Source organism: Caretta caretta, chromosome 2, assembly GCF_965140235.1.
Source record: "Caretta caretta isolate rCarCar2 chromosome 2, rCarCar1.hap1, whole genome shotgun sequence".
Classification (NCBI taxonomy): Eukaryota; Metazoa; Chordata; order Testudines; family Cheloniidae; genus Caretta; species Caretta caretta.
The window spans coordinates 63,847,584-64,907,017 of NC_134207.1; the positions used below are offsets into that span (position 1 = coordinate 63,847,584).

General features: G+C 41.6%; 5 protein-coding genes, 3 long non-coding RNA genes, 1 other non-coding gene and 1 pseudogene across 19 annotated transcripts; 5 read left to right on the forward strand and 5 right to left on the reverse strand.

Annotated features, from left to right (window-relative positions):
- The first annotated feature begins 50,310 nt into the window (after positions 1 to 50,310).
- On the forward strand, positions 50,311 to 51,277 carry LOC142070756 (uncharacterized). Its single transcript, XR_012666704.1, has 2 exons — positions 50,311 to 50,573; positions 50,689 to 51,277. It is a non-coding gene; the product is annotated as an uncharacterized LOC142070756 (long non-coding RNA).
- Positions 51,278 to 131,744: 80,467 nt separating this feature from the next.
- LOC125632504 (uncharacterized) lies at positions 131,745 to 152,697 on the reverse strand. Of its 2 annotated transcripts, none has more exons than XR_007355329.2 (5): positions 152,234 to 152,697; positions 152,070 to 152,137; positions 142,362 to 142,798; positions 139,827 to 139,979; positions 131,745 to 132,534 (listed from the first exon to the last, which is right to left on the reverse strand). It is a non-coding gene; the product is annotated as an uncharacterized LOC125632504 (long non-coding RNA). The 2 variants fall into 2 exon arrangements; XR_007355328.2 differs by having other exon boundaries at positions 152,052 to 152,137.
- A 48,140-nt stretch (positions 152,698 to 200,837) lies between these two features.
- On the reverse strand, positions 200,838 to 244,012 carry YTHDF3 (YTH N6-methyladenosine RNA binding protein F3). The gene is made up of 5 exons (XM_048840794.2): positions 243,733 to 244,012; positions 242,199 to 242,223; positions 233,695 to 233,780; positions 229,187 to 230,782; positions 200,838 to 201,808 (listed from the first exon to the last, which is right to left on the reverse strand). The coding sequence occupies exons 1-5, from the start codon at positions 243,754 to 243,756 to the stop codon at positions 201,785 to 201,787; spliced, it is 1,755 nt and encodes a 584-aa protein (XP_048696751.1). The 5' UTR covers positions 243,757 to 244,012; the 3' UTR covers positions 200,838 to 201,784.
- An 18,930-nt stretch (positions 244,013 to 262,942) lies between these two features.
- LOC142071014 (uncharacterized) lies at positions 262,943 to 290,354 on the reverse strand. The gene is made up of 2 exons (XR_012666969.1): positions 290,161 to 290,354; positions 262,943 to 263,190 (listed from the first exon to the last, which is right to left on the reverse strand). It is a non-coding gene; the product is annotated as an uncharacterized LOC142071014 (long non-coding RNA).
- A 1,312-nt stretch (positions 290,355 to 291,666) lies between these two features.
- On the forward strand, positions 291,667 to 317,728 carry TTPA (alpha tocopherol transfer protein). Of its 2 annotated transcripts, none has more exons than XM_075125170.1 (5): positions 291,667 to 292,278; positions 306,058 to 306,211; positions 307,259 to 307,452; positions 309,315 to 309,425; positions 311,166 to 312,162. In XM_075125170.1, exons 1-5 carry the CDS (start codon positions 292,033 to 292,035, stop codon positions 311,184 to 311,186), a joined length of 726 nt encoding a protein of 241 aa, XP_074981271.1. In that variant the 5' UTR covers positions 291,667 to 292,032; the 3' UTR covers positions 311,187 to 312,162. The 2 variants fall into 2 exon arrangements, with proteins under 2 accessions (XP_074981271.1, XP_048696749.1); XM_048840792.2 differs by lacking the exon at positions 311,166 to 312,162 and adding an exon at positions 312,184 to 317,728 and having other exon boundaries at positions 291,670 to 292,278.
- Positions 317,729 to 320,124: 2,396 nt separating this feature from the next.
- On the forward strand, positions 320,125 to 342,980 carry LOC125631060 (gamma-glutamyl hydrolase-like; annotated as a pseudogene).
- A 17,337-nt stretch (positions 342,981 to 360,317) lies between these two features.
- LOC125632498 (gamma-glutamyl hydrolase) lies at positions 360,318 to 383,610 on the forward strand. The gene is made up of 9 exons (XM_048840780.2): positions 360,318 to 360,526; positions 362,688 to 362,802; positions 365,824 to 365,874; positions 370,648 to 370,732; positions 376,035 to 376,173; positions 377,427 to 377,533; positions 377,623 to 377,713; positions 379,182 to 379,319; positions 380,815 to 383,610. Exons 1-9 carry the CDS (start codon positions 360,394 to 360,396, stop codon positions 380,934 to 380,936), a joined length of 981 nt encoding a protein of 326 aa, XP_048696737.1. The 5' UTR covers positions 360,318 to 360,393; the 3' UTR covers positions 380,937 to 383,610.
- Positions 383,611 to 390,821: 7,211 nt separating this feature from the next.
- Positions 390,822 to 969,687, reverse strand: NKAIN3 (sodium/potassium transporting ATPase interacting 3). Of its 9 annotated transcripts, none has more exons than XM_075125173.1 (8): positions 968,201 to 969,687; positions 966,753 to 966,872; positions 965,682 to 965,748; positions 699,735 to 699,872; positions 689,099 to 689,179; positions 547,604 to 547,801; positions 453,942 to 454,002; positions 422,165 to 422,833 (listed from the first exon to the last, which is right to left on the reverse strand). In XM_075125173.1, the coding sequence occupies exons 3-8, from the start codon at positions 965,721 to 965,723 to the stop codon at positions 422,688 to 422,690; spliced, it is 666 nt and encodes a 221-aa protein (XP_074981274.1). In that variant the 5' UTR covers positions 965,724 to 965,748; positions 966,753 to 966,872; positions 968,201 to 969,687; the 3' UTR covers positions 422,165 to 422,687. The 9 variants fall into 9 exon arrangements, with proteins under 9 accessions (XP_048696746.1, XP_048696743.1, XP_048696745.1 ...); XM_075125172.1 differs by having other exon boundaries at positions 966,723 to 966,872; XM_048840786.2 differs by lacking the exons at positions 965,682 to 965,748; positions 966,753 to 966,872; positions 968,201 to 969,687 and adding exons at positions 397,967 to 410,045; positions 928,608 to 929,011 and having other exon boundaries at positions 422,763 to 422,833.
- LOC142068311 (uncharacterized) lies at positions 416,601 to 419,072 on the forward strand. The gene is made up of 2 exons (XM_048840782.2): positions 416,601 to 417,765; positions 418,430 to 419,072. The coding sequence occupies exons 1-2, from the start codon at positions 417,243 to 417,245 to the stop codon at positions 418,849 to 418,851; spliced, it is 945 nt and encodes a 314-aa protein (XP_048696739.1). The 5' UTR covers positions 416,601 to 417,242; the 3' UTR covers positions 418,852 to 419,072.
- TRNAF-AAA (transfer RNA phenylalanine (anticodon AAA)) lies at positions 556,104 to 556,186 on the reverse strand. Its single transcript has one exon. It is a non-coding gene; the product is annotated as a tRNA-Phe (tRNA).
- Positions 969,688 to 1,059,434: the final 89,747 nt, after the last annotated feature.

The following is a 1,059,434-nucleotide window of genomic DNA, read 5'->3' on the forward strand; positions in this document are numbered from 1 at the left end:
CACATCAAAGAAAGCAACCTATATTCAGCTGAGCGCTACTGGTGCCATTATCTTAACCACCTCGTTACAAGACACATAGAGCTAGAATCAAATGCATAATAATCATCAGCTATTCTTTTGTTTTCTTGAATTTTAATGAATAAATGACATTTCTATTTACCTACATTCAAATATTAATGAATAGATCTGCAGATAATTACTGATTTTTCTCTAATTACACAAAATTGGCACTTCATAAATATCATATTGTGCTATTTTCTATAATTGAACCAGTTTTCTGTTCATTTGAAAATTCACTAATTGCCACTAGACCCATAGGTTAAAGTGTGGTTGTATAAAAAATATAACATGCAAATGTTTTAGGAATATAGGAATTATACAACTGGATCAGACTGAGCTCCATCTAGTCCAGTATCCTGTCCCCAGTAACGGTCATAAAAGCCACAAGCTTTAGAAAGGTATGAGAATCCTGTAGTAGGCAGATGTGGGGTAATTATGTTAGGACTCATTCTTATCTATAAGAGACAGAGAGTGGCTTAAGCCCTGGCAGATGAAGTTTAATATCCCTTAAACTAAATGTTTATAATTAATTATGACAACTTTGCATATTCTTGCTATCCATATAAATATCCAATCTCTTTTTCAATCTTGCTAAATTATTGGCCTCCAGGACTTCCTGTGGCAGTGAGTTCCACAGGTTAATTGCATGTTGTGTGGAAAAGTATTTACTTTTATCAGTTCTGAATTTCCCATCTTTTAATTGTATTGACAGTCCTCTGGTTCTTCTGTTGTGACGGCAGAACAGAAATTCAAAATCTACCTTGTCTATATCATTCTTTACTTTATACACTACTCTCATGTCCTGCAGGTCCACAAATCATACATGATGATCAGATTTGGAAAAATCAACTGTGGGACTGTTCTTGCAATCCCTTGGCATATGGCACTTCCCTTGATTGTAGGGGATAGGAGAGATTGTAGGATCAGAAACTTGGGACTGTATAATACTTCATTTATTTTTATAGTGTACAAATCCTTTGCATTTCACCTCCATAGGAAGGTTGCATAGTTTTCTTATTATAGGCAGATATGTCCATCCTGACTGCTGATATCTTCAGCCCTGGAAACAGAGAGAGGTTTTCTGACATAACCGGAGATCTTAAAGAGACCCATATGAAATAACAGGGGCATTTAACTATGGATTTAAATTCCATATACAGTGAAAATTTATTTGGAGGTCTAGATGGCAAAAGGGAATAGTAACATTACAATCTCATGGCTGTTATGTGGTCTATGTGAAATAAGTTGGTGGTTTCACTCCAGTTCTTAGGGGGACATGTCAACATCCCACTTTAGCCCAATCAACATCTTCACTGGCAGTGTCAGCCTGCAGGACCAAGAATTGAAGTAGTATGGAAACTGAACTAGCCACTTACCCCACGGATGCTCCCTCCACATTAGGGCTGAGGCACTCTAGCAAGATGGTGTGTGGAAGCTTACACTTTCAGTGTCCATGCCATGGCCCTTCTGTGGATAGAGGACTTCAGTTTCCAGGGTTACCAAACCAATACCTTAAATGGGTGCAACATTCGCTAAGAAATTTAAAAAAACAGAATCTGAAATTCAAGATAAAAATGGAATGTGCTATATTTTCTCCCATCATTTCAATATGCCATTTTTGTGGGGTCCATGAATATTCAAGGAGTGTGTATCTGTGTGTGTATATGAGTGAGTGTGTGGAACATCAGGCACTCTGAACCCTTTCAATGGGAATACATATGGGTCACTAGGTGTATTTTTAGAAGTGTGTGATCCCACATGAACCCAAAAGAATCAGCAGGTAAAAAATGAATTAAGTAGATTCCCATTTCATGATGGAAAAACACTGTTTTTTTCTCAGAATTTTAATACAGTCCTATCCACTCAAGAATGTAATGCAGTTTTTGTATTTCATCCAAAAAAACTCACAAAAAACAAAAATACTTTGCCGAAAGCTTTTTGGTCTATTTACTGGCATTGCAGTTGCAGCACCAGGACTAAACTTCACAGAGGTTGCATGCCACTGAAGTTTTGATGTGCTGATTTTTGATTGGCACAATTTTGAGAAGACTATCTATTTTAGAGATAAACATATGCAGATAAGCCCTTTTGGAAGATGCATTCTGTGATGGAGTGTTCAGTTAACATTCATTTTGTGGTTGGTTATGGTACTAATTTTTGTATTAAGGCCAAATTCTTGTTTCAATTCAATGTGTTCCAGACAGCAAAGACTGACTCATTGAATATTAAATGGAAGAGTTCATTGAAAGAAACGATATATCTCTAAATCTGCTCAGTAATTCTTTTTCTAGTCTCATCTTGTTTTTTTGAATATAGTCTCAGTAACCCTCCTGGTTTTTAAATCATTTCCAGATACAACTTTGTAATTCAATACATCTTATTTAAATGCAAAAACCTTTAGGGTGTCTCTCTTACTGATATTAGCATCCATTATTTTCTTGTGGCATCAGTTATAACATTAATCCTGATCAATTAGGGCCAAACTGTGGCCCCATCCCTCCAGGAGCTGATATGCAGATGGAGGAGGGGGAACAATGTGCCTCTTCCTCCTGCCCCTTGCATCCCTATGCATGTGCCTAGCACAATGTGATTGTCCCTTCCTAGCACCCCAGGGGATGCTAGCTGCCAGAACATGGGTGGAGCCATGCCTCTGCCATTCACTACACTGGCTAAAATAACTCGCTGGGTGGAGAAAGGGAAAGACTCATATCATGATGAAGAGTGTGGTACACTTACATACAGATACACTCCAAATTGCCTGGGAGACCCCAATGAGGAACTCTGACTTAGTAAGACAGAATGCCTCCTGGAGGCTTCAGCTGCTGTATAGTACCAGAGGTACACCAGCAGCAAAGTATAACCACAATTACTTTATGCAATATTTCCACCCAAATCTATTTCAGATAATAGTTTCATTCACTTCAGTCTAGTCCTGTTTCCTTTACTTCTAAGTCACTTTCACTCCACTGCCCTATTCTTTTCAGGATATCTGTGGCACCCTTCCTTGTCTCTCGGGTCTTGTCTACACTAGGGTTTTAGCCACAAAGGCAGCTGCACTCCCTCCCTCCCCCCCAGCATACACATTGTTTAAATCAGTGCAACAAGATTTTCACCAAAATAAGCAGCAGGAAAAAAAATCCTGTGTGATCATGGGGGACTTCTATTTGAGTGACGTATGTTGGAAGTCTTATGCTGCGTCCTGAAACATCCTTGGAATTTCTAAATATTATAGATGACAATTTCCTAACTCAGAAAGTGCTGTGTACAACATGGGAGAATTCTATTACACCTCATCTTGACAGTAAATAGGGACCAATCACGTAACTAAAAATTAACGGTAACTTACGGACAAGTGATCATGATTTGATCACATTTATAATGCACAAAGAGAATAAAGAGCTGGCCAGTAATATATACACTTAGTGCTTTAAAAGGGCCAATTTCACAAAGCTGAAAAAATTATAAGCCAAATCAGCTGGGAGGAAGAATTTAATCAGAAAAATGTGAATTATAATTGGGTATTTAAGAACACTTTACTAGATGCCCCCAAAGCCACAATCAAGAAAGAAGGCCACATTGATTTAAAAAATGATCTGGTTTAGAGGGAAGGTGAAGGCAGCTATATAAAAAAAAGTAAACAATAATATATAACAAATGGAAGAAAGGGGACATTAACAATAATTAATATATATCAGAAGCTAGGAATTCTAGAAAACTGATAAAGGAAGCTAAAGGAGACAAGGAGCCATCATGGGCAGCAGAGTTAAGGACAATAAGAATGGGGTGGGGGTTAATATATTAGGAACAAAAAGAATCCTAATAATAGTTTTAGTCCATTTCTAGATGGAAATGGTAGAATTATCAATAATAATGCAAAAAAGGAAGAAGTGTACAATAAATATTTCTATTCTGTATGGGGGGGGGAATGATGATGTAGACATATCATATAACACTCTTTCCTTTCCACTACTATTCCAAAGTGATGTTAAGCAGCAGTTACTAAATTTAGACATTTTTAAATCAGGAGGTCCAAATAACTTCCATCCAAGAGTTTTAAAAGAGCTGGCAGAGGAGCTCACTAGACTAATGTTGCTTTTCAATAAGTCTTGGAACACCAAGGAAGTGGAAGAAAGCTAATGTTTTGCCAATATTTAAAAAGGATATATGGGATGACCCAACTAATTATAGGCCTGTCAGCCTGATATTGATCCCTGGCAAGATAATGAAGCAGCTGATATAGGACTCAATTAATAAAGAATTAAAGGAAGGCACTATAATTAATGCTAATCAATATATGGAAAATAGATTCTGTCAAACTAACTTGATATCTTTTTTGGATGTGATTACAAGTTTGTTGATAAAGGTAATCGTGTAGATGTAATAGACTTTTGTAAGGCATTTCACTTGATATCACATGACATTTTGATGAAAAAACTAGAAAGATAAAAAATTAACATGGCACACATTAAATGGATAAAAAGTTGGCCGAGTGATAGGTCTCAGAATGTAACTGTAAACAGGGAATAATAACAGGTGTGTTTCTAGTGGGGTCCAACAGGGATACGTTTTTGGCCCTGAGCTACTTAAATTTTTATTAGTGACCTGGAAAAAAACATAAAATCATCACTGATAAAGTTCATGACATAAAAATTGGGAGGTCGGTCTAGATAATCACAGTGGTACCTTCTGGCTTTGGAATCTATGACACTAGGCACGGGTACAAACCGCACTGCACCAGTTTAAGTTGTGTCTACACCAGGGATTGCATCTGTGTAAGGTGAACTACCTCAGTGTAAACTGTGTCTACACTAAGTTGCATGGATGTGGACTAAGTAGCACTAGCACAACTTGCACTGTATCATTGTAAAACATTTAGATCAGTAGGGGGTTATACCCTTATGGGTAAACAATACCAGTGCAAACTACAATGCACCAATGTAAATCATGTCTACACTAGGGGTTTGCACTGGCACAGCTACACCAGTGCTTAAAATCCCACTGTAGTCAGGGCCTCAGATTGGTGTCAGTCTGGAGTAACTCCACTGACATCAGCTAATCTAGATTTGCACTGGTGTAACAGAACAGAATCTGGCAAAAGTACTTTCCAAAACTGAACCAAATATTTATGTAGTTCACAAAAGTTTGGTTAACTTTATTTTTCATCATTTTCCCATGTCTCCTTTCTTGCAGCTTTTGGCTCGGACTAGTTTTTGTAAGTTTGCTCAGTGAACCATTTTCATCCTATGAATCGCTCATTAGCACTACATAGGGTGACCAGATGTCCCGATTTTATCGGGACATCCCAATTTTTGGGTCTTTTTCTTATATAGGCTCCTATTACCCCCCAATCCCCTGTCCCGATTTTTCACATTTGCTGTCTGATCAGCCTAGCTCTATGTATTCACTGGAACTATCCTTGAATTACTCACATCTGAATTAACCTATTAGAACAGTGTGGTTGGTTACCTGAATAGCATGGTATTGTTTCTACTCTATGACTGAATGAATTTGATAAACAAGAGGAAGAACTGAAGAAGTCACTTATGGGGTAAACATTCATGTGAAAACATATTTGTATGAGTATTCATGACATTTTTAGTGTAAATACAGAGACAGAACTCTCTCTCTTTCCATTAATTAAAAAAAAAGTCACATGTTTGCATGTTGAAGGACAATGAATAAAAAGGGTTGTGATTACAGTTGAAGTGAATCATTGTTTTTAACATGAATAAATGTTTGCTAATGCCTTTTATTATTCACCCACCTCTATCAAGTACTTTTCTGCAGTTTCTCAGAGGCTGCTCAATTTCTCCGAAGAGCTGCAGTTCTCTTTATTCTTTCTGTGACATAAGGAGGTGTCAATAATCTAACAAATAAACAGTTCTCTTCAGGCTGCCTGACATAGTTACTTCAGCACACATCCAGCTCTTTGCAAAGCTATTTGATGCACGTCCATTGTCTTGATGGAACGATACAGAATGAGTTAATTTATATAGCAATTTTGGACTTTTGTCTAAATGTCAAAAACATGTTAGAGTTTTGCTATCTTGAAACTCAAAAACCAGCTTGTTTAATCTGTTTAAGACTTGCCAATACATTATCTCCTTTGACCTGAGACTAAACTTGAGAATTTTTAGGTCGAAAGAAGCTTTGTTTGTTTTATGTGGCAAAGTTAGAAGAGATTCAATGCTACTTAAAATGGGATAGTTGTTACAACCTTAACTACCGATAGAAGCTATAAACATGGTTTGCATAATCCAGCTCATTCAGGATCATCACATTGATTTGTTTTGTATGGACTGTGAATCCATAAAACAAGGAATAGATTACACTCATCTATATGCATGATGTTTTCCATCTGTAAAAAATATAATATTGATAATATAAAATTCTTCATTTAAGGCCCGATCCAAAGCCCAGTGAAGCCAATGGAAAGATTTGGATGTCTACTTTAAGGAACCACATTTGAAAATTGGGAAGTTTGTGATCTTGATTTGAAATAACTCTGGAATCTTCCCCTCCTCAATCAATTCAGAATAATAGTTTAAATAAAATAAAACAACCATACAAAGAAACACATAATACACACATCTTATACACACATCTCTTTTAATGCTTTAATGCTGAACTGATTTCAGATAAATCAATGAGGAAGCAGAAAATTGCATACAATATCTGATTGGCTGCACAACGAGTTTGAGAATAACCTACTGAGTTCAGAGATTGTGTGATATCTTTGATCAATGTTGTGCCAGGCTTCAGAAGTGTGGTCCTTCTCAGGAAGTTTAAACCATGGAAAATTATTGACTTGCCACACACCTGATTTCCAGTTTTGAGATAAGATTTTCTTCTAAGTACAACCATGCAATTTGTGAAGCTGGAAGCTCCAGCTTTTGAAATGTATAGGAGAACTTGCGCTGATCATCACATTATATTGTGAAGAAGTGGCACCAGCTCACTAACCTTGAAAGCACCAAAGAATGCAGCTTTAGTAGAACTGCCTTCATCCCAAGGTTGCATTCTCTATGGAAAAATTTCAAGAATCCTGACAAAATCTGTATGATTATAGGATGCTTGTTGTCTACTCTGAATCCATCATCTCTGGACCATCCTGCCAAGTGCTTCCTTAGTAAGAATGCTCCAACAGAGACAGCAAATCCTGCCAGCCTCCAACAAAATGACCCAATATTGTGGATGAAACCAGTCCATGATGCACCACTGACACTGCATATCTCACTATCTGATGCTCGGGGTTGGGGTTAGGGTTAGCTCTAAATTAAATGAAGTCAACAAAACTAGCCTTGTAAACCCTGATGCTCCTTGGGGCAATGGAACTTTCCTCCAATCCTAAAGTAGTCAGGAGCCATAATTCCACAAATGGTGAGACAGCACCTGCGGGTCTCAGCTGGCAAATGGCATGAGCTCCCAGAATCTGTTGTCCTGAAACCAAAGCAAAGCATCAGCAATGCCATCATCAACACCAGGAATAGGTATTGCCTGGAAAAGTGTGCTAAAACAAAAGGCAGTGAAATACAAATGCCCTTACCTGCTATATTACCTGTAGCAACTATGTTAACTGCCAATTAAAATGTGAACCACTGCTTGGTTGTTGCCCCAGAAATGAGCCCACTTATTTTTAAATTCCTCATCCCAGACAGTGACTGGAACCAACATCAGAAAACACTTGAAAAAAGTAATATCTCTTGGAACGCCCTCTCCTCAGGCCACTTCTGTGCACACCAATTCCCTTGGAAATACACTCCCAAACTGCTTCTTCCATAGACATCAGATTGCATCTGAAGCTCTGTTCCCAACATCCAGACAGCCAGACTGATAACTCATTACACTATTCTAGAAAATTTTGCCCATACCTCCAAATCTTTCTTCTTTTTCTTGGTCACCCTGGGAAAATGACTTCTTGACTGCACAGGTGGTAGCTGCCAGGAGAACATAAAAGGCTCTACCCAGTGTTGACACCAGACATTCAAAGTTTAAGTGACCTGTGATAATCTGTACCTGCCTTAACATAACTTTCCTACAATCTTTGATTGTGCTTATCAACATCCTGACATTATTTAACTTTTCATTGGGTAGCCATGATACACTCTGCATTGTATCCAATTCAGTTCCCAAATACATTAACTTCTTCCTTACACTTTTTGTGAGGCTAATCAGAATCACAAGCACTCTGCCTTCTCCTGAAATGCTGTCAGTAGGTGAGTATATTCACCTGTGCCAAACCTTTCAAAGGCTAAACATGATAAAGAACAAGCCATGGGCATGGGCTTGTCAAAATAGCAATATCCTTCAAACTGAAAACCTAGGAAGTTAAAATCTTGAACAGGAAGTAACCAGTGATGAACAGGAAGTAATCAAAATGCAGATTAAAAGTAGCATTTTGCTAATTGTGCCCTTAGGTTGCATTTTTAAACCATAGCTACTCCTGCATCAAATAAAGAATACCAAATTGAACACAATTGAGGGTAAATATTGTCATTCACAAAGGGTAAGATAAATGGTAGACAATCCTGTATTCTCCTTTAGTTTTTTTAGGTAGCACACCCAGAGGGACTAGCTATAGGTCCAACACTGGTAAAACAGTCCAGCTATTCTTTCAGCTGCTACCTCCACCTCAATCTTTTTACAAATTTTTCCTTCTAATCCTTAATGAATTTCAAGTTTTCTGCCTATACCTGAAAGTGTTGTCCTTCTTGGGTTCTGAAAACCTACCAAATCCCTTCCACAAATAAACTGCATCTGTCTTGTTCAGATAATCCCATAAAAAGGTCCTGAACAGCTCTAATTTAACTAAAGATGGAGTTTTTCCCCCTCACTGCTGCTTCTATCCACTGCTCCTGGTGGAGTGCTGGGAATGGAATAACCACCTTGCTTTTCATCAGACGGGACCTTTCATCTACCCGCACAGAAAGTATGGGGATCGTGTTGGCCTTCACATTTCCTATATAATGCTTGTATTTTCAAGGGGAACAAAAACACTCCCTTTTATTAAATGCATAACAGACATTAGACCTGATATCCCCTTTTGAATCCTGCATTGTTGGTAGAGATAGCCCACTGTCTGTGTAACATGCTGGATTGGAGTCATGAATTCTAACCATAGATGTTGATCCTTCTGAACTTGGGGCAAGTTTGGCTCATTTGCTGTCTTGAGTCTAAACACCTCATCATATCTCAGCCATGCCCTGCCCCTTAATGTGCCATGTGCTGATGATAGCACATATTCTTAATATTTGAGAAGGGAGACACTACGATCTGAGTTCCTTTCGTGTATTACACATGTACATATACATAAGGCTGCAGACCAGTTCTCTGTTGTCCTAGTCACCTTGGGCTTGCTGGGTTTGTCCCCTTCCTTCTTCCATCCATACCCTTCACCTAATTTGCTTCAGGAGAAGGCTTAAATTAAGGAGGGAGAGCAGGGAGTCCAATTGGTTCACCTATCCCACCGCCTCCGCATGTGACCAATGGAAGGAGAGAAGCCCCTTCTCCCTCCCTCAGGTACATTCAGGCATGAGGAAGGGGCACAGCTCCATCATCTCCATTTCCTTGCTATCCCCTCTTGCACTTCTCCCCGTTTTCTGGGGGTTGGGGTTCATGACTGCTGGTCAGATCAGCAGTCATGATCTGCTGTGTTGGAGAGGGGCACTGTCTGGGTTTGAGTTTCAGTATTAACTTGAAATTCTCCAAGTTTTTCTTTCAACTTGGGAGAAGATTATCATTTCCCCCAGTACAATGCCTGCACCTTCATCCAGGCTACTCAAGACCCTGCCTCCTTCTGCACAACCTCTCCCTCAACAGGTCCCCGTGCATCTTTGGTCATTGGGAAGTTTAGACTTGAAATTAGACAAAGTTTCTAGCCATCAGAGGAGTGAAGTTTTGGAATAACCTTCCAAGGGAAGCAGTGGGGGCAAAAGACCTATCTGGCTTTAAGATTAAATTCGATAAGTTTATGGAGGAGATGGTATGATGGGATAACATGATTTTGGCAATAAATTGATCTTTAAATATTCATGGTAAATAGGCCCAATGGCCTGTGATGGGATGTTAGATGGGGTGGGATATGAGTTACTACAGAGAATTCTTTCCTGGGTATCTGGCTGGTGAATCTTGCCCATATGCTCAGGGTTTAGCTGATGGCCATATTTGGGCTCGGGAAGGAATTTTTCTCCAGGGCAGATTGGAAGAGGACCTGGAGGTTTTTCACCTTCCTCTGTAGCATGGGGCATGGGTCACTTGCTGGAGGATTCTCTGCTCCTTGAAGTCTTTAAACCACGATTTGAGGACTTCTATAGCTCAGACAAAGGTGAGAGGTTTTTCGCAGGAGTGGGTGGGTGAGATTCTGTGGCCTGTGTTGTGCAGGAGGTCAGACTAGATGATCATAATGGTCCCTTCTGACCTTAATATCTATGAATCTATGAATCTTCTGAGAGATGCGAGACTGTTGGTCTGAAAAATCCATCCCTCTCCTCCTGGCTTTTTTGGGGGTAGCCAGTCTCTTCCACCCTCCTGAGCTCTTTAGGGGCTAGTAGGTTCCTCTTTAATCATGTGGTATATTCACGGACACATCACATCCCAAATGGCATGACCTTCACAGCAGTAGCAGCGGAACAACCAGAGGAGCATTTCCTCATATTGCTGTTGAAAAGAGTGAAGGAAAAACAGCCTGCTCTTCCAATGACTCTAAAAGGAGATGGGGATTGGATAGTCACCTAGCAAGTCACTGAGCACCCAAAAGGGAAGGACACAGCCAATAGTCAGGAGTGGGCTGTGAGAAGAGAGTGAGCTCCTTGCACGGCCTATAGGAACAAGAAAATAGCCTGTGGTAAAGGTAGTGCAGTTTTGGGAGCGTGGGAGGAAAGGTGAGTGATGAAACTCAGTGGTTTCATTCACAATACAGTGCTCAAGAGTGAGCAGATTTCAGGTTCAACGTCCTCTGAAAAGAACTACTTTCTAGGGGCCAGATTGTCTCTGGCCCTTGCATGGGGTGAGATGTAGGCTTCAAGAAACCTTCCTCATACACAAGGGCCAGGGACAAGTATAATCCCTGATCATTCTTTACATCCCCAGGATGGGACATGGTCATAAAGAGGATGTGCAGAGAGGAGATGATTCCCCCACCACTAATAACCCGCAGACTGACCAGGCATGCAAAGGGAAGCAAACTGCACATTTCCCCTGCACACTCAGGAGCTCAGGGTCTATGCTCTCTGGGGCAAAATTCCTCCCCAAGGGTTTACGACTTTCACCGATTCCCGGCAACTGCACTGTGAAAAAGGCATGGAAGAAGCACCTTAATAAAATTAGTGAAACATGCTGCGTAAGATAATGGTCTCCTTATTTTTCCACTAACAGTTAATGAAAAGCATGGTTCAATTCACAATAAAAATCACAAATCTCACTTATGTTACCAACTCTAAGATGAACTTGTTTTAACTGCCCATTGCTCTAGATTGGCATACATTTCATTCAGCTTCACATACATTATCTCACCCTTTTGGTTTTGTCCCAAAACACGCACAGTCAGTTTGAGGTTGTATTTTAAAAGACGTCACCCTGAGGACTCAGCTTCATTGGTATTCCCTTCCAGAAGCAGGAACTCAATTATATTCTTAGCCATCTTAGTCTCACAGAAAAGAAATTGATCCTAAAATCTCCAATAATACTTCCTCGCTTGAAGAGAGGAATAGGGAGAAGCTAAACTGCTTTCCAGATTGGTAGCCACCAAAAGCATTTAGTATTTAACCAAGGCTGCTACTCCACAAAGGGGCAAGGACTCTGACTGCTTGAGAGGAAAAATGGGGGGAAATCCTAGAGGCGAGAGGTGCCATCATAGCCGAGAGCCCAGGAACTGGGGTACTCTCCTTATCTGGGTCTTTCCTCTCAGATTTATTTTCTTCTCTTTATTGACTTCTATACTGCTTTTATCCTCTTTTACTTGGCTTCACCCTTGAAGGAAAGCAGCAACTTCAGGAATGACAGACAACAAAGAACACTGACTTGCATTCTCAACCTTGGAGACAGACCTGTTGTTTTCTGCCTGAAACCAGCATCTCCCATTAAAGTCATCACTGACAGTATTGACTGGAATTGTCCATACAATGACTGAATATCCTACTGGAAATTTGGAAGACTCATGCAATTTAACAGGAAAACGCTGATATTTCTACATCTCCTCATAGACATTTTCATACATCGAGGGCAGAACAACATGATTATTATGTCATGACATCAGGCCTGATAGAAAATACAGCCCGATGTGATATTTGATTCTATATGAAAAATTTATATTCAATCTAAACATCTTCATCACATAGGGCCTGATCCAACTCTCATTAACTTTAATGGAAAATGGCTCATAGCTGCTTATGAGCCTTTCAAAAAGCTCAGAGAAACAGGTTTTTTTATTTTTAAAATGGCAATGGACTTACACTGGCATAAAACTGGAAGACTGCAGTGATGACTCAGGCTTCCAAACTTTTCCTTTCTTTTGTCAACCTTTAGTACATTCATTATTTAAGAGTCCATTGAAACAAAGGGACCTTTTCCAGTCTAAACAATTCTTTAAAACTTTTCAGCTTTTTTCCGTAGTCTAGGTTTACCAACTGTCTATCCAAGCTGTCCATATCTAGTCTGAGAGCTGCACTTCTTTGATGGACTGTACGGGTTAACAGTGTGATGATATTACATTTGTAATGAATTCTGAGCTGACACAGCAGTAAGAAAAGGTCTCATAGATAAAAGGTAATGATTGCAAGACCTTAAAGAACCGCACAGCAATAATGGCAACCTTTTTTTTAAACTTGCTGAACTAAAAATACAGAGACTTTTTTGTGCTGTGTTTACACTCAAATGCCACTGAAAGGTTCAAATGAATAAAAATAATTGATTACATTGGCAGACATAATATCTCATTACTATAATGTAAGAATTAGCCAGTTCTCAAACAAAAATATTCACCACAGTTTCATTGTATATGTGAACACTGATAACTGGCTAATCTACACAGAGCTTTACCTGAACAGGATAGTGAAAAGAATAGATATCTAACCATTATTTTTTTAAAAAATAAGTATTTTACCATTGATAGCACTTTTAAAGTGATACAAGGTTTTTCAATTGTATCACACTAAATGCCTTTTTATTTATTCTGTATTAAACCTTATTTTATTTACTGTCATCTGGCCAGCATGATATCATCTGGGTTTAAGAGGGATGCTAATGCTATTTATATTATGCTGCACTGTCCTCTAATTGACCTTGTTTGTGCAATGGAATGCCTGCTTTTCTCAAGCTGCCAGCCGTTTATTGCTGCATTTTGACCATGCACTAGTGGCTCGTTGTGCTGCTGTTGAGTTCAAGAATCAATACTGCATTCCCCACAGCCAATAAAGGAAGCTGACAGCATGAATTAACTGAGTGTAGCCAGTTGCATGGAGGGCCATTGTCTTTAAGGAAAATCTGGACGATTACAAGCCTCCATCACTTAGTGGAAATTTTAATGCAAAGCGCAAGGTTGCTGTAATTTAATTTTGGCCTGCTGCTCTGACACACTCCCCTTTGCTACTGCTTCATGGAGTCCAAGCTATTAATGGCTGCAAACCAAAACACATAGGGAGACAAAGGCAAATACTCAGTCACACAGTAGAAGCAGTTACTTTCTGGTTTTACCGTAGCTTTTAGTGTTTGCTGAAATTGACAGGCACCCTTTTTTTCCCATTGAACTAATCCATATAAAATGAGTCAAACCTAAGCTAAAAATCAGCTTGCCATGTCCCTCACACCTAAAGGAAGGCAGAACTTGGGGCAAAGCTGAAAACATATCTATAGAACATGGTGATTTATATCCTTCAGGATTATCGAATTTGTTGATAGGTGATGTTTCAGAACAGTCTTTACTGTAATGGACTAGTGCAAAAAAAGGTATACATAAAAGGGGGCGAGCTAACTAAATGTAAAGTTAATAACAGAATAATAATCTGCTGCAAACAGGACAATTTAAAATGTCTTTTTATAAAAAGTAAAGGGTTTTACTTAAGGTGTGCATTGATATTGAAAACTGTAGTTCCATGTGACAGGTAATATTGTTGATTCAAATGGATTCCAATTCAATTATTCAAAGGGGCAGTGTATTATATACAAACCTTTTAACTTAAGCTTTTAACTTGTTTTCTCAGTTGGCTGTGGTAGACAAGATTGTCTGGGAGGTAACATTTTTAAAAGCAATGCCACTAACATTTTAGCAGTTCACCACTCTCTGTAAACTGGTAAAAAACCTGAAACTGTGGACTCCCAATAGTTGCTGTCTACATTGTAATTGTCAGAGATGAATAAATAGCTGAAAGGAACCTGGTTTAGTTTAAAAGCTGCTCTGTCTTCTAGGTTGTACTCAATACGAAACTACATAATAGGAATCTGGATTCTTTATATACTCATAATTACACCCAAACCAACCAGTCAACAGACGATGATAAAAACTCAACCCTTCAGTAGTTCCTTCCATTGCCTTAATTAAAACTCACACTGTGCATTTATATAGAACCTTTCATCCAGGGATCTCACAGCACTTCACAAATAATAATTCAACCTTTTAACACCTCTCAGAAAGGTGTAATCACATTTTACAGATGGGAAAACTGAGGCATGGACTTGCTGAGGGGTGCATGGTTATTATGCTAGAAATAAAACCCGTAACTCTTGAATCCCAGTCATGATCTCTGACCATAAGACCATACCTCTTCCCTGTGCAATAGAAATCTAAGGTTCACTGCAAATGTAAAATCTATATGCTGCATTCCCTTATAGTATGTGTAAAAAAATGTGCAAGAGAACCTGAGAAGGCTGTCTGAAGGGAAAATACTGCAATGTGGGTGTGTCCCATCCTGCTGCACAGTCACCGCCATTCTGCACACACCAAATATGTCTGAGCAGTATTACCCACTGATGGGATGTGCATAGATAGAAAGGAGAGGATGCAGGGAGCAGTACCTGTGCATGGCATGTTTCTTGGCAAACGGCAGAAATCATACCCAGACATAGATGCTGGAACTAGGGGCGCTGGGGGTACTGCTGCACCCCCCGGATTGAAGTGGTTTCCATTACATACGGGGTTTACAGTTTGGTTCAATGGTTCTCAGCACCCCCACTATAAAAATGTTCCAGCATCCCTGTACCCAGAGAAGATGTACATGAGTGCAACAACAGGATGAGAACCACTGGCAGAATAGAGTCTGGGGCTTATGTGGAGACCTAATGGAAATATGTGTATACCCTGGATCATTACCCATGACTCCTCAGTCTACACATCTTTTGCTAACCACTCCACATCTCTTCCACCTGCTGGCTGCTTTGCATCAAGGAGGAGGCAGACATGGTACAACTGCGCTTCCCCAGAAGCCACTGATAATTCTCTCCTCAAAAGATCTTCTCAGGTTGATCTCTGCTTCCATGTGCTTTTAGGTGGGATGAGCAGATATGACCCTGAATTCTTTGGTGACATAAAAAGTTAAAGAATCTATGACTTTGTTTTAATTAGATTATATTGCAGTATGTTTGGTTATTTATTTAACAACATCTTGGACATAAGCCGAAAAGCTAGAGCTACCAGCAGAAATAATGAAAAAAGACTTGCATGTTATACTAACCTGTGATATTGTAAAATGGGGAGCAGGGGAAAATGGGAAGCAGGTGGCCTGTACAAGAGCATTGATATGACTAAGTAGTGGATAAAAGCATATGGAAAAACCAGAGTAAGAGAGTGACAATAAGCAGAATATGGTAAGACGGTAGGGTGTATGGAAGGAATTTGATTCTCATTTATGACAACTGACTACGGGTCTGATTCATTTCCAATTGACATTAATGGAAAAATTTTGATTGATGTTAATGGGAGCAGATTAGGGCCCTGTGTGAGTTTTTTATATAGTGCCTCTCACCACGGTACCTAATGCTGCTTAAGCTGTTCAGTGCAAAGATTTAAACATTTTGAACTATTAGCCAAATTCTGCTCTCAGATACGAGGGCATTTCTCCCATTGACTTCAATGAGAGCTGTGCACGTGTCTTATTGAAGGCAGAGTGTGGCACTACGGCTGCTAAAAAGCACCATCAGTCACAAATGATCAAAAGTTTAGACTATTCACAGTATCTTGTTTTTTCACCCTAACTCATTAATGAGCTTGAAAATGCATTTCATACTTTGTAAAAATGTTGACAACTAGAAAGTTTGGCATTATAAGCAAGACCCAGTTTTCAGGAAGAAAACAAGGCCGGACCACATTTAGTTTTCCTTTGAAAATAAGAAGTTACTTGGACTAAAAACAGAAAGTGATATGGAAGTAAGGTACACCTAATTTGCATTATTCAGTTCAAAAGAAATGTTGCTTTGATACTACTGTGGTATATTTACAGTACACCCAAGTCCTCCTGAGAATGAATGTTTATTAAAATTCCATTCCCCTTTTTCATCATTTCATCTCATACATTTTTTCCAATCACAGTATTAGGTGATCAAGCTATTACAACTGAACTTCAATTATGAGAACATTTGCCACTAAGTAACTCATTGCTACCAATAAATAAGAGTAAATCTAAACAGTAAATGGGTGGGAGGGATAGCTCAGTGGTTTGAGCATTAGCTTGCTAAACCCACGGTTGTGAATTCAATCCTTGAGAGGGCCATTTAGGGATCTGGGGCAAAAATTGGAGATTGGCCCTGCTTTAAGCTGGGGGTTGGACTAGATGACCTCCTGAGGTCCCTTCCAACCCTGATATTCTATGATAACTCTTTTACAAATATTAGTACTGAACAATAAATTACATACACACCATATAACCCAAAATAGGCATTCTTGTGGTTTGTCTCCATTGGGGGTTATGTCAATGAGTGTATTTAAATGTATTACAGTAATTCAAATTTGTCTTCATTTCTGAATCAGGAGCAAATTAAAAATCTCTAATCTAGACAGTATAATCTTTAAGATTTGTTAATGGTCACTTATTCCTTTTGAGTTGCTTGCAGTTAATGAAATACAAAGTGATTGTTTCCTTGAGGATAGATTACATTATAATTTTATATTTATATTACACTAGTGCATAGAGGTCCCAATCAGGACTTTGCCTAAATGTGGTAGGTGCTGTACAAATACATCTGAGGGCAGTTCCTGCCTTGACAATTTTAGAATTTAAGAAGACAAATAACATACAATGACTGGGTGGAGACGGATATAATTAAATATATACAGTACATATTATACACATGCACAATTACAAATAAAGTGTCAGTAAACCCATCTACCCCTCAAGACATCAGCAGCTGGCTAATTGTGCCAGAAGTGGGTTTTATGAGATTTCAAGGAAGAGAGGGTGGTGGGCTTATGGACCAGCTCAGAGAGAGCTTTCAGTGAGTCAAGGGCAGCCTGGAAGAAGGCATGGAAACATTTGAGAGAAACAGACATGTTAGTTTGTATCTCCAAAGCCAACCAACTCAATTTAATTGTGGTTTATTGATTGCTGTATTTGAGCAGGCCTACAGTGAACTGGACTCAAACTATACAGTATTCACATTTATGATTACCGTTATTTGTATTATCGTAATGCCTAGAGGCCCCAACCAAGGTCAAGGCCCTATTGTGCTAGGCACCTTGTACACATATAGTAAGAATCAGTCCCTGCCCTACAGAACTTACAGCCTAAATACTCAGGAAGAAAACCCTATCTGGGTTGAACAGATCTTTTTAAAACTATTGAAACTTACCTTTTTTAAACATTTTATTACCCGCTTTGAACCCTATCTTTTAAAAATGTTTTAGATTATGTAAGGGATCATGTCACTCACCACTGAAATGGATGTCATACGGTAGCTATATTGTGTCAGCAACTCTACGTAAGAGTTTTTAAGGAAGGAAATGGAAGAATACCTTATCAAATGAAACAGCAGGGGGAATTTAGATGGGACAAAAGTAATAACCTGAATTAGAATTTGGACAGTACATCAGAGCTTACTGCAACTTGATCTTTAATAATCACAAGCAGCCATTGCCTCAGTTTCATGTCTCATCAGAAAGGCAAGTCAAATAGACAGCACTACAAAACTGATGGTGTTTTAAAGCCCTGTGTACGATCATCAGTGGTAGCTGAAGTCTGCTGCAGACCCCTGACATCCATGTCATCAATGAAAAGAAACAAGATACTATACAGATGTTACAGGAGCTCATAGATTTGCAGAGATACTGTAGGTCTTTCCACAAATTTGTGATCTCTTCTTTTGTATTTTGCTTGCATCCACTTTAAATAATGAAGGGGAGCATATGGCCTTTATTTTTAGATACAGGAGTAAAACTAAAACAATAAGTGGTTTCTAGGTGGGTTACAAATCACAGTGTATAATTGGCTGTAAGAATATAGACAGAACCACTGAACCAAATAGTTCCCAGTCCAGATCTGCCCTGGGAAGCACTGCTATCATATATTTTAGTTAAATACCACTAGGAGAATAATTTGCATTGGATTTGCCAGTGACGCCAGACAAAAATGTACTATGATGAGACAGTATGAAAGATAGCTGTGTCCAGGAGATTTCTAACTTCAGTTTTAGCCAGAAATGAAATAGGATGTTCTTTTTCTTTTAAAGACAGGAACGCAATTCTGCCTTAACTTCCACTCCATATAGCTTCACTGAAATCAGTCGATGATGTTGCGTGGGGTGAAAGGGCAGAATTTGGCCCAATTTCCTTATCAAAGGAGAGATCCATAGCACATATAGGGTGTTATACTAACACCACAACATAAATAAATGAGCAATAATAAATCAAAAGGAATATTACCAAGCACTTAGTCTAATAAATCCAGGAATTGAGAACAATTCACAATAAACTATAATAAACTTTTCTTTTTTTTAACAAGTTTGGCATCAGGAAAGTGAAACCAATGCTTCCATTAAGAGATTAGCTTTCCAGGCAACAGATGAACACAGTAAGCCAAAAAGTCGATTTTCTTAATGTATTGTAGGTTTCTATCTTCTCTGATGTTCCAAAAATTAAATGGTTTTTTAGATAGCTTGTTTCCCCTAATGATAGCAACTAAAGTCCTAATTAATTCATATGCTATTGATCTATTTTTTCCACAGGAGTGTAAACTATATATAGTAACCTTGCCTTTTTGTTAGCACTTCTGAGTATCCCTCTTGAGTTAAAAGACCCTGTGGCCATATGGCTTCCAGGATTGTACATAATGCATTGTAAGCACAGAATGTGTAAGACAGGAGAGCTCTTGTGCCACCATTTTGTTATTGCTGTGTGAAGGAGCAAAATACAAGCTATCACTATTTCACTGAGTATAAGGACCTGTGCCATTTTGTCTGTGAATATGCAGGCAATGAACCAAAATCTGCTCTCAGACACGCCAGCGTGTCTGCTGTCAAAATCAATGGAGTTACTCCACATTTGGCTGATGAAACTAAAAGCAGAAATTTTGCCCTATACATCTACCTAAAAGGGATGCTTCTAATACTCGAGTCCTGTGCACATTTCAAGCTTGCCTTAACCCCCTGCTACCTTCTGTGAGTCCATGTAATAAAAATAAAAGCCAGTTTTCAATGGCCTAAAGATGATTTTCACTTACTAAGAATCAGTACTGTGAATTTCCTCCAAATGACTGCCAAGTTTACAGAATGATAATAGAGTTCAACTTTAAAAGGTATTAAAAGGGTGAAATTTTGCCCTGCAAACAGTATTAACTAAGCTTTTTTGTATTGTCATGTGAAGACAATGGATAAAAATTGAGCCACGCTAAATATGGATTAAGAAACCAAACAGTCATTCGAGTTTGAACATTTTGACCTTCATTTTTATTTAAAAAACGTGTTAAAGTTAATATTTTAGTGTATAATTTGGAATCATCATTAATTATTCAGAAAAAAAATCACATAGGCACTTTACAGTACAAACAAAATATGTTTCCCTGCCCTGAAAGCATAAGGAATCGATCCTGCAAAATCTTACGCATGTGCTCCATGTGAGCACAATGCTTAAACTTAAGCACGTGCTAGGTCTTTAACAGGATCAGGATCCAATTTTACACGTGAAGCAGCAAGTAATAGTTATAAGCATGAGGTAAGGACAGGCAAGGCTCTCAGTAATAAGATTGCACTGCTATAATATGTGCACCTCATGTACCTTATAACATTATGTTTCTCATCAAATACATCTCACCAAGCCTCTTATAAAATAAGCAGTTGTGTATGTCTGCACAGTCCCTGATTTTACAAACGGTACCTCAATAGCTGCTTGCAAATATCAGTTCAGAAAAAACACACGTGAAATATAGTTTCCAAAGGAAATCATATAGCAGGCAGGATTAAAATTACTTTTGATAAAAGAAAAAAAATCAAGAAGGTAACAATGCTACAGAAATGTAATTCACGCAACACGCCCCAATTATTTTAAAGGAAGCCCTAGCAGCATTCGAAAAGCCTATGGATACACAATCATTAAATTTTAATGCTGATGTTTGTGTGTATTTGAATTTATGGAAATTTGTGTGCAACTTTTCAATCTCGTTGTATCCCAGGGCTCCTTTGAAAACAAGACTGTGGCCTCAGTAGGATTATTCAACTTAATGCACATTTTAAATAAAATAAATAAATAATGCCCAGTCATACCTAGTTTGTAGGCCATCAATCATACATTTTTAACTTTTGGAATCTGTTAAAATAAAAGGGCACATCGCAGACTGCAATTTTTAATTCTGTTTCCTTAACTCAGTACAAAGGAACAATTTACACCTTTTCTCAGTTTAGAAATGACGGTGCACCTATATGCACAAATAAAATACTCCTCCCCCTAAATAAGCCTTTGAATACACCTCTTAACTTAACAATAATAAAATAGAAAATGTGGCCCACATGTAAAGCTACAGGCAGGATAGGGAAAATGCCATGAGGTTTACTATATGGACTGAGTGTCCTGTCCATGCTCTCCTCAACAGAGAGGTATCTGGGAAATCATGGGAGAGGCGAGTAAGACTTGGAAACCCTGCACGCGCTCCAGGTTACACTGGGAAACCAGGCCCCATCTGCATAGATATGGGGAACTACAGTTTTTGAGGGAGCCAGGATAACTCTTCGTGCCTGCATCTTACTCTTCCAGTAGCAGGCACAGAGGGATGGTAATGATGGTTTGAGGAGTGTTAAGAGCTGTGAAGATGGCAGCTGGGTATCAGCCAGTACCTGAGAGAAGCATGTTGTACAGAGTGGCTGCTCCCTTGGTGTTCTCCCTTTCCTGCACCTGCACCCTCTGAGCAGACCTGCAGAACCCCATCTGCAACATATAGGCATGGAGAGGTTTCCACTGGCTCCTGTAGATGGGGGAGTATACTACAGTGGCAATGCTCCTCACCCCCAGGGATTTTGCTGCATCGGGAAATACTCAGAGGGCTCCATAATCCAGCGCTTTTGTTGCAAGAGTGGACAAGCTGCAAGAGGCTTTGACAGGGGTATTTTTGGCCAGGATGGGCTCCATGTTCCCTACCAGAAACTCAGATTTGGAGTCAATTGCCAGCTTTCATGCTGTGAAGTAGTTGAGCAGCTTGCCCCCTTCATTGACTACCCCTGTCACTCAGCTAAGAAGAGCACATCCCCCCCTAGGCGGTGATGTCAAGGGAGGCATTCTTCCCCCAACATCGCTCCCCAGTAGCCCCCACTGCCATGTGTCAGACTCTCCTTTGGGAAAAGAGTCAAGGCTAGATACCCCCAGAGCGGCCCCACCTCCTCAGCATTAGAACCCTGCCCTATGGATGCAGAGCTCAGGCAGGCCACAGAGCTCTGCTCAGACTCTGCACCTGCATGGAAGGCGCGTTAGGATTTTGCCAGCTAGTGATGACTAATATGAAATAGTATGATGACAATTTTGCATTAGGACTGCAGCCAACAATGACGTTCATTGCTGAAACTGTTCTAATACTTGGTATTATTTCTGCTGTTTCCAGAAATATACTGACCCTTCTGTTTTCACTTTAGCATCTGTGACAGTAGCTTTTCTGCTATTTACCCTTAGGTCTGTATTTAACAAATGGGAGAGTTTTAGTGCTCCCGACAATAAGAGACAGATACCCATAGCTATTGTTGGTCTCGGTGAGCGTAGCTGTCCGTGGTTCTGTGTACAGCATACTGTTCATTTAGCATCAAGGTTACAGATCCCTGAATTTTATTTATTTAGGCCAAATGACTTAAATGGGAGCTGCAGCTATTTGGCACTTCTAAAAATCAGGCCATATTGAGGAGCCCAAGTATGGAATTAATAGCTGAACTTTAGGCATCCAACTTTGAAAATGTTAGCCTGAGGTTTTAAATTTTGTTGGTGGATTTGGTGCTTATGGAAGGAAGAGACTGGCATCATTAGGTTATGCAGGCTTGCCCACTGGGCTCTGTGAATGACCTCAGACTTGACAGGTACGACACCAGATTTGTGGCAATTGCCTCCTGGTTGTGCAATGAAGACACATTTTCACAGGGAACTGAATCAACACCAAACTCATAGTAACATTTCTATAGTGCCTTCCATCCAAGGATCTCAATGCACTTTACAAATACTGATTAACCTAGTCTAATAGGTTGCGTGGGAGTAGGGTAAGTATTGTCTTCATTTTACCGATAATCTCTCTTTGCCTCAGTTCATTCAAGGACCGCATTTTCAGGATGACCTCCTTTATGTGTATCCAGTTCCAGCTAAATCATTGAAACAAGAGTGAGTATCTCCATTTGAACTACTTAAGTACAGGCACAAATCAGGTGGCTAAAACCCCAAGTGCAATTTGGTTTGTAGGTAAATGTGCAACTTGCCCAAGATCTCCCATAGACCTTCTGGGTGAGACAGAATCCAGACCCCTTGATTCCAAGTCTAACTGCAAGCCCAGGCTTCCTGTCCCTTCACTCATGTTTCTTACAATATTTTGTGAACCTATCCTTCAGAAGTGAAATTAAACCTCTAGACTTCCTAGTGCTACTATTATTGAATGTGTAAAAACAATCTAAAACAAATTAGTGTCACAGATTTTAACTGGTTTTAAAATTCACACCCCCCTTTTTGGGGTTAATATTGATATTCACCCACACACACCAACAGACAACCTATTTTAAATAAATCTTTTTGAATGAAATCTGGAAAGAAGACTGGAGCTTCCACTTTTAACTTTTAGAAACAACCTCATTTTCCTCCCCAATTATGGCAACTATACAAAGAACCAATAAGACTCTCAGAAGATTTGTCTGAAATCCTCCAAGTCTATGACACTGGTTTCCTTTCAAAAGCACTAATCTGCAGCTGCCTGATAAAAGGCCACAACCCAGTACAAGATAATCATTAGGCAGACATTATTATTATTTTGCTAATTAGTCAAAAATCATTGGATTTCCTGTGGCTTCTTCCCGCTGAGCAATCATTTGATCTTGCTTATGTTGACAAACATGCAAGTCACCAATTCTGCCTCATTTATCATTTGACAAGGACAATGTTTGCTTCTTCATGTGTGAAGAAGAGAAGCCTAAGAGTAGGCGAACAGGCAACAGGAATCAGACTATAACTAAAGCTCCTTTTCAGTTCAGCTACCACAGTGACAAACCCATAAAAAGAACAGTGTCTCTGCAGTGCGTTCTAATGCCATGGTTATGTGCTATGGATGGTGTTAGTGTTGGATTCCTACAGTCCACCTTAAGAAAGGATCCCATAAAATATGATGGAAATATTTGTTCCTTCTACTAAACCTGGAGCACTCAGTATTTCAAGGAAAAGAATTAATGCTACTATCCCCCAACTGCAACATGGAATGACAATATAAATGTGTGTAGTATGACTGTGATAGCTAAGAAAAAGCATCATGTATTCTGTAAAAGGAGGTAACGCAGGAACAAACTTGAATAATTCAGACCCCCAAAAATCTAGTTTGTAAGGCAGTTAAAAATTCAAGGCAGCAGCAGCAGCTTGCTATACAGAAATAGACATTTGAAGAAGGTGTGCGTTTGTCTTCATGTTTATTTCTAGTTGTTAGACATAATGAAAATGAAATGGCTGGTTTTAGATCGATACTTCTGTTGCGGTATAGCTGCTCTTTATGATGCTGCTCTTTATGATTTTATTATAAAAAAAAATCCACTCTATACTCTGTACAGTAGAGTGTTTTACCAGGTAATGAAAATAATAGTAAGTATTGTATTTTTCTCAGAAAGTTACACTATGGTTTTCCAAACTCCTGCTTGAATGTATGTATTAAAGACATACTGCAGTTCTTTTATTTGGACGTTCTCCACAAGCACCTATTTTTCTTAAATCATTTTATGAATTATCATTAGCAGCCCTTCAGGACAAATATAAATAACAAAACTTTGCTCTGAACAAACAGAATAAAAGAAAACAATTTAAAAGAAATCAGGCAATTAATCTTCCATACCAGATTCATTCAGAAGCAGACAACACTGACCACACTATTGACCTTTCATATATGATTTTAAATAGGTATGGGAAGCTGCTGAATTTATATGACATTGACATCTGTGTCATCAAGGCTGCCTGGATGTCAAGCTTAGATGTCTTTAAGTTAAAGGGCTTTCATTAGCAAAGATAAATAAGTAAAAACATGAGCAGACAGGGATGTGTGCTGAAAGTAATGCATGTCACTGTTTTTATGGGACAAGTACAAATCTCTCATAATTAAGGATTATGTAAAAATGGATTTAAGTGCACATTCACTCTTTTGCTAAACCATGTATTTTTCCAGGGAGATAACTGTGATTCTTCAGCTCTTTTATTTACATACAGTTAAAATTGGCTTTCAAAACTATAGTTCATGTGCTTAACGATACTGATTCGTTTGTGAAATTATTTGGTTTGTTGTTTTTATTGGTGCTTAAAAATACTGCAAGTAGGATGTAGCACCACCTTCTCTCACTAAATGATTGTCACAGAGAATATCTAAGACTCAGTCTAGACATAACACTTAAGAAAGGGTCTGTGGAGAAATCATGGCCCATGGAAGTTAATGGCTAAACTCCCATTGACTTCATTGTGGCCAGGATTTCATCCCTTAAAGTGCTCAGTGCCTATTGGCTTTAAGGAAATCTACACCACAGAAGGTCATTCTTTACAGTCAAAAACTAATAAATTTGGGATCTTAAGGAATTTTCCTACAAAATAAAATATACTAAAGAATATCAGAGATTCTCCCCCTCACCCCCCCGGATTTTTTTTTCCTTTTCATGCAGGACTCCCATCTGCGGCTACTGCCATTTCATGGCTTTCCCACTGAGTGCATATGCCAAACTAGAGGGAAAAGTGCAAACGTTTTATATAAACATTAATATGAGTTTGTTTTGGTCATGTTTGTGAACCTTTTACATTCGTTCTTGACACAAATGTTTGCAGAAAGTTAATTTCAAAGTTGAATGTGGAACTATTTGTAGAAAGTGAATTTTACATGAGTATATTCAAGTACTTGTGCAGGAATGAATTGAACACAATCAATCAGTAAGAGAAACAGTATCATATGCTATACCTGACCAACCACAGTTAATAATCAATTACACTTAACAACTGAGTTGTTTCAGGAATTTTGTAACTAAACATTTTTTGACTGGAAAATGCAAATTTGTCAAAAACAAGACTTCTCTGGGGAAAGGAACAGTTTAGATAAATTTCTCATTTCAAAATTTTTTTGAAAAATAGTTTTAGAATTTTCCAAACAAAAAATTCTGTTTGGTTCAAAATGACTTCTTATTTTCAAATTTATTATAGTGAGAAAAAGTTTAAAAGGTCAAAATCAAAACAAAATGTTTTACAAATTATCCAAATGAAATTTCATTTGATCTGAATTAAATCTTTTTTCACTTGTCAGTTCATGAAAGTTTGAGATTTTGACTGTTCATCCTTATTTGAGACAGGAAAATCTTTTAAAATCTCAAAATTTTCCTGGGATGGGAAAACCATTTGTCACTCAGTTCTCATATTAAATATTCATGGTGACTCCACAGAACTGAAAAGTTCAAAATGACATTACACAAATAATTTTGTAAAATGAATTAGTTCAAGCAAATAGCCATTTTTTCATAGATATTCTGCTATCAAATATGTGAAACTATTCATTTCAAATTACTAGTTCAGTTCAGACTATAACAGAGGAGGAAGATAGTAAAAAGAGGAACATTTGATTCAAAACCAAAAACTCCTCAAAAGGAGAACTAAATATGGGTAATATCCCTGCACCACAAAATAAACTAAAGGTAGGTATGTTGTGCCCAGCCATGCAATGTTTCACTTTCATTTTCCTTCTTGTAGGCCATCATTTGGTTAACTGCTTCAAAAGGAGGCATCATGCTATATGATTTGATGAAAATATATGTGAGCTTCCTCATGTTCCTCTTGGATTTTTGTACATATCTGTAACCTGTTCCAAAATCGTCCATGTATTACGCCACTCCTGCCTTTTTTGTTTTACAATATGAAGAACATCTACAAGCAGACTCCTCTATCATGTCACATGGTCATGTCAATCGACCAATACAAACTTTGGGGGCAGAAGTAACACATACTGAAGGACATGCTGGAAACTGCTGTTCTGAAAACACTACAAAATGATGTGTCTAGGTATTTAGTGAAATTGTAAAACTCCATCAAATGGATATAAACTTTCAGTTTCTATTGTTAGCATTGGCCAAACAAACCATACTTGATAGCACAGACAAATCCAGCAGGACCACAAAAGCACCACAGCATGGCCAAACCTGATCAGAGTAAATCTTCTAATGGAGCGAATCTCAGCAAGAACTCAAACTAGTTTAAAGGAAATGGGAACCATCTGCAATTATTTCAAAATAAATAACACAGATTTACTCCTACCATATGGTTTTGCATCTATTTGATACTATTAGAGATATTGTGCAACATTTGCTTAGATTTAGATATGTTATTGAAACAAAAGAATTATGCAGATGTATATTCTTGTAGTGTTTACCATCAAAAAGTTAAATATGTGAATGTAACTGTTGCATGATCAGTGAGATCTGACCACCACCTTGGTAGCCTTATTTGTTTGTGTAATTGGATTTTTGCTCTTTACATCATTTTCACTTCATGCCAGGCTTCAAAGATAGCAGGACTGAGATTTCAAGAACTCTGGGTTCTCATCCTAGCACAGTACATGACTTCCTGGTTGACTCTTGGGAAGTCAGTTAACCTTTCTGCGACCTATTTCAATGTAAATATATACCTATAAATATTCTGGGAGAAATCCTGGCCCACTGAAATCATGACTTCAACGGGCCAGGATTTCGCTCTGTTTTTATATACATATCACGAGTGACATATAGTAGCTTGTGTCACGCAGCATATAAAAAAAGAATTGTACATATAATTGTTAGGGCACCTAGAGCTCTTAGCATGGGTGGTGTTTTTTAATGGTTGTTTAAATGTAAAGAAATAAATATATCAAATTGCTCTATTACTTTTTTCTCGGTAATCCCCCAGAAATATTTTATTAGGATTTCAAGAAAAATAAAGTCACAATACAGACAGCCCAACTTACAACCAGCAATATGTCAGGCACTCCTTTTTTTATGGAACATAAACTCCTACACCCCAGCTAATAATTTTGAGGTGGTCTAAGTGTCAGCCGCATCTAGTATAAAAATGTTTTGTCACTAAATCTGTGTATCAGACTGCGCCTCTGTTCACACAGAGGTTAAATAGGATTCCTTTTCTTCTCTGTATCCTGTAAGCAGCACTCTCTGAGAGACACCTTTCATTGGTTGTTTCCGTTGCCTGTTCTCTGGCATTGTTTAACCCTGCCTCCTTGTGTCTAACGTCAAAATCACATGCAGGGGAGATGAAGCAAGCTATCTGAGACAGCAGTCAGAAGGGGCAGTACACCAAGAGCAGCAAGGAAGTCTGTGGATTTTTGCTTCCAATCATGCCTCCTACATCTTGATTCCATAGACCCTTAAAGATAAAGAAGGAAGTTGCTATGCATGGGTAGTGTCCTACTAATAAGGCTCCCATCCTTTTTGATATACAGTGTACAGCTATATGTTTCCAAGCTTCCTCTCCAATGGATGTATCATGCTTGTGCTATAGCACGAGTCAGAAGTACCCCCTTATCAAAATACTGTGCTGATATTCAGTTAATATTTTGTCTCGTTTAATTAAACACCCACATCCTAAAGGCATCTAAAGTATTCATACTACAAAATTTATTTATCTCTATGTTATAGGAGGTTTAGGTTGGATATTAGGAAAAACTTTTTCACTAGGAGGGTGGTGAAGCACTGGAATGTGTTACCTAGGGAGGTGGAGGAATCTTCTTCCTTAGAAGTTTTTAAGGTCAGGCTTGGCAAAGCCCTGGCTGGGATGATTTAGTTGGGGATCGGTCCTGCTTTGAGAAGGGGGTTGGACTAGATGACCTCCTGAGGTCCCTTTCAACCCTGATATTCTATTATTCTATCTGAGAGAAGAGATTGTCATCATATTAAATTCGATAGATTAGACAAAAATACAACCTCTCTTCCCCACACCTTTCTTTCTACACCCTTTTACTGATAGCCCAGCAGTTATGATAAGCTTTTAAGAACACAGGAAGATGCTAAATTGCATTTCTGATCAGACAGAACAGAAGGGTTCAGCAACTGGCACAAAATACATACATATGTGCATGCATACACACACCTCCTTATGTGTGTGTGTGTATGTGTACATATAGATGTGTGCAAGAAGATTTTTTTAGACAGCTGATAACCCGCTAAGTATTTTTCCCAGAGCTTTTTTTTTTTAAACGATCTCCCAGGGAAGCCAGTACTTGACGTGCCCTCTAAGCTGTACAGCAGGACTTTGTATATATCCAGAAAAACTAAAATGATTCTACTGCAGTGGAGCAACAGAGTGCTTGAAACATATCCAGATCTAGTGAGCAGCCATGATTGGTCCAAATGATCACTGCAGTTGCTCGGAATTACATAAAAGATGGGCTTTGAGGCACATGTCCTGGAAGATAATCAGAGTTTTTCTGACACGGCCTCTTTAATAATTCAGAAAGGAAAATTTGAAAATGATTTTGTTTCTGTGCTAAACTGCAGCCCCAATTGATGCTCTGTGTGTGTTAAATCATTTTATGTATTTCACAAATACTTCAGACTGCCTTTACTTTGAGACTGATTCTAAGTCATCATACCAAAACCTGACCAGGAGCAAACAGCAAGATCACCACCTGTCACAGTGACAGGGACACTGGTTTCCTTCTAGTCTTGGATTTCCCAAATAATGCCCCCAAGAAAAGCTAACTGTCATAAGGAAAGATAGGGAACATGCTCATCTCAGTCCTGATTGTACACAAACTGAGATGAGGAAGTAATAATTGGCATGGCACCAGACAGATATACAAGGTTGTGAAGATCTTACACTTTCTGTTGACAACAAACAAAAGATGGCAGTGTGGGTAGGGCAGCAATGGAAAGCAATAGTAAGCAAGCATCTTTTTAGTTCTACATTTTTGTATACATATTTTATTTTTAGCTGCATCTTTTCAGTAGATGAAGGGAAATAAAGACTTGCAGGTTACTTTGGTCAGCTCTTTGTCGAAAAACAACAAGCAAAATCTCGTAACAAGATGAGGATGAAAGACAGAATTTCTTGTGACCAATGTTACCTGGTCATTCACGAGGGTTCGTGATGAGTGCAACAGGACATTGAGGTGTCACGCAACTTTGACAAATAGAGGGCAAATAACCTCACTGGGAGGAGCTATTGTGATTTTGCCTAGGTTCAGTTTGATCCAAATGTTCTTCATCTGAAAGCAGAGCACTTGCTAGCACTGTGATGTGTGATGGCACTGGTTGTGTTTGCTGAAAAAGAACTATACCATTGGGTGTTACCGATATATTGTTAGAAGCCAAGAGGCAGATTTTCCAAGGCACAAAGGGCAATCAGATGCCCAATTCCTATTGAAAGTCAATGGGAATTGGGAATCTACCTCCCATTAGTTCCTTCCAAAACTCTCCCAGAGTCTATGGTATCTCACCAACACTCTCAGTAGACTCTACAAGGCAAGGCTCTTATGGAAAAGGAGCAGTTTCCCATTACCATTTTCTGGTCCTGTTTGTGAGTTATGAACTAGGCCACTGTAGTCCTGCACCCTCTACTTCAGCTATGTCATGTAAACTGATCAGTGGCACCCTGTGAGCGACTGCATCAAAAACTGCAGGGACAGGTCAAGTAATAAAAGTTTTGAGATATAGCCTTTATTCATTAACATAGGGGAGGTCATCATAGCGCTACTAGGGCTGTCTCTGTGCCATGAACCTGTCCAAAGACTGAATGCAAAAGGTCTAAGATGTCACATATTGCTGTACCTTGGGTGATGCTATTTTATCACTGATTTTGCTCAGGAAGGAAAAATTGGGTCAATCCTGCAACCTGTACTCATGTGGGTATTTCTTATTCACCCAAGTAGTAGCATTAAGGTCAATGGGACTACCTGCCTGGATCCAGTATGTGGTCCTCTCTTCCCTGTTCTGTTCTCAAGGCCTCTGTCTGGTATAATACACACACAGAGAAGGAACTGTGAAGGTGACCCTTTGTGTGGTCTAGTCAGGTTTTCAATTGACTCAAAAGAAAGGTCTTGCTAAAGACACTGCAAGAGATTTCAACTCTGCCTGAAATGCCTCTCTTGAGTTCAGTTCATATCAAGTTGCTCATTAGATTCATTAAAACAACAAGTTGAAATTTACAACTGTCTGTGAATCTACCTGAGAAGTTAAGACTTGAGCATAATAAAGAAAGGGCAGTTATTCTCTTGACAGGCCTGGGCATAGTCCCATTAGTGTAATGGAGCTACTGTATGTGAAGAAACAGGGAACAATTTTCAAATCGGGGTGCCTAAAATTCAGATCTCTCAATCTCTACCAAAATTAGGCACTACATTAAATACGGCCCTGCCGTGTCTAAAACACGGTTTTAAGTACCTAACTTTAGTCAAACTGTTTGAAAATTGAGTCCAAGAGGACAATACATCCCAAAGAGAAGAGAAATGCCCTACAGAGGATTTTTAATTTCTTTAAAAGACTTTTGCTAAAGCCTCGATTGACTTGAATAACACTTCCCCTACACTTGTGTGATAAGCATGCTGACAAATGCATAATTGGAAAATAAGAGAGAAAGCTAGGTTTCCTTCATTCCTTGAGCAAAATCAACAAAGTTGTTTCTCTTTTTCATAATTTCATGAATGGTGTTTCTGTGTATGTTCAAATTAGACAGAAGATAACAGTAGTTAAGTGAACAGCAGTAATTATAACTACCATACACAAAAGAACAAGTAGTCATTTAGCTTCTTACCAAATACACCTCTCTAACTGTACACTTGGGATCAGATTCACCACAGACTTGCACTTCATGTACTCATTTACATGTGTGCAGAGTGGGTATAAACTGCTACCCAGTCAGCATGGTGGTGTTTTAAACCCAAGCCTTACAAATGTCTGCACAAGGCTCAAATTGGTGGGTAATCAGGCCCTTTGTTTTAACTCATGATAGCTAGCGTGGTTATGTTACTGCAGCAAAACTGATCAACTGATTTTTGGGTCAGTGCACAGTCACTGCATAAAAATGCAAGTGAGAAGGTAATCCCAGCATATGGAGTCAATTCAGTACATTTTATAACTACAGTAGGCACAGAGTAGATATGAATGTAAAAAGTGCGTGGTTTGTCAGAGAACCCCAGTTAGGTGTTCAAAAGATTAGAACCCCAGGTGAGGATTGTAATCTCTTTCCTAATATTTCAGTCATGTAAAGGGAAAGGACAGCATGAGTCAAAAGCTGATTTCATTCAACCATACTCACCTCTGTACCAACTTGAATGAATTCTGCTACAAAGTTTGCCAACAAGAAGCTGAAATGTAAGACAAAACTTTAAGATAATCAATGCAAAATACTTGCCTCTAAGACCTAAGAAAAGAAAGACTTTCCCAGTGTATTATGTACCTTTAACACAGTGTAGTATTGTAAACATAGGAGCCAGGGGAATAAACAACTCTTATTGTACATAATATTCTTTTATATACAAATCATTTCCTTCACTGCTGCTTAATTGCCAGTGATTCTATCTCTCTCTCTTCTATATTCATTTCTGCACCAGACTTATGCCCTTAAATGCTATGCTGCTGTCAGTTACTTCAATATCCCTTCCTGGGCTGCCAAAGGTGATGCTTACAAACAAATCAATTGTCCCAGTAGGCAAGTATCTCCTGGTGGGATCAACACTGAGGACATGGCTGCAGCATAAAGCATCCTATATTTTACATAAAATTCTGTCACACATAGATTTTTTTTTCATTTTTAAACTGAATGTTTTGGTGGAAAGATAAGAGATGGATGCTGATGTCAGAATCAGAGTAGGCCCACAATGTCTCCTGCAGTGTTCTGCAACACAATGGGAAATACTGCCACTCCCTACAATATAAGATGGTACTTTCCCATATTACGTTCCTCGCCCTACCAAAGGAAGTCAGCCCCAAACTCATAAGGCCAGGCCCCTCATAAACTACTCTCATAAACCTCTGTCACAGGGATGGTCAGTGTTTTATTCAGTCTTGTACCTAACAACTCCTCCATGTCCTCCTCAGATAAGAACCCTTCTGTAAGTCAAACTCCATTTACCAAATCTCCCTGTTATTTGACATTTTAACATAAGTCATTCATAGTTAGACTCATAGTCACACAAATGCCTGTGTCTTTTAAAACCAGAAATTGAAACTTGATCTACTTCAGAGAAAAGGTATCAGTGGTTACAAACAGATAGGGTATCCAGCTTCTCAGTTTTAGCTAAAAATTAAGGTATATTCTATCTTTGACTTTCATACAAGAATTCACATTGACATCAGTGACAGTTGTGGATGCCAATCAAGAGTTTCAGATGTTTGTATGAAAATGTTTTCTGCATCTGACCTACCTGTATGTAAAGTATGTCCAGATATTACAGTGATGGGTGACTTATAAATACTAACAGTAAAGATAATACAGTACTAATCAAAAATATATTTATCTATACTTATAAAAACATCTTTAGGTGCCAGTTCTATGGTCTGGGTGCCAATTATACACATTAAAATACATAGTCCAAAGAATAATATTATATACATGGACCACTCATCCTATCTTGATACCACCAGCAAATATTGATCCATTCCTTCAGACCATTTTGATGTGCATTCACTTCAGTGGGTTTACCCATGTGAAAAAAGGTTACATAAATATGGGTAGGATCAGTGCCACCATGGCAATAATAAAATATAGCCAAATCCCTCCAGCCTTCATCTCATCCCTTCCCCAGAAGTCTGAGAGGGGTTGGAGTAAGTAGAGGGAGATAAAAGGGAAAACCTTTGAACACCTTGAATTGAATCTGGAAGCTTGTTAGCAGCCAGTGTAGATCCTGGAGTATTAGTGTAATGTGCTCTTGATGTGTAACTCCACTTAAGTATCTCATTGTGCCCTAGCTTCAGTTTCTGAGCGATCTCAAGGTGTAGTCCTACATACAGTGCAAACACAGAAATGTAATCCAATCGGGATGAAGTCCAGACCAGGAAGAATAGATTTCATTCTTGTCACCAGGTGCATATCGAGAAAAACATTTATGGTCAGGAACAGCCCAGGATCTAACAACACAGCTAAGTTTCACACCTCTGTTACAAATGTCAGACACGCTCCTTCAGCCAGGAGCACCAATGTAAGTTTTGCCAACTGCCATCTGCTTTCCCCAACCCAGCATTATCTCAGTCTTGTCCTGATCAAGGCACAGCCAGCTAGTGCTCAAACTCCCTAAATTCACATAGACACTAGGTTATTCATGCTGGTAGGCCGGGTCAGATATGATAGAGACATCCCTTTGGTTGAGCACGAAAAAAGAGAGAGAGAGAAATAAATTCTTGAACAGACAGACTGTCTTTAATAATGAGCTTTTAGCATCAGGCAACACAGGAGCATTCTCACTTACATCTTAGTTTAACATCTCAAATACTACAGATTAAGGATTTAATTCATTAACACTTGGCAATCTGGCACTGATCGGGACACAACAGTTACTGATTTTTCTTTAATTCTGATTCTCTGCAAAAGTTTTGTCATTTGCTAGGAGTACAAATACTTCATTTCTTTCCTTACGTCTGATTGCATACTGACCAAGCCTTGTAGAGAACTCAGAGGCATTCCTAGAAATTGCACTGGAACAAGAATCCAAGAGGAGGAAATTTAAGGAATTAAAATCTTGGGTAAATCACTTAATTCCCACGTGCCTCAGTGTTCCATCTGTAAACTACATTTCTCACACCTTTTCTATTTTATCCAATACTTTTTGGAACCTAGTTATACTTTTGGCCTTCACAACATCCTCTGGCAACAACTTCCACAGCTTAACTGTGCGTTATGTGGAGGTGTACTTACTTATGTTTGTTTTAAACCTGATGCATATTAATTTCCGTGTATGACCCCTGGTTCATGTGTTATATGAAGGGGCAAATAACGCTTCCTTGTTCTCTTTCTCCATACCATTCATGATTTTATAGACCTCTATCACATCCCCCAGTCAGTTGTCTCTTTTCCAAGCAGAACAATCCCAGTTTTTTTAAACTCTCCTCCTATGGCAGCTTTCCAAACCCCTAATCATTTTTGTTGCCCTTCTCTGTACTTTTTCCAATTCTAACGTATCTTTTTTGAAATGGGGGCAAAGAGAATTGAATGCAGTGTTCAAGGTGTGGGCCTACAATGGATTTATATAGTGGAATTATAATATGTTCTATTATTTATCCCTTTCCGAACAGTTTTTCAGAGAACTATCCTCAATGACTCCAAGATCTCTTTCTTAAGTGGTAACAGCTAATTTAGACCCCTTCATTTTGTCTGTAAAGTTTGGATTGTGTTTTCCAATGTGCATTACTTTGCATTTATCAACATTGAATTTTATCTGCCATTTTGTTGCCCAGTCACCCAGTTTTGTGGGATATCTTTGTAATTCTTTGCACTCAGCTTTGGACTTAACTATCTTGAGTAATTTTGTCTCATCTGCAAACTTTGCCACCTCACTGTTTACCCCTTTTTCCAGATCATTTCTGAAAATGTAGAACAGAACAGGTCCCAGTACAGATCCTTGGGGGATCCCGCTATTTACCTCTCTTCACTGTGAAAACGGACTGTTTATTCCTACCCTGCGTTTCCTATCTTTTAACCAGTTACTGATACATGAGAGGTCAAGGTGATGATCCCACCAGGAACATGGGATGCTTCAGTCATTTATATCAATGTGGTTCCTAAATTGTTCATGTGATTAGGGCCTGGATTAATTTAATCCAGACACTATCAGATTTTATTTTTGTTAATCTCTGTGCTTTGTATGCACAAGAAAGGCTGTTTTTGAAAGGGTTACAGGCCAATTTTGCCAACCTAAGTAGTTTATGTAGTTTGGATAAGGATACAAGCCTTTGGTTATTTTTTCAAACAGAGAGCTAAAACTTCATCTTGATGATATATGAGCAGCATTATTGAAGTAAATGGGTTTGGCTTGGCATACAAGAAAAGACAGTTTGACCCACGTTCCTCAAGCTTTTGAGATTCACACATTGCTAATTGAAATATTGAGGCAAAATGGGGTGAATTCATGACCTAAGTGGAAGCACTGATTAAAATGCTTTGCCTCTGACAGTTTGTGTCAGACCATTAGCATTGCTTTATTTTTTTTTAATATGTAGATTCTTGTTTTCAAAGGAGAGCTTAAGAAAAAAAACTAATAGAAAACCTGTGGCATAATGACACAGAACACTGACACAATAAACTGCAATGGCCCACTCACTTGTACGTCACTGCGAATATGAAAAATCAAGACTATTTATGAAATACGTCATATATCTTTCTTGCTATAACTTATGTGCAAGCTATGTGCCACAATGTAGTCCTATGGCAGTTTTGCTGCAGAGAGGCTAGGGAATTCTACAAGCTTTCACACACTGAGTTTCATCCCATTGGGGGGGGCAAAGGGGGAGTTTTCCCCCTGCCGTGTAAAACGTACAGGGGTCTGGTACTCTTGACATGCAGATTATCCAAGATTAATGCAAATACAAGGACACCCCCAAGGGGAATGAACTTCTGCCACCCAGCTCCTGTCTCCATGGAATAGAGCTTCAGCCAGTGCTGTTGTTCCCTACTTGTGGCTGTATTATGTGGAGGGAGAAAGAGAAGGAATAATTTTCAGCATGGAAAGGGAACTATTGCTGATCTGACTAGCACCAGAAATCCACCCAGACCCCAAAGAGGCACTCTGCATACATACTCTGTCTGTTCCAGCTGCAGACCATCAGCATCAGACAGGGGCTTCTGTAGGGTCTGAGGTCTGGGAGGAGAATACATCAAAAATATTGCTGTCCTCTTTCCCACTAACTGCTTAGCTCTTTTTCTCGCCACAATTTCTACCCTGCACACTCCCCAAGTCTATTGATTTTAAAATTTCTTATTATTTCCTTCAAAAATCAGTAAAGACCAACCCCACACATAATATTAGACATAACAATGACCTCTTCCACCGCCACCCACATCAGCTTGTTTCCTTTATTAGCTAATATTACAGGCATTCCAGTTTTTGCATAATGTACCATTTTATAGAGCAATTAGGAGAAACCTGGGCTATAGTGTATCTCTGGCTATACTGTATTTCTAAAGTCCATTAATCTTCTTAGTCATCCACCCTTTCTTTCAGTGAAAAGCTCCTAGGTCATCAAACATTCCTCCTACTGACTCAATGCATTATACAATATATTGCTTTCTCCAAGGGAATTGTTATTTCTGCAACTCATCCCTAACAGTGGGAGCTGCATCAGTGCAATGCACTTGTTTTTTCCCCACTAAAAGCATCATTTGTACGAATATCCTTACAGTTACTTACCAAATGTCACATCATCAAAAATATACAGATTTTAGAAGGTCGCTATAGAAGGACTTTCCAGTTTTGTGATGCAGAATGTTTCAGTGACCTAACTAAAAAGAGGGTTCGATTTTAGTACACAACAAAATGCCATAATAAATTCTGTGAAATATATTCAGTGAAGGCACACATTGCCTAGAAAGGCTCAGAAAGGATACAGATTATATTCGCATGTTCAAGTCTCATCACTCAGCTGTCCATTCACTTTTCTGTATGCACCCATAAAGCACTTACATGATTTGCACACCAGGGGAGAAGAGCATTCTCAAAGTATAATTTAAATTGTGAGATTGTAGACAAAATGCTCTTTTCCAAGCTAAACAGCAGAATTCTATCACATGTGGAACAAGCACTGGCTATGAAATAATCTGCACTGCAGATAAAGGATCTGCAGTGTGAATCGAAGAATAAATTTTGTCCTCATTTTACTGTATTTGCCATTCTTTTTTATAAAAAACAACTACATAAGCTTTCTTTTCTTGATGCAAACTTTGGACCTGAGCTTTCAATCTCTATATTACACAATTCTCTTGAAATCTGTGGGAGTTTTGAATAGTTCAGACTGCAGTACTGGCCCATGCTGTATGTTTGTATTACATTTTAACAGCATATCATTTAAAAATTGGTTGCTTTTAAATTACCTCAATGTGCCATACTGATTTTACAAAAAAGGCTCAAAAATATTTGAAGTATTTTCAAATACTGAGCTCTGGAATTCATTGTGTATATTTTCCCGAGCTTGGAAAATTCCCTGTATATGCAAACCACTTAACAGTGGCCCCCTGTGTTCCCAGATCTTTTGCACAACCAGTGTGCATTTCCCAGGCATTTCACAATGCAAATATACTGCCATACAATACAGCCTATGCAGACTGCATCAAGGATATTAGAGGTGGACAAGATCCATTCAACCATTAGTCAATCTGCCTGACGTTACAGGATTGTTCCCTACATTATATTTTCACTATTTAAATATCCCACACAATGGATTTCCACTACTTCCTTAAGCAGTTTCCTCCACCACCAAGCAGTTGTCACTCTGAAGTTTTCCTTATGGTAAGTCTCCATTTTCACTTTCTTAATTTCATCCCATAATTCCCAGTTTTATCCCCTTGTACTATCCTAAGTAAGTTCTTTTCATCTTTAATTTTTATACAATCCTGCCCTGCTCGTATTGACTTAAAATGCTGTTGCAAAGATCATTTCCCTAGTTCTTAGCTTTGACAATCCCACTCTGCTTTTTGCATCCTTCCACTGGCTCTTCTTTCTTCATCGCATCAAACATAAGCAAATTGTCTTCACTTTCAAGGCCTTTGACAGCCTATTCCTATGCTATCTGTCATTTTTCATATGCTATCAAGATGTTGACTTCCACCTCCTATAGACCAATGATACCAGCCTGCAATGTCCACTTGTTAAATTTTCAAACAAGCACCTTTAGTGTTTTGCTCCCCATAAACATCCCCAAATAGACACCCCTGAGTGACATACATTACATAGACGTTAGTAGTAGTGATGACAAGCCTTTGGAGAAAGCCTTGAAAACAGAGATTATAATTAAGGTGTCTGTAGATTTGTGGCACCGGCAGGACCCAAAACAGGACACCATCCCACCTCCCATCAGGAAGGAAGTCTAACAGTAGTGCAAGCCTCCCACAGCATGTTACTCCAGCAGAGAGACAGGAGCGGACCAGCACAGCCCCAAATGTGAGTGGGTAACTTTGGCACATTAGCTTATGTCTACACTGCAATGTAAGCCTCAATTCAGGCTCAAGCCTAGCCTTTCTTCCATCCATGCACAAATGTTGCTAATCCAAGGCTCGGACTCAAGTGAGGAGCATGATGCCACTCTGTTGCTGAAACTGGTCCTAGAGCAGACTTTGGAACAGGAGCAACAGCACATTCTTGGCCCGTACTTGGAGGAGCTGTTTGATGCGCTCCCTGAGGAACAGCCCAGAGCCAAGCCTGCACAGACACAGATGGGACAGAAGCCACCCCTGAGCCCAGTAAGTTTCTGGCTCCATTGTAATGTTTATTTATACAGTCATGGGAGGGATTTCTGCTCTAAGGACCAACGCAAAAGTTATGAGGCACCCCAGCTAGCAGCGTGTATCTGCTAATGGCGGATTGTATGCCAGCCCCTTGGCATCCCCCTCACTCCCACCATGTGGAGTTCCAAATGGTGACTGGGAAATTCAAACAGTAAAGAATAGCTTTAAAGTGATTTTTTACTGGAAAGTCACAGATTTTTGCTAGGGCATTCCTGATTCTTCAACTAATAACCTTACATTGCCGTGCCTGTAAGTGTGCTGCTCTGTAACCCTTCAAGGGTCTATCAAGTGGCCTGGAAACAGTGAACTGTGCGGGGATGGGGGAGGTGGAAATGCGTTCCATTCACAAATCTAGTCCATTTCAGTTAGCGGTACTCCAGAGGTGACAAAATCATTTGTCCCAAATATGACTGGGGTTTGAAATTTTGTCCAGAAATATGCTAGGGGGCGGGGAGGGTGAAGGCTGTGGAGTTCTGCGTGTCTGCACGCAGCCATAACAGGGTAAGCCATGTGGAAGATAATGCAGCATCCTGTTGATTCCCTCATAGATTCTGACCCAATCCCAGATGCTGATAGCTGCAAACTTTTCCTGATGCAGAAAATCCAGGTAGGTAGTCACATTGTAGGGAAGGGCATATTTTCTAGGGTAATCTCGGTAGCTGACGAGCCCACTCCACTCATAGATGTACTATTCAGTCAGTATATGTTTGAACACTTTGATTCATACACTGCAGCTTTCCTCCTGGCAGCTTGGAATAATACCTCTCTTTGCCAATCGGGCACTACAAGAACTGTTACGGCCTCCAAAACGTGGCAGGCCTGAAATGATCGAAAAAGCTTTTGTAGCATTGATGGTAAGCCCCCCAAGTAGTTCTACAATTTTCTACAGGCAAAAAAGCAGCTTTGCATTTTTAATTTACCATTGTGCCTGCAATTCTTTCACTGCAATTAACCAGGCTGTGTCCAGGGAGCTGTAGTGGTCTGAACCATCCCTCTCACAGTATATTGAAGTTCAGTTGTAAAAGCATCATTTTATGTCCTTGAAATTCCACAAGAATTTTTTCCTCTGTTCCTGTGCTGAACTATTTGATAACTGTGTGTGTCTTGCCCTCTTCCAGGCCCATCGATCTCTACTGTCTGCTGTACCTCCACAGCATGCGCACACTGCAGCAAAAGGCTGGGCCAATGAACTTTCATGGGCCAGGCCGAGAAGATGCGTTTCCATTATGAATTTATGGTCAAAGTTCTGAAGAGGGCCCACTGTAGTAGGAAAATCCTATTTTAATAAAAGTTTTGATTTAGAATGTAGTATGTATTGATGTATTTTATAATTATGATTTAATCTGCCCTGCCAGCCACCCTAATACCACCAGCAGATCCAGAAGGACTTGTGACTAGAGGAAAGGCATGGTGAACTGCAAGAAGAAAGGACTTGTGACTAGAGGAAAGGCATGGTGAACTGCGAGAAGAAAGGCTCCGGCTGGCTGCACAGCTTGAGGACAGGGTTTCAGGGCAGGAGCCTGCATTTGAGTCGCAGTTCCTGGAACAGGAGTGGTGACTAAGGCAGGAGGACAGCTCAGCAGAAAGAATTGTTTGAGTGGCTCATGTCACGAATGACCGCCAGAGCAGCAGCTCCTGCTGCATCACCCACACCACAGCTTGAGTCCCCTGTGTGGTACCCTGTGCTGCAGTCCAGAAGCAGCTTGGAAGATTTCATAGCTGGGTGGCCCATGCAATCAGGCCCCATGAGTGGCTGGGCTGGGCAACCTAGCCCCATGCTCCATATTGATCCCCTCCCCTACAGATACCTCCACCTCCTTCCCCCAGTGTGTGCCATACAGGGAAAGAAGAACGGGTGGCCAGGGACATGCCATGATAGGGGGTTTCTGCCTTGTTCATGGTTTCACTGTTTGCGCTTGTTCATGCACTTTGTTCTTGGTTGGGGGTTGGTTTTTTTTCTGTTGTTACTGGTGTGTTGGTGTGACAGTAGCAGTGGGCCTGCCTGGCAATGGGTGAATGTTGTTCTTTTCTAACCCATATTTATAAATAACATGTTTTATTTCATCAAGAAAGTTTGTTTCTATCTATATTTATATCTTATTTATTTCTATCACAGCTTCACATCCTACAATTTCTATTCAAAACAATGAAGGTGATCAGGGACAATTGGAAGTTAGTATGCAAATACTATCCTTCCATCCAGCTATCCATACCAATTCATACTTCAATCACTTCCTTGCATCAATCCATACTGTCAATAACCCCTGTACCCCCATTTCATAGGTACTTTGCATGGCACTAAAATTCCACACCCCTCCACAAGTACTCCACCCTGCCCACAGTCAATGAGCTCCCCCCATACAACCTCCCCAACAAGCCCATTCATAACGGTACTACTCCTACTCTTCCACTGGGCCATGCAAGTCCATAACGTGGAAGCACAAAGCATCCCTGGCTTCTGTTGCCAGGGGGCATCCAGCTCCAGCTGTGGTAGGTGCACTTTCTCACCGAGAGTACCGGTTCACTGGCCCCTTACTGGCCGAGGTCTATTCAGAGGGAAATGGCTCAACTCTGGCTTCACAGAGATTGTGAAGAGCACAGCAAACCACAGTGAGGCAGACAGCATTGATGACACTGGAATCCAAATGAGTCTGTAAACGCCTCCAACGGGATTTCAGCCCACCAAAAGCACATTCAACAACCATTCTGCACATGCTGAGAATACAATTAAACCTTTTTTTGGCACGGTCTCTGAAATCAGGGTATGGTTTCATAAACTAAGGCACAAGAGGGCATGCAGGGTCCCCCAGAATAACTATGGGAACAACAACTCCACTTACGATAATGTCATTTGTAGAAACAGTGTCCCAGCCTGTCCATAAACATAGACTCCTTATTGGCGAAAAACCCTGGCATCATGAACTTTCCAAGTGCAATCCACATTGACGTTCATGAGGGCCTGCATAACAATGGAGTAGTACCCTTTGCGGCTTATGTACTCCTTGAGGAGGGCAAACTATGGGCACGAGTCCATCAATGGCCCCAGCACAGTTTGGAGACCCCTTTCTCTCAAACCTAGCAATTACTCCAGGAATATCTTTTATTCCTGCAACATGCCTGATTGTCTCAGAAACTTCCACCACCACTTTACCCACAGTCGACTTTCCAACACCAAACTGGTTTACAATGGGCCTGTAGCAGTCTTGGATAGCCAGCTTCCAGATGGCAATAGCAACCTGCTTCTGGACCAGCAAGGGTGGCCTCATGAGTCTGTCTTTATGCTGGAGGGTGAGAGCAAGCTGCTCACAAAGCTCCAGAAATGTAGCTTTCTTCAGTTCTGGATCCACTGCTAGTCATCCCCAGGACTGCATGACAATGTGATCCCACCCAACTGTGCTTGAGGCCCTACTCCAGAGGCACCAGTCTATGCAAAAGGCATCAGCAGCTATACCAAGCATCATGATCAGCATCGGCCAGTTCGAATCTGCCATGGCTGGGTTCCCCTCCTCCTGCTCCATCATAGGCTCTGTCAGGTGCCTTTTGTGTGTCAGAAAGTGCAGCAGAAACATCGTACAGTATCTCACAGAAGCTCTGCCCACTTCTTGACACAGGAGTGAAAGCACAATCAAGAGAGGTTCTTCAAAAGGCACCTCCTCCACATTGCTGGCTCCAGGAGCTGGGAGCACACAAACTAAAATGTCTGCTTGGCCAGCTGTTCCAATTCCTGTAATGTGCAGGGTGGACAATCAAGTTTTCCCACAGTGCACCATGGTCAAAGGACTAGAGTGGCCACATTACATGAGGCTGCTGGGGAGTCTGGGATACGGTTGGTTTTCCTCAAGTCAGTGTGGATGACAGAGCCCTAGGTTTGAGCCCAGGTAAGAAAATTCTCAACATAGGGCTAGCAATCAGTGCAGACCCTCAAGCCCTGGGTTCTCTAACCCAGGGTCAGGGTCAAGTTCTATTAGCCCTGGGCTTACATTGCAATGTAAACATACCCTGGAGTCTCCAGGGGCAAGGTTCCTACAGAGCTCCAGGTGGAGTTCAAAAGCCACCCTCACTGGCAGAAACTCCAGGAAGGACAGCACTGTAAACACCCTTGTGTGCAGTTTGTTCCCTTCACCTTCCTTGTTCTGAGTGCAACCTGCCCACCATCATACCAACATTTGCTCAACTATAGTGGGGTCTGTGGGTGCTGTTTACATAGACACATATTATAATGTTATGTTGGGGGCTGGACTATATTGTCATGTTGGGAGTTGACGCTGGTGGAATAACAGCCACCCTACAAAAAGTTCTGTGTTGTTGGGTTTTTTTTTACAATGACTATATCCTCATGTTCACTTGTAAGAAAACAATACATAGACCCAATCTATTTTAAATGTCATTTTGCAAACCTTCCTGTCCCACGTAAAAAGAACATGCAGAGCTTCCAGTCCCAGAAACCAAACGACATTCTGGGTTCCCTGCGTTTGGCCTCATCTTCACATCCCCTCTTTGCACTCAGGCTGACAAGAGGAGCTCATGAAGCTTTTTCTCACTGCTGCGCTGCATCTTGACCTTGACCTCGGAGCTTCAGAAAAGGCTACTTGCATGCGCAAGGCAGCCATTGTCCACAGTCAATTCCTCCTTTCTTCTGCTCTTAAGGAAAGCGAAAGGGCATGTGATATGTCCCCTTCTCAGGCCCAGCGTTTTTGTTCTGCTTTCTCCTTTGCAAACATATTTGTGCTGACTTTTTCTTGGGTCAGGTTTGCAGCATCATTCCTCTCTCTCCCTCTGTGCTTCCTTTCCATTCACACACACACACACACACACACACACACACACACACACGAAAATCTATATGTGTCAGACATTCAGCAAGGGAAAGACAAAGGCACTGAGTTAATTACCCATCATTTACTGCTGCTGAGAAGAACAGATGGTAGCAGACGATATGTAAATGGCAAGGGGCAGTGAATTATTCGATTTTTTTAGATGAATCGTCGATGACAAAGGAAGTGATTACAAGCTGTGACATTTATACAAATGTATAAAGTACATAATGCTAAAAAAAAGAGAGTTTGATATTACTATGAGGATGTCATGCATACGAACACCATTGTCACAATACAAAGCAACACAATTTGTGATATCCAAGGATCTGCAATCCTGTCATCTGCAAACTTTAAGAAGTCCTAGCCTTTGGAAATAGACCTTTCCAAAACGAATCCAAGCTCAACAATCACGGAAACTGCTTGGGTGATTTTGCACATTTCTCACAAAATCAAACACCACTTCCTCAAAATGGTATTGTTTGCTGGGAAGAAAGCTGGTGCTGAATCAGTGGGTAGGACTGTAAAATAATAAATGTGCTAATAAAATACCGCTGGAAATAAAAAAATAAAACTAAAGGTGATGTTTAGGTGCCAGGCCCAGTTTGGGGGCATGTGGGTAGAGAACACAATAGAATAAAGTATTGTTTCCTTGATATTATTTTCACTGATGAAAAAAAAATTTCTTCCTGTACCTTTCAAGATCAGAATGATATAATTTCCAGGCCAGGCCTAGCTTGGTATTACACAAACACCCAACCCTTCCCTTCCTTAAGACAGAGAACACAGTATTCTGTATTTTCTGTTGCATAAATAATTAATTGGTACACGAGGAACACAGATGCTTTCTTTTGCAGATCATAGAAACCGCTCCATCATCAAAATGTCTTCAATCACCGAATTATTAAATCTATACGGTGCTAATATTACAGGAGGGAGAGAAAGCCAGTGAGCTGCAAATTCATTCCCTGAAAGCATTCCAATCTACTGCATTTCTGACATTTCTCATCTTGCTGTGAGCCACTCTCTGCAACATCAGCATAGGAAATAGAGGGGACAGTTTGGGGGCAACCTTATTTATCCTCCTCAGAAATACTTTCCAATCAAGCACGGCAAAACACCACAAAAATTACAGCTAAACACTCCACTGTTATATATGCTTTATTGATTGCAGAGTGAGGGAGGGAGAGACTAGCATTATATTAGTCAGCAGCACTGGGTAGTGCATTTAAATCTAGCAATCCATTTTGTATGAATATAGGTTCAGGAATAAAAATGCAGGCTGAACCAATCTGCCCTGAAGAAAGGAGAAGCATAAAACATTGTAGGAGACTAGAATTTCCAATGTGGTTTTATTAGAAACCAGACCTGGCACTCCATATAAGCACCATCAGCTAAGGTAATGGTTTCTAGGTGGGTTTTTTCTTTTTAATAATGATACATGCTTGAGATACAATTAAGGTAATAATATATCTTCGAGTAAATTTAATGGTGCACACAATGGTATGGCTCAAGTGTTTATCTTTACCTACATAAATATAGCATTGACCCTGTAAGAAGAATGTTAGCACAGCTGTAGAAAAACAGATCTGCATGCATATCTTCTGACTGTAGCGTTTAATCAAAAGAGTCTCCAAAATCTTTTCACATTATACTTATCATCATGGCTATTTTTATCTCTCTCTCTCTCTCTCTCTCTCTCTCTCTCTCTCTCACACACACACACACACACACACACAGACACACACACTGCTTTGTGCTGGTTAAGGTTACAATCTGATGGGTGTGGGTAAAGCCAGTGATTTCTCTGTACTATAAAACTAGATTAACAGAACAGGGCTTTCTCTTTCTGAAAATACCAGGAAGAAAAATAATTTTTGTATAGGGCAACAATGGACTGGCCCTCACTGTGTACACATATCCAGCTAGACATCCATATGCATATTTCTTAATCCTGCCTAGGAAAGATGAAAAGGTTCCGCTAAAGGATCCTGTCGTGTTTATCTGAAAACAAAGGATGGATGATTTATAGCACAGGGTATAAATGTATACAGGTTTTTGTACCGGAATATGCATATTTATGGTGTTTTAGAAAATGTTATATATTTGCGAAACATTGCTGAAGTCTCCCTATTACTAACATGCTTATACATTCCAAAAAACAACAACAAAGTGTGTGTTTTAATTTGGAAAAATGGCTGAATCTGAATCCATGCCATATCTGGACAGCTATTTATATAAATTCCTGCTGTACATCAAATTCATGAGGGAAGTGAAAATAAACCATCCATGCATTTCTACAGCCTTTCGCTGCTCCTGAGATATTTATTATGGAAACCACAGGTAGCCATTATTTATAGTCCTGATCTTTTTGTTCTTTTTACTAAACAAAGATGAAATTGAAATTGATTTTTGTCGGGACATTTATATTAAAAGGGGGTTCATTTTATATTTCCCCAAGTTGAAGTCAGTATTCATTACTGGAAAACAATGTAAGAGCAGGGAGAGAAAATATTTTCATTTGTGGCCCATATTTATTTTATAGAAAACCTGTCACTGCACTATTGCGTAGAAATGGAATTTGCATTATATTTACCATATAAAAGGAACTGCAAAGTTGTGCTTAGATACAAATATTGAATATATATATTTCATATATATGCACGTGCTATACATTGTTTATATATTTTGTTATACACATATACATACGTCTGTGTTGAGAGTTTTTTGCCTATGATGCTGTGTGGTTCCTGTTTCAAAAAGGTAAGAAACACAGATAGAAATTACAGTCCCCTAAAGACATACATACAATTTTATATGCAAATATTTGTCAGCAATAATACACACACACACATTATATTAATTCTATTATATATGTATCTAAACACATTTGTTAATATTGATTCGGTATTTTTAAACACAATACAATCCACATAATTGTTTATTTCCATTGCTGTGTACTGTACATGACACACATTATATAGCTAACTTTCAAAACCATTATTGCAGGTTGAATACATCAGTGTAGTAGCACCCATTCAGTAGCTGAGAAAGGTATAAGACATTAAAAAGAAGAACAGGGAGGCCAGAGTGGCAGCAGAGAGAAGCGTCAGGACAGCAAACACCCATCACCACCACCACCACCACACACACACACACACACAGATTAGCGGTCATACCCAACAAAACAATATAATATATTATTTCTTCAATTCAGATTATGGCCTATTCTAACTGAAGCAATGTTACATTTCCTTTTAATTGTGCCCCCCCCACCTTGAAATCTACTAGCAATTTCAATTCATGATCTAATGAAGGCCACAGATAGCTTGAGAAAATAAGTATTTCTGTTGAGTCATAATTTTAATATTTATACGTATACATATATATTCATTTTGCCTGTAGATGTACATCTAGCTAAATATCCTGACTCTGGTATAAAAATATATGTGTGTATAATTATAACAGATGTAAGTGTACATCCAAAAATGAATTTAGTAAAGAATAGAAATGTTCACACTATTTCTAAAAGGCATAATTTGCTCTTTCGTCAAGTTCTAAATGTTATAGGGCATTTAAGCCCAGCATACCACTAACACCTTCATGCCACTGAAAGAAATCACAGTGTACTCTAAATCGCATCTATTTCAATGATAAACATGTCAGGTCACTTAACAGCAATAATTTTTTTTAAGTAACCCTAAATTCTACATTTAAACATGTCTTTCAATTCAGTTCAGGTGACTCCATTTTTATGGATGCTCTCAGATTTATTATAGCAACCTCACCCCAAAAAGTCTAATACCCCTTTTTTGTGACTTAAATCAAACCAACAGAGCCCTCTGTTGGTCAAAATTGAGATTGTTACACTGCCTCCTTTTTATTTGTAGCAAGGACATAATGCTACTGTTGCAAATATTTACAGTTTTAGGGCATGATCTTGCTCCCTCTGAAGTAAATGGCAAAATTCCTTTGGAATTATCAGGAATAGCAAAAGCCATTTAGACACCTGACCCTTATTACACCTCAAGGGGTGAAATTTCCCTTTGTGAGGTGACATGCCAGCACAGCTAGCTTAACAAGAAATGTAACAAAAATAAAATAAACCCCCTCAATACATTCAACAGTATATTGTTCTCTCCAGAAACACCTATATATGTAATGGCACTTCTGGGAATGATGCAAATATATGGCACCATTTCAGCTTCTCGGTTAGAAACTAAAGTGTTTAGATTGTACTTTCAGAAGCTATCTGGGACAGGCATCCCCTGTTCGGTGCAACAAATTAATTCACACCTTGGGTACATTGTAATTAAAAGGCTTAAAGCCAAGGCACTTCAGCTACCTAAAACATGCATTACTTATTCAGTGGCAGTGATATAAGCCATAGAATGCTTTATTATAAACACAATAGTCCTTACTGAGGCAGAACTCTCAATGACTTCAGTGGGAGGTTTTCTTGATTAAGAACAGAGAGGAAAAAACACTTAGTAAGGACTTCAGGATTTGGCCCAATATTTTAAGGTTCCAGTCCTGCAAAAATAACCTGTGTGTGGACACAAGGATCCACCCTAAAGGTCTGCTCTGGCCTAATTTTTATGCTCAAACCGGACCCATGCTCATCTGACCCGACCTGAGCATGAGAACCGGAGCCCAATCCAACCCCAACCCTCCCCCCAAACTTGAGTCAGCACTGTCACCACTTCCTCCCCTGGGAGCAGCTCTCCTCCTCCTATCCGTGGGGTTAGTGTGGTGGTGGATGCCTGCCCTGCTCCTGCTGTCTGCTGCCCTCTGCCGTGTGTGTGGGCACTGTAGGAGTGAGAGGTACTAAGACTCCTCAGCATCCTCATTCCACAGCATGTAGAATGCAGTGAGGTGGTGGCAGCCATCAGGAGCAGGGCACGCAGCCCACTGCCGTCTGTCCCCACTGCCCCTGGGGACAAGTTTTCCCACCCAACTTGAACCCAACGCTTGTAGTTGGGTTGCAGGGCTCTCATCCACCCACTTTTAGTGGGGCTCCAGAGAGGTACAGAGGCCAGTGGGGGATGGGGTTTCTTTGCAGTATCAGGGCCTTAGCTTGTAAAAAATAAATGTTTAAATAAAGTGAAACAACTGACCACATTTCCTTTTTTCCCCCTTTTATATTGTAATAGGATCACATTTCTTTTAATTGAATTATATTGTTTCTCTAAAAACAAAATCAAAGAAAATGCATTTACCTGTTGTCGTTTCCATTCTTTTGAAGTGGTGAGACCCAAAGACTCTCTTAGCCACCTAGGTACTTACACAGCCTCATCGATCCGGTGTCTGAGTATATCACAATTGTTAAGGAATTTTGACCTCACAACATCCCTCTGAGAAAGAAAAGTATTATCCCTGTTTAACGGGTAGATTAAGTGACCTGCTCAAGGTCACAGAGGATGTCTGTAGCTGCTCCACAAACTGAAACCAGGTGTCTTCAGTCCCAGTCTAGTGGCACTGCTGCTAGGCCACCCTTCCTACATTTAGCTGTCCATGTCCACCTAGCTGGTCACTAACTCTACCAGTAGGCCCACCAGATCCTCTATGAGCCTTCTTCTCGCTGATTCCTGAGACTTTCTAAATCTTTCTATCAGTTCCATCAGCTTCCTTGGATCTTATCACACCGTTCATGGGCATATGTAGGCTACCCTAGGCCTGAGTCATGCCTTTGCAGAGAAGCACCCACACTGACCTAGTACAAGTCAGCTGAAGCACAAACAAAACCAAGAGCTTTCTCAGTTCATCTTTAAAAGTACGTGTTGCCTGTATTTTTCCTTCACCTTTCATTATGTTTATGGCATTCATGTAGATATTTGCTCTGCTTTTAAGGTGCTTTCATAATATCTCCCTTATGTTTCTTCTGTTCTATTGATTTTACTCTGCTATTTCTGGGGGAGAAAAGAAAAGTTTAAAAAGAATGTATGTTGCTAAATGTACAAGTATTGCCCAAGTGTTCCATTGTTACAAAAGATGTGGGCCATCTTTTGTTGCCATTGTTGTTGTTGTAGAGATTTATGAGGCCTATTGAAGAGCATATTTTTTTTTAACTGTAGGGGCTTAATATATTAATGTGTGCACCATATGACATCTCCTTTCATGTTAAATTAGGGTTGTCACATTCTGAGTAACTTTCATTCCCTTCACTTGACACACAGATAACTGGCTGTGGAAGGTGAAGAGAACCCCATGGGGTTCACTAGAAAATGTGCTAATATACGAGCACACACAAAAAATCCTTCCCGGGAGGCTTGCTGTCCTCATTCTCTAATAACTTCTTCCACCCTGGTACTGGGCATTTCTATAAAAACCCTGGGCCTCGATAGGTATTACTCAAATCCTGTTATGGAAGGACGGGACACACGGATTTTAAAAACATGTTTTTCTATCACTTTGTACCCGGAAATATCTGAAAGTGTTCTATATGGAAGAAATAAGAGGCAAAAGCAGACATGAAAGGGGACATGGTGAACTATAAGCTCATCTAAAACCGTTACAGCAATCAGTCAGCTAATTTTCTTATCAGGTCTTAGAAGCAGCATTTCAGTCTAAACAGACTTCTGTGCACTTCCCACTATATATGATCCTCATATTCAGCAGTACAATGGCTGCAGGTATGAAAGGTAAGGAGATAAAAGGTGTTTGTGCCTCACTGCATTTTTTTTCCTCTGCAGTGTAAACCTCTCTCTCTCTCTCTCTTACAAGCTGTTTACTGATTTTGCTCCCTATATTTCCCAGCAACATCAAAGTTGGCTTGAAGAGGATTTCTACCATTTAAAGGCTTGGCAAGTGAATTTCTTCATTCCACAAATGCCACATTTCTTAGAAGATTGACTACGCAAGCAGGAAATCTTACTCTCTTAAACTGAAATAATGACTTTTTTAAAAGCTATTCTACTCCATGACTAAATGTAAGAAAATGCCACCATGGTACCAACAACTTGCCTTGTACCCTAAAGCCCTTGATGCTATAAATAGCAGAGGCTGGCAGCCACCATCTTCAACTGCAGCATGGCTCTACAGTGCTAGAGAGGGATGCAATTGCTATGTTCACCGGAGGAGCTCGTATTCTGGCATCCTCATCAAGTTCTGCTGAGAGACAGTTTCTTGATTTCTAGCCCATTAGGAAAATACAACTGCACTTGTTAAGTCTATTCCCCTCTTTGTTTGCACAGGGTGACAAAGGTAAGAAATTTGGTTGTGCACAATGTGGGTGTGACTGCTAAAGAAATGCCATAAAAACAGTATAAAATGGAAATAGGAATGCAATGTCACACCCACAGTCTTATGAAAAAAACCAGATAAAAATAAATTAACTTGAACACTGCATGTAAATCTGAGACTTGTCTCTCACATGAAAATTATTTTTAAAAGACTTGAGGGAAACAATCGGAAAACTTGACAGACTGAGATACGTATGATTCAGAAAATATTCACATACTTCTTTGACTAATAACATTACCTTGTAATTGGTGGGGAGAAGGAAAGAGGAGACTGAGAGAACACACAGAGGTGAATACTGAAAGGCTATCTCCACTCCAGGGCCTAGAAATTGCATTGACAGACAAAGTGCCAGATTTAAATAGTGTATTTGTAACAGAGGGGAAGCAGCGGGCCTGATCATTCAGCTAAAATGTGTATCCAGGTCTCACCCTTCCATAGGGAAGGGAGACTCAGCCACCTCCCCAGTAGCAGCCCCCTTGCCTCAGACCTGGCAGACCCCGGCTGTGGAGCCAGGGATTGGTGTGGGGGAAGGACAGGGACAGCAGACGAATAGGCAGGCCGGAGTAGAGGGATTGGAGAACATGCCTCCTTACTCCCCACCATCTGTACTACAAGCAAAGTGCAGAAAGGTAATACAACAAGAGGCTGTACTACTTTTTAGCAGCCCACCTCTCCATGATTGGCAACCCCCTTCTAGGGGGGCTCATGGCAAGCCACTGACTTTGGAAGCCCTGAACAGCATAGCTCTATTCAGGGGCAGTCAGAAAGCCACTAGAGACTGAGAGCTGGTGTAGACGTATGAGCTTCCATATGGATGGTGCTGGCTTCCCACTGGCTTCACGTGAGTCTTGGGATCCACAGATTTGGAAGTGGGCCTCACAGCCTTCTTCATGTACAGACAAACCTCACTCTCAGTGAAACAATTTCAGACAGACATCAAGAGGAACCACGTGGAGACTTCTTCCACCACAGTCCCACCTGTGGTTCCCTCCATGGGTGGGTGGGTGAGGAGGGGTATCAATAGAACTATTAAATGTTTGTAAATGGTCATATTTACAAGCCATAATGAAAGGAGTCACTAAAAAAAAAAATCTAAGAGGTCCTTTTATATTTTATTTCTCTATCTGAGCAAGCAAGTCTTGATGAATAACATAGTCACCTAATTTCATCACTTTTTGAAACGTTTAAAAAAAATCTTTCGTTAAATTCTGATCCCACTGAAGTCAGTGGGACTTTGACCAGGAGTTTATACCTTGTTCAATATTTGGAATTTTTTTGTAAATTTTTCATGATAATTTTTCCCCTGCATAGTGCACTGTAGATTATTTAGACTGTAGTGCACTGAATTGTATTATATGGAATTAGTTTACTTAGACTCCATGCTGTTTGGGGCAGGGACTATTTTTATGTTCTGCGTTTGTACAGCATCTGGCACGATGATCCATGGCTAGGACTCCTACCACAATACAAAGAAAGCCAGACAGAAAGAAGGCTGGATTACAACGTGCATATCTGATGTTTGCACTTTAAGATTTCTGCTGTGTTGGTTGGTTACATAAGTCACAGGGCACTGTTTCTATTTCCTGACTAGATGACTTATGTAGCTAACCAGCACAGTGCAATTTTAACTTTGATAGAAAACCATACTCTTTGAAATTCACTTTTGGCAAACATTCAAGCATAAGAGTTTATTACACCACAAATCTGAATACTGTCTATGCTAAAACATATTATGGTGTAGCTATGACTTTCCCAGAATGGCATATCCCCGTTTTTTCTGGGGCAGCCTTGAGCCTGGTGAACTCATATATATGGATGGATTGGCACTTTGCAAACCATCCTGAGCATGAGGACAGTAAACAGCTATGCAGCACCAAGAACAGGAGAGGGTCAAAATAGAGAGTTACTAGTCAGTCCTTGATTAACCCCTCTGGCCTGGATCATCTTGTTTTCCCAGACCATTGTCTGCTCATCTCCTACCCCTTCCCACCCACCTGCATGGGAAAGGGAGTAGCACCCTTTGGTAGCTGCTATCCTCCACGTGCAGCCTCTGGAGATGTAGGTAGCCTGCTCCTTGCACTTCGTTACTCCCCTGCTCACCTGCACAGCCAGGCTCACAGAGACCAGTCAGGAGAGTGGCAAAAAGAGCCAGCACGAGTCAAAGCATGAGTGAACACAAGTAGTTGCCAAGAGCACTTGGACAGCATTAGAAAGAACTGGGTAGCACTGGAGAAAATTTGCTTCACTGAGAGAAGTCAGAAAGTACCAGTCTCAGGCAGCAATAGTGCAGCAGACTCCACATTTGTGATAATTGCACAGCTGCAATCACAGCAGTATGGAGTCAGTCCCGGCTCTGAGAACCTCTCCTCCACAGGCTCTCTCTGTCAGGGGCATGCTGCAGAATATGGCTGCTTTCAGGAGAGAAGGGGTAGCAGGCAGGAAACCACAGCTGAACTCCCAGCAGACCTCCGGCATTTTATAACTGCCTGTAGATAGGTAAGTTCTTAAACAGTGTGCATGTTCCTTCAAGGTCAGTGCACATTCTCCTTAAGATTTCAATGCACATTCGTGCTCAATGGCATGCTTTTTATTTTGCCCAGACTCTGGCTCAGAAAGGCAGGTGGGTGTGATTCTAGCTTCTTGGAGCAACACTTACTGTAAGAATGCTTTATTTTTAGTCTCAGACTACACAATATTCATTTACAATTTCCCCATTGATCAGAGGCCCTTCCAGTCAGCCGAGGTAAGATTATAATGAGGTAGCCAGTTTCCCCCCACCCCCTTGCTTTTCCTGGTTTACTCTGTAAACAACATACTTTAACACATTTTGCATGGTTAATATATACTGCATAGGGGAGAGGAAGAGAAAGGAGAAGGGCAGGGAACCATTCACCTGCCAACTTAATAACCTCAGTGGGTAAGGCTAAAAGCAAACTGTGGTTTGAAGTGTAAGCAGCAATGCCCTCAGTGCCAGAGAAGTTATTACATACTCAGAATCAATATACAGCCCAAAACAATGTTGTCTTCATTTTCTGCTTTAACTGAGACTCTAAAACGTTAAAATACATCACAATATTGACGATTACAGGTTCTGAACAGTTCAGTATCAGGCAGGTCTATGGTAGGAATGTTAGTAAGTCTAAAATTCATACTATCAACAAAACAAGATATTTAGATTACAGACAAATGAAACAGATTGATCAAATACAGACCAAAATCTTCACCAAAGCTTGAACCAAATACAAATCAAACTTGTCTTTAAGTTTTGAAAGAGTTCAGTAACTGTATCCTCTTTTAAAAGAAAACTGTTTACTATGTGTGTGAATTTATGGCTTATGAAAGTTGCCAGGTGGATGGTGCTAGAGACTGAAATCTTCTATTTACCCAGAGAAGGTTCAAAACTTCCCCAGATGGTCCCACTAATGTGCCTATGGGGGAGAGTAGTTCAGCCTCTGCTCTCTCTGCTGAGACTGTCAGCAAGGGTCTCAATTAATGCCAGTGTTTATGTGTGGACACTTGTTCACTGGTGATTGGGCAGAGATCACCAAATCCACGTTACACAGGCAGAGCCAGATTGGCAGATGCAAACAGCCAGGGGCAATATCTCTCAAAGAGCCCAAAGGCATTATGCCCAGCAAATTTTGATGCACATCTCTACCAGCTGCGTTACTTGCGTTCCAAGAAAAAAGAATGAGCCAGTGGTTATTATTTTATATGTACATTGTAGCAGTGCCGAGAGGCCTCAGCTAGGTTGGGGATCCGTTGTGCTTGGTGCTGTCCAAGCATATTGAAAATGGTTGTCTCTGCCCTGTAGAGCGTCCATACAAGACAAAACATAAAAGGTGGATGAAACAAATGGGGTTACAGGAGATGGGGTAACAAAACAGAGGGGATGTTTGCAATTGTTAGGAGCAGGAAGGGATAAAATATTATTTGGAGAAATACTGTAGCTCAGCAGTATCTGGGGAAGGAAAATAAGTTTTATTGAGGGTAGAGAAATTGCTCCCTCATTCATCTTTCTCTTTAAAAAATACTTTCCTATGTCATCTTTATTTTTAAATTCCCTTTTACCTTTCCTCAGTTTTTCATATAAAATATTTTGGTGCATTTTTTCCTCTGACTGCTTCCTCTTTCCTTATTTCTGCACCCCTCTGTCTCTCGCTGTGACAGGCTTCCTCTTTCTTCTTCTGGGTTTTGTTTTCAGCATCTCACTCCTTCCCTGCCCTGTCTTCTTTTCCTGTCATCTTTACTTCCCCAGCAAACTCACCCTTTTCCTCCTATCCCTATCTTTCCCTCTTCTGAGCCACCACTCTACAGCAATGCTCACTGTGAATGAAGCACCTACCCCAGTCACTCCCACATTAGCTACACACAGCTTAGATTCCAAAAGGCCCTATAATATTCCAATACCAACTCCCTGAATCATCCACTGCTAATTTCTTCCTCTTCTCTAACCCCGACTCTGCCTCTGTTTCTTCCCCAAGAGTGTTTTAAACTTTATGGTTTCAGACAGGTCCAGAAATGGAAGCACCAAAATACCATGAGAGAGTGGGTCCAAAGGAAATACCAGAATTCTTATAAAATAGTCTCATCTTGTGAGAGTTGTAGATTAGTTTCTGGACAGAAGAGACTGAGACAGAATAATGACAAATCTTACTTTAAATATGTACATCCCCATTGCTTACATACTTTAAACCAGTGGTTCTCAACCAGGTGTACGTGTACCCCTGGGGGTACGCAGAGGTCTTCCAGGGGTACATCTACTCATCTAGATATTTGCCTAGTTTTACAACAGGCTACATAAAAAGCTCTAGCGAAGTCAGTACAAACTAAAATTTCATACAGACATTGACTTGTTTATAGTGCTCTATATACTATACACTGAAATGTAAGTACAATATTTATATTCCAACTGATTTATTTTACAATTATATGGTAAAAATGAGAAAGTAAGCAATTTTTCGATAATACTGTTCTGTGACACTTTTGTATTTTTATGTCTGATTTCGTAAGCAAGTAGTTTTTAAGTGAGGTGAAACTTGGAGGTATTCAAGACAAATCAGACTCCAGAAAGGGGAACAGTAGTCTGGAAAGGTTGAGAACCACTTCTTTAAACTGATACTGTCAAAAGTGATAAACCACATTTCCCCCCACCCCACCCTCAGCTACATTTTGTAAAAATTACCACTAATAAGAAAAAAAGTGAGGGCTGCAACACTTAAAATCCCAGATTCTAGGCTGAGGAGACTCTCAGAAAAATACCCCAGAGTAGCGCATTCAGTGGGACTGCAGATGCAAGAGACACAAGCGCACAGGTAAATTGTGCCATTCCATCTGCACTCCACTCTCCCTGCCAGTTCCATTGGCAGGGGAATGGCATGGAGAGAATCCTGCTGTACAAGCATTTCAGAAAACATGAATCTTGTCAATTTCAATTGCACCGCCGCCAGATATCAAAAAAGAAGCCAGCAAACTGCAGCATGCCAGCTTTGAATGTATTGGCTGGAGTGTATGGATACCATTGCCCTCTACTGGATGGAATATATCAGACCCTAGTCACACATGGGTGACTATTTTTGGCAGCCACTACAAACCCATGCGTCACAGACAGCAGCTCTAACAGGTGAACCAAAATGGAGGCTCTCTTTGGACAAGCTCATAGGAGCTATTAGAGACTGGTTTCACCTAGCATTCCGTTTTTGCATACGTTCCATTATTTCTTCCCTTCCCTAGAAAGAGCTGACTCCATCCTTGTCAGTTATAGCGTCTGCCAAGTGGTGGCCAAAAACTAGGGCAGATTTAACCAATGTAAGGCATAGGACTCACTGTCTGAGCACTGCAGTCACACTCAATCCTGGGATCAGTGTTCTTGAAGCTCTACAAGGCGAGGCTTCTTTATTGGATGAGCTACTAGTTTTTACTAGCTCAAAGGGAAACCAATGCTATATATAAGTGCTAGAAAAAATGATTGTGACAGGCAAATTGGGTGTTCTATAGCTAGTAAACATATGGTATTTATCTTTTCCTTAGAATTTTTCCCCTCTGCTTTCTGGTCCCGTTATACAGTCTTTCTTTCTCCCTGTGAGTTTTTCATCCTATCCTCCATCCGCTCCATTTTTCATCCCCACCTTTGTTCCCCCAGTTTCTTCTAATTGAGACCAATAGTGAGGGCTGGTCAAAACAATGGAAATATATATTTCCTGGGAAAAATGCCAAAATGTTCCACAGATATTATTCATAGCTTATTATTTGCCCAGCTCCATCAATACCATTTGAGTTCAAACTGCCACTACACATCTGTGACCAATCAGACACAATCACAGTCTAGGCTCAAGACTTAAGTTGATAACAGGTGGAGACAAACACCAAGACCACAAGTTCTTGCTGTGGGCCTCTGTGCTAAGATTGCTAGGGCCGTCTGCAGCTGCACAATAGTTACTGGGAATCCTCTCGTCTTTTGGTGAACCATGGCTATGAAAAACTCCCTGTCCTTTGTCCAAGAAGACTCTGTCAGATTCAGACTTAGCCATGGTAATCCACTCATTGTGATCTCTGGGCTCAACTATTGACATTTTCTGTTCCTACGTATAAAAACACAGACCTTGAGAGCCCTACAATTGGTTTGGAAGCCTGACTGCTCAGCAACATCAACTATTGAGAGCACATCACCCCAGGGCTCTGTTCCCATCACTGGTTTCCCGAAGAATATCAAGTCAAATTCAAGGATTGAGTGCTCATCTTCAGAGTTCTCAATGGGACTGGCCTGAGTGGTTCTATCTCACTCTGCACCCTCATGACCTTCCTTACCAGCTACATTCCACTCTAACGATAATGTGCCACCCTCAGAAATGTAACTTCTTTGTAGAGAAAAGAAGCTTTCTCTACAACCAGCCCAAGCAACAGCCAAACAGACCCAGAAGAGATCAGGATGGCTACAGACCTTGGCACCTTTGGAGCAAAACACAAAAAGCTATTCCCTGACCTACTCTTCCCTTCAGAACATCACATTAAAGTAGACAATGTTTGAGTCTGTTAAGGAAATTGAGTGCAGCCAATTCGTGTTCACAATGCAGTTCACAATTTGGACTGCGGTTGTGGACATTTCTTTTTTAATGTAAACCCGTGACAATTCAAAATACAAACACATTTCTGGGATAGATTTACATGCTGAATTAGAGAAGGAGAAGGAGGCTGAACTATTATGATGTTGTAAAAATGTGAGCAATCGCTTAGATCCTGTTTTTTCCTGACATTTTAGAGGATCATAATCTAAACTGTACGATTTTAAATGATGCCCAAGTCAGCTTCACAAGCCAAGCGGATATGGAGAAAGTGCGATTTAATCAACTGGAAGATTTTTAAAATATTTGTTCTGCACTTTTCTTTTTTTCCTAACCAAATTTATTACTAGCTGGGGAATTAGAGAAAAAAGCCTCTGAGCAGATTTATATCCTACTTACCCCTCTTTTCCATGAAAAATCTTACAGTAGGTCCCACTTCTGTTCTTAGACTCCGGATTTTGAAAAATCTGAAGGGTATATCTTAAAAGAAAAATCCAATACTCTCTTTACAAACTTATAGTGCAACACAGTCACTATGCTAGCTGAGTGGATGAGTACTTACGGGCATACACCCAGGTTGCAGCTCCTCCCATAGGAGAAGAAGGAGCCCTGACTCAGGAAGTAATTCTAAGAGGAAGACAGGATTGTTTCTGTTTCTCCTGTCTTTCTGTACACATCATTAACACCAGCAGCAGGAGGTGAGCTGTGTGAATGCCTTCTGCCAACAATAAACAGATGTGGTTCTTTTATTTAGTGAACTTGGGCATGCTGTTATTTTTTCTGGGGATTGTGCCGGTTTGCACTAGCCCAACATGAAGCAGACTGAGGTTACATAACAAAACAAACATTCATTTGGATTTGTGCTTGTCTCATCACAAGTTTTATAGTTTTTCCTCGAACTTTGGGTGTCAAGTTCTTCCCAGTGGGACTTGCATGCACAGAATTTGGGCATAAGCTTCTGTAGAAGAAACTAGGGAAACCATCCACCATTCTAAAATATTAGAAAGAGCCTGTTTTGAAACACAGATACACTGGTGCTTCTCAAACCCCTCTCTGTCCACTCAGATATTTCAGCTTTACCCAAAAGACTGAGAAAACAGGTTTTGCAGCATGCTCTTAAGATCAACAAATTCAAACTATTTCAGTCCAAGGCAGGGAAGGGAGTTACATAAGCATTTTTTTTTAAAGAAACAAACTCCCACTTCAAAGAGCTTACAATCTAAAGAACTTAATGAATTTTCTTATTAATTAAGTAATTAAGTAGAGTCAATTAAATGAGAACCTTATAAATAATTATCAATTACTTTACCTGTTTCAAATATAGAAGAAAAGGTCAGCTTTGCTTTTTCCCCTCTGTTACCCCGGAGAGGCCTAGATTTATCTCTTCCTCCTATATATAAGTATAGTACCTTTTTCAATCATTTTGCTTTGCAAGGTTAAAATTAAAAGAAAATTAGGAAATGAAGGGAACTTCTAATTTTAAAACTATTTACTAGGAAAGATCTTTATTAAGGATTTAGAGAACAAAGGACCAAATCAAAATAATTAAAACTAGATGTATATGCCTGTCCATGTGAACATTCCAAACCTAGGAGTGTTTACCTAGATTCTGGAAAACAGCTTCAGTAATAAGTATCTCTGGCTCTGGCTCTTGATGTTGCTCAACATTTTCATAAGGGGTCAGGGACCATCCTGGGCATGTAAAAGAGGGGTAGGGAACCAAAGCTGTCTTCCCTTCCCATAGCCACAGATTCTTAAATCAGGCTATTCAAATTTGTGGCCCATTGTTCCTTGATCAAGGGGAAGAAAATGGATATTTAAGGGAATGATCCACCTACTGTTATGGATCCAAAGCTGAAATAGCAAAGAAAGCACAAGCCAAGCAGTTCTTCCACTGATGCTGGATCCAGGTTACAGTCTCCAGTTGCAGGGAACATGCAGACCCAAAAATGATTCCATTGCATACGTTGGTGACCTAACAACACTTCTGCTCAAGTGTTGCAAGATGGCCAGACTAGTTCTCCCACAATACACCACGAACCAAGCCCCAGAGCAACTACGTCTAGCAAACGAAATTCAACCCCTGAAGCCACAGCATCTGACTTGAGTCTGAGTAGCGCAGTATGGACTCATTGACACAGGTATGAGGCTTGTGCTGCTAGCCTGAGCTTGGTAAGAACAGGTCTGCAGATGCAGGTTCCACAGACCAGGTTTACCATGCAGTGGTCATACCTCTTGAAGACAATGAGATTTGGATCAGGTCCATGATGCATATATTGAAAGACTATTCAAAACCTGCACTTAAAAACCAATAAGCTCAGCTGAACCACTCATAACTCACCCCAAACCTGATTGTAAGAATTCCACACTAATGGCTCATACTCGAAATGCTACTTTTGCACAAAAACACTTGGTTAGATTGTGAGATCTTCAAGGCAGTAACTGCATCTTCATTTTTAGCACTGTCAGTTCAAAATCATGAGACTGCCCAAAAAGAGAGGAGCAGACAGCAGACTCACCCATTGTTCACAGGAGGGAGCAGATGGACCCTGAGCTGCTGGGCTGTTTCTGCTCCCTCCTCCTCCCCCTTTGCTGCTATAAGACGGGTGTCAGCTGCTCACTCTCCTCTATTCAGAAACTCCTCTAGCTCCTGAGGGGAGAGTTCTCTCAACCTCCTGCAGCAACCCTGACTGGCTATTCTTCCCCAGGAGGCCGGAAACCGGGAAAGGCAGCCTGAGCTGGTTAGAGGTGGGTTTTCCCTGAGTTAGGCTGAAAAGGCACATGAAGGCTGGAGCTTCTCCCATCATTGTGAGACTGCTTCCAGCAGACACCAAAATCCCATTACTCGTAAGAGTTGGCAACATTGCATTTATATGCTTAAACAGCCTATTCTAGCACATCCAGTGGACTAAACTAACATAGATAAAGCCCCTTGCTATCTTGCAAAGCTCCAGGGAGAAGAAAAACTCCAAAGGTTTGCCTGGTCAGGTTTCTGAGACATGACCAGTATGTGGGGGACAGACCAGGAACCTAACCAACATGCCAGGACAGTCAGCTTCAGGCCCTAGATATCTGGAACCAGCCAGATATCTGAACCTAGCCCAGACAGCTCAAGGAAAGGGACTGGCTGGAGGGAGGTAGCTTCCAGAAATAGGAGATACAGTCCCTCAGTTGCTCTTCGAGAAAAGGAAAGAAGCTTCACAAAGAACCCAGATGTTCCCAAGCTCAGGCATAGAACCACTGAGAAGGGAGGAATAAGTGGACTGCATTGCTCTTGGGAACCAGTAATGCCTCAGTATTACATAAATAATATATACAGATACGCAAAGGCTCATTTTGAGTTCATCTGTGACTGGGATGCCATTTAAAAAACGAAAGATGAATAGCAGAAATCACAAAAATAATGTACTGGAATAAAATCTGTGTGATGGTCTCGCAAGTTTCCAGTTGGATAGTTGTATCAGAAATAGTTATTTTTCTCTGCATATTTGCCTGTCTTTTCTCAAAAGTTTTGTTAGAAGAAAACAGTGATGCAAAAAACCCTTACAGAGTATGACAGTAGCACAAATGAGATGGCACATAATGTTGATTGTTTCAAGTGTATTTAGCATAGCTGAAATTTTACAGAGCCACAGACCGTGTATACCAGATGTATAAATATTACACCCAAAAGTCAGGAAATTCAGTTTAAGTTTCCACAGTTAAATTATTTCTGGAACGAGAACTACCCTGAGAAATTTCAGCTCAAAACGTAGGATTTTTTCCCAGAAAGCTATTAGTGATTGCAAATAAGAATAGAAAATTAAAGTTCCATCCACATTTAACTATAGTTATTATATGTGGATGGGATTTTTCAACAGTGCTCAACAATGGTCGAACTCTGCATCTGTTGAGGTCAATGGTATAATCCACATTATCTTCAGTGGGAGTAGAATTAGACCAATGTTCAGCACTGTTGAAAATCTCTATCTATATTATTGCTCAACACACACGCAACACATAGAGAGAGTAGCTGTCATTCAGTGAACTGAAAATGGGGGTGGGAGTCAAAAGACCAGGGTATATTTCCCCAACTCTGCCATGACTCAGTATGTTACCTAGGCCTAACCTTTCTGTGCCCCAATTTTCCCAACTGTGAAATAAGGACTATAATATTTCTAGAGCTGGTCAAACTTTTTCAAACACAAAGGTTTGTTGTTTTTAAAATGGCCATTTTTCAAAAGTGAAAAATTTCCCCCAAAAATTTGACTTTTTCAAAATGTTTTGACTTTTTGCAAAAATTTGTGACATTTTAATCAACATTATTGATATTTTTTGTTTTCTAAAAACCTGGTGGTTTTTTTTTGTAAGTAAAATATTTTAACAACCATATATCTGTAACCATTTTATTACAGATGTGCCTATTTCAAGCCCTGAACTTTGAAATTTTGGTGATGATTTTATTTATTTATTGACCCATTTTAACACTCGCCAAAATCGTATTGCTTTGAAATATATGGATGAAAAGTGCTACAAACCCAGATTGTTATTACTATTATACTAACATGTTCTCACTCCTGTGCTGACAATTTCTGAGGTGCAGGATCTGAAAGTATTACGTTAGGTTAGATGCTATGAAGATAGACCAGAATGATAGCAAAGGGTAACTTTCCCATACAACCAATGTACCTCAATCCTGAACTCATATTCTACTCCTAGGCCTGTTCTAAGTAAGAAGAGCTCACTGTGATAAATGATGCCCTATTTTTTTATATATAGATACATGTCCATTGTGTGTTAGGTTGGGATCACCCTCAAACTTATTTGAATATGTAGCTTGGAGCCTAGGTTTCCAGAGGCAAAGAATTGGTGCATTAACACATTGTACCCACAACCCATCATGTGACACCTGTACACAAAAACAGAAAGGGGTTTATTATAGGTTTACATCACAATCTATGGTAAGTATGGTAAATGCTGTCAGACTAGGGCATTGTAGGGGTTAAAGAGTTAACATCCCCCGATCTCATTTTGGTTTAGTCTTGTTCATTGGAACATAAACAGTTTGGTGCCTGTCTCTCTCCGTGACCAGTACACGTGCAGTTGGGGAAATAAAACAAAGTAGCTCTGGATTTCACATCTCTGCTCCAGGCCATCAATACTCTTGAAATAGTAAGGTATGCCAATGTATTCCATTGGTCAAATGGTGCCCCCTCCCGCACCTTCCACATTCAGAGCCAAAACAATCCTTAACTCTGAAATTAATACCCAAATTCCCACATGCAACCTTAAAACAAACAAGCAATCAGTCTATTCATTTTAATTGTCTTGATGCCATTAGGTCTGAACAGGCTTCCTTGCACCTCCATTTCTGGGGACAGTAAGAGATTTTGGGGTTTGGACCTTTTGTTTCTCTTTGAGGGAATGAATACCCTCTACATTGTCTCTGTCCTGATCTTCAAATTGCCTTTCAGCTTGGGAGCTAATGCCCAGATCCTCAAAGATATTTAGGCATCTACTCCTATTGATTTCTAATACCTGTGAGAATCCAAGCCTACAGGCTCAGCTGTTCTTTCCCCTACTCTTTCTGAGGCCTAGTAACAGCCGTGTATATCAGCCGGGTACCTCTGCCCTCTCACCACTATCCTCACAACATGTACAGCCTTCTAGAACTGAATTTCTTGGCACTTCAATCTGCATGAATAGCTCCTAATTGAAGGCAGAACTTCAGACTATTTTTGCTGCCTTCCTGCTAACTTACTATTATGCCAGTCAAAAATATCCCGAGTTTCCAGGTCTGGAGAGCTTCTTGTAAGTCAGGGGGCTTCAGTTTTCAAAGATGAGCCACTTGAGAGCTCCGTGTATCTCAAAACAATTACAAAATCATGAGCTACATTGTGGTAGTGAAGTGATTATACAGGCAAATGGAGCACCCGTTGCGAGTTTGAGAATAAATCAGCCACAGACCAGTACATTATGACCTGTTTATCAGAGCAGACATTAGCCAGGGCACTGAGATTGCTTTGGGAAATTTCAGAAAGTGCTACCTGAGGTACCCACCAGAGGTGGCTGTTGACTTCAGCATAGTGACACCAAGATTTGGCCCAACATATTTGCTAAAGTGGGGGCCTAGTTTTAATTCTTTCCTTTACTTACGCTGCTCTGTTTCTTTAGCAGCCTAACATTTATTAATAGCAGTAGCAATGTCTACCCTAGTGTATTTCACTTGTCTTCTTCTGAATAAAGTGGATGCACTAAGTGGGAACAATTAATTTTCCAATGCATCATTCTCCTAGGATGTGTTACGTCCAAATATAGGTGGGCACGGTAGGACAGATGACTCTACTTATGCATTCTATTTTATTTCTCAATTGTTTTCCCTCAGAAAGCTCCAGTAACTGCCCATGGTTTCCTGCCTTCTATTTTTACGATTCCTTTGGGCAGGCAGGGGACACACCAGTATTGGGGGTGGAGTGGGAGGGAACAGATAGACTGAATTAGCTTTTTCCACAACTGTTCTAGTTTCCTTGAGGTTTCAATAAGACTGAAGAAAAAAAATTATTAAAACTGAACAAAAATGCACAGCAAACTTTAAAAATAAATTTAGCCAGGGATCTTCCTTGCAGACAAAGGGTTTAGGACTAAATTTTCAAAAGACCAGTGTTAGGTTCCCCACAAATAAAATATTTTCTCACACATCTGAAGTGTGTTTGCACAATTTAGGCTGCCACTTTTGGCCCTTGAATGGAATTTTCTGTGCCTCACCAGAATCAGATCAAGACTGACAAAATAAACAACCAACTGAACAAAAAAAAATCTAAAAGATTATTGGGGGCTGTGGGATTATTAAACCTGCTAAATGATTTCTTGAGAAAAACTATTCTTGCAATCATCTCTTATACACTGGTGGTTTATTTTTATCCTGTTGGAATGACGAATCCCCATTTCTTTTCATCTCTTTTTTTCTCAGAGCCAGTCAATGCTGCCCCTTAGTTTGTCATAGGCATGGTCCCAGGAAGTCTGTTACAAGCTGGACCAAACTTCTGCAGCAAGTTCCCTAGATTCTGTATCATTCTGATGTGGGAGACTGGAAATTTTGCTGAAGCTTCATTCAAATCAAAAATGGAGGTTCTTAATGAAATTGTAATATTTATTTTCATTTTAATCAGTACTATAGCCCCTGTGTTATTTATTTTTATATTAAATTTCCCCAGCCCAGTCCCTACAGAACTACAGGAGTCTACTTGTGACTGGGATATGCACATTTGATGTATATTTCTACGAAAGTGATCAGCAGTGAAATAATTAACAGTTTTGACTTTTAAATTGTCTGTAGGTTCCAGAGTTAACACTCCACTGAAATGAATGGAGCCGTTTATACCTTTCAGAGCTACCGTTTCATGCTATCTGCAGACTCGCACTTTCTCTACATTAAGAATATTTGCACCAGTATAACTACAGCAATTGTATATTGATACAAGCCCCTAATGTAGACAGGCTGTAGCCATTCGAAGCACCATTTTGTGCTAGTGTAGTCTGTTCATATGAGGGGGTTGCACCAAAAACTGATGTAATGACATGGATGCAACATTTTTTAATGTAGAAAGACAACACGGCATCAATTTACACTCATATTTTCAAGATTTTCATTGGAACCAGAAGGAGCTAAACACAAGTTTAAAAGAAAAAACAAAGAAAGGAAGCTCAGATTCTGGAACATAATTCTGTAATAAAAGGTGGATTCTGCGGCATATTCCATGGCCACTGGATACACAGGACCCTAGGTAAAGGATTCTCTGTTTAAAGGCCACAAGTGTGCTCTGACAGAGACTGAAGGTCTGTCCCCTCATTTCAGTCCCTGGAAAAATCATGGAGCAGGTCCTCAAGGAATCCATTTTGAAGCACTTGAGGGAGAGGAAGGTGATCAGGAACAGTCAACATGGATTCACCAAGGGCAAGTTATGCCTGACCAACCTGATTGCCTTCTATGATGAGATAACTGGCTCTGTGGATATGGGGAAAGCAGTGGACATTACATACATTGACTTTAGCAAAACTTTTGATATGGTCTCCCACAGTAGTCTTGCCAACAAGTTAAAGAAATATGGATTGGCTGAAAGAACTATAAGGTGGATAGAAAACGGGCTAGATCGTCGGGCTCAACGGGTAGTGATCAACAGCTGGATGTTTAGTTGGCAGCCAGTATCAAGCGGTGCCCCAGGGATTTGTCCTGGGGCCAGTTTTGTTCAACATCTTTATTAATGATCTGGATGACGGGATGGATTTCACCCTCAGCAAATTCGTGGATAACACTAAGCCTGGGGGAGAGGTAGATACACTGGAGGGTAGGGATAGGGACCAGAGTGACCTAGACAAATTGGAGGATTGGGTCAAAAGAAACCTGATGAGGTTCAACAAGGACAAGTGCAGAGTCTTGCACTTAGGACAGAAGAATCCCATCCACCGCTACAGGCTGGGGACCGACTGGCTAAGTGGCAGTTCTGCAGAAAAGGACCTGGGGATTACAGTGGACGAGATGCTGGATATGAGTCAACAGTGTGCCCTTGTTGCCGAGATGGCTAATGGCATATTGGGCTGCATTAGTAGGAGCATTGCCAGCAGATCGAGGGAAGTGATTATTCCCCTCTATTTGGCACTGGTGAGGCCACATCTGGAGTACTGGGTCCAGTTTTGGGGCCTCCACTACAGAAAGGATGTGGACAAATTGGAGAAAGTCCAGTGGAGGGCAATGAAAATTATTAGGGGGCTGGAGCACACGACTTACAAGAGAGGCTGAGGGAACTGGGGTTATTTATACAGGCAAATGGCACATCTCTGCAGAAGAGAAGAGTGAAGGGAGATTTGATAGCAGCTTTCAACTACCTGAAGGGGGGTTCCAAAGAGGATGGAGCTCGGCTGTTCTCAGTGGTGGCAGATGACAGAACAAGGAGTAATGGTCTCAAGTTGCAGTGGGGGAGGTCTAGGTTGGATGTTAGGGAAAACTATTTCACTAGGAGGATGGTGAAGCACTGGAATCCGTTACCTAGGGAGGTGGTGGAATCTCCATCCTAGAGGATTTTAAGGCCTGGCTTGACATGATTTAGTTGGGGTTGGTCCTGCTTTGAGCAAGGGGTTGGACTAGATGACCTTCTGAGGTCCCTTCCAACTCTAATAGTCTACGGTTCTATGATTCACAGTGGAGCTGGAGGTGTAATTTCCAACATAGGGAGACATGCCTAAAAATAGCAGTGCAGCCATGGCTGCCAGGACAGTAGGAGAGGCTAGCCTCCCTAAGTATGTAACTAAGGTTTCAGATGGGATTATATTCAGGGCAGCTAGTCCATCCTGCTGCCTGTACAGTTGTGGCTACTGCTATTTTCAGTGGGCTAACATGATCAGAGCTAGCATGGGCATATCTATCAGAGTTTAAAATTATTCCTCCAGCTCCAGTGTAGACAGACCCCAAGAATGCTGCCTACTCAGGAGATCAAGAGATTTTAAGGCAGGTCACTATATATATCCAACAATACAGAGCCTTGCCTTCTAGATCACCATCCTAATGTTGAAAGCATTTCTGCTCTTTAGGGAAAGGATTTGGACTTTTTCTGTATGTTTTACAATACCTAGCAGAATGGGGCTTCAATGAGCTACCACACTGTGAATGTTTAATAATATTAATTAATCATGGCTTACTGCCATGGGGCATGTCAAGATGCTGTTTTCCGAAGCCTGTCTGATATGAGCAATATCTTTAGTTTCCTTTTTTAAGACACTGCAGAAGAGAATCCGGATTTTAAAAACTTATAGTCACACGTTGTCCAAAGAATGAATTCCAGTGCCCTTGAACATTGTTGCTGAAGAATCCTGATTTACAATGCCAGAAAGAATGTGAGGACATTTTGCCAGTTTAAGGAGCCAGCCAAGAAAAGGGGAACCTTGCCTCTCTACCTCCCTTCCCTGGAGCACAGCATAATACTAACAGGGATTTAAAAAAAAAAAATCTTTGGTTGTCTTGCTGTACCCAATTAGTAGTCCATCCATGAGTTGTCCCATCAGGGAAAAATGCTTCCCTCACACATGTTTTCAGGATATCACTGATGTATCTGAGGGCCTCTCCAAACACAGTGACCATCTGCTGGGCAAAACATTGGGGTCTGACAAGCAGGAGCCATTCAACCCTGTTGTTGGGCCACATTATTACATATTTGACAAGGGTAATGAGAGGCTGTCATTAACCTTACATGACAGTTGCTACAATGACACACACTAAAGCAAGAACAAAGAGCAGAACTCAGTGAAAAGGCACCTACTTCTCATTTAACCCTGAAATTGTCAGACACCATTATTGCTAATGGAGGCTGGCGGTCCTGGGGTTAATTTTCATTTCAGTGCTCTGCTTGTTCTCTTTTTGAAATGTATCACTCATATGGGTAAGGAAGCCATTTTATCATTGCTTTTGGGAAGGCAATGCATTATTTATCATAACACACTGAGAGATGTAAGAACAGAAAGAGGAACGAATAGACATACTTCACAAACCCCTCTGATGGTCTGAAACAACATATCAGAACTCAGTCTCTCATACTTATGGTTATCATTGCCTAAGTGTGACATTTCTCTCATCTGCATTTCCTGCCAGATCCCTATCAGGCTAAAAGTCACACCACTGTTTTTGCTAATGACCTTGCCATAGTTCCCTGTCTCGATAATCACAGGGAAATCCCATTGAGAAAGTTAATCGCTTGCCTGACTTTTAGTTAAACAAGTTTAGTTAAGCTGTAGGATAAAACTGTATGTGCAATTTCAGGAAAAGAACCATTTGAGTATAAAGTTCCTGTATCTCTGTTTAACGGTAATGGATTGCAGTTTTGCTAGGAATATTGCTTTGTACCAGAACTGCTTACTAAATCTGAACACAAAAACAATATGCTTATTTCCAAAGTCACCTCCAGGCTGAACTGAGGACAGGGGATTGTGTATATGATTGCAAGTACTTGCTTGGTGGTTTCAGTGTATTAGGGACCTGTGATAGAAGTGAAAGTGAAGATTATGTCTCACCACAGGAGATTCATAGACAGTACATCTGGGTGTGAGCTCACAAGTGTCACAAGGTTCAGGAACAGCTAGGGCCAATCAGAAAATAGGACATCAGGTGGTGGTTAGCTGCAGCATGAGGACGCTTGGAGCCATTTGGGGGAGGGGACGACATCGCTGTGGAAAAGCTCTGTATAAATAGCATACAAAAAAACTAAGCAATTTCTTTCTACACAAAGAACTGAGTGCAGCAGCACAAATTACCATCACAGAAGCATTGCCTGGTGGGTTGGAAGTGAGAGTCAAGCTTACTGAAAGATTAAAAAAAAATACAGGCAGCGGAAGGCAGAAATCAGAATTAAGATACATAGAGTATGAGAAGAAAAGAGCAAGAATGAATCAAAGCAGATTATATTAATTGCCCTTTGTCCCCAATGGCAAATTGGCAGTAAACAGGCTGTGATTTTTACAAATTGACCTCTATTAGAAATTAATTAATATTTTGTGCAAACAAGTGTCAGACTATGCGATGCATGCAGATGTTCACTATGCTTGTTCCTTGGAGTAGTTGACAGAGCTGTGAGACTGGCCACCAATGTTCATGGTACAGCTTCTGTTCTTCATCAGGGAACTTCCACCCAAATGGAATTCTGGTGCTCATTAAATAGATTTTGTTAGATAAATCAAACAATTTTCAACTAAGGGTCTCAAGTTCACTTTCCACAAACAGTCACATGAAATAAAATAAATATTTGAGAATATTCAGAACAAGCTAATAAAACAGGATGCAAACACATTTGAAACAAAATTCTGTTTAGAAATCTCCAGAACATCTGTGAATAATTTCCTACCATTTGCCCAGCTCTTGTCCCTCATGTTCTTTCTGCTACAATTACCAGTGTTCCATGGGTAGTACAAGCATATAATCCAGCTGCCTTATCTCTGAATCAAAAGATTGTGCTGGCCAACTGCTAATCCTCCCCAAAGGATCTTTCATGTGGGACTTTCTTATCAAAGGACTCCCTTATCACAGGACTCCATTCATTAAGCCCTCCTGGCAAATGTGCATGTGAAGCTATTAAGGAAGAATTTTGTACACAGTACCATCAATATAAGGATTATACTGAGCTCGCTCACTCTCCTCCACACCCTTTTTGGGTTTCCCAATCAAAAGTCTGAAAGATACCTGACTTTAGATCAAGCCAGATATAACGGAGGAGATGGAAAAGTCTAAATTTCTCATATGAGAAACTGTCTGCGTTAATGGACTAGGATGATCTCCTGCAATAGTTGCAAAATATCAGGTTTTGAGATACAGTGGAGACTGCTCTTAGCAATGATGGCTACAGTTTTCCATTATCCTCAATGGAAGTGAAGCCAAGCTTCCCTCAGGGAAGATGGTGGCTCCCTATATTCTCAGAAGGCAGGGAGGCGCGTGTGAATGGAGGAGGCGGTCATCTTTGTTAAGGGCAGACTCTTGCTTCACACCCATTGACAACAACAGGAGATGAACAACAGTTTGAAAGAGAGCAATTCTTTGTGTCTTCACTACCGGGAGATCGACGCCACTGCAATCGATACAGCAGGTGTCAATTTAGCAGGTCTAATGAAGACCCACGAAATCGATGGCAGAGTCCTCTCGGGTCAACTCTGGTACTCCAGCTCCCCGAGAAGAGTAAGGTAAGTCCACCGGAGAGCGTCTCCCGCTGACGCAGCACAGTGTAGGCTACGTCGACTCCAGCTACATTATTCATGTAGCTGGAGTAGCATAATTTACCCCAATAGTGAAGACAAGCCCTTTGTGAGTTTCTCTGCAGAATATTTTACATGCCAGGCATGCAGAAGGAGAAACTTTCAGTTGTGAAGAAAAATGACTGAAGGGAAAAGAAAAAGAAAGTGTGAAGTGTCTGTGTTATTCTATTATTAAATAATTCTGAATAAAAAAAGGGGTTGAAACAAGGCACTGTTTTTCTTAAAGGACCCATTTTAAAATTGACCTTAGCTCTAGTTAATGGATCTACTTGTGAATTTTCAGATATGTTATTCTGTACTCAAAGAGGAAGTAATGTAATTTTGGGAAGAATCTTTGTTAGTATTCAGATAAAATAAAGAGGTTGAATTCCTGCTTTAAGTACAAAACATGGCATTAACCATGGAGCCATGTCCAATGCCTCCTTACTAACATCTGTTCTGTTTCCTCCACTCCTAATTTTTAATTTTTTAATCAATACAACTTCATGTATACCTGGCAAGACTTCTTTATAAGCTCATGCTTTTAATTATTTATGGCTACATTACCCTCTGGAGGTTATATGGGTTTATTTCATTTTCACTTTGTATTATGGTGATGGTAATGGCCAGGATGACTCCTCTTTTTTGAGTATGCATGTTATATTTGCTTTTCTCCAATTTCCCATCAGCAACCCAGTTTTCAATGACTTTGCAAAGATGTACACTAAGTATGAATGTCCATGTGCTTATTATTTATGCATATCAATTTAATATCATCATCATCATCATATAAATTCTGCCCAAAATATAACACCGTATAGTAGTCAAGCAAGTTAATGAATTTTAAAAAGCTACAATCAGGTTGGTATAAAACAAGCAGAATAGGGTATATCAATAAGTTCTCATGCTTAAAAGCCAAAAGAGAAATATTAATAAAATTTAGTCCTTTTCTATTTTGCAAATCATACAAGAGCACAGAATTATTATTTATCAGATGTTCAAATGAACCTAATTTAATTTGTCTTGAAATTATTAAAGTTTTAGTGTTACGACTACAAGTTCAATGGACACAAATTTACAATAGACACCTGTCTTGCCAGTCTCAGAATAAAATACATGAAAAAGAGAAACAAAATATAGGAAACAATTTATCAATGTAAACAGAAAATGTTATCTATACACTGATATAGTAAAAAGGAATAGTAAGTAATGCATTTGATCAATAGGAAAGGATTCATTTTATGTGATTATCATATCTTGGCAACTTGGAAAAGTAAAGTATTCTTCCTTTAATTTAGCTTCAAACACTATCACACAAGTCAGCTAAACCTATATTTTATCAGGTGCTGGATGAATTATGAATGGGCCTACCAAGCTGCTGGACCATTATGTGTTAGATGAGACATAACTGCCCCAGATGCTTCACCTAGGGCAAACTACAGTGTTAGTATCTTCAGCCAACTTTTTAAAAGTTAGACGAATTAACAACTTCAATTTCAATACTTTTATAAGTATGAGACATTTCAAACTAGGAATGTTTTGCATGAAGTTAAACTATAAATAAAAAACAACCAAGATGCAAAAATGTCTACATCTGAAAAACAACACATCTTTTCATTATCTTGTACAGCATTTGTCTTTCAATGGTCAAAATTAAAACTAAACTCCCATGATATTAGTTGAAAAGTATAGATGTCTGATGCAAAAATCAAACAAACAAAAAAATAGAACCACCATAGCAATTTGTACACAGCAAGTGCACAGTTTCAGTTTCCCACTTATCAATACTGATCATCTGATTAGTTATCAATTTAAATAGAGAGGAAATCTTATTCCCTTCCTTCCCCATTCCCACGCACCCTCCTCAATCTCTATTTTTCCCCTCCACATTTCCCTGTATTGCCCTTCTACCCAGCCTGTTTTCCTCTTATGTCCTTACTGTTTTACTGACCAGTTTACAAACTAGGAAATAATGGGAGTAGGTGGCTATCTGTACTACTGGCAGGCTCACTGCTACCTATGAGTCTGTAGTTAATTGATGGCCATGTTAACTGAGGGCAGCTTGTGGATTCAATTTCACTGAAAATACTGTAAAGTGGAAGCCATTTTGAGTAAAAGTAAAATGAGACAAGAAGGGTGAAAGCTCTGCAAGAATGCAGCTGGACATCAGAAAATCCTAAAGTGTGTTTTTGAAAAAAGAGCACCTAAGAAACCAAGACTTGCACTATATTTCTGGTGTTATTTCAAACACACCTTTGGACTGGTAGAAACAATTATTAACGGGCAGCGAGAACGGAAGTCTTTTTTTTTTTTTTTTAGCCTTCTTGTTAAGCAAAATTTGAACACACATAGAAAAGTCCCGTACATGTGTTCCTTGCCTATTCTTGTACAGTTGTAGGTTTCCCTCTGCCAGTAAAGCACTGGAAAGAGACAACATTTGTAATCAGATCATTCGCTAAAACAACGGATTCAGTCTGATCAATAGCAACTGCACATGGAGCAAAGAGCCCTTAATGGCTCTTAATCCCCATTAGGCTGAGTTAGAGGAAGTTGAAGGGGAAACTGCATCACATTTCAGCCATTTATAGCAGCATCCTGGTACTTGAGCAGCTTTCAGGGAACAGGAGCATTTGTTCTGAGGTGCTCTGGGACACCTATCAATAGGGTAGGAAACTACTGCATCATTATAATCCAGGAAATGCTCCAGGGAGCCTCTGGGGAATTGACTCCAAGGCTTATAAATTTTTTAGCAGGAATCTATGGTGCATCAACCAGAAAAGCATTAGCACATGAAGCTTTTCTGTCACCAGTAATTAAATGTGTTTTAGGATGCCTTTGACATGATTTATAATACCAAAAAAAATAAATAAAAAAGACAATTTTAAGCCATGTGAGTTGCTACAGTGTCCTTAAAAGTATTCCCACATAAACATGCACAGTTATTCCTATTGACATTTTGAACTGGAGCCACATAAGAAAAAACTGTTTCAATGTGTTGCTTTTGTTGTTCAGAAACTGCACATGTTTAAAAAAAAAAATCCACCCAACACCTTTAATTAGCCCCACCAATGAGCTTTGGGACAGGAGTGCACACCAGAACTGTCCCACACCACAGCTGTCACCCCTCTAGCTAGAAAGGGACTCTCTTCACAACCGATTACTATTGTTTATCAGTTGCGCAGAGCTGATGCTGCTATTGACTGACCCAATAGAGTAAGAGAACAAAAGTAGGAATACAACCCAGGTTCTCTTTATGGTACTTAGACCAGCCCCACTTTAGCCAACACTATAGTACTTACATTCTAAATTCCAGTAATTAGAATAAGCCAGCAACAATTTCCACACAACTCATAGGGGTATACCTATTTGATCATCCAGCCTATCACTCTGACATCAGTGCTTAAAGGGATCTGAAAAAGTGTGGGTGCATCAATCATAATCCAGGAGCGGTGGTTTTGGTGAGACAATGCCTAAAGTGCTCCCTTTGGTGACCTAGCTCAATTGTTTTTTGGAGTGGGTCTGTGACCCCTTATTGCTCGCCCCACACACACACTTTAAGCATTGCTGTCAATGCAGGATTGTACCGTACATTTCCCAGTGTTCTGTCTATTCTAGTTTTAAGACTCCAAGTGATGAGCTCCCACCACTCCCTTGGGAGACTATTCTCCAATTTATAATTATATCACTGGCAGGATGTTTTTCCTGCTATAAGCCTACATTTTCCCTCTCTTAATTTCATTCTATTACCCTTAATTATAGCTACATCTATAGCGCCAACTGGAAAAGGGGCACGCAAAAGATTTTAGAACATTGTATTCATTTGTTTTATTCCCTTTCTTGCTGCTTTAGTGGTGTATGAAGATGGATAAAAGAAATATTAAGAACGTCAAGTCTGAGCTTTCATGGTATTGGTGAAGGGCTTTGGGAAGAATTTGCCCCCCATGTCAGCTAACCCTATTCAGAGCAGAGATGTTTAAAACGATGTGACTCAGGTTGGATGTAGGTGTAGGCTGACTCAAGGATGCAGAAAGGGAGGAAAAAGAGTGAAGTTCACTTCCTAGTTTCCTATTACAGGGTCTGATCTAAAGTCTTTCCACTGGAGTCAGCAGAAAGACTCACATTAATTTCAGTGGGCTCTGGATCAAACCTTGTGGGAGGGGATCCCATCACCTAGCTTGGATTTCCTTGCACTGGCCATGTTGAGATTCAGAAGTCCAAATTCTCAACAGTCTGACTGGCAATACTAACTTTCAGAAATTTCTTTGCCATGTTGAACCTTAATCCTAAAGGGATATTAGGCATATAAACAAAACCATTTAACCCTTTGAGGGTTAAACAGCAGCAGAAGCAGCAGCAATAAAAAAATATGACAAAATCGGACCATTACCTGGCTCCAAGGTGGTTATTCCACGATACCATTTTGGTTTTCCGCTGTATCTCTATCATTAAGTCCTTTTGTTTTCCTAAAAAAGTACCATATTAGAGGAATAATTGGTATTCAAGACACACATTTCCTATCAGCAAATGGGTCTAAAGTACAGCAGTATTCTTGAAGAACGCCGATTTTTACTGTTTTGCCATTTTGCATTTTCAAAGTGACATCTGCTTTGTGTGAGACTTAAGAATGTGGAAGGAGATTTGTAAAGAAGAAGACAATTATGTCCCTGAGCCTTCTGTATTATATCCCCTTCAAAATAAATACTTAGGTTTGTGCCCCCTGAAAAATCAGTACAATGGCTAAAAATATTTAACTCTAACTCATCTTCTGACAGTTTTTATATGACTTCATGATAGGGGCAAATATTTTGAAAGCTGCATTTTTAAATACTGTATTTTAAATTAGGTTAATCAAAACAGCCTTCCATTTAGCATTCGAATAAAGGGCCCTGCATTTACGTGAATAAAAATCACATATTTTTGATACACAATGACTGATCCGTTCCATTACTCACATCACTACTTAAAAAGAGGTGACCCTAAAGTAGTACACGTATTGCATAATTATAAAGCAAATCTAACTACTTACCTAGGTATTAACATGTTCCCCATCACCATATTATCTGAAAGCTTCTCAAATACTTAAACAAGAACGTTCTCATTTTCCCCCAGTCAGCCTGTAGGAGAAATAGCTTGATTAGGTTTTCTTTCTGGAGTGTGAAGGGAGTAGCTGGGGGTTGTGAGAGTTTGTGGGTGTGTGAAAAAGTTACTAAGGTAAAGCTAAGTTGGAGAAGTTAATTTTGATGTGGAGAGGTGCTGGGGTCCGTGGTCATTCTTACACCCTGTGGGAGTGATCTTCACAGGAGCTTGACCTATACTATGTAAGCTCTGTCTTCCACACTCATGAGCCTTCTTTTATTGGTGAGCAATCATATTTTCCCGTGGCACATAACTCTCATAAGAAGTCCTGGTTGTGTAGAGAGAGAAGTTATTCTTCAGGTATCGAGGATCAATCCCATAGAGCGCTTTGGGTATCTGGACAGAGATCTTGAATTCGACTCTCTGTTCTTTGAGGAACCCAGTGCAGAGAGTAGAGCACCAGACTGACTCACATACAGCAATCAGTGTTGCTAAGCAGACAAGCTGTTGCCTTTTGTACCAGTTGCAGCTTTATCGGGACATGTGGCTGCATTCCTAGATATAATGAGTTGCAAATATGTGCATTGGGAATGCTGTTTCCACACAAAATATATTTGTGCAGTTTCTATGCAAAATCTGCTCTGGAATACATTCACGAATGTAAGCATCCATTCCTACAGTGCAGCTTGAGATCACAGATGAGAACCTTCACATTACCGGCTCGATGTTGGAGTTATTGCTGTTTGTATTACTGCTGCCTCTTCCTATTCTGAGAAAGTTATTTGAACAATGCAACAAGCAGGCTAATGCTCAGAGGTCAGACTTTAGGATGACTCTTCCAGATAAGAGAGAGGAAGTCTGGTTTCAGTATTTATTTAAAGGGATATATGATACATCAACAGAAAGTAATGCATTTGTGGGAATGAAAGTGTATACACCAGAATGCTGACAGAATTTTGAGTAGAACCCCTACAACATTTTCTGTACGAGAAGGAGCACAGAGGGTATGGTAAACTCAGGGAGTATTGGGGCCTCCAAAATGTAAGGGAGCTCAAAAATAGAGCATATAGCATGGTCTGTACATCAACATACGTAGCATTTTCTTTCATAGCATCTTGAGGGCAAGGAACATAGACTAAACAGCTAGCAAGATAAGGCAAATTCTCTAACTCAATAAGAACGTGCCATTTGGGAAAACAAACATCATTCACAGACAAATATTCAAGCATGTGCATAATTCTTCTGTCAACTTGATCTTACAACATTAACATATGTAAGTCTCACAAGCCTTACAGTAGCTATGCTCCAAGTAAATCAGGTTTGTGATATGCAGTACAATGAAATATGAAGGAAGGATTGTTATCAATAATGATATCTGTTAGGACAGCGTTTGGACTATCACATACATATACACTAGAATCAACAGCATACTGGAGAGAAAATGGAAGAGCATCTCTAGAGAAAGCTGCACCCATTTTTCTCAGCACAGTGTTGTGAAAGTTCCCATGATGCGTGGCAATGCCACTCAACTGTAAATATGCCTGCCTCTACCAGCTGCCCCAACACCACCAGCTTAGCCCCCACCTAGGAAGCTGGAAAAACTAACCACCCTCTCTGAGCGCTTCTAAGAGGCAATACTTCCCCATGCACAAGCACTGAGACTGAGTATAACAAACAAAACTTTTATTAAGGAGAGAGGGAAAGCAGCACTAATTAGGGGAAAAAAACATGACTCAAAAGCATTCTAACAATAAGTAAACACCTGCTTTACAGTATCTTGGTCAGTAATGCTTTGCCTCAGTTTCCCACCATGCAGTGAATGGACCAATGTCCCTTTAACACACCACGCCCCTTTTCTCTCTGCTGTACCCCACTCACAATTTGTTGCACGAGGTCAGCGAAGTCCCAGGGTCCGGGGTGTGTTCAGCTGGGTTCATCAAGCTCCCACTCCTGGGAAGGTGGGGGAGTGGTTAAGTGATGACTGTGTCTCTGTTGCTGCCACTTTTGCTGTTGCAGCCTCTGCTACTGCTCACCAGTATTGCTGCTACTTCTGCTTTTAGCTGCGGTGCTGTGTTCTGGAGCTGCACCGCCTCGCCCAGCTCTTAGCAATTCCAGCTCTTAGTGATTTCACCAGGTAGTGGGGAACTTCACTGCTCTTCCTTCCCTGCACTCTTTTTCATTGCAACCCTGTCCCCACTCCAGTCTAAGGCTCCGATCCCTAGGCCAGCCTATTGGTGATTTCAGCACTAGTGATCACTAAGAAAAAAACAAGGACTCTTAATCAAGTCTAGTCAGCTCTATCTTTAAACCTTAGAGGACAGTCAAATAGCCTCTGGAACCCTTTAAACAGGGAAGCCATTGTCATCACACTCCTGATGATTTTAAAAACAAAAACAAACAAACAAACAAACAAACCTCCAATCCCAATCCCCCTCCTCATCCCCCTCTTTGTCTTTCACTTGGGTTTGGCACTACCCCATGTTTAGTGAGTGAAGTTACATTTAGGGTGACCTCCCCTCAATTAGGCCATATTAAGTACTGCCCTTTAGTCACACAGTTAGGATAACAGCATTTAATTGCCCCTATATTCAAGAAGTGAGTTTTAACCCAGAACAGCCAAAACTGGTCATTTTGGCAAAACAGGTATGTCTGCTGATCACCTAAGCAAAGTAGCTGTGTCTATGCAAATACAGTCTGCTCCTGAGGTCTTTTGAATCATAGAATCATAGAATATCAGGGTTGGAAGGGACCTTAGAAGGTCATCTAGTCCAACCCCCTGCTCAAAGCAGGACCAATCCCCAATTTTTGCCCCAGATCCCTAAATGGCCCCCTCAAGGATTGAACTCACAACCCTGGGTTTAGCAGGCAATGCTCAAACTCCCCCAGTTCATCAATAGATGGCAGGAGAGAGCTCATTCAAATCACTGGCTTACACGTTTCCGAAACAGAGCAATGTAACAGACAAAATCTGACTAGAGAGAGAAAATAATTTCCACCCTCCCTATTTTCCTCTTTGTTCTTGTTATAGGCAATGCCGGTAGAGACATCTCTAGTTAAGGTTTATCCTGTTTTCAGTTGCTTATTACTTTGCCAAATTAAACATTTTGGGCTGAAATTTGCCATGCCGGGTGTTTGCCTCAGGCTGTCAAGTATCCGGGGTAGCCGTGTTAGTTTGTATCCACAAAAACAAGGAGTCCGGTGGCACCTTAAAGACTAACAGATTTATTTGCGCATAAGCTTTCGTGGGTAAAAAACCACTTCTTCAGATGCATGGAGTGTAATGAACCAGCCACTCCCAGTCTCTATTCAAGCCCAAGTAAGACAAAAGCAGCTTTGCCTCTCCTGGAATTGACACCTCCTCCTCAATTATTGGAAGTGGACTACATCCACACCGATCGAATTGGCCCTGTCAACACTGTTTCTCTACTTGTGATGTAACTCCCTTCTCTTCATATGTCAGTATATAGAGCCTGCATCTGTGATTTTCACTCCATGTATCTGAAGAAGTGTTTTTTTACCCACAAAAGCTTATGCCCAAATAAATCTGTTAGTCTTTAAGGTGCCACCGGACTCCTTGTTGTTTTTTTTGCCTCAGGCTGAATTTTCTCTCTGCCCCCCTCCACACTCCCAATACACTTTTCTTTAAAAAAAATGAAAGTTTCAGCTAAGCCAGTTCAGCCATTCCTCAGAAACAGGTCAGAGAAATAAATATTGCTTTGACCACATTAAAAAAATCCATCATTTAGTGAGAAATTCTAGCGCGTCTGGGCTTTGGAGCAGAGACTTGAAATTTGATAGGTGGGTTCTCCTTGCATCAGGAGTGTGCATTTTCTCCAGGGCAGGGAACAAAGGAATGAGCCAGAGGGGATAGCAACAGATGGGGGATGGGCAGGAGCCAAGTGGACAGTGGCAGAAGCTGGGGATGCGGTGACGGGGGCAGAAGGATGTAACAACTAGAGCGCACCCCCCTCCAAAATTGGAATTTAACCCACTATTCTGAGGCTCAACATCCATTCATTAGAGCAAACAGCTGTGCAATCCACTGATCTCATCCCCCACTGGTAACAGGTCCACATAGAAAATAACAGCCTTCTAATGTTTTCAATTAGTTTGTTAATTTAAGTTGTAGAGAACTGTGTGATGGATCTAAAAATCTAAATCCTGCTGGTAATCCAATGATGGACTTTTTATTTTTCAATTTTTAAACTTTTTAAACACTTAAGAAATTACATATTTAAAAAAAAAACAATAAGAACATTAAGGTTGCAAAGTCATGCACTCACAGGTTAGAGAATGCCAGAAATAAATTTATCTGTGCAGCTTTAATTCAGCATCCCTTATGCATATGCATTAAGACAATCTTAATTACAGGATCACATAATATGTTTTCAACAGGACCTCCACAGACTGGATCTGCTCTGGGGAGGAATCAGGATTGTGTTGTGAAGGAGACTGTTGTCTATAGGCCCCCTGCCGCATTTGCTGCAGTAGTTGAAGGTGTGTGGACAATGAGGCAGGGCATCACAGGAAGAGAAAGGATGGTTTTATGGTTAAGGCAATTGACTGTTGTCCTGAAGAACTGGATCAATTCCCTTCTCTACCAGCGAGTTCCTGTCTGATAACAGGACAAGTCATTTATACGAAAATGTTCACATGTGGCCATTGTATGTCTCTCATTTTTGGGGTGCCTGACTTGAGACCCTGGGGTCTGATTTGCAGAATGCTGAGCACTCACAGCTGCAATAGAGGTCAATGCGAGTTCTGCTCTGAACGTGTAAAGTGCTGTAGAATGCTATATACTCTGAAAAATCAGACCTCAGGCTTCCCAAATTGGTCATCCCAGATTAGTTTATGCATTTGACCATTTAGCTGCAGTAGTGCAGTGCTTAGCCTCTGTGGAGTAAGATAGCAGCTAGAGACCAGACCTAGGAATTAAATTTTACTTAAATGCAAAAAGCTTGCAATGAGATTGATCTCATTTGGAAGCCAGAGCAAAACACCTCAGTCACAAGCATAAGTGGGAGTAGGTGATATGTATTTGTGTTAGTTATTCATATTGTCTTTATTACTGTACAGAGAGAGTATTCAATACATGTGACTGTATAAAGCAGTGTTATTTTTTTTCCTATTTGTGTGGGTTCCACATATGACCCTTCCCAAAGTAGTTCTCTGTTAGGACCATTTTTACTTGGTGTTCTGTTTCTTTCCTGAAGTTACCGCATATTCCGTACCTGTTCCATTAGTGTCACTTGGCTTTTCATTAGACAAGGAAAATGAGCCTCTACAGCATTCAAGAAACAGACCAATAAAGATATATTACTGTCACTTTACTCAATAAGAGCAGATGGGTCATAATAGTATGTCTAATACCAGTACGTTTGTAGAGTCATTTTTTTCTTATCAGCTAGTTAATGAAATGAATTTCTATCACAGCATCTTTAAAATGTAATACTCTCACAACTGTCTTCAAAGACCTATTTTGAATCAAATAAGTTATCTATCAAAATACTCATTAAAATTAGGTGCAGGCCTACAGGAAGAGAGAGATTAAATCATTGAGACATCTGGGCCTCTTATTCCTCTAATCTGACCTCATTATATCGCAATTCGTTACTGCAGAAATTTAATTTGCTGATGCCATGGAATTACTGAGGGTCTTCACTTTCTCAGGATTTTCATCCTACCCAATTGTAAACTTTTAGATCATTTAGTGTTCGATATCAGGTTGCTTAGAGGCTTAACAGGAACCTGACATACTGTAAATGAGCAACCACTCTATAACCGAAGCCATCGTCACGTATTATCGATCATTCTCTGAGATAAAAGATAAATAAGTAAGCTCTACCTAATTTCACCTCAGACCTCTAAAACAGTTGTTTAATCTAGAGAGAGGAAATAGCTGCACAGCCCTAGAGTCAAAGAATGTGAAGAATTTGTAAGAAAAACCATGGTCACAAATGTTGATACACCACAGTCTTCAGTGGGCACTGAACCTGGTACCTTCACTACCAGAAGCACAAGTCCTACCTTTTGAACTAAAGAAGAATACCTTTATTTCAGCGTTAAGTACCTGGATTTAGCTAGACCAGCACAAGAGTGTGTAATGATCACACACACTAAGCTACACTTCGATTTGACATTTATAGCCTTTTCTCCACTTTAAAAGTTCTGTGCCAAGAAGTGCTACCTTCCCTCTAAAACATACTGGTTGATGTGTGGCATGACTCACTACCATAGTTTATGAGACTTTGTTAGACTTCCCTAAACTGAGAACAACAAACCAAAGCAACTGAAACAGAACAAAGAATTTCCCAACAGATTTGCTACCTTCCCAACTCACTTCATGGACCAAGAGATCGTCTCATATATGCAATGAGATTGTCCTTGATCTCATGTCTTACACCAAAGGCCCTGAACATTGGGCCCGCGTGTGGAGTGTTAACATGAAGAGCTAACACACCCAGACATGTGGCCATCACAAACTGTGATGTGGCCGTAGGGAGTATGTGTCAAAAAAAAAAAAAGTAGAAAATATTCTAATATTCCCCTTTTTTCCATACCCACCACAATCTTGTGCAAAATGCACTCCAAGGAAGTAACACCTTCCTTTGTGACACACTGCTGGGTGAGTGTAGGCAAGGTAGGACTCGTTTTTATTCCACTTCTTGGCCAGATTTTCCCACTGATCCAGAATTCACAACACTTGTGACAGAGGGCCGCTTTAAACAAAGAAAAGTGATTGCATGTTAAAAGTGCTCGTCCCATTTCCCACTTCAGGCAAAGGACCTGAAACATTCCTAATTAAGCAGTTTCAAAAAAAGCAGCTACAGATACCAATCTGTGATCCTCTATAAATACAACAGCCCTTCAATTTTTACACGCACACAGGATGTGTCAGAAGCAGGTGCAGTTTTGTTATACAGCAATTTATAAATAGAGAAACGTTTGTGAAGACTAAGATTAGGATATTTTTAAAGGGCCAAAATCTTCTCTCGGTGGCTTGCATGGGTATAACAGAGCAGATTTTGGCCATAAGCCTATAGTATGATCTTCTTCAATCACACTCACTTTGATCCTTTACTGGCTGACTGCTAAAACTCTTCCAATAAAATTTCATCTTATTAGAGAATCCAAATTAGAGAGGAACGGAACATCGTGAACTAAAAGGGTGGGGAGTGTTGAAAAGCTGCAAAATTATTATTTTTTTTAAAAAAACTCAGTGCATTCATTTTCCACCACAAAGATGATCTCAGCAAAACTGAGTTTAAAAGATGTTGATAAAATCAAGGGACTTGCCACATGTCTAAAACTCCCTGATGCAGCCTCTGATATGTGTGTTCATGTCAAATGAAAAAGAAAGGCATTTCGTTGCAGGTATCCTGTAGTTCAATAACCTGATAATTATTCAGTTCAGCTTAAAGCAAACTGGCAATCACTTAAATAAAGCACTGACTTGATTTTTAATCAGTGAAAACTGCCATTTGTTGAAAGGGCTTTTTGGAATAATTACTTTGCATTCTTATTACTAAAGTAGATTTATAGGAAAATCAAAACAAACTATATTAATTACACCATATCTTCATTATATATTAATAGGTTCAGAAACCAAACAGTGAGTGTCTTATAGAGCGAGGTGTAATATTTATATGAGGCTTTGCGACAGCAGCCGGCATGGCACTTAACTCTAATGCATCCACTTTAGTTTACTGACCTTCTGCTTTGGGGATTCATGATCCTGAGTCCCAGCTGGGAATGTAGATACACTGTGCTGAGCTTTCAGAACCAGGCCTTGGGGTTTCTCATCTCATGAGTGCTCTGACTGTCAAAATTTCCATTGACTTCAATGGGAGCAGATTGCGTCTAAGGAAATCAGTTCTTGGGATGTAACCACACTTCTTACATTTCCAGCTTTACCAGACCAGCCAGCAGAGCTCCTCAGACTTGAGCGAGAAGGCACATGACAAATTCACAAATGGCAAGTCAGAAATATCATTACAGCAGAGATTCAACAATCACCCCCAATAGATTTCTGGAACCCACACATGGGGTGTGCACCGCCAGCACACTGGGAGCTCAACTCTAGGGAGATCCCCGCAGGGAGTCTGAACCAGGGACAGGCTGTCAGAGCAACTGACATGGAACTTGGAGGAGGAACACAGGGGAAGGCTTACAGGAGGGAAGAATTTGGAGGAGGCACCAGGAATCCAGTCTGTGTACACCTGGCTGGAATGCTGGCTGCAGTTGCAGCAGGTCTATAAATAGTTCTCTCAATAAAGGGCCAGTTTAGTTTTAGAAGCATGGAATGTTTCTAAAACTATGTTATTATCTAACAAGTGGGGCATCAAACAATTGCTAGGCAGATCCATGGGCTATTGACACACACCATCCATCTATGGAGCATGCAAGCCAGTGCCATGGAGGCTACCTCAGCCTCAGAGTCATGGTAGCAGCAGCACTACTGTGATTGCTATGTCATGGGAGGGAAGTGTTCCTTCCTCCACCTCTTTGTGCACTTAGCATTAGCCCCATCACAGCTTGGCCACTGTGACTGCTGCTGAGGCCCAGTATTTGGTCTACTGCTCAAGATTCACCTTGAGGACAGATGACCAGGCCAGATGTTTAGCCTAATCAGTCAGTTTCTTGGCTGGTATAGGTTTAAGTCACATGTCAGGCTTCTAACATTACTTAACCTGTGATGGCCTCTCTGATTGAATTTTGTTTGTTACTTTTTCCAGCTAATGGTTACAAAATATAGGGAAGATTTACTTTGGTGGTGGATGAAGATGACAGTGTATGGGATCAAATGTTGATGCCCTTCCTCTGCAGCTTAATATTAGTGTGAGTTTTGACTAAGCTACCAGGGACCTGTGGTGGACTAGACCTGTGATGCCAAGTACCGCTCTGGCCACTATTGCCCTGGGACTTCCCTTAAAAGAGAGTTTCCCCCACTGAAAAGGGGCCTCCATGGGAAAATACCACTTGCACTTTTTCTGGGGAATTTCTGTGTGCACCCAGTGCAGAGCTGCCCACTCCCCACCTCATAGTCCCCAACCCCTTCCCCCTCCTTACAGATCCGAACTTCACAGAGAGACCTCCACAGGATGTCAGGGAGGAATGCTGCTGCAAAGGCAGTTGACCCTTCCCTTCCACACAGGAGGAGGGAGATCCAGGCATGGAGGCTTGATCCGGCCTCATGGTTCTAACCTCTTAAGGTCCCTCTTTGGTTTTGCTGTCCTCACTGGTGTTTGCAACTCATCCAAATGTAATATAATCCACAAGTCAACCACTTGCTGACTAGCGGAGAGAAGACCAGTAGTGGGGAGAGCTTAGGGCTATGTAAGACTCATTGACCTCTGCCAATTGAATCCTTATGGCACCTGTAATTTACTATTTCCACCCCAGCCATCTCTATCTTGTGAGCCTTTCTCCAGGTGCCCCAAATTTCAGTCCCCTAAAACTGATAAAAGTAGATTAAATCAATGCCTTCCATCTACAGCATAAAATGCTGATACTTTGAATCTCTCCTTTTATCTCAATAAATCAGTTTTGTGGCAGAACACCAGTGCCCCATTTAACGTAGTTAAAAATCTTGTTTAATTTAACTAAAGAGGAGCTTGTTTGGTGGACTCCAACTACAGCAGGTGATAGCTCAACCTTTAACCTCTAGCTTGGTTCCTTTATATCCAAACAATTTTGAAACCTGTGTTTTTAACCTCTGAAACTTCTATGGGGGTCAGGGTGGTGTTTATTGTGAGTTAAAGTAAATCATTTAGGGACTTATGTAATATTTATGTTTTTTAAAAAAAGATGTTAAAGGGAGGAGAGCCCAGAAGAGTAAAGGAAGAACTAGAAATCACAGGATTGCAAAATCACTGTTTGAGGGGATCAGCAGACAGCCTGCCTTACATCCCCTCTTCAAGCAATGCAAAAATAGAATGGAAGCATAATAGGGAATTAATTAAAATAAAGATGGCCAAAGCAGAAAATTAATAGAGCCTGAAGCAGAGACAGCGGCCCAAAGCAGAGATGAGTCCCTTGAGACTTGCAGAGGGACAGATCCAGGAGTCAGTGAAAGAGAAATTGCATTGCAGCCAAGAATAGGAGATGAGTAAATGGGGCTCAAAGTAGAAAGCAGCAGCAATGAAAACCTGGAAAGAAAGAGGGGTCTGGGGGAAAGAATGGAAACCACTGAGATGAGGGCAGTGGTGGGTATAAAATTTGCTTTTCATCCCTCAAACATACACTATCCTATTAAGGCTATGTCTACACTGCACGCCACTGGCATGTGTGTAGCTATACACTGCAGTGAAAAGCGAGCACTGAGGTATGTAGTGGCATATGTCAGTGAAAGGCTCTGGCAGCAAGGAGGCAGTCAGGGAAGGCTCTGGAAGATCCCCTCTGCCAGAGCCTTTCCCCACTCCTTGACAGTTTAGACATGGGAGGCACTGCTTGGGCATATAAAGAGCCATGTGGAGTATCGACCCTAAGGTTCAGGTATGTCTTTACTCATCTGAGCATTGCCCCACCACTACAATGTTATTTATACCTGTGCTGAGAGGGTATGCATAAGCATACTCTATAAGCCACCATAAGGAGTATGCAATGTAGACATAGCCTTAGTTATATAATTAATATGGGTAGGAGTCTGATCTCATTTAGACCAACATAAATCCAGTGAGTTCAAAGATACTCTAGATTTATGCAGGTATGGCTGAGCTCAGAGTCGGTCTGCCCCTACGTACAGTACGGTAGTTTCCAATTGCATTTGGAGTAATTTTCCTTGAATAGACACCTCCTGGTTTATTTTATGAACTGTTAAGTTTCTCTCTCTGTCCATCCCTAGAATTAGTGTTGTTCAGTGTACTATTGTAACCAAAAGCTCTTCATACACTCAGCCCTTCCTCCCAGAACTGTTTCTAATTCAGATTAGAGCTTCCCTTCCACAATCTCTCCTCTGCTCTTTGCAGCTCCCTTATCTGCCATTTCAGGGAGGGGAGAAAACAGCACTATAGCAGCCTTCCTTATTTCATTGGTGCAGCCCTTTTCATTTCTCCCTGGCTGTTCTCTGGCAGCTGCAGCCCAGGCTCCACTCTGCTGCAGGCGGTTCTTTTTGCCCTTCAGGCTTTCTTCACCATTGTGATGCATTAATGAAGTCGAGCTGCCCTGTCAGACCTCATCAGCAGTCCTGTGAAGGAAGAATGAAATCACTTCTATTGACCCACTGGCATATTTATAGGCTCCTTCTTTCTGCTGAGCATGATAGTTATCACCTTTCCATCCCTGTGTTATGTTTATTCAGCAGAAAGCTAAATCACCTCTGTGCACAAGTGGAACATTAATCAGTAAACGTGAGCCACTCATAAAGACTGACGAGCCTATCTAATTACTGGAGCTGGGAGAGCTTGCAACACATATCTACGAGATGACTGAGTTCCCTCCCTCATCACTCCCCAGCTCTCCAAAGAAAAGCCTGTGAGCTCCAAGCTTTCCCTGTTCTCCTTTTGCTGGACTGTAGACCAGAAAGCTGCAGAAAGTTTTGTTCTGGATGTCATTCTTTTCCTTTGCATCAACAACAAACTTTTTGGGGGGAAGCTTTCATTTTTTTACTCTCCATTCCCCATTCTCTTTGCTCCCATTTCAGACATTAAGCATAGTTCTTTATATTTAATTAGTGGCAATTCACAATCTGGTCCCAAGTGGCCTTTTATCTTTGTCCCTCTTTCTCGTACTTTCCACAAAAGATGAAGCACAATGATCCTGAGTGACTGTGCATGTAACTGGGATCAGAATCTATATGGTATAGGTTCATAACTGGAAAGGTGTAGTACACTTGTCAGCAATGGGGATACAGAAAAAGCAGGAGTCATCAATACATTGTTCTGTATATGGAAAAAAGCAGGAATATGTACTCACAGCTTACAGTGATAATGAAATACTTTCTATTCCAACAATAATGAGGCAGGATGTTAAATAGCAACTGCTACAGGTAAACATTTTTATATTGGCAGGACAGGATAACTTGCACCTAAGAATTTTAAAAGAATTGGCCGAGGAGTTCTCTGACCAATAATGTTGACATTTAACAAATCTTAGAATACTAAGGAAGTTCCAGAGAACTGTAAACAAACAAAAAGTTAATGTAGTACCATTTTTGAAAAAGGATATATGGGATGGCCCAGGTAGCTATAGGCCTGTTAGTTTAACACTAATCCTGGGAAAATATGAAAAGGCTGATATGAGATGCAATCAGTAAAGAAACAAAGGATTGTAGCACAATTAATGTAACTCATCATGGTTTCATGGAAAATAGTGATAGCGTTATTGATGAGACTGCAAATTTGGTTTACAAGGGTAAATATGCTGATAAATATAATTAGATATCAAAAGAATTTGACTTAGTTCTGCATGATATTCTGATAAAAATATTGGTACTGATTTTGATTCTCAGCCAGCTGATTCTCAGAAATTCAGATTGCAAACTCTTCATAAATCAAAATCAATACATATTGACAGGTTTCAGAATAGCAGCCATGTTAGTCTGTATCCGCAAAAAGAGCAGGAGTACTTGTGGCACCTTAGAGACTAACAAATTTATTAGAGCATAAGCTTTCATGAATACAGCTCACTTCATTGAATGCATAGAATGGAACATATAGTAAGATCTATATATACATACAGATAAGTTGGAAGTTACCATACAAACTGTGAGAGGTTAATTAGTTAAGATGAGCTATTATTAGCAGGAGCAAAAAACTCTTGCAGTGATAATCAGATATCAAGATAGAGATCTTGTAGGTGTTTGTCTCTGTCTGAGGAAGTTTGTGTGGAAGGTTGGTTTTTTATGAGAGTATCCAGTTTTGAGAGCTCATTCTTAATCTTTCCCTGTTTGCTGTATAGGATGTTGATCAGGTGGTTTCACAGTTTCTTTGAGAGTGACAATGTATACTTTTCAGAGTAACAGCCGTGTTAGTCTGTATTCGCAAAAAGAAAAGGAGTACTTGTGGCACCTTAGAGACTAACCAATTTATTGGAGCACAAGCTTTCGTGAGCTACCGCTCATTTCATCGGATGCATACTGTATACTTTCAAGTCAGCGGCACTGCTATGGGTACCCACATGGCCCCACAGTATGCTAACACTTTTATTGCTGACTTAGAACAATGCTTCCTTAGCTCTCGTCCCCTAACACCCCTACTCTACTTGCTCTACATTGATGACATCTTCATCATCTGGACCCATGGACAAGAAGCCCTTGAGGAATTCCACCATGATTTCAACAATTTCCATCCCACCATCAACCTCAGCCTAGACCAATCCACACAAGAGATCCACTTCCTGGACACTACTGTGCTAATAAGCGATGGTCACATAACCACCACCCTATACTGGAAACCTACTGACCGCTATACGTACCTACATGCCTCCAGCTTCCATCCAGGACACACCATACGATCCATTGTCTACAGCCAAGCTCTAAGATACAACCGCATTTGCTCCAATCCCTCAGACAGACAAACACCTACAAGATCTCTATCAAGCATTCTTAAAACTACAATACCCACCTGCTGAAGTGAAGAAACAGATTGACAGAGCCAGAAGAGTACCCAGAAGTCACCTATTACAGGACAGGCCCAACAAAGAAAATAACAGAACACCACTAGCTGTCACCTTCAGCCCCCAACTAAAACCTCTCCAGCGCATCATCAAAGATTTACAACCTATCCTGAAAAATGATCCCTCACTCTCACAGATCTTGGGAGACAGACCAGTCCTCGCTTAGAGACAGCCCCCCAACCTGAAGCAAATACTCACCAGCAACCACACACCACACAACAAAAACACTAAGCCAGGAACCTATCCTTGCAACAGAGCCTGATGCCAACTCTGTCCACATATTTATTCAAGTGACACCATCATAGGACCTAATCACATTAGCAACGCCATCAGGGGCTTGTTCACCTGCACATCTACCAATGTGATATATGCCATCATGTACCAGCAATGCCCCTCTGCTGTGCACATTGGCCAAACCGGACAGTCTCTACACAAAAGAATAAATGGACACAAATCTGACATCAGGAATCATAACATTCAAAAACTGGTAGGAGAACACTTCAACCTCTATGGCCACTCAGCAAAAGACCTAAGGGTGGCAATTTTGCAACAGAAAAGCTTCAAAAACAGACTCCAAGGAGAAACTGCTGAGCTTGACTTAATATGCAAACTAGATACCATTACCCTGGGTTTGAATAGAGACTGGGAGTAGCTGGGTCATTACACATATTGAATCTATTTCCTTAAGTTAAGTATCCTCACACCTTCTTGTCAACTGTCTAAATGGGCCATCTTGATTATCACTACAAAAGTTTTTTTTCTCCTGCTGATAATAGCTCATCTTAACTAATTAGCCTCTCACAGTTTGTATGGTAACTTCCAACTTATCTGTATGTATATATAGATCTTACTATATGTTCCATTCTATGCATCCGATGAAGTGAGCTGTAGCTCATGAAAGCTTATGCTCTAATAACTTTGTTAGTCTCTAAGGTGTCACAAGTACTCCTGTTTTCTTTGGAATACATATTAAATGGATTAAAAACTGGCTAACTGTTAGATCTCACAAAGTAATTTCAATGGGGACATTTCTAGGCAGGGACCTGTTCTTGGTCCAATGGTATTCAATGGTATTCTTATCAACAACCTGGAAGAAAACAAAATTATTGCTGGCAAAGTTTGCAGATGACACAAAAATTGATGGAGTAGTAATTAATAATAAAAGCAAATCTGGATCACATGGTAAGTTGGGTTCATTTAAACAACATGCATTTTAAATGTGGTTAAACTTCACAACTCAGAATGTAGATCACACTTATAGGAGGGGAACCTATTTCGGGAAGCAGAAACTCAGAAAAGGACTTAGAACTCATGGCCTATAACTAGCTGAACATAGCCACCACATTGCACTGGGAGATTAAAAGAGCAAATGTGATCCTCGACAGTATAAGATGGAGAAAATTGAATAGAAGTCAGTCGTATTACTACTGTTAGTGGAATATGGTGTCCAGTTCTTTTTTCCACACTTTAAAATGAATGTTGGCAAGATGGAAAGAGTTAAAAAAATAAAAAGAACTACAAGAATGATTCGTTTCAGAGTAGCAGCCGTGTTAGTCTGTATTCGCAAAAAGAAAAGGAGTACTTGTGGCACCTTAGAGACTAACAAATTTATTTGAGCATAAGCTTTCATGAGCTACAGCTCACTTCATCAGATGCATTCAATGGAAAATACAGTGGGGAGATTTATATACACAGAGAACATGAAAAAATGGGTGTTATCATACACACTGTAAGGAGAGTGATCACTTAAGATGAGCTAATACCAGCAGGAGAGCGGGGGGGGGGGGGGAGAAAATCTTTTGTAGTGATAATCAAGGTGGGCCATTACCAGCAGTTGACAAGAACGTCTGAAGAACAGTGGCGGGGGGGGGGGAGGGAATAAACATGGGGAAATAGTTTTAGTTTTTGTAATGACCCATCCACTCCCAGTCTCTATTCAAGCCGAAGTTAATTGTATCCAGCTTGCAAATTAATTCCAATTCAGCAGTCTCTCGTTGGAGTCTGTTTCTGAAGTCTTTTTGTTGTAATATTGCGACTTTTAGGTCTGTAATCAAGTGACCAGAGAGATTGAAGTGTTCTCCGACTGGTTTATGAATGTTATAATTCTTGACATCTGATTTGTGTCCATTTATTCTTTTACGTAGAGCCTGTCCAGTTTGACCAATGTACATGCAGAGGGGCATCGCTGGCACATGATGGCATATATTATGATTCAGGGTCCAGAAAACTTGACTTACAATGAGACTTTGTCTACACTAACAGCAGCGAGTAGAGTACAGGCATGACACATGTAGCTACACCCCATAGTGAAAGGCTCCAGCAACAGGAAAAGGCTCTGGCAACTCTCCCTGCCCAGGAAAAGCCATTAAACTGCACTTGAAAAATGGCAGACGACTATATTGCACCTAAAAAACTCAAAGTAACTGTTGCCGGTAATTTAACTTTGACAGATTCCTAGGTTTCCTCACTATTAATGTTTATTTAACACACCGTATTTTGTTTATCCACAGGACAAAGCAGTGGACTTACCTTCAAATAACACTATTTTGACTGACTCTGAAGCCTCAGCTCTGTTTGTAAAAAGCTTTAGAGATTTCCTTATAAAAATAAGCCAGAAATCCAACATAAGCCTTTATTTATGACATCCAAAATCTTTCAGATACTGTGGCCTACTAAGTCTGAATTAACAAGATTGTGTTGTCTTATTATGGGGACTGGGATTCTTCCAAGAAAAGCCAAATGAATCCCAAAAACCTCCACTGGGATTTGGGCATTTAAATGGTACTCAGCATTTATGTGGAATGTATGTATTTATTACACTTTGATTAAACAAAATGCAGGAGTCAAATAAGGTATGTTTTTCTCCTGGGCGAAGAAGAGGCTTAGGCAATTTGTTCTAGATCTGGGGGCCATATCTCCCATGCATATCATGTAATAGCAATGCATTGTTTCTGTAGAGTCAGCTAGAGCCCTCCCATGGTTACCCTGCTCCTTTCCCCAGCAGAAGTAGCAGTGGATTCAGCCACCAAACCTTGAAGACAACAGGGAACCAGAGAAGGCCAGGGCCATCCCCATGAAGACAATCCACATTGGCTCTATTCCACTCCCTAGCTACATGGGTATGCCGTACACTAGAGCCATGTTGCCTGGGCTTCTTCCTCCACCATATGCCCCAGAAGGAGGGATCTGTAGTCCAGAGGAAGATGAGGCTGTAACAAACTCAATACAACCTGAGACTATTTCTTTTCTGTCAGAGTTTCTGCTGACAGAAAATTGTTTGTGTGCAGGTGCAGGTGTGTGTCCATTCAATCTGTCCCCCACATGTGCTGGAAGCGATGAACTCAGAGGATGCTCGGTCAGTTCTGAGAGAGGAGATAAAAAGGGCAAACAGTTCCATTGAGGTGGTCAGCTGCCTTCTTCCCCGCACGGATTGAGGGGGAATGATCCCTATGAAAAGATTTTTTTCTTTTCCTTGTTTTGTCTCCCAACATTGCATCGCATGAGATTTTAAGACTGATTGAACTGCTGACCAGCTGAGACCCTATGACAGGAAGAAAGCAGAAGCTGTTGGATATCAGGAAAAAGAAAAAGAACTAGAGAGGAATGGGAAGGATTGGGAGGAAAGGCTGGGAAAGTCTACCATGGAAAAAGAAAGGAGGGTTACAGAGTTGGGAGCTGAACCGGGCAAATTTTTTTAGCCAAAACTTTTTTTGCCCCAAAACTGCAGATTTGGGTCAATGGAAACATTGTCCATTTTGGCAAGTTGTTTCAATCAAAATGAAAAAAGACAAAAAATTCTGAAATGTCAAACCACTATCAAAACGGAAGGGTTCCATTTTTCAGGCTAGCTTCTCAAGGGGATTTTGGCACCATTCACAAAACCAAAGAGCAGGAGATGCCACCACTGCCATTCTTCTTCCACCCAATAGCTCAATGGTTAGAGCGTTCAGCTGGGATGTGGGAGACCCAGGTTTGTACCCTGCCCTGCAGCAGAGACCTGTGCCAGGTCTCCCCCCTCACAGCTGAGTGCCCAAACCACCAGCCTACAGAGTCATTCTCTCTCTGTCCCAATGGCGAGTCAAGTATTTCATACAAAATGGAACAGCTTCAACAGAAGAGACTGAGACTCCAGAATACGCTGCAGTCAGGTGGTTATAGTCCAGTGGTTAGGCACTCACCTGGGAGAGGGGAAGATCTGGGCCAAGTCCCTCCTGCGGGAATTTAAGATGTCAGATGAGTGCCCTAACTACTAAGCTAACTGAGGGAAAGGGGTGGCAGCGGCACCAATAGGATGGGAATCTAGTCCTTTGTTTCCTTTGTTTTTATTTTAAAAGTTCCTGAAATGAAATACTTAGTGTTAGGTCGAATGAAACATTTCATTCAACCTGAAACAAGTTTTCCCAACTCTTTTGATCGCTGACAATCCCAAAAAATGTTGGTTTTGATTCACCCTGAACCAATTTTTGTTTTGATTTTTCAGAAGCACCAGCAAACTGAAGAATCAGTTATTTATACAGATCCAGAGGAGAATCACGTTAAAGCAGTTGACATTAGAGAAAAGAAGGTTTGATTGGGGATGTTAGAGCAGGAATAAGGCTTTAGAAAAGCTGGGGGGAAGGAAAAGGATGGTTGAAGGAGGAAGATGAATTCAATCACATGAAGAAGCCTTCTAGGTTTCTCGCACATTATCCAAACAAAAGACCCAACATTGCACTCATTGAAGTCAACGAAAAAGCTTTTATGAGTCCTCAAAGCCACAGATGCTGAGGTTTGCTGCTCACTAGTCATGATAGTCATATAAGCAAATCAGCTACCACCAGTGCAATCTGGGAGCAAGGAGGGATGGCCTTGTGGTTAATGCCAGGGCCCGGGATTTAGAGACCTGGGGTAACTCCCAGCCCTGTCATAGACCCTGGCCTAGTTGCTTAATTTTTCTCTGCCTCAGATCCCCATCTGTGCAATGGGGATAAAATTCAGAGAGAGAGTGTACAAATGAACACATTTTTGTGAGATACTCAGCTGTTACTGAGTGGATGCCACAATAATTTGATCATTCTTATGGATTCACTTTGTATCAGTAGGGACATGCTATTCTTGAGTGATCTCTAAAATGAGACTACCATTGGACATTCAAAATGACATACCAGACTCAAAGAGGGATAAGGGCGAGGAACTGGCAAGAGGGTAGAAAGCAGCTCTGCAACACATAGTCAAATCAATTCCCTGAAAGTTAGATGCCTTTTTCTTTTTGAAAGGTTTGGGTGTAATTTAGATTTGGGGGGTAGTCAGGCATGGGGAGATACTCTAGTTTGCAATGTGATATTTTCCTGTGCTGAAAATAGTCTGCGTTGTTGCAGATCACACTGTAAAATGACTGATGAAATAGAAAGCTGAGCAGAGCAAGAAGATTTCATTAGCATGATCTCTCCTGCCCTTGTGGCAGAATGTGGCCTAGACTTGTGTATAAGAACTATTACTTTCATTGTCACATTGCCCTCTCTGTTCAATACATAAGCCTGTTGCTGATCCAAGATCTGCAACCTCATTACGGCTCAGCAAGTTTTCATGGATTTATCTCAAGCCAGTAAACCATAACATTTATATTCTGGGCATATGTACTTCTCGTGTCATGGCACTTTCTGAAAGAGCTTTTGCTTGGTGTCTTTTTGACTACTGCATATCTGTCATATAAAGTTAGGGTGCTTCTGAGGCATAGAGGGTTAATATGATACAATGGGATTTGAATAAGTGGAAGAAAAAAAGCGGAGAATGGCAAAATTTGACAATTGCTTTTCTCAGCATTATGTCAAACATGTTTACAGAACTGCACAATTAATAAAAAATAAAAGCTGAACTAGAGTCCCTAATTACTATTCCAGGCAGGGTGGAACACTTCTTCATTATCCCTTTTTTGAATTGATTGTGTACATCAAACAGTCAAGATATAAATAAAATATGCCTGCATGCATAATATCCTCTCATTAAAGCAGGAGGCAATTAACCTGTGATTTTTCATTAATTAAATTAAAATAGCCCTCCAAAAATGCCTCAAATCAAAATAGGTTCCGTGTCGGATTTTTTTCCCCCATTCAATGATACAGACCAGCCTGTTCATAATATTCATTGGTCTAATCAAATTACGATAAATATCCTCAATTTTATCAAAGGCCACCAATTTTCTCCGGAGGCTCCAGTGTTCTACATGCTAAGCCCAATTACAATATTGGTTTTATTTTTCCTGCTTTATTTACAAAGTTTCCCCCACCTTTTTTAGCTCACTATTTACGTTTTCCTTTTCTAATTACAGTGGCGTTCTTCACAAAATTATAGAAAGGGGTGCTCTGGTCTGAAACTTGACAGTCAAGATCTGAGCCTGCCAGTAGGTCACTTTTGTCTCTTAATTTCTCTTCTCTCTGCTTCACCCTCCTCCCTCTTATCTTAATAAATGTCCACCATTCCATTCAGATGCACTGCACTGTTCTGTACACCCCTTCAAAAATCATATTCAATCAATTTTAGGGTGTGAGGATACACCATCTATCGAGGCATAGGAGAAAGGGAAAACATATTAGGAGCCAAGAATGTGTGGGTTCTAGCCCACGAAAGCTTATGCCCAAATAAATGTGTTAATCTCTAAGGACTCCTAAGCCACTAGGACTCCTCATTGTTTTTGCTGATGCAGACTAACACGGCTACCACTCTGAAACCTACCAACTACTAGCAAAGGTGGTGTGTGGGGAAAAATCGCCACAGTGAAGTTGCAGTTGTTTATCTTCCCCAAATGTAAAGGGACATCTACCAGAAAAGCATGCTAGGAAAGATTCTTATACAAGGGTAAATCTATACAGTTCTAAGCACTGAGAGAGAAAATAGCTCCTGGAAGTGTGTGTGCAATGGTCACAGTTCTGGATGGAAAACATCCTGGATTTTCTCAAAACTAGAGGCTGGCGTAATTGAAATAGCTACATCCATTTGTTTTCCTTTGATATTGAAATTCTCTAACAAAAAAACTACATGCTTTTCAGACATCTGCTCCATCTTAAGCTTAAAGTTTTCTACCATTGCACCATGTAAGTTACATAATGTAGGCCCTCGAATACTACAGTCATAAGGCATCAAGAGCTAGAGAGATAGATATGCAAAAGGAGAAAGTAATGTAATGATGCAAGATATGTTATCTTTTTTAAAATTCACAAGTTGCTTTTTATAAGAAATATCAGATAAGATTTGTTTCACGATCTGTTTTAATAAAGAGTCAATGTAGCCTATTTCAAAATAAAGTAACAATTAACACTAATAATAAAAGCAACAATATTGCCAAGTTATTTACATTTGAAAATAAGCCACAGAAAGAGCACAGTGCAGGAGTGAGGAAATAAGTGTTAGACCCACGCAATGTGACTCCATCAGCCTGGCTGATTCTAAGGACAGTTGGGCCAAGTGCAGAAAAGGAGGTGGAGGAGCTACACATCCATCCCATGTCAGAGGGACATTCCCCCGTCCTCCACACCCCCCGCCCCACCCCAAGCTTAGTGGCTCATTCCCCAAACACAAATTGGTTCCGCAGAAGCTGTTGCAGTTCAGGGGCTGCATTACCCCTCACAGAGCAGCAATGTGGGGGAGAGGGGCACCAGAACGGATTCCCAACACATGTATTAAAAGTTGTACCTTTATGGGCAGAGGGATAGAGAGGGTGATTTTTATCCTTCTTCCTCCTCAGACTCCATGCGATGGGTTCTTCATCCCTCTTGAGCACCTTCATCTCTCAGTCTAAGAGTTCCATTCTGAAACTGGCAATTTGATTTATCCTCTTCAATCAACCAGATCCATTCAGTTTTCCCGGTTGATTGACAAGTTAGAGGAACCAACCACCTCTCTGGACCAATCAGGAACATACTGAGCACTTGCTGTACTTCTCTCTAATTGAGATAGTCACAGACTGTCACTGGGGAGATGCTCATGCCCACATGCTTTGGCTCTTTTTTTTTTTGGCTCTCATCTGTAAAATGGGGATAACTCTACCTTACAGGGATATTGTAAAGATAAAACACATAAAGACTGGGAGATGCTCAGATATTATGGTAATGGAGGTCAACTTAGATATATAACGCTAAATCCTTGTTCCCTTCTATTTAAAATCTGTGAATTTAATTAGAATTAAAGATTGAAAGTTTTACATAAGAAAGAAATACAGTTATTACTATATACAGCACATGTTTGACATGCAAACTATTCAATCTCCCTTTATTCCCAGCACAAAAAATAAACACAAACTACAAAATGCACATTAATCCTTATCTCGTGTCACAGCAGAAGCTCAGTCAAAAGATTAATTATACCACCTGAAAAAGAGAGATGTTGATATTTGTTTTTAAGTTCCTTACACAAAAAAGCTCTTAAATTTTGGATCAAAAATGAATTGATGTCTTCAGGGACGGGTAAGGTGTTAGGGGTGAGAGAGAGAATGTAACAAGTACTGATCCCTGATTTAATCATAAAATATCTTCTCTAATTAATTTAGCAGATTCTCCATCTATAAAAGCACTGCAGCAAGATGTTCCATAATCTTCCTCAACTTGTAAACTGCCATAATCTATTTTTCCCTATCAGTAAATCAGATTATTTTCCTCATCCAAGAGAGGAGAAAAACTTGATTCATAATTTTCTCTTCTTTAGCTCTTCTACTACTAAAGGTGTCATAATACCAGAAGAGCAATCGACCTGCTGTAGGTACTCAGTAGAGCAGGGATCAGCAACCTTTGGCATGTGGCCTGTCAGGGAAATCCGCTGGTGGTCCAGGATGGTTTGTTTACCTGCAGTGTCCGCAGGTTTGGCCAATTGCAGCTCCCACTGGCCGTGGTTTGCCGTTCCAGGCCAACGGAGGTTGCTGGAAGCAGTGTGGGCTGAGGGATGTGCTGGCTGCCGCTTCTCACAGCCCCCATTGGCCTGGAGCAGCAAACCACGGCCAGTGGGAGCTGTGATCGGCCAAACCTGGGGATGCTGCAGTTAAACAAACCGTCCTGGTCTGCCAGCGGATTTCCCTGATGGGCTGTGTGCCAAAGGCTGCCGATCCCTGCAGTAGAGGCTTTCATGTACTGTGACTAGTCATACACCTTACTTGTTACATAGTATTAAACCCACCACAAACACACATCTCTTGTTTCTCTGTCCAATCAGATGACATCATGTTACCAATACCAGCATTTTGAAAGAGATTTTTCAATAGGTCTAAGGATTACCATGTATTTTCCAGCCAACTATAGTCTCTTTTCAAGCTCACCAATGTCTTTAGCATTATTGTGAAAAGCACTTAGCACCTAGTGCAGCAACTCAGCCCTAATTGTGAGCTGAAGAGCTGTGCTCCCGGGGGCTCTCTGCACCCATTGTGCAGAGGGGTGGGTCAGTCAAGGAGTGAAAATGGGTTGTGTGACATAGATTCTTTGAGGCTGTCTTTTTGTTCTATGTTTGTACAGCACCTAGAACAGTGGGGCTGTGGTCCATGACTGAGACCCCCTAGGCATGATCACAATACATTTGACTGGTCATCCTCCTTCCAGCAGAGCCGGGGTGCAGAAGTCATGGATTTACTGCATCTCGGAGGCTGGAATTGAGGCCATGAAGTGGTTCCACTTCTTCTCGAAATCCTGGGGGAGGGGATGCGATCCTATCACACCCTATCCCATGCAGAGAAACCAGTACACGGTCTAGTTCATGCAGGATGTGGACTGGGCCAGGATTTCTCCTTCCAAATTCCAATGTGGAATAATCTCTCTATTTGTATTTCACTCTGGACTACATTTTCCACTTTGATCCCCTCTCCCACCGGCTCCCATGAGGAACACAAACCCAAACAGATCGGAATCAAACTTGGGTGTGAAGTTAGGCAAAACAAGTTCATCCACCCTAGTAAGAACAAATGTGGCATCAAGGAAAATCTATTTGTCATAGCAGTGGTAGCTCAGTTATTAATTTCTTCATCCATTTATTTATTGTGAGCTGTGAAGCCCATCAGAAAACCAAAACCTTAAGTGAATAAGAATCCCCAGGAGCGGCGCTTGACAGCTATGGTAACTATGAAGCAAATCTATAGCCAGACACTCAACCCTCAGGCATGCTGCAGCAGCAACAGCCTATCCCTGGGCGGGGCCCAGGTCAGATGAACCGCAGGCACAGGTATGTCACTTACCCCACCAGAACCGCAGGTTAGCCTGTGCAACCGTGCTACTCAGCCGGGAACCCTCCTGCTGCCTCAGTGTTACAGACTCCGCTTCAGCCTGGTCCATGCCATACTCTCCAGCCCTGTTACCAACCCGCTCCAGCCTTGCACCAACTGCCTGACCCCCAGACTGACTCCAACCAGCTTTGACATTTGGCCTGTATCCAGACTCTGACTATAATCCTGATTTGGCTTGTCTATGGACTCTGACCCCAGTTATGTCCCACGGCCTGTCCACAAAGCCCGATTTCAGCACTAACCTGAGTCTACAGCTGCTTTTTCACCTTTAGTACCTGTTCTTGACTATGCCTCTAGCCATCAGGCCAGATCACCCAGAACCCAGAGCATGACAGTAACTATCTCAATAGGGCTCATCATGGAGGATAGGGGCACAAAAGTAAAATACGTGCTGAATGCCAGTTCAACAGGATGCTTCGCAAGGGCTGCCCAGATCAAAAACTGACTGCAGCTCTTGAGATAACCCTGTACAGCTTCAACTCAGTGACAAACACACATTTGACTGAACAGCTGCATGTGTAAAATTTCCCACCATAAAGGACTGAATGGGCTTTTCTATTAAAAACCACAAGGAATGGATCAGCTGCATTTCTTCACATTACCCACTTTGCCAGGAGAGAAGAGAAAAATATGACAGATACTTGAGAGCTTTGGTACGAAGATCCTGAAACACAACCTCTTGTTGTTGACTCCCCTCTGCCTGTCAGGAAAGAAGAGGATAAAAGAAGTAAACACTAATTTAGGCTAGTTTAAACTGCCTAAATAACAAAAGAAAAGAGACAGGATTCCAACAAATAATATATTTATTAGATCTGTTTGAAACCACACCATTCGATACATCGAAATCCTGGCAAAGTGGAAGAATAGAGATTTTACAAATTGCAAATTTGTCACAATTTATCTTCTCATAGAAAAAGCACAAGTGATGCAAATAAATCTCCTAATTAGGTGCAATTATCATACCTTGGGTGAGAGCTCAGAGGCGCAGTGCAGAACTCGCAGCCAAGGGGGAACATGGGACTTTGGTGGCTTTAAGCTGCCTTTGTGCCTTCCCAATCCTTAGCTGCTCTGAGGCCCTGACATATTTGAGACAGCCCTGAGGGCCTATTTAAGTTATGGCAGCCTCCTTGGGGCTTCCCTATGAACCACAGTGCACAGTGGGCCTCGAATCTCTGCAGCACACCTCCTCATACAACCTCTTACCCCCAGTCTGGCTCCCGGGACACGTCCTCCTAGGGCAGGGATTGCAAGGGGTTCTTCGAAAGGCAGCCTTACGGCTGGCTGTCTTCCAGAGTGCCCATGCTGGCAGGATTCTCCCTCCAGCTGGAACCAGGGCTTTTACAACCCCTTTTACCAAGCCAGAATAAAGGGGCCAGAGCAAGGATGAGGATCTTTCCCCTTGAGAACTTTATTTTAGTTTACAGTGACTTGCTGCCTCAGGTTCAAGTCAATGTGCAATAAGGAGGTAGGCTTTTCCTTGCTACGAGTGAAGACATTTGTAGTCACACCGATCAGCACTGTTTGCTTGTGATCGGTCTGTTTGCACGTCATCTGTTGTCTTTGTACATTCTTGAGGGGGAGGGGCCATCTTTTTGTACTGTGTTTGTACAGTGCCTAGCTCAATGGGGTCCTAGCTGCAACTAGGGCATCGTATCACAATTCAAACAATAAATAAAATAAAATATTATTTTAAAAGGAAAAAGTAATAACTATTTAACCTAACACAGTATCAAAGTCGTGGCCTAGGTCCTCAGCCTTTGAGATGTGAGAGCCAATCCTGCTTTCATTGAAGTCAATGGAACATGAGCCATTGATTAGAATGAGGCCCCCGTGGAATGGAGGTCTGGCACAAGGCCAGCTAGCTAGGGTAAAGGGTTGCCAACTTTCTAATTGCACAAAACTGAACACCCTTGCCACGCCTCCTGCACTGTCCCTTCTCCCAGGCCACACCCCCACTCATTCCATCCCCACTCTGTCGCTTGCTCTCCCCCACCCTCACTCACTTTCACCAGGCTGGGATGCGGTGCGGGGTGGGGCCAGAAATGGTGCAGCAGGGGGTTCTGGGCTGGGGCAAGAGGTTAGGGTGCCAGAGGGGGTGTGGGCTCTGAGGTGGGGTCTGGGATGAGGGGTTTGGGGTGCAGGAGGGGGCTCAGGGCTGGGGCAAGGGATTGGGGTTCAGGGTGTGGACCCCGGAAGGGAGTTAGGCTGTGGGAGAGGGTTCCAACCTGGAGCAGAGGATTGGGGTGTGGGAGGGGGTTGGGATACGGGCTTTGGCTGGGCGGCGCTTACCTCAGGTGGCTCCCGGAAGCGACATATCTGGTTCCTAGCCAGAGCCAGCCAATGGGAGCTGCGGAGCCAGCACTGGGGGTGGGGGCAGTGCACACAGCCCCCGTGACCCCTGCACCTTGGAGCCATACATACTTCTGTGCTGAGGAGTACATGGGAAACTTTAGTCCAGGGGATGTTATGTGGGATCTACAGCTGGGCCCAAAATCCACACATGATGGTCATGAACCAGAAGTGGTGATTATTTCAGCCCACATGTAGGAGCAGTAGCTGCAAGTTAATCTCCCCAAGCTTCTCTTGTTATCCAGAACAAAGCCCCTTAGCCTTTATGGACTGTTCTTTTCTTTGTCACAAATAAACAACACATCACATTGTTCAAGGTTCCGAGAAATAGCAGTTAGCATATAGAGCCTTTTCCTGTGCCATGGAGCACAGCCCGTGTAAGAGGGCTGGGCTCTGCATGAACAGGTAATGGGGTGAGGGATGGAATCCTCCAGCAGCTGTCTGCACAGCTGATACTCCACTTTGGGGGAAGGAGTGGGGCTTATGACCCACACCACTATCCATACTCAGGGCATCACCCCGGGACTGCCACACAATGCTGACCCATAAGGTAACCCCAACCCCCCACAATACCTCCTCCAGATTGCAGCCGAGAGCTGCTCTGTGCCATAAAGGGAGTCCTCCTTGTTGTGGATATAGGGAATTTCTGCTGCATTTGAAGCCTTGTGTAAACAGATCTCTCAGATGAGAATTATTGGATGCATTTCAAATTATAACACAAGGGTCACCCCATCCCAAAATGACTGACCAAGATTTAGTAATGGTCCAGGACAGTGGTGGTATAATTTACCCAGCAGGAGAGCGCTTGGGAGGGAGAGTGTTACACCACGATAAAAGCTATTTAGTGGAAGCCAAAATAATGCAACTGGTTGTCAAAAAACATAACTGATTTAATTTAAACCAGAATAAACGGAACTGGATTCCAGCTACCTATAACAACATTAAATAGATGAAAGGATATCTATAATAATAAAATGTATAACAGTTCAAATATATCTATGCATACGCACACACACACACACTAACTACTAAGTGTAGTTAACTATATATAACCCTCAAAATAAAGAAACATATCTATACCTGTATTTGAATGCACAGGCTATTATCTTATAGTGTTGTTTTTTCTCTATGTCAAGGTTCCTTCCCCAATCTGAACTCTAGGGTACAGATGTGGGGACCTGCATGAAAACCCCCTAAGTTTATTTTTACCAGCTTAGGTTAAAACTTCCCCAAGGTACAAACTATTTTATTTTTTGCCCCTGGACTTTATTGCTGCCACCACCAAGCGTCTAACAAATATATAACAGGGAAAGAACCCACCTGGAAATGTCTTTCCCGCCAAAATCCTCCCAAGTCCTACACCGCCTTTCCTGGGAAAGGCTTGATAAAAATCCTCACCAATTCATAGAATCATAGAACACAAGGGTTGGAAGGGACCCCAGAAGGCCATCCAGTCCAACCCCCTGCTCGAAGCAGGACCAACTCCCAACCTATTTGCATAGGTGAACACAGACCCAAACCCTTGGATCTTAAGAACAATGAAAAAGTAATCAGGTTCTTAAAAGAAGAATTTTAATTGAAGAAAAAGTAAAAGAATCACCTGTGTAAAATCAGGATGGTAAATACCTTACAGGCAGTGGTGAGCTGGAGCAGATTCGCACCAGTTTGCTAGAACCAGTTGTTAAATTTAGAAGCCCTTTTAGAACCAGTTGTTCCGCGAGGGACAACCGGTTCTAAAAGGGCTTCTAAATTTAACCAGCCAAAAGTGGCATCTTAGGCGCCGACTCCACGGGTGCTCCAGCCTTGGAGCACCCAAGGGGAAAATTTGGTGGGTGCAGAGCACCCACCGGCAGCTCCCTGCCCCACCGCCGGCTCCAGCTCACCTCCGCTCTGCCTCCACCTCCTCCCCTGAACGCGCTGCCCTGCTCTGCTTCTCCGCCCCCCCCCCCCAGGCTTCCCGCGAATCAGCTGTTCACACAGGAAGCTGGGGCAGGCTGAGAAGCAGGCCACGGTTTCCCGCTCAGGCCCAGGAAGGCAGAGCGGAGGTGAGCTCGGGTGGGGAGGGCGAGGAGGGCCGCCCTTGCCGCAGCAGGTAACCCGGGGGGGGGCGCAGGGGAACCGCTTCCCGCCCCAGCTCACGTCCGCCACCCTCGGCCTGAGCGGGAAGCTGCGGCCTGCTTCTCAGCCCTCCCCGGCTTTCTGCCGAACAGCTGATTCGTGGGAAGCTGGTGGGGGAGGGGGCGTGGAGAAGCAGAGCAGGGCAGTGGGTTCAGGGGAGGAGGCGGAGCAGAGGTGAGCTGGGGCCGGGTGTGGGGCGGGGAGCTGCCAGAGTACCCACAGAGTCGGCGCCTAAGGCGTCACTTTTGATGTGATCAGTGGGGGGAGCAGCAGCTCCCCCTACTCCTCCCCAGCTACACTCCCCCACCCCTAGGAGCCAGACGGACCTGCCAGATGCTTCCTGGGAGCTGCCCCAGGTAAGCACCGCCGGGACTCCCCACCTCGCCCCCCGGCAGGTGCCTCTGGCTCTTAGGGGTGGGCACCCACTACGGTGGCCCATGAGACCCTCCTGCCCGGTTCTGGGGGCAGTCAGGGGACAGGGGAGGGGGGTGGATGGGGCAGGAGCCCTGGGGGGGGGCATCAAGGAACGCGGGGGGATTGGATGGGGCAGGAGTCCCAGGGGGCGGGGGTGGTCAATGACCCCCTTGTGGGGTGAGGAGGGAACCCGTTGTTAAGATTTTGGCAGCTCATCACTGCTTACAGGGTAATCAGATTCAAAACATAGAAAATCCCTCTAGGCAAAACCTTAAGTTACAAAAAGACACAAAAACAGGAATATACATTCCATTCAGCACAACTTATTTTATCCGCCATTTAAACAAAACAGAATCTAACACATATCTAACTAGATTGCTTATTAGCCCTTTACAGGGGTTCTGACCTGCATTCCTGCTCTGGCCCCAGCAAAAGCAACGCACAGACCGAGAGAACCTTTGTCTCTCCCCCACCTCCAGCTTTGAAAGTATCTTGTCTCTCATTGGTCATTTTGGTCAGGTGCCAGCGAGGTTATCCTAGCTTCTTAACCCTTTACAGGTGAAAGGGTTTTTCCTCTGACCAGGAGGGATTTAAAGGTGTTTACCCTTCCCTTTATATTTATGATACCCTACTTCAAGGTTCCCTTTCCCCAAGTTTCTCTCAGGCAACTCTTTAATGCCCAAATCAATCTTTGAGCCTCAAGCGCCTTCCATGGCTTCCTGAAGAGATGGACTCAACTCCAGTGGTGCTTGCTTGCGGAGGTGCATATTACACTGGACCCACACAATCTGAAAGGACCTTTAGTTCTCCTGTTCCAGATCTCCAAGTCAAAGTGAATCAATGATAGGACACGACCAGAACTGATGATCAGGAACTGACCCTCAGGAACGCGCCAGACTGATTTGACTAGCCACCCTTAAACTAAAGGGATCCTCTTCTGCATGTCTGTCTGCGCTGCTCAAACTCAGTCTCTCCATTAACTCTAAGTTTCTCTCAGTCCCAGTTTCGCTTTGTTCCTCTAGCCGCCTTGTGTCCTCCCCTGTCCGTCTGGCTGCCCTTCTTCCCTTCCACCTGCCTCTCCCTCTGTTTACTCCCAGACTCTGTTTGTTTCTCTCTGTTAGGCTCCCCACTTCCTCCCTCTGGCCCTCAACCACCCTCACTTCTCCTCCAACTGTCTCTTCCCCTCCCTCCAAGGGAGGGGCCAGCTCCATTCACTTCCTCACGGAGGGGCTGTCTCCTCTCCATAGACAACTGACAATGCATTCACCCTGAACACACCCTAACACATATATCCCCATACAGGGGCAAGTCCCTTTCCCACATTTACATTTGCATGCCCAAGAAAAGGGATGCTGTTTCCAGGCTCCAGTTCTCAATCAGGCCTGGTCTATACTAGGAAATTAGGTCAGTATACATCACTCAGAGATGTGAAAAATCCACACCCCTGAGCGACGCAATTAAACCAACTTAACCCCTGGTGTAGACAGCACTACATTGATGGAATGATTCTCCCATTGAATTAGCTACCACCTCTCAAGGAGGTGGATGACCTATGCTGATATTAGAACCCCTCCTATCTGCATAGATAGTGTCTTCACTGAAGGACTGTAACAGTGCAGCTGAACCGCTGCAGCATTTTAAATGTAGACAATCCCTCAGTGGCTTCCATTTCTGTTTTGATTTGGGGGTTGAGTAGAAACGTTTCCAGGGCATGCTGTTCTTCACACTCACCACTGAAATCATCCAAGCCTCTGATGACACCTGGCATGATCAACAATGGAGAAGTACTACATTTCAGAAAGAGTAGGGTCCCCACCTTGATCCTTAGCTTCCCCCCTCCCCAACTGTATTTTCAGAAAACCTGTCTCTTCACTGCAAAGTTTCTTTTCTTAAGGGCTGCAAAGTATTTTTCATAGATCTCCTTTGGAGTCTGTGCAAGGTATCTGTATTAACTTTCTGTGTGGAGAGAGAAACTGAATTATCCTGCTCGCGGTAAATGCTAAACATCAGAGAAGGCAAAAAGCAGAAGTGAAATCTACCTGACCAAACAAAGCCCAGCACAGAGACTGAAAATCACACACACACACACACAGTAGCTTTGTGGGCTTTGTAAATGGGCTCTGTGTAGAATACCAGTGAGGACAGAGGAAAAGAAAATCTACCCTTAACATGCAGGCAGCATATGGGACAATCCCTCTGCAGTCACTATTTTATATTTATTATTTGTATTATCAAAGCTCCTAAGAGCTCTAATCATGGACTAAGACCCCATTGTGTTTGGCATTGTATGAACACAGAACAAAAAGACAGTTCCTGCCCCAAAGAGCTTAAATATTATGGTCAGCTGGAGATGATATTTAGATGGAGGCTGTGTGCTTAGAGCAAGTAATACAGAACATAGTGATACTATAGTCTCCTGTTGATAAAACTACAATATCAGTGTCACAGTGTAAAGTAACACAGTTCTCCTTAAGTTAGGCCCTTAAAGTTGCCTTCTTTACAGTCAGGCTGAACTATATACCAAGAGCATACCTAATGATGCTATTTCAAAATACTGCACAGGCTTTGGTCATATGACACCAGTCTAAGGATAGTCATGGACAGAGTGCAGATAAATCAATCTCCCCATCATAGACCTCAGACCAATGCTGAGCAGAGGAAGAGATCTCTTAACCAGAGAGTGTACACTTCCCCTGTGTCACAGAGCCCCTCTCACCTGGATGCCGGTGAGACAGCTTTTCTTATTTCCACAATATTAGGAGGACTCATGAGTTAAGTCCATGGTCTGGCCAGAAAGTTTGGAGACTGGCAAGGACCATCACAGGCAAATAGGATGCCCAACCTAGGACAGCATGGTGAGCATAGGAATGTTCTAACAGGAAATATCATTTCTATTAGGTTCCTTCTAAATCTTCACTGGTGGTGCTCACTGAAGCTGTGCCATGTTGTGTCAAAGGTGAATCAGGACACTTGCAGGCCATGTCTAATGTATGGAATTCCTTATGGTATGGTAATGAATTGGTCACAAGATAAGGGTACATAAACCTGGGTGCCTTGATTGGGCAAGATGTAAGTTATTCCAAGAAAGAAAGAGAACTCATCATTGTCTATAATATCATCCTTCATCAAGAGATTCTGTCTTCCAGTCATCAGGACAGTCCTTCTGGATTCCGCACTAATAATTCTAGACATCCACACAGCTATGGCTGCTAAAAAACACCCTCTTATGACTTGCTGGGAGACTCTGATTTGGTCACTATGATCTATGGATTCACTATCTCTAAGGCTGGGCTATTTCATGTTATTATACCTAGGTATGAAGCTGCCGGCACTGAAAAAAGGTCCACCTAGTTCAGACTGCCGCAGCCTGCCTGCTCAGCAACTCAGGTCACTGAGTACATGCCAGTGCTTCACTCTCTACATTGGCTCCCCATGGAATACAGAATCAAAAGTCAAGGGTTTTGTCCTAATAGTCACCATACTCCATAGACCAGGCCCAAAGACCTGAGAAATCCCTCTACTCCACCATGGCAGCTGCCTTCCACAGCTCAAATCACAAGGTGTTCAGGGTATATAGAGCTTTCTCATAGCAGGACCATGACTCAGGGTCTGGCTCCCAGAACACAGCAAAGAGACGACAGATCTCACCAGCCTCAGAATAACAGCAGGTGAACTCACCTATCTGAGTTGCTTCCCCACTTCAAAAGTTAAAAATAAAAAAAAAAAAAAAAAAAAAAAAGCATGTTGAGGAGGACTGAGGAAGAGAAACAAACTTGATGGTATTTGTTAACTACAAACTTATCTGAGAGTTTTAGAACTTTTTACAGGAAAAAGCTGAAGTCAGCAAGAACACTGAAACTCTGCCCTAGATCACGAGCAGTAGAGGGAACTAAAATGGTGGCAGTCCAACAGTCCCCTTTAGTCCCTCAGTGAAGAAGATGTGGGGAGGGGCAGCACATGTACACACCACACATATACTGCTAGGGAAAATTCTCCAGTCCTGGACACATAGAGCACATGCACAATCCTGATGTGCACTATACATAGGTACAATCACTCAAAGAAGGAAAAAAACTTGAAAGGGGATCTTGCCACCTTGAGGAACACAGAATAAAGAGTTCTTCATCTGATGAAAACACTTCTATCAAAACTATTTGACAGAAACTTGGGTTTTTTGACTAAGCAATTTTTTGCAAAAAGTTTCTTCTTTCTGCAGAAAAGTTCAACATTTTATTGAAAAGCTGAAGTCTAGCTAGCCAAAAAGCAGTTTTTTGATGTAACATCAGAATTTTCCACAGAAAAATCCCCAACATTTTCTGATCAGCTCTCATTGTAAGCTCTTCAAGGCAGAATCCTGCCTTTGGATGTGTTCCTACTGTGACTATAGCAATGGAGCCCCGATCTTAACAAGGACCTTTGGTCGCTGCTGTAATAAATAGTTAATTCAAACCAGGCATGTCACATTCACTTCCATTGCTTTAAGGACAGGGTTAAAAACCCACTGAAAATAAATGGCACTGGAAATTATGGAGAAGGGCCCAATCCTGTAAGATGCTGAGCTCTCTCAATTCCCTACTAGATAATGAGGGAGCTCATCATATCAGGCTTTCAATGTAGTCCAACAATATGTACATCAATGGTGCTTGCAGCCAGACTCTGCCTGCTAAGGCATGTAGTTAAAAAACACATTTTGCATTAAGCGTCATGTTTCTGAAAACTGAAGTGTGTATTAATGTGCTTTAAATATGAGCTGCTCACTAAACAAAATAGGTTTGTCCAGGGTCCAAAGTGCCTGGTTAAATAAATGGATGGAACATTCACTAAACTCCTAGACTCCTTTCAAAAATTAAGATTCGGGATTAGCTCAATCTCACCTGCACTGTTGCCTATGCTCTGCTCCGTTTTGTCCTATACTACAAGGTCGTGTATCAGATGTCTAGGTCGCGTCTGTTCTAAAAAGCAGTCAAAAATAATTACTTTATTCTTGGCCACCATCCTTTCAAATTCAATCCCATTCTGGCACATGTTCTTCTTCAGGTCCTTTGTGACTGTGTGTTAGGATGAAATTAAAAGTGCTTTCCAAAGATGGACACAACACAGAAGCAACATTGAAGACACCAAAGATCTGTAGAAAGAGAAAGGCCCAAGATAGATCAAATTATACCAAAATTAGCTGGTTTGAGTCTTTATATGACAATAGATTTGGCTCAATCTGAAAAAAAGTCTCATATATGACTCCTAGGAGAGTGCTGATGTGAAGTCTGTAAGATACAGAATCACCACTTTTACTTCTTCACTATTTCCAAATCAGGGGAGCCCACGTTTCTTTGAGAAGTGAAGAGCACTGTATTTGCCTCTTTCCATTTTAGTGGCTGCATTTGGATGGGCTCAGGAGAAGCAACACAACATTTTGCTCTGGAGCTTCTATATCTGTTTGTCAGCAGTCAGTTTTGTGACATGTTCAGGGTTTTCTGACTGTAAAAAGTTCCATTTGTGTGTGCAGTAGACTATTTTAGAAATACCCTAGTGTGTTCTTTTTGTCTATCTGCTAAGGAAGGAATGCTATGACTTGCCTTGCTATGTATATATACCCTAGGTCCCATTAACTTTCAATGAAACTTATCATCCCTAAGTGCCTAAGGCCCAGATTTTCAACAGTGACTGATTCCAGGTGCCTCCAGGTGTCCAACATAAGGCACCTTAAAGTGGCCTGATTTCCAGCATGGATGTGCTCAGCATTTTCTGAAAATCAGGGCCCTTTAAGGTGCCCCAAGTTGGACACCCAAAAACTAGGTTGCCCAAAAATCACTAGTCATTTTTAAAAGTATTGGCCCGAAGTGACTTTGGAAAATGAGACTTAGGTGCCTAGATCACATAGGCACTTTTGAAAAGTTTACCCTGAATCTATTGACTCATCGTATTTCAGTAACATACCATTGCTTGGTAACATCTTTCAGGGGGGTAACTTAAAATAATTTGCAGCCTGTGTTTTTCCCTAGGGGACAGAAAAATTACTGTTTGAAGGAAAAAAGAAAAGGAAAAAAGTGAAGGAAGGTGCCTGTTTATATTAAATGACAGAATAAAGTCTCAAATTATCATGGATTTAACATTCCCATTCTCCAAAGTCATATGTCAAAAACAAATGAAATAATGAACCTGTAGCATTCTATTGTATCCCATGCCAGGCAGTTTATGCATCAGCATCAGTACGCTGGCTTTGATGAACAGCACTTCTGTGCCCTGCTGGTCTAACCTGGAAGTTTAAAAGGCAGTAATTAAGTCCTCTAAAAGGAGGAATAAAAGCATATTAAATGGGGAGGCAAGTATATTGTATTCTTAGTTACAGAATTGTTATTTCATACAACACCAAAAGAATTGAGCAAAATGCACAGGAGAAAGAAAAATTGAATGGAATCAGAATATTAATGGGAAGGGGGAATCTACCAAGGTTATAAGAGGAGACACTCCTGACCTGATGAGATGGTTCAAGAAAACAGGAAGAAGGTGGCATGGGAAATAGAAGGCGAAGAAGAAAGTATTGTCATTTAAACTTCTTTGAAGGGTTCTATGTGCATCAAAGCTATCTTCTCAGAAAGCACAGAATTACCGTGGAAAAACCTCTCAAACTTGGGTGATTTCTTCTATTCAAAAGCCAGGCCACTGTAGTGAAGTCAGGTGGCACCTTGCAGAAAGGAAAGTTACAGCTAATTATATCCTGCATAGGAGGTTGTATATTGTATTCCAATTTACAATATGTTTCTTCATATCATTAGAGAACTATTTTAGCTTGCTGTGGCATAATATGTCTTAATGCATTTACAGCATGCAGCTCCTTCCCTTCCCTCCCCTCCCCTTTCTCCCAATAGGTAGGGCATACAACACAAAGGTGTGAAAAATATTTCCATAGTGTGTGTCTTCCTAAGCAATACACATGTTGCTGGAGACAATGTATGAGGACTCTGTAGAGTTGTATAATGCAGAGGCTTCTGATGAAGTTCCAAAACAGATTGTGTTCTTCAAACCCCCTCTTGTGGTTGTGGGGGATAATACAATTAAACTTTTGTATTTTGCTCTGATCTTTTGTCTAAAAGACTGCAGTACTTGCCCAGGAAGAGATGAGTTCCAGGAGCTTTTGCTTTGCCTTAGCATACTCCACAGTGCTTTGTAAAATATTGAATAGGTTCCCTTTTACAACAATCCATCACAGGAGTTAAAATATTTAAATTTCCTTTAAAAATAATACATTGTGTTTGAGCTGCATAGAAACACAAGACAAAGCCATTGGACAATGGAGGTTTGGAGATACCTGTGTGTGTTGGGTATTTTCTACACCACCTCATCTCTAGTTGTGTACTCTCCCCAACATGCTACTACCTGCTTCTCTCTTTCTTCATCATTACTTCAGGAAACTCTTGTAAATCACACAGTAAATGTATTAGTATGCTATGGCATCACTCTTCCCTCTTTGTATGGTCCTCCAAGTTGTAATTTAACCCCACTGATATCACCATTTCTTCTCCAGCATATCTGGGGGCTGCGTTAGCTTGCAAACCAGATTCTCTTTCACCTACAAGGCAGGAGTCAGTGGAAATACAACATCGGAGACCAGTCTTTTTTCCTACATAAAGCCATTTGACTGTACATTATGTTCAGAGACACTGAACTATTAAAGAGAAAATAAATTACCATATAAAAGGGCCTTGCTTCCCATCCCAACGCCACAAATGACACATGAATGGTTCTTTAGCATCACCCCAAACAGAGCGAGTGCACTTTATAATTTAGTAAAAAGACAAGCAGTAGCCTGAAAAACAGCCACAAGTACTAACACACATCAAAGTATCTATCATTGAAAGGACCATTTAGTAGGTTAACAAAGAATGTGAAGGAAAAGCATTTTTTTTACCCACCCACAATCTCTGCTGTAATTGGGTGTCCCAAAGTCTCAGAATTTTGAGAATTTCTATAAAGGTCCATATGAACACTCTTTGGTAGGTACTGAGAACGAAATTCTGCCCCAGCTTATCATCCTGTGCAATATTATTAAAAGGGAAACGATGACTTGCAGTTAAGACACTGGGCAGGGATTCAGGAGCTTTGAATTCAATTCCTGTCTCAGACACAGACTTTCTACATGCTTTTGGCCAAGATTAGACCCCTAATTCTGCATCAGGATCTGCTAGCATGTACCCTAGGTCCGTGAGGAGTCAGAGTGAAGTCAGTGAGGGTCTGCAGAAGTCCACTCCAGCAGACCCTGCTGCAGGTTCAGAGCCTTACATGCTTCAGTTCCCTGGGAAAAATAATACTCCCCTAGGAGGAGGAATTCATTCATGTCTGAGGTGCTCAGATACCATGGTGACAGGAGCTACATAAGATTAGATCTAGAGGCTGATTATGGACACTTTTGGTTTTCCTTTCACAGCGTATTATATTTGCTTTTGGAAAAAGCAAAAGGGAAATGGGGGTTGAATGTTAACGTGCTTGTTGCCCTGAGTGGTGGTGTATGTTTCAGGGCTTTATAATGACCCATGCGAACTTTCCACAAAACCTTACTTATTAAGCAATAAATTACTTGCCCGGCATTTAGCTTTCCAGTCCAACAGTTTTAAGTAAGTCAACTGTTCATATTACTAATTTGTCAAGACCAGTTTTTGCTGATGTAAATATTGACATGCTGAGGACTATGGTATTAGTAATTATTCTTAAAGCGTGCTATAAAAAAGCCCAACTGTGCTATTGATTTCCAATCTTTAATATTCCACAGTGACCATCACAGAGCTAGCTACACTAAGGAAAATACCGCTGCAGTATACTCAGACTCTTAGCCAACATTTGAGACATGCTTATTTATTTGTCTAACAGAAGGATACTGAAAAAGTTGTGTTCACAAAGACTATAACTGATGTAGAAATTGCTCTGATTACGATTTAAAGGAGTGAGCTCCAAAATGGATAAATTGGATAACTGCAATAGGTGCTTTTTAAGGAATGCCATCAGAAATCTCTCTTTTTAAATTTTAATTATCTTTTTTATTAAACTGGGAGAATTTTTAACATCTATTTTAATTTGTCATCATTTGTTTGCCTTTTGTACTTTGATTAGCTTGAAGATTGGTTAGTTTCATTCTGGGGGTCTGCTCCACGAGGGTAATGCTGGTTTTCCATCACCATAAAGGTGTGTGCACATTTTAAAAAAATATATTTTGTTAATTCCATGCTAATAGTCCTAAATCAATGAGTCTTTTACAAAGGAACTGAAGTTTGAAGCCTAAACCGATTGACCCCTTCAATATTTGTGCTTTTGGACCGAGTGCTGGAAAATGGAATCCTGTACTATAGTTATAGCTGAACTGTTTCCATTTCCATTCTGTACCTTCATTTTTAGGGCTTACTGTGGGACTGGACTTAATGGAAATTAGGGTGAGGGTTTCAAAAGTGGTAGGCATTGGCCTAACTTTGCTACCTCTGAACTCCCATTGGAGCAGAGTCAGGCCAATGATGAGGACTTTTGAAAATCCCACTCTTGGTCTATGAACCCCATCTTGCAACTGGATCTATACTGAAGACCCCTGGACCACTAGGGAGCCAGTTGAAGCATCAGGGCCTTAGCAATGACTGCAGACTGGGCCCGTTTGCAGACATTTCCAGTGACTGGATGCTGATAATCGGTCACAAAGAGTTGCTGTGTGGAAGAGATTGAAGGCAGAAAAAAAGAGCAATACAACTTGGTCTAATTTGGGTTGTTGGGTTCAGTGTGCAGGCTAGATGATCTGGTGGGTCTCTTCTGGCCTTAAACTCTATGACAAATAATAAACACAAATAACTGCGTAGTTCTACAAAGTGCTTAAGTACATATTTAAAAGAGAAAAAAACATTGTGAGGTACGCTGCTACCTATTAGTGAGCAGACCCGGTTCTGTTAAGCTACCTATGATGAGAGTAGACAGGTAGTCAGTCAAGAGTTTTTCCCCACAGAACAGTCTTAATACATTAGGACATTTTTCAATTCAAGAGCTTCCAAAAGTGTATGTGAATAACAGCAGTATTTATACATTACCTCCGCACTAAGCAAAACGAAATTGTGTCAACGAAAACTTACACAGACAATGTCAGGAAGGTGACACATTTTTGCATGGTAACTCACAATGTACATTCAATATAAACATTCTATTTCTTAAATTGAATGTTTGATTCCTAACTCCAGTAAATAAAAAAAACCCATTGTCTTCTCAAGGGTGGCTCAGAATTCAACACAGACTGACTGCTTTCCTTCCACCTCCATCTTCCAATACGTGCTGGGTTATAAAGGCAGTGTTTTAAAGTGGGTCACTCTAGAATACCCACTGTCCTAGAAAATAGTACTTCAGGGGACAAAGCCCCATCTTGGTCAGTCGGCTTTGTCTAATGCTGTGATATTCTTTCCAGTGGCAATGCACTCAGGTAGCGCCCGCTGGACCTATGTTATTCAAAATGGCACAGTTTGAAAGGTAGGTGGCATAGTCAGGTACCCCAATGGCTTCAGAGAGGCTGACACAAGAGCACTGGAACTCAGCTTTTATGTATTTATCTGTCATTCAAGGCTAATAGAATGCTGAAACTATTATCATGGTCAGCCACTGGGGGAAACATACGTAACATGCCTTACCTTAGCTGGTAACCCTTATAGCCAACAGTGCATTAAAGTAACTCAGGCCATGTATACTTTCAATGTTATGAAACTAACCATCAGGAACTGGACTTCTCTGTCCCTCTGAAATATATTCAGAAGATATTCTTTAGGCAAGAGTTAACCCTTCTCCGCTTCAAGCAGTTAAAAACATCTTGAGCAAATTTATTTATTACACTTTCAGATGTTTTAAAACCCCATAAAAATGAATGAGACAATAAATGACTTTGTTCTTACCTTTGACAATTCAGGAATATGATTATTTTTATATGAAATCTCTGCAGTCTCAAGCAATAAGTGACCTATGAACATTTCAAAGTGAAGTGTGGAGGTATACAAAGCCACTTCTTCAGCCTGATGACATGGCAGAGAGCAGGTGCTACTGAATGGTGAACAATACATTTCTTTCTTACCAAACCATTAGCCATTCTCACAATGCCCAAACACGAGCAAGGAGGCTGAATATGGAGCTCTCTGATACCTACATCCCTTTGCCAGCACTCACAGTTAACCCAGCAGACTAAAAATTTTCCACTATGAAAAAGCATTTTTTGTAACTTTCATACTGGTTTAGAAATACCTGAGTATTTATTCAGTATCTATGCCAGGGATTGGCAACCTTTGGCACGCAGCCTGTCAGGGAAATCTGCAGGCAGGCCAGGCCAGTTTGTTTACCTGCAGTGTCTGCAGGTTCGGCCGATCACAGCTCCCACTGGCCGCAGTTCATCGTTCCAGGCCAATGGGGGCTGCAGGAAGCAGCAGCAAGCACATCCCTTGGCCCACACCGCTTCCTGCAGCCCCCAGTGGCCTGGAACGGTGAGCCGCAGCCAGTGGGAGCTGCAATAGGCCGAATCTGCCAACGCTGCAGGTAAACAAACTGGCCTGGCCTGCCTGCAGATTTCCCTGACAGGCTGCGTGCCAAAGTTTGTCGATCCCTGGTCTATGCAATGAACATATATAGCCAAACGTGAGAAACCTTGCTTATGTCAGTTAACCACAACGTTGTGCAAATGCACCATATTGTACAACGCTGCTCTTTCTCTGAGCTACTCCTTCCATTTCAGCTACACTGCAACAACAACAGACACATGGAAACATAAGACAGGTATTTAATTAATTGAATTTCTGTACACAGGATCTACGAGGCAAGATTATAGATATTTTGGCTGAATCCCACCATTCTGCAATTATTTTAACAGTGTAGCAAAAATGATTCATTCCTAATGAAAGTTAAGAGAGAGCAAAAAAAGCGTTGTACGGCTTTCCCCCCCAAAATAAAAGCTGTAGCCTGGGGCCATGCAACTTCAGCCTTGTTAACTGAGCTGTGAGCATCCTCCTAGGAATGGCAAGAATTCACTGCAGACTCACCAGCCTCTTAACGGATTCTGCATTATGCTTCAAATGCAAAAGTTGAACTCACATGGGCCTGTGCTTCTCAATAGAAAAGAACAAAACTCACTAAGCATTCTCCTTTTATAACCTGCTTTCTGCTGCAAACATACACTTCCAAGAGATCCAATTTTTTTTAGGAATATATGTGGATTCCTATTTTGTTTAAATGTGAAACATGGCTCCCCCCACCCTACCCCTGAGGAGCCAGGTTGTATTTAGAAAGGATTTGGCAGTGTAAGTAACAATTTGCCACGTGTGCCTCTTGCTCAGAGGAAACATGAGGAATTTATTTCTGAATGAAATATAAAATGAAACACTTTGATACTTCAGGTAGAAGCTGTTGGCCAAAGTGATCACTCTGAGGGTACGGCTCCCAGCAGGGATACAATACATTCAGGGTTTCTGCATGGGTATTGGCAACATAAATTGATGAATAAGCCAGGACAAGAGAATGCATATGCAAGTAGGGTCTGAATGAGCTCTCCCCGACAGCTAACTTGAGAGGGGAAAAGACTTCAGGAGCAGAATGTATTTACATGAACACACCTACTCTGCCTAGATATCCACCAGACAAACTATGTTACCCAAAGTATTTGGCTGGTGTTGGGTACTGAAAACAGGGGTAGTGAAATGTTATCAGTGTTATCTTTATTGTATGAGTAAAGGGGAGCAGAACTGTGCTTAGCCAGTCCTCATTGAGCGGGGTCACCCTCAACTGAAAGGAATTCACTGAGCTGGGGGCTTGGATGCAGACCACTGTGAAAGTAAGAGGGGGTGGGGACAGGTGTCCCTGCCAGGAGGTGTGGACTCTACATAAGGGTCCCTGGTCTGATTTAGCTGTTCCTCTTCACTGTTCAAAGATAGAACTAAGGCACCATTAGGAGTCTCTTATTTTGTTAAGTGCTCTGAACCCTGGATCCTCACTGACCAAGAACAATCACAATGAGTCGGGTATGCTGTGGGAACAGAGAGGGCCATGGTCAAGGAACTTTCGGTTCAAGAATTCAAGAACATGAGGCAGAAGACACTGCCCGACTCACTCTGGGGTGGGGGTCCTGCTCACAGTTTTAGGTTTATGAATCCTGTTTGTGGCATTTCCCCTAATTAAGATCAGGTAACTTCTCTCCTTTCATTAAAAGTTTGTTTTCTACTCTCAGACTCTGCGCTTGCAGGGGGAAATATTGCCTCTCAGAAGTGCCCAGAGGTGATAATGTAATTTTCCCAGGGAGGTTACCAGCTACGCCATTCGCCAAATGCAGTGCTACTATTCCCTCTCTTTAATTTAAACATGCGAGATGCTGCTGGCCAGCCTAGTCTCAAGGTTATTTGAAAGGTCTCTCTCCCTTTCTCACATCAGCTAGTGACCATGAATCACAATGTCCACTCAGCCCACAGGGAAGTGCTGTCCACTGGCTAAGACAACACAGAGCATTCCTTTCTGACTCCCACAAAGTCCCAGCCAAGGAGTCTAACAGTAAATTCCAGTGATAAACAATTGTTCAAATTAAGCAACAGGGATGTCAAAATCTTTTGCATCTCGTATGAAGGCAAAAGATTATCCTTTGGGAGCTACTGGAACAATAGTGCCAGGGGAAATCAGTGTGTAAGCCGCCTGACCACCTTCCCCCGCTCCCTCCAAAAGGAAGTCCAAGATGTTTTTCTCATGTGGATGATGGGGGGATCTGCATAATGAAGCTGAAAACAGCCTGCTTGTGCTGTAGCTCCTCCTCTGTAGGTTATATGCCAACAGAGATTTGCTACAAAGCAAAAGGAGAGCTGCAAGGCAGTATTTTCCTCTGGGACTTTGCAGCTGTATTACAGCTTCAATACCGTCATGAAAAGACGTTTGTATACAGTGTCTAAATTCCATTTGAAGGGTAGCTGTTAAAGTAGGCAGATGTATCACTGCTTGTCCAACAGTACTTTTGTGCTCACCCACCCTAAGGATATTATACTTAACTAAATTACTTCATGTCCTCTTACAATTAATTTTCCTATTGTTTTTATGGGACTGCCTGCTATTAATAATTAGACACCTTTTAATACTCTGCTATTTAGAACTGCGCTGCCTGGTTGAAAAAGCAGACTCATAAAAGAGACCTGAATACTGAAAAATGATCTCCCTAAGCAGCAGTGATCAGGGAAGTCCCCTCAGAACAGGGAAAATCTTCAAGAAATGCATCGTTTTTAAAATGACCTTCTCCCATTTGTTTTAACATGACTCCTGAGAATGCTCGTGACTCTCCCTCTTCTCATCCTCTATGCATTTATTTAGAAGGTCATAGTGGTCTCACCCTATCTCCAGAGTCTGGTGAACATCTCTTTCCATGGCAAATGGCCATACTGCGTTATTAGAAACTAATGTCTTTCTTTCCTCGAGCCCATATTATTCTGCCATTATCTGGTATCGTCTAGCCAGCAATGGAGAAAGATAAGGGGTGAATCCAAACCCCCTAATCCAGCTGCAGAGAAGTTGGGATCCCGATCCAAGTTTTCCAGCTCAGGCCATCTCTAGTTTAGAGAGGCTGGTGTGGTGTATTGGAATAGTATGCTAATCTTTCACTTCTGGCTTCAGCACCTACTTAAATCACAAGTGTAAATGAGATTGGTGTCTCACACTAGTCCCCAGTGGAGATGGTCCATATCATTAAACCACCAAGCAAATCAGCATAATTATCAGACTCTGCTCATGGAAAGTCCCAGAAAAAAAGTATCAGTCAAGTTGCTATAACAGAATTAGGCGGATGTAACAGGTCAGGATTGAAAGCCATTGACAGAGCTCTGTAAGGGAAACTATCACAGTGCCTTTCTGCACTAATGCCAATTCTAATGTAATGTCTATCTCTTGTATAACCACCAAATGTACATGTTACCATAAGAAGTGTCAAACAATATTTTTACCCTCGTTTCCAAAAGTGACTCTACTTTCTGGGTAAAATCTTTGCTACAATGAAGTCAAAGGGTAAACTCTCATTGACTTCAGTGGGGCCAGAATTTTATCCTGAGCCTGAAAAAAAAAAAAAAAAACTTACTTTTAATGAAGAAAAAAAACAAAACAAAAGAGCAAACAATTAAGTCTCCATGAAAGATCATAGTATGTAACATTCTACATTGGCTCTGCCTCACAGAATGACAGCTGTCTCTGCAGACAGGCAGTCTCCTTAAAGGTATGGTACAGAGAAAACAAAAACCATAAGTTTCATAGCTACATACCTTGCAATTTCCAGTAGTGCAAATGACCTTTACCCTCTTCCTTTCATCTTTCTGTTTTGTCAGTTTAATGGGTAAGAAGAACTCATGATGATGGGTCATTACTTGAATCATCTCACTCCTATGAATCCTGTGATCTGACTGGCTGAAAAATGATTGTTAACTCATATGTAAAGACTTTGAGTATTAAAAATAAATTACTTTGGTTGTGAGCTCTTAGGGACAAAGACTGTCTTCATTGTGTGTGCTTACAATGTCCAGCCTGGGGCCTCTAGGTGCTACCATAATAAAATGTTAAACAATAATAGACTAGTTATTAACTAGTCAAATTGTCCTATGCTCAGACATGAAAAACTCCCTATATTTTTCCATAGCTGATCTGTGATGCAATGAAAGTTAATTATTCCATTTTTACAATGTCTGTGAGGATGTTCCTCACGTGGGCTTTTCTGAAACCCTTTAATTTCTAACTAAGAATGAATAGATCTGCCACTGCATAATCGTAGTTTAGAACCATAGGGCACTCTTTGTTCCAAAAGATCCCAAAGCACCTTACAAACTTACAGTATGGTCCAACTTATGGCTGGATCTGTGCTGGAGAGAGAAGGTGCAGAGAGCCCTTCTTTCCTTCCCTACTCCCTGCCCCTCCCATCATACACCCACACATGAGGCTTTCATGGTTCGGCTAGCTCTTGAGTGCAGGGTAGGGGGAGCAGCCCTAAGGGGATGTGGTAAAGGCACATCCGGTCTCTACTATGTGGCAGCAGATCTGCACTGGGTGAGTACACCTTTTCCAAGCCCTGCAGCCCAATTGTCTCCTCAGCATTCATGGAGGCATTATGCCTTTTAAATAAATGTTGCCTTTTGGCACTGCTACATGGGTAATAAGCCTCCTTCCACAACACTACTCAGGTGACCCATATATGTGCAGCTACTGGAATCACTGTACCCACCACAAAAAAAACCACAGCCATCTGTGGGTTGGGGGGGATGTCACCAACTTTTTGACATGTTGTATACAACACTAATGACGTATTTCATGGTCTTTACCAGTTAGACAAGATTAGAGCTAGATGAACTATTCATCATAAAGAATTTCCTCAACAGATTTAGCCCATTCTGAACAGGTCTTGATTTTCACAAATATGTTTTAAATAACAAACTATTCCACAGATGTTTCACACAACTGTAATTCAGTCAAATGATTGCTCATAATCTATTCCAGTGATTATTCCTTTAAGTATATTGGGAATTCTTTTTTCCTACCATCATGTGTGGTTTTGCTTCTGTGCCACTAAAACCTGTGTAAACAGGAAGATGATTTGAGTAAGTCACTTGTTGAATCAGTTTCCAAGGTGGCTGTATAAACACTTCCAGCAGGGACACTTGTGGGCTCAAGTTTTCAGAAGACTGGCACTGGACAGGAACATTCTTGATAACAAATATAAATTGCTCATCAGGCTGTTCATAGAAAAATGTAAAAAGGGCTAATGCCATCAAAACAGATCCCTAGTTTTAAATTTTAAAAAAATCCTTGAATTCACGTCTAGCCTTCAATTTCTCCAACCAATAATTACATCATAGATAGACATTTCCAAATGGCTCATTAGTGCTAAAATAAATCATGGCATACAATTGTGTAGTGCTAGCTCAGAACTTTGGTATAAGGCACATCATAATTTATTATGAACAATTCTTGAATCCTACATGCTATAAAGAGTTGTTATGTGTAGTAACTGGAAAATACACAGATCCTGAAACCACATTTAGTTAAGTCCTGTATGGTTATTAGTGGAAAATAAAGTGTAATTTGAAAAGCCCATGGCATTTGCAAGAAGTGTTATCCGCACATTTAAACAACAACTTTTATTGACTGGAACTATTTTATATCCAGGCTTTTGGCTGGTCAACAAAGGGACTTTAGCCACCAATGTAGCTGCATGAGTGCAAACCTCTAGCACGGATACAATTTACACCAGAGCAACATGATTTGCACAAGTGAACCTTACCCCAGTTGGAAACCAGGGTTACAAGTTGCACTATAGCATGTAAAACATGCCTACCAGAAGGGTTTTCACTATTTAGCCACTGGGCAAATCTTTTGTGAAAACTTAAGCATCTGCCCGTCCAACTGACCCAAGGTGCTTAACGCTTATACTGGCAGAGCAGGAATTCAAGAAAAGTAAGGGCATGAGATCACCAAAATATTACATATCCTAATTAGCACACAGTACAAAAACCAACAAAGATGCAGGTTAATGGTTTCTTACATTTTATTGCATGAACAAATTCCAATCCATCTTTCATCTTTTATGTTTTTTTAATAAAACTGTACATTACAGTTTAATATCCTTAAATGGGACAGTATTTCACAGAAAATGGACATCCTCGTGGATCCCAGAACTGCTCTCTGAGATGTAAGTCAGTGTTAATAAAAGAGCATTAAATTACCCTGCAGTGGTAATTACTCTGCTTCAACCCTAAATTGTAAATGGTAATGAAGGAAGGTCGGGGGTTTTTTTCCCCCCTGTATAGATATTAGTCACTACCTTAAATATCTGTGCTGCCAATTTAATTTGGATTTTGGCTGAGATTTTGGCTCTGATTTTTAATTAGCAGAACTATATCCTGATTTTAAAAAAAATGGGTGTGGGGGGGAGGGCAGGAGGGGGGATGGGACAGCATCCTGATCAAACAGTAGGCAAATTTAAAAGGTCGTTATTTTACTCACAGAAAGCATTGCCAATGGAGATACACAAAATAAAATGTAATCAAGTTGATATAATCTAATATATAGGTTCGGACTCCAGCTGCATAATTTAAGGAAGTAGCTTTCTCTGATTAGGTAGTCAACTGTTGTGAGAAAACTGACATTGCCAATAAAAGTCTGAGTGAGATAAAAGAGAAAGATGCCCATTTTTCTGAAATATAAATAATAACTAAACACGGGCAAATATTGCATAATGGAAAGACAATGTCAATGGAATCAGATGCTTTGACAGTATGATGATATTATTCTGATGACTCAGGTTTCCTTGTCTTGCCAGGAACATCAGAAGCTCAGTTAAGTCAAAAGAGAACAATACATTAAAAGCCTTCAGATCCCCTGATGTTCTGTATATGTTTGTTTCACTTTAATTTTTACATAGGGGCTAAACATTTAATTCTACACTTGAAATAAAGACACACCTTGAGCTGTGCTTCTCTGCCATATGCAAAGGAGCAGAAGAATACCACACTGCAGGACAAAAAATTTTAAAAATTCATACTTCTCAAGTTCTAACCATCACAAATCTTGGAAGGTAAAAATAATACACTTGAGGTTCATTAAATGCTCAGGAAAATTAATGAAAATGGTTTGGTTCTTACTCGCGAGAATACAGAAAGTACTGTGCCTTCCACTCAAATGTTTAGTCTCACAAGTGAAGTGAGAGTGTTAAGAGGTCTGATGGTACTATGTAAAATAGCTGACAAAACTTTATGGAAAATTTCACACTGTCATCCAGAAAAAGAAAAATCACGTTTCTGTCAGCTCTGTTTCATTGCAAATTTTTCACAGTTTTCCAGGTATATTGGAAGCAGTTTTCACAAACCAAGAATTGATGCTGCAGTTAATTTGCGATTTTTTTTTACATGGCCCAGTTTGCTATACGTTTCAAGATCTAACTTAACCCAGTTTTTTATGGTAGCAAAGACAAAGTGTCAGAAAGGGCAAAAACTCACCCTTAGCCAAAATAAAAAACAAAATAAAAAACAAACACACACACTCCATATGGGTAGGGTCATCAGATAGCAACTGTGAAAAAACAGGACAGGGGGTGGGGGGCTGTATAGGTGCCTATATAAGAAGAAATCCCAAAAAAAGGATGGTCCCTATAAAAACGGGACATCTGATCACCCTACATATGGGAGTCTCACATTTTGCAGGTGTAACCAGGATATGAATGAACTCTCCCCGACAGCTAGCTGGGAGGGGGAGGGACTTCAGGAACAAACTGTATTTGCATGAACACACCTACTCTGCTTAGATATTCAGCAGATAGAGCAGTGTTGCTTAAAGTGATCAACTTTGGCTGGTGTTAAGTTACAAATCACTTTAGTACTGAATGCAGGGAAATGTTGTTATCACTGTTCTTGTCTTTACTGTATAAATAAAGGGGAGCAGAACTGTGCTTAACCTGTCCCAAATGAGGGGGGTCACCATCAGCTGAAAGGACCTCGTAAAGCCAGGGGCTCAAATGCCAGAACCTGTGAAAGTAAATGGGCTGGGACCAGGAGATGTGGACTCTTATGGAGAGCCCTGGTTTGTTTTAACCTGTTCCTCCTCACTGTTCAAAGATAGAGCTAAATAGGCTTCATTAGGAACCTTTTCTTATGTTAAGTACTCAATGAGAGCTGAAATCACTTGTGGTGGGGAAGTATTTCTGCCCAGCCTGCTGAGAGCTAAAAGTCACTAAGAGACTGACCTACAGAGGTCACAGCAGAGAGGCAGGTGGCCAGTGAAAGTGGTGAGCAGTCGGCAGCAGTGAGGAACAGTGGCTGGTGAGGTGGTCAGCCAGAGCAAGTGCTCAGATGGCGGAGCAAGCCAGGTGTCTTCTTCCCCAGGTGGGAGGTTGTGACACTCTGTACCTCAGGGGAACACCCAGCACCCCCATGTTCATCTTGGTAAATTGATTGAGTGGTATCCAATGCAAAGTTTGTCATTTCTGGTGTCTTCGGAAGACTCATGATGTATTGAGCATTGTTGTTCTAGTGATGTTATAGGTTATAATTTCATGTATATGGTTATGAGGCTGAAAATGTATGCTCATGGCTTAAAGCAAGCCCAGACAAAAACTCTCCAGAAGCAGAGGGGCAGTTCACACCTCATCAGGGTGTGGATGGGACAAACCCAGCCCAGCCTCACAGGAACAAAGGGTGCTGGCCTAGGCCTAGAGAATCTCTTAGACGCAGGAGGGAGTCAGCCCCCTTCCTTTGGTCAGTTTGCAACTGCGATGAGGTAATGCTCACCTACTCTGAAGGATGGGGGGCAAAGCCAAGAGGAAAGAAAGGACATCATAAAAGGAGAGACATTTGCCATGCTCTCTCTTTTCCACCTACATTTACAGATACCACACCAAGCGACTGAAGCACTGATCAAAGGGGAGAGCTTGGCTGAAGAGTAACCAGTGAGCCTGTGATGAGAAGCATCTAGGGCATTGAAAACATTAAGATCAGCTTAGAATGTGTTTTGCTTTTATTTCATTTGACCAAATCTAACTTCTTGTGCTTTGACTTATGATCACTTAAAATCTATCTTTATAGTTAATAAATCTGTTTGTTTATTCTACCTGTAGCAGTGCATTTGGTTTGAAGCATGTCAGAGGCTCCCCTTGGGGTAACAAGCCTGGTACATATCAATTTCTTTGTTAAATTGATGAACTCATATAAGCTTGCAGCATCCAACGGGCATAACTGGACACCACAAGACAGAGGTTCCTAGGGTTGTGTCTGGGAGTGGAGATATTGGCTAGTGTCATTCGGTTGCAAGTAGCTGGGAGCAGCTTACATGCCAGAGGCTGTGAGTGAACAGCCCAGAAGTGGGGGTTCTCATAGCAGAGTAGGGTAAGGCTGGCTCCCAGAGTCAAGGATTGGAGTGACCTACCAGATCACTGGTCCAGATAACACCAGAGGGGAATGTCATAGAAGTGAACTCACACTTCTGAAACCTGGGTCCTCACTGACCAAGGACAACCACTGTGGGTATGGTGAGGGAACAGAGAGGGCACAGTAAAGGAACTTTCGGTTGTAGAACTCAAGAACGTGAGGCAGAAGACTCTGCCTGACACACTCTGGGGTGGATGTCCTGCTCACAGTTTTATGTTTATGAATCCTGTTTGTGGCATTTCCCCTAATTAGTGTCAGGTGACTTCCCTTCTTTCATTAACAGTTTCTTTTCTACACTCAGACTCTGTGCTTGCAAGTGGGGAAGTATTGCCTCTCAGAGGCATCCAGGGATGGTGTGTAATTTTCCCAAGATACTGGATGGGGGCTCGAGCCGGTGCTGTGTTATATTGTTGAAAAGGAACCCCTATACTGAACCCGGCTCTGGTTGCTGCTGACTCCACCTGGCAGAAGGGTTACACAGGCAAATGCTGATAATCTCACACTGCTCCAATTGTGAATAGTTCTTTAAGCTTCTTATCCAGAGCTCAGTAGAGAACAGTACAGGAAGAATGAATTTGTGAAGGGAAAAATTAAAGGGCTCGACAAAGGCAGTTCCAGGACTCTGAATAATTGTGTGTAATTCACTAACTAGTTCTAAGGGAGAACTGTTTTATTACTAAGAATGTCAACTATAATGAAAGCTCCTATTGAAATCTCTATAAATTACTTTTACATGTAAAGTCTTGTAAGTTGTTACCATCTTGGAACATCCAGAACCATTCAAACAGCTGATCCCTTGCAAACTACCAGTCTTTGGTTTTGAAAACTACTGCACATAAGAGTAACAAAACAACATAAAGGCAGTAGTTCCATTGATAGAGCACTAAACAGGGAGTCAGGAGACCTGGGTCTATTCCTCACTGTGTCACTGATCTTCTGTATGACCTTGTAAGTCACTTCATTTCTCTGTTCTTTCTCCCACATTTTGTCTCATCTCTGTAGGGCAGGGAGTGTCTCTTGCCATGAATATGTACATTGGAGCCTCTTGTCTGGAGCCTCTGGGTGCATCTTAATACAAATATGTAATAAATGGTCAAAGACTGATCACATTAAAGTCAATGAGAGCTTTGCCCTGAATTCAGTGAGACAAGGATTTGGTCCAAAGAGTACATGTATCTTAATGGAATACAACCAATGCCAGCATCAGAAAGAGCAGGAGTGTTTATTGCACATTCCCCCACTAGAATTCAAACAATATTAAAACAGGATCAACATATTCACATATCATTTTAGTTGGTAAATTAAAAGATGATGGGTAGAAAGTATAAATGAAAAACAATTACATAGAAAACAATAGATATAAAAAGAACAAAGTATATATTGCATAGGAGGGATTAAAAAATTCTTACCATTTCAGCAATGTAGGCATGTAAATTTTTAGCTCCAGCAAGTCTCCAATGGGTGCAAAAGTCAAGGCCAAGCTATAGCCAGATGAACCATGTGTCTCCTCTCAGGCATGAAAGTCTCACCAGAGACCTACAACCTAAGGTGGTGTCTAGGGAGAGCCCCACCACACACAGCTAGTCTTGAGTAAGTTGCCCCATGGCCAATCACATAAACTTCTATAATCAGCTTCACCAAAAGAGAGGAGTATTATGGAATTCTCAGATACACAACTTAAGTAACAATCAAGGATATAAAATTCAAAATTAAATTTCTTCTGTGCTCTGATTAGAATGCAATTTTGCAAAGAAAAGATTCAAGAATGTCATGCTACTACTTCATTCCACACAAGAATGAATAAGAGAAAATATCATATTCAGCGAATAGTTGCTGAGCTTCAGAGTCCTTGAAATTTCAGTTTCCATTCTCTAGTAATTTAGATCACTTAGCCAAGGTTAAAAAGTTAGCTTCCTCCAAAGCGCTGAAGAAAAAACTATCCAAGCTAGATTGCAACCTCATCCCACTAAGTCTGCTTATTACAGACAGGACATACTCCCACTGAATCAATACTAAGATTTTCAGAAGTGGGTGCCTAAAATTATGCTCCTAAATCCATATTTAGGCCCTTAATTTAATATTTTGATTTTCAAAAGTGCCAGTAGTTCCCATTGTTTCAACAGGACTGCTCATGTGAGTAAAATTCTGCACACATGTAAGTATTTGCAGGTTCAAAGCCTAACCAACCATATGGGGAAAAGTCATGAAACTGGCTATATACAAAACAAGGTCAAACACAAATAAACTGAAAAACTATGAGAGAATTGTTTTCTTCGGCCTCTCTGTTCCAGTAACCTTAGGGGGCACTTGTAACAATAGGTAGTAGTCTATTACATCCGCTGCAACATCTGATAATGACCACTGGCTCACTCCAGTCTCTGGCCCACTCCAGTATGGAAATTCCCATGCTCCTAAAAAATGCAGATAGAAGTGATTTTTATGTTTCATAGTGAAAGCACATTGTTGGCTTCACACACAAATTTGGTTCACATTCTTCCTATTGTGCTGCACTGGTTTTGCTTTAACATTTCTCATTTGACAGCTCTCAATAGATTTTAAAATCAACCTACTGCTGTAGGATTTAGAGAGTATGGCGGACAAGAAGGGGAACCTGTGTGCTGATCATTAGTCTGAATTCTTCCACCACGAAAGCTGACTATGTACAAGGACAGAATTCCAGCCTTTGTTTTCTACCTGTTTCATGAAGCATGTAGATATTCTTAAAAAGATCACTGTCTGAAAATCAGTGCAGCTGTCAATCACAACCGACGACAAAACCATTTTTTCTATATTATAATTCAGGGTGTGCAGTTGCTATTTTATGTGACATCCCCCCAAGACATTAGAGCTATAGAAAAGCAGGCATATCAGACTGTAGCAAAAAGAGGCATTTCATATCATCTCCTGGGTTATTAATAATAGTAATAATCTTCCAGGCACACAGAAGAAACATGTACGTGTTCCAACTTATTTCCTTGGAATAGTCTGTTATGGTTTTCTAAATAATACCAATATAACATTCAAAGTACTAACTCAATTATTCAAGTATTTCCTATTCAATTAAAAGTGGTGGACTTTTCAAAGAAATCTGTTATTAATAACTAAAAGGCAAAGGAACATCTAATCATCAATGTCTTTACAAAATCTTACATCTGTAGCGAAAGGCTGTAAACTAGAGCCCAGTTAATATGTTTGTTCTCCCACAAATTATTTAAAGGTAGCACCACAATAACAGTAGTTAACCCTATGATTTTCTATGACAATCACAAATCCAAAGCATTCCTGGTGTGTCAGAGATGGCCCCAACATACTCAGAAGCATCACCAAAATACCTGTGGCGTGGGAGGGGGGGTCATCCCTACTTCCTACCCTGGGGGGGGGGGGGGAAGTACTTACAGCAGCATATAAAAAATACATTACAGGTATTTGTACAGACACCATCAGTTTAGTACCTGGTCACATGTAACTTTGAATGGGGGTGGGAGATGGAAATTCCAATTCACATCTTATAGAGAAGTAGTAACAACCTATATCACCCATGAGCACCAAAGCCCTGATTCTGCAAAAAGTTTGCCGTCACTGGAGCTACCCACATGCTTAGTGTGATGTACATGGTTACATACCTGGCAGAATCAGCACTCAAGGTTAAGAGGTCAGAGATGAGGAGGATATTGATAACAGCGAACAGGGGAAAACGAGCCAGCCCTTATGGAAAATTCTGGTAAAATAAAAGAATGACACAGTGTAATGATGCTGGCTTCTGGCGGGACACAACTGAGAGTATCAATTCAGGACAAATTGCTTAGAGCAGAGCAGTTACAGACCAAGGCTGGGTTTCCTTTACCATTAAGGCACACCGAACCAACCAACCAGAGAGGACTTTGGTCTCACCCCACTGACTAACCATAAGTCATACAAGCAATTCCCTTAGACACTCCAGTTTTCCAGTATCATCACCGGTGCCACTCGTTACGAGGATGAATGGTTATGAAAACCAACACCCCAGTAAAAGAAAAAAGGTTCTCCCGATCCCGAAGGACCAAGCCCCAGACCCAGGTGAATATACAAGTCAGATCTTACCCACAAATCACACTGTTGCCAATCATTTAGAGTCTAAAATCTAAAGGTTTATTCATAAAAGAAAAAAATATAGATGAGAGCTAAAGTTGGTTAGATGGAATCAATTACATAGAGTAATGGCAAAGTTCTTGGTTCAGGTTTGTAGCAGTGATGGAATAAACTGCAGGTTTAAATCAAATCTCTGGAGCACATCCACAGCTTGGATGGGTCAGTCAGTCCTTTGTTCAGCGCTTCAGTTTGTAGCAAGGTTCGTCCAGAAGTAGGAAGCAGGATTGAAGACAAAATGGAGCGGTTTCCAGGGCCTTTTATATTCTCTCTTGTGGGCAGAAACCCCTTTGTTCTTCTGAGCAAAATCACAGCAACAAGATGGAGTTTGTAGTCATATGGGCAAGCCACATGTCCATGCATGACTCCATTCTTTACAGGCCAACACCATTGTTCACATGCTACTTTGAATGTCCCAGGAAGACTTCTCATATGTGGATTGGAGTCTTCCGAGATCCATTGTCAGTTAAGTGTTTCTTGACTGGGCACTTGATCTGCAAATTCCTTTCTCAAGAAGCTGACGAAATGCTTCACTAATGCTACTTAGAAACAAACACAAACGCATACAAGTACATAGCCAATATTCATAACTTCAACCACAAAATGATATACACACACAGATAGCATAATCATAACCAGCAAATTATAACCTTTTCATAGACACCTCACACGACAACCTTTGTACAATATTTGGTGCCGCACTGGACCTTGGTTGCAACAATGATCTATACAGTCACCGTTTATGTCAATAACATCACACACAGTATCATCTGAATGTGGATGGGTTTATGCAAATTTCTGGTGATAGTAAATTGCAGATTAGAAGTGAGGGCCTGCTTCTGAGAATCTCTTAGCACTAAAGCCTTCATCCTTTGGACAAGGAGCATAAGTTTTCCAGATGAGTGCAAGTTGTATAGCAATTCAAAGAGAGAGGGATGGTGGGCCCCTTTTGTTCTATTCTGCTGTTGCAAAAGAAACAAAATCACATGGAAATTGTGTCAGCGCAGAGTGTGAAAACAGGGTTGTAAACAACTTAAGATGCAGAGATGGGAAGTAGCATACATTAATGCTAATGCGACAGCATCAACTTAACTTGCCCATTCTCTGAATCTTCTCAAGGCTGGTGGTGGGGGAGTGGCATGTGGGTGCAAATGGTTGAGAGGATGGTGCTATGACAGCACAATGACAAGCCAGTTGTGCTGCCTGTGCTGGGAGTGGGAAATCGCAGAGTCAGGAGGCTGCTCCCAGATTCCCCCAGGTCCGGGGTGGCCTTTGTAACCATCATTGTAAAGGTTTAGTGCATGGTTGTGTGGGGTAGGTAGCTAGGTGACTTCGGACTTGTTTTTGTGTACTTCACTTTTAAATTTGTAGATGTGACAGGTTCGCCCCAGGTTGAGCCCCACTGAGCCCTCTGACCCACCAGCCTGAGCTCCCTCTCACACTGTGCTGCTGTGACAAGCTGCAAAGCCCTCCAGCCTGCACTTTCACCAGCATCCACACAGGTAGGAACATACCCAGCTGCAGTTACATGCAGGCTCTCTAACCACCAGCTTCCCACTCTAGGACCCCAGAGCAGTACCATCCATCCCTGGTCAAATCTGGCCAGTATATGGGTTTAATACCCGGTCTGCCTCTCCCTCAATGTGAAGAGAACAATGTACACTTGTGGTAACCAAGCAGAGATTTTTCCCCAAGCACTCCAGCTCACTGGTTTAGATTAAAACAAAAACAAGTTTATTAACTACAAAAGATAGATTTTAAATTATTATAAGTGATATCAATCAGATCAAAGCAGATTACCTAGCACATAAACAAAAAACGCAAGCTTAATACACTAAATAGATTGGATATGAATTAGCAGATTCTCACCCTGAGAAATGATACAAACAGGCTGCAGATTCTTAAGGGGCAGGCTGCACTTACTTTACAGCTTGAAGTCCCCAGGTCATTCATATACAGGCTAGAAATCCATTTAGCCTGGGTCCAGCACTTCCTCCAGTTCAGTCTTTGTTCCTCAGGTGTTTCCAGGAGTCTATGTGGGGAGTGAAGAACCCTAAATGATTTCACTCCCTGCCTTATATAGCTTTTGCATATGGTGGGAACCATTTATTTCAAAACTTGGTTCCCAGACTGGTTTGTGGAAAAATACTGACATCTCAAGATGGAGTCCAAAGTCATGTGGCCTGGTCACATGGCTGCTATGACTCTACAAGGACATCACTCACAGGCTGTCTGTAGCATTCTCAGGAAGGCTCACCAGGTGGTGGATAAGCTTCTCCTAAGGTCTATTGTTTTTTCTAATGGCCCATTACACTGAATAGGCACTTCCCCATCCACTATCTAGACTGAAAGCATCTTGTCTAGTGGGTGTTACCCAGGGGAAACTACATTTGAAGTACAAATACATAATCAGTATTTATAACTTCAGATACAAAATTGATACATGGATACAAATAGGATAATCATGTTCAGCAAATCATACCCTTTTCAAGGACACCTTTCACGACTTGTTTTGCATAAAATGCTTCATAATTATGCCATAATCATATCATAATAATATCACTGTGAAGAACATGGGTGCAGTGTCATAGTAGGCATCTGTGATTTGCTAGAAGTAGCTGGCATTTTGTGTTCAGTTCAGATACAGTCTGTTACAGATGACACACCGACACCATCCTGCCCCAGGGACCGACATTATTTTTGTTCTTTCAATCTAAAATGTTAAAAAAAAAACCCATCAAAATGAAATTCCTGTATTAGATGGAAACATCTACATAGTCTGAAACTTCTCTTTTCTTACATTTATAGAATGTTCTCATTTGTGTATGTTGGAATTCATCATAAATAATAAAGAGGTATTGATTCAATAATTCTTGAAAACTTTTATTAAAATGCCTAGCCATGGTTACCTGTGCTGCTTTGTTTTGTGTATTCATCTTTCATTCACAATTGACAAGTATTTTTTTTTTTTTTTTAAAGATGACAAATTCCGGCATCTATTCTTCCTATGCCAACAGAAGAGGAAACTGACCCTACTTTCTTACAAAATCATGAGGAGGGCAATTTTTCCATTTAATTAATCAAGCATCCATCTGCATTATTCAACTTTAGGTGACCTTTTAGTGTGCCACAGGAATGGAAAAGGGACCTCAGTCCAAAAGAGAGTTTCCTTGTGATGGATCGGATGAATTTGCTGATTTGTCTGCAGTATAAACACTCTGACTAGAAATAGTGATAGGAGAGTGAGCTGCTTTTATAGGTAAAGCTTTATGAGGTCTATAACTATACCATCAGATATGGCAGCCAGTGAGAGTTATAATTCTTGAAACCCTCCATGTCAAATGATCATAGCAGCAAATGTTCAGATAGGTACAGGGACAGAATAACCCCAAATACTCACAAATCATGAGACAGGCACTTCAAAATGAGATTCAAAAAAATCTACTGATTTTATGCCAAACTAAATAGATGTTAGATTATTTTTACTTACTTTGTTTTTTTAATCATACAGGTGGCACTCAGGTCATATTTTCAAGTTTTTCTCTATAACCACAGATGGCTAGAAATATTGTTGTTGTTGTTTTAAAAAAAAAGCTGAGATTTTCTTCTATTCACCTGCTTCCACGAGTTAGGGGTTTAAGAAACACACTGAAGATCATGAGAATTGCAATAAAATCACAAGAGCTAGCAACACTGGAACATCCAGATAGACAGGGATGTGTGGAATCCCAAACCTATTCTGAAATTGAGGAAAAAGTATGGGGAGAAGGAAGGTTCTGCTGCAATTCAGGCTAGAAAAGGAGGAAGGGGCATCAGAATGCAAAACCCAGCTCAGCAGAGACCTGTTAGAGCCACCTTTAATCCATCCCTGACCAGGAGCTTGCATAATGTACCAAATGGAACAAAAAGATAAAATAAAAAATTAATGAAAAAGGAATTTATAAATTTAAGGAGATTCCTCCATTGACCACCAACATATGAAAAGAAAAGGAAAAAAAACCCCACAGTTTCCTGGTTTGCAAACATGAAAAGTTCCTCATTTTCACTCTCAGCTTACATATTTTTGTGCAGTTTTAAACCATGCTCACTGTCTACAACCACTGTTTTCACAGTAATGACTACTCGCAGGGAAACGCTGGGTATGAGGGATGATTTCAGCAGATAATCATACCCTCTCTCTCTCTCTCGTTCACATCCTCTATTTTTTTTTTTTTTTTAAAAAGGGTCATGAGGAAGAAGTTGAGGACACTGAGAAGGGAGATAAACACAGGAATAGGAGATCATGTGATGTGTCATTACTGAAAAAGAAACCACAGAACAGCCATATAGTCTTTAGACAACTAAGAAATACAGAGTGTGCTCAAATCAATCAAGAGCAGTCCATTTAAGTAAATCAGACCATAATCTACTCTGCTGCTGTATAGCATAAACAAACATTTCCAGCATAATCATGCTTTTGCTACTTGTATTCTGAAGTAGGACCTGGGATTCTGCAGGATTCCAAGGTCAATTTCTAAAGCAAGGGCAAGAGAATCCTGCAGCAAATGTTCTTCTGTTCTGCGGCTGTAATAACGCATCGCCATCTGCAGCCTCACACCCACAGAATCCCCTGTCGGCAGCTGAATTCCAGAGTCAGGGCTTGTCATAATTCCATGGTCACAGAAGCATTGCCCAATTTATTTGATGCTTTCTGGGTACTTAGATAGTGACACATTCGTAAAAACAGCTACCAATGTACCAAAATAGGTATCGCAACAACTAAAGAGGGGCATTCTCATTAATCTCTCCAGCTCTGCGTGTTTGCAGGGAGAAGAGAGGCAGTTCCACAGGAGAATAGAAGGGTTAGAGCGTCATATGCATACAACGCAGAACTAGCAGTTTTAAATGCAGGAGTGGCTATTGGATTCCAGTGTCTGCTGAAGCCAACATCTGACATCAGTTCTGTGAGTCAATCCTGCCCTGTCAAGCACTATTCAGACTCTAGCGGCTTAAAGCAAGAGAGGGAAAGGAAAAACAGCACTAGAGTGGCATCATTAAATATCATCTCTCTTCCCCGCTTCTGTCACCTATTTAGTTGGGATTTTTGTTTTGTTTTGATCAAATCCCTTTACTAATTCCGGGTTTATGTGTTTGCAACCAGCGCATTCGGCTTTGATTCTTGTGTTTTTTAAAGGAATTTTACTGCTTGGGCAGATCAAACGTCTGGATTTGTGAAGTTTTCTGCATACCCACAGTACAAGTACAACCCAGACAGCAGCAGTGCGAGTGTCTGCCCACCCTGAGCTGGAGTACTCACTTCTAGAGGTGAGAGAGCACTTCATTCTCCATGCCTACTAAGACTTTGGCTTCCTGCAGAGACTGCCAGCAACGATACAAATTAGGGGCCAGTGGTGTTAGTAACAGAGATGAGCCTAAGTCACAAAGTTTGGATCCAAAACCACGTCCGGATGACACAAACTTCCCCAAAGGAAACGCAGGAGGGCACAAAAATAATAGGAAAAAATGTTATTCTAAGCATTCATGAACCTCAAAGCTTTGGTCTCTGGTTTGGGTTCAGTCTCAGGGTTTTGGAAGTATGTAACCGTCCTCACTCAGAGGTCAGTCATGAAGTGTGGCCTAGTGGTCAGGGCTACAACCCGTGATCAGCAGGACAGTGTTGGTTGGGGAGCCCAGGCCCTGACACTCCACCAGGCTCCAACCCAGTGATCTGGCAACCAAGGGTGCTTATGGCTGCCCTCCCTGGGCCACTTATCTCCCTGCCCCACCCCCCAGGCCAGCTCAGTCCAAGGCTTTCCCCTGCTGGGGTAGTCCACACCAAGAAAGTAAAAAGAGATTACCAGTGTCCAGGGTCCATATGCAGGGGAGGGGAAATGCTTCTCTCTCTGACTGTTTCTGGGGTGGGTTCCTCCCTGCCCTCAGGGAGGGCCCTTTGGGGCAGTTATCCTAAAGATTTTGGCCTTTCCTCTGCTCTGTGCTTCTGGAGGCGCAGGCTGCAGATCTGCTTTCTCCCAGGTCTGCCATCAAATGAACCGTTTCCTGTCTTCCATTAGATGCAACGTTTGCTGCAGGTGTGGCAGGGCGGAGTTGGCTAGACCCAAAGTAATTCCCTAATCCCTTGTTGCCTAGGATGGTGTTTGTACACCCCATCACACAGTACTTATTTTATCTGAATCCCCTCTCTGCTAGTAACTTGACTGAGAATGGCAGCTCATTCCACATCAAACAACCAACGGATGCTAACACCCTTCCTTCATACCTGACCTAGACAAGTTAGGGGCCAGATTTGAAGTAGTGGCCTACATCTAGGTTTGTCACCTTCGCACTGACCAAAAAGTAAATGAAGACCAAGTCTTGGGCCCTCCCACTAAAACATAACACATCCCCAAACCTTATCTGAAAATACAGCACCTCCTCTTTCAAAGGACACCAAGGAATCATTATAACTGGTTATTGATAAGGGGGAAACAGGAGATGGAATTATCCTAATTAGGACAAAGATTTAATAGTGCTCTTAACCCTTGTGATTCAGGACATATGCCAAGCACTAACTCCCTGAAGTTATGAAGAAACATACTTTATTGGCATACTATCCATTATAAGGGGTTTACATCTTGCTCTGAAGCATCTAATGCTGAGCACAGTTGACGAGAGGATTCTGGATTAGTTGGACAAATTTCCATGTTCCTATTCCCAGCCTTCTTCCACATAAAGCCTTAATATTTCTTCCAATAAGACCTTTTTCACTAGGTGTCAGTTCTTGAAGTCATTTATATCCATGGTGAATTCAGTCTAACAACTATGGTACAATTTTAACAACCAGATTCTTTTAGGTTCCTTTTAATATTTCAGCCCAAATTAATTATGCTCCAAATCTCAACGGAACAAATCCCCACGAAAAGTTTCAACAATTTTTTCTTCATTTGCACAAATTTTTTTTTAGATATTCAGGTTTTCATTGCAAAATTTAAAACCTAAAAATGTGGGTAATGAGGATCTCAATTTTCTTTTTAATGAAAACTATTTTTTTTCATTAAAATATTTGTTTTGTCCAAAAGGTATTTTCTATCAAAACCACATTTTGACAGAAAAATTTCAACTAGTCTACCAAAAATTTACCTTCGTTAATTGTCCTAAGACAATTATTTTTTTCTTAATATGTAATGGCATTGATGGGAAAGTGCTCAAAAGTATCAACAAGTGCAGCTTTAACAGTATTTCAAATGTTCTACTTATGCAATTTAAAGGACACATTATGTGCTAACCTACACACTTTCCTATTAAGATCTATGAAAATTTGCAGGTGTTTAATTACCTACAAGAGGGCTCTCCTATTGTTCCCTGAATGCAATAGAAGTATAATGAACACTACACGGAACATTTTTCATACATTTTATACAGTCTAACATAAGAGCTATGGAGATCAAATAAAACTTGTTCCCTAGTTTATAATTTGTATGCAAAACCTCAGACAGATTAACCATAATTTGCTTCTTCACCAAAAAGGATTGTTTAAATATTTTCATTAAATGCAAAGAGTTTTTGTATTCTAAGAATAACTGAGCATCACAAATGTAGTAATCAATTGGAAATTGGGAGAATAAAATATATGAAGAAATTCTATGAAGAAAACTAAAGCTCTCACAGGGTTGATTTGAATACACATTACTTTTGCAATAAAAGGAAGAGTCTTTCTACACTGAGGTCCCAACTCAAGAAAGTGCTTATGCATGTGCTTAACTCTCATCAAATTCAATGGAACTCAAGAACACAGTTGAGTGCTTTCATGATCTAAGCCATGTAAAGTTTGGGGCTTGATCCCATGCCACTGATGCCTATGGACTTGAATAGATTTCAGTAGGCTTTGGATCAGGACCCAAGCAACATGTTTTTCAGGGAGGTTATTTATTTATTTATTTTTCCTCATTTTAACTCTACTCATGTTTAAGGATTTTGCAGGGCTGTTCCGGCTGAGTCACTTTTTCCCCATTGTCAAGAGCACAACAATGTACTATCCGTATTTTCACAGTCAATGTGTGTTGCCAAGAAATCTAAACAAGAGAGAGTAATTTCTGGAGTTCATTGAAAAAATATTGTACAATGCAATGCAAACTTTACTGAAAAAAATTGTTCTCAGACTAGCTTTTTTAAGTGCTTGTTAATATATGTTAAAAAGTGTCTGTTTTAATGCAGCTCACTGACCAAGCCCCCTGGCAGCTTGCTTCCTCTCTCTTTTCTTCTCTCCTTTTTTTTTTTTTTTTGGATGGGGGTGAGGGGAGGCAAATCACAGGCGTAACTAATATTTTTGTTCTTTCAAGGCTTGAAATAATATTAAAAGTGAGCAATTTCAAGCCACAAATGTATTGTGTTCATAGATCACTGAGAGTCACTCATTCCATGCTCACCTGCCTGTAATCCATTATGAAACGATACTCATGGAACTTCAGCAAAAGCTTGGCCCAAGATCAGATGCCCGGAGCCAAAGATAACAGAAAAGGCCTGCGTCTTAAATTTGGCAACCTGCATGATTAAAGTGTTCCAGACTTCATACCCAACAATGGGCTACAATCAACAACAGAGACAAAAATTATAGAAAAAGAATAGGAGTACTTGTGGCACCTTAGAGACTAACCAATTTATTTGAGCATGAGCTTTCGTGAGCTACAGCTCACTTCATCAGATGTATACCGTGGAAACTGCAGCAGACTTTATATACACACAGAGAATATGAAACAATACCTCCTCCCACCCCACTGTCCTGCTGGTAATAGCTTATCTAAAGTGATCAACAGGTGGGCCATTTCCAGCACAAATCCAGGTTCTCTCACCCTCCACCCCCCCACACAAATTCACTCTCCTGCTGGTGCTAGCCCATCCAAAGTGACAACTCTTTACATAATCAAGTCGGGCTATTTCCTGCATAGATCCAGTTTTTCTCACATCCCCCCCACCCCCCCACACACACAAACTCACTCTCCTGCTGGTAATAGCTCATCTAAACTGAGTGGTCAGTTTAGATGAGCTATTACCAGCAGGAGAGTGAGTTTGTGTGTGTGGGGGGGTGGGGGGGATGTGAGAAAAACTGGATCTATGCAGGAAATAGCCCGACTTGATTATGTAAAGAGTTGTCACTTTGGATGGGCTAGCACCAGCAGGAGAGTGAATTTGTGTGGGGGGGTGGAGGGTGAGAAAACCTGGATTTGTGCTGGAAATGGCCCACCTGTTGATCACTTTAGATAAGCTATTACCAGCAGGACAGTGGGGTGGGAGGAGGTATTGTTTCATATTCTCTGTGTGTATATAAAGTCTGCTGCAGTTTCCACGGTATACATCTGATGAAGTGAGCTGTAGCTCACGAAAGCTCATGCTCAAATAAATTGGTTAGTCTCTAAGGTGCCACAAGTACTCCTTTTCTTTTTGCGAATACAGACTAACACGGCTGTTCCTCTGAAACCTGTCAGAAAAAGAATAGGGATGTTTAAAATGATCTGGGGATCAAGTATTCCTCTTCTCCTAAATTAAGATGAGAGAGCACCCGAATGAAAGTAAATTTGGGTCTGAAATGAGGCACTGTCCCTATAATAAGTGACAGTTGAGCTGTATTAATACCCCAGTAATTGCCTCATATATAGGACTGTTTAGATCACCTTAAATACAGTTGATCTGTATCTGATACAGTCTGGGAATTGTATACATCCAGCATCACTGTAACACAGTCACCTCAGGGGTGGTAAGTGGTGGCCAGCACACATCATGGCTGCACAGTTACAGTAAGAATGAGAAGGAAGGCTACCAAGAGAACACTGAAGCAAAGCCCTGTTCTAACAAAATTGTCACAGGACCTTTTAATGTCCATCCAAAGCCAAAAAGAATCTGTCGAGAAGCTCCCAACCTTGTCCCAAAGAACCTGATCTGAAGCCCATTTCAGTAAGTGGAAAGACCATTTGGATCAGGCCCCAGTTGCATGAAGCTAATTGTAATAGAGAAAGATTAAGAGATGAGTCATACCTGCCATGAGTCCAATCTCTGGTTCCAAAGCATCTTGGCATTTCAGTACTTAGATTCTTCACCAGCTCCATCAGTTCAGAGGCTGTCACACAGCAGCATCAGGCCAGGATGGCAAAGTGCACAAGATGTGACCCAGAGGCCCATTGGTCCCAACTAGAAAACAGTTCACTGTTAATTACAAGCACCTCCTGTCTCAGACCTGACAAACTCACTACACCTAGTACACCGTTTTCATGGTATTTATCGCTAAAGGTTAGCATGCAAGGTCTCTTCTGAAATCTTGTAACTTATCGATACTCAATCATTCTGAGATGTTTAAAGACTAATATAACTACATTGAAAATGTACTTCTGGTCTTGGAGTGAAACCTATGAGTCACCAGGGAATCATGTCTCAGTCACCATTCAGGGCCATTCAAGTGGGAGGGGGGGATGTCACCCCGCCTTGGTTAGCCAATTATGTACTGCATTGCTCAATTGTCCACCATTACACCAAACCAGAAAAGCCAATGGAAAACCATCAAAGTATAAACATTGAAATCACCTGGAAGTGAAGAGGAATGATAAGACAGTGAGGGGACTGCCGTGTATGTGAATAAAGACAAAAGACTGGTTCAATATAGCACAGGATGGAGAAAGACGCTCTGCATCTATTCACTGAAGAGGTACCTTAATGAATGGCAGTGCTTCATGAAAGACTAGCTAGTGGCTCCTTGGAGTGAGAATCTATTTGATTAGATAGGAAAGATAATTATTAATAAGTGTAGGCCCCAGTTTTCTGATTTTGTGTTGAATATAACCATTTGTTTCCATGACTCAGTCTTGTTTCTATTTGAATCTCTATTCTCTCTTAAATAAATTTCCTTTTGTTTTACTATAATCAAATTCAAGTGGTGTGTGTGTGACAGAGTGGTGAGCTAAGGTAAAACTGGTGAACTCAGGTACACTGTTCCATTAGGAATGTCTACACTGCAAAGAAAAATCCGTGGCACTGAGTCTCAGACCTGGGTCAATTGATTTGGGCTCGCAGGGGCAAAAATAGCAGCGTAGATGGTCACACACAGGCTGGAGCCTTGGCTCCGAGACCACCTCCTTCACTGAGTTTCAGAGCCCACACTCCAGACTAAGTGGAAACATTCAACACTGCTATTATTAGCCTCGCAGCCCAAGCCCCAGTCAACTGACCCAGGCTCTGGGACTTAGAGCCACGGGTTTTCCTTTGCAGTCTAGACATACACCTGGGGACAGAGGATCTGGGATTTCTGTGGGTACCCAGTGATCACGGACTGGATACCACAGAGGGACGCTATGAAGGGACTTGGGGGCTGAGGTGCAGCTGTTGTCAACCTGCAAGGCTGGTGTAGCCCAGAGGAGAGTGTGGGAGTGTCTGATGGGCTGGGTGCGTTAGAGCTAATGCCCAGCTGGCACAAGCAAGACCCCCTCACACTGGAGGAAGGTGGCAACAAGGTGATTCACAGCCCTGGGTGGCCTGAGAAATATCACCATGGCTAACCTCTATCCCTTACCCATCCAAATAATAAGTGGATTTTTTTTAAATGGCTCATTTCTGTAACCAATATCCAGGAGTCAAAAATATATTCTAGGGTAGAGGGTACAGCTAGGTCCCTCGTCTGTTTATACCCCTCATATAGAAGTTACAACCATGCCCACTTCACAGCTACAGTCTTTTCATGCAACCTCGCTCTCCCTCACTGATCTGTAAACATGGTTCCAATTTATAGCATTGACTGAGCTTTAACTGTGTTTTGGAACCTGTTGGTTTCATTAAGGCCTCGTCTCCACTACAATTGGAAAACCAAGGGAGGGGTCAATCAGATTGTTAGCCGGCTCTGCAGTCTGACTGGAGCATAGACATTGTTATTTGGGATCTCTCTGTGGGGGCCAATTTCCCCATTTACCTTGAGGATGGTGCAAGTTCAACGGTCTCTAATGACTAGCCATACTTTCTGACAGTGGGTGTGTCATGGGGGTCCCTGCATGTTGAGCGGGCCCACCCCCTTTGGCTCATTGAGGGGGTTGATACATGCCGTCGGGACTCCCTGATAGATCAGGCAATTTCAATTAGAGGGACTCAGGGCTTCTGGTAGGGCCCAGTAAACTCTCTGTCTATGCCTCTTGAGCTTCTTGGCTGGGGCAAGCAATTGCAGCTGGGCTTTGACACTCTGGGCCAGGTAAAGACAGCAAATAGTCTGCAGTCCATAGGTGGGGCACAGCCAATGCTCAGTCTCTAATCTCCTAAATCTCCCAGCTAGGACAAACAATAGCAGTTAGGGGGCTATGATACTCTGGGCAGGACAGGACAAGCAGTCAGTTTGTAGCCCCTGGGCAGGGCAGGGCAAACAATCAGTCTATAGCTATAGCCCCTAATAGTGGCAAATGCTGTGGGGGGTGGGGGTATGGGTACCTGAGCCCACCTTACTCCACTGGGTTCCGACCCAGGGTCCTATGAAGCCTGGAAATTCCAAGTTAAGAGTTCAAGCATCAACTTCTAAGCATTCCCTGGGTCACTTCCTACCGCAAAGCTCATCTCAGGCATCTCTTTGGCTGGCAGCAGCTCAGCATCCCAGTCAGTCTCTGTGGTCAGCTGGTCGTCCGCAGCATAGTCCAGATCCATGGTTCCCACCGCTTGGAGAGTCACAGACACCTCTGCAGGAGACTGCAGCACATGTCCTTCCTCCTCTTCAGGCAACCCAGACTGATCTGGACTGCCTCCTTTTATCTGTCCCTTCCACACTAAGCAGGCCCAGCAGGGATGAGGGGGTGTGGTTTCCTGGGCCCACAGTGATTGGTCACGCCCCATTGGCCCAGTGCAGGGTTGGTACACCCCGTCACAGTGCACTTTATCCAAAATTGTCTGATATTTCAGCCTGGGGATATTTCACAGACAGTAGCACAAATCCCACAGCAGCTTTTCCACCCTTTTCCTGCTGCTGCTGCTGCTCTCCAACAACTCTGGCCAGTTAAAAAAAAGACAGCATTATTTTAAAGAGGGTATTCATATTTTGATGGAACCGACCAGCATTCACTGATATAATTTTAATCTTTTTCACAATGCTAAACAAAACAAAGCAAAGGGAATGGGGGGGGAATCATGTTAAGAGCTTTAAATATCAAGAAAAAAAAACAAAAGAGAAACATTTGAATTTACAAAAAGAAAAGGAGTACTTGTGGCACCTTAGAGACTAACCAATTTATTTGAGCATGAGCTTTCGTGAGCTACAGCTCACTTCATCGGATCCGATGATCAAATAAATTGGTTAGTCTCTAAGGTGCCACAAGTACTCCTTTTCTTTTTATTTGAATTTAGTAGTTGGAGGAGCCTTTTGGATCATCAGTGAGAGAGAAAGAGAGGAAGACAGATAAAGATTTAAATTCAGTTCCTTTCTTCTCCTATTATGCAGGACTGCAGCATCAACAACCAGCAATTGAGGGGCGAGATACATCATTAAACTTATTTATAGCATCAACTACTTTGCATTCATCCACAAAAGTGAAACTGTAAAAAGGAAAAAAAAAAAAGTATAAAGGGAGTGTGTGATTCTTTCATTAGGTTGTCTGTAATGTTGGATTGGTCCATAAATTAATGTGTATACGAGGACAGAAAAAAAAGAATTCAAAGCTTTGCCATTGTAATTACAGCTCTTTAAATATCAAAAGACACAAAGAAAGATTCCTTCTGAAAAGAATACAGACTCTCTTGGCAAGCCACTATTAAATACTTGCATAAATCTGCAGTTTGTAACACTTACCTCCCCCCTCCACACTAGATTTTGGTGACATTGCTATAATGAATTACAGGTCTTTTCCAGTGTGACTAGGTGGGCTTTCTTTCTTTCCTTTATTTACCAGGATAGCCTGCTGAGAGAAGACACCTTTTTTTGAGTGGGAGGTTTAAGTGGGATAGTGGGGGTGGGTAAGGAAGGGCCTTGGACTGAAGGATAGCAGATTTGTTTGTGCTGTTCCACATTCACAACATGAAACATCTCAGACACAAATGACAAAAGCCCTGATAATTACCACACCATTACTACAGATCCATCCTCTAATGTATAACATGCACAGAGTTACCAGGTCCCACAGTGCCTATGCTATGTTTAATTATATGCAATTTTAATTACTTTTTAACTAAAAGCAGAAAAGACAACATTCTCCCCACTAACCTGCTACAAAGCTCACCACTCACCCCCAAGCCACTCATTTCAAACAAAACCCTCCCTTGCACTGTCCCCTAAAGATCAGCAGACTCTGGCTCTGTCAGTTCAGCAGGGGCAATGAATTCCAGAATCAAAGGCCCTTCCCCAAGAAAATACTACCTGCCACCAGTCTCCAAACTGTTAGCTCAGTGACCTTCTCTCGTCTGATATGGTAGTCAATAGAGGTAGTCTCTAAAACAGCCAGGCCTCGACCCAATATAGGGTTTTTAGACCAAAGTCAACATCTTAACTTGCACATGGAAGCAGCTAGGAAGCCAGTGTAGTTGTCTTGAGAAATGGCATAATAATTTCCATGAGGCTGACACCACCAAACAGGTGAGAAGCTGCATTATGCACCAAGTAGTTGCAAGGGAAGTCCCGGTGGAGGTGCATTAATCCAGGCTAGAAATCACAAGGCATGAACTCTTGGGACACAGTCCAGGCCCAAGAAAAAATAGAAAGTTACTCATAGCATCAAATAAATAAATAAATAAAAAATCACACTCTTTCTGAGTGGAGGGATCCAGAGTTTACTAAATTGTCTACTTCCCAGAGCAATTTTGCTGGGCGAGACTTCATGGGCCTAATGGTGGAGGGAAAAAATGAGACGTGCCATTTGCCATCACAGCTGAAGCACAGTGTTACAGGAGTGCTCTTTAAACAATAGCTGTCTATGTATGTAAATAGTTAATATCAGAGTGCCAATAGATGAAGCTCAAGAATTTATAACATAGTTCCTAGGTTTTATAGGATCAATAAAATTTGTGCTTCCTGCAAATGATTTCCTCTGCATAGCTCTTTACATGGAGCTCTTCACACAGAAAATTTTAAAATCTCTCCACACCACAATGAATTAGACTCAGAGTGTGATTTCCACCACTAACACTAACCTCTATCCTGCATCTGCTTCAGCTCATCAACCTATGAGGGTGCCTTCACATGGAGAGAGAAGAGACACAATAGGCCAAAAGGAGAATTTTGCTGGGGCAGAAGCAGCATGCTTAGGGCTGGAGAAGATAGCACTCTCTTGCCCTCCTTGCAGCGGGTGAGCCATGAGTGGGGCTCAGTGTATGAGGGGACATATAAAGAAAAGGAGTACTTGTGGCACCTTAGAGACTAACAAATTTATTTGCGCATATAAATTTGTTAGTCTCTAAGGTGCCACAAGTACTCCTTTTCTTTTTGCAAATACAGACTAACACGGCTGCTGCTCTGAAACCGGACATATAAAGGCTCTGCAGTCCATATGTAGCCTGGGTCTGGTTGCCTCCCCAGTTGTTCTAATTTATGCCAGTGGCCACACTAGTTTCCCAGTGCAGGCAGAATCTGGAGGAATGAAGGTGGCATAAGCCTCTGGAGACAGCACAGAACCTATCGCTAAGTCTTCATGTTTATAAGTGAAAAGCACAGATCACCAAATACGCAATCAAAGAAGTTATTGTTTTGGTGAAGAGGAGCATATCCACTAATACAATGTAAAGCAAACCCAACCAGTGAAGTGGTTGTAACACCGACAGATCCAGGTGCTCACCCTGGCTCTGCCCGCGCCCCACCCTGCAAAGCGCGGGGACCGGGGCAGTCACCCCAATTCGCTGTACCCAAGGGACGGCTATGCCTGGAGGTAAACCTGCACTGACCACTGTTAAGACTGACTTGACACCATTTAATACAAGTCATATGCTTTCCTCCTAATTAGCTAACAAGCCAATTAATTATGAGAGGCATCTGGTTTTGGCCTAAAGCCAAACTGCAATGGTGTCATTAGGCTTTGCTTTGTAACAAAATCATGTATTACATTCTTTGAACTCTCAACTCAATTATACTGTACTTGGATTCCAGGTAGGTACAAAATATTTAGACTCACATTAATATTAGGCACAACAACAATAATTCTTCTCACATGTATAAAGAACTTTTAGTCCCAAAGGATCCCAGAACACTTTACAAAATTTGGACTCAATGCTACAAGACTTTTTCATGCATAACTCCTTTTGAAATAAAAGGGAATACCCCTGGAGGTCAATGGGAATTCCACTCTCCATGGGCTTGCCGACTGGTCCCTAAGCTAGTTCCTATATAAAACTGCTTTTCAATGATGGACAGACTCTTATTATATATGTTTTAATTGGAAGTAGTTTCCATCACTGAAAATGCAGGTATCTGCTTTTTGTCTGGGGCAAAATGCAGATACCTTGTTTGTTTATGTATGTATCGTTCATTTATGTAACACTAACATTTAATCTGCATTCAGCTATAGTAGGGTTGCCAATTTGGTAATATTTAAAAACCAGACACTCCAACAGGAGTGCCAGAACCTGCCCCGCCTCCTCACCTGAGGCCCCACTCTTACCCCACCTCTTCACCTGAGGCCCCGCGCCTTCCATCCCTCTTCCCCCAACCCCAGTCACTTGCTGCTTCCCTCCCCCCCCCCAACCCCGCTACCTGGGTCAGGAGGGACTCACCTGTGGAGCCGGGGCTGGGAGCTGCAACCGCCCAATGCAGGTAGCAGGTGGCCCTGGCTGATTAGGGGCTAACGTGGGTGATGACACTGCACCTCCCCAACTCCCCTGCCTGCAATGACCAGACACTGTCAGGTCCCCTTTTTTGAATGGACCTTCCTATCGAAAACCAGGCACCTGGCCACACTAAGCTACAGTCATAATATATCTGTTTTACAGGACTATTCTGATCACCTAGTCTGATCTTCTGCATAGTACAGAACAACAAATTTCATATTGTTATTCTTATGCTCCTGAAGGACAAAGCTGCCTGGCAGAATCTGACATGACTCCTGTATAAATTTTATGCAGCCAAATTAGGGAAACCTGTAGAAACCAAACTTTGGATGTCTATTTAAATCAAAGCTATATTACTTATGGGTTCGCTAAGTGCTGAGGAAACTGCTGATACCATACTTAATAATTTTATGAAACTGTTGCCCGTGCATTGGTAAGAGGATAGCATAATAAAACCATATCAAATAATGCTGAATTTTAAATCCACTGTAAAGCAAATTAGGTATAAAGAAAAACAATGAGTGACAGAACATTGAATTAATTAAATGATGGGAGGGACCCACAACACAGTTGTATCTATGATGTTTGTATGTTTTACTGACATGCTACAAAAGTTTTAAACCCCAAGCACTTACCCAAGGAAATATCAAATCACTATTTTCCCCACATTCTTTCTGACCAATTTTGGAGCAGCTGGGAGCTTAATTGTTTCTAATCATCTTTAAAAATGAACTTATAATGTTGCCACCTGTTGGCATAAGATAGTTACAGCATTTCAAGATTCCAGACAGAGTTAAAAAGATGTAGAGAATTAAAAGGGACAAATGTGAAAAATCCATGCTCTCATTTGGTTTCAGTGTTCACATCTGTTCTCCTCAAAGATTTTTCCAATATCATAAATCTACTCTGGTCCCAGTATCTTGAAATGTTATGGCATTTACAGTAAAGATAAAATCCATGTACTACTAGAGTTTCCTACATTCCAAAACACCAAAAAAGACTAGCCCTCATCAATAAACTAAACAGGATACAAAGGTAAAGCATCTAACAACATTATTTATACTTCATTCAACTCACCGCATTGTGGAAGGATGGGACAGAGGCAGATGATTAAAGAAATGGAGCCATAAATCAAATAGTATCAGCCAGTTTTAACATTCCTGTCTGCAGATCTGGTGTCATGGAAAAGTGAGATCAGAAGAGAGCTCTAACTGGAAAAAGGGTTCTCTTTCTAGTGGACCCGGTCACAATTCAGAGCAATGGCAGCTGTATTTTCACAGTCAAGAATCCAAGAACCTTAATATTAATTCAGCCCACAGGCAAAGAGCTGGGGTTCATCACACCTACATCTGTTTGCCTGCCAGCCTCTGAATTGGTACACCTTCATGTCCTTCCTCCTGGGCCCCATGAGCATGCCTTGACCATTTGAGCTAGTGGTATTTGTCTCCCTCCAGCTCCTTTCATCTCTCCTGCATGAGTAGCCTTTTCCACTACAGCCTTCAAGTATCTGGACCTCTCACAATCACTGCTACTTCTGCTGTCTGTGGCACTGTCTCCTCAGTCTCCTGCCTGCCCTGTAGGAGGAAAAGGGGGGGCCCTGTCTTTAGGTGTACCCCATCCTGCCTCAGATCATCTGGTGCAGCATGGGTTACCTCCTCCCATTTCTTCAGATCAGCAGTGGACAAATCTTGCTGCTCACACAAGCTCAACAGCTGCTGTTTCTTCAATAGTTCCTAATTCCTACTCTGGTCTCTCTCTTCTCTATTCCTTTTCCAAAAAGATTATGAGACCCTTTTTTTTCCCTCTGTGCTTTTTCCTTCTATAATGCTTGCTTTCAATATTGTTGTCATTATTGTTGTCAGTAATTCACGCTGTCACATATTCCACACGTGCTGCCTCTGTAAAAAGAAAAGGAGTACTTGTGGCACCTTAGAGACTAACCAATTTATTTGAGCATAAGCTTTCGTGAGCTACAGCTCACTTCATCTTCACTTCAAGTTCATAACACTTTCCCTCAGAACAAGAACCTCCATGCAAAGGAGGACTGGGGTCTCCCTGGAACAGACAGTCCTGTCCATTTGCTGGATCAGGAAGAAGGCTCTGAGCTGGTTTAAAGTCAGGCTATTTATCCAGAAGTCCTTTCTTTGTCTGTTGGCCTCTGGAAAATGCAGCTGGAAAATAGGCAAGCATCTCCAGGAGGAGCATCTCTTCTGGCCATGTTACAATCTGAGTTAATTTGCCTCGTCAACCCTCACTGTTCTTAGTTCCTGGAGGGCTGTGGTCACCCTCCCCCCAGAATTACCTACAATTCCTGGTCCACAACGATACATACACTTAACACAGTAAGATCTCCCAAAGATATTGCACAAAATTGCCATATCTATCACCCTATGTTCTATATCACCACTGAAGAATTCAGTGACAGAAATGCTTCTGTTTCTTCACTTTGTACTCCAAACTGAAAGCAGCTGTGATGGTTGAATATTATAGTGAACACAGCTGCTTTCACTTTGGAGTGTCACTCATTTCCTTATACAAAATACTGGGCAGACTGGCTGTTAATCCTTCTACTTACCTCACAGACCTTTTCTTTCTACGACTGCACCACCTCCCTGCCTCTACTCATCTAACACTGGCTACCTCCTACCCCACAAGCCTTTTCGCTGGGTCTGTGATGCTTCCTGAGATCTGAAAGGATCCAAGAGGGGTGGATGACCAGCCTGGGGAAGACATGTTTCACCTTGGAGATGTTTTGTTATTCCCCCATTCCCATTAGGTCTGAGCCTACCAAATCTAGATATTATATATAATTTTAGCCAGCAAGACTCAAAGGCAAAAATTCAGAAGAAGGATATTTTTGTGTTGAAGGCACTGGACTGGGAGTCAAGAGATCTGAGTTCAATTCCCATCTCTGCTACAGACTTTCTGTGTGGCCTTAGGCAAGTTATTTACTCTTCCTGTGCCTCATCTGTAAAATATGGATAATTCTTCCCTACCTCACAGCGGTGCATTGAGGCTCAGTTCATTAGGTTTCCCTGTGGAAAGGAAGTTTCTGAGCACCCCACAAACCCTAAACATCACCTTTTTAAAAAATCATCATTAAAACCTATGGCAATAAGCAAAAACAGAGAATGACTAGAAATTATGTCCTTGGCTATATCACTATTGCCTTCTCTTCCCCCCTGCCCCTCTCCCCATCCCCATACAGCGCGCATCCATATTTTCACATTGCATGACTAATTTTAGATTAAGAGAAACAAAATCAGAAAACATAAAAGTTAGTGCCTCCCCCTTTGTAACATGCTGCATTAACTCTACCTCAGAAAATGGCAGCTCCTTTATAATTTAAGGGTGCAGGACAGTGGAAACAAAGTTATAATGACATCACAATACATATCACAATAACACACAAAATCATTAGTTTTCAGCCTGTACCTGTGACGGTTTGGATCACAGAAACCCCGTTGAGGTTGCCAACTGATGTGCCAAGACTACTTCTTCCCCTGCTTTCCCTGCCAGCTTGGGACTCCAGCGCCCTGTCTTGTTGAGCCAGACACGTCAGTCTGCTCCAACACAGACCCAAGGTCTGAACCATGAGCTGCTGACTTAATTGAAAGCAATTTAAGAAGTGTTCCTGTCTTTAACACTCAGATGCCCAACTCCCAATGGGGTCCAAACCCCAAATAAATCCATTTTACTCTGTATAAAGCTTATACAGGGTAAACTCATAAATTGTTCACCCTCTATAACACTGATAGAGAGAGATGCACAGCTGTTTGCCCGCCCAGGTATTAATACATACTCTGGGTTAATTAATAAGTAAAAAGTGATTTTATTAAGTACAGAAAGCAGGAGTTAAGTGGTTCCAAGTAATAGCAGACAGAACAAAGTGAATTACCAAGTAAAATAAAATAGAACACGCAAGTCTATGGCTCATACAGTAAGAAACTGAATACAGATAAAATCTCACCCTCAGAGGTATTTCAATAAGTTTCTTTCACAGACTGGATGCCTTCCTAGTCTGGGCACAATCCTTTCCCCGGTACACCCCTTGTTCCAGCTCAGGTGGTAGCTAGGGGATTTCTTGTGATGGCCACTCCCCTTTGTTCTATTCCACCCACTTCTATATCTTTTGCACAAGGTGGGAATCCTTTGTCCCTCTGGGTTCCGACCCCTCCTTCTCAATGGAAAAGCACCAGGTTAAAGATGGATTCCAGTTCAGGTGACAGGATCATATGTCGCTGTAAGACTTCATTACCCACTTGCCAGTATACAGGAAGACTTACAAGTAAAACAGAAAGAAAAGGAGTACTTGTGGCACCTTAGAGACTAACCAATTTATTTCTTTTTGTGAATACAGACTAACACGGCTGTTACTCTGAAACCTGTCAAGTAAAACAGAGCCATCTACAGTCAGTTGTCGTGGTTAATGAGAGCCATTAAGATTCCAAACCACCATTAATGGCCCACACTTTGCATAACTACAATAGGACCTTGGAGTTATATTTCATGTTTCTAGTTTCAGATGCAAGAGTGATACATTTATACAAATAGGATGACCACACTCAGTAGATTATAAGATTTGTAATTATACCTTACAAGAGACCTTTTGCATAAAGCATATTCCAGTTACATTATATTCACACTCATTAGCATATTTTTGAAAAATCATATAGAGTGCAACGTCACAGTACCCATGAAGTGTAAACTGATACAGTCACCTGCCCCATGAGCACTATGACTTTGGGCAAATTACATCACTGCTCTGTGTCTCAGTTTCCTTAACTATAAAATGGGGCCAATGATACTGACCTCCTTTGTGAAATGGTTTAAAATCTATGGATGAAACACGCTAGATAAAGAGCAAGGTATTATTACTTAGGTTAAACCACTCATTGAAGACTGAACATTTTATTATTTTTACTGCAGTAGGATCAAGAAGCCCTAGTCACCGACCAGGACCACATCATGCTAGGCGCTGTATGAGCAGAAAATAAAGATGATCTGGACTCGAGTACAGGTTTCCCCTCCATACACACTTACATCTTTGAGAACAGTCTATTTTACTAAACACTTCAGTTATTTTAAAGCACTAAACTCACATATTGCTAGACTGCGTTCGGAACTCCTCTGCACAGCCCCTTATATGTAAGATATTGCATCAATGAGGAGAGCTATTTTTTTATATTTTGGAAAGGCAGTCAGTGGAGCAAACACCTGTGTTTCATGCCACCCAGACAATGATGAGTTTGGCACTAGCAGACAGTTGGCACTTGGCAATGGAACACTCTGGTGGCTTCTAAGGAAAATGCAAACAAAAAACTCATTACCCAAGGGTCAGTCCCACGGACATGATATTGGATTTAAGGCTGAAACACATTCTTGCAGCAGCTGGTACTTAGCATTATCTTTCTGTATGTGATAGAAGTTGTAAAAACTACAACAAAAATAACCAGAGGTGATTAGGTAATGCCTCCTGATCCAATCATTTGTTACCTTATATGTTACAATCACCTGTTGCAGTAAGCCTGGTCTCATCAGCATTCAGCACTGCAACTGCACAATGGGTATGAGCAACAGACCTAAAGAAGACACAGAAAAAAGGAGTAAAAATATACCCTTCATGTTAGATATGGAATCGATTATGTACTCCCTCCCCTGCACCCAAGTTCACTTACTTTATGTCAGCCAACAAGCATGAGTTAGATTCGGCAAATGCCATGTGTGTGGCATGAAAGCCTATGAATACATAGGCACTTGTTAGCTAGCAAGCCAGAAGTCAGGACATTTCTGGTTGTGGGGAGGGGAGGATTCACCACCCACATCATCTGTTAGAGCGAAAGAGAAAAGTCTTGATTACTGCAGCTTTCTCCTCCCTGGCTTCCATAACAAACAAATCGCATCACCCCCCACGCCCTCCAGCCCAGACATAATGCAGCTCCTGCACTAATTTCAACCCCCTCACCATTTCACTCCTCTGACTCTACCACTGCCACTGCAGCAAGTTCAACCTTCTTTTCTTCCCCTCCAAGCCCCCTCACAGCTTTGCCTCTCCCACGAAATCTACTCTTTTCTGTTATTGTGCTGCCCATCGGGTTGCCAACTGTCTAATCACGCAAACACAAAGACTCTTGCCCTGCCCCCTGCCCCACCCCTTCTGAGGCCATGCCCCTGTCCCACCCCTTCCCCAGGGCTCCGGCCTCCACACACTCCATCCCCCCACCCCCTGTCACCTGCTTTCCCCTACCCTAATCCACTTTCACCAGGCTGGGGCAGGGGGTTGGCACTTACCTCGGGTGGCTCCCGAAAGCAACCGGCACATCTCTCTGGCAGCGGATCCTCGTACAGGAGGGCCAGGGGGTCTCCGTGCACTGCTGCCTACAGGCACCACCCCCACAACTCCCATTGGCCGCAGTATCCAGCCAATGGCAACTGCGGAGTTGGCGCTCGGGGCAGGGGCAGCGTGCGGAGACCGCCTCCCCCTCAGGGCTGCAGGAATGGTGCTGGCTGCTTCTGGGAGTGGCACAGAGCCAAGGAAGGTAAGGGATCCTGCCTTAGCTCCGCTGCAGCGCTGGACTGTTAGCACCCAAAATCTCCCGGTTTGGCTGAAGTAGCCTCTGGGAGATAGTGCGTGATTCCAGGAGACTCCCAGCGAAAGCAGGAGGGTTGCCAACCCACCCGCTGCTCCCACAGTGTTGCCAACTCCAATGATTTTGTCACAAGTCTCATGATAATAGTTGTTTTCCTTAAAGCCCCAGCTCCTGCAGTGAAGTGATATATGATGATTTCAGCCTTCATTCTTAAAGAAAAAGTAAGTTCCTAGCCCTCATGGCTGTGGAGAAAGCTTCCAGATGTGACCCCCAGTGCACCCTAAAGGCTCAAAAAGCAGAAGGCAAATAAAAAAAAACAGATTTATTGTTTGAACATAATCTCATTATTTTCAAGCCTCTCTCATGTTTGAATATTTGGGGTTGGGCAGTACTGACTCCCCCTTTGTCCACTTCTCTCAACTGTCTTCCCACCTTCTTCTATGATGCCCCTTACTTGCAACACCCCCCTCTCCAAAATTGTTCAGTGAGGCTACTATTCTTCCTCCTTCAAATCCCTCCTCAAGCTCAGCTCTGCCAAGATACCTCCAAGCAGTTGGCTAACGAACATTGGCTGGGGCCATTTCAGGTTATTACATGATGGTTATTACATGTTGGTTATATTTTGATTATATGTTTGATTTCTCTGCCCCACCCTTTGCATGTTGCTTATTTTCTAAGACTGTGAGCTCCTAGAGGCAGGGACTGTGTCTTCATGTGTCAGGGGAAAGCCCCTAGAGCATTGTGGGTACTGCCAGAACACAAACACCAATAATATTTGAAAGAATAATGGGCTTTTTCCTTTTGAAAGTCCATGAACCGGACAATTATCTTTAAAGCAACTTCTGAGGGGAAATGCCTCAGAGCATTTAGCTGGGGTTGCTGTTGGTTTTGCTATTCCTCCCAGGCTGTGGTGTGGTTTTGAGTTCATCTTGGAACCACAAAGATCCTCCTATCGCCCCTTTTCCTTTCTTATTTCTTCCCTCCTCCCACCATAAAACTATATAATGCAGCAGCAGGTGGACACCATTCCTAAATCAGCCAGGGAACCCACAGTGACCCTAAACCACCTGGAGAAAGCTGTCTCTACAACACATTTGCAAGCCCCCAGGCAGATCTTAGGAACAAAAGGGTTAGGCTCTCAAACTCTGATCCCCACATGGTAGCACATTGTGCTACAGCTAAGCTGGCCGACAAGGTGCCATCTAAGCTGTTTTAATATAATGCAATAAGGAAGCTGTATCCTTTGGTTCAGAAAGGACATGTAACTCTGGATAGTGGGAGAGGAGGACCCAATTTAAGGGTTCTGGGAAGAGACGGGGCATATGACCACCCCACACATGCTTCTGGAGCAGCAGCAGAGCCAGGAGCACCAGGGTAGCAGTGAGTGAGCCCCTCAGGAGCATCTCATGGCAGCTGGGCTCCACCTCCATGGTCAGGGGCCAGCTCCAGTGAGTGTTACCAGCTGGCACTGGGCTCCTTTGGGAGAGAGCCAAGAGCACCTCGGAGCACAGCTCACAGCTGTGCTGCCTGCCTTGCCTGGGGAGCGCCCAGGTGTGCAGAGACGCCCCAGCTCCCATAGCATGGAGAGCCAGGGACCCAAGTGGGCCAGGTGGCTCCCACCAGCTTCCACTCCACTGGCTCCTGGCAGGAGGCGACAGTTTGAAAACCTCCGTGCTAAATGGAAGGCAGAAACCTGGGGGGACATGTGACGTCGCATGCCATCATTAATATACGATATAAAGAACTGCCTTACATACACATGGGAGCTGGGCACCTAATTGGGCATTTTTAAAAATCCCACCCCTAGAAATATGAGTCTGGTTATTCCATAGATTAGGAAGTAGGAAGGAAGTTCTTTCTTAGGGTGCCAGGAGGGCTGAAGTGTAAATAGGAGGCCTCATGATCCAATGAACAGTACACCAGACTGAGAATCAGGACACCTGGCTTCTAACCCGGATTCTGCCACTGACTTCCTTTGTGAAATCAGACAGGTCATTAACTCTCTTTGTCTCGGTATCCCAATCCATGAAAATGGAGATGATGCTAACTCATCCTTGAAAAACACTTTGAGATGTAGAGCAGGGGAGTTCCATATAAGTGCTAAACACTGTATTCTTAGAAATGAAAAGAAAAAAAACAGAAGTCAGGAGAGGAGAGTTTTAATGAGAGCTCAGCTATGGTGGAAGCCCACTTGCTATCACCAGACATATTGTCATTGCTTTTTTTCCCTCAGAGATTATAATCTGTAACCAGAAGAATCTTGAAGAGACCTTCCTGTCTATTTAGTAAAGGACTTCAGTAAACAATAATACATGATGGACAAGTGCCTTTTGGGGCCCTGGGAAAATGCTACGTAAACAACAACATTGTGTGTAAGCAATCTTCTATTTACTGTAATATTATTAGTATCTAGTCTCACTAACATAATAGCAGAGTTAACATCATTTTCACATACTTGGGAAAAGTCAGTGCTAACGAAACACTTCAAAAATTCACTAATAGATCAAAAAGTTCCTACTGAGATGATAAACTTTCTTACAGGAAAAATATTGCATTCACAATTCTTTGTCAGATTTAAGAGCAGGATTCTGCACACCAAGAACACGAACAACTGGTGGCAAAGGTGCTCCTCTTAACGGAGATATTTTCAAACTCCTACGCTATTGCCATCTGCTGGCAGATTGTAGATACAAAGTCTTTCTGCTGCAGAGAACCACAGATATGTCTATTAAGGCCCAAAACACTGCTTCACTAAAATCAGTGAAAAACTCCAATAGACTACTATGGGAATTGGATCTGGCACTGAGACAAAAGATCAGACTACGGGGAGTGGGGAGAGCTGATAAAGAATAGTAGTTTCTCTTCTTCACTGGGACTTTTAGGGTAGGTCTACGTTTGCGGCAGAGTGTAGAGTACAGACACTGCCTGCCAATCTAGCATGGGTATAAATAGCAATGTAGATGGTGAGGCCTGGCTAAGGTGAGTAGAGTGTCCTACACACCTGAACCCCAGGGCATAGGCGCTGACTCCATGGGTGCTCCAGGGCTAGAGCACCCACAGGGAAAAATTAGTGGGTGCTCTACACCCACCAGCAGCTCCCTGCCCTGCCCCACCACCTCACCTCCTCCACCTCCTCCCCTGAGCGAGCTGCGTCCCCACTCCTCCCCCATCCATCCCAGCGCTTGCTGCCGCTAAACAGCTGTAGCAAGCTCCGGGAGGGAGGGGGTAGGAGCAGGAACATGCCATGCTCAGGGGAGGAGGCAGAGAAGAGGCAGGGCTGGGGCCGGGATTTGGGGAAGGAGTCGAATGAGGCAGGGAGGGGGCAGAGACTTTGGGAAAGGGGTTGGAATGGGGGCTGGAGGGGCGGGGCAAGGGTGGAGTCGGGGCAGGGCCAGAGAGGGGTCGAGCACCCACCAGCGCCAATAGAAGTCGGCGCCTATGCTCCAGGGTATATACCCTATAAGCCCTAGCAGTGCTCCTATGTCAGTATTGCTGTTTTTAGTAGCGTAGTGTCCTGCTGCCAGAGTCTTTCCCCACCACAGTGAAAGACACCGGCAGCAGGGAAAGGCTCTGGCAGTGAGCTGTCTTCAGACAGTGCCCTGTGTCAGAGGCTTCCTAGGTAATGAACAGAACAGGGCAGTTTTGAGAGATCCATTTCCAATTGTCCAGTCCCAGCTTCTGGCAGCTGGAGGTTAGGGATACCTGGAGCACTGGGTTACGTCCCTGACATTTTGGCTAATAGGCATTGCTGGTCCTATCCTCCATCAATTTATCTAATTCTTCTTTGAACCCCGGGGGGGGGGGGGGGGTCTCACCATTGCATGGCAATCAGTTCCACAGGTCAACTGTGTGTTGTGTGAAGAAATGCTTCCTTATGTTTGTTTTAAACCTGCTGCCCATTAATTTTATCAAGTGATGCCTAGTTCTTGTGTGATGAGAAGGGGTAAATAATACTTCCCTATTCACTATCTCTATATGATTCATGATTTTATAGACTTCTGTCATACATCCCCCTATTGGTCACCTCTTTTCTAGTGAAAAGTCCAAGTCTTTTTAATCTCTTCTCATACAGAAGCTGTTCCATACCCCTAATCATTTTTGTTACCCTTCTCTATACCTTTCTGATTCTCATACATCCTTTTTGAGATGCGGTGACCAGAACTGCATGCAGTATTCAAGGTGTGGACATACCATAGACTTATAGTGTCATTATGATATTTTCTGTTTTATTATCTATCGCTTTCCTAATGTTCCTAACATTCTGTTAGCTCATTTGACTGCCACTGCAGATTGAGTAGTTGGTTTTAGGGAACTATTCATGATGACTCCATGTTCTTCAAGTGGTAACAGCTAATTTAGACCTCATTATTTTGTGTGTATAGTTAGGATTTGTTTTCCTCTGCACTTTCCTTCATGCACTTTTCAACACTAAATTTTGTGACGGTGCCCCCCATAAGGCTTTATGGAAATATGCTTATGAATGTATATATATATGACATAACTGGAATATATTTTATGCTACATATGCCATGTAACATATCTTTGTAGAGGTTATGATCTATTGAATCTATTAATCTTATTTGTATGCATGTATCATTTTTGTATTCGAAGTTATGAATATTGGCTGTAAACTTGTCTGATTCTAAGCAGGTTTTAGTGCAGCAGTTGGTCAGCTTTCTGAGAAAAGACTATTCTCAGTAAGTGCCCAATCAAGAAGCCCTTAAGCCAACAATGAACTTGGAGACACCAACCCACATCTGTGCTTTCCCAGGAATGTGGCTTGGCTGGTAAGGAACTCAATCATGCATGGACATGTGACTTGCCCAGGTGACTCCAAAACTCCATTTTGCAGCTGAGCTTTGCATAGGAGAGAGGAGCGGATCTCCACCCACAAGAGAAAGTCTATTTAAACCCCTGGGAGACTCCTCCATTTGGTCTTCAGCCAGCTAAAGAGAGAGCCTCTCCGCCCCCAAAGATACCTGAAAGAAATTGGAACAAAGGACAGTAACTACAGGGGGTGTGAGTGATTGCTGGAGCCAGACTAGAAGGAGACTAATCTGTAAAAGAAAGCTTACTGGAACTGGTGAGATTTTACCTGTATTCAGTTTTATAATTGTACTAGACTTAGACTTGCATGTTTTATTTTATTTTGCTTGGTAATTCACTTTGTTCTGTCTGTTACTACTTGGAACCACTTAAATCCTACTTTCTGTATTTAATAAAATCACTTTTTACTTATTAATTAACCCAGAGTATATATTAATACCTGGGGAGGGGGCAAATAGCTGTGCATACCTCTCTATCAGTGTTATGGAGGGCGAACAATTTATGAGTTTACTCTGTATAAGCTTTATACAAGGTAAAACTGATTTATTTAGGGTTTGGACCCCATTGGAAGTTGGGCATCTGAGTGTCAAGGACAGGACACTTCCTAAGTTGCTTTCAATTAAGCCTACAGCTGTCAGGGGACAAGGTTCAGACCTGGGTCTGGGTATGCAGCAGGCTAGTGGGTCTGGCTCAAACCAGGCAGGGCACTGAAGTCCTAAGCTGAAAGCAGGAGCAGAAGTAGTCTTGGCACATCAGGTGGCAACTCCCAGGTGGGTTCTGTGATCCAACCCGTCACCCAGTTTAGTGAGATTCCTCTGTAACTCTTCTCAGTCAGCTTTGAACTTAACAATCTTGAGTAATTTTGTATTTATTTTGCCACCTCCCATTCACCCTTTTTTCCAGATCATTTATAAGTATGTTGAACAGCACAGGTCTACTACAGATCCTAGGAGGACCCAACTATTTATCTATCCATTATAAAAACAGACCATTTATTCTTACTTTTTGTTTCCTATCTTTTAACCACTTACTTGTCCATGACAGGACCTTCTCTCTTAAGCCAACTAAGCAGTCATGGGCTAAGAGCCTTTGGTAAGCCTCTTAAGAGTTACCGTAAGAGCCTTTGACAAGACTGGTCAAAGGCTTTCTGAAAGTCCAAGTACACTATATCCACTGGATCACCCTTACACACATATTTGTTACCCTCAAAGAATTCTAATAGATTGGTGAAGCAAGGTTTCCCTTTACAAAAGTTGTGTTGACTCTTCCCCAGCATATCATGTTCCTCTACACATCTAATAATTCTGTTCTTTACTATAGTTTCAACCAATTTTCCTGGTACTGGAGTCAGGCTTACTGGCCTGTAATTGACAGGATTGACTCTGAAGTCTTTTTTAAAAAATAGGTATTACATTAGCTATACTCCAATCATCTGGTACAGAGGCTGATTTAAGCAGTAGGTTACAAACCACAGTTAGTAGTTCTGCAATTTCATATTTGAGTTCCTTCAGAACTCTTGGGTGAATACCATCTGGTCCTGCTCACTTATTACTGTTTAACTTATAAATTTGTTCCAAATCCTCCTATATTGACACTTCAATCTGGGACAGTTCCTCAGATTTGTCACCTAAAAAGAATGGCTCAGGTTTGGCAATCTCCCTCACATCCTCTGTAGTGAAGACTGATGCAAAGAATTCATTTAGCTTCTCCACAACAGCCTTGTCTTCCTTGAGAGCCCTACAGATCACGCGGCAGGCTTCCTGCTTCTGATGTACTTAAAAAGAAAATTGCTGGTCGTTTTTGTGTCTGTAGCTAGTTGCTCTTAATTCTTTCTTGGGCTGCCTTAATATGCTTTTACACTTGACTTGCCAATTCCTTTCTATTTTCATCAGTAGGATTTGACTTCCAATTCTTAAAGAATGCATTTTTTGTCTCTAACTGCCTCTACTCTGTGGTTTAGCCATGGTAGAATTTTTTGTTTGGTTCTTTTATTTATTCATTCATTAATTTTGGGTATACTTTTAGTTTGAGCCTCCATTATGGTGTTTTTAAATGCCATTTGCAGGCATTTCACCCTGGTGATTGTTCCTTTTAATCTCCATTAAACTAACTTTCTCATTTTTGTGTAGTACCCCTTTTTGTTAAATGCTACTGCAGTGGGTTTCTTCAGAATTTCTCCACCTACAAGGATGTTAAATTTAGTTACATTCATGATTGCTATTACTGAGCAGTTCATCTATACTCACCTTTTGGACCAGATTCTGTGCTCCACTTACGACTAAATCAAGAATTGCCTCTCCTCTGGTGGGTTCCAGTATTAGCTGCTCCAAGAAGCAGTTGCTTAAGATGTCTAGAAATATTATCTCTGCATCCCTTTCTGAGATGACATATACACAGTCAATATGAGGATAACTGAAATCCCCCATTATTGTTGTGTTTTCTGCCTTTGTAGCCTCTTTATTCCCCCTGAGCATTTAACAGTCTCTGTTGCCATCCTGGACAGGTAGGCGATAGTATATTCCTACTGCTTATACTCTCATTGTTCAAGTATGTAATTTCTATCTACAGAGATTCAATGGTACAGTTCGATTCATTTAAGATTTTTTACTTCATTTGACTTTCTTTCACATATAGTGCCACTCCCCAACCAGCACCACCTACTCCATCACTCCTATATATTTTGTACCCTGGTATTACTGTGTTCCATTGATTTTCTCATTCCACCAAGTTTCTGTGATACCTATTGTATCAAAATCCTCATTTAGTGCCAGGCACTCTAGAGCACCCATCTTAGTATTTAGATTTCCAGCATTTTTAGATAAGCAGTTGTACATTTTGTCAATATTCAGGTGCTTGCCTTCATGTGTTAAACATAAATGAGTCCTATTTAAATGTGACTGTTCCTCACACCCCTGAGCGACGTAAGTTTCACTGGCATAAGTGGTAGCTTGCACAGCGCTATGCTCTTCCACCAACATAGCTACGGCCACTCGTGGAGGTGGTTTTATTATGTCGACAGGAGAGCCGTCTCCCATTGGCATAGAGCAGCTACACAAGTGATCTTACAGCAGCGTAGCTGCATGAGTACAGCTGCACCACTGTAAGCTCGCTAGTGTAGACTTGGCCTATGAAAGACTGACAATACCTTTCAATAGCCTGGAAAAGCCTTATAGAATTAAGATAAACTTTACTGAATTAAAACTAATTCAATAAGGATTAAGTTAATACCTTTCGGCCCATTTTATTAAAAATACAATTGTGTACACGGCCTTATAACCTCTTTCTAGGAAGGGGATGCAAATGTAATTCCTCATCTGAAGCCATCCCCCTGGAGAGGTCCATATATACTACTACAAACTAGACTCTCCAGTGACCAACAGACAAAGAAAGGATTTCTGGGTAAATTGCCTGGTTTTAAACAGACTCATCGCTGATCCAGCATATGGATAGCATTTCTGGTCCAAGGTGGGCCCCAATCCTTATGGAAGGGTCGGAAGGATTACCAACCCAAACTCCTATCAGAGCAAGGGGGGATCTCTGGTGAGTTTATTAGCATGTGTATAGGTTATTTTAAATATATTGTTTTTCTATAGTGCTTTTACCTTAAGAATAAAATAGGTTGCATAAAAAGAGCTGTGTGGTATCCATAACTGATAGGCAATCACACAGCTAACTGTCTCGGCTAGCAGCTGTGTTTGACTAGCCTCTCTCTGCTGGGAACAACAGTGAAGGCAGGGAACCGTGCAGCCTGGAAATACACCAGTCAGCAGGGAGTGAGTTGAGGGTCTCCCCCAGCAAGAAAGGCAACTGCTGTGGAACTGGAAGCCTGAGTGTGGGTGTCCGTGCTGGGCCACTGAAGGGAAATACAGGTATATTTGCCATGAACTGTGTCAAGTTTTTGTAGTCGTCATGGAAGAGTTTTGAGGAGGAATTTGAAGAGGAATAATGAGGTCGTTTGGCAAGTGTTTAATCAGAAGTACCTGGCAACCTTGATGGGCAGCACATGAGAAAGCACAAAGGTGCTTGTTTGAAAATTTAACAAGTGAGTGATGGAAGCCAGCATCATGGGCCAATTAGCAGCAGAAATGGACAGATTGACATAAACCAGAAATGATGGGTGCAATTTCTCACTGCATCCTGGCCTCCACCCAATGTTTGCTGAAACCTGGAGGTCTGAGAAGCTAGTAGAAAGAAAGCCTTAGCCAAGGCACCACTGGTGGCAGCCTTGTTTGGAGGACTGCCTTAGCTCCACCAATTGGTCCAACCATGCTATTTATGCCAGAAGGGAGGCACAAGAAGTTGTCTAACCAATAAGGTGATTTCCTGTTGTGGCTGCATTGGACCATGCTTGTGCTTGCCTCCTGCACCCATCCCAGTTCTTGATTCCTTCTCTGCTCCTGCCTTCACTCCTGCTCCGTGCTTTCCTCTCCTCCAGTTCCTGCCTTTAGCTCACTTCCATCACCAGGTACCAGTCCTGTCTAATGTCAGCTTTGATTCCTGACTCTGGCTTGACCCCTGGCTGTGGTAATTAGCAATTGACTCTGGTGCTGACCCTCAGCTTTGTTCCCCAGCCTGGAAGCCTGCTCTGCCCACTAGACCTGAGTCCTGCTTTACTACTAGGCCAGACCATCCACTTCCCAATCCACAACAATAGGAAGTTGTTAGAATAGGGAGAGGTCATGAAGGCTTTTGAAAGTGAATACAAACAGCTTACATTTGATGCAATAGGGAAGAGGGAGCCAGTGGAGGGCTGCAAAGAGCAGGGTGATATCGCCAAAGCAATGGGCTAGGAGAAAGATCTTTCAAGCAGCATTCGGAATGGACATGAGCAGAGTAAGACTGCATTTGTTAAGGCCAGAGAAAAGTATATGGCAATATAATTGACACTTGAGATGAGAGCTTAGATGAGTGTTTGAGCTGTGTGGATGGATAGGAAAGGCTGTATCTTACAGATATTATACAGAAAGATTGGAAAGTTTTGGACATAACCTGGATGCAAGAACCTAGAGAGGTCTGACTCGAGGATGACACTCAGGTTATGGGCCTGAGCGATGGTCAGGATGGTGGTGGTGTCCACAGGGATAAAAAAGAAGGTAGCAGGCAGGGCTTGGGGGGTAAGATAAGGAACTCTATTAGCCATGTTGAGCTTGACATCCACAAAGTGTCAGACAGGTTGAGATTTTAGTTTGGACAGAAGAAGACAGGACTAGACTAGAGAGATAGATCTGTGAGTCATCAACATAGAGATGGCAGTTGAATTTGTGTTTGCGGATGAAATTACCTAGAGAGAAGGTGTAGAGCAGAAGAGAAAGGAACCAAGGGCAGAACCCTGCAGAACACCCACAAAAAGCTGAAGGGCAGCTGGGAAGGATCCTCCAAAGGACGCACTGAAGGAGCTACTAGAAAGATAGGAGGAGAACCAGGAGAGGACAGAGTCATGGAAACCAATGGAGGGAAAAGCTGACTGTTGTAGATGGCTTAGAGGTCAAGGAGAGTGAGGATGGAGTACTGATTCTGAGGTTTGGCTAGGAAAAGGTCATTACAGACTTTTGATGAGAGAGGTTTCAGTGGAAAACGAGGGCTGCTGAACCTGGATTGGGAGGGTCCTAAGATGGAATTGGAAAAGAGAAACTCCAGACAATGGCTGCAAACCGGATGTTCAATGAACTCAGAGATGAAAAGAAAATGGAACAGTAGTGGGAGATCCGAATGGATTCCAGGATGAGGATTATAAAATGGAAGAGACCAATGAATGCTTGTATTGTGAGGAAAGAGTGCCAGAGGAGACTGAGAAGTTAAGGAAAAGAGTAAAGTAGAGGATGAGTGGGTGCTACGGTGACCAGGAGATGGGATAGGATGAAGGTTACTGGGGCAAGTCAAGAGGTTAGAAGAAGAGAGCAGACAAACTTCTGCATCTGTGACAAGGAAGGAGGTTTGTAGGAGGGGAAGGTCAGATAATAATTTGTCAATTTTCTCTTGGGAAAATTTGGCGAGATTCTGTGCAGAGAGAAGTGGAAGCAGGAGGGGAGGGTTTGAGAAGTCAGTCAAAAGTGGTGAAAAGACAACTGGGATTCAATTAAAGTGGAAAAGTACCTGTGGCAAATTTGCAGGTGACGCAAAATTACTCAAGATAGTTACATCTAAATCCGACTGTGAAGAGTTACAGGGGGATCTCACAAAACTGGGTGACTGGGCAACAAAATGGCAGATGAAATTCAACACTGATAAGTGCAAACTGCTGCACAATAGGAAAAATAATCCCAACCACACATATAAGGATGGGCTCTAAATTACCTGTTACCACTCAAGAAAGATTTTGAAGTCGTCATGAATAGTTCTCTGGAAACTTTAGCTCAATGCACAGCAACAGTCAGAAAGGCTAACAGAATTTTGGGAACTATTAGGAAAGGGATAGAAAACAAAACAGAAAATATCACAATGCCACTATATACATCTATGGTGCACCCACACCTTGAATACTGCATTCAGTTCTGGTCACTCATCTCAAAAAGGATATAGTGGAACTGGAAAAGGTTCAGAGAAGGGCAACAATCATGACCAAAGGTATGGAATGGCTTCCATATGAGAAGAAACTAAAAAGATTAGGTCTGGTCGTCTTAGAAAAGAGACTATTAAAGGGGGATCTGATAGAGGTCTATACAATCATGAATGGTGTAGAAAAAGTGAGTAGAGAAGTGTTATTTGTTTACCCTTTCCCACAATACAAAACCAGTGGTCACCCAATTAAATTAATAGGCAGCAATTTTAATACAAACAAGAGGAAGAACTTTTTCACACAAACACACAATTAACCTATGGAACTCATTGCCATTAGATATTGTGATGGCCAAAAGTATAACTGGGTTTAAAAAAAAGAACTAGATAAGTTCATGAATGACAAGTCCATGAATTACTATTAGCCAAGAAAGTCAGGGTGTAACCCCATGCTCCAGGTGACCCCAAACATCCAACTAACAGAAGCTGGGAGGAAAAGACAGGAGTGGATCTCTCCAGAATTGTTCTATCCTGTACACTAATCCTGAAGCTCTGATACCGGCCACTGTTGGAAGACAGGACACTGGGGAAGATGGACCATTGATCTGACCCAGTATGGCCATTCTTATGTTCTTAGAGTTGTTTGGCAAGAAGATGGCAGAACTGAAGGAGACGAAAATTAATTTGTAATGGAGGAAGTCAGCCTCATCACAGAGTTTCTGTCAGACACACCACAGTGCAAGAGCAGGGGTGAAGGGAGCAGATGTTGGGGGTCAGTCAGGACTGGGGTTTGGCAGGATGGACAGCCCTTAGGATGGGAGAGAGGGGCAAAAGAGTCAATCATGGAGAAAATCAACAACCATATCAATGGAAGGAAGAGAAAAGAGGGCAGGGAGAGGGCTGGGAGCAGAGAAGTCATCAACATTGTTGGACTGAAAGTCACACAAAGGCAAAGTGACAGGGCATGGGGGTGATGCTGAAAGAGATTGGTTCATAGCTGGAGAGAGGGCAACTCAGCAACAGATCAGAGGAAAAGAGAGCAGTGCTCGTTGAAGACCAAGTCAAGTGAACAGCACTTTTGGTGATTGGGAGAGTTGAATCAGGGCTGCAGGCCAAATGAAGAGGATATGACAAGGAAACGTGGCTAAAGGATCAAATGGGTCTCAGCTATAAATTGAATGGATGTGGGTACTTCAACACCCGCCACCCTTCCCCCTTAACGGTTAGGTGATAGCAAAATGATGGCAAAACTGAAGTTAGAACACAGGTCTCCTGACTCCCACACAATGCCCTATTCTTTGGACCACACCACCTGTCACGACAGCTGTGGAGCACTGGCATGAACATTTGGTACATGAAAATGCCCTTTTCTCTCTTTTTGAAGAAGCTGCGGGGGGAGGGGGTTGTTTGTTTTGTACTAAAAAATCTGAGATCCCATATTTAAAATAAAACTGTATGACTAAGCATAGATCCCCAAACCTGTTTCAATATTTTTTTTTCAAACCAATGAAAAGTTATATGGATGACTCTGTTAGTATGATCAACAAGAGACGTTTTGAGAGTTCTGATTTATAGTCTTTGCAATAAACATTGGTCTAGATCTATTTATAGTAAGCAAAAAGAGCAAATAGTTTCCAAACCTGATTACGGAATTCATCCTTCTAGTCCAGTATCCTACTTCATGCACTACAGCAAAGTAAAGAAATAGCATACTGCACTGTAAACAATTGTAAAATCTCCTTCCTGACCATGGCAATTGTGGACTTTACTCCCAGAGATTTGATTAGCATGGTCTTAACTTATATAACCACAAACTTGACTTTTTTATGCACAGAGGTTGATAAAGGTAATAGCATGGATATAATATACTTCCGTAAGGTGTTTGACTTGGCACCACATATTTTTATTAAAAAACTAGAATATAAATAACCTGGTACGCACCAACTGGATTAAAAACTGGCAAACTGATAGGTCTCAAAATGTAACTGTAAATGGGGAAATACTATTGAGAGGGGGTGTTTTAGCGGGGTTCCTCCAGGATCAGTTGTTGGCTACATGCTATTTTTATCAATGACCTGGAAGAAAATATAAAATCATCACTGATACAGTTTGCAGATGACACACAAATCAGGGGAGTGGTAAATAATGAAGAGGACAGGTCACTGATTCAGAGTGATTTGGATCACTTGGTAAGCTGGGTGATAGCAAACTATATACATTTTAATATAGCTAAACGTAGATGTTCTGTGTACATCTAGGAGCAAAGAATGTACACCATACTCACATGATGGGGACCCCTATCCTGGGAAGCTGTGAATCTGAAAAAGATTTGGTGATCCTGGTAGATAGTCAGCTGAACATGAACTCCCAGTGTGACACTGTGGTCAAAAAGACTAATACGATCCTTCCTTGGCTGAATCTGAAGTAGGAGTGGAGAGGAGAGGTTATTTTACCTCTGTATTTAGCATTGGTGCACCTGCTGCTGGAATACTGCATCCAGTTCTGGTGTCCACAATTCAAAATGTTGTTGATAAATTGGAGAGGACTCAGGAGAATTGTACCTGAACCTGAAGGATTAGAAAACCTGCCTGAGAGCAATAGACTCAAGGGGCTCAATCTATTTAGCTTAACAAAGAGAAGGTTACGGGGTGACTTCCCCAGTCATGGGGAACAATAATTCAATAATGGGTTCTTCAATTGAGCAGAAAAAGGTATAACATGATCCAATATCTAGAAGCTGAAACTGGACTGGAAACAATACATCCCTTTTTACAGTAAGGGTAATTAACCATTAGAACAATTTGACAAGTATTGTGGCAGATTCTCCATCATTGACAATTTTTAAATCAAGACTGGGTGCTTTTTCTAAAAGATTTGCTCTAGGAGTTATTTTGGGGAAGTTCTATGGACTGTGTTATACAGGAGATCAGACTAGATGATCACAGTGGTCCCTTCTGCTCTTAGGATTTATGAATCCATGTTCAAGACATGAAGTTAGCTGGAACAATCAGAGTAGACATTGACCATAAATAGGCTGCCTCAGTGCTGTGGCCAAACCTCAAGCTATAATAGAATGAAACTTCTTAAGTAATTCTCAGCTAATATGTTCATAAATAGAGCTGGGTGACATTTTTGGACAAAATTTGTTTTGGACAAAAAAAATGCAGATTTGGGTCTACTTCATGTCAAATTCATGAAATTGTTTCAGTTAAAAAAACAAAATCCAAAAATAATCAAAATGTTTTGTTTTGACATTTTTATATTTTTATTCAAAAGTAGTTCCCATTAAGAAATGTCCTTGGATTGTATTTAAAAATGATTTAGAAAACATTTTAAAACATTCAAAATTGAAAGGAAATGTTTCATTTCAGATTGAACAAAATGTTTAATTCGACTGAAAATGAAGCATTTCTCAACTTTTCAATACATCAGAAGTTTTTCAAAATTTTCATTTCAGGTTGAAATAATTTTTTTTTTTTGGTAACTGCCAGTGAACCAAAAACATCAATTTCCTACACAGCTCTATTCCTAAACATAGAAACAATAGCAACAACTTTCTCTAACTGCTTAGCCAGTGTCTAAAATAGCTCCTCAGGTGGAAGGCATTTTTAAAAATAATTGGCTGTACATCTGCCCATTGGAATAAAAATGTCAGCAAGAGAAGTTGGTTATCACTGGGCTCCAATGGCACAATGCAGCTATGAAGGTCATACATTACATCTGCAAGAAGTGACATGCAGTTTCAGGATCAACTTCATAATTTTAGTAATGGTAACTGAAAACTATCTAGACATGTGAAAGGCAATGTGGAAAGACAACACCACATCCAAAGATTAAGGTTGATGTAATATATATTATTGGATGACAGCTGGGACCTAATGAGGTCAACCTTGTCACCAGAAATCTTAGAATAATTACAACGGACAGACTTGTCATAGTGTCCAAGCTTTCATTTGAGGCCCAGCCTAGGAATTAAGAATGACATTAGTAGTTTTGTAGAAGCAAAAGAATAACAACAACAAAATGACTGAAAACAAAATTAAGGTTATTCTCTGGTCAATATAATCTAAATCTGTCACAAATCAGAATGGACTAGGAACCCAACACCCTCCAATGTCATCCAAGTCTGCTGTATAAAAATCTCAGGGTGTCAATCATCATTTCTTCCAATTTCTGATTGCAAAGAAACCAAACATTCAAAAAGGACTGACAAGCCTCAAAATTAAATGCGAGCTTTCATATCATCTGTTTATGAGATCTTTAAATTAGACACCTAGTGAGACACCATCAACCACAGAGACAACAAGCCTCTAATTTACTGTAGTTATCAGTGCCGTGACCTTTACAGATGAATATGGCAACATCACTGACCATTCATCACTGAGTATGGATGGGGTAAGTGTGAGCAAAGCTGAAATATGATCTGCTAAATCAAGGTAAACAAACAAACTCTTAGCAGTCTAAGTTACCTATCCATAGTCAGGGGAATTATTCACATGCAGCATACAACACAATCATTGGAGGGAAAAGATGAGTCCCTCTAGCTATAAATCTAATACATTTTCATTAACGTTAGTGCATTTCAAAATAAATACACCAAGGAAATCAGGAAGATCTGCAGCTTGGCTCATAAATGTGCAGATACTTTCTGAAAAGCGTAAAATTCAGTCTTCAGATGATACACTGAATTTATTCACTTTAAATTAAAAATTAAATTAAATATGATGTCAATAAAATGCACTAAAAGTATTTAGCTGGCATGACATGCTAAACTCTTCCTAGTTTATGCAGAAATATACCTTGCATCCTGACCATTCAACTAGTGTTATGCTACTACATGGTATATTGGTATCCCTTTGAGAGAGAGGGAAAAAACATTCTTTTGATATTTGGAACAAGGCACAATGTGCTGTAATCACAAACACAGAATAAACCTCATTTGTTTTAAGCAGCAATTCATTATTTGTACATGAGCCTCATGTACCTGACCACCACTTGCAGGTGTAAACAGGTAGCCTGATATTTCACAGCTGACATCTCTTATTACATGCAGTAGGAACCTAAAGGGAAGTATGTGATTTTTTTTCCCCCAGTGATTTCTCAATACATTGTCACAGCTGGTTTGCAGGATAAGAATTTTGATTCCAAATGACTAATAACCACTTTAAAATCACCTCTGATCTCTTCATTTGGAAGTTTCTGCAAGAAGTTCAGATTCATTTAATAATCTGGACTCCAATGGCACAAAATGGAAGATCACATTTGAGCCATTGAGCAGAGGCATTTTAGACTTTAGAGAATTCAGTAACTTCCTCTATATTCGTGCTTTCCCCCAGCCTTTTGCTCTTGCATAAGCAAGTGCCTTCATTCCTTTGGATCCCATCTGGCTGCAGTTTGTTTACGCGTTTTTCTCAAGCCTGGGTGGCCACCAGACCAACCAGGTTCAGGCACCAGGTTAAAAATTATCTTTTTAAGGCCATGTCTACACTTACAAGCCTACAGTGTCACCGATACAGCTGTGCTGCTGTAAGAGCGCTATGCCAAAGGGAGAGAGCAAAAAAAAAAAAACCCAGCTCAATGAGCAGCATTATTGTGTCTCCCGCCAACAGCATCATGCACATAAGCGCATATGCTGGGAAAACTTAGGTCACTCAGAGGTGTGTGTCTTTTTGCGACAAGTTTTGCCGGCATAAGTGCTAGTGTAGACGTGACAGTTGCAATGATTTTATGGATGGAAACTTTCTTGGTGGGGGAGAGGGTAAGACCATCAAATCCTCATAATGATCATTACTGGTCCATTAACTGAACTCAGAAGCAAATACCCTGCCCCATTTCTTCAAGGTATGGTATTACACAATGGAATAGGTGCATTCCAGGAGTCTTGCCTCTTCCTGTGATATAGGTCACTGTTAGAAACAGGACACCACACCAGAAGACCACTAGTGTGCTCCAAGATGTTGGGCCATGGAGGTTCTTAGGCAAAGGGATCCTGGTTCTTTGCAAACAAGTCTTACCTCAGACCTGACAAACTCTCTGTGCTACACATACATCTTGCAGGGTATTTACATGCTACTCTTTATGGATAAGGTATCCACAGAAAGCTCATAACTTGTCAAGATTTATAATCATTGTGAGATGTATGTGTGGGTAATATTTAAGGAATAATGTCATTCCTATGCTGAAGGTATGCTTTATAGACTTGGAGTAAAAATTGGTTACAGGGGATTAATTTGTGTCAGTGATGACCCATTCCGGCAGAAGGGAGTTGTCACCCCACCCTGTTTAGCCAGTGATGCAACGTAAGGCTTAATTGCTTAGCCTTACTCAATCCCAAGACTTTCAATGGGAAACCATCAGATACAACCATAAACAATTACAACCTACTGGGAGGGTTTAAAAAAAAAAGGAACATTACAACAAGACAAGGGTTGACCCCATCTATGAACAGAAATAAAAGACTTTCACTATCACACACGAGGGAGAAGTACACTGAGGGCTTGTCGTCACATACAGTGTTACTGTACCAGTGCAGCTATAACCGTTCAGTGAAGACACTACTACATCAGTAGGAGACATTCTCCAGTCCGCATAGTTAACTACTGACTCTTGGGGAGGTGAATTATACAGACAGGAGAATCTCTCCCATCAACACAACATTGTCTACACGGGGGGAGGGGTTAGGTTGGTATAACGACGTCACTCAGGGGTGTTGGATATTTCACCCAAGTGACACATTTTATACCGATACAGATCTCTAGAGTAGACCTGGCCTGAATCCATTCATTGTGAAGACATCTTCAGGAGTGAGGTGGTTCTCATAAATAATTGGATCTCAGTTCTGGTGAAACCAGCCAGTTCTGCAACAGACTGAACTTTGGAAGGAAAACCTATTTTATTAGATAGGAGAGGTAACTATCAGTAAGCATAGTTTGCGTTTTATGATTGTGTTTTATCATGTAAGCATTTGTTCCCATTGGTCTTCTCTGTTTCTAGTAGCATCTGCATCCTTTCTTGAGTAAACCTACTTTTGTTTTATTCCAAGAGCGGACAAGTGCTGTGGGACTTTACAGGATTGGCAATTTAAGGTAAAACTGGTGTACACTGCATGTTTGGGGGCACAGGGTCTGGGGTTTCTGTGAGTAACCAGGGTCAGGTGCTGGATATCACAGGGGAGGTGATTGAAAGGGACTGGGGAGCACCTATTAACCTGCAAGGCACAGACAGGGCTGGCACGGCTTGGAGGAGAGTGCTTGAGTGTCTGAAAAACTGGCAGTGTTAGAGAACTAATACCCAGCTACCTCATGCTGGAGGCTAGGGGTTGACAAGGTGACTCTCAGTCCTGAATACCCGAGAACCATCAGAGATCTCAATTCCTACTGTATTTTAATCCCTCCCCAACAATCCACCACCCCTCACATTATTCAAACGCTGCAATGTTTTCAAAGGAAAATATTTAACTCACTCTACCTTTAAGCGGTGACGACAGCACTGGCTCAAGGTGTTGCCGATGATTAATACAGCTTGCCTTATGCTGAGGTAAGCATTATCAAAAAGTTACATATGATGGGATATAGTACAAAAAATAAAAAGACCTGATTGCCTACATATGGCAAGACCCTCTCCCTTGGTTCACATTGTTTATGCTGAGGCAGCATAAATGCACCGATTCTAGCTGGGAGATTTCCCCAGCCCAGGAACGGAACTAGACAGCCATAAGACTGCCTTCCAAGGATGCCCTATTTGTGTTTCAGGGTGTGTTGGGTTGGGGGCTGCAGAACAGTTGAGATTCTGGGCAGTACTATGGTCCATAAGCAGCAAGGGGTAAACTAACAATTTAAGACAGGCCCCAAGAGCTGTCTGAATTACTCCAGGGACCACGGAGCAGCACAGGAATAGGAGGCCACAAAGAGGATTTAAAACCACCTCAGCCTCTGCCATCCCCTGGGCTGTAAATTCTGTACTGTAGCACTCAGAGGCAAGCACAGAATCTCACCCACAGTGTCCTGTGCTTTCAGAGATTTGAAGATTGCAGAGTGCAGATTTGGTTATTATATGGATGCACTCTATGTTCATATAGGTAAAAAGGCTGTCAGAAGGGTTTTATGTATCGAGCACGCAGCATCTTAAAGTCCATGTAGTTGTCATACAAGGTGTTGACTACAGCACAGAAGTAATCTGATTAGCAGATCTGTCCCTCCCTTGCAATATATTCATTCAGCTATTGTAACTTTATAGTGGCAGAAGCAAGTTGTCTAGGGTAGAAAGCATTGTAATATCACAACCTAGCTGTGCTTACAGCTTTAAATACGAGCATGAAGTCTTACATTTGTATTTGTTTTGAGTTGTGGGGACCAATTTTCAGATTTGAATAAATGAACATTGCCTTTCCAAGCTCAAACATAAATGCTGGCTCTGAATGTATTTTTCTCTGCCTTGTTACTCCTTCATAAATAATGAACTAGTTATTTTTAAAAACACCATGTACACCCTGTACTAGGCTTACAGCTGGTCTCATATTACAGACAAGTAAGTTGTCATCCTACATCAAAATTAATTTGAATGTCTTCTTTGGGGAAACTTGATTGTGCCATTCCCTGCTTCTAACAGCATCCTGAAACTCTGAAATTCCTTAGTGGCAAAATAGGCCTGCTTGCATCCAGGCCACATAAACACACATACTTTTAAATAATATTTGTTTACATTGAATCCTGCCTCAGTGCCTGATGGGAAATGTAGTAAACAGACTTATGGCAGCTCCAGAAGCCAGACAAGCAAAGCTGGAAAGAAGTGAGATGAGGACAGCCAAAGATCTAGAAACTAGCACATTTCCTTACAAAAAAAAAAAATCACATTTTTCCCCCACAAAGACTAACAGACTAGCTATACAAAATATATAACCTAGAAGTGTAGCAACATGCTATATTAATAGTTTAACTGATAGAAATGAGAATAACGATAATACCTACACCACACACTTCCTTTCTTCCAAGGTAATAAATTTGGCTAGAAACATCAAAAGTATGTGAAGTTCTGTGTACAAAAGATAGTTAGACAACCAATTCCCAATAGTTGTTTGTTAATTAAAGTATGATATGAAATGATAGAAGGGGACCAAGTAAAGAACTAGCCCATTCTTTTATTGTTTTCCTGACAAGTAATTATTTTCCTTTACAGAAGTATCCTGAGGCTACTCTGGTGAACTCTTAATTGTGAGCCAGAGGAATTTATTTATTGGTGCCTTGTTTGCCTCAGGGGTATTTCATTAGATATACCCAGGAGGGCCTGTGTTACTGACAGCTGGCTAGGGTTTTTACTATTTTCTGGATGTTCATTAGGTTTCTCTCTCCCAAGAACTTTACATTGGTGCACTTCCACCACAGGTGTTCAAGATCCTTCTTTATACGTAGCCTTCCTAGCACAGCTCCTGGAAGGATGGCCTTGCTCTTCCTGTGGGACCTTCTGCAAGTTACTTAAGTTCTCTGGTCTCCAGCAATAAAATGGGGATAATATTTCTCTACTTCACAGCATGTTGTGATCATTTTCATTTACAGTTGAGAGGTGTTCAGATTCTGCAGTGAAAGGGAACATACCCTCTTGTCCATTTTATCTTACCTATAATGGAATGAGGCATGTCCGATGAACACAAATTATTTTATAATGGACACATGCTGCAGCATCTCCCACCAGAAGAGAAGTGTGTGCATTGGGGAGGAGGTATAAGTGGTCATGGATGGGATGGAGAAAATGATTGCTTCATGAAGCACTTTCTGTCCAAATCAGTAATAAGGATCTTGCATCTTGGGAGGTATGTAGCAATACACGGTGGGGCTGAGGGGAAGCTCAGCTTCTGAAGCTTCAGGAAATTCTGCCTTAGAGAACTGTGCCTGTGTGTTCATTGACCGAACAGAACTGAGGATTCCATGAGAAATCATCATCTTACCAGGAATCTAGAAGGAGGAGAGAAACCACAAAGGTGGGGCAGGGGTAGCAGGGAGAAAATTTTAAAAATGGCAGTGAGGGACTATGAAAGGAAATACAAGCCTAGAATACAACGTACTGTATTTCTAGATGGTTCTCACAAATGTGCCATATCAAATTTGGGAGCAAAGCACACAACAGGGAACTAACCCCATAAAAAATTGCCAGTTTCATTCTACGCCTTTGAACAATATTATATCCTAGACTGAATTATTAAATACATGGATGGTCTTCTGCAGAATACTTACTACTATTTGTATTTAGAGAATAGTTATGTTATGATGTTTCTATTGTGATAAAATATATTTTGGTTGTAAAAGCCTACATGAGACAATATTTACTGTATGGCATTTTAAGGAGAGGCTGTGTGATCTAGTATATAGGACTCAGGGGATCATTCCCAAGGCCCTGTTGTATGATCTACAATAGCTCATTCCATCTCTCTGCTTGTTTCCCCTTCCACACTTTGTCTTGTCTATTTAGAGTAAATTTCCAGGGCAGGAAATTTCTGTTTGTACAATACCTAGCAAAACAGGCCTCCAATCTTGGTTGGGATTTCCAGTTACAACTGTAATACACATCAATAACTAGAACTGAAATGTCCCATTTCCCTTCAAATGTCCCTTCAAAAATCATTTGCTGTTTATTTTTCATCTCACCCAAAGTTCTGTCTTGTATGGGACAGGTTTCTGAAAATAAGGACAGAAAGATGTTATTAGCATTCTTGCTCCGAGGATGTCACAGCTTTTTTTAAGTTATTAGTTTCTGGCAGTGCTCACCCAGTACTAGGCACTGTACAAACCAAGGAATATATAGAGCCTGCTCCAGCTGGTTTCCATTGTAAAAAGATAAACCGTCAAAGGGTCAGGGAAAGTAGCATAACAATCTATGAATTTAACCAAAGGGATGATTGGTTGTCTTGATAATACAAGGTTTTTTTAAAAATTAAATGTAATCTATCCTTGATGGCCCCTCAAACTTGTTGCAATATTTCCAATTTAGAATGCTCAAAGGGAAAAGGAGTAACACGGCTGGTAGTCTGAAACCTGTTAAGGTAGAATGCTGTAGATTGCTTCTAGACTCCGATACCTACAGCATTTAGCTATCAAATGGAATTAGCTTGTTATAAGTCTGAACTATAGTATATTTCTGTCTCACACCCACATCAAGAAAAATGCGAGCCCTGCAAGATTCCAAGACTATTTCTATGTAGAAACCAACTGCTGAGAGGGAAAATGTAAATCAAGTCTCAGTGGCTCCCTCTGCTGTTACATTCTTAGCAGTTTCATTATAATTTAAACTTTTTCATCAGCATTTGACATTATCATACATCATATAAAGCACACAAACTTTGGAGAGTGGATAGTCAAATACATGTGAGCCACAGGTAACCCTGTAGTGCAACTGTGGTCAGTTAAATAGCGGTTTGCCAGGGTTAAGCCTTCTTTTATGCTTATTCAGGGCTTAGCACAAGGTGAGTGCTACCATAAAACAACAAAGGCTACATTTAATATCTGTGCAAAACTAACACTTTCTTATTCAGCATCTCAGCACTTTGTAGAGAAAGTCACATTTATGTGCTGATAAAAACATGTTTTCACCACTTGCTGTTCTGGGAGAATGAGCTGTAACCTACTTCATCTTTTAAAACCAACGGACAGAGTATCCAAACAAGTCTTAAAGAATACATTTTTAAAAACAAGTGATGGGCCATGTCTATGGCACCTTTTATACATTAAGAAAAAACAGAAAACAAAAAATTAAGTGAGCTAGAGACCCAAGCATTGCAAACCCCTTGTCCCATGCCTTGTCAAGCCAAGGCAATAGAGGTGCAAGAGCTCCAAGCTGTATTTCTCATACAGGTGAATGCTGAAGAGTAACAGCATCAAGGTGTCTAGCCGAACAGCCTGTAATGACATTTTTAGTACATTTTCACTTGCACCTGCTGTCAAGGCTGATTCCCCACTCTGGCACTCTGAGTGCAGAAGGTAGGAGCCCACAAAGATTCTAAAAATTAATACTGGCCACTCCAGGCTTGTATTAAACTCCCAAGGTCACGGTTTGCTCTGACCTTGGATGGGTAGATGCTGCCACCACCCAAGGGCAAAAAACCCCTTGGGACCCAGAAAAGCGCACTTGGGTATTCCTGCCTGTGGGGTACCTTTCTCTCTCTCACACACACACACACACACACACCCCCACTCACTCACTCACCCCTCCCCCTTCTGGGGAAGAGCTGAGAAAGAAAACAAAGGAAATTAGCTGTTGCCCCAGCAAATTAAACATGTACAAACCCCTTTCATTTATCACACCTGCACATGTGTGCATGTGTATGGTTGTGCCATAACCCCCATATTGTCCACCAGAAGTATGTCTGAAGGTGAGTACAGGGGGAGGAAGCTAGTACACCTGAGGGGTGTGTGCAAGTACATTCCTTAGTTTGTGGCACAGCCCAAACCCATGCCAGTTTCAGTGTGACTAGGGGTAAGGGGCACATACCAGGTCTGGAGTTTCACTAGTCCTCCACCCCAGGTCCCACAAGTAACTGAACGCTTTTCTTCCAGCCCCTTAACCCAATGTATAAAGGTCCATCTGCCGCATTGTCGCCAGTAGTGGTAAACTGCGCTGACCACATCAGAACAGCTTCCTGTTGCACTCTTCTGATCAGGACAGGTGAACAGTTGTCTAAGACAGGTTTCAGAGTAGCAGCCGTGTTAGTCTGTATTCGCAAAAAGAAAAGGAGGACTTGTGGCACCTTAGAGACTAACCAATTTATTTGAGCATAAGCTTTCGTGAGCTACAGCTCACTTCATCGGCCATGAAAGCTCATGCTCAAATAAATTGGTTAGTCTCTAAGGTGCCACAAGTCCTCCTTTTCTAGTTGTCTAAGAGTAGCTGTCTGGTCCGCCGACCACATGCACGTGCTGATCAATGTGTGGGCCAAATACACCACCTTCCAGGAGTTCTCCTGGAGCGGCAGGAACATTTACCTCTACCAGGAAATTACACACACTCTGGGAGCAGGAGGGCATTGAATGCCAGGGACACACCAAGCACTTGAGATTCCTGCACAGGAAGGCCAAAGACTCAAACAGTCACTCCCAGAGGGCATGTTGTACATGCCCATTTTGTGAGGAGCTCAACAAGGGCTCTCAATACCGAGCTGGAAGTGGCTCATGCCACTCTCCTGCACCCTGCCAGCCTCCTTCCCCAACAGGTCATTGATAAGAGCCTGGGTGAGGAGACCACAGGGATACGGAGGCTGTCCTGGAGGACATGGAGAATGTGATTCTGCATCTCTGCTCAGAGAAACAGGTTGAGGAAGCCTCTGTGACAAAGCTGAGGCAGACTCCAAGCCAGGGCAGGAACCAGAACCCCAGGCTAGTAAATTACAATGGAGTCCCACCCTGCCCACCGCTATCCCCTCTTGCTCTGGTGCTACATTCCTGCTGTATCTCTGAGTCTGAACTGCAGTGCTGAAGCCACATTATCATGCCCCATCCCCTTACCAAACTCTGACAGCTTCCCCCCAGTCCTCTCCATCCAGACCCCTCTCCACTCCACCCCAAAATGGTCCACAGGCAAGATACTTATAAATCAATGATTTCTGGTGAAACACTTATGCATTTAGCTAACGCTAGAGATCTTAAAAACACATTAAGGAAAATGATCATGCCCCTGTGTCTGTGCATTTCTTGGGAGGAATCAGGCTGTGATGGTCCCAGGGCTGAGGGGCCTAAGAGACGGGAGAAGGTGGATTAAAAAGGTCCTGGTTAGGGATGGGACAATTAGATAACCAATTCTAAGTTTTTTCTACAAAGTTGGTAATAGCTGTCTTTTGTCCCTGGGAAGATTACACAGTTTCAATGCTTCTCCCACCCTCACCCACAATGGAAGCTGTGCAGAACAGTGATGGTGAGGAAGACGGATTGAGGCTGGGGTTAAGTCTGTGAAGAAGCAGGGAAGAGAACAGTCATAGGAGATGTTGGCTGTCTGAGGAAAAAGTTAGTCAGCAGTCTTTTTGCCCTTGGGAGTTTACGAATTTTTTTCTGTCCCTGACCCCCTCTCCACACTGAGCTGTGCTGCACAAGCTGGAAAAAAATGGGGGTAGGAGAAGAATCCGGTTTGGTGGTCGGATAAACACAACGTGATGTCCCTTTGCAGTGGAGAAGAGAGGGGCTTGTGTTGCTGATCTGAAACTTCAGGGAACCAAACAAAGTTGTGTTTTGTCTTTCTCAGTCCATTTCTGAGTTAAGGCACAAGGGCAGATTTTCTGGTGATGCCAGGGTTGGGGAAGGTGGTTGTAGTTCACATCTCCCTTTGAAGGGAAAATATTTAATGTTAGCTGAGGATATTGTCAGTTCCCAAGCAAATTGTCTCCCAGTCTTATTAAGCGTATTTCAGCAAATTTCTGGCACAGCAGAAATTTCAGCTGGGCCTTAAGAGATTCAATGGCAGTGCAAAACTGCCTGATCCACCTTCAGAGCTGACCCAACCCCTCCATTCAGCAATATGTAGAGGAATAAGAATTAGCAGAAACATCTCTCAGGCATAGATTGCCAGACCTCCTTCACAGGACTGGAAAGCCACTTCCTTTTTCCATTCTGGTACCTTGAAAACCACTACGTTCTCCAGAAGTTGGCCTGTCTTTAAAGAAGGAATTGCAAACTGACAACATAACTGTACTTATGGGGGGTGGAGGATAGTTCCTTCCACGGGTTTTCTTACCATTACTACTTCCTCCTGGGCTATAAAAGTTATCTGAGAACCAAGGATATTCTAAGTGTCGCATCCCTGGAATGCTGAAAAGTACCAAAGTTGTGGCCTTCAACAGCAATATTATGTGGGGGAATTTCTCAGCTTCTTCCCAAGGGGAAAAAATATTATATATAATGCTACCCTGGTCTTTGAATTGGCAGAACCTTTGGATCTGAAGAGAGAAAGCATTCCACAAGGAGGGCTGGAATAGCACTTTAGAGACAGCAGAGGCAAAAGGAAAAAGACCCTGGACGAGCTGTTCATAAGAACATAAAAACGGCCATACTGGGTTAGACCAAAGGTCCATCCAGCACAGTATCCTGCCCTCCAATTCCAGGTGCCCCAGGGGGAATGAACAGAACAAGTAATCATCAAGTGATCCATTCCCTGTCACCCATTCCCAGCTTCTGGCAAACAGGGACACCATCCCTGCCCATCCTGGCTAATAGCCACTGATGGACCTATCCTCCATGAATTCATCTAGTTCTTTTTTGAACCCTGTTATAGTCCTGGCTTTCACAACATCCTCTGGCAAAGAGTTCCACAGGTTGACTGTGCGTTGTGTAAAAAAATACTTCCATTTGTCTGTTTTAAATCTGCTGCCAGAGGCAGATTAAGCTTTTGTGCGGCCCTGGGCCAGAGCAAATGCAGCCATCCCTGCCCTACCCTGCACTCCTGCTAGGGAGTGGGTCCGGGTGCTTCCTCCACCAGGAGTGCCAGACAGGTGGGCGGAGCATGGGGGCACCAATTTTTGTCCCCCTCTCCCCCAAAATTGGCCAGGGTCCCTGAGCATGGGCCTTGTTGGGCCAATGGCTAATCCGCCAATGCCTGCTAGCTATTAATTTCATTTGGTGACCCTTAGCTCGTGTTATGAGTAAATAACACTTCCTTATTTAATTTCCCCATATCAGTCATGATCTTATCGAACTTTATCATATCTCCCCTTAATCATCTCTTTTCCAAGCTGAAAAGTCCCAGTCTTATTCTCTCCTCATACAGAAGCCATTCCATATCCCTAATCATTTTTGTTGTCCTTTTCTGAACCTTTTCAAATTCCAGTATAGGGATGCACAGGAGAAACCAGGAGCAGTGTGAATTCCTCAGGGCATGGGAGGAGCAGGAAGAACTGATTAACTGGTTCACAGAGCAGAAGACAGGCTGTAGGGAATGAAGGCTCACTGAACTGGTAGCCAAATGACTTGGGGATCCACTTACTGCCACGATCACAGAACCAGTCAATCAGCAACCACCACCTCCTCCTCCTCCAGCTGCCATCCCGGGTGCTGCTGAGCTGGAGGATACTTCTTCAAGGACACTTCCCGGAGTGACTGGGAGAACATGGAGCCTGCAGGACTCTTGGGATCCCACCCTCCACCAGCACCCAAAACCTCACCCAAGGGGACTCCCTGAGTGACCAGGAAGGGAACAATGAGTATATGGGAGTCATGGAACCCCACCAAGTACCCACCCCCTAAACCAAGGGTGGGCAAAGTTTTTGGCCCGAGGGCCATATCGGAGTTGCGAAACTGTATGGAGAGCTGGATAGGGAGGGCTGTGCCCCCTATCTGCCCCCTTCCACTTCCGACCCCCCTCAGATCCCCCAACCCATCCAACCCCCCTGCTCCTTGTCCCCTGACTGCCCCCTCCGGGACTCCCTGCCTCTAACTACCCCCCCGGGACCCCACCTGCTATCCAACCCCTCCCCTGCACCCTATCCCCTATCCACACCCCCTGACAGGCCCTCCGAGACTCCCATGCCTATCCAACCCCCCCGTTCCCCGACCACCACTCCCTGAATCCCCAACCCACCCAACTGCCCCCTGACTTCCCCCAGGACCCCCTGCCCCTCCATGCCCCACCCTGCCCCCTTAGCATGCTGCTCAGAGCAGCAGGAGCTCAAAGCCCCGCTGGAGCTAGCCACGCCGCCATGCTGCCCAGCAGGAGTGGTGGGCCAGAGTGCTGGCGGCACGGCAACCTGAGGCTGCAGGGGAAGGGGGACAGCAGGGGAGGGGGGCTAGCCTCCCCAGCTGGGAGCTTAAGGGCTGGGAAGGACAGTCCCGCAGGCCGGATGTGGCCAACCTGTAGTTTGCCCACCTCTGCCCTAAACCTTGCACAGGAGATATCCCTGGTTTCCCCCAAAAGTAATTTTCACTGATTATACAAACAGCATTTGCCAATACAGGCATTCACAGTATCTGTACCCTGTAAGCTGATGACATTCAAGATCAGCTGTCTTTGATGTGTCAGAAAATTCTGCCCAAATTTTATCATCTACTCCATTGCATAACCATGTGTCCTGCAATAAGGAGTAGGAGCAGAATCTTATCGCTTCACGTTTCCCACCCACTTTTGCAGGGAACGAGGACCGACATGATGAAGAACCTCCATTGGACAAATGTGTCAAGGTGGGGGACAGTAACACCACTACACAGCAAAACAAATCCTAGAGTGCCTCTGTGAGGCACATACTGTCTCCCTGGGCTACTGCCCCTGAAATAGCAGCACTAACATCGCATAGTGGCCACAGTGTGGACTTGCAGGTATAAGCCTATGCATAGCTTTATAGCTGTGTCCAGCACAGCATAATGGGGACACTCAGCATGTATATAGGGAGCAGGTGTGAGCATGTACACGGTCCAGTATGCACACCAGCATAGATATAGCCTTTGACTCTCAATATTAGCACTTTAAGGAGCTTAGTGCCAACTATGCAATTAGGGGGTTGATCCAAAGTTTCCATTGGACTTCAGTAGTTTTAGGACCAGGCTCTAGGGGAACAGTACTGAGAAACAACATTTACCCCCTGCCTCCCAAACTGGATCTGGAGAGGGAATTTTTGACAACACAATGACTATTATGCCTAGGATTTTTAGAACACACCATCTTTTACAACAGGCTCATTTCCATCAATAACTGAGAAACGGGACACAGCTGTTCGTAAGAACAAGCAATACAGTCATTTACAGTGCTCACCCCAAACATGACAGCATCACTCTTGCAAGATGCACTGCAAGGATCATTACTGCAGAACACAGGAGTACTTGGTTAATAAGGATGCCTCAGCTTCATTAAACCATCCGAGACATATTTCATAAGTTCAGTGACATTTAAGAGGGTCCTCATTTAGTGAGTGTAGCACTTCCTACATGAGCAACACTCCCCTGACCTTGACAATGCTGAAGGAAAATCCTTTGCTTATCGACACATTCTACTAATACTTCCTCAAAGCATATTTGGTTCCTGAGGTTAATGGAATAAGTGTAGTGAATATTTCCATACCAGTCAGAGTCTGTCTCATCAGTTACCTCTGCCTGCTTTTTGCTCATCACCTGACACCACCCAACTAGAGACTATATTTACTCCATGAATACTGTAATGTTTCTCATGTTCTCATGCTTCTAAATAAAGCAACTTCTGTCACATCCAAAAGACAAGCATCTTTCTTCTGTGTTCCTGTTCATTTTCTTGGCCAGTGTAGCATCCTTTGCAAGTAATACACAGCTATATACATTTGAACAGGCCAACATCTCAATAACCTGATGAGGAAATTGTGAACTATTGGCTGCTCCACACATACCCATATTCCACAGGCATGAGTTTTATCGTTTTGCATGAACTCAAATCTGATGCAAGAGGGTTTAGCTCCATTAGAGACCATAGTGTGACATCCCTTACACTAGGTTTGAATTTTGCCTAATGACTCTCTCTTTCCTGGACATCTTCCTCAAGAAGTCAAACAAACATGTTTCCACCCTTAGCACATCCTTGGCTTAGCAAAATACTCTTTGGCTTTTTCTTTATCCCTTTAAAGATCTGAGTTCTTCCTTTTGTTCCCTCCATTCATCTTTGGTACAGTGAGAAATAATTTCTCAATATGCAAATGAATTTACATATAGCCCGTCACACCCAGTTTATTTTATCTCCTCTCCAGTTTATTTTTAGCAACTACTTTTTCTTTAAATAAAAAAAATCTCACAAAACATTGCAAACTGAGGGCATTTTCCTCTTTTAGGAAAGGTTTTTCATAGGAAAGGGCTTTTCCTTGTAGTCTTACTGGTTCATGTGTATGGATTGAATTCTACCAGAAAAAAAATCCAGATAAGTACATGGCCAGAATTCTAGTTCTTTCTTGGACTGGATGTTCCCAATCTCTGACAAAGGAGGTTTATGGGAGACTTAAAGAGAAACTGAAGTTAAGGGTGTTTCGTCAATATTAATGTGTTCCTATAATTAAAAAAATATATAAAGATATATACTAATCCCCCATATTCCTAATGGTGCAGGATTGTATGTCAGAAGGACCAGGGCAGTGAACTTCCTGAGGGCTTTCACCACCATAGTATCTACGTGCCTTTCAAACCTTGACAAATTTCTCTTAAACACCCCAGTGAGGTCAGGAAATATCTCCATTTTACAGATGTGAAACTGAGGCACGGAAATTGACTAATTTGCCCAGTCATACAGGAAGGGTGTGGCAGAGGCAGGAATAGGACTCACATTTCCTGAGACCCAGTCTATAGCCACAAGATTATTCTTCCTCTTCCAGCAGAAACTGGCTTCTTCTGCAATGACTGATGCAGGATACTTTGGACACCAAATCTATTCACTACACCACAACCATAACTTATGCACTGCCCTACATATGCATTGAATGAAGCAGGTACCCTTTGCAGAACAAAACCAAACCAAAACTGTGTAATCAAGCTATCCACTACCCAAAACAAGTCCACTGAGCCCCAGTGACTCCTGAGCAACTCTTAAGTATGCCAACACTGAGTAGCACAGGACCAGAGAGCTGCAACTAGGCCAGGGTTATAAGCTCTTAAAACAAGGATGAACTATTTGAACTGTATACAAATCAAGTGCCTGATGGTCTCTGGTGCATCACTACATCTGCATACTAAAGTATAATCCAAATATACATCTTCAAAGGGAGGGGGAGAAAAAGCTGAATCCTTTGCACTGGCAGCAAGAGCTTGTAGCTCATTCTGTGTTCCAGGGGCTCTCAATTGCAGATCCAGTCACTCTCTCCTCATAAAAAGGACAGGAGTACTTGAGACACCTTAGAGACTAACAAATTTATTAGAGCATAAGCTTTCGCGAGCTACAGCTCACTTCATCAGATGCATGTATCTCACAAAAGCTTATGCTCTAATAAATTTGTTAGTCTCTAAGGTGCCACAAGTACGCCTTTTCTTTTTACGGATACAGACTAACACGGCTGCTACTCTGAAATCTCTCCTCATATTTATATTCCAGTCTTCAGTGATGTCAGAAGCTTGATGCACACTGCATAAATACTAGGAAAACTCCAGAGCACAGAGAAGTGTGAGTGGAGCAGCAGCAGGACAGGCTAAGGTCTACTGAGCCCTACACTGCCTATGGAAGGAGTGGGTTAGCCAGTTTATCCCACAACCAAGAGGATCTGACAATGCACCTAACACCTCCACCTTTCATTAGGGCATTTATTCAGTGTTCAGCTAAGGTTACATGGCAGTTTACAAGTTATATAGGTGTGAAAACTTTTTCTGATATAAAAATGGCGTGTGAGTGTGTCAGGGAGCAGGGGAAGAGATGTGGTCTCCTAGTAAAATAAGGTGTGGATTTAAACTGATAGTTATATCAATAAAAAACCCACTTTAGGCCTTGTCTGCATGCTAATATCAAGGAGCACACAAGTCTGACTACAGAAACATAGCATCTCTCCCATCCTCTCCAATAATCTATTTTTGCTTCCCGGAAAATATGGCTGCTGTACTCCAGTATTTGTATTGTAGAATATATTTTCTTTAATACTTAAATAGTAATTGTTCAGCTAAAAGTAAAGTATTCAACTGTCATATGGGAATAGTCCTTTATGTTACTTTCCATCCAAAGTGACAGGAACACAGTCCAAGAGATCAATAATTCCTGAAGGTAAAACGGCAGATTTAATAAATCTGAAATCAATAATTAAGCCAAACTCAAGCACATTATGTCCCTGTGAAGAGAAAAACAGTTGATCCAGTGGGAGTATCTTCCTCCATATAACTACTATATTTAAAGGTACCGTAGGTAGTTTCAGTTTGCTTTCTCTGGAGAAGGATGCCAAATGTTGTATTTAAAGACTAAAAGTTTGACTCACATTCTCTCCAATGGTAACCAATACCTGCAGCTCTAGAATTGTGTCAGTGCTAGAAAGACACTGTGGAAAGTCTGAGGAACTCCACTTTGGAGCATACATTTCCCTTAATATATTCCTGTTTATACAAAAAAGACCTCCTTGAAACCTCCTACATGTGGAGTCTGTATTTTCTTAGGTAGAACATGTATCATTTACTGAAGTGCTCACCTGGTTTGGTTAGTTTCTTGGGGAAATAAAACTCAAGAAACATTTCTTTTTGGACTGTTCCCCCATATCCTCATGCCATTGCAACGTCCAACGGAGTTAATTGTTCTATCTGAAGACACCGAGATGATCAATAAGGCATAAAGTTGTGTTCTAGAATTTTCCTTCTTTTAAGTGAGTTGTGGAGCCTATTCAAATTCCTTGTAAATGTACGCATCACTTGCTCTTCATTTTATTACCTCAGTTTTACTTCATTTAGATTAAAAATGCAGTTAAATACTGTTGTAAGCAGCACAAAGATAAACAAGGTTGCCACACATGCACTGTTGATGAGCCTCACTACCAATAAATGCCTTTTATACCCAGTTAACTCATCCTTGTATAAACTATTTCATGATCTATTTTCCTTATGCAATTATTCTAAGGGTTAATAAGACCAGCAGGGGAACATGAAGAATTGAATTGGAAAGAGGAAAAAAGCTTTGTTGTAAACTAGAAAGAGGGACAGAAGCTAAGTTTACACCCATTGGTAGTGAGAAATTATTGCAAACTCCTGCCCAAGTAAGATTATGTACATGTGTAAGGGGCTGCAAGATGCAGGTTTATGGTTAGAAGAAATGTCCATCACTATTTTTGCTGTGCTTTTTAAAACAATAAAAAAAGCATTTGAATGGCAGTAGCTCATAGCAGCATCAGTCATGGATCAGGGCTCAGCTGGGCTAGGCACTGTACAAACATAACAAAGATGGTCCCTGCCCTGAAGAGTTTATAATCCAAGATATGTTTAGCACTTGACTAATGTAATCATTTAAATTAATGCACAGAGAAAGTACACATTCATAAGTGATGAGGAAAAGGGGTTAGCTTAATGTTCATTGACTAGTTTAGAGAAATTCATATTCAACTAAATAATGAGTAAAACTTCTTTATGGAAAGGCTCTCAAGCTGGTAAATAGCAATGGATTCAGTATTTTTATACATTACATGTATATTTTGTAAGAATTTTCTATAGTTTAATCATTGTGAGAGTCAATATATTTGAAAGGGTTCTGTCAAGTTAATTAAAAAAAATGTTTCTGGGTTACACCTTAGAAGTAAACATTGTGAAGTTTCTCCCCCAGCCCCACTCACAGTCTTTATTATATATTTATGAACATTTGTGGTGTTACTTATCAATTAAATGAACATAATAATTTGATTAATTTTGCCTTTTTCCTTGTTCAACTGCCCATGAAAACATCAGAAAATTCTCAAATCTATTAATTTATGATGATTTATCTCGTTCTGTAGATTCTATTGATCACAAATATACAGACACCAATCCTGGCTTCATGAGGTCTGACTGCACAGAGTTGCAGAAATAAGAGCACAGATTGCAGTATTAACTGTTTGCACTGTTGGCTATTTATGGAAATTAATTTAGAAAATTTACACTACTACTTGGACGTCATGAACATTTGTGCATTCAAGTGAATGATATGCATTTTGTGATATTCAAACGAGTAAAGTTTGGCCATTCAAATGTTTGCAGGAACAAATACATTTTAAAAACTTTTGAGTCTACATTGCCTTTAAAATTTAAAAAATGAATATTGGGGCAATTTTCCACTATTTGCACACTGCTGCATTAAGATATAGTTCACATTGAATAACTTGACAGTACAATATATAGTACAATAAGTGCAAATGTAATCCCTGTTCTGTTGCATCTGTTCTGACCATTTCAGTGACATAACACATTATTCCAGTGCTCTTTTTGGACACTGGTCAAATTTGGTCCCAAGTTTTGGATTTGTAAATACTGTATCTTTACACATGCCCCCCAGAAATGCAAGCTAAAAACCGTGTGATGTGCTGGATCAGATGAAAATATACTCATTCAGAATCAGATCTCTCAATTACCATTTTCTTTTAATCAAATAGATTAAGTCCTTACTCTCCCACTTTTGCTTCATAACAATGGGTCTCTATTACTTTGCTCTTCTCATTGAGCTGAGAATTATGGCTAGCTGAAGAGAATGTGCATAATATTGTGCTGTGGTCAGCTCCCTGGGAGTCCTTCCCTCAGTACAGAGTTTTGTTTTTTGAAGCAAAATTAATCCTCCTCTTCAGTAATTAAGAGGTCTCTCTTGCAGACAGAAAGGGTAATGTGACTAAGACCCCAAACTGGAACACAGAAGACCTGGGTTCAGTTTCTGGGTTTGTCTGTAGAACAGGAATAATACTCTACTCCCACTCTGTCTCTTGTCTAAATTAAAAGATACTCATTTCAAGTCCACAAATTGCATTGGCTTGAAGAGCTAGCTCAGTTACCACCCCAGCCCTAGAGGCAATTGCCCTCTGTATGTTCCATCATTGACTCACGTTCAGCTGTCCTCCTGCTCTTTTGAAGAGAACCAACTTAGGTCAAAAATTCACATTTCCCAAGCAGATGCTGCCTCATTTTAGGCAACCCGGGACATGACAAACTATCATCATGATAGGTTTCAAGTAGCAGCCGTGTTAGTCAGTATCCACAAAAAGAAGAGGAGGACTTGCGGCACCTTAGAGACTAACACATTTATTTGAGCATAAGCTTTCGTGAGCTACAGCATGAAGTGAGCTGTAGCTCACGAAAGCTTATGCTCAAATAAATGTGTAAGTCTCTAAGGTGCCACAAGTCCTCCTTTTCTTATCGTCATAACAACACCCATTTTTGTTATTCTCAAACATCCTGTTTTTCTTGATCTTTTTAAACTATTAATAGTGATTCTTCATGGGAAAAACTCAAGGGAAAATTAAGCTCCTCCCCCTACTGACATCACTGTTATCAGTAGATCAAGCAAATATGAATAGCATTCCTATTGCACTCTCTTTTACTTATACATTGCTACATGGTCTTAGTTAAAGGTGTTGTCTCCCACCACAGTGTTTGGTGGAGAAGAAAAACAGACAAAACTCAGATTATAGCCAGTGATTAAGCGTCCATGGAGTTTGTGATGTCACCTCACAGAAAACCAAGGTACATAAATGGCTGAGTGCAAAAGGATACATGTCCAAAAGGCAAGCTTCAAGAGGAAAAGAAAAGGAAATGTTAAAAAAAAATTTGTTAGGACTCAAAATATTATATGCTAACATCTGAGGGCTGATCAAGAAATTCTGAAAGTTTTAAGGAGCTCTCTCACCAAACTACATATTAGGACGGGGATGGATGCACGTGCGCGCACACACACCTTTTTATCCCAAAAACATATGTACCAGTTACGCTATCCATACTTGATACATGTGATTTGTGATAAAAGGGCCAAGTTGCACGTGTCCCCTAATACACAGTGCACAAGATTTAAGGGTCTATCTCAGCAAAGACTGAAGAAAAAAAAATTGATTCCAATTTTTTTGCATGCATCTTGTTGATTGGATTCTCTGATTATTTTGTCAGTTGTTTCCACATAGGCTGTACTGTAGCTGGACAATGGTAGTAGTCTCTCAAGAGCTAGTATTTCATGTTCCTAGCATTAAAAATAATCCTAGCATTAGGTCATTTCTCAAAGGTCCATTTCACAGTAACCACCGCCCATTAGGATTATTTTATAAGTCACTGGCAGTGTCGTATCAAAAGCTTATTTAAAGATTCAGAGGAACAGCCGTGTTAGTCTGTATTCGCAAAAAGAAAAGGAGTACTTGTGGCACCTTAGAGACTAACCAATTTATTTGAGCATGAGCTTTCGTGAGCTACAGCTCACTTCATCAGATGTTTACCGTGGAAACTGCAGCAGACTTTATATACATACAGAGAATATGAAACAATACCTCCTCCCACCCCACTGTCCTGCTGGTAATAGCTTATCTAAAGTGATCAACAGGTGGGCCATTTCCAGCACAAATCCAGGTTTTCTCACCCTCCACCCCCCACACAAATTCACTCTCCTGCTGGTGCTAGCCCATCCAAAGTGACAACTCTTTGCATAATCAAGTCGGGCTATTTCCTGCATAGATCAAGGTTTTCTCACATCCCCCCACCCCCATACACACACAAACTCACTCTCCTGCTGGTAATAGCTCATCTAAACTGACCACTCTCCAAGTTTAAATCCAAGTTAAACCAGAACATCTGGGGGGGGGGGGGGTAGGAAAAAACAAGAAGAAACAGGCTACCTTGCATAATGACTTAGCCACTCCCAGTCTCTATTTAAGCCTAAATTAATAGTATCCAATTTGCAAATGAACTCCAATTCAGCAGTTTCTCGCTGGAGTCTGGATTTGAAGTTTTTTTGTTTTAAGATAGCGACCTTCATGTCTGTGATTGCGTGACCAGAGAGATTGAAGTGTTCTCCAACTGGTTTATGAATGTTATAATTCTTGACATCTGATTTGTGTCCATTCATTCTTTTACGTAGAGACTGTCCAGTTTGACCAATGTACATGGCAGAGGGGCATTGCTGGCACATGATGGCATATATCACATTGGTGGATGTGCAGGTGAACGAGCCTCTGATAGTGTGGCTGATGTTATTAGGCCCTGTGATGGTGTCCCCTGAATAGATATGTGGGCACAATTGGCAACGGGCTTTGTTGCAAGGATAAGTTCCTGGGTTAGTGGTTCTGTTGTGTGGTATGTGGTTGTTGGTGAGTATTTGCTTCAGGTTGCGGGGCTGTCTGTAGGCAAGGACTGGCCTGTCTCCCAAGACTTGTGAGAGTGTTGGGTCATCCTTTAGGATAGGTTGTAGATCCTTAATAATGCGTTGGAGGGGTTTTAGTTGGGGGCTGAAGGTGACCGCTAGTGGCGTTCTGTTATTTTCTTTGTTAGGCCTGTCCTGTAGTAGGTAACTTCTGGGAACTCTTCTGGCTCTATCAATCTGTTTCTTTACTTCTGCAGGTGGGTATTGTAGTTGTAAGAAAGCTTGACAGAGATCTTGTAGGTGTTTGTCTCTGTCTGAGGGGTTGGAGCAAATGCGGTTGTATCGCAGAGCTTGGCTGTAGACGATGGATCGTGTGGTGTGGTCAGGGTGAAAGCTGGAGGCATGCAGGTAGGAATAGCGGTCAGTAGGTTTCCGGTATAGGGTGGTGTTTATGTGGCCATTGTTTATTAGCACTGTAGTGTCCAGGAAGTGGATCTCTTGTGTGGACTGGACCAGGCTGAGGTTGGTGGTGGGATGGAAATTGTTGAAATCGTGGTGGAATTCCTCAAGGGCTTCTTTTCCATGGGTCCAGATGATGAAGATGTCATCAATATAGCGCAAGTAGAGTAGGGGCTTTAGGGGACGAGAGCTGAGGAAGCGTTGTTCTAAATCAGCCATAAAAATGTTGGCATACTGTGGGGCCATGCGGGTACCCATAGCAGTGCCGCTGATCTGAAGGTATACATTGTCCCCAAATGTGAAATAGTTATGGGTAAGGACAAAGTCACAAAGTTCAGCCACCAGGTTAGCCGTGACATTATCTGAAATTGTGGAAAAGCAGCATCACTTGCCCCATAACCTCAGCCATGCGGAACGCAATGCCATCCACAGCCTCAGAAACAACTCTGACATCATAATCAAAAAGGCTGACAAAGGAGGTGCTGTTGTGACTTTGTGACAAAGGAGGAACTTTGTGACTTTGTCCTTACCCATAACTATTTCACATTTGGGGACAATGTATACCTTCAGATCAGCGGCACTGCTATGGGTACCCGCATGGCCCCACAGTATGCCAACATTTTTATGGCTGATTTAGAACAACGCTTCCTCAGCTCTCGTCCCCTAAAGCCCCTACTCTACTTGCGCTATATTGATGACATCTTCATCATCTGGACCCATGGAAAAGAAGCCCTTGAGGAATTCCACCACGATTTCAACAATTTCCATCCCACCACCAACCTCAGCCTGGTCCAGTCCACACAAGAGATCCACTTCCTGGACACTACAGTGCTAATAAACAATGGCCACATAAACACCACCCTATACCGGAAACCTACTGACCGCTATTCCTACCTGCATGCCTCCAGCTTTCACCCTGACCACACCACACGATCCATCGTCTACAGCCAAGCTCTGCGATACAACCGCATTTGCTCCAACCCCTCAGACAGAGACAAACACCTACAAGATCTCTGTCAAGCTTTCTTACAACTACAATACCCACCTGCAGAAGTAAAGAAACAGATTGATAGAGCCAGAAGAGTTCCCAGAAGTTACCTACTACAGGACAGGCCTAACAAAGAAAATAACAGAACGCCACTAGCGGTCACCTTCAGCCCCCAACTAAAACCCCTCCAACGCATTATTAAGGATCTACAACCTATCCTAAAGGATGACCCAACACTCTCACAAGTCTTGGGAGACAGGCCAGTCCTTGCCTACAGACAGCCCCGCAACCTGAAGCAAATACTCACCAACAACCACATACCACACAACAGAACCACTAACCCAGGAACTTATCCTTGCAACAAAGCCCGTTGCCAATTGTGCCCACATATCTATTCAGGGGACACCATCACAGGGCCTAATAACATCAGCCACACTATCAGAGGCTCGTTCACCTGCACATCCACCAATGTGATATATGCCATCATGTGCCAGCAATGCCCCTCTGCCATGTACATTGGTCAAACTGGACAGTCTCTACGTAAAAGAATAAATGGACACAAATCAGATGTCAAGAATTATAACATTCATAAACCAGTTGGAGAACACTTCAATCTCTCTGGTCACGCAATCACAGACATGAAGGTCGCTATCTTAAAACAAAAAAACTTCAAATCCAGACTCCAGCGAGAAACTGCTGAATTGGAGTTCATTTGCAAATTGGATACTATTAATTTAGGCTTAAATAGAGACTGGGAGTGGCTAAGTCATTATGCAAGGTAGCCTGTTTCTTCTTGTTTTTTCCTACCCCCCCCCCCCCCCAGATGTTCTGGTTTAACTTGGATTTAAACTTGGAGAGTGGTCAGTTTAGATGAGCTATTACCAGCAGGAGAGTGAGTTTGTGTGTGTATGGGGGTGGGGGGATGTGAGAAAACCTTGATCTATGCAGGAAATAGCCCGACTTGATTATGCAAAGAGTTGTCACTTTGGATGGGCTAGCACCAGCAGGAGAGTGAATTTGTGTGGGGGGTGGAGGGTGAGAAAACCTGGATTTGTGCTGGAAATGGCCCACCTGTTGATCACTTTAGATAAGCTATTACCAGCAGGACAGTGGGGTGGGAGGAGGTATTGTTTCATATTCTCTGTATGTATATAAAGTCTGCTGCAGTTTCCACGGTAAACATCTGATGAAGTGAGCTGTAGCTCACGAAAGCTCATGCTCAAATAAATTGGTTAGTCTCTAAGGTGCCACAAGTACTCCTTTTCTTTTTATTTAAAGTTATCATTTTTGCTCTTCCTCCTGCCTGCCTTAAGTTTCTGTCTCTGGGTGACTGGGGTGTGGGGTATGGAGGGGTGTGTGTGGAGGGAAGTTTATAAGATAAAAAATGGGAAAAAAAGCTTAGAACCCTGATCTCTCCTCTTCCAATTTGAGCATTCATTCTAGTTTTTTGCTTCTCTATTTTTGTAGCTTTCAGTTCAGCTATTACTTGATTGAATTATAAACAACTTGGCTCCAGACTGAAGTAAAGTGTCCACAAAATGCATAGTAAAAGATTGCATGGTACGTAGGGAGAGAATTTTCTTATTTTTTATCCTGGCCTTGGATGGTTACTTTTCTGTTCCTTGCAGGTGCACTAATCATAAAATTCCATCAGTTTTTCTTCCTTCTTGGACCCACAACCTGCTCCAACCTGATAATCAGACAGCTGATTGTTGATTTTTACTTGGCATAAGTTTGATCACTGCAACTGCAAGGAAGAGGAGAAAAATTAAAAGCCGAGAAACAAAAAAGATTAAAAAAATCATGAGTGCCCTTTCATATGAGGGAGATCAGATGCATATAGAAATAAATTTATTGGGTATATATGTTATCTGAAATCATTCAACATTAGTGCCAATTTTAAAAAGTTTACTCTACGGAAAGCTACCAATGTCCAAAAGAAGTTCCACCAGGGAGTCTCTAATATAAACAATGCAGGAGTGTGGTAACTGTTTAAAGGGAAAAGAACAATGAGCATGTTTTTTTAAACAAAGGCACAGACCCAGAAATGTACCATAATGAAAGCTAACTAAAACCTGCAATTCTTACACCACTGTCATGCAGTCAAGGTGTGGTCAAACTACAGTTTAGCAAAGAAACTTACAATTTTTTTTTAAATACCAGTAATACAGCAGAAGTTACCCAAGCGTACACCAATATCTTATTTCTAATTGATTTAGATTTAAACAAGGCACAGCTGATGACAGAATTGTGTCTGGTGAACTATATGAAACAAGAAAGCATATTGGTCTTGTTAACTATTAAGATGAATATCAACCCTTAGTACCTGAACTAATTTATCAGACAAATGCCTAGTAATATGACCAATGTAATCCTGGGTCATAGATATTAGAATAATCATTGACCTTAAGACTTAATGAAGGACTTTAGTAAACTGTGATATCTACAAATACAAATTAGAGACTCATTAAGGGCCAAATGATGAATGCAAATAATCTTCAAGGCTTTTGTACAAATAAGGTTAATTTGAAAAATATAAAAAAGAGATAGGCACTTTAAGTAACCTGAATTGCATGATGCTGATTCAAGCCCAGAAGGGACAATATCTTATTAACAGTGAAAGAAATCTCTGTAAAACTGAAGTTAAAAGTGACCAAATTAGGAATTTATAGTACAGGTACTAAGTACCTGCATACCTGCTCATCATCCATACCAGTTCTTTACTCAGAAGGAATTCCCAGCATCCATAAGTGAATTATAGAACCATTAAAGAGTGTCTCACAGTATATCACTCTCCGCTACCATTACTCTCCTTTGTACTATAACGTTTTTGGTTTTCTGTTATTCCAGTATCTCATCCTCTTCCTGTTCCTGTCCCAGCCTTTGATTTTGTAACTCAGGTTTTCCAAGAAGCTATCAATACTCACTAGTAATTTACAAAGTCAGACACTGTATTTATTAATATTAATATTCAAAATAAGCATAGATTTAAAGAACTTAAAAGTTTCTCTGCGTCATTCTGCCGGCCATTCAGCACAATCACATTAACTTCTTCCTAGTAAACATTGGAGGAAAATTAATATAACTTAAAGATCTTGCATTACCATTAAATCTGAATTTGAATGGAACACAATTCAAGTTAATAGCAATTTTTAACTTGAAGAAATTAAATGCACAATTTTACACATTTCCAGAAAAAACAGCACTATCACGAGACCCAATGAGTATGTCATGAGAAAGAAGCTGTGAACCAGTTCAGCCTGTGGAAAGCAAATTGGCAAGGAAACCTGAAATCGGAAAAATCACACTAAGAATGTAATAGCAACAGCCTTCTAAAGGAGTAGGATCAATTTAACACATATTCCAGACATGCAACACAAACATACATCTGAATTATAACCAACTTATTTAACAATTCAGTAGCGGTTAGGAGATTCCAACCTTTTTTCTTCCATATCTAAAAACACTAAACATAACTATGTTGCTGCTTCTCGGAGCAGCTGCAATACTCAGATGGTATTGAACAGCAACAGCATATACAAATGTCTGCAAAGCAGATGTTTTATACAGTTGGGAAACTAGAAACTAAAATCCTCCTTCTCCTGCCCTTTTGCTGAAATGCTAATCGCTAAGGTTTGTAAACGGACTCAGCCTCCAAACTCCATTTTTGTTTGTTCAGAACTATTTGGGTTGAAACGTCATAAAAGGTGATTTAAAAAAAAAAAAAGCAGTTAAAGAAATTCCCTGCAGCTATTTTCAAAACAAAGAAGGAAAAAGACTTACGTACTGACAATTCAATATTAAAATATAAGACTTCACAGGTAGTTTGTCCCTCAATGAGGAAGAGTTGCAGTGAATCTGAAAAACACTTAAGTTCCAAATTAAACAATTAAATTAGTTCAGGCAATGTGAAGTAATTGTTTCCCATTGCACAATTGCCTACAGAGCTATAGAATTGCACAGAAAGTTATGCAAGTGTTAACGTTTCCTAGATATGCCAGTGTGTCTACCAAGTGGGTGAATTTAAAACCAACCAAGTTGCAGAGTTCCACAGTGCTGCAGCTCAGGTCTTCCCTCCTCCTCCTTTTTGTTTATGTTGCTGAAAGGATACAAAATATGCCACTAATGCAACATTATGGCTATGTCTACACTTACAGCTGTGCCACTGTAGCACCCTAGTGTAGAAGCTTCCTAATGCAACAGAAAGGTTTTTTCTGTTGATGTAATTAAACCATCTCTTCAAGAGGCAGTAGCTAGGTCAACAGAGGTATTCTTCCATTAACCCAGCTGCATCTGCAACGGGGGTCTTGGCTGACCTAAATATAGCACTTAAGGCATGAAATTTTTCACAGTCCTGGGCAACATACCTAGGTCTAGCTAATTTTTAAGTGTACACCAGGCCAAAGACTGCAGTTGCAGACACACACAAAGGAGGGTATGTAAACATTAAAAGTTCTAATCCTAGCATTAACTTACACACATCCATATTAAAAGGGACAACCAAAATTACACAATTCAATTTGGGTTTGGGAAAAAATTGTGTCCCCAAACCTCATCGTAAAAACCACCATCTTCCTTTTTTTAAAGAAAAGCCAATGGAATTATATCCTTTCCCACCTTCCACATCAAAACACTGGAGTGCCTGTTGAAACAGATGGACACTGTATGGTAATTTACACATGAGCCAGAGTTTATACACACAAGTTATGACAGGAATGCTTCTCTACCCACCTATCAGAAAACAAGTCTTGGGGAAAAAAAGGAGGTGCTTCTGTACTGCTATGGATCTGGAAAAAAGCAGATTACACCAGGATCCCTCCACAAAAGGAATTATGCAAAGAGCAGCTGGTAATCTTACCACACATCATGAATATAGCAGATGGTAACCAGAGTTGTGCTTCTCTCATCAGATCCTAAACGAGGAGCAAACAAGGATATGAAGAGGAGCCCTCCTGCTCAGGAGTCCCCATTATCTGAAAGTGGGGCGGGGGGGGGGAGAGAATGAGAAGCCTCTTACTGTCCCCTTCTTGCACATCTTATCTGGAAGAGGACCCACTTAACCTTGGGGATCCTCTTTGAATTAAATGCTTGAAGCCCCAGCCTGGGTGCTTCTGGTATGGTTGTGGCATGAGTGGCTTCTGATTGGGACAGGGGGAAATCGGGTGAAGGAGAAATCCAATTAGTTTCTTGTTTGACTTTAGAGTAGTGATTAATGGCTGGGAGGAGGGTAATTCAAATTCTGGAAATATGAACACTTGGAGTTATTAATAAAATGTATTACTGTCCCAATGTTAGAGTGGAGTAGGGCCCCATTATGCTAGGCACTGTAGCATGTCACCAATATAAATCTGTTTCAGCATTTATATAATCTGGATAAAAAACAAACTATTCTCAAGGGCTGAAAACTGATACAGATTTGACAAATCTGTTTTGTTTCTGATATAGATTTAGCCAAAGTTCTCTCCTTATCCACGTTGTTAAAATGCATTTTTGGTGTAATTTATGTATAAAAACGTATAGCCTGTATAGCAATATAGGAATTTTAAAAGAAGCCAAAAACATTTATCTAAAATTCCTTATAACTCAGACAATTTTCCTCTTTTTTGGAATCTGATGATAAAGCAAACGTTGATATAAGGGAACACAATATAGTTCTATAAATCTGATAAAATTGAAATAGTCAGTCACGTCAACAGGTTCTCTTTATTGAAACCCTCACAAGGATTAAAAAAGGACCAAATGGTGAGTTTTCATGCCAAACAGAAGAAGCTCTCACCTAATTAACTGCAGTCTAATCCACATGAAGGAACAAACAAAATTCAAACACCCATGTTCTACTAAGAATGAAGTTAAAGAACCATTGTCCCTTAATCTTTTCCTTAATTTTTACCAGAAAAATAGATAAAGGATCTTTACATGGCAAAAGAATACACAAATGTTACTGAAAACAAGTGCCTCATTTCCTTAAAATGAAAATGGCAGTTGAAATGATGGAACTGCTTATATTATTTTTCTAAAATTTTTCTAACAACCATTCCCCCCCCATGAACAATGTTATGTATTTGAATGCCTCTTAAATATCAAGTATCCATTTTAAAAAGTCAATGCTTCAAAAAACAAAAAACAAACCCCTTCCCCTCCCCCCCACACAGGCCAGTTCTGCATTAGGTTTTCAAACTGTTAGCAAGATCTGGAGAACCATTTAAACATCTTTCTTGCTGCAGAGATATTAATTACTTTGAAAGCCTAGCCTAGACAGGACCAAAATAAGGCAGCTAGCACTGCATTGGAATTTACAAGGCAGTATTTATTTAACTAAATTTCTGCTGGGAAAGATCAACCAGCATCCATACATAGAGAAACATGGTACATTTATTTTTGAATCATTTTTAACATTTGAAATGAGAATTTCCAACGATAAAAAAAGTAACTTCACGAAGGGACTTTACAGGTAAGACTCGGTGAAAATGTCTTATCTTTATTATTTCAGTTATCTGCATTAGACCAACTCAATTTTTTGTTTGGTGCCACAGACCTGAGCTTTGAGATAAATTCTTTTTCCAATGAATTTTGGAAAAATTGCAGTCATGAATTCAGCAGGACGTCAGTGCTACAAGATCAAGCAGGAAGAAGAGATTAGCTCTAAAAGGAGCAAACTTGTTTAAATGCAAAAATGTAATAAGTTACCAAAGGATATGCGGAAACCTAATGAGCTGAAATTTGCCTAAGTAAGACTAGGTGAGAGTCTATCCCAGTACAGAAGTCCCTCAAAGAAAAATAGTACCCATATTTTGTTAGGCCAGCAGCCTGGGAATTCAAGTGACAAGATGCATTTCTCATTAAAAAAATTACAGTCAAGCTGCACTCAAAAGCTAAAGAATGGCAGAATTATGGCTACCCATGCAAACTTAATATGTCCCTCTTGTATGTATATATTATGACAGTCTTTAGTTACACGATCACTTACTAGATTTTCTACCAGGAGCCTGACTTGATTTATCCTGGGTAACTATTTCAATATTTCATTCTCATTTTGTGTGTGACCTTGTGCCTTACCTACTGCACACCATCCAAACCCTGCACTGACTACAAAATTAGTATTTTCTTCATGGGCTTTTCTATGACACTCATCACGCATCTGAAAACTTATTTTAACAATACTCCAGTGAGATAGGGGATGACAAGTCCTACCTTTGTATAGATTAACTTCTGTGCATCATTTCAAGGCCAAAAATGTCAAGTATTCACGAATTTTGTGTGTGCCCAATACCACTCAGGATCTGATTTTATAGAGTATTTAGTATTTTACAGCATTTTCTATATTTAAAGTATATTGATTTCAATTTTAGGTGTGAATGCTCAGGTCTCAATTTGGGCACCCAGAAAAGTTAAAACACAGTTAGCGGCCACCTCTGAAAAGTTTGTCTTAAGTGACTTGCCTAGCATCATACAGGAACTCTATAGCAACTACCTTAGCCAGAAGATCATTCTGTCTCATCCTGCAATCCCACGTCATTTTCTTCACATCTTTTAACTTCTGGAACAAATAAGGCATAGCCTCATTTACTACATACAACCTGCTTCGTTCTGTGCATTGAATTAGGCTGGGTTCTTGTGGGAAAAAATAGTATGTGATCATATAATTAAAGACTAACAAGGTAGATATACATGGAATCTGAATTAAGAGTACACAAACAAACTTGATTCTGGCATTTCCTAATTTTCGAATGCTTGACTTGCAAACTTAACATTCTTTCACTGTAGTCCCCTTGTAATATCGAACATTGTTTTAAAAAGCAAAAGGAAAAACAAATTCCATGGTGTGGAAACATGTTGATGCCCACATGGGTCACCAGCAGGATTAGACCCTTTACACTCACAGCATCAATATCTGCCACTTAAGCAAATAGACTAGCTGGTAGGAGTGGTAGGCTATTTTCCTCTGTAGTCTAGCCAGTAGGGACAGGTTTCAGAGTAACAGCCGTGTTAGTCTGTATTCGCAAAAAGAAAAGGAGGACTTGTGGCACCTTAGAGACTAACCAATTTGAGCATAAGCTTTCGTGAGCTACAGCTCACTTCATCGGCTGCATACTGTGGAAAGTGTAGAAGATCTTTTTAGTGTATATAAAAAGATCTTCTACACTTTCCACAGTATGCATCCGATGAAGTGAGCTGTAGCTCACGAAAGCTTATGCTCAAATAAATTGGTTAGTCTCTAAGGTGCCACAAGTCCTCCTTTTCTTTTAGCCAGTAGAGAGAAGGACAAAACATTCTGCCACTATTTTATAGCTATTTGCTATACAATAAAGGAATGCTGGGAGTCCGGGACTCAGGGTTCCAAATCTAGGTCCTGAAGGGAATTGTGCTCAGTGGTTATAGACCCTTCTACCACAGTCCCCTAGCTTGTAACTCCATGCGACAAACACAGCTTGCCCCTTTCTGTCCAACCCCTTTGTTCCTGGCCCCTCCCCGTACCCCACAGCATTTGAATCAAGCTGCTTCCTTCTCTACACTGCCAGGTGCTATTACCTTTTGAACTTTCAGAATACTGGGACAAGCTAACATTTGTACTCGTAACGCTTTATATCCCATGCTCCAGGGTACTGAATTAAATCTCCACGGAGGGACTGTAAAATGTTTTAAATCAATGGACAAAGAATACTGTATATTCATTGTGTGTGTTGAAGAGAAAAAAGTAGTGCATATATAGTAAAATAGCCTATATTTAAAAAAGCTGTGCTTGTCCCTAAATGTCAGAACTTAGCTGACTAGAAGCTGTTGTAAATGCAAGAGATTCCAAACACAATGTAAACATTTGTGTTGGATAATAAGACACACCAAAGGCATTCAAATCTGCAGTATTGCTATTTTAAGCTTTAACATATCTGTCTTCTACACTGCTGTTCTAAAAAAAGGAAACTATCTCTGGAATTTGTACAGACTGTTCAGTATTTCATGCAGTTCATACAGCCGCTTGATATTTTTGATCATACAAATTCTTCCATCAGGTAAAATTCATGTTACTAAGAAACAGGTTATTGTAAAAAATAATTTTCAATACGTAAATTAAAAATTTAGCACAGAAGTATTCAGATTAATATAGTATCTTAAACACTTTGTTAGAGAGCTCTAGCCAGTAACAGGTACACATGGATGTGAACACAGACTTGATCCACTGATCAGTCTTTTTCCAAAAGTATTTTGAAGAGAGAATGCCTGAATACTGTGATAATAGGAGGAAAAAAGCTGAGAAACAGTATATGCTTGCTAAACAAGAATTATGTTTATTTAGCTAGTGAATCACCTAGAGGAGTAAATTTTCACTTCCATGATAGCAATCTGTCAGGCTTGCAAACACCCAGAAATAGGAATTAAAGGTTTTAAATGTAGTTATAAAGGTCATAAAAAGTCTGATTTAGACTGAGGTACATTTACTCAAAACTGAGATTCATTGAGTGGTAGCAAACAAACAGTTCCTCAGACAAATGCACTTTTTTCGGTATACATATTACAGAAAAAATAAAGAAGTGTGCATTAACCGGTGCTGTCCACCAAGCTGCATATTAATATTCTCTTACACCAAACAGTTTGAAACAAGGGAAATGTCATTCTAATATAATTTCATGTTACGTTTCATTTGGCTAAACTGCATCTTAAAGTTGCTTTGCCATATTAAAAGTTTACTACAATAATTTTCACATGAACATTTAGACTTGAGTTTTACTCCAGGACTAAATATGGCATGATTTTGCTTTTAATCTGTTGAATAGCTAAAAACTGACAATTAAAAAAAAAACTACAACAAAGAAAAAATAAGTTGAAGCAATGTGAATCTCACATCATGGAATCACTTCTAATGGTTAATTGTTAGTATTTAACAAATTCAAAGAGTTAATGAATCCTTGCATTCCTTCCGGCTCCTGTGCCTTAGCTAGGATGCATAAATACAAAAGACAGCAGATACTGGTAAAAGCTTCAGGACAGAAAGTGCTTGACGAAGTTACAGTTCTCAAGTGTGTTTGGTGAGAGAGTATAAGGGCAGATGCACTGATGAGAACCATTACAAGAAGAGTCAATTTCGTGTTAAAGTGTTCGAAGATGTCACCTTAAGCAGAAAAAAAGCTTTAATAACGTCGTCTTAGACATATTAGGCATTTCCAGAGTCTACATCATTAGTGTTGTAATTCTAGCAGGACATCTCCACATAGTTATTGTTTGTTTCTATTTCTCTCCTGCAAAAAAAGGAAATAAAGTTAAAACAAGCATTTTCACATTACATTCTTATATTCCCCCCTCATTAGAACAGTAATAATGTCACTTGTTAAGCATATCAACTTCCTTAAAGAATGCAGCATGTTTTAAAGGAAATCAAATCAATGTTCTGTATGTATTCAGGCAAATGGAATGTTAAGTTCAGGATAACTTTTTTAAAGTACAGTGGAAATTAAAAGGCAAATCTGTTTAAATGACAATTAGCTGTTGAAAGGAACAGAACACCTCCCATGGTACATTAGGCACCATAGTGGAGAAATATTTGCTTCCACTAAAAAGACATTCCACTGAATGAAATGAACACAGTCGGGGGGGGAGGGGGGGGCGGAGGGAGAGAGGCAGGCGCTATTCAGCATTCATGCAAGAAAAAAAAATTACCCTAAATTTGCTATCTACGTTGTCAGCAAAATACTAATTAAATATATAATCCAGAGTGTTTTACGTTTCCTTGAAGCTTTTTATTCCTTACAGTTCTGGAGTCTGGAATGTTATTGAGGCGATAGTCACCAGAGATTTCATCCAAAACCCATCAAAGTCAATGTGAGTCTATTAACTTCACTGTGCTTTGGCTGAATTCTGTGCCACTACTGCTGCACATACTGTACACCGCCCCGCCCCTCCCGCCCCATGAAAACAGCTGTCACAATTAAGGTCCACATGCACCAATAAATGTAGATAAGAAGGAACGAACAGTAGAGAATGTTGGGACAAAACCTCTCCCCCAATTGTTTTTTCTATTAACAGGCAAAAAGGTGACTGGGAGAGAAGTGATTGTGCAAAATACTGTCTGAGATCAGTCTTGTTTGAATTAGAAGAAAACCATCTGCTTAATTTCATCCCCTTAAGGGAAGGATTAAGTTCCAACAGAGGCAACATCAGATACAGAACTGATTTAAAATTATTAAAGCGAATGTTAAAATTATGTAATACACAGGTTGAGAAAAGAGAGTCTGTACATCTGAGTATAGTGCTTAGATTATCCACAACATTTGTTTTTAAAAAAAGCCATGATACATAGAGTACATAATGAGCAATAACCCCAATTTAGGTGAATATATTTAAGAATACAGTTTAGGTATTAGTAGCCAAGTATTCGAGTACATCACTCATGAGAAGCTGTAGATAGATTTGGTTGTGGAAATCAAAATATATCAATGAGTGGAGATTGTATTTTCTAAATGGACAACCTACCCTAATTCTCAATTACTAAGGGACAAGCTATCAGGGAAGTATTTCAGTTACTTTTATTACACTAGATGTTAGCAAAAAGTTATCACTAACAGGACCAAAATGAAGGAGTTGCTATCCATTTAAAAGTTTAAAAATAGCTATTTGTGCAATATCTTGATACCAACTGAAAATGTGAGACAAATCTGGAAAAGCTGTATGGGCAATATAAAACTATCAGGAAAACATCTCTCAATATCTGATAGCTTAACTTGTTCTGCATCTCTACCAGTTTATGACCAAAACTCTCCTTCCTCTCCTGGACTGGTATAGAAGGAACATATTTCATGTTCTCTATTTCTAACATTGTCCATGTCATGCTTTAATACATATAAACAGACATATATACAACACATATACTGATTCCCTTGGAAAGAAAGCTGTTAGAACTGCCAATAGGGAAGTTCTATTGTTTCAAATATATATTTCTTAGTGTGATGGGGTTGAATGAAGATTTCTTTTTACCTGGAGAGCAGAAGCAGCAATTGTTTTCTATGACTGACATATCTGAGTGTTTGCATATACACCTATGTTTTTATAAGTGCATTACATAGTATAGTAATTCAGTGATATGTAGTGAAAGTATTTTCAACATTTTAAATACTCTTCTGGAAAAGTCCACATACAGAAAGGCTTCTGCTGTAGTCACAGGTAATTTTCATTACAATTAAAAAGGAGACTAGATTGACTTTGCTACATGTTTCTGGTATTCAACAAAAAAGTAGCATGATGCTAGGATGAGATAAAGAACCTTTTACATCTGAAGAATGATTGTCACGTAACATGCTGAAGCTACACAGTGTTCCCTCACTGTTCATATTAGGCAGGAAAGATTCTGAATGAATGCTTCCAGGAAGACAGACTACAAGAAAGAAGGTACACAGTAGCCATATATGACTGAAGCTGTTCTTATTAAAAGTTCAGAGTATGGCTGAGGCCATAAACTGTTCTTTGTCGCAACACCTTTGCAGCAGCTCACAATGGTGGACAGTTATACCCTCACCACTCAAAATACAACCACTACACACACTGGGCCAGATTCTGACCTCCAAATTGCCTGCTTCACACTGCTTTGACAGTGCAGATTATTTGTATTACAATAGTGCCTGGAGTCCTTAAACAGGATCCCACTATGCTGGATGCGACACACAAAAAACCTACCCCAAAGAGCCTACAATCTAAACAAGCCTATTTTAAATAGTAGGAAAGGTATTTCTCTGTTTTCCATTTTTTCATCATTTTATTAGGACCGACTTTTTATAGCAAAAGAGTATTTCATTGCACTAAAACCTTCAAAGGAAAGGATTTTTTAAAATGGGAAATTGATGAACCATTCATGTGCATTTCTCAGATGGCTGAAGATTCTTGACCTTTGGCCTCATTTTCTCACTGTAAAGGCATGCAAAAATAGCCTACTAACGCACATTTTGTCACAGCTTATTGCTGTATCAGTAGCAGACCTCCTCCACTGAAAGATGCAATATTGTAATGTGAAGCAATGAAAAAGAGCACAAGACCAAAGGATTTCAATTTAGGAAAGGTTTTGTTTTTAAACAAGACTGCATTTCTGAAATACTTTACATTATACTTGCAAATGTTGTGAAGAAAGAGCTAACTCATGGAAGTAACCTCAAGTATATATTTGCTATGAAGTGTCTCCCAGTCCTACCCAACCCCTAACATATTAACCATAGAGACCATCCTGATGCTTATTTGCATTTTTATACATAGCTTCTGGACTCAAAACACTTAAATCAAACATCGCCCTTCATGTCCAAGAACTTTTTTCTTAAGAATAACCTAAAAAGTAATGTCATCCTGAAGATATTTGTTGCTTTAAGAGACTGAAGTTAGGCATCTTCCAAACTTGTAAGTCTCAGGAAAATCAGTCTTCAATTCCATCAGAAAACAAAAAAGAGGATGTTGTCTTTAAAAACCCTCCTTCTCCACGCCCATACTACCTGCATATTTTCTATTCCTGAATGTACGCATGCACTCCACACAGAGAGAAACAAACTTTACATTTTTGCTGCCTCGTAGATTTTAAATTTTGATATCTCATTATGAAGTGCATAGAAGAATGTGTCTCAAATGCGTCTGAAATGGTCTTTAGTACGACAAGATGAAAGAAAGAACAGAAAGACGTTTGTACACTATACTGCTTCCCCCCCCCCCCCCGCAAAAAAACACAAAGTAAAATTCCATTTAATATCAATTGCCTTCTCCCATCTTGACGGCCAGGCAGGAGGGAGAATCAAAATTTATATCCAGGTCCCAGGACAGTGTTTTGGTTCTCAAAGAGTGAAGACAGACCAAACAGTACAACACCTTTATCCCAGGCTTTCCACAATTAAAACAGAGCATCTTCCTTGGGATTATTTTCCAGTGTACAGTCTGAACTCCCTCCCAGTTCCCATTCATCTACATTCTTTTCTTTACTTCTCAAATTCTATCAGAATCCTTGCCATATCTCGTCTTGACACTCCAGGATAGGAAGTTCCTTCAATCAATTCAAGTTCTTTACCAAGGGACAACAATGCAGTCTGTTTCACTTTAGAATTTATCACAAGCAGTGATGTTACTGGGCTTTGGGTGGAGTTTATTAACAGCATATGGAGAGTAATTAGCATTTGAATTAAAGCTACAGGAGAATGCAACAGCTGGTTAATGATAACTGCTAGCTATAGACCACATGGTGAGCAGATTTTGCTACACATACTAACGAAATAAAATCCCTTAAAGGGGATGAACCTGGAAAACACCCAGGCTTTGGAAATGCATGCATCAATCCAGAATATGCAAACATGTGGAACTGATAATATACCAACTTATGTTCAGCTCTTCCATATTGCCTTATATTTCATGCAATTTCAGTTCTTTCTAAATTCAGGTACCAACTGAAGGACCACCAGATGAAAAATGCTCTACAGGAAATTACCCTCAGAATTATGAATTCAATGATGTACCAAGAAGTCATTTTAGCTTCCCCCCTATTTTTCCAAAATCCATGAAAATGAGTAGTTGGTTTAACTTGAAACTGCTTTCCATTTTGAGATCAAAATAACCAATGAAAGAAATGGGCAATATAACTTTAAATGCACTTCTTAAATGGAAGGGGGAGGAAAAAGTCAATGGGTAATTTTGGATGAAAAAATTAAAGCAGCAGTCTGACAAAAAGCAGCTGCAATGTAAACAGAACATTTTATTAGTTCAGGCCCAAAAAGATCTGTAAAAGTTCAAGAGGATGGGGGATTTGTAAAATCTATTAATGGAAATTGTGAGAATATATTTATAGAGCCCTGCAAATCTGCTGGTATCCACGGACTACGTTTGCAGATCGTGGATTGGATGTGGATACAAATTTAGTATCTGTGCGGGGTTCTATGCATTTAGGTTTTTAATCTGAATGTTTACCACACTGTGTGTTGTGACTGCTTGCATTTCCAACAGGCCTACACATAGAAGGCTTTGCTGGTATACTACACCAACAAAATAGTGCAACAGCATCTATACCAGGGGCTTTTGCTGACAGCTATATCAATTATAAATCACCCCTTGTCACACCCATAGCCAACACAGTCATGCCATCAAAAGTCTGGAGTGTAGGCCTGGCCTCAGTGTGAGAGAACAAGGAAGTGAAACTGACCTGACTAATGAACAAAATGCAGAAATATAACAGACATTATTTACAATGTCATCTGAAAGCGAGAACAGGCATTCACAGGGTACTTCTGTAAATAAGAAGCAGGCAGCATTATCTCCAGTAAATGTAAACAAACGTGTTTGTCTTCATGACTGACTGAACAAGAAGTAGGACTGAGTGAACCTATAGGCCCTAAAGTTTTACACTGTTGTGTTTTTGACTGCAGTTATATACAAAAAAATTCTACATTTGTAAGTTGCACTTTCATGATAAAAAGATTGCAACTACTTTACTACCATAAGATGAATTGAAAAATACTATCTTTTTTCCAGTGCAAATATTGCAAATAATAAAGTGAGCACTGTACACTTTGTAGTCTGTGTTGTAACTGAAATAAATGTATTTGAAAATGTGGGAAACATCCAAAAATATCTGAATAAATGGTATTCTATTATTGTTAAACAGTGCAATTAAAAATATCAAGCACGAGATTAAAAAATAATTACAATTATTGCCGTTTTAATCGTTTGACAGCCCAAATAATCATGTCTCACTAATCTATTAAAATTATTTGGGGGGGTATCAATAAGAATATGGATACAGGTGATCCAATCTATACTGTACTTGGACTTTCAACAAGGGCCTTCACCAAAGGCTCTTGAGCAAAGTAAAAAGTCATGGGATAAGAGCTAAGGTCCTCTCCTTGACCAGTAACTAGTTAAAAGATAGGAAACAAAGGGTGTGAATAAATGGAAAGTTTTCACAATGGAGAGGCAAATAGTGGGTTCTCCAGGGACCTATCTTAAGACCTGTGCTGTTCAACACATTGATACATAAATAATCTGAAGAAAGGGGTGAACAGTGAGGTGACAAAAATTTGCAGACAATGCAAAGTTACTCAAAGTAGTTAAGTCCAAAGCTGAGTGCAAAGACTTACAAAAGGAATTTCATGAAACTGAGCGACTTGAGCAATAAAATGGCAGATAAAATTCAATGTTGCTAAGTGTAAATAATGTAAAGCAGAAAACAATCCCAGCTATATACAGCTAATTTAGACCCCAATTTTGTATAACCCACTTAAAGATCTTGAAGTTATCATGCATAATTCCCTGAAAATATCTGCTCAATGTACAGTAACAGTAAAATAAGCTAACAGAATGTTAGGAACCATTAGGAAAGGGATAGATAAAACAAATTATGATAATGACACTATATAAATCCATGGTATACAAACACCTTGAATACTGCATGCGGTTCTTGTTGCCTCATCTCAAAAGAGATATTAGAATTGGAAAAGGTGCAGAGAAGGGTAACAAAATGATTATGGTGTGGAACAGCTTCCATATGAGGAGAGATTAAAAAACACTGGGACAGTTCATCTTCAAAAAGAGACAACTAAGGAAAGATATGATAGAGGTCTATAAAATCATGAATAGTGTAGAGAAAGTGTTATTTACTCCTTCATATAACAGAGGACACACAATGAAATTGACAGCAAGTTTAAAAACATACATAAGGAAGTTCTTCTTTACTTAATGCACAGCCAACTTGTTGAACTTGTTACCAGGAGATGTTATGAAGGCCAAAAATATAACTGGGTTGAAAAAAGAATTAGATAATTTCATGGAAAATAAGTCCTTCAATGACTATTAGGCAAGATGGTCAGGGATGTAACCCCATGCTCTGGGTGTCCCTAAACTGCCAACTGTCAGAAGCTGTGACTGGACCACAGGGGTTGGATCACTCAATAAGCTGCCCTGTTCTGTTCACTCCTTTTGAAACATCTGGCACTTGCTACTGTCAGAGAAAGGATACTGGGCTAGAAGGACCATTGGTCTCACCCAGTATGGCCATTCTTATATCCGTTGTATCCTTCTGAGATCTCAGTGAAATATTCATGGAGACACTCTTCAATCCTTTCACAAAGGTTTCTAGGGATGGCAGTCTTATTTCTTCCTCCATGGTAGGATACTTCCCCACACCACTCCATTTAGGTTTGGCTAGCACCACTGCAGGCACCAAACAGGCTAGCAGCATTCAGGCCTGGGCAGTTTCAGGATGCCAGCAGCACCTGTGCTCCCTGTGCTTTTGTTACCTCAAGAGTGAGATATCAACTGCCTGGGGAAACTATCACTGCCTGGGGAAAACAGTGTCAATATTCAGTGCCATAGCCCTATACTTGTACCATGGAATAGGTACATGAAACAACAAAATTTCGGTAACTGAAATTCCTTTCCTTGCCCCCCATATCAGCCACAGCCATGGTGAGTATGGCACAAGAGTGGTGCTGCACAGAAGCGTTGCAAAGCTAACGTGTCAATAAGCACGCCAAATGTTTTTATGGCAATAAGGGAAGGGAGTTTTGATTACCTTTTTCATTCCAGCTGAATCCTAAATCTAGTGATACATCTTTTTATCAGCAGCTGCTGCAGTCTTGAGGAATGCCCCCTCCACAACTGACCCTCACGAGGAGAAAGAAGACGACTAGAGATAAAATGTTCTATAAATACATTAGAAGCAAGACGAAGACCAAGGACAGACTAGGCCCGTCACTCAATGAGGGGAAGGGGCAGACCAATAACAGAAAATGCGGAAATGGCAGAAGTGCTAAATGACTTTTTTGTTTCAGTTTTCACCAAAAAGGCAAGCAACAATTGGACATCTAACACTAAACATCAGTGAAAATGAGGTAGGATCTAAAGCTAAAATAGGGAAAGAACAAGTTAAAAATTACTTGGACTCCTCATTGTTTTAACTTGTCTTTGTGGCACCTTAGAGACTAACAAATGTATTTGGACATAAGCTTTCATGGGCTAGAACCCACTTCATCAGAAGTTAGATGTCTTCAAGTCACCAGCGTCTGATGAAATACAACCTAGAATACTCAAGAGCTGACTGAGGAGATATTTGAGCCATTACCGATTATCGTCAAAAAGTCATGGAAGATGGGAGAGATTCCAGAGGACTGAAAAAGGGCAAATATAGTACCAATCTATAAAAAGGGGAATAAGGACAACCTGGGGAATTACAGACCAGTCAGCTTAACTTTAGTACCCAGAAAGATAATGGGGCAAATAATGAAGCAATCAATTTGAAAACACGTAGAAGATAATAAGGTGATAAGTAATAGTCAGCATGGATTTGTCAAGAACAAATTGTGTCAAACTAACCTATTTACTTTCTTTGACAGGATAAGAAGTCTTGTGGACAAAGGAGAAGCAGTAGATGCTTGACTTTAGTAAGACTATTAATACAGTCTTGCATGACCTTCTCATAAACAAACTAGGGAAATACAACCTAGATGGCGCTACGATAAAGTGGGTGTATAACTGGTTAGAAAACTGTTTCCAGAGAGTAGTTATCAGTGGTTCACAGCCAAGCTGGAAGGGCATAACGAGTCGGGTCCTGCAGAGATCAGTCCTGGGTACAGTTCTGTTCAATATCTTCATCAATGATTTAGATAATGACAGAGAGTACACTTATAAAGTTTGTGGGCAATACAGAACTGGGAGGGGTTGCAAGTGCTTTGGAGGATAGGATTAAAATTCAAAATGATCTGGACAAATGCTCTGAAGTATATAGGATGAAATTCAATATGGACAAATAGAAAGTACTCCACTTAAAAAGAAACAAAATCAACTGCAAACATACAAAATGCAAAATGACTGCCTAGGAAGGAGTACTGCGAAAGCGATCGGGGGATCATAGTGGATCACAAGCTAAATATCAGTCAACAGTGTACCACTGTTCCAAAAAAAAAAAAAAAAAGCCAAAAATCATTCTGGGATGTATTAGCAGGAGTGTTATAAACAAGACATGAAACATAATTCTTCCATTATATTCTATTCTGATACGACCACAACTGGAGTATTGTGTCCAGTTCTGGGCGCCACATTTCAGGATAGATGTGGACAGATTGCAAAGTCCAGAAAAGAGCAACAAAAATGATTTAGAAAACATGACCTATGAGAAAAGATTAAAAAATGAGTTTGTCTAGACAAGAGAAGACAGGGGACATGATAACAGTTTTCAAGTACATTTAAAAGGCTATCACAAGGACGAGGGAGAAAAAAATTGTTCTCTTTTCCTCCGAGGATAGAGCAAGAAGCAATGGGCTTAAATTGCAGCAAGGGAGTTAGAAAAACTTCCTAACTGCCAGGGTAGTTAAGTGCTGGAATAAATTGCCTAGGGAGGTTGTGGAATCTCCTTCACTGAAGGTTTTTTAAGAGCAAGGTAGACAACCACCTGTCAGGAATGGTCTGAGAATACATAGTTCTGCCTTGAGTGAAGGGGATTCGACTAGAAGACCTCTCGAGGTCCCTTCCAGTCCTACAATTCTAGGTTCAGCAAAATTCTGAAAGCCAATGTTGTCACATTGGCCCTCTAGTCTAATGCAGACAGCATGGAGAAGGAAAGTGTGGACAGGAGAAAGGTTCAGAAGTACCAGCAGGAAGAGAGGGAGATGCACCAAAACAGAAAATCAGGCAAAAAATCCAAATGCTGCAGGCCCTGCTTGACCTACAAGTCCAAAGGTCACCCACTACCCACCCTTTGCATTCCTCAGAGGGCTGAATGGTAGCAGTCCCCTGCATTCCCCAACATACCACGATCATAGGCTACATCTTTACTCTTAGCACTCCATACTGGGGGACAGGAAGGAAAACCTCAGCTTCACATACATTGACTTGTGAGAACTATGGTTGGTGTATGTGAAGCCACAGCAGACTAAATTTGTACACTGAAATGGACAAAAAGGTTTGCTGATTTTCCAATTTTAAAGTCCCATTCTTGACGTCTACAACCATATTTGCTCCAATCCCTCGGACAGAGACAAACACCTACAGGATCTCTATCAAGCATTCTTAAAACTACAATACCCACCTGCTGAAGCAAAGAAACAGATTGACAGAGCCAGAAGGGTACCCAGAAGTCACCTACTATAGGACAGGCTCAACAAAGAAAGTAACAGAACACAGGAGCTGTAACCTTCAGCCCCCAACTAAAACCTCTCCAGCGCATCATCAAGGATCTACAACCTATCCTGAAGGACCATCCCTCACACTCACAGATCTTGAGAGACAGGCCAGTCCTCGCTTACAGACGGCCCCGCAACCTGAAGCGAATACTCACTAGCAACCCACACAAAAACACCCACTATCCAGGAACCTATCCTTGCAACAAAGCCCGTTGCCATCTCTGTCCACATATCTATTCAAGGGACACCATCATAGGACCTAATCACATCAGCCACACCATCAGGGGCTCGTTCACCTGCACATCTACCAATGTGATAGCAATGCCGCTCTGCCATGTACATTGGCCAAACCGGAGAGTCTCTACGCAAAAGAATAAATGAACATAAATAAGATGTCAAGAATTATAACATTCAAAAACCAGTCGAAGAACACTTCAACCTCCCTGGACACTCAATTACAGACCTAAAAGTCACAATTCTTCAACAACAAAAAAAACTTAAAAAACAGACTCCAATGAGAAACTACAGAACTGGAATTAATTTGCAAACTGGACACCATTAAATTAGGCTTGAATAAAGACTGGGAGTGGATGAGTCATTACACAAACTAAAAACTTATTTTCCCATACCAGTTTTTCCCCTATTGTTACTCACGCCTTCTTGTCAACTGTTTGAAATGGGCCGTCCTGATCATCACTACAAATGTTTTTTTTCTCCTGCAGATAATAGCCCACCTTAATTGATTAGTCTTGTTAGAGTTGGTATGTTTTCATTTTTTCATGTTCTCTGTGTATATATATATATATATATATACTGTATTTTCCACTGCATGCATCTGATGAAGTGGGTATTAATCCATGAAAGCTTATGCCCAAATACATTTGTTAGTCTCTAAGGTGTCACAAGTACTCCTCGTTATTTTTGCTGATACAGATGAACATGGCTACCACTCTGAAACTTGCATTATGATGCAACCCCATGAGTCAATGCTCATTTACTGGGTCCAGAAAAGGTGCCCTACCAGCCACAGCTGCTTTGTAAACACCAGCAACCTTGAATTGTGTTTTGCTATGTCCTTTAATATGTCCTTAAAGAAATCAATATGTCCCACATTGCTGCAGTACTTATTGTGGGTCTGCAAATTCAAGAGAATCAGGTGCTCTGTATTTGCAACATTAATGCAAATAGTGTAGAGCTTTGCAGGCTCCAGGCTTCTGTCTGAGATGGAGGTGTGCGGGTTTGTGAGAATTTTTTTTTTTTTTTTAAAACACAAAAATGATGAGATACAGATGGCATATGGGATGGAGAAAGTTGCATGCTGGGAACTTGATCCCTAGCTCCAAAGATCCTTGTGCAACTTATTTCTACCCTACAACACATTGTGAAAAGTTCCCACAAGGCATCATGCCAGATGATGGACCATGGCACACTGGGATACACACCCCTGGTGAATTGTACTTTCAATCAACAAATAGACATCTCAACTTTCTATGCACAAAATTTCATGCATTTTTCTACAATTTATTAATGTGATTACTAATTCCCTATCTAAACACTTGAAACTACTAAAGTTAAAAACAGAAAAAACTCTTACTTGTTTTCCTATACTTCTGACTCTGCAATTTCCCAGTTTCTTTCACAAGTCTAAATCATTAGAAGTTCAACTGGATTTCAGATCAGTATTCTGTGGATAGTTTAAAAACTGGATATTGGTCAAAGTTTATTCCATACCCATGCTAAAAATACTAAGTTAAAGACTGCATTTGTAGATTGTTTTCTTTAATGAAAATGTACTACATTTTGGTAAAAACATTACACGGAGCAGATATATAGGTCCTGTAGTTTCTCACCTCCAATATGCAATATGCTCAGCAACAACAAACAGAGGTATTCTATTTGCTGTATTAGTGTTAGAATTGCAACAAACAGTGCCAATGCAGAGGGGAGAACATACACTATGTGTTTATTATTGCAAATACCACATATCAACAAAGTACAGCATTGACAGATTTAAGCTTGCTGTCCTTCTTTCAAGAACTTTTAGTAATCTGGTACAACAGCCTGGCATCTTGCAGAGAATTAAGATAAACAAACATTGATGGATAGTTTTGCTTAAAGACCAACTGCTCACAAACCACCACAAAAAACTTCAAGAAATAACCAGGAAAGGAGCATGGTCTTCCTATTTTTAAACCACTCCCCCAGTCTCCCTTTTCTTTTTTGTTACTAAAGATTTTTGCATAAAAACAGACTAAACGACCTAGGCTAATGTGACAAGGAAGAAAGAAGACAGACCAAGCCCAAAAAGACATAAACTACTCCCTTCTCCCAGACAGCCTAAGAGCTGCTGAAGGAGGACTACTCTCAGCACACTCTGATTGAATGTCTCATCACGATTTGGCCACATGCAGCACATAGTTTATGGCAGAGCACCTGGATAAGGTACTCTGGAGAGTTTGTTCACAGACTTTTGATCCAGAAGGCAGCAACTGCAAAAAATTTAACAGGTAAGGGAAACCATCAAAGGAGCATGCAAACCAGATACAAGATGGGATCTAGTGGGAGAGACACTTGGTATCTAGACATTTGAGAGCATGCTCAAAAAGGAGGACAGATATAGGCTCCTTAATTGGTATCTGAATGTCTGAAAGCCACCAAATAACAGCCTGAACATACGAGATGCATAAATGACTATGGCAATTTCCACTCCACCTACAAAGGTCTTCCTATCTGTTCCTTTGATCTTCCTGTCCAAACGGCCATAGAGGAAGATATTAGCATCCAAGAGAAGATCAGACTGCTTAAAAAGGGAGGCCAACTGCCAAAAATACTCTAGGCTGAGAATTCAAGCATCTATGGGTGCCTATGAGCACCTAAAAGACTTGGATACTGACTTAGGATGAGAGATGTAAGTCTTTCAGTGGAGGCCAGCAGTAAGTAGGAGAAGAGAAAAGACACTACATAAACCCCGTTGCTCCATCAGATTGTTCAGGCATCTAGAACTTTGTACTTTCCCTGAAGGAAAGCAAGAATGCATGTAATTGCCCTCCGACCCCACTAGGAGATATGGGAAATCCATGTCATTTTTCTTCTCTAGTTTGTCTGGAGGAATAGTTGGTACTTCAAGCATGGCACAATCAACTGGCTTGACCTTGCTCCTGGAACCTGATTCAAGGAAGGCTAAATCCAATTTACTATGCTCACAGCTGAGGGAAGAGCCACAATCAGGGCACTTAACTTTCGCCTGGAAGATTTCTCCTGTTGCTCTTCTTAGGCTTGATCTAGAGAACATACCAAGCCAAATGGAGAACACTGGCATCACATCCCAAGATGCTCTGCTGCAGTTTCAGTAAGAGACAAGTAACTCGCTAAGGCTATGTCTACACTACACAGCTTTTAGCAACACAGCTGTGCTGCTACAGCCGTGCTGCTAAAAGGCACGCAGTATAGCCGCTGTTTGTCCGCAGGAGAGAGCTCTCTTGCCAACAAAGCCAAAGTGCTGTTCACACCGGCGCTTTTGTCTTTCGGGGCGTGGGGGTGTTTTTTAACACTTCTGAACAACAAACATTTTGTCTTTCACTTGCCAGTGTAGACAAAGACGAAGTTTGCTTGTGTAAGTGAGGTACAGAGGAGGAGATGACTGTATGTAAATTCCTTCAGAAATAGCTAACACATGCATGAACCCAGAGTCTGTGCTTGCAGCAGCCATGCCATAGATTGGTACTGCCACAAAATAATGACATTTCTTGTGACTAAAATTTAAACACAATGGTACAATTAAGTTCCAACCACTCCTACTGGTTTATAAGAACCACATTTAAGAGAACAGCTTGTTGTGCATTAAAGTTTGGTTTTTAAATCTGACATTAAAATCCAAAAAACTAAATTGGCACATGTTGATTTAACATGTTGGATGTAGCTCTGGCATAGCAGTATCAATTTATAATGGTGGCCTTTACACTGTGAAAGGAATGTCTTTAACGGTACGTCTTCACTACCTGCCGGATTGGCAGGTAGTAATCTATCTATGGGGGAATCAATTTATCGCGTCTCATCTAGACGCGATAAAATCGATCCCTGAATCAACGCCTGTACTCCACCTTGGCAGGAGGAGTAAGTGGAGTCGACAGGAGAGCCGCTGTGGTTGACTCACCACCGTGAGGACAGCCAGCTATTCGTGTAGCTGAAGTCGAAGCATCTTAGTTCGAAACACACACCCCCAGCGTAGCTCAGGCCTAAGCAAGCAATAAGGAGGGAAATAAAATAAAGTTCTGGGCTCTGTGGAATACGTAGGCTTTTTCTAAAAACTGTTATGAGAAATTTTCCCACTAAAGAGGGTGTTAAAAATAGAGTTCTAAATATTTCTGAAGTATGGAGTAGCTGTCTTAAAACTAGAAGAAAGGGCCCTGTAATTCTTAACTTTGCAACTGAAATATAAAAATTTACACATGCAGTTGTACTCTACAAAAAACAAACTCTTAATTAACCTCTACTACATACAGAGCCATTATTACACTGTCATACACAGTAGCTTTTCAAAATAAGTTTATCCATGTCTTTATCACTTGATTTGGCTACTGCAATTCCTTTTTGTAGTCTTTCTACACTTCAAGCAGTCCAGAACACCATAGCCAAGTTACACCCTGAATCTCCATTTCTGTTACCTGAATTGGCTCCCTATCAATTTCTGAATCCAATTAAAACTTTGTCACTTCCACCTCCCTCCAGTCTATTCCTCTATCTGGACTCTGATTACTTCATCATTTCCTCTTCTCTTCAATTCTATAGGCTTCTGTTAGAAGTGAAAAAGAGCAGGAGACAATGTCATTTATGTTGTCACAAAAATCAGATACACCATCTGTATCTGAATACCTCCTATTTTTACCTTAAAAACCTTCCTCCTCACCTTAGCACCTAGCTTCCTCCCTCTCTCTTGCATCCTTTTTATAAATGTGCAAACATGCTTATTTGCTACTTAAATTACCACTTAAATTAGCTGTATTCTGGCTTATCTCATTGTGAAGTAATGAGATACCTTGCACTACATGAAAGATGTATTAAAATAAAACAAACTGAACTATTCAGCTACAGTAATAAACAGCACCAGCTTGACCTGCAAAGCGATAAATTCTTGCTACCCAAGTGGGTGGCATTCCCAGGTCAGGAAGAAGGTCAATATTAATGCAGGAAAATTTGCACTGCAGCTGCCCACTCTATACAATGTGTTCTGTTGCCCTTAAAATAGTATACAGAAAAATCTCAGCCCAGGTTGTAAGCAAATATCCAAAGATTCAAAGCAACATTAACAAGCTGGAAGCGTTCTCTAGTAAGGGGACCTAAGCGATCAATTTCAGCACAGTTTTATCTTTCATTTACAGTACTACACACTCCACTTTAAAAAAAAAAAAAAAAACCACAGCTACAGGTAACTTTCCAGGTGTGATCCAAATGTTAATTGATGCAGTGTTGCTTTACTACATCTGCAAATAGCTAGTGTATGTGCATCTGCTGTTGCTCAAATCTTTGCCACACAGAAACTGAGCAAAATTAATAAGACCCCGGCCAGATTCACTGATACTAAATCAGAACCCTCTGAGACAGCAGTAAAATAAAAATAATCTATTTCATGCTTCTGTGCTGGGGAAAGCAATAAGCAGCAGCCACAGCCAATGGTGTTTAATAGGAAGGACCTCCCAAACAGTGTCCAGAAAGAATTTCTCAGATAGCACATACTTACTTCATTGTCATTTAGAATACAATTAGACAAATCAACATGAAAATTTACAGTACTAATATTTATTCTGATAGAGACTGATGTAACTGCAGATGTGCAATAAACATATTGTATTCACGATAACAATGTTACCAAAAGTTTTAATTTAAGCCCAAGCTTGTAACTGAGAAGTTTGGCTGATGGACACAAAATTCAGCACAGCCACCACACCACCAAAGTTTAAACACATACAGCTGGCCTCTGGGAATTCAGCTATAAAAATCCATTGTGAACTCAACAAAAGCACGGTACACTATGTGATCAAAAGCAATCCTCTGCAGTACACATCTTGTCAAGCACCACTGAATAAAATTCTAAAGTTTGTAAGAAGCCATTTTTGAGATATGGCTTGCTTGAAACCAAAGCATTTTTCAAAATTGAAATCCACCTAATTTTCCAAAATACCATATTTTAGTTATATTTCAGGTACAGCCTTAGCTATGATGCCTCCATAAGAGTTACGGTTAACTCAGATACTACAATGGAGGCTGTGTAAGTATATACATAGAAAGGGCTTACCATTTCCAGTTACTTATGAACACTTTCACCCGTATACTTTAAATCTACCTATAAGAAAAAAAGACTTTCCATCATGTCTTTTCACAGAAGCAGCTGGGAATTTTTTTTTACATAAACAATTAATAATCAGAACAGATGCTGCAAGCTTAATTTTACACTAATGTATTCCTTGAATTAGAATACTGGAAAGTTAAAACATTTGTAGGTTGTAAAATTTATGGAGCTACTTACTTATATTTTCTAATTATAAAGTATAATGCCAATTTATATTTGTTCTGTACTATGCATGCAAGTGTTTAGATTAAAAACTTTTTTTCCTGCATATTTTCCTACTGTACACTGATATGTAAACCTAGATTATATATTCTTTGCATGCATAGGCAAGTTAGTGCAGATGACTTGCTTAGAGAAACTTTCTTGGAAGAGTCAGCAGAATCAGGAAAAAAAAACCTGCTTACAACATGCTTACCTGGAAAATATCCTACTGGCCCAAGAATAACTTAGATTTACTAAAACAATCCATATTCATAGTAAATCAGCTATTTTAGGAGTTGTGTGTATGAAGTTTTTATTCCTACCACTACACAAGTCCAAACTGTGCCAGAATGTAGTCTCATATTACTGACCCTAAAGCTGAAATGTTTTGCTTAGAGAGGGTTTTTTCCGGACCCACTAAAAACTTTCTAAAGCACCTTCTTGCAGATCAAAATCTCATGCTTTGTTCTGTGCAGAGTTTTATTTTTAAAGTAAAAAACTAAAATAAATACTGGTTTTGTCCCATGTTTATCTCCCACTATGTATAGCAGTTTTCCACATATGTGGAGATGATGTAATCTGGTGGATAGAAATGTGATTTATGATCTCTTTGCACTGCATGTGAGCCTGAAGCTAGGGTGGAAGAGTGGATAATCCCTCTGTTTCACTATCTGAGTTGCTCAAATGCCCTGTAACCCGAGTTGCTCAAATGCCCTGTAACCCCATAACCTCAGCCGTGCAGAACACAATGCCATCCACAGCCTCAGAAACAACTCTGACATCATAATCGAAAAGGCTGACAAAGGAAGTGCTGTCGTCATCATGAATAGGTCGGAATACGAACAAGAAGCTGCTTGGCAGCTCTCCAACACCACTTTGTACAAGCCATTACCCTCTGATCCCACTGAGGGTTACCAAAAGAAACTACACCATTTGCTCAAGAAACTCCCTGAAAAAGCACAAGAACAAATCCGCACACACACACCCCTGGAACCCCGACCTGGGGCATTCTATCTGCTACCCAAGATCCATAAACCTGGAAATCCTGGGCACCCCATCATCTCAGGCATTAGCACCATGACAGCAGGATTGTCTGGATATGTAGACTCCCTCCTCAGGCCCTACGCTACCAGCACTCGCAGCTATCTTCGAGACACCACTGACTTCCTGAGGAAACTACAATCCATCGGTGATCTTCCTGAAAACACCATCCTGGCCACTATGGATCTAGAAGCCCTCTACACCAACATTCCACACAAAGATGGATTACAAGCCGTCAGGAACAGTATCCCTGATAATGTCATGGCAAACCTGGTAGCTGAACTTTGTGACTGTATCTTCACCCATAACTATTTCACATTTCGGGACAACGTATACCTTCAAATCTGCGACACTGCTATGGGTACCCGCATGGCCCCACAGTCTGCCAACATTTTTATGGCTGACTTAGAACAATATCTATTCAGGGGACATCATCATAGGGCCTAATCAGCCACACTATCAGAAGCTCGTTCACCTGCACATCTACCTATGTGATATATGCCATCATGTGCCAGCAATGCCCCTCTGCCATGCACATCGTCACTGTCAAACTGGACAGTCTCTACGTAAAAGAATAAATGGACACAAATCAGATGTCAAGAATTATAACATTCATAAACCAGTCGGAGAACACTTCAGTCTCTCTGGTCACTCGATTTCAGACCTAAAGGTCGCAATATTAGAACAAAAAGACTTCAAAAACAGACTCCAACGAGAGACTGCTGAATTGGAATTAATTTGCAAACTGGATACAATTAACTTAGGCTTGAATAGAGACTGGGAGTGGATGGGTCATTACACAAAGTAAAACTATTTCCCCATGTTTATTTCCCCCACTGCTCCTCAGACATTCCTGTTAACTGCTGGAAATGGCCCACCTTGATCATCACTACAAAAGGTTTTCTCCTCCCCCGGCTGGTAATAGCTCATCTTAAGTGATCACTCTCCTTACAGTGTGTATTAAAGCACCCATTTTTTCATGTTCTGTGTGTACGTAAATTTCTTCACTGTATTTTCCACTGAATGCATCCGATGAAGTGAGCTGTAGCTCACGAAAGCTTATGCTCAAATAAATTGGTTAGTCTCTAAGGTGCCAGTAGTACTCCTTTTCTTTTTTCAAATGCCATAGTGAAGACTGGGGCAATATAAGTACAGCTAGATAAGATTAGGTAATGTTCAGCTGGACCTTCCCATCTATTTGGAGCTGTGAAGCCTGAATATAGAATTTGGATTTGTGGTCTTATGGGAAATATTAGCAACTTCTTTGAGTTTACCAATATGGTGAGTTTTTAAACCCCTTTTGCAAGTAGTGTCTTGTTGGAAGGAACCAGAAGCCTTTATATTCTTAGAAGGTTTGAAGAATGTCTGCAAGCTACCTTTCCTGGAGAGTCGAATTCCGGAGAGAAAATTTCTGGTTGAAGACAATGACACCAGTGGCTACATCTCTTGGTGTAGAACTTGTTTCCACTCATTCATTGCAAGTGACAAAAGCTAGACAACTACTTATGTTCCACCCAGCGTCTGCTCTTAATACAGGTGGAACTAGGAGAAAAAGAGGATGCAGCAGGGAGCAGAAAATGCCAAAGAAAAAACAGCTGCATGCTGTATGTGCGTGTTTTTAAGAGAGTTGTTCATATGATTGAGGTTAACTTCCGTACTTGTGTTTTTCTCCCGTAAGACACACTTTATTTAAGCCTTCTTTACTTAAAGTGCAGCCATCTTCTGACCATAACCACAGGTTGTAACATCACTGAGGAAATGATAGTCTCTCTCTCTTTCAGATTTAAGTATCTGGGCTAGAAATGTCGAATTCTGATATGCTACATTTCAGGTCAAATATCCTGCATCTGGGAATTTTATGGACCTGCCTACATATAGCACTGACGCATGGCTAGAAAGGGTTAAGCATCCTGCAAAATAACCCTCAAAAGACATGTGGGGAGACAATATTTGTATTTTTGTGTATTTACATATATATGAGCAATGTAATCAACAGTTTCTGTCTATGCTTTATTCTGATATCATTTAAATTAATTGTACTGTGAATGGTGGAGGAACAAACAAATGGCCTTATGTTAATTTGTACAGCTAAGTATCCATGATGGAACTCCTTCAAAGTTATCCTAATTAACTTTTGTTCCCTGAGGAAATCCCAGCTTGTCAAAGACGACATGAAATTGTACAAAAGATTCTTGGGCCTTGATTCTGTCATCTCAGATCTGCTTAGACTTCATCGGGGAAGTTTGAGTTGCAAGACTGAGGTCCCAGTTATGCTGGTATGCCCTGAATATGAGAACTGGGGAATGTCTACACTACCCACATTACAGTGTGGCCGCAGCAGTGCTATGACGTGGGCAGTGTAGACATGCTTTATCTCCAGGGGAGAGCTTTCCTGGCAATAAAAAAAACACGCCCAGAAGGAGCGATGATAGCTTTTGGGTAGGATCTGAAACATTCATTAACCTGGGCGATAATGTGTCCAATCCTTGGGATTGGTAGAACCTGTTCTTTTATGTGATGAAATAAGATTTACAGAAATTTATCATAATATTTGATGTAGGTACCTGGATGGAGGCCTGAGGCTGGATCACTTTAAGGGAACTGTGTTGTTTGGACTTCTGAGTAACCAGTAAGGTAATAAAGAAGCTGTTTTATGCTGGCTTGGTGAATCTAAGTATTGAAATAGCCACCAACTTTATGGTGATTGTCTGCCCCATTCTTTGCAGTTCACCCTAATTGAGTAACCATAGCTGGCTCCCCACCGAGACCCCAGTCACAAGCACCTACAACAACTGTGTCCCAACACTGACTGCAGGTCTGGGCACTACATTAATATAAGTAACCAGCTGGGTTCCTGGCTTACCTATTAGGGTTCCAACTTCCTGCAAACTCTTGTAACATTCCCAGTGAAACACAAGAAAAAATTTAACTTCACCCAGAGGACTCCTCAAGCAACTGCTCAGCTGTTGCTTCTCCTCCAGAAAGGCAGTCCAAGCTGTAAAGGAAAATGCCAATGCTAGGAATTCTTGATAGAGCGGGTGACCACTTACTTTAATAGCTGGAAAAGGGAAAACAGCAACAAGACGATATCCTTTGGAGAAACTGCAGGCAAGCAATCCCCAAGAAATTCCTTTTATTGAACGGAACACTGGAAGTGGAGTCTTTTAGTTTGGGAACTAAAAAGCCCCTTTCTCCTCCACAGCCTCAACAAATTTGGTGTTTATGCAGTATTTTCTGACTTGCAGTACTGAAACAATTTCAGTTTACAGATGCTCCCTGGGTTACGCAAGACCCAACTTATGCAAATTCACACTTACGTAATTTTTTCCGTAAGCCAGAAATAGGATTTTCAAGTTGTGGAAATATTTGCGTAACGTACAGGTATACGTTTCAGACTTGCACAAAATTCGAGTTACACAAGGCTTTCCGGAATGGAACGATTGCATAAGTCGGGGGGCGTCTGTACTATCACCCTGTTTTGTTAATATTCTATAATCACTTGGATCCAATATCAGGGTTTTCTACTGCACACTGGTAATGAAATTAGTATTCCCCCCAAAAGTTACTTTAAAAAGCTCAGATTTTACACTGTGTAGCAAGGAAGAGCAATTGAAGATTACAGGGTAAAAGCCACTATCAGATGTTAGAAAACAAAGGATACATGATGGACTATCTGATTTAGGGTTAGGAAGATAAAACTTGAGAGACATGATCTTAAGAGTACTTAGAAACATTGCTCAGAAAATATATTCATTTTAACAGTTGTGCCTTTTTATGCAAAGATTATTTCTGTTTTACTATCTATGTATTTGCTGATAAGTATTTACATGGCCACTACAGAAAATACATGACGACTCTTCTCAAATGGTGCAATTAAATTTTTTGAAATTTGTCCTCGTCTCAAAAATTGCCAGTTTTAGAAACATCTTTACCACTTTCAGTCGGAAGTCTGTCCCCAGGTGTTCTATTTTCTGAATTGTTTGTATAAATGCACAGGATTTTATGCAATATTGAACAGTACAAATTAATAATTAAAGAGGCCTCAGATGATTTCACATTACTGCTGACAGATTGCATATGAGAGATAATTTTTACAAAATTTTACATATGTACAATAATTATTGTACATATGTAAAATTTAAAAGCAAAATCTGTTTCCACCTTTAATGTTTGCTACCTTGCCCGTAATGGAGTAATGTCAAATAATGCTAAAATGGAATACATCGAAAGGGGATTTATTCAAATGAATTTAGAGATGGCAAATAATCACTTAAAAACTTTACTAAACATAGGTATTTCAAAAGATTACTTTCATCCTGGTCAGATAAAACTGCGTGCACTTTAATAGAGATACTGCCATATTTTAATAGAACAAAGTCAAGTCCTATTTGAAATTAATTATTGATCATCCCAAATTGTTAGATTAAACTTTTAAAACCAATTATTCTAAAATAAGTTAGTTGGAACAGTCAGTTATAAAGGTAATTAAATCCATAAATAATTTGCTCTGTTTAGATAATTGACTAAGGAAATTTGTTATTACATATGCACAATAAAATCCTAATTGAACTTCAAGAAATTGCAACTGACTACTGCTATTTAATGTATTTAATATTTTATTAACAGCAAAAAACAGCTTTTTTATGAACAGTACACACACTGTTAAAAAGAAACAAAGCAATTATCACAGCTGCTATAGAAAACAGGCATGTACTTAACCCATATAACATCCAGAATGTGTAGTTCTTACTGAATACACCAATTTAGGTATGATGAAAATAAAAATCTAGCCTGGCACTAGAAAGAAAAGGATTATCCAATTATCTATAAACAGCACACAGTTTCAAAGATATAAATTACTGCATTTCTGAAACGGTTCTCCAATTAAAAAAGAAATGGACTGTATCATATATTTATAATTGAAAGATGAAAACAAAAAATAAAAGTTATGCCATAGAAAGAAAAAAATAATCTACCAATTTTAAGGCAAAATTCTATTTGCCCAGTTAAGTTAATGATCAAGAGTTTGGATCTTTTGGTAGCCAGTGTTATATTTTCATTAGACTTCCTACTATGTTTTAAATATACATTAAATCCATTTTAGCCATACTTCAAATGCATGTACGATGAAGAATTAGTGGGATAGTTATGCAGTTCTAAACTTGTTTCTAAATTGTCAGATGTCTCCAACACTTTTGAGAGGACTGTGAAAATGAATGCAAAATATTACACACTTTTTATAAAAGCACCATGACAAATATTTAGTTCTTTGTTAGTTTTCTCTCAGTTAGCCTGTCACAGAAATACCACTGAGAAAATGCAACTAAATTATTTACCATACTAGAATTACATATGCCAGTATTTGAGCCATATGGATACTATATATTTCCTATTAAAGCCAACAACTTGGAAAATGTTAATTACACGAAATATATGCATAATCACACAACTGAATCCAGTCTATATTAAACTGTAGAACTTTGTGGTTTGGATTTTAAGTTGAGAGAGTACATAACATCACCGTACTGACAATCCAAGGTTCTTCCACTACATTTTATGGTTTTCTTTCTGTAATTAGTGAAAAAACAACACCATAACTAAGACCCATGGACTAAGGTCAGAAGGGACTACCATGATCATCTAGTTCAGGGGTAGTAAATAGGCAGACCGCAGACCAAATCCAGACCGCCAGATGCTTTTGAAAGGACCCCTAAATCTTTGTACTTACTTATTATTGTTATTTTTATTATTTTCTCTGGGGTCTGAACCTTCACAAAAAATAATTGACTACCCCGATCTAGTCTGACCTCCCGCACATTGCAGATCACAGAACCTCACCCATCCATGCCTGTAATAGATGCCTAACCTCTGACTGAGTTACTGAAGTTCTCAAATCATGGTTTCAAGACTTCAAATTACAGAGAATCCACCATTTACACTAGTTTAAACCTGCAAGTGACCTGTGCCACGTGCTGTAGAGGAATACGAAAACCCCACAGGGTCTCTGCCAATCTGACCTGGGGGCAAATTCCTTCCCGACCCCAAATATGGTGATCAGTTAGACCCTGAGCATGTGGGCAAGACCCACCAACCACACAGCTGGGAAAGAATTCCTGAAGTAACTCCGGGCCCTCTTCACCTTTTTAATTTCCTCAGTTCTTAAAGCACTGGTTTTTGAATTACTAGCTCCTTTGATAAATGCTCCCACAAAGTAGTAACTCTCAAAATTATCAGTTTAAGCAAATACAATAAGGGCATGTCTACACTTGCCATTTAAAGTGGAAAAAGTCCCTTTTTTGTGCAAAAACCATGGGAGCGTCTACTCTTGCCAATGACTTGTTGCAGTGCAACTCAGAAGTTTCACCTCAAAAAGAAAACCACCTCCACAAGAGGCATACAGCTCTTACCGGTGATGCATTTATGGTGATGTGCAAGTGAAGACATGTTCTTCCTGTTTACACAGTTTTTAGCCTTTGGAGGATATCCCACAGTGCCTAGGTGACCACTCTGGCCAGCAGCTCTGCTGCCAGGTAAACAGACATCCACCCTTTCCCTTTAAAGCCCAGGGAACTCTGAAACTCCCCTTCCTGTTTTCTTGGCAAGTGCTCACTTATCTGGCCAGGTGACAATGCCTGCTTCAGCGAGCAAATGATCCCCTGCCTGGAACAATGCTGAGCTACTGGAGCTTATCAGTGTTTGGGGAGAGGAAGCTGTGCAGGGACCCAGGATCGCCCCCCCCGCCCCAAGACCCATCATCAAACGGGAGAGCGCTGCACTGTGGGATAGCTGCTCTAGACAGCAAAGTGCTACTAATGTAAACACTTTTTGATCCCTGAGGAATTAAGTACGTACACAAACCAGCGCTTCACTTGTGAAACTTAGGGCTTGGCTACACCGAGAAGTTGTCGACAAAACATTTTGTCTTTCACCGGTACTTAAAAAAGCCCTCCTGCAAAAGAAAAGTTTTGCAGACACAAGCGACAGTGTGAACTAGGCTTTGTCAGCAGGTGTGCTCTCCTGCCGACAAAGCTAATGCTGCTTGCGGGGCTGGAAGTATTTTGTCAGTAAAAGTGCTGGCAAAGTATCAACAAAGAGCGTTTACACACACTGACTTTCAGTGACAAGGCTGCGTGGTGTAGACAAGCCCTTACAGCGCAAAAACTCTACAAGTGTAGACATACCCTAAATTAAATGTATATTAGGGCACCAAAAGAAAAACAAACCGAATGTGTCAGAAACTTGGTAACCCCCCTCGATAAACAGAACATAAATCTTTCAGAAACTGTAAAAGAATGCCCTAAAGAGATGATAAAGTCTACAGATATATAAATCTGACAAAATTTTCATTGTATTAATCTCAATTGATAATCCATTTAAGTAAATTTCACGGAATTAGTAAAATGCGCATTTCTCCCCCTTTAAATTTAATATACACTAAAAATTAAACATTTAAAGGCTGTCTCACCTTCTCTATCTTCTATCAACCTTTAAACCACCTTCTAGTGACAGCCAACTGCAGAGGCATGCAATATATCTATGTACTGATCTCAAATAAAAATACCCACCTCTGGCCCACCAAAACTGGCAACCCAGAGAGACGCATCCAGCCCACCAGATCATTTTATTTGGCCTGCTTATAGGCAGAGTTGCAGTCCCAGAACAATTTTTTTTAAGACCGAGGCCAGGTCTAAACTAAAAAGTTAGGTTGACTCAGCTGCATCACTCAGGGGTGTGAAAAATGCACACCTCTGACCAACGTAGTTAAGCTAATCTAACACCCAATGTGGACAGTGACAAGTCAATAGAAGAATTCTTCCATCGACCTCACTATTGCCTCTCAAAAAGGTGGATTACCTATGCCTGTGAGGGAGATTCTACATAGTATAGTGTCTACACTGAAGCACTATAGCGGTGTTTTAAAGTTTAAAACTTTCATTATGAAAAAATAGTTTGTACTCTTCTTGGTGTAAAATAATAGTTCCAAACATTACATTCATATAAGTCAATACAATTTTGTGTGCGTCTTTACACTATTACAGTGCCTCTGCAATCACTCAGCTATGGTAAGGAGAACTAGAGTGAAATTAACAAGACAACAGTTGGACTACTGCTATTTCAGAAACATATGGGTAGCACTGGAACTGTCAAGAATCATGCCAATTTCAAGATGAACCTGATGGATAAAGCAGTAGCAAAAGAAACAAACAATTGTACTATTCACCAGAGAGGAAGACAGAACAGAGGTTAGGTAGAAAGCACTGTAGTAGAGGCCCCCTTCTGACAGCAGCTTGGAGGCCACTGAAGAGGGGAAGGTAGAGGTATTAATTTCATATTTAAATGAAAATCCTCCTTCACAGCTACCAGGAAGCCCTTGAAGTGGACAAAAAGATAAGAGTACTAGGCAGCCAGTATGAGGTGATGCATCAAGAACTCCTAGTAGCCAGGGACAGATACAAAAGACTGAGCCCCTTGAGCAAGGTGCAGAGAATACCTTGGTATAAATTCCAGGACCCTCATTTTACCGAGCAGCTCGTGGTGGCAAAAAGAGTTAAGGCTTCAAACCAGAGCAAAGTCCCCAGACTTCACTGATGCAGGCTCTTCACAGTCTTTCCAGATTCTTGCACCCATCCCTGCAATATCTGAGCACATGAGCTAACAGGCTTGTAGTAGTATTCTGACTAGTAGATCTGGTAAATTTTTCAAGCCATCAAATGAACCTTCCATAAATCCAACTACTACTCAGCTTTGACAGAGGAAAATAAGTCTAGCACAACTGGACTGCGAGGACCAGCAGTAAATTTAAAAAAAACAAAAACAAAATAAAATAAAAAAAATCAATGCAAGGGAAAGAATCTTTCCTAAAAATGCAAAAACAGAAATACCTAGTAGGGCAAAGGGGGTGGGAGGGAGGAAAGACAAAAGCAGGTGAACACCATAAAGCAACTTTAAGAGGAAAATTTATATTTAATATTTTTCAAGTAAATTTTCTGAAATTCTGACACCATGAATAAAAGCACAATTTTTAGAAATTTTCCCCAATGAAATTATATTGCTGCAGGCACATATTTCTTCTACAGACAACACAAGCATTGGCCTGCTATACCCAGGGTTATGAGTTCAGTCCTTGAGGGGGCCATTTGGGATCTGGGGCAAAAATTGGGGATTGGTCCTGCTTTGAGCAGGGGGTTGGACTAGATGACCTCCTGAGGTCCCTTCCAACTCTGGTATTCTATGATAAGTTGATATATTTGAGACAACATTACTATTAAATAGCCACTATTTCTAACACTGTAAAGGTGATCACTGTGCTGCTTAGTTTTTAAAGTTTTAAAATGTGTAAGACAGACAACACAAACTGACCTAAGCACAAATTTTCAGATTAGTATTCTGTTAGAACCTTGATTTAAAAAAAATAAATAAATCATATTTTACTTGAGAATTATCTGTTACAGAATTCAATACCTTTATTTTCCTTGTAATTCAATGACCTAAATTGATTGTGGCACATCTAATTTCAATAAGGCACTAAGAGTTGTCAAAAAATCGTTAACATTGCACTAAAAATGAGACTCCATTAGGAATGTTATATTACACTGAAAGTTTTTTTCACTTTGTAACAATAAGTAAAACATTTTAAACATCTTCTTACACATAAACTTAGGTTAGAATTGTTCTGTTCATGTTAATCCACAAATAATTTTGGTTTAGCCACAAGAATTAAAACAATCTAAATAGTAGGAGCCAGTTACATCAACTACCAAAGAACTATAACCAGCTTCGGACAAAGTAGCATTACTTTCTGTTTCAATGTATACTGCACACTGAGTTGTAAGAAATAACTAGCTTTAAAAAAAAAATCACAAAGAAACTACAGGAAAAATTACTATATGATATTGGATTCTTACCCTACGCATGGCTTCCTCCTCCTCCTGACGCTTTTCATAGTGTGCAAAGTCATCAAAGATTGAGGTGGTATGCTTGAAAGTAGCAATTATTTTAAGCACTTGCTTAGCTTTTTCTAGGGGTACCTCTTGAGTGTCCCTCGAATTGGTAACCGGTTTGTTGTCATTGTTTTCCAAACGAATGTGCCGCAGCTGGTTATTGGGAACGTCTTTGACAAAGATCCACTTAACATCAAACTTCCCCTTCCACTTATCCTGAGACCAGACTCCAGCATATGCATTGTAGTCCACAACAGACTTCATCTCAGCCACTCCACAAAAATGTCCACTGCCATTCACACTGAAGAGTAAATAGAGTGGACCTTTTCCATTCAGGGAACGGTAAGCAGCATCCAAGCGTTTATTACCATGTTCAGTACTACACCAGATAGAGTATTTAATGGAGCGGTGTATATCGTCCTCCGAATAGCTTTTGATTATAAACACACGTCCATTCTTCAGATTCCAATCAAAGTCTTTGGGATTATAGTTGTTTATGGCCTTTAGTTTCTCCAGTACTGGGTGCACCTCTATACCAGGTGAAGAGCTGACAGGTACAACACCTAAGCCAAAGTTTTCGCTGCCAGCTCCTCCATTGTTCTGGCTGAAGCCCACGCCCCTGTTACGAGGAGCTACCCAGCGGTTTTGCAGCTGCTGTTGCTGCTGCAACTGGTGAGGCTGGGCCTGCTGCTGAGGTCCTTGTTGCTGCTGTGGTTGTGGTGGCTGAGACTGCTGTTGAGGCAGTTGGCTTTGCACCAATGGTGGTGGTTGAATTAATGGCTGAGGCTGCTGTATTATAGTCTGAGGAGGCAGTATTGGCTGGGAAGGGGGTGCTTTTACCACCGACCCTTTGTCATCCCAAGTTCCAATGTTCATGTTGTGTTTTATAGGAGGTGGTGGTACAGCAGGGCCCCCAATTCCCACATTACCCTTAGGCTTGAGTTTCGGCTGAGGTTTAGCAGGCTTCCTAGCAATGGCAGCCCATGAGGTTGGTTTAGGTGCTGAACTGCTAACTGGGGGCACACTATTTGCTGCAATGCTGGTCATACCTGTACTGCTCAGAGCTGAACCTACAGTTTTTGTCACAGCAGCTGTCATATCCCCACCAATTTTCAGTCCCGTCATGCCTTGCTCAATGCTGCTAATCCCAGGCACCTTGCTCAGAGTATCATTGCCAAATCCAGCCTGTCCATCTGCTATGGCTCTACCAAGAGAGCTAGGTGGATAGCCATAGCTGCTGCTATAAGCAGAGCTTTGTGTTGATTGTCCCTGAGATCCACTTGTCCCCCATGTAGAGAAATCTGCATTCCCAGGAAAAAAATTAAATCCATGCTGACCAAGGAATGGAGGGGTATTTCCCAAAGCCCCAGGTTGACTAAACACACCATCAGGTATATAGTGATGTTCACCATTGCTCATCTGTCCATAGGTTGTCAAGTATGGCATTGGAGGGTCACCTGCAGTGGACCATGCTGCTTCACTTAGAGAATATGGAAATCCAATGGATGGAGCATAATAACTAGGCATGTATGGGTCTGACATTGGTGGATAGCTGTTACTCTGCAAGAAAATAAAGTAAAATCAGCAGTGGAACTTTCCATCATCAACATAATTCAAGAGAAAATGGCAGGCATCAGACAACAAATGTTGATGCTCTGTTTACAGCATTCCCTTTTACTTTTCCTTTAAGGCTACAGAAATCTCAAAACACATTTTTATCTGAGAATATCGAAGCCCTTGAGCTCCACACGTATCAAGTCTCTTTTTTCAAAGTTGATTTTAGTGTAAATCCACCTTTTCCTCTAGTAAAAAACCGCATACAGTAAAACCTCAGAGTTATGAACACCTCTCAGAAATGGAGGTTGTTCATAACTCTGAACAAAACATCATAGTTGTTCTTACAAACGTTTACAACTGAACATTGACTTAATATAGCTTTGAAGCTTTAATATACAGAAGAAAAATGCTGCTTTTAATCTTAATTTAAATGAAAAAAGTACAGTTTCTGTACCTTGTCCAATCATTTTTTAAACTTTTCATTTTTTTAGTACTTTACGTTTAACCCAGTACTGTACTGTATTTGCTTTTTTTTCCCCGTCTCTGTTGCTGCCAGATTGCGTACTTCCATTTCCAAATGAGGTGGTTGACCAGTCGGTTCATAACTCTGATGTTCAAAACTCTGAGGTTCTACTGTACATAATATCAACCAGAGTATTAAATGTCATCCTAAAGGCTACCATGGGTATGTTGATGTTAACCTTTAATTATAAATAGGTATGGAAGGATGAGATTTTTTTATTGGTAAATGTCGGTAAGCACTGATTTCACTGTGTACATACAAGTCAACAAAAAAAATCCTTTTGATAACAGAAATTTACAAATAAGCAAAGAAAAAAATGCTGCTTGAGAACTTAAGAGTTTGATTTAAGGATATTTATATATTTTGACATGTGATGTTGACAGTGTTTGTTTTAATGGTTATTATGTTTTAACCTTTTGAATCTCAACATCTAGTGTCATTAAATAGTATGATCCTACCAGGGTCTGACCCTCCCAATAATATCCCATATCTAAAAAAAAATGCTTAAAAAAAACAAAACAAACACACTGGTATCTGTCAATTTGAAAAAAACAAAACTGAATTCTGCCATACCTAGCTATAGACTGATAAAGAACTTTAGAAATGTAGTGCTTAATATATTAAGCAAGATTAAAGATACTCAAGCGTGAAGAAGAATCTATTCAACTAACATGAAGTAGAACTTCAGTAGAGATGGAAATGCTACATGCAATTGCTGAGAGACTATTATAACATAAGTACATACAACTAATGTAACAAGATGTGAGTTTTGCGAATTGTATTTGTTATAAGCAGCTCTTTCTTCAAATACAAACCCATTCTCAATATTATATATTACTTAGATACACGTGAAACCATTTAACATTTTTCCTAAAATCCAACTGGTAGCAAAAGAGATCTCAGAATATTCAGTGTTTTACCAACACTTTAAGTAACACATTTAACAGAAAGCAATAAATTATGACAAGGTGTGAATTCCAACATGAATCCAAATATTGGACATTCCAAGGCCTAGTCATGTGTTGCTGCACTTAAAAAAAATTAGAAACGCTTAAAATAATTAAGTTTACTGTGTTTTAGAAAATAAGTTTCAAACAAGGGCCTTATCCAATCCTTAGAATTAGAATTATGCTAGCTATAACTAAACAGAAACAGAAGGGTATTTTCAGTAAACATCTACATTATGTATACCATCTAAATTTAAAAAGTTCAAACCTGAGCATGCCATTATACCACCAAATCAAATTCATTCTTAACAGCAAAGGGACTAAACTAAGGTATTTTTAAAATAAAAAGTAGCTCAAGAAATTAGTAAATAAGACAACATAATTTGTAAATATGACTGCAGTTTTCTTATATTTGTTTCTTGCTGAGGTTCTCATTACTATTAAAATGAAAGTATTTTCAGTGCTTCATGGGAGGACAGCAGGATAAGAGATTATAAAAACTACTCATGTATCTCATAAAAACAGCCCCACAATATTTAAGAGTGGATAACATCAAACATATGATTCAATTCAATGGTCTAGAGAAGTAATGCAGAATTTGCATACTGTGTTCACTCCTAGAGCCCAGGGCTTATGGAATAAAGGTTCTCAGGAAGCAAAGCATTCAGCCCTTTGAAAGGTATAGCTCAAGTCACTTTAAAGATTCCCTGCAGATGACTCAAGTGACACTGATTGGTTTGCAAAGATGGCACTTCCCATCTTCCTCCCACAGAAGACAGCCCAGTGTTAGAACATCAAAGCAGATGGGCAGGCAAGGAAAATCCCCAAAGCCATTACAATCACCTTCATTCCCTCCTCTCTTCCAAAAAGAGTATCCTAGAACTTTCAGGTTTATCTTAATTATTGAATTAAATGTTTTAATAAAAACTGAATTTAGTATTATGAAAGATGGAGGATCCACAGCTTCAGAAAGTGAAGTCATCCATTTACTGGCAGAAAACTTACACAACAGGCAATATTAAACTTCAGGGGAATGGATTATGCTATCAATCATGTATTAACAACTCCCGTTGACTTCTGTGGAAATCATGTGTATACAATTACTACTACATAGGAACCCAGGAACTATTGTCTCACGATATAGCAGGGGTATACTGAACTCACTTAAAGTTAGAAGGCAAAAAAGTCCTTTGAAAGTATAATTCTGATTCTAGAATGCATACATATAGAACTGATTAAACTTAATTCCATCCTTTACTTGAAGCGTCACAAGAATGTTACTATTAAAAAGAGGACATGTAGACCCATTACATGCTAAGCATTAAGTTATATTTCAAATATGCAAGCAGATACATAGTAAACTTTCTTAGTTTGGTGTAAGATAAGGAAATCTTAGCTAGACAATTAAATTCTGAATATACGTCAAAATAGCAACGAATGCTCACCTGATTTGTCTGGCTACTTAGATATGGCTCAAAGTCATCATCATTTACTGCATCCTTTTGATGAATCGAACCGTTTTGTACTGAAACTGAAAAGCGAGCTTGTATTAGGCACTCTTTTAGAATTATTGTGTTGTAATTTTAATTCAAAACAAAAACCAGTTCAGTCTTAACTACTAAATTGTCATATGTATGGTGAACTGCCTATTCTCCTGGGTTCTTCTGAGAAACAGAACATCTTGTATTGATTCAATTACCAGGACTTTGTCACATTTGAGATCTCATAAGTGTTTAAAAGCCAGTACATTATATTTCTCCTTGTGAGAGACCACCATCTAAAGCCTAGGCTATTGAATCAAATGAGGTAACAAATTTTGATGACAGATAAATACATACAGTCTTCACAAAAGCACTGCAAATAAGCTTCGCTTGTAAAATTTCAAGATAATCATTTCATTAAACAACTATATATGTTATAAAGTACTTGTTACAAGTAATCAGGCAGACAGGTTCTCTTCTATTTAATCCTACTCTGCATTGTTGCATCAATTTTAATGAGTGCTTAGATGACAGTTGTTGTTAGAAAGTAATCCAATGAAGAAACAACAGTGTTTTACAGCTCAGCTCAAGCTTTACAAATACTTGTTAGAAAAGGAAAACTTATGTTTCATGAATGACAGAGGTCTGATGGTTTACAATTCACTTTTTTCTGTGATAAAGAACCTGCAGACACACTCACTTGGCATAATTTCACAGTGCAGAACTGTGTCAGAGCAAAACCATTTTTCCTGCAGTCATAAGGGGGAAAAAAATCAAACAAATAAATTCAGCATTGTCATCTGCAGAAAACCTGTACAATGAAGAACAAACCAAACTACCGTGTCACAGCTCAGTCTATAACACTACTAAATTGCTTAACTGTTGAAATGTCCTGTTTCTCAGAGCTTCCCATTTATACTACTATGGTCATAGTGCTATTTCCACTTTTTTTTTTGTTTTGAGAAATCTGAGTTTATTAATATAGCTATGTTACTTTCACTGCAAGAGGAAATTTGCCATACCAAGTTTGTATAACAGTTTTAAAAACTATGTTTACTGAGTACTCATTATGCTATACATTATACAAAGGCATAGGAAGGCAAGTTCCATGACCTCAAGAAGTTCACAATCTAAGGGCAAAATCCTGTAGGGAAACACACGACTATTTCGGAGGAATGAATACATTTCCCAGTTCCTCCCAGCCATCAACAGCTTGGAACCAGTGCAAAGTGAGTGGCTCAACAGGCGGATGGGAAATTCATGCAAATGAGCTTCTTACCCACCCCCTTTGGCTCCTACTCCTCTATCCCCTGCAACCTTGTAGTAACACTTGCAACGAGAGAGGAGAAAGAAGCAGGAGTTGAGTCCCTGAAGTGATGTTACCCTCCCTCCCCCCACACTTCCTGCTACCAATTGGGATACCTTTCTCCTCTTTCCTCTGGGATACCCTAGAATCAGAAGGGTGAAACACACGACTACAATATCACCAGTCTCTCCCTCACAAATTCCAGATTGTTCTAATTTTTTTAGTATTTTATTTAGAAACAACAAATATTATGAAGTTTCCACCACTTCCAATGGGAGACAAGTCTAGAGCCTAATACTTTCTTTGCTCTTTCTTTTTCAAGCTATCACTTGGGATTTCCATGTGAAAGGTGGGCAGACTTTCCATGACACTCCACAGCTGCATTATATAGCATATCTGCTTGCTTCACAACACCAAAGCACGATATTTACGCACAACACTTCTCCAATGTTATACCCAAGGCTAGAGTTACATCCCATTCCCCAGATAGGGTACGGAGGCTACCTAACATATAACACAGTCACTCTCAAGTGGATGGGAAGTGGAGCAAGTATCCCTCTTCACGATACCAATACCACTTTCCAAGCAGATTCAAATTGTCTTGACACAGCTTTGGTTGAGCTCCATGCAAACAGAATATGGACCTAAATTAGACAAGCCGGACAATATTACAACAGATAACTGACCAGTCTCAAAGCTGTGTGGGTGCTTTCCTAAAAGCAATTATTTCTATAATTATCTACCATTGATAGACTTAGTGAAAGAAAGGTGTTTTAAGGCTGTCATGTGGTACACTATGGAAGAGGAAGTTCCAAGCATAAAGAAAGGAATTTTTGTCAAGTTGTAGTCAGAAAGGAGAGCTGTTTTCCATGATTTCCCCCTTTTTGGCAAAAGCTTCTGAAGAGCATATACAGCCACGAAACTAATAAAGCTGAGGATTTACAACTAATGTTTAGTGAAAGCTACGAAGTTTAAGCCTGCAAACTAGTTGGTGCCTGTGCCCAATAATTTTGCAAAGTTTTCATAGTTTTTATGTAAGTAAAGCCCTAAAGAGACTCATCTTGGGGACAAATAACTATACTGTCAGTTGAACTACGATGACTAAGAAGCAGGAGTAATTTAACAATAGCTACGGTTCTGAAAAATATATAGCAAAAACAAACTACTCTAACAGTTCCAAAAGGAACTGACAATTCATATCCTACAACAGGGTTTCAGCAATAACACTGAGCACATCTTCACTAGTTACAAAATAAAAAGTTAACAAGTTTGTCTCTTGTATTTCTTCAACAATCAAGGGAGTCAACATCAAAACCCCTGATGCTATAATGGTTTATAAAGACATATTATGATACAGCAGCCAAATATTTATGACCGTTACAAATGGGAGGCGATAAGTGAAGAACAAGTTATCTAATGTAGAAATATTTAAGTTTAAAAATTAACCTTAAGCAAAACAAATATTTAAAAGAATTTTCCCAAAAATAGATGGCTTGAATCATGAGCTAACAAAAAATCTAAAATAGACATACTCCCGATTAAACCAAGTCTGTAGACAATGAGAACATTTCGATAACCTAAAGAGTTCATTCCTTCTTGTGTTCAGCTGACACACAGGGATAGTACTCCACAAGTCTTGCTGATGTCATTTAGAAGGAAGGGTTCATTGCCTGATCCTAGCTAAATGGTATGGAAGGCACAACAATTTTCAGGTACAATCTTTATAAAGAAACAAAGTATACTGAGAAACAAATTCCTCAAAAAACATACTATAAAAATAGTTGGAGAAATTAGATGTGTCACATCTCCAGAGCAGAATCCTTCTATTACATGTAATTCACTTATAACATCTGCATAACATCTGAATGTACAGAAAGGACATTTACTGGTTTCAGAGGTATTAAGGATAAATCAAACCACTGAAAACAGATTTGGCCAATCATTAATACCTAGCTCAGATTTATTTTAAAAAAAGTGGTTGCCTTCTTACTGTTGGTATCTATAATCTAAACCACAATGAGACCAAATAGTTCTGGATTGCCACACTGTCAATTTCCTAGTGATGAAGAATTCCAGCCCTGAAAATGTTTTATTTAGGCTTTTTGCTTTAACTTGAACTTGCTTATTATTAAAAAAAAAAAAAAAAAAAACACAACATAATACAGCACCACACATTTAGTCAGTACTTTTCAAACAGAGCCTACTTCACTTTCACCTTGCTTAAAATATTAACTGGTAATTAACCAACAATTCCCAAAAGCGCCATTACCTTAATGTTACCCTGAAAATAAAATTCTGTTGTCTACTTCTGTAAATAATTAGTCAATCTACTGACTAATCAAATTTACAGTATATTCTCTTTACTATCATTTTGCATTGAATGAAAATTTGTAGCAAAATATTCACGTGTCCTTTTTCACAAGTGATGGACAGAAAAATGTAAGAATGAAATTTGCATTTGTGATGAATGGCTAGAAAGGGTTAAACATCCTGCAAAATAAACAACCCTCAAGAGACATGTGGGGAGATAATGTTTGTGTTTTTGTGTATTTACATATGTATGAGTAGGGCTGACAATGTAATCAACCGTCCCTGTCTATGCTGTATTCTGATAATTCAAGTTGCAGAGTGGTAGCCAGAAATCAAAAAGAACATCCTAGCATTAAAATGAATTGTAAACACTCGATATCTCTATATGCATCTCCCTCTGAAAGGTATAGCAAATAATCTGTGAAAGGTGGAGGAACAAGCAAATTGCCTTATGTTAATTCTGTAGCAAAGTACCAGTGATGGACTTCATTCAAAGTCATCCTAATTACTTTTTGTTCCTGGAGGAACTCCCAACTTGTCAAAGAGGACATGCAATTGTATAAAAATTCCTTGGGTCCTGATTTTGTCATCTCAGATCTGCTTAAGCTTCATCAGGGGAAGTCTGAGCCACAAGACTGAGGTCCCAGTTATGCTGGTACGCCCTGAATAGGAGATTTGGACATTGGACTATAACCTTTGAACTGAATTCTAAAGGAACTCTTTGCAACTATAAAGCTCATCATCTCTGCTATGAATCTAAACCTCAATGAAATGAACTCACATCTGTATGTACATTGATCTTGTACCCATTCTCTCTCTTGTTTTTTAATAAATTTTAGTTTAGTTAATAAGAATCGGCTGTAGTGTGTATTTGGGTAAGATCTGAAACAGTCATTAAACTGGGAGGTAATGTGTCCAACCCTTTGTGTTTGGTAGAACCTTTTCTTTTATATGATGAAATAACACTTTCAGAAATCACCATATTTGACTTAGGCACCTGGACGGAGGCCTGAGGCTGGATCACTTTAAGGGAACTGTGTTGTTCGGACTTCTGAGTAACAGTAAGGTAATGAAGAAGCTGTTTTATGTTGGCTTGGTAAATGTAAGTATTGGAATATCCATGAGCTTTATGGGGATTGTCTGCCCCATTCTTTGCAGTTCACCCTAATTGAGTGACCTCAGCTGGCCCCCAGTCACAGCATTCAAAGAGTGAAGCTGATTTTTCTTGACTAGTGTGCAAAATACTCAATAAAACAGCCTATTAAGCTGCCATTCCTATGCTTCATTCTAGCTGGAGACCTCACAGTTAAATTTAACAGTTTGATTTCAGGTAAGAAAACATAATACAGTGGAAGATGATAGGAAAGTACTAACATCTGCATGTCTTGTAATTCTAATACTTCTCAATCTGCATGTTTTGATGTAAGTGTTTTGGGAAACTTAATAATCAAACACTTTCATAAGAAAATGCTCCTTTTTATAGGTCCAAGCCTATTCCAACCAAAAGCTCTCTTAGTAATGTCTAAGAGTTGACAGTTGTAACAGACAAAACCTTCAGAGAAACGTATATTATTCATTCAATTCTTGCAGCAACACAAGCTCTTGGCTCTTTCACATAAACCCCGAATTATATATTATATATTACTACTCTGGATCTCTACTTTTGGTTTCCATAGTGTCTGTGTTCCCTCAATTTATAATTAATTGTCAGTAACATGTCGGAAAAGAAGTCTCACAAGACCACATAATTTAGTTACTTTAACAATATTGTTTAAGGTATTTTACATTTTCAATGTTAACTGCTCTCATACAATATCTTACTACTGTTCCTACTTATCCACTTATACCTTACTGCATACTTCCTTCCCGTCTGCCAAAGATGCCACCCACAACTACCCTTTTTCCCCCCCCCATTTTCTTCCATGTATGGAAACATATATATTCCCCAAACTAGTCTGTCAGCTCACTACTCTATCCTGCCTCAAAGACCACTTCAAACAGGAACCCTATCATGACCCCTGCAGATTACCAACTGTTAATGTATAGCCAAGTAGGGACTACCAATATTTACTTTATTTATACACATAAAATAAGTAAAGTCTCTGAATGACTCAAAACCATCTAATTGTGTATATTAACTAGTCTATGTAACCAAGCACTCCTATCACTGTTCCCTTCATCCTCCTTCCCCATTCCCTTTATCATGTCATATCTTGTCTTATTAAACTGAGCTATTTAGGGCAAGGATTGTCTTTTACTATACGTTTGCACAGTGCCTAGTGCCGTAGGTCGGTAATACAAATAAACCATTTTCACTAGCATCTAGTTATACACAGTTAAAGTATTTAAACAGGATGCAATCTAAAATAGTCTAGATCCAGTAGTTTAGGCCCAACATTCATGTTTTGGAAAAAGAATCCAGATAAAGCTCTTAAGTAAAACCTAAGACTATGCAGTGTTCATAATGCACCTATCACAAAATTATGCTAGTGCACATAAATCAAAGTAAAATTCACTAGGCTATTTTCATCATTAAATAATTACATGCAATCCATGCATCAAAATGTTTAAATTCTAATTCAAGTACAGACAATACAGATCAAGCAAAATACTGGATGAAAATCAAATTGGTGCAGATCTCTGTGAGATCACCTTTAAATAGCTTAGAAACAGTGTAGTTTAAGGAAAAAGTTGAAGGTAGAGACCTCTAGGCATAAAAGAACAAGAGGCAGTGCCATGCACAGGGGTAACAGGAAGACAAGAGTAGAAAAGGAAAAAAGCAGGTGGTTAAAAGCCAGGCTTGAAAAGAGTGCAATGAGTGTCAAAAGAATAAGACATGAGAGAACAGAAATGGAGGAAGGAATGGAGTTGTGCAGGGCTTTGACAGCCAAGGAGAGAGTATTTAGGAGGTAAAGTTCATTCAGTGTTTCACCACAAAGACTGAGGTTACCATGGAACACTTTGAGAGGTCAAAGTTGGGAAGGTAGATTTGGGAGGCACCTATAAGGAGCTGTGTTGATGAAACTGCAGGTAAGGTTAATATTGGCTGGGGACAGAGCCTATACACAAATGGTGAAACCTTTCTGTTGGATGATTTTTAGTAATAAATATGGCAATAAATACAGCATTTTAAAAAATGATTATGAATTTGATGGTATCGTTTTCAAGCAAACACTTTACAAAGAATATAATGTTCATAGTTAAATGACAGAATATTTTACTGCTATAAAAAATCTGAGTATCATCCATCAGAGATGTTTCTTACACTATGCATGAAGATATCAGTGAGAATGCAGATTTGATCTACCACAGATTGCATTCTGTGTGTGTGTTATTAATGTAATACAACTGCTGATTTCCCAGGAAAACAAACAAACATGAGAAAACTGGAGAGGAGATGGGAGTGGGGGGGAGGGTGTCACAGAATAAAATCTGATTACTGTATTAAACAAAAGATTATAAATTGCAGGACCGAGAGAAGTTTCAGATAATAAAATATGATCTGAAAACTCACAATCATTTAGGCACAGGCTTTTCCAGGTACTTTTAGCAGGAGGAGTGTTAAGGAAAGTGAGTAGAGTTTTTGTGGGGGGAGGATAAGCTAAGAGAGTATGGAATTTAAAGAGCATAAGTAAGTTGCTAACAGATAGAGGGAAGAAGTGAAGACAGAATCTGGATAACTGCTAGAAGGAATACTCTGTACTGGATTCTGAAATGAACAAGATACCAGTGAAGATTTCTCAGAATAGAAGTGGTGATGTGTTCTGTTCATGAGTAGGAGTAAGAAACTAAATGAACACACATGATCATTGTTCTTTAGATCAAATGACCCTCATTAGACATTAATAAGTAACAATGAATAGGGTTGGTGTAAATGCCTACGGTATACTCAAGGACATCATTCCAACATTTTCACTGAAAGATAGCTAAATGAAAAGAACTACATCTTATCCCTTGATTACTCATGACTATTACTTTGATAAGCATATTCAAGCATTTTTACAGTGATGTATCATGTTAAAAATACTGGAAAAATACGCTCAGCACACCACTTCTAGTCATGCTGGTGTGATAAATCAGGGTGGCATGTAATTTACCAGAGGTGGTTTTTACTGTCCCAGGAAAAGCTAGTTAGTGCCAGTATAAGGTATTATCTATTTTTAAAACTGCTTCTTTAATAGGCACCACAATATACTTAGTTTTAGTTACATTTTCAAACTGTGATTACATAAAGCAGTAGATTTGGAGATTAATTTAGAGTCATACAAATAAAAAGTCAAACTGCAGTAAGCATAATACTAATATATGCCAGTATAACTGTGAACATTAGAATGTCTGATTTGGTATTTTCTCAAGCAAGTCATTACTCACATTTCAGTTTTCAATATTACATAAACAAAAGTCCAAAACATTTGATTATATGAAAAACGACAATACTGCAGTGTGAAGCATTAAGCAATCAGAAGCATGCAGAGTTTCAGACTAGCAGTCCAGATCCATTTGGCCATGCAACATTCTGTAGCAGAGGACCAACTTTGATGTAGTGGACAGACCAAACCTATCCCTCAGTTTTGAATGGATGTATCTAAAGTTTGAAAAAATTCATTCTCCACTTGCTGGCCACTGAAGCAATTATTTTTTCCCAATTTCCTGGTCTAAACCAGGGTTAAGCTGGTATTTACCAACATCCTGTCGTAAATTAGTTTTTCCAAGGAAATTGCCAACCTTGGATAAGATGTGTTTTTAGAATATCTTGTAGTTACATTAACTTTATATAATTGGTTGAGGACATCTTTTCCCATATATTACAGGACCAGGGCCTCAGACATTATAAATAAAGGAATCATCTTACCTTTATTTCCCTGTCCTTTAGGTCTCTGTATATAAAAAGGTAAAAAAAAAAAAAGGGGGAAAATATTAATAGGGAAATTAGCAAAAACTAAAATCCTTGAATTTTCCATTCATGATGGTTTATGTTTGCTGATTTTATCATTTAAAGTAAGCCAACTTAAATTACACCCAAAACTTAAAATACGGTAAAAACAGATTTTAATAAAATCTAAAACAAGTAGAAATGTCTCCACGCCCAAGAAGCTCTAGTGAAAACCAGTTATTTTTAATCAAAAACACTCCTTTGCAGTGTTTGAAACCTAACAGCTGCAACACTGAATCTGCAAGGTAAATTGTTTCTGTTTTTTCAGATTGTCCAAGGTGAGTGAAAACCATTAAATAAAAGTAAAATAAAATGTTAAGAACATCTTTCCTTTTAGTAGGCTACGGCTATTGCAAATACAGAAACTTGTTTACAGCATGTGACCTTTTAAACTGACAGATGGGCACTACTGTTATGGAAGAATGGACCAAAATGTACGTGTAGCTCATGAGACACTTTTTATATGTGACCCACAAAAAGAATGGGATGAAAGAAAGAGAAGGCACTTGCAAATACGAATGAAGAGCATAGAAAATACACCGCTAAGAAGCAGTATGGCAGCCCACACAGGTAGAGGAATTATGGAGCACGTACAGTATACAGTACAGATGCTAAGAGGCACAGACAGGATTTGAGAGGGGAGAGGAGGCGGCAGGGGCAGAACATTTTGGGGAGTGGCAGAGGCCCAAGAAGGAGGCAAAGGCCTAGAGGGAATAGGGGGTCAAGAGGTAAGGATGTAACAGAGGCCAGGTGAATAGGTAGAGAAGGAGACAACTGAGGCCCAGGGCAGGGAAGAGTGGAAGACAAGGAAGCACAAACCCAGGGAGAGGGGGCGTATGGGGAAGAGGAGGTCATGCAAGAGAGAACTTTGAGAAAGAGGAGAAGTCAGAGGCCCAGAAAGAAAGAATAAAAGAGGACTAAGGACAGGAGAAGGGAAAAGAGGCAGCACCACAGACCCGAAGGGCGTCTTCGGTGAACAAGGGAAGAAAAGGCTCAACTGTGACCCCAAGAAGGGGGTAGCAGAGCCCCAGATCCAAAGAACCGTTGGGGAAATTGGGGGAAGACAGACTCCTAAAGAGGACGTGGGTCCAGAGAGAGGGATAAAGGGGAATCAGCGGCCCAGAGGAGGAGGAATGAAGAAGGACGCATCAAAAGACAAGATGTTGGGAAGCAGAAGCCCTGGGATGGAGGAGGTGGTGGTGGTGCAAGGAGGCTCGGAGCGGGGGAGGGAAACTGGCGCGGCTCAGATGCGGCTATAAATAGGGGGCTGCGGCTGCCTGGATCGAGGTGAGGATCCCACGATGCTGAGCGCGAGGATGAGGCCCGGGAAGCCGCGCTGGCCGCCCGACGGCGGAAAGGGCCCGGCGGGATTCCGACCCGCCTGGCCGCGCAGGCCCTTCCGCCTGGGGCGCCTCCTCCTCCCGCCCTGCGCCCAGGCCGCGGCGGCCCGTACCTGGTCGACGCTAGTGGCTGACATTCTTCACGGGGAGCCGCGATCCCCTCGTTCCGCCTGGGCCTCGAGTGACTCCCGCGCACACGGACCGCGCCGCTCTCCCCGCTGCCGCTTGATTGTCGCCGCCGCTGCCGCCCGGGCTCGCCGCCGCCGATCGGGTTCCCGCTGGAAGGAGCCGGCCGGACGCAGCGCTGCTTCCCCACAATGGCGGACAGGCTCCGGCTCCCACTTCCGCTCCCGCCCTGACCTTCCGCTCCGCCGACGTCGCCACTGACCTTTCCCTTCCTTTCTCCGCCTCCATGTCACGTGAGGGTGGAAACGGTCCCGCGCGCGCACCATACCAGGGACTCAAAGAGCTGAGGGGGGGGGGAAGGAGAAAGTGGCGCCGATAGCGACTGCGCGCTCCAGCTGTCCAGGATGCGCACGCGCACAAGAAAGGAGGCTGGTGGAGAATCCAGGGAACGCTCAAGAAGGGAGTTGGAGGCGTCTCAATTTACTCCGACGCGCATGCTCGCTGTGAGCTTTAAGGGGCAGCCTCCAGGAGCTCACGGGCTGCGCGTGCGCATATGAGAAGCGTCTCCTCTCAAGGGGTTTGGGCCAGCTGATTCCTGTCACTAGTGAGGCGGTCAGCCAGCTGTCCCTGGTGGCAGACGGGCTGGGGGCTTTTTACAAGTTCGGGGGCTGTTTGCTACAGATCTGAATTATTCCCCGTGCAGCTCGAGAGGCTCCCAAAGAGGAAATGGAGAGAGATGAAGGGGACAATTTATTAAAACTTGCTGAACTTACCATTGTGTTTATATACAAATCGTGCCCAGTGGATCAGGGACATGATCGGTGCATGTGTGCTTGCGCCCCAGTAACTACTTAAGTCGTCCCCCTCTGTGTGCACGTAGCTAATGTTGATGCAATCCCTCTGTGCCCCAACATAAACCGGTGTGCCCCAACATAAACATGTGTGTAAGTCCAGTGAGCAAATTTGCACCCTGGTGAGTGTATGTTGAGTTTGTGTATCCCAGTAATGTGTGTGTGTAATTCCATGTAATTACATAGGGTCCCTCTTTCTGTGCACCTCACTAATCCTACATGTAATCACTCTGCACCTGGGTAATTGTGTGTGCAATCTCCTTGTGCATGTGTCTGTGTAATTGTGTTCAGTACCCATACATCTACACCCAGGTAATCATATGTTCATACGTACGGGTACTGAACACACAATTACATAGACACATTCACCCAAGTAATGTGTACAAACCCCATATGCTTACATTGTGTTTGCAGTTCCTGTGTACGTTCATATATTGCTGCTGCAATTTAGGTCCAAACGTTTTGAAAATAGCCTCATTATGCATTTGGTTAGCAGTGGGTTTCGATCCTGACCTTTATAATGTGGACTAAAGACAGTCACACTTCTAACTGAGCTATGCAGTGTTGCAGCTGTGTTGGGCCTAAGATATTAGAGAGCCACGGTGTTTGAGGTAATATCTTTTATTGGACCTACTTCTGAAATGATCCAATAAAAGACATTGTCTCATTCACCTTGGCTCTCTAATTGAGCTACACCACTTGAAGAGACTACAGGTTCTAAACTTCAATGCACCATCTGGATCAAAATGCCCTTGGTTAATCATGCCAACTCTTGTGATTTTTATCATGAGTATTACAATATTTGGTGTTTTTCTTAACATGATTCCAGGAGCTGAGTCTTTTTATTACATGAAAATATCAACTTTTATTTTAAACCCCCCCCCCCACATTATTAGCCCTCATGGTTGTGAACAAAGGCTCTAAAAGAAGGAAACTAAAGACTCAAGAACTAGATGGCGAACAAGAGAATCCAACACTTACTATTTTTTAAGATTTCGTTATCTTTAAGTCATTTAGTGATTTTGAGGGGGCTGACTGATCATTTTTGAATACTGGTGGTTGCAAATATTGCTACTGTTTGTAGTTAGTCACTGGCTGCGTGTATGTGTTCTTTCTGTGTGCTGTGCCAGCTCTGTGCGGATAGCCAACACAGCAGACATTGATCAAACTACCCACAAAGAGCACAAGACTTGGTTTGTAGCGAAGACACCCGGCCAGGTTTATTGGAGACTAAGCAAAGTCCTCACTCCCAGGATCACTGTCTACAGTTACACTAGTACATGTATGCCCACAACAATGGACCAGTGAATGGCGGGACTTTCCATTCCCCCCCTTGGCTAGACGGAGACCCCCTCTGTGACCCTTCTTGTATACCCTGATACAAATAAGTTAGGTATTGCCCCTCTGACGTGGTTAGTTAACACCCTTTACCTTGTACATGTTGGTTCAATCAAAATCTCTCTATTCATCACCCTGTCATCCTAACCTTATCTTGGAGAGGGGTCACTCTGTCTTTGTATCAGCTTTGGGGAGAGTGTTTGTACAGTACTTGGTATTGGGGTGTTCTGGTAAACTCTTTTGGAATGTGTTTGTGTGAGTGTCCTGGGCCTAGTACTTCTCAGGAATGTGTGTGTTTTTGCAATACCATCCCTGTTCTTGCCGGGTTCTGTGAACTTGCAAGCAGGCATATTTTATAACAGGCCTGACTTCTGCTCCCAGCCTGAATTTGCTAACTGTGCATTTTGCTTTGTAGCAACAGGGCCTGACTACTACTTTAGCTCAGGGCTGAGGCCTCATACCCAGCCTCATGTTTCAGGCTCCCTCTTTCAACTATACTGTTATCCAAATGAAGCACGGTTCAGTGGTACCTGTTCAGTACAATGCAGCAGTGGGAAGATAAGAGAAAATGGTCGGCGCATTAGATTTTTTTTTTAAACTTTCACAGAAGCCAAATTAATTGTGACTAACCACGTGCCCAAGGTTGTAAATATTTTGATGGGTTAGAGGTTGTGCTGGGAAGGAACTCTGCGCCCCTTCTTCTTATCTATATCACTAAGAATGAGGTAGAGTGAAAATTATCCTTTAGAAGAATGCAAGTTCAGCAGGATCCCAATCTATACTACATGCCTCACAGATTCTTAGGCTCAAATGAACCCTTTTGATGGGAATATTATAAGACTCTGAGGACTCACCAGAATGCTCTATGGCAATTAGTCTGTAATATAATGGGTCAAGCATTAGGTAGCTCTAGAGATTTTTGCAGATATGTATTGTTCATTCTTTGAAGTGCATTAGGCCTATGTGTAAACTTATTTTTCTATACCATTATAATTTTTACAGCAAGAAAATTACTTTACATGGGATGTGAACCATTATATTTTGATTCTAACATCTACCAGTATTATACTATAGAGCATAAGATTTGCATTATAGATGTCCATAACATACACACTCAGTGCAAATGTAGTCTTGGGGAATCCACTAGACCATCAAAAAGCTGAGGAAAAGAATAGTTCCCTTCATTTAGTCATGAAATCACTGGGTTGTATCAAAATCTTTCCTTTGGCCTCCAGAAACCTTTTGGATTCTTCTGGTCACTACTGTCAGCCAATTTAATGGCTGATTTAACTTACAGAGTAAAAAGGTGTCTAAGTTAGCCTCAGGAAACATTTTTCCCTTCACAGCTAATAGACAAAGCTACTATACGTACACATACAGTAAACAAACATTACTGTCAGTAGCCAGATGGTTTTAGATAATTTCTTCTTAAAAAGAAATACATTCATAAAAGCAATATATATACTCAATACAAGGGACGCAACAGTACTTCCTGAGTGCATAGAACAGAGTAATTATTAAGGAGATAATAAATAGTACTTTATAAACAACTAAGTTAAATTACATCAGAATATGCTCTAGTGTATCTTCCGCGTTTAGATATTTGCCATGCTACATTTGTAACTGGATATCATCTTGCGTTCCTATGTTTCTTCCCTCAGTAAACTTAGAAAAAGCAAACGGAAGCCTTTTACACTGTAAACCAGATAGGAAAATAATAAACTCATTAAAATAGGTCATATTTAATAATGTGTTACATCTTTCCATGGGTTTAGCTTTAATGATCTGGACCTAAATTACACCCTCTAAATCCTTGCATAGAGGAGAAACTAGACATAGGAGTGATAGGATTCCCCTGCAACAGCATCCTAGTTTTCGTTAGATCTCCTAGAAGGCTCTTTGTGTGGTTTTCAGGTGGGATGGAAGGGGACAGGGTCAAGGGATGTGACACAGAGTGTAGTCCTCACTGCCAAACTGGTGCCTCCTCCTGGTCGCTCTGAGGATTAGCTTAAGGTAGACACCCCTGTCAGTGGTCTGCACACTGTCACTCCATTTCTGCTTCCACTATGGCCCCTCTCAGCTTCCGGAAGCTCAATGTCCTCTTTGCATCTCAGCCCTTCACATCGTCTGCCAGACGTGTTTCCCGCTTCCAGGGGTGCATATTACAGTCCTGTTGTCTAGCCACTTCCCCAGTTACCTCCATTGCTCCTTCTGAGGGCAGGGCATGGTTAATCCTTTCTGTGCCTGTGTGGGGTAGGCACACATACTGTCAGGTATGGATGCCTCTGGCCCTGCGTCTCCTGCAGCTGGGCTTCTAGGGGCTTGTCTACACTTACCAGGAGATGGAGGAGCAGCGATCAATGCATCGGCGGTCCATTTAGCGGGTCTAGTGAAGATCCGCTAAATTAACCGCAGATCGCTCTCCCGTCAGCACCTGTACTCGATGGGATCGAGAAGAGTAGGGAGAGTCGATGGGAGAGCATCTCCCATCGACCTCTCGTACAGTGGACCCTGCGGTAAGTAGATCTAAGCTACATTGATTTGAGTTACGCTATTTGTGTAATTTAAGTTGCATAGATTAGATTGAATTTCCCCTATAGTGTGGATATCTTATTTTAGGCTAGTAGTGTACTACATTATTTGCCTACTTATTGTACCTCTTAGTCTCAAAAGCTTCTTTAGTACTGTTTGGCCTGTGACTTTTGGCACTCCTGCACAGCAGCTCAGGCTTTCAATTCCTGTTTCAGTAACATTTTGTTTTGAGGAATTATAGGTAATTGTAGGCCGGTCTGGTCCCATTTGGGCACTAACTCCTTAGGCTCCTTTGAAAATCCCAGCCTTAGGTGGTAATGTGTTTTCCTGAGAAAAAGCTTAGAGGTGACAGTTCCAGCTCACAGAGAAGCATGACCTGAATTTATTATTTCCTTTGTTACTCATGAACAGTGTCAGATGTCAAATTTCATGATCAGCTCAAAGAAAAGCTGTCTGAACTCTCTCTTTCCCTGACCTCTGAATGAAGGATATTCTCATAGTTATACCGATATTGTTACATCAAACTAGACAACAGTCCCATTTAGCTACTTAATCTATAAACTTACTGTGGTGCTTTATTTCAGAAAAAGGGTTAAAAAATTAGTGAGCAGATAAATGTTTCTACCCTTAATAGATGGGGAGTTCCTCATCATGCACAATCAGGCAGGCTAACAATAGCCATAAAACATTTCTTAAGTGTTGCCTTAAATGTAATAGCGTCTCTCTTTCTGCCTTCGTTTGGTTCATATTGACATCTGGACAAAAAACCACTCTTTTTTTTATTTTGTGACAGTTGCCATGGCACAGAACTGACTTGTGGGACATTTTCCCCCAAAAAATAATTACTGATTATTTGCGGGGTGCAAGAGACTACCATTTTTTTCCATTGGTGCCTCCTTTGTCCATTCTTGCCCTTGAGTCTGACAAGGACAGTCCTTGGTAGAATAATGTTGTTGGCTCAGTTCCCAGCATCTATTTCACCTCATGTTGCATTAAGCTGATTTCTAAACTTGGGAAAGTTTGATCAGTTTTATAACCTTGTAAAACTCGTTAAAAAGCTCTGTCCCTGATGCATGTCTTTTTCTTAGGCCTTTCTTTGCTAGGTACTTTAGTTTGTTAGTGGTCAAATTCAGGGGTCATATGTTGTACTAGATGTGCTATATAGAATAACCTATCAGGTAACTGGAAGAACATCAGTTCTAAAGCAAGCTCCAAATTAGCTTGCTGTGACTAATACTTGAAAAGTAAAAATAATTTCTCATCCCACACTTTATCCCTATTTATAGACACTTTTCTGTGCGGGTGTTCTGACTTGGGATGGGCATTCTATTAAAGTTCTGAATAAGTCAAACCTTTTTTGTAATTATAGGGCTAGTGTTTAGAACCTTGTTGTTAAAGCTGCATCCCAATTACCTCATAATTCCTTTTAGAGATTTATAACACCTTATTTATAGAAGTATGTAATATCAGTCAAACCTCTATAAAAATTCACTCCAGCCTGAACATCAGATAAATCGCAGGCCAGAAGCAATATATATATATATATATATATATATATATATATTTTTGGTCGTGGTTACTTTTTTGAGAGGGAAAAGGAGATGTTAGAAATACTGGTCATTTAAGTGACAAAATAAATAAAAATAGGTCAAGAAAAATGTTTCCTATTTGAGTGTGTCCATGAAAATATTCATATTATCCACCATTCTCTAGGCCAGGGGTGGTCAACCTCGGCCTGAGAAGGAGCCAGAATTTACCAGTGTACATTGCCAAAGAGCCACAGTAATACATCAGCAGCCCCCCATCAGCTCCCCGCTCCTCTCACCCACCGGCAGCCCTGCTGATCAGCACCTCCCCTGCCCTCCCCATACCTCCCGATCAGCTGTTTTGTGGAGTGCAGGAAGCTCTGGGGGAGGAAGGGGGGAGGAGCGAGGGCATGGAAGGCTCAGGGAAGGGGGCGGGAAGGAGTCAAGTGTGGGTAGGGCCTGTGGCAGAGCCAGGGGTTGAGCAGTAAGCAAACCCCCTCCCCCACCCCCCCCCACCCCGGCACATTGGAAAGTTGGCTCCTGTAGCTCCAGCCCCAGAGTCGGTGCCTATACCAGAAGCCACATATTAACTTCTGAAGAGCCGCATGTGGCTCTGGAGCCACAGGTTGACCACCCCTGCTGTAGGCATTTATACTCACTCCACTCATCAGGTACTTAAGCAGACACGTTGTGTGTGTGTGTGTGTGTGTGTGTGTGTGTGAAGATAAAATGTATGTGATGTAGTGTACAAACCCTTCTGGCTCAACAGGGAAACACTCGTAGACCCATTACCACCCACTTTCTCTGCAGTGCACTGTGGCAAATCTTGTATTGGAGAATATGCTGGAAAGTACACATCTTCCTGGCAGCTACTACTCCCAGGGAAGTTGAAGCTTTGCTAATAGATCCTGATCTGGATTCTAACCAGGGTTTCTGAGTCCTTGGGAGCACAATCCTTGCAGAGCAGATGGCAGGTGTTTGTCCCTCTGTAGTTTGACATGGACTGGGAGGTCTCATTGTAAACAAGGCCTTTAAGGGACTGTTTCCCCTTTTTGACCCGAGTGGCTAGTAAAAGGTCAGTGCTCTGGTGATGTTCCTGTTAAATTTGTTAGTCTCTAAGGTGCCACAAGTACTCCTTTTCTTTTTGCTGTTAGGAGGAGAAATTGGTGATAAGTCAGGTATTTCTTTGATGCAATCTTGTTTGTTTCCAAGGAATGTATGAAGTCCTGTGTCTCTAAACATGGAAGGAATCACATAGCAGGAGACATCTTCTTTTGCTTATAACACCAAGAACTCATTTCAGCCTGCACCTTGATCTAAAAACCTCTCCCCCAGTTTCTTCCAGGGTCAGAAACGATGCGTCCAGCTGCTCCTTCCGGCTATTTGTCTGTCTCTCCCAGTTTTTGTTCTGCCTCCCGCAGGCACACTTAGTCATAATAACCAGTGGAACCCTCCACTGACATCGTGCTAGTTTCTGGGCATATTCTATTACTTGTTATGTTAGGTATGGTCCCTTAAATGTTCTTACAACTCTCTTAAGTGAAGGGTGCATTCACTCATCAGTTTTAACAAGGGTTTCACCCAGCTCATAACAGTGCAATATCACATTAAACAGGCTAGTCTTCTTTCAGAAGAGGGCAGAGAGGAACGCCCTGGTGTCAGTGCACAAAATTAATGGAGTTGTGACCACTGACACAGGGGCTGAATTTGGCCTGCAAAGCATGGAAGATAGAGTAGGAGATTTATCATTTTAATATGGGCTAAATGTATCAAAACTGTCATTAAAATATGTCAGCCCATGCACAAAATCTATCCACCCACCCTTTCATCATTATGATGATGGGTAAAAATTAATCACACTGGGTACATAGAATTTTGCAAGGCTGGTTTAGTTTCTCTACGAAACTGTTTCTCTGGACCTGTCCGTGTGGGAGACTATAGCTTATGACTCAGGATTTTTGATATTTTTATTTGAGTCACTTGACTATAGCACGTAAGTAGAAACCTAGGAAAGGGGCTTAGCTTTTTAGCCGTAAATCTTATGACCTTTACCTATTCGGTGATACAGATCCAGAGCTTCCCACAAGATGATCATTAAAATAACATTTTCAGCCACTAAATAGAGAGAGACTTTTTGGGTGGGATTTTGGCATTTACATACTTACAAGCGAATATTATGAGCAAATGGACATAAAAATATGATTTTTCCATTTTGATAAGGATAATAGGAGTACAACTTGAATTCTATTTTAAAGTGATAATGTATTTTAATGCACACACCCAGACACAAATATCTCTTCTGTTAATAATCAAAATAAAGAAGGAAAGCTAGTGATTCAAATTTAGAAGTAACCATACACTTAACAGGCATATCATTTAGTCATTGCTGCTCAACCAAATAAAAATACCTACCTGTTTTGTGTTTGACAGACTATGATTTAGGATTACTACTATGTAATTAGCTACACCTTCCTGACAAAGGATGCACAGGGTTTGGCTGGATGGGGGAGCAGCTCCCCATACAGTGACCCCTCTCCCCACAGCTGAGGAGCGATGGGGGGGGGGGCAGGAAGCAAGGGGGTGGGGGTATGGAGCTTCCTTCAGTCAGGGGAGGTTTCTGGAGGTGGGTCTGATCTGACTCTGGTCACTCCTTGCAGGGGAAGAGAAGTTGAGCCTGGTGCTAGGTAGGAGCCACCAGCGAGGGCGTCCCCATCCCTGCCCCATCCCCCCACAATGATTTACCTCTCTGCCAGCTGCTCTGGGCACACAAAACAACATCCAAAACAACGTGCCCGCACTGCTTGGGAGGGGCACATGACCGCTCTTGTGGCTTGTCTTTCCTTCCCCATCAGAAAGTCATTTTTCTTCAGGGAAGCAAAGAAAACTGCAAGGGATATGACTCCTGAGCATGCACAGTGGCACAGAATTCCCCCAGGAGTATTATATGCTTTTCATTAATAAAATCCAGAAATCTCAGTATCTCTTGCTGTCTCTAGTTTTAAAAGAACTTTTTTTGCTAGCTTCCTGCATATAAATGTTTGCATTAATTGAACAATTTTAGATTAATTCAAAACAGCTCATTAAATTTCATATAATTTTTAATGTTTGGGACACTGAGTGGGAAGGGGGACATTTTATTTTGAGGTCCAGTATGAAATATTGCAAATATTTGGTGCATTGAACATCTAAAATAATCATATTATTTGTCTTTTACTAGTAATTGCAAGGACTGGCTTGATGTGTTGTACAGGACCAATCACACTAGCTGAGGATAGCAATAATTAATTATAATACTATTTAGAGATAAGAAACTGGTCACTGTTATGACTGGCTTTGTAAACTCACAAGATTTTTTTATATCAATTCTTTATTTTCTTAAACAGATCCACTAGGTGGTGCTTGAACTAAGCTACTCTACTCTGTGCTTGTTTTGAATTACCAGGCCTAACTCAGAAACTTATAATTAACAGTAAATTGATTTTTGATGCTCAATAATAAATAATAATTAATAATAAAATTAAGTCTTTAAAGATCCATATGTCCTACTACTCCATTTCTGATTTTACTTCAAGGGTGAAATCCTGGTCCCATTAAAGACAATGGAAAAAAACTCACATTGACTTCAATGGGGCCAGGATTTTACCCTAAGCCCACAAATACACACATAACTATGAAGATGACTCTTTAAATGCATTTCCCACTGCTGGGAAGACTCAAGGAAATGTGCCCCTCCGATCTACAATTTAGGTGTGGAGGAGGGAGAAAGAATATTTGTCCCCTAGCTTCATGCTCCCAGGTCAGAGGCATCAGATGCTATCCTTCTTGAATCAGCAGGGTAGTCTCACTGGCGTTCCCTCAGAAACAGAATGCTGTTCTTTTACAGCAGCAGTGGAAGCTTCAAAACCCCATTCACAAGGTGTGTGATGGTGTAGTCTTCTGCACTCTGTTTTGGTGAAGCACCATTAGAACTTTCACCAGCACCATTTCCTCCCTGAATAGCAGAAATGGGTAGCAGCAGATTTCACACTGCCTTATGCAAAGAGGTTGGCAAAAGCATCTTCACACAAGCATACCCGTCCTGCTTCTCCTCCTCCTTTAGAACTAATGTTGGGGCAGGGTATGCAGGAAAAAATGTGTCCAAGCTGGCAGTGGGGCAGACCACAGACAGAGAGTTATAAAAGTCCGGAGAGCATGCAAATCTAAACTCAGAGTCGTAAACACATGTTCTGACGCCATATAAAATGTGTCATTTAGGATTAAGAGCTTGTGTTGGAGGTCTCTGAAGCACATAAGCTCTTTTCCACACATAAATCTGGAAGCAGAGAAAGGTATGTAAATTCTGAGTTAAGATTATGCATATATGAGAGGTTACTCTGAAGCTGCTAGAATGCCTGGAACATTCAGGTTCCCATTTTTATGTTTACAACATTGCCTTTGAAAAAATTGCCTGAGAATATTGATCTTGACTAAAAAAAATGTTTATTTAGGGCTTTAGAAAGATAACCACCTATAGAGAAGAAATGAATCATTAACTCAGATGGCATTACTTGAAAAGGGGAGTTAGAGGCTAGAGAGAAAGAGTGGAAAGAGTGGACACATTTGATTATATCTGTAATACTTTTTGGAACAATATTGTATGCAGGATTAGACTATATAAAGGCTTCATCTCAGTCAATATTAAGTGATGGTTCAGTATCTTCCATCCACCTTCTCGCTTTCTCGATCATTTTGAGTCGGACCAAAATGTATACAACTGTTTTCTTTCTATGATATGTATGCAACTGTTTTCTTTCTTCATTTTATGTTGCTGTTGTGACAACATAATAAAAAATTGAACATTAAAGTGTGAGTTCCATGCATTTCACTTTGATAAAATTGAAGTCTGTGTGACCAAAAATCTCAACTGGGTTTGATGGGTTTATTAATTATTTCAAGATCTAGTTTGCTCTTTTCTAGTATCACTTCAGTTTCCTGGAGTACTGCTATAGTGACATCTGTAGCAAAAGCATCTGAGCAGCACCCAGGTAGAATCCTAACCTCTGCAATTTGTATGCCTCTACCTTGGCAGGGGGCATTTATATCCCTCTAACATTGGAAGAAGAGTTTATGGGGGACAGAGTATTTGGGGAGCTGAAAAAAGGAACCTCCAGTCTCAGATTTGTGAGCCATTACAAGGAGAAGGGAGCTGTTGGTTGTACTGGCCCACTAGACACCACTTCTCCAAATCTGCATGGGTAATTCAGAAGGGGCACCCCTGGACCAGGCTATTTCTCCTGCCTGTGCCTCCCAGAATCACACTTATTGTCATCAACTGCAATTTACTTGGACTAGTGAGAATTCTATATAATTCAAGTTTGTGTTAGCCAGGAGACAAAAAGGGGACTAGCAAAATTTATTTGCCTTACATTTAATTTCTGTGGCAGTCCTTTAAAAATTCAGAGATTGATTTATATAGTTCCCACAGAATCCCAACTGAGTCACATGGAGAAGCTGCATGTATAGTTCACTCACAGAAGTGAACACAAGCATTCATTGGTGTAAGCCAACTTACACTCTTAGTTTGTTGCTAAAAGAAATAAAATAACTAATACAGCAGCGAGTAAGTTCCTAGACTATAGAAGGAAACCTTGCTGTCTTACTATTTTCTACTCCTGGGGGGATTCTGCACCAAAAAATGCAAAATTCTACAATATTCTGTGTACTTTATTTGTCAAAATTATGCAATATAATCACACCAGTTTCAAATGTTTTGGTAATTTATTTAAACTACAAGACAAAAAAAAGTCACAGTAACTATTTAGCATTTCCTAAACACATGAGAGTTAATTTACAAACACTTGATAACTATTACCCTGCATTCCAGTTACAATCCTGGATTTTCATTTAAATTACATTACAGAACACCAAACAGGAAAAAAACATAGAATGTCATTTTAAATTAATCAGACTTTCACACATGAAAGGCATACACTTTTGCTAATTATTGTCCTGAACCTGGCTGGGTACTTTGGGAAATGCTTGGTTCTGATTGTACTGACATTTTATTGACTGTTTGGAAAATATTTTATTTGCCCTCAAAGTCTTTTTTATTAAATGGGTAAGTAAAATAAATCCTGAGCTGTAATCTAACCCCACTGTGCCACTTTGGCACATGAAAAAAGTGAGAAAGCACATAGATCTTCCTAGCTGAGGATTCCCTTACTGTCATTTATAATAAGGCTCCTTTACCTCACTCTGGCAATGTAAGGGCCTTAAAACTTTCACAGGTTTTATGCTCCTGGGAGAATTGACTGAGAACGGGAACAGTTAACTAACTCTAGAAACACTAACAATGTTAGCAGGCTGCTACATTTTTGCCTCAGAGAATAAGGTCAATTAACTCAGGCAGGCTGCTACATTTTTGCCTCTAGCCTGCCTCATGCATAATAAAAAGCCCTATCCGTCCATGCCAGCAAGCTGCAGTCACAAGAGATACGCCCAGCACGTATGCCCAGCCCTGCACCCCCAAAGGTGCTGAACCACACAAGGCACGCACGCCCAGCCTTCCTCCCCCATCTCTGTAGCTGCTCCAGGCACCCTGGAACAGACGCGCTGCCTGGGCTGTCGGGGAACAGGCATGTGTCCCCTGGCAGATCTTTTTTTTTTTTTTGAGTTTTTCTGCCCAGGGACACAGAAAAATGTGACCATATGAATCCTTCACCCCGATAGGGGTGCATAATCGCCCCCAGGAGAAACTTTCTGCGTGTTGAAAAGAAACAAGATTTGGGAGAGGAGGAGAGAGACTAAGTATGTTTCTATTTTCTTCCCGGTTAGTCACAATAAGCAACAAGTTTTCCCATCCCTATGTACAGGAGTTGCTATTTGTTATTAAATGTGCCATATTCGTTCCTGATGCAACTCCACCATGTATCACAGATATTAGGCTACACTGAAACAACTTATTTGAATGGCATTGTAAAAAAGAAGTACAGATACTGAGTAATCTGATGCAGAGTCTAGATAAAGGATAGAACTGAATAAGTATAACTTGATAGATGGCCAGACCAACACAGCTTCTGTAAGAGAAAAACTGTGCTTTTTTAGATGGCATTTGACAAAGTTAATGAAGTAGAAGATAAAGATGACCCCGTGGGCATAATTTATTCAGTTTTCTGACAAGCTTTGGAAAAGGTTATCAAAGAAAATAAATAACCGTTGGGTTTTTGCATGACGTAAACAGTGAATATGGGATGGAAAATGAAAAGCTGGATTGAATGGCTGCTTTTCCAACAGGAGAGAAGTTAATAATGGACCCACCAAGGGTCTGCATTAAGACCATATTTTTTCTTATTTTAGCAAAAATAATTATTTATGTATTCTAAAAATAAGTGTATATGGGATGGGAAGACATCTGTTAGAAGCCAAAACTATTTCAGGTCTAGTTCCCATTGGGAAACATGGTATTAGTTCACAACCAGATATATTCAATTGAGAAATGCTTAAAGACACTACAATATGAACATGTACAGTATTCTAATTATACTGGACTGTCAGCTAGTGCTAACCTTAGAGGAAGTACAAGAAATCCTTCTGGGTTGGGCCAATTTCATTAATTCAGCTTCTCCCTTCCCTTCCATGAGGCTCCTGCTAGTCTCATTTTGTTTTTTTATTTCCTTGCCATCACACCCAGTTCCAGTGCTCTGGTGGCAAAGAGGATGTGTCAGGGAACAGATTCACATGTGTGACCAGTGTGGGTCGCTCGTGAGCTTCACAATCTAAAAGGAAGTAAAATGTTTATAGAAGTCACAGAGGGAAACATTAGGCCATCTGTACATCTCCTTGAATATTACCATACTATAGGCTGCAAAGATGGGAAACAGAGCTCTGAGAATCAGAAAGTAAGTACTTAAGGCACCTTCATTAATTTTTTTAAGTTGAATTCAATTAAGGAATCTTTAAAAAAAATCAATAACCGACTGTAACAGCTGCGTAATTCACTTTTTATGAAATCAGATGAGTCAGCAGTTAAAAAACCCAACAAGTATAAATCTTGGTGACAAGTTTGTACAACATTCATGGACCCAAATACTATTTCATATTCTAGATCGTGGAACAAAGGTATAAGTAAACAAGGTGTCCCTAAAGGTTGCAAGTCGGGGTGATGCAATCAGGGTTATTTATTAGCTTTGGTTTTGCTGTGTTGAGAGATGAGCAAATATTGCATTAAGTCTCCTGCCAGTGGTATTAACCAGAAATGATTGCCAGGGTGATTGTTTGGCTTCCTCTTGCTTTTACTGAGAAAACATTAAAAAATAATCACTGCTGGAGACCGATGCAGTACAAGAGAGAGCATCAAATGATGCCAGCCAGTAAATGCTTGCTCTGCACTGAAATCACTCTCTGTTCTTTAACATAATGTTGCTATTTACTATAAATGAATTCAAAAGTAGACTAAAAGAAAATTTTAAGCCAAGATTTTCAAAAACAAACAAACAAACCTACAAATGGGTGCCTAGGCTCCTAAGCAAATGGCCTGATTTTCAAAAGTCAATGGCACGGCAGCTGGTGAATACAAGCACTTTTGAAAATCAGACCATTTATTTAGGCATCTAACTGTGGATGCATTCAAGAGCCTAGCTTAAGGCACCCATTTTAAAAAACTTTGGCCTTAATTTAAAAAATTCCAGAACTATTTCGTCTTCTTGTTCTTAAAAACAACTTAACTGGCAATTTGGAAAGACTGGGTGAAATGCTGGGACCTCTGAAGTCAATGGCGAAATTCCCAGTATCTTCATTGGGGCCAATATTGCACTCTCTATATGCATTCTTCATCCCAGTGGATCAGCACATCATAATATAATCTCTTTGGAATGAAAAGTTAGACCCTCTGCATAAATCACAGTGTAAAAGCATTGCTGACAACACCACTGCCCTTTATTATTTTAAAGTGCTTTGAAACAACAGGACCTGATTCAGGAATAGGAAAGGCCTTGTAGGTTATTCACTTACTCAGAGGTACTGAGATCCGAAATCCCTTAGGTGCTTTTGAAAAATTTTACACTCAAGTCCTTATGGCAATCTCCATCACTTATAATTTTAAATGCCCTGGGTGGGATTTTTAAAAATGCTTAAGGCTCAGATCCTTAAGGTGTTTAGGCACTAATTTGGGAGTTAGGTGCCTAAACACCTTTGGGGATCTGGGCCTAAGTGACTTAGGAACACGGGTCCCATTGAAAGTGACTTAGGGCTTTTGAAAATCCCACCATCAACCTTTGAGTCTTGGTCTCTCACATGATTTTTTTATTCTTCATATCTCCAATGGGGACTATACCACGTACAAAATTGCTTTCCAGATAGATGAGAAGAGAGAGTAAATGAGGTGCTTACCACATGTTCTGAAAAAAGAAATCATAATTCATCATATAATGCCTTCACTTTCTGAGTATGCATCAGTACTATACTCATCACTTACGAACTTCGAACAGCTCAACAGGGAACGTTTATAAGCAGGGCTTCTGATGAATACATCTATTTTAAATCATGAGGGATGAGTTTCTTCATATTGCCTCCACATAATCATTTCTTCAGTATTAGCAAGTTCTGTAGCTGTTCTTTGGATCTCTCCTGTTTGCCAATCTGAATGGTGAAAATATTGCAGCAGCTGTACGGAAAGGTTTACTTCAGCAACTACGATGTACAAAACTCTCCATGCTAAGTCTGTTCTATGACATGCCACCCAAGATGAGATGCATTGCAACCTGTTCTTAGTTTGCACTGGATAACATTTCTCTGCCTCCAAGGTTAGTATATTCATCGTCTTGATCTGGGGTTATCAGTCATCAGCCAGCAGGGCATATATGGTATCAACAGGAAGCAATGGAATTCATATCCATGACCCTAGCTCTAACATAGTATCCCAGAAAGGCAGCTCAGTGTCTTGTGTCCAAGCTGTGTCATGAAGGCAGAAGGCAGTGATGATGTATGCATGTCAACACATTCATTATAAAGCCTATTAGATGCAGATGATCTTTCAGCTAGAAGCAGAGAATCAGGGGACTCAACAGGATTAAAACCAACTGCCAAGTGCTCATCTGAAAAAATTGGTGACTATTACCATACTATAGGCTGCAAAGATGGGAAACAGAGCTCTGAGAATCAGAAAGTAAGTACTTAAGGCACCTTCATTAATTTTTTTAAGTTGAATTCAATTAAGGAATCTTTAAAAAAAATCAATAACCGACTGTAACAGCTGCGTAATTCACTTTTTATGAAATCAGATGAGTCAGCAGTTAAAAAACCCAACAAGTATAAATCTTGGTGACAAGTTTGTACAACATTCATGGACCCAAATACTATTTCATATATTTCTATTTTCATATATAGAAAGTACCAAAAGGAGGCAGCACAGACCAGGTTTTTAATTTAGCATTTTCCATTCCAGAAGCAAAGGTGTGGTAGAGGAACAGCTTGATTAGCTATTAAGAGAATGATTATAGAGCACAGTGAACAGTGCTACACTTAATGACATTGAATGAGACTGTTTTTTCTTGACACCAGGCGCTAATGCCTGGTTCCTATGTACAATGCCCAGATCATTACAAGATAAATATTATGTGATGGAAATTAATTTTTATTTTGCTTTTTCAAAGGTCATAACACTATACGATATCTTTCTATCCCCACCACAGAAGTGTTCAGGTCAGTTATAGCCGTAAATCTGAGAGTGGGAAAACATGCTACATTGTCATTCTTTAAAGTGAAAATTCTTAGGAAAGTGAGCAATTAATGCCACTGGCTTGGTCCAAGCATAATGCAATAGGTGTTGTACAAAATTCCACACATAGCTTTACTGTGGTTGGTGGATCTTGATCATGGCATTTCTGCTGTCCCAATCAGGAACCTCTCTTGAGAGCAGAATGTCCATCAAACCAAACTGTGTTGAACAGAGCTGTAACTAAGCATTTTAAGTGCCTGGGTGAGCAAGTATATTTACACCCCCTAGGGGCGATACATGGGGGGTCATGCAGGGTCATGTGCCCTTGCCCCAGTTTCTGCCTTCCATTCAACACAGAGGTTTCCAAACTGTGGGGTGCACCTCCCACCAACCATAGTAAAGCTATGTGTGGAATTTTGTACAACACCTTTTGCATTATGCTTGGACCAAGCCAGTGGCATTAACTGCTCACTTTCCTAAGAATTTTCACTTTAAAGAATGACAATGTAGCACTATCATAATGTCCTATCACAATGTGCTATCCCTCTCCTTTCTCATTGGTCCTGTGATAGCACATTGTGACAGGGCTTCAACCATCCATCACAACTTGCTAACACTAGCCCAGACAGTGACAAAGGTGAGAGGTAGCAAATTGTGACAGGTGGTTGATCCATACCCATGGTTCACCACACTCTGGCTAGGCTCCTCTGGGTAGAAAAGAGCTCCTGGCTGCATGCATCTCTGGCCTCCAAGTCATCCTCTGCCTCTGGGTTCCCCACCCCCTCTTCGTCCAAGATTTCCTCCTTCTGGCTCGGTCCACTCTCAGCTGGCACGCAAGCCAACGAAGTATCCACAGGGGCCTTTGTAGTGGAGGTGGGGTTGCCACCGAGTATCGCGTCCAGCTCTTTGTAGAACCAGCAGCTCATGGGCGCAGCACCGGAGACATGGTTTGCCTCATGCGCCTTGTGGTAGGTGTTCCACAGCTCCTTCACTTTTACCCTACACTGCAATGTTTCCTGGTCATGGCCCCTTTCTATCATGCATCGTGAAATCTGTCTGCAGGCATCATCATTCCTATGGGTGGAGCACAGCTGGGACTGCACAGCCTCCTCTCTCCAAATGCTGATAAGGTCCAGCAGCTCAGCATTGCTGCCAGTGGGGGATCGCCTGGTGCGTGGAGCAGGCATGGCCACCTGGAAAGATGCGCTGAGACCACTGCACACATCACCGAGCAAACAGGAAGGCGACTTTCAAATTTACAAAGGAATTTATGGGGTGGGGATGACAGTTGGTCACCTGAGGGCAGGGCAGTAGAGTTCAAACTGATGACAGAAAGATGAGAACAGGAATTGTGGGACACCTCCCAGAGGCTGATTGTAGCACTCTAATTGCCACGGCGTCTACACTGGCACTGTGGCACTGTACCCCCAGTGGAGAAAGCTGTACGCCTGTCGTCGGGGTGGTTTTTTTAGAGCACTACAGCTGCACAGTTTCTGTGCACTAAGTGGCTTGGCAGTGTGCACACCTCGGGAGTTGCAGCGCAGAAAGCTACTTTACTGTGCAGAAACTTGCCAGTGTAGACAAGGCCTAAGTCTACACAAGTGCTCCTGGTGAGTGCACTCATCATCAACACAAGGAGCCAAGTCGGCACATGCCCAAGTGACATTTTAACTGCGGCGACTGTATGCTGACGTAACTTGAGTTAACGTAAGTTTGAGGTGTAGATATGGCCTTAGGTATATGAATTATTTGGGAGAGGTAACAGCAGAAGTATGAAGCTAGGCCAAGATTCACTCAGGGAGTTAACTCCTACTTTTGTGGACTGGGCCCTAAAGGCTCAGGAACAAAAAGGCACATAAAAGAACTCAAAATCATTTATTTCTTTTTTTAAATGTCATGTCTGGGGGGTGTATAACTCATTATTTTTGAATTCTTGTGGTTGTCTTGGGGTTGTAGATGTGTGTTCATTATGGTGTGAAGGCCAAAACTAAAACTGGGTTCAAAAAAGAATTAGATAAGTTCCTGGTCCATCAATAGATGCAACCCCATGCTCTGGGTGTCCGTTTCCCTGGCCTCTGACTGAGAGAAGTTGGGAGTGGACGAGAGGGGATGGATCACTCGATGACTGCCTGTTCTTTTCATTCCTTCTGAAGCACCTGGCACTGGCCACTGTCAGAAGACAAGATACTGGGCTAGATGGAGCATTGGTCTGACTCCGTATGGCCGTTCTTATGTTCAGTAAAAATTAAAGCAGAGGTTTGTCTTTGAGAAGTATTTAATAGGAGATAGTATACTGCCCTTAATGAATATTTGGCACCCAAGTTCTACACACAAGCAGTGACGTGTGAAAAAGCACTAAGGGCTGGAGTGAGAGGCAAAATAACAGTTGAGAAAGGCAGTCCCCATGGGTGGATCAAATGAAAATGAAGCAGACCAGCAAATCAGCCAGTAGACCAGAAAATCAGTCAGACCGGAAAACACAGGATCCAACAGAATAAGCTTGTGCTATAAAAAAAAGAAATTAAAAATTCCAAATTAAAAATCACAGTAAAAATATAGGAAGTGCTTTACTAGAAACAGATGTCATTGCTAAAACTACTAGCAACTATTTACTTATAAATATTTTTAATGATTATTTGCTATTAAAATATCAATTAAGTAGCACATTGACATCCATCTGGACAATGTTGACAAAGGCAAATGATGAAGTGCTAAAAGTAATAGGAGTAAAATAACATTTTAAAAAGTAAACAATTTGAAGAGCAAAACTATATTTAAAATGGATTACAAGGAAGGGAGTGCAATTCAGAGAATCAGCAGCAGATAAGATACATTTGTGAACTGCTATGAGACTTTATACAGACATATAAACTGATAAGGGGCTCTAAAACACTAAAAAGGGTGAGACACAGTTTTTGGGGGGTGTATGTAAAATAGTTCACTGAATCAAGTCTCCTGTACCACCTCAGTATGTTATATAAAATAGAGAAGAGCTGCCATGTCTAGGCCTTGGGATGCCCTGTGCCTTTGACAACACAGCCCAGGGAATCATGTGCTGTGACCTACACTCCTGTGAGAGGGGAAATAAAAGAGCCCCTCTGCCCCACACCCCAGTTTTACAAACATGGCAGGTGACTCATCCCATCGGGTAACTGTTACCCCCTCTACCACCGTCAGGCAGTACCTCACCCCTGGGCAGGGGCATGCACAAGGGGGGGCAAGCAGGGGCACAGCCCCTGTGATAATCGGCAGGGGCACAGAACTCCTCCAGCCCCTTGAGTGAGATCCTCTGGGTTGCAGCTGGGGCACAGAACATGCCCCTCCAAAAGCTGTCAAATTTTTATTCCTGTACACGCCCCTGTTCCTGGGCTTAACTCCGACTCGTACCCCTGCCTGTCCCTAGTTTTGCTCCTCAGCGCCTTTCCTACCCCTACCCCCAGCTGTTTGACCCCCCTGCCAGTCAGTTGCCAACCCCTGGTCAGACACTGCCCATCCCCCGCTCTGATTTGCCCCCCTTTGTACCTCTGTGATCAGCAGGCAGCAGATTTTAACCCCAAACAAGGGTTGCAGCTTCTCCCTGCGCCCCCTCTCTGCGCAGCGCACCCCAGGCACTCAGTGCAGCTGGTTTCCTACCTCCAGCTTAGGAAACAACTATGCAACTTTTCATCCTGTTTCTGCATTACTGCTAAGATGGCCCTCAGAGCCCTGCCCGCCTGCCACCACGGTCCTAGTGCCCGTGTAGGTGGGAGAGGTGATGTCATTGTCCTTTATTTTATACTCTCCTCCAGGTGTTGGAAAGATCCTTGCTGTGTCATGGAGGTTGGCAGCCCCATGGTGTATGTGCTCCAGCAACTGTCTTTCATGTGAATTGTAAATCTCCTGCTTACAACTCGCCTGCTGGTGAATGGCCTATGGTGGTTGCTTAACACTTGCCTACTGAAGAGCTAGTCTGTGGGCATTTCCCTGACTCGCAACATTTCAGTAACAATCATATAGCAAAATCTCATAACTTCATAGACAATGGTGATACATACCTTTTGACAGAACGATGATGCTCAACAGATTATAACTTTCCTCACAAGGCATATCTTAATCATATAGCCACGGTGAATATGAGGGTTTTGGGGTGCTATTTTGAGGTGCAGTGCATCACAGTGACACCGAAATGATTTGCACTCTAGCTATCTCAAAAGCTGCCTCCCTCTCTGCCTCCCCCTGCCTCCGTGACTATGCTAGAAAGTTTGACAGAGCCTGGTGAAGGGCATTCTCAGTGGCAGGCCTTTGTATCTGCAGTTCAATCCCATTAGGGTTGCCAGACATTCTGATAAAATCCGGACTGTCACTATATTTAGCTGTTTGTCCCACTTCCCATCTGATGTACGGTCAGGATGCCATTTGTCCTGATTTTTGGTGCGGGGCTAGACCGATCACCTTAGCTGGCAGGCTCCCTACCTGGCTTTGCACTCACGGAAAGCAGCCGGCAGGACTCTGTGGCCCCTCGGTGGAGGGTCGGCCAGGGTGGTCTCTGCATTCTGCACCTGCCAGGAGCGCCAGCTCCGCAACTCCCATTGGCTGGGAACAACAGCCAATGGGAGCTGTGGGGGAGGGGCCTACGGGCACGAGCAGAGCCCCCTGGCCGCCTCAACCCTAAGAGCCAGAGGAACCTGCCGGCCCCAGGTAAGCGCTGCTTGGACCTCCAGCAGGTCCCTCTGCCTGCTAGGGTCAGGGGCGGCCAGGGGGCTATGTGCGTTCCTCATGCCCGCAGGTCCCACCCCCACAGCTCCCATTGGCTGTGGTTCCAAGCCAATGGGAGCTGTGAAGCCAGCACTCATGGTGGGCGCAGCATGCGCAGATCCCACAGGCTGCCCCTGATCCTAGGCGCCAGAGGGACCCAACGGCTGCTTCCAGGGAGCTGCCTCAAGTAAGAGCTGCCTGGACCCCACCCCCACACCTCCTCTCCTTGCCCCAGCCCTCAAGTGAGGAGTCTCACGGTGGGCAGCGGGGCTGGCCCGGGGCAATTGGGCATATGTGGCATGGCCAGATGCACATTGGTTCACCTAACCCTGTGCTGTGAGCATGCCCCTTCGTGTTGGGGGTGGGCCCAGGCTGTGCCACATAGCTCACATGCCAACACCCCCCAGACCTGCTATGCCCAATGCCCCGCACAACCCCCCTGTGCCATTATCTGATTAAATATGACCATGTAGATTATTGTTGCTACCACTGTTATATAACTGCAACAAAACTTGTACAAATTATGTCAAGTAAGGTGTCTATGGAAAGGTTATGATTTGCTGAATATGATTATGCTATTTGTATGGCATGTATCATTTTTGTATTTGAAGTTGTGAGTATTGGCTCTATACCTGTATTTCAAATATGTTTGTAGCGGTAATGCCCACAAGATATTTAGCCTGCACATCTTGAAGGGACTATTCAAATTAAGTAGGTCATCAAGGAACACTTAACTCACAATGGACCATGGGAGACGCACATCTACACTTAATGGACTTTCCTACTGTGACTAAGCAAAATCATGCATGGACATGTGACTTGCCCATGTGACTCCAAACACCATCTTGCTACCTGTAATTTTTAACTAGCTATGCTGAGAGCTTTGTTTGAAACAATGGATTTCCCTCTGTGACAGCTTGGATCACAGAAATCCCCATGGGGTTGCCAACTGATGTGCCAAGACTACTTCTACTCCTGCTTTCCCTTGCGGTTTGGGACTCCAGCACCCTGTCTTTCTGAGCCAGATATGCCAGTCTGCTCCAACACAGACCCAGGGTCTGAACCACGTGCCCCAAAGCTGCAGACTTAACTGAAAGCAACTTAGGAAGTGTTCCGGTCTTTAACACTCAGATGCCCAACTCCTAGTGGGGTCCAAACCCCAAATAAATCCGTTTTACCCTGTATAAAGTTTATACAGGGTAAACTCATAAATTATTCACCCTCTATAACACTGATAGAGATATACACAGCTGTTTGCACCACCCCCCCCAGTATTAATACATACTCTGGGTTAATTAATAAGTAAAAAGGGATCTTAATAAATACAGAAAGTAGGATTTAAGTGGTTCCAAGTAGTAACAGACAGAATAAAGTGAATTACCAAGCAAAATAAAATAAAACACAACACGCAAGTCTAAGTCTAGTATCGTAATAAAGCTGAACACAGATGAAATCTCACCAGTTCCAGTAAGCTTCCTTTTACAGACTAGTCTCCTTCTAGTCTGGGTCCAGCAATCACTCACACCCACTGTAGTTACTGTCCTTTGTTGCAGTTTCTTTCAGGTATCCTTGGGGATGGAGAGGCTCTCTCTTTGGCCAGCTCAAGACAAAATGGAAGGGTCTCCCACGGGCTTAAATAGATTTTCTCTTGTGGGTGGAGACCCCCTCCTCTCTCCTATGCAAAGTCCAGCTCCAAGATGAAGTTTTGGAGTCACATGGGCAAGTCACACATCCATGCATGACTCAGAACTTACAGGTGGCAGCCATGGTTCACGTGCTTCCTTGAACGTCCTCAGGTAGACTTCTTATGTGGATTGGAGCCTTACAAGAGTCATTGCCCTTTAAGTGTTTCTTGATTGGGTGCCTAATTTGCACATTCCTTTCTCAAGTAACTGACCAAATGCTCTACTAAAGTTACTTAGAAATCAAGCCAGTACACAACCAATATTCATAACTTTGAATACAAAAATGATACATGCATACAAATACGATTAAATAGATTCAGATCATAAACTTTACATAGAAATGTTACATGGCATATGTAGCATAAAACATATTCCAGTTATGTCATATATATATATTCATGAGCATATTTCCATAAAGCATTATGGTGGGCACCCTCCACATGGCAGAAATTATAAAAGGTGCTGGGAACATCTCCATTTTGCCTCTTTCCTGCTCAAGTCTCTTGCCTGCTCAAACTTCTGGACTATGAACTTAGAATGCTCCCATTAGTGTAATCAAGGGACTGAGGACCTTCCGATGATTTGGAAGCAACCAGATGTTCTGCTTATAAGAAGCACATGGGATCTTTTTTAGGGGAAAAGGCAATATGCCGCATTTATTGAAGATACAACAATTAGCATATGCATTCAATTAACCTCCCCCCACACACACACAGTCCACCAGTCGATGTTATAGTTACCAGTCCAGAGTTTGGATTAACCTAGTGGCCAGCTAGCTGATCACTGGTAGGGAGGAGCCGAGTTCCGTCAGTCGCAACACGATGTTCTGGGGAAGTCTTGGCAGGATGAACCCAAAGATTCATGGCAAGGCACACTGTTTATATAGTGATTTTTCTTCATTGGGACCAATAAGTTTTGCACCATCATGCTGTAATAAATTGTTGTTTGACAAGTGCTTGTTTTTTTAAATTGTCCTTATTTTTTATTACAGCTATTTTGTCCTCATTGATAGGTGCCTGTCTCATTTTTAGAGTCGTTAATTTGCTCTCCTCTGACATTTCAATAGGGGCGTGTTGCAGCCTCCTGGCGCCCTTGCGTCTGTTTCTGGTTCCTCCCTTGTACGCCTGGCTCAGTGATGACCTTTACACTTATCTCTTAACACATACATTCCTCCTTCACACACAAAACAAAATTAATTTACACAGAACGTTTTGAACAGGAACATCAAATTGCAATGCAAAAGAAAAACAATCATTGCGTTCTTTTACTTATTATAAAATGCTAAATTGGTGACCCTTTAAGGTCTGTCACTGCCGTTGAAATTAGCACAGACACAGATTCTGGTTGATGCATTTTTACCAAATGGCCTATTAGGCCATTCCTTTTTGCCATTCAAAAAGGGTGGCTGGCAGAATATGATCAAATCATACAGCAATACATGCTACATTATTATCTCATTTATTCTTCATTTTAAATTATACAAAATACAAACATAAAATCCTACTACTACACAGGTTTCAGAGTAACAGCCGTGTTAGTCTGTATTCGCAAAAAGAAAAGGAGTACTTGTGGCACCTTAGAGACTAACCAATTTATTTGAGCATGAGCTTTCGTGAGCTACAGCTCACTTCATCAGAAGTGAGCTGTAGCTCACGAAAGCTCATGCTCAAATAAATTGGTTAGTCTCTAAGGTGCCACAAGTACTCCTTTTCTTTTTACTACTACACAAAGACTTGACTTAAGCCAGCAGTTTATTCCATCACTGCTACAAGCCTGAACCAAAAACTTTGCAGTTACTGTATGTATTTGATTCCTTTAACCTATTTTAACTCTCACCTTTCTCTCTTTCTTTTTGTAAATAAACCTTTAGACTTTAGATACTAAAGGATTGGCAACAGCGTGGTTATTGGGTAAGATCTGAGTTGTATATTGACCTGGGTCTGTGGCTGATCCTTTGGGATCAGAAGAACCTTTTTTGTTTGATGAAATTGATTTTAAAGAACCACTCATCTTTAAGTCTAGTGTTTTTGGGATGACACAAGCACTGGAATACCCAAGGAAACTGCTTTTATGACTTCTTGTTATCCAGTGTGGTGAGACAGAAGTTTACTTTTGTTGCTGGTTTGGTATATCTCATGGGAGAATAACCACGAGTTTTGGGGTGTGTCTGCCCTGTTTTTCAGCAGTTTGTCCTGAATTTGGTATTCTCCATTGTAACCCACAGAGACACGGTTAAACCCCCTACCAAAAATGAACAGCGTCCTGCACACCACCACCCCTGCCCAGCACCTCCCCACCCACAGCCCCACCACAACTGCTCCCCACAGAACCCCCCCCTCCCTAGTTTCCCAACACACACAGATTTTCCCCTCCCCCACTACCCATTGCTCTTCCCCACAGCCCCACCACAACTACACAGTGCCCCATACAGACCCCAACTGCCCAACGCCCTGACACACACAGATCTTCCCCACTGCCCAGTGACCCCCCCACTGCCTAGCACCCCAAAACACACAAACATCCCCCCCTGCCAGCACCCTCCCCCACCCAGACCTCCCAGACACTCACTCCCCCACACCCTGACTCCTTCCCTAGCCGCAATCGCTGGCCCTGCTGGGAGGTAAGGTGACTGTCAGCTGGGCTGAGTGAGCAGCGCAGGCAGGAGTGGAACTGGGATCATGCCCCCCTGCCCTGTGGCTTCTGCCAGGGGCTGGAGCCAGGGTCTTGTGCCCCTGTCCCGTGGCTTCTGCCGCGGCCATGAGCCCCTGCCCCGTGGCTTGTGACAGGGGCTGCAGCAGGGGCCATATGCCCCCGTTGCAGCTTCCTAGGGCTGTGCACCCCACTCCCCATGGCTCCGGTCAGGATTGTGCACCTGTGGCTGCTCCCCCCCAATGTGTGCTGATATTTTACTCTTGTGATCTTGCTCACCTAAATCCCATCAAATATACAATTTGAGCTCCTACCTGGCCCTAGCCAAGAAAATGTATGATGTCACTTTATGCAGGCTTTTCAGTAATAGAAGGCTCTGGATTCCCCTGAAATGTAATTATATGATGCATTTCAGAAGCACAGTTCTGTCCTCTGGCTCTATATACTTTCCTCTTAATAATGCATCCCACTGCATCTTTTCTTTGAAATGAATTCCTAAGGGTCCACTCTGTCACTGAAAATCCCTGTGGAAAACTCTCACCCCAACATAGAGACTAAAATTTAGTGCTACTTGGGGACACCATAAATTCTAAAGCTGAACCTAGGGAAATAAAATGTAGAAAAAATAAACCTGTTCTGTGGGAAAGAAATATGGAGCCTCTTCTTGGTGTTGAACCTTGTAGTGTGTTTGCTTAGTACACTGGGAACTTTAATTATACAGTATAAACACTCAGGCATGTTTTACACATCTCTTTTACTACAAATAAAACATTCATTCACTGAATCATTTAACACAAGTTTTATTTTTCAGGTTATTTCACAGGGTAAAATAACCCTTAAAAATACATTTGTTCAAAAAAAATTGCCTCAGTTCCAAGTGTTGTAAAAGGAATACTTGAAAAGTCACAAATGGTATAAAATAAAAACAAAGAGCTTTAGTGTGTGAACCAGATCTGCATACGAGGACTCTAAGTACTGCATGAAACTCCTAGGAAGTCAATAGGACACCAGTGGGAATAATATGAGTTTGCAGGATCAGCCTCCAAGTATTACACCTATGTTATATTCATTAACAAACTATTGGCCCTATGCTCTTCTTGGCTACAGCTGAGGATCTGGACCACGGTGTTCTGTGTTCCTAGGATAAGGAGGCAAGGAAATGAGCAAGCAAGCTCATGTGTCTCACTGAGAACATCCCACATTGCACATCACTCTCCTTGTCATTAATTGGTATTTACTCTAAGACAGTCTTTAAAGTATCCCCTGACTGATGAAGAAGGATCAGGTTGTGTTTTTCAATAAATCGTTTACAATCTGACTCACTGAATTCTCCCCCACTAATACTGTCTCTACTTGGCTGCTGTGGACGTTCACCATGACTCATTTGAAGCATGAGAATACTACAAATAAGAAATTGAAGTAAACCAGACAAGCCCTTTTCTACAGCACATGTTGCTATACCAATTTTATGGATGTGCAGCTAGAAGAATAGAGGAACCAAATTTTCTGATATGGAAACAAAATGCATATGCAGTTACCTTTGGGTGTGCAGTTTTAACATACAGACTTCAGTATCTATGTGACTTTCCCAAGGTCACATCAATGCAGAATCAGAGGTAGACAAATGGGAATTTCATGACTAGGCCTGTGGACCTCACTATCCCCCATACAGCATTGCTCTATGTTTAGAGCTCTCAAACCCCAGTGACTTCAGCAGGAGTTGAAGGTGAACTTCACAGCATCAGGCCTCATGTGAACAAAGTTCACTTGATACTATACTCATAGACAGTTCTCTGAAAATGTCTGGTCTAATCTTCCCAACCCATCATTTGCCATGTAAATATTTTATCTGACATTTAAATTTTATTATTTTTACTGTGGATCATCTGGATCACAAGATGAATCGATCCTATTGCTTAAAATATCATTGATCCCATCACGCACTATGTTTGTTTTCCAAAGCATTGGCAATCAATAGTATTCATTGATCATTGGCTGAAAATACAAACATATGTAAAATTAATTTGAGCTGGGGATGGGGCACTTAAACATGAACCCTATAATCTTTTGCTGGAACCAGTCAGCTGACCAGCAGCAATGTTGATTTGATTGTATAAATAGTGATATCGTTAGGGCAGGTTCTCAAGTTTTTCCACTTCAGGAGCCCCCCGAATTCCCTTTCCTCGTAGCTCGGTTCTAGCTCAGGCCCCCTCCCATGTAACAATATGATAAGAACAAAGTGGCCATGACCCTCAGGTTGAGAAATAAAAACAAGCTGATGATAATGAAAGCACTGCTTTTCCAAACAATAGGCCTATTCCTATTCTCACTGATTTCAGTGGGAATAGGATTAGGTCTTATCATTGCAAAATTATGTCCGAGTGCAGTAATTCAGTGTTTATTTATTCTAATATTGTAATGGGGTAGTCTGTCCCTTAAGGGTAGTGGTGCCTAATGGTCAACCCATCCTGGCATGTGGGATGACTCTTCAAGAGGTTGAAAGGTCTGATTTTATATAGATAAGGACCTGGGAGAGAGGAAGCGGTTCCGGAATGGGTTTGGGAGGAAATTCTGTCATGGTTTCTTTCTGCCAGGAGCCTGGCAGAGAGGGCAGTGAAAGGGTCCCCTCGCATCCAACCAATTAGGGATGAGCTGGAAAAAGGGGACTAGCATAAAGGCTGCCTCCTCTCTTAGAGCAGAGTAGACACCAGCAGGGAAAGGCTAACCTGCTAGGCAGCCTGAAGTCTGATAAAGGAAAAGCGGGCCAGCTGAAGGAGAAGTTGGCAAAGCTCTTACTGCTGGCTAAAACACAACTCAGCTCCAGAGAGGAGAGGTGATGGCTCCTTAAGGACAATCATAAAATCTGACAAACAGCATCAGAGAAGAGAGCTGAAGAGACTCCTGTTTAAGGAGACAGTGAGGGGACTAACTAACTACATCCCAATTCCAGACAGGACAGCTGGTGATTGCTGCCTAAGGAAGGACTGAAAGATATAACCCAGAGAAGGAACTGAGAAGGGTTCCAGAAATAGAGCCTCTTTATAGGCACAGGAAAGAAGAGTCTCTGGAAGGAAGGAGCTAGAGACTGCATGTTGGATGAAGCCAGAGTTGAAGAATGTCCCTGGGTGTCGCTGAGTAAACTCAAATTTATGTTTATGGCTCTTGTTAATAAATGAGACCCTTGGAAAAGGGGTGCTCTTTAATTAAAAGGATCTGCCTGGACTTGTTTATAAGTAGGGTGAAGGGAGGCTGGGCTCACCTGGGGTACTAGTTACTAAAAGGGGGTGCACTGGGGTAACCTGCATGCCCTCACAGATACATATGAAACATACAATGCTTTTGAGGGACATAACTAGGTTGTCTGAAGTTTGCTCTTCCAAAAACGCATCACAACATGCATACTTATAGTTGTGTTGGATTTAGACTAGCTGTACCAGTGGCCTATCGAGGTTCAACAGTGGTTGTTCAGCACACTAAACGGAAGTTGTTTTTATCTTGCAGAACATAACATGAGGAAATATAATGCAATCTCCTCCATCAAACGTATGCAAATTGGGAGGTGGAGATGGGTACAACAGGGATCTTGCCTTTTATTCTCCTGCAGACTATTTTCCAGATAGCAAACAGGAACAAATTAATATGTTGCATTAGTTTACAACCATGTGATCTGCTTGTAAAGATGGATAAACAATTAGTGTTTGCTGAAAAGGACAGGAAACATTGCACATTGCAAACCTGGTTAATCCATACTTTGTTAGGGCCTGATTCTCCATTGCCTTCCACTTTCTGTCTTTATTTATAACTGAATGGGATGGGTGTAAAATGCTACCAAATCAGGGGCAAAGCAGTGAAAAACCATGCCTTGAGCCCCACAGAAATTACATGCTGTATCAGCTGTTGACTTTAAAATCAAACACTATTGGAATTTGCAACTGCAAGTCTTGCACCACAGCAGCAGAAGCAATAATACCAAAGGTAAGGGTTACATAATTAAACTCAAAGCAAATGAATGTCCATAAATACACAAATTCACCCACCTGATTCTGCTTGTTTATTTTGCTCTTGGTTTTTCAGTTGCTGTCAGCCCCAGAAAACCTGAGTTAGCATCTTTATTGTTTGCGGGCTTGCACAGTGAAAATCTTGACAAGCTGCAAAAGCAGCAGAGAGTTCTGAGCATGGGTCCTGGGGTGTACATTAAAGAGAGCCATATTGAGCACACAGTCATAAACATGAGTTGTATATGCACAGATGCAAAGGATAATGAGAAACTTGCTGAGAGGTTCGTGCTTAGTCTTTCTTACTTTCCATCACTACCCATGTTTTCTGGAAAACATAGCTCTTGAATGAAAACCCTATCATATTAATTAGATAAAAACTAAACAAAGGAACTGACAGCAGGATAGCCACCAAAGGAATTTGTTTTGTATGAAAGGTACAAATGAGGCGCCAGCTTCCTCCGGACCCCGGCGGCTCAAACCCCAGCCAAGCCCCGCCCCTTCTCCCAAACCCCCAGCCCCACCCCACCTGTTTTCACACAGTTTCGCTCCCTCCCCTGAGCATGCCCCATCTAAGCGCCTCCTCCTCCCTCCTAGTGCCTGCTGCAAAACAGCTGATTGTGGCAGGCAGGAGGCCCTGTGTGGGAAGGAGGAGGAGGAGTTGACCAGCAGGGCCACCAGGAGGCACGGGGGGTGGAGGGGAGGTGGCTGCACCCACTAATATTTTTCAGCCCTGGAGCACCCACGGAGTTGGCACCTATGAAATTGGAGCCTGATGTCTTTTACAGAACAGATAGCAGCTGTGCAAGTTTCCCCACATTGCCTCACCAGCTTATCTCAGCCCTCAACTGGAAGGACAGCCTCTAGAACTGAGAAATAAGACTAGATGTAGCTGGATTGCTGCACCTTCTTGCAATAAACGGTATGGTCAGGGCATTAGTTTCTCTTCTGATTCAGTCCTTCACTGAGGGTATGTCTACACTACGGAATAAGGTCGAATTTATAGAAGTCGGTTTTTTAGAAATCGGTTTTATATATTCGAGTGTGTGTGTCCCCACAGAAAATGCTCTAAGTGCATTAACTCGGCGGAGCGCTTCCACAGTACCAAGGCTAGAGTCGACTTCCGGAGCGTTGCACTGTGGGTAGCTATCCCACAGTTCCCGCAGTCTCCGCTGCCCATTGGAATTCTGGGTTGAGATCCCAATGCCTGATGGGGCTAAAACATTGTTGCGGGTGGTTCTGGGTACATATCGTCAGGCCCCCGTTCCCTCCCTCCCTCCGTGAAAGCAAGGGCAGACAATCATTTCGCGCCTTTTTTCCTGAGTTACCTGTGCAGACGCCATACCACGGCAAGCATGGAGCCCGCTCAGGTAACCGTCACCCTATGTCTCCTGGGTGCTGGCAGACGCGGTACGGCATTGCTACACAGTAGCAGCAACCCCTTGCCTTGTGGCAGCAGATGGTACAGTACGACTGGTAGCCGTCATCGTCATGTCCGAGGTGCTCCTGGTCACGTCGGCTGGGAGCGCCTGGGCAGACATGGGTGCAGGGACTAAATTTGGAGTGACTTGACCAGGTCATTCTCTTTAGTCCTGCCTGCAGTCAGTCCTATTGAACCGTCTTATGGTGAGCGGGCAGGCGATACGGACTGCTAGCAGTCGAACTGTACCATCTTCTGCCGAGCAGCCATGAGATGTGGATGGCATGCAGTCCTTCTGCACCGTCTGCTGCCAGCCAAAGATGTAAAAGATAGATGGAGTGGATCAAAACAAGAAATAGACCAGATTTGTTTTGTACTCATTTGCTTCCCCCCCTCCCCTGTCTAGGGGACTCATTCTTCTAGATCACACTGCAGTCACTAACAGAGAAGGTGCAGCGAGGTAAATCTAGCCATGTATCAATCAGAGGCCAGGCTAACCTTCTTGTTCCAATAAGGACAATAACTTAGGTGCACCATTTCTTATTGGAACCCTCCGTGAAGTCCTGCCTGAAATACTCCTAGATGTAAAGCCACCCCCTTTGTTGATTTTAGCTCCCTGAAGCCAACCCTGTAAGCGCCCCTCCCGGCGTCAGAGCAACGGCAAAAAATCGGGCATCTGAGAGTGCTGTCCAGAGCAGTCACAATGGAGCACTCTGATGGGGCTAAAACATTGTCGCGGGTGGTTCTGGGTACGTATCGTCAGGCCCCCGTTCCCTCCCTCCCTCCGTGAAAGCAAGGGCAGACAATCATTTCGCGCCTTTTTTCCTGAGTTACCTGTGCAGACGCCATACCACGGCAAGCATGGAGCCCGCTCAGGTAACCGTCACCCTATGTCTCCTGGGTGCTGGCAGACGCGGTACGGCTTTGCTGCACAGTAGCAGCAACCCATTGCCTTCTGGCAGCAGACGGTGCAATACGATTGGTAGTTGTCCTCGTCGTGTCCGAGGTGCTCCTGGCCACGTCGGCTGGGAGCGCCTGGGCAGACATGGGCGCAGGGACTAAATTTGGAGTGACTTGACCAGGTCATTCTCTTTAGTCCTGCAGTCAGTCCTATTGAACCGTCTTATGGTGAGCGGGCAGGCGATACAGACTGCTAGCAGTCGTACTGTACCATCTTCTGCCAGGCAGGCAAGAGATGAGGATTGCTAGCAGTCGTATTGTACCATCTTCTGCCAGGCAGGCAAGAGATGGGGATGGCTAGTAGTCGTACTGTACCATCTTCTGCCAGGCAGGCAAGAGATGGGGATGGCTAGCAGTCGTACTGTACCATCTTCTGCCGAGCAGCCATGAGATGTGGATGGCATGCAGTCCTTCTGCACCGTCTGCTGCCAGCCAAAGATGTAAAAGATAGATGGAGTGGGTCATAACAAGAAATAGACCAGATTTGTTTTGTACTCATTTGCCTCCTCCCCTATCTAGGGGACTCATTCCTCTAGGTCACACTGCAGTCACTCACAGAGAAGGTGCAGCGAGGTAAATCTAGACATGTATCAGTCAGAGGCCAGGCTAACCTCCTTGTTCCAATAAGAACAATAACTTAGGTGCACCATTTCTTATTGGAACCCTCCGTGAAGTCCTGCCTGAAATACTCCTTGATGTACAGGCACCCCCTTTGTTGATTTTAGCTCCCTGAAGCCAACCCTGTAAGCCGTGTCGTCAGTCGCCCCTCCCTCCGTCAGAGCAACGGCAGGCAATCGTTCCGCGCCTTTTTTCTGTGTGGACGCCATACCAAGGCAAGCATGGAGGCCGCTCAGCTCACTTTGGCAATTAGGAGCACATTAAACACCACACGCATTATCCAGCAGTATATGCAGCACCAGAACCTGGCAAAGCGATACCGGGCGAGGAGGCGACGTCAGCGCGGTCACGTGAGTGATCAGGACATGGACACAGATTTCTCTGAAAGCATGGGCCCTGCCAATGCATGCATCATGGTGCTAATGGGGCAGGTTCATGCTGTGGAACGCCGATTCTGGGCTCGGGAAACAAGCACAGACTGGTGGGACCGCATAGTGTTGCAGGTCTGGGACGATTCCCAGTGGCTGCGAAACTTTCGCATGCGTAAGGGCACTTTCATGGAACTTTGTGACTTGCTTTCCCCTGCCCTGAGGCGCATGAATACCAAGATGAGAGCAGCCCTCACAGTTGAGAAGCGAGTGGCGAAAGCCCTGTGGAAGCTTGCAACGCCAGACAGCTACCGGTCAGTTGGGAATCAATTTGGAGTGGGCAAATCTACTGTGGGGGCTGCTGTGATGCAAGTAGCCCACGCAATCAAAGATCTGCTGATATCAAGGGTAGTGACCCTGGGAAATGTGCAGGTCATAGTGGATGGCTTTGCTGCAATGGGATTCCCTAACTGTGGTGGGGCTATAGATGGAACCCATATCCCTATCTTGGCACCGGAGCACCAAGCCGCCGAGTACATAAACCGCAAGGGGTACTTTTCGATAGTGCTGCAAGCTCTGGTGGATCACAAGGGACGTTTCACCAACATTAACGTGGGATGGCCGGGAAAGGTGCATGAGGCTCGCATCTTCAGGAACTCTGGTCTGTTTCAAAAGCTGCAGGAAGGGACTTTATTCCCAGACCAGAAAATAACTGTTGGGGATGTTGAAATGCCTATATGTATCCTTGGGGACCCAGCCTACCCCTTAATGCCATGGCTCATGAAGCCGTACACAGGCAGCCTGGACAGTAGTCAGGAGCTGTTCAACTACAGGCTGAGCAAGTGCAGAATGGTGGTAGAATGTGCATTTGGACGTTTAAAGGCGCGCTGGCGCAGTTTACTGACTCGCTTAGACCTCAGCAAAACCAATATTCCCACTGTTATTACTGCTTGCTGTGTGCTCCACAATATCTGTGAGAGTAAGGGGGAGACGTTTATGGCGGGGTGGGAGGTTGAGGCAAATCGCCTGGCTGCTGGTTACGCGCAGCCAGACACCAGGGCGGTTAGAAGAGCACAGGAGGGCGCGGTACGCATCAGAGAAGCTTTGAAAACCAGTTTCATGACTGGCCAGGCTACGGTGTGAAAGTTCTGTTTGTTTCTCCTTGATGAAACCCCCCGCCCCTTGGTTCACTCTACTTCCCTGTAAGCTAACCACCCGCCCCTCCTCCCTTCAATCACCGCTTGCAGAGGCAATAAAGTCATTGTTGCTTCACGTTCATGCATTCTTTATTCATTCATCATACAAATAGGGGGATGACTACCAAGGTAGCCCAGGAGGGGTGGTGGAGGAGGGAAGGAAAATGCCACACAGCACTTTAAGCACAGCACTTTAAAAGTTTACAACTTTAAAATTTATTGAATGACAGCCTTCTTTTTTTTGGGGTAATCCTCTGTGGTGGAGTGGCTGGTTGGCCGGAGGCCCCCCCACCGCGTTCTTGGGCGTCTGGGTGTGGAGGCTATGGAACTTGGGGAGGAGGGCGGTTGGTTACAGAGGGGCTGCAGTGGCAGTCTGTGCTCCAGCTGCCTTTGCTGCAGCTCAACCATACACTGGAGCATACTGGTTTAGTCCTGCAGCAGCCTCAGCATTGAATCCTGCCTCCTCTCATCACGCTGCTGCCACATTTGAGCTTCAGCCCTGTCTTCAGCCCGCCACTTAGCCCTGGTCTACACTAGGACTTTAGGTCGAATTTAGCAGCGTTAAATCGATGTAAACCTGCACCCGTCCACACAATGAAGCCCTTTATTTCGACTTAAAGGGCTCTTAAAATCGATTTCCTTACTCCATCCCTAACAAGTGGATTAGTGCTTAAATTGACGTTGCCGGCTCGAATTTGGGGTACTGTGGACACAATTCGATGGTTTTGGCCTCCGGGAGCTATCCCAGAGTGCTCCATTGTGACCACTCTGGACAGCACTCTCAACTCAGATGCACTGGCCAGGTAGACAGGAAAAGAACCGCGAACTTTTGAATCTCATTTCCTGTTTGGCCAGCGTGGCAAGCTGCAGGTGACCATGCAGAGCTCATCAGCACAGGTGACCATGATGGAGTCCCAGAATCGCAAAAGAGCTCCAGCATGGACCGAACGGGAGGTACGGGATCTGATCGCTGTTTGGGGAGAGGAATCCGTGCTATCAGAACTCCGTTCCAGTTTTCGAAATGCCAAAACCTTTGTGAAAATCTCCCAGGGCATGAAGGACAGAGGCCATAACAGGGACCCGAAGCAGTGCCGCGTGAAACTGAAGGAGCTGGGGCAAGCCTACCAGAAAACCAGAGAGGCGAACAGCCGCTCTGGGTCAGAGCCCCAAACATGCCGCTTCTATGATGAGCTGCATGCCATTTTAGGGGGTTCAGCCACCACTACCCCAGCCGTGTTGTTTGACTCCTTCAATGGAGATGGAGGCAATACGGAAGCAGGTTTTGGGGATGAAGAAGATGATGATGAGGAGGAGGTTGTAGATAGCTCACAGCAAGCAAGCGGAGAAACCGGTTTTCCCGACAGCCAGGAACTGTTTCTCACCCTAGACCTGGAGCCAGTACCTCCCGAACCCACCCAAGGCTGCCTCCTGGACCCAGCAGGTGGAGAAGGGACCTCTGGTGAGTGTACCTTTTAAAATACTATACATGGTTTAAAAGCAAGCATGTGAAAGGATTACTTTGCCCTGGCATTTGCGGTTCTCCTAGATGTAGTCCTAAAGCCTTTGCAAAAGGTTTCTGGGGAGGGCAGCCTTATTGCGTCCTTTATGGTAGGACACTTTACCACTCCAGGCCAGTAACACGTACTCGGGAATCATTGTACAACAAAGCATTGCAGTGTATGTTTGCTGGCATTCAAACAACATCCGTTCTTTATCTCTCTGTGTTATCCTCAGGAGAGTGAGATATAATTCATGGTCACCTGGTTGAAATAGAGTGCTTTTCTTCAGGGGACAGTCAGAGGAGCCCATTCCTGCTGGGCTGTTTGCCTGTGGCTAAACAGAAATGTTCCCCGCTGTTAGCCACAGGGAGAGGGGAAGGTTGAGGGGGTAGTCACGCGGTGGGAGGAGGCAAAATGCGACCTTGTAACGAAAGCACATGTGCTATGTATGTAATGTTAACAGCAAGGTTTACCCTGAAAGAGTGTAGCCACTGTTTTATAAAATGTGTCTTTTTAAATACCGCTGTCCCTTTTTTTTTCTCCACCAGCTGCATGTGTTTCAATGATCACAGGATCTTCTCCTTCCCAGAGGCTAGTGAAGCTTAGAAAGAAAAAAAAACGCACTCGCGATGAAATGTTCTCCGAGCTCATGCTGTCCTCCCACACTGACAGAGCACAGACGACTGCGTGGAGGCAAATAATGTCAGAGTGCAGGAAAGCACAAAATGACCGGGAGGAGAGGTGGTGGGCTGAAGAGAGTAAGTGGCGGGCTGAAGAGAGTAAGTGGCGGGCTGAAGACAGGGCTGAAGCTCAAATGTGGCAGCAGCGTGATGAGAGGAGGCAGGATTCAATGCTGAGGCTGCTGCAGGACCAAACCAGTATGCTCCAGTGTATGGTTGAGCTGCAGCAAAGGCAGCTGGAGCACAGACTGCCACTGCAGCCCCTCTGTAACCAACCGCCCTCCTCCCCAAGTTCCATAGCCTCCACACCCAGACGCCCAAGAACGCGGTGGGGGGGCCTCCGGCCAACCAGCCACTCCACCACAGAGGATTACCCCCAAAAAAAGAAGGCTGTCATTCAATAAATTTTAAAGTTGTAAACTTTTAAAGTGCTGTGCTTAAAGTGCTGTGTGGCATTTTCCTTCCTTCCTCCACCACCCCTCCTGGGCTACCTTGGTAGTCATCCCCCTATTTGTGTGATGAATGAATAAAGAATGCATGAACGTGAAGCAACAATGACTTTATTGCCTCTGCAAGCGGTGATTGAAGGGAGGAGGGGCGGGTGGTTAGCTTACAGGGAAGTAGAGTGAACCAAGGGGCGGGGGGTTTCATCAAGGAGAAACAAACAGAACTTTCACACCGTAGCCTGGCCAGTCATGAAACTGGTTTTCAAAGCTTCTCTGATGCGTACCGCGCCCTCCTGTGCTCTTCTAACCGCCCTGGTGTCTGGCTGCGCGTAACCAGCAGCCAGGCGATTTGCCTCAACCTCCCACCCTGCCATAAACGTCTCCCCCTTACTCTCACAGATATTGTGGAGCACACAGCAAGCAGTAATAACAGTGGGAATATTGGTTTTGCTGAGGTCTAAGCGAGTCAGTAAACTGCGCCAGCGCGCCTTTAAACGTCCAAATGCACATTCTACCACCATTCTGCACTTGCTCAGCCTGTAGTTGAACAGCTCCTGACTACTGTCCAGGCTGCCTGTGTACGGCTTCATGAGCCATGGCATTAAGGGGTAGGCTGGGCCCCCAAGGATACATATAGGCATTTCAACATCCCCAACAGTTATTTTCTGGTCTGGGAATAAAGTCCCTTCCTGCAGCTTTTGAAACAGACCAGAGTTCCTGAAGATGCGAGCCTCATGCACCTTTCCCGGCCATCCCACGTTAATGTTGGTGAAACGTCCCTTGTGATCCACCAGAGCTTGCAGCACTATCGAAAAGTACCCCTTGCGGTTTATGTACTCGGCGGCTTGGTGCTCCGGTGCCAAGATAGGGATATGGGTTCCGTCTATAGCCCCACCACAGTTAGGGAATCCCATTGCAGCAAAGCCATCCACTATGACCTGCACATTTCCCAGGGTCACTACCCTTGATATCAGCAGATCTTTGATTGCGTGGGCTACTTGCATCACAGCAGCCCCCACAGTAGATTTGCCCACTCCAAATTGATTCCCAACTGACCGGTAGCTGTCTGGCGTTGCAAGCTTCCACAGGGCTATCGCCACTTGCTTCTGAACTGTGAGGGCTGCTCTCATCTTGGTATTCATGCGCCTCAGGGCAGGGGAAAGCAAGTCACAAAGTTCCATGAAAGTGCCCCTACGCATGCGAAAGTTTCGCAGCCACTGGGAATCGTCCCAGACCTGCAACACTATGCGGTCCCACCAGTCTGTGCTTGTTTCCCGAGCCCAGAATCGGCGTTCCACAGCATGAACCTGCCCCATTAGCACCATGATGCATGCATTGGCAGGGCCCATGCTTTCAGAGAAATCTGTGTCCATGTCCTGATCACTCACGTGACCGCGCTGACGTCGCCTCCTCGCCCGGTATCGCTTTGCCAGGTTCTGGTGCTGCATATACTGCTGGATAATGCGTGTGGTGTTTAATGTGCTCCTAATTGCCAAAGTGAGCTGAGCGGCCTCCATGCTTGCCTTGGTATGGCGTCCACACAGAAAAAAGGCGCGGAACGATTGCCTGCCGTTGCTCTGACGGAGGGAGGGGCGACTGACGACACGGCTTACAGGGTTGGCTTCAGGGAGCTAAAATCAACAAAGGGGGTGCCTGTACATCAAGGAGTATTTCAGGCAGGACTTCACGGAGGGTTCCAATAAGAAATGGTGCACCTAAGTTATTGTTCTTATTGGAACAAGGAGGTTAGCCTGGCCTCTGACTGATACATGCCTAGATTTACCTCGCTGCACCTTCTCTGTGAGTGACTGCAGTGTGACCTAGAGGAATGAGTCCCCTAGATAGGGGAGGAGGCAAATGAGTACAAAAACAAATCTGGTCTATTTCTTGTTTTGACCCACTCCATCTATCTTTTACATCTTTGGCTGGCAGCAGACGGTGCAGAAGGACTGCATGCCATCCACATCTTATGGCTGCTCGGCAGAAGATGGTACAGTACGACTCCTAGCAGTCCGTATCGCCTGCCCGCTCACCATAAGACGGTTCAATAGGACTGACTGCAGGACTAAAGAGAATGACCTGGTCAAGTCACTCCAAATTTAGTCCCTGCACCCATGTCTGCCCAGGCGCTCCCAGCCGACGTGGCCAGGAGCACCTCGGACACGACGAGGACGACTACCAATCGTATTGCACCGTCTACTGCCAGAAGGCAATGGGTTGCTGCTACTGTGCAGCAAAGCCGTACCACGTCTGCCAGCACCGAGGAGACATAGGGTGACGGTTACCTGAGCGGGCTCCATGCTTGCCGTGGTATGGCGTCTGCACAGATAACTCAGGAAAAAAGGCGCGAAATGATTGTCTGCCCTTGCTTTCACGGAGGGAGGGAGGGAACGGGGGCCTGACGATACGTACCCAGAACCACCCGCGACAATGTTTTAGCCCCATCAGGCATTGGGATCTCAACCCAGAGTTACAATGGGCAGTGGAGACTGCGGGAACTGTGGGATAGCTACCCACAGTGCAATGCTCCGGAATCGACTCTAGCCTCGGTACTGTGGAAGCGCTCCTCCGAGTTAATGCACTTAATGCACTTAGAGCATTTTCTGTGGGGACACACACACTCGAATATATAAAACCGATTTCTAAAAACCCGACTTCTATAAATTCGACCTTATTCCGTAGTGTAGACATACCCTTATTACTCTCTTCAGCCCGCCACTTACTCTCTTCAGCCCACCACCTCTCCTCCCGGTCATTTTGTGCTTTCCTGCACTCTGACATTATTTGCCTCCACGCAGTCGTCTGTGCTCTGTCAGTGTGGGAGGACAGCATGAGCTCGGAGAACATTTCATCGCGAGTGCGTTTTTTTTTCTTTCTAAGCTTCACTAGCCTCTGGGAAGGAGAAGATCCTGTGATCATTGAAACACATGCAGCTGGTGGAGAAAAAAAAAGGGACAGCGGTATTTAAAAAGACACATTTTATAAAACAGTGGCTACACTCTTTCAGGGTAAACCTTGCTGTTAACATTACATACATAGCACATGTGCTTTCGTTACAAGGTCGCATTTTGCCTCCTCCCACCGCGTGAACGGATTTTGGTTGAATGCCAGCAAACATACACTGCAATGCTTTGTTCTACAGTGATTCCCGAGTACGTGTTACTGGCCTGGAGTGGTAAAGTGTCCTACCATGAAGGACGAAATAAGGCTGCCCTCCCCAGAAACCTTTTGCAAAGGCAGAACCGCAAATGCCAGGGCAAAGTAATCCTTTCACATGCTTGCTTTTAAACCATGTATAGCATTTTAAAAGGTACACTCACCAGAGGTCCCTTCTCCGCCTGCTGAGTCCAGGAGGCAGCCTTGGGTGGGTTCGGGGGGTACTGGCTCCAGGTCTAGGGTGAGAAACAGTTCCTGGCTGTCGGGAAAACCGGTTTCTCCGCTTGCTTGCTGTGAGCTATCTACAACCTCCTCATCATCATCATCTTCTTCGTCCCCAAAACCTGCTTCCGTATTGCCTCCATCTCCATTGAAGGAGTCAAACAACACGGCTGGGGTAGTGGTGGCTGAACCCCCTAAAATGGCATGCAGCTCATCATAGAAGCGGCATGTTTGGGGCTCTGACCCAGAGCGGCTGTTCGCCTCTCTGGTTTTCTGGTAGGCTTGCCTCAGCTCCTTCAGTTTCACGTGGCACTGCTTCGGGTCCCTGTTATGGCCTCTGTCCTTCATGCCCTGGGAGATTTTCACAAAGGTTTTGGCATTTCGAAAACTGGAACGGAGTTCTGATAGCACGGATTCCTCTCCCCAAACAGCGATCAGATCCCGTACCTCCCGTTCGGTCCATGCTGGAGCTCTTTTGCGATTCTGGGACTCCATCATGGTCACCTGTGCTGATGAGCTCTGCATGGTCACCTGCAGCTTGCCACGCTGGCCAAACAGGAAATGAGATTCAAAAGTTCGCGGTTCTTTTCCTGTCTACCTGGCCAGTGCATCTGAGTTGAGAGTGCTGTCCAGAGCGGTCACAATGGAGCACTCTGGGATAGCTCCCGGAGGCCAAAACCATCGAATTTTGTCCACAGTACCCCAAATTCGAGCTGGCAACGTCGATTTAAGCGCTAATCCATTTGTCAGGGGTGGAGTAAGGAAATCGATTTTAAGAGCCCTTTAAGTCAAAATAAAGGGCTTCATTGTGTGGACGGGTGCAGGTTTACATCGATTTAACGCTCCTAAATTCGACCTAAAGTCCTAGTGTAGACCAGGGCTGAGACTGCCAAGTAATGGTTTCTGTAATAGGTTCACCCATCCACTAGGACCTGGACTGAAACCACCAATTAATTTTACATAAAGGCCACAACAACTGATCTAGACTAGATTTTAAATCAGAGACTTAGATTATTTCTTCACTGGGGGGGGGTGGGGAGGGAGGTGTGCTTTTTGCACAGCTGAGCAAATAACGTTTTTTTCCCCAGTTTTGATAGCTGAACCAAAAAAAAAAAAAGAAGTCATTCATTTCACACCAAAACCCAGCTTTTTGATTTTTCTGGCTTAAGCGGAAAAATAAATAAATAACCAACCAAGTTGATTCAAATGGATATTTTAAAAACCAGATTTTGAAACAAAATGGTTTGTTTTAACAATATCAAAATAAAACATTTCAACTTTTTTGAAAAAGTTTTCCGCATTTTTGATTGGGCTGAAACTCTCTGCTGAATTTGATCTGAATTTGCAAATAGTTATGATCCCCCCAGAACTGCATTTTTGGGTGACTTTACTCTTTGTCAAAAAAGACCTTGTCCAGCCTCTCACATAGAGATAATTAATGTGCATTAGCTATCTCACTATAAAATCCTGAGGGAAAAAGGTTCTGTCGTTTTTACCACAATGTAGCTAGATAAGGTCAACACTATGCCCTACCTGCAGTTGACCTCACTTCACTATATCACATAGTGAAAGATTTTTAAGAGTCTTTTACCAATCTGTTGAGTCATTCATTTTCTCCTCCAGAAAGTATGTTAAGCTTCAAGGCCCAGTGCAATAGTAAAATTTGTTGAAGTTTTAAAGCCAATGGCCTGTGGGTGAAGGAACACAGCAAGGTTAGATGATATGGTCGCATAGGTGCTGGAACTAGGGGTGCTGCCGCATTCCCTGGCTGGAAGTAGTAATAATAACCCAAACATATGGTTTCCACCTTCAGTGCCCCCACTATAAAAATTGTTCCAGCACCACTGTATGGTTGTTAAAAAGTGCCAGTGACCAGTCTACCACTGGTGGAGTGACACAGGAAGTAGAACACTTGGAAATGTGAAGGCAGAGTGGAGAGAGCAGTGGCTGCTGGCTGGGCGCCCAGCTCTGAAGGCAGTGCCCCTTCCAGTAGCAGTGCTGGAGTAAGCCTGGGTGGGGGGCCCCAAGAGAAGCCCTTGGCCCATGTGCCCACCCACTGGGGCATGGCGTCCAGGGCAGGTGGAGGGTCCAGGGCTCCCCACAGCGGCCTAGATTCACCTGCTCCAGCCCGGGCTCCTGGGCCCCAGCTCCCACGGTCGCAGCTTCCCTAGCGTTCTGTCAGCCCCAGAGCTGGGTCCCACACTCAGGCAGCCATTACCAGCTGGGAACAGTCGAAGGGCAGTGTGGAGCTAAGGAGCAGACACAGCCTGAGGCGATAGCAGGAGATGGAGGAGCACTACAGCTGCCTGCATCATGGCACCAGCCACTGCCAGCACAGCAGCCACCCTGCACTGCCTGGCTCCAGCTTCTGGCATCTGACCTGGTCATGGGGCAGTGCCTTGGGGGAGGAGGAGGTAAAGCCAGTACTCACCTGAGGAGCAAGGCATGGGGCCACAGAGAGGAGCTGGGCTCTGTGGCAGGATTTTACGCCTAGCCCTCCTCACATCTTGGAAGAGGCTTGCACTGACCCCTGCCCTTTAATGACCAGAGATTACTTGAACTTGAGGTTTAGGTGTCAGCTGAAAGATGGCACCTCCAGCAGCACAACACCCAAACACCATACTGAAGCATTAGTATGGTACTCATTCAGGGGAAGAATTACACCTATTTACATTTTCTTCCTGCAGCACTCAATATTTCTTGGCAATACCAGAACTAACTCTCAACTCAATCTTGCTTAGCTTATAGGATCTGATGATAGACAATGTATTTTTTTTTCATGAGTAAGGCTGTGATCCTGCAAAGAGCTCTGCATGGGAAGATACTGCACCCTATAGGAGCCCCCATGATTTGACAGTAAGTTCTTCACTTCAGTAGAGGCTCTGTGTGGGTGCAGAAGTCTTCTTATACTGAGCTCATTGCTACACTGAAGCTTAACCGTGATAACTCTCTGGAGCAAACCCAGCTGCTTATTGACAAAGGGCTCCAGTAATAATGGAAAAACCTTCAGTGAGATGTACCATTTTACCAGCACTTAGCTTTATACCTTTCGTAGGTAAATTGGTAAAATGTTTTTCCAAGCAATTTATCCATCTTTGGGAACATGCTACATTTGAAGCAGGAGGTTTGAAAGTTCAGCACCTTTTTAGTGCTGTGATCAATAACAAAAACAAGCCAACAACATAAATGTCTTCTTGAAAGATGAACGCCCCCCTCAAAAGCAAGCCATACAAAAAGACTCTCTGCATCACCCCTCCCCTCATAATATTCCCCCTTGCTCTCCTATCTCAACAACTGCATTGATTTGAGTCAAATGTAAGCTGCTGGGCAAAACTCCAGGACCTATGAGTCAAACATTCTTTGCTGGCTCTAGCAGTGAGCCACTGTGGCAAGTTAGGTAAGGCAGTTAGTATTGATTTTCAGAGACCCTGAACACCTGCCACTCCCACTGACTGCAGCTGAAGTTGTGGGTGCTCAGCACCTTTGAAAATTAAACTCTTAAGCCTGATCCTGTAGACATATGTGTGCTTAACATTCAGCATGTACATAAGTGTCTGAGGCTCAATTAACACCTGCTAATTCTATCTTGGGTTTTATACCATGCCCAGCAGCCAGTACTTCCCATGTAACATGGAGAAGTCCCCATTGGACTTCATGGAGTTTTCTGCTCTTCTCACTTTCTTGATTTAAAGGCTTTCCTTTGGATATACCTCTACTTTTCACCTCTTCTGCTTGCTAACCTGCCCTGTACCTCATTATTCTGGTTTCTATTTGTGATTTGTATTGAAGCAATGCTTAATAGTTCTGATTAGGATGCAACTGCACTAGGTACTGTGCAAACGCAAGAGAGTGAAATCCCTTCAATTGACTTCAATAAGTCCAGGATCCCATGAGGCTAGGATCCTTATTTGTTGGTTTCTTATTCAAAGGCCAAAATAATAATAAAAATAATTAATTGGTGTACATTTAATTTTTAGAAATCTCAAACCAAACCCTAGATTGAGCTTTAAAACACTATATAGTCATGCTTTTAAGGATACACTTTTCTGAGATGCAAGCAAGACCCCAGTCTCACATGATGGAATTGTCTCTTAATTTGAAAAAGTAATATATTTGATGATGTGTAAATGACAAAAATACCTTTTGGATCACATCTAAAATGAAACATCTGTGCAACTATTGAACCATTCTGAAGACTCCAGAGAGCATGTCACACCCTGACCTGTAGATTCATTTCTGTGCAAAATGTGTCACACAACCCCAATGTGCCCCACCACTCTCCCCACATTTTGCAAGTGATCTTCAATAAGGAACTGTGGTTTCAACCCACATAAATGACAAGAAACTTTTCAGTCACCCCAAGCGACACATCCCTGCCAAATTTAGACTGTGGTGAAGAGACCTGGATATGCCACTCCCCGATCCAAAGCTTAGTTTCTTCCATCTCCTCCCCACTTACGTTTTGGGAATGGTTCATGAATAAGCAACTAAGGCTGACCTGGTATAAATAACAAAATAAGTCATGTCACCCCATGTGACACATTTATGCAAGCATTAAACCGTTATGAAAAGTCTAGGATGTGCTACTGCCTGACCTAAAGATTTATTTCTGAACAATCATTCACATATGTTACAGTCTCCCACCCTTTCCTTTTTCAAATTGTTCTTAAATAAGCAACGGGGGGTTCAACATACATAAATGACAAAATACACCACTCCTACCTTTCTGGGCTTCCTGCCAAATATCAGACCTGTACTTCCACTTTGCCTGGTCTTTCTGAGTAAACACACATAAACCCATAAAAAGCAACCAAATCCAACACTTCATTCATCTGTTGCAAATCCAGCTGCAATATTTTCTCAGACATTATTAGATAAATAATTGTGAATAAAGAAGATCTACAGAAACTCTCTTCTTTAGACAATTTAAGAACAGGAAAGATGGCTAAACACATCACATTTGTTCAGTTTTTTTTAACCAATGTGCAAATATTTGTTATGACGAGTTCAATCAACTATTTTCCTTCAGCTTGCTGTAATACCTGTTGTCACAACCTCCCCCTTACGGGGCAGCACACCTTATTCAACACCAGTGTCAGTGGCTACAACTGACAAGTGCAGCCTTTTTACGTCTCTAATTTTCTTCTCAGGACACCTGCCTGTAAATGTCAGGTGCTCTTGGATGCTTTTCGTTACTGTATTTTGAAGGCCCTTCGGATCTCTTCAAAACCCACCGATTGACTATGCCTCTGACTCCTGGGTTTGACCAAACACTAAACTTTTATCTAACTGAGTAAACATAACACAAGCAAAACAGTAACATCTAGTGACCGTCCTACTTCTTACTCTAGCAGGGACAGCCTAAGATTATAAGAGCCCAGCAGAGTTTCCTCTCCTTCAAATTCAACCTCCCAAATTTCCAAGTGAGGAGTCTGAGTGGAGCTTCTGTCCAGAAGTCCAAGTCTCTGTGGGTATGTCTACATGATACCTGGTTAGCATGCTAAAAATAGCTGTGTAGACATTGCGACTCAGGCTAGAACTTGAGCTCTCAAGCTCGGGTGGGGATGGATTTGACAGCTTGAGCTCCGGCCTAAATTGCAGTGTCTACACAGCTTTTTTTTAGCATACTAACGCAAGCCCCACCAGCATAAGACTGTGGACCTAGGCAGGGAAGCTAACTCCCAGATGCAGTGTAAACATACTCTGTGTCTCCATCCACCTAGTGGTATGTGTTCTTTTTGGTCTTCGTCCCATAACGTACCTCACTATATAATTTCACTTAACATTTATCCTATGACACCATCTCACATCCAGCAATTTCAAAATAATGTAGTTCATGCAACATACCCATACATCAGCAGCGTGACTGAGGCCATTTTTCTTTAGGTGATATTTGGAGAACATCTCTTCGGTGGCTGAAATATCTCCATTTGCTTTGCTTTAGAATTCAAAAATGCCATCATAGAAATGTCAGCTCTGAGCTTTCCCAAGCTTGTGGAAACATACGAAATGGTTTCCAATATTGTAGATTATTCCAACAACTTTACATCTGTAATGACAGAATTTTTGCTTTAATAAATACTTACTTTTCTGGCCAAGCTCTTTGACGTCCTCTACTGAACTAATCAATGTTTGAAATATTATTTTTAATATTAATGCTACATTCACATTACATGGAAAAGAGCTACAGAGGGGGCAGGTGAAGGCAAATGCTCCTAAAACCTTTTCTGCATAGGCAATGAATGGTATTTAAAATAATACAATTAATTTTTTTGATAGAACAGCCAAATGCACCTTGGTTTTCCAGCTTACTTGCTGTCATGCACAGAAATCTCTGGTGCAGGTGATAGCAGATAAAATATTCTGGTGCGCAAGGGCCAATAAAAGTGGTGATAAAAGTCTGGCATCTCTGGGGGAACAGTTAAGGTTACAGAGCATGGTCTGTATTGTTAGTTTTGACAGTGGTAGGGAGTGTAAGAGAAGGAATAGATTAGAGGACTTAACTTTTCATTTCCTTGTTTTTTGTAATTTTGCACCTGGCAGGGGTTCTCAAACTGTGGGTCGGGACCCCCAAGTGGGTCATAACCCCAATTTAATGGGGTCCCCAAGGCTGTCATTAGACTGGCTGGGGCCCAGGGCCAAAGCCCAAGCCCAAGCCCCACTGCCCAGGGCCCTTGGTGGTGGGGCTCAGGTTATAGGTCCCCAGCTCAGGGATGAGACCCTTGGGCTTTGGGCCCCCTGCCCAGGGTGGTGGAGCTCGGGCTTTTGATCCCGGGGTGGCAGGGCTCAGGTAGGCTTCGGTCCCTCCTCCTGGGGTCGTGTAGTAATTTTTGTTGTCAGAAGGGAGTCACAGTGCAATGAAGTTTGAGAACCCATAGCATCAGGTGTGTTAACTGTGTAGAAAACTTAACAGCTTGACAACAAAGGGGTTTGGTTTTTTTTTGTATCTTAATATAGATAATATGTATAATTGTAAAATGGAAAAGGTGTGTATAATATTTATACATTCTGATCCCTTCATCTGTCCTTTTTGTAGGCAGTCTACAAACCCAGTTGCTTATTATTCAAGTTGCAAAATGGAAGATGGGTGTAGGGAGACAGGACAGTGCTTTGCAAAGAAAAAAAAGTTTGGGGTCAGAGAGTGGCATGCTCAAGTCTTTCCAGAACAGTCCAACTTTTGCTGGATGTGACGCTTGACTTGAGAGGTCTCTTGTTATTTATGTGCGTTGAAACCACAGTTCCTTATTGAAGGATGATTTGCAAAGCTGGGGCTGGCGGTGGGTTGCAGGGGCGCATGAAGCCCGCACCTTGCACGGAAAGGAAATTTTGGATTGGGGGCGTGTCCCGCTTCGCCCTGCCCGGCGCTCCTGCTCGGGGAGCGGGCTCGGGGCGCGGCAGCTCCCGCTCCTCTGCAGGAGCCCCGGAAAGGCGGGACGCGGGGGCGCCCGTGTGTCCGGGCTCCCCCAGTTGGCGGGGACCCCTGGGCACGGGCTCGTTGGCCCAGGGACTGATGCGCCACTGGCGTCCAGATACTAGCCCCCGGCCCCATGACAACCCTCCTCCTGGCGTCAGCAGGCCCTGCAGGGGTTAAGCTTGACCTGGCGGGGGTGGGGTGAGCGCTCCCGCGTCCCTGACTCGCTCTGCCTCTTTCGCGATGGGAAGCGGCGTGTCCGCCCCGTGCGGCGCGGGGGGCATTTGGCCGCCGCTCGCCTCCGTTGCATGGCGCAGCAGCCGTCGCTGCGGGTCCCTGGCTCTACAGCCCGCATGTCTCAGGTGAAGCCGCCCGCCCCGCCGGGGAACCTTAACGAGCTGCCCGACCAGTCCCCGCTGGTGGGAGCCGCCGTGGCGGAGCTGCGGCGCCTGGCCGCGGCTGACCGCAGCCAGCGCTGGCCGCTCGCTCTCACCGACTCCTTCCTGCTCAGGTTCCTGCGAGCCCGGGACTTCGACCTGCCCCTGGCTTGGAAGGTAAGGAGGGGCTGGGCGCGGGGCCCGAGGCCAGCTGGTCTCCCTGGGGCTGCAGCCGGCCCTTTCCCTCGGACCCCGCAGGGCTGCAGGGGCTCAGCGCTGCGGGCTCGACCGCCGCCCTCGGACGATCCTGCAGGGAGCCGGAAGGTGCATGCCCCGGTTGCTGTGTGAGATCGCTCCCCGGTGTGGGGAGAGGAGTACCAGACGCCCAGGCAATGCCTGTTAGTCTGCAGCGTGAGCCCTTCTGGTCAGAACTGTTGGTCTGTCTGTCAAGTGCCTAATAGCTTGTGTAGGCACCCTAGAAGTAATGTACAGTAATGACAATACAGACACTAATCCCTCGCGGGGAAAGGGAGAGACAGCTCATGAAACCACACGCCTGCATTTTATGGGAGAAATTGGGGCCGCTGCGTTCCAGGATAAATAAAGACAACACCCAAACTAAGGTTTAGGCCCTGCTCCTGCCAAGAGCTCTGTGTGGGCTGGATAGACTCACGTGGCCACAGGGAACCCTGGTGAAGTCAATGGGACTACTCCTAGTGCAGGATCAGGGTCGCGTCTTGGTGGTGTAATAACTGAGTAAAGTAGGAGTAAAGGAAATGGCTGTAGCATTTAGTAGGGATTGGACTGGAGCAGCTGTTTTGGTAGCTATAGCACTTTCTAAGTTCACAAAGCAGGAGCTGGAAGCACATATCCAGCTTGAGGCCAGAGAAGTGCACAGTATGACTATTAGCTTTCTGTAATCTTACTTATGCAGTATTGAGTACAGATTTAAATACCCTAATATCAGAAAGTGAAACACTTAAAGGGGTGCCATTAACATAAAAAATCACATTCTTGTCTTATAGATAACACCTGGAGTTACTGTAACACAAAGAGATTAAGAAAAACATATTTTCCTCTCTTTCTGACTTTGTTCATTTAGTGCATTTGAATTCATTCAGTATATAGTGAATTTCACCATTTTCCTGGTTGTTTATGTGGTAATTACTTAAAAGGTTTTTTTTTAAAACTGGTAACAAGTTCAAGTCATCAGTGGCCCTTTAAAGTTTCTCAGGGAAATATTAACTTACCAGCATTGAATATGTGTTGTATTTTAATTGAAATTGATGTGGATGAGTTAACGTTGCCCAGCAAACCTTATATTTATATTTCCCAGCTGTAATATTGCCTTAAGCTATGATTTTTAACTTATTAATATATCAGAGAATCAGTATGGCCAACTCTGCATGTTCAAAAATCATGAGACAAGCCTGCTAAAATCTTTAATATTTTGCATTCTATTTGTCTTCTGGGTTTTGAGCCTTTGAAGCAGTGTTGGGCAGCCCACGGGTCGCACGCGGTCCATCAGGGCAAGCCGCTGGCCAGCCAACAGACCATTTGTATACATTTGCATGGCCACCCGCAGCTCCCAGTGGCTGCGGTTTGCTGCTCCCGGCCAATGGGAGCTGTGGGAACTGGTGGCCAGGCCTGCACCTGCCCCGGCCTCGCGCTGCTCCTGGAAGTGGCCAGCATGTCCAGCAGTGGCTCCTGTGGGAGCAGGTGGTTCTGCACGCTGCCCTCACCTATAGGCACCACCTCCACAGCTCCCACTGGCTGCGCTTTCCCATTCCTGGCCAATGGGAACTGTGGGGGAGGTGCCTGCAGGTGATGGCAGCGTGTGGCGCTCCCCTGACCTTCCCCCCACAGGAGCCTCTGCCGGACATGCCAGCTGCTTCCAGGAGTGGTGCGGGGCCAGAGCTGGCAGGGAGCCTGCCTGAGCCCCACTGCACCACTGGACTGCTAGTGGCTGATTTCCCAGTTTGGCTCCAGGAGGGTTGGCAACCCTATTGTGATTGAGTGGTTGATCATAGAGCCTCTGATACTGGATCTCAGTCTCAGAGACTGAGACTGGAGATCACCTGTCTAATACAAAAATGATAGTCAACACAAAATGGGAGTCATAATTCAGTTCAGACATATCCCACCTTGTCACACTGGGCATGTCTGAAAATTTGGGCCTAACACATTATGGAAATATTACTAAAGGAAGGATGATCAGTTAGACATTGGCAAAATAGTGTATTTTTAAAATAACTGTTTATAATAACTCACTGGAAACTTGGAACAAACATTTTATACCAATTATTCTTCCATACTCAGTGCTCACTGGCTATTGTGAGGGTTGCTCAGGAGTGTTAGGCTGCTGCTGTTTTTTAATTAGAGAAAACCCAGCCTTGAAGCATTTAATTTTTGGTGGAAAAACCCATATCAAGGATTAGAGATGTTAAAAATCCAGAGGTGCATCCCATTAAGCCTGACACCAACTATTTCATATGTGGTCCTGCAGAGTTATTACAAAACTTTCTTTTCTTTTTTTCTCAACTCCTTTTTCTATTTACATTGGGTCAGAGGTGCACATGATTCTTCTCCGCTCCTTGTGGACCGTAGGATGGGCTCATCACACGTCTTGTAGTTCCAGTTCTTTTTCTCTTCAGATTTCTCTTGATGGAGTCTTTCCATCATATCCTCAGTCTTCCACATCCTGTGTTGCTATCCTCTTCCTCCTGTGCTTTCCTTGCTGGTCACTCTTTTCCCATTCTTATCACATGTCCATTCCACCTCAAGTGTGTGCTGCCCGGCCTATCTATCACTGAGAGCCCCAAGTTTATTTTCCCCCTAATTTCTTCCATACACCGTGTGATACAGGGTGCTGGGGTACCTCTCACTGGAAATGCCAAGGTCAGGGCAGGCTGCATAAGGGAGAGCAGACACTCCCAAAACTAGTGGTTAACACTAAAGTTAAACTCTTCAACCAGTCACAAACTGTGCTCCTGATTCCCCACACTGGTTATCAAGAAGCAAAAAAAGAAATCACACAGCCGCCTTTATTGCATTCCAGTACTCTGGCTCCCATTCAGCACATAGGTGCAGTAAGGTGAGGTTATTTTAAAACTCTGCTCACATATACAAAATGTTCTTCTGACCCCAAAGGGCCAGCCATGTTACCAGGTCAATATGAGTTTCGATCTTACGCAAAATACGAGGCTGTCAGCCAATCCTTTAGCATCTAAAACTAAAGGTTTATTATGAATAGAGAGAACAAGAAGAAAGTTGTTAAATGGTCAAAGCAATCAGATACATACAAAGACTTCAAAGTCCATATATCAGGTTCTTACCAGTATTGGTGAGTTTGCTGGCTTGAAAGTCCCTCTGGAACACATCCACAGCTCAGATGGTTCATTCAGTCATTTGTTCAGAGCTTCAGTATATAGAAAACTTACTCCAGAGGTGAGAAGCAGGATTGAAGACAAAAGATGCAGCTGTCTTTTATAGTCTTGCCATGCAGCTTGTATTTCCTTTGTTCCAAACACAAGCTGCCCAGCACATGGCATGGAAGCTTTAGAGTTCTCTGTCCACAGGCATACCACATGCTTTGCTGCTGACTCATAAGGTATCCCTCCTGGTTGCTTTCAAGGGGTTCGTAGGTGCCGCATGAACCGCTGGCTGGGGGAGGCTAGGCCCCAGCCCCGTCCCTTCCACAAGAGGCCCTGCCCCTTCCGCGTACCCCAGAGCCCCCCACCACAGCCCCCGCCCCAGGCTGGCTAGTGCCTGCAGCCGCCCCCAGTCCCAGAGCTCTGGGAGGGAGAGCGCGCAGCAGTGCCGCTGCAGCCTCCCCAGCGCTGGGAGGGAGAGTGGTGTGGCCCCAGCCCCCTGGAGCCCAGCGCGGCACCGCTGAAATGGGACCCTGGGTGTGGAGTGTGGGTGGGGCCATGCCTGGCTGTTAGGGGAGGCACTGCCTCCCCCAGCCTCCCTTACCCGCCACCCATGAATGGGTTCATTGTACAGTTGATGTCCCTTAATGGGCCATCAAACAGGCGAGGCAGTGCTGATACCCCCAGACAGATTGGCATCACCCAGAAACACGGCACAAGTTTGGAAATACAAATATACCCTACATATCTATAATTCATAATACAAAGGTGATACGAACATGTAAACAAGATTATCATAATTGGCAAATTGTAACATTTTCTCAGATTGCATATCTGGTCAGATTCCTGGAAATTTTATAATATCGGTTTCAACAGTATCATAAATTGTCCCACATATCCATACAGTGTGTCACACACTCTTTCTACGCTCTGCTTGCCTGCCATTCTTCACAGTATATTATTTTTTGCTACCTGTATCTTCCTTTCTTCCATCTCAGTAAGACACACCATTTCCAAACCATAGAGCAGGCAGGAACAAACACACACAGCATACACTTTTACATTTTTACTTTTACTATTACAAAACACTGAAACAAATTCAATTAAGCAACCCGTCTGACTCCCAAAACCTTAATCTTGAAATGCTGGTGGGACTGTATGCCCTGACCATTTAAACACAGACTCCAAAAGTAGAAGAGAAAGTAACTGAATAGCTTTCGGTAAAGGATTACAAGGGTAAACATTCATGAGTAGGAAAGCGTTAACTCAGTCTAAATGGAATATTGGCAGAGATTTGTCTTCCTTGGGGTGAAGCGAGAAGTCCTTTGACACAGAAAAGATTAAGCACAGACAGTCAGGGCACTGAATATGTGATATGGCTTGAATACACAAACAAGGAATTTTCTTCTCCTGTGCAACTTCAGAAAGAAATGCTGGCAGGATGGTCACCTACTGGGGAATAACACTGGCAAGCAAGGGAGTTGTACTGTCATTGATTTTGCTGACACCTGTGCAGTAACTGATCTTCCTCCACCCTGAGGGAAATGCAGGCAGGGATCAGATGTTAATACTGCAATAATAACACCAATACTTAGCTCTTACAGTGGTTTTCATCAGTATGTCTCAGACTGCTTTACGGAAGAGGTCAGTAGCACTGTCCCCAATTTACAGATGGGGAAACTGAGGCACAGGTAGGCGCATTAACACTTACCTGGATATATTTTAGTGTTCAAAAGGTACACCTTGTCTGTGGGATCCACGGAGGGACTTGGGTGTTGCAACACTGAGCGTTACAGCACCAAATTTTTAGGTGCCTAGAAAAGTCACAGGATCAACACTGCGATCCACAAAGCCTGAATTAGGTGTCTAGGCTCCCTATACAGAGCCTGAGCAAAGATTAGGTGCCTTAGACTGCAATCCACAAAGCCCTCGTGTTAAGCGTGGAGCTGCCTAAGCTAGCCAACCAACCAGAGTGTGCTAAGTCCCGCCCCTCCCTCGTGATAGGTGCCTAAGTCTGGGCTGCAGGGAGGCATCTAGCTCTCCTTGTGGTCCACAAACCAGGAGAAGGCAGGCGTTCAGCCCCTGAAGTTGCATGTGGGACCCAAAAAACCCACCCAGGGTGGGGGGAGAAATTCCTTCAATCTTTAGCCTACTGGATAGGGAACTCCCAGTTCAAGACGGGGAGAGCAGATTTGAACTGGGATCTTCCACCTCTTAGGTGAGTGCCCTAACTAGTGGTCTAAAGAGTCATTCTAAGGCTCTCGCTGGCCCAATTAATAATAATATTCACTTGTTTAATTAAAATGGAACAACTAGGGACACCTATATCAGAATATTCTATGGTCTAGTGGTTAGAGCACTCACATGAGAGGTGGCAGATTGCTGTTCAAAACCCTTCACTTCCTTAGGATGAGGGGGGACTTGCCTGGGGAGTCTCTCATATCCTGGGTGAATACCCTTTCCATAGCCAAAAGGTTATAAGGGGCAGGGTATCTTCCTTCTTCAAGTATTTGTGAGATCAGGACCTTAAAACATTGGCGGGGTTCTGGGCTCCCAGTGTTTTAGGATCCTGTTATTAAATCCTCTCCTTTTAAGTTTTTCTCACCACAGTGGTTACTGAGATCTATGAAGGGTGAGACAAAGTCTTAATAATGTTACAAACCGCAGCATCTGTTTTTATTTACCGGTGATGTGTGGATCCAAAACAATGGCATGCAGTCAGTTTTTTCCTAAATGCTTACTGGATCAATAACAAATCTATGAAAACTGTCATTCTCCACAGCTGGATTTTTGAGTGAAACAATATAATTGTTGCCATGTTGGACACTTTCCTAAGCTTGCTTGAGAAATAGTACATAGCAACCATGTTGTGTTCTGAGGTAATCCTGCACACAGTATGCAATAGGGCCCCAAATGAAACATTCCTAAACTTTTCAGCTTTCAGTTCATTATTTGTATTGCAGCACTACAATACAGAATATGATTACTACAGTTCAAAGTCAGCTGGCCATTTTAGGCATTTTTCCTTCACAGTCACCAAATTTCGTGGCATATAAAAGGAGCTAGGCATGCCGCAACTTAGTTCAAGATGTTATCTCAAGATGTTCTGCTTTCTATATGTTAACATACATTATGGAAAATAAGCTGCTTGTTTTGTTCTTTGCAAGAGTTAATTACAGCCGTATTGTTTCCCTTCACTGACTTCCTCTTGCTATTCTCATTGATTTCAAAATTTTCCTCACTTTGAAGGCTCTGCATGAGCCAGCCCTTGCTATGGTTCTGCCCTTATCTTCCTGCCCTCCACCTTGTTCTTTCTGCTCTGCCCAAGCCTCTTGTCTAACTGCTTCCATTAGATCCATTCACACTAGGTAAATGACCCACTGTTGACAGGTGTCTCCTCCATCTCTAACTGGAGTTGAAAGTGGCCAACTGCTAGTGCGTAGTAGCTGGGGCACAATTTTTCTGTTGCCTTACAGAAGCATCTGTATAACACTTTCCATAAAGATGCTGAAAACAGTTATGGTAGGACTACACGAATAGCTAAACTGATCTCCATATCCGTTCAGGAAGGCTGACAATGGGTCCTTTTCCTACTGTAGTCAGGGCTAAAGTTTCCTTAATCCACTCCTCTTTTTACACCTTCTTCCAGGTGGTCTAAAACTCTGTCGTTCTCCAGATATGTCAACTGACCACCTTTTCCTCATTCTACTCCCTCCTTAAGACATACTCTTTGTAGCCTGGCACCAATCCACCCGTGAAATAAGTGTTACCTTTACAAAAGCAATTTTGAGAGACCACCAACTTCAGATTCACCAGTAGATTACCGTGGGTCTGTATTGTCTACTTTAGAATGTATGCTCCTTGGGGCAGGGACAGAGACTTCCTCTATTTTGTCCAGGACTGAGCATACTGTTGGTTTCAAGTAATAACTATGTGACAAAGAAATTAGCCCAGTATGTGTGATCTGATCTGAAGAAATTAAAGAAATACCATTTCCTTTTTATTTTCTCTTCTGGATCTTTCATTATTATTTTTAGATTGTAAATTCTTCTGGGGAGGAACTGTTTCTTCTTATGGCCTGTGTTTGCATAGTTTCTACCACAATGGAGGCCTAGTTCTGATTAGTGCCTCTGGCAATATGCTTTCATAATTATTGATCAGGAAAAGTTGAATTCAGTCATTTTTCATTTATAAATGCATTGTTTTCTTTAAATTAGTTCTAGGTCAGACACTGAATTCACACTCTCTGAGGTTAATCAATAACTTCTTTGACATTCAGAAATCCTGGACTATATCCCTGGCATGAAGACACTCATGATGAAATGGTTGGTTCCACAGACATTGGATTATGTTTCTGATCAAATTTATTCCACTTACCAACTTAATTTATATCCATCATCAGTTGCCAAACAGACATACAGTTGCTTATTCAATTAATAAACTAATATAATTATGTATTGAATTGTTTTTCCACATACAATAACTGTTCCACAATCCTGAATGATTGGAACATTGCCATTACATCTATCATGATCATCCCATCTGTTTTTCCTGCAAACCAGATGGGAACCCGGTATTTTCAGGTTACTTAGCCCTCTTATACCCACACTGACACCTACAGCTCTTTATAGCCAATATATAAACACAGTACACCTTCCCTTGACTCCCTTAGCAGAACAGATATATTCCCTTCAAAACTATCAGCAAGTAATCCTTGTACATGAGACCCTGAGCCAATTTATACCATGTTAAATTAAATTAGAGATTTATTTTAAAGATAACAGAGAGCTGTTCTTCAGAGCTTGTTCAACAAGAATAGTCCGATTTTGCAGGCCTTATTCACATGAGTAATCTTTAAACATGCAAGCAGTCCTATGCAACTTCAGTGGAACTACTCAGTAGAATAAGGATTAATTTGCTTGAGCAAAGTTTGCAGGATTGAACCTTAAATGCCTGCTGGAGATAACCCAGAAAGTCCTTTAATGCTAAGCTCACACTTCAGTTTTAGAATAGGAAATAAATATTTCAGACATTTAGGCTCAGTTTTGCACCCCTTTCACACAGTGAGTAGTTCATACTCCACAAGTAGTCTCATTAAAATCAATGGGACTACTTACAGAATAAGATGATAGTGTGAGTAAAGGTAGTAGAACTGAGTGCTTGGTAATTTTTAGCTATTTGTTGTTACCTTTTGGTAGAAATAGATGAAAATAGCATCTGACATCATCTAATTGCAGGCTGTATCTCGAGATGGTATAATTAATCTCTTTTTTTACTATCTTAAGTGATTTATAGGCAAATGTTCAGGCCAGGTGTCATTTGGCCTCCCTTATGTGCCATTAACATTGCAGGTACAAACACTGCTGATTTTAAATCACGGCTGCTGTGGCTAAAAGTATGAACTGGCGGAAAAAGTTCTGCGCTGGTAGGGAGATTGACTAGGTGATGGAGAGAATTGTTTTTGCACACATCTTGATTTCTACCAGCAGTAGGGTTGCCAGGCATCTGGTTTTCCACTGGAGCGCCCGATCGAAAAGGGACCCTGGCGGTTCCGGTTGGCACTGCCAACCAAGCCATTAAAAATCCGGTCAGTGGGTGCAGGGGGGCCTGGGGCTAAGGCAGGCTCCGTGCCTGCCTTAGCTCCATGCGGATTCCAGAAGTGGCTGCCAGGTCCCTGCAGCCCCTAAATGTATGGGAACCGTGACCAATGGGAGCTGCGCAGGTGGCGCCTTCAGGCACGAGGGCAGCACGTGGCTCCTCCCTGGCCGCCCATGTGTCTAGGGGCTGCAGGGACCTGGCGGCAACTTCCTGGGAGCCGCGAGACACTGAACTCTCTTCCGTACCCCAACCCCCTGCTCCAGCCCAGAGTCCCCTCCCACACCCAAACTCCCTCCCGGAGCCCGCACCTCCCCCAACACCCCAACTGCCTGCCTCAACCCCCTCCTGCACCCCAAACCCCTCATTCCTGGCCCCACCCCAGAGCCCTAAGCCGGAGGCTGCACCCCTTCTCCTGCACTCCAACCCACTGTTTCAGCCCGGAGCCCCTTCCTTCATCCCCCCAGCTGGAGTCCTCACCCATGCCCCAGCCCAGAGCCCTCTCCCACACCCTGAACCCCTCATTTCTGGCCCCACCTAGAGCCCGTACCCCCTGCCCAGAGACCTCACCCCCCTCCTGCATCCCAACCTCCTGCCCCAGCCCAGTGAAAGTGAGTGAGGGTTGGGGAGAGCAAGTGATGGAGGAAGGGGGAATGGAGCGAGTGGGGACAGGGCCTCAGGGAAGGGGTGGGGCAGGTGTGTTCTGTTTTGTGTGATTAAAAATTCGGCAACCCTAATCAGCAGTACCCTGCTTTTCCAAGTTTGAGTCTCTCATGGAGCAGAACTCACTAGCTTTGTACAGTGGTTTTCTTTTAATAGAATAATTAATTATTGAAAATGTGTGCACAACTCCTAATAGAGGAAAAGGGCAGAAACCAATATTATAGATTTTTGGGAAGTGTGGGTTTTGTTTTGTTTTTTTGGCAAGGTAAATATTTTTCTGCTGATTCAGCTTGTATGTATGAAGGACAACAGAAAAAATACACAGTGTTGCCAGTTCATGCTGTCTGGTTATGCAATTCTGAACACTTCGTGCTAATCAGTGTTGTTTGTAAGGAGGTAAACATGAAGTAAAATAATATCAAGTTCTGGACTGCTGTTTACCAGCACAGTGAACTTCTAATCACATTATTCTGTCACAGGGGTAGGCAACCTATGGCGTGCATGCCAAAGGCAGCATGTGAGCTGATTTTCAGTGGCACTCACGCTGCCCGGGTCCTGGCCACCAGTCCGGGGGGCCTCTGCATTTTAATTTAATTTTAAATGAAGCTTCTTAAACATTTTAAAAACCTTATTTACTTTAAATACAACAATAGTTTAGTTATATATTATAGAAAAAAGACCTTCTAAAAATGTTAAAATGTATTACTGGCATGCAAAACCTTAAATTAGAGTGAATACATGAAGACTCGGCACACCACTTCTGAAAGGTTGCCGACCCCTGCTCTATCAATTACCAATAGCTTATATTCTTGCATACCAAGAACTTTAAAAAAACACCCCTCAGAAAACTCTCTACATATTATTAGCCTAGACTAAGAACTAATTTATATACTTAATTAAAACGCTTAACAGGCAAAACTGGGTTGTTTGTGTATTGTTTGGTTAAGGAATGATTATTTACCATCTTCTATACAGTGTTCAAGATAGATGGGGCTCTAGCCTGGTTGAGGTCTTAAGCCACTACTAAATAAATCATTATAGGGTATATGAAGAGTGGAGATGTACATGACTGGTAATCAGTATATCTCTCCATCTCTTCCTATCTGTTGTACAAGTAGAGCTGATACACATTGGGTCTTTTCAACCAGTTTCCTTCTTGACAATTTATTTAAGACACCCTTCAAATAGCCTACAACTTTATGCAAGGAGAGCGGGGAAAAATATGCTGCAAAAATACACTTTTTTAAAAAAGACAAGAGGAACTTGAAAGTAGAGAGAAAAGGAGTACTTGTGGCACCTTAGAGAGAGGAATGGGTAAGAGGTCAGTAGTCACAGTAAATATCCATCCTTAGCTTGCCACAGGATAACAGCAGAAGAGGATTAGATTTCAGTTTGACTCTTAGTCTGCAATTCAAGACCTTGGAAAAACTGGTTAGACCAGGAAGAGCCTTGCATAGAAGTGAGAAGTTGGAAAGCTGATACTTTGTTCTACTTTATTAGTTATTAGAACTAGTAACTATTTATTTCTAGCTATGTTACTTGGGCTCTTGAAAAAAGGGGTAACTAGAGAGATCTAGTCGCTTCAGGCATAATGTTACTTTGCTATGGAGAAAATGTTTGATGTTTTTGAAAATGTGTTGATGATTAGAGTTGTCTTGCTGGTCTGAGAGCACTAATAACAAAATAAAAAAAAGTAGTAATAGTTCTGTAAGGCCCTATCCTTGCTACTGTTAGGATTTAAAGCTGGCTATCCTCGTTTTTCTTCAGTTATTTGTGAAATTAGGCCCCGACTTCCATTGAAACTCTTAGGCTTCTAAACTGAGATTTTCAAAGTAGCCTAACTTCCAAGCTTTTATTTTTTTGAAAATCTTAACCAAAGGTTTAAGTTACTTGGTTAAGATCACCAATCAAATTAATGACACAGTCAGTGGAGAACTCTCAACTCCTGGAGTAACCAGAAGCACTTCCATTCCTGTTTACCTCTTCACAGTATCAGAAATAAAGTGAGGGAAGTGGTGGTACTCGGTGAAATCAATGGCTCCTTTGCACAGCAGAGCTTTTCTCTTAGTGGCAAGTAAAGTCCAGATTTTCAAGCAGGTGAATTTTATTATAGTGAATTCTTTTATTCTAAGAGGATAATGTCTGATCAGATTTGGAAATCAGAACTACTGCACCATCAACTTAATTCTCTAAAGGAAATCATGAAACTATGGATAATTCAATTTTCTCCAGCAGGATCTAACCTCAAAAGTCAGCACTTTTTAGCTAAGTAACTCTTCTTCAGAACTCCTTCATATCACTTCTGCGCATAGCTCTTTTGTATCATTCAACAGTTCCAGAGTATAATGCTGCCCAAATCTGTTTTGCCTCCATCTGAACAACAGTATTTATGTTCCTGACAACAGACATGATCTCTATTGTTTTGGCAATGACCGACCTCCATTATTTCCACTCTCAAAAAGCATGTCTCTTATGGGCAATCAGAAAGAGAGAGACATCCATTGCATCATTATTTGGTGCTCTTTGTTGCCATGTAGGCATTGAGGTTCCAGCATTTCTCAGAGTTATGTCAAGGGCAACTAAAAGTTAGACATGGCTTTGAGCATATTGAACTTGTGTAGGACATGCCCTAAAAGGAATGGTAATGTATTTAGGGTGTCACCCATTTTCAGATCCTATATTTTCTTTTGTAGCTGCATAGGGTACTTTTAACTGCATATGTGCTAGCAAGTGTGACAAATAAGAAGATATGTGCCTATTAGATAAAATGGAATTGGTTCTGTTGCTTGAACAACAAGTAATGAAATTGTACCTGACACAACACGAAAGGAATGAATAAGCAGACATGTTATAAACAAACATAATTGGAGGAACTGAGTTAGGTACCAAACCTGAACCAGACTTCTGTAAATCTTCGCATAGAGAAACAGTGGAAAATTGCTTTCAGATGAGTATTGTATTGCATATAGAATGGAAATGTACAGGAGCCAGGAATCGTCTTGCAGGTGTACAGGAAATGTTAACATCATATTTGTGGTTAATATGTGATTAGATAAGGTAAGTATGGAAACAACTGCGAAATGTAATAGGCAAATAAAATATTTGCAAAGAAGTGGGATATAAAACAGAGTTGTAATCAGTTTGGAACAGAAATTGTCCCTGGAAGGGTGAGTTCTATTAACCTTTGCCTTTCTCTATTTATGTTGATCTATCTTCACTTAATAAAAAACGATTGGGCTGAATTATCTGACATCTCATTGATCAATAATCTAATCAATATCTTACAAGGAGAAACCTTTATGTCTTTGAAAATGTGCTGTGGATGTGCCAATGGTTACATGCTATGGCACAATGATCTTATGATGGCACAATGATCAGTCCAGTGGAATTATTAATAAAAGTTTGTGGCCAATAAAATGGCTTAATACCCTTTTGTTTGGGAATTCCTCTTATGAGATGTGTAAGTCTCTACTTAGTTCAACATGCCCCTGTATGAGCCTGACACAGTATCAAGTTAAATAACACAAGGAGGATTCAGTTTAGAATCCCATTTCTATTTATTTTGTGTAGTAAAATATCCTATTGCCAGTATTTTCTATCTACCACGCGGCACTGAATGGTGATTACATGCTATTAACAAATGGATTGGGTTCTAAATTCACTGTAATAACTCAGGGCAGAGAGCAACCTAGGTATGATTGTGGATCACTCAGTGGAAGCTTATGTTCAAGTTACATTGGCAAAGGTTCCTCTCTTCCCCCTTCCAAAAAAAAAGCTTATTGCCTGATATTTCATCTAACTAATGAAATAGTTAGGCAACTATTTTAGGCTTTGTTGCTTCTTCCTCTGAAACATCTGATACTGGCCTGCGATTGTCGGAAATAATTCTGGTTTACTGGTGTGATCCAGTCTGGCAATCTCCTTGCTCCTAAAATTCATTTGTTGAAAGTAAAAATAAAATAAGGAAGCATTGGAATGATGGAAGTTCTAACACAGTGGTTCTCAAACTTTTGTACTGGTGATCCTTTTCACATAGCAAGCCTCTGAGTGTGACTTCCCCCTTAATAAATTAAAACCACTTTCATATATTTAACACCATTATAAACACTGGAGGCAAAACAGGGTTTGGGGTGGTGGCTGACAGCTTGCGACCCCCCCACATGTAATGACCTTGTGACCCCCTGTGCGGTCCCGATCCCCAGTTTGAGTACTGCTCTAACATGTTAATTCTGTGACTTGGACCCATCTGTCCAAGACACTTGAGACTGGATTTTGCTTCCCATTTCTATTGATATTCCTCTGACAAGAATGCTTCTTTTATCCCCAGTTATTGAAGAACTATCACAAGTGGAGAGCTGAATGCCCAGAATTAAGTGCAAATTTACAGCCTTGCTCTATTCTCAATCTCCTGCATGCTGGTTACCATGGAGTCCTGAGATCAAGGGACCCACGTGGCAGCAAAGTTCTTATTTATAGAATTGGTAAGTAACAATTCTATGGCCTAGACATTGCCTACACATTGTTTTGTGTACTGGTATAACTCTCTTGGTTATGGGTTTGATTTTTCTATCAAAATAATTAAACAGTACAATCCCTTAAACTGGTATAGCTTATTTCCCTCCCTGTGGATATAGGTGTGCTAGTAAAGCACCACCTTCATACTATATAACTGTATATTGTAGAGAAGTACTCAGATGGGAGAACTCCTGAAGCACTTGATTAAGTGAAAACTCTAGTGATAGCCAGAAACCTCTTTAATTTTTCACTATTTACCTATGAATATCTATCTCATTTAACATACCTGGATAAAGTAGTGTTCATTTGCTGTTGAGAGAGAGAGAGTGTGTGTGTGTGTGTGTGTGTGTGTGTGTGTAATTATCTGCCGTGTTAATTATTATATTTAGCACCCCACCATAATTAGTTATTTCTATTACAGTGGTTCCTAGAAAACCCCGACAAGAATCAGGGCCAGACTGTGCTAGAGACAAGTAACACAAACCTTGTCTTCACTAGGAAAAAAGGTGCATTTTTAATGTGTTAGCTAAAATATGTTCAAATCTTAGTGTAGACAAGGCAGTTTCTCATTTTTAACACATATTGGTTGAGGTGAATCCTAGGAGTATCCCTCCTAGATATTGTACTGTGGAGCTTTGGCCAGTGACTTTACAATTTAATTACTACTGTCACTGCCAAACCTAGAGGATTCTTGAAGCAAACATTGCAAGATTCTTTTCTGAAAACTTCCCGGCAGGTTCCTACTGATAGTAGAAATGAATTGCAGAGAGTGGAGTGATTGTGCAGGGTAGAAGAGGAGCCAGAGGGGTGTAGAGTAAATAGTTTCTGTACTGACAAAATTACTTATTGCAGAACAGGAGAGGGCTTGTAGGAGGAAAAGAAAATGACTTCACACTCCATATTGCTGTTTACTCATTTTGTATTTGAGGAGTGCATTAGAAACAATAGCCAGTGGGAGTATATGTATACAGAATATCTGTGTGGTAATACAATACAGTCTATTTGTTCTTCAGGACGATGGGATCCAAAGATGTTTACAGCATATGATGTGTTTCGTGTAAGCCTTATCACATCAGAGCTCATTGTAAAAGAGAGAGAGACACAACGGAATGGAGTCAAGGCTATCTTTGATCTTCAAGGGTGGCTATTTGCTCATGCATTTCAAATCAGCCCAACAGTGGCCAAGAGGATTGCTGCCGTGCTCACAGTAGGTTTGATGCTTAATTTTAGTTTCTTTATTGCAATAGTCAAAATGTTTCTACTGTAAATTATGGCACACTTTCCTTTTGTGTAGGACCTTGTCATGGTAACACCGCTTGAAAGAACAAAATAGTGCTATTTAGAGCTATTAGAAGTGAGACACACTTAAATGATTTAAATCTAAACTTTATTTGATTTGCCTTCAAATTGTTATAATCAAGTAGTGAATATCCTCCAGATTCTAGTTACATATTTAAAAAGTCAGTAAACTTCCATAAGAACTCAATAAAAATAATAAAGCCAATAGCTCATCTCTGTAATATTAGCCAACTAGATAGTGGCTGGCTTCAGACTAGCAAGGGTTTGGGTTTGAGGCTTAATCAGAGTTAGGTCATTGATCTTTTGGTGCAGCAATCTCAGCTTCTCTGATAATATTTCTACCTGAGAATTTCATGAAACCAAGCCTCACAGAGCATCTACCGTCTTAAATGTGGGAATTCTTACATGGTTGGTTACTCTTACGATGATTCTACCATCTTGGGAAAAATCTCACTAGAATGGCTGTTCTTGTGAAATATTTCAGCTGTACCTGAACCAGTAAACAGGTCCCTGGTATCTTTAGAATTTGTTTTGGGGGTGGGGAAAGAGGGTGCCTGGTTAAATTTAGGGATTTGGATCTAGTACTCCCATGCCAGAAATTCTTTGGATGTGAGGTGTCTACTTTCGTATTTACCCTTTGTTTTTCAAACATTTAAAAGTACTACAAATAAGGCAGCAGAGAAAATAAATCAAAACTATAAATTGTGAGTAGTGCTTCTTAAAATTTATAAACTTATTTATTGCAATTCTCTATCTATTCCTCTCATCATTTTCTAAGTTGGGTTGACATTTTTCACACACAGGTTTCTTCTGCTTTTGCTTGGCAGTTCAGGCAATTCAGGTCCCTTTCTGTCACTGTGACATTTTAAAGTAACACGTTATGGGCCAAGATTTAAAAAAGTTAATTTCCTAAATCCATATTTAGGAACATTTAGATTTAGGATCCTAACTTTCAGCTCCTATTTTTTTTTAAACTTTACTGTTATAGCTCTTGTAAAAATATGATCTTGCACTGCATGAACAAATATGAAGACATAGAGAGAGAGAGAGGTTAATTGCAATGTAGAAAGGGAAAAATAGCATCAAAATAATAGTATTGCCTCTTTTTGACCCAAGTAGTTAGTCCAATTTCAGGGTGCTGGGAATGTTCCAGTTGGAAGCAAAAATTGATAAAAGTCTGGTATTCTCTTTGTTGCCATCTTGTTTATTTACAAGGAATGTACAAAGTCCTGCTTCTCTGGACACAGAAAGAACTAAGAAGACAAGCGGTTTCTTAGCTTCCAGTCCCAAGCCTCATTAGCTAGCAAGAGCATTTAATTGTTATGGACTATAGCCTAATCTGAACTGTGCAGTGTCCATAGCTGTGGATCTTGAAAAAATCTGTTACCACAGATATGGGTAAAAGCAGATTTTGGTGAGATTACATAGCAGTGCTCATTGCATACATTTTACAAGATTAGAATCTGATGCTTAAGTTTTTATCCCACTGTTTCAAAAAGTTCCTAAAAACAGTTACCTTTAGCAAGCTATTTTTTAATTCAGATAAGAGCCCATCAATCTGGCCCTATCCAACATGATAAGAAAAGAGAGGCTAGTGTGATATTCATGGAAAAAACATTTATGATCAGTATCTCCAGTTCACCTCTGGAAGAAGTAGAAAAATTGTAGTCAGCAGAGCTGTAGCAATGAAATGGAGTATGAATGGAGGTTCTTCTCCCTCTAGTGCAGGGGTTCTTAAACTCTGTGGTGATTTTGTTGATATGTTTGCAGGATTCCTTTCCACTAAAAGTTCGTGGCATCCACTTGATTAATGAACCGTTATTCTTCCACCCGGTCTTCGCTCTAATTAAGCCCTTTCTCACTGACAAAATAAAGGAACGGGTGAGTGAACATAAATACATATTTCTTTTTTTCTACAATAACAACTTCCATTTGGATCTGGGTTCTGCAGTGCCTGAGCACTGAGTAGGATAAATCAGTTTTATACTTTCCACTTCTGTAGAACTTTCACTAGCGGAATCTTTAAGCACTGTACAAATATTAAATATTTCAGAATTACAACACACTGGTGAGGTTGGTCTTGCCGACATTTTTACAGATAAGGAACACTGGAGTGCCAAGAGGTTAAATCAGTTGCCCAGTGTCATACACCAAGTGTGCAGTAGAGCTGAGCATAAAACCCAGATCTCCTGAATTTTGCTTCAAGCGATAATTATTACTCAGTGGGCACTGACACTGCTCCTTTCCAAACATAACGGAATACACTGGTCTTGCTCCAAAGAGCCTATACTGTAACCCGAACACAGACTCATGGGTCAGGCTAAAGGTTCAAATTTCAACTGACGCAAAGTTGTTTTTTAAAATAGCTTTTGCGTGACATTAAATGAATTCATAGTTGATGTTTACTTAACCTAAAATCCCTGTTGTATTTGGGTGTAGTGGCACATCAAGCATTCCAGCAGGATTGCTCTTGCATAGCAAGCTGTGTGGCAATTATTCCAGGCAAAGTAGGTAGGAGTGACTCTGGTTAACGGCAGCACTAAGCTGAGGAAGAGGAGAAAAGAGTGAATGAGAGAATAGAGAAAACTTCAAAGCTGATGAAGTGGAACAAAAGCAGCCTGAGGTCAATAGTTAGGGCTAGACCAGGCCAGGGGGTCTGGGAAGCGACTAGCTCAGGTGTGGGAAAACTACGGCCCACAGGCCGTTAAGCTGGCTCCTGAGCCACATCATGCTGCTCAGCCCTGCTCCAGCTGGGGCGCTGGGACGGAGCTGCACAATGTGGCTTGGCCCTACTCCGACTGGGGTGCTGGGTCGAAGGCCACACCATGCAGCTCAGCCCTGCTCCGGTACACCATGCGGCACGGCCCCGCTCTGGCTGGGGTGGTGGGTCAGGGGCTGCACCATGTAGCTCCCAGAAGCCGTGGCAAGGCACTGCTCTGACTCCTATGTCCTCCAATGGGAGCTGCAGGGGCGGTGCCTATGGATGGGGCAGCAAGCAGAGCCACCTGGCCACGCCTTTGCATAGGAGCTGGAGAAGGGACATGCCACTGCTTCCGGGAGCCACTTGAGGTAAATGCTGCTTGGAGCCTGCACCCCCTGAGCCTCTCCCCAAACCCTGCCCCAGCCCTGATCCCCCTCCTGCTCTCCAAACCCCTCGATCCCAGTCCAGAGCACCCTCCTGCACCCCAAACCTCTCATCCCCAGCCCCACCCAAGAGCCTGCACCCCCAGCCGGAACCTGCACCCCTCCCCGCACCCCTGCCCCAGCCCTGATCCCCCTCCCGCCCTCCGAACCCCTTGGTCCCAGTCCAGAGCACCCTCCTACACCCCAAACTCCTCATCCTCAGCCCCACCCCAGAACCTATACCCCCTTCCACACCCCAACCCCAATTTTGTGAGCATTCATAGCCTGCCATACAATCTCTATTCCCCGATGTGGCCCTTGGACCAAAAAGTTTGCCCACCCCTGGACTGGCTTCCTGTTAGCTTCAGAAGGAGGCGTTGCTTTCTCACTCTGTCTCTCAGATCTTGCTCAAGAAGCCCTGAGCACAAACACACTTAATTTAATGTTCATTTTATTGTGCTTTGATACAATAAGTCTTTGTGTCATACACATTTGCAGAAAAGCCTGTTTAAATGTTAAGAACTAGAGACTGGAAATGAAACAAGCATTTGGCGGGAAGTAGTGCATGAGACTTCAAAACAGCACTGAAGAAACAACAACAAAGCGGTTCTACTGATATTCTTCAAAGTACAGGCTCTGCATCTGATGTTTCTAACCCCAGAAAAAGCCTTTGAGGTGGTTGAAATAATTACCCCCATTTAGAAATGTTTTATCTTAAGTGTTGTAAACTAGAAATAAATGTTAATATCATAGAATTATAGAAATGCAGGGGTGGAGGGGACCTCAAGAAGTCATCAAGTCCAGTCCCCTGTCAAGTCCTTACACAGGAGTAAGTAAACCTAGACAATCTCTGACAGGTGTTTGCCCAACCTGTTGTTAAAAACCTCAAATAATGGGGATTCCTCAATCTCCCTTAGAAGCCTATTCCAGAGTGCAGCTACCCTTATAGCTAAAGTTTTCTCTAACATCTAACCTAAATTTCCCTTGCTGTGGATTAAGCCCATTACTTTTTCTCCTACCTTCAGTGGACAAGGAGAACAATTGATCACAGTCCTTTTTATAACAGCCCTTAACATACTGAATGGGAAGTGAGAGGGGACAGTACCTTGCATGATCACACCCTTAGGGCTGGTCTAAGCACAGCATAGATGGGGTATGCATTGTATACCCCTACCTGAAATAGTTAAATCGTGTAAACTAGGCCTTGGTTTCTACATTTGCAGCAGCATGAAACACAAGTTGCATTTCATCCTGAACTAAGCAGCGAATAGCTGTGAGTTTGGGAGCTTTAGGAGAGTATAGTGAAGTTTATTTGCACAGTGTGGCAGTGAACGTACATTAAAAGAAGTGAGGATACAGTGGATTAGTGAAATCTAGCTTGTGCTTCAGTTCCCACACCTGAGGTTCTTGCCTTTCCAATGTCTTCACTAACCGCTGTGGGATTCAGATGGAAGTAAATGTATGTGTGTATTATGAAAACTGGAAAGCCATTTTTAAACAGCTTTTCTTGTTTCAGGTGTATATGCATGGGAGTAATTACATACAGAGTCTGACGCAACATTTCCCAGCTAGCATTCTCCCACAGGAGTATGGTGGGGAGGATGTCTCCATTGAAGACCTTTCCCAAGAGTGGACTGACTTCATAATGGAATCTGCAGATTACCTTCAGAGTATTTCTCTGGTTTTTCCAGTGAAGCAACCATATTAAAAAGTAACCTCTTGGTACTGAGGCAATTCATTAAAACAGAGAGCTGCAGTTAATTCCTAGTATTATGATTGCAAGCCAGAATGAACTTCAATCAGAAATTTTTTATTTAGATTTGTCATTACTTTAAAGGGACCTGTGTAAAACTTCTGGTAGATCATTGTTGAGGGAAGAAATGCCCCATTTGCTGCATTTTTATATTTGTACTTGATATCCTCTCCAAGCAATTACATCTCAATTAGAGTTGCATCTCAGAACTAAAGGAGAGATTCATGAGTTTGATATTTAGAAGGATAATATGCAATACTGTTTGTAACAGATTATATATGTGCTCAAAGGCTGGATAGTGCTACATGTAGGATACTGCAGAGAACAATATTCCTCTAGATATGTTCTCATGGAACTCCGGTCTGTGAGGATTCAGTACAAACCATATGCTCAGCTCTTGCACTGTAGCTGCTCAAGTTGATGCACTGACATAAAGAGCCAAATGATTTCAAGAGCTGCAGGGCAAGTCTGCTTTGGAGTTACAGTCGTTTGGCTTGGAAGCACATTTGTACAAAGTAGTGATTTTTCTTAGGCCTAATGTTAGCAGGGAATGGGGCTGGTCTTTGGATTGATTCTCAGGGAAGTGGATTTCCAGTCAATTCGCATAGCTGAGCTTGCACTTTGGATGAAAACTGATCAGCAGTGGTGGAACATTGCTGTGCCAGCGGCTGCTGTGAGCAGCACATATCCATGCAGGCATTTAAGTTAGTAAGCATCTAACATTGTAAAGGGATAATCAACTTGGAAACTATTAAAAGATCACGTGAATCACAAAGAGGAGGGGGGCAAATGGATTAACTTAACTTTGAAAAATAATTTTTCTTCCCCGGCAACAAATGTTCTGTTTAGATAAGTTACAAGGCAGCTCCTGTGAAGTGCCAGACACCCTTAACTCCTACTGTGAAGTCCTGTAGAAGTAAAGGGTGCTTAGCAACGCCCAGGACTGGGCTGTTTGAGGGGAAGAAAGTAGGTCTCGCTTCATGGATTTGACCATAGAAATAAATGTGTCATGTGGTTTCAGTATTCTCACTGAATACTGTTGCTGTTAGATGCCAAGCACCTTCCTTTTTATTCCAAGAGATGCTAAGGGTATTCAACATCTCCTGTGCCTGGGCATTTTGCTTAGCACTGGCAGAAATTTTTTACTTAAATGTATTTGATACTGACCCCGATGCCTCTTCAGCTATTACAGGCAATTGAAAACTTTCCCACTGTCTTTACTAAAAGCGGTTCTTAAAGGGACGCAACCAGATCCAAATTACATCTTTTAACAAAACGAGATATTTTCTTACCTGTGTTACACAGCAATAACATAGATTATTTAAACTGAAAGGATTTAAACAATGAATGTACTTTGATTTTGTTTGTTTTTTAGCAAACTAACTTCCTAGCTCTTATTTCTTATGGTTTTTTGACAAGGCAGAAATTGTTTGACAGATGTATTAAACAGCTCTTAATGATTCCTTATGGACCCTAATGTTAAAAGCATTTATAAGGACAATGTCTTTTGTAAAGTTGACTCAAATGTTTATTTTGCTTCTCTTGGAATCATCAGTAGATTTGATATTTGTACAAACTTGCTATTTAAAATGAAGAGGAAGGAGAAACTAAGAGTGCCATATTAACATATCAATACTGTAAGATTAGATGATCAATAGTACTGCTCAGGCCGTTTCATCAACATCAAGAGCGCTCTTAAAAGGTAGTTGTGTTGTCGTCCATGCCAATGAACAGACGCATTTTAAAATTACAAAGCCAACATGGAAATAAGAAACTTTGTTTCCTCACCCCCACATGTACAATTTTTCTTGTTGTCCTGGACACCTTTAGTCTGTAGTCTCAGTTTTAAAATATTTTAACCTTCAAATTGTGATCAAAAGAATTTTTTATATACTTTCTTGTCAGAGATTCAGCTTAGAGCATGGTACAATAATATCCTCAGAGAAAGGAACTTTTGGAAGATATTTCTTCTTGTTTAAAGGGAAATAGAATAATTACCATAGTTGGCACCTTGTACAATGCACAGCTACACTGAGCTACACAACTCAGATTCTAAACTACTGGGGAAAAATGTTTTTCTAGTGAGAATTGGAAGCTGATGCTCTTTCGTATACTGCTTTTAGTTCCTTGGAAAGAAACTCCATCAAGAAATTGTTTGAATTAATTGAAAGTTCAGTGCTTTTCTATGAACACAAAAGTTTGTATTGTAGATATTTTACCTGGCAGAGACCAAACCTATTCTCAATTATAAATATGCAGCCCTCTTTACTTCATCTGGGTCGCATGCTTGTAAACGAAGAGGTGTGGGGCTTTGGTTTTGTTTAACACTAGAGTGCTGAACTAAAATTGTAACCATTCAGTTAAAAAAAACCCACCCCAAACCCATGTTAAATGGTGTTGCGAACGCATTACAGATATTGGCACCTCTGCTGTGGTGTGGCTGTGATTTACTTTCTTCATGGGACTCTTATTTGGCTTTTAATGGTTACGCCTATTGTATCACAACAGAGTGAACTGTACGTAGGAGTCGTTTGATTTGGGTCTTACCTCAACAGTGAGTTTTGTCAGGTGGGTGGAAGGGCTATTATTTTACACCCACAGAAGGAAGAGGAGGCACTTTGAATTGCAAAGGACACATATCTTATTGCACAGTGATTGCAGCAGGAGAACCTCTTTAAAGTACTAACTTTCTATAAAATGCTGATGCAAATATAGTTTGCTACTGACTGTCAGCACACTGTAATGTAAATTGTTTTTATAATTTTGTACATGTTAGAATACCTTTATATTAAAAAAGAAGTAAACTTAATATAACATTCTAGGTGGATCATGCAGTCTTGTTGGTCTGTCTCTCTCAACTTTTTATTAAGAAAAATTTACAATTAAAGATTAACGTACTATGTCAAACTTTGCTTATTATTTAATCAGGATCAGGTTAATATTCAAAGTACCTGGCTAAAGCTTCTGGCTTGCTGGCTGGAGAGTCATCCTGCTCCTCTGAGTATGCCAAAGTGGGTGACCAAAATTCGGAATCTTCTTTTTGACGCTTCTCTTATGTACATACTTTGTGTGAAAGCTTTTGCATTCCGTATTTTGCAATACCACATTTCCAGAGAAGTCACACTTTTCCCAGTAATGTTCAATGCAAAGTCTTGCTGCTAACAGTAAAAAAAGGAAATTAATTTGTTGCTCTCTTTGAAATGTAGAGCCTCTCCTGGAGCATTAAGGAAGCAAGTCAGCTCTGGGAAGCTGGCGCTTTGCGATAAGATGAATCTCTTTAATAATTTCCTCCCAAAACCATCTACCTGGACACAACTACTACATGTGCAAGTATGTTCATGTTTTCCCACAACCCCTCCGCTTATTTGTCTGTTTTTAAATGCTCAGGAATTATGGAATAGTGTAAGCATTCCTTTCCCAAGTAGCCTCTCTTTCTAGCTACTGCTTGCAATGTTAACAACAAAAGTAGGTTGTCAATACAGCTTCTAGCAAAATGCATATAGAAAACTGAAAAGTCTTCTCCAACTACTGTAATATATTAACTGAGGAATAAAGCTGTCTTTTCAGTTATGGTCCATTCAACTGCCCCTTCAAATGGCATCAAGAAAACAGAGATAACTTCTGCACCCCAAGTAAAGTCATTCAGGTCCCTTAGAAATAAGGTTTGTCTTTCATTGTTTTGTATTTAAAACAAGGTGCTCTGACAGACAGCCACTCAAAGTCCCTTCTTCACTCATGACAACCTGTGGCAGGCCAGGCCCTGTTGACTCCATCTGCAAACTGTTTAATGTTGTTTCTGGACTCCCCACCTGACTGTTGCTCAGACCAGGAGTCTGCCTTCATTAGAGCTCTAGGATGGGATTTTCAAAAGTGCCCTAGATATTGCTCTACAAGGGACTTCTCTCTACCTGGCCACTCCACGGACACATGCACATCAGCTCCCTAACTCCAGTTAGTGGCAAGGTACACTAATTTCTGCAGGCATATAGACTATCCCCTTCCCTCAAGGGAAGATTGTCTAATATAATTTTAGGGCCTTCAGTCCTGTTCATCTCTCCACTTCCCATGTGGGAAATTCCAGCTGTTCAGCTGTACTCTTTCAGATCACTTCATTCCTAAAGCAACTTATCCATTGGGTTGGACAGTCTCACCTAAACCCACAGCTAGCAAGCATAGAAGAGCTACTGTAGTCTGACTCTGCAGCCCTGTGCGAAAACCTCCCAGATTCTCAGCTACCAATGCCAAGCTGTCCACAGGGTGTCCAGAATAGGTTATTCAGGTTGGTTTTGGCACAACAAGAGGAGGCACCTACAGTTCTGCCTTTAAACTCCTGCTTGTCTCTCTACTGAAGCTTCATGCGAAGAAGCTCATAGCAGCAAGTGTAGTGGGGATCCATATCTTGGATTAACTCCATACTCCAAATTTAGAGGAGCTTGTGTACAATTCCTTATGAACAGGCTAGTAATCCACCACCAAAAGATTGACTTCAAACATGGAAAAAGAGATGGAATTGTAATGTTGCACCCCATAATGCTTTATAGAAATGCTTATGAATGTAAATGACATAACTGGAATATGTTTTATGCTACATGTGCCATGTAACATATCTCTGCAAAGGTTATGATCTACTGAATATATTCATCCTATTTGTATGCATGTATCATTTTTGTATTTGAAGTTATGAATATTGGCTGTATACTTGTTTAATTTTAAGTAGCCTCAGTGAAGCATTTGGTAAGTTTCTTGAGAAAAGATTATTCTCAGTAAGCGCCCAATCAAGAAACACTTAATCTGACAATAGACTTTGATAGACGCCAGTCCACATCTGAGCTTTCCTGGGAACATACCTGTAGAGAACTAAGTCATGCATGGACACGTGACTTGCCCAGTTGACTCTAAAACTCCATCTTGTAGAGGGGACTCTGCACGGGGGAGGGAGGGGTTTCCACCCACAAGAGAAAAACTATATAAAGTCCTGGGAGACCCCTCCATTTTGTCTTCAGCTGGCTCAAGGTAACCTCTCCACCCCCAAAAGGATACCTGAAAGCAACTGGAACAAAGGATAGTAACCACAGGAGTGTGAGTGATTGCCAGACCCAGACTAGAAGGCGGCTAGTCTGTAAAAGAAGCTTATTGGAACATCTCTGAGAGTGAGATTTCATCTGTAATCACTTTCTTACTGTATTAGGCTTAGACTTGCATGTTTTATTTTATTTTGCTTGGTAATTCACTTTGTTCTGTCTGTTATTACTTGGAACCACTTAAATCCTACTTTTTGTATTTAATAAAATCACTTTTTACTTATTAATTAACCCAGAGTATGTATTAACAGCTGGGGGGGGGGGGGGGGCAAACAACTGTGCATATCACTCTATCAGTGTTATAGAGGGCAAACAATTAATGAGTTTACCCTGTATAAGCCTGTATACAGGGTAAAACAGATTTATTTGGGGTTTGGACCCCATTGGAAGCTGGGTACCTAAGTGGTGGAGACAGGAACACTTCTTAAGCTGTTTTCAGTTAAGCCTGCAGCTTGTGGGGGATGTGGTTCAGACCTGGGCCTGTGTTTGTAGTAGGCTAGTGTGTCTGGCACAACCAGGCAGGGCACTGAAGTCCCAAGCTGCCAGGGAAAATGGGCTTAGAGGTAGTCTCAGCACATCAGTTGGCAATTCCCAAGGGGGTTTCTGTGATCCAACCCATCCCAGGAATATTAATGTTCACTGTCTAGGGAAAGGTCACTGACATTGTTATAGGTGAAAATCATTAAAAGAAGTCAAGCAAGAAACACAGACTTAGTCTTTTATCTGGAAAGTGCTGAGAAATGTTCATCCTAATGCAAGGGTGGGCAAACTTTTTGGCCTGAGGGCCACATCTGGGTATGGAAATTGTATGGCAGGTCATGAATGCTCACAAAATTGGGGTTTGGGAGAGGATGAGGGCTCCAGCTGGGGGTGCAGGCTCTAGGGTGGGGCCAGAAATGAGAAGTTCAGGGTATGGGAGGGACTCTGGGCTGGGGCAGGGGCTGGGGGTGCAGGAGGGTGCTCTGGGCTGGGACTGAGGGGTTCGGAGGGCAGGAGGGGGATCTGGGTTGGGGCAGGGGATTAGGGTTCAGGAGGTGGTCAGGGGTGCAGGCTCTGGGCAGCGCTTATCTCAAGCAACTCCCAGAAGCAGTGGCAAGTCCCACCTCTGGCTCCAATGCAGAGGTGTGGCCAGGTGGCTCTGCATGCTGCCCTGTCTGCAGGTGCCGCCCCTACAGTTCCCATTGGTTGTGGTTCTCAGCCAATGGGAGCTGCAGGGGCGGCACTTGGGGCGCGAGCAGCATGCGGAGCCGCAGGGGGACATGCCACTGCTTCTGGGAGATGCACAAAGCGGGGCAAGCCCCCAACCCTGCTCCCTGGCTGAAGTGGGGCAAGCCCTGGACCCCGCTACCCGGCAGGAGCTCAAGGAAGGGATTAAAAAAAGGGCCAGATGCCACCCCCGCCCCTCTCCCGGCTGTAGTTTGCCCCGCCCTGTCCTAATGGCACAGCTGGTTCATTGTTTTATTACTGGTATTATGGTTCTATTTGGATTATTGATTAATGAAACATCAGATAACTCTACTCAACTGGTGTTTATAAGATAGATCAGCACTGCATAGAATGGGCTAATACTTTACGTAGTTCGGAGGACAGATTTTCAGCTTACATTCTGTTTCAAGTTGATTGCAATTCTGTGGGTTTTTATATCCTGCTTTTTTACTTTTTTTGCAGTCATGATTACCCAGACCTCGCGTCTTAACCAAGTAATTCATTATACCCTTTGCAGCTGGGACATGGGATATAGATGCTATGATTATGGCTATAACTTTAGCTTGGAGGTCATGGTGTTCATGGTATAATGAATTGGAATCAAGTCCATGACAAACCCACCCCACACTCACCTCACAGCAGTGGCTCCTGTCCTGGGGGGATGGGCCCAACTCTCCACTCTGGACGTTACAACCTGGTTACAGCATCACTCAAGGTTGACACGTGCTTCCCGCTGTAGATGGAAACTGAGGAGTGGGAAGCCAAATTTGATTGGCACACTTAGCACATGGAGTCACAGCGCCATTCAGGTGTTGTGTGTCTGTCCCTCTGTCTCTATCTACAGAAGACTGAGAGAAGACAAGATTTCAAGGAGGAGTGTATAATCAAGGGTACCAAAAGCAACTGAGAGGTCATGGAGGAAGAGGATGGAGCAGAGACATGGTAGTGGTGGAAGGCAAGCTGAAATGTGCATTTTCTACACTTAGGAAAGAGTGAAATTTTGCTTGCATGTAGCAGTCAAGGCAGAGGATGTAAAGCAGCAACACTCAATTAGAGCTACCTGTGGGCCGATTTGAGAATTTTATGACAAGAGGCGGGCCATTTGTGGGGGGGAGGGATAGCTCAGTGGTTTGAGCATTGGCCTGCTAAACCCAGGGTTGTGAGTTCAGTCCTTAAGGGGGCCATTTAGGGATCTGGGCCAAAAATTGGGGATTGGTCCTGCTTTGAGCATGGGGTTGGACTAGATGACCTCCTGAGGTCCCTTCCAACCCTGATATTCTATGCAGAAGGCTGACAAAATAAACAAACTTCAGTTGGCACTTAATAAAGACCTTGATTGCCACATAAATATTAGAGTTTTTATCTTTTAACAAAGTATAAAAATCAACATTATTACCTGTGTTTGTGATAATCTCGAATGGGAAAGGTGACAGTGACGATCCCTGGCAAGCTTTATGAAGAGTGTTTTGGAGGAGCTCAGGGCAAGGCACATGCACCGGTGAAAATGCTCATCTATCAGACAATTGTGGTGTTGGTTTTTTATAACGCCAATGGTAGAAAACCCAGATCCACAGAGGTATGTTGATCCAAACATCTTTAAAAGATAGAAGGGTAGATTCTGGCTATTCTGAAATTGGCCAGCATTTTAAGTCCAGTAATCACAAAGTTCCACTTCTCTGAATTTTGCTTCCAAGACATCTGAGCTCTGGAGCCTTAATTGTTTAGGAATTCTTGCATCGTTTACATCGAAGTTTCACCTCTACCAACAACGTGTAATGTGGAGAAGTGTAATATCTTTCCTGTTAAGACTGTCTGAAAGGCATCATTTTTTCTGAACAGATCCCCAACACTGCTTGCATGGCCTTGGAGCTGCAAGTTGAGGGAATTCAAGTGACCAGTAATATCACACAGAAAAGCTACCTGTGATACAGAGAGGACATCATTCATAAATTCCAGGACCTTGCAAGCTTTGTTCATCTTGTAGTTTGAAAGAAATTCTATTATTTCTTTTTGAAGCGCAAAAAACCTCTTTAACATACGCTCCCTACTTAACCAGCAAACGTCACTGTGCTGCAATAGGTCACTGTATTTGGCTGAAATGTCTTGTTAAAAGAGCTTTAAAAAGATGGTGTTGCAAGCTATAATTTGAGCATGTGTAGTTCATTAATTTCCTCACAATACCCATTGTTTTTTCAAGTCTCCAGACAACTTACCGCATAGGACAGTCTAGTGAATGGTGCAGTGAAGTATATTTGATGAAGGGTGTATCACTGCCAAACATGAAGCAAAGCCCTTTTCTTTTCCTGTCATGGAGGGACCCCCATCTGTAACAAGCAGATTTTGTTTTCGGCAGATCTAAGCCATTTTTTTCAAAAAAGCCTTTTACTTTTTCAAAAATGACCTCTCCGGTGGTGTAGATTTCTAATGGTATTAAGCACAAAAATTCTGCCTTGAAAATGTCACCATCATAAAATCTAACAAACAGTGATAGCTGGGCAGTGTCGCTTAAATCATTTGATTTGTCCATTGCAAGAAGCATATATTTGGCATTTTTTAAGTCAGAAAACAGTGCTGACAAACAATCCCCATAAATTACCTCCAATCTTCTTATTGGGTGGAATCAGACAGGGGAACTTGCTTCACATGGTTCACAATGTCATCTTTGTTTTTATCTCTGGCAAAAATTTCTTCCAGCAGTTCCAACATGCACTCCTTCACAAGCTTGGCATTCAAGAAAGGCTTTTTCTTTTTAGCTAGTACCAGCTGCATCGCTGTATCAAATATGGGTTTGTAGAGAAGTTACTGTGAGATGCAGGATTGAAGACAAAATGCAGGTGATACAGCTGCCTTTTTATATTCTCTGTAATATGGCTTGTATTTCCTTTGTCCCAAACACAAATTCACAGCAGATAGGCATGGAAAAGAATTTGGAGACCCCAGTCCATAGGCATATTCCTGTATGTCCTGCTGACTCAAAGGCGTAGCCCCTGGCTTCTCTCAACAGGTTCATTGTACAGCTGATTGCCCTTGAATGGGCCTCACGCAGTCTGGATAGTGCTGTTGTAATCGGTCTAGAGGTGTCACCCAGAAACACAGCACAAGCTTGAGATATCAATGTACCACACATTTATAACTCACAATACAAAGATGACATACATATAAAAAAGCTTATCATATTTAGTAAATCATAACTTTTCCACTGGTACCTTACATAGCATATCTTGCATAAGATTCATTCCAATTTTGGTTTTGGGAGGAAATTATTAAAGAGATTCATCTTATCGCAAAGCGCCAGCTTCCCAGAGCTGACTTGCTTCCTTAATGCTCCACGAGAGGCTCTACATTTCAAAGAAAGCAACAAATTAATTTCCTTTTTTACTGTTAGCAGCAAGACTTTGTATTGAACATTACTGGGAAAAGTGTGACTTCTCTGGAAATGTGGTATTGCAAAATACGGACTGCCTTTGTAATGCAAAAGCTTTCACACAAAGTATGTACATAAGAGAAGCGTCAAAAAGAGGATTCCAAATTTTGGTCACCCATTTTGGCATACTCAGAGGAGCAGGATGACTCTCCAGCCAGCAAGCCAGAAGCTTTAGCCAGGTACTTTGAATATTAACCTGATCCTGATTAAATAATAAGCAATGTTTGACATAGTACGTTAATCTTTAATTGTAAATTTTTCTTAATAAAAAGTTGAGAGAGACAGACCAACAAGACTGCATGATCCACCTAGAATGTTATATTAAGTTTACTTCTTTTTTAATATAAAGGTATTCTAACATGTACAAAATTACAAAAACAATTTACATTACAGTGTGCTGACAGTCAGTAGCAAACTATATTTGCATCAGCATTTTATAGAAAGTTAGTACTTTAAAGAGGTTCTCCTGCTGCAATCACTGTGCAATAAGATATGTGTCCTTTGCAATTCAAAGTGCCTCCTCTTCCTTCTGTGGGTGTAAAATAATAGCCCTTCCACCCACCTGACAAAACTCACTGTTGAGGTAAGACCCAAATCAAACGACTCCTACGTACAGTTCACTCTGTTGTGATACAATAGGCGTAACCATTAAAAGCCAAATAAGAGTCCCATGAAGAAAGTAAATCACAGCCACACCACAGCAGAGGTGCCAATATCTGTAATGCGTTCGCAACACCATTTAACATGGGTTTGGGGTGGGTTTTTTTTAACTGAATGGTTACAATTTTAGTTCAGCACTCTAGTGTTAAACAAAACCAAAGCCCCACACCTCTTCGTTTACAAGCATGCGACCCAAACTACGTAAACAGGGCTGCATATTTATAGTTGAGAATAGATTTGGTCTCTGCCAGGTAAAATATCTACAATACAAACTTCTGTGTTCATAGGAAAGCACTGAACTTTCAATTAATTCAAACAATTTCTTGATGGAGTTTCTTTCCAAGGAACTAATATTAAAGCAGTATACGAAAGAGCATCAGCTTCCAATTCTCACTAGAAAAACATTTTTCCCCAGTAGTTTAGAATCTGAGTTGTGTAGCTCAGTGTAGCTGTGCATTGTACAAGGTGCCAACTATGGTAATTATTCTATTTCCCTTTAAACAAGAAGAAATATCTTCCAAAAGTTCCTTTCTCTGAGGATATTATTGTATCATGCTCTAAGCTGAATCTCTGACAAGAAAGTATATAAAAAATTCTTTTGATCACAATTTGAAGGTTAAAATATTTTAAAACTGAGACTACAGACCAAAGGTGTCCAGGACAACAAGAAAAATTGTACATGTGGGGGTGAGGAAACAAAGTTTCTTATTTCCATGTTGGCTTTGTAATTTTAAAATGATTCTGTTCATTGGCATGGATGACAACACAACTACCTTTTAAGAGCGCTCTTGATGTTGATGAAACGGCCTGAGCAGTACTATTGATCATCTAATCTTACAGAAGACTTTACTGATATGTTAATATGGCTGCTCTGTGCTCGGGGCGGGGAGTTGTATGGGCCCGTGGTGTCTGGGCTCCAGCAAATTCAGGGGCGCGGGGATGAAATCACTACAGGGATCTCCTTGAAGAGGTCATCCCACCAGGGGAGGATTTACCATGAAACAGACTGTGCTGTGGCACGGGGCCCCCAGTGACAGGGGCCCCACAAAATGCAGGACAAATCTCATCTGACAACCTGCTCCTGAGTCCCGGCTGGTGGCGCAGCAGAGCTCAGGCGGGCAGGCTGCCTGCATTCCATGGTGGCCGGTGGCCCCATGCCACTCCCGGAAGCGGCTGGCTGCTGGCATGTCTCTGCATGCCCCTGGTGGGGGGAGGCGGCTCCGCATGATGCCCCCGCCCCAGGCAGCGCACAGAGACCCCCTGCCCTCCTCCTCCTCCCAAGGGGCGTGCAGAGATGTGCCAGCAACAGGGCAGCAGGGCTAAGGCGGCTCCCTGCCCGCACGGTCTCCCTCCCGCCACGCCGCACTGCTCCTGGAAGTGGCTGGCATGTCCCTGCGGCCCCTGGGGGTGGAGTGCCTCTGCACGTTACCCCAGCCCTGAGCACCAGCTCCACAGCTCCTATTGGCTGGGAACTGCAGCCAATGGGAGCTGTGGGAGCAGTGCCTGCATGCAGCGGCGCGCAGAGACCTCCGCTCCCCCCCCCCCGGCCTAGGAACCACTGCCAAAGGAGTGTGCCGGTCACTTTGGGAGCCGCAGCACCCAAGGTAAGCCCCGCCCCCCTGACCCTTCCTGCACCCCAACCTCCTGTTGCAGCCCAGAGCCTGCACCCCGCACCCAAACTTCCTCCCAGAGCCCTCATCCCATCCCAGACCCCCACCCTCTGCCCCAGCCCAGAGCCCAAGGGGGGGCCCCCAAAAATGAAGCTGCACACAGGGCCCACTAACTCTAAATCTGCCACTGCATCCCATACTCTTGTTGTAGGTCCCTCCCTCAAATCTGATGAATCCCTAGGGATCTGGAAGATCCTAGGGGATCCATGGGAGGGCAGAGTCATCCACATGAGAGCCCTATGCCTTTGCATCATCTCTGGCACCATGACTCCAATGGAGACACACTACCAGGGATCAGAGTAGCAGCCGTGTTAGTCTGTATCCGCAAAAAGAAAAGGAGGACTTGTGGCACCTTAGAGACCAACAAATTTATTTGAGCATTGTTCCCAAAGCCTCATGGGTTGGAGGGAGGGGCCAGGGAGACTATGTTGTCTTTTCTGACTAAGTTCTTTGAGGCTTATTGGTGTGGAGACAGGATCAAGAAGCTGATGCAGCCCCCACTTCTGTGTGAAAAGGGTGAGCTCTGTATGCAGACCATCCTGTCCATGTGTGGCTCCAGGGGGCATGAACTGGCCCAGTGAGACTCCCTAAAGAGTAAGGTACCATTCATGGAATCATAGAAATTTAAGGCTGGAAGGGACCTCAGGAGGTCATCTAGTTCAGCCCTGTGTGCTGAGGCAGGATTAGGTAAACCTAGATCATCACTGAGAAGGTGTTTATCCAACCTGTTCTTAAAAACCTCCAATTACAGGGATTCCACAAGTTCCCCATGGAAGCCTATTCCAGAATTTAACTATCTTTACAGTTAGAAAGCTTATCCTAATATCTAACTTAAATCTCACTTACTTCAGATTGAGCCTAATACTTCTTGTCCTACCTTTAGCAGCCATGCAGAGCAATTGATCACCATCCTCCTTATAACAGACTTTAGCATATTTGAAGACTGTTGGTAGATCTTTCTTTAGACTTATTTTCTCAAGACTAGACATCCCCAGATTTTTTTAATCTGTCCTGATTGTTCAGCTTTTTCTAAACCTTTTATTGTTTTGGTTGCTCTCTTTTGGACTCTCTCTAATTTTTCCATATCTCTCCTAAAGTGTGGTGCCCCGAACTACACATAGTAATTCTGCTGAGGCCTCACCCCAGTGCCAAGTAGACTGGGACAATTATCTCCTGTGTCTTACATATGACATTCCACTTAATATACCCAAGAATGTATAGGGCTTTTTTGCAACTGCATCCCATTGTTGACTCATATTCATTTTGTGGTCCATTATAACCCTCCAGTCCTTTTTAGCAGTCCCACTGTCTAGCCAGTATTTCACATTTTGTAGTTGTTCACTCATCATAGACTATCTGAAAAGTAAGGTACCATTCATAGCAGTGAGGGTGGCAGATGTTGCCTTTAATGACCTAGAATTACTCTTTTCTTTACTTTTCATACATACATCTTATACACTTTCCATGCTCATTTCAGATGGTTTGTATTAAGTATCTTTGGTATTTTAATGGTAAAATGTGGTGAAGTTTCAGATCGATCCTGTAACTATCTCTGTTGGGATTTCAGACTAACTCTTTCAGAAGAAGAGTATGATGAAATTTCCCAGTCTATTAATGGGTAAGTTTTGTGCATCAGTCTCCTATGGAAATGTCCATTAACATATATTTTAGAAAGGCTTCATGTTATCAGAGCCACTGTTGTTTTACTGTTAAGTGCTTGGTTTTGCCCTGGATGATTCCAGACTCCGATACTTCATTTTCCTAAGCAGGGAATGCGAGTCTAATCTTCCTCTTTCTTGCAGGTGTGTGCTAAGTACTACACATGCACACACCCCTGCTAAAAGAGGAAATCATTTGTGTCCGTTCCTTAGAAATGTGTATCTGTCAGATAGCAGCACGGCTGCAAGTATTTCATTTGACACCCCTTTCTGCCTGTGTGCAGGGTGATAGGAGCTGCATTTGAATGGAAGCCAGCAGCCCATCATGTTGTCCGTACCTCCTTTCAGTGGTGGCCTTCGTTTTGCCAAAGCTATTTCACGGCCCTTGCAGTTTGCTTACTCACTGTTCCCCTCCTTACTCCTTCTCTTCTCCTCTTCCAACCCTCTCCATGCTTCTTCTACTGTCTCACCCTCTTCCTCCCACACTTCCTCCTTGAAACTTCTTCTGCCTTGTTCCTTGCTCCACCCAACTCAACCCTTATGATATTGTGTCAACAGAGGGCCTGATTCTGCCACCCTTACTCATGCCACCTTACTCCATGAATAGTTTCATTGGGATTACTCATGAAGTAAGCTGTGACTCAATGTAAGTAAAGGTGGCAGTGCTAGGTTCTTAGATTGCAGACTGTTTTTGACAAGGACCATGTCTTTATGTTCTGTAGAAGGCCAAACAAACTTGAGTGAGAGGTGGCACATAGCTGTCCAGCACCAGGATGACCTGTAACTCAGAGTGACAAGTCCTTCCTTGCTCCCATGGGGAGGGAGTAACTTATTTCACTCCTTTTTGTGAAGACTCTGTTGTCAACTTGGCCAACATATCTGGCTGGCTATTGGAGAGGACAGAGCCAAGTCTATTCCCACTCTTTCCCCCTCAACACCCACCTACTTGCAAAAGGGAGCAGTGGTCAAGTAGCTGCAGCTTACTTTTCATCCCCACTCATCTGTGATCAGAGTTGCAATCTGAGGAGGGCTGCACAAGTGAGTAAGGGTGGGCCATACCCAATCTTGCTGCCCTGCTATGTTAAGTAAGGGCTGTGAGAATCTGACTCTGTAAAAGAAAGTATCTGCATCCATTGAATCGTATATGGAAGCTTCGGATCAGAATGCTATATATGGCCTTTTATCTTATAAGGCTTGTATGTTTTAGCTTCAGGTTCTTTTCACTCTGAAAATATTATCTTTAATTATTATCAGCAGGCCCCACCTCTTTTTTGAAGTGTTGGAATTTACTGTAGCACATAGGCATTGTGATCATATGGTTTGGTGTTTGCCTCCAATGAGTTTAGGTCTCAGGGTTCTTATCAGTCTTGTCCATGTTTACCCATTATATTATGCCTGGACCTGTAGTTATTTACATGTAATAATACTTTATTGTTTTTCAGGGTACTTTTCCCAGGAGGTGGTGTTAGTCTTAAGACTTCAGAATATTCTAGGGTTGCTAGGATATTTTACAAGAACGCACTAAAGGTAATCACTTAAAGGAAAAACTGTTCTGGTTATTGTCGGTGTTCAGGGACCAAAATCATGGGAGGCTTATATTTGGACAGTCTCCAACTGGAGTGCAGTATATTCCTGTTAGCCTGTTAATAAGCAGCTGACTGTTAGTATGTGTGTGTAACAAATCATCTAATAGCTTTAGATGCAGGTCTGAACTGAACACCTCCAAACTTCAGAAAATTAGCATCTGAACTTTAAGGTTTGAGGCCCATCACTAAATAATTTAAGTGAAGTCAATTGTTAATTTCTTTATTTGTACAACATTACTTGTAAAATTTAGCTTAGTCACCCTTATTGCCAACACTTACACAAACTTTCTTGGTATCCAGTGTATTTTTTATGAAGTAGAAGTGCTCAGATGTTCTGCTCAATACTAAATCAGGCCAAGATTTTCAGGCGTTTGGGTGAGTGCTCAGCACTTTCTGAAAATCAGGCCCTTTAAGTGTTTCAGGTTGAGCACCCAAAAAGTCAGAACCTCAAAATAATGGGTCACTTCTGAAAATCTTGGCTACACTCTTTGCTAACTGTAGTTAACATACTTTCCCCAACATATTTAACTGTACAAATCTATCCTAACAATACAGATATTTTGCCTCTCTTCTGTTATGCATAATGAAGGCAGATATGAGCTATGATGAAGGAAATAGCCTAATAAGTATGCTGCAATGAGAAGAAGTGGCTAAGACATACAAGTTGATGCTGCAAGAAAGGGACTGGAAAAAAACAGAATAGATCAGTTAGCAAGAAGTCAGCTGTGAATTTCAAACTATAGCCCGTAGGAAAAGGAGAGGTGCCTGGAGTAGAAGTTTAGGTGTATGATACATAGCAATGCAGATGGCAAGCTGGCCCTGCTGTTTACTCTACCTGTGTGAATTTTACTCTTTCATCCTTTTTCCTATGTTTCCTCCACCTCTTAGATTTCATCATTGTCGTAGACTCTGATCTCTGGGAGTTGGGACAGTCTTGTTTACATGTGCAAACAGAGCCTAGCACAATGAAGCCTGTATTCTTGACTGGGGCCTCTAGGCACTGGTGCAATAAAAATAGTAAATAATAATGATACCATCCAAAAACAGGGAATATTTAAATGTTAAATGCATTAATTCTGTACATATACAGTTTACTCAAGTCATATCATTATATAGCATTAAAGGGAGTCTAAAGAGACCCTAAAGTGATGTTATTTACAACTTCTTTGGCACCCACGCATTCAAATTCCCTTATTCTTACACATGGGCAAATAGATTTCAGTAGATCTAAGTGTGTCTTAGTGTGTGTGTGTGGGAGGGAAAAGTGTAAGTTAATGTGAGTCACACATTTTACAAATTTCCTTTGAATTTGACCCCCAGTAACTGCAAATCAGTACACAATACCTTAGAAGTGAGCTTGATTCATCGCACAGTAAGGCAGCTGGGTAGAAAAAAATTCTTTACAGAGAATTATCTAGATTTATATGGATAACATAATTTATAGTGAGGCCGTTTCTCTTGGAATATGCCAGTGATGCTCTGATTCATCACTGAAGATAAATAATTAATTCTCATTTTCTAAGAGTCAGTTTTTTCAAAGGTTAGTTGTGTCCCACTTGGCCTATCTTGAAGTAGAAGTCTGATCTTCCAAGGTCCTGGCAGCAGTGAATCTCTCCATTTTACTAATCTTTTACCTCAAGAGAGGTCAGTCTCTCTCTCTTTTGGTGGGAACCTTTACAGTGGAGCTGATCAAAAAAGCGATTGTTATGCATTTTTTTCATCCAAATTAAAAATTTCAATGAAAACCACTGTAGCAAAGTCTAATTTCAAAAAAAATGTGACCAGCCCTAAAGCATAATATGTACAATGCATAAACTGATGCAGCATCAGGAAACATTAGCTTGCAATCAGCATTCCTACATACCCTGCTGTGCAGAATATAGCATACAGCAGCCAAGGAAAACACAGTGATATTTTCTCACTGGTATTGGTTTATAGAGATTATTTCAAAATGGTAGGTGCTTCACCCTGGATAGTGTTGTGTATGATTGTCTGTGCTCTGGGTCTCTCACTGCACAGGTGGCCACTGTGAAATAACTGGGGGTCAGTACAATGTGTGTTTGGTCTGATGTATACACGTATCTGAGGGTACAAGTCACTTTTCTGTGCAGTTTGTGTCCTCCCCGCCATCTTTTTTCTTGGGCATTGCCATCTGGTTATCATAGACCCTGATATTGCAAAGACTTGCTTACCTTTCTGTAGTGTGAGTAGTCCCATTTACCTCAATGAAACTATGCACAATGTGTTAAGTTAAACATGTGAGTAAGCATGCAAGGGCCATAGAGTCTGATGGAGGGACCATACAGTAAACAGTAGTGATCATGAAATATGAACATTTGACAGCAACTCAATAAATTGCTTGTGTCGTTCTTTAGATACAGAGTTTGAGAGAAGATCTTTGTAGACATGGTCTATGCCAGGGATTGGCAACCTTTGGCATGTGGCCTGTCAGGGTAAGCCCCTGGCGGGCCAAGACGGTCAAGAGCATGTTTGCATGTATAAAGATGTCTGGAATTTCTACTGTTCTTTTAAATTCATGTCCATGTCTCTTCCCACTTTTCCTTGTCAAATTCAAAATAAGAGATTACTTGGTGTGACTGTGTTTTTAAATTACATGTACACGCAAGGGGTGAAATCCTAGTCCATTTGAAGCCAATGGGAGTTTTGCCTTACACTCTTCTCAGCTACATTAGAAAAAAAATTCAGTCTTTAGTGATGTTAAATATGTGGTTAGCATCTAGGCTCATTTTTAGGGACAGTGACTATAAGGGGAGTACATGTTAAGGGCTTGATTATGGTTTCACTTAAACTCTTTTGACATCATTCATTCCTCACATGCACCAGAGTAAGTGAAAGGAGCAGCAAGCTTTACACATCTAGTATTTACATGGCAGATGACTATAAATAGGCTTGCCATAATTTGTTTTAAGTTTTTAAATATTTTTACAGATAATATTCATGTTTATTTTAAAGCATTTTTTTAGATTTTTATCAATTTAAATTTCCACAGTTGCAGGAAATTATGGGGAGAGTGAGAAAACAGTGTGGGTCAGATAATTATTTAATGACAGTAGATGCTGAAATTCAACATGTTTAAAGCTTTATACCATTTAAATATAAATTGTCATGACCACATGTCCAAATATACAAAAGTAAATACCCTTAATGAAACTCTCATAAGTTCTGAAGTAGCATTTTCCTTGCTTTGCTTATTTGTACATTTCAGTTATCATTGATGGAACTATTTTTTCATGAGTTTGTGTATGTATGGTGAAATTGACTTTTACAAATATGTATCTGATATCTAATCCTTCCAAGCCTAGCTCTAAATATACCGTGATACCGTTGGAGCTTCTTTGCATAGATAGTCAATATTTCAACATTTTACTGTAGGAGCAAGGATCTATGTGAGCTTTTAGGGTCACAGTGTCAGTGATATAGTTAAGATGGAGGTAGCACCTTAATGTTCGGGAGACAACAGGGCTTTTAAAACCTGTGTGTGGCCAGAAAAACTACTGTGTAAAAACGCCACCTTCTCACTGTCCAGATCTCTCTGAGAATATTCAGAGCCATATGTGCTTCTTTAAGTTACAAAAATGAGTTTCATTCTGCTTTTTATTAGCTATTCTTTCTTTCTTCCCTTACGCTAGTTTTGCCCTTAGCTCAGATTTCATATCAGTTTCATTGTTTTTAAAGTAACAGTGCCACTTTCTATTTTATGTTGTTTAAAGTCAGAATTTTTCCTCCAGGAACCTAGAGTACAAAATTGCTGGCTATGCAAGCGTCAAGCACATAAAAGGGCTAGATGTTGCAGAACTCCCTGTCCCCCATAGAAATAAAAGGATGTACTATTTGTTAATGCATAGCGTTGTGCTTGCCTCGTAGTAGGAATGTCCTCATTTCATGGTTCTCACGTCCAGGCCCCTCACAGGATTATCTGCCAATACCCTACAAAGGTCCAGTGCATATTAACATGTACCTAAATTACTCTATGTGTTGACATATTTCTTGACTTTTTTTGCTTCTTATTTTAAAGACTAATGATAAAGGAGACTATTTTCCTGTCTGGGGAACATGTCTGGGACACCAAGAGCTTACATATCTCACCAGTGGGAAGAACTTACTGGTTAAACCGAAAACTGAGAATATTTCACTCCCATTGAACTTTACCACAGGTGAACACGACAAATATCATTTGGTTTCACAGGAATCATGTTAGAGCTTCTCTCTCCCCTTTTAATGTTTTTCTTGTAATGAACCAACATTTAAGGTTGAAGATTTAGAACAGGTGAGACTAATGTTTTTATTATGTTGATATTGTTCTAGCAATAGAATTCTATGAATATAAAATAAGAGGTCTGAGAGCAAACTATTTGCAGGCCACAGGTATATACAGAGAGGCCAAAATCAAAATTGTGGCTCTGAACAGCCATGAACTTTGGGGAAATTTCGTCCGAGATCCATAATTTAGGTCTAGTCCCCCAGCTCTGTAATGAGCTGAATAAAATGTTTGGATCCAAACACCTCCAAGCGTTGGAGACATTTGGATTAGAACTTAGCAGGTTGGCTCACTTCTAATCATAAATGGCAGCACTGTTCTTCTTGGTGGTATAACACATAGCGTTGAAAGCAGTTGGTCTGCCTCCAGAATGAGATGCAAGTCAGCATATGGGTAGCAGAATCTGACTCTGAATGATGCTTTCTGTGGCTTTTTATCTCACAGCAATGAGCAGGATTTCTCCAATTGTTTGCCAATAATTAATGGACTAAATGCTGTTGCCTTGCCTTATTTAGACAATTCTGCCTTTCTTAATTACATAGAGTAATACCTTATCTTGTGGGTAGTCCCACTGAAATTAATGGTAGAATAGGGTTCTAATCAGTGTGAACAAAGGTGGCAGAATCAGGACCTCAATAGATCAGGGCTTCAGCATATGGCCTGGTGAGAATTGCAAGGGTGAAGTCGGCTGGAGCTGTGTTACACACATGTGAGTATATTTCAGGGGTTTTCTTGATTAATAAAGTCTAACAAAAGAACAGAATCAAAAGGATTTGAAATGAATTCAGTCAGTACTTTATCACGTGTATCCCCATCCTATTAATGATGTTCCATTGATCATACAATAGTCAGAATATTCCTTTCTTTTTTTGTACAAGCTGCAAAAGACAGCAGGATGTTCCAGAATTTTCCAGATGACTTGTTGCAAAAACTTGCCACTGAGCCTTTGACGGCACACTTTCACAAGTGGAGTGTCTCCATTAAGGTATTTGACTATTTGATTTAGTGAATTCAAATGAGTTTATTCTTCTAAATCTATAAATATAACAGTTTTTTTTCTGTCATTTGTTTGCTGCAGAATTTCAGAAAGAATGAGAAACTAACCAACTTCTATAAGGTTCTGACAACTAACACAGATGGAAAGATAGAGTTTGCATCCACAATGGAGGGTAGCTATCAGTTTCCAATGTAAACTGTGATTGTAATTATTATTATTGTGGAAGATCTCAGTGAGCGTGGTAGTGGTGTTACGAGTTCATAATACAAATTTAATGTTAGGATAATCAGAGGACTGTCAGCACTGCCTGCCTTTCAATTGATTGGAATGTGTTCAGTCTGGACTCTAGAGATAACCTACATCTTCGCACTTGGCTTTTGATGTGCATGTCTCTGAGTACACGTGTTCCCTCTCTCACCCAACTGCTCCACACCAGATATGTCAGCACACTTTATCAACAGAATATTTTCAGTGCTGAGGGACAAGACATGGAAGCACCACTTCCATTTTTGTAGTTTAAACCCCTCCTTAGTGCAATGTGTCTACTCTGGACTTCTGCTGCTGGCTGTCTACTGATACTGATGCTGCCTCTCCATGCTGCTCTGTTTATCTGTGCCTCCAGCACAGGGAAAGCTGGTAATTGCTCTCTTCCAAGAGACTCCTGCATTACTAGTGCCTTCATCTGAATGTCTAACTCCAGAAGCATATGTCTGGATTCACTAGAGAATGCCAGAGAGGGGATTTAGTCATTGTTCTACTAGAAGCTATGCAGTAGGCTAAATGTATGGTGTATGTACATTCTAGATTAATACTGGAGCTCGATAGCAACTTCTGTGCTGTTAACAAAACTCCTAGCACTTGCTCATTTTTTTAAATGAAACAATTAGAATCATAGAATCTCAGGGCTGGAAGGGACCTCAGGAGGTCATCTAGTCCAACCCCCTGCTCAAAGCAGGACCAATCCCCAATTTTTGCCCTAAATCCCTAAACGGCCCCCTCAAGGATTGAGCTCATAACCCTGGGTTTAGCAGGCTAATGCTCAAACCACTGAGCTATCCCTCCCCCTGATAAGCTATCCCTCCCCCCGATAGTTTTCTTTTTTCAGTTTTTTAATACTGCAACTAAAACAATCAGATTACGAAGGGGGAACAATAACCTGCAGAAACTTGTTTATATAGAATGAAACCCTTTTTCTTTTAACAATCTGCTTAATTTTAATTGTAACTTTAAGTTCTCATACTATATAACTGACCAAATTATTTTTTTAAACTTAAATAAATATTGTTCTTGGCCTGAAACTTTTTGGATAGGAATAAATTTTCACAACAGAGATCCAACTTGCTGCTTAAGGCTTTGTGTTCCTGTTAGAGAACCCACTAATTATTAGTGAGAACTGTAGTAATGTATTCATTGTAATAAAATTGTGCATGCAATGACTTGAGTGAAGACCTAATATGTGCACTGATGGAAAATTTGTTTATGGCAGCATATAAATCCCCTATTTATGGTGTCCAGTGGCATCCAGAAAAAAGTCCTTTTGAATGGAAGAATGTCTCAGGCATACCACATTCCCCATCAGCTGTGAAAGTAACATATTATATTAATTAATGAAGGTAAGTTTTTTTTTCCATTTATATATATAAAATTCAGTTTCAAAGAGATAAAGTAGTAGAATGTTCTCTGGGGTGGGGAAAGGTCCCCTTTTCAAGTGTCAAAATACTATACCTTTGATTGATCTGTGAGCACATACTATGCAAGCTTAAAGGCTTATTAAAAGGAGGGACACTTAATAGAATGGTTAAGTAAAAATAACAACAAAAGCCAAGCATTCTGATGGAAGCAAACAAATTCCTTTCAGTAGAGAATAATTTGCCAGAAGGAGAGTGTTGATTTTTAATTTGAGATAAATTCTTGAGCAGACACCAACAACCAATGAAACTTTAGAATTGTTAAGGCTGCAGTCTAGGAGAACTGAAAGCTCTTATTCACATCCCAGTCTCACTCTACCTTGGGCAAAGTAGGTAGAATGAAATAAAATCTCCTATTCATTATTTCCAGAAATTTCCTCAGTTTTGTTTTATTTGGGGTAATTACAGCAGATCCAGAAGAGGGATGGACAAAAATAAGTAGGAAACTGTCTCCAGGCTCAGAGAAAGACCAATGCATTTTCCTCTTGAAGTGCAACAAAGCAGTCCAGCCTAGCCACATTACAAACTCTTCTGTGTTAGTCTCTTAAGGTACAGAACTTAATCCTCACAGCCTCTCTCTACAGCCCTTACTCCATTTGGCTGAAAAAGCTTCCACAGCCTGGGAAGGGGTCTTCAGACAAGGTTGACTACAATGCTATAGGCCAACACTGTCTCCTGAACACTCTTTACATAGTTTGCAAAAATCAGAATCCCTCCTGCCTATTTCTTCCCTACCATAAAAATAAAATGTAGAGTGAGAAACACAAAATATTTGTTTAATAGGGAGCAGGTTTAATACAAACAAGAGAAAGTACTTTTCTCATAACACAGAACTACCCTGTGGAACTCATTGCCATGGGATGCTGTGATAGCTAAAAGTAAGCTGGGTTCAAAAAAGCACTACATGTGTTCAGGGAGGATAGGTCCACGAATGACTATTATCCAAGATGATCAGGGATGCAACCTCATGCTCAAGGTAACCCTAAACTTCTGACTACCAGAAAACCAAGTGGAGAAGACAGGGATGGATCATTCCAACTGCTCTTTTCTGTACGCCTCCCATCCTAAATCTCTGGTACTGGTCCGTATGGAGAGAGCACACTAGGCTAGATGAACAATTGGTCTGACCCAGTATAGCTTCCTATGATTGATGGAGACACAGAATCTGTGAGCATTTAACAGCCAATCCATTCTGCTGAAACATAATTGACTTTTGATCAATGGTATTTTTACAATGTTGTTAATTTTAACCTGAGCATGCTCCCAGAAGTGAAAAACTGAACTGGTAGGATTTTTGTTTTCAGTGTTGTTTCAGCCATATTGGCCCCAGGATATTAGAGAGAGACAAGGTGGGTGAGGTAATGTCTTTTATTGGATTTAGGTCTGTTGGGGAGACAAGCTTTTGAGCTATACAAAGCTCTTTTTCTGGCCTGGGAAAGATACTCAGAGGGTCACAGGTGGATATTTAGACATCTGAAGAAGCATTCTGTGTAGTTTGAAAGTTTGCCGCTTTCACCAACAGAAGTAGGTCCAATAAAAGATATTATCTCACCCACCTTGTCTCTCTCAGAAGGATTTTGTTTTCCTTGCAAATACAATCTTTCCCAACTTTGCAATTTCTTTTTTAAAAAAACCTATATTTTTATTGTTTTTATATAAAATATAAACATATAACATAAATACAGGTTTCAGAGTAGCAGCTGTGTTAGTCATATAAAAACACGCACAAGATGGAAATACCATATATCAACAAAAATTGTAAAACCTGGAGGAAAATGAACCCAAAATAAACAAACCAACCCCCCAGATTTAAAACGTGCCCCAGTGTGGGCATGTTCAGACCCACTGATGGCTTCAGTTCTATCCTCTCTTCCCCTCCCTATATTATCTAATAATAGTCTAAACATTTCTAAATACAAATATATTTTAAGTCAAATATAATTTTGTATATACTATTGGGCATTCTAGAATATGTATAATATATTCCTACCTACAGATTTTATGTATACTTATAGAATCATAGACTCATAGAAGATTAGGGCTGGAAGAGACCTCAGGAGGTCATCTAGTCCAGCCCCTTGCTCAAAGCAGGACCAACACCAACTAAATCATCCCAGCTAGGGCTTTGTCAAGCCAGGGCTTAAAAACTTCTAAGGATGGAAATTCCACCACCTCCCTAGGTAACCCATTTCAGTGCTTCACCACTCTCCTAGTGAAACAGTGTTTCCTAATATCCAACCTAGACCTCCCCCACTGCAACTTCAGACCATTGCTCCTTGTTCCGTCATCTGCCACTACTGAGAACAGCCAAGCTCCATCCTCTCTGGAACCCCACTTCACTCAGTTGAAGGCTGCTATCAAATCCCACCCCACAACTCTTCTGGCATCACAAAATGGGGAAGAGATGGACAGCCCTCTGTGGAGATAGAGGTGGTTAGGGACTATTTAGAAAAGCTGGATGTGCACAAGTCCATGGGGCCGGACGAGTTGCATCCGAGAGTGCTGAAGGAACTGGCGGCTGTGATTGCAGAGCCATTGGCCATTATCTTTGAAAACTCGTGGCGAACCAGGGAAGTCCCGGATGACTGGAAAAAGGCTAATGTAGTGCCAATCTTTAAAAAAGGGAAGAAGGAGGATCCTGGGAACTACAGGCCAGTCAGCCTCACTTCAGTCCCTGGAAAAATCATGGAGCAGGTCCTCAAAGAATCAATCCTGAAGCACTTGCATGAGAGGAAAGTGATCAGGAACAGCCAGCATGGATTCACCAAGGGAAGGTCATGCCTGACTAATCTAATCGCCTTCTATGATGAGATTACTGGTTCTGTGGATGAAGGGAAAGCAGTGGATGTATTGTTTCTTGATTTTAGCAAAGCTTTTGACACGGTCTCCCACAGTATTCTTGTCAGCAAGTTAAGGAAGTATGGGCTGGATGAATGCACTACAAGGTGGGTAGAAAGCTGGCTAGATTGTTGGGCTCAACGGGTAGTGATCAATGGCTCCATGTCTAGTTGGCAGCCGGTATCAAGTGGAGTGCCCCAAGGGTCAGTCCTGGGGCCGGTTTTGTTCAATATCTTCATAAATGATCTGGAGGATGGTGTGGATTGCACTCTCAGCAAATTTGCGGATGATACTAAACTGGGAGGAGTGGTAAATACGCTGGAGGGGAGGAATAGGATACAGAAGGACCTAGACAAATTGGAGGATTGGGCCAAAAGAAATCTGATGAGGTTCAATAAGGATAAGTGCAGGGTCCTGCACTTAGGACGGAAGAACCCAATGCACAGCTACAGACTAGGGACCGAATGGCTAGGCAGCAGTTCTGCGGAAAAGGACCTAGGGGTGACAGTGGACGAGAAGCTGGATATGAGTCAGCAGTGTGCCCTTGTTGCCAAGAAGGCCAATGGCATTTTGGGATGTATAAGTAGGGGCATAGCGAGCAGATCGAGGGACGTGATCGTTCCCCTCTATTCGACATTGGTGAGGCCTCATCTGGAGTACTGTGTCCAGTTTTGGGCCCCACACTTCAAGAAGATGTGGATAAATTGGAGAGAGTCCAGCGAAGGGCAACAAAAATGATTAAGGGTCTGGAACACATGAGTTATGAGGAGAGGCTGAGGGAGCTGGGATTGTTTAGCCTGCAGAAGAGAAGAATGAGGGGGGATTTGATAGCTGCTTTCAACTACCTGAAAGGGGGTTCCAAAGAGGATGTCTCTAGACTGTTCTCAATGGTATCAGATGACAGAACGAGGAGTAATGGTCTCAAGCTGCAGTGGGGGAGGTTTAGATTGGATATTAGGAAAAACTTTTTCACTAAGAGGGTGGTGAAACACTGGAATGCGTTACCTAGGGAGGTGGTAGAATCTCCTTCCTTAGAGGTTTTTAAGGTCAGGCTTGACAAAGCCCTGGCTGGGATGATTTAACTGGGAATTGGTCCTGCTTCGAGCAGGGGGTTGGACTAGATGACCTTCTGGGGTCCCTTCCAACCCTTATATTCTATGATTCTATGATTCTATGATTCTCTTCTGCAGACTAAACAACCCCAGTTCCCTCAGCCTCTCTACTATGTACAGTAGAACCTCAGAGTTATGAACACCAGAGTTATGAACTGAGCAGTCAACCACACACCCCATTTGGAAATGGAAGTGCACAATCCGACAGCCGCAGAGACCTAAACAAAACAAAAAAACAAATATAGTACAGTACTGTGTTAAACGTAAACTACTAAAAATATAAAGGAAAAGCAGCATTTTTCTTCTGCAAAATAAAGTTTAAAAGCTGTATGAAATCAATGATCAGCTGTAAACTTTTGAAAGAACAACCATAGCATTTTGTTCAGAGTTACGAACATTTCAGAGTTATAAACAACCTCCATTCCCAACGTATTCATAACTCTGAGGCTCCACTGTATGCATATACATATAAACAAACTCATCACATCTACATTTACAACTGATCTGGTAAATCAAATATAAATTAGTATGAAATCTAAAAATGAAAAATGCAAGATAAAATGATATTCACAGTATGTCCAATGCTCTGCACAAATTGAATAACTAGTGCTATTTAAGGTTATAGTGTACTTTACATGTCAGGAGTGTTGCCTATTCCAAAGGACTTGTGGTCACCGTAACACAAGACATGAGAGGCAGAGCTAGTGAAAAGATTCTGTCTAGCGGTTCAAGTTGCGATGGTTAGTGCAGATAATACTTCAGTCAGCAGATGTTGCTATAAACCTCGGCTTAGTGTTAAACAGTTAGTCTATGCACTGCAGCATTATTCGGTTGTCCTTAAGTGGATGGGTATTTGATGCTGTATCTGAGGTTGGTCCCCCTCAGGATTTGCTTTATGCTATTGAATTATAGGTGCTGAGTCTGTGGGTGCTCCGGAGGTGGAGCACCCAGGGGAAAAAAAGGTGGATGCTCAGCATCCACTAGCCGCCCGCCGATCAGCTGTTCGGTGGCAGGGGGGAGGTGCTGGCGGGAGTGGGGGCAGGGCCTCAGGGTGGAACACCCACCCAGGAAAATGAAAGTCAGCCCCTGTGCACTGAATGCAACCCTTTTTTTGCTAAGCTCAGCTGAGAAGGCAGGAAAAAGAGAAAAATTGTGGCCTTTGTACATAAAGGTTTTAGGTTTTCTGGCAGCTTTCATTAACGTTACTTGATCATCTTCAAGCTATTCAGTAGCTTGAAGACGATGAGTCTGGGCTTGCCAGAATCTTGGCTAGTAGTATCAGGCATTTGATGAGCCCTTTCAATATCTAATGGGAGCAGCTGGGGATCCAATTTAAGTATGTCAGAGAGCTGCTTCTGAAGAAAGCTGATAGTATTCTTCCCCTCTAAACCTTCAGCAATGCCCAAGAGGCAAAAGTTGTTTATTTGAGATCTGTTTTCTAAGTCATCCTATTTTCTTCCACTTTGTCTAGTGTAAGTTTAAGGAGGCTGTTTCTTCTTTAATTTCCCTTTGTAGCTCATTTTCCAAGTCAGCCATTTGGGATTTTATATCACATACATCCTTAGAGAGACCACAGATGTCTTTTGACATTAAATCCAGTTGTGAGGAATTCCTTTGGTGCCATGATATCCTGAGTTAGGTTTTGCTGAGGCCCTGCGGTCTCCACTTTCAGCTGCTTAGGTGATGCAGGGTCAGATCTTTTGTTGCCTTTTCATTAGAATCCATAGTCAAGTGTTCAAAGTTTATTCAGCGGATCAATTTCAACTTTGATGACAGAAACTTACTGCCAATTTGCCAAGAAAGTAATTATTAGAGATGAATTGATATGTAGGGAGTGAAGAGGTCCGAGACTAGGTAGCCACCTTCGTCAGGGGTACCACGTGACCCCCAACTTTGCGATTTCTGTTAGGATAGAATTGCAATGTATTAGTTCTGGTTTTGCAGATGTCTCCAGTGCTGCAAGAATCAAATTTTTAGTAGCAGTCATTGCTTTTAAAAATGAACATAGCCTTCCATGATAATAAAGTATCTTTATTACCAGTATCCTTTGGAAAAGGTAGCTCCACGATTTCCACCACCAATTTAAATTATGATGTTATTATTGTTGTTATTTATTATTAAATTTTTATATCACTGTTTGCTATAATTGCATATAGAATAACTGACTTCACCAAGCAAGATACTATCATAGACGATGACAGTGAAGTAATTTGTACTTTTAAAATGTCTTACAGCCTGGAAGAGCCTGCACTGTTTTCCCAGTAAGAATGAAGAGACCGAAACATTGATTTATAATTATGCCCCTGTTTTTAGTAGTGCATTTTCTATATTTCAGTAAATCTATTTTTTTGATTGAACATCCATTCCATGGGGCAGGGTAGCTATCTGTAAATAGAGTTATTTGTTGCAAGTTTCATAATTAAACTCATGTTGTGCATTGCAAGTGGCAGAACACCAGAATGCTTAGCTTACCTTACAGTGATTTATCTTATGTTACCTCTGTAGAATTGGTCCATTAATCTGACAAATTTTCATTCAGTGACATAATAATTGCCCTAGATCACATTTTAATATCGCTTACAGGGAAATACATTTTACCTCCAGGGATGGAATCTTGATTGTGCTTATAAATTAGAAAAGAATCAGGTTTATTAATCAGTGCCAAAAAAATGAACAATGCTCTTGTCATATATTTGAAAGAAATAAGTTTAATTCTTCAGAACACTATGGGCTCTGTGATAGCATGTGTGTTGTTTAATCAGATCTTTTAGCATAATTCTGTTCTTTTGGAAAATGTCCAGAATTGATAACTGAACTGAACCAGAGCCCCACAATGCTTTATGGCTTGACCAAAGGTGAAGCAGAAAACTATTGTCTGAGAAGCTATAGTGCCATGTTACAGTGGTAGTTTCACCAAATAAAGAATGGATTTGTATTAAGGACTCTGAAATCAATTCTCACAGACATATTAACCCAAATATATATACTGCTTTATTACTGTAATTATATGGGTAATTGGATAAGGTGTGTTGTGTAACTAAAATAAGAAAGTTGTTAACAAGAAACAAGGAAGGCATATCATATATTTTTAGAATGCTTTATACTTGTGCTAAGTTTAGAACAGTGAACTGTACTCATGTTCAGCTTATTGTGGCAATGTACTAGCAGTTAAACCCTTGCAGTCCCTGTTTTTGTACATGTAGTTCTGTTCTTTGTATGGGTAGAGTCTGTCAGAAAATGAGATGTACGTTCTGTTGAGGCTTGTGAAATAAGCACCATCTTCCAGGTACAGATAGTTATATGAACTGGATCTGTTTGGTACAGATGTCTTTATGTCTTGCAAAATGGGTATAAGACTAGATGAGAAAAGAGATATAAGGCTTTGTTAATACAGTGGATTTGAGGATTTTCTATCTGTTGTAAACAAGTGGGGCATAAATATAAGTCAAAGGGAGCTCATACTTTGGGACAAACTGAATGTTACAAGACTGCTCTCCAGACCGGTGATGTATTAACTTTCTGTATTGTGCTGATTTATCTATTTTTGATTAATAAACTGATTGAGCCTAAGTAATATCTTATCAATAAAAGAATTGAACTCATTGGTATCAACAGAATGAAACACTGTTTTGATCTTGAGCTTGACAGAGGTGTGGCTTGTGGCTGAGAAAATGATTTGTCCTTTAGAAACACGACAACAAAAAATAGGGAAACATTATTGCAAACTGGCATACAAAAGTGCATGCAGTGCCATTTGTGAAATGGTATCTGCTATACATTAGGCATCTGTGTCTGGGGAGTCTAAACCTTCTAGAATTTATATAATAGTGAAGGTGCAGTATAATTTGGGGACTACAGACATCAGTTAATATAAATCCATTTGGAGCGGAGAGTTTAAACATTGATTCACCTACTGCTCTCTCCTTCAAGTTCAGACTCACATCTTTCTTAAGCACCTGATCCAAAGCTCACTGAAGTCAGTGGACAGATTTTGGCTCAGGCCCTGAATTTAAAAAGAATATGACTGCCTAGTGTTCTCAATAATGATATTATGTATAATTAGGCTTTTTCTGTAACTGTTGGGTGAAATCCTGATCCTTCCGAAATTAAGGGGAGTTTTGCCATTGACTTCACCAGGATTTCACCCCTTGTTTTTAAACATTTTGATGTGACGCCTTTCAGAAAAGTTACTAGCTGGGATCCATACTGCAGAGATGAATGACAAAGACCAATCTTTTAATGCTGATATGATGTAATGCTTGTAATTGTTAGGCAGCTGCATTTACTGTACTGTTTCCTTTTGCTTTGCCTTACAACACATTACTTGAATTGAAATGAGTCTTCTTGATTCTTGAAAAGTTTGTTCAGTAGTTTTGTGATGTGTCAAAATGGGACAAAGTTGGGGCAATCAATTTCCTTTTCCTTTTCCCTCTACAGGCCCAAACCTCCCATTGAAGTAATTTTGTTATGCTTTTGAAACTTTATTGATTTTATATATAATCTAAATACATAATGAAACAAAATATGTATAAATATGTGGACAAGATGGAAATACCATATAAATAACAAAATTCAGTGTTTAATATCTGCAAAACCTGGAGAAAACAAACCAAAAGCAAACACACACAAAACCTAGATCCATAGACTGGTCATGCAGGGCATCAATCATTAAGTGACTAAACAGCTAAATAAGTGAGAACATAACCTATGGGCATCAGAGACAAATATATAGGAGGCAGTTTCTTTTTTAATTTTCCTGGTTTCAGTGGCAGTTTTTTGTAGCTCATTTTCCAAGTGAGCCACCTGGGATTTATATCTGGGATTTTATATCACATACATCCTGAGAGAGGCCACAAATCCTTTTTGAGATTGAGTCCGCTAGGACTTCTTTCAGTGCCGCCCTGTCCTGAGCTAGGTTCTGCTGTGGCTTCAGCTGCTTAGGCGATTCTGGCTTAGGTCTTTTGTTGCCTCTCATTTTTTCATTGGGGAGGATAGTCAACAATTTGAAATTTATCCAGGGGATTAATTTAAACTCTCTAGGAAAGTAAATATTAGAGTAGGGCCGGGACTAGGCAGCCAACTTCCTCATGGGTACAATGTTCCACTGAAGTCATTTTGTGTCAGTGAGGAGTTCAGGTTTTGAACCTAAGTCCTCCAGAATTGAAAGTTAGTAACACACAGTACTTCCGGGCAACACGTCTGTAGCACATGTGCTGCATTTCTCAGGTCATTCAAGAGGGTGGAAAACTCCTTACTCACTACTCATGACCTCACAGCCACATTGGCTTGCTACAATTTAACCCTTAACAAAAAATGACTGGAGATGCATTCATTAATATTCCATAAAGCAAAAATTGCATCTCTAACTACTGTCAAGAATCCAGCCCAGTGCTCTCAGAAGCATGGGTGTGGATTGGCTGGTGAAGTCAAATTCAGTGTTTGCATTTCGCTATTTCTGGGTACTATTACACTTAAACTCAGGAAAGCTTAGTTGACGTGGGACATTGTAGGTTACTTCTGCAAGTGCTTGACTACTTCAGTTTAGCACAATGCAATTCTGTGCTGTATTATATATCAACTAGTAGCCGAAAGTCTATGCTATCACACGGGTGTGATTCACAAAATCATGTGGCTGAGAACTTAAAAATTGGATGGTAACAGACCATGAATCCCAGTGATGATTCAGCCTGGTGATAGTCTCAACAAAAAGAGCTCTCAGCCATGCTTGTAGCTGTTTCCATTGCTTCACATCGACTCACCAGACACTCTAAACTTCAGAGTGATGCACAGAGTGACAATTCTGGACTCCTATATAGAATACTGTGAGCCTGATTCTCTTCTTACCCCAGTTTTACATTACTGTAGTATAATCCTGATTTCAATAAAATTACTCCTGAGTTCTGAGAATCAGGCCCTATATTTTCATACAGGCACCATAGCTGAACTACTTACACACTAAAGACAAAATCCTACAGTTCTTACTCAGGTAAAACTCCTAGCAATGTCTCTTAGGGCTTGTCTACATGGCAGTGCAGTCCAGACTAAGGGGGTGTGAGCTGTAGAGCATGCTGATGTGTTGCATTCTAACTGTCCCTTGTAGATCCTACTGGTGCAAATTAAAAGATATCTAGTTCACATTAACATAGTCCTGTTTGAAACAGGACTACATCAAAGCAAACTAGGTACCTTTTTGGTTCATGCTAGCAGGGTCTATACAGGGCAGGTAGAGTGCAACACATTACTGTGCTCTACAATTTACTTGTACCATAGTCCAGACTCTGCCGCTACGTAGACAAGCCCTAAAAGTTTGCTCACATAAGGAATGCAGGTTTTGGTCTAAAATAGCAGGGACCCATCCTGCAAGTGGAATTCCTATTAACTTTCATCATAATAATCCAGCCCAAAGTACGTGTGTGTGTGTATTTATTCATGAGCAAGGAAATAAATCTTGCTGTTTTGTTCTGCTTTATAAAGCAATACTTCATTGAACTGATTATATTAATGATGTCCTTTAATACTTGAAATAAAATCTACACGGTCAGTTTTGTATCTTCCTTGCAATGTGTACACAGACTTGGAAAAAAAGGGTTAAAGCTGCTTGATTCTCTGATCTGTCCCGATGCAATCACAGAGCAGAGCAGTCTGGAGGCTGCTCTGAACTGCACCACCTGGCGATGATCCCCGGAGACCATCTGTGGATTGCCAGAATGCATTGCTCTCCAGCCACTCCTTTTGTTCAATGACTCTGCTGATTTCCCTCCTGCAGTGGATGGTCCCACACCTGTGATAATTCCAGTGTGGGGGTTGCCATCAGTCTCTGCTCCCTTTGCACACCTCTAGCATTGTAATGGAGCAGAGCAGGGCAGAGAATGTCTCTTCTTTCTAATAACTAATCTCAACTATGAAAAATTAATGTTGTTATGCTGGAGGCTGAGTGGCTCCCAGGAACTGTGCCTTTAATCTACAGGCAGTCCCAAACCTCATGCTGATGGGTATGATAGCTGCCTGTTGTTCCAGCTAAATGAAGGAGCAGGTAAATGCATTTTTGTTTGGTGATAGCTGAAGCCAGTACCCGAATCACAGATCAGTATGGCAAGGCTGGAATAGGAAGTGATCCTTGAGGTCTGAGGAGTTTGGACTGCTGATTGATTACAAGCACAGGGGCTGGGTATTGTTTAGTGGAGCTGAGTGTGTGTGTGTGAGTCAGAAGGAACCAGAGGCAGCAAAGAGAAGCACTGGTAAAATGGCCCTGAGAGAAAGCCAAGAGAGAGCTTTTTATTGGACAGAGTGCTAGCTGGAAAGAGGCTAGAACTGAGAGCAAAGAAACGGTCTCCTGTTACTTAATTCCTAGTGTTCAGAGAAACAAGACTTTGTGCACAATCTTTGTAAATAAATAGGATTTTATCAAAGAAATGCCAGACTCTATCATCAATTTCTTCTCCTAATGGAAACAATCTGTAGGACGTTGAAATGGTTTATAGTATCAGGGGGTAGCCGTGTTAGTCTGTATCCACAAAAACAACAAAGAGTCCAGCGGCACCTTAAAGACTAACAGATTTATTTGGGCATAAGCTTTCGTGGGTAAAATTTTAAATATATAAATCTTCCAATCTATAAGGCTAGTTCTTAATTACTTAGCACATGTATATAACAGCTCAGTTTTAAAGACCTCACTATTTGCATTATTGAAGTGCAATTAAAATGTGTTTCAGAATTGGTGCAGGGGGTGGACAGATACTGATCTCATTCAGACAGCTGTAACTGAGATCAGAAAGTAGCCTACTATTTTGAAAATTTATCTTCTTTCCATCAACTCCTTAATTCTATTACATATATTTCAACACCTTTGTAAGCAAGATTTTAAAAAGGGTTTTAACTTTGTGCTACTACAATGTTAACACTAGGTGGCCTAAGAGGACCAGTTTATTTAGCTTGCAATTTCTTAAGCAGATGTATAGTTTGTATCATCAGATCATTTTGAAGTTTGAATATAGCTTTCTGGTTAACACCAAAAATGTCAAGTGTTTGAATAGGATAGTTATAATACTGTGGTATGTTACTTAAATAGAAGGGGGGACTGAATGAAATAGGAAGTAATAATTAGATATATATTAGACTTTTGGCATTTCTAGTTGAGACGTAAATTGTATTTATTAACTATACAGAGTGACATACTCCCATCCCCGGCACAAAACAACTGAAAGGAGAAGTGGGAGGAAAGGGTTTGGACATACCATAGGAGGAGTAGTGTTCCCCCAACATTTTCCACCCCTGTCCTCAGGGACTACTGAAGCCACACTGTGTGAAAACCCCTTGGTCACAACTCTAGGGTACTGAATATAACTTGTCCTTATGTGGGAAATACTGATGCAGCAGGGTGCACAGTGTGCGAGTGGAGGCCATTTCTGAGTGCTAGTAAAGTTCAGCTTGACACAATGTCCTCTGCACTGAGGGGATGGCTCCAGCTCCAAGTATACCTTCTCCCTGGTTCTCAAGCATACAGAGTGAAAACAGGGTGGGGTGAAGGTAGACAGTGGGTGTGTCTCAGTAGACATAGTCTTAAATACAATCCTCATCCTGCTTCTAAAGTGTTTAGCTATATGTTCTCCTTGTTTTCCTCCTTGTTAGTAGTTAGGAGTAACTTGGTGTGGGATTCATAAGGGAAATTTTGAAAATTCCAGCCAAAATGATCTCTGATTTGAATGTTTCTTAAATAGAATATAAATGCTGAAACATTATGATGAGGGCGTGCTACAGCAAACCCTAACCTAGATCCTTTACATCTGTGCTTCACAAATTGCACTGGGTTCCAATTCAGTTCCAGGTACAATTCTAGCTGTTCATTTTGATTAATAAAGATCTTTATGTTTTTGGTCTCAGATCTGGTTTACTGCTCCAGCAGTTATCTGCTTGCTAAGTGGTGGATAGAGCACCTTACACACAGCTCCTTCCTCAGGGGTAGATTTTGCTTTGGTTTTCTGTATTCTATCACCCAACTCAGTTCTGTTCCACAACACAAAACACATGTCTGGAGCTAGTTTTCTTTGGAAGTCCTTATGCAGCTAAAAACTGCAAAAACACTTTCATCCAAGAAGTTTCAAACTGCATAAAACTTCCATCAAAATTTAACAATGCTCCTTAAACCAAGAGTTTAAGCTCCAACTTAAGAGTTTTTAAAAAAATTCCCTTTTCCTTTTCAGTCTTTGGAAAAGCAATACAAAAAACAGAAACCCCCTCCCCAAAACCCAACCAACCACCTTTTCGTTCCCACCGAAAGGTGAACAACTAAAGCAAATATATGTACACAGAAATTTCTAAATAGCGGTAATTATAGCATCCCATAATTTAAAATGATTGGATTGAGTAAAATTAGCATGGGAATATGTACCTCTGGGAACAAAAGAAGCTTCCCTTCTTTAATTCTACATAGTAGATGAAGTCTCACTGTATTTCATTGTGTTTTATGCAGCTTGGTATGATATCAGAGAACTGGATGTCATAGATTATATATGACAATTCATTTCTTATCATTTTTCTAAAGCTAAAAGGAATTGTACACATCCCAAAAAAGTATACCTTGTGTGTTTGAAAAAAGAAAAAACACAAGAAGTGAGCTATAATGGGGGAAGGATGGACCTGAGAGGAAGGCACAGGGATGGAACTCAGATCTCCTGAGTCGAACTCCCAGCTCTGCTACAAAATTCCTGTGCCACCTTGGGCAAGTCACTTCGGGCTTGTTTACATGAACAATTGGACAAAGTCAAGTTGGTGTGAATCTGCTCCACACTAGCTTGCTATGGTCTAACTGTCCATGTACACCATGCTGATGTATATTAACAATTTGTTCAAACGCCATGATGTAGTCCTCTCTCAAAGGGGACTAGATGAAAGCACATTAACAAAATGTTAACATGCATCAGCAGGTTGCACACGGATAGTTGGCATGGAATAGATTCATGCCCCAGCTTGCTGCAGTCTAATTGTTCATGTAGGTGTCAAAGTCAGATTCAGGACTCACATAATTTGTCAGACCACTCTGTTTATTAGAAAAGCGCTTTGCTAATGCACCCAGATGTGAGCCCCTCTCTGAGGTTCAAGATAACTTATTTATACAGTTAAGCCAAAGCCAATTTAACATAAGAGACAAAAGAAAGAGAAACTGACAAATATGCATACATATCTTATTTGCATACTAACGTTTACCAGTCTCCTAGCTCAGTAGGAGCTCTAAGTTAATTAGTTTGAGGACTCCTTGTCTCATACTCCTTAATGTTTCTCTTCCTGACAACTATATTTCAACAAACCTTTCAAGTAGCATTTCTTTAATGAATTATAATTTCAATATAATTCATTCTACTTTCACATAGGGAAGCCTTCAATCTCTCTCCATCTCAGTTCCTTATCTGTAAAAAGGAAGTGTTATCCCCTTCCTCCCCTTTTGTTTCTCTTGTGTGTTTAGATCGTAAGCTCTCTGGGGCAGGAGATTTCTCTTACTAAGTGTTCATGCAGGACACTGCACAGTGCTTCCCCACCACCTCACTTGGGGCCTGTAAGTGCATCGCCATAATTTCCCCTCTGGGTTTGGTGCCATGCCTTAGTTTCTCTTTTTTTCTCAGCCCAGCTCCAGGAAGCTGGAAACACAGTGTTGCATTTCGCAACAAAGTTTCCCCTCCACTGTTATGAAACAGAAGTATACTCAACTCCTTGTGCTTGGCTCCAGATTCCTCAAGTCCCTTTCGTCCTGCTAACGGCTCAATAGCTCTTTCTAGCCCTTCTCCAGGGGATCACGGTCACCCTTGTATCAGGTTTTCCCCTATCTTGTTACCGACCTCCTGCATTCCTGCCCCAGCTCACTACAGGCCATTTAGCTCTCTCCAAGCTCACCCCAGACCCTTAGCCAGGGCTCTTTCCCAAGACGGCTGTCCTCCTGCCAGTCTCCATGGAAACCAAAATGCCAAGGTCATTCCAGACTCTATCTTGTCTTAGGGTAGCCTAGAGCGTGGCTTTATACAGTCCCCACAGGCAGTCACATGTTCTACAGTCACATGCTCCCTCCTGGGTGTCTGCACTGATTGCACCCATCTGTGACCCTTCCTAGGCCAAAAGGATGAACTTGGATCTACCTTCCCGTCACAGGGCCCCACTACAAATAATAGTGTAAAGGCAAACTCACAGGGCTGAATATGGCCTAGTTATCCATAAAAAGAGCTGCCTTACCAAAAGTTTAATCATTTAAAATAGTCAAGCTAAGCAAAACATAATTTTGAATGGAGATTTATTTCTGTTGATCTGGGCCTATTTTTCATTTCTCCCAGTGTCCTTCACAGAGGTCCACCAGTGGAATAAATTCCAGCAGCAGAGCGGTACTGGAGTCATGTTCTCAGAGAGCCAGTTAGAGCAGCAAGGAAGCCATTTGCTGGCATGATGACCTGGCCTGCAATGAAGCGCCAGAGATCTACAATGTTGAGGTCAGGCTGCTGAGCTGCTCCCAAACAGAGAAAACCATGATTTATGATGGCATAATCTGGAGTCTAGTCTACATGAGGTGCAGTGTCAACTGCTCCTCCTCAAGTGCTTGCTGACATCTGACGTTTATGTACAGAAGAGTGACCTCCATGAGTCAAGGAGTACTTGTGGCACCTTAGAGACTAACCAGTTTATTTGAGCATAAGCTTTTGTGAGCTACAGCTCCGATGAAGTTAGCTGTAGCTCACGAAAGCTTATGCTCAAATAAATTGGTTAGTCTCTAAGGTGCCACAAGTACTCCTTTTCTTTTTGTGAATACAGATTAACACGGCTGCTACTCTGAAACTTCCTGAGTCAGTGGAGCAACAGTGGACATTCTGTATGGGACCTTATTTAGTGCTCTAGGGAGCCCTGAATGGGTATTCTGGGCTCCCTGGAGGACAGGAGAAGCTGCCTGTTCCCTCTTTATCTCCAGTACTTTTTCCTGAGGTAAGATTCTGCCCTGCAGCTGGGGACAAAACTCTAGCAGAAATTTGATTTACTGCCCTACTTTTTTTTTCATATTCCTATCAACAATCATATCTTTTTGGTGTGGGTGTGGAGATATCCCCCAAGGAAGAACTTGGAGACTTCAGCAAGAGTAGAGTCCAGTTCTGGTTCCCACACTTTAGGAGAGATATGGGTAAATTGGAGAGGGCCCAGATGAGAGCAATAAAAATGATAAAAGACCTATAAGGAGAAGTTAAAGAAAACTGGGTGTGTTTAACCTTGAGGAAAGAAGACTGAGGGGAGACCTCATAACAGTCTCCTAATATATAAAGGCTATTATAAAGAGGACTGTGAAAAATTGTTCTCTATATCCACTGAAGGTAGGATAAGAAGTAATAGGCAATTTAGGATAAACATTGGGAAAAACTTTCAACTATAAGGATAGCTAAGTCCTGGAATAGGCTTTCCAAGGGAGGTTGTGGATTCCCCACCACTGGAGATTTTTATGAGCAGCTTGGACAAACACCTGTCAGGAATGACCTAAGTTTTCTGGGGCCGCCTCAGCGCAGGTGGTTGGACTTGCTGACCTCTCAAGGTTGCTTCCAGCTCCACATTTCTATGATTCTATGAAAATCGCAGTCATCTCCTTTATCTCCATGATCAACTCAATTTGATTTTTGCACCAAGAGAGCTGAGTCAAACGAATAGTGAAGCTGGACTCATTTTTAACAGTGGCTTGGCTGAAGGAGAAGTGGGATTGTTATACTACAGCTGTAGCATGAAAACTGTTGTTTTTAGATCCTCTTTAGTGCAGTAAAGGGTGAAAAATTCTATTGTATTTGAAAAATATAATATAATTTATTTAAAATTCATTTAAACATTGATTGAATCATCTCATATAAATTCAGGTAACAAGAGTCCAATCACTATTCCTGAGCAAACAATTTTTTTTCTGGAAGCCTCCAGCTTTACACAGCTCTCACTTGAACAGTTTGAGAAGGGGCTGGAGACCAGTTTATGAGCCTCTTTGGCTTCTGCCAATCTAATCAATCCCCTCCACCTTTCCATTCTTTCCCTCAGTGCTTTATTAGTGTGTTTAAACCATCACAACAGTCTTCTCCCTTAGGCCTGGTCTACACTAATGAGGTAAGTCAATCTAAGTAAGTTACATAAGATATGTAACTTAATTCGACATAGCTTAGATCGACTTACAGCAGTGTCTACACCACGCTATGTCAACAGGAGACACTCTCCTATCAACATAGCTTCCGCCTCTTGGGGAGCTGAGTACCAAAGTCGATGGGAGAGTGTTCTCCAATTAACTTATCCTGTCTTCACCAGACCCGCTCAATCGATGCCTGCTGCATCTATCTCAGCAGTGCCAATTTAGCCCTTAGTGAAGACGAGCCCTTAGCCTGCTCTGCTCAACAGGAACCAAAGGAAGACAACACCCTTGAAAAAATAAAACAACAAAAACAGAATTACACACAACAAAATGTGTATTGATCCTGCAAAACCAAGGAACTATGCTGGGCATTCTTGACCACCATCTACTGGGACCATATTTATCAACTATTTAAATATGTACAAATATAGAGAACTGTTATAACCCGGTGTACACAAGTGCTCAATCTAATTTTAAGCACTTTAGCAATGCGGCCTCCACCACTTCCTTTGTGACACTGTTTCACAATTTACCAACCCACAGAATTAGGAAATGTTGCCAGCTCTCCAGCCTAATTTGTTTTAGCTCAATGTAATTCGTTGGGATTGGATGAACTCACTGATGTAAGACACAGAAAAAAAAAGTTTTCTCAGTTGGCCATTTTATTTTTCATTTAATGCACTAAAAATATCCAACCAGTTTATAACCAAAAAATAGCTTCCAAGAAAGATGTAATGAATGACATCTGAGACTTGGAGAAAGTACATAGATAAAATGTCAAATAGATGAAATATTAGCATTAAAACTCTTTCAGACAACTGTTTGAAGTTTTGAATTTGTTTTGAGTTTACAAAAAAATATTAACTGATTCCCGAAGCCTGGGAATCCCCCCCCCCAGCTCGCCTCCTTAAACCTCCCAATCCCCCATCCCCTAACCCCCCGATTGCCCCCACCCAACTCCCCTCCCATAATCCCCCCAACCTGCCGCCCAACTCCCCTCCTCAACCCCCCTTCCCAAACCTGCCTGCCATACACAGAGAGACTCCCAACTTCCCCCACCCCCCAACTCACTGATCCTGGATGCTTGCACCTTCTCTTTCCCATGTGGTTTATTCATCCCATCCCTGGGATGAATAGGGGAGGGTATGTCAAGCTGTGGTTTTAATTTAAAATTACACGTTGCAGCCAAGAATAATGTATTATTCTCCCACTGCTTGAGGGTTTGTCAAGGTTTGAAACTTCAGCACGCCCCTCCTTCACAGATATCAACCCCCATCTTCATTTCACTATCTTCAGCCCCCACCAACCTGTAAAGAAGTCGAACTATCAGATTTCTGTAGCGTGACCTCTTAACTGTGTTTTTCTGTTTGGACGTTGCCACCACTGCTGTCCATAAAAGCATGGCAGGAGCAAGGACAAGTCTTCCATGCACTTCATTGGAACTGAATATTCAGCCGAGAGGCTTCTTTGTTGACAAGTCTGGAGCATACATTCTGAAGTCACAAATATCAGCCTACTTAGTAGTGCTGTGCCTGGCACTAGGCTGAGCCTTACTGGGATTACTCATCATCAGGTTGAAGAGTGCCTGCTCAATTCCTTCTGGCCTGGGGCTTACACTGAGAAATAGCTATTTGGGAGAAACTACTTTAAAATGGGAGTTGATGGCTTTGTTCAGCACAGAGGAACTCAGCAATATGGACAGGTGCCCAGTGGGCAGTAACTGAAGGGGTAATTCTGCATTTTTCAATTAAGCTTACATGGACTGCATTGCAGACTTCAAATCACTAGCAAACATTACTAGCTACACCTTTACTGTTGTATGACAGCTTATACGCTTAGCTTGCCATGAATTCAAGGCATATTTTTTACGCATGGCTGTAATATAAGGTACATTGAGGATTACGATCCAGACAGATGGATGATTAATTATATGAAAAGAAATTAAAAATAAATACCATCTCATAGTTTAACTACCACCAGTGTTTTTGATAGTTTCTTCATTGTGTACTTATGGGTGAACTTTTTGATAAACTATAATCTAGATACAGAGGCTTCGAAAGTAGACAAGAAAAAAACGAAAGTGCTTCATTTAAGCAATTTTAAATTAAATGTAGGCAATTAAAATTTGGGATGTCTCTTCTGCCTGATTAACCGCCCAACAAGATGTATGTGTGACACTCCTCTCCAACCTTCATTTATTTGTTTAATATTTAAAAACTCCTCAGATGTATATAAGCCATCTGCTGTTCTCACAGACTCACTGAGCCCTGCTGTATTATGTATGTGCGAAGCATTTTACTTGATGTCATCCAGAATGGAAGTATGCTCATTAAAAATATTGGCAATAAAATCTGGGTCTGTTTTAGAAATTTCTGATTAAGGGACAAATCTTTTTATTTTTATTTTTAGCCAATGTCATTATAATGTCACCACTGTATCTAAGCCTTAGGCCATGATTCAGCTTTTGAGTCATAGACAGCATAGGCACAGTCACAATAACAGTCTCCAGGCCAGCTTCTCTCCAATTTGTCCTGCTTCTTTGCACTGAGCTTACTACTGCACTCGGGCAGTCCCTAGCTAATGATGGGGCCCTTGGTCAGCGGGCTGACTTCAGAGGAGCCTGGGAACTGAAGAAATGTGTGATGTCTGCAGCTGAGCTCACATTGCCAAGATCAAGGTGGGTATGGCAGGAGAGAGAATGTGCTGAATTTAACTGGGGAGGCTGCATCATTGATTGGACTTGGAGTCAGGAGACCCGGGGTTTATTTCTGGCTGTTCCACTGACCTGCTTCATGACTTTGGGCATCGTTACTTCCCCTTTCTGTAGCTCCCTTGCTTCTCCCACCTTTTGTCTATCTTATCTATTTAGATGGTAAGCTCTGTTGTGTCTTTTGAATTTAATAACAATAACAACAATGCAAGATGTCAGGTAATTGGCTCAACTGGAATTATTTAATCAAAGGTTATTAGTCAAAGATTAACACAGCACAGTACAGAAAGGAAATGTATACATACCAAACCAGTCTGGGGAGAGGTTTCACTGCACTGCACTGTTCTAACTAGCTCACAGAATTACATCTTACATACTGGTGTAGAACATGGAAAATCCTTTAAAATCGTTCTCTCTCATGCTTTGATCTTATTTTGAAAAATCTAAATTTACCTAATCAAATAAGCCAATGACATCTGTAGCTATTTTATTACTACTGGGACCATCTGTAATCACAATAAACTCTTAATTCTTAGACATTAATCAATACATGATTTGCTGTTATATCGATTATAGAACACATCTGCTATACCAAATGTTTCCTGTCCATTTTGTTAATTACTAATATTTTATCAGTTACAGTGAATTTATGACAGCAAGCATCTGTGACAGTCATTTCTGATAAACTAAAAGCATCTCTCGATAGATCATTATCTTATTAATCACAGAAAACACCTGCATTCTTTAATTACAAACGGTTCCTTTCTGGCCACCTGGACACATTTTCCTAAGGGTTGAGAGTCAGAGTAGAAGAACACACAATCCATTATTTTATAACAACTAAGCTAAAATTCAGCTTATTGATAACTCATTAGGGTCAGCTAAAGTTCAGAGTAAAAACATCATTAATAATTGAGCACCAGCCTATTATGATTACAAACATTCATTAGTCCAAAAGAAAACACTCTTTAACATTGGGGTTTAACAATACTTTTGGCTAACACAAAAAAAGATTCTGGGATTTTTTTTGGCCAAGAAATCATGAGAGGTTAATATAGAAAAGAATCATAATGATTAATATTTACTAATAGCTCTCAATATATTAGTACAGTAAGAAGTATGTTAGGTCAACTGCTGTAATACAAAGAGCATATAGTAATAACAAGAAATACATAACTGCGATAAGAGAAGCTAATACCTCTCGAGAGAATGCAAGTTTAAATGTGAGTGTCCAACCACAAAATGATTTCCCCCCCTTAGTTACTTAATGCAGTGAGTGACTTCAGGCATTTGGCTGGCTCTTATTTTGGTTGATTTGACCAAACACACAGTAGTTTCAGTCATTTGACCATATACTACGTGCAATGTCTAAAAGGTAGAGAAAGAATGAATTTTAAGTCCCAATTACTGATTTCTTTAAACCTTTACGAATCAGGACAGGAATAAAATTCCAATATTAAATAGGAACATAGCATTTGTCAATGATAAAGTATTGGATGGAACCAAGAGGCCCTCATGTCTGGTAACCCACTTCCACCAGTGACCTATAAACGAAGCTGCTGAAAAAAGTAAAACACAAAACAAAATACACTTTACTGTAATGCTACGCCATGGTAATCGTGCATTACCGACCCTGGGAAATTCGTTCTCATCGTCTGGGGAGATCAGCTGACACTCTGAAGCATGGGGCTTTGTTACCTCTGTTTTACTGTAGCAAATATTATAATTTCCTATTCATTTATTTATTTGGGGAAGATTGTAGCTCTCCATATGCACCTGAGTAAAGATGCATAAGACACCACTATATGCCTATGTAGGTTACTTGCATCATGAGCCACTGCTACTCCCCCTTCCATGCAGGTTGGGAGAAAGACTATACCTCGTCCCCAATCTCTCAGCCAGCACTGCTGAGCTGGCATGAAAGGGGACACAATACATGTCAGGTAAAGTGCTTCCACAGATTACATCTCTCCCTGGAGCAAAGTGGGAATGAAGGATTGAATCATGACTCCCTGAGACTCAGTTCAGTCTCTGATTTGCTCCTGGGGCACCTTAGGTAAATGCTGTTTTTTACTTAAAGCTTGGAGTGACTCCACAATCAATCCCTTACATTACAGTAGCACCCAAAATGTGCTGTACAGACACAGAGGGGAGGCAGTCCCTGTTCCCAAAATCTTACAACCTAAAGAGATTTAAAATGACAGATGAAAGGTGGGGAAAGGAGATACAACATACTGAGCAGCTGGGGTGACGATGGCCATGCCTTTTTGGCTCCATAGGTACTTGAGTGTATTTATATTTATTTCTCCCTTCTCCCTTTTTCCATCTGTCTCTGGTACAACCCTTCCTTCTGCTTCTTCCTTCCATATCATGGACCTTGGGCTGGTGTAATAGCATTAACAAGCAACAAATGCTGTTATAAGGCACACAATTATCAACTCCCTTCGGAATTTCTTTGTAAACTGATTACATATGGCTGCAGGCCAAATCCTGATCCCATTAAAGTCAATGAGAATTGTGCCATAGGCTTCAATAGGATAAAGATTTGGACGAGTGTGAAGAATTATTTCATTTTATTTTAACTACTTGCCATTAGAGACCCCTTAATCTCCTAGCAGCAGAGTAAAACAGGAAAAAGACGAGTTTAATTCACGGTGGTCCTCTGGATATTATACCCAGGGGTACTGGAAAGTGACATATAGAATTTTTGGCTGAGATGTGGAGAGAGGGACATTTGAGAATTTCATGAACTATGTTGCTGGTCTTGACACAGGCCCAATTCAGCAAAGCATTTTTAACATATTCATAAGTCCCATTTAAAGTCAATAGGCATAGACTGCTGAACTGAGGCCATTATACCTGTAGTAGGAAGAGGGCCTGAAACATAAGCCCATGTATCAGAGGCCTTGTATCAGGCCTGAGGCCTGTGCTGATATAAAGCAAAGTTATATAAAGCAAGAGGCAGGCTCTGCTCACAGAATCTGGCAAGAACAGGGCTAATACTGCAGAAACACATTCCTAAGTACAGTAGCTCCTCACTTACCATTGTAGTTATGTTCCTGAAAAATACAACTTTATGCGAAACGATGTTAATTTCAATGTTAATTAAACGAACTTCCCCATAAGAATTTATGTAAATAGGAGGAGTTAGGTGCCAGGAAAATTTTTTTTTCCAGATAAAAGTCATTATATACATATACAGTATAAGTTTTAAACAATGTTAAACAAACAGTTTAATATTGTAGACAGCAATGAATGATTGTGAATCTTGGTTGAGATGGTGGAGTAAAAGGGTGAAATATTTCCCAGGCAATGCCTTGCTGCTAAATGATGAACTAGCACTCGGCCAAGCCCTCAAGGATTAATACGCTGTTGTTAATGTAGCCTCATACTCTACAAGGCAGCATGGACTGAGGCAGGAGGGAGCAAACACAATAGAGGAAGGGCAGTAGCTGCAAACACTTCCCTGCAAAAACTGAACATGATGATGAGCCCACCCTATCCAGCTGGTGCACACCACTCTCTCCTCCTGACAGCACATGTACGGCGGCACAGGGGCTGACTTTCCAAAGTGCTGGGGTGTGCGTGCATGAGTGAGAGAGACGTGCATTGCCTATTCAAGTACATCGCCCTTTTAAGCAGATCAGCCAGTTCAGACAGGAAGCAACAGCTTCCAGCAAGCTCCTCCCTGAGCCCTGTCCCCCTCCTCCACTTTGTGGAGAGGGGATATGGAGTGGGAGGGGGCAGGAGCAGGGGGACATCCTGATATCAGCATCCCTCTCCCCCACAGCAAGCAGGAAGCTCCTGGGGGCAGCTCCAAGGCAGAGGGCAGGGCAGGAGCAGCACGGCCGCAGGGGAAGGGCCACCTGAACTGCTGCTGGGCAGCTGCTGAGCCACATACCTTACAGGGAATTTAGGGGAGCTGATGGGAGGGGGGGCTGCCAGCCAGCTCCCCTGGTTCTAATCCCCCCAAGGAGGGGCTGCTCTTCCAGAGAATCCTGCAAGCAGTGGACAAAGCAGGCAGCTGATAAACAACGTTATAAGGGAGCATTGCACAACTTTAAACGAGCTTGTTCCCTAATAAACGAAACAATGTTAACCGGGACAATGTTAAGTGAGGCATTACTGTAGTGCTAGGCATATGAATATATATGCAAACACATTCCAGAAAGGTGGTACTAGAACACCTTGATACCAGCACTTTCCCCCCAAATAACAGGAACATGCTGACCCATCCTAAAGATAAGATCAGGATGACAGCATGATGGATAGAGATGTTTTGATCGAACCAACATGTACAAGGTAATGGGTGACACTCAAATACATCAGAGGGTGGCACCTAGATATGTCAGGAGTAATACGTAACTTCTTTGTATCTGTGCATAAAGAGGTATCTCAGAGGGAGTGTCTTTGGCCAGCCCAGGGGGAAATGGAAACTCCTGCCATTCACTGAGCTGCTTCCATTGTCACAGGCATACATGTGCTAATGTAGCTGTAGACATTGATCCGGGGAGCTAGGACTGTGCTTTGTTGACAATAAACTGGACCAAGCACCTTCGCACCTTAACAGATTTTGTAGTCATTGAGCAGTTTGCTTGAGGTCTGCCGTGCCAGCTGTCTGCTCAGAGCTGGGACAGCACACAGGGAAAACACACACACACAGCGGAATATCTGACAACAGTACCTATTGAATTCACATGGGCATTGCTGACTTTGCTGGGCATTGTATCAACCCTTCACTGTGGTATCATTACTGATCCCTATTACCACAGGTGATTTTTGACATTTACTTCAAAGGGCACAGGATCAGTCCAATTGCCTTAGTACTGTGCGTTTATTTATTTGTTCTCTTTCTCTGTGTGAGCGTGTTGTTTTAGATCTGTATTGGCAAAATCTTTTTTTTAAAACACAAAAGGAAGGGGAAAAAAAAGTAAACAAATGTAGCCCAGAGTTTTAAGTCAATGCAGCAGTAGCAGCTAGTATATTATGTACTATCACTCAGTGTGGTGCACTTTTAATCAGTTTTTCAGAGAGGACCTGGCAAAGTGACAGTGGAGGCCAGTGAACATCATGTCAGCTTTCACAACTGTGTTCTTAGGCTGCATTCGGGGTCGGTTGACAACAAAGACAACAACCGCACTTTCAACTACGACCGAAGAGCAATGTGTTCGCGTTTGGGCCAGTTTTCAGCCACTTCATGGAGTTTATCTGAATGCACCCGCTTTGAGGGGAGGAAAGAGACACAGAGAAACCACAATCCTTTAAATAAGAGCCTGCTATTTTTAGTTCTTGAACTGGAGCTAAGTTTAAAGAGCTCACCAGTTGAGAAAGCACAGAGACGCCTGAGTGCTGTATTCCCGGACAGAATTCCTGACAGTGCAAACCACTTCCACACTGATCTACAACTCTACACGAAGAACGGGCCAGAGAAACAATACAGTACAAATGTGGTCCAAAGAGTTGTGTATGCAGGAAGTGAGGGAGCCTTTGACAAAATGAGCATTGCCCGCTTTTCCTCCCAGAGTAACAGAGCGAGCCAGCGATGCCCCTGCCCCAGGACAGTCCGTCGGTCACAGCACACCTGGGAGGAGCGAGCCAGCCAGCAGGAACGGGGGTGGGGTAGCTCAGGCATTGATACAGCTCAGGCTCTCGGCTCTCGGGTTTACACCTGCTCCTCCCCTGCCTCCAGCTCATCCCACCACCCGCTGGGGCTGCCCCGGGGCTCTGATTGCCTGGCCCCGTGGTTTCGGGCACGTGGGGGAGGCCATGTGGCCCCTTCCCGCAGAGCCCCTTCCTGCGGCGGAGCCCCGCAGCGGAACTACGTTTCCCAGGGTGCAGCCCGCAGCCCGGGGAAGGCGGTGCCGGCCCCGCAGGAAGGGCGGCGGGCCCGGCGCACTTGCAGCGCCGCAGAGCCAGTGCGGAGCCGGGCGGCGGCGCGGGAGCAATGCTGTGCTATCCCGGGCCACGCTGCCCGCCGGGCGTCCGTCTCCTCCTGCTGCTCCTCCTCTGCGCCAATGCTCTGGCCTCCGTGGTGTCGGGGAGCCGCCGGGGGGGCAGCAACGAGAGACCCATCGTTGGTAAGAAGCTCAGGGGCAGGGAGCCGGGGCGCGGCGGGCACCGTGACAGCCCCTGCGTGCGAGAGGTGTGCCCCGTGTTCGCAGGGGGGGAGAGCCCCACGCCCCCTTGTAGAGAGGAGGGAGCAGAGGGTGGTTAGGGCAGATGTTCACACGAGAGGGTCAATTGGGGGAAAGCATTAAAATAAGGCCAAAATACCTTCTCCTTCCTCCAAAACTCCCCTCCTCCCCCCCAGGTCTGACACCTCTGTGGGGAGGGCGGTGTTGACATCCTGAGTACAAAGCTTCATTGTGTCAACAAGGAGCCATCTTCTCACTGCCTACCCGTCTCACCTGTTAGGATAGTGTCAGCCTCAGCAATAACAACGTAGCCTGCACTGACTCATCAGGCGAAAGACTATTTGACTGTATCTATCCAGTGCGCCCATATACTCCCACTGCCATAGGATCTGAGCACGTCCTAATCTTTTAGAGCAGTGTTTCTCAACCTTTTTGATACTAGGGCCTGGTTTGCTGCCTTCCTAAACTATCAGGGAGATGTCAGGGACCAGTGCCGGACCTGTCATCGAGAAACTGTTTTAGGGTAGGTCTGCACTATCACTTAAGTCAATATAACGTACGTCACTCAGGGATGTGACAAAGCCACGCCCCTGAGCGATGTAAGTTACAGCGACCTCAGCGCTGTCCACACAAGCGGTATGTCAGCAGGAGAGGCTCGCCTGACCACCTTCTGCCTCACATGGAGGTGGAGTAATTATGCTGAGGAGAGAGAGCTCTCCCGTCGGCATAGAGCATCTTCATCAGATGTGCAGCTGCACTGATGTAGCGCTTCTAGTGTAGACTAGCCCTATTAGAGTATTCATCTTCAGAACACCTGAGAGCTAAGGAAGTACAGTTATCTCCATCTTACAGATGGGGAACCGAGGCACACAGACACTCAGGAGTCCCCTCCACCCACCCACCCTCTCAACTTTTTCAGAAAAGCCCCTCTGCTCCCTTTTGAAGTCAGAACAAGTGTTGATTTTGTTTAAAAAAAAAAAAAGTTTCCTTTTCCAGAGCTGGTTTGTTTGTTACCAGGTCTTTGCTTTCCATATGTAAAGTAAAAATAGTAAGCAATTAGTCAGCAAACTATTTTTTTTTCATTTTTGCTGTTTCTAGAAGCTGTGATACAGTGAGTCATGTGGCACAGTTGCACAACAGTCTAGAAAACATTCTAATGTAGTGTTCTGGTCTGGCTATGTGCTGCAGAATGGACATTTAGAAAATGTCCAAGTATCTTTGTGTAAATCCTCGTAAAAAGGTATTGTCTGAGGCCCCAATCCTGCAGACCTACATGTGCTTCAGTTGAAGCACATACATTGTGATTTTAATGGGACTACTCACATGCTTAAAGTTAAGTGCAAGAGTAAGTGTTTGAAGGATTAGGGCCTAAAATGGTATTAGTTTTAGAATTACAAATGGACCTTATTGTAGGTTTTTGTATGGCTAATGTTTAAGATATGGTTTTTAGTATTTCTGATGTTTTTGAAAATATAAATCCATAAAAAGGTGAAAATGGAAAATTCTAAAACACTGCCTGCCACCACAAAAAAAGCCTGCAACATTGGACGTAAAGTAAATAACCTGTGTTGCCTGTCATCTCAACTCTGATACATATAACTATGGTCCCAATATTGCAGTCCAATCTGTGTGGATGACACTGAACTCTTATGGAATCCTCTCGATTCACTGTGTGGGGCCAGTGGTCCAACTATAGAGATTAGGCTGCAGCGTCAGGGATTTGATTTTAAACTCTTTGGAGCTGGGACCTTGTCTTTAAAGTGCTTTGATAAATAAAGATATTTTAGTTATGCTCTAAACAAATTAAATATAGAAAATATGTTTATAAGAAGTTGTGGAACTAATCAAATAAGGCAGGGAATTTAAAGTCAAACTGTTAAAATGGTTTCATTTGATACCCCATTACTAAGCAAGCTTATTTGCTTATTATTCCAATTTTCTCATATTTCGTGGTAAATCATTAAGTATAATACTGCTCAATGTAGTATATGAATCAAATCAGTTAGTGAAAGGAATGAGAGTTTTGATTTAATTTGCCTTCTTCTGGACTATAACTACTGTCATTTGTATATCAGCAATCCTCTCTGTTTTCTGGACACTGTAGGGATATTGGCACAGGAGTGTGACTTTACAAGTTTCAGTAGGTTTGGAAGTTCCTACATTGCTGCTTCATATGTGAAGTTCCTAGAATCTGCTGGTGCACGAGTTGTGCCAATAAGGTAGGCTCTCATATAGTTACAGGTGGTAATTCCAGGCCTTTTGTACTGCATAAATGCCTAATCTTGAAAGGTGCTTAATGCGTAAGTGCTGACTCACTTTATAATTTTAATCCCTCACAGACTAAAGAAAGTGCACAGCACTTTGCAAGATCTCTAGGAATGGAGGCTAGACTCACAGCAAGCTGGTGCTGCCAATGCAGTGTATTAAAAGTGTTTCTTCATCTTCAGACTTAATATATGTACCAGCTGCTAGCTGTGATCTGTGAAGTTTCCAAATACATGCTATTGCCTTCAGGGCCACATATTGCCACGTGTACATAAGTAAAGCTAGGACTCAGGGTATGGAGGGAGACTGCCACTAGTGCTTGAAGTGTTCAGATCTGATTCCTCTCATTCTCCGGCTCACTAACTACTACCACAAAGAGCTCTATGTTTTGCAAATATTCCAAGTTCTGGATCAGAGTAACATTCTGGCTTATGCAGGCAATAGGCTGCCAGAAAGAGCACTTCGTGGCCAACAGTAAAATGTAAAACTATAACCGCAAATATGATATTAGTAGGAATTAAAGTAGTAGTTGGATACTGCTACAAAACAAGAACACAACCAAGTGTCAAAACTGCATGAAATCATTCTTCATAGCCAATGTTTTGATGATCCCATTGGTCTTCCCCAGCTTTCTGAATCTCCCCGGGACTTTGATCTGAGAACCTGTGGCAAAACACGCTCCTTGTTCACAGAGACTGGCTCTTAGCTAAAAAGGCGGATGGGGCAAATTGAGAAAGCTAGGACTGAGTGTGGCAGGTGATAGTCAGAGTGTGTGTTTAACAAGTGGGGCAATTCTGACCTTGCTGACACAGGTGTAAATCAGGAGTAACTACTCTGAAGTCAGTGAACCATAAAATCAGTGTGAGATTGGAATAAGATCTCATGTTTATAAATCACTGTTAATCATATACTCACATGGCTGCCTATACCTCTGTACCAGCTCTGACACCATGCTCCAAAGGAGAGACACCAGCAGGGGTTGTTCCCAAAGCCCCATGAATTGATGTGAAGGGCCATGCAGACTGTATTGCCTTTTCTAAATTCTTTGAGGCTGACAGGTGTGGAGATAGGATAAAGAAGTTGGTGGAGTCCCCACTTCTGTGTGAAAGGGGTGAGATCTGCATGCAGTCTGTCACATCCATGCATGGCTCTAGGGCAAGGGTGGGGAACCTTTTTTCTATCAGGGGCCACTGACCCACAGAAAAAAAACAGTCACAGGCCATACAGCCTTGCGGGGGAGGGAGGGTGGAGGCTCCAGGGTGGGGCCAGAAATGAGGGCTTCAGAGTGTGGGAGCAGGCTCTGGGCTGGGGCAGGGGTGCGGGCTCTGGGGTGGGGCTGGGGATGAGAGGTTTGAGGTGCAGGAGAGGGCTCTGGGCCAGGGCCAAGGGGTTTGGAGTGTGGGAGTGGGCTCAGGGCTGGGGCAAGGGGTTGGGGTGGGAGGGAAGGCTCTGGGAGGGAGTTAGGGTGCAGGAGGGTGTTCTGACCTGGGGCAGAGGGTTTGGGTTGCGGACTCCGCTGGGCAGCACTTACCTTAGGCAGCTCCTGGTTGGCGGTGCAGTGGGACTAAGGTAGGCTCTGCGCTGCTCCCAGAAGCAGCCACCATGTCCGGCCCCTAGGCGGAGGGGCCAGGGGGCTGTGCGTGCTGCCTGCGCTTGCAGGCCCCACCCTCATAGCTCCCCTTAGCCTCGGTTCCCAGCCAATGGGACCTGCAGAACTGGTGCTGGGAGCAGGGGCAGCGCACAAAGTTTCCCCAATCGCCCGTGCTCCTAGGGGCCGCAGGGACATGTCAGTTGCTTCTGGGAGCTGGATGGAGGCAACCAGAGATTTAATGGTCTGTCAGCCCTCCTCCCGCAAGGGAGCAAGCTGGCACTTACGGCTCCAGCCCTGCGGGGGGCTGCCGAGGCTCAGGGCTTCTGGCCCGTGGCATGGGGACTTGCTGTGGGCCGGATAAAGGCTGGAGGTTCCCCACCCCTGCTCTAGGAGGCCTGAACTCACCCAGTCTGACTCCCTGAAGAGTAAGTTTCCATTTATGAAATTTAAGGCTGGAAGAGTCCTCAAGAGGTCATATAGTCTCCCCTGCCCCCCAGCTCCCCCACGGAGGCAGGACTAGGTAAACCTAGACCATCCCTGACAGGTGTGTATTCAACCTGTTCTTAAAAACCTGCAATTATGGGGATTTCACAACCTCCGTTGGAAGCCTATTTCAGCACTTAACTATCCTTATAGTTAGAAAGTTTTCCCTAATATCTAACCTAAATCTTGCTTGCTGTAGATTAAGGCCAGTCCTTTCTTGTTCTACCTTCAGTGGCCATGGAGAACAACTGATCATTGTCCTCTATAACAGCCGTTAGCATATTTGAAAACTGTTATTAGGTCCCCCCACTCAGTCTTCTTTTCTCAGTAGTAGACATACACAGTTTTTCTAACCTCATAGGTCAGGTTTTCTAAACCTTCTATCATTTTTGTTGCTCTCCTTTGGACTCTTACCAATTTGTTCATATGTCTCCTAAAGTGTGGCACCCAGAACTGGAGCCAGTACTCCAACTGAGGTCTCACCAGCATTGAGTAGGCAGGACAATTACCTCCTGTGACTTACAGATGACACTCCTATTAATACACGTCAGAATATTAGTTTTTTGTAGCTGTATCACATTGTTGACTCATATTCAATTTCTGGTCCCTGTAACCCTCAGCTCCTTTTTACACTGCTGCCACCTAGCCAGTTATTCCACGTTTTGTAGTTGTACGCTCTTCATAGACTACTGGAAGAGTAAGGTACCATTTATAACGGGGGGGGGGGGCAGATTTTGGCCTTTAGTGACCTAGAATTACTCCCTTCCTTAGTTTTCATACATGTTTTTATAAACTTTCCATGCCCATTGCAGATGGCTTGTATTAAGTATCTTTGGTATTTTAATAGTAAAATGTGATGAAGTTTTAGACATACCTATAACTATCTTTGTTGGGATTTCAGACTGAATCGTTCAGAAGAAGAGTATGATAAGATTTTCCAGTCTATTAATGGGTAAGCTTTGAGCATCAGTTTCCTGTTGAAATGTCCATTAACACAAAGTCTCTCTAAAACAGATGTTATCAAAGCCACTGTTGTTTTACTGTTAAGTGCTTGGTTTTGCCTTTAGTGATTCCAGACTCCGATACTTCATTTTTCTAAGTAGGGAATGCAAGTGTAATCTTCTTTCTTACAGGTGTGTGCATTAATCGTGATTAAAAAAATTAATTGTGATTAATCACAGTTTTAATTGTACTGTTAAACAATAGAGTACCAATTGAAATTTGTTATATATTTTGGATGTTTTTCTACATTTTCAGATACATTGATTTCAATGACAACACAGAATACAAAATGTACAGTGCTCACTTTATATTTTTATTACAAATATTTGCACTGTAAAAATGATAAAAGAAATAGTATTTTTCAGTTAATCCCAGTCAAGTGCTGTAGTGCAATTTCTTTATCATGAGAGTGCAACTTACAAATGTAGATTTTCTTTGTTCCATAACTGCATTCAAAACAATGTCAAACTTTAGAGCCTACAAGTCCACTCAATCCTACTTCTTCAGCCAATCGCTAAGAGAAACATGTTTGTTTACATTTACAGGAGATAATGCTGCCCACTTCTTAATTACAATGTCACCTGAAAGAACATGCATTCGCATGGCACTGTTGTAGTTGGTGTCGCAAGATATTTATGTGCCAGATGCGCTAAACATTCATATGCCCCTTCATTCTTCGGCAACCAATCTAGAGGACATGCTTCCATGCTGATGACGCTTGTTAAAAAAATAAGGAGTTAATTAAATTTGTGACTGGACTCCTTGGGGGAGAATTGGATGTCTCCTGCTCTGTGTTTTACACACATTCTGCCATATATTTCATGTTATAGCAGTCTCGGATGAAGTTGTTTGTTTTAAGAACACTTTCACTGCAAATTTGACAAAATGCAAAGAAGGTACCAATGTGAACTTTCTAAAGATAGCTACAGCACTCAGCCCAAGGTTCAAGAATCTCAAGTGCCTTCCAAAACCTGAGAGGTGTGGAGGTGTGGAGCATGCTTTCAGAAGTCTTAACAGAGTAACACACTGATGAGGGAAACTACAGAACCCAAACCACCAAAAAGGAAAATCAACCTTCTGCTGGTGGCATCTGACTGAGATGATGAAAATGAACATGCATTAGTCCGCATTGCTTTGGATCGTTATCAAGCAGAACCTGTCATCAGCATGGACATATGTCCTCTAGAATGGTGGTTAAAGATGAAGGGACATATTACTCCTGGGAAAACCTGCAGCACTGCGCATGCACAGAATTCATGTTCCCCGCAGATTTCTTTGCTTCCCTATCAGAAAGTCATTTTTCTGGGGGGAAGCAAAGGGAATCTGCAAGAGTAGTCACGTACCAGTCCCTAGCTGCGCAGATTCATTGTTTCAGGCAGCCGTCAGAGAGGTAAATCACCGCAGGGCTGGGGACATCCAAGCCAGTGGCTCCTGTCCTGAGCCAGAATCAGCTGTTAATCCTGGCTGGGCTGGAGGCAGGAGAGGACACGACTTCCCTTTCCCCTGCAAGGAGTGGCTGGGGCTGTGTCCGACCCTCCCCCAGTTGCAGCATCCTCCCATGCTCATCCTCCTCCTCTGTTTCCTGCCCCCATCACACCACAGCTGTGGAGGGTGGGGTCACTGTATGGGGAGCTGCTCCCCCATCCACCCAACCCCCGTGCATCTGGACCTCCCATACCCAAACACTCACACCAAGTCTCACCCCATACACCCAGAAGCCCCTAGCACACCATACCTGAACCTCAGCCCCTGCATCTGGAGCCTCCCTGAACCCAGACCACGCCCCCACTGAGCTCCCTGCACTTAAACCCCCATCCTGATGAGCCCCACCCCCCTGCACTCCCTGGAGCCCCCACATCCAGATCCCCATGCCACTGACTCCCAACTAGCTGCACCCAGACCCCCACCCCACCAACCCCCACTTCCCCAGCACCCAGACACCCCTGCTGAGACCCCCACACCGAGACCTCTGCTGAGCCCCAGCCAGTGTCACTTTGAAGACCCTGTAGAGTCCCATTGCCCACGCACCTAGAATACCCACTGAGCTGCCTGCACCTAGATAGTCTCATACAGAATCCTCTCACCCCACACCTGGGTCCCCTCACACTGAGCCCCTCCACAACTGGATCCTGCCTGGTTGAGCCTGCCTGCTCAAAACCTGGTGCAGGGCCCAAGAGTGTTTCTGGGGCAGGCCCAGGCCTTATGCTGTGTCAGGGTTGGGTGCAGCCTCACCACTGAGTCCATGTCCCGAGGATGAGGGGTGGGGAAGCTGAAGGGTGGTCCCCACCTTCACACAGCCAGTAGTCTGTGCTCCCCACTGCCATGCTGGAGCCTCTGCATTTATTTATTGACAAATAAAACTTGAATTTTAAATTTTTTGGCACAGAATGCCCTTAGGAGTAACATATGAAGCTTTAAAAACAACAAGGGGTCTGGTGACACCTTAAAGACTAACAGATTTATTTGGGCATAAGCTTTCGGGGGTGAAAAACCACTTCTTCAGATGCAATTGAAGAAGTGGTTTTTTACCCACGAAAGCTTATGCCCAAATAAATCTGTTAGTCTTTAAGGTGTCACCAGACTCCTTGTTGTTTTTGTGGATACAAAGTAACACAGCTACCCCTTGATATATGAAGCTTTAGCACATCTGGCATGTAAATATCTTGCAACGCTGGCTACAACAGTGCCATGCGATTGCCTGTTCTCTCTTTCAGGTGACATTGTAAACAAGAAGCGGGCAGCATTATCATCTGCAAATTTAAACAAACTTGTTTGTCTGAGTGAGTGGCTGAACAAGAAGTAGGACTGATTGGACTTGTAGGCTCTAAAGTTTTACGTTGCTTTATTTTTGAATGCAGTTTCTTGGTACATAATTTTACATTTGTAAGTTCAACTGTCATGATAAAGAGATTACACTACAGTACTTGTATGAGGTGAATTGAAAAATATATATATTTTTTTACAGTGCAAATATTTGTAATAAAAATAAATATAAAGTGAGCACTGTACACTTTGTATTCTGTTATAATTGAAATCTATATATTTGACAATGTAGAAAACATCCAAAAATATTTAAATAAATGGTATTCTATTATTGTTTAGCAGTGTGAGCAATCACGTGATTAATCTGATTTTTTTAATCGCTTGACAGCCCTACTTATTTTGGCACCCCTTTCTGCCTGTGAGCAGGCTGATAGGAGCAGCATTTGAATGGAAGCCAGCAGCCCACTTTCACTTTTCTCATGTTGTCTATATCTCCTTTCAGTGATGGCCTTCATTTTGCCAAAGCTATTTCACAGCCCTTGCTGCTTGCCTACTTGCTGTTTCCCTCCTTACTCCTTCTCTGTCTCCTCTTCCAATCCTCTCCATGGTTCCTCTACCCTTTTTCCTGTCTTCCCCTCTTTCTCCTGCACTTCCTCCTTGAAACTTTTTCTCCCAGGTTCCTTGCTCCACTCAACTCACCCCTTATGGTATTGTGTCAGCTGAGGGCCTGATTCTGCCACCCTTACTTGGGTTGAATGATATTTTACTCCATGAATAGTTTCCATGGGATTTCTTGTGGAGTAAGATGTGACTCAATGTGAGTAAAGGTGGCAGTGCTAGGTCCTCAGATTGCAGACCCTTTGTGACAAGGACAATGTCTTTATGTTCTGTAGAAGGCCAAACACACTTGCATTTTGGGCTAGATGGCACAGTAGAACCTTAGAGTTACAACGCCTCGGATTGGAGATTGTTCGTGACTCTGAAATGTTAGTAACTCTGAACAAAATGCTATGGTTGTTCTTTCAAAAGTTTACAACTGAACATTGACTTAATACAGCTTTGAAGCTTCAATATGTAGAAGAAAAATGCTGCTTTTAACCATCTTAATTTAAATGAAACAAACACAAACAGTTTCTTTACATTGTTAAACCTCTTTTTTTAAACTTTCCCTTTATATTTTTAGTAGTTTACATTTAACACAGTTACTGTACTATATTTGCTTTTGTTGTTGTTGTTGTCTCTGTGGCTAACTGATTATGTGCTTATGGTTCCAAATGAGGTGTGTGACTGACCGATCAGTTCGTAACTGGTGTTTGTAACTCTGAGGTTCTACTGTAACTTCATCTTCTGCCCTGAGCAAATGGGCATATCTGGCTGGCTATTGAAGAGGGCAGACTCAAGTCTTTTCCCACTCTTTATCCTCTTGCCACCCAAATACTTGCAAACGGGAGCAGTGGTCAAGTAGCTGCTGTTTACCTTTCATCCCAACTCATCTGTGATGAGAGTCACAATCTGAGGAGGGCTGCACAAGTGAGTAAGGGTGGGCCACACCCTGTCTCGCTGCTCTGTTCTGTAAAGTAAGGACTGTGAGAAGCTGACTTTATATAAATAATAAATAAAATCAGTAAAATAAATTAACGGCATCCATTGAATCGTAATATGGAAGCTTTGGATCAGAATGCTAATTATGGCCTTTTATCTTGCAAGGCTTGTATGTTTTAGCTTCAGGTTCTTCTCACTCTGAAAATATTATCTTTAGTTATTCTCAGCAGCTCGCCCACCCCTCCTTTTTTAAGTGTTGGAATTTACTGTAGCACATAGACATTGTGATCATATGGTTTGGTGTTTGCCTCCAGTGAGTTTAGGTCTCAGGGTTCTTGTCAGCCCTGTCAATGTTTACATATTATATTATGCCTAGACCTATAGTTATTTACATGTAATAATATTTTGTTGTTTTCAGGGTGCTTTTCCCAGGAGGTGGTGTTGATCTTAAGACTTCAGAATATTCCAGGATTGCTAGGATATTTTACAACAAGGCACTAAAGGTAACTACTTAAAGGAAAAACTGTTCTGGTTATTGTCAGTGTTCAGGGACCAAAATCATGGGAGGCTTATATTTGGACATCTGCAACTGGAGTGCAGTATATTCCTGTTAATAAGCAACTGACTACTGGTATGTGTGTTTAACAAATCATCTAATAGCATTAGATGCAGGTCTCAAATGAACACCTCCAGAAAATTAGAATCTGAACTTTAAGGTTTGAGGCCCATCGCTAAATAATTTAAGTGAAGTCAATTGTTAATTTCTTTATTTGTACAACATTACTTGTAAAATTTAGCTTAGTCACCCTTATTGCCAACACTTACACTAGATACTAAGAAAGACTGTGTATTTTTTATGAAACAGAAATGGTGCTCATATGTTGTGCTCAGTACTAACTGAGGCCAAGATTTTCAGGGGTTTGGGTGAGTGCTCTGCACTTTCTGAAAACCAGGCCCCTTTAAAGCGTTTCAACTTGACCACCCATCTTTGTTCATGGGCATTGTCATCTGGGTATCATAGCCCCTGATATTGCAAAGACATGCTTACCTTTATGCAGTATAAGTAGTCCCATTTACCTCAATGAAACTACGCACAATGCATTAAGTTAAGCATGTAAGTAAGTGTGGAGGATTGGGGCCACAATGTCTGGTGGGGGCACCGTTACAGTAAACAGTATGATGAAATTGCACGAACGTTTCATAGCAACTCAGTAAATTGCTTGTCATCACTTCATATACAGAGCTTGAGGAAAAATCTTATTTGACTTGCTGTATGTAATCAAGATAATTGAAAACTTAGAAAGTAATTTCCAGTTCTTTATAGATGTCCTTTCCTGGCATGCTTTTCTCTGTTTTACTCCTGAAATTGTGTGCTCTGAACTGCATCCTTTGAGACTTAATTAGCACTATAAAATACTGATACATTTGTAAGTGCAATGTGAGTTATAGAAGTCAAGGTGATGTTTGCATGTATGAAGATGATTGGAATTTCTACTATTCTTTTAAATTCACATCAGTGTCTCTTCCCACTTTCCCTCATCAAATTCAAAATAAAGAGGTTACTTGATGTGACTGTTTTTAAATTACGTGTACACACAAGGGGTGAAATCCTAGACCCATTGAAATCAATGGGAGTTTTGTCATTGACTTAAATGAGGCAAGGATTTCATCAAAGATTTTTTCCTCAGCTTATAAATTACAGACTTTAATGCTGTTAAATAAGTGGTTAATCTCTAGGCTGCATTTTTAGGCACAGCAAAAGTAAGGGGAGTATATGTTAACGGCTTGATTATAATTTCACTTAAACTGATGTAACTCCTTTGACATTAGTTACTCCTCATTTGCATCAGAGTAAGAGAGAGGAGTAGCAAGCCTAACATATCTAGCACGTACATGGCAAATAGCTAGAAAGATACTGTAATGCTTTTGGAGCTTCTTTGCAAAGATATTTTATATATCAGTAGTTTACTATAGGAGTAAATATCTATGTGAGTTTTTACAGTCACAGTATCAGGGATATAGTAAAGATGGAGATGGCACTTTCTTTCTAAGCCCTGAGTTTCAGTTGCTTAGATCTTTCCAGAAAAATAGCTTTTGAGTAATAACTTCTCAAGTTGGGTCACAACTCAGAAATTTGTTTTAGAAAGAAATTAAGAAAATGCACTGAGCCATCACAAATAAATAATGTTCTGGGGCAACAGAGCTTTTAAACCATGCGTATGGTGTAGAAATGCCACCTGCTTGCTGTCCGGATCTTCTCTCTTTAGAGCTTTATGTGCTTCTTTAAGTTGAAGGTTTCATTCTGCTTTTGCTTAGCTCTTCTTTCCTTCTCCTAGTTTTGCCCTTAGCTCAAGTTTCACATTGGTTTCATTGTTTTTAAGGTAACACTGACACTTTCTGTTTTATGTTGTTTAACATTAAAAAGGTTGCAGAGCAGTTTTTAAACTAAGAAATGGGGGAAAGCTGATGGCTGCAGAGGCGCACGTGGATCGGACAGAGACTTCTCTTAGAGGAGAATCTATTGATAGAGATTCTCTAGGTTTTAGTCAGGAGGAGAGGATGGAAGAGGATAAAGTATGGGCCAGTTCAGATGAGAAATATTCACATAAAGAATCTGACACATCAGAAAAGGGCAGACAAATAAACAGTGACAGGTTTTTAAAGTGCTTGTACACAAATGCTAGAAGTCTAAATAATAAGATGGGTGAACTAGAGTGCCTCGTGTTAAAGGAGGATATTGATATAACAGGCATCACAGAAATCTGGTGGAGTGAGGACAATCAGTGGGACACAATCATTCCAGGGTACAAAATATGTCAGAAGGACAGAACAGGTCATGCCGGGGAGGGGTGGGGGGGGGGCACTATATGTGAAAGAAAATGTAGAATCAAATGAAATAAAAATCCACATGTTCCATAGAATCTCTCTGGATAGTAATTCCATGCTCTAATAAGCATATAACAGTAGGGATCTATTATTGACCACCTGACCAGGACAGTGATAGTGACGATGAAATGCTAAGGGAGATTAGAGAGGCTATCAAAATAAAAAACTCAGTAATGGTGGGGGATTTCAATATGTCACCTCAGGATGAAATGCAGAGACAAAATTTCTCGATACTTTAAATGGCTGCTTCTTGGAGCAGCTGGTACAGGAACCCACAAGGGGAGAGGCAACTCTCAATCTAGTCCTGAGTGGAGCGCAGGATCTGGTCCAAGAGGTAACTGTAACAGGACCACTTGGAAATAGTGACCATAATATAATAACATTTAACATTCCTGTGGTAGGAAGAACACCTCGACAGCCCAACACTCTGGCATTTGATTTCAGAAAGGGGAGCTATGCAAAAATGAGGAGGTTAGTTAAACAGAAATTAAAAGGTACAGTGACTAGAGTGAAATCCCTGCAAGCTGCATGGACTCGTTTCAAAGACACCATAATAGAAACTCAAATGTATACCCCAAATTAAAAAACACAGTAAAAGAACTAAAAAAGAGCCACCGTGGCTTAACAACCATGTAAAAGAAGCAGTGAGAGATAAAAAGGCATTTTTTAAAAAGTGGAAGTCAAATCCTAGTGAGGTAAATAGAAAGGAGCATAAGCACTGCCAAATTAAATGTAAAAATGTAATAAGAAAAGCCAAAAAGGAGTTTGAAGAACAGCTAACCAAAAACTCAAAAGGTAATAACAAAATGTTTTTTAAGTACATCAGAAGCAGGAAGCCGGCTAAACAACCAGTGGGGCCCCTGGACGATCGAGATACAAAAGGAGCACTTAAAAACGATAGTCATCGTAGAGAAACTAAATGAATTCTTTGCTTCAGTCTTTACGGCTGAGGATGTGAGGGAGATTCCCAAACCTGAGCCATCTTTTGTAGGTGACATATCTGAGGAATTGTCACAGATTGAAGTGCAACTAGAGGAGATTTTGGAATTAATTGAGAAACTTAACAGAAACAAGTCAGCGGGAGCAGATGGCATTCACCCAAGAGTTCTGAAAGAACTCAAATGTGAAATTGCGGAACTATTAACTATGGTTTATAACCTGTCCTTTAAATCAGCTACTGTACCCAATGACTGGAAGATAGCTAATGTAACACCAATATTTAAGAAGGGCTCTAGAGGTGATCCTGGCAATTATAGACCGGTAAGTCTAACGTCAGTACTGGGCAAATTAGTTGAAACAATAGTACAGAATAAAATTTGTCAGATGCATAGAAGAATATAAATTGTTGCGCAAAAGTCAACATTGTTTCCGTAAAGGGAAATCATGTCTTACTAATCTATTAGAGTTCTTTGAGGGGGTCAACAAACATGTGGACATAGTGTACTTAGATTTCCACAAAGCCTTTGACAAGGTCCCTCACCAAAGGCTCTTGCGTAAATTAAGTTGTCATGGGATAAGAGGGAATATCCTTTCATGGATTGAGAACTGGTTAAAAGACAGGGAACAAAGGGTAGGAATAAATGGTAAATTTTGAGAATGGAGAGGGGTAACTAGTGGTGTTCCCCAGGGGTCAGTCCAAGGACCAATCCTATTCAACTTATTCATAAAGGGATAAAGAGTGAGGGGATAAAGAGAAAGGGATAAACAGTGAGGTGGCAAAGTTTGCAGATGATACTAAACTTCTCAAGATAGTCAAGACCAAAGCAGACTATGAAGAACTTCAAAAAGATCTCACAAAACTAAGTGATTGGGCAACAAAATGGCAAATGAAATTTAAAGTGGATAAATGTAAAGTAATGCACATTGGAAAAAATAACCCCAACTATACATACAATATGATGGGGGCTAGTTTAGCTGCAACTAATCAGGAGAAAGATCTTGGAGTCATTGTGGATAGTTCTCTGAAGAAGTCCACGCAGTGTGCAGCAGCAGTCAAAAAAGCAAACGGGATGTTAGGAATCATTAAAAAAGGGATAGAGAATAAGACAGAGAATATCTTATTGCCCTTATATAAATCCGTGGTACACCCACATCTTGAATACTGCATACAGATGTGGTCTTCTCATCTCAAAAAAGATATACTGGCATTAAAAAGGTTCAGAAAAGGGCAACTAAAATGATTAGGGGTTTGGAATGGGTCCCGTATGAGGAGGTATTAAAGAGGCTAGGACTTTTCAGCTTGGAAAAGAGGAGACTAAGGGGGGGATATGGTAGAGGTATATAAAATCACGAGTGGTGTGGAGAAAGTGAATAAGGAGAAGTTATTTACTGGTTCCCATAATATAAGAACTAGGGGCCACCAAATGAAATTAATGGGCAGCAGGCTTAAAACAAATAAAAGGAAGTTCTTCACTCAGCGCACAGTCAACCTGTGGAACTCCTTGCCTGGGGAGGTTGTGAAGGCTAAGACTATAACAGGGTTTAAAAGAAAACTGGATAAATTCATGGAGGTTAAGTCCATTAATGGCTATTAGCCAGGATGGGTAAGGAATAGTGTCCCTAGCCTCTGTTTGTCAGAGGGTGGAGATGGATGGCAGGAGAGAGATCACTAGATCATTACTTGTTAGGTTCACTCCCTCTGGGGCACCTGGCATTGGCCACTGTCGGTGGACAGGATACTGGGCTGGATGGACCTTGGTCTGACCCAGTATGGCCTTTCTTATATTCTTATGTCCAAATTTCTCCTCCAGGAATCCAGGGCATAAAATTGCTGGCTATGCAAACGTCAAGCACATAAAAGAGCTAGATGTTGCAGAAAAAGTCCTATAGAAGTAAAAGGGATTTACAGTTTGTTAACTTGTACGTAAATTACTGTATGTGTTGACCCATTTCTTCATTTTTTTGTTTCTTATTTTAAAGGCTAATGATAAAGGAGACTATTTTCCTGTATGGGGAACATGTCTGGGATATGAAGAGCTTACATACCTCACCAGCGGGGAGATTTTACTGACTTGGACTAATACTGAGGATTTTGCTCTCCCACTGAACTTTACTACAGGTGAACAATCCTGTTACACTGCTAATGTCATTTGGATTCACAGGATTTTTTTTTTTCTTGTAATAAACCAATATTTATGGTTGAAGGTTTGAAATAGGTGACTAATGTTTTTATAATATTAATATTGTTACTTCTGTAAGAAAGCCAATAAAATTCTGTGACTGAAAAATTAAAGGTTTGAGGGCAAACTATTTGCAGCTCATGGGTAATTAGAGAAAGGCCTGACCAAAATTATGGATCTGAAAAGCTATGAACTTTGGGAAAGTTTGGTCCTAGATCCATAATTTTGATCCAGCCCCCTAACTCTGTAATGAGCTCTGAATCCTTATATACTATAATATATAGCAGGGATTGGCAACCTTTGGCCCACGGCCCACCAGGGTAAGCCCGGCGGGCCAGGCTTGTTTGATTACTTGCCACATCTGCAAGTTCAGCCATTCGCGGCTCTCGCTGGCCACGGTTCGCCGCTCCAGGCCAGCGGGGGCTGCGGGAAGTGGTGCGGGCCGAGGGATGTGCTGGTCACCCTTCCCGCAGCCCCCATTGGCCTGGGATGGCGAACGGCAGCCAGTGGGAGTGGGATGGCGAACGGCAGCCAGTGGGAGCCGCGATCAGCTGAACCTGCAGACGTGCAGGTAAACAAACCGGCCCGGCCTGCCAGGGGGCTTACCCTGGTGGGCCGCATGCCAAAGATTGCCGATCCCTGATATATAGTATTGAAATCAGTGGGACTACTTGCAAAATGAGATGCAACTCAGCATAAGAGTGGCAGAAGATGGCTCTGAATGATGCTTTTTTGTTTTTTGTTTTTTTCTCTAGGAGCAATAAGCAGAATTTCTTCCATTGATTGCAGTAATTAATCAATGGACTAAATCCTGTTGCCTTGCCTTATTTTGAAAAATTCTGCCATTCCTAACTACACAGAGTAGTACCTCAACCACACCATTGAAATTAATGGTATAACGTGGTTCTAATGAGTGTGAGCAAAGGAGGCAGAATGGGGCCCTTAGTGGGTCAGGGCTGCAGCATATGGCCTAGTGAGAATTGTTAGACTGCACTCTGCCATAGCTGTATTATAGATTTCTTACTGGGGTATGTTTGTATTGTATTATTGATTAATAAAATTCAGTGAAAACAGAATCAAAAGGAATTAAAATTAATTCAGCCAGTACTTCATCACATTTATCTCCATCCTAATAGTGATGTTCCTATGGCTGCCTGGTAGTGAGAATATTCCTTTGTCTTTTTTATACAAGCTGCACAAGACAGCAGGATGTTCAAGAATTTTCCAGACTTCTTGTTGAAAAAACTTGCCACTGAGTCTTTGACAGCACACTTTCATCACTGGAGCCTCTCCATGCAGGTATTTGATCATTTGATTTAGTGAACCAAAATGAGGCTACTCTGTTAAATCTAGAAATAAAACATTTTTTCTGTCACTTTTTAATGCAGAATTTCACACAGAATGAGAAGCTACGCAATTTCTATAAGGTTCTAACAACTAACACCCATGCAGACGTGGAGTTTATATCGACAATGGAAGGTAGTTATCAGTGTAACATGTAAACTGTGATAGGGTTTTGTGGGGCTGTTTTTTGGGAGGGAGAAGGGGGAGGGTTTGTTTGTTTTTTGTGTGGAAGATCTCAGTGAGTGTGGCGGTGGTGTTACTAATTTTAATGTTAGGATAAGGAGTTAAGTGTCCGCACTGCCTGCCTTCTGGTTGATTAGAATATGTTTTGTCGAAGATAACTTGTACCTCTGCACTTTACTTTAGATGTGCATGTTTCAGAGTCTGATTGTTCTCTCTTTCACTCCACTGCTCCACACCTAGATATGTTAGCACACTTTACCAAATGAAATATTTTCAGATCTATGGGATAAGACATGGAAACACCACTCCAGTTTCTGTAGCTTAAACCCCTCCTCAATGAAACATGTATAGTCTTCACTTCCACTGCTGGCTGTCTACAGATACTGCCTCTCCATGTTGCTCTCTTTAGCCGTGCCTGTAGTACAGGGAGAGCCATTTATGCTAGTGACATGCCAACAGTATCCCCCATTCCTTTGACTACAGTTCTGGTAATTGCTGTCTTCCAAAAGACTCCTGCATAACCTGTGCCTTTACCTGGCATATTTAACTCCAGAAACATCTGTTTTGATTCATTAGAGCAGTAGTGGACAACCTGCAGCCCGCGGGCTGCATGCGGCCCATCAGGGTAATCCCCTGGCGGGCCGTGAGACAGTTTGTTTACATTGACCGTCCGCAGACACGGCTGCCTGCAGCTCCCTGTGGCCACGGTTCACTGTTCCTGGCCAATGGGAACCGCAGGAAGCGGCAGCCCAGGAATGGTGAACCATGGCCACTGGGAGCTGCGGGCGGCCATGCCCACGGACGGTCAATGTTAAAAAAACTGTCTTGTGGGCCGCCAGCAGATTACCCTGACGGGCCGCCCGTGGGTTGCAGGTTGCCCACCACTGCAGTAGAGTATGCTATAGAGAGGATTTTGTCATTTTTCTGCTAGAAGCTATACAGTAAGTGTATGGTACTGAAGTTAGATCGTAACTGCAATTAATAACACTTTTAGTACTCTTATTTTTTATAATGAAACCATTTATTTTTCCTTTTTTTTTTTTTTTTAAATATTGCAACTAAAGCAATCAGATTACAATGGTGGAACAGCGACCTGCAGAAATTTGTTTGCATAGAATCAAGCCCTTTTTCATTTAGCATCTCACTATAACTTTTAATTTCTTACAATGTAAAATTGACCAAACTATTTTTTAAACGTCACTATTATTGTTCTTGGGCTGGAATCTTGTATGTGAAGGTTTAGGTGGGAATACATTTTACAAGCTGCTTAAGGCTTTTTGGTCCCATTATAGATGTTATGAATTATATGTGAGATATAGTGAGATCTCTAATAATGTGTTCATTGTAATAAAATTGTGCATGCCACAATTTAAGTGAAGACCTAAATGTTACATGCATTGATGAAAATTTGTTAACACAGCACATAAATACCCAATTTATGGTGTCCAATGGCATCCAGAGAAAAATCCTTTTGAATGGAAGAACTCATCAGGCATACCACATTCTGCATCAGCTATGAAAGTTGCATATTACGTAGCTGACTTCTTAGTGAATGAAGGTAAATAGTTCTTTTTTCATTTATATTCATAAAATTTAGTTTCAGAGAGATAAAACAGTAGAATATTCTTTGAGAGGGGAAAAAGGCCCCCTTTCAAATTGTCAAAATACTATACCTATGATCACATACTATGCAAGCTTTAAAGGCTTATTAAAAAGAGGGACTTTGTAAACAGAATGGTTAAGCAAAAGTAACAACAAAAGCCAAGCATTTTGATGGAAGCATACAAACTCCTTTTAGCAGAGAATAATTTGCCAGGAGGAGAGTGTCAATTTTTAATTTGATATAAACATTTGAGCAGACACCAAAAACTGATGAAACTTTAGAATTGTTAAGGCTGCACTCTAGGTGAACTCAAAGCTCTTATTCACATCCCAGTCTCGTTCTGCCTTGGGCAAAGTAGGTAGAATGAGATAATGAATGGAAGATTTTATTTCCAAAAGCTTTCTGAGTTTTGTTTTAATTGGGGTAATTACAGTAGAGGGATTGACAAAAGTAAGTAGGAAACTGTCTCCAGGCTCAGAGAAAGACCAATACACTTTCCTCTTGCAGTGTCTAGCTGTGTCACTCTCTCTTGTGCTATACCACAAACTCTTCTGTGTTAGTCCCTTAAGCTACAGTAGTTAATCCTCTCAGTATATCTCTACAGCCATTACTCCAGCTGGCTAAAAAAATTTCTGCAGCCCAGGAAGGGTCCTCGGACGAGATTGACAACAATGGTGTGTAGGCCAACACTGCCTCCTGAACATTTTTTACATATATCAGAATCCGTCGAGCCTATTTTCTCCTAACCATAAAAATAAAATGTGGGGAAAGAAACGCAAAATATTTGCTGACCAGTGGAGACTTACTCAGCCTCTATGAGTATTTAACAACCAGTCCAGTCTGCTGAAACAGAATTTACTTTTCATCAATGATATTTCTTATTACTTCATGTTAATTTTAACGTATGCCTAGTTCCAGATGGAAAAAACTGAATTAGTAGGATTTTGTTTTCCTTGCAAATACAATTTTCTCAACATTTTAATATCTAATAGTCTAGTATTGCAATGTATTAGTTCTGGTGTTGCATGGGTCTCCAGTGCTGCAAGAATCAAGTTTTTGGAAGCAGCAATTGCTCTTAAAAATTAACATATTCTTCCATGATAATAAAGCAGATAAAGTCTGCTGCAGTTTCCACGGTATGCATCCGATGAAGTGAGCTGTAGCTCACAAAAGCTCATGCTCAAATAAATTGGTTAGTCTCTAAGGTGCCACAAGTACTCCTTTTCTTTTTGCGAATACAGACTAACATGGCTGTTACTCTGAAACATGATAATATAGTATCCCTATTACCAATATCTTTGGAAAAGCTAGCCCCATAATATTCCCCACAAATTTAAATTATTACAGTACTGCTTACTATAATCCTATATAGAATCAGTGATTTCACCAAGAAAGATACTATCATGGATGATGACAGTGAAGTAATCTGTTCTTTTAAAATGTTTTACAGCCCGGAAGAGCCTGCACCATTTTCCTAATAAGGGTGAAGAGACCAAAACATTGATTTACAATTATACCCCTGTTTTTACTGGTACATTTTCTCCATTTGAGCAAGTCTATTTTTTTGATTGAACATCTATCCCATAGTACAGGATAGCTATCTGTAAATAAAGTTATTTGTTGCAAGTTTCATAATTAAACTCATGTTGTGCATTGCAAGTGGCAGAAAGCCAAAATGCTTAGCTTACTTTACAGTGATTTATCCTATGTTACCTCTGTAGAATTGGCCCATGAATCTGACAGATTTCAATTCAATTACATTATAGTGATCCTGGATCTCATTTTAATACCTGCTACAGAGAAATACATTTTACCTCCAGAGACCACAACTAGATTGCACTTATAAATTTGAAACAAATCTAGTTTATTTAAAAAAACTGAGCAATACTTTTGGCCATATATTTGAAAGAAATGAGTTTACTTCTACAAAACGTTGTGGGCTCTGTGATAACAGCTGAGTAGATAAAAGATTTGATTTATCATAATTTTCTTCTCTTGGTCAGAGTACAATACAATTAAAAGATGAAATAATCTTTTGATCTTGAGCTTGACAGATGTGTGCTTGTGTAACCAAACTCTTGGCAGAGAAAATTGTTTGTCCTTTAGAAAGATGACAAAATAACAGGGAAACATTATTGCAAACGGACATAAAGAAGTGTATGCAGTACCATCTGTACCTTGTAGGATTTACATAGTGAAGGTGCAGTATTATTTAGGCATTGCATCAGTTAAAGTAAGTCTGTTTGGAGGGCACAGTTAAAACATTGATTCACCTCCTGCTCCCTTATTCAGTTTCACTTATTCCTTAAGAATCTGTTCCAAAGCACACTGAAGTCAGTGGAAAGATTTTGGATAGGCCCTGAATTAGTTTGCTTTTTGAAAGAATATGACTGCCTAGAGTTTTTAATGATGATATAATGTATAATTTGACTTTTGGTGAAATCCTGACCCTGTTGAAATTAAGGGGTGTTTTGCCATTGACTTTAGTTAGGACAGGATTTCATCCCTTTTTAAAAAACATTTTGATGTAATGCTAATGTGACTTAACAGGGATACAAGCAGCGAAGACCTTTACTGTTGACACAATGTAATGATTGTAATTATTAGGCAGCTGCATTTACTGTGTTTTTTCCTTTTGCTTTGCCTTGCAACACATTTACTTGAAGTAGCTCTTCTCAGTTACTGAAAAGTTTGTTCAGTAGTTTTGTGATGTCAAAATAGGACGAAGATGAGGCAATCCATTTCATTTCCCTTTTCTTCCACAGGCCCAAACCTAATAGCGTTTTAACCTCAGGTCTCCAGAATTGAAAGTTAGTAACACACAGCAGTTCCAGCACCACATCTGCATTACAGGTGCAGAATTTATCAGGGCATTCGAGAGGGTGGAAGACTTCTTACTCGCTATTCATGACCAGATAAGGGCTAAGCTATAGCAGGCCTAACAGAAAGAACTGGAAATGCATTCATTAATGTTCTATAAAGCAAAAATTTTTATCTGTAACTACTGTCAAGAATCCAGCCCAGTGCACTCATAAGCATGGTGTATTTTGGTTATAAAATTCAGCATTTGTATTTCATTATTTCTAGGTACTATTACAGTCAAACTGTGCAAAGCTTAATTAGTCTAGGACAGTTTAGATCACTTCTCAGGTTTCACTTCTTTAAGTGCTTGACTACCCCAATTCAGCACAATACAATTTTGTGTTGTATTATGTCTCTACTAGTAGCTGAAAGCTCATGCTATCATAATTTATAAAGGTGTAATTTATAAAGATGTGGCTGAGAACTTAAAAATTGGATGGTAATGGAGTACTAATTCCAGTGATGATTCAACCTGTTGATATTCTAAACAAAAAGTGCTTTCAGCCCTGCTTGTAGCTGTTTCCATCACTTCACATTGACTCAACAGACATTCTAGGCTTCAGAGTGACATACAGACTGAGTGACAATCCTGGACTCTTATATAGAATACTATGAGCCTGATTCTTCTCTTATCCCAGTTTTGCACTAGTATAGTCTTGTTTTCAATAGCGTGACTCCTGAGTCCTGGCTTACCAGTATGAGAAATGACATTAGCATAGCTGTGTTTTTAACAGAGTTACTCCTGATTCTTGACTTACACCAGTCTGAGAAGACAGTCAGGCTCTCGATCTACATCCAGGCATAGCGGCTAAACTGCTTACACACTAATGACCAAATCCTGCAATTCTTACTTAAGCATCCCCAGGAGTTTTGCCAAGTAGGGCTTTTCTACACCTAAAACTTACATTGACATAGCTTCATTGCTCAAGGCTGTGAAAAATTTCATGTGCCATGTGATCTATTTAAGTTGACCTTACCTGCACTGTAGAATTCTTCCATGGACCTAGCTACCACCTCTTGAGGGGGTTGATTTACTACAGTGACAGAAAAGCCCCTTCTGTTGCTGTAGTAAGTGTCTAGCCTACAGCACTGTAGTTTGCCACTGAGAGTTTGTCTATGTAAGAAATGCATGATTTAGCCCTAATATAGTGGAGAACAATCCTGCAAGTGGAATTTCTGTTAACTTTACTGGTTGTGACCAGGGCCAAAGTGTGCAAATGCAAAGGGTGTGGGGGGGTGTAATATGAGTGAGATCGGCGTATTTATTCATAAGTTTGGAAGTTTATTTCCTTGCTGTTTTGTTCTGCTTTATAAAAGAGCACTTCATTGAACTGATTGTATTAAATGATTTCTTTTAATACTTGAAATAAAGTTTACACAAGCAGTTTTGTATCTTCCTTGAGAGGTGTACACAGACTATTAAAAAAAAATTATAAAAGAGTCCTGGCTGCTTCACTCCCTGCCCAATCTTGATGCAATCACTAAACAGAGCAGTCCAGAGGCTGGTCTAACCTGCACCAGTTGGCTGTGGTCTCCAGGGACCATCTGACAGCTGAGGATTGCCAGAATGCATCGCTTTCTAGCCACTCCCTTTTGCTTACCCTTGACAGGGGCAGAAGAGGGTGGTACAGACTATTCTGGCTGCCCTTCCGATGGGGACTGTCCCACACCTGTGGTAATTCGAGTTGGGGTCTTCCATCAGTCTCTGCTCTCTTTTCAGCTCTCTGGCAGAGCAGGGCAGAGAATTTGTTTCTAATAATTAATCACAGCCCTGAAAAATTAATACAGTTACGGTGGACTTTGTGTGGTTCCCAGAGAGTGTGTCTTTATGGGCAGTCACAAACCTCGTTGAAGCTGGTGAGCATGATAGCTGCCTGTCATTCAGGCTAAATGAAAGAGGAATTAAATGCCCCTTTGTTTAGTGATAGTTGAAACAATAAAAGCGACTACCCAAATCACAGATCAGTATGGCAAGGATGGAGTAGGAGCTGATTCTTGAGTCTGAGGGCTTTTGACTGGGGATTGCGGGCTTAGGGGCTGTGTATATTTTGGTGGAGCCGTGGGTGTCTGTGAGGCAGAATCAGCCAGAGGCAGCAGAAAACCAGGAGACAAGAAGAGAAGCACTGGTAAGATAGCCCTGAGAGAAAGCCAAGAGAGTGCTAACTGGAAAGAGGCTAGAACTGTGAGCAAAGAAACTGTCTCCTGTTGTTTGATTCCTTGTGTTCACAGAAATAAGACTTTATGCACATTCTTTGTAAATAAACAGGATTTCATCTAAGAAATCCCAGATTCTGTCATCAATTTCTCTTCCTAATGGAAACAATCTGCAAGACCTTGAAATGGCTAACTGCTCAGGAAAAGAGGTAATTTTTTAAAATATATATATCTTCCAATCTATAGGGTTCCTTCTTAATTACTTAGTTAATGTATATAATAGCTCAGTTTTAAATACCTTATTATTTGCATTATTGAAGTGCAGTTATAGTGTGTTTCAGAATTGATGGAGGGGCATGGGCAGATTGATACTGCTCTGGAGAGAACAAAAGAAGCACTGGTAATGTGGCTGTGAGAGAATGCCAGAGAGCGCTTTTTTGGACAGAGAGCTAGCTGGAAAGAGGCTAGGAACTGTTAGCAAAGAAATTGCCTCCTCATATTTGATGCCTATTGTTTTCAGGGAAAGACCACTTTGTGCACATTTGTAAATAAACAGGTTTCCATCAATTTCTCCTTCTAACGGAAACAACCCGCAAGACTTCAAAAGTAGCTAGCACCTCTCCCTGCCCCCACACAAATATGTTTTTTAATATAAAACTTCTAATCTGTAATGTAGGTTCTTAATTATTTAGTGCATGTTTTAATAGATCAATTTTAAAGACCTCACTATTTGCATTATTGAAATATGGTTAAAACATTTCAGAATATCTGTGGGGGGTGGAGAGAGGGCAGAGACATAGGGCCCGATACAGCTGTCTGGAGGAGATGACTAATGGAGAACAGAATCTGGCCCACTATTTTGAAAATTGATCTTACCACCACTGCAGTTCTGTCTATTACACATTATATTTCAATGCCTTTGAAAGCAAGATTTTATAAATGGTTTTAACATGTGTAGTGTGTTTGTATTGGACCATTTTGAAATTTGAGAACTTTCTGGTTCACACCAAAGATTAGTGTTTGAATAGGATAGTTATAGTACTATGGTATGTTATTTAAGTACAAGAGGGACTGAATAAGATTGTGGATTCAGTGTATATTAGGCATTTGGCATGTCTAGCTGAGAATTTAACACATTACTTAACATATAGGGTGACATGTTCCCATCTTCGCACAGAGCAACAGGAAGGTGATTGGGAAGGAAAAGGGCACACAGATATATTCCGGGAAGGAGCTGTGTTTCCAGCATATTCTCCCACCCTGGCCTCAGGGACTATAGCAGCTATACTGCGAGAGACCCACATGGTCACGATTGCATGGGACAGAAAGTAATAGGGCAGGTAGGTTGACTGTTCTCCGTAGTGAAATTTTCCCTCATGCAGGAATGTTGAGGCAGCAGGTTGCACAAAGCTGTTGTGCTTCCTCCTAAGTGTGAGTGGAGGCCATTCCTGAGAGCTAGTAAGGTTCAGCATGACACATGTTCTTCTGCTCTGAGAGAATGTCTCCAATCCTATGTCTATCTTCTCTCTCAAGTGTGCAGAGGGGAAAAAAGAGGTGCAGCAAGGGTAGACAGTGGGGATGTCTCAGTAGCCGTAGTCTTAAATACAGTCCTCATCCTGCTTCTACAGGCTTCTATGTTTTTTGGTCTCAGATCTTAAGGATTGTTTGTTTTCTATTCCAGCAGTTATTGGTTTGCTTGTTCAGTGGTGGATAGTAGCTTGCACAGGGGTCCTTAATAGAGGGTGGATTTTGCTCTGGCTTTCCACTTTCCCTCACCCAATTCAGTTCTGTTCCACAACACAAAATACATTTCTGCAACCAGTTTTCCTTGCGTATCCCTATGCAGCTAAAACTGTAAAACGCTTTCATCCAAAAAGTTTCAAACTGCATGAAAATATCCATCAACATTTGAAAGTGGCGCATAAAGCAGGAGTTTGTGCCAAACTTAATTTTAAAAAGTCAATTTCCTTTTCCTTTGTAGTTGTTGGAAGAACAATAAAACCATTTTTTATTCACACCCAAAGCCTTCTCTGTGTGAAAAAAGAAAGCAAGTACAAAAGGATGTAACACAGTAATTTCTAAGCAAGAGTAATCATAGCATTAATCATTAAATGCAATTGGATGAGTAAAATTAGCATGAGAATATGCACTTCTGGGGAACAATAGAAGCTTCCATTTTTAAGGTTCTATGGAGTATATGACATTTCACTGTGTTTTATGTAGCAGAAACTGGATTTCATATATTATACAATTTTATACCATATTTGTAAAGCAAAAATAAATTGTAAAAAGTCTGTGTGTGCAGCAAAAAGTTAGAAAAAACACACAAATTGAGCTAGAAAGAGAGAGAGGACGGGGTTAGAGGTAAGGCACTGGTCTGGAACTCAGATCTCCTGAGTGCAACTCCCAGCTCTGCCACAAAATTCTTGTGTGCCCTAGGGAAAGTCACTTAATCTCTGTCTGTTTCTCAGCTGTATTAAGAAAGTGTTATCCCCATTCTCCCCCTCTGTCTCTCTTATGAGTTTAGACTGCAAGATATTTGGGATAGCAGCTTTCTCTTACTACAGGCTTGTCTCTACTACTGGGGTAAGTCGACCGAAGTTATGCTCCTGAATAACGTAGTTGGAGTTGACATAGCTTAGGCTGACTTACCGCGGTGTCTTCACTGCACTGCGTCAACAGGAGATGCACTCCAGTCGACTTACCTTACTCTTCTCGGTGAGCTGGAGTGCCGGAGTTTTCTGGAGAGTGCTCTTCCGTCGATTTAGTGGGTCTTCACTAGACCTGCTGAATCAATACACGCTGCATCAATTTTAGCAGCATCAATCTCCCTGGTAGTGAAAGCAAGCCCTATGTGTAGGACATACTATAATACTCCTCCACCTCAGCTGGGATCTTTAAATGCCATACCTTCCCTTCTGCATTCAGTGCCATGCCTCAGTTTCCCTTTTTTCAGGGACCAACTCCATGAAGCTGAAAACAGAATGCTGAATTTCTCAATGTTTCCTTTCCACTGTTATGGAACAAAAGTATACTCAACCCCTCATTCTTGTAACCAGTTTCCTCAAGTCCTTTTTAGCCTTGCTCCTGTTCACTAGCTTTTTCCAGTCCTTTCCCAGAGGTTCACAGTCATTCTTGCATCAGGCTTTCCACCGTCTCACTTGCCAGGTCGCTCACTAGTCTTACTCCTGCATTCTTGTCCCAGCCCATTAAGCTCAACCCAGGCCCTTGGCCATGGCTCTATTCTGAGACAGCTGTCCTCCTGCCAGTCTCCATGGAAACCAAAATGCCAAGGTCTTTCTAGACCCTAATCTCTCTCAGGGTAGCCTAGAGCGTGGCTTTATACAGTCCTCACAGGCAGTCACATGCTCTACAGTCACATGCTCCCTCCTGAGTGTCTGCACTGATTGCACCCATCTGTGGCCCTTCCTAGGCCAAAAGGATGAACTCTTTCTGCTAGCCTAGGGATGGGGTCTACCTCCCCATCACAGGGCCCCACTACAAATAATAGTTTAAAGGCAAACTCACAGGACTGAATATGGCCTAGTTATCCATAAAAAGAGCTGCCTTACCAAAGGTTTAATTGTTTAAAATAGTCAAGCTAAGCAAAACATAATTTGGGATGGAGAATTATTTCTGTTGATTTGGGCCTATTTTTCACTTCTCCCAATGGGAGAATATGGTATCAGCTCTCCTCATAAAACTATCCACATTACACTAGACCCCTTGGAGCAGCCTCTATGGATTTGGGCTCTGTGCATAGGGCTGAGGAGAGTCTTTGGGAATGGGGAGGGGCACTCATCAGATCCTAGCAAAAACTACACTATAAAGGTGATACAGCCTAGAGCAGGGGGTCTTAATCTTTTTTTTTTCTGAGCACCCCCCTCCCACAACATGCCATAAACAGTCCATGGTCCACGTGTGCCACACCAGCTGTTTTTCTGCATATCCAGTAGATTAAAAGCCAGGGCCGGCGTTAGAGGGTAGCCAGAAGGGCAATTGCCCAGGGCCCCACACCACAGGGGGCCCTGCGAAGATAAGTTGCTTGGGGGCTTTCAGCTGTGGGCCCCAGTGAGTCTAACGCTAGTCCTGCTCTCTGGTTTATTTTGGCAGATCCCCTGAAACTGGAATTGCACTTTCCAGGATGCCCCAGACCTCTGGTTGAGAACTGCTGGCTGAGACTGCATTACGTCTCTGCCAGCCCACTCTACACCCCCCCTCTCCCCAGCACACTATATGTCCTTTACAGAGGTCCACTAATTCAATAAATCTCAGCAACACAGCTGTAGTGGAGCCATGCTGTCCAGGAATCAGGTAGAGTAGCAAGGAAGCCATGAGCTGGCATGATGACCTGGCCATCAGTGAATCTCCACAGATCTACAGGGTTGAGATCTGGCTGCTGGTCTTCTCCCTGGGGGAGCAAATCCTGACTGTTGCTGGACTAATCTGGAGTCTGGACTGCTTGAGCCTTCAGAAAGGTGCTGTGTCAATTTCTCCTCCTCAAGTGCCTGCTGCCAACAGAAGTTTATGCACAGAGGAGCCATATCTCTAAACCACCAGATACCACATCCCTGAGGTAGCGAAGCACAAGTGGAGAACTAGCGAGCACTGGGTGCTCATTTTGGGCAGAGAACAATGGGGGGCAGGAGAGGCTGCCTGTGTCCTCTTCATCTCCAGTGCACCTGCCTTGGGTAAGATTTTGCCCTGTACCTGGGGACAAAACTCTAGTATAAACTTGATTTAGTGCTCTTCTTTGTGTCTCATATTCTTTAACTATCAACAATTGTATCTTTTTGAGGGCCGGGGGGAATCCCCTAAGGAATAAGTGAGAGGCTGAGATTTTTGAATAGGCCATCTCCCTCCTCTGCATGATCAGCTCAATTTGATTTTTACACCAAGAGAGCTGAGTCAAGTAAGCAGTGAAGCTGGACTCATTTTGAACAGTGGCTTGGTTGAAAGAGAAGTGAGATTGTTACACTACAGCTGTAGCATGAGAACTATTGTTTTTAAACCCACTTTAAGGGGAAAACATTCTAGTGTATTTGAAAAATATAGTATATTTTAATTGCAATTTCACTTAAAATGGATTAAATCTTATATAAATTCAGATAACACCAGTCCAGACAATAACTACTCCTGACTGAGCCTCTAGCTTTACACAGTTCTCACTTGAACAGTTTGAGAAGGGTCTGGAGACCAGTTCATAGAATCATAGAATACCAGCGGTGGAAGGGACCTCAGGAGGTCATCTAGTCCAACCCCCTACTCAAAGCGGGACCAACCCCCAACTAAATTAATGTTAATGAGCCTTCATGGCTTTGGCCAGTCTAATTAGTCCCCTCCACCTTTCCATTCTTTCCTTCAGTGCTTTGTTGGTGTTTCTAAACCACCACAACCGTCTGCTCCCTTAGCCTGCTCTGGTCACCAGGAGCTGAAAGGAGACAATAACAACAATAAACAGAATTACACACATACAAAGTTTTATTGATTCTGCAAAACCAAGGAAATATGCTATGCATTCTTGAGCACCATCTACTGGCACCATATTTATCAACTATTTACATACGCAGGGCACTCTCATAACAATATACACAAATGCTCTGTCTAGTTTTAAATTACTTGAGCAATGTGGCTTCCATCACGTCCTTCGTGAGACTGTTTCACAATTTATAATTCACAGACTTAGGAAATGTTGCCAGCTGTTCAGCCTTAATTATTCTTTACTTGACTTCCTCCTTTGTGGTTGAACAAACGGGTAGATGTAAGAGAAAAACCAAGTTCTCTCAGTTGGCCATTTCAGAATTGCTTGGATTTTACTGTCTGAAGTCTCTTCTCCCCTCTATACACAGACAGAGCAGTGTGAAACTGACCAGAGTCTTGTCAGGAAAGGAAATCCTGGTGGAACAAGAAATCTTTTGCTTTTTTTTTTTCTTTTAAAGGTGGTTTCCTTTTGAAATTGCTGAATTGAAGTGGAATGGCTCAGCTTTCAAGAGGAGGGAGAAGGGATGTTACAGCAGTGGGTTATACCAGTAACTAAATTATTTCTTCAAAGAATGGAAGAGAGCCCCAGAAAAGGCAAAATCATTGCAGTAAATAGATAGGGCTTCTTTCACCTTTGATGTGGATGCTTAACTCTCACTAAGGCTAAAGAAGACATTGCACACATAGAGTGAAGAATAGCACTCATAATTATTTAAGAACTTCTTTCAGGTCCTCTGTGTGGACCTTTTCTACGTTTCATAGTTCTGTGTTTCATTAAAGTATTCATTGTCCATAGTACTACAAATGTTGGAATGGCACACATTCATGGGTTCTAGAATTCCACCACAGTTTATGAGAAACTCCTTTTGATACTGATGGCATTTACTCATATCTTGAGGCAGGAGAATGGCATTTCATTTCTGCAGTGAACTGAGAAAATTTCTTCAATCAACTGAGAATTAATAATTACTGTTGCACCATAGTAGAGACACTTGAAGGGGTTTTTCCATAGAGGAAAGTAATACATCTTTCCAAGGAGCGGCAGCTAGGTCAATGGAAGAATCCTTCCCTCATCTACACCAGCCGTTTAGTTGACTTGCCTATGGTACTCAGGATGCAAAATTTTTCACAGCCTTGAGCAACGTAGCTAGGTCTACCTAAGTGTTAGGTGTCAACCAGGCTTAAGCAACGTAACTAGCTCCCATAGCTCTGCAAACAATGGACCTGATTCCCATTTACAACAATAATAATAACTTACTTTCTGCAGCATAATTTGGCTACTTTATAATCCACATTATCTTCAGTTGTACATAAATATAAACAAAGAAAACAAATTAAATCTAAACAGTTCAGTCCTCTCACAAAAACACAGTGAGAAGTAACTCGGAGACCCCAAAAGCTTACACTGAGTTCACCTGAGTCTCAGTTACAGTCTTTGATCACTAAAATCTATATAGTCGGCTGAGTCAAAAGCACTGCAACAAATCTTCCCTCCATTTGCTTGTAGAAATCTCTGATTGGAATCCATGCAGACTCTTCCTCCTCCTCTGCTGAGATCACTTTTAACTAATTAAGTCACCAGCCACTCAGTTTAAGTATTTAAATAAAAAAATCCTGTTACAAGAAAAATATAAACTGAGAAGCGCAAAATATAAGTGACTCATTCCCCATCATCACATTTAAATAAGAGAAAAGTTAGTGAATCATACTAGGTGAGACTCTGTAACTAAGACAGCTTGGCTGATATCAAACATGCAAAGTATGCAATTAAAATAAGCTAAATTAATTTTCCCTCCCAATTTCCCTTTTCTATAATTAACACGGCCAGGACTTCCCTGTTGAAGGGTTAACAATATCATTAATCTGCTGCAAAATGCTTCAGAGTTAAAGGAAAAACAGCCAGCTTTCTGCTCCGGGGGGCTCAACTTCTCCCAACCCACACAGTGCACATGGCCTTTTGTAAAGCAACTGCCTGACTATCTGCCTTCATGAAGTCTGAGTCCAGTTACTGGGAACCTGCTGAGCATACCCAAAACTACCATACCCAATTCCAGAAACTTCTGAACTGTATGCTAATTGTGCATCTGCCTAGCAACAATGAACCAAACACAGCTCATTCTTCCCCCTGCCCTCATTGCCAGAGTGAAGTGTACATCTGGCTGTGGTTTTAATTAGAAATTAGACTTTGCAGTCAAGAATAATATTGTTTTCTTCCTCTCCCACTACTAGGTGTTTGTCAGCATTGCTGATCTTCAGCACCTCCCTCTTTAATAGCTTTTAACCCCCTTTTCGCTATCTTCAGTCTCAGCCAAACTGTAAAGAAGCTGAACTGTCAGGTTTCTATAATGTGACCCCTGAACTGTCCTTTTCTATTTGGACATCCAACCCAGTTATGGACTGCTTCTGTCCATAAAAGCATGGCAGTAAGTCTTCCATGCATTTCATTAGAATTGACTATTCACCCAAGAAGCTTCTTTGCTGACCAATCTGGAGCGTACATTCTGAAGTCACAAATATCAGCTTACTTAGTGCTGTTCATGGCACTAGGCTGAGCTTTGCTCGGATTAATCATCAGGCTGACGAATTAGAGAATGCCTGCTCAATGCCTTCAGGCTTGGGGTTTACACTGAGAAAAGCTATTTGGGGAAAAACTACCTTAAAAGTTGCAGTTGGTGGCTTTGTTCAGCACATAGGAACTGAAAGGGTGTCCCTGCATTTTTCATGTACACTTATATTATATTATATTATTATTTTCATGTACACTTATATTATATTATTATATTATAGTATTATATTGTACTGTAATCTTCAGATTACTAGCAGACATCATTAGTTTCACCTTTATCACAGCTTATTCTCTGAATGAGCTTGCCATGTAGTCAAGGAATATTTTTTACTCATGGCTGTAATATAAGGCATATTGAAGAATATGACTCAGACAGATGGACGATTAATTATTTGAAAAGTAATTAAAATAAACACCATCCCATAGCGTAACTGCTACCAGTGTTTTTGATAGTTGCCTCATTCTGTAGGCACTGTAGAATTTATTGCTAAATTATCATCTAGCTACTGAGGCTTCTAAAGTAGACAAGAAAAACTAAAGTGAATCATTTAGGCAATTTAAAATTAGATAGGAGTGCTAAAAAAACCTGAGGCAATTAAAATTTGGGATGGCTCTTCTGCCTGATTAACCATCTAACAAGATGCATGAGAGACACTCCTCTCCAATCTTCATTTATTTGTTTAATATTAAAAACCTCCTCAGATGTATACAAGCCATCTGCTGTTCTCACAGACTCACTGAGCCCCGCTGTATTATGCATCTGTAAAGCATTTTTACTTGATGCCATCAAATATGGAAATTTGCTCATGAAAATACCGGTAGGAAAATCTGGGTCCTTTCTAGAAATTTCTGATTAAGGACCAATATTCTTTTTTCTTTCAGTTTTAGCCAATGTCTTTATAGTGTCATCACTGGAGCTAAGGCTCAGTTTTTGAGTCATACACAGCATACTCCAGGCCCTCTTCTCTCCAATTTGTTCTCGCCTCCTTGCACTGAGCTTACTACTGCAGTTGGGTAGTCCCTAGCTAGTGATGTGGCCCCTGGTCAGCTGGCAGACTTTAGAGCAGCCTTGGGACTGAAGAAATGCCTGTGACAGCTATGACAGTCTGTAATATCCTGGTCAAACCGTATTGAATGAAGTTTATGTAATTTAGGCATTCAGTGTATTAAAAATGCAAATATTTATGTACTATTGAGGGATTGTATGTATTTCCATATGGGAGGGGAACCACAGCCTTCCAGGAACTAAGAACTAAGAACAGTGGCGGCTGGTTGGGCAAATTTACTCAGGCTGTAATACCTTCAGAGAGCTACCACCACCAGGAGAGAGGCTCACATATACTGGTTCAAACTGGATTCTCCAGGGACCAGCAGACAAAGTTAGATTTAAAACGTTCTTTCTGATCCAACAAATGGACAGGACTTGTGGTCCAAGAGGGGGCTCAATAATTAGGGAAGGTCTTGAAGATGTTTGGCCCACTGAGGCCCCATAACATTTGGGGGCTTTTTTGAGCTGAAGCTGTGTTGAACTTTGCCTCATAGCCTTTAAGGTCAGAAGGAACCATCATGATCATCTAGTCTGACCTCCTGCACACTGCAGGCCACAGTGCACTCCCGTCCACCCATCCACTCCCGTAGCAGGCGCATATCCTTTGGCTGAGTTACTGAAGTCCTCAAATCATACTTTAAAGATGTCAGGTTCCAGAGAATCCACCATTTACTTTGGTACAAACCAAAAGTGACCTGAGCCCCGTGCTTCAGAGGACGGTGAAAACTCCCTAGAGTCTCTGCCAATCTGACCTGGGGAAAAATTCCTTCCTGACCCCAATATGGTGATCAAGTAGATCCTGAGAATGTGGGCCAGACCCACCATACAAACATCTGGGAAAGAATTCTCTGTAGCAACTCAGAGTCCTCCCCATCTAGTGTCCCATCTCTGGCTGTTGGAGATATTTACTAATAGCAGTCGTGGATGGGTTACATGCCATTATTTGCAATCTCATCATACCATTCCCTCCATAAACTTATCAGCCTGAGTCTTGGAACAAGTTACAATTTTTGCTCCCACTACTCCACTTGGAAGGCTGCTCCAGACCAGCACTCCTCTGATGGCTAGCAACTTTAATCTAATTGAACCCTAAACTTGTAGATGGCCAGTTTATATCCATTTATTTTTTTTGCCTGCATTGGCCCTTAACAATTCTTCTTCCTACCTGGTGTTTAGCCCTCTTATGTTTTTAAAGAGAGCAATCATATTCCCACCCCCTCCATTTTCATTTTGTTAGACTAAATCAGTCAAGCTCTTTAAGTCTCCTCACATAAGGCAGGTTCTCCATTCCTCTGACCATCCTAGCAGCTCTTCACTTCACCATTTCCAGTTTGAATTCATCTTTTTTTCAACATGGGATTCAAGACTTGCACACAGTATTCCAAATTAGGACTCCCCAGTGCCTTGTATAACAGTTCCCTATCTCCACTGGAAATACCTCGCCTATACTTTCTAGGATTACATTAGTCTTTTTCATGACCACGTCACATCAGTGACTATTAGTCACCCTGTGATTGAACAATAGACTCAGGACTTTCTCCGCCTCTGTCTCATCCAGCTTGTAAAGTGCCAGCTTCTAGCAAAAACTCTTAGGCCCTAAATGCATGACTTGCACTTTGCACTATTAAATTTCATCCCATTTCTATTATTCTAGTTCTCAAGGTCATCCAAATCTTTTTGTATGATATTGTAGTCCATCTCTGTATTGGCAATTCCTCCCAACTTTGTGGCATCTAAAAATTGTATTAGTCCACTCCCACTTTGTGTGCCACAAAATCTTGTGTGGGCTTTGAAGGACAGATCACCAACCAGAGCCCTGGCTGGCATGAGGGGGTGAGTGTTCGTAAGCTTATTGACTAGCGTATAGGTTCTTTTATTGTTTTTCGCTGCAGTGCTTTAAAGTTAAGAATAAATGTGCTTGCTCAGAAAGAGCTGTGTGGTAACTTATTTGTGACAACGACATGGCGTACACTCTCAAAGGGGAGAAATGAAGCAGCCTTGCTTAGGCTGTCTGTTTTTTTTTTTTTTTTGGCAATATCACAGGGTAGGCAGGAAGCTGTGCAGCCTGGCAATACCACGGTCAGGAGGGAGAGAGATGAGGTGTCTAGAGTGAGTGCCCTTGCTGGACCATAGGTAGGAAATGGAGGTACAGATGTCCTTAACTGTGACAATGTCATCAGCTGAGCTCATATTGCCAAGATCAAGAGGGGTATGAGAGGAGACTGTATGTATTGAATTTAACTGGGGAGGCAGCATCACTGACTGCACTGGGAGTCAGAAGACCTGGGTTTATTTCTTGCTGCTTTAGTGACTCGCTTCATGATTTTGGGCAATTCCATGATTTTCGCTCTGTTTCCCCTCCTACCCTTTGTCTGTCTGATAGTAAGCTCTCAGTATGTTTGCAGAGTAAGTAGCAGGTTGGGTCGCGCCGGGTCAGCTGATGTAATACAAATAACATAGTAATAAGAAGAAATATGGAAATGCCATACAAGAAGTTAACATCTCTGTACAGAACACAAGTTTTAATGTGCACAGCCAACTACAAAACCATTTTTTCCTTTAGTTGCTTAATGCAGTGAGTGACTTTAGGCATGTGGCTAACTGGCTGGCTCTTATTTTTGTTCATTTGACCAAACCAATAGTGGTTTCAGTCATTTGACCCTACACTATGTGTGGTGCCTAAAAGGTAGAGAATGAATGAATGTTAAGACCTAATTACTGATTTCCTTTTAGCTTTATGAATGAGGACAGGAATTAAATTCCAGTATTAAATAGGAACATAGCATTGGTCAACGATAAAGTATCAGATTGGACCAAGAGTCCCGCATCTCTGGTAAGCCGTCTCCTCCAGTGACCTATAGATGGAGCTTCAGAAGAAAGTAAAACACAAAGCAAAATACCCTTTATTGCAATGCTGCCTTATAACAATCATGCAATGCTGGTCCTGGCAAATTCCTTCTCATCCTCTGCAGAGGTCAAATGACACTCTGAAGCATGGGGTTTGGTTAATTTTATATTACTGTAGCAAGTGTTATCATCATTTCTTATTTATTTATTTAGGGAAAGGTCATGGCTTTCCAGATACACCTGGGCAGGGGAGGGAGGGACATAAGATAAAGGGCTGACAGCTATTACATCTCTCCTTGGAGCAAAGTGAGAATCAGGGATGGAATCATTACTCTCTGAGACTCAGTTCCGTCTCTACTTTGCTCTTGGGGCACTTCAGGTATGTGCTACTTAGGTATTTTAGTTTACTTGTATTTATCTCGCTCTTCTCTCTTTCACCATCTGTCTTTGTTCCTCTTCCGATCATAGACCTTGGGCTGAGTGTAATAGCATTAACAAGCGACAAATGCTGTTATAGGGCACACACTTATCAACTCCCTTCGGAATTCCAGCTACAGTATTTGACTTTGTGAACTGATGCAGACCAAATCCTGATCCCATTAAAGTCAATGGCCAATTGTGCCATAAGCTTCAATAGGATAAAGATTTGGACCAGTGTGAAGAATTATTTCATTTTCTTTTAAGTACTTGCCATTAGTGATCCCTTAATCTCCAAGCAGCAGAGTAAAACAGGAAAAAGACAAGCGTTTAATTCACTGTGGTCCTCTGGATATTACACCAAGGGGCACTGGAAAGCTACTAGAATTTTCGGCTGGCATGTAGAGAGAGGAACAGTTAAGCGTTCCATGAACTATATTTCTGGCCTTGACACAGGCCCAGTTCAGCAAAGCATTTAATGCATAAATCCCATTTAAAGTCAATAGGCATGGACTGCTGAACTGAGGCCACTGCACCCATTGAACTCACATGGGCATTGCTGACTTCACTGGGCATTGTATCGACCCTTCAGTATGGTATTATTACTGATCCCTATTACCATGGGTGGTTTTGTCATTTACTTCAAAGGGCACAGGATCAGTCCAATTGCTTTAGTACTGTGTGTTTATTTATTGTTTCTCTTTCTCTGTGTGAGTGTGTTGTTTTAGATCTGTATCAGCAAAATCTTTAATCCCCTCCTTTTTTAATCACAAAAGGAAGGAAAGAAAATATAATAAACAAATGTAGCCCAGAGCTTTTGCTGGAGGCACTGGCAGTGCATGCAGCATTAGCGACTAGTATATCATCCATTGTTGCTCAGTGTGGTGCACTTGTAATCAGTTTTTCAGAGATGATCTGGCGAAGTGACAGTGGAGGCCAGAGAACATCATGTCAGATTTCATAGCTGTGTTCTTAGGCTGCATTCAGGGTTTGTTGATGACAAAGGCAACAACTGCACTTTCAGCTACAAGTGAAGAGCAATATGTTGGCATTTGTGCCAGTTCCCAGCCACTTCATGGAGTTTATCTGAGTGCAGTCACTTTGAGGGGAGGAAAGAGACAGAGAAACCACAATCCTTTAAATAAGAGCCTGCTATTTTTAGTTCTTGAACTGAAGCTACGTATAAGTAGCTCATCCAGTTGAGAAAGCACAGAGAAGACCCCCAGCAACAGAATTCCTGGTAGTGCAAGTCCTTTATTTGTCTTTCAAGTAAACCCATCCAATACAGATCTAAACCAATACACTAAGAAAAAGATAAGCGAAACAATACAGTACAAATATAGTCCAAAGAGTTGTGTGTGAACAAAGTGACAGAGTCTTTGAGAACACTGTGTTTAATAAATATTTTCTCCTTTGTGCTCTCAGAGTAAAAGACAAATCAGAGCAAATGATACACCTTCCCCAGGACAGTCCCTCACAGCACACCTGGAAGGAGCAAGACAATAGGAAGGTGGGAGGTGATACAGTTTTTTGTACAGACCAAGCTTCCTGTTCTCATTTTTCAACCTGCCTGGCTCTTCTCCTGCCTTCAGCAGCTCATTTTATCATCTGGAGGTGCTCCCCAGCTTGCCCTGGTGCTCTTCCTGCTTTGCCCTATTCCTTGTCTTGTGCCTTTGCCCCATTGGTTGCAGTACATGGAAGGACATTCCCCTTCCTGTGGGCCACATGTCCTCACTTGCAGCCTTCAAATCTCTTTTCAAACCCCACTTCTTTCACCTTCTTTTCCACATTTGGTGGCTGGTTCCAGGCCATCTCCCCTCTTGCCCTATCTCAGCCTCTGCTTAAAAGAATCAGAACTTATATGGCTCTCCTATTATATAACAATGTGAGTCATATTATCTCTCTCCCTTTCCTAAGAACGTAAGTGGCCCTACCTGGTCAGACCAATGGTTTATCTAGCTCAGTATCCTGTCTTCTGACAGTGGCTGGTGCCAGATACTTCAGAGGGAATGAACAGACCAGGACAATTATTGAGGGATCCATCCAATCATCCAGACCCAGCTTCTCATAGTTGGTGGTTTAGAGACACCCAAAGCATGGAGTTGCATTCCTGACTATTTTGGCTAATAGCCATGGATAGACCTATCCTCCATCAACTTATCTAATTATTTTTGAACGCAGTTGAATTTTTTGGCATTCACATCACCACCTGGTAATGAGTTCCACAGGTTGTCAGTGCATTGTGTGAAAAGGTACTTCCTTATGTGGGTTTTAAACTTGCTCCCTATTAATTTCATTGGGTGACCCCTGGTTCTTGTGTTATGTGAAGGGGTAAATAACATGTCCTTATTCATTTTCTCCATGCCGGCCATGATTGTATATACTTCTATCATATCCCATCTTAATAGTCTCTTTTCTAAGAAGAACCCATCTTTTTAATCTCTCCTCATGTGGAAACTGTTCCATACCCCTCATAATTTTTGTTGCCCTTCTCTGTACTTTTTCCAATTCTAATCTATATTTTTGAGGTAACCAGAACTGCACAAAGTATTCCAGGTGTGGGCATATCATGGATCTATATAGTGGCATTATGATATTTTCTGTCTTATTATCTGTCCCTTTCCTAATGGTTTCTAATGTTCTGTTAGCTTTTTTGACTGCCACTGCACATTGAGTAGATGTTTTCAGAAAACTATGCATGATGACTCTAAGATCTCTTTCTTGAATGGTAATAGCTACTTTAGACCCCCATAATTTTGCATGTTTAGCTGGGATTATGTTTTCTAATGTGCATTACTGTGCATTTATCTGTATTTCATCTGCCATTTTGTTGCCCAGTCACCCTTTGCAACTCATCGTTGTCAACTTTGAATGTAACTATCTTAAGTAATTTTGTGTCATCTGCAAACTTTTCCACCTCACAGTTTACCCCCTTCTCCAGATCACTTATGAATATGTTAACAGCAAAGGTCCCAGTATAGCTGCTTAGGGGACCCTGCTATTTACCTCTCCCCATTGTGAAAACTGACCATGTATACCTGTCCTTTGTTTTCCTATCTTTTAACCAGTCACTGATCCATGAAAGGCCCTTCCTTCTTATCCCGTGACTGCTTACTCGCTTAGTAGCCTTTGGTGAGGGACCTTGTCAAAGCCTTTCTGAAAGTTTGAGTACACTATAGTCTGTATTTTCCACTGAATGCATCCGATGAAGTGAGCTGTAACTCACAAAAGCTTATGCTCAAATAAATTTGTTAGTCTCTAAGGTGCCACAAGTCCTCTTCTTTTTGCGAATACAGACTAACACGGCTGCTACTCTGAAATATAGTCACTAAGGCACCATTGTCTACATGCTTGTTGACCCCCTCAAATAATTCTAATAGATATTACTCCCTTTCATTGTAAATGTTCCTGTTCCCTGCAACATCCCAGGCAGCACAGCTGAGCTGGGCTGGCGTAGAGGGGGAAGTGAAGTACAGTAGTAGCACAGATTACCTCCATCCTGGAGCAAGGGAGAGCAGGGACTGAATAGTAAGTCTTTGGGGCACAATTTGGTCTGGCTTTTCCAATGGCAGTGCAGCTATATGCTGCTTCAGATCTCATGGAATTTCACAATCAGGTCTTTAGACTGTAAACTCTTTGGGCTACAGACCTGTCAAAAATATAAAGGGAAGGGTAAATACCTTTAAAATCCCTCCTGGCCAGAGGAAAAACCCTTTCACCTGTAAAGGGTTAAGAAGCTAGGATAACCTCGCTGGCACCTGACCAAAATGACCAATGAGGAGACAAGATATTTTCGAAGCTGGAGGCGGGGAGAAACAAAGGCTCTCTGTGTCTGTGTGATGCTTTTGTCCAGGAACAGAAAAGGAATGGAGTCTTAGAACTTGGTAATGTGGCAGTATAACATTGTATATGTATAACGTTGTATAAGGGGACATGCTGGATACATTGTATATGAGAAGGCATGCCAAAACATGTTACAAAGTATCTGAGGGAGCACACATAGGGACAGTTAGCTTTTGAATGGAGAAGCAATTAAGATAGAGCCAGCACATCTAAGAAGCAGGCATCAGAATGGAAGGTGTGAAGAGCAATTAGTTAAGTTAACTGGAAGCTGTTAAAGGAGATTGTTAAGGGTGGCAGGTAACTGAAGATACGTGACTGGTCTCAGGGATCTCGAAGGGTGGTGACTAAAATCTTTTTCTTCTTTTGTCTGTAACTTCTCTGTAACTTGTTCTCCAAAAAACTGTATAAATTAAAACACACAAGCCCCACTTGGGGGGCTCACTTCTAAATGTATTAGCAGAGCAGCTTTGCTAATAAAACAGAGTGGTCTGATAAATTGTGAGTCTGAGTCAAACTTTGACAGTAAGTAATCTAGCTAGATATGCGTTAGATTCTGTTTTGTTTAAATGGCTGATAAAATAGCTGTGCTGAATGGAATGTATATTTCTGTTTTGTGTCTTTTTGTAACTTAAGGTTTTGCCTAGAGGGATTCTCTATGTTTTGAATCTGATTACCCTGTAAGGTATTTACCATCCTGATTTTACAGAGGTGATTCTTTTACTTTTTTCTTCAATTAAAATTCTTCTTTTAAGAATCTGATTGCTTTTTCATTGTTCTTAAGATCCAAGGGTTTGGGTCTGTGTTCACCTATACAAATTGGTGAGGCTTTTTATCAGGCCTTTCCCAGGAGAGGAGGTGTAGGGTTTGGGGAGGATTTTGGGGAGAAAAACGTTTCCAAGCAGGCTCTTTCCCTGTTATATATCTGTTAGACGCTTGGTGGTGGCAGCAAAAAAGTCCAAGGGCAAAAGGTAAAATAGTTTGTACCTTGGGGAAGTTTTAACCTAAGCTGGTAAAAATAAGCTTAGGGGGTTTTCATGCAGGACCCCACATCTGTACCCTAGAGTTCAGAGTGGGGAAGGAACCTTGACAAGACCATTTTAAAAAATCCTGGAAAGTAACATGCAAAATACGGTGCTATACAAATATATAATAGTAATGAATAGTCTACATTTAATAGGCTAATAAGTATGCTGCATTACATATGTAGAGTGTGGATAAGGTGCTTATTATGAGAACCCAGCTTTGCGAGGCAAGTGTTGTGTAGATTGTATTATCCTCATTTTCCAGAGGAGGAATGACGTACAGAAAGGTTAAACAACTTAAGATCATATAGTGAGTCAGTCTCAGAGCCATGATTAGATTCTAGGTCCCTAGATTGTGCTCTAACCATTAGACAATGCTGCTGCTTCATAAATACAACACACTGTTTTTGTCCTTAATATTTCTACAACTAATACAATGAATACAGTACCTAATGCTATCTCTAAACCCAAGAAGGCTGAATTTTCTACTCTATTCCTAATGACACTTTGTAAAGTAAAGTAATTGCTCTATTGAAGTACTGTAAGAAGTCCCCATTCACCAAGTCCAGTCTCCTTTTATTTATTCTTCTCCAGAATGACAAAGATAGATCTAGGCACCATTAACTGCTAATGTTTTGACTCACTCAGGTCTTCATCAGAGCCTTTTTAAACATCATTATAACTGACACAAGCTTCTTCAGAGAATAGAATTTGACAGCCCTATACCAGCTGACTCCAAGAAATCAGCTCCATTTAATTTGGAAGCAGAAATTGTATTTATTATGGAGACTCCATTTCCAATATCCTGAGTAATGTTATGCATAATTATGTGTCACACAGAGCAGAATGAGAGGCATATAATGGATCTGCTGTATGAATAGAATGAATCTCAAAAGGTATGAAAACTGGTCTTGCAGTACATTATTCAACGACATTTCTATCTTGACAAATGTAATGTCTGCTCTGAAACTGGAAATGGGAAAAGAATACATGGGTATATCTTTTTGTCCCTCCTTCACCCCTTCTCCCCCCGAAGATTCTGACTCAAAAAGTTTTATTATCCTTGCTCCCCACATGAGCTGGTTATTAAACAAATCTAAAGAAGCAGCATTTGTACTGATTGCACATTTCCACATTATATGTTTAAAAATGGCACATTTGCCTTCAGCCCAATGAATATATTGTGTTTCACTCAAATAAATAATCAATTCTTAACATGAAAGAAGAAGAAATTTCTGTCTCTCTTTGCACTTAATGTAGTTGGCTGGTAAATCATCCTTTGGGAATTTGATGTTTCTGACAACTCAGAGCAATGAGGAAGAGATGCCCCAAACACATCAATGGCTTTGTATTGCAGATTACTACTCAGAGATAAAGGGGAAAGAGTTCTGATCTACTTTTGAAGTACTAAAACAAATAGATACAATAAGATTGTTTTAGAAAAATAACCCCAGCCCTCTCTAAAGGTACGGTATCAACTAATTTAAACCCCACATTTGACCTAATTTAAAATTGGTGTAAAAAAGTGGGGACTGTTTCTCATTTAAAAAATGTCACTAATGAGCCCCACACTAAAACACAAAATGAAATAAATCCACACTAGCCACATAACCAGGATGGAACATAAAGGATCCTGCCCAGCTTAGGAGGACCTTAAACCTTTGGGCTATAAGCAGCTTGAATCTGAAGGTACATTACCGTAAGACAGTAAAGGAAAAACCACTGACTTCGAAGGTGTTTGTGAGTGCGTTTCTCACCTCTCAGGGTCAAAGCACTGTTCTTAATAAACATTTTTGCCACAGGGTTTTTCATTTAGCTCTGAGAAACTAAGTATTTGTAAACATACTGTACCACACACAGCTCATCAGTTCAGCTGGTAACCACTTTCTAGTTCAATGTACAATTTATTCATAATGGAAAAGAATAATCCAGCTACTGCTTGTGTACTGTGATCTGTACCTAGACTCAACGGTTACTTAGAGAAGTAAAAATATGTTCTAAGGATTTCTAGCCATAAAACTTTCAGGTCACATTAAAATGTGAGTATAACATGTGTATATATTATACATATACATGGCTGGAATCTAGTCGAAGTTACACCACTGTAAATCCAGAGTATTTCCCATTACTGAAATGGAAGAAGCAGTGCCAGGTAGTGCTTGGAATTAATAAGATTATATGCTTCCAATTAACGGAGACCTAGCAGCTCCGAATTTCCTATAAAGCAAGATAACACATAGTGAACGTACTCCACAGTGAAGATTTTTATGGGACAGTATAAATTCTGACTGGAAGAAAACATCACATTGACAATATATTTACTATAAAACTCAACAAGTTCCATTGTCAAAATGAGCAATACACACTTTGTTGTATTTCTGCTTTAAGCAGGCAGTGCAAGAACAAAAGCTTCCACCATGTGTTGTGAGCTGACAGCACCCTGTCTGCATTATATCAGCAGGTGCCACTAGAAAGATGTGTTACTTTTATTTTCCCCACTTTCAGCAGAACACATACACAGTGCCCTAGGTACTTCTGGCATTAGCCAGGAGATGGCACAGTTAGTACAATGTAACAGCAAGCAAACTGTCATTCTGTCGCTCATATACCTGTCCATATTATAATTTATAGTCATTACTTTGCCATTGAAATTCTTGGACCAAAGCCATGTTAAAAAACACACACACCATAACCAACAACAATTTTAAAGATTCAATTTTGTGTGTGTATTTCACTAACTGCAGCAAACAATCTTATGCAGCAGGCTCCTACCTGGTGAGATTAAAAATGGGATTGAAGTGGGGTTTAACCAGAACAGCGACAACTTTAGCTGGAACACCAAAGTTATATTTTGCCATCGTCAGTGTGTCAGAAACTCATTTCCTGAGAGCAGCTTATGCCTTTGGCTAGCTGGAATAGACAAGGCCAGGGTCTCAGAGAGACTCCAAACATAAAATTCAGCATTCAAGGACATCCTGTGAGTATAGGTTACTCACTGGTGATGGCACCTAGCTCTAGAAACTAGTGACTAGATTACACTAAGCCATGCATGTCATTTTTTTTTACTGGTGATCAGTAAAGATCCTCATCCCTTTTTAAGTCCCCCTTGCACTGCTGGAGCATACCATACTAGAGTGGTGCAAGGGGAAATTAAAGCTCCCTCAAAGCATCAGCTGAAGATTCCCTGAGTGCAGAAGAATCCTGAACCAGCCCCGCCTCCCCGCCCCCAGCCCCACTGACATAGGGTCTAAATTCTTAGGGCAACTGAGTCTGCTCTGATTTATGCTGGGGGCTGTGGCAGACCTGAGGATCAGGGGAGTGTACAGATGGTAGAAAATCACCTAGGTTTTTAGTATGTTACTAATATCATAGTGTGGTTGCTTAAATGAGTTGCTACAGGACTGAATTCTTCACTGCCGTGCATTGGTTTTGGCTACAGATACTGCAGCACAGGTGATTTCATGTAATCACTCTGTAGCGGTAAACAAAATATATCCTTTATTCTACTTAACACTATGAGCCAACATTTGCACTGATTTATACCCCATAAGAACCGATTGGCTTACATATAACATGCCTTTCACTTCAAGCATGTCACATGCTAGGAAATGCTGTCACCCCTCCATCAACATGATACCACATGAATTGATCGGGTATACTATTTTCCTGTAACACCTGGGAATAGGTTAATGGTAGTGTCTTTGAGCCAAATTAATCTCAGGTGTAACTCTAACAACTTCAGTGGGTTTAGCCTGGGACACACGTGTCCAAAAGCATTTTGAAAACATGCCTTTATATGATTGGAATTAAGTAACTAGGGAACTGTGGAAAAACAGCTCATACACTGTGATGTCAGTTACACTGTTCAATAATTCTTTGTGGTGCTAGCAATAGAATGAGAACATCAGTGGCTTCTCAGCAGTGTTTGGGACATAGCTGTTATTTAGTGGTACTCGCTCCCAATTATGGTGCTAGTCTTGAATGGCAACAGACATGCAATGGCAATTATTCCCTGAAGACCTACAACAAGGAAGCACTTCACATGCTCTCCTGTCATGCTAAGCGGAACTGATGAGCAGATGCAAGTGAAAGTTGGGGAGTAGGGATTAGATCCAGATGTTTCATTTGTTTAAAAATAAAGACCCCTGTAAACATAAACATTACACATAATGGACATGCAAGAAACAGAAATTACAGTGAAAAGTACAATCAGTTGTAAACAGTCAGCCAAACAGTGAGGTAAAGAGCACACCTTAGAAAAGGCTGTCAAATAACAATCAATACAAGTATCTATGCAGTTAGAAGGCAGACAAGATGCCCGTGGCCAAATTCATCCCTTTATAACCCTTGTGACTTCACTGGAGTTACACCTGAAATTTGATCATTTATTACTGTTTTTTTCCAGCCCAGATCCTTTGCTTTATGATACTCCTCTATCTGTCTCACTCTGAAATGTGGGAAGAAAACAGGAGGCAGGCTGTCCAGTTTGTCTGCTCTGTACACTGCCTTTGGTTTCATTGCAAATAGTCAGCCTTACCAATGAGCACTATGCAATGGAATCATTTTACATGGCTATATTTCTCAGCATCATAACAGTGTTATTGGCACCCTCGTCCAGATAAATGTCACAATACAAATATAGATTATATAGTAATTTAGATATATCAGAGAAGTACTGAGTATTGAAGGATGAAAGAACTGACAAAGCAAATGTGATGGAAATATATTTAAATGCTATTTCATCTAGATAGGCGTCTTTGTCACAGATAAATGCACTTAAAACATACACTGAACTTTCCCATCTGTAAAATGAGGCTACTACTACGTACATACCTGTCTCACAAGGCTGTTGAGGAGACTAATTTGTTAAACAATTTGAACATGTGAAGCACTACAGTGATTAATATACTATGGGGGGGATACATCAGAAGATCAGAATTTTGGAAAAATAAAATTCTGATTTCGGGAGATATTTCTGAATTTTAGATATTTCAAAATGTTTAAGTTATTGATAATTGGAGTTTATCTGCAAATAAGTACTAATTATTATTATTAAGGTAGATAAAAAGGTTAGCCAACAGGTGGTAAATTATAGCAAAGACATGCACAAGGAACACATGAATGGCTGACTGCCATTAACTTCCACTGACTTCAATGAGATTTGAGAGTGCTGAGAACTTTGCAGGGTTTAACCCCAAATACGTAAATGATGAATGAGGGTCTGGAGACAACGTGGGTGAGGTAGTATCTTCCACTGGACCAACTTCTGTTGGTGAAAGAGACAAGCTTTTGAGCTACACAGAGCTCTTCTTCACCAACAGAAGTTGGTCCAATAAAAGATATTACCTTGCCCTCCTTGCCTTTCTAATATTTTGGGACTATCACAATTATAACAACACTGTAAATGATCTGGAGTGAAGACTTTTAAACAAGCAGTTTCTGGCTGAAGATTTTATATGCTGGATAAGAGCTGAAGTGGTTTCTCACAGAAGGTATGTAGAAATGGGGTATGTAAATATTGAGTCTTTTGCTGTGTTGGAAGAAAACTTATTCACTGCAAAAAACAGCTCCCAGCTTGTAATTTATTATAATTAAACTAAATGAGACTAATTCTAGAAGGAGGCAAGCCAATTAGTTTGGGATGTCAATTTTGTTTGCCACTGTCAAACACTGTTATAGGACCTTGATAGATTGCTGGGTTGTTTTTTTTTAATCAGATAAACCTAAAGTGAAAGGAAATTAAACAGCCTGGCTCAGAGAGGCATACAGTGCTTGCCATTAAAAATTCAGAGTTTGTTACTGGTGGTATTTGAGATGACCAACTTTCCCCTTCACTTAGGGTAGGAAATAAATGTTGCGACTGGAGGGTATGTCTACACTGCAGTCAAAGGTGTGGCCTTGACTGCGCTGCTGGGGGCATGTAGGGTATGTGTAGCTAAACACTGCAGCAAAAGCAGCTCCCACCACTCCCTGGGATGGGCAAAGGCTCCGGCCGCAGGGAGGAACTGTAGGAATATATGCTGAACACCCCTGTGTGTGCAGAGCAGGGGAAAAGTGGAGTATTCAGGCACGTAAACAAGTTTTAACAAAACTTTTTCAAAAAAAATCCTCGACTCTGAAGTGCACTGACATAGATAAGAGAAAGCTGTAGGCATCTGTTAGCTGTATCATATGCTTATAGGTTGTTATGTAAGGCTGTATGTATAAGAAACTAAATCACGCGCACCGGTACACACTCAAACAATAAACTCTACCGAGGGCCATTTTGTCAAATATAAGTGATTTACAAATATTAACTGTTCTGCAGTTTGGTCTTCTGAGGTCCAGCTGTGGTGTCTCAAAAATGACAGAGTTCTCCTATTATTTTTGTGACAAACTACCCATTTTTGACATTCTCAGAAGACTAGGAGTTCAAGACAGGGCAGACCAAGTATCTGGCATCAGGGTGCAGCAGGGAACAACAGAAGAACACAGAGACTCAGAGAAATGTGGTATTATCTTTTGCACAAAGTATCCTCTTTTTTGGCACTATTTGACTTCTAGCGCTGCATACTGTCCTGTACTGCCTAGTCACAGAAAATACTGACACGTGATTTTATTGCATTGTCATTCTTGCTTGTTCTTGGCTTGGCAGTTGTTTCGTACATAGTTTCAGGAAAAAGTAGCCTACGTGAAATTACGGCAAGATCTATTTCTTCACAAAAGACAGTGTGATCTTTGGTTGAGCTGAATGTGAAAAAAGGGCAAGCACCACAAGACCTTCTGGGCTCAACAATCTAAAAATGATGGACAGCATTGTGTTTGCTGACTTTTTGATTAGGTTCTTGTTGGTAAATAGCACAAGTATAGTTTCCAATGTAAAGAACCAAGGCAAGCTTTAGTCTAGTTGTAATCTGTTGGTAACAGAAAATGCAAGTGAAGTAAGCTTCACATAAGACAATTAGTTGAGGGGCTGTATGCCTCAGCCCATTGATGATGGACAAGAAATCATTAGCATCTGAAGACTCTTTGTGGCTTATATGGAAGAACCTGGTGGCCTCGGTCCAGTTCCTAATGGACAGGTGCAGGTGTGCACATCACAAATACCATCCCTCCTGACAGTTTCATCAAAGAAGTAACAAACTGAGTAAGCACAAAGATGGAAGTGCTCTCACAGCCCTACAGGTTTTTCTTCCAAAACTTGAGGCTGATTGGCAGACCTTTCTGAGGAAGCTTGTGATGCTGCCTCCGAGGGAGTACTGGTTCCATGGAGGGAGTACTGGTTCCATGGAGAGACAGAGGACTTCACTCTCTCAGCCTTGTACCATATGCAATATTCTAAATAGTAATTAATAAAAAAGAAATTATGAAAAAAGTCTTGCGAAAAAGACTGCCAACTCCCCACAGAAAATAGCTTTTGCGTATGACTTTTCTTTTTATACTGGTGGTGACTGAATATAAAACAAAATGCCGCACAGTTACATACATGTCCTTTTTCGATAAGTATTTACAGAAAATTTTACAAACTTTTATACACATTTTCATATCCAGATCTTCTTGTTTACTTTTAAATGAAGAACAAAATTCACCCCAGAGACTCCTAAGGCTGTAGATGGTGCCTATATTGTACATTCATGCTTGGCTTCTTCCTGGGAAGAGGGGAAAAGAGTAAAAAAAATGTGCAAATTACAGACATCTAAAAGAGCCCTGCTTTTAAGGGTTCTTGGAGACTGACATCAATAGAGAACATCCATTTCACTTCTCTTCAACTCACAGACAACTACTGTTTGTGGGTGCAGGGGAGGAGACGAAAAGAGGGAGAAGAAACCATATATGAATTGGAATATTTAGACAAGCATATTGGTAATTAGGACATCTGGAAAAGAAGAATTATTTATCAGTTTCTACTACTTACAGTAGCTCAACCAACATTAGGTGCAGACTTTGTGAATGTCTGATACATTATTGAAGACAGTCCATATTACACTATAGGTGTCTAACCCCTGACGTATTCTGGAGTCATATTATCATTTACCAACACTATCTTTGTCAGGCACAGTATGATTGTATCAGTCCAGAAATACTGAGTTTCTTGAGAAACACACATTTTTCTCTTAGAATTTTCACAGGTTGATTTGTTTTCATGCCTTAACACTAGGTATTGTAAAAAAACAAAATTAAAAAAAGAAAACAATTTACAATTTACAAGTGTCCATATAAGTAAATAATTTAAAAAATTCAATATCATCTACAAGTATCCATCTAATGGCAATGCTGATAATGATACTGAGGCTGCGACTGAAGGATTCAGTCACACTGGGAAGAGCAATCCACACACTCTGTGAGAAATATAGGACATGTCTCTTCTGTGACAACGGTTCACAAAGTTGGTCTTTTCTTCTGAAGTCTGTTTCTTCAGCAACAGCAGCACTGCTGAGTCAATGTTCATTACTTAGTTCGACCTGTAAAGAGATATGAATTATTAATCTATCAACAAGATGATAACAGACCTCTGGGTGTTCATTTCCTATGTTGGTGGTGACCAAGTATAAGGTCACAATTGAATAGGCTCCTAGGAACAGAGAAAATACTGACTGCATGGCCGCACGCCTAGGAAGCATTTGTGGCAGTTTTGAAGGAGACTCCCTCCCCTCCCATTCTCTCCTTTGGTTAAAGGGCGTGTGTGTGTGTGCCATGATGGTGACAGAAGCTGGAGAAAGCATTGCACCTGGTAAGGTGTCAGAAGCTGTCAGAATGATGGATTTCCCTCAGCTTCATTATATTAAATGAATCATATTTTTGTATGCTGGCTCATGACACTCTCATCTGACCTGGTTATGGCAAATACATCTGAACTGGATCCACATACGACTTTGGTTCACAGCCATATGTCAGCTGAGTTTGTGAATCCGCACATACCATCCCTCTGACCATGTTTTATCAATCACTGTATTCTGGGACCATTCGTGTGGTTATTTTATATTGATTCACAGTGCCTGGAGGATGTGCACAGTGCAGTGTCAGAAGCAGGTGTGATAGTCCTGATGCACAGAGAGTTGTGAAGGAGGAAGGCCAGCTAACCTGGTTACATGAGCATAGTCAGGGGTCCTAGCCACACAGCAAAATAGAGAGTTATGATTATGGGGGCAGGTAAAACTTTGGGTTTTTTTATTTTAAATATACTACCTTCCCACGCCCCTTACCAAAACTTTCTGTCTCCTCACCCAACTAACTTAAGCAAGGGTATGTCTACACTACGGAATAAGGTCAAATTTATAGAAGTTGGTTTTTTAGAAATCGGTTTTATATATTCGAGTGTGTGTCCCCCCACAGAAAATGCTCTAAGTGCATTAAGTGCATTAACTCGGCGGAGTGCTTCCACAGTACCGAGGCTAGAGTCGACTTCCAGAGCGTTGCACTGTGGGTAGCTATCCCACAGTTCCCGCAGTCTCCGCTGCCCATTGGAATTCTGGGTTGAGATCCCAATGCCTGATGGGGCAAAACATTGTCGCGGGTGGTTCTGGGTACATACCCAGGCCCCCGTTCCCTCCCTCCCTCCGTGAAAGCAAGGGCAGACAATCGTTTCGCACCTTTTTTCCTGAGTTACCTGTGCAGACGCCATACCACGGCAAGCATGGAGCCCGCTCAGGTAACCATCACCGTATGTCTCCTGGGTGCTGGCAGACGCGGTACGGCGTTGCTACACAGTAGCAGCAACCCCTTGCCTTGTGGCAGCAGACGGTGTAATATGACTGGTAGCCATCATCGTCGTGTCCGAGGTGCTCCTGGCCATGTCGGCTGGGAGCGCCTGAGCAGACATGGGTGCAGGGACTAAATTTGGAGTGACTTGACCAGGTCATTCTCTTTAGTCCTGCAGTCAGTCCTATTGAACCGTCTTATGGTGAGCAGGCAGGCGATACGGATTGCTAGCAGTTGTACTGTACCATCTTCTGCCGGGCAGGCAAGAGATGAGGATGGCTAGCAGTCGTACTGTACCATCTTCTGCCGAGCAGCCATGAGATGTGGATGGCATGCAGTCCTTCTGCATCGTCTGCTGCCAGCCAAAGATGTAAAAGATAGATGGAGATGGATAGATGGATCAAAACAAGAAATAGACCAGATTTGTTTTGTACTCATTTGCTTCCCCCCCTCCCCTGTCTAGGGGACTCATTCCTCTAGGTCACACTGTTGTCACTCACAGAGAAGGTGCAGAGAAGTAAATCTAGCCATGTATCAATCAGAGGCCAGGCTAACCTCCTTGTTCCAATAAGAACAATAACTTAGGTGCATCATTTCTTATTGAAACCCTCCATGAAGTCCTGCCTGAAATACTCCTTGATGTAAAGCCACCCCCTTTGTTGATTTTAGCTCCCTGAATCCAACCCTGTAAGCCATGTCGTCAGTTGCCCCTCCCTCCATCAGAGCAACGGAAGACAATCGTTCCGTGCCTTTTTTCTGTGCGGACGCCATACCAAGGCAAGCATGGAGGCCGCTCAGCTCACTTTGGCAATTAGGAGCACATTCAACACCACACGCAGTATATCCAGCAGTATATGCAGCACCAGAACCTAGCAAAGCGATACCGGGCGAGGAGGCGATGTCAGCGCGGTCACGTGAGTGATCAGGACATGGACACAGATTTCTCTGAAAGCATGGGCCCTGCCAATGCATGCATCATGGTGCTAATGGGGCAGGTTCATGCTGTGGAGCGCCGATTCTGGGCTCGGGAAACAAGCACAGACTGGTGGGACCACATAGTGTTGCAGGTCTGGGACGATTCCCAGTGGCTGCGAAACTTTCGCATGCGTAAGGGCACTTTCATGGAACTTTGTGACTTGCTTTCCCCTGCCCTGAAGCGCATGAATACCAAGATGAGAGCAGCCCTCACAGTTGAGAAGCAAGTGGTGATAGCCCTGTGGAAGCTTGCAACGCCAGACAGTTACCGGTCAGTTGGGAATCAATTTGGAGTGGGCAAATCTACTGTTGGGGCTGCTGTGATGCAAGTAGCCCATGCAATCAAAGATCTGCTGATATCAAGGGTAGTGACCCTGGGAAATGTGCAGGTCATAGTGGATGGCTTTGCTGCAATGGGATTCCCTAACTGTGGTGGGGCCATAGACGGAACCCATATCCCTATCTTGGCACCGGAGCACCAAGCCGCCGAGTACATAAACCGCAAGGGGTACTTTTCAATAATGCTGCAAGCTCTGGTGGATCACAAGGGACGTTTCACCAACATCAACGTGGGATGGCCGGGAAAGGTACATGACGCTCTCATCTTCAGGAACTCTGGTCTGTTTCAAAAGCTGCAGGAAGGGACTTTATTCCCAGACCAGAAAATAACTGTTGGGGATGTTGAAATGCCTATAGTTATCCTTGGGGACCCAGCCTACCCCTTAATGCCATGGCTCATGAAGCCGTACACAGGCAGCCTGGACAGTGGTCAGGAGCTGTTCAACTACAGGCTGAGCAAGTGCAGAATGGTGGTAGAATGTGCATTTGGACATTTAAAGGCGCGCTGGCGCAGTTTACTGACTCGCTTAGACCTCAGCGAAACCAATATTCCTACTGTTATTACTGCTTGCTGTGCGCTCCACAATATCTGTGAGAGTAAGGGGGAGACGTTTAAGGTGGGGTGGGAGGTTGAGGCAAATCGCCTGGCTGCTGGTTACACGCAGCCAGACACCAGGGCGGTTAGAAGAGCACAGGAGGGCACGGTACGCATCAGAGAAGCTTTGAAAACCAGTTTCATGACTGGCCAGGCTACGGTGTGAAAGTTCTGTTTGTTTCTCCTTGATGAAACCCCCCGCCCCTTGGTTCACTCTACTTCCCTGTAAGCTAACCACCCTCCCCTCCTCCCTTCGACCAAAGTCATTGTTGCTTCACATTCATGCATTCTTTATTCATTCATCACACAAATAGGGGGATGACTACCAAGGTAGCCCAGGAGGGGTGGTGGAGGAGGGAAGGAAAATGCCACACAGCACTTTAAAAGTTTACAACTTTAAAATTTATTGAATGCCAGACTTCTTTTTTTTGGGCAATCCTCTGTGGCGGAGTTGCTGGTTGGCCGGTGGCCTCCCCACCGCGTTCTTGGGCATCTGGGTGTGGAGGCTATGGAACTTGGGGAGGAGGGCGGTTGGTTACACAAGGGCTGTAGTGGCAGTCTGTGCTCCAGCTGCCTTTGCTGCAGCTCAACCATACACTGGAGCATACTGGTTTGGTCCTCCAGCAGCCTCAGCATTGAATCCTGCCTCCTCTCATCATGCTGCTGCCACATTTGAGCTTCAGCCCTGTCTTCAGCCCACCTCTTACTCTCTTCAGCCCGCCACCTCTCCTCCTTTTTTCAAAAACCACACACACAAACTCACTCTTTGTGTGTGTGGTTTTTGGAAAAAAAAGGGGGGGGAGTGAGAAAACCTGCATTAGTGCTGGAAATGGCCCACCTTGATTATCATACACATTGTAAAGAGAGTGGTCACTTTGGATGGGCTATTACCAGCAGGAGAATGAGTTTGTGTGTGGGGGGGCGGAGGGTGAGAAAACCTGGATTTGTGCTGGAAATGGCCCAACTTGATTATCATTCACATTGTAAGGAGAGTGATCACTTTAGATAAGCTATTACCAGCAGGAGAGTGGGGTGGGGGGAGGTATTTTTTCATGCTTTGTGTGTATAAAAAGATCTTCTACACTTTCCACAGTATGCATCCGATGAAGTGAGCTGTAGTTCACGAAAGCTTATGCTCAAATAAATTGGTTAGTCTCTAAGGTGCCACAAGTACTCCTTTTCTTTTTGCGAATACAGACTAACACGGCTGTTACTCTGAAACTTGCTATTAACATTATATACATAGCACATGTGCTTTCGTTACAAGGTCACATTTTGCCTCCCTCCACCGCGTGGCTACCCCCTCAACCCTTCCCCCTCCCCGTGGCTAACAGCGGGGAACATTTCTGTTTAGCCACAGGCAAACAGCCCAGCAGGAATGGGCTCCTCTGAGTGTCCCCTGAAGAAAAGCACTCTATTTCAACCAGGTGACCATGAATTATATCTCACTCTCCTGAGGATAACACAGAGAGATAAAGAACGGATGTTGTTTGAACGCCAGCAAACATACACTGCAATGCTTTGTTGTACAATGATTCCTGAGTACGCGTTACTGGCCTGGAGTGGTAAAGTGTCCTACCATGAAGGACGCAATAAGGCTGCCCTCCCCAGAAACCTTCTGCAAAGGCTTTGGGAGTACATCCAGGAGAGCCGCGAATGCCAGGGCAAAGTAATCCTTTCACATGCTTGCTTTTAAACCATGTATAGTATTTTAAAAGGTACACTCACCAGAGGTCCCTTCTCCACCTGCTGGGTCCAGGAAGCAGCCTTGGGTGGGTTCAGGGGGTACTGGCTCCAGGTCCAGGGTGAGAAACAGTTCCTGGCTGTTGAGAAAGCCAGTTTCTCCGCTTGCTTGCTGTGAGCTATCTACAACTTCATCATCATCATCATCATCATCTTCTTCGTCCCCAAAATCTGCTTCCGTGTTGCCTCCATCTCCATTGAAGGAGTCAAATAACACGGCTGGGGTAGTGGTGGCTGAACCCCCTAAAATGGCATTCAGCTCATCATAGAAGCGGCATGTTTGGGGCTCTGACCCAGAGCGGCCGTTCGCCTCTCTGGTTTTCTGGTAGGCTTGCCTCAGCTCCTTCAGTTTCACGCAGCACTGCTTCGGGTCCCTGTTATGGCCTCTGTCCTTCATGCCCTGAGAAATTTTGACAAAGGTTTTGGCATTTCGAAAACTGGAACGGAGTTCCAATAGCACGGATTCCTCTCCCCAAACAGCGATCAGATCCCGTACCTCCCGTTCGGTCCATGCTGGAGCTCTTTTGCGATTCTGGGACTCCATCATGGTCACCTCTGCTGATGAACTCTGCATGGTCACCTGCAGCTTGCCATGCTGGCCAAACAGGAAATGAGATTCAAAAGTTCGCGGTTCTTTTCCTGTCTACCTGGCCAGTGCATCTGAGTTGAGAGTGCTGTCCAGAGCAGTCACAATGGAGCACTCTGGGATAGCTCCCAGAGGCCAATACCGTCGAATTGTGTCCACAATACCCCAAATTCGAGCCGGCAAGGCCGATTTAAGCGCTAATCCACTTGTCAGGGATGGAGTAAGGAAATCGATTTTAAGAGCCCTTTAAGTCGAAATAAAGGGCTTCATCGTGTGGACGGGAGCAGGTTTACATCGATTTAACGCTGCTAAATTCAACCTAAAGTCCTAGTGTAGACCAGGGCCTAGAGCTTAATGCTGCCCTAGAACTGTGTGAAAATGTAATGTCCCTTCAGCCTGATGATCCCCTTTATAAGCTGTTTACTTTTGCTTCCAAAGAGAACACATTCATATTTTCCTCTCCCTCCCTTGTCCATTTTTTTCCTTATTTCATCTCTGTGTTGTCTCCTCCTTTACTTCTGCACATCTTCACCTAGACTGTAACCACCTCAGGGCAAAGAATGTGTCTGTACTATAGAGTGCCAGGCAAACAAACAATAAACTGACAAGCTATGCTCATTTATTTGTGCACAAAGAAATGCTTCCTAGGAGAAGGCATTTAACTTTAGCATCTCTTCAGGGGTGAAAAGGACAACTATTCTTAGACTTGCTAATCATTAATAATTATGGGAGCCCTGGACAGATACTATAATATGGCCTATGCATATAAAAGAAAATGAATTATCCACAGCTGACTAAAGATCTCTCTTTCACAGTTTCGATAAGGCCATAGAACTTTGCATGTTTGAAGTCCTATGCTTTGTTAATCTCTCAGAATCCATGGAAGTCTTATAATGTGACTCCCAGGTACTGAGCAGGACAATTCACAAATAGAGAAGAGGTTGTGATTTGCTGTTCAGTAGGAGTTGATCAAACTGATTCAGAAAAGTTTAGGAACCTACCTATTTCCTGGTATTTTACTACCCACCACAGAAGGAAGAGCGGGTAATTCTACAATACTTTCTTAACCAAATGCCTACAAAATAAACCCCACTGATATGACAAGTGGGGAGAGAACTGAATGCCCAACCTGGCTATAATCTATAAAAAGAGTCACATTTTTACTTTTCCTCAGGAGTAAAATGATGAAGACAGTAAAAGACACATAAATGGATTAAGAGCCTTAATAAAAGTTAACAAGTATCTTTCTTGTTCATCTGCAACTTCCAAGTGAAAAGAAATGGAGTTTTTCACAGTTTGGATACTGAAAGGCCCATTCCTCAAGAGGACTGTGGTATTCCTGGACATCTACAATTGATATAGATAGCAATTTACTGAAAGACAACAAGCAGGCAGGTTGATGCACTGCAGACAGATAGCATTTGCAAACCAATGGATAGCACAGTTCAGTGACTATCCAAATTGTCTCCTGAAGCTTGGCTTTTAATTCAAATTTACCTTGATCATTGACATTCTTCTTCCCCCCTTGTTTAAGCAAAGATCCTATTTGTACTTTGCCATTACTTAAAACCACAATATCACTGAATACGTTTATTATTGCTTTATACTCCACAGCTGCAGGGCTGCCAGCTGTGATCTTGTTAGGTCTCACAAGTTAACCCAAGCAGGACCTGTTTGCTCAGCCAGGCATGGAGTTCTCTCAGCGAATCTTTCCAGGTGACCATGCCTCCACGCGCCAAGCGATCCCCAGTATGGAGCAGTGGCAAGGTGCTGGACCTCATCAGTGTTTGTGGGGAGGAAGCTGTCCAGTCCCAGCAGCGCTCCAGCCATAGGAATTATGATACCTTCAGGCAGATATCAAGGGACATGATGGAAAGGGGCCATGACCGGGACGCACTGCAGTGCAGGGTTAAAGTGAAGGAGCTGTGGAATGCCTATCGCAAAGCCTGTGAGGCAAACCACCACTCCGGTGCTGCCCCCATGACCTGCTGTTTCTACAAAGAGCTGGACGCAATACTGGGGGGCGACCCCACCTCCACTCTGATTGATACCACCATGGACACTTCAGAGCCGAGTTCATCAAGGCAGGAGGAGGAGGAGGAAAGCGGGAGCGAGGGTGCTGAGGTGGAGGAAGACACCCTGGCATCCCTAGATGCATGCAGCCAGGAGCTGTTCTCAAGCCGGGAAGGTAGCCAGTCGCAGCGGCTGGTGCTTGGGGAAGGACAAACACCAGAGGACATGCCCGGTAAGGGGCTTTTATTTTGGGAAATAAGTTATTCGGTGTGGGCTCTTGGGGCGAGGAGGGTTAGGGCTGCATGCATACCTAGATGCGGAATAGGGCGTTGATGTGTCTCTCACATCGCGGTAATCAGCCTCAGTGATCTCTTCAAAGGTCTCATTCAGAAGCTGTGCAATGCGCTTGCACAGGTTCCTTGGGAGTGCTACTGTACTCCTTGTCCCAGTCAGGCTAACATGTCCGCGCCACTGTGCCGTGAGGGGCGGGGGGACCATTGCTGCAGACAGACAAGCTGCATATGGGCCAGGGCCAGGGCCGAAGCCGCATTGTAGTAGAAGACCCTCCCTTGCTTCCCAGGTCACCGTCGGCAGTGAGACATCTTTGAGGACGAACATCTATGGAAAATGTAGGGAGAGTGTTCAGTATAGGGGCCCCCTGCAGCTATTGGCTCTCCCCAAGACACAGATCCCCAGAGGACAGTTCGGCCATGAAAAAATCAGTCCCCCTTGACCCTGTGCTTACTCATCATTTTGGGGCTCCTGTGGGTTATGTGCACTCGCTTTGGAATGGGCAAATTCTGCTATCGTTAGACTGTGCTTGTCTTTAAGAAAGGGCGAATCATTGCTTTGTCTGGTGTGAACAATCTGTTAAGTGTTGCATTTTGCCTTTACAGATGCAACCTTGAGATCTCAGCCGTCCGTGTTATCACCAGCCGAAAGACTCCAAAGAATTAGGAAGAGGCCACATGAAAGCAAAAAAGACATGCTGCATGAAGTCATGCAGCAGTCCCTTAACGAAAATCAAAAAGGGCAGGAGCGGTGGGAGAGTGAAAGGAGGATCCGCCAGCAGAATGCGGAGTGCCGGCACCAAAGTGCGGAGTGCCGGCAACAAAACACAGAGACGCTGATAAGCATCATGGAACACCATGCGGACTCGATCCAGGCGCTCATAGCCAGGCAGGCGGCGCACTACCGTGCCCGCCCCTCCCTGCAGCCCTTGTCCCAAAACTCTTTCCCTTGTGCCCCCATGTCACCTCCAACCCACTTTCCCCAAATCCAGGTTCTTATCACCACCAGCTGCCTCCAACACCTGTAGCTTCACCACCCAGCCCTGCAACCTACGACCCTTACCCACTGCACTCAACCCCATCACCATGCATTTTAGCCAGTCACTTGTTGCACAGCACCCCAGATACGAAGGCTGAGTATGAGAATAGGACATATGCAAATCTGTGATTGAACCATTCCCCATCCCACCCCATTGCCCTTTCTGTTTCCCAAGCAGTTTTAAATAAATGGCTTTTTTGGCTTTGAAAACATTCTTTATTATTGCATTAAGTAAAAGATACGTTAGCCCAGGAAAGCATCAGGCACAGCAAGTCAGTGTAGCAAGCACAGATTCCTACTAACATTGGAACCACTGCACTTCACTCCCACTCAACATTACTGGTGGCTTTCAGCCTCAATTGGTCCCTCAAGGCATCCCCGATCCTTGAAGCCCCGCACTGGGCCCCTCTAATAGCCCTGCTCTCTGGCTGTTCAAATTCAGCCTCCAGGTGTTGAACCTTTGAGTTCCATTCCTGAGTGACTCTTTCATCCTTCTCTTCACAAATGTTATGGAGGGTACAGCACGCGGATATAACAGTGGGGATATTGTCATCGGCCAGGTCCAGCTTTCCATACAGAGAGCGCCAGTGGCCCTTTAAACGGCCAAAAGCACGCTCCACAGTCATTCTGCACCGACTCAGCCTGTTGTTGAACCACTCCTTGCTGCTGTCAAGGCTCCCTGTGTAGGGTTTCATGAGCCATGGCATTAAAAGGTAAGTGGGGTCTCCAAGGATCACAATGGGCATTTTGACTACCCCTATGGTGATCTTCTGGTCTGGGAAAAAAGTCCCAGCTTGCAGCTTCCTGAACAGGCCAGTGCGTGCGTCATATACCTTTCTGGGCCAGCCTGCGTTAATGTCAATGAAATGCCCATGGTGATCCACACACACCTGGAGAACCATAGAGAAATACCCCTTCCAATTAACATACTCGGAGGCTAGGTGGGCTGGTGCTAGAATTGGAATATGTGTCCCATCTATCGCCCCTTCGCAGTTAGGGAAACCCATTTGTGCAAAGGCAGGCACAATGTCATGCATGTTACCCAGAGTCTTCTGAGCAGGATGCAATTAATGGCCCTGCAAACTTGCATCAACACGATTCCAACGGTCGACTTTCCTACTCCAAACTGGTTAGCAACCGATCGGTAGCTGTCTGGTGTTGCCAGCTTCCAGATTGCAATAGCCACCCACTTCTCCACCATCAGGGCAGCTCTCAGTCTCATGTCCTTGTGCTGCAGAATGGGGCGAGCTTCTCACACAGTCCCATGAAAGTGGCTTTTCTCATCCGAAAGTTCTGCAGCCACTTCTCATCATCCCAGACTTGCAGGACAATGTGATCCCACCATTCAGGGCTTGTTTCCTGAGCCCAAAAGCAGTGTTCCACGGTGGTGAGAATGTCTGTGAATGCCACAAGCAATCTTGTGTCATATGTGTTACTCGAGTCGATATCATCGTCGGACTCCTCACTGTCAGTTTGTAGCTTAAGAAGTAACTCGACTGCCAAACATGAAGTGCTGGCGAGACTCATCAGCATATTCCTCAGCACTTTGTGGATGGAAGCACAGAGATTGCTGGGATGAAAACCAATGCATCGCAGGGCATTGGGACAGGACCCAGAATGCCCCACACCTCCCCGCCCTTCCCACAAGCCACAGCGCCAGAATGGGAAGAGGTGCTCTGTGGGATAGCTGCCCATAATGCACTGCTCCCAATGCCGCTGCAAGTGCTGCAAATGTGGCCACGCCAGCACGATTGCAGCTATCAGTGTGGACACACTGCAGCACTTTCCATACTGCGCTCTCCGAGGGCTGGTTTAACTCACAGCGCTCTACATCTGCAAGTGTAGCCATGCCCTCAGAGTACTTAATAAACCCATGCCCCTGCCATTCCTCCCACGTCACAGTGCAACAAAAGCATTACTTTACGGCTTATCTGCACTTGAAAGTTATTTCAAGGTAGAGTGTGAATTTAAAGCACAAAAGCTATTCCTGACTAACTTCAAGCATGGACACTCTTATTCAGGAGTAAGAATACCTTGTTTGAGTTTAGATTAATCCAAAATGGATTAAGCTATACTGGAAAAAGGCACTCTTATACCAGAAAAGAGAGTCCACCCTTGGATTTTGTCAGGAATAGTTATTCCAGAGTAGCTAATCCTGAATAGTTATTCCAGAATGACTCCATGTGTAGACAACTTTTTAGTGGAATACTTTTGTAAATGCAGATCCTAGCAATATGATCATAAATGGATCAGTACTTTGCCTTATTAGTTGTCTTAATTTGATACTTCTTCCACTCCCACACTATTAAATTGCAATTGTTTCTTATTCTTTCGGGGCTTTCATAATTCCATACTATATAGTCTCTCTGTAACGGTAAAAAAGATTGAAACATTCTTCCTCATGTACATTTCTACAACCAAATGCTGGTGAACATCTATATTTGACAACATTCTAAGAGTAATGGAAACTCAATTCAGATTGCAGGGAGCAAATGTCCAACCCAAACATTGTGTTAGTAACAGTTCTCTTTAAATTAACAGTCTCCCCCTAGATCTCTTTCCAATCCCCCAACACATACACCAGGAAAACAAAAACAATCTGAAAAAGACAGAGGACAGAGAATGATATTTAGATATTTGGTTACCTTTTATTCAGTACTCAGACAAAGTACATTCACCTGCAGAAAAGACAGCACGCCTATCCATTTTTTTGAATATTAATATTTGATAGACATATCTGGTCTGTTAAATGTGTATATAGTGATTTTACACAATTTAATAAAATCACTAGAAACGACATAAGTGTTGTAATGATGCTCACCCTATAACATGGTGATACCGTGTTAACTAGAAAAGTCTGATAACTATGTACCTGTATAATGCATCTTTAAACAAAAACTAACAGTTATAATGATTGTTTTGTTTCAGTTATTTATATGGCAAGAATTTGTAAACTTGTGAAAACATTCTAAATAAATAGTTTTTAAAATATAACCTTTAATTCTCTTACCAGCTAGTTAAAACACAGTAAATTGTGTCACATTAAGTTCGGTTAGTCAGCTGCACTTTGGCTTCATCTTACTATGCATGGAAGATTCTGATGTGAATTTCATGACACACAGGATCAGGACAGCAATTTATAAACACCTGACAAGAATTTTCAAGTGATCTATTTTGCAAATGTACTTTGAAGTGTCCCTCGTCTGAAGGTATCTGAGCTTCTGCCAAACTGATGCATTGCTAACATCTGCTAGTGAATAGATTTACCCCAAATACAAAAAAAAAAAAAAAAAAGGAACATTTTGGAAGTGTGTCTTTTATGTACTAGAGAATATTTTATTTGAATAAACTATGGAAACAATGGCATTTTAATTGTGGAAGCAAATCACTTGTGGTGAAAAGATAATTGAGTTTTAGTGATGCTCCATGGATTTATCTTGGTGAACTTGCATTGGCTCAGCAAGTCATTTTCTACAGATTAGTCTATGAAACACATTTGGTAGACAGCCAAATCTGGACAAAAATAAGAGTTTCTGCCTCTCCTTTAAGGGTCATTGCATTAAGGCCTAGGCACTGCGGCAGGTGCAGTAATATACTTACACTATTCCTGTTTCCCAGCTGGCAGAGAAGAATTTCTTCCCTTCAGTGTTTCTGAACCCACTGATGCCAACCCCAACACTACATAGTGTAAAAACAAATAAGTCATAATAAAATGAGAAATATCCACTCATTGCTGCTTTGGCGGATTTGAGCCGTAAAGCGTAGCGTGTTTTAGCACGTTTAGTGGTAAATTATAATGAAATCATTAGTAATCTCATGTCAAAACTATTTGAGCAGCAGAGTAGCTTTCAGTCCAGTTAGAAGGATTAATATTGTCCATATGACTGAAACCTTACTTACAGGCTTTAACTCAACATGTTCCAGAGGGTGTTGCCGATAGCAGTATGTGTCAAGTCCGCCTATGAAATCAACTGAAAATACAACAGGTCCAGAAATGAATAAATGGAAACGAAAACACACAAACAGAATTAAAAATGGAAAAAATGATCTGAATAATAAATAATAATAGTAATAAAGAGCATACACACAGAGAAAAAACATCCATGTAAATGAAAAATATTGTGAGACTCGTTTTCCAGAGGGCCCTCAACCCAACCTCCTTATGTGCCTGTTTAATTCTGTGCAGGGAGACGTTAGTCTGTCACTGACCCAAAGGCTGTGCACTCTAGTGTGACTGCTGCCAAAAGGGGATGGTAGGGTTTGCAGTGTGCATGTGGAAGCCACACTGTGGTAATGTGGCCTTTTATTGCCACAGGATCTGATCAAGCAGTTCTTGCTCAGGTCAAAACCCTATGGAAGAGTTGAGGGGGGGGGGGGGGGGCTGGAGGAGGTGGGGAAAGAAGTGAAGGTTTTGGACCCTGTGAGCCAAATTCTGCTTGCAGTTAAACATATACAAATCAATGGAAGTTACATATGTGAGACAGGCAGCAGAGTTTGTCCCTTTATTTGAGGCACTAAAGCGATGAGTGAAGATCAAAAGGCGGCAGAGGCGTCCCTGAACAGCCCTCTTCGGGCAGGTGATCTTGTGAGAAAGCATCTCGCCTTTTCTGTCAAGATTTCTACATCAGAAATAATGGAAGAATATCTGCACTTGAGAGGCCACTAATTCCACTTCTTGTGGTCGTTTATAAATGAGTTCTCGTTCAAGTAATTATGTTTGTGTCTTCTAGCTCTTCGTTCTGGCCCCCGGTTCTTTGGTTCCAACACCTACACCAAGCCACATTTTTTCATATTTCTCATTGCTGAGCTCAGAGGGTGGAGATTCAGCTATATCTAGACCACATCTGGGCATCCAGTAGCAGGAAAACAGCAAGAAAGGTGCAGCTCAACTGCTTCAGGGAAAACGTTTCTTTGCTCTGAATTTGTGTGTGATAGTAAGAGTGTGTTCTTGTCTGGAATTGCCTTTTCAATCCCCAGTGCTGATGTGCTCAATTCATAGCACATGAGGATTCTTCAATCAATCACTAGCAAATACTATTATTTGTATTGCTGTAGCATCTATAGGTCCGAATAAAATCAGAACCCTGTGTGCTAAGCACTGTACAGACACAGAGTAAGGCAGGGCTCCAGCTGTCAGCCCCACCTGGGACTGACAACCAACATGCAATGTGAGTAACACAGTGTCTACACAGACACTGTGAAACCATAACCACATCAACCTAAATGCTATGCCTGTCTGAAGATGGAGTTGTTAAGTTAATGTAGGGGTGAGTTACATCGATGGGAGCTACATTTTAGTGTAGACACTTACAGAGTTAGGTCCACGTAAGCTGCCTTGCGTTGACATAACTCTGTTGTGTACACCAGGGATAAGACAGACAGAGAAGGCACGGTTATCCCTGTTTTATAGATGAGGAACTGAGATTAAGGGCCTGATCTAAAGCCCACTGAAATCTATGGGAAGACTCCCTTTGCCTTCAGTGGGCTTTCCCATTGAATTTAGGAAGCTCGGCCCAGATTTTTAAAGGTATTTAGGCATTGAGGCACTCAGCATTGCAATGCCTGACTGATTTAGACGCCTGCATCTCATTTTCAAAAGGGTTTTAGTCACTTAGAAGCCTAAATCCCATTGACAGTCAATGGGATTTAGACACCTAAGTTCCTACAGTCCTTTTTAAAATGAGATTTAGGGTTCTAAATCAGTGAGAAGTTTCAATGCTGAGTGCACTACACCTAAATACTTTAAAAATCTGAGCCTTGTTAGCTTATCTGTAGAGCCCTACTAAATTCACAGTCATGAAAAATGTATCACGGGTCGTGAAATCTGGTCTCCCCTGTGCAATCTGATCTTTTGTGTGCTTTTACCCTATATTATACGCATTTCACAGTGGAGACCAGCGTTTCTCAAATTGGGGATCCTGACCCAAAAGGGAGTTGCAGCGGGGGTCGCAAGGTTATTTTAGGGGGGACCTGGTATGGTATTGCCACCCTTATTTCTGTGCTGCCTTCAGAGCTGGGTGGCTGGAGAGCAGAGGCTTTTGGCTGGGTGCCCAGCTCTCAAGACAGTGCCCAGCCAGCAGCAGGGCAGAACTCAGGGTGGCGCCCAGCTCTGAAGGCAGCACTGCTGACAGCAGCAGCGCAGAAGTAAGGGTAGCAGTACCGCAACCCCCCCTCACCCCCCCAATAACTTTGCAATCCCCCACACAATTCCTTTTTGGGTCAGGACTCTATAATGACAACATGGTGAAATTTTAGAGTTCAATAGCTGAAATCATGAAATTTATGATTTTAAAAATCCTATGACTGTGAAATTGACCAAAATGGACCGTGAATTTGGTAGGGCCCTAATTACCTGGGAACTAAACCCAGATATACTGAGTTTCAGTCTAGTGCCTTAGCCACAAGGCCATTGTCTCACAGCTAATTGAGCATCACATCATACTGAGAAAAGCTAACGCAGTCAGCGTGCTAGCCAAAGTGTGTCCGCCACTCTTTCACTGTACGGCATTTGTTTTACTTTTCAACCTTTATTCAGACTCTTATAACAAAATACAATACAAACATCCAGAGTGAAAGACAGCAGCAATGGGATGTATCTTTTAAAAGCCTTTTGTTTGTCGACATTTTCAGCTATTTCTTGTATAGGAGTCAAACATAGTACACAACTACCAACTGACCTCTCTGAAGAAATTATGTTCAAAGTAACAATCTCCTTGTGGTCTTCCAACCTGGCCTTCTCAACCCTCTGAGAAGGATTATTACTCATTGAGGTCATGTGATGGGTGAGGTGCCATAGCTCTATAAGCATATCTTGCTAAACAAAATATTTTTCATATTCAAACACTACAGCTTCCTAGGAAGGAAACTTGAACTTAGGAAATACATTTATTTTGGGTAATTCACCTCTTCAGAATCACACACAATTCCTCTCTCACCAATCACAAACAATCTGCATCCGTAAGCAAAAGGACAACGTAAACCAGCTAATCTTTCCCTAATATACTTTTGTGTAGAAAACGAGGCTAATGAATATTACTGATTGCCAACACTGATTACCAGTCTTTGCCTGACATACGAAATAATTTATCACATGTCATGCAAATTTGGAGATATCAGATATTAACTAGGAGTTGATATGAGATGAATATCTAGCTGAATGTTTCTCTTTGCTATTCATAGCCATACATACATGATCTTACAAAAGCCCTCTCCTATAAATATGAATGGACTTGACTTTGAATCATATTAAGATAGCTCTCAAAACAAGAAACAGGTCTATCACATGAGACAACAAAGGAAAATGTCATTTTTCCCTTATAAGCTGTGTTTTACATAGATCTGGCTGACAGTTTTTCAAATTAGAATTCCTCTTTATGTAGTTTCTCTATAAAAGATTCATTTTCAGTTATTTTAATTATAAATTATTTTTCAGATAATATTTTTTTAGAAATTTGATCTCATTTGACCTGCTTTTTTCACTTAGGTCTTAGCTGATTCCCAGGATGGAAACAGAAAAGAAAAGGTAGCCATTAACTACCTTTAGTTATCTGAGCTTCTATTCTCAGCCTGAGAAAAGAAATATTTCTGTGTACCAGCCAGCTACAAGAGACAACTCAGGTTTGGCTGTAGGAGTCAAATGTCTATCAAACAAAACTCTTTGCTTCTGCTTCAGTGAGCTTTTATGTAGAACCCCCCAAGAAAAACAAACAAACATACGGATGGCAATGAATAACTGATTTATTTATCTCTTGCCTAGTTAATGAATTATAGGCAATACCTGCTATTGAGCCATAAGACTATTATAATACGCTTTAATCCAGAGAGCCACTTACATCGTGAATATGGAAGCTCTATGGAAATATCATTTGATTTTCTATGTAGTCATATACGATATGCATTAAAAAAACCCAACAGTTTAGCAGTAGTGATATTCATTCATTAGAAAAGAACACTGCATGGAGTCCAGTCATTAACTACTTTCTTGCAGAGATACACTTAGAAAACTAGGGAGAGAATTTTCAGCACCCTGCAGATAATTGCTGGTTATAGAGGAAACTAGTTATTTGATCTGCAGCTGGCTGCAAAACATGATCCATATTTCCAGGGAATTGCTCTCTCCTTGTGTTGCCTCAGTTTTGTGGTTGTGCCGGATGCTTAATGGCCAGTTTGAAACGTTCTTTAAGATTTCACTTCATGCTGAGCTTGAAAGCTGCAAAACTGCTTTGACTGCTACTATGGGCAGTCTATTAAAATGATATTCACTCACTCATGGGCTGTACTGGGGGGGAATGGCTGTCAATCTCCCTCAGTGAGAAGAGTGTAAAACACTGCGGGCCCAAGGAGGTGCTCCTGCTGTCATTAATAATGTTAAGATCTATTCTTTGCTGGATAGCAGACATCCATATATGTTTTATTGCTATTAATTCACTGCTTTCACCCACGTGCTGAAACTAAAATTTCTTTTCAGGTTTGGGAGGAAATCACAGAAGGATAAGAAAAGGGGTCTGAAAAGATTATTATCCTACAAAACATAGTTTCTTTGGTCATAGCCCATAACAGTAACCTGCTGTTTTCAGGATCTCTGCAGGATGAGTGCAGGGGACTGTACTAAAAGATCTTTTGAGGTCCCTTCCAGTCCTACAACTCTATGATTCTATATAGCTGCTATAGCTTGTCAGGCCATTGTTATATTACCAATATTTCCTTTCAAAGTTACCAAGTTTTAGGTGTGGCTGAACATGGAGGTGTAAGGAGAACATTCATATGCAAAATACAAACTGTGCTCTTGCAGGATCTTCACATTAACACCATGTTGAGTAGTTCAGCCTGAAATGACTTTGGAGAAGGTAAGATCAAGAAGATCCTTTATACTTGTGTAAGCCCCACAGATCGATGGCTTAAAGTAATGTTACTCTCTGCTTGCCCCTTTAAAGAAGCTACTGGCAGGTGTCATTTACATAAAGTATAATTTTGCTTATCCATAGTTCTGTGTAGTGTGTTTTGTTGCATTGTTTGGAATTTGTTTGAATTATGATTTTATGAACGTGTGTGTTAATGCAACAGTGTTCATTCATGAAAGGACATATGAATTGTGCAAGATATACTTAGTAGAAAGTTGGTCACCTTGAGTGGACAGGTAGTGGACTCTGGCTAGGAAAAGAACCCAAATTCAATAAGGGACCTCAAGAGGCTCTGTTAGGAAGAAGAAGCCAATACAGTTACATGAGCATAAAATTGGTGTGACAGACTCATATATAAGTGTCAAATTTACCTCCATCCTCAGGTCTGAATTATTTGTAATTCAGACACCAACTAAGTATAAACCTCAGCCTAAGCTTTCTTTGCAAGTAGGATTTCCCTTGAGCAACTCCTCCCTCCCCCGCAGTTCCCTCTGCCCTCAAGAGACACTCCACTCTTATATCCTGGGTTGAGCTAACCAGATCCACTTACCAGCATGGGCCAACAGTAATTATTTTGCATCTTTATACTTGGCTCTAGCACCTGAGTTGAGGGGGTTTCACAGAAAAACCCTGCACGTCTCTGAAGGAGCCTAGAAACTGCCTCCCTATCACAAGGGGAAACAGTTCAGTAGGGAGGTGTAAAGAAGGAAGACCAGAGGCAACATCAATAGGAATATATGATTGTTTCGCTGTCCCCAAAAAGTACCAGGTGAGACAAAAGGGGTAAGGAAAGAATAGGGGACAGAAAATTATTAGAAACAACTTTTTAAAATGGTTTTCATTACTTGGGACTGGAGGGAGAGATTTCAGGGTTTAAAGGGCTTTCCAGAGTCATATTCCTTGCTCTGATATTGGACTGCCTCTGTAGCCTTGGGTAGGACAGATAGAGCCCATATTTTAAACTTTGTTCCCTAATTTTGGGTGTTCATATTTTGACACTTGAATACTATTCGGATGGTGTTTCTTTGCATTACTACACTTAAGAAATGTTCTGTCTTGAGTACACTTGGAGGACACTAAGACTAGAGTCATTTTAACTATGACTTTCACTACTGAATGGCCTTTCCACTTCTTCAGTGTTTTGACAATCAAGACATTAACACATTAACATCAGATATTATGAGTTTCATATTCTCTGCCAGGAACAGGGTACAAGAATAAGATATAAGGAGCATCAAAGAAGTTACCACTTTAGTGAGGCTCAAACTTTCCTTCACTGGACCACTTTGGCCCTCCTTAATCTCATAAAAGCGTGCTTTGCAAAATGTTCTCTAGCCATATTTTAAAAAGGTACTTAACGCTTCACTCCATTATTGAAATTAAACCGCATGCTGTGCAATTTCACAAAGTATTTTTAAAAGTCTTTTCTTAAATTAAGCTTTTATGTTGATTGCTTTCTAGTCTTTAAGGATCTCTCTTCAACTGAGACGACATACAAAAATCTCTTGAAAGAGTATTACTCTTTCTATATTATCTCTCTTGATGTGTCCATTATGTACGAAGTCTGTAACCAAAGCACCTGTAAATTTTAAGAGCCTCTTATATTTAATGAGAGTTCAGAAAGGTATGGTCTTTTGAGGGGGCTGTGTCTGTTGTCCTTCCTAGCCTCTAACTTGACATGCATGTGAAACTTTTTCTTTAGATTTAAGTAAATAGCTACATTTTATTATTTATAATGATGAATACAAAGTAATTGTTTAATTACTTTTATTTACCAATCCTATCAGACTATACTATGCCATCTATGAATTCCACTCTGAGATCTTGGGTTTACCAAGGTTATTTTGCCCTCTCTAGTTTCCATTTTGGTTTTCATTACTACAGTTCTCTCTCCCTATAATTAGAATTTTGATTCATACTCATTTTACCAGGGCAACTCAACACGGGTGTTGGAGTCAGATGCTTTTCTGCGTATTTGACTTATGCCACATAGCAGCACTTCTTTGCACAAGTACTTTCCGAACAAAATATTACAAGTTATATATTTTTCTTGATTATACTTGGAATTCCTTCTTTTTCTTTTTTTAAAGTTTTATCATAAAAATAATTTTAAATAGGACATGAGGCAGGCTAACTGTACAGTGGTGCCTGTGAGTTATATCTGCCAGCTATTTTAACTTCTACTCCCTAATTTTAACTGGTAAGATACTTGGAAAGAAGAATACTGGATGGAACTTGTTTTGGCTAACGACTGCATTTGTCTCTTTCGCTTCCTTCCTGATCTAACTGCTTTGCTTATAATGCTCTGGGATTTCTGCATTTCCCCGAAATGAGATTGCTGCAGTGCAAATGTGCATGTTAAATTGAGAAAAAAAGTCCAGGCATGGATGTGGATACAAAAACATAGACCCTCACAGTCATCCACCAACCACATTCATATGGTACTGAGAACAGAAATGATGCCCTGCAGCTCTAACAATACAGGTGTTTCACTGGTCTGCTAAAAGGACAGCTCCACTAGTTCAAACAGTAAAGGAGACTGTTATATATAAAGGTTGTTGCATTACAGCTTCAGTCACACCTCAGAACACAGGATCTTAATGATAAATTCCAGGCTGGCTTCAGGGGAGACAAAGCTAGGAGTCTGCATTTTGAAGATGTGCTTTGATCTTTTGTTGCAGGCTGATTCAGGGATATGTGTTCTCTATTAGTGCAGCTTTATCTCTCCGCACAAATCCTGGTGCCCTTTTAAAATGTTTAGTACAGATGGTAAGATTGACTGGAACAGATCTATCCCATTTACAGGTCAATGCCAATTTATAAGTTAGGTATTTTGCTTCCCTAAGCTTGTTTTTTATGCTGCGAGGGACCCAGAAGGCTGTTTTTTGCCTTTTGATTTTAGTACTTGTATAATCTTCTTGCTTCAGTTATTTGTCAGTATGATCTGAATTTTCATCATTGTACTGACTATACTTCTCTACCTTCCTTGTTACTATATAGCCAAGATTGCCTCAAGTGCTATTGTTTTGTTTTACCACAGTCCGAATTGCTATGTCAGGTAATTTTCTCAAGTTAAATCTTCTCTTATGATCAAGTTCCAATACACATTAAGTGACAGAAAGCTGAATTTCCCAGAGCAATATATTTTCAACATTAAATACATGAATGATGAAGTAATGCTTTACCGAATATTTTGGATGTGTAGAATAGTGGACATAGCTCACCCCTTTAAGTTCAGCTGCAGAAGAAAACCCATATCACAGATGGAAAAGTCATTCAGTGGAAGAAAGTTCTTTTACTAGAACCTTCTAACAGAAACCACTCATAAACAAGCATTTACTATAACAGGAATATCTTTCAGGGCAGGTTGTGTGTTAACTTGTATCTAAGAAATTTGCTCAAACCTCACTTATTTTAAGTATATTGTATTTGTCTTCTCCTTTCTCTTGTCCTATCATTGTAGCCATCCTAACAATACTTTGTGATGTCCCTGTTTTCTATAAATATTACTTTTGTTTTCATTTGATTGTTTTAATTTAATATTAACTAAATGTTAATATTAGTATAAAAAACCTAGGTCTTCCTTTTCCAGAGCAACTTGCCAGTTTTCTCAGAGATATGTATTGGTTTCTTTTCTCATTTGTGGCATTTAGCATTGAGATTTTCAAAGCTGCCTATGAGATTCAGATATCCAAGTCCAGTTGAAGATTTTGCCAGTTTTGTCACTAGCATCCTTATTGCCCCACCAAAAAAATCATCATCCCCCCCAGCACCTGACCCTTACTCACCTGATCTCCCTTCCCCTCAGTCCCTTGCTTAGTCCAATACACCATGCTACCTCTCATGCTATTGAGCCACTGCTCCTTGGGACCAGTGGCCATACAAGCTGCTCTGCAGAGAAGTTGGCTGAGAGGGAGCTTGATATAGCTTGGTGCACTAGGACCTATAACTGATCTTGATCCCACGTCTTTCCATGAAACTAGAGACTCATGGGTATGTTTTTTTCTGTACTCTTAAGCACAGTCCTGGGGGGCTGCAAAGGAATTGTGAATAATCTGTGATCTTTAGGAAAATTGAATGACTGTGCTCTCAGCCCAAGGACTTGTCTGGATTGATTCACACTTTCAAAGTTATCTTAGTAAGGAAAAAGATGAGAAACTTCCTTTTTATTAAAACTAAGCTAGATTGTCCTCTACATTTCTTGGTCTCCTTAACAGGGCAGGGGGCCTACAGCTGCAGGCTCAGAATTCTAAATTGCTAATTCATGCATGAGTTTTTTAAATGAATCAAACATGCAAAGCTATTCATAAAAGGAAGCACTGGGAAAATTCATCTAAACTGAAGCCATTCAAATTACTGAATCCCAAGATCCTTTACCAGTATGTAATCGGGATAATTTAGGTGTAAGACCTGATTAATTGACTCTATAATCTATTCAGCTCTCCACACGGCCTCACAACATGCAATTACCTTTCAATCCAGACCCACACATCAAATATTAAAAGCAGTACTGAAAGCTATTATTAAATTAGAGTTCTTAAGCCCGATGCCAGATAGCAAAAGCTGTCACTTGTAGAACAGTAACACTGAAATAGATGTGATTTAAACTGAGGACTGGAAATTGGAAGAACCTGCCTGCATAAAAGGAAGAAAAATTATGATTTCAAGGAGACAGGATTTGCACTGATGGGTGGGATTCTGATAAGTTACTGTACAAGTTCCACAAAGGAAAACAGACTCAAGGTAGCTGCCACTTAGAAGTGAAAAAGTACAAAGATCAGGAGTGGATGAGGAAATACAGATTTAAAAAGAGATTCAACTTTAACGGAAAGGCAAGGGGAAGCTCAGGACATGAACAGGCACCACTTAGGCCCAGATGTGATGTCAAGTGAAAAGCTCAGGAGATGGAAGCTGGAGTAAGATTGATTTAACAATAGATACAATTTAAACAGAAAAGCTAAGGTGCTGGGAGCTGAGCTTTGGGATAACATCCATTTAAACATAGATTTAAACAGAAAGGCCAAGGACGTGGTAGGTGGAGACTAGAACAAGATCAATATTAAATTAGCTAAGTGGAAGCTGGAATCAAATCAGTATGTTAAGATTGCCGAATAGAGTATTTGGGGATGGGGAAGGAATGTGTGGACATGGGAAACAAGGAGGCATATTTAATAAACTATACATGAACACTAACTATAGGTATTGTTTAACCTGAATAGGAATATTATGTATTATATTAGTGTCCCCCTGGACACTTAAAGGAAGGCACAATCCCTGGCCAAGGAAATTACATTCATATTTGAAGGGAAGGGAGATATATATATTGATCAATAGCAAAAACAATGAACAGGAATTAAATTTGCATAGTATGAGGAAGCAATTAACTGAAAGGACTCACATTTTATTTTTATGTCAGTAAACTAATTTAATCCTAAGGGAAGTGTGTGCATGTGTGTGTGTGTATTTTCAGCATCTGGAATGGTGACTAGAGGCTAGGGTCTGTATTTTTGTATCACTAGATATTCTGATGGTTGAAACTGTAATTCATTGTGACACTTAACTCTTAGAGGAGCAAGAAAACATTAAAAAATGCTAAATTCTGCATCACAACATATTTTTCTAACTGTCGTAATGTTTCACAAGAAAGAATGAGAATTACTCTGAATACAAAGGGTATCTCTGCAGAGGTAGCTTGCGTGATTGGCACCCACAACAGAATACCTAGGTTAGCCTAGCCTGGGTGTGAGCAGCCACAGCACAAAGCCCTACCCATATTAAATCTGTGTCCTCCCTGGTGTGTCCTCACCCGTGTGTGTTGCTAGGGATTCTGGGAGCATGACTGATGACTCTTTGTGCTGCAGTAAGTTGAGCTGCTTTATGATTATTTCCCAGTGAATTGTGGGAGAGCTTGTGTGTCCTTCTGGGCATGCAGGGGGAATTGTGGGAAGGCACTGGACAACTATAAGCACTCCAGTGTTTCAGTGGGCTTCCTCACTAAGTGGGTGGGTTACTAGCCCTACTGAAAGTGGCACCTGAGCTCCAACCCATCCCACATCTGGGTCAGCTAGCCTGGTTTAAAGAATCACTTTAAACCAATATGGATGGGAGGGGTCTTAGGGCCAACATCTGAGTAAAGGTCTGCAGTGAAGACGTACATAAATAATTTACCACAGGCAAGAATGGTATTGGCAAAAATAAGCCAGGCTTTTGATTCCCAAGTCTTTTGATTCACTTTTTCCTGTAGCTTGTGTAACCCTTCTGCCCATCAGAGTTGGCAGCAACAAGGGCCGGGTTTAATATCTAGGGGATCCATTCCAATAACACAATGCAAACCGGCTCGAGCCCCCACCCAGTGACCTGGGACAAATATATACCACCCCCGCTGGGCGCCTCCAAGAGGCAATACTTCCCCTCTCGCAAGCACATAGTCTGAGTGTAGCAAAAAGCCTTTTAATAACAGAGAGAAACAATGTGGCATTATGTTGGGGAAACACCACCAACAGGATTCATAACACAACCCATGAGCAAAAAAAACCCACCCCAAGCAAATTGGGGCATGCCCCTTTCCCTTTGGTTCTTGAGTCCAGCAACCCCAAATCACCCAAAGTCCCAAAAGTCCAATGACCCAAAAGTCTCTGTCCCTGGTCAGGGCAGCCCCAGAGTTCGAAAGTTTATCTGCGGAGCTTTACCTCCCAACCTGGGTGGAGATGGGACAGGGGTAAGAGGCACCTTACATGATCTGAAGCTGACCGCCCCACAGCTCCATAGGCCTTCGCTTCGCTTCACTCCGCTCCGCCAGCCGCCCCACGAACTCCTTCGCTCAGCTCCGCGGCCCACACGCAGCTCCCGCTGTCCCACAAACTGCTCCACCAGCCGGTCCACAAACTGTTCTGCGTCCCACCAGCAGCTCCCGCCGTCCTACGAACTGCTCCACCAGCCTGTCCACAAGGCACTCCAGCCGTCCCGCAAACTGCTCCACAATATATCTTCAGGCTCCCCCACTACTTAACACAACGCTCAGTGATTTCAGCTCTTAGTCAGTTCAGCTCTTTGGTGAATTCAGCTTGTAGCAGGGGAGCCTCAGTGCTGGTGCACCATTAGCCCAAAGTGAGCTCAGCAGCCTGTAACTAGACTCCTAATGGAATCAAAATTAGCTCTGATATTCCACAGTAGAGAGAGGAAGAAGTGCAATTAGCATGTAAGGCCCTCACCAAGAGGCCCATGCCACCAAGTATTAATACTTGTCCACAGCCTCTCTCAATTCACAGAGTTTTAAAACCCATGACCCTTGCCTAGCGAGTGCTACTTAGTTGATGGTGAGTCCCTCCATCATAACAAAAGGCCAAGTACAGTTCCAAGCACAGTTCCCATAATCAGGGTAATAACAATTTATTCTTCCTGCCCCAATAACATAGACACTGGGGATCCCACAGCAGCCAAAGTGACCATTTAGGCAGCTATGGCCTCATTCTAGGCGGGGTGGGTGTGCCTATGCAAATGAGATCGGCCCCTGAAGTTCTTTTCCACAACTTGCCACACCTCACCACCAGATGTCAGGGTGGAGCTCATCCTGACACTGCTTTCTCTCGTGCTCTCTTGATGAGCTTCTAGAACGTGTGTGTTTGTGTATGGGTCTTTTAGATGTTGCCATTCTCCCTGTCATTGACCACAATTTACCTATGTACACATAATGATCTGGAATGGCTACCAACTTGCATGCTTCTTCTAACTGAATGACTCCTTTTTGCCATGGAACGCATCCCAGAGTCAAGGCTCCCCTCTGAAATATGCCACCATGCTATATCCTATATCTGCACCCTGCACTGCTCCTTATTGTGCATGTGACTATTAAAGACACACTATAGCCTCATTGTAGCAGGCAATACCTTTCTAGCACCCCCTTGGGGAAAGGGTGGGCACTGTTCCTGTTTTAGAGCCCGGGGCACAGCCCTCTAGATGTTCACAGTGTCTCCCCCTTGTGGGAAGAAGTTAAAGTAGTCCAAACAAAAACTCACTATGCTGCCACAGGCCACAAAAAGCAGAGTGCTAGGTCTTCAAGGAGCCAAAGAGAGGAAAAAAAGAGAAAAATGTCAGTCCATCTACTCTCTGAGAGGGCCAGAGAGACCTAGGTTTTCAAGCCATTTCCCTGGTCAGAAATCCTTGCTTCCAGGGACCAAGAAGCTCTGAGTTGCAGCTCTGCTCCTTCAGAGTGCTGCTGTGCATTGAGTAGAGATTCTCTATTCTAAGGACCTGCCCATCTTGAGGCTTGACAAGCCTCACAGCTGCTCTGATTGCGCACAGAGGAGCTCTTTAACTCCTTCCTGGCTGGGGTGAGGATCTTCCACACCACACTTTTATACAGGGATCACTTTTATAGCATGTCTGGGTACCATCTCCTCATCACTACTGGGACAGATCCCAACAATTGTTTAACAGTGCACAGCAATACTGCATGACAGTTTAGAACCAGAGATGAAGACTACTCTATTCAATCTGCCTGTTGACCTGCAGGGCAGAGGCTAAAATAGATTTCTTTTCTTAGTTTTTGACTTGTCATGATATTTTTGAAGGGGTGAGTCACAGTGCAGGTCCATTATTCTGAAGTAGAATAAGAGAGTCAAATACAGTCTCCATTGAAATCAATGTGAGTTTTACCATTGACTTCAGCAGGGCCAGGATTTCACTCACTGTCTTTAGTGCTGATAGTATTAAACAGGTTTTTATTTTGTGTAGCTCCCATAGATTTTGCTACTGGATGCTGGGAATTTATCAATCCACGTGTTTCCACAACATCTACCAAACTGGATCCTGATGCTGGATGAGACTACTGCATACTTCTTCAGTGTAAATAATAAAGTAACATGTAGGGATATGTCATAAATATAAAGGGAAGGGTAAACCCCTTTGAAATCCCTCCTGGCCAGGGGAAAGCTCCTCTCACCTGTAAAGGGTTAAGAAGCTAAAGGTAACCTCGCTGGCACCTGACCAAAATGACCAATGAGGAGACAAGATACTTTCAAAAGCTGGGAGGAGGGAGAGAAACAAAGGGTCTGTGTCTGTCTGTATGCTGGTTCTTGCCAGGGACAGAACAGGAATGGAGTCTTAGAACTTTTAGTAAGTAATCTAGCTAGGTATGTGTTAGATTATGATTTCTTTAAATGGCTGAGAAAAGAATTGTGCTGAATAGAATAACTATTTCTGTCTGTGTATCTTTTTTGTAACTTAAGGTTTTGCCTAGAGGGGTTCTCTATGTTTTTGAATCTAATTACCCTGTAAGATATCTACCATCCTGATTTTACAGGGGGGATTTCTTTATTTCTATTTACTTCTATTTTTTATTAAAAGTCTTCTTGTAAAAAACTGAATGCTTTTTCATTGTTCTCAGATCCAAGGGTTTGGGTCTGTGGTCACCTATGCAAATTGGTGAGGCTTTTTATCCAACATTTCCCAGGAAAGGGGGGGTGCAAGTGTTGGGAGGATTGTTCATTGTTTTAAGATCCAAGGGTCTGGGTCTGTAGTCACCTAGGCAAATTGGTGAGGCTTTTTACCAAACCTTGTCCAGGAAGTGGGGTGCAAGGTTTTGGGAAGTATTTTGGGGGGAAGGACGCGTCCAAACAGCTCTTCCCCAGTAACCAGTATTAGTTTGGTGGTGGTAGCGGCCAGTCCAAGGACATCGGGTGTAATATTTTGTACCTTGGGGAAGTTTTGACCTAAGCTGGTAAAGATAAGCTTAGGAGGTTTTTCATGCAGGTCCCCACATCTGTACCCTAGAGTTCAGAGTGGGGGAGTAACCTTGACAGGATAATTTAAGGAGCAGAATGGCCCTTGCTGTGTTTGTCTTCATTATTTACTTCAGAATGCATTGTGTTAGCTTAGTCTAGGAGCAATTTTAGATTTCAAGTTAATCCTGTGATGCAAAAGCATCATGTACTAGGGTTTACTGATGGGCAGGAGGGCATCAAAGGAATTCCAAGATCATCATAGAAGATTCATCCTTTTTATTAGCAAGATGGGGCTGGTAAAGGAGGGCAAAAGTGGCACAGGAAATATGTGGGGTATGAATCTAAACAATCAGCTTCCAGCTGAACACACAATGCCTCATCAGTGGTGCCAGGTTACTAGGAAAAATAATCTACCAGATCTGTGGCTTGAAAACTAGCTCCAGAAAAGTTGTCATTGATTAGCTCCAGAAAAGTTGTCTCAAAAATTTTCACATGGTGACCCATGGCTCAAAAGACAGTGTGTCTCATGGACACCTCTGCATTCATGATCTCATGTTTCATCTCCCCTGCCACTCACAATCATATAACATTTGCAACTACAGCAACGTCTTAAATAGAAAAGTGATATTACCAAAATATTTATATATTTTCAACTGTCTTTAATGTGATTTAACGCTTGGAAACAAGGGGGAGCAGCCAGCAGATTCTTCACAGAGCACCAGCAGATGCTCCGTGGGCCCCTGGAGCTCCTGAAACCACATTTGAGAACTGCCAGATTAGACACTTCATCTCCAGACAGACAATAACTGTAGAACCCATGGAACAAAAAAAAGCATTTCATTCATTGTCAGAGAAGTCCACCCACACTTGGTCACAGCTCAAGGCACGCCTGGGGGACACACCGGGGCTGTGACTTCATCCTGCCTCCATTTTCAATAGCACATCATGCTCTTGGCTGACCCAATTGTTAATCTTTGGAGGTTTCTGGCGCAGACAGCTCAGAAAGATACAAGTATCCATATAAGTCTCCTAAAATACAGCTAGTCACTGCTGTCTTATAAAAACACTCCAAACCCAGGGGAATGCTTTAAATCGGGCAGCAACAATGTTGTTTCAGTGCCAGCTAGTAAAGCCTATTATCATTCTATTGTGATGGTCAGTCAAGCATATTGAAGTACTAGCCATTAGCGACACATTGTGTTTCTCCTCATTGCCTGTCATTATAATACTAACAGCATCTCACAGATTCCTAATGACAGTTTAAGTTAGGAACTGCTGGCCACTGTTCTGAAAGTTTCAGAAGCCTCCTGCTTTCAATACGTTTAATTAGGATGTTTATTGTCTTGCGATACTTGTGGTTCTTGTCATACATAATGCAGCTGAAAGGCAGTCAGCCATTTTCTTGATCATCCCTGTACAGTGCCAATAAGGTAACTATTTTGATTTATGGTGAAAATCCTCTTCTAATAAAACATAAGTCTAGAGGACTGCATTTCAAAAGGATTCAACCATATGAAGTCTTCCAGTTGGTGTGATGATATAATAGCAGATTCCAAATAACTGCGCAGTTCATGACAGATAGATTGGTGCAGGGTCCAGTGCTACTCAGATGTTTATTATAGTGAGAAAAGATGTGCAGTCAATGAGACGTGGATCCACCGTATGGTGCCAGTGGTGCTCGTGGCTTCAGGTTAAGTCACGCATTAAGTATATATAGCGCCCATTTCATAGGGACATTGGAACCAACCATGGCGAGTTGCATCTTAAAAGAATTTGTCACCCATCTTCAGATGCTGGTAAGAACAGGTGTATGTGTGTGTGTGTGGGGACGGAGGGGTTCTAGAAAGTCACAGATAACTTATGTTGTTGCAAGAGGTACCTGGTTATGTCATTGTGAGGTACAGCAAAGTGCATTGCTGGCATGTGGGTTCACGTTGGATGATGAAATCAAAATGGCACAGTACAGCTGAGGCAATGGGGATAAGGTCAAGCCAAGGTTGCAAAGGCTGGAGAGGCAAATATTGTGTAACTCTGTGGGCCGGACACTTCCAATATGGGACTCAAACATGTTCTTATAATTGGCGATGTTCTACTTAGTCCCAGGCAGGTCACCTGAATAGAGGACAAGATAATTTATCTAGTTCCCCAACATCAGATCCACAAGGTATCAGCTGATGTCCCTCTGATTAGTGCATCCCTAAACACTGTGGTACAGTTAAACCGAGTCACACCATCATTGTATTTAAATGTGAAAGCCTTAATGAGTAGGCGCACAGAACATTTGTTGACTTGAAAACAGGACAGTTGAAGTATTCAAAGCAATATAGACACACTGGGGAAATGCTCTGCAGTGGGAATTAGCGTACAATATCGGGGAACATCTGTGGATATGCATGATATCAACAGGCTTTGTAATTGTGCAAGGCATATTAATATTTCTGTAAATTGTTTTGATTTGGCAGGTTTGGATTTTGATTAAGCAATTGAGGAGAAGCAGAGATGTATATGAAATACAGGCCTGGATGAAGCCTGAGAAAGGATTCTATAGCTTCATAGTGGGGAGTGTTAGGAGTGAAAACATGCTCAGGCCTGATGGAGCCTGCTTAGGTTTACTTAGCATAAGTTGAATTGCACAGGTGTAAGAAATGGCCAAGTAATCAAGTTTGCAAGGCATGCTGAAGAGAAAAGTAACCACGCAACCAGAAAAGACTGATTTGAGCAAGCACAAAACCTGTACTGACAGAGGAGACGAGTTAATAGGCAAATTATAGGTTAATACATATGTATAAGGAAAGATAACAGAAAGTTATATACAGTGAGTATAACAAAGGATCGGGTTCCCAAAGTGCTTTCCACTTGTAATTGATCACTACTTCTGGGTGATAAAGATTTGATTCGATAAAAATTGTCTCGTCAGCTGAATGGTGAATTTCTGTTCAACAATGCCCGCAGCCATAAATACGTTACACATGGTTCGCACTTTTGGCAGGGGTGCTCAGTGCTCAGGCTGCTAGGAGCAGGACAAGGCCAGGCTGGACCCCTGGGATAGCCCTTGTGCAGGAGATGGCACCATGGCAGCAATAAGCAGAAGCAGCACTGGCCACCTCACTGCCCACTAAGGTTTGGACCCGTGGCACTCCATCAGGCTGGGGCCAAAATTGCGTGAGTGGCAGTGTAACCTGGTACATGCAAGTTGCAATGCCACTCAGGTTTGGCCCTGCAGCCCTTCCTGAGCAGTGCTGTGACCCCCTTGCACAAGGGTGCAACCCTACTCACTAAATTTTGGTCTTGCCACTCAACCCTCGTCACGATGGAGAGGCTGTGGGGCCAAACCTGAGTGGGCAGTGGGGTGACCTATGCTGCTCCTCCTCTCCCCTGCCATAGGGCTGGCTCCTACATCAGGTCTCCGTCCTGGGGACCTACCCAGCTTTGTCCCTCTTCCAGATGCACATGTCCCTTCTGCTCTGCTTGCAGGACTTGCTCAGCAACAGCCTCAAGACCTGGGAGCTGCAGTGTGTGCCCACATGGGGAAACCAACCAGGGGAAGGGTGGCAGGGAGCCCTGGGCGGGGTGGGGGCTGGACATGAGGGGGTTCAATTGTGTGTACCATGTGAAAAATTCATGGGGTGGCCCCTGTACGACAGCACAATGTTAACAGAATTATGTCTACTGCTAAATGTTGCCAAGTCCTTGGGAATTCATTGCCACTTCTTTATTGCCTCCCACAAAAGAGAGTGGATTCATAGGGAGTTTATCACCCACTGTATAACTATGTAAATATTAAACAATGTCAGGAAGTAAACCTCTTGCTTATTTGACTGTTCACAACAGATGTTCAATGGTGGGCATAAATGAAATGTTATATTTCATAGAGCACAATGTTATAGTTTTTTAGTGTGGGTAATAATATATTATGTGTTAATTAATAGACTTGTCTAGCAATGCCACCTGGCTGTTTCTTTACTAGAGATTACAGTATAATGAAACGTTTTCATTAAAAAAGAGCCTCCTGGGAGAAAAAATAAGCAGATTCAGCTCTCAAAATATGTTAGCTCTGACAACAGCCTTGATATAGAGGGGACCGGCATAAAACATTCGACTACTCAGTTATTAACTTTGGTTTTGTGGTGTTGCTGTCTGGATAATGCCTTCGCCTCTTGGACAATGGAAGCTTCCTGTAGCTCTGCTCAGACACAGGAGAGATTTCAACTTCCTTTGGTTAACCATCTGGGTCTCGGTGTTGCCTGTGTAACAAATGCTGAATCACAACTGATGGTTTTGTGGCAACTCCGTTCCTCCTACTTCACATCCTTTTCCTGACTCATTTCGTTCACATGCAACCGAACTCCCACTGCCATCTCACGAGATGCACACACAGTTCAGAGCTACCCCTTTTAGACATGCAGATGTTATATTTATAACCTAGCATTTAGTGGTAATAAAATGTTATCGGTTGTTCCACTAAGAAAGTCTACAAAATATTTATAAAGGTTAATCATGTTTTAAAAATAATTATTTTGCCTTGCCTCCAGACTCCACTTCTTAAAAAACGTTCAGTAACTCTGACAAGCTGGTAACAAGCTTCTCAGTCCATTTTTTAAGAGAAAATGATTTACAAACAGGATAGTGACAGGTTTTTATGATTACAGATTTCACATCTTTTAGTCTCTCCAAAAGGCTCATGTAAATTGATAGATCTACAAAGGAAGAAATGAAAAAAATAAAAGGAAGAGATATAAATAGACTTTTTCATTAGGATGAATGATGGAAGGTATTAACCCCACTACAGCAAGACGCCTTTTACATGGCTTCCTTTTCATTCTCTTTGACCTGCAATCATCTTCCTTCTGCGTAAAAGTTAACTACAGTCTGAAACACAAGTAAGAAGAGCAATAGCTGGAAATAAATGTTTCCTCAAGCATTTATTACCCTTCAGAAAGTGTCCATCAGCTGAAGTGCTAGCCCCCAAATCCATTTAAGCAATGCTTAGCAACCAAGTAGGAATCAGTTATTAATGTTTAAGCCAGCCTGACAGGTTTCAGTCCAAGAACTAGGCTTAACTTTGCGCACAGAATAATTCTGAGAATATTTAATTAGGGAGAGTCTGTCTCAAATAGTTTAGGATTTATTTTCTGCCCAAATGCTGCAATATTATACATTAACCAATGCTTCCAAAGAGAGGAGAGATGCTGCACACTTGTATTAAAATGTTTAAAATCACCTATTTCACTGCAATTTTTCCAACATTTATTCCATTCAATCTATATCAATATATTTATATTTTAATCAGAATGGTGTAAGGAACCATTAACAGAGTTTCTTAAAGACATTTTCTTTTATCATGCAACAGATTGAGATTGCAGGGACTCTTCTTCATCTTAAAGCCCATTCTTCCGGGGTAATTGGTCTATCCAAATCTTTTTTCCCACCGTATCAAATATGGGCATTTCTTTGTTAGGAAAGTTGTCTGCTAAAGCTGATATAACTTAGTTATAGTTTGTTGTTGTTGTTGTTTGTTTCCTCATTGACCAGAAGCCATCGATTCTATAAAAGTTAGATTTCTGTATATAATACAAATTTTCTAGAAAGTTGAGAAACAAAATGCCTATCTTGTAGATACTGATACCATGGAAGCGTGGGTTGGTTTTGATTTTTAAATAAGTTAGAAAAACTTCTTTGGCAAAGAGCTGGCCAACCATATGTATTCCATGGCTCGCCCAATCTTTAAAACTCTCTCATTTGTGATTTGTGTGAAAATCTGATTCATTTGAAATGGACGTAATTGGTGAAGGAAAAGAGATTCCTGTCTCTAGTTCCATCCCAAACTGTGATGGGATATAAAAACCCCACACTGGAGAACAAGGGGCTAAGGGGTTAAGGAGCAGCTCTGGGCCCAGGCACCGCTGCCCTGCCACATCAGCAAAGCCTGCACAAAGTGGAGGCAGAGCTGCTCAGAGGGAGTTCTTTCTTGTTGCCTGAGACCTGAATCATAGAATCATAGAATATCAGGGTTGGAAGGGACCTCAGGAGGTCATCTAGTCCAACCCCCGCTGCTCAAAGCAGGACAACAAAGCCTGCAAAAGAGAGACTGGTGACTGTTTATGAAGGTCAGGAACTTTGTTTTTCATTCTTTAATTTACTCCATGGGGGAAAAGGGGACTTTAGGTAGGAAGAGATCCAGGGAGGCTGCTGCTTAGCATCCCAAGGTGCAAAACTTAGCTGCCCACTCTTGGGCTGTGGATTGGAGCCTAGTGCAGAGGATGGGCCCTTAGCTCCCCTTACAACTCCAAAAGACAGGACAACAATAGAAGCCATTCTTTTGGCAGGGAATCCAGCTGGGGAAGACCCTGAATGCTCAAGAGTTCGGGCCGCAAGTCCCTGAACTAAGGAGAAAGCAATGACACCTTTGCAGGCACTGAAAGACTTCCCTGGCTTTGGACTTTCTTTGTGTACTGCAGAAGAGGTGGATAGGAAAGTGTGAGCTGGCTGGAGGGCTGAGTCACAGAAAAAGGGATAAAGAACAGGAGGACTTGTGACACCTTAGAGACTAACCAATTTATTTGAGCATAAGCTTTCGTGAGCTACAGCTCACTTCATCGGATGCATTCAGTAGAAAATACAGTGAGGAGATTTATATACACAGAGAACATGAAACAATGGGTGTTACCATACACACTGTAAGGAGAGTGATCACTTAAGGTGAGATATTAAGCAGGAGAGCGGGGCTTCATCCTCAGGGAGTATATCAATACAGTGCTAGGGTATTCCTTGGAAGCAAAGTGCAACTGCTTCACCTGGTGTTTGTGGAAAGTGTACAAAGGTTAAAGAAATGAGCCCAAGAACTATGTCTGGCTTCCCTGAATGCAGGAACATGACTGGGAAATCAAGAGAAGTAGCTGAGCAACTGAATAGAAGGAGAGTGCACTTTGTCTGAATACAAGAGGCAAAGTGGAAAGGGTTGAGATTCATGAACATCAGGGAGGGTTAATAAGTCACCCAATGAAATGGCTGGAAAGAATTACTGAGAAAAGATGCTGTGAGGAAATGGAGCAGCAAGTAAGTAACAACCAATCTGGGTTTATGCCAGGAAGGTCATCAGTGGATGCCGTGTTTGCAGCCTGAATGTTGTAGGAGAAGTATAGGGAGAAATGAAAGCAATTGTATGTAGTGTTTGTGGACCTAGAGCAGGCTTATGACAGAGTTCCTAGTGAATTGACATGGTGATGCCTGCAGCCACTCAGTTTGCCATAGACATATATTCAGATTATTGTGGATATGTACGAGGGTAGCACAACAGTAGTGAGAAGCAGCTGTGGCTACAGTGAATCATTCACTGTGATTGTACTCCTGCATCAAAAATCAGCCTTAAGCCCATTCCTATTTATGATTGTAAATGGACACCTTGCCACAGGGGATCAGGGGAGAGGCTCCATGCAGCATGCTTTTTGCTAATTACATTATGTTATGCCATGATGATAAATACAACCTGGAAAGGAACTGTTATGGGGTGTCCATACTCCATGCTAGCTCAGCAACCTCAGAGCAGCTGAGAGGATAAAGGGGCTGGCAAGCAGAAGGGCAGGGTGGCTACCAAAGGAGTGAGCAGGCTGGAAAAAGAAGCTCCTGCCAGCAAACTACTAAAGAGCCGCCCACAGAAAACAGCCCAGAAGGGGGTGAACTGATCCACAGGCTGGAGAGCCTGCAGAGATCCAGGGGAAGGTAGGAAGGATCTTAGGTCACTTAAGAATCCTGCTTATCTACCTCGAGGGCCCTGAACTCGAACCCACTGGAGAGGGTGGGCCTTGTTTTCCCTCCTGATCTCCTGATGGACTTGGGAGTAAACAAAGCGTTTTCAGCCTCCTGGGCACTGGGAATAGACTGACTGCTCTGCTAGGCTATGTGAGTTCAGGGGCTACAGCACGGTTGGACAGAGGGGGTGCTGTTGTGCTGATGCACCGCCTCACAGGGACCTAGAATGATGGAGGGCTGCATTAGAAGAAAATAGTGGATGAATCAGTTGACAAAAGATGAAACACATGCTCTGCTTCATTGAGAGAGACAAGGAGAAGCTAGTAAAGCTAGATGAGATTGAGTTAAAGTCTGTGTAACAATTCAAATACTTCAAGACAGAGTTGAGCCATGATAGGAATGTCGATGAGCATGTTAGGAGTCGTAAGAAGAACTCTTGATGCAAACAGAGGAAGTTGATGGAAATTCTCTGTGCTAAAAGAACATGCCAAGTAAACTACAGAACAAAGACTATATGACAAGTTAGATGTCTTCAAATCACCAGGGCCTGATGAAATGCATCCTAGAATACTCAAGGAGCTGACTAAGAAGATATCGGAGCCATTAGCAATTATCTTTGAAAAGTCATGGAAGACGGGAGACATTCCAGAAGACTGGAAAAAGGCAAATATTGTGCCCATCTATAAAAAGGGAAATAAGGACAACCCGGGGAATTACAGACCAGTCAGTTTAACTTCTGTACCCGGAAAGATAATGAAGCAAATAATTAAACAATCAATTTGAAAACACCTAGAAGATAATAAGGTGATAAATAACAGTCAGCATGGATTTGTCAAGGACAAATCATGTCAAACCAACCTGATAGCTTTCTTTGACAGGTTAACAGTCCTTGTGGATAGGGGTGAGCGGGGTGGGAAGCGATAGATGCGGTATATCTTAACTTTAGTAAGGCTTTTGATACTGTCATGCATGACCTTCTCATAAACAAACTAGGGAAATACAACTTAAATGGAGCAACTATAAGGTGGGTGCATAACTGGTTGGAAAATCGTTCCCAGAGAGTAGTTATCAGTGGTTCACAGTCATGCTGGAAGGGCATAATGAGTAGGGTCCCGCAGGGATCGGTTCGGTGTCTGGTTCTGTTCAATATCTTCATCAATGATTTAGATAATGGCATAGAGAGTACACTTATAAAGTCTGTGGATGATACCAAGCTGGGAAGGGTTGCAAGTGCTTTGGAGGATAGGATTAAAATTGAAAATGATCTGGACAAACTGGAGGAATGGTCTGAAGTAAATAGGATGAAATTCAATAAGGACAAATGCAAAGTACTCCATTTAGGAAGGAACAATCAGTTGCACACATACAAAATGGGAAATGACTGCCTAGGAAGGAGTACTGCGGAAAGAGATCTGGGGGTCATAGTGGATCACAAGCTAAATATGAGTCAACAGAGCAATGCTGTTGCAAAAAAAGCAAACATCATTCTCGGATGTATTAGCAGGAGTGTTGTAAGCAAGACACAAGAAGTAATGAACGCTGGTTAGGCTTGGCTGGAGTATTGTGTCCAGTTCTGGGTGCTACATAGGGTGACCAGACAGCAAGAATGAAAAAATGGGACAGGAGTGGGGAGTAATAGGAGACTGTATAAGAAAAAGACCCAAAAATCGGGACTGTCCCTATAAAATCGGGACATCTGGTCATCCTAGGTGCCACATTTCAGGAAAGATGTGGACAAATTGGAGACAATCCAGAGAAGAGCAACAAAAATGATTACAAGTCTAGAAAACATGACTTATGAGGCAAGATTGAAAAAACGGGGTTTATTTAGTCTGGAGAAGAGAAGACTGAGAGGGGACATGATAACAGTTTTCAAGTACATAAAAGGTCGTTACAAGGAGGAGGGAGAAAAATTGTTCTTCTTAACCTCTGAGGATAGGACAAGAAGCAATGGGCTTAAATTGCACCAAGGGCGGTTTAGGTTGGACATTAGGAAAAACCTTCTAACTGTCAGAGTAGTTAAGCATTGGAATAAATTGCCTAGGGTGGTTGTGGAATCTCCATCATTGGGGATTTTTAAGAGCAGGTTGGGCAAACACCTGTCAGGGATGGTCTAGATAATACTTAGTCCTGCCTTGAGTGCAGAGGACTGGACTAGATGACCTCTTGAGGTCCCTTCCAGTTCTATGATTATATCATTCTATGATTAGACTAGCTATGATGTGTGGGTTGTAATGCTGGCCAATGAGGAAGAGAGAAGAGCTACTTCATGCTGTCAAAATGAGAATGCTCAGGTGTATACTGGGCAAGATGAGAGCTGATAGGCTACATAATGAAATGATGTGAGTCATGATACAGGTAGCTACCCATCATGGAAAAGCCCAGGGAATATTGACTGAAATGGCTGGGTCATGTAAAATGATATGTGGGGTAGAGAGTACAAGAGATAGACATTATGAGACAAAGACCATAAGGAAGACCCCCAAAATGGTGGTTTGATACACTGAAGGAGGATATGAAGAAGGCTGGTATCAGCTTGAAAGATGTACTTGATAAGAACACTTGCAGATGAAGAACAAGTGCCATAGACTCCGATTGACAGGATAAGGCAAAGGTGAAGAAGAAATTCTAAAATTCTCTATATTCCTGCTAGAGTTTAATCAGGAATGATTATGGGAAGATTTTGGAATTTGAAAGACATCTTTGGCAAAACAGTGACGCTTCTTAAAGTAAAACTGTTTCCACAAACCAATGAGAGCTGCTGAAAGAAGACCTTATATTCTAAGTACCAATGAAGGCTCAGTCTCTGGGGCTACTTCTACAGAAAACAAATGCTGACAGGAAGTAAATGAGAGTATCAATGTCCTAAACAGTAGAACTACTAGTGATGGGGGAACTGATTCCACAAAAATAGGAACCAATCCAAACCTTTACTCTAAATTAAAAAGCCACAAAGCACATTTAATTCACTTTGTTTAAAATTCTTTTTCAGTTCAGAGTAGTAACTTGGTTCCAGCCAAGAGCAAAAGCAACAAAGTGTCATGAAAAGGCTGTTGTGTCAAATTCAAGTCTATGATGCAACAGTGCCTGTTCTCCGAGATTTGTAGCTCAATTTTGCAGATCTGAATGGTTTTTGAAAAAGTGTGGATATGTATCCAAATGTTGGGGAGCTTATCTCAACTGGACGTCAAGCTTTTTTGATACCCATCAGCAGTGTTTAGCCTTCTGCTAAATTCTGAGATTTTTAAATACTAATAGAAAAATATCACCCTCATAATTGCAAGATCCTTGATTGTTTGAACTGAAAAATGATTTTTAAATCTTGTTTCTTGAGATTATCATCTTAAAAATATATTATAAAACAGTGGAAAAGATCTCATTCTCATCTACAACAGGACCGGCTCATTTTACCAATCATTTGAACAAGAAGCATTAAAATGCAAATTAATAAGTAAAAGTAAATGTTTTAATTTTGTTTCTGTTATTCTTACATGTCTGAAAGACTTTTTCCACAGACTTGGCAAAAAATAAAATAATAATAATAAATTCAGTCACACTGACCCATTGTCCAAACTTTTGGGTGACTAAAATATTTTGTCTATTGAATTCCCTTCTTAAGATGTATCTATCTTAGACTTACATATAGTGCCTCTCAGTGTTTGTTTGGGTTTTTTTTTGCTTTGTTTTTTGCTAGCATGTAATGCCATAACAAAGATCTTTGTAAGCGTGAAAGTGCCTTGACCCCATTTCAAATAAATAGGACCAAATTCTTGGTGGGAATTTAGCCCTTAGTATTGAAAAGTACACCAGAGAAAGAAAACCTGTGATGCAGTTATGGTGACTGAGAAAATTTAGTAAAATTTTAGCCTATGCCCAAGAGAATTTGGAAAATGTATAACTGAACAAGTGAAAAGGCCAAAGCATACCAATCCCAATGAAAGATGGAGAGCTAAATTAAAATAAACTTTCACTGGATATCTAAAATTGCAATTTGCATCCAACAACAAAACATTGTTTGTCATTGGTATATAGTGGAGACAATAAAAACTGACTTCAGATACGTGACCTCTCTAAAGTTCTAAAAAACATGCACAAGGCTATTCTGTATCACTTGCTGTATTTTGCCCCCTAATTAAATGTGTTAGGATCTGAGCCTGTGAAGTATTGAGTGGCCTCTATGATAGATATGGGGGTGTCTTGCCATATCCTTGGAAGACCATATTAAATTAAATATCTTTGGGGTCTATTATATTAAATGAATGATTAATGTATCATTGTGGGCTGGGACTGTATGTAACCTCTTTTTGGTGTGTGGGTGTGGTGGTGGTGGTAACTATGACAGATGGGAGACCTGGGAGTTCAAAGGACTATACTGAAAATGTGCCAGACAAGACAAGAATTTTTGGGCATAGTAAGTGGTAAGAGGATTTCCTGGGGGATACCTAGGGAGAGGTTAATGCAAATTTCCTACCTCTGATTATGAAACAATCCAGCCTTTTGAACTTACACCCTGAGAAGAAGGTGATTGTCTACTGATTAACTGTTCCTGGAAACTGGTGATCAGAGGTCCAAGCTGTATAAAAAATGGCTGAACTGCCCAACTTGTGTTCTGGTTCTGAATCTGAACCTATAGCCATGGGAAAAACCCAGTTGTGGGTTTTGAAGGACTGACACCTACCAGATCCTGAGGTTAGAGTTGGGGTGACCTCTGGTAAGATTTTTAGCACACATCAAGTTCTTTTAGTGTTTTGATGTTTTCTCTGGAATGCTTTCATCTTAAGAATAAATATCCTTGCTTAGAAAGAGCAGTGTGGTGACTTGCAATTATTGGCAACTACACTGTTCATAGCCTTCAGAGAGAAAGCAAAGCACAGATGCTGGCCTTTTTAGGCAGTCTGGCTTGCTATCACAGTGTAGGCTGGGAACTGTGCAGCCTTAAAAAACCCTGGTCAGGAGGGAGAGAGAGATGTGGGTCTCCACCCAAGAGAGGTGATAGCTGGGAGCTGGAAACTTTTAAGCATGTGCCCTTGAGGGACCACGAAGGAGGAATACAGGCACAGTTACCCTGAAACTGACACACCCTCAATTCTCCATTATGTCAAAGAGAATTGATGTAACACACCATGGAATACTCAGCAGCTTGCAAGAGCAGCCCAGAGTTAAATCCTTATTTTGCTGATGTCAATGAGTTTTGTGAAGTAGGATCAAGGCTAATGCACTTGACTATAAACCTGTTGTCAGGTGCTGAATACAAATGGTATAGCATTTTTAGCAGTTGATTACGTTTTCCAATAGTATGTTCTATTTTCTGTGAGAGAGAACTGTGTATTTCTTTATGTACATCACTAAAACATTTGTCTTATGAAGCACACTATTATTTAGGATTGAGCAACATTGAGAACAGAAAACGACTTACGTAAAAAGTAAAGAGCCAGTCTTCAAAGGTGCAAATGTGTGAAGCATCTTAGTCATAAAACAGCTGATGGCACTTCCTTTCTAATCAGTGCATCCACCAGCCCTAATCATTTGATGTTTCTAGTCTATGAAATTTGTTGCTATGTTTCTGGTAGTAAAATACCCAGATCTGAAAGTAATGTTCCAGGTGTAGTCCTACCAGAGCCATATATATAAGGACAATTATTATCTCCCCACTCCCATCCCACAATGATCCATTAAGCAAGAACTCTGTTTATGCACCTCAAAACACAATGGCTTTTTTTCTGTCACACTGCACTGCACATTCATTACTAATTTGCTGGCCATTACTATCTCTTTCAGAATTACTGCTATCTAGGTTCTCCTTAACATTCAAAACATGTGTTTCAGGTTATTGACCCCAACTTTCATATTTCTAACTCACTATGTTAGTCTTTGTCCATATTTCTAATTTTTCTTGGGCCTCTCTGTATAATATCTGTCTCTCTGATATTTGTATCTCTTCCCAACTTAGCATTGCTATTCCCTCTCCATTCCAGACCTAAAAGAAGATGTTAAGTAGACTTGGCCTTATACTCATGCATGTTGTACCCCACTAGAGAGTTCCCTTCAGTGAAATATAGTACTGTTTATACTATGTAATAACAATTAATTTATGGTCCTTCACACAGATTTCAAGCAAAATATGGCAGTTTCCATCAGTCAATTTGAATTACAATTTTCAATATGATTTTGTGAGACATTATCACATGCTTTCCTAAAATCCAAATGAATTTCATGTAGTTCTTTCAAGAAAGCAACCAAGTTTGTCAAGATTTAGTCTTTCTAACATGTTTGTTGCTTATTACTTACCCTCTAGCTGTCTAGTGATTTTTCTTTTGACATTTACTACATTATTTTCCTAAAGGGTGAAGTTAGACTACCTAAGTATTTGTGTATGAAAGAGTAAGTGCTGGGACCACTCTTCCTTTCTTTTTTTAAAGGTTGGTACCACGTTTGCTTTTATTCACTCTTCCAGTATCATTGTGGTTCTCTAGGGCTTTTAAAAATAATGAAGACAGTTATGTGGTGTACAGAAAGTTTGTTAGCTAATTCCTATACTATCCTTAGAAATGCTGTGACTCAGAGACTCCTTGGCAAAGGGTCCCCTGTTCTTTGCAAACAGCTCTCACCTCAGACTTGAAAAACTCACTACACAAACATGTCTTACAGGATATTTACCCATAAAGAGCAACATGTAAGATAGCTATAGAAAGCTTGTAACTTGTCAAGACTCATAATGGTTGTGAGATGTATGTTTGGGTAACATTTAAGGAATAATATATTTATATTGAAAGTATGCTTTATGGACTTGAAGTAGAAATTAGTCACCAGGTGGTAATGTGTTTTGGTGATGACCCATCCAAGCAAGAGGAAGTTGTCACCTCTCCCTAGTCAGCTGGTGAGGTAAATGCAAGGTTGTATTGTCCACCCTTGCCACATCTCAGAAAAGTGAATGCAAAACCATAAATCAATGACAGACAATTAAAGCCACTTAATGGTAAAAAGGAACTCTGGAACAAAGCAGGGATTCACCCTGCCTGCAACTAGAAACCCATCAATGGCCTGTGATGGGTTTTTAGATGGGGTAAGATCCAAGTTACCCGGGAAAGAATTTTCTGTAGTATCTGGCTGATGAATCTTGCCCATATGCTCAGGGTTTAGCTGATCGCCATATTTGGGGTCGGGAAGGAATTTTCCTCCAGGGCAGATTGGAAGGCCCTGGAGGTTTTTCGCCTTCCTCTGTAGCATGGGGCACGGGTCACTTGCTGGAGGATTCTCTGCTCCTTGAGGTCTTCAAACTACAATTTGAGGACTTCAATAGCACAGATATAGATGTGAGGTCTTTTTTAGGAGTGGTGGGTGAAATTCTGTGGCCTGCATTGTGCAGGAGGTCAGACTAGATGATCATAATGGTCCCTTCTGGCCTAAATATCTATGAATCTATGAAACAAAAGACTGTTTTCAGTATAAAAGAGTGCTATGAAAGGCACTCTCAATCCATTCACTGAGGAAAACTCCCGGCAGAGGGGGGTGCTTTCATGAACGTTTGGATTATTTGATTTAGTTTTTGAGAAACCAGACAACTATGTCTTAGACTAAACATTGGGACAAAATCTACTATGTTAGATAAGAAAGGCAACTATTGATCATTATAAACCTAGGTTCACATTTTATATTTTATTTTGTATCATATCCATTGTTTCCACCACTCTCTTGTTTCTAGTTAAATCTTTATTCTTTCTTAAATAAACCTACGTTTGCTTTATCCTAAGTGCTCACAAGTCCTGTGTGGTTTACAGGAGTGTTGGTTTAAGGGGAAACTGGGGTACCCTACACACCTTTGGGTGTAGAGGATCTGGAATTTCTGTGAGTATCCAGCATCAGGGGTTAAATATCACAGGGGAACAATTCAAAAGGACTCAGGGATTGGGGTGCACCGATTGTTAACCTGCAATGGAAGGGCTGGCATAAGCCCAGAGGAGAGTGCTTGAGTGGCTGAAATGCTGGTGGTGCTAGGGAGCTGACACCCAGCTTCCACTAGAGGCAGGGGGTAAGAAGCTGACTCACAGTCCTGGGAACTCTGAGAGCCACACACATCAGCTGGACTGACTGTTTTGTTCATATTCAGGTTTTTGAAGAGTTCCCTTACTGGCTTTTGATCAATACTTATTTTATAGGGTCTTCCTTCCTTCCTAACTTTGCAAACTACTTAGTTTTATTTTTCTCATTAAAGGCAAACTTAAAATGTGAGAGCTGCATTTCATGTGTCTAACTGGCTGTAACAGCACTCGGTGTGTGTCCACTGCAGTGTAATGATAGCCGGATTGTACATTGCCAATGTGACTTGTCGAGTAGCCTGCAATTAACTTCACTGTTGTAACGGTGTGTACACCCAAGGTTAAATGTCTTCAGGACAAATTTTCAAAGGGGCCTCAATCAAAGTTGTATTTACATACACCAAACCTTGGGTGTACACAGTCTTGCTCACATATTTTTGAGCAATATGGCTTTAATGTAGCTGTGGTAGTTCACAAAATCCATCTAAGAGGGTTTTGCACACAATAATTCTATCATCATGCGAGTGTTTGCAGAAACAAAATTGTCCACGTGCAAATGAAGGCTACATTTTGCAAATGTGGTTCTTTGTCTCTATAGTTGGCTATTGCAAGACTAAGTCTCACCCCAGACACTGTAGCTCCAGAGATGAGTAGATGTGTATCAGTACTTACAGCTGTCCTCTTCTTCCATGAAAACACTGATCACGTAACAGGCATACACAAAACCAATCAACTGCATGAAAATAAGAGGAAAATAATTTGTTAGTTAGAAAATGTGTTAAAAATACTCAGTAAATACAGCTGCCAAGATTGTATTTCAAAACGTTTTTCTTTCATTTTCTTAATTTAAAAGCAGATTTCAGCACATGGTCATACAAAGACATATTGTACATACCTTTGCTCATGCAGAGCCTTATTCTAACTTCATTTAACTAAAGCAACCCCACTGATTATCTATATGGTTGCACAAGTACCACTGATTGCAAGAATCTGAACCATTATTTTTAACTAGTAACTGCAATTTGAGGAGCGTTCTCTGTCTCTTTTGCACACATGATTCCATTCACATGAACACTAACTACCAAGGCAGACTGGAGTTGAAAGGGCCCTTGCCCATTTGATTCACATTTGAAAAGGACATGTACTTACTGCATGTTAAGTAAATACATAATTAAGTAACTACAGCTTCAGTTAGTATTGCATAAAGTGTCCTATTGCATTTGTGAAACCACTTGACACAAATTTAACTAGGCATTTGAAAGTTTGCAATGCAATTTAATTGCAAAGGCCATATTACAATTCACCAACTTCAGGAAAGACTTTATCAGGGAGGCCTGTAAGTTAGACTCATTGTAAAATAAAAGAAATAGTCTCATTACCCAAAACGGCAAACCATAAATGTATTGCCACTATATTAATAGGGGCTCCCACAAAAATATTGCCCTCAGCCAGTGTTCCAGCGTGACTTGTGCTCTAGAGAGGAAGGATGAGGGACTAGGGCCTCTCGCCATTTGCTTCCCCATGTAGCCAAAATATTTTCTTATATTTATAATAAAGGAATGAGACAATTCCACTGCTCAAATATACCCATTAAACTGTACTGCCCTAGAAATCTATATTCTCTATTCTTGAGAAAATATGCTGAGTATATAGATAACATAGCCAAGTGTTCAACCTGTTTAATATGAAATCCTTGTAGAAATGTTGGGGGTTACCCTCCTCTGGGATTTTTTTTTAAAGATACCTGCAATCTGGTCCATTTCTAACATAAAATTGCTCTTCACACTCATTTATGAGGCCCAAGAATAAGCTGTTTCAAACAGAGATAATTTAACAGGATCCAGACAGGGGTAAGCTACATTTGAGGCAAGAAATCATGCCACCCTGCCTTTTACTTCGGTTGTGCCAGCATCTTTACAAGCAATACCAAGGAGCCTGCTCAAAGACAAAGAGGAGTAGAATTTCACTTTTGTTTACGACAGGTTTCAGAGTAGAAGCCCCTACTGTTCCTCACATGTTCTTGTCAACTGCTGGAAATGGCCCACCTTGATTATCACTACAAAAGGTTTTTTTCTCTCCTGCTGGTAATAGCTCACCTTAACTGATCACTCTTGTTACAGTGTGTATGATAACACCCATTGTTTCATGTTCTCTGTGTGTATATATATATATCTATATCTTCCTACTGTATTTTCCACTGCATGCATCCGATGAAGTGGGTTTTAGCCCATGAAAGCTTATGCCCAAATACATTTGTTAGTCTCTAAGGTGCCACAAGTACTCCTGTACTTTTGTTTATGATTTTTCCCAGTCAAATGTGTTCTCTATAAACTATCATCTATATGTGGCACTTGAAGCTAAGTGATAGACATTGTGTGAGGAACTCTCCCTGCTTGTATAGAAGAGAGAATATCAGTCATTTCTACATCACCATCCTTCTTCTCCTTGAAGCCTCCAGAGGGCTCATGCAGGGGACTGGACTTTCGAGGTCCCTTCCAGTCCTATGATTCTATGATTGCAGGTCTCATGATACATAAGAGAGGCATGGGGTCTACTTTTATGTCTTCACCAACCCTGTAGGAAACTCCTTGAGCTGTTATTGAAGCCTGTTGTAATCCTTCACGTGGGTCATTAAATCTGACCCTTAGCATTTCATTTATAGTATTAATACCGTAGGCACTACTTGTGGATGTTTTTTCATTAAAGCAATTTCAGTACAATCTTCAAACAACATTTAATCCAGAAAAAGAGCTTGTTTTTCTGCCATCATCTCTCATATCTAGCTCTCCAGTTGGCCCAATGCTAGAACACACATTGTACGCTACATGACTGGTAAAATCAGGGTAAGATATTTGTGACCTAATTTGCTATATTAATTTTTTTTGTGATATTAAGGATAGGTATTTATGCCTAAAATATGCTATTATCTATAGGAAAGCTCTCAGGTATGATGTTATGTTCAAGCGACAGTAAGCATGGCTGGTTCTCAATTATATAAGAGTTCATGATACAAAACCATTACTGGCACTTTCAAACTGCCGTATAAAAGGGTACAGAGTGTATTATACTGACACCTGCTTAGCAAAAGCACCAATATAAGAAGTCAAGTTTTGTACACTGCCACAGCACTGCTAATAAACTGTCTCCTCAGTTTGCACCATGTAAAAGACACAGGCATGCCCTGAGGTTCTCTCTCCTCTCTCTATTCTCCCCCTCGCCCCCACCTCACACCCCTCCAAGAAAACATACAGTGATACACATTTTGAGCTCAGATCCAAACCTGGTAGTTGTCTTCAACTTCAGAAAACAGAGGGTCAATGCACAAAAGCATTAAGCACTTAGTGTACTAAGTCACTTTGCTGACGTCATAGATGAGGGTCATCAAAGTTATGTATTTTGTGCTACTGGATCATTACTTTAGCCTTAAAAGCCTCCCCAAAACCCTTTATTTAATTGTTTGTTTGTTTTTTTCCCTTGCACACAGGGCAAGCAGTATTCTATAGCAATCTCAGAAAAACTTTAGATTGCCATAAGCACCTTAAGAGCAGTATATTGATGATATTGCTAGTCCTGCATGACTAGAAGTGGTCTCAGGGAAGTGCAGTCTGTCCTTCCAGCATACCCATTGATTCCAAGATTTTCCACTCACCATGCCCACAATCACTGCTCCCACCGTGTTCCCACTGCTCCTCCCATATTTCTTAAACTCCATATCTGACCACGTCTAAGTCAAACTCCACATCTCAAACACTGCATTCCAGTGAGTCAGTAATGAACCAAGGTTTCTGTATGGTGTGTAAGGGCACTGTACTGCTGGAGAGTCTAGCAATTTTGTTTTGTCTTTTATAATAAGTTATTCTACAAGAAAAAGAAACACCTACACATTTAAAGTTCTTCGGCAAATTAACTAGCAATGGGAATTCAGAAGGTGCAGATGATGATAATGGGTGTGGAAAGGCACTGTGCTGCTGGAGAGTACAGCTATTTTGTTTTGTTATTTATAAGTTATTCTACAAAAAAAAAGAAACAACTCCACATTTAAAATTCTCAGGAAATTAACTAGAGATGATGAATTCAGAAGGTGCAGGTGATGATAATGGGTGTGCAGCGGAGCCCACACTACAATTTCCTCCATGTCTGGAAACCTCTGGTTGTGCTGTACAAATTTCAGCATATGGTGTGCTCATCAACTTCCCTTTGATTGTTGGCTATTCATTATTTGTGTTGTGTGATGTGGTCACCTAAGTCATTTGGTTTTATTTCTGCACCCAAAAATTGTTTGAATAAGAGAATAATGACTAAAGGATGCCCAACAGCATGCATTTCCTGTATACACGTCCAGAGGAATAATCATTTGTGGGAAAAATTGTGAACCATGTATGATTTGAAGACATTTACATAAATAAGCTGTGATGTCCAGTTGTCAAGAACAGTGAATAATATGACACTACAAATAACAGAGCATTTTTTTGTATTATACAATCAGTTCTAATTGTTAGGGGGCTTATTCCTTCACCCACTTACTTCTCTGGTCCTTCTCGCATGAATAGAGAGCAACAATACCCAAAGTCCAAAGGTGCAAACAATTCGATGTTTATTGGAGTAAACTTCCAGCAAGCATGATTCCAGTTTCCTTCCTTAGTGTCCCCCTTCCCAGTTCTGACACCACAGAGCCTTGCCTGTGTCCCTGTTCCCATCCCCCCCTTAGCAAAACATGATTCCAATTCCCCACCTCCATTCCCATTCCGCCCCACCCACACAATTCCTGATTGATTGCAGACTATATAGTAAAACTTGAGTTCTGTTTAGCTATACCTTAACCAATCATTTTACTGAAATTTAACTAACCAATCCTAACATATTGTAACATGATTAGTTAACCAGTTATATCCCACCACCTTAATTAGTTTAGACCCAGCAAAATTAATTATACAGCAGACAGAAACAATCACAGAACCAGACAGACACCATGCAAATAAACAATAGCAAAGTGGAAACTATAATGACAAAACAATACAGAAGTGAGGATTTCACAACTACATCTATAAAGACATAAGGGTTTCCCAGCTGTGTCTATTGATAAGTGAGTTCTTGCCAGACAGGATGCTATCAAACTAAGTTTCCTTTTACATCTTCTAGGCACTTCCCTTTCTCTGGAGGTGATAGGCACTATCAGGACAGGATTGTATTCCTAACAGCCCAATAGCACCTTCTTTCAATGTGAGTAGTTTGGAATGTGAGGATGTTACTGGTCGCTTCCCAGCTTATGGCTGCCTCTGCTGCTTAGCCAGAGATCTTAGCCTAAGAACAGGGCCTCAGACTGTCACAGTAAGAGAAGGTCCTTACACCGGCAGACAGTGATTTTGATTCTTTCTTTTATACCTCTATAACTAGCCAAGTGATAAGAATACACCTAAATTCTTAGAGTATAGGCCTTTACAGACAGGCCTGAATATCTATAGCCTAACACGAATGAAAACTCTTCTACTCGTTATCCATGCCACTGTCATCTGCTGATCGGAGTACTGCAGTGCTTTGTATGTGGGGGTGAGCCTTGAAGACCACAGGCCCTGACTCACTGGTGTTCATTGGCAAAGTCAGAAGAACTGTCATTGGCTATAAGCATCAGAACAGTAACATCATGCCACTTGGAAATTTCAGTTGCTGCAGGAGGTCGTTTGTTACTTGCTTAGAAGAACTTCTCATAGGAAACATGTTACTCTGCTGCCAATATTTTTCAGGTGCATTTCAGGGTATAGGCTTTGACCTAAACATTTTTGGGACCAAGTTATAAGAGAGAATAATGCGTTATGTATCCATCCATTGTCATGAAATGATCCCTATCCTTCCAACAAAGCTCTGAGATTCCACAAAGTTCTATCTTACACCTCTCCAATTCTTTGGTCACAATGGCAAGCTTCCCTTCATACATGCTCCTCATATTTTATGTTCCAACTCTAATGATTCATTTATGACGGCTCAGGTCATTCTTGTTCTTGGTGCTATCATCAGGCACTATACTTCCCCCAGGAGAGACAGTGGGATTACATTTATCTTATCCAAGGAGACATCAGAATGTGCGTCTGGATATAATCCAATCAGTGACAGAATCATTAAAATTGGCCTTTGGGAGAAGCCAGTTGATATGTCAATCACACAGGTATATGCCCCTAAAACAGCAGTTTACAATGAAATGATTAATGACTTCTATGAATGACTTGAAGAAACTCTCACTGAAACACCAAATAAAGATATCATCCTTGAATGCAAAAGTTGGAGCTGCAAGCTCTCATAAAGAACTAATGGGAAATAATGGTCTGGGCTAACAAAATGCGAGAGGAAGGTGGTTAGTTGAATTCTTCTTCCATAATCACCAAGTCATTGTAGGTATAGGTGTTGCTGGGCATGAGTAAATTGAAGATAGCGTGATTTGAGTGCCAGGCTAAACTGTAAACCAGTTCATGACAGGCGGTGTGCTGCAGATGGCATTTTCAGGCTAGTTGAGGTAAGTGGGAATACCCTGAACTGTTAAGCTTGAAACATACATAAGGTGAGGACATAAGCGATTGATCCTTATATGTGCTGCAAAATGATTGGTTCTTACATAATCATCCAATGTTCAAACCAATAAGATTCAAGAAACATAGATGTTAGTAGCTAGGGAAAATGTATACAAACTGTGTAGTGTGCAATATGATTTGGAATGGTGGCATCACCCATACCAAAACCTTCTGCATCTGGGCCTGGCCAGTGAGGGCATAGGGCTGTTACATGCCTAATGTAATGCTGGCACTTAAAATGAAAAAGGTTGTAGAGCAGCTTTTAAACTAAGGGCTGGGGGAAAGCTGACAGTTGTGGAGGAGCACGTGGTTCGGACAGAGACATTTCTTAGGGGAGGATCTTTTAATGGAGATTCTCTATGCCCTAGTAAGGAGGAGAGGATGGAAGATGATAAAATATGGGTAGTATCTGATGAGAAACAGTCAAATGAAAAAAAGTCCCATTCAATTACATCATGTAGTGGCAGACAGCTAAAAAGTGACAAGTTTTTAAAGTGCTTATATATAAATGCTAGAAGTCTACATGATAAGCTGTGTGAACTAGAGTCCCCCATATTAATTGAGGATATTGATATAATAGGCATCACAGAAACTTGGTGGAATGAGGATAATCAATGGGACACAGTAATACCAGGGTACAAAATATATCGGAAGGACAAAACAGGTCGTGCTGGTGGGGGAGTGGCTCTACATGTGAAAGAAAATGTAGAATCAAATGAAGTAAAAATCTTAAATGAACCAAACTGTACCATACAATCTCTGTGGATAGTAATTCCATGCTCTAATAATAAGAATACAGCAGGGGATATATTACCAACCACCTGACCGGGATGAAATGCTCAGAGAGATTAGAGAGGCTATTAAAATTAAAAAAATCAATAATAATGGGGGATTTCAAATATCTCCATACTGACTGGGTACATGTCACCTTAGGACGGGATGGAGAGATAAAGTTTCTTGACACCTTAAATGACTGCTTCTTGGAGCAGCTAGTTCTGGAACACACAAGAGGAAAGGCAATTCTTGATTTAGTCCTCAGTGAGCACAAGATCTGGTCCAAAGGGTGAATATAGCTGTACCGCTTGGTAATAGTGATCATAATACAATTAAGTTTAACATCGCTGTGGCAGGGAAAACACCACATCAGCCCCAAAATGTTGCATTTAATTTCAGAAAGGAGGACGACACAAAAATGAGGAAGTTAGTGAAACAGAAATTAAAAGGTACAGAGCCAAAAGTGAAATCCCTGCAAGCTGCATGGAAACTTTTTAAAGACACCATAATAGAGTCTCAACTTAAATGTAGGTTTCAGAGGAACAGCCGTGTTAGTCTGTATTTGCAAAAAGAAAAGGAGTACTTGTGGCACCTTAGAGACTAACCAATTTATTTGAGCATGAGCTTTCGTGAGCTACAGCTCACTTCATCAGATGTATACCGATACATCTGATGAAGTGAGCTGTAGCTCACGAAAGCTCATGCTCAAATAAATTGGTTAGTCTCTAAGGTGCCACAAGTACTCCTTTTCTTTTTGCAAACTTAAATGTATACGCCAAATTAAAAAACATAGTAAGAGAACCAAAAAAGTGCCACCGTGGCTAAACAACAACATAAAATAAGCAATGAAACACAAAAAGGCATCCTTTAAAAAGTGAAAGTTAAATCCTAGTGAGGAAAATAGAAAGGTGCATAAACTCCAGCAAATTAAGTATAAAAATATAATGCAGAAGGCCAAAAAAGAATTTGAAGAACAAGTAGCCAAAGACTCAAAAAGTAAAAGCAACATTTTTTAAAAGTACATCCGAAGCAGGTAGCCTGTTAAACAACCAGTGGGGCCAATAGATGATTGAGATGCTAAAGGAGTACTCAAGCACGAGAGGGCCATTATGGAAAAATTAAATGAATTTTTTGCATCATTCTTCATGGCTGAGGATATGAGGGAGATTTCCAAACTTGAGCCATTCTTTTTAGGTGACAAATCTGAGGAACTGTCCCAGACTGAGGTGTCATTAGAGGAGGTTTTGGAACAAATTGATAAACTAAACAGTAATAAGTCACGAGGACCAGATGGTGTTCACCCAAGAGTTTTGAAGGAACTCAAATGTGAAATTTCAGAACTACTAACTGTGGTATGTAACCTATCATTTAAATTAGCTTCTGTACCAAATGACTGCAGGACAGCTAATGTGATGCCAATTTTTAAAAAGGGCTCCAGAGGTGATCTCGACAATTACAGGCTGGTAAGAAACTATAGTAAAGAATAAAATTGTCAGACACATAGATGAACATAATTTGTTGGGGAAAAGTCAACATGTTTTTTGTAAAGGGAAATCATGCAGCACCAATCTACTAGAATTCTTCAAGGGGGTCAACAAACATGCAGACAAGGGGGATCCAGTGGATACAGTGAAATTTTCAGAAAGCCTTTGACAAGATCCCTCACCAAAGGCTCTTAAGCGAAGTAAGCAGTCATGTCCTTTCATGGATTGGTAACTGGTTCAAAGACAGGAAACAAAGTGTAGGAATAAATGGTCAGTTTTCAGAATGGACAGAGGTAAATAGTGGTGTCCCCAGGGGTCTGTACTGGGCCCAGTCTTATTCAATATATTCATAAATGATCTGGAAAAAGGGGTAAAGAGTGAGGTGGCAAAATTTGCAGATGATACAGAACTACTCAAGATAGTTAAGTCCCAAGCAGACTGCGAAGAGCTACAAATGTTGGATCATATTAAAGAAGTTCTGTATTAAAATCACAAATGAGTTTGATTCCCCATAGTTTAAATTCCAGGGTATTACTAATTAAGAGCTCTCTTCGTTTTTGGTACTGTTTCTCTCCCTCTATGTGTGAAACTTGCAAGCTGCTAATTGTGTTAGTACATTCTAAGACAGAGTCTGTTCTCAAAGCAATTCACAGAGAGAGAGACTCAAAGCAATACTCTAACAACAGAAACAACACCCAGAGACTCCCCGCCCTTTTGTTGTATTAACAATTGTGATTAAAATAGAGATAGAGGATGTATGTGGATGGATGCTTGGTGTGGATAATAACTGAATGATCAGGGAGGTGCCAGCCTAAGAATCCAGTGTCCATCGGCTGAAGAAGGCGTCAAGTGGAAAGAACCAGAGGACCCCCCGGAGGGCAGACTGGAATCCACCCAACAGCCTCAAGAATGGGAGAACCAAAGAACAAGATAACATCTTGGAGCCGTCAGGAATGTGCTATCTGCTGATTGATTCAGCAACGGCATGATGAAGCAATTCCCATAGACTGGCATAGGAAGAAATTCCTATAAAAATAGACTCTAAAAAGTGAGAACTTTGGGGTCTGATTCTGCAAACCAACTTCCAGGAGCATCAGATGAGCATCTGACAAGGCCCTGCTCCCTCCTCATGTCCAGGCCACCTGGCCAGTGGCTTGGCATGAGCAACTCTAAGGCTGGTAACTATGACAATAACCTTGCAGAACCTGTGTGTGTGTGTGTGTGTATATGTGTGTGTGTGTGTTTGTATGAATGAATGTGTGAATAAATATGAGATTGAATGGAATGTTATAACTATAACTAACTGCTTACTATGATTCTTTCTGTATTCACAATAAATGTGGTATTTTGCCTTTTTCCCTTTAATAAGATCCTGCTGGTTTTTATTTTATTGGTATAACACAAAAGGATCTCTCAGAACGGAGTCACTGGCAACAGAATGGCAGATGAAATTCAATGTTGATAAATGCAAAGTAATGCACACTGGAAAACATAATCCCCACTATACATATAAAATGATGGGGTCTAAATTAGCTGTTACCACTCAAGAAAGAGATCTTGGAGTCATTGTGGATAGTTCTCTGAAAACATCCACTCAGTGTGCAGTGGCAGTCAAAAAGGCCAACAGAATGTTGGGAATCATCAAGAAAGGAATAGATAATAAGACAGAAAATATCATATTGCCTCTATATAAATCCATAGTACGCCCACATCTTGAATACTGCATGCAGATGTGGCTGCCACATCTCAAAAAAGATATATTGGAATTGGAAAGGGTTCAGAAAAGGGCAACAAAAATGATTAGGGGTATGGAACAGCTGCCATATGAGGGGAGATTAATAAGACTGGGACTTTTTAGCTTGGAAAAGAGATGACTAAGGGTGGATATGACAGAGCTCTATAAAATCATGACTGGTGCGGGAAAAGTAAATAAGGAAGTGTTATTTACTCCTTCTCATAACACAGGAACTAGGGGTCACCAAATGAAATTAATAGGCAACAGGTTTAAAACAAACAAAAGGAAGTATTTTTTCATAGAACACACAATTAACCTGTGGAACTCCTTGCCAGAGGATATTGTGAAGGCCAAGACTATAAAAGGGTTCAAAAAAGAACCAGATAAATTCATGGAGGATAGGTCCATCAATGGCTATTAACCAGGATGGGCAGGGATAGTGTCCCTAGCCTCTCTTTGCCAGAAGGTGGGAATGGGCGACTGGAGATGGATCACTTGATGATTACCTGTTCTGTTCATTCCCTCTGGGGCCCATTGCATTGGCCACTGTTGGAAGACAGGATACTGGGATAGATGGACCTTTGGTCTGACCCAGTATGGCCGTTCTTATGACTAGAGATTTTGGGTCTGGGCATTTTGGCTACATTAAGGTAATTTCAAGGTTGTTAGTTGTCTTGGTCAAAATAGAAGCAACAGTTTAATTTTCCAGCTAAACAAGAGTAGACTTCATAGCAAATTTTAGAGCCTTTGGTCTGACCCAGTATGGCCATTTTTATGTTCTTAATAAAGTAATCTCACCGACATTTTGGAGTCGAACTGAATTTTTAGATCCCAGAGAACTGGATGAAATGTTCTCCAAGAACTGGATGACATGTTCTGGATAAATCAAGTGGAAAAGGTCTTGGCGGGAATCCCAAGTCATTACAAACACCATCTTCACCCAACATCCTAGACATTTATAAATGTGGAGGTCACCTGACAATATGACAAAGAACCAAACTGACTATGTAATGCAATACTGGAGATCAAGTTCCCAATGGTAAAGACTTTCCCGAGTGCAGACTCAGCTCAGCTGTAGGCCTAAAACATAAAACTAAAAATTAAGAACAAATGTGCTTATTTAGAAGGAGCTGTGTGGTAACTTATAACTGGGGGGGGGGGGGGGGGACCACTGGTCATAACCCTTGGAGAGGAAGCAAAGTGCAGACAGTGGCCTTTTTAGACCACCTGACTTGCTGAAGATGTCACAGTGAAAGACAGTATAATTTTAAAATCCCCAGTCAGCAGGGAGAAATGAAGGTCTTCACTCGGGAGAGGTAACGGATGGGAGCCAGAAGCCTAAAGTATGTGCCCTTGGTTGACACAGAGGGGTAATACAGGTGTAGTTGCCCTGAACTGTGACAACCTATGTTTTTATATAAATCTATGATCTAGCTTTTAAACCTCCCTCATCCTGATAGAAATCCCAATTTCATGTTATGTGTTGTTTAGGGACTATGTCTGAAATAACTTCTTCACAGTGCACTAAATGTCTGATTCTTTATCATGAGCGGGAGTAGGAAATCTCTTTATTTATATCTTACCAAAGTACGTAGTACAAGCATTCTTTGGGGGGACAGGGAAGATCTGGTGGCATACATCATAACCCCCTACCCTTTAATGAACATCTTCCTACTGATTTAATGAAAGAATGCACATTGTTTAAAAAGAAAGCCACATACAACTAAACAACTTCTTAACATTCTACTATAAGGTTCAGTTGGTCACCAGTGGACACTAAAGTTATGATATGCCAGTAATTACAATCAGGTAACTGAAATTTACAGTATAATTAACTGTAATAATTAACAGGAAGTGATAAGGTGGAAACACACCATTATGCAGCCATGAGACCCAGATCCTTAAACAGTTTATACCAGACACAATCTGAATATTATTACAAATGAATTAATGAAAACATATCTTTTCTCTTTATTGATGGGCACACTAATAAAATATTTATTCCAACAAATTACTTTTGCTATCTTGATTAACCGAACTGCTGTTTAATTAATAATGTTATGGTCATGCAAACCATCTAGCTGTCATGTTAATCACTAATTTGCATTGGGCTGATTGGTTTGCACTACTTGGTTTCTCAATAGCTTAACTGAAATAGTCCCTTTTGGCTATTTGCCTGGCACCAAATGATAGAGTGTTCCCTGATAACAAAAGAAAAGCCAATGCAAATTACCTAAAGGATAATTATTCTTATCTTGAATTTCAATAAAGTTTTATGGTGATTGTTGAAGTAGTGAGATTGGAGGGGCCACATTTTTAAAGGTATTTCTATCCATGTTGCTGATGGCTCAGGATCAGACTTGTAGAGCCTAATTCATCATCCTATGTAGTTAATGCAATTCTTTCCATTGACACCAATGGGCACTGGACCAGGCCTTTAGACTTAACTCTCTGGAGCAGGAACCATGTCTGTCTAAGTGTTTCAATACCACCTAGCACAATAGGGCCATGATCTTGATTGGATTCTAAAGTAAGATAAATACTTATAGTTCTACAAAGTATTGTTGGTTTACAGCACACGCTTATATGAACAGTTAGTTCTAGGTCCTTTCTTAATCACTTAATCAAAATATTGCTTTGTTTCACATTGGCTAAAAATTGATGATTATTTTAAAAATTAAAACATTGGATTTTTTAATTTAAATTGGATTTTTAAAATTTAAATTAAATTATATATATTTTTCTTCTAAAAATCTATTTAAAATTTGACTGTCAGAATGTCAAATTTATGTTAAGGCCTGAACCTACTATAATGTATTACAATAATTTAAATTAAAGAAAAAATAATAAAATTCAAGCAATACATGTTTACTGTCAAAGTTTTAATGAGAGTCAAACCACTGAACTGATGGAAGTCACTGTTTAAGTACCTGGAACCAGAGTTTGATAAAGTACGATACCAGATTTTGCGAGCAGGCAGAGAGAGAATATTTTCTGCATTTCAATTTATTCAAGTAGTTCAGAGGTCAATGACTAGTTCATTCAAAGTTGAGAAACCAATTGGGATCTGAAAAAGCAGGAAAGCTTGTTTTCCTCTTTTAATCTATGAATAACAACTAGAAGTGAGGATGAGATCTACTGGTTCTAAAATCTTGAAGTATATGGTAGCCAGAAACAATCAGTTCAATTCAATCAATATAGATAATATTTCACTGGTTTAATAATCAGTTAGTTTTAAATGCAAAACAAGTTTTAATAAACATACCTTTTGTTTCTCATACACCCAGCACATTTAAGGTAGTTATATTTACCTAATACAAGCCAATTTAAATGCTGAGTTTATGTATTTTAATTGAATTCCAATTACCATTCAAATGCAACTTGACAACTCATAAGTAAAAAAATGAACCATCTACTAAATAAGAAATGCATCATTCATTTTCTAACATAATAAAAACGTAAAAATTAAGAATCTAAAAAATATATGTTACGCTATCTAATTGCTTAAATAAATATGTATAGATATACTATATCCTCCTGATTAGCCAAAAAAAGTACAATATTTAATGTAATGGCTATATTTAGTTGCAAATCAACATGTTTTAATGGCTGCCAACCAATGAGAACCAGCCTTTATTTAGGAAAATAACTAAAGTACAAATACAAAACAAAATTATAACTGATTGTTTAAATCCATGTTTCCTGCTTTCTGATTTAAATCTTGATTAATATGTCCACATCTGACCTTCATTGTGGAGGAGTTGGGGGGGCAGGATTTGTCTGGCTGGCCAAATGAAAGAAACAGTCCTTTATTGCTGGGGGTGGGAAGAAGAGAAAAAAACTGCTGAAAAGGAGAAGAGGGTCCAGCCTGGCAACACTGACTCGTCCCCTGGGAACAAGCTGGGATGAAGGATTTAAAAGGGGACAGACCTGTCCGTGAAGCTCCCTTTTACATGGAGAGGCAGCAAAGCTAATTGTGGGTTCCTCCCTGTGGCGGATGTCCAGCGCAGGTACTCCATAGGGTAGTGACCAGAAAAATGGATTAGAAATGGATTTACAAAGGTATTCATTAAAGGAACAGAATGGGGGTGGTGATTGGGAATTCCTATGATTGGTACAGCAGGGAGCCAGCCCCCCTTTCTTATAGCCTACCTTAACCCTCCCACGAGGGGGTGTGTGTGGATGGTAATGTCCCAGCAATGGATTGGCAGGGGGGACCTGGATGTAAAAAGATGGGGAGCTGGCGGAAGCCCCCGAGTTAATTATGGAATAAACATGGGGTTAGCTACACTGTACACTTTTATCTACCAAGTAGTCCCAGACATCTAATAATAAAGTTGAGGCATGATTAAATTAATATCAAATGACTCCTGTCTTTCTTTCAGTATAGCCGGACAACCAGTGATTTAAATCATTTCAATTTAAATCAATCCCAACTTGCTTTGTCACCAGCAATTTGGAAACTTCTAGTCCATACATGTAGCATGTGATTATTTATCTACACATTTTGCATACTGCAATTCCATTGGATCAAAAGAAATATGTCACTATATACCGGATATTTAAGATAGCAGGTAAATTACCGGATTAATCTCAAGAATTAATATGTTTATCCCAGTTTAGCCACTACATGCAGGTTTCCAAAAATCTAATACCAAGTAACTGGGTTTAGCCAAATTTAATTAAGCCCCCAGCAGAGTCATAATAATCGAGTCAGACTTTCAAGATCCCTCAAATAAGAACTGTATGAAAATGAAAGTGCCAAATTTGTGCTTTATTCTCCTTTGGGCAAACTTTTTTTGCACATTTCTAATAATCCCAGCTTTTAATCTCATTGGAGATGGGTTTTCTTTACTGCTCCGTATGAAATGAATGGACCTCAGTTGGCATCATCCATCTACCTCTTATGGTACCTCTGATCCTTTGGAGTGTGTACTTGGCAAACAGAATCTTCACTTACTGGGAGCTGTTTCTCTTTTTCCCTGTTTAATGCTAAACTCCATTTCCTACAATGATCTCTCTTCCCATATCTCAGTTTTACTCCCATGTCTGCTGATCGTGCTACTCTCTATAATCTGCCCCGTTTTTCCTTCCAGGTGAATAAATATTCACTCTATCCTCTTAAACTTAAAGAGAGTTTTCTGGAGTTTACAGGGCAAGGTTCAGTCCTTTGGAGAATGGCTTGCTTCAGCTCTAAAAACCATTAGTCAAGAATCACCTGACTTGGATTGTCTGTCTGTACTTGATGAGTTTAATGAAGAAGCATAAGTCTTTCAAGGACACCAGCAGCCATTGTAGGCCCAAATTTGACCTTCATTACACTATTAAAAATAATCTAGTTATGTCTAATTATTCAAATTCAAACTCTGTTGCTCAGCAATAGTCTTGTGACACTGCACCCCATATTCTTCATAGTGATATTATTATGATGTGATTATGACATAGTTATGATGCATTTTATGCAAGATAGGTCATGTGAAATATTATTGAAAAGGTTATGATTTGCTGAATATGATTATCCTATTTATGTGCATGTATCATTTTTGTATCTGAAGTTAGGAATATTGACTATGTATCTGTATTTCAAATGTGTTTACACCAGGGAATGCCGACCAGACAAGATGCTCTCAGACTAGGTAGTGGTTGGGGAAGGGCCATTAGAGAGAACAAGAGGCCTTAGGAGAAGTTTATTTCCCACCCAGTGAGCCTTCCTGAGGACGCTACAGACAGCATCCAAGTTATGGCTGCTGTGACACCACAGGGACATGTGACCAGGTCACCTGGTGCTGGACTCTATCTTGGGATGTTAGTATTTTTCCACTGACTGGTGTGGGAACCAAGCTTTGAAACAAAGGGTTCCCGCCATGTGCAAAAGCTATAGAGGCAGGGGAGTGACTTCACTGACTTTCTCACACCCAAGGAGACTCCTGGAAACACCTGAGGAACAAAGACTGAATTGGGGGAAATGCTGGACCCAGGCTAAAGGAATTTTTAAATTGTAAATGGAACACCTGGGGATTCCAAGCTGTAAGCAAGTGCAGCCTGCTTATATCATCATTTAGGGTGAGAAATTGCTGTTCATATCCAATCTATGTAGTATATTAAGCTTAGATTGCATTTGTGTATTTGCTAGATAATCTACTTTGATCTGTTGCTATCCCTTATAATCACTTAAAATTTATCTTTTGTAGTTAATAAACTTGTTTTTGCATTATCTAAAACCCAGTGTGTGGGACTCATAACTCGGAGCAGAAAGCTGTTGTATATTTCTCTCCATGTTGAGGGATAGGGAAAATTTCATGAACTTACGCTGTACAGTTTTTTTGTGCAGCGGAAAATGGTATAATTTTGGGTTTATACTCCAGAGGGGGTGCGTGCCTTAGGAAATGGGAGGTGACCTAGCTGGAGCCTTCCCATGCAGTAGCTGGTCAGAGCGTCTGCATGTATCTGCAGCTGGGTGTGTCCCTACCTGTATGTGTGCTGGTGAAAGTGCAGACTGGAGCCTGGAGAAAGCTTGTCAGCTTGTCACAAGAGTACAGTGTAAAAGGGAGCCCAGGCTGGTGGGTCGGGGGCTCAACAGTACCCCAGTTCAAGGTGGCACCCTATCACATGTCTCCATTTTGGTATGATAATAAACATAACATGAAAGTATTCTTGCTAGTAAGTTAAAAAAGCATGGGCTGGAAGAATGGACTATAAGGTGGACAGAAAGCTGGCTAGTGTGTTGGGCTCAATGGGTAGTGATCAATGGCTCCATGTCTAGTTGGCAGCCGGTATCAAGTGGAGTGCCCCAAGGGTTGGTCCTCAGGCCGGTTTTGTTCAATATCTTCATTAATGATCTGGAGGATGGTGTGGATTGCACCCTCAGCAAGTTTGCAGATGACACTAAACTGGGAGGAGAGGTAGATACGCTGGAGGATAGGGATAGGATACAGAGGGCTCTAGACAAATTAGAGGATTGGGCCAAAAGAAATCTGATGAGGTTCAACAAGGACAAGTGCAGAGTCCTGCACTTAGGACGGAAGAATCCCATGCACCGCTACAGAATGGCTAGGCAGCAGTTCTGCAGAGAAGGACCTAGGGGTGACAGTGGACGAGAAGCTGGATATGAGTCAACAGTATGCCCTTGTTGCCAAGAAGGCTAACAGCATTTTGGGGTGTATAAGTAGGGGCATTGCCAGCAGGTCGAGGGACGTGATCGTTCCCCTCTATTCGACATTGGTGAGGCCTCATCTGGAGTACTGTGTCTAGTTTTGGGCCCCACACTACAAGAAGGATGTGGAAAAATTGGAAAGAGTCCAGAGGAGGGCAACAAAAATGATTAGGGGTCTGGAACACATGACTTATGAGGAGAGGCTGAGGGAACTGGGATTTTTTGGTCTGCGGAAGAGAAGAATGAGGGGGGATTTGATAGCTGTTTTCAACTACCTGAAAGGGGGTTCCAAAGAGGATGGATCTAGACTGTTCTCAGTGGTAGCAGATGACAGAACGAGGAGTAATGGTCTCAAGTTGCAGTGGGGGAGGTTTAGGTTGGATATTAGGAAAAACTTTTTCACTAGGAGGGTGGTGAAACACTGGAATGCGTTACCTAGGGAGGTGGTGGAATTTCCTTCCTTAGAAGTTTTTAAGGTCAGGCTTGACAAAGCCCTGGCTGGGATGATTTAGTTGGGAATTGGTCCTGCTTTGAGCAGGGGGTTGGACTAGATGACCTCCTGAGGTCCCTTCCAACCCTGATATTCTATGATTCTATGATCCTGCTTTTGTTTGTCATCATCACTTAACAGCAAAAAGCCAGAGTATAGTTTTAAACCACTGTGTGTGTGCTGTGCACACATGTACAATGTGGGGAAGTAGCAAAGATGCAGGCTTAATTCCTTCAGAAGCACTGGATGGTATTCTCAGAGCAGTGGTGTCTGTTGTGCTTTTAACTAGGTGCAATGTGTGCTCTCTTCCCTGCTTCCTGGCAAGTGCAGAAGGCAGATGGAGCTATGGACTTAGTCTTGCTCCTCTGCTCCCCAATAGGTTTTCTAGGACTCCACTGGCATTAAACCAGTTCTTCTATGCTGCAGGCACAAGGACTGAGGCAGTGTCTGGCCCCTGGTTAAGTGTAAAAGTTTGGAGAATTTTGTTCATCTGTTCCCAAGGTTAGACACAACTTAGCTCAAAGTGAGCACACTTCTGTTTAAGTCAGTCGTGATACAAATACACAGAATGGGACTTTCCTAGTCATGACTATTTATTATATATCTTACAGTAGTGCTTAGAGACCCCAGTCTGAAATAGAACCTCATTGTTCTGGGTACTGTACAAATCTACAATCTGTAAAAAAGCCTTGTTCCTAGGAGCTCACAATCTCAGGAAACAAAAGCGAGGGGGATAGATTTTTTTAAGTTACACTTGTTTTTATATTTTGTGACAAACATTTTTTTTTTTAACAAAAGGTGTCACAGCCTGATGGTCTCTCTGTACAGACAGCTTCCAAAATGGAAATAGTGAAGTGATAAACCTTGAAGAGAAACATATTGCAGTAAGCAGTCAAAACTGTATTATATTACATTAGTCTGGATTTTATCTTGATTTATATTGGCAGAAATAAGATATTTTCTGAATCTTTACTACTGGGATCCAACAAACTCTGCATAAAGAACAGAGAAATGGCCAGTTTTCATGTGGCATCCTACCAATCAACTTATTTTACCATTCATGCTTTGTAATGAGCTCCAAAGAGAGCAGTAAAGCCTTTTTATTTATTTAAGATCTTGAAAATCCCCCTAAAATGCTCTGTGAAATAGATTTAGAGTCATATGGACTCCAGACTCTGTGGATTTATGACAAGTGCTGTCACACGGTGTGCTGCTCTGCCTTTATTGACTTGAAAACCAAAGGTGAAATTTTTTTTTTATTACCAAATGGATTTTTTTCCTATTAAAAGTATATGTAGACATGTAGAAGGAAGGGAATGTACTCAGGGTGTGTGTGTGTGTGAGTGAGAGAGAGAGAGAAAGAGAACGCGAGTGCGCATGTGCACGTGTGTGTCCATCGATGAATCAGTTAAATGCAAGGACAGATAGGACTGGGGACTAGACCATTGAGAGTGGCAGGGGTTATAATTTCACCTACTGCCAAATGGCCAGAACAGGTGACCAGGAAAGTTAACTGAAGAAAAGGGGCCAGGATTAAGCCACTCCAAAATTTTTATTAAAATAATTTTAAATAAAGAAGGAAAAAAGATTAATTCTCACTGGCATGTGATTGTATGCTAGAACTGAGTGATGAAGTGCATCAAAAACACATTTACACAACATAACAGCAAACTTTATATTAAATCTAAAGAAATTTGGGGCTGGAGCCTTGATTTTATACTACTATTACTCCATGACTATTGTTAATTATCCAATGAGAGATTCAAGATCTCCTCTCAAAACTTGTCGTTCATGACAATCTTGCCATAGCCATGATGAAATTTTGTGTATATTTAAAATATCTTGAGCTATGAATAGATGAATTTATGCCCTTAAAATTCATTTACATAGCACTGCTTATATTTATGGTACCATGCAGATTACTGGGCCTTACTCAGAAACCCTTACAAGTCTAAAGGCATAAAAGAAAACAAACAGAACAAACACAGGACAGAAAACAGAGTGGCGTATGGAAATAGAATCTTGTGAATTATACCCCTAAAGAACATTACCCTGTCTAAATCTTTACTTCTGCTATTTCCTTTCTTACATGTACTGAATTTGACATGAGTTAAATTCAGGCTTTAGGGGCACTGTCTCCCTGTTTTAGTTGTGTGACCCAACCCCCCATCCTCTGTCAGCTTGGTCTAGCTTTGCCATGTACAGTTGTGATAAAGAGCTCCTTGTAGACTACAATGAAGCTGTGTTCAGATGGGCTTTGCACAGGTCTAAGAAGTAGGGTGACAGGACATTAAGGTGGCTAGATGTTTTTATTTTTATATATAAATGGGGCGGCGGGGTAGTTTGAATGTCTGGCATCCTGTCAGCAAGTAGTTAATTCCACTTGCATATTCTCTCTGTAGTCCTGGGAGTTGAGGACTGCTTGCAGAAAATACTGTGCATATAAATTGCTGTGAATTTTTAAGTGCTGGTCCTGTGCATGTTGCTATTAACTCCCCTACTTCTTTTGTTTCCCCAGTAAACGAAGAATTGTATTGATGATCCAATTTCTCCACACCCAGATCATAACGATGGCCACTAGCACTTGAGCTAAGAATTTAATTTCTTTAACTGCATGAGCATATAACTGCCATCTGCGGTTGGTTTATTGCCCCAATTAACCAAATGGCCTTTTCCCCCATGGCAGCTGCTATTTCCTACCGGTGAAAAGGGCAGGATGCAGAAGTGGGGCTTGGGCGGATTAGAGTTTTATTAGTAAATGTCAGTAAACGTTGATTTCACTGTGCTCACACAAATCGATGAAAAAATATTTCCGTCGATAATAACTGAAATTTGCAGATAGGCAAAGTAAGAAAAATGCTGCTTGAGTTCTTAGTAGAGTTGGATTTGAGGACATTTACTTTGTATATTTTGACTTGTGATGTTGATAATTTGAGTTTTAACAGTTATAAAGCTTTAATTTTTGAATCTCCATATCTCCTGTCATTAAATAATTGTTTGCCCCATCATGTCCCTCAACAGTGAAAATTTAAATTGATAAACATTGAAAAAAAGTTTAAAACTAAACATATCAATAACATCTGTCAAAATTATATTTAAATTTTTTTGACATGCCTGTCTACAAGAATCCTGCCAAGATTTGTTGCAGCTTGGTTAGGATTGAGGATTCTCTCAAAGGAATAGCTGTGAGAAAGATTCGGTCTCTTGCTGATGTTGGATCATATTAAAGAAGTTCTGTATTAAAATCACAAATGAGTTTGATTCCCCATAGTTTAAATTCCAGGGTATTACTAATTAAGAGCTCTCTTCGTTTTTGGTACTGTTTCTCTCCCTCTATGTGTGAAACTTGCAAGCTGCTAATTGTGTTAGTACATTCTAAGACAGAGTCTGTTCTCAAAGCAATTCACAGAGAGAGACTCAAAGCAATACTCTAACAACAGAAACAGCATCCAGAGACTCCCTGCCCTTTTGTTGTATTAACAATTGTGATTAAAATAGAGATAGAGGATGTATGTGGATGGATGCTTGGTGTGGATAATAACTGAATGATCAGGGAGGTGCCAGCCTAAGAATCCAGTGTCCATCGGCTGAAGAAGGCGTCAAGTGGAAAGAACCAGAGGACCCCCCGGAGGGCAGACTGGAATCCACCCAACAGCCTCAAGAATGGGAGAACCAAAGAACAAGATAACATCTTGGAGCTGTCAGGAATGTGCTATCTGCTGATTGATTCAGCAACGGCATGATGAAGCAATTCCCATAGACTGGCATAGGAAGAAATTCCTATAAAAATAGACTCTAAAAAGTGAGAACTTTGGGGTCTGATTCTGCAAACCAACTTCCAGGAGCATCAGATGAGCATCTGACAAGGCCCTGCTCCCTCCTCATGTCCAGGCCACCTGGCCAGTGGCTTGGCATGAGCAACTCTAAGGCTGGTAACTATGATAACAACCTTGCAGAACCTGTGTGTGTGTGTTTGTATGAATGAATGTGTGAATAAATATGAGATTGAATGGCATGTTATAGCTATAACTAACTGCTTACTATGATTCTTTCTGTATTCACAATAAATGTGGTATTTTGCCTTTTTCCCTTTAATAAGATCCTGCTGGTTTTTATTTTATTGGTACAACACTGAAGTATAATTACTAGTTACTACTTATTTCTTCCTACTTTGCTATTACACAGGGCTATTTTTTTAAAAAAAGAAAATCCTGCTTCTCCTTGGATAAGAGTCTGATAAGAGATTTTAAGGCAAGATGGGATCACTACATCCGCTAATCGGAACTCCTACATAACACAGGCCAGAGAACTTCATCCAGTTACTCCTGTATTGAGCTCATGATGCTGTAAAACTGGTCCCCATAAACCCAGCATCATATTGCAGACCCCACCTTGAGTAATTTTGATTATCATTCCTTTTTTGTTGGAAGTAACATATTCCACAGCTCACATTGGAATTATCTAGAGCACTGCTATTTGATGATATGATACCAACAGTTCAGTATGTAGATATTTATTCTGTAGTATAAAAACTTCTCCATCCATGGTACATCAAAAAGGAATGAATGCTTTAATGGTATCATTTCTATTTATTTATGGAGATAGGCAGATATACTAAGTTTCATTTCTAAAGATTCACTTCAGTCAATAATAATTTATTTTTATTGATACTTTTATCAAGCTTAATGCACCATGTAAATACTACCCAACTAAACTTACTACATCTCTGTGAAGCAGCTACTAATACTCACTTTACAGAAAGGGAGTCTATTTTTACCTCTGCCATCAACTCATGCTGACTTAACTTCTACATACCTCAGTTTACCTGACTCCTAGTTCCCCTTCCTTAACCATTAGCCTATACTCCCTGATAGTACTTTTTAAATACATCAGCTATTAATAGCTGAGAGAGCTGTGATTCATCTGGGGAAACCCATGGCTGTGAGTTACCTTGTTACCACTTGCTTCTAGTGTAAGGGAGTCTTGCCTGTACTAGTTGAGAGTTAGCTCCGAAACACAACCAGCCTGTCAGCCACTCAAACACTCTCTTCTGGGCTAACTTGAAGGTTGACAACAGATTCACCCCATCCCCAGTATCCCTTCAGAGTCTCCCCCTGTGATATCCAGTCCCTCATCATTGGATAGACACAGAAATGCCAGATCCTCTATTTCAAAAGGTTTCAGAGTAACAGCCGTGTTAGTCTGTATTCGCAAAAAGAAAAGGAGTACTTGTGGCACCTTAGAGACTAACCAATTTATTTGAGCATAAGCTTTCGTGAACTACAGCTCACTTCATCGGATGCATACTGTGGAAAGTGTAGAAGATCTTTTTATACACACAAAGCATGAAAAAATACCTCCCCCCACCCCACTCTCCTGCTGGTAATAGCTTATCTAAAGTGATCACTCTCCTTACAATGTGTATGATAATCAAGTTGGGCCTTCTCCCCTCCCCTCCCCCCCCCACACAAACCCACTCTCCTGTTGGTAATAGCTTATCTAAAGTGACCACTCTCCTTACAATGTGTATGATAATCAAGGTGGGCCATTTCCAGCACAAATCCAGGGTTTAACAAGAACGTCTGAGGATGGGGGGTAGGAAAAAACAAGGGGAAATAGGTTACCTTGCATAATGACTTAGCCATTCCCCTTGTTTTTTCCTACCCGCCCCCCCCCCCCCCCCCAGACGTTCTTGTTAAACCCTGGATTTGTGCTGGAAATGGCCCACCTTGATTATCATACACATTGTAAGGAGAGTGGTCACTTTAGATAAGCTCTTACCAACAGGAGAGTGGGGGGGGGGGGGAAGAAAACCTGAATTTGTGCTGGAAATGGTCCAACTTGATTATCATACACATTGTAAGGAGAGTGATCACTTTAGATAAGCTATTACCAGCAGGAGAGTGGGGTGGGGGTATTTTTTCATGCTTTGTGTGCATAAAAAGATCTTCTACACTTTCCACAGTATGCATCCAATGAAGTGAGCTGTAGCTCACGAAAGCTTATGCTCAAATAAATTGGTTAGTCTCAAAGGTGCCACAAGTACTCCTTTTCTTATTCCAAAAGGAACAGTGTACCACAATTTACCAGTTTCACCTTTGACCACCGCTCCTGTATTATGCGCAGCACTGAGTTCAATTATAAAATAAAAGGAAATTGAAGAAAGAATGGAGATTCAAATAAAAACAAGTGTGAGTGATGGGAACAAACTGTTACCTGGAAAACAACATCATAAAATGTATTCTAAAGCCTAAACATAACTAACAAGTTTATCCTCCTGTCTAAAGAAGTCTATCTCACCCATAGTTCTCTCCAGCATTTTCATCCATGCCTGGTTGAGATCCCCTTTTCTGTGAAGCAAACTCACTGTCTTTTTACTTCCTAGGTGAAGGATGCCAGAGTGTCTCTTTGCACTCTTAAATATTCCAGAACAGCCCTTTGATGTTCACCTCAAGATAGGCTTCCCCTCTCCACTATTAACCTCTTCCTGTTAGTTTCTTTCTCAAGTTTCTGCCAGCTCTTTATTAGCATTTGACTTAAAATGCTAATAGACTCCTATTGTATGACTCACAATACACAATGGTACCCCCGCACCCCACCCCAGCCCCACCTCGTGGAATTTGTCTCAAGACACACTACCTTTGAGTGTTTGTTTTTAACTACAAACCCAGAGAACATAATTTTTAGTATATATACACAACTCTTCACCTATTCTCCATACATATATCTTGCAATGGTTATGAGGACGAATGTGACACAGGCTTTCATTAGAGACCTTATGTGTCATTCTTTTGGTGAACCCAGAAGATCCCTGTACCTCTGTATGCCCGAGGGTCTTCTGCCAGTTGGCATCCGGAGGTTCTTGGGTCACAAGAGTAGAGGGCAATTCTAGGTGATATTATTAGAAGCATGGCCTGAAAATTGTGGCAAGCAAATGCAAAGCTAACACTATCAATGAGTATGCTAACCTCAGAGTACTTCTCAGAGAAAAAAAGAAAAGAGAGTGCAAGGCAGCATATTAACTTATGTTGGAAAATGTTCTATGATCTAATGAACTATGAAATAAGATTTATCTCTGCATTTACCCAGGCAGCTCTTATTAGCCCCCTAGTGAAACACTCAAATAGGATTTTCAGGAAATGTAGTCATAGAAATGTACTTCAAAAGGAAGTTCCGTTACCTGAAAGACATGCAGCAGCTTAGTTCTAGTAGTAATTAAATCACACACAAAAATATGTTCCAATAATACTAAATAGTTGATTTAAGTTCACAAGAGTATAGAAATTCACGTAAGGCAGCATGAGTGATCACAAATTGTTTGAAAACCTGCCACATTTACTCAACACTGAGAGGAAGCTTCAGTCTAACTGTAAGGTTCCTTGTTTTTGTGAGTCTTTAACAACTACACATTATTTTTAAAAGATTTGTGTAGTTCAATTTCCTATTTTTAATAATAATATTAAAGCTCGACAACAAGTAAAACTTGCAAATTATGGTTAAGACGCACTCCTTTTGGGGACATGTTAAGGTAATTGTAGCCAACTTTTTTTTACATGTGTACTTTCTTATAGGATCATAATATATGCTTAAAGGGTTTCCGTTACAAGAATGACACTCTTAACAATGACAACCCCTTCTACTACTAAACTCTTATTAACCCCCCCAAAAAACAGTAATAAAAAAAAGAAAACAAACCAACCAAACAAAAAACAACAACCCAAAAACTCTACTCCAAGAGAATTTTGACCTCAGAGAGGGAGACGTGTCAGAGACTCTATGAAGTCCACTAGGAACTTTTCTATTGCTATTGATTTTATATGAAAGGTGCTCAGATATTACAGTGGTATGCTGCTATATTAAAACCTCAGATAGACAGAGAGAGGAAACTCTAGTTAGATTATTTCACCCCATCCCCAAACCTCCTTACACCTCTCAGAATATTAATCTGATAACCCGCTACAATTTATCACATAAATATATACAATCATATATATTTATATAAATAAAAATAAATCTGGCATATTAAAAAATGAGGACTCAATCTTATCCTATGACAGAAACAAATATTATCACCCAAAATGTGCAGTTATTTGTATGTTTGATGGGTGGCTTGGCAGCCTCTGCGTGCAACTGTAACACCCTAAAATGTGTGCATAATAAAATAAATCCTATATACGTATTGTATGTTAATTTTGAAAAGTTCTCATATAATAGTTTGCATTATTATACATTTCTAATGTCCACTGTATTTTATCTCATGTTGGATAATATGGCATAATTCTTTTCAACATCCCTCACACAGCATCTGCCCACACAGACGGAAAAATATACGCGTGCTTTGTGAAGTGGCCTGACATGAGATGTGAAAAACAAGGCTTCTTTAAAAATAGCAATGTTATCTGTTTGCCCAGGTATTCCCCATTAAACTGTGTGCTGAAAGGCTTTGTGTTTGATTTCCACTGGGAAGAAAAGCTATCAAGAGTTGCAATGAAGCAGTGCTTTCTGTCAAGCTGCACTGCCTAATGAGTGTCAGAGGCTGCCTCTAGGTCCTATGTAACTCAGCGTGATCTCTTACACCACTTTTCAACAGCAGAATTTATAGACTTACAGAACATCATTGCCTTATGCTAAGTTCATAGCAACTCACAAGTGGCTTCATGTCCAGTTTCCTTCTGACTGTCAGTAATGCCTCATACCTGGAGCTGGACCTCACTGTAGTGCACCCTTGGTTCCATAATTCCCATGAATTTACCTCACAGTCCAACCACAATATTGAATCAGCCCTTTAAGGGAAGTTAGTGTTGCAGAGAATCTAGAGAATCAATAGGGTCTTCTGCTATGTGCACACTTTCTGCTGCTCAGAAGTAGGGTTGGCAGATTGTTTTTTATAATTTCAATGGATTATATCGATGGTTTTTTTCAGCATTTGTTCTATTTAAATTTTCACAGTTGGGCAACATTATGGGTTTAAAGCATTTTTTCTATTTTCATCAATTTAAATTTTCTCAGTTGTGGGAAATGTAGGAGTGGGTCAGACAAGGGGACGAGGGGTCAGAAAATAATTATTTAATGACCGTAGACACTGAGATTTAAAAAGGTAAAGCTGTATAGCCATTAAAACATGAATTGTGAACATCAGATGTCAAAACATACAAAGGAAATATCCTTAAATCGAACTCCAAGAAGTTCTCAAGCAGCATTTTCTTACTTTGGCTATCCATCAATTTTGATAATTATTGATGGAAATATTTTTGTTGGTTTGTGTGTGTATAGTTAAATCAACATTTACCATTAAAAATCTAATCCTTCCAAGCCTACTCATGAGTTATACAGTCACTCTCAACTCACGGAATGTAAAGGAACTCTCACTACCTGCATGTAGACGATTCCTTCTCTCTCTCTTTCCATATGCCTTATGATGTAAAAAAGTTAGGCTTCTGAAAAGAATAAGAAGAGGCTTCCTTTAATTGTGCATTTTCTGGACTCCCTCTTCTTACTTTGGACCATTTCACTAGCTATTCAAAAGGGTAGACACTCCAGAGAAATGAAAGCAAAATCCATTTCCCCCCAATTTCATTGTATCACAATGGCTCTCAGAAATACTTTCAAACCCTATACACATGGTATTCAAGTCCCTATGAGTTTCCCACTGGAGTTCAAAGCAGAGTTGCCAAGGAAAGAGCCAGAGAGTACATATAATACGTGATGCCCATTTGAGCATGAATGCTTCTTAAGGGCCATCTACACCCCTTAGAAACAGTGCTACTGGGCAGGTGGCAAACTAGTGGCATCGTGGCTTCTGACTGGTCAAAGGAGTACTAGGAAAAGTGCAAATGCACCAAGAACTGTGGAGTCAGACATGTTTCCATGTGAAGCCATATTATCAGGGCAATTCAGAGATGACACTCTTTGCTCAGTCCCTAAACCACACAAATTCCCCACTGTCCCTCAACAGAATGACCACTGTATATGGTGAACCACTCTGAGCTTGCCTAGCAACTTTCCCCCTTCTTGCTAGTTTCTCTCCAGAAGATCAACAGCTCTATGTCTGCAGAATTAACACATGCCAATGTATTACTATTTTTAGGGGGTTTTTACATTAGTAAGATAAAAGGCTTAGAGGGATAGAACTCTCTACTTCCCCCTATGGGAGAAAAAGGAAAAACTAGCTCTAGTAGGCTTGATTTACATATTACAATATCTCTTCAGTGCAGTTCTGCCCAGTGTTTTATTTATCTCAGATTAAGCGACCAATGCAGCTTTTCTGAGTATGAGGCAGGGTCATCATGACTACTTTCGGCAAATCATAATCCAGGATTTCCTGATAACTGTCATTGTAATGAACCTCAGAATGCATTGATCATGTATTGAGCCTAATAGAATAAAATGCCAAATTCTTAATCTGAAAATCAGTCATTTTGAGATTTTCTTTTTAGCACCAGGCACAATTTGTGTGCAGTGCACCTCCGCTAGAGAAAATTTGAAAATACTTATGCCCCAGTGTTTAATTTTTCAAACTTACAGTATATTTATTCAGGGTGAGAAACAGTCACATATCACAGCTGTTTCTAGATTATACATTACTTAATGAAATTCTAAAATAAGTGGACTACATTTCTTCCAGTTGGAGATATTTGTGGCTGACTATTTTTTACAGGTTGAAAACAGGACATTACAAACTGTATAAATAATCAGACATAATATTATAATATCCAACTCTTGTCTACCAATTTGTGGTTGGTTTTAAGGTAATAGGCCATCACCACTTTGAATACAAGAAGAATGCTATACAATTTTGGTATCTGGTTTGTGAAATATTTTATTTAATTCAAATCAATTTGAGATACTCAAACAAAATTTTACCAGTGGTCATATTTTTTTTTATGAGCCCTTAACAGTCTCAGCTACAACTTGGCATTTATTTTAAAGACAATAATCCCTTTATTGATCTACCTGGTTGCTTTAAAAACTTGCCATTTTCAGCTTTAATAAAGAGATAAATATTTGTGGTATTTCTTACACATAGGTAACAGCTGTATAAATATTGAAGACAGATGATCATCAATCTAAGACAACTGGCAAGTTTATAAGGGTGAGAACTGACCATGGAGGTTATTCAAGTTCAAGCAAAAATCCAATACAGAGTTTCTTATTAAAAGACAAGGAAAGTATCCTCTTGGATTTCCTTAATATTTGCATAGTTTTATTTAAACATGAAATTCTGAGGAACTTTGAGCAATCTAAATTTGAAGGTGATCTACCGTGAAATTCTCAGGAACTGGAGGCAGAGTGTTTTCAATAGATGGTCCCAACTTATATGTAGTGCCTTACTGCAAGACATCAGAATGAGCCCAGGTTTCACTGTGTCCAGCCTCTAGGCTTCTCTAACTGACACTAGAACTGGGCTGGCTCAAGATCAGTGACCCAGAATTGGTTCCCTAGAGATCCCCTCTCTTCCCTGCATCAGTTGGAGCATGGATGCAGAGGATTATTGAAGCCAGTGTTTATTTATGCTACAGAACAGATTCTGACATTGTTTAAATCCCTTGCACCATTAGTATCCCTGTATCCTTTTTTATTTTTTTATTCTTTGTCACACCATGTGTCCATATTGGGCATCAGCAGGTTAATGGTCCATTGTAACATAAGAGTGGCGGAAAGTGAACCTCAAGACTTCACGGTATATATTGTGTTAGGGAAAGTCAATACAAATTTTGATTTTTATTAATAAAGTTAATTGAGTGTTTGTGTCAGATGCTCAGATGAGAAACCTGGAGACTGACATGCTTTATCTACCGAAGCATAGACCAAAGTTGTCTGAAGTTCCCCACAATGACCCACCAAAACCTCATTCCTAATCTGCAGCGACAACTCTAGGAGTTCATATTCATGTTCTTACGTTGGCCTTTCCATATTCATACTCATTCCTTGGCTTTTCCACTGAGAATGCCTAAAATTGTAGTGTATTTTGGATGTAGAGACAAGTCCATTGGAAAATCTAGTGTGACCACAATCCCTTTTCATGTAAGCTGCTAATGGGAAATTCATCTATTCACATAGTAGTACAAACGATGTGTTCACATCATTCACATTAAGTGTAAATGAAAAATGCTCTTTCAGACTGTTGCCATCTAAACTAATTATAAAACATTTCCATCAAAAGAAATGTAAGTTGCTGTAAAATGATATAGATCTTAACAGAGCTTTTCAGATTCAATTACAACACGAAATGACTACTAATGTCAAAAGACTCGAGTTTTCTCATTACTATTTTAGAGCAGTGTGACACATTATTTTGTATCTGTCAATAATAATTCATACTTCTTGTGGAGTCCCTGTTGTAAAAGGGAATTAAGAGAAATAAAACTATCTTCTTAACAGGACAAAAATGGTAAATAAGGTTGTTATGAAGGCAGATGGAGCTTAATTTTGTCTCAAGCCTCTAGCCAGGAGTGAGTGATATGCAAACCAGGATTCCATCACCTTGGTTCTTTAAGCTGCCTAAGGTGCAGGCAAGATCTAAGTGGTCTTTGAACGTGGTTTTGATTTTGAGCATGGATTTTGAGCATGGACGTTGGGAAATCCTTCCAAAGCTAAATCAAGAGTAGCGGGAATATTAGGAGAAATAAATTACCAAAATCATGATGTGATGAATGTGGGAATTTTGGTAATAGCTTTATCATTCGTATGCACTCCTCAGTTATGAGGTGTTTGACTCACACAGTTGCCTGCATGGAGACCAGAGTCGTTAATAAATTGACTAAAGTCTATACATGTGAATGGAGACAATGGACACCCCAAAGCCTGGGACATTCACACCTATGACCAGCAGGGAAGCAGAGAAAAGGCCTGGAGAACGAAGGGGAAAGGTGTCAAGTGGCCATGTTAAGAGCTGAGCTCACAGGGTACATGTACACTGAAATAAATGACAATCGTCACAACTGCAGGTCAGCTGACTTAGGCTCACAGGGCTTGGGCTGTGGGGCTGTAGATTTTCAGGATCAGGCTGGAGCCCAAGTTGTGGACCCAAGGTCCCAGAGCTAGGGCTCCAGCCTGAGCCCAAATGTCTAAATAGCAATTTTACAGCACCACAGCCCAAGCCCTGAGTCAGCTAATTCAGGCCAGCCACGGGGTCTGACCCAGGACTAAGACAAAGGCAAAAATGCCAAGATGTATTCTATTGTAGCATGGCTGAAGGGAGTCCTGGCATTGGCTAGTCTGAACTGTGTTAAACTTTGCTTCTCTATGCTAACCTAAGGACTTTCAGATGCTGTAGGCCAGGTGACTAATAAATTATTACCTTGTTTAGAAAAGGCTGCCTGGTGTTTCTGCAAATACTTGCTGAGAGTATTGTGACCTGTAGGGGTAGGAATAAAGCTCCCACAGGAGTCTGGCTTGGTTCAATTCAACTGCAAGGAGCTGTGGAGAGAGACAGGGGTTGCTGGTGCCTAAAGGCCCAGTTTCAGAGTCATGGAAGCTGAGGGCCTGCCTCTGTAGACCTCTGTGGATCCTTGGGGTCCAGCCCACTACAGGGGTCACTCCCAGGTACTGGTTACAGGCTGGGGAATAGACCAGACCCTATGAATTCATGACACCCTTGTACAAATCAGAGCGCATTCCATTTTCCCCAGATCAAATAGGATGTTGCTGAAATGCCAATGAAACGCCAATGTAACCTCACCTTCAAGGTCTAAGAAATCACAAATTACAGCTGGACCAGGACTTGCAACTTGAAAGACAGGGCCACCACTAAGGTTGCCACCCATCTGGTTTTCACCCAGACAATCCAGGTTTCTGCTTGTGTGCCTGGGTGCCATCTGAGAAGCTCTGATGTCCAGTTTTTTGATCTGTGGCAACCCTAAGCACAAGGAAGGAGGCAGCACAGCAGCAGCACCTGCCACCGCTGCCTCTGGGGCTAGGCTGCTCATGCGGCTCACAGCTGCCTGTGGGATGCAGGGAGGGAGCCTTGAGAGAAGAGGTGTGGCCGGGCAGGGCTTCAAGAGAAGAGGTGTGGCCTCAAGGGAAGAGGTGGGGCAGAGGCAGAGTCCAGTTACCAGCCATTAAAAAAGTGGCAACCCTAGCCACCGTTCATAGGGGGAGGGTCTCTAAGATGCCATGTGGCTTGACTGAGGATGGCTGTGTGAGTAGCTAACATGACTGAGAGAGGAGAAAGCTGCTTCTAGAAGCAAAGTATTTTTTTTTCACTGTAATTGAACCACAATTGTACCTCATCTAGATTAATTTGTCTGGGGTTCAATAATAGGTGCCAAGCATTCATTGTGTTTTAATTTTATATTCTCTATTTAATAAATCTTGCTTCTAAAGAGTCAGTTTGAATCATACACTGTTGTTTGGGGAATTTCACAGTGACCGTTGCAGAAAGAAAAAAATACCTTCAAAAGAGAAGGAAGAGTGTCAGGAACCTATCCCAAATTGGAAGCCTTATTCTAAAGGGCACGGATAATGTTCTCTCCCATAAGCTGTGTTGTTGTCAGGGTTGCGGTCAGATAGATGCACAAGAAACACCTAAGGATCATGGAAGAAAACTGAGTAGGAGGGAGTGAAGGTGACAAGATGATGTAATAAAAATCTCCCATAGTCTATAGTGGATGGAACTCTAAAGCCTGGAAAAAAGACATTTTACTGCAAAGCGGGCAGGAGAAGCTCTTCCCATTCTGACACCATGCAGATGGTTGCTGCTGAAATGACAGGGATGAGGCATAAATAGTGAATACCTGAAGTTTCACTACACTGTGGAGACGGCGCAAGAATGGCTGCACCCACAGAGAGGTGTAACGAGTGAGAGAGGGATAATTTAGGCCTCCCATCCTATGGATCAGAGGAAGATAGCTGCACTTTACACTTGAAGACTGGAGATTTTGATAGGAGGTGTTAGGATATAGATATTCAGGCCTGTCTGCAAAGGCCTGTACTTTAAGAATTTAGGTGTATTCTTATCACTTGGCTAGTCAGAGGTATAAAAGAAAGAATCAAAATCACTGTCTGCCAGTGTAAGGTCCTTCTCTTACTGTGACAGTCTGAGGCCCTGTTCTTAGGCTAAGGCCTTTGGCTAAGCGACAGAGGCAGCCATAAGCTGGGAAGCGACCGGTCACATCCTCACATTCCAAAGTAGTCACATTGAAAGAAGGTGCTATTGTGCTGTTAGGAATACAATCCTGTCCTGATAGTGCCTATCACCTCCAGAGAAAGGGAAGTGCCTAGAAGATGTAAAAGGAAATTGAGGTTGATAGTTTTCTGTCTGGTAAGAACTCACTTATCAATAAAAAGCATAAGGTTTCGAAAGCTTATGCTCAAATAAATTGGTTAGTCTCTAAGGTGCCACAAGTACTCCTTTTCTTTTTGCGAATACAGACTAACACGGCTGTTACTCTGAAACCTGACACTTATCAATAGACACAGCTGGGAAACCCTTATGTCTTTATAGATGTAGTTGTGAAATCCTCACTTCTGTATTGTTTTGTCATTATAGTTCCCACTTTGCTATCGTTTATTGGCATGGTCTCTGTCTGGTTCTGTGATTGTTTCTGTCTGCTGTATAATTAATTTTGCTGGGTGTAAACTAATTAAAGTGGTGGGATATAATTGGTTAGCTAATCATGTTACAATGTGTTAGGATTGGTTAGTTAAATTTCAGTAGAATGATTGGTTAAGGTATGGCTAAGAATATTACTATATAAATTAGGGGAAAACAGGAAGTAAGCTGGGATTCGAAAATAAGGAAAAAGGAACTTGTATTTAAGCTTGCTGGAAGTTCACCCCAATAAACATCGAATTGTTTGCACCTTCGGACTTCAGGTATTGTTGCTCTCTGTTCATGCGAGAAGGACCAGGGAAGTGGGAGAGTGAAGGAATAAGCTCTCTAACAGGAGGCAGGATAGATGTCCTATTTTTTTTATGCCCCATTGCAGGAAGTGTGGGAAAGAGACAGAATGGCTCTCAAGGAAGTTTCTTCCTTGAAGCTAGCCTAGAAAGCTGTGGAATAAAACTCATTTTTAAATCTCTTATTTTAATTCTCTAACATATGCTTTATTTCTCAGTCGCCCAGGAAGAGGGGAACATGAGGCAGAGCATCTGGACCCAGCCTTTCAGCACAAGGAGGTATATAAGACCAAGGGAATCAGTAGTGCCTGACAAATTTGCACCTGACATAGCCTTTAAGCTATTTTGCTTCTTAGGAAGTAGAAATGTGTCATTCTCAATGCTGATTGGTTATGGGATAGTAGAAGAGGGGACACAATAAGAAAGAGGCCAGTTTGAGACACAGAGAGAGGATTTTAGGACGGTGTTATTTTAATACCTTTTAATTCAACCAAATCCTGACTCTGTGTCCTATACTGAAGTCAAAAGCATTTCTGGCAGTGATTTTGTGAGATCTTGCAAGCTAAGGAGGCTTGGTCAGTACTTGGAAAGGAGAAGCCCCAAGGAAACCCATGGTGCAACAGGAAGTAGTGTTGATCATTTACAATACCTACTTAGTGACAAGCACCAAGAGTAAACCAATATCTTAGTATATTGGGAACACTGTGCTGTCTTTCAGAAGGAAGGTCCTGAACACTAAGGGTCGTTAAAGAGTAAAGGGTTGAAGCCCAGTTTCTTGACCTAATTCCAGCTGGTTACTTCAATCCTATCTGTGGTTTCAACAATTTTCAGTTGCAGAAAATCACATCCTGTACTAAACAGTTCTGTCCTCCATGCATGACAGGCTAATTACTAGTGGTGGGTGGAATGGTCTCCATAATAGAAACTTATAGTTGTGAAGCTGTAAAGCAGTTTGACATGTTTGGATGAAAAGCACTATATGAAAGTGGCTCATTGGTATAATAAAATAATTAGCAGCAAGATACAGAGTAGGAAATGTTTAATAGATTGAATAAAAAAAGGCTACTGAAAGACACATCACATCCAAGATTGTTAAAATAGGTGAAGAGGGCACATTTGCAGAAAAATCCTCTACAATCTATTGTTGGTATTGTCTTTATATGTCACAGAAGATGCAGAAATTGTTGCCATCAACAGCAATGGTGGCTGCCTTTTCTTTTCTGCTGAACTCTGTTCACTTTGTTACACCCCCACTCTCTCTTTCTTTTGTCCATTTGTCACAGGCTGTCATGTAGATTTTGAGCTCTCTGGGGCAGAGACTATCTACTTTGCTATTTGTCTGGACAGTGCCCAGCACAGTTAGACCTCTTGACTGGGGTTTCTAGGCACTACCATAATACAAATAATAAATAATAATATTGTCAACATGTAGTCTTTAAAAAGGTCCACACTGTGTAGGAAAGTGATTGGCTAGAGTTATCCAGAGAACAGAGAAAATACTTCTCACTGTAGTACAAGGCTTGCCTATGGAAGATAATTTGTTCAAAGGAAGGCTTCTTGTATATCAATAACAAGATTTTAGAAGGAAACAACTTACACACTGAATGAAGAAGAATATGTCATGAAAAGATGCTATTGATTGCTTCAGTATGTTTTCCTAAGCAGAAATATAAACAAATCCACTACCATGTACCCTCCATGTTTTCAAAATCAGTACCAAGAAGGCTCTAAGAGAATAAAACTTGCATGTAGAATGCGTTTTTGTCCAGATAAAAGGCTTTGTATTTAACAAAAATTAGTCTCTATGACTGTAATCCAATTCCATTTGTTTAAGTAAAACAAACCCTTTCTGAAGTGACGGAGCAGTGAAAAGTAAAGGACTTCAGCAGACACTAAAGTCTTGGAGACTTTCCCTATGTAAACTTTGCTTCATTTTTTTTCTTTATTTTATTTTTCTACTATGTTAAAAAAAGTTCTGCAATGAAGTTAATTTAATAGGCATAGCATTAAACTGTATGGCAAGGATTAGCAATTAGCATTATAATTAAGGAGAGAGCAGTGTGAGTACTTTATCATGCTTTTTAATTTGTATTATTTACTTATCAAGTGCAAGAAGACAGGGACTAGAGCTGAGGGGAAAGAACAAGGGGCCTTAATACTATAGTAGTTTTTTTAGTTTGGGCAAACAGAGGCTTGATCGAACTAGGAAAAGTCTTGATATATAGGGGTTATGTTTAATCACTGCTTGATTGCAGTTTAGCTAACTGGCTTAATGAAAGGTGTGAAGTGTGGCTGTATATTATCTAAACCAGTATTTAAACAGCAGGAACATAGCATAAGAGGCTACTTATGTCCTTTTTTATACCTTTCATAAATTAATTTATCCACTTAATCCTTTGCAGAAGGAGGCACTATTAGGAAAGTGTTTATCTGTGTTATGTGTAAATGACGTATTTTCTAGATTTTACAATTATCTATATCCAGCTGTAGGATTGAGGAGACCCCACATGGTGATGGCTTAATAGAGCTTTTCTGTCTTTAGTTTCCATGACTCTGACATGTATTTAGAACAGAACTTTTCATTTCTTTGTTTTTAAAGAAGGGCTGTGCTGGGTCCAGTGAGTCAAGGACAGGAAAAGAATAGCCAACCGAGATATTAGGGTTTATAGATCTAAAGGAACTTGCCTTCCTATAGCTAGAGCTCAACTAAATTGAATCAAAAAATGCTTCCAGAAAGGAATTTCTCTAGAGAAAAACAAAAAGTGCTTCTTACAGCCAAGCAGACTCTAGCCTCTACCTGCCTATCTGTCTATCTGCCTGACAAACCTTGGGAGAGAGCTTCCTGAGATTACTTAGAGTCCTCTGGGATACGGTAATTCATTCCATCTGAGCCCAGTCACATTTCCTTAATTGTTGGCCTCCCAAGCAAAAGGAGGGCAGCAGTGGAAGCTGTTGTTGATCTGGGGTAGGATAAACCCTTCCTCTCCAATGTTTAGCAAGGAGTCTATGGACTATAACTTGCCTGCACTTTTTTTGGATTTCAAAGAGGCAGAAGAGGCAGAAAAGTACAGGACATTAGATTACATTTGTAGCCAGACATTCCCCCTTCCTCCCCATACCCCACAATTTGCTCTTTCAAGTGCAGTTTGCACACTTTTCCTGTTATGCTGTTACAAAGCCACAAACAGTGGAAGTCCCCAGTGATGTTAGATGCTTGCTTAAAGCTACACTGCTCTATATTACCAATTGTATTCATACTTATGAATATGCAATCAATTAATGTAAGGAATGAGTGAGAGAATGTGAGTGGCAGCCAATGGCAAAGTAAAGAAACAAACATCGCCTTTTATGCAACCATGGTATTATCGTGGTGAAGATATAAATCTTGAGATGGGTGGCCAGGACAGGTTACCAACAAGGAAATGTAACAGCACACTAAACTTGGGACCGGACCACAAGCAGTAGAGCCCTCCCGCAGATCCGAAGGGACTCCGGGGATTCTCAGTGCCCCGTGTTCGCTCTCTGGGCAGCTGTGGCCTGGACAGCCTCAGTCATCCAAACCAACATCCGCGCCTGCACCCTGGCAGCATGAATGAGTTGTGTGTGTGAGTATAACTGTGCTAATACAGGAAGCAATAAGGAAAGCAATAAATGAAGCCTCAGTGCTGCTCAAGTTCACCCTTTGTCTGTGGTTATTTTCTGGCTGGTTCCAGGAATGGGTAGCAATATTGTATGTACCTAAACAAGCTAAATAAATAAACAGTTAAAAGAAAACCACCACCTCTTACATTGTGCGGCTGTTTAGGGAGAACTCATTTCTTCACTGAAAAAAGGCTGATTGTGAGACTGGTATTTTCAGGATCACAAACATGGCAGCATTCAAACATGGGTTTATTGAAATATTATTTTAATTCACTTCAAGATCAACTGATTCCAGATGGTTCATCTGGAATTCCCACAGCTAGGCTTGTCAGATACACTGAAAATCTAATTAGACGTTTCACACACTGATGGGCTTTGAATGAGTTGGATTCTCTGAAGAAAAAATTCCTAGGAGTGATCATGAAGAGGATTGATATTTAGTCAGGGGTATATAGTACAAGTCATGGACAGGTCACGGGGACATGATTTTTTGTTTATTGCCTGTGACCTGACTAAAAATACTCATTACTAAATCTTAGCCTCAACAATGGGTAGAAAACAGTGGAGAACATATTCAAACAACATCATCACATCAAACAACGGTGCATCCTTACCTAGGCACTGTGTTTGGTTTTGTCAGCTCACTGAAAAAACATAGCTAAGAATACCAAGTTCCAGAGAATGGCAACAAAAAGTAGTTAGACATATGGTGAGACAGAAATTCATAAAAAAACTATAGTGGACACTTTCTCATCTGTTGTAATCAGCTTTTCTCTCTACACATTGTGTTTGTACCAAATCTTTCCCACTCCAATATCCTCATTACCAACATATTGTAATACTTTCCCACCCCATCCCTGGGCCCTGTGGAGGGTACTAGACCTAGAATAGAAGGAAGGATGGTTGTTCTCCCTTGATAAATGCTCTCAAGGGAGGGATAATAACTACTTATAGAAAACTGGGCAATATTGCTAATTAATGCTGACATCCCCCTCATAAGGGGGATTATCAGTATCCCCATTTTAGAGCTGGGGAAAAACTGAGATTAATGTGGTTTCTCCAGTGTCACACAGTAAATGAGCCTCTGACCAAGGATGAGAACCAAGGCCTCTTGGCTTCCAGGCTTACCTTGGCATTTCACTCAGCCTTTGTCTGTTTCAGTTTCATTATCCGTCCAAAGAGTCAAATGATACCAACAATAATACTTTGCTTAGTTCTTTGCTTTTACATAGCACTGTCATCCATAGATGTCAAAGTGCTCATCAACACTAAGCATGCATCTGTGGGCACATTTTACAGATGCTGCAACTGAGGCACAGAGAGATGTGTAGGTGACAGGCCCAAGATCACACAGCAAATAGGTGTTAGATCAATGGTTCTCAAACTTTTGTACTGGTGATTCCTTTCACATAGAAAGCCTCCTTATAAATTAAAAACACTTTTTATATATTTAACACCATTATAAATGCTGGAGGCAAAGTGGGATTTGGGGTGAAGGCTGACAGCTCACAACCCCCCATGTAAGAACCTTGTGACCCCTCGAGGGGTCCTGACCCCAGTTTGAGAACCCCTGTGTTAGATCCAGAAGTTTAAGCCAGATCTTTCAGTTCAGAGGTCCAGGCCAACCCACTACAGTATCTCATATTGCTTCCTGGGCAAATCACTTAGGCCCAGATCCTCACGGTGCCTAACTTCCATTTAAATCAGTCCCATTACTTTCAGTGGGAAATAGGTGTCTACATATCTTTGAGGATCTGAACCTCAAACCCTGACCCTGCTATCACTGAGATCAATGAAAAAACTGTCACTGACCTTCAGTGTGCAGTATCAGACTTTTAACCCACCCATCTCTCCATTTTCTTAACTGTAAAATGGCCTGATACCAATATTTTGTACTTACGCAGACCTTTTCCATGTGCAGATCTCATTCTGATTTGGGGTTGTTTTACACCCACTCGGCTTTCCTTTGCACAAGTGTATATGCCTACATAAGGTGCAACGCAGAGGAGAATCAGACCCCAATTTTGATCTGAAGCAGTATTTCTGAGAGGCATTGTGTTTCAGTGAATTACAAATGGGAGCAGATGCAAGGCCATTCCACTCTGTCTTCCTACTCCTGCCTTCTTCTTAGCCAAAGATTTCAGTAAAGGGAAATCCATGGGGTATGTGGTAGGAGCAGGGATGGTGCCATGGAGGGTAAGTGGAGTCAGGGTAAGGGGTGAGTTGCACAGAAGAGACCCTCCAAACCAGTAATACTGGCCACATGATCTGGCTAATTGTTTCTATGTCCCTACTAACAATACCACAAATGAAAGTAACACTATTGCCTCAAACTAACTGTTTTTCCTGCAGGTCTCCTCTGCATTACTGGTTGATTAATAACAAATTATCTCATTAGTACAGTTTGCATTTCCCATGGTCTATTTCTCCCAAAGGTAAAACTCATCCCATTAATTCAGACCAAAATGAAGGATCCCGTTTTGTGACAATTATTATCTCAATTAGTAACATCATTAACATGATGCAGCAAAAGTAACTACACTTTACTGCATTTTAACAGGTGGAAATATTAAATTCTTAATTAACTTTACTGGAGAGAAACTTATTAGAGTACATTTGAAAAGGTCAACCTAAAGGTTAAGAGAACAGCAGCACTATACTGTAATTACTTCAATGACCAGGGAAGCCATTTTAAGTGTTAAAACCTTCTCTTAGGGTTTGGAAAGCAAAGAGCAAAAGCTCTGTTCACACAGTAACAATTTACTAATGAGTAAAAAAAGAAATTGATACTCCATTTGTAAACCTAATCTAAGATGAAGAGCTAAATTACTGCACGAAGGCCGGAGTATACAGACAGGTTGTTGATTGCCTCTGGCTATGTATCAATTCCTTATCCATATTCAACATATAATATCAAATTTTCACAGAAAGATACTCCTATCAAGACACTGCAGTGACCGATTCTCTATAAAATAGATCGGATGATGTTTAGTTTTAAAAAGTTTACTTAAAATAGTAGCTTCAAGTCTTTGTTCCTGGCACAGTGGTACATTGTACTTTTATGTGTCTTTATTTTATTCTCTAGGCAAAAAGGCACATTTCCAAACAGAAAATGTAATAAAAAAGATTTAAGGTTGAAAGTGTGTGTAACCCTTCTACCCGTCAGAGTTGGCAGCAACAAGGGCCGGGTTCAATATCTAGGGGATCCATTCCAATAACACAATGCAAACCGGCTCGAGCCCCCACCCAGTGACCTGGGACAAATACATACCACCACCGCTGGGCGCCTCCAAGAGGCAATACTTCCCCTCTCGCAAGCACATAGTCTGAGTGTAGCAAAAAGCCTTTTAATAACAGAGAGAAACAATGTGACATTATGTTGGGGAAACACCACCAACAGGATTCATAACACAACCCATGAGCAAAAAACCCACCCCAAGCAAATTGGGGCATGCCCTTTCCCTTTTGTTCTTGAGTCCAGCAACCCCAAATCACCCAAAGTCCCCAAAGTCCAATGACCCAAAAGTCTCTGTCCCTGGTCAGAGCAGCCCCAGAGTTCAAAAGTTTATCTACAGAGCTTTACCTCCCAACCTGGGTGGAGATGGGGGCGGAGGTAAAAGGCACCTTACATGATCTGAAGCTGACCGCCCCACAGCTCCATAGGCCTTCGCTCCGCTCCACTCCGCCAGCCGCCCCACAAACTGCTTCGCTCATCTCCACTCCGCGGCCCACACGCAGCTCCCGCCGTCCCACGAACTGCTCCGCGTCCCACCAGCAGCTCCCGCCGTCCTATGAACTGCTCCACCAGCCTGTCCACAAGGCACTCCAGCCGTCCCGCAAACTGCTCCACAATATATCTTCAGGCTCCCCCACTACTTAACACAACAGTCAGTGATTTCAGCTCTTAGTCAGTTCAGCTCTTTGGTGAATTCAACTTGTAGTAGGGGAGCCTCAGTGCTGGTGCACCATTAGCCCAAAGTAAGCTCAGTAGCCTGTAACTGGACTTCTAATGAAATCAAAATTAGCTCTGATATTCCACAGTGGAGAGAGGAGGAAGTGCAATTAGCATGTAATGCCCTCACCAAGAGGCCCATGCCACCAAGTATTAATACTTATCCACAGCCTCTCTCAATTCACAGAGTTTTGGAACCCATGACCCTTGCCTAGTGAGTGCTACTTAGTTGATGGTGAGTCCCTCCATCATAACAAAAGGCCAAGTACAGTTCCAAGCACAGTTCCCATAATCAGGGTAATAACAATTTATTCTTCCTGCCCCAATAACAGAGACACTGGGGATCCCACAGCAGCCAAAGTGACCATTTGGGCAGCTCTGGCCTCATTCTAGGCGGGGTGGGTGTGCCTATGCAAATGAGATCGGCCCCTGAAGTTCTTTTCCACAACTTGCCACACCTCACCACCAGATGTCAGGGTGGAGCTCATCCTGACACTGCTTACATCTGTTTCACTGGATCCCTGCTAACAGGTAAGAGCTCCCCCAAAATAAATGTATTTTCTTTCCAAAAATTCTAAACCTCTCGCAGTAGGTTTACACCAGTGATTCAAAGGTGTGTGAGAGAGGAGAGTTAGATGCTTATCTATGAAATTAGGAACCTAACTTTAGGCATTCGTTATTGAAAATGAGGCTACATCTACATTTGAGCTGGAAGGTGTGATTCCCAGCTCACAAAGATGTATCCACACTAGCTCTGTTCAAGCTAGGGCACTACAAAAAGCAGTATAGTTGGGATAGCACAGGCAGTGGCTCAGGCTAGCTGCCCATATACACACAGCTGGATTTTGGGGCAGGCAATCACCTGGGGTGCCAGACTTGTGGGACGCCGGGCTCTGGGTGCTGTTTTTGTTGTTAACATCAAAAGAGAAAATAGAATGCTTGAAGTAAAATGTTTCAGCTGTACTAGATGTAGATTCATTTTTCACTAACCTTCTAGAATGTTCTGCACCTTTGTAGAATCTCATAAAACCTTCCAGGTTTCAAAGAGCTAAATTTTCCTCGAACTTCCTAGAATGTTGTCAGTCATGCCTTCACAGGTATATAAGGGGTGGAGTATCACCAGAGAGTCCGTGAGATATAAGAATGAAGTGAAATGAAGTGAGAGCCCAGCTGCGATATTGTGAACCTTGTTTTATTGTGTAATTGTGAAAGTGTACTTGTGTTTTAAGACTTGAAGAGTGTAAGTAGTGACTAATAAAGGACATATTTAATGAGACAACAAAGGTATCTATCTAATCCCTATCTACGCAGCAATATAAAAGAATTACTGTTACTTCTTTTGCCAAGATTAACACAAAATGTGGCTGAGCTTTGTGACTTTGTCCTCACACACAACCATTTCAGATTTGGGGACAACTTATACCTTCAAGTCAGCGGCACTGTTATGGGTACCCACATGACCCCACAGTATGCCAACATTTTTATGGCTGACTTAGAACAATGCTTCCTCAGCTCTCGTCCCCTAGCGCCCCTTCTTTACTTGCACTACCTTGATGGCATCTTCATCATATGGACCCATGGGAAGGAGGCCCTTGAAGAATTCCACCTGGATTTCAACAATTTCCACCCCACCATCAACCTCTGGACCAGTCCACACAAGAGATCCACTTCCTGGACACTACAGTGCAAATAGGTGATGGTCACATAAACACCGCCCTATACCGGAAACCTACTGACTGCTATACTTACCTACATGCCTCCAGCTTCCATCCAGGACACATAACATGATCCATTATCTACAGCCAAGCCCTAAGATACAACCGAATTTGCTCCAATCCCTCAGACAGAGACAAACACCTACAAAATCTTTATCAAGCATTCTTAAAACTACAATACCCACCTGGGGAAGTGAGGAAACAGATTGACAGAGCTTGACAGGTACCCAGAAGTCACCTACTATAGGACATGCCCAACAAGGAAAATAACAGATCACCACTGGCCATCATGTACAGCCCCCAATGTATCCTGGAAAACAATCCCTCACTCTCACAGATCTTGGGAGGCAGGCCAATCCTCGCTTACAGACAGCCCCACAACCTGCAGCAAATACTCACTAGCAGCTACACACCACACCACAGAAACACTAACCCAGGAACCAATCCCTGTAACGAACCTCGTTGCCTACTCTGACCCCATATCTACTCAAGCGACACCATCAGAGAACCCAAGCATATGAGCCACACCATCAGGGATTCATTTACCTGCACATCTACCAATGTGATATATGCCATCATGTGCCAGCAATGCCCCTCTGCCATGTACACTGGCCAAACTGGACAGTCTCTACGTAAAAGAATCAATGGACACAAATCAGACATCAGGAATGGTAACATACAAAAGCCAGCAGGAGAACACCTCAATCTCCTTGGACATTCTATAACAGATTTAAAAGTAGCCATACTTCAACAAAAAAACTTCAAAAACAGACTTCAAACAGAAACTGCAGAACTAAAATTCATTTGCAAATTTAACACCATTAATTTGGGCTTGAATAGGGACTGGAAGTGGCTGGTTCACTACAAAAGCAACTTTTCCTCTCTTGGTATTGATATCTCCTCATCAATTACTGGGAGTGGACTACATCCAGCCTGATTGAATTGGCCCTGTCAACACTCGTTCTCCACTTGTAAGATAACTCCCTTCTCTTCATGTATAATAATGCCTGCACCTGTAATTTTCACTACATGCATCCGAAGAAGTGGGTTTTTTACCCATGAAAGCTTATGCCCAAATAAATCTGTTAGTCTTTAACGTGCCACTGTACTCCTCATTGTTGTTGTGGATACAGACTAACATGGCTACCCTCTGATATGAAATGGTTGATAACTTTCTAAGACTGTGGAGCAGACTTTTGCTGTCCCTAACACTGTCTGTTTTCCCCTGTAGAAAATAAAAGATGCTCATGAAGAAGTCTTCAGGAGCTCCGTATAGGAAGCAAAAAGCTCAATTGCAATCTAGTTTGCAGCAAGGGGCAAATTTGGTGGGAAAATATCTGAAACAGAACAACATAGCCTGGGCTTTAAGCAGTAGTAATTGTCCCAGTGCTGAAGAAATTGAGGAGTGCAACGTAAATGATGGAAGCCCTATTACTAAGGAATTAGCAGATTTACCTAAAGATAAGGAATGGAAATGTGAGGAAAGTGATGGAGAATTGTCCAGTTTTCCTGGTGGCATAAAGGAGAGTGATGATAAAAAAGAATATAGGTCACAGGAAAAGGAGAGTAATGACAAAGGAAAATCTGGTTTTCATGAAAAGGAGAGATATGATAAAGAGGAATCAGCCTTGCATGATGAGAGAAACAACAGTGAGAAAAATTGCACACCACAAATTGATACCTCAGATCCTCCTTTATGGCCGGTGAGCCTAAACTCTGCTGATATTCAGTGTACAATTTTGAACAGGCTGGGCAAAATCGAGGCTATGAAGTTTCCAGTAAATGAGCAGAAGTGACACTTTTTAAAGTCACACTATGAAAGAGTGCCTGAGCATGGTGAGAAACTGAACTGGCATTGGCTACTTTACTTGAAATCAACTGACAAAGTGTTCTGTAATTCTTGCAAAATATTTGAGAAGAATGACAAACCATTGCTTGCGCTGTCTGCATACAATTAATGGCATAAGTTAGCTGATACGCTTAAGCAACATGAAAAATCACCTGGCCATTCAGCTAAAGCTGAATAAACACATAAATGCAGAAAACCAGTGCGTTATCAGTGTCGAAACCCAGCCCTTGAGGAACGTGCTCGAGTGTCTGATCTCAATTGCCCTCTTCCTTACAAAGAATAATTTGTCTTTCTGGGGGTCATCGGTTAAGTTATTCACTGAACATAATGGTAATTTCCTCGATTTCATAGAGCTACTTGGGAAATATGACAACATCATGTGTGAGCACCTACACTGAGTAGTTCGTAAAGAGTTCATTACTCCAGCAAAACAATTCAAAATGAATTTATTGACCTTATGGCAAGGTAGGTGCTTGATAACATATTAATGAGACTTGGCAAAGTGAAGTACTACGCCGCAGTAATGGACTGCACTCCCGACATTAGTCACAGTGAAAAGATGTCATTTACAGTCAGATTTGTTGACAATGAGGATGGCTGTCTCCAAGTAAAGGAACACTATCTGTTTCTGGTCTTTGGACAGCTCTGCTGGAAAAGGCCCAACAGAACTTTTTAATAAACGTTTTGAATGAGAATAAAATAAAGCTTCAGGACTGCCATGGCCAAGCCTATGGCTACAGCTACAGCATGAACACGAAGGGAAGAAACAGTGGCATTCAGGCAAGGATCTTTGCACTGAATACAAGAGCTTTCTTCATGCCTTGAGGCTGCCATTGCCTCAACCTAGTTGTGTCAGATGCAGCATCATCTTTTTTTGATTCATCATCTCTCTTTGGAGTACTTCCAAGGATATACATCCTGTTTTCAACATCAACTGTCAGGGGGAAGATCCTCATGGACAATGTTACAAATCTGACCGTGAAGCGGCTAAGTGACATTTGCTGGGAGAGCCGCTTTGACAGCATAAAGCCAGCGAGGTATCAAGTGACTGAAGTTTATGACGCCCTGATGGAATTGGTGCAGTATAGTAAAGCCAAGGTCAGAATCTGAAATGAGGCACAACACCTGGCAAACCAGATCACAGACTTCAAATTTCTGGTCTCAATTATAGTTTGGCAGGATATCCTGTTCCAAGTAAGCAAAGCACTAAAAACTCAGTCAATGGACATCGTGACTGCTACTACTTTGATGAGAAGTTGCCTTGATTTCATTGTGGCCTACAGAGACAATGGATTTGAAAATGCCATCACTGCTGCCAAAGAAATGGTGGAAAACTTATTCATCGAAAGAAGAGACAGTTTTGTTACGGGGGCAGAGATGACGTGATGAGAAGCTTGGAACTAAAATTCAAGAGGAAGTTGTTTTGCTCACTTGTTGACACTGCTTGAGTGTTCATCGAATAAAGGTTTGGAAAAATGAAGCACCACAAAAAGATCTGGGTTTTTTTTGTATGACCTTTGTAAGCTGCCGGTGGACAAGAAAACACTTTCGAACAATTGCACTGATCTTCACTAGATGCTGAAAACATGGGGAATGTTCAGACATAAATGATAAAGACCTCTATGTTGAATTGGACAATGTCCATCACATTTTGCCACATGGGAAGCACTCTCCACTCCAAGTTCTCCAGTTCATTCATGATGCAGAGCTGAAGGACAGTTTTCCTAATGTGTGGACAGCTTTGTGTATTCTGCTCACACTCCTGGTCACAGTTGCAAGTGGTGAGCACAGCTTTTTGAAGTTCAGGCTCATTAAAACGTATCTTTGATAGACAATGACCAATGAGAGACTGACATCACTTGCTATTTTATCTCTTGAAAATGCCATTGGCCAGTCTTTGGATCTCTCTGATGCTGTGCTTCACTTTGTGAGGGCAAAGGTGAGAAAAGTGACCTTTTGAACTAAAGGACTTGGGTTAAAATTCTAAGGCTGTCACCTACTGTAACACTATTTAATACTGGTCCACCCAATGCTGGTGCACAGTTCAATTTCTTGATGTTAGTAAATTTCAGTTATCCTTAAAATTAAAAAAAGTTTCTATAAGCTTAGAGGAAATGAATTTTTATTTGCTTATGTATGGCATGAATAAATACAGATTTATAGATCCTAGTGGCAAATTTATTGTCTTATAAAACAGGGATAAATAACACATGCCAATCGTGCATCAAAGTTGTGAAATGGGCTACAAATGCAATAAAAAATAAGGTATTCAAAAGTTTAACAAATGGGGAGGGCGCTGAAGATGCTCCTCACTGGGGCACCATTTGGTCTAGGGCTAGCCTTGTGTGTACATACCCAGTGTGTCCTGGCAGCCCAATCTGGCTAGCCCAATCTGGCATCCCAGCTCCACTCCTGTTTATAGCAACCTAGATTGAGTAGAGTTAGCATAGGTAAATTTATGTGTGCTGGGAATCACACATCCCAACTCATATGCAGACATAGCCTGAGAGTCAAATCAGTCCCATTAAGGCAAATATAGAATTATGTTCTGAATATCCTGATATGGTCAAGGAGCCCCATAAAGCTATTTCAACAGAGTGCAGCATCAATTATATTTCAGATCTTCTATAACTTTTTCTGGTCACTATACAGTGCTCCCTCACCATGTCAATGAAAAGACTTTTAGTCAGTTGCTTATATGGATGGAAAGAGATTAGTTGACTGTGGGAATGATGAATAAAGAGCCCGGTGTTCTTAAGGCTTAGAGTTCTTCAAAAGCTAAAAATTAAGAGCTTCTAAATGGGGCTGAATCAAAATGCATTAAAATGTAAAATACCACCCTCACTTTAGGGTGACCAGATAGCAAGTGTGAAAAATCAGGATCCAAAAAATCATTAGAGATTTTTAAGAGCAGCTTAGACAAACACCTGTCAACAATGCTCTAGATAATTAGTCCTGTCACGAGTGCAGGGGACTGGATGAGATGACCTCTCAAGGTCCTACATGTCGGGAATAGTGCAGGTGAAAAACGTAAGACACATATTTCCTTTTTGTTGTTGTTTTGTTTTATGATATCTCCAAATTGGTTTGGTCTAGAAATTCAGTTTTGTTATAGTGTTGATACGGATGAGAGTTGGTGCCTTTACCTAGTTTAGAAGTGAGAAAGGGATGAGTAAGGATTTATTTAGATATGTTAAGTGATTTCCATGTGCTTGATGTAATCTAAAGGCCCTTATGCACATAAACACTGCATGGTCCACTGTGGAGCTTTTATCTTCTGTATGGATCCAAAGCTTCATTTAAAATTTCTCATGACCGCTGTGAAGCTGGCCACAGTAAAAATGGCAGCCAAAGAACCACATGGGGAAGTGGGGAAGGAGCAGCTATATGGTATGGGGGTGACCTGTGGGAATGGGACAGAGAAACACATGGGAGACAGAGAAGACTAATTTGGTAGCTAGCAGAAACAGAAAATATTCTTTGTCTGTGATAACCATTGCAGATGGTGTAGGAAAGAAACGTTTAGAGCAGAGTCCTACTTATTATTATTATCTTTGTAAGTAAATGTATCTGCAGTTTTGGGTGTGCAGGCTGTTGTGACCTGTCATTTTCTTCACTTGCCATTGTTATCTAATCCAATCCTAGGTATTTCTAAGGTCTTAGCTGCTGGGTATCTTAGTATTTTTGTTTTTAAGTATTCTTGGGAAAGCGTTTTTATGTATAAGGTGAAATATATATAAGGTAAAATACTGCCCCAATTGAAGTCAGTGGGGAGTTTTGCCATTGACTTCAATGGGGCCAGAATTTCATCTATAATCTTTATCTTGCCAGATACCTGCTCACTGCCTTGCTGACAATTTGCTCTTGGCCTGACCAACAATAATGTCTAAAAATAATTTTCCTGCTTTGTCAACTAACTTTCTCCATTTCCTTATTACTGTTCTATCTTTTACTGACAGAGAAAAACAGCTATTTAAGATTTTGGTTAGTTTGCTACTAATTTATGTTTGAGAGAAACAAAACCATTGACAGTATACTTTTTTTCCATGGGATCCAACCCTCAAATTAAAGGGAATGGAGGACCTGGCAAGATGAGACTCAAACAATAAGGACCCAATTTCCCTCTCAATGATAATTTTAAACTGTGATTTACTTCAGCAGTGCAGGTTTAAGCTGTAGCAGAGCAGTCATTCTGGATTCCTCACTTTTATGCTCATTGTACATTTCCCTTTTTTATGACCCTATATTGCAGTTCTTGTAAAGGCAACATTTCCATTAAAGTCTAGGTTGTTTTGCCAAGTAAGGGCTGCAGACATGTCTTGTGTTTGTTTCTATTTTTTTGTCTTTTCCTGAACATATTTATACAATCATTTTCTATTCTCCTTTCTTCACATGTTCATTATTACTTTGCTTTGATGTTTTTTGGCTTGGGGCCCAAAGAGAAGGAGGAGTATGTTTGGCTCCCAGTTACCATGGGATATAGAAACCTAGATAGATTTGCTTCAATATCAGCATCTCACAGAAGAGACACAGAACTTCACAAGACTGGCTTATGAAAAAGCCAACCATTTTACAAGACTAACTCTTTATCTTAACAGGATTTTCTTTATGCAATTATGATGTGTTAAGATCCCAAATTTTCTTCCACCTTCAGATTTTTCCCTTTTTTAATTAATATCTGATTCATGATTACATTATTCTGTGTTTCTTTGTCCATGGTTTGGAATAACCCTGAAAATACATGAAAATGCTTCCATAAGTGATACCTCCATGGACCTGATTGAAACCTCACAGAATTCAATGGAAAGACTCTTACCTATTCAGTGTCTTCAGGCACCATCTGCTCTCCATCTTTCTCAACTCACTAATTATGTGATCTATAACATAGTCACATCATCATACCCACTATGATTGGCTTTAGTGCAGTAGCTTTATGTTTGTTCTCCTTCTTTACTAACTCCAGCTGAGTACACTTAGAGTGAATAGTGGATCTCTGCAGGACACAGTATGGGATTATTATTTGGTTTTATCTGTAGGATAAAAATAGGTCAGGAATGTGTTTGGTATCACTAAAAAATGCAATGGAACAGATGCTTAATTTTATCGTGGTTGTCTCCACTAACATTCACATTTGTTCTTATTCAGATAAATTGTTTTTTCTTCCAATCAGTGTCCATGGTCAAATGGAACTGTGAAGTTAACATAATGAAGTAAATAAGGCATTATGAAAGGTGAAATTTGGTTGGTAAGAGCTTGGGTTTAGAATATAAGGACAACAAATGAAGCACTAAAAGTGCCATATGGTGACTAACAGGCTCAATTTGTTTCACAAGTGCTGCATTACACTAGATAAAAGAGCTTTTATGTCAGTTTCTTTATATCACATCTCTACAAACCATCCCACTCTACTCCTTTATAAGTTTACATTTTTTCACTTTCTTGTTAATACCAAATGTAAGAAAGCTCAAAATTGCCTAAAGTTTATACAAAGGGAGACTTGTTCTTCACAAGATCATAAACATATCACAATAGTCCAAAAATAGCAGATGTGCCTAATACATCTCAACCCAAATTAGACATGATCAAATATACAGCATATGTGGAAAAAGAATATCTAAAACTAGACAATGCAGTAAAAAAATATTTAGCATGATTGCACTAATGAGATAGACCAGATAGGAGAATAAGTGATTTGCATCTTCCATTTCTATGATTAAGATAATCCTTTTTGGTTTTAAAATGTTGATTTTTTTTCATTTTTTGAAGAAACAGAAAGAATATCATAAGAAAATGAGAAAGAACATTAAACAACATTTGGTTACACAGAAAAAGAATTACATTGGAGTGCATAAGAGTACAATTGGGCTTGTTAATTGATCACAGCAAATATTTCCAGATGTAGATAATTTGGTTCCATAATTTTCATGTCTTTAAAAGTGTTAAAAAAAGATAGAGAACCTGATTCTGATCTTGCTCAAACCAGTGTAAATCTGGGACTGCTCCACTGAAGCCAATGGAATGACAATTAGTGTAAATAGTTGTGAGTTCAATATCAGACGCAGAATCTTACCTTCTGGTATGTGTTTTCTCTTCCAAGCTATAGCACTATAATGTGTTCTTTCAAGGCCAGAGACAGGGTATCTTGCCAGGGTTTTGTAATGTATTTCCTGGCACATACACTAAAAGTACTCATATTAATTTAGAATGACATTTTAGAGTAGAGATTCGTTTACTATCTACTCCCAAAAGACCAAGTAAAGGATAATTGTTATATTTTTATTAAGCATCCCACTTATAGAGTTAGTTACATGCCCTCTGAAAGCCAGCAACCTGGGACAATTCCAAAAAATGTGGATAGTTGTATCTTTGGCAGCCTGACAACCTCAGCAAATACCATAAAAGCCACATTTTACAGGCTTTCTACTTCATATTTACTTTTGTTTTCATGGTTTATTCCTTTAAAAACATGAATTTAGTGTTCAGGAAATATCCCCAATGGAGAAACCTGGAGAGAATGTTCTTTATGAACACATATAGCATGGGCAGCAAGAATATTTACTTATGGCATGTGGACAAATAGTAAGTGGGTACATAAGGATTCATAAACCTATGTATTTTTCATGAGAGATAGCATGGACACTAGAATTTAATATGAAATGCAGGTGTTTGTAATGGGAATGTTATATTTTCTCAAACATTGTTTCCTGGCAAAAGGAGGTAGTGATGGGGACTATATTTATCAAAACAAGAACAGAATAATATATCTTTTTTTCTAATTGCAACAAAGAAGTGCCATTCCTAGTCATTAAAGAGACAAGGTGGGTGAGGTAATATCTTTTATTGAATCAACTTCTGTTGGTGAGAGAGACAAGCTTTTGAGTTACACAGAGCTCTTCTTCCGCTCTAGGTAAGCTTGAAAGCTTGTCCCTCTCACCAACAGAAGTTGGTCCATAAAAGTTATTACCTCACCCACCTTGTCTTACGAATATCCTGGAAACGACATGGCTACAACAACAATCCCTAGTCATTAAAAGTTGAAGCACTCACTTATGCTTTTCTATATCTTCATATATGCTATTTAAAAATATCAAAATTCAGTAATTAGTGTAAGAATTATTTGGTCTGAATATTATCAAATAAGAGAGTCATTTCTATCTTATTATTTAAAAAATGAAAACTGTGCACAATACCTCTTGCTGATCCACTCCACACTGAATTAGTGTTTCTGAGTTACTTCTTGTTAGTAATTAAATTGTGACAACTTGTTTTGAGATGCAAATGTTAACAGGATTACAAGTGCTTTACTATTTATTGTCCTTGTTCTTTGGGATAATGTCCTAACGGGGCATACAGGAGCATCACATCAACTAGAGTGGTCTCATATTAACTTTGCTACACATTGCTGAGTTATTATGAGTCATGATGACCTCAGCCTGTAATCTTCAGATGAAAATTGAAACCAATTGCTCTGTGACAGTCTCACACATATATAAACAATTGAGGCTACGGTGCTCTTACTCTTGGTCTACATTTAAAATGTAGGTCAACTTACCTACATTGCTCAGGGATATGAACAATTTCACACCCTGTATGATGCAGTTAGGTTGACCCAACTCCCACAGTCAATGCAGCTTGGTTGATAAAAGGATTCTCACGTCCACCTAGCTTCTGCCTCTGGAGAGGATAGATTTACTTCAGAGACGGACAAACCCCTTCCATTACTGTAGTAAGTGTCTACACTACAGCAGCACAGCTGCAGTACCATAACTGTGCTGCTGTAGTGGCTACAGTGCACATTCACCCTTAACTAGGGGCCTGATGCAAAGCCCGCTGAAATCAATGGGAGGCATAGCAACTTACTTTTAGTATAATACATACTGTAAACTGAAATCAAATTTTAATTTATAGCAACTGAGTATTGTCCAGTATTAAATTCAAACTCAAAATTCCATCTATATTCTTTTCCTTTTATCAAATGATTTATTGTGGAATTCATGTGCGATATGAAGGGAGGAATACTGAGCAGAAACAATTAATATCAGGCAGCAGTTTTTTTCTCTGCTGGCACTGTACATTACTATCCCTCACTCTCACATCATGCCACTGAATTCTTGTTTAAATGACTCCTGCCTTCTCATTCCTTCAGCCTTGACTACTGAGCTATTTCTCACTGTCATAGTCCTTAGAGAGAAAAAGGATTTTCAGTATTCAAATGTCTGTTCCAGATTTGTTTTCTTTCAAATTTCTTCTATGAATGTACAACCTTTAGTACTGTGATATAGTTTGGAAGAAATATTGTAATGATAGAGAACATTTACAGAACCACAGTTTGTAAGGATTTTTCTTTAGTCAGTTAGGTTGCCCGCCGAATCCATACCTTTTAAGTCTGTGGTTGTCTTTTTCTTTGCTCTTCGTCTTTTCTTTTGCTATAAGATATTTTACGATTGACCAGCATTAACGTTAAAAAACTAACCAACCAACCAACCCTCCCCCACCCCTAAAGCTTATTTTGAAAAGAAAATCAACTCTGCCTCTAATTCTGCAGGGGCAATTTTGTAAAATGCACTCTTGATAAACTACGGGCACAAAACTGCATCGACAGAAAGAGTCCATGTTTTCAAAATCATGTCAAAATATATTTTTAATTGTTAGGGCCAGACTATGTACAGCAACTGTGTGAGTGTGCAGTAATGAAGGATAAGGAAGCAATTTAATAACATCTGATGGAAGCAACCAAATCGTCTCATTAGGCAAAAGTTTTGTTTATCTCCACATCCTCACTCCATATTTTTGATGTTTTAACTACTTTTGCACTTATTCCATATCTAACTCTGGAATCTCCACCTTATAGTTTATGGAGGAGTCTAACAATACAATTTTTATCAAGGACTTTCATAAAATCCTAATAACTTGTGTCACTGGATATGGATTGCCATTATCATTGAGTCTGGCTAAGTACAATATTCCCCTTAGAAATCTACATGGGCAATTTCCAGTGAAATTATTACAGCTCTACTTGTTCTGTAGTTTGCCATTCAGTATGCCTTTCAACAATCCCAGATAAATCTGTCATTATACCTGTAATTAATGATAGATTTTCTATTTAATAGCCCAATGGAGAAATGTAAGCAGGTAATACAACTAAGACCCCAAGGTACTGCCAATCAATTTCAGGAACATCTGTTAAGTCAAATCTCTCTAGAAATATCAATTGGTTCAGACATCTAGCTACAGGCTGAAGCTTTGTGTTCATAAACAACATTTCGTTTCTAGACCTATGAGCACTTCACTAGTAATCAGGGGCCTGAACCTTCCAGACAATGCGACTACTAGGGTGAGTAACAATTACTTACATGAGTAAAGCTTTCTGGAGTTCTGTCCCCCTATACCTCCAAATCAATCTCACACCTTCTGTGTTCAGCTGGTCTTTTCAAGGGCACCACTAAGCATATTCAAAGAAAGCTTATGTGTACCAGTGCAGGTCCCCCAGCTACTGAGCTAGAGTATGCTTTTCACCATTTCTTTCTCTAATTTGTACCATGTATTATTTAACTCTATTAGGAGCTTTGTGATACAATTCTCCATGTTCTGGCTTATGCCTTTAACATCACCTATTACCCACTTCTTTTTGAGATACTCTCTTGCCATGCAGGGCTCTCTCCTTTTCTGGTCTTTCCTATCTCCTTGACCACTCCTTCAGTGTATTATCTTTGGTGAGTCTTATCTCCTCTTTCCTCCTCTCTGTGTTCCCAAGAGCCTGGGTTTTTTTCTCCCATATTTTTCCATTTCAGCACTCATACATGGGATCTTATCTGCTCCCATTGTCTCTCTTATCACCTCCGTGCTGATGAGCTCCAAACATACCTCTCCACTTGTGATTTAATTCCAAGCTCACATCTCTTCCAGTATCTTCTCAGGAACACCCTGATGCTTTCTAAAGCTAAATATGGCACAGACTTCCACATCTCTCCTTCTCCACCCTCTTCCCTATCTCCTCTTTCTCAATCACTGATGATAATCCCCCTATCTTCTCTGTTACTTAGATTTGCAACAATGAGGTTATCTTTGACTATTCTCTCTCCTTTGCTCTTCCTTTCTAGGTTTTCAACAAATTGTGTAACTTCTCCCTCTATGACAGTTCGAAATTCCAACCTTCCCCTCTGGCACTCCACTGCCAAAGGCTTGGATCATGTCATGGTTATCTCTTTTCTGTCTTACTGGACTATTCATTGTTCCTCTTCTTCAGCTTTCCTTTCTTCCAGACTTTCTTACTCCTAAAACTGTGCCCACAGTTATTTGCATCTGCAAAAATGGAAACCAGTGCCTGAAAATCTGGACTATTATCTGTGCAAAGCACACTTAGAGAAAAGCTCAAATGAACAAGCTGTCACAGGGCTTGCATGAGAATGAAACAAGAGTATGGTCATTAAAAATGCATGTTAATTCATTACAAGCAAGGTTGCTTACAAGGAGCTAATACTTAATAAGCCGTATACTATTAGCCAGCATTTCCTTAGAAATCAAATATCAACCAAGTCTTGTTGCAATGGAAAAAAGAAGGTCCCTTGGCTATTTGTGGGGAGAAATGCCTTTCACTGTCAGAAAATTACACCTTTTATTCTCTTCTCTCCAGAGGGAACATACATCAGTGCCTCAATTAAACAAATGGAATGTGCCCTTCTTCTCTTTATTTCTTCTGTTGACAGTGTCCATGCAGATTTTATCATTGTAAGCAAGACTGTCATGTTATCATTATCTGGTTTAAGATTAATTGACCAAAGTTACAAATCAAATTAAAATTCATTATTATTTGAACAGCATATTTTAAGTGCCTGGAATATTTTCTTACAGTTCTTTCTAGATTGTATATTTTCTAAAATGAAACCTTCTATTCTAATCTTTCCTATCTGAGAACATGTATACTGTACACTATATAAAAATATAGATTTATTTACTCATTCATTCATTCACATTTAAAAATATCACTACAGGCACCCATCCAGCTCTTTGGGTGCTATCCCATAAATTAAAAATCATAGAACAAACAGAAGACTCTTCATAAATATATTCAGTTTGGCTCAAACCCTCCTACACAGCTTTAGAGAAGGAGGAAAAAAGATGGTTTTTGGAAGGTGCTCAGAAGGTTAACTAATCTGGTGGGAAGTTATGACCTTATTGAAGTCAGTAAGAAAACTCCCATTGATTTCAATGGAACTGGAATTTCAACTTTGTTCTCTGCTGATCTGATTGCTAGGAGCAAGTTCCATAGCATAGGACCCCTCACAGAGAATACCCTGCCATCAGATACCTCTAATTGAATTCAACAAGGTTGTTAACATTTTACCAGAGACTTGGGTTGGGCCAGTTTAAACAACTTTATTAATGATGTGGAAAAACAGATAAATGCAAAAACATATGTAGATCATGCTAAATTAGGGAGTGCTGTGAACAGAGGATTGACACCAGAACTAAGACAGTAGAAGGATGGACAGGAAATAGCAAAATGAGATTCAATTTGGAAAAATGTAGGCGAACAAGCTGGAGAATAATAATCTGAAATGTAGATAGTCTCATGGAAATATTTGGAAAGTAATAATGCTGGAAAGGACCGAGGGGAGATATTGGGTAGCAAATTAGATATGAAGTTGTACTGGAAACAAAAAAGCCAGTGTGATTTTGAGCTGAATATGCATAAGCAATATATCACAGAATAGAATGGTAGTTCCTTTCTACACAGAACTGATAAACTCAGGCCTAGACTCTTAAACTCTTTAGACTCTTGCATCTAAACTCCAGAAAGATCTCAGCAAACTGAAAGAAATGTTGAGAAAATAAATAAATATCCCTATGGGATGAATAGGATTCACATACATGGGAAAATGAAAAATAAATAAATACATAGGCAAAGATTTAAAAAATGGCAGCCTAAATTAGTGGCCTAATTTTCAAAAGTGCTGAGCACTTAACAACTCTCAATCGTGGCAATGGGAATTCCTGCTCAGCACTTTTGAAAATCAGGCCCCTTATTTAGGAAGCCAAATATAAATTTAGGAGACTAACTAAGATATATTGGGCTTGGAAAGATTCAGAAAAGGGCAACAATAATGATTAAGGGTATGGAAGGACTGCCATATGAGAAGAGATTAATAAGACTGGGACTTTTCAGCTTGGAAAAGAAACTACTAAGGGGGGATATGACAAAGGTCTATAAAATCATGACTGGTGTGGAGAAAGTAAATAAGGAAGTGTTATTTACTCCTTCTCATAACACAAGAACTAGGAGTCATCAAATGAAATTAATAGGCAGCAGGCTTAAAACAAACAAAAGGAAGTATTTTTTTCACACAACACACAGTCAACCTGTGGAACTCCTTCCCAGAGGATGTTGTGAAGGCCAAGGCTATAACAGGATTCAAAAAAGAACCAGATAAATTCATGGAGGATAGGTCCATTAATGGCTATTAACCAGGATGGGCAGGGATGGTGTCTCTAGCCTCTGTTTGCCAGAAGCTGGGAATGGGCAACAGGGGATGGATCACTTGATAATTACCTGTTCTGTTCATTCCCTCTGAGGCACGTAGCATTGGCCACTGTCGGAAAATGGGATATTGGGATAGATGGACCTTTGGTCTGACCCAGTATGGCTGTTTTTATGACTAGAGAGTTTAGGTCTGGGCGTTTTGGCTACAGTAAGGTAATTTCAAGGTTGTTAGTTATCTTGGTCAACCTAGAAGAAACAATTTAATTTTCCAGCTACACCAGAGTAGACTGTGTAGAAAATTTTAGAGCCTTACAAATTTAGCAATACCAGTAGTTGCTGATATAAGGCACAATTGATTTGAAGAGGGCAATACAGCTTAAGTTGTTAATAGAGCTGGGTGACATTTTTCAAATGACATTTCTTTTGAGTGAAATGACCTTCTTTACATCAAACGTTGTCATAAAAATTGTTTTCTACAAACTATGAAATGTATCAATTTTTAATCATTTATCAATTTTTCTTTTCAAAAAAGACATTTTCAAAAAATAATGTTTTATAAATATGAATTTAAAAATCCCACCCATGTGACTAAACTCACAAAAATCCATTTAAAGGTATTTCTTATTTCAAAAGCAGAAAATGATAAAAATTGACTTTAAAATTATTGAAAATTGCAAACAATATCTTTCAAAAAATTTTTTTTTTCATTTTGCAACCAACTCTCTCAATGCACAAGCTACTGGGTCATAATCAGACCAGTCAAAAGCAGTTAATTTACCCAGAAAGGTAAACCATAGTTTAATGTGTCAATAAAAGCAGACTATACTTTGTAGTAAAACGAATTAAAAAGTGATTACTCGCTGCTGTTGCAAAACACAGTTAGAGACGATTTTAGGAAGGTGATGGTCCCTCTCTCTAATACTCTATTACAGCCTTGCAATTGCTGGAAAATAATACATTTTATTTCCCATAAACACGTTCTGATTTGTGTTTGTAAAAGCTCATATTTGTATATCTGTTCCATTCAAAAGAAGCCAGTGCAGCAGACACCAGGGAATAATGGAATAACAGTTTAGTTACTGAAAGCATGCATATATTACTGGAAAATGCTTCCAGTGACTTGACAGAGGGTCAAACATTGGTCCCATTGAGGTCAATGTGAGTTTTGCCATTGACTTTAATGGGAGCAGAAGTTGGCTGGTGGTGCACATTCATATTAAACAGTGGGACAAAAAATGACAGCAGGTGTTGTATAGTACAACCAGCAACTTTCCTGCAGGAGCCTGCTTCTCTAATGAACTTTTACTTTTGTGAAAATGAAACTCCAATGTAATGAATTCCTTCATATTTCAGCCTCATTTATTTATATTATTTTCCTCATTACTGATGATAAACACCAGCTTGCATGTTCCTATTATATTCACATGCAGACTATACAACCTTGATGTGTATTCTGACCATAATGAAACTAAAATGACACAGGTCATTTTAAAGCTGAGCAAGCATTTTAAAGCTAGATAATAAGGCACAGAATATACATATGTGAGAGAAGAGCCTCTGCTATGCATGTGAACAGAGCTATAAGATTACAGTGCTATAATTAGGTTAGTTCAAATTGGGATCATTTCCCATTCTCTTTCCAGTGTGAAGGTCTTCCTTGGATGCTAGTCCCCATGGATTCATTTGAGGAATATAGGTGTTCAATTAGACATTGTTTATGATGCCTATTAAATGGCACAAGTAGTCTATGCTTAAGCCTTCAAGGTATTCATTAGTACAGTGTTATAATGGTGAGTAAGCTTGATTGCCAAAGCAGAGCAGCTCTTCAGTGTTTTCTGAATGGAACTGATTTTAATTGCCTCGCACCTTGCTCATCGCCTGGTTAATCTCTTGTTACAGCAGATAGTATCAAAGGCTCAGATACACGAAGGTACTTAGATGTTTAAAGGTGGTTAGGCACTTAGTGGGATTTTCAAAAGAATCTAGCTGCCTAAAAGCCATTGAAAACAATGGGAATTAAATGCCTAGGTGCTTTGGAAAATCCTGCTTTGTGTCTAAATACCTTTTAAAAATCTAGGCCCTTTATGTCTAACACCGAGATTTAGGTGCCTAAATCCTAGTTTTAGGCACCATGGTGATCCACAGAACTCCCACCCAACTGCCACCTATGTTACTGCCTTTGGGCATCTGTACTGCTGCTTCATTTTATGCATTTGGGAGCCTATTTCTTGCCTAAGACCCAGAGTGATCCACAAATTGGGAGAAGATAGGCGCTCCTCTACCTAGCTCATGTGCTGGAGCCTTAATCTGATAGGTATGTTCAGAGGTCATCCAGATTTACACAAAATAGCAAGGAGACACTCCCTTCTAAGCTTTAAACCAATGGTTAGATCACATACCTGGGACCACTGGTTCAAATCCCCCCTCCACTCGATGAGAAGGGATTTGAACAGGGATCTGCCCCCTCTCAGTTGAGTCCCTTAAACCAATAGGCTATAGAGTCATTCTCACCCTTTTCCTAGCTCAGTTAATACTGAATTAAAGTGGAACAACTTCAATAGGAGAGACTGAGGAAGACTCACCTCAGACTATTTGATAGTCATAAGAACAACACTACTGGGTCAGACCAAAGGTCCATCTAACCCAGTATCCTGTCTTCTGACAGTGGCCAATGCCAGGTGCCCCAGAGGGAATGAACAGAACAGGTAATCATCAACTGATCCATTCCCATCACCCACTCCTAGTTTCCAGGATTCTCCTTAGTCCAGTAATCAGTCATCTGAGATGTGGCACTCATCTGAGATGTGGCAGAACCCTGTTCAAATCCAAAGTCTAGAGCTAAGATCAGCATAGAAGCAGCACTCCTGACTGACCAGTAATCCTTGTACATCTTCATACTATATTTAGGTTGGATAACAGAAATATTTATTAATTATTATTATTATTTGTATTATTGTAGCACCTACAGCCCCACTCATGGATCAAGAGCCCATTGCTGGTGCTGTACAAACACAGAACAAAAAAGACAGTCCCTGTTGGTTAGCCCAGGTTTAATTTCTTAACTTGCCATTAACTAGACAACATAGACAAGAAGTTGCTTTAGAGAGACAAGGTGGGTGAGGTAATATATTTTATTGGACCAACTTTTGCTGGTGAGAGAGACAAGCTTTTGAGCTTACATAGAGCTCTTCTTCCGGTCTTGGAAACTAACTCAGAATGTCATTGCTCAAAACAACAGAAGTTGGTCCAATAAAAGATATTACCTCACCCACCTTGTCTCTCTATTATCCTGGCTACAACAACATAGCATACACAAAGTTGCTTTATCAGACTGCAAGCTTGTGAGAAGTCTTAATGTTCTGAACTCCTTTATTGATACATGTTTCTCTTAAGCACTGATGTGCAAATGCAGAAGCGGATTACGAGTTTGTGGGGCCCTAGGCCAGAGCAAGTGGGGACCCCTCCCCACCCCTTCCACGGCTGTCCCTCTCTCCCCCCCCACCCGGCACTCCTGCCAGGGAGCTGGGTCAGAGCGGGGGCTTCCCCTGCCTGCCTGATGCCTGCCAGGGAGTGGGATTGAGGTGCAGGGGCTTCTCCTGCCCTGCCCACCCAGTGCTCCTGCTGAGGAGTGCGGGAAGCCCCCATGCCCTGACCCAGCTCCCCAGCAGGAGCACTGGACAGACGGAGTGGGTCAGGGCATGGTGACACCCATTCTTCCGGGGGGCCCCCAATTGGCTGGGGCCCCTGGGCAAGGACTCCATTGGCCCAGTGGCTAATCCACCACTGTGCAAATGGAACATCAGCCTTTCAAATGATGTTCTGATAGCTGGTATGTGAGGAACCCCATGAGATGCACTCATGTATTAGGTATGTTCATTGATCCAATGGTTATTTTTGTTCTTTTCTCCCTATTTCTACCTAAATTAATTAATCGTAGAACAAGAGGAGAGACTGGTCTCTGGATTTTGGTAGGAGCTATATTCGTATGGCGTAGCCTGACCTGTTCTCTGACAAACGTACTCCAACATGTAATAGTATGAAATATCAGGAAATCATAGAAATCATTACCTACCAGTAGGATTAAAGGCTACTCAATCTAGCCCATAGAACAAATTAGGGCAATAACTTTTTAATATCTTGCAAAAAGTAGAGAATCACCTTAAAGTGTGACTCTGGTCCAGACTGAGCACCCTTATGCGGTCAGATGTTTTGTTCATGTGTGTGTTCTTTCTGCATGCTCTACTGACTCTGGCTAGATAGCCCATACAGCAGGCTCCAATCAAACTGCCCAATAAATCCACAGACTTGGTTCATAGTGAAGGCAGTTGGTCAGGTTTATTGTCAATGAAGCACAGTCCTAATGTCCTGGCTTAATGGTTTCAGGTACACGAACACGTGTGCCCATTGCAATGGACTAGTTCAGTTAATGGCAGGACTTTCCGTTATCCCCTAGGCCAGCCAAAGACACTCCCTCTGAGGTACCTCTTTATACACCAATACAAACAAGTTACATATTGCCCCTCAGACATATCCAGGTACCACACTCTGATGTATTTGGGTGCCACCCATTACCTTGTACATGTTGGTTTGATCGAAACATCTCTATCCATCATGCTGCCATCCTGACCTTATCTTTAGGATGGGTCAGAGTGTTCCCGTTATCTTTGGGGAATGTGCTGGTATCAAGGTATTCTAGTACCACCTATCTGGAATGTGTTTGCATATATATTCTTATGTCTAGCACTACTTAGGAATGTGTGTTTCTGCAATATTAGCCCTGTTCTTGCCAGATTCTGTGAGCAGGGCCTGCCTCTTGCTCACAACTTAACTTTGCTTTATATTAGCAAGTTCTTACCACTACTTTAGTTTAGGCCTCAGGCCTCATATCAGGCCTCTAATACAAGGGCTTATGCTTCAGGCCCTCTTCCTACTACAGCTTACATTTAGCAACACCTTGGCTGTAGTGTAACTCCATTTATTTTAATGGGCTTAATGGTGGAGTAAGGTGCTATACTGTAAGAGTAAAGGTGACATAATCTGTCCCTCCATGAAATATTAGTGTTTTGCATTTTGAAGGTGGTGCCATGCAAACTGCAATCAGCATTCAATAGAAACTTTCCTGCTTCTACTTCTACTATAAACAAGACTTCAGGCTAGATCAGACTTTTAGTAAAATAAATGGTGCACAAATATTTACTAGAAATAAATAGTGTAATAAAGTGAGATGTCTGCTAATGGCTTTGCAATATTATTATTTGTATGGTTATCTCTTTAAGATGATCGGTTTCTTTTGCATACTTCATTAGCTGCAAAACAATTCTGCCACATGCAAATATATAAAGTACGTAAAAATGGCCTTTTCTAAGGGTATAGCCTTAAAATTAACCTCTTTGTGGCTGGTGTGGGTCCCTTTAACATAAATGACAAAACTAGAATTCTTGCTGGTACATCAAGTTTAAAAAATGTCTGCATATCATATTTATGTAAAGGTTCATTCACCACATTCTGAGATGCTAACAATTGTGAGGATAAGCCAGCTGTTATGGAGATACCCTATCACCTCATACCTATATAGATTTGCTCTGTAGTCCTTCACTAAAGACCTCCAAGACTTGCCCACAGCCCTCAAAAAGGGTTGACCTTTCTTACTTGGATGAGAGAAATGAAAGCCGTTGTCATAAATATAAAGGGAAGGGTAAACCCCTTTGAAATCCCTCCTGGCCAGGGGAAAGCTCCTCTCACCTGTAAAGGGTTAAGAAGCTAAAGGTAACCTTGCTGGCACCTGACCAAAATGACCAATGAGGAGACAAGATACTTTCAAAAGCTGGGAGGAGGGAGAGGAACAAAGGGTCTGTGTCTGTCTGTATGCTGCTCTTGCCAGGGACAGAACAGGAATGGAGTCTTAGAACTTTTAGTAAGTAATCTAGCTAGGTATGTGTTAGATTATGATTTCTTTAAATGGCTGAGAAAGGAATTGTGCTGAATAGAATAACTATTTCTGTCTGTGTATCTTTTTTGTAACTTAAGGTTTTGCCTAGAGGGGTTCTCTATGTTTTGGAATCTAATTACCCTGTAAGATATCTACATCCTGATTTTACAGGGGGGATTTCTTTATTTCTATTTACTTCTATTTTTTATTAAAAGTCTTCTTGTAAAAACTGAATGCTTTTTCATTGTTCTCAGATCCAAGGGTTTGGGTCTGTGGTCACCTATGCAAATTGGTGAGGCTTTTTATCCAACATTTCCCAGGAAAGGGGGGGTGCAAGTGTTGGGAGGATTGTTCATTGTTCTTAAGATCCAAGGGTCTGGGTCTGTAGTCACCTAGGCAAATTGGTGAGGCTTTTTACCAAACCTTGTCCAGGAAGTGGGGTGCAAGGTTTTGGGAAGTATTTTGGGGGGAAAGACGCACCCAAACAGCTCTTCCCCAGTAACCAGTATTAGTTTGGTGGTGGTAGCGGCCATTCCAAGGATAACGGGTGTAATATTTTGTACCTTGGGGAAGTTTTGACCTAAGCTGGTAAAGATAAGCTTAGGAGGTTTTTCATGCAGGTCCCCACATCTGTACCCTAGAGTTCAGAGTGGGGGAGGAACCTTGACAGCCGTCATCTCCCATCATGCGCTTTCCTCCTCTTCTTTTGGCACCTCTCTATCCTCCAAGGGATTCTGCCTGAAAACATCTTGGGCCTGCACTAGCTCCAACTTTTCTCTCATAAGAAAAACCATTATTACTTGCATCATCAACAGATGAGCATTTCTCCTCAGATATACATACCTCATCTGCATCCTCCTGCGATTGGACAACAACAGTCTGTGACAAATTCTATACTCACAAGGGTCCCACAGTAGATTGACTGCTTTTCTCAGCCAGTGTGTAGAAGTGATGGATATTTCTGGATATTCTGCTTAATGTACATAAGGAAGGGACAGACCCATTGGAATGTTGCCCTGGCCCTAGGACAGAGCCCTCAAGTAGATTATTACATGGATTTGACCAAACTAGGATTGCACATGTATAATTCTACCCCAATTACTAATTTATTTGTAACAATGTCTGTGGTAAATGGTAATAGATTACTGTAAAATTAGAGAGCAGTAAAGTCAAAGCATGAACTTGCTACTGCTTAACAAACTGGGACAACGTGCTTAATACCAGCAAAGACCTGCAAAAAATTTATTGACGGAACCCAGGGCCAGAGCCCTGGCACAAAAATAATTAAACTAAATTAGATACAGAAATATTCCAGTAGTCTACTTTTTCTAGCAATGATGCCTCAGCCTGGCCTCAAGTGGCCTAGGAAGAGAAACCTTTAAATCTTCCTAAGTTTTCCCTACTCTAGGCAGCTGAACACTTCTTCACCCCATAAAAAAACCTGCTCCCATTCTCTCCCTGAGAGAATCAATGGACCTACACTTTGATGACACCATCTCCTTCTTTAATGCAGTCACGCCCATGCAGTTAGGAAACAGAACCTAAAGCACGTAACTCAGGTGATCATCAAGTGAGGATCAAGTTGCTTGTAATTAATACACTCAGCAAACACAATTCACAAGCAACGAATAGACTAAAATGTGTTTGATTGAATAATTTTGAGTAACAAACAAATTTACAAAACTCACCATCTATTTTGAAACAAATCATGAAAAAATGAAAGAAGAAATTGATTAAATAGTTTGCTATGAACAGTTTGCCCAGCTCTAGATTCCACCCAGATTTACCATCTCAGGTTGGAGAATCAAAACTGTTAAAGACAGAAAAGATCCATAAGGTTTTCTTCTCTGTCCCACTGACATTATTGTACTGTTTCCTACAGTGAACTCTGAAGTGACTGGAGAATGAACTATGGTCTCAGAAAACCCACACACAGTTCCACACTCAGCTTCAGGGAGAACAGAACCATATGCTCAATAAGTTCTTAAGAGTATTGTTACCCTCTGTCCCCATGATGTACTTGTTAATAAGCGGCTGTGTGTGTGTGTGTGCAGGTGTGCACTCGCATGCTAAAGTAACGGTCCCTTGGCACAGTGTTCTATACTTATAAACTCAAAATCTGCATACTTAATTCATTGAGTGCTGCTCAATCTAAAACTATTTTTATGAGGTACTAAAGAAGTTGCTTTTTACTGCCTGCTCAGATTGATGCCTTCTGTGAAGGCTTTTGCTCATTTAAACCTTTGCCCGGGAGCTGAAAAGGAGTACATGCCTAAATGCTGTTTTCAGCTGTGTGACAGGTGTGCAATGTTTTGTCTGCCTTGCCCCATGTATCTTCCAGTGGTTGTCTGTAAGTCATATATTGCAGACAAGTAACAATTAATGTTGCAGTGAAGGGATATTTGTTGAGACTCTCAGAACGCCATTAGAAAATGACAGTTTCATGCAAACGACATCTGGGTACAGTTACAGATCGTTTTGTATCCCAGCTGATTCAGTTTCTCCATGAAATTGGGGTTTCAAGAAGCTATTATACCATTACAGATTCATCTTAAAACAGCACTGAAAATTCTTTGAATGAGACTGAGGCAACCTTCTTGCACCTTCATGACAGTAGCCTCGGGTCAGACGAGCATACTGTATGTATGAGATGTCTCAGATCTCTTAAACAATCTACTTGGTCTCAGATGCCTGTCCCTGGATAAAAGCTGAATGCATATTTCTAGCAAGTTACATGCCACAAAGAAATATGAGAGAGAGTGTGTTTAGAATGGCAACCTGGCAGCACCTCACAGATTGTCTCATGAGAAGACCAATTACTGCAATGCAGAACACTCTACTTTCTGGCCGGGAAAGTCTTTACCTGTTTTCAGATGGTTGTGTTCTATTTGATAAGCCCTGAGAATGTGCTCAGCCCTGCACAGAACACAAACACGAAACCAGTCATTGCTCTAAGAGGTGTAACCCAAGGGCCTGATGCTGTGACATGCTGAGGACCAGCAGTACCTCTCAGAATCAGGCCTTCAGACACAGCGGAGCTATTGAACATAGAAAGAATAGGAAAGGAAAAAAAGAACAATCAAGGCAGAAGGGAAGTTCAAGTTGCCTCTGTAGTACACATCGCCCCAGTAGCAGCTAACAATTCTACAGACGTTTTTCACCCTTTCTTCCCCAAACAGGAGACAAAAAATTTGTTTGAATGTGGATGGATGTGAAAGGCCCCCCTGTCAACTACAGTCTATACAAACACATAGAATAATTAAGTTAAGAGAAGACCGGTCCCCGGTAGTTGGCGCTTAATTAGCGATACTCTTTCACTTGTGTTAAAACACACGGGGAATTGTAGATCGGGGTAGGCAACCTATGGCACGCGTGCCAAAGGCGGCACGCGAGCTGATTTTCAGTGGCACTCACACTGCCCGGATCCTGGCCACCGGTCCAGGGGGCTCCACTGCTGGCCTGGGATACCGGCTGCCGGCCCCCTGACAGCTGGGGTTCCAGCCGCCGGCCCCGCTCAGGCCGCTGCTGGCCTGGGGTCCCGGCTGCCGCCCAGGGCTCTGCAACCACCCCCAGCTGTGGCCCACTGACCCCAGCCTGGGGCAGTGAGGGGTGCAGACAGGGACAAGAGGTGGCACAGCTCAGCACCCCCACCTTAAAAATTGTTCCAGCACCACTGTACTGGGATATTTTTAAGTCCTGATTTGCTGCTTACATCACTGTCACGCCACGTGAAACAGCACACTGCGTTTGACGCTCAGATTAGAAGGTACATGCAAGAACTGGAATCAGAATTTTCTGACAGATTTCAAGATTTCCAGCGATTTGGCCCAATGCTTTCTTTTCGAATTAAACCTGAAAAGTTCAACGAGAGCGACTTGGATTGGTCTGTATTTAAGTGGATGGGTGTGGAAAATTTCGAAATGCAGCTCATTCAGTTAAAAAGCTCAGAATTGTGGGCATCAGAATTTGGAGATCTGCGGAGTGCACTTGAAGCTACCAAGTGAGATCATGGGACCTCTGTTCTGACCTGCTGGACGTCCCTGCCAGTGAAATGTAACTGTTTGAAGAAAATTGCGTTTGCAATGCTTTCAGCATTTGCATCCACATACCTGTGTGAACAGGTATTTTCACACATGAAATCTGTCCTCTCTCCCTCTCAGAGCTGGTTAACAACTGATCACTCAGAAGCCTGTGTGCAGCTTAAAGTATCCAAATACGTGCCAGACACTGGAAAACTCAGCAAGGAAAAGCAAGGGCAAGGATCACACTAAACTGATAAGATCAGCATTTTAATTTAATTTTAAATGAAGCTTCTTAAACATTTTAAAAACCTTATTTACTTTACATACAACAATAGTTTAGTTATATATTATAGACTTATAGAAAGAGACCTTCTAAAAACATTAAAATGTATTACTGGCATGTGAAACCTTACATTAGAGTGAATAAATGAAGACTCAGCACACCGCTTCTGAAAGACTCGGCACACACCCTGTTCTAGATATTATGTAACCCAGAAATCTCAGCCTTCATTAGACATGTATAGTACTGTAGGTACTGATACTGCGAAGGTGTGTAGTAGTGACTGTTATAGCTGAAGAGAGAGGTGCACTGGAAATGAAACTTCAGCAAGCAGTCCCTCCAAACTTGCTTGTCGCAGCTTCTGTATTTACTGCTGTCTGTGTCAGGCTTAGATTAGTCCAAGATTTTCAAAAGGAGAGTGCCTATAGTTAAAGAGCAGGATTTTCAAAAATACCTAAGTAACTTATGAGCACAAATCCTGCTGAAAATCAATGGAAATTGGGTGGCTAGCTCCTTTGGACCACTTTGAAAATCCCGGCCACTGAAATTTGTGTCGCAAAGTCGCTTGGATGCTTTTGAAAATTCCACCCAAGGTTCCCGTGTGCACATTCAGGGACCTTGATAAGGGAGCTGATTTTTAGAAGTGTGGAGAACCCAACACCTCCCATGGACACGGATGGAAGTCACTGAGAGCTTGCAATTTTTTAAACTAGAGCATCACATGCTTTGTTGCAACTGTAGGCTGAGTTCATTGCACCCACTATTCCTCCATTCTCCTGCATAAGCTCCCATACCCCTCTATTTCAGGAACTCTCTGTAACCCCCAGCTCCTTCCCTCATGCCAGGGTCTCTGAGAGACCCTTATTCCACACTTGCCAGGGTCTCTGTGTGCCCCTATTCCCCTCTTCTTCCATACCAGGGTCCTGCATTGTTCCCCCATGCTAGAGGCCGTGTGCCCCACATCCCCCCTGCATACCAGTGACTCTGTATATCCCCCGTTCTCCCCTCTGCCACGTACCAGGAGCTGTGTGCACCCCGTTGACCCATTCCTTCATGCTAGGGGTTCTGTGTACCCCCATTCCCCACACCATTTGTATTTCTCTTCTTTCTGTCTGGGAGATAAATCATTCCGGGTGTCAACATTTTAAACTCTACACGGAAGATGGGCAGAGATGAGAAGTGGGTGTTATGATGGAAGATGTTAATCGTTACCATCAACAGCTTCTCTCATCTATAGACAGCTACAGAACTACAAACAGAAAAGTTGTGGAGTTGAGTGCAAGGCCCCTAAGCTCAGCCAACTAGCAAGCCACTTATTTAGATGCCTGAATATCAATTTAGGAGCCTAACTCTTGACACCCACTTTTGAAATTCTTAGCCTTAAAACATAGAGCCAGCCGGAAACATGGTGTGCCCAGAGGGATACAGTTAATAAATTCTGCTTGCTGTAGTTGGAGCAGGGGGGCTATTCAGAGCTGCTGTGCGTTTGCTCTACATGCACATGGCAAGCTGCCGCTGACTGGTGGTATGGGTGGCGGTAAAACACACCTGGAACCCGTCACATAATAAGGTGAGACCTTGAGAACAGCAGAATGTTACCCAAAGGACTGAGGCCCCCAGGGTTCCTTTTTCAAAATATTTCTTTGACATCTACATGACTTTCACTTTTCAGACATTTCACTGATGGTTGAATCATTTCAATACATGGATAATGGCAGCTGAGTCAGCCCGTACTGGTTAGGGGAGATGTATGAGGTGATGGCTTTTGTCCCTCTCTTTCGTCCTGTGACAAGCACAGCCCAACTCAACCCCGTAATTAGGCCTATGATCTATACAGTGTATAGATGTATTTGCCCCTTTGCAGAGCAGTAGCAAATTTCAGGGCTTTGCTGGACAGATTCCTGTTTGGAGTAGAATCAGGGATTTTCATAGTGTAATTTGGTTATTTACAGAATGCACACAATTCCTCTTTCCCTGAAAAAAGCTGGTAACAGACGGCACACAAAAACCCATTTGCAGAAACCTCATTTAAGGCAATGATGCCTTGTCCCCAGACACAGATGTCTTTGAGCCTCTGTCTCTCTCCTGAGTCTCACATAAGTCCTGCTGCTTAAGAAATGGTCTCTTTTCCTCCCTCAGTACACATACCTTTTACCTGGGAAACCGTTAGTGCAAGGCTGCTCCCCAAGACTGCATGGATTGGTGGACTTGGGCATCAACCCTCCTTTTTGTGCAGCTGTTCTTATACACAAACCCTTATGTGGAAACCATTATCATAAAGGAGCCTTACAGGGAAGCCATAACAATATGCATTTTCCTTTTGAGCCTAAATCTTGATAAGTCAGACACAAGGACAACTGGCCTTAGCATGGATTTTCACAGATAACCTAGAAGAGCTTTGTTTTAAGAGCTGAAATCCCTGGCAAAGAGCTTGCTTCAGTTCTAAGCAACCACAATGTGTCTGAATGAATTCAATATGGTAAAGTTTGTCAGCATTTAAAAACTTATGTTCGTTATATAAATTGTTCCTGCACCTAGCGGCAGGAAGAGGCATTTTTATATACAATGAAAGAAAGAAATAGATCAGAATATTATCTGTTTAGCAGCTTTGGTGTAGATGATAATTATATACATTAATTCATCCCCAAGACTAAATCAAAAGAGCGGTAAGGTTGTGAAGTCAAGCACTCAGAAGTTAGGAAATGCCAGAATGAAGGTTGCCTGTGCAACTTTAATTTGGACCCCTTGTGCATATGCATTATGATAGTCTTTAATTACATGATCACATACAAATTTCCCCCCCCCCCACTGGCCTCCTGTCTCATTCAGGGTTTTATTCCATGCTCAGTAGGGATATAATGGTTATAAATGTTCTAGAAGTTACAAACATTTCTGCTCCTGGCAGAAGGTCTCCCCATCCCCTTCTGTTCCCATCCATAGCTCCTGACTCTGAACCTGTCCCTCCCCTCTGCTGCTATCTCCCCCACTTCTTGCCCATACTACCCACTGCTCCTCTCTCTCATACTTCTACACCCTACCTCCTGTCCAGTCCCCTCTCCTCAGCTCCTATTCTTCTCCCATCCCTGGTTCTTGCCCTTCTGCACCTCTTCCCACCTCCTGTCTCCATCCACCGCCCTAGCCTCCCAAGATGCTATCTCCCTCTCCTGAGTGCCTACCCCTTTCTCCCCTGCATCTCTATCCCATCCCCACACATTCTTTATTCCTAGTCAAGCTGTTTACTCTTTTCCCTCCAAGATGCCTGGTCACCATTAGGTGAGCACTGAAATTGTAGAAGAGAGAGCCAAGAGGAGTGGAGAGGAGCAATTGTAGGGAAAGTTCTCCTCAGTCCCTGCAGCTCTGGGGGAAACAGTCAATCTGTATGTGGGGATGGTGCATGCACAGTCTGGTCACACAAGGGAACTGTGAGGGGATAACACATGCTCAGTGTAGACAGAATCTACAGAGAAGTTAGCTGCCAAACACTAACAAGTCTCTACTGGATAGGTGCAAACGTGGATTTTTTTTTGGAGGCTTATAACATGCCAGATTTAGGCAGATTTTTACAGGGATGGCAGAAGGCACATCCTTGACACTACAGCAATGTCTTTGACAAATTTCAAGCCCTCGATCCAAAGCATGAAGGTGCTAGAACTTCTCAATAATATGAATGTAAGATTTTTTTTTAACAGGGGCAAAACAATATATTTTCCCTAACTCCATTATTGGAAAAGTCTGAACCAGTTAAACTGAAATTCCTCAGCCCCCCAAAAAATTCAGCTTGAGGCAGACATCCAGCATGGAAAATTTCAGACAGTTTAAATTTGGCAAAGTCATAAGCAACTAAAAACAGGGTCTTATAATGGGAAGTGTCAGGCAACCTTAACAACTACCTGTGCTGCCTACAATACTGCAAAATGAAAAGGAGCTCACAGTCTAAGAGTCCTATCCTACCAAATGCTGGATATCTCCTGGGATGCTGAGTGCCCTCAGCTGCTGAAATCAGTTGGAGTTGAGAGTAAGGAGCCTCCCACTCCCATGAAGGGGCTCAGTATCTCACAGTATTGGGTCCTAGATTAAACAGATAACTTGATAGCTAAAGAGAGCTCTGGTTTGTGGGGGCCAGAGGGAAGAACATGAAAGGGGAGAATAGACAACAGTAAGCCATGTGAAGGGAGTACAGTTTTTGGAAGATAGCTGTTTTACAAAAAAAGCAGAATACTGTTTTTTCATTCATTTCATGTCTGCTCTTATAGTATGATGAATCAGAGCAGCGGCAGATTGGGTGAGAATGGCAATTAGTGGTGAAAGGTTAGCCAAGCGATGCCAGTAAGATAAACATTAAACATATATAGTGTTTAGATTTATGTCTGAATTAGGTCATGGGGCAGAGGTGCTACTAATTAGGTTACTACAGAATTTAACACTCACTCATTAGGTGGCAGCAGCATCCTTAAAGCCACTGTTCTTGTACAAGTCACTCTGATGATCTCTTATGTAATTCTTTGGTCCGTTTGGGTTCTTCAGCTCCTTTCTCTTCCACCGGGGATTGCTGCGCATTCTGAGCCATTCACTTAAAATCTATTAATCTGTGAATTCCAAATCATCCTGGCACAGGTCAAAGTGCAGAGCAGCTTGTTTTATATCTCAACCCTCCCCAGACATATGCCGCCAATAGCTGCTTTGGGAATTAGGTGATCACAGGTTGGTTTCTCATGAATTGGCCTAAAGAAAATTGTCTATAACAAACTGTCTAGAGAATATGCGTATATGGTTCAGAGCCATGCAGTTAAATTTATTAAGTAGTAACCAAAACATTAAGTTTTATTTTATACTGACATGGTGCATATTGTAAAACCTCCATGTCCTGGAAGACAGAGAAAAGCCTATGCCAGGCTCTGTAGTTCACTCATAAATATTTATAGGATTACTCAGCCCACTGTATATTGAATAATCAAATGCATTTGGATGTAAAACAGCCCAACTACCATATTTATGTAACCTATTTGACAGAATGCAATTACAAGTCAGGTTTTCTTTTTAAACTTTCGGCTATTGCTTTTTGGAGCACCTATGACTTTGACTCTGGAATATTGTGCTAGAATTATCCAGAGACCTGGCAACTTACACGTTAGAAATATCTGTATTCTGTAATGCAAAAATTTTTTTATTGTATAGCTATAGTTACATGCATTTATTATACAAGGACAAAATTGATATATGTCTAGTTTTATTCACATATGTTGATATAATATTTTCCCCAGTAAAAAATGTCACCACAAAGTAAAACCACTGCACAAAGACGATTTTACTGGGGATTCAAAAAAAGTCTGCACTTGCTTTTTAGAGACTTTCATTATATTAAGAGCAAAGGAAAATAGAGGGGCCAGATACAGGACAGGTTAGATTTTTGGAGCTTGATTTAACAGAGCTATGATTGGAACAATTGGCAAGGTCCATTATTTCTGAGGGTGTAAACATTCTGGCTGTGCTTTAAATGTATCCCATCTCAATGTATTTTAGTCAGTTTCCCCCCCCACCGTGCAATTGCTATAGGAAGACTCCCTTTTATCAGAAAAATCATCATCTCAGCAACAGATCGAAATGCTGATTTCAGCTACCAATGGGAAGCTGAAAAATAGGAGATGAAAGGGAGGAAGAAAGGCAGCCTATGCAGATGTACTTTCATTCTCAAGAGTCTCTGCTTCCTCATATGAAAGGAATTCCCACTAAAAAGATTTAATTTGGCATGGAAATATGCACAAATTAGCAAGGGAGATTCTTTGCATACGCTAACGACGCAGACGGTGTTCCATTTAAAGCACTACTTTTATTTCCTTTTTTTAAAAAAAAAATGTTTGATCATAGGAATGGAGACGCCGCAACTGCTGCTTCAAAGCGGCAGAGCAAATTGAAGTGGAATTCTCCATCCACTTGCTTGGTTTGGATTTTTAATTTTATTAGACTAAAATCAGAATCAAAGCTCACAATTTATTCTTTGAAAACCCCAACAGCTGTACAGGCCCAGCATGTATCCACCAGCCCAACCTCCTCACTCATTTTCTAGCGCTTGTGGATGCTTTTTCGCTTCGTGCACTGGTTATGCTTAGGTGCTTCAGTAGCTCCCTGGAGAAAACTCATCAATCTACAGAAATTCTTTCTCGGTTGATCCGTAGTTCTAACCTGTGAGGCAGATCCCTGCACTGGGGCATGAGGCCTCACCAGCTGGTGCAATTGTTTTGAACGCATGTGCCAGTGCCACCTAGCCTGCAGCATAGGGGTGGTAAAAAAAAAAAGCAAGGGGAGACTCTTAAACAGGCCTGTTCCCTGCGCTTGTCTCTGAATGTCCCCATGAAACTGAAGGATGGAAGTGGGTGTAACAACCGGACAGACCAGCAGAAATGGAAGAAAAGAGTGGTAGCAATAGTGAAACTTCTGCTTCCGCTGCAAAAATGCCCTTTTTGCAGGGTGAAGCCAAGGAGCAGAGAATGGCTGGTGTCTCCTTTTATGCCGTATATATGTCTTCGTTTTCTGTTCTCTATGAGCAGCTCTCTACCCACAGGGTTCCCACAGGAGTTCAAAGGAAGCACAGAGGCACCAATGGACACAGACATGAGAAGCCCTCGTGCAGAGCTATCTCAAGGGAAACCTACAACCCCAAAAGGTTGAGAACTCTTGCTCTTAAGAGCGAACCAGGTGATATGTGAATGTGTATAAATCAAGTGCATCTCCATGTCACTCACAGCCAAGGTATATCAAATGCAAAAGCAAATAAACAGAGCATTAAAATGATGGTCTCTTTATAGATCTCATCATTCTCACACAATGGCTGTTAATTGGAGAAGTTATACTCGAGTGGTACACTCCTGCGGTTCCATCCTTTCTGTGTCAGAGGTTCACAGTGCTGCCCAGTATTCAGTAGCAGGGCAGGGCAGCAATCTGTGATCATGCTCTTTCCCACAAAAGGGCAGCTTTCCTACTCAACAACAAGCTTCCAAAGGGATGAGAAATGTGCCACTTGTTATTATTACAATCTCTCATTTAATAAACATTACTGGCTAGGAATTAATTAAAGTCCTAGGAGCTAGAGTATCTGTGCTACCCTCTCTATTATTCCCCACTCTCTATGCATATTCTACATCTTTACTACTGAGCAGCCAGGGCCTGATTCGCCACTCACACCACTTACTTCAATTGAGTTAATCCTGATTTACATTGGTGTGAGTGCGGAATGTCTTTGCAAAAGTGAATGGATGAAACTCCACCAATAAAGAAAGCTCGCTAATTTAACATTTGCAGGCAGCACCTATGAACTGTGGGGCAAGCAAACACCAGCAGCAAGTGCTAATGCAGGTGAGGTTATAAATGCGAGACTCTGTCAACACAATATAATGAAAAAACACCAGAGCACATGGGAAATCTCTGTATTATTTGTATTTTCTGTTTACAAAAGCTTGAGGAAGGTAAATCTTAAGTCCTTAAGAACCCCTGCCCCAATATCTGGTAAACAACTCCACCAGTCAGAAAAGCAGAAAGGAATTTTGAAAGGCTCATAAATAAATGCAAACACATGATTATTCAACCAGGTATTACAACAGAATAAACAGCTGTCATCCCCCTCTGTCTCAAACAGAAGCAGAAATGTCCACTGATGCCTCTGTGCTCCTTGTGTAACTTTTGTGGGAGCCCTCTGGGTAGAGAGCTGCTCAAAGAGAACAGCAGAATAAAGACAATTGATTTCAGAAAAGCAGATTTTTAACAGACTCAGAGAAGTGGCAGGTAAGGTCCCGTCGGAAAAAAACTAACAGAAAAAGGAGTTCAGGAGAACTGCCAGTTTCTCAAACAGTCAATATTAAAGACACAACAGCAAAATATACTTCTGGGAAGGGCAGATAGGATGAATACTAAAGAAGCCAATATGGCACCGTCAGGAGCTCTTTAATCACCTGAGAATCAAAAAGGAATCCTACAAAAAGTGGAAACATGGACAAATTGCTAAGGAGGAGTACAAAAGAACAGCACAAACATGTAGGGACAAAATCAGAAAGGCTAAGGAGCAAAATGAGTTACACCTAGCAAGAGACATAAATGGCAATAGAAGAGCTTCTGTAAATACATTAGGAACAAGACTTTCAGAAAACCTTTGACAAGGCCCCGCACCAAAGGCCATAAAACAAAAGTAAGCAGCCACGGTATAAGAGGGAAGGTCCTCTCATGGATCAGTAACCAGTTAAAAGATAGGAAACAAAGGGTAGGAATAAATGGTCAGTTTACACTGTGGAGAGAGGCAAATAGTAGGGTTCCCCAAGGATCTATATTTAGGCCAGTGCTGTCAGTATATTCATAAATGATCTGGAAATGGCGGTGAACAATGAGGTGGCAAAGTTTACAGATGATATAGAATTACTTAAGATAGTTAAGTGCAAAGCTGACAACGATGACGAGTTACAAAGAGATAGCACAAAACTGGGTGACTAGGCAACAAAATGGCAGGTAAAATTCATATGCAGATAAAAATGTTGATAAATGCAAAGTAATGCACATTGGAAAACATAATCCCAACTATCTATACAAATTAGCTGTTACCACTCAAGAAAGAGAGCTTGGAGTCATCACGAATAGTTCTTTGAAAACATCTGCTCAATGTGCAGTGGCAGTCAATGTTAGAAGCCATTAGGAAAGTGATAGATAAGATGGAAAATACTATAATGCCAATACACAAATTCATGGTACACCCACACCTTGAATACTGCATGTAGTTCTGTAGCCTCATCTCAAAAAAGATATATTAGAATTGGGAAAGGTACAGAGAAAGGCAACAAAATGATTAGGGGTATGGAACAGCTTCCATACAAAGAGAGATTAAAAATACTGGGACTGTTCATCTTAGAAATGAGATGACTAAGGGGTGATATGATAGAGGGCTATAAAATCACAAATGTTGTGGAGAAAGTGAATAAGGATGTGTTATTTACCCCTTCACATAACACACCAACTAGGGGTCACCCAATGAAATTAATAGGCATCAGGTTTAAAACAAACATAAGGAAGTACTTCTTCACACAACACACAGTCAATCTGTGGAACTTGTTGTCAGGTGATGTTGTGAAGACCAAAATTACAGCTGTGTTAAAAAAAAGAATTAGATAAGTTCATGGAGGATAGGACCATCAATAGCTATTAGCACATGCTCCAGGCCCTTTGACTGCCAGAAGCTGGGACTGGACAACAGGGGATGGATCACTCGATAAATTGTCCTGTTCTGTTCATTCCCTCTGAAGCATCTAGCACTGGATACTGCTGGAAGACAGAATACTGGGCTAAATGGATCATTGGTCTGACCCAATACAGCCATTCTTATGTTCTTAAGAGAAAGACATAGGAAATAGGTCCACTACTTAATGGGGAAGAGGAGCTAATATGAACAAAAACAAGAAGGCTGAGGTGTTTGATGCCTGTTTTGCTTCAGTCTTCAATTAAAAGGTTAATTTTAAAAGGTGACCCCAGATGCTTTACACAATTAATGTTATCAACAAAGGGGAAGAAACACTAGCCAGAATAGCGAAAGAACAGGTTAAAGAATATTTAGATAAGTTAGATATAGTCAAGTTGGCAAGGCCTGAGGAAATTCACCATAGGGTACTCAAGGGTTTATCTATACGTGAAACACTATGGGGCACAGCTACAGTGCTGCACTTGTGCTGCTGTGGCACTTCAGTGTAAATGCTACGTACACCAATGGGAGGGATTCTCCTATTGGCATAGTTAATCCACCTCTTCAAGAGGTGGTAGCTAGGTCAACAGAAGAACTCTCCCATCGACCTAGCACTGTCTATAGCAGGGGTTAGGTCGGCTTAACTACATCGCTCAGGCATATGATTTTTTACATCCCTGAGTGATGTAGCTGGGTCAGTCTAACTTTCTATTGTAGACCAGGCCTAAGGAACAGCTGATGCAATCTCAGAACCTTTAGTAAAAATCTTCAAGAACTCATGGAGGATGGGTGAGGTCACAGAGGACTGGAGAAGGGCAAATACAAGTTTTAAAAGGAGAACAAAGAGGATCCAGGGAATTATAGACCAATCAGCCTAACTTTGATACCTGGAAAGATAATGGGAAAACTATTAAACAATCAATTTGTAACCACCTAAAGGATAATGGGGTTATCAGGAATAACCAGTATGATTTGTCAAGAACAAATAATGCCAAACCAACCTACTTTCCTTCTTTGATAGTGTTCCTGGTCTACTAGATGGGGAGAAGCAGTAGATGTAATATATCTTGATTTTAGTAAAGTTTCTGACATAGTCCCTCATGACATTCTCATAAGCAAACTAGGGAAATGCGGTCTAGATGAAATTACTATAAGGTAGGTGCACAACTGATTGAAAAACCATACTCAAAGAGTAGTTATCAGTGGTTCACTGTCAAACAGGGAGGCTATATCTACTACAGTCGGACAAGGTTCTGTCCTGGTCTGGTATTATTTAACATTTTCATTAATGACTTGGACAATGGAGTGGAGAGTATGCTTATAAAATCTGCAGGTGACAGAAAACAGAGAGGCTGCAAGCACTTTGGAGGACAGGATTAGAACTCAAAACAACCTTGACAAACTGGAGAATTAGTCTGAAAACAACAAGATGAAAGTTAATAAAGACAAGTGCAAAGTACTACACTTGGGAACAAAAACTCAGCTGCACAAAATCAAAATGGGGAATAACTGGCTAGGAAGTAGTATTTCAGCCAAGGATCTGGGGGTTATAGTGGATCACAAACTGAATATGGGCAAACAATATGATGCAGTTGCAAACAAGACTAATATCATTCTTGGGTGTATTAGTGTATCAGGATTGTCATATGCAAGACCTGGGAGGTAACTGTCCTGCTCTACTTGGCACTGGTGAGGCCTCATCTAGAGTATTTTGTCCAATTCTGGATACCCCACTTTAGGAAAGAGATGAAAAAATTGGAGAGAGGGCAGAGGACAGCCAAAAATAACAAAAATAATAAAAAATTCAGAAAACCTCACCTCTGAGGAAAGGTTGAAAAAAACTGGGTATGTGTAGATGTGAAAAAAGAAGATGGAGGTGGGGTTGATCACAGTTGTCAAATATCATAAGGGATGTTATAAAGAGCATGGTGATCAACTGTTCTCCATGTCTGCTGAAGATAGGACAAGAAATAATTTGCTTAATCTGCAACAAAGGAGAGTTAGGTTAGATGTTATTAAAAACTTTACTAACTGTAAGGATAGTTAAGTACTGGGATAAGTTACCAAGGGAGGTTGGGGAATCCCAGTCACTGGAGGCTTTTAAAGAAAAGGCTGGACAAACACCTTGTGAAGAATGGTCTAGGTAAACTTGGTCTGCTACAGCATGGGGGTTAGACTAAATGAATTCTCAAGATTCCTTCCAGCCCCACATTTGTATGATTCTATATTTCTATGGCCCAGTTTGGTGTTGGAAAGTCAACTGTCAGTGATGTGGTGGTGGAGATTTGTGAGATGATTAATTTTGGTGGTGGGCATAAAAATGTGCATGCAGTAGTAGCTGGCTTCCAGAGAACGGAGGTCCCAGACTGCTCTGGGGCCATCTATGGAAGATGATAGGAAAAAGAGCAAGTGAATATGTCAAACACAAAGGTACTAATCCATTGTTCTCCAATTCTTGGTTGATCACAGAATCAGATCCATGAACACCAGTGAGGTGTATGGGAAAGGAACTTGATGCCAGGGTGCTGAAGAGATCTGGTGTTTTCCTGTCTGGAAAAGCAGGGATCTTATTCCCTTAAAATGGCCTGGTTATCAACAGGGTCTGAGTGGCATTGTTATTTTGGGGACTACTACATCCCCTCTCCAGCCATGGCTAATGAAGTCATACCCCCATCTCAGAGGACCTGGCAGAAGAAGGTTTAATTGCATGCTTAGCAGTTGCAGGATGGTGGTGGAGTGCACATTTGGCAGGCTGAAGGGGGCAAGATGCTGACATAATTTTTTGGATGCCAATGTGCCATCATGTTATTTTGGCATGCTGTGACCTACACAACATCTGAGAGGCTAACTAAGGATATTTCTGCATGGAGTGCTCTCAAGACACCAATGGTTTGCAGACCTGGTACAGACAATCAGAAAGTGCATTTATCACTGGCTCTGGGACCGGGTAGCGAAGGGAAATAAGGGATGTCTTGTGTGCCCACTTCCCGGCCATGCAGTTTGGTGCGGTTGAGATGTGCTGCTGTGATGGTGGCCTGTGATGAGGGGTTGTAATGCAGTAAGGTTTTGTACTGTTGTACATATTAGCAATACAGCCTGATTATTGGTTTGGTATAGATTTTATGTGACTATGAGATTTTGATATTTTATTAAAAGCTTCAGACATAACTTTTTGACTCTTCCTCCTTTCACAAGCTCCCACACACCAACGTATTGTACAACCAAACCAAGTTATTAACAAAACCAATTTCTGATGCTCCTATGGAATGGTATGGTATGGTATGGTATGGAGCTGCTAAACTGGGGGCTATAACTCCCATCAGCCTCTTCCCCTCTGCACTTCTTTCCCCCCAGGTCAAGTAAGGGGAAAGGTCCTGAACCCGGAAGTTGGAAAGCAGCAGCCACATGGCCTGGCAGGAACTGCAGAGAAGTTGAATGCAGAGAGGAACCCCCAGGAACTGCATGGAGAGTGGCGTATGGAACAGGCTGTGACTGCTGGTCATTACAATTGGGTGCAAGTCTGTGTGGGATTGTGGCGGAGCAGCAGCTGCTGGGTGGGGAGCAGCAGCTGCTGGCAGGGAGCCAGTGCAGAGGGACCCAAACGAAAGACACTAACTGAACCTGCCTTAGCAAACTGCAAGCTCCTATTTGCTTGAATAGAAACTGGACTGGAAAGGGCACTCCAGGCACTAGGTCCCAGAGTTCCAAACATTTACAGCTATTGCTCACTTTGAACTGTAACTGTTTAAGCCTCTGTATCTAGGGTATTTGCAACCTTTCTCTTAACCATGTGTCTATGCGGTTATTGGAACCCACCAGGGCTGGTGCCTACAAGGCCTAGCTGCTGAAGGACCTACAGTGCTTGTGTACAAGTCGTGATACACCTGACATGCTATTGGTATGTTAGGGGATTGGTGTGCTCCTGGTGTGCTCGTCATCTAGCCAGCTGGGTGATAGGCATTTTGTAGGCTGTTTGGCAGAGCTGGACTGAGCTGTGCAAAAACTGGAACTGGCCCTACGGAAATAAAAGATTAAAAAATGAGCAAAGATTTTTAAACTGCCAGGGAGCTTTTGGTAGTAAGTGAGTAGATAAAAATGCTGGAAGATACTGACATAGGGAATTGTAGGAATGGCATTGGAGGACTAACTAAATAAGAGCCCAGGCACACACAATTTTGCTGTCTTCACACGGCATTGTGGGCAGGTGTGGGGGTCACAACTCAACGTGCACGCTGCCCCATTCCCTCGGCCAAGCACACTAGCTTGGGTCCAACACACCCTTAAAAGGGGTTAAGGGCTTTGAGTGTGCACATTAGGTGGGGTTGGGCATGTGATACAGCTTGGAGCCAGCCTGCAGTGTAGTTCATTGTTGAAGTTCAAACCTGTTCCCCTGAAGACAAATACGCATAAAGGGGACAGAAAAGAACAATAAAGATGGAAAATGCAGCTTCTGTTTCTGGTGCTGACTCTTACTTGCAACCTCACTGCTGGAGAAATGCAGGCAGAGCACATGGTCTGATCAGCCTCGGAGCGGCTGTGGCAAACTGGTACCAGCATCGGGCTCTTCAGGGCATTGCTTTTTGCTGCCTAACCGGTCACAAACTCACAGCAAAGTTGCAAAAGATGCAATCTTGGCCAGCTAAGCCAGACTCTTATTACACAGAAGGCAAAGGAGAAAGGTAGGAAAGAAGAAATAAGCGAGGTAAGGAAATGGACACATGAGGGAGGTGGAACAGCAGGAACCCAAGTTTCACATTCCAGGTGCTCTTCATGGTTTAGCCAAAGCTAGTGGATGTGCTGGTGTCATCAGTTCCCTCTCTCTGGTGCAGTCTCGTCAGAACGTCTTTCAGAATCAGGACGATGAAGGCTCAGTGGTGTCATAGTGAATCCTGGCCCCAGGAGATGGTAAGGGTAGCCGCCATGATGGTAAACCTGGCTCCTTCCAGTCCAGATGTCCCACTCACTCCCACTTATGGTACCTCTACACTGGAATACAAGATCTGCAGCCCAGCCGCAGCTGGCCCAGATTGCCTGAGTCGGGCATGCAAGGCTCAGGCTGCGGGGCTAAAAATTTTTGGGTAGATGTTTGGGTTCAGGCTGGAGTCTGGGCTCTGGGACCCTTCCCCCTCGCAGGTGTTTAAATGCGGAGCAAACATATCCTTCGTGATCCTCAGATAAACAATATCCAAGAAGAGATGGCAGCCTCATCCCATTAGCACTAATCAGTCAAAACACATTTTGATGATTTCATCTATAAACATTTCCTATGATTTCTTTAATTTTTCATCTCCTATCAAATTTTACTAGAAGTCTCGTTGATACCTTCCAGGGTGACCAGATAGCAAGTGTGAAAAACTGGGACAGGGGCAATAGGTGTCTATATAAGAAAAAGCCCCAAATAACGGGACTGTCCCTAAAAAATCGGGACATCTGGTCACCCTAACCTTATCTCAATTCTTTTAACGTAATCCCGTTTTACCAGTTGATTTGTCTCCAACTTCTGCTGACTTTTATAAACAATCTTACATAACACGCTGCACTGGACTTTTGTTACCTTGGATAACTTAGAGTATAGGTCTTTGCAGAGTATATAAGGCAATTTGTCAGATAATATAGATTCAAATTAGGGCAATTTTAAACTCCCTGTAGATTTTTTTTTCAGCTGTACAAGTTCTAATTTTCATCTAGGTTTTTTTTTTTTTAGATTTTCCTATACTATTTTTTTTAATTAGAGCATGCATTTGTTTATTGAGCCCATTAGGCATCTGTAAGGATGGCATACTGAAAACATAATTAAACCTAAGGATAGTAATCATTCTAATGATTGTATTCAGCCCCACACAGTAAATTGCATCTTGTTCTAATTTATTTTGTCATTGAACAGCAATCGTACAAGGGTGCAATCTAATATCTTTCATGATGTTTAAGCTCTATTAAGAAGAAACCTTAGATATTTCATACCACTAGTTATCCATTTAAACTGCCACTGAGAAAGTATTATACAAAAGCAGAACTGTGACAATGGCAATACCTCATTGTTAGTCCTGTTAATTTTGAAGTAGAGATACAAATAAATAACATCTATCAATGATACTTCTATGGCCCCATTACCGTCGTGTCCGAGTGCTTCACAGTCTTTAAATACATTTAACCTCACAATATTCTTGGAAAGGTAGGGAAGTACTATTAGCCCATTTTACGGATGGGGAACTCAGGCATAGAAAGACTACGGCTATATCTACACTACGAGCTAGGGGTGTAATTCCCCTGCTCATGTACACATAATCCCAAGGTCCAGACTAATACTCTAACCACTGGACCATCCTTCTCCTACATACCTTGTCACATAAATGTTCCACATTGAATTAATGTAACATTGATCAGGCAAACTTTCTGCTTCATTTGTATTCATCACCAACTTCTCTGTGTAAACTAAAATCTGTGGGAGAATTATTTGATCCAAAGGCGACTGAGGTCAATGGAAGTCTTTACCTTGACTTCACTGGGCTTTGGATGAGGCCCCATTTTCAGAAGTCCTCAGACTGGCAAAAATTCAACAATTAATGTGTTTTGCTTGAGTAAATACTCAGGAGACACTGGGTAAGGTCTTCAGGATATGTCTTCTTTTTGTATATTTATCTCTATTTGTAAAAATGTCTTTGTGTGTTTTTGTGTGTTTGGGGTATGTGTGTGTTACAGTATGTGTGAATGTGTTACATGCATTATAAGCTAATTCAAAAAATGATAAAAACAAATGACACTAAACACAGATAAAAATGGAAAATGGTAATGTTCCTTTAAATGGATGATTAATTATCAGTCTTTCTGCTGTCATTCACAATGATTATCACTGAATTTACATAGTGGCATCTGGGAGTTTATGAGAAGTACAAATACAAATAACATCAATAGCTAGCTCCCTAAGGTGTTCCACATCAGTTTGAATAATTTCTCTAAAACTCTTATGTTGTGTAGACTTGGGCATAGTTCTAGCTGCTGGGACTGTTTTTCAGAACAGTTGACTTTTTAGGTTCTCTCTCTGGTTCAGACTCATGTCAGATTGCTTGAACAGTATTCAGGAGCAATACGATTCTCTGTAACTTTCTTCCTTTTCAAGTCAGGGTTTGCTCCAGCTATAGTCTTTTGAACTCCCCTCAGATGTTAGAGGATACAAATTTGTTTTTCAGGCCTGTGTAGCAATGGGATCTGGACTTCTTTCTGGTGCACTCTTAGTTAAAATTGGTATTGACACATGACTAAGGCTAAGTTTTTGTCAGGGACATTTTTGGTAAAAATCATGGACAGGTCATGGGAAATAAACAAAAATTCATGGAAGCCCAGGACCTGTCCCTGACTTTTATTAAAAATATCCCTGACAAAAGGAGTAGGTGGGTTCAGCACCCACTTCTGCTCAGGTTCCCTGGTCCCCCACAGATGCAATGTGTGGGAGCTCCGGGGTCCCTCTGCCCCTGGGGCTGGGCTGCTGCGGGGTCCCCTCACCTGGGGCAGCTGGTAGTTGGAGGGTCCTCCAGCTGCTTGCCACGGGTGCAGCTGGGCAGCTGTGGGGAGTCCCCACTGCCAGCTGCAGCTGGGCACCTGCAGGGTCCCCCCACCAGGCTGGGGGCTGGGAGCTGCAAGGTTGGGGCTGGCTTGGAGCTCCAGCCCCAGGGCAGAAAATGTCACAAAGGTCAATGGAAGTCAAGGATTCATGTGACCTCCATGACATAACCGTAGTCTTACACATGACAAATCTGCAAAGTGAAAGTAATTCACCTGACAGTCTCTGCCAAAAAATCTTTGGTGTGCATAATAATCTTCCTTTTTCCAACCCTGGTCAAACCATGTCAAAGAAATGACACAGGCATAAATCACTCAATCTCAAGCCATTCTGAACACACATACACGTTGGCACACACTTCCTCATGGCCACATTCTCAGCCACTGCCCTCCAGGTGTGTGCTTACCCAGACCCTGGAAATTTCTTTTTTATAATATGTGGTTTATTTTATATATTTATTGATTTCTTTAGATTTGTAAAAGCAAGTTAGAGAAGGTGCCTCTCCCAGATTCTAAGCACACTTGCCAACTACTGAGGGGAAAAAACAGATCAAAACAAAGACAAATTCAACAGGAACCTGCAAACATACAATTGCAAAATATCATCATTTGGGCAATGGTTTATCTGTGACTGACATGAACTAACATTCACCCAGTTCTTTTTTAGTCTCCCATAAGTACTTACACTGTCAGCCAACCTCTGAGGGCCTTTCCTTACATGCATGTGTTCTGTGAGGGGGAAATTCTTTCCCCACCATGGAACCCAAGTATCTGTTTTGTGAGCAAGGGGAGGTGAGGAAGAGAAAGAAAAGGGGACTTTTGGGGTGCTGGGGAAAGCTATCTCCTCTCCTAGGCCATGGCGTATCAGGAGAGCAATGCTGTGGCCACTACTGCAGCTCTGAGTTCTCTACAATATCTCCCTTGTTTCCTCGACACAGGCTTCATGGGCCCAAACCTGCATAGGGCTAAGTATTCTGGTCCCCAACTCAGAAAAGCACTAAAGCGTGTGTTTAACTTTAAATGTGCGTTCAATCTAATTGAATTTAATGGGTGAAAACTGGCTCCATGGAAGTCAATGGAAGTTTTGCCATTGATTTCAACAGTACCGAGATTTCACTCAACAGGACTACTCATTTGCTTAAAGCCAAGCACGAATGTAAGTGCAGGATCAGGGCAAGAGTGCTCAGCACCTTACAGGATCAACCCCCGTATGAGGCAATGATCAGTAAATATATGTAGCAGTGAATCCAGTAGGTCCACCTGTAGCCCATCCCTGCCCTGACTCCAAACGGATTCTGCGTGCCAATGCATTAGGTATCCCCACTGAATTGTTTTCGGTGACACACAGAACTTCTGTTTTGTTGGTGGAATTGCATATCTCAAATTAGCCCCTCCTTGCAAGTTCACTCTTACATCAGGTATGTGAGACATCTTCTACAATTGGCATAGAACAAGTTTTTTTTTTTTTTTTTTTAATTTAGACTTTCTGGGGCATATGGCAGTGGAAAAACTGCAGCCAAGACAGGCCGATATATTTCATACGGATTAGGTTTGGGAAGGAATTAAGCCATTAAAACCTCTGAAGCTATTTCTGGTAGCTAAAGAATATGACCTTTTTTATGGATTGTAAATTTCACAAATCAAGGCTCCTAGACAATCTTGCATATGCCTTTTATTCAGCTGCCCTGAAAAGGGGTCACATGGACATGCACCTTCTTTCTCAGCCAAAACCAAAGTACTACAACAAAGTTTGAAAAGTCTGAGATGCAGCAAATGTGCACACAGTGCAACCCCAACTTGATAGTCTCCTGTTTGAATAGGATAACATATAGAATGTTGCAAATCACGTGGGACCATAGTCTAGGAAAAAATCCTTTCTGCACTCAGGTCACATTCAGTCTACAAATTGTAATGGAAGAGTTAGGCTGTCAATGCAGTGCATGATTAAAAGAAAAATGTCCTGTCTGTGCAGGCTCCCACAGAGACAGTGGATATTTCTCCCTGTATATGAAAGTCTGGTTACATGGTTGACAACTATAATATACAGAGGAGATAATTTTGATGAGTACTAGGGCAGCACAAATCCATTGCTAAAAACAAAACAAAGTATGGTATTAGGTTAGCCTCCAGCTTTGTCCATAGAGCTCACTCACATTTAAGTGTGGAGACTCGGGTTCAGGAATAATTTCAAGTCTCTCACTCCAGCTCAATGAAAAACCGTTGCATTGTTGAAAGGTTTGTTTACATGAGGTAATTGTTCGGAAGAGCTTTTCTGGAATAACTCTTCCGCTATAGCTATCCCAGAATAACTCTCCGTGTGAACACTTGTTCCTGAATAGGAGTAATTTTTTTCAATGCAGTTTAATCCATTTTGTAAATGGATTAAACTAAACCAGAAAAAGGCACTCCTGTTCTGGGTTAAGAATATCCACAGGGGGAGCTATTCCCCCACTTGGTAAGGCAACTTCCATCTTTTCATGTGCTATAATATATATTCTGCTTACTATATTTTTCACTCCATGCATCTGATGAAGTGGGTTTTAGCCCATGAAAGCTTATGCCCAAATACATTGCATCTCAGACTCTAAGGTGACACAAGGACTCCTCGTTGTTTTTGCTGATACAGACTAGTATGACTACCCCCTCTGAAACCTATTCTGGAATAGTTATAGTGCTTTCAATTCTCACTGTAGCTTGTTCTGGAATAACTTTCCCATGTAGACAAGCCCTAACTGATACATTCTGAGCTATCAGTGGTGGTCTCCTGCCAGCTGAATTACTGCTGACCCCTCTTTAGTGCCAGAACTTACTCCTGCTCTCTGGCTTTGTCTTCACTGCCAATATAGGGTGTGTTTTTACAACTAAGATGCATTAGCCATCTTGCTGTAAAATCCGAGTGGAGACAGGCACAGTAATTTTTACTGTGATGTAGCTAGGCAAGCTCAGTCATGAATACAGGTATAGGGTTAACCTCACGTGGTAACATCCCGTATTGCGTTCACTGGGATTTTACAGCAAGATAGCTAATGCATATTAGTTATCTCACTGTAGAAACACACAGTTTTTGTCAGTGAAGACATAGCCTCTTTCTTTCTCTCTCTACCTCTGCCCCACCTCCTCCAACATTCACATTATTCCAATCTATGGCCAGTCTGGTCAGATCCTACCAGTGCCATATAACTATGCTATGTTACTCTACTCCCAAGACTTCAGCTGCTCTCACTTCTTTTCCCTCACAGCTACAATCCATTTTACTAGTTTGAGTCAGATGAGATGAGTGGATTTTTGTCTCTGTGATGGGGTATACATACCCCCCACCAAAACGCCTCCGTCTTCAAATAGCAAAACCAGCCCTGCTCTGGCTCAGCTGTGAGAAATGTCAGTTGTGGAGAGACATGCTCCCAGCAGCTGTAGCTAATGAGGGCAAGCCCAAGTATAAAGAGGGAGGAACAGGATGAGAAGGGACAGAAAAGCTTGGGACTTCAAGGGAGCAAAAAATCTCTACCAACAGGAGCTAGCCCCAGGTTGCCTCTTAGAACCCCCTGGAGGTACAAGGGAGGTGGACAGAGAAGGAAACAAACTCTGAGGGCCAAAGGGCTTTTTTATGTTATGTTTATGGACTCTTCCTAAAAAAGAGTTGATTGGATATAAGCCACTATTACCTGAGTCAAGGACCATTCCGGGCTGCTCAAACTGGTGTTCTGCACAAGACGGTGTACACCACCACTATGTCAGGGTCTGTGAAAGACTGGTGCCAGAGATGGGGACATGGGTGGTCTGGCCTGGTGGTCAGCACAGTGTTCGAGGCCAATGGGCAGGTACAAAGTCAGGAGACAAGTTTTAGAGCTGCAAGTCAGAGCCTGGTTCAGATAGCAAACAGGTGCTGAAGCCAAGGGTGAGCACTGAGTCAGAAGCCAAAAAGCCATAGCCTAGGGTCAGAAGTCTTATGGGGCGTTGGTAGGCCAAAGTCCTTTCAACCTTTCACAGGAAGGATTGGGGCCCCATTGGACAGGAGGTCCTGTCCATTAGCTGGATCAGAAAGAAGGCCCCAAGTGAGGCTATTTATCCAAAAGTCCTTTCTTTGTCTGTTGGTCGTTGGAGAATCTATATATATGTGAGACTCTGCAGGAGGTCTGAGCCTCTCTGGGGGATTACAACTTGGCTGATTTGCCTTAATCATCTCACACTGTTTTTTAGTACCTCTAGAAGCTCGGGTCACCCTCCCACATGGAATTACATACATCTTACACACAGTAAGATCCCCAAAGATATTTCAGGAAATTGATGCATCTGTCACAGCTTTCACAAAGTCTTCTGTCTGCAGTCATAGTTCCTTAGTGCAGCCCTATAGTTCTACTGCAAAATTGCTCGGGCTGAAAAAAAGTTATCAGCTGTTGAACACTCTAAAGCTGTTAATGAATCTTTGAGAAGCCCATAGGCCAACTGAAACTGCTATTCACATGGCTATTAGTCATGTCTTTTTCACTATTATTATTACACATATGCTTTTCTCTGATACTCTCTTTTGGTATAATGTTGAAGGTAGGCTCTGCTTTCAGCATTGTTAACTTGCTTTTCTATGCCCTGGTACAATTGTTCATGGTGGAAACGTGACACAGTAAATGTTTCCAACCTAGACAATAAAGATGACAAAAGTAATGAGCTGAAATTCACAAAGTGATGTAATATCAAAAGGGAAGTAAATTTTATTCATGTACATTTCCCATAGGTCTTCGCATCCAGTTAGCTCATGTTTTACTCTCACATACTGATGTTGATTGGCTTTCATAATCAGTCATGAGTCATTCTGGGAAATGGAAAGAGACCCTAGCTCCAGGTTGAACAATGGCGCCATTCTCTAAAGGGATTTTCTTTTGTGAACAGTGTAGATTATGTGCTTCGTAGCATCTTTTCCTATCCCAATTATAAAAATAACAGAGCTATAACTAATGGGAAAAAGAGGGACTGCTGCAGTTCCTCAGAGGAATCACGTTATATACTGATATCATTAGCCCTTTTGTTATATCTAATGATAACTGGGCTGCAATAATTATTCCAGCAGCTCTAGCTTGTCTAAAGAGAAGGAGAAAAGATTTCTTTATAACCCTGTTGAAAAAAAGGTCTGGAGCTTTTAAAATGGAGTATAGAACAGAATTCTTGATGCATGGCACTCATGAAAAGCTACTCAAATTAACCTAAAATGTATTTGAATCTATGGCTCAGGATGTTGACCTTGTTAACAATCTGAACTTCATTAAGCAACTATTTCCAGTATCATTTATTGTCTTGCTTTTAATCTCTCTCTCAAACTTGACAATCATGTTTGTTTTGATTAATTATTTACATGAATCTCAGATCCTCCATTTTAATGGCTGTTGTGCAGAATACGGTTTCTAATTTAAATTCCATTTCTCTTTGATGAAATAGTATTGAAATTCACCAAATATCATAATTCATTGTAATATTAAATAATCAATGTTTGACAGATTCTCTGGAAGCAGGGATGCAGAAATAATTCATAAAGTAATGCAACTGCATTGGGTTACCATGATGTACTGCTGAAGGAGCGAAGCAACAGATTTCCAGAACTAATGTAATCAGACCATGTTGTTTACCATTTTCATATGGAAGTGATGTTTTATACATTCAGAAGAAAAATGGCCATGAGAGCAGACAGTTGTGTGATAAAACAAGAGGAAATGATTATCTTTTTGAGAGAGATGATTGCATGTTCATGGATGAACCAACAAAACATTGAAATATTCAGTTAAGTAGTTAATGAAAATTGTTAGACTCTGCAGGTGCTTGGATGACATGTCTATGAATGTTAAAGGTAGGATTTTCCAAAGCATTCTGCACTGGCCTAATTCTGTTCCCATTGAAGACAGTGGTATAAGACTCATTGACTTTAGGGGAGCAGAATTGTTTAATCCAGGCTGTGTCCACGCTGCAGTCGGGAGCTGTGAGTGCGGCATGTGCAGATATATCCAAGCTAGCGTGGATCTAGTCAGGTCCACGCTAACTTGAGGAACAGTAGGCCAGGTAGACACAGACACAAACACAGCACTCGAATTATGGGGAAAAAGTCGGGGGGATCTAAATATCAAGTGGCTTACTTTAATTTAAACAGTATTGAGAAGTAAGGGGGCCATACGACAGATAGGAGGTAGCCTCTAAAAGTGTAGTAAAGGGGCTCAGTCCCACCAGCCCCACCCTCACCTGGTAATTCAAGCACTGGACACTTGCTGCCTCTAATCAAGCTAACACTTAAAAATAGCAGAGTGGTTGTGGCGGGGGCCACACAGACAGCTGCTGGGGTTAGCCCCCTGAGTACGTACCCGGGGGGTCAGATGGGACTGTACTCGGGTGACTGGTCAGAGCTGCTCCCTGTGCTCCTGCAGCGCAACACAGGTACGTCCACCTGTGCTGCGAATCACACCACCAGCTGCTGTGTAGACAGATTCTAAGAATGCTTTTGAAGAACCCCGTGTTTGGATTTAAGAGTGCCAAGAATTAACATGTTTCTATTTTAAGGAGTTAATTCTTTTTTAAGATTGTCTGTCTTTGTTTACATGTGTAAATCTGACTAAAAAATTAAGTGACTTTAGTAATCAGGAGGGCAGCAAGAAGTTATTGCAATGTATTTTCATACAAAAATAATATATGGGCTGGAAATATCCTTGAGTATAGCTTCAGCATGATTCACACAGGCTGCAGTATTCATATTAATGGGAGCTGTGGCCTAGATTCACAAAGGTACTTAGGCATTGTCACACTGAGCATCACAACTCTACTCCCCTACGATAAAGGTAAAGCTTGTCTGTTTGGTGACCAGAAGTCTTGGAGCATTGGTTAGAGACTGTGGAATGATCTTCCCCAGGTTCTAAGGACATTCACAAACCTCATCAACTTCCACTCCGAACGCAAGGCACATGTCTTCGCCCTTGCCTTCTCTATTAAGACAAAGCAGTGTGTACATTAAAAAAACAAAACAAAAACAAAAAGACAACAAGAACCCCTAGCAAAAGGAAAACATTCCACTGCATACACAATACCCTCCCACTCAGGGAGGGGAGAATGAGAGAACAAACCACGCACCAGGTATTAGTCACATCACTTAATACATTGCTGGAAGAAGCTCAGATACTACAGTGATGAGCATGATATAAGAACCTGTGTAGAATACTTGTGAATTAATATCCACTATCATCTCAAATTTCATTTTTTACTGGAAGTAGCTCTCTTCTAAAAGTGATATTAACAAGAATAACAATCCATGAGGTCAGTCCAACATTGATTACCTGACATTGTGTGGTCAGAAAATTTCACTGGTACCATTGGGTGTCATGTAAAAATATTCCCTTTTCCTCCATGTCAAGAAGACAGGAGATTAGAACCATAAGGAAACATTTTTAAATATTAGATTGATGTGTGTATATATATATCACAGAATTATTGAAACATAAAACTGGAAGGGACCTCGAGAGGTCATCTAGTCCAGTCCCCTGCACTCAAGGCAGGACTGAGTATTATCTAGACCAACCCTGACAGGTGTTCGTCCAACCTGCTCTTAAAAATCCCCAACGATGGAGATTCCACAACCTCCCTAGGCAATTTATTCTAGTGCTTAACCACCCTGACAGTTAGGAAGTTTTTCCTAATGTCCAACCTAAAACTAAAGTTTTTCCTAATGTCCATATAAAATGGCTCATTTTGAGTCTAATCCAGAGTGCACTGAAGTCAATGAGAGACTCTCTATGGACTTCAGAGATTGTCTTATGAAAGCCAGTTCCCACTCCCCATTTAGCATTTCCAGTTTTGTGTAAGAACATCTCTCTCCAAATAGCCACCCCAGAAGGGTTTATGGGCCACAGACGTGCTCAAAGCTGCTGCCACTTATGCAACCAGCATTTGTTCCCTGCAAAATTTGGCACTCAGCATAGAGGACATGCCTCACTTTTTAAAAATTAAAGGCACTGTGTATAAGGATGTGTTCATCAGTAGGAAATTTTCCATGCACTGTACATAGAATAATGTATTGTTGTGTAATGCTACCAAGGTTCCCTTTTAAAAGTCAGCTTTTACAGAAGTTACCACACTACTCTAAAATATGACTGGATTTCCCTATAGTTAGAATAGGGAAAAGAGTCTAATCCTGAGAGATGCTGAGTACTTGCAATTCCCATTGATATCAATGAATGTTCAGCATCAGGTTCAGACCTTAAATTACTCTGGCCTACTAACTGTTTGCAGAGGATGACTCTTTGATGATGACTACTCTAATGCATATACAGCAAGCATCACAGGTGATTGGACTGCACTAGAGGCAAAGGAGTGATGTAAGCAGGGTATAATATGGTCATAGATGCACCATCTTGTGCATATAAAACTGTTGCTTTTTATATACAAGTTAAAATATTTAAGTAAAAGGAACCTTTGAAAAGATCTTTTGAAAAGCAGAAAGATCTACCTGGACTGGTATGCAGTATTTACCCCTTGAGGGATTTCATGCTACAGATAATCTAATTCCCTATCAAATAAAAGCATTTACCTTCCTGTTCATTTGGACCAGAGTTAGCATGATAAAACAATTTGTTATGCCAATAAAATTTTTGTTATGTTATAAAAAGGTTTATTGCACTACTATTGCTACATAAAAATGTTATGAAATTTAACCCTATTGCAAGCTCCAGAAAGACACAGTCCACTTTTAGAACTAGCTGCCACAAAAAAAATGTTTTAATTCTTTCTCTTTCTTTCTTTCTTTCTAAAATATGGCATTTTAATTCTACTTTGCCATAAACAATTTCACAGGATTCTCTCTCTTTTTTGCTCAGTAACCTATTGCTGTCCACTCCAATACCCTCCTACACTCGTATATCAAGATCTTGTACAAAACTATGATTATTATATTTTGCAAGCAATTTTCAACTAAACAAACAAAATCTAGTCTACTGCTCCTGAGAAATTAGGTCCCGTTCTCCCTCTTCCCCCAAGGCCACTTTAGTTTCAGTAGTGCAAATCTTCACTGTCCAGTAGCAGAACAATCTGCAGTATCTGATAGATAATAGGCTTCTCTTCATGGCACAATAATATTATTATATTAAATGGTGTGCAGTTTCAGGCTGGTAAGATAATTATACAGTAACTGCCGTAAGTAGCCCACTCAGGTAAAATGTTTGGATACCCCAGATTCCCACAGAAGGATACAGAATGTCAGAAAAAAAGGGTATAGTGGTACTCTAATTACTACAATTTCCCTGACCTTTTTCACTTGTTCTTAGTTTGCATTAGGAAACTATTTACTAGCTAAAATAGATTTATATTCCGAGCTGGATGAAGTGTTCCCTTTCTGCACACGTTCTAATGAATAGCATTAATTGCTATGGATGAAATCCACTTCCATACAAAGGGCCAGCGTTAGGGCTATGAACCCAGTGTAGGGCTGTTATGAAATATCAGCATAGGAGAACAGTGTACATTTCAAATGGCAAGTTTTATATTCAAATATGCAAGGTAAAATCTGTACTGTTATTGGTCAGTTACTGAAACCATCCACGCAGTAAACAGAAACAATAGCATGTGACCTGCATACTAAAGAAGAGTAGGAGTGGTACAATCTGATAACTGAAAATAGCATTTGTGAAAATAGAAACTTACAGACAGTAATATTTGGATGGCGCTGTGAATGACCTCGAGATACTGGAAGTCAATGATGCAGCCCGTCACAGAGACATAGGAGTAATCGTCTAGGATCCCAGGGGCTGAAGGGCGCACCACTCTCCGTATGCAGCCTGGCCCATGCTCTCGCCACCAGGAACGGTGCATTGAAATGTTAAAGGTCATGAGATCAGTTTCCTAGGAGACAGAGAGAGAGAAAAAGGGATGAAATGCCCTTCTGTCACAGCATTAAAGGTGAAAACAGGAATTAATGTAATTTCACTTATAAAAGAAAAACTCAGCTAAATAAACAGATAAATTAATACAAATTTCTAAGATGAAGCCAGACCATAGAAAAGGAAAGAGAAAAATCTTACTGGGGCCCTGATCGGTAGATATGCTATGAAACATAGAGCAAATAATAGTCCCTGTCCAAAAGAAACTTGGAATCTAAAAATACAACCTAATTATTACTTTACTAGAAAGTGTCTCCAGAATGTATTTATTCTTATGGTAGGTAAAGGTGACAGTCACTTAAAACAGTGGTTCTTAACCTTTTTGGGCTCATGACCTCCTTATAAATTTTTATGGCCTGTCGTGACCCAGTAAATAGTCTGAGGGTGGAGGCCCAGGGGTGGTTTGGGTTGGATCCTGCCCGACACTCACCCTACAGTGCCAGTTCCTGTGCTGTGGGACTGGCTGGCCTTGGCTCTCTGCTCTGGGTGTTGCAACCTCCAGGGTTGCCGTGTCACTCAGACTGGCCCTGCCCCCACGACTGGACTAAATTTGTGTGAGTGGAGTTGTGACCTGGCTCAGGGGATTGCAGTGCCACTCACTCAGATTTGAACTACCCAGGCTCCTGTCGTCATGACGGCTCAGCCAAACCTGGGTGGTGCTGGGACCCCTAAGGTTGCTGTGCCTGGAGCAGGGAGGCGAAACCAGTCAATCCTGTGGGACAGAAGCCAGAGGAGCTGCCATGTGACCCTTTGAAACATTCTTGTGACCCAATTTTGGGTCCCAACCCATGGGCCGAGAAACCCTAGCATATACCCAATGTTATTTTTACAGGATAAGATCTAAAATAAACCGCTACAGAATACATTTGAGGCCACAGGTCTAGTGGAAATATCTGTTATTTTGTGTAAACCTACCAGTACATGAATAGTGTAGTATAACATGCATATTTTCACCCACTCACTTCCACCTTCATGGCTCAGCAGAGCAGTAACAGTGGCAAAATTCTAACAAATTTTTGAAGACCACTCCGGTTGTGCCTGCAAAAATGCTTGTCTTCTGGCTGTACTGAAAAAGCATCACATTTTCTAGGCATATACATGCTTAGTTGTGGGTACAAATGTGGGCTGCTGCAGGTATACTTTTACAGGCTCACATACTGAACCTTATTAATCTCCCCTACAAGTCTAGCTTTCTGTGGAAGAAGAGGTCCATACCAAACAAAGGTAGCAGGATTTTTGCCATTGTATAACATATTATATAGTTGCTAAGTCATTATTTAGACTTGGTGAGACATCTGTCTTTTGACTTTGAACATCATTCTTTGATTCCATTTTAGAAAATTTTGCACTCACAATAGACCACAGGTGGGCAAACTATGGCCCGCAGGCCACATCTGGCCCACGGGACTCTCCTGCCCAGCCCCTGAGCTCCTGACCCAGGAGGCTAGCCCCTGGCCCCTCCTCTGCTGTTCCCTCTCCCCTGCAGCCTCAGCTCACTGCGCCGCCGGTGCAATGCTCTGGGCGGCGGGGCTGCGAGCTCTTGCCAGGCAGCGCAGCTGCAGAGCCGCAGCCTGACCCAGTGCTCTGTGCTGCACGATGGCGTGGCTGGCTTCAGCAGGGCGGCGCGGCTGCCTGGTCTGGTGCTCTGGGTGTCATGGCTGTAGCACTGCCAGCCACCGGTGTTCCAGGCAGTGCGGTAAGGGGGCAGGGAGTGGGGGGTTGGATAGAGGACAGGGGAGTTCAGGATGGTGGTCAGGGGACGGGGGTGTGGATAGGGGTGGGACGGTCAGAGGGCAGGGAACAGGGGGGTTGAATGGTGGCAGGGATCCTGGGGGAGTCATCCGGAAGGAGAGGAGGGGTTGGATGGGGCAGCGGGGAGCCATCAGGGGTGGGGAGCCTGGGGGTGGTCAGGGGACAGGGGGGGTGGATGGGGCAGAGGTCCTGGGAAGGGGTGTCAGGGGACAGAGAGGGGTCTGATAGGGGGCGGGGGGCCAGGCCACACCTGGCTGTTTGGGGAGGCACAGCCTCCCCTAACTAACCCTCCATACAATTTTGAAAACCCGATGTGGCCCCCAGGCCAAAATGTTTGCCCGTCCCTGTGGTAGGGTGATATCTTACTGAATTGAAATAAAAATTGACAGACAACTCTGCTTAGGTAAAATTATAAATATAAATAAAAGCAAGCGCCAATATTGGGCAGTTTCTTATGTTTGGCTCAGTGCAACAATCCCTGTTATTTTATTACACATTACTGATGGACTTCTCTTTATGCTACTAAGCCATGGAAAAGTCTCCCCTTCAATATTTGGTAGTGAGAACTTTATTAAGGATTTTTCTGCTTTGAGTCCCTGAAGGCTTAAATGGAACTTAAGTGGTGCCTGGGCCTTCTACTAGGCTTCCACGCAAGGGGTGAATTTCACCCTGTTTCATAATAGTTGTTTGCCTATTTTTCTGCATCGTACCGGAAGAACAACATTAAGTAGGGATTACCCTGTAAACTAACTCTGAAGCTATGTATCGTTGCAAGCCAGAAATATGATCTGCAAAAGAACTGTACCATTACAGAGGCAACTGTTTTGTTTTCTTCAAGAATGAGCCAATATATTTATGTACAGTACTTCATTAAAAATAAACCTTGTAAAGGAAACACACAAACATCCTAAATCTCATCTAGAGATGGACAAACATTTGGAAAAGTTCTCCCAGTTATGTTTTGCAAATTTTGACAACGTTTTTAAATTTAAAATTTGTCATCCAGCTGTTATTCCTATTCAGCAAAGCACCTACAGATGTGCTTAATTTTTAGCATGTGCTTAAGAAGTCCCATTGACATCACTGGCCATTATCATCCTTCATTCAGTAATGGAAGAGGAGACATTTGTGAAATCTGACTTTCAAGCCACTGATGGTACAATGAGAGAAGGAAGCACCCATATCACCAGCAAATTCTCTGCTCTGATGTGCAAAGGATGTGATCGTGGCACTTTTTGTATCATTACTTTTGTTCAGCAGCTCTGGGTAACCCCCTTTGAGCAGGGGGTTGGACTAGATGACCTCCTGAGGTCCCTTCCAACCCTGATATTCTATGATTCTATGAATGCCAGAGTGCCACACCCTGGTTCTCCAAAGCAGATGCGAAAGATAAATAATTATCCAGCAGAGACCAGAGTCTTATAAGTGTAAGCTAACCAAAAAAATTACTTGGTGCTTTAGTTTGACCTCTAATATGTTACTCCAAAAAGTGATAATGTTACATCTGATAAACATTAAGCTACTGATCAATAAATGAAAGCCTGAAAAAAAATTTGCTGTTGCCAAAGTGTATCTTCTCTCTAGGAAGCACCTAAGCTATATAATGTGTCATTTATGCCATCCTTAAAAAAAAAAAAATCAACTAGTAGTTTTACTATTTATACTGAAATAAAGAAACTCACAAATAACGGTGAAATGAGATAAAGAACATTGATCCACTCTGTGTCTTTTACTTTTCCACACAAAATGTTGTTTATGGCTAATAAATTATAAAAAAATACAAATAATTCTTTGTTTTATAGCAGAGCCTACCCACCCCACGGGGCTAGACACTATACAAACACTGATAATTAGGGTTAGAAGGATTAGATTTTTATTGGTAAATGTCACTGAACATCAGTTTCACCACCGACACACACACACACTTCCACCAATAATAATCTAAATTTAAAGAAAGAAAAATGCTGCTTGAGAACTTAGAGTCGGATTTAAGGAACTTTGTTTCATCTGAAATATGATGTTGACAGATTGTGTTTTAACAATTATAGTGCTTTAACAGTTTGAATCTTAACATCTACTATCATTAAAATATTGTCTGAGCTTCCCAATAGTTTTCCAGAACTGTGAAAATGTAAATAGATAAAAATAGAAAAAAATGCTTAAAAATAAATGTTGGTATTATTCCTCAAAAGTATATAAACATTGATTCTGCCAAGCCTATTTATAATATGATAATCCCTGTTTGAAAAAGCTTCCAGACTAGACAATCTTAACAATAAGCAAAATGTGTTCATGTACAGAGTCGCAATGACCTCTGCATTTTGGGTACAATTAAAGTGTTGTGGTTTTCAAGGAGGCAATATGAATATAATTTTGAACAAATAATTCATATGAATATGCCATAACATATACAATACTGAAACACCACCACTCATTTCAGATGCCACATATCAAGCTTGTGGAAAATTTGTTAAACAACAAACAAAGAACAAATGGACACAAATCAGACGTCAAGAATTATAAAATGTAAAAACCAGTCGGAGAACACCTCAACCTCCCTGGACACTCAATTACAGACCTAAAAGTGGCAATTCTTCAACAAAAAAACTTCCAAAACAGACTCCAACAAGAAATTGCAGAACTGGAATTAATTTGCAAACTGGACGCCATCAAATTAGGCTTGAATAAAGACTGGGAATGGATGGGTCATTACACAAACTAAAACCTATTTCCCCATGCTAATTTTTCTCCCTGCTGTTACTCACACGTTCTGGTCAACTGTTTGAAATGGGCCATCCTGATTATCACTACAAAAGTTTTTTTCTCCTGCTGATAATAGCCCAATTTAATTAATTTGTCTTGTTAGAGTTGGTATGGCAACCTCCGTCTTTTCATGTTCTCTGTAGATATATATCTTCCTACTGTATTTTCCACTCCATGCATCTGATGAAATGGGTTTTAGCCCATGAAAGTTTATGCCCAAATAAATGTGTTAATCTCTAAGGTGCCACAAGTACTCCTCATTCTTTAAACCATAACACATCTAAATATCAGTTCAGATGTCTCAGCACGTGCATTGCATTAGATAAGCGCACTCCACAGTGTTACATTTAATCCAGATCTATAAAGTGTATGCACATGGGATAAATCCCTGTTTCAGCAAAGATGTGTTTAAATTTAAGCACATCAATAATCCCATCCCTAGTGAGCTAAGCGTTCAACAGGTATCTAAATCCCACTGAAGTCAGTGGGATTTAAGCACACACTTAAGTGCTTTGCGGAATAGGGATGGGATTACTCATGTTTAAAATAAAGAACGTGCTCAAAGTACTTTGCTTAAATTTGGAACCAGAAAATCCAAAGCTTGTTTCTCCCAATGTACAGTTTATAAATACCATTGTAATTTAATCTGGCTGTTTCTGCAGAACTTCTCACAAAACTACCACTTTGGAAGGTGCTTAGACTGTAGTACTGATTGCTTACTCCTTTCAGTATTATATGAAAGTTAAATGTTTGTTAGGAAAGTCCAAGAGGATGCTTGCAATTTTTCAATATGCAACACATACTGTTCTCTCATGTTAAAAACAACCATTAAACAACTGCTTCAAGACACTCAATCTTCCAGAAGGTAATGTAATGTAAATTGCTGTTTTCTTACAAAAGTATGCAGTTTTTCAAGCTTACTACTGACTGTGTACCAGACTCTATGCATCTATATAACAGCATGCCTTGAATCCAAAGAGAGAGTGCAAAGGCACAATGCTTTAGGATTGTGGACCTTCTGCACTTAAAGCTCACACCACATGTCCTTGCATTTATTTGTTGCATCAGGCTATAAGACATACCTTCTCCCTCTGCAGTCTTGTTAGATCTCACACACTTATGTTCGAACAGTACATGGATGATAATGTTCCAGAAAAATTGTAGGTGCGTAAAGGAGAAGTGATGCTAGTTATTCCATATATCATGTTCTTCCCTCTCAGGCACACTGCTTGAAATTCAGTCCTGTGCAGAAGACCTTATGCACCACTTAAGTCCCATTTAACTTGCTATGGTTTTAAAACTCTAGTGCTAAGCGGTACATAGGCTTTGTGCTGCCTGTCTGCACAGAAATGAATTCCAGTCATTGTCAGAGGTCACTGGGCCATTGGAGATTCTCGCTTTTAGATAAGATGAGCCAACATCATTAAAGGTCTTATAGATTTATGGGGACTGATGCCCTGGCCTAATTTCATTCTACCTAAAATTTTCTTGAGGTTTCAGTTGGACAGTTCCCATATAGATTGTTGTGTAGTGACTCTAGATGTATCATAATGTTCTTGGTAGTGGAGCAGATAGTTAGGTTTGAAACTTTATTTCCAAAAAATCCTGCCTACATTCACTTTTCACATATATATGTGTATGTACTTAATGAATAGTATGATTACATGCAAAAATATTGTGGTTGCATGATTAAAGTCACCAAAGATCAGGAAATACACATGTTAAAGGTCCAACAGAAAAATTAACATGGCCGCATTGTATGTTGTATGGAATATACTTTGTTACAAATGTAAGAATATATTAAGCTACACACTGAACTAGAAAATCAGGGATAGAAAATTACACATGTGCAATGTAGCTAAGTTAATTCTACTGTTGGAATCTTAACTTTCAAGGTTCTCACTTTGGGTGACTTTGTGCAACCTTAATGGGGGAAGAATACCCAGAGGAGAGCAACAAGAATTGTGGGTCAAACACACTGCTTTTTGTCTGACCCATTCACATTTATTCATTGTGTCTGCTTAGAAGGTGATTTCTTCTGGAATATAGGAATTGCCATACTGGATCAGATGCAGAGTCCATCCAGTATCTTGTCTCAGAAAGTGGCCAGTACTGGAAGCTTCCCAGGAAGGTGCAAGAACCTATAGTTGGCAGATTTGGCATAAACAGCAGGGATCTTATCTTCATTCTTATTTGTGTAGCCTATAGCAGATAGCTGATGCTTTACTAGCAAACAACACCAGTGCAATAAATAGTCCCATATCACTTTCTGAAAAAAACAAGAATGCTCTAGTTCTGATCAGTTTCCCCAGCTAAGTCTTTCATTTTCACAAATGGAGAGGAAAGACATTAATTCAAAGAACTTCTTGGCAAATAATTATAATGTACATAATTCCAGGAAAAAAGGGACTGTAACAAAGAATATTTTGTCCTAATTCCCTGCATTCAATTAAGTTTGCAGTTTTGATGTGATGTGGCTTGAACAAAAAGCCTGCAAATTCCATAATATTTAATTTTAAAGAGTCATTAATCCCCATTAGATGCGAATGATGTGTTCCAGTGCTAATGAAGCCTGCTTTAACTGTATAGCTACTCTGGAGAGGGAGCATCAGCTGCAAGCCAAAGTCTACAATTTGCAGAATAACTTTAGTTTTCCACTCCATTACATTCCCAGTCCACAGGTTATGATCCCAGTTAATGCTGCATCTGACCACTCACTGTCTCCTCATTATAGCTGAACAGGCTGATTTTGAAGCACTGGGCAGACTGCACTAAGAAAGTGGCATTGTGAATAACAGGCACTTCTGTCACTAGCTCTCATATGCATTAGCAATGATGATGGTTCAGGCTTCTGATATTTTGAATATTAATTACTCCTTTTTTGCCTTAAATCTAAATATTTGACTTCAGCTCTACTCAGGTAAAAGCCATCTGTAAAACTGAAGATGGGACTTATCTTGCTTGCACTTTGAATAATCAAAATGTGCCCATGACTGCGATCTCAGAACTGCTGGCCCAAATGGAACACCCTGTTTAAATTTGTAGCATCCCCCAAGCCTCCACAGAACAGGTTTGAACAGGTTTTGATATTTTTGAGAAAGGCTTAACCCCCAAGAGTGATTTGGGGAAGGGGATGTGATCTGCATATTCTTTTAGAATTATGGATGTTTTTGTAAATCATGTCATATTGCTGTCTCATATTTCTTGAAAAAGTCAAAGTATCATCTCTCCGTATGTGTACAATTATATATTGATTTCATTCAATTTTGTTATGGAAAATTTATTTTAAATATGTTCTCTGCTTGTTGTTTTGTCTATATGTGTCATTTATGATCCGCTTACCCAGTGTGATTTCTGGAAAAAAGCGTATTTCATGTATTACAGCTATAAAACATGCACAAAAGAGGTTTTCATTTTGGCTAGTCTATGGTAGTCTGTCACTGTCAGACTCCCTCGGTTCTGGAAGGCAGCTTTTGCACAGTGCTCAGGTTCAAACACAAGAAACAGCATTGCAAAGACAAAGACTTGAAACTTCTGCAATGTGCAAGACATAGAATCATAGAATATCAGGGTTGGAAGGGGCCTCAGGAGGTTATCTAGTCCAACCCCTTGCTTAAAGCAGGACCAATCCCCAATTTTTGCCCCAGATCCCTAAATGGCCCCCTCAAGGCTTGAACTCACAACCCTGGGTTTAGGAGGCCAATGCTCAAACCACTGAGCTATCCCTCCCCCCAAAATTATCGCCAGCTCGTAGTTGGCAGGATTCAAACCTGCACAGGGAGACCCCAATGGATTTTTAGTCCATTGCCTTAACGACTCGGCCACAACATACTGAAGTACAATTCTCATGGTAGACACCTTACATCTAATCTTGTGGGAAAAGTAGAAAGTAATCAGAATATTGATGTGGAGGTCTGCTGACAAGCCATCAACCTTGATGTGCAATGGATAATTCTAAGATACTGCCCAAACAAGCTATTCGATGTTGAGTTTGAAAAAGGGGAATTCTCAGCAAGTACCAGGATGGACAGCTTTTTAATGTGACGATGTCATCACCATACCAACAGTAACATCTGTTGGATACTGTCCAGTGCTGCCAGCATCACCTACTGAATGGATTAGGGTTTTCACTGTAGAGAAGAATGTCAGCAAGATATCTTGGATACTTGGGCAAGATTATGTGTTGACATTTAATGAGGCTGTATATTGTAATTCCAAAGAGATCCAGTGAACCTACCCAGAGGAATTTCAGAAAACAGTCTTGAGAATGGGTGGTTTCCGCAGAGCACAGACATTTCTAGCTGTAATTGGGAAAAACATATGAAGAGAGTGGTCTTGCAGACATCCTCATAGCAACACAGCAAGCAATAAATCATACAACCATGGAGTGAGGGCCCACAAGATTGTAATGGAGGCTCTGTCCTGACTGCAGAAGCATTCTTTAAATGGGTACAGTGTTGCCCCAGATTTGAGGGATATGTGTACCCCAGATGTTGATCAAGCTAACTGCAACCATAGTGTGCGCATTCAGCCACCATGAATTAATCAAATAGAACACCACAGCGTTAAGGGTTAATTTGAATACGCAGGGCTTCTGCAGGCCAGGTCATATGCTAGCTGCCCACATGCAGTTTTTGCTAATTAGAATGGGAGGAGGGAAGAAAAGAGTCAAACTGACAGTGAAAGAGAACTCTGAATTTGGGTACCTTTTGATAAGAAGTGTATTATGACTAAGGTTGTTAGGAATGTTTGTTGATAAGTAGTTTATTGAAGTGTGCAGGCAGAGGGGTTTACTAGGTGTTTTTTTGTGACCAGGTGGGCGGATGTGTCTGTGGGTGTAGAAAAAAGTCTAGTGATGTGTGCGTGTGTTGGAGGGAAACAAGAAACTGAAGGAGCCTCTGAGACACCAAGAAAGTCAAGCAGCAGCCTGTAAGCATGGTGTGACCCTGGGAGAAGCCCAGAGAAAGCATCTAGGTTGGGGATGCTGGCTAAAGAGACTTGGGTTGTAAGCAAAGAAGCTTTCCCCTGGTTTTCATTCCTTCTGCATTCAGAGAAGCTAGACTTTGTACATTCCCTGTAAACAAACAAGATGGAGTCTAGCATTTTCTTTTCAGTCATCACTTTCAACTCCCAAATGGAACAACCTACAAGATCCCAAATTTTTGCTAGCTGCTTGGGTCAAAAAGGGGAAACACTGTCATTCAGAGGGGCTCTGTGGCATGCATATTGCCAGCATCTGGTCCCCTACTTAAACGCAGAGGAAATCTATCATATCCACTATGTCTAGTTGTGAAGGATGTGGGGCTGATCTGCAATAATTTATGAATTCTATATGTGACCTGGTTATTGGGATAGCTACAGAATGGTATATTGGGGTATTGGACTAGTTATTGTACATATAATGGTTTAGTTTAGTAGCAAGGATGTTAGCAAATAAGTAAGAGGGAAACATAATGGCTCCAAATGAGCAGCCTCCCAGTAAACACATGAGGGAGCTTCACATTAAGCTGTGAAGATGTTACTTCTAGTTGCCAGCCAAGTTACAGGACTTGTTTTGCCAGTGTTGGGAGCATCTAGATTAAGAGCACTTAAATAATTAGAATGAGGGATTCTGGAGGGAAGGAATACAATTGTCAATGAGCTGTTCCCTGCGGAACAGACTAACACAGACACCTGCTTGGAGATCTAGGCTTTTGAGGGGGATGGTTGTTTTAAAAACTTCCTCTCCTATGCTTTGCTTTGTTCCCACTGATGAGTTTAAACAATACTTTGTTTTAAGAAGGCAGTTCGGTGTCACTGTATTTACTGTTGGCCACAGACTCCCCCAGGGAAGAACCACAGTTACTGAGTCCAGTTGGACCAGCTGGGTAATCACAGGTGATCTACAGGGTGCTGTAGCCCAGGACCCAGTCTAACACAGAAGAATTGTGAGATTCCACCGCAGGAGAGGTGAAGGCACAAGGCCTGACATCTGAGTGGGTGCACTCAGTGAGACCCAATGAGGGGACAGTTGTATAGCTAGATCTGTAATCATGACACAAGTCAACTCCACAACTATGGAAGTGGGGTCAGGACTCCCCAGGAAGCATAACTGGTGGTCTGAATGTACCTCATTTATAGAGCTTCTGTCTATTAATCTATAGTTCATACATAGCTATATAGACAGGAATAAAGACATATATATTTAGAAAATGTCTTTTGTTTTGAAAGATTTGATATGCTTAGCAGGTATGCCCTGTATTTTAAATGGGGGATATTGATGAATCTCTCTGAAAAGAGCAGACACTTTTAAAGTAAAATACTAAATAGCTTTTCACCAGTCAGCCCAATTATTCCTAGGTTCATAAATTGAACAGGTGTTTTCACCCAGTCACAGAACTGGTAGAAAGTACTGGTTGTTTCTTGCAGTAGGCAATAAAACTGGCTATTTTAAAATTTAATGTTGGTTAAAAAGTTAAGCTATGCAGCCAAACTGATGAAAAGCCCAGGAAAGTGGAGAGATAAGGTAAGTACTGTATTGTGCTTATTTTGTTTATTGGGCAACATAGTAGGTCTGATTTTTTTAAAAGTGAGCATATGAAATCATAGAATCATAGAATCATAGAATATCAGGGTTGGAAGGGACCTCAGGAGGTCATCTAGTCCAACCCCCTGCTCAAAGCAGGACCAATCCCCAATTAAATCATCCCAGCCAGGGCTTTGTCAAGCCTGACCTTAAAAACTTCTAAGGAAGGAGATTCTACCACCTCCCTAGGTAACACATTCCAGTATTTCACCACCCTCCTAGTGAAAAAGTTTTTCCTAATATCCAACCTAAACCTCCCCCACTGCAACTTGAGACCATTACTCCTTGTCCTGTCCTCTTCTACCACTGAGAATAGTCTAGAACCATCCTCTCTGGAACCACCTCTCAGGTAGTTGAAAGCAGCTATCAAATCCCCCCTCATTCTTCTTTTCCTCAGACTAAACAATCCCAGTTCCCTCAGCCTTTCCTCATAAGTCATGTGTTCCAGACCCCTAATCATTTTGGTTGCCCTTCGCTGGACTCTCTCCAATTTATCCACATCCTTCTTGTAGTGTGGGGCCCAAAACTGGACACAGTACTCCAGATGAGGCCTCACCAATGTCGAATAGAGGGGAACAATCACGTCCCTCTATCTGCTCGCTATGCCCCTACTTATACATCCCAAAATGCCATTGGCCTTCTTGGCAACAAGGGCACACTGCTGACTCATATCCAGCTTCTCGTCCACTGTCACCCCTAGGTCCTTTTCCGCAGAACTGCTGCCTAGCCATTCGGTCCCTAGTCTGCAGTTCTGCGGAAAATGTGTGAGTCTATTTGAAAAACAGGCAAATTTGCTGCCTAAATGGAAAAACAGCTGCTTTGCTTTGTTTAATTTGCCACCTGCTCAGGAATCTGTTTCCTGTTTTGCAAAATAGGTAAGCTTCTTTCAGATTTAAGGACTTAAAAAGTATAGTGTCTTTAGAAAGCCACCAAGCAGGAAGGGCAGTCTGAGGTCTCTTCTTTCTGCACACTTAGACCTGCTCTACACTTAAAGTTTAGGCCAACCTAGCTAAGTCACTCAAAGGTGCGAAAAAATTCAGACTCTTGAGTGCCATAGTTAAGCTGACCTAAACCCTGTTTTAAAAGCTCTAACCAATTGTGTTCTGCACATTACCAAGGAATGTCTTTATTAATAAATTTCAATATAAAAAAGATATAATGGCCTATTAAGAAACATTAAAGTCTAGATCATTTTTTTAATGTTCCTACTAATATGAGTTATATACTGCTGGTCACTTTAACAGACGAATAGACCTCTGAAGCCTAATGATCCATGCAGTTTCTAACTTTGTATACCTGTCGTTAATCCATCATCATCCAAGTAGTAATCTATCCCACTCTAATAAATAGAAATGGACCTGGAATACTTCAGAGGAATAAAAACATACGAATGTTTTAAATTATGGTATCATTTTGCTGCCAATTTGAAATAATACTGACAGTGTCTAGAAAAAAGGGAAGAACAGTAGTTCAGCATCATCTGGTTTTTATAAGCGCAGGCATGGCACAATTTTAAAAAAAGGACAGGTGGGATTAAAATTACTTTTGTTCCTATTTATTAAAAACAGAAAACAAAACCTACTATATAAACCTCCCGCTGAAACATAATAGATATAAAAAGAACATTAAGATAGTGTCTGAGAAGAAAGAAATTCACAATGTAGGGTCTGATCCTGCAGGGTGCTGAGTACCTTTAATTCCCATTGTCCCTTAGAGGATATTAATCAGGCTATACATTACAGATTATTATTATTATTGTTATTTCATACTCACGTAACAGAAAACATGCTGGAGACTTTAAAATACAGAAATACAGACCGTCTCCTTGAGCAGGAGAATTTACAGCCTAAACAACCTAAACTTGCAAAATGTTGTCCATATACTTACTTACACATTGTGTATAGTCCTATTGAAGTAAAGCATGTGAATAAGAGTTTGTTCATTGAGGCCTACATTAAAGTGATGAGAAGAAATAGGAAGCAATGACAACTTGAGAAGGGTATAATAGGAGAAGGATGAGGAAGAGGGCAATATGATGTATCCTTGAAGGTAAGAAAGAATTTATTTTCAGTGTGTCCTGTACACAACACATTAGCACAATGACATATAGCAAAGAAGGTGTCCGGGTGTTAGAGCAAAATGTCATGTACCTGCTAAGAGCCCAATGAAGTCTATGGCAATATTCCAATTGACTATAGTGGGTGTTGGATCTTGCCCTAAACTGGGATTACTATTGTTGTCTGTTATTGTTTTCAAAATCTGTCAATTTTGCTGTTGTTGGTGAATATCCCTACCATTTTCTGGGGGGAGCAGAGAATAGAGATGGATTCTTATTAGTTCACTGAACACAATACTATTTTGTTCTATTTATAAAGGTTTGCAGTATGAAATACATCAGAGTAGACTGAACACTCAGCTCAAACACCAAAATAAAACAAATTACATTCTAATGTTGGCATTTAAATTTAAGGCTAGAATTTCAACATACATTAAATAAACAATAGGGGTCAAGGGATGCCCCTAAGGATGGGGCATCCTATGCAAAGAATGCTTTTTGTCAAGGCTCCCCACTACCCCTAGAACAGACTACAATTAATTTAAAAAAAAACATTTACTAGCTGCACCATGGTTTTTTTTATTTCTCTGTTTTCTTTTTCATTCCTTTATTCTATTCTCTCTCCTGTTTCCCACTTCATTTTTACCCTACTTGTTCTATCCTTTCTACCTTTTGGTTTGTTTGTTCTCACCTCACACAGCTGGTAATTAGGGATTCGTGGACCTAAGCCCCATCAATAATATCATACCTGTGTAGTGTAAGCTGATTGTATTCCAGGGTGCAGTACTGACTGCTGCCTTGGCTGGAACTGCTCCAGCACTGGGAGGCAGCAGAACTGAAGTATTTCTGGGCATGAGTAGGCCATTGGTAGCAGAGAGAGGTGGCAAAGAGTAGGAAATACTGGATTCTATAGGGCTAGCCTCACAGAGATAGAGTATTGGGCTGTCTGTAGCAACTTTCCCCATATCTTCTGCTCATCTAGCCAGGCTCTCCTTTTTCTTTTGATCACCCTATTTAACTTTTCCTCCTTCTAAGGGCTTGTCTTCACTACAGCTGCACCACTGTAGTGTTTTAGTGAAGACGCTACTCTGCCAACAGGAGAGGATCTCCCATCAGCATAGTTAATCCACCTCCCCAAGCGGCGGTAGCTATGTCAATGGGAGTGGCCCTCCCATCAACATGACACTGTCTACACAAGGGTTAGGTTGATATAACTACGTCGCTTGAGGTGTGGATTTTTCACACCCTGAGCAACATAATTATATCAAGATAGGTCTCTAGTATAGACCTGGCCTAAGACCCTTTTTATTCCAGTGCCCCTATTCCAGATCTCCTCAGACTTTTCCTTCTCTCCCAAGCTCTTATTGTCCAGAACATCTCTGATGCTGGCTCTGGTAAGATTCAGGACTGTTGTTTCTGCAGTGTCTGGCACATCTCAGCAGCAGACAGAAAATGACAATTGAGTTCCCGAGTGAACTGCTAAGAGTTGGCTGGCTGACAGTCTATGGGTCAGTGGCTACTGCTTGCCAATTAGCCACAGGATGCACAGCTATGGTCAAAGCAGTGTTCCTTTGGAGACAACAGCCATGGGGAAAGAAGGGGGAGTATGACAAACCTGCTTGAGAATTTGTTTGGCCCTTCTGCAGTGTGGTACCTTAGATGGTCACCTAAAAGATCTATGCATTAAGGAATTACGTCGGAGTTATGAACGCTCAAGTTACTAACTGATTTGTCAACCACACACCTCATTTGGAACTGGAAGTACGCAATCAGGCAGCAATACACACAAAAAAAGCAGCAAATACAGTACACTACTGTGTTAAACGTTAACTACTAAAACATAAAAGGAAAGCAGAATTTTTCTTCTGCATAGAACATAAGAAAGACCATATTGGGTCAGACCAAAAGTCCATCTAGCCGAGTATCCTGTCTTCTGACAGTGACCAATGCCAGGTGCCCCAGAGGAAATGAACAGAACAGGTAAGCATCAAGTGATCCATCCCATCGCCCATTCCCAGCTTCTGGCAAAAGGATACTAGGGACACCATCCCTGTCCATCCTGGGTAGTAGCCATTGATGGACCTATCCTCCATGAACTTATCTAGTTCTTTTTTGAACTAGAATAGCAAAATTTCAAATCTGTAGTAAGTCAATGTTCAGTTGCAAACTTTTGAAAGAGCCACCATAATGTTATGTTCAGAGTTACGAACATTTCAGAGTTATGAACAACCTCCATTCCCAAGGTGTTTGTAACTCTGAGGTTCTACTGTAGGTGTGAAACATCTCAGAGGTGCAGCTGCGCCCAGCATGTACTTCAGTTGCACTTCTGGAAACAACACTGTTTTTACATGTGCAACATTGCAGGCCTAAATCTTCCATACCTTAAAATCTGCAAATTCACTGAATAGGTTTTAGAGCTAAATTGTACCATATGAGCGGTAGCCAAAGTCCACTGAAGTCAGTGGGAAAACTCCTATTGACTTCAGTGAATTTTAGATTAAGTCCTACTAAAACTAAACACTTAGTTTAGACAGAAAAACAGACTCAACTGTGATTCAGATTCAAGTGTTTTGAATTGAGATACCACAGCGGTAGGCATACTGAAAATATAACAAGATATATATATATATATATATATATATATATATATATATGGATACTTATATAGATATATTAATCTACATACTTAAAAAGATAACTACACCTTTGGGATTGTCCACTGAACGTTGCTCTCTTATTTTGGCATACAATAGGTTTGCTACTCCTTTAAAATATGATTACTCAAACAACAAATAGGACAGTCAGATAGATATGAATAATTGAATGTCCTATTTGTTGCGAGAGTAATTAGAGAGAGAGAGAGACTGTGTGTGTGTGTGTGTGTGTGTGTGTGTGTGAGTGTGTAAGTAAAAGCCTGGTGTACCTTTCACATAGCATGCAGAATGTCATGTGGCTACAGCACTTAAATCTGCAAGTTAGAAAACATTCTAAACCATTGGAGTGATCAGAATATGCCATCCCCATGCAGCACATGAATTTTTAAAGAAAAAGAAAACCCTTCTCTTGAATTTTTCTCTTTGAGACAGGAAAAATGAATAGTCCACATTAAAGACTCATGACCTGAAAATTTTCATTTAAAACGAATTAATTTTTAAAGTATATTAATGGCAAAAAGATCTCAATATTAATATTCTGCTTTATTTTTGCACCATTGTAACTTAAAAAAGTCATATTTTTTTAAATGCACAGGGAAAGGAGGAGATTTTCAACTGAAAATATACTCAAGTTTAAAAAGCACTAAAAAAAAATAGTAGTAATAAAAGATTCATTGAGGTTGTCTAAGGGTTCATCTCCAAACAAAAATATATAGTCATGTTGTAAACCCCTAAAAATAATGGATTTCTAATGGAAAATCCAATACAATCTCATAATTTTTAACCATCACACAACCACTAGTATGTTTCTTAAGGGAAAAAATAGAACTCTGGCAACTTCTTTATCCGGTTTGCAGGATCATAAACCCACATAAATCCACATTCCAAACACAAAATTAAATGTCCAAGACAGCAACCTTCAAAAAATGGAACACCATATGAATTTACTGAACCCTCTAACCTACAGAAAATTGGTGTTTGTTATAGTCCTTTAAAAAATCATATCAATAAAAGCTACCTGGTGTTCAGTAGATTCCCAACTCTTTACAATCAATCTCTCATCTCTCCATTAATCCCACTGAAATCCTTTGCAGCAAAGTAAAGATCAGCTTTGACATGATTCACAGAGGCATGGCTGGGACCTTGTAATACCACAGCCACACTTGAGCCACATTGTGCCCTACTAAATAAAATCCATGGAAGGAGGACAGCTCTAAGAAACATCATGAGCTTCTCCTCCTGCACTTGCCAATGAATGCTCCCTTAGAGGAGAGGTTGTGTGTCTGAGTGAGGAGACAGAAGCTGCCAAACCTAGGAGATGTGTGGAAAAGGAACCTTAACTCTAAACTGTTCTGACCCCTGGGCCATCGTGCCCAGCTTTCCTCTTCCCACTGTGACACAGTAGGCCAGCTCCTCAACTGGGGTAAACTGTCATAGCTCCATTGATTTCCATTGATACTCAAATTGAGCATCTGGTCCAGTATTCATAGGGACTTTATTCACAATGGGTAACATTCATGCCTGTATTTGTGGAAGAAGGAAGTGGGGGTGTAGGTGGGGGGCGGGGAATTCACAAGAACTATGCCTCATTTAATTTCCATTTAAGACTTATTTTAAGGATTTTGGTAGGATTTCAGTGGTACATATAGGGCATGCTCTGGCTCTCTGCACAGGGTTAAATTTCGCCCAGTGTTACCACCTTGATGAAGATTCCAGTGGAAGAGGAAGAGACAGTAGCAGACTTTGCTGGTTTCATGTATTGGACAAAAGTCAGCTCAGAATGTGAAGCTGGCATTTTAAATTTGTTTGACCTCAGTATACCTGGAATGTGCCAACTGGTGTATTTCCATTGGGTTATGATCAAGACCAAGAGAATCGGCATACTACAATTTAACAGACTAGTATAAGCAACAGTCAAACCAAGAAGCACCTGAGTCTGACTGGCAAGTTGTTTATCATGGTTTCAGAACTCCCAAACCATGAAAGGCTTTATGGTGTCCTTCCCTGGGAAGTGTGAAGGGAAGCAAATAAAAATAAACAGAAGTGAAAGAGCCCCTTCATCTGTCTGCACTGTCACATAGGACTTGTCCAGATTGTAAGTCTGGGTACAAGGGAAGAGAGGAGGATCCACAAGGCAAGCAAGTGGGCAGGATAGAGATAAAGAGGGCATGGAGAGGACAAGGCTGCCACAGGGGGTAATATCGTATAACACCCTGTGAAGGGCTGCAGAAACTTTCTTCCTCCCTGGAGCAAGGAGGAACCAGGGAAGGAAATGTAAATCAAAATTCCTTCCAAAGGTTCCTCCTGGGGTGGCACTGGTACTTGCTTTTCAGTGAGGGCTTGGGACACAGCCTCAGTCGAGTTATAAACATCACATTCCCAGCAAAGATTGAAACATAGTGGCTATTGGAATGAATGATTTGTTTATTTTAAAAATGCAAATATAGAAAATGATGGAGGGCTACAATTGTATTCAGCTTCAAAGAACACCTAGTGAGAAGAGACAGAAATAGGAAATGCTGTCTAGATGTTATAATTAGGTTATGTTGTTCACATGGATTTTTCCCTGATATATTTTAAATAATTTTAAGTAATGACTACATGTATTGCTTGCAGAGAGGAGGCAATTAAACTGAATAGTGCTGTCATGGAACAATACCCCCCCTTCCAGCCCATAATGAGCTCTCCTGGAATATATCACCAAACTGAAACACATTCTGATGCTACTATGCAATGAAAGGCATGAAATATTGGTGCAAATGGAGGCAATAATTAATTCTGACATTATGATTAATGGCAGTATAACTCTCTGCTTTTATTCTTGTGTTAGTGCATGGCTTCATTAAGTGCATGGCTTCATTCACTTTTTTGTATGTTTTGTGGAATATGCGTGCGCGTGTGTGTGTCAGAAATTTTGATAAGACTGAGCTGAGGGTCTGAATCAATGATACCATGGTGAAAGAATAAGGAAATCACCACAAAGTTGACCTGGTTCTATAAATGAAGTCATCAGCACAGTCTGTGTCACTGGATACTTTAGCAGCTACATCTAGAGCTGGCCATGGTACTTTGCAGAAATGCATGTGTACCCTTAAGGGATCATAGTAAAACCACCTTATTTTAATGTCATCAGTGGTTATGGGCCTGATTCTCCTCTCACTGATACAGTATAAATCCAGGAGTAATTCCACTGGAGTCAATGCAGTTACAGGGGTCAGAGTGGGGAAAATCAGGCCCTTATGCGTTCATTAGCCCTACAAAGCAGGGTTTTATTTTTTGTCATGATCAACAGAAAATGATGATGAAGACTCAGACCATTAGCTAGGGCAAACCAGTGTGACTCAACTGACTTCAGCTTTATATCATCTGAAGTTCTGGAATTTAAAATCTGCAAAAAAAGTCAGCACATCAAAAATAGTAATCAGTCCTCATACACACATCTCCCACAAAGGCTTTAATTCAACATTATGAATATCAGAAAAGGCCTGGAAAGAAAGTAAGAGAAGAAAAAAAATAGCCTCCAATAAAATCTCTCATTTTAGAAAAATAATCACCCCTCTTGGAAAAAAAAATCACACCTGAGTCACATTTACACCATGACTTCTTATGGCTCATATTACTATATAAAGAGTAAGACAGTTCAAAACAATAAAGCAGACTTAGGACTTGTCTACATGGTGGTGCATTGTGGACTACTGGGATGTGATTTCCAGTGTATTAAAATGCTTAGCATTAATTGGTCCAAGTAGACCCTGCTCTTGCAGACTAAAGGTTCCCTGGTGCACTTTAACATTGTACACTATAGTGTAATGATCAACATAATGAGAATAATTTGCATGTGTGAGGTTCTGGTGAATTAAAGAAAATCAGTATGGGACAGATTGCCATGTTCACTAAGGCCTTGTCTACATGCAATTTGTGCCACTGTAACTACACTGATATCATTAAAGCAGTATGAACCCCAGGGTGATTATAGCAGTATAGCTTATTCCAGTACATGTATAACTGTGCCCACATTAAGGACAATACTGCTTTAACTATTTCCATTAAAAAAAAAATCAAACCCCTAATTGAAATAGTTCTATCAGAACAAAACCAGTGTGTAGACCAGGCCTTAGGTCCCTTCACCCAACTTTGGCAGTTTTGGGTCAAATAGCTTTCAAGGATATGCCTACAAGCAGGGCCGGCCCAAAACATTTTGGCACCTGAGGCGGGGAGCTCAAATGACGCTCCCATGCCCCCTCGCTTGGGCCAAAACTATGAAAGGTCTCAATTCTGCCTTCTTCCTGTTCTACTCCTCTCATGGTACCGCTCTGCTACCTACCCCAATAAAGGAGAACTAACAACTTAAAATGCCTTGTTCAAAAATTTTAAGTAACACTTAACTTTCAAACACCTGAACAGCAAATGTAACTTTTCTTGTCTGCATAGTAAACACTGGCCTTTTTATCTGTTTGAATAATCAAAGTGGTGCTTTCCGTGCCTTCTGGGTTGCAAAGATTTGAACTGCTTCCTGAAAGTCCACAGTCTGGGCCAGCTCATGCTCTATTGAGATGGTTGCAAGGCCGACTAGCCTCTCCTGTGTCATTGTGGAGCGTAGATGTGTTTTTATTAATTTCAGCTTGGAGAAGCTCTGTTCTCCACTGGCAGCTGTTACAGGAAGTGTTAGAAGTATGCGCAGAGCAACAAAAGCATTTGGAAAGAGGGTGGTCATCTTATTTGTGCACATATATTCCCCCAGAACAGCCTTTGGAGTTGATCCTGCTGAAATGTATCTTGAAAGGGCTTTCAGTTCATCACCTAAATTACTTGCATCAAAATCGCGCATGTCATCATGTGTCAACACTGTCTCTAGTGCCCTGCATTGCTGGTGTAGGTCTTCTTCAGGAATAGTGAGGAGTTTTGGAATATCATACAACATCCCAAATATACTACTGTGTTCCTTGAGCTTCATGAAATGTTCTTCAGCTGACTGGATTGCACAATCTAACACTGGTTAAAGAATTCAACTTTGAATTGTTGTTTGGGGTCTCTTATGGGATTATCCTGTGCCTCGTAATCAAAATGTCGTCTTCTTCAGTGACTCTTGTATTCTTGAATGGGTGGGAAAATAGCTTCAGTGTGAAGTTCCTCTGCCAACTTCTTGGTGCTCTTCAGAACGTTTTGAAATCCCTCCTCTGACCGGTAAGACTGTAGGTATGACTTGGCTTTGCCATCGACGAGTTGATGCAGAGAAAAATACATAGATGCTTTGAATTACATTAAAAAATTCAGCAGCCTCACTAGAAGCTGATGCTGTATCACTGACCACCAAGTCCAATGAATGAGAACTGCATGGGACAAAAAAAAGCTCGAGGGTTTAACTCTCAGATCCGTGTCTGCACTCTTCTGTTCTTTTCTCTCATGTTGGCACCATTATCGTAGCCCTGACCTCTCATGTCAGCTACTGCAATTTCCGTATCTTCCAGCTTTTTAAGAAGCACATTTGTCATACCAGCTCCTGTAGTATCATCCATGTCAATAAATTATAGAAAATGCTCTCTGACAGTTACCATTGCAGGGACATTTTCACTAGGTTCTGTTGTTGTTGTTGCAAAACGCACCATTAAAGTCATTTGTTCTGCATGGCTGATGTCAGTTATGCAGTCCAGAACAACAGAGTAATGTCTTGCTGATTTCAGATCTGCCACAATCTTCTGTTTGACTTTTGTTGCCAGTAACTGTATGATATCATTTTGAATTGTTTTGTGGTGTGTACACATTTCTTGGGTGGTGACTCTTCTTAGATGCTCCTGGAGTACAGGCCTATAATTACCTGAGTCATTCCCTTTACCCTTTTTAAATATTGGCACAACTTTAGCTTTGTTCGAGTCTTCTGGAACTTCTCCAGTGGTCCAAGACTTATTGAAAATCAACATTAATGGTCCAGCGAGCTTCTCAATCGGCTCTTGTAAAACTCCTGGATGCAAGTTATCTGGACCTGCTGATTTGAAAATGCCTGACTGTTTAATATCCTCAAGAGACACTAGTGGAATGGAAAGAGTATCATCACCGCTGTATGATGAGATTATATCATCTATTTTTTCCCTCAAATACAGAACAGATATTTATTGAACTCTTCTGGCTTTTTCTGCATTACCACCAAAAATTCTACCATTTCCGTCCAATAATGGGCCAAAAACATTGCCAGGATTCTTTTTGTTCCTTATATATTTGTTCCTTTAAAAATCTCCTTATTGCTTTTAACACTGCTGCCCGTAGATTTCTTCTTATGTCTTTTGGCTTGCCTTACCAATTTTCTACAATTCCTAACTTCTGATTTATATTCATTACTCTCAACTTCCGCTCTCTTTCATTTGTTATATAGTATTATTTTTAATTTTTTATAGCTGCCTTAACTTCCCTGCTAAACCAGGTTGGATTTTTTAACCAGCTTAGCCTTCGTCCTTAATTGTGGGATTGCAGCTTTTTGGGCATCTACTAAGGTGTTCTTAAATGATTTCCAATTATCATTCATATTTTTCTGATTAAATTCTCCTTACAAGCTGATTTAGCTTATAATTGTTTTCAGCTTTGTGAAATTGGACCTATTAAAGCAGGGGTGGCCAACGTGTAGCTCCGGAGCCATATGCAGCTCTTCAGAGGTTAATATGCGGCTCCTTGTATAGGCACCAACTCCGGGACTGGGGCTATAGGTGCCAACTTTCCAATGTGCTGGGGGGTGCTCACTGCTCAACCCCTGGCTCTGCCATGGGCCCTGTCCCACTCCACCCCTTCCCATGCCCTCCCCTGAGCCTGCCATGCCCTTGCTCCTCCCTCCCCCCCAGCCTCCTGCACACCACCAAACAGCTGATTGGGAGGTGCAGGGAGTGAGGGGGGGAGGGGCTGCCGGTGGGCGGGAGGTGCTGGGACCGGGGCGGGGGGGAAGGCAGAGCTGATGGGGGGCTGCTGACATATTACTGTGGCTCTTTGGCAATGTACATTGGTAAATTATGGCTCCTTCTCAGGCTCAGGTTGGCCACCCCTGTATTAAAGTAGATATAGATATCTATCTATCTATCTATCTATCTATCACTAGTCCGGACTTTATTCTGTTTGCACATTATAAATGTGATCAAGACATGATCACTTGTAAATAAGCTACCATTAATTTTTAGTTCTGTGATCATTTGCTCTTTATTTGTTAGGACAAGGTCTAGTAAAGAAATCCCCTGTGGTGGCTGCAACACCTTTTAAGGTAGGAAATTGTCATCTATTACGTTTAGAAATTCCAAGGATGTTTTAGCACTGGCTGCATGAGACCTCCAACATATGTCACTCAAATTGAAGTCCCACATGAACCCGCAGTTTTTCCTACACATTATAGATAGGTGCGTAAGAAGGCATCATCCTGTTCCTCAGTGTGATTTTGTGGTCTGTTTTGTGCTTTATCTGTTAGGAAAATGTGCTAACCAAAGTTCTGTACCAGCCTGCTCCATGAAAAATGTATTCCACATTTGAAATTGCAATTGATGACAAGCTGCCTAATGCGGTAGAAAAATTGTATTATCTTGGCAGCCCTTTAATAATGCCATGATCGAGAAAGAAATCATGCAACACTTTCCTTAAGCCTGTTCTGCCTATGGTCAATTTTGACACCGCCTGTGGAAAGAGAGAGGCATTTGACTTCACACCAAGTTTACGGTCTATCCTGCAATTGTGTCACTCTTTTCTACAGCTGTGAAACATGGACACTCTATAGCAGCACTTGAAGCGATTAGACCATTTTCACATGCACTGTCTGTATCTCATCTGTAACATCAAGTGGTCAGACAGGATACCAAACATTGAAAGTCCTGAACTAGTGCTGCATGACTAGTACTGAATCCCTAATCATACAGGCGCAACTTCGCTGGGCTGGTCACCTCATACATATAGATGACACGACTCCCAACGTCTTATTTCATGGACAGCTGAAAATGGGAGCATATACGCTTGGAGGCCAACAAAAGCAATAAAAGGATACTCTCAAAGCTCACCTAAAACCTGGCCAAGTTAACCTAAACACATGGGAAGCTGCTGCTGCTGCCAACAGATCAGGATGGCAGTAGACCTCTTGGTCTGTGGCTAAAGCCGCTGAGAATAGCAGAACAGAAAAAGCCAAAGAGAAGCGTGATCAAAGAAAGCAGGCTGTGGCAAAAACATGTAGCCACATCTGCCTGATGTGCAGACACAGCTGTGGCTCTTTTATCCATTTACATTTACAATGGGAGATTCCAACAACAACAAGCAATAAGCATTTAAGATCATTTTCTTCTGAGGTATCGGTGTTAGGGTCTCAAGGCTGCAAACTCTGGAAAAACTCACACCTGGTTAATCAATAATCAGAAGGAGCCTCTTGCTTGCCCATTGGAACTGCTTGCTTAACAAGTTTTCTTTAAGGGCCATGTTATTCTATTACTAATGTATAAATAAGGGGTGGGGGGGAGTTTGAGGTAAGGGGGACTCTTCAGAACTGGACTCTCCTTCTGGATGCATCTTGTGTTCCCCCACCGCTGTGCCACTCGAGAGCCACACTCCGCTTTGGTAATTATCAAGGGTTGGGGGTGTTTTACTAACCTGTTGCAGATGTGTGTATAAGTGCTTGAGACTAAGTAAAGTTTAGCTTTAAGTGAAAGCACTCTTGTGTTGTCCTGTTTGTGCAAGCCATCTGTTGGTCGGATGGCCATGTCTCCCCTAATTTATTTCCTGACACCACCTCGCACAGAGTAAAAGTTACCAAGAGCTTTGGGTTGAAAGAACCCCGGGTAACACACCAGATTTCAGTAATACCAACTAGATTGAATTTTATGCTCATAAATGAGCAATTCCAGTTCTTGTTTGTCACCCAGGTTCTTAGCATTGATATATAGGCAATTCAGGAATCTCTTCTCTTTGTGTCCTTTAGTTTCTTGATTAATTTTGTTCTCAGAATCTTGATTTTGTGCTGAATGCTCATGTCTTCCTACTTTTTACCTTCCCTTTTGTAATTAGTTTGGGGCTGTCCATAAATTACATAACACATTTTTGGTCATTGACATCACCACACACTCGTTGTAACACTGAAACAAACATGCAAAATTAAGGACCCATCCACAGTTCCTTTTACCCCTTCTGGACTACTCTACCCGCCAGGCTATGGGTCTGATCCAAAGCCCACTGAAGACAATTTTTGTGTACAGCTGTTATATACATTCTTGTGGAAACAGAAAATACCTATAAGGTCATATAGTTTATTCTGCTGCCAGTGCCTGCTTAGTCCTTATTGCACATTTACAAGTGTTTTGACAACACTGTTTCTGAATATTCCCAGCAATGAGGCTTCAACAGCTTGTCTTAATAAACTACCATCATCATTATGAATTATTTTGAGTACTTCAAAATATGGTAGGCATGTTTACAAAAACAAGTAAAAACAAGGTCCCAAACCCAAAGAGAGTATAACCTGAACCTGACATGACAAAATGAGAGGTTAATAGAGACACAAATGTGGAGACTGAGGAGAGGCAGGACAAGAGTCACTTTGATAAGATCTTACAGATCTCCTCTTCTCTTTCTCTGCCCTCTTGTTTGAAATACAATGGAACTGAGTTTTCAGAGAAGATTTAAACAAAGTAAAGGAAATATCTTGGCACACTTGGAGATGGCATTTGATGAATCAGTGGTAGTGTAACCCACACACCTTCTGAGTGTGGTGTTATGTCCTATCTAGTGGCACCGAGGCGCGAGAGAGTGAGCGCTTTTAGCTCATGCGGTAGAGGCTCATGCACTAAGTTCCAGAAATCCCTGGTTCAATCCCGCTTGCCAACTACCGGGGTCTGTCAGCATTACAAGTGGGGACTTGTCCTGGATTCCAACTGGGAAGTCTCTGAATCTTTGGACATGCTTCCTCAGCTAGGTGAAGTATGTAACCCACACAGAGACCACTTAGAGAGAGGGAGAGATTAATGAGTTTGCTCTACAGCCAGTTGGCTTTTAGCTCAAGTGGTAGAGGCTCGTGCACTAAGCTCCAGAAATCGCTGGTTCAATCCCGCCTGCCAATGACCGAGGTCTGTCAGCATTACAGTATCATGTAAGAAGGCAAGGATTTTTTAGATGAAATAAGGAAGAAGAAACAGGATCCGGTCACAGCCTGGGTGTTGGAGGAGGAGAAGGATGGGGCTGAATCTCAGATCATTTTCCCCAGGCTAAAGTGTTTTTATCCAGAACAGAGAAGTGAGTCACAAGAGTTGGCCTGGAAATAAAAAAAAAAAAGCTTGAGTCTGGCCATGTTGATCTTGAGATGACAGCAAGCAAGACAATGAGAGATGCAAGACTGCACTACCGAGGTAGGTCCCAGTCTTGCTGTCATGAACATTTTGTGGTACAATATTCAGCTTCAGTTTTCCCTCTTTTAATTTCTAACCATTACTCCTGCTTAAAGCCACATGTACCATGCAAAATATATCCTTCAGGCCTTGTAGACTACTAAATATTTGTAGACCTATGTCTCATCAGAGTTGGTGCTCAGACAAATTTAAATAATTTACTCTTTTTTCATAAGTCAGTCCTCGTAGACCATAACGAAGCTGCTAAAATGATCTTAGTCACCTCTAGAGTGAAGACATGGGAATTTTTCCATTGCTTTCAGTGGAGCCAGACTTTCACCCCTTGTAATCTAAGTATATCACTTCCTTCTTTGAGTTCCTCTACTGGCTTCCCTTTTCCCACTGTAGAAGACAAAGACAAACAAACTTACAAGGCTCTGTGCACCTCCACCTCAGCCTGCAAAACAAGGTTGCAGCATTGTGTGTCAGTAGCATGTTTCATACATGCTGGTGAAATAAGCGGAATGTCACACCCATACTTTTTGGCTGTGACACTTAAGTTGTACTATGCCATGAACAAGCAGGTGTTTAGGGAACAGTCAAGGTGACTTATAACATTGGACAAGCAATATTTTTTTTAAAAAAGTGTATTCAGACGAAGACAGCTGCCAGTGCCATAATGGTGGTAGAAAATAAAGTGCCTGCTTTATAGAATGTTTCCTCCCAATCAAGAGTCATATTCCCTGATGGTGTAAATGGGCAGTTTCCTTTCAAGTCAACGCAGCTGAGCCCATTTACACTACCAGAAAATGTGGCCTTAAGATGGTAGTACTGTACGTCATTTCAGGGGGAAAAACTCCGGACAATCAAAAGCTAGCAGTGGGAGAAGCACATTTTAAAAATGAACAATGGACCCTGCCAGTTCTTCTGAATACCTAAGGCAGTACTTATCTAATTAGACTTTCTGCAACAACACTCTAAATGCGGATTCAACAGCATTAGTATCACTGTCATTTATAACTGTAGTGTAATAATTAAACGTTTTAAAACCAGCTGAGACTGAGGTTTATTGTTGCTCATTAGGATCATAATGAAATAAATAGTATTGTGTTTTGCAGCACCATTCACTGCACTGAGCTGCTTGAGAAAATAGGGAGTGGAGCAAGAAATACCTTATGAACAATTCTTACCTCCCATTTAGAGTAGTGAATCTCCTCTGTTGAACAGAGCCTACTTCATCTTGCTTTAAATTTTGAAGCAAATTTTACAAAAGCATTTCCTAAATATCTGCATTTAAAATTGGTTGAGATTTTTAAAATTTCAAATAAATCAGAAAAAACGTTTTGCTGCTTGAAGAATCGTCTTCACAAACAGCTCAAAATGCCACAACTGGCACCATGTTCCATTCAGCACATTTGGTTATTTAAGCTGTTATTATATTAAGTTTGTTTACTGTAAGCCCCTTTGGCTAGAGCCTTACTTGCACTGAGCCTTTTAGTGGGAAGACAAAAATGGCCTTATCCCTCTGCTAATCCTTGGCTTCATGCTAATTTAGAGCAGACTAAGGACCGCTCTAAATTGCATCAGCTAGAATGGTCCCCAAAAGACCACTCCATCAGCAGAGACTCAGTCACAGTGCTAAGTGCTCCAGTGCTTTAATTTTCCTGATATCTGCTGGGAGAGCAATACAGCGGTGCACAGACAATCCAGGAAGTTTTTGGAAAGCGTAGGGGACAATTTCCTGGTGCAAGTGCTAGAGGAGCCAACTAGGGGGGAGCTTTTCTTGACCTGCTGCTCACAAACCGGGAAGAATTAGTGGGGGAAGCAAAAGTGGATGGGAATCTGGGAGGCAGTGACCATGAGTTGGTTGAGTTCAGGATCCTGACACAGGGAAGAAAGGTAAGCAGCAGGATACGGACCCTGGACTTCAGGAAAGCAGACTTCAACTCCCTCAGGGAACGGATGGGTAGGATCTCCTGGGGGACTAACATGAAGGGGAAAGGAGTCCAGGAGAGCTGGCTGTATTTCAAGGAATCCCTGTTGAGGTTACAGGGACAAACCATCCCGATGTGTCAAAAGAATAGTAAATATGGCAGGCGACCAGCTTGGCTTAACAGTGAAATCCTAGCGGATCTTAAACATAAAAAAGAAGCTTACAAGAACTGGAAGGTTGGACATATGACCAGGGAAGAGTATAAAAATATTGCTCGGGCATGTAGGAATGAAATCAGGAGGGCCAAATCGCACCTGCAGCTGCAGCTAGCGAGAGATGTCAAGAGTAACAAGAAGGATTTCTTCAGGTATGTTGGCAACAAGAAGAAAGCCAAGGAAAGTGTGGGCCCCTTTCTGAATGAGGGAGGCAACCTAGTGACAGAGGATGTGGAAAAAGCTAATGTACTCAATGCTTTTTTTGCCTCTGTCTTCACGAACAAAGTCAGCTCCCAGACTGCTGCGCTGGGCATCACAACATGGGGAATAGATGGCCAGCCCTCTGTGGAGAAAGAGGTGGTTAGGGACTATTTAGAAAAGCTGGACGTGCACAAGTCCATGGGGCCGGACGAGTTGCATCCGAGAGTGCTGAAGGAACTGGCGGCTGTGATTGCAGAGCCATTGGCCGTTATCTTTGAAAACTCGTGGCGAACGGGGGAAGTCCCGGATGATTGGAAAAAGGCTAATGTAGTGCCCATCTTTTAAAAAGGGAAGAAGGAGGATCCTGGGAACTACAGGCCAGTCAGCCTCACCTCAGTCCCCGGAAAAATCATGGAGTAGGTCCTCAAAGAATCAATCCTGAAGCACTTACATGAGAGGAAAGTGATCAGGAACAGTCAACATGGATTCACCAAGGGAAGGTCATGCCTGACTAATCTAATCGCCTTCTATGATGAGATTACTGGTTCTGTGGATGAAGGGAAAGCAGTGGATGTATTGTTTCTTGACTTTAGCAAAGCTTTTGACACGGTCTCCCACAGTATCCTTGTCAGCAAGTTAAAGAAGTATGGGCTGGATGAATGCACTATAAGGTGGGTAGAAAGTTGGCTAGATTGTTGGGCTCAACGGGTAGTGATCAATGGCTCCATGTCTAGTTGGCAGCCGGTGTCAAGTGCAGTGCCCCGGGGGTCGGTCCTGGGGCTGGTTTTGTTCAATATCTTCATAAATGATCTGGAGGATGGTGTGGATTGCACTCTCAGCAAATTTGCAGATGATACTAAACTGAGAGGAGTGGTAGATACGCTGGAGGGCAGGGATAGGATACAGAGGGACCTAGACAAATTGGAGGATTGGGCCAAAAGAAATCTGATGAGGTTCAATAAGGATAAGTGCAGGGTCCTGCACTTAGGACGGAAGAACCCAATGCACAGCTACAGACTAGGGGCCGAATGGCTAGGCAGCAGTTCTGCGGAAAAGGACCTAGGGGTGACAGCGGACGAGAAGCTGGATATGAGTCAGCAGTGTGCCCTTGTTGCCAAGAAGGCCAATGGCATTTTGGGATGTATAAGTAGGGGCATAGCGAGCAGATCGAGGGACGTGATCGTTTCCCTCTATTCGACATTGGTGAGGCCTCATCTGGAGTACTGTGTCCAGTTTTGGGCCCCACACTTCAAGAAGGATGTGGATAAATTGGAGAGAGTCCAGCGAAGGGCAACAAAAATGATTAGGGGTCTGGAACACATGACTTATGAGGAGAGGCTGAGGGAACTGGGATTGTTTAGTCTGAGGAAAAGAAGAATGAGGGGGGATTTGATAGCTGCTTTCAACTACCTGAGAGGTGGTTCCAGAGAGGATGGTTCTAGACTATTCTCAGTGGTAGAAGAGGACAGGACAAGGAGTAATGGTCTCAAGTTGCAGTGGGGGAGGTTTAGGTTGGATATTAGGAAAAACTTTTTCACTAGGAGGGTGGTGAAACACTGGAATGCGTTACCTAGGGAGGTGGTAGAATCTCCTTCCTTAGAAGTTTTTAAGGTCAGGCTTGACAAAGCCCTGGCTGGGATGATTTAATTGGGGATAGCTCCTCCTTTGAGGAGGGGGTTGGACTAGATGACCTCCTGAGGTCCCTTCCAACCCTGATATTTTATGATTCTATGATTCATTGTTACTCTTCCAACTCTCACTGAAGTGGGGGAGCTGGTGATGTAACTAAGGATACAGGGTTCTCTTACACTGAGCAAATCCTCAACTGCCTAATTAAAGTAGTTTTAAATGCACTTTGTGCAGCTGGAGTGGCACAAAGGGCTCTTAGTGAGGGCTGAGGAACTGGCTCCTTCTATTCATCTGAAGTAACTGAAGACATGATTTTAAATAAAGAACATTTTCTTCTTAATATTTCAGAATCAGCTAATTACTTTAAAGGGAAGGCTGCGTGTTGGAACTATGGCTTGCCAGTTGTTCCAGGCACAGAACAGACGCTATTTGTATTAACAAGAATCTTTTCTAGGATGCTGTGAATGCTGGAGGCTACATCATCATGAACATCTTCTCCTTCTCAGTTTAGTCATGCTTTTCCCTTGGGGCATCAGTGGAAGAGAAATTGGTGAGACAGTTACATACAAGCAGAGTGACACCACTGCAACCATCAGCCATAAAATCTATTCTTGCTTCTGCATCAGTTTTGAGATTGAAAGGGCAACGTTCAGACCTTTATCTGCCTCCCAGAGTGTGGCTGTTCACACAAACTCAAGCTGCTGCTGTATCAGCAGAAGAATTTCACCAGAATAAAATTGCTTATAGCTGTTAAGGAAGACACTAGTGTATTGCAAACCACTGTTTGGCTGTGTTTTTGGTCTGACTTCCCCACCATCCAGTGTACACATCTTTAGTGTTGCTGGTGGCAGTTTGAGAGGAAAGAAAGTGTACATAGAGTGGCTAATGCTGAGAACCTCATGTTTTTTAATGATTGCTCTGGAAAACTTCCCAGATTACACATCTGCCCTAGTATAGTAGCCGACACTTCAGAAAACAAGGGAGACAGTGAAAACAGCTGCAGTAGGTGGAGGACTTTCCCTCTCATTCTCTGAGATAGAACTGTATGTTACTCTTCATTTGGAAAATCTGGCTGGTTAGTGCTAGTAAACATACATTTGGATTATTTCTTTGTAAACCAGTCAGTTTCACATGGGTATTTCTACAGCTTCCATGTATATGCAGCCATTTCACTTCTGGGTGACCTCTATCTTTACTATGATATACGGATGTTACAAAGTATTTTAAAAATATTTATTGAAAGTAAAAAATGGTAGCTAAATAAATTATCTTGTCACACAGCTTCATGAGATGTTATGTAACCATTGTGTTTATTCTCAGGACATATGACGTTCCACCAATCAAAAAGGAGCACCACATCATGTTTGGAAGAGGTTGATGAAACTAGAAAACAGGGATTCATCTACTATGTTGTCCCAGCAGTTCAACAAACTTGTAATGTCTATTCTATGGAATGAGTAACTATAATTTGGCCACATTCTAAAAGTAAATTGCATAGGGATGAAATGGAAAGTATTGCTAGATCAGATACCTTCCAGGTGCCCCCCTTCTATCCACCAGTCTGTTCTTTTCCAAACACAAGTCTTCACTTCTGTTTCCCCTCATCTCATCCCTTATGGACATAAAAAAATAAAACCAGTTCGTGGGGGGGAGGGGGGGGGAGAGTGGAATAGTTGCTCAAGAGAAACTTGTATTTGCTATTAAAATAAAATATAAATTTAAGGAGTTAAGTGATGAGTCTATTTCATTAGAAAAGTCTATGATTTGAAGATGAGCATGTGGAATATCACGTGATACATAAACTAGCTTACATTAATTGGGCAAGAAAATTATAGCAAAAATGGGTGTGGAGATTTTGGAACTCTGAATAAAAATGTCCAGGCACCATGATTAACACTAAACTGTGCGTAATCTTAATCTAAAGGACACAAATTTTGTTGTCTCTCAACTTTTAATATGACCTGTAAAGTACCATGGGAATATATTCTATTATATCTAGTCAAAAATTAATCACAGTGCTTGACTATTTTGATAAATGCATTTGAGTACGACACTTATTTACACTCTTGCCAAAAATAATACAAAAATCTAAGGCATTTCTGTGTTTCCATCCCTGTAACATCTAGGAGCCAGTAGGACTGTTGTCCTCTGTGGGCTTAGCAGTGGAGGGCAATAAAAATACACCCAAGTCATTCTGTTACATACTCTTTTCTGTTAGAGCTCATTCCAAGTGCTTGCAGTTCAGTAATTTTACTATGTGCGTCACCAATTATTACCACCTCACGTTCTGCACTTATATAAATGATGTCATAATCTGAAGGGAGAAGCTCCAGGATCATTGGTTCAGAACCACAAGCCACTAAAGATGCTTTTAGATTAAAATGTGAGGGCCTTTCTCCCACCTCCTGAACATTAGTCCACTCATACTAATGGGAATCTTGTTCCTGCATTGAAGGAAGATCTGATGTGCAGTAGTGTATATGTAGGGCACCTTTTATATCGTTATTGAAGCACTTTGGTATCAAATTGACAACTCTAGGCCATCTTTAGGAATCTGGATGCTCTCAGCAAGGTTATGAAGGAGTGTCTCTATACACTCAGTCTTCTTCCAGTCACCTTTTGTACCAAAGATAAAGTTCAACTAATGGAGCCCCAAACAGTGTGCTGCTGTGTTCACATTCCCTCATTAAGTTTGGGACTCTCTTCCACAGTGGGTTTTGTAGGCCCCAGAAGTCAGCTCAGCTCTGTTATTTTGCATAAATTCCACTATCATTTTAATTAAAACCCACAGAAGGTATTTGAACATCATTGTGACCATAAATACAAATAAAATCTATTTCAGCTAGGGAGAAAAAAAGCTTCCATTAATTCAAAGGCTATGAAAAAAAATGTACCTTAACTCACTTATGTTAAAAGGAAAATGTAAGACCTGGTGATCTATGTTGGGAAAGAATCACTGTTATTTATTAACTGCCAAAAGAAATCGGATTATAGTGGTGGGTCTGCAGAAAAGAATTACAGCTTATTAAAGCTGTTTCACTTAGTTGTGAGGATTGGAAAGATAATGATACTGAATAAAACAGAAGGTGCTATTCAAGTCACTGACCTGGGAATAAGGACTGTGCTATTTCTAATGCCGCCTGTCACAAAAATAATCAGCTGGTATAATAAGTTAGCCTACTCTAACTGGAAGGTCCCTTCAGAGTATCACACTTACTGACAGCAGGGAAGTGATTTCTGGTTTTACTTTTTAACAATCCAATAGAAACTCTGATTCTCCAATTATCATGGGTCAAACAAATAGCCACTTTTCACTGAGCCTAATTAATATTTAAGTGGGAAAAGGTGAACAGATAGAGTTTTTCAATACGGTCTTTTGAAAGTAACATATAATTGTTTTCAGAGTAAGTAACATGAAAGGGGGCTTACCCAGATTATGATCATTTCTCTCTGAGCCAATTAGTTGAGAGACACAAAGTGAGAATCTCTGGTATCAGTAATAAAATGGAGAGTTATCACAGTTTATCAAAAAGAAAAGGAGTACTTGTGGCACCTTAGAGACTAACCAATTTATTTGAGCATGAGCTTTCGTGAGCTACAGCTCACTTCATCAGATGTTTACCGTGGAAACTGCAGCAGACTTTATATACACACAGAAATCATGAAACAATACCTCCTCCCACCCCACTGTCCTGCTGGTAATAGCTTATCTAAAGTGATCAACAGGTGGGCCATTTCCAGCACAAATCCAGGTTTTCTCACCCTCCACCCCCCCCACACAAATTCACTCTCCTGCTGGTGCTAGCCCATCCAAAGTGACAACTCTTTACATAATCAAGTCGGGCTATTTCCTGCATAGATCAAGGTTTTCTCACATCCCCCCCACCCCCATACACACACAAACTCACTCTTCTGCTGGTAATAGCTCATCTAAACTGACCATTCTCCAGGTTTAAATCCAAGTTAAACCAGAACATCGGGGGGGGGGGGGGGTAGGAAAAAACAAGAGGAAACAGGCTACCTTGCATAATGACTTAGCCACTCCCAGTCTCTATTTAAGCCTAAATTAATAGTATCCAATTTGCAAATGAATTCCAATTCAGCAGTTTCTCGCTGGAGTCTGGATTTGAAGTTTTTTTGTTTTAAGATAGCGACCTTCATGTCAGTGATTGCGTGACCAGAGAGATTGAAGTGTTCTCCGACTGGTTTATGAATGTTATAATTCTTGACATCTGATTTGTGTCCATTTATTCTTTTACGTAGAGACTGTCCAGTTTGACCAATGTACATGGCAGAGGGGCATTGCTGGCACATGATGGCATATATCACATTGGTGGATGTGCAGGTGAACGAGCCTCTGATAGTGTGGCTGATGTTATTAGGCCCTGTGATGGTGTCCCCTGAATAGATATGTGGGCACAATTGGCAACGGGCTTTGTTGCAAGGATAAGTTCCTGGGTTAGTGGTTCTGTTGTGTGGTATGTGGTTGTTGGTGAGTATTTGCTTCAGGTTGCGGGGCTGTCTGTAGGCAAGGACTGGCCTGTCTCCCAAGACTTGTGAGAGTCTCACAAGACTTGGGAGACAGGCCAGTCCTTGCCTACAGACAGCCCCGCAACCTGAAGCAAATACTCACCAACAACCACATACCACACAACAGAACCACTAACCCAGGAACTTATCCTTGCAACAAAGCCCGTTGCCAATTGTGCCCACATATCTATTCAGGGGACACCATCACAGGGCCTAATAACATCAGCCACACTATCAGAGGCTCGTTCACCTGCACATCCACCAATGTGATATATGCCATCATGTGCCAGCAATGCCCCTCTGCCATGTACATTGGTCAAACTGGACAGTCTCTACGTAAAAGAATAAATGGACACAAATCAGATGTCAAGAATTATAACATTCATAAACCAGTCGGAGAACACTTCAATCTCTCTGGTCACGCAATCACTGACATGAAGGTCGCTATCTTAAAACAAAAAAACTTCAAATCCAGACTCCAGCGAGAAACTGCTGAATTGGAATTCATTTGCAAATTGGATACTATTAATTTAGGCTTAAATAGAGACTGGGAGTGGCTAAGTCATTATGCAAGGTAGCCTGTTTCCTCTTGTTTTTTCCTAACCCCCCCCCCCGATGTTCTGGTTTAACTTGGATTTAAACCTGGAGAATGGTCAGTTTAGATGAGCTATTACCAGCAGAAGAGTGAGTTTGTGTGTGTATGGGGGTGGGGGGGATGTGAGAAAACCTTGATCTATGCAGGAAATAGCCCGACTTGATTATGTAAAGAGTTGTCACTTTGGATGGGCTAGCACCAGCAGGAGAGTGAATTTGTGTGGGGGGGGTGGAGGGTGAGAAAACCTGGATTTGTGCTGGAAATGGCCCACCTGTTGATCACTTTAGATAAGCTATTACCAGCAGGACAGTGGGGTGGGAGGAGGTATTGTTTCATGATTTCTGTGTGTATATAAAGTCTGCTGCAGTTTCCACGGTAAACATCTGATGAAGTGAGCTGTAGCTCACGAAAGCTCATGCTCAAATAAATTGGTTAGTCTCTAAGGTGCCACAAGTACTCCTTTTCTTTTTGCGAATACAGACTAACACGGCTGTTCCTCTGAAACCTGTCACAGTTTATCAGTTAATTATTTAAGACTTATGTGTCATTTTACTGATTCATACATCTCATTAAATGAATCTAATGTATAGAACCATGTGGTCAATTACTTAATATGTAAGTGAAGTATTTTAGTGGCATACAACAGTGATTCTCTTGTGGAGTTTAAGATATTAATACTCTGAAGTGATAATGATGACTAATACGCTAATAGCCAGCAAGTACTAAAGAAAACTAGGTTCATTGTTGCTGTGGGACTGAGGTTGGAAAGTCTCTGGGCAACAGAGGAAAGATCAGCAACCCATGAATTATGAATGTAAACACTCTTTTCAAGACAACATGGGAAAAGTTAAGGCAACTACTTAGCAGAAATAAGGCACCTCTTATTTGAGGGTCTCAAAGTGTTTGAGAAACTTAACATGCGTCACAAACAAGAGCCCTGTGCGGTTACATTTTTTAATGAATTGCATTATTTTCTTTATCTGTGAAATGGTAATAATAATACTGATGATCTAAGTCAGGGGTTCTCAAGGTTTTTCCTTCTGAGCCCTTCCTCCCCAGCCCTCCCAACATGCTATAAAAATTCCATGGCCCACTTCTGCCACAACTGTTTTTTTCAGTAAATTAATAGCCAGGGCCAGTATTAGAGGGTAGCAAGCAGAGCAATTGCCCAGGGCATCACGCTACAAGGGGGCCGTGAAGCATAGTTACTTAGATTTCAGCTTCAGCCCAGAGCAGTGGGGCTTGGGATTCAGCTTTCTGCTCTGGGCCCCAGTGAGTCTCACGCTAGCCCTGCTCTCTGGTTTATTTTAGTGGACCCCTGAAACCTGCTCACAGCCTCCCAGGGGTACCCGGAGCCTGGTTGAGAACTCCTGATCTAAATTATAGGGATTATGTGAGGACAAATTCACTCATGATTATAAGGTTGAAATCCTTGGATGGAAGATGATAAATAAATATAAAATATTATAAATATCACATGGATAGATTAAAATATGGTAATTTAATAGAAAACAGACTTTTTTTTAACCTAAGTATGGCAAATTAAGTAAGCAATATTATTATCACTGCCCAGTGAATTATTATTTTGTCAAAAAATGCTGGTTCTTCAAACCTAAAATGTCTCACAAAAGTGAGGCAGGTTTTGACAAACTTTCATTGAATAAGAGGCATGGGAGTCCATCGGAAACCTGTCTCATTTCCTGACAGTTCCCTTGGGGACCCCAGAGCTTCCAGTGTCCACGGCTCTGGAGCAGCCTCATGCAATTCAGATTGCCCAGAACCCTTGATTTCCAGGGTCTACATCTCCCAGGGCAGCGCTAACATGTGGCTCCCTGCCATGCAAGCAGGAGTTTGGAAGCCCTGCAGGCTTCTCAGAAACTGGGAACCTGGAAGCTGTGAGAACCCCAACTTGAACCAGGGCTCACCGATCTTCTAGGTTCCCTGCCATGAAATTGCAAGCCAGGAGGTCCTGGGACAGATTTTCAGGGTTTGTGGCTCTGTAGAGTAGATGTAGAGTACCTCGAGCTGGGGACAGAGAGTTTTCTACACTCCCAGGCCAGCTGGCTCCCTGACTGCTGCAGCCAGCCGGATGAGCTAGCTGCCCTGAAAGTTGGGTGGCCCAAGGAGACAGCGGCCAGAGATGCTTGAAGCCCTATGGTCCTCACCCAAAGGCAGTCCATATGGTAGGGCTGTTCTGGAGCCTTAGATCCTGGAACGCCTGGTGGCTGCAACAGTAAAACTGATGAAAATGTCAATTTCAGTCAGCAGCTGCCAGTCATGAGGAGCATATTTTGTTTTGGAAACACCATGTGTCAGTATTTCTGAACCGAGTTTAAGAGATTTCCAGTTTGCAAGAAATTTTGAACATTTAGTTACGGTATGATTGGGAATGAAATCAAAATTTGAAATTTCTCATGAAACAAACATCCTGAATTTCAGCCAGCTCTAGTCATCGGTGCTTATTAAGTGTAAGATTCTACACACAGTACTACCCATTTTGTCTGAACAAAATTCTCAATTTTAGGACTCTATCCTTTAGTTTTCACTGTGAGAATCAATCTAGTTTCCAGTTACAATACAATTCTGGGCACCTCAGTAACTGAACGTTGTTGACAAATAGGAGGTAACACAGAAGAGAGACAAAAATAATTAAGGAACTGGAAAGGCTGATTTATGAGGCAAGGTTAACAGAATTAATTATTTTTACATCAGCCAGATGATGACTAAAGGGAATATATTATAGCCATCTATAAGTGTATTGAAAGATGTTAACATCAGTGAGAAAAACTGTCTGGAGAATAACTAGGAGTAGTAGAATAAACTGAGGAAAGGAAAAAGGTGAGAGAAAGAAACAACTTCTGAACAATGAGGCCCATTAAAATTGTGCAATAATTTCTCAAGGAAATAGTACAAACCCCTTTGCTTAAGTGAATTAGAAATAGACTGGACAAAGTGCTGGAAACATACTGCAATTTTCTCCCCTTAATGGGGCTACTAGGGTGTTGTGGTATATCAAACTTTCTCAGTGTTAGATACCGCAAATCAAAAGGTAAATGCTGAAGACACTTCAACTGATAAGTCCTATAGCCTCTAGAGTCTCTTGAGTTTCCAGGAAGCTCTCACATCATGTTTCCAACTGAAGGATTATTTACTAGGACCAGGCAGCAAATAAAGGCTGCAGATACTCTAGAGACAATAACCTGAACAGTTACAATACAGATAACCATGTTCTTAATTCAGCTCCAGTAGAGGAGAATACTGGAGTTATGAGGCACTCTTTTTAGTCCACCCTTCTCCAAAAAGGGCAATTAAGTACTTGTCTGTAGTACTGTGCAGAGCTCAGTCCTATAGAACGTGGCATTGTTGCCTAGTTCTCCTGCTGTAGAGATGCAGATGAGCGTCAACTCCTGCTTGCTCCCACCTTATCTTGCTGCTGCTGGCCCTCTGCCAGCCACATCCTTCATCCCAAAGGCTGCTTTTGCTCCCAGAACAATGCCTCACACTGCTCCTCCACACTCAGTCAGGGGTGGTTCTCTCTCTTCGCTTGTTCCTTTTCTTGGAAAACACTAACACGCATTGTAGAACCCTCTACATGGCTATGTGGGGGAACTCATTGCAGCATTTCCAACTAATTCCAATATAGGTGTGACTCTTGATTAGATGAAAACTCACAATGAAAATCTTATCTTCACTAGGAAATTGATTAATTGCTAAGAAATGAACCTCAGCAGGGGTCATCCTAGTACCAAAACTAGTTTAAGTGATGACGATTCTTGGCTACGTTAGGAAAAACAGGACCTGTAATTCCCACCAGGGCAGCAGTGGTGGAAGATGTAGTGTAGATTTGACCATAAATTTGAATGAAAATATATGATCTGTTTTGTGATGTACTTAGTTGGATCCTCTAGATGTCAAAAAAGTTGTACAAACTTGCTGGACGAAGAACATTTTTCAGAGTGAAGGTTTCATGAACTGGTATACATGTAAGCTTAGAAACACTGATCACTACATGTGTGTTGTCCTAAGTTATCAATAGCTACTTGATAATTGGTTAATAAACCCATCCTGTAGCTCAAAACAGTAAAATTGTTGAATTCAAAATAATTTGCACACACAAACCTGTCAAGAGCTTAAGGAGATAGTTACAAGATGCTAAGTCATCCCCAAACTATTAACTAACACTCCATTTATCAGACTGAAAAGATCCTTTGGGGTCTCTAACTCTTGCTGCTGCTTGAATTATAATGAAATAGGTCTAACTCTGTCCTTCACCTCCATGTAAAATTATTCAGACCTGTTCCATGTAGGGTCAAGCCATAGCTGCAAACATATCGCTTTCAGGTTTTCTACTGAAAAGCTACTTTCCAACTTTTAAAAGTTATTTCCCACACTTCCTTCTTGTTATGTTTCCATTCACAAAAAGCAAACCATTAATTTTCAATTTGTTTTTAGACTAAGAAAAGCAACAGCAATAAACAAAGCTAAAGTCTCCATCACAGAATACAGTGTGTGTGTCTCCTTTGTTATAGCTTCAGGTTCTCTGAGAATGACTGCTGAACTGTGAACACAGAGACAGCTCTGAGAAACATGTGAAAAGGTGCAATGCACAGAAAACAAAGGGCATCCTACAGTAAACTTTGTATCTCAGATGTAATCATCATAGGTGACAGATTAGATAAAAGACCAATGAAAAAATGCCATATGCTAGATATGTCCTCATGAATTAGAGGTCCATAAGCTGAACAAACAAAAAGTTGACACTTCAGAATAGAGCTGGGTGACCAGTACAAAATATTATTCACAAATATTCACTCCAACTCAAAAGTGAAATTCAATACGACAATATTCACTGCAACAGCTGGGCAACTAATGAAAACATATTTCTTGAATATTCCATTTTTAAAATATGACATAATTGAATCAATGAGTCAATTAATTTGCTCACTAATGATTCACTCCTGTTCTATTTTGATATTTCCAAGCTCAAACCCCTTTCAAAGTTGTCAGCAATTGTAATCCACACACCTCCTGAGTGTGGTGCTCTGTCCCCCTCTAGTGGCACTGAGACTACTTAGAGCAGGGGTGGGCAAACTACGGCCCGGGGGCCACATCCAGCCCATCAGACCATTTAATCCAGCCCTCAGCTCCTGCCTGGGAGCTGAGTCAGGGGGTTGCCCCGCTTCAGCCTGGGAGCTGGGTCAGGGGTTGTCCTGCTCTGCGCGGCTCCCAGTAAGCAGCCTGCATGATTCCCCCTCCAGCTTGACCCCCCTTCAGGTCCTACATAGTACGCAGAGGCATGGCCAAGTGGCTCTGCGCGCTGTCCCATCCACAGGCGCTGCTCCTGCAGCTCCCATTGGTTGCAGTTCCCAGCCAATGGGAGCTGCAGGGGTGGTGCCTGAGGATGGGGCAGTGCGCAGAGCCGCCTGGCACGCTTCGGAGCCAGAGGGGGAACATGCTTGCAGGAGCTGCTTGCAATAAGGACCGCCTACAGCCTGTACCCCTGATCCACCCGGCACCCCAATCCCCTGCCACAACCCTGATCCCCCTCCAGCCCTCCGAACCCATAGATCCCAGCCCAGAGTCCACTCTTGTACCCCAAATCCCTCATCCCTGGCCCCACCCCAGAGCCCACACCCCCAGCTGGAGCCCTGCCACCCTCCCCTGTACCCCAACACCCTGATCTCCCTCCTACCCTCTGAACCCCTTGGTCCCAGCCTGGAGCCCCCTCCTGCACCCCAAATGCCTCATCCCCAACCCCACCCCAGAGCCCTCACCCTCCCACCCCGGAGTCCCATCCCACACCCTGAACTCCTCATTTCTGGCCTCACCCCAGAGCCCTCACCCTCTCCCACACCCCAACCCCCAATTTTGTGAGCATTTGTGGCCCGCCATACAATTTCCATACCTCAATGTGGCCCTCAGGCCAAAACATTTGCCCACCCCTGACTTAGAAATTAATGAGTCTGCTCTACAGCCTTACCTAAGGGCCATGTGGCTTTTAGCTCATGCATTTAGCCCTAGAGGTCCCAGGTTCAATCCCACCTGCTGACAACCGGGATCTGTCAATGTTACACAATGGGTATGCTTCCTAGTGGGCTTAATTAGGGACAAACCATTGTGACCATACATCCCCGTCTAAGATAAAAAACTGAACTGTTGTTGACAACTGCTCAGCAATGGGTCCTCCAAACTGATATGGAAGGACAGACTGGACAAAACCTGTTCCTGAAGGGTGCATTTTGGGATTTTCCTTGGAAAAAAGTCCCAGTGGGGATGTCTACATAACGCTTTACTCCTTAAAACTTCCCACTATTACTCCAGCAGTTTGTCATCACTGACTGAAGCAAATGAGGGAGTGCTAGTGCTCACTGGCTGCTTGGTGTTTGAATCATGGCACCATCTAACCCTCAGAATCTGTCTACATGGCACTGTGGTTAACACACCAGCAGGCATGGACATCTTCTCTTCCTTAGTGACGCAGCCATTGTTACCATTAGTATAGCACCCCCGGTAACAGTTATGGGAACATTTTGGGGGGGAAGCCTCATAATCATAGAATATCAGGGTTGGAAGGGACCTCAGGAGGTCATCTAGTCCAACCCCCTGCTCAAAGCAGGACCAATCCCGAACTAAATCATCCCAGCCAGGGCTTTGTCAAGCCTGACCTTGAATGACAAGGTCAGTCTACTCTCTGAATCAGCATTGAAAAAATGTTTTTGTCTAGTCTACTTTTCTAATGCTTAAAACTTGGACAATTCGGACCCATAATTCCCCACCAGTGATGGCAAAAGTGGAAGATGCAGCGTGATTAGACATTTCCACCACTATCGTCTAACTCTTCTTGGAGTGGGGGTTAGACAATACTCTAGCAGAAATGCCTTCTGCAGACTGGAAGCCAATGCACGCTGATTTTACAGAGACGGGGACGTTAAAGTGACATGCTCTGCCACATCACAGCATTTTTAAGATGCTCTTAAAAACAGGCTTTAAATTACACGTTTCAATGTGTTCATGCCCGACAGACTCCGGAAAGTGAGTAAAATTACATGAAAAAAACAGATTTAAAAAAAAAAAATCTGAGTGCAAGCAAACAACTGCCTAGATCCCCTGCCCCCAAATGATATTTCACAAGCTAAGCATGAAGGTAGACAGGCAACAGAAACAGCTTTCCATTGAAGGATTTCAAAGTTGTACATACAGGGATATCAAACAGTTTAGGGATAGATCCTCAGCCAGTGTAAATCCATGAAGCTCCACTGAAGATAATGGAGCTATGCCAATTTATACCAGCTAAGCATCAAATCTAGAGAGACAAGGTGGGTGAGGTAATATCTTCTATTGGACCAACTTCTGTTGGGGAAAGAGACAAGCTTTTGATCTTACTCAACTGTTCAGCTTCTAGGACCTTCATTTAAAAGTTCAAACATCAAGCACAGCAACTTTGGACTTTATCCCAATCACACTGGGCAAGTCTGACTTGGCATGGGTTTTCCCTTCTGACCTTATTCTCTCCTGGGGGAAGAAAAGAATAGCAGATAGGCAAGGAAGATCCCAATGCCTGGTGAAAAAAAGAGATGGTAGTAGAGGGAGCGCCTCTCAAAGAATGAGGAGGGGAAGGTGGAGAAGAAGAGGAGCTTCTTAGAGCCACAGCAGAGAGCTTTCTTCTATTTCAAATTGAGTCCAAAGCTGACTACTGAGTTATGGTGTGTACCAGCAAAAACTGTTTCAGGTCCCTCGAGAGAGGAGACGTTCCACTCAAACTAAATTTGCACCCTACCAAATTCACGGCCATGAAAAACACGGCACAGACCCTGAAATCTGGTCTCGTGTGTGCTTTTACCCTATAGTATACAGATTTCACCGGGCACACCAGCATTTCTCAAACTGGGGGTCCTGACCCAAAAGGAAGTTGCAGGGGGGTCACAAGGTTAATTTAGGGGGGTTGCAATATTGCCACACTCACTTCTGCACTGCCTTCAGAGCTGGGTGGCCGGAGAGCGGCAGCTGTTGACCGGGTGCCCAGCTTTGAAGGCAGTGTCCCCACCAAAAGCAGACGCAGAAGTAAGGGTAGCAATGCTATACCAGGCCATCCTTACTTCTGCACTGCTGCTGGCAGTGGCTCCGATTTCAGAGCTGGGCTCCTGGCCAGCAGCTGCTGCTCTCCAGCTGCCCAGCTCTGAAGGCAGTGCTGTTACCAGCAGCAGCACAGAAGTAAGGGTAGCAGTACCATATCCCCCCCGCTACAATAACCTTGCAACCCTCCACAATTCCTTTTTGGGTCAGGACCCTTACACTTACAATGTGAAATTGCAGATTCAAATAGCTGAAATCATGAAATTTACAATTTAAAAAAATCCTATGACTGTGAAATTGACTCAAATGAACGGTGAATTTGGTAGGGCCCTACTCATAAATACTGTGGAAATCCTGCTCTTCCAGCTCTACAACCTCTCCCACATACACACAATTGCAGGGAAAAAGTTAAAACAGCAACACAACAGATATGAACTTATAAAAGTTCATTTACTGGGGGTGGGGGCAAATAATGCATTTGATTTCAACACTGAATGTGAGAGTTTCAGTCCTGCCTCAGGACACATATGGAATTGAGTTTAGTGGACTCCTAACATTCATTTATACACATCAAAACATCACCCAGTTTAGAACAGACGTTTTTCACACACAAAAAAAGAGCCCCTGAACTACAGTCACAGAAATGTAACAGGTCAGGGTGATGGCACATTGACAGATCTTTGAGGAGGAATGCATGGTGTTCTCTTCAAATTAGGCTTGGGAAGAGATCCAGCTAATTAGTCCTTCATATCACTAAATTCTCACACATTTTTAAATAAAGAAAACAGAATGAAATCCTTTGTGTTTTAAGTGTATTTATACACTGTCTCTTTCTTGACTGGCAGCAGTCTATAGAAAAACAAAACAGGAAATCTTTGATCTACTTGAGGGAGAACCTGATAGAGCTTTTAACAAGATTTGGTATGATCAGAAGTGGTCATTGGAACATTTGCTAGTGGCCAGTAGAGAGTTGGCTAGTCACACAGTGCTGGCTCCTCTTCCTTTTATTCCAGAAGCTAAATTGCATTAAGAAACCCTCTTACATTAATAAGTCCCTAATATTTTTCCATATCCACAATTATGTAGTTATTTCAGGGATGTTATTCAATTCTGAATGGGAAGGGAGTCAGTCTGCATGTTTGTAACTGGGAAGGGAGGTGGTCCTTGAGGCAGCCTTTGTATGTGGTCCACTCCATCAAAAAGTTCTGGAGACTGTTCACAAATATCTGACATTTCCCATCTGACATTTCCCATCATTTCATTCTTTTTGAATAATTCAGAATGAACAAGAACTCTTTACCTCATTGATGAAACAGAGAGAGGATTGTTAATCAGAAAATGAGGAACATCTCTTGTAACAAGTGCTTTTTGTACATCTGCCCCAGCAGCAGAAATTTCCATGTAGGGGAAAAAATGTCTGACATCAAATCTCTGTCATTTCCTTGGCCCATCTAGGAGTAATGGTCTGTAGTCTTTTGAATTTTACAGCCTTGCAAGTCTGCAAGATAATGTGTAATATTTTGGCTGCACATCTGACGTTTCTAGATCCATAAATGTGACATGACAGGGGATGCCACGTTCAAGCATGAAGACAGTTTTATCTGCTGGTTAACAGTTATGTGTGTGGTATAGCCAAGAGAAAATGTCACTGGCGTCATACGAGTTTTTTAAATGTGCAGTTAGAGAAAGTAACAGGCTGCATTCTCAGACGGATTATGGCAGATAATTTATATACTGGCAGGCACCTTCTGACCTTTTTTATCTTTCTGGGAATGCATAGCCATAAAACTAAGTCTTTAGTCATTATAAGACAAAATACCATACACATACATGGTCATTAACTGTTCCACTTGTTAATTACGCTTGAAGGTTACCCAGTTTTTCAATGATTAATTACCATGTAACCTACAGTTTTTAGATCTCATCACAATGCTGACTTTAGAAGACAGGGGGAAATAATTATCCACTACTACGGTAGTGTGACATCAGTTTTTACAATATAATTACTAAGATGTTACATTATTACACTGAAGAAATCAGACTTGACATACAGTTAGTCTCTGTGCAATTAGAGCACTCCTCAGGTAGTGAAGTATGATACAAGACCAAAGAGTGAATCATCTCATCACCCAGCAAAAGCATTAATCCCCTAGGATTGCACTCCTGAAGCATTTTATTGCTATTATGAAATGGAGTTTATAAATAACAATAAGGAAAAGAGATATGGGTATTATTAGCAGGGCTATAATATTGACAGTGAACAGAAAGCCCTATCTGGAGTTTCAGTTATTCCATAATTTCCAGAAAAGAAATCTCCTTACTCAGTGATTTTTCTTCTCATTCTTTGTATTCCACATGTTCTTCCCCTCCTATTTGCAAACTAAGTTCAGATGCTGCTTGGTTCACATATTGGAACATTAACATGATTTTAAATGAAATGAAACAGACATCACTTTAAGTCACTCAAACGACCTCCTCCCTCAGTTTATTCCACTTTAAAGAAGTAACCATAGACCAGTGATGTCTACCTCCCCTCTTTTGCCTGCACATTTTCTGGCTCTATGCAGACAACCCAGCGGGGGAGGGAGCAACAAGGAGAAAAACATATAGTACAGGAAGACAGGACTGGAGAATCGTCACAAGTGGGGGAGAAAAGGACTGAAAGAGAACAATGAGAGTGAGGAGAGAAAAAGAGCCAATATAGTGTAAGCAAGAGGAGAAAAGGGGAGATAAAGAAACAATAGTGGAGGTGGGAGGTAGATTAGGACAGAAAGAGGTGAAAAGAGGACAGAGAAACACTGAAGATAAAAATAGATACAGGGAAAGAGGCCAAATCACAAAAAGTTTGCTCACTTCCCATGCTCGTTTCTGTGAAAAATGTCACACATGAAGCTATGAAGACCTTGGCAGCTATACATCTTGCCACAGAAGCTCTCTCTATATTCTTTGTAACACGGTCACCTTTTTAACAAATTACATTTCTTAATTCAGAGATGAGCAGAAAGGTACTAAAAATTCATTGTCCAGCACATTACTTTTTATCACCTCTGTTCTTTAAAGTGAGAGCCTGAATATCAGTCTCCTTTTCCCTCAAGTTGCTGCACTGCAGACTATTTTATGAAATGGCATAGAGATGTATGTGTTACTGTCAGACATATACAACCTTTGGCTTTCAAAATTAGCTTATTTGTTTTAGCTTTGTGTATGATTTAATGATTAATTCTTTATTTTTCTCTATTTTCTGAAGTTCTAAACTAGAATCTAAAGCATGCAGGAAGGTCCAGAAAACACATAAAATCATCTTTCCTGTCATACATGTCTGATGTACTCTACCTGTCTATTATTATACTACATTCATAAATTAGGTGGGAAAGGGAGTTAGCAATACATGTCATAGATTATGCTAAATTCAAAGGATTGCAAATACCTGTGAAGGAACTAGACAATGTATAAAGGGAGTTGCACTCTGATTCAAGAAAGTGTCCCTTTTCAGGACAGAATTTAAGCACCTGTTTCACTGAAAGTCAATGGAAATTAAGCACATGGTTAAAACTGAGTATGTGTTTAAGTGCTTTCTCAAATCAGTGCCCTGAAGACAGGAGCATGAAATAACAAAATGAGCAAGGATGGAGTGGCAAGCTCAGGCAAAGCATTTTGAGCAGCCCTCAATAATCTGCATGAATGAATTACTTGAAAGATACGGTGTGCGTGAGCACATATATAGGTGTGTATTATAGGCAGAGATGGTGGCGCTGCCTGTTAAGGTTGCCCCACAATTCCCATTATATAACCCTGTTTTCTGTTGCTCATTATTTTGCAAAACTTTAACCAATTGGGCAGAAAATTTCCATTTCAATAGTCTGCCTCAGGTTGACTAGTTGTGGAAAATTTCAGCCAAAAAAAATTGTAGCCATTTCCAAAAATGATGTTTGGAAAAAAAAGGTAGCAACTTTTACTTTGAAGAGCTCTAATGTCCCAGTGCTTTGAAGCAGAGACTTGAAATTTGGCGGGGCTGAGGAGGGTGGCCTTTATCTCACAGATGTGCCATGTGCCATTCCCGTGAAAATCTCCCCAAATTTAACCAAGTTATAAGCCTTTGAAAAATTGCAGTTTGCACATGCTTAATACAGATTTCTTAGAATTTAACAGCTAAAATCTCAGAAGACTCTGTCTATACTAGACATGTTCCAGCCTGGAGCTGAGCAGGTCTTCCCTTGCAATTGTGGATCTCAACTGCTGCAGGCCAGCCTGGGCCTGGATCCAGGCATCCGAATTGAGACACTGTCTCTCCTGTGCTTGCAGTGCCACCCTCCCCTCCCAGACCTGCTGGACCCACCAGGCAGCAAGAAAGAGGAAGGCATCCAATATGAATGCAGACGGGACAGGAGACAGAGCTATGGGGCAGGGGACATTGGGACTATCTGGGTAAAGAGAAGGAGTGGGAAGGGAACTGGGGTGGGGAGAGAGGGAAGAAAGACAGACCTGATGAGCTAAGGTGTGGAGAGAGAACTGGGACAGGTGGAAACAGCCAAGTCATTGGTGGTCTGACCTATTGTTTCGAGCAAGAGTCTGGCTTACCAGTTACAGCTCAATTCAGAAGCGGCAAGCCTGAGTCAGAAGCCAAAGCCAAAGCCAATGGGTTAACTGAAGTCACAATCAGGAGATCTGGCTGAGGGTCAGAGCCAGGAGACCAAAATCAGGACACAGTTGGGGCAGAAACAGGTACGGGCAGGAGCAGGGGAAGCAGGGACAGTACAAAGTGCAGCTGCAAGCAAGGAGCACACTGAGCAGCTGTTGCTCTGCAGTGCTTATAAACCAGGCTGCTGGCCCTGCAGTCAATCAGGTGCTGTAATTAAATAGGCAGTTCCAGGGCAGCGCAGCAGCTGGACCAATTAGTTGCCTAGCAGCAAAGTTAGCATGGAAGCAGACAAGTAGCTGGTCCTAGCTGGCCTGACTCCTAGCCATACCTACCCCCCTTTTCAGGGGCACCTTCCAGGAGCTCTAGGGGCTGGGTTTCTTGGGGTACATGAAGAGAAAGACAAATGATCAAGGGAATCCTTTTAACTGTCCATGCGCTGGACCTCTTGCGTGCCTAAGCTGTATCCTTCCCAATCTATTAAATGTTGTAGCTTTCCCCAGATGCTGCAGGAGTCCAGAATTTGCCAGACCATGTATTTCTCTTGCTCCCAAATGGTTATTGGCGGGGAATGTGGGGGGAGGAGGGATTGGGTCGGGGGAGGAATGGTGCAATGTGGTAAAGTATTCTCAACATCCAGTTTTTAAAAGAAGATATGAAACATGGGGTGAACCTTAAGAGATTTTGGTAACTGCAACCTGTATGCAGGGTTAATCTGTTCTGTCATCTGGAAGGGCCCCAAATACTGGCGGCCCAGTTTCACAGATAGACGACTTGATTTAAAGTTTTGGGCAGACAAGCAGCTTTATCCCCTACTGTGAAGCTGGGGCCCGGCTGATGATGCCGGTCAGCATACCATTTGGATGCTGCCTTAATTTCCTCTAACTTCCTTTCTGAGCTTGTGATGCATCTGGTGGTTCTGAGTGGTGAGGTCAGCAATGGTAGGTACTGGTGATTTGGTGGAGGTCTCAGGGTGAAAGTGACAGCAGAGCCCGTAGTTGGGAAAAAAAAAAAAAAAGGTCTGTTTCGTGGAGGCATAGATGGTGGTTGTCAAGGGTCCTTCCCCAGTCTGAACTCTAGAGTACAGATGTGGGGACCCACATGAAAAACCCCCGAAGCTTATTCTTACCAGCTTAGGTTAAAAACTTCCCCAAGGTACAAACTTTGCCTTGTCCTTGAACTGTATGCTGCCACCACCAAGTGTTTTAAACAAAGAACAGGGAAAGAGCCCACTTGAAGACGTCTTCCCCCAAAATATACCCCCCAAGCCCTACACACCCCCTTTCCTGGGGAAGGCTTGATAAGAATCCTCACCAACTTGTACAGGTTAACACAGACCCAAACACTTGGATCTTAAGAACAATGAAAAACAATCAGGTTCTTAAAAGAAGAATTTTAATGAAAGAAAAGGTAAAAGAATCACCTCTGTAAAATCAGGATGGTAAATACCTTACGGGGTAATCAGATTCAAAACATAGAGAATCCCTCTAGGCAAAACCTTAAGTTGCAAAAAGACACAAAAACAGGAATATACATTCCATCCCGCACAGCTTATTTTACCAGCCATTAAACAAAAGGAAATCTAATGCATTTCTAGCTAGATTACTTACTAATTTAACAGGAGTTGTAAGTCTGCATTCCTGATCTGTTCCTGGCAAAAGCATCACACAGACAGACTAACCCTTTGTTCCCCCCTGCCCTCCAGATTTGAAAGTATCTTGTCCTCTCATTGGTCATTTTGGGTCAGGTGCCAACTAGGTTACCTTAGCTTCTTAACCCTTTACAGGTAACAGGATGTTGCCTCTGGCCAGGAGGGATTTTATAGCACAGTATATAGAAAGGTGGTTAGCCTTCCCTTTATATTTATGACAGTGGTGTTGTAAGCAAACTCAGAATAGGGGTTCAGGGACAGCCAATTGTCTTGGTGATAGTTGAGGAAGCAGCAGAGATACAAGAGATTCAAGGACCTCTGCACAGATACTGTTCAACCATTCTGCTTTACCATTGGTGTTTGGATGATACGCAGTTGGGACCAAATTGATACCCAGGAGACACAGAAGCCAGACACAAAATGGGACCCACAGTCATTGGTACCCCATGGAGGTGGAAGAGGATGTTCTCAACAAAAAGGCAGGCTGTTTCTCATGCAGTGGGGGAGTGTGACATGGGATAAAATGTGCCATCTTTATTAGAAGATCAATCATGACAAGAATCATAGTGTGCCCCTGGGAGGGTGGCAGTTCCATGATAAAGTCCACAGAGATGGTGGACCAAGGCAAAGGTGGAGTAGGCAAGGGCTGGAGGAGGCTGAGCTGTCTCATATAGGCATGGGTTTTGGTCCAAGCACAGAGATAACAGGACTTTACATAAATCACTATGGAAGCATGTAGGACCAGCCACCAAAAGCTCTTAGGATACCAGGTCTTGCGTGGTCAAAGTGCCCTGCAAGAGGAGCGTCATGACAGAGTTTTAGGACTTGAAGCCTCAGTGGGCCTTCAGGCATGCAGATGTACTCTTTGCAGAACGGAATCCTGTCTTGGAACATGAATGTTGAGGTAGTTGGGTTGTTGGCATTGGCGAAGGTTTGAATGGCAAAGGGATCATTGAGCAGCAAGGAACGGATGGAGGGGATCAGGTTAGGTACTGCAGTGCCAAAAATAAAGTTTGAGGGTTTAAGCTTGAGCCTCATTGCCAGGTTCACAGTACTCATCCTTTCTAGAAAGGCATCAGCCTTCCTGTTCATTGTCCCTGGGTGGCAGGTGATCACAAAATCAAATTGTGTAAAAAGGAGGGACCAATGGCCTTGTTGCTGGTTCAGGTTCCTGGATTTCTTTATGTTCTGCAGGTTCTTATGGCCAGGGAGAACTTGGATTGGGGACTAGCCTCCTTGAAGAGACTGCTATTCTTCAAAGGTCACTTTGATGGGTAACAGCTCTTTATCCAAGATGTCATAGTTCTTCTCCAGTAGGTTCAGTTTACATGAATAGAAAGCATGATGGTGAAGCTTACTATCAGAGTCAGATGGCTGGGAGAGACTGCTCCCAATGCAAAATTTGAGGCATCTGCCTCTACTGTAAATGGTCTGGATGGATCAAGATGGGGGGCCACGACAAATCTGTTTTAAATGACTGAAGGCAGCCTGCATTTCCAGGGACCAGACAGAAGGGGCTCACTTCCTCAGAAGGGCAGTGAGAGGAGTGACCAAACTGGAGAATCCCTCAATAAATCACCTGTAGAAATTGGTGAAGCCCAAGAAGCTGTCTACCCTGCAGACAGCCTTCTGTGTCACTCAGTCTGTGATGGCCAGTCCCTTAGGGGAGATGATAGAACCAAGAACTTCCATTGTGTCTTGGTCAAATTCACATTTCTTCAGCTTGGCATACAGGTGGTTCTGGTGAAGTCTTTCAAGGACACTACATACTTGCTGGCTGTGAAGTGCTTGTTCCTCTGAAAAAATAAGAATGTCATCCAGGGAACCATTAATGAATTGGTCTAGCATGTCTTAGAAGATGTCATTAATAAGGTACCAGAAAGTTGCTGTGACATTGCATAGACCAAATGGCAAGACCAGATAATCAAAGTGACCATAAGGGGTGTAGAAAGCAGTCTCTCTCTCATCTGCCTCTCATACACATACCATATTCTAAGTCAAGTTTCATGAAAATATGAGCAAAATGCAGCCAATCAAAGAGTTCATAGAATCATAGAATCATAGAATATAAGGGTTGGAAGGGACCCCAGAAGGTCATCTAGTCCAACCCCCTGCTCGAAGCAGGACCAATTCCCAGTTAAATCATCCCAGCCAGGGCTTTGTCAAGCCTGACCTTAAAAACCTCTAAGGAAGGAGATTCTACCACCTCCCTAGGTAACGCATTCCAGTGTTTCACCACCCTCTTAGTGAAAAAGTTTTTCCTAATATCCAATCTAAACCTCCCCCACTGCAGCTTGAGACCATTACTCCTCGTTCTGTCATCTGATACCATTGAGAACAGCCTAGAGCCATCCTCTTTGGAACCCCCTTTCAGGTAGTTGAAAGCAGCTATCAAATCCCCCCTCATTCTTCTCTTCTGCAGGCTAAACAATCCCAGCTCCCTCAGCCTCTCCTCATAACTCATGTGTTCCAGACCCCTAATCATTTTTGTTGCCCTTCGCTGGACTCTCTCCAATTTATCCACATCCTTCTTGAAGTGTGGGGCCCAAAACTGGACACAGTACTCCAGATGAGGCCTCACCAATGTCGAATAGAGGGGAACGATCACGTCCCTCGATCTGCTCGCTATGCCCCTACTTATACATCCCAAAATGCCATTGGCCTTCTTGGCAACAAGGGCACACTGCTGACTCATATCCAGCTTCTCGTCCACTGTCACCCCTAGGTCCTTTTCCGCAGAACTGCTGCCTAGCCATTCGGTCCCTAGTCTGTAGCTGTGCATTGGGTTCTTCCGTCCTAAGTGCAGGACCCTGCACTTATCCTTATTGAACCTCATCAGATTTCTTTTGGCCCAATCCTCCAATTTGTCTAGGTCCTTCTGTATCCTATCCCTCCCTTCCATCGTATCTACCACTCCTCCCAGTTTAGTATCATCCGCAAATTTGCTGAGAGTGCAATCCACACCATCCTCCAGATCATTTATGAAGATATTGAACAAAACCGGCCCCAGGACCGACCCTTGGGGCACTCCACTTGATACCGGCTGCCAACTAGACATGGAGCCATTGATAACTACCCGTTGAGCCCGACAATCTAGCCAGCTTTCTACCCACCTTGTAGTGCATTCATCCAGCCCATACTTCCTTAACTTGCTGACAAGAATACTGTGGGAGACCGTGTCAAAAGCTTTGCTAAAGTCAAGAAACAATACATCCACTGCTTTCCCTTCATCCACAGAACCAGTAATCTCATCATAGAAGGCGATTAGATTAGTCAGGCATGACCTTCCCTTGGTGAATCCATGCTGGCTGTTCCTGATCACTTTCCTCTCATGCAAGTGCTTCAGGATTGATTCTTTGAGGACCTGCTCCATGATTTTTCCAGGGACTGAAGTGAGGCTGACTGGCCTGTAGTTCCCAGGATCCTCCTTCTTCCCTTTTTTAAAGATTGGCACTACATTAGCCTTTTTCCAGTCATCCGGGACTTCCCCGGTTCGCCACGAGTTTTCAAAGATAAAAGTTCATGGATGAGAGGGAGCAGAGAGTGGTTCTGAATAGTCATCTTGTGGAGTGCCCAACAATCAACACAGGGCCTCAAGGAGCCATCCTTCTTCTTAACAAAGGGTATGACTAGGAGAATGGGTTTGGGACATAGAACCAGGCATGGGGAAGAGACAGGACTCTGACAGGTACAGGTTGGAGGGGAGGGGACAGGACACAAAGGATCAAATTTGGAGGGAACAGGTGGAAGGGTCTGTGCCCACCAGAGCACACTCCCCTCCTGAGCCTTGAATGAAAATCAAGATTCCTGAGTCTCACCATTCCTCTGAGGTCACCAAATATCTGTGAAACCCACAGGCAAAGTGTCTCATTCCCTTTCTAGTGCTAATCCACATAATGGATGACAACCTACTACTGTTTACAGTTATTCTGTTAGCTAGAAGAACAGAGGTCTGTGTGGTGGATCTAAAGGTTCCAATCCTGCTAGTAAATCACATGAGTGTCAATATAATGCCATATGAGAGAATTTGGTTTTTTCAGTTTGCTTTTCTAAAAACTAGGAAATTATATATATACACATACACACACACACAACTATGTTAAGGAACACGAAGATTGTAAAGTAAAGCACTCAACAGTAGAGGTGGGCAGGAAACAAAACAATTTCTGCCTGCAGGAAATTCCAACATTTTGAAATTTTTCCATCCTGAATCAGAACAAAAAGTTGAAATTCTGAAATTTACAGAAAAACTAAATTTCAGAAATATGAAACTTCAGAAACATCAAAACACCATTTAAATGTTTTATTTTGATTATAAGTTGAGAGTTTTTCTGACATTATTGTTCTGACTTTTATGTTTGTTACATTATATAACCTAAAAGTTGAAACAATAAAATTGAAGTGAAATATTTTGATAATTTCCCAATGAAAACTTTAAAGAAATAAATACATTTCCACAAAACATCTTGATTTTGTCAAATCAACATTTTCTGATGGAAAACTGTTGTCAGAAAATTTTCAAACAGCTCTGCTTAAACGTTAGGAAATGGAGGTGTCAAGGTTCCTTCCCCACTCTGAACGCTAGGGTACAGATGTGGGGACCTGCATGAAAAACCTCCTCAGCTTCTCTTTACCAGCTTAGGTCAAAACTTCCCCAAGGTACAAAATATTCCACCCTTTGTCCTTGGATTGGCCGCTACCACCACCAAACAAATACTGGTTACTGGGGAAGAGCTGTTTGGAAACGTCTTTTCCCCCCAAATACTTCCCAAAACCTTGCACCCCACTTCCTGGACAAGGTTTGGTAAAAAGCCTCACCAATTTGCCTAGGTGACTACAGACCCAGACCCTTGGATCTTAAGAACAATGAACAATCCTCCCAACACTTGCACCCCCCCTTTCCTGGGAAATGTTGGATAAAAAGCCTCACCAATTTGTACAGGTGACCACAGACCCAAACCCTTGGATCTGAGAACAATGAAAAAGCATTCAGTTTCTTACAAGAAGACTTTTAATAGAAATAGAAATGAATAGAAATCCCCTCTGTAAAATCAGGATGGTAGATACCTTACAGGCTAATTAGATGCAAAACATAGAGAACCCCTCTAGGCAAAACCTTAAGTTACAAAAAAGATACACAGACAAAAATAGTTATTCTATTCAGCACAATTCTTTTCTCAGCCATTTAAAGAAATCATAATCTAACACATACCTAGCTAGATTACTTACTAAAAGTTCTAAGACTCCATTCCTGGTCTATCCCCGGCAGAAAAAGCATATAGACAGACACACAGACCCTTTGTTTCTCTCCCTCCTCCCAGCTTTTGAAAGTATCTTGTCTCCTCATTGGTCATTTTGGTCAGGTGCCAGTGAGGTTACCTTTAGCTTCTTAACCCTTTACAGGTGAGAGGATTTTTTTCTCTGGCCAGGAGGGATTTTAAAGGGGTTTACCCTTCCCTTTATATTTATGACAGGAGGTGTGATCTTAATTCAGCTCCCTTCTTCACATACATTATGATATACACTTTAATTGATGTGATTACATACAATTTTTCCACAGGATATCTGTCTCATTCAGTGTACAGGATAGACCTGCTCTGCAAATGAATCAGAGTTGTGTAGGGAAGGAGACTATTGTCTGTAGGACCCCTGCCACATTTGTTGCAGAAGCTGGAAGGTGTGCAGTGTATGAGGAAGGCGGTTTCAGGAAGAGAAAAGATGTTCTCTCAATTAATGCAGTTGAAAGCTGTCCTGGAGAAATGGATTAAATCCCTGTCTCTGCCACAGAGTTTGTGTGTGATCCTGGGCAAGTCACTTAAACTAAACTTTTCAGACCTGGTGTTCCTCATTTTCTTGGTACCCAACTTGAGATCCTGGGGTCTGAGTTGCAGAAGTGCTGAGCACTCTTGAGTAGCAACTAAAATCAACAGGAACTGTTTTTTTAACATATAAAATGCTAGGTACCTGTACTCTGAATAATCACACACTAGGTATCTCAAATTAGTCAGCAAAAAATTAGTGGATATTTGCATCAGTTCCCCATCTGCAAAATGGGAATAATAATACTCCATCTCACAGAGGTGTTGTGAAAATAAATTCATTAATGTTTGTGAAGCACAAAGATACTATAGTGATGAGCACCATAGAAAAGCCTATATGGAATTTAATAATTTTGTCTGCAGAGCAGGCTTTGTATAGTGTGCAGTAAATAAGGTCTGAGGCCATGCACTGAACAATGAAAAGAAAACAAAATATTGAGTAGTTGCTCATTCAGTGTACATTGAATGAGGCAGTGGAAAAAAGCAGTATGTAATCATGTAATTAAAGCTTGTAAGATAATGCATATCCACAAGAGGCCAAATTAAAGGTGTATCTGTAACCTGCATTTCCGAACTTTTGAATGCTTGTTTTACACACACTCGCTCAAATTTATGGCCACATTTCACTACGTCATGTCCCTTGCTGGGAGTATCTATGGAATGAGGATGTCCCCAGGTGGCATAGTGCTGACAGAAATGGATCATGTGCCTCCCTCCCTTCAGCACCTGGCAGGAGGAGAGGGAGTGAATAGAAGTGGGAAAGGTGAGCAGCTGGAGCACATCAGCTTGTACAGTCTTCAAGGGACCAGAGCCAGCCAGCACAGTTTAGAATAGCCCCCAGGCTGTTCTGACTTGTGCCCAGGGCAAGGAAGTGTAGCTGGGGCAAGGAGAGAACCAGGTACCCAGCTACACTTCCTGGACAGCACTGCCTCCTAATATATGCTGGATGTGGCAGAGTGTATTTCAAATACAGGGCTGCTTTGCCATTCATGAGTAGTGCCAAGAACCCAATCTCAAGTTGATAAAACTATTATGCCACATCACACCATCATGTAATATAATTAATAAATAGCAATAATAATAGACTTACTACCAAATCATCTATCTTTTTCACCATCCCAACCCCACACAGACATCTATTCACAACTTAAAAAATAAACGTACTTTGTTTTTAATCCTTCACACTGGCTTCACACAGAGCTAGGCATCATTTAGCAGCGGGTGTGGGGGGGGTGGGCATGTACACCCCACCATCTGTTCAGCCTGACAGGATACACCTATTGCTCTTCCTCCCTGTCGACTGAGGCCTCTGCACCCCTAAGTCTCCCATTTCCCATTGATTCCATGCTTCAGACAGCAGCCCCTCCACCGAGTAATATGAGGAGTCCATATCACCAAGCAGGAATGCAAGCACCTTTCTTCCCCCCATTGCCATCATGGTCTCACTGTACTCTGATGGAAGTCCAATGGTAGGACCTTTCCTTCACACTCTGCATGTGTGAGCAGGAATGGAGAACATACTCTGCCATCTCTCCAGCTGTGCAAGACCTTGTGCAAGGGGAGAGAAGAGTTTTGGTGCAAACGTCCCTGAAGGCATTGATGGAAAGAAATTAAAGGGAAAGAAAGTGAGAGTCGAGAGGGAAATAATGAGAAGGAGAACACATGCAGAAAATACGAGGGAAGGAGTAGGAGACTAAGCCCAGGGAAACAAACAGGAATGGGAAAGAGGTGGGCAAAGGCTTAACATCAAAGGCAGACATTTGACAAAGAGGAGAGAAAAGAAATACAGAGCTAAACACAGTGCCAAATAGGAAAGAGAAAATCTTCAAGAGTAATATCTAAGAACTTGAGAGAGGCAAGATGAGAAAAAAAGAATTGCTCCTTGAAGAGAAAGGAGAAAAAAGAAGATACTGGATTTTTAAGCATGGAAAAAAATAACATTGCAGTAAGAAAAACCCTGGAAAACAACGAGGAAAAGAAAAGGAGTACTTGTGGCACCTTAGAGACTAACCAATTTATTTGAGCATGAGCTTTCGTGAGCTACAGCTCACTTCATCGGAGCTGTAGCTCACGAAAACTCATGCTCAAATAAATTGGTTAGTCTCTAAGGTGCCACAAGTACTCCTTTTCTTTTTGCGAAGACAGACTAACATGGCTGTTACTCTGAAACGAGGAAAAGATAAGCCATGATATAATGGGAGTAAAGATGGGGGTATGGAATGAAACAAGAGAATCTTGAAAGAGAAGGAAGAACAAAGAAGAGACAGACATAATAAGGTTTATTATTTTATATAAACTTTGAAGCAAAAACCTAGTCTTGCCAAGCTACGTGTCCCTCTTCTTCCATTCACCAGCCTGAACCACTGTGTACAGCTTTGTTAAATACTAAATAAGAGGTATATAGTAATCATTTATAAATAGCTGAAGATCTTAAACACTTTGGATTTAGCAAAAGTATTTTGGGTGCGTCAGAGGAGTTTAAATAGATGGAATGGAATGGAATCAAGGAAAATCAGGTTGAATATCTAGTAAAAAGTCTCATTAGTGAGACATAAGACTTCAGAACAGATTCTCAAGAGACATGTTGGAAACCCTACCTCTTATAATAGTTAATACAAAGTTGTACAAAGCACTAGCAAATATATTATAGAGAACAATACTGCAATGGGAAGGGAATCGAACTAGCTCTGCTAATAAATTCCTCCCCTCCATCTATAATTTCCATGATTCCATACTCCTGCTGTTTTGGGTGCACAATCTGTGTAAAGAAAAAGCAGCATTTTCAGGTGGCAATTGCATGTTAACATTTGGAAGGAAGAAATGTAACTACTTGATTTGCATGCACATATCTGCCTGCAAACATGAGCTTGTGTGTGTGTAAATAATGGTGCATAAATATCTGTGGGCCCTAATAGAGAGGCTGAGTCTCCTTTGCAAATGAGGATCTGACTTTTTGAAATCTCTGTTTGCTGTGAAATTGCAGTAGTTTCTACTTTTCATAATTCCATGGACAGTGTGGAAGTAGATAAAGGGAATTTGGATGCAGGCCTCTGAAATGAGCAGGAGTCTAGCTTTAATAATGCAAGATTTGTAGAAGTGGGGATAGTGCAAAGCGAGTGGAAAACAACTGTGAAAGCGGATGTTGTGACCTTGTATTAGATAAGAATAGAATGCAGACTTCAAGAGAAATGGTAAGAAAAATAAGATATCATGAAGGAATATGTATAAACAATATGCAGTTGTTGCTTATTATTGTCTGTAATAAAGGTATACATACTTGCTCAAATTGTTTATCTGAGAGAGACCTGCCTAGGTGGACTCTCTCCCTCTGTGCAATTGCTTGAGATAATAAACTGTATCTGACTTGCTGCACCCAACCTGAGAGTGAGAACGGTGTTTTTCTCCGACAACAGGAATCCCTTATTACTTCCATAGTGAACAGAAACACCAGAAGGGCACATCAGTCATGGACAAAGGAGCAAAGAGTTTAAATCAGATGACTAAAGGCTGAGGGAATAGGGGAGATTGATTGGTTAGCAACAGATTGCTGCTTTAAATTCCATAGAAATCAAAACTGAAAGAAAACAGAACTCTCCTGGTAGCTTTACAATTTCTCCTCAGTTTCTTCTGGGAATGATGTGCCTCCAATTAAACTCCATTAAAATAATAATACTAATGATTCTGCTGTAAATCATATTGGAAAGCATTGTGGCTCTATTCTTAGGGCTCACTTCTGACTAAATGAGAGAATCAGTAAAAAGAACAGAAGGCTACAGCTGGAGCTGTGTTCTGCATGGAATTAGCAGCACCACAATGTAATTTGCTGCTGTCACACTCGCAATTGTTTCAGAGTCCCAACTTTTTGCTTCCCACACTGTGTTGATAAATTGTGTAGTCAATTGCTCAACCACACTTTGGTTCGCTATTTCGTTATGAAATATACTCGAGACCAAATAACCAGTGTCAGCCAGGCTTAACAATATGGTACAGGACAAAGGTTGTATACGATACCAGTCTGTGCATCGATGTTACATTCACCGTACGCGGAAGGTGTGCTCCCCAAGTTAGCTGGTATTATTTATATGGTTTTAGAAGTTACGTATTTCTTTATAGGTCACTAAAGTACAACCCATCAGTCTGTTCCAGTTCCCTAACTTGTTATTCTGTTCCTTCCTTATCTTTGTTTTGGACACTAGCATTCCAGGTACTGATCCGTGAAGGTACTTCCCTAGCTTGTACTAAGATATAAAACAAATATATCTTGATTTTGACAAGTTTCCTATCAGCTTCTAACAAATGCTTACTGCAGCAAATGCAAGGTATTATGAGATACTTAGCATAGGTGAACAGGATAGGCCAGTTTAGTTGTTATAATATTTATACTTAATGTTACTGGTGCTTAATACATATATAGAGAGAGTGTATATAGGGCAGTTTAGCCAGCATATATTAGTCAACAAATGTGTACAGGGATGGATTGATTTCAAGGGAAATAAGATCCCCTTTTAAAGCTAAGTTTCAGAGTACAAGCAAGTACAACTTCAAACAAAATATTATCTACAATGCATTAATTATATGTAATGCACTGCTTAATTTGTATCACTCTTGATTTTGATGGATATACATAATACATCATTTAATAGGGAGGTAATTAATAGCTTAAGCATTTATGGTCATGTTTTTAAATAGGCACATTTTAAAATAAAATATTCATATGCACTTGTGTAACCCACACACCTCCTTGGTGTGGTGTTCTGTCCCACCTAGTGGCACTGAGAGAGAGAGAGAGAGAGAGAGAGAGAGATTAGTCTGCTCTACAGCCTTAGTTAAGAGCCAAAAGAAAAGGAGTACTTGTGGCACCTTAGAGACTAACCAATTTATTTGAGCATAAGCTTTCGTGAGCTACAGCTCACTTCATCGGATGCATACTGTGGAAAGTGTAGAAGATCACAGTTGGCTTTTAGCTCATGCACAAAGCTCCAGAGATGCCCGGTTCAATCCTGCCCACCGATAACCGGGGTCTGTCAGCGTTACACTTGCATGTAGGTATTTTACACTTGCAAATTGCATATTTGCATACACACATTGATACTTGTGTGAGCAAATGTTACTTGTGTATGCAAAACGTACAGGTATGAACTTATATGGGCAAATTTTGTAGCTAAAACTTAGACAACTCTGAAATTTTGGCCATTAAAAACTATACTTCACATCTGGAATGACATATACTGAGGCTTGGAAGGATTGATTTTTATCGGTAAATGTCAGTAAATGTCAATGTATATACACAAACTGACAAAAAATATTTCCATCAATAATAATCAAAACTTACAGCTAGGGAAAGAAAGAAAAATGACATTCGAGAACTTTTGAGAGTTTGATTTAAGGATATTTACTTTGTATATTTTGACATGTGATGTTAACAATCTGTGTTTCAACAATTATAAAGCCTTAGCTTTTTGAATCTGTGTTTACTGTGATTAAATAATTGTTTGATTCCCCCATAATTTCCCATAAATGTGAAAATTTTAATTGATTAAAATTGGAAAAAATATTAAGACATAATTTTGCTTGTGTGAAAATGTAAATAGATAAAAATCTTTTAAAATGCTTAAAAATAAACATTGATATTATCTGTCAAAATTATTTTAAAAAAATTGGATTCTGCCAAGCCCAACTTTACCCATCCTTCAAGATTTATTCAGAGGAGAGGTAGGGCTTCATAAAGTCATCTTTACCCTGGGAATCCAGGAAACTGGTTTCCAGCCAGATTCCATTTAGCAAAATCCAATCAGTCTTTGTTGAGTAAAGTACATGCTGATTAGGTACAAGATAGTTGGCAATGTTTTCAGTGATTATGGTGATTGGGTCCTGTGGTAGTTATAATCCAAACAAGACGACATTGAGTTTAACATAAATCGTCTCAGCTACAAATAAGAGTTTCCTTCTTTGGGCAAAGCTTAAAGAAAGAATCCCTGAAGATTTAACTTGTTTTTGGAGTTTCTTGAGTTTTCTGCTAATCCTTCCTGCAATGGTGTTTGCATTGTCCAGGCAGTGTAGTTTAAGACAATCTCGTGGGACAGTGGCTACAGGTATATTTCAATGGAGTGTGACAGCATCAATGAACGAGCAGAACAGTGTGCTGGTAGTGCTGGAGAACCCTTAGTCTCAATTCTGTCTGCCAGCAATCGCCCTCAGCGAAACCCACCGAGGCCAGTTTTACAGCATACACCATTCAAAATGCATGCCAGGAAGTGACATCATCTCCTTCATCTGGCCCTCTCCTCTTCACTGCAATGGACCCCACAGAAGAAAGAGAGGTCAAGAGAGAGTTTCCCTAGCCTAATTAGGGTCTAATTCAAAGCCCACTAAAGTCAATGGGACTCCTTCCATTCATTTCAATGGGTTCTAAATAAAGCCTTTATTACTGTTCAGTGTTTATCTCGTTGGTACAAACTGACTCCAGACAGAGGCTGAGAGGATGTAACATTCTGTGGAAACCAAAGTTCCAATAAAAGATGAGGTCACAAGATCGTTTTCTTGAGCACTCAACATTGTATAGCTGTAGGGGCCACATGGTTCCATTGCACTCCAGTGATTTCAAAGGAATTTGAAAAACAAATATGGTGCACATCAAATACACATTAGTCTTGTGGTTAAGACATAGGTCTGGGAATCTATTCCATTCCCAGTTGTGATACAAACTACTGCGTGACCTTGCACAAGTAACTTATACCAAAACCGGGGGCATGAAAGTTAGGCAGTGTTAGCCAATACATGTATGTTAGGCAGAGTATTGTTATAAGTGTTGGGAAGTGATGCTAACTGAATGTATTATACTCACCCCACAATTCTGTTCACCCATGTCAAGTATCCCTTAACACTTTGCATTAGCTGTAGTAAGCTGACATAAGTAGATAGGAAAACTGCCAGGAGAAGGATATATGGGTGTTTTACCATAGCAACAAGCAGGGAGTTAGTCTCAAAGACCAGTACTGGGATGTCCCAAAGGAAAAGGACAAGATATAGGATTGTTGTACACTGGTACAAACCTGAGAGGTGCCTTCACATCCTTTGGTACCTAGAATGTATGCGTTCAGAACAAAGAGAAGGGGTACACCATGTATCAGAAAATCAAGGTAGAAAGCAGTTGACTATACAATTGATCAACAACATAAAGTCCACTGAAATCAGTGTGAACAGTGGGTTCTCAGCACCTCTGAAAATCAGACTTCTTATTTAGGCACCTAAATATTGATTTAGGTGTCTCACTTTGGACACCCAAGTTTAAGGTGTTGATCTTAATCTCTCTGTATACATTTTCCCCATCAATAAAATAGAGATAATAATCTTGTCACCCTCACTGGGGACTTGTGAAGCTAAACGTGTTCCTGTCTGCAAAGGTTATCAGAAGGAAGGTGCTAAGGAAATGCAAGGTATTGTTATTATTTTCTATTGTCCACTAATTAGTTAAAATGTACCTACTAATCCATAATTTCAGTCATAAAAGTTCAGAATCTGCCCAGAAGCAAGTAGGCAACTGATGTGAACCTCTCCAAGGAAACTGATTCCTAAAAATTCATCCACAGGAAAATGCCACTGTTCCTCTATTTATGAAAGAAAAATCTCAAGGTATTTCAAATGAAGATAAAAATGTTTCATTCAACAGCTATAGAGAATATGCAAGTGAAGTCTGCATGGAATACAGAAACAAGAAAAGATAAGAAAGGAGTTCTGTAAAGGTAAAACACTAGTATTTTAATTTGAATTGTCAAGGTGAAATGATTTAGGGAAAAGTATTAATAGAACCTGAAAAATAAAAAAATATATTATTCATTTGTACTTTTATGATATTATTTTTCCACTCTGTTAAAGTATGGATAATCTTCAGGCTATGTTTCAAGATTCTATCCTTTAAATCTGTGTTACTCTCTAGGACACAGCTTTGATCTGTGTCTAAGTTAGAAGGGCACTGTACATTCGTAATGGAAATCTCTGAGAACAGGATCTTTGAGAAATCTTGGGTCTGTTGCCATTTAGCCTCTACAACAGCAAATAATAGACCATCACATACTCTATAAGTTTGTACAGACTTTTCTGCTATGCTGCCTAAGCTTAAAAATGTCAGAGGAGAGGAAAGGTGAGAACAACCATTGCATCCTGTAGTGCACCTGTTTGTAAATGTAATGCATTTGTGCAATATCTAAATACTCAGTAGGATTCAAGACAGTTCCGTCCGTCACAGTACAGCTCACTCCATGCTACTGTACCAGATGGATGGATACAAAATGACAGCTGTTCTAACCGGGCAAATGGAAGGAGACTGTGAGAACATAATGTAAAATCTCCAGACTTTCTTACATTTTTCTTTCTGCTTCTCCTCAAACAATTCTGTATTCTTATTTTTAAGCTTTATTTTTCTCTTAAGTAGAGATATTAAAGCAGAAGTCTCTGGGCAAATTATGTTTTTCTGTCATGCAAACTGAAATTAAAATAAGATTGATAGGGTAAAAACAGGAGTGAGAGCAAACAAGATGAATACAAAGGGGCTAGATGTGGTCCTTGAAGTGGTCTCCAGTCCAACAGCATTGTGCTGTAGAAATGGCACGTTGGGGTTGAGAGAGGCGGGCTGGGGTGTGCTGGAAATAGAGCAGAGTGCACAATGTTTTACCTGATCCCCTTAGGAACCATTGGAGCTGACATAATTTAGATTGCTGTAAGATATACCAGGGGAAAATGGCCACCACCCGGCTCTAGATTTAGATCAAGAGAGAGTAAAGATGGTTAGAGCCACTTTTCCCTCACCCCTATCCTCAGCAGAAGCGAGGTTCATTGGGGGATTGAGCCCAAGAGATTCTTATGGGTCTGTTCATTTCCTACACCCTAAAGTTAAACTTTACTAAAAAAAGAAAAGCAGGAACTTATACTTTAAACCAAGGTGGAAATAGGTGATTTGTAAACCTGAATGAAATATGAACTCCTGTTTATTTAAAGGTTTCTTTGGAGGAGAAAGGGATGCAATGGGAATTATTAGAGGAACCGATGAATTGCTCTGACCCTTTGAAATGTTGTTAAAGAAGGAAAAGTTCATAACAGAAGAAGACTATGAAAAATTCAATATGGCCAAGTTTTAGCTCATTTATCCGAGATAACTTTTATGGAGTGAACAATTTTGGTGCTGAAAAATGCAGAGATGAGACACAATAGCTTAACATTCCATAGAAAATTTCTCCCAGAAAACAAATAATTTTGAGCAGCAATGATTAAGTGATAGGAAGAATTTCTCTAGGAAGGACAAGGAAATTGACCAGAACAGCTATTGTGGAGTAAGCTATTGTGTTTTGAATTCACATCCTATCTTATTCCAGAACAACTTCCCTGTGTAGAGAAGCCCTAAAGCGGAGTCTCTGACCATTTGTGATCTCATAGACCTTTGCATAAAATTAGAAGTGTTATTCTGGCCAAATTCCAATAATTTCCTCTAGCAATCAGTTACAGTCAAGTGCTTGGTCAAACTCAGTAGAGCAGGCCAAAAGGAATCTCTTGTGGGTTAAAATCTCCCACAGAAAATCACAACAGAAAGATTTGACAGCTGTTGCCTCCTTGTAGCTACTGACCTATGGTGCCACAGCTTGGTGCTCTATGCTGGGTGTAACATATGATACATAAAAAACTATGTTAAAAGAAGATTAAGGTTGCAAGATCCATGAATGAGGCAGGGAATTGCAGGAATAGAAAGTATATCTTGGGTTCCATTGCAGGCTTTGGAGGTGAACGCTCTCCAGTGAGCACAGACCCTTTGGCACTTGCTTCCCTTAATCCTGATCCCTTCTGCCCACATCCCCTGTGCCAATAATGTCTCTTTCCCTTGAGCTCTCAGTTCAATCTTCCCGCACCTCTTTCGCTCTTCATCCCACTCCCCGTCTCCTTGCCTCGCCAGTTCCAGTCTCCCCCTCTAGGCTTCTTCTGTACATCCCAACCTTCCCCTCGAGTAGCTCCCAGTCCCAGTCTTGCCACCAGACTCCTTTCCCAGCCAATCCCAGTCTCTTCCACTTCCCTTGGGTCTCCTTGCCCAGCCAATCTCATTCAACCTTTTCCCAGGTTCCTTGTCCAATCTATTTTCACACACCCCCCAACACTGGATACTATCCGAGTTTCCTCCTCTGGCTTCCCCCAAGTTAGTGTCCTTGCCCAACCATTCCCAGTATTCCCCTTGGACTCCACCTCAGTTCCAGTGCTTCCCTCATGGCTCCTTGGTCCAATGTACTCTTTCCACTCCTCATAATTCCATCCTCTAACCCCAGCTCCTCACCCCTCTGTATTTCAGTCAGATAGCCTCTTCCTCCATGCTGCCTGAGCACCAGCAAGGGAGGCATTGAAAGCACAGGAGAGACAGTCTCCCCTCTCTCAGTTCCTTTGTCTGGTACCACAAGAGAGAAGCAACAGTAGATAAAATCTTGCTCAGTCCATGCAGCCCTGGGATGGAGCATGTCCAATACAGACCAAATGTTTGGCAAAATTAGCTACCAAACTAACAAGTGTCTGCTGAGCATGTGCACATTACAATTTTTCAAAGGCTTATAACTTGGACAAATTTTCACAGAGACAGCAAAAGACACAAAGGCAAATTCCAAGCACTTGTTTCAAAACATGGTGATGCTAGAACTTCTCAACTAACTAGCTGTAAGGTTGTTGTTTTTTAACATAGACAAAAAATGTATTTTTCCTAACCTCATTCTCGGAAACATCGGAACCATTTTAACTGAAACTTTCTACAAAAGAAAGAAACAAAGACAGAAAGATAAATTCAACCTGAGGCAGACTCCTGGCATTGAAAATTTCAACCCAAATAGTTAAACTTTGTCAAAGTTTGAAGCTGTTGAAAACAAGGCCTTATAACAGGAAGAATATGGCATCCTTAATGATAAGTGGCACTACCATCTCTGCCTATAATAAATGCATCTCTCTTGTTTGGTCTATCCCGCCCTGACGTGTCTCTACAAGACAAAATTGCCAGGATGTCTGCCGTAGTATTTGGATGAGTAATTCTGAATGGACCAAACCACTTCCAGCTGTGTATGTGTTGTATGATTTCCCAGCACTTTAGTATTTCAGCACCAAGATGTGGTTCCTACAAGCCAATCTGTGAAAACATATTCGTACCTTGAACTTTCATGAAAACAATCTTCAGAATGATACTGAATTAATGGAACCTTTTGCAGCCTTACTATGAAACATGTAACTCTCCACCAGGAGCTCAAGTCTTCCCCAGGCATCCACAGATCTCATTCTATATATATATCCACCACAATGTTCACCCCCTTTTTGTATATAATAGATTAAGGACACAAGCCTGCTGGATTCCATCTAGCAGGACAAGCATGTGCTTAGCTTTAAGCACATGAGTAAAGTGCTTTGGCCAGAATGCTCAGTATCTTGCTGGATCAAGCTATAAATCTGTGAACGAATTACACTTACCGAGGCTGTCATACAACTGCTATTTTCAATCTTTAAAAAAACCTCCATGCTAGCTTCTGTTTTAAGCCCTCGCTTCTGAAGCGGACATCTCCCAGATCACATTGCATGCACAGGTAAGGAGGACTTTTTGCGCTCACTTTTGTCACTCTATGAACGTTCAAAAAACTCTTGCTCAAATTGACCTAAGCATAAAAAACTTCACTTCAACAGCTTATTCAACCAGACAGAATTCTACCTGCTACATGACAAAATGTATTGCTAAATCTTGATCAGAAAATACTAACCACTGAGTAAATAATGTATAGTGACATTCAAAGGGCACTGTTCGTCATTCTGTCCAATGGACCATGCTCAAACATGGTTTTCATATCATGAAGTCTTATATAACTGATACTAAAGAAATCTGTGCTGCAAAGCATTTAGTCAAATTAACCCAATCAGCCACCTATTAAGTGAACAAAATGAGGGAAAACTTGGCCCTCAGCAAGTCCCTGTGACTAACATCAGAAGGGGATGGTTACACAGTGCTGGCAATTTCTTAATATCATCAAACATTCATTTCCTTTTGCTCCCTGCAGTGTATTGAGCCTCTGAAGCTTCAACATATTTAATAAGGATGGTTGAAAATGAAGTGAGCTGTAGCTCACGAAAGCTTATGCTCAAATAAATTGGTTAGTCTCTAAGGTGCCACAAGTCCTCCTTTTCTTTTTGTGAATACAGACTAAAACGGCTGTTACTCTGAAACCTGAAAATTTTCTGTTTCTCAGCAGAAAATTGGGTTTTCAACTGAACAATTTGTGTGTGTGTGCGCGAAAAAATGTCTGTTTTTTGTGGACTTTTTGATTTTTTGTTGAACACCCAATCACCCCAAAAAGTTATGAGAATTGTAGCTTGGTTGCCTTGTGTCCCCATTCTCCTCTATGGGTGGGGCTTCCTAGCCAGACTTCCTCTGAAGCACCACCACCAGTGGTTTCTGTGATGCACTGACTTCGGTCATGACCAGCTGTATTATTTAGGCCCTGGAGCATGGGTTTTCAACCTACAAGTCACAATCCTAATGGATGTCAGGGGTTGAGACCAACCTGCTGTTCCCATATGTCAAACATAGCAACATAGGAATTGCCATACTGGATCAGACACGAGGCCCATCTAGTCCAATATCCTGTCTGACAGTGACCTACACCAGATGCTTCAAAGGAAGGTGCAAGAAACCCCACAGCAGGCAGATGTGGGATAATCTGCCCCCAGGAGGATCTCATCCTAATTCCTAATAGTTAGACCTGAATAATGAGCGTTTATCTCCTTTCTAAACTTCTTGTTAGCAGCCACTACTCTAACTCTGGCTATTCCTGTTATTCATATAGATGTCCAATCCCTCTTCGAATCTGGCTACATTGTAGGCTTCAGAAACATCTGATAGCAATGAATTACACAGTCTAATTATGCATTATGGGAAAAAGTATTTCCTATTAAATGGGAAGGAGGCTGTGGCTAGATTTCAGCTAGATGGAAGGAACGTCCTGGTGGGGGATCCAGCTATGGATAAGGTTAAGAACTCCTTTCCTACAGTTAGTTAGAACTAAATGGTCTATATATCGAGGCTGTAAGGCTCATCTGAACCTAATCAAGTATTTTATCCTTTTAAAGTTCTCCATTGTTGTTTAAGGTGCCGTTGAGAGTACTTCTAAGCTTCAGACAGACACCAGGAAAACAAAACAGTTACAGAGGATATAGCTTTCAGTGCTCCTGGCAGTGAAACAGTGCATATTTTAAAATGGCAAAAACCAAAAAAAGGTATTTTTGATTGAACTTATAGTCCTACTGAAGGAGGAGAAAAACAATAAGCAGAACAATAATCTGGAAGTAGGTACATATCAGGGATGCATTTTAGTCCTAAACAATTGCAACACACTAATTGTTTCTAATCAGAAGATTTGTTCCTGTACTTCTCTTATCCAATCTGTGGACAGCTTTGGTTCTATGTTTAAATGTACCTGAATAAATAAAGATTAAAAACAAACAAACAAATCTTTAACGATAACAAAAAAGATATTGGTAGATTCACGATGGAAAATGTTGTGTTGGGGTTTGTATCCCATATCAGGTTTTTTCCTCACTCTGATCAAACTTTCCATCATTTAATAGTCCTCTTCAGCAGCCCCTGAATTTGAAACAAACACACACACACACACACACACACACTATAAATATGCAGAATATCCTGACACTTTAAAATATATACCTAATGATGACGACAAGTAAGAAGAATTATAATAAGCCACCAGCCAGAAGGAACAGAATGCTTCACTGCTCAAATCGAAAAAACAAACAGGAATCTAAAATGCAGACAGGATAAAAATCATTAAGAAAAAAAGTAGTATACAGTTATTAAATATATTCTATGAAAAATAACAAATACAAAAACCCAGTTTTACCAGAGGTAAATCATGCCACAGAGAAGAAAATGTAGGTGGTAAGTAAGTATTTATCTAAATTTAAAAACACATTACATATATTTTCAAAGTATGGGGTTTAAGTGAGAGAATGAGCTCTCTGTATAATGGATGTGCAATCTATTGTGTGGCAAAATCTATTTTTATAATCTTACAAAAGTGATTGATTTTCATGCTATTTAAATATGAAACTTATTGAAAAGAGAGGGCAAGATCCTCAGGCCAAACTAAGTCCCTTTAGCACCAGTTTCAGTGTCAGAAAAGGAGGGATTGAGGATCCCCCAGTGACACAGAGACAGCAGCTGGGATGGCCTGATGGCCATCAAGAACAAACAAGCAAAGGACATGACTAGACGCACAACACTTCTTCTAAAAATTCAGCCCACTCACAAAAATAGTAGCATTTGATGGCAATCAGGACCACCACTTGTGACTCTGACACCTGGCCTTCTTGAATGGTGATAAAGAGGAAAGAAAACCTGGGACACCATTAACAAAGACTGACAACACCTGTTGATGCTAGAGATGTCATATATTACCGCAGAGTGTTCATTCTCCCTTTCCTAAGCAAGCTAATCAAGACACGGAAAAGTAGCCTACATCATCACCTGTTACATTCTAGTATCCTTGATCCCTCTCAGTCATGTTTCAGGCAAACCCTGCTCTGTTGGATGGTGTCCTCCAGTTCATGGCCAAGGGAACTACAGTCATATTCATTCCTCAGGGAATTCCTCTATGACACCTGATAGTGATGATCACCAAATATGACTGTCCTGCCTTGAAGAAGCTGTGGGGCAAATGGAAACACATTGGAATGTTCAGGTCCTTTTTCTCAGACCAAAGCCATAATGGACAACTGTTTCTTCACCTCAAAAGCCCTCATCTGCAGAGACCCACAAGGCTCATTCTCTCCCTCACATTATTCAACACCTGTATCAAGTCATTGGGATTTGAAGACTTGCCTCCTCTATAACATCCCTCACTACAGTGGGGAATAAATCCACAGTTGGTGTGCTGCACTGGGGTCCTTTTGGTTTCCTCAGTGCTTTTGCATATCCAAATAGCCATGATGGCTAAAAAGAACAAAACAAAACAAAACAAAAAAAATCCACTTCCATCTGAAACTGGAGAAGAGATTTCACCTCATGCTATCAGACACAGAGCCGACTACCAAGATCCTTCCATTTGTTTTTTATTATTTCACCTCATCAGATCTAGAACAGAAGCCACATGAACTGCAAAAGCTCCTTTTGATATAAAATACAGCAGTTTGTCCCCTGAGTAACTCAGGTGATCATGAGCCCACTGCTCCAGTGCTTTGCTCTCTGACATGTCTCCCACTCCCCAAATCAAAGTCTCTGTTCTGATATTTAAAGCCCTCCATGGGATTTGGCTTTAGCTACCAGAGCTCCCTGAGATTGTTACTTCTCATGACAACTCTGTGTTAATTTGGAATAATGAAATTTTTCACAGGGCAAGACTTACCTACCCAGGAGACAGAACTTTAACAGGAGCTGGACCAAGACTGTGAAATTCAGTCTCACAGGTGGTAAACATGATGAAGGAACTAACTACTTTCACAACTTTCCCTGAATAATTTCTTCACACAAACCTACTCACCCAAAGCTACTAACCAGAAGCAAATAAAATACCTATGAACTAATCAAGCTATTTGTCCTGGGAAGGGGGAAAAAATAGAAATAACAATTTCTCTTTTACAAGTAGTTGTGAGGCACTCAGGTACCATAATGACTTATATACTATAAGTACCAAGACCGATAGACAGGATACAAATTAAACTATCATCCTCAAATTTATCTTTCATGCTAGTAATTATATTCAATACAAATGTTACAATAATAAATTAAAATAGTGTTCATTAAAGAACCACTGGAAAGGAAATAAGCCCCTTAATAAAATAATGTAGATATGAGATGTCCCTCACTATTGGAGACTTTCCTTTCAGAGCTTTTTTCTTCAGAGTTTCACAATCATCTCAGCCGCAGGATGGAGAGTGTGAAAGTAGTTTTCAAATAGGATGCTACACAGTCTAAACGCTTGCTTGGGTTTGGAGAAAAATCATTGAGGATACCTTTACCTTTGAAGGTCAAAAATTCCATCACTGAGGTGATTCCATTAAAAAAAATACAGAATCAAATTAGAATATTGCCATGAAAGTAGCAAGGCAATATTCCCTGTGCACCTTACACAAGGAAGTCAGTAGGTTGCCACCATCAGCTAAAGGATGGTGAATGTTACAGGATTACGTAGATTGCTCAGAAGAGAGTGTTTTAAAAAAATATTCCTGTTTTGCTCTTTGGGCTTCTTATGAACAATTTAGACTTTCAAGAAGGGCCCTTTTTAAAAAGGTGTTGCATCTTTTATCATGCAAATATGAACGCAAAACTCTGAATAAAAATTAAACCACAGGTTACACAAAGAAGAAAGGAAAAACATATCAAAGTTGCTCCTGAAAGCCTGCTTCTCCCCAGGGAAATTAAACTTGCAAATATATTCTCTCTTTTCATATAGGGTTTTTTTTTTTTTTTGCAGGTGCTGTTGGGAACTCAAAAGGTATTCAAATGTAGATTCATTTTTAAAATATACATCTTATCGGAGACTATATTTTTGTGAACTTTTAATGCAGTTCAAAGGCTCAATTAAGACTGCAAGAGAAGACAAAGGAGCAGCTCTCTTAGTAGAAACCTTTTCCTCCCACAGAGGATGAAGAATGTTAATTTAAAAGGAAGGTCTAATACAGTCTATTCCATCCCTGTAACAGAGCCACAAAAGTCTTCATTTTCAAACACGCTTACATTAATGAAGTGGACACCAAAAAGAATTGCTACCAGGTTTTACTCATACACCTGCCACCAAATATTTCTTAAATGGACCACAAACCCATTCGTTCACTGCCACTGGACAAATGAAATCAATGCAATTATGGAACAAAGCAACGACAGGCATTAGTGACTATCGGAACAAATCAGTCTGTCGGATATTAGGTTGTTTTTCTCCATACACAATGAGAAACAGATGCTTTCGTTCAGAATGTTTGTTGCTCAGATACCAACGTGGTGCGCATGGTATAAAAACAATTTTATAGCAAGAGAACACCAGAATATGAAAGAATAAAAATAAAGTCTCTGCTAGAGGAGACAAAGTAAGCAAGATTCTCCTTTCACATTAGTTTTACTTTGGTGTCAGCCCACTGCTCTTGATTCTGATCTCATTTACTCTTGCATAAATAAAGAATAAAAACTGAAACAAGGCTTCTAAATGAGATGAGAATTGGGGCCATTGGCTTCAGTGAAGTTGCTCCTTATTTACACAGATGTAACTTCCCTGACTTAAACATAATCATTGCTGAGTTACACTGGAGTAAATGAAAGGAAAATCAGGCTCAATATGCCCCCCTTCTCCTGTAGCAGGCTGCATTTGACATAAAAAAGGCTGCTGGTCTCTGCAGGGAAGAGCATCCCTAGAGAATTAAAAGGGCAATATACAGAAACCAAAGGCACGACCGATTTCTAGCTCAATACACCATATAGACCCTTAATTTGAACTGTTAGCCAAAGAGTATTTGCTCATTACCCTATGTGTTGTAACATACAGCCACCAGCAAAATCTTAAATCTGATTTCTCACCCAGAAATATAAAGCCTTATGAAAATACCAATTATATTTTATAAGTGCTACTGAAACTATTGGTTTAAATAGCCAAGATAGAATCAGTATAAATGCTAAGGTAAATTACAAAGAGGAATGGTATTCATTACCTGCTGCTACATGCAAAGGACAAGAATTAATGTCATTAGCACGAGACTGGGGTGCAACTGGTTGGTTTTGGTTTTTGCTGCAGCTACACTGAATTCGAGCAGTTCAGAGATAGCTCATGGGTGATGAAATTCAGAAAAGTGTCCAATCTATGCCTCTGTCTCTGCAAACAGTTGTTTAATAGCTACTCTGTAAGCATCCTATGTGATTGTGTTTTAAAACCTTTACAGAAAGTGAATGTTAACAAAATATATCAGTTGTTGGTTAAGGAGAGTAAGACCAGAACCACAGGTGATGACACTGAGGGCTCCATTATGTTTGTAGGCTTTCCTTGTTTTTTCTTTTATTGCACTGTACATAGGGACCTGATCTTTCAGTATGACCAAAAGGCCAGAGTTCAAGAGAGTGGTGTCAACATGACCTAATGTTTACTGTTTACTCCTCTGAGCCTCCTGCTATGCTATCTAGCGCTGGGCTCCCTGGATCTTATTAGAACAGCCATTAAGTTACTCTAATACAAACCCACTGCAATGGCCACATGGGGTCAAAAATGCAATTTAGGATCAGTATGGCACAGGGACTTCCTGACCACACCTCTTATTCAACAGCTATGCACACTTTTCCTGCCTTCACAAGCAGAAGGAAGAGTGAGTGGCATAAAAGCCCTACACTAGATATAATTTTCTGAAAGATCACTACACTGGTGTGATCCTGTTTGCCAGAAGCTGGGAACGGGTGACGGGGTGGATTACCCTAACCTGTTCTGTTCATTCCCTCTGAAGCATCTGGCATTGGCCACTGTTTGAAGACAGGATATTGAGCAAGATGGACCTTTGGTCTGACCCAGTGTGGCCATCCTTATGATCCATGCTGAGTCAGTTATTCTTGCTTTATAGCTAGATTATGACAGATTAGTACACAGAAGGATCTGGTCCACAGTATTTAAACAAGTGCAGGTTTAAAAGCTCAGGTCTCGTTCTCATTTACACTAAAGTCATTTCATATACTCTGGTAGCATAAATAGGCCTTAAGATAAATGTCTCTCAATTTACACACTTTAAAGTCGTTTTAAACTGCTAAAGAAATATAGAGGGCCCAGAGGGTATGTCTACACTGCAGCTGAGAGCGAATCTCCCAGCCCAGCGAGACAGGTGCACACCAGTGGGGCTCAAGCTAGTGCTAAAAATAGCAGCGTGAATGTTGTGGTCCTGGCAGAGACCTGTGCTAGCCAGCTGAGCTCAAGCCCACCCCATTCCCTCAGCTTAAGCTTAGGAGTTTAGTCCGAATCTCCAATGGAGTCACAATGTCCACACTGCTATTTTTAGCATGCTAGCTCAAGCCCGTCTGCCTGGGCTGGGCGGCTTGCTCCCAGATGCAATACAGACATACCTCCAGTGTAAATGAGAATTGGGCCCAATAGGTGCTGTACGCTTTTTCTTTAACACTGAATATATAACTAGGGAGCATGTTATAGGATGCTTAAAGTGATTTATTCTGGGGAATGAATTATAAGAATGATGTATTTATATTTTTACTTGTGTTTCATTTACATACATTACATTGTTGTGTTCTGCCTATTGCTGTACTTAAACCATTTGTTTTTATGACTGTTTTTTTCCTACCACGGATGGTTTTTATATTCGTGTCACTGTTTGTTTTATGCCATCCTAAGATCTGCTTGATGTGCTGTTTGTATGGGCACTACAACAGGTTAATTGGGAAACACTGATTTCTTTCCACTCAGCCACATTTGTTATTCTGTCTCCAGTTTTATTGTTTATTAAATAAAAGCTGATTATTATTTTTAACTGATTTAGATTCTCTGATCTTGAATTTATTGTGGCTGATTTGGAGTAGGAAGAATTGAAGGGACACAATAGCAATATATCCTTCTCTCTACAATACAGCCCCTGACCTGATTATTTCTGAGAGCAGTAGAAATAGTCTGTGAAGGCTGTGTATACTGAGCAGTACCTAATGTGAATGACTCGCATATACCCACAAATATGTAGACCATGCCTCTTAAATGCTACTCTCAACCCTAGAATGCCCCTCTGGAGCTCCCATCTAACTGAGTCTGTCTATAGTACCCATCACGGTAGTATCTAATCTTCTGTTAAGGATAGCCTTCAGGATTGGCCTATCCATTGGTTTTAAAGGTAGATGGAACTGGAGCAGACATTTTCCTCCTCTTGTTTTCATTCTGCCCGTACATTTTATGGCACATGCTAATGCACACAGAACAATCAGAATGTGGTCCTATCATGTATATTACCCAAATGCTATGATGATGGCATAAGTAAGCTGCAAAGCAGAGCAAGTGTGTTGTAAATAAGCACGAGTACTTGTGAGAACAAACACACAGTGACTGCCTTGCTTGGAACTTGTTGGGAAATGGATTAGCATGAATACTGGAGTGAGATTGGATACATACTTTTTTCCCTTGCTACCTTTGAGGGTTTTATAAGTCTACGGTTACCTACCTTGTTATATGATTCATGGATTTCAAATCATTAACTTGGGTACCTGCAACTGATCAACTATTATTTTTACTATTTGTTCCTTTTAGCACCCACACTGTGCTAGGTGCTTCTCAAACACAAAAAAGGCACATATCTTACACTTACCCTCTTGAGCCCTAACCATGCAGTATATCTTATTGTGGGCTAATTACTGAACATATCTAGAACGTGTGTAGAACATCCATCATTGTAGTATTTAGGTCCATATTTAAAACACGTATGGCATATCATTGCCCTTATTTTTTTAATATGTAAATTAAACAGACTCGAATTGTTTGGACTCTGAATGATAAGATACATCTCTACATAGCTACCCTGGGGAAAAGGCTATCAGGCAATCTGTTTTTAATGTGTTTCACCAGCACCCTACACTGGTTTTTAAACCAGGGAGGAAGAATTGTATTGGTCTTAATTGCTCAAGTCTAGCTTTAATGTAAACTGGCTGGGCTCAGCTGTACCCTTCATGACTCTGAGGTCTCTTAAAATGGTGGAACAATGGGAGGTAATAATTAACATTTCTATTAGAGCAGAGGGAGAGAAACAATCTCAGTGACCTTGACACCATGTGGACTGCACTCTCATATATAAGCCTGTGTACGCTCAAACGAAAGAGTGTTTTTATTACTAAGCCCTAAAGCTTTGTGCAGAATACAAAAATTGCCTACAGCTGACAACAGGTGTCAGCAGCAGGTATAGGTGGCCTGATGATTAACACAATTTACCTACAAGCATAGACATGGATGAACTGGGTTCAGCATCTTTTCAGAACCTAGTAACTTCACACTGTTTGCCCTTGTTTACACTTTCAGTAAAATCATATTCAGCATTGGCTTAGTTGCAGCTGTAATTTTTGTAGGGTAGATAAGTCTTTAGAATATAAATTCCTTGGGTCAAGTACCTTATCTTATTATTATTTGTTTGTAAAATGTCTAGCACCCTTTGGTGCTGAGGATGCAGTTCAGCAAGGTACTTAAGAAATTGCCTGATTTAAAGGGGACAACTAAAAGTCAAGTACATATTTAAGTGCCTTGCCGAATCAGGATATATACAAATAATCATATTTTCACTCACATCTATTTTCTGACCTATTTACATTCAACATACAATGTACACTACATGTTGTGACGAAGTAGTTTTAAAAAATAAAAAATAATAAAAAAGAGTTCTTCATGAATACTGTGTGGGTCTCAGTTTCCTGTGTGATGTGTGGGTAACAAGGTGTTGGGAGAGGGTTTGTTGTTACAGAGGACCAGGTGTGACCTTGCCTAGCAGCCGGGACCCTGGACAACTTCCTAGTGACCTGGTTACCAGGAAGCCCACCCCAGCCTGGCAGTCAGCCAGTTCTGGCCAGCGAGGACAAAGGGCTGAGGAGAGAGGACGCAGGGGACCTGACCAGCCAGTTCCAGCCAGTGGAAACAAAAGGACAGACGAGAGGGTGTAGCCAGACAGCCAGCCCCCCCCCCCCCCTCAGACCAGCATTGCTGGAAACACAGGAGGAAGCAGGAACAGGGCACTTAACATATATTCCAGCACAGCCTTTGAAGCACAGGTGTGCTGCTACAATGTGCCTCTGGGAACAGATACGACGATTAAGCTCACAGCAGGCAGAGGCCCTGTGACAGACATGGCTCTTAGCCCCTACTAAGTAGCATGATGCACACACACCAACATCCTAGGTGGGAAAATATTTACCCTGATAAAAGAAATGTCCAGTAGTCGAAACTTATTGTTTCTCTCCCTTGCAAGTGTAAACTACTCTTGCAAAAGCTGGCGTCACCCCGACAGACCAGCCTCAATTTGGCATAAGAAAGGAGAAAGAGAATAAAGGAGTACAGAGGTATAAGTAGGGGACCTACAGCACCATGATTTTTGAGTGCTTTTCACTATCTATCTGCTGGTCAGATAAGTGACAGCCTCCCAAGGCTTCTGCAGCTAAGAGGGTCCCTACGCCTTGTCCCTTATTCGTCTTTCCGCGGAATTGAGTGACCGATCCTGGCTTGGCACCGCTGGAATCGAGAGATGCAAGGAGGGTAAGAAGCACCCACACCTGATCTCCTATCTTTAGTGTACACATATTTTGAAATAGAGCTCTATACTTTGTTTTCTTTCTTTGGGATTGTGGCTTCAGTTTTGTAACTTGTTTGTGTGTGTGTAACATCTCTACATTTAAATAAGTAGGCACTAGCAATTTTGTAACCACATGATTAGAATCTAGCTTAATAAATTTTGGTAACCATTTATGCATAAGCCTGACTTGTTTTCTCTGGTTTACTGTAAAGCAGCCATCACAATTCAAGAACCTCAGCCGTTTTGGCTCTAAAGCCTGGCCATTAGGTGAGAGTACTAAGAGCCTAGCGTTGAGTTGTGCCGCCTCCACGGGGCAAACTCTTGGGGCACCTGTCAGTCAATCCTGGCTGCCCGCTGCGAAGGAGCTCTGAGCTCTAGCAGTTAAAGTCACGGGTGTGGAGAGGCTCTTAGTGCTGCCATTGGGGCACCTGTCAGTCAGTATTGACTGCCCGCTGCGAAGGAGCTCTGAGCTCTAGCAGTTAAAGTCATGGGTGGTTAGGACCTTGGGGCATCCATCAGCCTAGCCCGGGCTGCCCGCCGCGAAGGGACAGTGCGTCCTAGCGGTTAAAGTCACGGATGGTATAAACGGGCATAGCTGGCACCTCACCAAACATCCTTGGCCGTCGGCTAACAGAGGGGGACCAGGCGACCTGTTTAGCTGGAACCGAAGACAAAGGACAGGGAAGGAGCAGTTCAGGGAGATGATCTAGGATGATCGGCTGGAAGGAGAGGGCTTCTGGACTGGAGAGAGAGAGAGCAGCCAGAGCCCCCTGGATGCAGGAAAGACCTAGATGTATTGTGCTGAGGGTTTTTAGGCCTGAGGGCTGGAGAGTTTCCTGTGCTGGGTCCAGGTGCTCAGTAAACCCTGCTGTTTTATGCTGGCTGAGAGTTGCTCTAGTCTAGAGAGCAGGGTGGCATTATTCCTTCTGGGAGTGGAGGTCCAGGGGGTCCAGAGCGAGTGGAGTCCCTGAAAGGGCCCACAGTGAGAAGCATACTGAAGGTTCAAGAGAGGTGCAGTTCCAGGAGTGGAGGGGCCTACGTCTTAATCCCCCGAGAGAGTGGACCCTGAGAAGGGCTGTCGCACTGAAAGGGGTTCCTCCTAGCGACCGTATGGAGCCGAGAGAGCACATGGGTCCTGTGACTCCGGGACACATATACCATTAACACTGCGGTGATAGTTCAATATTTTAAACCAATAGTAATAAAGGTTTACTTTCAGCTCACATTTGACAAGACATTAATGATCTGATTTTTAAAACAGAGGCTCACTTGTGCACCTGTTTTTGCATAATTACCACATGATTGCAGACAAGCTTCCCTCACAAACATGGCCAAACTTTGTCCTTCACCCACCACAATGCAGCCTACATGGCTTGTAATATCACCAACAGTCCAGCTGTTACAGCTCTTCTTTGTGGGACTTCTTACTGATTTCTATGGGCGTCCGATATTTGGAATGCAAACACAATAGGACTTTAGCTAGATAAATAAATAAGCTATATGACCCGAGCCAAAGGGGATGCATTTCTCTTTTGATGCTCCTGGTGTTTTACATAATTTGTGAATAAATGGCTTAGAAATTTACTTTGAAAAATGAAAAAGTAAAAATTAAAATAAAATTTGCATGAATAAATTAATGCAAATACCTAAAAATAGGTGCTTAGATTGGAAAGGACGATAAATCCTCAAATCCAAGCAGGTACTACAGCAATGGTGATATTACAGTGGTGTAATCCACTGGTGAATGCTTGGTGTGTGTTGTATAAGCTCCTACCCTTATTCACAAATCAACCAGTTACAAAAAATAAATAAGTAAATAAATAAAACCTCAGTTTTAGCTTCAAGTGCTTTGGCTCTATGCCCACTATGGGCATCCGTTGCTCTTAGTAGGTGTTCAGCGTTAATGATTCCACATAGCGCCACTTCACCCAAGGTTATAGTAACTCACACAAACAGAGCATTTTCTGCATCTTCACACCTACTACAGCTGCAGTCTGTCATACTGATATGACATTTCATTTCTGCCCAAACCTCAAAAGGGAGCTTAAAAAAGAACTAGATAATTAACAAAACAAGTTAGACAGCAGAATTCAAAGAAAGCCCATTTATTAGTTCACACCATCACCAAAGGAAACAAACATGGATGTTTTACCCTTCTACTGCAACACTTTAGTCCCTTGAAGGCTAGTAGGAACAAAGGATTTGACATAGTAGATCAGAGTATTGGTTGATCAGTTCCAGTATCTTGCCTTCAATAGTGGTCAATATTTGCTGCCTTAGAGGGGGGGAAAAATCCCAAAATGCACCTATAATATTGTGCAGTATTGTACAAGAGGAATATGGGTGGGAAATTCCCTTGTGTCCCCTACAGCTTAGGCCCTGAAGCATGATTTTTGTTATCTTAGTTAGCACAGGCTATCGTTCATCTTAGTAGTGAATATAGAGATAAATGGTCTCTGAACTATTTCTTCAACAGCCTTTTCAACTTGGTTCACAACTAGTCTGTTAAACAAAAGAAGGAAAAGATAAATGTTTCCTGAAACAAGAGCCCCAAAAGCATTAACAATGTCTCACATCACAGCCATCTTATTTGATTCCAGAGGATGGAGGTGCAAATACCACAGAGAATGTAGAAAGGAAAAGCATAACAGTGGAATACATATCCCCAAGTGAACGCCAAAGAGCAGGGTGATTGAACGCAAACTGTGCAGACACTCAAACTGCATTTATTCAACTAGATGCCTCCCAAAAAATTTACCTACCCAGGATCAGACAAAGTGATATATTGTACACCTAAAGCCTTGCTAAAAAGCAAAATAGTCAGAGAAAATGTGAGGAACATGGTGCCATTAATTTAAGGATTAGCCCAAACTTATAAATGACTTGAAATCTGTTTTAGGACTATAAACAGCCTGACTTGCTGCCAGTCTGTGTGCTTGTTTTATTTCAAATGCTGAATGAGACAAAGCAGGCAATGAGTCCTTTTCCTGTTAATTTGTTTAATAAAGGATTTTTAATCAAAATACAGCTAGAGGTATTTCTCATTTTTAAGAGCTCTCATGAATAACAGGTAAAGCATCAGTACCCTTGGAAAAGAAGCATTATAAAAATAACTATGTCCTTAAATTTCCATGGCCTTGGGTGTGTAAGTTGCTGTTCTTCTAGAGGACTACAGAGCACAAACTAGAGATAAGGGAGAAGCACGTTTATAGTGAACAACACTATCCTCATTCCCATTTAGGTTTGCCTTAGAATACTGGTAGAGGGCTAAAAAGAACACAAGTCACACACACACACACACCCGAGAAGCTGTGATCATATTACACCAGCATTGCTTTATTGACCCTTACTGCCTACAAAATGGCGAACTGACTAAAAGATTGTTCTATTGTTCATTTTAAAGTCCTTAATGGTAATATGACTGTATTTGAGACCTTAACATTACACTTCCTTTGGCAACCACCCAGATTTTAGGAGTGTGGACAGAAGTGCTCTGAAATAGCTCAGGTCCTTTGTCTCAGACAAAACCAAGGGTTGGCTATAGGCAACACCCTCAATGCCTTCACCTCCACATGTTATTCAACATCTACATAAACCATTGGGAGAAGTGGTGAGACAACACAGGATGAAGTGCCAGCAGTTATATACAATGCCCAGCTCTGCATCTCTTTTGCATAGAACATGAACAGCATCATCTTCCAGCTTCCACAATACTTATCGGAGCTCTGCATTTGTATAATGAGCACCTGGCTAAAGCTAAACCCAGGTAGCACTAAGGTGATGTTGGTAGGAAAAGGGAAGCACTTTGATAAGATTGCCTCCTCTACAATCCTTTCCACTTTTACGGGCATCTGTTCAAAGACTGTTCAGTTGTTCTGCAGGCAAGGCCCCCTCAGTGCTCTTGTTAGTTATCAAATAACGAGGCTAGCAAAAATGCCTGCTGCTCCCTGTTAGGAAGATTACACCCTATCCTTTCAAACACAGACCTGGCCTCAGTTCCACTGGTATCGTCAACACTCATGATGTTATTGCAAGGCTTATGATATATGGATTTATCTTAAAGCTTCAGTTCCCACAGTTGTGTTATTATGGGAGACGCTTTCCTTTTAAAAAATGTTTCTAGCTGCCCAGAATAACTTGAAAACAAGACCACAGAAGGCTAAAAAAAAATCAAACGGCAAATAAAAACAACCCAACATTTATTACTCTATTGTTTAAAAATCTCATAATTTTAAGATATTGGTTGGTTTTTGTAGCCTAGCTCATGCTTCTTGATTGCTTGGGGTGGCCAGTAGTGATGAAGCTGTCAGCCAACAGCAGGAAGCTATTGACAGCAGGAGAAAGAACTTTCTCAGGAGCTGATAAGAGACTATAAAACTTGTGAGTGCAAGAGGGAAAAGTGATCACGGATCCCACAGCTTTTCAGAACTCAGTGCAAAACTCATTTCTTTGACTTACATCATTTCTTAACACAGAGATACACAACATCCCACTCTCTCACACACACACACAAATAAAAACTGATAAAGTAACCAAGCTATTACGCCTAAAGGCTGGGAAGAGTGAGTGTGTGACAGACGGTCAAAAACTAATAGGAAAAAATAATAGAGAAGAAAGTTTTAAGAGGGCAGTTATTACAATTTCAATCCACTTAAAGGTGAATTAGCAAGATTTGGAAGTGAGAACTAGACATTTCTAATGTGAAAACAAGTAGGAAAATGCTTTTTGGGAGGAACTCCATCCCCCCAAAATCTTTGAGGCCCTCTTCAAACCTCACAAAGGACCAAGAAAGGGGGTCATTTCCTCCGGCTATTAATTCATCTTTGAAGAGTTCACTATGTTCCCTTTAACTGTACTGATACCCAAGATCTAAGAGTCAAAAACTAGACTTTTATTTAATTGCTAGCAGATAAAACTCAAACCACCCCAGAATTCTTTACCAGGAGTCTCAAGATTTAACACTCTCAAGGATTAAAAAAATGTGTCTTCTAAAATCCAGTATTCGAATGTACATATTGCACAAGTTAATGATCCTTTCCCTCTCATTACCATAAACTACAAACTTTGTAACGATTGCTTTGCCAATCTGATGACATTTCTCATCTGTTAACATGGGAAGACCGTTTCATTTGCAATAGCCAGCAGCCTGTTCGTGTAATAGATTTTGGCATTGACAAAGGCGGCTCTTTGCAGCTGGATGATTTCATGCAGAATTCATGGATAACATGAATGTTTGCATATTGTTAAATGTAGTGATGTGCTACAAATCACGAAAGCCTTTGTAATTTTCTTTGAGCTTTCTGTGGAGCCAAATACATGTGATATTTGATCTGTAACATTTCCCTGGCAATCTGTCTCTGTCAAGAGTCTGATGTAGACAGATCTTCACTGACAAGTCAAAAAAATGAAAAATTGTCTCAACCACCCTGGGGCTGAACATGGTCAGGATATAATTAGCCTCAGCTTCTTTTTCCCCCTCCTTCCTCTGAAGCGTCAGAGATGGCCACAGCTGAAGATGGGACATTGGACAGGGTAGGCCAGTGCTCTGTGCAGCAATGAGCATTCTCTCTCTCACGTGCTTAGATGGCTGGTTCTTGCTCACATGCTCTGGGTCTAACTGATTGCAGTATGTAGGGTCAGGAGCAAATTTCTCCCCAGGTCAAACTGACAGAGACCTTGGGTTTTTTTGACTTCCTGTGTAGTGTGGGTTGTGGGTAACTTGCCAGGATCATCTGGGTATATCTCACTGAATCAATTTCCCGCCATTGCAGGGTCCTGGGGTACTGGTGCACCTCAGTCCCTCCTATTGGTTGCCTGTGGCACTAATAATTTAGTCTTCTGAAATTTGTAATACCTTGGTCTAATTTCAGTTGTTGGGTTTAGGGTGCAGATGTTGGGTGGTATTGGTAGCCTGTCAGACTAGATGACCTGGTGGTCCCTTCTGGCCTTAAATTCTTTAAACTCTATGACCTGTATCTGTTTTTTTGTTCCAGCTTCCGTTGATTTCCCTAGGTTGTAACTCAGTGTTACCACCTCATGTTATTTTATTGTGAGTTTCATGATGTTTGAGGTTTTACTCAGGGCCCCAGCTCCTGCAGCAAATGGTTATATGAGACCCTCAACTTTCATTGATAAAAACTGAGGTTTCTAGCCCTCGTTTTGGAGAAAATCTTGAAAATATGACTCAAGTGCACCTTAAAGGCTCAGAAACTGAAAGGTAAATAATGAGAAATGATTTTTTTAAATGATTTTTTGGGCCTAACTCATGATTTTTGAATGTGCTGGGTTGGCAATACTGGAACTTAGTGGTTATTTGGGGGGAATGGAGGGCTCTGTTCCATTCAGAACAATGAGAAAATAAAGTAAAAATAAATTAATTTTCCCACAGTTCCATGTGCCCTACACACTCCAATGGAGCGACATTTCCATCATCCAAATGAAAGATCCACATCGGGGCATTGTTCCAGAGTGTGTAGAATACCCTCCATCTCCAACCAGCCTCCCAGGAACTGCACCCACATTCCAGTAAACAACCCAGCAACCACAGCAAAAGACTGAAAGTGTCTTCTATTGATCAGTGCATGTGCAGCTAAGGAAGGACATGGTGCCACAACAAAAACTTTGACCGAGATCCACCACTGGATAGGATGCTCTGAGTTATAGTGCAGCTAACAATCACTGTCATATATTTATTATCCAAGTTTGCTCTATTGTCCATTGTTTCTTAAAATCAAGATGTGAGATTGAAGCAGGACTAAAGAGTCTCCATTGTCTACGGCTACTGTGGCTATGACCCAACTTTCCAGATTACACAATGACAAGATCTGTGACAAGACTGACCTACTTGGCAGCTGTTCCTCTCACAGACTCCACTGGCTGCTAGGAATGGGAACTGCCATAAAGGAGCAGCACCCGACCACATCTAATCACTGTGCACAAAGCCACCAACCCCCTCTGGTGAGTGCTTCCTTGAAACATGAACACATTATTTCAGATCCATTTACACAAGGTTAGTCTCTCAGTGCCAAGGAAAAAAGAAACATTTTAAGTGTAATAATCGGTGCCGCTAATAAAGACAGACTTACTCTGGCTCTTGGCCAGAGGAACAGGGCTATGAGAGAGGGCACAAAGAGACTTGCCCAGCCTGCACCCTTTGTGTAAAGGCCAGGCTTTGGCAGAACCCAAAGAGTCTTCCCTCTGTGCACAATCAGTAGTGTAAATTTCCCCAAGGGATTGTGGAAGTGTGGACCATCGCCTCAACTACTCCCCATCATCCATATTGACCCGAGCAGCTGGCTGGCTATAGAGGAGGGAGAACATTACCACATCCTAAGGGCACAATCCCCCCACAAATTCCCCAGAAAAATTGCAGATCCATACAATCTGTCCCTAAACACAGCTTAGCTTGCAGTGCTTTGTTAAACTGTGCAATTAACTCTCCGGAACAATCTTAGGCCTGGTCTACACTGGCAAGCTTCTGTGCAGTAAAGCAACTTTCTGCGCTGTAACTCCCGAGGCGTACACACTGCCTAGCTGCTTAGGGCGCAGAAACAGCGCAGTTGCAGTGCTATCAAACAAACAAACAAAAAAAACCCCCACCCGACGAGAGGCGTACAGCTTTCTGCACCAGTGCTACAGCACCATGGTGCCAGTGTAGACACTGTGGTGATTACAGCGCTGCGATTGGCCTCCGGGAGGTGTCCCACAATGCCTGTTCTCACCTCTCTGGTCATCAGTCTGAACTCTACTGCCTGGCCCTCAGGTGACCAACTGTGAGCCCCACCCCTTAAATTCCTTGGGAATTTTGAAAGTCCCCTTCCTGTTTGCTTGGTGACGCCTGAAGTGGTCTTAGCGCATCTTTCCAGGTGGCCACGCCTGCTCCAGGCACGAGGCGATCCCCCGCTTGGAGTAATGCCGAGCTGCTGGACATCAGCAGCATTTGGGGAGAGGAGGCTGTGCAGTCCCAGCTGCGCTCCAGCTGTAGGAATTATGATACCAACAGACAGATTTCACGATGCATGACAGTTACATGACCGGGACATATTGCAGTGCAGGGTCAAAGTGAAGGAGCTGTGGAACGCCTACCACAGCTGCTGGTTCTACAAAGAGCTGGATGGGATACTCAGTGGCAACCCCACCTCCACCTCGAAGGCCACTGTGGATACTTCAGTAGCTCACATGCCAGTTGAGAATGGACCGAGCCAAGAGGAGGAAATCTTGGACAAGGATGTGGAGGGGGACCCAGAGGCAGAGGACGACTCAGAGGTCAGAGATGTATGCAGCCAGGAGATCTTCTCTACACCGGAGGAGGCTAGCCAGTCACAGCTGTCTGAGCTTGGCGAAGTGCAAACAAGAAAGGAGGCCCCTGGTAAGTGGCTTTGATTTTTGGAATCGCTGAAGCGAGTTGTTGGGGGCAGGAGGGTTGCAGAAAGCAGGCTTGTCTGTATGATGTACGTACCACCACATGTCTAGTATGAGCGGTGGAACAGGGTGTTGATTGACTCCCACACTTCACGGGAGTCTGCCTCAGATCTCCACGAAACTCTCATGAAGATACTGGGCAATCTGCTGCTGCAGGTTCTTTGGCAGAGCGGCTTTGTTTCTTGCCCAATTAAGGGTAACTTTCCCATGCCACTCTGCCTTCACTGGGCCGGGGGGGGGGGGGGGGGAAGAGGACTGTTAACAGGGGGTGCTACTATCCCTGAAATGGATTTTTACTGGCCTTCAGTGGAGCAGATTACTGTTAGACCAGTGAAAAAGGTTTACAGTAATTATTTTTACTACACAGCAGTTTATTGAGAAGGAATTACACAAGCGGTAAAGGGTTATATTAAGCACATAACTTTTATGTTAGACATTAAGAGCTATACATTTTTCAAACAAGTTTTTTTTTTTTAATAACCATACACGAACAGGCCCTGTGCTAGCCTCACGTAGTTTCTGCTTGGCAAACAGGGAAGGCGGTTACCAATTTTATAGACTGCTTTTTTCCCCCTTGTCTGGTTTTTTTAGCCCTTCAGTCTGTCTTGGATTTCCCTGAAGCAAGGCCTTGTTCACAGTTCTGGTTACAGTTCTAGTCAAGCCCATGGAGCAGAGTTTTGGCTACTTTGTCTAGCAGCGTTGCTTTTTAAGCGTTAATTAAGGAATTTTAACAGTAATTTAATTTGCTTGATTTTTATACTCTTTTTTCCTCAAAGGAGTTACATGTTTTAAAAGCATGCCCAGTGGGCATGTGGTTGATAAATTTTTACCTGGTTAGTATTTTAGAAAGGGCTGGGGGGATGGTGGTACCGAACGAAGATCACCCCACTTTTACTTACTTATTAATTATTTACTCTGGCTCTTTGCAGGACATTCCTGCTGTACGGTCACTACAACCAGGTTCACCTGTGCTCCATGCTGGAACTTTATACATGTGATATATGGGCCCATGCAAAAGTAAATTTGCCAACCAATGGGTTTAATATTGATCGTACAGGCAGACTTTGCCAGTTCTTTATTAAATTTGCTTCTGCTTAAAGGGAAACTGCTTTCAGGATTCTCTGCAGCCATTTAGCCATATTTAAGTCATGTTAAGTTATGCCTTTACCATTTAGCCCTGGTCTACACTAGGACTTTAGGTCGAATTTAGCAGCGTTAAATCGATTTAAACCTGCACCCGTCCACACAATGAAGCCCTTTATTTCGACTTAAAGGGCTCTTAAAATCGATTTCCTTACTCCACCCCTGACAAGTGGATTAGTGCTTAAATCGACGTTGCCAGCTCGAATTTGGGGTACTGTGGACACAATTCGATGGTATTGGCCTCCGGGAGCTATCCCAGAGTGCTCCATTATGACCGCTCTGGACAGCACTCTCAACTCAGATGCACTGGCCAGGTAGACAGGAAAAGAACCGCGAACTTTTGAATCTCATTTCCTGTTTGGCCAGTGTGGCAAGCTGCAGGTGACCATGCAGAGCTCATCAGCACAGGTGACCATGATGGAGTCCCAGAATCGCAAAAGAGCTCCAGCATGGACCGAACGGGAGGTACGGGATCTGATCGCTGTTTGGGGAGAGGAATCCGTGCTATCAGAACTCCGTTCCAGTTTTCGAAATGCCAAAACCTTTCTGAAAATCTCCCAGGGCATGAAGGACAGAGGCCATAACAGGGACCCGAAGCAGTGCCGCGTGAAACTGAAGGAGCTGAGGCAAGCCTACCAGAAAACCAGAGAGGCGAACAGCCGCTCTGGGTCAGAGCCCCAAACATGCCGCTTCTATGATGAGCTGCATGCCATTTTAGGGGGTTCAGCCACCACTACCCCAGCCGTGTTGTTTGACTCCTTCAATGGAGATGGAGGCAATACGGAAGTAGGTTTTGGGGATGAAGAAGATGATGATGAGGAGGTTGTAGATAGCTCACAGCAAGCAAGCGGAGAAACCGGTTTTCCCGACAGCCAGGAACTGTTTCTCACCCTAGACCTGGAGCCAGTACCCCCCGAACCCACCCAAGGCTGCCTCCTGGACTCAGCAGGCGGAGAAGGGACCTCTGGTGAGTGTACCTTTTAAAATGCTATACATGGTTTAAAAGCAAGCATGTGAAAGGATTACTTTGCCCTGGCATTTGCGGTTCTGCCTTTGCAAAAGGTTTCTGGGGAGGGCAGCCTTATTTCGTCCTTCATGGTAGGACACTTTACCACTCCAGGCCAGTAACACGTACTCGGGAATCACTGTAGAACAAAGCATTGCAGTGTATGTTTGCTGGCATTCAACCAAAATCCGTTCACGCGGTGGGAGGAGGCAAAATGCGACCTTGTAACGAAAGCACATGTGCTATGTATGTAATGTTAACAGCAAGGTTTACCCTGAAAGAGTGTAGCGACTGTTTTATAAAATGTGTCTTTTTAAATACCGCTGTCCCTTTTTTTTTCTCCACCAGCTGCATGTGTTTCAATGATCACAGGATCTTCTCCTTCCCAGAGGCTAGTGAAGCTTAGAAAGAAAAAAAAACGCACTCGCGATGAAATGTTCTCCGAGCTCATGCTGTCCTCCCACACTGACAGAGCACAGACGAATGCGTGGAGGCAAATAATGTCAGAGTGCAGGAAAGCACAAAATGACCGGGAGGAGAGGTGGAGGGCTGAAGAGAGTAAGTGGCGGGCTGAAGACAGGGCTGAAGCTCAAAGGTGGCGGCAGCGTGATGAGAGGAGGCAGGATTCAATGCTGAGGCTGCTGCAGGACCAAACCAGTATGCTCTAGTGTATGGTTGAGCTGCAGCAAAGGCAGCTGGAGCACAGACTGCCACTGCAGCCCCTCTGTAACCAACCGCCCTCCTCCCCAAGTTCCATAGCCTCCACACCCAGACGCCCAAGAACGCGGTGGGGGGGCCTCCGGCCAACCAGCCACTCCACCACAGAGGATTGCCCAAAAAAAAGAAGGCTGTCATTCAATAAATTTTAAAGTTGTAAACTTTTAAAGTGCTGTGCTTAAAGTGCTGTGTGGCATTTTCCTTCCCTCCTCCACCACCCCTCCTGGGATACCTTGGTAGTCATCCCCCTATTTGTGTGATGAATGAATAACAAATGCATGACTGTGAAGCAGCAATGACTTTATTGGCTCTGCAAGCAATGATTAAAGGGAGGAGGGGAGGGTGGTTAGCTTACAGGGAAGTAGAGTGAACCAAGGGGCGGGGGGGGTTCATCAAGGAGAAACAAACAGAACTTTCACACCGTAGCCTGGCCAGTCATGAAACTGGTTTTCAAAGCTTCTCTGATGCGTACCGCGCCCTCCTGTGCTCTTCTAACCGCCCTGGTGTCTGGCTGCGCGTAACCAGCAGCTAGGCGATTTGCCTCAACCTCCCACCCCGCCATAAACGTCTCCCCCTTACTCTCACAGATATTGTGGAGCACACAGCAAGCAGTAATAACAGTGGGAATATTGGTTTCGCTGAGGTCTAAGCGAGTCAGTAAACTGCGCCAGCGCGCCTTTAAACGTCCAAATGCACATTCTACCACCATTCTGCACTTGCTCAGCCTGTAGTTGAACAGCTCCTGACCACTGTCCAGGCTGCCTGTGTATGGCTTCATGAGCCATGGCATTAAGGGGTAGGCTGGGTCCCCAAGGATACATATAGGCATTTCAACATCCCCAACAGTTATTTTCTGGTCTGGGAATAAAGTCCCTTCCTGCAGCTTTTGAAACAGACCAGAGTTCCTGAAGATGCGAGCATCATGCACCTTTCCCGGCCATCCCACGTTGATGTTGGTGAAACGTTCCTTGTGATCCACCAGAACTTGCAGCACTATCGAAAAGTACCCCTTGCGGTTTATGTACTCGGCGGCTTGGTGCTCCGGTGCCAATATAGGGATATGGGTTCCGTCTATAGCCCCACCACAGTTAGGGAATCCCATTGCAGCAAAGCCATCCACTATGACCTGCACATTTCCCAGGGTCACTACCCTTGATATCAGCAGATCTTTGATTGCGTGGGCTACTTGCATCACAGCAGCCCCCACAGTAGATTTGCCCACTCCAAATTGATTCCCAACTGACCGGTAGCTGTCTGGCGTTGCAAGCTTCCACAGGGCTATCGCCACTCGCTTCTCAACTGTGAGGGCTTCTCTCATCTTGGTATTCATGCGCTTCAGGGCAGGGGAAAGCAAGTCACAAAGTTCCATGAAAGTGCCCCTACGCATGCGAAAGTTTCGCAGCCACTGGGAATCGTCCCAGACCTGCAACACTATGCGGTCCCACCAGTCTGTGCTTGTTTCCCGAGCCCAGAATCGGCGTTCCACAGCATGAACCTGCCCCATTAGCACCATGATGCATGCATTGGCAGGGCCCATGCTTTCAGAGAAATCTGTGTCCATGTCCTGATCACTCGCGGGACCGCGCTGACGTCGCCTCCTCGCCCGGTATCGCGTTGCCATGTTCTGGTGCTGCATATACTGCTGAATAATGCGTGTGGTGGTTAATGTGCTCCTAATTGCCAAAGTGAGCTGAGCGGGCTCCATGCTTGCCGTGGTATGGCGTCTGCACAGCTAACTCAGGAAAAAAGGCGCGAAATGATTGTCTGCCCTTGCTTTCATGGGGGGGGGAGGGAGGGAATGGGGGGCTGACGATATGTACCCAGAACCACCCGCGACAATGTTTTAGCCCCATCAGGCATTGGGATCTCAACCCAGAATTCAGAATTCCAATGGGCAGCGGAGACTGCGGGAACTGTGGGATAGCTACCCACAGTGCAACGCTCCGGAAGTCGACGCTTGCCTCGGTACTGTGGAAGCGCTCCGCCGAGTTAATGCACTTAATGCACTTTAGAGCATTTTCTGTGGGGACACACACACTCGAATATATAAAACCGATTTCTAAAAAACCGACTTGTATAAATTCGACTTAATTTCGTAGTGTAGACATACCCTTATTTAGTATTGCGACACCAATTTGGCACCATCTCAACAGGGACGATTGCTGCACACAGGTGAGCTGCATAAGGGCCAGGGCAGAAGCGGCAGTCTTGAAAAAGACCCTCCCTTGATTCCCTGGTCACCCTCAGCAGTGAGATATCCTCCATAATGAAGACAGCCTGTGGAAAATGTGGGGACAGGAATGATGATAAGGCCCTCTCTCCAGTGCTGGCTCTCCCCAAGAGCCATGTGCTCAGTGTACAGTTTGGTCCTGGAACACCGATTTCCCCTGCCCCTGCTGTTACTCCCATTCTGGGCTCTTGTGTCTCACGTGTGCTTGCCTGGGATCAGCCAGTTAGTGACAGGTGTGTGAGTACTGGCTGTGTTTTGAATCACTGAATCAGTGGTTTGTGTATTGCAGACCGTATTCTGTAAAATGCTGCATTTTGGCTTCACAGAGATGAGTTTGGGAGCCCAGCCTCCCTCTTTGTTATCGCCGGCTGAATGACTGCGCACAATCAGGAAGTGGCCACGAAGAACTAAAGAGGACTTTCTGTGTGAGGTTATGATGCACTCCATGGCCGAAAAACGGGAACTGAAGGAGTGGCGGGACAGCGAGAAGAGGGACCGAGAAAGGAGAATGCGGGGCGCCAGAAGGAAGCCACGGAGCGGCTCTTAACATTATGAAGCACCAAGCGGACACGCTCCAGGCACTACTAGCACTGCAAACTGAGCAGCTCCACACCCTCCCTCCCCTGCAGCCGCTGTCACAAAACTTTCCCATGAGCCCCCCACACACCGCCAACACACTCTTATTAACCTCCCGGCTCCAGCCTGTACCCGCGGCATTCCACTCTCCCCCATCACAGTCCAGCACTGAGGATTCCTAGTACCCACTGAACTCAACATCCATCCCTCTGCAGGTTAGCCCTGCTGAAGTACAGCACCAAAGGAGAAGGTTGCATATGATACCTGGACATACACAATTCTTTAACCATCCTAGGACCCCACCTCCTCCTGGGACCCTCCCTTCCTCCATCCCCCACAGGGCTGATCTGTTGGGGGATTTTTGGCCCTCTCCTCCAGTTGTTGTTTAATAAAAGAATTGTGTTGGTTTGAAAGCAATCTTTATTCCATTAATTGAGCACTGCAAAGCAATAGGCAATTTTCTTAAACCTTCCTAGTGCATCGTCTGCACCAATCACAATCACCTCCTAGCATTACAAGCACAGCACTCCCGAGCATAACAACAAATATTAGTGGCTTTCAGCTTCCAGTTGCTGCCTCAAGGCATCCCTGACCCTTATGGCCCTGCACTGTCTAATAGCCCTGGTCTCTGGCTGTTCAAATTCAGCTTCCAGGAGCTGAGCCTCAGTGGTCCAGCCCTGAGTGAAGCCATCACCTTTCCCTTCACAAATATTATGGAGCGTACAACATGCAGCTATAAACATAGGAATATTGTCATCAGCCAAGTCCAGGCTCCCATACAGGCGGCACCAGCAGGCCTCTAAATGGCCAAAAGCACACTCAACAGTCATTCTGCACTTGCTCAGCCTGTTGAACTGGTCCTTGCTGAGGGGTAGGCAGGGTCTCCCAGAGTCACAATGGGCATTTCGACTTCCCCTACGGTGATCTTCTGGTCCGGGAAGAAAGTCCCTGCTTGCAGATTCCTGAACAGGCCAGTGTTCCAAAAGGTGCATGTGTTATGCACCTTTCCAGACAAGCCTGTGTTCATGTCCATGAAATGCCCATGGTGATCCAAAAGTGCCTGGAGAACCATTGAGAAATACCCCTTGTGATTAATGTACTTGGTGGCTAGGTGGTCTGTTCCCAGAATTGGAATATGCGTGCCATCTATCGCCCCTCCACAGTTAGGGAAGCCAATTTGTGCAACGCCATCCACAATGTCATGCACAGAGTCACGTTGCCCAGAGTCGCGGTCTTTCAGAACAGGATGTGATTAATGGCCTTGCATACTGTCAACACAAGTCCAATGGTCGACTTTCCCACTCTGAAATGGTTAGCAACCGATCGGTAGCAGTCTGGAATAGCCACCTCCCACAGTACAATCACCATGCACTTCTCCAGCAGCAGGGCAACTCTCATTCTTGTGTCCTTGTGCCGCAGGGCTGGGGCAAGCTCATGCAGTCCCAGGAATGTGGCTTTCCTCATGTGAAAGTTCTGCAGCCACTGCTCGTCATCTCAGGCGTGCATGACAATGTGATCCCACCACTCAGTGCTTGTTTCCTGAGCCCAAAAGCGGTGTTCTGCTGTGGTCAGCACCTCCGGGAATGCCACAAGTAATCTCATGTCATAGCTACTATGCGTGGTGAGATCAATGTCGAACTCCTCTTGTCTTTGTAGTTTAAGGAATAACTCCACTGCCACTTGTGACTTTTAAGTCAGAGTGAGCAGCATATTGGTCAACAGTGTGGGATCCATTACTGCCTCTTCGGTCTGCAGAGCGTGCAGTACACAAACCATTGAAAGATGGCGCCAAATGTGGATGGAAGCACAGGGACTGCTGGGATGCGAAGCAATGCATCATGGGGTATTGGGACAGGACCCAGGATGCCTCATGACCCCCTTTGTTTTCCCACAAGTCTTAGCGGCAGAAGAAAAAGGTGCTCTGTGGGATAGCTGCCCAGAGGGCACTGCTCCAACTACCGCTGCAAGTGCCGCAAGTGTGAACACACTATTGCGCAGGCAGCTGACAGTGTGAACACACAACAACGGTTTCCCTTCAGTGCTCTCTGAGCGGCGCGGTAACTGCTGGCGATGTAACTCTGCCAGTGTGGACACACCCTTAGTTGCACAATGAATCACTCTCCTGCCCTGATCCCCTCAAAAGAACACACAAAAAATAATGATATTTTGCGGCCATTTTAATGCCACTAAATACCAATGTACCATATTTTTGCTCTCCTGCTTTAAAAAGCATTTCCAAATTAATTCAAGCACCAAAAATTATGACTAGATAGCAAACACAGTGCCACCAATGTGGCATGGATGGTGCTATACCTACTGACATTGCTGTTGATTGGTATGATAATAATTAATTTCAACAAAGTTATGCAAATGACAGCACCTAACAACTTGTCTTTATTCTAATGCTTCTCAAGAGCCTAAATAGAAGTAAACTCATCACAGACACTTTAAACTAAAATCCTATAAGCTGTGTAAAGCTTGGGAAAATGTCCCAAACAAACAAGTGCTGTATGAATTTTCCTGTTCCTAATGGAAGTATCTACCTACACATCTCCTGCATATAGGATCGCTTCATTGCTTTACCAATTCCATAATAAGATCAGGAGCCTAGAGAAATGACTTGGTTTCAGGATTCTAACCAAAGCTGTGCAGTGTGGATGCAGTTTTGTGATGCAACAGTGAGCATGGTTATGACTTCTGTTTTTTTCTTCAGTACCAGAAATAGATTGAAGATGGTGCCTGTGGCTGGGAAAGCTGAGTTTCCAATTCCATTAATAATTAACTTTATCACCAGCAGCCATTTCCCACTCTGTGACAAGGCAGTCTGTAAAATGTCATTCTTTATCATCGCCACATGACAAATGTTCCCTGCATCCAAGAAAAAACAATGCAAGGTTCCCATTTTTCAAAATTTCAGCAGGCTACAGAAACAGGCCAGCTTGCAAAGAGAAACACACATGCACGCACATGCAAACACAGTTGCAATAAGATTCGTACAGCAAATTACAGCACTGTCCTCCCCTTCTGCAACACCTCTGCTGTTGTTTATTCACAACTTTTCAAGATGGAGATGAGAGCAATTCCCCCTCCTCTCCCCTTTAATAGACTAAATTTACTGTGGCAAATAGCGTATAAAAATAAATCACTGTGCAATGTTGCAATTGATCATTCATAGCCCGATACTATACGAAGAAAACAGGTCACTTCCTGCACGCTGAATCTTCCTGCTTGAAGATTAATCATGTATTTGTGTATATGCAAATCATATCTACATGACAGAATTTCAGTAGATTCTCTTTAATAACTGTTTTGGAGTGACTGATGCTTCCAGTCCAAGTCAAGCCCTTAGCTAGTGTACCAAATGTGACTTTCAAAACATGGTCATGTTCTACTAGTCTGTTTAGAAATTTTCCATGCTATTTTTCAGATAAGGAAAAATTGTATAATCTACATGGGATCTTATTACTGAGTATAGACAGTCCAATTAAACTTAAATGTTCCAATTAATCTTAATATTAATTGGAACATTTACATCATAATTAATCTTAATGTGCGTATGTATTATGATAGTCCTTAATTACATGATCACATACTATTTTTTCAACAGGACCCCTGCCTCATTCATGAATGGGTAGTTAATTATTTGATATTTCTTTTTGTCTTCCTCATTCAACATGTGGCCTCAGACCTTATTTAACGCATACCTTACAAACGGCACTGTACATAAAATTATGTATTTCTTCATGGGTGTTTCTGCTGAGTGCTTCACAAACACTAATGAATTAATTTTCACAACACTCCTCTGAGATTAAATGGTATTATCATCCTAATTTTACAGACAGGGAATTGAGGCAGAAAGATTAAGGCCAAAATTAGTAAAAAAGTGTCCATTAATCTAGTGCCAAATTTGTGACTCTTAAGGCCTGACTTTTCAGAGCATTTGGCATTATTATAATATTTTATATGTTCAAAGCACAGCTCCCATTGTCTTCAGATGTAGTTATAAGCATTGAACACTTCTGCAAATCTAGCTCCAGATTTCTCACAGTACCCCAAAAACCAGGAACCCACAATTTGTGGCCAACCATGAACATTTTGTTCAAGTGACTTTGTTGGAGAATCAGAATATTGAGTCAGGGTCACATTTTTTTGGAGAATCATAACCTGGCCAAACAGGTCAAATTTTCCACAGGAATTTCAAAAAGATATATCCGTAACAGCAGGGTGACTCCTACCCTCTACCAGATTTCAAGATGATAGAGATTCTTAATGAAATGGTTATACAATTTTTTAATATGGTACAATTCTGTATTTTTCCCTCATCTCATTCTGAGAAATAGCCATTCTTGGTGAAAATTTTAAAATAAATAAATACATAAATACATACAGTCTGAGGCAGACACCTGGCAGACACCCAACATGTAAAATTTCAGCCCTAATACTTAAAGTTTTGCAAAGTTATAAGCACCTGAAAACAGGATCTTATAATGAAGTGTCAGGTAATCTTAATAAGTGGTGCTGCTATGACATTTTACTCAACTTCTATGTGCAATAGTTTTCATCTTGCAAGATTATGAGCAGCTGGAGATGTTTAACACCTACCAGTAAGTTCTCAACACTTAGCAAAATTGGGCCCAACGTTTGAATCGAAACTGAAAATGTCAATAATGGAGGGTCAGCACTAGAAATGTAGATTTCTTTGTTACATTTTTCCCCCTTTGTCTATGATTCAGAGGCTTTCAATGTTGCACAGCAGCAAAGATATTGCTCATTAAATCACAGAGCTGGTCAAACTGTGTTCTGGGTTGAATTTTTGATGAAAATTTTAAGTGAAAATTTGATTTTTTTTTTAAGGTCAAATTTTTTCAAGTATGAAAAAGTGAGCCAAAATTTTAAAATCATCATTTTTTAAAAATAAAAACAGGAGCTTTTTTAAATTGCAAATTGACTAGCTCTAATTAATAAAAATATACACCAGTACACCCCGACTGGTGATTACAGTGCCAAACTATGGAGAAAGTCACAGCAGACTAGAAAGTCAAGAAGAGCTCACATAAATGAATTTTCCTCTCATGAGGCAGATTCTCCAGTCCACTGTGGCCACTAACATCTTTTGGGTTTACACCATTGTTTGAACACTCCAGACTGAATCTAGTAGAGCCAAGGCTTGAGTCCTCACAAGGTCTAGTATTACAATTGGGCAGCAGGGAACTGAAGAGGAGGAGGAGGAGAAATTCTCTGAGCACTTTCAAGTCTGCCAGCCCCCCTTCCTCCAAAGTCATTCACAACCCCTTAATTGTCAACCAATGTTAGAAGAGCCACTGAGAGAAATGGTACCTCTAACACTCAAGCTGGAGGTGTCGTTTCCAGCTTGGAGTAGATATATGCATGCTAGCTTTGATGGAGCTAGTGCACTAAAAGGAGAAGTGTAGTCATGATGATGCAAGTGCCGGAACGGATTAGCCCCTCCGAGTATTATCCTGCCAGGGAAAATAAGTACTTACTTGAGTCGGCTAGACCGTCCTGCCACCACACCCCCATGGCCACACTGCCATTTTTAGTGCACTAGCTCAGTCAAAGCCAGGCATATATATTCACCTGGGCTGGAAACCACACCTTCAGCTCTAATGTAGGCACATCCAGAGACTTCAAAAGCAGGAATTCAGCAGCACCTCTTTTTCTCTAAAGACCTTAATGGTTATTATTGTTCAAGCTTGATTGCTACAGTGCAAAGCTAAAGTCTAAGAAAGGATTGAGAAAGAGGATTCTTTAATGACAACCAATTTGTAAATCCAGCATTGGAGAATACAGACTGCGCTATCCTCTTTAGTATATCTTTGCAGGTGAGAGATTAGGTGTAAACCGCCTAATCACAACAACAAAAAGCCATCAGAAATCCACTAGTGCCTAGTAACACATGTGCTTCTTTGTTGGATTGTAGTAAGTGGTTCATTGGGTAACTGATATTCATGAAAACTGCACTGAATTCATGTTATTTAATAGTTCAGTCAGGAGACTGAGTCCTTAAACACAGAGAAACGTTTCTTGAGAGCTAATGCAACTGTTTAGCAAAAGTTTAGAGGAATTCACTGAGAAGTTTAGGCCAGGTCTACATTTGTGCCAGTATAGCGACCAGTATACATTAGTTAAGGTGTATGAGTCTTACATTTTTAAACTGGCAAAAGCCTTAGTGTAGACACAGCTCTGTTGGGGGGGGAAGTGCCTTCACCAGTGTATCTGATTCCTTTGGGGGAACTGGCATAAACTATGCCAGCAAAATAACTCCCTTGCTAGTATAAGCTGCATTCACATCAGGAGGGTTTGCTGGCATAGCTATCTCTGTATAGCTTGGCAATTGTTTTCCACTGTGGACTAGGCCTTAGATGATAGCCTGGAGATCGGTTGTCTGAGTGATTACATTACACAGCCATGCCCAGTGATCAGCTGGCTGAACAATGCAGGGTTTATTATTATTATGAAAATATTTAAGCACATGCAGTTAAAAATCTTGCTATGCTTCTCTTTTCAAATCTCGTCTGAGAACATATCTATTCTCCCTTGCCTAAGCCTCTTCTTAATTCTTTTCTCCCTCTGATAGTGTTCATGATTAACTCCATAAGTGTATTGTTTAACACTGCAAACCATTTGGGGATAAAGTTTGTATGAAAGATGCTGTAGAAAACAAAGCTGTACTGTGCTGACAGCATCTTAATTTAGAAGGGATTACCGTGGCATCTCAACATTTCATCTAGCCCTGTGATGGGGGTTGTGTGTTCCAAGTGCCCTGTTCCCCCTTCATAAGTCCTCAAATCAAGACAGATGGTAGTCTAGGTAGGAATTATGGGACTCGTTGCTCCCCATGAGGGTTGCCCATTTCTCCCTGTAGAATATATCTTTTGTTTCTTCCAACATCCCAGACACTGTTACTTAGTTGCCAAATAATAGTTTGGATGCTGCTGAGTCTTGATGCACGCACAGCCAGCGATGGCAGACACCATATTCAGCAGCTACAAGTGGTTCCTATAGATAGGGGTGGTAGCAAGATGCCAAACCTTCATTAACATTACAAGCACTTATACAATATCCCATCTTCCTCTACCTTGAGGTAGAGGGCACCCAGGGTCCTTCTCAAGTCAAGGAGACAGACTCTCAGCTGGTGCAAACTGCCACACCTCCAGCCACAGAGCTATGACAATTCACACCTGCTGAGGATCTGCTCCAAACTATGCTATATGGTAGTATGTAGCACTAACAAGTGAGTCCCTATTACAGGGCTGCAAAGTGCTTATATGTATGGTCATTTGTGTATATTATATATACACACACATACAAAAGATCCTCGTTTAATTAGAAAACAGAAGAGAGAATTCAAGTAAGTTTTTCAATCTTGGAACCTTACAGAGATAACTTAAAATAAACTTCAAGCCACTAACCCCACCCCCAGATTTTTAATAGGAGAACACCTAGAATTAATTTTCCCTAAGGTGGAGAAGTGTTGAGTACAGTTCCTTTAACCCAGTCCACCCTTTTCCGGCCAAAGTGGAGATTAAACATTTTCCCCAAGGTTGTTGAAACTTCAGGAGATATCTGTTTAATTAAACTCTAGTGAAATCTCCATCCAGCATTAGCTTTTCTTTAACCCACAAACTGGGCATTTCGGCCCTCTTTACTAGAATGAAAATTTAGCTCCTGACTACTAACTGTGTAAACCAAATGACCTGTGAGGTAACACCCAGCCATTAAAGATGATGTGTTTAAGTTCATGGCCTTCTTGGCTTGCCTTTCCCCTCCTTTCTAAAACATTCTGAGCTATTAGTTTGATTATTTGGTAGAACTCTGATTTACTGGAAGGGAAAGCTGCTAATCACAGGAGCTGTCAAGGATAAAAGGTTCTTTTGTGACTGGATCTTTCTAGTCAACAGTGCATCTTCTACAGACAAAGCTGCACTGTACCAAGTTCAGCAATCTTCCTTCTGTCTGCTGACACACTGATTGCTTTCTGCTTTTATTATTCATTCATCCCATTATCTGGAAATAAGGATAAAGCAGAGAATCATTCTGTCTCTTTCTTTGATTTGCTCCCCTTAGGAATGAGGCAGTAAATGTAATGAATATGTTTTGCTGCTATAAAAGATTGCAATACAGCAGGTAAATATGGAAGCAGTTGCTGGACTAAGCTCGGGAGGGAGGCACGTGGGGCATCTGCCCAGGAGCAGGACACAGTGTTTTCCCCAGGAATTGAAATTACGGGAGCGGGGGTGTTTGAATATACAGGGCATGTGAGGGCCAATAAGGATTCAGACCGTAAGGGCAAAGGTGGGCTGTATGGCACCATAGTAAGAACTGAAAAATGTTTCATGACTATTTTATTAGATTTAACTCATATTTTAAAATCACAGAAATTAAAGAGGGCTACTCAAGCCTACTATGAAGCACTACATCTACATCCTTCTTGTTTTCTTGTTGTAATTTTGCACAACTCTGGTGTCTTCTTGTGTGTCTGTTACTTCCAGTCCTTCATGATATGCTCTTGATCAGGCAGAAGGCAACTTCTTGAATAGAATTTTGTGTTCTGAAGGGAGGAAAAAGAATGCTCAACTGCAGCTGTTGGGACTGAAAATAGGAAGAGATGAATTCCTACTTCTTTCATCCCTGGAAACATAGGACAAAGATTGAGTCAAACCACTAGTGATGATAAAGAAGTGGAAGTTAAATCTTTATTCGTTTGTCGTATGATATTCCACTCTGTTCAAAATTCTCTACTCTGTCCCGATCACATAGCAGCCCCATTGCTGGTAGCACCTCACTCCACTCAACTGTAGGTGTTTTATAAGACTGTAAAAGCTACGTAGAGGTTGAGTAGAATCCAGAAATCGCTACTGTAGATTTGTATGAGGGGGGAGGGTTGTGAAAATTCACAGGACGGGGGGTGTAGGGAAATCCTTGAGTGACAATGCTGTCATTCTTTTCCTCCTCACCTACCACCACAATAGCACTTTCTCTACAGCAAGGGTGAAAGATGTAATCTCGTATCCTACAATCTCCTCATTCCCCCAATTTTCCTATCAGTGGGAGGAGTTGAAATATCGTGTGTTAGTCATCCACACTCCCTCAGAGAGAGAGCCTACTTGTCTGAGTAATGCACATTAAATCCTCCTCAACTTATGGTACAAGCATGCCACAACATAATTGTGACAGTATATACCTGACCAACTCTGGACAGGAAGAGGTTAACCTCATATTGTGGGGCATGCTCCAAATGGAACCACAGTATAAGAGGGAGCAACTCAGCTGAGTCGGGACTAACCATGGAGGAGGAAGGACATGCATTGCAGGCTCCTGCCGGAAGCTGTCAGGGCACCAGAGCAGAGGCTGGGCACCCAGAGACACAGCTGAATACCTGGTTGCCCGTGGAACCCTGTGAGTGGAAGGAGTCATCGGACGCTCTGCCTGTCGATTATGGGGGGAAAACCAGAGAACCTGCAGACTATGAAGCAGGAAGACTGTGTAGGAAGTTGTCCAGGGGACCCAGACTTTGATCTGGCTGTGGAACCAGGAACTGAATCAGCGTGTTTCAGAGGGATTCCCACTGACCCAGTGGCAAATACATTCACCACTGATAGGGCCCTGGGCTTGGATCCAGGGGAGATGGGAGGGCCCAGGTCCCCTTACCCTAGCTACCAACCTATCCGTGAGTGATGGCCCATGGCCTTTTTGGCCACTAGGCCACACTGCCCTGCACAGAATGGCATCCTCATTGATTCAGCCACTGGGCCATGCGGTCCTGCACCTAAGGGCAGCCCTATTGACTTTAGGCACTGAGACATGCTGCTGTACACAGAAGGGCAGCCCTCTTGATGCCAGTCATTAGGCCATACCACTCTGGGCTGAAGGGTGGTGCTATTGATTCTGACCATTAGGCAATACGGTCCTGAATCTAAGGACATCCCCCACCCTCCACCCCAGACTCTGGACAGTGGGCCACACTGCCCTGACCTACAGAGCTACCTCACTGACATGGGCCACTAGGTTGTACTGCCCTGAATCTAAGGAAAGTCCTACTGTCTGACCATTGGGCTTCCCAACCCTGAGAAGACGACTTTTATTTGGACTTTGCCACAGTGCCGTAGCACTCAAAGGGGTGACTGTTTACTTACCCTGTGACAGTAATACACAGTTGCCATATCACTAAAATGGCCATTCTTGTAATAACTGGGCCTACAAATGTACCTTAATTGTTATCTCGGCTGTAAGTAGTGAGTGAACATTCATAAAATGTAACAAAAACCTGTAACAATAAATGTTGATGGGAAAAGTTGCGAAAGGGAGACAGAGTGAATTAGTCCAAATACAAAGCCCACTGATATAATTCAATGACAGTGTTAAGATCATGCTTGGTAAACAAGAGATGTGGGGGACCAGAAATCAGTGAACCAAAATTGGCGTGTCAGAAATTAGGCCTAACTGGCGGACAAAATCACGGGGGAAATGGGCTATTCTGTGCATCACTCACTTTTGGGGTTCTCAAAAACAGATCCTAGGGGAAAAGGTGACTATTTGAACACTGGCTGACTGAAAGAGGAGAAGAAAGAGTGGACTTCACCATCATGGCTGCCACACCCAGTGTCTCCTGGGACTGAGGACCATCTTTACCAGATGACATTGCCACCGTTACCAGCTAAATCTCAACCATCTAGGCTGTGAGACCTTGTCACACATGCACAACCTCAGTGTGTCTGATGTTTCAGGGTGCAATCCAGTTCTGCACCCCCATCAGGTGTCTCATAATGCTTCTCTGCTGTAATTCCCATGTAGGCTGCTCACTAACAGCCTTCCAGCATGCAGGTAACACCTGCATGTAATGCCTGTATATAGCTGCAGCCCATCAGCACATTCCAGTCACAGTCTGGCTTCTACCAGCCTTGCCTACCACTTGCAGCGTTAGTCCAACACACTCCCAGCCCTAAATTTCCCCCAAAAAATATGTGTTCTGCACTATCCAACCCTCTCCTGGACAGCCCAGCTACATTAGGTCCATTGCCTCTCTAAGGGGTTTAATATACAAGAGTTTGCTACCCCAAATGGAGTTCACACAGTTCATACCTGTGGATTAGTTTTGATTAAAGAATAAAACAAGTTTATTTAATTTCAAAGACACAGGTTTTAAGTGAGTACAAGCATAAGGCATTAAAGTCAGAAATGGTTACAAGAGAAATAAAGATAAATGCTTTCTAAACTTAAGTTCATGAAATAGACTGGATTCAAAGTGAAGTCCCTTACCACATATTTTCAGTATATTGCTGACCAAAAATATCAGGCCAGGATTTACTTCCAAAGTCCAATGGCTGTTTCTTTTGTCTTCTTAGGTGAAAAGAGAGCGGTGAACATTGAGAGATCAGCTGGAGTGTTTTTGCCTCTCGCTTTTATAGTTTAGTCACTGTTTGAAATGCATTTTCCTGAACCTTGTTAAGGTTCATTCAAACAATAAAAAAAGTGACATCGTGACTGGTGGTAAAAAGAGGTTGCATGCAGTTTTTTCTGAAATGCAGTTTTTCCTAGTCTGCTGTCTTCCCCCGCTCACTGTCTCAATTTATATGTAAACTGAAGTAAACACACATTTCTTTAACACCTGCTCAAACAGTCCTGCCTAATTGGGGCTACATGGATTTGATCATGTGGTACCAACATCATTTATAGGGAATTCATAACTTTACTTATAAAGTTGCTACATACATATCAAGATATTGACCAGCGAGTTATTAATTTTCAAAAGTATACAAATTTTCAAATTGTACAAAGATTACAATAGTATGTAGGGTGTGAATACAGGGGTGCATTCAACCACAGTATGCTTTTCCTTCCCCACCTTATTTCTTCCTATCCCTCTCCTTTTGCCTGTCTAATAAGAATCTGTCTTAGCCAGACAAGACAGTAAATTTTGCAATGCTGCTGTAAGCCCATGACCAGAAAGGGGCAACTAAAAGCAATGCTTTAAACAGCCTGACATTGGTACAATTGTGTCAGGTCTCAGAGTCCTGATAAAACTGCTTGCTGTGTGCTGGTGCTTTCCAACAGTGAGACAGAGTCAACACCAGAGTCAGAAGATGCATTTTGTATCTTTGCTATTCTTTCCTCTCCTCTTGAGTGTTCATCTTGTTTTGTCTTCTAGAAAAGAGGAAGAGACTTCAACAGCAATAAATGCTCCAGCTTCTTTCAACTAACTTCCTCCCGCTCCACCCCCGCCCCCAAAAAACCAGTTATCTGCAATACAATCTAAAAGATTGTCAGATGGGAGAAGAGAAGATGTACCTTCTAAAAACTCTACACCTAAAAGTAGAATGAACAAGGGATGTTGCTAAAATGAAAGCCATACGTAATACTTGACATTGCAAATGTTTTACTTCCTGTTCTTTTCTGTATATTTAATAAACGCTTAACAAGATTTTTAATAATATATTTGCCATGGTACTAAGCAGACTTGGGTCTCTGTATACCAAATCCCAAACGTTGTTTCAGACTGTTTAATGTTGGACAATGGCAGGTCATGTTAACACCTTTGACTGGGCCCATTTATTCCTTCTAAATACAACACCACACAATTGTCCAAACTGACTGACATTTAATATATCCACTTCAAAGTACACTAAAGCATATAATTTAGTGAGGCATGGATTCTTTGTTCAGAGATGCTGTATACATATTTCTGCTTGCTTCTGGGAAGATGGGATCTTCATTTTAAGGTTATTAAATAATATTTGCATACATCAAAGTGTTAAAGTTTTCTTTTTGTGAGTGGGTGTAAATTCTTAATAAACCAATGTAACAACAATCGTTTGGATTTCTATGCTGCTTTGTACATCTGTGATCTCAAAGAACTTTATAACTATTAATTAATTAAAATACCCCTGCAAAGTAGTTAAAATACCTATAGCAGGGGTTCCCAAACTGAGTTATAAGTACCACCGGTGGCACATGAGCTTGCTGGAACCAGTCTGCTGTAAACAGGGTGATCTGTCCCTTTTAAAGGCCTACTGGGACCTGAAGCCAGTCTACCAGTTTCAGAAAATGGACCCTTTAAGGAAACATGGGAACAGCAGATTTGCTGGGAATTGGGGCCAGTTGTTAATCATCTATCTCCCTACCATGATAAAACCCAAGCATTAGGGGACTCCCTGACTGGGAAAACCGAGAAGTCTGCTGCTTGCCGGGGGCTAAGATTCACGATGTGACGGAGAGACTGCCGAGACTCATCAAGCCCTCGGATCGCTACCCCTTCCTGCTTCTCCACGTGGGCACCAATGATACTGCCAAGAATGACCTTGAGCGGATCACTGTGGACTACGTGGCTCTGGGAAGAAGGATAAAGGAGTTTGAGGCGCAAGTGGTGTTCTCGTCCATTCCTTCCCATGGAAGGAAAAGGCCTGGGTAGGGACCGTCGAATCGTGGAAGTCAACGAATGGCTACACAGGTGGTGTCGGAGAGAAGGCTTTGGATTCTTTGACCATGGGATGGTCTTCCATGAAGGAGGAGTGCTGGGCAGAGATGGGCTCCACCTTACGAAGAGAGGGAAGAGCATCTTTGCGAGCAGGCTGGCTAACCTAGTGAGGAGGGCTTTAAACTAGGTTGACCGGGGGAAGGAGACCAAAGCCCTGAGGTAAGTGGGAAAGCGGGATACCGGGAGGAAGCACAGGCAGGAATGTCTGTGAGGGGAGGGCTCCTGCCTCATACTGAGAATGAGGGGCGATCAGCAGGTTATCTCAAGTGCTTATATATGAATGCACAAAGCCTTGGAAACAAGCAGGGAGAACTGGAGGTCCTGGTGATATCAAGGAATTATGACGTGATTGGAATAACAGAGACTTGGTGGGATAACTCACATGACTGGAGTACTGTCATGGATGGTTATAAACTGTTCAGGAAGGACAGGCAGGGCAGAAAAGGTGGGTGAGTAGCACTGTATGTAAGGGAGCAGTATGACTGCTCAGAGCTCCGGTACGAAACTGCAGAAAAACCTGAGTGTCTCTGGATTAAGTTTAGAAGTGTGAGCAACCAGAGTGATGTAGTGGTGGGAGTCTGCTATAGACCACCGGACCAGGGGGATGAGGTGGATGAGGCTTTCTTCCGGCAGCTCGCAGAAGCTACTAGATCACACGCCCTGGTTCTCATGGGTGACTTTAATTGTCCTGATATCTGCTGGGAGAGCAATACAGCGGTGCACAGACAATCCAGGAAGTTTTTGGAAAGCGTAGGGGACAATTTCCTGGTGCAAGTGCTAGAGGAGCCAACTAGGGGGAGAGCTTTCCTTGACCTGCTGCTCACAAACTGGGAAGAATTAGTAGGGGAAGCAAAAGTGGATGGGAATCTGGGAGTCAGTGACCATGAGTTGGTTGAGTTCAGGATCCTGACACAGGGAAGAAAGGTAAGCAGCAGGATACGGACCCTGGACTTCAGGAAAGCAGACTTCAACTCCCTCAGGGAACGGATGGGTAGGATCCCCTGGGGGACTAACATGAAGGGGAAAGGAGTCCAGGAGAGCTGGCTGTATTTCAAGGAATCCCTGTTGAGGTTACAGGGACAAACCATCCCGATGTGTCGAAAGAATAGTAAATATGGCAGGCGACCAGCTTGGCTTAACGGTGAAATCCTAGCGGATCTTAAACATAAAAAAGAAGCTTACAAGAAGTGGAAGGTTGGACATATGACCAGGGAAGAGTATAAAAATATTGCTCGGGCATGTAGGAATGAAATCAGGAGGGCCAAATCACACCTGGAGCTGCAGCTAGCGAGAGATGTCAAGAGTAACAAGAAGGGTTTCTTCAGGTATGTTGGCAACAAGAAGAAAGCCAAGGAAAGTGTGGGCCCCTTAATAAATGAGGGAGGCAACCTAGTGACAGAGGATGTGGAAAAAGCTAATGTACTCAATGCTTTTTTTGCCTCTGTCTTCACGAACAAGGTCAGCTCCCAGACTGCTGCGCTGGGCATCACAACATGGGGAATAGATGGCCAGCCCTCTGTGGAGAAAGAGGTGGTTAGGCACTATTTAGAAAAGCTGGACGTGCACAAGTCCATGGGGCCGGATGAGTTGCATCCGAGAGTGCTAAAGGAATTGGCGGCTGTGATTGCAGAGCCATTGGCCATTATCTTTGAAAACTCGTGGCGAACGGGGGAAGTCCCAGATGACTGGAAAAAGGCTAATGTAGTGCCAATCTTTAAAAAAGGGAAGAAGGAGGATCCTGGGAACTACAGGCCAGTCAGTTTCACCTCAGTCCCCGGAAAAATCATGGAGCAGGTCCTCAAAGAATCAATCCTGAAGCACTTACATGAGAGGAAAGTGATCAGGAACAGTCAGCATGGATTCACCAAAGGAAGGTCATGCCTGACTAATCTAATCGCCTTCTATGATGAGATTACTGGTTCTGTGGATGAAGGGAAAGCAGTGGATGTATTGTTTTTTGACTTTAGCAAAGCTTTTGACACGGTCTCCCACAGTATTCTTGTCAGCAAGTTTAAGAAGTATGGGCTGGATGAATGCACTGTAAGGTGGGTAGAAAGTTGGCTAGATTGTTGGGCTCAACGGGTAGTGATCAATGGCTCCATGTCTAGTTGGCAGCCGGTATCAAGTGGAGTGTCCCAGGGGTCGGTCCTGGGGCCGGTTTTGTTCAATATCTTCATAAATGATCTGGAGGATGGTGTGGTTTGCATTCTCAGCAAATTTCCGGATGATACTAAACTGGGAGGAGTGGTAGATACGCTGGAGGGCAGGGATAGGATACAGAGGGACCTAGACAAATTGGAGGATTGGGCCAAAAGAAATCTGATGAGGTTCAATAAGGATAAGTGCAGGGTCCTGCACTTAGGACGGAAGAACCCAATGCACAGCTACAGACTAGAGACCGAATGGCTAGGCAGCAGTTCTGCGGAAAAGGACCTAGGGGTGACAGTGGACAAGAAGCTGGATATGAGTCAGCAGTGTGCCCTTGTTGCCAAGAAGGCCAATGGCATTTTGGGATGTATAAGTAGGGGCATAGCGAGCAGATCAAGGGACGTGATCGTCCCCCTCTATTCGACATTGGTGAGGCCTCATCTGGAGTACAGTGTCCAGTTTTGGGCCCCACACTACAAGAAGGATGTGGATAAATTGGAGAGAGTCCAGCGAAGGCCAACAAAAATGATTAGGGGTTTGGAACACATGACGTATGAGGAGAGGCTGAGGGAACTGGGATTGTTTAGTCTGCAGAAGAGAAGAATGAGGGGGGATTTGATAGCTGCTTTCAACTACCTGAGAGGTGGTTCCAGAGAGGATGGTTCTAGACTATTCTCAGTGGTAGAAGAGGACAGGACAAGGAGTAATGGTCTCAAGTTGCAGTGGGGGAGGTTTAGGTTGGATATTAGGAAAAACTTTTTCACTAGGAGGGTGGTGAAACACTGGAATGCGTTACCTAGAGAGGTGGTAGAATCTCCTTCCTTAGAGGTTTTTAAGGTCAGGCTTGACAAAGCCCTGGCTGGGATGATTTAATTGGGGATTGGTCCTGCTTTGAGCAGGGGGTTGGACTAGATGACCTCCTGAGGTCCCTTCCAACCCTGATATTCTATGATTCTATGATTCTATGACTCCCGGGAGGGAAGATAGCCTGAAGAGGAGAATTGTAGGCAAGATTCAAGACCTGAGAAACCTTTCCCAATACATTTCAAGAAAACTGGTAGGTTCCTTCAAAAATTCAATTTTGGCAAATTGGCATTTGCCAACAGAATGCTTCTTTGAAAAATTCCCCAACAGCTCTAAAGCTCATGTCCTCTAACCCTTCCACCCAGACTGCTCAAGCTAAATTCCCTTCTCTTCTAATTTTCCCCATGCAGATCCCTACCAGCCAGATTCAAAATATATTTTACTAGGAGTCCGTAAAATTCTTAAGTTAAGCCTAGTAAAGCCTACAATATATGGGCACAAAAGGAGAAATGTGCATGAGGTACAACATTCCAATTTTTAAGAAGGTGGTACATGAACTAATCAAATTAGGGAACCACAGATTTATAGATATTTCATCAACCTGTGGGGTGCAATACAGCAGCTCTATGCAAGTCTAAGAGAGCAAATTAAGAATATCCAACTGAAACTATCGGGACGGGGTAGAGGATTTGGGAATTTAGCTAGTGCACCGTGGGCATCACTTCTACTTAAACAAAAGATGCCAGGATATTTTTAATGAATATAAATAGTCAGAAGTCTGAATTTAGGTCCTATCTGAAAGATGGCTACTCTAGCAACACCGTGCCTCCTGACATCATGGTGAAGTATTGCTTCAATCCTGACTTCCAGGCAAAACGGCAGGTTGGGGCTTATCTACATGATAGGATAATGTGCGCTATGGGGGTGTGATTTCTAAAGCACACTAACTGTGTTGCATTCTAACTGGTCCAGATAGATACTGCTGGCACAAACTAAAAGTTCCCTAGTGCATATTAATGTAGTGATGTTTGAAACAGCACTAAATTAAAAGTGCACTAGGGAACTCTTATTGTGCACCACAGGGTGTACACAGACCAATTAATGTGCAACACGTTAGTGTGTTTTAGAAAGTATACCCTCACAGTGTGCACTATCCCACTGTGTAGACACACCCTTATTGATTACCTCACTTGGGTGTCTGCTAGTGGCCTCCATCCCAAATACTGATCAACCTCAAGCCTGTTTAGCTTGAGTTAAGTGACTGGATCACAACCAGAGATGGTATGATTACAAATTATACTGGCAACACTTGCTTAATTTAAAAACAAGTGAACACACCAACTTTGATTCTAATAGCTGTTCTTGTGCTTCAGTTTTGTATATAGCACCTATCTACTAGAAAAAAAAATCACAAAAATTTAGAGCTATGTTTGTGTCCAAACATTGGGAAGCTGTTTGGAGTAGACTTAGGGCTGATTACGAGATACCATTAGGTTTCCATTAATAACAGCTGTCTAATTGCAATATCCATTAAATGTCTATAAACAGCTAAAATATAGAAATACTGATGAGTTTTATTAGCATTTTCTTGAAAATGAGAAGCTATGTATTTAAATGTGGTCTTGATTGACAATCTTCCATTAAGAGAAAATTAAAAATACAAAAAATTCTTTTCATTTCATGCAGCAAAATTAATCTTCAGAAGAGCTCCGACTAAAGGATGAGACAGGATAACACCCTACTGAGAAGTCCTGTGTAATGGGCTAAACTTAGATTGTAAGCCCTACGACACAGGGACCGTCTTTTTGTTCTGTGTTTGTACAGCAGCTAGCACCATGGGACCTGTTCCATGACCAGGACTCCTAGATGCTGCCATTATACAAATAATTAATAAATAAAACAAAATGTTGTGGCTTTCAATCACTCCCCAGATTGGAGGATGTTCCCAGAGGTACTGGGCACAGAAGCATGGGGGCTCAGTTGTGTTCCCTCCTGATATATGGTGTCAACAACCAAAGAGATTTAGTTAGGCTTGGCAGAATCAATTTTTTTATATATAAATAAATTGATAAGAATTGAAAAAAGGCTTTATACATGCACACACACACACACGTTAGGGATGTTGTCATAACTATAAAGGGAAGGGTAAACCCCTTTGAAATCCCTCCTGGCCAGGGGAAAGCTCCTCTCACCTGTAAAGGGTTAAGAAGCTAAAGGTAACCTCGCTGGCACCTGACCAAAATGACCAATGAGGAGACAAGATACTTTCAAAAGCTGGGAGGAGGGAGAGAAACAAAGGGTCTGTGTCTGTCTATATGCTGGTTTCTACCGGGGATAGACCAGGAATGGAGTCTTAGAACTTTTAGTAAGTAATCTAGCTAGGTATGTGTTAGATTATGATTTCTTTAAATGGCTGAGAAAAGGATTGTGCTGAATAGAATAACTATTTCTGTCTGTGTATCTTTTTTGTAATTTAAGGTTTTGCCTAGAGGGGTTCTCTATGTTCTTGAATCTAATTACCCTGTAAGATATCTACCATCCTGATTTTACAGGGGGGATTTCTTCATTTCTATTTACTTCTATTTTTATTAAAAGTCTTCTTGTAAGAAACTGAATGCTTTTTCATTGTTCTCAGATCCAAGGGTTTGGGTCTGTGGTCACCTATGCAAATTGGTGAGGCTTTTTATCCAACATTTCCCAGGAAAGGGGGGGTGCAAGTGTTGGGAGGATTGTTCATTGTTCTTAAGATCCAAGGGTCTGTAGTCACCTAGGCAAATTGGTGAGGCTTTTTACCAAACCTTGTCCAGGAAGTGGGGTGCAAGGTTTTGGGAAGTATTTTGGGGGGAAGGACGCGTCCAAACAGCTCTTCCCCAGTAACCAGTATTAGTTTGGTGGTGGTAGTGGCCAGTCCAAGGACAAAGGGTGGAATATTTTGTACCTTGGGGAAGTTTTGACCTAAGCTGGTAAAGATAAGCTTAGGAGGTTTTTCATGCAGGTCCCCACATCTGTACCCTAGAGTTCAGAGTGGGGGAGGAACCTTGACAGATGTTGACTAATCATGGTTAACTGACACGATTAACTCAAAAATTAATAGCGCTTAATAGCAGTTTAACAATAAAATACCGATTGAAATTAAATATTTTGGATGTTTTCCTACATTTTCAAATATATTGATTTCCATTACAACACAAAATACAAAGTGTACAGTGCTCACTGTATATTATTTTTATTACAAATATTTGCACTGTAAAATGATGAAATAGTATTTTTCAATTCGCCTCATAGAAGTACCACAGTGCAATCTCTTTATCATGAAAGTGTAACTTACAAATGTAGATTTGTTACATAACTACATTAAAAACCAAACAATGTAAAACTGTAGAGCCTAAAAGTCTACTCACTCAGTCCTACTTCTTGTGCAGCCAATTCCAAAGAGAAAACAAGTTTGTTTACAATTACAAAAAGAAAAGGAGGACTTGTGGCCCCTTACAAGTCCTTCTTTTCTTTTTGCGGATACAGGCTAACAGGGCTGCTACTCTGAAACCTTTACAATTACAGGAGATAATGCTGCCTGCTTCTTAACTACAATGTCACCTGAAAGTGAGAACAGATGTTTGCATAGCACTTTTTGTAGCCAGTATTGCAAGGTATTTATGTGTCAGATATTCTAAACATTTGTAAGACCCTTCATGCTTTGGCCACCATTTCAGAGGGCATGTGACTGAATTCCTTGGGGAGAATTGTAGGCCTCCTGCTCTGTTTTACCTGCATTCTGCCATATATTTCAGGTTATAGTAGTCTCTGACGAAGACCCAGCACATGTTCGTTTTAAGAACACTTTCACTGCAGATTTGACAAAAACACAAAGAAGGTACCAAGGTGAGATTTCTAAAGATAGCAACAGCACTCAACCCAAGGTTTAAGAATCTGAAGTGCCTTCCAAAATCTGAGAGAGACTAGACGTAGAGCATGCTTTCAGAAGTCTTAAAACAGCAACACTGGCGCAGAAACTAAAGAATCCAAACCACCAAAAAAAGAAAAATCAACCTTCTGCTGGTGACATCTGACTCAGATGAAAATAAACATGCATTGGTCTGCACTGCTTTGGATAGTTATCAAGCAGAACCTGTCATCAGCATAGACACATATCCTCTGGGATGGTGGTTGAAGCATGAAGGGATATATTCACATGCCAGATGCACTAAGATTCATATCTCGCAACACCAGCTAAAACAGTGCCATGCAAATGCCTTTTCTCACTTTCAGGCGACATTGTAAACAAGAAATGGGCAGCATTATCTCCTGTAAATGTAAACAAACTTGTTTGTCTGAGTGATTGGGTCAAAAAGAAGAAGGACTGAGTAGACTTGTAGGCTCTGAAGTTTTACATTGTTTTATTTTTGATTGCAGTTATTTTTTTGTATGTAATTCTACATTTGTAAGTTCATCTTTCATGATAAAGAGATTGCACTACAGTACTTGTATTAGGTGAATAGAAAAATACTATTATACTTATTATAAATACTTGCAAAGTGAGCACTGTACATTTTGTATTCTATGTGGTAATTGAAAATATATTTGAAAATGTGGAAAACGTCCAAAAATATGCATATAAATGGTATTCTATTATTGTTTAACAGCGTGATAAATCACAATTAATTTTTTAAATCACTTGACAGCCCTAATATATTTTAATTCTTATCAGTTTTCACAGTTGTGGGAAATTATGGACAGATTACTTAGTTACTGTAGATTCTGAGATTTAAAAAAAGTTAAAGTTACCTCAATGGCACCCCTGCACCAGCATTACACCACATTTGATACACATTAAGATGGTGAATCCAATAAATTCTCAAGGAGCATTTTTCTTACTTTGCCTACCTGTACATTTTGATTATTGCTGGAAATATTTTTGTTGGTTTATGTGTACAGTGAAATTTAAGTTTACTGACATTTTCTGATAAAAATCTTATCCTGCCAAGTCAAGGTATAATTATGAAACTACCACAATAGCCACTAAATAGGAGCCTGACTAATCCTTGATACGTTCAGTTAGAATGTAGCATGGGCTCCTCTCTGTGCCAGGCCCAGCTCAACTAGCTAGTGTAAAGGTGGATGCAATGCCTATCTCACACCACTTAGTACACTTCAAACCTTGCACGATGGGAACAGGACAGGAAAAGCTTTTTCCTGGTGGTGGGAAGGAATCTTTGTACTCCTCACTGCATTTTGCATCTACACAGGACTAAGTACTAATTAACCCTTAACCCTCCTTCTACCCCACATAATAGTAATAAAAAAGCAAAATGCTTCTACTTCTGTTGAATTGGGCACTCTCTCTCTCCCCGTGTGAGTGTGCGTGTTTAAAGAAATCTTTCTTCTGTCAGCACCGGGAATAGAGCCAGCAACTGCATCATAAGAAGGAAATTTTAAAATGCAATTCTTCTTGGCCCCAGGTGGAAATGACTTCTTAACGGTTGGGCTATGTTCCAGTATTGATGATGCTCTGTACCTAGTTTTACCTCAACAGGCTGGCTAATAAGGAAAAGGATGCTGTCTGATATAGCTTAGGCAGACTGTTAACTGTTTCAACTGTTTATGTAACAGTATAAACATATCAAGATTGGGCAGCCTAGACCCAGCTGTTGGACTTGTCAAAAATTTTCCATTTCAGCCTTTTTTTTTGGTGGAAAATTAGCTTTCAGTTATCTGATATTATGTAAGTGTCTGCTTTCTATGGAAAATATGGAATTTGTCAAAAAATCCGAATACCTGAAATGCCACTTTTCACCAAACAATCTTGATTTGGAAATGGCACCACAGTGCCTCATGGGACTTGTATTTCAGCCTCCTCCTAAGCTCCATGGACCAGATTTTTCAGATAGACTAAATCTCCCATGGGCTTCCATGATGCTACTAGAACTTTGTGAATAATCAACTTCTTGGTTATCTAGCTGAAATGAAAAACTGAAAAAAGAAATGGTTTCAAATTTACTCAAAATGAACAAAAATGTTTCAAGTCAATTAAATGTTCCATTTGAGCAGAAACAAAACCTTTCATTCTGGGGCATTTTAAACCACTTTTTAATTAAAAGCAAAGAAAATTTGAAAACTACATTCACAAAAGTAGTAGCAGTTGCGACTCCCTTTTGCCCCAAATCCCAGGGGTCAGAGCACTCATTCAGCGTGTGAAACCCAGGTAAGTCACCCATGTGTATGATTCAGCTGAGGAGCTTGAGTCTCCCACTTCTTAAGTGAGTGCTCTAACCACTGGGATACTCTGATGCAGGGCGCCCTCAGTCTGGCCTGTTGAAGCTGTTCCATTTTGTATAAATATGTAAAGAGAGAGAGAGAGAAAATGACTCTCGCCTGGTGATTAGGACACTTACCTTGGTGGAAAGACACCTGCATAACAGACTGGCTCCAATGAATATCTAATTATTTATATGAAGTGGAAAAGCTTCAGCAGGACAGATTAAGAACTACCACTCAAGAATACGCTACAGTGCAGTGGTTAGGGCACTCTCCTGGGAAGTGTGTAACTCAAGTTGAAGTCCCTGATCCAAATCAGGCAGAATGAGGACATGAACCTGGGTCTCCAAAATCCTTAATGAGTGCTCATCACTGGGCTATTGGGTAAATAGCCTCTTTGATCATTTTGTGAATGGCACCTAAATCCCCTTGTCAATCTAGCTAGTGGGGAGAGCAGCACTGAAACTATTCTGCAAATGTGTTCTTCACGGTGGCTCAGTAAGAATAGAGATAGTGGTTCACCAGGGGAGACGTAGGGAGAATGAGGACATGATGTGTCTGAATTACAATTTCCATGAAGCACCGTGGCAGCAATTCCAAGTTGAAAGTTTCAGGTTTTGGTTGAAAGTATTCAGTTAAGTAAACAAAGCTGAAATTATCCATGAACGAACACCCCATTTTATGACCATCTCTATCCAGCAGCTTTGTTTGGGTCCCAGGTGCATGCTCACTTGTTATGCGGTCCAGCTGCTCAATCCTGTCCCCAGCACAATGAATGAGTTATTTTGGAAATACTACATCAGCCAACCTTACTGAGAAGCATGCTATTCTAGAAATGCCGACTCGATCCAAAAGGGGATGGACAAACCTATGATAACTGGCAGGAGGGCAACATAACAGATCACAAAAGGAGTGGAAACAGGCGCAGAGTAGAAATTTTTAACAAAATATACTTACCTTCCTTTGTCTAGTTCTACATGAAGCTCTTCTGACTGCACTAGATGAACACCAATGTCCACTGGAGCTTTGTATCTTTAGATATAAAGATATTTTCATTGAACTGTATAAACACTGATAGAAAACTCACCAAAAGCGCAACTAAAAGCTGTTTAACTTGCCACTTGCACTATTTTTTCATTTCTAACCCTAAAGTGATTGGCCACAGACTTCTATTTTAATGCAAAAAAAAGTAAAATGAAAAAATAAAGGGATGGGGGGAAAGCATGTTAGGTGTGATTCAAGAAAAGGTAGCTTTACAAAAGAATTAGCTCCATCTTGACATCTGAAGTGTTAAAATATCCACTTCTCATTTTCTTTAGCTACCCTTGGTTATATTTCTAAGAGTTTTCCCTTATACTATAAGTATTTTGTCTAATACTTGAAACTAAATTATATGCTTGAATATAATAGTGATGTATGAGTCTGGTATCTTGGATATTCAACAAAACAACAAAAACAAACCACAATAAGAAATTAAATGTATTCAAATCTAGCTAGGCCCCTCTATGTAAATGAATTTAGGACTATTAAACACATGCACACAAGCCCTCGGATAAACTACTCATCCACTGTTTGACAAACTGGTGTGATTCTAGGGGATTCATTCTTCTTCATGCACTTGAGTGCTTCCGCTTTCTTGAGTGCTTTCGCTGATATGCATGGGCTGAAATTGTGGAAAAGCAGCATCACTTGCCCCGTAACCTCAGCCACGCAGAACACAATGCCATCCACAGCCTCAGAAACAACTTACATCATAATCAAAATGGCAGACAAAGGAGGTGCTGTCATCATGACTAGGTTGGAATATGAACAAGAGGCTGCTAGGCACTTCTCCAACACCACTTTCTACAAGCCATTACCCTCTGATCCCGCTGAGGATTACCAAAAGAAACTACACCATCTGCTCAAGAAACTCCCTGAAAAAGCACAAGAACAAATCCGCACAGACACACCCCTAGAACTCCAAGTGGGGGTATTCTATCTGCTACCCAAGATCCATAAACCTGGAAATCCTGGATGCCCCATCATCTCAGGCATTGGCACCCTGACAGCAGGATTTTTTGGCTATGTAGACTCCCTCCTCAGACCCTACGCTACCAGCACTCCCAGCTATCTTCGAGACACCACTGACTTCCTGAGGAAACTACAATCCATCGGTGATCTTCCTGAAAACACCATCCTAGCCACTATGATATAGAAGCCCTCTGCACCAACATTCCACACAAAGATGGACTACAAGCAGTCAGGAACAGTATCCCCGATAATGTCACGGCAAACCTGGTGGCTGAACTTTGTGACTTTGTCCTCACCCATAACTATTTCACATTTGGGGACCTCCAAATCAGTGGCACTGCTATGCGTACTCGCATGGCCCCACAGTATGCCAACATTTTTATGGCTGACTTAGAACAACGCTTCCTCACCTCTCGTCCCCTAATGCCCCTACTCGCACTACATTGATGACACCTTCTCATCTGGACCCATGGAAAAGAAGCCCTTGAGGAATTCCACCATGATTTCAACAATTTCCATCCCACCATCAACCTCAGCCTGGACCAGTCCACAAGAGATCCACTTCCTGGACACTCCAATGCTAATAAGCGATGGTCACATAAACACTACCCTATACCAGAAACCTACTGACCACTATACTTCGCTACATGCCTCCAGCTTTCAACCAGACCACACCACATGTTCCATTGTCTACAGCCAAGCTCTATGATAAAACCGCATTTGCTCCAACCCCTCAGACAGAGGCAAACACCTACAAAATCTCTATCAAGCATTTATACAATTACAATACTCACCTGCTGAAGTGAAGAAACAGATTGACAAAACCAGAAGAGTACCCAGAAGTTACCTAGTACAGGACAGGCCCAACAAAGAAAACGGAACGCTTTTAGCAGTCACCTTCAGCCCCCAACTAAAACCTCGCCAGCGCATCATCAAGGATCTACACCCTATCCTGAAGGACGACCCATCACTCTCTCAGATCTTGGGAGACAGGCCAGTCCTTGCTTACAGACAGCCCCCCAACCTGAAGCAAATACTCACCAGCAACCACACACCACACAACAAAAATACTAAACCAGGAACCTATCCTTGCAACAAAGCCTGTTGCCAACTGTGTCCACATATCTATTCAGGGGACACCATCATAGGGCCTAATCATATCAACCACACTATCAGAGGCTCGTTCACCAGCACATCTACTAATGTGATATATGCCATCATGTGTCAGCAATGCCCCTCTGCCATGTACATTGGCCAAACTGGACAGTCTCTATATAAAAGAATCAATGGACACAAATCAGACGTCAAGAATTATAACATTCAAAAACCAGTCGAAGAACACTTCAATCTCTTTGGTCACTCGATTACACACCTAAAAGTAGCAATTCTTCAACAAAAGAACTTCAAAAACAGACTCCAATGAGAGACTGCTGAATTGGAATTAATTTGCAAACTGGACACCATTAACTTAAGCTTGAATAAAGACTGGGAGTGGATGTGTCATTACACAAAGTAAGACTATTTCCCCATGTTTATTCCCCCCCCCCACACTGTTCCTCAGACATTCTTGTCAACTGCTGGAAATGGAAATGGCCTTGATTTTCACTACAAAAGGTTTTTTCCCCCCTCTCCTGCTGGCAATAGCTGACCTTACCTGATCACTCTTGTTACAGTGTATATGGTAACACCCATTGTTTCATGTTCTCTGTGTATATAAAAATCTCCCCACTGTATTTTCCACTGCATGCATCCGATGAAGTGAACTGTAGCTCACGAAAGCTTATACTCAAATAAATTTGTTAGTCTCTAAGGTGCCACAAGTACTCCTTTTCTTTTTGCGGATACAGACTAACACGGCTGCTACTCTGAAACTCTTCATGTTATCTTTGTTTGGTTCCCTGAAAAATGTGTTCTCAACCTGGGTAAGGGATGGCCATAATGACTTTGGTCCTTTCCATAATGCTAAATGGGCGAAATGGTAGTGGTGGTACTGTGTGTGTCCTGGCTAGATGTGAGGGAGGTTTTTTTGGGGGTGGGGTGGGGGGCGAAGGCGGGGAAGGAGGATCACACTGTGAAAATCAAGGTTGTGGGATGGAAAACACTGGGAGCCACTGTACTGAAAACACACGAAGACATAGATGAAGGGTTCTCTTAAGATATAAATTAATAAAAACATTTAGGGCCAAGAGAAGACCCTGTTATCCAATGAAACTTGCTTCCACAGTCTTAGAATACCAAAATCTACCCACATTTTGCCATGTAAATCCAAAAAATGAAGTTACCCTGAATGGAATGTAACCTTAGAAACTAGTTGCTCCTGGATCTCTTTTGTTTTGTGAGTTTTATTTCAACTGACTGTCTCGTGTGGGAGTGGACATAGTTGATTGACCTGTTTTGTTTATGCAATAGCTCTATCAATATACAGTGAATTTGAAAAAAAATTGGTAAAACATGGGGAAAAACAGCAAATCAAGCAAAGTAACTGACAGCTGTCAAGGTTTATTAAAAATGCCAAGAGAAATGCCAGAGATGAAACTTTCAATTAACAAAGCTGTTATGGGAGCCAAGTACAAGAAGGTAAGATTCTTCTAGTTCTATTTGATTCCAAGCGATACAAAAGTTGTAAAGCACATAAATGGTCATCACTATATTCAAAGATGATGTTCAATTTCTATTATAACACATTTTTCCATTACCCATACCTCCCAGAAATTTCTTTGGGGATGAAATTTTCCCTATTTGGTCTGTGCCATGAGGCAATTTTGGGGAAAGTTCCAGCAAAATCAGTTTGAGTTGTGTGTGTTAAAATTAAAAAAAAAAAACCAATATTTTTCCTAAATATTCTAATCAGAATTTACATTCACATACAACAATGGCTGAAATGGTTTTATTTTAGCTTGGCTTGATATTGGAAGAACAATTTGAGCGTAAACAGTTTGGTAGTTCTGAATTTATGGATATAGAAAGATTTTTCACATATACACAGTAAGATTTTCTATTAGGTGTCTTTGTTCTGTCTGGTTTAGGCAGGTGGAGATATACAGGTAGAGTAAACTGATGTTAGAATCCATTACCATTTACCCCCTGCAGTTATTACATTACATGGTAAATGTTCATTTTAAAGGTGCTTTGTGTATAAGTACATAATCTGATCTACACTTATATTACCACACCACTGCCTCATCTACCTCAGAATACCTCCCTACAGTAAAGATGTTGATAAAGTAAAAAAGTGCTAAGTTGGGCAATCAAATGATAAAAAGTTTGCAAGGTTACATAGTGAGCTTGTGAAAATGCAGTGTGGACAATAATGCAGATTTTGGTGCATCATGTTTAATTAACAGAATAAGGCAATCACAAGCAATTAGAAAACTAAACAAAAGTAAAAAGAATAAAAGGGGAAAACATAATTTAGACCAAATTTACATATCATATTAATTGTGTTCTTAATCAGTATTAATAATAAGTTAAAAGTAATTTTCTATGCAACACATTTCCCTGAGTCCCTCTTGATTTTTGTGGTTTTCCACATTTTCTTGTTTTGTAAAAAATAAATAAATAATCTCTACCGCCGCTGTGGAAAGACCCACAATCAAAAGAGGAATCCTAGAATATTAGGGTTGGAAGGGACCTCAGGAGGTCATCTAGTCCAAACCCCTGCTCAAAGCAGGACCAATCCCCAACTAAATCATCCCACCAGGGCTTTGTCAAGCCTGACCTTAAAAACCTCTAAGGAAGGAGATTCCACCACTTCCCTAGGTAACCCATTCCAGCGCTTCACTGCTCTCCTACTGAAAAAGATTTTCCTAATATCCAACCTAAATCTCCCCCACTGCAATCTGAGACCATTACTCCTTATTCTGTCATCTGGTACCACTGAGAACGTTCTAGATCCATCCTCTTTGGAACCCCCTTTCAGGTAGTTGAAAGCAGCTATCAAATCCCCTCTCATTCTTCTCTTCTGCAGACTAAATAATCCCAGTTCCCTCAGCCTCTCCTCATAAATCATGTGCTCCAGCCCCCTAATCAGTTTTGTGACTATACAGAGGAAAGCTGAACCTCACTACACAAAAAATGCTGTCTAATGTTCATATGAAAGGAAACATTCCTCCCTAAGTTCCTTCAGTTATAGTTAGTGCCCTACCAAATTCAAGGTCCATTTTGGTCAATTTCACAGTCAGAGGATTTAAAAAATAGTAAGTGTCATGATTTCAGCTATTTAAATCTGAAATTTGACAGTGTTGTAATTGTAGGGGTCCTGACCCAAAAAGGAGTTGGGGTCACAAGGTTATTGTAGGGGGGTTGCGGTACTGCTACCCTTACTTCTGCGCTGCTGCTGTCAGCAGTGCTGCCTTCAGAACTGGGTGGCCAGAGATCAGCGGCTGCTGACCAGGAGCCCAGCTCTGAAGGCAGAGCCATTGCCAGCAGCAGTGCAGAAGGAAGGATGGCATGGTATGGTTTTGTCACCCTTACTTCTGTGCTGCTGCCTACAGAGCTGGACCATCAGTCAGCAGCCGCTACTCTCCAGCCACTCAGCTCTGAAGGCAGCAATGCAGAAGTACAGGTGGCATGGTATAGTATTGCCCCCATTACTCCTGCACTGCTGTTGGTGGGGTGCTACCTTCAGAGCTGGGCACCCGGCCACCAGTTGCTGCTCTCTGGCCACCCACCTCTGAAGGCAGTGCAGAAATAAAGGTGGAAATACCACGATCCCCCTAAAATAACTTTGTGACCCTCTGCAACTCCCTTTTGGGTCAGGATCCCCAATTTGTGAAACTCTGGTGTCCCCCGTGGAAATGGTAGAGTATAGGGTAAAAGCACACAAAAGATCAGAATTCACCGGGTGGGGGTGGTGGGGGGGAACGACCAGATTTCACAGTCCATGACATTTTTCATGGTCACGAATTTGGTAGGGCCCTAGTTATAGTATCTTAAGTGTAATTTGTAAGACTTGCAGTAAAAAAAATCCAGACAAAACTGTGATTTGAAATTGATGTTTTTCCCTTAAGTCAAATGATAAATGGTTCCTGAGCTGAGAACATGTTTATTTCTAATGTAAGTGCAACAATTTAAATGTTAATTGACTTTGCAAAGGAAAAACAGATAGTCTTAACTGTACTTGTGATAACAGTACTGGAGGAAAAAAAAAGATCTGATATCAAACCTTACCACTGTATATAGTTTAATTGACAGCCTAGCTCTGCTATCAGAAGCCTTCAAATCAGCACTATTAATTAAGCATACGAAGGAAAAGTAAATGGCCTGCGAAGAGCTTTATCTGCTTTCTGGCCCACAAATGAGTACTTGCAATCTCTTCTTAATCAATACCAGGAAACTAACTGGAATTAATGCCAAACCTCACAGTACACTGTGCCAGTCCTACATTCTCCTTTAATTTACCTCACCTTTCAGGTTTTGATGTATTTTGTGGTTCTGGAATGACTAACTGGCACCTTTCATTACTTTCATCATTGACCAAAAATGTCTAAAAATGTCAGCATTTCCAAGACCATTGTTTGATACATTACAGGACTATTAACATCCTTCCTTATTACCCAATGGTGTCAGTGGTTTGAAGCCTGGGAAATTAACAAGCTTCATGAGTTCTCAGATACAAATGGAGACAATTAAAATGATATTTTTCAATCTCTTCCTGCTTTAGTGGTAATATGGCTGATGCCCAATATGTTTCTAGGAAGAACTTGAGGTGTTCTGTAGACCATTGTATGGTTTAAGGCCAGGTGTAACAGGTCTGAAGAATGCAGCCAGCAATAAAGCCATAGATTAAATGCAGATGTATGGATAATGAAAGTAATATTTAAAGCTTTATTATTTAAAAAATAGAATCACCAATTTGAATCAGAAATTAGAATGTTAAAATATTTCCTCACCAACAGGGGTGATTTTAAGTACTCTGAGAATTCTATGCATTTCATTATATGAGAAAAACTTCCAGACATCTTTGAATGACACAAAAATGAAAGGTTTGTAAGAAAACCTCTGCAAATCACAGCACCAGTTTAAGCCCAGTCCTGCAATGAGCTGCGTGCAGGCACAGAGGTCCTCCATACAGAAATCATTGTAGGATCAGGGTCTAAAAAGCAAGAGACCAATGCAACAGTTACTATATATTAATCTAACATTAAAGTTTAGCTTTGGATTTGGATAAAATGAGAACTGACTCAAATATTCTCCGAAAACTGGAACTAAAACTAAACCGAAAATGTTTTTAGGCTTGAAAACCTCTATTTCAAACCTCTGTGCTTTCAGTGTTTTCCTTTCATGCCTCGCTGCACTTCTAGTATTAGAAGAAATAAGAATCAAAATAACTGAAGTACTAAAAGAAAGGTTGGTTTTTTTAGACTTCCAACCAAATTTCTAGACCAAAATGGTTCCGATACTTTGGGGGTAACCTTCAAATAAGTAAAACTGTTGGATGCTTACATCAACCTACTTATATCCATATAGTCTAATTTCATATGCCAAATCCCAGGAAATTCTCATGGTCACTCTGTGCTGTTGTGACAGTCATTATGGGCTCTTTGCAAGCTCCACTGAAATTATGGAAAGATTCCCATTGACTTCAATGTACTTTTGATCAAACTTTAAAACAACATTTTAGATATGACCACATAACACTGAGCACATTCTATTTGGTAAATAGTTTACAGATGTGGGTTATGGGTAAATTTTCAAACCTGGGTGTTTAAAGTTAAGCACTGAAATAAAAGAGGTCTAATTTTCTGAGGTTTGGAGCACCATCAATTCCTACCAATGTCTACAGGGACTGTGAACAACCTGCAAAATCAAGCCACTATATATTTTTTTTAAGTTTCTTAAATATGGGATTAGATGTCTAACTTTCAGCACCCAAATTTGAATATTTTGACATATTTTACTATTTTATGAGCATTAAATTCCTTAATACAAAACTTCCACGGTATTTTCTAGTAATCTCCTCGAACACTGAATTAGCTTTCTTGCACAATGCAATGATTGATTTCTTGCACAGTGTGATGTTATTTTCGCTGTGGAGGGAAAATAAAGTGCAGGAATAGCTGTGGTAACAAATGGTAAAAAGCCATGCTATGAGGTGGAAAGGGGCTCCAGAGAGCAGTGCAAAGAGGTAGCCTCCCTACAGGGTTGGCTGTTTTGCTGGGATTCATGGGGTGCAGTGATCATTGGTCCTAGCTCTTCTATGACTCCACAGGCCATCCATCACTGACAGAAGCATTCATCAGGAACTCTGCTACTATGTCTTTTGACTTTTCCTGGGCCTTCTCTCCCCTCCAGAATTACACTGTGACCCTTGATATTGACTTGGGCATGTCACCTACGGTAATTGTTTTGGTTTTTTTTCTTTCTTGGAAAACTTTAACATTAATTGTATGAATTTCTTGTTGAATACATAAATTTATCTAGTAAACAAATATTTTAATATGATGTATTTGTAATGGTACTGTATTACAATATTTACCTCTTTCTGTGGACTCCCTTGTATCATATAGTGTACAAAGGACGTTGAAGGCACAGGAAAGTTTTGATCAAGGTGATTAACACAGTAAGTCAAAAATCACAGCATCACATCCAATCCTCAAGTGTACACAATCAATCATTACATCCTCCCCAATCCTCAAGTGCACACAACCACCACATCCTACCCAATCTTCAAGTGCACACAACCCTTACCTGCTATCCAATCCTCGAGAGCATACAATCTCCACCTTCTATCCTATACTTATAGTAAAAATCCACAGGTCCTCCTACCACTCTCATCTTCACCTCAACATGAAACCACCAGCCCAGTGCTGTCCAATCCATGACAATTTATGATGCTACTTCAGCAATTTTCCATAAAAGATTGGAAATTCCAAACCTGTGATATTAGGAATATGCCTTTATTGTTCATCAAAAACTTGTTTTCATTTTGAACCAATCCCAATGACCTATGCCTGCCAAAAGCTCATAATCAGTAGATGTCAAAAGTTACTTTAGATTTTCAAATCAGTTAATTGGTGATTGTGTGCTTTCCACAATACACCTAAACACAAATCCATACATAGCAGAAAGATGTTTACAAAGCAGGATTTTCTGTTGAATCCCTTGTCCCATTACCTCTTTTCATGGGAACAGACAGAATTTTATTCTCCTCACATTTACTAGGAGCCAAAAATATATCGACCAAGGAAACAGAAAAGTATGACAAAATACACCAATGATCTGTAGCTGAATACTTTAAATATGACAAATATGCCTTGACACACACAACATCCACAAATGACACTTGATTTATTGATTACACTTCACCATATTATGGCCCTCTGCAAGTTATTACAAATTATTATTAGATTCTCATTTCCAGGTTTATTGTTATATTTGAATTAAAAATTGGATGAAATATCTGAATAGCAAAATAAGCTTGTGTTTCAGGAAACTTTTTATTTTTAAACGAATTAACTTGTGGAGATGAGAGGGTTGAGTTTTCTGAGGCAGATGATAAATGTATATAGAAGGTGATAATTTCTCCCAAGAGCTAATACAGTACAAAATATACATTTATAACCTGAATGAGTTTAAATGAATCAGTTGCATCACTGAGGCATGTTTTGTCGTGATGCTTCCATCAAAGTCTACACTAAGTTTTAAACAATATATTCACATCTAAAGCGTGGGGAGTGGGCAGTGTGTGTGTGTGTGGGTGGGGGGTGAGCGTGGGCATCAGCAGGGCTTACATGGTTTCTTTGTTTTTGTTGCAGTGGCTTTGGGAGCTCAGTGTCCCTTTCAAGGCCTTTTGTTTTTAAGATGTCAGGCAACCAAGATGGGAACTCTGAGATATTCACCTTGTGTTTGGGCAATTGGCTGTCAGCAAACAGCCCAGAAATTACTGCAGCTGGAAGAATTGTTAAAATAGGGTATGTCTGCATATGTTGGGAGGATAAAGAGTTTAATGCTAAATTTGAAACTTTAATTTGGAGGTATAAATTGTCTTTTACAGGTTCAACCTTCAAAATAGAGCTGTTATGTTATTACTGCTACTACTACCTTGCATATACATAGTGCCTTTCATCCAAGGATTTCTGATACTTTGGAAACATTAGTACATGAAACCTCCCATATGCAAGGCTTGGAAAAATGCCTTCACTTTGATTATGGCCATCAAAAATCCATGATTCTGGAATGCAATATAGATAATGAAACATGGCATTACTCAGAGTATTTTCATAGATCAAGGATGTTGTACATATGATAGCAAAGAAAGAATTATATATATGACAAATTCTGTGCTGATTTACACTCTGTGCAATGCCATTGAAGTCCATTTGATTTGACACAAGAAGTTTATAACAGAGTTAATCAAAAGAGCTTGGGGCTTGTATTTAGGAGCCTTTTCTCAGAGATGAGAGGAAACCTTTTAAAGAAGGGATAGAGAGAGAGAGAGAGAGAGAGAAGGCATTGTATTGCCTCCTCAAATTTCATAGCAGTGCTCTTGTTATCAGGTCAGTAGCATATGAGCTTGTCAATAATGTACAGCCCAATCTCTTTCATGCTGTAGGTCTGCCTGGTAAAATAATTATTGCTGACCCAATTTAGAGCTGACTTTGACACTTCTGAAAAATCAAAAGCAGAGAAAAGATTTCACAGACCATTTGGAACTAGCTTGTGTATTATTGACTTTCTTATTTATGAAATAACCTAGGTAATACCAGACTAATGGATTAATATTAATCTCTATTCACTGACTTCTTCAGTTTGACTTCTGTGATGAAGTTATAGTATTTTCAGTTTGAGTTCCTGAAACTTAAGAGGGGAGATAAAAATAGTAATTTATGAAAGAGCCACCATTCCTCTCCCTTTTGAGAAAAAACAGGGGTCGAAGGAGATAAAAACAAACCATCAAAAATGAAAGCAGAGACTGGCCTGAAACAGACTGATTTAAAACATAAAATCAGTCCTGGAGCAGCTTTGGGTTAGAGTTTACCCTTGCTTTGCTTATGTCAGTGCTTAACCACAAAACAACATATATGTAGACATATTGCAGCCATGTTGGGATTCTTGGAAGATTGAATAACTCAAATTAGCACACAGCTGGGTGGTGCCATTTAGTTTCATTCCACTCACGAGATCTCATGACAGGAATTTTGTGCATTGTAATTAAAATGATGGCTTGTGACACATCAAGTTGTTGTGTGATCTTGTGGAGGCTGTTTCACCAAGGTACAGTAGTTAGAGAATACTGGTTTGACAATAAATCCATGTGTAAAGAAACTTAAGTGACAGCATTTAGTAAAGCATGACAAATGGTAGCCTTCTGTGTGTAGCGGTCTGAAAGATCTTTGTGATAGATATTTGGATCTGATATCTTGGTGACTGGAATTCATTCAGAAACCAAAGATCCACATTAAAGTAAAGAATGTGAGCAAAAAACCCCAAAGCACCACTAAGCCTAATGCCCCAGGAGAGAAAGGAAAATTATAGATGGATAGATAGATAGATAGATACACACACACTATTCCCTTAGAAGCATACTGGCCTAGATGGACCATTGGTTTGACCTATTGGTATGACCGTTCATATGTTTTAAGCATCAGCTACAAGGACTGGATGAAATGATGAAGCTGATGCATACTGAGACAGCCATCTGAAGCATTTATAATCAGAATTTTTGACATCTCTCAGAAATATATTACTATGTTTATGAGATGTAAAATATCACAACAATACCTCTGCAGCACATGAATGTCTACAAAGATCATGTAAAATTTCCCTTGAAAATGCTAATTTGAATGCATACATACTTTAGTTCCAGTAAGAGGTCTACATGCTGTGCTCTCCCAGCGCAGAAATATAGCTCTAACTCAGTTAAAAGGAGTCCTTCACTAAACTTTATAACCTCATTCCAAACTCTAGTTGTCAGGTAACAGCTTTTTAGAATAACAGTTTAAATCAAGAAAATGTTACGTGTTTAGTAACAGGTCTAATCTTTTCTGTAGATTGCTGCCTGTGGTTTTCAAAAACACAATAAATTGCTGGCAATTGCCAATGTGTCTCACTGCAAGGATAACTTGAATTTTGCACATTTAACTAAACAGTCTTAAATTATTCAGCATATTGCTCAATGTTTAGGCAATTTTGCAAGTCATTGGTTTCAGGGACCTGTAGTCTGCCTTTTATATTAGACTAAAATTTCTTCTCAAATGTAGGATTGATACTATATCCAGTAAGCAAAGATCTATAACACACTGAAGGATTTACTCATCATTCTTAAGATGCCAATTTTACTACAGAACCAGCAATTACAAGCAACAGCATAGGTTGGCTTTTGTTTAAAAGAAAAGTATTTTGACATTTAAGGAAACTTTAGGTACCAGGTATAATACCTCATGGCCCTATCCAACAGTGTGGATAGTTGGTCTTCGAGGGCACTCTAGCACCAATGACCTAATTAAAAACACTGAAATTGATGGAAAAAACTTTGACTTCAATAAGGATCAGGATCTAAGAGGCCAAAAATTGTAGCAGATAGACAAATACAGACACAGTAAGCTACACAGCACAGGCACAAAGAGAAGGACAGGCCCTAGTTCAGCTGAAGGGCATTGATTTGTACATAAAAGATAAAATATCCAGACGTTGAGGACAACAGGGTGGAGCATCTCCCATCCTGTTCACTGATTGGGATTGTATGGTGGGGTCCGTCCTTCACTAGTGGTTGGAGATTCTACCCATTTCATTGTTCTGTATGTGGAAGGATAGAGTGAGTGAGGTCTCCTGAATGATGAGAGGATTCTTTCTTCCCCCTCCATCTACCACTTCCTTTGGGAGTGGCGGGGGAGGGACAAGGAGTGGGGTGAGACTCTACAGAAAAATTGCCTCTTCCTTTGGTTCCTATCCTATTCTGAGCTCCCTTCAGAGCCATAAATGGGAGAGTTCCATTTCAGCCTATGAGGGCCCTTTAAGACAATTCTGGATGAAGTCTTTTAGTCATCCCTGAGGATGGCTTTAGCAGCAACAGAAGTCTCACATTAGCTTTACATCACAGCAACTGAGGGCTTCCACTCCCTCAGGAGAGGGAACAATTTTTGTGACTGTGGACTTAGGCAGGCAGTGAATCTTCTCTGTAGGTGTTTCAGCTGTGAAGGCCATTTTGGCCTTTGTAGAATCCACTATGCCCTAGCTGGCAGAACAGGGAAATCTTTGTAAATTAGTGGGCCTCTGTTTACTCTCTTAGATGACTAAAGACACCAACCAACTGCTGTCTACCACCACACATGTAGATGGCTGATGAGCAGTTGAGTGAATTGTCATTCAAACTTCTCAGAACAGTACCCCATCATTTTCAGCCAATGAAGGTCATTTATTTGGAACTCAAGCTTCTAACTGCATGTTGAACTTACAGGGCCAGATTCTCATCAGATGTAAATGAGCAGAGCTTCATTAACTTCACTGGAGCTATATCAAATTACAACTTCTGAGGATCGAGAATATTTAAAATCCACAAAATAAATTCTTATCTTCCCTTCATGAAAATGGCATTTACCAACTTCGCATATCTGAACAGCAGTAAGATCTGTGGCTACTTAAATACTTTTGTTTTGAGTATTATTTATAGTTCTCATATATTACTTCTATAATCAAGAACAATGTAACTCAGAGGCTTCTGTGTTTCTTCCTTTTATCTACTGTGAAATGTGAATTAAATAACCACTCAATGGACTGACAAAGTTATCCGTTTAGGAAGGTGATATTACAATAAAAATGACCGATATTTTACTTGAAAAGTTGGAGAATATTTAATAAAATACTAAATCATACTCATTTGATATCAGAAGACATTTTACTCTTTGCAAAACACTTGAAATACAAAAACTTCCATTTTTAAAAAAGACTTGAAAAGCAAATACTGATAAAAACAGACTTGTAATGTAAAAAAGATTATTTATAGTGGAAATATTGCTCTGTTCACTAGCCAGAGGTGAAATAAAAGTGCAAAATTTATTATACTTAACTGTTTGGCTCTCCAGCATATAAACTTGACAATGCATGGAATTAGGCAAAGCACAAATGTAATGCCTTTTTAGGTATGTTCAAAAGAGTTCAGCTGGTAAGAACAAAAGAATGGCCATAGTGGGTAGGACCAAGGATTCATCTAACCCAGTATCCTGTCTTCTGACAGTGGCCAGTGCCAGATGCTTCAGAGGGAATGAACAGAACACGGAAATTACTCAGTGATCCACCCCTCTTGTCCACTCCCAGCTTCTGGCAGTCAGAGGTTTAGGGACACCCAGAGCATGGGGCTGTATCCCTGACCATCGTGGCTAACACCTATTAATGGATTTATCTTCTATGAAATTATCTAATTTTTTTTTTAAACACAGTTATACGTTTGGCCTTCCTAACACCCCCTGGCAAGGAGTTGCACAGGTTGACTGTGCATTGTGTAAAGTACTTCCTTATGTTGGTTTTAAACCTACTGACTATTAATTTCATTGGGTGACCTGGTTCTTGTGTTATGTGAAGGGGTACCTAATACTTCCTTATTCACTTTCTCCACTACATAGTCACCTTCCCCAAAGCATATCTTTTCCAAGCTTAATAGTCCCAGTCTTTGTAATCTCTCCTTATATGGAAGCTGATTCATACCCCTAATAATTTTTGTTGCCTTTCTCTGTACTTTTTCAAATTCCAATATATCTTTTCTGAGATGAGGTGACCAGAATTGCAAGCAGTATTCAAGGTATGAGAGTACCATGGTCTTATATAGTGGAATTATGATTGGTGGCATATATATATATATATGAGAGAGAGATTCATTATTAATTGGTTTCTAGGAGTGGCTGTATTTGGAATCAATTTTGAGTGGCCTCTGTTTGCATTGGACTGATGGCAGCTTAATACACTTAATCCTATAGAATGCTTAGGAGATACCTGGGAAGGGCAAGTTAAAACAGGTGATTGATTAATGAAGAGGAGTATTAAAACAAGTTTCATACTCTAATTCAGTTTACCTAATGTAACTTTAGCTGTTAGTGGGATTTATAGAGCACTAATCACCAAGAAATGTGTGTGTAGCAGCACAACTCATCCCTGCGGCACCTCCTGTTGGTCATCCGGGAATGAGCTCTTTCCAGTGCAGAGGACCCTCTGCTGGCTGGTGTCTCACTGTCCACTGGCCCAGTGTCCCTCCCAGACCTCAGTGCCCTTTTATCCAGGGTGCTGCCCCCTGGCAATACCTCCACACTCTGTCTCTGGGTCTCCCCTCTCTGGGAGACCCCCAACCCTCTAATGCCCACCTTGCCTCAGTCTGGGCTACTGCTAGTCATCATCAAGCCCCTGCTCACTCATCAGAGGCAAGGGGGGTTTGGACCAGCTACCTTCCTCTATCACCCAGTACCTATGTGGGCCTAGGACCAGGCCCTGCAGCCTGGGGAGTTACCAGCCTAGAGCTCCTCTGGCCTTTCCCCAGCCCTGCTTCACTCCCACTTTCTGCAGGTAACCAAACCTTACTCCCTTCAAGCCTAGAGAGAGGGTTTCTGAGCTCTTGGCTCCCAGCCTTTTTATACAGGCCAGCTGTGGACTGATTGGGGCATGGCCGCAGCTGTGGCTGTTTCAGCCATCAGCTGGGGCTCACTGCTTTCCTAGCAGCAGCCCTCAGACAGCCTCAGCCCTCTCCCAGGGCTGATTTCAAGCCCTTCAGGGCAGGAGCGGGTGACCAGCCAGCTACAATGTGCAACATATAACCTATGCAGAATCAATACAAGTAAATAACAATATAGCTTACTTTAAGGCTCAATCAAATGGTACATTGTACTGAGTATAGGAAAAAACAGCCAAATTTAGAGTATTAATTTCTAATGCATTCAGATCTTGGGAGTTCAGTTTTTGATACTGCAAGACATGATGAAAGTTTATTGCAGGGGTTTTTAACTGTAACATCTAAGCAAAGGAGAGGACTAAGGATTCTCTGTCATTGCAAAGGTTCCACCAACAGTGATCCCAATGCAACAGGCTACATAAGCATATGTGTGATGGGGTTTGTGGCATCACACCCCATATTCTTCATAGTAATATTATTATGGTATGATTATAGCATAACTATGATGTACTTCATGCAAGATAGGTCATGTAAGGTATCATTGAAAAGGTTATGTTTTACTGAATAAGATTATCCTATTTGTATACATGTATCATTTTAGCATCTGAATTTAGGAATATTGTCTATGCATCTATAATAAATGTGTTTACACCTGGGGAACACTTAGTAGGCAGAATGCAATCAGTCTAGATGGCTGGCTGGGAAGGGTCATTAGAGAGAACAATAGGTCTTAGAAGATGCTCATCTCCCACTGGGGAGCCTTCCTGAGGACATTACAAACAGCCTCTGACACATGGCTGCTATGGCCTTACAGAGGCATATGAACAAGTCACCTGGTATTGGACTCTATTATAGAATACCAATTAATGTATCTAGCAGCGAGTGAACCAGAGAGAGAGAGAGAGGTTTAATTGACGATGATGCAGCCCAGCTGAAGATGAGCTGGGTGGTGATCATAAAGCCAGGAAGTTTGTAGCAGAAAGAGGCTCGAAGGAAAAAAAAAAAATCTGTTATTCTCTAGGGGAATAGGAGGAGTAGGAAGCAGTCTAGGGAGGCAGCAAGGAGTCTGAAGGAGTAGATCTTGGCTGATAGCTACAGGGACCCTGTGCTGGAACCCAGAGTAGAGGGTGGACCTGGATTCCCCTACCAGAAACTAGGGAAAGTGGGGTGAAACCCCCTGAGATAAGGGGTGTAAGGACCATAGAGCCCAAAGAAAGACAGAAGACCTGTTGTAATGTCATTGGACTATAGTTTGATTGGATTCTGTTTCTCCAGAAGGGATGGAGACTACCACAGCAATTAAGTGACCATCAGCAGGGAGCATGGTATGGGAAGAAAGCCTCTACACCATTCCTGGCTATGAAAAGGTACTGCTGCATGAATCCACCTCTTTTACAACATGTCTAATTTTAAACATGTTAATAGCCCCATAACCACACGAGTAGTTCTAGTTAGATTAATGGGACTACTCGCATTTAAAGTTAGCCATGTACCTTGCTGATGTGCAGCTATAGAGAAATGTAGGAGAAGTCTGTACTAGGACACAGTTAGGTAAAACCGATAATGTTAAAAATATTTTCCTTTAGTTTCAATCCAAAACATTACACTGAAAATTATAAAAGGGCTCAGAAAGTTCTCAAAAGGCTCTCTTTCTTTTTAAGAAGGGAGCAGGTTTATTGTTTTTCCTGTTAACTTAAAACATCTCATCACTATAGCATTGATTGTTTAACATATTTAACAAAAGTTTATAACAATGTTTTCATATTGCACTCTTGTTATGGCATATTCTGTTAATGTGTGTCTACTATATATATTTTGATTGTGACCCTAGTGGCTAGACCCTTCTCAAGAGTTGTTAGAATTATAGAGTCCCTTTGGTGCATGTAACTAACTCTCAACGTTTTTCTACAGCAGTCATTACGAAAATGGTGGTGCAAATTAAGAACAAAGGAAATGCCCTGTTGGACCAGATCAGTGATCCATTGTGTATAATATCCTGCCCTTGACTATAGCCAGTGTCAGTAATAATGGAATAACCTTCTCGCAGAGAAAGACTCTTCCTAATCTCGCCAGTTGGAGGTTGGTTTATGCCCTGAAGAATGTGAGTTTGTATCTCTCACAAAACTCTTGGGGTGAAATCTTCAGTGGTGTATTCAATGGGGTCAGGATTTCACTCGAGTGTGTGTGTGTTTATATCCTTAGGAATATAAATCTGTTACAGACCAGTCAATCAAACTAGAAAACAGGAAAAGTTACTCTTTAAGCATCTGTCTGTAATGCGTGGAACAAAACACTGCGATGTTATGAGGGACTTAGTTTGGGAGACATATGTTGGAGGGCTTCTGCAACCAGTAGTAAAATATCATTAGAAAATCATCATCTGTAATTTTTAGAAACTCTAACACAAAAAGAGGTAATTCTATTTGGACCTCATTGTGATAAAGATGAATTATTCACTGGACTGGAAGTTAGTGGTTAGCTACAAACCAATGATCATGACCTGATTACTTTCAATATGAGAGAGAGAGAGAAAGTACAGTCCTAACCAATAATGTATATAGTTGGTTCTTCAAAATTTTGGAAAATTAGCTATTTTGGGGAATTATGAGAAATTGACTTGGGGGGAAATTTAGAAAGAAAAATATAAATGAAAACTAGAGTTCTTTATGAAGAGGTCATCATATAACCAAAAAGCCATGATTCAACAATAAAGAGAGAATGATTTTGGCTAAAACCCCTCCTGGTTCAGTGGTAAAGCAAAGGCACTTTTAAAGGAAATTTGTCACAAAATAAATTTTAGCTATGGTATAGGCCAATTACTAGATGGAGATGATTAAATTGTTGATGATGATGCAGAAAAGACAGAAGTGTTCAATAAATATTTCTGTTCTGTGTCTGGAAAGAAACAGGATGATGTACTTGTACTTCTCAGTCCCTTAGTAACTAAGGAGAATGTTAAACAACATTTGCTAGGGATTAACATTTTTAAATCCTCAGACCTGAGTAACTTGCACCCAAGAGTCCTAAAAGAGTTGGCTGAGGAGATCCCTGACCTGTTTAATTTTTAATAATTTTGGACTAGTAGGAAAATTCCAGTGGATTGGAAGAGTGCTAGTGTGGTGCAACTATTCATAAAGGGTAAGTGGGCCAGTCTGACATCAAGCCAACACAAAATAATGGGAAAGCTGATACAGGATTCAGCCAATAAAGAAGTAAAGGATGAGAATATAATTAATGACGGTCAACGTGGTTTTTTGGAAAATAGGTCTTGTTAAAAAAACTGATTTCATTTTTGATGGGATTATAAAATTTGATTAAGGGTAACTGGGTATATGCAATAGACCTTTGTAAGTCTTATTCCCACACAGAATTCTGATTAAAAATTAGCACGATACAATATTGATAAACCATACACTAAATAGATTGTGAACTGACAGATCTCAAAAATTAATAATCAATCAAGAGTCGTCGTCATCAAATGAGTGTTTCTAGTGTGGTTCTGCAAGGATCAGTACCAGACCCGAAGCTGTCCAACATTTTCATCAAGGACCTGGAAGCAGGTGTAGAGTCACTGCTGATAAACTTTGTGGATGACTCAAAGATCGGCAAAGAGGTAAATAATAGTGAGGACAAGGGAGTCATGCAGAGCAATCTGGATCACTTGGTAAATTGATGCCAATTAAACAAAATGTGTTTTTAATGCCACCAAATGCAGTGTTCTACATATGGGATCAAGGAATGCAGGCTATACCTAAAAATGGGACGGGGGAACTGTATCCTCGAAAGCTGACTCTGAAAAGTATTTAGGTATCATAGCGGACAAGCAACTCAACAGGAGATCCTAATAAAATACTATGGCAAAAAGGGTTAGTGCAATCCTTAGAGTTACAAACAAGGGAGTAGTGAGGTAATTTCATCTGTACATACAGCATTTGTGAGACTGATACTGGGTGCAATTGTAGTGACCGCATTTTTAAAGGATATTGAAAAACTTGATTAGGGCACAGAAAACATCCATAAAAATGATTTGCGGTCTGGAGAAAATGCCTTACAGTGAGACACTTAAAAAGCTCAGTTTGTTTAATTTATCAAATAGAAGATTGAGGAGACTTGATTACAGTTTAAGTACCTCCACAGGGAGAAAATACCACATACTGAAGGGCTCTTTAATCTAGCAGAAAAAGTCATAACAAGAACCAATGGCGAGAAGCTAAAGCCTGACAAATTCAAATTAGAAATAAGGCACACATTTGAACAGTGAGGGCCACTGGAACAAATTACAAAGGGAAGTGGTGAATTCTCCATCTCTTGATTTCTTCAAATTACGACTGGATGGCTTTCTGCAGATATGGTTTAGCCAAACAAGTTATTGGGCTAAATACAGGAGTAAATGGGTGAAATTTAATGGCTGTGATACACAGGTGGTCAGACATAATGATCTAATGGTCCTGTAATAGCCCTAAATTCTATGAATCTATAACTCTGGATGTTCTCCTTATCCATATAAATGTCCACTTTTTGAATCCTGCCAAGCTCTTAATCTCAATGATACCATGTGACAGTGAGTTCTGATGGTGGTTTCAGTAAGAGTCTGTAGAATCCAACAAGATGAGACTTTCCTACCTCCTTCCTTTGCTACACAATTTGGGATTTTTTTTAGGACCATTTAAATTATTCAAATACTATACAATTCTTGAACATTTCTGCCAAAAGCCGAAGGGAATGGTCATGTACACCAACAAATATCAGAACAGCTTAAAAATTTACATTAGCAAATCTATCCATGTAACCAGCTTTTTAAACTGTACTTGTCACAGTGGTATCTGAGAATCTGGCTAGCCAAATGAAGATGGGTCATATGGGATGTCAGTTTTAAAATTAAAAATCAAGGTGTTATAAAAGAAAATGAATTCTGTTTAAACCAATATTGCAAAACTTAATGGCTTTAACTGTATGTAATCCCATGAGCCACTGTAAATGTCAGCTGAAAAAATATTAAATTCTGTTTTTTGCACCATCTGGAATTTATTCCCAATTAAGATCCTCAGCACTGTGAGTCTATCCGCTAAACACACTAATTAACATAAAAACGACATCTTCTGCAGTCTGAGTGGCATTTACTGGTGTTCTGTTTGTTCCACATGATGTTTTTCCAGAATGACCTGATGTTCAACTTGTACCACCAAAGGTTCAGCTAGTTGCAGGATTAACTCTCTTTCCAAGATTGAACAAATATTTCATAACTTAAATGGCACTGTAGTTTTACTGAAGTTCTGCAAAGTGGATCATCACAGATCAGACAGTAGGTATATTTGAGTAGTTGTCTGATTATGCTACTTAACATCTAAAACACCAAAATAAAACCAAAAGACAGCTGCTTCTTCTGGAATAAAAGTATATGGGCCTTGTGCTACTTGAATTTTACAGTGATGTAACTCCATAGACATCAATGCAGTTACACTGGTGTAAAGCTAGAGCATATTCCTAGAAGATTAGAATTCTTCTATTCTATAATTACCGGTAATTTTTAAGAGTGCATGAGTTAAGTATTTCCTGCACAGGTAACAATGATTTCAGTGCATTTTAAAGTTAGTAGTATCAATTGTATTTATTCTCTTTTTGTGTTGAATAACGTAAACTACATATTAAAAAGACAATATACTTTTGCACAGCTACACACTTACAAACACATGATCCTTTGAACATGCGTCTAATTTTTTGCAGTAACAGTTACTGTACAGTAATCATAAAGCAATGCATGCAGCTTCTGTTGATGCATATACTACTGATGTTAACCGAACATTAGAAATTACTGTTTAACTACGACTGCAGGGCATATCATCATTGCACAGAATTTTTGATTAACGGTCCCTACTACCACCCAAGGCCAAACTCATTATTTTGAAGCTCTGAAATGTTTCTGCATAACATTCCTAACATAACTTAGCAGTAAATTGGATTCCAGGTTTATTGCCAAAGTAGTTAAAAAAATTCAAAAGGTTGGTGTTTGAACAGAACATTAGGGAAAAATACTACATACAATTCACTTAGCATATTATTTCCCTTTATTGCATAGCAGCAACAGCAGGGGAAGAAGGGGACAATCTTCATAAAGAAGGGCATGCCAGAACTTTATTTTCTGGGAAAAATACAGTGTTAGACCTCTGCTGTAGGAAACGGTACAGCTATTATTAAGTATGTGGAATAAAAATAGACAAATGCCTTTAAATTTCTTTCACTTTTTTCCTTACTAAAGATGACTGAAATGAGAGAAAGAACTGCATCAGACAATGGATGAAAGTAAGACTGGGCTTGACTCTAATCTCATTTATGATAGTATAGCTTCATTGAGTTCAGTGGTGTTACTCCTGATATACAAGTAAAGGAAGGCCCATTACTTGTAATAAAACAAACAATTCAGAAGCACATTTATCACTTTTGGAGTAATAAAGAGTGTAAGGTGGAAAAGGTTCTAAAGTTCCCAAGAACAAGAAAGTGAAAAGTACTCCTTTTATCCCATCCAATCCATGCAAATTGTGGTTTCATAGGGGTAGATTAGGAAGAGCCAATATTTACCTAATGCTGCAAACATACATTAATTTATGACTCACAGAAACCCCCAAAACAGGCTAGTGCCTGTAACCAAACCAATCAGCTTAGACCTGTGAGATCTGTGTTGCGTATAACACAGGAGATATTGGCAACTGATGGCATCAACTAAAGCAGATAGATAGTGGAAACGTAGAAGATGAGTAAATAGTGGGTATGCAGTTCCAATCCCAGGAGAGATCCTAACCAAAAGCAACTGATATGAATCAGAGGTATATGGGAAGAAATGTTCAGCAGACTTGGCCATGAATGTATGTACCATGTCTAATAGCAAACACTATTATCACTATCAGCTCTGAAACGATGTTCTCACTGGTAGATGCGTTGTAAATTGAAATGATTATATTCAATTAAAAATACATCAGAGTAGAAAGAACAAATCATATCCATACCCAATGTATTACCCATTCAGGACTGAATTGTAACAGTAACAATGCCCCACACCTAAGTGCATACATCTGAACACCAAATGGAATCCATCTTCATGCATACCTGATCCACGGTTGGGTGCCTGTGTTATATCAATACGAAATCCATATTACAAACGAGCCTTATATTGCATTAATCAAGTGTATTCCACTGGTGTCCACCATGCAGCCCATATTGGCACCAGTGTCCGCTATGGCCCCATGTGCATAGCAAAAGTGTAAGCTAAAGCTGCTGTGAGCTCCTTGGGTGAAATCTTGGCCCCACAGAAGTTAAAGGGAGTTTTGCTATTGACTTCAAAAGGGCCAGGATTCCACCTCTTTAACTGCTGCCATTTTAGGGGAGGGGGTAGGTTTTATTTTAATTCACTATTCTTGGATGTCGTCTCAGGATTTCATTCTGACCACAGATTAATTTTTTTATCAAAGACAGAAGACATTAGCACTACAATAGGCCTTTATAATAATTTCTCATTGTAAAATAGCACCTTTTTGTAAAACGTGCTCCCTTTTAGAGATTATTAGATATAATTTGCACCATTATAAAATGTGTGTCATGCACCAGATGGAATAACTGGGCTCCAGATGTAGTTTGGTTTTCATCAGGAATGATCAGTCCATATTCCAATTCACACTGTTTTGTTTAGGAAATAACTTTAAAGCCCCATTTTTGTAGCTTTTGAAGTAAGTATTACATTAGTTCTCCTTTGGGAATTTAATTTCTATAGAGTCTTTAGCTCTTGTGGCACAGAGTACTATTTATTATAAAGGCCAGATCCTCAGCTGGTATAAACAATATAGTTCTATTGAAATCAATGTAGCTAGTCTCTATACACCAGCTGAGGATCTAGCCCATGAATGCATCTATAACCTTGTCTCTAACCTTCCACATAGCCGCAGAACTGTCTGCAAATTTGGAAAGCTTTGATTGTTTTATCATTCTTTTTAGCATATGTGCAATGTGCCTCAGGTGGCATGTGACCAGGATTCATCACCGAATTTGGTCTGCTGGTTGAATCAGTAGCTTCCCCGGCCCAGGGCAGGTACTGACAGGGAGTGTGACATGAATGCTGAGCTCACTGGAGAATATGAATTCCCTCACTATATTAATTTACTGTATTGCAAAGTTGGAGCCAGATATTGCTCGCATTGAAGTCCACTGTGAAACCCCAACTGACTGTAATAGGGAAGATATGTTCCACATCTCTTTGTTCTAAACAACTTCTGAAATTCTAATAGTTCTAGACCATGATGTAAGAATTCTAACAGACACAGAAAGTTAGCCTAAGTAGCAAGAATTTAAAATAATATTTTTTTAAATCCTTTGAGTAGTAAAATTGTGATATTATTCCACTACACTGTGATTTATCATACACTGTTAGTAAGACCACCCAAAATTGGAGTACAATGGTGAAACTGAATGATCTTCTGAACTTCTATTGATCAGGTCCTTAGTGACCTTTTGATCAGGTCCTTAGTGATGGCTGTGTTAAAACCAGCATATGTGAATGGCTAAAGTTTTTAATTCACATATGCTGGTTTTAACACAGCCATCACTAAGGACCTGATCAAAAGGTCACTAAGGACCTGATCAATAGAAGTCAATGGAAAGACTACTATTGATTTTGAGGAGCTAAGGATCAGACTTTAGAGTATTAAAATTCTTCGTAATACACTTTTGTTTTCTAGGCAATTGGTAAAAAGTAGCAGCGAAGGTCATCACACAACTGATATAAAAATAAACTTTTCTTAACTTGTGGTCACTTTAATGCTAAAGTCTAAGTAGTAAAGAAAAATTATATTGGTGATTTATTACCAGTCTGTCATTCTTGTGTGATGTCTATATTCATTTCATAGATTCATGGATTTTAAAGGATCAGTATCAACATCTAGTCTGACCTTTTGCATAGCATCAGCCCAGTAATTCCTGCATCAACCCCGAAACTCCTGGTTGAGCTGCAGCATCTCTTTTAGAAAGCATATTTGCAGATGGGAGAAGAATAGCTACAGCTTCTAATTTAGAAGTTTAATCAACAAACAAAGAGAAACCCATCGCTGGATATACTGAAGCAAATTTTCAATGGATATCTTACTGTGTGATTAAATTATGTTTTCTTTGTTATAAAATGGACTTCACCAGATCTTTTGTTTGACAAATACTATGATGACTTTTCCTGATTAATAATAAAGGATCTAAACCACATATGATCTCATGTTAGCCAGTTGAAGTTTGTACTTTTATAAGATAATACTATGAATTCACAGCCATGTACTTAATATTGCCAAGTCTGAGAATGTTAGTAGCCACACTAATTCTAAGAATGTTTTTCCTTTGTGTTAATGGGTTACAGCATGAAAAAGTGTTCTAGATCATGTTCATATGAATATGGCAAATAAATTGATTTTGTTGAGTTTGTTTTGCTAGGATGAAAATCAGAGGATGTTGTACAGAAGTCACTGTGGATACAATGTGGTTAACTATAAACTATATCAACATAAGTGCTACATGGTATGAAAGTAATATGTACATTGATGCTTCCAGCAAACACTTCTGCTCTAATCAGGACTTTGAAAAAGGACTCAGCAAACTAAAATACTGAGTACACAGTAAAGGGAAGCTTGACTCATATGTGCAAAAATGTCATCTTTTCTTGTTCAATTTTGTTTTACTGAATTAGAATTTTTACACTGAGACCAATTTGCTCAACAAGTTGTCGCATTAACCTTATTAATCAATGTCTTTATCTGCTTCCAAACCAGCCCCAGAACATTCAGGACCATATTTCATGTACTCATTCAAAGCATCTGCTAAAGAGATATTGTATGTTTTTTTAACAAAATAATCGTCAACCTGATAAAGTGGATTCAGCAGCAAGCTTTACTTTAGAGAGACACAGATGTTCAGTTTACTTACATTTACTTATTTCCAACCTATGAATATTGACTACTACAGACAAGTTGATATACTGGAGTTCTAGCTAGAAAAAAAAACAACCTTTGAAGCTCTGATTACATGTAAAAAGAGCACACTAATTTTTCTCCTGGATCTAGTAATTTAGAACACTCTAGCATTGTTGCTATCAAAGTACAATCATTTGCTCCCCCACAACCCTCAAGAATTATAAGGGACCTACCTTAGAAAGCCCGCCTACTTCCAAATAGAAGCAGATAATGAAAACATTCCAGGTGACCCAGAGGGCAGTCCACACCGTGTACTAGACAAAAAGCCAGATGACAGCAAAAAAGAAAGAAAAATAAAATGTGAAGATGGAAGGGCTTTATACTGAGCAGATCATTACTTTTTTTTAGAAAATATATCAATAAATATAGTTATTCTAAGAACCAACAAACAGAGAGAGTCCAGAAACAGAGTTCTCCTGGCTCAAGTCCCCTAAGAACCATAACAAATTATAAATCCAATAAGAGTAACAGACCTGGCCAATCTCCTGTACGTTACAGAGAAGATCAGTGTACTACCTGAGGCCTGCTTTTAACCTTTTATTTAAACAGCAATAAAACTGTTAAAATTACTGTAGTCTATCTGCAGTAAAGGTTTTGGCTTTTTATCATCATTATTTACTTAAATGGGATATTGTCATTATCATCACTATAGACTCTATATCAAAGGCAATAACTGATGTATATGTATGCAGTAACCAAGTTGTGATGTAATGTGTACTTCGGTGCACAGAGCAGCTAATACCAATGTGCCAGCATCTTACTCAGGTTTAGCCATAATGGTTCACAAAAGCAGATTTCAAAATAGGCAGGGGAAATCCATTTTTTAAAACCATATTAGAGAACTGCACATGTCTACATTAACATGTCACCTGATATTTAGTAGTAATGGGACAGCTGCTTCATACTTCCTACCAGGACAAATCCTGAAAGACCTGAGCCTGTTCCCCCAACTTCATTTCCAGAAATGTGTTGCTTGAAATTTCCCAAATAAATTCAGCCTGAGGTGGACACCCATCACAGACAATTTCAGCCCAAATAGTTAACATTTGGCAAAGTTATAAGCAACTGCAAATAGGATCGTATAATGGGAAACCTCAGGCAACCTTAATAATAGGCCACTAGCTCTGTGTGAAATATTTCATGAGGTAGACTTGCTTGTTTAAATTTGTTTCTTTTTCTCTTTTGAAATTCTGCTATTATATACATATCAATTCTGTCTCAGACCTATATCTATAAATATGTACAAATGAATATAATAATAAGGGCACATTTATATAGCTCCTTTCATTCTGAGGGTTCTCAAAGCATTTTTCATATTTAAACTGATACAGAAATGACATTTAATCCCACAGTGAATTGCAGCCATTTTTGGAGTAAAACACAGCAACTGTTTAACAATGTACAGTGCCACTAAGGAGTTTAGGACAAAAAGCGTGCAACCGAAAGGTAGGACATTCCAGCGTTCATATTTGGCTAGGATACTGACATTAATACTTTAGTTTTTATGAAAAATGGCCATAGGTAGCCATTCAATTTTATATCTCATCTGAAATGCAGTACCTCCAGTAACACAGTGTCCCTGACTCTAGAACAGCATATTGGCTCAGTGCTAATTCAAGGGAAGAGAGGCAACTACAGAGTCATACATCTAGGTGTGCCCTGGAGGTATCACAAGTATTGATAGAGCCCAACTCAATTTATGAGAGATGAGCGGGAATCATAGAACAAGGCAATATGATAGAACATGAATACTGTCAGTGCAGGATTTACCAAAGTATTATATTCACACAGCAGCTTTGAATACCTAAATATTTTGAAGCTGTAAGGTTCTGTGTGGAATTACTTTTCCTTGATCAATGTATATGGAATTTCTATATGTCCTAATTTCTTTCTGTTTTAAATCTAACTCTCTCTAGGTGTTTATACTGCACACATCACCAAGCTATAACCGCACCTCATGTATCATATTATTTAATAGAGTAAATTAAGTGAATTAGATCCACTCTCAGTTTAGGTTAAAGTGTTTTATTTTCACATCTCATTGTACAATAATACATTTATGCTGAGCTGGGCCAGGTTTGCACCGTCTTAACCATATGACTCATCATTTTGAGTGTTTTTCAATTTCATCACAGTGCTAGAAAAAAAAAACTTTAACAAGTATTCCGTTACCATTATTAATTGATTCTAACAGCTTAGAAATATTGCTAGCTATGGGGAGTTCTGTGAAGAAAGGAAAAGAATGTACAGAGAAATGGACCATGGTGTAACGTCACAGCTGTGTGATTAGTATATTACATTGTGGGTTAGAATTCAAATTTAGTTCTTCTTTGTTCTTTGCAAATTAATATTTGTAAAAAATTTGAAATGAGCTAATATAAGAAAATTATGAACCAGTTTTTCATTTTGATGCCCACCGGGAACTTTGGCCAGATTAATCTCATCCACAAAGTTTTCAAGTGTGATAAATGTTATATCTGCTAAATGACACGGTGGATTGTTTTCTGAGATGTATTTAAATTAGAAGTTAATACCAAAAAAGAGTTAAATAATGGAACTTTTTGACTTAAGGTGAGCAAAATATTCAGAGTTAAGGCTGTCATTCCATTCCATCTTTCTCTCACCATCGTTTGGCTAGGTTGCACTAAGGGTCTCAGACCTTTGCAGAACATTACACAGAAGTGATGGCTGGACATGACTTCTTCCATCCTGGAAGCCCATGGGATTGTGCCTTTTCTTGCAGGTGCAGCGCTGGCCACGTGATCCTTGCTTTCATCATGTTAAGGCAGTGTTTCTCAAGCCTTCTTATGGCGTGATCCCCTTTGCACTCACCTCTGTTAATGCGACCCCCGATACTTAGTATTCAGGTTGCCTTTGCACAAATGAACACTGCATTTTAATAGTCTACTTTGAAAACTATGGATGGGTAGCCAGGCCCAGATTAACTAACGTGCATTCAGCGTACTTGCACTGGGCCCCCATTTGAGAGGCTCCCCTGACCACCAAACCAAAGAAAAAAAAAGGAACGGTGAACTAGTGGCCTGGGGACCACATTCAGCCCACTAGATCATTTTATTTGGCCTGCCACCTCACGTGCCTGCCACCCCACTTTCTGATCTCACCACATTGGCTCCTGCATCCTCCACATGGAGCCAGTGACCAGAAAAGGCGTGTTGCCACAGATGCTGTGAGAGTGCTCTGTTGTTTCAGTTGCAGTTAATGCTGCTTCACTGCCCCTAACACTGTTTGCTTAGAAGCTTTCTCACATTTTCTTTCCCCCCTCATCTTGTGACCCTCCTAATACCCTTTTGCAAAAACTGCTGCCTTAAAGGCAAGAGTGCATCTACCGCAACATGTGTTAGCTGGGCCAATTGTGAAGGGCACCCAGAAGCAGCATGTAGCAACCTCTTTGCCAAATGGGGCAAAGAAACAAGAACATGCCACAATTATTAATAAACTTAACACTACATTGGGGGCCAGTTGAATTCAAGGTCCATTTCAGGATATTGGTCCTCATGATCAAAGACCTGAAAGACCTGTGGCCTGGATACTGTTGTAATAACTGGGCCTACAAATTTACCCTAATTGTGAGCTCAGCTGTGAAAAGTGAGTGTAAGTTCATAAGACGACACAATAACCTATAACAACAAATGTTAATGGGAAAAGATGCAAAAGTGAAACAAAAAGACTGAATTAATCAAAACAAAAAGACCCGCTGAAATAACTCAAAGGTTATATTAAGATCGTGCTTGGTAAACAAGAAAAGTGTGAAACTGAAAAATCTATAAACCAAAACTGGTGTTTCTGAAAATGGATAAATTTGGTGGACAAATAATGAGGGGATGGGCTATTTTGCCAACCACTCCCATTTTTCAGTCTTTAAAGAAAGAAACTTTGCAGAGAAAAAATGGCTACTGGAGTGAATTTCACCATCATGGCTGCCACCTTACCATCTCCTGGGACCCCAGGCCTTTGTCATCTTGATCTTGAGAGATGTCCTGATCAAAATGGACCAGTCCGAGGACCCAGATGACATCACCACCTCTAGTAGCTCCATCTAAATCCTGAATACTGATTGGGATGTTGATACTTTGTCTCTCCCCTCCACATCCATGTGTCCTTTCCGCCCCCCCCCCCTTATTTCTTCTCTTTCTATCCCTCTCCTTATGCCTTCTGTCTAATAAAAGTCTGGCTTAGATGGCCAAGACTGTATATTTTGCAGCATTACTGTAAGCTTGTGACCAGAAAGATCCAACTAAAAGCAAAGCCCTGAACATCCTGATGCTGGTATAAGTTTGCCAGATCTCAGAGTGGTTGATGAGACCGTGTATTGTGCCTGTGTTTTTCCAGCTGGCAGGTTGCAAGTGAAAATCAGCAGCATGGACCAGAGCTGCATTTTCTATCTTTGCTGTTCTTCTCTCCCCATTTTTGTGCGTGTTCATCTTTTAGGTTTCAGAGTAACAGCCGTGTTAGTCTGTATTCGCAAAAAGAAAAGGAGTACTTGTGGCACCTTAGAGACTAACCAATTTATTTGAGCATGAGCTTTCGTGAGCTACAGCTCACTTCATCGGATGCATACCGTGGAAACTGCAGCAGACTTTATATACACACAGAGAATATGAAACAATACCTCCTCCCAGCCCACTGTCCTGCTGGTAATAGCTTATCTAAAGTGATCATCAGGTTGGGCCATTTCCAGCACAAATCCAGGTTTTCTCACCCTCCACCCCCCCACACAAATTCACTCTCCTGCTGGTGATAGCCCATCCAAAGTGACAACTCTTTACACAATGTGCATGATAATCAAGTTGGGCCATTTCCTGCACAAATCCAGGTTCTCTCACCCCTTCACCCCCCTCCCAAAAACCACACACACAAACTCACTCTCCTGCTGGTAATAGCTCATCCAAACTGACCACTCTCCAAGTTTAAATCCAAGTTAAACCAGAACATCTGGGGGGGGGGGGGGCATAGGAAAAAACAAGGGGAAATAGGCTACCTTGCATAATGACTTAGCCACTCCCAGTCTCTATTTAAGCCTAAATTAATAGTATCCAATTTGCAAATGAATTCCAATTCAGCAGTTTCTCGCTGGAGTCTGGATTTGAAGTTTTTTTGTTTTAAGATAGCGACCTTCATGTCTGTGACTGCGTGACCAGAGAGATTGAAGTGTTCTCCGACTGGTTTATGAATGTTATAATTCTTGACATCTGATTTGTGTACATTTATTCTTTTACGTAGAGACTGTCCAGTTTGACCAATGTAAATGGCAGAGGGGCATTGCTGGCAAATGATGGCATATATCACATTGGTGGATGTGCAGGTGAACGAGCCTCTGATAGTGTGGCTGATGTTATTAGGCCCTGTGATGGTGTCCCCTGAATAGATATGTGGGCACAATTGGCAACGGGCTTTGTTGCAAGGATAAGTTCCTGGGTTAGACTCCAGCGAGAAACTGCTGAATTGGAATTCATTTGCAAATTGGATACTATTAATTTAGGCTTAAATAGAGACTGGGAGTGGCTAAGTCATTATGCAAGGTAGCCTATTTCCCCTTGTTTTTTCCTACGCCCCCCCCCCCCAGATGTTCTGGTTTAACTTGGATTTAAACTTGGAGAGTGGTCAGTTTGGATGAGCTATTACCAGCAGGAGAGTGAGTTTGTGTGTGTGGTTTTTGGGAGGGGGGTGAGAGAACCTGGATTTGTGCAGGAAATGGCCCAACTTGATTATCATGCACATTGTGTAAAGAGTTGTCACTTTGGATGGGCTATCACCAGCAGGAGAGTGAATTTGTGTGGGGGGGTGGAGGGTGAGAAAACCTGGATTTGTGCTGGAAATGGCCCAACCTGATGATCACTTTAGATAAGCTATTACCAGCAGGACAGTGGGCTGGGAGGAGGTATTGTTTCATATTCTCTGTGTGTATATAAAGTCTGCTGCAGTTTCCACGGTCTGCATCCGATGAAGTGAGCTGTAGCTCACGAAAGCTCATGCTCAAATAAATTGGTTAGTCTCTAAGGTGCCACAAGTACTCCTTTTCTTTCATCTTTTAGGAAACACTAACAGCAGCAGCAACAAGGACAGCACATCTCAACTGACTTATTCTCTTTTTCTCAAAAAGGACAGTTATTATCATCTTTGATACCATCTAAAAGATTGTCCAGCAAGGGGTTTTCTCCTAAAAACTCTCGCCAGCTAACGGGAAAGGGAACAAAGAGGGCAGTGAAAATGAAAGCCTGATTTAATAGTTTACATTTCAAACGCTTTAGCTGTTTTCCCCTCTTTTCTGTCTCTTTAATAAGAATTTTAATGTTGTGTTTGCCATCGTACTAAGCAGGCTGAGGCCTCTGTATACCAAACCCCGAACCTTGTTTGAAACTGTTTAAGTTTGAACCATGACTGGGTTATGTTAACACCTCTGACATTTTGGGCCCATTTATTCCATCTAAATTAAATACCACAGCACCTTAGATAATAGCTCTTTCCCTGACCTGGTAGAACAATTGCAATCAGCAGAGATGCTTCAAGTGTCAGTCAGCAGGGTGGAGGTCTGAGAGACAGGGCCAGGGTTTTCTCAGAGGAAGGATCTCAGCAGGAATTAGCTCTTGCTGGAGATCAGTCTCAGCCCAAGTTTTACAACCTTCAGAGTATGAGGCAAGCCACATTTTCCTGTTTGGTCCTTTCCTTGACTAAGTTAAGTACTAATCTGGCACTCTCTGAAGCTAAACTTATTTAGGAGGCATTTCTGAGATAGAAGAAGAGAAGAATTACTCATGTAATAACAACAATTTATGCGCAGTCATACTCAGACTTGAGAGTTTTAAAAGATGCAGTGTCAGCCTTAACTCTGATTTACCTTGCTTTTGTTAAGTCAAACATTTAACACATGTATTCATTTCTTTCATAATTCTGCAATACGGTAAATGTAAAATTTGTGTGTGAAGAGCATTACAGAGGGAGCAGGGTGGGAACTTCACTATAAGTGATCTAGGCACAGAAAAAGCACTAGTCACAGCCTCCCTTACACACAAAGGCTTGATCTATTAAAGGTCTCATGCTGAGGACAAAGCAGGCCCTTCAAAGCCTCTGGAAAACATATTATACAATAATATTACAAATAAAATCTACACACATACATATATATATACACACACACATACTATGGATCGGTGTCTATTAGGAATTGATATGAAATGCTAATTACTTTACATTCTTTCCTTAGATAGGATCAGGTAGACATAGAGGGCAAATTAATTGCAGTGAAAATCATCAGGGAACACAATATACACTACTACATTTTTTTCCTGAAATATTTGGTTGCTTTTCCAGTTAAACTGGATCTGATTAAGTCAGCTCCTGGATTTGAGTCAATCAGAGAAGATGACTCCGAAAGCCTGATTCAATATATTTCCTCTGCTAAGTCAGTTGAGTTGAGTCCTTGTTCTAATGTGTAATATCTGTCACTAAGGGACTTAGGGACAGATTTTCAAAAGCATTAAAGTGCCTAAAGATGCAGTTAAATTCCTAGTGGGATTTTCAGAAGTCCCTAAGTGAGTTAGGTGGTTAAATCCCTTTAGAAAATCCCACTAGGTCTTTAGCTACATCTTTAAGCACCTAGCTATCTTTGAAAATCAGGCCCTTGTTATATATTTGCAATAACCAGATTTTGAGTTGCCAATAACCAGTCTGCTTGTCAGCAAACTCCATTTTTACCCCTATGGCCCTGAACTGTGATATAATCAGATCTTAGAATCTGACAGGCAAACCTCATCATCCCTTGGGCTGGACTCCTTCACTGTCTCTTGCTTAGCTCACAGTGGAACATATCAAAAGTTAATATAACCCAGAGCTGTTTGAACAAGCATGCTTCCATACTGTGGATCCCTTTCAGGAATCTGGGGACAGCTGCAAACGGCAAAGCCCCAGGAAGCACAGCTTCTGAAGGAGCATGGACTTTTGTGGGGGAGGCTATGTAGGATTTAAGGATCTGAGCCTGTCACTTCACTGGTAGTTTTGTCTGAGTAAAGACTGAGTAAATAAAGTAAGTAATACCACAGTGTACACAGACAATGACAGTCCAAGCAAACTGCTTTATGGGTAGAGCTGGGCAGGAATTTTTTGTCAAAACAGCTTTTTGTCAAAAATGCTGATTCATCAAAACAGAAAATATTCACTGAAATGTATCCATTTTGACTACACTTTTGTTGGGTATGTTTCTCAGGTTTAGAATGGAATTTCCAGTCAAAACCAAAGAGACAGAGAACAACTCATCCCAGCACAGCCAATCATTCATCTAGCATATGGGAGACACTAGTCCAAGACCTTGCTGTGTACCAGGGACTTGAACCTGTACCAGTCACATCCCAGGTAAATATCATACCATCAGGCTATAGAATCAGTTTCTTGCTAGCCTACTGAATATTTAATTATTGCACCAAGTGGACCAGCTCCGACAGAGGAGAGTAAAAGAGCCCCACTAGCCAATAGCCCAGTGCTCTCCTGGATTGTCGGGGGGGAGGGATAGCTCAGTGGTTTGGCCTGCTAAACCCAAGGTCATGAGCTCAATCCTTGAGGGGGCCGTTTGGGATCTGGGGCAAAAATTGGGGATTGATCCTGCTTTGAGCAGGGGGTTGGACTAGATGACCTCCTGAGGTCCCTTCCAACCCTGATATTCTATGAAACCCAGGTTCAAGACCTTGATATGAATCAGACAGAGCAAGGATGCAAACCTTTTTATTTATGGAGTTTTGCATCTCTAGTTATAAAACAACTTTTTATAAATGTTGCCTTTAAAATGTACTTTTACACTAAAAATAATATAAAGAAACAGTTGGTTAATGTGCTGTGTTTCATCTTTTATGCTGAACAAAAAGAAAGAGTTTTAACAGGGGAAGATGCATGGTTAGTGCTGGGACTGGGGGCTCAGGAGATTATTTCTGCCTCTGCCCCCAGACCTGTTGTGTAACTTTGAGCAAGACACTACGGGTGTGTCTACACTTAGGGCTGCGGGTGTGATTCCCAGCTCGAGGAGACATACTCGCTCTAGCTCAAGCCAGCATGCTAAAAATAGTAGTGTAGTCTCAGAAGCACTGGCAGGGTGAGTGGCAAGAGGGGCTAGCTCAGCTGCCTTGAGTACAGACCTGTCTGGAGCCCATGGACATGTATTTGCGTGGCTAGCCTGAGCCACTGCCCAGGCTACTGTGGCTATACTACTACTCTTAGCTCTCTAGCTCTCACTGAGCCAGTATAAGTGTCTCCTCGAGCTAGGAATCACGCCCCCCTCCCCCGCCCCAGCCCCAGCTCCATGTGTAGATATACCCTTAATCTTTCTGTGCCTCAGTTTTCTCACATCTAAATGGGCAAAATAATGGGAGAATAATACATTCATGTCTGTAAAGCACCATTCTCCAATGGAAGTGTAAGCTAAAAGTGCAAAATAATACTTTTATCACTCCCTTCTAAATTCTTTATAAATGTTCATGAAGTTTAACAAAAGTGAGTATAAAAAAACCTCAATGTTACATTCAGACCACTTTTTTCTCAGGGGAGCTCTCCCCCCCTTTTTTTTTTTTTAGAAATAACAAAAAGTTACAGGAATCAACACTGGAATTTTTGATTCCTGGCTGGATTGAGATTGTATGTTTCTCAGAGGTAATATATCTTACTTCAAGTTACATACATCAGGGGCAGGTCCTTGGTGACAATTTATACCAGTTTAGGATCAGACCCATAATATACAACAGCTATTGGCAAAGTTAGAGACAACTGCAAGAAAGTCATCTCAGGAGTCAGTGTTCTCTGTGATCATAGGAATGCAGGAACTGGCATAGTGCATCATGCTAGAGGTGCATCTAGTCTAATATCTTGGATCCAAGAGTCGCCAGTACCAGTTGTTTAACAGAAAGGTGAAACTATATATTGTGAAATAACTAGCCCATAAATAATTTTTTCCCCAATTCCTGTCAGCTACAGGCTGTCTTATGGCTAAAAATATGACAATTGATAGCCCTCAGGTTTTTTTTTCAGTCTAGTCTAACTCTGGATATTCTCATTATCCATATAAATGTTTAATCCCTTTTTTGAATCCTATGAAGATGTTGGTCTTAATTGTGTTTAGGCATGGAAGGATTAGATTTTTTATTAGTGAATGTCAGTAACCGTTGATTTCTCCACACACGCACAGAGTGATGAAAAAATACATCCAACAATAATAATCAAAATTTACAGGTAGGCAAAGAAAGAAAAGTAGTGTCTGAGACCTTATTAGAGTTTGATTTAAGGATATTTCGTTTATATAGTTTGACATGTGATATTGACAATTTGTGTTTTAATGGCTATAATGCTTTACTATTTTTAATCTGAATGTCTACTGTCATTAAATAAGTGTTGTCTCATTCCCCCATAGTCTGCCCATGCATAATTTCCTGTAATTGCAAAAAAATAAATAAATGCTTAAACCCCATAATTTTGCATAACTGTGAACATTTTAATCGATAAAAAAACAAAATGCTTAAAAATAAACATAGATATTTTCCTTTGAAATTATAAAAAGGTAAGAATTGAATTCTGCCAAGCCTAATTATATTTGTGGCAGTGAGTTCTACAGGTTAACTACCCTGGATAGTTTTCTATACCTCAAAACCAGATCTCATTTACTGGGCCATAAGTTTCAAAATGATGGATAACTGGAGACCTCAAAAGATAATGCAGAAAGGATCATTCATATGTTTTCAAGCATAAAATATATGTTTTGTCATTTAAGAGGTTTTAAAGCCTACTATGAACACAAAGTCAATAAGAGAGACTTACCACAACTATGTATCGAGGCCTAAACTGGATGGTTCCAAACAAACCCAATATGACAATTATTATATGTAGAAAATTGCCAAGAATAGGAGCCCACTGGAAGCCAAGAAAGTCAAAGATCTGCCTCTCTAATGCAGCCAGCTGTAAGGAAACACATAACAAGACATTAACAGTTTAATTTGGGGTTATTCAGAATATTTGTTATTTTTATGTCATTGCATGAGACTCTACCAGATTGACTTGGATTGGAGTTCTGTGGAGGCTGGAATTCTGAGAGCTGGACTGATAACTGAACATGTTTGCTTAACTCGTATACCAATTATTTTAGCGATAGAGCACTTAAAAATATTTCTAGTTACATTGCCCCCTGGCTGATTTCAGTATTGTCTCACAGCTTAGCAGATAACCAAAGACTGGTAAATTCTCATCCAGAATTAACTTGTCCTGGTCTGCTGGGAGCAATGTTTGCTGATATTTATTTATTTAAATACAAAAATTGTTTCAAACAGCTATCAATATAGATAATGCCATCACGTTTCCCTCACTGTTATCATCCTTCCTCCCCTATTCCTTTCATTTTGTTGCATCTAGTCTTAATTATATTGTAAGATGTTTGGTCTCTCGCTATGGGTGAGATTCTCACCCACTCTTTGGCCTATTTACACTGGGTAAAAAGGTCAGAGCAGCACAGAGTGGCTCTAAAACCCCAGATCCAGCTAGGGGAGGATTTCCCTGGCATAGGAACTGAGGAAGCTGGCTGTCCTCCAAAGACCTCGTCTCAAGCCCTGGCATAGGGACAGGGACAGGAAGCTGTGGTAACGGCAGGGCCACAGCATGTAGTGCTGTGGAGACTGTGGGCATCACTGTTGCCCAGAGGCGGCTGGGAACAAATTGATGGACCACTGTTAGCCGCTCAGGACCGTGTAGGTTATGCCAGGGGCCACTTCAGCATACTACCTTATTCCCCCTCCTCCCAGGCTGAAAGTTCTGTGCTGTGCCTCTTACGGGAGCAGTATAGAATCTCACCCTATATTTTTGTAGACCCCAATGGCATCCATATCAAGACTGGGCCATCCAGGTGCTACTATAAATTTAAAACCATGATCATTTCTAGCAAAAAGTCTGGACTAGAAACCTCTCCCCTGCTCACCTCCTTTGCAAATACAGGTTTTTAAACATCTTTGCATCAATGTTACTATTTTGATTCTCCAGCACTCACTCTTGACGGTCCAAAAATTGCTGTAAAGATACTAAAATCAGCTTTTCTGGCAATTCACTTGTTGAGTGTTAAATCTGGTTCAATATTTTTCCAGATGTAGCAAAACATTTTTGAGCTGCTAAACAAAATACCATGACTGAATTTCTATGCATGCCAGAAAGAAAAGGAGTACTTGTGGCACCTTAGAGACTAACCAATTTATTTGAGCATGAGCTTTCGTGAGCCACAGCTCACTTCATCAGATGTGTACCGTGGAAACTGCAGCAGACTTTATATACACACAGAGAATATGAAACAATACCTCCTCCCACCCCACTGTCCTGCTGGTAATAGCTTATCTAAAGTGATCAGCAGGTGGGCCATTTCCAGCACAAATCCAGGTTTTCTCACCCTCCACCCCCCCACACAAATTCACTCTCCTGCTGGTGATAGCCCATCCAAAGTGACAACTCTTTACATAATCAAGTCAGGCTATTTCCTGCATAGATCCAGGTTTTCTCACTTCCCCCCCACCCCCAAACACACACAAACTCACTCTCCTGCTGGTAATAGCTCATCTAAACTGACCACTCTCCAAGTTTAAATCCAAGTTAAACCAGAATATCTGGGGGGGGGGGGGGTAGGAAAAAACAAGAGGAAACAGGCTACCTTGCATAATGACTTAGCCACTCCCAGTCTCTATTTAAGCCTAAATTAATAGTATCCAATTTGCAAATGAATTCCAATTCAGCAGTTTCTCGCTGGAGTCTGGATTTGAAGTTTTTTTGTTTTAAGATAGCGACCTTCATGTCTGTGATTGCGTGACCAGAGAGATTGAAGTGTTCTCCGACTGGTTTATGAATGTTATAATTCTTGACATCTGATTTGTGTCCATTTATTCTTTTACGTAGAGACTGTCCAGTTTGACCAATGTACATGGCAGAGGGGCATTGCTGGCACATGATGGCATATATCACATTGGTGGATGTGCAGGTGAATGAGCCTCTGATAGTGTGGCTGATGTTATTAGGCCCTGTGATGGTGTCCCCTGAATAGATATGTGGGCACAATTGGCAACGGGCTTTGTTGCAAGGATAAGTTCCTGGGTTAGTGGTTCTGTTGTGTGGTATGTGGTTGTTGGTGAGTATTTGCTTCAGGTTGCGGGGCTGTCTGTAGGCAAGGACTGGCCTGTCTCCCAAGACTTGTGAGAGTGTTGGGTCATCCTTTAGGATAGGTTGTAGATCCTTAATAATGCGTTGGAGGGGTTTTAGTTGGGGGCTGAAGGTGACCGCTAGTGGCGTTCTGTTATTTTCTTTGTTAGGCCTGTCCTGTAGTAGGTAACTTCTGGGCATGCCAGAGTTTGTTACACTTGATTTTACTTATATTGTTACGTACCCTAAAAATTACCAAAATATGCACTTAAAATATTGATACTTAGGCAGATGGAGAGTGTACAGCCCAATGAATACCAACCAAATCAATATCATATGTGGGTATATCATTTAGTTCAAACATTTTATTTTACACATAATGGACCATACTCATTTATAGGCTTTGAACATATTTAGCTGAGAGTGAATCTGGCCCGTTCTCTTTAAAACTCAGCCAGTGGGGAAGAGCTCTTTTTTCTGGTCTCATTTGTTGGGCTGTTTTCTCCTATTCATTAAATTATTTGTTACTATCCCCAAAACCCACAGAATGCATGACTGGTGAAGATCTACGGAAATCTTGAGAGGAAAGGGATGGGTAGTACTATTGTGCTGTTTCAAAAATCTACCCTCTTCTAGGTTATAAAACCTTATTTGTGCATTTGGAAAGTACATAGCACACTGTAGGCATTACCTAAAACAAATAACTAATAACAATAACAACACTAATGGTAACAGAAGGACAGCATTTCTAGTTCAAGTGCACCAAATAATGCACTTGCACAGCTATTATTATTATTTCTATTGTGGTAGCACCTAAAAGTAACTCTCAAACAGAGATTAAGGCCACCCACCTTTAAACACCTGTGATAGGGTCGGGCCAGATGGCTACAGGAGAGTAATAGAAGGCAGATATATTAGCCCCAGGTTAAGTAGGTCCCTTTTCCCTGGGTAAGGTAACAGGGAAGGTACCAGAACAATCAGGAACCTTCTGGAGACAATTAAGACAGGCTGATTAGAACACCTGCAGCCAATCAAGAAGCTGCTAGAATTAATTAAGGCAGGTTAATCAGGGCACCTGGGTTTTAAAAAGGAACTCACTTCAGTTTGTGGTGTGCGTGTGAGGAGCTGGGAGCAAGAGGCACTAGGAGCTGAGAGTGAGAACATGGACTGTTGGAGGACTGAGGTGTACAAGCATTATCAGACATCAGGAGGAAGGTCCTATGGTGAGGATAAAGAAGGTGTTGGTTGGGAGGAGGCCATGGGGAAGTAGCCCAGGGAGTTGTAACTGTCGCACAGCTGTTCCAGGAGGCACTCTAGACAGCTGCATTCCACAGGGCCCTGGGCTGGAACCCAGAGTAGAGGGCGGGCCCAGGTTCCTTCCAAATCCTCCCAACTCCTGGTCAGACACAGGAGGAGTTGACCTGGACTGTGGGTTCAGAAAAACGGCCAAGCTGAGGGCTGTTGTGAAGCTCCAAGGCAAGCAAATCCGCCAATAAGTGCAAGACCCACCAAGGTAGAGCAGGAACTTTGTCACACACCCTAGTTACAAGTAACTAACCCAGACAATCCCGGCTCCAGAAAGCTCACAACTTGAATTTAAACAATAAGTTACAATAAGCAGATAAATAAGCAGATAAATGGGAGAGGGGGAAGCAAGTGCGTGGATATGGTAACACTAGGTACAAGTGGGTTTGCATAAGTAGTAGTTTCAGTAGTCACAGGTGACTATCAACCTAATCCATGCCGGGTAGTAAGGACTGATAGGTAAAGAAAAGTTATAAGGAGGAATTTGGAGCCATATACTTATAAGCTGGTTGACAAGTCACCAAAATATTTTTGCTGATAAATGCCCTTTTGCTAAAAAGAAATGTTCAAAAGAAAATTTCTGCTTTCTTCTGCAATTACAAAACCCTGATTTTTTTCAGATTTTGGCAATCAAAAACAAAAACTTTGTGGTTTTCAGTTTTTGAAAACCAATTTTTTTCAGTTCTTAGGTAATGAAAACCTGAAAAAAAGTTTGTGAAAAATGTTGATGAAAACTTAAAATAAACTTTCTTCAGAAATTTACAGAAGATAAACTACATTTCCCACCAGCTCTCTTTGTGGCTGACTATGCAAATCTTGGTGTTCGTTAGCTACCAGCGTTCCATTACAGTAGTTCTAAGGATGGAAGATCCACTCCTATGATGAAAAGAGCACTACTCCAGTGAGTGGAGATATCAGAGAGTCTAGCAGTAGGACACTATAGTGGGATTATACAAAATCTCTTAATAAGAATGAGTCAGATTTTTGACTGGATTTTCTTCTATGTTTCATTAAGTTGGTCTTACCTTTTCCTGTGTCCTTCTTCCTACAAAGTGCACTGAAAGGGTACTGCAATGATATTGCTGTGCTGCAATGATATTGCTCAATAGTGCTCAGTCATTTTCCTCTGGCCTCTGCCAACCCCTTTCAATTTTCTGTGTTGAAAACCAGAAAGAGATTGGGTTCATCTTAATTCATAGTCCTGCTTGGTTTGATGAGATGAACCACCTCAGATTAACCTTACTTCACTTGCAATGTGAGTGGGGAGGAATTTTCGGTACTAGATATCCTGCTTATCATGATGCAGACACAGAATAAGGGGTCAGACAGCAGGAAGGAAGCCTGTATGAGAACTACAAAAAGTAATCAGACCACATGCCTGACTGTAAGCACCAACAGCTAGCCCCCTATGCAGCACAGTCCTCCAATAATTGTTCAGTCCTATTATGCTTTCCAAGTACAAATCAGAGCTTGTCTGGGTGATGAGCCACCACAGCAGACTTAGGAAGTCAACTTTTCAAAAATGAGTGTGAAAATTCAATTTCCTTTTCTGTCATCAACCTCAGGGATAACACTCAATTTTACATTATAAAGAGAAGACCCATATTATAAAGGGCACACTAGTTTGAGACCAGTTATTACAAATTCTACACCCTTCAGAGTGGAAAGTGCCAAATTGAAAGATTTTGCACTTAAAGAAGGATGCTTCATAAAGCCTTACAATAAAATGTTTATTTTCATAAAACCAAACTAAAATGGCACTATTTAAAAACATCTGTGGCCCTGATATATTGTACATTGTTGGGTTTATAATACTGGAAATATATGATCTTTTCTGTATTTGAAATTAGAAAACCACTTAGATGTTATGTAGAAACAATACATAATAATATTTAATTACGTATACATTTTATTTCTAGGATGCTTGCTTTCAGCAGCAATCTATGCACCCTACTCAAAATCTACCAAGAAAGAGTGAAGTTAATTAATTACAACTACATCAAAGTGTGGTGTCAAAAGCTTTTTTGAAATAAAAACAGTAAAACTCTATTAAAATATTTCAAATCTATGGCCTTTCTCAACTGTGTTTTATGGTTCCCCAGTCTTAAAACAAAACAAAACAAAATTAAAAAGCACAATAAAAACAAATGAACAGCCTTCCCCCATGAAACTACAGCTAGAAAGTTTAAATTCCAGGTACAATTCTGGAACTTGTCTAAAACAATAGAATGGAGAGAATGAGAATCAGTATTGGATGAGGATGATTAATAATTATTAGTAACGGGTTTTTCTAAGGCACTACTCATTGTAGTACTTGAATGCCAGTGGTTGTAAAAAAATAGGTTTCTCCAGAAACAGCAACAAAACTATCTGCTTCCCTTTCTCCCTCTAGATTTACTCTGTCATTCAAGAACTACCAGATCCTTCCACAAGGGCTGATGCTGACAACTTGTTATCACACATGGCTCACTAGAAAAAGGGTGTCTTACAAGATTCATGCTCATCTCGATTTTTGGCAGTACTGTATTCCACAGCCATCAGAGCTAAAATAAAATCCCACGCAGTTCACCTGGCCCCCTTGTAATTCAAACCTGAGTTCCACCATGGCAGACCAATCTGGTAATAAGGCCATTGACAAAGGGGAAATGTATGATATGTACTCCATGTTTTTCATTTCCTGTGATTGCTGGGCTGCAGACACTGATGGAAGATCCCATCTACTTTCTATGTTAGCCTTTTGCCTCTCAGAACCACAGAGCATTCACAACAGTGTTTGCTCTGCTGCTTCCCCCTCTGTGCAAGTGCATTAGTGACGCTAGGTGCCAGAGCCACCTTTTTATTGTTTAAACCCGCTGTAACAGAGTAAAAAATGGGTTTCAGAGTAGCAGCTGTGTTAGTCTGTATTCGCAAAAAGAAAAGGAGTACTTGTGGTACCTTAGAGACTAACCAATTTATTTGAGCATAAGCTTTCGTGAGCTACAGCTCACTTCATTTTTCCACTGAATGCATGTTGTCCCTTAAATAACATCTCTTCCTCCCTGGTGTTTATCCCTCTGATGTATTGTTTCAGTGGGAGTGAATGTGTCATTGCACAAAGTAAAACTATTTCCCCATGTTTATTCCCCCCACACACACTGTTCCTCAGACGTTCTTGTCAACTGCTGGAAATGGCCCACCTTGATTATCACTACAAAAGGCTTTTTTTCTCTCCTGCTGGTAATAGCTCACCTTACCTGATCACTCTCGTTACAGTGTGTATGGTAACACCCATTGTTTCATGTTCTCTGTGTAATAAAATCTCCCCACTGTATTTTCCACTGCATGCATCCGACGAAGTGAGCTGTAGCTCACGAAAGCTCATGCTCAAATAAATCTGTTAATCTCTAAGGAGCCACAAGCACTCCTTTTCTTTTTAGAGTAAAAAATATTTGGCCTATCCGATATTTAAAATTCAGAATCCTTAAGATGCTGTGCAAACAACCAAAGCCAGAGATACAACAAAATTTAGTTGAGTCAGAGACTGAGCAATGTCAAAGGAAGTGCAAAACATGTTTTGAGTACATATTCTATTCTCCTACTTCACCTTTAGAATGTTACTAGTGTGCTTGACTTTGATGAGACTCACAGCACACAGGGCAATGTGGAGTATAGATGGAGCAAAGAACATTTGGATCCAAAGTATGAGAAACTCCAATAGGATATTCAGTGGTAGTTGAGTGGTCTGACTGCTGAATTAGCTTGTCCAAGTGAAGTATTAACTTCTGGGTGATTTTGAAAAGGTCTGTCCCTTATAATAACCCACTAAACAAAATAATTAAATAATGTGGCATGAAGGTTATTGAGATTCAGAGAGCATTATGTGGTTCTAACTAAATCACTAGTGTTTGCAGTAAGTTCAGCTGCACTGGACAAAAGAGAAATCACTAGTCTTCGGACAAGTTATTGTCAAAGAAAAGGAAACTGGTAGTATCATATCAAAAGTGACTTTGCACTGCCGGTTAAATGCGTAATTGGCTGTCACTTGAGTGGGTGTAAGGGACTATGGGTAACATATAATACAAAAGAAATACATGACATTCTTCCTGAAATAACTTGGTACAAAGAGCAATGACAAAGGCTAGTGGAGGACTAACAGTGAACACAGAAACAGTGAAAGAGAAAGGCAGATATAATGTATTAGTTTTTTAAAAAGAGATTCTGTGACTCTAATGTGATACCTTTTGCTCATAGCTCAACTAGCAAAGCTCTCTTAGGGGAAATCTCTGGAACTGGGCAACGGTCCATCGTCCAACCTCTTCTCTGAAATAATTGTTGAAGGACATAGGTACAGCCTTAATGTTACAGTATATACTCTATGTGTGCTAAAGATGTCACAAATATTGTATTTATGGTGAAATTAATATGGACCTCATTAGGAAGACATGGAAAATTAGCTTACCGCAGCTCATCATTACCTCACAAAAAATGTTTGTTATTTAGGTTATTTTGTTCACAAACAATTATTTGAGAACATAATAACCTAAGTAATATGCACTGAGAGCTTAAATATTCTGTTATTTAAAAAAACCCACAACACTGTATCAAGCCTTGTCTACAGAAAATTACATTCATGCCAACATCTAACCAGGCACTTATTTACAGTATTGCCCAGGTTCTTTTAATAAACAGATCTTTTAAAGGAGAGATATTTCTGCATATACTATAGCAGAGCAAGTTTCAGCAAATACACTACGTTTTCTTTCTCTGTGGCTACCAGGATGCTTTGTGAATCATTTCTCTTATGATACTAGGCATTTCATGCTTTTGTGTAGTGATAACACTCTTAATTCATAACCTGCTGCAAATACAAACTAATGAAAAATCCTTAAGAGACATAATTTCAAAGACCTCAACACCCACAATTGGGGCCAGATGTTGAAAAGAGCTCAGCTCTTTTCAAAACCTGGCATAAATGTCATAATGGGAGCTTCTGGGTGTCAATCTGGCCTTATTGGGCTGTCTAAACAGGAGTTGAGCTCTTTTGAAAGTTTGGCTTTGCAAGAACAATTATATGAGACTGAAAGGAACCTAATTCTTAACATGTATTTTTCATTATATTTTGATAAATACTCATTTGTTTTTATAGCACTGCTTTACATACTATTAAGCAAACACACAATAAAGTGCCATATATTCTAAAATATTGATCTTTCTATAAGGCTGTTCTTAGAGGCATGACATTTTCTGGATTACGTGAACTTCACAAAGTTTGCAGCTACCTTGGTGATGTCAGTGTAGCCCTGTAATGATGACTTTTATAAAGGAAAAATTCTGTACATTCAACATATTGGGCCTGATCTTTCAATCTTAGCTCAGACAAAACTCCCATTGAAATCCCTGAGAACTTTGATTGAGTCAGGACTTCAGGCCTAGGCCCAGAAAGTTGATAGTAAATTATTTAAGAATCACACCCAGCAGTGCAGAAGAGAGAATCTGTTACTATTTGTTTCCTAATGCACCTTGATCTCAATGACATGAGAGCTGCATCAAATGATCTTGCATCCTAGAACACTGCATGTGCCAGTATAATATACCACAGCCTGACACCTACAGCTGTACCAAATAGACACTATAAAAATGCAGTTACAGTCCATGAGTAGCCCGGACAAGGAACAAGCCAACTATTGTAATAAAAACCCAAACTGCCAATTCGTCACAGAACAGTGATTTAAGATTGAATTTCAACCCTCCAATGAAGCTGAAACTGATCCCAAAACACTAAGATTAGCCTCTTGGCTGGTTGACCTATACAGTCCCACAAATAGCTGGAATGAATGTGCCTGTAAAGGAATTTAAGACTCCCTCGGTTGTTTTACTTAAATGCCAACACATGCACAGCAAAGGAAGACAAAAGAGATAGGTTTTGGGTTAAAAGATCTAAAAGTTCCCTATCTTTTTATGTACAATAGCATTCATATGAAAAGATGATGATAAAGGAGAAAACCTATTAAAATATGTTTTATGTGTAATAATAATTTACATGTTACATGACCTTAATCCAAAACCCAGTGCACATCTGTTCATTACATTGTATCCACTCATTTAGTTATATTCTAAAGTCTCCTAGGTAGTAGATGTTTTGTTTTTTTAATTAGCATATTTTGCACGTTATAAGGAACCCAATACAGTCATTGAGCTTTATAAACACGAAGAAATTGTGCTTTAGAGTATACGCATAACTTGCCACCAAAATGAATACCCATACTGAGTGCTGGGAGGGCAGCTAGCCAGTGCACTGTTCTTTGCATAATAAGGGCCTAATCCAAGTCCCACTGAAGTCAATGGGAATCTTTCTATTGATTTCACCATGCTCTGAATCAGACCATAGTATAGGGGGTAGAAAACATGGCCAAACCTCTAGCCTTATGAACTATGCCAAGGAATCTCTAATGTCTATTCAAAAGATTGTTTTTAATGTATCCTCTGAAAGGCTCGGGGTAAACGGCATAGTGCCTGAGGAGGATGCAGGGTGGAGACCAACCCAGCTGGGAAGTAAGCTTGTGGATCCAGCGGGTCGAGGTTTGCTAAACCTGAATCTTAGATCAATAAGCTCTCTCCTAGGTATCAAATGAAACGTTGAACATTTTATAATAAAAATGATGCACGTTGTGTCACCCTCCATATTAGCACCCACATCAGTGGGGAGCTGCCTCTGCAGCATGATTCCCTCTTCTTTTACATTCCACAGAAACCTCTCTACCTGCCCTCTGTAGAGATCCTGCTTTATGGAACAGGAGAAAGTATGGAGGGGAGTCACTTGGTTTCCCCAAACCCATGGGGGAAAGCAGAGCAGGGACACAGTGGGAGAGCGATATTTCTGGAAACAAATGTGATGGGAAAGGCCCTGAAAGCATGTGAGCACCCCTTCACCTTCCCCATGCCTGTAACAGAGCAAGCTTCCTCTCTTCTTGTGTAGGGCAGAATGGGATCCCACTAACTGCACTGCAGTTCACCCGCATTTGCTGCTGCCATCAGAACTCAGACATATCCCAACAATTAACCTGACCACCTCAGCTTCTCATTCCATCTGGCTGAAAGGAAAAACCTGTTTGACATTTAATCACTAGATATTTCTCCATAAAACCAACAACTTCCAAGTGCTTCCTGTTTACAGTAAAGTAACACCATCCCTTGGCTTTCAGTCTCATGGTTTATTTAGCCTAGGATATGAGGGGCAGAAAGGTCAGCGGATGCCCTCTGGGCCTCCTTCCCCTGTGTAAATGAAAGCATTGCTATAACATTCTGGCAGCACTGCTGCAGCCCTTTGATTTGAGGCCAAGCCAGCTGTGGAGTAGTAAATTTCTAACTTCAACCTTCCTCATCTCCCATTCTCCCTCTCTGCCTCCCTGCAGCTCTTCCTCCCTCTCCACAGACAGCCAGGCTTGTCCCTTCTGAGGCAGTTCAGAAGGGTAGGGGAGAAACAGTTGGCACTCCCACCTCCCAGCAGAAAGAAAGAGAGAATCCCCCTCTAGAGCAATCTGCTGCAGAAAGTCAAGTGAGGTTGTCTATTATGTTATAATTGAACTCTTCAATTTCCATTGTTAAGAACGTAAGCTGAACCTACGCAACCTAAGGCAGCATAATTTAGTGCATCATCATTAGGGAAAACAATTCAAAACTTCCTTTGTTCATCAGCATAATAAAGAATACCAAATGTTTCCAACAGGTTAGCCTGCTGACTGCTGTTACCCCGTAAATTCTCATAAGCATAACTGAGGATCTGGATCCACTGCCACCAATAGGTATCCCCTAATTTTTATGGACATAGGTAAGCTCTTTGGAGCATGCAAACGATTATCTGTGGCATGTTCTTTGCACTATATCTTTTTCATCTGTTGTTTACAAGTACCAAAATTTTGTATCAAATATCTAATCCTGCAGCTTTGACACACACATAGCATCCCATGAGCTGTCCTGCAAGCCACTATCAACCAAAAGTAGGGCAACTGGTCTTTTTTAACCCCCCCCCTTTTTTTTTTGCTGAGTACAAAAGGATGAGATTGAACAACAGCTCAACAAATTATTTTGACCCAATGTTATCAGAAGTAATTCACCAACAGTGTCTATCTTACGAATAAGTTACTGTTGAAAACCACACTCTATAACGCTTGCTGCAGAAGACTTTCAGAAAGACTTCTCAGAAATTGGGAGGGTGGGAATGAGAACTAAATTCCAAGAAATATGAGTTATAGGCTTATTACATAACTGGCAAGAGAAAGGTACCATGTTAATACACAGATTAGTGTCAATGTGCTGACATTTTAATCCTGTTACTTTGGAACTTTAGATAAACGGGTTGTAAAGAGCATTCTTATACTGACTGTAATAAGAAGGATTTTACAAAATCTGGCTATAAAGGTGCTATTCTGTATTCTAGCACAGTATACTCATAGGGCAAAGAAGTAAACTTAATCACCTATGAACAGTTCCTCATTCTCCCAAAGAGGGAATGTGCGGGAGGGAGGGCAGGAGGGACGTAAGGAGGGAGAGAGAAGCTAAAAGGGCATTTATATCTCATTTGAATGTATAAGAACATCCTGGTAACCTGTTAAAAATAATGGGAATTCTTAGGCAGAGGGTATCCTTGGACAAATACAGAAGCACACAGCTAGAGAAAGAGGTTCAACAAGGTAGAAAAACAATGCCCCAGCTTAAGACCTTCTCTTTTGCATGTGCCAGATCAGACCTTAATAATACTTGTTGAAACCAATTACAAAACTCTCGTTGACTTCCAAAGTGCATGATAAAGTCGTTATTGAGCTGTATATGGAAGATTCAGCTCTGCAAGGTACTGAGTGCTTCCTAGAAAGTTGTCAATAGAAGCAAATGCCATTCCATGTTCAGCACCTTTCAGAACTGAGCTAATGAGACGTACATTAGCATTCTTTAACAAAACTGATACTCTGCTTTGAGAGGAAGATGAACAGTGAAGTCAATCCCTTTGCTGTTTCACTATTGACCTAATCTGGAAAATGGTCTGATATTGCTTGAGATATGAAATAGTGTCTATCAAGCCTCAGAGTATTTTTACTAGCAGTCTAAATCTGATCAGAGATGATGAATTAGTGCATAATCAGCACCATAAAACCAAGTATTTAGGAATAAGGAAATGACATTTTGTAAAGACACTTTGATAAATCAAGAAGTACGTGCAATCATCCTACACTACATATTTGCCTCTTTTATACATTTTAATCACAAATGTATATAAATGGTTAATATTATCCCACATATTTTAATTTCTACATAATTTGTGTTATGATGAATTATTTCCATTAGTTTTGCTACTTCTCCCCTCGCACAACTCTTCACCATCTGGCTTCTCTCCCTACAGTGACTTCTGTGGCAACCTCTATCGATTTAGCAGTGTGCCTGTGGTGTTACTACAGACTTTATCTATCCCTCCCTTTACCATCCTTGGATCTAGTTATTATCTGCCTTTATCTTCACATTTCCAGCCACCCTCCAATGAGCTGTGTTGCTGCCTTTTAGCATGCAGTATATAGAGAAGATAGGTTGTGTTATGCAGTAGAACTCTCCATTTATTCAGCAGTGTTCTCCCCATTCATCTCAGATCTTCTCTGAAAGCGCTTTTGTTCATTTCTAAGTTCAGCTGCCAACCCAAAGTACACATACAGTAGAACATCAGAGTTACATATACCTCGGGAATGGAGGTTGTCCGTAACTCTAAAACGTTCGTAATGCTGAGCAAAGTGCAGTTTGGGCTCCAGATCCAGCAGCTGACACTCCAGGCTAGGCTTCACCAGCAACTGAGCTGCCTATTAAGTACAGACATGAGTTTGCAAGCTCGCCCCACTCCTGGCATGTGTGCGCATGCAAACAGCATGTCCCCCCCAGCAGCGGGTGGGGGCAGGGGTGAAAGAGGCACAAATGCCAGCACGACTCCTGCTCTGCTGGCTTCAGCTGCCTTGGGCTGGCAGCCCCTGCATCTTGCTGTAAGTGGCTGCCCCGTGTGTGGGAGTGGAGGTGGGGGTGGGGTGGGGTGGGGACAGGTATCCCAGACGTGCCTACTTTTAAGATACAATATAGGCACAGTACAGTATTTGCTGCTTTTTTTTTTGTCTCTGCTGCTGCCTAATTGGTTACTTCCAGTTGGTGTCCGGTTGACTGGTCAGTCCATAACTCTGGTGTTCATATCTTTGAAGTTCTACTGTACTTGACAATTGTCTCAAACAAAGATTTGGATATCATAAGAAACTGAGGGAAGCAAAGGGCCTTGCATTATTCCATAAGATACAATATGGGTTTGAATTGATATGGTACCGCTCAGAAGGATTTGGATAAAGTTTCTGGACTTGACTTTCAAAGGTACTCAGCACTTCCAATTCTTAGCCAAGTCAATGGAAGCTGCAACTGAGAAAACAATCAGCCCTTGAATTCTCAAATAAATTTGTGATTGCTTAAATTAACACCCCTCCCACCCACCCACACACACAACATACAGTTTGCTGAGCCTAAATATACTCTCATGCTTCAGCCTGACCCAAAATCAGTGTGTTAGCAGGCACAATGAAGTTTGGAAGTCATGCAGTACAACAGATATCCAGGGCACAGGAATTACCAAAATCCCCTCAGTATTTACTTGTGTGTCACTGGAGGTATGTGTGTGTGCCCATACTAATTTTTGAGCTCATCTGTAAGTAGGCTTGGAAGGAATAGATTTTTGTTGGTAAATGTCAATTTCACCATACACACACAAACCAATGAAAAAATATTTCCATTGCTAATAACTGAAATTTACACATAGGAAATGTTAGAAAAATGCTGCTTGTGAACTGATTAGAGTCAAAATCCAGTGACCTAGACTTTTGAAATAGGCTTGTTGCAAATGGACTAGCAAAATTATCTTTGAAAATTTGTGGCAATTGGGGGAGGTCCTGGATGACTGGAAAAAGGCAAATATAGTGCCCATATTTTAAAAAGGGAAGAAAGAGAACCTGGGGAACTGCAGACCGATCAGCCTCACTTCAGTCCCTGGTAAAATCATGGAGCAGGTCCTCAAGGAATCCATTTTGAAGCACTTGGAGGAGAGGAAGGTGATCAGGAACAGTCAACATGGATTCACCACGGGCAAGTCATGCCTGACCAACCTGATCGCCTTCTTTGATGAGATAACTGGCTCTGTGAATATGGGGAAAGCGGTGGATGTGACATATCTTGACTTTAGCAAAGCTTTTGATATGGTCTCCCACAGTATTCTTGCCAGCAAGTTAAAGAAGTATGGATTGGATGAATGGACTGTAAGATGGATAGAAAGCTGGCTAGGTTGTTGGGCTCAAGGGGTTGTGATCAATGGCTCGATGTCGAGTTGGTGGCCGGTATCAAGTGGAGTGCCCCGGGGTCGGTCCTGGGGCCAGTTTTGTTCAACATCTTTATTAATGATCTGGATGATGGGATGAATTGCACCCTCAGCAAGTTCTCAGATGGTACTAAGCTGGGGGGAGAGGTAGATATGCTAGAGCATAGGGATAGGGTCCAGAGTGACCTAGACAAATTGGAGGATTGGGCCAAAAGAAATCTGATGAGGCTCAACAAGGTAAAGTGCAGAGTCCTGCACTTAGGAAGGATGAATCCCATGCACCACTACAGTCTGGGGACCGACTGGCTAAGCAGCAGTTCTTCAGATTTTGGAGATTACAGTGGACGAGAATCTGGATATGAGTCAACAGTGTGCCCTTGTTGCCAAGAAGGACAATGACATATTGGGCTGTATTAGTAGGAGCATTGCCAGCAGATTGAGGGACGTGATTATTCTCCTCTATTCAGTACTGGTGAGGCCACACCTGGAATATTGTGTCCAGTTATGGTCCCTCCACTACAGAAGGGATGTGGACAAACTGGAGCGAGTCCAGCGGAGGGCAATGAAAATGATTAGGGGGCTGGGGCACATGACTTACGAGGAAAGGCTGAGGGAACTGAGGTTATTTAGAAGAGAAGAGTGAGGGGGGAGTTGATAGCAGCCTTCAACTACCTGAAGGGGGGGTTCCAAAGAGGATGGAGTTCGGCTGTTCTCAGTGGTGGCAGATGACAGAACAAGAAGCAATGGTCTCAAGTTGCTGTGGGGGCGGTCTAGGTTGGATATTAGGAAACACTATTTCACTACGAGGGTGGTGAAGCACTGGAATGGGTTACTTAGTGGGGAGGGTGGAATCTCCATCCTTAGAGGTTTTTAAGGCCAGGCTTGACAAAGCCCTGGCTGGGATGATTTATTTGGTGTTGGTCCTGCTTTGAGCAGGGGATTGGACTAGATGACCTCCTGACATCTCTTCCAACCCTAATATTCTATGATTCTATGAAATGCATAGTGAAAACAGGTATGATTTGATTTAAGGATATTTACTTTGCATACTTTGATGTGTGATTGTGACAAGGTAGACTGGGTCTGGAGGCCCTCTGCTGGCCTTGTCTGACCCCACTCCAGAAAAGAGTAGAGGAGAAGTCCTCCAGGCGGCCTAGAGTGGCCGCAGGGGAAGCAGCCAATCAGAGGGGCTGCTGGAGTGGCAAATCAGGGGCCAGGAGGGCCATATAAAAAGCAGCAGCAGAGCCAGAGTAGTCAGTTGCTGCCTGAAGCTGGAAGAGAGAGGACTAGGTTTCTTGCTGGGAGGAAGAGAAGCAGGACCATGGACAGCTCCGTGCAGGCAGGGCGGAGCCCAGGGCGGGCTGCTGAAGACTGGGGGAGGAGGGAGAGCAAAGAAGGAGCTTTTAGCTGACTGTAGGCATCAAGCAAGGACTGAGCCCAGAATCTAGCCAGACCAAGGGGGAGTACTGCGATAGGCCCTGTTGATCTGGTTAAAGACTGAGCCTGTGGGGTGAGGTTGCCAAAAAGGATACACCAATGGAGAGTACTGAGATGGGCCCTGTTGGACTGTTATAGAGGACAGTGTCTCCAAGAAGGAAGCCTTGGCACAAGGTAAAGACTATATACCTCATAAGTGGTTTGTTCGTTCTGTTCCACCTAAAGACAGTGTGTGTGACTTGACAGGAGGGCTGAGTCACTGAAGATCTGCTGAAGAAACCATTGGCTGGGGTAGGAGAGCATTCATGAGAGGCGGATACCACCCTGTTCCAAAAACTAAGAATCAGCAGGCTCGCACTCAACCAGGGGGGGGCTCGCAAGAGGCAGGTGCTGACCCTGTTAGTGATGTTGACGTTTTGAGTTTTATAGGCTTATAAAGCTTTACCTTTTTATACCTCAGTGTTTACTTACATTAAATAATTGTCTGATACCTCCTTCTCCCATTACTTTCCACAACTGTGGAAAAATTAAATTGATAAAAATTGAAAAAAACAAACATCAAAATTATCAGTCAAAATTATAAAATAAAAATCAAGTTCTGCCAAGTGGATGAGAGCATAAGAATGGCATTACTGGGTCAGACCTATGGTCGATCTAGCCCAGTATCCCGTCTTCCAACTTTGGCCAATTCCAGGTGCTTTAGGGGGAATGAACAGAATGGTAATTATTGAGTGATCCGTCCCCTGTTCTCCAGTGTCAGCATCTCAGAGTCAGAGACTCAGGGATATCTAGAGCATGGAGTTGCCTACCTAAAAGTGAGATAGGATTGCAAAGTACACAGCTATATATTCAAATAGCTACAAAATAACTGAGTTCTGTGCAGCATCTTCTTTAGGTCAGAGTGAGATACTATATGGTACAGCCCATTTGCAGATATCACACGGTACTAAACTGACACAGTGTAAAAAAAGGTTCCACACAGTCAGTTTGCAGCTTGTGACAGGTGCCACACAGATACCGCTCAGATATCATCCAAGATTGTAAAAGCTGCCACACAGAGTCAACTCTCAGAGATTAGACAGGCTTACAAAAAACTAAGATCAAAACACAGTTATCACTGGAGAACTGGCCTACAATTTCAAATGGGCATGTGAAAAAATGCACAAGCAAGTCTTCTGATGTGTGTGGGCAAGTTGATTTTCTCACATGCACACACACACACACTTTTTTGCATCCATGGAGAACTGATTTGGTAGCTTCAAAGATTTGATCATTTAGGGCTCCATCCTGTTAGATGCTGAACATGGGTTGCGGCAGTAGCCATGGCAGAGGGATAGCTGCCCAGCTACTTTGTACCAATGCACCAGGCCAAGAGGTATTTTTCTTTCACCTCAACTTATTATTATTTATTGTGTTGTGCTGTGAAGGTTTTGGTGGATGGGGAGACATTTATGTTCCATGATCCTCTGGAATTCCCAAAGGGTTTCAGCATCGCGGTGAATGGATGGAACATGGAAGTCTTCCCACTCACCAGGACCTTAACAACATCCCTCACCACCGCTTGAAGTCACTTAAGCCCTTTTGGACCCAGGCATTTAGCCTTCAACAATACAACTACAACCCTGATGAAGCTTGGAAAGCTGAATGAACTTCACAAGAAGCCACAAATAGACACCTCATGAAAGACCCGCCACGGAAGATCCCTGGCTTTCATCTCCCATGAAGCTCATGGGCAACCCAAACCACGTCCACTCAAACCATGGCAGATGCAGATATTTGCAGCACAAATGGAAAATTAAAGACTCTCCAGTGCAACTGTGGTCAGCCAGAACAGACCATGGAACACACAACTCAATGCCCGATTCACAAATATAGATGAGGCATCACAGTGATACACTCTGCTACTCCAGACACAATTATCTGGCTTAACCATCTAAAAGTAAACTTATAGTTGTTGCTCTACATTTACATCAGCCTTATGAAGAAGATTTGTGTTGATAGGCCCAAATCAGGATCACAGCCCCATTGTGCTGCAACTTAGAGTTGGTCAAAAAAGCTCTTTTATCCCCATGAGAAATATTCACTTACAAATTTTTTGTTAGAATTTTTAAGTTTTCACCAGAAAATTTCAAAACAAAGTATCATGAAAATTTTATTTCATTCTGATTTGAATTGAATTTTTTACTTTGATTTGGTTTTGAAAAGTTACAGAATGGAAAAGGAGAAGAGAGAGTGTGTGTGTGTGTGTTTCGGGGGGAAATCTTTACAATGATAATTTTATTGCTCTCAGTGGAAAAAAGGGAAAAGGGGTGGAATTAAATTTATGATCTCAAAAAATTCAAAATTTTGAAATGTCATTTTTCAAGAAACAAAATGAAAATTTCAGTTCAACACATTTTCCAGCCTATGTTCAATATAAATCTGTTTTTCTATGGGTTAGAATTTGATAATTTGCTCTTAAATGCACTTTCCATCCAAGGATCTCAGAGCACTTAACAAGCATTAATGTATTTATTCTCACATCTCTAGGAGGTAGGCAAAGATCATTCACCAGAGTAAGCATCTTATCTTAACTAGAAGTCTGTGGCAGAGCCAGGAATAGAATATAATTCTCCTGACACTTAGTTGTCTAGTTTAGCTACAAGACCATTCCTTAACCATAAAACTATGGCTTTGCTACTTTGGGCTGTACAGTAATGAGCCTATTTAAAATAGGTCCACTCAGTTACACCCATAAAATTGCACATGCTCGATTTAAGTACTTAGATAACAACCAGATATGAATGTAAATCAGGTATGTGCCCCAATAAAGAGTTCCTGAATGCATCCACTTTTGAGTCCATGTGTCTTTTTACCACAACTGCATTTGACACCTCCCAGAACTATTTTTGTGACTGCATTTAAGGCTTGATTTTCAAAAATGCTGAGCACCCACAACTCCAAGTTAAAACCAGATGAGCTGCTGGGGTTTAGTACTAAAGATTATATATAGTCTGGGGGCACAATATAGTAAAAGCACATTCTGTGGGCAAGTTAGTGACAGAAAAGTAAGGAAGGTGTCATTTGAGTTGTAAAAATCTACAGAATCATAATTTCAATGGTGTCACCCTCTGCAGGATGGCAGGGGGGACTTGATGGCCCCCACCATCTCAACTCCAAGCTCCAGGACCTCCAATTGGTGGAAATTTTGATACTACAGAGTTGTTGGAAATTGGTCGAGTGGGGTATCATCTGAAAGCCCTTTCTCCCATGAACACAATGGTACCAAATGTGACATACCTAAAACAATCATGTTGATATATATTTGAGAAAATGTATAAAAATCAACATTTTTAAAAATTATATGTTAACCCAGGGATGCATTGCTCACATAAAATACATTGATCTTTGGTAATGCTAGAAAAGGTATCCTTGACATGTAGGACTGAAAACATTTATTCATCAAAGTCATCATCAGTGTCAACTCCAACTAGGGTTGTACTGCACATTGTCACACTGGTCCTTATCTGCTCTGCACCTGCATATTTCCAAACAAGGCAGGCTGCTGGCCAGACATTTGTAGGGTGGTAAGCTTCTGGTATTTGCACATGAGCATTTGATTATCTGAAGGATTGATTCAGGAGTGCATGGTATTTCACACAACTGGTGTGATCAGTCCTTCCTCCCAGATCCATTGATTCTTGGTAGAAGAGGGTAGTTTTGGATGCGCTCACAGAGCTATCCCACTGCTTGATGATTTGCCCTCTTGATAGCAGATATAAATGCACCCCTTATTGGTATTAATTGTTCCGAGTGAACTGAGTTATCAGTGGGGCTAGCAGGTATGACTGGCAGTATGCATACATGGGTCATTCAGTCTGGTACTTCATGTAGTGCCAAGTTAAAGGCTGACCATGTTGGAATGTACATTTACCCTGAAATCATGTGGTATGGTATGTCCTGGGGGGTCCAGATCACTTAAGAATATGTCTTCTCATTCTTCATCTGAAGCCATACTCATGGAGTTTTGCCTTTGGAATGCATCCCACCATAACCAAGTGAGGTCAAGATTAGTGAATGTAGAAAGCTCTACTATAGTTGATTTAACTGGTGCTTCATTGAAAACTGGACTTTTTGGCTTCGGAATTTCTGGCCGTTGGTCAGAAAGTAGGAGTCAGGAAGCTCCTTCAAGGAATGGTTCTTGCTCGTCCAGACCACACTTGAGACTGGGACTGCTCCTCATTAATATGCTTCTGAGAGCAGACAATAACAGTAGCATGCTGTGTCTTCAAGGAAATCTAAGTTATTGGGAGCACAAAATATAAACCTACCTTAGATTAGGTCTGGGGGAAGATAAAACTCTTCTTTCAGTTTGATGCAGTGAAGAACCTCATAGCAACTGCAGTTTCCAAGTGGAGTACTTTGTTGTAGTCAATGGAGGAGTGGCTGACGTGCGTAAGCTACATGAGGAATTTGCTATGGGTTTTGGAATGAATTGTTAAACCAACATCCACTGGTAGTGATAGATCACACGTATGTCACACAGTTGTTGTGTAGGTGTTGGAAACCTGCCTTTCACTCAAGCCCTTATAAACCGAGGCTTTGCAATAAAATGGCAGCCTGGTGCTCCACTTGCTTACTGTCAGATTTGCTGCTGCTGAAGTCACTGAGCACAGATACACCACTTAAAGAAGTAGAACAGATCACATGGAGTTATTTGTTTCAGGTTTGGCATTAGCTATGGATGCCTGAAACTCCCATGTGTTCTGGGAGTTTCTGGGAAAATCCTTTTCCATAAAAATTTAGCAGCTGCACACAGTGTCTACAATTTATTGTTGATATCAGCACTTTCTTCTGGTTTTTATAGCGCCATGTCTTTTGCAGCTTTTAAGGATATGTGCTGAGATTCATTTCTGTGGATAGGACTGATACAAATTATGTCCCTACCCCACAGTTAATCTTCAATAAATGTTGTAAGAGCCTTTCTGCTAAGCATTTGTTCCTCTTCAATCCCTTTCAAAGCACATATTTTTCTGTACTTATGCTCTGCATCAGCCATCACCACCACTTTCCCAATCATTAGAGCCTCTGCGAGGCAATTTACGAACTCCATATGAGTTGCACAGTTTGCAGTAGTAAAATCAGTAATTGTTTCTGTTGCTTTTACCTTTTGATGCATTGCATTCTTGGAGTGGGGCTTGATGTGGTATGCAATGGCCTATACCTGCGTGTCTTTTGGGTCAATGTACCCACTTTACTTTCTTGCAATGTTTTTAATAGTGACTGAGATCATGTATTGAAACTGTGCTTAATGGATACCTTCAGGCTTCCAGCTTACCACAGAAGAAGCAGGTGTTCTTCTCAAAATGCATGCCATGGGACCTAGTATAGGTCAAGTCTCCACAGCTGGCACTTTTCCTGGCCCATTCACCTTCTTCCTAATGCTCAATGTACTTCATTTCCAACCTTGCCAAATTCAGTTTATGGGTGTACTTCTTATAGCACAGGGATCGGCAACCTTTGGCATGCGGCCTGCAAGGGTAAGCCCCCTGGCAGGCCGGGCCGGTTTGTTTATCTGCCAAGTCCACAGGTTTGGCCAATCGCAGCTCCCACTGGCCGCAGTTCACCGCTCCAGGCCAATGGTGGCTGTGGGAAGCGGCGGCCAGCACATCCCTTGGCCCATGCCACTTCCCGCAGCCCCCATTGGCCTGGAGTGGCGAACCGCAGCCAGTGGGAGCTGCGATCGGCCAAACCTGCGGACGTGGCAGGTAAACAAACCAGCCTGGCCCGCCAGGGGCTTACCAAAGGTTGCCGATCCCTGTTATAGCATGTAAGATGAACCAGAGGATTGCGTTTAACCAAGTCCTCCAGAGTATTTTCCAAAGATTCATCTACTAGTTGGTACTCCCCATTGATATCGAAAAATGATCAAGACCAAAGTAAAAACAAGGCTTTTGTAATAAATTACTTTGAGATTGTAATTAATTTTATGTAACTATATGCATACCATTTGTGGATGGATTCCAGCAATTTCTGGCTGGATGCTGGCATCGTAACCAGTGCCTCATAATTCTTTTGGCATAGTAAACAAATCTGATGATCAATACCATTGAACTGCTTTTTTCTTTTGCTAATAATGGCAAATCAACTTGATTTATAGTAGTCTGTAACGTTAAAAAAATTAATCAGGTATCTTGTTCTGAGCATTAACTGACCACACAGTACTATCACAATTTAACTTTGTGAGGGTTACACGTTTGACATGCCTGTCTTAAAGTATAATTTAAACATTTTCTCAAATACATATCTGTATAATTGTTCTAGGTTAGTTACGTTTTGGTACCATTGTGTTCATGGGAGAAAGGGCTTTTGAATGATACTCGACGCAACCCATTACCAAAATTCCCAATGACTCGAGGATTCGGAGTTGGGGGTGGAAGGCAGTGAGCCCCTCCTGCCACAATACAGAGGGTAGCATCATTGAAATTATGATTCTGTAGATAACTACTAATCAAATGACACTTCCCTTACCTTTCTATCACTAACTTGCTCATAGAATTACATGCTGTCCCAGACAATTTGGAATCAAAACTATTAATTTCCCTATCCTAGTGTATTTTTTCTAAGTGAATCCCACTTTGTCAGTTGCCAATATTCATAATATTTCTAGTTCCCACTGTGTTAATTTTAATCTTAATTGTTTGCAGTTCCTCCCAATTTAACTAATTATCTGTCAGTTTCATTAGTATGCTGGGTCTCTTTTTTCCCTAGACCATTAGTGAAAATATTAACTAAGAGGAGACATAAGAATCTGAGGCATAACTAGACAGCTTCTTGGAACTCAAAACTCCACTGTTTAACATTACCTTTTGTTAGTAGGTCTTCAGCTAATTTTCAGTCTATCTGACAGTGTTCAAATACAAGATTATTGGAAAGGTTTGAATATTTTCTGTGCAAGCAGGTATTCACTGAACCAGTATAAATCTTAAGAGGCCAATTATTGAACAATGGAAATCCTAGTAATGTTATTCTGTAATGGTACCAATACAATGGAATCCTAACAATGAAAGCATTATCATGAAAGCAGTGTAAGTTAAAAAGTGAAAAATCCGAAAGCCCTTACTCAGGGGACACTGCTGGCTACAAGGAAGTTTTGCATGAGTGACGTCTGATGTGTTACATGCAGTAGCACCACAAGCAATATTCCAAATCACTCAACTCTTAAACCATGGCTGACCTACTCCACATCCACAGCATAGAACTGAGTCACCAGCTATGAAAGCCTTATTCCTGTGGAGAGTGATCCTCTGCCCATTGGAATCAATAGCAAAGCTTCCATTGACTTCAGTGGGCCCAGCTTCACGCTCATGGCTTTCATCTCTCATGCTGCAGTGTTTAGTATTTTCTCCCCGCACCCAGTCCAAAGACTTTTTCTCAAACAACCCCCTTTCTGGTGTTTCAGAGGAACCCTCCTTCTCTTTAGCTGTTGATGCAACCTAATAACTGCCGACAGCAAGAAAAGTAAATAAACTCATTGGTAACATGAAAATCATTGGTTATAACTGCAGCTTTTATATATGCCCCTTTGAAATGTATGTCATCAAGGATATCAAGCCAGAGATTTGTATTGTTGCACTGGTTTCTTATTGTTCAGGTAACATGCATCAGCATCAATTTCTCATTCAACATTATCCTGGGAAGAGCTGTATAAATCTTGAAGGTAACAAAAAAAGTTATACAACCACCACACAACACTGATCATTTTAAAGTTAAGGAGTACTTGTGGCACCTTAGAGACTGACCAATTTATTTGAGCATAAGCTTTTGTGAGCTACAGCTCACTTCATCGGATGCATACTGTGGAAAGTATAGAAGATCTTTTTATATACACACAAAGCATGAAAAAATACCTCCTCCCACCCCACTCTCCTGCTGGTAATAGCTTATCTAAAGTGATCACTCTCCTTACAATGTGTATGATAATCAAGTTGGGCCATTTCCAGCACAAATCCAGGTTTTCTCACCACCACCCCCCCACACACACACAAACCCACTCTCCTGCTGGTAATAGCTTATCTAAAGTGACCACTATACCAACATTCCACACAAAGATGGACTACAAGCCGTCAAGAACACTATCCCGATAATGTCACGGCTAACCTGGTGGCTGAACTTTGTGACTTTGTCCTTACCCATAACTATTTTACATTTGGGGACAATGTATACCTTCAGATCAGCGGCACTGCTATGGGTGCCCGCATGGCCCCACAGTATGCCAACATTTTTATGGCTGACTTAGAACAACTCTTCCTCAGCTCTCGTCCCCTAATGCCCCTACTCGCGCTATATTGATGACATCTTCATCATCTGGTCCCATGGAAAAGAAGCCCTTGAGGAATTCCACCATGATTTCAACAATTTCCATCCCACCATCAACCTCAGCCTGGTCCAGTCCACACAAGAGATCCACTTCCTGAACACTACAGTGCTAATAAACGATGGTCACATAAACACCACCCTATACCGGAAACCTACTGACCGCTATTCCTACCTACATGCCTCCAGCTTTCACCCTGACCACACCACACGATCCATCGTCTACAGCCAAGCTCTGCGATACAACCACATTTGCTCTAACCCCTCAGAAAGAGATAGACACCTACAAGATCTCTATATAGCATTCTTACAACTACAATACCCACCTGCGGAAGTGAAGAAACAGATTGATAGAGCCAGAAGAGTTCCCAGAAGTCACCTACTACAGGACAGGCCTAACAAAGAAAATAACAGAACGCCACTAGCCGTCACCGTCAGCCCCCAACTAAAACCCCTCCAACGCATTACTAAGGATCTACAACCTATCCTGAAGGATGACCCAACACTCTCACAAATCTTGGGAGACAGGCCAGTCCTTGCCTACAGACAGCCCCGCAACCTGAAGCAAATACTCACCAGCAACCACATACCACACAACAGAACCACTAACCTTGCAACAAAGCCCATTGCCAACTGTGCCCACATATCTATTCAGGGCACACCATCACAGGGCCTAATAACATCAACCACACCATCAGAGGCTCATTCACCTGCACATCCACCAATGTGATATATGCCATCATGTGCCAGCAATGCTCCTCTGCCATGTACATTGGTTAAACTGGACAGTCTCTACGTAAAAGAATAAATGGACACAAATCAGATGTCAAGAATTATAACATTCATAAACCAGTCGGAGAACACTTCAATCTCTCTGGTCACACGATTACAGACATGAAAGTTGCTATATTACAACAAAAAAACTTCAAATCCAGACTCCAGCGAGAAACTGTTGAATTGGAATTCATTTGCAAATTGGATACAATTAACTTAGGCTTGAATAGAGACTGGGAGTGGCTAAGTCATTATGCAAGGTAACCTATTTCCCCTTGTTTTTTCCTAGCCCCCCCGCCCCCCCCCCGACATTCTTGTTAAACCTTGGATTTGTGCTGGAAATGAACCACCTTGATTATCATACACATTGTAAGGAGAGTGGTCACTTTAGATAAGCTATTACCAGCAGGAGAGTGGGGTGAGAGGAGGTATTTTTTCATGCTTTGTGTGTATATAAAAAGATCTTCTACACTTTCCACAGTATGCATCCGATGAAGTGAGCTGTAGCTCACGAAAGCTTATGCTCAAATAAATTGGTTAGTCTCTAAGGTGCCACAAGTACTCCTTTTCTTTTTGCGAATACAGTCTAACACGCTGTTACTCTGAAACCTGTCATTTTAAAGCTGAATTCTCACATAATTGTATTCTGACCAGAAAACACTATTGAGTTTATTCTCACTGTAAAATCAATAATTGCTTCAGTGTTAAATGCATAAAATTATGCCATTTGTTTTCCCCTTTTCTGAAAAATATGTATTTCTGCTTATCTTCTCCCAGTGAATAGACTGTTTTGCTAAAATTTTACACACTTGATTAGGACTATAATAATATTAATAACAATGATCATATTATAAAGTATTTAACTGTGAAATTAGTTACACTTCTGTGAATCTTGGAATCCCTTTGGATTTAGATCAATATAACTGGAATAAAATTGGAGCCTAAAATATTTAATATGAACCTTGGGCTGAGACCACTATTTGTTGTATCATATGGGACAGATTCGCATTCATTTTGGCCTAAGTAAGCCTTGCAATTCTAGCTCTGGTCTATCTTGAAAACAATAGAATAATCTGGCAAAAATAAACATTGTAAAAGTTCACATAGAAACTAGGTATTGGAGATCACCATGTTCACTGATACCTGTGATCTAGGAGCAATGTCAATCTCAGTGTCCATAAAGAAGTGGACAGAACAGCCATCTGCTCTGTCAGCTTTCACTCTGTGCCTTTAATTTCTTCAATTATACATTACCATCTGTATTACTATTGCAAGCTCTTTGGGCCAAGGATTGTGTTTTTTATTACATTTGTTTTAAGTGCATAGCATATGGGGAGCTTGACTCCTGATGATCCTCTAAGTCTTACTCATAGGCTCACATACTTTAGGGCCAGAAATGACCATCATGATCATCTAATCTGACCTCCTGCACATTGCAGGCCACAGAATCTCTTCCACCCACACCTACAATAGGACAATAAACTCTGGCTCAGTTACTGAAGTCTTCAAATCTTGATTTAAAGACTTCCAGTTACAGAGAATCCACCATTTACTCCAGTTCAAGTGCCCCAAGCTGCAGAGGAAGGCAAAAAAAACCCAGGATCTCTGCCAGTCTGACCTGGGGGAAAATTCCTTCCTGACACCAAATATGGCAGTCAATTAGACCCTGAGCATGTGGGTGAGACGCACCAGCCAGATACTTGGGAAATAATTCTCTGTACTAACTCAGAGTCCTCCCCTTCCAGTGTACCACATCCAACCATTGGAGATATTTGCTAATAGCAGACACAGATGGGCAATATGCCATTGTAGGCAATCTCATCATATCCTCCCCTCCATAAACTTATCAGGCTCAGTTTTACAACAAGTAACAACTTTTGCCCTCACTACGCCGCTTGGAAGGTTGATTCAAACTACACTCCTCTGATGGTTAGAAACCTTCATCTAATTTCAAGCCTAAACTTCATGATGGGCAGTTTATATGCATTTGTCCCTTAAATAACATCTCTTCCTCCCTGGTGTTTATCCCTCTGATGTATTGTTTCAGTGGGAATGGATGTGTCATTACACAAAGTAAAACTATTTCCCCCTCCCCCCCCCGCCCACTGTTCCTCACATGTTCTTGTCAACTGCTGGAAATGGCCCACCTTGATTATCACTACAAAAGGTCCTCCTCTTCCCCACCCCCCATCCTGCTGGTAATAGCTCACCTTACCTGATCACGCTTGTTACAGTGTGTATGGTAACACCCATTTTTCACATTCTCTGTGTATATAAAATCTCCCTACTGTATTTTCCACTGCATGCATCCGATGAAGTGAGCTGTAGCTCAGGAAAGCTTATGCTCAAATAAATTTGTTAGTCTCTAAGGTGCCACAAGTACTCCTTTTCCCTCTGATGTAGTTATAGAAATCAATCATATCTTCCCTCATCCTTTGTTCTGTTGGGCTGAACAAGCCAAGGTCCTTAAGTCTTCTCTCACAAGGTTGGTTCTTCATTCCTTTGATCATCCTAATAGCCCTTCTCTGCACCTGTTCCAGGTTGAATTGATTTTTCTTAAACTTGGGAGACAAGAACTGCACACAATATTCAAGATGAGGTCTCACCAATGCCTTGTACAATGGTAATATTTTCCTATCTCTTCTGGAAATACCTCAACTGATGCATCCTAGGATTGCATTAGCTTTTTTCATGGTATTGCAGCTTATAGTCATCCTGAGATTGACCAGTGCACCCATGTCTTTCTCCTCTTCTGTCACTTCCAACTGATATGTCGCCAGCTCATAGGAAAAACTCTTCTGGTTAGTCCCTAAGTGCATGACCTTGTACTTTGCACTATTTAATTCCATTTCTATTACTCCAGTTGTCAAGGATGTCAAAATCTTTTTGTATGATATTCTGGTCCTCCTCTGTATTGGCAATACCTCCCAACATTGTGTCCGCAGCAAATTTTATTAACACACTCCCACTTTTTGTACCAAGGTAATTCATGAAAATGTTAAATAAGATTGGTCCTAAGACTGATCCTTGAGGAACTCCACTAGTAACCACCCTCCAGCCTGACAGTTCACCTTTTAGCATGACCTGTTGTAGTCTCCCCTTTAACCAGTTCCATACCCAACTTTCAATTCTTGCATTAATCCCCATATTCTCTAATTTAACTAATAATTTCCCATGTGGAACTGTATCAAATGCTTTACTGAAATCCAGGTAGATTAGATCTCCTCTAATGAAAATAGTAATACAAACTTTCCCCCCCCTTTTTCCATTGGAAATTAACTACACATGAAATGTTGGGACTTAACACATTAGAAGTCCTCTGTTTACCAATAGAACTGGGAGCAGCACAATCAGCTGCAGTGCAAGCTCCCACATACGGTCAGGAAGTAGGAAGACACTTATTAGCTGAAATAATTCATTAACATGACTTTGTCCCAGAATTGTCAACAAAGGTACTAATTATTATGATGGATTTTGTGATAGGGCTGTCTAGCCACAGGGAAATGAATTAAAATTGCTGTCTCATTTCATAAATGTCACCATACAGATGTCATATTGCCAACATTTTAATTCACTAAACACTTGACCTAGATTTGAATTTAGAGGTTAACATTTCTGTACCCTAGTACCAATTCCCAGTTACCAAACAGCAAAAAACTTTCTGAGAAGTCAGGTACAAGAAATTGTCTATGGAATGGAAAATCCACCCTTAAATGTCCACCATCCCTGTAGATCAAGGTTGCATCACTGAAGCCATAGCAAGTCTATTTATCTTATAGTTCTGGGGATGTAAAATTGCTAGCTATAAATTAGAACAGTCAAGAATTAATGGGTGTACATTAATGCCTAGAAATCATCTTTTTTTTAAACACAATTCCCTAGGTACCTGCTAACTTTCTAGCCTCAGTATTTATTATTTAATTTCCATATGCAAATTTTTTATTACCAGATTGTACAAGATAGTCACTGGCTCATCTTTGGGGTGGTATGATGGTTTACCACCACAGAAGGAGCAGTGAATCCAGAACCTGGAATTAGCAATATACGTAATTTAAGAATTTTGTAGAAGTCTATAATGATAATGTGTATCCCTCTTGAGAAGGAGAAGGTTGTGTTCTGTGTAATTAATGTAGGATTCAGCACTATCTGCTCTGGGTACATAGAGAAGCCAGGTAATATTATAGAAGACTCTATGAGATGTGGTCCATTTATTTACTTTGTTAAGGAAATATTGACCTAACTGTGAAGTTCTTTGGACTTTTCAGACCCTACAATATTCTGAGAACAAAGGGCAATTTCTATAAGCTGCCCTGTAACTTGTCCCCAAAGATGTTTTATTTGAATGACTAAACCACTAAAATTAACCTCATGTTACAAAGTAAAGTTCATCTTGGCCAAAAGGATGCCAGACATAATAAGTCAAAGTCCTTTTGTCCCCACACACAATTTACCCTTTCAAAATTTACTGCAGTAAAGTTTCTTGTTTTCTTACTAGATGTGTCAAAGTCCTGGCTCACATTCAAATTACAAAAATATCTGATGTAATAACTATAGAATTACAAATAACTATTTAAGATTTTATTTTTTTTAAAAGAAGCATTGAATCTCAATGATCCTGTGTCTTCAAATTAATTTTAATCATGTCACTCAGTGGTGACACAGTCTAGCACTGCCAATTACCATTTTCTCTGGACCCGGAAGGCAAATCATTCTCTTTGACAGCACATCACAGTGTTCTAGTGAAAATAAACTGATCAGAAGCTTTGCTTTTGTGATGCCTTGTTACTGTTTCCCTCTGAATCATCTCATCAGTGGGTTCAGTGTAAAAGATAAAAGGTCTCTTGATGCCAATTTCTTGCACACAGTGCTGTGATTTTTAAGAAAGTCAAAGGTACTTTGTCGTAGAATGCTACTAGCAAGATACCCCAGGATTAATAAGAGAATAAGAATGAGGATAATGTAATGCATTAGGGATGGTTTTTCACCATAACTGAGATAGAATTGTAGTCTCTGTTCTATCAATAATGGGAAGTGGAATATGGTCTGTGGGCCGTATGGTGAGTAGGGATTTGTCACTAGAGATGAGTGGCAAACTTTTTCCAGAAAATAGTTTATTGGTTGAAAAATGCAGTTTTGTGTAAACCAAAACTATTCATGATTCAGACACACATTTGACAAATATTTTTTGGCCAAGTATTTTTAGATCATAGACTCATAGAAGATTAGGTGGAAGAGACCTCAGGTCTCAACCCTACATGATTTAGGTGCTATTCATGAATTAGCCAGAAGAGGTAGAGAAGGTGATGATGGTGAATGACTATGAAGTACTAATATGAATGACCATTAATATTCATTGTGCCAGAAAGAGAACAAGAACAAAAAGGACCATATAGCCTGGTAGATAGGGCACTCACTTAAGATGCAAAAGACTTAAATTTAGGTCCCTGCTTAAATGATGACAATTTATAGTAAGTGGAACAACTTCAACAGGAGAAAGTGACAAAGCCCCACACAAAAGTGTCCCATAGCTAGCACACTCTCCTACAATATTGGTAACCCCTGCTCAAATCCCTTCTCCACATCAGGCAGAGGAGAGAACTGAACCTGGGACTCCCACCTCTGATCCCTAACCATCGGGCTAAGTATTATAAGGAGGGAACTACCCTCGTCTCCAGCTAGTTTGTGAATCTAGCCCCTTTAAAAATGGCCCCAAACTCCATTTTGAGTTGAAGAAAACCTGTTTCATTTGGCCCAAAATTGATCTTTTTTCCAGTTCATGCAAATGTTTGTAATTTTTCAATTCAGTTTGACCCGAACTGAATTTTTTAATTTTATTTTTTGGAAATATCAGCAAACTGAAAAAAATCCATTATTCACCCAGCTCTATTTGTAATCCATATTTAAAAGATATATATACGATGAATGCTGGGTGAGGAAAAGAGAGCTTCTGGCCTATATGTTAAGGCTGACATCTGGGATAAACTTTTAAGTGGTTTCTGGAATGGATAATATATTTTACTTACATCTGTTTAAAGAAGCCAATAGAAGCTGTAAGAATATTTGAAGGTCAATCTATCTTTTTTCAATTATATAATTCTAAATGTGCTTAAAAATTCTAGCATTACTTGTTAAATATTTATGTTCAATTTTTGATAATTTAAAAACAACCATATTGAGGTTTTCTCTGTTGTTTTTTCTGTTGTCCCCTCGTCGCTAAGCAGATCACACCTGCTTTCAAGAGCTGACATGTTTGAATTTAGGACATACACTGGGATGTAGTCTGTGGTTCTTAAAGCCCGCGCCGCTTCCCACAGCCCCCATTGGCCTGGAGCGGCGAACCGCGGCCAGTGGGAGCCGCGATCGGCCGAACCTGCGGACGCGGCAGGTAAACAAACCGGTTCGGCGCGCCAGGAGCTTTCCCTGAACAAGCGGCGGACCGGCTTTGAGAACGATTGATCTAAATCACAGTAAGCGTTATAATGATGTCATGTGGGTCTCTCTTTATAAGACTCCCTTTCATCATACTACCATGGAAACAAACTTAATATAGCAACTTAAAAAAAAATTATTCCTAGGCACTTGGTCTTGTCCAGTGTATTTACTCTTTGAGCTTAGCTCTTCAACATCTTTACAGAAATAACTAATACTCCCAGAGATATTTTTTTTTTTTTTTTGCTTTCTGAAAGTGTCATACCATAAAATTTTACAAACTTGACCCAGGAGCAATAAAGCACAGCATTTACAAAGTTACCATGCTCTGATCTTTTTTCACTATTAGCCAATTAGATCACTTGAGCTAAGCAAGAAAGGAAAAAATGGACTGTGAAAAAGTTCTCACGACAGATGACTATTGTTTCCATTTTCCTTCCTAGCTGCTTGTTTTATTTCCATATTAACTGAACTTGTGGATGAATCTGCCCAACAATCTGGTCCTCTATTTCTAATAATCCACGTGACACAGTACAAGAGAAACAACTACTTCCTCACAACCACTCTTGTTGTATATGGTAGAATTCATAGATGGGTGAATGGCATGAATAATAAATAACTGCTATTAAAATAAATATATTTAACAGTACGAGATATACAACCATGTGGACTTTAGAGTCATATTTTTGAATTATACTACTCCTGCTACCACTTTTTCTCTGTTATTTCCACTGAAATGCAGTAAAATGTCAAAAAGCATTTACTAAGGAAGTATCTGAATCCAAAGACTCAAAATCTATGTGAAAGAAAGTGTAGAATCAAATGAAGTAAAAATCGTAAATGAATCAAACTGTACCGTAGAATCTCTAGGGATAGAAATTCCATGCTCTAATAATAAAAATATAGTGGTAGGGATACATTACCAACCACCTGACCAGGATGGTGATAGTGAAATACTCAGGGAGATTAGAGAGGCTATTAAAATAAAAAGCTCAATAATAATAATGGGGGATTTCAATTATCCCCATATTGACTGGGTACGTCACCTTAGGATGGGATGCAGAGATAAAGTTTCTTGACACCTTAAATGACTACTTCTTGGAGCAGCTGGTCCTGGAACCTGTTAGGATATAGATATTCAGGCCTGTCTAAGAATTTAGGTGTATTCTTATCACTTAGCTAGTTATAGAGGTATAAAAGAAATCACTGTCAAAATCACTGTCTGCCGGTGTAAGAGCCTTCTCTTACTGTGACAGTCTGAGGCCCTATTCTTAGGCTAAGGCCTTTGGCTAAGCAGCAGAAGCAGCCATAAACTGGGAAGCGAACGGTCACATCCTCACATTCCAACCTAGTCACATTGAAATAAGGTGCTATTGGGCTGTTAGGCATTATGAGGACAGGATTGTATTCCTATCACCTCCAGAGAAAGGGAAGTGCCTAGAAGATGTAAAAGGAAACTTAGTTTGATAGCATCCTGTCTGGCAAGAACTCACTTATCAATAGCTGGGATGTGAAATCCTCATTTCTTGTTGTTCTACCACTGTAGTCCCCATTTCCTTATTGTTTGTCTGTATAATCTCTGTCTGGTTCTGTGATTGTTTCTGTCTGCTGTATAATTAATTTTGCTGGGTGTAAACCAATTAAGGTGGTGGGATACAATTGGTTAAATAATCATGTTACAATATGTTAGGATTGGTTAGTTAAATTTCAGTAAAATGATTGGTTAAGGTATGGCAAAGCAGAACTCAAGTTTTACTATATAGTCTGCAGTCAATCAGGAAGTAGTGGGGAATGGGGTTGGGGAAATTGGAATCATGTTTTGCTAAGGGGGCGGGGAATGGGAACAGGGACACAGGCAAGGCTCTGTGGTGTCAGAGCTGGGAAGGGGGACACTAAGGAAGGAAATTGGAATCACTGCTTGCTGGGAGTTCACCCCAATAAACATCGAATTGTTTGCACCTTTGGACTTCAGGTATTGTTGCTCTCTGTTCATGCGAGAAGGACCAGGGAAGTGAGCGGGTAAAGGAATAAGCCCCTAACAGAACCCACCAGAGGAGAGGCAATTCTTGATTTAGTCCTAAGTGGAGCACAGGATCTAGTCCAAGAGGTGAATATATCTCAGAGGTAGGCAAAGTACATCTGGCCTGCGGGACCCTCCTGCCTGGCCCCTGAGCTCCTGGCCCAGGAGGTTAGCCCCCGGCCTATCCCCTGCTATCCCCACTCCCCCGCAGCCTCAGCACACCGTGCCGCTGACGCAAGGCTCTGGGCGGCCGGGCAGCGCAGTTGCAGAGCCGCAGCCTGACCCGGAGCTCTGGGTGGCACGGCTGTAGCGCCGCCAGCCACTGGTGCTCCAGGCAGCACAGTAAGGGGGCAGGGAGGGTTGGATAGAGGGCAGGGGAGTTGGGGGTGGTGGGTCGGGGGCAGGGGTGTGGATAGGGGTTGGGGTGGTCAGAGGGTGGAGAACTGGGTGGTTGCATGGGGCAGAGGTCAGGAGGGGCAGTCAGGTTGGATGGGGCGGCAGGGGGCAGTCAGGGGCAGGGGTTCCAGGGGCAGTCAGGGGACAGGGAGAAGGGGTGGTTGGATGGGGCAGGAGTTCCGGGGGGCAAGTCAAGAATGAAAAGGAGTGTTGGATGGGGCGGCAGGGAGCAGTCAGGGGTGGGGGGGTCCGGGGATGGTCAGGGACAGGGAGCAGGGGGTGGTAGATGGGGTAGGAGTCCCGGGGGGGAGGGGCATCAAGGGACGGGGAGGGGTTGGATAGGGTAGGAGTCCCGGGGGAGCCATCAGGGGGCAAGAAGCGTGGGGGTCAGATAGGAGGCAGGGGCTAGGCCACGCCTGGCTGTCTGGGGAGACACAGCCTCCCCTAACCTACCCTCCATACAATTTTGGAAACCCGACGTGGCCCTCAGGCCAAAAAGTTTGTCCACCCCTGATATAGCTGGACCACTTGGTAATAGTGACCATACTATAATAAAATTTAATATCCCTGTGGCAGGAAAAACACCACAGAAGCCCAGCACTGTGGCATTTAATTTCAGAAAGGAGAACTACACAAAAATGAAGAGAAATTAAATAAACAGAAGTTAAAGTGTACAGCGCCAAAAGTGAAATCTCTGCAAGCTGCGTGGAAACTTTTTAAAGACACCATAATAGAGATTCAACTTAAATGTATACCTCAAATTAAAAAACATGGTAAGAGAACCAAAAAAGAGCCACTGCAGCTAAATAACAAAGTAAAAGAAGCAGTGAGAGGCAAAAAGGCATCCTTTAAAAAGTGAAAGTTAAAATCCTAGTGAGGAAAATAGAAAGGAGCATAAACTGGCAAACGAAGTGTAAAAATACAATTAGGAAGGCCAAAAAATAATTTGAAGAACAGTTAGCCAAAGACTCAAAAAGTAATAGCAATTTTTTTTAAGTACATCAGAAGCAGGAAGCCTGCTAAACAAACAGTGGGGCCGCTGGATGATTGAGGTGCTAAAGGAGCACGCAAGGATGATAAGGCCATTGCGGAGAAACTAAATGAATTCTTTGCATCGGTCTTCACAGCTGAGGATGTGAGGGAGATTCCCAAACCTGAGCCATTCTTTTTAGATGACAGATCTGAGGAACTGTCCCAGATTGAGGTATCATTAGAGGAGGTTTTGGAACAAATTGATAAATTCAACAGCAATAAGTCACCAGGACCAGATGGTATTCACCCCAGAGTTCTGAAGGAACTCAAATGTCAAATTGCAGAACTACTAACTGTAGTCTGTAACCTATCATTTAAATCAGCTTCTGTACCAGATGACTGGAGGATAGCTAATGTGATGCCAATTTTTAAAAAGGGCTCCAGAGGTGATGCCAGCAATTACAGACCTGTAAGCCTGACTTCAGGTCCTGGGCAAACTGGTTGAAACTATAATAAAGAACAATATTGTCAGACATAGAGATGAACATAATTTGATGAGGAAGAATCAACCTGGTTTCAGTAAAGAGAAATCATGCCTCACCAATCTACTAGAATTCTTTGAGGGGGTCAACAAGCATGTGGACCAGGGGGATCCAGTGGGTATAGAGTACCTAGATTTTCAAAAAGCCTTTGACAAGGTCTCCTACCAAAGGCTCTTACACAAAGTAACCTGCCACAGGATAAGAGGGAAGGTGCTCTGATGGATTGGTAACTGGTTAAAAGATAGGAAACAAAGGGTAGGTATAAATGGTCAGTTTTCAGAATGGAGAGAGGTAAATAGTGGTGTCCCCCAGGGATCTATTCTGGGACAGGTCCTATTCAACATATTCATAAATGATCTGGAAAAAGAGGTAAATAGTGAGGTGGCAAAATTTGCAGATGATACAAAATTACTTAGGGTACTTAAGACCCAGGCAGACTGCGAAGAGCTACAATAGGATCTCTTAAAACTGGGTGACTGGGCAACAAAATGGCAGATGAAATTTAATGTTGATAAATGCAAAGTAATGCACATTGGAAAACATAATCCCAACTATACATATAAAATGATGAGGTCTAAATTAGCTGTTACCACTCAAGAAAGAGATCTTGCAGTCATTGTGGATAGTTCTCTGAAAACATCCACTCCATGTGCAGTGGCAGTCAAAAAAGTGAACAGAATGCTGGGAATAATTAAGAAAGGGATAGATAATAGAATAGAAAATATCATTGCCTCTATATAATTCCATGGTACACCCACATCTTGAATACTGTGTGCGGATGTGGTCTCCCCATCTCAAAAAAGATATCTTGGAATTGGAAAAGGTTCAGCGAAGGGCAACAAAAATGATTAGGGGTATGGAACAGCTGCCGTATGAGGAGCGATTAATAAGACTGGGACTTTTTAAGTTAGAAAAGAGACGTCTAAGGGGGGAATATGATAGAGGTCTATAAAATCATGATTGGAGTGGGGAAAGTAAATAAGGAAGTGTTATTTACTCCTTCTCATAACACACAAATTAGGGATCACCAAATGAAATTAATAGGCAGTGGGTTTAAAACAAATAAAAGGAAGTATTTCTTCACACAATGCAGAGTCAACCTGTGGAACTCCTTGCCAGAGGATGTTGTGAAGGCCAAGACTATAACAGGGTTCAAAAAAGAACTAGATAAATTCATGGAGGATAGGTCCATCAATGGCTATTAGCCAGAATGGGCAGGGATGGTGTCTCTAGCCTCTATTTGCCAGAAGCTGGGAATGAGCAACTGGGGATGGATCACTTGATGATTACCTGTTCTGTTCATTCCCTCTGAGGCACCTGGCACTGGCCACTGTCGGAAGACAGGATACTGGGCTAGATGGACCTTTGGTCTGACCCAGTAGGACCATTCTTAAGTTAATTATCAGAGGGGTAGCCGTGTTAGTCTGTATCCACAAAAACGACGAGATGTCCAGTGGCACCTTAGAGACTAACAGATTTATTTGGGCATAAGCTTTCGTGAGTAAAAAACCCAATTCTTCAAATGCAATCAGATGCATCTGAAGAAGTGGGGTTTTTTACCCAAGAAAGCTTATGCCTAAATAAAGCTGTTAATCTAGGAACAGGACAGCATATGTACTGAAAGGATTCCATTTCAGACCAACCCCTTCAGACTGCCATATAAAGAGTCTTTTAAACCACAAATCAAAGAATAAGGTGAGTAACCCTGGGGCAAATTCATCCCTATACAACAAGAAGGGATACCTCATTTGGAAGTAATATGTCTGTGGGCTTAACCAGTAAAACGAAAAGGTACAGTCTATTTACAGACTGCCATGTGTATCAGACAAATTGAGGTAGGTTTTGATTGGCCACTAGTAAAGGTAATGGGCCCAATCAGGATTTTTTTTTTTAATTAAAGTTCTTTTTCATATGCTTAGCTAATCAGAGAGCTGGGAAGAGTTGTCCAACTTGACTGAAACTTAGAGCTAAACCATTCTGTTTCAGAGATACTGGGTCAAATGAACTAGGCCCACTCTCCCTTCCATTGTATAAACCAACGGAGTTATTGATGTCAGTGAGAGCAGAATCTGGCCTTGTGTTATTTGGTAGTATTTCTGGTATTGAGAAATGAGCTTCTGCAGACCTAAACACCAGGAAAATTGCAGTCACTGCCAATAATTTCTTGGCAGATTTAAATGCACGTTTTGTAACTATCCTCACTATCCATTGTTAATTTTTCCTCAATATTTGTTCCTTTCAGAATTTTAACTTTGCAATGGCTATAATTCACACTTAAGTATGCCATCCCCAGCAAGCCATTTTTAATGTAATCAACATTCATTAGGAGGCTTTGTGGCAGAATTCTCAGTACACAGCTCTCCATTAAAGCTAAGTCTGACTCCTTGACAGCTCACAAGTGGAATTATGAAGCCGGTGTTGACTGAAGAAATTTATATGGGCTCATTCACCTTTTTCTTGCACTAGTTCTCTGTGAAGGCAGAGGTGCAAAGTAATGGATTGCTATTGTGTGGGCTTTGTTTTCAGCAAACCTTCAGTCAGTGTTAATCCTGATGTGTAATTAATACATTTTTAATATAATTGTATACATCACTAACTCAAGCAGCTGTTAAACCTGAGTACATCGCATGTCCTCTAGGGACCTGTGTTCATTTTCAAAATGTCAAGATGTGCTTGGTAGCAAGCATGGAGCAGGCTAAGCTTCAGACAGAATGGAGGAAATGCTCTTTAGAATAAAAGAGTTTAAATAGCACAGTTGTTATGTTGAAAGCCTTTAAAAAGGAAAGCAAAACAACCTGAAAGTCCTGGAGGCCTCTTTTGGCATGCTGCAGAAATGCCATAAGTTTGAGTGGTTTTACACTGTTGCAATTGCCTAACACTACAGGGGTTAATTAATGTCTTTGGAAATAAAACCAACAGAGCTGCTCAACCTGAAGGTAAATAATTTGTTCACTTTGGCCTCATTTCCTAAGTGACCTGCACTGGGCCACATATTGGGAAGGAATCAGTAATCAGAGTTACTGTACTCCTTTCAGGGAATGTTCATTTTTCAATTCACCACCATTTGGCTGAGTTATTCCTTAAATCAATCAATAATAATTCAAAATTGAACCAAATGGGGCCATATAGCTCCACAGAGGAACTACCTGTCAAGTGACACTGGAAATTTTGGAAAAAATCACAGAGCCAATGTATTTGTTTTTTATTTAAAATCAAGTGATTTCTTGATCTGTCTGAAATAATTCAGTGATAAAATAGACTGGGGTCTAATTTTAGGGCTTACGGTCAACACAAGCCATTATCTAGGATGGGTTTAGCTTTATAAGGTTCTCTCTTCCCAAATCAGTACATAACAAATAATGGAGCTCAGTCCCTTTCATATATGTGCCTTTCACATAGAAAAGTTACTACATTTTCATTGTACCTATGTGGCCTGATTCTCACTTACATTAAGACTCCTTTACTCTATTCTGGCGGCATAATGTAAAGTGGATGTAGACATTTTTATATATATTATATATATATATATATTTATATATGTATATATCACTTGGCAGCAGTAGAACTCAAGTCCTTTAGAAAGGTGGGTGAACTTTAAAATTCAAATTCCCATGGAATATTTTTGTTTTAATGAATTGGCCTCCTCTCAGAGAAAAATGATCCACTAGAAATTTCTGACCAGCTCTGGTTAGAGTCAAAATACTGGTAAGTCAATAACAGGAGGTGAACTGGAAGATAGTCTGTGGTTTGGTGTGTGAGCTATATGTGTTTTTAGTCTTGTTTCTGTTTGTAGCCTGTATTTGAAATGTGTACAATATAAAATGGTGTCTGGCAAAAGAGGCTTTTCTGGTGTATAGACTGTTAGATGAGGATTGAAATTGGATAGGGGCAAAAATAAGGCTGATTTTGTAAAGTGCAATGTGAAATTTTACTCTTGTACAAAGAAAAGGAGTACTTGTGGCACCTTAGAGACTAACCAATTTATTTGAGCATGAGCTTTCGTGAGCTACAGCTCACTTCATCGGATGCATGCCGTGAAAACTGCAGCAGACTTTATTTATACACAGAGAATATGAAAAAATACCTCCTCCCACCCCACTGTCCTGCTGGTAATAGCTTATCTAAAGTGATCATCAGGTGGGCCATTTCCAGCACAAATCCAGGTTTTCTCACCCTCCACCCCCCCACACAAATTCACTCTCCTGCTGGTGATAGCCCATCCAAAGTGACAACTCTTGTACAGTTCATTTAAGAGAGATGGACAGTGAGAATATTTGATTTATCTTCCTATAAGATAGGATAGGATACCTATAGGTATCCTCCTGTAATAGAAAGTTACTCATCTTGTGCAGTAACGTAAGTTCTTTGAGATGCGTGTCCCTGTTTGTACAATTTCTAGAACTCATCTGTAGGATGTGATGGTATTCCAGATTGGATAAAACAGAACTAGGTTATCTCTCAATGGTCAGGAGAGAGTAGATGTCTTCACACAGAAAGACATGGGGTTCTCAGACCTTCGACCGAGGCTTCAAATTTGTTGCCTGGATGTTGATGGTGCGACACAGCTGCTGGAGGAATAGGCCGTCATCTCCTCGATGGTCTCTGTTTCCAATCCTGTGACTCATGCTGCCATTGTTGTTGTGAGTATGGAATGTGGCGGTAGCGTTGAGGGACATAGTAACTCCTCTATCTTTTCTTGGATCTAGGTGTATAAATCCCCAGAGATCGGAGTGTCGCTCGTGAATTTTGAGCATATGGAGAGAGACATCTGTCTTTGCGGCAGAGTTTGGGCTCCTCGAATGGTAAGTCTTTGACCATGGATTGCACTTCCCTAGGGAAGCCGGAGAGATGGAGCCAGGAGGCCCGTCTCATCACCCCACTGTGGTCGCCACTGATCTTGCAGCTGAGTCAATAGAGTCCAGTGCAGCTTGGAGGGCTGTTCTAAATATGAGTTGTCCCTTGGATACAAGTGTTGTAAATTGTTCTTTTTTATCTTCAGAAATAAAGTCAATGAATTCAGAAAACTTTGTGTAATTGTAAATCATACTTCGCCTGCAAGGCCTCATAATTGGCTATTCGGAGATGTAGTGTAGCCAAAGAGTAAGCCTTGTGGTGAAAAGGTTGAGCCTTTTCCAGTCCTTAAGGTGTGTTCTTGGGCTGCTTTTGTCTGCCACGTTCATGGACTGCATCGACAACCAGTGAATTGGTTGCCGAATGGGAGAAGAGGAGTTCTGTGCCCTTCACTGGCATATAATATTTATTTTGTCAGAAGTCTTACAGATTGGAGGAGCAGTTGCAGGGGTCTGCCAAATGGTTTTTGACAGGTTTAATTATTGCATCATTCATAGGTAAAGTGATTTTGGAAGAAGAGGATGTATTCAAAAGGTCTACTAGTTTGTGCTGTGTCACCTGGACCTCTTCCCAGAGAGATGTCCAGAGAACTCACCACCCTTTTAAATAGGACCTGGAATTATTTGAAATCATCCCCCATATTAGGGGGAGGAGCCATGACGATGTCATCTGGGGAGGAGGATGAAAGGTGGTGCCCCTTTCTGGTATGAGGGTTCTTCCCCCTCTTCATCATCTTCCCCAGTAGGTTTCAAAGGTCCAGGTACCGAGGTGTAGGTGATTGCTGTGTGCTTAGTCTAGATGTGGTAGACAGTCCCTTTTCTGTTGTGTGAGGTATGTCACCCATGGATTCCAGTATGCCCATTGGGGTGGAAAGAGCATGGCTAGGCCCCAAGGTTGGCGATGCCACTGTGGATATCTGGGATTAGTATAATATGTCCCCTGAGGGGGTGCTGGTTTGGGTGGCTCATGATGGACAGGAGATTGTGGAGGAGAATCTATTTGCCCTTCCTCGTCCTCCTCCTCATCGCTCAAAAAGGGTAGAGCAGAGTGCGATGGAGTCACAGGAGACTTGGTGCCAAACGAATGGGAGCGTCAGGCGTAAATCGAACTAAGAGATCTTTGTGCTGTAGGAACCGCTGCAGTGTCTGTATGATTTGCACCGGAGGCTGCCTGGTTGTCAGTGCCAGGAGCCACGGCGTGTATGTCGGCACCTTAGACTGTGCTGGTGTGTGCACTGAGCATGCAGTGGAGGTCGAAGAATGAGCCACAGTCTGCAGGGATGCCATGCCGCTGTGCACTGATCGCGGCTTTGGCTGCATCTGTGCTGAGGCATGGGGTTCAATTTCCCCTTAGTTCCTGTGTCCGAGCTGGCTCTTTTAGAGTCCTTAGCTTTCGCGGTATCGGCAGTGCCAGATGGTCCTGCTGTCTCAGCGCAAGGAACAGCCAGTGCGGTTGGTGCAGAGGCTGTTTGCCCATTCATGGAATGGCATTTCTTGGCAGATTCCTGCACTGGGGACACAGTTACCCATTTTTTGGACACTTATTTTAGCAGGGTGATCAGAAGCCTGGGTCATGGAGGAGGAACCCTTGTCAGAAGCCATAGGTGGTGAGATTTGTCCAGGTGGGGTCCAGGCTTCAGGCTTAGATACCTGCCTGAGAGACTTCTCCATGAGAAGGAGTTTTAGTTGTAAGTCTCTACCCTTTCTTGTTCGGGCAGTTAACTTGTGGCAACGAGGACACTTCTGTGTTATATGTGTTCTGCCCAGAAAGCAAACACACTGAGTGTGTAGGTCCGAAACTGGTACGGAGATCCTGGAGGTGAGGCAACATTTAAAGCCCAAGGAACTGGGCATTCCCGTCAGGAAAAGCTTTTGCCCCCAGAGAGGCTGACTGTTCTAAAGGGTGAACTGAAACCTAGCTTCTAACGAGGAAAATAATAATTTTTTTTTTAAACAAGGTGACGAGGACAAAGAAAAACTAACCAACTATTCTAACTAAATAATGGTAGTAAATAGGCTAGAAAGAACTAAGTAGTGAGGTGCTACTAAGTGCTCTGACTTAAAGCCAAAGGCGGTAGAGAAGGAACTGAGGGGGGAGGGGTTGGTCACACAGTGTCAGTTAACCAACGGAAGTAGTGTGAGACGGGGACCATGCATGTGCAACCCAACTGGGCACTGCTAGCACAAATCTCCGATTATGAGTGCCGGGGCACACGAACACCTAAAGTGGAGAACCCACAGAGACAGCACTCAAAGAAGAACTGGTCAAATTAATATTTTTAAGTGCTTAGATTTTTCTAACTATGACATTTTTTCCTCCTGCCTGAGAAATAACACAATCTTTGTACCTCAAAGTTTGAAAGGTATAATGTTAAGACCTTAAGCAAACATGATAAAATGTGAATGAGCTTGAATTAAATCAGACAAGAGTTTGTGTATAAATTATTTAAGAATTTGTACTGTGAGTTACTTAAGTTTATAACCTAGCAGGAGATACAGCCTTAGAAATAAAGATCTAAAAGCAAAAATCTGAGTCACAGAAAAACAACCTCAACTAAACCAGAGCAGGTGGTTTGGGATTTGCACAGGATGAGCCTTAGGGACATTCAAAATGAACTGAATGGGGCCCAGAAGTATAGGTATGCTGCTGTTGGCTCATTTGTGTCTCACTAAAATGTCACTCACTTCTTACCTTAAGCAGAGTCTATGTTTTTAACCTTGTGGAAGCAGAATTCTAAGTCTTGGACTTCCTGTCCTTATAGGACAATGATGTTAAGAATAAATTTGTTTCCAACATGGCAAGGAGAAGATGACCTGATTTTGCTCTGACATACCAGGGGGAAATCAAGAATAATGCCTTTGAGTCCAAAAGGAGTTATGAATGTGTAAAACAAGTGTAAATGAGAGAAGAACTAGGTCCTGTGGGATAGGTCTTGAGCTGGCGTAAATTGTTAGCACTCCATTGAAGTTCACACAGCTAAGGATCGCCCCCACGCGTTCATACTGGCTTTTCTCTCAAATTAAAGTATATCTTACACAATTCATTTTCTTATGGCAAACTCCTTCTAAAACCTCTCCCACCATGGGACATTATAGTGCAGTTTTATTTAGGGCCCTAGAGGCTCCAAAGGAAAACCTATAAGTGTCTGTGACCAGAAATCTTATTTTCTTAAATGTCCTTTTTCCTGTTCCCCACTGCTCAGTCTCTACTCTTTATCTGTTCAGAGTCCATGAGTATTTTAAAAATTACTTTTCCTCTGCAAGGAGACAATCTGAGGAGTAACCTCATTGCCTCAATCTTTGGAAACAGATAAACCATCATTATTAATGCTACTCCCAAAAGTTTAATTTAACAAGTCAAATTAGATTGCCTACCATAGGCACTATGGCAGTCAGAATATTACCCTTTCCCTCCTATAATGTTGGCAATAAAAGTTGAATAAACCACGGCTTTGTCTTTTCTTTTTGCGAATACAGACTAACACGGCTGCTTCTCTGAAATTTGTCCCTTTTGTTTATTTTATTATCAGCATGTCTGATTTGTTTTAACTTCAATTGCCATTACCTGGAAATTGGTTTGACAGTACCTCTCCTCATCATGGTTTCTGCTACGAGAACATCCATTTCAGCTGAGTTAATTAAGATTCAAACTGAAGTCAATCTCATTTCAGTTTCTCAACATTGTTATCTTGTAAACCTTCCTGAATGCTAAACCCCAGGGTCAAAGAGATTCTGTCTGGATTGGGTCCTAAGAAGGGTAAACTGTAAATACTATGTAATTTTTCCAAGACATGGGAAGTTTGAATGTGTTTGTCTCAACTTAAGAACAAACATTATCTATCAACAAAACATGCCATTAATATACTATTACGCCACTGATTGAGTTATCTTTGTATTGTTGCTCTAACTGGCTGTTGAGAAATGCTTTGTACATCTGCAGATGCACCATAAAGGACAATGGATAATAATGGACAATGGATTCCTTTGTTGAAGGAATCTAAAGGTCATTGCTACTCTGTGACCTTAAAACATTTTACATTCATTTGCCTCCCTCTGAATCTTCAGCCTTGGCTTGATAATTAAGGTGAAATATTTTTGTAAACCCTGCTGTCTACACTATAGAGCAGAGTCAAAGTACAAACTCAGGTAAGGTCCCTAGATATCACTGGACAGGCAGACAAAAACTGATGAAGACTGTCAAGGTTTGGATTTGATTTCTCACATATATGATATTAAGAGAAAGTTATGTTGTTTAAGGAAATAATTTTAAGGCCCTTACAACTTTAATGAACTTGACTATACACTTTCCTGTTAAATTTAATAAAGCTTCCTACAAAATGTATGCATGATAGAGCATAACCATAATGATGCCCACTAAACTCTGGCATTTTATAATACTTTGGTACAGTGCTCCTGCAACATAACCAATTCTGCTAACAAACTATGAGACAGCATGTAAGAAATGCTTCCATTCAAAACAGAAAACTAATAGACTTTTTTCCATCAGTAAAGTCTGAAGGAAATAGACTTCTCTACTCTAGATCAATTTTTCCTTATATTCAACTTTTTAATAGCAAGTGAAAAAAGAGACTGAATCATTAACATCACAAGACAAAATATCAAAGCGTATTGTAAAATCCATAATTCCAACTGATGGTAGCAGCGTGCTTGCTTGTTTTCTCCAGTCCTTCCATTTTTCTGACATTGACACATATCCTTTTATGCATTATTAGAAAGAAATGTTAGCCTGATGACAAAATTGTTACCATATATTATACGTGTTCTGTGAAATAAGCATTTTTCACAACCATGATAGTGCAGTCTAAAAAAAAAATATTATACTTTTCCAAGTTACATGCTGAAAAAATTGCAGATGTCAAAATTGCCAGTATAATCAGATGGGTCCAAATATTAAGTAGGCAAACATCCCAGACACCTGTCTAAAAATCTGCATTACAGATGCCCATTACTATTTCAACTGAGTTTGAAATCAATCCCAATACAGATCTGTGCAATGATCTAAGTATTGCTTAAGTTCTGTTTTAATATCTTAAGTGAAACTTAGTGGTATAGATCCTCTCTGTTTGAATTATTTTCACCCTGAATAAGTAATACCCTCAAAAATAAACAAATGGCAGTAGAAATCCAGCAGATAGGTTTACAGTTATGAGTTTGATTATAAAGAGATTTTTGAAACTGGCTTTAACACTTGAATAAGGTACTCTGCTGTAAAAAAAGAAAAAAAGAAAAAAAAGAAGCCTTATTGCTATTCTAACTGCACAAACATACCTAATATACAAACAAACATGATTAGTAATCATTCTAATGGGTCAGATCTGCATTTCCGTCCTTGCTACCCACATGACTTGCCTCATGCACAGATTATATATTTTAATCTGCATCTCAGAAGTGTATATTAAAGTATATATTGGAAAAAATATAAAGATACAACAATATATATGTAAGTGTATTGATGTCCTGGTCAATCAAGGATCATTTTCAATAAGTTAAGATCATGTTAAAGGCACTTTATTAATAAAATTAATTGTGATTCTTGAATAAAAGGCATAATAAGTGCAAAGTATAATTAGTAATAGCTAGCACTTATATAGTAGTTTGCATTTGTAATTCACATACTTAAAGATTATACTGCAGCTTTTGATATTTAAGTCCAAAGAAAGGGAGAGAAGCAGTGGACATGGATTTTTGTTTGCACACTGTGTCTCTGCATCTGTGCAGGGAGCAAGGGCAAGGCAAGAAGGGCCCAAAATACCTGACTGATGTGGTTACTAGGCATGCTCAGTAGTTGTAGCTGAAGCTATATATAAACACTCTAATTAAGGGCAAGCAATCTTGTGGACCACACACAAATTATCATTTTAGAACTGAGCCAGTGCTGGGTAAGGAAATAAGCACAAGCATTAAAAGACAGTCCTGTGATTGACTGAAGCAGGACCAAGAGATGTGTCTGCTATCAGGGTTGGGTCCCTGAGCCTGTACCATTTTGGACATAGGTTAGTGTTATTCCACCTATATTTATTAGGGAAGCTCTCCATTAGCATCATGTGTGGTCCATTGTTGTATGTTTTAAAGAGGGAGAGCTGTGAGCATTTGTCACTCCTACAAGCTACAAAACATATGGAAATTCCATTGAGCTATTAGCTAGCTGCTTTCAGTTGGGACTGTCTCAGTTAGAGAGAGAACTGGGGCATATCTCAGTGAGGTGATGGTTTGTGGAACCTTAGCTGACTTAGCTGGACTTATGGGGAAAAGCACTCTATAGAGTGAGAGCCTCATAGAAATACAACAGTTGGGTAGTTTATATGCTCACTCCAACACCTTCACCAGGCTATCGATTTCCCATCTCACGTGAGATACAGAAGGACACCAAATGAAAACAACTGTTCTCAAAGTTTTGCCTTGCACATCATTTGTTGGAAATACAATATCCTTGTGGTCCTTTATAGTAGTTTTGAGGCATATATTTATTTACTTTCAAAGTCCTAAGTGGAATCACTGTCTTCAAGGGGATATAGAAGTCGTGACAAGAATAGACTGCTTATTTTTCATCTAAATTGACTTGAAACAGAAATGGAAATAATGTTAACACATCTGTCAGAGCAAGTTTCATTTGGCATTTAATATTTTATAAGATGAGCAGCAAAAACTGTGATAAAAACTCAACAAAATATATTTTTAACACATCCTGCTGCCAAAATATTTCAGAAACTTTTTATATACTGGACGTATCTAGGTGATAATACATTGTCTGTTTGAAAGGAAAAAAAACAGTAGAATAAGGGTTCGCCTACAAGAGAACTATTGTAGGAAGTCCAAAATCAGGTTTACTTGACTATAAGCCTGTGGCCAAGTACACATACAATACAGTCATCAAGGTCCCAATCAACTGATGCATGTGGGATCAATAAAGAAAAAACACAGACAATATCAGCTCTAAAAACACAGGCTTCTAGTTTGTGAAATAGGGGATGAGTGGTCTGGTTACTCAGACACTGGATTGTGACTCAGAAGATCTTGTTTCAACTTCTGTCTCTGCCACAGACTTCCTGTGTGAGCTTGGGAAAGTCACTTAGGCTACACTACAAGCTGATTCCCCTGCTCAGGTACACATACACATGCTAGTTCTCCTCAAGCTAGCTTGAGTATAAATAACAGCGTCGCTGTGGTAGCACAGGTAGCAGCAGTGAAAGCATGCCGAGTACAATCTCACCTGAAACTGGTGGATATGCACTTGGCACAGCCCAGCCATGCCTCGAGAACAGCTACCCATGCTAACATGGCGCCACTGCGGTTCATACTCCTAGCTCGTACTGTTGACCTAGCTTTAATCTCTCTGTGTCTCAGTTCCCTACCTGTAAAACAGAGATAAATAGCACTTTCTTTCTCCCACCCCTTATCTGTCTATATTGTTTTTAAACAGGGGTTTAAAAAGCCAGCTCCTAAGCAACCAGAGGAGCAGGAAACACGAGAGTTTTGCAAGGGAATTTAGAGAGGAAGAGGCAGATACACCTAACAAACATACTTTAAACCTAGGCCAATAATCACCTTCCCCACCCCACCCCACAAAACCCTGCAAGGGTAAAAATAATGCAGGCAGAAGTTCAGCAGCAGAGGGTGGGCTATCCAGTTTATTGCACTGAATGCAGAATGTACCATTACATGCATTGTGGGTAGGTAGCATTCATGTGCATATGCTGCAAAACAACTCGTGGTCCTCAGAGAGACAATATGGGCTCTTGAAGCCAGAGGGGCTGAACAAGAGGAGCTAAGGAAAACAGCTAGGTACACACAGAAGACTTGCAGGGGGACAGTACAGCAGCATCCCCTCAGTGGGACCCTCCTTCCTTTCATATTCAGGATGCCTCTCTTGGGGAGAGAACACCAGTTATTACGAAAATCCAGATAATAGTAATGGGGGAGTTGACTATCAGAAATGTAGACAGTTGGGTTTTTGAATACCAGGAGAACCACATGGTAAATTGCCTGCCGGGGTGCAAGGGTTGCAGATCTCATGAAACATCTAGACAGACTTCTGTGCAGTGCTGGGGAGGATTCAGTGGTCATGGTACATGCAGACACCAATAACATAGGGAAAGGTAGGAGAGAGGTCCTGGAGGTCACATTTAGGCTGCTACATAAAAGATTAAAGTTCAGGACAACCATGGTAGCATTTTCTCAAATTCTTCCAGTTCCATGAGCAGGACCAGAAAGATGCACAGAATTGCAGTGTTTCAATGTGTAGATGAGACAATGGGGTAGGGAGGAGGGTTTTAGATTTACTAGATGCTGGGGAACCTTTTGGAAAATGAAGAGCCTATACAGGAAGGATAGGGCCACCTAAACCAAAACGGAACCAGGCTTCTGGCGTGTAAATTTCAAAAGGTTGTAGAGGGGTTGTTTTTTTTTTTAAACTAAGGGTTGGGGGAAACAAGCAGGTGCAGAGGAGCACACAGTTTGGGTGGAGACATCCCTTAGGGATGAGTTTATTAAAGAGGGAAATCTATATTAAAGAGGATAGGAAAGAAGTTGGTAAAGTACAGGCAGGAGCTTGTGGGGAACAGTCAAACATAAAAGTCCCATTTAAATATAACACATAAAGGCAAGCAACTGAATATTGACAAAATGTACAAGTGCTTATCTACAAATGCTAGAAGTCTAAATACTAAGATGAATGAATGAGTGTGCCAGGCAGTAAATGAGGATATTGATATAATAGGCATCACAAAAACTGGGTGGAATGAGGATAATTAATGAGCTGCAGTAATACAAGGGTGTGATGGGTTGTCCACCCCACACAGCATTGGAAGGGTTTAAGATGGCCCTGCAGGCCAATTACTCCACAGGCTGCACCTGGAGGAGCCAGGGAGCAGGGAACTAATTGGAAGCAGGCTTGGTCTGTGTGTATATCTGTCAACAGATAGGCTGCAAGAAGGCAGGCAGCAGTCACTTCCTAGGAAGAGGGAGGAAGGTTGTGGAGCTGGTACACCCAGAGAGAGAGAGAGAGAGAGAGAGAGAGAGAGAGAAGGGGAACCAGGTGTGGTAGGAAGCCATCCAAAGAAGGAGCAGTGAGGGCTGAGAGAGGAAAGCCCAGAACTGCTGAGCTGAGGGTCCCTAGTCTGGAACCCAGAGTAGAGGGCGGGCCCAGATTCCCCTATCAGCCACTGAGGGAGCGGCACCATGGGGCAGTGAGAGGGAACACTGCCCGGGACTGCTAGGGAGAAGGTACTTTGCTACCCTAGAAAGGGGGAAAACAGAGTGACGTGGCCAGAAGGCTGAGTCATGAAGAGGACGCTACGGTTCCTGGAGCGAGAGAGAAGCTGCAGACCAGAGGGAAAGACAGAGCAATGGCGTGCAAACCACGGAAGGGGGCATCGACTTCAAGAGCTAATCCCCAAAGTGACCAGGAGGAGGTGCCCCACCAGCAGTGAGTGGTGAACCCCATGACCCAGGGTACAAAATATATAGGAACAACAGAATAGGTTGTGCTGATGGGGGAGTGGCACTATATATGAAAGGAAGCATAGAGTCAATAAAGTAAAGATCTTAAATGAATCAAACTGTAACACAGAATCTCTATGGATCGAAATTCCATGCTTGAACAGTAAAAATAGAGCAGTACCAATCACTGGTCTATGATGGTGATGGTGACTGTGAAATGATCAGGGAGATTAGCGAGGCAAAGGCATAAAACACAATAATAATGGAGGATATCAACTATCCTCATGTTAACTGGGTATATGTGACATCAAGAAGGGATGCAGAGATACAATTTCTAGACATCATAAATGACTGCTTGCTGGAGCAGCTTGTCTTGCAACCCACAAGACGAGAGGCAATTCCTGATTTAATCCTAAATGGAGCACAGGATCTGGTCCAAGAGATGAATATATCTGAACCACTCAGTAATAGCGACCATAATGTAATTAAATTTAGTATCCTTGTAAGGGGGGAAATGACAAAGAAACCCACCTCTTCAAAAAGGGGAGCTACACAAAAATGAGGAAGCTATTTAAATGGAAATTAAAAGGAACAGTCATGATTATTTGCGGGCATGTCACACTCTAATAGAGGCTCATACTAAACATCCCAAATAAAAAAAAATCAAAAATAAAAACATGAAAAGAACCAAACAAATGCCACCATGGCTTAACAGAGGCAGTTAGAGGCAAAAAAGGCATCCTTTCAAAATTGGAAGCCAAATCCAATGAGGAAAATGGAAAGGAGCATAAACTCTGGCAAGTCAACTATAAAAGTACATTAAGGCAGGCCAATAAAGAATTTGAAGAGCAACTAGCTAAGGACACAAAAACTAAAGTATTTTTTTAAAGTACATCAGAAGCAGGAAACCTGCCAAGCAGTCAGTGGGGCCACTGGATGATTGAGGTGCTAAATGAGCACTCAAGGAAGACAAGGCCATTGTGGAGAAGGTAAATGAATTCTTTGAGTAAGTCCTCACTGCAGGGGATCTGGAAGAGATCCTCATGCCCAAGCCATTCTTTTTAGGTGACAAATCTAAGGAATTGTCCCAGATTGAAGTGTCAAGAGTAGGTGTTTTGGAACAAAAAGATAAACTGAATAGAAATAAGTCACCAGATGGTATTCACCCAAGAGTTCTGAAGGAACTCAAATTTGAAATTGTGAAACTATAAACTGTGAGATCTAACCTACTGCTTAAATCAGACAGATAAACACAATATGCTGGGGAAGAGTTAACACAGCTTTTGTCAAGGGAAATCATGCCTCACCAATCTATTACAATTCTCTGAGGGTGTCAACAACCATGTTGATAAGGGTGATCCAGTGGATATAGTGTAGTTAGACTTTCAGAAAGCCTTTGACAAGGTCCCTCACCAAACTCTCTTAAGCAAAGTAGGCAGTCATGGGATAAAAGGGAAGATTCTCTAATGCTTCAGTAATTGGTTAAAAGATGGGAAACAAAGGGTAGGAATAAATTACTAGTTTTTACAATGAAGAGACATAAATAGCAGGATCCCCTAAGGATTTTCAGTGAGACCTGTGTTGTTCAACATACTCATAAATGATCTGGAAAAGGGGGTAAACAGTGAAGTGGCAATATCTGCAGATGGTACAAAATTATGCTGCCAGCTTTGGACTTAACTGTTACAAAGGGATATCACAAAACTGGGTGACTGGGTAAGGCAGCTGAAATTCAATGTTGATAACTACATTGCACATTGGAAAACATAATCCCAACTGTATATACAAAGTGATGGGGTCTAAATTAACTGATACCACAAAAGAAAGGGATCTGGGAGTCATGATGGATAGTTCTCTAAAAAACATGTACTCTGTGCAGCAGCCGTCAAAAAAGCAAACAGAATGTTAGGAACCATTAGGAAAGAGAGATAATAAAACAGAAAATATCATAATGTCACTGAATAAATCCATGGTATGCCCACACCTTGAACACTGCATGCAGTTCTGGTCACCTTATCTCAAAAAAGATATATTAGAATTGGAAAAAGATCAGAGAAGGGCAACAAAAATGATTAGGGAGTTGGAACAGCTTCCGTACAAGAATAAATTTAAAAGACTGGGACTGTTCAGCTTAGGAAAAAAGAGACAACTAAGTGAGGATATGACAGAGGTCTATAAGGTCATGAATAGTATGGAAAAGTGGATAAGGAAGTGTTATTTACCCCTTCATGGAATGCAGAACTACCCTGTTCTGTTCTTTCCCTCTGAAGCACCTGGCACTGGCCACTGTCAGAGACAGGATACTGGACTAGACTAGACTTTACATACCATTGGTCTGGTATGTAAAGCACCTAACACCAGCAATCCCCAATTGTTGTTGATGCCTCAAGGGTGCTACTTGACACAAATAATATTTAAGGTAGCTCAAGTGGGAACTGTAGTATACAGGAGCAAGTTAGATGTTCTATTTAGAGGTAAATTATCCACCACACAGACACTCCACTTCAGGGTTTATCATTCTGAGGTTGGAATGGAAGTGGGAAAAAGAAAACAAAAAAACCCTAGACGCACTGTTAAAAGGAAGTATCTTAAAAAGAGTAATCTCCCTCACAGAGTGAGCCATTGATTTCTTTGGATAGATGTATCAATCCAATTAAAAAATCGATGGAGCTCACAGCTGAAGCTCTAACCACTATCCCTGAGTACTGAGATGTGTCTGCCAAAATGGTTAGCAGTGAAATATTTAACAATGCTGATAGGGTCCCATATCCATGTTTGAAAATGTGCATGCCAGCAGCTGTTGCAATTGTGTATGCAAAATGGGCAATTGCAAGCACAATGCTTAACTAGGGATCTAATTACCCATTTGTGTGTATAGCTGCCATATGTGCTTGTACAGTCACAGTAGGTGCACAGCCAAATACAGGTGCACACTGAGCAGTATTTTTTGCACACAAAATGAAATTGTTAATTGCACACATTTTGAAAATGTGAATGTTAAAACGGTACCATTTGCTTGACCCTTTCCTCCTGTGTCCCCTACTTCTATCCATCTCTTGTTACCTCCCACCCCCGGCATCTCTTCCATAGGCCTCTAACCCCACCCTTGCAGCGTCATGTTGAGCATTGGAGTAGTCTTTCAAAGCAATGGGGCGGGAGGGAAACAGGTTCTCAACTGCATGTCCCTGCTCCCTACTCAAAACAGTTCCAGGTTTGAGGAGAGGGAAGGAACCAAATAACCAAATAACAGTTTCTTACTCCACGATAACTGTGGTTCTTCAAGATGTGGTAGTCAGTGTGGATCCCTCTGTAGGGATGCGTGTGCCTCATATGAATGAGACTGGATTTTTTAAAAAAATAGCCATGTTTGTCAGAGCTGTGCATATGTCCTGTGTCTCCTTGCATTCCTGTGAAAGGGCAGAGCAGATGTGACCCTCCCTCACAATTTGAATTCCATGGTAGCTGAGGCCTCTGAAGAGTGGGGATAAAAAGTGGGCTGTAAGGTCTCAAAGAACCACAGATACCGTGGAATAAGTAATTGTTCTCTCTTCTTTGAATGTGTGTCAGTGTGGATTCCACTGTGGGAAACTAGCAAGAAGGGATGGTGAGAATGAGTAATACCAGCTACTGCATTCAAACAGTGATCACAGTTTTGCTCTCCCAAACTGGAAATCTGACTTAAGCCTTCACATTCAGTGGGAGAGGTACACCAGCAAGCTGGTAACACAGTGAAATACATTCTTACCATTTTGATATTCCTTGAATTGAAGTAGCCTGATCTTTAGAACTCTGGCTATGGCTTAGAACAGCAGTTCTCAAACTGTGGGTCAGGACCCCAAAATGGGTCACAACCCCGTTTTAATGGAGTCGCCAGGGTTGGCTTAGACTTGCTGGGGCCTGGGGTCAAAGCCAAAGCCTTGGGCTTCAGTTTTGGCACCCCGGCCTGGGGAGGTGAGGTTTTGGCTCAGCCCTCCCAGAGTAGCGGGGCTTGGGTGGGCTCAGGCTTCAGTCCCCCCTCCTGGGGTTGTGTAGTAATTTTTGTTGTCAGAAGGGGGTCGCGGTGCAATGAAGTTTGAGAACCCCTGGCTTAGAACGTACTGGGAAACAGCCTGAATGGCTTGGTCTTGTCAATGTAATAAAGCAAAGGACTGGGTGCATTTATTGTGGGCAACTTCTTTTGTCCTCGTGCCGACTGTGGCTTCAGGAAGAAGACAGGCAAGTTGATGGGTTTAGCTGAAATTCTGAGCCACCTTAGGAATGAACTTCACAGCATCACTTTTTCCCTTACGGAATGTTGTATAGGGGAATCAGTGCCTCAAAGCTCACTCACTCTTCTGGCTAACTTGATAGCCTCTCAGAAGACCGTCCTCACAGTGAGGTGGTGTAAAGTAAATGTCTAGTAGCCCTTTGGGAAACCTTGGCATCCCTGCTCCATGCTAGGGAGAAGGCATAACCTTGTGATGGTGAAGAAGAGAAATACTCTTCAAATGATGGTGCTGTAGATAATACCTTGGTCCTGGTACTGGGAATGGCTCCAGTAATGATGATCTCAGTGGTTCTGTGAGGACACATATAAGGTTCATAATCTGTACAGTTGCCAGTACCAATGCTGATATATTGTGTTGTTCCTGCATTAATAGAGCACTTTGATGCCTTGTCCCGGGAGGAATGATGCTTCTTTACAGGAAGGTTTCTCTCAGTGTTTGGAGCTATGCTTGGGCTCTGCTCAGCTGTCAGCTTCAGCCTTGTGTTGGTTCTGATGATGACACTGTTGGTGTCAGGAGCACCAGTGCCAAGACTGATGTCAACTTTATTGGTGCCACTATCATGTCTGTGAGTGCTAATGTTGGTGTAGAGTTGACTGGTGCTGAAGGCTCTGGAGATGAAGCAGTTGGCATCAGAATAACTAGTGCTAATTTTGATGGAGCCTTTATTTCCTGCATTTCTTTTGTGGCTGAATCCTGGATGAGGTGCGTACTCAGGGGAATGCAAGCTGATGATGAACTTTTGGGTCATTCCTTGGAGGTGTTCACCTCCTCAGGGTCTGAACTGATGCTCACTGTCTGCTTGAGCCGATGAAGCATCAGCCATGCATCCCTAGATTTAAAAGTCTTTGAGAAGAGAAGAATTTGCACACACAACACCTACCTGTGATATGGCTTTCCCCCAGACAGAATAGGCATTGACTATGCTCATTGAGCATGGGGCTGAGCAGCTGGGCAGGGTTTAAACACAGAGGATTTGGAGTTCATCATGTTGGTCAGTTCAAGATACCTTGCCCACTACACAGAGGTCTCTGTCTTTCCCCTTTCTTCTTCATTCATTTATTTTGAGAACAGCCAATTTGAGAACAAGAGTATGGGAAAGAGATTCTTTATTGAACAGGTAAGTTTGAAGCTAGAAAACCAATAGCAGGGTGGACACTTCCCAGGTTCTGTATCACCGCCATGGGCTGTAAGAGGGAATGGTGGGAGGACCCTGGTCGCTCTGCCCCCGTATGGGAACATGAGGTAGCAGAGAACGCATGCATGGTCCCGAAGTTCACTGAGATTCAAAAAACTTTGATTTCATGTGCATGAGACAAGCCCACCAACAATGGGATTGACACTGATGTACTCGCAGAAGATCCTCAGTTCCATCCCTACTCAGCTCCTCAGCCAATCAGGCCTAGAGCAGGTTGTCTGGGAGCAGGTGGCAACTGTATAGTTGCTCCCTGCCTCAAGGTTCCAACTAGCAGGTGATAGGCCAAAGTGCTTGTGGAGACAGAGCTTATATATCCTGCTCAGCGGAGCCCAGCAGAAGAGCTGGACCCTCCTGACTGGCAGGAGTGAAGACATGAGGAAACAGGTTTAATTAAAGACAAGTAGAAGACTCCAACACGATTCAGTATCAGAGTGAGCAGCGCCACCTGGGAAAAGGAAGAAGATGTGCAATTTGCCTAACGTAGGAACATCTTTAGTAAAATTCTCAACAGCAGCAGGGACAGAAAGATAAGACCAGAGAAGGCCTTTATTCTGCAACTGAATGGCTGGAGAGAGGGAAAATATCGCTTTGCAGTGAGATGCTACGTCAGAGTATCACTTGAAGTTTCCTAAAGTTTTCATACAAGCAGTTTTATCATCAGTCAAAAACTATCTTTAAACAACCATCCAGGGAGAAAAGAGAATGAGGAATTGCTTTCTTACCATGACAATTCATCACATTACTTTTAGTAAGACCAATTCTCCAACGTTGTGACTGATAAGCCTGTCATCTCCGAGCATTTGTTTTACACATTAAACACCAATCTTTTCAGCAATATTTATGCCACGGATTTAAAATATTGGCAATTTCAGTCACCAACTTTTGAACAGCCAGAATCTCTCCAAAGGTCATTTGATACTATCTCATCATCCATCTCCTTTTTATGTGTCTTTTCTACAAGCATGTTGCTCCCTCGTTGGCGTTTGCAATGGGTTGTCTGGAGGAAGGTGTCATTTCTCTCACAAACCTCACCAAGGAAAAGCTTTTAATCTGCTGACAAATGTGCACAATGAATGGGAAAAGCAGCAGTACTTTAGCATCAGAAAGGACAAAGAAGTCACAGTGCTGTCTCCTTGATCTGTTTTGCAAGCTCCAACTTTCAGAACTAGAGAATAAAAACAATTTCAGCTTTGTGGGTCCCAGCTGGGTAAAGTGTAACTTTTACTTACTATTATCAGAAAACATAGTGAGACATCTATGTAAGAGAGGCGAGGTGGGTGAGGTACTCTCTTTTATTGGACTAACTTTTGTTGATGAAAGAGACAAGCTTTTGAGCTACACAGAGCTCTATTTCCGCTCTCTGTAACACCAACCTTGTCTCTTCCACCAACAGAAGTTGGTCCAATACCTCATCTCTCTAATATCCTGGGGCCAACATGGCTACAATAACACTGCAAACATCCATGTAAGACAGTCCATTCAGACACTGCACAAATACAAGGACTGATTCCGTGGATTCAATGTAGCAAAACAAAGACCTTCAACAGCCAGCATCAACTTCAGCAAAGAATAAAAACAGGAACTAGGACATTACATACCGTAATTCGCTATTAATAGAAGACCACTTTGAGCAACTCTATGTCTAATTGGTCTCAGATAGTAAGGTCAAAGTAACAGTCATCAACATAGCCAGACAGGCCTATCCTTGTCCACAGGTTGACTGAGTCAATATATGTATTGTGGTGATAAAGCTTAAAAACCAGGAAGTTCCAATTAACTTCAATGTGTCCAGGATTTTGCTGTAGGATATTACATTATCTCATTTGAAGATATTCCTTTGCATAACTGCAATACCAATTAAAAACGGAACTGACTGAGAGATACCACACATTATAGAGGTGCAGCACCACCACAATACTTAAGATTGCATGACTTCCGTTTAGAGGTTAACCTTTCTAAATCCTCTAAAATAGACATGCTTTGTCAGATTCCTTTGACATTTGATGTGCTTCAGAAGACTGCAGGGTAGGGTGAGTGGCCCAAACTTGGGGTCATTTGAGTTAGGAATTGTGGCGATATAAGCTCTGAAAAAATAGCCATTTTTCAAAAAGCTTCTAGGTGGGCTTTTCTTTCCCCCACAAAGCTAGAGAAAAAATTATTGAAGTGATGAGGATCAAAAATGGTCTCAATCTGTCGAGTTTTGCCCAAGATAGTGCATGGCACCCACTAAATCTTTGGGAAACCCAAACTGAAAATACTATTTAAGAACATGTTCATTTCTTCACTTGTGTAGATGTGTAGTCTGGAAGGATTATAGTGTACATGCACCACCAGAGAAACAACCATGAGATGGTTTCTCTGCAGCCACTTGTGCTTGCCTGAAGAGTTTGAGGTAACATGCTGACACCATTGTCCCACCACTAATGTTTCTAGTCCGAAGCTTTGTATGCCTGTGCAATAAAGATTTAATATTCCATACTGCTTGCTACAAGTTGCCTCTTTTATAATGTCAAGTAATTTTATTTTATGGGAGATTTACTGTGAACACAGAAAAGTAGTCAACAGCCAGTCTATACCAAATGTTTGTTATATCAGGTGAGGAGGAGCCGGGGCAGAGGATGCTTTATGTGTGGAGGGCGCAGGGAGACGATGGGACGACAGTGAAAGTGGTGTGGCTGCAGAAGAGGTAGGACATGAAGACAGGTGGTAGGCATGCCTTGGATTGGTTGATTGAGAAAAATAAGTATTTTACTAGCCCCTTGGGGATGGGAGGTGACTACTTCCTGATCTTGGGGCAGATTACTGTGGGTGATTTGGTATGCAAATTGTGGGGCATGATGTCCTGCCAGTGTTGGAATCACACAAAGACCCAAGCAACGCAGACAACCATGACCTAGGAAGAATGAAGTAAGGGAAGGAGGTCAGTGCATTTGTTATCACCCACCAAAAGGTATCTAAGGAACGGAGGCTGTCAGGATGCTTGATTGAAGGGAAGGGAAGTAATGGGGGAGGAAGAGTTCATAGATTTTGCAGTGTACAACTTCATTCTTTGTTTACAATTTTTTGCAAGCTTGGGTTAAGGTTGGGGAACTCAAAGCTTGATCACAGGACAAAATCTAAGTGGGGGTTGAGTCAAATATTTTTTGCTGTATTAATATTCCTGCCTAACTCTACAGCAAACAATGAATGTCATTGCAAAGAATGAAATAATTTGCACACTGTGTAAATTGAGCCCTCTATAAACACTGAACAAAACGATGGTCCCTGCCCCCCTCTTCCCCCCCCCGCCCCGAACTTACTTGTTGTTTTGGGTTTAATGAAAGGAATAGCACACTAGGTTTCATTGTAGTATCTATTTGGAAGAATAAGGAGAAAGAAGAGAGTGTGTCTAAGAAAATCATTGAAAAATCAAGCTTTGATGATCAAGTAGGACATAATCAGCAATGTCAAAACACTGTATTTCTTCTGTATGGCCAACAAGTAACTAGATGATGAACGTGTCATGTTTTATTCCTGTTGCAAAGATCTAACTGCCAAAAGCCAGGGGACTAAGGGCGTCCTGAAGTTTGGCCCAGAATACATATTTATAGCTGCCAAGGAATTAAAAGTCTTTTTATTTTATACGTGCATTTGTGGGGAGAGGGAGCTTTGAAGATCGTCTGTTAAAGGGGGAACGGCAGTCAAGCTTAGGGCCTGGTCTTGTAAAATGCTGAGTGCCTCCTGGGAGCTGATGAGCACCTTCAACTTCAACTTCCTCTCCTTACAGTGGGAATTGAGAGAGCTTGGCACACCAGCGCCTCTCAGGATGTAGTCCATAGTACGCACAGTTATCTATCTTAACTATTGTGTTGTGCAATAACAACAAACAGCAAAAAGGGCATTAAATTTGGTATCCCATTAAAGTAAACTGGATTAGAAATATTACTGCTGCTTGGACCAGGACCACTCAATGGCAGTCCATAATGAACCACCTTATCAATAATACCTTAAGAAGACATTCATGCCTTCCCTTAGCAGTGTGATCACTGAACATGAGTATAATATAGGGACCTGCTAAGCAGCTCTGCTGTTATATAAAGTTCTAACAGAAAGTAACTTTCTGTGGTAGAGTTATACAGAGATAATAAATCACTAAACTATTTTAATGGCACATTAATAGCACATCTGTTTAACCAGTATGCAATGCCACATGACATACTGTAGATCGAGCAGTATGTTTTACATCTGTTACAGGACTTTTGCATACGTTCAAGCATATTCAGATTACATATCCAGCCCTTTCTGAATCTGATAGTTTGAAATGTACATATGGAAAAAGATCACAAGTTTGTAAAGTTCTTTGAGACCTACTGATGAAAAGTGCTAAATAAGGCCTAGTATTATTATTTTAAAATCCTGGTTCAGTTCCCAGCTACACCACAGACTTCCCATGTGACCTTGGGCAAGTCACTTAGTCTCTCTATAAGTCTGTTCTGCATCAATGAAATGAATATAACTGCACTTCTGTACCTCACCAGGGTGTTGTAAGGATAAATACATTAAAATCTATGAGGTTCTCAGACACTGTGAGAATGGGGCCCATCTGAGAACCTATGTAGATAGACCTGTGGGCAGAGAACTGGGACCCTGGGCTAGGATTGCCCAAGGAATCAAGAAAGGTACATACCTAAATAGCATTACTGATTAAATCAGACCTGAAAGAAATATGAATCTGAGACTCAATGTTTACTTGATCTTACCAATTTTATTCCCTCTAGATTTTTTTTTTTGGCATTCTATGTTAATTAGCCACATAAAAACAATGTTTCTTCATTGAGAGAATTTTTTTCCCCTCTTGTTCGACAGGACAGTGCTTGAGAACTTGAAATCTTCTGAGAGTCTCTCGTGCCTAATTCAAACAATTATTCTCGTTAGAGTCTAGCACAGCTTTTCATGTGTAATGAGCAATGAATTTAACACACTCGGATTCTTGCTAGATACACAATTTAATTCATAACAACCATGGAAAAAAGCAGAAGAGAGCTAAATGGAAGGACTGTTTTGTTGCCTTACCCACATCCCTCATTTTGCACAACAATAAAACAAGTCCAGAGCAGACAGATATGACATACCTAATCCTTCAAATGTTGCTAACATGAAAAAAGAATTGGATGGGAGTGGAGCAAACCACCAGGTCTGGCCCAGGCTTACTAATGAGCTTGAAGGAAATTGGCCAAAGAACCTTCCAGATGGTTAGTCTTTGTCTTACTATTCACACGGCAAAGTGGTTCAGTGTTGTCAGTGATGCCCCACGTTATTAAATGCTGGTCTTTCTCATCAAAACAAATCAGCAATTATCTATCTTCCTGACATTATCAGTCCTTTGAAGATACCTCAACCGTGACAAGAAATAATGAGAAATTAATTAAAATGGTAACCTCTTTAAAGATCTCACGTTGTACAGGACAGCGAAACAGAAGGGAAGGCTGTCCTTTACAGGGACTGTTCTCAATAAACCATAACTGATTGCCAGGGTAACCAAAATTAAACCCATCAGTTTCTACAATGCGGTTTGTAGCAGTAAGGCCTTCTGAGATTACAGATCCCAGCGTGTTGCACATCCACAGGAAAGGGAAGGGAAAGATGGTTACAATTTTATACAAGCTGCGAGCAGCCCTTAGACTCCTGGCAATTTGCCAGAGTGGTTCACAGTTGGCAAGAGTTTGTCTGCATGTAAAGCCACAATATGTAGTAGGCAGGAATGTAGATTAGTGCCAGGAATGGTAGCTAATTGGTCATATTGATTGGTCTAAAGATGAGAGACATGCATGCAGCATCATTTGGGACCAGAAAGGGGTCACAGCATTTCTCTTCCTTTATAAAAAGGAATGAACAAAGTTTATTCACTCTCATATGCATTTCCAACTCAGTCACCAAAATAAAAAGGTCATTTTCACTAATAGAAAAAACAGATGGTAAAATATTGAACTGCATGTACCCTGAAATTTTAAGTTTCATGCAAGATTTATTTTAGTGCTCTAAAATCAGTGTTTGAAACTTTTAGGTCCCAATCCTTAAAAAAGTCACATTTGTTTAACTTTATTCACATAAACAGCCCCACTGAGTTCAATGGACCTACTCACAGCCCAAGTTCAGCAAAGCTCTTTGCTGTCAATGGGATTTATGCTTAAATGCTTTGCAGAATCAGCACCATAGAGCTGAACTCTGAGCAATGTTGAGCATTCATAGGCATCATTAAGGCCAGGTCATTAAGTAAAATAGAAGAAAACTATTAAAAGGTGGGCTCTTCGCCATGTTGTTAACATAAGCACAGTGCTATTGGTTCTTTGAATCATTAATTGTCCTTCCTGATTTTCATATATTTTAAAACAAAACCAAACATTTACATTATTTGTTTTGCATCTTTTGGGCAATAACTCACAATTTTAAAGAGATGGCTATGTTTGTGAAATTATATATTTTAAGCAATGTCACTATTTGAAAGTGGTGCACATTGCAGGCAGGTTATGCAACTAGATAATGCTGTTTTAACCTAAACCACTGCACACTCCAGCAAGAAAATTTAAAAAAACACACAAACAGAAAAAAAACCAACAAACACCTCTGTCTCCAGGGCAGAAAATATCATTTGGGAAAACATCTTGGTTGTTTACTCTTTGAAAAAGACCTTGAATTAATGCCTTCTTAATTGTGAAATACGTTAAGTCTTTTCAGAAATGATACTCTTTATTACCCCTGTCCATTAATGGAGCATATCTATTGTACTTATTAAGATGGTAAAGCATTATTACACTGGTGAGGATGAGGGAAAGAACTGAAACATTCCCCTAAGAAACTAATGGCACTAAAGTGATGGAATGCTAGTGAAACTCATTGCCAAAAAGGAAATAGTTCTGCTAATTTTAAACACATTTCATCACATCAGAGTCTTCAACTACGGTTATCTGGGGGGAGATCATACAGGCACCTCTGCTATTTCAGTGCCTAACACACTCAGTACTTTCCACCACTATCTTCACAGGGCCTGTATTATTGTCACAGTATCTTCCTTCTGCCCAAAGATGACTAGGCAAAGCAGTCTTTGAGCTCATCACTGTTGCGGTAAGAATGGCTGAATGTATTAGAAGACTGGGTAATCCAAGAGATATTTGAGCAAATTTTTTTTAAGTACATCAGAAGCAGGAAGTCTGCTAAACAACCAGTGGGGCCACTGGATGATTGAGGTGCTAAAGGAGCACTCAAGGATGATCAGGCCATTGTGGAGAAACTAAATGAATTCTTTGCATCGGTCTTCATGGCTGAGGATATGAGGGAGCTCCAGAGGTGATCCCGGCAATGACAGGCCTGTAAGCCTGAGTTCAGTCCCCGGCAAACTGGTTGAAACTATAATACAGAACAATATGGTCAGACATACAGATGAACATAACATGCTGAGGAAGAGTCAACATGGTTTTAGTAAAGGGAAATCATGCCTCGCCAATCTACTAGAATTCTTTGAGGGGGTCAACAAGCATGTGGACCAAGGGGATCCAGTGGATATAGTATACTTAGATTTTCAGAAAGCCTTTGACAAGGTCCCTCACCAAAGGCTCTTACTCAAACTAAGCTGCCATGGGATAAGAGGGAAGGTGCTCTGATGGATTGGTAACTGGTTAAAAGATAGGAAATAAAGGGTTAGTATAAATGGTCAGTATTCAGAATGGAGAGAGGTAAATAGTGGTGTACTCCAGGGGTCTGTACTGAGACCAGTCCTATTCAACATATTCATAAATGATCTGGAAAAAGTGGTAAATAGTGAGGTGGCAAAATTTGCAGATGATACAAAATTACTAAAGATAGTTAAGATCCAGGCAGACTGCAAAGAGCTACAATAGGATCTCTCAAAACTGAGTGGCTGGGCAACAAAATGGCAGATGAAATTTAATGTTGATAAATGCAAAGTAATGCACATTGAAAAGCATAATCCCAACTGTACATATAAAATGATGAGGTCTAAATTAGCTGTTACTACTCAAGAAAAATCTTGGAGTCACTGTGGACAGTACTCTAAAAACATACACTCAATGTGCTGCAGCCGCCAAAAAAGCGAACAGAATGCTGGGAATAATTAAGAAAGGGATAGATAATAGGATATAAAATATCATGTTGCCTCTATATAAATCCATGGTATGCCCACATCTTGAATACTGTGTGCAGATGTGGTCACCCCATCTCAAAAAAGATATATTGGAATTGGAAAAGGTTCAGAAAAGGGCAACAAAAATGATTAGGGGTATGGAACGGCTTCTGAATGAGGAGAGATTAATAAGACTGGGACTTTTCAGCTTCGAAAAGAGACGGCTAAGGGGAGATATGATTGAGGTGTAGAGAAAGTAAAGTAGATAAGGAAGTAGACATGCATCCGACGAAGTGGGTATTCACCCACGAAAGTTTATGCTCCAATATGTCTGTTAGTCTATAAGGTGCCACAGGACTCTTTGCTGCTTTTAGATAAGCATCCGTTGTTTACTACTTCTCATAACACAAGAACTAGGGGTCACCAAACGAAATTAACAGGCAGCAGTTTTAAAACAAATAAAAGGAAGTATTTCTTCACACAATGCAGTCAACCTGTGGAACTTCTTGTCAGAGGATGTTGTGAAGGCCCAGACCATAACAGGGTTCAAAAAAGAACTAGATAAATTCATGGAGGATAGGTTCATCAATGGTTATTAGCCAGGATGGGCAGGGATAGTGTCCCTAGCCTCTGTTTGCCAGAAGCTGGGAATGAGCGACAGCGGATGGATCACTTGGTGATTACCTGTTCTGTTCACAAAAAGAAAAGGAGTACTAGTGGCACCTTAGAGACTAACCAATTTATTTGAGCATAAGCTTTCGTGAGCTACAGCTCACTTCATCGGATGCATAAAGTGGAAAATAGTGAGGATGTTTGTATACACACAGACCATGACAAAAATTGAGGATGTTTTTATACACACAGACCATGAAAAAATGGGTGTTTATCACTACTAAAGGTTTTCTCTCCCCCAACCCCACTCTCCTGCTGGTACTAGCTTATCTAAAGTGATCACTCTCCTTACAATGTGTATGATAATCAAGGTGGGCCATTTCCAGCACAAATCCAGGGTTTAACAAGAACATCTGAGGAACAGTGGGGGGGGAGGAATAAACAAGGGGAAATAGGTTACTTTTTATAATGACTCAACCACTCCCAGTCTCTATTTAAGCCTAAGTTAATTGTATCCAATTTGAAAAGTTTCGATTCAGTCTCTGAAACATATAGGATCCGTAAGACAATGATCCCAGAAGGAGAGCCACACAGATGCAGTGACATCAACAGGGCTCCACATGAGTGCAACAGGCCAACGTTTGGATCAGCCTCCAACCTTTCTGAAATGTCAGCAGGTCATTCCAATTTTAAATATTGGTTTGGGCTCATTTCTAATATTGACCTATCAGCCTGTGAGGCCTGAGATGAGGACACAGTGATGCAGGAAGTCAGGGGTGGGGCAGTGCATGGTCATCTCTTATATATGATGATGATTGATAGAATCAGTCGTAGCTGTTGGACTTGAGGTAGAAGAGGACGCTGGGTAGACAGCAGTAGGAGAATACAGAATAGTGTGCGTGGGAGCAGATGATGTGTTCAGGGAAGAGGAGTCAAGCAGGTGGTAGATAGGAAAAGCAGCAGTAAGTGGAAGAGAGCTATCAGGGGAATCATTAGGAGCAGTTGGCTGGCCAGCTCACACTTAGTAGCTGCAGCTGTGCCAGCCACCCTAGGGGAGGTATTGTTGCTATGTGCCAGCTGTACACGGCAGAGGAATGGTGCGTGCCTGCTGGAAGGGATGGATAGAAATAAAGAGGTGGGCTTTAGGAAGGAAGGAGTCAAGGAACAGGGCAACAGCTGCCATGGTACCACAGAAGACAGGCAGTTGTGAACATAAAGATCTGCAGCACAGTGGGATTGCTACAGTCCTTTGAACTCCGAGTTGCTCCCACTTCACTTATATGCTAACAGTAACGGGTTAAAGATTTGATGGGAGAAAATGTTTTATAGGCGGTAGGTTCTTATCTGGTTGTCACAGCCCTCTGTGTATGCTTTCTGCTATCAAGACAAGTTTCTGCTTATTTTCTGCTTGGACTGGTGCTTAATTTTATCAGTGTACAGTAGCTGTGGGTTATTTCTTTAACTGTACATTGGTTTAAAACTTCAGTGAAGAATATCAGATTTTGCTCTCACCAAATACCCTAAAAAGTTCCATTTGCTCTCTCATTCTCTTCTCCTGTGTAATTCATAAATTCACTTGGAATAGACACATTTGTTTGGCTTCTGAACCCAAACTGAGATAAACAACACAGAACAACTCACAGAAAGGTTCAAGAGAATGCTTGTAGCTTGGTGCTGCAATTATCCACTTTTTTGCTTCCTTTCCTGCTACTATATAATGTGCTCACGATACATTTTCGCTTCTCAGATTCCCTAGCCCACTGTTGGACCACAAAAACTCTGACGTAAGATAGTGATTGCTCTCTGGCCATGCATGGAGGTCCAAATTTCTGCTGAAATACTCTGACTCAGTATAGATCATCCGCTACCACCTTTTTCTAGATGGATTGATCCAATCCCCATCTTCTGCAGTTTATGAAATAAGGGTGAAATCGTAGCACCATTCAAGTCAATGGCAAAACTCCCACTGACTTTTTGCTACTGTTAGATCTGTAGAATTTCTTTTTGCCTCCTCTTCCATGGAATTTTCTACAAATGTGTCACTTTTTATTGCAACTTTTGTACAGTACACAAATCTGTTTGTTAAGGCTCTGATGATAAAAGCTTGGTTCACTGTTTTCTAGAGTTGTGTTTACATTTCAGGAAAGCCTGTTTGTCTCAGACAGTGTCTTTCAGCCTGTTTAGAAGTCAGAATATAAATACCAATTTTTTAGTTCTCCCAGGATAGCCAAGCTAACTGCCATGGTACAAAAAGAAAGATGGAACATATATTGTGCAGTAGAAAATTCAATCAGAAATTGTAAAATGAGTAAAATGAGCAAACAATTTAAAGTGATTAGTTTTAGACAAAGTAAACTTTTTTTTAGAACTACGTATAAACACAAGCAAATCATGATTTCCTCTAACATATGAGAGTCAATGAATTTGTGGGTTTTTTTTTAAATGTAGATTGAAACAGTTCTCCATCATTACTTGATATTTACTATTTGTTATGCAAGTTGGGTTGGGCTGGTCAGACAGGTCACATGATATCATTTCTATGCTCTGACTGGATAAGCACATGAGCATTTCTGGTGGGAATACTTGTATGTTCAAAAGTAAAATCTATTTGCTGTTATATGGGCATTTATGACTTTAACATTTGTTTTCTGTGATTTTTATTCTAGTGAAACTTGATCGGTTGAATCTCCATAAAAGGCAAATACAAAACGGTCATAAACATAGCAAAAGCATTTCTATCTAAACATTTTGACAATTCTTGGCTACACACTTTTTTCCTGCTTTAAAATTTAGTAGTATTGTTAAAATCATTGCAATTTTTAAAAACAAAACATTGCATGCAGTATAGTTGTAGCTATGTTGTTCCCAGGAAATTAGAGAGACAAGGTGGGTGAGGTAATAGCTTTTATTGGACCAACTTCTGTTGGTGAGGGAGACAAACTTCCAAGCCAATAAAGCTCTTCATAACAGAGGTCTGTGTAGCTCGAAAGCTTGTCTCTCTCACCAACAGAAGTTGGCCCAATAAAAGATATTACTTCACCTACCATGTCTCTCTAAAAAAAAAAAAATGTTGTAAGTCAATATTTTGACACTCCCCATAACAATTTATAGTTAAGTTTAATCTAGGAACACTACGACTTTTTGGAGACACTTTTAAAGTTGTTTTCAGTTTAAAAATATACTTCTTACATTTGTAAAATAAAAATATTTTTATCATCAAAATATTGTCTAACAATAAAATGTGGGAGGAGGGGGCATTGTCCGGCTTGCTGCAGGAAGGTGTGTACCATTTTAAGGGGTAGAGAGAGACTGAATGATCTTGCAGCATCTGCAGAGCAGGTCAATGCAGTTATGCTGACCGATCACCCCAGGTGTCCGGAAGAGAGACGAGATTATATAAGTACATGCTGGGCAGGAGAAGCCTCTTTTACCTGGACCAAGCGGAGCAGGTCTTCAACCTTTTTGGGAGGTTGGGGGTTGAGGAACAATTTTACTGTCAATACTCTGTTCAGCATTTGAGAAATTTAGTACAATGCTACACTGGGCAGTGATGCAGGAAGAACATAAGAATGGCCCTACTGGGCTAGACCAAGGGTCCATCTAGCCCAGTATCCAGTTTTCTGACAGTGGCCAATGGCAGGTTCCCCAGAGGGAATGAAGAGAACAGATAATCATCAAGTGATCCATGCCCTGTCACCCACTCCCAGCTTCTGGCAAACAGAGGCTAGGAACACCATCCCTGCCCATGCTGGCTAATAGCCATTGATGGACCTATCTTCCATGAACTTATCTGGTTCTTTTTTGAACCCTGTTATGGTCTTGGCCTTCACAACATCCTCTGGCAAGGAGTTCCACAGACTGACTGTGTGTTGTGTGAAGAAATACTTCCTTTTATTTGTTTTAAACCTGCTGCCTATTAATTTTGTTTGGTGACCCCTAGTTCTTGTGTTATGAGAAGGAGTAAACAACACTTCCTTATCTACTTTCTCTACACCAGTCATGATTTTATAGACCTCAATCATATCTCTCCTTCGCCATCTTTTTTCCAGGCTGAAAAGTCCCCGTTTTATTAATCTCACCTCATACGGACACCATTCCATTCCCTAATCATCTTTGTTGCCCTTTTCTGAACCTTTTCCAATTCCAATATATCTTTTTTGAGATGGGGAGACCACATCCGCACACAGTATTCAAGATGTGGGTGTACCATGGAATTATATAGAGGCAATGATATTTTCTATTCTATTATCTATCCCTTTCTTAATTATTCCCAGCATTCTGTTCGCTTTTTTGACTGCCACTGCATATTGAGTGGATGTTTTCAGAGAACTACCCACAGTGACTGCAAGATCTCTTTCTTGAGTGGTAACAGCTAATTTAGACCCCATCATTTTATATGTATAGTTGGGATTATGCTTTTCAATGTACATTACTTTGCATTTATCAACATTACAGTTTATCTGCCATTTTGTTGCCCAGCCATACAGTTTTGAGAGATCCTATTGTAGCTCTTCGCAGTCTGCCTGGGTTTTAACTATCTTTAGTAATTTTGTATCATCTGCAAATTTTGCCACCTCACTATTTACCCCTTTTTCCAGATCATTTATGGACATGTTGAATAGGACTGGTCCCAGAACAGACCCCTGGAGGACACCACTATTTACCTTTCTCCATTCTGAAAACTGACCATTTATACCTACCCTTTGTTTCCTATCTTTTAACCAGGTACAAATCCATGAGAGCACCTTCCCTCTTATCCCGTGGCAGCTTAGTTTGAGTAAGAGCCTTTGGTGAGGGACCTTGTCAAAGGCTTTCTGAAAATCTAAGTATACTATATCCACTGGATCCCCTTGGTCCACATGCTTGTTGACCCCCTCAAAGAATTCTAGTAGATTGGTGAGGCATGATTTCCCTTTACTAAAACCATGTTGACTCTTCCTCAACAAATTATGTTCATCTCTATGTCTGATCATATTGTTCTTTATTATAGTTTCAACCACTTTGCCTGGTACTGAAGGAAGGAAGGTAGGTAAGGAAGCTGGTTTACAGCACATAGTGCATTACTGGATGATTTTTGTTCACTGCTAGGACAAATTCAGATGAGCACATTAAGCTGTTAGACACCTTTCAGGCTCTTGCTAAAAAATTGGTGGTACCCCTAGTCGAGGAAAAACAGAGGGACCTTCCACTACACTGACCTATCTGGGGATTGAGCTAGGCAGACAGGCTGGTATATTGCAACTCCACCAGGATAAGCTTTGGGAGCTATTGGGCTTGGTTAGGTAAGGCAGAGGAGCCAAGAAAGTTACACTCCATGAGCTGCAGGTCTATTACTGGACACGTTAACTGTGCCTTCTGAGTGGTAGCTCTGAGGTGGTGCAGCGAGAATTCACTATTTTATAAGAGTTACTCAAGAGATGGAGGATTTCTGAGCTAGTTTAATGGAGCATCATTATGGAGGGAGGAATGGATACCGGAAGTTGATTTAAAAATCTAGTTGGACACTTTGGGAGTTGTGGGTTTGGGGCATTTTACCAAGACAGATGGGGCACCCAGAAATGGCCCTCCACCTGGATGCAAAAAGGGATCGTGCATGATATAACACTTCTGGAATTTTTTCCCATTTTAGTTGCAGTGGTCATTTGGGGAAAGGGAATTTCCTAATAAAAGAGTGTGTTTCTGGTGCAACAACATGGCAGAAGTACATGTTAATCAGTTGCCACACCTCCAGATCACACAGGGTTATATAAGGTTGGTAAGGGAATTTGTACTACAACGTTTACATTTTGACATTTGTTTCTCGGCCAGGCATGTGCCCAGGGTTGATAATGGTACAGAAGATGCATTCTCTTGTTTTCAGATGGACAGATTTCAGGAGCTGGCACCGGCAGTCTGCAAGGAACCTGAACAGATGCACTGTGGAACCTTGGCATATAACGGTTGTCAGCATAGCACAGAGGTTGGAGGCTCCACAAGCATGGCAGAGCTATGAGAGACATTTTAATGATTTTGTGCAATTTCAGGATATGGAACACCAGTCACTGATATGGGTCTATTGCATAGGAACATGTGCTGCGGTACGTGGTGCTGTTAGCAAGCCAACGGCTGGCACAGGCGCCAACTTTCCTTGGCGTCGGTGGGTGCTCATGCCCCCTGGCCCCACCCCCTCCCTGCCCCTATTGGACCCCTCCCCAAATCCCCGCCCCGGCCCCGCCTCTTCTCCAAGTGCACTGCGTTCCTCCTCCTGCCCCCTCCCTCCCAGTGTTTGCCACGTGAAACAGCTGTTTCACAGCGCAAGCGCTGGGAGGGAGCGGGGAGAAGCAGGACGTGGCAGGGCGCTCAGGGGAGAGGCGGAGGTGAGCTGGGGCAGGGTGGGGAGCTGCCGGTGGGTGCAGAGCACCCACCAATTTTTCGCCATGGGTACTCCAGTCCCGGAGCACCGATGGAGTCGGCGCCTATGATGGCTGGCATCCTCAGCTATCTCCAATTGCCTATCAAGCCTTTATATTTTTCAGTAGGTTGAATGGTTACCCAGATCCTTGCAGCAGTTTTTCAGTTCAAAGGTTCCTAGCAGGGTGGTCACAAAGCACTGTCTCCAGGGAGAATACACATTATCCCATCACCATTAATACACTTCAAGCTCTGGTGAGGATCCTGGAGCCCACATGTCACTGTCAACAGGAGGTTGCCTTGGTCAGGGTTAGAACATAAGAATGTCCATGCTGGGTCAGGCCAAAGGTCCATCCAGTCCAGTATCCTGTGTGCCGACAGTGGCCAGTGCCAGGTGCCCCAGAGGGACTGAACCTACAGGTAATGATCTCTCTCCTGCCATCCATCTCCACCCTCTGACAAACAGAGGCTAGGGACACTATTCCTTACCCATCCTGGCTAATAGGCATTAATGGACTTAACCTCCATGCATTTATCCAGTTCTCTTCTAAACCTTGTTATAGTCCTAGCCTTCACAACCTCCTCAGGCAAGGAGTTCCACAGGTTGATTGTGTGCTGAGTGAAGAACAACTTCCTTTTATTTGTTTTAAACCTACTGTCCATTAATTTCATTTGGTGGCCCTTAGTTCTTATATTATGGGAACAAGTAAATAAGTTTTCCCTATTCACTTTCTCCACACCACTCATGATTTTATATACCTCTATCATATCCCCCCTTAGTCTCATCTTTTCCAAGCTGAAAAGTCCTAGCCTCTTTAATCGCTCCTCATATGGGACCCATTCCAAACCCCTAATCATTTTAGTTGCCCTTCTCTGAACCTTTTCTAATGACAGTATATCTTTTTTTAGATGAGAAGACCACATCTGTATGCAGAATTCAAGATGTGGGCATACCATGGATTTATATAAGGGCAATAAGATATTCTCCGTCATATTTTCTTTTTTAATGATTCCTAACATCCCGTTTGCTTTTTTGACTGCCGCTGCACACTGCGTGGGCTTCTTCAGAGAACTATCCACGATGACTCCAAGATCTCTTTCCTGATTAGTTGTAGCTCAATTAGCCCCCATCATATTGTAGGTATAGTTGGGGTTATTTTTTCCAATGTGTATTACTTTACATTTATCCACATTAAATTTCATTTGCCATTTTGTTGCCCGATCACTTAGTTTTGTGAGATCTTTTTGAAGTTCTTCACAGTCTGCTTTGGTCTTGACTATCTTGAGAAGTTTAGTATCGTCTGCAAACTTTGCCACCCTCACTGTTTACCCCTTTCTCCAGATCATTTATGAGAAAGTTGAATAGGATTGGTCCTAGGACTGACCCTTGGGGAACACCACTAGTTACCCCTCTCCACTCTGAAAATTTACCATTTATTCCTACCCTTTGTTCCCTGTCTTTTAACCAGTTCTCAATCCATGAAAGGATCTACCCTCTTATCCCATGACAACTTAATTTACGTAAGAGCCTTTGGTGAGGGACCTTGTCAAAGGCTTTGTGGAAATCTAAGTACACTATGTCCACTGGATCCCCCTTGTCCACATGTTTGTTGACCACCACAAAGAACTCTAACAGGTTAGAGTTGCATTTCTGATCTCTTTTTTTTTTTATCTCTTAGGATCAGCGAGCTATTACCTGGTTCACATAGAGATTCTTCTGGAAGGGCCTTGGAATTGAGGAATATACCCTGGGAGGGGTGAACAGATATATTAAACTTGAGGAAGTCAAAGATGGAGGGCAGATTGGAAGGCCCTGGAGGTTTTTCGCCTTCCTCTGTAGCATGGGGCACGGGTCACTTGCTGGAGGATTCTCTGCTCCTTGAGGTCTTCAAACTACAATTTGGGGACTTCAATAGCACAGATATAGATGTGAGGTCTTTTTTAGGAGTGGTGGGTGAAATTCTGTGGCCTGCATTGTGCAGGAGGTCAGACTAGATGATCATAATGGTCCCTTCTGGCCTAAATATCTATGAATCTATGAATCTATGGATCAAGAGGGTCAGAATGAATCCATTATTCTATGAGAGGATCTGTCCTGTGGAGGCTGTGAGGGCACACATGGTGATAAGACCAGGGAGAGATGGGCCTTTCTTTATTTGTGGTGACAGGGGTCCTCTCACAACACACCACTCTGTTCCAGTGCTGAGAAGGGAACCAACAATATTGGGGCTCCCAGCGTATGAAATTGGTTCACACTCATTCAGGATTGGGATGGCAACAGCAGCAGCCCAGCAGGGTATAGGGTGAGGGCAATTCAGGCAATTGGGAATTGTCATTCTGAAGCATACACTACGTACATGAGACCCTATGTGGGCAATCAGTGTTAATTTTCCATTATGTTTTCATTCCACATGGGGATAAATGGGCCAGGCAGATGGTCGTGTGGCTCTGCAGGCACAATGTTGTTTACTGGGTGCTTAGGCAGATGTCCAGGTTGTCTCAAGAGTTTTGCAACTAGGCCTCAGTAGGAAAGCAGTCCTGAGCTGGCAGTGTCCAGGTTGTCTAGAGGTTTGCAGCGAGGCCGCAGTAGGGAAGCAGTCCTGGGCTGGCACGGGAGGAGGGGCATGTTATGGGACCAGCTGATGCCCCTTCTGTATACTGTGGGGGCCTGTGAGTGGACACCAGATATAACTGTGGTTCACCTTGGGAACAATGATTTGGGAAGGTGTAAAGGGGCAGAGTTAATGCTCAGAGCTAAGAGGAACTTTTCCCAGGAGTAAAAATTGTATGGTCAGACATGCTGCAATGCAAGGAGCGTGTAGCAGGGAGATGTGAAGGCCCCCCAGGTCGACAAGGCTAGGAGGTATGTGAATAGGGAGATGTCCAAGTTCATGGGGAGGGGATCACGGGGGAGTCAGTAATTTCACATTCGGACATAGCATATGAGGCACCGGACCTATTCAGGGAGGATGGGGTCTACCTGCAGACTTGGGGACTGACAGATTTTTGGCCGATATTAAAAGGGGCATTAGGAGATTGGCTAGATATGGGGGTGGGGCGAAGGCAGGCAGGCAGCCAAGCTAATTGTTGGCACCTCCTTGTGGCGGATATCCAGTGTAGGTACTCCGTAGGGAAGGGATACAGTGATCAGATAAAATAGATTGGTAAAGGATATAAAGGATGTGTGTGTTAAAGGAGCGGAAATGGCAGGGGCGAAGTTTTGGTTTAGGGGTCCTATGAGTGACATAGCAGGAAGCCAGCTCCCCCTCCCCTTTATAGCCCACATTAACCATCATTTGAAGTGGGGATGGTAAGGTTCCAGCAGCTGGTAAACTGGGGACCAGGATGGGAAAGGCTGACAGAAGTCCCCCGGATATGTATATATATAGAAATGATCATGAAATTACCTGCACTGTGCACTTTTATCTTCTGGATACTCCCAGACAGATAATAAAAACACTGAGGTCTAATTAAACCACATCCAGCATCTCTGGTCCTTCTTCCGGCATAGCTGGACAACAAATCATTCTGTGAATCTGTCTACTTCCTTGTAATCCAATAAACCACAACAGTGAAGTTCTCACATTTCTGACATCATTGGAGCCTCGACTGATTTACTATTTTATTGTTTTCTTTCCTGTCCATTACCCCAGATGTAATCTGGAATTGGTAAACAAGCACTATCCAGTGCTTAGAGGCACCTGTTGGGCATAGCCATTAGGATGAATGTAAAAACAATGGACTGGGTCACAAGATTGAGTAAAAATGGTCCAAGAGTGATAGCAATAGTAATTTCATAATTATATATAAATTCCTTCTCATAAACTCACACAAAGGGGCAATATTTAAAATAGTAGAAACCTACTTCATAAGCAATTATTACAAATGCATATGTCTAGATCAGCATCTAAATGGCTATTTGCACCTGCAGTGGCGATAATATTCATGTACCCTGTTTCTATGAACGTAACTGGGCATCTGGGCCTCTACTTTTGAAAAATGTGTGTATCATATCTATTGTATAACTACACTGTGAGGGCGGGGCAAGAGTGTTCAATGCTGAAAGGTGCTTGAAGATTCTGGCCCTAATCTAGCAAATCTAGCACTTAACCACATACTTAACTCTAAAAATATGAGGCGTCCAAGTGAACTCAGTAGGACTCTTCATGCATTTATATGCTTTGCTAGATTGAGGTCAGAGTGCTCAGCACTTCGCAATGCTCCTCTGCCATGTACCTAAAAGTGGCAATACTTCAACAAAAAAAACTTCAAAAACAGACTCTAATGAGAGACTGCTGAATTGGAATTACTTTGCAAACTGGACACCATGAACTTAGGCTTGAATAAAGACTGGGAGTGGATGTGTCATTACACAAAGTAAAACTATTTCCCCTGTTTATTCCCCCTCCCCACACACACACACACTGTTCCTCACAAGTTCTTGTCAACTACTGGAAATGGCTCACCTTGATTATCACTACAAAAGGCTTTTTTTTTTCTCTCCTGCTGGTAATAGCTCACCTTACCTGATCACTCTTGTTACAGTGTGTATGGTAACACCCATTGTTTCATGTTCTCTGTGTATATAAAATCTCGCCACTGTATTTTCCACTGCATGCATCCGATGAAATGAGCTGTAGCTCAGGAAAGCTTATGCTCAAATAAATTGGTTAGTCTCTAAGGTGCCTCAAGTACTCCTTTTCTTTTTGCGGATACAGACTAACACGGCTGCTACTCTGAAACCTATCTGAGTAGTAATCGCACACTCAACGACAATATATCACAGTCATAGTTCAAGAAATAAAGCAAGGAAACTTCAGGTGCACATTTTTAAAAAATGCAGTTCAAATCCCTCAAGGAACATTATTCACCCCCATTTATGTCCCAATCAATTCATTTAATTTATAAAAGATTTTTTGTTTTAAACATTAGCTCAACTCCTGTGAATACTACTCAAGGGGAAAGGAAAGGCAGGATGAGTTACTCTTTGAACCACACAGATGAGAAAGAAATCTATTTGTCCAAAAACAGTAAACTCTCACTAGTGGAAAATCTGAGGTAATTTCAAATAATCCTGTGACATGTAAAGAGGATTTTAAGACTATTCCTCTGTTAATTGTCAAGATTGGTAGACCCATGCTTTAGGGAACTTTGCAACCAGTGTGTCTAACTCTCCCATTCCCACTCTAACTGGCAACTTATAAAAATGTACAAATTAATAGATATCTTCTATTACAAAGTTACAAGAAAATTAGGAAATTTTTACTCACTATTTTAGCCCACCATGCCACATTCATTCTCCTAGTAATGATGAAGCTTTTTTATACTCTCTTTGGTTCCAGCAATTCAGAACAGCTAAAACCTGCTCTGCAAGCCTAAGTCAGGCAATGATTAATATTACTCCAGTGCGCTGTTCCTAATAATGGACAAATCTCATCTGCTTCGCTTCTGTGATACAAATAGAAATCGCTTATCTGAAGAATCTGGAATAAGGACAGAAAGCAGTGATACCACTGTTTATTGAGTCCCATATGTGCATTAACAATCACTATCAGACTTCCGGTTTCCATTTGATACTTTTTTTATGCTGTCCCCTACAAATAAACAATACCTTTGGTGGAGTTAATCTTGTGACATATTTGGATTTGATGTACTAGAACTCATCTTTTCTTCTTGATCTGGTAGGGTTCTCCCACAAAGAGATTTGGATAGAGGGGTCTGCCACATTCAAACAAAAGTGGCTGCTCTAACTTGAACAAAACATACTTAGACTTTTTTACTCATCAGACTAAAATACATATTTTAGTCCCATTCATCTGGTATATTTTGCTTACTAATAATCTTTGTGGAAGAAATGGAAGTTAAACCGTGTGAAATCTAGAGAATATGAATCTGGCATAAATATTGTATCTTCTGCTGTCAAATATATCCATGCAACCCTGTCATCTCCACTGAGGTTACACGAGATGAAGATGGGTAATTCTGGCTAGTCCACACCCAATGTGACTTCAGTGAAATAACAAGTGTTATATGAATGTAAGGGCTTCATCCTGCAAGATGCTGAGCATTCTAACCTGGATCCAGCCAAACATTTAAACACATGCTTAACTTTGAGCCCATAATAGGACGTTTAAGTGCTTTGCTAGAAAGAGGTCAGAGGGCCCTTGTAGGATCAAGCTATAAAGAGCTAAACTTGAGTTTAAAGCTCATATATAGGAGACAGAGACAAGGCTAGAATTTTCCCACTGTGCAAACTCTATTAGTGAACTTGTTTGAATGCACATTTAATGGATGAAATCTAAGCTCTGTTTTTGAAGATTTGGTCCATGACAACAACTGATCAAATTCTGCCTTTGACTTCAATGGGATTTATAGGTGTAATGAGGACAGAGATTGGTGTGGTGTGCTTAGAATAGGAAAGTGATCAGCATAAAATTTCCACGAAAGCATTAACGGTGGCAATAACCTTTACCCTTCCTGAATGATGAGAGAGTAGAGACCCCTCCTTACAAAGACTGTCAGCACCTCCTTCAGTGAGGGAACTCTACTAGCCACCTCAAAACATGGAGTAGTGTAACTAGTCTCTCAATGCTAGGAGACTATATATACTGTCATTCAGTCAGCATCTACCTTCCTTTTCCTAATGAGCTAATTAAGAAGCTAGCAAACCACACTTCCCAATAGTATCTGTTAGTTGCCAAGATCATGGATCCCTCTCTGTCAAGGCTTCAGGCCAGGGCACAGTACTAAGACAGGACTTGTGATGGATGCCCTCCTTTTGTCCATAGGTAAGAGAAGTAAATCCACACCCATCCCCCGCTGCACTTCCCTGTAGCATTGATGCTACTGATTACCAAATACTCCTTTCTCATCTCCAAACAGCAGCATGGCGGTGAATGCAAATGTTATAAACCTGAAAGAATGACTTTTCAATACAGTACAAATGTAATTTGTTCCTTTCTTGATATGGCTCAGCTCCTTCCTCTCAGACTAAACCCAGAGGAGTTGGGTTTTTTTATGGGTAACTGTTCTTCCACCTCCCAAGTCCTGCCTGTAAATTCCCTCGGGGCTCACTTATCTCCTCCATGTTATTTAACATCTGTTTGAAGCTATTGTGGAAGCAGGTGAGACAACGCAGGCTGAAGTGCCAGCAGTATTCAGACAACTCCAAGTTCTCCATCTTCTTTCCATAAAACTTAAACAGCACTATCTCCCAGCTACTGAAATCAGCACCAGGATGAAGAACAGCTCTCAGAAAAAAGAAAGCACTTGAAAAATTTGCCTCATCCCCCATTATCACAAGCTTCTACTCTCATATTGTCAGTTTGAAGCTTTGGGATCGATTTGTACTCCTTCTCACTGCTAAATAGCCACTGTAGCAAAAAGTGTCCGCTTCTATCGGTGGCTGGACAGAAGATTGCACTCCATTCTTTCAGACTCAGAACTGGTCACAGTGATCCATACATTCATGACCTACAATCCTACTGCATTCACCTCTATACATACCTATTACAAACTCCTACACACTCTGAAGTGCTCCAACTGGTACAAATTGCAAAGCCCTTCTGCTTAACCATACAGATTGCTGTGAACACAATACTTTGGTGCTCTACTCCCTGCACTGGCTCCCAATGAATACAGGGTCCACCTCAAGGACTGTGTTTTGACACTTAAAGTTCCCCAATTGTATTGGCTTGGTGGATATTATGTTGCTGGAAGGCATATAAGTAGCGAGATATGTAAACTGGGAACTGTTTGGACTGGCATTGCTTTGTGGAGCTTTGCTTTTGAAGCAGCTTAAAGAATGGTTTTGGAATATCTAACATGGCTTGATTACAGGAAATGTTACAGGAAGCGGGGAATTAAGATGGTTTCCATTTTCCTCCTTATTCTCACCCTGTGCCTGGAAGCTGTCCTGCCAGTATTCCTTTGAATAACCCTGCAAAGTAATCTATCCCATATGTTTATTCCCTCCTGCATATTTAAAGCAATTTATAGTTCCTAATATCCAAGTTATTTGATTATACCCTTTGATTTCCATGGCCCCTTGCCAAATATAACAGTTTGTTTAGGATTAGTGGAAACAGATGCAGAAGCTTCATTGAGCCAGATTTCTTATCCCTCTTTATTTCTATTGCAAATACTCTTTCTGAACATGGTGGAGCCTTAGACATTCTGTAACATAATGCAATTTCTTCCTTCACATACTTCCAAAAATCCTTAACTGCTGTCTCTTGCAGTGTTCATACTCATTTAGGAAATTGTTCACAAATTATTCTAGAGTCTAGAGCTAGAACAGTTTATACCAGCTGAGTTTCTGCTCCTAAAGGGCCAACCCAACTCCCATACAAGTCAATCGGAGGCTTCCCACTGACTTTAAATAGAATTGGATGAAGCCCTATGTCACTAACATACACAGGCCTAGCCTTAGGGAGACATCCAAGAATCAGCCACATGGCACACCAAAGCAGAAGGGGCATTCATGGTACAAGCATGACATGGGCTCATTTGTATATGACAGCAAATTCACTATTTACTTGTGTCCACTTCAACTGCCTTGCTTTTAGCCTCTGGCTTCCCATCCTTGCATGTCAGTTATGTTAATAACATCTCTGCCTATTAATGGAACAATAATGTGCATCTGCTGACTGATTTCTTTCAAGTAACATCTTAAAATTTTCATATTGCATGTGAAAATTCCTACCAAAGTCTCTCCCACCTCAAATCCCATAAGGGTTGCTACAATTTAGTCTCTGATGAGTCCTGAATATATCCCCCATGATTAGCATTCTAACCTTTTACAAGCGGCTTCCTCTATCTGCATAAATGTTTCCTGGTCTGCCTTTTCATTCTGCCCTTGGAGAACTATAATAATTTCCTGTGATTGCTCTTGTGCCTTTCCTATATTTCACTTCAATCCAAGCTGTCTCTGCAGTGATAGCCAAACTGTGTGTCATTTCATCCTTTAGTCATAGTGTACTCCCTAGTCTCTCATATCCTCCTGTATTGGTCTGGTAATCCATTTTAAAATGCCTTTGACCTCTTTATAATGCAACAGGGAAGAGGCACATTATTGCAAAGTAAGAAAAAGAAATGAATAGGAAAACTAGAAATGAAGAGATAAAGTAAGTAGAGAAGTGTGGAGGGGAAGAGATGGTTGTGGGAGGGGAGGGAATTCTGCAGCCCCGTGACATTTTTACTCAGGCAGAGTTCCTGCTGTGGCTTGAATAAAATCTTTGCCTCTGCAAGGATGATAGGATTTTGAGAATCATTCACTTACTGCTCGGCATAGAGTTTCAAAAACACCTTACCGACAGAAGCAATGCCGGGTTTAGCTGTGCTGGGAGACAGAATCCAACCTATAAACATCTGCAGGTTATTGTTTTTAAACCAGGTCTGCAAAAAAGATTCCCTCGCACTCTTCCACATCCTCTCTCTTTGCAATGGTTTGATATTCTACAGAAGGCACGACAGTTTCACTTGAACATGACATTCTGCATTCCCTGTCCAAAACTATTGCCCAGAGCTGTTTGCTACACAATATTAAACTAGTTTGTATTTTAGATTGATTTGGGTGAAAGATGCTATGTGATTTAAGTGCCCATCCTAAACTCTGGGCACTTCACAACAATTTTATACAAAAATTATGTTAAGCACTTTGGGATAATTATCAGATTATTATCATATTAATTACTTAAGTCATTACACCAGTACTTGAAAGAGGCACAGTTTTGTGTTTTAAAGCACATAGGACTTGATCCTGACTCTAGTCAAGTCAATGGAAAAACTCCTGTTGCCTTGAATTATGTAGGATCAAGCCCATGATTCAGAATAAGAAAGTTTTAAATTCTATTTCTGCCTCCGACACCAGCTTCCTTGGTAATCTTGAACTGTTCACTAATCCCTCTGCTACCGTTTTCCCTTGTGTAATGAAGATAATACATAGTCCTTAAAGGATCTTACAGGTTGGTTATGAAAATTCATTTAAAGAAGGCAACTCGGAGCACACTCCTTTAAATCTCCCGTGATCATCCATTTCTGCAATGACACCCATAAGAAATCAAACAACTAAAGAGATATTGAGGGGGCAAATGGGGGTTGTTGGCACTTTGTTTTATATATAATTCTATAGAGATAAAGTATCTGAGTAAATAAAGGTTTTATATATTTGATTGTATCCTTCTCCCCCACTTGTCTCTCTCTCACTTGTCTTCTAATGGTTTGATCCCGCAATGAGCTTAGTGTGGGCAGACCACATATAGATCTCATTGCAGGATCGTGGCCTTAGATTGTAAACTTTTCAGGGACCATTTCTTCATGTGTGTTTGTACAACTAGCAAAATGGAGCCTCAATCTTCACTGGAGTCTCTGGATACAATTACAATACAAATTTTAAAACAAAGTTTGTAAGGTGCCTTGAATATAAAAAAGCACTTCACAGTAATTGTGAATTATTTTCCTCATCTTTGTGTACAGTACCTTTGTTCTAAACACAGAGTTCATAAGACCACAGGATGGGAATCAGTGAAAACTCACAATGCTGCTGCCAGGAAGGTTAATCAACTGGAGAATTCAAACAATAAAACACTCTAAAAAGTTGTTTGAAATGGCTATTTGTGAAAATTCTCTCTCCATACCACACTGCTTTTCTTGATCAAATTATGAATATTAATGAACCCCTAGCAGCTTACTTTTCTCAAAGCAAATCAGAATTAAGGTGAAGGAGGACAAGGAAGGAAAGTGAGCCAGAAACAATTCTGAGCCAAGGTGACCAAAATTACAAGCATGCTATAGATTTTGAGGTTTTATTTTCAGATTGATTTTAATTTCAACAAAAGTCTACAATGTTTTCTATAAATAATAAAAAATAAATGGTTTATACCATCAGTTTTATTGGAAAATCTATTGTGAGGTCAAGCTAATTATCTGACACCACTGTTGCAGTACGTTAAATTCTGCATTAACAAGGCACTTGGCATTCTCACTCAGATACATGACTCTTTAGGAGATTAAGCTTTTGGTAAACAAAACACTGAACAACAGGGTTTCTGAAGTTATTAACCCAACAAGTTCTCTGACTCCATCAATGCATGCAGGTATCTCCTATTCATGCTCATGGGATTTAGGTGCATATTGTATATGGCCTGCTTTCCCTGTTGATATAATGTGCAATGGGGGTAACCACTGTTCTAAAAATGAAGTGTTTTGAGAGTTCCCTTTAAATGAAAAATCACCAAACTGAGCACAGTGATATCCTGGATCATTTTTTTCCTAATCTGGCAGAAACAAGTAAGAAAATCCTGTACCCCTTTCTCAGATTAAAAAATACCATTGATTTAACATCACTCTATGAGCAGGATTTGGTTCCACCTTCACCAAAGGAAGCCACAGCCACCAAAAATGCAACACTTAAAGTATTAACATAGGTCCTACCATTTCCACCCTTGCAGGAGAGACTAAACAACTCATTGAAACTCCATGGCTTACAATCCTTGGGTCTAGATAAATTGCACTCAATACAGGAGTCAGGGTGGGAAGGTGACTGCCTGCTACCTCTGTTCTCGCTCAAGGCTGCCAGATGCCAGTTCAGCCCCTGGTGAAAGTAAAAGCAGCCTCAGGGCATCTCTAATTTATGACCACTTGCAACAGTTCCCAAAAGGGTGTTGAGGCTACCATACATCATTGAAGCACAGTACTTTCCACCTTATGGTGTAGGTATACTTGGTTCTGCCTGAGCACAGGGGATGAATTAGGACTCTTGAGATTCCTGCCAGCCATTCCTTCACAAACCTACCCCTTCTACCAGGGACCGGGAGGGATGGTGATGTAGAACCAGTTACAGGTGAATCCTCTGCTGGCCATTTAGGCCATCTTTAAGGCTACTTTGTGCTGCAAGAGACACAAAAAGCAGCCTGAAAGGGACCCACAACCCAGCCCTATGAGTTTAAGCTTGCAAGTTTCCACTGTATGCGCTCTGGTCTGTGGTTTAAATCTCTCCATTCTAATACAATATAACTTTAGTAATAAGAATCAATTTTATGCCAAAGGTCTTATAGGAGGAACTCTTCACAAATTTTATTTGGCAGTTTCTATAAAATCGCATTTTTCTTTTTACAGTTTTCCTAGTGTTTTATGACCTTGCTAAACTCCGGTAAAGGTAGCAATAGCGAGCCTATATTTTGTCCGTAAAACAAATGAGCCTTTCTATTTTTTGCTGATGAAATAAAAAACTTACACCTAAATTAGATAGACATACACATCTATTCTTCCACATTTGTGTAGCTTTATTTATTTCAAGTGCCTCTTCATATTTCAGTGAACAATTACAAATCATTTTTCCAATCTCTCCAGACACATCAGGCATGCCAAGAGCTAATTAACTAGTGTGACAATCGCAAGAAGTGGCAACATAATTCACAGTTTCTGAATGACTAGAAGGTATTTAATTTGAATAAAAGAAGAATTAAGTAGCAGTCGTAACAAATTGTATTGGCAGGTAGAGTGCATATATCTGAAAGGCTTTTATAAAAGTGCATGTCAGTACTTTCAAAACTCCAGTTTGGAGTTTTAAAATTAGGATTAATGGCTGGAGCTGTTTTAAAGGCTGTTTTACACATTCTAATAGCTTACAATCTACTGCAGCTATCAGCCAAGTATAAAGAAAAAGTTCTGAATTTACTCTGATTAAGTAAAATGTAAGGAATTTTATACATAAAACATTGAATGATTTAGCAGAAGGAGCATCTTGTGCAGTAGAATATTGTATGGAAAAATCTTTCACATGTCTGAGGTGCAGTTACAACGATTTGTGTCATTCTTGGTACATACCAGATATGATAGCTAAAAAAATCAATACTGTTGTTCTTCAGAGTAAGTTTGGAAGATATGCTAAATGATCTGTCTTGGTCTTTTTTTTTGGCAACCATCAACATGATATCAGTTTGTCATAAAGACCCAGACGTCTTTCCCATTGAAGTCAATAACAGCTTTGCCATTGACTTTAATGGAAACAAGAATAGATTTAAAATGAATCATAGAATCATAGAATATAAGGGTTGGAAGGGACCCCAGAAGGTCATCTAGTCCAACCCCCTGCTTGAAGCAGGACCAATTCCCAGTTAAATCATCAATTCCCAGTTAAATCATCAAATGTTAACAGAGATTTTTTTTCTATTGAAAGGATATTTAAAATAAGCAGATTTGTGTGGAAGACAAATTCCATTTTGCAAAGTATTTAAAGATTTCAAAATTTGACACTTCCCAATCATAATGAAACCCAACATTTTTGAAATTCTCTGAGAAGAAAAATTATGATTTTTGTTTGTTTGGTTTGGAGCAATCAAAACATTTCATTTTGACAAAATCAAAATGTTTAATTTCAATTTTGACTTTTTAAAATACTATTATATAACTAAAAATGAAACAGTCATTTTTCTCTCCAAAACAAAATTTCTGCAAAATTAACACGCTTTTGGGAAGCATTTCAGTTTCAATAGACTGGGTAAATCATTTTCCCTTGGAATAATGCCAATGTTTTTCTGATCAACTTTAAAAATAAGGAAAATCACAGTCAAAAATTAAAAGTTCCAGTATCTAGGAACCACATAGTGCAGAAGAGTAAAATTACTGCTCTGCTGAAGCTGGGTACTGAGGTAATACCTTTCAGCTAGGAGTGTTTTACATATACGTGCCCAATGGTAATTTTGTATAGATTTCTGTGGGAGAATCTCCTTGTTCAGTTTAAGTTTTCACTGATTATCATGCATTTATGTAGCTAGTTTAATTACATTAAATTACCACATAGAAGTTAAATATTTGTAATCATATCGTTTCAACATGTTTGCCATAGTTATGTTATGCTGTTGTGACCTTCCATATATTATATTGTGACAAAATTATTACATAGAATGATGTCAATATCATGTGAACGAAAAATGTAAAAGAGCATGTGGAGAAAATTGCTGAGTTTACAGAGTTAACCAATTAGACCAGGTGTTTCAAAATATTTTTCTTTGAAAATGCCAAAAGCATATGGTTCAATGCACCCAGGGAAAATAATATTCATCTACCTTTTTAGTACAATAATAATTAATAATAAGGATGAACCAACTTGGGGGATTTTGCAACAAAAAAAATGCAGTCCTCATCTGAGAACCATAATCTCTCTTTCTCAGACAGAAGCAAGTTTGTACATCTGAATCACAACTCTCTATACAGAAGCATCCATAATGAAATACTGACACAACCGGAACAAGAGTGGCACCACCGTGCTCATAAACCTTACACTCCTGCTGAACCATCAGCCTAAAGTAAAGGTAATCAAACATCACGCTTCAGGACATAAGCTGTTTACTGCAGAGGGCAGGAAGGATTCCTCCACATCTCCCCCTCCCACACATGTGTAATGCTCCTCTACTGGCCAAGTGCATTGTTGTATGTGCTTGTGTGAGTGCGTGCGTGCATATGCGTGGGATGGGGTGAACTTGTGTTCCCTTGAATTACCATGTATTAGCTACTGCTGGAAGCAGAATACTACCAGACTTGACTGGTCGATGGTATGACCTAGTTGGGCAAAACCTTTTCACTCTGGTTCCTATATATTCAAACATTCTATAAACATTGTTTAAATTCTACATTTAGGGACTGAACAGCACCTGTTACAGTAGCTGCTGTTCCAACAGAATCTTATCTTTGATTATCAAACAGGATCTGTGATGAGTAAATGGAGTCAAATTAATTTTACAGCTCTTTTGCTGTATTCTCAATCAGGACGCTGCATGGCATGAACACTGTGAGAAGCAATTCCTCATCTTTGTTGAGAGACACCTGTGAAGTCTGTGATTTCCTAATCAGTGTCCTGTGTAGTTGCAGGGTATAGGAAAACCTGCTTTCTGGATGCTGACAGTCTGAAGGTTCTACGCTTTCATGCTTCAAATGAAAAATTTACCTCTTCAGGAATGACCGTTACAAAAAGCTAGAATTGAGTTCTTGTGGAAAAAGTGGTATGCGATCACATAATTAAAGACTGTATCATAATACTGCACACAGAAAAACGGAGTGATTTAAGATTGCACACACCAATCCTAGCATCCTTGCCGCACCAGTCCTAGTCTACTCGGCTGGGCTCACTGTCTGAGTTGCAATCTCAACCCTTCCCCGCCCCCCGCTCGCACCCACCCACAAACATTCCCAGTCTCTCCTCCCATACATCTGTCTCCTTTCCCAGCCAGTCCCAATTCCCATCCCACCTGAACTCCTTGTCCCTATTTTTCTTGTCCAGCCAGTTGTCCAGTTCTCCCTTCCTGGCTGCTTGCACAATCTGTCTTTCCTCTCCCCATCAACTCGCTCCCAGTCCTAGTCTTCTTCCCCAGGCTCCTTCTCCATTCCCACCCCAGTTCTTTCCCAAGGCTTCCCACTACTTGGTTCCTTGTCCCAGTTATATCCCCATAGTAAAGCTCCTTCTCAGATCTGTTTCCCCTCTCGCCTGATACATTCCCCCCACTTAGTCCCAGTCTCCTTGTCCAGACAGTCCCTGTCTCCTCCAGTTCCTCATTCAATCTAATGTTTCTCTTGTACCACCAGACAGTGGGCTACAAATCCATCCAACTCCAAATCCCAGCCAGTCCCAGCCTTCCCTCCCCAAATCTTCCAGTCTAAGCTTCCCCTTCCCCACTAGTTCCCAGTCCCACTTTCCTTGACCGCCAGCCCCAGTCCCACTTCCTTCCCCTCCTCTAGTCATAGTCTGACCAGACTCAATGTCCCAAACTCCTTCCCCTCCTCACCCCCAAAGGTTACAGTGCATACCCCCTCACCCACCCCCACCATAGCCTGGAGTATCTGGAAGCAGCTATTACAGGGAAAGTCCAGCTTTTCCCCTGTAGCCCTAGGTTGGAGAACCATGCTCAAACACTCTGTGGGGATGGTGTGTGCAGTCTGGTCTGTACTAAGAGCTGTGAGAGGACTGAGTAGGCTCAGTCAGGATGGAATCTGTGGAGAGTCTATCTGCTAAAAATCAAAGAAGCCTCTGAGAACTGCCATTTTTAAAAGGCTTAGAACTTCGTCAAATTTGGATGGATTTTCATGAAGATTGCAATAGGCACATCCCTGACACAAAGGCCATGCACCTACCAAATTTCAAGTGCCTGCTCCAAAGCATGGAGGGAAAGAACTGTTCAAAGACTAGGTCACCAGAATTTTTAACATGGGCAAAATAACATATTTTCCCTTGCCTCATTGTTAAAAACAGCTGAAACCCCATTTTGGCTGAAATTTTCCAAAAATATTCAAGGCCGACACCCAACATGTAAAATTTCAATCCAAACAGTTAAAGTTTGGCAAAGTTATAAGCAACTGAATAAATGGGAATTTGTGGGCAAACTTAATAGTAAACAACAACAATAATAATTGCAACGTATGAAGCACCCTTCTTCTCCAGCCCATATCCTTCAGCCCTGGCCTTAGCACCTGAGAAAAATTAGCTTTGTGTTATAGTGAAGTGGGAAAATGTTTCCTCTTTTGCTGCATGACCACAGCAAAAGATTTCAAAGGTTCTTTACATCACAATCAGCCCAATTTTAGCATGAGACTTCTGCAACCCAAGCTCTATCCATCACTCCTAACTTGTGCTATGTTTGTCAATGGGAACTAGTGAATCTCTGTAGAACAAAATTCAATGTCAGAGGTGGAACCAGGATTGAAAAATATAGTGGGAAGAAAAGATTACAATAAGTAAAGAGCTGGTTTTGTTAATTTTCACATGGAGATTTTTCTCTAACAGAAAACAAATTGCACTCCACAGGGATCTTTCAGCTTCTGTTTTCAAATCTTGTATGCAATCTGTTGCTTTGCATCCCTAGTTAAAAATACGTGCCTGAAAAAATACACAAAAGGGAACATAGGAATTAATTAGACCTTTCCCTCCTCTTTGTTAATATTAAAAGTTTTATTCACTTTTCTCTAGAAACCTATGATATGCATTACATGCAGATCTAACACTGCCTGCTTTTTCCTTAAATTTGTTTCCTCATTCTTTCTCTTTTAGTTTACAACATCATCCTTCTTGGTTCTTCACTTTTCATTAACATATCTCCGCAAGGGAAACACTAACTAATCTTTGGGAAGTTCCCTTAGAATTAAGACATATGACTATATTCATCACTGGTGTCAGCCCATTGAAATTCCATTTATGCCATCGGGGTGAGTTTAGCCCACACTGGAAAGAACAGATTGAAAAGCAGGAAAATTCTCAGGCTCATGAAGATTTGGTCCCCTTGCCTGCGCTTTTCACTCAGACTGGAGTGGGATGAGGTTACTGATGTGCAAAATTTGAAGTATTGAAAGTGTACATTCAGGAAATTTGAAGAATATCATCTTACAAGATTCTTTTTCCCTAGGAGATCCACATTATTGGCTCAGTGGCAACCAACCTTGCAAGAAACACTCTCTGAACTAGCAAAAAGAATTTTTTTTAAATCACATTAATATTAAAGTGCTATGTGGCAAAAATGCATTTGTAGAGATAAGGAATATATCAAGAGTTTTTCCTATTCCATTGTCTTGCTTAGATCTCACAAAGCACAGTGCAATGGCATGAAAAGCCACATATAATTTCTCTAACAATATGGTGTGCACTGCATGGAATAGACAGTTGTTGACCTAGTAATAATTGTTTGGTTTTAAATTATATGGGTTGAAAAACATTAAGTCCTTGTGGTACAATATGTAAATTCCATTGGCCAAATTCATTCCTGGTATAACTTCATAGTAGCCAAGTGGTTTCAATGGAGTTACACCAAAGATGAATTTGTCTCCCTATGTCATTCATACAGTTAATTATTCAGCAAGAAGATATCAAGATATCAATTGGCTATTCTGAAAAGGATCAACGAAGCATATAGCAAAAGATAAAGAATCCTCAAACTACATTTTATAATCTGGAAAAAGCTTCATCAATTTTTTTCCAATGTATGATATAACTTCTAAGAAGAAGTAGAACTTCCAATAAAGATATTTAAAGCCACATTTTCATATGAGTAGTCTCCTTTCTGTGGGCCCAATTTGTGGTCATGTTTCTGTGCCCACATTTGAACTGAAGGTACACATAAATAATGGAAGGTGCCAATACTCATATTTGTCTGCAATAATGACTTAGGTTCTGCATGAAAGGCAGATGATGCCTCAACTCTGATGAAAAATATACCCCTTCATCTCTCACTTCCATTCAAATCTGAGTTAAAAATAAAAGTTAATTCATATGAGATATATGTAGCGATATCTGAAAACACAAAAACAAAGAACAATGAAAAAACACTATTATGTTCTAATTATTACTATTTACTTAGCTTGCAAGCTCTTTGTGACAGGGACTGTCTCTTTGTTCTATTTTTTGTACAGTGAACAGAGGCCTCTAGGTGCTACCACAATTATAAATCATAATAATAATAAATGGCATTTCTATAGTTCATGCACTGGTCCACTCTGCAATCTTTGATTTTTTTTCAGTTTCACTCCTCATGACATTCCCCTCTGAATACCCACACCGGCTTCCTTTCACATCATGTTTAAACTTCTTGTTCTCACCTTTAAGGTACTGTACAACAATGTCCCTGCTGATGTCTCTGCTCTCATTTCCTCCTACTCCCTCTCCGCAATCTACACTTCTCCCAGGCATCCCTCCTCAATGTCCCATTTGTATTCTTCTCTCCTTCTTGTTTTCACACCTTCTTCCCTTGTGCTTGTCCTTGTCCCTGTCCTTGTGCACTAATAAAGCTCCAGACCATACACCAAATTCTAATCCCTCCTTAAACCACTTTTTTTCTTGTGCCTTCAATAAAAGTCTGAGTTGTTTTGTTTGTGTTTGAATTTGGTTCCATGTTTGTGCAGGGCGAAGATACATGAGTGTTAAACACACAGAGCCATATTATGCTACCCTTACTCTGAGTGGCATCTGACTCCACAAACAACCCCAGTGAAATGAAGGAGCCATGCACTTTCAGGGCCATGCACTACTTGATGTAATCAAAAGGGGCAAAATCTGCAGTGGTGCTGGAACAATTTGCATAGTGGAGGTGCTGAGAGCCATTGAACCAAATGGTAAACCCTGTATATGATAGCAACCACTTCAAGCCAAGGAATACAGCAGTACCCCAGTACCTTTAGTTCCAGCAGCTATGAAAATCTGACCTATATTAAATAATAGTAAATGGTACAGACCCACTGTATTTCTAGATTTTTTCTTCCTATGAGAATACTTGGATTTCTTTTTTTAAGGATAAATATTAAAAAAAAAATTATGGTCAAGAAAGGTGTGTGATTGAAATTGAAGGCTAAAAATCTTTATCAGCAGCACAGGTCCAAAGTACAGGCAGCAGCTGTTAAGTTTCCCCTCTACTGCCCCATCACCATTCTAGTATAGTTAATTTCCAGTGTCCATCCAGGCCTCCACTGCCCTGCTAATTAGTGACAATTGTGATGCGGACACCTCTACTAGGAACAGCATTCAGACTGCCAAGTCAGTTTTCATAGGCCACTCCCCATTCAGATGATGGAAACAACTTTCAGTTTTCTAGCAACATATGAATTCAATCTGGCAACAAATCCCCTTAAAGCATCCAGTCCCTTCAATTTTTTTGAGGACCCATTTCTGACATTCTTCCTTACATCAAGTAGAGTACCTTCTACCATAAATAGTTAATAGGGCTATTTACAGAATAGAAGTACTGTCTAACATGAGGAAGAGTAGCAAACTTGGTGAACAAAGCTTGAAGCAAAAACATTCTTAAAAAACAAAGTAAACACAAAATCTAAAATTAGTATGTCTCATGTAATCCCTCAGGTGTCCCAATCTGGAAGACCTAGGAACATTTTTAGATGGCCTAACATTCAGGCAGAAAATAAATAAATAGCTATTTTTAATCACTCTAGATCACTTCTGCTACAATAAATCATGATTAAAGTGGAAAACTCCAAAAACACTCGTTTCAACCCATGCAAAAAAGGTTCAACTGATGTCTATTAACTACATTTTGAACACTTTCAAGCCTTGTTCAGAAATTTCTGTTAACTGATAAAAATGCAACAATTCACTAACATGTTCAGGCTATTACTTTGCAAGTCAATAAAAGTCACGGTACAAAAGACACCTGATGAGATAACATTCTTGCAATGAATGTTGCATTCTTTCTGTCAATAGTCATACATGCAAATTATGATTTTAGTCCACTCAGTAATTAGGACATAGATAATTTTCTGAGAGTCCCACTGTTTGCTTGGTGTTGGACTATCCACAGAATAATGTTTGAGTCTATAATCACAGCTATGATGAAAGGTTAGATAAGGCAACGAAAGAACATGAAAAATGCATTACCCATTCACATCTTAGGTATACTGAATTATTTTCAGTGGTTACTTTTTTTAAAAGGCATAAGCATCCTTTATAGGAAGCTTGTCTAAATGACAATACATCATTATTTAAGAAATATGTAATTATTATATTGGTATTTCTTTACTTCAGAGACATGCACACGAACCCCTACCTACATCAGCTGTTTCCACAAATCAAGATTATTTGCCCAATCCTGCAAGGTGATAGCTGATGATGTCTCACCACAGAACTCTTCAACAACTATTGTCTTACAGGAAAACGGAAGACACAGAGCTCTTGCTATACAGTAGCAGTCCTCAGTCATATCTTCACACACAATCACATTTAATAAATGGTGATATTGATCAATTCTTTATTTACTTAAATGCCCTATTTATCTATTTTTTCCTAAGTTTCAAATCTTTTATATTTATTTCTGGACCACAGGTATAGTGAATGAAATACATAGAACCAGCACCAAAGTATGGACCCAAGCAAAAAGGGTTGAAATATGAGATTCTACTGCTGGGGAGACGGGGGGGAACCCCACCTCCAAGAAAAAAGGGTAGAGATTAATCACAAAGTCAGACATACAGATAGACAGGCAGCCAATTATCTGACCCTTATTACCTATTGTACTGTCAATATTTTTGTTTCGTCTAAACCTGGAGCCCTTGGCAGTTGGATGGAAGTGGATTAATATGGTTGCTGTTCATCTCTGAATCTCCTCTATAGATACAGCCCAAACAAAGGAGACAGAAAATCACTGCATGATCAATAGTGAAACTATTATAGTTGTTCAGGTCATTTTGGACACAAGCCTCATATACAACAACAACAGACATTAGTATATGAAACCTACATAAGAATTAATTAAGCAAAGAGCAATTATAGTGAGGAAGAGCAGTGTAAGATAGGCTGCTATATTTTTAAATATATCTATATCTGTCTAAGTTAATATATCACAATTCCTTCGTTTAAATAAAAATCAGTGATAATTTTTTCATTCAATTACTTCATTAATTACACTCTGCGAGGAAAACAGTGAATCACTTAAGATACAGGGAAAGAGATTCATATGCAACAATAAAGTATCTTCTCTAAGTATATTGCTAACAGAGCTAGGCAAATTTTTTTGGATGAATAGTTTATTCACAGAAAAATGCAGGTTCAGTTGCCATGAAATGATTCATGAATTTGACATCATTCTCCAATTATTTTAAGACAGAAAAAAAGTGGCTGGAAGAGGAGGTGGTGCACCCCCTTATAACTTTTAGCCCAGTGGTTAGGGTCCTCCCCTGGGATGTGGGAGACCCAGGTTTCATAGAATTATCAAATCGTAGGACTGGAAAGGACCTTGAGAGGTCATCTAGTCCAGTTCCCTGCACTCATGGCAGGATTAAGTATATCTAGACCATCCCTGACAGGTGTTAGTCTAATCTGCTCTGAAAAATCTCCATTGATGGAGATTCCACAGCTTCCCTAGGCAATTTATTCCAGCGCTTAGCCACCTTGACAGTTAGGAAGTTTTTCCTAATGTCCAACCTACACCTCCCTTGCTGCAATTTAAGCCCATTACTTCTTATCATATCCTCAGAGGGTAAGGAAAATAATTTTTCTCCCTCCTCCATTAACAACCGTTTATGTACTTGAAAACTGCTTTCTGTCTTCTCTTTTCCAGACTAAACAAATGCAATTTTTTCCATTTTCACTCACAGGTCACTTTTTCTAGACCTTTAATCATTCTTGATGCTCTTCTCTGGACTTTCTCCAACTTTTCCACATCTTTCCTGAAATATGGCACCCAGAACTGGACACAATACTCCAGTTGAGGTCTAATCAAAGTGGAGTAGAGCAGTAAAATTACTTCTCATGTCTTATTTACAACATTCGTGCTAATACATCCCAGAATGATGTTTGCTTTTTTTGCAAGTGTTATATTGTTGACTCATATTTAGCTTGCGATCCATTATGATCCCCGGGTCCCTTTTTGCAGTACTCCTTCCTAGGCAGTCATTTCCCATTTTGTATGTGTGCCACTGATTGTTCCTTCCTAAGTGGAGTACTTTGCATTTGTCCTTATTGAATTTTATCCTATTTACTTCAGACCATTTCTCCAGTTTGTCCAGATCTTTTTGACTTTTAATCCGATCCTCCAAAGCACTTGCAACCCCTCCCAGACTAGAGTCATCCACAAATTTTATAAATCATTGATGATGGTATTGAACAGAACCAGATCCAGAACTGATCTCTGTGAGACCCCACTTGTTATGCCCTTCCAGCTCAGCTGTGAACAACTGATAATTACTCTCTGAGAATGGTTTTGCAACCAGTTCTGCACCCACCTTGTAGTAGCTCAATCTAGGTTGTATTTCCCTAGTTTGTTTATGAGAAGGTCATGAAAGACAGTATCAAAAGCCTTACTAAACACATCTACCAATTCCCCCCATCCTGTCAAAGATAGCTATTAGATTGGTTTGACATGATTTGTTCTTGTTGACTGTTTTATATATATAAACCACCTTATTATATTCTAGGTGTTCACAAATTGATTGCTTAATTATTTGCTCCATTATGTTTTGGGGTGCTGAAGATAAGCTGACTTGTCTGTAATTCCCCATGTAGTCCTTATTTCTTCTTTTATAGATTGGCACTATATTTGCCCTTTTCCAGTCCTCTGGATTCTCTCCCGTTTTCCATGACTTTTCGAAGATAATTGCTAATAGCTCAGATATCTCTTCAGTCAGCTCCTTGAGTATTCCAGGTTGTATTTCATCAGGCTCTGGTGACTTGAAGACTTCTAACTAGTCTAAGTAATTTTTAACTTGTTTTTTCCCTATTTTGGCCTCTGATCCTACCTCATTAGCATTCACTATGTTAGATGTCCAATTGCTACTAACCCTTTTGGTGAAAACTGAAACAAAAACGTCATTTAGCACTTCTGTCATTTCTACATTTTCTGTTATTGTTCCCATTGAGTAACGGGCTTACCTTGTCCTTGGTCTTCCGCTAGCTTCTAATGAATTTGTAGAAATTTTTTTTGTTACCCTTTGTGTCTCTAGCTAGTTTAATCTTTTGTGCCTTGGACTTTCTAATTTTGTCCCTACATACTTGTGTTATTTGTTTATATGCATCCTTTGTAATTTGACCTAGTTTCCACTTTTTTGTAGGACTCTTTTTTGAGTTTCAGATGAAGATCTCCTGGTTAGGCCAGGGTGATCTCTTGCCATACTTCCTATCTTTCCAATACAGTGAGATAGTTTGCTTTCGTGCCCTTAATAATGTCTCTCTGCAACACTGCCAACTCTCTTGAACTGTTTTTCCCCTTAGACTTGCTTCCCATGGGATCTTACCTACCAACTCCCTATGTTTGCTAAAGTCTACCTTCTTGAAATCCATTACCTTTATTATGCTGTTTTCCCTCCTACCATTCCTTAGAATCATGAACTCTATCATTTCACAATCACTTTCACTTAAACTGCCTTCTACCTTCAAATTCTCAACCAGTTCCTCCCTAATTGTCAAAATCAAATCTAGAACAGCCTCTTCGCTAGTAGTTGTCTCCACCTTCTAAAATAAAAAAAATAAAAAATAGTCTCCAATACATTCCAATAACTTGTTGGATAATCTGTGCCTTACTGTATTATTTTCCCAACAGATGTCTGGGTAGTTAAAGTCCACAATCACCACCCAGTCCTGTGCTTTGGTGGATTTTGTTAGTTTAAAAAAAGCCTCATCCACCTCTTCTTCCTGATTAGGTGTGGTGTAGTAGACCCCTACCATGACATCACCCTTGTTTATGACCCCTTTTATCCTTACCCAGAGAATTTCAACAAGCCTGTCTCCTATTTCCATCTCAACCTGAGTCTAAGTGTATACATTTTTAATATATAAGGCAATGCCTCTTCCCCACTTTTTTCCCCTGCCTGTCCTTCCGGAGCAAGTTGCACCCTTCTATACCAATATTTCAGTCATGCTTATTATCCCACCAAGCCTTTGTGGTGCCAACTAAGTCAAGTTGTGTTTATTAACTAGCATTTCAAGTTCTTCCTGCTTATTCCCCGTATTTTCGCATTAGTATACAGTCATCTAAGATAGGCCACTTAGCTGAGGTCTCCACATTTTTGATTTACCTGTGAGCTTTTATCACCTGCCCCATTTGAAGCCATGCTCTGAAACACAGACTGTTACCTAAATTTCCCACTTCTCAGTGCCTGAACTATTGAACTGCCACCAAACTGAAAAAAAACAATTATTCACCCAATTCTAATTGCTAAGCCATAGATGAAAAAAGTTTTGTTCTCCATATTTGGAAATGATTGTTAATTCTAAACCAGATAGATGCAATACGAATGTAGTAGTATCCCATAAATAAATTCAGGTAAATTATGTAACCTGGATTACAAAAAATGCTACAGGATCCAAACACTTCCTAAGATTAGCACATTTGCCTTTTTTCATGTTTCAAGGGGGACAAATTGCAAGCCATAATGTGGTCAGTAACATGTCTACCAGACAAAGCGTCTGGCATATTGATATGTGTGATCTCATCCCAAAAATTGAAAAACTGATTTACTCTACAATTAGTTTGGATATTATCATACCACCCTTTCTCACAATTAATAGTTCCTCATTCTGTGAGTAATGAATAAGGCTGCTGATAGATACTACTCAAGTTGAACAAGGGTTGCAGAATATGGTCACGAGTAAGTACCATGGAAGGAACTCTTGAGTGTAACCTCAAAAAGCAAGTAAGACTAAACTACTGATCGAAATAGGATAGGCAAAGAGCTGGGTATATATGTACTCGATATTCTGAGGAATCTAAAGATAATGACAATTACATTATAAAACCACAGAGTTATTCTTTTTAAGACTAAAAATCTGGCCAAGAATCGTCATGTTCATTCCTTTACTTCACCATATGAAAGGTGCTCAACAGAAAATCCCTTTGTGAGTGGGAGACACAATTACTCAGAAAAGAAAAGTAAAATCAGAATCCTTTATTAGAAGAGATTTTAGACAACCCTGCTTTGCTGTGTAATATATATTCAGAGGTGTGTGGATTGTAAGATGTTTCTGTGAGAGATTTCAACATACAGTTCTCACATGGAAGGCACCCACAGTGCATTATTGCCTAAGGAGCAGATTACTCACAGAACACTGCTGTTTTGACAGTATATTTTTTTACTGGGTTATTTTCTCTATTACTGTTTTAAATGCCATATGGATGCATTAGAGAGACAAGGTGGGTGAGGTAATACCTTTTATTGGACCAATTTCTGTTGTCAAAGGCAAGTTTTCGAGCCTACACAGGCCTGAGGAACAGCTCTGTGTAAAGCTCAAAAGCTTGTCTCTCTCCCCAACAGAAGTTGGTCCAATATAAGATATTCCCTCCCCTACCTTGTTTCTTTAATATCCTGGGATCCACATAGCTACACCACCACTTCATACTACATGGACACATTGTGAGGGTAATGCTTCACAAGGTAAAATGCAGATTAGCACAGAAATAGAGCTTTCATCCAGACAGATGCAAAACTAGATGTCAATACCAGTTTTCAGGTGAACACATTCTGCGTTGACATGCACCCTCTGCAACCATGATGAAGTCAGTGGGATCATACAAGGTGAGAGTCAGTGTAGAATTTTACTTAGGTTACATACGACAAATACACAATATCAGCTGAACAAAATAGAGTGATCCTCTTCTGGTTCAAGATTAGATGGTGGTTTTGCTGCAAACCCTGTGTATGGGACAGTGTGTCCGGCAGAAAAGGAACGTTGTCATTCTTTTCCTTTCTCACATGTATTCTTCTCATTTCATTCTCCCTACTCAATCCCAACTGCCCTCCATTATCTCCCTTACTTCTCCTAAATTCACTCCTTCCCTCCCTATGGGGTGCCAGGAACTGATAAGAATCTTCATATAAGGTTAGCGGCTATTATAAAGAGGATGGTGATCAGTTGTTCTCCATGTCCACTGAAGGTAGGACAGGATGTAATGAGCTTAATCTACAGCAAGGGAGATTTAGGTTAGATGTTAGGAAACACTTTCCAAATATAAGGCTAGGTAAGTGGAATAGGCATCCAAGGGAGGTTGTGGAATTCCCATCATTGAAGGTTTTTTGCCTTCTTTCACTGGAGCTTTTTAAGTTAGACAAACAAACTCCTCCCAACCAGCAATCTAGGAATAATTGGTCCTGTTTCAGTGTAGGAGGGTAGATTACATGACCTCTTGAGGTCCCTTCCAGCCCTACATTTCTATGATTCTATGGGCCCAGATTTTGCAATCTGGTGGTGACTACAGTTGTGCTAAGAACCTTTCTTGACCAATTTCTGCTTAGAAACAAGTTGTAACCTCACAGGAAATTCTATCAAGTCAAATATTTATCTTTTGACCTCGATACCAAGGAGGATAATTGAAAAAACAAAAAAACTAAGTGTATATGTCCTTGCAGCCACTTCAATATATTACTTGGTTAGAAATGTAGAACATTACCTAGAAATACCATTGCCAACTGACACCATGTTTATTAACAAAAATATCCCAACAGCTGTGAAGAGCCTTCTTTATTAACAAATCTTTCCATTACAAGGAGCCTTCCTTCAAGCAGAGTGATATTAGTAATGTCACACGACACCTAAGTTGATTCATTTATTACCTTGCTCTTCTGATTTATTAAGGAGGAATTTCCTGGATTTAGTGGGGGTTTTAGAAATCCTGTTTAACCCATCTTCATTTTTCATCATTAGGTGGCTGTACACTTTTAGTCACTACTTTCTGTTGTCTGAACTGCAAGCAACTGGAGAAAAAGGTAAAAGTGTACTTTAACTGCAAAAAAAACCAAACACCTTAAATGCAGGGTATTGTAATTTGATTCAAATGTTCTTTGCTTCTCCCTCGGGGATAATGATGCTTTTTTTATTTTGCAAGTCATATACATCCCCTCCCACACATTATTTCCAGGCAAAGCTGTTAGGCTCACTGGATGACAGGTGGCGACCCTAGCATGAAAGGACCACATGCAGTGGACATTATTGAGTTTCCTTCAGGCCCAGATGGAAGCTGGGTAATCTTAACATGACTTATTCCCTTCTAAATTTGAAAAAAAAAATCTGTTCATACTAGCAACTCAGCAAGATGTGGAAGCAGCAAGAGCCAAATGAAAAAGTTTTTCCAAAGGTTACTTCTGATTCCAAAACTGTTAAATCATTCATTAGAACAATGTAAAATCCACACACCCCACCCTTTCTCCGAGTCTGATGCGCACTAGCTGAAGGAAAATGAACCAAAAAAGTGGCTTGGAAATTTAAACGTATATTCCAAACTTTATTGTTTGTTTTATGATGTAGTTCAGTGAAGTATAAGAAAACAGCAATTCTAGCTAGAGCTAACAAACTGCAAAGCTGCTCTAAAAGGCTCAGTATAATGCCACACATGTGGAATAGATCATTTTGACAGTTTGCAGTGCCTTATAGGTTTTAAATATTTTATACCTTCACCATTTGTTAATGTTTCCCGTCAAACATGGAAAGAACTTGGAATACTGCAAGCTGACTGGAACGGTGGCTCATGTTGCCAGGCATGTCCTTAGCAGACTGCAAATTTTAGTGTGGATAAAGTAAGAAGAACTTCTAGACTCTTGGTTGCTTCCATTCACTTGGGCTTCCCAAAGGTGTAAAGCACATGCATCCATGCGTTAGTGAGGGGAAAATGAAACATCATGTCTGCTCACAATGACCTTTTTTAAAAAAAAAAAAAAATCACACCTGCCAAAAGCAGACAACCTTGCGTCATAAGGAAGGTGTCCAGCATTAAATGATCTGTAGCAGGTACAGATTATACAATACAGATTGAGTGCAGTTATACATGCAGTGTCATACATTTATGGGACAATATAAGGCCCTTGAATAGATGCTCACATTTCAGGGTGATGAGTGTGGTGCAAAAGGAACCTAGATAGATATTTAGATGGAAAAAAAGAGAATAAATGTCTGGAGGGAACACCTCTACAGTACAGAAGAGTCTCAGTATACTCAGAACAGAAGAAGACAGTTTAGTCTCCATGCTTTAACTGCCATATAAGACCCCAATTCTGATGACGGTTTTAGATATCAGGACCCCTGTCTAGTATGAACTGGCAGCCCTTAGATCGGGGTTCTCAAACTGGGAGTCAGGACCCCTCAGGGGATTGCGAGGTTAATACATGGGGGGTCGCGAGCAGCCAGCCTCCACCCTAAACCCTGCTTTGCTCCAGCATTTATAACGGTGTTAAATATACCAAAAAGTGTTTTTAATTTATAAGGGGGGGGAGGGTCACACTCAGAGGCTTGCTATGTGAAAGGGGTCACTAGTACAAAAGTTTGAGGGTAATTGACATCCTGGTTAAAGATCCTGGGTAAGGAGTGGGGCTGTGGGTGCTGATTAACTCTTTGGACATGTCTTCACATACAGTGCTACAGCGGCAGTTTACAGCCTTAGATGATAGTGACTATAATAATCTGGGCTTAAAGCAGCAGCTTTGAGGTGAAAGGCTGTTTCCTACTTCCAATTCCTGATTCAGAACATATTTTTCTTGCCTTTAAAATAAACCTTGTTCCCAAAATGTGCTATAATGTCTCCTCTTTCCTTTGAGTTGCGACAAAAGGAGAAATTTGTAAAAATGGCTAGCTCTGTTGACGGACAGCTTGTACAAGTTATTCCTTTATGTCTTTGTCATTTCAATTTTAATTTCTCAGTTTGCACATAATCCCCATCCCAGTTAAGTTTTCCATTAATATGCTCCATCTGAATTTGTCAGAGCAATGATACATTCCTGCTTGGAGAATTTCTACAGTGCCCATTTCACTCACAATGACTAATTAGTACTGCAGGCTCTTAAATACATTTCCTTATCTGGGTAATACTAGTGCTAAGCAAGTGCTAATCACTGTTTCATGGGGTTGTGAAAGATTATGCATTATTTTTTCTGTTGACATTTGGAGCCAAAATTTCAAAGAAGGATGCCATGAATGAACCCACAAAAATGCAATAAGCTCCCTCTTACAAATTACACACATTGGGATCTCCTTTAATTTTGGCATCTTCTGAGGAGGAGCTGACCAGTAGCCTACATACCATCCTATGCTCCCACCTGAGATCCACTTGTCTCTTCTCCTCCAGAGGTTTACAACGATAACCAACTGACCACTAACCACATCAGCTCTGTGCATTAGCCTAGTTGGCTCAACTAATCAAGAGGCTCACAACATCTGTGGCCTCTGTTACTCCAAACTGAATATGGGTCATCTGGGAGGTCTAGAGTCTCCACACCGCTACTCCACTTTGCAACAGTGGAGACCCGAAGTCCTGCTCTCAAGTAGGTATCATTTCTCTGACTACAGCCAGAGATGCCCTAAGATGTTGCAGAGCTGAGGCATATCATGGGAAGGCCAATGGGCACCAACCCCCATAGCACACCTTTGTTGAACTTAGAGGAGGTGAATATGGGTAATGGGGAGACTGATCACTTGTCACTCCCTTATGATTTATGAAGAAGGTGAATGGACTGCCTCAGTGTGCGTGGAGACAGGCCACAGGATTGCTTCTCTCATAAGCAACATATGCAAACATTGTACTCAGAATTCCCATTTATTCTCCCAGACTGCAAAGGGAGGGGGACAGAAAAGGGGCAGGTCTTGGCACATCAGACTCAGATGCCCTAAAGAGGCAGAACCGAGACTCTTCACCCCATTACGAACTGGCCAGTAGTCTGGTGTGGAAGTCAGAGAGAGCATTTGATTGCCACTACTGTGTGTGTGTGCGCATGTGTGAGTTCCCTTATTACCTCTAGAGACACTGCGTGCATGTGTTCTCCCCACGCAGAATGCCTCCAGTCAATGTAGGCATGACCCCTACACCCGAATGCAGCATTGGCTCAAGGAGCTGTGGTCTAGTCTTGAATGTTCATTTGCTTAGCCCAAGATGTGTTCTCTAGGAGGCAAAAATTAATTTGTATTGATTTTTAATAAGTAGGTTGTACCTTTCTGCTCAGGCTGCACTTCTTTATACAAATATGTTTCTAAAAAAAGAAGGTCTGGGCATTTTTCCAATTGTCTGACTGTTAGGAGCAACCCTTGTGTATAAGAGGTTTGTTATGGTCATGCTAGCTTTTTGCCTCCCCTGAAATTTTTATTGATATGTGAAATTAGATCATAATTTGACAAAATAAAACTTCATTTCATAGGGCAGTTATTTGGACTCTGTTTTTTGTGTGACTTCATATTATGGTGCAAATTATATTAAAAATTACTTCTCCTTTATCATGTACAAAGAAAAATCAAAACATCCAACAGCACCAAGTTTCCATGTATCATTTATAATGACAGAACTGAAATAAACCACATTGTGCCAGATATGACAATTTCCTGCAATATCCTTGAAAAACCCTATTGAATTAATTTTAAGAATCTTTGGAATTCATTGTCTTAAATGCAAAGGTTATGTATTATTGTGGTCAGCGACTGTATGTAACCTTTCTAGGGAGAAGCTGGGACTATACTGAATGTGCCAGACAGGAATGAACTTTTGGGACAAACAGTGTCAAATGGTTTACCTGGGAATTGTCTAGTGGGAGGAGAATGCAGAGCTGGGAGCCTGCAGTGCGTACCCTTGGTGGGCCATGATGGGGGAATATAGGTGCAGCTGCCCTTACCTGTGACATACACAACAAATGAGCTTGGCTTCACAGTCATGATTATGAGTAGTGTGTGTCAGCTCTTGCTGAATGAATTACAGCATGAGTCTGGTGCAAACGGTAAATGTATTCTCCCAGTTCTATAAAAGGTGCTTGCTACCATCTGATATTACCATCATTTAAATTAATGTTCTATAGAAAATGGTTACCAAAAAATGGCAGAAACAAAGGGAGTCAAAAAAAGTCACCCCAGCGTACAAAAGCCTTCTGCAGAATTTTGTACACAGCAAGTAAAACAATCCAACTCTTTATTGCACCATGACCATCGCTCATATAAACCAGTGTAGCTCCACTGAATTATGCCAATTGATGCCAGCTAAAGATCTGACCCTACTGTCCTAACAAATTCTAGATTATGTAGTGTTATGACTTCACAATAGTGGTCAGTAACATAGCAAAGCACACTTTTCTAGGCAACAGTTTGCATCCCAGTTTCTTAACAGTCTTTTCTTCCACCCTCCTATTTTCACATATCATACACATGCATTACAACTAGCATGGGACAATATGACAACATGTCACCACTTTCACTGGACATTCCACTGGACCACGTATATAGATAGATATGACTTTGTGCACAACTGTTCATTTTATTATTAAAGTGATTTCTGGAAAACCACTTAGGAATCTATATTTGAGATCAAATTCTCTGGGGATTCCCAAACAATACATTTTGAGAGAGAAGCTGAAAGGCTCTTCACAGAGCACTACAATTAGAACTGGGCCCAATTCCCTGGCTTAACTACATTTCCTGTAAAGCAGCGCAGTTTCCCCTGTTGTTGAACAGATGTGATGTATCATGAGAGTCATGTGATTGCAATGCACCATCGTAATGCAGTCCTGCTGGGGAGCCAAGCCCATAGAGAAGAATGAGGTCATGAGGCACTTGAAGAAAACCAACCAAAAAGCACTCCAGCAGTTCAGAGGAAAGAGATCAACATCAAACCAAGCTGAAATGAGATGTTTTGATATTATTCACCGAACCAAATCAAAATGTTTCAATTTGAGAATCTTGAAGTGTTTCACTGACATTTCTGAACTGAAAATTTTCAGAACTTTTTGTTTCATGAAAAATTTAGATAGTGATTTTTAGTGTCAACTTGGGAGGAAAACCAAGTGTTATATTGAAATTTCCCACAGGAGAGAAATTCTGATGTTGTCAGCTATATTTACAAGTGACTAATTCATGAAATACTGATAGATGGACATAACACCATGGCAAATTTAGCTTTTCTGAAAAAGAAGAATGGAACACATAAGAAATTATTAAGTTTTTCTACTCAGAGGTTTAAGGTCAGTATTGTTATGGTGTGGATGGTGTATACAGTCTTACAAGTTATTTTTCTTAGTGTCTGAGCATTGTATAGTACTTGAAGAAACACTATAAGTTTTTTGAGGTAGGTTCTTTTGTGGAAGCTGTAGCAAATAGCAAGAGAGTTTGCTCTCTGCCCTAATCTAATTAGAGTAAGTTATTGGGGTAGAGTTGCTTCCTTCCAACAGGGCACTGGTGTTGAAGCTGCAGTATCTGCATGCCTTTTGTGACTGTCTTTGTTCAGGATTTGGTTTATTTAAAAAAAAATTACACTAAGAAAATACCCAGACACTGTATCACTGATTTCTCCTTTGAAGCAACCTGAAAGGCTCTGACAGCAGCTACTTCTTAGCAGAGGGATATACATTATCATATGGCAGTCGAAAATGGAATAGACAACCAAATAAGAATACTGAGAGTTACAGACTGGCAGGGTAGGAAGCAAAATAGAAGGAAGAGCCTGGGAACAGTAATACTAATAGAGAGTCAGAGATTATAGTGAACAGCAAACTAGTCTGAGTTTGAAATGTGTTATAACAGCAAAATAGAACAATGCAATTTGGGGCATCATAGACACTGTATGTCACTGGAATATAGCTGCCTTTCAGTTCTCGGAATCCCATAACCAGAAATATATTGTCAAATTGGAGGGAATTGTGATAAAACTGTTTTCGGGTGTGATAAAACTGACAGAGGGTCATAAGTGAGAGAGGAAAGGAGAAAGATCAGCTAAGCTGAGCTGGGGGTATAGAAATATTAGGTGTGCAGGGGGGAAGGGAGAGAATGATCCATCAGGAAACAGTAGGAGAAGAGAAAGAAGTGGAGAGGAGAAATATCTAGAGGACACTGGACTGGGTCTTGGGAGCCTTAGTTTCTATTCCTGGCCCTGTCACTGGCCTGCTGTGTGAGCTTGAGCAAGTCACATCACCTCTGTGCCTTTGTCTCCCCTCTCATCCTTTGTCTGGTCTAGCCAGAATGTCAGTCTCTGCCTTAAACATCGGTCTCTTACAAATACACAGTAAGGTGCCTAGCACAACATGCCCCCCCATCTCATTTGGGCATTTAGGTGCTGCTGCTACTACTTCTACTACAACAAACAAACAACAAACACACAAGATGAAAGATCAGGAATGAGGGGAAAGAGAAGAAAAAGCAGTTTCAGGAAGGAAGGAAGGAGGAGCAGAAGAATAACTTGAAGTTCAGCTAGCCATGTTCCACATTCCAAAATGAACCTGTGGAAGGAGGAGGGCATGGCCGGAAACTCAGTACAACAACCCACAATCACAAAAGCAGCCATGTAACATGGACTCTCTCCTACCAGTACCACAGTGGGGGCTAGAGAAACTAACTATTTTATTATAATTTATTATTTGTATTGCAGTAGCAACTAAAGACCCCAGTCAGGGACTAGGCCCCATTGTGCTAGGCACTGTACAAACATCGTGAAAAGGCAGTTACTGCCCAAAAGAGGACAATAGGTATATACAACATACTTACAGGTAGGGACCACAAGGTAAAAGTGAGATGATTACAATTAGAATAATAAGCAGTAGACATATCCCATCAGCTGCCAAATCACTATCAAGCGCTTAGTAGGCATCACAGCGGAGGTGGATTTTAAAGGAAGATTTGAAGGAGGAAACTAAGGATAACCATTTCAGAAACCCTACGAAAATGGTAGAAATAGCGTATGTTGTGGCTGAAGGGTGATATCCAAGCCAGTGGCTAGCCGTGCAGGAGTGTAACTCTCCCCACGTTTGCCTGGGGAGACATTCATCCCCTTCGCTGTGTCTGTTTTGCAGATATATTGCGTTCTGCAGAGCTGCTGCCAATTGCATTGGCACCCACTGCCACATGCCTCTCTCTCTCTCTCACACACACAGTTTTTTTTCTTTCCAGATATTAAAGTATACTTTCTAGCTGTAAGAAATTGCATATTTTGAGGTTAATTGTTAAACATATTCATGGCAGGATAATGACATGGCCTTTGGCTCCCCAAGGAGGCACTCGCTCACGCCATTAACCTAAGGTGTATCTGCAGGCCAACTTCTAGACATGCTGAGGAACCTCAACTCCCATCCACAACAACAAGAGCGGAGTTCACTCATTACTTCTGTAAATCAGGGTCATTATTTTTTGTTCAGAGGCTGTCAGTATAAAACTCAGTTTTTGAAAATGATGAACTGATTATTTGTTATCCACATAGTGCAAATCATAACTAAAAAAAGAAACTCTATGATTCTTCTGGTATATTTCCTGATCCCCTTTTGGTGTTCAGTAAGAAGGTAAATAAAAGTACTCCAATAGATCAATAAAAAGATAATTATGTTTTCCCAGTTCAAGAAGAACCTGACCTTGGAAGTGCTTACAGATGTAATGCACCTTTCAGGAAAGGGCATCAGGCCTCCTCAGAGACCTAATTCAAGCTATAATGAGCTGCACACAATATAAAAGATCAAAATAAAAAGCTTCCAGTTGAGAACTGGATAAAGCTAGCAAAAAAAATCCTTGTATTTACATGGATATAGGAACACAAAGGGCTGTAAAATGAAAACCTTTTCTTACTACAATAAAGACTATAGCAAATGGAGCCTAAGATGTGTAGGAAAATATATTTTAGCCTTGCAGTTGAAACAGGAAGAATAATAATTAAAAAGATCTATTCATATATTACTCATGAATTTCAACGGCTGTGATTTTTAAAGCAAACATATTGAGAAAATTAGGAAAGGAAAGTGTCTTTTTGAAGATCTGTCCAAATTTGTTCTGAATGCAGATCCATTTGGCTGAAGTGTAATGTTAATACTATATTTTGCCTTCATTACTTGATACTGAATAAAACTTATTAGAACAAATCAAACTAATAGCAGCTAACAATTTATTCAATTAATTTAGCTCTTTTATTTGGTTTGCAAATTGTCCATATGGTTTTTACAAATCAGTTCTTTAGGTGAAATTGTTCAATGAATGCTTTATGTGAATGTATTTCCACCTTTTTACTAGCTTGTGAATTGTTCACTGTGATTTTTTTGCACTGTTTGTTATTCATGCTTTCTGATCAGTCACAAAAGTATCATGATATCGTTTGGTTACCTGTTTGGATGGCTAACTTTTATAGTTTCCAGCATGAAGACCCAACCATATATGCAAACTAATATTCACAAGTGAACAAGTTAATCTGCATTTATAACAGGTACCTCATAACTTGTGAGTTAACAAAACCGCAAACATTCACAAACATCAAAGAAGAAGGGGTTATAAATTCCACTGAATTCATTTAACCAGTTGTATCTTCAGGAGTTTTTTGTGTGGGGGTTATTTTGGCAGCATGCACCATTGACAGTTCTCACCAGAAAAACGTATGATGTGAAGCGAACCAATATTTTTATTATTTTGCAATACAATAGTATCTTCAGGCCACACCCAACTTACAGCTCCATTCTAGAAAGCACTGTGCAAATGTACACCAAAAGACCATCCCTGCATTAAAGAACTTACAATCCTAGCTAAAGACAAGAGGCAACAGGTAGGTGAAATGAAGAAATGGGAAACCAGGAGGGAGGATGTAGTCACCACAATATAAGCATGACCTTCTTGTAGGCTAGCCATGTGCACAATTCGCAGGCATAATGTGGAGGTCTCTCATTGTTTTGACATAGTGCAACGTATCAGCCTGGACAAGTTTAGGAACTTGAGGAAGAAAAAGTATAATAGAACATGTTTCTCCCTCATCCCTTCATGAACTGCACCTCACTACTACCTTTGCTCCTTTCTACCACTCCCATCCTCTTGTCTCTTCCAGTACCGTCTCATATGCCTGGCATGCCCTCCACCCATCCCTGAGGCGCACCATGTAACCATCCTTTACAATCCTAACACAATACAATTCTAATATTCCCTGATGACTTATGTCTTCTTCTGGGCCCACAAATGCTAGCCCATGTCAGTGAGGAATGGGGGTTGAAAGGAAGACAGATAACACCCCTTCTCCATCAGAGCCTCTTGGTCTCTCAGGGTATGTCTACACTACGAAATTAGGTCGAATTTATAGAAGTCGGTTTTGTAGAAAGCGGTTTTAAACAGTTGATTGTGTGTGTCCCCACACAAGTACTTTAAGTGCATGTAGTCGGCAGAGTGTGTCCACAGTACCGAGGCAACCGTCGACTTCCGGAGCGTTGCACTGTGGGTGGCTATCCCACAGTTCCCGCAGTCTCCGCTGCCCATCTGAATTCTGGGTAGAAATCCCAGTGCCTGATGGGGCTAAAACATTGTTGCGGGTGGTTCTGGGTACATATCGTCAGGCCCCCATTCCCTCCCTCCCTCCCTCCGTGAAAGCAAGGGCAGACAATCGTTTTGCGCCTTTTTTCTTGAGTTACCTGTGCAGACGCCATACCACGGCAAGCATGGAGCCCACTCAGCAAATCGTCACCGTATGTCTCCTGGGTGCTGGCAGACATGGTACTGCATTGCTACACAGCAGCAGTTAATTGCCTTTTAGCAGCAGACAGTGCAGTATGACTGGTAGCCGTCATCGACGTAGTCCTGGGTGCTCTTTTAATCGGGTGCCTGGGCAAACATGGGAGTGACTCAGCCAGGTCATTTCCCTTTTAAGTTTCATCTCGTGGTGATTCAGTCCTACCGGAAGTGCACTGTCTTAACCTCCAGCCAGCAGAAGATGATGGCTAGTCGTCATACTGCACCGTCTTCTGCCAAGCACCCAGGAGATGATGACGGCTAGCGGTCGTACTGCACACTCTGCTGCCAGCAAGATTTATAAAGACAGATGAAGTGTCTCAAAACAAGAAATAGACCAGATTTGTTTTGTATTCATTTTCTCCTCCTTCCCTCTGTGAAATCAACGGCCTGCCAAACCCAGTTTTGAGTTCTATCCTTGAGGGGGCCATTCAGTTTCTCACAAAGCCACCCACCCCCATTGTTGATTTTAATTCCCTGTAAGCCAACCCTGTAAGCCATGTCGTCAGTTGACCCTCCCTCCGTCAGGGCAACAGCAGACAATCGTTCCGCGCCTTTCTTCTGTGCAGACGCCATACCATGGCAAGCATGGAGCCCACTCAGATCACTTTGGCAATTAGGAGCACATTAAACACCACACGCATTATCCAGCAGTATATGCAGCACCAGAACCTGGCAAAGCGATACCGGGCGAGGAGGCGACGTCAGCGCGGTCACGTGAATGATCAGGACATGGACACAGATTTCTCTGAAAGCATGGGCCCTGCCAATGCATGCATCATGGTGCTAATGGGGCAGGTTCATGCTGTGGAACGCCGATTCTGGGCTCGGGAAACAAGCACAGATTGGTGGGACCGCATAGTGTTGCAGGTCTGGGATGATTCCCAGTGGCTGCAAAACTTTCGCATGCGTACGGGCACTTTCATGGAACTTTGTGACTTGCTTTCCCCTGCCCTGAGGTGCAAGAATACCAAGATGAGAGCAGCCCTCACAGTTGAGAAGCAAGTGGCAATAGCCCTGTGGAAGCTTGCAACGCCAGACAGCTACCGGTGAGTCGGGAATCAATTTGGAGTGGGCAAATCTACTGTGGGGGCTGCTGTGATGCAAGTAGCCCACGCAATCAAAGATCTGCTGATATCAAGGGTAGTGACCCTGGGAAATGTGCAGGTCATAGTGGATGGCTTTGCTGCAATGGGATTCCCTAACTGTGGTGGGGCCATAGACGGAATCCATATCACTATCTTGGCACTGGAGCACCAAGCCGGCGAGTACATAAACCGCAAGGGGTACTTTTCAATAGTGCTGCAAGCACTGGTGGATCACAAGGGATGTTTCACCAACATCGACGTGGGATGGCCGGGAAAGGTACATGACGCTCACATCTTCAGGAACTCTGGTCTGTTTCAAAAGCTGCAAGAAGGGACTTTATTCCCAGACCAGAAAATAACCGTTGGGGACGTTGAAATGCCTATACGTATCCTTGGGGACCCAGCCTACCCCTTAATGCCATGACTCATGAAGCCATACACAGGCAGCTTGGACAGTAGTCAGGAGCTGTTCAACTACAGGCTGAGCAAGTGCAGAATGGTGGTAGAATGTGCATTTGGACATTTAAAAGCGCGTTGGCGCAGTTTACTGACTCGGTTAGACCTCAGCAAAACCAATATTCCCACTGTTATTACTGCTTGCTGTGCGCTCCATAATATCTGTGAGAGTAAGGGAGAGACATTTATGGTGGGGTGGGAGGTTGAGGAAAATCGCCTGGCTGCTGGTTTCACACAGCCAGACACCAGGGCAGTTAGAAGAGCACAGGAGGGCGCGGTGTGCATCAGAGAAGCTTTGAAAACCAGTTTCATGACTGGACAGGCTACAGTGTGAAAGTTTTGTTTGTTTCTCCTTGATGAAACCCACCGCCCCTTGGTTCACTCTACTTCCCTGTAAGCTAACCACTCTCCCTTCCTCCCTTCGATCACCGCTGTCAGAGGCAATAAAGTCATTGTTGCTTCACATTCATGCATTCTTTATTCATTCATCACACAAATAGGGGGATAACTACCAAGGTAGCCCAGGAGGGGTGGTGGAGGAGAGAAGCACCAGGAGGGGTGGTGGAGGAGAGAAGGACAAGGCCACACAGCACTTTCAAAGTTTAAAACTTTAAAACTTATTGAATGCCAGTCTTCTGTTGCTTGGGCAATCCTCTGGGGTGGAGTGGCCGGAGGCCCCCCCACCGCGTTCTTGGGCATCTGGGTGAGGAGGCTATGGAACTTGGGGAGGAGGGCGGTTGGTTACATAGGGGCTGTAGTGGCAGTCTGTGCTCCTGCTGCCTTTCCTGAAGCTCAACCATACACTGGAGCATATTGTTTTGTCCTCCAGCAGCCTCAGCATTGAATCCTGCCTCCTCTCATCACGCTGCCATCACATTTGAGCTTCAGCCCTCTCTTCAGCCCACCACCTCTCCTCCCGGTCATATTGTGTTTTCCTGCACTCTGACATTGTCTGCCTCCACACAGTCGTCTGTGCTATGTCAGCGTGGGAGGACACCATGAGCTCAGAGAACATTTCATCACAAGTGCTTTTTTTTCGCCTTCTAATCTGCACTAGCCTCTGGGAGGGAGAAGATCCTGTGATCATTGAAACACATGCAGCTGGTGGAGAAAAAAAAAGAGGCAGTGGTATTTAAAAAGACACATTTTCTAGAACAATGGCTACACTGTTTCACGGTAAACCTTGCTGTTAACATTACATACACAGCACATGTGCTTTCATTCCAAAGTCGCATTTTGCCTCCCCCCACCAAGTGGCTAGCCCCTCACCACCACCACCACCCCCGGCTAACAGCGAGGAACATTTCTGTTCAGCCACAGGCAAACAGCCCAGCAGGAACGGGCACCTCTGAATGTCCCCTTAAGAAAAGCACCCTATTTCAACCAGGTGACCATGAATGATATCACTCTCCTGAGGATAACACAGAGAGGTAAAGAATGGATGTTGTTTGAATGCCAGCAAACATACACTGCAATGCTTTGTTCTACAATGATTTCTGAGTACGTGCTACTGGCCTGGTGTGGTAAAGTGTCCTACCATGGTGGGTGGAATAAGGCTGCTCTCCCCAGAAACCTTTTGCAAAGGCTTTGGGAGTACATCCGGGAGAGCTGCAAATGCCAGGGCAAATTAATCATTAAACATGCTTGCTTTTAAACCATGTCTAGTATTTTAAAAGGTACACTCACCAGAGGTCCCTTCTCCACCTGGCGGGTCCAGGAGGTGGCCCTGGGTGGGTCCGGGGGGGACTGCCTCCAGGTCCAGGGTGAGAAACAGTTCCTGGCTGTCGGGAAAACCGGTTTCTCCACTTGCTTGCTGTGAGCTATCTATAACTTCATCATCATCTTCCTCGTCCCCAAAACCTGCTTCTGTGTTGCCTCCATCTCCATTGAAGGAGTCAAACAACATGGCTGGGTAGTGGTGGCTGAACCCCCTAAAATAGCATGAAGCTCATCATAGAAGCAGCATGTTTGGGGCTCTGACCCGGAGCGGCCGTTTGCCTCTCTGGTTTTCTGGTAGGCTTGCCTCAGCTCCTTAAGTTTCACGCGGCATTGCTTCGGGTCCCTGTTATGGCCTCTGTCATTCATGCCCTGGGAGATTTTGACAAATGTTTTGGCATTTCGAAAACTGGAACGTAGTTCTGATAGCACAGATTCCTCTCCCCATACAGCGATCAGATCCCATACCTCCCGTTCGGTCCACGCTGGAGCTCTTTTGCGATTCTGGGACTTCATCATAGTCACCTCTGCTGATGAGCTCTGCATGGTCACCTCTGCTGATGAGCTCTGGCCAGCGTGGCAAGTTGCAGGTGACCATGCAAACAGGAAACTGAAATTCAAAAGTTCGCAGGCCTTTTCCTGTCTACCTGGCCAGTGCATCTAAGTTGAGAGTGCTGTCCAGAGCGGTCACAATAGAGCACTCTGGGATAGTGTGCTCCCAGAGGCCAATACTGTCTAAATGTGTCCACAGTACCCCAAATTCAACCCAGCAAGGCCGATTTAAGTGCTAATCCACTTGTCAGAGGTGGATTAAGGAAATCGATTTTAAGAGCCCTTTAAGTCAAAAAAAAAGGGCTTCATCATGTGGACGGGTGCAGGTTTACATCGATTTAACGCTGCTAAATTCGACCTAAACTCCTAGTGTAGACCAGGGCTCAGTGCATCTTGCACTGTTTCCCATTTAAAGCCTTATCCAATTTCCATTAGGGTGAAGAGGAGCCTTTGCACTTACTTGTATGGAAGCTGCATCAGGCCCATAAGACTTGAGGCAGGGACAATGTCTCCCTTTATAAACTGATTATGTATTGATAATAATTCATAATAAAATGGAATTAAAGAACTTAAAGAAAACTACTCTCTGGAATTATGAATATTGGAACATAACCAGAGGAGCACTTTCAGGAACCTATAGAGGCTAATTAATACTGATTTAATTAGGATGTTTAGACATGGCTGTTTATTGAGATACCTGCGTCACCCAATTTCCCACGGGTGCCACTGTGCTACTTGACCTTAGGCTGGTTGTACCCAGACAGACGGGACCATCATGCACAGCTGTCTGAAAGCAGATGGTTTGTCTTGCAGGGGTTTGGAATGGAACACAAAAAACAGGCATATTTGGTTTTCACTGAGCACACTTCACACATTCCTAGTGTCACTCTTCTGTCTTTCATCTCCAGAGTACCAGCTTTATTTCTGGAGGTGACATGAACAGGAACAGCATCAGCTGACCAAGATACAGTATTCCAGTTTCAGCATTTTAACAAGAGAAAATGAGGACTGTGTATAAATGAAACATCTTATTATTCCAGTATCTGCTACATATTTTCTTGGCCTGGGGAAATACAATCCCAAACCCAAAATTAGTTTGTTTTTCCTTAACTATTCAGGTTAAAGCTCTCTTAAAAAAAATCAGGAAACAACACAGGAGAATCTATATTGTGTTTCATAATGTTTCCCTGAGGACAATGATAAGCTCCAGTCTTATCTGTTTTTCTGTTGTTCTTAGAATGATTGCTCTGTTCATTATGTGGTTTGATGTTGTCATCCTAGCTTTCCGGTAGTCCCAGCTTGACCTGTTCACTTACTTCTCTAAATTATTAGTTGCTAGTTCCAAAAGGAAGCTGCTCTTCTCATTCAGAAACCAATGCCAGATTTCTGTATTAAGAATTTACAGTTCACAATGGTTATGGATTATGGAAACTTCAGTAAGGATAAATTATTAAAATGTCTCTCACCTGAATAAAAAAGGAAACAAGTGAAGATGAAATATTGAGCAATGTGTGATCTCCACTGCATCAGACTGATAATGCAGACAAGGCCAAGGAGCAGAGAGCCAGATTCTCCCCTCTAGAAACAAAACCTTCAAATCCTTGATGGATGGACATTAGAACGGGGAGTGCTAGTTCTGCATCATTCTTCCCTATGCCTGCTTCCATGGGTACACTATATATTGGGGAAGGGTTAGCACTGGAGGAACAGCAACTTTCCACAGACTCATTCCACTCTCTGCACAGGTTCCCAGTATAAGTTAACACTTGGAACGTTGACTGTACCTTACAGTGATTCCAAGTCATGGTGACATGCTCCCCTCTGTCTTGTGGGACCATGTTGACAGTGGGTTAGGGATGCAGTGTGGAGACTTAGTTTGAACTGAGATATCTGTCCTTTTGTTCGAATGCACATGATTCCAAATTTGGGGGGTTTCTTGTGCCCCCTTCCTGAAGATTATTCTACATGTCACGCCAAATAATTTTCTGCATATTCTTTTTTTCTTGCACAATTATATGGATCAGGCAGCAATGGAAATCAGAAAAGCTCTAACGGGTACACAAGCATGTTGAGAAATAATCAAAAGAATTTGGAATCCTTGGCTAGACACAATGGGTTATAAAACAAGTTGCTCCTTTACTACCTTTAGCACAGTGTGTTTCCATAAGGTACACCCCATTGTTAGAGGCATTGCACTGTCCCAGAGGAAGCTCCAGGAAGGTTTGTGCAATCCATCCTATGCATCTGCAGTGCACAGGGAGTGCACAGCAGTTGCAATATCCTTTTAGATGGTTTTAGAGTAGCAGACATGTTAGTCTGTATCTTCAAAAAGAAGAGGAGGACTTGTGGCACCTTAGAGACTAACAAATTTATTTGAGCAAAAGCTTTCGTGAGCTACAGCTCACTTCATCGGATGCATTCAGTGGAAAATACAGTGGTGAGATTTATATACACAGAGAACATGAAACAACGGGTGTTACCATACACGCGGTAATGGGAGTGATCAGGCAAGGTGAGCTATTACCAGCAGGAGAGCCGGGGGTTTGGGGGTGGGGAGAAACCTTTTGTAGTGATAATCAAGGTGGGCCATTTCCAGCAGTTGACAAGAAGTCTGAGGAACAGCCGGGGGGGGGGGGGGGGGGAGATAAACTTGGGGAAATAGTTTTTCTTTGGGTAATGACCCATCCACTCCCAGTCTCTATTCAAGCCTAAGTTAATTGTATCTAGTTTGCAAATTAATTCCAATTCAGCAGTCTCTCGTTGGAGTCTGTTTTTGAAGTTTTTTGTTGAAGAATTGCCACTTTTAGGTCTGTAATTGAGTGACCAAAGAGATTGAAGTGTTCTCCGACTGGTTTTTGAATGTTATAATTCTTGACGTCTCATTTGTGTCCATTTATTCTTTTACGTAGAGAATGTCCAGTTTGGCCAATGTACATGGCAGAGGGGCATTGCTGGCACATGATGGCATATATCACATTTGGTAGATGTGCAGGTGAAAGAGCCTCTGATAGTGTGGCTGCTGTGATTAGGCCCTATGATGGTGTCCCCTGAATAGATAGATGGTGTCCCCTGAATAGTTGGCAATGGGCTTCGTTGCAAAGATAGGTTCCTGGGTTAGTGGTTCTGTTGTGTGGTGTGTGGTTGCTGGTGAGTATTTGCTTCAGGTTGGGGGGCTGTCTGTAAGCAAGGACTGGCCTGTCTCCCAAGATCTGTGAGAGTGATGGGTCGTCCTTCAGGATAGGGTGTAGATCCTTGATGATGCATTGGAGAGGTTTTAGTTGGGGGCTGAAGGTGATGGCTAGTGGCGTTCTGTGATTTTCTTTGTTGGGCCTGTCCTGTAGTAGGTCACTTCTGGATACTCTTCTGGCTCTGTCAATCTGTTTCTTCACTTCAGCAGGTGGGTATTGTAGTTGTAGGAATGCTTGATAGAGATCTTGTAGGTGTTTGTCTCTGTCTGAGGGGTTGGAGCAAATGTGGTTGTATCGTAGAACTTGGCTGTAGAGAATGGATCATGTGGTGTGGTCTGGATGAAAGCTGGAGGCATGTAGGTAGGCATAACAGTCAGTAGGTTTCCGGTATAGGGTGGTGTTTATGTGACCATCGCTTATTAGCACCGTAGTGTCCAGGAAGTAGATCTCTTGTATGGACTGGTCCAGGCTGAGGTTGATGGTGGGATGGAAATTGTTGAAATCATGGTGGAATTCCTCAAGGGCTTCCTTTCCATGGGTCCAGATGATGAAGATGTCATCAGTGTAGCACAAGTAGAGTAGGGTCATTAGGGAATGAGAGCTGAGGAAGCGTTGTTTTAAGTCAGCCATAAAAATGTTGGCTTAGGCTTGAGTAAAGACTGGGAGTGGATGGGTCATTACACAAAGTAAAACTATTTCCCCATGTTTATCTGCCCCGTTCCTCAGACGTTTTTGTCAACTGCTGGAAATGGCCCACCTTGATTATCACTACAAAAGGTTTTTTCCCACCCCGCTCTCCTGCTGGTAATAGCTCATCTTACCTGATCGCTCTCGTTATAGTGTCTATGGTAATACCCATTGTTTCATGTTCTCTGTGTATATAAATCTCCCCACTGTATTTTCCACTGAATGCATCCGATGAAGTGAGCTGTACTCACAAAAGTTTATGCTCAAATAAATTTCTTAGTCTCTAAGGTGCCTCAAGTCCTCCTTTTCTTTTAGATGTTATAACCTGGCCTTTCTCTATATCCAGCTGGCTCAGCAGGCCAGCATAAAGAGTGGGGTGTTCATGGCATTGCTTCCTTTGCCCCCTTTTGGGGATTTGGTCCCCAAGGGATGCACGGAAGGAACAGTCCATGTCCTCTGCCAAGCATAGGGACCCGACTGTCCTATGTTTTTGTGCAGGATGCACAAAGGTGAAGAATCCTTGTGGCATGGGAGCACATGGTGAGCGTGGAAGAGCATACAATCTGGCCCCTGTAAAACTGAAACCCTGGTAACAATCTATGTGATAATTCTCCTTATAATTTTTTTATGGAAAGAAGTATAAAAGCTTGTTTATGACATGCCCTAGCTCTCAGTTCCAATCCATACTGGAGCTTCATACACAAAGTAGACACTCTGACCTCACAAATCATGTTCCATTCCTACACATAGATTACAGTTCACATCAGAATGACTATGTAACATTGATAATAAATACAGCAATGCTGTTTCTAGTATATTGTACAATCACCCTTTTCTGCACACAAACATGCAGTTAAGATGCCATTGTGTTTTTTACTGCACGCTCCCTTGAGCCATTGTATCTTTTGTGCAGATACTCCAGCCATCATTAGAACTCAGGGTATGTCTTCACAGACCAGAGTTCATACTATGGGATGTAAATTGCAGCGTGCACTAGTGTGCTGTGCTGTAACTGCCTTGTGTAAACCCTGAACTTTTAGTTCATGTCCACAGGGTCTACATGGGGCAACTACAGAGCAGAATGTTAGTGCTGCAATTCACACCCCCATAGTCTGAACTGCGGGGCCGTCTAGGCAAGCTTCAGTCATACTCTTACTGCAGCAATGGAAAGTGTGCACGTTTACAGAAATAAAGGCACAGAATAGTATTTTGTCTGTTTGTAGTATGCATGCTGCACACTTGCATTTTCTTCCAGGGTGGCCATTCCCAGCACTGAACTCTGCCCTCCAGGAAGGATTAAAGACAGCAAGAAAAAAAAAAGAGTGTAAACCTAATATGACAGGGCATTAAATATCATGCTAATATGCAGTGTCTGTCACAGATTAATTTTAATGCATATGCCCTTGGGTCACATCAACATCAGAGAGAGTTTTCTGGGTCACTAAAATAAAAGGCATGGCAGTGTTCTCTTTTGACACAGAAGTAGTTCATTAAAATTATTTTTACAGCTATTGGAAAGTAATCTTGGTCAGAACAGATGCTTTGACTATTTCCTGTTCAAGTTCTGCTGACTTAGGTGGAGACTCATACTGAGACCAACTCTGCTAGTAAGAAGAATCATCAAGCTGGGAAATTAAACTAAAGGAAAATTCTCAATTGAACTTGATTCTGGTAGTGCGAGCACAAGTTGTTGATGATACCATCTGCTGACAATGGTGCTTCAATTCTTCTGTGGGTTTCTGAAGGATATAAAGCTACCACAGCAGAGATTTATCATCTGAACAATATCTGTGGCCTATTTTGGATGATTAAGCCTTCCTTCTGAACAGTACTGTATTCCAGGTGACAATTTTGATGAATGGCCTGTCATATGGTGTCATAAATATAAAGGGAAGGGTAAACACCTTTAAAATCCCTCCTGGCCAGTGGAAAAACCCTTTCACCTGTAAAGGGTTAAGAAGCTAGGATAACCTCGCTGGCACCTGACCAAAATGACCAATGAGGAGGCAAGATACTTTCAAAGCTGGAGGGGGGAGAAACAAAGGTTCTCTCTGTCTGTGTGAGGCTTTTGCTGGGAACAGAATAAGGAATGGAGTCTTAGAACTTAGTAAGTAAGCTATATGTGATTCTGTTTTGTTTAAATGGCTGACAAAATAAGCTGTGCTGAATGGAATGTATATTCCTGTTTTTTGTGTCTTTTTGTAACTTAAGGTTTTGCCTAGAGGGATTCTCTATGTTTTGAATCTGATTACCCTGTAAAGTATTTACCATCCTGATTTTACAGAGCTGATTCTTTTATTTTTTCTTCAATTAAAATTCTTCTTTTAAGAACCTGATTGCTTTTTCATTGTTCTTAAGATCCAAGGGTTTGGGCCTGTGTTCACCTATGCAAATTGGTGAGAATTTTTATCAAGCCTTCCCCAGGAAACGGGGTTTGGGAGGATTTTGGGGGAAAGACGTTTCCAAGTAGGCTCTTTCCCTGTTATATATTTGTTAGATGCTTGGTGGTGGCAGCAATAAAGTCCAAGGGCAAAAGGTAAAATAGTTTGTACCTTGGGGAAGTTTTAACCTAAGCTGGTAAAAATAAGCTTAGGGGGTTTTTCATGCAGGTCCCCATATCTGTACCCTAGAGTTCAGAGTGGGGAAGGAACCTTGACATATGGTGATGCAGTTAAAGAGCTGCTATAAACCTATCATCATGTGTTGTTTGTTGTGTTTGAATCCACCTGTACTTCTGTGATATTAAATACATCTGTTTCCTGTCTCTCCAGCCGAAACAATCTCACAAAATGTTCAAACTTCCAAGCATATATTTTGGTTATGGTTTAATTGAAAGGGATATTTTGCAGGACACGTAAATTATATTATTTTTATTAGTAATGGTTTCAGTTCTTAAGGATCTCAAAAAAAGATAATTAAACCTTTAATGCACTGTTACTGTCATTCTCATGGATTACCCACACCACTTAGCAGAAAATAAATAATTTTTTTCAGGTTACCTGAATACATTAAAAAATTGTTGTTATTGGAGAGTACAAGAAAAATCGATTGTCACAGTGTAAACAAATGTATTTGGAGACAAACCCATGGTGAGGACAAACAGAGGATGTCATATTTCTTTTATAGCTCTAGAAAATATCTGACAGAAGACTATGTCCTTGAAATTAGACTGCTGGATTCACAGCCCTTCCCTCTCTAACCAAAACTCATGATCATGAATGCAATTCTGATTTAATCACTGGTCAGATCTCTCAGTCAATTGTACAGAATCTCTCTGCATGAATGCCAGACCTTAATAGGATGCAATGGGCAGAGAAGAAATGATGTTATTAAAATATATATTTGACTACCATGCTACAACAGGGAGCTTGATTCAGCTGCTATTGAAGCCAATGGGAATTCCGCCATTCTTTTCTGTGGTTGGCACCCGGCATGACTAGACCTTTAAATGAAAAACTGAAAAGCTAAGTATACAAGGCAGTAGAGGCATAGATGGGATCTTGGCACAGGCTACATTAAGTTTTTTTCCTAGGTATCTCAAAAATGCTGTTGAAGCTCAAGGAGATTGAGTCTGTTCAAAATAAGGAAAATAAACTGTCCTAACAGATCAGCATTTCATTTGAATCAAGGGTCTTCACTGGGTTTGACGAAAAGACAGTCATTTCACAGAAGGCTACTTGTAAATAAACTTGTCTGGCAGGTTATATGAGGTGTATCACAAGTCCCTTCAAACTCATAGATACACATTATGGTTTAAAAAAAAAAAAAAGACATTCACACTGTAAAACATTTTTACCACCCATTTTCTGTAATGTTGTCTTTGCCATCTCTCTTCCTAACCAGAGACCTGATCCTGCAAACACTTACTCATATGAACAATTTTACATATGTGAGAGAGCCTATTGAGTACAAAGGGGCTATCACAGATCACACATCAGGGTCTCCGTCCTTTTTCCATTTGCCAAATATTGTTTTATTCCTGTTTTTAAAAAGCACAGGCTATCATCATTCTGTTTCATTTGCTTCCTTCTTTGGGCACCACTATCATCAGTGGTGTCTGCACAGCTCTGAAGATTAGGGCTCATTCATTAATCTTAGCCTTCCCTGCCAGCTGGCTGTAAAGCAGCAAAGCAACTGCAGTATATTGTAGGGTCTCACCTAAACACTGACTTTTTAAAAAAAAAAAAAAATTGCCACGTGGTGGAGTTGAACAAAAATGGATATTTAAATCCAAATTTGAGACCTTGACTAGACCTCTATTTCTGCAGGTACGCAATCACAAGTGCAAACATGTGAGCATAATTTTATGCTGGCAGTTAATTGTGCCAGCTAATTAGGCCACTGTACACCTCTAAGCCCTAATTAGACCCTCAAATCAGAGGCTGGGTTGTCTAAGTGACTTAGGCTGCAGGCATAAATAATTGCAGGTGTAAATAGCGTACTCACAGTGATTTCTGCTTGCAAAATTAGGTCACTGTCTGAAAATATGGCCTTTATAAACCAGATATTTCCCACCAGATTTTAACAATTTAAAGGTAACACAGGTTGTGAAAGATGAACTATTTGGCAGTGCCATTTATTATAATATACTAATAGTGATAGTATCACGGTAGTGCAATAGGAGTGTAATATGCCAAAGTGCTGATATCTTCCTTTCTGTCCCCAGTCATATGACACAGGTCCAGGTTACAAACAGAAGTGCCTTGTCACATGGCAAGGGTCAGTATCCATGGGCTTGAGGCTACATTGCAAGTAGGGAATATTGTTCTATACTAATGTATGTTGTACATTTCCACTGCATGCATCCGATGAAGTGAACTGTACTCATGAAAGCTTATGCTCAAATAAATTTGTTAGTCTCTAAGGTGCCACAAGCACTCCTTTTCTTTTTGCAGATACAGACTAACACGGCTGCTATTCTGAAACCTGTCATTACTAATGAAGTATCCTACAGCAGTGGTGTCCAACCAGTGGCCTTTGAAGGTGACTGCACTGAGAAGAAAGTTTGTATCTTGCTATTAATTGAAATAATTACACCTTGCAGCTGCTAAATGGAAGCGTTTGAATCAGTAAAGGGAGGAAACTTAGAAGGTCCCACTTTCCACCTCTTCACTTTGCATAGCTCAGGAATACTCCATATACCTGCTAGCACTTCTCTACTGCAACTCTTACTTCACAGGCCACTTAGTGCATCATGGGGGAAGGAAGAAAGTAAATCGTTCTGACTGCTTCATTGTCTACGTGCTATGGTATCCTCAGGAAGATTAGGACAGGAGCTTGACTAGCCCTGAGTGAGATTAGGCAAGTGCCTAGTGAAAGACTGTTCCTGTCCTCAACATATCCACCTTTGCGCAACCCAAGAGAGGAAAAAAAGAGAAGAGAAGATGAGAACCACTAACGGGGGAGGGAAGAGGGGCAGCTTTAATTTGCACCACCTAACTATGGTCCCCTATTATTATTATTATTACGATTATTGCAGTAGCACCTAGGAGGCTTCTCTCATAGACTAAGTGCTGTACGTACATAAGAAAGATGGGCCCTCACCCAAAGAGCTTGCAATTTAAGTAGTCCCCATAGTGACCAGCATGTTCCAGCCACTCCCTCACCCTACTCTCTGAATGAGGGGCTGCAGGGAAGGATGTGTACAAGCTGACTAAGGCCACTGGGGGATCCCCAATGCTAACTGGTGCTAAGGAAGCGGAATAGCACAGAGAATCTGCCATAAGGAATTATCTGTGGCTCCTTGATTTTTTTGAAATAGTATGTTTGGGCCTAAAGTAGAAAGCATGGGACACCACTGTCCTACAATGTACTGTGTATAAACAAACATGCACCTAGACCGTTCATGCTTAATCTCTGGGACAGTTTCCTCAGGAGATGGAGAGAGAGGCTTATCCCAGCTTCTAGAGCAAATATTTTCAAACCTGATGTTTAAAATGCCTAAATATGGATTTAAGTGTTTAATTTTAAGTTGCCAAGCTTGAAAATTTGACAAAGGTTTCTTTCAAGGTATTACAGCCTACATATTTTCCTAGAGAATTCCCTCCCCAAATTAAAAATCATTTCAAGCCTCTATTCTGAGGCCCTTAACTGCTCTCGACTAGGGTGTCTAGCAGGCCACTGCCAGCTGCTGAGGCACAAATTTAAAAGAAAAAAGAAAAGAAAGTAAATAGGAGCACTGCTGTTCCACAACCCCTGATTTCCAAAGGTAAATGGACATTCAAAAGTGCTGGACTGTCACAGAGACATTTCTTTTTTAAAAGCAACAATAAGTATTGTTCTCACTTGCAAATGATTGGTCTGTCAGCCATTCAGTCACCATGGAGACTAGCACTGCTGCTGCTCATTTCCCATAACTGGTCAGCATGCTCTTATTGCATCGCCCCACATCAATTCCTGCCACCAGCAGGGAAGTTTATATTTAGCCCAAATTCATATCAGCAAATAAAACCACCCCATTTTACCCTTTTATTGATTTTTGTGTTGTCATTTTATTTTGTGTCACAGACCTGGAGTCCGTCTTTACAAATTCCCATGAATTGATTTCTTCTTATTATTCTTCCTCTTCTCACAAAAGTGAAGGCTGATATAAAAGATAATTTAGTCACTATTGCTCTCACTGCAGGTGGTTTCACCTGCTCGTCTTCATCCCTTGCATGTTAATTAGGAAAGGGAGCATGGCAGTGAATTAAAACAATCAAATGAGAAGTTTAATGTCAAAGATCTGAATCTCTTCCCAAAATATCCTTAGTGCTGACTAAAACATATTTAATTTAATCTCGTCTTATCTGCACCCAATTCCTTCTTCTTACAATAAAGTAAAATGAGTCAGAGGAATGTAAGAGACTTTCAAATAAATATAGGGCATGATCCTCTCTCAAGCAAAGCTCCCATTGAAGTCAATGGGAATTTTGTCAGTGTATGGAGTGCAACATCAGGAAAACAGTCATAAAAACCCCCCAGAAGTATGATATTTGTTAATGATTTAGCTAAATTCTAAACTTGCTTCTTATTGTTTCATATAATGAAGGTACTTGACTGGTCTCTGATACCATCATCATGATAGTTTCTGGAATTCTGGCACAGCAGAGTTCAAAATAGGAAGACAAAGGGAAGTACAGCTTGGGAAGCTTGCATTGTTCAGGTGATACACAATGTTTAGATGCCACATACCAAGAAGTCTAATAGTCACATCATGTGCAGAAAAGACATGTAACTCAAACATCATCTCAGTTCATTTTAGGATGGTTTTCTACATAAAAGGAAAAAATACAAACTTCTTGAAGATCAAAACATGAGCTAAATGGATTTCAAAACAGTGACATACTATCATAGCAAGCAAAGTTTTAAAATTAAGCAAGCCAAGGGAAATAATCATGGACAGAATTTAAAAACTAGCATGGTAATATTGACCAAATTCAGCAAAGAAAATGCCTAGTCTTTCACCAGTAGAAACAATGCAGGGGGTGGAGGGGGAGGAAACAGTTTAATTAGATTTTTCATGGTGCAAGCTAAATACATCTTCTGTTTAGCCAGACCTTTGAATAAGCAGCTGCCCTTTTTATTTTATCTTTTAAGTGTGCCTTAATCTTGCCTTACATGTAATTTAAAAATATTGTAATTAAAGCAAATAAAAATACCAACTGCCCTCAAACTTACTTACACTAACAGCCCAACTGAAGTCTTAACTGAATTCCACTCATGTAATTCAGGATTTGTAGGCCCTAATTTGTAGGCCCTAATTTTCAGTTTAGCCATTCTCTCTGTTTTCTGATGTCTTCATTGTTAAATAGCCTCTAGGCAAGTAAGCTTTCAAAGGTCCCTCCCACAAGAGAAGCAGCAGACTCCCTTCCCACAACCTTTGGAAGGGCAGAATGACGGGAAGTGTAAAACAAGGACTGCTCTGGAAATCACTGTCTGGTTATTGCTCTTCAACTTTCTTCACAGCATGACGTAAGAACTCAGTTCTCAAACCGAGGAAGAGGGAAGCAGATCTCATCATTAACAGGGACTAACCCTGGTCATGACCTACAAAGCCCTAAATGACTTGTACTTGATCTCAGAGTTTGCCTCACCTCTCTACGGCCCACCATAGCAAATATGCTTCTAAGGAACGTGGGCCCCTAATGAGAGATTGACAATAACAAGTCTAGTGGAAGATAAGACACAAGCTATGAGATAAACCTTATTAAAATAAAACTCCATTTGATATCAAATGATACTGTCTTTGAATTACCAAGCCAGATTCTCAGTGGCCAGAGAAGGCACTACCTCACTACCAACGATGAGGATAATAAAGAACAGTACAGCTGATCAAAGTTTAAGGCCTTTCATTTTTCACACTCTCTCTCTTTAAGCCATTGTCTTGGTCACACATTTCAGCTATTTTCTTCCTCATGTAAATTATAAATTTTGATTTTTTTAAATATTCCCATAATTTCACTTATTTATTTTTGCTTCTGTTTTCTTCTTCCTTGCAGAGAATCCTGCTGTGGGAAATAAATAGGTGGAATTACTGATTTCTACTTGGCAAGGAGAAATGACCAACACACACTGTCAGATTCTGCACTCAGTTATACATATCCACACTGGAGTCAAGTTTGTGGAATTAAAATTTGACAAAAAAGATGGTAGGTGACTTAGTTCAGCCCACTATTTGTAAGGACACTTATTAGCAACTATTTCATCAACTCCCATAATGTTCTAATATATGGAAGTTGCTGAGAAAAAAGACCTTGGGTCTGAAGTACTAGATTAGGGACATGATACTGATGATCATTTTTGTACTTAAACCGGTGGTGTTTAGAGCTTCTGTACCTGCTAAACTTCTGTCTATGACATTAAGTCACGCCAATGGAAAGATGGTTCTGTGAGGAGGATTCTGCCTCAAACTCAAACTACAGAGGTCATTTTACTCAAAAGGATTTCTAACAATAGGGTTGCCAGGCGTCCGGTTTTCGACCGGAACGCGCAGTCAAAAAGGAACCCTGGTGGCTCTGGTCTGCGCTGCAGACCAGACCATTAAAAATCCAGTCAGTGGTGCAGCAGGGCTAAGGCAGACTTCCTGCCTGTCGTGACTCCATGCGGCTCCTGGAAGCAGCGGCATGTCCCCCCTCCGGCTCTTAGGCACAGAGGCAACCAGGGTGCTCTGCGTGCTGCCCCTGCCCCAAGTGCTGGCTCCGCCGCTTCGTGGGCCGGGAACCGTAGCCAATGGGAGTGGCGGGGGTGGCGCCTGTGGATGGGGCTTGGGATAAGAGCGCTTTATAAAAAAAAAAAAATGTAAAAAAACGTTGGGGTGCGGGGTCTGGCCAGGAGTTAGGGTGTGGGAGGGGGCTCAGGGCTGGGGATGCAGGGTCTGGGAGGGAGTTAGGGTGCAGGAGCAGGCTGGGGTACAGGGTCTCGCCAGGAGTTAGGGAGGGGGCTCAGGGTTGGGGCAGGAGGTTGGGATGTGGAGCGCTTACCTGGGGCAGCTCCCATTTGGGGCGAGAAGTGCAGGTGGGGATGTGGGGGTGCAAGAGTCAGGGAGGGAAGGGAATTGGGGAGGTTGTGAGGGGGGTGCAGGAGTCAGGGCTGGGGGTGCAGGGTCTGGGAGGAAGTTAGGGTGCAGGAGGGGGCTCAGGGCTGAGGCAGGAGGTTGGGGTGGGGAGTGCTTACCTAGGGCAGCTCCTGTTTGGTGCGAGGGGTGCAGGCTGGAATGTGGGGCGGGGGGGTGCAGGAGCTTCCATTTTGTGCTTAGGGTGGGGGTGGGGATTTGAGGGGGTTCAGGAGTCAGGGGAAGGGGCTGGGGTCATGGGGGTACTCCCAGCCCCCCAGCCCCACCCCGCCCCGAGTGGCTCACGGCAGGGGGGGATGGGCCCGCCTTTGCTCCGCCCCACCCTGATTCCACCCCCTGCCCCTTCTCCGCCTCCTCCCCCAAGCGCACTGAGACCCCGCTCCTCCCGGAGCACCGGCAAACAGCTGTTTTGCGGTGGGGGAAGCGTGGGGAGGGAGGAGCAGGAACACAGCACGCTGGGGAAGGAGGCAGAAAAGAGACAGGGGAGAGGGGAGCATGGCTGCCGGTGGGTGTAGGACAGAGGCAGGGGGCAGAGAAGAGCTGGTGGGGCCTTGGACTTGGTCTCAGAGTATGAGAGACACAAGGTGGGTGACACATAGAATCATAGAATATCAGGGTTGGAAGGGACCTCATCTAGTCCAATCCTCTGCTCAAAGCAGGACCAATCCCCAGTTTTTGCCCCACACAACAATGCCTCACAACCCTGAATTTAGCAGGCCAATGCTCAAACCACTAAGCTATCCCTCCCCCCCACTACCTTTTATGGGACCGACTTTTGTTGGTGAGAAATACAAGCTTTTGAGCTACAAAGAGCTCTTCTTTAAGTCTGGAAAGCTTAGAGAGAACTCTTCCGAGACTTGAAGAGCTGTGTAAACTCAAAAGCTTGTCTCTCTCACCAACAGAAGTTGGTCATAAGAATGACCATACTGGGTGAGAACAAAGGTCTATCTAGCGCAGTATCTTTTCTTCCAACAGTGGCCAATGCCAGGTGCCCCAGAGGGAATGAACAGGTAATCATCAAGTGATCCATTCCCTGTTGCTCATTCCCAGCTTCTGGCAAACAGAGGCTAGGGACATCATTCCTGCCCATCCTGGCTAATCGTCATTGATGGATCTATCCTCCAAGAATTTATCTAGTTCTTTTTTGAACCCTATTATGGTCTTGGCCTTCACAACATCCTCTGGCAAGGAGTTCCACAGGTTAACTATGCATTGTGTGAAGAAATACTTCCTTTTGTTTGGTTTAAACCTGCTGCCTGTTTTCTTTTGGTGACCCTTAGGTCTTGTGTTATGATAAGGAGGAAGTAACATTTCCTTATTTGCTTTCTCCACACCAGTGGGACATCACTATTTACCTCTCTTCATTCTGAAAATGGACCATATATCCCTACCCTTTGTTTCCTATCTTTTAACCAGTTACTAATCTATGAGAGGACCTTTCATCTTATCCAACAACAGCTTACTTTGCTTAAGAGCCTTTGACCAGGTTCCTCAACAAAGGTCTTCTGAAAATCTAAGTACGTTATATCCACTGGATCCCCCTTGTGCACATGGTTGTTGACCTCCCTCAAAAAAATTTTAGATTGATGAGGCATGATTTCCCTTTAGAAAAACCATGCTGACTCTTCCCCAACAAATTATATTCATCTATGTGTCTGACAATTTTGTTCTTTACTATAGTTTCAACCAGTTTGCCCAGTACTGAAGTCAGGTTTACTGGTCTGTAATTGCCAGGATCACTTCTGGAGCCCTTTTTAAAAATTGGTGTCACATTAGCTATCCTCCAGTCATCTGGTACAGAAGCTGATTTAAATGTTTGGTTACAGACTACAGTTAGTAGTTCTGCAATTTCACATTTGAGTTCCTTCAGAACTCTGGGGTGAATACCATCTGGTCCTGGTGACTTATTGCTGTTTAGTTTATCAATTTGTTCCCAAACCTCCTCTAATGACACCTCAATCTGGGACAGTTCTTCAGATTTGTCATCTAAAAAGAATGGCTCAGGTTTGGGAATCTCCCTCACATCCTCAGCCATGAAGACCGATGCAAATAATTAATTTAGTTTCTCCACAATGGCCTTATCGTCCTTGAGTGCTTCTTTAGCATCTTGATCATCCAGCGGCCCCACTGGTTGTTTAGCAGGCTTCCTGCTTCTGGTGTACTTAACTAAAATTTTGCTATTACTTTTTGAGTCTTTGGTCCCCTAAAAAATATTACCTCATCCTTCTTGTCTCACGGATTGTTTAAGATATTTTAAGAGAATGAAACTAAGAGTTTGAGTTTAATTTAATTTGACATTTATTTGCTGAGTTAAACTACAGTTTTAAAATTGATAGTCTGTTTTGCTACTTGTTATTTCCATTATATGGAAACCCTCAAACATTCCTTATTTTTCTATTTCAAGGTGACATCTTAAAATAGTGAATCATTGTAAATCTCTTAGGTATATAGAAAAAATATAATTGGTACGTTTCATTATCTTAAAGCAATTTATGTTTGTTATGAGTTGTATCTTCCAACTTTGATCCCTCCCAAAGGTTCAATACCTTCTTTAATGAACACTGAGGCATTTGGCTGAAACCTTTGGTCTGATCAAAGAGTGCTGGGGTAACATTATTTAGATTTATCATTGTTTTTAAGGAAAGGATCATCCAAGAGTTCTCAAATCCTTTTGTTTTCAACCCCAAGATTTATCCTTGATTGAAAGATACCAGCTTTGGCAAGGACTTAAACTTTGAAGTCAAATTGCATGGGATATAAATCAATACAGAATTTGGCCCAAGTGTAGCAACTTCCTATGTATCTGCAGCTTTAAATCACAGGCTTCTAAGAGTAATAATCCAGTGTATGTGAATGACCCATGAAGCCAGTCTCCCACCCTGTACTATAGAGTCATATTCAGGAGCGGGAAAAAAAAAATCTCATGATCATTCTGTGGAGGCTCCTGACACTTCTGTTGCTCTATTATGAGAGAGCCAAGCCCTGATCATAATTTCCAGAACCTACATTGTCAGTATTCCTTCTTCAAAGAAACCTGTCTTTGAAGTTACATTCAGTTGATTCATGTATCAGAGTGAAGTTATCAATAATTACCTGTTTAAGTTTTCCACTGCAATGATAGAACATTTAACTTTATATATATCTTTCCTGGAAGCGGAGACCTTTAACCCTATTTAAATAAAGCTAGTAGAGCAATGTAAAGGGAAAGAGAACTTAATTTGCGTATCATGATTACCCACAGGCAAGCTTTCAGTCTAGAGTAATTAGTCTTATACATAGACTCCTAGCCAAATCAATTAACAGTTTCAATTCTCTCAAATACTGATTTTTCTGGATTAAGGACAAACAATGTCAGCATACATTTACAAACAAAAATGTTTGTGTATGTGCCAGTTCACTGCTATGCAACTGAGTTTAAGATATGCAACTGAGTTCTTAGCACACCTATCACTATCAATCAATAACCATGTAAATAAAACCAGCTATAAGAGAGGACCCTATTGAGAATCCACATATAGAATCATAGAAATATAGCGCTGGAAGGGACCTTGATAGTCTTCAAGCTCAATCTCCAGAAAATAACCGAGTCATGTATAGTTCAGGATCACTGAGGCAGTAGGCTAACACTTGAAACCTTTTCAATTGTTTCCTTTAAAAACAACTGTACTCAACATTTCATAAAAATAATTCTATGGATCACAGCTGAGCACATTTCCAGCTCCTACATATCTAATCAAAACCCTTCTGTTTTGTTCTTGAACAAAGCTGGTAGAGTTACAACTAATTCATTATCTGAACCCAGCTCAGCATCCCAAAGCAAGTCAATTCATAATTAAATAATCCACACTGTCTAGATAACAATCATACTTATGACTTCTTCCCCATGTTAATATCATTTTAAAATTATTCTGTTTTAGTAACTCACAGTCTAATTTACTTTTCACCACAAACTATTTGTTCACTTTTTGCACTTCATGAGCTGGAGGTCAATTTCACTTTCTAGTTATGGAATAAGAGCATAATGCTGTTTGCCAGTATTTGGGTCTGTACATGGCTAAAGCAAAGTGGTTTAAATATTCACATTGAGGGGTGGGTTTTTTCGTCTTTTGTTTGCCGTATTCACTTGTTTCTCCTGGGGAAAAAATTCCCATCTTTTTCTGGTTAGGAAAGACGGTATAATCAACATGCTCATGGCAAATTACTACAGAGCATTGAAATTGTGGCTGTCCTCACAGATTGAATTCTTTTATTTTAGTGTCACAAACATCACACACAGCCAACGCAAGAACTCAATTGCACCCCTGATGAGCACAAAACTAATCAGCAATATTGAGGGAGACAAGAACACAATTGGTTGCATTCTTTAAGGACCTTTTTGAAGCCATCAAGAAAAGCCATTGGGGAAAAAAACATATTTGCAGTCCAGAGTTCAAAACAAAAAATAGGTCTCCTTATTGAATCTGCAATCCACCTTTCTACAGCTGCATGTACACTACAAAACGTATCGGCTTCTAACTCAAAGTCAGTGTGTGTGTGAGCAGAAGGTAGTGTCAGAGGATTAGGATGTCTGAAGCCAAGGGAAATCTTTCCACTGACTTCAATTGTCTTTGGACTGGGACCCTGGGGACAGATTTACAAAAAAGTTATGATTTAGCTGGATTAAGCAGAGTAGGCCCCTATTAGATACCTATCTGATTGCTTAGGTGCCTAAATACCTTTATAAATCTGGCACTTAGTGTACATCTGTTAAAAATAAATAACCTTCTTTGACAAGACTTGTGGATGGGGGGAAGTGGTAGATGTGGTATATCTTGAATTTAGTAAAGCTTTAGAAGGTCTCACATGACCTTCTCATAAACAAACGAGGGAAATGCAACCTAGATGGTGCTACTATAAGGTGGGTGCAAAACTGGTTGGAAAACAATTCCCAGAGAGTAGTTATCAGTAGTTCACAGTCATGCTGGAAGTGCATAATGAGTGGGGTCCCACAGGGATCAGTTCTGGGTCCACTTCTGTTAAATATCTTCATCAATGATTTAGATAATGGCATAGAGAGTAAACTTATAAAGTTTGCGGATGATAGCAAGCTAGGAGGGGTTGCAAGTGCTTTGGATGATAGGATTAAAATTCAAAATGATCTGGAAAAATGGTCTGAAGTAAATAGGATGAAATTCAATAAAGACAAATGCAAAGTACTCAATTTGGGAATCAACAATCAGTTGCACACATACAAAACGGGAAATGACTGCCTAGGAAGGAGTACTGCGGAAAGGGATCTGGGTCATAGTGCACCATAAGCTAAATACAAGTCAACAGTGTAACACTGTTGCAAAAAAAGTGAACATCCTTCTGGGACGTATTAGCATGAATGTTGTAAGCAAGCTATGAGAAGTAATTCTTCCGCTCTACTCTGCGCTGATTATGCCTCAGCTGGAGTATTGTGCCCAATTCTGGGCACCACATTTCAGGAAGAATGTGGACAAATTGGAGAGAGTCCAGAGAAGAAGGACAAAAATTATTAAAGGTCTAGAAAACATGACCTATGTGGGAAGATTGAAAAAATTGGGTTTGTTTAGTCTGGAAAAGAGAAGACTGAGGGGGGACATGATAACAGTTTTCAAGTACATAAAAGATTGTTACAAGGAGGAGAAAGAAAGAAAAAAATATTCTTAACCTCTGAGGATAAGACAAGAAGCAGTGGGCTTAAATTGCAGCAAGGGAGGTTTAGGTTGGACATTAGGAAAAAAATCCTAACTGTCAGGGTGGTTAAGCACTGGAATAAATTGCCTAGGGAGGTTGTAGAATCTCCATCATTGGAAATTTTTAAGAACAGGTTAGACAAACACCTGTCAGGAATGGTCTACATAATACTTAGTCCTGACACGAGTGCAGGGGACTGGACTAGATGAGCTCTCCAGGTCCCTTCCAGTTCTACAATTCTAAAAATGGAAAAAGTTTCTTCAGTGAAGAAAATAATGGGATAATTAGATCCTTTGATATTTCCAGCATATTTTTTTAAAAGTTAAAGGTCTTTCATCAGTCTTGAATAATTCAAGTTCACTCTCCTTGCATTTTAATCCAGAAAAAAAAGAAATATTTACATTTCACAGATAAACTGTATATTCAGTCCCATGATTTCATTCAAATCTTACCTGCAGGAAAGGAGTGGTTTTAACTCACTGCCATTCACCTTCAGAGCAGGAAATCCCTTCTAGGGCAAATAGAATGTTATGTCAGAAAGGCCAGATTCACTAGAATTGTTGCTGGAAATGTAAATTACAATCTCCTTTGTCCAGCAAAGTTCCTTGCAACTTAGGAGCATTGAATCTAAAGAAAGAAGGTAGCAGGATGTCCAAAATACCAATATTCTGCAATCATGAAAGAAGGCTTTTTTGGTTAAAAAACATCCGGGTTGAAGGGGGAAGTTAAAGGAGCAATAGTAGAGAACTTTCCTACCAGGGAACCAGCTTAACTCCAACAGGGGCTCCCTTTGACGTCTGTAAGCAAGAACCAGTGGCTGAGGGCTGAGTATTTCCTGATTATCCTGGGCCCCCTCATTTCCAGCCAACACTGACCACTTTGGGTATGTCCCTACCATCCCACCTGGCCCAAGGCACATTGTGGACACTTTCCACCAATCACCTCCTCCTCTGCATCAGGATGCATGGTGGAATTAGCCAGTATGAACTCTGCGATGAATCTAGCCCCAGGCTGTATGTGCACATACAGTATACAATTCAATTATGATGAAATACTGTAAAGATAGGACCCATGTCATACCCAGTACCCATGAAATAATTTTTCTCTTTTGTGGAAGCTTTGTTGTTTCCCATGGAGCTACAGGGCTTGACAAAGTTCCTAAAAGCACATAGTTATCCTTCTGGCAGAGCAGGACTGAATGGAATTTTCTTCAAAGCCATCAGCTCCACTCGTAAACTGGCCAGAGTACTCATTACTGAGTAATGGAAAACTGTTCCTCTTCCAGAAGAATAAGTGCAATGCACCCACTGTAATTCCAGCCCTGCCAATTCATGGAGTGAGCCCCAAACTTCCTACATGGCAGGGGAGAGCACTCATTAAGGACCAGATCTAAAGTCAATGGAAAGACTTCCATTAATTTTATTGGGTTTTGGATGTGGTCTTAACATCACAACACCAGCGGTACAATACATGGGAAAATATTTATTATATTTAATGTCTTACAAAAGAAGGGACTGCAATCTGTTCCTTTTTAATATTGCTTTGATGTCTCCTAGCATCTTCCCATTGCTGCCTCGCTTGGGCAGTGTTAGGAAATACCTACATTCTAGTTCTGGTCACTCTCAAATCCCCAATATTCAAATTCATCCCTTTCATGGAAAAAGAAGGTTAATTAAAAAGAACTCAATGACCATGTGAGACACTCAGATACAGATTCTTAACATCCTCTCCAAAATAGAAAAAACAAAGAATGAAAAGTGTGCCTAACTACAGTCTTTGCAGAGGCTAATCGGTATAGGTTTGTTTCACCTTCCTGGCGTCTGATGTATATGGCATGTCATTCACATGAAGGAAACTCAGGAAAAACCTAATAACTTACCCACTCTTACTGAAAGAGAGGAGAGTATGCCATGTCTTTTATTCACATGTCTTCAGCATCTCACTTTTTATTTGTTAAATTATCAAGTGTGGAAAATCTTTGTGACACTCGCTCTCTTTTCTTTTTGCATATCATTCACCATTTGACCAAGGTGCCCTGTGAACAGATTCCAAAATGGACCAAATTTATCTCAGGGCCAAAGTCATCCTTAGTCTTCAAGACAGGGTAGATCTAAAAATGAAATTGATCCCATCTTTATTAATTTCAATATACTTGATATAAACAGCACTGAAGTTTGGTAAAAATAAATGCAAATACTACTTTATGATTAAAGCACAATAGGTTCATTCAATTTTATACTTTAACTAGGTGAAAGAAAAAAGCAATAGGATTATATTTAGTTTGCATAATTTAAATTAACTTGGCTAATGTAATATTTATCATTGACCCTTATTAGAATTATATCAAGATACCTGTTTTGTTTCAAATGTCTTCAATATTTTCACTCTGAGTTTAGATCCAGATTACTCCTTTACACAAAAAAGCTAAATTGACATCTGTTAATGATGCCAGTCCTTACAAATTCAGCTGTACTGCAGTTTCCTCATTGCAGACAGAATTTAGTACTTCTTGCCTCCTATACAAATGCCATTCCCAAAAGTTAAAAGTCTTACAAAAATCATTAATGCACTTGTTTGTATGTGAATAATTTATTTACATCATGGTCCACCTACCAATTTTACTGACATTTAAATGTAGCCTAGTCTCTGGCACACTGACATTAATATTAAAGAAAAGTAAAACTAGGACAGAAGTCTGTGTTGCATTAATGATATCCTTATCAAGCTGAAGTATGTTTCCATTGTCAAAATTAGCAATGCAGAAATGTTAATAGGGTTCTCTAAGGATTATAGTAGCATATTCTACTTTGCAAGATTTTTTTGGTGTTACTATGACTACTGTAAACCTTGCTCACAAAATACTGACCTAGCAGATTTGTAATCTTTGAAGTAAGCAGCATACTTATCTCTACGTAGATGTGGCATTATATTAAATTAAAATCAGATAGAAAAATATATTAAAATTCCCTCATATTTTTAACATAAAATGACATAAAATGATAGCACACATTGGAAGCCAAATCCTCTTTGAATTAGTCCCAATGCCGTCAGAGGGGCTACTCACTTGAGCCATGTGAATGGGATGTAGCCCCTGAAAAAAAAAATCTTTCCCTTTTGCTCCCACCAATGTATTTCATACTAAAGTAATCTGAGGTTCTTTTCATAATCCTAATATCTACAGCTGCTGTTTCTAAGGTCAATGGTTCACTTTCCAACAAAGCGTGTTAGACTAACAGCAGCAGCATCACTGACCAGTGAGCTTCTGGGTTTTGAATGCAGGATGCTATACATTGTGTCATGGATTAGCACAATCAATTATATGTGATTATTGCAAGGTTTTCTTGAGAGAAAGCCTGTAGCCACTGGCATTCTGTCAGTTGGCTTTTAGAGAACATACAGCAGGAAGAAAGGTAGATAAATGAGTAGTAGCTTTGTACATGGGAGTGAAGAGAAACAGAAAAAGACCAGAAACAATAAAGAAAGGAGAAAATCCTTAGCCTTGGCAAGTGTTTCCTATAAGGGACTCTTATCTATCAGCTTAATGGGACTGAAAGGAGGGTCAGATTGGTCAATGGCTATCAGGGAGTGCTTTGGCAGCTAAAACTTTCAAAGCTCCAATATATGAATATGGAGGAGACAGAAAGAATTTTTAAAGGATCTAAGAATCCATTTATATACCTCCTTTAGTGCTTATCAACCTCTTTAATCTCCCTTATTTATAAAAATAATTCACCTTTACATGGTGTAGTAAGGGTTCCTAGATTTATGGTCGGGGGTATTCTCAAACAATTCTTGGCTGGGCTATAGAAATATAAAGAAAAGCTGAGTGGTTCTGTCTTAGATGAACTGTGAAAAAAAAGACATCCACCAATAAAAAGAGAGGTATCCTCAGGGCCCAGTATAAATATATTATAAAAGTGCTGAAATATAAGGCAACAAATACAAAGCAAAAAATTAAAAATGTAACATAGTATTAAAAACACTTTTTCTCTCTGAGTAGGTTGAAAACAGTGGAGTAATCTAAGAACAGTTTGTTTCACAGCGGGAGGCATCCTTTAAGCAAACTTTAGGGACTTGAATCATTCAGTCAATCCAGCCCTGAGATCTAAAGTAACAAAACTAAGCACCTATATTACAGATGAACAAGTGTGGCCTTGGATGAATACATCATGCAAACAGAACACTCACCACATACTTTGCAAACACACACAAGCTGTTCACTTGGTTCACCTGACTTGCTGGCAGTGCACTTGGCTACAGAGTGGGAAGATCCCAAAAGATGCTTCATCCCTCTCTTTTCCTACATCACCTTTTCTGGTTTCTCTCCGCTTTTCATAGCTATTCTTCATTGTGATATCAGACCCACTTTGGAGACTTATATTGCCCCCCTTTTTGAACACTAATGTACATGAAAGCTTTATTTTTATTTCTTGTGACTCCCAAAGACTGCTCATAAGTCCACCTTAGAAATGGAGAAACTACTAACAAAGGTGCCCAACTACAACTCCTGGAGTGAAAATCAGGCAGATCAAATACCCCCTACTTCCCACATATCACAATTGCCACCTGTTTTTGCTAGCCAGACACATCTCCCTAGTCCTATTGGTAAGGGCATCTGTACCCCTCAGGATCTGATACTCCATGGCAGACTGGACTTCTACATAGAGTGCTTCCGCCGACGTGCACGGGCTGAAATTGTGGAAAAGCAGCATCACTTGCCCCACAACCTCAGCCGTGCAGAACACAATGCCATCCACAGCCTCAGAAACCACTCTGACTTCATAATCAAAAAGGCTGACAAAGGAGGTGCTGTTGTCATCATAAATAGGTCGGAATATGAACAAGAGGCTGCTCGGCAGCTCTCCAACACCACTTTCTACAAGCCATTACCCTCTGATCCCACTGAGAGTTACCAAAAGAAACTACAGCATTTGCTCAAGAAACTCCCTGAAAAAGCACAAGATCAAATCCACACAGACACACCCCTGGAACCTCAACCTGAGATATTCTATCTACTACCCAAGATCCATAAACCTGGAAATCCTGGGCGCCCCATCATCTCTGGCATTGGCACCCTGACAACAGGATTGTCTGGCTATGTAGACTCCCTCCTCAGGCCCTACACTACCAGCACTCCCAGCTACCTTCGAGACACCACTGACTTCCTGAGGAAACTACAATCCATCGGTGATCTTCCTGATAACACCATCCTGGCCACTATGGATGTAGAAGCCCTCTAGACCAACATTCCACACAAAGATGGACTACAAGCCGTCAAGAACACTCGATAATGTCACGGCTAACCTGGTGGCTGAACTTTGTGACTTTGTCCTTACCCATAACTATTTTACATTTGGGGACAATGTATACCTTCAAATCAGCGGCACTGCTATGGGTACCCGCATGGCCCCACAATATGCCAACATTTTTATGGCTGACTTAGAACAACGCTTCCTCAGCTCTCGTCCCCTAACGCCCCTACTCTACTTGCGCTATATTGATGACATCTTCATCATCTGGACCCATGGAAAAGAAGCCCTTGAGGAATTCCACCATGATTTCAACAATTTCCATCCCACCATCAACCTCAGCCTGGTCCAGTCCACACAAGAGATCCACTTCCTGGACACTACAGTGCTAATAAACAATGGTCATATAAACACCACCCTATACCGGAAACCTACTGACCGCTATTCCTACATACATGCCTCCAGCTTTCACCCTGACCACACCACACGATCCATCGTCTACAGCCAAGCTCTGTGATACAACCGCATTTGCTCCAACCCCTCAGACAGAGACAAACACCTACAAGATCTCTATCAAGCATTCTTACAACTACAATACCCACCTGCGGAAGTGAAGAAACAGATTGATAGAGCCAGAAGAGTTCCCAGAAGTCACCTACTACAGGACAGGCCTAACAAAGAAAATAACAGAATGCCACTAGCCATCACCTTCAGCCCCCAACTAAAACCCCTTCAGTGCATTATTAAGGATCTACAACCTATCCTGAAGGATGACCCAACACTCTCACAAATCTTGGGAGACAGGCCAGTCCTTGCCTACAGACAGCCCCCCAACCTGAAGCAAATACTCACCAGCAACCACATACCACACAACAGAACCACTAACTCAGGAACCTATCCTTGCAACAAAGCCCGTTGCCAACTGTGCCCACATATCTATTCAGGGGATACCATCACAGGGCCTAATCACATCAGCCACACTATCAGAGGCTCGTTCACCTGCACATCTACCAATGCGATATATGCCATCATGTGCCAGCAATGCCCCTCTGCCATGTACATTGGTCAAACTGGACAGTCTCTACGTAAAAGAATCAATGGACACAAATCAGATGTCAAGAATTATAACATTCAAAAACCAGTCGGAAAACACTTCAATCTCTCTGGTCACGCGATTACAGACATGAAAGTTGCAATATTACAACAGAAAAACTTCAAAACCAGACTCCAGCGAGAAACTGTTGAATTGGAATTCATTTGCAAATTGGACACAATTAATTTAGGCTTGAATAGAGACTAGGAGTGGCTAAGTCATTATGCAAGGTAACCTAATTCCCCTTGTTTTTTCCTACCCCCCCCCTTCCTCTGACGTTCTTGTTAAATCCTGGATTTGTGCTGGAAATGGCCCACCTTGATTATCATACACATTGTAAGGAGAGTGATCACTTTAGATAAGCTATTACCAGCAGGAGAGTGGGGTAGGGGGAGAGAAAACCTTTTGTAGTGGTAAACACCCATTTTTTCATGGTTTGTATGTATATAAACATTTTCTGTATTTTCCATAGTATGCATCCGATGAAGTGAGCTGTAGCTCACGAAAGCTTATGCTCAAATAAATTGGTTAGTCTCTAAGGTGCCTCAAGTACTCCTTTTCTTCCATGGCATAGGGCAGAGAGGGAAGTAAGCTGCAATAAAGAAAAAAAGCTGCACTCAAGAATAAAAGGGGTCCACAGGACAATGCCTTCCCCCAGAAAAAGGGCTGGCACAGCTTATGTCACCATGAGGGAAAGAGGGATCAAATGTGAGTCAGAGCTGCCTTGCTCCTGGAGTAGCTCAGGTACCTGCTGCCTGTAGCCCTGGATAGACTGTAGGATTACAATCTAACTCTCACCCAAGGAAAGCAGAGCCATCCTATTCCAGGCTTGGCTATGTATGATGTATTTCAAATGCAAATGATGAACAGTTATCTAGTTTCCATGTTTCTTCTCTAATTGCAAGCAGGGTCCAGTGACAGTACAAGACAGGACAGAGAATGGCAATTATAAAGAAAATTAGAAGATGGGGAGATGATTACATATTGCTGCTTTTAAGCTTATTTTTAGCTTTCAATTACTAATCAATACAAATTTTAGTGCATCATTACTATGCTGATGCAACATAGCAATGACAACTTTATTAAGAAGGATTCCAGCTGTATTCTCCACATTTGATTAGATATTGACAACCTGCATAATTCATGAGAGCCTTCCTTTCCTTTGCAATTCCATTCCTTGGAAAGTCTGCATCTGTCATTGTTGTCATGGAGACACCCCAAGAGAACCTAGGCCCTCCCAAGACACTTGGCACCTTCCCATAATTCTATATAATTCAAATAGAAGAGAACTATATCTAAGAACTATATCAGAGTTGTTTCATTTATTATTTTATTTAATGAATAGATACTGGAGGATCCACATGATTTGGTGGATTAAGCACAGGGCTCAGAGCTGGGAGATCTGAATTCTAATTCCAGCTTTACTTCTGGCTCACTGTGACACTTCAGACCAGTCACCCTGGTGTTGACTTCAAATGGCATTGTGGGTTCCCTGCATCTCTCAAATTCAGGTCTTTAACCTCTTTGTCCCTCCATTCACACTCCGTAAAATAGACAATGAAAATGTTTTCCAATCCAGACCAGAAAAACACGATCCAGAACTGTTTAGTCTTAATGTAGACCAGCTTACTCATGAGTGAAATCCATGTATTTATTATTGTGTATGAGAAATATAACGTCCTCCATGATGCATTATTGCATCTCAAAAGCCAGTTTTTCCCCTTAGCTCCTTTGAACATGAGAGCATGAAAGGTATGAAGCTTCCCTTGTTAGTCAGAAAGTTTCTCTTACACATCTTCCCCCTGCTTCATTAAGCCTATTTAGGTGAGATATGTACAGGAAAGGCTCAGCTCTGTGCCCCATATATTGAACTTCTGATGTTAGTTGTATTAAAATGGTAATGCAGTGGAATCAGACCAAACAAGACCAATTGACACAATTTCCCTGATTGCCTTTGTGGCTGGGTTCGCAAAGATCTCCACATTATATGTTTGTGGGTTAGAATGACCATTTTTCACACATCTGAACTTAATTTTTAAAATATTAAACTGCTTTTTGTCAACTTTCAGCCCATAGCTTACGTCTACATTAAGGGCCAAATCCTTACACAATACAGCCCATCCCAAATGTTTGGACTAGGTGCTGAGCAGATACCTAGGGCAACAAATCTGCCCCATCTGGAAAACATTTATTGAGCCCAGGCTTTGCCAGGACTACTTCATCTAAAATAGGTCCACAGTCCCATACAGCCCCTCCTCCTGTGCACAAATGAGCACATCAACAGTGTGCTGGACCCTCTGAGCTTATCCTCCCTGCCTTTGCATGTTGTTGTGCAAGGAGCCTCCATTGACTGGTGCACTGTGCCATTCAGTGTCTATGGCACAGTGCAACCCAGCCACTTCGGTTGTCAGGCAGTCCTTCAAGGCCAAAGAGGAGTGTACAGGATTATTTCCCTAAGCAACTGATCACCTATCTCCTACCTGCAGTTCAGTGGGCAGTCAGGTATGTCAAAAATGAACACGTGTCCTGAATGAAAAGCAACGACATGCAAGGAATGTTTGTTGTATATGAAGATCATGTCCAATATTGTGGAGTGGCAGAAACTACTCCATAGTTAAAGATGATGATAGTTTTCTATTACAAAGGGCAGTGAAGAGTGCCGGGGAAAGACAAAGGGACATGGGAGGGAGGGTAGGGGATGGCAGGAAGTGCAGGGTACTGGTGCACAGAGTGCAGGCATGGAAAGGAACAGGGACCATGGAAGGGACAGAGTTGGAGGAATAAGGCTACGGCACTGGGGATGGCATGAATCAGGTGAGATGATATTGAGTGACAAAGAGTGACAGCGGGGAAGTGGCTGAGACCTTTAACCATTTCAAGACTTTTTAAACTTTGGGTTTTTTAAAGCTTTTTTTTTTTTTTGGGTAGAGATGTATTTATTTGTTATGATATTAGAATCATAGAATCATAGAATATAAGGGTTGGAAGGGACCCCAGAAGGTCATCTAGTCCAACCCCCTGCTCGAAGCAGGACCAATTCCCAGTTAAATCATCCCAGCCAGGGCTTTGTCAAGCCTGACCTTAAAAACCTCTAAGGAAGGAGATTCTACCACCTCCCTAGGTAACGCATTCCAGTGTTTCACCACCCTCTTAGTGAAAAAGTTTTTCCTAATATCCAATCTAAACCTCCCCCACTGCAGCTTGAGACCATTACTCCTCGTTCTGTCATCTGCTACCATTGAGAACTGTCTAGAGCCATCCTCTTTGGAACCCCCTTTCAGGTAGTTGAAAGCAGCTATCAAATCCCCCCTCATTCTTCTCTTCTGCAGGCTAAACAATCCCAGCTCCCTCAGCCTCTCCTCATAACTCATGTGTTCCAGACCCCTAATCATTTTTGTTGCCCTTCACTGGACTCTCTCCAATTTATCCACATCCTTCTTGAAGTGTGGGGCCCAAAACTGGACACAGTACTCCAGATGAGGCCTCACCAATGTCGAATAGAGGGGAACGATCACGTCCCTCGATCTGCTCGCTATGCCCCTACCTATACATCCCAAAATGCCATTGGCCTTCTTGGCAACAAGGGCACACTGCTGACTCATATCCAGCTTCTCGTCCACTGTCACCCCTAGGTCCTTTTCCGCAGAACTGCTGCCTAGCCATTCGGTCCCTAGTCTGTAGCTGTGCATTGGGTTCTTCCGTCCTAAGTGCAGGACCCTGCACTTATCCTTATTGAACCTCATCAGATTTCTTTTGGCCCAATCCTCCAATTTGTCTAGGTCCTTCTGTATCCTATCCCTCCCCTCCAGCGTATCTACCACTCCTCCCAGTTTAGTATCATCCGCAAATTTGCTGAGAGTGCAATCCACACCATCCTCCAGATCATTTATGAAGATATTGAACAAAACCGGCCCCAGGACCGACCCTTGGGGCACTCCACTTGATACCGGCTGCCAACTAGACATGGAGCCATTGATCACTACCCATTGAGCCCGACAATCTAGCCAGCTTTCTACCCACCTTATAGTGCATTCTTCCAGCCCATACTTCCTTAACTTGCTGACAAGAATACTGTGGGAGACCGTGTCAAAAGCTTTGCTAAAGTCAAGAAACAATACATCCACTGCTTTCCCTTCATCCACAGAACCAGCTGAACTCTATTGAAAAACATTGTCAAACTCAACTGCTTTTTAATCATGTTTGTGAATTATATGGCCACTGACTAACTCTTTTCAGTTTGCAGGATATTTTGATGCAAGAATTTATTTTATTACTGCCATTAGTGAAACACACTGAGCTATGGACTTCATTATGTGCTATGAACTCAGAAGAAACTGGTCACTAAGACTGGATCAACTTCCCATTGAAATGAACAGAAAAATCTCCATTGATTTCAGGAGGCTTTGGATCAGGCTCTTATAATTTAATTGTTCCAGCTATACCTTCATTTAATTATGTGTAGAGGGTAAATCTTTGAAGCCACAGAGAAGACGTTTGAATTTTCTTTTTAGCATGCACGCCTGCCTCTTTGTACAGCATGTAATTGCATGTATATACAGACACATTATTTTATGTGGATGCATTTCTATCCCTGGCATTTTTTTAGTGAGGAGTTTCATCCCAGAGCAGAATATATAGCTAGAGGAAGTTACATATTTATATGATCTGGATCTGATGATTTTCATTAATAAAGACTAACTTGTGAGCTATTTCCTACCACTGATCAGTGAGATAATTAGGGCAAATCAATAATCAATGAATCGGCACTAACACTAATGTGTTGTGGTTTGCTATGGGAGACAATTTGCATAATTTAAATGGAAGCAAATGTCTGTACTAAAAGAAGGAAATTTGTAGAGGTTCATGGTAATTCAAAGTATAAGTTATGGACCAGTTCCAAAGAACCTACATCCCTGGGAGATGCACTTCAAGCTCTGATAAGTGGGCACTACTTCACTTGTGGTGACTGCATTTGTGCAACACTGCTCCCGACGGGGGATTAAAGCAGCCTTAAAGTGGTGGAGCCACATTACAGGAGCATGGATGGATCAACGTGAGCTGTCAAGGCTGTAGGAAGTGCACGTCATGTTTCAATACGATCAGATACACAATATAATGTCTAATTTAGGGAGGGAGTTGAATTGAATTAATCTTCAAATTAAGGGCTAATATTCTGCCTTTCGGTTTGCTGGTGTAAAAGGCATAACTGACATCAGCATCTAAACCCAGGTCTGTATTATTCATTCAATGCTGGAACTGCAACAGTGACGGAAATTTTTTAAAATGTTTCATTTTTACGATTCTAGAGGATTAAAAGTAAATCCAACCTTTATTGTTTAATGCTGACTCCAGACTTCTGGTTGGCTGAACTAGGACCCAGTCTAAAAACATTCAATATTTATCTAGCATTCTTCAGTTTGAATTCACATTTTAAATCTAAACATCCTTCACCATACAAGGCACAGAAAATATCCCCCTGTGTGACCCAATACACTTGAAACATCCTGCAGTTGCTTTCAGATGCATAGTATTATACAACACACATGCAACCACAGTGAAGGCATTAATGGCAACGGAAAGCTGCCTGCAGTAATAAATGGGAAAGGGAAGTGTCCTGCACTTCAGAATTACTAACTAAATAGTCTTAATCCTTTCACTGCAGGCTCTGCAGGCTCTCCATTGTACCTGCTGTGTTGCAGATGTTGCATTTATGTTCCACTGAAGTCAATGGATCACTAGGATTCCCAAGCACAGTAAGGTGCATTCTGCCAGGCATACTAGTATGTCCAGCAGCAGTCAAGGAGTCAAAACAACATCCTATTCGTAGACTCCCACTACTCTTTCCAGCCAAAGAAATAACCTGTTCAGCTGCATCCTGCTGCCTGTTACATTATTCGTAATTGCTATGGCACCGATTCTATTTAAATAGTACTAGAAACTTGGATCAACAGACTATTTCCATTTTGCTCATTTCTACTGAGTCTAGCATGCTTTCAGCTATCTGTTTCATATATTGCACATTTCATTTTGTTCTACCTTGTGGAGATATTTCATAGTTTCATGTCAGCAAACCTACAAAAGATATCTGCACAAGTTTTTAAAGCAGTTATGTATGTAACTGATCTTACCTACTGCACTGTAGTTCAAGAGACCAGTAGCACTGAATATGAAATCAATTTCCACAAGCTTAGATCCTATCATTTTTTTCTAGTTTTGTTGCAGGATGGGTATATCATTTCCATTTAACTCTAATCTGCAACTTTTAAAGGTGACAAGCACGTGAATTATAATGCTAAAATAGAAAGACTATTATACAAAATTTGGACTACACCATTCATCTTGACAAGCAGATGCAACGTTTTGACAGCTAATCACCTTGGGTTTTTTCTTCTACATCCACCCAACTTCCAGGCTGATCTATTAATTTTAATGGCTTGCTGGATTCCCATTTAATGGTTCAATGAATAGAATACGTTGGTGCTTTTCTTTGCATAATCAAGTGGTTCAGTAAGTAAAATAACTTTTTAAACTTAATATACTAAAAGGCTTCTGAACATGTTACGAGCATTTCAACTTTTTCTTTATTACTATTAAAGCCTTATCTAAATTCCTCTTTAAAGCAGTTATATGCTTTCCAACAGACCTATGAATACATTTCCTTTTCCATATTATGTCTTATCGGAAGTCACATTCACTATTAAAGATGCATATTCTTAATAAGTGTAAGGGGCCTAATGCTGTGAGATGCCGAGCATTTCCTGAGAGATGGTGAGAGTGGTCTGTACTCCTATGGACACCCTTACCTCACACTGCCTCTTTTTCAGAGTGTTTAGCCTCTTGCGGGATGTTGTGTTTATTAGTATATTAAGTTATGTGTGTTGTGAATGTCTGATAATTTTAGGACCATTGTTAATGCTGCAGCACTTTGCGGGTTCAACCCTAGATCCCCTCTGCCCTGAAAATTTCCACAGAAGAGAAAACAAGTCATTTGCCCCAGAGAATCAATTTTGTTGCCTTGTCATTTATAATGGATCTCTTTTAAAATAAAATGACATTTTATGGACTACTCTGTTTTCAGGTAGATTATATTCATTTTCTCCTAAAAAAAAAAAAAGATTACTATTATTCCTCATCTGCATTGTCCCTCATATGGAAGCAGTAAAAAAGTTCAAAAACTTAGAAGTGCAGTTGTAATTTTTGTTTTCACTTTAACATATAGGAAGTGGTAAAATGAAGAGAAATAAAATATAACATCAAAACCCTGCCAGAAAGGCCACCAATGGCCTTAGATGATTGACTGAGAAGAATAGTTCTGAACAAATAGCCACAACTAAGAGGAGCCTGGTGTGGCTGGAAAGAGAAAGAACAATGGGACAAGACTGGACGGTCTTTAAACCACTTTTGTACCTCTCTCATTCTGGACTGTGCCAAGGGTACCCCCATCCCAGACCCTGAAACAGTTTACAGCATATATAAAGAGGGGATAATAGCTCTTTCACAAGGATGTTTTGAGCATTGGATTTGTTAATGTTCTTTCATTGCTTTGAACAAGCATGACTCAGTTCTTGATCTGTAAAATGGGGTGCACCACCTTGTGGCCAGGTGTGATGTCAAATGTCTCCTCCCGCCAACAGTTACTCTGTCACTATGGTGGTCTCTCTTCCCACAACTTGGCCCTCCAGCCAGGTTACACCTTAGTCCATCCCTTACAGGGTAACAGTGTCCAACCCAGTTATAGTCCAATGACCTTACAAACGGGTCTTCCATCTATCTCTGGGCTCCACAGTCCTTACACCATTTACCTAAGGGGGGTTTCAGCTCACCTTCCTTGGCACTGGTAGGGGAACCCAGGCCCACCCTCTACTCTGGGTTCCAATGCAGGGACCATGTAGCTGGCAGATGAGGTCTACTCCCTCCGACTCCTTGCTACCTGCCTGGACTGCTTCCTACCTCTTCTATCGCCCAGACACTGATTGTGGATTCTTTCCTTGTAGCTTCTTTCTTCTACAAACTTCCTAACTTTATGATCATCACCCAGCCCCTCCCCAGATGGGCTTCATCATCAATTAAGCCTGGCTTTCATGTATGCTCTCTCTCTCTAGTGCTGAGAGATATGTTAATCAGTCCCACATTAATTCCTTCAGGGCCTGTGTGGGGTACACATCCCATCACAAAATGCTAGATGTTATTGGCTTCAGTTGGAGTTTGACTAGAAAAGGACTGGCCCATTTTTATTTAATCTGCGTGTGTTCTTCACAGAGGCTGTGAAGCTTCAGAAACATCAAGCAAACCAGCGTGACTAGGAAACTATCCACTGTTTCCTGGGGAATGGCAAAGTACCAATAGTAAATGCCAAACTCATAAAAAAGATTGATACTACTGCACTGTTACTAAATGCCATTTAGTGCTTGTGTATTAAGATTGATTTGAAGCAACTCATGGTTCACTCTTTAAATGCAAAAGGTCTTTGGCATCAGCCAGTCCAGATGCATGGATTACCCTTCCTGAGTGGGACTTCGAGGCCACTGCCCTCCCCCACTGATGTCAACTAGTAATTAGCCAACTAATAATAGCAAGACTGACTACAGTCTACGTATCTAATGACATTTGTTTTATTAAGATATGAACAGCCATTGCTTTAACTACTTTATTTGTATATAGAGCTGGGTGACATTTTTCAGATTAGTAGTTTATTCACCGCAAAATGCAGTTCCAGGTTGACCAAAACTATTCACAAATTCATATTGAGTTCACCAGATACTTTTGACCAAACTGAAAAAGTCAAAATGTTTTTGGATGTGGGGGACCCAAGTTTGACTTTGCTCCAATGATTATTTAAATTATTGATTAAAAAAGGATCAGCTCCATGCCAGACTATCCCATAGCCCAGGGCACGCTTCTGAACTGGGGGAGACCCAAGATCAAATTCTTTCTCCACAGCAGGAAGAGGGGAAATTGACCTTAGAGCTCCCTTATCCCAAGTGAGTATCCTAACCACTGGGCTGAAGCTTATAAGGGAGGAATGTGTGACAGAAGAATTCTCCCCATCCTTTTGCTTGCTTTTGTCAAAATGCCTTAAAGTCAAAATTAGAAAGGCAAGGTGGGTGAGGTAATATTTTTTATTGGGCTAGCTTCTGTTGGTGAGAGAGAGTTTGACATTACCAGTAAATTTCAAGGCAATTATTTTTGGTCCAGTAACGTTCTGATTGGCTTCTACTGGAAATTTTGATTCACTGAAAAGTTTTGGAAAATGTCATTTTCTGGTTGAGCCAAAATGATTTTTAATGTTTCAAAATTGCCAGCAAATTGAAAAATCCCATTATTTGCCCAGCGCCAACTGTCTGTTGTACACCTTTCCACTACCTTGTGCCTTCTTTGCACCTCAGTCTAGCCCTGAGCTCCATATGAGCAGACTGACTTCCGCGGGGCTCTGTGCAGGTGTAGGGATCCACATGTACAGCGTTCACTCCAGAATTGGGGCCCTAGATTACAAACTCTTTGGAGCTGCTCCTTCATTGCCTACACAGCTCAATGCTGCAGAAAACCAAATAATAAATGATAATAAAATTTAAGCAAGTGTCTAGAAATGTTGAAAGCTGTTTTAAAATGACAAATATATCTTCCCCTATATTTTCCAGCCGCTGAAGAAAAGGTAGGTACCAATCATGAATGTGGTGAGAAAAAAAACCAACAAACTTGATATCACTCTTATTATGACAGATCTACTGCTTTAACTCTCTGAAAGAAATAAACCACCTTCTCCACCTAGCAGGAAAGAAAACCTTGGTCAGAATGGTGTTAATAGGTCAGCAATCGCAAAGCTATTCATTGGGAGGTATTCTTTTGTTGAATAGATCTCCAGTGACATTACACATAGAAACAATAGCAACAAAGGAGGTACTATCAGCCATGTTAACGTGAGTTTAGTTGAAGTTATATAGTCCTCTGAATGTATGGTATGTGGGGGCCTGGGAGGTGCATAAGGCCAAAATATGTCTTGTGGTTTCTTCTTTTAGATTACACTTGAGTCTCAAAGAACTTGAATATTTTACTGGTCTCAGACATATAATAAAATAAAAACTAGTGAAAGAAGTGTGGAAATTCATATCTAAAACCTAGAAGCATTACCAAAGCAAATGCCTAGAATGGGAATATACATATATAAGGGAATGAAGGGGGATTTTTTTTCATATTTTAAAATTAAAAAATGGCTTAAATGTTAAATTGATTTCAGCCACTTGTTCAACCCAATGCAAATTCTAACAGTGAGTTACGATTCTTTCCAAACAGGGTATATTAAGACCAGTAAGTAAAGCAACATCTCACACCCCAGGCATAGCTATATTTATTTCATTATATTTTATACAGTAAATTTTACCTCCCTCCTTTTCAGTGCTTAATTTGTAATGAAAGAGGCACTTGGGCTCAAGCAATTTTTTTACTTTCATAACTTTTACTTTCATACTTTCAACCTACTGACCGCTATTCCTACCTACATGCCTCCAGCTTTCACCCTGACCACACCACACGATCCATCGTCTACAGCCAAGCTCTGCGATACAACCGCATTTGCTCCAACCCCTCAGACAGAGACAAACACACACAAGATCTCTCTCAAGCATTCTTACAACTACAGTACCCACCTGCGGAAGTGAAGAAACAGATTGACAGAGCCAGAAGAGTTCCCAGAAGTCACCTACTACAGGACAGGCCTAACAAAGAAAATAGCAGAACGCCACTAGCCGTCACCTTCAGCCCTCAACTAAAACCTCTCCAACGCATCATCAAGGATCTACAACCTATCCTGAAGGATGACCCAACACTCTCACAGATCTTGGGAGACAGGCCAGTCCTTGCCTACAGACAGCCCCCAACCTGAAGCGAATACTCACCAGCAACCACATACCACACAACAGAACCACTAACTCAGGAACCTATCCTTGCAACAAAGCCCGTTGCCAACTGTGCCCACATATCTATTCAGGGGACACCATCACAGGGCCTAATCACATCAGCCACACTATCAGAGGCTCGTTCACCTGCACATCTACCAATGTGATATATGCCATCATGTGCCAGCAATGCCCCTCTGCCATTTACATTGGTCAAACTGGACAGTCTCTACGTAAAAGAATCAATGGACACAAATCAGATGTCAAGAATTATAACATTCATAAACCAGTCGGAGAACACTTCAATCTCTCTGGTCACTCGATTTCTGATCTCAAAGTGACTATCCTTCAACAAAAAAACTTTGAAAACAGACTCCAACGAGAGACTGCTGAATTGGACTTAATTTGCAAATTGGATACGATTAACTTAGGCTTGAATAGAGACTGGGAATGGTTGAGTTATTATAAAAAGTAACTTATTTCCCCTTGTTTATTCCTCCCCCCGCCCCATTCCTCAGACGTTCTTGTTAAACCCTGGATTTGTGCTGGAAATGGCCCACCTTGATTATCATACACATTGTAAGGAGAGTGATCACTTTAGATAAGCTATTACCAGCAGGAGAGTAGGGTGGGGGGAGAGAAAACCTTTTGTAGTGATAAACAGCCATTTTTTCATGGTTTGTGTGTATAAAAACATCTTCTGTATTTTCCACAGTATGCATCCGATGAAGTGAGCTGTAGCTCACGAAAGCTCATGCTCAGATAAATTGGTTAGTCTCTAAGGTGCCACAAGTCCTCCTTTTCTTTTTGCGAATACAGACTAACAGGGCTGTTACTCTGATAACTAACACTGCAAGTCTAGAGGTGCCAGGGCTATGAACTGCCAAGCCTAGAGGTGCCAGGGCTCAGCGCTGGCACAAATTAAGCACTGCTCCTTTCAGGTCAAGTCTTCACTTCTTTTTCATTAAAATGGTCTCAAAACCTGACCACCTCGGAAATCGAATAGCACCAGGGTCAGGTAAACAGTCATTTATATCATATCACAGATAACAACTGTAACAATTTTAACAGGAGGTGATCACCTGGAAACGTAGACTGGGAATGCGGAGGTGGGGGGTGGGCGTGGTTCAAACAGCCCTGGATAGCCCAGGAACATGGCTGGGTCATGAAGGTGGCTTAAAACTTAGGAGGAGGTGTTGCACATTACTCTGAAGCAACTCTTCTGGCCTGCTCAGGAGCAATGGGGACAAGCCATAGAATGAACCATGCCCAGTCCTCCTCAGTAGGGAGTACCGATGTGCATCTTTTATACGTGGCAGCAATAGAGGCCAGAAATGGTAAAGAAGAAAATCAGCAGGACTATAAGGGAATTCAGGCAACCAAGAGTAAAATATATACAGCAGTCAACATAGAGGTATAAAAGCAAGCTGAGTCATTACAAAAATAGAACTACATATCCTGTGAAAGTCAAAAGGGCACCCAACTCCTTGAAGGATAAAATCATTCAAGACTGAGTTCCATACCTTTTTATAGTACAGAAAACATTAGAACTGAAATGGGGGGACAGGCCTCTTGTTAAGTAATCTTTTTAAAAACAAGAAATATGGCTCCAGTTCCAAGCAATACTGGCTGATAATGTTTTTAAAATGATAATATGCTCTCAAAACCCTAGCACAATGAGCACTCTCAATCTGCAGTTTAAGAAGTAAATTATATGCTTCAGTTTCTGCTGGAACACTGCTCGACACACAAAAATATCATTTCACACTTTGCACTTTATTGCTGTAGTGTTTCTTTAGTATTAAGTACAACAGAGTTCCTATTTTACATGGTGAGTTGTGACTGAAAATGTGTGTTGATTTTCTTTAAGTCCTTGCATTTTTTTATAATGACTGGAAGTTGCTAGAATTGAAATTATATTTGTTTTCTCTTTTTTCCCCACTGTCATAAATATAAAGGGAAGGGTAAACCCCTTTAAAATCCCTCCTGGCCAGAGGAAAAATCCTCTCACCTGTAAAGGGTTAAGAAGCTAAAGATAACCTCGCTGGCACCTGACCAAAATGACCAATGAGGGGACAAGATACTTTCAAAAGCTGGGAGGAGGGAGAGAAACAAAGGGTCTGTGTCTGTCTGTATGCTGCTTTTGCTGGGGATAGACCAGGAATGGAGTCTTAGAACTTTAGTAAGTAATCTAGCTAGGTACGTGTTAGATTATGATTTCTTTAAATGGCTGAGAAAAGAACTGTGCTGAATAGAATGACTATTCCTGTCTGTGTGTCTTTTTTGTAACTTAAGGTTTTGCCTAGAGGGATTCTCTATGTTTTGAATCTAATTACCCTGTAAGGTATCTACCATCCTGATTTTACAGAGGGGATTTCTTTACTTCTATTAAAAGTCTTCTTGTAAGAAAACGGAATGCTTTTTCATTGTTCTCAGATCCAAGGGTTTGGGTCTGTGGTCACCTATGCAAATTGGTGAGGATTTTTACCAAACCTTTCCCAGGAAGTGGGGTGCAAGGGTTGGGAGGATTTTGGGGGGAAAGACGTGTCCAAACTACGTTTCCCAGTAAACCCAGTTAGAGTTTGGTGGTGACAGGGGAGATCCAGGGAGAAAGGATAAAATTAATTTGTACCTTGGGGAAGTTTTAACCTAAGCTGGTGAAAGTAAGCTTAGGAGGTTTTCATGCAGGTCCCCACATCTGTACCCTAGAGTTCAGAGTGGGGGAGGAACCTTGACACCCATCTTTTTCTAAGACAGCACTCTTTTCTTTTGTACTCTTCTTTTTTTACAACTGCAATTTTATTCTTTGTACAACTGAGTTTTGGAAACTGTAAGATACTTACTGGAGCTGGAATTATAAAATAGATCCTGGCAGCAATCTAAAAATGTAAGATGTTATTACACCCAAAGCCTGCAAAGTGGGAAATCTGGGAAAATGCAAAAGGCCAGAGACATTGACCACACGGCAGGCCTATTGGCATTTTTGCCAAAAGTTTCCATTGTGCACAATTCAATCTTATTAGTATTTTAAGGACTTGGACTAATTTCTTGGCTAGTAAAATAATAATTAAAAAACCAAACAACATTGAAATACTCTAATGATAAAAAAAAGTATAAGAAGTAAAACTGCTCTATTATGTGTTCCACATCTTTTTAAGCATCAGTTACTATAAAGTGAATTATGCTCTGACGTGCTGAGTAGTTGAGGCCAATATTTTATAAGAGAGCGCCTAAACTTAAGTTGCTAAATCCATATTAGGCACACAAATAAGTGACCTTGTTTTCAAAGGTGCAGAGCACCTGACAGCTCCCACTATGGCAACAGATGCTATTCAGGAATCAGCATTTTTGAAAAATTAGGCTATTTATTTAAGTGCCTAAATATGTGTTTAAGAGCCTAACTTTAGGCACCCCTTTATGAAAATACTGGATCTAGTGATAATTCTCTGCAGAAGGAAGTGGTGAACGGCACTCATTGTATCTGTATTAACTAACAGCCTATGGTAAAATTGCAAGTAGCCTGAATCCATGCCTGAACTCCAACTGAACTGACAATCCTTTGAGTTTTTAAAAGGTATGGTAAACTGGTGTTGAGTGGGAATTTTTTTTAAAACAAATCCATCTCTGAACTGCCTGAATTTGTATGGCAACAGAAGATGAAATACCATTAGAAAAATCTCTCTTGGAGGGACTTCTAACAAGGCAGGAGCACTGAAAGTCTTATAGAAAAGCCTACAAGCTTGCAAGATTCCCAAATACATTTCTAGCTTAATAGTCAAGATAAGCTTCAGAAAGGGATCTGACCTTTGCGATGTTAATCTGAACCAAAGTGCTGAATCTTTTCAGCTTTGTTCATAACTATTCTGCAGTGCAATGAGGAAAGACTAGGTTTGCTTCTCTATCTTGGTCACTTGCTTTCTGGGCAAGTGTAGGAGCACTGCCAAAGTAGTGCTGTTCATCTCCAGAGCAAGGAGTACCTCACAGAGATCAAGAGTAACCCTCCTGACAAACGATGCAGCAAGGCTGAGAATTGTTTAATGGAGTCCTGTCCCATATTCCTGATCCAAAAGATTGGTAGTCATGTAGGGAACTTCACCTTTAAGAAGCTTTGGCAAGAGCCATTTGGAACTAGTTGTTATGTGAGGCAGAGGCTCATGCTATGCAGCGTGGATCAGTTGGAACTCGGACACTGAATGAAGCAGACCTCTGTCAGGCTCCTTGGGTCTGAGCGATCACTAACCACCACAGCTTGAAGAACAAGGTAGGGATTATTATAAAGCAGAGAAGAGTGAAAGATTTCTCAGGACGCAATTAGGGACTCACATGTTTGAAGGAAACAGAGTGTATGAACTAAAGAGAAAGACAGAAAGAGAAAGACTGTCTAATATTCTAGTGGACAAAGGAAATGTCCTAAGATACCAAGCAAAGGATGTGCCAAAGGATAACAAGGATTGTTGGAAGAAACAAAGAAACCAGGAAACAGAAAAAATGCAACACGGAACCTTTTGAAGCAGAGAAGTATATTTGTAGTCAAAAGAGGGGCCTTTGGGACAGAGGACCTGATAGAGAGAGAATGAACAATAATGGAGCCTTTAAAGTTCTCAGAAGCAGAGAAAGAGAGATACATGACTTTGGGATCAGCATTTTCTTATGTTAGAGGATGAAAAATAATGTAATTTGTAAAATGTGATATTATCCCATTCAGAGTAATTTTCCAATACATTAATTTTCTCATTATAACTTAGTTTTGTTTTGCTAAACAAAAGGAAGCACATCAACCCCTATGGTGCAAAGAATAGTGGAGGAGATGAGCTGTGCCCCAAAATTACCCACAAATTATTGAGTGCAAGTTACACATAACCATACCACCCAAAAGCGCTCAAGGAGACAGGGGCAGATTGTCTAAGCAGGCAGCCAGCACAGATTACTGCCATTGTTAATATCCCTTATTTATTTATATCTAAACAGCCAATTTATTTGGAAGCAGTAATTTGGGCAGATAGTTAGTGTACATAACAACTATGTGTTCCTGGCACTGTTTCCCTCCTTCTCCTCCTCCCCTATCCCCCATACTCCCCTTTTGTTGGTCACCCTCACTTGTTGTATGGTGTCTTAGGGCTTGTTTATACAATAAGTTGCAGTGTTTTCGCTAAAGGTACAATTTAAAATGTTTAGTTAAATCAGCGTAGAAAGCCAGGCGTTAACACACTTACATGGGTAAAAATCAGACTTACTACAATTTAGCTTAGGAACAGATTTACACTAAAATGAAGGTGTCTGTACTGCTTTTACACACATTTAAATAATTAAAAAAAAAACAATTTAAATTTAACTGGTAAAGCTGCTGCATGTAGACAGGGGTTTAATTCACATTGTAAGCTCTTCAGGGCAGTTATTCTCTCTTGCTATGTGCTTGTACAGCACCTAGTACATTGGGGCTGTGATCTCATTCAGACATCTAAACTATCACTGAAGTCAACGGAAGTCACAAGTACACAGTTCCTATAACAGTGACCCACTGATTCCAAAGAGTTTTGCCTGAATAGAGAGAGAGTAAAATCTTATTTAGAATGCCAGGTTTTGAATCTTGAGGCATAGCTTAGTGCGCCAAGTTAGACTTCCCTTCTCATGGTGCCATGTGTTCTATGTGGGAGTCATTCAGTGCACTGGATTCAGACCTGACCATGCTCACTTTTCACCAGACCTATCCCTCTTTTCCTTTGAAGTTCCCTCCCTGACTGAGCCCAGTGCTGACATTCTGCCTTGCACAAATCAGGGTAAATGACAGCCTGTGCTCAGGGGAAATGACAGCTTGATATGTCCTGTATATCTACAACCTTTTCGCTGTTCATGGTTTATCCTATACTGACCACCTTCATACCATGCCAACCAAAGGACAGGATGACTGGACCTGAAACCTTTATTAAAATAGGTCTAGAGTGCTTGAGGGCTGAGATTCTTTAAGAGCCCTTTTATCCTTAATTATAAACGTACATCTGATGATATCTGGAGGGTTCTAATCTAAATGATAAAGAGGGCACTAGATCCATATACTTAACTCCCAGCAAATGCTCACCTTAGAGCTGGACAGCTTCTTCCCTAATCAGATCGCTACATCACCCAAGAATTTTTCAGTTAACTTTTCCTCCTGTCTTTTCCTGTTTCCTATCTGTACCCATTCAAGAAGTACAGAGGACGGTCCTTTAAAATGAAGACAGGGGTTTTGATAACAGAAGCTGCTCTAAAACTGGAACTTTGTCTTCTCCAGTTCCCCAGGACTTGCACAGATGGATAAGACCAGTGATACCACATATGCTGTGAAAGTTTGTGTGTCTATCCTTTGCTTCTTTGGAGCGTGTGTGCGCGCACGCACACTTGTACTGGCAGTGAGGGGGGGTGTGGCCAGAGGTCTTTAAATATTCATGATCATTAATTCTTCAGACTGCTTTAGGCCTCAGCTATTCTCCATCTGCTACTCCCTAGCACTTTGAGGGACCATTTGCACCTAGCTTGAGCTATTGTCTATGTCCCATTTTCTCTTCAAAGCACTTTTCTTTCTCTGGGCTCACTTAATTCTGTGTGAAGAGAAAGAGTCTTTGAAATTGAGATGGTCCTGTTGCACACAGTCTGCCACAGTAACTAGCACCTGTGAATGTTGTAGTATGTTGTTTGGACGTCAGTAGTAGTTAACACATGACACCATTCTGTCATGAGGCATACACAGCCTTATCAAAAGAAGAGCTATGCAAAGTCCTCAAGAGTCTCTTTTAACCAAATTTTCCTTACATTGAAACATCAACCTGTTTATGAAATTACAGAGAAACATCTATTATAGTCTCTGTGCATCTTTTGCATTGGGTTTTAAAACAGGTTAAGTCTGATAAATTCAGATGAAATTCATGTCTTGGCCCTAACTTATCTAACTGCTCAGTGAAGTAATTTTCAAAGTACTGGCTGAGAAAAGTTCACTTTTAGCCATTTCTCACATCCTTCCTCACACATATGCTTTACGAAGCTTAAGGGAAGTTCCCTGACAGTCTAAAGAGATCCTCTCCTAAATCATATGAAAAACATTTTCAGTGTAACTTCATGCAGTGCATTTTGACACTGTTCTCTTACTCTGGATTTGAAACACTTTGTCTTCTGCTTCATTTCTCACATAGAGGGTACTTTTTCAGCCTGGCTCAGCAAGAATTTTCTACTACAATTTGCTGTTAGCAGGAGTTCCAAGTGTCAACCCTGACACACTGTGGGTGAAAGGTCCCCCATGCCTATACTGAAATTCCTCAGTAGACGGTATACTGCAGTGAAGTTGACAGCGGGTAGAATGGAGCAGCTCATTTCAGCTGATAAGCAAGGCACTTTCTTCAGAAGCCAGTGACTAAGGTATTGGTCTCAACAGTGTCCTATTCTCCACAACTTTTCTTATTAGCTGCATATGTGTAGCAATAAAATAAAACTGTGACAGAACATATAGGTCTGCATCTCTAAACTTAGCAGTAACCCTCATTTCATGGGCCAAACTGAAATCAGGGGCCCTCAGAAAGCAACCTCTCTCCCCAATGTTTCTTTTGCCTGCTAAGCCATAATTATTTGCTTCTGACACACCTTCTGGGGTATATGCATCATCACCACGGAGGATGGGCATCCCTTTCACTTAATCAGTCATTTCAGTGGGGTGGAAGCAGTGCAATGGTAGCAGGAGCTAATTAATTTTGTTCTTTCTGGAACAATAACACTGCATATCTGAACACATATTATGGGTGATTTTCATAGGTAATACTTAACTAAAAGGATTCTCCATCTAATGACAGCACTTTTAAAATATGTGCATTGTTAAATTAAGGGTACATTTTCAAAATGATATGCAGGGACCCAGCTGTGCAATTCCTATTGGCAATGCATGCCAGAAAATTGCATTGAAAATGTACTAAGTGGGTGAACTCCTGGCCTCACTGAAGTCAATGCCAAAACGTACATTGACTTCATTCAAGCAGCATTTCGCCCTTTGTGTTATGGATGCATCTGTATATTTTGCAAGACTGCGGTCACTGCCATTTAGAAAGTGTTGTTACCACTTCATAATAAAAGTAGTCATATCATGGCCTAATAAAGGCAGATGTTTTGTCTCCTGTTATATCACACATGGAGCTGACTGAATTTTTTGTTAGGAATAATTTATTTGACAAATGTAGCATTTTCTTTTCTCCCTCTGGATTATCTGTGAGCAGGTTGTGATTATTAAGAGATTTATCCATTACGCTCAGTTGTTTGATGAGCAGCCCATGTGAAGAAATTCTAGCTTATTGTTTGCACACAAAGTGGATGCTTTAACGATTCACTGTTTCTGCCATATCATTGACCATCTAAGTTCTCTGGTACAGGGGGACAGGAGTGGGAAAGAAAGGTGCTGCATCCAGCATGAGCACAGAGGAGAAACCCAACATCACCATGATTTCCTTTGGTGATATCAAAAGGGTGGAAAGGAAGAGACCACTGTAAGAGAGAACAGCTGCAGAGGAAGCATCAGAATGATGGGGGAGCATGGAGATGAAGGAATTGTGAGATGAAAAGATGACTGAGACCAAATGGCTGGGCTGGATTGTCAGGAGGGAGGGAGTACGGGGAGCGTACTCCAGCCCAAGCAAGATTTTAAAAAAAATTATTAGTCCCAGCATCATGGGGAAAGGGACAAAAAAAAATGCACACACCAAAAAGACAACCACAAATGACAGGCTCTGATCAGAGCTGTTCCAGACAGCTCCCTTTCTCCTGAGATTTCTGTTTTGCTAACCTATCACAACCAGGACTTAGCTAATCTTGCTCCTCCAGCCATTAGTATCCCAGCAAATCACTAATATTAGCTTTTATTTATTTTCCTTGTTTTCGATGAAAGACAGAAAGAACAAACTGCTGTGATTAACAAAAAGGAAAAAAAAAAAAAAAGAATTGGCATCCCTTCTTCAGGCTTTGCTCCAAGCACATTCGCTCGTATCACACAACCAAGAAAACATAGAACAGGAACCAAACAAAACCCCAGCCTGTTTCTTAAAGAGGCAGACCTCCCCTGTCAGTAGAGGTCGTGGTGGTGATATTTGAGATGGACTAGAGATTATAGTTTGAGAGGGAGTCCAGAGAGGCAGGGGGTGATATAGGGAAAGGGTGGGGGTGGATATTGGAGGGAGGGACAGGTTTATAAGAGATTTTATTGATCTAGTGAGATAAATCTTCCTTCCAAAGCCTATAGTAAATAATGGAATGACCAATAAAAAAACATTTTCATTCACACTATTTCAGTGGGTATCTGACTGTTCTTAGAAGCACGGTCTATTTATCCAGACAGAAAATGGAGAAAGGTACAGTATGAAAGAGAGGGGAAACAGTAAAGGTTTATACAAGGATCAACCGTTATAGGACAGCAATATATTCACTCTTGGAAGGTGAGAGCTGCCATGGAAGACCAATGGCATAGGTTTCAGAGTAGCAGCTGTATTAATCTGTATCCGCAAAAAGAATAGGAGTACTTGTGGCACCTTAGAGACTAACAAATTTAGCATGCTCTAATAAATTTGTTAGTCTCTAAGGTGCCACAAGTACTCCTGTTCCAATAGCATAGGAAGTCACGTTTCTCTCTGATCTCCTCCAGATGCTAAACTGATTGCAGAAATTGGAGGTAGGGTACCAGCTGGCCCTGCTTCCCTTCCTTAAACTGCATTATAAAGTGATTTTGCATTAGCCATTCCACAAAAGAGTTTTAATAAAGAATTCCATTGTCCCTTCCTCTCTATAGGAGGCTGTAATGGCATCAATATACCCCATGCTGGGCAAAGACAGAAAGCGGAAGGAAGCCTCTCCAGGCAAGCAGCCTGACCACACCCCTATGCAGCTGCCAATCCTTCATGTTTCTGGAGGCAGGCACCCTCAGCTGCAACCAATAGGGGAAACAAGGCTTGCTATAAAAAAAGAGAGCGAGCTCAGAGAAGGATGGAAGGATGAAGGACTTTCTGCTTCCCTTCCTTCTCTGAGCTCTCTTTTTTTATAGCAAGCCTTGTTTCCCTGATTGGTTGCAGCTGAGGGTGCCTGCCTCCAGAAACAGCCTAAAGGGACTGAAACAGACTGCTAGGCCTAATGAGAGGCCAGGAGCCAAGAACTATCCTGACCAGAGGCTAGCCAAAGAGAGCTAGTCAGGAGGCAGTACAGACCCCCCCCGAACAACCGCATTAAGGACAGGTGAAAGAGGCATATTTATGACTCCTTCTTTCCCCGTCCCCACGTCTGCTCTTCTGATAACCACACCAAGGTGTGAATTTCTTTGCACATCCTTTTTCTCCATTAAAAACTGCAACCCCATAGTTTTTTAAAAATGTAATTCAGCATACTTGGGGAAAGGGCAGGCATAGATGGCTTTATAGATGGCATCATTAGGAATGCTTTAACCTGTGTCTGTAGCTCCCAATGAAAGAGACACTAGCCAGGATCTCAGGAACACAACACCCTGCTGACATGCTCAGAGAATTCCCTTATGACAGGACACTCCTTGGATGCTACCTTAAAGCAGCTTGAAGTGCCCTTTGCAACACCATAGCAGCGTAAAGGGGATTTATCTGGGGCCTATGAGATTAGCTTGAGATGCAGTTCATGCATTTTATTAATTATAATTGAAAAGCAAACAGGAAAAATTGGATGACTTGGTAACAGGACACAAAGCATTTCTCCTCTAGGTCAGTGGCTTAAAACTGATCCAGATGGTAATAGCCAAAAGGTGTTACCATCTGGCAGCTGTTTGATGGCCTGACATCATTTGGTGATCTTAACTTTATTCTTCCTAATGAAAAAAACAGTCACAATTGACATGCCACTCTTAGAAATCTCAGCAGAGAGTACAAGAAGTAAATGGATGCTGAAGATCAAACTCACTCCCCCTTGTAAAGATGATCCCTCTGCAGTCACTGCTGAGAAGGTTCGTGCACAGTGGGAGAAAGCTTGGGCTCCCACTGCCCATATAGGATATGTTTTGAAATTACAGAAGAGGACAATCAGGCTTCATTACTGTACACCTAGCATCTTCCATGAGCATTAAATACAGAAAAAATGTTAACACAGAAAACTGTGTTGATGTGATCATTTTTCTGACACACAGCAGGCCAGGAGCTCAATTAGTGTAAACTGGCTTTAGGTCCACTGAAATAAATAGAGCTTTGCCAGTTTAGACCATCTAAAGATTTGGCCAAGCATGTTTTCTACATAGCAGCAGCATCATATTGTTAAAAGTTTGTTTACACAGCCCCTATTGTAAGATGCATTCCATTTTATACCATCTGTTCTATATACTTATTATGCCAGAAAATATTTACTCACTGAAGAAATTCAGAAATAATGCAGGAGGAGAGGCCAATTCACTGGGCCAAGACCTTCTTGTATTACTCATGTGATTAGGTCCCAATGATGTCAATGGGATTACGCCCCTGAGTAAGGCAAGTAGGATTGGGAGCGCAGTGAAAAGAGGGCAAAAAACAGAGTGGGAAGTTTAGTACAACATGTATATCTCATCCTACCAGGCTCCCACATTAGATCCCCATGTTAAGAAATCATGGCCAAACACTGAAGCCCCAAATCAGGGCAAACTTTGATTGAAATCACAGAATGAGAATTTGGCCTGAGTAATGACTAAGATTTTATCTATAGGGAGAACTCTACCTCATGTCTAATGAGATTTTAGACCCAAGGACTAAAATGGTTAATACTGTTAGAAAATGTGCTGCTAGTAAACCATCCAGAGATTTTAAGAAACTCAGGATTCAAATCACCTAGAGTACGTGTAACGCAGGATGAGCTGTGAATAACTCGAACAGAACAATAACAGGAGTAACATGCAGAAAAGCCCACCCGAGATGGAGGCAAAGGCAGCTCCCGTCCATGTCCCAGGCCCCCGCCTAGGGCAGGTGGAGGGACCTAGGCTCCCCATAGCGGCCTGGCTCCAGCCTAGGGGGGAGGGGCTCTCAGAGCTGCAGCCCAGCCATGATAAGAGCTGTGTGGGCAGCTGTGGGAGCCACGGTGGACCCTCTGCCTGCCAGCGGTGCAGGAGGCTCGAGCAGCCCCTGGCCCATGTCCCCACCCCCTGGGGGGCGGGTGGATGGTCCAGAGCCAGGTTGGGGAGAGCCACGCGGGCAGCTGTGGGGAGCCGGCATGGAGTTGTGGACCTTCCTCCTGCCCCCCGAGGGATGGGAACACGGGCAGGGGGCTGCTCTCAGCCCACCCCCTGCACCTCAAGCAAGTGGAGGATCCTCCACAGCTCTCCACAGCTTCCCGGGCTCCCCGGCTGGACTCCATGCTGGCCCGGTTGGGGGGAGGTGCCTCGGGGGAAGAGAAGGCGCACCCCAGCGAAAAGTGGGTAGACCAGGCTCATCTATGTTCAAAAAATGGGAAGGCATGGCCCCCGGCCCCCCTGATTATGGCGCCACTCACCCAGGGCCCCAGCAGCAGAGCACGGTGGGAAGCAGGAGGGGGCCTGAGGGTGGAGTGTGGGCAGGGAGGACCACACAGGCAGTTTGGGTAGGCTGAGCCTTCCCCTGCCTTTGATACCCACCGCCCATGGGCTGCAGCCCAGATGCATTTTTCAGGATGCAGGTGAGAGAGATGGGAAAGAGAGCAACAGAGAGTGGTTGGAGCCCTGGCTTCAGCTCCTTATACACTGACCAGGTTAGCTGGCCAGATGCACAGAAACGAGTTGCAACATTCTCTGCCCACCTCTGGACCAAGAGTATGGCACCTCTTGGAGCTCCTCCTGGGGAATAAACTTTGCAAACTGCCTATTACTGAGAGTTATGCCTATGGACAAATTCAAGCCCTAAGATTCTGGCTAAACAGTGGGTATCTCGTCCAAAAAATCTGAAGGAGAGAATAGGTGTGTTGACTTTCTGGATTTTTAGTGCAGTGTTTTGCATTCCATTCCATGGCGACATGTCAATAAATGTCACAATGTATAAGAATCAGTTTTGTTATGTGATGCAGTACAACCTGATGTCATGTGATCTTTGGGATTTAACCTGACATAATATAGCAAACCACTTTGTTTTAACTAGATGTTTGTGGTCAAATCAGATACTAAATTCATTGTGGTGGAAAGAAGCAGAACCACAAAATAGGGGTCGGTAGGTTATCCTGCAGAACTTAATGCAGCCCCTTTAATTTAGTATTTTGTAACGTTTGTAAGATAGTACATCAACCTATCTGAACCTCTCCAGAATTCACTGACCTGTTTTCTTAAGTTTCTGATCATATACATTCTGTGTGGATTATTCTGGGCTGAGAGCTTCATGCATGAAGAACTGTCAGATAAATCCACTTCTTCCTCTATCTCTTTTTCTTTCCATTTTCTCATATTGTCTCTTCCTTACAGCTCAGGCCTGGCTGTTGGTGATTGGATTTTGTATCTCAGCCTCTGTAGTTTAGCTGAAGTCAAGGTGGAAGGAAATTTAAGCCACAGCATTTACTGAATGGGATTCAATCTGATTTATCAGTCAGGACTGTTGAAATGACTCATGGAACACAGCAGCAGCTCCTTGGCTCACTCCTCATGTGTTTTACAGGAATATCAGTGTAACAAATTGACTTACTGAGTTTCCTGATATGACAATTCATTCAATCAAACCTTTCAAACAAAGACATCTGGGAAAAGAAGTGATACCACAAAGTACAATATATTACGTTGTGCACTCCACATATACTCTGCAGTGATTATTTCCATAAATACATTTACAAGCACACAACGCTGGAGTCTGATACAGCCACAATGGGGCAGATGTTAAAAATTCAGTATTAAATAAATGTACACATACCTATGCCCTTGTAGGGAGTATCCTTTTACTAGTAAGGTAGATTATGCTAATTTCCAGCACAGGTTGAAACAGCACAGCAGCCATACATTGAAGCTCGAGGCTCTTACAACCAGGAAGCACTTTGGTTGGCAATTCAGATAATACATTTTTAATTTGCAGGCATTATTTGCTAAGTGAAGGCAACCTGCCAGCCATTAAAAAAAAACGTTCTTATCAATGTAAAAAAAAAAAAAAGTCTACCCTAGCGTTATAGCATATTCTCTGGACAAAGTCATTCCTTAAAACACACTTCTTGAAAAAAGACATTAAACCTGGCTCCTTCTCTGAAATTAAGTGTTGACAAAAATCAATATTAGAAAGTCTTTTTGTTTGTTTTCAAATCTAACTAACAAGATATGCTAAACTTTGCTGCTCAATCATTTTGTTTTTGGTTGCATCCTCTTTCATCTTGTGTTTGCCTGTTAAAGTCTCTGCCTCAAAGAGTTTACAACCTAGTCTCCTTATAAATTTGTACAGCTCCTAGCACATTTTGGGAGTGATGTTAATAATGATTAATAATGCTTGAGACATAGAATATTTAGGAAAGCGAGAAGTTGGCTTGTTTCTCTGTTCTTCCATTACCCAATAAATACTTGGAAAAATTATGATTTATTGCAGTTAAAGAAGTTACTGTAATTGGACAAAATGTCCCCATTATAATGTATTGGAATTCAAAACAAAAAGATCATTGTTAAGGAACAATCTTCACAGAAGTTTAAAGCTCTTCATTAGAAGGACAAGAATACTGAAGTAAGGATCTATTGTACATCCATCCCGGTACCTGGGCATCTTTGCTGAGACACCTCAACTGTTCTTCTAAAATATGTGCTTTATTTCATTCCAGCTACAACTATTGAATTTGAAGCAAGAATTATTTTAGGGAAGTCCTATGGCCTTTGTTATGCAGGTAGTCAGACTAGAGGATCACTGTGCTCCTTTCTGGATTTATAATCTATGAATCTTTTGGGCGAGGGGTGAATCAAGTCTGTCGAAAACATACGGCAAAATGTCATTTTAGTAAAGATCAAATTCTACTGAGCTTACATTACTTTCAGGAGTCAGAAAACAGTGCAGATAAGTGCCTCCGCATCCCTAACCAAATGTTCAGTGATCACCCTTCTTTAAGCAACATTTGCACCTGATTCAGACCTGTAGCTGTAGGACAGTTGTGATAAGATTGATACAGGTGCATAAGGGCTCCCTCGCCACTCCTCTGCATGCTGCCTTCTGAACTAGTCTTCTGGTAAATTCTATCTATCATATCTCATGTAAGAGCGCCTCAGATTGCCAGCTGTGGGAGCCTACTGGGCATTCCTTATTTTAGCTGGGAGCCTACCCTGTGCCTAAATCCAGCTTTGCAAATGCATTCAGACAATTGTCCATATAATAAGCACTGATCTCTGTAGGGCCAGGCAAAGCTATGCCCTTGTGAAAATCCCACCCTACCTCTTCCAAAAGCAACAACCTTCTCCTCACGCACACACTTCAGGAAGCATACAGTTAGAATATAAAAGTGAAAGCTATGAAGATCATAATTTAGAAAACATTAAATAAATTCTGATATTCCTGAAAATGGAACTAGATCATATGATTGTATTTTGTTATGATTTCATTGAAATCAAATATTTTGCAGCTAGCCATCCTTTAAAAGTATGCTGTTTACCAAATTATGATTTGTGTTCACTATGAAATTTTAAAGAGAAGGATACCAGTATTGCTCTCATGATTATGAGTATAATACTGGAAATTTTAGCTCATTAGCACTCCAGTGGTAGCAAACTTTGCACTTCTGTTTCAGCTGAGTGGTAGCTCAGAGCACTGTAGGGGATTTTCACAGCTCCCAAAAAGGGGGTTGCAGTTTATAACACTCTGCATTGTGAGCCCTTGCTATTCACTTTCAAAACTGAGTTGTTGCTGATCTCAGAACAAGATGGAGGAGGTGGTGGTCACCTCCCATATTTGGGGGCAGGATCTGAGTTTAGGGTTGAATGGCAAGCACCAAGAAATTGCATTCCTTGTACTCTCGTGTAATTATATGTCATCAGCTCTAACAGGGATTACTCAAAGCCCCCAAATTACAACCCAACAGGAAAGTGAAGAAGGAAATTATCTTTAAATATTCTGTATTAAAATATATTTGTCATTTTTACACTTGCAAATATATTCTGCTAAGGATTTTGGATCTTGAGAGATTTTTTTCTTTTTTCATTTTTTAATGGAAAGCTTTTGCACTTCACCTTTAAGGCATTACTGCAAATTTTATCTTGTTAATTGACTTCTCATATGCTAATTGTTTTACACCACATTAAGTAATGCTCTAATTTGTTCTAATGCTCTCACTTAATGGGAATAAAATGCAGCACATATAGGAATGTGTTTGCTCATTTACATATGCAATAAATACACACACTTGCATTCTGATGGATTTGGTGGAGGGGGAGAGAGAGACACACACACACACGGAGGAAGGGACAGAGAGAGATAGAGATAGGGAAAAAGAAGAAGAGAAGTAACATACAAATAAAAGGTCACAGTGAAAAGAATAAAGGAGAGTTGATACCCATGCAATAGACATCAATTCTGCATTGTTATATACATCAGTGTATACATTTTGCTTCTTCAGTCTTGCTGAAAAAAGCAAGACAGAGAGAACCTGATTAAATACCTGACTGAGTATACTGGGCATGAAAGATGAGCAATGAATCGGTTTCTTTCTGTTTAGGCAGGGGGATCATCATTAGCTTATGTGTACTACTAGCTGGAGATGTGATGGAGTGACGTACTAGGAATGGTCATAACTATTTCCACAGCTAGCACGGTATCTGTCTCTGAAGCTAGGTAATTTCAGAGATACACACCTAACAATAGGCCAAGGAGACGGCATTTGCTCCCTGGTTACATCTCTCCAGTGTCCTCACAGAACTGACTCAATGGCCTGGTATCCACTGTAGTGCCTCACAAATTAAAAATAAGAAAACACTAAAGGAAACGTATTACGAATATTCAAGCCTTTCGTGAAACTTCAGACATTTCACCAAGTAGCCATCTAAATATATTTTCCAAAATGTCAGGTCAGTCACTTACCTATAATATTCGTCATATAAACACTGGTAATAAGAATATTTGTCAATATGTATCCTACTTTTGTACACTGAAGCATATAATCTGTTTGAAAGTGAACAAACTAAATTCAAAGCAGTTTATACTCTTGTCAGTAGCATGTGATATTCCCAAAGCTACTGTCTGGGGACTATTATTTTCTTGTCCTTTTCTCCCATCCTCCAGAAGATCTAATGCAGTGCACTGGTCAACATAGAGAGAATAGCTAACATCTTAAAAGTGGGCTTTAGATGATCAAATCAGGACTTTAGCAATGTAATTAAGGTAGGTACAACTGTAATGATACTAAATTTGTCAAGCAATGTGTACACAAACAATAATACAGAAGGACTGACAGGTTATGGGGGTAGGAAATAAGATTCATGTTTTGTGGTGGGGGTCGGTTTGTTTTTGGGGTTTTTTTTACATTCCCATTTGTACACCTGTGGAAAAATAATTAGAAATACGGACATTCAGTGAGGAGAAACCTAGAAAGCAATAATGACAAACCCCTGTAAAATATTCCTGCAGTGGGTGAAATCTCTAATTTCTATAAATTCTATGAGGAAAATATGAAAAATCACAAAAATCTAGATCGCCAGAGAAATCTTTTATAAGTGCAGAAAAGATTTCTGGAGAGATTCTCCTAGAAGGAATAAGAAAAGGAAGAAACCCAAGGACTGTGAAATTATTATAAGAAGAAACTACTACTAGCACAGATGTATGACTTGTATAATAAATATTTTTAAATGCCTTTAAATTAATATAACATTAGGGTTATAGTTTTAGGCCTTAATCCTGTGATGAGCTTCCAGGGTCTTGTGCAGAGCTCATTACAGAATTGGGGCCTTAAAAAACACAAAAGTGAGAAAACTCAAATACTTACAGCTACTCACAACAGGTCTGGATTTGGTAACTCCAGTTCAGTCAGGACCATTGCATATGAAGATTATATTCCAGCATAGCTAGTAATCTCAGATATGCCACATAAATACAGGCCAATAAGGGGTGATATAAAAATCCTAACTTTTGCATTTTTGACTTTCTGATACTCAAAATTTACCAGAGTCAATCTGCTCTACAAGAAAAGAGCAAGACGGTATAAAAAAGAAATTAGGGCTCAATTCAAACAATCAATGGAGCTCCACAAACTTCTGTTTTGCCCCGACGGCACATTTAGGGGTTTCTTGCAATCATCTAGCTTGGCAAACCCCCTGAGTGTTAAAAAACAGGAGCAGAATGCTAATTTATTTCTTTCATTCCAAAAAAAACACAACCAAAACACCCTCCCCCAAAAACCAAACAAACAGAAAAAAAACCAGAACAACTCACCAATCCCCCGTGTGTTCTCAGGAATCTTGATGAGGTTTTTTAATTAAGTTGTTTCTGAAAGGTGCAAATTTGTTAGTCTCCAAGGTGCCACAAGTACTCCTGTTCTTTTTGCGGCTAACTCATCTGCTACTCTGAAACGGTGCACTGAAAACTAAAACCCTCATATGGATTTTCCACATTAAAATCTGCAGGTCTCTGAGCAGACCAAACAACTATCCTCCCATTGCACACCTCTTCTTTCTTATCCTCAATTTCATACATTCCTAACCATGCTGCATTTGTACAAAGGAATTCCTGCCATCTTACGAAGGGCTGAGGGGTATGCAGTGTAAATTCTAGCCGTTTTGGCAGTTATTTGCACTCATTTGTTCCTCTCCAAGAAAGAAGGAAGCATATGGCTCCCTGTGCCAAGTTTATGCTAATCATGTAGAGGTGAAAATCTTCCTATTCCATTCTCATTTTTCTGAGCCATAAAGTCTCCTTACAAGCAGAATTACAGATAAGATGCAACTTTAAAGAACAACTGCAATACACATCGGTTGGAAGATAAACCACCAAAGAATGCTGGAGAACAGCCTGGACATTTGCCCCCAAAATGTACTAATATACTGCATGCAAATCTTCTTAGTGAAGAAACATGCTACCATTTCACAGTGCTCTTTATTAAAGAGATGGAGGCTACTTAATCAAGACCAAAATCTTGTAATCTCTTTCCTCTCCTTTCTATCTGCATCCTGTCTGAACTTCTCCTTATTGTGCACATTGTGAAGGGCCCTTCAACAACTGTGTTTGGGTCAAAAAGCAGCCTTGTACTTGGCCAGTTTCCTGGATGTATGGGAGTTCCTGCGCAGCACTTAAGGCTCAAAGTGTATCCAAAAGGAGAACGTTTCACATCGGAAACAATTCTTCTTTGCTCACTCTGTCATGATATCCCTAGGGCTGGAGATCTCTCTCTTCATCAAGCTGCTGTTTCCAGCGTACTTCGGGATCAGTGTCCATTCCTACTTCTAAAACAGCAGTGAAACAGTGCAACGGAACACATTTTTTCCTTTTCCACCTTCCTCAAAAATACATTTTTATACCTGTGAAACTTATAATCAACTGTGCAGAAAGACACAGAAATTCAAAGGAAAACTTACTAAATAGAAAACATTAGCCCATATTTTCAAAAGTGACTAGTTATTCTGGGTCCTTCTGTAACTCACACACCTTCTGCGTGTGATGTTCTGTCCCATCTAGTGGCACTGAGACCACTTAGCCCTTGTCTACACTAGGACTTTAGGTCGAATTTAGCAGCGTTAAATCGATGTAAACCTGCACCCGTCCACATGATGAAGCCCTTTTTTCGACTTAAAGGGCTCTTAAAATCGATTTCCTTACACCACCCCTGACAAGTGGATTAGCGCTTAAATCGGCCTTGCTGGGTCGAATCTGGGGTACTGTGGACACAATTCGACGGTATTGGCCTCCGGGAGCTATCCCAGAGTGCTCCATTGTGACTGCTCTGGACAGCACTCTCAACTCAGATGCACTGGCCAGGTAGACAGGAAAAGAACCGCAAACTTTTGAATCTCATTTCTGGAGATTGCGGGAACTGTGGGATAGCTACCCACAGTGCAACACTCTGGAAGTCGACGCTTGCCTCGGTACTGTGGAAGCGCTCCGCCAAATTAATGCACTTAATGCACTTAGAGCATTTTCTGTAGGGACACACACACTCGAATATATAAAAACGATTTCTGAAAAACCAACTTCTATAAATTCGACCTAATTTCATAGTGTAGACATACCGTTAGAGAGAGAGAATTAAATGAGTTAGCTCTCAGCTCATGCAGCAGAGGCTCATACACTAAGTTCCAGGGATCCCTGCTTCGATCCCACCCACCGATGGAGCTTTATTTTCAGAAAGTGGGTGCTCAGCATTTTCTGAAGATCAGGCCCTTCTCTCTAAAGTTGGGCATCCAAAGAAAGAGGCACTCAGAATCACTAGTCACTTGAAAATTTGAGACAAATACAGCCAATGTCTATGTTTTTCTGAAAAACAAAAATAAAGTTGTTTGTTTTGTTGCAGAATGTTCCTAGGCTAGAAAATAAATTATGTTTGACATTGGATTTCAATCAAAGCTGCAAATAACTTATCCTTCAGTTGTGTTTGAATACTGTTTGACCACCGATAGAGATAGGCCAAACTGTGTTCAGGATCTGATGCAGACTGTATGATCAGAGCCTGTTAGAATAAAAGCATATCGTGTTTTTTGCATTAAAACGTGGCACAGTTTAACTACTAAATTTACTTCCAACAAATTCTCCTTAGCCATAGCGGGAGGGAATCAAGGAAAGCCATATTTGTCAAAAAACGGCCAGTTTCCTATTGTTGGCAGAGGCTATATTACATCAATAAAGGACCAGGGATAGCTAGGGTATGTTGGAGCCCTAACCACACTGTCTTACCCAGCCATTCCCCCATAACAGGTGCTCGGATGTAGTGATATAACAGCCAGCATGGTGGCTCTTGGCAACTTTGAAACGAAGACCTGCTAGGAGCTGTATCTGTTGGGTTAAAGGCAACTTTGTGGAGTGACACAATGTGGCCTGAGCATAGCCATCAGCAGAATCTACAGCGATCATTAACTTAATGGGATAATTCAAATCAGTACTATTCAAGGAGAATAAGGCTTGCAGAATTAGGCCCAGAGGCTGCAACTTTAACATAAGCGCTGTAGATGAATAAGGCATTAAAATCACCTTTCCTGTTGACTTCACTATATAAGTGCGATACTATATGTCAATTTACCCCTGAAAAGCCTAGGATACCTAAACATTAAGTCACTGGCATCACCAACAGGCATATCTCACACAATTACATATTCTAGCATCACGTGAGAACAAGTTTCAGATTTCTGAGCACAAAGTAGAAAAATGCAAATGTGAGTCTATTTATGCCTATACATTTAATGTATAATGGAATAAAGCATCCACTTTGTGACTTACATAGCACTTTGGACCTTATCAAGTACCATTAAAATGCATTAAATTGCTCTAATAATGATGCACAACTGACCTGCACTGTGCTTCCTCATTCCTAAACATCTCCATTTTCTGTCTAAATATGAAAAACAGTAATTACCAAACTACTGACTTCAGGTCTTTGGGCACTAAAAAAATAGAAACACATTACTGCAGAATATGTTAGGGCTTGTCTACACTTGAAAGTTACTTTGGATTACATTTTCCACTCCAGTTTATCAGGAATATCTATTCCTAAAGCAGTCTGTTCTGTTATGCTGGATTTCCTTTTGAATCATTGCATCCACACAATGTTGTGCTTTTTGGAAGTAAGCACACAGAAGTCTGGGCAGACATCCCAGGATGCAATGTTCTACCACTCGGTTCTGTGCATTCTGGGATTTTTTTCATGACACATTGTAGGATATCTACTAGAAGACACTGGAATTCTGGGACTTGGAGTCAAACTAACAAATCCATAGGATTCCTCTCCTGCCATCCCATCATGCTTTTACAAGACAGCACTATTTTCCAACTACTATCAGGCAGCATGGAGGAAACATGGCTGGGCACTGCAATCCTGATGGTCATTAATACATCTATCACCACTGCTCCCCTGTGGTCCCTCCGCTCACCAAGTCCCTCCTCTCCACCACCACTCCTCCCCCGTGGGCCCCCCCCCGCTCACCTAGTCCCTCCACACACACCACCTCTTGCCCCCCCCCCCCCAGCCACTTAGGGCTGGGGAGGGGGAGGAACTCAGCAAGCAGTGAGGGTTTCGGGGGGGGGGGGGAAGGGACCTGGTAAGCAGTGAGTGGGGGGCCTTGGGAGAGGGGGGTCTAGCATGAGTGGAGCCTGGGAAAGAGCAGGAATAGAGCATGGGCGGGGCCTTCGGAACAGCAGGGGGTGGGGCCACAATCTGGGCGCCAGGTGGGGAAACCGACACTTGGGCCAGCCTCCCCAAATGCTGGAACCATGTGCTACCCATGATTTGCTCCTCTCCCCACAGGCCAAGCAAATCCAGGATAGACCTCAGCATGGGACCACATGGAAATATGGGGCATGTCTGCTGTATAAACAGTATGTGACTCTAGGTGTGTGAACTTGCCACTATCTGGAATCACAAAGAGGTGCACATGGTTGCACACCGGTATTTAAATAGGAAGGTGACATCCCATCAAGATAAGCCCAGAGTAGAGGACACACAGGAAATCAGACAGCTGACTCTGTTGTGCAGTGTGGAACAGCAATTGAAGGAGAAGCAGAATAGTTAATTCAAAATGGAGGTGCATACACGTGATACAAAATATCACCTTGAATGTGACAAATAAGTAATCCTGCTTTTGCTTTTTAGCCACTACAGTTTCCAGTGACATTCATCTTATAGAAATTAAAGTTGGAAAAAAATTAGAGACTACCATCCAATTCATTACTTCTGCCAACAAAGAATGAACAGCAACAATTTCAGGTAGAAAGCGAAACATCTTGTGGGGGTGGGGGGGAGGGGATTTTCAAGCCTACTATTACCCTGTCACTTATATGCTATGACAGTTCAGTGAACGATTTACTAGGCTGAGAGAGCAATTTAATGTTCTTACTTGATAAATCTTCTGATAGTGGACATCTTCAAATGTTGGATTACATTGTAATTCCAGTAAACTGACTCTGTCATTCTAGTGAGAAGAGTTCCAATCACAGACATCTAGAAATCTGAGCTAGGGCTTTGTTATTCACCTAAAAGTTATGGCCATCCCCAGATGATTCTATCTAAATCTATTGATAATGTTCAAATACATGCTACTTGAAAGGCTCTGGAAGAGATGCTTGTTATTACATTCTCAATTGATGTGATGTGAACTAACGACAAGTAGGGAATGAGTCTGAAAAGCCCAAAACAAAACTTATCAGATATCTATAGCTCTTGCAATTTTCTTGATCTCCATTAGTGTAAAGTAGCTTGACATTTTCTAAAAGAATTAGAATTTCTAAAAGCATACTGGAATTTGGAAAAGGAAACATTACTAATACCTCCTAGGCTGTCAATAATTCTACTCCATGGTGAGTCTATGGAAAGAATGGCTTTCTGTATATCTGTAACACATATATTGTAAGGCCTCTCTTTTGAATGGAGATTTCTAAACATTGTAAGATTAAATTCATAAAAATCTGCTCACAGAAGAAATATTAAGGATTTCTTGAATTTATTATGAAATTCAGCACTGACTTTAATTATTCATTATAATGTAGATGTTATGAAAGAAAGCAATTAGACATAAGTAACAATATAGAACAGTAAAAACAATTTTTGGAAAGCCAACATACCGAACTCCAGCCTTCCAGAGATAATCTTTCTATGGAGTGAATTTACTCATTCCTTTAAAGAGCCCTGATTAAAGCTCATTGTTAACTGAATCTTAATGGAAAGTCTCTCTTAATCTCTCTACATTTCTTGCTGCTCCTCCTGACACAGTATGTAGAATATTCTTCATGAATACAATCTGGAAAAAAGTGATTCTGTCTCAAGACTTTGTTCTCTCAAAACAAACTGTTGTATGACTGATTGACAACCTAAGACAACGGTTGACTCCTGTAATATATTCTTTTCAGGAAATATCACAAAGGAAATGGGCAGGCGACGCCACGTTGGCTATGGCTGTTGTGATAACCCTTCTTTCATTCAGCTCATCAATAAAAGAGGAGCCTAGTAACTCTGTGCCACTCGATCATGAAAAATCAAAAGATCTGGGAGCTCTTTTGTCCTGAAGTCTCTCCATTCTAACATTGGTGAGACAACAGTTTGCCTAGCCATATGTGACAGAGAGAGATTCAACCAGCTGTAATGAATGCAGAGAGCAAGAGAATAAACAGCTTTGTTACAACGGAGGAGTTTTATGGGAATTGTCTGGATGCCTCATTCAAGAGAGGGTTTGTCACCTCTCCACTGGACTTCCCTGAGAGAAGCACTGATACTACTGGACGGAGAAACACACTGACTCACTAACTTTGACCAATCATCACCTGGAGCAAGCGCATGCTATACTTGCAGGAAAACACCTACAGAATCTCCTAGAAACACTTTGATTTGTTTCCTTACTCATATTACCTAGAATAACAAGGGCATGAAAGTAAAAGTCCATCTCCGATACCTGTAACTAAAATACAAACACTACTATGGTTCAGCATTTGTAATGCACCCATCACCATAGTATCTAGGGACCACGTATTCAGTTAAGAAAAGGAGCATGTCACAGAACGGGATCATGCTTCCCACCTTCCAGGGATTAGCTGCTTACTTAGCAGGGCTGCTCTTTCTTGTCTGTTTGCTGGAGAAAGCACTGCTGGCCATTCTGCATCTGTATGTTTGTGGAATGACTTGTGCATTGCATCCTTAAGGTGTCAAGAAGGAAGTTCATGTGGCAAGGAGTTTTTGGAAGCGAACACCAACCCAACCCCATAAAAAGGGCGGCGGTGGGGGGGGGTTGGGGGGAGAATTAATTAAAAACTACCTTTTACCCCAAGCAGAAAATTCAGTGGATGGAAATTTGTTTAAACCTAAACTGTTCTCCAGGCGCTAGGAGATCCTAAGTGGAGATGGGCCTGAGCTTACACAGCACTTGGCACCTTATCAACTACCATTAAAATGCATTAAATTATTCTAATAATGATGAACAATTGACCTTCACAGTGTTTCCTCATTCCTAATCATCTCCATTTTCAGTCTAAATATGAACAGTCTAATTATCAAACTACTAACTTCAAGTCTTTGGGTATTAAAAAAAATAGGAACACATTAATTAGTTTCAACTATATGCTTTATGAACTTTGGGAGTCAGAGTGAAACTAGGACTGTAATATATGGTAAGGCTCATCTACACTTGAAAATTACTTTGGATTACATTTCTCTACTCTACTTAATCAGGAATAATTATTCCTAAAGTAGAGTGTCCACACTGTTCTGTTATACTGGATTCTCTTTTGAAGCCACTTCCCTTTTGAATCATTGCATCCACACAGTAAGTACATCTCTAATCAGTATCTCTCATTCTAAACAAACAAAAGGAAGTGTTTCTTCACACAATGCACAGTCAACCTGCGGAACTCTTTGCCAGAGGATGTTGTGAAGGCCAAACGTTCAAAGGTTCAAAAAAGAACTAGATAAATTTGTGGAGGATAGGTCCATCAACAGCTATTAGCCAAGATGGGCAAGGATGGTGTCCCTAGCCTCTGTTTACCAGAAGCTGGGAATGAGAGACAGGGAAAGAATCACTTGATGATTCCTGTTCTGTTGCCCTCAGGGTCACCTGGCATTGGCCACTGTCAGAAGACAGGATTCTGGGCTAGATGGACCTTTGGTCTGACCCAGTATGGCCGTTCTTATGTTAATTAAATTATTCTTCACTGTTCATCAGCAAAGCTGCTATGAGGCTTTCCAGAATGATTATCTTTTTCCTCCCCTCAGGACACGAAACTTTCACTCCACATACAGTAACTCTAAACCAGGACTGGGTGGGACATGACACTATGCTTCTACCTGCAGCATATATAGCCTGATTAATTTAAGAGAATGGCTACATACTCTACTTAAATCCTATTTGTTTCATCAGAATTTGACAACAAAATAAGAACTCTAATCCTTACTGGATTAAAATAAAAGGGCCTGCCCAGTATAGGAATTGACCTTCCTTTTGTTGTACTTTATATGTAGAAGACTTAGATTAATGGATAACAAGAAATGTAAACTGCCTGTATACACTGGGAGTCTGAACATAAGAAACAAACTGTGCTGTGCCTGACAAGAATGTGAAGATTATCCTGCTGGCTCTGGTACAGACACCGGCAATTTGAATAAATATAAATGCAAAACACCCTGATTCTCCTTTCACAGGTCACTCCGCTCTTTTCAACAGCATTATGCCTAATATACATGGGTATAAATCAGAGCAGATTCGGGCCTAATAATTTTAACATACATAATTAAAAGTAAAATGTCATGGGAGGTGGAAAATTTTGTAACAGCACAGCAAAGATAGCCAGTTATTGTGTCTGCCCTATATGGTACTGCTGTGCTGTGTGGAAGGATAAAATCATTTTCCCCCAATATATCCCTTTTGTTACAGTATACCCTAGGCATTTGTCACATGGTACATAGGGAAGACAAACTTGCAAAGTACTAATAGTTGTTCTTTTACATATCACCAGAAATAAATTCCAATTTTACTGGAATATGAAATAGTCCAATTATAGGCTTTAAAGAAAGGACATGAGTGATATTTGGCAGTTTTAAGAATATCCGCCACATTAATTTAGAAGTAGAATGCTTTGTCTCTGAAGAGTTTTGTGTTTTTAACCAGGACCAAAGTTTTACAGCTTGATTGAGGTCATAATATATAGTAACCTACCAGTGCTTAGGCACAGAAATGGCTATGGAACTGCAAATTTGCTTTTTGATGAACACCTCTCTCCCATCAAACTTAATAAAGGAATGTTGGGGCTGTTATATCACAGTGCTGCCAGTGCTCAGTTTTTACTGTGAGTCTTGTGATATTAGGTGTTTTCTTTCAAGCCCTAGCTCCTGGAATCCTATGATTAGGAAAGAATCTCAGCTTCTATTAAAAAAAAAAAGTTTCTAGCCTTCATTCTTGTGGAAAAAAAACTGGAAAATGTCACCTGAGTGCACCCTGAAGACTCAGAAACCAAAGGGTCAAAAAAAAAAAAAAAATCCAGAACTTACAATTAAAAACAACCAATATGCTTTTTAATTCATTCTCATGATTTTGGGGCCTGATTCATGATTTTTGAATGCTTGGAGTTGGCAATATTGTTAAATCACAGGGGAAAGACTGATGCTTGAAGACAATTTTTTAAAATATGAGCTGGAATTTTGCATACATAGTTCTATGTGCATTGTAACTTGTCTACTCAAATGCTAGAATTTGTTTCTTTCTACCATTGTGAATGCAAAAGGGTTTGCACAAAAATTAATGGTCACCTTGAGGCCTGTTTGAAAACATAGCCCTTGAAAGTTTAAAATGCTAACAATAACATGTTGTTAAAAAGCTCTCCTACCACCAAAATATACAGAGATGCACTTTTACATGAAAATGATATCCAAGAACTGGATTTTCTATACATTAATCCATTTTAAAATTATCTGAAAGAATTTGGATATGAATGTTTCTGAACATGAATGCATTACCTATACTTCCTAGATTGTCAATGGGACTAATCAATACATCAATGGATAGAAACACAAATGCCCACATATAAAATATCAATTTTATTTTGTGAAACTATTAACAGATATTTAAGGGTTTTTATACATCCGTGGGAAGCAATTGGAAGAATTAGCAAGCATAGAGCATTCTGAGCTAAACTATCATTTTTTAAAATGTAGCTTCGTGCTGTTTTATGACTCATGACACACAGCAGATGGCCCATTTACCTATACACTCACACTATATGTGCAAGTGCACTGAAAGATTATATAAATTCCATGGTCAGTTAGGATTTAATGTCTGCTGAATTATGAAAATGCAGTGCTCTTGGAAACAGACAGGCAAAAGGTATATTCTGTGGGTATCACACTTGGGGCATATGATTAGCAACATGGAATTTATTAACATTTGCTTGGAATTCCCTTTTGCCTGACCTAAAAATTGGCCCTGAAGTGCTAAAGAACTCATAGTTCCCTCATTAATATATGCCAAAGGGATAAATAAAGCAGAACCTGCTATTTTTACAACAGTTCAAAGAGCCCACGTACACACAGTTGATCAAGTCCTGCCATGAGTACAGGGGACTAGATGACCTTCTGAGGTCCCTTCCAGTCCTACGATTCTATGATTTTATGACGTATTTACCTAACACATTAGCCTCCAGTCGGTATGGCTATAATGGATTTTCCTCTCCTTTCAACCTCACTTCCTGCATCCATCCCCTCTGGAACGGATACTTCCAGGAATGTTATCACCTCATCAGGCAGGAATGAATGGATTATGATATGCAGTCAATCCCAGAGGTACTTAAGCCACTCTGCAGACCACATTGTAACAAATAAAGCACAAAGATAGCAATGCATGCCAATTATTAGGGCCCCTGGACAGGAAGCCTGCTTGACAAGTTATCCTCAGCAAGTCAGGCTACCTCCATTTTCCCCCTGCTTTAGTATATAGTCAAAGGAAAAAAAGATGACATTTCTAGGAATTCAGAAGTCATAAAAAAATCCAGGAGTAATTTTCCCCTTAACCTCCCCATCATCCCCTTAACAGAGAAATAAATGTAAATAAAAAACATCAGTTTAACTTTCGTTAATCGTATTTTATATCCTTTGAAGATAAAATAAATAAAAGGTTAACGCTGTGAACTGCAGTCATGAAGACAAAGGTTTATCAAATCCCTTGTACTGTATTGTGTACCACACAATTATATAGGTCAAACACAGATCCTTTTAACTGTCCACCTTACTATGGCCTGACAACCTACACTATAGCTGGAAATAGGTTAATATTTCATTGACTAGCTAGCTTTCTCTCATTTCTGAGAAATTTATGATTTCACATGTTCCTTCTAAAATTCTCTGTTACATCTATGAGAGTATAAAGTAGCCCTAAATCAGCTTTGGTACATGAAAATGTACATTTATATAATTAAGAGAGCTGTTGTTTATATTCACCTCTGTACATGAATATACCCTAAAGTAGGGTGTTTCTCCCAAACTTCATTTCTGATTCCTTAATGCTGTAAACATTCTCAGGTCCAGCTCCTCAGGTGCAGCCAATCTATACACAGCAGAGAACCCAAGTATCTTTGTGCTGCCCTGATCCACGGGGTTGCCAGCGGATAATCTGGCATCAGATCATTTAGCTTATGAAAGCCTGCAGCAGACCTAACATACCCTCTACGCACAGGGCTACATTGGCCCTATGTCAGGTGAGGATTCCTCTATGCAAGGGAAATCTCTAGCTCTCACTTTAGGAGACGTTTATGATTCCTTTTTGCTGCTCTGTGGTACAAAGGAGACATACTGAGGGCCGGGGATCTGGCCTTCAACAAACAAAAACACACTAAAACCCTCACAATCCCACTCAAGCACACATGCGGAGCATTTGGGAGGCTTGTGGTGCCAAACCTCCATGTGAGGAAGCCCGTGTTTCCCAACACCCTATCAGGATTCCATTCCCTTACACCACAGCACATGTCAGCATGAATGGCTGAAGTGTGTTAAAGTCAAAAACGACTAAAAACAGGAGATTATATAGGCAAACTCTACAGGGAGGTTGCTACCACTTTCCCTATAAGAAGAAACTATCACCAATCTTAACTATGGAGCAGATACCACTATGCCATAGCGTAGTTCTTATTTTCTTTGACATTTTGCCTGTGACGTTTGAAAGACAAATTGTAAGAATAACGACCCTAGCTCAGCTCCTCAACTAGTGTAAGTCAGCAGAGCTCCACTGATTTATACCAGTTGTAGGTCTGGCCTGCTAAGTTTAAAATCAACTAGAACGTGCTATTTGATGTTTTTATTGCATGCATACTATCGGTTTCTTGAACTTCTCATACAATGAAGGATTCATATGAGACTCTTCGGTGGATTATTATTGCATATGAACAGGCTAGCTGCCTCCCAAGCACCCCCTCATGGCCTGAGTTGATCTTGGAGCAGCTCACTTTTCTCATTTTCCAAGCTCTCTCAAACTACCAAACAAGCCCTTCACTGGTACAGGTACATATCACCTCAGGGCTGGCATTATTAATGCAACAAAATCAAATTCTCAAATCTCTATCAAGTCTGTACTCCAAATCTTTCCTGCTGAGAGATTCCCAGGCCTTCCTTGTCTTGAGCCTTTTCCCTGAAGACCAAGAGTTCCTCACTGAAGCCTGCTCACTCCTAGCAGCCGTTCCCTACCTTGGCAAGCCTCTGCTGAAATCTCTCGCTCCAGCTTCCCTCTGGTTATCTGACACTCTCCCTCAGTTACTTCTTGATGCTCTTTAGAGGGGAATTAGTTCCTTTGTATTCACCTGGTTCTACTAATTAACCCCCATGACCCATCCCAGTTGTGGCAAGCAGGCCTAATTGGACAGGGCTGGCCAGTTCCTGGCCTCTGGCCCATAAGGGGGAAGTACCATTCTGTTACATTGGACTTGTGGGTGGTTAGCCTTTCTGAAAATATCAGGCTCCAAGTGAATATTTCAGGAGTAGTAAAACATTTGAGTCAGATACTCAGCTGGTGTAAACCAGCTTAATTCCATTGAAGTCAATGGAGCCACACTGATTTGCATCAACTGAGGATCTAGCTTCTCATCTTGCTTTAATTTTTCTGGAATTATTTTATCAACTAATTTCATTCAGAGTTTGAAATGTTGCAACTGTACTGTTGCCTCAGACCTCTGAAAGAAAAAGACAACTAGTGAAAGATGAATGCCCCCTCCCAAATTCTAGTTTTGGTTTGTTTACAATTATTTTAAAACATTTAAGCTCAGTTAGAAATAAAGGGAAACAATGTCTGAAACTGTGGGTCCATTAAGTAAACAAATCAGAACTACACAATTCAGAAGATATTAAACTATCCTACCTGTCATTGGGTTTGAGAATACCGTAGAAGATAATGCTGAGCTTAGTGAGATGTAATTCAAAAACTCCATTAGTATAATAATAGGTTTGTCTGCTGGCACTGTTTCCCAGCTACAGTGCATTAAATGTCATTTAACTGTTCCAATAAATTCAGACTCATGGGTGCAATTGATAAGCTCTCTCTGCACAAGAATGGAATGAACTGGCATAACAGATGGATCAATACACAGTGCAAGGATATCATGAGCAGTTTATGTGATGAGGATGGAACCAATAAGAAAAATCATTATTAACTTAATTGTTTTGAAATTATAACATTTAGAAAATGATTCTTTGAATTAATAGTTAATTTACTGTGTGCTGCTACATACGTCCCCTGTTAAATTTCAACAGAATAAACTACTGGAGTTCACTTCGCAAATGGAAAAAATATTGCAAATGGAAAAAAAATTGCAAACACAAATGAAAGTGTGCCTGTGACAGATATAAACTTGTAACAAGATTGTTACTGGTGTATTTTAAAGATAAATTCATTGTTCTCCTTGTCTTCTCCAGCTCATGTGAAAGACCTGAGCACATTAATCATTTTGTGTATCATAATTTGTGGTTATGGTAAGAAGGTTTTTCAAGAGATTGATGTTTTCACAACTCAGTTACATCAACTACATACTTCCATGTGAATTGGTTTTCATGAAACAAAGCCACAGTCAAATTCACTTTAAAAATAACTAAAGCAGTTGAAAGAAAAGTTTCCTTCAGTTTTCTTGTTCCTAGATAAGTTATACGCACAAATGCAGACAGAATAGGACCAAGAGTACAACCAACACAGTTTGCTTGCCACTCTGCATGGTCAGCAAGATAATGGTGCTACACTATATTCTTACCAGTGGTGTACTGCCACTTATCACACTGATAATCTTCAAAACTCCTGCTGCTGATCAGTGAACAGTACTTCAGGTGGGTTTTAAATCTGCTTTGCTACACTGGTGTCTAGTCTGGGATTTAGTACTTCCTTACAGCCTTCCCTGGCAGCAAGAGCACTGCCTATGATCTCTTGAATGTTGGCTATGTTCTCAATTAAACCTTAGAAAGAAAGGTTGACAGAAATACTGGTAAACTATTCAGCTGGCCCCTTCAGAACAAGAAAAATGATTATTCACTAGAGTGGCTTTACTTTTAAAAATGTGTTCTTCATACAAAAAAAACATCGTATAAAGGTGCACAGCAGATGAGAAATACATATGGACATGCAGAGAACACAGTCCATTATTGAAGCCTTACTTTTCAGAGGCAGGACAGTAGTACCACAGAAAGTGAGATCAGACCCATAAGAGGACAAGAATTAATTACACTGTATAAGCAGGTTTCAGAGTAACAGCTATGTTAGTCTGTATTCACAAAAAGAAAAGGAGTCCTTGTGGCACCTTAGAGACTAACCAATTTATTTGAGCATGAGCTTTTGTGAGCTACAGCTCACTTCATCGGATGCATACTGTGGAAACTGCAGAAGACATTATATACACAGAGACCATGAAACAATACCTCCTCCCACCCCACTCTCCTGCTGGTAATAGCTTATCTAAAGTGATCATCAAGTTGGGCCATTTCCAGCACAAATCCAGGTTTTCTCACCCTCCGCCCCCTCCACACAAACTCACTCTCCTGCTGGTAATAGCCCATCCAAAGTGACCACTCTCTTTAAAATGTGTATGACAATCAAGGTGGGCCATTTCTAGCACAAATCCAGATTTTCTCACACCCCCCCCTCCAAAAACCACACACACAAACTCACTCTCCTGCTGGTAATAGCTTATCCAAAGTGACCACTCTCCTCACAATGTGTATGAAAATCAAGGTGGGCCATTTCCAGCACAAATACAGGTTTTCTAACCCCCCGCACCTCCTTTTTTTTTTTTCAAAAAAACACACACACAAAAACTCACTCTCCTGCTGGTAATAGCTTATCCAAAGCGACCACTCTCCCTACAATGTGCATGATAATCAAGGTGGGCCATTTCCAGCACAAATCCAGGTTTTCTCACCCCCCCACCCCCATACACACACAAACTCACTCTCCTGCTGGTAATAGCTCATCCAAAGTGACCACTCTCCCTACAATGTGCATGATAATCAAGGTGGGCCATTTCCAGCACAAATCCAGGTTTTCTCACCCCCCCACCCCCATACACACACAAACTCACTCTCCTGCTGGCAATAGCTCATCCAAACTGACCACTCTCCTTACAATGTGCATGATAATCAAGGTGGGCCATTTCCAGCATAAATCCAAGTTTAACCAGAATGTCGGGGGGGGGGGAACAAGGGGAAATAGGCTACCTTGCATAATGACTTAGCCACTCCCAGTCTCTATTTAAGCCTAAATTAATAGTATCCAATTTGCAAATGAATTCTAATTCAGCAGTTTCTCGCTGGAGTCTGGATTTGAAGTTTTTTTGTTGTAAGATAGCGACCTTCATGTCTGTGATTGCGTGACCAGAGAGATTGAAGTGTTCTCTGACTGGTTTATGAATGTTATAATAAGCACTATATAAACTGTATAAGCACTATATAAACAGCTTAAATGTGGCTTTTCCACAAGATCTGTGTATGGAGTAATGAGTTTCCCCATTCTATTAATGACTGGGCTGTATAAAATCTGTTGACTGTCACTGAGTATCCTGTTATAGCTTCCTAGAAGTGTCAACCCTGCACTGTAGCACTGTACACTACACTTTTGTTTTCAACAAAAGAATGCACATAAGCAATGGCAAATAATGAAGACAAATCAACCTAGTCTTTGTGGGTTGGATAGATTAGCTATAGAACAATTGGAATTCATTACAACCAGAACATGAGAGTGAAAGTCCTTAGAAAATTGTATAATTAGCATATCCTGCCTCTGCAGTTCTTTCTTCTGTGTGGAACATTTCACAAGCTATCAGAAAAAATGGAAAGGGAGTACAATAGAATTAAACAAGTTAAGCAAGAGTATAATTTAGCATGGAAAGGAAACGCCTCTTTCTTTGCCTGTAAAAATTATTGGACATATAGACAAACATCACACCTTTGTGCAGGGTCTTCTTCTATCACACACAAATTTGCTTTATTTTGTTCATTTCTCCTAGAATAGAAACAAAATAGAACTTGCACTGACGGGAACAAATTGCAGCTGCTTTCACATTTAATACAGAGAGGCATCCCACGAAACTGCAGATTCCAACCCCACCCTCACCTTCATATTGTAAAGCTAATTGAGCACAATAGGGAAGGGCTGGGTTTTTATCAGTACCATACAACCACAAGTTTTTGTGCTTTTTCACACTGTAGGTCAAATTCATCCTTGGTGTAACCCCACTGAACCCAACTTTTCCTATACTTGGAATACGTAATAGGGGAAAACTTGCATTTTAGATACCATTGTATAGTAACTGTCAGCACTTGTTGATTTTTATAGGCAAATATGTAAATTAAAATGCATACAGCTTTTTTTTTAATGAATACAGTTTATTCTGACTATAATTCTCATTAGTAATTTCTACTATTTTACTCTTCAGCTGCTTATAATTATTAGTTCTTATGAAATTGCTGACTCCAGGACCTTGGGCGCACACTTTTCTAAGTAGAAACTCTTCTATCTTCCATTACAAAAGGGCTTAAGTACCACTTGAGTTTCAACACCTGCAGAGCTGAACTACAATTTTTTTCCTCAACAGAAGGCATGTAAAACTCAATAGTAAATAAAACTTTGTAGTGATTTTGTGTTTCAAAACCTACTATTTGACTTCAATAAAGTGATGTAAAGAAACTGATTTACTGTAGTGTTCACCCAAACTTCAGCTCTGAGTTCTGAAAGAGAAATCACCAAACCTACAATTCACTAAATGACTTATTCTAATAAGAACAAACCACGTTTGCACCCAGTACGGATGTGGATGGATCCTGCTGATATCTCTTTATCCTTATATTCAAGGTCTAGCAGATCATAGATTTCATAGTAAACTAATCCAGTTGGTATTTACCCCTTGTTGCAATATTTGGTGTCACAACACCAGTTAGGATTATACATTTTTGCTGGATCAATAATGCTAGACAATGTAAAGAAACCAAATCAGAAAACCTCTTGCAATAGACAAAGTCACATAAATACCTCCTAAAGGTGAATCTGAGGCCTAGTGGACAAAGAGGAAGATGGAGGGGGGGGGCAGAAATACCTTATTCTCTGTGAAAGCGTGATTGCCATCTGAAAATGGCAGGACGTTCTCATACACTTTAAGGCGAGAAGGGACCATCATGATCATCTAGTCTGACCTCCTGCACATGGCAGGCCACAGAACCTCATCCACCCACTCCTGTAATAGACCCATAACCTCTGGCTGAAGTCCTCAAATCATAATTTAAAGACTTCAAGTTACAGAGAATCCACCATTTAATCTAATTTAAACCTGCAAGTGACCCATGGTCCATGCTGCAGTGGAAGGAGAAAAAACCCCATGGTCTCTGTCTATCTGACCTAGAGGGAAATTCCTTCTTGAGCCCAAATACAATAATCAGTTGGACTCTGAACATATCAGCAAGACCCAATCACCTGGAAAATAATTCTCTGTAGAAACTCAGAGCCCTCCCCACCTAGTGTCCCAGCTCCAGCCACTGGGGATATTTTATGTTTTTTTCTTGTGTAAAAGAACTGGGGGGCAGAGTGGCCTAGTGCACAGAGCACTGGGACTCAGGAGACCTGGGTGCAGTTCCTTTATCTGCCACTGACCTGCTGGGAGACCTTGGGCAAGACACTACACCTTTTTGTGCCTCACTTCTCCCATCTATAAAAATGGGGATAGTGACACTGGACTCCATTATAAAGCACTTTGAAAAACGCTGACTTAGGAGCTAGTTATTAATTATGTGTAATTAACATAATAACAGGGATTCATCAACATAGATTTCTCATCACTCATCAAGACATCAGTCAGGTGGAGAAGGACATACTAATATGCTGGAGTCTTCATTACTGGAGTCTGATATGAAAGAGTGTTATAGGGGCACAAAGAAACACAGCACATTGGTTCATTAAAAACTTAGCTGTAACTTGCTTAGAGCAGATAACTCAAGATGACAATGACCTAGATAATTTTTCAGAGGTAATCGATTTATCAGCATAAACATCTTTAAAGAAACACTATTCAAGATGGACAGCCACAAAATTTCCCACCTTTAAACATGTTATTTCAAATCAGCCTGAATGATAAAACTACTGTTCCTCCTAACCGAGGCTGCAACCTGGTAAAATCTCAGTTCCTACACTATGCAATCAAACCTACTATACACTAAAAAATGATGTTGATGGATAAAGAAGAAGCACAATATACAGTACACATTAAGGGCTAAATTAACATGCTATATGCACGGATGCACTGATAGATCTCCCAAGAAACTGTGGACTTTTGTTCATGAGCAGGGTAGTTGACATGAAAATGTACCTAAATCTTGCAGATCTACCTAAGGGGAAGTTTCCAGATCTGCACACTTCAACTATGGAAAATGCTTATCCAATAGCCCTCCCATTTCTAGAACTAGATTCCAGTGATGTGCATGGTCTATAAATCCACCATATTTTGGCTGCCAGGATTGAGCAGACTCCATAAATCTTGTTTTACACAAATTTGAGATATTTGTTTTTGGTGGAAGATCAGAGTGACAACATATGATCTCAAAGATTGTTCTACAATGAATTATCATAGAAAATGTTTCTCACAAGCATCCTGGCAATGGTCATGTAAATTCTTTGGAGAATTATTCTTCAAGTTATGTTTGCTCTCCTCAAAAGGATGCACTTTTTTTTCCCCAAAGGAAATGAACTAGACACAGTGGTATTTTGCAGCATGTGGCCAAAAAGCAGACACGTATTATATCTTTTGCTTCACTAAATTTAAAGGGAAACTATTTATTCAGACTTGTCAAAGATGAAAAACACCACTTAGTATGATAAAGTAGCAATTTTGACCAACATACAGTAGACCCTCAGAGTTACAAACACCAGAGTTATGAACTGACCCCATTTGGAACCGGAACTATACAATCAGGCAGCAGCAGAGCTAAAAAACAACAACAAAACAAATACAGTACAGTACTATGTTAAACATAAACTACTAAAAAAGGGGGAAAGCAGCATTTTTCTTCTGCATAGTAAAGTTTCAAAGCTGTATTAAGTCAATGTTCAGTTGTAAACTTTTGAAAGAACAACCATAGCATTTTGTTCAGAGTTATGAACATTTCAGACTTACAAACAACCTCCACTCCCAAGATGTTCATAGATCTGACGTTCTACTGTAATTTCTTCTTTTATTCTCCTCCTAAATCCCTACACACAACTTCAAGAGGCCAAGAATGCTTCAACCAAACTAATGTATTTCTCCAAAAAGTCAGGAGACATCACTATCATTCTCTGTCATCTCCAGTCCATATTTGAAATCAACGTAAATAATGTGTTCCTTATTTTCAGAATTATGTTCCTACCTCATAAAACCTCCCACTGACTTTTTCCACCCTACTTCCATAATCTTATATTCACCTACTCCCCTGTCCTCTGCTCATTCCACTCCTCCAGTCTTAGCAGTCTTGCAATCCTCCCAAACTGGGAAGGTCACTCTTTCACTTTTGTTGCCTCATTTATCTGGAATTCAATCCTCTCCTCCCTTTTGAGGCACTGAGTCAATTTTTCTCCTTAAAACTCACCTGAAAAGTTTGTTTTCCTCCATTGCTTATAATTTACTTGCACTGTAAATCATTGTGTGATACTTGGTATGAAAGTTCCTATATTAAATACATTATATTCTGTTCTATTTGCAGGAGCTGAAAAGCAAGTTACAGTCCCAAATTATTAAGCAGATGTGTATCATTAAACCACTTTGCTTACTGACCAAAAATTCATTTAATCAAAATCATCTCCCACAAAACTGATGTATTGGATTTTATAATACAAATGTGTAACTGAGGCAGAATGTAAACTTCAGGTACTTCAATTAATACAGAAGCATAAACGACTAGCTCCAGGTAAGAGTGTAGCCTTGTCCCATTCCATTTGTTATCTAATGTTGTATATTTTTTAATGTTTCTTTCCACGGTGCTTGATGTCTCTCAACTGTGAACTGTAAATTCTTCTCCAAAGTGACTTTAAAGATGTGCTGGTATTTTCCTGCTTCATACATATATGAAGGCAGAGAAATCTAATCTATCCTCGAATTTGATATAAATAATACTCAGAGTATTAGACTGTTTAACATTAATTTAAAATAGGTACAAAATAAATGATAAGGGCCAATATTTCATGATGCATTATATGCCAGTACAGCGGACTCAATTGCCATGTTCACTATAGCATACATGCTATATTAAGGAGGTCAGGGTATTCCTCAAATTTTGCTGTATTCACTTTAGTTTTCAAACAGTACAAGTAGTTCTTTGTTGAATTTGCAATTTGTCTTTGTAAAGTAATGCAGATATTATTCCTGGGATCTACAGTACCCCAAGCATACAATAATCTCCTCTCCTGTTGTGGATTATGACATAACTCCTGCAGATAAGCCTTTGTTTGCAAAAGGGAAGGCTTCCTCAGTTATTCAGAACATTGCCTGACTAAGCGTTGTTAAAATAGATCAGCATTTTATTTATTAAAAAAGTGAAAAAATTATTTTAATAAAGTATCTTTAAAAAAATAATATTGGCACTATTCTCTAATGAGCAAGGGTTTCACTGGACTGACCAAGGCAAATATTTGGCATGATGTGGGATATTGAACTCTTAGACCTCAAATTTGCAGCGAGCACAGTGCAGGTGAATCCCTGGGCTCGTGCCCAGCCCCACTGAAATCAGTGAGACTCCACCTGTTCAGCGCTCATTGCAGGATCAGGGCCCCAGATTTTAGTTAGCGTGTAAATCCTAAAACTATTTCCAGTACTAACCCTACATTATTATAAAGCAAAGCTAACAAGAAAAATTTCTTGATAAATTCCCTTAATTCACAGTAGGATCTGGGCAATACAGGAGGCTTTTGCCCGGGCCAATAATAATAATAATTTGTTATTATCATATTGTATTACTGTAGCACCTAGTCATGCACCAGGACCCCATGGTGCTAGGCACTGTACAAGCACAGAACAAAAAGACTGTCCCAGTCCCAAGGAGCTTATGATATAAGCGTAAAACAAGAGACAGCGGATGGATACAGACAGATGGGTAAGTACAAGGAAATAATGAGACAGCATTGGTGACAGGCCATGGTCAGACACTCACACAACTGCATTAACTTAGTTGATTTTGCAGGGGACAGTTTGGCCCTAAACAATTTATTTCCTTCACCTGATATGATTGTTTTCATCTGGTCAGCCCCACAGTTTTCAAATATCACTTTGAAACATCAATATGAAGTCTTGTTACTTTTACCAATATTGCAATTACCAATATTGAACCACCGCTATCGCACTAGTGGCCAAAGCCTCAGGCCCTTTAAATCGCCGCCGAAGCACTGGGGTAGCAGCGGCAGGGGCCGGGAGCTATTTGTGAGGTGACGTGGAAGACTGTCCTGGGGAAGAGAACTTTGACTTCCCACAGATCCCTTTTTTTTGTTTGCTATGCACACCATGCCTCTGACATGTATTTTAAATTAAAAAAATACTACCACCTTAGCAGTGAAAGGCAATTTCATACGCAAACTAACAATGATATTTCTCTGAATCTTTTTTGTCTTTAGGTATTATATGACAATTCAGATTGACAGAAGCAGCTGGACTTTCCTAACGACAAGGTATAAATGTATTTTCCTCCACATTGCGACCATCAAATATATTCAAAGCAGCACAATAGAGAAGTTTCCTGTTAGGAACTTCATATGCTCTTGAATGGGAGCAAAAATGCTTTTCTCTACCTTTCTGCAGTAGAATAGATAGATGCTTGTGGCCGGAGCCCTGGGCCCTTTAAATCAGTGCTGAAGGCCCAGGTGCTGAAGGGCTGACTAGCAGATTTTGGGCCCAGCCCCGCCTTTCTGTCTGAGCCCCCGCCTCTTCTGTCTGAGGCCTCGCCCCTTCTGGGGCCCAGACTCGCCACCACTCCCCCCCCACACACACACACACCTTGACCAGGATCCGGGCCGCCCTGCATACCGAAGTAATTTAAGTTACTTTCACCCTTGAGTAGAACCATTGTCTTTGTTTGGATTACGCAGGTTGAATAAACAATATCCAACATGAGTAAGAGTGGCAGAATCATGCCCTAGACAAGTAGAACTTCCTAGATTGAAATCTTTACAAATCACCCACCATGTGATCACCCACCACCATCAGTACCATGATCCTCTCTCTCACACACACACACTTTAAAATTAAGAGAGCATCTGCATCATGCATTCAGCTTCTATCAATGCTCAGTATTTTCAGGGTTCAAGACCCAGCTTTGACTTGTGCCTGGTTTTTCCTCCAAAGTCATGGGACTTGAAAATCTCAGCAGGTGACCGAGGGGACTGCTGGAAGATATAAGCAACAGCCTGTTCTCAGTAGGAGAAGGAGAAGCAGGAGTATGATAGATGTGCTTCTGTAATTGATCTGAGGAAGATTGTGAGGTTGCTCCCTCTCTCTCCTCTTCCCTCTCCCTGCTGAAGGGAAGCAGGGACTCTCCAGATTGAAACTGAGGGAAAGGATCAAAACTAACTTGGTGAGAAAGAGCCTTGAGATAGAGGCTCAAGATGGGAGAGTGTCCTCTATAACAACTGGTCTATAATTCCAGAATCAATAAACGAGACCACAGGAGCAAGATTTTGTGCCGAGCTGTAAAATGTGTTGTGAGATGATAGAAGCTGCAGCCGCTACACAACCGGACATCATGGAACCTATTCTGTTGCTTGTACCTTGCCTGATATAAGAGTTTAGCTAGAGCTAGGCCAGAAATGGTTTACCCATCCCTGGAAAATTTGAGAGATTAAAAAAAAATTGCTGTCCTGAATCAGGACAAAAACGTGAAAGCTTAAAAATGTTCATAAATCAATAATCTGAAAAAAATGGTTTGGCGACATTTTGTTTCAATTTTTACTTTTTTTTAAAACTAGGAATCAACTTAAATGTCTCAATAAAATAATTTCAAACAAAAAAACCACCTTTCATTTAAAAAATGCGAAAATGAGATATTTTAAACAATTACAAAATTTTTCAACATTTTTTCAAAGCAGAAAATTCTTCAAAACAGCTCTTTCCCATGAAAAATTTCTATTTTGACAAATCAGTATTTTTCGATGAAAAAATGTTTTATCAAAATATTTCTGACCAGCTCTAATCTTAGCACCAAATAATAAAGTGCCCATTTTATTATTAATTAGGGACAGGATTTGTATGCACTTATCTCAGTAGGGGATAGGGGTAGTACACAACCACACTGCTCAATGAGGTGCTCAGAGAGGAACTGTGTCTCAGAATGGCACCTTCCCTCCACAGTTGCCTAGTTCATAGGTGGAACGTGCAGGCTGCACCCCATTAACATTGGTGTGTGTAACATTCCTGTGCTAGGCTCCAGCCAATCCACAAGCCATGAACTGGTGATGTGACTCCCAGACCATATATATAAATAAGCTTCACAGGAGGACCAAGAGCTCAGCCTGCTCAACATCACTCCAGGGCTTGGAACTCGCTCCTGCCTGACAGTGGCAACAAACTCCCCAGACCTTAGCCTGCTCCAGTCCTCCTCCTAATCCTGCTCCAGCCCTGCTCTTGCCACTGCCCTGCTCCCAGTCCTCTCTCCAACCCTGCCCTCAACTTCTGATTCCAGCTCTTGATTCTGACTTCTAGGCCTGACTGCTCCAGCCCTGACCACTAGGCCTGACCATCTCCATCCCAGTTTCTGACAGTTCAGAAGAGTGTCAGGGTCATGTCCATGCCTCCTGCCATTCAGGGTAGCCCTTGTGTGCAGTGCACAAACGAGGGAGGCTCAAAGTACTCAGCACCCAGTGCTCCTGTATAAGGGTCAGTCACAATCTGGCCTTGAACTAGACAGTATTACATCTCAGACATGAACAGGACACATTAGAAAGTGCCCACTTTATCACTAATTAGGGACAGGATTTTCAAAAGCACTCCACCATGGCCTAACTCTGCTCCCATTGACTTCAGAGGTAGGCCAATAAAGATGGAAGCACTCCCCTACATATAACATCCATTACAAATACCAAGACAGAGTGGCAATTCTGGGCTTCAGAAGCTACCTCATGGAGAAGAAATGCATGAGCTCATTAAACGAAATCTGTAAGGGACCAGTAACAGGTTTCTACAGGTTTCCCTGTTTATCCTTTCTTCATAGTATAAACTGATATAGCAATGATAAATGTTATTTGTTCCTCTGCCATCCTTAGGTAACATGAAGTTATTGTGAGAAAAACTATGTCTGGCTGGCATAATATTAAGTGAAACAATGATTTCCCCTTAATACCTCATAGCTTAAGATACCATGTAACATTTCATCTCCTGTTGATCATGAAGATAGCTTGGGATAATTCACTCAGATTTAAAATATGATGCCTTTGGGTAGGAGATGCAGGAATGAGTGATAAATCTGTTTAGTTGTGGAAGAGAAGTCTGAAAACAAAGCAGGAAACTCAATTATGGCTAAATTTATAGCTCTTGGGATTCGTTTGATTATTTAAAAAGGGGGAAGGGTGTTTTGGTTGTCAAATACGGGCAATAAAACCCCTAGTCCATCTGCAGGTTTTCTACTGATCCTAAGGGCATGCCCTGGGTTGTCAGTCCTGCATTACTCTCCAGTTTTAAATTTAAAAGGGGAGCACAAAGCTGTTGGATGGATGTAAAGAATACAAGACCTCTGTGGACTGCTTTTAATAAGTATTTATTATTGTTTAAACCAAAAACCAGAAACCTTAATAACATAAAGGGATAATGATAAAAGGGAAATGCCTAGATCAAAAACACATAGCCCTGCTAATTAATGACAAAGTAAACAGCAGCATGAAAAATAGTAACCCATAATTACAGGCTCAAATGCACCACTGGGCATACAGTATTATCTGTTTGTCCAAAATTAGCAATGAGTGGCTGGCCACATGTTTCTCCTGTCTCAGAGGACTAATTAAAACCAGCCAGACCAGTTCCTGACCACCTGAGTACCAAGTATAACTCCTTGGGCACATATTGCTTTCAGCCTTTGTCCATTTATTCTTTCTCTGGAGCCCTCTGCTTGCTAGAATAATATCTCACCATTAAATTCTTCTTTTTAATCCCGATGAAAGGTGATAAATTGCCATCCCCTGGCCTGTTTGACTGATGTAATTCCTTAATTTATACAATGCAAAATGGCAGTGAAGGTCTAACTTAAAAGATAATGAGCCAAGTCACTGGGAGTTGGGTATGTTCAGCAGGAGATCAGCACCTCTCAGGATTTGGGCTAATATTCCAATTTATCTGGAGATAGTTGATAAGGAGAAGGAGTGGGGTAGGGGACTCATGGTATTTTGTATGTACGTAGGATGTACGTAATTGTTATCTTGTATGGATTACAAATGCTTAGAGTGCATTGCCCCTTCCACAAGAGTCCCTGAAATATCCCTAGCTGTCCCTTAAAGTATGTAGGTCTTCTTTGAGAGAAACAGGTAGAAGAAGTGGTCTACTGCTAACCTCTATGGGGAGCATCCTGGTAATCAAGTCAAAGTTTGAAAAATACTGTAAGCAACAGCAAGCGAGAGCAAGCGAGAGCACACATGCAACATTGGTGGTAAAAAGTGATAAAGTATATTATAGAATCATAGAAATGCAGGGACCTCGAGAGGTCAACAAGTCTAGACCACTGCACTGAGTCAAGGATGAATATACCTAGGCCATCCTTGACAGGTGTTTATCCAACCTGCTCTTTAAAATCTTCAAGGATGGGGATTTCATAACCTCCCTTGGAAGCCTATTCCAGAGCTTAACTATTCTAACTATTTAGGTTAGATATTTTCCTAATATGTAACCTAAATCTCCCTTGCTGCAGCTTAAGACAAGTACTTTTAGTTCTATTTGAAGACAAATCAGAGCCCCCATCCAACCGTTTTTTCTCAAGACTAAACATGCCCTTTTTCTAACCTTTCCTTATAGGTCAGGTTTTCTAAATGTTTTATCACTTTTGTTACGCTCCTTTGGAATCTCTTCAATTTGTCCATATCTTTTTTAAACTGGACACAGCACTCCAGTTGAGGCCTGACAAGTGCTAAGCAGAGAGGGACAGTTACCTCCCATGTCTTACCATATGACACATCTACCCCAGAATGATATTAGTCTTTTTCACAACTGAATCACATTGCTGTTCCATATTCAATCTGTGATCCACTATAACCCCTAGAACCTTTTCAGCAGTACTACCATCTAGCAAGTTATTCCCCATTTTGTAATTGTGCATTTGATTTTTTCTTGCTAAGTGTAATACTTTACACTTGTCCTTATTGAATTTCAACTTGCTCATTTCAAACCAATTTAGGATAGGATAGGATACAGAGGGACCTAGACAAATTGGAGGACTGGGCCAAAAGAAATCTGATGAGGTTCAACAAGGACAAGTGCAGAAGTCCTGCACTTAGGATGGAAGAATCCCATGCACCGCTACAGACTAGGGACCGCATGGCTCGGCAGCAGTTCTGCAGAAAAGGATCTAGGGGTGACAGTTGATGAGAAGCTGGATATGAGTCAACAGTGTGCCCTTGTTGCCAAGAAGGCCAATGGCATTTTGGGCTGTATAAGTAGGGGCATTGCCAGCAGATCGAGGGATGTGATCTTTCCCCTCTATTCGACATTGGTAAGGCCTCATCTGGAGTACTGTGTCCAGTTTTGGGCCCCACACTACAAGAAGGATGTGGATAAATTGGAAAGAGTCCAGCGGAGGGCAACAAAAATGATTAGGGGACTGGAACACATGACTTATGAGGAGAGGCTGAAGGAACTGGGATTGTTTAGTCTGCGGAAGAGAAGAATGAGGGGGGATTTGATAGCTGCTTTCAACTACCAGAAAGGGGGTTCCAAAGAGGATGGCTCTAGACTGTTCTCAGTGGTAGCAGATGACAGAACAAGGAGTAATGGTCTCAAGTTGCAGTTGGGGAGATTTAGGTTGGATATTAGGAAAAACTTTTTCACTAAGAGGGTGGTGAAACACTGGAATGCGTTACCTAGGGAGGTGGTAGAATCTCCTTCCTTAGAAGTTTTTAAGGTCAGGCTTGACAAAGCCCTGGCTGGGATGATTTAATTGGGGATTGGTCCTGCTTTGAGCAGGGGGTTGGACTAGATGACCTCCTGAGGTCCCTTCCAACCATGATATTCTATGATTTTATGATAATTCTCCAATTTGTCAAGGCCATTTTGAATTCTAACTTTCTCCTCCAAAGGTCTTCCAACCCTTCCCAGCTCGGTGTCATCCACAGATTTTATAAGCATACTCTCCACTCCATTATCCAAGTCATTAATGAAAATATTGAACAATACAGGACCTAGGACAGGCCTCTGCAGGCCCTATTAGATAAGTCCTTGCAGTTTGACAACAAACCATTGACAACTACACTTTAAGTATGGTCTTTCAATCAGTCTTCCACCCTCCTTATTTTAATTTCATCTAGACCACATTTTCCTAGTAGTCTTGAATTAAAAAACAGGGGGAAAAAAACAGATTGTTAGAAGTATCTAATGGTGTGGCTACAGCTAATTAAGAACCTAGTAAGGTCTATGAATAGTTTAAATTGTTCTTTTCAATGTGCATTACCTTGCATTTGTTGATACCAAATTTTTTTTGTCTTCATGCTACCAAGTCACCTACCTTTCTCAGGTACCTCTAAAGTTCCCAGAAGTCTTCTCTAGTCTTGACAACCTAAATAATTTGATGTCTGCAAACATCTTTGGTGGCAAAGTGAGTGCCACCTCACTTGTCACCTCTTTTCCCAGAGCATTATCCAATATGTTTGGCAACACCAGCCCTAATACAGAACCTAATAACACCCAACTGTTTCATTTTTGACATTTTAAATGACTTCACATGCTACACAGCAAATCTTCACCACCCAAATCTAGCAGCTTGAGTTGCATGTAAATAGTGACTACTATTTCTTCATAGCTGATTTTGAACAATATTCCACAAGACTAGAATACTTTATAGAATAAGTATAGATATACATACACACACTTCTATAATATATGTATACTATATATAATAAGTTTTTAACAACCCCAACTAAAGACAACAAAATAAAAAAATGTAGTTGATATAAATAAATATAAAATCTTGTAAATATATTATAAATCCATAAACATAAAACATGTCAAATATCAAACAAAAAGACATCTCTTTCTTCTGCATATACTTCATGTCTAATGCAAACGTGTAGCTAAAGCAAACATTCCCAAAATCCTCGAATCTTGTCTGGAAAAGAGTTAGTGTTCCAGGAACATGGGATTTGAAAAAGGATTTTGCTCTAACATGGGATTATGGAAGGCAAGGCTTTTAAAGCAGTGTTGGAAGGCACTGTTGAGCTGGAATCCAATATTTAGCCAGATGAGGTGGGTCCTCCTTCCAAGAAAGTAGAGTCTATTTTAACCACATCAAGGATAGGTAAGGTGAAGGGGACCAAGAGTTTAGGAGTTGGGAGATTTTCCTGCCTGCTCTTTTGGGGTTTGGAGGGGGAGGGCTGAATGGCAGACCACAGACTCATTAAAGCCTCATGGTTGTAGCTGCCTCGGTCTTGCTTGGACCAGACTTCAGTGACACAGTCCAGGCCCTAAGGAGAGGCCATTCTGTGGATGAGATGACCTGTGAGAGGCGAACACAAAATAAGTTAGACCTGTCCAGGTACACAGAAGTCAAGGCCTTTATACCATGCCACAACATTTTCCCAAAATGAAAGGGAACAGTTTGGGGCACCTGTGTTAATCGGTAACTGCTGCCCCTATTTGGAGAGAGTCTCCTAAATTCTAGTCGCAGGATCCTATGGAAAGGTGGATCTAGGTGACAGATAACCGACAGCAATCTTGATTTCAGAAGTCTATTGGAATTCTACCATGTTCATCCCAACATCTGAGAAATGGTTGGGCGTGATCTATTTAGGAGATATCTTTTTCTGCATAGCAGAGGAGACTGCTTTAAAGAAGTGGGGGAAGCCAGCAAAAGACGCGTCTCCAAAGGCTGTGTTAAGGGGAAAAGGGACTCTGATATGAGCTGATTCAGTGTGATTATCACATGGGAAGGAAAATCAGAGAAGGGTGAAGGAAAAGTTTATGGTGATCTGATATCAAGCTCTCAAGTCATTAACATTTGTTCACCCTCACTTAATGTCAGGGTCATATGAACATCCTTTTGCCCCCCATACATCAGAAAGATAAATTTGGCTTTGTTGCTGGATTACTAGATGCTATCACTTGCATACTACAGAACCATTTGTACATAATGAAATAAAATTGAAGCCAAAATTACATGCAAAACCAAAAGCCTTACAATTAAACCACTTCAACACACAGCACTGGCTTCCTGTAAAACATTGTCAGGCTATTGTTCTTCTGAGTATCATTACAATAAAAGAGTGCACAGTTAATGTACCACAAATTAGCCATATCAAACAGTTCTTTTGAATAAAAATACAGACACACAGGAAGACAGACAGCGAAATGACAGCAAAGGTTTGCCGCTTTGCTTTTCCAGCAGTAAGCAAGTTCACCTAAACACTAATCTTTGTATGTAAGGGAAGAAGAAAGTCTTGAGGCCAACTCATATTTATCTGTAAGCAGTGACGATAAAATAAAGATCATTTGTGATGACATGTACTGTAGAAGAAAATATTCTCCAAGGAATTAGGCTTTCAATTCTGAATTCAAGCCTTAAAGAGCATTGGATGTGGATGATATTACACTAAGTCTCATTAGGACCCAGAACTGTTTGACTAAAAGTGGTGGAGCACCTCTATTCATGTCATCTGGGTCTGTCTTACTCCAGTACAGAACAATGAACTAATCCACCATGAATCCATTTACTGTAAAAGAAAATGTTTGACAGCTCCTCAGCTTGAGCATCACATCACACTAAAAACCTCTCCCTGACAGAAATACTGAGGCAATTAAAGTGATGGCTTGGTGAGAAAGGAAATGTTTTTCTCTAACAAAGAGTACTCTTGTTTATTCTAAATGAATAATTTTAAAGTGCTTCAGAGAAGGTGAAAATATAGGCAACTTGCACAGGACTTCCCAACAACAGTTAACCCATAGCTATTTCAAATGCTTTTGTTTGCAAAACAAAAACATTCACAGTTACATTGCTTGAAAAGCAAGTCCTAACTATAATACAGTATGTGTATAATTATGCTTAGGGATTAAATAGCTTTCACTATACACTGTGCAAAAGCAATATATGGCTATATCTAGTGGTTTAAATAGGAAAACATGTAGGCCTTGACTCTCCAGCACAAACTGGTATGGATCCTTCCTCTTGCTTATGATTTATTATTTGTATTCCATACAGCCTATGAGCCCTAGTCATGAACCAGGACCCCATTGTGGTAAGTGCTCTAAAACAGAAAAAAAAAAAAAAGATGGTCTCCATCCCAAAGAGTTCACAATCTAAGTATACTACAAGAGACAACAGACAGTGAGAAGACAGGGGACAAGTTGCAGGTAACAAAGCAGGTTTTGAAACCTACCTAGCAGACAGGATTCCATCACAACCCTGCTTGGGTTCCATCAGAACTTTGGAGAAATCTAACCATATGAAATGGCTCACTTTTTGCCAAATCAGCAAATTCCAAAGAAAATATGTTTCATTAGAATTTTGCTGACCAGCTTTGATAATCACACTTCCAGAAGATCATCTGCAATTATATTTAAAATGTACAATGGAGTGCAGCCACATTACAATGTTCTATACTACTTTAATTAAAACCTGTCTGTGAGATAAAAAGATAACAGGAATGTACTACTTTTGGTGTTTTTTCTTCACTTTTCCTTTAATGAATATTATGAAATGCAAAGTACAGCCTCATAACCCTGAAACAAGCATTCTATGTATTGTATAAATCTTGTGCATTCAGTTGTGTCATCTTTGCCTCCATAAAAACTCATGCTCTCTTGACTGGAGTGGTGATGCATATATGAAGAAGTAATGCTTAAACAAATACCTCTCTGCATATCTTTTACCTTTAAATTCTGATTTACACCACTAGTATTTGCAACAGTGAACAAAAATATAGCTTCTTTGTACTTTCGGTAATTGCAGTGGTCTCTTTCCCAGAGATCACACAGACATTTTATTCACAGAAAACATTCTTTCAGTATGAAGTGCTAATTCTCTTCTGATAGTTTGAAACCTGACATGAACCGTTTAATATAAATTTAAGACAAAGCTTCTATTAAAAAATAATGTTCATTAAATGTTGTTAAACTTTCTTTAAAAACTCAAATCAAAAAAAGTGAGCTCATTGATATTTGCAAAGAAGCAGAGAGACAAGAAAGTAGGAAAAGTTAAATCCTTGTTCTTCACAGACTTGTCACATGTTGTGTTCCAAACAATCAATCCATGTTTGTAACAGGAAGAAGTAAACTACTGGTAAACTATGAAAATCAATCTGACTTTTGCTAAAATAATTGCTATATCCCAGGAGAGTGGGAATAAGCACATTTTGCAACTAGGTTTGTTCCTGCTGGGGTATTCAGATTTAGATTCAGATTGCATGCATTTCAATTCCTGAGATCAAAAGACAGTCAGTACTAAAAAATAAAGCTCTTTATCTATCCCCAAAAATGACACATTGGTTAATGCCCTCTTCCTTTGTGCTTTCTCAGTAATTTCAATAGAAGACTCTCTACTGTAGGCTTTGATAAGGGATCTTAACCTCTGTTAATATCATTTACCAATGGAGAATTTTAAACAGACAAATTATAAAGGCACCTGTGAGAACTGGTTTAGTTAATATCACAATTTCTATTTAAAACTATGTTTACAAGTCATTATAACACAGCAACATATATTTTCTCCAAGACAGCACGGGACATACAAAAAAAAGGAGGATCTGTTATTATTTAGCATGATTTTGATTTTTTTATAGTATACAATTGTACAAAAGTTAGAAGCAAATTCTTGGTATTTTGTGGCTCTCCAAAGTTTACAAATAGTTTCCTTCTTTACTTGAACTTTTATAAACTAAAGCTTTTAGTGTGAACTTGGATTTTCATTGGGGGAAAGTAAAAGTGTGATAAGACAAGCAAGGTCAGGTCTGCAGATGGCATGTCTGTAAAGCTATGCAGATTTACATCAGCTGGAGGTCTAGTCCATTGTGTTGAACTGTTTTTTTTAAGTGTCTATGCATCTTTGTATTGTATATCAGCAACTTCTGCATCAAACTAAAGGACACCCATAGCTTTGATCTTGTGGTGGCAGGAGTCCATTTGGCAAAAAAAAAAAAAAAATGATGGTCAACCAGCAGAGAGTTCTACAGATTCCCAGACTGCTCTCATATTCCTAAGTACCTCCTAGGGCGTTGGTGTGGAGATGACGTGTCCCCACAAACTTTGTCACCTCCCCATACGCAGATCCTGTATTCCACCAGGAGCCTTCTATGGGGTCTTAGGAAAGGGACCAATGCAACCGAAGTAGCTAATTCTCCCATTTACAAAAGCAAAAGGAGATTGCTTTCAGTCCTATCCATGTACAAATCTGGGTGGAAGGATTAGGCTTTTGTTACTATTTACATCCAGAACACAGAAATGAGTGCTCATCAGTGTAATGGAAAGGAGCTTTGGCATCAAAATTCTTGACTAAGCGTAACCTGTCAATACTTGGCATGTGTAAAAAAAAACATTAGGGATGATAATGCATGAAAATTAAAGAGTGTAAAAAGCCTGTGATTATAATTATTTTAGAATATCTGTCTAGCTGTACAATCATCTAAAATCTTCCAGATCTATTATTGCAACATGGAAAAACGTGCCATGTCTAAAGACTGAGAGCAATGTCACCCGGCACTGACAGCCATGAAAATGAATAAAACTGCTTGCTTTGCGTTTCTTTTCTAAAATGGGCACCACTAGCAATCATGGATCTTTGAGGTAGATTTACAGTGTGGAATCTCAGAACTGGAGGTTCAAAGGTGTGCACCTCCAAACTCAAGAAGTTCACAATCCACCTGAGAATGGAAATACTTATTGTGGCACTTACTACTGTCAGTAGTCCCATTAGCAGTACCACTCATGGCAGTACGCACGATGCTTGATTATAAAATGCAGGATTTGACATGATGAACTTGATCAAACTACAAATATTAGTGGCATTCCAAGCCATATAAATTCATCAGAAGCCTGTAGATCCAAGGTATGCCAACTTTTGGCAGAGGACACATCAACTTGCTATGAAATCTACCTTACTCTGACCATAGGTATTCTCCCATAAATTGCAGATGTCCTTAAGGAGAAGAGCACATGTAGATTGTAGCCAAATATTTAACAGGCAATCAAGAAGCTGTAAGAAGGGTTACTTTTAAGCACAGAAAGGCAGCCAATTCATTGTGGTGGTAATGGCTCATTGTTTTGTGCAGGTAAGTAGCTCATAAATATAATAATTCATCTAATTTCAATTGTCTAAAGTGCCTGGATACTCAGGTGATGGGTACTAAAGAAATTCCTATATAAATGCTTGCAAGCCAACAGCAAAGGCTATTTTCATCATGTGTGTCCTGATTTTGTAAAATAAGATATCTAATCTAAGTGCACCTTGAGACCAGGACTATAAGACCACAGAAAGGCCTGAACAAGAGGTTGAGACCCAGGGTGAATTTTGTCCCTGTGCAGAGGGCAAGTACAAGGCTTAGATACCTCTTAAATCCCATTTAAGGTGTATTTTGATACATTTCATTTAAACTAAGTAGTACATTTGCCTTGTGCTGGCTCTCTGCATGGGATGGATTTCACCCTGAGGGCTAGGTCCTCAGTTGGCATACACTGAGGTAGGTCCATTGACTTCAAAAGGAGCTATGTCAATTTACACCAGTGAAAGATATGGTCCTTAAAGTGTACATTCCACTCCCATTAACACTATTATAAACACGCTAAGACACCTTGGATTAAATCCTGACCCATTAAAGTAGGTGGGAGTTTAGTAAGTGCACTGAGGGTGAAATTCACTCCCTAGTAGAGCACCTATGCAAGGCCTTCTGTGCCATGGAAACCTCAGAGAAAAGTTTGTTTGGAACACAAACAAAGTAGCCATACAATGGAGCATCTGTATCACTTGAGAGCACTGGAAAATAAGCTCCATGTTAACCCCAAATAGACAGAAGAAAAATTTGGAGGTGGACCAGGAAGAAGCCTCTGGATCCACATTTACTTGGATAAAACAGTACATACTCCAAACACAATGGGCATTGAGGATCAATAGCCACTACTTCAACAAATAGTTTGGAATGGAGGCTGTTAAAGAGCTACACTGTCCATGCCCAAATCCTGTCTTTCACAAAGCCCATACAGGCTTTGTGAAAGACAGGATGCATGTCCTGCATGCAGGAGGCAATGCATGTACATTTCACCTGGAAGAAGACAATAATCCTTGCTTATGAAAGGAAAGCACCATCCTTCCAAAGGCCTTCCAAAACTTGACTACATCCATCAGTGTCCATTTATAGATCCTTTATGGACAGGTCTTTTAGTTCTGAAAGCTAGAGAAGATATTTGATGAGAAGTTCGAACCCTGGGAACACAGTGATGATGTGAACAGAATAGTGAATGTAGTCATCCTTTTAGAAGAAAGTGATAAGAGATTCTGTAGTGCCAATAAAATTGAACAGTGATGTTATTGAAAGGGAAACAAGTTAATTATTTCTTTTTCTGGCAGAAGAAAAGAATGTGGGGAAAATTGGAATAAAGTAAATAAAGTAAATGCCCAGCAATTTAAAAAGCAAAAATGCAACTAATATTGTTTTCTTCATTTGAGTAAAAAATCTGAGTACCTTCGGTAAGAAATATGCATAAAATTGTAATTAGTCTGGAGAAGACTACAGAACTATTCACACTCTACATTCCCATTTTCACCAGAATGTTGTACTTCTACTTGCAGAATAAAACTTTAGTGATAGTAAACCATAAGTCAGTGGAGTTACACAAGGTAAAACCTTTATGTGATCAGAATCCAGCCTTAACTCCTTCAACTTTTACAAGCTTTTCAGACGTCATTGCAATAAAGCGGCAGCTATTAGGTCTTAATTACTGTATTTCTGGATTCTTCTGACATCACTACAGTGAAGTTGCTTAGCAAACTACAATGTAATACCTGCTTTTTACTGTGTTACTGCAAAAATAGTTCTTGTCTATCCTAACTACAGAAGAAAAAACTGGAATATCCAAAATTCCTGTCTATTCATGGATAGTCTGCCCTACCTGTGAAAACATAGTGACTAGGAATGCCTTTGTGTTTGTATCTCTGCCATAAATGTCACCTGCAAAAGTCTCAAATGCTACTTTTTGGTGTCCTTCCCACAAATCAGGGAAATCAGTCTTGACGTATCTATGCAGCTAATGGGTTTCCTTTGTAACATTATTATAGACTAGAGCACCTACATGGAAGTTTGTGGAATTTGAAGTGGAAATTCATATTCTACAACTTAATCTTATACTTGACTGGGCTGAGTATTATTCTCTGAAATTCTCTCCCACTAAAAAGCAGCTGTTGTAACTGTATTCCCCAAACTACTGATTTTACAGGCCTTATGTCCTGAAATGACAATTCAAGTTGGAAGTATATTGTGTCAGGAGCGCACTGGATAGATAAAGAAGTCCAGCCTACCCATGGTCCTCTGAGTACTTCCAGTTCCATAATTATACTCAGCTCGTCTCTGTCCTTTGTTATTACTTTTCTCTCTGTCCTTGGACAGTAGCCTCATAAAAAAAATCACATTTCTCAGCCACTGCCTACACTGGAAGCTACATCTTCGGAGCTAGGTACAGCTATATTTAGACAGTTGCTGCTAGCAGGGTTCTAGCATTGTTTCCCTGACCAGCATGAATATCCTGTCCACGTTAGAGCCATGTCATGGTCATTATACCTAGTGAATGGGACAATAGGCTACAAAACGGTTTGGTCACCATGGTTTTCAAGGGAGAGATCAGGGGAATCGTGCTAGATTTCAGATAGTTACAATGGTATATGAAACAAAATTGTTGCTAACATGGTTATGCTTCCAGAGGGGGCAAAGCCGCAGATTAATCTACTACCTCTTTCTCTACAAGAAGCCTAAATAGAGCCAACCCATTCCTGAACACATTTCATTCACCTCTGATCTGTTTAAAACTTTCTTTCAAAATGTCCATTCTGCTGGAGCTGGCAGAAACTTTGTATTTAAAATCTGTAGAAAGAACAGACAAGTCAAGGGTTTACAGAAAGAAAAAAGCTATTTGTTTTGGCATTTAGCTGTCATGAGCTATTTTATGGAATATCAGAAACAGAGTAAACTACATTCACATCAAATAGAAACTATATGCAACAATAAATGAAACTGGTCCACTTAGATTGCTATAACCTGAGACTTTGACCTTTTGCATTACTTCTAACTGAAACTACAGAGAGTATATTATATATAAAAGCTGCAAAGGATAGAGAAAAATCTAGGAAACTTCTTTAAAATACATATTTGGAACTTCTATAGGGAATTCTGAGAAATAATAGTGTATGAAATATTGTTTAGTGGGCTCAAACAGGCAAAAATGGTCATCTTTTTCATATATTTATAAACTAATAGGTCTGTACAAAGAGAAGGAAGACTAGTTACACAACACAACATTTTCTAACAATTAGTTCTTTTTTGTATTTCCGTCTATAAATCTGAAAATGTAATAGCCTGCTTTCTTTTTTGGTGCCTACTGTAACTTTTCTCCAGACACTTTATGATCATACCGGTACATTAACTATGAAGTGGTTTCACTATTTATTCCTTATATTACATCGGCAATTGGCTTATCACTCCATTTGCCAGAAAAGATTATTATGCTAAGAACAAACTAGATAGAACTGTTAAGGCACAATTCACTCACAATTTAAGGCCCAATCTTGGAAATACTTATGCATGCATTTAACTTTAAGCATATGAGTAATCCCATTGATTTCAATGAGTTTATTCAGTTTGATGTCTGTGACACTATTAGAAAGAAAACTATTTGGATTGTAAACTCCTCAGGACAGGAATCTTTTCCTTATACTTGTTGCTCAAGTGCCTAGCACATTTTGGCATTAATAAGCCTATGCAACAGCAGTTGATGTTCAAATTGGTATTTTGTATCCATTGAAGTCGACAGGACTAATCTTAGCTTAAAGTTAAGTATGTACATAAGGATTCCATGGATTGGGGCCTGTGTAGAGTAATTTACATTAATCTTTGCATATGGTTAGCAGAGCTGGTTGAAAATTTTCCAATGGAACACTTTTCTATTGGAAAATATTGATTTGATGGAATTGAAATGCTCTCTGGGAATGTATCTATTCCTTCAAAACCAGCCTGCCTGCCTGGTTTCCTGCCATCCTAGGTCCCCCAGCTCCATGAAGAGCTGTCTTCCTTAACTGACAAATTGCTGGGGAGTAAGGCAACATAGAGAGGAAGCTACCAGGGCAATCAGGCATCTAGAAGCAAAACAAAAATTACCACTTGGTTCTCCCAAAATGAAATTTTCATAATTTCCCCTCCTACATTTTTTCTTCCTTTTTTGGTCCTTATTTGGGATTTTCCAAACTGTTGAAATTTTCTGCAGGAGAGAAATTCCACTTTCCTAACAGTTCTAATGGCTATATTCCTATACTATGTATACAACACTTACATGTTTTATAGGGTTGGTCAAAAGTTTTCCATCGAAATTATTTCTTGGTGGAAAATTGGCTTTTTGACTCACTGTTTTTTTCCACAGAAAAATGTCTGCTTTCAGCAGAAATTTTTGGCTGAAAAAATAAAATTCTAGTAAACGAAACACAACAACAACAAAAAGATTTGCAAAATGCTGCTATGGTGCCTCATGGGAATTTTAGCTCAGCTGCCTCCTGCCCCCTTTCTCTCCTATAATTTGGAAGAGCTCCCCATCTGGACTACATCTCCCATGGTGTACTACTGGTTTCATTGTAACTCAAACAAATATGTTAATGGAGACACTGTCCAAGTCAACAGGCCCCAAATTGGATCATTACGCTGTATGTTTGCTAACACTGAAATTATTATTTAGAGGCTCCAGCCCCATTGTGCTATGTACTGTACAAATACATAACAGAAAGATGGACCCTGCCAAAAGAGATTAAAATCTAAGTAATAAAATTCTCAGTCCTCCAAAACAGGGGCTTTTGCGCTCAGAATTCCAGTGACTGAGCTGAGTACCCAAATAATTATTTTGTTGGGATCATCAACAGCAACCTGCATATTACTCTGTCCCTCCAGTCCTCTCCCTTGTTGGTTCTGTTCTTGTAAGCCAGTGCAGTGCTAGGATCATTTAAGCACCTCTGATCCCAGAATCCTGAGTTTGTTTTGTGTGGTGTTTTTAGATAACAATACCATCTGGATTGTAAACTCCTGAGGACACAGAAACTAGATGACATCCTGGTCATGTTGACGTCTTTGTCAAGACTCCCATTTACTGCTACTGGGCCAGGATTTCACCCCTAGTCTTTATACCTGTTTGTAAAGTGCCCAGAACATTCTGGAAACAAAATAATAATGATGGCAAGTAATAATAAGCTGTTGCCACTTGTGCTGAAGCTAAAATTGGCATATAGAATCTAAACTAAGCTTTTTAAAGCTTCACAATGACCGGGACAATGTGAGGGAATCCAAAACAGCATCCACAACATACAAAAGATGGACCCTAAAAATCCCCTGAAGACTACTATGCCACAGCTTTGCCATGATTAATTGATGGGTGATCCCTCGATTCAAGGATGATCTGTACCATGGATTTACATATGAGCCCCGAGATGACCAATCCAGATGGGTATTTTTATCCGATTCTGGAACCACAAATCCACCCATAGTAAGTACAGACATTGCTTCAATGCTGATGACATTGGCTTCAGCGAGGATGCTGTTGTTAGTGCGGCGATCTTGCCACTTGATGCGAAGGATCTTCCAGAGGCATAGTTGGTTATACCTCTCCAAACTCGAGGTGCTGTTGATAGGTCACCCAGGTTTCACATTCATAGAGAAGTGTTGGAACCTCAATAGTCTTGTATACCTGAATCTCAGTGTCCTGGTGTAGGTCACTGTCCGTGTTGGAGCAATTTCCCAAAGGAAGCACTTGTGCACTGGATCCTGTACTGGATCTCACTGTCGATTTTTGAGGTTCCATCTCAAGGCCATTACAGAGAACCGTGGCAGTCATCTGATCATGGAGAAGCCCTAGGACCTTAATACATTTTCGGGGGCAGCCATATCTGGCCAGCACCTTCCACAGGGCTTTGCCATTGACAGAGTCAAAGGCCTTTGTCAAATCGATAAAAGCCATGTACAGGTCCTGATTTTGCTCCCTGATTTCCTGGATTTGTTGGGCAGTGAAGATCATGTTGGTTGTCCCGCAGGATAGTCTAAAACCACACTGAGATTCCGGCAATATTTCCTCAGCAAGGGGAAGTAATTAGTTTAAGAGGATATGGGCAAGAATTTTCTCTGCTGTAGATAGCAAGGCAACGCTAATAATTTCCACACTCTGACTTATCTTCTTTCTTAAAGATTGTAACAATGTCAGCATTTCTCAAGTCTTCTGGAATCTTCTCATTATACCAGATATGAAGAAAAAGTTTGTGGAGCTTCCCTACCAGTTCTTCGCCTCCAAACTTGTAGACTTCAGCTTTTATGCTATCTGGCCCTGCTGCCTTGTTGTTCTTACTTTGCAAAATGGCTCGTGTTACTTCTTCAAGGGTGGGGGGGGTCAACAAGAGATTCTCTTTCATGTCGTTGAGCTATAGACTCGATAGTGGCATCAGAGACAGTTAACTCACGGTTCAAAAGTAGCTCAAAATGTTCCTTCCATCTGGCTTTGATGGTTTCACTGTCCTTAAAATATGTTGACCTGTCTTGGGCTCAGAGTGGTGTGGGTCCATGGGAGCATGGGCGGTAAATGGCCCTTATTGCCTGAAAGAAACTCTTCATGTCATGTTTATCAGCATAAAGCTCAATCTCCTTGGCCTTTTCTCGCCACCACTTATTTTTGATGTCACAGATTTTCCTTTGGGCTTCAGCCTTGAGTTGCTTGTATGACTCTTTCTTCTGCTGATGTGATATGTTGTTTGCCACATGCAATGAGGTTTTCTTTTCTGGTCAAGCAGGCCGGAGCTTTCAAATGAATGTACAGTAATGGCCAAATTCTCAGAAATGAGAAAGGAGGAAAGAAAGTGTGTGTGGGGGGGGGGGGGGGGGAGGGGGTCAATGTAAAAAGTCTTATTGACTTCAATGAGGCCAAGATTTCACCCTACCTGCCCAGAATAGGTGTGGGCAAGTTTTATCAAATGTTCCCCTTACTAAGAAGTTGTACCACAGCTACTGATTCTGGCTAAGTGCCATTCAAAGGGAAACTATCATCTCAAAATTATTTTAGAAAATAGCTCTTTGAGGGTTTCCTTAACAGATTTTCCAATTACAACCAATATAAAAACATTAATTATTAATCCTGTGGTTTCAAAAATGTTTAGTTAACCAGCCTATTATTGAACACAAAGGAAAGAAATTAATGACACTGGAGATATTCAAGTCTAAATTCTGATTTTAATAATTTTCCTCACACACATACTGATTCTTCCGCTGGCAATGTGTGTATTAACCCCTTTCCTGCTGAGTGGAAATACCCTTTACCCTCCTCATGTGCTAGATTTTCTGTGGAATGTGGGTGGGGGGGCACAGCTGTTCAGAACTGCCCCCTTAAATACTAAAACATTAAATATTTAAAAACATTCTTAAATATTTATTTGTAATAAACTGCCCTTCACCATAACCAAAAATGTGGGTGAAAATGCCACATTTTTCTCTTTTTGAAAAAGCAGGCAAAAATATTGGCTCAAAACCCTGCTATCCTTGCTTATGAAAATAGTTTTTACTTATGTGAATTATCCAGTGGCATCTTGGTGGCAGTACTCACATGAGGAAGTGTTTAAAGGCTCAGGACCATGAAATTCTGCTATTTCCTCCATTAGTCTGAATTGTTTCACCTACCCCTGGGATGGGATAAATTCTGTTGTCTTTAACAGCTCCAGATGTGCCACTTGCACATGGGATCACTCATTAGAGTGCTTATCTACAATCCCTGGGCTGGACTCTGGAATCCTTCTGTGCAATCAGTACAGGTACTGCATATAGTTTTTCATGCGGAGGTATCGCAAGATCTGTTAGCTTGCAGCAGCTGCCCATATAGCAATAAAAGTGTACATTACTGGTTTCTTGGTGCATGTCTCCAGTGGGTGACAATTTCTCCTGCTGCAGTAGTACTTCAAGCAGAAACTGCTGCTTTCCCCTGCTAAGGATTGATGAGGAGGAACACAGCAGAGTGTGGGAGATAGGTAGAAGATGATGGGGCTGAAGTAATGGGCTCAAGTCATTGTCAGACATACAGCAAAAATAAGCTTTTTACCATGCTGGAGAGAAAATATTGAATTTATCCTAACTAAAATAACCAAAGTTTTAAAGGATCTGATCCTGCTACCCTTATTCACAGTAACTATTACCCTGTGCTGCGAGGAGTCAAATTTAGTAAGACTAGCAGAAGCTGGCACAAAATATTAAAGTAAGAGAGCCTTTCATGTCTAAACACATCGTCTTATCTCTCCTCTTATCTTTCTATATTCTGCCCTTTCTGCTGTCTTTCCTTTTTTTAGTGTGTTAATTTTCTGTTATCATTCAAGCATTTCGTAATTACTTCCCAAAGCAATGTAATACAGGTCCATAATAAACATATCTTTATAATATATAATTAATTTTAGATCTATCCAATAGTTAATATTTGCACGGTTTGCACTTACTTCCTGCCTGCGTTTAGTTAGGCTTACATTCTTCAAAACAGAATACAATTTCATTTAAAATAAAATAGGGTTTGCTGTATAACTGGTGGACAACAGTAGAAAAGCATACCCATCATGATTAAAAGGGAATGTTACAGACTCCTTTTAAAGGGTAGCTCTTGCTCATTCATATGCTGGGAGAAGTAGCAATAAATATGGAACAGAGCCTATCTAGGAATCTAAGGTATTTAATATCTGAGCATCTCACAATTGTTAATATATCTATACCCCCAACACCGCTATGAGGTAAGGAAGTATTTTATTATTAATATTTTAACAGATGGGACACAGTGTGAGGGTGACTTGTCCAAGGTCACCTGTGAGTCTGTGGTAGATCAGAAAGTTTAATCCAGGTATTTTAAGTCCCAGAGTAGTGCTCTAATCACTGGACAACACTTCCTCTCCCACTAACAGGGCCTTTTATTTCTGGTCTGTTTTTCATGATGTACCAGTACAAAAAACTCTTTGGTGATGTACTTGAAGCCAAATTCTGCCATCAGCAGTTTTGTGTAAGTGACTCTTAGAGTCCATGGGATTTGCCCATAAGTCTCTGAAGGAAGAATTTGATCCTTAATATCTTTGGGGAAATTCACAACTGGATTCCCAGATGGATGATTTATTTTCCTCCATGTTCCATCAGACTGATTTACACATTGATCAATATCTGATGGAGCACGAGAAATAATATAGAGCCAGTAAATACCAGTAAGTGAATGATCCAATAATCAAGTCCACCTTTCACAGGGTAAAGAACAGGAAGAGACACCGACAAAGAAACCACACAGTGTGAGATTAGTTTTTCAAGCTATGCACATCTCGTGTCTGAAAAATTTTAGTAGGTGTATATATATATGTATATATATATATATATATGCTGCTGATCAAAGCACTTCTGTAAAGAACCTCTCATGCTATTCAAGCAGAGAATTATTTTTGTGAAAGCAGCAAAGACAGTGGACAAAATTCTTCTCCCAATTTGGCCCATGTAGTTTATAACTTGCATGGAGAAAAAGACTCAAGAAAGCATGAATTCTTGAACAAGGCTACACAAGTCTGGCATCTCTGTAATGCATACTGTCCACACTGATGGCTTAATCCTGCTTCCACTGAAGTTGATCGGAGTTTTCCCATCGACTTCACTGAGACCCAAAGTAAAAATGCATTTTTCCTCATTTATATAAAAAAATGCATCATTTGCATTTGAAAACACCAATAAAATTTTGTTTTATTTTATTTGCTGATACTCCCACAGTTAACAAGAATGTGGGAGGCAGGGAACTAAGGTGCCTCTTTGCGATTTCCTCTGTTGTTTTATCCTATCGCTGTAGGAGGTATTGGTTCCAGCTCTGAACTGCAGATTTGGCTTGCAGTGCTCTTGTTTCCTGCTGAAAGATTAAGAATGCATATATAATATTTCTCCTGACACTTCTGGAAAGGTCTTCAGATAATGATTCCATATACCTGCAGGTTTCTAGCCTTCTGCATAAGAGTGTTAAATGCAAAGAATTATGTTAATACAGAGTTATAGTTGAGACTTTAAACAGGCCAGCAATAGGGAATGCAAAATATGTCTCTTGCAGCAACTTAAACACAGTTCATTTATACATTAAAAAAACCCAAACCCTACATTAAGATCTAACGCCCACTGAAGTTAATGGGAGTCTTTCTACTTCAATGTGTTTTGGATGGGACCCTGAAAGAACAGTGGTAATGTTTCAAAGTGAAGCACTGAAACATTTGGTAATGCTAGAATTTGCCCACATTGTGCATAGTATTATGCTGCAATCTTTAATCACATGATCATACATTATTTTTGCTAAGTATCCTGTCACACTGAGTGCACAGGGTGGCCATGCTCTGGGAATGAATAAAGATTGTGTAATGAATGAGGCTGTTGTCTTTAGGACCCCTGCTCTATTCACTGTGGAAGTTGGAAGATGTGTAGAGAATAAGATGGGAAGAGAAAGGATGGGTCCTGTAGTTAAAGCACTGGACTGAAACCCAGGAAATGCATCCGGCATGTTTTAAATGGTAACTGTAACATTGCACGTAATTCCTCTTTTATTTCAAGAATAAAATCTGTGTAAAAACTAAAAAATAGAAAATGAATGATCACACAATCCAATAAATACACTTTGCACACCAGGTTAAATTGTGCACCTCTGTGTAACACTGAGTAAATCAGCCTCACACTGAACATCTCCACAAGAGATGTGGGAATGGAATGCTCATGTGATCTGCTGCTGATATGATTGCCTGTGGGCTGAAACAATGGCCACGGCTATTACTCAAAACATACACACACACACACACACACGGATTTGGTGAATGTATCTGTGATTCCACTGACAATGCCTCCCATTCCTTTACTGTCATCCCTCTGTGCAGTATAGAGAATTGCCATGGAGAACTACTCTACAGGATGCAGGCATTGCTTGGCTACTCTACATGGCCTTTATGCAGAAAGTCATGACTACAGAAACAGAACCATGGCAATTCTGTTGCATCTTGGGCCTCTGCACTCCCAGGAGTGCAAACATGAGAGGAGGTAGAAAGGGAAGAGAGATTAGTCCCTACAGGAATGTGTTTGAATGAGAAATCATTGAAATCAGTGCAACTCTATTTGTTTCAATCCACAGTGGTCCCGGTATACTCCTGCCACATCATCTAGTATTTGATTAAAAATTCAGTGGCAAGCTTATAAGATGTGATTTTTGGACACCTACATTCATTTCTAAACCAAGTTTCTTCAAAAAATGTGAATGACGCTGATCACTGAGGGCCAGATCCAAATCTGAAGTTTTTAAAATAACAGGCCAGATCGTCGGCTGGTGTAAATCAGCTCCACTGAAGTCAAACTATTTGCATCAGCTGGGGAGCGAGCCCAAAATGAGGTCTGAGTTAACCAGGCACAGACAAAGCATTTGATAAAGCTCTTAACTGTCCAGTTATTGCATGCTCAGTCAGCTCAAACCACCAAGCGTAACGTTACCAAACCTTTCACAGGAAAATCCATCTTTTTCATGTTTTTTCCCAGCACAACGGCTAATTCTTCTGAAAACTTGAAAGCACTAAACAAGAAAGGATCATAAAAGAGGAGTGATGGACTTGTGGTTTAGATGTGAGACTCAGAGTCACAAGAGTGAGGGTCTATTCCTGGCTCGGGCACAGACTTCCTTTGTGACTTTTGGCAAGGCCTCTTCAGCATCCTCATCTGCAAAACTGGAATTAAAATACCTCATTACCTCATAAGGGCAGTAATTCCTTAACATTTGCTGTCGATGTAAGTCTCTGTATACGTGCAAAACATGCTGGCTCAACCATCATCCTAGTATTTCTAATGCAACCCTATAATAATGTTCAGAGACATGCACTGAAATATAGTTTAAAAAAAGAAAGTATTTTACAGACATTGTGTTCAAACGTCTGAGGTATTTCTAAGAAAATCAATATGTATCTTTCTCTGTATGCTCTGAAGGGAGTGTGTGTAATTTTTGAGATTTGAAATGCCTTTGCTCCAAAGAGATAAAGTGACAACAGAATAGGGCTTGCGAGTGTCTTTTATCATGGAAGGGTTAATAGGAATATGGATAATAGGAAGACACTTTTAGTCTAGCAAAAATGCCAGCATGTTAATAATAGATGACCAGCTCTAGTCAGCATGATGTGGGAATCTGTGAAACATTACAAAGCGTAAGTCTCATATTAGTGAACTGCTAGGTAGTAGCATTGATGGAGTCAGTGTGTGTAAAAGAAATCTTCCCTTGAGGATGGCTCTATGTGCATATTCTCAACCACAACACTTTTTTAGATCAGAAAAAGAGTACTAATTTTTTGCAGGCTTCCTAATGGTTCAATGACTTCATCTAATGGTCCCCTCTAATAGTTCTAGCACTTACAAAGCCCATTCAAAGGCACAGCTACAGCAGTTACAGCGTGATCTAACAAGGTATTGAGGGCCTCCTGGAAGGTAATATGTACCCTTAATTCCCACTGTTCTCAGTGGGAGCTGAGGCTACTCAGTGCTTTTAAGGAGATGCTTAGCATCTTGCAGAATAAGGCATTTAGACCACTGATATTTCATACACTCTAAGGCCAAGAGAGACTATCCCCTTAGACAATGAAAATAATGTATGGCTTTGTCTCTGAGAAGGAAAACTATTGCTTATGAATGGTCTGCCTTGGATATTACTCGGATTCACTGTCAGATGTGCTTTTTTCGCTTGTAAAAAGAGCACGTGCAAAAATCAAAGGCCCATCTTCCAAGCGGATAGAATTTCTTTCTGTTATTGCAATAAGAGTTCTGTAACATCTTAATTCCAGTTATCAAAAACTAAAGTAATCAGATACGATGAAGGAGGTAATATACCAAACTGTACCGTGAAGATCCAAGTTCTTTTTATACAGTCAAAGAAGTCTTTAAATCCATCGTGGCATTGGCCGGGGGTGGGGGGGGGGGGGGAGGGGAAGGAGGAGAAAGTCTTCATTCTCTTTAAATGGTCCCCACTCTACATTGTGGAGAGTCAACTTTAGCATTTTTGCAGTGAAAACTTTTCATTGACCCACACATCATGACCCACAAAAAATAACTGAGTCCTGTCTTTTGTGAGGACTCTGCCCCATGAACACATCTGGCATGAAGATTCTTTGTGGCATGGGAATCCTCAGACAAAATCATTCTTTAGCAAGGGGGTGAGGAGCATGTTTTGGTCAGCACCAGCCTCCTGCTACAGGAGAAGTGGAGCACCGTAGCTTGCGCTGGGGTCTACTCAGATCTGTCAACATGTGGAAAGTTTATGAGGGCAATTTTCCAAATACATTGGGTGTGTGGGGGCCACTAAAATTCACCTCATGCCAAGGCTTTGTTACACATTGCAGTGAAATATTAACAGACGTGTGTGTGTTTGTGTGTGTCTATGGTATGTGTGTCTATATGTAGAGAGAGACACACACACGTATATATAAACACCTTACAAACATTAAGTAATTAAAAACCCATGCATATTTCTGCATATGTACATTTGCACTCCCAAGTACCATAAGTACACAGACAAAAATCAACTGTTTGCCCATGGATAGGCACCTATACTCACATGTGGGTCAGACCCCCAATTTATGGTAGTTGAACACACAAACATAAGCACACAGAGAAGAAAAATGGCCCTGAGGCTAACTGCTTGCACTAGAAAGACTTGAGTTCAGCTCCCAGATTTTGCATGTGAACTCAAGCAAGTTACTTAATGTCTCTGTGCTTCCTCTGACCCACCTTGCGTGTTCTGTGTTAGACTGTAAGCTCTTTGGGGCAGAGTCTGTCTCTTACTATGCGTATGTACAGAGCCTAGCACGGAAGGTTAGTTGTACTATAATGCAAATGATTTTTTTAAAAGTAAAACCACTTTCTTGTGATCAGAAATTACGCCGGCTGCGCAGCAAATGAATCAGCTTGGAGGAAACCTGTGGTGGCCCTCACAATGCATGGGTGGCACGTCCCTCAGCAGCATGTGTGGCACATCCCTCAGCTTTTTCAACTTGGTCTTTAGTTCTCTCAAAAAACTGAGGAACTGGTGGCCCTAGGTTTCACTGCTCATACAGGAACTTTATGAAACTTAGAGGAACTGTGAATCCATAGATAAGATCAGTGACATACTTTCAAATGTATGGATCAATTTTCATTTGCACGGTTATCTACACAGAAAAAAGGCCTAGAAACTTTGGTTTTAAATTAAATCTGAGATTAACCGTGACAGTTCTAGAGTCCCCAAAGCCTATAGAAAACAGATCTTCAATTTTTAATGTAAGTGAACATCATATACAGCCTGTGCATAAAAATACTACATCCTGTGCGTAGAAACTTTCAGTGATACAAAAAGGAGATGAAATTATTTCAACCCAGCTTTTCCCTGATTCTTCCATTTGATCTTTAATTCACTTAAGCAACCAAGAGAGGTTACGTTCACTAGAACTCTCATACCATTGTGCAGCGCGTGTCCATGATCCAGGTCGTCTTTGCAAGCTCGGTAGGCTGGGGAAGCAAAGAATCAGACTTTGATCCACAGATGTGCAGAGCTATGTTATGAAATAGCAGGAGATGTTGGATGCCTTGATGTCTAAGGGTTTGATCATATTAATCCAATTTAAAGTGAGTTTGGCACTTTGTGGTGGCTTCTAACACAACAGAATCAGCTCCAGCTTTCATCAAATCACTATGATTAAATTATACATTAATGATACAACTTAAAGCCATTCAAGACATCCATGACTAAATTTAAAATACTTCAATACACTTCAAGTCATTTGTGATGATGAAGTTTAAATTGAGAATACTTTCATTTTTATTTACAAAGTCTCATCACAAATGCAGTTTTTGACGGAGAAACTCTTTCAATTCCATTTCACTGTTGAAAGAGCTACTGTGAGAATGGCATTACAGAGCATAACATTATTAGTTCATTCATCCAGCATCAGTCATTATCTATCACATTTATGTTCTAGTTTTTTTTAAACAAAATCCTATTAGTCACTCTCCCTTTTTAGTGTACTGGTGCCTACAATACATGAGGAGCCAAATTCAGCCTTAAATTAGACTATGCACAATACAACTAATTTCCGTGGGATTACAGCAGATGTAAACCACAGCAAATTGCAACCCAGTGCTACACACACTTTTTTTTTCCCCCAGAGACCAAGAAAAAATATTTGATGTGTATTGGAGCATTATTAAAGGTGTTTCCGATGCACCTGTGTGTTACGTTATAGAAGAGAAGTTAGGGAAATTCGCAAGTGGAATCCTAGGCCTGACATTCTGAAAACCTATGCTGGTTCTCAACCAGGATGTAGTGCTCAATTCTCAGTTTTTGAATTGTTGTTTTTTGTTTTTTTAAAGCCACAGGAATTTTAATCTTCATTTGTGTAATTAAAACATATGTTAAAACTATACACAGTATTTATTGTTCTACTGCATGTACTTACCAATTCCTTTATAATTATCATCAAGCCCTACATTAACCCTACATTATGCTACATAATTTTCAAGTAGGAGACACTTGCAGAAGAAAACAGTGTAGTGATGGGACAGCTGCTCAGTTGGAATAAGGGAACTGTGAGCAGGAATAGCTGGGGGAATGGGGAGAGCTTCCGATCAGCTGGGTGATTAGCAGCTGTGAGTAACAACCAATAATCTTGTCTTGAGTGCTGTGGAAAGGGTCTGAAGCCAAAAGAAGGGAAAGAGAGCAGGGCCTGGAGTTTGACAAGGGGTAGGTAGGAGGAGCTTTCACAACCAAGCACTTGGCTCAGGGAAAAGAGAAGGGAAAAGAGAAGCAGAAGGGTTCTAAGCTAGAATAGCATAGAATCAAGTATTTCATGACAGTTAATATCTGGAACCAGGAATTTGCTATGGGAGGAAAGGAAGACTGAGCTAGGGCAGCAGTCAGGGAGGTTTGCCAACAAGATAGTCCATTGGGAGATAGCAGGAAGTTTAAGCAGCAGGGTAGACTGTGAGATTTGGGCCATTTATGGGGAATGGGAAAGAATTAATGCACTTGTTATTGTATGTGCATACTATAGTGATGGGCGCCCTAAAAATGAATAGATGGTCACAGAGAAGTCAATTAGTCTTCAGTAGCTCAGTGGACTTTAATGAGGACTCTACTCTCTGCTTCTGAGAGTAAAGTGGGTTAATCTGGGTTAGAACACTTTGGAGATTTCCATGATGTAAATAATTCAGGCAGTCTGTGGGAGTAGCAAGGCTTCTGACACAGTTAAAATCCTCTAAACACTCCTACCTTGACAGTGTCTACCTAATTCAGTAAAAAGAATAAATATTAAATAACAAAACTTTTCAGTTCACTGTGCAGGAATAAGGAAGCTTTTAGCAGCAAGAATAAATAGCCCTCCCCCCAAAAGGCTATTTAGGTTGCATTGAGAGGGTGTGTAGGATAAAACTAGGCTTTGAGGGATTACATTATCATCTGTAAATATCACTAAATGTCAATTTCACAGCATACACACAAACCCATGACAAAATATTTCCATTGATGATAACTGAAATTTGGAGATAGGCAAAGTAAGAAAAATTATGCCTGAGAACTTAATAGACCCAAAATCCAGCGATTTAGACTTTTGTAGTAAGCTTGTTACAAATTGACTATCAAATGCATTTACTGACTGAAGGCTATTTACTTTGTATATTTTGACATGCGATGTTGACAATTTGTGCTTTAACAGTTATAAAACTAACTTTTCGAATCTCAGTGTCCATTGCTATTAAATAATTGTCTGAAACCCCTCCCCACAGAGTTTCCCACTACTATAAACATTTAAATACATAAAAATATCTGTGTTTAAAAATAAATGTTGATATTATCCATTCAAGTTATTTTTTTAAAAATAAAAATTGAATTCTACCAAGCCTTGATAAAGCCCGTACATTTCTGTGATATTATCTCTGTAGTATAATTTATGTTGTTGCCCAGCTTTGGGGTTTTCTTGGAGCAGCAGAAATTGCATTTTTTAACTGACTATTTTCTATGCATGCCTTCTTGGGAAGGTGCAAAAGTCTGATATTTACACTAAATGTTACCAGAATCCCATTTTTAGAAAATGAGGCATAATACAAAAGCCGATATATTCCACAGCTTCGTTCTGAATAAAAATCCATTTAAAAATAAGGGCCTGGTTCTGGATGGCATCTGTAGTGGTGACTTTGCCTGTGTGTGTCAAAACTCTTCACTGTATAGTTCCACAAGGTCCAGTTCGCAGGTATATGCTCTTTTCTATCTAGTGTTTCTTCCTGATTACTATCAGCTACCTTCTACAATGATGACACTTAATTGTACATATATTTCCATGCCTGTAAGAACTTCTCTATGTTCACAATTTCTGGTACTCTTGACCAAATAAAGTTGTGCCTTTGTCTCAACTTCCTTCATGTGAATCCTCTAGTATGACCTTTTAAAAAGAGTAACATCCTTAAGCACAACTAATTGGTTTTCTTTCCTCATTCTTTGCATTTCACAAATTTTCACATTTTACTTCTTTTTATTGGAGCTTTCTGTCGGGGACATTTGTTTGGTAGGCACTGTTTGTTTCAAATCCAAGCAGAAAACCAACTTTTCTGAATATTATGTTTCTGTGCCTTTACTGTTTAGAAAGGTTTTATTGTTCTTTTTACTTGAGCCTAAAGGGATAGACCCATAAGAATGACTTTCTGGGACTTCAGTGGGAGTTTAGAGCATTCAGCAACTCATAAAATCAGGTCCAAAAATCACCAGAGACGCCATTAAAAATACCAGTCTACCACCCATTGAGCCAAGGAAAGGTAATGTACAAGGTATGGATCCACGTGCAGGAAGAAGACAATAGGGGAATATAATAAAAAAAATGAAAAGTCAAAATAAAATCTTTTACTACCTTTTTGTTACCATGGTCTTAAGCACTCTGTACGTTCCAAAGATCAAAGATTTATCCCAGCTCACTACTGCCTACAAACCTGCCAAAAGACACAGATTTATAGTGAAATCACAGAGATTTCATTGATCACAAAAAGGAAAAAAAGACCATAATCACACTAAAAATGGTGATCGTGCCACTGGTACTGATTTGTCAGGGAACTGCAGTCCACACATCACATAAACATAAACCTGCTGGCACCCCCTTTGGAAAGGTGTGTGTTAGTCTCTCTTGATAGATGAAGGGAGACAGTTTTATGTGATGTGATTCAGAAAAACTTTCAAGATTCTAAAGTAAGTATTTCCCAAGTGCTGAATATTTCCTGTTGCCTGAATTCTGTTTCCAAGTCAAAGTCTTTCAAATAAAACGATGGGGACAAGGGGAGGGAATGGAAGGGTCTCTTCCTTAACAAAACTGAAAACTAGCTAATAATCCATGTCGTTTCTTCTGTGTGTGTGTGTGTGTGTGTGTGTGTGTGGTTTGTTTGTTTGCTTGCTTGTTTGTTTATTTTGGAGTGGGTGTTAAACTTAATGTATTGCTTATGAAAGGTGCCAGATTGAGAACCCTGGAAAATAAAGTTCTGTTTTACAAACCAGGTACAACACAGGCAAAGTAATGCAAACTTCATCACAGCACCCTGCTGATATTCCTGAACAATGGCCTGTGGGAACCACTAGAAAAAAAGATTGCTTTGGTCTTCATGACTCCATGGCCTTTTGCTGAGACGAGAACTACCACATCAGACAGGGTGCCAATTAGTGCTAATATGGAACTGTTTTTTTTTTTATATGGACATTGTATTGAAACACTCATTGCACAGAGGCCATAATGACTTTCAGCAGCAACTAACCTGCACTGAATTTCAATTAGTGACCTAAAGATAAAAGACTCTTTATCCTATTACTGGTCTCCTGAACCATGAAGTCCCTTATTATTATTACTATATATTACTTATCTAGAGCCATAGATGTGCATCACGTTTTGCAATACAGGTAAAGACAGATTCCCTGCCCCAAAATGGTTGCAGTCTAGTTTAGTAAATCATTGTAAAATTGAGTGAATTAACTTTAGCTGGTTTTAATACAAATGTACCTAAACAAGATTTGACACAGTGTTTGTGGAATAAAAAGACAAAGAAGACAAAATTACCCCAGATAATTGCTATTCTTCTGTAAATTTAGCAGTGAAATTTGACAGAGAGAGAGAGATGTCTTGAAAATTACCATTCCCATTTCAGATTCATTTCCATAGCATCAAACTAGCAGTTTTTAAAAGATTCTAAGGACTTCTTCCACCCTCAATGTAATCTAAATTACTGAATTCTTTAAATATCCTCCTGTGGGAGGCGGGGCTGCCCAATATCGCCCTCTTTCGGGCCACACATGGTACTGTAGGCCCTCCCCACCTTAGTTTGTATGATCTGGATATCTGCTTGGGGCAGGGCAGTCTGTGCCATAAGCTTGGCGTCAGTTTCTAAACCAGTGCTCCCCAAACTGTGGGGAGGAATATTCGGGTGGGGAGACTGCAGTAGGGCCCAGGCCAGCCCCCACAGGGGGCAGGGAAGAAACGCCACCCAGTCCCGCTCTGCCCCCAGCTCTGCTCTGGCTCCAGCCCCAGCCCTCCAGCTGAGGCCCCAGCTTTGGCTCCCAGCCACAGCCTCGATCCCCAAACGTGGCCTGGCTTCCAGCCCTGCTCCCAGCCATGACTCCACTCCTGGCCCCGGCCCCAGTCCTTGCTCTGCTCCTGGCTCCCAGCCCCGCTCCTGGGAGGGGGGGGGCATAGACAGATTATGTTACAGGTAAGGGGGGGTGTTTGGAGACCACTGCTCTACAAAATCATGTAATAAAACAGCAATTCAGTATTCAGCTGTCTGTGTTTTAAATCAGGGGTCTTCAAACTGGGGTTGTGACCTCTTAGGGGTCACAAGATTATTATGTGGGGGTCACAAACTGTCAGCCTCCACCCCTAAACCCTGCTTCGCCTCTAGTATTTATAATAGTGTTAAATATAAAAAAATATGTTTTTAGTTTATAAGGGGGGGGGCACACTCAGAAGCTTGCTGTGTGAAAGGGGTCACCAATACAAAAGTTTGAGAGCCACTACTTTAAACAAAGAGGAAAACCCCTTCGAATGCAAGTGCTTAGCCCTGAGAAACACCTCCCCTGTCCCAGTCTCACCTGGCCCTGCCCCTAAGCAAAAGCAGGCAAGCCTTCCTAACTGGCCTGCTGGTTCAGTATTTCCTCTTGACCCTGCTAGACCTCTGGCGGACTGTCTTGATGCTCACCCAGCCTGAGTGGATTTTCCTTAGGCAGGGAGTGTCAGTGTGCTGATGCCTCCTCAGCAAGAAGAGGAGATCTGGCAGACCCCATCATACCTCTTAATGAAGAATCCATGGCTATTTATATTGCACCTGAGCAAGATGCCTACCAATATCTGCACCAAAGGCTTGATCCTGCTCCTACTGAAGTCAGTTGCAAAACTGCTATGGTCTTCTATAGTGCGAGATCAGGATATAAGAACTTTGTGACCTGTTCCATTCCTTATTTACATATGTAATCAAGTAAAGTTTAACTTATTTACGTAAGGAAGTAATATGTAGATTAGAGAGGAGCCAAAACCCAAAGCACAGATTAAAAATGTAAAGGTAGTAGACTTCTGATTTCAAATCTTATATCTGAACCTGCCACTACAGTTTGGTACCAGGTCAGACCCAAAAGTAAAAAGAAACCTATGAGCTGGTTCTGGTACAGATGTGGCTGAAATCTCTTTGCAAGATGATATTTAAAGATTTCTAATCTCCTAATCTAATCACCTAATCTCAAAAGTTGTTTTTTGTTTTTTCTATTTTATACCATTACCTCACAAAATCAGCAATTGGACATCATCTAGACAATCCCTGACCTGATCAGAGTGGAGAATACAAAGCCTGTCCTGATCCCAATACATATTCACATCCAAGTTCTGCATCCTGAGCCAGACTCTAATTTAGATATAACAACATAATTCCAATTTTGAATTTCAATTATTTTTATGAGGGGAACCTCTGTAAACCATAGTATCTCAATCCCAAGAATCTGTTGTTTGGGACAGCAGCAGATGTGCAGCAGGTACTGGTATCCTATTGTTTTATTCCCAGAAAATGATAGATCATATGGCCATTAGAGATACCTACATAACTCACTTTCAATTAATTAACTTCTGCTTCCACCCACAATCAAGACTAGATTTTTAAATCTTCTCCTTCATCTCACAGATGTAAAAATAATCATGCTTCTACACAGCAGCCTCTGTGCATCATGAACCTATAATGAAAAGAGAAGGAGTAGCATGCTATGGTGGACTGAACCTGAGACTGGGAGCTTGGCCTTCCCTGCTTCGCCGCTATGTACCCTGACTTGCTGTGTGACTTTTGGAAAGTCACATAGAGGCAATTTTGTAAGAGAGCTCTCTAATTCTCAGTTTGAGAAGGCATCCCCCCAAACATGAGCATATTGGAAAATTTAGTCCCCTACCCACTCTAAGGGTATGTGTATACTGAATTTGTATCTGGGTCCATGTACTTACATATGAGCTTGCTCTTTTCAAGCTCAACTGTAAGCATCCACACAACTTTGGTGTGCACACCTCATTTCCGTCCCATATACAGGCAGGTGCATCCATACTCGCTGTGTGTTGATACACGTCTGGTGCTGTGGTTTCTGGGGCCATATCCCACCTTTCTTACCACCTTGTTAGCTGTAGCTACTTTAAGGCTCAGTTCCTGGTATACTGTCTCATTTTTGTTATCTGTAAAAGGACATATGTTTATGGAACAAACACTTTCACCCAAAATCAGCCTGACACTAAAACCATCCTGCTCCAGAGGATGTTACAGCTCTTTTGGCTCATGTTACCCCAAACAACTATATCATATTATATTAAACATAAATCTCCTGAAAATCAACCACCAACCACTGGTATCTGAAATAAATTAGATTTAAATAAAAGTACTTTTCATTCTGGGGGGTTAATTTATTATTATTATTTTGCAGTGTGCTCAGAAACTAACATAGTAGGCCATTTGGAAATATGTACATTAATATCTCACAGGGATGTTGTGATTATTGAATGTATGTACAATACACTCAAAATGCAAATGTTAAGCCTTATTTTTAGGAGGGATGAATATTTATGTCCCTGATGACTGACAAGTTACAGAAGCATGATTCTAACAGATGATTTGGACCCCCATCTGTAAAGATTTATGTTTACGCATAACTTTGAGCACATGAATGCCTCACTGAACTAAATAGGATTGCTCACATGTTTGAAGTTAAGCATAAGGTCTAGTCAGAAATTTGACAGAATATTTTTCCATTGGAAGATTTTAATTTGTTGAAAGCTAAATGTTTTGAAGAAATGTGTTGATTGACAACATTTCATTTAAAGGAAAAATTGGGGGGGAAAAGCACTTTGCTAAGGTCAAAACAACTTTTCAGAACTTAAAGCTTTGATTTTCCATTTTGAAATTACTTTTAATTTTAATTTGTTTTAATGTTACATAATACACAATTTTAATAAGTCATACTCAGAGAAAAACATTTCGATTTTATCTAAATAAAACATTTCAATCAACCCGAAACAATATTTTTTTTCAGAATTTCATTTCACAGGAAATTTCAAAAAATGTTGGTTTTATTCTGTTTTGGAATTTAAAAATAAATTGAAATCACAGCTTTTCCTGCTAAACAAAAAACCCAGTTCCCACCCAGCTCTTTTAAGCATGCATATACATCTTTTCAGGATAAGGGCCTTATAACAGAGAATCAGTCTGTCAGCCAAAAGAGTATCTTTTTTGTAGATACTCATATGAGATGCCAGAGCAAATTTGCCAATGTTACCTTACACCTTCTTCCCTTACTAAAAACAACAGGCCTTTTGATTCTTACAGTCATTACATTTGTCAGTGCTAGGAACCACGCCCTTCCCTGCCCCACTAATATAAAACATACATTCTCAACCTTCTGCTTTACCCATGGACAGATGCTTCATCTCCAGATCAATGGACTGGTGGTTCTTTTACCAGCATCAAATGGTGCAGCAATTTATCGGTTGAAAGGGTTAGTTTATTTCATTTATCACATCACTCAAGTCCTTATGCTGTTATATAATTGTTATATGTCTGTTCTAACATAAGAGTGCACCGAGCCAAAATCAGAAGGTTACATAAAGTGCATTTTAGTACAAGTTATGATTTCCTGCTTTGTAAAGTATACTCAAATGAGATGAAAAAATGTAAATTATTACATCACATGTTATGCATCATTTGCCAGCACCGCTATCGAAATGGTATTATGCATACTAATCAATGGTGAAGTATTGTCTTTTAGTCTAATGGATACAGTCTCTTCTCAAAGTGCAAGGATTTACACACGTTACTCCAATTAGCATTAATGGGATTTACAAGCATAAATCTTCTGCATATCAAGAGAAGAATTAGTTTAAGATGACCGAATGAACTCACCAAATAATCACTTAGTTGGAAAATATTAATATGTAGTCACATTTCCATTACAATTATTTAAACTTGTGCTAAACTAACACTGAAATTGATTTGAGAGTATGGTGAGTAGAAAATAAACTATTTTATACCAGCTGCACCATATAATGTTGTACGTCTAAAGCAAGGGCTTTAAATGAACACAGAGCACCAACACCTACAGATTAAATCATAGGCTGAGATTTTCGAAACTGAGATGGGGTGTTAGCCATACACCTTCCATTAATCTTTTCTGCACTGCTTTGAAAATCTGAGCCATGACTTATTATTAGCACTTTTGTTGTGTTTACATATCTATATAATTCTTACCTACCAACATCCCTGCTCCACCGACACACACAATGAATGTAAACTTTAAAACAAAATTAAATGTAAATGTGAATTCCCGAGAGATACATTTTCAAGGCCTCAGAAGGGCTTTAGCTGGGACACATTAACTTCAATTGGTTTCACACAGCTAACTCTCTGTATAATCCTTTGCCAATTTGCCCCTTTCAGAATTTATTAGTATTCTTTTATTTGCTTTATTTTCTGACCATTTTCATTTTGCAGTGTTTCATGACCTGGTGGCTACACTAGCATTTACAAATTGCTGGCAGTTTCTGTAAAAAGGCTACTGACTTATCTTGTATAGAAAAGGTGATATGTGATTCCTGATGATGCTAATGAGAGTTACAGCACATACTCAAAGATTAATATATCATTGTGATATATTCTCTTGATATATGTACGTAACTCCTGCTATGCACATATTAGGAAGATATATACACCTTAGAGCTCCCAGTATGACATCTTCTGAAATGACATATTACAATTCTAGAGTTAATAAGATCAAAGTGTAAAGTCAAGTCCTCGAAATTGCTCTCCTTACTCTGGGTTCTTCAAAGGGAGTTTTGCTTGAGCAAATACGGGGGCAGCCTCCAACACTGTAAGATGACCCAATTCAGGAAAGCTTGTGCTTAAGTAGCTTCCTGAATCAGGGCCTAATAATGCCCTATTCAATTTGAGGCTCTTTCCAGAACACTTGTGTGACAGGGCACACTGGCCCCACACTGGTCATGCCCCCTCTGCCCTGAAGGGCATGCTCCCAGCTGGGTACAGCTGGGCTCATTCAGGTACATGCTCCCAGCTGGGTACAGCTGGGCTCATATAAAAGGGTACAGCTTGGCTCATTCAGGGCTGACTGCTGAAGAGGGAAGACACATGCTGCAAGCTCCAGCCTGGGAGCTGCTGAAGCAACAGATGCTGAGACCCAGGATAATGCCCCAGCTCCTGCAGATGCCCAAGAAGCGATGGAACTGCTGAAAGTCACACAGGCTGAGGAGACTATGGACTTCTGGGACACCAGGACCACTACACAAGGGACAGGGTAGGAAGTAGCTCAGGGGGACTAGGCATTGTACCGAGCGGTGTCAGAGTGTTTCGGGAAGCTTCCCTGCTGACCCAGTGGCGAGCATACTTGCCACTGTCAGGGCCCTGAGCTGGGACCCGGTGGAGCAGGGAGGGCCCGGGTCCCCCTACCCAGTCACCACACCCCCACTCCCATCCAAGGTGGCGGCCCACTCCCCAGACTGGCCGCTAGACCAAACAACCCTACTAAAGAGGACCATTATGCTGACTCTGGCCACTGGGCCACACGGCCCTGCTGAACAGGGCAGACCTGTTGACTGACTGGTAGGCCACAAAGCCCTGAGAGGGGGCAGCCATATTGACTTTTACCGCCAGACCAAGCTATCCTAAGACAAGAGATGGTTGTATAGACTCAGCCGTGGGGCCATCTTTACCCGCACTTTGTCCCAAGAAGGGACGGGTGCACTTGCCCTCTGACACCTTGCATTATACATATTTATGCAGATTTACATTTTAAGAAATGTACATTTATATGAAACCATATAAGATTAACTGGGGAATGCCTCTGGGGTGTTCATTAGTGTGCATTGTATTGAGTCTATTACACTTAAGACTGAACTATAGTCAGTACCAAATCTGAAAGGTTATGTGAGCAGTTTGATGTATACATTTTTGTAGATCAAAATGTAGAAATGAAAATAATGACATTTTAAAAATATTTTCTACTGAAATCTCACATGCACACACAACACTCCGTGTTTACAAATAATTCTTCTTGAAGATAGTAAGCCATAGTATTTTACCATTAGAGAAAGGATGGTGTATAGACCCCACACAAACACCACGGTCATTCAATGACTGTGGTTCTCTTCCCAATAGCATTTTTCTATATACAAGCATAATGGGCAAAAGTAAGAGGGGAAAATAGATATGATGGGGAAAGGTTGTGAGGGAACCAGCAAAACTGTGCTGAGAAGCCAGCACACATCACAAATGTGGCAAGAATTTTTAGAGGCAGTTAGAACGGAATCCTAAAAGAGATTATGGGCCTGATTCTCCACTATCTTACAACAGTTTTACACTGGCATGACTCCATTTACTTTAATGAAATGCCCCTGGTATTAAATTGGTATAACACAATGGAAAAGCAGCTCTGGTCCAAAGGTCTAATTTTGAGCAACTAACTAAAATCAAATATGAGATGCTCCAAAGCTAAGGATTGTGTGAGTGTGACAGACACTCCACTTAGGGATAATACTATCATTTGTATAGAAAGACTTCCAATTCCAAACTTCAGTACATCTACACAATAATAGAAGTGTCCTGTTTGCAAGGGTTCTCAACTTTTTTCTTTCTGAGGCCCCCCAACGTGAGATAAAAACTTCATGGCCCACAACTACTGTTTTTCCTGCATATAAGAGCCAGGGCCAGCATTAGGGGGTAGCAAGCAGGAGTTGCCCTAGGTCCCACACCACAGTGGACCCTGTGAAGCTAAGTTGCTCAGACTTTGGCTTCAGCCCTGGGGGGTGGGACTTGGGTCATCAGGCTTCAGCCCCACGTGCTAGGGCTTTGGCTTTCTGCCTTTGACCCAAACAAGTCTAATGCCAACCCTACTTGGCGGACCCCCTGAAACCTGCTTGTGGGCCCCCAGGGGTCCCCAGACCCCTGGTTGAGAACCACTGCTGTGTTGGGTATCAAATATTTCTGAAATATGTGTTTTATTGGCAATCACCAGGGAGATGTGAGCAGCACAATCCACTTCACAAACAAAGAGAATTGCAAGTTAAGTATTTTCATGAAGATTTTTGGCTGTCTGACTTTTCAGCTGGTGTCTATACAGTTCTTAATCAAAAAAGTCTTGAATTGTTCACATAATACCTTTCTATTGACCTATTTTGGTTTTCTTTGGTGTGGTCTAACAAGACTTATTGAGAGGGTGAACTGTTTCTTGTGTGAAAATTCACTACCTATTTTTTTAAAGCATTGTCATCTTTCTATTTTTCTAAAGTTTTCTCAACCCATAGAAATCATTTGTATTTTTCCATTGCTACAAATTAGCAAAACAAGTACTTTGGCTTCTGTAGCACTTAATCTAAACATAGTCCACAGTCAGTAATATGTCTTTCACCTCTCCATAAATGGATGCAAGGTAAAATAAATCTCTTTTAATGATAGTAATGTCTGGGGATGCAGTTTTGTTGGGTATGCTTTATACTCATGACTTCTGTGATGAAACAGATCTAAAATCTCCTGTGGTGACAATTCCTACAAACATAAATTCAACACCACCGCCACTGAGATCATTGTGAGTATGCTGGCTCGAGTCCATGTCTACTAGATTAAATTTTAGGTCTAACACATATTTATACTGCAGTTTTTATTTTTATGTTTTTAATTAAAATAAATTACACTAGAAGCATTCGGCTAGACATGGATTGATCAGTCACTAAAACCTATGGATGTTATAGTAGACTGTACCTAAGGTATGCATTTTTATAAAACAGGAAAATACAGTAGAAAAATCTATATATTAAAAGTCAACAGTTTGAAAGTTGTTAGATCATTTGATGGGTCTCTTATAAAACATGATACCTTTTTTTGAAAGGTTTTATCTGCAGTACTCTACATATTATGATGGCTATTCATACTTTACTTCTTCAGTTTTTATAGCCTCCAAGTAATGTTACAGAATAGTAAATACTGTTATTATAACCTTCATAGCTGTGTTAGTGTTATATTTTTAAAGATGAAGTATCTGATTCTCCTCACACACATCAGTGTAAATCAAAAATAACTCCATAGTAGTCAATAGGTTACAGGAGTGTAAAACAAGTCCAGGGGATCAAGGCCACAGCTTTATAAACAAAGATTGGTTAATATTAAAAGTACAAATTTTGAATACATGAAATCTCTTTCCCTTTTGTTAGTTTATTTTATTCAGGTTTTAACACTGCACCCTCCCCATGGTATTTAAGAATATCTGAATAGGAGACAATACTAATGAACCAATTTACACCAGCTGAAGATTTGACTAATACTTTGAAAATGAATGATGTTCTTAAAGTGAAGTATTGAATATGTTGTGTTTAACAGTCCATTAATAATTCTCATGAAACAGAAGCCTTTTCTAGAGGTTTAGCAGGAAGCTAGGATGACTGCCAAATGATCATATTCTGTAATCACCGGATAGTTTTACTTTACACATACACTTGCACACCCACAGACTGAAGAACCCACACTTATCCAAAGAAATATCATGTGGCAAAAAAGATGGCTCTAATCAGTAGAAAAGAAAAAAATCTTTTAAAATTCTCATGGGATTAGAGACTGACTGTTAAAGGAAGAGCATTATTTTATCACTCAGCTAATGAGCCATACAAGGACTTGTTATTGCTCAGTATAGTTCTGTTCTGACAACACTACTTTGAAACAAATATACCAACTTTAATACACAAAGAAAACAAGACACATTTTCAATTGTGTCAATTACATATCAGGGTGTATGTAATTGAAATAAAACACTTGGGAGGAAATACCCAGAAGGATGTGCAGATTTTGCCTTTTTAAGCACAAAGAGATTTTTGTACATTCCACAACGGATCTGACACAAAAGAAGATTGGTGGCTCCTGACCTCAATGAAGTGACTAGAAAATAAACAGCAGAGTCCAATGACAGGTCCCAACAAGCATGTCCTAAAAGTGTCATTCTTGTGCTAGGCTATCATATAGAACTTAGTCTCTCAGTCGCTTTCATTTCATATTACGCACACACACACCGGCACCAGCGGACCCCAATGCTGCCTGAACACCTTGATCTTAAATTGATCACGAAGCGATTTTAACACAAGGCTGTCAACCTGAGACAATGTAAATGGGTGTGATGTCCAAAAAAATCTGAGTGAGATTTTTAAAATCTAGTTCAAACAGAGGGGGGGGGGGAAGGAGGGGGTTGAGGAAGAGAGAGACTCGAAATGAATTCAGAAATCCTTCAAGCACGAGACTTGGCGGCATAGAAAAGCTGTAGCAACCCCCTAGAGACCCGAAAGAGAAACTGGGCAACGTTAAACAGAGCCTGGCCCTGGGATGGGAGCAGATCCCCCCCAACACGAACAGATTTCAAACCAAACACATTTGTTTTAACATAAAAATTCAAAACTTAACCACAGGGCGCAAGAGTCAGCTGTGCTCCCCGGGTGAGAGCGGGGGATCAGGTGGGGATGGGTCACTCACTCAGAGGTGCCTGGTTAGTGAGCACTCACCAGAGGAACCGAGGAGAGCGCAATGAACCCCTGCACCGCAACAGCCCTAGAGCAGCTGGCAGTGCCCGGTAGCTGAGATCTGCATGCAGGGAGCCCGAGACACAAACGGCTTGGGCATTCCGCCAGCTGCAGCGTGCGGATGGGCTGGCAGTGCCCTGGGAGTGCTGGGGGAGGACGGGGAGAGGCATCCCGCCAGCTGCAGCGTGCACGGGACCCTCACCCCCAGCGGAGGGGCTGGCAGTGCCCTGGGAGTGCTGGGAGACTGGGGGGAGGGCGGGGAGAGGCATCCCGCCAGCTGCAGCGTGCACGGGACCTTCACCCCCAGCGGAGGGGCTGGCAGTGCCCTGGGAGTGCTGGGAGACTGGGGGGAGGGCGGGGAGAGGCATCCCGCCAGCTGCAGCGAGCACGGGACCCTCAGCCCCACGCTGGCAGTGCCCGGGTGCGGAGCGCGGGTCAGGCACTCACCAGCTGCAGCGCGCAGAGGAAGATGAGCGTGCAGCGCCCGGTGCAGCAGCCCATGGTGGTGGCTGGCGGTGCCCGATCCCTGCTTCTCTCTCTCTCTCCCTCTCCTTCCTTCCGCTAAGGCAGCCCCGGAGGCGACGCTGCGCTCACCGCATCCGGACCGACCCGCTGCCCGGCTTCTTCCCCGCGGGAGGCGCGTCGCTTCCTCGGGATTCTTCCCTCCTTTGTGGCGGGCAGGAGCCGGGCGAGTGGTGTCCGGCGGAGCTCAGCGCCAGCCGGGCGAGCGCAGCATTCGGCGGCGGGCTCTGGCCAGCCACGAGCGGCTGCGGCTGTCGGTGGTCGCGGGTCGGGGACGGCGCGTGCGGAGGGGAGCAGAGCGGTGTGGCTGGGGGCGGGCAGAGGGAGTTTGCGGTGGGGGAGGGGTGTTTGGGGGCTGGGATAATGGGGGGAGCGTCCGGCTCGGAGGGGGGGGGGGCTGTAGTGAGATGCCAGGACGCCGTGGGCTGTGTGACTGGCTGGGGAGGGGGCGTGTGTGAGTGGGGGGGGGGGTGAATGGTTGAGGGAGCGTGGGCGGGAGGCTGCTGCTGAGCAGGCTCCGGGGTGCCGCTTTCCGCTCGCTAGTGCTTGGTGCGAGAGTCTTCCCGGGAAAGTTCAAGGGACTTGGGTGGCTGGGCGAGGGGAGCTGGCTGGAGAGAAGTGCCGGGGGCGGGGGGGGGGGAGGCGATGACGCTTTGCTGTTGGGTGGGGCTTGCACTGGACCCCACCCACAGCCCTTCCCCCGTGTTCACAGCTGGGGCCGGGGAGAGAAAGGGGCGGGGGAGCCTGGCTCCATTGTTCACTGGTCTGTACTGGCACTGGGAGACCCCGGCCGGGGGCAGTGGGGAAGGGCGCCAAGGCTTTCGGAAAGCACGGGGCGGGGGCATTGGTGTGTCTGTGGAGGGCGAAGGGAGACGCGTGGGCACCAGAAGGGGCCAGCAGGACTTGATCGGGCTGCCACTGAGGCACTGATCGCACGGTTCGGCTGGTGCCTCTGGCTGCTTTGGATGTTAAAGAGCGCAATCATCTCGCAGCAGTTTCTATCCCTCGGAAAAGAAGGAGCGTGCAAGCATCTCAGCCGCCCGGGTTAGTAAAACCCTGCTCTGAAATGCATCCCAGCGCCACTCTCACTAAGGAAGGGAAATTTAACTTGAGCCTCGTACCTCGTCGGATGGGGGCGGGGGGGAGCTGCAAAGGTGAAACTGAGCTCGGATATTGGTCTAACTAACCTCATGTTCCAAGGAACACCCTGGATTGCTACCTAGGTGTAACTGAGGGCAGAATTTGGTCCAGACTCTTGTTCCTGCAGGACTCCCTCAAAGGTTGGGTGAACCGAGTTAGTTGAAGGTAGTCATATTCCTGTGGAGTTATGCTGGGGATTGCAGGGACGTCAGCGATTCCAACCCTCCTCACGTTCCCCCACAGCGCTAGAGTGCAGACAGGGAGAGTGGAGGTGGTTGTTGGAGGGTAAGGCACCTGGGTGCCTTCACGGGAGCTCAAATTCTTTAATCTGCTCCTCGGCCAATTAATCCACAGGATATTTGGGGAATCACGGTTCCTTCTATGGCAACCTCTGTGTGCCGCCCCAGCCAGGCGGATTATACAGTCACAGGTTCCCTTGCAGGAGCTGGGAAAGACCCCCAGGAGAAAGGCTTGGCCACATGAATAGTTTCACTTGGTAAAGGGAATCAGAGTGCTGCAAAGAAGGAGAGTGCCTCCATGAAAGGACAAGAATGAATAACCATTCCTCTGGGAAAGTCATGCTATGGGGATGTGAGGGTTGCAGGATGAATGGGTTCCCTACAGGTATAAAGGTCCATATTCCTGCACCACATTGAAAGAGCTAGGCCTAAGACAAGTGAGGTATGTAGGAGAAAGTGAGAACAATAAAAAAAATAAATGTGTACATTCCCTTTGGAAAAAATTGTCCAAATGGATAAAGTGTTAGTTATCCCCTCCTTTCCTTCAGCACAGCATAATTAATTGTCTGGCATTGTGGCAGAAGTGGCATGTTCCAGTCACTAATCACCAACATCCTTTGGTCTACTGTTGTCATTGTTGTCTACTAAGTACTACCAATGATTGTTGAGCCTTGCTTTGGGAGAAACCTACATTTCTGTGAGGTTGGAAAAATACCTGATTGATATTCCCTGTTGAAATATACAGTACTTTCATATACCCAAGAATTAAAATACATTTTATAGACAGGCTTTTAATTCCTCAAAGAGACAATAGTGACTTATTTAAGATTTGTTACCATCTGAATTATTACTTAATTGATGGATTAAATGTTAATAATAATCACAAAATAATTAAGATTACTAGAAATTTAATTATGGGACTGTGACATGTTTACCTTGGTTTGAAATGCTGCTTTAAATTTATTAAAATTTTAGGTGGTTGTTTTTTTAAAAAAAAATAAAGTGCTAAGGATAGTTTTATATACATAAAGGAACAAAATAAAGAAAGAATTGAGAGCCATGTAACGATCACATTACTCAAATGAGTAATCAATTGGTCATGTGATTAAGAAAAGCAAAATTTAACCCCATTTTGAAACATCCTCAAGGCACATACTGAATAAAAGTGTCAGAGGTTTATATCAACTACACAAATGGCTTAGACACAAAGTAAAACCAGGCTCTAAACTTTCCCAAAGTTTAGGAGTATGGAGAATAAAGGTTCCATCTTGATCCCAGTATTTAGGAAAAGTACTCAAATACCATAGGTTTCAGAGTAACAGCCGTGTTAGTCTGTATTCGCAAAAAGAAAAGGAGTACTTGTAGCACCTTAGAGACTAACCAATTTATTTGAGCATGAGCTTTCGTGAGCTACAGCTCACTTCATCAGATGTATACCGTGGAAACTGCAGCAGACTTTATATACACATATATATAAATGGCCCACCTGATGATCACTTTAGATAAGCTATTACCAGCAGGACAGTGGGGTGGGAGGAGGTATTGTTTCATGATCTCTGTGTGTATATAAAGTCTGCTGCAGTTTCCACGGTATACATCTGATGAAGTGAGCTGTAGCTCACGAAAGCTCATGCTCAAATAAATTGGTTAGTCTCTAAGGTGCTACAAGTACTCCTTTTCTTTTTTCAAATACCATAGTGATACGTGGAGTATAAGCATCTGGTTCTCCTTTCAATGTAGGGATGACACCAAGTCTTTATATTTACTTCTTTTCCAATCCTTTGGAGTTGAGCAACTAACTCAATGTCTAACAGAGACTGGGGTATGGATAAAAGGGCTAGTTGGCTGAGATAAGATAACCCAGATAAGAGTGAGGTGATACACATAGGTTAGTAGAAGCCATTGTAAGGAATAAGAGATATCAGTATTTCCTTCTCTGAGGAGATATGCCTGAGATCAAGGTCTTGCTGGATTCCCAACTGTTGCTAGATGCTCAGGTAGCAGCAGTTACCAAGAGCATTCTTATCTGCAACATAAGAAGAAAGTTGCAGTCCTTTTTTCAGATGCAGATTCTGTCACAGTCATTCATACCTTCATCACATCCAGATTGAATCACCGTAACCTTAAAACCATTCAGAAATTGCAGCGAGTACAGAATGTGGTGCTCACATTTTACGCAGTGTGTCATATTGCGGGCACATTACACCTGTCTTCCATGATCTGGACTAGCCTACACAGTGACTTGATTTCCAGATGAAGTTTAAGATATTGCTTGGTAGGTCAACCATAAAGCTTTGAATAACTTTGGTACTTCAGATACCACCTGTTTCCTAGTGTGATTCATTACAGTAAAAAAATCAACTGAGGCATTCAAGCTAGTAACCTTCTATTTAAGACAAGAGCAAGCAGCTAGCAGGGCATTCTCAGTGAAGGGTCAACAGTACTGGATTTTACTTTTACACTCAATCCAGCAGAGTCCTCAGGGTATACTGCAAGGCCCATCTACTGTCCTGGGCTTTTCTTGGAGAGAGTGGGTCTGTGACACTGATAGTACCTGTGATGAGTTGGGCCACAGAAACCCCTTTAGGACTGTCACCTGATGGGCTGAGACTACCTCTGAGCCCATTTTCTCTGCCAGTTTGGGCCTCCAGAACCCTGCCTTGTTGAGCCAGACATGCCAGTCTGCTCCAGCATGGACCCAGGGTCTGAACCACGTGCCACAAAACTGCAGACTTAACTGAAAATGGCTTAGCAAGTGTGCCTGTCTTTAGCACCCAGACAGCCAGCTCCCAATGGGATCCAAACCCCAAATAAATCCATTTTACTCTGTATAAAGCTATACAGGGTAAACTCATAAATTGTACGCCCTCTATAACACTGATAGAGAGATATACACAGCTGTTTGCTCCCCCAGGTATTAATTACTTACTCTGGGTCAATTAATAAGAAAAAGTGATTTTATTAAGTATAAAAAGTAGGATTTAAGTGGTTCCAAGTAGTAACAGAGAGAACAAAGTAAGTTACCAAGCAAAATAAAACAAAACACGCCAGTCTAAGCCTAATCCATTAAGAAACTAATTACAGATAAAATCTCACCCTCAGAGATGTTCCAATAAGCTTCTTTCACAGACTGGGCCCAATCCTTTCCCCTGGTATGGTTCTTGTTAGCTCTAGCTCAGGTGGTAACGAGGGGATTTCTCATGACTGGAATCTCCTTTGTTCTGTTCCACCCTCTTATACTGCTTCAGCACAAGGCGGGAATTTTTTGTCTCTCTGGGTTCCCACCCCTCCTTCTAAATGGAAAAGCACCAGGTTTAAGATGGATTCCATTACCAGGTGACATGGTCACATGTCCTGTGAGACCCCAAGCCTTTATTCTTCCTGGTCTGACTCACAGGAAGGCTTGCAGTTAAACAGAACCATTTACAACCAATTGTCCTTCAAGATTCCAAGTCACCATTAATGGCCCACGCTTTGCATAATTACAGTAGGACCTCAGAGTTATATTTCATATTTCTAGTTTCAGATACAAGAATGATACATTTATACAAATAGGATGACCACACTCAGTAGATTATAAGCTTTGTAATGATACCTTACAAGAGACCTTTTGCATGAAGCATATTCCAATTACATTATATTCACACTCCTTAGCATATTTTCATAAAATCATATGGAGTGCAACATCACAGTACCAAGGAAAGACTCTGACAATATGTCATTTTGTAAATGCTTGTAGTTTAACTTTTGTTTTCAGGGGGATTTATGACAATCTGGTGCCCAAGGCCCACCATGACACAGGTCTCCCATTGCCCCTGGAGTTCCACCCTTGTGGCCTCACCCTTGCACCATGACCCTACCTGCACTTCAAGAGGCAGGGTTTGTAGCCTTAGGCTCCCTTAACATGTCCCCCACCCATACTAGTAGTACTCATCTTGGGAGCAGTAAGAGCTATCTCTTCCCCTCCCCACCACCAGAGAGGAAGGGAGGGCAGCAAGGTCCCATCCAGTCCTTATCCCAGCTTCTGGGGTACCTGGCAAAACTGGGTAGATGGGCTGGGCCCACTTCACTCTTCTCAACATGCTATGCACATAGTCTTCTGCTGGGGTGGCACTGGCTGGACTCTCCTAGATCAGTGAGTCTTGGAATAAATACTCAGTTGAGATACCTGGGGCAACCACATCTCCCATAGCTATTGTTTCAAGCTGGCTGCAGACTGAGGCAGATAGTGCTGCTTTGCTTACAGTCCGTTCACATTTTCAAGCTTTTCTTTGGAAATACGCAGGGCTATAAAGTTATTTTTTTTAAAAAGCTGATATTCCGATATAATGGCATGATTCGAGGAGCTGGGGCTGTAGATACGGGCCAATAATGTCCTATACTTTAATCCAGCTCTGAAGTGTTTTTCAAACTAAACTTGAAAATGTGTGTAGAGAATATTGGTCAGCACAATTATATATATTACATTAAATACATTATTGTTTAATATGTTAAATCAATTATAGAATTAGGTACAAGCTATGAAGTTTTGATCTGTCTGCATCAAACTTTCCCAAAGTTTGAGTGATTCAGATTTGCAGTTCCAATTTGAGTCAATATGTACTTTTGGCATCAGGCAGGAGAGACTGTTTATATCCTATATGTACAGGGATTAATAGGTTACATCCTTGGTGATCACAGATATGCAAATACTATACTTTGGACTCTATGAATCACTTCAACCAGGTTATAAGGCTCAAGTCAACAAACAAAAAGTAAGTAGAACTCATGATATTCAACTGATCTTGCCCCCCAAATTTCCTTGTAACTTTTTTAATTGATCATATTACTCACAGGAGCTAGTAACATGTTTATTTAATTCTCTGCCTGCGCCTCAACCTCAATTAAATATGGTTGATCAGGAAGTTAAGGAAAGTAGTTTTGTTAAATATGTTCAGCATAGCCCAATTACCAAGTTATCAAAACAGGGAATGGACTCTTCTCTTGTGGTCTTGACATTTGGAATAATACCTGACTTGAAAGGAATCCATTGATTTCAATGAGATTCCTCAGAGTAAGGTACCCTTCACTCATTCTGACTTGTCTCAGAATCGGGCTCTTACAGTTTAGGCGCTGATTCTGAAAAGACTTACACCCCTGCCTACCTTTATTAACTCTGAGTAGTCCTAAATATAGTATGGAAAATTAAGCCTACTCATCTAAGAGTTTCAGGATTGGACCTTAAAGTAGTTTCCCATGGTCTGCAGATTTTTGGTTCTTCTGCATATGGTGGAGAAATAATGGAAGACAGTCAGAGTCTGTGTTATTTTTTTTTTAATATTTTTGTTCTCTGGTTACAGAATTCATACTGCTTCTCCTTATATTTAACAATAGGCTGAGTTTTAGTCAGATACAGAATTGTAATTGCTTAGGAAAACATATTTACTATATTTTCCATAAGCATCTTAAAGTACTGCTGTGCAAACAACCTAGAAACTACACAGAATTTAATATACTTTTAAAGACAAATGGGTATTTCAAGATATTATCCGTGTTAGTAAAACCCAGTTTCAATTTATCCTTCAGAAGGCAGAACTGCAGTATAATGAACTAATTTTTCATTCCAATTTTAACACCTCCTGCTAGGAAATTGTATTCCTCATTAAAATGTAAAGACTTTATGGAATGGAAAAGTTTACTAAGTCCTATGTGATCGGTGAAAGAAGTTTTTATTTAAAAGGTATTGTTTTAAATAATATTGTGGGTGAATCAATGGCACATATCTGAGAAAGGAATAGCATGAGCAGCTGTTGTACTACTTTCCTCTTGCAGATCTGCCCATATACCTTAACTTTGATTTGTAATACCCTTGCTTTCCAGTCCTTGGCTCCCTTGTTCAGAGGTTGACTATGGATGTTGACAGAGTAGAATGACACCACAAGCTAATTTGTATTTATAACCCAAGATGACATATGAAACCAAGTTTGCAAACCTCAGCCTGTCTTTGATGAATAAATATAACATTTCTTGGCATGTTGACAAAATATTTTGTCCAGCTAAGCTATATTTCCTTTGTTTTCTATATTTTCCCTTACTGCTCCTGTTTATACGTAGTGCTTGCTACAACGGCACAATCACCCCCAGTCAGACTAGGACACCACTAGAGATCTTCACTTTGTAACTCTCTTGTTTATGTTCACCACAGAAACACTTAAGATGACAAGTACTCAGACACTTTTATTTTTGTTTGCTAGGCAATAAATGTTTCACTTAAAAACATTCACTGTGAACAAATACAGTGCTGCAGTCCTTATTTATTTATCTTTCTTTCAAGGATAAACAACTGAATACGAGTGCAGTACCAAAGCCTGACTGCAAACAAACAAAAATTAATGGAAACACTACCACGTACACAAAGCAAAAATCATTGACACAATACACTAGGTGTTTTTGTTCCACCCTGTTTTAGTCACTAAAACAATAGTAATGAACAGACTCCTGATTTTAGCAGACTTGTGAAAATGGGTAACATTGTCAAATGTGCCTGAGTGACTCAGGAGCCTAAGGCCCCGTCTACACTGGCAAGTTTGTACACAGTAAAGCAGCTTTCTGCGCTGTAACTCCCGAGGTGTACACACTGCCAAACCACTTAGTGCGCAGAAACTGCACAGATGCAGTGCGCTTAAAAAAACCACCCCAATGAGGGGTGTACAGCTTTCTGCACCGGGGCTACAGCGCTGTAGCAACGCTGTAGGGGCTACAGCCAGTGTAGACACCGTGGTGATTACAGCGCTGCGATTGGCCTCCAGGAGGTGTCCCACAATGCCTGTTCTCACCTCTCTGGTCATCGGTTTGAACTCTACTGCCTTGCCCTTTGGTGACCAAGTGTCATCCCCACCCAGTACATTCCTCTGCAAATTTGAAAGTCCCCTTCCTGTTTGCTCAGTGACGTGTGCAGTGGTCTTAGCGCATCTTTCCAGGTGGCCATGCCTGCTCCATCCACGAGGTGATCCCTAGCTTGGAGCAATGCTGAGCTGCTGGACATCATCAGCATTTGGGGAGAGGAGGCTCTGCAGTCCCAGCTGTGCTCCAGCCATAGGAATTACGATACCTACGGACAGATTCCACGATGCATGATAGAAAGGGGCCATTACATGTTGCAGTGTAGGGTAAAAGTGAAGGAGCTGTGGAACGCCTACCACAAGATGCGTAAGGCAAACCACGGCTCCGGTGATGCGCCCATGAGCTGCCAGTTCTACAAAGAGCTGGACGAGATACTCGGTGGCAACCCCACCTCCACTGTGAAGTACCCTGTGGATACTTCATTGGCTCATGTGCCAGTTGAGAGTGGACCGAGCCAGGAGGAGGCAATCTTGGATGAAGAGGGGGAGAGGGACCCAGAGGCAGATGATAACTTGGAGGCCAGAGATGCATGCATTCAGGAGCTCTTTTCTACCCTGGAGGAGCCTAGTCAGTCACAGCAGTCAGATCTTGGCGAAGCGGAAACAGGAAAGGAGGTCCCTGGTAAGTGGATCTGATTTTGAGAAAAGAAAAGGAGTACTTGTGGCACCTTAGAGACTAACCAATTTATTTGAGCATAAGCTTTCGTGAGCTACAGCTCACTTCGGTTAGTCTCTAAGGTGCTACAAGTACTCCTTTTCTTTCTGCAAAGACAGACTAACACGGCTGTTACTCTGAAACCTGATTTTGAGAATTGCTGCAGTGAGTTGTTGTGGGCAGGAGGGTTGCAGAAAGCAGGCTTGTATCCCACTACATGCCTAGTCTGAGTGGCAGAGTAGGCTGTTGATACACTCCCTCACTTCACGGAATCTCCCTCAGAGATCTCCAAGAAACTCTCATGGAGATACTGGACAATCCGCTGCCACAGGTTCCTTGGCAGAGCTGCTTTGTTTCTTGCCCAATTAATGGGAACTTTCCCATCACTTTGCCGTGACGAGTGGGGGACTATTGCTGCCCACCAGCTAGCCGCATAGGCACCAGGGCAGAAGCCGCAGGCTTGGAGAAGACCCTCCCTTGATTCCCTGCTCACCCTCAGCAGCAAGATATCTTCCATAATGATCACCTCCTGTGGAAAGTGTGGGGACAGGAATGATTATCAGGTGCACTCTACAGTGCTGGCTCTCCCCAAGTGCCCAGGAGCCACGTGCCCAGCGTACATCAGGGTCCGGGAACAATGATTTATCCTGACCCTGCAGCTACTCACCATTTTGGGGGTCTTGTGGTTCATGTGTGCTTGCCTGGGGTCAGCCAGTTAGTGACAGGTGTGTGAGTACTGGCCATAGGCGCTGACTTTCCTTCTGCCCAGTGGGTGCTCAACTCCCCCTGCCTCTTCTCTCCCCGCCTCTTCCCGCTCCTGCACTGCCCGCCCCCCTCCCACCCTTTCCCCAAAGTCCTCGCCCCCTTCCCACCCCCATTCCACCTCCTTCTCCCAAGTACCCCCGCTTCTCCACCTCCTGCCCTAAGCACACTGTTTCCCTGCTCCTTCCCCTCTCTCCCAGAAAGTCCTAAGTGTCGCCAAACAGCTGTTAGGCGGCGGGGGCGGGGCGGGAAACGCTGGGAGCGAGGGGGAGAAGCAGGGATGCAGCACACTTGCGTGGGGGGGAGAAGGAGGTGAGGAGGAGTGGCTGCCGGTGGGTGCGGAACACCCACTAAGTTTTCCCCTTAGTTGATCCAGTCCCAGAGTACCCACAGGGTCAGCACCTATGGTACTGGCCGTGCTTGAAAGCACTGAAACAGTGTTGTCTGTGTTGCAAACAATACAGCTTCTGTAAAATGTTGCACAGCCTCCCTCTTTGTTATCAGTGGCAGAACGGCTGCACAGAATTAGAAAGCGTCCAAGAAGAACTAAGGAGGACTTTCTCTATGAGGTTATGATGCACTCCACCACCAAAAAAAGGAATTGAAGGAGTGGCGGGACAGCAAGGAGAGGGACAGAAAGGAGAATGCGGCACACTAGAAAGAAGTCACGGAGCGGCTCTTGGAAGTTATGGAGTGCCAAATGGACATGTTCCAGGCAATACTAGCTCTTCAAACCGAGCAGCTCTGCACCCACCCTCCCCTGCAGCCGCTGTCGCAAAACTCTTTCCTGTGCCCCACACACACCACCAACACACTGTTATCAACCTCCTGGCTCCACTCTCTACCTGCAGCATTCCAATCCTCCCTCCTCATGTTAAATCAATTATAAAATTAGGTACAAGCTCCCTCCTTACAGTCCATCAGTGTGGACTCCCACTACCCACTGCACTCAACACCCATCCCTCTGCAGTTTGGCCCTGCTGAAGTACAGCACCCGCTGCATCATACTCCAAAGGAGAAGGTTGCATACGATCCCTGGACATACACAAATCTGTAACACATACAAAAATGTAGGGCATACACAAATCTGTACACCCCAGCACCCCTCCTCCTCTTGAGATCTTCCCTTCTCTCGTCCTCCATCCCCCTCCCTGCTGATGATTTTTTTTATTTGACTCTCTCCTCTGGTTGTTGTCTTTCAATAAAGGATTTGTGTTTGTTTGAAAGCAATCTTTATTCTATTAAGCGAAAGCAAAAAGAGCACAGCAAAGCTACATACAATTATGTTAAGGCCCCTTCTTGCATCATGTGCACCAATCACCTCCTAGCATTACAAGCACTGCAATCCTGAGCACAGAAACAAATATTTCTTTCAGCTTCAAATTGCTGCCTCAAAGCAACCCTGATTGTTATGGCCCCGTGCTGTGCCCCTCTAATAGCCCTGGTCTCTGGCTGTTCGAACTCAGCCTCCAGGCACTAAGCCTCTGCAGGCCAGCCCTGAGTGAAGATTTCACCCATCCCTTCACAAATATTATGGAGCGTACAGCACGTGCTATAAGCATAGGAATACTGTCATCAGCCATGTCCAGCTTCCAATACAGGCATCACCAGCGGGCTTTTAAATGGCGAAATGCATACTCCACAGTCATTCTGCACTTGCTCAGCCTGTTGTTGAACCACTCCTTGCTGCAGTCAAGTTGCCCCATGTATGGCTTCATGAGCCATGGCATTAAGGGGTAGGCAGGGTCTCCCAGGATCACAATGGGCATTTTGACTTCCCCTACGGTGATCTTCTGGCCAGGGAAGAAAGTCCCTACTTGCAGCTTCTTGAACAGGCCAGTGTTCTGAAAGATGCATGCGTCAGGCACCTTTCCCGACCAGCCTGTGTTAATGTCTGTGAAACGCCCATGGTGATCCACAAGCGCCTGGAGAACCATTGAGAAATACCCCTTGTGATTAATGTACTCGGTGGCTAGCTAGTCTGGTGCCAGAATTGGAATGTACATACCATAGAGCACACCTCCGCAGTTACGGACGCCCATTTATGCAAAGCTATTCACAATGTCACGCACATTGCACAGAGTCATGGTCTTTTGGAGCAGGATGATATTAATGGCTCTGCACACTTCTGTCAACATGACTCCAACGGTTGACTTTTCCACTCCAAACTGGTTAGCAACCGATTGGTAGCAGTCTGGAGTAGCCAGTTTCCACAGTGCAACTGTCAGGTGCTTCTCCAGCAATAGGGCAGCTCTCATTCTCATGTCCTAGCACCGCAGGGCTGGGGCAAGCTCATCACACAGTCCCATGAATGTGGCTTTCCTTGTGCGAAAGTTCTGCAGCCACTGCTCATCATCCCAGACGTGCATCACGATGTGATCCTACCACTCAGTGCTTGTTTCCCAAGCCCAAAAGCGGCGTTCCACCATGAACCTCCGTGAATGCCACAAGCAATCTCGTGACGTAACTACTACGCATGGTGAGATCAATGTTGCACCCCTCTTGCCTTTGTAGTTTAAGGAATAACTCCACTGCCACTCGTGATGTGTTGGTCAGAGCAAGCAGCATACTGGTCAGCAGCTCGGGATCCATTCCTGCAGCCCAAAAGAGGCAGGCCAGGGCACGTAGTACACAAACGGTTGAAAGATGGCGCCAAATGTGGACAGAAACACAGGGATTGCTGGGATGAGAAGCAATGCATCACAGGGCATTGGGACAGGACCCAGGATGCCCCAGTACCTCTTCCACCTTCCCACAAGTCTTAGCAGCAAAAGAGAAAGAGGTGGTCTGTGGGATAGCTGCCCAGAGTGCACCACTCCAAATAGTGCCGCAAGTGTGAAAACGCTATTGCGCAGGCAGCTGTCAGCATGAACACACAACAGCGGTTTTCGTTCAGCGCTCTCGAGAGGCGCCGTAACTGTCAGCGCTGTAACTTTGGAAATGTAGATGTGCTCTCTGTATAGGTGTTTTTGAAAGTGTTACCCATTATCATTAGGAAATTGCATGAACATTTTTAGAAATCAGGATACCAGTACCTTTGTATTTCCTGGATTAGGAGACACAGAAATATTTTAGTTTAAAAAAAAAAGCATGCATTTTAAAAATGCATGTTTTCCAGTAGTGAATAAATGACAAATTTAAAATATCTTCTAGTTGCAGAAGGGTGATAACAAATAGTCTGTTGCTACTCATTCTTTAAAAGCAATTGCAATGGAACACTGGAAACTTCTGACAATATTTTGGAGGGAAATCCCTGCATACATAAAGGTGAATTTAGATTATCCAAAATATAGGAAATGTCTGAGGTGTTCTTTATAATTTCTCTTCTGCTTGGTTCTATTCTAATATTAATTAATTTTTAATAACAAATACCAATACAGGACACAGCAGGTGTCAATACCATTCCTTAAATGGCCATGGGGCTTACTGTTAATCAAGAGGACTTAGTGTTTTTTCAGCGTGATTCACGCTTCCTTTCCTGCAATTGTGTACCAGTATGTAATGACAAGAAAGGCAAAGATGACTTGTCTACTTAATGCCAAACAACAAAATTCATCTAAATTATAGTTGTTATATTTGTTTTTGAAAAAAATATCTGTAGTATTAAACATTTTAACTAAGGTGTCTGTTTTCTGCAACATACAAGGCTAGATTGTGCTATCTCGGCACAGCCCGTAGTATGAGGTTGTGAGGAGCTACACCAACCCAAGGGGAAGCATTCTGGCTCACAAAGCAGAATGCAACCCCTGCAATCTCAAGGTGCGAGGGTGTTTTGACTGGGTTTGTGGAAAAAAGGGTAGTGGTTCCTTTAATTATCCCCCAGCCTTAGGGGACTGGGAAGGGAACTGAGAGGGAGAGAGGGGATGCATCAGCTAAGCTGGTAGGTGGCAGCTAAGCTGGTAAACCGTCAGCCCTGTGTACCTGAGGAGGGCATATAAACCCTGTCCCTCCAGCCTGAACCCCCGTTCTTGCAAGTCAATCGGAATAAGAAGTGTGTAGAATCTGAGAATTGGTGCAAGGGGCCAGCGAGGAGCCCATTCAGGCACAGCTAAACCTCTGCAACTTTGGTTCTTGACAAATTTTGTCTTTGTGCAAAACACTTAATGCCTGAATGTTCAAAGTATTTATGAGGGATGTGGAGGAATTTACTCAGCTCCACTTGAGGGCAGGGTAAACTGTCTCAGAATTTGACATTACAACCTGTGTGTTAAGGCTATTGGATGGGTGATGTCTATCAGGGCTAATAAGGGGCTAGTCAAGAATGGATTTAAATCAGACTTTGGAATTTAGGAATCAGCAAGGGGCAGGGGAGGAGATTGCCATGCTGATGCTCAAAGTGCCAAAAAAACCAAAAAGACCCATGACACTGACACACTAACTCAGGCCAGAGCCATAGGCCATAGTTACTTGAGGGTGACTATCACAGAAATCTTAAGTATATTAGTATTCAAACTAATTCACTCGTATGCTAATAGAGATCAAAAGAGATGCTAAGGTTATTGTAGTCACTTATCTATAACCAGTTATCTACTATTACATTACACATACCCCTGTAATGACGTTTACATTATGTGTAACTGTGACACGGTGGAGTAGGCTCTGAAGCCCCCTGCTGGAGGCCTTATGGCCCTGCCACACCCCACCCCAGAAAAAGGCAGTGGAGAGAATCCTCCAAGTGGCCCAAAGGGGCATCATGGGACACAGCCAATCAGAGAGAGGCTGCAGGGAGCAGCCAATCTGAGTCCAGCAGGTCCATATAAAAGGAGCTGCCATGGAAAGCAGCCATCAGTTCCTTGCTTGATGGTGTGCCTGTCTGGCTGAGAGAGTTACAGGACCTCAGACAGAGCAGTGCTGGCAAAGACTGGGGGAACATGAAGGAGTTCTAGGATGGCTTCTGGGACTCAACCAGGACAAGGCCCTGAGGTAAGGGTGAAGAATGAGCTGGGGTTATGAGGAAGTGGCCCAGGGATTTGCAGCAGTGATGTGGTTTAAAGGGACATAGTGGAGGCTGCTATCTTGAATGTACTCCTAGAAGGGGAACTTAACTCTTTTAGTGGCCCAGCAGGAGAGCTGGGGCCAGAAAGACCCAGAGGGGGTGAAAACATGGCCTCCAGGGAGAGAGTCCTGGGGCACTGCTCCATATCAGAGCAGGGACAATTTGAGAAAGCCCAGAAGGGGCTGAGACACAGTTGGTACCAGGGTACTGTGATAGGCCCTGTTGGACTGATTGAGGATTGAGACCAGGGATAGGGCCAGATAAAGAGATGTTACAGAGGGCACTGGTACAGGCCCCCTTTTGGACCTGTACCCGGGAAAGGGTTTGATTTTTATCTCTCATACAGACTGTGTATGACTTGGCTCAGCGGAGGGCTGAGTCACTGAAGACTCCACCGCAAGCCAGAGAGAAAGCTCAGGCACATACACTCATACCAGAAGCGCTGCTGAGAAGTGAGTGCCACCTCATTACAATACCCCTGTAATTAGATAACACTGAATTAAAGTGTGTGTTAGTATGAGAATGTATTCAGGTGTTCAACTCATGAAAACTAATGAAATCCCTGATTATTTGCTATTACAATCATCTGCATTTATGTATAGCCCTGTAACTAGTTTATTCAAAGAAATCTTGTGAAATGCTAATTTCAAAGCAAGAGACCATTCTGAGTAAAAACACTTACTGTTGTCTGAAGAAGCTATAAGTACTGACTCAAAGGAAGATTCTTTATCTCTGGACTGTTTGGATTCTAACAGGGAAGAATAACTGAACAACAAGACAGATCCCAAGAATTACTCTGGGTAGCCCAGAAAAGACTCTTGGGAAACTGGCAGATTACTACATCTCTATCATTTTTGGACTTACAAACTTTGACTCATCTATTACATTTTACCTGCTTTAACTTCTCAATTTTTTTCTTAATTAATAAACCTATACTTAGTTTACTATAGAATTGGCTGCCAGCATTGTCTTTGTGTGAGATCCAGAGTACCAACTGATCTGGGGGTAAGTGACTGATCCTTTGGGACTGGGAGAAACCTGAGGTGGTGTGACTTTTTGTTTATATAACTTTTATATAAAAGTTAGCCTCCCCAGTCTAAGGGGACTATCTATGACTCAATGGTAAGACTGGTATAGTGATCCAGGAGTTCACATTTGTTACTGGCTTGGTGAAATCTAATTATAGAACATATTACCGGTTAGGGATATCTGCCCTTGTTTTCTGGTAATCTGCCCTGAGGTAGGCACTCACAGTTGTGAGCCACTCTGGAGAGTGTGACAACACCCTCCCACCCTACAGTTAACAGATGGCAAGGTTAGCCATATTATTACAAGAGTGTGGGGAGCATGGGTGCCAGGTATCGTATGCAGGGGAAGGCTGCGCCTCCCCAAGCAGCCTGGGGTGGCCCGCCCATGCTCCAACCCCAGACCCCCTCCTGTCTGCTCTTCCCTTCTGTAGCCCAGAGGCTGGGGCAGGCAGGCTGTGGGCCGCAGTGTGCACAAGACCCCCAGGGCTGGGGGAACTCCAGCCACACTGCCCACCTAAGGCTGGGGGTGTTCAGGAAGGGGTGACTGTGGGGGCGGGGGGTATGTGCTCTGTACTCAGGAGGAGAGGGGCAGAGGGGTTGGGTCTCGGGCAGAGTGGGAGGAGCCAGGGGCTAGCCTCCCCCAAGGGTTCACTCATCCGCCGCCATGGTATGGAGGCTTGGATTTCCCCAGTCAGAGCAGTACAGACTTGCCTAGTGTTGAGGCTGCTGAGGCCAGGCCACATTCTCTTCACAGGGAAGGGAGTTGAACTGAGAATCTTTTTGCAAGGTTATGGCAATATCAAAGATTATGTATCTTTGATGCTACCCTAACTCATAGGATCTGTCTACAATACAGCTGGAAGTGTGATCAAGCATGCTAAACATAGAAACGCAGCTACAGCAGCATGAACAGCAAGATGGGCTAGCCTCCCTGAATCCCTGCCTAGGGTCCCCAGCAGCATCATATCTGGGGAAGCCAGCCTGTCCTGCCACTCCCACTGCTGTGGCTACACTTCTATATTTAGCATGCTAGTTTGACCAGAGCTAGCGTGGGTATGTCTACTCAATCTGGATATTACACCACCTGCTGCAGCACAGACATACCTGTAGATAGGATTAGACTAGACCATTGTGATAATCAAGTCTGGCCTCCACAATAACACAGGCCACTGGACTTCTCTGAATTAATTATTGTTTAAGCTGGAACACTTGTTTTTCTAAAATATCCAGTCAATTTTAAAATCACCAGTGACAGAGAATCCTTCACAACCCTGGGTAAATTGTTCCTAGAGTTAATTATCCTCACTGTTAAAACTTTGCTTCTTATGTCCGGTCTGAATTTGTTTAGCTTCAACTTCCAACTATTCCACCAGAAGATTCTGGTGAAGTGGGATCCCATTTGCACACTACTGGATCACATCCATAGCACAGCTTGGTATGGGAGTCCAGTGGGTTATGTCTGTCAATGATGGCATCCACATACATACAAAGGTATGGAGGCCCCTACTGGGGAGTATAATTCATTCTTTATCCTTTCCTTCAGCATCTAGTAAATGGGTCACAGGGATTGGTGACTGAATGTGCAGACACGTTATTGTGTGTTTGGCCCTGAAAGTTAACCATTGGGCCTCAGCTGTGAGGCAGCTCTGATTTGGAATGGACAGAGGAGCACACTGTGGAGTCAGTGGATGCCCCTCTTCCATTCATTGGCCAGGGAGTGGGTATGTGAGTGGATCAGTGTGAAGCTTGAGGGGAAACAATTTGGGGGATTTAGTTTAAAAAAAAACCACAAAGCAACTGAGGTGGAGTCAAGAGTCCAGAGAGGCAACAAGGGCTTTAGATAGATATCAGTTGGTGGCTAAACTGCGTGAGTGGGAAAGGTTTGTGATTGCCCATCATGAACTTTCATAAGGCTGATAGGACACAGGTGATTAGTCTTTGGCATTCAAATATTCACAGGATGTATGTGAGGTCCCAAGGTGAGAATCATTCTAATGCTGTTTATCCAGTTTTCAGGAACTAGGGAAAGGGCTATCAGAGCTGGTGTTTGTATCCATGTACACACACTGTTGCATATTGCACCCACAGGCAGGCACCCCTGGGGGCTCACAGCTGGGCCTAGGTAAGAGGGGCATGCACTGGGACCAGCTGATGCTCCTCTTATACTCGTTGGCAGCCAGAAACTAGACCCCAGAAATTATTATTGGGGTTGGGAAAGTGACTTAGGATTTCATAAGGGGTTTGAAGAGAGACTTAGGGCCAGTCTAGGACTTTTTCCTGGGGTGACTGTAAACTGGCCTAAAATTCAGCAGCAGGTCTCCATGGGTTGACAAGGCCCAAAGATGTGTGCATTGGTAATGGGAGGCTGGGTAATTGCCCATCAAATATCATATGAGCTATAGAGTAATTCAGGGACTATGGGGTACCCCTCTTTGACTAGAGAACACAGGGCTGGGTTGTGGGTTGGTTTTTGGAGTTTTTTGGCTGTTAAGAAAGGAATTTAGGACAGCAGAGTGGTAGGAGGGATAAGCAGCTAAGCTAATTGCTGGCACCTCCTTGTGACTGATGTCCCATGCAGGTACTCATTCCACAAGGATTGCAGTTCCCAGATATTCCAGAATTGGAAGTGGACTTAGAGGAAGATATCTCCTAGAAAAGCTTAGGAATGGGGTTGGGACCCTCCCAATGTTTGGTACAGCAAGGAGGCAACCCCCTTTCCCCTCATAGAAGGGGAGGACAGAGTCCCAGCAATGGGCTGGGGAGCTGATGGCAGGCCTCTGCCATCTGAAAATGATTAAGGAAGGATGACCTGCACTATACAACTTATTGCTGGATAGTTCCCAGCTGAATCAAGTTAATAAAGTTGCACCCTTATTAAACCATTTTTTGCATGTTGTCTGCCTTCCCTCATGTCCAGGACACTGCTTCCCAGATGCAGAGAGAATGTGCTTACTACTTCATTTCTTTGTGGAGTACGACTTCCTCCACATAACGCCAGCAGCTCCCCTGAGAGCAAAGGCTATGGGCCAGATCCTCAGCTACCATAAAGTGACATAGCTCCATTAGCTTCAACTGAGCTATGACAATTTACACAAGTTGAGGATCTGACCCTGCAAAACTGCCTGGCACTTAACCAACCATGCAGGAGCAGGAAGCTTCTTCCATTAGCACCTGCCAGGCCAGGTATATTAGGTGGGCAATATATGTTTCCCATTTGTGTATTGTAGAAGGGTCACTATTTGCCAGGTGCCCCTGGGGGCCAAAAGTGTTACCACAGAGCCTTCCCTCTGCCTACTCTCTTCAGTGGCTGCTGGGAGCTACATATAGCTCAAAGACAGATAATGACTGAAATGGTTAGTTGCCCAAAGTAATTCAAAATAATCCTCAGTGTCCTAAACACAAGATCCAGTTATAGTAACCCCATAGTTCGCTCCTGTCATCCACAAAGCTCTTATGCTGCACAGCAGAAACCTAGTCTTCTATCTCAGGCTTCCTTGCTCTGTTTATCTGCCCCCTATATCTTCATGCTACCTTTTACATTGAAATTACTTGATTCCCCTCAGGAAGGGCTATCTTGTAATCATGGCTGGCTTACTCCCAGGCTATGAAGCCCACAGGCAAGCAACCCTGTTACATGTATCTTTACACACCCAATTATTTTGCTCCATATCATTTTTTTTTCTGCTCAATGAGCTCATAATACAAACATTAAGTTGCTGGAAAAAGTTAATTTTCCTAAAACAAAGCCAATTTCTGCTAGTTAAACCAACCAGATTTACAAATTATCATTTGGATAGTATACAGAGTGGCATTTATGTATGAGTGTTTGAATACACACCCCTCCCCTTCATGCACACAATAATTCCACAATTATATTAGCTGTTTAAGGATTTACCTAATTTTATACTCTATACATAATCTTTGAAAATGAGATTTGCATGAAGTAATTTAAAATAGACAGGGCGAACTAGAAGCACATAATTATGTGTCACTCAGAAATAAATACATTTTTCAGTTTTCAATTTCCATAACTGAGTTCACTGAAACCTAATTCAGCCTGTGTCTCTGAATTACTAAAAAAGCAGTACTCTACTTTCTCTACTATACACAATTATATCTGACTTTTATAGAGAGGCACTTTTGTTAGACTTTCCTACATGGAGGGCAAACCTTGATAGTATCAAAAAGGATTGCTCTCCGGAAGCTGAGGGCTGGTCCATACTACAGACGAGGCAGCTTACTTCAACCTAATTATGTCAGGCCTGGTCTACACTACAAAGTTAGGTCGACATATGCTGCGTTAGGTCAAGTTAATAATGTATGTGTCTACAGTACCCAGTCCATTCTGTTGACCCAAAGGGCTTGTAAAGTCAATTTCTGAACTCTACCACCGTGAGAGGCATCGCACTTGAGTCGATATCCACACGTCAAAATGGGGATAGTGTAGACAGTGCACTGTATAATTTGAATGAATTGGCTTCCAGGAAGTGTCATAGAATCATAGAATATCAGGGTTGGAAGGGACCTCAGGAGGTCATCTAGTCCAACCCCCTGCTCAAAGCAGGATCAATCCCCAATTAAATCATCCCAGCCAGGGCTTTGTCAAGCCTGACCTTAAAAACTTCTAAGGAAGGAGATTCTACCACCTCCCTAGGTAACACATTCCAGTGCTTCACCACTCTCCTAGTGAAAAAGTTTTTCCTAATATCCAACCTAAACCTCCCCCACTGCAACTTGAGACCATTACTCCTTGTCCTGTCATCTTCTACCACTGAGAACAGTCTAGCACCATCCTCTTTGGAACCCCCTCTCAGGTAGTTGAAAGCAGCTATCAAATCCCCCCTCATTCTTCTCTTCTGCAGGCTAAACAATCCCAGTTCCCTCAGCCTCTCCTCATAAGTCACGTGTTCCAGACCCCTAATCATTTTTGTTACCCTTTGTTGGACTCTCTCCAATTTTTCCACATCCTTCTTGTAGTGTGGGGCCCAAAACTGGACACAGTACTCCAGATGAGGCCTCACCAATGTCGAACAGAGGGGAACGATCACATCCCTTGATCAGCTGGCTATGCCCCTACTTATACATCCCAAAATGCCATTGGCCTTCTTGGCAACAAGGGCACGCTGTTGACTCATATCCAGCTTCTCGTCCACTGTCACCCCTAGGTCCTTTTCTGCAGAACTGCTGCCTAGCCATTGGTCCCTAGTCTGGAGCGGTGCATTGGATTCTTCCGTCCTAAGTGCAGGACCCTGCACTTATCCTTATTGAACCTCATCAGATTTCTTTTGGCCCAATCCTCCAATTTGTCTAGGTCCCTCTGTATCCTATCCCTACCTGCCACCGTATCTACCACTCCTCCTAGTTTAGTATCATCCGCAAATTTGCTGAGAGTGCAATCCACACCATCCTCCAGATCATTTATGAAGATATTGAACAAAACCGGCCCCAGGACCGATCCTTGGGGCACTCTACTTGATACCGGCTGCCATCTAGACATGGAGCCATTGATCACTACCCGTTGAGCCCGACAATCTAGCCAGCTTTCTACCCACCTTATAGTGCATTCATCCAGCCCATACTTCTTTAACTTGCTGACAAGAATACTTGTGGGAGACCGTGTCAAAAGCTTTGCTAAAGTCAAGAAACAATACATCCACTGCTTTCCCTTCATCCACAGAACCAGTAATCTCATCATAGAAGGCGATTAGATTAGTCAGGCATGACCCTCCCTTGGTGAATCCATGCTTACTGTTCCTGATCACTTTCCTCTCATATAAGTGCTTCAGGATTGATTCCTTGAGGACCTGCTCCATGATTTTTCCAGGGACTGAGGTGAGGCTGACTGGCCTGTAGTTCCCAGGATCCTCCTTCTTCCCTTTTTAAAAGATGGGCACTACATTAGCCTTTCTCCAGTCGTCCGGGACTTCCCCCGATCGGCATGAGTTTTCAAAGATAATGGCCAATGGCTCTGCAATCACAGCTGCCAACTCCTTTAGCACTCTTGGATGCAACGCATCCGGCCCCATGGACTTGTGCACGTCCAGCTTTTCTAAATAGTCCCTAACCACTTCTTTCTCCACAGAGGGCTGGCCACCTACTCCCCATGCTGTGTTGCCCAGCGCAGCAGTTTGGGAGCTGACCTTGTTTGTGAAGACAGAGGGAAAAAAAGCATTGAGTACCTTAGCTTTTTCCACATCCTCTGTCACTAGGTTGCCTCCCTCATTCAGTAAGGGGCCCACACTTTCCTTGGCTTTCTTCTTGTTGCCTACATACCTGAAGAAACCCTTCTTGTTACTCTTGACATCTCTTGCTAGCTGCAGCTCCAGGTGCGATTTGGCCCTCCTGATTTCATTCCTACATGCCCAAGCAACATTTTTATACGCTTCCCTGGTCATTTGTCCAATCTTCCACTTCTTGTAAGCTTCTTTTTTATGTTTAAGATCCGCAAGGATTTCACTGTTAAGCCAAGCTGTTCGCCTGCCATATTTACTAGTCTTTCGACACACCAGGATGGTTTTATCTTGCACCAGAAACAATGTATGCACTTCAATGCTACCCTTGTGCTTTGTATGCTTTGCAGTGGAAACCTTGTCCATCGGCGCATCCTCCACACAAGGACAGAAACTTTCCCAGATTGGAATGTGGAAAAAGAAGACACCAGAGGACACATTCAATGAGTTAATGCGTGCCTCTGAGAGTGACAAGATGGAGCTCGGCTCATGGAGCATTGCACTGTCCGATAGCCTGCACAAGGAGGACAGGAGAGCATGTAGGGGACACGAGCGTGACATGCAGGATGAGATGATGCAGATTATGGGGGAGCAAACAGACATGTTGAGGCATCTGGTTGAAGTTCAATAAAGACAGCTAGAGGCTAAAGTTTCACTGCAGCCTGTGCTGAATCTGCTGCCATTGTTGCCAAGTTCCACATCCTCCTCTCCCAGACGTCCTAGGATGTGGGCGGGGCAGAGGAGAGGGTCCGGTATCCCTTGCACTCAACTCCAGGGAAGGGTACAAGGACAGAAGGTGCCCATTCCCACACCTTTGATTGTTATTGTGGTGCAATTGTAAGCAAGCTGTCCTGGTTTCTCCTCCCTCCCGCTCCCTCCAGTGATATCAGCCCCAGGTTATCTTACTTTTCTTTGCTGTCTCTCAGTGTTTGTGAGCATAATAAAACTTAATGGATTGAGGAGAAAAGGCTCTTTATTCATTCAGCACACAGTGCTTAGCGGGGGTGTAGTTTACAGGGGAGTACATGCAACGACGGGGACAGCTTGGTAAGGAACAACACACAAGTCTCACATTACTGTGCGTCATTGATAAAACTAGTTTTCAAAGCCTCATGGAGACGCAGTGCCCTTCAATGTGCTCTTTTTATTGCCCTGGTGTCTGGCTGCTCAAAATTGGCTGCCAGGAGATCTTCCTCCACCCTTCCCCACCCCCACCCTGCTGGAAACTTTTCTTCCTTTGTTTCACAGATATTATGGAGCATGCAGCAACAACAATGGGGATATTGCTTTCACTGAGGTCTAACCTAGTAACAAAGTATGCCAGTGGGCTTTTAAACATCTAAAGGGACATTCCAACACCATTCTGCACTTGCCCAGCCTGTGGTTGAACCAATCCTTACTACTGTCCAGGCTGCCTGTGTACCGTTTCATGAGCCATGGGAGCAAGGGGTAGGCTGGGTCTCCTAGGATCACTATTGGCATTTCAACATCACCAATGGCTATTTTGCTGCCTGGAAAGAAAGTTCCTGCTTGCAGCTTTCTGAACAGACCAGAGTTCCTAAAGAGGCGCGCATCATGCACCTTTCCTGACCATCCCACGTCGACATCGGTGATCCACCAGGGCTTGCAACACCATTGAGAAGTATCCCTTTTGGTTTATGTACTCTTTGGTAAGGTGGTCTGGTGCCAAGATAGGGATATGTGTTCCGTCTATCGCCCCACCGCAGTTAGGGAACTCTATAGCAGCAAAGCCATCCACTATGTCCTGCACGTTTCCCAGAGTCAATACCCTTCTTAGCAGAAGTCTATTGATTGCCCTGGAAAATTGGATCACAACAGACCCCACTGTAGATTTACCCACTCTGAATTGATTCCCCACTGACCAGTAGCAGTCTGGCATTTCAAGCTTCCAAAGAGCTATCGCCACTCACTTCTCAACTGTCAGAGCAACTCTCATTTTAGTATTGCTGCGCTTCAGGGCTGGGGAAAGCTTGTCATACAGGTCCATGAAAAATGGCCTTACGCATTCAAAAGTTCTGCGGCCACTGCTCATCATCCTATAGCTGGATAACTATATGGTCCCACCAGTCAGTGTGTGTTTCCTGGGCACAGAAGCGGCGCTCCACCATGTCAAGGTGATGCATGACTGTCACCAGCATCTGTGAATTGCTCCACGCCATGGCTTCAAGCAGGGCTGCTTGCGTGGCATCACATTGTTCCCTGCGGTGACTTCTGCTTTGGCTGAGCAAATACTGCAAGATAAGGCATGAGGTGTTTGTAATGCTCACAACCACAGTGTACAGATAAGTGGGGTCCACGCTTGCCGTGCTATAGCTTAGGAAACCCAGCGTAACCCAGGCTTAGGAAAAAAGGTGTGAAAAAGGCTTGGTTTGTTTGCCGTTGATTTCAGGGAGGGAAGGAGTGAAGTAAGTGTATCATGGGAGACCAATGCCATGTTCCCATAACCATCCGTGCAAATGTTTTGGTCCCATGAGGCATAGCAAGCCCAACCCAACATTCCACTCGGCTCTATGCACTGTGGGATAGCTACCCACAGTGCAGAGCTACATGAGTCGATGCAAGCCCTGCCAGTTACGATGTGTTCCGCCAACACAATTAGCATAGTGGGGACCCACAAAATCAACGTGTTTAAATCGGAGTTTCAATGTCAACTTAAATAAAATTCACCTAATTTTGTAGTGCAGACATACCCACAGTGTCTACACTACAGCTTTCCTCCAATTGATGCAAGTGCCCTACTACACCAACATAATAACTCCAGCTCAGGCATATGGCTTACATTGATGCAGTTACGGCAATGTAGTGTCTGTGTAGATACTGTGTTCCTTACATCGCCTTTTGGTTGTCCTCCCGCCCCCCTGTCCTCCCGCTCCCCTGGAGAACTGGGTGGCCTGGACCCCACTTCTGGCTGGATCTGGGGTGAGAAGCCCCAAGCAGTTTCCTCCCACTCCTGGCAGGGAACAGGGAGTGGGGCGGGGGTACAGCCACCAGGAGTCCAGGAACCTGTGGGGCAGCTGGGCACCCTGCAGGGACCTTCGAGAGGAGCTGAGACTGGGCTCTCAGCTCCCCACACTGCCCTTCTTAGGTCAGTGGAAGTGTTCCTGGTAAGGACGCATACCACCAACCCAAGGAGGGTAGTGTAGACATGCACCACTGCAGTAATTACTGGGGTGGCTGTAAGTCAACTTAATATAGGTTGACTTAGGTTTGCAGTGTAGACATACCTTAGATTTAGATATGTTGGGAGACATTCTCATCCCAAGTCTGGCCCGTGGACATTAGATAAAGGGTCTGGAATAGTGTAAGGGGACTTTAAAACTGAGAACTCTTCTGGCATAGGAATGGAGGAAGACAACGCCAGGCTGTCCTCTGAGGACACCCTCAAAAGACTTAGTAGAAAGTGGGTATGTGGCAAAGTTATGAGCCCAACATGCCCCCTCCTGTCTGGATTCAGTGTTGCAGCAACTTTGACTCAGGTTCCCTCACTGTCCTTTGGCCTACTCCAGTTTACAGTCCAGCCTCTTTTAGGGCTACAGAGACCTTTACCAAAATCCTATAGTAGCAATACAAAAACCAAACCTTCTGCCTGGCTGGGCTCACCTGGCTGCCATTTTATCACCAACATGCCTCCACTGCTTTACACTGTCCTGTGCTTCAACCTACCCCACAATCCAGGGGCTCTTCTCAGAGCATGACAGCAGAGTTTCTCTCTATCTGCAGCCCCTTTCTTTTTTCATAGCAAAGCAGACTTGACTGAATAATCTATGGCTACCACTAACTATAATTCCTCAATATTTAACAGTTTAGATTCTCTCGCTCTGCCCTGTCTTTTTCAGGTAATATAACAATGCCTTTTTAATAATACCCCAGTTCCCCAATGTTTTTAATTTGTTACCTCAAGTCATTTGAATTCTTCAGAAAGCTTTTCCCTTTTATCAAAATCCTTACATACCTGTACGAGATGATCAATTGTTTCTTCCACCTTACATAGCATGCATAGTCCATCCTTGTGTCTATTTATTAAAATAATAGGTTTTTGTTTAAGCCATGTTACAATGGCCAGTTAGTACTCTCAACAAAAGCACTTCCTTAGTCCTATCAAGGCCTTGAAGTATGTTGCTATCCTCAACTCTAGGGCATAATTCAAAAAAAAATTATCTTCCACTTTTTTCCCATTAATCCAATTTGTTTGCCATTCCCCTTTTACATTTTTCTGTACTAGGCTTTTGAATTCCTGTTTACTCAAGGCTATTTATGTGTCAATCCTTCTGTTTTTTTACAGTGTTTTTAGCTGCTTTGTCTGTCATTTTATTCCTTGTTATCCCAATATGCACTGGGATCCAAGCTAATGCTACATGTATTCTTATCTGTTATTAGAAATATAATTTCATTGATTAAATCACTTCTGCATACTGACACCCTTTTTATTCACCATAAGGCCTGAAACTGAATCCAAAAAAATGACCACCACTGCTGGGCATACCTCCCAGATCCAATTTAATGCTAGCATTATTGGTACTAGTTCAGCTGTCATGACAGCTATATAATTGGATATTCTTTTAGATGTACTAATTCCCAGTTTTGGTATACAATATGCTGTCTCCACTCTGTTTTTCTTTTGTGGACCCATCTGTATATATCTGACAAAACTAATTCCACTTTTCATCTACACAATGGTACACTTCATTTTTAATACCTACTTATCTCTTTTTTCCCCTTACATTTATAAAAGGATTATAAATCCATGTTTAAACATGCAGCTTTCCACCCATAAGTGATCTTCCCAGGACTAAAAATTCTGACTTTGTTCAGCTTTTCCTTGTCTTTCATCTTCTGCATCTACACTTGAACTCAGATGGTATGTGGAGTTCTAACATTATGTGCTATAGTTTGCCTAAAGAAAGCCAAACAATCCTCATATTTGTTTGCTATTTTCATCACTGCAGTTCCCATTAACTTTGGCCGGGAAAGTTATGTTCAGTAGTTTTCAGGTGTAGCGTAACTGACATTTCACTAGAATCTGTGTAGCGCACATATAGGTGTTGTAATAAAATGCACCACACGCAATATGCAGTGCCTGGGCTTGTATTAAATCTACCTTTTTAAGTCCTAATTTTGCTTATGGCTGCCCAGCACTTTGGCCGGCCATAGTCACTAACTAAGGCTACGTTTTAGTCACGGGTATTTTTAGTAACAGTTTTGGACAGCTCATGGGCAGTAAACAAAAATTGACATCCCATGATCTCTTCATGACTTGTACTATATACCTCTGGCTATAACTTGGGGGGGCAGGGGGCAGTCCAGGGGCAAGCTCCTGGGTGGACGCTTGACCCGGCAGCTCTGCGTGCTGCCTCCATCCTGAGTGCCGGCTCTGCAGCTCCCATTGGCTAGGAACCATGGCCAATGGGAGCTGCGGGGACAGTGCCTGCAGGCAGAGGCAGCACGCAGAGGTGCCTGGCCACACCTCTGCCTAAGAGCTGAAGGAGGGGGATGTCACCCCTTCTGGGGAGCCCCCCAAGGTAAGTGCTGCCCAGAGCCCTCACCCCCTCCTGCACCCTAACCTCCAGCCCTGAGCCCGCCACCCAAACTCCTCCTGCTGCTGGGGAAGAGAGGGGTGGCCCAAGACTGCCCCAGCAGCGGCCTGTGTGGCTGGCCTTGGAGCCACCCCAACTGCTCAGGAGGCCTTGGGGTCAGCCACACTGGCCGCTGCAGAAGTCACAGAGGACCCAGAAGGTCACAGAATCCGTGACCTCTGTGACAAACTCGTAGCCTTATCAATAGCTGGTCTGATTAAGGCTTTGTATACTATCAACAGTGTTTTTTAACTGTTCCCCCCAGTTAGTCCCAGGAAGACTTTTAAGCAGGTTAATCCTTCCTGTACATTTATCTTTAACATAGTTTATACTATCTTTCCAAGGTAATTTAGTGATCAAATATTACCCCTAAGAATTTAAACCCTTTAATTATTTCTTTTGTTCTCTCTACAGTTAGAGGTTACATTCCTTTGTAGATTTCCTTTTTGTAAAGAAAAGTCCTTTGGCCTTAGCAATGGAGAACTTGAAACCCCATGCATTTCCCCAGTCACAGGTCTCACATAGCACTTTGCTGATCCTCTTTTCTGCCACCTGAATATTCCTGCTCCTAACGCACAGAGTACAATCATCTGCGAATAAAGTGACACCTATCCCGCACTTATTGTCTTGAGAGTTCATTTATCATAATATTAAATAAGATTGGGTGGTAACATTTCCTGGCCGTGTACCATTTTTAATATACATATTCAACATTAAACTTTCCCCAACTCTGCATGGTGCTTTTACTCAATTCTGTAATCCACCCATACATTCTTCCCCTTATCCATAGTGCACCTATTTTATACAACAAGACTTCCCTTCACAGCATGTTATATGTCTTTTCAATATCTAACAAGACAGCTATCATGAAACCTTTGTGCCTCATACTTTTTTGTATTTCAGTTTCTAATTTAATAATGTGATCAATGGTGCATTTTCTTCTCCTAAAACCATTCTGCACTTACCTATAATGCCACTGTTTTCCAAATAGGAAACCAATCTTGCATTCACCGTTCTCTCCATAATTTTATCCAGAAAGGATGTAAGGACAATTGGGCTAAAGGCATCCATTTCTGTGGATAGTTTGCCCGGTTTTCATATTGGAATTAATACTACGTGTTTCCACCCTAGCGGTCCTTTTCCCCCATATACTGTTATGTGATTCCAAGAGAACCCTCAAACTGCTTTCAGAGATATAATTAAACATTATGTTGCATATATTATTTTTATCTGGGATTTATTCTTGCTGATATCAATAACTTTCTCAAATTTCCAGATGCAAAAGCATTTAGTCAGTGCAGTATCTTCATGTTTACCCCAACTACATAATAGATCAGGATGCACTCCTCAATGAATTGTCTTAATCTCATGGAAAACTTCACTTTGATTTTCATCATTACTTAGCCCTGGGAAAGTTTCTCATTATCAGAACTTCTAGCTATGTTGTCAGTCGCAGTCAGACCTGGGATATGACTCAGTCTGAATTCCATTAATTTTTCTAATTTGCCTGTATATTTCTGATGTCTTAGTATCTTTATTTATCCGCCAACCGTGCTTCCTCCAACTTTCTTTCTTTGATGTTTATTTAATAATTCTTTGTGCAATTGCCTTGCTTCTTTTATACTTCATTAGATCTTTGCTATTCATTGTACTTTTCACTTTTTGTAGGCTTGTTCCTTTCTTTAATTGCCATTTTACACTCCTCATTCACCACAGAAGTGAGTTTTTAGTTTTGAGTACTTCAGTATTTTAGGTATGACTACAGTAGCTGCTGCTATTAATCCCTTTATTATATTATCATTGCAGCTTCCTGTGTCATCACTCACACAAAGATTATTCCCAAATACATTCCCTCAGTACATTTACATGTAAATATTTCCTAATTAGCTTTCTTAAAATTCTAGGTGGATAATTTTCCATTGCCTTCAAACTCATCTTGCCCTTGAAAAGTAATAAGTATATGGAAATGATCACACCCCATTCTTTCTTCTTTATATATTTCCCAGTTGCATTTACTTACCATATCTGCTGTTATATTTACCAGGTCTAAACAGAAAACATTACCAATTGCTGCATTAAATCTAGTGGTGGGGCCATCATTTAAAACTACTGAATTGGTTTCATCAATGAACTTTTCAAAATATGCACCATTTTTATGAGCTGTTTTACTTCCCCCACAATTTTTATGACTATTTAGGTCACCACATATAATATATGATTTAGCATTCTTCACTATTTCTTGTAGCTCCGAGTTTTCTAATTTCCTCCCACAGGCCCTGAGTTCCTGTGTTACCGGGGGGTGCTCGACCCCGGCTCCGTCCCAGACCCTGCCCTTACTCCACCCCCACCCTGCCCCTTCCCACTCCTCCTCTGCCCCTTCCCACCCTGCCCTCACCCCACCTCTTACCTCCCTGTCCCCCCACAGTGCCTCCTGCATGCTGCTGAACAGCTGATCGGTGGTGAGCGGAAGGGAAGGAAAGGTGCTGATCAGCAGGGCTGCCGGTGGGCAGGAGACGCTGGGGGGGGGGAGGGGAGGAGCTGATTAGTGGAGCTGCCAGTGGGTGCTGAGCACCCACTATTTTTTTCCTGTGGGTGCTCCAGTCCTAGTTTTTGGTTTTGCCTAAAGTCAATATACCCTGGAATTTTAAAAGCAAGCTTTTTAGCCTGCCATGTTTCCTGTATACATATATCTGGTTTAGTTTTCATTTCCAGTACTTTTTTAGTTCTTAACCATATGCTATCAAATTGCACATTCCAACAGAAGACTGTGATCCCCAATGGTCATATTTCTCCATTAATCTCATTCAAAATTGCATGAATATGTTCCATTGACAAATTGCTAATATACAAGTATTTTTCTGTTGCTCTTGCTATAATTTTCATTTGTTCTGATTCTTTCCCTGTTTGTGATGTACAATTTATCACTTCTATCATAAAAGCAATAAACCCTTATTTTGTCACTGCTAGTATATTATTGCCTATTCCTTTCACAGTGTTTATCATATTCTTTACAGAATAAGGCTATGTCTACTGGTCCCCTTTTCATTTGCTGATTTTCTCTTCCATCTCTACTTGATGCTCTGAGAGGCTCCTTACAGCTTGTGCAAAAGATACGTTATTAATATTTTTTTGTCTTTTGTGTCTCTTTAGCTTGTCTTGCTCCAATACACCTCTATACTCTGGACTGTGATTACCACTGCAATTACTACATTAAACTCTGCCCCTTCTATATTTTTTTCATATGAGTGCTCTTCCTCACATTTCCCTTTACAAACAGTTGCTATGTGCCCATACCATTGGCACTTATACCACCTTAAGGGAGAGGGGCTATATGACTTGGTTCTGAATAGCTGAACCCTTAGGGCAGGTCTACCCTACAGAATTACTTTGGTATAACTACATCTCTCAGGGGTGTGAAAAATCCACACACCCCCCAAGCAACATAGTTACACTGACCTAAACTTCTGTGTAGGCAGTGCTGTCAGCGGGAGAGCTTCTCCTGCTGACATAGCTACTACCTGTAACAGAGGTGGATTAACTATGCCGATGGGAGAGCTCTCTCTCATCAGCATAGTGCAACTTCATCCTCAGCTGTGCTTTCCCCCCTCCCTCCCCCCCGCATTGTCCCTCTCCAACAGACTCTTTTTTCAGTTTCCAGAGTGACTTCATATGGGGTCAGAAAATTCCCCACATCCCTTTAGCCCAGCCCCTTTCTGTTCTGAATGTCCTGTTTACAGTAGCCACCCAGTTCCTTTGCCAGCTCGGACTAGTGGTCATTTAAGTGTGGCCCATCCTCAAGATGCAGCCAGATAGCATAACTGGCCATGCTGGCCCACATTAACCTATTCAGGGCCTATGTGGGGTACACACCTGGCTAGAGTGAGAGGGACCTGTCAGAGATAGGAACAGGTGGAGCCATGGTGCACAGAGCTACAAAAAGTCTAGGCAGCACTACGACCCATCAGTAATCGATGACAGGCTGCCATAATGTAGACAGCCCTCCAGGGCTTTGGGAGTCATCCATTCAGGGAGCAGAAACAATACTACCTGACTTATTTGACTGATTACCCAGCCCAAAAAATAGCCAGAGTGAACAGTTCAAAAGTAGTCCATTGGCTCAAAGACAGTTGCCTAAACAACTAATTGAATTACTTGTATTTTATTGGTTTATTATTCAATCTGTTTGCAGATAATTCTCAAAACAAAAAGGCTACAAATAAATTGTCTGCTGCAAATAGTTTTCCCAGCTCTAACGGTCAGAACTTTCTCCGAGAGTCGACAGAATGAGGCTGTGATTATGATGATTTTTTATCTTAAAAGTTACAAAGGTATTCAAAATCTGAATTATGTCCATTGCAAAATGAAAAGGATATTTGGACAGCCCTTCAAAATTGCACAATATATGGGAGATGTAAATAGGAACTAATCCAAAGTCCATTCTATTGACTTCAATTTGGCCCCTTAACAGCTCCTTAATAATCGTTATTCCAACTTTACAGTTTGCACATCTGTGTATAGTTAAGAAAAAAGCAGCCCTGCCAACATTAAATGAATCAAACAACCATGACACTTACTGGGCTAGATTCTCTATTGGTTTTACACTGGTGCAGCTCCATTGGTTGCAGTCCCACTATATCTTTGATACTAGAGTAAGCAAAGCTGTACATATATGCTCCAATAGTGGATGATACTGATGCTAGGACACAGCTTTGTTTTGTGTGGCACCTATCTAGGTCCTATACTTTCTAATTTTAATATTGGGCTGATTTTATACTTTCCATAATCCGCAATAAGAGCCATGTTAGCTCTTGCATTTCTGATATAAAAGGAGTAAACTCTTCCTCTTCAAGGTGTTTTCTAATTAGTCTTGATATATTTATCAAAAAACTTTAAATCAGAGACCATCTTTTATGTTGCATTTGCTACCTTACCCCAAAGGGACCCCAATCTGGACTGAAGTCTTGGGATGCTACCATGATAAATAAAATAACATTGCAATTTGCCTTAAACTCCTCAAGATCAGCTTTTCATCCATTTGCCACTGCAATGGAGAAGGATTGAGACTCCAGAACAAATAACGTGTGTAATGTTTCCTCAAAAGTTAATGAAACCAGAAAAGCCTTGCCTGTCATTTGTTTGCTAAAATATCAAATATTTCAGAAAAATGTAATATGCTAGTTTTGTATTTTTAAATGTCAGTGTTCAGTAGCAAATGTCATCTTTTCAGTAAGGAACAAGAGCTTTGCAGAAACTACAGAGAACTTCTGGATATGAATTTGACCCACCTGTGGTTCATTCTTCATACAGCTAGAGATTTTTGTTAGCAAAAGTAAAGGTAGTTTGAGCCAGGGCTTTTGTCAGCCACCTCATGAACTTTAACCTCCACCCTAATACACACAGACAGATTTTGAAATGAAAGAGCCCCTTTTATGGCACAAAGGCATCTCATCTCAAGCACTTGTAGGCGTTGAACCTGTTGTCTCCTTATCTCCCATGCTTCTGCAACAACCAGCATTGCACTGCACACAGCAGACTTTTAAGACTCAGTGACATTGGCTTAATTTACACAACCCCTGAGATGTTATTCTACACTCTTCCAGCATTCCCCAGTTTTGACTGTATCTCATCTTCAAGCTTGCAGTCTTCCATAACCCACCTGCCCTTGTACCTGAACTGGTAAGGCTGGTTTAATGTCCAGTTTCCCTGTGGCACCTCTACTGATCCACGTGACCTCAATCATGCTCATTTTCATCCCATGCCAGTTTAGCTGGTCATATCACTGGTTTACTATCGCTAGGTGTCCTTTTGAGGATGCCCTTATTGCTATGTCAGCTGCAGATAACAGCTTCTCACAGTTTCCCAGTGGGATCCTCCTGCTGACACAGTCCATCAATATGATAAACAGGAGCAGACTTAGGACTGTCCCCGGTGCGGTCCAGCTTTCGCTTCAAAGAGACTTCTTGTTCCAAAAACCACATTCAGATAGATCACTGTTGTAGGTGATCTAAATAGGGCATTTCAATAGTTATTAAATCTTTCATACTTCCTCAGCATTAGTGTAGGAGTGTCCTTTGGTCCACTTTATTGTATGCCTTTTCCAGATCTCTAAAAGCCTTTAACCTATCCTGCTGGTGTTCTAGCTGCTTCTCTATCCCTTGCCATATTATAAACATGGCATCTGTGGTTCCTCATCTTTTCCTAAAGCTGAACTGGTCTTGTTTGAGGAGGGGTGCCACCATTCTCCTTATTCTAGCTTCCAGGATACTTCCAGTATCATCATCCTATGCAACAATAGCTTTATCCCTTGAGATAGTTTCCACATTCATGGATGCTTCCCTTCTTATGAATTGGAACCAATTCCTGAAGGACAGGTGCAAGTCTATCTATCCATATGGCTTTAACCACTCTGATCATCCATTTTATGCCTCTCTTGCCCAAGACTTTCACCAAGTCCCCTGTCACTTCATCAGGTCCCATTCTTCATTTCCTGGAGCATTTATTTCTCTAACCAAAAAGTAATACATTCAATTCTGTGATTGTTAGTATTGTATTTTTGAATTGTGTTTGGTAGTGATTTGTAAAATTCCTTGCTCATGCTTTATAAATAAATGCAATAAAAAAAAGATACCAGCTACACAATGGCCTCTGATTGGTTGTAATTACTTATCTTTACTAGGGTCCAAGTGTTAAGAGAAGACTCCTTCTTATACTTGGAAGCATACAAGCTCTCTAATTTGTAGATCATAAGGATGGTATGTACCAATGGTCCAGACACCTGAGAAGAATATTTTTAGTTTTGTTAATAGCCGTTATAATTTCTAATGTTCTTGTCAATTTGTTCATTTTAAAAAGTAATTGATAAGGAAGGGATGTGCTACACATTAATTAATCCTACTGATGGTAAACCATGAAAAGTAAAGGAGGTTTGTGTCTATGTCACTGCAAGCAGCATTGCTGCAGGGTTGCAAGGGTCTGGAAAATTGCTGTTCATCTATTGTACCAGCCTTAAAACCAAATTCTACTCTCAGGAAGAAAAATGTGCCAAAGACAAATTTAGTCAGATCTCAGTGCATCACAGAGGTTTGGAATGTTTTCAAAGGCCTTACCTCTTAATTTCCCCAGATCTCTATTTACAGGTGAGACTCCTGGAAGCCTACGGATCTGCACTTCTGCCAAAAACATTCAGTGTTTAACCCATACTGATGGCTGTGTACAGGTTTCTCTGTACATATTTTTGTTCCTTCAGCATTCCTGTTCTTGCTTTCAAAAACAAAGAACTAGACTGTTGGATGTTCCATTACTTGAAATAACTGACCATATTACCCTCTGGAAACAATATTTTTTAAAGCGCATAATTACGGATGTTTTGAAACCCCAGGAACCCAACCTCTTATCCACTCTACTAGGAGTCAGCACATTTAGGACTGAATCTTCAGCTGTGATGGAGCAGAGCCCAGCATAACTAAGACAAAAGCAAAGTGACTCTAAACCACTTTCCTGACTCACTTACTCCCCAAATCTGGGGAGAGGTTAGGGCCAAACCTTTCCACACCACAAGTTAAAGCAGCCTAGAACTGCTGTAACTTACATTGGGTTGTAATGGCTCAAGTGGCACAAAGAGACTTTAGCAAGGATCTGGCCTCTAATTTCTGGTCCCACTCTTACGCGGACTTCCTGTGTGATGTGTGACAAGTCACTAAGCCTCACTTTACAGGAGGCACTAAATACCTGCATGCCTCCATTATGCCTACTTAGAATCATACTTCTCCTCTACTTCAGCCTCATCTCCTTTACATATGAGCTCTCTCATTCAAACCAACCTCCTTTTTCCCCTTAAATGGTTATGCTTCACCCTCCAACTGTGAAGTCTTGTGCGCTCTAGTGAACACACACTTACTGTTTTATGTCCCAACAGAAAGAAATCAAAGTCTCCCAGCTTCACTAGAGAAAATTCTTAAAGGTAAAGCAAGTGCAGTGCCAGAGCCCTCAACAGAAACCAGTTTAGAGCATGTTCATTTTGGTACCAAAAAAGCAGCTGTATGTATTTGAAGAAAAAGAAAAGACAGTTAACTATGCAAAAACCCAAATGCTTTGATCAAAGGCACAGACACTTCCTGCTTTTCTAGGACAGAGATTTGTTTATAGCTGATCTCTCCTACCCACTGTACTCTGACTTCTCAAGAAAGCAAACCTTGTATTTAAAACCCTACTCCTTTCAGGTCACTTTCTGCCAGTGACTTGTCAGTCTGTCAATCATTCCAGGTCCTGCCACCCCGTACATATTTATATAGAAAAAGCAGTCCCAGCCCGTATCCATTCCTGGTATAGATTAGGAGTTTACTCTCCCCACTTTTAAGATCACATGAGGACTTATCCCCCAGTGAACTGGTGATAGGCACACAAGTGGTAGCCTCTCTTCTCACAATAAGCGAATCACAGCACTGTATAGTAATCTCAATAAGTTCAGAGAGGAACACCTGAAGTAGTTAATAGACAGTATGCCACAGATCTAGGGTGACCATATTTCCCAAAGAGAAAATGGGACACCCGCAGCCAGTTGCCCGATTCCCCCTTTGCCGTCCCCACCGCAAGACTGTTGCCCGTGGCTAGAACCCTGCAAGGGAGGAGGGGGAGCCTCAGGAGACTGTCTGCTGGTCGCTGGAACCCTGCAGCTCCCCCACCCCCATGCTGGAACACTGCCTCCCTTCCCCAGCTCTGCCTCCAAACTGCGAGGCGGGAAGGGCTGGTATCTCTGCTCACCCCCCCCCACATTCCTCCACACTGCACCCCACTTTTTTGACAAAAGTGGGCATTTGTCCCATTTGATCTTGCAACTGATAAAGTCCGCAAGAGCAAACAGAACAAATGCTTCCTTTTGGCTGGGGGGGGAAGTCAGGACAGCTGGGACAGAGCTTAAAAAAGGGACTGTCCCGGTCAAAACAGGATGTATGGTCACCCTACACAGATCTGTGGATTTCATGGAGGATAATATTCAGCGAGGATGTGGGGATGGAGAAGAACCACAAGGGTGGGTCATGGTAAAATGAATGCTGGTGAAAATGGTGGATGGTGGGATTAAAATGAATTAAGGTCTCTTTATGTAAAACAGGTTTCGGTTCAGATTGTCAGTTTAAAATGGACAGACACCTTAACTGGACTGTCCAGACAATCCTTGTACTGTTTAAGACAGGTCAGTTTATTATTAATTACTGTTGTCATTGTTTGTATTTAAGTAGTCCCTCCAGCCAGGTTCGGGACACATTGTACTAGGTGCTGCACAGATATACAGCAAAAGATAATCCCTACCTCAAAGAGCACACAACCTTAAAGACAAAACACAAGACAAATGGGTGGAAGGTTGAATGGGTAACAGGACAGGGTAACAGTAAATCATGTACGTTTTGCATAGACCAACTGGGTGCACAATACATCGGTACAATAAGATGATCAATATCAATAATCTCTGCTCATCACCTGCTTAGCTGTTATCACATGGCTGTGTTCTGTAGGCATCATGGGAGAAGTGACCCTTTAAGCGGATCTGAAAGGGATAAAAAAAAAAAACAGTTACTTACTTTCTCGTAACTGTTGTTCTTTGAGATGTATTGTTCACGTCCATTCCATATTAATGTGGAATGGACGTGAACAAGCACTCGAAGTAGTAGTGGTATTTACAGATTTTAAACAGCATTCCCCCCCACCCCTCAGACACAAAAGGCAATGTGATTGCAACTAAAATAAAAAGGCTTAATTTGTCAGTACTCTTTGAAATTCAGCATGCAAATGTCATTGACAAAAATGGGGAAGCTACAAAAAATATCCTCCCTCCTTTCCCTAAAAATTTTGGGGAAATAAAATTACGAGATTCAAATCCCACTTGTATGCGCTCTGAGAAAACATGAAAATTAAGGGCCAGATTCTGCCAGGCTTATACGTGAACCCCAGTTAGGCTCTTTGAGGGTCTACTTGCCATGCCAAACAGGGTTGGCATAAAAGTGCCCCTCTGCATCTAGAGATGAGGAGAAATAAAAAGGATCTTGGGGCGTGGTCATAGTTACTAAAAGATTCAGCAACAGATCCAGCAGAAGAGAAATGTACAAAATATTGGCCCATAAATTGATAGGTGCCAGTTTGGAGAATAATACTTTTTTTAAATAAAAATAAAGATCAACATGATTAAATTCATTAAAATTATTTCTTTGTTTTCAGATCATTACAAATGTATCTTCTGTACATTTTAGTAATGTAGCCACAAAAAGAAAGTCAGAAATGCATAGAGTAGCGGTGTTTTACATTAATACAAAAAAGACAAGTGATCCTGGTTTTCCCCTGCCTGGCACCATCTGTAGTCATGCAAAATGAGGGCAGGGTGCAGAATAGTAGCATTCTCATATTATCTAGGACACCCATCACCACAGGCCTTGAGACAACTAATAGAATAGAACTGAAACATAACACACCCCAAAAAAAAACAAACAGTGTAGTTCAATACATGAGAATGATTCAAAGAAATACCAGCTAAGAAGAACACGAAACAGTATTGACCATCTAGTAGAAGGATTCCACAATTGTGCACAGGTGTATATTGATGGAAACAGCATTCCACGTTCACTAGGGCTTTGTCCATGTTGTAGTAGGAGGACAGAACCTCTCCGTGAGCCATTTCTAAAAGGTATATACATATATAATGCCAAATGACTTCAATTCAAATACTGTTATGTTTTCCTAAATATAGAGACTTCAAGGAAAAAAAAAAACACACATCTTTGACATGGGAGGAATGTTCAAACTGAATAAATGAACTTTTCCTATTTTGAATAAAAGTTAATGTCATTTACTTGGCTCATGATATACCGACTGAGAAGTGAGAGACACAGGAAAGAATGTGATTAAATAGTTTCATTTGGCACACTGTTTAAGTATTCAGCCTTGATGATAATGCTCTCAAAGACAATCAATCACTGATTTTAATTTGCTTTATTGTGTTCCAGCCAGACAAAGAAAAAAGTGAATTAAATGTAGAAGTTGTTTAGCCATTCCCTTGCATTCTAAAATAACCCAGATGGAACATACCACATAAGCTAGTGTTACTAAAATGTGACATTAAGCAGTAAGACTTAAGCAGTGTATTTTTAGGGCTTATTAATATAAAGATAGATGAAAGGGAAAAAGGAGTCATCTCATCTCATTCACCTGTTTATTGTATATCTCAAGTGCAGTAGGTGGTCAATAATGACATTCATTTATATAGTGGTATAAGTGTGTGAGGAGCTACATAAAACAAGAGTGACACCTTTCTGCCATGAAACTTACAGTCAAAGGGGAGACATAAAACAGATTGTGTGTGGGTGGGAGAAGAGAGATCACAATTGAGGAGAACAAGGGAAGAAAGATTTCTGGAAGAGTTAGGTTTGAAGGAGGAAAATGCAGACAAGAAATGGGAGACTAATTTAAAAGCAGTGAGCTGCACTATAGACTGTATGAAGCTCAGACTGGAAGAAGACAACAAGGATCTGGGAAAGGGTTCAGAACAGGGTGTTGTAGTGACTAGACTGGGTTAACTCACTGGAATGCTGTGGTTTGCCAGATTATGACAAGCTGTAGGCTTGATAAGTAAATTCATCTACTGCCTTTACAGTTTGCCTATTCAACACAATGTCCACTTGCTTTCTGTTTTTGTTAGTCATGTCAATGTACAAGCATTTTGTTTGTGTTGCATTCAGGAAAAGTCCATATTCCTCTCTAACTGTTCTGAGAGACTCCAACATTTGTTGCATTGCACTGGCAATTGTAGCAAAGAGTAATGTGTCAGTCTACTGGAGGTCAGTTAAGAAGTGTCTACCAATGGAAATCCCAGCTCCTTCCACTTTGTCAGAAGGTTTCAAGGCTTGTCCCATAATAAATTCTGTGTATATATTTATTTAAAAACCTTGGGACAAAATGCACCCTTGTTTCACATCCTGCCCAGTGGGAAACCATTCACTGTTACTTACTTTCCGCAGTTGATACTGTGGTGTGTTGGTGATGGTAGAGACTTGTGATGAGTTCAATGAGATGCTCTGGAATCCCCATGTCAGCCAGTATCCTCCAAAGACGATTGTGCTAGACAGGATCAAATGCTTTTCAATAGTTAATGAAGCACATGATCAGTGTGTGACTGCCCTCTGCATTTGACAATGATGTGACGGATATTCCTGATTTGGTCATGTGTGCCTCAGTCCCCTCTGAAACTGGCTTGCTGTGGTGCTAGTTCCGATTCTGTCTTTCTGTCGATCAGAGCTTTGCTCCTGAGTGATATCAGAGAGATGGTCTGATAGTTAACAGACTGTGTTAGGTCTCCCTTTTTGGGCAAGGACAGAAAAATTCCCTTTGGCCAGTCATCTGGCCAATTTCTAGTCATCCATATATCGTTACAAATTTTCCACGTAATATCAGGACCACATTTGCCAGTTGCTTTTAACTGATCTGTCGGCAAGTTATCTATTCTTGGCGCTTTCCCAGGCCTCATTGTCATGATAGCAAGAGCCATGTGTTTTTGCATGATTGATGGCTTTGGCTCCAGATTCTCTTGTCCATTTTCTTGTATTATGAGTGGCTCTGGTGAGGCTGGCGGACTGGCACAGTAATCTCTCCACTTGTGTTTAATATCATGACCCTCAGTGAGGACTCTGCCCTCATGCTCATGTTTGATTATAGGGAAAACCTTTTGTTGAGAAGTCTCACAACTGTGAACATACCTTTTGTATTATTTACTCTTTATAGTTCTCAAGTTGCATGCATTTTGCCCTTATATATTTGCTCATCTTCTCTCATCTGCCTTTGAATCTGTCTGCTCAGTTCCATATATTCTCTCCTACATTCTTTTGTCTCCAAGTCATTCTCCGTCACTCTACCTCGTTTTTCTGTCAGCTAAAACACTTGCTCAGTAAACCATGATGCAATCGGACACTGACTCTTTGGAATGTGTGCTTTGGCAGCCTCAAGCATTATAGTTTTCATTTTACTCTAAAGTTTGTTGGGGTTATTCTCTTCTTTCACCTGTGCCAATGCTCAACGCCATTCTGGACAAAGTTTTGTTCATTCTGGACAAGTCCAAACGCAGTGAACCTGTTGAATGTCATATCTTTTTTACGTTTTAATTTGATGTTTGAGGTGAACAGCTGTTTGCAGATTATGGATCAGACACCCAGGAAAGTCTTTGTCCAATGGACACTTGATCTCCAATGTTGCTGTGTCATTACAGAGTCAATATGGTTCTTTGTTATACCATCAGGCAGATGAATTTAATTATCTGGGCTCACATAAGTCCGATCAAGGAGACTGTTCCAAATGAAATAGGAAGATGAGTAGGGATTGCTTGCTCAGCTGTGACCTCCCTTAAAGTGTAGAAAAACATCTGAAAATGTACAAAGGTGTGACTGGTGAAAGCCTAACTTTCTCCTTAACAATTTATAGATATGAAGTGGGGAAAGTTAATGCTGCTGACAAGAAGAAAATTGAAGCTTTTGAAATGTGGTGCTGGTGAAGACTCTTGTGTATCTGCTGGACAAAAAAAAAAAAGACGAATGCCTGTATTAGAAATATTATTAGAAAAAAAGCAGACCTTGGTGTTGGAAATCAGCAGATGCAATCTTATGTGCTTTACTCACATTCTGCATGGATATGGAAATAACAGGGAGAAAGTTACTGTGACCGGGGTGCCTTGATGGGCCACACTGAGAATGCCACACTCAGGGAAGATGGCAAGAAATAGGGCAGACAATCCCCCCCAAACTGATGATTTATTCTCTAATTAAATTCAACAAGCCAGTAACAAAACAGCTTCTGTAAAACCACACTGGTTAACAAGAAGCCAAACACAGTCCTCTTAAAGCATTCCAGACTTTTGCTTCCATTAGAGAGCCAAGTCTAATATAGTGAGGGGTTACTGAAAACCTAATTCACCATATGTGAGGTTCACCAATTCCAGAGGACCAATCACTTATCCCCAGATCATTATGAGTCTCAGATCTCACCCAATAATCACGCTAATGTCAATCCTTTAGTAATTAAAACTAAAGGATTATTAATAAAAGGAAAAAGAAAGAAGAGAGTTGTAGTTAAAGATCAACATCAAATGGTTAAAGATTAACATACATATGAGTGACTTCCACTGTTCATAGTTCAGGATCGCAGCAGTGATGGAATAAACTGCTAGCTTTTAAAAGTCTCTCTGGAATCATCACAACAGGTCAGAATACAAAGGCAGCTTAGATATAAAGTATATTATAGTCTTTCGTGCATTTTCCAGGTTATTCCAAATAATAATTTGAAAGATCATAGACTCACAGAATATCATAGAATCATAGAATATCAGGGTTGGAAGGGACCCCAGAAGGTCATCTAGTCCAACCCCCTGCTTGAAGCAGGACCAATTCCCAGTTAAATCATCCCAGCCAGGGCTTTGTCAAGCCTGACCTTAAAAACCTCTAAGGAAGGAGATTCTACCACCTCCCTAGGTAACGCATTCCAGTGTTTCACCACCCTCTTAGTGAAAAAGTTTTTCCTAATATCCAATCTAAACCTCCCCCACTGCAACTTGAGACCATTACTCCTCGTTCTGTCATCTGCTACCATTGAGAACAGTCTAGAGCCATCCTCTTTGGAACCCCCTTTCAGGTAGTTGAAAGCAGCTATCAAATCCCCCCTCATTCTTCTCTTCTGCAGGCTAAACAATCCCAGCTCCCTCAGCCTCTCCTCATAAGTCATGTGTTCCAGACCCCTAATCATTTTTGTTGCCCTTCGCTGGACTCTCTCCAATTTATCCACATCCTTCTTGTAGTGTGGGGCCCAAAACTGGACACAGTACTCCAGATGAGGCCTCACCAATGTCGAATAGAGGGGAACGATCACGTCCCTCGATCTGCTCGCTATGCCCCTACTTATACATCCCAAAATGCCATTGGCCTTCTTGGCAACAAGGGCACACTGCTGACTCATATCCAGCTTCTCGTCCACTGTCACCCCTAGGTCCTTTTCCGCAGAACTGCTGCCTAGCCATTCGGTCCCTAGTCTATAGCTGTGCATTGGGTTCTTCCGTCCTAAGTGCAGGACCCTGCACCTGTCCTTGTTGAACCTCCGATTTCTTTTGGCCCAATCCTCTAATTTCTCTAGGGCCCTCTGTATCCTATTCCTACCCTCCAGCGTATCTACCACTCCTCCCTGTTTAGTGTCATCTGAAAACTTGCTGAGGGTGCAATCCACACCATCCTCCAGATCATTAAAGAAGATATTGAACAAAACCGGCCCCAGGACCGACCCTTGGGGCACTCCACTTGATACCGGCTGCCAACTAGACATGGAGCCATTGATCACTACCCGTTGAGCCCGACAATCTAGCCAGCTTTCTACCCACCTTATAGTGCATTCATCCAGCCCATACTTCTTTAACTTGCTGAGAAGAATACTGTGCGAGACTGTGTCAAAAGCTTTGCTAAAGTCAAAGAACAATACGCCCACTGCTTTCCCCTCATCCACAGAGCCAGTTATCTCGTCATAGAAGGCAATTAGATTAGTCAGGCATGACTTGCCCTTGGTGAATCCATGCTGACTGTTCATGATCACTTTCCTCTCCTCTAAGTGCTTCAGAATTGATTCCTTGAGGACCTGCTCCATGATTTTTCCAGGGACTGAGGTGAGGCTGACTGGCCTGTAGTTCCCAGGATCCTCCTCCTTCCCTTTTTTAAAGATGGGCACTACATTAGCCTTTTCCAGTCGTCCGGGACCTCCTGCGATCACCATGAGTTTTCAAAGATAATGGCCAATGGCTCTGCAATCTCATCCGCCAACTCCTTTAGCACTCTCCATCTTATGACTTATACTCAGGGGTGCATTAGGGTTTTGTGGGGCATCTGGTTCTAAGCAAGTGGGGGCCCCTCCCCACTCTTTCCGCCTGCCAGGGGCCCCCCATGCTGGGCTGGCGGAGCGGGGCAAGCCCCCCGCCCCTGCTTCCTGGCTAGAGCGCAGGCAGAGTGGGTCAGGGTGTGGGGGTGCCCACTCTTCCAGGGGCCCCCCAATTGGCCAGGGCTCCTGGGCACGGGCCCCGTTGGCCCAGTGGCTAATCCACCATTGGTTATACTTTCCCTGTTCAAAGTTTAAGCAGGCTAGAGATGGCAAGATCAGGCCTGAGGTTTCACTTTTATAGCTCTTTAGCAGGCTGACAAGCCCACACACAGCAGTCATCACAGCAGGGCCTTCCCTGGAAAAGAAATAGGTAATTTGAACCTTTGCTTGTAAATTAATCTTCTATTTCCTATGCATACACAGATGAACTAGTTCAGGGGTGGCCAACCTGAGCCTGAGAAGGAGCCAGAATTTACCAGTGTACATTGCCAAAGAGCCACAGTAATATGTCAGGAGAGCGCCGCCCCCCACCGTCAGCTCCCCTGCCCTCAGCGCCTCCCGCCCTCTGGCAGCCCCACCGATCAGCACCTCCCTCTCCTTCCCCACACCTCCCAATCAGCTGTTTTGTGGCATGCAGGAGGCTCTGGGGAGGGGGAGGAGCGAGGGCACGGCAGGCTCAGGGGTGGGGGTGGGAAGGGGTAGAGTGGGGGCAGGGCCTGTGGTAGAGCCAGGGGTTGAGCAGTGAGCACCCCCTTGGCACATTGGAAAGTTGGTGCCTGTAGCTCCAGCCCCGGAGTCAGTGCTTATACAAGGAGCCGCGTATTAACTTCTGAAGAGCCGCATGTGGCTCCGGAGCCACAGGTTGGCCACCCCTGAACTCTAGTTACACTCATTCACATAAAATGATTAACCATAGGTACCAGCTTCCTCCGGGACCAGCAGGTGCTCAATCCCCTGCTCCACCCCAGGCCCTGCCCCCACCCAACCCCTTCCCACCTCTTCCTGCCCCTGCTCTGCCCCAGGCTCCACCCCCACCCTTTCCCCTAAATCCCCACCCCACCCCTTCCCCTCCCCTGAACATGCCCAGTCCCCGCTCCTCCCACAGCCTCCTGCACCTCACGAAACAGCTGATTGCAGTGGGCAGTAGGCACTGGGAGGGAGGGGGAAGGAGATGATCAGCAGGGCTGCTGGTGGATGGGAGGCACTTGCGGGGAGGGTGGAGCTGGCTGCCAGTGAGTGTTAAGTGGAGCACTCATGAGTCGGCGCCTATGCAATTAATAATTAATTATAACAGAGATAGTTAAGCTGAAGACAATGTAGAAATTATTAGTTTCCTAAAGTATCTTACATCTTTGATCTTAAGGTTAACTGGACATAGTCACATACACAATTAAGAAAAGGAGTACTTGTAGCACCTTAGAGACTAACCAATTTATTTGAGCATGAGCTTTCGTGAGCTACAGCTCATTTCATCAGATGTATACCGTGGAAACTGCAGCAGACTTTATATACACACAGAGATCATGAAACAATACCTCCTCCCACCCCACTGTCCTGCTGGTAATAGCTTATCTAAAGTGATCATCAGGTGGGCCATTTCCAGCACAAATCCAGGTTTTCTCACCCTCCACCCCCCCACACAAATTCACTCTCCTGCTGGTGCTAGCCCATCCAAAGTGACAAGATGTTAAACCAGATGTTCTGGTTTAACTTGGATTTAAACTTGGAGAGTGGTCAGTTTAGATGAGCTATTACCAGCAGGAGAGTGAGTTTGTGTGTGTATGGGGGTGGGGGGGATGTGAGAAAACCTGGATTTATGCAGGAAATAGCCCGACTTGATTATGTAAAGAGTTGTCACTTTGGATGGGCTAGCACCAGCAGGAGAGTGAATTTGCATGGGGGGGTGGAGGGTGAGAAAACCTGGATTTGTGCTGGAAATGGCCCACCTGATGATCACTTTAGATAAGCTATTACCAGCAGGACAGTGGGGTGGGAGGAGGTATTGTTTCATGATCTCTGTGTGTATATAAAGTCTGCTGCAGTTTCCACGGTATACATCTGATGAAGTGAGCTGTAGCTCACGAAAGCTCATGCTCAAATAAATTGGTTAGTCTCTAAGGTGCTACAAGTACTCCTTTTCTTTTTGCGAATACAGACTAACACGGCTGTTACTCTGAAACCATACACAATTAAGGCAATTAAGACATGAAAGGGAATTAGCATCTACAAACTAATCTGGTTACATTGTTAAACTTCTAGTAAGATACAGGTAAACACAAATAAACACACTTTGCATCTACCCTTGATTTCCATTACTATGAATGAATGAGTTTGATTGCTAGTCTAGTACATCTCTCTGAAATTCACAAACAAGTATATTGCCTTGATAGCAATTGTAATGCCTCCCATTAAGTTGTTATGGGTCATACACATGTTGGCTGGTCTGTCAGTGTCACAGTTACTATGGAAGAAATGGTGGAGGGTCATTGTAGTAGGCATGACCAGCGAGGAGATGGATGGTGTGCAGCAGATAACTGGAAGGCTAGCTGATGAGTGCTCAAAGTCAGCAATGGATCATGAAGGCTTCAGAAAGTTCTGGTATGACACTTATATTCAGACATAAATAATAATGGGTTTACTTTAGGCTTGAACAATGACTGATGCAAAACATACAGTTGCTAGTTGATCAGTGAAACAGATCTTACCATATATTTTGTCATTTTTAAAAACCTAAACCTTTTAAATGATTGTAACAGGTGGTGTTTGCTGGTAGCATCATCTAGTAGTTAGGGGTTTAGGCCTCTGCTTTCCATGACTCTAATCTTTCCCCTTAGGCCACTGTCATGCCCCTGGCAGTCTGTTTTTTATGGGGGCTGACACAACCCTCTGGTCAGGTCAGCAATCAGTCATCTCTCTCACCAGTGTGACAGGATTCCAAGGAAAATATGGGGTCCATCTATTGACCCCCTTGGATGTGCAGTCCCACCTGGGGATTTCCAAAGGTCTTTATCTTTTCCTTCCTGCCCTAGGGAGAGTCTAGAAATTAGGATTTTTGTGTGCTCCTTAACAAGCAGCATTGGTAGGAAAGCCCAGGCCCTCCCACTCTGCCGCAGGGCCCCATAAAAGGTACCAGTGTCTAGCACCCAGGAGTGTCTTACGGCTGCCTCCCTGGGCCACTTTCTACCACCCCTCTCTTGCCAAAGTCTTACAGTTTGCCTCTCAAAGTAGTAAAAGAAAAGATTATAATTCAACCTTCAGCCCCTCTGGGCTCAGCAAGCAGGCTCTTTCTCTGTGGAAGGTAGTTTCTGTAGTGCCCTTCTCCAGCGGCTCTCAGGGTAGGTCTCTCCTCCTGCCTTGTCAGACATTTTCTGAACTGTCCGGCTCCCTTTTAAGTTCTACCTCCAGCTGGCGCGTGCTCAGCGGTTGTGGCTGGGTGGAGTTGCCTGGGCCCAGAGTTGCTCCTTAACTCTTTCAGTTCCAGTGTATACTGAAGAATTGAAAAACCATTATATTTCATGTGCCTCAAAAGAAGTTCTCAGGAGACTAATATTATATGAAAAACTGGGGGTTTCCAGTCAAACCAGGATGTCTGGGTTTTTTACAGATCTCCATGAATTAAAACAGCTCTAAAGCTTCCCATCCACTCTTTTCTCCTCTGCCCACATATCTTGATACTGGAAGCAAATTCTTAACCATAACTATCACATCGCTTGCATCACACTATACTAAATGGTAAGGCAGAACTTCCAAGACACAGAAGGAAACAATGGATTTCATGCACCCAACCTAGTTCTGCTGAATGCCTATATTGAGATGATAACCTCAGTGTTCACTTTCTAGCTTAAAGAATACAAGTGTCCAATTATTCCACTACTCTCTCTCCCCTTTCCTTTGACTTTCAGAGCTGCAAAGGAAAAGAGTTTCAGAGCTAGGTATATTTTTATCTTGCATTTGAACTCCCTTCCTTACTTTTTTTTAAAAATGATTTTCAGCAAATTCACAAAAATCCACTGTTTCCCACTCCCTGAATCATTTTACCTTAAAATATGTGCTTTCAAATCTTTAAAGGTTTTGTAAATTTGGTCCCCTTAGATTTGGTGTGTTTTTTTTATTATACTTCAATAACACATTGCTAATGTGCTGAAATTTAATATTTATAAATCATGAAAATGAAGTATTGGATTTGGAAACAAGGGTTTTTTAATTGAATCATAGAAATATAGGACTGGAAGGGACCTCAATAGATCATCTAGTCCAGGCCCCTGCGCTGAGGCAGGGCTAGACACCCCTGACATGTTTGTCCAACAGTAATGCCTTTGGTTTGTACTCTAGACAATCTCTTTTTGACATGCTTCAATTAATTTGCTTCTATTAGCAAATATTAACGTTCATTAGCATCCCATGGCAATCCTAGGACTGCCACTGTCTACAGAGCTTTCCCCTCACAAACCTCCCTATGAAAGCATTGGTTATAATTGTTTGTTCCCAGACCACTAATCTGGAGACCAAGCAGCCTGCTTAATTGTTTGAAGCTAGGGTCCTATGATTAGCAACAGAGGTTGTGTCTCAGAGCCTGGGCTCCAGCCCGAGCCTGAATGTCTAACCTATTTTTAGCTCCGTAGCGTAAAGAAGTAGTCCTCAACTTTTTCAGCATGAGTGGTATAACTAAGAATACCAAAATGAAATGGGAAAACTTGTCTATATTTATTAAATTACAGCAATGAATCATAGAAATATAGTCAAATAAGTCAAATAAGTCTAATGTATTCAAGGCACTTTTGTATGAGCTTTGAAAATCATTTTTATATGAATCATTTTATAGTCTAATTATTGTAATCTTTGAATAATTACATTCTTATGGCCCTTATTTTAGAAAGTAATCAATCATTTTTTTTCCTCAAACAAAAATTATTTTAGTACATTGCCCACCCCTTTATTTTTCCAACATCTTCCTTAAACACATGCTATTTATTTGTTCTATTCCTGTTTGTGTTGCTCTTGAATAATGCCTGGATATTTTCTCTTGAGCAGGAAGCAAACACTTGAAGATTATGGGAGCAATGATAATCATAACAAACTAGAGTAGGTATCTGATAGTTACTGTTCCATGCTTGATGGCCTAATCCTAGTATGTGATGACTTTGAAAATGTAAGAGGGAGAAAAATTCTTCCCATTTAGAAAAATGGGTCAGGTATAGAAGGTCAGCTAGTACTTAAATAATGGCACCTGCCATTGACAAGAAGTTTTTTCTCACATCAGAGAAGAGGATTGTCTGCTACTGTACCCTGCTGCCTGACAATTTTTTTTTTAAAAAGTGCAAATATAGGAAAAAAAAGGATTTATGCTGGAATGCACTTATATTACATGAATGTCAGTGACTGCAATAAAGCCAGCTTCTGTGTTTGTTGTTGGTATCATGCAATTGGGAAACTAGGATTTTAATAATGTTACCACCCTCATTTTGGAGGGCTAGGAGAATTTTCAGTACATTATTGGGTTACCTTTCAAGATGCACTGCAAGAGTAAAGCACAGATGATCTGGAAGGGAGGGGGCATGGCCAGTGGCACTATGATCATATTGTTTTGGCAGTTGTCACCTGGCAGCACTGTCACAGTCTTCCAAATTCTTTTTCTTTGCATTTGAGCAAATGTTCAGTCATGGAAAGATATGATCACAGAATCATGAAAATGAAAGGCTGGAAGGAACCTCAAGAAATCAAGTCCAGTCCTCTGTGCTGAGGCAGGACCAAGTAAATCTAGACCATCACTGACAAGTGTTTGTCCAGTCTATTCTTAAAAACTTCCAGGGATGGGGATTCCACAACCTCCCTTGAAAGTCTATTCCAGTGCTTAACTAGCCATGTAGTTAGAAAGTTTTTTCTAATATTTAACTTAAATATCCCTTGCTTCAGAGTAAGCTGATTACTTCTTATCCTTCCTTCAATGGACATGGAGAACAATTGCTTACCATCCTCTTTTATAACAGCCCTTAACATATTTGAAGATTGTTATCAGGTCTTCCACCATTGGGCTTATTTTTTCAAGAATAAACATGCCCAATTTTTTAAAAACTGGTTAGTTTTAGTTATGCAAGATTCTGGGTGGAGGAAGCCATGAAAACATCAGGGAGTTTGCTCTCTGCCTTGGTTTTTGATTGGAATCAATTTCTTTATTATTTGTATTGAAATAGTGCCTAGAGATCCTAGTCACAGACCAGGATGCTCTTGTGTTAAATACATAATAAATACAATTCCAAATTTCTGAGGCAGAGCCGTGCCCTGGGGACCAAGTATAAGGGCTAAACTGAGATTCCTGGAAAAAGGGATGGTCTTACATGCTGATTGACCACCTCTGTTCCAGGACTGTGCAACATGTATGAATAAGATAAGATATATCCAGAATCTGCACCACTGATTCCTCCTCCACTGGGAAGCCAACCTGCAAAGTCCTGGACATCTGCTACTGCTTGGCAGATGGGCAATAATGTTAATCTACTGGCACAAAGTTACTGCCTCAGATACTGCAGGGAAAACACTGAGGCTAGATTATCTATTTTGGAGGTGAGGTGGGTGTTTTTTCCTCTTTCCCTTAAATCCTGTCGAGATTCTGAATGTCAAGTATGTTTTACAGAGGATTAGGTATTAGCCAAATGGTCCCTAACTTGCAAAATTACTCTCAGATTCCAGTGGTAAAACTCATATGAGTAAGGTTTATGCATAAGGAGCAGGACAGCAGTTTATAAAATTTGTAGACTGTAAGGGTGTTGAAATTATAAATCCAGATTATTTCATCTTTGACAAGGGCTCCATATTGATCAAGAATGATCCTGCCTAAAGGTGAGTGCCAAACAGCTGTACTTAAAACTGTGACTAGTACATTGTAGCAGGGAAAAAAGACAAAATGGAGCCTCCATCTAGCAGCTTCCTCTAGAACCACTGCCAAATATGCTAGTATCTTTGTTATTTGTCTCGGCCTCCATTAGATTGGGAGAAGAACAAATGTCAAAGACAGTTTCCACAGTTTTATTTAATATTCTAATACGGACATGCCAAAGATATTATGGGGTACAAGTACTGGTACTATAGAGGCCCAAGTTTAGGAAGACACTGAAGCAGGTGCCAAACTTTAACAACATGAGTAGCCCTATTGCAATGAAAAAGACTACTCATGATTAAAATTAGGCACCTGCCTAAGGGCCTTGCTGCATCAGACAAGAATGAGTCAACATTCTACAGCACTACAAGGCAACATACCTACTAAATGTTCAGAAGCATAAATTATAGTTGTAAAAATACAAAAACTCAATCTGTTTGGGTAGAGATGGACCTTAGCTAAAACTCTGAATCAAAATGGTCCTGAAATCCTGGACTTTCAATGATCTGAATATAAAGAAAAGAAGTACTTGTGGCACCTTAGAGACTAACCAATTTATTTGAGCATAAACTGTTGTGAGCTACAGCTCACTTCATCAGATGCATAAAGTGGAAAATACAGTGAGGAGATTTATATACACACAGACCATGAAAAAATGGGTGTTTATCATACAAATTGTAAGGAGAGTGATCACTTAAGATGAGCTATTACCAGCAGGAGAGTGGAGTGGGGGGGAGAGAAAACCTTTTGAAGTGATAATCAAGGTGGGCCATTTCCAGGAGTTAACAAGAACGTCTGAGGAACAGTAGCGGGGGGGAGGAATAAACAAGGGGAAATAGTTTTACTTTGTATAATGACTCAACCACTCCCAGTCTCTATTCAAGCCTAAGTTAATTGTATCCAATTTGCAAATTAATTCCAATTCAGCAGTCTCTCGTTGGAGTCTGCATTCTTACAACTACAATCCCCACCTGCTGAAGTGAAGAAACAGATTGACAGAGCCAGAAGAGTACCCAGAAGTCACCTACTACAGGACAGGCCCAACAAAGAAAATAACAGAACGCCACTAGCCGTCACCTTCAGCCCCCAACTAAAACCTCTCCAACGCATTATCAAGGATCTACAACCTATCCTGAAGGACGACCCATCACTCTCACAAATCTTCGGAGACAGGTCAGTCCTTGCCTACAAACAGCCCCCCAACCTGAAGCAAATACTCACCAGCAACCATACACCACAAAACAGAACCACTAACGCAGGAACCTATCCTTGCAACAAAGCCCATTGCCAACTGTACCCACATATCTATTCAGGGGACACCATCATAGGGCCTAATCACATCAGCCACACTATCAGAGGCTCGTTCATCTGCACATCTACCAATGTGATATATGCCATCATGTGCCAGCAATGCCCCTCTGCCATGTACACTCGTCAAATTGGACAGTCTCTACGTAAAAGAAAAATGGACACAAATCAGATGTCAAGAATTATAACATTCATAAACCAGTCGGAGAACATTTCAATCTCTCTGGTCACTCGATTTCTGATCTCAAAGTGACTGTCCTTCAACAAAAAAAACTTTGAAAACAGACTCCAACGAGAGACTGCTGAATTGGAATTAATTTGCAAATTGGATACAATTAACTTAGGCTTGAATAGAGACTGGGAGTGGTTGAGTCATTATACAAAGTAAAACTATTTCCCCTTGTTTATTCCTCCCCCCCGCTACTGTTCCTCAGACGTTCTTGTTAACTCCTGGAAATGGCCCACCTTGATTATCACTTCAAAAGGTTTTCTCTCCCCCCACCCCACTCTCCTGCTGGTAATAGCTCATCTTAAGTGATCACTCTTCTTACAATGTGTATGATAAACACCCATTTTTTCATGGTCTGTGTGTATATAAGTCTCCTCACTGTAATTTCCACTTTATGCATCCAATGAAGTGAGCTGTAGCTCATGAAAGCTTATGCTCAAATAAATTGGTTAGTCTCTAAGGTGCCACAAGTACTCCTTTTCTTTTTGCGAATACAGACTAACACGGCTGCTACTCTGAGATCTGAACATAATTTACTACAGATTCATAAGCCGATATATTCTTCAAAAGAAACAACATAGATTTGCAGTTTGTCCAAGCCATATTTAAATATTCTGAACTCTATACTCATTCATGCATGTAGAAATACAGTACATGAATCTGCTTGTTAAAATCCTCATTAAGATTGGTTTATTAAGATTATACTGTTGCTTAATTTTCAAATCACATCCTATGGAGTTTTGCATCCATGTAAATATTGTCAGCCTTGAAAGCCAGAATCAACACGATTAACTGAAGCTAAAATCTCTGGAGAATAGGAACATATTTAATGAAGGATGCGCTTGAATCACAGTCAGTCTCTAACAGCATTCGAAAGAATGCCACAGGTTAGATGCCTAGTGACAGGAAATGCTTTCATTCAAGGCTTAAACCATTAAAAAAAGTGATATCATCCCATTTGAAAAACCTGGTAGAGAGACTGTATATTACATGTATGTTATATATGTGCATGTGCACACACACACACACACACACAAAACCTCTCATTAGAGACCACCTAAAGGAACAGCCCAGAGTACTTGCCTAGAAAAGGTCAAGCACAATTGTACTGGAAACCTTGGGAAAACTTTAATAATGGAAGACAAAGGGGTGAATACTAGGTGTGGTCACTATTGTTGGTTTTATCGTGATCTGTTAATAGACTATGTAGAGATGCAGCCTATCAAGTCAAGAAATGGCCCCTTCAGCCATGGAACATTTCAGACATTAGTAAACATACACTGCTGTTCATGCTGTATCTCTTCTCTGGATAAACACAGGACTTCAGACTCCAAGGCTGTATATGTCAAGAACTAAATTCCCCAAAAGAATATACATTATATATAATGACAGGTTTCAGAGGAACAGCCGTGTTAGTCTGTATTCGCAAAAAGAAAAGGAGTACTTGTGGCACAAGTACTCCTTTTCTTATTATATATAATGAAAATCAGTATGAGCTGAAGATTCTTTTAAAACTGTATGCCAGTGCTGTGACACCCTGACACCCCAATATTCATCACTGTCATGTAATGAGGATATGTTTTATACAAAGTATGTCTTGTGCGGTATCATTCTAAAAGTCTTGATCTGCTAGATAGTAATATCTCGTTGGATGGTATGTGCTATCGTTGTATGGGAAGTTATGAAGTTTGGTATGTGTATGTTACTTGAAACATGTTGTGAGGTTGAAACACCCACAAGCAGCCTTTCAGGTACAACAGTAAAAAGGCCAAACAATGTTAATGGCTTATTGAGGAGATGCACACAAGCACAAGGATTACCCAAGAACTGTGTACAATAGAAAACTCTTAGAGACAGCACTACGCAATGGGAACTGTTTGACCCAGGTCACAGCAAGAGCTTTTCAGCAAGTGGGAAAAAGATATAAAAGGGGAACAATGACATCATAGGGGGACCTCATTCTCCCTGCAACAACACAGCTAGAAACACCTGAGGGGCAAGAACTGAACTGTGAGAAGTGATGGCCCCAGGCTAGAAGGATCTTTAGCCTGTGTATGAAAACCTGGGAAAGCCAAGGCCACTTGTTCCTTAAGAGTCTGCCAGCCTGTTTATCACTCAGGGTGAGAATTTGTTAAATTATGTCCTACCTATCGAGTGTGTAAAACTCAGTTTGCATTTTTTGTTTATTTAAACTACCTTTTGTACTTAATAAACTTGTTTTTGTTTTAAACCCACTTTGTGTAATTCATAACTGGGGGGAGCGGTGGGATCTGTGCATCTCTCTCTCCACAGTGAGGGAGAGGGCGAATTTCAATTCGCTTACGCTGTACTGTTCTTGGTGCAGCACAAGACAATACACTTTTGGGTTTACTCTCCAGAGAGGGAGTGCACTTGAGTGCTGGGCAATTCCTTAGCTGAAAGCCTTCCCATGCAGTACTCATTTCAGTGTCTGTGTCTTTCTGCAGCTGCGTGTGTCCCTACCTATGTGTGTGTTGGTGGAGGCTTGAGGGCCTGGCTTAGCAGGACAGAGTGAGGGAGCCCAGGCTGGTGGAACAGGTGGGCTCAGTGGTACCCCAGTACAATCATGATTCTATGAGGTGGCACCCCGGAAGGGGGGGCAACCCATCACAAGTGCAAAAGTGCAAAACTAGTTTCAATACTTTGCTATTTTTAGTAAGCAAAAATGTATGGAAAATGCTCACTGTGCTACAAAATAAGAAGCCAGAAAACAGTAATCAAGTGTGCCAGTTGGTCTTTGAACATGCAAGTGTACTCAGTACTCACAATCAACATAATACAAAGGATTTAAACCACAGAGGGCCAGACTAGCAATGGGGAAAAAAATCCACAGAAAATAATGTATTCAGTCATTTTTCCATTCAGTTTTTATTATTTGAGGGGACTGGTTTGAATCACAGCCTTCTCCCTCTGTCTTTCTCTTATAACCTGCCATGAAGTCATAATTCCATGTTTGCAATATCACAATTGATTGAAATAGGATGATGAAATCCTGGTCCTATTAAGTCAATGGCAAAACTCTTTTTCTCTTTATCGGGGCCAGAATTTCACCCTAAAAGTTTATGACATCACAAACTCAGCCTTATGATTTCCCTTCAGGGTCAAATAACAGGAGAAGATAGGCTAAGAAAGAATACTTGCCTGCTTAAAGACCTGATTCTTTACTGCCTTGCACGTTGTGTAGTCATTTATACCTGTGCAACATGGGTGTGAAATTCTATCATATCAGAATGGTAGCATTTCATGGATGTAAAGGTCTATGCAAGGTACAAGGCAGTGGAGAATCAAGCACAAAATATCTTCAATAGGTAGCAAGTGTGGCAAGAATATAAGGAAACAAGAGATGAGACTGAACCAACACCCTGGCTCTGACAACCCTTTAAACTTTGGGGAAGCTTGAATCTATTTCTGAACTTTGTGGCTCAGTGGCCTATCTCCAGAAGGTAATAAAACTGAAATATGTCTGTTACATGCATTTCCACAGTGTGAAGCTCCCTTTTAAGGTGCAATAGTGATCTTACAAGTGTGGGTTTTGACAGAAGAGCTCTGGATTGATGCAATTTTCACTACCCTTCACCTCAAACGTTTAGCAATAGCTTAGAAAGGGACTGGAACCTCACCTAATCCAGAATAATATTTTTTCTTTTAAATCCCTGTGTCGCTGAAACTGTGCAATGGAATCAGGTCCCATAAATTTTGTGTTAGTAGAATTGAACTGGAAACAGTTTTGAGACATTCATAGTTTTCTATTTATCACACAGCAGCATAAGTGAGCATCCAAAATGCCAAGCTTCAAGGTCAAAGATATGGAACAGCTACAGATTGTATACATCACCAGTGAAGAAACAGAACTGCATTATGCCAACCAATAAATAAAAGGCACCCAACGCTGATATGACACAGATAGTAAACAGAGTCTAATGAGGCTCCTGTTGAAGAATTACAGTAGTCAAGGAAAACTTACCCTGCAAAAACATAAATAAAATACAGCTGTTGCCTGTGGGGTGAGTAAGAATTAAATCAAGCCAAGGCAGTGCCAAGATCAGTCAGGGGGTGGGGGGGGGGGGAAAGAGGTGGCAGCTTGCTATTCAGAAGTCAGGGTACATATGCTTTGTGATTTGGAGTTTAAATTTTATGGGCACTTAGCTTTTTAATTTAAAAAGGATTGTGGAGAAGACCAAACAGGGAACATTCTTATTAGGAATGTCTAGGAGAGGAGAAATAAAAAAAGACTGCAAGTGATTTCTGTAGGCCATAAACATGGGACTCTAAAGTGGGATGCAATAGACCACTTTGTTCCCACACTCCTGATTCAGCAATGACAACCCTGACAATTCACAGAAGAAAGAGGATGGCAAAATAGATCTCTGTAGCCTCCAACTGGTATGTTGGCTTCTTTAAAAGCTGATAGATTTACACATATAAATCCAATCTCCAAATCAAGAGAGAATATTAATACACGTCATAAGAACGGCCATACTGGATCAGATCAAAGGTCCATCTCGCCTAGCATCCTGTCTCCTGACAGTGGCCAATGCCACATGCTTCAGAGGGAATGAATAGAACAAGAAATCATCAAGTGATCCATCCCCTGTCACCCATTCCCAGTTTCTGGCAACCAGAGGCTAGGGACACTTCAGATTATGGTTTTGCATCCCTGCCCATCCTGGCGAATAGCCATTGATTGGACTATCCTACATGAACTTCTCTAGTTCTTTTTTGAACCCTGTTATAGTCTTGGCCTTCACAACATTCTCTGGCAAAGAGTTCCACTGGTTGACTGTGTGTTGCGTGAAGAAACACTTCCTTTTATTTGTTTTAAACCTGCTGCCTATTTATTTCATTTGGCGATCTATAGTTATTGTGTTATGAGAAGGAGTAAATAAGAAAGTGTTATTTACTTTCTCCACACCCATCATGATTTTATAGACCTCTATCATATCCCCCCTTAGTTGTCTCTTTTCCAAGCTGAAAAGCCCCAGTCTTATAAATCTCTCTTCATATGAAAGTTGTTCCATATCCCTAATCATTTTTGTTGCCCTTTTCCAATTCCAATACATCTTTTTTTGAGATGGGACAACCAGATCTGCATGCAGTATTCAAAATGTGAGTGCACCCTGGATTTGTATAGAGGCAATATGATATTTTCTGTCTTCTTATCTATCCCTTTCTTAATGATTCCCAACATTGTGTTAGCTTTTTTGACTGCTGCTGCACATTGAGTGGATGATTTCAGAGAACTATCTACAATGACTCCAAGATCTCTTTCTTGAGTGGTAACTAAGCTAATTTGAGCTTACTTGAGCTAACTAACTAAACTAACTTGAGCTAATTTAGACCCCGCCATTTTATATGCATGGTTCGGATTATGTTTTCCAATGTGCATTACTTTGCATTTATCAACACTGAATTTCATGTCACAGGCGAAGTTAAAGATTCAGGGTAACCGCATTTCCAAGATACTGTCCAGAAACTGCTAAGGATCAAGTAAGGACCCACAAATAGATTCACCAAACCATACTGAAGCAGGGACTACATAGCGCTTAACAGCAAAAAGGGGAATCTCTGCAGAGCATGGAGCAGAATCTTCTGAGGACATGGTACCATGTGGGGAAATCATGGTGGGCATGAGAGGCAGAAGTACTGGTCTTGTTCCTGAGTGCAAAGATTAAGGGGATGCATTCAAATGAAGCTGGTTCTCTTGGAAGACTTCTCTGGCACTCTGGGGAGAGAGAGAGAGAAGAGCCATAGCTGGGAAAAGGAACCATTGGAACAGAGAAAATCAGCAGAAGACAAAATTGTTGCAAGGGAAGGCTTTGAAATAGTCTGGGAAATTGGGTGGAGCCAGGAGACAGAATTAGGTGCAGTCTAAAAAAAATCAATATTAGGCAATTTCCTCTGCTTTTTTCCCCTTGCACTCTAATCAGAAAACAACCCCAAATTCACTAACAAACATACTCATATATCAGTTGAGTGGCTGGGAACCTGATGGCCATTGAACCCTTACTTATATGAAAAACTGTTTCTGGTAAATTTTTCACATTGGCAACTATGCTCTGCACTAACGTGAATTTTATACAAAAGGCACCGGAACTAAGATTGAGCTGAGTATTTAATACGTGTTGTAAATCTTCCTGCTTTCTCACCCTGCCTCATTTTTTCTAATAAATAGTGAGCCTAAATTACTATCCGGTATCCCATTTCCTTATAGGTCCTTCCATCACATTTGTCATCATAGTATCCGTGTGACTATGCAAACCACCACAAGTTCTATAAGGCTTGACAAAAGACCTAGAGAACTTGAAAAAGATTGAATTCTCCCCTGGGAGAATAACATGAGGGGGAAAGAAGTCCAGGAGAGCTGGCTGTATTTTAAAGAATCCTTATTGAGGTTGCAGGATCAACCATCCCGACGTGTAGAAAGAATAGTAAATATGGCAGGCGACCAGCTTGGCTTAACAGTGAAATCCTTGCTGATCTTAAACACAAAAAAAGAAGCTTACAAGAAGTGGAAGATTGGACAAATGACCAGGGAAGAGTATAAAAATATTGCTCAGGCATGCAGGAGTGAAATCAGGAAGGCCAAATGACACTTGGAGTTGCAGCTAGCAAGAGATGTTAAGAGTCACAAAAAAAGGGTTTCTTCAGATATGTTAACAACAAGAAGAAAGCCAAGGAAAGTGTGGGCCCCTCACTGAATGAGGGAGGCAACCTAGTGACAGAGGATGTAGAAAAAGCTAATGTACTCAATGCTTTTTTTCCCTCTGTCTTCACGAACAAGGTCAGCTCCCAGACTGCTGCACTGGGCAGCACAGCATAGGGAGGAGGTGACCAGCCCTCTGTGGAGAAAGAAGTGGTTTGGGACTATTTAGAAAAGCTGGATGAGCACCAGTCCATGGGGCCAGATGCACTGCATCTGAGGGTGATAAAGGATTTGGCGGCTGTGATTACAGAGCCATTGGCCATTATCTTTGAAAACTCGTGGCAAACGGGGGAGGTCCTGGAAGACTGGAAAAAGGCTAATGTAGTGCCCATCTTTAAAAAAGGGAAGAAGGAGAATCCTGGGAACTACAGGCAGTCAGCCTCACCTCAGTCCCTGGAAAAATCATGGAGCAGGTCCTCAAGGAATCAATTCTGAAGCACTTAGAGGAGAGGAAAGTGATCAGGAACAGTCAGCATGGATTCACCAAGGGCAAGTCATGCTTAACTAACCTAATTGCCTTCTATGATGAGATAACTGGCTCTATGGATGAGGGGAAAGCAGTGGATGTGTTGTTCCTTGATTTTAGCAAAGCTTTTGACATGGTCTCCCACAGTATTCTTGCCAGCAAGTTAAAGAAGTATGGGCTGGATGAATGGACTATAAGGTGGATAGAAAGCTGGCTAGATCGTTGGGCTCAGTGCGTAGTGATCAATGGCTCCGTGTCTAGTTGGCAGCCGGTATCAAGTGGAGAGCCCCAAGGGTCGGTCCTGGGGCCGGTTTTGTTCAATATCTTCTTTAATGATCTGGAGGATGGCATGGACTGCACCATCAGCAAGTTTGCAGATGACACTAAACAGGGAGGAGTGGTAGATACGCTGGAGGGTAGGAATACGATACAGAGGGACCTAGACAAATTAGAGGATTGGGCCAAAAGAAATCTGATGAGGTTCAACGAGGACAAATGCAGAGTCCTGCACTTAGGACAGAAGAATCCTCGTGCACCGCTACAGACTAGGGACCAAATGGCTAGGCAGCCGTTCTGCAGAAAAGGACGTAGGGGTTACAGTGGACTACAAAATGGATATGAGTCACTAGTTTGCCCTTGTTGCCAAGAAGGCTAACGGCATTTTGGGCTGTATAACTAGGGACATTGCCAGCAGGTCGAGGGACATGATCGTTCTCCTCTATTCGACATTGGTGAGGCCTCATCTGGAGTACTGTGTCCAGTTATGGGCCCCACACTACAAGAAGGATGTGGAAAAATTGGAAAGAGTCCAGCGGAGGGCAACAAAAATGATTAGGGGACTGGAACACATGACTTATGAGGAGAGGCTGAGGGAACTAGGATTGTTTAGTCTGCAGAAGAGAAGAATGAGGGGGGATTTGATAGCTGCTTTCAACTACCTGAAGAGGGATTTCAAAGAGGATGGGTCTAGACTGTTCTCAGTAGTACCAGATGACAGAACAAGGCGTAATGGTCTCAAGTTGCAGTGGGGGAGGTTTAGGTTCGATGTCAGGAAAAACTTTTTCACTAGGAGGGTGGTGAAGCACTGGAATGGGTTACCTAGGGAGGTGGTGGAATCTCCTTCCTTAGAGGTTTTAAAGATCAGGCTTGACAAAGCCCTGGCTGGGGTGATTTAGTTGGGGATTGGTCCTGCTTTGAGCAGGGGGTTGGACTAGATGACCTCCTGAGGTCCCTTCCAACCCTGATATTCTATGACCCTATGAATAATGCTGATCTGTTAACATTTGCCAGAAAGTTCTGCAATTGGCAATGCAACACAGTTTGAATGGAAGGGTCAGAAATCATGTAAGGTAAGATTTATAGACTTGTCCTGTTCACCCACCCAAGGAAACAAACATAAAAGAACTGAACTTACTATCAGATTACATCCTTTCCTTAAAACATAAGGAAATAACCTCGAAACCCGATGGAAGATAAGTCGTCTGGTGGACAGAATTCTATTACACAAAATGTCATGAACTGTCTGCATTCCTCTTAAGGAGTCCATGGAGATGGTCTCATTCGTGTGTCTTAATGGCTTTACAATGATATTTAGAGTTCTGAAAAGTGCAAAGAGGAGCTAGCAATAAACTTCTGCAGCAGCAGCCACCAGCAAAATAATTGGCGCTGGACTTGTGCGAGTAGATTAAAAATAAACAGATAAACCCAGCTCTGGGTCAGAATGAGACCCCACAGCAAGCTTGCTGTGTTTAGCTTTTTATCAACCTCTGCACGATCTAAGCTATTAGTAAACATTGTTCTCAGAACTGTTCTTGGGCAGTACTCTTCAGATTGCACTTTATTTTGTAACCTCCACCCGAGGCGTAAGGAAAATGTAACACTTCAGAATGCAGTTTAGCAGCAGTAGAGGTAGATCAGGCATGTAGAGGCTGACTGCATTTACCAGTCCTGCTTGTGGCTCTCACTCCTAAATACAAACTAGTTATGGTAATTATGCACTGATGTGACAGCTCACTTATGTGATATGAGTCGTTAGTAAAAGCAGCATAAAGAAAGGACTACAGATAATTCTCTACTATTGAAGAGGTAAGAAACTAGAGTGAAACAAAGATGGATCCAAGCCAAACTTTTTGGATCCAAACTGTTCCAAGGTTTGGTTCAGACCCAATGCTTTAAGAAGCATTTGCCTCCAGACAACCGCTTAGAAGGAAGCAGTCTGCTCTGTGTCTTATAAAGCTGCCCACTCAGCAAGCACAGCCTGGACAAGGAAAAAAGACCCTGAATACACACAAAGCACAACAGCTCTTCCTTAATTAAAGGGAAACTGCAGTGTTACAAATAATAGAGCAGATTCTCCACTCCATTACACCAGCTGTGCATGGGTGTGAGTCCACTGGAGTCAACAGGCCTAGAGACTGGGTGGGAGTCTCCTCTGATGTACAGGAAGGGAAATAAAGGGTAACTCCAATGAAGACAGTGGAATCACACCTGCGTGCAGGTGATATAATGGAGTGGAGAATCAGATCGACCACAGATTTAAAATGTGTCATTTTCTGTATCACTATAAATGAAGTACTGTAAAGACTGAGTATTTAAATGGAGCAATTTTAAAAATCTAATTTCATGTATTTGTTGTCCTTTCTTCTTCTGTCTCATTCACAATGGGTAATGAACATAGAGTAGTAAGTTTACAGGGCTTCCAAGAGTCACACCTTTGATGTGACACTCCTGCAGTTGATAGCACTATCATACCTTCCTGCAGCCCAGCTGAGATCCCACACATCCAAGTGGGCTACAGGAATGGCCTGCAATTGCTGCTCCTGGCTACCCGGGCCCAGATCCTCAAAGGTATTTAGGCATCTAACTCTCCATTGAAACCTTTGAGGATCTGCACCCAGTGCCTCTGGGTAATCTGCTGATCTGCGCTCAATGCCTCTGGGTCATCTGCTGCCAGGTGACTTCTCTGCCTCTCATCTTGCTGCTGCTAGATCTAGGCTGGAAAGGAAGAGCCAGGAAGAGCAGGTGGTGACACCAGCAGCAGCAAGTGGAGAAGTGTGGGCCTCAGTTCTGGCTTTGCTCTCTCTCTCAACACCGGCCCCACACCCTCCAGCAGTCCCCCCCTCCCTTCCATTCACAACTGCCATGTTTTGTGCAGCTCCATGCCCTACTCCCTCCATTCCTTGAGGCAGGGTGCATTAACCATCAAATGCAGTTCATGGATCTATGTACATTTACAAATTCCCTTATTACATACTTTTCATTAAAAGCAGCACAAAACTTGGACCTATGGGTTTTGCTGTTTGTTTTTTGGTTTTGTTTTGGTTCTCATGCTCTAGAACCATGCTGCAATGGAGGAGGTGCAAGCACTGTAAAACAATGTTTATATCTAAGTAAAACTTTTTACAGACATTTTGTTTTGAATAGCATGAACACCTTTGAATTAACATTTTGTAACTGTTTTTGTAGATTGCATAAAGTTTGGCCTAAACGGCCTGGCAGCATACCATAATCTTAGAACACTCCAAGGGGCTGGGTGGCCTATCTGTGCTTTGTTTGCTACTACCTTTGCACTTTCTCACTCTCCGTGCCAGCATCAACATGATTCATAGGCCATATTTATGCCCATATACACTAGGGCTGAAGAGACTTCAAGGAATTTAGGGTGGGATTTTCAGAAGCAGTCATTGGCCTAACTCTTCTTCCATTGACGTAAATGGGAGAAGAGTTAGGCCAACCCTATTGTCCAATTATACCAGGGATTAATTTGGTCCTTTAAATCTCAAGCTTGTAAATCTAAACTGTGAGCTCAGTTTAAACAAAGTCCCTGTTTTCAAACAGGGCCAACCGGTTTGTATGCAGGCTGGAGAATAGTTTTAGAAAGCTGTTCAAAAACATTTTGGCTCCATCGGCATAAAGTTCCCTCACACACAAACTTGAACATGTGGTTAAGCTCCTTTCACCAACAACTTTTTTCATTTCTTACACAAAGCAACAACTACAAATGGCTCCCAGAGGCCATCCACCCTGCTGTTCATGTCTCCTGTTAAGCTTGTTAACAATGGAGAGTTTGTGAGAGATAATTGTAGAGATTCCCTCCCTATCAAAGATGTCTGGAACTGAACAAATCACTATCAAAGCTCTGCAGCTTCAGGGGAGTCATGGAGTCTGCAAGGGTTCAGGGGAGTCATGGAGTCTGTATTCACACCTCCCAAGAGCAGGGGTAGATGACATGATGGTAAAAATGCCTTTGCCTGATCTAACCTACTCCCTCTGCTGGTACCACCACTGAGCTTCACTGGTGCTAAACCAGCAGTGGGAAAAGAGCTAGTGTAGACACACACACATTTGTCTTCATCATGATATATAAAGATTGCTAAATCTAGGAAGAAGTGTGCGAGTGCTCAGGACAAAGCATTTTCCATTGCCTGGCAGCTTGTGTTGTCACTGACGTGCCCAGTGAGCACAAAACATTCTGACTTGGCAGTGATTTACACGTGTCAATGACTACACAAGCTGCAAGGCAGTGGAGAATCAGGCCCCAGGTTTGTAAGCTCCCTCTTCTTCTGTGCCATTTAAAACTCAACAATTTTTCATTCTGAGCTCTCGTAAACAAGTTTTATAGTGCTTTCTTGAGTCTATCGTGTGTTGCTGGAGAATTACAAGTAGTTCGGATTTAAATCTTTCTCTCAGCATAGCAGGCTGAAGGAACAAATGCTGTAGGCTTTATCTTTAAAAAATCTTCCAGAACTCTTTTGAGTAAAGTTCCTATTTTCATCACTATGGTTTGGTATGTGTCATATGAAAGACTAAATTACTCATTCAAATAATTAATGGTTAAAATTAGATTTTAAAAAGTCTAATGTAGTATCCACTCCTCCCTCTGTCTGTAGATTCCTTCCTGTCTTCAGACAGGAAGGAAATAGAAACATGCTTAGTGTGACATCTAGTGTAGGCTACAAATACTTGAAATCATGTCAAACACAATAGCAGCTATTTAATAGTTATACACAGTATGTGGTAAAGCTATTTAATAGCCAGACTGTAGGGCAACAAAGCATACTAGATATCAAATTAAATTAAAAATACAGAAATGGGGAAAACTTTTCAGGCATTTATTTGTCACCCTCTTCTTCCCCTCCATACCCAGGCCTCATTGTTTGTCTCATCCACCTATTACACCTTATCCTTTAGGCTGTAAGCTGCTAGGGGCAAGGACTAATTTATTTATGACTAGCAGAACCACTCAGCTAGGCCACTGGTATGCTGAGAATGCAGCCTATCATACTGACCGATATTATCACTGTTTCTTTGTATTCCCCCATGTGCCAGTATCCATCTGTTGTCTTATGCATAGACTGTAAGCTCTTTGGACCAGAGATCATCTTTTTGTTCTGTGTTTGTACAGCACTTAACACAATGAGGTCCTGGTCCACGACTAGGGCTCTTAGGTTCTACTAAAATATAAATAAATAAATAATAACAATATAATAAATAAAAGGGTCCCAAATTGGTTGAGGCTGCAATATTAATGTTAAATGAATACCTTCATAAATAACACATTGTGGCTTCAAAAATTGACCTGTACAGTTGAAATAATTCATGTAATAAGTGTTACTTCTGATTACTATGTATCCAGAACTAGTTCTCCACTATCTTTAAGTTTACACCTCCTTCATGTAACTTACACAAATAAGGATATCAATGTAGGTAGTAGAAGAAGAGAAAGAATACATCAGAATGAGGTGTTCTCAGATTCTGTGCACAACTAACATTAGTATCCCAAGGGGGAAAAAAATACCCCTGAACCATTTTTTCTGGTCAGCCATTTTAAAAAGCAATTAATTCTAAACAGTAATTTCAGTTGATGCCTAATGAAAGTTTGGTACTTGTGGTGTCACATTTTCTGTATATATGATTTGATACTGTCATTAGGCTGACAGCTCACAGCTTTACCTCACTCACTCACTCTGCTTGGGCTTTCAGTTCTCCCACCTCACTGACATTCATACTTGGAGATCAAAAACTATCTTAAAGCAATCTTCATTATTGTTAGTGTTTGTAGTCTTGCAATGCCCTTGATGTGCCAGGGCAGTCCAAACACATAGGAAGACATAGCTCTGCCCCCGAAGAGTTTCAATGTAAGGGCGATGTACAGCTTTACGTATATCAGCTGTCCAGCTATGTAACGGTATGGAAAGTTTCTCTACACCAGCAGTTCTCAAACTGTTGGTCAGGACCCCAAAGTGGGTCGCAACCCTGTTTTAATGGGGTTGCCAGGGCTGGCGTTAGACTTGGTGGGGCCTGGGGACAAAGCCTGAGCCCGAGCTCCACGACCTGGGGCGCAAGCCCAAGCCCCACCACCTGGGGCTAAAACCAAAGCCTAAGCCCCACCGCCCAGGAAACCCACCAAAAGGATAAGAAAGCCTATGAATGCACCACCTTTTCATTATTCCTCAATGTGCAGTTAAACTTTCCCTTCCTAGGAGCTCCAGCAGCAGAGGCAGCTCTGACAGCATGGCTCTGACCATCATGTTTCCAAGGTGTGGAGAACCTTAAGATGCTCTGAAACTGGTGCACAGATAATTGTGGCCTCTGGTGGATTCCCCAAGATTCCTAGCTGTCAGAGGACCCTGGAGGCTTGAGTGCTGGAACCTTTGTTCCTCCTGTGAAACTTCACCCCCTCAATAATAAAATACACAGAAACCTCTGTAAAGGATAATTACATCGAGTTTTCTTTCATGTGGGCACTGTAGCAACTGTCCTAGCAGTCAGGCAGTGGTTCTACTGTTCTTTCTGGCCTGATCGTTCCAGAGGGGGTCCCAGCCAGGTCCTATGCGGCAGACTTCAGTCCCTCCTGAGTGTCTCTTCTACTCCCCTTAGGGTTCTGTCACAGCAGAGGCATGGCGAAGCAAGGTAGGGGGACTTAAGCCCACCCACTCCAGCAGATTCAACCCAGGGCCCTAGAAGGACATGAAAGAGTCTGGGCCACTCACAGATCCACCCCAAGTTATCCTCCCCACAAGTCACTTTCTAGTGTATGGCTCCTCTGTCTGGGGTGTGGTCACAGACTCATGCATAGCCACTTATCCGTCAGTGGGACATTGTCCCATTCTTCACCGTCTCGTGTCAGTTTCCAGCTCCCAAAGGGGGGTGGGAAATCTATATCACTGTTTCCAGAATAGCCTTAAGAATGCTGCAGCCACTGCCTCATTTCCTGGTGTAGCCTGTAATTCCGTCCGTTGGCCTACCTGGGTCCTTTTAAAGTAGGGGTTCTCAAACTCGGGGTCGGGACCCCTCAGGGGGTCACAAGGTTATTACATGGTGGGTCGCGAGCTGTCAGCCTCCACCTCAAACCCCACTCTGCCTCCAGCATTTATGACAGGTTTCAGAGTAACAGCCGTGTTAGTCTGTATTCGCAAAAAGAAAAGGAGTACTTGTGGCACCTTAGAGACTAACCAATTTATTTGAGCATGAGCTTTCGTGAGCTACAGCTCACTTCATCAGATGCATCTCACGAAAGCTCATGCTCAAATAAATTGGTTAGTCTCTAAGGTGCCACAAGTACTCCTCTTCCAGCATTTATAATGGTGTTAAATATATTTAAAAGTGTTTTTAATTGATAAAAGGGGTCACATGCAGAGGACTGCTGTGAAAGGGGTCAGCAGTATAAAAGTTTGAGAACCACTGTTTTAAACTATCCCTGCACCTGGCGCATGCCCTGTAGCTGCCCATGGGCAGGGTCTCCCTACCCCAGTACTGCTCTATGCCTTGCCCTAGTTTAGTGTGGGATCTGTCAATCTCTAATAGATCTTACTTCAGGAGAACAGGATCTCGCCCAAAACGTTTTATTTGGATCTCAAAAAACAACCTTGCTCAGATGAATGGGTGAGTAGAATTTGCAAGTTTGTTTTAAATGGAAGGTACTCTAACTAAGATATGGGCTTAATCAGACCTCCATATCTAAATACTTCAAACACTGGGAAAGCTAAATACAAAACCATTTCTGCTGAATACAGAAAGCACTTTTACAAAGTTTAAGCTATGTTCATCTGAGAGCTTCTCAGCAGAAATTAATTACCTCAATTTATTAGGGAACTGTAAGTAATCAATAAGATGTCTCCTTCCTGTATGTAACACATTTGATGTTCATTGCCTGGGCAGTGTGGAACTTATTCGCTCTTTAATTATGGTTGAGACAGATTTATTCTGCTGCATCATTAAGCAATCAGTCAGCTGTTGCCTTCTTGAATTTCAAAGAGTTTTATTGCTAGTAATGAAATCATACAGCAGAAAAACAAGACTGTAAAAGGGTTGGTATATTTTTTCCGTAACTTTGTTGTGAAGATTATGAAAGGTAAATTAATTCTGACTTGCAAGTTTTCCATCTATCTTACCTGTCTAGTGATTTGTTTTAAATAGTGCCTATACTTGTTTTAACTGAAATCCCAGCCACTAGCACATGTGGCTACAAAGACTCACAACTACGGAATACTCTAATGCTTACCTCAAAATCCAGTTCTTGATAGTGACGTTTTCATCAGTATTTTTCTATGGCAAACAATATTTCTTTTAAGGGCACTTCTTATTGCAAAGTGACTGGCTCTGCAAAAATGCATTCATTCACATCCATAGAGACATCAAAGTGACAGCATGCCATGTGAAATAGTTTAGAAAGCATCATCTACATTCATTGATAATATATATGGTAGGATCAGTACATATACCAGTTAATACATATGGTGATGCACGGTAAATACTTTGAGAAATCAAGGTTTTACTCACATGCTTAAGTCTATCCCTATTTTTGACAGCCTATATGGCTTGATCTTCATAGAATCATAGAAGTTCAGGGCTGGAAGGGGCATTTTGCCCTTCCCTCCCAACCCACCAAGTGAAGCAGGACAAAATCCTGACACTAACTGATGTCATGGCAAAGCTCCAATGATTTTAGTGGTGCAGGATCAGAGTTTTAAAGTAAATATGAAGTTTAAGCATGTAGTAGAGGCTCATTGCCTTCAACAGGACTACAGTTCATGTTTAAATATTGTTCTGAATTGGAGCCTGAGTAAATTTGTCAGAAGATGGGTGTAAGTGCCAAAACAATCTTCGTGACATAAATTGGATTTAACTGTTGTTCAGAAGGATTCTGCTTAGCCATGCAATCAAGTCCCTCTACTCTAAAAAGAGTTTGGATTTTGTAGCATATCCTGGTTGATTCCATAACCAAAAAGGGAACTACATTTGTAATGGATATTATTTGTGTGTTGTTAAAATTACAAGCTATCACTTTAAATATAGTGATTTAAATATTTCCTAGTCCTGCTTTCAGCATGTGATCTGGGACTTGTGTAGTCAGTCTGCAAAGAACCAGCCTAGAGTAAGGTGGGGTGAATTGCACCTCTCTGCCTTAGGGAGAACCCTGCTTTCTCTCTCTGTGTTTCAGGTTCTCATGTCTTAGGGTTCTGAATTCTAAGAAATAAAGTTGTGTTACTTTTTTCTTGAAGATTGCTGTGTATTTAATATTTTTATCTAATTTGCCTGTGTGCATGATGTGAACACAATAGCTGTAATTGACAGTTTAACCAAATCTGGGCTCTGGCAGACCAACTAGCAAGGTGAGTTCCAAAACTGAAGACATCTTACTAAGAATGCTCTACCACCAACTCCTCCCACTTATAAGAAAATGGGGACTGCTCATTCAAGTGTGCCAGCTAAATTCCTCAGCTGTGATAGCACAGAAGGAGAGAGGAAAGGTCTAAGATAGCCAAAGCCAAGCCATCATTTAGGACTTTAAAGGTCAGAATTAACACCTTAAAACTCTCACAGAAAATCAATCAATAACCAACACAGATCCCAGATCAAAGGTACAACATGCTCTTTACTCAGATTAGTGGTTGCCACATTCTTTGCTAGTTGAAGTTTGCAAATAATTTTTATATATTCATGGTGGTACATTTCTGTAAAACATACTGGTAAGATATAGGAGTATGGACATATAATGAGAATATATTATTGATTGGTTATATTAAATCTTATTAATGGTAATGGGTCATATCATCCCATCCAGGAATGAAGGATCCAGCAGAACTCGTCTCCATACAGAAGGCAATTTTGCCATTGTAAAATGACTTTCCTTTCCCCTCCCTTCCCAGAGCCAGTCAAAGTTTCTCCAAAGAGACTCTGAAGAACTGAACGGCTAAGGAGAGGGTCAGCCATACTGAACGGATAAGGAGAGGGTCAGCCAGTTGGAGGGGGAAGGAGGAAGAATTTACCAAGGCTTCATATCCTCTTAATGACACTAGGCTATGTTAACTATCCCTTCTAATCATACTTGACTGCACAAGGACTGCTCACAATCTGGCCCTTCTATTTTTACTGAGTATTCAGAATCTTCACCTTATTCTTGTGGATACTGATTTCCCCTGCTGTTGTATAACTTGCCTCTCAAATGGATCTGAATATACAGAATGTGTGTCTTAACGGGGGGGAAGGGAGGGAGACATCCCCTGTGACTTGTGGCGGGGTAGGCGTGCTGAAACAGTCACTCATGAAAGAAAAATGAAACGGATGCTGCCCATGAGCTCGCCTAAGCTAATGGTGCGATTGGACATTAGTGTGACTGATGGTAATGGGACCTTTTGATGAATTATTTGGTGAAGGGGCTCCAGCTGCTTCAGCGCTACACAAGTCAGTCAGATGTAGGAGATTCACTTTCCTAATGTTTTTGTAGTTAATTGTTGTTGCATTACACAATAAATGAATGGATATGGACATGGACACATCTCAAGAATTGTAAATATGCTGACACTATGGGGAAGTGATCAGTATTGTGTCCCTAGGAAGACACTGATAGATATACATCATTTTCACACCAGCTATCAGTTTGATGGGTGGTATTCATTTCAGATTTCTTATGCCTTGTACTAGATGTATAGTATTTCATCCTTAATAAGGGACTCAATTCTGCAATCCTTAATCACAGAAGAGTTCCACTGACTTTAGTTTTTAGAGTAGCAGCCGTGTTAGTCTGTATTCGCAAAAAGAAAAGGAGTACTTGTGGCACCTTAGAGACTAACCAATTTATTTGAGCATAAGCTTTCGTGAGCTACAGCTCACTTCATCGGATGCATAAAGTGGAAATTACAGTGAGGAGATTTTATATACACACAGACCATGAAAAAATATGCATTGTAAGGAAAGTGATCACTTAAGATGAGCTATTACCAGCAGGAGAGTGGGGTGGGGGGAGAGAAAACCTTTTGAAGTGATAATCAAGGTGGGCCATTTCCAGCACATTTCCAGGAGTCAACAAGAACGTCTGAGGAACAGTGGGGGAGGGGGGAGGAATAAACAAGGGGAAATAGTTTCACTTAGTATAATGACTCAACCACTCCCAGGCTCTATTCAAGCCTAAGATAATTGTATCCAATTTGCAAATTAATTCCAATTCAGCAGTCTCTCGTTGGAGTCTGTTTTCAAAGTTTTTTTGTTGAAGGACAGTCACTTTGAGATCAGAAATCGAGTGACCAGAGAGATTGAAGTGTTCTCCAACTGGTTTATGAATGTTATAATTCTTGACGTCTAATTTGTGTCCATTTATTCTTTTACATAGAGACTGATCAGTTTGACCAATGTACGTGGCAGAGGGACATTGCTGGTACATGATGGCATATATCACATTGGTAGATGTGCAGGTGAACGAGCCTCTGATAGTGTGGCTGATGTGATTAGGCCCTATGATGGTGTCCCCTGAATAGATATGTGGGCACAGTTGGCAACGGGCTTTGTTGCAAGGATAGGTTCCTGCGTTAGTGGTTCTGTTGTGCGGTGTGTGGTTGCTGGTGAGTATTTGCTTCAGGTTGGGGGGCTGTCTGTAGGCAAGGACTGGCCTGTCTCCGAAGATTTGTGAGAGTGATGGGCCTTCAGGATAGGTTGTAGATCCTTGATAATGCATTGGAGAGGTTTCAGTTGGGGGCTGAAGGTGACGGCTATTGGCGTTCTGTTATTTTCTTTGTTGAGCCTGTCCTGTAGTAGGTGACTTCTGGGTACTCTTCTGGCTCTGTCAATCTGTTTCTTCACTTCAGCAGGTGGGTATTGTAGTTGTAAGAATGCTTGATAAAGATCTTGTAGGTGTTTGTCTCTGTCTGAGGGGTTGGAGCAAATGCGGTTGTATCGTAGAGCTTGGCTGTAGACAATGGATCGTGTGGTGTGGTCTGGGTGAAAGCTGGAGGCATGTAGGTAGGAATAGCGGTCAGTAGGTTTCACTGACTTTAGTGAAATTTGTCCCATGAATAAGTGCTACTCAATATGAGTGAGTCTGTAATAGGGGGAACTCACTACCAGAGCACTCCCAGCCACAAATGTTGCAGGGGTTCTTTAATACCCACTGTTGTCTGACATTCTTGTTCTGCAGTGGGGCAGCTTCTATAGCTGACCCCTCTGGCCTGGTCACTTTTCAAGTTCAGGCCCCTTCTGTGTTAACAAAAGTCCAACTGAAAGTCAAACAAATGGTTCTTCTGCCCCTCTTGGGCTACTCTTCAATCTCAGCCCTTGGGGTACTCAGTTCTCAGACCCCTTCTTAGCTACCTTTAAGTCTTTCCCTGCTTTGTTATAGAATGGGGATTCCCAGGCTGCTTTCCATGGAGTCTCTCTCTCTCTCTCTTCTATTCACTGTATATCCTAGCTCTTCACCCCTTCCTCCCACTCCCCGTAGAGCTTCAGCTTGCTCTTTTAACTCAGCACAGCCTCCCAGGGCTTTCTTTCTGGAGATTCTTCTTTTCTATCAGGTTCCTGCTGCCTCACCTCCCAGGGGACTCTAGCAGCTTCTCCGGGGACCTTCACGCAGATCCTACCTCAGACCTTCCCACAGCAGTCTAATCTACTTTCTATAGTTCCTTTTCATACCTGAGTTCTCTTAGCCCTTTTTATGAGGCCCAGGTGTTCATCGGGCTATCACCTGGCCCACTGAGCTCATTCCCTCAGGATAAGAGGCAGCAAATTATGGCACAGGTAGAGCTGGTGCCATTTCCCTATAAAGGGGCCGGTCACCCTGTGGGTTAATGACTCTCTCCATATAAGTAAGTACTGCCCATTGTAAGGATTGCAGAGTCAGTACTGGAATTCTGTTGTCTAATTCTGCATCTGAATCTTGCCTCTTGGTTGATTTCTGACTTCTGATATTAGAGATGAGCCCAAATCAAAACTCCAGATCAGAGTTCAGAGCTCTAAACCAATTTCTATAACGGGTAGAATCTAAACACCCTGAAATTTGGAAAATAATAACTACTAGAAACAACAATAATCAGTACTTGAAACTGATCAGTACTTGAAATAACTACTAGAAACAACAAACAATAATCAGCCTGGGATCTGCCTAAGAGGAGGTACACTAAGGGCTGCATTAAGGAGGCTGTGTTGGTGAGTATCTGAGTGTTTGTTTGTTGTGAGTATCTGAGTGTTTGTATCTGAGTGTTTGTTGTGAGGACAGTTTGACCGTGTGCTTGATTGGTTGTTTGAAAAGGGCAGGAATTGGGAGTGCTTTGTTCCAGGTGAGCCTTAAGTGGGCCTGACTGTATAAAAAGCCAGCCAGCTGCGAACCAGCTGAGCAGCGAACAGAAGGAGTTTGCCTGGGGAGAGCCCACTGAGGCTTACATCTTGCCGGATTCTCTGAGTAATTACTACAACTCCTGAGGAAGCTCGTAGAAGGAAGGTAATATGGATGGGGGGTGTTCAGTTGTTGTGACCTGCACTGGATGTGCTATGTTTGTCTTTCTTCCACAGGACAGAAGCCACTTTGTCTGTACAAATTGCAAGCTGGTCTCCATATTGGAAGAGAAGGCTCAAGGTCTGGAGCAACAGGTATCGACCCTGCGTTGCATAAGAGAAACTGAAGATTTCCTGGACAGACGTCAGGATATGCTTCTACGGGCACAAGGTTCTGAAGATTCAGAGCAGGCTGCACATCGGGGACAGGAGGACGGTGAAGAAATTTGGCATCTTCCTCCAGATGAAAAAAAGGGAACGTTCATGTACCAGCAATGCAGATACAGGTAAGTAACCGTTTTCATGTTATCTCCACAGGTACTAATGCGGAGAGTGGACCACATGATACGTCTGAGGGAAGGGAGCAGAAGGAGACTCCGCCGATTGGAAGGCATGAGATGCACTGTCCTAGGGTTGGGGGTTCCACGACCACCGCTCCCAAGAGAAGGAGGCGGGTGGTGGTGGTCGGGGACTCTCTCCTCAGGGGGACTGAGTCATCTATCTGCCGCCCCGACCGGGAAAACCAAGAAGTCTGCTGCTTGCCAGGAGCTAAGATTCGCGATGTGACAGAGAGACTGCCGAGACTCATCAAGCCCTCAGATCGCTACCCCTTCCTGCTTCTCCATGTGGGCACCAATGATACTGCCAAGAATGACCTTGAGCGGATCACTGCAGATTACGTGGCTCTGGGAAGAAGGATAAAGGAGTTTGAGGCGCAAGTGGTGTTCTCGTCCATCCTCCCCGTGGAAGGAAAAGGCTTGGGTAAAGACCATCGAATCGTGGAAGTCAACGAATGGCTACGCAGGTGGTGTCGGAGAGAAGGCTTTGGATTCTTTGACCATGGGATGGTGTTCCAAGAAGGAGGAGTGCTAGGCAGAGATGGGCTCCACCTAACGAAGAGAAGGAAGAGCATCTTCGCAAGCAGGCTGGCTAACCTTGTGAGGAGGGCTTTAAACTAGGTTGACCAGGGGAAGGAGACCAAAGCCCTGAGGTAAGTGGGGAAGTGGGATACCGGGAGGAAGCACGAGCAGGAGCGCGTGAGAGGAGAGGGCTCCTGCCTCATACTGAGAAAGAGGGGCGATCAGCGGGTTATCTCAAGTGCCTATACACAAATGCACGAAGCCTGGGAAACAAGCAGGGAGAATTGGAAGTCTGGCAAAGTCAAGGAATTATGATGTGATTGGAATAACAGAGACTTGGTGGGATAACTCACATGACTGGAGTACTGTCATGGATGCATATAAGCTGTTCAGGAAGGACAGGCAGGGCAGAAAAGGTGGGGGAGTTGCACTGTATGTAAGAGACCAGTATGACTGCTCAGAGCTCCAGTATGAAACTGCAGAAAAACCTGAAAGTCTCTGGATTAAGTTTAGAAGTGTGAGCAACAAGGGTGATGTCGTGGTGGGAGTCTACTATAGACCACCGGACCAGGGGGATGAGGTGGACGAGGCTTTCTTTTGGCAACTCGCAGAAGTTACTAGATTGCAGGCCCTGGTTCTCATGGGAGACTTCAATCACCCTGATATCTGCTGGGAGAGCAATACAGCGGTGCACAGACAATCCAGGAAGTTTTTGGAAAATGTAGGGGACAATTTCCTGGTGCAAGTGCTGGAGGAACCAACTAAGGGCAGAGCTCTTCTTGACCTGCTGCTCACAAACCAGGAAGAATTAGTAGGGGAAGCTAAAGTGGATGGGAACCTGGGAGGCAGTGACCATGAGATGGTCGAGTTCAGGATCCTGACACAAGGAAGAAAGGAAAGCAGCAGAATACGGACCCTGGACTTCAGAAAAGCAGACTTTGACTCCCTCAGGGAACTGATAGGCAAGATCCCCTGGGAGAATAACATGAGGGGGAAAGGAGTCCAGGAGAGCTGGCTGTATTTTAAGGAATCCTTATTGAGGTTACAGGGACAAACCATCCCAATGTGTAGAAAGAATAGTAAATATGGCAGGCGACCAGCTTGGCTTAACAGTGAAATCCTTGCTGATCTTAAATACAAAAAAGAAGCTTACAAGAAGTGGAAGATTGGACAAATGACCAGGGAGGAGTATAAAAATATTGCTCGGGCATGCAGGAGTGAAATCAGGAAGGCCAATCACACCTGGAGTTGCAGCTAGCAAGAGATGTTAAGAGTCACAAAAAGGGTTTCTTCAGATATGTTAGCAACAAGAAGAAAGCCAAGGAAAGTGTGGGCCCCTTACTGAATGAGGGAGGCAACCTAGTGACAGAGGATGTGGAAAAAGCTAATGTACTCAATGCTTTTTTTCCCTCTGTCTTCACGAACAAGGTCAGCTCCCAGACTGCTGCGCTGGGCATCACAACATGGGGAGTAGATGGCCAGCCCTCTGTGGAGAAAGAGGTGGTTAGGGACTATTTAGAAAAGCTGGATGTGCACAAGTCCATGGGGCCGGACGAGTTGCATCTGAGCGTGCTAAAGGAATTGGCGGCTGTGATTGCAGAGCCATTGGCCATTATCTTTGAAAACTCGTGGCGAACGGGGGAAGTCCCAGATGACTGGAAAACGGCTAATGTAGTGTCCATCTTTCAAAAAGGGAAGGAGGAGGATCCTGGGAACTACAGGCCAGTCAGCCTCACCTCAGTCCCTGGAAAAATCATGGAGCAGGTCCTCAAGGAATCAATTCTGAAGCACTTAGAGGAGAGGAAAGTGATCAGGAGCAGTCAGCATGGATTCACCAAGGGCAAGTCATGCCTGACTAATCTAATTGCCTTCTATGATGAGATAACTGGCTCTGTGGATGAGGGGAAAGCAGTGGGCGTATTGTTCTTTGACTTTAGCAAAGCTTTTGACACAGTCTCGCACAGTATTCTTCTCAGCAAGTTAAAGAAGTATGGGCTGGATAAATGGACTATAAGGTGGATAGAAAGTTGGCTAGATTGTTGGGCTCAACGGGTAGTGATCAATGGCTCCATGTCTAGTTGGCAGCCGGTATCAGGTGGAGTGCCCCAAGGGTCGGTCCTCGGGCCGGTTTTGTTCAGTATCTTCATTAATGATCTGGAGGATGGTGTGGATTGCACCCTCAGCAACTTTTCAGATGACACTGAACAGGGAGGAGAGGTAGATATGCTGGAGGGTAGGGATAGGATACAGAGGGCCCTAGAGAAATTGGAGGATTGGGCCAAAAGAAATCTGATGAGGTTCAACAAGGACAAGTGCAGACTCCTGCACTTAGGACGGAAGAATCCCATGCACCGCTACAGACTGGGGACCGAATGGCTCAGCACCAGTTCTGCAGAAAAGGACCTAGGGGTTACAGTGGACGAGAAGCTGGATATGAGTCAACAGTGTGCCTTTGTTGCCAAGAAGGCCAATGGCATTTTGGGATGTATAAGAAGGGGCATTGCCAGGAGATCGAGGGACGTGATCGTTCCCTTCTATTTGACACTGGTGAGGCCTCATCTGGAGTACTGTTTCCAGTTTTGGGCCCCACACTACAAGAAGGATGTGGAAAAATTGGAAAGAGTCCAGCAGAGGGCAACAAAAATGATTAGGGGACTGGAACACATGACTTATGAGGAGAGGCTGAGGGAACTGGGGATGTTTAGTCTGTGGAAGAGAAGAATGAGGGGGGATTTGATAGGTGCTTTCAACTACCTGAAAGGGGGTTCCAAAGAGGATGTCTCTAGACTGTTCTCAGTGGTAGCAGATGACAGAACAAGGAGTAATCGTTTCAAGTTGCAGTGGGGGAGATTTAGGTTGGATATTAGGAAAAACTTTTTCACTAGGAGGGTGGTGAAACACTGGAATGCGTTACCTAGGGAGGTGGTGGAATCTCCTTCCTTAGAGGTTTTTAAGGTCAGGCTTCACAAAGCCCTGGCTGGGATGATTTAATTGGGGATCGGTCCTGCTTTGAGCAGGGGGTTGGACTAGATGACCTCCCGAGGTCCCTTCCAACCTGATATTCTATACTTCACAATTCAATAGCATCTTCCATCCATGGATCCCAAGGCACCAAACAAACATGAAAGTATTCAGGCCCCCAACACTCCTGTGAGGACTTGGCCCTGCCTCTTCAAAAAGTTCTTATGCAAGAACTTCGAGAAGTAAAAGAAACCAAGCTAGAGTGCAGCGGTTTTTCATTCATGCTGTGTATGAAATGGTGATTTAGTCGTTTTACAAACAAGGATGTACCTAAGTAGACTTTCTGGGCTCCTTCCATTTCTGTTGTGCATTGGGATTCATTCTCCACTGGCTTGCAGCTTGCATAGTCATCCATGAAAAGTGAACCCAGTGTTGGTGTAAAACATGAATAAATCAGAATTCTCAATTCACTGACGTGTTTTAAACCCACTTTGCAGATGTGTAAATAACTACATGAGGCACAAGACAGGGGAGAATTAAGCCCATTACACTCCTACTCCCTAATACCATCACTCAGGAGCATTTCTTAAGAGAACAACAGCACATGAACACTGAGCTTGTCACAGACCAGAAGTGAAATCCAGGGTGATTTCTAGTGTGACCTAAAGTAACTGGTATGCAGTGAAGGTCCCCTGTCACCCTGGCATCTTTTCACCACAGTTTTGCTGAATGAGGAAATAAGAGGAAGAAAGTCCAAATGACACAATGTTATGTTGATGAGTGAAAATTCTTGCAGAAAAATGCTCTCACAAACCTCCAGCAAGACAGCTTTATAGAAAAAGATACAGTTCCCTTTTATTTACAGAGTAAGAGAACAAGAAGGACTGTTTTAAGCAGTGTAAGACTAATAGTATAGTGCCCCTAAAGCAGCAGTTCCCAAACTGTGGATCGTGACCCTAAATGGGGTCTCTCCATGAGCAGATGGGGTTGTAGCAATCTCAAGTGTGCAGAGGACGCCATTTTGCAAAATGGCACCCCCCACACAATGTGACCTGCCACACACCATATGTGCAAGGTCACACAACATAGAGAATGCTGTTTTGCTCTACAAAATGGCACTCTCCATGCAGCTTGACCTCACATGCACCATTGGTATGTGAGGTCACGCTGCGCAGAGGACGCCATTTTGTAAAAAAAACAAAACCTTCACTGCATGCAAGGTCATGCTGCATGGAAAATGTCATTTTAAAATGACATTATCCATGCTGTCTGGGGTCATGGGAAGCAATACATGTGAAAATGGGGCCTTGTGGGGAAAATGTTTGGTAACCACTGTCTTAAAGCAATGTAATGAATTTGCTTAAGATCAAGACAGTGCAAGAAATTAGTGATTCTGTGCTTTAGATCCACAATGTTCCCTCAGAACCTGTGGGAAAATGAGGATGTGTGTGGAATATGTTGATGTCTCAGCACAGGTTTCTACTGCCCAAGGTATCCAGATTAGAAATACGCTCAAACACAAAGTTTAGATCCTGCTTTGAGCTTTCCAAAACTTGGGGTTGTTCCAGTTGTTTTCATCTGGGCACAACTCAAGTCAGTATGCTCAGCCTTGGAAAGGAGAGGCTGCATCATTGCTATTGTTAGGAATGACCTCTCCAGTCACTTAAAATGTTTTATACTCTGAAAAACCACTACGAATGGGACTGTGGGGTTCCACGTTTATTGTCTCTCAATGATTTCCAAATTAAGGCCCAGAGCCTCTGAACTGGCGGAGCTGCAATTAGTGCTAATAGTAGTTTGGAGGGTAAAATGGCATTAGGCCTGGGTGGCATCTTCATGATCCTGGGGCCAATCGGTGCCTACGCAGTGCCCTGCACAACACTGAGCAGTCTAAAGGCAGCTCTGTTTTATTCCATGTGTCACCAGACCACCCTAGCTATTCTGACAGGCATGGATAAGCAGAGTGTGGAGGCACCCTGGCCATACCACCTTTTTCCTGACCACACTCCTATAGTAGCCCTAGACGATGGGCATTTTCCAATGGCCAACTAAGAACAATTTAAGTCTGCTGCACACCAGTATAGTGATGCAAAGCAAACTTAATGGACCTTCTGTACACATTTTCAAAATAGCAGCTGCTCCAGCTGGGCAATCAGTCTCCATCTCATGCTAAGGCCCCAACTATTGACCACTTTTAAGACCACACCATGGAGGATACATGCCTATCTATTTATTTTCCCGCCTCCTTACCCCACACTTGTCCTGCCTGGTTAATCTCTCCTGCCTCAAACCTAGTTCAACAACTCAAAATGGCAGCTGGCATCATGGGGCAACTAGAACCTGCACCCCACCCTCCCTCAGCAAATTTGAATAATGAAAACATACATTTTTGCAAAATTCAACAGTTTATGGAGAGAGTGGTTACAGGAAAAGAAGTTTCGTCAATATTCTCCGTTTACATGAGGTAAATATGGACATTGCATGCCCCTAAAGGTACAAATATTACAGCTCCCTTCAGAGGTATAAATGCCTTGTAACACACTTACTTACAGGAAAAGAGCTTTACTTTAGGGACAGCAAAGCTCTTAATGGCTTCTCACAGCCTCTGGGAACACAATGCTTCAGACAATCGTTGCAGAACTCTATTTTTCTCTGCACTTTCACCATGTCTGCAGGGATGATAAAGCAGATTCTAACACTAAGAAATTTCTCTAGTTTGATTCGGACATTATGGAGGATAGCTGCATGTCTTCCCTTCCCCTCCCCCCCATCCATATAGCTCGCAACTCCCTTCCACTCCTGCAGCACTTCTGGGGGTACCATCTTGGTAAATAACTTCACAACATATCTCATTGGTCTACCCTTGGCCTTTTTGAAAAAGGTTGTTCTCTGCCTCCTAATCACTTAATTTGGTGTAATGTCATCAAAAGTCAGGAGAACCTAATGGGGATGTAGAGGGGATTACTATGCAGGTGATTCCCAGAAGTCCACCCATTATCCCCTCTGACACTTTATAAGCAAAAACGCAAACCCAAACAGGAACAGAGCTCCGGTACGAAACTGCAGAAAAACCTGAGTGTCTCTGGATTAAGTTTAGAAGTGTGAGCAACAAGAGTGATGTAGTGGTGGGAGTCTGCTATAGACCACCGGACCAGGGGGATGAGGTGGATGAGGCTTTCTTCCGGCAACTCGCAGAAGCTACTAGATCGCACGCCCTGGTTCTCATGGGAGATTTCAATCACCCTGATATCTGCTGGGAGAGCAAAACAGCGGTGCATAGACAATCCAGAAAGTTTTTGGAAAGCGTAGGGGACAATTTCCTGGTGCAAGTGCTAGAGGAGCCAACTGGGGGGGAGCTTTTCTTGACCTGCTGCTCACAAACCGGGAAGAATTAGTGGGGGAAGCAAAAGTGGATGGGAATCTGGGAGGCAGTGACCATGAGTTGGTTGAGTTCAGGATCCTGACACAGGGAAGAAAGGTAAGCAGCAGGATACGGACCCTGGACTTCAGGAAAGCAGACTTCGACTCCCTCAGGGAACGGATGGGTAGGATCCCAGGGGAACTAACATGAAGGGGAAAGGAGTCCAGGAGAGCTGGCTGTATTTCAAGGAAACCCTGTTGAGGTTACATGGACAAACCATCCCGATGAGTCGAAAGAACAGTAAATATGGCAGGCGACCAGCTTGGCTTAACAGTGAAATCCTAGCTGATCTTAAACATAAAAAAGAAGATTACAAGAAGTAGAAGATTGGACATATGACCAGGGAAGAGTATAAAAATATTGCTCGGGCATGTAGGAATGAAACCAGGAGGGCCAAATCGCACCTGGAGCTGCAGCTAGCAAGAGATGTCAAGAGTAACAAGAAGGGTTTCTTCAGGTATGTAGGCAACAAGAAGAAAGCCAAGGAAAGTGTGGGCCCCTTACTGAATGAGGGAGGCAACCTAGTGACAGAGGACATGGAAAAAGCTAATGTACTCAATGCTTTTTTTCCCTCTGTCTTCACGAACAAGGTCAGCTCCCAGACTGCTGCGCTGGGCATCACAACATGGGGAGTAGATGGCCAGCCCTCTGTGGAGAAAGAGGTGGTTAGGGACTATTTAGAAAAGCTGGATGTGCACAAGTCCATGGGGCCGGACGAGTTGCATCCAAGAGTGCTAAAGGAATTGGCGGCTGTGATTATAGAGCCATTGCCCATTATCTTTGAAAACTTGTGGCGAACGGGGGAAGTCCCAGATGACTGGAAAAAGGCTAATGTAGTGCCAATCTTTTAAAAAGGGAAGAAGGAGGATCCTGGGAACTACAGGCCAGTCAGCCTCACCTCAGTCCCCGGAAAAATCATGGAGCAGGTCCTCAAAGAATCAAGCCTGAAACACTTACATGAGAGCAAAGTGATCAGGAACAGTCAGCATGGATTCACCAATGGGTAGGTCATGCCTGACTAATCTAATAGCCTTCTATGATGAGATTACTGGATGAAGGGAAAGCAGTGGATGTATTGTTTCTTGACTTTAGCAAAGCTTTTGACACGGTCTCCCACAGTATTCTTGTCAGCAACTTAAAGAAGTATGGGCTGGATGAATGCACTATAAGGTGGGTAGAAAGTTGGCTAGATTGTTGGCTCAACAGGTAGTGATCAATGGCTCCATGTCTAGTTGGCAGCTGGTATCAAGTGGAGTGCCCCAGGGTTGGTCCTAGGGCCGGCTTTGTTCAATATCTTCATAAATGATCTGGAGGATGGTGTGGATTGCACTCTCAGCAAATTTGCGGATGATACTAAACTAGGAGGAGTGGTAGATATGCTGGAGGGCAGGGATAGGATACAGAGGGACCTAGACAAATTGGAGGATTGGGCCAAAAGAAATCTGATGAGGTTCAGTAAGGATAAGTGCAGGGTCCTGCACTTAGGACGGAAGAACCCAATGCACCGCTACAGACTAGGGACCGAATGGCTAGGCAGCAGTTCTGCGGAAAACGACCTAGGGGTGACAGTGGATGAGAAGCTGGATATGAGTCAGCAGTGTGCCCTTGTTGCCAAGAAGGCCAATGGCATTTTGGGATGTATAAGTAGGGGCATAGCGAGCAGATCAAGGGACGTGATCGTCCCCCTCTATTCGACATTGGTGAGGCCTCATCTGGAGTACTGTGTCCAGTTTTGGGCCCCACACTACAAGAAGGATGTGGATAAATTGGAGAGAGTCCAGCGAAGGGCAACAAAAATGATTAGGGGACTGGAACACATGACTTATGAGGAGAGGCTGAGGGAACTGGGATTGTTTAGCCTGCAGAAGAGAAGAATGAGGGGGGTTTTGATAGCTGCTTTCAACTACCTGAAAGGGGGTTCCAGAGAGGATGGTTCAAGACTATTCTCAGTGGTAGAAGAGGACAGAACAAGGAGTAATGGTCTCAAGTTGCAGTGGGGGCGGTTTAGGTTGGATATTAGGAAAAACTGTTTCACTAGGAGGGTGGTGAAACACTGGAATGCATTACCTAGGGAGGTGGTAGAATCTCCTTCCTTAGAAGTTTTTAAGGTCAGGCTTGACAAAGCCCTGGCTGGGATGATTTAATTGGGGACTGGTCAGGGGGTTGGACTAGATGACCTCCTGAGGTCCCTTCCAAGCCTGATATTCTATGATTCTATGAACATAGTTCCCAACCCCCCTGCCCTCAGCTTCCAGTTGGCAATGGTGACCCACTTCTCCACAGGTATGAGATACCACGTATTAGTATGCTACCATTAGTATGCTACGTATTAGTATGCTACCACGTATTAGTATGCTACTGTAGCTCTGAGGTTAGTTCAACACATATAGCAAAAAAGATTGCTTATGCCATCCTGAAATTTTCTTGTTACTGCTACTCATCCCAGAACAATCCTTTCCCACCAATCCATGCTGATTTTCCAAGCCCAGAAATGGCCCAGCATGATGTGAAGCTGCTCCAGAAATGGTTCCTGTAGTAAGAGTTGTTCAGTGCCCTTCTCTTCTTGCTGGTCATCATTCCACTTCCGCTGCTGCCGCTGAATCAGCTGGAGGAACTGCTGCTGCTACCACATTATCCCACTGTATATGTCTAAATCTAAATATGCCTACTCTTGGTATAGCTATGTTGATTGGGTGTGATTTTTTCACACCCTTGACTGTTGTGGCTATGGAACATTTAGTGTAGATCAAGCCGAGCTCATATTATCGCTGTCCCAACGTTCCAATCCATTCTGCACGCACAACCCCATTGATCTCGGAATGCTTGCAGAACAGACCCTCAACACTAACCTCACTATGTATTTTTCCTTTCACACTCTATTTGCAACACTCCAGTATGCAGTATGCAGATCATGCTCCAAGCACTTCTTTTAGCTTAGGATCTACCATACACCATCTTTAAAGTTAAAAACTTTTGGAGCAATATTTAGTAACTGCAGTTTAGTATCACTAGAAAGGTTGCTAGTTCTTTAATTCTTTCAACTAGCCAAACATTTTAATCCTTCAAGATTAGGTACTTTGATGATAAAGGATAAAAGGGCCTTATTTATCTCTTGATTGGGGCATTTATTAGCAATTACTTTTCTAGATAAGCCGTTTTATTTATTTGTTGCATCAATACAACTGCACACAGCAAATCAAAACTGCCCATGCTTAGTATTGGTGCGCTGCTAGAGACAGTGGGACTGATTCTGGTGTAAATCAGGAATAACTCCTCTGAATTCAATGGACTTATGTGGGTATAATGTTTATGTGAGAGGACCCTCTGGCCCATTGCAGAATATGGATGTGGAATTTGTCAAAGTGCTGACTGCAAAGGCATAACATACAGGAATTCTTGGGCATTCTTAGTCTTTTATTTTTTTGGGAAGGGAAAAGTTGTAGTTTTTGAAATGTTAATTAAGGAAGGAGAGAAAGAGATTACTCATTGGCACTAAACCCTGGTCTATACTTAAAAGTTTTGCCAGCATAGCTGTGTTAGTTAGGAGTGTGCAATAAAAATCATATTCCTAACCAAAGAAAGTCCCAGTGTAGATGCAGTCATGCTGATATAGGTGTGGCATTTTTGGGGGGTAGGGGGAAAGGGTGGGCTGGGGCAGGGACCTGGTATAAGCTATACGGGAAAAAGACAGCTAACTCGAGTTAAGAACACATCTTTTTTCATAGTGAAGACACAGCCTTACTAGAAGCAGCTTTACAGCACTTCCCCCTGCCTATATATAATCTATACCTGTTCATTTGGTGTGTGATCGAAAGCCAACTGAATTAATTATTGCGACTCTTTTAACTGACTTCAATGGACTTTGAATCAGGCCCTTAATATGTGTCAGAATTCAAAGTGCTCCATATCTAAGACCCATTCCACCTTCCAATGAAGTCAGCAGAAAAACACTCATTGATTTTAATGGGAGTTGGATCGGGCCCTAGCACATCTGAGGGAATGGGATGAAACAGGTATGGGGCAGATTTTTGGATTGTTATGGGCTGCACAGTTTCTTTGTTTCACTCTAAATTAAAATAATCTTTTTAACCTGAAGTTGAGTTCTGAGCCTCCTCAAGAGAAAGACAGATGATTGTGCTAAATTAATGTGTCATTGAATTATTGTTTCAGAGACGAGAGAGAGTCCTTAAATCCATTCAATTAAAACCGCAGTAACAGCACAAAGGTAAGGAGGACAGCTAAACTGTGCAAGCACTGGAAATACATTTCCTGTTCAGAGACCAACCTTTTGGCAATACATTATGGTTTACAACACAGTCTATGTTCTGAGAAGCTACATTTCAAATCAGATTCAGAAAGTGCCAGAATGTGTTAAATGTTTCTATTGATTTTACATTAAAACCTAAAAAAATCTATATATGTTGATCAATAACCCAGTTTTGCATGATATCTAATTTACTTGATTTAGTACTTCCATAATTCTGTCCCTAAAGAAAAGTAAATAATACGGAAAGTGTAGTGGGATAGTCACCCTGCTCCAGCCCTGAAGGGGTTAAAACAGCCCTAGGGGGCCAATAGTAAAAGCAGCCCTGGAGAGGGCTGTAGCTGGGAAAAGGAGTGAAAGCACCTGAGTAGCTGACCACAGGTGTGGCCAGCTCAATTAAGGCTCAGCTGGCCCTGATAAGAGGGCTAGGGGTCAGGAGCTAGAGGAGTTTCATTCTAGTCCTGTAGTAGGAAGGGCTAGCTGCCTGGGAGTAAGGTACCTGAACTAGAGCTGAGGAATAGGGCTGGGGAGCTCCAGCCTGGTAAAACCCCAGGCTGCAGGCCTTGGTGAGGGCCTCCAGAGGAACTAGGGCTGTAGAGATAGAGCCTGGGAATACAAAGAGGCAGCTGGTCTGACCCCCTTGCCAATGATGAGTGGCCTTTTACAGACTGCAGTTTGCCCTAGTAAGAGGGGGCTAGATGATGACTGGCAGTAGCCACTGAGGCAAGGTGGGTTTAGAGGGTTGGGGGTTCCCCTGGGAGGGGAGACCCAGATTATAGGGTACTGCTGGGGGCAGAAACCCAAGGGTAAAGGGCACCAGGGCCTAGGCGGGACACGGGGCCAGCAGCAGGCAAGACACTGGTCTGCAGAGGGTGCTCCATATGCTGGAAAAGAGCTAATTCCCAGATGACCAGCAGGAGATGCCACACCGATGAGTCTCGACCTCGCTACAGAGGAAAGGAAAACTGAAAGTGATTCTTCTCTATGGCCTTAGATAATTATAGACAAAATAATTTAATTAGGTTAGGTAAGAACATTAAAAAGTAGTACTTTTAAATGTATGTTAAACTGTTTCAAAATCTGCACTGACATGAATGTTCATCCTTTGGGCTCCTATACACTACAGTCCTGATCTAAGGTCTATTAAAGACAATGGAGTCCCATTGACTCCAGTGAGCCTTGGATGAGGGCCATTATATTTCCAAAAGGAAATACAGTTTGATGACATATATTAAGACAGGATGATCAGAGGTGCAGCCTGAGCTACTGATGACAGCAAGAGATTTCTATGTCTCTTCCCCCTACTTTGTACATTTGAGTAGCCACATAAAACAAAAAACATATAAAACCGAAAAGAGAAATCTGCTACTCCCCAACCCTCTTGCTATAGAGCTGATCTTCCTTAATAGGTAGATGTCGTCAGGCTGACAACATGGCTTCCTGCTTAATAATTTTCTATTCATGGGCATATTAAGATTAACAATTGCATTTATAATCTAATTGTTGTGGGCTTTGTTGTAATTTTTTTTACAGCACCTACAGCTTAAGAATGAGTGGTCTTAAATACAAATAAATGTATCGTTATATCTATAGTAGTAAATGATTACTGGTGAGAGAACCACATTTTATCAGATAAAACTATTAGAAACTATTTTATATTCCACTGCGTTTTTCCTTTAAAGTTTTGCTAAAAAGAAGGTTATTTAAATTCCACTTCTGGAAATCACAATTTTCCAGACTTTTTCCAATTGCAACATTGATGTACGGAACTATGAGTTCTTAAAAGAAAATTCCGTTTTTCTCTGCCATGCTTCTCTACTGACCTCTGCTGAACAATAAGTATATTGACTGAATAAACTCCTTTGCCTCGTTGCCCATTTATAGCAGAGAGAGAAATGGGCTGATACTGCAAAGTCTTCCTCCTTGAGTTATCCTCTTGACTGTCCGTGGGAATGGTTGCACGAGTAAGAGCTGTAGAATCATATCCTTAGTTTGCTTTTGATCAAGAGCTCTGGGTTCTATAACCTTCTGAAGGAGTTGGTTTTCATTAGAATGTGTGGCATGACTATCAGAGTGATAAGGAATGCAGTTGTGAAACTGTTAAAATTCTAAACATTAGTATCTGATGGCCCGGTTGTGCAAACACTGGGCATGTGGCACTGCCATTAGAGTCAATGAGAGTTCTGCATGCAGAGTGCTTTCACCACTGGGATCTTAGACCTCCCATCACTAAAATTAAAGACGTGTACGTCTCTCTTAGGAGTAGGGCCCTCGTTTGTATTGTAAAAATAGAACATTATTAAAATAGTACAGCAGAGATTTCTTGGTATGTGTACAACTGGTTAGACATTTAACTAATGAGGAGCATGAGGCATATCATATTCTGCGGCAAGAGCATGTCTTCCATTAAAACATATTTAATAAATTGACTGCAACTGAGCACTTGAAATCATTTTGTAGCTTTTTAATGTTCTGGTTTACATTTAATCTGAATGTGGATTGTGTTAATATTTTATCCCTCTAATCCTGATTCTACTTAAGCACTTTAGACCCAGAATTAGGTAAGATTTTTTTTAAATATATGGTAATCCTTGTGAAAAGTTCCAGACTGACCAACCTAGATATTAATGATGGAAGACTTTTGTCAATCTAATTAGATTTCTATATTTATCCACACAAACAGTAGAGCATGGGCAACAACAGTGCTACCATCATCATGCCTCTTCAGGGTGAGAAAAGGTAGAGCATTCTCCATACCCATTTGATCCTTGGACTCTCTACTAGGACACTATGGGCCACGGTGGGGGCATCTGTACAGAATTCAAGCTCATTTCACATAGGGCTTTTACTAGTCAGAAGAACTCCACTGACTACATTCAGAGTTGGGCTGGATTCAATCAGTTCTTTAAAGCAAAAGACTCATTATTCCATTATCCATCATTGAGCTCTGTAGAATATACCTTAAAATTATTAGTGTTTTACGATACACAATATCTACTAATTAAATATTTCCAGACTGCTATCTTTGTGCATGATTATTATGGTGTGCATACCACAAAGTAAAAAGCCTTATTAGTTTCAGCACCAGTCAAAAATGCAAGGAACAAAACAAATATTTGCCAAATGGAAAAGGGACAAAGCCAGTAGGGAGAGAAATCTATTCTCTAGGGCCTCAAAGGATATTAACAATGGAAGGTGTTAAATCAACAAGAGTAAATGACCATGTCTATTCAAGCCTCAGTTTTATTTTCTTTAGAGAAAATAATGGGTAATGATGCAAGGCAAAGGGCTGCTACCTGTCTGGAAGGACTGAGAGTGGAAGCACTGCCTCTGCCACAATACTTCTCTTGTGGCTTGTCTACATGGGGAAATTGACCAGAACAGCTTCCCCTGTGGACAAACTTATTCTGGAATAAAGGGCCTTTTTCTGATTTACCTAAATCCATTTTGGAACTGGAGTAAGCTAAACCAGAAAAAGATACTTCTGCTCTGGAATAATAGTGTCAACATGGGTAACTATTCCAGAATAGCTATTACACTTTCAATTCAAACTTTATCTTACTCGGGAATAACTTTCCTATGTAGATAAACCCTAAAGGGATTTGGAGGCCTCCCCATGGACTGAGGGAGGAGAGGCACCCGTGGAGGAGGAGACAACTTGCCCCACAACACTCTGTCAACAAGAAACAGCAGCCTACCTATCATGGCTGGGTGGGATATAACAAAAGGAGAAAGCTGAGGCCATAGGTCACAGGGGAAAGGTGTCCTATCTTCCCCTGTCTGGTAGAGGCAGGGAGATTCCTTCTGGGAATTCAGCTAGCACTGGTCATTGGAGTTGCTTTAGTTTGTATCACTTTTGTCTTCTGTATTAAAACACTAAATTCTGTTCTGAGGCAAAATACAATTTGGGATTAGTGTTTGCTTCCCTTCCTGAGCTGGTGACACAGCCCACCAGTTCACAAATATTCTCTCAGAAGTTTGGCATTAACTTGAACACATTTCTGCAATCTAAAACCCTCCTTTTGAGACTCCTGAACCTACAGCCAGCTTCTGTTATGGCTCCAAGCAGCAGATTCCTCTTCCTCCTCTACCCCAACAGAATATTACATAGAAATGTCTGCAAGGAGAACTTCATGAAGTTTCCTGTCCTCCTTGTGGAGAAAAGTTTGGGAAGAGAATGATATGGTTCTATAAAACTGTATGATTTAAATATTTGGGGGGTGGGTTGCATTACTTTTTTTTTCCTCTGTAAAGACAAGGGGCACATTTATTGGAGGTTTTTTGGTATAATTGGTTTAAAACATACCATCCATCCAAGACCAAGTAATTGGCTCAGATTGTAGAGTAACAGAAATTTTAGATATGTGCTGAACCAATAATGTAAGCTACTAACTAGAATGATAAAGGGACATTGTCAGATTTAAAATATTTTTTTAAATTAACAGTCTTTACCTATACTATAACACCTTGGAATATGAATGGTGACATTGTTTATTTATCTGTTTAGACCAGGGGTTCTCAAAGTGGGGGTAGGGACCCCTCAGGGGGTTGAGAGGCTATTTCAGGGGGGGTTCCAAGCTGTCAGCCTCCACCCCAAACCCTTCTTTGCATCCAGCATTCATAATGGTGTTAAATATATAAAAGTGTTTTTAATTGATAAGGGGGGGGGGATCACACTTAGAGGCTTGCTATTTGAAAGGGGTCACCAGTACAAAAGCTTGAGAACCACTGGTTTAGACAATGGAAACAGATTACTCGGTTTCACTTTTGTTTCTAGAAACTTTCTGTTCAGCGATGTTTTTGGATATTAGCACAAAATGGCATGTTTATCAGCGGTAAAGGTGAATGTTTATGTTAACTTAAATTCCAATGGAATCATTTAATAGGGGAAGCCCTTCTATGATTCTTTGTTTTTATAAATGTGTGGTTTATTTTTTTTTTTTTTAAAGGACATGGTCCATTAAGGGTAAGTCCCAATCTTTAACAGGTTCTGAAATGTAAGCATACATAGAGTAAGATAGGATCAATTATACTGATCCAATGCCCATTAAAGTTAACAGACTAACTTCAATGGGCATTGGATAAGACCCAGGGCTGGATTTAGGGGCAGGCAGCCTAGGCAACTACCTGGGGTGCTAGGCTTGGTAGGGGGCGCCAGATTTACAGAGCCTAGCATGCAAATGTATCATCTTGTATGACAGGGACAAATCATGCACCAAAGTCATGAAATGGACTATGAATGCAATAAATAAGGTATTCAAAAATTTAACAATTGGGGGGCGCTGAAGACATGCCTGGGGTGCTATTTGTCAAGGGCCAGCCCTGATAAGAAGCAGCTGAGATTCTAGAGGCCAAGTGAGATGCTAGAAATCTTGGATCTTGTTGAAACTAATGTTCTGATCTGCACCTACGTTTAATTATTCTGACTCCAGAGCTGTGTAGTGACCACCCTGAGAAATGCTAATGTAGTATGCTGTCTTCTATACTGGTTACTCTGCTACATTGCTCGCTAATTCTTGGGCTTTTCTTTCTGTGTTAAATCAAAGTTAACCATTTTGTTAATGAAATCCATGTGATGCTTTGTGACTCTTCAAAACACAACAGGGAGCCTATTTTTCAAAAATGCAAGTGCAACCCACGTGTTAGTGTATGATTTACATGTCCCCCACTATGCCTGTTCCACAGTGAGTCTGTTGCAGCTTAGTTATAGAGGCTAGATCTTTAGGTTTCAGAGTAGCAGCCATGTTAGTCTGTATTTGTAAAAACAAAAGGAGTACTAATTGGTTAGTCTCTAAGGTGCCACTAGTACTCCTTTTTTTAGATCTTTAGCTCAAACTGTAGAAACTCATATTTTTAGCTTTGGAAGTTCTTGGTTTAGTGTCTGGTGACAACCAAGATTGCAGCCATCACGTAAGCAGGGGCTTATCTGGGATTCAAACTGCTATGAACCTCAGATGCTTGAGACGAGCTTCCTCTCTGGAGGGGAAGCATGTCAGCCATGGAAGAGTATGTTTTATGTCCCCCTCTATGTTCAATGGATATATAACAACTCTCAGTTGGAGAGCCTCGCTCTTTGACTTAAACTGTCATGTATTATATCTAATATAAAGGCACAGCATAAATAGGATAATTTATTCACCCCATTATTTTACTTTCTCCCCCAAATAGTGGGTGGTAGTAGAGCTAAGGATAATTTTGACAGATAAATTACATAAACATTGATTTTAAGAATTTGATTATCCTCATTAATTATATGCCTTCCTGAAAAACAGGTTGGGATGCAAATGCACATTAGTCACGTAGCCCTCCAAAGCAGTGAAGCGGAGCATGTGTAAAATAACATCTTGCTGAAATGCCAGACTCATAAATCTGATACAATAGGAAGCTTTAAAAACAAAAGTCTAACTTTCAGTATTGTTTCAGGATCCAAAAACTCTTCAGTAAAAAACTGCTTAAGAACAAAGCGATATCCATTACTAAACCCTAATAGAAGGTAAGTCACAAACCTGAAGACCACTGTAATGGTCTCCCAGTGACATTTAAGAGTTCTAAAGAAAAAGAACAATGGCATCTAATTTAGGGCCTGATCTAAAGCCCATTAAAGTCAGTGGAGAGATTCCCATAGACTTCAGTGGGGCTTCAAGCAGGCTCTTAGGACTATATGCTATTTGGAGCCACATACATACACTGAGAGCAGAATTTGACCTCTTATTCTCTCTCTCACACCCCACATTTAAAATGTTTCTACAAATATTAAAGTTTACTAGTTTGAGATATAATTCTTATAAATGCAATGGGGCATATACCTAGAGCAGGTAACATCTCGCACAAACGAACAAACATTTTGAGTGTGACCACTCTATGCATTTATCTATAACTTTGAGTGAAGTATATTTTCATTGTGTTCTGCCTGCTTTCATAGTTCTCCTAGGTAGACTTCTGAGCAGCCCAGAATTCCTGTAGTGTCATTTGCTATACCAACTCACTTCCTGGCCCCAGTTCTGCACTTGTAAGGGGGCAGTAGTCCTACACAGTGCCTAAAATGAGTAAATTATCCTGATTTGTTGCAGGGCTTTTGACCCCTGTACACTGGTGCATCATTGTCTGTCATATGCTGATGTGCTCTGCATTTGCATGAGGAAGAAATAGAAGAGTAACCATATATAGCTCAATTCAGATGTCTGGCCAGCACAAATTCCTAGGTTTTGTTTTTTTTTAAAGACAATTATAATAATCTAATCTCTACATAACACTGGCCATAGAACTTCCCACAGCAATTACTTCATCAAGCCCAGTAACACAGCAGCAGTTATAGATGCAAACGGGATACATGGGTGGGTTAAAAGAGACAAATAAATAGCATAACCCTTCTGTCAGATGCCAATGGCAGCAATAAGGGCTGAGTGCAATCTGTGTGAGATCCTTTTCTAACATAAATAGAATGATGGCTTGAGCCCCCACCCAGAGCTGTATTCCTGCCTTAGCTCTGAGAAATTTAAATACAACCTTTCTGCTCATCTCGCCAGGTGGTTCTTCCCTAATCACAAGCACTCAGGATTCCCAGGGAACATGGAACCAAAAAAAAGGGGGGGGGGATGTGGGGGGGAAGAGAAAAGAAACAACTCTCTCTCTCTCGATATCTATCTAGCAATAGATATATAGATATATACACACACGCACTCTGACTGGGGTTTGTCCTTTGTGTTCATCAGGAGCATGGCCACAGTGCAGTTCTAAGTATTTATTATCTGGCTTATTGAGGTTTAGAATGTAGTTACCAAATACCATCCACCTGAATGCCTACTCACAGGTCAAATTAGACTCACTGATCATCTGAGGGTGTGAGGGATTTGCTCTCCTCAGACTGTTTGCTTCAGTCCAGAGAGGTTCACACTACAGAACATCAGCTCTGCCACAGGTGGTCTTTTGGGGCCTATGAAGTTCAGCTCTGAGCTGCTGCCACTAGTCAGGATACTGTTAAGTCACTGCACACTAATTCAGCCTAGTTCCATCCCCTGCCATGGAATCCCTCTACGCAGGATTCAGAATCTCCAGATAGAGAGCCTAGAACAAAACAGGACCCTTGGAAGTTCTTGCTTTTTCAGGTAGAGCTCCTAGTTTCTAGGATAAAATTCATTCCCCTTTCTTTTTGAACTTGAATCTGATTCCCAAATTAGAGTCCTCTGTCTGTACACTCAGGGTGATCTACTTACTCCAGTAAGGAATAGTGCATATTAGGCACTATTCCTTTTGCTTTTTCATTAGTTCAGTCCCAGGAACAATCTGTTATCATGTACTCACTCAGAACACAGACAAACTCCAACTGATTCAACAAAAGACAGTATGTGGAACTATGGTAAGCAACGTTATGGATACGAATAAGGCTTGCCAAAGCTGGTTTTTCCTCTGCAGAAGAAGCAGTTTCATCCCTCTAAGACTTATAACTTTTGGGGAAGGAAGCAATCAAATCACAATGGTATGAGCTCAGTTAAAATAGTTTTTTATTTTGGTTGCCTCACCTTAAAATAAAAGCAGATATTGGAAAGGAACAAAGACGGGAAACAAAGATGACTTGAAATATAGCAAGACTTCCCTATAATAAGAGATTAAATACACTATAATTGTTTAGTTGGGAAATGAGAAACTAGATGTTCCCAAGTTTAGTTTTGTAGATGTCAGCCCCAGAATATTAGAGAGACAAGGTGGATGAGGTAATGTCTTTTTATTAGACCAACAAAATATTACCAATAAAAGATATTATCCTTTTGTTGGTCTAATAAAAGACATTACCTCATCCACCTTGTTCCTAAATTTAAGTATTCAAAATTACGAAGTTTATAATAAAAACTGATTGGTAACTCTCTTATACAGTTTCCTTATACAAACACAAGGGGCCACCTTTGAAATTAAAAGCTTAATAAATTTAGTACAAATTAAGAGAATATTGTTTTTTACAGTATAGAAGTAAAATTACATTCACTATAACAGGAAGTCATTAAATAGATATGATTTCTGAATTTTTTAAAGGATTGGATGATTTTATGAGCATTAAAGACCATTTGTAGCTAAGCAAGTTTAAGATAATAAGAGCTATCAAATTTCATGCTTCAAGGTATGAATTGATCACCCACAGAGATCAGGAAGGAATTTTGTTCAAACATGTATCTTAGCGGATTTGGCTAGGTGCATTGTGGGTCTGGGGTTTTGTTTTGTTTTTTTAATCCTTCCTCTGAAGTACAGGGTGTTAGTCCAGCATCCTGCTTCAGGCAAGTGCTAAGTAGTTTAATTATCTGATTCTGTATACCAAATCCTATGTTCCCACATTTTGACTGCTATGCACTTCCTTGTAATCATGCAAACGGAACCTGCTACTATTCGTGCTTTCCTTCTCTATTTACTTACACACACACACACACACACTCCAAAGTCTTTACATTTTTTCCTGCAATTTATTTTCATGGTCCAACAGACACCCTGTAAATTAATACATTACACAAGTGAGATGTATAGCATTATACTCATGCAAGAAATCTAAAACCCTCTTAGCACCATGAAGTTATCCTAATAAAAGGAGGATGAACCATTTCAATTATCATTTGTATACACATTTGTTTATGTAATTTAATTGGATTTGACAGAGCCACTGTCCAATGCTCTGGGAGGCACAGACAATCTTTCACAAGATAAACAAATCTGTCAATCCCCCCAGATCAGATCAAAGAGCCAAGGACAGGATAAATTAAACAGAAATCAATCAAATCCACCCAAGTCCCATACCACCACTACTCAGCCCTACCCAACTCTCATCCCCTCACGAGCATGGGAGAAAATATGAGCCTTGCAGGGCAGATGGAAGGCTGAAAAAACTCAGGTTTGTGGGGGGGGCGGGGTGTGTGTTTTGTGTGGACTTTTTTTTTTACACGGACTTGGCGAGGAAGCAAGTTCCAAAGGTTCTAATGGAGAACGCCCTGCCAGCCACCCACTCTTATTCCACTGAGGCATCAGCTCAAACTCCTCAGTTAGCTGCATCTCTGGCAGTTTGTCACAGGGACAGAAGCGGTTTCTTATATAGGCCTCAGGCCATTTAAGGCTCAGTAAGTCAAAACTAATATCTTAAAACCAATCTGGAAATCAATAGACAGCCAGTACAGGTTTAATATGCTCCACAAAAGCAACACCAGTTAAAAAGCAGGCTGTCAATTTCTGCACCAGTTGCAGTTTCTCCATAGAGTCAAGCAGTAGTCCCCTATTTCTAATCTTAAAGTGGCAAAGGCATGCATGACAAGATCCACATCTGAAATAAATGGATCTAATCTCACAGCTGTCCATACCTGGGAAAAGGCCAACCTGGTCAGATGATTCTCTATGCTGAAGAATTGTTAACGATCATCACAACTTACTAGATGTAGTAGAGAACTACTGTGTGCTGTGACCTTTTATTCCTCATTCAGATTAAACTCAATAAAGAGTTCTAGTAGGATATTATTGAGGCAAACATAGGAGTAAGATATAAAATAGAGCTAGACACAAACATGAAAATAAATACTTTTTACTATTACATTAGTTAGGATAACAGAAATAGGCTCTATTAATCTTCACGCTTCAGGATATAAACTCAAGTTAGGAAGAAATTTACCCTGGCTATTGACCAGTTATTCAAGTGCACTCATCAAGTCTATGGCTTTTGTTTTGTTGTTTTCCCCTAAAGCATCTGGTATAGATCACTGTGAGAGGCAGAATACCAGACTAGATGTATTATTATTCTCATCTATCATGATAGTTTCTACATTTATGGTCCTAATATTCTTTAGGATATTTGACATATTTGTGTTATACCAAGTATATGAAGTTTAATTTAACAATGAATGTAAGTTCATAATTATTACTTTTTAAAAGCACCTCTTCTCGTGACCTAGAAAGAATATAGCTTAGATAAAACAAATGTTAACTCAGAAATGATGCTGAAGTCTTTAATTATATTAACAGTCATTACATTTTTCTAAGTGTTCATGTAAAAATGAACATGCCCTTCCACACAGTTCTCTTGACTGCATGCAAAATCACAATAATTGCTTATGCAAATGAGAAGTTGTATGTGTAACTGGACATTTGCATATGCAATTACTGAAAAGCCACATATAGTTGCATCACAATAAAGAGCAGCAAGTCACAGACCAAGTTACAAAAATCACTACTTTCTTCTTTAATATTGCAATTCGTTGAATCTTCTTCTCATGTAGATAGGAATAATGTTCTTGGCATCAGAGATTGCCGAGTCCTCTTTAACAAAATATTAATCACCTGCGAAAGCAGTTTATTGCCACATACACCCTATCCTCCTCCATCCACCAGACTGAGAACAACAACTGGCCAAGCCCAGTTCAGTTTGTTGCCTTTACCTTAGGGCCCTGTTTATTGTACAATGCGGGGGGTGGGGGTGGGGAAAGGAAACATGGAACAACAATATCACATAACAGTCTTGTTCCCAGCCTATATCATGGGGCCCTCTGGCCTCTGACAGCTTAATGGTCAAGGCCTTTCCCAGGCCAGGGAGGCTGCAAGGCCTTCTAGCCCTCTTGTAATCTGCTGCTGCTGCTGCAGTTACAGGAATATCTTTCTAGCCCTCTGTGATGCAATATGGTAGAACTATGACCATTTATATCATTAATATTGCCACTGTTAGACAATTGCAACAAATATTGTACAAAGTATGTCATGTAAGGTATCAATGGAAAAGTTACACTCTAACAGATATTATCCTGTTTGTATGCATGTATCTCTGACAGGTTCCCCTGGGGTGCCCCCTGAAACTGGGGTACCACTGAGCCCTCTGACCCACCAGCCTAGGCTCCCTCTCACACTGTGCTGCTGTGACAAGCTGCAAAGCCCTACACACTTGCACTTTCACTAGAATTCACACAGGTAGGGATAGCCAGCTGCAGTTACATGCAGGCTCTCTAACCACCAGCCTAGGACCCCAGAGCAGTATTGTTCTGTCCTGGTCAAATCTGGCCAGTATATGGGTTAAATACCTGGTCTGTCTCTCCCTCAATGTGACGAGGACCATGTACACTTGTGGTAACCAAGATGAGATTTTCCCCAGACACCTTTAGTCAAATGCACACTGCTTTGGATTAAAACATAAAATAAGTTTATTAATTATGAAATGATAGATTTTAAGTGATTATAAGCGATATCAAACAGATCAAAGGAGATTACCTAGCAAATAAACTCAGTTTGCGGTTTTAACATCCTAGATAGGTAGGATATGAATTAGCAAATTCTCACCCGGAGTGATAAACAGCCTGGCAGATTCTTAAGGTACAAGCTGCCTTTGCTTTACAGCTTGGGTTTCCCAAGTTTTCACACACTGGCTAAAAATCCCTTTAGCCTGGGAGCCTCACTTCTCCCAATTCAATCTTTGTTCCTCAGACGTTTCCATTTATGTGGCTCTATTGCAGAGTTAAACAACACAGTAGTAAAATTGCCTGCACCCTTTCTGCCAGGTGTGTTGTTGCAGGGAGAGTGAGGTACCATCATGATGTCATTATTCCCCTTTTATATCTTCTTCCCAGCTGGTGGAAAGCACTTTTGCTGTGACCTGGGTCAAACAGTTCCCATTGGGTAGTGCTATCCCTGAGAGGTTTCTATTGTACACAGTTCCTGGGGTAATCCTTGTGCTTGTGTGCATCTCCACAATAAGCCATTAACATTGTTTGGCCTTTTTACTATTGTACCTAAAAGGCTGTTTGTGCGTGTTTTCAACCTTCACAAGATGTTTCAGTAACACATACATAGCCAAACCTCATAAGTTCACATACAATAACACATACAATCCAATGAGATATTGTCTAGCAGATTAAGACTTTTAGAATGATACCCCACAAGGCATACTTTTCCTAATTATATGACAGTGGTGAATAAGGGGGTGTCAGGGTGTCACAGTATCATCTTTGTATCTAAAGTTATGAATATTGACTATGTACCAGTATTTCAAATGTGTGTGCTTCTGGGGCAACACCCACAAGGTAGTTTACATCCAGTCGAGCCAGCACATTGTGAATGGACCATTTAAGCTGATGGCCCATTAAAGAACACAGTAGGCCAAACTTGTCCCTGTCCAGTGAGCTTTCCTGTGGATTCTTTAGCCATAATATGGGTACTGGCTGCTCCTATGAGTCATCAAAGCATGCAAGGGCATGTGACTTTCTCTTGTGACCTGGACTCCATCTTGTGCCTATAATTTCCCACAAACTAGTCTGAGAGCAGTCTCTCTACATGGGAGAAAGTACAAAGGACCCTGGAAGCATCTCCATTTTGCTTCTTTCCTGCTCTGAACTATGCACTTACATTAAAAGGAGCATTTCAATCAATGGACTGAGGACCTTCCAATTTTTTTGGAAGTTACCAGAGACTTGACAAGCCAGCCGTTTATAACATCACAGCTACAAACCTCATCCAAGAACTTTGCGATGATTGTATGTATTTGATTCCTTTGACCATTTTAACTCTCCTTTAATGCTTAAGGAGACTGCATTCTTAACTTCTTGTTAACCAGTGTGGTGAGACAAGTTTATTTTGTTGCTGGCTTGGTATACCTAATTGTAGAATAACCACCAGTCTGGGGTGTGTCTTCCATATTTCTCAGCAGTTTGTCCTGAATTTGGCATCCTCTGCTGTGACCCACTGAGGCACAGTGCACCCTCTCATGGGCTTGGGGTCCTTATTTATATCCCCTACCTGGGAATCATCAGACCCTATCACTGAATGCTGTCCAGGTGGGTTGGATGATTCCCAACACCTGCCTCTCCTGAACAGAGATGGCTGCTCCCTGGGCCCCTGAGGTATTAAAGGAGCAGACTGCCCTGTTACAATGGGTTTGTAGTGTCACAAGATATCAGCATAGTCTACTTTACCATGAAGTAGTGCATACACCATTTGCGCTTCCTAGTGGTAAATACCCACAAGGCTTAGCTACCTTCAGTAATACAGGGTGAAACCATGCACCCTGCTCTCACAGAGTCAACTGAGGGAAGCAGCATCCCAGTAAGTGGTTTTTGGTGTTTTTTTTCCAAACCACCCCAGGATCAGCTTCAGAGTTTCATGAAGCTCTCAAAGTACATGAGATTGGTAGTATTCTCACACCAAATTTTCATGTGTTATATGATTGTAAGGGAGATGCATAACTTGGAAGTGAGTATCTTAACACCACATTGGAAGCTCATAGCTGAAACCTATATCCAATAAAAATTTCCATGCACGATGGTTTGTCATAAGCTTGCTCCTGAGTGCTAGACAAACTAACATAGTGTTTGATGTGAAAAATAAAACCACATTAAAAGAGCTCAACATATTTTGCAACTAGAAGGAACCATAGTAGAATCCTCCCATAAAATACAGGAGCAAATTACAGCTGCATGCTGCAGTTTTATGTCAGGGTCTCCAATGGGTTGAGGATTGAACTATTTGGGTGGCACATCTCTGTTGCCTCACCTAACTGGCAGTGATTTCAGAGTCTGATTGATATTGCTTACGTTGCAGCAGTGGAATTCCTGCAGCGCTACCAATGACAACTGTAGCATTTATGTGGCTCTATTGCAGAGTTAAACAACACAGTAGTAAAATTGCCTGCACCCTTTCTGCCATGCAGCTTTATGATTGGTAGCACGGGGGAACCTGCACTAGTGCAGAAAAAGTTTTCCCATGTAGATATACTCTGAAGTGGAGGGCTGATGGTGGTGGTAAAGTTCACACAAGACCCCAGAATTTAGTAATTTGGCAATTTTCTGGCTAGCCAAAAACCAAACATTTTCACCTCACAGAAAAGTCTTCATTCTGCTCATTACATTTCAAAGGAATCATGGAATCCTAGAATATCAGGGTTGGAAGGGACCTCAGGAGGTCATCTAGTCCAACCCCCTGCTCAAAAGCAGGACCCATACCCAATTAAATCATCCCAGCCAGGGCTTTGTCAAGCCTGACCTTAAAAACTTCTAAGGGAGGAGATTCCACCACCTCCCTAGGCAACGCATTCCAGTGTTTCACCACCCTCCTAGTGAAAAAGTTTTTCCTAATATCCAACCTAAACCTCCCTCACTGCAACTTGAGACCATTACTCCTTGTCCTGTCCTCTTCTACCACTGAGAATAGTCTAGAACCATCCTCTCTGGAACCACCTCTCAGGTAGTTGAAAGCAGCTATCAAATCCCCCCTCATTCTTCTCTTCTGCAGACTAAACAATCCCAGTTCCCTCAGCCTCTCCTCATAAGTCATGTGTTCCAGACCCCTAATCATTTTTGTTACCCTTCGCTGGACTCTCTCCAATTTATCCACATCCTTCTTGTAGTGTGGGGCCCAAAACTGGACACAGTACTCCAGATGAGGCCTCACCAATGTCGAATAGAGAGGGACGATCACGTCCCTCTATCTGCTCGCTATGCCCCTACTTATACATCCCAAAATGCCATTGGCCTTCTTGGAAACAAGGGCACACTGCTGGCTCATATCCAGCTTCTCGTCCACTGTCACCCCTAGGTCGTTTTCCGCAGAACTGCTGCCTAGTCATTCGGTCCCTAGTCTGTAGCGGTGCATTGGGTTCTTCCGTCCTAAGTGCAGGACCCTGCACTTATCCTTATTGAACCTCATCAGATTTCTTTTGGCCCAATCCTCCAATTTGTCTAGGTCCCTCTGTATCCTATCCCTGCCCTCCAGCGTATCTACCACTCCTCCCAGTTTAGTATCATCCGCAAATTTGCTGAGAGTGCAATCCACACCATCCTCCAGATCATTTATGAAGATATTGAACAAAACCGGCCCCAGGACCGACCCCTGGGGCACTCCACTTGACACCGGCTGCCAACTAGACATGGACCCATTGATCACTACCCGTTGAGCCCGACAATCTAGCCAACTTTCTACCCACCTTATGGTGATTTCATCCAGCCCATACTTCCTTAACTTGCTGACAAGAATACTGTGGGAGACCGTGTCAAAAGCTTTGCTAAAGTCAAGATACAATACATCCACTGCTTTCCCTTCATCCACAGAACCAGTAATCTCATCATAGAAGGCGATTAGATTAGTCAGGCATGACCGTCCCTTGGTGAATCCATGCTGACTGTTCCTGATCACTGTCCTCTCATGTACGTGCTTCAGGATTGATTCTTTGAGGACCTGCTCCATGATTTTTCCGGGGACTGAAGTGAGGCTGACTGGCCTGTAGTTCCCAGGATCCTCCTTCTTCCCTTTTTTAAAGATTGGCACTACATTAGCCTTTTTCCAGTCATCCGGGTCTTCCCCCGTTCGCCACGAGTTTTCAAAGATAATGGCCAATGGCTCTGCAATCACAGCCGCCAGTTCCTTTAGCACTCTCGGATGCAACTCATCCAGCCCCATGGACTTGTGCACGTCCAGTTTTTCTAAATAGACCCTAACCACCTCTTTCTCCACAGAGGGCTGGCCATCTATTCCCCATGTTGTGATGCCCAGCACAGCAGTCTGGGAGCTGACCTTGTTCGTGAAGACAGAGGCAAAAAAAGCATTGAGTACATTAGCTTTTTCCACATCCTCCGTCACTAGGTTGCCTCCCTCATTCATTAAGGGGCCCACACTTTCCTTGGCTTTCTTCTTGTTGCCAACATACCTGAAGAAACCCTTCTTGTTACTCTTAACATCTCTCACTAGCTGCAGCTCCAGGTGCGATTTGGCCCTCCTAATTTCATTCCTACATGCCCGAGCAATATTTTTATACTCTTCCCTGGTCATATGTCCAACCTTCCACTTCTTGTAAGCTTCTTTTTTATGTTTAAGATCCGCTAGGATTTCACCGTTAAGCCAAGCTGGTCGCCTGCCATATTTACTATTCTTTCGACACATCGGGATGGTTTGTCCCTGTAACCTCAACAGGGATTCCTTGAAATACAGCCAGCTCTCCTGGACTCCTTTCCCCTTCATGTTAGTCCCCCAGGGGATCCTACCCATCCGTTCCCTGAGGGAGTCGAGACAATTGGCACTAAACCTAAAGCCTAGTGAAGCCCATGGAAAGATTCCCACTGGGTTCAAGTGATCTGGGTCAGGCACTTCATGCTGAAGCACCCTCTTCCGTGGTTACGAATAACTGATCACTTGACCAGTCACCTAATTAACGAACACAGTGAGAGGCCCACTGTGGCACTCAGAGATGGGGACACTTCAAATACAGTCTACTTCAACGAATGTATTGTTTTCACATATTGCTGTAAGCATTAGACAGGTAGAGGACCCCTTCAGTTTGTTAATTCACTTGAAATAATTCATTAGCTAACACTGTTCAGCTGTGACAATCAGCAGAGCAGGCTCTTGTAATATATGTAAGTATAAATGCAGTGGGCCGTGTGAGGAATAGTATAAGGTTATAATCTTAAAGCTGTAATAGCACCGGAAATAATGCTAACTCAACCCAGACCTGTATTAGTGTCATGCTATTTCTGGTCTTATTCTATTCTTAGCTAGAGATGGAATTATCAGAATTTAAATGGCAACTCATTGTGAAGGAAAAGAGCAGCAATGACAGTTACACTAATGCTATTCAGTACTTAGATACTACACTGATGGGAGCTATATACATAGAGTTCTTCAAAGATGGCTGAGCCACTCTCCATTGAGTCGCCCACCACTTGCAGGCTGCTTTAACTTGTGACAATTGTCATCAACCCCCAGGATCAGTTATGGACACGGGGCACCCCAGTCAAGAAATCATTGCCCCAGCAACGCTGTTTACAGTGGTCACTCAGAGGAATGGAAGCTACTTGTTTAGTGGGACATTATCTACTTGTTAATACTGTTTGAACTTAAGTAGAGAAATTGCTATCAAACCAGTTGGCCCCTGCATCTTTTCTCAGACTCTTCACCTCAGCCCCACTCCACACCTGCCCTTCGTTGCCTCCTCCTTCCTTTACTGTCCCCTCCCTTCAATATCTCCGATCCCTGCTCTTGTATTTCCATTCAGCATATCCTCTCCCAACTAACCTTCTCCCCAAAAATTGCGGAACTAGTGCCGTATTTGCCACCATCACATTGTTCACTCTGCTAGAGTGTAACCGCTCTTTCTACTACCCTTTGTCCATGCCATCTGTTTAGATTTGTAAACTTTTTGGAGCATGGACTCTGTATTTATACAGTGCCTAGCACAATGGGATCATGTTCTTGTTGGCCCCTACATACTACTCAAACAAACATGATTAATATTACTACTAATGAAATTAGTTTAGCTTGCTTTGTTTTTGTTCATTTTTTAGTGGAGGCATATTCACCCAAGTAAGTACATAAAATAAAAAAAAATACCTCTTTTGCCTAATGTTTGTAAATTCTGCCCTTGCTTTTACTCTCCCTGCTCCTTGTTACACCACAAATACTATTTTATTAACAAAATTTCAGATTTTGCCATCTTGTATTCATGGTTCAAAGGGTGTGTGTGTTTTTTTTAATCATTCATGTCATGTTTTTATCTAATCAGGAATAAAACGAATACATTCTTGAAATAAGACTTTTTAAACATCATACTTAACACATGACCAATTTCGTTAATGCATGCTGACAAGTGTTGTAGTTTTAGATTACCATCATTTTATACATCTGTATCTAACTATCTCGCTTATAGTGTAATATAACTGGGGCTTGGAACACCACTTTCCATTTATCAGTAAACCACTATGATGGATTTAGCAGAAGGTCATAGCCCATGAATGCAACAAGTGTAAGGCCTGACTATGCAATCTGAAGTCAATGGAAGTTTTGCCATTTACTTCAATGAACCAGGAATGGGTCCCTATTTTTAACAGTATTATAATAATTTTTTATCAGCAGGGGCAGAAAAATAACTTTTAAAAAAATTGCATTTAGATTTTAAAACTTAGTAGGAATATTTCATTTTTCAATGGGAGATTTCCTGCCCCAGCACACAATAAAACACATTTTTGTTTAGCAGCTCAATTTATTGTGTCCTTATAAATTAAATAAACACACAAACTATATAACGTCTGTGACTAAAATACAGAAAACAATTGCCTCAAGTGCAGCTTTAAAATAGAAGTAATAGCTCTCTTGGACGCAACAAAAGAGTGCACTCCAGATTGGTGAGGGTCAGCTAAAACCCTGGGACTAGATCCTTAATTCATGTAAAATCAGCAATGTTCTGTGGAAATCAACAACACTACATTTATTTACACCAACTGAGGATCTAGCCCCTAAGGTTTGGAGCCCAAGTCTGAGTCACTAGAAGACTGACATTGCTAAATGTTATAAAGAGAAAAACTAATTAATCAAATTAAAGATTCAGCCACCCTTACTCATGTTGAGTTGGACCCTACTCCACTTAAAAAAAGAAGTTACTCATTACTCAACATGAGTAAGGTTGGCAGACTTTGACCCACAGTGTTCTAAAAACAACCACTTCAAATCTATCATTCTTACTGGGTCCAGGCTTAAGATTGACACGTCTGACTTATACTAGATGACCCTTGCAGTCCCTTCTAACCCTATGATTCCATTACGATAAAAGAAAGAGAAGCAGTACTGACAATCACATGCATGGTTAATAATGAATAAGGAACCTCCAGTGTAACACATCTTCTATGACCACCTTCACAACTGAGACAATGGAGACCTTTATACTGGCAATGATGGTGTCAGGAATTGAATTGAGTCAGGAATTATGGTGTCTAAAGTAATTTCCTTTTGATGGCAATAAACAAGCAAAACCTTATAATCTGCATGAAAAATAAAATCAGGAAGAGAAACAACACCATGGTATTTCATGGACTTTGATCTTTTGATTATCAAATAATTGCCGTTTCTGAGGAGGCAATGTAATGATGCACAATACATACTGCAGTGAAAGAGTAATGCAATCACATGTTGAAGAGATGTTTCAGAGGAACAGCCGTGTTAGTCTGTATTCGCAAAAAGAAAAGCAGTACTTGTGGCACCTTAGAGACTAACCAATTTATTTGAGCATTGGCTCCTTTTGGACAAGAGTGTACTAGCTTGCCTGCCTACTTCATATATAATTGCTGTCTTCATGATGAAAATATTACAGTTGGTCAGAAATCAAGTTGAACTTGTTGACTAATTTGATGTAAATTAATGCAGCTGGGATCTTGTGGTGGTGTCTTTTTTTTCTTTAGTTTAGTTTCATTATTTTTTTTTCATGGAAATTTCTGGGGAAATAACACGGAAGAGGGTAAAACAAAAATAAAAAAGAGTTTAAGGGTCATTTAATCAAGCAATAAAATCAAGCAGTCTTAGAAATAATTCTGCTCTAATCAGAGGGGAGGATATACTGTTACCTGTCAGTGACTGAAGAATAGCTAATTAAAATATACAGCTTGTGGGAAGTGCATTTTTCAGAACCTTTTTAACCCTCTGAGTTAAATGAAGGGAATGTAAATGTTGTATTATTTGGTACAACGTGGTGCACATTTTAAAGCACGAGCCAGACTGAAAATTGCACAAAGCTATATAAAATTATCACTGTCCACAATCTGGTCTCAGAGGAGGCAACCAACCTCAAGTGCATCTCAGAAACGTAGATAAATGACAGGTTTCAGAGTAGCAGCCATGTTAGTCTGTATCCGCAAAAAGAAAAGGTTTCAGAGGAACAGCCGTGTTAGTCTGTATTCGCAAAAAGAAAAGGAGTACTTGTGGCACCTTAGAGACTAACCAATTTATTTGAGCATGAGCTTTCGTGAGCTACAGCTCACTTCATCAGATGCATACCGTGGAAACTGCAGCAGACTTTATATACACACAGAGAATATGAAACAATACCTCCTCCCACCCCACTGTCCTGCTGGTAATAGCTTATCTAAAGTGATCATCAGGTGGGCCATTTCCAGCACAAATCCAGGTTTTCTCACCCTCCACCCCCCCACACAAATTCACTCTCCTGCTGGTGCTAGCCCATCCAACTCTTTAAATAATCAAGTCGGGCTATTTCCTGCATAGATCCAGGTTTTCTCACATCCCCCCCACCCCCATACACACACAAACTCACTCTCCTGCTGGTAATAGCTCATCTAAACTGACCACTCTCCAAGTTTAAATCCAAGTTAAACCAGAACACTGTAGTGTCCAGGAAGTGGATCTCATCATCTGGACCCATGGAAAAGAAGCCCTTGAGGAATTCCACCATGATTTCAACAATTTCCATCCCACCACCAACCTCAGCCTGGTCCAGTCCACACAAGAGATCCACTTCCTGGACACTACAGTGCTAATAAACAATGGCCACATAAACACCACCCTATACCGGAAACCTACTGACCGCTATTCCTACCTGCATGCCTCCAGCTTTCACCCTGAACACACCACACGATCCATCGTCTACAGCCAAGCTCTGCGATACAACCGCATTTGCTCCAACCCCTCAGACAGAGACAAACACCTACAAGATCTCTGTCAAGCTTTCTTACAACTACAATACCCACCTGCAGAAGTAAAGAAACAGATTGATAGAGCCAGAAGAGTTCCCAGAAGTTACCTACTACAGGACAGGCCTAACAAAGAAAATAACAGAACGCCACTAGCGGTCACCTTCAGCCCCCAACTAAAACCCCTCCAACGCATTATTAAGGATCTACAACCTATCCTAAAGGATGACCCAACACTCTCACAAGTCTTGGGAGACAGGCCAGTCCTTGCCTACAGACAGCCCCGCAACCTGAAGCAAATACTCACCAACAACCACATACCACACAACAGAACCACTAACCCAGGAACTTATCCTTGCAACAAAGCCCGTTGCCAATTGTGCCCACATATCTATTCAGGGGACACCATCACAGGGCCTAATAACATCAGCCACACTATCAGAGGCTCGTTCACCTGCACATCCACCAATGTGATATATGCCATCATGTGCCAGCAATGCCCCTCTGCCATGTACATTGGTCAAACTGGACAGTCTCTACGTAAAAGAATAAATGGACACAAATCAGATGTCAAGAATTATAACATTCATAAACCAGTCGGAGAACACTTCAATCTCTCTGGTCACGCAATCACAGACATGAAGGTCGCTATCTTAAAACAAAAAAACTTCAAATCCAGACTCCAGCGAGAAACTGCTGAATTGGAATTCATTTGCAAATTGGATACTATTAATTTAGGCTTAAATAGAGACTGGGAGTGGCTAAGTCATTATGCAAGGTAGCCTGTTTCCTCTTGTTTTTTCCTACCCCCCCCCCCAGATGTTCTGGTTTAACTTGGATTTAAACTTGGAGAGTGGTCAGTTTAGATGAGCTATTACCAGCAGGAGAGTGAGTTTGTGTGTGTATGGGGGTGGGGGGGATGTGAGAAAACCTGGATCTATGCAGGAAATAGCCCGACTTGATTATTTAAAGAGTTGTCACTTTGGATGGGCTAGCACCAGCAGGAGAGTGAATTTGTGTGTGGGGGGGTGGAGGGTGAGAAAACCTGGATTTGTGCTGGAAATGGCCCACCTGTTGATCACTTTAGATAAGCTATTACCAGCAGGACAGTGGGGTGGGAGGAGGTATTGTTTCATATTCTCTGTGTGTATATAAAGTCTGCTGCAGTTTCCACGGTATGCATCTGATGAAGTGAGCTGTAGCTCACGAAAGCTCATGCTCAAATAAATTGGTTAGTCTCTAAGGTGCCACAAGTACTCCTTTTTTTTAAAAAGAAAAGGAGTACTTGTGGTACCTTAGAGACTGAATAAATTTGTTAGTCTCTAAGGTGCCACAAGTACACCTTTTCTTTTTGTAGATAAATGACTCCACCAACTCTTGGGGGACAAGCTCCAAAGTTTATAACTCATTAATTTTAACTTTAAAAAGGACTGGGACTTATAGTGCCTTTATCTGAATGATCCAGTGTTATTGTAGCTGTGTCAGAACCAGGATATTAGAGAGACAAGGTGGGTGAGGTAATACCTGTTATTGGATCAACTTCTCTTACTGAGAGAGAGACAAGCTTTAGAGCTACACCAAGCTCTTCTTCAGGTCTGGGAAATGTAACACCAGTTAACACCTTCCCAGTCATAAGGGCGAAAGGGGAAAAAAAACCTAGCCACTTCACCTGAAATGCTCCCTTGAAATATGTGTTAACTCTTATGCTAAATAATCTCTTTCATCTTGTATTTAGCTGTGACACTGAGTATTTCCCAGACCTGAAGAAGAGTGCTGTGTAAGCTCAAAAACTTGTCTCTTTCACCAACAGAAGTTGGTCCAATAACAGATATTACCTCACCCACACTGTTTCTCTAATATATTTAAAATATTTATTATGAAAATCGGTACAATGTGGAACCAGCCATATTTTGACACCAACATCTGATTTGCAATTAAACACAGCAGGAGGAGAAAATCCTTCATGAATTTTAAAAAGATACTGTAGTATACATGTACTGAAATACTTTTAAAGTCCAGATGTGCAGTTTACAGTTGCTTTGCAAATAAGTATGAATCATGCCATGAAATAAACTCTTTCCTCCCTACTATATTTGTTCTCTGTTTGCCCTTGATAAAATTAAAATGTAAACCTCTTCAGAATTGTTTGTTCACCAGAAGGCCAATGTTTACCAATCTCTCTATCCTGCGGGATGATGAGCACCCTCAACTTCCAATGAAGTCAGTGAGATCTGAGGGTGCTCCGCACTTTTCAGGACCAAGACTCAGGATACTAACAAAATATCACAATCACTGAACTTTCACACACACTACAGTACCAGAACTAGAGAAAGCCATTCAGTTTGTGTGTTTATCTAGTGTATTCTATTGTTTGATGTAAATGGTGATTCATAAATTTTTAAGGCCAAAAAGACCATTATGGTTTAGACTGACCTGTTGCAGAACACAGATTATAGTATTTCACCTAGAATTCCTGCATTAAGACCATAAATTCTGATTGAGCTAGAGAAATGGAATAATGGTGTAGAAGTAAACCCAGAGGCTTTCTGTCGTACCCTACAGGAGTACTCAATATCCCACTGTGACATTACCCAGGTTACAGCCTGAACTAATGAACAGCTGTGTTCTCAGTTCTCCAACCTGGGGTATCTTTTATACTGCTTTGCTGTGAGAGCTACCATTCCTGATCTGCTCTCACACAGTCTCCAGCATGTAAGTTACTCACAGTTATAGAATAGGAGTACTATAACCAGCCACTCTTGAATTACATTGCAGAGTAACACCAGCAAATTCTCAGTCCCATTCTTTTCCCAGAAATGTACGTCTTGCACTGCCCAGTTATTTCCTGGACAATACAAGGTCATATAAAGTCTGTCATTTTATTAGTAAGAAATGATATGCAGAAATTCTGTTATCCCAAATGGAGTTTCCCAAACAATTTAATCCAAACACATTGGATTAAATAAAACAAGCTTCAGTGACTACAAGTAATGAGTCATAAAAGTCAGAACTGGTTAAAGAAAACAAAAATAAAATACAACTAATGCCCAACTTAATAAGCTAAGTGAATTCAAAGCAAATGTCTCTCACCACATGTTTCAGCCATTTTACTGGCTGAATTTCTTTCAGTCAGGATTCCTCCCTCAATCCAATGCTGTTTCCTTTGTTCTTCAAGTGTTGTTGATGCCATGGGTAGAGAGAAGGAGAGAGATAATTTGGGACACATGCTTTCCCATCTTATAGTTTTCTCTCCTCTTTGAGAATCATCTCCAGTTGAGGTTCAGGAGACAGAAAGTCTGTGTGGATGGGAACCCCACGCTGTTTCTTTGTCAAGATGTAGATTTTCCACCCAGACCCTGTTTCCTGCCAAAAATGGCCATAGGTGATGGTCCATTTGATCTTGTTGACACCTGGCTGAGGCGTTGGCTAGCCTTTTGTCTCCGAGGCAATGGTTTGTGAATGCTCCCCAGACTTGGAACATTTCTTACTAATATCGTACAGCAGAATCTTATAACTTTACATACAATGTTGCCACACATATTTTACCAGGACAATAATTGTTAGCAAATTGTGAGTTTTCAAATGATACCTCACAAGACATAAATTTCATATAAAGTATCATAGTCCTGTAAAAGGGGTGAACGTAGGGTACAGACTGCCATACCCACATTAACAGATTTTCAACTGGGGTCTTTAGCTGGACAAGCAAAACATACAGCGTTCTTTTACTCTTTCCTCAGAGCAAAACATACAGCGTTCTTTTACTCTTTCCTCAGAGCTACTCCCTCAAACTACTTCATGCTTTGTGCTGTTCTTCCCTGAATTCTCTCTGTAGTAGGTTATACTTCTCTGCCACCCCTTTGGGGAAATGTCTGGAACCATTTCTGTCTCAGCAGTCCTTCGCTGGACCATAGCATTGCTATGGGGTTATCCCAGAGTCCAGAGCACAACCTTCAGGTTGTGTTGCTTAGGCATCTGCCCCCTTACAGTGGGGTGGGTAAAGTAGTCCAAATGAAAGAGTCAGGATGCTTCTGCAGTCCACAAAAGGCAGATTCTAGAGCCTTTGGAAAGCAAAGGAAAAAAGAGAAAAGAGCTGGTACCTCTCCTTTCTGACAGGGCCTCTCAAGTGGTTATGCCAGTCACCAAACCCCTGCTTCCTAGGGCTAAGGAGCTCCAAGTTACAGCCCTGATCCCGCAGAGTGCCACCCCAAACTGAGCAGTGACCTGCCTTTCTCCAGGTTTGACAAGAACATAAGAACAGCCATACTGGGTCAGACCAAAGGTCCATCTAGCTCAGTGTCCTGTTTTCCGACAGTGGCCAATGCCAGGTGACCCAGAGGGAATTAAAAGAACAGGTAATGATCAAGTGATCCATCCCCTGTCACCCATTCCCAGCCTCTGCAAACAGAAGCTAGGGACACCATCCCTGACCATCCTAGCTAATAGCCATTGATGGACCTATCCTACATGAATTTATCTAGTTCTTTTTTTAACCCTGTTACAGTCATGGCCTTCACAACATCCTCTGACAAGGAGTTCCACGGTTGGCTGTGTGTTTTGTGAAGAAATGCTTTCTCATAGGTTCACCAACTTGGGACTGACTGTGCCCAGAGGAGCTCTTTAAGCCCTTCATGGCTCAGTTGGGGATCTGCCCCACCACACCCTCCATCTTGTTGGAATCTTTCTGGTTCTGAGATGACCAGAAATGAACATAGCATATGTAGTGTATTGAGGACTGTGTTTGGAACTGTAAGTTCTTTTCTTCAAGGCCCTGTTTACACCAGATTTAATACTCTTTATGGACAATGGGAGTCTGCAATACGGACAATGATGAACCAGTGATGAGCACAGATGAGCTACTAATGTAGATGAGGACAAACTGGGTTCAGCGCCATTTCAGCTAAGGCCACACTCTGGCCAGGAGGGGAATGAGGTTCTGGCAGCAATACCCAGCCCTCACTTGACACCAGTTCTGAGTCATCCAGCAATGAAATCTGCAAGAAGATTAAGAGGGAGAGGATACTGTATTGACCCAGACCCTAAGCTGAAGTTTTAAATTGTTCAGAATGGGTGAAAAGTGGCAGAGTTGCACTTTTAATCTATAAATATGTTAAGTCAAATTGTTGTAAGAAAGCATAGGAAAGAGTTAAATGAAGTATTTAAAATGCATTTCTCTAAAATAAAAGAATGGTTGATCAGGGATTTTAGTCTCCCAAGTGAGGTTAAAAATGTTTTAGTAATAGATCAAGATTAGAGTAGGTGTTCAAATATGGACCAGTGGAAATTTATATAGATTGGTCGAGTCTCATAGGTCAATGGTGCCATGCTCCCCAAATATTTCTGTTCTAGGAAGGACTTAGTGGCTTATTCAAAATGTGACAGAGAGATCAAGGCATCATTATCATTACCACATCAGTCAACAACATTTCTACCACCACCACCACAACAGTCCGGGATTAAGGGCTTTCCCATCACACTGTTGATCTTTTTCTTCCTGATACTGAAATATGTTCCAAACAAACCAGATAAGGGGAGAGAATCAGACAATTTTCCATCTCTGTAGCTGTGTCAGTTTCAGAGGTCCTCCCTTGTGTGTCAGTCTTTACCCCTTCTTCATTCCTCCTACCTCCTTTCCAACTGTTTTTGTCTTCTATCTAGTAAGAATCCAGTTGAGGCAACTAGGACAAACCAAACCTTGTTATGCTCATACAAAGCACAAGAGATCTTTTATAGGGGAGAAGGCAACACACCACATTTATTGAGAATACAGCAGTTAGCATGTGCTTTTCAATCACACACACACACACACACACGCAGTCCCACCAGTAGATGTTTATAGTTACCAGTCCAGAGTCTGGATCAATCTAGTGGCCAGACATATTGGTAGCAGAGGGGAGCTGGGCTCTGTTGGTCGCGATCCGATGCTCCTGGAGTTGTGGCAAGACAAACCCAAAGTCCCATGACAAAGCACCCTGTTCTTATAGTCTTTCTTCTCCGTTGAAGCCTACGGATTTTGCTGTGTCAGTTTGTGACCGGTTATTCCTTAATCGGTGTTATCTTCTGATGTTAATATTCCAAAGCACCTCCCAGAGGGCCATCCTGTCCTTTTGATTTAATCAATTGTCTTGTCTTTAGGGGTGCCAGCCTCCACCTCAGGGCAATCAATCTGCCTTCCTTAAGTCATGGATGCGCATTGATGGTTCTCTGGCATCCATAAGTCTGTTAAATTTCTTCACTCCTCCACCCTTGGCCATCTGGCTCTGACAATGGCCTTCATACCTTATCTTTTCCTGATGCATGCACTCCTCATTCACACAGTCATTTACAGAGACCTTCAAAGGTATACAAACAGCAGTGTTTTATATTGAGCAAGAAAGGCATTAGAAATTAAACCTCACTAAATCTTGTAATCAAAACAGTTCACACTGTGGCTAGGGCCTTCAGCATTCCTCTAATCTAATTAACAGACACAATACATGACCCTGACTTTTACTCCCTAAGCCTTAAAACAAAGAAATGACTAGAGGGAAGTTTATAATGTATATAGGAAACAAGATCCCATCTTTTAATAATACAACTTATCCTAAAACAAAGGGTGACCATAATCAGTCATAAGGACTGTTCTTGTCTGTCCCTGCCTTAACATCAGTACAGACACTGGCAGTCTGTCAGATGCATTTCTACCAATGCCCCAGAGGGTCATTCCTTTCTGCTATTCAAAAAGGGTGGCTGGTAGGATAAACTATAGTCTTTAATACAAATATAAAATCCTACCCCTACAACCTGGCCACAGTTTGTTGCGATCAGATTGGAAGTGATAGACGATGCTCCAGCAGCCCACTTTCTGTAAAAGTATGCAGGGATTCAAAATGATTAAGGGTGCTTTCATGAACTGTGCCACCTATGATCTCCCAGCAACTAAACTTCAATAATCAAGGTGTGCAAGATCAATTTATATCCTGTTATGTTTCACAACAGAGAAATTAGAATAAAAACATGAAATACTCTTGCTGGAAGGTTGCACCATAACACTACTTTGTTTCTTAGAATTTAGAACACACAAGAGCCTCAAAATCGAGAGAAACGAAGTAGCCTTCTCCCTAAAACACAGAGGCATCACACACCACACCTTACTCTAGGCTGGCTGTATGCGAGCTGACTCTGATAGCATGCTTTGCTACAGAGCCTTTTAGTCTGCAAGCAGGACCAGGAAGCCCCTTCCCCTTAAAGTAATAACTTTATGGTTAGACTCTGGCTGACCCGCCATGGGTGTGCAGAGCTGGGGAGGAGTATAACTGCAGAAGGAGCCTTCCCCCTGTTACTTTTTTGTCCCCGGTGCTGTACAAAAGCCTGCCACAAATCCCCGCGCTCTCCCGAGGACAGGGGTGTCTTCTTCATTGTGCCCTATGGGGCACAAGCTGCAGCAAAGGAAGCTGGGATGAGGTGGAGTCATGGCACCACTCCACATCCTCCATAATAGCAAACAGAACTGACTGGTTGTGGAAGGGAATTCACATAGGGTATGTTGACATGGCAGCTGGGAGGTGTAATTCCCAGCATGGGTAGATATACCCACACTAGCTCTGCTCAAGCTAGCACCTAAAAATCACAGTGTGGCCACAGGGTATGGGCGGAAGCTCAGGCTAGCTGCCCAAGTACAATTCTACCTGACCCCTGGGGTACATACTCGCATGGCTAGCCCAAGCTACCACACGGCCGCTGTGGCCACGCTGCTATGTTTAGGTGCACTGAGAATTCTACACAGCCCCTTGGAGGTATATGTACCCCAATGGAAGGCACAGTACATGTGCACCTCTGTTCTCCAAGAAGCTCTGGAAAGTACTGGTACACTGCTTCCACCCAGGTGATGCAATTCTGCATGACTGTGCCTATAAGGCACAATCAAACCCTTCGTGTGTGCTTACGTTCCATGGGTTAATTGTAATGACAACATACTCATCTCATTACAAAGTATAGAGAGAAAAATGAGACAGGTATGGAAAGATATCTTTTACCCAGGATTAGGGCAGCTATAAGGGGGCTTGATATTGCCCTAGTTCAGTTAATCTTTGAATTTTATGCTAAATATGATTTCCTCACCAGCTGCAAAATCTTGTCCCAAGAAGTGTATAATGCAAGAAGTGACCCTTACTATTATTGTCATATTGCCATCTGTAATTGCATTCACAGGGATCTAGCTGAATCACGTCCAGAAAAAAAAAATCAGTACAAAGTATCCAGAAGCCAAGAAATGCTGCATAAACTTCCAAAGTATTTAGCCATCCTACTAATCCAAAAGTCAAATTCTGGTTGCCTTACTCATCTGGCTTGGCTACACTTGTGAATTAGAGCGCATTAAAGTAGCCCTGGGTGCCCTAGCTCACTCCCCATCCACACTGCCAAGGTACATAGAGCACTCTGACTCCACGGCAAGAGCGCTCCTGGTACTCCACCTCAGCGAGAAGATTAACACTTGTTGCGTATTGGCTGACATGCCCGGGTGTCAGTGTGAACAAGGTGCTGCATTACTGTGCTCTGATCAGCCTCTGGAAACATCCCATAATCCCCTTAAGTCAAGAGGCCACTCTTCTCATTGTTTTGAACTCGCCTAGGAATGCGGACATGCCCTTTGAAAGCTCCATTACTGACAGCGGGCTCTGAGACAAAGCAAGCCGTTACTGTGGAATGCTGTGTGAAAGAGAGAGACAGAGAGAAAGAGGTGGGGGAGGTCTGCTGCTGTCTGAACTTACAAGACAGACAGCACACTGACATGCTTTCAGCCCCCCAAAAACCCACTCTCTCCCCCCCACATACACACAACACACTCCCTGTCACACTCCACCCCACCCCCATTTCAAAAGCACGTTGCAGTCAATTGCATGCTGGGATAGCTGCCATAAGGCACCGCTCCCAATGCTGCTGCAAGTGCCACAAATGTGGCCAAGCCAGTGCGCTTGCAGCTGTCAGCGTGGACAAACTGCAGCGCTTTCCTACTGCGCTCTACGAAGGCTGGTTTAACTCAAAGCGCTCTACATCTGCAAGTGTAGTCATACACTAATTTCTCAGGGTAAGTCAGCAGTTCTCGAACTGTGGGTCAGGACCCCAAAGTGGGTCACCACCCTGTTTTAATGGGGTCGCCAAGGATGGTGTTAGACTTGCTGGGGCCTGGAGCTGGGGCTGAAGCCGAAGCCCGAACACCACCCTCTGGGGCTGAAGCCCAAGCCCAAGCCCTACTGTCAGGGGCTGGAGCTGAAGCCCAAGGACTTCAGTCTTGGCTGGCAGGGCTCAGGATACAGGCCCCCTGCCAGGGGCTGAAGCCCTTTGGATTAGGCTTTGCCCCCGCCCCCCCTGCCCGGGATGGTGGGGCTTGGGCTTCGGTCCCCCAGCCCGGTTGGCAGGGCTCGGGTGGGCTCAGGCTTCGGTCGTGTAGTAATTTTTGTTGTCAGAAGGGTGTTGCAATGCAATGAAGTTTGAGAACTGCTGGTGTAAATCAATGAAGCAAGAGGAGCAGGATTTTTCCTTTGCTTTGTTTAAAAGGAGCCTGTTTTTTTAACTGCCAATTTTAAGTCTAACTTGGCTTCAGTTGGAGCTTTGCTGAGCTAAGACTGCTGTATTTGGCTTTAAGTGCTTAATTTCCTTTAAACTCCAGATAGTCATAGCCTTCTTAAATCTTGTCCCAACAAGTAGCCAACCTTTCATATATTAACAATAATTATATTTTATATAATATGACAAATTACACACTAGGAACAGGTGTTTCTGACTTGGAGAGTTCACAATGTAACTACTTCCTAGACAGCAGACACAGTTTCAGGCTTAACTACACCATTGATCCCTCTTCCTTGAGGGCACCCACTTAAGGTTTCAGGCTTTCCAGACATCATAACCCTTGGGGTGGAGACTCATGTCTCTTTCCCTGCAGACTGGGTGTGATACATGACCAGAAAGGGTTAAGCTTCCTGTAGGATAAATGACCCAAATTCAACCCTTAGAGACATTTTGGTAGATGTTTGTGTTTTTGTGTGTTTACATCTATATTGTTAGAGGTTAACAATGTAATCAAACAGTCCCTGACTATGCTGTATTCTGTTAATTCAAAGACCAAAAGGAAATATTAACATTTAAATGAACTGTAAACATAGTAAAAAAGAAAAATAGTACTTGTGGCACCTTAGAGACTAACAAATTTATTCAAGCATAAGCTTTCATGAGCTACAGCTCACTCCATCGGATGCATATAGTGGAAAATACAGTGGACAGATTTTATATACACAGAGAACATGAAACAATGGGGACAACCATACAGACTGTAACAAGAGTGATCAGGTAAGGTGAGCTATTACCAGCAGGAATGGGGGGGATGGGCGCGCCCTCACATCAGCCACACTATCAGAGACTCGTACACCTGCACATCTACCAATGTGATATATGCCATCATGTGCTAGCAATGCCCCTCTGCCATGTACATTGGCCAAACTGGACAGTCTCTACATAAAAGAATCAATGGACACAAATCAGACGTCAAGAATTATAACATTCAAAAACCCAGTCGGAGAACGCTTCAATCTCTCTGGTCACTCGATTACACACCTAAAAGTGGCAATTCTTCAACAAAAAAACTTCAGAAACAGATTCCAACGAGAGACTGATGAATTGGAATTAATTTGCAAACTGGATACAATTAACTTAGGCTTGAATAAAGACTGGGAGTGGATGTGTCATTACACAAAGTAAAACTCTTTCCCCATGTTTATTCTCCTCTCCCCCCTCGCCCCCCACACACGTTCTTGTAAACGGCTGGAAATGGCCAACCTTGATTATCACTACAAAAAGGTACACCCCCCCCACTCTCCTGCTGGTAATAGCTCACCTTACCTGATCACTCTTGTTACAATGTGTATGGCTGTATTGTTTCATGTTCTCTGTGTACATAAAATCTCCCTGCTGTATTTTCCACTACATGCATCCGATGAAGTGAGCTGTAGCTCACGAAAGCTTATGCTCAAATAAATTGGTTAGTCTCTAAGGTGCCACAAGTACTCCTTTTCTTTTTGCGGATACAGACTAACAGGGCTGCTACTCTGAAACCTATAAACATAGTGATATCACTGTGTTCATCTCTCCTTTAAATGTATAGCAAACACCTACTAATGGTAGAAAACAGGCAACTGCCTTATGTTAATCTGTGTAGCTAATTACTGGTGATGTTTAGGAAATAGGTCTACTTCAAAGTCCCCATGATTGTCTATTGTTCGCCTAAGGACTCCAAGCTGTCAAGAGAAGGCCTGGAACTGAATAAAAATCCCTTGGGTCCTGATTCTTTTTATCTCAGATCTGCTTAAGCGTCATCAGGGGAAGTTTGAATTGCAAGACTGAGGTCTCCAGCTCCAATCTGGATCACCCTGATAATGAACACTGGACTATAACCTATGGACTAATTCTGAAATAACTCTTTGCAACTATAAAGCTCACCATCTCTACTATGAATCCGATCTCAGAACTGTATTATGTTTGTATGTATACTGATCCTTCAACCAATGCTCTCTCTTTTGTTTTTTAACAAATTTTAGTTTAGTTAATAAGAATTGGCTGTAAGCATGTATTTGGGTAAGATCTGGAATATTCATTAACCTGCAAAGTCATGTGTCCGATCCTTTGGGATTGGTAGAACTTTTTTATATGATGAATAAAATTTTCAGTAATCCTCATCATATTTGACTTGGGTGTCTGGGTGGAGGCCTAAGGCTGGATTGCTTTAAGGGAACTGTGTTATTGGCTTCTGGGTGACCAGGAAGGTATTATAGAAGCTGTTTTGTGCTTGTTTGATAAATCTAAGTATTGGAATATCCACCATCTTTGGGGGCTGTCTGCCCCATTCTTTGCACTTCACCCTAATTCAGTGCGACTCTCTTGGGATCCTGGTCACACTGGGTGTTTAGGCTTGTAGTCCCTCTGCACCTCAGACCAGGATCCAGGCAGCACCTGTGGCTAACTCTTTCTCCAGGCTATAACAACGTATACCAGTTACCAACCAGCTTTCACAGAGCAAACTGCATTTATTCTTAGGGCACAAACACTACAGAGAAAATATATATAAAAATATAAACCTTCCCATATGCATGCTAAAAGCTTACCAAAGGTCACCCAACAGATTTATGAGGTCCTTGCAGGCCAAAGTCTTTCCAAGCCTTCTGCAAGGGCTGGGCCCTTGGATAAAAACATCCTGTCCATTTGCTGGGTCAGAAAGGTGGCCCTGAGTCAGTTTAAACAGTCTTTTGAAGCCAAAAGTGCTTTCTTTGTTTTCTTAGTCTCTGGAAATCCAGTTTGAACCAGTATATGTGAACCTGGTCCTTTCTGGAGGTGTTTACAAGGAGAATGAGTCACCATAATCACTGATTTAGTTCTGCCATGGAGTAGAACGCACCTTCTGGGTGTGGTGTTCTGTCCCATCTAGAGAGAGAGATTAATGAGTCTGCTCTACAGCCTTAGCTAATAGCCAGTTGGCTTTTAGCTCATGAGGTAGAGGCTCATACACTAAGCTCAGTGGTGAGCTGGAGCCGGTTCCCACCGGTTCGGTAGAACTGGTTGTTAAATTTAGAAGCACTGTCCACTGCCCATGATTGAGGACATCTTGTCAGAAAGTTCCAGTGCTAGAATCTTTACAGTCTGTGAGGAACAGGTTTTGGCACATAACCCTGGATAAAAATCCAGCATGTTGACAATCTTTGCAACACCATTTGTTTGCTACAGATGGCTGTGCATGCTGATGGGCATATGGCCAGCACCAAGGAAGACTCACCCAAGCATTGGAAGGACTGCCTGGGACAAAAACAACTGCATTGTAGGTGAAGAGAGCGATGATACAGAAGCTGAATGAGACCATGACAGAAAACAACAAGCTTTTCTACAGCGATGCAGGGACAAGAACATAAAACTCAAGGCAGAAAAAATGTGACTCAGACAGGAGGAGGAGACATACATTAGACATACGGGACTGAAAGCAGATCCCAACAAGATCAAGGCAGTAGAGACATGCCTGCTCCAGTGGATGTGAAAGGAGTACAGTACTGCATAGGAACGATAATTCTCAGTCCAAGTTCTGTCCATACCTGGCTGCAATAGTCAGGGCCGGCTCCAGGCACCAGCGTTCCGAGCAGGTGCTTGGGGCGGCAGTTAGAAAGGGTCGGCAGTTCCTCCAGTAGCGGCAGCAATTCGGCGGCTGCCTCTCTGTTCCGCTCACCGCAGCGGCAAATCGGCGGCAGTTTCTTCCTTTTGCTGTCCGCGGCGGCAGTTTTTTTCACTGCTTGGGGTGGCAAAAACTGTAGAGCTGTCCCTGGCCGTAGTGGATCCCATACATCAGCTCTCAAGGCAGGATGTTGAGTGGGACTGGGGAGGTCCCCAACAGCAAGCATTTGACACTCTGAATCAAATGATAACTGAAATCCCAGTCCTGAAGTACTACAGCCAGGAGAGCCACTGACACTCCAGTAGGATTCACTAGAGAGAGGACTGGCTATAGCTCTTTTGCAGGAATAGCCAGTTGCTTATGCCAGCAGAGCCTTGTCAGAGACCAAACAGGGGTCACCCAAACAGAAAATGACTTTCTGGCTGTGATATTGGGAATGGAGTACACCCGTGGCCACCCAGCAATAGTGCAATCAGACCACTAACCCTTGGAGACAATCATGACAAAGCCCCTTCTTAATGCTCCAAAGAGACAGCAATGCATGTTGACAGCAAAGCGGTGCTACCAAGTAGAGATCAGATATTGTTCAGAATAACTACTGGTGCGAGCTGACACCCTGAGCCAGGCATATATCCCCAGCATCAGAGAGCTGGGTGAAGAGGATCAGGACACTGAATCCATTAACACACTGCACTATCTCCCAGTTTCAACAATGAAGCTGAGGGAAATCAAAGAGGTTATGAAAAAGGACATCCACCTACAGGCAGACAAGAAAGCAATACAGGGTGGCCAAAGACAAAAGACAGGTAGCAGAAGGAGCAGACCCATATTTTCAAATTACAGATGAGCTGAATGTGCTGGATGAAATCATATTTTCAGGACAAAGAACTGTTGTCCCTGCCTCATTACATAAGCATGTAATGCAAAAAATACATGCCTCCCACCTGGACATTGATAGCTGTCTTAGACAGGGCTAAGGAGCCTTTAAATAAACGAAACTCCAAGGCAAACACACATCTTCAGTGCTTGAAGGCAGTTCCTGGCCTGGACCTAGGGTTCTGGGCTTACTGTCTGGGAATGAATATACAACTCCACTCCTTCAGAGCAAGGTGTGACTCCAGCTGGGCATGTGATAACCACCAGCAGAAAAAAAAGAAAAGGAGTACTTGTGGCACCTTAGAGACTAACAAATTTATTTGAGCATATGCATATGCTCAAATAAATTTGTAAGTCTCTAAGGTGCCACAAGTACTCCTTTTCTTTTTGCGGATACAGACTAACACGGCTACTACTCTGACACCAGCAGAAAGACACTGTTACCACATGAGCTGCCCACCTGACCATGGGGATAGGTGGGAGTAGACTTATTTGCCTTCAAGGAAAAAGCAAAACTTGATTACAGTGTATTACTATTCAATTTTTTGGGAGGTCAATGCCCTGCCTGATACAAGAAGCAAGTCAGTGATTGGCCAAGAACCTGGTAGCCCTGGAGACAGGCACTCCTGTGAAGATCCAGACATTAGAGAGATGCCAGAAGGAGTGGAATAAAGGAGCCATGGGAGTTGCAGGGGCACCCCTGGGTCATATAAGGTGATTATTATGCAAGGAGGACAAGTGATCTGAAAGAACAGGAGATGATTATGAGCCAGCAGACAACACCAGGAAAGAGCTAGACCTTCAGACTAGAAGATCATGATTGTCCCTTCTGACCTTAAAAATCTATGAGTTGGAGAGCCTACAGAGATCATTACAGACAGAGAAACAGAGAACCATCTGGAGGCCACAGGGAGAGGGAGACTTCACAGTCAGCAGAGATAGGTCACTCCCTGTGTGGTCACCTCTTGAAGAGACCAAACTATCTCAAAGATTATGTAACCAGCTGAGCCTGAGGCAAAGACAAGACTTCAGCTTGCCTATGTCATAGTGTGATAGGGTCTATCAGGCATTCCCTGCCCCCAGTTAAGAAGGTTTGGCTACATTTTCCTCACTGGAGGGTGAGACTGGTATGGAAGAGGAGCTCCTCTGGGCTAGCCCAGAACCCTAGGTCCAGGCCAGGAACTGCCTTCAAGCACTGAAGATGTGTGTTTGCCTTGGAGTTTCGTTTATTTAAAGGCTCAGACTGTGAGGTTCTGAGGGGACTAAAACCCAGGGCTGTGGGAGGGCCACTTCCTCCACACTGCTACCCTGCAGCTGTGATAGGGCTGTGTGTATCATCATATAAACGCTGTGGAAGGTCAGACTGACTTATTCCCTCATTGCTCCTGATTGGTCCAGGCACCCTATTTAAGCTGAGGAGGAATTCCAGGAAGTGTCCATGCAACAAGGTTGTAAAGTCCCTGCCAGTTATAGTGATGGATCTGCCTTTTGGCTTGCTCTTGGACTCCTGACCTTGGCTCTAACTCCTGCTTCCAGCTCTGACCTTTGGAGCAGTTCCTCACCTTCTGATCGCCACTAGGCACGACCATGCAAGCCCTAGTCATGACACAGAGTGCCAAAGTTTGAGTTTGAGTATCATTCTTGTTATTGAGCTGGTAATAGACCAATGCTGGTCTTATGGTCACAACCAGTGGATGAAGGCAGGGAGTGCCTGCAATACCAGGCTTGGCCAGACAGCGTGGGGCTACAGAGCAACTCCACCTGTCACAACTAGCAATCTTAGCTGAAGGGACAAAGGTGAGGCTCCGGGCATTATTTGTTTTTAATGTTTACATTAGAATGTTTGTAAAGAAGGGAAGATAGATAATGATCAGTGGGACTGGAATCAGAGGGCCCATGTTCCCTGGAGGAACTGCTAATGATGGGACAATATTAAAACAGGGAATGTGGGTTAGGCTGGAGGCAGCTCAGTCACATGGACAGAGAAGTTCACTGGGTTTAATAAAGTTCCACTTGTTCAACTTACTCTGCATTCAAGCAATCACCCTTTGCAAATGAAAGAACCATGGGATATTGTTATTATTTATAAACAAATTTCAGTATTGCTGTGACAAGAGAATCCAGCTGGTGGCCAGGACTGTCCTTTCATAGGACAGAACCAGAACCAGGCTTGACCAAATAAGACCGTTGGAAGGCATGTGTAAATGCAAACAGGGGCTAAGAGCATCAAACAAGTTTGTGTGCAAGCCTAGTGCTCACCCAAGTTCAAAAGTAAATTATTAACGTTAAACATTACCTTTTGAATGTCACTCTTTACCCAGTAACTTATCAACTCTTATCTCTCTTAAAGGAGATCTCTCTTTTCTCTCCTCTCTTTACTTCTCACATAGTAACTTCAGCAAACTACACTCGGCCCCCCCAAAAAACATTTTCTCATATTGTAGCAACTTTTCATATGGAAATTAGCTATAGAGGCACTTCAAAAACCATCCGCAAATATTTGCAGCTAGAGCTAAGGGCTATGAAACATATTTCACCATTCACAAATGTCTTTAACAAGACAGGAAAATAAGCACTTTGCAAAACATTCATTACATGTTTAGCATTTTTACCAGTTCAAGTGCAAAACAATGCTGCCTTTCCGACTGTATGTTTCAAAGTCTGGACCTCATTACAGAGTTGCTTCTTAGTGCTCATCAGTAAGCAATTCTTTCTGACTAAGCCTTAGTCTGTTATTTAGGTCAGTAGCAAGTAGTGTGGTAATGTTGAAAAGAGTTTCCTCCATTCTAGATTTCTTTTTCAATAGTTCATAATTTTTATAAATATTTCTTTTGAATTGAAACTTCACGTTCATGGTGTGATGCTGTATGGAATATGGGAGACACTTTGTGATATTGTTGATACCAATATTAATAAATTGCAACAGATATGGTGAGGTATCTGCGAAAATGTTATAATTGGCCAAGTATGATTTTGTTCATATGTTTGTATCACCTTTGTATTATGAATTATAGATATGTAGGGTATATCTGTATTTCCAAACGTGTGCTGTGTTTCTGGCTGACATTCCCAGACAGATTGGAATCAGCGCTAGGCCTGCTTGAGGGCCATCAACTGTACAATGAAGTTGAAAGGGCCAGGGATTACATCTTATGACTAAGGCTGCGAGTTTGTAACGAGGCGGGTTCTGGACAGTGCTTACCTAGTCCCTGGAAGTGGCAACATCCCCCTCGCTCAGCTGCTAGGCAGAGGCATGGCCAGGCAACTCTGCGCACTGCCTCCACCCAGAGTGCTGGCTTCACAGCTCCATTGGCCGGGAACCACAGCCAATGGGAGCTGCAGGGGCAGTGCCTGTGCCTGCAGGCGGAGGCAACATGCACCGCAGAGCTGCCTAGCCATGCCTCCACCTAGCAGCTGAGCAAGGGGGATGTCGCCACTTTCAGGGAACCCCACAGGTCCAGAGCCTGCCTCACCCCGCCCCATGCCCCTACCCCCGCCCCATCCCACACCCAAACTCTGCTGCTGGTCGGGGTGGAACCAGGTAGGGAGCCTGCCAGCCCCACCAACCCCCGGCTCCCAGCACCAACGGGGTTCCCAGGCCATGCACCAATGCCCCCCACATCCCAGAAGCAGCCGGGCCACCGTCCCCCAGCACCCGTGGGGCCCTCATGGGCAGGTCACTGGCAATGAATATTTGTTTACTGCCCGTGACTTTTACTGAAAATACCTGTGACTAAAACATAGCCTTACTTATGACTCAGCAAGGCATGTAGGGGCATGCCTATGGAGAGAACTCTAAGGCCTTTCAGCACCTGTGCTAGGAGTTTGTGTTTGAAAGAAAGGAAATACCAGACACATGGCACAAGGACTAAAGGGCAGCTGCATCGTCTCCATTTTGTCTTCAATCCCGCTTGTCTTCATTCGTGCTTCTTACCTCTAGAGTAACCGTTCTACAAATGAAGCTTTGAACAAAGGACTGAATGACCCATCCACACTGTGGATGCATTTCAGAGGGACTTTCTTCAAGCCAGCAAACTCCCCAATACTGCTAAGAACCCGATATATGGACTATGATGTATATGATTGCTTTACCATTTAACAACTCTCTTCTTGTTCTCTTTTTTTCTTTATGTAAGCAGAGTCAGGATGAGCTCCACCCTGACATCTGGTGGTGAGGTGTGGCAAGTTGTGGAAAAGAACTTCAGGGGCCGATCTCATTTGCATAGGCACACCCACCCCGCCTAGAATGAGGACATAGCTGCCCAAATGGTCACTTTGGCTGCTGTGGGATCCCCAGTGTCTCTGTTATTGAGGCAGGAAGAATAAATTGTTATTACCCTGATTATGGGAACTGTGCTTGGAACTTTACTTGGCCTTTTGTTATGATGGAGGGACTCACCATTAACTAAGTAGCACTCGCTAGGCAAGGGTCATAGAATCATAGAATATAAGGGTTGGAAGGGACCCCAGAAGGTCATCTAGTCCAACCCCCTGCTCAAAGCAGGACCAATTCCCAGTTAAATCATCCCAGCCAGGGCTTTGTCAAGCCTGACCTTAAAAACCTCTAAGGAAGGAGATTCTACCACCTCCCTAGGTAACGCATTCCAGTGTTTCACCACCCTCATAGTGAAAAAGTTTTTCCTAATATCCAATCTAAACCTCCCCCACTGTAACTTGAGACCATTACTCCTCGTTCTGTCATCTGATACCATTGAGAACAGTCTAGAGCCATCCTCTTTGGAACCCCCTTTCAGGTAGTTGAAAACAGCTATCAAATCCCCCCTCATTCTTCTCTTCTGCAGGCATAACAATCCCAGCTCCCTCAGCCTCTCCTCATAACTCATATGTTCCAGACCCCTAATCATTTTTGTTGCCCTTCGCTGGACTCTCTCCAATTTATCCACATCCTTCTTGAAGTGTGGGGCCCAAAACTGGACACAGTACTCCAGATGAGGCCTCACCAATGTCGAATAGAGGGGAACGATCACGTCCCTCGATCTGCTCGCTATGCCCCTACTTATACATCCCAAAATGCCATTGGCCTTCTTGGCAACAAGGGCACACTGCTGACTCATATCCAGCTTCTCGTCCACTGTCACCCCTAGGTCCTTTTCCGCAGAACTGCTGCCTAGTCATTCGGTCCCTAGTCTGTAGCTGTGCATTGGGTTCTTCCGTCCTAAGTGCAGGACCCTGCACTTATCCTTATTGAACCTCATCAGATTTCTTTTGGCCCAATCCTCCAATTTGTCTAGGTCCCTCTGTATCCTATCCCTCCCCTCCAGCGTATCTACCACTCCTCCCAGTTTAGTATCATCCGCAAATTTGCTGAGAGTGCAATCCACACCATCCTCCAGATCATTTATGAAGATATTGAACAAAACCGGCCCCAGGACCGACCCTTGGGGCACACCACTTGATACCGGCTGCCAACTAGACATGGAGCCATTGATAACTACCCGTTGAGCCCGACAATCTAGCCAGCTTTCTACCCACCTTGTAGTGCATTCATCCAGCCCATACTTCCTTAACTTGCTGACAAGAATACTGTGGGAGACCGTGTCAAAAGCTTTGCTAAAGTCAAGAAACAATACATCCACTGCTTTCCCTTCATCCACAGAACCAGTAATCTCATCATAGAAGGCGATTAGATTAGTCAGGCATGACCTTCCCTTGGTGAATCCATGCTGGCTGTTCCTGATCACTTTCCTCTCATGCAAGTGCTTCAGGATTGATTCTTTGAGGACCTGCTCCATGATTTTTCCAGGGACTGAAGTGAGGCTCACTGGCCTGTAGTTCCCAGGATCCTCCTTCTTCCCTTTTTTAAAGATTGGCACTACATTAGCCTTTTTCCAGTCATCCGGGACTTCCCCGGTTCGCCACAAGTTTTCAAAGATAATGGCCAATGGCTCTGCAATCACAGCCGCCAGTTCCTTCAGCACTCTCGGATGCAACTCGTCCGGCCCCATGGACTTGTGCACGTCCAGCTTTTCTAAAAAGTCCCTAACCACCTCTATCTCCACAGAGGGCTGGCCATCTCTTCCCCATTTTGTGATGCCCAGCGTAGCAGTCTGGGAGCTGACCTTGTTAGTGAAAACAGAGGCAAAAAAAGCATTGAGTACATTAGCTTTTTCCACATCCTCTGTCACTAGTTTGCCTCCCTCATTCAGTAAGGGGCCCACACATTCCTTGGCTTTCTTCTTGTTGCCAACATACCTGAAGAAACCCTTCTTGTTACTCTTGACATCTCTGGCTAGCTGCAGCTCCAGGTGCGTTTTGGCCCTCCTGATAACATTCCTACATGCCCTAGCAATATTTTTATACTTGGGTCATGGGTTCCAAAACTCTGAATTGAGAGAGACTGGGGACAAGTATTAATACTTGGTGGTATGGGCCCCTTGGAGAGGGCCTTACATGCTAATTGCACTTTTGTCTCTCTCCACTGTGGAATATCAGAGCTAATTTTGATTCTATTAGGAGTCTAGTTACAGGCTGCTGAGCTCACTTTGGGCTAATGGTGCACCAGCACTGAGGCTCCCCTACTACAAGCTGAATTCACCAAAGAGCTGAACTGACTAAGAGCTGAAATCACTGAGCATTGTGTTAAGTAGTGCGGGAGCCTGAAGATATATTGTGGAGCAGTTTGCGGGACAGCAGGAGCTGCTTGTGGGACGTGGAGTGGAGCGGAGCAGTTCGTGGACCAGCTGGTGGAGCAGTTTGTGGGATGATGGGAGCTGCTTGTGGATGCGGACTGGTGGAGCGGAGCCCTATGGAGCTCCGGGGCAGTCAGCCTCAGATCCTGTAAGGTGCCCCTTACCTCTCTTCCTCCCGCCCCCCCCTTCCCCCGCCAATCTCCACCCATGTTGGGAGGTAAAGCTCTGCAGATAAACTTTCAAACTCTGGGGCTGCCCTGACTGGGGACAGAGACTTTTGGGTCACTGGACTTTTGGGACTTTGGGTGATTTCGGGTTGCTAGACTCAAGAACCAAAGGGAAAGGAAACTACCTAATTTGCTTGGGGTGGGGTTTTGCTCATGGGTTGTGTTATGAATCCTGTTGGTCGTGTTTCCCCAACATAATGCCACATTGTTTCTCTCCGTTATTAAAAGGCTTTTTGCCACACTCAGACTCTGTGCTTGCGAGAGGGGAAATATTGCCTCTTGGAGGCGCCGAGCGAGGGTGATATATATTTGTCCCAGGTCACTGGGTGGGGGCTCAAGCCGGTTTTGCATTGTGTTGTTGGAATGGATCCCCTAGATATTGAACCCGGCCCTTGTTGCTGCCAACTCTGACGGGCAAAAGGGTTACATTTATAATAAACCTTAGTTTTAGTCTCTAAAGGATTGGCTGGCAGCCTAGTATTTTGGGTAAGATCCAAACCTATACTGACCTGGTAATGTGGCTGACCCTTTGGGGTCAGAAGAACATTTTGTATATGTAAGCAGAGTTTTTAAAATAACTTCTCACTTTACTGGACTTATGTGCTGACTGGGCGCCAGAGAACTCTACTGCAATCAAGGGGGCTGTGTGATTTCTTTTTTTGCTTCTTGATAACCAGTGTGTGGAATCAGAAGTACAGTTTGTGAATGGTTGGGGAATTTAACTACAGTGTTACCCAGCAGTCTTGGGAGTATCTGCTCTTCCTTTGCAGCCTGCCCTGACCCTGGCATTTCCAGTGAGGGCTGCCCTAGGCACACCGGGTCACACATGGTCTTAGCCCAAATATGTGTGTGTGCGCGTGGGGGGGTGTTGGTTTGTTTTTATGCCAGTCTGTTCATAAACACTGACTTCCTCTTTACCTGGGGGGTGCTCAACCCCCCTCCTCTGCCCAGGCCCCACCCCCACTCCCACTCCACCCATTCCTCCAAGCCACTGCCCTACCTCTGCCCTGCCTCTTTCCACCCCCTTCCCCGAGCGCACTGCGTTCCCACTCTTCCCGCTCCATCCCAGAGCAGACCTACACACCAAGAAACAACTCTGGAGCACCCACGGAGTTGGCGCCTATGAGTCTGTTATCCAAGTATGTTTTTCTCCAGATCAATAACTGACCAAAAAGAAAATCTCACATTAAGATAAGGAATTTCCATTAAAAAAAATACAGATCTATTTTATTATTGGCTACTGGAGGGATTTTTTTCCTCTGCTGTTTGAATTACTTTTACAAACTATTTCAGAGTTAATTTGGTGATAGATCAATACTTTAAAATGCTCCTTTACATTGACCAAGGGTGTTACTTGATAGACTGCTTGTGGACTACTTGTCTCCCATAGTTTGGGGGCTCCAATATCCACAGCTAAGAGTAAATTAATAGCAAGTTGGACAAACCAGTTTAAGAAACAAAACAAAACGCTTCAAAAAAAAATCTTAAGCACTTGAAGAATGTATGTTTATAGCCTGCATTTAGTTGTCTTTTTTTGCATAAAGGGTTTATTTTTGTTCTCACTGAAGTCTATGATAAAACTTCCATTGACTTGGTGGATTTAGGTTCATATCTATAGCCATGCGGCCTAAGGGAAAGAGTAGTGAACTGAAAATCGGAAGTTCTATTCCCAGCTCAGCTACTGGCCTACTTGGGCAAATCATAGTACCCACGGTGCCTCAGTTTCCTATCTGTAAAATGGGGGTATTGATACTAATCTCCTTTATAAAGTGCTTGAAGAAAACATCTGTATAATTATTATTATATACTTATATTGGACATTTATCATGCTGCACAATCTTGCTTAATTTCTAATTTAAAAAGAAAAAAGCATTATTTTCTATACATATGTTGGATAACTGTGCGACATGTTCTATTAGTATTTATTTCATAGAATCCAAAAAATGTGCTTGGAGCCTCATAGTACAGATAAACAACACAAATCCGTGCACTGAAGAGCTGAAAATTGATGATTTGATGTATAACTCTGTGGACTGGAGGACAACTATTGGGTGAGCTTCTCTGAATGCAGCTCACTGACTGAAAAAGTGGCAGATCAAAGGAAAGCTAATTATTTCTAGAGTACCTCTGTGAAAAAAGGAGCCTCTTTCCCCACTATACTCTAGATCCCCACTGTGAAGAAAGAACTAATATTGTCACACATCTATAGCCATTACCTGGATCTTTACTATGCTGCATATCCTAGCCAGTGGCACAAGGAATGGCATTTTAGACTCCTGCTCCAGTAGCACAAACTCCTACCATTCGCACATCCTCAGCGGTAAGGGTGCTCTGAGCCACACCTCATAAGTTTGTAGTGTAGATATGGCCTTAAGTCAACCTATGTCAGTATACAGCTGCGACAGAAATTACATTGCTAATGCATATCAACACTTTCCTTCTTATGTCAGCTGTGTGTATCCTCACCAGGAGCACCTGTGTCAATTGCACTATCAGCATGGGGCAGCTTGCGAAAGTAAGTAACAGTAAATCGGCATTGTAGCACCCAGGGTAAGCAAGCATATTTGCACCCCGTACCATTTTTTTCCATCATTTTCCCACCCCACTTTTCCACCCCCATAGCTTTATGCCCTGAGTAACTGCCCCACTTGCCCCACCCTGGTTACAGCCGTGGACTTAAGCAACACAATGTCTACATCAGTGGTTTTCAAACTTTTTTTTTCTGGTGACCCAGTTGAAAAAAAATTGTTGATGTCCGTGAGCCAATGAAGCTGGGGGATGAGGGGTTTGGGAGAGGCAAAGGGTTGGGGTGAGGGCTGCGGGGTGGGGCCAGAAATGAGGGGTTTAGGGTGTGGGAGGGGGCTCTGGGCTGGAGCAGGGGGTTGGGGTGCAGGAGGGGGTCAGGGCTTTGGACTGGGGGTGCAGGCTCTAGGCTGGGGATGAGGGGTTTCGGGTGCAGGAAAGGGTTCCGGGTTGGGGGGGGGGGCTCAGGGCTGGGGCAGGGGATTGGGGCACAGGCTTACCTTGGGTGGTTCCCAGTCAGCAGAGTAGCGGTGGTGCAGAGGCAGGCTTCCTGCTTCTCCAGGCACCGTGGACGGCGCTGCACCCCGGAAGTAGCCAGCAGCAGGTCCGGCTCCTAGGCAGAGGTATGCAAATGGCTCCACAGGGCTCTCACTCACAGGCACCGCCCTACCCCACTCCCATTGGCCGGAAACCAGCCAATGGGAGTGCTGAGGCAGTTCTCGGGGGAGCAGGGGGCACAGCATGTGGAGCCCCATAGCTTCCCTGCCTAGGGGCCAGTTGCTGGCCGCTTCCGGGGAGTGGCACAGTGTCAGAACAGGTAGGAACTAGCCTGCCTTAACCAAGCAGCACTGCCGACGGGACTTTTAATGGCCTGGTCGGCGGTGCTGACCAGAGTTCCGTGACTCAGTGCCTTGCATTCCGCGACCCAGTACTGGGTCACAACCCGCAATTTGAAAACCATTGGTCTACACTGACACTGTGTCAACCTAACTACATTGACCTTGACTCAATAACTCTACCGCCACGAGTTGCATGAAGTCAGGGTAATGGGGCAATTACATCAACAAGAGCAAAATTTAAGTGTAGATACTTTCCATAGTTGGTTCAATGTAAGCTAGCTTGTATGGACCTAACTCTGTAGTGTAGACCAGTGGTTCTCAAACTTTTTTTCCTGCAGACCAATTGAAAATTGCTGAAGATCTTGGTGGACCACTTAATGATCTTTCCAAATGTTGTTTATACCATTAACTAAACTATTGTAAAGCGCTTTGGATAAAAGTGCGATATAAAAAAAAAACCTTAATAATTTTTTTTGTTCTACAAATAAAAGCACACAACTCATTTTAACATCAGTAGTCTTACCTTTCTAATGTGGTGGATGTGCCCTCTCTCCCCCAACTCAGCAGTCTCCAAACTTGAGCTGGGAAGGAGAGGGGGCTCTCCCCCACCACAGCAGCCCCAGAGATGAGGCTGGAAAGGAGGGCTGTCTCTCCCCAGCAGCTACAGCCCTAGAGCTGGGGAAAGTCCTCTTTCTTTCGCCACTGCAGCGCTGCACATCCCAAAATCCCCCCACCTCCTCTTCTTACCCCACTGCTCCCTCCCACCTACCCC

Bases quoted from the DNA above. Each gene is read 5' to 3' on its own strand.
- LOC142068311 (XM_048840782.2), top strand. From the start codon at position 417,243: ATGCCTCCACGCGCCAAGCGATCCCCAGTATGGAGCAGTGGCAAGGTG. The intron at 417,766-418,429 runs GTAAGGGGCTTT...TTGCCTTTACAG, and splicing joins AACACCAGAGGACATGCCCG to ATGCAACCTTGAGATCTCAG.
- YTHDF3 (XM_048840794.2), bottom strand. From the start codon at position 243,756: ATGTCAGCCACTAGCGTCGACCAG. The intron at 242,224-243,732 runs GTACGGGCCGCC...TTTTATATACAG, and splicing joins CAGCCACTAGCGTCGACCAG to AGACCTAAAGGACAGGGAAA. The intron at 230,783-233,694 runs GTGAGCATTCGT...ATTTTCTTGCAG, and splicing joins TAAGTAGCCAGACAAATCAG to AGTAACAGCTATCCACCAAT.
- TTPA (XM_048840792.2), top strand. From the start codon at position 292,033: ATGGCGCAGCAGCCGTCGCTGCGGGTCCCTGGCTCTACAGCCCGCATG. The intron at 292,279-306,057 runs GTAAGGAGGGGC...TTTTATCCCCAG, and splicing joins ACCTGCCCCTGGCTTGGAAG to TTATTGAAGAACTATCACAA. The intron at 309,426-312,183 runs GTGAGTGAACAT...TTCTTGTTTCAG, and splicing joins CTGACAAAATAAAGGAACGG to GTGTATATGCATGGGAGTAA.
- NKAIN3 (XM_048840784.2), bottom strand. From the start codon at position 928,661: ATGGGCTGCTGCACCGGGCGCTGCACGCTCATCTTCCTCTGCGCGCTG. The intron at 454,003-547,603 runs GTAAGTTTCTAT...ATTTTCATGCAG, and splicing joins CCATCCAAATATTACTGTCT to TTGATTGGTTTTGTGTATGC. The intron at 422,834-453,941 runs GTAAGTACTGAT...TTGTATTTTCAG, and splicing joins CATGGAAGAAGAGGACAGCT to TTGATTTCATAGGCGGACTT.
- LOC125632498 (XM_048840780.2), top strand. From the start codon at position 360,394: ATGCTGTGCTATCCCGGGCCACGCTGCCCGCCGGGCGTCCGTCTCCTC. The intron at 377,534-377,622 runs GTATTTGATCAT...TTTTTAATGCAG, and splicing joins ACTGGAGCCTCTCCATGCAG to AATTTCACACAGAATGAGAA. The intron at 379,320-380,814 runs GTAAATAGTTCT...AATGTTTTACAG, and splicing joins TGACTTCTTAGTGAATGAAG to CCCGGAAGAGCCTGCACCAT.